This window comes from Engystomops pustulosus, chromosome 2 (genome assembly GCF_040894005.1).
Source record: "Engystomops pustulosus chromosome 2, aEngPut4.maternal, whole genome shotgun sequence".
NCBI lineage: Eukaryota > Metazoa > Chordata > Amphibia > Anura > Leptodactylidae > Engystomops > Engystomops pustulosus.
In genome coordinates, this window is record NC_092412.1 from 129858838 (window position 1) to 130878512 (window position 1019675).

The 1019675-nt window shown below is 39.9% G+C and overlaps 3 protein-coding genes and 2 long non-coding RNA genes across 11 annotated transcripts in view; 2 read left to right on the forward strand and 3 right to left on the reverse strand.

Annotated features, from left to right (window-relative positions):
- Positions 1 to 36971: 36971 nt before the first annotated feature.
- On the reverse strand, positions 36972 to 88120 carry APPBP2 (amyloid beta precursor protein binding protein 2). Its single transcript, XM_072136422.1, has 13 exons — positions 87694 to 88120; positions 71979 to 72067; positions 69692 to 69843; positions 69468 to 69591; positions 68891 to 69059; positions 68189 to 68278; positions 67178 to 67245; positions 66991 to 67096; positions 66618 to 66742; positions 64865 to 64950; positions 49438 to 49628; positions 45500 to 45665; positions 36972 to 43643 (listed from the first exon to the last, which is right to left on the reverse strand). Exons 1-13 carry the CDS (start codon positions 87829 to 87831, stop codon positions 43387 to 43389), a joined length of 1761 nt encoding a protein of 586 aa, XP_071992523.1. The 5' UTR covers positions 87832 to 88120; the 3' UTR covers positions 36972 to 43386.
- Positions 88121 to 114092: 25972 nt separating this feature from the next.
- Positions 114093 to 145331, forward strand: PPM1D (protein phosphatase, Mg2+/Mn2+ dependent 1D). The gene is made up of 6 exons (XM_072136423.1): positions 114093 to 114817; positions 128731 to 128956; positions 130779 to 130903; positions 138123 to 138310; positions 138532 to 138771; positions 143109 to 145331. The coding sequence occupies exons 1-6, from the start codon at positions 114409 to 114411 to the stop codon at positions 143634 to 143636; spliced, it is 1716 nt and encodes a 571-aa protein (XP_071992524.1). The 5' UTR covers positions 114093 to 114408; the 3' UTR covers positions 143637 to 145331.
- A 10816-nt stretch (positions 145332 to 156147) lies between these two features.
- Positions 156148 to 974947, forward strand: BCAS3 (BCAS3 microtubule associated cell migration factor). 7 transcript variants are annotated; one of them, XM_072136426.1, is made up of 26 exons: positions 156148 to 156507; positions 182499 to 182604; positions 184754 to 184848; positions 186698 to 186752; positions 187968 to 188043; positions 190106 to 190212; positions 209759 to 209840; positions 246568 to 246640; positions 277880 to 277987; positions 294409 to 294485; positions 314281 to 314357; positions 324896 to 324979; positions 343176 to 343346; positions 383626 to 383719; positions 415136 to 415269; positions 447908 to 448172; positions 496775 to 496925; positions 522063 to 522107; positions 553813 to 553937; positions 561892 to 562057; positions 565161 to 565261; positions 604406 to 604506; positions 617659 to 617855; positions 620232 to 620329; positions 921756 to 921923; positions 973179 to 974947. In XM_072136426.1, the coding sequence occupies exons 3-26, from the start codon at positions 184778 to 184780 to the stop codon at positions 973325 to 973327; spliced, it is 2775 nt and encodes a 924-aa protein (XP_071992527.1). In that variant the 5' UTR covers positions 156148 to 156507; positions 182499 to 182604; positions 184754 to 184777; the 3' UTR covers positions 973328 to 974947. The 7 variants fall into 7 exon arrangements, with proteins under 7 accessions (XP_071992527.1, XP_071992528.1, XP_071992526.1 ...); XM_072136427.1 differs by having other exon boundaries at positions 156148 to 156502; positions 182502 to 182604; XM_072136425.1 differs by lacking the exon at positions 182499 to 182604 and having other exon boundaries at positions 156149 to 156507.
- LOC140118470 (uncharacterized) lies at positions 450446 to 467315 on the reverse strand. Its single transcript, XR_011853200.1, has 3 exons — positions 467070 to 467315; positions 454855 to 454939; positions 450446 to 450648 (listed from the first exon to the last, which is right to left on the reverse strand). It is a non-coding gene; the product is annotated as an uncharacterized lncRNA (long non-coding RNA).
- A 39460-nt stretch (positions 974948 to 1014407) lies between the features above and the next one.
- The window catches only part of LOC140118472 (uncharacterized), a 13421-nt gene continuing 8153 nt past the window's right edge, over positions 1014408 to 1019675 (reverse strand). Inside the window, exons 2-3 of the long non-coding RNA XR_011853201.1 lie at positions 1016328 to 1016381; positions 1014408 to 1014850 (exon numbers count right to left, since the gene is read on the reverse strand). This is a non-coding gene — a long non-coding RNA (uncharacterized lncRNA). The remainder of the gene's footprint in view (positions 1014851 to 1016327; positions 1016382 to 1019675) is intronic.

Below are 1019675 nucleotides of genomic sequence, written 5' to 3' on the forward strand. Positions count from 1 at the left end.
ATAGCATGCTGCATGGCAGTATCCAGGAGAAGATGCAATTTTGTTTGAAAACATCAGCAGGTTCAGATGGTTGCGGGGCATAGTATTTCGTATTTGAAAGCTGTCGTTCGACTTCTGTCATGAAGAGGTCATTAGGCCTGATCACTATGTTACCCCTTTTGTCTGCCTCCTTGATGACAAATTTTAGATTGACTTGAGTCCACCAATGGCCTGTCTCTCCTCCCTGGTCAAGTTCTCCAGTTTCCTTTAGTCCAAAGGGAGTTTCTCAATATCCCTCACAATGTTGTTATAAAAAAGCTGGGTCGCAGGCACAAGGGACAAATTAGGTGTCAGTTGTGAGGGGGTATGTAAGAGGTAAGTTTGCCTACCTGAGAGGTCGTCCTGTTCACATAGTTTCACATTCTCAGGTAGAGAATCAATGATGGTAGGTTGGTGTTATATGACTTTAAAAGCCAGCCTGCAAAAGAAGAAGATGTAAATTCCAACTTGTCCAAAGTAAGTCCCCTGCAAATTACCAAGATTGTGATCGGACTGAGGTTGTGATCTGAAAGATTGATGATTTGTAATTCATAATTTTTTCAGTCGCCTGGATGGTTCCATCTATAGACTGACTGTCTGTCAAAATCTGTTTTGTCCCATCTCATCTTGTCCTTTGTACAAAGTGTTGCTCAAATTAATCTATAGTCTCTTTCAATTATACTTGATATGGCTGAACAAGGGTCACCATGTCGAATTGTAACAATTTACCATCCAAGCCATGCATTTTCTCATGGTTATTGGCTTTTTTTTTCATCACTTTCACATGACTGGTTATATTAGTATAAGTTAATAAAAACTGTTTGTGTAATTTCAAATTGCCCTGTCTATATTCAAGGGAAAGTTTTACTTTGCTCTGTCTATATTCAAGGGAAAGTTTTACGGTTTACACTCATTTATATGTTTTTAACATTTTTATTTATATCTTCTTTCTGGGACACGCATCTCGATTTTGCTATAGGAATGTGCTTTTTACTTGCAATTTTTTTATCCTTTAGAGCATATGTTAAGTTATGTTACTATACTGACAAATCTTGTGATCTATTATGTCATTATGCATACAAATCATCTGGTGTAAAGAACCTGTACAGCGCAAGCACAACCTGGCTTGGTGCTAGATGTGGTGGGGACTCACCCTGCGACGTCTCTGCGGGCTATGGCCCAGCATGCAGTGAATAAGCCGCCCGAACCCACTATCAGGAACCTAATAGTGCCTGAGAGACCCTACAGGGTGACAGGGAACACTTACTCTGTCTGGCAGCTGCTGGATGGTGGAGTGGACAGGTAACAGGAATTCGGATATAGACCAGTGTTCACACTGTTGCACAGAAAACCAACACAAGTCTGAGACAGGGAAAGCAGAGTCACACTCAGATATACACAACACAGAGACAAACAGCAGATAGACGGACAAGCAGAGTCGAACAAAATCGGGTCAGAACTAAGAGAGCAGCAAAGTTACAGAATCGTATAGCAAATAGAATAGTCGGTAGGCAAAGCAGAAGTCAAATAAACATAATAGCAAACAAAATAATAGCAAGAGCATTAAAGAACCAGGAAGGACCAATTTGGCATACCTTGTGCAGTGCTGCGTAATCTGTGGGCGCTATATAAATAAAGAATTAATATTATTATTATTATTATTAATGTCTGACGGGAGTACGCAGGTATATAAGGCAATTCCTGGACACTCCAGCAGCAGCTGTCCATCAGATTTGTATCCCTTGCAAGACAGGGTTGTACTGCAGAGAGCAGGGTGTGGCTCAATAAATCCAAAAACAGGAGAAACCTAAGACACAGTTCACACACAAAAAACACAAATAAATTAACACCACCTATTCTGTCAACTGCGAATAGAGGGACGTTTTGGCACAGACGTTATATGTGGTCTGTTTTTAGATTCGGTTATCCATCAGTTATGAGACGTTAATAAAAATCAGACTCTGTTTAGAGCCAGTCACATAGACTACTACTTGTGTTATCTCGAGCATTAATGCAGACCATCCGCAGCCAATTAGTTATGTAGGGAATATTATACCTAGCACATAGTGTTTGGTGCATTCTACCCCCTGAGGAAGTCACTTATTGGCTGCGGAACGCATGAGACGATTCCTGCACCACGGCACCAACTGCACTGGGTTACTTTTCGTTATCATTCTTATATCCCCTGTAGTATTTTTTGCCATGCTTGTGATGTGTATTGTTACCTAGGGCAGTCTCACACTTTGAGGGAGCTAGTTGGTGGGGCCATTACCTGCAATTGCTTGCTTGTGTACACATTTTTTTTTGTACTTTTAAGTGTTTTTATCAAGGGTTTGGGTTGTTTGTGATTTATATATTTTTGATAATTAATAAATATAAGTTGTTTACAAGTAGCTGGCTCTTTCCTTTCTTTCCTTTTGTATGCCAGAGTTCCCAAGACTGACTAAGCCTTCTAAATTCACTAATTTAAACCCAGTGGGTTTTTGACCCCCACCCCCTGACTGTGATGTCACTGAGAGGGGTCGATCTGCATATTCTCCTCCCTCCAGAGAGGTATCTGTGTCTGATTTTTATTAACGTCTCATAGCTTTTGATTGGAGATGAAGAAGATGGAACAATCGTGCCAATGCTTCCAATCAGGATACCTCTCACCTTATACCACACTTGAGGTGTTTAGATTTAACATTAGGGGTGTTATGGGATTGGACTGTGTCTCCCTCCCCCCTTCCCATCCCAGTGAGGGCTGAGTGCTCCTCTCCCTAGAAAGCCAAGCAGCCACTGCCAGCAAAATATAGAACATGCAAAAAATACAGCAATAACAGCTATATGCTGCACACCTCTCTCATGGAGCTACAAACAGTCAAGGGTTGATCCAGTAAACCCAAATTGTAAAACATAGAAAATGAGTTCTGACCGGAGCTCCCGATTCCCTTGCTTCCGTATGTCTTTCTCTTCCAATATGTCACTCACAAAATAGAGCAGTTCACACTCCTCCAGCACAAATTCCTGAATCCTCCGATAAGAATATACCGCTATTCAGACCAACACTCCTGCGTTTTTCTTGTGACCTCCTCCGTATGCAACATATGTTGCGGTAGATCGCTGGAAGAAATTCACCCGCAGATAGTGTAGTAGAGTTTACACTCAAGATTTATTTAGGTTAAAAACATACTCATACGCATATAAAACTCCAATATGGGACGCCAGCTGCACGTTCTCGCCCGACTCTGGGTTTCGCCCGGTTTGGTTTCTTCTGGGGCGTTGCTAGCGTCCAGTCCCAATTACTCTTTAAACCCAACAGATACTCTAATAGTTCAACTTACATTGAGAAACATTTATAGATATATATTTACAACTTGTTCATTCCTATACATATTTACTTTCACTGTAGTTTTTTGTACATTACTCTTTATAAAACCAATTCCTCAACCATACATTTGTTTATCCACTCTATTCATTTTATTTATAGACCACAATGCACCATTTTCCATACTAGCCAATCCTAATCTACGGTAGGGAATTCACATCATCCAGGCGACACACCTGTGGGGCTGGGGATTGGATGGTGTGAATTCCCTACCATAGATTAGGATTGGCTACTATGGAAAATGGTGCATTGTGGTCTATAAATAAAATGAATAGAGTGGATAAACAATGTATGGTTGAGGAATTGGTTTTATAAAGAGTAATGTACAAAAAACTACAGTGAAAGTAAATATGTATAGGAACGAACAAGTTGTAAATATATATCTATAAATGTTTCTCAATGTAAGTTGAACTATTAGAGTATATGTTGGGTTTAAAGAGTAATTGGGACTGGACGCTAGCAACACCGCAGAAGAAGCCAAACCGGGCGAAACCCACGGTCGGGCGAGAACGTGCAGCTGGCGTCCCATATTGGAGTTTTATATGCACATTTTTATCGCTCTTTTGTGAGTATGTTTTTAACCTAAATAAATCCTGAGCGTAAACTGTACTACGCTATCTGTGGGTGAATTTCTTCCAGCGATCTACCGCAACATATGTTGCATCCGGAGGAGGTCACAAGAAAAACGCAGGAGTGTTGGTCTGAATAGCGGTATATTCTTATCGGAGGATTCAGGAATTTGTGCTGGAGGAGTGTGAACTGCTCTATTTTGTGAGTGACATATTGGAACAGAAAGACACACGGAAGCAAGGGAATCGGGAGCTCCGGTCAGAACTCATTTTCTAAAATTTAGAACATGTCTGATATTTGTCTTACCTCACATGATAGGGTTCCATAGACGTGATCTGGCTACAAATTGTGCAGCTATATCACAGCCCCCATTATGGTCATTTGCATGAGACATAATACTAACTAGAGCAAAAACAACGAGAAGGGAAAAACACATGATCCAAAAAGCGGTCTACGCATTTCGGATATCACATATCCTTATTCATGACTGTCATGAATAAGGATATGTGATATCCGAAACGCGTAGACCGCTTTGCTGTGACATGTGTATCCCGTGGCTATGATGTGTCTTTTTTAAATAAAAATAAAGCCTTGAAGATTTTATTACCTGGTGTCTCCTTGAAAGCTGAATCGTGTGAAGAGGTTTTTCCCTTCTTGTTGTTTTTGCTCAAGTTGTTGCTCTCAAGCCAGAGTGATCCGTGCGTGGATCTTTTCAGGTGCTACAAGCCTTTCCATCAGGGTGAGCTGACTACACTTTCTTGTTTGTGTATAATACTAACTAAGTCACCAACTCTATATTCTGAATTGAAATGCTAAATTTGCAAGGAAGCTTCATCATCCATGTTGTCTGAAAACATTCATTATTGCACTGCTATTCACTCGTTGGCTAACAAACAGATTTTTGTGAGAGCCAATTCTAAGCCAATTGTGAGCTGATGGCACTGCTTAACATTAAACTCATTTTGAACTTAAACTCATTTTGAAAGAAAATGGTCTGCTGAATCTGTTTCCTTGGCTCACTACTATGCCAATGGTCCAAGATCTTGCACAGAAGAACTGCACATCTTGAAATGCTACTTTAAAATCTTTGCTGATGCAGTATACCTGGAAAATATTTATCATTAGGCAGAAATATTTTTTATGCTACATGTGGTTTTAATTTAGTACATGGAGTATTGTTGTCTAAAGAGGATTTGCAATTATTTTTACTAAACATTGGCAAAAAAAGTCACAACTAGTCACTTAGTTTTTCCTGCACCCCTGGTGGATGGGAATAGATTTGCACATAAAATACTAACTTTTCAGTAGAAATATTTTTCAAATATTTTTTCTACACCTGGATTTACATCATAATTCTGGTGTAAGTGAAAAATTGAGTAGGTTGTTTAAAAATTACAAAATATGCAGTTGTGACAATATTTGAAGACAGAAAACTGTCTAGCCGCAATTATACATTCCCTTCCTTGTCTGTTTTTGCCATGCTTAGTCTTGCCATGGTGTATGGTGTTTCCAAAACAGTATTTAGCCTCCTACATAGCTGTTTCTTTCAGTTAATGACTGTGTTTTAATATAATTCTATAAATTCACTATAAATCTCCCCCACTGCTTGTCTTGGATACGGTCACTGAATAATGCATTAGTATATCATTTACCCTTTAAAATCCCTTGACATACTATTACAGCATGGAGCTGTTGATACTGTTGTGAAGTACAACATATAGGACATTACCAGATACTCACCCAGACAATCGGCACCCTCCACACCAGTCAAGGGGGTTCCCTTTTGATTCCAATAAAACAGTAAAAAAATAATAATAATAATTAAAATGCCCTAATGCCCCATCCGGTAATATCATTCAGCTTCTTCAGATGCCATTTTTGAATCCAAAAGCAGGTGTGGATTATAATGGGAATGAACTCATCATTGGGAAGTGTTACTCCTATTCCTGGTTTGGACATCAAAAAATGCATCTGAAAAATGTTTACATTTACACGTAAAAAGACATCTGTGACACCTTGTTTTCTGCATAACAAATTATACTTCATAGTGATGGTATTGAATATTCCATGCCATGTACTGGGAAGCAGAATAAAAATTCCAAATGCAGTGAAAATGGTGAAAAAAACGCATTTGCGTCATTTTCTTGTGGGCTTGGATTTTACGGCTTTCCCTGTGTGCCCCAAATGACATGTCTCCTTTATTCTTTGGGTCGGTGTGATCACGGGGATACCGAATTTGTATAGGTTTTAGAATGTTTTCATACATTTACAAAAATTAAAACCTCCTGTACAAAAAAAAAATGTTTTGATTTTGCCATTTTCTGGCACTAATAACTTTTTCAAACTTCGGTGTTGTAGGTGGAGTCATTTTGTACTTTTGATGACGTTTTCAATGATACCACTCTTAGGACTGTGCGACCTTTTGATCACTTTTTATTGAATTTTTATATTTTTCAAAATGCCAAAAAAGGGCCATTTTCGACTTTGAGTGCTATTTCCGTTATGGGGTGAAAAACTGTTATTATATTTTGATATATCTGGCATTTTTGGACGTGGCGATACCGAATGTGTTCATAATTTTTATTGTTTATTTTTATATCAGTTCTAGGGAAAGGGGGGTGATTTGAATTTTTATGTTTTTTTATTATAATTTTTTTTGTTAACTTTTATTTTTACTATTTTGCAGACTCCCTATGGAACTTTAGCCCTAGGTTATCTGATCGATCCTACCATATACTGCCATACTATAGCAGGATCGATCCTACCATATACTGCCATACTGTGTGGGTTTTCCACCACATGCATTACAACGTGCAAATAGCACATTGTAATGAAAGGGTTAAAACGAGACAGCCTTGGGTCTTCGGAACACCCAAGGCTGTCATGGCAACCAATCGCCGCTCCCAGATGACGTCACAGGGAACCCATGCGCCGCCATCTTTTTGAAGCTGCTGGCAGCTTTGCCAATGGCGATCGCGGGTGTTACCAATAAGTCTTTGCTGCAACATTCAGCAAAGACTTGCCGGCTATGGAGACCCTGTGAGCCCTCTCCATGTACCTGCACCCGACGCACGCCGTACTATTACAGCACGCGTTGGTAAGGGGTTAAAAACACTACGAAAACACCACGTGGGAATCCGCCCTGAGTCTGATCACATGGTGGGATATTGGTGAGTTTTAAAACGCAACTGGCACAGTGTAGTCAGTTGTGGTGTGAGGGGTATATATGGTATAAGTGGGGGCGCAGTGTGGTCAGTCGTTGTGTGAGGGTATAGATGATATATGGGGGCACAGTGTGGTCAGTTGTGGTGTGAGGGGTATATATGATGTATGCAGGGGATGCAGTGTGGTCAGTTGTGTATGTGAGAGTGATATCTTTTTTTCACATATATTGTTGTGGGAGGGGGCCCCATGCTGAATGAAGTGTTACATACCGCTGAGACCTTTTATATAATCGATTGAACCTTTTTTTTTTTTTTTATAGAACTGGTATTTAATCAGTGAAAGTCAGTTATAGAAATTAATCTACAATTTATTAGCTTGGGTAAGTTAAACACTCTAGCATGGAAGCACTTGTGTAATACCATAGCGCCCTCATGTGTTAGAATATAAGAATGCAATTTAAAAAAAAAAAACAAGTGATTGAGCAGCACAGTATTACAACTTCTCAAATGATAGCTGAACAGACTTCAAAAGGCTAGCCTTCTAGGCATTCAACTGATCAAGTACAAGCAGAACAAAGTTCACTTAAATTATTTATTTAGTCACCCATATGTTTAACCCCTCAATGACGTGGCCTGAAAAGGCTCTAGTGACTTGGCATTTTTAGTGAATTTTTGTATGTGGCGATTTAACCCCATAAGAGCGCAGGGTTTTTCGCTCATTTTCATTACAGAGCTGTGTGAGGGCATATTTTGTGCATAAAAATTTTTACTTCTCCGTAGCGTTATTTATTATTCCCTGCCATGTACTGGAAAGCTGGAAAAAATATCAAAATATGGAAAAATTTAAAAAAAAAAAAATGACTTTGCGTTCCAAATAACACCTCTGCTTTATTCTTTGGTTCAGTACCATCACGGGGATACCAAATTCATATAGGCTTTATTGCACTTTAATTTTCAAAAATGTATTAAACAAATGTGTACGAAAAAGAAAAAAATTTTCACCATCTTCTGACGCTAATAACTTTTTCATACTTTAGTGTACAGAGCTGTGTGAGGTGTCATTTTTTGCAAAATGAGCTGATGTTTTAATTGCTTTTTGAGGACTGTGTAACATTTTGATCACTTTTTTGAAATTTTTAAATGATGTAAAATGGAGTAAAAGTCGCGTTTCAGACATTTGGGCACTTTTATCCATTGTGAGGTTCACCGCCCGCAATAACAGTTTTTATATTTTGATAGATTGGACATTTTTAGATATCTATTTTATTGAAACCAATTTTTACTGCTTATGTTTTATATCAGTTCTAGGGAAAAGGTTGATTTGAACTTTTAAGTTTTTTAAACTTTTTTTTACACTCTAGGGCAGTGATGGCGAACCTTTTAGCGGCCGAGTGCCCAAACTCCAGGCTAAAAGCCCCCTTATTTATCGCGAGGTGCCAACCAAAAAATAAAGCAGTAACTTTTTTCTCCCTGTTCAACAATTTCCAATCATATTGGCCCCCTGAGGACAGCAACACAGTAGAAAGATGGAAAATTTTCATCATTTAGCTTCTTTCCAGTCTCCCTCTTTACAGAGAAAATCGTGGGGCCAGCAGAAGGTCCTCGAGAGATAATTCGGCCCTGTCTACTCATTCTCCCTTTTCCTACAGTCCAAAGTAACAAGGGAAGTATCAAAATATGACTGAAAGCAGCATCTTTTAAGTTGCTTGGAACTGCAGGAAGATTCTTTGAGTTCTGTCTGGTGTGTCAGGGTGCCCACAGAAAGGACTCTGAGTGCCGCCTCTGGCACCCGTGCCATAGGTTTGCCACCACTGCTCTAGGGTACATTAACCCTGTTGTCTGATCGTTCCTACCATATACTACAATACTACTGTATTGCAGTATATGGCATTTTTTTAACATTATTCATTACAATGAGCCATTGGCTCATTGTAACGAATCTGCAGAAACCTTGTGAGCCTCTTCATACACCACAAAAGCTCCCCTTCAGAAAGAAGGGAGAACATTGGTATATAAACCGATGGTGGATGGGAAATCAATTACTATATTTAAACACCAATAGTCGCAGGGCTTGCGATCACAAATACCCTTTATCCACCAGGGTTAATTAGTAAAAATTTACTTTTATTAGGTTAATTTTTAAGAATTGGTAACAAAGGAACATTATTTAAAAGTAAACAGACAGTGTAAGGAAGAGTCGATGGCGAAGGATTCTATTAGGAAGCTCTATAGAACATGTAGTGTAATGTAATGTAAGAGATTGATTAATTCTCCCTCAAAGGTTTCTATATCGCTATAAATGAGCGTATTGCTCATAGAGACCTCCCAAACTGTTCATATGAAGTAATTTGCTTTACTATTACAGGCTCCTCAATAGATTCTAGTTAGCCCTCACTAGATTTGAACAAAATTCATGACCCTATCCTATGAACTGTCTGCTGCAAGACGTGCTGCTCAACCAAGCCCACCAAGCCCACCCAAACTGGCGTCATCAAAGGTTTGGAGCGGACTGCAACGCGATCGGCGTCCATTACAGACTTTTATAAACTATTGGTTCTTAACTCATCACTCAGCACCACTCATCTGTGATGAAATCACCTTATGAGGACATTTTTTAGAAAAGGGTATGACTTAGGGTACGGGAACACAGAACTCACGACAGCAATACGGAGGGACACTGGTACACGGGAACACAGAGGTAGTCAGGCAACACAGGAACACGGAGGGAGTCAGGCACGCAGGATACACTGGAACGCAGGAGACACTGGAACGCAGGCAAATCGCAACAGAGCTTTCTCTAAGGCTATGAGGCACAAAGATCCGGCAGGGCTTGCAGGAAGAGGCAGGCTTATATAGATTTGGGCAATATGGCCAGCGCCAATTAATGGCGCGCTGGCCCTTTAAATTTCCTGGAAGTGCCGCGCGTGCGCGCCCTAAGGCGCGGGACCGCGCGCACACGGAGCGAGGCCGGGACTCAGGAGCCGGGAGAGGTGAGACGCGCTGGTGCGGCGCCTGTGGGGAGCGAGAGGCACGGGTGAGCCCGCGACCCGCGATGTGGGTCGCGGGTCCACCCGTGACACAATCATAGTATCCACGGACCACATTTTTGTAGTCTATATTCTATTTTTGAAAGGCAGAAATGTGCACTTGGGCCCTATTAGTGCCATTTTTGCCTCTTTTTTAGCCCAGCCTGAGGTCTTAAAGAGTGTGTATATTTCTATGTATAATATATTATTTTTATTTTAACTGTTATACTTCAAGTGTTTGCACTAAGGTATACCTTTTAAGTGGTTGAATATCCCGGGAATATTTGTGAAAAATTTTTTTTTTTTACTCAAACATCTATAGCTACAGTGTGGATTGGTGCTTGGTGCTACTTTCTGTCTTGTTCAAATTTGCTGATACAGTTAAGCACCTGTATGTCGCCATCAGCACGCCCACTGTCCATTTTATATCAATGTTAATGTCAGGGTAGTGCGATAAAAATTTTTTCTTTTAGAATACATGAATCACCCCTACTGGTAAGTATATAAGACAAAACACATGTGAAAAAATCCCAGGCACAGCACAAGACCAAGTGCATATATACAAATCTATACCTGAACAATATTCAAATGTCTAATATCTAATGTATCAATAGCTGACCAAGAAAGAGCACAAGGCTCTCATACATTACGAGTCAATGTACAGGTGAAAGAGTGCATAAATCAGCGTCTCGTGCTGTCTAATGTCGGGGTGATGCAATAGTTGTGAAGAGAGTGGAGAACCATAAGTGCCCTATGGAATGCCGCTCTACCATAAATATCCCCCCATCGTACCTGTAAACACGTGTTATGGCTAATCAGTAAAGCGCCGCCAGTTGCAGCACGCCAAAACCGGAAGTGATTTGCTCCAAGATAGAGTTTCAATAAATATCACAATATTCTGTTGCTAAGCGCTGTATATGCAAACCCTTAATACCTGATCCACCCTCTAGTCAATGATTGCTTAGAGGTCTATATATGGGCGTATGCAGTTAAAATAATAGAGTTGCAAAGATACCCAAGTACGTATAGCACATCATCTAGGCAGTGGTCCAATAGCTAAGTTGGAGCGATAGTTTAGTGCAAGATGTTAGAATTCTCTCGCCAATATCGCAAGTCATGATCGCTGAATTGAATATATATAAACTGCGAAGAGCTTGCACACCACCTCATATCTAAGTTCCAGCACATCAACCCAATAGTTACATATGAATATAAGTCATACGATCGGTGGAAATACTTGTATAACAATTCCATTGTCGCAAAGACGTGTAATAATATTTTGGTGCAATGAAAACATTTTTTATATTTTGGTGAGTAGACACAAAAAAAACCATGAGTGGTACAACACAGTGCTATACCTGTCCACTAACAAAGGGGCATGGCAAAAAATCCCTAGTGAAGAGTGATTCATCAATAAATAATGAATACAAAAAATGAGACATGTCTCAAGTAAGGCTGTATCTCAGATAAAAGAAGGCACAGCCGATACAGAAAACAGATCAGAGTATAAACGGCGATGCAAGACGGCATTTGATTTATTAGAGTATTTCTTGAGACATAACTATTTTGTTTTTGACCATCGATTCTATAAACAGGTGTCTGGGAAAGTGATGGGTGCACAGTGCGCACCCTCCTACACTAACCTCTTTTTGGGGTGGTGAGAGGATGAGCACGTGTACCCATTAAGTAAGTTTCAGCTACATGTAAAAAGCTGGCACTAATGTTGTGGGATGGGCCCTTAGAAGTGTGACAAGAATTCATCTCTGAATTGAATGTCAACTCTTTGAACATAGCACTGACGTCTAATTTTTTGCAGGATATGGTCGACTTCTTGGACCTAAAGATAACCAAGACAAATGGTGGATTAATTACGGATCTGTATCGTAAAAAAGCGGCTACCAACAGTCTGCTACATCATAGCAGTTTCCACCCGAACCATCTGAGGACCGGTATACCCGTAGGACAGTTCATCTGGATCAAGATGTTGTACCTGACAGGAGGATTTCCCAAAAAATGCACTAGAATTAACTGGGAGATTCCTGAATAGAGGCTATCCTAAGAAATCAATCTCTAATGCATATATTCAGGCTCAGGACTCTCGGAGAGAAGAACTCCTAACTACTAAGAACAAGACAACCCAATTCCATCTAGGTGTGGTGTACGTATATAATAATCAATGGTCTGACATTTGCACAATTCTATCTAAGAATTGGAATATCCTACGTGCAGAACCGCGCCTGCGACCATTAATTTCGGAAAGACCCACACTTATAGCGAGACTGGCTAAGAACTTAAAGGACAATCTTTCCAACAGTCATTTTGTACGCCTGACTCGATCATTGGGGGGAGGCGCTAAACTGAAGGGCTCTCATTCCTGTGGAAATTGGTCCGTCTGCCCCTTGTTACCAGCTACCCGTGAATTTGTACATCCTACTACCGCCAAGAAATTCTACTTATGAAATTATGTGAACTGCAAAACCAAGAAGGTCATATATGCCTTGATTTGCCCATGTCGGAAGATCTATGTAGGACAAACTATGCAAGAGCTGAGAAAGAAAATACAGCAACATCTATCCAGCATTACCAATGAGGGACACATTTCTCACAAGGTTTAACGCTCTCCACTGTAGCAGTCCATTTTCCTAATCTCCATGCCAGTAAGAATGTGGGTCTAAGGGTTGTGGGCTTGGATTTGGTATCAGCTAACATCAGGGGAGGAGACTTAATCCCTGAACTACTTAGACGAGGCATGCTGGATCTATCAACTGGGAACATGGACACCTGATTGCATTAATGAAGATCTTTTTTTCACAGGCTTTTACAGGAATAGATGAATTTCAATGTAGACTCCACCCCTGTATCTGGTGGTTAGAGAAGAAGACACGCCATATCATCCTTCAGCAGTGGCCATCATAGAACAGTTTAAATCCCTGAAAGTTAATTGCCTATGACTCTACTCTGTTGGCAGCCATAAAGGCTGGTTGAGGATAATAGTTGTAGAAAACACCTGGTTTTTGTTGTAGTTTAGCAGCTGAGCACCCTTGGAGATTCTTGACAAGTGTCTGGAATAAGAGCTGCCACAAGTGAATATTTTCACTAATTCCAGATCTCTGCTCAGATTCTTGGAAACAAACATTGCTTGTTTTATTATGGTCCAGTTAAAACTTATTTGATCCTGATGATTAGAGAAAAATTACTATAAAAAGTGTTGCAATGTCTTTGGTACCTGCTTTCTGGCGTTTAAAACGTTAACAAGGGAGGTGGAGGGGGTTGTTTAGCTGCGTTATCTGTGTCTGTGTTATGTTAAGAACTGACAGGCACCTGACCTTGAAGTGCACAGAAAGCAGAATTTCTCCATATTGAGCTGCTTGGAATGCTGTGTTTTGTTATCACAGGCAGTGGTAATGCAGTTTGCCCTGTATGCCACGTGATGTCCTCCTATATACTCCTCATACAGACCAACACTTAATCTAAGTGTACCTGGATTTTGTTGAGACGTTGCAGTCTGGACAGAACTTTATAGATAGAGTAGAACACTGGACTGGAGATAGTGAAGGGAGAATCCCATATGTCTAGATGAGATAAAGCAGGGAACAGCTTTTGGACATATGGGGTATGACCTGACAGTAAAGTTTACATCTAGTGTACTTTGCCAGCTGTTTTGTAAAGGATTATTACCAAAGGTGTTAACAGACTGGGGACATCTCTGCCAGACTTGTGTACAGAGGGACTGATAAGACTGTGAGGAACAGAGAGACCAGTTTTGCATACCACCGCCAAAGTGAGACTGACAAAAGTTGCGGTCCTGTGACAGCCAGACCCAAGTGGGCATGCTTCAACTAGCAGGGAGGAGACATTATTGAAGGGACTGAAGTGAGTGGCCACATTCTAGGAAACAGAGCACCCCCGAAAGGAAGGGACTAGGGGGGTGGTAATGTCAGCAAGTAGACCCCCCAGACAGAGTTAGCTCCTCTCATTGTATAACTGAAGTGGGACTCCTCCCCTGCTAGCCAGATGAAGGTTTAACTCTTTCCCAGTCAAGAAAAAGACCCAGAAAGAACAGCCGGATACATGTAGGATGATCCATGACCTCCAAGCTGCCAATGAGTGTACTGAAGCCTAGTGCTACCTAACCCACAAACCCCACACATGCAGTCATCCCCAAGAGTGCCACATTCTTCACTAATTGATTTGTCAAATGTTTCCCTCTCTGTGCCCCTACAGTACCTATTTGCCTTTACCAGTTCAGTATTCCAGAATACATGGTGCAGATTCCCACAAGGGCGGGGGAGGGGGGGGAGGGGTAAAACTCACCAAGTCAGTACTCCTTGGCTCTACAGGGAGTAGACTGGCAGACTAGCCCCTTACTGGATATTCTCTTGTTTTTATGCCTCCATTTTTTCAGGTTTGCCAGGATGCACCTTATGTGTTTTCTGTTCCAGAAGGGTTGCAAAGCTTCCAGAGACTAACTCCAGTATTGCCAGGAGAAGGTGGTCCTAGGCCACTGCTTCTCAGCCACAGGCAGACACCCGAAAGGAAAGAAAGATGGCAGTCCAGAATATGCCCCTGCCTTAAGGCCCTTAGCCTCTTCACATGTTTCTAGCACTGGCCAGCTACTGCAGGCCTGGGATAAGGTCTTCTGCCTCCAGCCTGATGCTGCCCCTTTGATGATTGCATTGCCTATTCCCCATTTTCCGTTAGTCAGGAGGCAATTGATGCATTTCATAGCCTTAAGCTGGCAAATCCTGTCTGCCCCGGCCCTAGGCAAACCCCACTGAACCAGACCTTTTGTTTTATTTTGCACTGAGTATCTAGGCCACGCCACAGGTTTCTTAGCCCATGAACGTGGTGGCCTATTAAGCCCACTATTAAGCCCAGTTAGACTCAGTCATGAGGGGAGCCCCTCATGTGTTAGTAGCTGCAGCCAGTAACCTGCTCAGCAAGGCCAGTGAGTTGATCCTAGATCACTCAGTTACTGTGTAAACCCCACATGACTTGCACAGTGTCCTCACCCAAGTAAAGCCCAAGCATCTGAGCAAAGGCCAGACAGCTCACACTCCTGATGCCCCAGAGCGTCACACTGACAAGCTGCACAGCCCTGAATCCTGTCACCAGTCTTCCAGGATTCAGAGGGGGCGGGGGGGGGGGGTGCTGAGTTTTTTCTCATAGATGGCTCCAGGTCTGCAGGAGAAGACAGACGGTTCTACACTGGATATAGTGGTTGGTGGTGCACATGAGGTAGTAAAAGCAGAACCACTCCCTCCACACAGGTCAGCGCAGGAGGTGGAGTTTACGGCACTCAGGGAAGCGCTACAGGTGGTGGAAGGTAAAGGGGCAAACATCTATACTTAGGGTGTAGTTTTGGGGTCTAAACACGACTATAAACCCATATGGAAGGCTAGAGATTTCCTCACGTCTGCAGGGACCCCCTTTAAGCATGGCACGCTGATTAAAGAGCTCATGGATGCTCTCTTACTTCCACAAGAGGTGGGGATAATAAAAGTATAAGCACACACAATTTGGTAACTCCACAAGCCAAGGGCAAGTATGCGGTCGATAGGGTAGCGAAGGCAGCTGCACAGATGGAACAACAGAGACTGTCCTGTTTCATCGGAAGAGAAGGAAGTGTGGAGGAAAGCTGGAGCCCAGATGCCGATGGGACCTGGATGCTGGGAGAGAGGATGTGCCTGCCCAGAGCCCACGGACACACACACATATCCAAAATGGCCATGCTAGTACTCATAAACCGCAAGTGGTTTGCCCCGGGCATTTCTACCCCTGTCACTAGACTAGTGAAAGCCTGTATAGTCTGTGACCGCCAGGGTAAGGTGGTAAAGACCCCACGGAAGGTGACAAGCCGCTGTATCCCTTCCAGAGACTGCAGCTGGATTTGATCCAGCTACCAAAAAGTGGTACGTAGGAATATGTGCTTGTGTGCATTGATCTCTTTCCAGGGTGGCTAGAAGCTTTTCCCATGACCAAGGCTACTGCCAGAGCTACAGCCAAGAGGTTGGTGAGTGAGATTTTTCTCACCCCTTCCCCCTGCCCACCCCTTCCCATCCCCAGGTTAGTGGTGGGAATGAGAGACAAAACAACACTCTTAAGTTAGAGATACGGGAGGCAATGGAAGTAACAGGGAAACCATGGCCCGAGTGCCTTCCTTCTGCCCTCTATTCAGTTAGGTCCAATCCAAACAGAAAGATGGGATTGTCCCCCTTTGAGGTACTTATTGGATGTGCACCCAGACAAGGCCCCTACTTCTCACAGACCCTAGCTGATAGGAAAAGGTCTGCAAAAGTATTTCTGATTCCTTTTCAGATCCAGACAGAGACCTCAGGATGCATAACCTGAAGCCTGGAGACTACATGGTGGTAAAGTGACACACCAGAGAGAGAGTCTGGAGCCTCACTACAATGGTCCTTTCCAAGCCCTGCTGACCAGTGCCACGTCTGTGAAGCTAGAGGGAAGCCAGCATTGCTTCCACGCTTTCTATCACAAATTTACTTATTCTTCTTGCTAGCAAGTCTTTTCGGACTTACTGTATGCTCAGGGACACCCCAACCATGACTATCACTGTATGTAGGGTAGGAGACTTTACCTATGGTTGGTGCAACAAGACAATTACCTTCTTTAACAGTGACAGCACAAGTAGCCCTGTAATAGAAGTGTTGATGTGTACTGGATTTGTGGGGATAGGAGAGTCAGGTCAAGCCTGCCTAGAGGCTGGGAAGGTGAGTGTGCTGTGATAAAGTTTGTGCATTTCTTCCTTGTGATCCCCAGGGATATGTTTGATCGGACACAAAGAAAAGGTAGAGAATCCCAAGGGATTCTGAAGGTCAGAGAGAAGCACCTACATAACAATGTTTATATAGATACAGTATGAGTACTGAGGGGGGTCCCAGATGAGTTCAAAGGCCCACAATCAGATATGGGCAGGTCTAGAGTCCATTATTCCCCAGAGAGCTATGAGCAAAATATTGATTGGGTTAACGGTTTTTATTGTAATCAACAGAGATTTGTGAATTATATCCAAGATGCTTTCCAGAACCGCATGGCTTTGGACATGACCCTTGCTGAGAAGGGAGGAGTCTGTAAGATGGTGAGAGTGGCTTGTTGCATGTACATCCCAGATGACATTGCCCCCTATGGATCCATTATCCATGCCCTTGAAAAGATTGGAGGACTGTCCAGGGAACTCAGGAGAAACTCTGGAGTGGACACTTTGTCCTTCACTTTGTGGATGGAGGATTGGAAGGGTTTCCTTTAAGTGGGGCTGATATTAGGGATTGTGATTCTGCTCTTGTCATTTATTGCGTGTTATGTGGTGCCCCTCATCAAGTCCACCAACTATCATGGGTATCAGGAGTTAGACAAGCCAAAGACCCCTTACTCAAGTTACCTAAATTTGCATAATGAAGATATCCCTCTGAGATCAACCACCACTGAAATATATCAAGCAGCCCCCTGGAGTAGGGAAAGGTAGAGTAGAGATTTGATTCCCATATGTGAAAGTCCACTAAATGGGGGAACACCCAACAGGGGTATGCTGTCATCCAACTGGTGAATAGGAGAACAATGCAAATATGGGCAGATCTGAAGGTCCTTCTAGACTAAGAGTAGCTGAGAGAAATTCCAGGATTATTCCAGGATTATGGAGTAATACATGATAACTTGTGCTTCGTGCTCCACACTCCACGAAGCGGCTGTTAAAGACGGTGAAACTCTCCACAGCCTTCCGGTTACATGAGTAAAGCAAAGAAGAAAAAGGGACCAGCGAAACGGCGGCGGCAGCATGAGGGAAATGGAACAGAGATCCCAGCATTCGGACTCCCCTGCTCGTTCCCAGAAGCGTCCTCTCCCACGCAGTCACTGCTCTTGTCGGCACTATCCCAGGAACCTACTACTCCTATCGTAGGCCAGGAGGCTTTTACCTCATCACTTGCCCCAATGCTACAGGTGAGCCATGGCCAGCAATCAATGTCACCGGTGATAGCTATACATAGATCTCTTTTGAAATTCCTGCTCAGTGAGCTACGCTCATCATTACACCATGATTTACAATCAGCATTACAAACCTTCCGTATTGAATGCACAGCATTAGGAAAACGTACGGATCATGTGGAATCCAAGATGGCGGAGATAACAATGGCTCACAACGAGCTGGTTAATCTCAGTAACAATTTAGAGGAAGAAGTGTTAGAATTGCGCTTGAAGCTAGCAGATGTTGATGATAGATCTCGGAGAAATAATGTGAGATTTCGAGGAATACCCGAGACTATTAAACAAGAAGAACTGCTTTTTTAACACATTTTTTTGTGGCTATCCTCCTTGACACTCCCCAGGCAGACCTGCTCATTGATCGGGTGCATAGACTACCCAAAGCTAAGAATCTCCCACTAGGTGTCCTAAGAGATGTCATCGCTAGACTGCATTTTTTCCACTTTAAAAAAAAGCTCATGAGAACAGAGAGACACAAAAGAATTGCCTGGAAGATTTAGGGATATTGCCTTGTTTACGGACTGTCAGCGACTACCTTAGCAAGGCGCAGAGAATTCCCAGGAGCAGCAAAGATACTTTGTTCCCGTACTATACCGTATAAATGGGAATTCCCAGTAAAAATGATAATAAATAAAGATGGAAGGAAATTTGTTGTTACGTCTCCAACAAAACTTCTTCAATTAATGGAAGAATGGTGACTGCCAACAGATGAAGAACTGGCCACGAGCAAATCTCATCAGCCTCACATGGAAGAAGAATGGCAGACGTTAACATAAACTGGAACTTTCTCAAATGTTGCTGGACATTATAGTGTTTAGCTCACTATAACCCCATGGGTATGATGTGACCATTATGGTGGAGCTGGTACGGTTGGTTCTATGTTAGATGAATCTAACATGCACGATTTTCCCCCCTAGAAAACCCAGTGGCAAGGTTTCTCCAGGAAAGTTGATGCGTTATTTTGGTATGTTTTCTTTTGTTGAGGGATTTAAGTTTATTATGTTCAGACAACGAATTCTTAAAAATGCTAGTGAGGTACCACCCTAAAAACCGGAGCAGATATATTCAGGGCCCAGGAAACTCATGTGAACCAGGTTGACAATTTTAGATTACATCATCCACCATATCCCCTACAGACAAAAAAGAAGGGTACTTTTAGCCATAAGAAAAACGTTAGCCTTTTCCATCATAGACAAAAAAAATAGATCCTCAGGGTCGATTCAAAGCTGAAAAGAGCTGCTCACAAGTATAAGATGATCCAAACAAAGGGAGCAAAGCAATAGCAAGGGCTTTCATAGACTTAAAATTATCTGGCATAGAATTCCACACTTTAAGGATTTCATTTTCTGAAGTGTTGTTGCTGTTTCCATCTGCGCTGTCATTTGTCATCCTTTCCATTTTCTCGAGTGTTTCACGCAGGTCCGAGAATTTATTTTTCCACATCGAGTTTTCTTGAAATTCCAACAGCTCCATGTCACGGGTGCTCTCGCGATCCCTGTCTCCCCTGTGTGCCCCCGCTGCAGCCCGGTCTGTTCACTCACCTCTCCCGGCTCCTGCTGTTCCCCGTACTGCCGTGCGCGCGCGTCCCCGCCTCCTAGGGCGCGTACGCGGCTCCTGCCGAAAATTTAAAGGGCCAGCGCACCGCTAATTGATGCACTGGCTGAACACCTCACCTTTAAGAATCCTGCCTCTTCCTGTGTCCCCTGCTGGATCTTTGTGCCTCATAGCCTTAGAGAAAGCTTCCAAGCGAGTATTCCTGTGTATTCCTGTGTATTCCTGCGTTCCTGTGTGTTCCCGCTCCTGAGTCCTGTGTTGCCGTGTTACCCGAGTTCCTCCTTGTTGCTGTGTTCCGTGTGCCTGTGTTCCCGTTCCCACCTGCCTGGACCTCCTGTTGCTGACCCCGGACTTGGACTTGACGTTGCATCTCTGCCGCCTGCCTGGACCCTGTGCCTGGACCTGACTACGAGATTGTCATCCGCTAAGGTACCTCGACCTCGGCTGCCACCGTTAGCTAGTCACACCTGGGAACGACCTAGGTGCCGCTGGGCTCCGGTCCCGGGTTCCATCTCCTGCGGTGGTCCAGAGGATCCACTGATCCTAACAGTAAGATCCGGCCATGGATCCCGCCGAGGTTCCGCTTCCCACTCGACCAAACTTTGCCGCCATAGTGTTCCAGCAATCCCGGGAGATTGCCGCTCAACGCGAACAGTCACCACCATGCTGCAACAGCTGCTAGCCGCCCAGCAACAGGTTCCCATGTCTGCTCCCATTCGGCTTTCCTGGATTCAGGCTCTACAGCGAACTTTATGGACGCAGCCCTGGTCTCCCGACATCACTGCCCAGTGGTTCGTCTTGAGAAACCATTGTCCATTGCCACAGTCAGTGGCCAGATTCTTTCCGTGCCCATCCGGTTTCGCACGGAACCCCTGCTTCTGCAAGTTGGAGCCTTACATAAAAAGGACTTTCTTTTTTTGTACTACCCCAAAGCACTTCCACCCTCCTGTTGGGTCTCCCCTGGTTGCAGCAACATGCCCCTGTGCTGGACTGGTGCACTAGGGAGATTCTCCGTTGGGGTCCAGCTTGTTCTTCTCATTGTATGGAGATCCTTCGTCCGCTCCCTGTCTGGACTTCCACCTTGTCTCCCAAGCCCCTGGAGGGGCTCCCCGCTCCATACTTGGATTTCGCAGATGTGTTCTCCAAAAAACAGGCTGAGACTCTTCCTCCACATCGTCCCTATGATTGCCCCATCGACTTGCTTCCCCGCTCTTCTCCTCCACGGGGTCGGGTGTACCTGCTCGCAGTACCCGAAACAGCCGCCATGTCTGAATATATTAAGGAAAATCTGCAAAGAGGTTTCATACGTAAATCCTCCTCTCCAGCTGGTGCAGGTTTCTTTTTTGTCACCAAGAAAGATGGCTCTCTTCGCCCCTGTATAGACTATCGCGGTCTTAACAAAGTCACCGTTAAGAATCGCTACCCCTTGCCGCTGATCACGGATTTGTTTGATCGTCTATGGGGCGCGAGAGTCTTTACCAAGTTGGACCTTCCTGGTGCCTACAATCTTATTCGCATCAGGAAGGGTGAAGAGTGGAAGACTGCCTTTAACACCCGTGATGGGCATTTTGAATATTTAGTTATGCCCTTTGGACTTTGCAATGCGCCAGCCGTTTTCCAGGAATTTGTTAATGATATCTTCAGGGACTTATTGTACAGCTGTGTTGTGGTTTACCTGGATGACATCCTCGTGTTTTGAGTCCCATCAGTCCCATGTACGGCAAGTGCTCAGTCGCCTCAGGACTAACCATCTCTATGCCAAACTGGAAAAATGCCACTTTCATCAAAGGAGCCTTCCATTCCTTGGCTACATTATTTCTGACAGAGGCCTGCAGATGGATCCCTGCAGTTCTTCAGTGGACACGCCCAGTGGGACTGTGTGCTATCCAAAGATTCCTGGGCTTTGCCAATTATTATAGGCAATTCATTCCACATTTTTCATCCCTGGTAGCTCCACTGGTGGCGCTAACAAAGAAAGGTGTCAATTCTTGTCTCTGGCCCCCAGCGGCTGAGGAGGCCTTCACGAGATTAAAGACTGCGTTTTCCTCTGCATCTGTTCTTACCAGACCTGATACCGAGAAGCTATTCTTTCTGGAAGTCGATGCCTCTTCCGTAGGAGCTGGGGCGGTTCTTACCCAGAAGGGGCCTAGGGGCCGAACTCTCTCCTGCGGCTTCTCCAAAAAATTTTCCTCCACAGAGAGGAATTATTCTATAGGGGATCGTGAGCTTCTGGCAATCAAGCTTGCCTTGGAGGAATGGCGTCATCTGCTGGAGGGAGCTCGATTTCCAGTCAGTATTTTCACGGACCACAAGAACCTCCAGTACCTACAGACAGCTCAACGGTTGAACCCACGTCAAGCCCGGTGGTCCCTCTTCTTTTCCCGTTTTGACTTCCAGATCCATTTTCGCCCAGCCGAGAAAAACATCAAGGCTGACGCCCCGTCACGTGCTTCCGATGTTATGGGGGAGGACTATGCTCCAAGACGCATCATTCCTCCAGAGAGGCTTGTGCTGGCAGCGCCGGTGGATCTTCGGCAATTACCTCCCGGCAAGACTTATGTACGACCTGGACTTCGAAAGAGGATCCTGACCTGGGGACATTCTTCTCGAGTGGCTGGGCACCCTGGGGTGCAGCGCTCTGTGGCCCTGATTTCCAGTTTCTATTGCTGGCCTGATTTGGTCAAGGACGTTCGGGATTTTGTGCGGTCTTGTGCCTCTTGTGCTCGCAATAAGCCCTCATGACAAAAACCAGCTGGTCTTCTGTTGCCATTACCCCTGCCTACCTGCCCGTGGTCTCACGTGGCTATGGACTTCATTACTGATCTGCCGCCATCATCTGGCAATACCGTTTTCTGGGTGGTAACAGACCGCTTCTCTAAGATGTCCCATTTTGTCCCTCTACCAGGTTCGCCTTCAGCCCCACGTGAAGTGAAATTGGACTTTTCCTCTGCCTATCATCCTCAGTCCAACGGCCAAATAGAGAGGGTGAATCAGACTTTGAGGTGCTATCTCCGCCACTTTGTGTCCTTTCGTCAGGACGACTGGGCTTCTCTTTTACCATGGGCGGAGTTTTCCTACAATTCCCTGGACTCCACTTCTGCTGGTTCTACTCCCTTCTTTATTAATTACGGACTGCACCCACGGCCTCCTCTTCCGTTACCTGTGTCTGCAGACGTTCTTGCTGTGGAGGACTTGGTACAGGATCTAAAAGCCATCTGGGAACAAGTCCGTACCTCATTGCTCCAAACCTCTGCCAAGACCAAGCATCAAGCGGACAAGAAACGTCGGCCTTTTCCTGTCTTAGCTCCGGGTGACAGGGTCTGGTTATCCTCAAGGTACGTCCGACTGAAGATCCCTGGCTACAAATTGGGACCCCGGTTCTTCGGTCCATTTGAAATCTTCAGTCGCATCAACCCGGTGGCCTACAAATTGCGGCTGCCTCCTAGCATGCGCATACCCAACTCCTTCCACGTTTCCCTCCTCAAGCCAGTCATCTTAAACCGCTTCACCTGACAAGTTCCTCTCCCTCCGGCACCACAAGCGGACTCTACTGATGTCTTCGAGGTGAAGGAGATCCTGGATACTAAGACAGTGAGAGGTAGGCGGTTGTTTCTGGTAGACTGGAAAGGATTTGGTCCTGAGGAGAGATCTTGGGAGCCAGAGGATAACATCTTGGACAAGAGCCTGCTCCAACGTTTTTTCAGGCCCACGAAGAGAGGGAGGCCGAAGGGGGGGGGGGTACTGTCATGGGTGCTCCCGCTGTAGCCCGGTCTCCTCACTGACCTCTCCCGGCTCCTGCTCTTCCCCAGACTGCCGTGCACGCGTCCCCGCCTCCTAGGGCGCGCGCACGGCTCCTGCCTAAAATTTAAAGGGCCAGTGCACCGCTAATTGGTGCACTGGCTGAACACCTCACCTTTAAGAATCCTGCCTCTTCCTGTGTTCCCTGCCGGATCTTTGTGCCTCATAGCCTTAGAGAAAGCTTCCAAGTGAGTATTCCTGCGTTCCTGTGTATTCCTGCGTTCCTGTGTATTCCCGCGTGTTCCGGCTCCTGAGTCCTGTGTTGCCGTGTTACCCGAGTTCCTCCGTGTTGCTGTGTTCCGTGTGCCTGTGTTCCCATTCCTACCTGCCTGGAACTCCTGTTGCTGACCCTGGACTTGGACTTGACGTTGCATCTCTGTCGCCTGCCCTGACCCTGTGCCTGGACCTGACTATGGGATTGTCATCCGCTAAGGTACCTCGACTGCCACCGTGGGCTAGTCACACCTGGGAACGACCTAGTGGTATCCTGCCGCAGCAAGTTCAACCCGCTTTGCGGCGGGCTCTGGTGAATACCAGGTGCCGCTGGGCTCCGGTACCGGGAGTTGGCTAGTTCCATCTCCCGCGGTGGTCCAGAGGATCCTCTGATCCTAACACTCCATTTCCAGGTTTCCTAAATCTAACCAGTGTAAGCAAGAGAGAGAAAGTTCTTCAAACTGAGCTTTATCTGGTGAAGAAAGAAAACGCAGGGTTGCCTCCATCTTACGGAACTGTACAAATCTTTTACTAAAATTCCCCTTTGCAACTGCTACAACATTAGAAAATTCATTGTAGATGTCCTGATGACTTGTAGGATTGTCTGGAAATGTTGTATAATTTTCTAAATGGTCTTTTAGATTTGGGAAATATGTCAGCTGCCCAGTTTCAAGGTCTTTTTCAAAAAACTGCAGTTTACGCTCAAATGTTTTGATATCACAAAACATTCTTTCTGCGGTTTTCCCCGCTACACCTTGTAGTTGCTTGTTCAGTACATTAAAGTGTTGTGTAAAATCAGTAAAAAAACATAAGGTTGGTAAGCCAGGCCACATCGGTGAGCTGTGGATAGTCCTGCCCTTTTTCATGCATAAACAGCCTGATTTCCTCCAAGCAAGCTACAAATCGCTCCAGGACCCGTCCTCTGCTCAGCCACCGGACATTGTTATACATAAGCAGACAATTATACTGTGCCTGAACCTCATCAAGAAGTGCTTGAAATTGTCGAAAATTCAGAGCACGAGCCATAATGAAATTTACCATTTTTGTGACATCTGAGGATATCTGCAAATTTCCTGGTGTATTATACAATGAAACTGAATAACTTCATGTTTGGTTTCTTTAACAAACAACTGTATGAAACCAGAAGTTGTCCCAACCATAGAAGGTGCCCCCTCACTAGTAATGGAAACCACTTTTCCTGGCGTTATGCCTTGTGACGTAAAAACCTCCATCACTGCGTTGTAAATATCTACTCCTTGTGTTCTTTTAGGCAAAGACGCCAGTTTCACCAGCTCTTCTCTCATGTTGTCACCAGCAGCATAACGTAAAATGATGGCTAGCCTTGCGTGATTATTAATATCCGTGCTCTCATCCAGGCACATGGAGTAGCAGGCTGCCTTTTGTAGGGCAGTGGTGAGCTGCTGACTAACATCACTTGCCATGCGCTGGACTCAATCTTTGACAGTATTTCTACTGAGTGGCATCTCAGAGATACGCTGACTGATTTTATCCTTGTTTGGAAAATCATGAAAAAGGGAATTACTCCCAGACAACAAGGCTGCTTTGATAATCTCCCCATCTGAGAGGGGCTTACCATGTTTAGCTATACACAGCAACATTTTAAAACTGGCTGCAGTCAGATAATTTGTTTTTGAAAGATAGTTAGTAAAACTAAGATGCTGGGAGTGATGTTTCCTTAATTGCCCTTCAAGAAACTTTTTTCTTTCTGTTTCCTCAAGTTCTGCAACAGTTTTATGGTTGGTGTCAAAGTGCCGTCTGACATTTGATGTGCGACACACAACACTTTCATTACACAGTACACATAATGCTTTGCCATTTCGTTCAATGACTCCATATGACTCTGTCCAGGCCTCCAGGAATGATCTGCCACTATCCATTTTGCCTTTTTTTGCTGTACTCATTTTTGATGTCTAGAAAAACATTTTTGCAGCAAACAATACAAATCTAAGTAGCTAACACTATCATGTTATAGTTATAAATGGAAAGAAGATAGAATGGACCACTTTTAACAAAAATAGTGCAGTGTCTTGCATAGTGTACAGGGTGTGCCAGATTCAGGATTTGTAGTGCACGTTAGGGTTAGTGCATGACTAAGGAGATGTTTCTCTGAAACGCGTAGGCGATTGTTGGTCTCCCCACTACCCTGTATATATATCTATTGAGCGTTTTTTTTGCATGCCGATTTCACGTTTTAAGAAGTTTTCTGAATAAATTTGAACATTTTATATCCACGTGGGTTTCGTTTGAAGCTGGATTTCTTCCTTCTTTTATTTATTAGAACTGGTTGAAATCCGAACTTGCAATTGGTTCTGCTCAGACATTTCTGATAAATCTCCCCCAAGTGTTTTTTTTTTTTTACACGTAACTCCAAAACATACTGGTAGGATGATAAGCTTGTGAGCCCCATTGGGACCAAGTTTTGTGCAGCGCTGCATAATCTGTGTGCGCCATATAAATAAAGAATTATTATTATATTACACACATATGTGTAACTTTGTGGGGAACTCTGACAGTACACTGCCGCTGTCACCTGCTCGTGTAAAGTTGTGCACTGTTCAGGGGAAAGAATGGGGGGGGGCAGAGCTCATAGTAAACCTGCATCTGATTGGCTGAGGCTGTGCTGTCAGCCAACCAGCATTATACATCGTGCCAACTAAACTAATATTTATAAAATATTTATTAATCTGCCATGACACTAATAGGGGTCCGCTGACCCCCATCCTATGTTGTGGGAGCAGCTTTAAAATTGCCTTCTCCCAACCGCATGCATGGGTTCTATGGGAGCAGCAATTCAGTCAGCACTCCCTGTCAGTCAGTGATAATTACTGCGTAAGCGCGGTTTCTATGGGAGCAACTGAAACTTTCAGCGCTTCCCAAGTTACTGCGCATGCGCGAAAACTCTACGGTTCTGTCTATGGAGCGGCGCGTAGTTCCGCTGCTCGCATAGACAAATTTTTCCGGGTAGTGGGCAGAGGCTTACCGGCGACGGTACGTGTGCCAACAGAAACGGCTTTGTGTGCCGTCTCACAGAGCTGGAAGGTGAGCTGAATCCCCACTGTTATCCTGAGGACTTTCCTTTGCTGGATAAAGGTACTGACTTGGACACCTTTTTGCTTGCTTTTGCAAAAAAATATCAACAATACCATGTACCTGCGGACCAATGGGTACGGTACCTTACCCCTGGCTCAGAGGGAAGGCGCTGGAAATATTTGGCTATTTGTCTAGTGAGCCCACCATAACTTACCTGACCCCTGAGTCCTACCGGAAGAAGCTCCAGGGTTTGTAGCAGGGGTTTCCTGACAGCTGGACTGACTAGATGAGGGCCCTCCTCAGAGCAGTGGACCTCAGGACTGGGACTTGCCACCTTTCAGCAGCTGAAGGAGCATATCCCCATGGAGCAGTTTTTGTGGAATTGCCCAGAGGATATACAGCATCACATTTGTGACCGGAAGCCAAAGGCCGCTTTGGTAACAGCTGGCCTGGCAGATGAATACAGCAACAACTGGACTCTGGAGACCATTAAACCTACCCGCTGAAGAGGGGATAAGACAAACAGCATCCCTGCCCCTAAGCCCAAGGGGACATCTGCCCATGCTCCCCTCTCCACACCGGTTGGCGAACCCCACATATGTCATGTATAAACAGCTGGGACACTTCAAAGCCAAACGTCCCCAGTGCCATAAAGGGCATGGTACCATCCCAGAAAACTTCCCCTGTTTTGTGTTTGGGTGGGGGTTGGCGTTGCCAAGAGACACTGGGGCTGAGCTGATACTTGCACAACCAAAACTGGTGTCTCCACAGAATTTGACATACGGGAAAACCCTCACTGTGTCCGGAATAAGAGGTACTGAACCGGCACTGCCCATTGCCAAGGTGTATTTGGACTTGGATGTGGGGAGCGTAGTAAGGGAGGTGTGGGTATCATCTGATATGCCTGGGAGTGTCCTGCTGGGAACAAACTTAGGACAGCTGGTGTCACAGTATGTGACCCCAGAATCTGCAAGGGCTGATCCCTCAGCCAGCAACATGCAGCCTGGTGCTGTAGCGGATACTGTGATTTGTTATAACCGTGTTGTTTATAATAATAATACTGATGTGTGTGACATGCCTGCTGCTAGGAATGTGAGTGGGTGCTTTCTTGGGTCCCACTTTGCCCTTGGGGTAGGGGATCATCCCAGCAGAGGGTCAGGTTACAATGGGGAGTGGCCAGGAAGGAAGACTCCGTGCAGAATCTAACCCCAACCGGGCTGCCCCATGACAGGGCCTGTCCGCCTGCCTTGGCAACCGTGTCAGAAGCGGAGAGGAAGTGGGCGCTACTTGCAATGACCAATCGCTGTGCCGAGACCCCACATGGGCTGAACGACTTCCTCCCTTCTGACCCAGTAGCTGCCAGGTCAAATAGAGACCGAGAGTCAGACCCTATCCTTGCCATGTCCAGCCAAGAGTTTCAGGCAGCATTAGCAATGGACACCAGCCTGAAAGCTCTTAAGAAGCAAGCAGCACAGCCTCCTTCAAACTCGGAGCCCAAGCAGGAGGTCTGGGATGAAGGATGGCTGTACCAGTTGACGGCCCGGCAGGGTGCACTGGAGGCGTGGCTCAGAGACCGACAGTTCGTAGTGAACGAATAGGGTACCACGGAGTTGATGCGGATAGCACATGAAATTCCGATGGCCGGACTAGCACTGCATTTCTACTGGCTAAATATGGGGGGTCAATGTGGCTGCCTACTGCTTTTCAAGCAAAACCTGTCCATGAGAGGGGAATGCTGGGCTGCGCCCTAAAGCCCCACTGGTACCTCTGCCTATAATTAAGGAATCTTTTAGGAGGGTGGCTGTCGATTTATTGGGACCGATGCCTGTCTGAATCAGCTTCGTTAAGGAATTTGTATTAACAGTAGTACCTATGCCAATAGACAAAGCTTTGTCATCCATTCGGGCGGACAAAGTGTCCACTGCATTGCTAGAGATCTTCTCCTGGGTGGGTTTTCCCCAGGAAATGCTTTCTGACAGAGGAACCCAGTTCATGTCGATAATTGTGGAGTCCCTCTGTAAACAAATGGTGGCCAGCCCATACCACCCACAGGCCAATGGCCTGTGCAAGCTGTTCAATGGCAGCTTAAAACAAATGCCTTGGATGTTGGCCGATGGCCACAACTGGGAGAGGTACCTCCCACACCTGATATTTGCCTACTGGGCGGTTCCACAGGCCTCAATCAGGTTTTCCCCCTTTGAGCTCCTGTATGGGCAACAGGTACAGGGACCTCTGGCCTTGGTGAAAGGGAAGGAACAAGCTTTAGGCTGCCTGGGAAGGCCCATACCTTGAGGATCAGCAGCTTAACGCTGTCACTAGAGATGGGCTAATCGATTCTAACTTTGTGATGAATCGAATTTTTCCTGAAATTCTAACCGAAGTTTATGGTGATTCGTGGGAAAGAAGTTTTTTTTCCCCCTCTAACCAAAATGGGTGCGATTACAACGTGTTACATGGGGCAGAGAACTCTGGGAAGGAGAAAGGAACACCCTCGATCACACGAGCAGACCTGTAAGCCTATCACCGACCAGCAGGCTTATGTGATACCACACAGACTATAAAAAGAGGCAGCCATTTGCAAATCTCACTGCATGTGCTGCCTGTAGCGTCCAGCTGCTTCTACTGTACTGTGCTGTGCTGTAGTGATCTTTGCTCCAAGGGTATCCGTTTTGGGGCATCTGTTTACCCCAAATAGCAGTTGTTTTTTTGTTTCTGAAGTGAAGAGAAAGAAATTAGTGGGAAATCCACATGCTTTCTATAATGACTTCTGCTTCAATCCCAGGGTGTCAGTTCTTGTGCTTCTGTATACCCCAAATAGCAGTTCTTTTTTGTTTCTGAAGTGAATAGGAAATCAGTGTAAAATCCACATACTTTCTGTAGTGATTTCAGCTTCAACCCACAAAGGACACCCTGTGATTATCTGTATAACGCAAATTCCAATACTTATTTGTTTCTCTCAAATTTAGCAACAAAAAAAAGTGTCAAATCTACGTAGTTGATTAACCTCTATGTAAGACAGAAAGGTGTCAGTTGGAGCAGGCAGAGGTCTCAAATATAATATCTGACAACCCCAGCCAAGAGTCCGTGGGTTCGTCAAATACGACAATTAGTTGGCATGGCCGAGGAGCAGGTCAGCAGCCCTAACGTGTCCTCAACCAGCCTATATATTTTTCAATTCCCTCAGCCTAGGTAGTCTGGGCTCAGCGCCACTATTCAGTGAGGACAAAGTGTTTGAGGACAGTCAGCAGCTGCTTGCCAGTGAAGAGATGAGGCAGACATCTTCTGCTTCTTGCAGTAGGCAGGTGGTGCATACTGACACCGTTGAGGATAATAGCAGTGACAGGGAAATGTGAATTGGCGATGATGTAGCCGATCGCACTTGGGAGCCGGGTGTAGGAAAAGATTCATCATTGTCAGGCAAAGAGAGTGTCAGCTTGCGCGTATGGCAGCAAGTTGTTACTGTGGCCGTGAGTCAGCAGGGTGACAGCAGTGTGAGCACGGGCACCAAATGGCCGTGGAGTACAAACCCCGCTTCGGAGATCTAAGTAAGCAGTGGTACAGGGGCTCAGCGAGGCAGCAGCGTTAGTAGTCACTCAGCGCAGAGTGTTGGCAGTAAAATCACCACCTCGGCAGTGTTGCAGTTTTTTGTTAAGACACCAGAAGAGTCAAGCGTGTGTATATGTAGAATCTGTGGGCAGAAAGTGAAGCGTGGCCAAGCATGCTGCTTTGCCTAACTAGTGACAGCCGAATAGTCAACATCCGGCTTAGGGATGACTTTTGGCTCTCCACTTTGAGAGGGAGGAACAACTGGCATACTGTAGAGAAATACTGTGCACACAGTTGGCCGCCGCCTATGTGGGCCATTGACTATCCTGTCGGGTCTGACTGGGGGATTCCTGGCAGTCACCGCTCACTTACTACTTGCCACGGCTGCTGTGGGGAGATGGAGGGGGGGGGGTTGTAGGAGCAGTAGTGGCTCCATCAGCAGCACCTTTAGTCTGGATTTATTAATGAGCAACTTCCTTCACCTGCCTCCAGGGTGGACACGCTCATTCCCTGGTTGCCTGGGTTTCTTTGCTCCCCTTTGTACAGCTATGCTGACTTCAGGTTTTTGCATTTAGGATGGTCTTTTATGTGGTTATTATGCCCTGGCTATGTTGAGCATATATTGTCTGTACTTATATCGATTATACTGACTATAACATTATTGTTTACCTCTATGCACTTTATTGTATCATATGAATTGGGGATGTTTATCTTCACCTTATTTCTGTGTGTATTTGAGCAGTAACCCTCATGACTATTGGAACCAGGGATGGTTGTTGGTGAGTTTATCACACTCACCACATCGAGTTCTTTGGTGTAGTGACTACACCTTTTAATTGTTTTTATATTGTCTGTCTGGTCTTTGTTGTTTGTAAATTAACCCCTAGGCGCACCAGGACGTTATAGTACGTCCCCGGCGCTAGATGCTTAGCGCACGGGGACGTTCTATAACGTCCTGCTTCTGGCACCGGCTCACGAACGGAGCCGGTACCAGAAGCAGCGGCTGTCAGCTGTCTAGTACAGCTGACAGCCTGCGCTAACACCCGCGATCGGAGCCGGCTCCGATCGCGGGTGTTAACCCCTTACTCGCCGCGGTCAAACATGACCGCGGCGTGTAAGGGTGTTTGCGCTGTGGATCGGATCCCCCGTGCCGCTTACCGGGGGATCCGATCCACTTCTGGGCAGCTCCGAGGACTGGCATGTGCCCCGGAGCTGCCCAGTCTCCATGGCAGCCAGACCCCTTCCGGGTCTGGCTGTAAACTGTCTGAGCATGCGCAAGCTTGCTCAGACAGTTTACACTGCTCTACAATAAAATAGTATTGTAGAGCAGTGTATTGAACTTAAACCAGTGATCAGAGCATCACTGGTTTAAGTTCAAGTATGTATAAGTAAAAATATGCAAAAACACTTAACACTTCACATTATAATAAATAAAAAATAAATACATAAAAATATAAGCCCCTAAAATGTCACTTTCCCATAAAAACACTTAATAAAGTATAAAAAACACAAAAACACAAAAAACCCCGCATATTTGGTATTGCCGCGTCCGTAACAATCTGTATAATAAAACAGAATCGTTACTGGACCCGCACGGTACACGCCGTAGAAAAAAAACGCAAAAACGTTCCGAAAAAAGATCATTTTTAATTAATACCTTATCAAAAAATGCTCTAAAAAGTAATTTAAAAAATGTTATGCACTCCAAAATAAGCCCACTAAAAAGAACAACTCTTCTCGCAAAAAATAAGCCCCTAACCAGATTTGTCAGCCGAAAAATAAAAAAGTTATGCATATGAAAAGATGGTGATGCTAAAATGAACAAGATTTTCTCCAAATTGGTTTTTATTCAGTACAATTGAATAAAATACACAAAACCCCCACATATTTGGTATCCCTGCGTCCGTAACAATCTGCATAATAAAACAGAATCGTTATTAGTTCCGCAAAGTGAACCCCGTAAAAAACAAAACAAAAAAAAGCTCCATAAAAAAGATCATTTTCAATTAATACCCTATAAAAATGCTCTAAAAAGGGATTTAAAAAATGTTATGCACTCTAAAATAAGACCACTAAAAAGAACAATCCTTCTCGCAAAAAATAAGCCTTTAAACAGATTTGTGAGGCAAAAAATAAAAAAGTTATGCATATGAAAGACGGTGATGCTAAAATTAACAACATTTTTGCCAAATTACTTTTTATGCAGTAAAAATGGGAAAAAAATAAAAAATCTATATAAATGAGGTCTTTTTGTAATCGTGGCGACTCATAGAATAAAAATAATATACTATTTTTATGGTATGGTAAACGGGCAAAAAAAAAAACCCATAAAAATCTTCCTGAAAAGTGATGATTTTCATTTCCTCCACCAACAAAGAGTTAATAAAATCTCACCAATTAGCCTATAGATTCCCCTAAATTACGTACCAGAAAAGTGCATCTCATGTGGCAAAAGAAATAAGCCCCTATAGGTCCACATTAAAAAAAAGAAAAAAATTATAGCCTGTACAATGTGACATAGAAAATCTGATCTGGATGGCGCCTCCTTCCCTTCTATGCCCGGCCGTGCGCCCATACAGCAGGTTACCACCACATATGGGGTATCGGTGCATTCGGGAGGAATTGGGTATCAAACTTTGTGGAGCCTTTTTTTATTTAATCCATTGTAAATGTTTAATTTTCCACCCAAAATGGGTGTATTGTGAAAAAATATTACAATTTGCAGACTGCACCTCCATTTTGTTTTAACCCCTATAAAACACGTAAAGCGTTAACAAACTTCTTAAAAGTGGTTTTTCATACGTTGAGGTGTGTAGTTTCCACAATGGGGTAATTTACGAGTCTCGCTATTATTTAGGCCTCTCAGTGTCAATTAGAAGTTGAGCAGGTCCATCTAATACAGGTTTTGGTGATTTTACAAAAAATGTGAAAAATGATACCTAAATTCTGAGCCTCATAACATTCTAGTAAAATATGTGGAATCTTAAAAAACCATGCCAACATAAAGCAGACAGTTGGGAAATGTAAGTTATGAATTTATTTGGGTGCTATGACTATCTGCATCAAAAGTAGAGAATTTAGAACGTTGAAAATAAAAGAATTTTTCCAAATTTTTTCCAAATTTTGTTTTTTTTCATAACTAAACACAAAAGATATCATCCAAATTTTTAAACTAATTTGAAGTACAATGTGTCACGAGAAAACAATCTAAAAATCCCCTGGATATCTCATAGCGTTCCAAAACTATAACCACTTATAGTGACACAGGTCAGATTTGAAGAATGGGGCCGCGTCCTTAAGGCCAAAATAGGCTGTGTCCCCTAGGGGTTAATAAAGTAATTTTGAAATTTATTTTTGGGTTGTTATGGCACATCTTTTCTTGTGAGTTTACACAAATGAGTCAGGTTTGGTATCAATGTGATCCAGGGATTCCCCCTTGAGAAGCTAGAACTTCTCCAAGGTTCTGGATTCAATACCAGGGAGGTAGGTCCCTCAGAGCCCTCCCATGGGGTGTGTCTGCACCCAAATCTCACCCCTGAGGCCCAGTGTCTGCCTGGGGAAACAATTCATCAAAATATAATAAAATATATTAAAACCAAAAAATGTACATTTAATCTCTATCTATTGTGCCTTAAAGGCAATAAAAAAAAAAAAATGGAACCTGCATTTCTCTTTTATCTTAATCCACGAATCCCCACGTCCAAGTCTCGGTTATACACCGGGTTGGACCCTATATAAGCCAGTCACGGACCTAATGTATATTAAATGAGAACTGGTGGAGGTTTATTTGGGCTGATAAGGTTCTGTTTCACTGCAGCTAGTGAAAGGGTCTTTCAGTCATTGCGGGTTGCGATTTATTGTTGTGCCATATCCGGAGATTGCACGGACAACTCTGAATCACTTCCTGCACCTTTCAGAACCTGTGCATTTCTGGGAGCATCTATAAAAGGATAATTAATTGACCTTGCATACCCCCTAGAGGTTTGAAACGTCACATTCTCTTTCCCAGGAGGGTCTCAATGTTTTCAAAGGAGTTATTCTAGCTACCATGTAGGAGGTTGAAAAGAAATGTATCCCTCCTAAGGACCAATTTGAATCAACCTCGATGTTGCCTTCCTCTGGATCAATACTTTAGGATTCATAAATTGTCTTTTTCAGACTTGATCTTCCGTCTAGGTCTATAATAATTATATGAGAACAGACTTTTTCCATTCCATAAATGTATTTCCTCAAGTTATACAAATGAGCCAAGATAACTGTTCCAGATTGCTTCAAAGGTCTTAGTCCTTTTGGTCTCTGTGCCATCTAGTGCTTCCTGCAACTTGCCAATTTCTATTTTCTATTGGCAATTAATTCCTCTTTTGGCCATCTTTACACCATACATCTCTATAAGTGAACATCATTAAGTGTATAGTTCGTCTACAGCATTCAATCAAAGCTTCTTCATTGGTCTAAGAAAAGTTCAATTTTCGAAAATGTCCTAAATGGGTTTCTTCTGTAAATTAACATATCCAGCTGAATAAGCCAAATCCTGGATCATTTCTTTCAGCCCTTTGTTTTCCTCCTATCACAGAGATTACGTTCTTCTGCTTCCATAGGCCTAATATCCCTATGGCAAAGAGTGTACCACGCCCGCCCCTTTTCACAGCTTCATGGACAACATCATCTGTTCCACATTCTGCCTCATCTGCGTTTTCAAATCTGGAAAAATATGGCACTTTCAAAACTGCTTCACCTTTGAAGAAAGTTGCAGGCCAGCATTAAAGGCCATGTCTTCAATTTTCTCCAGCGGTTCCAAAAACAGAGGAAGTTCCCCACCTTTCCAAGACACCTGCTTGCTGTATAATCCTAGTGATTGTAGTGTTCAAAGTAGTGCCTTGTAAGGACCAACGCACACCTTGAATAAAGTTGCACCAATCACTGTAGATCCCCTGTGATTTAAGACACCTTTCTCTATGCGATGCAGCCAAATATTTAATGTTTAATTGTTCCTAGTGTCCTGCAAAGAGGTCTACTATACTTTGTCCAACTTTCCTGTGGTTTTCATCAGTTGACAATCTCTGAACCAGCTCTTCCTGCCCTGATCACTGTTCAATCTTGAGTATTGGTTATTAAATGTTGCAGGTCTCCATCTGGTTTAAAGCTCTGCATCCCTGGACCTTTATTGTCTCCGGAATACGTCTCAGTATGACTCATTGGTTCCAAGCGACAGTCTCTTGACCAGCCAAGGTCAGCAGTCAGAGGCTGTAACCCATACATGGGAATCTGGACTTTACTAAAGAGTGCCACCAGCTTACAGAGTAAATAACAGGAAGCCCTTCAGAGAAGCCACACCTCAAATCTGTTCAGTAACATGCAAGACCACACCACACCTACTCCATTACACCTATATCTCATATATAACGGACATCTATGGAAAGAAAAAATTTAAGAAGTGATAGCACATCAGACGCTTTTGCTACTGCTAGCTTTAGTATGTTATATACAGTAGTGGTGTCACTTTTTCAGCTTGTCATTTTCTACACCAACCTTTTAGCATGAGTCAGATTTTGGCAACAAAATGTATAATTAATAAACAACTAGTTAGATATGCAAAATTATTTCTTGCTGTTGTATAGTAAATACATACCAATATTTTGAGCTAAAGATGAACACCTGACTATAGATGCTTTCTGCAACACTGGCATAGTACACCAAGCTTAGTTCACACTGCTGTTCAATAATTAAGAAGCTTATATGGAGTTTTATGCAAGAGGCTTAGACCTGCTTACTGGCATCATGGATATGGCCATTGCCATCTCCTCACTCCTGTGTCCTCTGGGAGTTGTAGCCAAGTCAATGTGAATGTGGCCTATAAACAATATTATAAATTAACAGTAAAACTAAAAAGAGATCTATACCTTTATTAAAGTTAAAAAAAAAAAAAATCATACTACAATGTAGTAGAAGAAACATATTTATTCATTTAGTTAGTATCTTTTTTTTAATCTTTTTATAGTTTTAGCAATGCAATTACACGTTATCACAATGCCAAATACAAACATTTTTCAGTATGGTTGGATGAACACAAGTAACCTGGCATGGAGACTTACCAAGAATGGTATGAAAGTTATTCTTCACACAGATAAAACATCAAGATATGCATAATTTGGGTAAACTATGGAACAACTAGCAGATATATTTTGTAGTTTATTTTTTTTTCAACATAACAAATATTTTCATTGAGGACATGAAAAATTCTTTTGGTTTATAAAGATTACGTAAAGTATTAATGATGCAAATCCTACATATTCACCATACACACCTGCACAAACATACCCAACCATACATTCAACCTACCATTTCCCATCATACAGAAAGTCTCAATAGACAAACACTGATTTTGAAATTACTGTACCACTCACAAGTCAAAGAATACAAGCAATGTTTTTATCAATAAACTTGTGCACCAATGATTTTTCTATAGATAGCTATGTATATATATTTTTTAAAAGTTTTCTTTACTTGTACATTAAAAATTCAGCTCATTACAAACTCACTAAGGCCACTCATGCATTAAATATGGGTAGCAGCTTCATCTATCTCAGATGCAGGAACTTTATAAAAATGCTAGGTTACCGAAATCTGGCAAAAGGTTCAGTTTTCCTCTGCCTGTGGCGTTTTCTGTGAATTTATTGACTTGGTTGAGTATTTTACTTCAGTCTGTCAAGCCTGTTGTAAAAACCATAGACCACCTGCTTGAGATACAGAAACGTATTCAAATACTTTGCACATGACTATCCAAAACACACCCTGTAAAAAGCATTATGCACAGTACACAAACTACATTACTAGAAGACTGGCACAGTATCAGCTGTTGTATGACTGGAAATACAGATTAATCCTAGCCAAAGCACTTAAACCTCAGTGCAAAATGTAACATAAGTGTATGACAAGCAAAAGGATCTGCTTGTATACACCACAAAAAAAAAATAATTAAAAAAAAAAAAAAAAAAAATTGGCAAACACAATCCAATCAGTATCCCATTTTGATAGCATTTACACAAATCAAGCAGTTACTCAGAAGCACATACAGTCTATCAAACAGGATATAGCAAAACTGAAAAACCAAGCTCAATATATAAACTGTGCCGTGTCTGTACAGTTTTTATGTAAACAGTTGATACAAGGTTAACTAAAAAACTAGAAGGGCACTTTTGAGCGCGAAATCTAAAAATCAGCCAATTTTGTAAAACATTAAAGAAAAATTGTGCTACAGAAAGACAGCCCCAATGTACTTAAAGTTGTGTGTATTCATCTCATAACTTACATTATTGTAAACATTAGAAAATGTGTCCATAAGAAAAAGCTGGTTCTGGATTAGCATTAACTGCTGCAGTTTTCTGAATCCCATCATGTAACATAATAAAAGGGAAGGGTGGAAATTTATTAATATTATAAAGCTGGTGGAGAAGCCATAGTGAATTGATTGTGCTGAAGGAAAAAAAAATATATATATATATATTACACACACACAATCATTTTAAGTGTGAAGTGCTCCACCACTAATGAATTATATTTTTGCTGTTATTATTATGGTTCCGTACCAAACAATAAATTGACCTCCAGAACTCCCCTCTTCTCGAGATTGATTAATTAGAGTTACTAACATGTTAAGTACTACTCAAGAGAAAATATTTGCATATTTCTAGCACAGGAGCATATAAAAAATTTTTTATACAGAATAAAGATTTGTAGTACTTTATGCTAAATATTGAAATGCCATTCAAAAGTAAAATCTACAAAACAGTCTGCAACACAGTTCTCCAAGCATTTATCTGCATATTGTAGAGTAGAATCCTAATCACACACTGTGGGAGATGTATCAATCTGTGTACACTAGAATTCTCCAAATAAAAGATCCAATAAATGTGCAACATATCAGATGCAGACCATTTTTATGCAGTTTTCTGCTTGTGGTCTCAGCAAACAGGGGGTTTGGTTGGAAAGAAAATAACCTGTGCACCAGAAAATGCATTATTGTGGTGCAGCAAACTAGACCAACTGATAGGAAGTGCAAAGTAAGACTTGCCAGTCTTCTACTGCACCAGATGAATCATCCAGCATCAGACACAGATTAATCTGACATTGCAGAGAACTGTCTACGTCTGCTCTGCACTGGTCTAAAGACTGACACATTAATACACCTCTCCCAATGTGTATCCCTTGACAAAGAAAGCAAAGAAATTCCTCGCACTATATACCAGGTATGGAGCTGAATCTTTTAATCTTTTGGCTTTCTAGTTTACGTGACAAACTAGTTTGTTTAATACATGCTCTTGGGTGTTTAAAAAATTAAGGAATATAAAATTTAAAAAAAATTTATATACCAAGATAACAGTAGGTAAATCAGAAATAACTGATTGTACAATAGCCAAATATGATAGTGCAAAATTATTTGCAAGTGTTAAGACACTGTATGAACCAAAATTAGCTAGAAAAATTGCTAAACCAAGTGCTTACAATATAAATAAAAAGTGCGCAAACTACTGCTTTCCCAATATAAAACATGTATAGTATTGCAGCTTGCTGATGAAAAACAAAATAAAGTTTGCATGCACATTGATGCTAAAGTGGAATGTATACTTTATGAAAGGAAAAAAATGATAGTCATAATTTTTATAAAATTTTCATAACTAATGAAAACACAGGAGGCATTCAGGGGGTAATAAGGGGATACTATCTTGGATGTCAGCAGTAATATGGCACACATAGCAGTTAATTCTTGTATAGATACCTGCTTATGAGCTACAAACAGGTTCCAAGGTTCTGATTATCTAGTCAGGCTACATAGAAAAAAAGCTATAAATAGAAATATTTCACTTAATCCATTACAACATCTACCTATAATTGAGAAGACAGGTAAAGGTGATATTCCTTCTCTAGACAAGTGGTTTGACCCACTGTGGCTCTTTAGCACACCTACTACTACTAGTAGAAGTAGTAGTATATCTAAACAATCACAAAATGTCAGAACTGTGCAAAGCAGTATTTGTTTTTAAAACTGGGGAATGCCAGCTTGGAGGCGATGGCACTAAAACGACACTTTCTAAAGGCTATCATATTAGGAGGGGAGTCTGTTTTCTAAAAACAGCACCAACATGGGACACATTTAGAATTAAAAATAAACCAATTTTCAAGTCAATGGGATTCAGCAGAAATACAAAACAAAGCCCATTTACAAGTATATATACAATTATAGCTCATTAAAAACCCTGTGGATATGTGGCAACTTTAAATATTAATTGTATGACCAGACAATATTTTTTGCCCTTAAAAAGGTTGACCTATAAAATACACTATTACTTTCAAGTGTCAGATCATTGGAGGTCCAACCACAGACTCCCAATGAGGAAAATTGGAGGAGGTCCTCTGTATTTAGACTATGCAGATCGCCGTCTTGGTGGAGAATGAGGGGGAGTTTGTCCATTTTTGTCCAAGCAATTGGACCTTCAGAGATCTGACACATCCTTTCCCGATTATAGATAGTGTAAAATAGGTTTCGCAGAGGAATACAGGCAAGACTTATTTACCATTCAAAATCCAGTATACTTTGCCAACATTGAAACTATATTTATCACACACTTTAAAAACTGGGTGACAGCAACGGCAATCATTATTGCAATGATTACTTCTGCTAAACGAATACTTTAATTTGCACTGCTGCTAATGAAATGGACTGTAGAGTACTCAAGCATACCATGTATAACTAAACACTATCATCTATACCATCTAACTAAACACTATAACTAAATTACTGTCAGTACTTTCATAAAACAAGTATATTTAACAGAATGAATTTGTCATTTGGATTCCAACACTGTATAATGCAAAGAAATGTCCGACAAACTAGTTTGTGGACCTAATTAACTATACAAGGAAATATTACAATACCATTATAGCTTTTTATGTTGCAGTAGAATACACAACTATATAAAGCAAATAAAAGTGCAGATCTACAATGTTTTGAGGGGGAAAGGTGGGGTGGGCAGAACAAAACAAAAAAAAAAATTAGAAACACGCATTCTTCATTTCATAAAAAAAATGTAATTGAATATTCAATGAAATTTTAAATATTGAACGGTGCATTTCACTATAGAATGCCCCATTACAGAAATGTGTGCACATTCAAGCTAACATTGAAGCATAAGGTAACCCTGATCTGAAACAAAAACACTGTAAGACAAGATTTTCATAAAGTGGTAATATATTGAACACCAACAACTTCCATGAAGTAGCTCCTAAAGTTTGTGGAAATGATGGGGATAGTGTAACCATGTTTGGCCCCAGGTGAAAGACAAAGAAGCCAAGAGATTTGCTGACAAATTCGCGTTAATCAAATCTCAAAATGTCCTCTTTATCTGGATGTTAAGCACAGTATACAGAGCCCACGAAATATTTTCAAGAGCTTAAACAAATGTGGGACTCCTTTAACTGCTGTATATCCTCCTAGTTTTGGTAAAAAAAAAAAAAAAAAACCTGCATAACACACAGAAGTGACTTTTCCAAGAAATTACTTGTGCAACCCATACAAAGATTGAGGTATGGACACGCTCCTAAATATCTATCAGTGATCTACTCTACACTACAGCCGTGTTCAAAGGACAGGCAACATATTAAGTTCCACCAGTTAGCCAACAGTGAGTTTGCAGTGTCGTATCCACTACATGGGTCTTCTAAGCCTTAATTTTATAGTTGATAGAATTAAAAACAAACAAATTCCCAGTGGCAACTTGGATAACTGTGGTTGTAAACTAGTCCTTTGTAGAAACAAGCCCAAAATACAGGTTGAATATTAAGAAAAGAAAATGCTCTCACATGTAATATATACTATGGATTTTATGGTTTATAAGCTATTTACTCATAGTATAGTAGAGGTTAATACTTATGCATGGGCATTTTAATAAACTCTTACACATTTAGCAATTGAAATGCAACATGCATGAATAAAATGTGATTTCTTTTTATATTGATCTTTCTCTTTTAAACTAAATTCTAGTAGTAAAAAGGAAAAACAACTGTGTATGCAGTCCAAGTGCTGTATTTTGGGAGACTTCCTGAAGAAAAATAAGGAGAGAGTTGTAGCTTGATAAAAAGAAAAACCCAAAAGGTGCCAACTCTAAGCAGGTCTTACTGCATTTTAGATCTTCCATCAAAATATGGTAAAATTAATATATTATACTGTTATATACATATTTCACATCAAGGATTATTTACCTTTTTTTCTATTAACGGGTATATGCATCTATAAACTATATTACTCAGTCTGCTAGCATCAGAAATGTCAGAAGAAGAAAGAGGCACTTACTGGTTAGAGCAGCGAAAAGGCACAAATCTTTCAACCATCACACCCACTAAAGTTAAGCAGCACAAGCAAACCATTGGAAGTGAAAATTTCATAAACAATCCTGAAGTTATGTTTAACTTATTTAACTATTTTGTTAAAAGGCAAATAAAGCTGCAAGTCAAAATCAGGGTCATTTGTGAATCACATTACATAAAAATGTAACAACGTGGGCAGGTTTTACACCAACAAGTTTCTTCTGAAAGATTTGCACCAAGTGTCACCTCGAACATGGAACTGGACCAAGCATGTCAGTGCAGTTCTACATTCTGGCCAGTGTATCCCGCAGACAAAAACTTGCTCATTTACAACCAGTTCTTCTTGAAGCAGTATAACAAAAGTAAAATGGGATGTTAGCCAAAGCAGTAGCTATAAAATGGCACTCACATTGCACACTGGAACACAAAGATAATACAATACAAGCAAGAACATTTGGCAGCCCTTTAATAACCTGTCCATAACTGTGCAATTATTTGATAGCCAATATGTGGCCTCGAAGCGTGGGGTGCATTTTTACATACACACTACAAAAGACTTTACTTTGTGCACAAATGAAGTAAACAAGCAAAATTTTCACAAATTTGGGTGGACACACGATACTGTACTTACAAATATTTCTAAAATGTTATTTTCCCATCTTTGAATGTAAAAGTGCACCTCTTTTTCCTTTATGCATTGTATAGATTGCTTGAATAGTTAATGGTTCCATGCAACTTCCAATTCAGCTTGCATTGTTGGTGCTTGATAGCCCATTATTTTTGGAGTTAACCATACAATATGTGATCAGAGTGGTCTTAACACGCAGCTCTCAAACACTACATAGTAAACCATAAAAGAACAATAAAATTATCTTCATCCAATAACATTTAACACTAAAATAAAAAAAGGTTATTTGCTACAATTTGTGAAAAACAATAAAGGGCATCAGGGCTCCTTGGCACAGACATTTTGAAAGACAATTCCTTGTAGCGTTTCATGATAGCAGTGTATAAACAATTCCCAGACTCTACAATTAATAATGATAAAATGTCTTTCAAACCAGAAGAGTCAGATTTATTGCTGTATGGAGGATGGTACCATTGTTATCTGTGTGATGAGCTGAACCTACAGCATGCTGAGCCAGAAGAATTCACAGGAAATGCCTTTCCCTGAAGCAGTACACTATTACATAGCATGTGTGGTAAGCAAAGGAAGCAGATAAAAAGGAATCAGACTATTGCCTTACAGGTTTGTCACTAACTATTTTTCCTTCAAAAGCTGGCATTAACAAGACATGAAAAAACATTTTTAAAAACTCAGCTCCCGTGAACACGAAAAAAAAACTGGTGGAGTGCACTAGTATAGTATAGTATCGTATCACCTTGCCGCCAATGAAACAGGGAATACACATCTCTTATAAACTCTTATACAGTTTTATTTGCATCTTCCCATTGGAGTTGCAAAAAGAAAAAAAAAAATATTTATATTGGATGATGCTAGTTCGTTCTTCTGTGACTAAAATAGAAAATGGTGGATAAAGATGTGAACATTCCATATGGGACTAGCCATCAAATAGATGTGCAACTCATATCCAGGCCATTTTCCAGAGGACACAAAATAGTTGCATCTGAGTTTTTCTGCAATTTCACAGTATGAACTTTCCCAGTATGCTGAGAAAAGCAGCTGGCGCAGCTGGAAAGTTTTTATTTTTTTCTTTAATTAACAACTCGGTCCTTCTGTAGTGGTCTGTGACATGAGAAACGATTGAACAACTTCTTCTGTTGACAACGGGCTGGCATTTACATCTTCAAGGGCATCTGTGACTGAAAACTGGCGATCTCGCAATCTGTTCCAATTAGCCAATATATTATGGTATTCAAAAACCTTCTCAAAATTTCCCACAGAATTATACAGTTTTATTAGGCCTCTGTAGTCATATTCCAGTCCACTGTAACCTTCACCAAATAATTTCTTACCTGAAATAGAAACATGAAAAGACCCAAGCAATCAAAAATCAGAATGACAATGCAAATAGACCAAAAGACCTATATTAAGCTGAGCTCCATCGTGAATTGTGGAACAGATTTTTGAGATAATTGCAATGGGTGGCAGAGACTGCAGATTTTTACATTTTTTAGCCATCCTATGAGGTTTACCTGCATGCAGAACTGCATCAGAAACCACCAAGGAGTATACTTGGCTGACCGTAAGCAAGCATCAGTGGAACAGCAGTCTGATTTACCCCAAATGTATTCTTGCAACTGTTCCCGCAAGCATGAGAAACCAACCGCATTCTGTTGATTTATGATGAATTTTAAGCCATGATGGTGGATGTAATTGAAGCATCTAATGAAAAGAAAATAGCTGCCTGCATTGAGCCACTTCACCCTCCACCTCCGTTATAACAGAGGGCTTGCAAACATCTGAGAAAGATCACCTCTATGGTAAAAAAAACTTTGGAGAAAATTTAAATGGGACCTCTCATCAACTGGCGATAACTGGTTCCAATAGGATATAGTTCTTTAATTTGAAATATGCCTCTACCATAAATCAACATTTTTTGAGATTTTGACAGTTTCATCTTACCCGGCTCAGAGCCAGCAGCTTTTGTAAAGGTCCCAGGGTCGAGGCAGTTCAGTATCCTGTATATTTAGAATCCTCCTCAATTCTGTCCTCACTCAGCCTCTCCCCTTCTTGCGTGAGGAGCTGTGGCTTTCTCTCGTGGGCACTCAGAAGCGAAGACTGAGAGACCAGTTCTCTTCTCACTGCGCACGTGCCACTACACACCACTCGGAGTTTGTGTACCACTAGTGCCTTTCACTGACTGAGTGGCAACAACCGTCATTGCACACGACAGACACCTATACCTGTGGCTGGTTTTTCATAAATCGAGTGTAGTTTCTAAATGGGCCAGTTTACGGGTTTTACAAATTACTGGGGTCTCACTTGAAAGCTTAAAAAAATCCTAGACAAATGATAGGGTGCATTTAACACCATGGCAACATAAATCAGACATTTGGGAAATGTTAGTTATGAAGTTATTTGGGTGGTATCACTACCTGCCTAAAAAGTAGAGAATTTAGAAACTTTAAAAATGGAGACTTTCAAAATTTTTGCCAAAATTTAATTTTTTCCCCATTACAAAAAATACTAAATATATCATCTATAATTTTCAACCAATCTGAGGTACAATATGTCTTGAGAAAACAAATCTTAAAATTCTAGAAATATTAAAGCATTCCAAAGTTCTAACCACTTCTATTGACACAGGGAAGATTTTAAAATCTGGAAGGGATACATTTACATGATTTTCATGTGTTTTGAAAACACAGGGAAATAAAAAAAAAATCTCTGTATATAGTCAATTTAACATTTCAATAGAGGCAGTCCCCTACTTAAGAACACTCGACTTGCATACGACCCCTAGTTACAAACGGACCTCTGGATATTGGTAATTTATTGTACTTTAGTCCTAGGTTACAATAATCAGCTGTAACAGTTATCACAGGTGTCTGTAATGAAGCTTTAGTGTTAATCCTGATTCTTATGACAACCCAACATTTTTAAAATCCAATTGTCACAGAGACCAAAAAAGTTCTGGCTGGGATTACAATGATAAAATATACAGTTCCGACTTACATACAAACTCAACTTAAGAACAAACCTACAGACCCCATCTTGTACGTAACCCGGGGACTGCCTGTATTGACTTACAAAATAGTGGATGAATTCAGGCCAAATAAGATGAAGAGCTCAACAATACCAGATTTTTAAGAATGCAATATTATTAAGTTTATACGTGGTTACTATTATAAAATACTTCACTACTTACCAATAGCTATTGACCGAAGGTAGAGCTTCTCAGCATTTTCATACTGATTCATGTCATAATTATACAGAGAGGCCAAATGTCCTACTGACAGTGCTACTTCATAGTCTTCTTGGCCTAGCAGTTGCTCCTTTATTTGAATAGCCTTGATGTGCATCTCCTCAGCCTCCTACACATCAAAAATTATTTATAAAAAGGTTAAAAATATTTACACACCAAAAAAAATAAAATAAAAATCAAGCTTTCCATGCCAAAAAGTAGGCCCTTGCTTTTAAGGGGGGGGGGGCTAATTTTGTCATTTTCTGGCGCTAATAACTTTATACTTTGGTGTACGGAGCTGTGGGTAATGTCATTTTGTGCAACATTTCAATGCTACCATTTTTAGGACTGTACGACTTTTTGATCACTTGAGCTTTCTATATTTTTCAAAACGGCAAAAAAAGTGGCATTTTTGGCTTTGGGAACTATTTTCCGTTACGGGGTTAAAAGCAGTTGTATTTTGAGAGATCAGACATTTTCGGACGCAGCAGCTACAGTGTGGCAGTACATGGGGATTTCAACCTCATTTGCAAATTGCACATTGTAATGAATGGGTTAAAACGAGACACCAAGATGTCGGCCCATGCGCCGCCAATATTTTGAAGGCGATCGACGTGATAACACCTGTGACTGGTGCTGGTAGCAAAGCCTTACCAGCTATGGAGAGGGCTCAGCCTGTGAGCCCTCTTTATGCATCGGGACCTGATACGCGCTGTACTATTACGGCACGCTTTAGGAAAGGGTTAATCTGTGCCAGTTCAGGCCTGAAAGGTGGCAGAGGCTATAGGAACAAACCCCACTGGTCCATTCTGCAACCGGACACTTCCCATTCATGCCCTCTTTATCTGTTGGTCGTGTAAGGGAGAAAGATAGAAAACTTCCATACAAACAATGATAAAATGTCCCCCGTGTATGTACAGACACATTCCTGGTCTCATTCACTGGGTTTCCAGAGCCAATGATGGTTAAATTCTGTGATATTTAAAGGGGTTGATCACCATTTTGCATAAAATTGCCCATGTCCCTTTCCTGCCTTAATCCCAGAATTTCATCAATTGATTTGCCCCTCTTAGCCAAACCAGTTCCCCAAGATTTACTGAAGAGACCAACCAGGTTGAAAGAGTGATGTCTATAGTTGGGAATCTGTTCCTTCAGAAATAAACTGTTTTGGTTTCAATCCCGCATCATTTCATAAGACTTCTTTAAGATCATGCTTCATGTGAAGGGAGCTACCATACAAGGTAGCTAAAAGAGACAGTTTTTTCCTTATCCCATCCTGGAAAACGTATTTGCGTATTTTCCCATCAATTGATTCATCATCCCTGATGCTTACTTTAGGGCTGCCTGTAAACTCTCTGTGGATCTTTGTTTACATTGGTGATGGGAATTTCAGCTCATTAGGCTCCACTCAATAAGAAGGCTCTTCTGGCACCTGAACAGTTCCTTATTTGCTCCCGCAGGCCAGTCAGTAACCCCACAACACTCCACCTTTAACCCGATTAAAGGGGACATGGTGGGCCGGTTAGTGCCGGGGTTAAGTGATCCAGCAGCTCACTGAGGGGAGCCAGCCCAAATCGTTCACATGTCTGTGCACTGATGAATAGGAGGGGCCTGCACCAGGAGATTATGACTCATCCTCCCTGTGTCTGTTACATAGTGGAGCTCACCATTAGGATGGACTGAGTATGAAACAGAAATGAGTGTATATATGCAGAGGGCAGCATGGGTAGAACAGGGAAACGCTGAAGCTCTCAAAGGAGGCAAAGATATAGGTACACATCAATGTAGAGACATGTCTAGTGGAACAAAATTTATTTAAAAGTGGCCCACCCCTTCACTTTCTGAAATGTATAAATTTTTTGAGGGTTGTAGGTTATTCCTGTGGTGTATACTGTAGTTGGTGCTTAGGGTTCTATCCAGCCTACATATTCTATGCTATTTCCCATAAGCAGAGGCCTAGGAAAAGAGAAAAATAAAGAAAAAAAAAAAACCCCACACACAATAACGTCCCTTAAAAACACTCTTAAATCACACCTTAAAAGGAAACCTACCATTTTATTTATTATGAAGCAAAGATACCTTGAGAATGCTATAGCTACAGTGATGCAGGATCATATCTTGGTTAATCCCTGAGCGGAGTGGTTTTGCTGAAAAAACTAAATTATAACATTTAGGACCTTGGGGAAGCTGGGTCAGACTGACTGCCTAGATCAACACTTTAGACACTGGGCTTGTAATTACAAATGGAGGTTAGTCATGCATGACTAATCAACCGGAGCTGGATCACTCATACACAGCAGCTGGGGGATGGTGCAGCAATTGATTATTCTGCCTTCAGGCAAAAACCAGGGATTATGTCATCCTCTCCTGCAGGGAAAACTTGCTAGGAGAAGCGCTGAAGGTGCCATTAGAAGCAACAGAGCTCCATTATCATGTTTTATTTGTTTAATCAGCAAAACCACTCAGCACAGGGATTAAACAAAATATGTTCCTGCACAGCATTCTCAAGGTATGTTTGCTTCATAAAGCATCAAATCAAATGGAAGGTTACATTTATGGGTCAGTTTTAGGATTCTGTAGAAAGAATGCATACAACCAATAGAAGACAGAGGATGGAAAAAATTACAAGTAATATTTACACTCACCGGCCACTTTATTAGGTACACCTATCCAACTGCTCGTTAACACTTAATTTCTAATCAGCCAATCACATGGCGGCAACTCAGTGCATTTAGGCATGTAGACATGGTCAAGACAATCTCCTGCAGTTCAAACCCAGCATCAGTATGGGGAAGAAAGGTGATTTGAGTGCCTTTGAACGTGGCATGGTTGTTGGTGCCAGAAGGGCTGGTCTGAGTATTTCAGAAACTGCTGATCTACTGGGATTTTCACGCACAACCATCTAGGGTTTACAGAGAATGGTCCGAAAAAGAAAAAACATCCAGTGAGCGGCAGTTCTGTGGGCGCAAATGCCTTGTTGATGCCAGAGGAGAATTGGCAGACTGGTTCGAGCTGATAGAAAGGCAGTGACTCAAATCGCCACCCGTTACAACCACGGTAGGCAGAAGAGCATCTCTGAACACACAGTACGTCGAACTTTGAGGCAGATGGGCTACAGCAGCAGAAGACCACACCGGGTGCCACTCCTTTCAGCTGAGAACAGGAAACTGAGGCTACAATTTGCACAAGCTCATCGAAACTGGACAGTAGAAGATTGGAAAAACGTTGCCTGGTCTGAGGAGTCTCGATTTCTGCTGCGACATTCGGATGGTACGGTCAGAATTTGGCGTCAACAACATGAAAGCATGGATCCATCCTGCCTTGTATCAACGGTTCAGGCTGGTGGTGGTGGTGTCATGGTGTGGGGAATATTTTCTTGGCACTCTTTGGGTCCCTTGGTACCAATTGAGCATCGTTGCAACGCCACAGCCTACCTGAGTATTGTTGCTGACCATGTCCATCCCTTTATGACCACAATGTACCCAACATCTGATGGCTACTTTCAGCAGGATAATGCGCCATGTCATAAAGCTGGAATCATCTCAGACTGGTTTCTTGAACATGACAATGAGTTCACTGTACTCAAATGGCCTCCACAGTCACCAGATCTCAATCCAATAGAGCATCTTTGGGATGTGGCGGAACCGGAGATTCAATTCATGGATGTGCAGCCGACAAATCTGCGGCAACTGTGTGATGCCATCATGTCTATATGGACCAAAATCTCTGAGGAATGCTTCCAGCACCTTGTTGAATCTATGCCACGAAGAATTGAGGCAGTTCTGAAGGCAAAAGGGGGTCCAACCCATTACTAGCATGGTGTACCTAATAAATTGGCCGGTGAGAGTACATTAGCTTAAAAACAAAATGTAAAAACAGCTAACAGCTTTCTGCGTGCTCACCTTAAACTTTCTCATGGATTGATACAGCCTCCCAAGGTTGCCGTAGTGTTTTGCAGTCTGTACATTGAACTCACCAAAGGCCTTTTTAGCAAGTTGTAGTGAAGAAAGGTGAAGATCGTGTGCTTCTTGAAGAAGTTTTTGCTCAGTCTCTTTATTGTGACAATCTATAGCAATCTCCTCTAAGATTAGTGCTTTGGAGAAATAAAAAAAGGTACACTTTAAAACAGAAAGCATGCCAAAAAAAACAAGCTTCTTTAACCTTTTCCCTGCCAAGGATGGCATCTTCAGAAGGCTATAACTTTAGATCTGTGGCATCTAGGATCTGAAATTGTGTTTTTTTTTTTTTTTTTTTTAAATCCAATCTTTTTAATTGAACATTTTTTTCATTTCATACACAGTAACAAAAAAAAAAAACAAAAACAAACGTCCCCTCATGAGCGGTACAGCATGAAAGAGTATTTCCAAAATAAAATATGCAATTAATATAATAGATTAGGAGAGAGAGTTAACATCTGAGATTACACCGAGTGAATAGAGCTTACAATAGCCAGTATGTGTTCACAACATGCATGAGATATTCACAATATAGAACATTACAATGCATGAAATGGGCCCCTTCGTATACACGCAGACAGTAATCTGCCATCTCCTGGAGAGATGTTGATCACCAGATGTTTAATGGTCAAGGGGGTATCCCTCATTTGTGTGTTTAGAGCAAGTCGCAGCTGGATGTAGCGATAAAACATGTTATGTGGTAGCTAGAACTCCTCAAGTAGCTGCTCGAAACACTATACAACGCCATCCGATACCACTTGTGCAACGCTATGAATCCCCTTAGTTTCCCCATATTCCCACCTCCTGTAATTTAGTCACCTCAGGAAAGCTCAAGTTTCTCCATAAGGGAGTGTACTTCGTGCAGACCTCCAATCCCAGCATCTTTTTCGCCCTTCAATCAGAAGTGCCACCATAGGGAGTGTGTCAGGTGGTCAAGTTTGGGCACCCATCTCAAGAAGGCAGAGAGGGGGTCTTCCTCCATCACAATAAGACAGAAGGCATTCCACCATTATGGAGCCATCAGGCGGTCCCATTTGCAATGTCTCTAGACGAAACGTGCCACCTTTTTTCGCCAGATCAGGGACTTAAATATACTTTGTATACAATAGAAGTATGACATTAGTATCCATACTGGTGAATTACGCAACAGAAAGAAATTGTGACAACACCATTTTGGTCAGGTTCGCTCTGCCAACCACAGACAGGGGAAACTTACAACATGCATCCAGTTTTTCTAGGGCCCTGGCAATCATTGTTTGGATATTCAGGGAAACATCATCATTTAGGATTAGCAGATACCTAATATCCCTAGGTACTTTGATGCAGGACAATTTCATATAGTCTCGTCATGGAGAACCCTCCATATTCAGTTATAAGATTCATAAATGGGGGTAGGGAGCCCTGCACATGAAATTGTGTTTTTAGGTTTGAGAGTACCAGCCAGAGATATTCACCTTTAACCCCTTAGCGCTCCGCGCCGTAGCTGTACTGCGCAGCTTCCCACTATTGGCGCTCAGCGCAGTACAGCTACTGCGCGAGCGCATACTATTTTAGAATTGTCTCGCGACGTGGTGACATCGGGCTGAAATTTGGGTGACAGAGGCAGGAGGAGTTCCTGTCTCCGTCACCCGACCAATCAAATTGGTCCCGCCCGCCGATCGCCGTGATTGGCCAGTCAAACCTGACTGGCCAATTACAGCGATTTTAGGCTAAAAAACGTGCTTTTAGCACTTTCCTCTTCCTCCAGCGGCACCATTTTGGTTTGGTATCGCTGGAGAGAGGAAAGAGCGTTACTGTGTGCACCAAAATACACTTTTACACTATAAATAGTGTTCTGATCCTTATCTGATCCCTATTGTTCCCTACAAATTCCCATCCTATCTGTTTTTTCCTGTGTCCTGTGTGTTCCCTGTGTGATCGCCTTGTGTGATCCCACGTGTCTTCCGTTTTTCCCTGTCTGTCCCTTCTGAACCCAAACGCACTTTTCAGTGCGCTGTGTTAGCGTTGTTCTGCACTGGACGCACTTTTCAGTGCGCCGTGTGAATAGCGCTGCACAGAATCTTTAGCAATCTTAGCGGTAGTTAGTTTGTCTTAGGGCAAGCTAGGTGCATTTGTAGCGCCTTTTTGCGCGGTGCACATAGGTTTTTTTTCGGTGCCTGGTAATATTTTTTTCCAGAACGCCGTAGGTGTACCCGTACATAGCTACTTTTTGTGTGTGCCATCTGTGCGGCTGGTCCGTGTGGCTTGGTGTGCATTATCTTTTTTTTTTTGTGTGCTATCTGTGCGGCTTGTCCGTGTAGTTTAGTGCACATTATTTTTTGTGTGTGCCATCTGTGCGGCTTGTCCGTGTAGTTTGGTGCGCATTATCTTTTTTTTTTTGTGTGCTATCTGTGCGGCTTGTCCGTGTAGTTTAGTGCACATTATTTTTTGTGTGTGCCATCTGTGCGGCTTGTCCGTGTAGTTTGGTGCGCATTATCTTTTTTTTTTTGTGTGCTATCTGTGCGGCTTGTCCGTGTAGTTTAGTGCACATTATTTTTTGTGTGTGCCATCTGTGCGGCTTGTCCGTGTAGTTTGGTGTGCATTATATTTTTTTTTTGTGTGCCTGCTAGACGGTTTATCCGTGTAGTTTGGTGCACATTATCTAATTTTTCTTGTTCTCTATTTTTTTTTGTGTGCAATGTCTCAGAAGACGTACACCGTGTTGGAGGCATATAACATGCTTGCCTCTGACACCGAGTCAGCTAGTGGGGATGATGGTCCCTTTTACCTATCATCATCCTCCTGCTCATCTTCCAGTGACCTGGAAGGACCCCCAAGAAGGCGCCGTAGGGTTCCAGGGACTTCTGCAATTGAAGTGCCTGGGACTTCTGCAGGAGAAGTGCCTGGGACTTCTGCAGGAGAAGTGCCTGGGACTTCTGCAGGAGAAGTGCCTGGGACTTCTGCAGGAGAAGTGCCTGGGACTTCTGCAGGAGAAGTGCCTGGGACTTCTGCAGGAGAAGTGCCTGGGACTTCTGCAGGAGAAGTGCCTGGGACTTCTGCAGGAGAAGTGCCTGGGACTTCTGCAGGAGAAGTGCCTGGGACTTCTGCAGGAGAAGTGCCTGGGACTTCTGCAGGAGAAGTGCCTGGGACTTCTGCAGGAGAAGTGCCTGGGACTTCTGCAGGAGAAGTGCCTGGGACTTCTGCAGGAGAAGTGCCTGGGACTTCTGCAGGAGAAGTGCCTGGGACTTCTGCAGGAGAAGTGCCTGGGACTTCTGCAGGAGAAGTGCCTGGGACTTCTGCAGGAGAAGTGCCTGGGACTTCTGCAGGAGAAGTGCCTGGGACTTCTGCAGGAGAAGTGCCTGGGACTTCTGCAGGAGAAGTGCCTGGGACTTCTGCAGGAGAAGTGCCTGGGACTTCTGCAGGAGAAGTGCCTGGGACTTCTGCAGGAGAAGTGCCTGGGACTTCTGCAGGAGAAGTGCCTGGGACTTCTGCAGGAGAAGTGCCTGGGACTTCTGCAGGAGAAGTGCCTGGGACTTCTGCAGGAGAAGTGCCTGGGACTTCTGCAGGAGAAGTGCCTGGGACTTCTGCAGGAGAAGTGCCTGGGACTTCTGCAGGAGAAGTGCCTGGGACTTCTGCAGGAGAAGTGCCTGGGACTTCTGCAGGAGAAGTGCCTGGGACTTCTGCAGGAGAAGTGCCTGGGACTTCTGCAGGAGAAGTGCCTGGGACTTCTGCAGGAGAAGTGCCTGGGACTTCTGCAGGAGAAGTGCCTGGGACTTCTGCAGGAGAAGTGCCTGGGACTTCTGCAGGAGAAGTGCCTGGGACTTCTGCAGGAGAAGTGCCTGGGACTTCTGCAGGAGAAGTGCCTGGGACTTCTGCAGGAGAAGTGCCTGGGACTTCTGCAGGAGAAGCGTCTGGGGCTTCCACTGACCCCACATGGGTAGCCCCAGATAATTATACCCCTCAGGTCCCTGACTTTTTGGGCCATCCTGGCATTAACTTTGACACGACAGGGCTCAGAGCTGTAGACTTTTTTAAGTTTTTTTTTGATGAGGAGCTGCTAAATATTATTATATTTCAGACAAATCTCTACGCTGCACAACATTGCCCAAAACCCCACGTCCTTTTATGCACAACCCTACAGGTGGACCCCTGTCACTGCAGCAGAGATGTACAAGTATTGGGGCATAATACTCCTTATGGGGATAGTAAAGAAGCCTTCAATCAGGGACTACTGGAGCACAGATATACTGTACCACACCCCCATGTTCCGCATGGCAATGAGCAGGATGCGCTTTGAAGCCATCCATAAGTTTTTGCACTACACTGACAACACACAGTGCCCACCCAGAGGTGACCCCAGTTATGATCGGTTATTTAAGGTCAGGCCCATATTAGATCATTTTAGTGCCAAGTTTGCCCAGGCATATACTCCCGCCAAACATGTGAGCATAGACGAGTCCCTGGTACAATTCAAAGGGAGACTTCAATTCCGCCAGTACCTGCCCAATAAGAGGGCAAGATATGGTGTGAAAATGTATAAGCTGTGCGAAAGTTCATCAGGGTACACATACAAGTTCAGGGTATATGAAGGGAAGGACTCCTCTATAGTGCCCCCAGAATGCCCCCCCTTCCTGGGTGTTACAGGGAAGATAGTGTGGGATTTAGTGCACCCACTGCTGGACCAGGGCTACCACCTCTACCTGGACAATTTCTACACCAGCACCACCCTGTTCAAGTGCCTCACTTCCAGAAATACTGCGGCATGCGGCACTGTACGCAGAAATCAGAGAGGTCTCCCTAAGTCGCTGCTTGGGCAAAAACTTAAAAGGCACGAAAGCAGGGCACTATGCAGCGACTCTGTATTGTGTGTTAAGTACAAGGACAAGAGAGAGGTCCTTGTATTAACCACAATACATGAGCACACCACCACCCCTGTCCCAGTACGAGGTGCCAGTGCAGAAGCCCCCAAGCCAGACTGTATTTTAGATTATAACAAATACATGGGAGGGGTGGACTTGTCTGACCAGGTGCTTCAGCCGTACAATGCCATGCGGAAGTCGAGGGTGTGGTACAAGAAGCTGGCCGTGCACATCATGCAGATGGCATTGTATAATGCTTATGTGCTGCATCGATATGCCGGCCAGAGGGGAACTTTCCTGGAATTTCAAGAGATGGTAATAAAGTACTTTCTTTTTGGAGACCAGGAAGGGGGGAGTGCTAGCACATCTGGAAGTGAGGCCACATCACGTATTGTACCAGGGCAGCACTTTCCAGGAGTAGTTCCCCAAACAGCCAGCAAGGGAAGGTCACAAAAGAGGTGCAGGGTGTGCTCCAAAAATGGCATTCGGAAGGACACCATTCATCACTGTGAGACATGCCCAGAAAAACCAGGGTTATGTATGAAAGATTGCTTCCGAATTTATCATACATCCCTGGATTTTTAGAGTACCCTGTTGTTACCCTGACGCACAGCTTATACATCATGCCGCACCTTCCCTTTTAAGCCCTGCCATGTGCCCAGCCTCTAGATTACTGTCCCGTATGCTTTACCCGGGAAAACATGCATCATGATTTTTAGGGTGTTTGTCTCCCATGGCAGCAGCTGGGCACAAAATGACATAATAGATATTTTTTACTATGCACTATCCATTTTGCACTTTTTCAGGGGTCCACCTGTGGGGTTAAAATGCTAACTATACCCCTAGATTAATTCATGGAGGGGTGTAGTTTCCAAAATAGGGTCAGTTCTTAGGGGTTTCTACTGTACTGGCCCCTATTGGCATCTACAAATCTTTCATGATGCCAAAAAGAAAAAAAAAAGTATAATGTCTGTGCTCCAACAAGTTATTCCCTTTTGAGCCCTGCCGTGTCACCATCCTACAGATTATTGCCTCCTATGGGGTATTGCCCTAACCGGGGTAACCCGCAGAATGATTTTTGATGTGTTTTTCCCCAGTGGCATGAGTTGGGCAAAATACTTTTGTCACTTCAATGGCATATTTGATAAATTGCAATACAACTGTTTCTCTGCACTACTCACTTTGTATTACATTTGAGCCAGCACCTTAGGGGTTAAAATACTCATACAAGCCTACATACATTCTTTGAGGGGTGCCCTTTCCAAAATGGGTTCACTACTTGGGCTTTCTATTGTACTGGTACCTCGGGGGTACCCCCCATTACCAATCTAGTGAAAACGAAGCTTGAAAACCTAAATTGTGCTTCTTTCTTCCTGACCCCTGCCGTGTGCCCAGCCTGTAAATTATTGGCACATGTGTGGTATTGCCGTACTCAGGACAACCCCCAGAATGATTTTTGGGGTGTTTGTCTAAAGTGGCATGGGTTGGGCACAGTATATGAGGCACAAAAATGACTTTTTTGAGATAAAAACACAATTTTTACTCTGCACCATTTACTTTGCATTCAATTTTGACCAGCGTGTTGGGGGTTAAAATGATCATAAAAGCCTACATACATTCTTTGAGGGGTGCCCTTTCCAAAATGGGTTCACTACTTGGGAGTTTCTATTGTACTGGTACCTCGGGGGTACCCCCCATTACCAATCTAGTGAAAACGAAGCTTGAAAACCTAAATTGTGCTTCTTTCTTCCTGACCCCTGCCGTGTGCCCAGCCTGTAAATTATTGGCACATGTGTGGTATTGCCGTACTCAGGACAACCCCCAGAATGATTTTTGGGGTGTTTGTCTAAAGTGGCATGGGTTGGGCACAGTATATGAGGCACAAAAATGACTTTTTTGAGATAAAAACACAATTTTTACTCTGCACCATTTACTTTGCATTCAATTTTGACCAGCGTGTCGGGGGTTAAAATGCTCACCACAACCACCGATAAATTCTTTGAGGGGTCTAGTTTCCGTAATGGTATCATTTATTGGGGGTTTCTATTGCACTGGCACCTCACGGGCCCTGCCAACATGACATGGCACTCCAAATCCAAACATGTGAAAACGGAGCTGGAAAATCAAAATTTCACTCCTTCCGTTTTCATCCCTTCTGTGTGCCCAGTCTGTAAATTATTGGCACATGTGTGGTATTGCTGTACTCAGGACAACCCGCAGAATGATTTTTGGGGTGTTTGTCTAAAGTGGCATGGGTTGGGCACAGTATATGAGGCACTAAAATGACATTTTTGAGATAAAAACGCAATTTTTACTCTGCACCATTTTCTTTGCATTTAATTTTGACCAGCGTGTCGGGGGTTAAAATGCTCACCACAACCACCGATAAATTCTTTGAGGGGTCTAGTTTCCGTAATGGTATCATTTATTGGGGGTTTCTATTGCACTGGCACCTCACGGGCCCTGCCAACATGACATGGCACTCCAAATCCAAACATGTGAAAACGGAGCTGGAAAATCAAAATTTCACTCCTTCCGTTTTCATCCCTTCTGTGTGCCCAGTCTGTAAATTATTGGCACATGTGTGGTATTGCTGTACTCAGGACAACCCCCAGAATGATTTTTGGGGTGTTTGTCTAAAGTGGCATGGGTTGGGCACAGTATATGAGGCACTAAAATGACTTTTTTGAGATAAAAACGCAATTTTTACTCTGCACCATTTTCTTTGCATTTAATTTTGACCAGCGTGTCGGGGGTTAAAATGCTCACCACAACCACCGATAAATTCTTTGAGGGGTCTAGTTTCCGTAATGGTATCATTTATTGGGGGTTTCTATTGCACTGGCACCTCACGGGCCCTGCCAACATGACATGGCACTCCAAATCCAAACATGTGAAAACGGAGCTGGAAAATCAAAATTTCATTCCTTCCGTTCTCATCCCTTCTGTGTGCCCAGTCTGTAAATTATTGGCACATGTGTGGTATTGCTGTACTCGGGACAACCTGCAGAATGATTTTTGGGGTGTTTGTCTAAAGTGGCACGGGTTGGGCACAGTATATGAGGCACTAAAATGACATTTTTGAGATAAAAACGCAATTTTTACTCTGCACCATTTGCTTTGCATTTAATTTTGACCAGCGTGTCGGGGGTTAAAATGCTCACCACAACCACCGATAAATTCTTTGAGGGGTCTAGTTTCCGAAATGGTGACATTTTGGGGGGTTTTCTATTGCACTGGCACCTCACGGGCCCTGCCAACATGACATGGCACTCCAAATCCAAACATGTGAAAACGGAGCTGGAAAATCAAAATTTCACTCCTTCCGTTCTCATCCCTTCTGTGCGCCCAGTCTGTAAATTATTGGCACATGTGTGGTATTGCTGTACTCGGGACAACCCGCAGAATGATTTTTGGGGTGTTTGTCTAAAGTGGCATGAGTTGGGCACAGTATATGAGGCACTAAAATGACATTTTTGAGATAAAAACACAATTTTTACTCTGCACCATTTACTTTGCATTCAATTTTGACCAGCGTGTCGGGGGTTAAAATGCTCACCACAACCACCGATAAATTCTTTGAGGGGTCTAGTTTCCGAAATGGTGACATTTTGGGGGGTTTTCTATTGTACTTTTACTTCAGGGGCTCTTCAATTACACTGTGGCACCACAAAATATTTGCAGCCAAATTGGCCTTCCAAATTCCCGGTATCGCTAACTCTGTTCTGGACATCACTGTGCGGGGAAACAGCAGCTAACATCCACATGTCTGGTATTGCCGTACTCGGAAGAAGCAGGGCAAGAAATTAGGAATATATATTTACCTCAAATTCCTTCTGAATGTATCCGTTTTAGGGCTAAATTGGAAAGATTGAAATCAAAAATTGAAATTTCAAAATTTCCACTCCATTTTCATATGCTTCCGGAAAAATAATTCAAGGGTTAACAGACTTCTTAAATGCTGATTTGAATAGGTTGAGATGTTAGGTTCATAAAATGGTGTTACTTGTGGGGGTATATAGTACATAAGCCTTTATACGGCACTTCCAAACTGAATTGATCACCAAAAAGTTTGCATTTTTCAAATTTCAAGAAAATCTGAGAAGTTGCTACTAAAACTTCAAACCTTCTCACATCCATAAAAATAATGGAAACGTAAAACAAATTATGGATATAAAAAGAAGACCAATGGCAAAAGGTTTCTATCAAAAAAAATTTGTGGTATCACTTTTTGTCTAAAAATTATAACATTTGAAACTTTGAAAATAGTCATTTTTTTCAAATTTTTCCTAAATTTTTGAATTTTTACCCCCCAAAAAAGGAACGGATCACCGAAATGACACTACTAACATAAACTACAATGTCTCACGAGAAAACAATCTCAAAATCACAGAGATATCTTAAAGCGTTGAAAAGTTATTACCACAGGAAGAGACACTGGTCAAATTTCCAAAAAAAGTTGCGAGCCTTAACCTGCAAACAGGCTGCGTCCTTAAGGGGTTAAAGCAAGAAAGTGTATATATTTAAAAAAAAATTAAAAAATTAAAAAAAAACTCGACAGCAATTTAACAGTTGTGTTTGTAGGGGTCATGAAATATTAAGTTAGATTCATATGTTAAAAGGAGATAAAAAAAAAAAAAAAAACACACAAGGGAGATTCTAGGTGCCATAGATCTTTAACCTCTTAACGCTCAGCGTCCGATATATCGGACGCTGAGCGCAGTGACTTAGCGCTCAGCGTCCGATATATCGGACGCTGAGCTGATGCCGGTTCAGCTCAAGATCTGAGCCGAACCGGCATCGGGAAAGACGGGGTGCCGGCTGTGACTGATAGCCGGCACCCCAGTGTAACACCCGCGATCGGAGTTGTCTCCAATCGCGGGTGCTTAACCCGTTAAATGCCGCGGTCAGCGCGACCGCGGCATCTAACATGTATCTGGGGGATCTTTCCCCCACGATCGGCCCCCCCGAACCGTTTTCGGGGTGCGCCGATCGTTGCTATAGTAACTCTGGGGTCCGATCTGGACCCCAGAGTTACCTGCAAGAATTGCCAGTAAGATGGCGTCTGTGACGTCATCTTACTGGCACAGTGCCAGCCTATGCAAGTGTATAGGCTGACACTGATAATACTCTGCAATACATCAGTATTGCAGAATATTATCATGAAGAAGCAATCAGATGATTGCTTCTTCATGTCCCATGGTATAAAAGTGAAAAAGTAAAAAAAAAAGTTATTCAATAAAAAAATAAAGTCATAAATCACTAAAAATGCCCCAAACCCCCAAAACATATAAAGAGACATAACTCAAAAAAAAGTCTAAATCATAACACAAACCCCACATATATAGTATCACCGCGTCCGTAACAACCCGTAGAATAAAAGTAAATCATTATTGAACCCGCACGATAAACGCCGTAAAAAAAAAACTGTTATAAACCCTCCAAAAATTATGATTTTTACCTTTTCAATCCCACAAAAAATGCTATAAAATGTGATCAAAAAACCATATGTACTGCGACATGATACTGGTGCAATGTACAACATGTCCCGCAAAAAACAAGCCATCAACCAGCTCCATAGCCAAAAAAGTAACAAAGTTATGCCACTTGGAAGACGGCAATACATAAATGATAGATTTTTCCCCACATTAGGGTTTTGTTTGACAAATTTAGTAAAACGTAAGAAAATATATTCATGTTTGGTATCCCCGTAATCGTATCGACCCATAGAATAAAGATAACATGATTATTAGTCTATACGGTGAACACCAAAAAAAAAAGTAGTAAAAAATCCAGTACAGAATTGATGCTTTTCTACTCCTGTCCTCAAAAAACGTTCCTAAATTTTCAACAATAGGAGATACAAACCCCAAAATGGTAACATTGGAAAAAGCATCTCATCCCGCAAAAAAAATGGCATCACATGGCCCCAATAACGAAAAAGCGAAAATTTTATAGCCTTCAAAAGGGGCCAATGAGGAAACTAAAATCCTGGCAGCTGCAGCGCCCTCCTTCCCTTCTGCGCCTCGCTGTGCCCCCATAACACAAGTCACAGCCACATGTGGGGGGTCTTTGTACTCAGGAGAAATTGCAGAACAAATTGTATGGTGGGTTTTCTCTTTTTATCTTTTGGAAATGTGTAAATTTTAGGGCTAAATGAACGTATAAGGGAACAATATGACCATTCTAAATTTCACCTCCATTTTGATTCAATTACTATGAAGATCTCAAGGGGTTAACAATCTTCGTAAAAGCTGTTTCTGATAGCTTGAGGGGTGCAGATTTGAAAATGGGTTGGTTATATAGGGGGTTTTGATGCTAAATATGTAAAATTTCATTCCAAACTGTATTTATCCCCAAAATAGTCAATTCTGAAAATCCGGAAAAGCGATATTCTATTTGCAAGCCGCGTGACATCAAAATAAATTATCCAGACATTTCAGAAATTATGAAAATGTAAAGTAGACAAATGGGAAATGTTATTCAGCAACTTATTTAGGTGGTAAATCGATCTGCCTGAAAACGCAATGATTTTGAATTTCGAAAATGGCAAATTTTTCCAAAAATTTATCATATTTTCTTTTTTTTTGTAAATAAATGCAAAACTTATCTGCCAAAATTTACCACTAAAATGAAGTACAACATGTGGGGAAAAAACAATCTCAGAATCGCTTTGATAAGTAACAGTGTTCAAAAGTTATAACCGTATAAAGAGACGCAAGTCAGAATCCAAAAAATCGGGCTGAGCCTTAAGCTACAAAATGGCTGCGTCCTTAAGGGGTTAATTATAGTCATCTGGAGTGTTCCCCCCTCCAGCTTCCTAGCTGGCAGGCTACAGAGAGAATTTGGAGTAGGGTGCCCAGTGGAGCTGCTCACACCTCCCAGGTAATGTAAACTTTATTAGAGACGTCTGAGCAGAACTGATCTAGTTCCCCATCTGTAACCATAGTTCAGCTTTCACGTCTTTACAAGTACTCTTTGATAAAGGATAACAACAAATGTTTATGTTGTTATTAACCCTCTCCTACACAGAACAATCTGAGATCACATGTGCTCTTTTTTTACATAAATTGAGCAAAACATTTGATCCTCTTTGCCGAATGTGGTTACATATTAACACCCCAACCCACAACATGTCCAAAAAGTTATATGCAACTAGAAAAACACACACAAACATTACTGAATAAAGTTTTTATTTCACAACGTGCATTATTTACACCTATGTTATGGTGTTCTTACTCAAATTCTTAAGAACTGCTGAAGGTTTAGTTGATGCGCGTCTAATAAAATTGCACACATCTAAAAAGAGACCTTTGTTATCTCATTATCTTGGTTTATGGATATATTGTTTTATATTTGGGTTACTGTTGTGTAAGGAGGTATAGATTAAATCTGCATGAAGCCTAGTGCAATTTTCTGCAAAAATAGTTTGGCACCCCCTGTGGTATTAACGTTCCCTTTGCTGCAAGTTTTGGTGAATATACACATGTGGGGAGTGTATGAATTCCTATCAAATTTTTAGGAAGTATATTTTATATAGATGGATTTGTACGTATTTAGGTGGAAATTTAGAATTTTCACATCATTTTTGCATTTTACGGTTTGCTGCAAAGTTGCATGAAGGTGGTTATGTGTATGAAGTACAAAATATTTTTGTATTCAATTTTTCAGAAAAAAATTATGATTTTACAGAATAGGAGATTTTTTACTTTTGTATTAAATATTCATTAACATATTTGTGGATTGTAACCAAATATTGCACTGGCTTTTTTTTAGTACTCTTGGGAGAGTAAATTCTCGTTGATGTTGTATATTGTGGTAAATATCCCTATTCGTGCATAAACCCGAATTCATGCTTTGATTTGAGATATACATGAGTATATGCGGTATATTATAAGCAGAGTTTTCCATCTCCTCTATGCTGTATTAGCCGGCAGAGACGCATCCATGTGATCTGCTGGCCGTGCCCACCAGGCAGCAGATCGTGTGGGTGCTTCTCTGCCGGCTGCTGCAGCGCAGAGAAGAAAGAAGGGGAGCTTATACAGGCGGTCCCCTACTTAAGGACACCAGACTTACAGACAACCCATAGTTACAGACCGACCCCTCTAACCTCTGGTGAAGCTTTCTGAATGCTTTACTTTAGTCCCAGTCTGCAATGATCAGCTGTAATGAAGCTTTATTGATAATCCTTGGTCCAATTAATACAAAAAATGTTTAACCTCCAATTGTCACTGAGGCTAAATATTTTTTGTCTAGATCTACAATTATAAAATATACAGTTTTGACTAACATACAAATTCAACTTAAGAACAAACCTCCAGACCCCATCTTGTAGGTAACCCGGGGACTGCCTGTACTTGATTATAATATTAATTATTATATATATATTATATACACACACACACTTGGCACATGCTGGAATAAACTAGTATCTCAGAGAGCTGCCATTTTCGTTTCTTATACTTTGGAAGAACTCTGGTCTAGGCCCTGGGACGTGTACCCGAGTAGTATTTGTATACAAAGAGTGTTCGTAAAAAAATTTTTACGAGCGAGATATATATATTTTTGATTTTTAAAGCAAACAACCATACAAATGCATTTGTCTTAATAGTTAACATCCCATTCCACCTTAATGCAACTTTGTGTAAAACACAAATTTAAAGAACTCATTAAAATTTCAATATACACACACACAGAAGTTTGAAACCTGCATTTTATCAAGTTTACAGCAACAATTTATCACTGCCTATGGGAGGACTGCGGCTATGGTTTAAAACATAATGTAGTTATGGCCTTAAAGGCCATGTAGGACGGCCCCTTAGAGGTTTGAAATCTGTGGTACCTGGAGACTATGTGGAGCCACAACTTACATAGAGCTTTAAAGATTTTTACTACAATTCATTGAAAACAGTGGACAAAAAGCTGTATTTTTGATAACAAATCGTCAGCAAGGAGGTTACATTAATCCCTTAAGGATGCAGACAATTTGCAGTTTAAGGCTCATCCCCACTTGGGTCGCTTTATATGGTTATAACTTTTGAACACTTGTCAAAGGGGTTAGTAGATTGTAAATAAACGTTAAACTTAAGTACAACATGTGGGGGGGGGGGGGAATTATGAATTTTTTGAAAAATTTTTTTTTTTGCAAAATCATTGCGTTTTCAGGCAGGTAGATTTACCACCTAAATAAATTGCTGAATAACATTTCCCATTTGTCTACTTTACATTTTCATAATTTTTTGAAATGTCTGGATAATTTATTTTGTAGTCATGCGGCTTACAATGAAACATCGATTTTCCAGATTTTCAGAATTGACTATTTTGGGGATAAATGCTGTTTTGAATGGAATTTTACATATTTAACATCAAAACCTCCTATTTAATCAACCCATTTTCAAATCTGCACCCCCCAAACTATCAGAAACAGCTTTTAGGAAGACTTTTACTATGAAGATATCAAGGGGTTAATTACATCAAAATGGAGGTGAAATTTAGAATGGTCAAATTGTGTCGGTTATATGTTCATTTAGCCCTAAAATTTACACATTTCCGAGAGAAAAAGAGAAAACCCACCATACAATTTGTTATGCAATTTCTCCCAAGTACAGAGACCCCACACACGTGGCTGTTACTTGTTTTATGGGCGCACAGCGAGATGCAGGAGGGAAGGAGGGACATGAAGCTGACAGGATTTTAGTTTCCTCATTGGCTCCTTTTGTAGGGTATAAAATGTTAGCTTTTCCGTTATTGGGGCCATGTGATGGCCTTTTTTTCTTTGCGGGATGAGATGCTTTCTCCAGTGTTACAATTTTGGTGTTGATATCACCTATTGTTGAAAATTTATTAGCTTTTTTGAGGGCAGGAGTAGAAAAGCATAAATTCTGTATTGGATTTTTTACTCTTTTTTTGGTGTTCACCATATAGCCTAATAATCATGTTATCTTTATTTCATGGGTCAATAAGTTTACAGGGATACTAAAATATTTTTTCTTCTGTTTTACTAAATGTGCCAAATAAAACCCTAATGTGGGGGAAAAATAAAAATCTAAAAATCTATCATTTCTGCATTGCTGTCTTCCAAGTTTTTTGGCTATGAAGCTGGTTGATGGCTTGTTTTTGCAGGATATGTTGCAACAGTATCATTCTGGAGTACACATGTTTTCTGATGAGTTTAGATTGCATTTTTTGTGGGATTCAATAGGTAAAAATCATAACTTTTGGCAGGTTTGTAACAGTTTTTGTTTGTTTTTTAACGGCGTTCATGCAGGATCAATAATTATCTACTTTTATTCTATGGGTTGTTATGGACGCGGCCCCCCCCAAAGGCAGGTTAAATGCTGCGGTCGCAACAACCACGAACGGAGCCCCATTAGTTACAGCCGCCACGCTGTGTATTCAGATGTCAGTTTGGTCGCTTATATCAGGTTTTAATAAGGGTTTAATAATGAAATTCTACTAACAGCTCTTCATTTAAGCAAATATGGCGTACGGCACTTAGTAGTACTAGAGGCCTATAGAATGATTAGTCAACATACCTTTAACTCTTTTTGAAGAAGCTAACAGCAGATGGTCTTCTGGGAGTATATGAGTGATGATATCTATGGCACGTTCAGCATGAAATCTTTAAAAGTAAATAAAGAGAGTTTTACCTTTCTCACTGATGCAACCGAATAAAAATATAAATGAGAACTGCACGTGTCAGTTAGTTGGGGAGAAGGAGAAAAGTAATGGAGAACACTACTTGAGCCATTTGAACTGTCCCCTCCCTCCCCCCAAGACTTGACACACACTGCTGACAGGGAGCCAAGAAATCTTGAACAAATAAAAAAGAACTATAATTATTCAGATGCACTACAAAAGATATTGTATATATAAAATATATCCAAAAAGATCCACCACGCAGGGCCAGTAACACTTGGAAAGACATGACGTGTCATAACTTTTTCCAGCGTGCGGCACTGTATCGCTCCATACAGCCATTGGCGGTGTATATTGGGACGTATGTAATATGTACATACGCGTCCTACGGTCACGTGAATGTGGCCTTACAGAGTTTCCACAGAAACAACGTGTATGCTTTCTCTGCTCTCCAGTCAGGCATGAGCAGTCAGATCCCCGTTCAATTGCTGTGGGGATGTGGCTGCACGTTCCTCTTTGTGAAAAAGGGCAATAGTGGAGTAGTCTTTAGGATGGGTGTGACAGTTGCATGTTTAAAGGATGTTGGAACAGAACAATACCAGTGGATACAGGAAGTTTAAAGAGATATAAGGGCCGAAATGAGCCCAGTGGAGAGGATGGAAATTGGTCAAGTGTACAAGTAGAGGGATGTGATTAAATATCCAGGGTGGGTTGCAGGGGATGAAGGTTTAACATTTCCCTGTTGCTGTCTATTTTGTTTTTAAAGCGTAAGGCAAAGTTGGAATTCAGCACAGGCAGGAGGCATTCTTGCATCCGCATAGGGTGGGAAGTACATTAAAGGTAAATGAGCCCTGTGGCCATGGTTTTTTCCTGGGGAAATTACTGCACCAACAAGATCACATCAAAGGAAGGAAGATCTTGCCATCCCTTCCCAGTGGTGCATCACAGTAGTTGACGTTAATTACTTATACTTATTGTACTTGTACATAAATTATATTGTGTTTATTGTCTAGTGTTCCCCTAACGCATTTACATTTAAAAAATTTAACCTGGGTTGTTTTTGTAGCTCAACCCACAAATTCTCATATCTTCATCTTGGATAGAGAGATACATAGACACACATGGGCTGCCTTCTGGCCCTATATAATCCAGTTATGGACTGGGCTTATATCTAACGGGAGTTGGTGCAGAACTACTGTGCCAACAGGGCTCTGCTTCTTTGAGGTGAGTGAAAGGGGACCATCTGCCATTTGGAGTAGTGGAAAAGTATTGTGCCATACCGAAGTATGTGTGGACAACTCTCTCACTTCCTGTGCTTCCCGGGACATGTATGGTCGGGAGGCGTTTTTGAAGAATCAATACCCACTTGATCTTGTGCATCCTTAAAGGGTTTGTAATATCACTCAGCTAGTAGGAGGCAGAGCATGAATGAGCTACTCTGCCTCCTTAACTATCTTAGGACAGAGAGTGGAGAAACAGATAATGTTTGGAGGAATGGTGGCCACAAAAACAAAATCGTTATTTGAAGTATACTACAAGATATGGTTTAGGGTAATTGGGGGGGTATACATGGTGAGAGGTTCCTTTTAAAGAGTCCTTCATGGCACAATGGTGCATACAAAACAACCAAAAAAAAAAAAAAAAACTCACAATGCATTATCAAATTTTCCTGAACTGTACTGATGAACATAGGAAGAGTAGGCCAAGTCTTCATGAGCGGTTGCCACGTGGATATTTTTTCCTCCAAATACTGACTGTCTGATATCAAGGGCAGTCTAAAATTGCAGAATACATATAGGAAGCTTTAAAAGTTACATTTCATTCAATGCTCATACAATAAAATTAAACAAAGTTATTTAACGATTGAAACATTTTTTTTAAGGACTTAAAATCCAAAAGAACCATTAGTCTTTGTTCTAGAGTAGTGGTATTCATCACTGTCCTTGCAAAAAGATTATGGGTGTTGAGATTTGCTTGAAATATTGTAAATTGAAAGCACTGGTACAGGAGCAGAAAGTATTACCTGATATATTGCAACAGACTGGCATATGTTGTCAACATTTAGCAGGTAAAATCCATAATCTAGTAATGTATCAGAATATTTGGGATGCTTGGAGCCAAAATTTTCCCTAAATAAAAATAAATGGTTATTATTCAATGTGAAAAGGCCATGAATAGAAAACCCTTGAGAGAGCAGCCCTGGGTCTTACCGAGCAAGGTATACTGCATGCTTTATTAACTGTTCGGCTTTCTTGAACTCTCGCTTCACTACACAAGCCTGAATGAACAAACAAAAAAAATAATAAATTGAATTTTATTTTTAAATGTATAAAGAAAAAAGCAATTTTAGGAAAATATTTAATACACAAATGTCTTCTCATGTCACACCAGAATTTAATTTAAACCTGCATCAGCTCTGTAGGCCATTACTGGTAATTCCCAATACTCTGATGTGTGTTAAATGGTTTGGGAAACTTTGAAATGTATTCCCTATCCTGTGGATAACAAGGTGATGGTTTAAGTTTTAATTGCTGGGACATGCAACATTCAAGAAGCGGATGATTAGCCAACCAAGACAAAGACAAGGGGGAGAAGTGTCTGAAAGGAAAAATCTAATTGCTCATGGCAACCCATCAGAGCTCAGCTGTCATTTTATAAACTAATGCAGGAAAATAAAAGAGCTGTGATTGAAAGCAAAAATAGTCTGGTTGCTCATGGCAACCAGACACCAGATAAATCACCCCTAATAAATCCACTGCAATGTACCATAGCGGCATAGTGGAGGAGAATCCTACATGGCTTATCCACATGCGACATGAGCAAGCAAAAGTCTGTGCCTGCAAGACAAAGGTTTACACTATTTCACTGGGAAAACCACACCTTATCTGACAATTTTTTGGCAGTGGACATAGAAGAAATAATTAACTTCCTTTTCACTTTTTCAGGCCTTTGTGGCTATACAACTGTCTGCAATTTGGTAAGCAAAGTAAGAAATCAGATGCTCTTGCCTAACAGCTTTGCTTGCATCACTCACATTGAAGAAAAACCCTACCTTTTCAGTTTATTCCACAAAAATAGCTTTTAAAGGAAAATGCAAAGATTTGAACAAGGGTAGATCATGCCTCCTTAAAAGATTTACAGCACAATTTTATAGTGGAACATGTAACATGCTCTGGAAAGACTACACAGATTTGAAAGGTTCTCAAATGTATTTCCTTTACCTTAGATGCCTGTCTCAAAACATCTACGATCACCTTTACAGGAAGTCCACTGGTGATTTCTTTCATAGCTTCTATACACCATTTATAAGCCTAAAACATATAAACCAGAAAATAACCAGATAAATTTAAATAACAGCTTCACTATAAATATACAGGCGGTCCCCTACTTAAGAACACCCGCTTATAGACCACCCCTAGTTACAAACAGACCTCTGGATGTTGTTAATTTACTGTACTGTAGCCCTAGGCTATAACAGTTATCTAAGGTGTCTGCAATTAAGTTTTATTGTTAATCCTGGTTCTTATGACAATCCAACAATTTTAATATCCAATTGTCACAGAGACCAAAACATTTTTGTCTGGGGTTACAATTATAAAATATACAGTTCTGACTTGTATACAAATTAAACTTAAGATCAAACCTACAGAAACATAAGACCGTATGGGGCATCTACTTAAAAAAATTAAAAAAAAAACAACCCTTAGTCACATTGTCTGTTGTAACTATCTATCCAAAAGAAGAAGGGGTAAAGTTTTCCTGGTTTTAAAATGAGAAGAGCTACAGTCTACTGGTAAGGAGTGATAAGACAAAAAACGTATATATTTTTGACACAGACCAATGCTTTGAAAATCATTTTTCTTAAAAAGAGACAAATAAGTGCCACATTTTTTTTCTAAATACTGAACTGAATAAGCATCTACCTCATCATAATGACTTTTAGCAAAGAGCAGGGCACACAATTCTCCGTACAAAGCCGCTTTGTTTGCATGCTGCCCATGCTTGGCTAACTTCTCCATATAACTTTGGGCAAGTTTAAAAGTTTCTTCTCCTAAATGATATTTGCAGTTCCCATTTCGAACATGCAACAACCTAGGAGGAAAACAAAACAATTCTAAAAGATGTCCAATTGTATCCCGCATCCTAGAATACCATATTGAAGCCCGCATCCTATAATACCACAATGCATTAAAAATAATAAACGAGTCTTGTATGTGTTGCTCTATACAAGCATTTCCCGTCATTTATACACATTAGGACATTACCAGGACCTGCATAATGTGGAGGTGAGCTGCTGAACCATGGAGAATTTGTAGTGTCAACTGTTGCTAGACAGTCTAAACTATTGAGAAGCTGCCTAGTGAGCTTAATTATTCATTAGGATGCTCGAAAGACTCCATAATGATTATTACAACTGAAGCTGTATATTACAATTGTTTCATCTAAAACTATAATGTCTTCTGTCACTAGATTCTCAATACTTATACTTAGCAACCTTACCTGACGCAGCACTCCACTGCACGAAACCAATGGAGCATCTCATTGTGGAGGGTACAGAGCTGTAGACATGACAAAAACACCTTTTCAGCATCACTATACCAGCCAGCATCTGAAAGGAAGCCACCTGCAAAGTTTATTTAAAAAAAACAAAAAAAAAAAAACAACACCTTTAGACAATACCTTTAATACATGTTTAAAGTGGAAACATGCTGAAGACTTCTTACCTAGAACAAAGCCGATCTGGATGGCTTTTTCTTTAACTTGAGCATCAGACTCTGCTATATATGAGCAACGTCTGCTAAAAGAATATGCCAACACAGAAGCAACCTTAACTCCATGGTCCATTAATGCCTGAAAGCAGTGATGCAGTAGATGCCTGAAGAAAACAAACAAATGGGGATTTAAGAAAAGACCCAAAATCAATGTATTCAAGCTCTAGATACACAGGGCTAATAAAATAGTGGTTTCGGACCTATGGGACCCGGAAATACGAGCCCACTCTTTAGGCACCCAGGCCATTGTTCACCAAACAATGCCTCCTCCTACAGTTTGAGAAACCCCAGGATGTGCCAAGTACTAAGTACTATTTTAAAGTACCACATCATTGGCTCCCTGAGACTACTGGAGGAGGGAGAAGGTGTGGACAGGCTGGGATTATCATTGGAGCTCCTGTGCTGGAGCACCGAGTCTTCCTGTTCAGCAGAACCTAGATGGAAGCTTCAATGATATCAATTTCTCCTCCTTCTTTCTACAGAATTGGTCTCCCTGAAGACGCAGATACAATTGAAATTAGTTAAAATTGTAATGATTAAATTCCCAAGTTGGCACTGTGCAATAAATAAGTGGGTTTTGGTTGTAGTTTGGCCACGCTAGGTCTCTAAAAGACTCACCATCAATGCCATAGGTGCTCAAGTAGGGTTCAACCCGTGAACTACAGTACAGGGATTTTTCTCACAAGTACTACAACTTAAGGTTTTTCTATTAAAAATATCCAAACACTGCTGCTCTGCTTTCCATGTCAGAGATGCCCACTCAGTCCATTAAAGGAAATCTACCACCAACAGAAGCAGTTTTGAGCAGAGATCACTTGCATAATGCCGGCTTCATTCTGAAATCGGCTGTTAACATCTTTAATTCAGAAACTGTGCCATTGCTGAGAAAATAAAGATTATGATTCAAATTTTAGGGTCCGGTGCTCCAGGCTGTAGGTATTGAGATGCTTGGCTCTCCCAGTCAGATGCTGTGAGAAAAACACTCCTCCTCCCTAATGCCTGTAGCGTAGATAGCTGGCTCTCGGCCATCAGGAGGGAGGAGGACAGGGTTATTGGCACAGGAGGCGTTCATAATTGGGTTCCGACGGAGCGCCAAGCATCTAAATACATACAGCCAGGATCGCCGGACCCCGATTTGAATATTTTTAGAACTTGTATTCTCAGCAATGGCACAGTTTCTGAATGTAATGCATTATGTAAATGAGCTTAGCTCAAAACTGTCGTCTGCTAGTGGTAGATTTCCTTTATTGATTTGTGTCTTAACCGTGGAAAATGACTTGTAACGTGGGTTAACCTATGTAACAAGAGGCATTAAAGGGGTATTCCAGGAATAAGCATAATTCATATACACATGGATCCTTAAAATATAAGCTAATATGTGATAAGTTATTTAATATTTTGCTCCCCATATCAGAAAAATTCTGGTGACATACAATATAATGAAGAATTAAGTTGCTACTGGCCCTTTAATCAGTCCGTTGATTTCCTCCATGCGGAGCAGACACAGGACAGAAGATGGCCGCTGGTCACATGTCCTCATCACATGTTCTGCACCTGCCTGGCCAGGTCACATGATCACAGATACATTTGGCTGTAGTCTGTTGGTTGCAGTGCATCCAGTATGCCTAGTGTTGTGATGATGTGCAGGGATGGCAGTTACACACATTATTACATTGGTAACAGAGCAAGAATGTCTGTTACATCATCACTGGGAACAGAGCATAAGAGGTAGGAGGAGTTACTGAGAACTAAAGGATCATGGGACAAGCAGCAGCCACCTTGGTGATAATTTTGCATACTTTAGAGGCAATCAAATTTTGTGAATCACAAAATCAAACTATCTAAGCTCCATTTTGTGACTTATGACATTGACTTTTTTTTATATTCATTTATTTATAGCATCAGGGTTTTTTTTTTTTTTTGTATCAGACGTTCATATTCCCGGAATACCCCTTTAAGCAAGAGACACAAGCAGGAGGTAAGGAAAGTGTCTTAACAGTGGCAGGTGAAATCAAAAGAATGTTGATGTTTTTGGTTTTTAACCCATCCTCTCCCTATAAATAAAATAAAATTTAAATAAATAGTACCACCATACAAACTTTTTTTTACTGTACAGTGTAAATTGAGTACAATAACAGCACAATCACTCCTTAATGAAGCACTACTAAACTATGGAAGTAGTGGTACTGCAGAATAGAGAGTCAATTTTAACAACATACTGAATGCTTCGATGACTCACCTCTTATCTAACGCACGTAACACTTTTGCAAAAACTTCCAATTCACAAAATTCACTTCCAAGCTGGCAAAGTCTTCCTTGCTGGTAAAGCTTTTGAAAAAAAAAAAAAAAGAAAAACTATTTTAATAAGTTGTATCTGGCAGCACAAATAAGATAAACAGTTAAAAGGACATCTACCTCCAGGATGAAGGACCAAGCACACTTACATGCTGATGTGCACACTCCGTCAGGATACGCTCTTTTAGCTTCTATTTTTACGAAGCCGGATTTTAAAATTATGGGTTCCAAGCTTTATTTGAGTTAATGGAGTGTGGAGTCTCCCAGGTCAATTTGCACAATTTTTAAAGCCTATTTTTCTTAAAAACAATTGCATAAGAAGCTAAAAGAGTGGCAGATCCTGCCAGAGGGGAAACACAAATATGTCAGTGTGCTCAGTTTACAATCCTTCATTCTGGTGGCATATTTCCTTTAAAAAGTAACTGTAAAGTTGCTGACAGAAAAAAAAAACCAAAAAATAAAATTTTAGCACAGATGGGGAGAGCCTTTCACAGCAATTTCAACGATAACCATATCATGCTGCTGGCTTCTTCCTAGCTGTAGATACAGGCTGGTATATCAATCATCCTTTCTTATAAAATTATATTTAGTTATTCCTAAAGTGGGCGGCACTTCCTCGATATGACATCAGCTAAGGGCACTGAAGCCAGAGCACTAAGCTTTCACAGGAATTAGTACAGCAGGTTCGTAATTGGAAGACCTGAAGCATGTGAGGAGTCTCACGCTTGTGACATCATTCAATGTCCTGTTGACTTGCTGCAGGCAATAGAGTAGTGGGGACTGCTATTATATTGCACATACCAGGCTGCAGATACGGAGTGCTAAATTCCCCAAAGGGTGCCTTTTATACCACTAGGGCTCTACAAATGTATCCTGCCACTAGTGAAGGATTGCTGTCAAATTCAGCTTCTAAAAGGAAAACATCCCTCTGTCCTTCTACTCTTACACTGTTACATAACAACGTGTAATACATCTGCACTACATGGTGTTATATGAATGACCGCGGTCATTCAGAGCATTGCTTGTTCAAGCAAACCTGTAAAAGTAAAAAAAAATACATTTAACACTTCTAGTAAAAGCATTTTATAACTAAAAGAATGAAATAAAGTGAAAGTCCCCTATAAATACCAAATAAAGTACAAAATCAAGAAAAAAAAAAAACATTTGTCATTGCCACATCCGTTACAATAAATAACATTATTGGACCCACTCAGTGAAAGCTGTAAAAACAAAAACCTCACCAAAAAAAAAATGTACATTTTTCATAAAATCCCGTCACAAAAAAAAAAAAAAAAAAAAGGACAACTCAACACGTAAAAAAAAAGCCATAAACCAGCTGTCAACCAAAAAGACCCGAAAAAATAGCGATATGAAAATAAATGTTAGTTTTTCTACTACAAAATTGTAAAAACATAGAAAACTACATAAATGAGGTATCAACATAATCATAGTGAACTATAGAACAAAGATTACATAGTAATTTTAGTGTGCGACTCACAAAAAAAAAAAAAAGCCCTCTCCATGCATCGGGACCCGACGCGTGCCATACTACTATGCCACGCATCGGTAAGGGGTTAAAGGACACCTGTCATCAGGTCTCTGCCACTTGACCTGTCACCTCTACCTGTTGGAGCAGCTCACAAGGATCCATCCCAGCCTTTATCTAGTTATTTCATACATTATTCATTGTAAAATCATCTATTCTTTATCATGTAAATGAGGCTGGTCACATGGTCAGAGGCAGTGATGTCACCCCTGTTACCCCTCCCCTCTCCTCCCCCTGCTCATGTCTGTGTGTAATGTATAGTAAAGCATGGCTAGTGTGTGTGCAGCATCTGCTGACATGCTGCATCCTCCTAATACACAGGTGAGAGACACAGACATCAGCTACACATGAATCTGACATGTTCTGCTGTAACATGGCTGCCTGGAGCTGTTGTATCTCTCCTAAACACACACACATGCACACACAGGCTGCAGGGGGCGTGGCCACAACACCAGGAAGCACATCATTATACAGCCTCACATCATTATACAGGCTGTCAGTCAAGCACTGGGGGTGTGGCTGTGCCTCCCACTCATGAATAGAGTGGACAGCTTGAATATGCTAATGCTTCATTGGACATTTCACAGGTCATTTGCATACAGCTTTAGGAGCTCATTGCTTAGGTTTACAGGCATGTAGAGGGACAATGAAGGGATAGAGGCAATGCTCTCTAATGGCAGTTTATGAAAATATATTTAGTTTAGGGGGGTTATTTTGCATGACGGGTTCTCTTTAAAAGAGCATTTTTCTACAAGGAATCGTCCACTTTGAAAAATATTAACCTCCACCACAAAGAAGAATAAGCATTTTCACCATACAAAGCTGCCGCATCAAGGCTGCTACTGAATGCTGTGTAACATTTCCTTTGTAGTTTAGTAGCAACAGGGCTGTGAAAAATGCATTTGTTCCAAGTCCAGGCACAATCCTGGAATATACTGGTGCACCAATATATGAGATCTCTTCACTGAATACAGTACAGCCCCCCCATTTCTGCTATGAGTCACTGCTGTAGCATATTAGGGGAGTGGGCTCTGCCATGTTCAATGAAGAGACCTTGTACACAAGCTCTCCAAAGGGATCCAAGTCCTGCAACAATTCAGGAAACAGTCCTGTTGAGAATGTTACATAGATCTCCAGAGCAGCTATCTAAATCCATTTGAAATTTTACATTTATATAATTAATGAAGCCAACAAAACAATCGCTTTAGCCTGTCCTGGGACTCAGTCCTGTTGTGCAAACAGAATTTGTGATTAGTGCCGGTATACATGTGAATATGATTCATAGGGCCATGGGTATAAACAAATTCTGTTTGCACAATCTGATAGGCCTTGGGATGTGTGCAATTTGGAGTATTTTCTGTCATACTGATGTAACATCTGGCAAGTACAGTATATATGTGATTGTCCGTTTCAAAATTGGAGGATAACCAGGGGGTACTATATGGGACTGACGCTCTTATACCCATAGAGTACACAAATCCTCTTGGTTATATATCAAGTCACAGTATAGGCATCTTAGCTGTATGTAACTTGAGTTTCAAATGAAAAAGTTGTGTAGTACATGACATTATTAGGAACTCATAAGATGGTATAACATTTAATTGGGTGGTTATGAGTATTTATGTACACACCATGTGCGACCACTCAGTGGTTAAATATATGATTTGGGCATGTAATCGAATAAACTACAACTACTTTTTTACCTCATTTTGTACACTATTAACGTTATTAAATATCTTTGTTAGGACCCCTTTTGGTTTGTTTTTCCCATAATAAGACCCCTGAGGAGCCGCTATATTAGAACGGCGAAAAGCGTAGGGTTAAGTGGGTCTATATGTTTACGTATCCTATCATGGTGACAATGCCATAAGATGCCTAAAATGGTGTATTGAATGAACGTTCTGTGGAGCATTTAGCGTCCTGGTACAGAGACCTTTTCATCTACAAGAAAATAGCTACCAGGACTCAAAATATGTAATTTGTTTGTCTATTTGGAGACAATATGTCTCCTTTGTATTAAAGGGATTCAACAATATCTGCTTCAAAATGTTCTTGATGAAGGGGGTGCCACGTCACCAGGGCACTTTTGAGAGCATGATTATAATGGTTAGTAGCCAGGTCAGGACAGAGGAGATTGAGGGGAAGTTTTTTCGAGATGGTGGGCGCGTGGGTTCCGGTGTGTGTTATAAATGGGCATATTCTGCAAAGGAGAAAACGTTTTGCAGTAAAAGAGAAGGTTATGGAAACGTAGCAATAATAAAGTCAGTGACTGAATAGAATCAGGAAAATATAAAGTAAACTAGGTTTCCATCTTGGTGAGAATCAGAGAGTTGCAATAGTCCTTAAGAGGCAGCTACGAAAAAATAGATTTTGGCATTTTTCTTAAGATACCAAATACCGTAATGCCCAAATACTTTTAAATACCAATAACTAAGAATTAATAATGCTAGCATTGTGTAATTGGTGATTTGTACTAGGTACGACTTGACCGGTGTGGATCTCGTCACGTGATGCGCCCCACCTGGGACACCTATGGTGGTTCGGGCTTGGGGGAGGGGGTTATTGTCCGCTTCCAGACAAGTGCATACCACACTCTGGAAGTTCCACCCACATTGTGAGGACGCTGCGTTTTTGCAGGTGGAGAGAACACGGACTTGGGAGAGTTTAGCCAATGTTGGTTGGTAGGAAGAGTTACATATGATTGGTCTAGGAATATATGTGTGAATATATGCACCACCTATGAGAGAGGCTTGTTCCATATCTTATATGGGTATATAAATTCCCCCCCCCCCTTTTTTTTAAATCACTTATATGGAGGCCAGAAGAAGCGCTGTGTTGCGCAAAACGGCCGTTGCCTTCTTGTGGGCGTTCCACGATCACTCCCTCCCTTTTATTGTGAAATCAACAACAAGAAGAAGAAAATATTATTAACAGAAGATTGGAGAGTGCCATCCATTTCTTATATCTTCAGCTTTGCTACTTTTGGACTGTGTTACTTTGGGATTTGAGCACCACCAAAACTTTATGTTTTTGCTACATCTGCACAAAGAACATTTTTTGCGATGGAGGTATTGTGATGATAGGTGGTGCCGTTCCCATCTATGTGTGCACTAGACATGACAAGACTACGTTATAAGGCAGCTCACTAAAGTTTTCTTTATACTTTTAAACATAATTTACATTTTTCCTTACCAGATTTCCCAGTGAAGAAAATGACAAATAACATGAACAAACTTAAAAAGGAACTTTGTAATGAGGTCAGTAGGAAATCTACCATCAAAATAAGAATAAAGGGGCACATACTCACAGACCCGGGCAACACAATTGTGGTAATCTTATATTTGGTATCAATGGCCTCCTTCCTTCTAAAATGAACTTTAGATTTTAGACAGAAGGAGGCCATGGATAATAAATATAAGATTATCAAGGTACCTAGGATCCATGAATAGGTGTCCCTTATTTATCATGCTTGATTCTGCGGGCAGATTTCCATGAAATTTGTTAATATAAAATACAACCTCCTTAAAGCTATGGACTGACTGCAAATGATTTTTCTCCCACTGCAGCAGGACAACAGTTTTTACATAGTGCCAATTAATTCTGTGAAATTTGTCCCTGTGTGTCCCCATCACCTTCACATGGGGCACTGTCTAGCACATTGTGTTTAGTGTCTTTTGTTCATGCTTTCCAGCACCTACTAGTTATGAGAGCGGACAGATCGGACAACTATCCAGAAAGTTCTCTTGTAAAGGACAATATATAATGATAACAATGCAACATTGTACAGCAAGGTTCATGCAGGACATTCTCCTTCTGCTTTATATCCTATGCAATTTTCACATTCAGACACTGCAGTGAAAAAAGCAACAATTTGTGTGACATTCTAGAAGAATATATATTTTTTTTTATAAATAAAAACGGGTTTTCAGCAGTGCACACAGACATTAAAGGGAAAAGGTGCTATTTAAATATTCTAAATGAAGTAATACTCCATATGGAATACAGAACAGGTAATTTTCTACACAACAAACTAAAGTCCCCCACACACATCCGTATATGATGGCCGTAGCCTAGCTGTATGTACGGCAGCTAGCATACGACTGCCAAAGGCGTGCATCTCACAGTATCCAGAAAAAAGATAGCGAATGCTCCATCTTTGGCCGTGATACCGGCCCAGCAGCACTCCTCCCTATGTTTGTGTGCAAGAAGCTTAACCCCTTACCGACATGTGACGTAATAGTACGTCACTTGTCGGGTCCCGGTGCATGGAGAGGGCTCGCGGGCCGAGCCCTCTCCATAGCCAGTAAGTCTATGCTGCATATTGCTTACCGGCAACACCCGCAATTGGTGCCGGCACTGATCGCAGGCGGTTTCCTGCGTGGGCGCCACCATCTTTCTAAGGATCGTCGCTCCCCGTGATGTCATCGGGGAGCGGCGATCCGTCGCCATGGTAGCTTTGGGTCTCACGAAGACCCGAAGCTACTTTGGGTTAACCCATTCATTACAATGTGCTATCAGCACATTGTAATGTATGAGTAGTAAAATCCCCATATACTGCCATACTGTAGTATTTATTATATTTTATATCAGTATAGGATAATACAGACACCCTAGGGTTAAAGTACCCTAGGGAGTCTGAAAAACAGTAAAAAGAAAAATAAAAAAAAAAAAAAAAAAAAAGTTTAAAAATTATAATTAAAAAAACCCTAAAAATTCAAATCACCCCCTTTTCCCTAGAACTGATATAAATAAACAGTAAAAATCATGAACACATTAGGCCGTGTCCAAAAATGCCCGATCAAAATATGATAACGGTTTTTCACTGTGTTTAACCCCGTAACGGAAAATCGCGCCCAAAGTCAAAAATGGCACTTTGCCATTTAAAAATAAATAAATAAAAATTCTATAAAAAGTGATCAAAAGGTCATACAGTCCTGAAAATGATAACATTGTAAACGTCATCAAAACCCACAAAAAACGGCACCACCCACAGCTCCACACACCAAAGTATGAAAAAGTTATTAGCGCCAGAAGATGGCAAAATCCCCCCAAAATATTTTTGTACAGGAGGTTTTAATTTTTGTAAATGTATGAAAACATTATAAAACCTATACAAATTTGGTATCCCCGTAATCGTACCGACCCGAAGAATAAAGTAGACATGTCATTTGGGGCGCACAATGAAATACGTAAAATCCAAGCCCACAAGAATACGGCACAAATGCTTTTTTTTACCAATTTCACTGCATTTGGAATTTTTCTCGCTTCCCAGTACACGGCATGGAATATTAAATACCACCATTTTGAAGTGTAATTTGTTACGCAGAAAATAAGCCATCACACAGCTCTGTACATGGAAAAATAAAAAAGTTACAGATTTTTGAATGTGGGGAGTGAAAAATGAAAACGCAAAAACTAAAAGGGCTGCGGCGGGAAGGGGCTAAATAGGCATTTCCCAGAACAGTTCCATCATAATTCTATGAACAAACTGAAAATTAAAGCAGGGCCAGAGCCATTAGTAAAGTCAATAGCACTAGCAGTGCATTGGTGTTCCCCTAGACAGTACATTTTAATGTGGTCACCACCGACTGCAACATACAAGAGGCTTCACCAGGTGTTTCTGGGAATTTTGTTGTGTTATTGGCCAGAGCAATTAAAATTTTTATATGTACAAATAAGGTTGAATTCCAGCATAATGAATTTGCACTAAATCCCAACAAACCATTTCAGAAAACAAACCCATTTTCTGAAAACGGGCACATTCAAAGTTGCATTAAAGGACATCTACCACAAGGATCAAAAATTGCAAACCAAGCACACTCACATTCCTCTGACAGGAACCACTCTTCGCTATGCATCCCATGCTCTTGTTTTTAAGAAAAAAAAAAGGCTTTAAAATGTATGCAAATGAGTGAGGGGCTCCAGCCCCATTAACACCCATGAAGCCCAGAGCCACTCAGGCTCATTTGCATAATTTAAAAAGCTGGTGCATAAGAAGCTAAGAGAAAAGCAGATCCTGCTAGAGGAGACACACACCAGAAAGACAGTGTGCTTGGTTTACAATCCTGATGGTAGATGTCCTTTAACCCATTCACGCTCTGCGACGGATATATCCGCCGCAGAGCTATGAAGGGTGTATGAAGAGGGCTTACGGACTGAGCCCTCTTCATACAGAGATGGGCTTTAATGCATATTGCAACGAGGACCCTTCGCTAACATCCGCGGTCAGTGCTCGCACTGATCGTGGGTGTTAACCTCTTCTTTGCCGCCACCGGCACTGAAAGCATGGCGCCTCCATTCTTCCTCCAATCGTCGCTCCCCCGAACGTCATCCCGAGGTTGAATGGTTTCTGCAGTGGCTTGTAATGAATGACATGCAAAAACTCCATATACTGCGATACAGTAGTATTGCAGTATATGGTAGGAACGATCTGACCACCTAGGGTTAATGTACCCTAGAGGGTCTAAGAAATAGTCAAAAATAAAGAAAAAGTTTAAAAATATATATATATATATATATATATATATATATATATATATATATTAAAAATTCTAATCACCCCCCTTTCGCTAGAACTGATATAAAATATAATAAAGAGTAAAATTCACAAACACATTAGGTATCGCCACGTCCCGAAATGCCCCATCTATCAAAATGGTTATTACTGGCGGTGTCCTCCGAGACAGGAAATGGCGCCCAAATGTCCGAATCTGCAAATTTTACATGACAAAAGAAAAGAAAAGTGATCAAAATGTCGAACAGCCCTCAAATGGTAGCAATGAAAATGTCGGCTCATTTCCAAAAAAAATTACACCTCACATTCACGCTCCGTACACCAAAATATGAAAAAGTTTTTAGCGTCAGAAATGGCAATTTTTTTTTTCCTTTTTCTTATAAATTAGTTTATTTTTTTTTTTAAATGTATTAAAACGCAATAAAACCTGTATAAATTTGGTATCACCGCGATCATACCAAATCAAAGATTAAAGTTGAGGTGTTGTTTGGATCGCAGAATAAAAGATTTTTCCACATTTGGAATTTTTTTCCTGCTTCCCAGTACACGGCATGTTACAATAAATAACATCACAGGAAAGTAAAATAAGCCCTCACACAGGTCTGTACACAGAAAAATGAAAAAGTCATGGATTTTTGAAGGTGGAGAGCGAGAAATGAGCGAAGAAAAAACCTGCGTCCTTAAGGGGTTAGAGAGTTTATTGACAGAGACACCTTTATGTAATTTTGATTAGAAAAGCTTAAAAAAAAAATTTACTTGATGACGAAAAGCAGTTGCACCAAAAAGAAAATAATTTGCTTTAAAACTCCTAAATTTAACAGATGAGCATGTATAAAGTTATTCTATAACTGATAGTAAAAAAACCCCTTGCAAACAATCATTTTTTTGCCCATGTGGTAGCCGTAACGTTACTAAGAAGTACGGGCATTCATTTGAATGGTGGTTTACCTACTACACATGTGCGAGTCGAACATCCGTACCGCAAAAACTGGAGCATGCCATAATTTTGGACCTAACTGCAGTCCAATCACTCAATACACGATAAAGCGCAAATACGCTCTAATTGTTCTGGGTAGGAGAGGGTTATTAACAAATATTAGTTCCCTTATGCCTTTTAAAAATTTTGCAAAGTCAATATTTACTTTATCTGTGAGAAGCTCCTCTGTGCACCCCTCTCCTCCTTCCTTTGGCCTTTTGGCCAATAAGCTGGTGGGGGATGCACTTCGGAGGGCTATAACTTTGGATTCTTGGCACATAGAATCTCAGGGTAAGAGGAGAACTGTGTGCCAAGGAGCCAGAGATGTTAACTGTTAAAGTGACAGTTGGGAGATCTAGATCACACCCAAAATATAATTCACTTTAACCATGAATATCTCCAGATCCACGCCACCAAGGATACAACTGTACTATTCTTGGTGGCTGGAATCCTAAGTTATGGCTCTTGGAATCCAGTACATAGCTTATATATCCTGAGCCAGAGAGTTGCTACACGAGATAAATCCTTGGCGATAAAACGGTTAGAAGACCTCGATCATTGCTTACACCAATGAAATTCTACATTGTGGTGCTGTAATAGACTGGAGAGCAAAACCTACAGTTAATTTGTGGTGCACATAACGGTTAACAATTACTAACACCTTGGTGTAACCTGACCACACATGTACTTTTTTTCCCAAGTGATAAGGGTACATAGGCTGTAATGGTTGCGGTCAGTGTAAATACTGTTGTGGTCTTTTTCCTCATTACTGTCAGTTAGACAGCAGTACTTATGGGGGGGGGGGGGGGGAGGGGCAAGCGCACCTATCACCAGAAGTGTGATTTATAGTTGATGACAGGTTCCAATAGCCTAGGCTATACTCATTTTAAAAATGCTTTCTTCATCACACACATACTGCTGCAGTCTCCCCTCCCCCGCTGCAGGGAGCCAGTTAATGTAAAATAAACTATTATAAACTACTGAAATGATTCAGAATAAGGTCATACTCTATTGGAATCTGTCAACAGCTAAAGATAACGTAACTGTCATCATACTAAAACTCCCCAATGTCCCCAAACCTTACCTTCTTCTGTAATATGTACAGCCTCTGGAGGTATTTTTAGCATATTTCTAGGTTGCAGCATGAATGAAAAGTAATCTTTTATTCTTTTGTAGGATGCAGCGAGCCCTGCCTCCTTATTGCAATGTAATTCTCCGGCTATGTAGAGATCTAGTAGCGAGGGCTGGGAAGCCAAATTCATGAAGTTAGCAGAGCAAACTGACTGCAAAGTCATGCTGCAACCTAAAAAAGTGGTAAAAATAATTCTAGGAGGCACACATATTACAGAAGCAGGTACTCTTTGTGGTGGTGGTGGTGGGAGGGGGGGGATTGGGTTAGTGTGGTGACAGGTTCGCTTAAGATGTAGATGAAGTTTTTAAGTTCCATTAAAAAGATGCAAAAAGGTTGTTCCTGTACACCATGAAAAACCCTTAATCGTATAGTAGGTTTTTGTTACTGATGATGAAAGATCTTTGAATGTTACTTACCTATGAATAAAGGATACTTCACTCTGAAACACAATGAACATTATGCTGAAAATAGTTGGCAAGTATATATGGCAAGTCTTTGATCAACTACAGTCTGAAAAAAATGACCACCTCTCAGTCATGACGGAGTTATCCAAGTTTGCACAGTGGCAAAAATAATGTGATAAATTACAGAAGGATAGTAAAGCAGATAATAGGTCCAATAACGAACCCCATTAAGCCTTGGTAATAGCATTCTCTCTGGCAATTATCAAACTGTCTCAAACACAGCCAGAAGTAGAAATGACCCAACAAACATGCGAACATCCGATTATATTCACAGAACACCATTAGGATCAATATATACCATTCAGCATATATACAAGGAAGCCCTACTGGCACATATGCCAAGTGTATCCAGAGTGTATATATTTGGCATATGGTGAGAGGTATTTCATGCTGTAATTTTATTATCTGTAAACTGCTAAACAAAAGGATTTTAATTTAATGGATCAATGCAATAAAGACACTGGTATGTACACAATGGCTTAACCGCTTAAAGGACATCTACCACCAAGATGAAAGACTGTATGCAAATGAGCCTGAGGGGCTCTGGGCTTCACTAATACCTATGGAGCCCCTGAGGCTCATTTGCATACATCCGTGGAGGCCATTTGTTTTTTTCTTCATTTCCATTTTTTACTCCCCACCTTCAAAAATCTATAACTTTTATTTTTCCATGTAAATAGCTGTATGAGAGAGTGTTTTCTGCATAACAAATTGCTCTGCATTGTGACAATATTTAATATTATATCTCGTGCCGTGGGAAGTGGAAAATGTTCCAAATGCAGCGATAATGGCAAAAAAAAAAAAAAAAAAAAAAAAAAAAAACACATTTGCACCATTTTCTCATAGGCTTGGATTGTACGACTTTCACAAAGGCAAAAATGTGGCATTATCGATTTTGGCCACTATTTTCCGTTACAGGGTTAACCGCCCGGGAATAACTATTATTATATAAATGAGGCTGGTCACATGGTCAGAGGCAGTGATGTCACCCCTGTTACCCCTCCCCTCTCCTCCCCCTGCTCATGTCTGTGTGTAATGTATAGTAAAGTAATGCTGGTATCTGTGCTGCATCTGCTGACATGCTGCATCCTCCTAATATACAGGTGAGGGACACAGACATCAGCTACACATGAATCTGACATGTTCTGCTATAACATGGCTGCCTGGAGCTGTTGTATCTCTCCAAAACACACACACACATGCACACACAGGCTGCAGGGGGCGTGGCCACCAGCACCAGGAAGCACATCATTATACAGCCTCACATCATTATACAGGCTGTCAGTCATGCACTGGGGGTGTGGCTGTGCCTCCCACTCATGAATAGAGTGGACAGCTTAAATATGCTAATGCTTCATTGGACATTTCACAGGTCATTTGCATACAGCTTTAGGACCTCATTGCTTAGGTTTACAGGCATGTAGAGGGACAATGAAGGGATAGAGGCAATGCTCTCTAATGGCAGTTTATGAAAATATATTTAGTTTAGGGGGGTTATTTTGCATGACGGGTTCTCTTTAATTACCGTGATCGGTGCCAGCACCGATCGCAGCTGTTGCCAGTGGGTGTTTGCTGCAATATGCAGCAAATGCGCACCTTGTATGGAGAGGGCTCAGCCCATGACCCCTCTCCATACACCTGCAGCCACCTATGGAGTTGACAGACACAAAATATTGTTAAGGAGAGAAGCACAATGCATTGTACGAACAGAAGCTATGAGGGTTTTCCTATAAAAGATGTGTTCTATCCTGTGCCAAATCCTATGACTTTACATAGGAATACCTCAGAGGAATTTCCCTGGATGCGGTGTTCGGGCCATTTAAATTTATCCATTATATAACTAGACCTTTTATCTGATTCCCTTGCTTCTAGGCTAAATGCAAGATAATCGCCCAAATAATATATGTATATATAAATGTGATATCAAAGAACTTTAACATCGCAATATATCGTTAAACCAAATATTCACTAACTAGCCTGCTTTAAGAAATCTATTCAGGTAGAGTCTGCCCTCTATCTGAATAAATAGGTATTACCTGATGAAATCGTAGTAACATGCTCTCCTTCTCCCAGCTTTTACTATGATCCGCCGACCTCTGCTGTTAACTGAAGTAGATTGGACAAACAATAGTTCCCTTTCAGGTCCGTCTGCCTACTCCCATGCTATATACAGCATAGAGAAGAACCCCCAATCCCCGCCAGCGCAGGGATCCTATTGGCTACAAAAAAAAGAATAGTTTCCGCTACAGCGTCTTGCAGTATGAAGGAGGCGGTGCAAACAGGATGCACTGCCCCCCTTTCCGTTTTTAACCAATCATGTATTGGTGTAGGTGTGTCTTGGCTACGTAGTAGTATTCTTTTGGTCCCCCGGCTTAAAAACCAAGCAGGGACGCCATAAGAATCAGGCAAGATGAAACGCTAGGATCAGCAAGAAAAGACGCTGATGATGCATCGATTTTCCTCTCCATGTTATGCATTTCATTTTAAAGATGTGAAGAATAGAGGAAGACGTTATTTTTAAAGACGTGGGGAGTGCCAACTTTTTCTCCTCCCGGCTCCTTGATGATGCAGCCAACATGTGACATACTATTACGTCACATGTCAGTAAGTACTTAGTCACCTCACATACCATGACTGAATATAAGATATCATACAAGATGAGAACAATAGAAATACACATTTTTCAAAACCATTTAAGGGAAGGGAAGTTGTCCCCAACTTAACTACTAAGCTCCTCAGGTAGGACATTAGATGCCCCATCTAAATTCCCTCTATTATGTGAAATCTCCTTAAAGGCAGTCAAATATTATTCTTCTTACATGATTTTCTAATCACATTAAGTCAAGTTTAGTGTTCCGAGGGGGCAATTCACTTCAGAACCCTGTATCTTTTGTGAAAAGGAGGCTACAACAATCATACTTACCTGACTTTGAGGGAGAATTTTAAAGGTAAAGGTGATATTTCAAATAAAGGCAGGAATTCTAGAAAGGACATTTCAGATGCTACCGGAGGTAAATTCCTGGTGACAGTTTTCCTTTAAGTGAATATTACACCTTAGTAAATAAAACCCTGTGCTTGCTCAGTTTATATAGCAGTACGGACAAGTGGCCTGCCTGTGAACCACAAAAGGGGGTTATCATTTCAGACAATTCTACATTATTAGACTAAACGAGAGAAAGAAAGGCTCAGCACAAGTCCATGGCTGTCCATAGATTATGAGAATACAGCTCCTAATGTCTAAACTTACATGCTATGCTGTGGGTTGTAGTCTCTGGGCAGTTAGATCTACAAGATCCTATAAGCAAGATAACATTCATGAAGCAGAGACACATTTGTCAAGACAAGCAATGGGAAGTATACCTCCTACACAGAATACCCTTGCAACTCAATAGGTGAAGTTATCCATAGTGGGAGTGTTACTAAGTTACATGTAAACCATCCTGGAAGTCAAACAGCTGAACAAAACTTGGCCCCAGCCAAAATGGCAAGGCAAGATCACAAAGACGACTGAGAAGGTACAGTAGTGCGACGCATACGCAAGGGGGCATCCGCACGCGGCGCATACGCAAGGGGGCATCCGCACGCGGCGCATACGCAAGGGGGCATCCGCACGCGGCGCATACGCAAGGGGGCATCCGCACGCGGCGCATACGCAAGGGGGCATCCGCACGCGGCGCATACGCAAGGGGGCATCCGCACGCGGCGCATACGCAAGGGGGCATCCGCACGCGGCGCATACGCAAGGGGGCATCCGCACGCGGCGCATACGCAAGGGGGCATCCGCACGCGGCGCATACGCAAGGGGGCATCCGCACGCGGCGCATACGCAAGGGGGCATCCGCACGCGGCGCATACGCAAGGGGGCATCCGCACGCGGCGCATACGCAAGGGGGCATCCGCACGCGGCGCATACGCAAGGGGGCATCCGCACGCGGCGCATACGCAAGGGGGCATCCGCACGCGGCGCATACGCAAGGGGGCATCCGCACGCGGCGCATACGCAAGGGGGCATCCGCACGCGGCGCATACGCAAGGGGGCATCCGCACGCGGCGCATACGCAAGGGGGCATCCGCACGCGGCGCATACGCAAGGGGGCATCCGCACGCGACGCATACGCAAGGGGGCATCCGCACGCGACGCATACGCAAGGGGGCATCCGCACGCGACGCATACGCAAGGGGGCATCCGCACGCGACGCATACGCAAGGGGGCATCCGCACGCGACGCATACGCAAGGGGGCATCCGCACGCGACGCATACGCAAGGGGGCATCCGCACGCGACGCATACGCAAGGGGGCATCCGCACGCGACGCATACGCAAGGGGGCATCCGCACGCGACGCATACGCAAGGGGGCATCCGCACGCGACGCATACGCAAGGGGGCATCCGCACGCGACGCATACGCAAGGGGGCATCCGCACGCGACGCATACGCAAGGGGGCATCCGCACGCGACGCATACGCAAGGGGGCATCCGCACGCGACGCATACGCAAGGGGGCATCCGCACGCGACGCATACGCAAGGGGGCATCCGCACGCGACGCATACGCAAGGGGGCATCCGCACGCGACGCATACGCAAGGGGGCATCCGCACGCGACGCATACGCAAGGGGGCATCCGCACGCGACGCATACGCAAGGGGGCATCCGCACGCGACGCATACGCAAGGGGGCATCCGCACGCGACGCATACGCAAGGGGGCATCCGCACGCGACGCATACGCAAGGGGGCATCCGCACGCGACGCATACGCAAGGGGGCATCCGCACGCGACGCATACGCAAGGGGGCATCCGCACGCGACGCATACGCAAGGGGGCATCCGCACGCGACGCATACGCAAGGGGGCATCCGCACGCGACGCATACGCAAGGGGGCATCCGCACGCGACGCATACGCAAGGGGGCATCCGCACGCGACGCATACGCAAGGGGGCATCCGCACGCGACGCATACGCAAGTGTATGTACACTTTGCCTACATACACACACCCAGACGTGTCACAGAGATCACTGTTAGCTGTCACCTTGTAGTACACGTCGAACTGGATGTTCTCAGGCAGGCTGCGGATGTCTCTGCGGGCTCGGCTGTAGTTATCCACCACTGCGGAAATGGCCGTGTTGTACAGAGTCTCCGGAACCCACTCCAGCTCCACTGCCGCCATGTTCACCGGTGCCCCAAGGCAGTTCTCCCGATCCCCCTCCTCCTCTCCGGTTCCAGTGGCGGCTCGGGACCTATGCAACTCACTCCTTCCTAGTGAGCTCTGATGTCCGGAGCAAGCTATACTAGTGCCAACCCGAACCCCAGGCTGCTCCTCGCCAGCACTGTCACGTAGGAGCGCCGCTCTTATTTATTGTTATAGGCGAACACTTAGCTTTCTATATCGCCTTCATCGCAGAACGTGAGCGGGTACGGCAGTGACGTAATCACGCACTGAAAAGTAGTGGCGTAAGAGGAGGGTCTTAAATGAGTTAGGTGACAGCACGGTCACGTGAACTCGTGTGCGAAACTGCAGCAGCTGTCAGTTTTATGCCGATGGGATTGTAGCATATGATCACATCATATACAAAAGCGCCTTTCTGACTAGATGCTGTGGCCACTATTGATCAGGGCAGTTGAATTACTCTCCCAGATCACTACTTATTATTGTTATCAAAATGAGCAAAAACTTGATGAAATGCTTAATGTAATCCCAAATAATGTGTATTTTTCCACTGCACTATATGACCGGATATTTACTTGAAATCCGAGTTTCAGGGCTGTGATCACGGAATGTGACGTGTCACCAGTTGACTACACTGCCAGGTACGGGATTCCTTGAATCATAGCTATATATGATGCAAGCAGTCCCCTGTTCCCTGTTAAACAGCAGCGCCCACACTGGCCCCAGAATCCCAGAGTATCTTCACCTCCTTGATCAATTGTACCATTTTTATGCCAAATACAAACAACTTTATGAGTATTAATCCAATCAAACACCACTAAAAAAAAAGAACTGAACTAGAAGAAAGTGATTCAAAACAGAACTTTTTATGAATCCTGGCAAGGAAAATTATGTCCTAAAATAACTGCAATGTGACTCTGGGGTTATCTTAAAGGGAACCTTTCACCACATTTTCACAAATACAGCTAGTGACAGGTTCCCATACGTCCCTATTAAATATCGGACACCCTTCGTTTAGCTAAAAATAGTTTCCTTTACATCCCCAAAAATCAACTGTCCTACTCGGTCAGTCCCTCCCTTCTACTCCTCCCCATGTCTCATGATTCTTATCAGCATTCAGCCCTTAATGTCATGTGTCCAAAGTGATATAATCTAAGGTCCCTTATCCAGTTGCATTTGCTACTGCTACCCATCTATGTACCTGATCACAGCATTTCTTCATGGACCTCTCCCCACGCCTCCATGTAGACGTGCTGTTATTTCACGTGCTCAGAAACATACAAGGGGTAGACATTGCATCTAAATGTTCAACATAGCATCATGTCCAGGGCCAGTTCTAGACAAAGTGGGGCACTGGGCAAAACTAAAAGTGGGGCCCCAAAATAAAACTATTTTATGACCAGTCACAGTAGGTAAGAGGCTCCCTTTAGTATGTTAAAACAATCTGTAATATGGGAGAATTTTATAGGAGATAGATAATAGGGAGATGATGGGCAGCACTGTGGCTCAGTGGTTAGCACTACAGCCCTGCAGCGCCGGTCAACATTTGCAAAGAGTTTGTATGTTCTCTCTGTGTTTGTGTGGGTTTCCTCTGGTCCTGCCGTTTCCTCCCACACTCCAAAAACTTACTGGTAGGCTGAATAGATTGTGAGCCCCATGGGGACAGGGACTGGTCTTGCAAGCACAGTGCAGAGCTGCGTAATCTGCAATATATACATAAAGTAATTATTAATTATAATTATTATGATAAAAATGATAGAGATTTCTAGATGCAGAACTATAAGTAGATGATATACACTCACCGGCCACTTTATTAGGTACACCTGTCCAACTGCTCGTTAACACTTAATTTCTAATCAGCCAATCACATAGCGGCAACTCAGTGCATTTAGGCATGTAGACATGGTCAAGACAATCTACTGCAGTTCAAACCGAGCATCAGTATAGGGAAGAAAGGTGATTTGAGTGCCTTACAACGTGGCATGGTTGTTGGTGCCAGAAGGGCTGGTCTGAGTATTTCAGAAACTGCTGATCTACTGGGATTTTCACGCACAACCATCTATAGGGTTTACAGAGAATGGTCCGAAAAAGAAAAAACATCCAGTGAGCGGCAGTTCTGTGGGCGGAAATGCCTTGTTGATGCCAGAGGTCAGAGGAGAATGGGCAGACTGGTTCGAGCTGATAGAAAGGCAACAGTGACTCAAATACCCGTTACACCCGTTACAACCAAGATAGGCAGAAGAGCATCTCTGAACGCACAGTACGTCCAACTTTAAGCAGATGGGCTACAGCAGCAGAAGACCACACCGGGTGCCACTGCTTTGAACTAAGAACAGGAAACTGAGGCTACAATTTGCACAAGCTCATCGAAATTGGACAGTAGAAGATTGGAAAAACGTTGCCTGGTCTGATGAGTCTCGATTTCTGCTGCGATATTCGGATGGTAGGGTCATAATTTGGTGTCAACAACATGAAAGCATCGATCCATCCTGCCTTGTATCAACGGTTCAGGCTGGTGGTGGTGGTGTCATGGTGTGGGCAATATTTTCTTGGCACTCTTTGGGCCCCTTGGTACTAATTGAGCATCGTTGCAACGCTCAGCCTATCTGAGTATTGTTGCTGACCATGTCCATCCCTTTATGACCACAATGTACCCAACATCTGATGGCTGCTTTCAGCAGCATAATGCGCCATGTCATAAAGCTGGAATCATCTCAGACTGGTTTCTTGAACATGACAATGAGTTCACTGTACTCAAATGGCCTCCACAGTCACCAGATCTCAATCCAATAGAGCATCTTTGGGATGTGGTGGAACGGGAGATTCACATCATGGATGTGCAGCCGACAAATCTGCAGCAACTGTGTGATGCCATCACGTCAATATGGACCAAAATCTCTGAGGAATGCTTCCAGCACCTTGTTGAATCTATGCCACGAAGAATTGAGGCAGTTCTGAAGGCAAAAGGGGGTCCAACCCGTTACTAGCATGGTGTACCTAATAAAGTGGCCGGTGAGTGTATACCTCTATTGTAGGCAGTTCGCATTTACAGGAAACCTGTCATTAGTAATGAGCCAAATAAACCTCTACCAGAATATTGTCAAGCAGCATAACACCATCTAGTTTTTGTTTCTTTCATAATCCTGTGTGGTGACATTATTCCGAAAATCAACTTTGAAGTGAGCTGTAAATTGATTGCATAAAGTCAAGAGGAAGGAGAGTTCAATGCTGAAGTAAAGGTGGGGAGCTCTGAAAGCCTCCTCCTCTGTGATAGAAATCATGGAGATTGATGCAGGACTATCAATTACAGCGAAGGGGGATTTACATCTCACTTTAAAGTACATTTTCTGGATGATGCCACCACATGGGGTCATGAAAAAAAACATCTGGAAGATGTTCAGCTGCTTGACAACATACTGGTAGTGGTTTATAAGGTCAATTTCTGCTGTCAGGTTCCCTTTCGGTTACTTCCTTCATGGGTGTGATGCCTGTTACTGACTGACAAAAGTTCCAATAAATCATACTTAACAGAAGATTAAAACTTGAATGAAAATATGCAACGAAAATTGTTTCCTGCCATTCAGATATGTTTTGATTGTATGCTGAAGGACGGATTGATCCTAACAGATATTATCCTATATATATCCTATATTCTGCATGTCCTGGACATTTTATTCTGACTTGTCCAGTACGTCCTTCAGCATTTGGGAGACGCACGCACCTAGGATTCTTGTGAGAGGCGTCCCTAGGTGTGAACAAGGAGAAGCCACTGGTTATCTCATCCGTCAATGGGAAGACTCTAACCAAGCTAGTCCAGTGCCATACCGAGCTCTTGTATCTGCAAATTGGGGCATTACAAAAGGAGAGACTTTCATTCTATGTGCTTCCCAAGTCTACATCCACCGCATTATTGGTTCTTCCATGGTTGCAGCTGCACGCACCTGTCCTTAACTGGTGGACTGGGGAGATTCTCTTCGCTGGGAGTGCCAGTCTTGTTGTCTCATGGCTAAACTGAATAATCCCAAATTTTGTAATCTGTCAGTGTATTCTAATCCCCCCATTCCCCTAATAATCCTGGTTGCTCTCCTCTGCACCCGTTCCAGCTGGTTCTTCCATGGTTGCAGCTGCACGCACCTGTCCTTAACTGGTGGGCTGGGGAGATTCTCTTCGCTGGGAGTGCCAGTCTTGTTGTCTCATGGCTCTCCATCTGGTCTCTTTTATACCATTCTCCTTGTCTCTCAAGTCCCTGGAGGGCTTTTCCGCTGCTTATCTGGACTATGCTGCAGTTTTCTCTGAGACTCTACCACTGCATCGTCCATAGAACTGTCCTATAGAGCTGCTGCCAGGCACATCCCCTCCACAAGGTCGAGTTTATCCGCTTCAAGGAGAACCTGCAGAAGAGGTTAATCCGCAAACCCTCTTCTCCTGCCGGTGCTGGTTTCTTCTTTGTGACCAAGAAAGACTGATCTCTCCACCCCTGCATTTCATATTATCATAGTATATAAGGCTGGAAAAAGACACAAGTCCATCAAGTCCAACCTTTAAGAATTAAATAAATGTTTTATCCCCATAACCCGTGATATTTTTTCTCTCCAGAAAGGCATCCAGGCCTCTCTTGAACATGTACATAGAGTCCGCCATAACAACCTCCTGCGGCAGAGAGTTCCACAGTCTCACTGCCCGTACAGTAAAGAACCTTTGTCTATGTTGATGGTAAAATCGCCTCTCCTCTAGGCGTAGAGGATGCCCCCTTGTCCTGGTCACAGGCCTAGGTATAAAAAGATCTTTGGAGAGATCCTTGTACTGTCCGTTCAGGTATTTGTACATTGTAATGAGGTCTCCCCTCAGTCGTCTTTTTTCTAAACTGAATAATCCCAAATTTTGTAATCTGTCAGTGTATTCTAATCCCCCCATTCCCCTAATAATCCTGGTTGCTCTCCTCTGCACCCGTTCCAGCTCTACTATATCCCTTTTTTACACTGGTTCCCAAAACTGTACACAATATTCCATGTGTGGTCTGACCAGGGATTTGTATAAGGGCACAACTATGGGGCAGATTTACTTACCCGGTCCATTCGCGATCCAGCGGCGCGTTCTCTGTAGTGGGTTCGGGTCCGGCCGGGATTCATTAAGGCAGTTCCTCCAACGTCCACCAGGTGGCGCTGCTGCGCTGAAGTTCCCTGGAACGCACTGGAGTACACCGAGCCGGGCTGAGTGAAGGTAAGTGCAAGCTCCAAGACACAATTTTTTTTTTTAAATGCGGAGGTTTTACCGAATCCGTCGGGTTTTCGTTCGGCCACGCCCCCCGATTTCCGTCACGTGCATGCCAGCGCCGATGCGCCACAATCCGATCGCGTGCGCCAAAATCCCGGGGCAATTCAGGAGAAATCGGCGCAAATCGGAAATATTCGGGTAACACGTCGGGAAAGCGCAAATCGGGCCTTTAGTAAATGACCCCCTATGTCTTTATCATGAGAATCTATTCCTCTTTTGATACATGCCATAATTTTATTTGCTTTAGCAGCAGCCGCCTGGCTCTGGTCACTAAAATTAAGTTTACCATCCACCAATACCCCCAAGTCCTTTTCAGCTCCAGTTTTACCAAGTAATTGACTGTTTAGAACATAATTATACTTTTTGTTTCCATGGCCCAAGTGCATAACTTTACATTTATCTACATTAAACCTCATCAACCATTTCTCTGCCCACTCCTCAAGCTTCCACAAATCCCTCTGCAATGCTAAACTATCGACCTCAGTAATTATTACTTACACATCTTAGTATCATCTGCAAATATTGAAACTTGACTGTGTAAACCCACTACAAGGTTATTAATAAAAATATTAAAAAGAAGTAGCCGCAATACTGACCCCTGTGGCACACCACTGGTAACGTCAACCCAATTTGAGAATGTGCCATTAATAACGACCCTCTGTTTTCTATCACTAAGCCAATTACTTACCCAAATACACAGATTTTCCCCTGTTCCCAGCAGTCTCAATTTATATACCAACCTTTTATGTGGCACGTTGTCAAATGCCTTTGAAAAGTCCAGATGTAAAACATCCACAGCGTCCCCCAGATCCAGTCTTGAACTTACCTCCTCGTAGAAAGCAATCAGATGAGTCTGACAGGACCGATCTCTCATAAACCCATGCTGACGCTGGGTTATAAGGATGTGCACAGTGAGATAATCCAGGATAGCATCTCTAACAAACCCCTTAAATATTTTCCCCACCACAGAAGTTAGACTCACGGGTCTGTATATTGGTACCACATTTGCTATGCGCCAGTCCTGTGGATCATAACCAGTCCTCAGTGAATCTTCAAATATTAAAAATAACGGTCTGTCTATCATGGTACATATTTCATGCAGAACCCGGGGGTGTATGCCATCTGGCCCCGGTGAATTATCTATCTTAGTGGTTGCGAGGCAGCGCCGTACCTCTTCCTAGGTTAAACTGTTGACATTCCAAAAAGAATTTACATTATTCCTCATTGTGTCTTCCACCAGGGGATTTTCCTGGGTAAAGACAGTTGAGAAGGCGACATTCAGTAGATTGGCCCTTTCCTCATCTCCTTCCACCATGACCCCCATGTTATTTTTAAGGGGACCCACACTCTCTGTTTTTAGTTTCTTATCATTTATATACTTGAAAAATAATTTGGGATTATTTTTGCTCTCCCTGGCAATATTTCCCTCAGTCTCTATTTTTGCAGCCTTTATCTGCTTTTTACAGGATTTATTTTTCTCTCTATAATCCTATAATGCCTTATCGCTACCTTCACGTATTGGCACCTTAAACGCCTTGTCTTTCTCGCTTATTGCTTTCCTTACAAGACTAGTTAGCCACATTGGCTTTTTCTTGTTCCTCTTATGCTTTTTCCCATAAGGTATGTGTTTTTCACAGGACTTGTTCAGAATATATTAGAAAAGTCCCTTTTTTTTGGGGGGGGAGGGGGGGCTTTTGTCTTTGAGAACATTATCCCAGTCTATGCCTTTAAGGTCTTCCCTGAAAATTGCTGAAAAATTGCCCTCCTAAAGTCTAGAGTGTTGGTTGCCCCTTCCCTAACGCTCTTAGTAAAGCGTAATACAAAATCAATGATATTATGATCACTATTACCCAGGTTCACCCCAACCTGTAGTTTTGATACCCTATTATCAGGTCTGTTGGTAAGGATAAGGTCCAGCAGTGTCCCCCCTCTTGTTGGCTCCAGGAGTAGTTGCAACAGGTAATTGTCTTTTGTTGTTGACAAGAACCTGGTGCCTTTGAAGGACCTGCAGGTTTCTGCCCCCCAGTCAATATCTGGGTAATTGAAGTCCCCCATGATAAGTACTTCACCATGCTTTGAAGCCGCATTCATTTCACTTATCAGCATTTCCTCTGCTGCCTCCATTATATTTGTAGCCTTATTACAAACCCCTAGTAATATTTTATTATTCTTTTTCCCTCCTTTCTCCACCCATAGGGACTCCACATTTGCATTTGCGTTACTGATGTCATCTCGCAAGACAGCCATGTCTCGCTGATACCCACTATATCATATTTCTGCTCCAACATAAAGAGTTCCAGTTCCTCCATTTTGTTTGTGAGGCTTCTGGCATTTGTGTACATGCACTTTATATGGTTTTCCCTATCCCTATTCATTTTGTTCTTATTCCCCAATCTCATTCCAGCCCCTCTTCCTCCCCCATGGACTATGACTCTTCCCAGCTCTCTATCTACACTATCTATTTGCCCTGTACAAGTGTAGTTGCCCTCCCCCCAGGTCTCTAGTTTAAACACTCCTCCAACCTTCTAGCCATTTTTTCCCCAAAACAGCTGCACCCTCCCCATTGAGGTGCAGCCCATCCCTGCTGTAGAGCCTGTAGCCGACAGAAAAGGCAGCCCAGTTCTCCATGAACCCAAACCCCTCCTTCCTACACCAACTTTTGAGCCACTTATTAACCTCCCTGATCTCCCGCTGCCTTTCTGGTGTGGCACGTGGTACAGGTAGTATTTTGGAGAAAACTACCTTTGAGGTCCTTGCCCTGAGCTTATGGCCTAAATCCCTGAAATCATTTTTAAGGACCTTCCACCTACCTCTTACTTTGTCATTAGTGCCAATGTGGACCATGACCGCTGGTTCCTCACCAGCCCCTCCCAGTAATCTGTCAACCCAATCCGCAACATGCCGAACCCGAGCACCCGGCAAATAACACACTGTTCGGTATGCACAGTCTTTGTGACAGATTGCCCTGTGTGTTCCCCTAATAATCGAATCTCCCACTACCAGCACCTGTCTGACCTTGCCTGTGCTCCCATTACCCTTCTTACTGGAGTAGACAGTCCCTTGGTTGCTAGAGGCCATGTCTTGCTGCATCATTGCTACCCCAGAGCTGATATCCCCCTCATCTGCCAGCCTGGCAAACTTATTGGGGTGCAACAGATCAGGACTAGACTCCCTACAACTCTTCCCTCTACCCCGCCTTCTACATGTTACCCAACTAGCTGCCCCCTCACTCTGCACCTCCATACTTCCCTCCCCACACCCATCTTCCCCAGAGAGTTTGTGCTCCAGGAGCAGCAAACTTCGCTCCATATTGTCAATTGCCCGCAGCCTTGAAACTTGCTCATTTAGATCCAGAATCTGGGCTTCCAGATGAGCAATTTTCACACATCCCACACAGCAGTATTCCCCCTCGAACGGCTGTTCAAGGAAAGCATACATGGCACAGGATGTACACTGTGTAGCAATGCCACTTATGGAGTCCATTGTTCTAATGGGGGTTACAATAGAAATATGCACGAAAAAAGAAGAATTTACAGTCAAAGTAACACAAAATACAGCAGTTACCTGCTAAAGTCCCTCAAACTTAAGTCCCTTAAACGCAAGTCCCACTTAGGACACTGCACACACTTCGGATCAATGCACTCTCGCCACCAAGCTCGTACACCCGCTTTTCTGATGCTTTTTGAAAGGTTATCTGCCACAAAAATCTGCTGAGCTCACTGCAACAAGATATGGCTGCAAAAGCAGATCAGGGGCTCAATAAAGGGATGGTAAAGAACTGGTATCTGCTACCCCTGATCACGGAACTCTTTGACCGCCTCTGTGGTGCCAAGGTCTTCACTAAAATGGAGCTTGTAGGGGCATATAATCTTATCCACATCCGGGAGGGTGACGAGTGGAAGACTGCCTTCAACACTCGAAACGGGCACTTTGAATATCTGGTCATGCCCTTTGGACTGTTCAAAGTGCCTACAATATTTCAGGAATTTGTTAATGATATCTTCAGAGACCTGCTCTACACCTGTGTCGTAGTTTACTTAGACAACATTTTGGAGTTCTCTTCTGACCTGGAGTTTCATCATATCCACGTACAACAAGTTTTAGGCGTCTAAGGGCCAATCGTCTCTAACTGGAGAAGTGCCAGCTCCATCAGAAGAGTCTTACGTTTCTCGGATACATCATCTCCAATAAAGGCCTACAGATAGATCCAACCAGGTTGTCTGCGGTACTTCAGTGGCCTCACCCAGTAGGACTTTGTGCCATAGAGACATTCCTGGGCTTTGCAAATTAATACTTGCAATTCATTCCACAGTTTTCTTCAGCATTCTCTTAATGGAAGTCTGCTGACGTGGCCAGATTTAGAGAGAACGTTCCAGCTTGAGGTTGACCCCTCCTCAGTAGGTGCCAGGGCTGTTCTCACTCAGAAAGGGCCCAAAGGCTGAACACTCACCAGTGGCTTTTTCTCTAAAACCCTCTCGGTGGCCGAGAAGAATTACTCCATAGGTGATCGGGAACTCCTGGACATTAAACTTACCTTGGAAGAGTGGTGCTCTCTTCTGGAAAGAGCTTATCATCCAGTCAGCATATACTCTGACCACAAGAATCTCCTGTGTCTACAGACTGCTCAGTGTCTGAATCCACAACAAGCTTGCTGGTCCCTCTTGTTTTCACGTTTCAATTTTCTGATCCATTTTCGTCCTGCTGAAAAGAACGTCAAGGCAGATGCTCTCTCTCGTGACTCTGATGTTATTGGGGAAGAATCGGCTCCTCGGCATATTATCCCTCTAGAATGGCTGGTTGTGGCCGCTACTGTCAGGACTTGAACTGGCAGACTCCGCTGTCCCAGGCTGCAGCTCTACCAACTGAGCTATGCAACACTCTGGACAGCTCCAGTCCTGATCCTTGGCCTAGTTTTTGACTTTTCAGTTCCTAGTTCCTGTTTCCCTGGCCTTGCACCACCCCTTCCTAGATTGGGCTTCCTATTTAAACTCAGTCTTGCCTATACATCCTCGCAAGACTATTGTGCTTACAGCCTGTAATCTAGCTTGTCTCCTTCTCTCCTGCGATTAACTCCTCTATTGTGCAACGACCACCGGCTTCCTCCTGACTACGATACCTGCCTGCTCCCTCAATACTGACGCTGATCTTCTGTGCTACAACCTCCGGCTTCCTCCTGACTACAATACTTGCCTGCTCCTCTGTACTGCTAAGCCTCTCCTGTGTTCCGACCTCTGGCCTTACTGACTACGATTCCTGCCTGCAATAACTCAAGTAAATTACAACACTTAGACTCCAAAACCAGGCCCAGATCGTTACAGCTACAGTGGATCTCCGGCAGCTCCCTCCTGGCAAGACTTATGTCCACCTGCCCTTCAGAGAAATATTTTGACTTGGGGACATTGCTCTTATGTGGCTGGGCACCCCGGGGTGCAGCGCTCTGTAGCCCTCATTTCCCGTTTCTATTAGTGGCCAGATCTGGCCAAGACGTATGGGATTTTGTGGGTTCCTGCACCTCCTGCCCTCGTAATAAGCCATCTTGCCTCAAACCTGCTAGTCTCCTGATGCCGTTACCAATACCCAGCTGCCCCTCGCCATGGACTTTATCACAGATCTTCCATCCTCCTCTGGTTCTCCAAGATGTCCCATTTTGTTACGCTGTCAAGTCTGCCATCTCCATGACTTTCCAGCCTATTCTTCTTCCACATCATTTGGCTACATGGGCTTCCGTTGCACATTGTTTCGGACCGAGGGGTCCAGTTTGTCTTCTGGCGATCTCTATGTAATCAGCTTCAAGTGAATTTGGACTTCTTTTCTGCGTACCATCCGCAGGTAAATGGACAGGTAGATAGAGTTAACCAAACTCTGGGCTGTTACCTTCGTCATTTTGTCTCTGCCCATCAGAACAACTGGTCCACTCTGTTGCCGTGGGCAGAGTTCTCCTATAACTCCCTGGACTCTGAATCTGTTGGTGCAGCCCCTTTCTTTATTGTCTATAAACAAATTCCACACACACCTCTTCCTTTGTCCGTTCCCAGGGATGTTCCTGCAGTAGAAGAGTTGGTACAGGACCTCAAATCAATCTGGGAACAGACTCATCAGTCTCCACTTCTGGTGTCTCCTTGCACCGAGACCCAGGCCAATAAGAAGTGCAGGTCTCCTCCAGTCTTCTCTCTGGGTGACAAGGCGTGGCTATCATCCAGAAACATCAGGCTGAAAATCCCTAGCTACAAGCTTGGCCCATTCGAGGTGGTAGAGCGCATAAATCCTGTGGCCTATAAACTCCATCTTCCTCCCACTATGCGCAACCCGAACTCCGTCTCATTCCTGAAGCCTGTCATCTTGAACTACTTGTCTTCTGGTAAAGGAGGTTCTGGCTTTGTTCTGGGAGACAGATTAATCATCACTGGGCTAACAGGGGGAAGACCCACAGAGTTCTAACGCTCAGCGTCTGAAATATCGGAGGCTGAGCTGATGCCGGCCCAGCTGAAGTTCTGAGCTGAGTGCCAGCTGTAACTCCGATCATGGGTGTTATACCCATTAAATGCCAGCGTGGCATTTAAACTGCCTTCTGGCGGTCTCTGCCCCACGATCGCCCATAACTCCCGCCCACCCATGTGCGCTGTCCTCGGGGGCGCCGATCATTCTTATGGCAGCCCTGAACAGAACCCCAGGGCTGTCTGCAAGCAGTGCCTGTAAGATGACGTTATTTTAACCCCTTACCGACATGTGACATAATAGTTCATCACATGCCGGGTGCGGATACATGGAGAGGGCTCATGGGCACTGCCATGTGAGGTGGTGAGGAACGAAGCTCCCGCTATCCTATCATGCCGACATGCTAAGTACCATGCGTAAAGACCACAGAAGGGGGCTAATGACTACCCCACAGCTCCCCGTCATATACCGGGTGTATGGAGCAGTATCTGCTTTGGAGCTCACAGAAAGTGAACGCAGCGCCAGATGAGTTAGAGCCTGACCCAGCATGCTTGCCATCACAGCAGCGCATCCAGCCACTGAAGGAGCAGAGGTCAATATAGATGGCAGGGACGGAGAGGAAGCAATGAGCCCGACTAAAGCAGCCCCTGACTCACCCCGCCATGAGACACTCTGGGCATTGACTACAAAAAACTGGCGGTGGAGGTGGCCAGACATTTAGCTGCTGATGTGCAGAAAACACTAGAATTGACATTGCATGCCTCCTTTAATAGACTGGGGGAAGAAATACAACAATATAATGGTCGCTTTGAAGAGTTAGAATCCAGGATTGCTATGTTGGAGGATGATAGAGCAACAATGCAGACAGACTTGGAGAAGATGCAGGAGAATAACAAAATACTTGAAGATCAAGAAAACCGCGGGAGGTGGAATAATCTGCGCATTGTAGGGCTCACAGAATCTGTCAAGCAGAATGCCTTGCGGGTGCTGTGTGAAAGTGAGTTACTGTATGCACTGGGACTAGAGCACATGTGTCGCATCGAAAGAATCCACCGCGTTGGGCTTGATCCGGACCTACAGGGTAACAAGCCTGACCCCCGCTAAAAGACACCCAGACAAGTGATTATGCAATGACAAAGTTGAGCTTTTGAGGGCCTACAGATGGCGTAGACGCCCGCTGAAATATAAAGGAGAGCGGGTACTCATTTTTGAGGACTATTTGTAGGTGGTGGCACAACAACGCAGGGCCTACAGTGACGTCTGTTTGACACTTTGCCAGCACAAAGTTAAATTCCAGTTGGCTTACCCCGCTATACTCAGGGTGTTCCCAGAGAATGCTCAAGTTCAAGTGTTCCGCTCACCGGAGGAGTCAAAGAGGGCATTGACGGCTCTTCTGAACTCCAAAGATGTGCCCGAATCAACATAGCCGGGAGAGAAGGCCAAGCAACACAGCATTTTCATCAGCAGGAGGAGAGAGGAGTATCACCAAAAGAACAAAAGGAATCCAGAAGACGACAGGGAAAATCTCTGCAAGCTACTTGGGGGGACTGAAGACAGATAAGCCAACCAAATTGTTGTCATTTTGGGACTCAAGGGGGCAGTTTTAGTTGCATGGGGTTGAGGGTATACTTACTAAGGAGGGGGTGATGCCCTGAAGGGGAAAAGGGAATGTGGAAATTTGTGAATAAGAGGTGAGGGAGGGGGAAGCAGTATACACATGGTAGAAAAAAAGTGAAGTCACGTACACCAGCCAATTGGACCAGGCTTACCTTGATCCTCTAAGTCAATTGGGAAGGTAGGGGATAGGGGGATTACTCCCTTTTGGTTGTAGTTTTTCTAAGGGGTATATAGTTTTCTTATTGGGAAGTTTAATTTTCTTGTTTGCACAAAATGTGGGTGGGTAGGGTGTTTGGATCAGCAGCTAGAAATAGGAAAACAGGGGTCCTAACCTTAATCAATAAACATTTACCCATACAGGTATTATCAGATACTTCTAACCAGGAAGGTAAGGTATCATGCTTGACTTTCTCCTATCTAGGAGAATCATATGATCTATATAACATATATGGTCCGAATGGTAAATGTGCTCCCTTCTTCAGAAAGTTGGAGGAGAATATCTTTAAATCCACGTCAACTCACGCTATAGTAGGGGGGATCTTAACCCCTAGGCGCACCAGGACGTTATAGTACGTCCCCGGGGCTAGATAACGTCCTGCTTCTGGCACCGGCTCACGAACGGAGCCGGTACCAGAAGCAGCGGCTGTCAGCTGTCTAGTACAGCTGACAGCCTGCGCTAACACCCGCGATCGGAGCCGGCTCCGATCGCGGGTGTTAACCCCTTACGTGCCGCGGTCAAACATGACCGCGGCGTGTAAGGGTGTTTGCGCTGTGGATCGGATCCCCCGTGCCGCTTACCGGGGGATCCGATCCACTTCTGGGCAGCTCCGAGGACTGGCATGTGCCCCGGAGCTGCCCGGTCTCCATGGCAGTCAGACCCCTTCCGGGTCTGACTGTAAACTGTCTGAGCATGCGCAAGCTTGCTCAGACAGTTTACACTGCTCTACAATAAAATAGTATTGTAGAGCAGTATATTGAACTTAAACCAGTGATCAGAACATCACTGGTTCAAGTTCAAGTATGTATAATTAAAAAAAAGTCAAAAACACTAAAGTTAATACATTAGAATAAATAAAAAATAAATGCATTAAAATATAAGCCCCTAAAATGTCACTTTCCTATAAAAACACTTAATAAAGTATAAAAAACACAAAAAAAACCCGCATATTTGGTATTGCCGCGTCCGTAACAATCTGTATAATAAAAAAGAATCGTTACTGGACCCGCACGGTACACGCCGTAGAAAAAAAAAACGCAAAAACGTTCCGAAAAAAGATAATTTTTAATTAATACCTTATAAAAAATGCTCTAAAAAGTAATTTAAAAAAATGTTATGCACTCCAAAATAAGCCCACTAAAAAGAACAACTCTTTTCGCAAAAAATAAGCCCCTAACCAGATTTGTCAGCCGAAAAATAAAAAAGTTATACATATGAAAAGATGGTGATGCTCAGAGGTCGCATTAACGCCTCACCACGCGTCATAGACGCGTGATGAGGCGCCATTACCCCCCAAAATAATTGCCATGCGTAAAAGAACGCATGGCAATTATCCCCTGTAGCGCGCAGGCTGAGCGGTTCAGCGCGCGCTGCAAATGAGGGAAATGTCTATAGAGCGATCGCAGCGCGCGCTGGACCGCTCAGCAGGACACGTGACTCAGTGTCAGGGGCGGGCAGGAGAGACCCGCAGCGAGAGCGCAGGCCCCGGGCGAGGCATGTGGGCAGCGGGGCTGCCGCTCCCCGTCCTGCTCCAAATGCTGCCTGCGTTTATGTGATCGACGGGACCGGGTGAGTGTGTGCAGTGTCCTGTTTGAGTGTGCAGTGTCCTGTTTGAGTGTGCAGTGTCCTGTTTGAGTGTGCAGTGTCCTGTTTGAGTGTGCAGTGTGAGTGTGCAGTGTCCTGTGTGAGTGTGCAGTGTCCTGTGTGAGTGTGCAGTGTCCTGTGTGAGTGTGCAGTGTCCTGTGTGAGTGTGCAGTGTCCTGTGTGAGTGTGCAGTGTCCTGTGTGAGTGTGCAGTGTCCTGTGTGAGTGTGCAGTGTGCTGTGTGAGTGTGCAGTGTCTTGTGAGCGTAGTGTGTGTGTGTGTGTGTGTGTGCGCAGTGTTCTGTGACGTAGTGTGTGTGTGTGTGTGTGTGTGTGTGTGTGTGTGTGCAGTGTCCTGTGAGCGTAGTGTGTGTGTGCAGTGTCCTGTGAGCGTAGTGTGTGTGTGTGTGTGTGCAGTGTCCTGTGAGCGTAGTGTGTGTGTGTGTGTGTGCAGTGTCCTGTGAGCGTAGTGTGTGTGTGTGTGTGTGTGTGTGTGCAGTGTCCTGTGAGCGTAGTGTGTGTGTGTGTGTGTGTGTGCAGTGTCCTGTGAGCGTAGTGTGTGTGTGTGTGTGTGTGTGTGTGTGTGCAGTGTCCTGTGAGCGTAGTGTGTGTGTGTGTGTGTGCAGTGTCCTGTGAGCGTAGTGTGTGTGTGTGTGTGTGTGTGTGTGTAGTGTCCTGTGAGCGTAGTGTGTGTGTGTGTGTGTGTGTGTGTGTGTGTGCAGTGTCCTGTGAGCGTAGTGTGTGTGCAGTGTCCTGTGAGCGTAGTGTGTGTGTGTGTGCAGTGTCCTGTGAGCGTAGTGTGTGTGTGTGTGCAGTGTCCTGTGAGCGTAGTGTGTGTGTGCGTGCGTGTGTGTGCAGTGTCCTGTGAGCGTAGTGTGTGTGTGTAGTGTCCTGTGAGCGTAGTGTGTGTGTGTGTGCAGTGTCCTGTGAGCGTAGTGTGTGTGTGTGTGTGTGTGTGTGTGTGTGTGCAGTGTCCTGTGAGCGTAGTGTGTGTGTGTGTGCAGTGTCCTGTGAGCGTAGTGTGTGTGTGTGTGTGTGTGTGTGTGTGTGTGTGTGCAGTGTCCTGTGAGCGTAGTGTGTGTGTGTGCGCGTGTGTGTGTGCAGTGTCCTGTGAGCGTAGTGTGCGTGTGTGTGTGTGTGCAGTGTCCTGTAAGCGTAGTGTGTGTGTGTGTGTGTGTGTGTGTGCAGTGTCCTGTGAGCGTAGTGTGTGTGTGTGCAGTGTCCTGTAAGCGTAGTGTGTGTGTGTGTGTGTGTGTGTGTGTGTGTGCAGTGTCCTGTGAGCGTAGTGTGTGTGTGTGCAGTGTCCTGTGAGCGTAGTGTGTGTGTGTGTGTGTGTGTGCAGTGTCCTGTGAGCGTAGTGTGTGTGTGTGTGTGTGTGTGTGCAGTGTCCTGTGAGCGTAGTGTGTGTGTGTGTGTGTGCAGTGTCCTGTGAGCGTAGTGTGTGTGTGTGTGTGTGTGTGCGTGTGTGTGTGTGCAGTGTCCTGTGAGCGTAGTGTGTGTGTGTGCGTGTGTGTGTGTGCAGTGTCCTGTGAGCGTAGTGTGTGTGCGTGCTATGTGTATTACAGAAATTTTCATACTCCTCCTCGGGTAAAAATACTCCTCAAAAATGGTGAGAGGAGTATTTTTACCCTTCTGGAAAAATGTTAGTGCGACCTCTGGTGATGCTAAAATGAACAAGATTTTCTCCAAATTGGTTTTTATTCAGTACAATTGAATAAAATACACAAAACCCCCACATATTTGGTATCCCTGCGTCCGTAACAATCTGCATAATAAAACAGAATCGTTATTAGATCAGCAAAGTGAACCCCGTAAAAAACAAAACAAAAAAAAGCTCCAGAAAAAAGATCATTTTCAATTAATACCCTATAAAAATGCTCTAAAAAGGGATTTAAAAAATGTTATGCACTCTAAAATAAGACCACTAAAAAGAACAATCCTTCTCGCAAAAAATAAGCCCTTAAACAGATTTGTGAGGCGAAAAATAAAAAAGTTATGCATATGAAAGACGGTGATGCTAAAATTAACAACATTTTTGCCAAATTACTTTTTATTCAGTAAAAATGGGAAAAAAATAAAAAATCTATATAAATGAGGTCTTTTTGTAATCGTGGCGACCCATAGAATAAAAATAATATCCAATTTCATGGTATGGTAAACAGCCAAAAAAAACCCCATAAAAATCTTCCTGAAAAGTGATGATTTTCATTTCCTCCACCAACAAAGAGTTAATAAAATCTCACCAATTAGCCTATAGATTCCCCCAAATTACGTACCAGAAAAGTGCATCTCATGTGGCAAAAGAAATAAGCCCCTATAGGTCCACATTAAAAAAAAGAAAAAAATTATAGCCTGTACAATGTGACATAGCAAATCTGATCTGGATGGCGCCTCCTTCCCTTCTATGCCCGGCCGTGCACCCATACAGCAGGTTACCACCACATATAGAGTATCCATGTACCCGGGAGAGATTGGGTAACAAACTTTGTGGAGCCTTTATTCATTTAATCCATTGTAAATGTTTAATTTTCCACCCAAAATGGGTGTATTGTGAAAATATTACAATTTGCAGACTGCACCTCCATTTTGTTTTAACCCCTATAAAACACGTAAAGCGTTAACAAACTTCTTAAAAGTGGTTTTTCATACGTTGAGGTGTGTAGTTTCCACAATGGGGTAATTTACGAGTCTCACTATTATTTAGGCCTCTCAGTGTCAATTAGAAGTTGAGCAGGTTTATCTAATACAGGTTTTGGTGATTTTACAAAAAATGTGAAAAATGATACCTAAATTCTGAGCCTCATAACATTCTAGTAAAATATGTGGAATCTTAAAAAACCATGCCAACATAAAGCAGACATTTGGGAAATGTAAGTTATGAATTTATTTGGGAGTTATGACTATCTGCATCAAAAGTAGAGAATTTAGAATGTTGAAAATAAAGAATTTTTCCAAATTTTTGCCAAATTTAGTTTTTTTTCATAACTAAACGCAAAAGATTTCATCCAAATTTTTAAACTAATTTGAAGTACAATGTGTAACGAGAAAACAATCTCAAAATCCCCTGGATATCTCATAGCGTTCCAAAACTATAACCACTTATAGTGACACAGGTCAGATTTGAAGAATGGGGCCGCGTCCTTAAGGCCAAAAGAGGCTGAGTCCCGTAGGGGTTAATATCGCCCATAATGCGGTAGAGGATAATCAAACAGCTCATCCGTTGACGGGTCCTGTGCGTGCGGGTTTTGCCTTTTATCTGGAAAAAACTAATCTGGGAGACTCCTGAAAACGCGAACACCCAGAGCGTAGAGAGTTTACTCATTTTTCAGACGCTCATGGCACATGATCAAGGATCGACTATATACTAACTTCCTCCTTGTTAGGTAGGCGTATAACTGAGGTAAATATAGGATCCCCGGTAGAAGTACAGTACGCAGATAAGCACCCCAGGGGCTCTCATGTGACATGGAGATATCCAGGTTTCCTCTCTAAGGAGGAGGGCTTCCAGTCTTTGCTTAAAGGGTGGCGGCAGGAATTTAACTCTACACATGAACAGGATGTAGATGATCCAGGTCTCTACTGGGCGTCAGCCAAAATGACAGTCGGGGGACGAATTATGTCATGTGTGAAGGCAAAAAAACGGGAGGCCCATAGTAAATTCCTTGTTGCAAGCCAGAAGCTCCGCGAGGCATACTCCATTTTCACCCAGACACAACAGGATTCAGCAAAAGATGGTGGGTACACTGATCCGGTCCGATTCAGCTCTGACGCCGGCAGCACGACGTGCGTGTCCCCGTCTCCTAGGGCAGACGCACGCTGGCTTCAGTAAATTTAGAGAGCCAGCTGATGTGTGGCATAGTATTTGGGTTTGCCCTGATATTCAAGGATATTGGTTGCAGATCGTAGAATATATCAATAGATTTTAGCACACAAGTATCACGGGAAACCCCCGGGAGTGCTTATTTCATGATATTGGCAGTCAAAATGAGGAGATGGAAGAGGAGGGGGAACAGGAAAGAAAAAAAACAGAGGGAAGTGTTCCGTAGGGATTGAGATTCCTGCATGTAGTGCTGCTAGTGGCCAAAAAGTGTATCCTAACTCACTGGTTGAAGAGTTCATATCCCATGGTACCAGAATTGATCGAACAGCTAAAACATCTTTTCAGTATAGATAGGATAGATACGTTGGGGCACATTAACTTACCCGGTCCAGTCGCGATCCCGTGGCGCGTTGTCCGACGCGGATTTGAGTCTGCCGGGATTCACAAAGGCCGTGCGCCCGATATCCTGCAGGTGTCGCTGCTCTGCCGAGGTCCGCTAGAGTTCACCTTCTTCTTCCCGGTGCATGTGAGTGCTTGATCTTGCGACACAAATCGTTTTTAAATTCCACGGTTTTTCCGAATCCGTCGGCCACGCCCCCCCAATTTCTATCGCGTGAAAGCCGGCGCCGATGCGCCACAATCCCGTGCGCCAAAAACCCAGGGCAATTCGGTGCAAAACCGAAACATTCTGGAAACCTGACGAAAGTGCAGCGTTTGGACCCTTAGTAAATGAGCCCCATTGTGCCTTAGAGAGAAGGGAGCAAAGGCCTTTTTCCAAAAATGGAAAATGTTTATAGTTAATCATTACAGTAGACAGGAAATTGTGGACCTTAAGAATGCCTTCCAATATACCCAATGGTATTGTCAAGAAGATCTCAGGGGCAGGTTGGGAGGGCTCAAGGTCTAGATCAGGGAGGGAGAGGGGCCGGGGATGCTACGGAGGTGGGGGGAGACAACACACAGGCACTGGGGTAGGGAAGAGGACGGAATACTTTTCAGTTTGTTCTGATCTTAGTTATAAGTTAAAGATAGCGATACAACCACTGCCCTGTCGTTTCAGGGCTCAAAGTAAGCTAATGTGCCCATACTGGCAGAGTAACAGTAGGAATCCCCACAATTTGGCAAATAGATTGGGAATGTTCTAAGTGCACTATGCGACATTGACTCTGCCAGGTCAAGATAAAACTAAATAGATAGTAAACTGGTATTGTCTATCTGTATATGTTCCTATTTGTTAAAAGGAAAATAAAATAAAAATTTTCAGTTGAAAAAAAAAAGAAAAAATTTTTTGTAAAGGAGGTTTTCATTTTTGTTAATGTATAAAAACATTCTAAAATCTATACAAATTTGGTATTCCCATAATTGTACCGACATGTCATTTGGGGCGTACAGTGAAATCCGTAAAATCTAAGCCCACAAGAAAACGGCACAAATGAGTTTTTTCGCCAATTTCACTGCATTTGGATTTTTTTCCCCACTTCCCAGTACACGGCATGGAATATTAAATAACACAGTTTGTTACGCATAAAACAAGCCATCACACAGCTCTGTACATGGAAAAATAAAAAAGTTATAGATTTTTGAAGGTGGGAAGTGAAAAATTAAAACACAAAAAATAAAAATGGCTGCGGCAGGAGGGGGTTAAAGGCACATTTACTTACCCGTCCGGTGGAGATTCACTAAGATCGTGCGCCCGATATCCTGCATGTGTCGCTTCCCCGCTCAGGTCCGACGGAGTACACCTTCTTCTTCATGGTGTATGTAAGTATGTGTAAGTGCTTGATCTTGCAACACAATTTGAATATTAAATTCTGTGTTGAGTCTGAATCAGTTGGATCGTCCAACGGCCCATCACCCCATTTCGGTCGCGTGAAAGGCAGTGCAGCCACGCCAAAATCCGATTGCGTGCGACACAATCCTCAGTTAAATACCTGTCACAGCCGTGCAAAACCCGTAAACGTTGGAAAATCCGACGAATGTGTGTCCGCAGACCCTTAGTAAATAAGCCCCACAGTGTTAGGCTATGCATGAACATGGGCTGACACAACTAATACTCTGCAATACATTAGTATTGCAGAATATTATCATGAACAAGCAATCAGATGATTGCTTATTCATGTCCCATGGTGGAACTAGCAAAAAAGTAAAAAAAAATGTTATTAAATAAAAAATAAATTAATAAATCAATAAAAATGCCCATAAGCCCCATAATTTATAAAGAGACATTTAATGCGCAAAAAAATCGAAATCATAACACAAACCCCACATATATATTATCACCGCATCTGTAACAACCTCTAGAAGAAAAGTAAAAAATTATTGAACCTGCACAATGAACGCCGTAAAAAAAAAACCCAAAAAATTATGATTTGTACCTATTTAATCCCACATAAAATGCAATAAGAAGTAAATAAAAAACATATGTACTCCAGAATGATCCTGTTGCAAAGAACATGTCCTGCAAAAAACAAGCCATCAACCCACTCCGTAGCCAAAAGAGTAAAAATGTTATGCCACTTGGGAGACGGCAATGAACAAATGATAGATTTTTCCGCACATTAAGGTTTTATTTGGCAAATGTAGTACAACATAAGAAACAATATTCAAGTGTGGTATCCCAGTAATCATATTGACCCATAGAATAAAGATAACATGATTATTGGGCTACATGGTGAACACCAAAAAAAAAAAAGGAAAAAAATCCAGAACTTGGGGCTTTCACATGGCCCCAATAATGAAAAAGCTAAAATTTTATAGCCTACAAAAGGGGCCAATGCAAAGCTTATAGATTATCATAGGCTTTTTACACATAGGCTTTGCGGAAAACTGGCATAAAAGCCCTGATAAACCTACCCCAATAAGTCTAATGACGACATTTCCAGCATAAGTATAAAGATATAGAAGTATAAAGATACTGGGGCACATTTACTTACTCGTCCCGTTGCATCCGCCAATCCGGAATGTCCAACAAGGATTCGGAGCTGCCGTGATTCACTTACAGCGTGCGCCTGATTTCTAGAATGTGTCGCTTCCCCGCTCAGGTCCGTCGGAGTTCACCATCTTGTTCCCGAGTGCTGATCTTGCGACACAATTTGAATTTTAAATTCCACTGATTGTCTGAATCAGTCGGGTTGTCCGACAGCCATGTCCCCCGATTTGTGTTGTATGAAAGCCGGCGACGATGCGCCAAAATCCGATCGTGTGCGCCAAAAACCCCTGTGCAATTCAGGGTGAATTGGAAATATTTGGAGAACCCGATGGAAATGCGTCCGACGGACCCTTAGTAAATGTGCCCCAAGAGCTACTGGGGGGCCCACAGAGGGCCTGTCACCTATTAAAAAAAGCACTGGGAGCTGCTTACTAAAGTTAGCAGCTCCTAGCGCTATCTCAGATGCAGCAATGTTACAATGCACGCTTTATCCGAATCCTCCGATAATGCTAGCAGACACTGCTGTGAAGTACAATAGGAACGCCACACCACGTTTAAAGTGGTTGAGTGTATTCATGAGGGGACAGGATTAGGAGGCGGTGACTGACGCATGAAGCTCAGCAGTCACCATTGGCCTATGGAATGGGTGGGACGGTCTAGGGAAGTGGCAGCGCCTCGGGCCACCTCCTCATGAATACTCTGGACCGCTGTGAGCTCAGTCCAGCGTTCCTATTGTACTTCACAGCAGTGTTTGCTAGCGTTATCGGAGGGTTCCAATAAAGCTAGCAGTGTAACATTGCAACATCTGAGCTAGCGCTAGGAGCTGCTTACTTTAAAGGACACCTGTCATCAGGTCTCTGTCACTATTTCTGTTGCCTCTACCTGTTGAAGCAGCTCACAAGGATCCCATCCCAGCCTTTATCTAGTAAATTCATACATTAATCATTATAAAATCATCTTTTCTTTATTATGTAAATGAGGCTGGTCACATGGTCAGAGGCAGTGATGTCACTCCTGTTACCCTTCCCCCTGCTCATGTCTGTGTGTAATGTATAGTAAAGCATTGCTAGTGTGTGTGTTGCATCTGCTAACATGCTGCATCCTCCTAATACACAAGTGTGAGACACAGACATCAGCTACACAAGTATCTGACATGTTTTGCTATAACATGGCTGCATACTGGAGCTGTTGTATCTCTCCTATACACAAACACACATGCACACACAGGCTGCAGGGGGCGTGGCCACCAGCAAGCACATAGAGCAGCCATCACCTTATTACATCATTACACAGGCTGTCAGTCAAGCACTGGGGGTGTGGCTGTACCTCCCACTCATGAATAAGGTGGACAGCTTGAATATGCTAATGACTCATTGGACATTTCACAGGTCATTTGCATACAGCTTTAGGACCTCATTGCTTAAGTTTACAGGCATATAGAGGGACAATGAAGGGATAGAGGCAATGCTCTCTAATGGCAGTTTATGAAAATATATTTAGTTTAGGAGGGTTATTTTGCCTGACGGGTTCTCTTTAATCATATATAATATTCGGCTGGCGTTGTGAATAAGCCCCTCTGCCCCTCCACGCCCTCTGGAGGGGGTGTGTCGGCCGGCCCCCTCATGAATATAGCCGACTGCTGCGCACAAGATACGAGGATCCGACCTCTTATTTGGTAAGAAGTTAGATCCTTTCAAACAAACTTTTGCAACATAAACATTTTAATGCATGGCATAAATAGAAGGCTGCTTGGGAGAGGATTATGGGGGCATAATTGGTAAGGGTTTTTGGGGGGTGACAGGTCCTCTTTAAACTGTGATTTTAGTTTTTGAATTTTTAATGCCGCCACTGTAGGGGCCTACTGAAACCATGAGCCGGCCTTCTATATTATGATGCTACTATGTCAGGTTATTATACACTGGGTTGGGGTGAGATTTGCTACAAATAATGTGGATGCTGGTGGCCATCTGAGGCCTCATTCACACAGGCCATATGGGGGACATATACGGCAAAGTATATATATGTCGGATATACATCCCCCCATAGGCCGGCAATGGATGTATGGCGCTGTATGGGTGCAGTACGGTGCCGCACCATACCCATGAAAAGATAGGACATGTCCTATCTTCTCTCGGCATACGGCGCTGTGCCCCATATACCTCTCCTGGGCGCCGATGTGTGCCCGCTGTGCTACGGTACGGGGGGCACACATGTGTCTGAACATAGCCTAAGGCATTAAATGCATTGCATAGGTCAGTGATGGCGAACCTTTTAGAGACAGAGTGCCCAACTACAACCAAAATCCACTTATTTTCCCGTGAAATGCCAACATGGCATTTTAAGCAGTAACTTATTGCTACCTGTTCTTCCACATCTTTCAATTGTATCGCCCCTGAGGAAACCAATACAGTTGAAAGAAGGAGGGCAAATTCAGACTCTCGTTGTAGCTTCTCTCCAGGGTCTCTCTGTAGAGGAAAAATGGTTGGTCCAGCAGGATGACCTCCAAAGATAATGCAGTTCTGTCAACACTTTCTAACAGCCAATGAAGTGTTGCTTTAACCCCTTAACGCTCTGCGCCGTAGCTCTACGGCGCAGAGGTATAAGGGATGTATGAAGAGGGCTCACGGGCTGAGTCCTCTTCATACAGAGGTGGGGGTTTTTGCATTTTGCACAAAACCCCCACCGCTAATAACCGCGGTCGGTGCTTGCACCGATCGCGGCTATTAACCCTCTAAACGCCGCCCGCAAAGTCGCGGGCGGCGTTTAAAAGACGGCGGCGCGCGGGCGCCGCCATCTTTTTTTCGATCGCCACGCCCCCGAACGTCATCGGGGGGCGGCGATCGGTTACCATGGTAGCCTCGGGTCTTCTCTTGACACGAGGCTACATGGTTTATGCAGGTTCGTTACAATGAGCCAGTGGCTCATTGTAATGTAAGACCTGCAAAAACGCCATATATTGCAATACTGTAGTATTGCAGTATATGGTAGGAGCGATCTGATCATCTAGGGTTAATGTACCCTAGATGGTCTAAAAAATAGTGAAAAAAAAAAGAAAAAAAAAAGTTTAAAAAATAAAAAAAATTAATAAAATATTAAAAGTTCAAATCACCCCCCTTTCCCTAGAACGGATATAAAACATAACAAACAGTAAAAATCACAGACATATTAGGTATCGCCGCGTCCCAAAATGCCCGATCTATCAAAATATAAAAACGGTTACGGCCGGCGGTGACCTCCGAGGCGGGAAATGGCGCCCAAATGTCCGAAATGCGACTTTTACACCTTTTTACATAACATAAAAAATGAAATAAAAAATGATCAAAATGTCGCACAGACCTCAAAATGGTAGCAATGAAAACGTCGCCTCATTTCGCAAAAAATGACCCCTCACACATTTCCGTGCGCCAAAGTATGAAAAAGTTATTAGCGTCAGAAGATGGCAAAATTTTTTTTTTCTTTTTTGTACACATTCGTTTAATTTTTGAAAATGTATTAAAACACAATAAAACCTGTATAAATTTGGTATCACCGCGATCGCACCGAACCAAAGAATAAAGTAGGCGTGTTATTTGGAGCGAAGAGTGAAAGTCGTAAAAACTGAGCCCACAAGAACGTGACGCACGTGCGGTTTTTTTTCAATTTTTCCACATTTGGAATTTTTTTTCAGCTTCGCAGTACACGGCATGTTAAAATAAATAACATTACGGGAAAGTAAAATTTGTTACGCACAAAATAAGCCCTCACACAGGTCTGTACACGTAAAAATGAAAAAGTTATGGATTTTTGAAGTTGGAGAGCGAGAAATTAGCCGAAAAACCCTCCGTCCTTAAGGGGTTAAAATAGCACTGAGAGCAGCATCTCTTAAGCTGCCGGGACTTGGTGGATTTGGTCCTATTTGGTGAACTCTGTCCTGAGGTGATGGTCTGAGTGCCCACAGAAATGGCTCTGAGTGCCACCTCTAGCACCCGTGCCATAGGTTCACCACCACTGGCATAGGTGTTCCCATAACAATACAGTTGAGAGGTCACATTGCTCTTCATAGGGTTCATTAACTTGATAATTTATTAGTTCACGTTATCTGATTAATGTATCCTTTATGCAACTGTCACATATTTACTAACACTTTTACAATCAAAGTCCAAAACATTAAGCAAATAAAAGTTATAGAACTCCCTCAACTTCACATACATAAGCAGCCGACGCTATAGAAATTAGAATGAGAAATGTAGTAGCACCCACTAGGTACATAGTCTCCTGCTATGCTCTCCGGCCAGCACAGCGTAGTCTATAATCAAAGATGGACGTGCGCTGCCTTTACAGAAAGTTCGAGAACCTCCCTGCTCATAGACCGCTCCCACTTAACCCGTCTCCCAGTTTATTCCCACCTCCTCCGAGCCGCTAGTGGCTGGCTGGCTGTCAGCGCGCATGCGCAGCTGGTCGGGGCGGGTAGCTGGACTGTGCGTGCAGTACAGCTGAGTGTTACATTGAGGCGTGACGTCACGGCGGCTGTAGGACAGGTCGGAACAGTGTTGTTAAACATAAACAATAAGAAGCGCGGGCGGGCGGTAGAAACAGGTTCGTGGACATTTATTCAGTGCCGGCTTCCTGTGGTGCTGAGGAAGAAGCGGGCGGTCGTGGTAAACATTCTCTCTCGCTGTGAGTAGGAAGACGGCGCGTACACCCGAGGCACCACAGCAGAGGGAATGGAGATCCCTTTCACTCTACGGGTTAGTGTGTCTTCCGACCAGGGCGGCAGGAAGTACATGGAGGACGTCAACCAGATATTGGTGGAGCCGGAGCCCGGAGAAGGCGAGCTGCCTTGGGAGGAGGAGGAGGAGGAGGAGGAGGCAGAAGACGGAGAGGAAGCTGAGTCTCCAGAGCAGGCTCCTGCTCAGAACGGGGCTAAAGCGGGCGGAAAAAGCGGCCAGTGTGTGGGCTTTTTTGCCGTGTTTGACGGGCACGGAGGACGGGAAGCTGCACACTTCGCCAGGGACCACTTATGGGGCTTCATCAGGAAGCAGAAGGGCTTCATGTCCCAAGACCCCGAGGAAGTGTGTACTGCCATCCGCAAGGGCTTCATAGCCTGTCACCACGCCATGTGGAAGAAACTCCGTGAGTATATTGTGGAACTTGTGCCCGGCCTGGACAATGCTGTATAATGGCTGTGTGTTTTAATTCTTAGTAACTCATTATTAGATCTCATGCCCTATACATTGAGCTGGCAATAATGGGAGATGGGTACAGCAGCCTGTCACATACTTCATACACAAGAGTTGTAAGAATATGGTTAAGCCACCATCAGTCTCTAGGATTGGATTGCTACCGGGATAAGTCCAACCTTGTTAGTTTCATCTGAGCCTCTACAAGATCTGGAAGGCGAATGTAATTATTCCTTGCCGTAATCTGTCTCTGGCTGTCATTGTGTCCCCCATAGGCTGGAGGCTATTAACTGCCTTTGTTTAGATTTATATATGCAGATCAATGTTCAGGATCCAGCCAACTAGACTCTATGTTGACAAAGGAGGTGACTGTTCCATGTTTGGTATATTCTGCATAAGGTCATTATGTATTATTATTTTTTAAAGTAGTTTTAGATGGATCAAGCTCATTGTTTAGTGAAGGCCTCAGTGAAGTAATATGGTAGGAAGGACAATCCTCAACATTTTTTATGAGTCTTAGAGAACTTGGTACCAGAGTTTTAGTTTCAACAAGATTTTATTGAATTAAAGCATAACAGTGCCTTACAATTGGTCATGGCATAACATATGCCCCTCGCAGGGGGATCTCATAGGGTACCAGAGTTAGTTTAATGGAGTTCAGCTATAGAGCTCAGTCCTAAAACAGTTAACTAAGGTATATTTTAGTTTGTGGACTGCAGCTGTAAGGTAAAACACCTGACCATATGGTGTTTCCGAAGTGTTTGGCTCCAAAACCAAGTGTAGACCAAAGTAGAAGCATGTAAACAGATGCTATTCTATTTTATCCATGTTTAATACACACCTGATTTTGGCTTCAACTCCTCAACAGAACCTTAACTTCTATTTTTATCCTCACTTAATAGTTACAGTACAATCATTAGATCTATAGAAAGTTTGGGCGTAGCAAGCCTAAAACGAACTGGCTGAATCATAGTGATCTGTCGTGCAGGGATTTCTGTCCTCTATTAAAAAGACCCCCTTATAGTCATTGAAAGTCATTGCATCACAGACCACTGAAATGCAGTAAGCTCTATTTGTTTGAGCCATGCTTGGTTTAAGAAATTGCAGCCATCCTGCTGACCATATTAACCTGATAAGGCTAAGTTTCCACCTGCAGTCAGCAGTTTCAGTTAGGTATTCTGTTATTAAGAGCGTGAACATTTTTGCAACAGTTCAAGCCTTTTCATCCACTATATATGATGAAGGATACCTTGATGTATTTTTGAGGAATAGAAGGTGAATGCAAGACCTTCTATTTTTACCCTATGCGGTTGTGACCTGGGCCTAACACAGGGCTGTAAGGATTATCCCACACCTTTTATGCCTCGATTCCCCTGGTTTAACTTGGTGTAGTTATATGCACAAAATGCACATATTCCATAAAGCAGTGCAGGAGAATTTAAAGGAACCAGAAAAAAAAATCACTGCTTACTTTGCAAGTTGCTTATTGTATTTTCGTCTTTGGAATTGTTTTTTGTCCTTTTGGTGATTCTTAACCCCTTAAGGACGGAGGGTTTTTCGGCTCATTTATCGCTCTCCAACTTCAAAAATCCATAACTTTTTTTCATTTTTATGTGTACAGACCTGTGTGAGGGCTTATTTTGTGCGTAACAAATTTTACTTTCCCGTAATGTTATTTATTTTAACATGCCGTGTACTGCGAAGTTGAAAAAAAATTCCAAATGTGGAAAAATAGAAAAAAAAACTGCACGTGCGTCACGTTCTTGTGGGCTCAGTTTTTACGACTTTCACTCTTCGCTCCAAATAACACGCCTACTTTATTCTTTGGTTCGGTGCGATCGCGGTGATACCAAATTTATATAGGTTTTATTGTGTTTTAATACATTTTCAAAAATGAAAAGAATGTGTACAAAAAAGAAAAAACATTTTTTGCCATCTTCTGACGCTAATAACTTTTTCATACTTTGGCGCACGGAGATGTGTGAGGGGTATTTTTTTTTCGAAATGAGGTGACGTTTTCATTGCTACCATTTTGAGGTCTGTGCGACATTTTGATCATTTTTTATGTTATGTAAAAAGGTGTATAAAAGTCGCATTTCGGACATTTGAGCGCCATTTCCCGCCTCGGAGGTCACCGCCGCCCGTAACCGTTTTTATATTTTGATAGATCGGGCATTTTGGGACGCGGCGATACCTAATATGTTTGTGATTTTTACTGTTTATTATGTTTTATATCCGTTCTAGGGAAAGGGGGGTGATTTGAATTTTTAATACCGTATATTCCGGCGTATAAGACGACTTTTGAAGACAGAAAAATCTTCTGTCTTCTCTGGGGTCTTCTTATACGCCGGTAATCGTCTTATACGGCGGCGGTCGGGTCCCGGTGCATGGAGAGGGCTCACGGGGTAAGCCCTCTCCATAGCCAGTAAGTCTTTGCTGCATATTGCAGCAAAGGCTTACCGGTAACACCCGCGATCGGTGCTAGCATCGATCGCGGGTGTTTGCACAGCGATGGCTGCCGGCAGCCTCAAAAAGACATCGGGGCGCATACTCGCCCTCCGTTGGCCCCGATGTCTTCAGTCTTCCGCGCCGTCTTCTTTCTTCTGCTGGGCGCCGACATGCTTTTCCCCGGGGCGGCGCCCGGCAGAAGAAAGAAGACGGCGCGGAACACTGAAGACGAGCCGCACGGACATCGGGGGAGCAGCGCAGCACATCGGGGCCACCGGAGGGTGAGTATATAAGTTTTTTTTTAATGCTGGGCTGGGCTGTATACTACTGGGGGCTGGGCTGTAATGGTAATGTTGTTGTTGTATGCCTTATGTTTATGAGCGACAGTTTTCCTGCTATATACCTGCATGTCATAAGAATTTACATTAAAAAAAGGACCATGTTAAATTCAAATCTGTTTTTTTAAAAATTTTTACCGGTGTTTTGTATGCGTTGGAAAAGGGGTAGTCTTATACGGCGAATATATCTTAAACTATATATATATATAAAATATATATTTTAAACAGGAAAGTAGGGGGGTCGTCTTATACACCAGGTCGTCTTATACGCCGGAATATACAGTATTTTATAAATTTTTTTTTATTTTTTAAACTTTTTTTTCTTTTTTTTTTTTTTTTCACTATTTTTTAGACCATCTAGGGTACATTAACCCTAGATAGTCAGATCGCTCCTACCATATACTGCAATACTTCTGTATTGCAATATATGGCATTTTTGCAGCACATTCATTACAATGAGCCACTGGCTCATTGTAACGAATCTGCAGATGCCAGATAGTCTCGGGTCAAACGAAGACCCGAGGCTACCATGGCAACCGATCGCCGCCCCCCCGATGACGTTCAGGGGCGCGGCGATCACAATAAACATGGCGGCGCCCGGCTTTTAAACGCCGCCAGCGACTTTGCCGGCGGCGTTGAAAGGGTTAATAGCCGCGGTCGGTGCTTGCACGGGGGTTGCAATATGCAACAACCCCCACCTCTGTATGAAGAGGACTCAGCCCGTGAGCCCTCTTCATACATCCCTTATACCTCTGCGCCGTAGAGCTACGGCGCAGAGCGTTAAGGGGTTAAAGTAAATCTACCATCACAATTAGGCTACATACACACGAACGTATGGGGGATGTATATACAGCCCCCATACACTTCTATGGCCTCACAGCACCGTACGGGAGTGGTACAGTGCAGCACACGTTCGGCACCGTTCTGTTGACGGAATACGGCGCCGTACGCTTTATATTCCTATGGAGAGGAGGGGGGGGTGAATTTCACAAAGTATCACTGAGTAGGCCAGTGCATGGTACAAATTTTTGCCAAATTGTGCACCAAATAAATTATGGGGGTTGATTTATCTGGGGCTAGTAACTATGCCCACGCATGCAAAGAGTTTGTATGTTTTCTCCGAGTTTGCATGGGTTTTCACCGGGTCCTTAGGTTTTCTCCCACACTCCAAAACATACTGGTAGGTTGTTTAGCCTGTGAGCCCCATGGGAACATGGACTAAACTGGCAAACAGTGCAGCGCTGTGTAATCTTGTGTGCGCTATAGAAACACAGGAATTTTTATTATGCCTCCCATACCTTTTGTAGCAAGTTAGCAGAGCAAGGGCTATGGTCATAGAAATACATTTCATAACTGTGAAGGAAACCGCATGGTCACTTGGCTATGCTTTTATAGATACTCCCAGAACGCACGGGTTCTGAGAGGCACAGGAAGTGACTTAAAGTTGTCCACACAACTTCCGGATATGGCACAACAATAAATCACAGCCATGAACTCAAGGAGCTGGTAGCATGTATATAAGCGAGACTCAGACGTGGGAATTCGTGGATCGAGATAAAAGAGCAACACAGATTAGATTTTATATTTAATTGGCTTAAGGGCGCTCTAGACAAAACAGTATCTACAGTTGGGATTTATACAGTTACACAGAGTATGAAATACAAGGTCGCACTACAAGTGACAGCAGTTCAGGAAGCTTGTTACCTTGTGTGTGGCCTAATGGAACCTTTTAGTCCAAACCTTAAGATCCTTCTCTGCTCTTGATGTTAAAATGGTTCCCAGACAAAGACAATGCCGCCTTAGAGGTGCCTGGGTATATCTGATAGTGTCACACCTCTGCCCAACTCCAGGCGGGGTCATGGGTCCCTTCTACCTGTTATTACAACCAGAGCCCTGGAGAAGCCATAACTTCTCAAGGGGAAGTCGTGGTATCTGGTTCTGGTATCATTGGATCCGGGTGAATCCTTGGATCGCATTGATACCAAAGCTTACTAATTTGCTCTGGTCCTATCCAGAAATATTTATTTCTTGAACCAAGTGTTCTAGAGTCCGGAAATCGCACCACTGTGATCACATGAATATCACAAATCCAAAAATGTATTTGTTCTTCTGGTGAGAGGGACCATAACTCCATAACTTTCCCTATTCAACCTAAGTTTATATAGACGCTCATAAAGGCCACTTTATTAGGCACACCATGCTAGTAACGGGTTGGACCCCCTTTTGCCTTCAGAACTGCCTCAATTCTTCGTGCCATAGATTCAACAAGGTGCTGGAAGCATTCCTCAGAGATTTTGGTCCATATTGACATGATGGCATCACAAAATTGCTGCAGATTTGTCGGCTGCACATCCATGATGCGAATATCCTGTTCCACCACATCCCAAAGATGCTCTATTGGATTGAGATCTGGTGACTGTGGAGGCCATTTGAGTACAGTGAACTCATTGTCATGTTCAAGAAACCAGTCTGAGATGATTCCATCTTTATGACATGGCGCATTATCCTGCTGAAAGTAGCCATCAGATGTTGGGTACATTGTGGTCATAAAGGGATCGACATGGTCAGCAACAATACTCAGGTAGGCTGTGGCGTTGCAACAATGCTCAATTGGTACCAAGGGGCCCAAAGAGTGCCAAGAAAATATTCCCCACACCATGACTCCACCACCACCAGCCTGAACCGTTGATACAAGGCAGGATGGATCCATGCTTTCATGTTGTTGACGCCAAATTCTGACCCTACGATCCGAATGTCGCAGCAGAAATTGAGACTCATCAGACCAGGCAATGTTTTTCCAATCTTCTACTGTCCAATTTCGATGAGCTTGTGCAAATTGTAGCCTCAGGTTCCTGTTTTTAGCTGAAAGGAGTGGCACCCGGTGTGGTCTTCTGCTGCTGTAGCCCATCTGCCTCAAAGTTCGACGTACTGTGCGTTCAGAGATACTCTTCTGCCTACTTTGGTTGTAACGGGTGGCGATTTGAGTCACTGTTGCCTTTCTATCAGCTCGAACCAGTCTGCCCATTCTCCTCTGGCATCAACAAGGCATTTCCGCCCACAGAACTGCCGCTCACTGGATGTTTTTTCTTTTTCGGACCATTCTCTGTAAACCCTAGAGATGGTTGTGCGTGAAAATCCCAGTAGATCAGCAGTTTCTGAAATACTCAGACCAGCCCTTCTGGCACCAACAACCATGACACGTTCAAAGGCACTCAAATCACCTTTCTTCCCCATACTGATGCTCGGTTTGAACTGCAGGAGATTGTCTTGACCATGTCTACATGCCTAAATGCACTGAGTTGCCGCCATGTGATTGGCTGATTAGAAATTAAGTGTTAACGAGCAGTTGGACAGGTGTACCTAATAAAGTGGCCGGTGAGTGTATATACGGCCGATATAAGTCCCCCATATACTTCTATGGGCTCACGGCACCCAACGGGCGGCACCGTACCGCTCCGTAGACTGGGAAAAGATAGGACAGGCACCATATGTTCCTATGGGGAGGGGTGGGGGTGAGCTGCACTCCTCCTCCTCTCCCCCCGCGCTGCTGTGTGCCCGCCGTGCCACTGTGCGGCTGAAAACGGCAGTGTGCATGTAGCCCTAGAGTTTTTATGGCTTTGGGGGGGGAGGTGGCGGAGGGGCGAGGTGCATGTAGACGACTTGGCTGCTGAAATCTTTTGAAGCCCGATCACGTGCTTTGTTCATAAACAACCTAGGTCAATTGGGCCAATTAAAACGAGGCTGGGGGAAAGTGGTGAATTTGCGTACTATAAGGGCTCCCCTCCCACTGGTTACATTTATCACAGTAACTTAGCAGTTTAGGTACGTAAATCTGGATGACAAATTACGTTTAAAGAGGACTTGTCACCAGATTTTGCTCCTCTGACTAACAGGGTGAGCTGGTGCACGGCATTTGCTGCTTAGAAGCCCTATCGGAAGTGGTAGGTTTCCTTTAATTACATCCAGTGCACAAGGAAAAGACACAGCATGCTCTCTTTCCCCATGTTTGTGGCCATGTATTGCTAAGGCGAGGGTTGAGGAGCCTTTGCCCCTGGAGCTCTCTGAGGCTACTCCATGCCCCCAGTAACTCCTGCACTTAATTTGCATAAAAAGTAAATAAAGTTTGTTTTAGAGAAGGCTGTATACGCTAAAAACGGTATGTGGATGCTGCAGGGAGGGTGAATCTACATTGAGAACTACTTCAGAAAGTAGGTTCACAATGCTATATTGACTTTAAAGGGAACCTACCACCCCGATTCTACCTATAAAGGTAGAAGGGGTGGTAGGTGGATGAATGGGACGTAAGGATAGCCCTTTTTGGGCTAATCCTCACGTCCCAGCTATCTTTTTATAAAGTTTATTGCGGGCATATGCAAATTTATTTATGCGGCTACTGGGGCGTGGAGTAGCCGGACATGAGGCTACTCCACGCCCCAGTAGCCACATTACTCCGCCTACCATTTAATCTTCGGCGCGCAGCTCCTCGTAGCTGCGCGCCCTCGTCCCAGTCCCCCGGCATCTGCGGCCTACTGCGCATGCGCAGTAGCTCCGGAGCCGCGGCTGCGCAGACAAAGGCCTGGGTTCTGCGCATGCGCAGAACGCAGGGGACTCAGACGAGGGCGCGCAGCTATGAGGAGCTGCGCGCTGAAGATTAAATGGTAGGCGGAGTAATGTGGCTATTGGGGCGTGGAGTAGCCGCGACTAGTAGCCTCATGTCCGGCTACTCCACGCCCCAGTAGCCGCATAAATAAATTTGCATATGCCCGCAATAAACTTTATAAAAAGATAGCCGGGACGTGAGGATTAGCCCAAAAAGGGCTATCCTCACGTCCCATTCATCCACCTACCACCCCTTCTACCTTTATAGGTAGAATCGGGGTGGTAGGTTCCCTTTAAGAAAACAAAATGAGCTTTTACTTGCCTTCCCGGGCTCTCCCACCGTCCTATGCTGTCTCCTGGCACAGGACACTTCTGGCACGGCACTGACAGATACCGGAGGTCAGCAGAGCTGCCGGCAAAGGTAAGTATGAGCTCGTTCTTGTTTTCTTAATAATTGCAATGTTCCAACAGCAGGCACAGATGGTCTCTAGCTGCTCCTGTGTGTGAGTACTAAGGGAATATGAAATAGAAATAACAGACAAAAAGGAGCTAAACCAATATGATGGTTTCTAAGGGCAGATGGGAACTGCAATGCAGGAAAATGTCTCAAAAACACCTTGAATTAGTATCCTGTACATTGCTATAGGGTGAAGGATGCAGGGATTGCTTCTTTACAGGAAATCAACCATTAAAAATAAAAAAAACAGATACTAACCCTCTTCCTCCCAATTCCGGCACTTGCCTTAGCTAAGCTTGACAAACTGGAGTCGCCTAAAAAAAGAGACTTATCAAAAGCAGACCAGAGTGAAGTCTTGCGCTTTGGGCTGCTAATTATTCACGCCTCTTGCACCTTCTACGTAGTGGATGCATGAGTAATTAGCTTTTTAAGTTTTTTGAAAAAATTTTTTTTTTTAGGTGCTCATGTGTCCTGATTATTGAGGTTAAGCGCCAGGATCAGGATGAAGAGGGGCTCAAATGTTCTGTTACTGAAATGAGCCTGCTGATGATGTTCCAGTCATGTGCATCTCCATCCATGACCACACTAGCACCGCCTACAGAGCATTCATAGAGCTGGTGATGTCGCCAGCGCTCTGCATATCTTGCACATGCACAGTCTTTACGTTCCATGTGCTGCTGGCTGGGGATGCATGAGAGTTGCAGAGGCACTCGGAACTCGGTGGTTCCAGTTGGGCCAGGGGGGTGAATAAATTGCATCACAGCTTAGCCCAGAGGTGCTCTGCAGAACTAAAGTTGCAGCAGTGTTACACTGCAAGCATTATCGGAACCCTTCAATAACACTAGCAAACACTGCTGCGAAGTACAATAGAAACGTGGTGCGGCGTTTTCATGAGGGGCTGGGGCTACGGGCGGTGACTGCTGCATGAAGCTCCGCAGTCGCTGCCGGCCTATGATGTGAAAGGGGGGAACACTTTGAGCGCGGTCCATTGTTTCTACTGTACTTCACAGCAGTGTTTGCTAGCGTTATTGGAGGGTTCCGATAGTGCTAGCAGCGTAGATAGTGCTAGGAGCTATTTACTTAAGTAAGCAGCTCCTAGTGATTGTTTTTTTTTATTATGGGTGACCGGTCCTCTTTAAATATTTTACAATCTGTTTTTCTTCTAAATGCAGCCGTTCCTATCTATACTGAGATCTGCATACTGAAAAGGGAATCTTATGATAGATGTTTTTTAAAACTGGGGAAAATCTATTCTTTTTGCTTCTGCTAAATCTCCCTCAAAGTGGTCAACACCTTTGGTTAAGTGTGTTTCGTTAGGGGGAGATGTAATCTCAATGCACTTCCTCATTACACTTAGCAGGTTTTAGTACAATAAAGAATATAATTGAGGCCTGAAAATGACTTCCCCCTATATGAGGGCTAAAATTGGGGATATTATTAATGAAAATAGTGCATATCTCGGCTCCAGGATTGCATGAAAACCAGCAGCCGTTTATACTATTTCTTTTGAAGCAAGTATTATGGTTTGTATGTCTGATGTAATTCACTGGTGCAGACAGCTCACAGTGCTCTATGATGATGCAGTGGACTGTCAGGTTTCTTGCCAGGACATGTCCATATGAGAGCTCTCGGTAGGTAAACTGAACTTGTGCATAGCCCAGGCATGTTCTCCCTATAAAACAGCTGTCATTATTTTTTGCCTAGCTGTCATTATACTTCATAGTGCCCTGCGTACCATAATATGTTTATTGGGTCAATCACTCATTCTGTTTACAACTGTTTCTAATTAATGCAGAATTATCTGAGATTACTTCTTGCCTTGACTAAGGTCACCAGAATCTATCTTAATGTTTAATCAGTTTGACCATTTTAAACTGTTAAGAGAAATTTAAATCTACTTTTGAGTATGTTGTAAGTGGCAGCAGGAATGCATGTATATGCAGTCCCTGGGTTAAGTACAAGATAGGTTCTTTAGGTTTGTCCTTAAGTTGAATTTGTATGTATATTTTATAATTGTAACCAGAAAAAAAATTATTTTTTTTTTGCTTTCTGTGAAAATTGGATTTTAAAAATGTTAGGTTGTCATAAGAAACAGGATTAACAATAAAGCTTAATTTCAGACACCTTTTGGTAACTGTTATGACTGATCATTATAGCCTGGGGCTGAAGTACAGTAAATTACCAAAATCTAGGAGTCAGGTGTTCTTAAGAAGGGGACTGCCTGTTTTCCAGGTTTGCAGTTGGATCTGGGGCAGTATCCTCACACTGCAGTGATGGTATCTGTTATTAGACTGGTCCACAGTCCCTTCTTGGAGAACTATATCACCAGTTACTCAGAACAGTGGGAGCATATCGGTGCACCAAGTCAGGATAGAATCCTACGATATACATGCACATTTGTACTAGTTACAATACTACCATAGTCGTATCACTTTCTTATGGGCTTTGTTTTTACAACTTGCACTTTGTCTCAATGGCCACAGCTGGTGGTCTCATTGATGTTCCTTAGAGAACTGTATGACCTTTTTATAAATGTATTGACAATCAATGTCAATATTGCTGAGAAAGTGAAATTGGGGGATATGTATTCAAGCCAGGCCTGTCTAGCCATTTTTTTTTTTTTTTAATCATTTTGTACACTTTAGGGGAAAAACAAAAAAAAGCAAAGCACCAAACGAGCCTGCGGGTCCCCAAGAGGATTCAACAAAAACAGAAAAGGAAACCTACAGTAGGAAGCCAGAAATAGGGGAACAAAGGAACTCGATCAGAGCTAATATATATAGGAAAGAAAGTGGATAATAGGAAAAAAGGGGGAGAGGGAAGGGACATGCTTTACTCCCTATGTATAGAAATGTAGCATTACATAAAGTGAAACATGACAAAATAAGATGGTGTATTTTATATCCTTAAGTGAATAGGCCCTTAATGAATTGCAAATATCCAACCATATTTTGACATCAGTTCAGATGTTGCCATATTAGTCCTTACTTTAAACTGACGAAAATTTATCAAGCAAGTGGGGAGTGTCTTGCTGAGAGTCAAAGCTAAAGATGACATTCATAGGGTTGTCAAATGGCTATTCTTTGGAAATGTCAATGACCTAGCTTAACAATAACTGTTCAAATAAGTTTCACAATAAAGAATGAATCTGCAGCAACATGTACCAAATACGGTCTCTCTATTACATTCTGCCTTCCGGCTAACCTGGCAGCTGATGACCTTAAAGCAGTGGTGGAGAACCTATGGCACGGGTGCCAGAGGGGACACTCAGAGCCATTTCTGTGGGCACTCAGACCATCACTCCCAGATAGTTCACCAAATAGGACCTAATCTTCCTGCAGTTCCAGGCAACTTAAGAGATGCTGCTCTCAGCGCTATTTTAAAGCGACACTTCATTGACTGTTTGGAACTGCGGGAAAAGTGAGAAGGTATTGACAGAACTGCAATATCTTTAGAGGTTCTCTTTCTGGACCCACTATTTTTCCTCAGAGAGACCCTGAGGAGAAGCTACAACGAGAATCTGAATTTGCCCTCCTTATTTCAACTGTATTAGTTGCCTCCTGTGGCCGATATGATTGAAAGATGTGGAAAAACTGATAACAATAAGTTACTGCTTATATCCGCCATGGAGCTGTGAAGGTTGTATGAAGAAGGCTCACGGGCTGAGCTTTCTTCATACAGAGATGGGCTTTGCTGCATATCGCAGCAAAGACCCATCGCTACCACCCGCGGTCGGTGCTTGCACCGATCGCGGGTGTTAACCTTTTCTTTGCCGCCGGCAAAGTCGCCGCCGGCACTTTATATTTGGCCGCCTTCTTACCTCCAATCGCCGCTCCCCCAAACGTCATCGGGGGGCGGCGATCGGTTGCCATGGTAGCCTCGGGTCTTCGTTTGACCCGAGGATACATGGCTTCTGCACATGCATTACAATGAGCCTGTGGCTCATTGTAATGTATAGTGAGCAGAAATGCCATATACTGCGATACAGTAGTATTGCAGTATATGGCAGGAGCGATCAGACCATCTAGGGTTAATGTACCCTAGAGGGTCTAAGAAATAGTGGGGAAAAAAAGAAAAAAAAAAGTTTAAAAAATAATAAAATATTAAAAGTTCAAATCACCCCCCGTTCCCTAGAACTGATATAAAATATAATAAATAGTAAAAATCACAGACACATTAGGTATCGCTGCATCCCAAAATGCCCGATCTATCAAAATAAAAAAACGGTTATTGACGGTGGTGACCTCCGAGGCGGGAAATGGCGCCCCAAATGTCCAAAACGCGGCTTTTACACCTTTTTAGATGACATAAAAAAATGTAATAAAAAATGATCAAAATGTCGCACAGTCCTCAAAATGGTAGCAATGAGAACGTCGGCTCATTTCGCAAAAAATGACACCTCACACAGCTCCATGCGCCAAAGTATGAAAAAGTTATTCGCGTCAGAAGATGGCAAAAAATTTGGTATCACCGCGATTGCACAGAACCAAAGAATAAAGTAGAGGTGTTATTTGGAGCACAGAGTGAAAGTCGTAAAAACTGAGCCCACAAGAACATGACGCACATGCAGTTTTTTTCAATTTTTTCACATTTGGAATTTTTTTGCGGCTTCTCACTACATGGCATGGAATAATAAATAACATCATGGGAAAGTAAAAGTTGTTACGCACAAAATAAGCCCTCACACAGCTCTATACACGGAAAAATGAAAAAGTTATGGATTTTTGAAGATGGAGAGCGAGAAATTAGCGAAAATACCGTGCGTCCTTAAGGGGTTAAAATGCCATGTTGACACTTCATGGTCAATAAGTGAATTTTGGTTGTAGTTTGGGCACACTGTCTCCAAAAGGTTCGCCATCATTGCCTTAAAGCATTGCCAAAACTGCTGATGTCCTGGATTTCAATCTATAGGTCAGGTCTCTGTCACTAGTCCTGTCACTACTACCTGTTGGAGCAGTTCACAAGGATCCATCCCAGCCTCTATCTAGTCAATTCATACATTAATCATTGTAAAATTATCATTTTATTATGTAAATGAGGCTGGTCACATGGTCAGAGACAGTGCTGTCACCCCTGTTCCCCTCCCCTCTCCTTCCCCTGCTCGTGTCTGTGTGTAATGTATAGTAAAGCATTGCTAGTGTCTGTGCTTTACCTGCTGACATTGCTCTCCCTCCTATACACATGTGTGAAACACAGACCTCAGCTACACAAGTACCTGACATGTTCTGCTATAACATGGCTGCCTGGAGCTGTTGTATCTCTCCTATACACACAGGCTGCAAGGGGAGACAGCACCAGGAAGCACATGGAGGAGCCATTACACCATTGTACCTCACACCATTATACAGGCTGTCAGTCATGTGTATAGGAGTATCTCATACATACACACAGGCTGCAGGGGGCGTGGCCAGCACCAAGAAGCACATGGAGGAGCCTTTACACCATACATACTCAACAAGTACATTAATCCAAGTACTCCTTTAGAGTTTTAGATGCCTGAAAATGGTATTTATTAACATGCAAGTGATCAGTTGTGACGTTTCGGCCTGACACATGCCTTTGTCAAACACGATCAAGATGAGGTACAGGAAAGGGCTGGCCGGCGTCTGGTATGGACTCTATGTGTCTGTAGGAAGGCGTGCTCACAGACTGACAGTGCTTATACAGACTAAGTCAAGCATTGGGGGGGGGGGGGCTGTGCCTCCCACGCATGTGTAAGCTGGACATCTTGAATATCCTAATGACTCATTGGACATTTCACCGGTCATTTGCATACAGCTTTAGGACCTCATTGCTTAAGTTTACAGGCATGTAGAGGGACCAAGAAGGGACAGAGGCAATGCTTTCTAATAGCAGTTAATGACAATCTATTTAGTTTAGGGGTTTAATTTGCCTGACGGATTCTCTTTAACATTCTGATAATTTCTGGGTTGTTTCTGTAAGGAATAAAATTCAGCTATTGCCATATGCATGTGTAACATTTTTTACTACTAATAAATATTGACTTTTTTTTTTTTTTTTTAGCTGAATGGCCAAAAACTATGACTGGGCTTCCTAGCACCTCGGGAACTACTGCCAGTGTTGTAATTATCCGTGGAAATAAGCTGTATGTGGCCCATGTTGGAGATTCTGGTGTTGTATTTGGCTTGAAGAGCGGTTCTAAAGAGATGTTAAAGGCTGTGGAAGTAACGCAAGATCACAAACCTGAGCTCCCCAGAGAAAGGGAGAGAATTGAAGGTCTTGGTGGCAGGTAATGTTTTGGGTTGTTCTGTTTTTGAGTATATCCCTACACAGAGATCGCGTTGACGCCTCTACATGCGTCAGACGCATGTAGAGACTCATTTACTCCTGCATTCGTATAAATACGCTCGGGCTTCTCTCCTCCCTCCCTCAGCACTAGCGTGCTGCAGACACTACATTACTGTAGCTGACGCCCTGATGGATGGTCATGTGACCGGAGCCTAGTAATTGTGTACATACCAAGGATGCTCTGGTCACATGACCAAGCATTAAGTCTGCTAGGATTGATGGCGCTGCTGGAGCTGGACCTCATCCTCTCCTGCAGCTGCTGACTGTGTGAGGATGGGGGGAGGGGCTGAAGCTGGAGTCTCCTGGGATCCAGCTCAGAGAGCAGACACTGAGCTTCCTGTGCAGCTTCTGCACAGTCCCCTTCACTGATATCTTGGGGAATTTGGTGGTGGTGGTGGTGGTGGTGGTGGGGGGGGGTTTGGCGTGAACCATGGGCCGCTCTGGCGAGTCTGAAACTGGCTTTGGCCCGGCCCACTCTGTAGGTTGATATTTCTGAGGAGACAATAACCTGGTCGTGCACCACTTGTTAAATGCATGTAATATTGCACAAATTGTCTCAAATGACTACTTAAAGGGAACCTGTCACCAGGAGACCCATTTTTAGCATTTAGTGAGAGTATTATTAGCCTTCTGGAAAAATGTCAGTGCAACCTCTATTCCTACATGAACGCAGATAAGGATGTATTTGCACCTGCATCGGATGCAATTTTTGGAAACTATACACTGACCCTTTTTAGAAGAGAAATAAATAAAATATGAAGGCACATAGTTCATTATTGAACCAGCTATGTGAATGCCATTATAAATCCTATTGAAAAAGACTTTTGCCTATTTTGCCTGGCAAATCAATACGTGATCAAATAAGCCAAAGTTACTCCAAAATGATAGTTTGAGGGGGGGGGGGACCATGCCGCTTCTCCCTTAGCTTTATAAACATCGTAGATCATTTTACAATTTCTCTAAAGGGTTAAGAAAATATATATATAAAAAAAAAAAAATTAAGAACAAAACGCCTTTTGTGTGAAGAACAAAAAAATGTCTTCATTTTGCTACACGCTAACTCATACTTCGTGGGTATGGTGTGTTGCCTAACATGTTTAGGATTCTTGTTTATTTTATATCCATTCCAAGAAAAAAGGGATGATTCGAACTTTTAGTGTGTGAAATTACATAGCCTGGATCGTTGTTCCCCAATGAAGTCATGGGGAGCCTCAATTACAGCCAAGATGTGATCGTGCCTGCACCGATTGTGGGTGTACTGCAAAATGCAGCAAACATCCAGTCAGTATGGAGTAGGCTCAGCCCATGAGCCCTCTCTATACACCCTTTGTTGCAAGATTAGGTACCTTGGCCTGCGGCATGGGGGTAAAGGAAATCATTGCCATATGATCAATACCCGTTTCCAGTTGGGGATAGTTGAAGACAGATAACCGCTAGTTGTCGATTTAGAAATATTAAGGTAATAACTGGATCAACACAAGTAGTTTCTATCGGACACCTCACACTTTGTTTCGTGACCTCTTTAATTTGGGAAAGTGAGAATAAATTTATGTGACTAACATTTGGTACCCTTCTATGAGGAATGGCATATTACTATGAAATATGCTGCCTATGAGGGGGCTGTGATGAGGATGTCTGTTAGAAGTTAAACACTATTGAAAGTTCCCAGGGGAAAGCTTGTAAATTTTATTAAACTATGCGTTATGAAGACTAAAATGCAACCATAATTTCCATATACTTCATATTTATTTTCTTCCATGCAGTGTGATAAATAAATCTGGAGTGAACAGAGTTGTATGGAAAAGACCACGACTGACACACAATGGTCCTGTGAGGAGAAGTACAGTAATAGATCAGATTCCTTTCCTTGCAGTTGCTCGGGCCCTTGGTAAGTGTTTAATCCCTTCGATGTGGGCTAGGAGCATCACACAATAGGTGATAAACTCCATGCTCAAATACTTCCTGGGTATTACAAGACAGGGTATAAAGGGAAAATGTATTCTCACTGGTGTAGTAATATAATACTACACTAGTGCCAATACAATATCGTCTACAAGTGTGTTCCTGGATGGTGTGGATTTTGTGCCAAAATTTTAATGGCATATTTTATTTTTCATAGTGAGTGTATAGTGCAGGATATTAGACTGTAACAACAAAATTCAAGGCAGTCCTTGCTGCTGCTGCTGCTCTTAACGTAAAAACCTCTAGCCTAATGGTTGATTCTCACGGCCATCACGGCTGGTTACCCTTGGAAAACCAGCAGCGCTGAACTGTAATCCTGATTATAAGGAAGATGGGCACGCCAGACATTTTGTGTATGAGGAGTTTGTACCTGGCAAATAGGGACAGTCTCCCTGACTTACGGACCAACCTTGGCAGTGTGAATCTGCCCTTTTATTGTGCTTATTCATCACTTCATGGTTATCTGGTACAAAGACCTTGTTCTGATGTCAAAATGGGTCTAACCGTGAAATAACAAATTGTTTTGTGATCATTCTTTTATACAGAGGCAGTACTACTCCAAATGCCCAACTTTCCCAGACCTTCTACAGACAATCCATCTTAGATTACACTATGTAAGAGGGTTTACCCTAAAGTGATTTTATGTATATAAACTTCCTTATCCCATCCTGGAAAATGTATTTGCATATTTCCCTTAGCGGAGCATCAATGGCTGTAAGTCTCCACACACCTGCAAGGTGGCCTTTATTGGATAAGTTTCCATAAGAAGAGCTTTTACTTTCCAAGGTTAAAGTCAAAAGCCTCTCACACAGCTAAACCTGATCCCTACACGGTGCTGAAAAGATGCACCCACACTAAAACAGTGACTTGTGGAATAGATATACTGGTTTGACTCTTGTCATATCATTAGGCTTCCCGAAAAAGTTAGAGGGCCGTCTTACAAGGTAGCCAAGGGGCATTGTTTTCCTTATCATGTATAGGAAATATGCATATTTGTTTTCCAGGATGGGACAACACAGCACTGTCTTGATCAGATGTTTTCTTTTACTAGGCAGATCCCATAATTTGACTTTATTGTTGTTATGGACACCTGGCATAATATTAATACTATGTCACATGGCGGTTGCGTGTGCATGGAGAGGGCTCACGGGCTGAGCCCTCTCCATAGCCGGTAAGTTTTGCTGCATATTGCAGCAAAGGCTTACCGGTAACACCGCGATCAGTGCTAGCCGCTAGTTTTCCCGCCGATCGCCTTCAAAAAGCACATCAGCACATTGTAATGAATGAAAAGTAAAATCCTGTAGTATAGCAGTATATGATAGGATTGTACAGACAACCTGGGTTAAAGTACCCTAGGGAGTCTGAAAAATATTAAAAATAAAATAAAAAATATAGTAAAAAAACCTTAACCCCTTTGTGTCTAAACCATTTTAGACCTTTAGGACCAGGCCTGATTTTTAAGTTTTAAAAATTTTGATGATATCTTTTGTTCGCTTGTTCAAGCTAACCTGTAAAAGTAAATAAAAACAGTTAAAAATATTAGATGAAAACATTTTTTAATAAAAAGAATTAAATAAAGTTAGTCCCCTAAACACAAATATTCCCTGTACACATGTAATAAAGTTAAAAAACCACAAAATCCTCAAAAAACCCCACATATTTGGTATCAGTGTCCGTAACAATCCGTACAATAACCGTAAAAATAAAACTTGGAAAAATCGCCAAATATTTACATTTTTCATAAAATCTCTTCACAAAAATGTTCTAAAAAGTGATCAAAAAAAGTTGTGTGCCAAAATGGTACCACTGAGAAGGACAACTCAACACGTAAAAAAAAAAAACTAGCTCTATCAACCAAAAAATATTGAAGTTGCGTCTCCGAAAAGATGGAGATGCAAAAATAATTGAGATTTCCTCTATATTAGTTTTTTCCAGTAAGATTGTAAAAATAAATAAAAAAAACTATATAAATGAGGTATCAGCGTAATCGTAGTGACCTATAGAATGAAGATAATATTTTTAGTGTACGGTGTACGACCCCCAAAAAATACAGAAAGAAAGTAAACCAAAATTGACATTTTTCTTTTCACCCAAACATTCAAGAATTAATAAAATCTCATCAATAAGCTACAGACCCACTAAAATGAAGTATTTGTAAAGTGCATCTCATGTCGCAAAAAATAAGCCCTTATATGTCCAAATTGCCAAAAAAATAGATTGTATAGCCAATAAAATGTGACAATGCATAATCTGCTCTGAATGTTGCAGCTTCCCTTCGATGCCCTGGCGTGTGCCCATACAGCAGGTTACCACCACATATGGGGTATTGTTATACTCAGGAGAGATTGGGTATCAAATTTTGTGGAGCCTTTTTGGTATTTTATCCACTGAGAATTTGTACATTTTTTTTGAAAAACTCATTAATTTAGCCAAAAAAAGTGTACTTTCTAAATTGTATCCAATTTTGTTTTAACCCCTGTAAAACAATTAAAGGGGTAACAAACTTCATAAAGTTGTTTTATGTACGTTGAGGGGTGTAGTTTCTACAATGGGGTAATTTATGGGGTTTTACTTTTATTTAGGCCTTTCAAAGTGACTTGAAACCTGAGCAGGTCCCTCAATAGCAGGATTTAGCGTTTTTTTTATGAAAATGTGTAAAATCGCACCTAAAGTTCAAAGCCATAGCATCCTACATAAAAAACCATGTCGATATAAAGTAGACTTTTAGTGAATGTTAGTTATTAAGTATTTTTGCGGTTATGACTGTGTGGAAAAAGTAGAACATTTTGAAGTTCGAAAATCGAGAATTTTTCCAAATTTTCACCAAATATCTGATTTTCTCATAAATGAATGCAAAACATTTTAAAATCAATTGGATGTGTTAAAGCGTTCCAAAGTTATAACCACTTATAGTGACACAGGGCAGATTTTAAAAAAGGGGCCTTGTCAGGAAGGTGAAAAGTGGCCTCGGCCTTAAGGGGTTAAGGACACCGATTTGCAGACAACTCCTAGATATAGACAAATCTCTCTGCCCCCTCTGACCTCTGCTGAAGCTCTCTGGATGCTTTACTATAGTCCCAGGCTGTAATGATCAGCTGTAAGTTGTTTGTAATGAAGCTTCATTAATAATCCTTGGTCCAATTACAGCATATAAATGGAAATTTCAGTTGTCACTGGGGAAATTTTTTTTTTTTGTCAGGATCTAAAATTATAAAATATACATTTTCCACTTGCATACAAATTCAACTTAAAGGGGTTTTCCAGGAATAAGGATAATCTGTATTTAGAAAGGTCATTAAAAACTAATGTAATGTGTAATTGATTGTTATTTTCAATTCTGCTTGGTTTGGCAGAAAAAGGATTTTGACCTGATATTTCAGTTTAAAAAAAAAAAAAAAAAAAACCCCACTGGCCCTTTTACTCTGTCCTTTGCCTTCCCTCCACTGGGAGAGGACACAGGACGGAAGATGGCTGCTGACGTCAGACGTTTTTGTTCAGCAGCGTGGGGTCAGCTCTGCCTCTTTCTCGATCTGAAGCTGGGCTGGTCATGTGACCTGCCATTGCCTCACACAGCAGAGAGCACAGCTTCCAGCTCCTCTGCACCATGCTGAGATTGTTACAAAAAACAAAGTTTGCAACATTGTATCATGTAACCAGGTAAAATCCATCTCCTGTATCTTTATTTTGTTCAATAAATAAAATTCACTTGTACCTCGGAGATGTGGATACAAGGCATATCATGCATAACATACATGCTCCACAATCTAATAAAGAAATACATAAAATGTGTACATCTATAGTAATGAAAATAATTGATAGATTATATATGAATATAGAATGTATGTAAGATATGGATTATGTATGGATATGGGATATGAATATATAGTTAGAGTAGATGTACATAGGATGTAGAAATATATGTATGTATTTATTCCCAATCCATACTGCATATATCTCTAATCCTATCTCTATACTGTATATATCTACACCCTACCCATATATTGTATATATCTATATACACTATCCACATGCTGGCTGTATGTAGTATATGGATAGGACATGTAGATCCTTATGGATCCGGGACCAGCAGCGCTCTGTTGTCTCCACTAGTTGGCTACTACCGTATAATAACAATTGGAAAAACCAATCAACTTGATTGAAATTTTAAAAAAACTGGTATACATGATTGGCGCATCCAGAGTGCACTAGCAATTAATAATGTGGTGCACTCTGCACCAGTGGCCCAGATTTATCAAATGAAGCGCAGGTTGCCTCACTATTAATAAATCTGGCCAGTGTGTTCATCACTCTGTGATCAAGTGCCATAGATCTCTATAGGGGCTGTGATCTGGATGCAATACGGTCGTGTGAACATAGCTTAAATTACATTCACGAAGGAAGGGAACGGCACTGCATGAGGTTATTATATGTAGTGCGGCCAGGTGCACCCAATAGGCACCATATACAGGCAGCCCCCGGGTTACATACAAGATAGGGTCTGTAGGTTTGTTCTTAAGTTGAGTTTGTATGTAAGTCGGAACTGTATATTTTATCATTGTAATCCCAGCCAGAACTTTTTTGGTCTCTGTGACAATTGGATTTTAAAAATGTTGGATTGTCATAAGAATCAATATTAACACTAAAGCCTCATTACAGACACATTTGATAACTGTTACAGCTGTTTATTGTAGCCTAGAACTAAAGTACAATAAATTACCAATATCCAGAGGTCCGTTTGTAACTATGGGTTGTATGTAAGTCGAGTGTTCTTAAGTAGGGGACTGCCTGTATAGACAAAGAAACAAAAAGGGGATGCACAAACACTGGTCTATACAAGAAATGCTTTATTTAGATAATTCATATAAAAAAAAATTATAACAATGAAGACTCCACAATGATAAAAACAATTAAAAATGTGACACAATGACTCACACTGGGAGAGGGCACCTGGTCCCAAACCCAGGAACAACCCCCACCACTAGCTCCAAACCCCTCTGGTAACCCCCTACTACTGTACTGGATGCATGAAAGGTCCTGGAAACAGAGATGTCGTGGTACTATACAATACCTCACAGTGGCGCCAAATGAGAAATTGGTATGATGCCAGAACACAACAGAAGCAGGTAGATGAGGTAGGTCAGGCGGGTGGAGGGAGGAGGAGTGTGGGTGGGAGACCCCACGCGTTTCGTCACATTACCGTGACTTCCTCAGGGGTAGCTTAAATTATTACTACAGACAAATACAAAAAAAACTCAGTTATATACAATTTAATAGTATTTAATTGTCTAATTTAATTTTCTTTAAATAGGATTATTCACCATTTTTTAACATTTTAATATTAAAATATTATGTCCCAAACTTGCAAAGGATATATGAACCCATCTGGGGGTGTACGCTGTATGAAGGTATGTGAGGATCTGAGAGATATACACCAAAATGCTTCCCAACCATGAGGATTCTACATCATTTTACCATATATGTGAACACAACTCACCACACACTTATACACAAATACACTCTACACATGCATCCATATCACCTATCCATAGCATAGTAGTGAAAATAACTGGATGCAAATAACAGTAGAACTCCCTATTGATCTTGATAAGCTGAACTGGTTCAAAGCAGCCAAACGCATGCGGTTTTAAATGGACTGAAAACGCTTGCTTTAAAGCGGTCCAAAGACGTGATTTGTGGCAGTACCCTTAGGGCGCGTTCACACATTGCGTTTTGGTTGCGTTTGAAATTCATTAGAGCAGCTGATGAAAGTTTTATTTGCCTAATTACATTACTGTTTGCTTTTGTTAACGCTTGATGTTTTTGTAAATGTTAACAGTGATGTAATAAGGCAAATCACCTCTCCTCATCTGTTGTAATGCATTTCAAACGCAATGAAAATGTAGGTCAAAACACTGTGTGAATGCGCCCTTACTGAGTAGCAAGAGCAATTGGTAAACAGAGACTCTGAAACACCTGTGGATGTCTCAGCCTAGAATGGACTCTTGCTTTTGGTTTTCTAATATAGATGCAAAGTACTAAGTAGGATACTGATGTGTAAAACTAACTTTAGGGGTGCGGTCACACATCGCATTTAGCACATGCGTTTAAAAACGCATTGCAATAGCTGAAAAGTGATTTGCCTAATTTAAACAGCAGTTAACACAAGTGTTTACAAAACGCAAATGTTAACATCACGGTTAACGCATGGGTTTGTTAACACAATGTTAACATAAGCATTAACATTTCCGTTTTGTAAACGCAAGTGTTAACAGCTCTTTAATTAGGCAAATCACACTTCAGCTATTCCAATGTCTTTTTAAATGCATGCGTTAAATGCGACATGCGACCGCACCCTAGGATGTAAGACTTCTTGGACACTGCAACATACACTGCTGTTTGACACCATCCATGCTTTGTCTGTGAATAGCATTACTTCTTTCTGCCAAACAAAACAATAGCAGATAGAAAAATGTGATTTATTACTTATTATTACTGGAGTAATAGAGCAGGCTCTTCTGTGAGGTGATCACCTTGAAAACCACTGGGAGCAGGAGTGTGAGGGGCTATAACTGACATTTCTGTGAAGATAAGTAAAAGGTCAAAAAGACAAATCATACTAAAGGCTCATGGGAGTCACCTTTATTTTGTGATTGTTGACTCTGTGTATTATTGTAGTAACATATTTATAGCATTATTGTTTTTTTTTAATCAAAGGTTCATATTCCAGTAATACCCCTTTAAGAATAAACCTATGGACCTTATCTTGTATGTAACCCAGGGACTGCCTGTATGTGCAAAAAGTTTGTAAGAAAATGGTAGTTGAAGCTACATTAGCTACATTTTGATATTTTTTGCATATTAAATAGGGCCATTAGGAATTACAATTTCTACACAGAAAACAACCCCTCATATATGTCTGTGAACTGAAAAATAAAATATTAGAGGTACTTAGAGGGTGTGGAGTAAAAAAAAAATAAACTCTGAAGTCATTGGCGTAAAGGTTTTAAGGGTGCGATGTTTAAAGGTTGGGGAAACCATTCAAGTTCCCCACTCTTTACAACATGTTTAGTAAGCAAGGCATTTACCCACAAAGTGTTTTTTCTATTTAGTCACTCTTATCTCTGTATTCTTCTTTTTGTATGAAGGTGACCTATGGAGTTATGATTTTTACAGTGGAGAATTTGTCGTATCTCCAGAGCCGGACACCAGTGTACACACAATTGATCCACAGACACACAAGTATATTATTATTGGCAGTGATGGCCTTTGGAACATGGTATCGGCACAGGATGCGATTTTACTATGCCAGGAGCAAGAGAAGTCTTATGCTAATGTGAGCACTTGAACAATATTTATGTAAAGAACCCAGCACTTTTATGTATTTTTATAGATCTTCAAAGTCTGCCAAAGTAATATTGAAGTCCATAAATTGACTTGGCAAACAATTCATTCATACAAGTTACTGCTGGTTATTAGTTGGTTTGTGTTCTTTATGTAGACATTTTATTTCCCCTTAATAATGTGCGTCTTTTTTTTTTTTTTTGTTCCTTTTAGGGAGAATGTGGTCAGTCTTTTTCAAAAATTCTTGTGAATCGTGCACTTGCCCAGTGGCGACACCGTATGCTACGAGCAGATAACACTAGTGCCATTGTCATTTGTATCTCTCCACAATCGGAAAAGCCGAGATGCTGTGCTACTGAGGAACTATTTATTAACCTTTCAGACAGTACACACTACAACAGCCAGGACATGCATTTCATGTCAACATCGCCATGTTCCACACCGCCAATCAAGGTAATAAACACTTAAGATTCTTGGTCTCTTACAGTGCAGAACCGTTCACCTTTAAAGAAAAAACAGACTGTCTTCCCTGTTACAGAAACGGTGTTATCATATTTATTGTATTGTACTTTTGCTAGCATGTATAGTACAATCACAATAGCACTTTAAGTGTTTTAACAGTTGTCTTTATATGGTAATCCCTTTAAGTGACATTCATGCCCCAGTCTACATGACAGGGATAAATGTTATGTTATGACCCCACCACGATCAGCAGAATAGAGGACTTCATGTTCTCCTTAGTTGCCCTATACTGCTGAATCCGCCATACTTTTTTAGACCCCTTTACACAACCTTATTATTGGGTGAATGCAACTGAAGGAAGAATAATTGGTAAGGATTATTTCAATCCCCACTAGCTTTAAAGGACATCTACCACCAGTTTAATGAGTGTCCTAATTAGACTGCTTGTTCAGTCTAGGGGATGTGGGAACAATTTTTAACAGGTTTTGGGCATCTTTATTAATTAAATAATAACTTTATAAAACTTTATTTCATCCATGCGCCCCCCCCCCCCCCCCCAAAAAAAAAAAAGGTTACATTTGAATTGGCTTATGGCTTATATAGTCACCTTGGTTGGTATAAGCAAAATCTGCTATTTTGTACTCTGTGACAGCTGTATTATAATGGGGAGACATTATTTCTGGAGTGCAATTGATCTAATAATCCACATCATGTCAACTTTTTGCAGTTTTGATCCAATGCTTGTAAGATTTTTAGGCTAGTTCCACAGTGTAATATTTTATTCTATGTATATAGATTTTAAATTGGATAGACTCTTGAATTTTAGACAATCATTACCTTTTAGAAACTCCCTACCTATTATGGTATGATATATATATATATAAACCCTTTCAGTATTTTGATGATCTCAGTGTTATGACAAGGGTTGCTTAAGTCTTTTTAAAAAAAAAAAAAAAAAATTTGTCTATCGTGCAATTGAAGCAATGTGAAAAGATGCACATGACTTGTCAAATGGATTTATGAAATAAAGCCAGAATATGGAGAAATCTATAGTATGTACAAAAGTATCTGCTCAAATTGTCTTTTACATTGTGTGTAAATGTAGTAATTGCTGATCTCCCACCAGACAATTTCAAGACTTTTTTTGTCATTTTCTTACTATCCTCATTTTCACCACTCTCCCTTGGAGGTCCAAACGACCTGTCCTGTTACTTTGGGTCTCTTCATAGAACCTGTCTTTAAAAAAAAAAACAAAAAAAAAAAAGCCTTTTTTTTGTGGGGTGGGGGGAGAATGTAATACTCCTTGCAGGAATAGGTGTTGGTGTGTGTGCCCCCCCTCTTTTATGGGTGCCAAAAGTGATGAACCTTTATTGCCTCAACACAATCACCTTATGTCATTAAACTGAACCTCTAACCACATTTTTCACAAATACAGCTAGTGGCAAAGTCCCATAAAGCTCTATTAACTGACACCCATCTTTAAGCAGTTCTATAGCGAGTCAGTTGGGGTGTGAATTCAGCAGCTCCTCCCCATGCCTTCCCTGCAATTGCCCCTTAATGTCATGTGAACAGAATGACTTCATTTAAGGTCCTTTGGGCCTCCTAACATTAGCAAACTGCACACCATGCATGTATCTGGTTCATGCCTCCATGGAAGATGGGACTGAGTACAAAGCGTCATGCTGTGATTTCATGTGATCAGATATATGCATGGGGTACAGGAGGAGAGTTCATCTTAGTTCAATAGAAAAGGTTGAGACCTTTCAGATAAAAATTACATGGATGTGTGTATCTGATCACACTGGGATCACATGACCTGAGTTCCAGGGAATTTTTAGATGGATAACAACAACTAAATTAGGCAACACTTCAACATACTATGGCTCTAGAGCTACAATTAAAGGAAAAATAAAATGCTGCAACTGAAAAGTTAATATTAAAGCTCAGTGCAAGTGACAGGTGTCTATACTCTTTTTTTTTTTTTTTTTTTTTTCCCCCATAAAATAAAATGTATTAGAAAAAAAGTAAGATTTCTTATTTCTGACATTGGCTTTATGATTTTTTTTTATTGGAACATATAAAACAAAACAGTAAATACAAATGAGTACATGACACACAATAGAAGAATCTTGGGGCAGGACTGAATATAACTTGTACATTTCCCTGTTATTGTATAGTATCTAATTTAGAGTGACATTCATTATAAGCTTATCTGTAGCTTTCTAGAACAAAAAGACAGTGGCAGAGCATGGTGCAATTCTATACCAGTCAAGACCTGGCATAGAACTGTTTGCTGCCATGCCAAATACAGCAGGCGGCCAGAGCATCCAGCAGGGACTTAATCCCTGTTGTATGATTAAATATCCCCCATAGTGGCCAATAAGGCCCCTTCTTGCATATGTTTGGTGTCCTTTAAAGCATATTTAAATTACCAGTCATCAGATCTGTCACTATTTCTGTCAATTCTACCTGTTGGAGCAGTTCAGAAGGATTCTATCCCAGCCTTTATCTAGTCAATTCATCCATTAATGATTTTAAAATCATCTTTTCTTTATTATGTATATGAGGCTAGGCACATGGAGAGAGACAGTGATGTCACCCCTCCCCTCTCCCTGCTTATGTCTGTGTAATGTATAGTAAAGCATTGCTTGTGTCTGTGCTTTATCTGCTGACATGCTCTCCCTCCTAATACACATGTGTAAGACACAGACCTCAGCTACACAAGTATCTGACATGTTCTGCTATGACATGGCTGCTTGGAGCTGTTGTATCTCTCCAATACGCACACAGGCTGCAGGGGCCACCAGTACCAGGAAGCACATGGAGGAGCCATTACATCATTATACAGGCTGTCAGTCAAGCACTGGGGGTTGTGGCTGTGACTGCCACTCATGAATAAGCTGGACAGCTTGAATATGCTAATGACTCATTGGGCATCTCACAGGTCATTTGCAAACACCTTTAGGACCTCATTGCTTAAGTTTACAGGCATGTAGAGGGACAATGAAAATGATAGAGGCAATGCTTTCTAATGTTTCCACTTGTACATAATGGGAGACAAAAAAATTAAACCTGTAGTGTTTTCAAGTACAAGTCAGTGGGGCACACTTTTTTTTTTTATTTTCCTTTCAACCTCATGTGGTATAAGGGTGGAGTTGCATCACCTGATTTTTTTTTTTTTTTAAGTTGTACATTTTGACGCATATGTGTAGGAGTTGTGTGTCCTGATTATTCCTCAGTCCCCACCTTTTGTGTTCCTGTACAGCTCCTTCCTCCCCCACTGATGTCAGCTCACCCGGCTGTGAGCTCTGTGGTTCTTTAGCCTCTTAATATTAGCAAACTGTACCCTTGGCATGTATCTGATCACAAGAAATTATAGCACAAAAGGTAGTTGTACAATCCCAGATTAAAGGTTTAAAAAAATGACATGAATTTGTGTATTGCATCACTTCCTGTTGAACTATGTAATCTTCACAGATAGGAGCACCAAACACTACTCTAGCTACTGCTGATTAGAGAATTCTTAATTGCAGTAAGGTTTTAATAGATCCAGTCACTTAGACTTTGAAGGAGAAAATAGTGAGGTTATTAAATAGACCCAGCAGCCAGATGGGACTGTCTTGGTGCATTATGGTTAACACAGATCATAGCATACAGAAAAGCCAATGTAAAGATTAAAACACACCATCAAGCTCAGTCAACGAATTCCCATGACTGCATAGTGGCTGGATTTCATGTGAAGAACACTACTGGGATGGAACTTGACGCATCAGTGTTTTAACAATTCAAGATGCCAAACTGTAACTATGTTCTCAGTACGGTGCTCTTGTTTCACAACTATGATTCTCAGGCAGTCTGTAAAAACCAGCCACCGCGTGGTTCACAATTCATTGCATTGGTGCACAGGCTCAAGTCACAGCGGTGCATTGACAAATGCAGTTTTGTGTCCATAAAGTATCCTCTTACAATCATTTTTTTTTTTTTGCTTGAATTTCTTCAGTTGAGGGCCTAAACTGTATGCTAAAACATGAACGGACTCTTCTATAAACTTTGCATGGAGCAGTAATATAAGTGACTCCACCTATTTTATAAATACAAAGTTCAGAGATGTTCCTAATTTCACTTTGGAGAGAAATTTACAGAGATGCTCTATGCAAGGGTCACAAGGTTAGAAGTCATAATGGTTAGAACAGTATAACAACTCGTACAACACACCCGAATACTGATAATGACAATTTAAAGTTTGTTGAAAGTTTGGGTAAAGCAATAAGTTATATATAATATTGCATCCATTTGTAAGTCTTTAATAATATTTTTATTTCTTTTAGATGTTGGATGATGATCCATGGTGGAGGCTCTCCCTTTCTGAAGCTCTCCCAACTCTTGTTCGCAGAAATGCCTTCTCTGATAGTTGTAACAAATGGGGCTCTGAATCAAGAAAATCAAAAGCTCTTGTTCCATCCTCAACCCTTTCTATAGAGGATTCGGGAGAACTGGAAGATAGTAGCAGCAATTCTCAATGGGCCAGTAGTTCTTCAGGCATCTCCCCTGTGTGTCATTATCCTGGGACCTCAACTGTTGGTGATAAAGGCTCTAAGGCACCAGGAAGTAGTAATCCAAAAACTAACATGGAAAAATTGTCCCTAAAACGGACATTAGAAGAATCCAATAGCGGGCCTGCTGTAAAAAAACCAAGGAGGACCTTTACCAGAAGTGGGGGGGTTACAGAGAGCACCACTGTTACCCCAAAGAGGAAGAGTGCAGACAGGGTAATAATGAGACGCAGTCTTCGAGGACAAAAGAAACTTGGACATCCCTTGTTACATCATACCCGCAAAAGTATATGTGTATGTTAAATATGTGTCTGGTTTTTATGCCTGTTGACTTAATTTAAGTAGATATTGTTTTTATTTTCTTACTTTTCCGTTTTATGCAATACACAATTTGTATCCTTCAGTAATTTGTTGACCAGCACTTCACACAAGACTTCAATGAGTTAATTCAGCACAATAAGAAATACGTGGTCTGCTTCCAGCTGTAGGCTTATGGACTGCTAAACCTGCAGATTGGTGCTACGATTAAGGTTTTAAACTTCTAATTTACTTATTTTTATATATTTAAATATACCATTTTAGGATTACTTGCATAATGCTGTAAATAAATGTATTTCATTATATCTTCAGAGTTAAAGGACTTATCTGGTGACAAGTTAGGCTCTATCCACAGGACATTGACAACTCCCCTTTAACTTTATATCCATTTCTAATTTTATCTAATGTCCTCTATCCTAGTGTATTGATGATGTTTTTGGCTCAATTAGGTTGCACATTAATTCATCACACAACCATACTTTTAGTGCAGAACATGGAGATGGGAAAAGTTGCCAAAATTATTGAACTTTAAACCAATAGTTTTTTTCCCAGTGATTTGTATGTAAAACAAAGCTGTCTTTATTTGTTTTATACTTAAGCTGTTACATGAATAAATCAAGGTAGTGAATTAAAAAAAACCCCACATATTAGGGGATTGCTAAAATAGTTGTAGATGATCCAAATACTGTGTTGTACATTTTTTTATTAGTGTTTTGCTTAATCTTACATGAAACACCAGCAAATGTTTACATAAAAATCAACAGTTTAAGACCATGTGTACATGGCACTATTTCATATGTTCAACAAATGTGCTAGGAATTCGCTCTGTATGCTATTCAGTACAGAGGCATGCTGCATAGAATGTTTCCTGAATGGGCAGCTACTTACTACACTATCTTGTGCCCCCACCTATTCTCACATGATTATGGGATAACCATTTTGCTTAAGCTGCAGCTGTTCATGTTGCTACTGCAAAGCAAATGAGCCTGTAGTAGGACTATTGCCCTCTAGGCACTGCAGCTAGGCTATAAGGGTATTTCATAATGTCAGTGAAGTACATGCACTTAATATAAATACTTTACTTGATAACCTTCACCTAGAATCACATTCCCTTTAACCTATTAGTAACCAAATGGGATATGTTTTCAGCACTTCCTGCTCACAAGTACTGAGGAAGCAGGGGCCAGGGTAAGACAGTGTAGTAGACTGAATTCAGATCAGGTATAATTTTAAAAATTGATTTTTTAGAAAGGAGGCCATGGATAACAAATAAGATTACCACATTCATGGCATCTTGAGCTATGAGTGTCTCTCTGGTTTACTAGACAATAGTAAAGATTATGTGAAACTAGCTTTTGATTACATATGATAAATCCTATATAACCTTAGTTCATTATATACAAAGCATCTATAAAATAAAGGAAATGTTGATACAGGTATGTGCACAAAAACTGGTTGTCTTTGTTCCATATTTGTATTGCCACTGGTTGGTAGATTAATAAGTTTACCTTTTCATTTGTGGGGTTTTTAAATTGACTTTGACATTTAATCCTGTTATGTATATACTTTAAGACATCCAAGCTGAATTTAAGTTATTTTACACTGCAATAGAGGATGTTAGAACAGGTATTGTATACAAGAGTATTTGTACAAAATCTCAAATAAAATCACTGAACAATTCCTGCAATCTCTGTACATGTTATTTTCTTGAAGACTAACAAACAGAAGTAAAGTTTTGATGGTCTCGCATTGTCATTCCAAATGGCACAGTATCACACCAACAATCTAATATACACTCAGAGGTCTTGGGAAAACCCCTTGAAATAGCAAGTTGAGATAATTATAGTAACATTACATCATGTAAAAAACAAGTGGTGCACAACCTTTTTATGATGTGTTCACACACTGTTTTCAAACACATCAGAACGGCTGAGAAGAGATTTTTCAATTACATTGCTCTCAACATTGTGTTAACAAAACGCATGCATTTATGCAATTTTATTGCATGCGTTTTGTAAATGAAATCTTGACAGCAATGTAATCTCCTCTTCATCTGTTGTGAAAACGCATGTAATAACGCCATGTGTGACTTCACCCTTAGATTACTTTCACACTACCTTGGGGGGGGGGGGGGGGGACATACCATCTTCCCTGCATTCCTCACTGTATACAGGGGCTTCTGTGACTGGGCCGTTAATAATCGTCCCCATCACAGTACATGATCGGGTCACAGACAGCTCGATCCTGTTAACCCCTTAGCGTAGTACTACGTCCAGCTTCTGGCACAGTCTGCTGAACTGCGTCAGTGCCAGCAGCTGCGGGTATCATCTGTATATTACAGCGCTTACTGGTGGGGCGTGGCTGTAACACACTAAGCATGCTCAGCGTGTGACATAAATTGCCCCACATATTTGGTATCGCCGTGTCTGTAAAAATCCCTACAATAAATCAGTAACATTATTGGACCCGCTCCCTGAACGCTGTAAAAACAAAACCTGAAAAACTTGCCAACATTTTTTTTTTTTTTTAAATAAAATCCAAAAATGTTCCAAAAAGTGATAAAAATGTGTGCCAAAATGGTACCACTGAAAAGGACAACTCAATATGTAAAAAATAAGCCCTAAACCAGCTCTGCCAAACAAATATAAAAAAAATATGTATCTGAAAACATGACAATATGAAAATAAATGAGATTCTCTATAATTAGGTTTTCTTCAGTAACATTGTAAAAACATGTAAAAAAAATTATAAACCATATGTTTTAGACTAAGGCGCACTTTTTAGCAAGAAAAAAATCTTGCTAAAAAGTTCCTGCATCTTCTAGACTGCAGGTCAGGAGAATCCAGCACTGCCAGACCCTCCTGACCGTTGTTATGGAGATCGGATGATGCCCTGATATAGAGCTGCACCCGATCTCCCCGAGGGGAGAGCCTTCGCACTGCTCTCTCACTCTGCCTACAGGACCTGTGGTGATGTCAGAATCATGTGACTGATCACATGCTTTTTACATCACCACATACTGGCGAGAATGGGGACATGCTGTGCTGGGACAGTGTAAGAAGAAGAGGGAGGAAGGGGGGGGGGTAGAGTACTCTGTGTGTCCCTTATTTGTGTATAGTAGAGCGGTCTATGTATTAAATGTGTAGAGTAGTTCCCCGTGTGTTCCTAATATGCGTATTGTAGAGCTGTGTGTGTATTCATGTGTATAGTAGCGCCCGGTCAGCGTGTGTATATTTGTGTATAAAAACAATCACAAAAAAAATATCTTGTAAAATCAGCTCACCGGCTACATTCAAACAATCCACATAGTCTTGACTCTGGATACTCCAGCACTGATAACCCCGGTCACAGGTGCATACGAAGGTAAAGTGAAGGAAAACTGTTTCCAGCTGGACATCAGGAGTCGGTTTGTGGATTTCATTAAAAATGACAAAAATTGTACATGACACAGCATATGGAATAAAAATAGCATCAAAGCTTACGCGTTTCGGTAATTATACCTTATTCATAGCTTCTGCATGTCTTTCTGCAGTCTGGCTATTTAACCCTGCCCTTTTCAATCCCATGAATCCCTGGGCAGGTTTAACCCTTTCTGTAACTTTAAAAACTGTACTTAATACACAAAAAATTAAATTAAAAGGAAGTACAGAAAATAGTAGCCACACATGTATCTACAAGAAAACACCATACTGTTTTTTAGTTTTAGCAAAAATGAATTAAATCTTGTTTTTTATTTAACCCAAAGGGGACTCTAGTTTTCAATGAGAAAATCTAAAAGGTTTCCCGATTTAAAAGGATCCGTCTGAGATCTCCACCTAGTTTGTGTTTTTTTACTTTTTGAAACCCCGACATCTAAGAACACTACAGTCCCTAGCATGGCAATCTCTAACGTGTCTCGATACTGCAGAGATATTAACCGCACTTTCTGCATTGACATCAGAGAGAAGTCTGCGGATCCGGGTTTTTAAACTGTTTGTGGTACATCCAATGTAGTCCAAACCACATGAGATGCATTGTATCTGGTAGACGACAAAGGATGTATTACAATTTATAAACTGTTGTATTTCTTGTTGGGCATTATTTGAATAGGAAGGAAAAAATTTACTTTGAGCCGCATACGTGCAGCATTTACACCGATCCGCTCCACATTTAAAAAAACCTTTGGTACTAAGCCACGTAGTGGGACCTGGATTTGATTGGTATAAGCTCGGTGATAGCAAATTACTAAGAGTAGGGGCTTTCTTAGCTACACATTTAATGTTATTGTATACAATTTCAGATAGTGTATGATCAGTATACAGTATCGGTAAATTTTTATAGATGATTTTCTCAATCGCTTTTTTTGGACACTAAGATGTAGAAAAAAAACCAGTTTTTTGTGTTTCGGTTTCTTATTTGAGATATTCATCAAATCCGAACGAGGGATATTACGTACTATATGGGAAGCCCTATTTAACATCCACTCCGGATATTTTCTATCTTTCAACTTCTCACAGACTTCTCTCCTCTATCTCATACAGAGAAGAGGTGGAGCAGTTTCTTTTCGTGCAGATAAGTTCACCTGTCGGGATATTTTTTATGACGTGGTTAGGATGGCAAGAGCTAGCTAATAAAATGGTATTTGAAGCAGAGGGTTTAACATAGGGAGAAATTTGTACCATAGTAGTAGTTCCCGTTAAAATTATGTCCAAAAAATTAATTTTTACCTGTAAATTAAACGTAAATTTAAAATTCATGGAGTTGGAATTCAAATATTTGACAAAACTTTCTGCGTCCAATACAGTCCCCTCCCATATCAGGAGCTGATCATCAATATAACGGCCATACCACCTGATATGGGAGAGAAAAGGATTGGACTCCGTGAACAGGTAAAGTTCTTCCCATCTGGCCATGTATAAATTGGCCAGTGATGGGGAGCATCTACCCCCCATCGATGCATCACATCTCTGTAAAAAAAATAATTGTCAAACGAAAAATAATTCCTTTTTAAGAGAAAATTAACTGCTGGGGACTGTAGTGTTCTTAGATGTAGAGGTGTCGAAAAAATAAAAAAAAAACAAACGAGGTGGAGATCTCAAACGGATCTTTTTAAATCGGGAAACCTTTTGGATTTTCTCATTGAAAACTAGAGTCCCCTTTGGGTTAAATAAAAAACCAGATTTTTTTTTAGTTTTAGCAAAAATGAATTAAAACTGTATGGTGTTTTCTTGTAGATACATGTGTGGCTACTATTTTCAATACTTTCTTTTAATTTAATTTTTTGTGTATTAAGTACGGTTTATAACCCCTAGGCGCACCAGGACGTTATAGTACGTCCCCGGGGCTAGATGCTTAGCGCACGGGGACGTTCTATAACGTCCTGCTTCTGGCACCGGCTCACGAACGGAGCCGGTACCAGAAGCAGCGGCTGTCAGCTGTCTAGTACAGCTGACAGCCTGCGTTAACACCCGCGATCGGAGCCGGCTCCGATCGCGGGTGTTAACCCCTTACACACCGCGGTCAAGCATGACCGCGCCGTGTAAGGGTTTTTGCGCTGTGGATCGGATCTCCCGTGCCGCTTACCGGGGGATCCGATCCACTTCTGTGCAGCTCCGAGGACTGACATGTGCCCCGGAGCTGCCCGGTCTCCCTGGCAGTCAGACCCCTTCCGGGTCTGACTGCAAACTGTCTGAGCATGCGCCTGCATTCTCAGACAGTTTACACTGCTCTACAATAAAATAGTATTGTAGAGCAGTGTATTGAACTTGAACCAGTGATCAGAGGATCACTGGTTCAAGTTCAAGTATGTTTAAGTAAAAAAAAGTCAAAAACACTAAAGTTAATACATTAGAATAAATAAAAAATAAATGCATTAAAATATAAGCCCCTAAAATGTCACTTTCCTATAAAAACAGTTAAGTATAAAAAACACAAAAAAACCTGCATATTTGGTATTGCCGCGTCCGTAACAATCTGTATAATAAAACAGAATCATTACTGGACCCGCACGGTACACGCCGTAGAAAAAAAACGTTCCGAAAAAAGATGATTTTTAATCAATACCCTAAAAAAATGCTCTAAAAAGTAATTTAAAAAATGTTATGCACTCCAAAATAAGCCCACTAAAAAGAACAACTCTTCTCGCAAAAAATAAGCCCCTAACTAGATTTGTCAGCCGAAAAATAAAAAAGTTATGCATATGAAAAGATGGTGATGCTAAAATGAACAAGATTTTCTCCAAATTGGTTTTTATTCAGTACAATTGAATAAAATACACAAAACCCCCACATATTTGGTATCCCTGCGTCCGTAGCAATCTGCATAATAAAACAGAATCGTTATTAGATCCGCAAAGTGAACCCCGTAAAAAAAAAACCCCAAAAAGCTCCAGAAAAGAGAACATTTTCAATTAATACCCTATAAAAATGCTCTAAAAAGGGATTTAAAAAATGTTATGCACTCTAAAATAAGACCACTAAAAAGAACAATCCTTCTCGCAAAAAATAAGCCCTTAAACAGATTTGTGAGGTGAAAAATAAAAAAGTTATGCATATGAAAGACGGTGATGCTAAAATTAACAACATTTTTGCCAAATTACTTTTTATTCAGTAAAAATGGGAAAAAATAAAAAATCTATATAAATGAGGTCTTTTTGTTATCGTGGTGACCCATAGAATAAAAATAATATACTATTTTTATGGTATGGTAAACGGCCAAAAAAAACAACACAAAAATCTTCCTGAAAAGTGATGATTTTCATTTCCTCCACCAACAAAGAATTAATAAAATCTCACCAATTAGCCCATAGATTCCCCCAAATTACGTACCAGAAAAGTGCATCTCATGTGGCAAAAGAAATAAGCCCCTATAGGTCCACATTAAAAAAAAGAAAAAAATTATAGCCTGTACAATGTGACAATGCAAATCTGATCTGGATGGCGCCTCCTTCCCTTCTATGCCCGGCCGTGCGCCCATACAGCAGGTTACCAGCACATATAGAGTATCCATGTACTCGGGAGAAATTGGGTATCAAACTTTGTGGAGCCTTTATTCATTTAATCCATTGTAAATGTTTAATTTTCCACCCAAAATGGGTGTATTGTGAAAAAATATTACAATTTGCAGACTGCACCTCCATTTTGTTTTAACCCCTATAAAACATGTAAAGCGTTAACAAACTTCTTATAAGTGGTTTTTCATACGTTGAGGGGTGTAGTTTCCACAATGGGGTAATTTACGAGTCTCACTATTATTTAGGCCTCTCAGTGTCAATTACAAGTTGAGCAGGTCCATCTAAATACAGGTTTTGGTGATTTTACAAAAAATGCGAAAAATGATACCTAAATTCTGAGCCTCATAACATTCTAGTAAAATATGTGGAATCTTAAAACATGCCAACATAAAGCAGACATTTGGGAAATGTAAGTTATGAATTTATTTGGGTGCTATAACTGTCTGCATCAAAAGTAGAGAATTTAGAACGTGGAAAATAAAGAATTTTTCCAAATTTTTGCCAAATTTTGTTTTTTTTTCATAACTAAACGCAAAAGATTTCATCCAAATTTTTAAACTAATTTGAAGTACAATGTGTCACGAGAAAACAATCTCAAAATCCCCTGGATATCTCATAGCGTTCCAAAGCTATAACCACTTATAGTGACACAGGTCAGATTTGAAGAATGGGGCCACGTCCTTAAGGCCAAAAGAGGCTGAGTCCCGTAGGGGTTAAAGTTACAGAAAGGGTTAAACCTGCCCAGGGATTCATGGGATTGAAAAGGGCAGGGTTAAATAGCCAGACTGCAGAAAGACATGCAGAAGCTATGAATAATGTATAATTACCGAAACGCGTAAGCTTTGATGCTATTTTTATTCCATATGCTGTGTCATGCACAATTTTTGTCATTTTTAATGGAATCCAAATAAAATTTGCTACGTTATATTTGTATATGTTGAAGTGCCCGCTATGTATAGTAGTGCAGGGTGTATGCAGGAGTGGTCAGTGTGTTCCTATTTCTGTTTGTATGGATGAAGCAGAGCTGTGTGTGCGTGCGTGCAACTGTATGGATGAATCAGAGCTGTGCGTGCGTGCAACTGTATGGATGAAGCAGAGCTGTGTGTGCGTGCGTGCAACTGTATGGATGAAGCAGAGCTGTGTGTGCGTGCGTGCAACTGTATGGATGAAGCAGAGCTGTGTGTGCGTGCGTGCAACTGTATGGATGAAGCAGAGCTGTGTGTGCGTGCGTGCAACTGTATGGGTGAAGCAGAGCTGTGTGCGCGTGCGTGCAACTGTATGGATGAAGCAGAGCTGTGTGTGCATGCGTGCAACTGTATGGATGAAGCAGAGCTGTGTGTGCATGCGTGCAACTGTATGGATGAAGCAGAGCTGTGTGTGCATGCGTGCAACTGTATGGATGAAGCAGAGCTGTGTGTGCGTGTGTGCAACTGTATGGATGAAGCAGAGCTGTGTGTGCATGCAACTGTATGGATGAAGCAGAGCTGTGTGTGCAACTGTATGGATGAAGCAGAGCTGTGTGTGCGTGCGTGCAACTATATGGGTGAAGCAGAGCTGTGTGTGCAACTGTATGGATGAAGCAGAGCTGTGTGTGCGTGCGTGCAACTGTATGGATGAAGCAGAGCTGTGTGTGCGTGCGTGCAACTGTATGGATGAAGCAGAGCTGTGCGTGCGTGCAACTGTATGGATGAAGCAGAGCTGTGTGTGCGTGCGTGCAACTGTATGGATGAAGCAGAGCTGTGTGTGCATGCGTGCAACTGTATGGATGAAGCAGAGCTGTGCGTGCGTGCAACTGTATGGATGAAGCAGAGCTGTGCGTGCGTGCAACTGTATGGATGAAGCAGAGCCTGGAGTATGAGAACAGAGGCATACTGTTATCCCTAGCAAGTTCTTTGTATAATGCAATACTGTAGTATTGCAGTATATGGTAGGAATGATCAGATCCAAGGGTTAAAGTACCATGGGGAATCTTAAAGTTAAAAAAATTAAAAGTTTAGGAAACCTAAACATTTAAATCACCCCCACCCCCTTTCCCTAGAACTGATCTAAAAATAAAATCATAAACATGTTAGGTATCACAGTATTCCAAAAGTCCCATTCTATCAAACAAACACTTATTCTTGTGGGTGAACTGCATAACAAAAATAATGCCCAAATGCAAATTTTCACACTTTTTTTTTTATATGTTGCAAAATGGCAAAAAAGTGATCAAAAGGTCATGCAGTCCCCAAAATACTAGCAATGAATACCTCATGTCCTGCAAAAAAATTACACCATAAACAGGTCCGTACACCAAAGTATGGAAAAGATGTTAGCGTCAGAATGCACACAAATGTTTAATTCCCACGATAGTACTGCCCCAAAGAATAAAATAGATGTAATATTTGGAGTGCACAGTAAAAGCTGTTCCACAAGGAAATGGCACAATGTATTTTTTCTACAATTTTATCACATTCTGATTTTTTTTTTTTTTGTTATACAATTTGTTATACAGAAAACATGCCCTCATGCAGCTCTATTCCTTAAGGGGTTAAAATAAACTGCAAAAACGGCTTATGGCTTTTAAAACTGGACAATTTTTTTTTTCACTGCGTCCTGTTAGGGCTAATGGGGCTCAGTGTCCTTTGTATATACACTGCTCTACACATTTCTGATGCTGCCTGGTAATGCAGCTCAGTCCCATTTTGCAGAGAGGGTGCAACAATGTAATTTTATTTGGTTTAAGACCATTACATTTCTTGCAAGCTACATTATATCCCATCTGTAAAGGCAAGAACCCCTAGAAAGGATTAGAAGTAGTTCATTGACAAGGTAGGGTGTGCAATATTTCACCTGCCACCTGTTCCAAAGGTAGCTTAATATTCTATTTATTACTAGTAACAGTCTACAATTTTACCTGCTTTGGCCCACAAATAGTAGTAGTAAACTACGCACCTGTGTGTCCATCACATTACCAGGTCAGACATACCCACTGGAAGTATACACAGAACGGTTCCTAAGGAATATAAGCAAAGTGATAAAGTAATTTCTTAGTCACATAAACGGAGGGTGGACTACTGGAAATCATTAGTCCTGTTCTTTGAATATAATCTTCCAGGAATGGCATCATGAATGGGATTCCAAATACACAGTCAGACAATTAAAGGGGTTCTGCAGTCACTATAGGTACTTTTTTTTTTTTTTTTTAAACTGACCAGTTCTTTTGTATTTATTATAGTTACACACCCTTACCTCACCCACCACCCTGGGTCTTATACTTTCTTTTCCTTCATTTGTCTCTTCGCAGCTCACTGCTGCAGTGAACACTCAGAGTACAGTCACACATAGCGCTGGGTGGTGGGGGCCAAGCCTTCTGGGCCCAATTGCGTTTATATGGAAACATCCGGGATTGGTAATCAGAACCCGGTGTCTTGCATTATTTTAATGCAAGACACTGGGTTCTGGTTACCAATCACATGCGCTTCTATAGATATAGGCTGAGGTCCACCCCCATAGCCCAGTGCTGCGTTGGTAAACAGCGTTAACTGTTTGCACTTTGAGGCCCCATCCCCTTTGTAACCCAATACCCAGATCACATTTCAGGTATTTGCATCAGTTATTGTGAGCCACAATCAGATGTGGTTTAGCCCACAAAACAGGTACAAGCAGAGGCATAGCAAAGGGCTCAGCATTAGGATGGGGCAGAAAACTCCAGGTAGACCTGTATACCACTATTATCACCATACAGTGATCATATAATGCCACATACTGGTTTTACTTGGCCCCCAGCACATCTTATATATGATCACAATATATGACATGTAGTAGCACTAGGTACAAGGTAATAGTATTTCCATTATATCAAACCTCTGTATGGTTGCTGGAAATACTTTCACCTGTACTGTGTGTCCGAGCACTCTCGGTTTTTGGCTCCCAATAACTGTGTCAGAGGTCAAAGATCTGACTTTGCGGCCCAGCAAACTGCAGACCACTTCCTAGTTCTACTTGCCACTCTCCCAACATTTTTATCCTGAACTGCCAACTTCGCTGTCTACTGTGAAAGCTGTGCACAGTTACATACATATGCTATACAGCGTGCCACATAATATATATATAATTGTGCACAGTTACATACATATTATGCTATACAGCGTGCCACATAATATGTATATAATTGTGCACAGTTACATACATATTATGCTATACAGCGTGCCACATATGTATATAATTGTGCACAGTTACATACATATTATGCTATACAGCGTGCCACATAATATGTATATAATTGTGCACAGTTACATACATATTATGCTATACAGCGTGCCACATAATATGTATATAATTGTGCACAGTTACATACATATTATGCTATACAGCGTGCCACATAATATGTGTATAATTGTGCACAGTTACATACATATTATGCTATACAGCGTGCCACATAATATGTGTATAATTGTGCACAGTTACATACATATTATGCTATACAGCGTGCCACATAATATGTGTATAATTGTGCACAGTTACATACATATTATGCTATACAGCGTGCCACATAATATGTGTATAATTGTGCACAGTTACATACATATTATGCTATACAGCGTGCCACATATGTATATAATTGTGCACAGTTACATACATATTATGCTATACAGCGTGCCACATATGTATATAATTGTGCACAGTTACATACATATTATGCTATACAGCGTGCCACATAATATGTATATAATTGTGCACAGTTACATACATATTATGCTATACAGCGTGCCACATAATATGTGTATAATTGTGCACAGTTACATACATATTATGCTATACAGCGTGCCACATAATGTGTATAATTGTGCACAGTTACATACATATTATGCTATACAGCGTGCCACATAATATGTATATAATTGTGCACAGTTACATACATATTATGCTATACAGCGTGCCACATAATATGTATATAATTGTGCACAGTTACATACATATTATGCTATACAGCGTGCCACATAATATGTATATAATTGTGCACAGTTACATACATATTATGCTATACAGCGTGCCACATAATATGTATATAATTGTGCACAGTTACATACATATTATGCTATACAGCGTGCCACATAATATGTATATAATTGTGCACAGGTGTGGCGTGTCAGGTGCTACCCTCTATATATAACACGAGCATTCCATTGCACCATTGGATCTTGCCCGTGCTCTGCACCATCTGTGAGACGAGGCAAGAGAGTGCGGCTCCGGCTCTGTCCTGTCAGTGGCGCACTGCAATACTTCTTTACAGCCAAAGTTCAGAATTATGAATAAATATGCCTTCCATGGTAGCTTCACGTTAGGCAGCGGGTACCGAACAACTATGGCCGAAAGAGACGCTCCCTTGTGTATCACTGTACACAGCCAGGTCTTCATGTAGCTTTACACACACACATAATAACAGAAGAGCCAACAAGAGACAGTGCGCCGCCATCTTGTGTGTTTATAACACGTGCTCACTCCCCAGACCTCATCTCGCGAGAAAATGCGATGTAAACAAAGGACCGAGGAGAGCGCAGCAGCGGCGGCTGACATCCTCACAGAACTTCCGACTCCTCAACTGCTCCAGTCCCAGGCGACCCGGCCAGTGTGTGAACAGCATGGTCACCACTAACTTACTCTACGTCATCTGGGCGGCGGGGACGCCCCGCTCTTTATAATTGGTCACCGGGCTGTGATTGACACCGGCGATAGAGGGCAAGCTGATCAGCGATTGGTCGGCTACTGCTGTTCCGCTTTCCTTGTTGCCGTATTTTTGTATCTGCTGCTGCAGCTGGATTACTATTGACTGTGACAAGACCTGGAGAAGCAACTCCTGGTGCCAGCTGACGAGAGGGTGAGGTAAACATTGAAGTCAGGGCAAAAGGGCATCATGTGGCTGTGATGTGATACACACCAGACGGGCACCGCTGCTGCTGCCGCTTGTGCTGCCACAACTGGGGATGCTTACACTGCTAAGCATACATGCCAACATCATGCCCACTTGTAAACACATTCCAGGATATAATGGAGGGCCCAGTCCTCGGACTGACAGTCCACCCCAGGGCTTGTATATGTGTTGTGTATACTGTGGAGTTGTGACAGTGGTATACAGTGACTGTGCCATTCTGTGACTGCTTCTGAGGGTACCCTCACAGGTGGAACTTTGGTGACAGTATTGGCTTTCATAGGATTCAGGTACAGGGAGAAATTTCCACTGGAATCTCCCCGATGACCTGCTCGGCTCCCCCATGACCTCTCTCTGCTCGGCTCCCCCATGACCTCTCTCTGCTCGGCTCCCCCATGACCTCTCTCTGCTCGGCTCCCCCATGACCTCTCTCTGCTCGGCTCCCCCATGACCTCTCTCTGCTCGGCTCCCCCATGACCTCTCTCTGCTCGGCTCCCCCATGACCTCTCTCTGCTCGGCTCCCCCATGACCTCTCTCTGCTCGGCTCCCCCATGACCTCTCTCTGCTCGGCTCCCCCATGACCTCTCTCTGCTCGGCTCCCCCATGACCTCTCTCTGCTCCCCTGTCAGAGACCTGTCAATGACCTGTCAATCATCCAGGTATAAAAGAGCGGGACACAGGGAAAAGTGTCCCAGAACTGCCTATTTCCTAACTATTTTTGATGAAATGGCATAAAATCACACTAAATAGGCTGCCTGCACACAACCATATGGGGGCTGTGATATGGCCGCACAATTTGCGACTGCATCAACGTCTACAGCAGCCAGTCACTACATGACGGAGACACTGCACTGCGACTTGGCTTCCTATGGAGAGGGGAGTGGTGAGGAGCGCTCACCCCTCCTCCCTCTTATAAACGACCATATGCTATGCCCAGGGTCCGTCCAGGTTAGCCTACAGCCTAGTGGAAGGGGGCTTACACGGTTTATAGTTAGGGGAGCTCAGTTTGATGAAATCATTAAGTGGATCAAGAATTTCACCAACTTCAACTTAAGGCTCCCTGCACACAATCGATGGGGGAGATTTATCAAAAGTGTCCATGGCAACCAATCAGAGCTCATCTTTCACTGTCCCAGAGCAGTTTATAAAAATAAAGCTGAGCTCTGATTATTTTCTCTCAGAGACTTTTGATGAATGCCCCTCATTGTTTTTGTCTGTGCACTACCTGTTAATTCAATGGATAGCACGTGGACAACATGGCATCTCAGTGGGCTCACACACATTGCCATGGATTTATGTATGAGCCGAATGCCTGAGCCACTAAACTGTGAGTTGTAGTGGACAGTTTTGTTGTCCACCATCCAGACATAGCTGGCACCTTCATTAAACACCCTTGGCTTTGGCTGGATGTTTCTGGTAAAATAAAAGTTGGTATTAAGGCGCACGCTGTGGCCCACATTTATCAAGCAATCTGTTTCAGTATTATGGCGTAGATTACACATGAATACATGTGTAAACTGCTTGCACAGGTATTTAGGAAGTGTTTTCACCAGTATTGTGTCGCGACTGTACTATGTACTTTTGACACAAAGCCGACATAATTGTGGCGCAAGCCCATTAAACTGAGTGCACCAGAAAAAAAAACCGGTGCACTTGGCTTATGAATCGGGTTCACTCTGTATGCTGGACTGATAAAAAAATGTGGGCCTTTGTGTCTTGGCTTTGATCATTTCTTTAATTTTCAGCGCTGTCATAAAAATGGCAATCTAGAATACTACATACTAGAACCGGATCGTCTGTAGCAACCAATGCAACACACATCTACCCCTGCTTTTGTGAAGATCTGGGGCTTTGAAAGAACAAATGCTTTCACCTTGAAGAAGGCCGCTTATTCCTGTACAATGGGATACATGCTCACACACCTAAGGCAATCTCCAGTCTGAAAGGCAGACCCAGGGAGGGAACATATTATAGCAGCTGCCCATCTCTATCAATTGCAGTGAATATACTGTGCTGTTCAAGTTGTGTGGGCTGGGGGACTGCTTAGGATTTAGCATGCTCCCCGGTGGGTCAGTCCAAGAATTAATGCTTAGAAGATGTTAGTGGCAGCTTCTCCATACCTGTTACTAAATGTTACTAAACAGAGTAACAAGCATGAGCACCTCTTTGCTGGAACCAGTCGGTCTGTTTCTCAGGATCTAAACCTATAGCTGTATTCTTCCTCCAAACTTCCATTCAAATTAAGGGTAGCTGCAGACGAATGTGTTTAGCTGGTAGAAAGGGACCTGTATGTTGGTCCAATTCCAGGGAAATATAATGCAAGGATTCCCGAAAAGCAGTGCTATTATTGTAAGTACTGTTTGGCCAGCAGAGAGGGAATTCTTGCAACATATTTCTGTATGACCGAGAAACGCACGTGAGAAACGCATGCGATCGGTTTATCAATCCGTTCAAGCCGAGGACCTCCCCCTGTGCGCTAGCGTCACGTTATGACGGACGCCTAGCGGTACGTGTGACCGCGGCCTATGACGCAAGGACTACTTATGCAGTCTGTGGGATGAGACCGACGTATGGGTCAGTTTCAATGGGCTGCACATATCTTTTGGTGTCATTGGCACTTCTGTCCTTAAGGTGCACAGTTGGCAGAACTAATGAATGGCTACAAGGAATACTGCACCTTCCCCCGAGTTACCCCTAGACAGAATCAGTAAATGCAAGAAGTGTTCCTGCAATCCCTGTCATCCTTAAGGGGGTATTCCTATGAAGACAAGATTCTTACAACAATAAAGTATAAAAACTTCTGTCTAACTCTGCACTCAGCAAAAATAATAGTGATGTCACAAGCGTGTGAGTCATAACATGCTTCAGGTCAGCCAATTACAAACAAGCTGTCCTGCATCTTTTGAAAGTAATTGGTGTGATGCAAAGTACCTTCAGTGATGTCACAAGCATGTGACTCATCACATGCTTCAGATCGGTCATTTACGTGACCTTCTGGCTTCAGTGGGGTGAGCCGATGTCAGAACCAGGAAGTGCCCACCTACATCAGGAATAGCTGAATCTGAATCTAATTCTCTGAATCATTCTCTCTTTTTCTATGTGTCAGATGCTAATAGAATGTTCAGAGCTAAATAAAAGTGTATATAAACCCGAATTTTAATAATCTAAGCAAATTGTAAGCACACAGCATCTCATAGCACAGAGGAATCATGCAGTGTCTGCTTAGAGATTCCCTGCCCACACTCTGGGATTTTATCCTGACACTGAGTTATAAAACAGCAATAAGGCTAAATTCACACTACCGTCAGGATTTCCGGTTTTGGTTTCTGCTTAAAAAAAAAAAAAATCCGTTATTCATCCATTTTTCCGACAGAAAAAATGACAGTGGCTGCAGTACTTTTTTTGTAATCCCTTCCGTCAGGATTTTATCATAGAAGTCAACGGGTCAACTGATACTGTTAAAATGTGTCTGTATTTCACACCAGTTTATTGTATCAGTTTATTTAATTTAGCATGTTCTTCAGACTAGACTAGACATCTATTGACCAAGTTTGGTATTTACCATCAACCTTTCAGATTTCACAAATATAAGCACCATCTTAAGGTTACATGGTATACTCAGTAGCCATCTGAGACAGGTGGAAGAAAGTGGCTACTGAGATGGGTATGAGGGTCATTTATAATCGATTTTCAAACAAAACTGGCGGACATTTTTTATTACCCTTGCTGTGCCTCTTGTGCCTTAATTTATGAAGTGTCGGCACTGACACTGACAACTTGTTCTTTTTTGGGGTCAAAATTTTGGTGAATCCACCAGTTTTACGTCATATCTATTTTCAGATTTGTTTTCTAGGGCAAAATTAGAGCAGCTAAAAGCAAGACCATGAAGTTCATGGGCCAATTCATTAATCCCTTTTGCCAGAAATGTACATTCCACTGAAAAATATAGCACGGTTGCAGCACCACACTGCGCCCAAAATAATAAATAGCCCTTTATAAGTATTGTGGGTTAATGGAGCAAGACAGGATACATTGGTCCACATTTATCATAAATAGTGCAATCTGCACTAAGTGCAGTTTGCCTGTGCACGGTGCGCCTGGTTCATGAATTGTGGTCCATGGTCTTCATGAATCTGTCACCCCCATCGCACTGCTTCGGCAGAGTGCACCAATTTTATTTTGGTGCACCTTTAACATACAGCATGCCGCACGGCCCTACTGTGCAGAGTTTTGTGTTGCATTGGGTATAGGGCAGCCATGATACTAATGTGTTGCTTGCGACACAGGAGTGTCTCGGCTCCTTTATGAATACATGGGCAAGCGGTTTGCTGTAAAAAGAATGTGCAAAGTCAGGCAAAAAGTTGTGTGCTTTCCAGTGCCAGTTTTAGCACCATTCAAAGCCGGGCAGGACCTGGGGTTATAGTTGTCCAGTAGTGTAGCCGCACGTCAAATATATTATGAGACCACGGCCTCTCAATATATTTGGCAAATGCAGGGGGTGGAGTTTACATCATGCATTGGCACAAACAGTGTCGGACTGGTGTACCTTGGGCCCACCAGAGAAAATTTGGGGGAGGGGGGGAAGCCACTCTTCATGTAATAAGAAAGACTACCAGACTACTCCTAATTGAAGTGTAAATCACGGTCTATCAAACATTAGATACAGAGCTAGAATCGAGGTCCATACATAACTGCAGCATTCAGCCAAAGTTGCAGCCATATATGCGTCCCCATAATGGCAGTGTGAATGCACACCAACTGTGTCCAATCATCGCTGGGAAAACATCTTATTATATTACAGTGTACTGTGGCTGTAGCTCCATGTATGGCTGTGTACTGCTGCTGTAGCTCCATGTATGATTGTGTACTGCGGCTGTAGCTCCATGTATGGCTGTGTACTGTGGCTGTAGCTCCATGTATGGCTGTGTACTACTGCTGTAGCTCCATGTATGGCTGTGTACTGCGGCTGTAGCACCATGTATGGCTGTGTACTGCGGCTGTAGCACCATGTATGGCTGTGTACTGTGGCTGTAGCTCCATGTATGGCTGTGTACTGTGCATGTAGCTCCATGTATGGCTGTGTACTGTGCATGTAGCTCCATGTATGGCTGTGTACTGTGCATGTAGCTCTATGTATGGCTGTGTACTGTGCATGTAGCTCCTTGTATGGCTGTGTACTGTGCATGTTGCTCCATGTATGGCTGTGTACTGCGGCTGTAGCACCTTGTATGGCCGTGTACTGCGGCTGTAGCACCTTGTATGGCCGTGTACTGCGGTTGTAGCACCTTGTATGGCCGTGTACTGCGGCTGTAGCACCTTGTATAGCCGTGTACTGCGGCTGAAGCTCCATGTATGGCCATGTACTGCGGCTGAAGCTCCATGTATGGCCGTGTACTCGGCTGAAGCTCCATGTATGGCCGTGTACTGCGGCTGAAGCTCCATGTATGGCCGTGTGCTGCGGTTGTACCTCCATGTATGGCTGTGTACTGCGGCTGTATAGAGACCCCCACCCCACGGGAACGCGTCATCTCAGGTGCCGGCGAGCACAGGAGCAGGAAGCAGGCATCGGGCGCCGGACGCCGGGACCACACGGCCACACAGAGATGGGAGCGCCGGAGCCGCGCCGACATGGGAGAGTCGGGGCCCTGACGGCATCGGAGCACCGGGACCCGGCAGGCGTCAGGGCCCACAGGAGGATTCTCCGGTACTCCGGTGGGCCAGTCCGACGCTGGGCACAAGCATGTGATAAGTATTATGATTGTATTTTATGATGTGATTGCTGGGATACAAATTTATTTATAGGTTCTATTAGTTTATAATGTTACATTCTATGAGTAGAATGTATGCAACATCAAAATGTAAATGGACATTTACAGGCTTTATACACTCACCGGCCACTTTATTAGGTACACCATGCTAGTAACGGGTTGGACCCCTTTTGCCTTCAGAACTGCCTCAATTCTTCGTGGCATAGATTCAACAAGGTGCTGGAAGCATTCCTCAGAGATTTTGGTCCATATAGACATGATGGCATCACACAGTTGCCGCAGATTTGTCGGCTGCACATCCATGATGCAAATCTCCCGTTCCACCACATCCCAAAGATGCTCTATTGGATTGAGATCTGGTGACTGTGGAGGCCATTTGAGTACAGTGAACTCATTGTCCTGTTCAAGAAACCAGTCTGAGATGATTCCAGCTTTATGACATGGCGCATTATCCTGCTGAAAGTAGCCATCAGATGTTGGGTACATTGTGGTCATAAAGGGATGGACATGGTCAGCAACAATACTCAGGTAGGCTGTGGCGTTGCAACGATGCTCAATTGGTACCAAGGGGCCCAAAGAGTGCCAAGAAAATATTCCCCACACCATGACACTACAACCACCAGCCTGAACCGTTGATACAAGGCAGGATGGATCCATGCTTTCATGTTGTTGACGCCAAATTCTGACCCTACCATCCGAATGTCGCAGCAGAAATTGAGACTCATCAGACCAGGCAATGTTTTTCCAATCTTCTACTGTCCAATTTCGATGAGCTTGTGCAAATTGTAGCCTCAGTTTCCTGTTCTTAGCTGAAAGGAGTGGCACCCGGTGTGGTCTTCTGCTGCTGTAGCCCATCTGCCTCAAAGTTCGACGTACTGTGTGTTCAGAGATGCTCTTCTGCCTACCTTGGTTGTAACAGTTGGCGATTTGAGTCACTGTTGCCTTTCTATCAGCTCGAACCAGTCTGCCCATTCTCTTCTGACCTCTGGCATCAACAAGGCATTTCCGCCCACAGAACTGCCGCTCACTGGATGTTTTTTCTTTTTCGCAAATTTGCGGCCGCATGTACGTCCCCATAGACGGCAATAGCGGTGCGTCGCAGATGCAGTGCCACACATGTGTGGCATCGATCCGGCCCGCACACCGCAAAAAGATAGAGCATGCTCTATCTTTTGGCGTGTGTGCGGCCGTGCGCCGCTATTCTCTATGGAGGGAGGAGGGCTGCCTCCTCCTCCTCTCCAGCACACGGCGGTATGCCCGCACGGCGGGCATACCGCTGTGTGAATGTACCCTTAGAGTGAAAGCACAGGGTTATTCTCCCTATGCTGCTTTTGAAGGCTGCAGCTACTGACTGAATTGCAATCAAAAAAAGGAGATCTAAGAATGTATTTTGTAGTTCCAGACTTTACAATTAAGTGGTAAGAAAACAAGTGTTTATTAGGTTCCATGTGTTGCTGTATTTTAGCTTAAATAAGAACAAGGCTGCTTTAATGCTTGTAGTTGCCCAGCACTTTATAAATATCGTCTAGAATGTTTGGCACAGCTTCCAGTCACCTGTTTTCAGAGTTTGGACTGGATTCACTTGCAGCCCTCACTGCATTATATCACTCATCTGGCAGTATGTTCATTGACTATGATGGTATTATTGATGTTAAGTAGTATTATGCCCATCCAATAGCGGTGAGTGACACTTCAGTGGCCACATTCTAATTGGCTGTGTAATGTTTGACTTGACATATGTATGAGTTTGGAGATGCTTTGTTGTCCACTATGCTGCCAAGAGGTGCAGAGGGATCATATTTATATGTTTTCACATTCAGCAAAGTCTATTGGGTCAGAGGAGATGGCCACATGGACCTGGTTTTAGAGGGGTTTGTTTATAAAATTGTTTGTGTTGTATTCCATTAGTAGTCCATTAGTATGTATACCCTAGTTAGGATTACATTGTAAATGCTTCATTAAAATGTGTCGTTGCTTGAAAGCTTCACTATACTCGAGCAATCGCGTGTTGTGTTCTGAGTATACAAACAAAATACAAACATTGAAGAGGCTATGACTTTTTTATGGGCTCCACTGTTACATTCATAACACTGGGCGTCAAGGGTGCTCTGAATATATTTGTTGTAGACATACCCCTTGTGGGGATTTGGCCCAGTAGAGACCGTGGTAGCGGGGTGCTGGGATGCAGTTCAAGACAGGGACACCAGGGTACAGTCCAAACAGGTCTCGCCTGCGTTTATTGCAGCAAAATAAAACCAGCCTTTACATTCAGGTATTTGAATAAACAAAAGAAAACCTACCCGTCAGGGTGCTAACTATACAAAATAGTCCACTAGCTCACACTAAACAAAGATCACGTGGCTGCTCCAGACACACAGGTCAGAGCTGTGTGCTCTCAGCCTCCTTCCACAGAGAGACAACCCACTCAACTCTGCTGAGTCATTTTATCCAGGCTAATTAGGCTGTTCCCATCACCTGTGTCCAAGGTGCTGGACAAACCCTCCTCAGCACTAAGGCCTTGCATAGAAGCAAAACCTAGGGGAAACATACCGCCCATCCACAGTTAACCCCTTCAGTGTCTCACATACCCTCCCCCTCTGTTTGACCCTGTGGGGACGAACACTTTTGGCCATCAGACAGTGGGTACGGGATAGGGCATCGGCATTCCCATGCAATTTTCCTGCTCGATGTTCCACCGTGAATTTAAAATTCTGGAGCATTAGGAACCACCTTGTGACCCTGGCGTTCCTCTCCTTGGCCTGACTCATCCAGGTTAGGGGAGAGTGATCGGTCACCAGTGTAAACTGCCGCCCTACCAAATAATACCTCAGGGATTCCAGAGCCCATTTGATCGCCAAGCACTCCCTCTCAACTATACTATAGTTCTTTTCAGGAGGTGTGAGCTTGCGGCTCAGGAATGTTACAGGATGTTCCTCACCCTCCACTACTTGGGACAGGACAGCCCCCAAGCCCACGTCAGAAGCGTCAGTCTGCACAATAAAGGTCTTGGTGAAGTTAGGGGTGATCAGTATCGGTCCCTCACACAAAACCGTCTTAAGTCGCTGAAACGCCCCCTCAGCCTCTTCACTCCACTTTACCATCACCGCCCTGCTACCCTTAGTCAGGTCAGTCAGAGGTGCCGCTATTGTCGCAAAATCGGGGATAAATCGGCGATAACAGCCCACTGTGCCCAGAAAAGCCCTCACTTGCTTCTTGCTCAAAGGTCGTGGCCACTGCTGGATCGCCTCTACTTTATTTACTTGGGGTTTGATGACCCCTCGCCCAATACGGTACCCCAGGTAACGGGCCTCTTCCAGACCCAGTGCACACTTTTGGGGGTTCGCTGTCAGCCCTGCTGCCCTCAGGGAGTCTACCACTGCTTGTACTTTGGCTAGATGACTCTCCCAGTCGTTACTATAGACTATAATGTCATCCAGGTAGGCCGAGGCATAACTCCGGTGAGGTTTTAGCACGAGATCCATTAACCTCTGGAATGTGGCGGGAGCCCCATGAAGCCCAAAGGGGAGTACCACGTACTGAAAAAGCCCATCAGGTAACAAAAGCGGTCTTCTCTTTAGCCCTGTCAGTCAGGGGTACCTGCCAATACCCTTTCGTCAGGTCAAGGGTGGAGAAGAACCTAGCCTGTCCAAGTCGTTCTATCAACTCGTCAACCCTGGGCATGGGATAGGAATCAAATTTGGACACCTCGTTCAACTTCCTAAAATCATTGCAGAACCGTAGGGAACCATCAGGTTTGGGAATCAACACAATAGGACTCGACCAGTCACTTTTAGACTCCTCGATAACCCCCAGGTCTAACATCTGCCTGACTTCTTCGGATATGGCAAGCCGGCGCGCTTCAGGGACCCGGTAAGGTTTTTGGTGTACCCGGATGTGGGGTTCGGTTATGATGTCATGCTTGATGACTGAAGTACGTCCCGGTAACTTAGAGAACACCTCCATATTTCGGAGCACAAACTCCTTTGCTTCCTGAATCTGGGCCCTGGAGAGGGACTCCGAGATCCGTACTTCAGGCACCTTGGCATCGGGTACACCTACCTCCGGTGTCCCCTTCTTGGAGACAGAATCCTTCTCTACTCCCATGGCCATCAGGGACTCTCTTTCCCTCCATGGCTTTAGGAGGTTCACGTGGTATATCTGTTCGGGTTTCCTCCTCCCCGGCTGAGATACCCTGTATGTTACCTTCCCCACTCTCTCCATGACCTCATATGGCCCTTGCCATTTGGCCAAGAACTTGCTCTCCACGGTGGGCACCAGAACTAGCACTCTGTCGCCTGGGTTAAAGGTCCTGAGTCTGGCTGACCTATTGTAGACCCTAGACTGGGCCTCTTGTGCCCTTGTCATGTGTTCCTTTACAAGGGGCATTACCGCCGCTATGCGGTCCTGCATAAGGGAGACGTGTTCTATCACACTACGGTGGGGGGTCCTCTCCTGCTCCCAGGTCTCCTTGGCTACATCCAAAAGCCCACGTGGGGAACGGCCATATAACAGCTCAAAGGGTGAGAAACCCGTGGAGGACTGGGGAACTTCACGTATGGCAAACATCAAATAGGGCAACAAACAATCCCAGTCCTTCCCATCTTTGCTGACCACCCTCTTAAGCATCCCCTTCAAGGTCTTATTAAACCTCTCGACCAGGCCATCTGTCTGAGGATGATACACAGAGGTGCGGAGCTGTTTTACCTGTAGTAACTTGCACATCTCCTTCATTACCCTAGACATGAATGGGGTACCCTGGTCAGTCAAGATTTCCTTGGGGAGGCCTGTGCGTGAGAACACCTGGAACAGCTCCCTAGCAATATTTTTGGAGGAGGTGTTCCTTAATGGAATCGCCTCGGGATACCGCGTAGCGTAGTCCAGGATAACTAGGATGTATTGGTGCCCCCTGGAGGATTTGACTATGGGGCCAACCAGATCCATTGCAATCCGTTCAAAGGGCACTTCTATGATCGGTAGCGGGACCAAAGGACTCCTGAAGTGGGAGACCGGGGCAGTAAGTTGACACTCAGGGCAGGAGCTACAATACCGGTTTACCTCCTCCCATACCCCGGGCCAGAAAAATCGCTGCAGGATCCTCTCTCGGGTCTTCTCAGCACCTAAGTGCCCTCCCAGCACATGTTTGTGTGCCAACTCTAGCACCAGCCTACGGTGAGATTGGGGTACTACAAGTTGCTCAACCTCCTCACCCCGTATCTGGTCGACCCTGTACAACAGTTCCCCAATAATCACCATTCGGGGGTATATTTTATCAGCCCCTGGTATTTGGAGCACCCCATTTATCACCTTGACATTCTCCCGTGCTTTAACCAAGGTAGGGTCCTGTAGCTGTGCAGCCCCAAAATTGTCACGGGAAATCTCAAGGTCCAGCATGTCGGCCACCTCCTCGTGGCCCTCGACCTCACCAGCTAGGACCTCTAGGGGAGAGAATTCATCACATGGGGTCACCCCTACTGCTGGTGTGTGTACATCGGCCTCAAAGGGTTCAGGGGCCAAGGCCGGACATACCTGATGTCCATTATCTGCAACAGCACCTGAGGTGGGTCTTCGTCTCCAGAGGTCCCAAAACACCGGTAAGTCTCTGCCGATAATAGCCTCATGAAAAAGGGTCCCCACCACCCCCACTTCATGGGTAACAGTACCACAAGGGGTATGTAGGTTGATGACAGCAGTGGGATATTCGCGAGTGTCCCCATGTATACACAACACTCCCACTCTCCGCCCACTGTATAGTCCAGGATCAACCAAAGTTCCCCGCACCAGGGTGACCAGACTCCCTGAGTCTAGCAAGGCTTCCACTGTGTGACCACCGATTGTGACCATGCATACTTGGGGTTCTGCATCCGTGACTGAGTCAGCCGCCAGAACTGGCCGGGCAAACAGTGACACTCGCCGGGTCTGGTTGCAGTCCATTGGCTCCACTGACAGTGGACAGTTGGCAGCAATATGGCCCATTTCATGGCACCGCCAGCACTGGATACGGCCATGAGCCTCACTGGGTTTCTGGGTATCCACGCCCCCCAATGAACCCCCTCCCAACCTGACATGTCTCCCCTTTTCCGAAGTAGCGGTCTTACCAGCTGGTTTGGTGACCCTGTCACTGGCACTGCTTCGTGTCGGAGAGGTAAGTAGAAGGTCCTCCGTAGCCCGATACCTCTCTACTAGGGACACAAGCTCCTCAGCTTTTGTGGGACCGGCCTGTCCAACCCACCGCTGGAGCCGAGAGGGGAGAGAACGGGTGAATTTGTCGAGGACCACTCTCTCTACCATCTGTGCGGAGGTGCAGTCCTCTGGTTGTAGCCACTTCCGGACAAGATGGATCAGGTCATGCATTTGGGAGCGTGGGGGTAATTTTTCTGAGTAAGCCCACTGGTGGACCCGGCTGGAGCGAACTTGAACGGTGACCCCAAGACGAGCAAGAATCTCCGCCTTTAGCTGGGGGTACTTACGGGCCTCCGTTTCACTCAGGTCGTAGTAAGCCTTCTGCGACTCGCCGGTCAGGAACGGTGCCAGGACATCTGCCCACTGCTCAGCCGGTAACTCCTCTCGCTCAGCTACTCGCTCGAACACTGTGAGATACGCCTCCACGTCGTCGGTCGTCGCCATTTTTTGTAAAGCCTTTTGTACTGCAGCCCGTGCGGAATGCTGGACAACCGGGTACCCTTGCAGACCAGTATGGGACCCCTCAGTAGTCGTCGCTTGCGGTGCTGCCATCATGCCAGAAAACTTCTCCATCATCAGCTGGAACATGGCTCGGGATTCTTCCTGCTGCTGGCGGGACCTCTCCTCCTGCAGCTGAAACATGGCTTGCTGCTGGCGGGACCTCTCCTCCTGCTGCTGGCGGGACCTCTCCTCCTGCAGCTGGAACATGGCTTGCTGCTGACGGGACCTCTCCTCCTGCTGCTGGAGCATGGCTTGCTGCAGCTGCCGATTAGCCTGAGACTCTTCCTGCTGCTGCTGCCGATTAGCTCTGGCCTCCTCTTGCAGGTATTTAATAAAGTCCTCCATCTTGGCTGTATCCTGCAATTTGCCTGCTGCTTTCACCCAGGCCATGCAATGTTGCAGGATGTATCAAGCCTTTCAGGTGTATGTCTTTTTGAACTGCCCGCAATCCGAAGCACCATATGTGGGGATTTGGCCCAGTAGAGACCGTGGTAGCGGGGTGCTGAGATGCAGTTCAAGACAGGGACACCAGGGTACAGTCCAAACAGGTCTCGCCTGCGTTTATTGCAGCAAAATAAAACCAGCCTTTACATTCAGGTATTTGAATAAACAAAAGAAAACCTACCCGTCAGGGTGCTAACTATACAAAATAGTCCACTAGCTCACACTAAACAAAGATCACGTGGCTGCTCCAGACACACAGGTCAGAGCTGTGTCCTCTCAGCCTCCTTCCACAGAGAGACAACCCACTCAACTCTGCTGAGTCATTTTATCCAGGCTAATTAGGCTGTTCCCATCACCTGTGTCCAAGGTGCTGGACAAACCCTCCTCAGCACTAAGGCCTTGCATAGAAGCAAAACCTAGGGGAAACATACCGCCCATCCACAGTTAACCCCTTCAGTGTCTCACACCCTGCACACCCACTGTAGGGACCCACCTACCTTGCATCAGGTCCAGAACCTTGGAGGAGTTATACCTTCTCAAGGGGAAGGTATAGCGTCTAGGTTCTGTTTTCCAGGATCACATTGATGCCAAACCTCACCCATTTGCTATGGTTCCATTCACTGATATTTGTATCACTGTGTACAACAGGGGTCTCAAACTCAATTTACCTGGGGGCCGCAGGAGGTAGATTCTGGGTAAGGCTGGGCCGCATCAAGTTTTCCACACAAAATGTGCTTACAAAATATCATTATTCAGATTCAAATGTCATGGCGTCTCCCAGCGCAAGGAAAGCCCCATGCTGGGAGACGTGTTCTCTCTATGAACGCGTCCTGTGCACCGAGGGGTCCCAAGCTCCTACCGCACTGAGCCTAGGACACTCCATCCCCCCCGGTACTTGCCTCCCATCGAAGAAGATGAAGTCGCCGCTCTGACCTGCACCAAGTGCGTTCAGAGCGGCGACTTCATCTTCTTCAAGTACCGGAGGGAAGGGGATTAACCGGTTACGGGCCCTTTACTGTTTTTTCATGTCCATTTTTCACTCCCCACCTTCAAAAATCTATAACTTTTTTATTTTTACACGTAGAGAGCTGTGTGACGGCTTGTTTTCTGCGTAACAAATTGCACTTCATAGTGATGGTATTTAATATTCCATGCCATGTACTTGGAAGCAGGAAAAAAATTCCAAATGCATTGAAAATGATGAAAAAAACGCATTTGCGCCATTTTCTTGTGGGCTTGGATATTACGTCTTTCACTGAGCGCCCCAAATGACATGTCTACTTTATTCTTTGGGTCGGTACGATTAAGGGGATACCAAATTTGTTATAGGTTTATAATGTTTTTTACAAAAATTAAAACCTCCTGTACAAAAATTATTTTTTTGATTTTGCCAACTTCTGGCGCTAATAACTTTTTCATACTTTGGTGTACGGAGCTGTGGGTGGTGTCATTTTTTGCGAAATTTGATAATATTTTCAATGATATCATTTTTAGGACTGTACGACCTTTTGATCACTTTTTATAGATTTTTTATATTTTTCAAAATGGCAAAAAAGTGCCATTTTCGACTTTGGGCGCTATTTTCCGTTACGGGGTTAAACGCATTGAAAAAACGTTATCATAATTTGATAGATCGGGCATTTTCGGACGCGTCGATACCTGATGTGTTTATGATTTTTACTGTTTATTTATATTTATGTCAGTTCTAGGGAAAGGGGGGTGATTTGAAATTTTAGGTTTTTTTATTATCATTTTTTTTTTTTAACTTTTTTGTATTTTTATTTATACTATTTTTCAGACTCCCTAGGGTACTTTAACCCTAGGTTGTCTGATCGATCCTATCATATACTGCCATACTACAGTATGGCAATATATGGGGATTTTCCTCCTCATTCATTACAATGTGCTATCAGCACATTGTAATGAAGGGGTTAAAACGAAATAGCCTCGGGTCTTCGGAAGACCCGAGGCTACCATGGAGACGGATCGCCGCCCCCCGATGACGTCACGGGGAGCGGCGATCCAAGGTAAGATGGCGGCGCCCATGCGCCGCTATCTTTTTGAGGCTGCCGACAGCTTTGCCGGCAGCCATCGCTGTGAAAACACCCGCGATCGGTACTAGCACCGATCGCGGGTGTTACCGGTAAGTCTTTGCTGCAATATGCAGCAAAGACTTACCGGCTATGGAGAGGGCTCGGCCCGTGAGCCCTCTCCATGCAGCGCGACCTGCCCTCTCCATGCAGGTGGGGGCCGCAAAATATTGTCCCGCGGGCCGCAGTTGGCCCGCGGGCCGCGAGTTTGAGACCCCTGGTGTACAAGAATGCTATTTAGTCATAGCCATACAATCCCCTGGCTATACCAATTCCAAAAATATATTTGGGCTGAGATGGACCATTACTCCATACCTGTCCATAACCTGGGACATATTGGTCTGGGATTTTTATGACCCTTTGTCTGTTGTCAAACAAAATGGAGGGAAGCTCCTGAAACATTTGGTGCCTGGGTGTTTGCAGAAACTCCTTTAAGTCTTTAACTCCTGAGAGTACTGCCATATTTATCACAGAGGGTGATTTTGAATAATTTTCAGGTCTGTGTGATACTTACAGACCCTCCAATACAATTGCAATGGAAACCCCTAAACAGTAAATTTAAGAATTTTTAGTAAGCATTTCAAGAAGTAATCCGTGTTGTTTCTGGATTTGTAGTATGAGAGGGGTAGAGCCAGGCTGCTTCCAACCTTTAAGAAGTAAATAAATGTTTTATCCCCATAACCCGTGATATTTTTTCTCTCTTGAACATGTACATAGAGTCCGCCATAACAACCTCCTGCGGCAGAGAGTTCCATAGTCTCACTGCTCTTACAGTAAAGAACCTTTGTCTATGTTGATGGTAAAATCGCCTCTCCTCTAGGCGTAGAGAATGCCCCCTTGTCCTGGTCACAGACCTAAGTATAAAAAGATCTTTGGAGAGATCCTTGTACTGTCCGTTCAGGTATTTGTACATTGTAATGAGGTCTCCCCTCAGTCGTCTTTTTTGTAAACTGAATAATCCCAAATTTTGTAATCTGTCAGTGTATTCTAATCCCTCCATTCCCCTAATAATCCTGGTTGCTCTCCTTTGCACCCGTTCCAGCTCTATTATATCCTTTCTATAAACTGGTGCCCAAAACTGTACACAATATTCCATGTGTGGTCTGACCAGGGATTTGTATAAGGGCAAAACTATGTCTTTATCCTCTCTTGATATCCCATAATTTAATTTGCTTTTAGCAGCAGCCGCCTGGCTCTGGTCACTAAAATTAAGTTTACCATTCACCAATACCCTCAAGTCCTTTTCAGCTCCAGTTTTACTAAGTAATTGACCATTTAGAACGTAATTATACTTTTTGTTTCCATGGCCCAAGTGCATAACTTTACATTTATCTACATTAAACCTCATCAACCATTTCTCTGCCCACTCCTCAAGCTTCCACAAATCCCTCTGTAATGCTAAACTATCGACCTCAGTATTTATTACTTTACAAAGCTTAGTATCATCTGGAAATATTGAAACTTGACTCTGTAAACCCACTACAAGGTCATTAATAAAAATATTAAAAAGAAGTGGCCCCAATACTGACCCCTGTGGCACTCCACTGGTAACATCAACCCAATCTGAGAATGTGCCATTAATGACCACCCTCTGTTTTCTATCACTAAGCCAATTACTTACCCAAATACACAGATTTTCTCCTATTCCCAGCAGTCTCATTTTATATAACAACCTTTTACCTCCTCGTAGAAACCAATCAGATTAGTCTGACAGGACCGATCTCTCATAAACCTATGCTGACGCTGGGTTATAAGGTTGTGCACAGTGAGATACTCCAGGATAGCATCTCTAACAAACCCCTCAAATATTTTCCCCACCACAGCAGTTAGACTCACGGGTCTTTAGTTTCCAAGATCGCTATTTGATCCTTTTTTGTATATTGGTACCACATTTGCTATGCGCCAGTCCTGTGGAACATAACCAGTCCTCAGTGAATCTTCAAATATTAAAAATAACGGTCTGTCTATCACGGTACATATTTCATGCAGAACCCGGGGGTGTATGCCATCTGGCCCCGGTGATTTATCTATCTTAGTGGTTGCGAGGCGGCGCCGTACCTCTTCCTGGGTTAAACTGTTGACATTCCAAAAAGAATTTACATTATTCCTCATTGTGTCTTCCACCAGGGGATTTTCCTGGGTAAAGGCAGTCGAGAAGGCGACATTCAGTAGATTGGCCCTTTCCTCATCTCCTTCCACCATGACTCCCATGTTATTTCTAAGGGGACCCACACTCTCTGTTTTTAGTTTCTTATCATTTATATACTTGAAAAATAATTTGGGGTTATTTTTGCTCTCCCTGGCAATATTTCTATGTCTCTATTTTTGCGGCCTTTATCTGCTTTTTACATGATTTATTTTTCTCTCTTTAACCCCTTAACGACTTGGCCTTTTTTAGTTTTTTCACTTCCATTTTTCACTCACCAACTTCAAAAATCTATAACTTTTTTATTTTTCCACATAAAGAGCTGTGTTATGGCTTATTTTCTGCGTAACAAATTGCACTTCATAGTGACGGTATTTAATATTCCATGGCGTGTACTGGGAAGCGGGAAAAAAATTCCAAATGCAGTGAAAATGGTGAAAAACCACATTTGTGACGTTTTCTTGTGGGCTTCGATTTTACAGCTTTCACTCTGCGTCCCAAATGACATGTCTACTTTATTCTTTGGGTCGGTACGATCACGTGGATACCAAATTTGTATAGGTTTTACAATGTTTTCATACATTTAAAAAAATGAAAACCTCCTGTACAAAATATTTTTTTTTTTATTTTGCCATCTTCTGGGGCCAATAACTTTTTCATACTTTGGTGTACGGAGCTGTGGATAGTGTCATTTTTTGAGAATTTTGATGGCGTTTTCATTACTATAATTTTTGGGACTGTGCAACCTTTTGATCACTTTTTATTAATTTTTTTATATTTTTCAAAATGGCAAAAAAATGCCATTTTCGACTTTGGACGCTATTTTCCGTTACGGGGTTAAACGTAGTGAAAAAACGTAATTATATTTTGATAGATCAGGCATTTTCAGACGCGGCGATACCTAATGTGTTTATGATTTTTACTGTTTATTTATTTTTATATCAGTTCTAGGGAAAGGGGGGTGATTTGAATTTTTAGTTTTTTTTTTTAAACTTTTTTTTATTTTTACTTTTAATATTTTTCAGACTCCCTGGGGTACTCTAACCCTAGGTAGTCTGATCGATCCTATCATATACTGCCATACTACAGTATGGCAGTATATGTGGAGTTTACTCCCCATGCATTACAATGTGCAATTAGCACATTGTAATGCATGGGTTAAAACGAAGTAGCCTCGGGTATTCAGAACACCCGAGGCTACCAGGGCGACGGATCGCCGCTCCCCGTGACATCATCGGGGAGCGGCGATCCACGACAAGATGGCGGCGCCCATGCGGCGCCATATCTTTGAAGTCGCCGGCAATGCTAGCACCGATCGCGGGTGTTACTGGTAAGCCTTTGCTGCAATATGCAGCAAAGACTTACCGGCTATGGAGAGGGCTCGCCCCGAGAGCCCTCTCCATGCACCGGGACCCGGGAAGGGGATAATCCTGTAATGCCTCATCGCTACCTTCACGGTTTAGCACCTTAAACGCCTTATCTTTCTTGCTTATTGCTTTCCTTACAAGACTAGTTAGCCACATAGGCTTTTTCTTGTTCCTTTTATGCTTTTTCCCATAAGGTATGTGTTTCTCACAGGACTTTTTCATAATATATGAGAAAAAGTCCCATTTTCTGGGGGGGGGGGCTTTTGTCTTTGAGAACATTATCCCAGTCTATGCCTTTAAGGTCTTCCCTTAGTTGCTGAAAATTTGCCCTCCTGAAGTTTAGAGTGCTGGTTGCCCCTTTCACTAACGCTTTTAGTAAAGCGTAATACAAAATCAATGATATTATGATCACTATTCCCCAGGTTCCCCCTAACCTGTAGTTTTGATACCCTACCAGGTCTGTTGGTTAGGATAAGGTCCAGCAGTGCCCCCCCTCTTGTTGGCTCCAGGACTAGTTGCGACAGGTAATTGTCTTTTGTTGTTGACAAGAACCTGCTACCTTTGAAGGACCTGCATGTTTCTGCCAGCCAGTCAATATCTGGGTAATTCAAGTCCCCCATGATAAGTACTTCACCATGCTTTGAAGCCGCATCCATTTCACTTATCAGCATTTCCTCTGTTGCCTCCATTATATTTGGAGCCTTATAACAAACCCCTAGTAATATTTTATTATTCTTTTTCCCTCCCCTTATCTCCACCCATAGGGACTCCACATTTGCATTTGCGTTACTGATGTAATCTCGCAAGACAGGCTTGAGGCAAAAATTCACATATAAACAAACCCCTCCCCCTTTTTTTTTATACAATCCTTTCTAAAAAGACTATAACCTTCTATAGTAACAGCCCAGTCATAGCTACTGTCCAACCATGTCTCTCTGATACCCACTATATCATATTTCCGCTCCAACATTTTGTTTGTGAGGCTTCTGGCATTTGTGTACATACACGTTATATGGTTTTCCCTGTCCATATTCCTTTTGTTCTTATTCCCCAATCTCATTCCAGCCCCCCTTCCTCCCCCATTGGCTATGTCTCTTCCCAGCTCTCTATCTACACTGTCTATTTGCCCTGCACAAGTGTAGTTGCCCTCCCCCCAGGTCTCTAGTTTAAACCCTCCTCCAACCTTCTAGCCATTTTCCCCCAAAAACAGCTGCACCCTCCCCATTGTAGAGCCTGTAGCCGACAGAAAAGTCTGCCCAGTTCTCCATGAACCCAAAATCCTCCTTCCTACACCAACTTTTGAGCCACTTATTTACCTCCCTGATCTGCCGCTGCCTTTCTGGTGTGGCACGTGGTACAGGTAGTATTTTGGAGAAAACTACCTTTGAGGTCCTTGCCCTCAGCTTATGGCCTAAATCCCTGAAATCATTTTTAAGGACCTTCCACCTACCTCTTACTTTGTCATTAGTGCCAATGTGGACCATGACCGCTGGTTCCTCACCAGCCCCTCCCAGTAATCTGTCAACCCAATCTGCAACATGCCGAACCCGAGCACCCGGAAACAACACACTGTTCGGTATGCACAGTCTTTGTGACAGATTGCCCTGTGTGTTCCCCTAATAATTGAATCTCCCACTTCCAGCACCTGTCTGATCTTGCCTGTGCTCCCATTACCCTTCTTACTGGAGCAGACAGTCCCCTGTTTGCTAGAGGCCATGTCTTGCTGCAGCATTGCTACCCCAGAGCTGATATCCCCCTCATCCGCCAGCCTGGCAAACTTATTGGGGTGCAACAGATCAGGACTGGACTCCCTACAACTCTTCCCTCTACCCCGCCTTCTACATGTTACCCAACTAGCTGCCCCCTCACTCTGCACCTCCATACTTCCCTCCCCACACCCATCTTCCCCAGAGAGTTTGTGCTCCAGGAGCAGCAAACTTCGCTCCATATTGTCAATTGCCCGCAGCCTTGAAACTTGCTCATTTAGATCCAGAATCTGGGCTTCCAGATGAGCAATTTTCACACATCCCGTACAGCAATATTCCCCCTCGAACGGCTGTTCAAGGAAAGCATACATGGCACAGGATGTACACTGTGTAGCAATGCCACTTATGGAGTCCATTGTTCTAATGGGGATTACAATAGAAATATGCACTAAAAGAAGAATTTACAGTCAAACACAAAATACAGCAGTTACTTGCCAAAGCCCCTCAAACTTAAGTCCCTTAAAGTAAGTCACACTTAGGGCTCTGCACACACTTCGGATCAATGCACACTCGCCACCAAGCTCCCACACTCGCTTTTCTGATGCTTTTTTTAAAGGTAATCTGCCACAAAACTCTGCAGAGCTCACTGCAACAAGATCTGGCTGCAAACCACCTCTAACTAGCTGTCAGAAGTGGAATCCATCTGACAGTAGATATTTGAATATAATAACACTGATAAGTAATAGCAGAGACTATTTAAAGGACGTCTACCACCGGATGAAGGATTGTAAACCAAGCACACTGACATACTGGTGTGTGCTCCCTCTGGCAGGATCTGCTCTTCGTTTATCCTCTTATGCCCTGGTTTTTAAGAAAAAAAAAGGCTTTAAAAATTATGCAAATGAGTGTTAGGGGCCCCAAGCTCCATTAACAACTATGAAGTCTGAAGCTCCTTAGGCTCATTTGCATATTAAAAATCCTTTATTTTGTAAAAAACTGGACAATAAGAATATAAAATAAGAACAGATCCTGTCATAGGAGGCACACACCAGTATGTCAGTGTGCTAGTCTTGCCATCCTTCTTCCTGGTGGTAGATGTCCTTTAAGGATGCTGCAGGATGGGGTTGGTAAAGATGATGAGAGGTCCTACCGTATATACTCAAGTATAAGCTGACCCGAGTATAAGCCGGGGCACCTAATTTTACCACCAAAATCTGGGAAAACCTGTTGACTCGAGTATAAGCCTTGGGTGGGAAATGCATTGGTCACAGCCTCCCATTATATAGCCAGCCAGGCCCCTGTAGTATATAACCAGCTCCGTGTAATATATAGCTTGCCAGCCCCCTGTAGTATATAGCCAGCCCTGTGTAATATATAGCCAGCCTCCAGTTTGCTTAGCACAAAAAAAATTAAACTGTGTGCTCACCTTACCATTCTGACACCCCGGGCAGCTTCTCTTCTTGCTTCAGCTCCAGGTCAGTAATGGGACGCGAACAGACACACATTTTTTGTTCTGAAATCCTTGGCTTATACTCAAGTATATATGGTATTTAAAAAGAGAATATGCCCTTTGTTTAGATGACATTAGATCACGGTGTTGGTGAAAGATTTTATAGTCTTGTTCTGGCTTATAGGTGTTGTCCACTTTACCTGATGTTTTTGTAAGTGCAAGTGTAGGATATTAGGTGTTCTACCATATACTTTTATTCAATGTTCTCCACCATTTTCTATGTAAAGTTGAGCTCCTGTGTCAAGAAATATATTTTACCTCATTAACTGCCATTTCTGTCCATAAAATTGTCACGGCAAGGACGCCGCCACATCGTCACGTGACGTGGGGTGCAACTGTACGGGTTAATTTAGCCTACTCAAACTTGCGCTCACCTTTCACTCAGGACACAAATTGAGCATAAATAACACCTCATACAGATCCAGCACCAGAACCGCTGCCACCACTTATTGCATTTATACTGGGACCAATAAGTATCCCACTCTACAACAACTCTTGCTTCTCAGGCAGTCACCTTGTCACACCACTAGACATGCACACTCAGCACTTTAGCAGTAACACAGCTAACCACACTTCACAAGGCTATGAGTTCGCAGAGCATACAGGGACCAAAATTAAAGTGAAAAGCTTTAATTACAAAAAGTTGATCAGTGCATAAAAAGATATTAAAAACAAAAGAATTACAAAATAAAATGACACACAACACGGCAAAACAGTTATAAAATAAAAAGGGAGAAAAATAACAGAAACTTACAAACTTAAAGTAAATCCTGATCCCTGGAGGTGGGAGAAATAAGGAACACACTCCGCTTGTCAAGCAGCCCCCAAAATGTGAACACCAATTCTTGGATTTCATATTGTTTTATAACTTCTCAGTTTGGTTCAGATTTCAGAACCTCCCATTCATTAATTAGTCCAGAGGGTCATTCAGGATTGGGCAAAGTTTTAATGAGGGGGGAGAGTCCAGGAATATTTAAACAGTCTTTTGTTTCCAAATCCTGATGCAGAAGAGGGGGGGTAGGGAGACCAAATGTCCTTTGGGGTCTGAACAGACCAGTCTTCAGTTCATAGGTTATCAGGCTGTTAAAGCTCCAGGATGTCGTAAAAGCTGCCTGGACGCTTCAATAGATGCCAAATATTTAAACAAAGTTTGTAATTATCCTATAGTTAAACCAGTCTTATACATTCACAATTAATATCTCCTTGACAAAAATGTCAGCAGAATGAGGGTCAAGTGATCCTCACTGTCCATTACCAATTGCTTTTACAGAACCTCGTGACACTCAGGGCTGGCGCTATGGGTAGGCAAAGTGGTCAATTGCCCAGGGCCCCCTTAAAGAGGATAATGTCGTCTTTCAAATGAATCTAGAATTGTGTTCTAGGTGCCTTGGATCCGGAGATATTCAGGTTTAAATTGAGAATATCAGGTGACATTTTTATATATAAAAATCACTCCCGATAGCATTTTAACAGTTAATATCTCTGTTTTCCTGACACTTTGAAACACAAATTTAGATTAATATAAAAGAGGAGACTCTCTTCTTTCATAGGAAAAAAGTGAGGTTCTATGTGTCACAGAGCCAGAGATACAGCCCCTTGAAGTGCCCCCCCCCCCCTCCAGATTCTTAGCCGGCAGCTACAGGGAGAATTTGCTGCACACAGGAGCTGCTGCACCTCACAGATAATGGAAATATTCACCTTATATGTTACTACATTTTCTCTCTTATTGCCTTTTATTTCGTGATAGGTTTTTTTTATTTTTTTGCGAAAATTGACTGATACGATGAACATTCGATCCTCTACGCCTCTTCGTGCGGGCATACCGCCGTGTGCTGGAGAGGACGAGGAGGTGACCCCTCCGCCCTCCATAGAGAATAGCGGCGCACGGCCGCACACACGCCCAAAGATAGAGCATGCTCTATCTTTTTGAGGTGTGCGGCCCGTATCTGCACCGCGCCGCTATTGTCGTCTATGGGGACATACATGCAGCCGCATGTACGTCCCCGCAGACGGCCATGTGAATAAGCCCTAATGTCGCTACATACTAACACCGCAACCCAGAACATGTCTATAAAGTTATATGTAACATCAAAAACACACACATGTTCTGGAATGAAGTTTTTATTTCACACCATCCTCCATTATTTACACCTATGTTATGGCGTTCTCACCCAAATTCTTATGAAGCGCGAAGGGTTCTGTTATTGTGCGGCTAATACAATGGCGCACATCTAAAAGTGACTTTTATTATCTCATTAGCTTGGTGTATGGATATATAGTTATTTATTTGGGTTACCATTGTGTAAGGGAACATACAATAATAGATCTGTTTGAGGCTCAGTGCAATTTTCTGCTAAAATTTGGTGTTCCCTGTGGGTTTAACGTTCCCTTTGCTGCATATTTTGGTGAATATACACATGTGGGGTCTGTATGATCTCCTCACATCTTGCTTTTTTAGGAAAGTATGTTTTCTTTATATAAGTATTCTGGATTTGTACATATTTTAGAGGAAATTTAGAATTTTCATGCAATTTTTGCATTTTATTGCTGTTTGCTGCAAAGTTGCATGAAGGTGGTGGTATGTATGAATTTAAGTTATTATTGTTTACATGATGATTTCTGGAAAAATTAGATTTTGACAAAATAGCTTTATTTTGTGTGTGATATATTTTTAAACACATTTGTGGATAGCAACCACATATGTCACGGTTTTTGTTTACGCATTTTTGGGAGTGTAAATTCTTGATGTTGTGTATTGTGGTGTATATAAATCTGCTCACTTTGTGTTATTATTTTTAAATCCCTATTTGTGTCTTAATCTCCACTGCGATGTGAGTTGTATGTAAAAACGTACGTTATCAAGGCATTTACAATGCACTTTTTGTTTAATAATTAGTTTAATAGTCACAAAGCTACATGAGGGTGGTCAAATGTTAATTGCCAAATGCATCGCTTGGTTGTCTGCTTTTTTAAAAATTCTATAGGTTTTATGGCGCCTTTACAATTTAATCTGTTTTACTGATATATTTTGCAGGCTGTGACTGTCTTAAAATTTTTAGCTGAAAAGCTAGTTATTTAAGTTTTAGTGATATTATGTTGATTTATTTATGTGAACATATCAATATGAGGCATTTGTGAACTCTACACATGAAGAGTAAATATTTTTTGCCATTTTTTATGAGACGTGAAGGTAAATATTTTCTGTTTGGAGCACATTTTTTCCATGAAAGTCAAATTTTAAGTATTTTTTATAAAATGTTTCAGTTTGAATCAAAATTGCATGAAGGTGCCTATGTCTATAAACTCTTTAATGCAATTTTGAAAATGGGGCAAGTGTCTGCTTTCATAAAATATGGGGTTTGCTGCGGTCTACTTTAATTCTTTTTGCTGTAATTTCGATTTTATTTCTAAACGTCAAAATTCAAAAAATTGCTCTGTTCAATAACGAGACAAAATATCCAGAAATACCCCTGGTTAATACCCCTTGGTTGAATTCCCGGGTGAAGATTCTTATCATCTATCTGTCTAGTTATCTATCTCATATAATCTGACCATTTATATATATTGCTTTTTCTCTATTTATGAATCAATCTTCTATCTCTCTTCTATCTATCTACTGTATATACAATCTACTTTATAGCTCTGCATCTAGAAATCTGTATCATCTTTCATATTTATTTTCTATCATAATAATTATAATTAGTAATTATTAATTATAATTAATAATTCCTTTATTTATATAGCTCACACAGATTACACAGCACTACACAGAGCTTGTCACATCAGTCCCTGTCCCCAATGGGACTCACAATCTATTCAACCTACCAGTAAGTTTTGAAGTGTGGGAGGAAACTGGTGGACCCAGAGGAAACCCACATAAACACAGAGAGAACATACAAACTCTTTTCAGATGTTGACCAGCGCTGCAAGGCTGTAGTGCTAACCACTGAGCCACCGTGCTGCCTATCATCTCCCTATCATCTGTTTATCACCTATAAAATTCTCCCATATTACACATTGTTTTACCATACTAAAGGGAGCCTCTTACTGACTGTGACTGGTCATAAAATAGTTTTATTTTGGGGACCCACTTTTAGTTTTGCCCAGGGCCCCACTTTGTCTAGAATCGGCCCTGGTGATACTATTCATGAATAATGTATATGCTTAGTCACAGGTAGGTTGGTTACCCTTTATTCCCTTTTAGCCTCATTGACGCCTTTCTCCTTTTCCCAGTAGTCTCAGAATGTGTACCTCTGACATTTTCCAAATATAACCAGTAGTTCCAGATGTAAAGTCTGCGCTCTCTATTGAAGTTACAATAGTTGACACCACCCTATTGGTAAGGGTGCACTCCAATCCTAATTCTGAAAATATGCATCTGCCTTTATATTAAAATTGTACAAGTTGGTTGGCTGTGACTGCTGAAAGTGCCCTTTTATATATGTCCATTTAGAAATATTTCCTAAGGAGCAAGCCTTCTTTCCATGGAAGTTTTTTTCTTATGCACTTCGGTTTTTGTAGTTGGTTGATTTAATTCAAGCAGTGAAGTAGGTGACTTTTTTGGCTAAAAATTGTTAATCATAGCTTTCTTCCTTCAAAAACAAACTTTTTGAATTATGCTAATCATACTGTATGTATGCACACACATCAGCAAAAAAAATCTGTACTTCTGCATAAAAAACTGCAAACAAAAGTCGCATAATAATCGCAAATCCTTATAGTGCGCAAGAATTTGCCATTATTTCACAGTTTCTTTACTAGAAAACTGTCATAAAAGAAGTGATATCTCCCCATAGTACATACACATTGTATACACACATTCTGTATAGTACATGTACATTATAAACACATAATAGACATACAGCACATACACACCCTCTATACACAAAAAAATCTGTATAAACAGTATAAAAACAGCATAGATATCATTCATATGTGACCTGTACATGTGTTGTAGTATGCCAGTATATGGTAGGATCAATGAGACAACCTAGGGTTAAAGTACCCTAGGGAGTCTGAAAAATTGTAAAAAATTTAAATAAAATAAAGTAAAAAATAAAATTATATAAAAAAAACCCTAAAAATTCAAATCCACCCCCCTTTCCCTAGAAGTCATATAAATGAACAGTAAAAATCATAAACTCATTACACATCGCCGCGTCCAAAAATGCCCGATCTATCAAAATATATTAACTGTTTTTCAAATAAAAAGTGATCGTACAGTTCTAAAAATAGAAGCACTGAAAATGTCATCAAAAGTTGCAAAAAATGACACCACCCACAGTTCTGTATACCAAAGTATGAAAAAGTTATTTGCGCAAGAAGACGGCAAAATGAAGATATTTTTTAATTGTACCGAAGGTTTTAATATTTGTAAATGTATGAAAACATTATAAAACCTATACAAATTTGGTATCCTCTTGATTGTACTGACCCAATGAATGAAGTAAACATGTCATTTAGGGCGCACAATGAAAGACGTAAAATCCAAGCCCACAAGAAATGGCGCAAATGTGTTTTTTCATCATTTTCACTGCATTCAGAATTTTTTTCCTGCTTTCCAGTATACGGCATAGGATATTAAATACCATCACTATGAAGTGCAATTTGTTACGAAAACAAGCCCATACACAGCTCTGTAAATGGAAAAATAAAAAAGTTATAGATTTTTGAAGGTGGGGAGTGAAAAATAAAGACGCCAAAACAAAAAAGGGGTTAAAGCAAAGAAGTGGAATGTTCCTGAATGGCCGAGTTAGTCTCCCGATCAGTTGAGCATGCATTTTACTTTGTTAAAGACTAAACTTCAAACAGAAAGGCCACAAACAAACAGCAACTGAAACCTGCTGCAGTAAAGGTCTGGCAGAGCATTAAAAGGAGGAAACACAGCGTCTGGTTATGACCATGAGTTCATGACTTCAGGCTGCCAATGGCAACAGAGCGTTTTCAACCAAGTATTATTTAATTTGTCCAATTACTTTTGAGACCCTGAAATGAAGGGATTGTGTTTTTAAAAAATGCTTTCGCTCCTCACATTTTCATGCAATCATTTTGTTCAACCTGAATTAAAGCTGAGAGTCTGAACTTCAACTGTATCTGAAGTTTTTTATTATTATTTTTTTTTAATTGTAGAAATGTTCTGAACCACAATTAGAAAAATGTTGTCTATCTATAAATGAGTTTATTATTAAACTTTATACATCTAATATCACAAGCCTTATATTTATCCTGAGAAAGGTTTTTTTTTTTTTAGGTCATTTAGTTATCAGTTCTACTGGATACAGACCAGTCATTCAAGATTACAGACAATAGATGGGATTGTTATTATGATCTAAAAAGCAAGTAAAAGGTGTTCATGTATTTGGGATTAGGAGTGTGTTCTACACCATAGTTTACTTTTTTGCTTGTGTGAAATTAAAGAATGCATATTTATCATGCAAGCGTTGTTCAATGAACATTCAGTCTTATCAGCATACTTTATTCTATTTCAGAGCTAAAGTAATCACTATTCGAACATGACGACAGAATCTCCACGGCGCCCAAGTCGTTGTACGGGAGGAGTGATGGTTCGTCCTCAAGCTGTCACGTAAGAATATTAGTTTTTCACAAGTTTCAAAGGGGAAAAAATTTCAGAAAATGATCTCCACTTTCAATACTGAGGTGCCGCATACCAGAAATGATCAAATATGCAACTACTGTGGGATCTTTTCTAGCATCAGTGTCCATTTGGGGAAAACTGTTCCTATACAGGCAGTTATTTGACAGGGAAACGGGACCGCCCTATCGGCTTTTTACGACGGTCAGTAAGTGTACTTCTTCTGACGAGCCGCCGCTCTACTTCAGCGCATCAAAAGAAGATTGCGGGACATCAGGTCTCGCTGGTGCCGGTGTCGGGCTGTGACATCAGAGTCCAGACCCGGCACTAACACCCGGGATCAGAAAACCTCAGATCCCGGGTGTTTAACCCCTTACATGCCACTGTCAAGCATGACCGCGGCGTGTTAAAGAGTCCCCCAAGATATCTGATCCATCCTGCGTCAGCCCTGGGGTCTGGCGTGTGCCGCCTCCTGGCAGGACCCGGCTGTAAGTAACTGAGCATGCACAGTTGAAGCCCAAGTCTGGAAAATTTTGAAAAAGTAAAAATCATTTTATAAATAAAAGTCCTCTAATCAGCCTAATTACTTATAAAATCCAAATCAAGTTTATAAAACACAAAAAAAAATTACATATTTGGTATCACCACATCCGTATCAATCTGTACAATAAATCTAAAACAATGTTGAACCCGCTCTGTGAACTACGTAAAAAAACTAAACAATTCCCGCAATAAACAATTTTTTAATCAAATACCCTCACAAAGAAATGTTCCAAAATGTAATCAAAAAAGGTTACTTTACTTAATATGATACGACTGAAAGAACAACTCTTTTTGTTATGCCCCTGAAAATTTGTCAATGGAGAAAATAACATTTTTTTTAGAGTCATTTTTGGTCTTAATGAATGTATTTTCCCAAAAAATTCTAAAAAAAATGCAGGTCCATATTGTTTTAACCCATGTGAAACACTTAAAGGGTTAATAGACATAAAAGAAGTTGTTTTACATACGTTGAGGAGTGAAGTTTCTATAGAGGGGTAATTTATGGGGTTTTAGTATTATTTAGGCCTTTCAAAGTCACTTGAAATCTGAGTTGTCTCTCAAAATGTGAGTTTTTGCGAAAAATCGCACCTAAAGTTCTAAGCCTCATAGCATCCTAGAAAAAGGAGAGGACGCATAAAATATAATTTCAACATAAAGCAGACATTACTGAAATGTAAGTTAAATTTTTTTTCAGAATGAAATGCAAAACTTATCACATTAATTTTACAACTATCGTGAAGTACAATGTGTCTCGAGAAAACATTCTCAAAATCACCTGGATATGTTAAACCATTCTGAAGTTATAATCAATTATCGTGACACATGTCAGAGTTGAAAAATCGAGTCTGGTCACTAAGCTGAGAACAAGGGGTTAATATATTTTGTTGTTTTGACCCTATTTTGTGTGAGTTATCTGTGATTTTTCCTTCTTTAGGCTACATTCACACTGCTGTTGCCCGCCCGCCCCTACCGTACCGTAGCGGGCAACGGCAGTGCACGGGGAGAGGAGGAGGAGGAGGAGCAGGTGAGCGCAGCTCACCCCCGCCCCTCTCCATAGAGATACATGGCGCACGGCGCCGTATTACGGGAAAAGATAGGACAGGTCCTATCTTTTTCCCGGGTAAGGTGCGCACATGTGCAGCGCCGTACAGCTCCCGTAGGTCGCCGTGCGCCCATTGCTGTCTATGGAGGACGTATATCGGCCGTATATACGTTGGCCGTATATACGTCCTCCATACAGTAGTGTGAATGTAGCCTTACTTTGTATTTATAGTGCTTTATTCTTCTTGTCCTGCAGGGAGCAGTCATACATGGAAAGTGTTGTAACATTTCTTCAAGATGTTGTTCCACAGGTTAGTGCTTGTGTTCATTACTGGATTTTAGATTAAATTCCAATGTAAATTCTCCATTATGTTACGGTTGCCTATAGACACATACCTAATGTGCCTGTAGGTTATTTACCCCTGATCATATTTTGTGGGGGGATCATTTAGCATGTTCTGAAGGAACTACATCATATAATTTTATATATATAAGACAGGTTAAATCTGTTCTATCAATGGAATTATCTATATGAAAACCTAACGGACTCATGCAGGGTGTCTCTCCCTCTAATCGTGTCGTACTACGATCATTCCCAGAGGTCATATTATCAAAGGGTTTTCGTAATGCTATTTTTGTAATTGAAGTTTTTATAAGTTTTTCTAATTTTAATACAAAACAATAACAAAGTATATCGACATTATTACCTAATTGATTTGTAAAGATCTATCTGGAACTGTACAAAGTCAAAATTCCTTGGAAGACTGTAATTGAGACCTTTTTTTATAGTGCTGATAAGCACATATCATCAAGTGTCACTGGAGCCAGATTAACCACATTGCATCTATCATTTGTAGTTATATGCTCAGTGTTCAGCGCCAGGAAACTTTCTTACTTTTCTGGCTGGTTCTCCATCTTCCTCTCCCTATTCCTTCCCTTTCGGATTCTCCATCCCGGTTTGTTCCGCCTAAAGGGGCTGATGTTGTTGCAGTGATCGTTTCTTCTCAGCCTTCGGTACAGTTCAGGGATTAAATGCATCAGTGTAGCTACAGCATTTTCAAGGTATGTTTGGTTCATACTGCATAAAAACAAATGGTAGATTTTCTTTAATGGATTTTCTTTTAATTCCAATTAAAAAGTTAGAAAATAATTCACAGGAGGACATGTGGTTCGGCATTAAGGCTACCATCACATGGAGGAGGCAAAAATTGGCCAAAATGGATATATTCTCTATTTTTCATGGCCTATTAGAACCACTTTTTACGAATCACTCATAGACTAAACTGATGCTGACTAGGACTTCTTCTACTGATCAATGGAGTGGTTGCATGGTCCATTAAAATAATGGCTATGGGCACTGATCCATTAAAAGGTATTTTTCATTGTCTTGTAGCGCTGCCCTAACTGTACACTGCCTTTTTCTGCAGTGTGTCAATGAAAATATTAGCAGATAAAGAAAAGATTTGATGTGGTTAGAGGTTATATTGCACCTATAGTTATTGCACTCTTTCTTCCTATTTTATAAGGCATATAGTGGATCACCCACAACAGAAGAAAAAGAGAAAATAGTTTGGGTCCGATTTGAAAATTCTGATTTGAATGGTAAGTCAACTAGTATATTTGTAGTCATAACAAGAGATAAGTGGATCTGGTCGGATTTGGCGTTCAGGTTCGGCTGCCTGACCCGGACATATTGGCAGATATATCCATGGCTATGGGCGTCAATTTGCCAAACACCCCCATGCCAATCATAGCCATAACTAGTTGTTAGATGTGTCAATTTGCCAGATAGGATGCCAATTCGGCAGTCTGTCCGTGTCAGGCAGCCAAACACGTATGCCAAACCCAACCATCACATTCACTCATCTCTTGTCATCACATGATTCCAGCCACTGGATTATAACCTTTTTTTTAGTATTTATTGGTGTATTTTTTAAAATGATCACTGTGATCCCAAGCCCTACATAAATAGATATACATGGTGCAATGCCTCCAGTAATTTATTTTTTACTGTAATCTGATTTAGTAAGACATGACCCTCATGTACATGGAGAAGGTATTAAGAAATTTACTAAAGAGAGGTGACACATTTGGAGGAATTCATTAAGACTGCCGTTTTTAACACCTGTCTTACTAAGAGGCTTTGACCTCTTTGTAAATGTATGCTATATTTTTCCTAAATGGTCGATGCAAATGACAGTCAGGATAATAAAAGTCATCACCCATTTATATATTGAATTTTAATGAAGAAACCTCCCAATGATAACAGTATATTCTTCAAAGTGAAAAAAAAGTAAAATGCACAGTTCCAAATTATTATGCACAGCAGTTTCCAAACATTTTATTGGTTGTAAACAACTGAAGATGGTCAGTTGTTGAATTTGCAGCATTTGGAGGCCATATTCACTGAAATGAAAAGCTATTTTATTCCAAAACATCCTAAAAGGCCTAAAAGTTACACGTAACATAGGACCCTTCTTTGATATCACCTTCACAATTCTTGCATCCATTGAAGTTGTTAGTTTTTGGAGAGTTTCTGCTTGATTTTCTTTGCATGAAGTCAGAATTACCTCCCAGAGCTGCTGTTTTGATGTGAACTGCCTCCCACCATCATAGATCATTTGCTTGATTATACTCCAAAAGTTCTCTATAGGGTTGGGGTCAGGGGAAGATGGTGGCCACACCATGAGATTCTCTCCTTTTATGTTCATAGCAGCCAATGACACAGAGGTATCTTTGCAGCATAAGATTGTACATTGTCCTGTATGAAGAAGTTTTTGCCCTGGAAGGCACGATTCTTCTTTTTGTACCATGGAAAAAAGTGGTAACTTTGAAACTCTATAAACCTCGCCCAAGTCATTTCACACCTTCAAGAGGCTTAGCAGCTCACCATGATTCCAGCCCAAAACATGACTCTGCCATCCCCTTGCTGAGGTAGCAGCCTTGTTGGGACATGGTGGCCATCCACCAACCATTCACTACTCCATCTATCTGGACCATCACTTATCAGTTAACAAGACTGAGAATTAGTGTATGTAATTATCTTGTGTGTCTGCGCCCACTGCAACTGTTTCTGCTGTTGACTGGTTAGGGGTGGCCATATAGTAGGTTTATGCACCACAGCAAGGCTTTGAAGAATCCTACAACCTGAGGTTTGTGGGATTCCAGGGGCACCAGCAACTTTAAAAGTTCTATTTGGTGGTTTGTAATGGCATTTTAGCAGCTGCTCTCTTAATCCGATGAATTTGCTTGGCAGAAACCTTCCTTATTCTACCATTATCTGCACACACTTGTCTGTGCTCTGAAACCGCAACAAATTGATGATCACGCAAGTTTTCGTGAAATATCTAATGTTTTCATACCGTGTTCAAACCATTGCATTTGACGCTTTTCGGCAGCAGAGAGATCGTTTTTCTTTCCCATGTGACCTGCTTAATAACTCTGCTCACCTGGCAAACTAATTATCACAGGTATCTGAGATTGATTTCAGTAATCCAAAGAGACCTGAGGCACAATACCATCCATGAGTTTCATTGAAAAACAAAAAAATTAATCCCTATGACGCTTAAATCCAATTTGCATAATAATTTGTAATGTGTAGTCATTTCAGACTTCTTACAATTTGTATAATTTGATATTTTGGTTGCCTATTTTTCGATTTCAGATACATACATGAATATGGAGTTTCTTGAAATGCACAGTACTGGCAATGATCCCCCTTTGCTTTTGATGATTGGATACTCAGATGGTCTTCAGGTTTGGAGTATACCGGTGAGACAATCTTATCTAAAAACTGTGGCTAAAATTTTGTCTGAAGGAGTGCAACCTATCACTCATACACTAACTGGATATGTTTGCAGCCCCCCCCCCCCCCAAGATACAGATCTGCTTTGACACTCATGTTTTCTAAATCAAACAGTGGGGATGCAAGTCCTCATTCAGCTTATTCTTGGTTTGAGTTGTTCATTAATGAGAGATCAAAGTAAGTTCAACACTGGACTACAATTACAGCTTATTACATAAACCCCTTAAGGTGGTGGCAAACATGGCATTTTGAACAAGTTTTTAGGCTGTTTTTAAGAACTCCTTGACAAAACGCATGCGTTTTTTTTGACCGTTTTTGTATGTTTTCCAATTATCTTAAAATAATTGGGAAAACCGGTCGAAAACGGATGCGTTTTCAAAAAACACATGCGTTTTTTAACGGACTGCTTAAAAATGGCCTAAAAACGGGTTCAAAACGTGTGCCACCACCCTTAGGCTGCATTTACTCATGGCTGTTACATTGCGTTTTGAAACGTAATACAACAGCTAAGAAGAGAAGACTTGCCTAATTTTATCACTGTTAACAAAAGGCAATGTTAACTTACCGTAAATACTAATTTTAACTGCAATGCACTTAAGCAAATCTCCACTTCAGAATGCCACGTGTTAACACAGCCTCAGGGTGGTGTCATACCTGGCATTTTGAACCTGTTTTTAGTCATGCGTTTTCAATTCGTTAAAAAGCGCCTGCGTTTTAAAAACGCATGTGTTTTTAAAAAATGCATCAGTTTTTGTCAGTTTTTAATTAAGATAATTGGGAAAACCAGACAAAAACAGATGTGTTTTCAAAAACTGCATGTGTTTTATAACGGACTGAAAACACATGACTAGAAACGGACTACAAGACGCCACATGTGACACCACCCTAAGGAGACAGAAGCAGATGACTATGTACATTGGATAGTGGCTTGGCTGCATTGCAGCAGCTCATCTTCCAGACCAGAGAGCGAGGTGTGGGGCATGAGGCAGAAGCGATTACAATGAAGGGAATCCCCACAGCTCAGACTGCTAGCGCACGCCCACCCACATTTTTCAAAAGTTGTGCAAACTGTACTATGCGCAGTTTGCTTGTGGAGTTTGAAGAGAGCACCAGATTCATCGAGGGCGCACATTTTTTTTTCTGTCTTGTTGGACACAGAGCAGCCGCAACACAGTACTGGTGCAGACAGTTTATAAATACATGTGCAAACGCAGACAGAAAACTGGCGCATTAAAAAATGTGGGACATAATGTCGAATACAAAAACCAGCCTGGCTGGCAGATCTTTGTACAGTACCTCTCTGCCCGGCTTAAAACTAATCTATGGCTCCATACAATTACAGTGAAGTCTCTCAGTGTAGGCAGTGGGGCTAGTGGTATACGCTCTTTAACAAAATCTGACCATGCAAAATTGCACACATTAGAGAGCTGTTTATAAAGGGTTTCTGGAATTAATTATGTTTTCATAAGTGGCCATAGCTGCTTAAAAAGGACCTGTCACACCCAAAAGACCTCCACCAAATATGTCCCCCACTACCCTCTCCCCAGCCCCTTTCTATATCTGCCAATTTTTTAAAAATTTATGTTGGGAAACTTTGTTGTAACAGATCCGATCTCTTACCAAATAAGAGGTCGAATCCTCATATCCTCTGCGCTTGAAGTCGGCTTTATTCATGAGGGGGCCAGCCGACACTCCCACACCACGCCACTGTCAGCGGGGACCTGTAGGAGAAGCGGACAGCATTGCATATGTGTAGTTGCTGCCGGCCCTGCGCGATATGGCGAGAGCGGCGCTATGAATAAGAACGCCGCAGCCGCTGTCAGTGCGGCATGGCCGGTGCTGTGAATAAGGACATTGCTGTTGTTGTCAGTGTGGCGCGCCCGCATTGCGGTCGGCCGGCAGCGATTATGCGATTGCTGCAAGCTTCTCTGCTGACAGGGGCGTGGTGGGGGAGTGTCGGCTGGCCCCCAATGAATAAAGCCGACTTCAAGTGCAGAGGATACGTGGATCCTTACAACCAACTTTCCCAACATAAATAAAAAAAAAAAAAAATGGCAGACATAGAAAGGGGCTTGGGAGAGGAATATGGGAGGCATATTTGGAGGGGGTCTTTTTGGGGGTGACAGTTGCTCTTTCCATGGCAGTGGCTTTCCTTTCAAGAGTTGTAATCCCTTTTTGTTGTAGGTAGTTCCTTTGGTCACATGCATAATTACATCTATGAAATGCTGGGTGCCTGCTTTATTTTTATTTGCTTTTTTTAATGGTTTACTATATATTCACACCATGAAATGTGAACAGAAGTTGCAAATTTCTGAAAAATTGTGTGGGGCAAAAAGGCTTTGATTTAATGTCACTGTAAGATAAGTGTGAAAGTAATGTCTGCCTGTAAAATTGAATATCTGCATTACATATATTGGCCACTAGCTGTCACTAGTATACTTAAAATGCAGAGTTTTTCAGCACTACCAGAATTAGAAAATATTACTCATATTTTTCTATATTGGCATGTAAATAATGGTGCTCTTGGTACTGTTCTAACACTGTAAAACCAAGAATCCTCTATAATAAAGTGTACAAAACTAATTGTCTTTTTAGTAGCTTTTAAATAGATTTTAGTTAGATTTCAAGTGGCTGTCTGGGCTTTTTAACAGAGGTCCTGGGTGGCAAGAAAGAAGCTATATTTACAGTGGGGAAAAAAGTATTTAGACAGCTACCAATTGTGCAAGTTCTTCAACTTGAAAAGATGAGGCCTGTAATTGGCATCATAGGTAGACCTCAACTACAGTATGCGAGACAAAATGTGAGAACAAATCCAGAAAGTCTTTTTGCAAATTATGGTGGAGAATAAGTGTTTGGTCACCTACGAACAAGCAAAACTACTGGTTCTCACAGATCTCTAACTTCTTCTGTAAGAGGATCCACTGTCCTCCACTCATTACCTGTAGTAATGGCTCCTCTTTGAACTTGTTATCAGTATAAAAGACACCTGACACCTCAAACAGTCACACTCCAAACTCCACTATGGTGAAGACCAAAGAACTGTCAAATATCACCAGACACAAAATTGTAGACCTGCGCCAGGCTGGGAAGACTAAATCTGCAATAGACAGGCAGTTTGGTGTAAAAAAATCTGTGGGAGCAAAATTTAGAAAATGGAAAACATACAAGACCACTCATAATCTCCCTCAATAAGGCGCTGAACACATTATCTCTCCAGTGGGGTAAAAATAATCACAAGAACGGTGAGCAAAAGTCCCAGAACCACACAGAGGGACCTAGGGAATGGCCTGCAGAAAGCTGGGACCAAGGTAATAAAGGCTACCGCCAGTAACATGAGTGGGGCCACATATTGTGAGATCCATCAGCAATAGCATTGAAGATGAAACATGGCTGGGTCTTTCAGCTTGACAATGATCCCAAGCACACCACCAGGGCAACAAGAGAGGGACTTCCTAAGAAGCTTTTCTAGGTCCTGTAGTGGCCTAGCCAGTCTCCAGATCTTAACCCCATAGAGAGTGTTGAAAATTTGTGTTCTGCATGGAGGAATGGTCCAACATACTAGCAACAGTGTGTTCTAACCTTGTGAAGACAGAAAACGTTTGACCTCTGTCATTGCCGACAAAGTGAGATTGAAATTAACTTTTATCGACCAAATTTTCCACCAGAATTTGCAAATAAATTATTTAAAAATCAGGATCTGATTTGGATTTGTTTTCACATTTTGTCTCTCATAGTTGAGGTCTACCTATGATGTCAATTACCGGCCTCTGTCATCTTTTTAGGTGGGAGAACTTGCACAATTGGCGGCTTACTAAATACTTTTGTATGTATAGAGCTGCTCAGTGGTAACCGCAGAACCATATTGTGCACCCATTCCAGGTCCTGGCTGCGGCCTGTATAAACTTTACACAGACAGAGGTAGGCATGAGAACGGACCCAGCAGTTCTAGAGGAATTAGATTACAGCTAAAGCTCATTTTCAAAGAGGAATGGGCAACAATTGCAGCCTCTAGATGTGTAAAGCTGGTAGTAGTGTACCCCAAGAGACTTGCAGCTGGCTTAAATTAAAGACAATGTGTACAATGTAGAAGGATGAACACATATGCATACTGTACACCGAATTCCCTAATTATAAACCCCTTGCTGCCAATCTCCTTTTTCCATTTTGCGTTTCTCTTTATTTATGCTCCCTTCCTTTCCAAGGCTGGAACTTTTTTATTGTCCAATGTACAGACATGAATAAGGGCTAGTTTTTCTATGTTTTTAAATATTTAATATTCTATACAATGTACTGGAAAGCTAGAAAAAAAATTACAAAAGTGCAAAAATTAAAAAAAAAATTAAAAAAATGTATTTGCTGCATTTATTGGTGGGCTCTGTTTTTATGACTTTCACTGTGCTCTCCAAATTATGGATCACAGAGATACCACATTTATATAGGTTTTATTTTGTTTAGATACATTTAAAAAATGTTTTATCTTTATACACATTTTTAGTTTCTTTTTCCATATTCTGACTCCAATAAATTTTTCATACTATGGGGTACGAAGCTCTGTAGGGTGTAGGGTGCATTTCTGCGACTGTACAGCCTTTTGAGCACTGTTAATTCAAATTCTACATGTTGTGCATTGATGAAAAAGTGGTTATTCAGACATTTGCATTTACATTCTTTTGCATTACAGGGTTTATCACCAGAATTAACCCTGCTTATAATTTCATAGATTGGGTTTTTTGGGCCATACCATACCATGCCAAACATTGCCTTTTTTTTTTTAATACAATTTGTCTCCAAAAGTCCCAAACGGCTGTAAACTATGCAAGGTTGGGGGCAAGGGTGGATTGTTCCCAAATTTTTGACTTTTTGTCGACTTAAAAAGTAGCAACTGTCACATCAGGAGTCTTTTGATAATCCAGGGAACACTGCAGAAAGTTTTGAGAAAAATTGCGAACTTTAAATGGAGATTATGTTAGGGGCAAATGAAGCTGCAAAAGTGCACACGCACCACAAAAAGTCGCAAATAAAGAAGAAAAAGTAAAGCCAAAACAAAGGTACATGTGTCACTTTGTTTATATTGACTTTTCCAAAGGTCAATGTCTATCATTGACCCTGCCAAACTATTAGTGCTGTATCTTGAAATTGACAAAGTTCTTCACTTTATTACTACAAAGCAAAGGTATTGACTTGTTGAAGTGCCCCTCAATGGTACCTTTCTAGATTTTTATCTTATGTGCAAGTGCAGTAAATCGTAAGGTATTGCTTGGTATAAAAAGAAGTGTTGTGGCACATAGAATATTTGTTTGAATCCACAGCTATTGTTACTTTGGCATACATACATTTTGGCCTCATTTATTTTGCATACCCTGGTGTTTTGTAATAGCTTTGAAATGTGAATGTACACCCCTGTTTCTGTTATTTACACAGCAGTTAATGAAATAATGCACTAATCTGAAACCCACTGGAATGCCTGAGTGATTATGAAGTGTTTATGACAGCTGTTAAGCTGACACCGTCTGTAATGGTGTTACATTGATTCCCAGACACCTTCACAGTCTGCCTCCAAAAGTGTATGTCTCTCCATCGTCTGAGTGGTTTTGCATTAAGATCCCTTTGGAGAAAGATCTTTGACTAGAGAGTGTTACTTATAAATGAGAGATAACCATTTTACATGGTTCAAAGGACTACAGTAGTGTTTGGGCTGGTGAAAGGAGGGAGTGGGTGATTGAATTGCCGAGTTTCTGAAGTACAATTGCTTAAATATTACCGGTGTCCAATATATAAGATAATCTTGTATTCTGATCACAATTTTAATAGGACAGGCGACTGTAAAAGCAAGGCTTTAATGTGCTTCACAGATGCAAAAAGATAATTATATATGTTAAATGTGTATGCTGAATGTCTATTCAGGGTTCTTTAGTAAAATCCTCAGCAATGCTTTGTGATAAGGAGTACTGAATTACACAACAAATGCAGATCAGTTTGTTTTAGACAGATCTAAATAAAATATGTGTTTTCAGATAAGCGTATAGTTGAAGTTGTGATGGATGCAAATATGGGAAAACTAGAGAGTAAAAAAAAAGGTAGCTCAATCCTGTTTTGAGTAGAACGATTGGATACTAGTCTGAAAGAAAAGCAAATGAAAGGAAAATAATAAGAATTTATAAACAACCTGCAGCACAGGTTTTATTAGTATATCTCTATGCATGCTTCAGGACTTAACTGCAACAGGGTGATCAGGATACTACTTCTCTGGGTAGGTAAACAAACAGAGTTAAAGATCAAGTCAGGAATGGTAGCATAAATTGGTGTTAGGACCAGTTGGGGTGGTCAGGGACAAGATGCAATAAGGTAGTTGGGGAACAAGCCAAATATCAGGAATAAAGGATTCAGTCATCATTTTGAATTTGCATGACACCTGCAGCAAAAAGAGCCTTATATTACCAAGGATCTGCTGAGATTGGCTTGGGATAACATAACAAAGTGCCTGGACCCTTTAAATATTAAAACATAGAGAATTTGTGCTCTTAATTTGGACACAGGAGGAGGAAGGAGGTGGGGGGGAAACATGGCATGGCAGGAGGAGTCGGAGTCGTGCGGCAGTAAATAACTTGATGGCCATGACTGATGTTGGTAAGACATCAGTGGCCATGGGCTGCCAATATGTCAATAACTACGGAATTTTATTGTTTCTTGTACTAAACTGTAAGGAACCATTCATCTAAAGAGGTTATGGGGTAAAAATGTATGCACAAAATACCCCCCCCCCAAAAAAAAAAATTGCGTCAAGCTGTAATCATGATTACAGTTTGGTGCTGCTCTTCTGCAAGAAAGAAAGGACTCTATGCATCATATTGCTGTGAATCATATATCGCCATGGAGTTTGATCCACCGCAGTGTGGTTAGTCCATGAAACAGGATACAGTACACTCTGTGATTTATGGATCGACCTTGGAAGTGTGAATCGGGCATAACAAAAAGGAGCTCAGTGGAAATAATCTCAACAAGTGTTTGATTCATTAATCGCCCAATCAATTTATTGTCAATTAGAATCCATATTTAAACAATCCTCCTCCTCATGCTGTTCACATAAGGCATCTGTCAGGATCTGAGGTAGTGGATTCTCTGAAGCACGGAGCAGAGTCTAAGTGGCATCTGGTTTTCACCTGAGCCCACTGCAAAGCGGAATGAACTTGCTGCTACAAGGTACCACCAGGCCGCTCCACAGGCTCGACTTTGCCTGTGGTGGTTGCCATGGTGTGGTAAAAAGTTGTGAAGCAGAATCGTGGTCGGGAACAGGCAGGAGGTCGAGACAGGCTGCACGGGATCAACGTCAGGAACATAGCAGGAGGTCAGGACAGGCAGCACGGAGTTAAAGTCAGGAACGGAACCGGGGTCACAACGGGAAATCAGCAGACAGGCACTAGGCAATGAAACAAGCTTTCTCTTAGGCATGTAGCACAAAGACCCGGCGGGGAATGCTGGGAGAAGCCGGCTTTCATACATATTCAGGAAATGGGCAGCTCGACACGCACTTGGAGGTGGGGACTCGCTGGGAAGCCGGGAAAGTGGAGAGGTGAGTGAACCCGGGGGGGATCGGGCACCACCGATAAGGGCACGGGTGCGCATGCGACCCGGGACCGCATCGTTGTTTAGCTGCAATAGTTGACCAAGGCTACATAACAAGCTTTTGAGAAAATTACTTTTTTAGGGGACGAGGAAAGTGGTATATCCTCAGTTGTTTCTTTCTATAAATTGTGTGACCTGAAAGCCAAATATCCCTAACATTTTTGTGAGTAGTGTATATTACAGAGCTTCATATATTCAGCTGAAATATTTATTACAAACACAATTTAACTTTAAACTACTGTATTTTCCGGACTATAAGGCGCACTTAAAAGCCTTGGATTTCCTTGGAAATCCAAAGTGCGCCTTATAGTCCGGTGCGCCCTATATGAGGGCAGCGGACCCTACTTACATAGGTCCCCGCTACCGGAGACAGCAGATCTCCAGCGGGAACTGCAGACCACGCGGCACGAACAACTTTTGCCGCGTGGTCTGCAGTTCCCGCTGGAGATCTGCTGTCTCCGGTAGCGGGGACCTATGTAAGTATGGTCCGCTGCCCTCCTCCACCTCCCCTCACCTTCCCCACTCACCTTCCCCGCGTCGCCGCGTCTCTTCTTGGCGTCGCGTCCCGTCGGGTCTCCGCTCCGCCCCCGGACCTCCGCCACGCCCCCGTCCCTGCGCCTTATAGTCCGATGCGCCTTATATATGGAATTATTACATATATAAGGCGCATCGGACTGTTGCGCCTTATATTCTGGTGCGCCTAATGGCCCGGAAAATACGGTATGTTGTTAAATTTACTTTTCCTAGATTTATTACCAAATCCCCTTATTTTAGAAAAAAAAAATGTTTCACTCCTCTAATGAATGAATAAAATTATGGAGTATACAAATTGGTTTATTACACCTGGTACAAACAATATCAGGCATAAAATGTCCATTACTTAGGTAATTAATTAGCTCCCAGACACTGACATATGTCTTTTACTAGAGTTTCCACTTGGTTTAACAATTACTGGAAATAATGGTTACATTTACACGTGTAACTCTCTGTCTGGCAGAGCAAGTCTTGTAATTCAGAACCTTCTACACTTATAATGGGCAACACTTCTGGAAATTGCAGATTAAAATAAAGTGTGACCTGAATTGAGAAAATGTAAAAAATACTTGAGCACTTAAAAAACAAAAGACCAAGAATGTTACAATTACATATTCTGTTTTTATCATACTATTTATATGCAACCAATGATATGCCAAAAAACTGTATATTGTAGTAGTAGTTGTCTAGTATGATACAAACATGGCCACCTGTCTGTGGGTTGTAAGTTTTCATTAATGATTGCGCTCATAAAGTTAATAATTTTACAAATGGGAACTTTGTGTTCTTATTTTTCTTTTCTTTTTTTTTTAATTTTAAGCTGTGATCACCAATATATACCGTACTTCTGGGAAATAGCTGAGTATGTGTGAAAAAGGTATAGCTGTACAATAATATTCAATGTAAAATCTTCATTAAAACATTACTAACATTTTGTGAGAATTTAGGATTAAAGGCTGTTGTGGTACTCATTTAAGGACATCTCATTTAACCCCTTTGTGACCGGTAATTTTTTAATGTTCTGCTATGCACTTCTTTAAAGGATAATATCTCTAGAAAAGCTTTACATATCATAACAATTTTTACTTTGTTTTTTTTTTCATGACATGTGAGACTTAAACTCAGGGGTAGGGAACCTATGGTTCCGGAGCCAGATGTGGCTCTTTTGATGGCTGCATCTAGTTCGTAGACAAATCATTGATTAATCATTGAGTAATAGCGATTGGCAGTGTGTACATCTAAGACACACCCACTGATGATCACTGGATGCAGGCAGGGATTTTACCGCTGACTGCATCCTTTGTGTGACCAAGGTGCCGTTGCCGCACCGTTGCTGAGGTGACAGCGCCTGTCTCATAGAGTAGAGCAGCATCCACTCCTCTCTATGACCTAAGAGCCATTGCCTAAGCAACGATGGCAGTGGCACCTGTGCTGTGACTATCTACTAGGGGGGGTCATGTGCTGTGGCTACCTATCTACTGAAAAAAATGCAGATTTAGATTACAGAGTCTTATTCTGTGCCATATTTATCACTGTTTCTTATGCTGGATGCAAAATCTGGTTTGAGTAGAAGACTGTCTGGTTTGTTTTTGTACAATCTATAAGTTCATTTAGTTGATGCCAGAAAACCTCAAAGTTTTCTTACATTTGCAAAATTTTTGACTCGCAGACGGTTTTCTCATGACCCCCCCTTTTTTTGAGGCCACGCCCCTTTGTTGTATTAGTCGTGCAAGCCTAATACGATTATTTAATGTGACACAAGGCATTTCTGACAGTCATTTGGCGCAAATTCCGAAATAATTCTGTTGCAGACAGTTTGATAAATCTCCAACGTTCCTAACAGTATTTTAGCCACAACAAGGATTAGTTTCAAATAACATCATGGGCTTAAAGGAAAAACTGCTACATTTAATCTTGCACCTAAAAATTCCTTTTGTGATTCCAACCTTGTTTATTCTTGCAACCTACAGTAATAGAGAACATCTTTATAAATATGGTTTCTATTTCCCCTACTATGCTGGACACCTCAGTAAATGGAAGAAGAAACGGACGACATTAATCACATTTAGACGTTTTGCAAATGTTTTCTGACTAAAGGAAGCATTTTTGGCATTGCTCACTTATCAACCATGAAACCAAACTGAACTGCAGGAGCCGTCGGCCTCGTAAATCTTATGGAAGAATATCAGCCAGAAAGTGTTTATGCTGTTTTGCCAAAGCCTCACATTGTGAACTGACAGACAGTAGAAACATTTATTTTTCTATTTTACGTGTACCGCTGTTTAGCATCCTAGCTATGGCAATTCCAGTGTGACTTTAGTTGAATCTTTGCTATGATGAAAAAATTGTAAAATAACAGAAAACTTTACATACGGTAATATTTTGTATGTTTTAAACCATAACTGGCAGAATGTCTGCACTTCTTATATTGGTATGTGGGAAATTGTTCATGCAAGTTGGAGCAACTTTCAAAACTAGCTTCTTTACATGCCTGTTTCTATTTGCATTAAAGGACATTTACATCAAAATCACACATGATAAACCAACCAGGGTTCTCATAAGAATCATAAGAAGATTACTACAGTCATGGATATTTGTTTTCCTTGGCTTTCTTCCTTCTAAAATCAACCTTTAGATGCTAATGAGTCAAAAGGGCTTCAGGGGGTATTACCAGAGTCCGTTGTGCTATAGCTTTACAGCCTGTCACACTAACCTTCTCCCTGCTCCCTCAGCATTTCCTCCCTCCCATTGTGTGATGCTGCTGTGAGATTACAGCAGAAATGGGGGGGCCTATATAAGGGCATGAATAACAAATAACAAAGAAGATTACCCCAGTCACAGTGCCTGTATTTTTGAGTAAATTTCCCTGGATTATTATGCTAGATTTTGACGGTAGATTTCCTTGAAAATTTGAATTAATATATTGGTAGTGTTTTTTGTAGTTTCTTGTGATTTCTTATCAACTAATATATTGATAGTGCTTTATCGAGTTTCTTTTGAGTTCTTATCAACTCTATGTAAAAGATACATTTATTTTTATAAGAGGTATTAGTCTTGTACACCAGTACAATTTCCTTTGTTGCCAAACACACTGCTACTGTGTTATTGTGGCCTCTACGATACGGCTCCATTTATCAAATCTGCCCTGTGTCACTATGAAAGTGCTTATAGCTTTGGAATAAGATATCCAGGGATTTTGAGATTTGTTTTCTGGTGACACATTGTACTTCAGATTACCGTATATATTCCGGCGTATAAGATGACTTTTGGAGACAGAAAAATCTTCTGTCTTCTCTGGGGTCGTCTTATATGCCGGTAATCCCGACCGCCCGCCGTGTATTCAGTCGTGTATGTAGTCGGGTCGCGCTGCATGGAGAAGGCTCACGGGCTGAGCCCTCTCCATAGCCGGTAAGTCTTGGCTGCATATTGCAGCAAAGGCTTACCGGTAACACCCGCAAAGCTGCCGGCAGCCTCAAAAAGATAGCGGTGCCTGGGATCGCCGCTCCCCGTGACGTCATCGGGGGCGGCGATCCGTCTCCATGGTAGCCTCGGGTCTTCCGAAGACCCGAGGCTATTTCGTTTTAACCCCTTCATTACAATGTGCTGATAGCACATTGTAATGAATGAGGAGGAAAATCCCCATATACTGCCATACTGTAGTATGGCAGTATATGGTAGGATCGATCAGACAACCTAGGGTTAAAGTACCCTAGGGAGTCTGAAAAATAGTATAAATAATAAAAAAAAAAAATTATAATAAAAAAACCTAAAATTTCAAATCACCACCCTTTCCCTAGAACTGACATAAATATAAATAAACAGTAAAAATCATAAACACATCAGGTATCGCCCCGTCCGAAAATGCCCGATCTATCAAAATATGATAACGGTTTTTCAATGTGTTTAACCCCGTAACGGAAAATAGCGCCCAAAATCGAAAATGGCACTTTTTTGCCATTTTGAAAAATATAAAAAAAATCTATAAAAAGTGATCAAAAGGTCGTACAGTCCTAAAAATGATATCATTGAAAATATTATCAAATTTTGCAAAAAATGACACCACCCACAGCTCCGTACACCAAAGTATAAAAAAGTTATTAGCGCCAGAAGATGGCAAAATCAAAAAAATTATTTTTGTACAGGAGGTTTTCATTTTTGTAAATGTATGAAAACATTATAAAACCTATACAAATTTGGTATCCCTTTAATCGTACCGACCCAAAGAATAAAGTAGACATGTCATTTGGGGTGCTCAGTGAAAGACGTAATATCCAAGCCCACAAGAAAATGGCGCAAATGCGTTTTTTCACCATTTTTCATTGCATTTGGAATTTTTTTCCCGCTTCTGAGTACATGGCATGGAATATTTAATAAAATAAAAATTTAAGGTACAGTATGGTAACATTTACAGTAAAATGGACGATGGTAATGTTGTTGTTGTATGCCTTATGTTTATGAGCGACAGTTTTCCTGCTATATACTTGCATGTCATAAGAAATTAAATTAAAAAAAGGACCATGTTAAATTCCCTGTTTTGTATGCGTTGGAATACGGCGAATATATCTTAAACTCTATATTTTAAACAGGAAAGTAGGGGGGTCGTCTTATACGCCGGAATATACGGTAGTTTAAAAATTTGGATGATATTTTTTGTGTTTAGTTGTGAAAAAAATGAAATTTGGCAAAAATTTTGAAAAACTCTTTATTTTCAAAGTTCTAAATTCTCTACTTTTGAAGCAGATAGCCATAGCATCCAAGTGAATTCATAACTTACTTTTCCCAAATGTCTGCTTTATGTTGGTATGATTTTGCAAGATTCCACATATTTTAATAGAATGTTCTGAGGCTTAGAATTTGGATGCCATTTTTCACATTTGTGGAAAATCTCCAATCCTCGTATTTAGAGGGACTTGCTCAACTTTCAAATGACTGTGAGAGGCCTAAATAATAGCAAGACTCGTAAATTACCCCTTTATGGAAACTACAAACCTTTACGTATGAAAAAGCAATTTTAAGAAGTGTGGTAAACCTTTAGGTGTTTGATAGGGGTTAAAACAAAAGGGAAGTGCAGTCTACAAATTGTAATCTTTTTTGAAAATACATTCATTTTTGGCAGAAAGTGAAACATTCACAATGGATTAAATGACAAAAAGCTCCACAAAGGTTAATACCCAATTTCTGCTGAGTACACTGATACTCCATATGCGGTGGTATCCTGCTGTATGGGCGCACAGCTGGGCATAGAATAGATGGAGCGCCATCCAGAGATGATTTGCATTGTCAAATTGTACGGGCTATTATTTTTTTCTTTTTTTAATGTGGACATGTAGGGGATTATTTTTTTTGCCACATGAGATGCACTTTTTTGATACTTAATTTTGAGGCCTTTATAGCTAATTGATATGATTTTATAAACTCTTTGTTGGTGGAGAAAATTAAAATTTCTGGTAAGATTTTTTTTGTTTTGTTTTTTAGCCTATTCACCATGCCATAAAATAATATATTATTTTTATTGTTTTTGTTGCCACTAATATGAAATATATAGATTTTTTTTTTACTAATTTTACTGAATACAAACTAGTTGGGAGAAAATGTTGTTCATTTCAGCATTTGTAAAAGTAATACACGTCACTCAATGTTGGCGGTATGGGTGCACAAGTAGGCTGCTATGCCCCTTGACCAATCTTGAAAAAAACTTGGCTCTCCTGTGATATTTGATTTGCATATTTTATTAAAGTGAATTGACAATCAAAAATAAATGCAACGTTTCGGTCTTATAACATCAGACCTTCTTCAGGCACTGTACAGAGGATAATATGTATAAATAAATATTTACATGTATAACAATAGTTCCATCAATGAACATAGTAGATGTAATAGATATAATTCATATAATAGATACAATGCATACATAGGTTTTATAATGTTTTCATACATTTCATACATTTACAAAAATTACAACCACCTGTACAATATATATATTTACATATTTCGATTGCCTGGAGCTGTGGGTGGTGTTTTGCAAATTTTGATGCCGTTTTTAATGCTACCATTTTTAGGACTGTATGACCTTTTAATCACTTATTTATTTTATTGAATTTTTTTTATATTTTTCAAAATGGCAATAAAGGGCCATTTTTGACTTTGGGTACTATTTTCCATTACGGGGGGTTAAACACAGTGAAAAATCGTTATTCTATTTTGATCAGGAATTTTCGGACACGGCGATACCCAATGTGTTAATGATTTTTAAAGTTTATTTATATAAGTTTTAGGAAAATATGGGTGATTTAAATTTTTAGGGTTTTTTATTATTATTATTATTTTTTTTACTATTTTTTAGACTCCCTAGGGTACTTTAACCCTAGGTTGTCGGATCGATCCTACCATATACATACTATAGTATGGCAGTATATGGGGATTTTCCGCCTCATTTATAACTATGCGTACATTGTAATGAAAGGGTTAAAATTAGACAGCCTTCAGAAGACCCGTGGCTGTCATGGCGACCGATCGCCGCTCCCTGATGACGTCATGGGGAGCGGCAATCCTTGCCAACATGGCCACCGCCATTTTTTGAAGCCGTCGGCGGAAAATCTAGCTAGCACCTATCGCGGGTGTTACCGATAAGCTGCAATATGCAGCAAAGACTTACCGGCTGTGGATAGTGCTCAGCCCGTGAGCCCTGTCCATGCATCCGCACAGGGCTTGTGACGAACTATTATGTCACATGTTGGGAAGGGGTTAAACTAGTGATGCTCTAGTCGCTGGTTCAAGTCCAGTACACTGCTCTACAATACAAATGCATTGTAGAGCAGTGTAAACTGTCTGCCATGTTTACAGTCAGACCCAGAAGGGATATAATTGCTTAATACAATCGGGCAGCCCCAGGCCTTGGGGCTGTCCAGAAGAGGATCGGAACCCCCGGTAAGATCCTTACAAGCCGTGGTCATACTTGACACCGGCGTGTAAAGGGTTAACACTCACAATTGCAGCCTGTAATATACAGCTGACAGACGCTGCTTCTGGTGCCGACTCCATTCTTGAGCCGGTGCCATAAGCGGGACGTAATAGAACGTCCTGGTGCAGGATGTATCTTCTTGCAGGACATACTATTACTATTATCCTAGTGCGCAAAAGGGGTTAATTCCAGTCCCTGCCGCTAGATTTCTCAGCTCATTGCGTACTATGCAAACAGCATATTTACATGGGCTGTGACTGATGTGACACTCCACAGATGTGTCCAGCTGATACATTTATATCACCGGAATGTTATATGTACAGTACCTGCCAAAAGTATTCAGCCCCTCTTGAACTTTTCTACCTTTTTCCTCATTTCAGGCTTCAAAGATAAAGATATAAAATTGTAATTTTTTTTGTTGAAGATTCAACAACAAGTGGAACACAATTGTGAAGTGGAACAAAAATTTATCGGATATTTTAAACTTTTGTAAAAAAACATAAACTGAAAAGTGCAATATTATTTGGCCCCCTTACTTTCAGTGCAGAAAACTCACTCCAGAAGTTCAGTGAGGATCTCTGAGGATGCAGTCACACGTTGCAGTTCCAACTGCATGGCAATCCTTTTTGAGGTGGTTTTATTAAATTAAGCAGCTCCTAGTGCTAAAAATTGCACAGCAGTGTTACAATGATAGCGTTATCGGAAACCTCCAGAGTACAATAGAAACGCCGGACCCCTCTTCAAGCATTCCAGCGTATTCATGAAGGGGCTGTCCAAGGCGCTGCCTCTTCCCCGGGCCCCCACGCTCACTCCATACCATGACGGTGACTGTCATGTGGCAATCACCGCCCCTAATCCCGCCCCCTCATGAATACGCCGGACCGCTTTGAGAGCGGTCCAGTGTACTCCGCAGCGGTGTTAGCGTTATCGGAGGTTTATTATAAAGCCATCATTTTTACACTGCTGCATTTTTTTTAGCACTAGGAACTGCTTACTTTAGTAAGCAGCTCCCAGTGCCGAATTTCTGGATGATAGGTCCTCTTTAAAGCCTGAAATGCGGCAACATGTAGAAAAAGGTCAATGGGGCCAAATAGGTTTGCAAGGCACTGTACATGCCACCAAAGAAAGGGCTACTGTGACCCTGCAGTAGTAGTATCACTGATTTTTACCCATGTATAGTCTACCAGCTAAAAGTTTCTATAGTTTTTTTTCTTACACTTTCATATCATAAATTGGAAACATTTGTTTTTCTTCTTTTTCCTTTTACAGTAATTCACTCTTTATGAGGAACACTAATGATCAGCCAAAATCTCCACATTGGGCGTTGCAGGCTTGATGCACGTTAAGAGAATCTGACACCTTCCCGTTCTGTATTTATTACTTACGTCATCTAATGACCGTAGTTGTCTTCTTGAAACTGAAAAAAATATGATGATTAAAATGTCCAACTTTTTAACAGCAAAATGATTGTTGTTGGTCTATTTGTTCTTATACTGATGGGCCCCTTGTTAAATTCAGAATTCTAGAAAATGCCACAGGTTTTCAATTTTAGTGTTTTGCCTCTTTTTCAACAACACTGCAGGCTAGTCCACTGTTTTTCCACTTAAAAAAATATTAGAATATTTATTAATATAGTTAATAAAGTTCCATGCTTTCCAAGCATCAGTTTGTGATTTTATAAGGATACAGCCTCTTGACTGATGGAAAATTATAGTCCTCTAGTTGTAGCAAAAACCAACAAAATAACATTTATTATGCTGCCCATTATATCCATCCAATGCTTGCATGAAACAAAATGAACAGTCACTAGTGGAGAAAACAGACAATTTTTTATCTAAAGTCCATGCCCTGCCTCATGGGAAGTTGTAAAATTACCTTTATAAAAGTAAAAAAAGGTTTTATGTTAAACATATTTCTGAGGTTTTAATACTTTTTTTTAAAATTTGCTACGATTATAGTGTAAAATATGTATATAGTGTATAGTGAGTTCAGCCCTGTGACATTATAACACCCAGTTGTCAATTTATTTATACAGATACAGAGGAATAACTGAAGCACAATACAGAATTTTCAGAAAAGGGCAATTCAGAATTGTTACTTCATAGAGAAGCAAGTATTTACAGAAACACACAGTTATGTCAGATCTGTATTCTTGTCTGATGCAGATGTTGACCCTGGGACTTGAAACCCAGGTCCCCAGCGCTACAGGGCTGTAATGCTAACCACTAAGCTGCTGTCCTGCTCCTCTACCCACAATGAGCACATTATTGTTCCAAGAACACCCAAGGCAACAAGAAAACATAAAAAATAGGCATTTAATACCAACTAATCAAACAACAAGATACAATATTTCACTAAATCCTAAAGAGATAATCCTAAATTACAGTAAAAATATGGTGGTTATATTATATTTTCACCCTTTACATCCCTTTGATCAATGTTATTTTTCAAAAAAGACTGCTTTGATTTAGCAAAGTTTACAATGTCATGTAGAGGTTCTACCCCTGGACACTTCATTACTGGCAGATGGAGCTGTTGTTTTGTCTTTTGAAGGATTCATTTATCAGTAACCATGCTAATGCATCGACTAAATCTGGATGGACAAATTATCTAAAGACTGTGATGATAAAAAACCATTATGCACAAAGTATAATGACTGCATAACTGATCAAGATTAAATGTGGAGTATGCTCTGGGTATTTACACATTGCAATCCTGAAATAATTGTCCCATAACATTGATATGTTAGTAGAATATCTGACTAGATGGAATGTCCATTAATACTCAAAAGACCTTTTTAACACTGTAAAGAAAATGATCTCTTAAATATATAGGATATGCATTGTATTTGTGGTTTTTTTTTAAATTAAAAAATATTATAATTGTTGTTAAATAACCAGAAAGCTTAGTGGTTTTTAAAACCATACCAAACCCTGTTTTCCTCATTTTTACACATTGCAGTCACAAGCCCTCTGAAAAGGGCCTGTTTGTTTGTCCGATCCCTCAGAGTTAACACATGGCACTGAACAGGAGTCCTTGCATCATAGCAAAATATGGGAGCACATTTACTCTGTTGGATACCCCTTATGAAGCCTACGAGTTAGGCGATACGCATGGGGCGGTTTTCTCTGATCACTGGTAACATCTTTTATGTACTAAGCTTTATAGCAAAATGTGTTGTTTCCTTCCATAAGTGTGTTACTGAAATTGTGTGGGGTCACCTCTAATTTACTGTTTGGCATTTATCCCTATATACTTACCATTTATACACTTACAAGGTCTTTCCCCTCACATAATTTCAATTTTTATACCTGTTACCTTGCTTTTGTACATGGAGCACACATTTTATATTGGCTTTTTCTATCATGTACACTTGTCCATGTACAGTGGGTATTTTTACCACGATTTGTGTTTTTAATTGTTTTTAATATTCTATTTTTTGTTGCTCAATAAAATCTAGCTGCGATACTCTTCCCAGTTTTGTGCAGTGCAATGATGACTGCACATGTTTCTTTAGAGTTAACCATGGTTAACAGAAGAGAAACAATGATGCCAAGCACCAGCCTTCTTTTAACCCCTTCACGCTCTGCGACGGCTATAACCGCCGCAAAGCTATGAAGGGTGTATGAAGAGGGCTCACGGGCTGAGCCCTCTTCATATGGAGATGGGCTTTGTGGCATATTGCAGCAAAGACCCATCGTTAACACCCACGGTCGGTACTTGCACCTATCGCGGGTGTTAACCTCTTCTTTGCTGCCGGCAAAGTCGCTGGTGGCACTTACCTCGGCACTTACCATGTTACCTACATTCGTCGCTACCCTGAACGTCATCGGGGGGCGGCTATCAGTTTGTCAGACCCGAGGCTGAATGGTTTCTGCAGATTCGTTACAATGAACAAGTGGCTCATTGCAATGAGTCATAAGCAAAAATGCCATAAACTGCAATACAGTAGTATTGCAGTATATGGTAGGAACGATCTTACCATCTAGGCTTAATGTACCCTAGAGGGTCTAAGAAATTGTGAAAAAAAAAAAAGAAAAACAAGTTTAAACATTTTTTAAACATTAATAAAATATTAAAAAATATCAAATTACCCCCTTTCCATAGAACTGATATGAAATATAATAAACAGCAAAAATCACATACACATTAGGTACTGCCGCTTCCTAAAATGCCTGATCTTTAAAAAAATAAAAACGGTTATTGACCTCCAAAACTGGAAACGGCACCCAAATGTCCAAAACGCGACTTTTACACCTTTTTACATGACATAAAAAATGTAATGAAAAGTTCAATAATTATAAGTAAATATTATTCAATCATTTTATTGTGGAGCATATATAGGCCAAAATACATCTAGACCATGGCTTTTATTAACTTTTACTTTTTTTCAGGTTAGTGGAGAAGCACAAGAGTTGTTCTCTGTTCGACATGGTCCAGTACGATCTGCACGAATCCTGCCATCTCCTCAGATAAGTACGTCTAGTAATTTTTTTATTCTTAACTCTTTTTAGTTTGGCACTGATAATATAGAGTTTATTTAAAGAAGACCAGTCAGCAGAAATTGATGTAATAAATCACTTCCAGAAAGGTGTCAGGTAGTTTAACACCTTCCAGTTCATGTTTTTTGCATTATCCAGTGTGGCGTCTTCATCCAGAAAATCAGCCTTGAAGTGAGATGTAAATTAGTTGTATAAAGTCAAGGAGGCAGAGTGTTTAGTGATGTAATCAAGCTCTCCCTGTTATTGGCAGGCTGTGTGTCATCTGCATGTGAAGTCCATAGAAGTACGTGTGTCATTCATTGCACCAATGTTTGTTTGAATGAGGCCTTAAGACCAGTTCACAAATTTTACAAGGATGAACAATAAATTGCTTTCTCAAGTGCAACAATATATTTTTTATTTGAATAGATCAATGCACAGTCTAAAAAAGCCCTATTTAAAAATACAGTATTGTATAAAGAAAAGTGTCACTTCTACATCTGTCACAAGCCAAACTATAAAAATACATACATAATTAGGTATCATTTTAATTATACTTGTACATGTAACTTGTGCCACTTTTATCAATTTATCATTTGCACAGTTTTTAGAAAGTGTTATGACAGAAGTGACAGAAATATCTTTGAGAATGTCTGAGCTGAGATAAAAATAATGACTCCACAGATCAAACAAAAAATAAAAATTGATAAATAATAAATACTCAGATCAAAATAAAAATGACTCTGTTCTTTAGCTCTGTGCTTCACACTCTATGTTCTTCTATTGCTCTGTGCAGAAGAGGAACATGCAGAGGTGAGAACATTTGACAAGTACTATGGTCGCTCTGGCTTAAAATTTATGTACCAGTGGCCACTTCCAAGTCATCATAGGTAATCATGTATGTGTATGTATCTCAAAAATTACACTCCAAATGGTGAAAAAATACCTGAAACCTATCTAATGTTAGTAAAAGATTTGTTTATATACAGACACCTATAAAATTGAGGGGAATCCACTGTTATTGCCAACACAACTTGAAAACCACACAACCAACCTGCAAGCACATCCAAACAACAAACCGGAAGTCTTTCTAATTTTTCTAAACCAGACTGTAGTTGCGGGTTACATACAAGATAAGTTCTGTTCTTAAGTTGAATTTGTATGTAAGTCGTAACTGTATATTTTATCATTGTAAACCCAGCCAGATTTTTTTGATCACTGTGACAACTGAATTTCAAAAATTTTGGATTGTAATAAAGACCAGGATTAACAATAAAGATTAATTGCAAACACCTTTGATAACTGTTATAGCTGTTTATTGTAGCCTAAGGCTAAAGTAAAGTGAATTATGAAAATCCAGAGGTCCGTTTGTAACTAGGAGTCGTCTGTATGTGGGTGTTCTTAAGAAGGGGGCCCCCTGTACAATTTTTTTTCTTTTTGGCATCATGAAGCATATGTAGATGCCAATAGGGACCAGTACAGTAGAAACCCTTAAGAACTGACCCTATTTTGGAAACTACAACCCTCCATAAATTAATCTAAGGGTAAAGTTAGCATTTTAACTCCACAGGTGGACCCCCCCCCCAAAAAACAAAAAGCATAATGGATAGTATATAGTAAAAAATATCCATTAGGTCATCTTGTGTCCAGCTCCTGCCATGGGAGACAAAAACCACAAAAATCATGATGCGTGTTTTCCCGGGTAAAGCAATACCCCATAGGGGCCAATAATCTACAGGCTGGGTACATGGCAGGACTTAGAAGGGAAGGTGCGGCATGATATATAAGCTGTGCATAGTACATCAGGGTAACAAAAGGGTAATCTAAAAATCCAGGGATGTATGATAAATTCGGAAGCACTCTTTCTTACCTAGTCCTGGTTTTTCTGGGCATGTCTCACAATTATAAATGGTGTCCTTCAGAATGCCTTTTTTGGAGCACACCATGCACATCTTCTGTGTCCTTCCCTTCTAGGCCGTTTGGGGAACTTCTCCTGGAAAGTGCTGCATCAATATGTGATGTGGCCTCGCTTCCGGATGTACTCGCATTCCCCCCTTCCTGGTCTCCAAAAAGAAATTACTTTATTGCCACCTTTTGAAATTCCAGGAAAGTTCCCCTCTGGCCTGCACATCGATGTAGCACATAAGCATTATATAGTGCTATCTGCATGATGTGCACGGCTAGCTTTTGTGCCATAGCCTTGACTTCCGCATAGCATTGTATGGCTGAAACACCTGGTCCGACAAGTCCACCCCTCCCATGTACTTGTTATAATCTAAAATACAGTCCGAGGGTTTCTGTCCTGGTACCTCGTACTGGGACAGGGGTTCTGGTGTGCCCATGTATTGTGGTTAATACAACCTCTCTCTTGTCCTTGTACTTAACACACAATACAGAGTTGCCTTCTCATTTTTGCCCAAGCAGCGACTAAGGAAGACCTCTCTGATTGCTGGGTACAGTGCCGCATGCCGCAGTATTTTTGGAAGCGATTTACTTGAATAGTGTGGTGCTGGTGTAAAAATTGCCCAGGTAGAGGTGGTAGCCCTAGTCCAGCAGTGGTGCACCAAATCCCACATTTTGTGCACCACAGTGCACCAACACATGTCACATCTTTGAAGTGATAGGGGGGAGTTCTGGGGGCACTGTAGTGGAGTCCTTCCCTTCATATACCCACAACTTGTTGGTATACCCTGATGTACTTTCGCACAGCTTATACATCTTCACACTATACCTTGCCCTCTTATTGGACAGGTACTGGCGGAATTGAAGTCTCCCTTTAAATTGTATCAGGTACTCGTCTATGCTCACATGTTTGGCGGGGGTATAAGTCTGGGCAAACTTAATGATCTAATATGGGCCTGACCTGAAATCATAAATAGGGTCATTTCTAGGTGGGCACTGTGTGTTTTCGATGTAGTGCAAAAACGTATGGATGGCTTCAAAGCGCATCCTGCTAATCGCCATGCGGAACATCGGGGCATGGTACCAAATGCCTATGCTTCAGTAGTCCCCGGTTGATGGCTTCTTTACAATCCCGATAAGAATTATTATGCCCCCATACATCTACATCTCAGCTGCACTGACAGGCGTCCACTTGTGGGGTTGTGCATAAAATGAAGAGGTGCAGCATAGAGAATGGCCTGGACTACAAATAAATTCAATAGCTTCTCATAAAAAAAAAAAATTAAAAAGTCCACAGCTCTAAGTCCCAGGCACTTCTCCTGCAGAGATCCCAGGCACTTCTCCTGCAGAGGTCCCAGGCACTTCTCCTGCAGAGGTCCCAGGCACTTCTCCTGCAGAGGTCCCAGGCACTTCTCCTGCAGAGGTCCCAGGCACTTCTCCTGCAGAGGTCCCAGGCACTTCTCCTGCAGAGGTCCCAGGCACTTCTCCTGCAGAGGTCCCAGGCACTTCTCCTGCAGAGGTCCCAGGCACTTCTCCTGCAGAGGTCCCAGGCACTTCTCCTGCAGAGGTCCCAGGCACTTCTCCTGTAGAGGTCCCAGGCACTTGAACCCTACAGCACCTTCTCAGGGTCCTTCCAGGTCACAGGAAGATGTGCAGGAGGATGATGATAGGTAAAAGGGGACATCATCCACATTAGCTGACTCTGTGTCAAAGGCCGGCATGTTGTATTCCTCCAACACAGTGTACGTCTTTTGAGACATTGCACACAAAAAAATAAGAATGCGCACCAGAAAAAACTTGAGAACATACATACACCAGAAAAATTAGATGATGTGCACCCAACTACATGGATAAACCGTCTAGCCGGCACACACACACACACAAAAAGAGAATGCACACAAAACCACGCAGACAAGCCGCACAGAGGACACGCAAAAAAGAGATAATGCGCACCCAACTACATGGTCAAGCCACACAGATGGCACACAGAAAAAATAATGTGCACCAAACTACACGGACAAGCTGCATAGATGGCACACAAAAAATGAGATAATGCGCACCAAACTACATGGACAAACCGCACAGATGGCACACAGAAAAAATAGATAAGTGCACCCAACTACGGTTACACCTATGGGCACTCTGGAAAAATAATACCAGGCATCTACAAATGCACCTAGCTTGCCTTAAGACGCCCTAACTACCGCTAAAGTTACTGTGCAGCGATCTCCAGACTTGACTTGCCAATCGCAACGTTTGGCAGGTGGGACCGATCTGATTGGCAGGGTGACGTCGGCAGGAGGTTCTCCTGCCTCCGTCACCCACGTCCCATCGCGGCTGTTACCATGTCATGTGACGTGGTGACACGTGATACCCCGGGAGCACTTGTGCCGTACTAGTACACGTTGAGTGCGAGTCACAGGAGCCAGCGCCATACTAGTACGTTGTGGAGCGGCAAGGAATTAAGAACAAACTTACAGGACCAATCTTGTACGTAACCTGGGGACTGCCTGTATTTGTTATTCAAGTCCTCCTTCCTTGTGTTCCTTGTTTATCATGCTCCATTTTTATGGTAGATTTCCTTTAAAAATAGCGGTGATGCATAACTGCAGCCCGCTAAATGAATGTAATAAACATAGGAAAGTTTAATTGTTAATGTCATTGTAAATTATATACATGCTCTAAATGTCTTGAGACATCAGTAACCCCTTTAAGATTTGCTGTGTTTCTGTTTTTCCCTGCTCTCTTTCCACTAGCCATATCTTTGTGATTTTTCAATTTACATAGCCATCTGGTGACTTATCTGCAGGACAAAAAGTATTAACTTTACCACATTTTGTTTACTTTTTATTAAAAAAAAAATTACCAGAGTCAACATGGGATAGTCAATTTTTGATTGGAAATTTGTAAGCAGGGATTAATAACATGTTTATGATTTTATTTGTTTATTTATAAGCGCATTCTAGAGAAAGGGGGGTGATTTTAATTTTTTCCTTTTTTTTTTTTCTTTTGTTCTATACCGTATATACTCGAGTATAAGCTGAGTAATTCAGCTCCAAAAAATGTGCAGAAAAACCTAACTCGGCTTATACTTGAGTCTAGAAAAAAAACAAAATGTGTTCTCACCTTCCGAAGTAACCCAGTGCCCCTCTCCCCCCAGCGCCAGCAGGTCCTCTTCTTTCCATCGCGGCTCCAGCATCGGCTCCATGTTCCCGCTGGTTAGTCGCATGCATCGTGACATCACGCTGACATTCTAATGTGTCCGCTGTGACCAATACATTTCCTACCCTTGGCTTATACTTAAATCAATGGGTTTTTCCAGTTTTTTGTGTTAAACGACCCGGAACGTGGCCCTCGCCGCTCGGGTGCCTCCGCGACACCCATACTTCTCCACGCCCCCTGGCTCCCCTCCCTGCCTTATTTGTCCACGTTCCTAGTCCCCGCCTTCCAGAGACAGCGCACCGCTAATTGGTGCTGGCCATTCCCAGGAAGTTGATAAAAGCCGGCCTCTCCCAGCATTCTCTGCCTAGTGCCTCTAAGAAAGCTATTTCATGCGATTTGCTGTGTTTCCAAATTCCCATTGTGACCTTGGTTTTGTTATTGACCCTGATCCCGTGCTCCCTGTCCTGACTTACCGCTATGTCCCCGACTTGACCTCCTGCCTGTCCCCGATCACGAGTTTGCCTTACGATTCTGTATTACGTCATGGCCGTCACCGCGGACAAAGTCGTGCCTGTGGAATGACCTGGTGGTACCACTCTGCAACAAGTACAACCTGCTTTGCGGCGGGCTCTGGTGAAAACCGGGTACCACTTAGACTCCAGTCCCAGGTGTCGGCTTATGTTATTGTCCCTGGTGGTACAGAGGATCCATTACAACTGATCCTGACACCTTTTAAGCCGTTTTAGGCCAAGGTACTTTGACTGTAATGGGATGTGATATGGTACTGAAACAGGATGACTTTTTAATGTTTTTTTTTGTGTGCACATATCATTCTCCTTTCCTCCATACTCAACCCTCCCTACTTTCTGTCATATGCATCCCCCTCTTTTGGGACTCACCACATGCTGCTTTCAGGGAGCCAGGTAAAGTAAAATAAGCTATTGTAAAGTACTGAACTGATTCAGAATGCTGACAATAGCATTTTAAAAATCAACATAGCATATTCTATTGGAACCTGTCACCAGCTCAAAATTACATTAAAAGAAAGAAATCTCTGCACAAGTGTAAATTTAAAAATGTTTCCTTTTCTTCATGTTAATGCCCATAAAATTACATACAGGCTATATCCCACTGACCATATGAGGAAAGGAAGGCCTATGCGTTTCATTTGTATACAAAGCCCTTCGTCATGGCTATTCTTCAAATTGGAATTTGTCAGTGGACCGTGTGTTGTACCGTGTGACGAAACACAAACCCGATCACCTGATCAAATGTTTTTCAGATAACACGGAACAGATCATGACACACCATTACTTAAACACAACCTGGTCCTGACAGTAATAACTTTATCATAAATGGTATTATCAAATATTTTTACATTTCTATGTATAAAAGGAGTTGAAACAAATGAGGCACAGCAACAGATCTAGGGTTTTGCGTGATTGTGAAGCCTTTGTGATCTTCCACCTGAATACCAGGTATCCCACAGGAATGAACCATAAATATGAAATTATGTTTCATTATTGAAATATATTTATATATATACTCGAGTATAAGCCTAGTTTTTTTTGAAAACCCAAACTTGGCTTATACTTGAGTAAAAAAATGTATCAAAACTCACCTTTCTGGCTTCCCCTGCTGCTGGCTATATACTGGGGCAGGGGGCTGGCTATATACTGGGGCAGGGGCCGGCTATATACTGGGGGATATGGGCTGGCAGGCTATATACTGGGAGCAGGTGCTGGCTATTTACTATGGGGCAGGGTCCACAGGCTATATACTGGGGATGCTGTGACCAATGCATTTCCCACCCTCGGCTTATACTCTAGTCAATAGCTTTTCCCAGATTTTTGTGGTAAAATTAGGGGCCTCGGTTTATACTTGGGTCGGCTTATACTCGCGTATATACGGTAATCAAAATCTATATATACTCATTTATTAGTGACAATAACTGGAATTTGGTTATTGAGGAGTTAATTTATGTCTTTACTTTTGGGTTGGACTGTGACGGAGCAGGCTCTGTCTGGGTTCTTTGGATGGGGAGCTCATGGTCTGAGTATGCCCGCATTTTACTGCAGCTGGGTTCAGCAGATGCAGAAACACATGGGGGCAGATTTATCAAGTGTCTTAAAGTCAGAATATTTCCAATTGCCCATGGCAACCAATCACAGCCCCCTTTTAAAATATTCATGAGCACTGGTGAAATGAAAGCTGAGCTGTGATTGGTTGCCATGAGCAACTGGAAATATTCTGACTTTCAAACTGCTTGATAAATCTTCCCCATGGTTAAGATATATAATCGTTTTAGCTCCTTTTTAAACAGAAATGTTTGCATACACCTGAAACGCGTAGGCCTTCCTTTCCTCATATAGTCAGTGAAATATGGCCTGTATGTAATTTTATGTATAATCAACATTTATTAGAAAGAAAACAATAAAAGGAACAATACAGGTAGGAGATGCCAGTACATGACTGATCGCGCAGGATCAGGAGCATCATAGATCATATGTTCGTTGAAACATGGGGAGAAGGGTCCTAACATAAGATGTCACGTATAGAGCTCCCATATGCCATCCCGATCAACAAGGTTATTATTGTTTGACGAATTAACAAAAGAATAGACAAAGCAAGGAAACAAACATTTAGAAAGGGGTGTGAGGGGAAAAAGGGATAGGGAGCCCATAAGACTACGCATTCACGGTTGGGAGTGGCAGAGGAGCACTCTATGACCGGAGCACATCCTGGAATTCCGGGGTGTTTATGAATACTTCCCAAGGGGCCCATGCAGTGTTGGTCTTCCCTGAGTCTGTGGAGTCGTTGGCTACCAACTCCTCCATTCTCCGTATATACCCAAGTTCCTGGATCCATTCGACTATCGTGGGAGATTCCGGGTTCCAATGTCTTGAAATAACTGTGCTAGCTACGGTCAGGAATTGTCGAAGGAGGCCTTTCTTGACAGTGGAGATAGTTCCAGGTATAATCGACAGTAGAGAAATTTGGGGGGATGGGGTGACACTACTGTATGTAATTTTATGGACATTAAAATGAAATAAAGCAAGGAAGAAAAGGAAATATTTTTAATTGACACTTGCGCAAAGATCTATTTCTTTTAGTATATGCTGGATAACACTATGTCGGTGTGGATCCCCTGTACATGCAAGAGCTAGGATCGGTGAGCTGTAAAGAAATTTTCTCTTGACAATTCTCGTGGCAGGTTCACATTAAGTTCTTATAAAGAGAACAGATACAGTTTATCAAATAATCGAATACCTGAAACCCTAAGCCCTGACTGTCCCATGAATGATGATACAAAATATATGTACTTGTGTTTAACCACGTAATGGGGGACATTTATAACTCTTTTGGCTTGCCTTTATCTTTAATTTTTGAGACTGTTCATGTGCTTATTTGCATGCTTATATTGTCTCCTTTCAAAGTTCATAATTGTCTAGTTTCTCGCAGTGTTCCTTGAGTTATTGCCTTTATTCAGATGTGAAAGTTGTGACTTTTAAGAAGGACAAATTTTTGCGCAAATCTACTGCTGCTCCTGACCAGGCGTAAAGATTAGCAGGGGAACTGTTTGCGACTTTTTGAGACTTTTTGCGACACCACATGTATAAATAAACAAAAAAAAAATTAAGATACATCTGACCAGCAGGAAAGCCAAGAAAAGTCTCAAAAAACAGACAGAAAAACCCAGACTTATGATATATGTGCCCCAATTACTTTAATACCCTAGTCCATGCTTATTCATTGCGTGTCTTCTGCCATTATTAGATGAAATTTTGCTATTAAAGTAGTCTCCATACACATATATACTTCCTATAAATGCATCCATGGTGCATAGGTATAAATACCGCTTGCAGTTGCAAAGAGGTTTAAATGCTGCTGCACACCAAGAGTGTTTCATCATAACTGTGTAATGAATGAACAAATGCGGTCTCAGATCCTCAGATTGTATTCCTAAATTTGTGTTTGGTTGTGGTAAATTAATATCATTTATAGTAATAAACTATGGATTTTTTTGGATAATATTTGCTCATTTACCCTCTGTTTCCTTGTTTTTTGGAGGTGGATTTAAAGAATCAGATTTACTGACAGATCTGTAAATGTGCAGAATTCTAATACTTTTTTTCATACATTTTAATTCAATTATTATCATCAGTTCATGCTCTACAGCCCTAATACAATTTGAAGAGGATTATTTAAAAAACTGTAAAGTGCTTCATAATCTGCTTCCATGTGTAGTTCTGCTTTGTTCTCCAAGACATTATTGTGAATGTTTGGTTTGGATAGCTGGGCTTAGCAACTGTGATTATGGTTTTAAGTGATTCATGACAATTAATTTAATGTAAACATGAAAAATAGCAAATAAGATCTGTAAGCATTACAAAAAGCATAGCTAAGCTTAACTGACCTTGTCATGTTTTAATAGTGGATTTGGTACATCTCTAATCATTAAAACAATGACAGTAGAACTCCTGGACATGTCAGTGGAAGGGGGTGATGATGAACACTGACTTCTACACATATAATGAAGATGAATGTCCACCTATGCTTCCGGGCATTAATTTGGAGAATTATAACTTCATAGAGATGTTATGTGGATATGTAGAATTAATATCATGGATAAATGGTGGATCTCAGACTTCTGTATTTGTTCCACACAAACCAAGGCTAGGCCACAGCATATCAGTAGACATTCAACTTTAATCAACAAAACTTGGAAAGGTCCCTCATCCTGTGGCTATTATAGTGCAGTGCAAGGGAGGATCTTCATATAAGCGGTATGGGCCCTGGGCACCCATCTATACCGTCTATATGAAGATCCACCATCAATCTTTAAAAAAAAAAATCTATACTCTCCTCTGACTTCTTCTCCCATGGTCCCTCGGCTCCAACTTTTTCTCTCAACGGCTCCGGCTCTTTCTTTCGGGCCAGCGCATAAAATAAGACACAGGGTTGTTGGGGCCACGTGATGAAAAGAAGGAGCCACTGTTACAGTGAGGATAGCAGAACTTGTGTTGGTGAATTCCCAAACACATCCCCCTTTAATGGGACTTCTTTATGTTTTCTTTGCGCAACACTAACCACCTCTCGCTGACCGATTGAGAGTTGCTCAGTTGTTTTCTTTCTTATAGACTCACCTCTAGGAGTGAAATGGACAATACAGTACTTGAATCGGCTATAAACCCTCTCAACCTACTATTTTGTCACAGTTTTATGTCTAATCTGCCTACCTCTCCCCAAACACACACATTAAACTGCCATATGAGTGGGAAGAAAAGCAAGACGTGTGATACTGTGTTCTGTTTCATTGAGATGGTACTGCATCCTTTGTATCACATAATAAAGTTTGCACTAAAAAAATCACTTAAATTATGATAGTAAATAAAAATAATGAACAGGAGGAATGTACTGTAATACCAGGTCATTTTGAAATTGCTTTGAGAATTAGGACATGTTGTGTTCAAAGACATCATTTAAAATAAAAAAAAAGATCATTTTGATATGGCTGTAAAAAGCAAATTCTGGCCTCCCCAGTTAACCTACTCTGCAAATGAATAAAGCTTTGAAACGCACAGAAAGGCATTTGACTAATATCTGGAATCAGATAAAAGAGAGCAGTGTAATAGGACTCAGCAGCTATCTAACACACCAGCTTAATGATTCTGAAGAAAATAAAATGAATTGTAATGGAGCTGATGATTACCATCAAGCAAGGCTCACACACTGTTTTACTGTGGAATAGTAAAAGAAGAATTGTTTAATGTTGGAGTCTGCTTCAAACGAATTGGCACAGTCTTTAAAAAGATGTCCTTCCGTGATAAAGAATTCATTCCCAGGTGTGAAGCGAAAAGTTCACAGCTTCAGCTAAATACACTTCTGAGCAGCACGTTTTAATAGGCCCCAGCTTTCACTTCTTAGTAAATAAAGGACTACAATCATTAGATAAGCTGTCTGCATTATGTCTGTACACGGTGTTGCAGACAGCTATTAGAGGGTGGCTTGAAAGCAGCCTTTTATTGTGCTCCTTCTAAGAGTCATGTTGGATGTGTCAGTGGACAGATACTCTACCATTTTGGTCACACAAAAGGAAATATTTCATTGTAACTTGTACAAAAATTACAAAATAATTGAAGTGGATGTTTTATGTTTATTTGTGCTTTTATATTTCTTGAAATAAACATATTGGGGGAAATTTATCATTAGGCAGGATTTTGAGCAGTTGTCTATGTGTTAGACTGGCAGGTTTCCAAAAGTCGGATTTATAGTCCGGTGTATGTGCAGTGCAGAGGTCGCATTAATGCCGTACCACTCGTCATAGACGCATGATGAGGCTCAATTACCCCCCAAAATAATTGTCATGTGTAAAAGTACGCTTGGAAATTATTCCCTGTAGCGTTTATTCCCTGAGCGGTTCGGCTTGCGCTGAAAAAGAGAGATATGTCAGTAGGGTCGTGGCAGCGCTTGCTGACTGCTCAGCAGGATACGTGATGAAGTGATCCATGTCAGGGGCGCATTGGAGAGACCCCCAAAAATAGTAAGAGGAGTATTATTACCCTTCTGTAAAAATGTTAGTGCGACCTCTGGTGCAGTGTTAAATACCTTCTGATGTGTGCTCTATGCAAATAGACTGCACCATTCGCACATATGTCGCACATACCTCAAACATAAAATTGAGCACAAACTTCAAAGTTGAGCAAAAACTTCCTCCTGTAGTAGCAATGGCCCGACGTACACCACCTCCTATGTGGTGTAGTTTTGTGATTAAATTTGCGCTCTTTTGAAAATTCTCAGTTGATAAATGTGGTGCTGCACGGTGTTGCCCACTCTGTGGTATATTTTTCCCCGCCATTGCGTGACTTTAGAGTTGCTGTTTTTTTTACGCAAAAAAAACCACCAAAAATTATGTTTGCACAAAAATTTGCGACAGTTATACGCCAAGAAGCTACATAGGACTAATGATAAATCTCCCCCGTTTAGTGTCAGAAAAAAGTGTTCTAAAAAAGGTAAATCTTAAAGAGAACCTGCCAGGCACATCTAACCATGCAAACCAAAGGTCACCACATTTACTGCAGTGAGTTGCATGATGAAATTGAAATGAGATAGCAGCTCCTATGAATCATAAAATGACCCCCCCCCCCAACTCTGCATCCTGAGTCGACCTGAGTCATCTTCATCTTTCATACCCTTTTCTCTGCTGCAGTTTATTATGAGGTATGTACAGAAACACCGAGGTCATGGTGCTAAGTTTATCTAAAGTCATAACAGCATTGATCCATCCCAATCAAGCAGGTTTTATGCAAAACATGTCCACCACGATGAATGCATGCCACCTCTATTTAAATATCCCAGTTTCCTAGTTATAAATGCTGGATGCTGCGGTTGTGTCATTCGATGTGGCATTTGGCAAATGTGGAATGGCCGTGTCTTTTGGCAGACCTCTGTAGATTTGGGTTTTTGCCTCGGTTTATGGCAATTACTTTTTTCCTCCCCTTCCGTTAGGGTTCAAATGAACCACTTACTTCCTTTATAGGGCAACACGCCAGGGGTGGCTGCTGTTACTTCTGCTGTTTGAGATCCAGAGATTTCACCATGGTTCTCTGCATTAAAAGTAGCAGTCTACGCAGAAAGCCTTCTGCTCTTACTTGATAACTGGTCCTCCTCCCTCAATAATGCCATCTCCATTATCCATTCCTTTGGTATTTTATGCAGTCTTACTATAAATTGGACCACATTCACTGTCCATACACTTCCACTTCAGGTTTGTCCACATGTAGTTTCAGAGAGTGGCCTTCCCTTGGTGTCATCCTTTAAATATCTGGGGGTCCAGGTGTAAGCATTTCTGTAGGATTATGTATCCCTCAATATAGACCCTCTTCTGTCTTTATTCCAGGAGAAAGTCACAGATTGGTGCAAAATGATCCTTATGACCCAGCTATTCTATCTTTTATGTAATACCCTAGTATGGCTCCCAATTAATTAAAAAATTAATAGTATTTTCAGAGAATTGGTATTGAAGAATAAAATCCCTCACATTAAATTAATAAAACCTTACCGGGCGGCACGGTGGCTGAGTGAGTAGCACTTCTGCCTTGCAGCACTGGAGTCCTGGGTTCGAATCCCACCCAGGTCAACATCTGCAAAGAGTTTGTATGTTCTCTCCATGTTTGTGTGGGTTTCCTCCCGCACTCAAAAACATACTGTTATGTTGTTTAGATTGTGCACCCCATGGGGACAGGGACCAATATGTCATGCTTTGTGCAGCGCTCCGTAATCTGTAGGCGCTATATAAATAAATAAAGAAAGAAGAAGAATAAAGAACCCTTCAGAGGTCTATGGAGGATGACAGCTGGGGAAGGGAGAAGGTTGTGCAACAGGAGAACAGGAGGTGTGTCTGTGTGGGGCACACTGATTCATCAATGATTGAGGCAGATCGCCAGAACAAGGTAGTTGTGGCTTGACAGATTGATCCAGTGGAGGGTATAGATAAGTATACTAGTACATCGAAGACAAATATTAGCTTAATACATCATGTAAAATCTTCTTAATAAAAAGAAGTATTTTTTGAAAATGCATAACAGTATACATGGTAGTGTTCTTGATACATAAATTATGAGTCCCATTAGAGGAGATTTATCAGAAGTGTCTGAGAAGAAACCTGTTCTAGTTTCCCATGGAAACCAATTAGAGCTTAGTTTTCATTTTCCTACAGCTGTTTATAAAATTAAAGCTGAGCTTTGATTGGTTTCCATGGGCAACTAGAGCAGTTTTACCTCAGACAATTCTGATAAATCTACCCTATTAAACCCTTAAGGACGCAGTCAGTTTATAGCTTAAGGCTCAGCCCCACTTTTTGGATTCTGACCTGCATCGCTTTATATGGTTATAACTTTTAAACACTGTTACTTATCAGAGTGATAATGAGATTGTTTTTTCCTCACATGTTGTATTTCATTTTAGTGGTAAATTATGGCTGATAAGTTTTGCGTTTATTTACAAAAAGAAATCATCGAAATTCAAAATCATTGCATTTTCAGGTAGATATTTGTCAAATAAGTTGCTGAATAACATTTCCTATATGTCTACTTTATATGTTCGTAATTTTTGAAATGTCTGGATAATTTAATTTTGAGGTTACACGGCTTACAAATCGAAGATATAGTTTTTTGTATTTTCAGAATTTACGATTTTGGGCAATAATTACTGTTTAAAATGAAATTTTACATTTTTAGTATTAAAAAAAACCTATATAATGAACCCATTTTCAAATCTGCACCCCTCAAACTATCAGAAACAGCGTCTAGGAAAATGGTTAACCCCTTGAGATCTTCATAGTGATTAAATCAAACTGGAGGTGAAATTTAGAATGGTCAAATTTTGTTGGTTATTTGTTCATTTAGCCCTAAAATTGACACATTTCCAAAAGATAAAAAGAGGAAACCCATCATAAAATTTGTTTGGCAATTTCTCCTGAGTGCAAAGACCCGCCGCATGTGGCCGTTACATGTTTTATGGGGGCACAGCGAGGCGGAGGAGGGAAGGAGCATCCTGCAGCTGCCAGGATTTTTGGTCTCTCATTGGCCTCTTTTGTAGACTATAAAATTTTTGCTTTTTCGTTATCGGACCATGTGACTGCATATTTTTTACGGGATGAGATGCCAGTGTTACCATTTTGGGATTGGTATCCCCTATTGTTACACGTTTATGAACTTTTTTATGAGGAAGTGGGGGGAGGGAGCATTAATTCTGTACTGGATATTTTATGCTTTCTATGCTTTTTGCATCGCCGTCTTCCGAATGGCATAACAGTTTTAGTTTTTTGGCTACAGAGCTGCTTGATGGCTTGTTTTTGTGGGACATGTACTTTACAACAGTATCATTCTGGAGTACATATGTTTTTTTAAATTACATTTTATAGCATTTTTTGTGGGATTAAATAGGTAAAAATCATAATTTGGGGCGTTTTTTTATAACAGCGTTTATTGTGTGGGTTCAATAATTATTTACTGTTATTCTACATGTTGTTACGGACGCGGTGATACTATATATGTGGGGTTTGTGTTATGATTTAGACTTCTTTGGTGCATTATATGTCTCTTTATATGTTATGGGGCTTATGGGCATTTTTATTTATTAATCAATTTTTTATTGAATAATTTTTTTTTTACCTTTTTATAGTTCCACTATGGAAAATAAACAAGCAATCATCTGATTGCTTGTTAATAATAATAATAATAATAATAATACTGATGTATTTGCAGTGTATTAGCTTGTCAGCCTATGCATGTGCATAGGCTGACACTGTGGCTTTAAGATGATGTCATAGACGCCATTTTACAGGCACTGCCTGCAGACAGCCATGGAGTCCTGATCTGGTCTCAGAGCTGCCAAAGGAACGATTGGCGCCCCCCCCCCCCCCAGAAGACAATCCATTTTTATTTTCCCAAAGCTGTTTATGAATCTTTATTGGTTTCTAGAACAGTTCTGTTCTTTAATCATGCATCTGTGTATTGTGCACAATCATCTTTCTATTCTTGTATCATTAAATGACACACGGAGGCTCATTTACTTACATTCCCGCTGGAGTTCACCGAGAGTGCATTGTAAGTGCATTGTCTTGCGACACAATTTGAAAGTTAAATCCCGCGCTCAGTATCAGTTGGATCATCTGACGGCACGCCCCCAATTCGTGTCGCATGGAAGCCAGTGCAGCTGCACCAAAAAACTATTGCGTACGACACATTCCCAGCTCAGACACCTGTTAAATACCTGTCCAAGCCATGCAAACCCTGAAAAAGTCCAAAGTCAAACGCAAGTGAGCAATGAGACCCTTAGTAAATGAGCCCCATGGTATTTTAGTGAGCATCATGGTGTACTCTGATAGCTAGCTAGCTAGCTAGTTAGTTAAAACAATATATATTAGTCAGAAAGTTAGAATCCATGTAGATACTTTGACTTAACCAAGAGTACCAGCAGAAATCTGTACAGTTGTTAGGGCCACTGGTTAGCTCAAGAGTATTTTACGAAAAACTGTCAGTTTGGACTTGCAGGGTACTACTATTTTATGCGGTGTAAGGAGCTGTGATGTAATTTGAACTAATCTTGATACTAATACAGATTTGTAAATATCACTTTATTATCTATCGCAGTGATGGCTAACCTATGGCACTGGTGCCAGCGGTGGCACTCAGAGCCCTTTCTGTGGGCACTCAGGCCATCACCAGAGATGACTCCAGGTATATACCTGCAGTCCCAGACAGCCCAGGACTTGCTGTGCACAGAGGTATTTTAAAGTGACAGCTGTACCTGGGACTATTTTCTGCTTTATCGGTGTCCTCAGAGTGCTTGTATCAATGAAAACTGTGACAGAGAAGGGAGTATAAATCACAAATTAAATTTCTGTGTTGGCACTTTGCTATAAATAAGCGGATCTTTGTTGTAGTTTGGGCACTCGGCCTCTAAAAGGTTTGCCATCACTGATCTATAGAGTTAGTAAACAAGGGTATTTTTGTCGCAGGACAATTCCTTTTGTTATTTATTACTCTTCTTTTTTGGGTCGGCTTCCTGTTATACCTGAATTTCACAAACTCTCAAGGTTTGGACAATGGTTGTCTAAAGGTATACAAACAATGACCCAACTCTTCGTGGGGTACTCCTTTGATCAGTTGCGTACCCCAGATTCAACACGCTATTAGTGTTAAGGGTCAATCTAAACCTATATTGCAATCTTCAAATAAGATCACCCTTCTAGGAGCTTCATCTTAAATTCATGAATACTATTCAGGTCCTGGCAGGGCGATTGTTCATGGACTGCTAAGATCACCTGACCCTCCATCTGCAGCCATTTTATGGTCAAGAATGTCTGGCTAATGAACTAAAAGACAGGAGGCTTCAATTTACATCAATATAGCGATGCAGAACATTTAACCCCTATGGCAGTGGTGGCGAACCTATGGCACGGGTGCCAGAGGTGGCACTCGGAGCCCTTTCTGTGGGCACCCGGGCCATTAAACCGTTCCAAGCAACTTAAAAGATGCTGCTTTCGCTTTTGATGCTTATTTCACTACTTGGGACTGTAAGAAAAGGAAGAATGAATAGACGGGGCCGAATGATCTTTGGAAGACCTTCTGCTGGACCCACGATTCTCCATTTTTCTACTTTGTTGCTGTCCTCCGGAGGCCAATATGATTGTTGAATAACAGGGAGCAGTAAGTTACTGCTTTAATTTTTGGTTGGCACCTTGCGATAAATAAGGGGGGTTTTGGATTGCTTTTTGGGCACTCGACCGCTAAAAGGTTCGCCATCACTGCCCTATGGGATTCAGCCTCTTTTGGCCTTTAGGACGCGGCCCCATTTTTCAAATCTGCCCTGTGTCACTATAAGTGATTATAGCTTTGGAACGCTATGAGATATCCAGGGGATTTTGAGATTGTTTTCTCGTGACACATTGTACTTCAAATTAGTTTAAAAATTTGGATGAAATCTTTTGTGTTTAGTTATGAAAAAAAAACTAAATTTGGCAAAAATTTGGAAAAAAATCTTTATTTTTAAAGTTCTAAATTCCCTACTTTTGCTGCATATAGTCATAGCACCCAAATAAATTCATAACTTACATTTCCCAAGTGTCTGCTTTATGTTGGCATGGTTTTTTAAGATTCCACATATTTTATTAGAATGTTACGAGGCTCAGAATTTGGGTGCCATTTTTCAAATTTTTGGGAAAATCACCAAAACTAATATTTAGATGGACCTGCTCAACTTTTAATTGACCGTGAGAGGCCTAAATAATAGCTAGGCTCATAAATTACTGCATTATGGAAACTACACACCTCAACGTATGACCAACCATTTTTAAGAATTTTGTTAACCCTTTAGGTGTTTTATAGGGGTTAAAACAAAATGGAGGTGCGGTCTACAAATTGTAATGTTTTTTGACAATACATTCATTTTGGGTGGAAAATTAAACATTTGTAATGGATAAAATGAAAAAAGGCTCCACAAAATTTCTACCGAGTACACCGATACCCTATATGTGGTGGTAACCTGCTGTATGGGCGCACGGCCGGGCATAGATGGGAAGGAGGCGCCATGCAGATCAGATTTGCTATGTCACATTGTACAGGCTATAATTTTTTTTTGTTTTTTTATTGTGGACCTATAGGGGCTTATTTTTTTGACACATGAGATGCACTTTTCTGGTACATAATTTTGGGGCATCTATAGATAATTGGTGAGTTTTTTTAACTCTTTGTTGATGGAGGAAATGAAAATCGCCAATTTTTAGGATTTTTTTATTGTATTTTTTTTGGGCCGTTTGCCGTACCGTAAAAATAGTATATTATTTTTATTTTATGGGTCTCCATGATTACGAAAAGACCTTATTTTTATAGGTTTTTTTTTTAAAAAAAACATTTCCCATTTTACTGAATAAGAAGTAATTAGGCAAAAATGTAAATTTTAGCATCACTGACTTTCATATGCATAACTTTTTTATTTTTCAGCTTACAAATCTGGTTAGGGTTTTTTTTTTTTGCGAGAATATTTGTTCTTTTTAGTGGTCTTATTTTAGAATGTTTGTTTAACTTTTTTAAATCACTTTTTGGAGTATTTTTTAAAGGGTATTAATTAAAAATCACCTTTTTTCGGAGAGTTTTTTGAGGTTGTTTTTTTACGGGGTTCACTTTGCGGGTCCAATAATGATAGCGATACCAAATATGTGGGGGTTTTGTGTATTTTGTTCAATTTTACTGTATAAAAACTAATTTAGAGAAAATTTTGTTCATTTTAGCATCACCACCTTTTCATATGCATAACTTTTTTATTTTTCAGCTGACAAATCTGGCTAGGGGCTTATTTTTTGCGAGAAGAGTTGTTCTTTTTAGTGGTCTTATTTTAGAGTGCGTAACATTTTTTAAATCACTTTTTAGATAAATTTTTTTAAAGGTATTAATTAAAAATTATCTTTTTTCTGAATGTTTTTTGCGTTTTCCCCCCCCTGTGTTTTCCGTGCAGGTCCAGTAACGATTCTGTTTTATTATACAGATTGTTACAGACGCGGCAATGCCAAATATGTGGCGGTTTTTTGTGTGTTTGTGTTTTTAATAGTTTATTAAGTGTTTTTATGGGAAAATGTCATTTTAGGGGCTTATATTTTTATGTATTAATTTTTTATTTAATCTAATGTATTAACTTTAGTGTTTTTACATGTTTTTACTTATACTTACTTGAACTTGAACCAGCAATGCGCATGCTCAGACAGTTTACAGTCAGACCCGGAAGGGATCTGACTGGCAGGGACATTGGGCAGCCCCGGAGCATTAGGCAGACTTCGGGGCTGCCCAGAAGAGGATCGGATCCCCCGGTAAGCGGCACGGGGGCTCCGATCGCGGGTGTTACAGCGCGGTGTCAGCTGTGATAGTCAGCTGACAGCCGCTGCTTCTGGTACCGGCTCTGTTTGTGAGCCGGTCCCAGAAGCTGGACGTTATACTACGTCCCGGTGCGCTAAGCATCTAGCCCCGGGGACGTAGTATAACGTCGTGGTGCGCCTGGGGTTTAATAGATGTACCGTATATACTCGAGTATAAGCCGAGGGTGGGAAATGCATTGGTCACAGCCCCAGTATATAGCCTGCCATCCCCCTGTAGTAGCCAGATAGCCTGTCAGCCCCCTGTAGAAGCCTGTCAGCCCCCTGTAGAAGCCTGTCAGCCCCCTGTAGAAGCCTGTCAGCCCCCTGTAGAAGCCTGTCAGCCCCCTGTAGAAGCCTGTCAGCCCCCTGTAGAAGCCTGCCAGCCCCCTGTAGAAGCCTGCCTGCCCCCTGTAGAAGCCTGTCTGCCCCCTGTAGAAGCCTGCCTGCCCCCTGTAGATGCCTGCCTGCCCCCTGTAGATGCCTGCATGCCTGCCAGCCCCCTGTAGATGCCTGCCCGTAAAAAAAAACCTCTGTACTCACCATTCCGACGGTCCGAGCAGCGGCAGGTCCGCGGCAGCTCCGTCTGCAGTGCCTGTTCTTACTTCATGCCGGCGCCAGGTCCGCGACGGCTCCCTGCACACGACCCGACCGGCACACAACAATGATGTCAGACGCTGGTATGAAGTTAGAAAAGGCACTGCATAGTTGTGTGCTGGTCAGGTCACGTGCAGGGAGCCGTCGCGGACCTGCTGCCGGCATGAATTAAGAAGGGGCACTGCAGGCGGAGCTGCTGCTGCCCGGGCCTTCGGAATGGTGAGTACAGAGTTTTTTGGGTTTTTTTTTATACCCGGGTATATGCAGAGTGGGGAATTTTCAGCACAAAAATTGTGCTGAAAAACTCAGCTTATACTCGAATATATACGGTATATTGGTAAATTACCTAATATCCTGCCCTGCACTCCTACGCACACACATTATAAAAAACATGAGGCAAAGTGGGAAACCCTTTTAACTTTATGCAGAGCTTTCCAGCCTATCTCCATATTAAATATGGACATATTTAAAAATCCTTACTTTGTACCTTCAGCTATTTATCCCAAATCGCCTACACTGTGACTAAGTGGAGTTTGTCGCTGGACGTGAAGCCCTGGATAAAGTAATCAGCTATTTTTCTCTTGAAGGGCTAGAGCTCGGAAACTCCAGTTGACAGAGGATACTGAGAAGGCTTTTGAAGATGCTTCTGGGCACTATATATTGTTACTATATACTGTATACACTATACTATTGGCCCCACTGAGAGAGTTTTGGTCAACTGATCTCCCTCTTTCCCCTTTTCCATCACCTATGGGGAAATGAGTAACTTTAAGGTCAACCCCCGCAACTTCAAACTGCTTAATATAAGTTTACCTACTAACAAGATAACCCACCTGAAAACGGTGTTTGCAATCAAATGTGCCCCATCAGGGATTTGATTCCTTGCGACCCCAAAGATCTATTTGTTCTTAATTATTGCTCAAGTCTCTGTAATATAGAAGATGAACTTAAAAAAATTATCTTCCTATACTTTGCATGGTACAGTAGCGTCAACGTCCTTAAAATGGATATAGTAAACTGCACTTTTGCTTTGTTCACAACCCTTCCAATTCCACTTCTGAAATAGTTTTTTGACAAGCTACTTCAGTTAACCATTCTGTTGGTACACCTTTAGACCACAAATTAAATGCTTTACACAGATACTACCCAAGTCAGATACTGCCTTATACTATAGAGTCCCTGTGCTCAACCTGTGCCACCACTGTACTTCAAAACTTTGGGTGAAGATGGGACTGACATAGAACATCTCCCTTGCTTTAGGTGCAAATCTAAAAATGGAAAAAAATTGAGGAAATCTAAAAAAAAATCCAGGCACGGTTTTTCCTCTTTGTCCAATCTGGTCTCTATTCCATACCCCCTAACATCCTTTGTTAGCAATCCACATCTCCTGATTCTATCCATCAGTCCCCAACATCAGTCCACAGGATGGTTGAATCTGGGGTTATACCTGTGTCTGCAGTAGCAGGACAACTGGGACTTCCCCCTTATATATGCCTGCTCTACTGTACTGTGACATTACCTAATTTCCTTGCTGAGACCCCTCTCCCTACTTTGTACATATCCCACGGGATCTTAACCAATCCTTTATGAATGAAGAGTGGCATGTATACTGGCATAGGCATAAGGCCTATATACTCACTCCTATATACTCCCTCCTGTCACCATAAAGAATTAAACTATGAAATACTAAGTCGTACGGAACCTCAGTCAAACTCCAAAAGATGTACCTAGGGGTACCTGAGACCCGTTGTCGTTGTGCGACTTGGTTGGAATGATTTTTGTCACCTGGTCCAGAATGTGCACCAATATGACAGCTATGGCTTTCTGGGTTTTTTTTTTTTTTTTTTTTTTTTACGTTTATAATGATATCTGTCACCTATCAGTGTGAGATGTACTTGAATTAGCCTTGTTGTCAATGTTCCCTGTCTCTATTTCAAAATTTAAAAATGGCCTAATTTGCTTTTTATATTTGCCATTAAACAAATGCTGGCAATAGATGGGAAATTTGAACATGATAATTCTGCTTAGTCATGTTTAGATCCTCCCCAAACTTGGGTTCCTGGCTGTAGCAGCTCCAAGCATGCCGATTGGAATCCAGACATCCAGGTGTCCCCCATCCACTATCCCCCTACTGTGTACCACCACCCCTAATCCTTTTGGTCTTTGCTATGTTTCCTCTTAGCTTTCTGTTTTAACCATAACATGCATTTTTGTTAGCAGCAAATTTTTGCCTGATGAAACACTGGTTTCTTCTGTTATTCCAAACACAGGGAAGTCATTAACCATTTAATTGGATGCTGACCCCCCAGTGCAGGTGATGCTGACAGCAGCCAGTGCAGGTTCAACTTCTGCGGTCTGACATCCAGGGCCGGATTAAGGTTGGTGGGGGGGCCTCTGGGTGCAAAATATGGTGGTACAGACAGGGAATTGTTGTAGTACAGACAGGGAATAGCAATCGCTATATACCGCCCTCCAACAATCACTGTAATCAGCCCCAAGTAATCACTATATACAGCTCCCCCAGAAATCACTGTATACAGCTCCCCCAGCAATCACGGTATACAGCTCCCCCAGCAATCACTGTATACAGCTCCCCCAGCAATCACTATATACAGTCCCCCAGCAACCACTGTATTCAGCTCCCCCAGCAACCACTGTATACAGCTCCCCCAGCAACCACTGTATACAGCTCCCCCAGCAACCACTGTATACAGCTCCCCCAGCAACCACTGTATACAGCTCCCCCAGAAATCACTGTTTACAGACCCCAGTAATAAATATATACATCCCCCTATAATGACTATATACACTCACCGGCCACTTTATTAGGTACACCTGTCCAACTGCTCGTTAACACTTAATTTCTAATCAGCCAATCACATGGCGGCAACTCAGTGCATTTAGGCATGTAGACATGGTCAAGACAATCTCCTGCAGTTCAAACCGAGCATCAGTATGGGGAAGAAAGGTGATTTGAGTGCCTTTGAACGTGGCATGGTTGTTGGTGCCAGAAGGGCTGGTCTGAGTATTTCAGAAACTGCTGATCTCCTGGGATTTTCACGCACAACCATCTCTAGGCTTTACAGAGAATGGTCCGAAAAAGAAAAAACATCCAGTGAGCGGCAGTTCTGTGGGCGGAAATGCTTTGTTGATGCCAGAGGTCAGAGGAGAATGGGCAGACTGGTTCGAGCTGATAGAAAGGCAACAGTGACTGAAATCGCCACCCATTACAACCAAGGTAGGCAGAAGAGCATCTCTGAACTCACAGTCGAACTTTGAGGCAGATGGGCTACAGCAGCAGAAGACCACACCGGGTGCCACTCCTTTCAGCTAAGAACAGGAAACTGAGGCTACAATTTGCACAAGCTCATCGAAATTGGACAGTAGAAGATTGGAAAAACGTTGCCTGGTCTGATGAGTCTCGATTTCTGCTGCGACATTCGGATGGTAGGGTCAGAAATTGGCATCAACAACATGAAAGTATGGATCCATCCTGCCTTGTATCAACGGTTCAGGCTGGTGGTGGTGGTGTCATGGTGTGGGGAATTTTTTCTTGGCACTCTTTGGGCCCCTTGGTACCAACTGAGCATCGTTGCAACGCCACAGCCCGCCTGAGTATTGTTGCTGACCATGTCCATCCCTTTATGACCACAATGTACCCAACATCTGATGGCTACTTTCAGCAGGATAATGCGCCATGTCATAAAGCTGGAATCATCTCAGACTGGTTTCTTGAACATGACAATGAGTTCACTGTACTCAAATGGCCTCCACAGTCACCAGATCTCAATCCAATAGAGCATCTTTGGGATGTGGTGGAACGGGAGATTCGCATCATGGATGTGCAGCCGACAAATCTGCGGCAACTGTGTGATGCCATCATGTCAATATGGACCAAAATCTCTGAGGAATGCTTCCAGCACCTTGTTGAATCTATGTCACGAAGAATTGAGGCAGTTCTGAAGGCAAAAGGGGGTCCATCCCGTTACTAGCATGGTGTACCTAATAAAGTGGCCGGTGAGTGTACAGACTCCCTATAATAACTATATACAGTCCCCCTATAACAACTATATACAGTCCCCTTATAACAACTATATACAGTCCCCCTATAATAATTATATACAGTCCCCCTAAACCTATATACAGTCCCCCTATTTTTGGCCTGTCGATACCTAATGTGTTTATGATTTTTACTGTTTATTTATATTTATACTTGAAATAAGGAAAATAAAGAAAAGGAAGACAACAGAGGACGGCGCCTCGGGTAATAACGTCTGGTTAATCCAACACTAATGTATGAGAAGGCGGAGGTGCTCACCTGGAGGATTCTTGTAAATAGTCTCATAAAATACAGTACATGAAGAGGTTCCTTCTTATTTCTTGTCAGGATCCAGAAAGAATTCTTAGGGTATGTTTAGGATGTAACACCGTCTAAGCAGCTCCCACAGTCAGGCAGAACCGGTGACGCCGGAGGCGTCCGGTAAAACAATGAGTTATAAGAAAAAATGGTACCCAGACTCACGTAGGGCGCTGACAGTGCACTTCCCAAAAGAATACAATACCCTCAATTTAGGGAAAAAGACAATGAATATTTAATCTATTAAAATTACATACAATAATATTTGTCCATACGTATGGACAAATATTATTGTATGTATTTTTAATAGATTAAATATTCATTTTCTTTTTCCCTAAATTGAGGGTATTGTATTCTTTTGGGAAGTGCACTGTCAGCGCCCTACGTGAGTCTGGGCACCATTTTTTCTTATAACTCATTATTTATATTTATATCAGTTCTAGGGAAAGGGAGGTGATTTGAGTTTTTAGGTTTTTTAATTACAATTTAAAAAAAAAATTTCTTTTTTTATTTTTACCATTTTTCAGGCTCCCTAGGGTACTTTAACCCTAGGTTGTCTCTACGATCCTATCATATACTGCCATACTATAGTATGGCAGTATATGGGGATTCCCCTCCTCATTCATTACAATGTGCTGATAGCACATTGTAATGAATAGGTTAACCTGAAGCAGCCTCGGGTCTTTCGAAGATCCAAGGCTGTCATTGCGGCGGATCGCTGCTCCCCAATGACGTCATTGGGAGCAACAATCCTCGGCAACATGGCGGCCATCAGTGGGAAAACACCTGCGATCAGTGCTGGCACTGTTTGCGGTTGTTACCATTAAGCCTTTACTGCATTATGCAGCAAAGACTTAACGGCTATGGAGAGGGCTCAGCCCGTGAGCCCCTCAATGCACCCACACCCGTCATGTGACTTAGTATTATGTCACATGTCGGTAAGGGGTTAAAAAATAATGTCATTTAGTCATATAACCAAAATAACTTGATTACTAACATTGTCCATATGTAACTTAACATCATTTTTCAAACAGCTTTTCCTTTTTTTTAGGATGTTGGGAGGCCTATGGAGGGCCAATTTAGTCAGAAGTGACTTTATAAGGCCTATATGGTAGAAACCCGCCACAAATGACACCATTTAAGAAGTGAAGTGAAGCCTCCTGTCTTAATCAGCTAGACATTCCTGTCCATAAAATGGCCGCAGATGGAGGGTCATGTGATCTCTTAACTGGCGATTGTTAGAGATCACATGACCCTCCATCTTCAACCATTTTATGGACAGAAATGTCTGGCTGATGAAGACAGGAGGCTTCACTTCACTTCTTAAATGGTGAGTTAACAAAACATGAGTTAATGTGGCCAACCTCTTTAAGGCCTGGGACATGAGGAGGACTAGATGGGAGGGGCTGGCTGAGCAGGACATGTCCGCTCTGATGCCAGGAAATATAACTTATGGTTTATTTATGGGGATGTAAGGTTAACAATTTTTTTCTAAAAGAAGGGAATCTCTAACTGGCTCTATTTCTGAAAATGTGGTGACAGGTTCCCTTTTAAACTAAGAAATCAGAAAACCGTTTTAGATTTTAGTAACAGTCACTGGGTGCAACTTTCACTGCTTTGTGAGGAAAGAAGGTTAAGAGTGCGCAGGAATAGCCATCCATATGGCCACCGATGTAATGTACGTGCCCGAGTGGGAGCAGTTCTCCATTTGACTTGTAGAGGGGGCTACCCTCTATGCCCTATTACCCTTTAAGATCATTTAGACAGAGTGTGTTGTCATGAGATGAGTATTGAGTATATATCTAGCCCTGCCCAAATCAGAGCAAAACAGCAATCCAAGACTAATTAGACTTTTAATAATACATTTTAAATGAGGAATTATTAAAAAGTACCTAGCACAGTGTACATGGCATTTTTTTTCCTGTGGTCACCAGAAACTTAGAACTGGTATATTTTTACTGTTGGTGGTTATTAGCCAAGATATTTAACTAATAAACGCACAGTGTAATAAAAATATTCCTTAGTAAAAGTTCCAGATCTGAGAGGCCTGTAAAGATTTGGCACAAGAAAATTTACACTTTGAAATAAAATTTTATTAGAAGCAGTTATGGTCATGCTGACTTTCAGCTTTATGGTTTTGACATGCAGTAAAATACACTTACACAAAGTATGATTTATAGTTAAGAAACTATTAAACACAAGGCACAAAATATATGTCATTCATATCTACTGATGTGATTTCGACTAAATTTCAGCCAAAGCTAAATGAAAAATGATTTACTTCATATTTTAAGGCTACATCTGCATACCACTCCTTGCTCTGCTGTTTTCAACCATGATGTTCCCGAGCTGGCATCTCATACAGAGCAGGTCACCATGATCGCCAATCACAGGTCTCAGCTGTGAGCTTGGCACATAGGGCACATCACATCATAGAGAGATGCAGGTTGATGTGGGCAGATAGGTAAATGCAGAGTTTTTTATGTGAGCCTACATGGTTTATATATAAATTGTAGTAACCCAACGTGTTGTCAGCTTTTGTTAAATTGAGGAGGAAGTATCTGATACCCTTATCATTTTTGTTGACGAAAAAGAAATCAAATGAAAGAGGATGTCAAAAAAAGCATATATGAGACCCTGCACCTCTGATTATATGTGACTGTATATATGAGACCCTACACCCCTGATTATATGTGACTGTATATATGAGACCCTGCACCTCTGATTATATGTGACTGTATATATGAGACCCTGCACCTCTGATTATATGTGACTGTATATATGAGACCCTGAACCTCTGATTATATGTGACTGTATATATGAGACCCTGCACCTCTGATTATATGTGACTGTATATATGAGACCCTGCACCTCTTATTATATGTGACTTTATATATGAGACCCTGCACCTCTGATTATATGTGACTGTATATATGAGACCCTGCACCTCTGATTATATGTGACTGTATATATGAGACCCTGCACCTCTGATTATATGTGACTGTATATATGAGACCCTGCACCTCTGATTATATGTGACTGTATATGTGAGACCCTGCACCTCTGATTATATGTGACTGTATATATGAGACCCTGCACCTCTGATTATATGTGACTTTATATATGAGACCCTGCACCTCTGATTATATGTGACTTTATATATGAGACCCTGCACCTCTGATTATGTGTGACTTTATATATGAGACCCTGCACCTCTGATTATATGTGACTTTATATATGAGACCCTGCACCTCTGATTATAAGTGACTTTATATATGAGACCCTGTACCTCTGATTATATGTGACTTTATATATGAGACCCTGCACCTCTGATTATATGTGACTGTATATATGAGACCCTGCACCTCTGATTATATGTGACTGTATATATGAGACCCTGTACCTCTGATTATATGTGACTGTATATATGAGACCCTGCACCTCTGATTATATGTGACTTTATATATGAGACCCTGCACCTCTGATTATATGTGACTGTATATATGAGACCCTGCACCTCTGATTATATGTGACTTTATATATGAGACCCTGCACCTCTGATTATGTGTGACTGTATATATGAGACCCTGCACATTTGATTATATGTGACTGTATATATGAGACCCTGCACCTCTGATTATATGTGACTGTATATATGAGACCCTGCACCTCTGATTATATGTGACTGTATATATGAGACCCTGCACCTCTGATTATATGTGACTGTATATATGAGACCCTGCACATTTGATTATATGTGACTGTATATATGAGACCCTGCACCTCTGATTATATGTGACTTTATATATGAGACCCTGCACCTCTGATTATATGTGACTTTATATATGAGACCCTGCACCTCTGATTATATGTGACTTTATATATGAGACCCTGCACCTCTGATTATATGTGACTGTATATATGAGACCCTGCACCTCTGATTATATGTGACTTTATATATGAGACCCTGCACCTCTGATTATATGTGACTTTATATATGAGACCCTGCACCTCTGATTATATGTGAATTTATATATGAGACCCTGCACCTCTGATTATATGTGACTTTATATATGAGACCCTGCACCTCTGATTATATGTGACTTTATATATGAGACCCTGCACCTCTGATTATATGTGAATTTATATATGAGACCCTGCACCTCTGATTATATGTGACTTTATATATGAGACCCTGCACCTCTGATTATATGTGACTTTATATATGAGACCCTGCACCTCTGATTATCTGTGACTTTATATATGAGACCCTGCACCTCTGATTATCTGTGACTTAATATATGACACTCTGCACCTCTGATTATCTGTGACTTAATATATGACACTCTGCACCTCTGATAATATGTAACTACCGTATATTCCGGCGTATAAGACGACCTGGTGTATAAGACGACCCCCCTACTTTCCTGTTAAAAATATAGAGTTTCAGATATATTCACCGTATAAGACTACCCCTTTTCCAACAGCCAGCTCCCCCTGTATATTGCCAGCCTGTACCCCCAGTATACAGCCAGCTATTATACAGCCTGGCGGCCCCCAATTGTGCTGAATGCCGGCCCCCCCAATTTGCATCCTGCCGCCTCCCCCTGTATATAGCCAGCCTGCTTGGCACATTAATAATAAAAAAACCTTCTCACCTTTCCCGCGATCCACCGAAGCTCCGCTGCTACTCTCCGACCGGCGGTGACAGCTCATTGAGCGCTGGTGGCTCACAGAATATGACGTCAGCTGCGTGCCGACGTCATATTCTCTGCGACGCCGGCACCCACGTAGCTGTCACCTGCGGTCGGAGCGTAGCAGCGGAGCTTCGGTGGATCGCGGGAAAGGTGAGAAGAAACATTACCGGCGTATAAGACGACCCCAGACCAGACTGAAGATTTTTCAGTCTTCAAAAGTATATACGGTATATTTATGTGACTCTGCACCTGGGATCATATGTGACTTTATATATGAGACCCCGAACCTCTGATTATGTGTTCATGTATATATGAGACCCAGAACCTCTGATAATATGAGACTGCAGCTATGAGATCAAATATGATAAGGTAACTTTACATGGTTTACTCTAGCGAAATATATTCCCCCATCGGTCTAATATTAATGACCTATGCTGTGGAAAAGCCATTATTTTATTGGTCTCATTAAAGGGGTTTTGCAGGTTAGCACTTTTACGACTTATTGTAACAATATCTTGAGCATAAATACATATATAAAACGTAACCTTCATATCATTATTAAAATACTGATTCTTGATTTCAGCAGAATGAGAGACAATCTGATGAATTGCATTTGGAGAAACTCAAGTTTGTAATGCTGTGGTCCTGGTATAAATGTAGTAGTTGCTGTAACACATCACACCATAATTGTTGCAGACAAAGCTCACCGTCTAATACCCTTCCTTAGTAGGACAATGAATTTTTCAAATCTGAAATAAAATGTTCAGAATTGATCTGAGGAATATGACATTGAATTACAGATAATAATGGTGATTCCAAAATCAGATCTTAATTCGGTAAAGAATTTGTGGGATCTTCTGAGAAATCTAATCACTAAAGGCCTCGCTGGGCAACTTGGGACCAACAACAGGACCTTTTGTTAAGTGCTCTTAAAAAAATAGTTTATACCTACCTAGAGATGAGTCCTATATAGCGCATTAGACTTGTCTCTGGAGCTCCCCACATCTGTGCAGCAATTTAGACCTGATGCACTTTTTTTGTTGTGGTCACAGTGGGAAAAACTAAACGGCAATTTGGGGCACTAAACCATGTGGTGGTTAAGTGTCCTAAATAACACTGATCTACTCTACTGCTCTACTTCTAATGCCGTGATGCTAAAAAGCAGTGGATACTTTCATGCTTTGAGGGATCAGAGTTTTTTTGTTGGCACGACAGGGACCTACATTATATTAGATTTTAATGTTTAGATCGACCTTTATATTATTTGGTACTCCTGATGAAATGTTATGAACTAGGATGTGTGAAGGGATGCAATGCTATAAAGAGCAGTATGCATGGACCAGGAAATGAATTACATTGGAGGTCATCAGATTGAGGCTGGATGTCTTCATTGTGATTAAAGTACTCCAAGTTGATTAAATGAAAGCTTGCCTAGTAACTCGCAATCATTATGCACATTTTTTCAGATAGGTGAACCAGTGTCACCATTTTATTAAGTGGAGGGCTAGATAAGGGCAGGTGGTGCCTTTTTCATTACTTTAATTGTGTGATTTGTCTGGATTTTCAGCTTTTGATAAATGCTGTAGTGTTATATGACAGAATTAAAAGGATTTGGGAGTTTAAGAAAAGGACTTTGCAACAGGATTTCAACTCTTTGGATATTTGATGGATTTGGCTGGATTTTTGTTTTTTGTTTTCAATCACTGAGCTGCATTAAACAAAGCGTGTTGAGCAGGTGTGCATATCTCCAGCATATTCCACTAGCACAGACGATTCCACATATCAAAGAAATTAATCCATCACAACCTATGGATTATGCTTTAACCCACACACGCAATCGAAGTGGATACTGAGTCCATTAGGCAGGACACGTGTCTGCAGCACAATCAGCGAGACTGCAATTAATCTGATTCCATCTCTAGTCCTTATACTGATGAAATGTTTGCAGGTATGGCTTATGAATGCAAGCAGTTTATGAGCTAAAATATTGTTAAGTATTCTTTTTAATCATAGCAATTAACTGTTTATTTCTTTTTATATTTGACCTCATCTTAAAACTCAATAGCAGTAGTTCAAATTGAATTTTGCTAGTTGAAATAAATAAAAACTAGTGGACAACAATTCTAAAACTTCTGGACTTACAGAAAACCCAGAGAGGCAAAACATTTATCATGTAATACTGACTGCTTATGCTATATTGATTTCCTCTGAAATTTTTCAAGTGGTTGCGACTCAGAAGAAGCCTAGTTCAATTGGCAAAATGCACTTCACTCCCTTAGAAATATACGTATTTGTATACTCACTCATGTATACACTGAAGTATACATTTATACACTTACACAGATCTGGTCCAGTAGCTGCTGACCACATGGGGGAAATAAACAGCAGGAATGAGAGTTGAGTGATACCTAGTCCCTCCTTTTTGGTGTCCCCTCCCTCTCCCCCAACATTTCTTATCTGAGCTGCCAATTCGTGCTGTGTACTTTTCAAGATGGGCACTTTTAAATGCATATTATTTGCATATTATTGCATATGCATATTATTTGCATATGCATATTAAATGCAAATTATTGTACAATATACAATATGTATATAATGCTGAACATCCTCCATTATTTAGTGTGTCAAGTTGGATGCTGGTGCCCCCTGACACTTCTGGCCCCGCAGCAGCTGTCTTGGCTGCTATTGCTGTAGTTGCGCTCCTCATCAAGACCCAAGCCCAAAGCATAGATGGAGATTATTAACCTCTCCTAGTGTAGGCAGGACAGCCTCTATGGCAGCAATTTTGTCTGTCTCTACAGATGTGCTACTCCATACAGAAAACACAGGTCAATTGTTTTCTGTGCCAGCTGTCCCTAGCAATTTGCTGCCTGAGCAGGAGTGGTGTGGGTGGTGATCATCAATGGATAGCCATACTTGACAGGAATGAGGAAAACTTCTCTTCCACATGCTTTGCTCCGTGCTATCCTGTACACTACGTCCCAAATATGTGAAAACTGGTGCAAACTGTTTTAGTTCCATTTGCCTCACTAATGTGCAAGTGTGTGTCAGATGATCCAATAGTGGCTCATGCTGTTTAATTGTAAGTCCCTAACAGCGCTGCTTTGCAGGGTTGTGGAGTCGGTAAGCCAAACCTCTAACTTCTCAATTTCCAGAACTCCGACTCGGACTACGGCTCCACCAAAATGCCCACCGACTCCAGCTCCATTACTCCGACTCTACATTCCTGCTTTCCTGGTCACTCTAGCAGTGCTGAGATAAATTCAGACATTCCTTCCCAGTGCCTTATATCTCTAATTTATAGTAGTGGAGCATCTCTACTGAGCATGTACATAACGTGAAGCCACATTCATGTTAACTAAAAAGGGGGATCTGGGGTGCACAAATCGCACCAACAAGCCACATGCAGCCGGTCAAGAAATGAGTTGTGGTCCCCATCCTGCTGACAGTCAAAGTCCAATGAGCACTTCCCTAATTAATGGAAGCTTTCATTGGTGAGTGAGGCCAGGTAGCGTTGAGTGGAGCTGAGAAGTTCTCACTGCTCCTAGGTCCTCTTCTGCCGCTGTGTGTCCTGACTCCTGACACTGGTTGTATGCATCAAGGTCAGGACCCAGAGCAGAGCACCCGCAGGATAGTGTTTGCGTGGGTTTCCTCCGGGTACTCCGGTTTCCTCCCACACTCCAAAAACATACTGTTAGGTTGTTTAGATTGTGAGCCCCATGGGGACAGTTTGACATGCTTGTGCAGCGCTGCGTAATCTGTGTGCGCTATATAAATAAAGAATTATTATTATTATTATTTAGGACCCAGGAGTGTTAGGTACTCATTAGCAGCACTGTACTGCTCCGGGGTCCTCTCCTGCGTCTGGTGCAGTTCTGGTTCTCATGCTACCACATACAACCAGCACAGAACAGAGCAGCACATGAAGTAGAGGAGAATCTGCAATAGGGTTCTGGGAGGAGAAGAAGAAAATGAGAGGATTTGTTTGGGGTTTTTTATGGCTGCTCCGGGGTCTCCAGTATTATTATTTTTATGCTCTAGGGCAGTGTTGGCGAACCTATGTCATGCGTGAGGGGAGAGGACATACAACATCTCTTTGTAATTTAATGCAGGACCTTCCTTCTCTGCTCAACATGCCTTGCCATCAAAGCATTGCTATAGGTGTCAGTGTGGTCCCAGCATACAGCACGTACACTTTGAATATTATGGGAGCAGCACTGACAGTAATTTCCTCCAGCAGCACTGGGGTGCACGCTCAGCATCTTACTATCAGCAGAATCCCTGGGCTTGAGCTGTACAATATCACACAGCAGTTCCCTGGCATCCAACCTCCCCAAAGGCTACAGAGAGTGGCAGGGGGATTATAAAGGTGAGTTATAAGGAGAGGCTGACACATTCCATATCTGGTTACTATTCTTCTTTTCCTCTGTGTATCTACAACTCCCAACGTGCCCTTAGTGACCTATGGATCTGCTGGGAATTGTAGTTTTCTTTACTGCAGACCAACATGTGAGTATGCCCACAAAACACTGGCTGGTGGAAGCTTCTCTATACTGGTTCTAGAATTTCATACAAAATAATTAAAAAACCTATAGTCACTCTACCACTTTCCTTGGCAATCCAGCAGATATCACCCATTAGCCAGTGGCCCTTTTATACATGGCAGTGATCGTGGGTAAAAGTAAACAATGACAGTAAGCTCGGTTCTGATAATTTCGAGAGCTGAAATCACAGCAGCCTCTATGGATTTCTGCACCTCTCCCTCCTTAATAGAGGCTGCTGTGGTTTTATGTAATCAGATTCATACAGTACAGTACAATACGGGTACAGTTTGCTAATATTAGGTAGCTAAAGGGCCCAATATGATGTCACTCTATTCACATGACATGAATGTAACACAAGGCAGAGCTGTCAGTCAAAATAAGTTAAAAATTGGATTATGGCTGCACAGTCAAATCAATGTTTGGTGCAGGTGCTCTGGAGAGGGTCCCAATCTCGTATAATGTAGGAAAATCTTGGACTCCAGTCACATTGTATGAGTTGCAAGGAATTTTTATTGAAACAAACTTTCAAATGTGATGTTTCGGTCAACAATAGACCTTTATCAAACTCTGTGAATATAGTACAAAAAGTGGATCAGAACTATTATATAAACATCAAAATACTATTTACATATGTACAAAATATCACAAACATGCTGACATCACATTTGTATCGGATAGAGAGGGAGCAAGCTCCACAACTAGGTGTCACAGTTATAAGTTACAGCAATAGTATTAACAAGTAATGGCTGTTGGTAGTAGGTATAGTAGTCTTCATATGTCCATGAAAGGTAGATCTAACCCAATCTCAGAATATAAGATAACCTGTAGGGAATACATATAGAAGAGAGAGGTCAGCTTACCAGTTTGTATCAGTAATATCGATGAGGGAGTTTGCTTATAGCAATAATAGCGCTGCCATGATGGAATGGCAGTCTGTGCTGCTCAGTGGAGTGTGGCGCTGGTCTCCTCCTGTTGTCGGCGGCTTTAAAAGCCTTGGCCGTCATGGTGGGAGTGAACTTCCGGTATTGCACCAGCAACTTCCGGTATAGGACCGGAAGTTGTCATAGATGCATTCCATTTGCTGGAACGCAAGCGCGGACATGCGCATAGGCCTCCAAAGCGTCCGGAATAGCGGTATCCGTGTTCCTGGTATGGAGCGCATAGAGGGGTCATATGTGAGTAGGAGGAAATGCAGTGGAGTAAATTGGTATAGGCCACGGTGTTAAGGCTAAAGCTGGGCATCGATGCTGACACATCGGAGCGTCACATGAGGGCAAAAATCGGACTGTCAAACAGGATAGAAATGAAGGGTAAAACTGAAGGAACGGATATAAATAAAAATTTATAAAAGTAAATGTAATAAAAGTAAAATGAAAAGAGAAAAATTGGAAAAATTTAAAATATGAAAAAATGAAAAAAATTAAGACATGCGAAAATTGGGGTTAAAAAATTGGAAGAAGGATTTAGTATGAAAATTTGGAAAAGATTAGAAACACACAGGGAACGGGGTTATTTTACCCATCCTTAGTGGTGGTGTCCATGAGTCCACATCTGGAAAGTTCTATCGTCTCTGTAAAGAACAAACTAGTTAGACATTGGAAGGGAAGGATGAAATCAACAGAAACTTTGTATGCTATAGTCCCGATTAAGTCCATCTGGTTGTAGTGTTTGCCGAGTGTGAATCCAGTAAGATTCACGTTGTTTTAATAGCGCAACTCGATCCCCTCCTCTCCTTGGCGTTTCAACATGCTCAATAATCTGGAATTTAAGTTGATTTATGGAGTGTCTGGTTTCTAGGAAGTGGGCCGGTACAGGGAGTAGTGTGTACAGGGACAGCTGGAGCTAAGGACAGAATAGGAGCTGTGGGGGTTGTCAGAAAGATGAGTCCAAACTTTTTTTTTGACTGGACAGGGGGCAGACACTGGCTACATACTTGGGGGCAGACACTGGCTACATACTTGGGGGGCAGGCACTGGCTATATATTGGAGGGAAGGTACTAGCTATATGCTGGGGGTAGGGGGCTGCTGGCTATATACTAAGGGGGCAGGCACTGGCTACATACTGGGGGGCAGGCACTGGCTACATACTGGGGGGCAGGCACTGGCTATATACTGGGGGAAAGCACTGGCTATATACAAGGGGGCTGCTGGCTATATTCTAGGGCAGTGGTGGCGAACCTATGGCACGGGTGCCAGAGGTGGCACTCAGAGCCCTCTTTATGGGCACCCTTGCCATCACCCCAGGGTAGAGTTTGCCAAACAGGACTCAAGGCCTCTTGCAGTCCCAGGACCCTAGAATGAAGCTACAATGATAATCCAAACTTCTTTTCCTTCTTTCTACTGTATTGGAGTCCTCAGATGCCTATACAATTTAAAACTGTGACAGAGCAGGGAGTGATAAGTTACTGCTTAAATTGTCGCATTGGCACTTTGCGAAAAATATGTGGGTTTTGGTTGTAGTTTGGGCACTCGGTGTCTAAAAGGTTTGCCATCACTGTTCTAGGGGGCTGGCTATATATTAGGGGCAGGGGGCTACTGGCTATATGCTAGGGGGCATGTGCTTCCTGGCTATATACGGGGAAGGCTGTGACAAATGCATTTCCCACCCTAGGCTTATGCTCGAGTCAATATGTTTTCCCAGTTTCTTATACATGCTCTGTGCTGCAAAATGGTTATTAAGCTGTGACGTACAATGGAGTTTTCTGTAGAACATTGTCAAATGCCATATAATTGTATATTTCTGACTCTGACACTGGGTATAGTAATTTCGGCAGGCCAGGGCATCTATAACCCCTACATTCCAACTTTTCACTAAAGAGGTTTCTAGAGGGGGGACTGGCGCTTGACCAGGAATTATGACTATTTCATCCCATGTATACCAGAAAACTTTTGAATTAAAAAATCCCTCCCAATAACTGTCATTAGCCCTGTACTCTAAATTGTTGCATCAATGTGACTTGCTTTGCATAATTATGCATAGAACTATTCTTATTTTTATGTATCTTTTATGCTGTCTTTATTCAATTATTACAAATTATTCAAAACTTTTGTAGGTTCCCAAAAGGCTGATAGTTTTTCTGAAAAAAGACCACTCCTTGGAATGTGTAAAAGTACAGGTTCTTGCAGGTAAGAACATTTACTTATAAGAGAATTGAGGAAGAAGATATATATTGTTTTGATGCTACACTGATTATTATTTGTAACACTGTGCTTCTATTGTGTATAATCTTAGTAGTCATGTTTTGCTTTATTTGGTTTCCCAAGTACCGTATTTTCCGGACTATAAGGCGCACTTAAAAGCATTGGATTTCCGTGGAAATCCAAAGTGCGCCTTATTGTCCGGTGCGCCCTATGTATGGCGCTGGGCACAGGGCAGCGGACCATACTTACATAGGTCCCCGCTACCGGAGACAGCAGATCTCCAGCGGGAGATCTGCTGTCTCCGGTAGCGGGGACCTATGTAAGTATGGTCCGCTGCCCTCCTCCACCTCCCCCTCACCTTCCCCGCTCACCTTCCCCGCGTTCCCCGTCGCGTCTCGGCGTCGCATCCCGTCGCCGCGTCACGTCGCCGCGTCACGTCGGATCTCCGCCACGCCCCCGGCCCCCGGACCCTGCGCCTTATAGTCTGATGCGCCTTATATATGTAATTATTACATATATAAGGCGCATCGGACTAATGTATAATGTATGTATATATATATACACACACACACATAACCACGTCTTTCTAAATATTTGAAATGAAATCGGAAAAAACTTTCCCGTTTTAGGTAAATTAGGATTACCAAAATTATTTATATTTGCCAAATGTCAGAAAAATGAAAGAGAGATTTTTAAGGCCTTTTTATTACTTTCCCTAAGTCAAAAGTTTACATAACTTTACATAACTGTAAGACTTGGGTGAAATGTTTTGGATACCCTTCCACACTCTTTACACAATAGTTTTCCTCATGACAGAACTGACAGGACAAAAGGCCATCTTTCTCGCACCTGCCTTTTTTGCTTTGCCCATAAATTCAGGGCTTTGTGACGGCCACTCCAAAACATTGACTTTGTAACCCTCTACTCTTTAACGACTTGGCCATTTTGCACCTTCCAGGTGATTTAGAGATTCTTTCCTCGTGACACATTGTACTTCATTATAGTTGAAAAATTTGGGTGACAAGTTTTGCGTTTCATTCTTAAGAAAATGGAAATTTGGCAAAAATTCAGAAAAGTTTGAAATTTTCCTCAAATTACTCAATAACAAACATTTTCCCAATTTTTTTATGCACCCACTCATTTTTGTAGCATGTTAGGAGGCTTAGAACTTTAGGTTAAATTGTTCACGTTTTCATGAGAATCATCAAGACTCATGTCTTGAGGGACCTGGTTAGGTTTTAACCCCTACGGGACACAGCATCTTTTGGCCTAAAGGACGCGGCCCCATTTTTCAAATCTGCCCTGTGTCACTATAAGTGGTTATAGCGTGGGAACGCTATGAGAAATCCAGGGGATTTTGAGATTGTTTTCTCGTGACACATTGTACTTCAAATTAGTTTAAAAATTTGGATGAAATCTTTTGCGTTTAGTTATGAAAAAAAACAAAATTTGGCAAAAAATTGGAAAAATTCTATATTTTCAACGTTCTAAATTCTCTACTTTTGATGCAGATAGTCATAGCACCCAAATAAATTCATAACTTACATTTCCCAAATGTCTGCTTTATGTTGGCATGGTTTTTTTAAGATTCCACATATTTTACTAGAATGTTCTGAGGCTCAGAATTTAGGTATCATTTTTCACATTTTTTGTAAAATCACCAAAACCCGTATTTAGATGGACCTGCTCAACTTCTAATTGACACTGAGAGGCCTAAATAATAGCGAGACTCATAAATTACCCCATTGTGGAAACTACACCCCTCAACGTATGAAAAACCACTTTTGAGAAGTTTGTTAACCCTTTAGGTGTTTTATAGGGGTTAAAACAAAACGGAGGTGCAGTCTGAAAATTGTAATATTTTTTCACAATACACTCATTTTGGGTGGAAAATTAAACATTTACAATGGATTAAATGAAAAAAGGCTCCACAAAGTTTGATACCCAATTTCTCCCGAGTACACCGATACCCTATATGTGGTGGTAACCTGCTGTATGGGCGCACGGCTGGGCATAGGAGGGAAGGAGGCGCCATCCAGATCCGATTTGCTATGTCACATTGTACAGGCTATAATTTTTTTCTTTTTTTATTGAGGACCTATAGGGGCTTATTTCTTTTGCCACATGAGATGCACTTTTCTGGTACATAATTTTGGGGCATCTATAGCTAATTGGTGAGATTTAATTAAAGCTTTGTTGGTGGAGGAAATGAAAATCGTCAATTTTTAGGAACATTTTTATGTGTTTTTTTTTTGGCCGTTAACCATACCATAAAAATAGTATATTATTTTTATTCTATGGGTCGCCACGATTACAAAAATACTTCATTTATATATATTTTTTATTTTTTCCCATTTTTACTGAATAAAAAGTAATTTGGCAAAATTGTTGTTAATTTTAGCATCACCGTCTTTCATATGCATAACTTTTTTATTTTTCACCTCACAAATCTGTTTAAGGGCTTATTTTTTGCGAGAAGGATTGTTCTTTTTAGTGGTCTTATTTTAGATTGCGTAACTTTTTTAAATCACTTTTTAGAGCATTTTTAAAGGGCATTAATAAAAAATCATCTTTTTTTCAGAGAGAGTTTTTTGAGGTTGTTTTTTACGGGGTTCACTTTGCGGATCTAATAACGATTCTGTTTTATTATGCAGATTGTTACGGACGCAGGGATACCAAATATGTGGGGGTTTTGTGTATTTTATTCAATTGTACTGAATAAAAACTAATTTGGAGAAAATCTTATTCATTTTAGCATCACCATCTATTCATATGCATAACTTTTTTATTTTTTGGCTGACAAATCTGGTTAGGGGCTTATTTTTTGCGAGAACAGTTGTTCTTTTTAGTGGGCTTATTTTAGAGTGCATAAAATTTTTTAAATCACTTTTTAGAGCATTTTTTATAGGGTATTAATTAAAAATTATCTTTTTTTCGGAACGTTTTTTGCGTTTTTTTCCTCCGGCGTTTACCGTGCGGGTCCAGTAATGATTCTGTTTTATTATGCAGATTGTTACGGACGCGGCAATACCAAACATGCGGGGGTTTTTTGTGTTTTTATGTTTTTTATACTTTATTAAGTGTTTTTATGGGAAAGTGACATTTTAGGGGCTTATATTTTTATGTATTTATTTTTTATTTATTATAATGTGTAGTGTTAAGTGTTTTTGCATAATTTTACTTCTACATACTTGAACTTAAACCAGTGATACTCTGATCACTGGTTTAAGTTCAATACACTGCTCTACAATACTATTTTATTGTAGAGCAGTGTAAACTGTCTAAGCATGCTTGCGCATGCTCAGACAGTTTGCAGTCAGACCCGGAAGGGTTCTGGCTGCCATGGAAACCGGGCAGCTCCGGGGCACATGCCAGTCCTCGGAGCTGCCCAGGAGAGGATCGGATCCCCCGGTAAGCGGCACGGGGGATCCGATCCATAGGGGGAAGACCCTTACACGCCGCGGTCATGCTTGACCGCGGCGTGTAAGGGGTTAACACCCGCGATCGGAGTCGGCTCCGATCGCGGGTGTTAGCGCAGGCTGTCAGCTGTACTAGACAGCTGACAGCCGCTGCTTCTGGTACCGGCTCCGTTCGTGAGCCGGTGCCAGAAGCAGGACGTTATAGTGCGTCCTGGTGCGCTAAGTATCTAGCCACCGGGACGTACTATAACGTCCTGGTGCGCCTAGGGGTTAAGTGACTTTGAGAGGCCTGAATAATAGTAAAACACGGTAAATTAGCCTAATATAGAAACTAAACACCTTAACCTGCATAAAACAACTTTTATGAAATTTGTTAACCTTTTCAGTATTGCACATGGGTTAAATCAAAATGGTGTTGACAATTTTGAAATTGTCATTTTTTGGCTAAATGAAAGTACCAAAACCAAAAAAGTAAGGCTTTGAAAATGAAGCTTTGGCTTTTTGGACTTTTATCTTGGTATCTTTGTAAGAAGTATTTCAGAGCATCACATCCAGCAAGATGTCCTATATTGGCAAACAGTCTATTTTCACCAGTATTTCATCTTTCTCGGGACTGAAAACTATACAGAGACAGGACCTTCAAGATCTTGTTGAATGATGCAATAATTGCTAATATTCCTATATGGTCTTTACAATTATTGTTGTATAAGCAGTAAGAATATCCATTCACTGTAGCAGCATATGATTAGCCTAATGCAGTTCTTCAGAATGCCCTGAAAATGGCATTTTAGATTTCCACCTGTCCCTTATAACAGCAGCCACATCTGTATACCTAAGTGCCCTGAAAAGAGCAATCACTGGTTTTGAGATCACCATGCCTTTTTGTCTGATCTTATGAAGAGCAGCAAGCTTCTTTCCCTAGCTTTGTCTCTGTGTGCAATGGCATCTGGACATGTGACCCTGCCGTTATACTGCAAAGTCACATGTCCAGCCCCGCCAATCACAGACATTGTTATAGAGGACATGCCAGTGGTTGCTAAGTGGGTGCACAGAATGCCTAAATATACTATAACATTCACTATGTTAAAGAGTTAATCTAGGACATATTTAAAATCAAAAGACAAGGGCACACTGTTTGTGTCTGGAGAACACAAGGTTTAATCACCAGAAGTGACAAGGCTTGTTTACTGTAAGAACTGTGAATCTGTGGAATAGCCTGCCCCAAGAGCTGGTCACAGTAGGGACCAGTGCTCCTATCCCCCTGCTTGTGTGCTGCCAGAGCTTCCCACCACTCCCGGCTCCTGCTCTGTCTTCTTCGGCCGTGCGCGCTCCCGACCTCTAGGGTGCACGCGCCAGCTTCAGAAGATTTAAGGGGACAGCACGCTGTTAATTAGTGCTGCCCATTTCCTGGAAACCTATTTAAGTCTGCCTCTTCCTGCGAGCCCTGCCGGATCTTTGTGCCTTACAGCCTTAGAGAAAACTTCGTAGCGATTATTCTGCGTTCCTGTGTATCCCTGCGTTCCTGTGTGTTCCTGCTCCTGAGTCCTGTGTTACTAGAGTCCCTCCGTGTTGCTGTGTTCCTGCGTTGCTGTGTACCCGTGTTCCCATTTGCCAGACCTCCCGTTGCTGACTCCGGATTGGACTTGACCCTGCATCTTTTCCACCTGCCCTGACCCTGTTCCTGGACCCGACCACGAGACTGTCTTCCGTTAAGGTAGTCGCACCTGTGGGACGACCTGGTGGTACCCTGCCACAGCAAGTACATCCCGCTTTGTGGCGAGCTCTCCTGCGGTGGTACAATGGATCCACATATTCCGAATACTGACAACAGCATAGTGCTTGACGTGCTTAGATGCCCTTTTACATCAAAATAACATTGATGGTTATGCTATAATATAGATTTGCTTCCCGTTAATTTCTTTCTCATCCAATCCCTTACTTGGTTGAATTTGATGGACATTTTCCTTTTTAACAATCATATTAACTTTGTACAGTGGGTACGGAAAGTATTCAGATTCCTTTTCACTCTTTGTTTGTAAATTGCAGCCAAATGGTAACATCAAATGAGGTCTTCTATTTTGCTCTGTAATGTACATTTTGCACCACATCTTGACAGAAAACTAAATAAATGTAGCCATTTCTACAAATTTATTAAACAAGAAAAACTGAAAAATCACATGGTTATAAGTATTCAGACCCTTTGCTGTGACACTCATATTTAACTTACATATTGTCCATTTCCTTTAGATGGTTCTACTCCTTCGTTGAAGTCCTCCTGTGTTTAGTTAGATTGATTGGACTAGATGGTGGCAGAATCATGCTATGGGGGTGTTTTTCATATGCAGGGACAGGACAACTGGTTGCAATTCAAGCAAAGATGAATGCGGTCAAGTACAGAGAGATCCTGGATGAAAACCTCTTCCAGAGTGTTCTGCACCTCATACTGGGCTGAAGGTTCACCTTCCAACAAAACATTGACCCTAAGCACAGAGCTAAAATGACAAAGCAGTGGCTTCGAAACAACTCTGTGACCATTCTTGACATGACCGGCCCAGCCAGGGCCCTGACCTAAACCCAATTGAGAATTTCTGGAGAGACCTGAAAATGGCTTCCACCAATGTTCACCATCCAACCTGAGGGAACTGGAGAGGATCTGGAGGGAAAAATAGCAGAGGATCCCCAAATACAGCTGTGATAAACTTGTTGCATCATTCCCAAGAAGACTCATGGCTGTACTAGCTCAAAATAAGTATAAGGATCTGAATACTTATGACCATGATATTTCAGTTTTCTTGACAAAAATATCTACATTTCTCTTTCTGTCAAGATGAGGTGCAGTGTGTTAATTAATGGGCAAGAAAAAAAGAACCTTTTTTTTATCTTGCCAAAGAGCTACAATGAAACAGAGTGAAAAATTTAAAGGGGTCTGAATACTCTTCGTTCCCACTGTCTGTGCCACTTTTGTATTACAATTGCACTTTTTCCAACACTTTAGAAAACTGAGCACCTCAGGGGGCGTGGAAGGGCTTAGTTAGAGTTTGTGCCACATTTATTACTGTACTTCGCAAAAATTATGTCCTAGCAGAAAAAGCAAAGTGCACCAACTCTCCGCATTCTGAAAACAAAATGGATTAAATTTTTACAATGGATTAAAATTACACTTTTAGATTATCTGGTGCAAAGTGCACATTAGTGAGACAAACTGCACTAAGGCAGATTGCACCAGTTTTCATATATTTGATCCATTGTGTTTACACCAAGTAAACATGATGTTAACACAATATGAACCCAACATGAGAATGCATGCATGCATGAGAAAATTATAAACATGTTCGGTATCGCTGTGTCCCAAAATTCCTGATGTTTTAAAAGATAAAGGTAAACCCTGTAACCGAAAAATAAAGCGCCACATTTTGCAGAACATAAATAACAATGATGAAAAGTTCTCATGGTTTTACAGTCCCAAAAATTCCAGCAATGAAAATACACCTTACTCCAAAGGTCTGTACACCAAAGTATGAAAATTTTGTTATATTTCGTGCCGTGTACTGGGAAGCTGGCAAAAAATTAATATGCAGTAAACTTAACATAAAAACGCTTTTTGTAGGCTCTGTTTTTACAGATTCCACTGTGCAGGCCAACTGCCACCTCCCCTTTACTCTTTGGGACAGTGCGATTACATGGAAGTCAAATTTATATAATTTTAATAGGTATTAAAAATGAAAATCTGATGCTAATAATTTTATTATTCGAGTATTTCCCAGTGCTCGGTAATGCATTGGTCACAGCCTCCCAGTATATAGCCAGCAAGCCCCCTGTAGTAAATAGCCAGTTAGACCCCTGTAGTATATAGCCAGCCAGCCCCCTGTAGTATATAGCCAGCCAGCCCCCTGTAGTATATAGCCAGCCAACCCGCTGTAGTATATAGCCAGCCAACCCGCTGTAGTATATAGCCAGCCAACCCGCTGTAGTATATAGCCAGCCTGCCCCTTTAGTATATAGCCAGCCTGCCTCTTCAGTAAATAGCCAGCCCCTGTAGTTTATAGCCAGCCCCGTGTAGTGTATAGCTAACCAGCCCCCTGTTTCCCCAGCACAAAAAAATAAATGGAGTACTCACCTTTCAGATGCTCCGGGCTGCTCGGACAGCATCTCAATCTCAATCTGTAAAAAAATAAGCTTAAGGCTCAGTCCCATTTTTTGGATTCTGACCTGCATCTCTTTATGTGGTTATAACTTTTGAACACTGTTACTTATCAAAGCGATTCTGAGATTGTTTTTTCATCACATGTTGTACTTCATTTCAGTGGTAAATTTTGGCTGATAAGTTTTGTGTTTATTTACAAAAATAAGAAACAAATGATGAATTTTTAGAAAAAAATTGCCATTTTCGAAATTCGAAATCACCGCATTTTCAGGTAGACCGATTTACCACCTAAATAACTTGCCGAATAACATTTCCCATATGTCTACTTTACATTTTCCTAATTTTTGAAATTTTTGGATCATTTATTTTGACGTCACGCGGCTTACAAATCGAATAGCGATTTTCCGTATTTTCAGAATTGACTGACTATTTTGGGGATAAATACTGTTTGAAATTAAATTTTACATATTTAGCATTAAAAACCCCTATATAACCAACCCATTTTCAAATCTGCACCCCTCAAGCTATCAGAAACAGCATTTACAAAGATTGTTAACCCCTTGAGATCTTCATAGTAATTGAATCAAAATGGCGGTGAAATTTAGAATGGTCAAATTTTGTCGGTTATACGTTCATTTAGCCCTAAAATTTGCACATTTCCAAAAGATAAAAAGAGAAAACCCACCATAAAATTTGTTCTACAATTTCTCCTGAGTGCAGAGACCCCCCACATGTGGACATTACTTGTGTTATGGGGTACAGCGAGGCGCAGAAGAGAAGGAGCAGCCTGCAGCTGCCAGGATTTTAGTTTTCTCGTTGCCCCTTTTTGAAGGCTATAAAATTTTCGCTATAACGTTATTTGGGCCATGTGATGGCATTTTTTTTGCTGGATGAGATGCTTTTTCCAGTGTTACCATTATGGGGTTGGTATCACCTATTGTTGAAAATTAAGGAACTTTTTTTGAGGTCATGAGTAGAAAAGCATCAATTCTGTACTGGATTTTTTACTTTTTTTTTTTTTTTGTTCACCATATAGCCTAATAATTATGTTATCTTTATTCTATGGGTCGATACGATTACGGGGATACCAGACATCAATATTTTTTCTTATGTTTTACTAAATTTGCCAAATAAAACCTTAATGTGGGGAAAAATCTATCATTTTTGCATCACCGTCTTCCAAGTGGCATAACATTGTTACGTTTTTGGCTACGGAGCTGGTTGATGGCTTGTTTTTTTGCGGGACATGTTGTACTTTGCAACAGTATCATTCTGGATTACATATGTTTTGTTGATCACTTTTTATTGCATTTTTAGTGGGATATAATAGGTAAAAATCATAATTTTTGGCGGGTTTTTTAAGGTTTTTTTTTACGGCGTTCATCATATGGGTTCAATAGTTATTTAGCTTTATTCTATGGATTGTTACGAACGCGGTGATACTATATATGTGGGTTTGTGTTATGATTTAGACTTTTTTGAGCGTTATATGTCTCTTTATATGTTTTGGGGCTTATGGGCATTTTTAGTGATTTATAAAGTTATTTTTTATTGAAAAACATTTTTTTTTACATTTTTTACTTGATCAACCATGGGACATGAACAAGCAATCATCTGATTGCTTGTTCATGATAATACTCTGCAATACTCATGTATTGCAGGGTATTAGCAGATGCCATCTTAAAGGCACTGCCTTCAGGCTTCTCTGGGGTCCCGCCATAGCAGCGATCGGCGCCCTGAAAACGGCGCGCGCAGGGGGGGGGGTGATCGTGGGGTAAAGACCCCCGGAAGGCATGTTAAAACTGTATATTACAGCTGACACCGCACTCTAACACCCACAATCGGAGCCGGCTCTGATCCCGAGTGTTAACCCCGTACTCGCTGTGGTCAAGTATGACCGAGGCGTGCAAAGGTCTACCCCTTATGGATCGGTTCCCCCGTGCTGCTTACCGGGGGATCTGATCCTTTTCTGGGCAGCCCCGAGGTCTACCAAGTGTCCCAGGGCTGCCCGATGTTCTTGACAGTGAGACCCCATCCGGGTCTGACTATAAACTCTCAGCGCATGCGTCTGCATTCACAGTCAGTTTACACTGCTCTACAATTAATTAGTATTGTAGAGCAGTGTATTGGACTTGAACCAGCGATCAGAGCATCACTGGTTCAAATTCAAGTTTGTAGAAGTAAAAAAAGTTAAAAACACTAAAGTTTAAACATTAGAATAAATAAATAAAAATAAAAGCCCCTAAAATGCCACTCTCCCATAAAAACACTTAATAAAGTAAAAAAAACACAAACCCACATACTTGGTATTGCCGCTTCCGTAACAATCTGTATAATGAAACAGAATCGTACTGGATCTGTACGGTAAAAGCTGGAGAATGAAACGCAAAAACCTCTCCAAAAAAAGATCATTTTTAATTCATACTTTCCAAAAAATGCTCTAAAAAGTGGTTTAAAAAAAGTTACGCACCCTAAAATAAGACCACTAAAAAGAACAACTTTTCTCGCAAAAAATAAGCCCTTAACCAGATTTGTCAGCTGAAAAATAAAAAAGTTATGCATATGATGCAAAGATGGTGATGCTTAAATGAACAAGATTTTCTCCAAATCAGTTTTTATTCAGTAAAATTGATTAAAATACACAAAACCCCCACATATTTGGTATCACTGCGTCCGTGACAATCTATGACAATCTGGCTAAAGGTGAGAGTGGTAACAAGCATACGTATTGTTAGAGCCCTCACAAGGGTAGGTGAACCGTGTTCAGTGATCCATGGGTTCCAAATACCTTCAAATACAGTGTGTCTGTCCTGGTTGGCTCTTTCCTTTTGAACAACATCAATAGGTTTACTCTGTAAACCGCTGTAAATAACAGATTCGGTGTTTTCCATTTTGTCGCTATATGGATTCTAGTTGCCAAGCTATAAACTGAGCCGATCGATGCGCTTTATTTTTGACCTTGCTGGTTTAGAAGGAGTACAGCAGAGGTTACCGGGGTTGCATTACCTAATATAGAGCGGATAAGGGTCTTAACGTTGTTCCAGAGAGAGGGAACCAGGTGGCAGTGCCACCAGATGTGGGCCATATCACCCAGAGCATTACAGCCTCAAAAGCAGGTATTGGGTAGGTGGGGATACATAGTTGCCAGACGGGGGGAATGTAATAAACTCTATTTAGTAATCTAAGGGAGGTCTCCGTCAATGATGCCTGATGGCTGCCCTTTGCAAGAGTGGAGCAACAATGTCACCATCTCGCCATGGACAGTTCTCAGCCTAAATATGATTCCCACTGATCCATAAATCGTGACTTGATGTCTGGGGGATGGGCGTTAAAGATTTAGTACAGGAGGGAAATTGTCTCTCGGCCAAATGGGTTACTCAGGCAAATGCTCTTGAATGCTGTTCGGGAGCCTGATCATCCAAATGTTTAAACTAATTTGAAGTACAATGTGTCATGAGAAAACAATCTCAAAATCCTCTGGCTATATCATAGCATCCTAAAGGCCAAAATAGGCTGAATCCCAAAGGGGTTAAGATGGGGTTTCTCCTTTCTATCTTTTGTGAATGTGTACATTGTAGGGCTTTTATTACTGACTAAATTAGACCATTCTAAATTTCACCCCCACTTTGTTTTAGTTACTATGAAGCTTTTAAAGGGTTAACAGGCTTTTTTACTAGTTTGAGGGATGCAATTTTGAAAATGGGGTAATTTATAAGGGGTTGTGAAGTCATAATTAACTATAAATTTAAAAATGATGAAAACATAAAGAAGACCTATAGGAAATGTCTGTCTGAAAAGGAGATAATTTAGAATATTTAACTTTTTAAAAAATTATATATTTTTTTCTAAATAAATATACATATCAACCAAAATTTACCACTAATATGAAGTATAATGTGGCCAAAAAAATCTCAAAATCACTTTGGTAAGTTATAACCATATAAAGCGACACACATCAGATTACAAAAATGGGGAGGAGCCTAAACATACAAACTGGCTTCCTCTTGAAGGGGTTAATAAAGGGCAGGATTTGAAAAAAAAAAAAGTTTCTTCACCCTTAAACCCAGTAAACAACGGACAACTGGTAGAATGCTTTTTCCATATGAACAACTCGGCTCCCAATCTGCAATTTTAAAGGAAACCTACCACTTCTGAAGGTAGGTATGAGATACAAACACCGGGCACCAGCTCAGGGTGAGCTGGTGCCGGTGCTTAGTCTCGTTAGTGTTAAAACCGCGGTATCGCGGTTTTAACACTTTTGAAACTTTCTAGCAGAAACTGCTTCGGCGCTTCGTGCACACGATCGTGCGTGCGCCTACATTGGAAACGCCGCAGGCGTTGCGCGCGCACGGTCGCGCGCAGCGCCGAAGCAGTTTCTGCTAGAAAGTTTCAAAAGTGTTAAAACCGCGATACCGCGGTTTTAACACTAACGAGACTAAGCACCGGCACCAGCTCACCCTGAGCTGGTGCCCGGTGTTTGTATCTCATACCTACCTTCAGAAGTGGTAGGTTTCCTTTAAATTAACCATTTCATTGTATGTGACACATTAACAGTCATAATTGTACATGAATCACATATATTGTTTGTCATGAGGTCTTTAGTTTTCATCTACAGCATATGATATTAGCATAGGAGTATAGTTTTTTTATGTACCGTAATGAAAGCTGCTGAAACAGATGGTTGCCTTGACTATGTGGTACACACTATTAGATGTGGGTTCTGTACTGCTGGTGTGCATTAATGTGTTGCAGATCTGTTTGAAATTAGGTAAACTTTACATTTTGTTGGGTGACTGCTTGTCAGAATGTATATACTCCTAGGAGCAAATCTGATTAGATTAGAAGCACTGTTTATTGCTAGTTTGCCAGTGAATGTTCTATTCCAGTTGTTTGCTTGTAGGATTTGTACTGAGTTTCTGCAACCAAGTAACCTGATGTATTTGTGTATACATGGCCTTGCTTTATTCTGAATATTTAGATAATTGTGCTCCTCTATCAGCTCTCTGTATCCTTAACCTTTTTTTGGTTGTTATTTTATTTACTCTGTATGTTCTGGAAAGAGTAACACAAATTAAGACTTTAAAACAATGACACATGAAGCGAAAATGATTCATCAACTTGCTATCGAAATGTTATTGTGAGAAGTTTACTTTTCTGTCTTTGGGTTTGATATTGTAAGGAAACTTTGTCAAACATTTTTTTATCCTTTACATCCTAATGTAACTTGAAAGGGATAATAATACAAACTATCTTCAGCTTCAGTATTGAACAGTAGAATCAGGATTATCCTGAACAAATTGGGCTTTATTGTTCGAGATTAACACATCAAGGGCATGTCACACATTCATGAAATATGCTTTCTAGAATTCCCTCTCTTAGGTTATATCTTACCTTTTTAACTTTAATAAAATTTCATCTAAAGTCATATGCAAATGTGAAGAAAAGAGTACAGGTACCAATATCGTGGGCTATATAGTACCCCAAACCATACCATTTTAGTGTCACATTATTGATAAGAAATTAATCTTTCAAATCAGGATTGTGGTTTTGTAAGCTGCAGAATGGTACATAAAGGCAGTTAAAGACATATGAGCTTCAAATACAAATACAATTCCTGCCTTTTTCTTTAATTGTCTGTATCTACAGTAATGTAGCTACAGAACCATTATCCTTAGCAACTTGAAATATCATATTCTTATTTTATGTGGGAGATGATGGGAAAAGTTGTTAAAGGCAGATATATATTTCCCCTAAGTTTCTGTCTTATGTGTCTGAAGCTTCAGGGAAGTTGTTGTGTGTAATATAAAGAAATCTTATAGAGGAAGCCACAGCACTTTGTCACCAATTTTATTCACCAAGACATGGCAGCTGCGTTTCGATTTACCATGAATCTTTATCAAGCATAAAAACTCAATGGGGCACATTTTACTAAGAGCAGTGCAAACTGCACTCAAAGTGGGTCTGTTTGTGTATAATACAGGGCGTGCCGGATTCATGAAGAACGTGCGCCAGAAATCATGGATCTGACACTTCTCTGCCCTGGCTCAACTTTTTTGTGATGCACCTTAAAAATAGGGCATGCGACAGATTTATCTCTGACTTTGCATGATAAATCAGGTGCACGGTCGCATTGAGCTCCAGAACGCACCCTAGTTTGTGTCCCATGATGCCTAGTGCTGTGTGCGCCACAAAGTGTTGCATGTGCAGAAATGTGTTTCAGTTTGCACTGAAGAAAACGTGCAAAGGCTGACAGGAAACTGGCGCATGGCCCTTAGTAAATGTGGGCCTATGTGTGCAAACATATACACCGCCCCATCTATGAGATCACTTCCATTGGGACATAATCAGGTTATACAGCATTAAAAACCTTGACCAATTATCTAAACAAACTATTCAACATATCAAAATACTATTTACATTTAATATCATCATTTAAAATGTTAACTATTATTAAAATCAAAAGATCCAATGTCCTCCAAAGAAAATCTTTTTACAACTACATTGATGTATTGGAGATTAGTTACACTAATACAATATTTAATGCGCATGAACGCTAGTCTACGTTGTCAAGGTAACATCTTACACAATTCTGTTTCATCATGTGACCTCGCTGCTGCACTTCAAAAAGAAGATCAGCGTCCTTTCACATGAACACAGGTAAGTTTATGATAAAAAAGATGGAGACAGTGGGGCAGATTTACTTACCCGGTCCATTCGCGATCCAGCAGCGCGTTCTGTGTGGAGAATTCGGGTCTTCCGGCGATTCACTAAGGTAGTTCCCCCGATGTCCACCAGGTTTCGCTGCTCTGCTGAAGTTCATTGGAATGTACTGAAGTTCACCAAGCCAGGCCGAGTGCAGGTAAGCACGTGTCAAGCGGCACTTTTTTTTTTTAAAGGAAAAGAAATTTGACTTCCAGCCCACTGAACGTGGTTCAAAAGAGCCTATTATCACAGGAAATCCTCAACCAGAGGACAGTGTATAACCGGTTATCATCAGTCCACATATTTGTTGAACATAATTCACATGCATCTATGGTACTAGGTTGTGACACAGAACTCACTATAAAAAAGAGAGTTCCCTCATCCAACCTCTGGTAATTATTAAAATCAAAAGATCCAATGTCCTTTGAGAGTTATGTATCAGTAGTGATGTTTCCATTCCAGCTTCTCTTCCAAACTCATTCAAATGATTGTTGCTCTACAGAAAGATAGCCTAATGTTTATGGAGGTTGCCAATAACCTGAAGTGACACCTAAGTAAAGCACAAGAGAGGTGGCGGTACATGTGGGGAAGCCAGCCCTTCTCCATGTCCTTCTAAACTGATGATATCTTTTTTTTTTTTTTTTTTTTTTTTTGCTGCTGCTTCTTGGACACATGCACGCACATTAATGTATTTTTGCACTTATACATTTTTGGTTCCTTTGAATTGATTTGACACCTTGTATTGCACTGCTTGCCCAAGATTCCTTGCTTCTGTGTACTACTAAAAATTAACCAGGTGGAAGGGGCTGCTTTCTGGCATATGTTCTGGTCCTGTAGAGCCTTAGCTCCACTGTGGTGGGAAGTGGAGGAGCTCATTGGTAGGGTGAGGGATGTCAGTTTGCTTTTGTTAATGCAGAATAAAATAGTTTTGAATTGAAAAAAATAAGAAGATTTAAAGGGCCAGTGCACCGCTGATTGTTGTTGGCCATTCCAGGATATGGTTAAAAGCCATCTTCTTCCAGCATTCCCTTCCGGATATCCGTGCTCTATGCCGTTAAGAAAGCTAGTGTCCTTGCCTTGTACTTGTTTATTATTTATATGATTCTGCTTAACGTCTTTGTACTTCTCCTTGGCTGCCTCCACGGACAAAGTTGCACCTATGCAACAACTTGATGGTTTACCATGCCGCAGCAAGTCCAACCTGCTTTGCAGTGGGCTCTGGTGAAAACGGGTGCCACTTAGATTCCGGTCCCAGGTGTCATCTTATATCATTGTCCGGGGTGGTCCAGTGGGTCCACTACCCCTGGAGCCTGACACCAATCCTGGGACACAGCAGTATGACCGTCAAACCATACAGCAGCAGCGTGTCCTGGTAAGCAACATCCAGACCTCGAGGTCCCACACCGCACTCGCTCAGTGGATCCAGCACAGACCCTCATCACCAGTGTAAACCCCTCTCAAGCAAGCAGATGAGACACAGCACGGAAGACCACCACATGCACCAAGGCTGTGCCGAAGTCCCAAATGGTGCTGGCCTACATCCCCCCTCTTTCAGGTCTGCTATACGGCCTGAGTATGCACATCTTCCTTCCACCAGGCTGTGCCCAGCACTGACACCGTCCACCCGCGCCATTGCACCACAACCTTGCAGCCTGATTCCACCTGCCTCCACCAGGCTATTTGAAAATGCCCCCTCCTTGGCTGAAAATATGATGATTTTTTTCAGAGATGTCTACCAAAAACCCTGTGACTGCTTTCAAAAGAGGAAGAGAGTCTAGAGTATGTCTCTAGGGATTCCCTCACTGAGATGATTCTCTACTTCACTCATCCAATAGAAAAGGGTCCTGGCCAGCGAGGTTTGTGATATTGCAGTTTTAAAGGACACCTGTCATCAGGTCTCTGTCACTTGTCCTGTCACCTCTACCTGTTGGAGCAGCTCACAAAGATCCATCCCAGCCTTTATCTAGTTATTTCATACATTAATCATTATAAAATCATATTTTCTTTATTATGTAAATGAGTATGGTCACATGGTCAGAGGCAGTGATGTCACCCCTATTCCTCCCCCTGCTCATGTCTGTGTGTAATGTATAGTAAAGCATAGTTAGTGTGTGTGCTGCATCTGCTGACATGCTGCATCCTCCTTGTACACAGAGACACAGACATCAGCTACACAAGTACCTGACATGTTCTGCTATAACATGGCTGCCTGGAGCTGTTGTATCTCTCCTATACACACACACATGCACACACAGGTTGCAGGGGGCGTGGCCACCAGCAAGCACATGGAGCAGCCATCACATCATTATACAGCCTCACACCATTACACAGGCTGTCAGTTATGCACTGGGGGTGTGGCTGGACAGCTTGAATATGCTAATGACTCATTGGACATTTCAGAGGTCATTTGCATACATCTTTAGGACCTAATTGCTTAGGTTTACAGGCATGTAGATGGACAATGAAGGGATAGAGGCAATGCTCTCTAATGGCAGTTTATGAAAATATATTTAGATTAGGGGGGTTATTTTGCATGACGGGTTCTCTTTAAGATTCTACAGCAGATCCCCAGGAAGTCGGTCTTCAGTAGAATCTTCAAAGGGAAGGTCTGTTATATTAACCACCAGGAATATCCATTTTAGGAGTGTTCTCCCAAATTAAAGATTCTTCAGAATCAAAAATAAGTTTATTTTTTAACTCCTCAGGAATGGAAAGACGTCTTTCTGGTTCTTTCGACTCTTCTTTAATCACCTCTTTAAAAGATCTTTAAAAGGAAAAACATGTTTGTGTTTTATCCTTAGACTGCCAAAGAGCTCATCCTGCACAGCCTTAGGTTTAATAATATCTTTAATATTTAGGGTATCTCTCTTAAGAAGTAACTTTAGAACTTTATCTTTAAGGATTTTCTTTAAACAGTCCTTGCATTAACGCTTAGTATGCAGTTTTTTAGAAGTAGCCTTTTTGGGCTTATCTTTTTCCTTTTACCTTTCTCTCTCCACTCTAGGGAGATATTTCTCCTGAAGAGAGAATTTAAGGAGCAGAAGGATACTTATAAGGCCCAAGGTGGGAGAAGACATCTCACATTCATCAACCATGGTGCAGATTCCTAGGCTCAGGCAAAACTGAAGTGCAGACCCCAGAGTTAAAAATCAGACTTGCAGGCTGATTTGTATTTACCAAGCCATGCAGTACTTGCGTTCTATGTTAGCTGGAAGTGGGGCATCGCGGCTGGAGTAGCGCCGGATGATGCGTCTGAACAATAGAGAGCCAGTCCCAGCAAACTCTCGTAGCCTTTGGGAACTTGTAGCCTTTGTATTAACACCCGGATTCCCGAAGGATACCAGAAAGGAGCCCGGTCAAGGTGGGATCCCAGGAAATAGGTACCCACCATGGCACAATATTGATGGTTGCAGGAAGAGCTTCCATAACATTCCTATAGAATTTCAGGGAGCGGCCTCCAAGGGGCTGTCATAGAGGACGCAATGGAAAAAGACATTAATGGCTGTGTGTTTCCTTATTTTCTGGTAACACCAAATGTATTGTTATCTAAGCTGTTTACTGAATACTTTACATCACATATTTGCAGAAATTTGAGGGGTGTACAGGCAGTCCCTGGGTTACGTACAAGATAGGTTCTATAGGTTTGTTGTTAAGTTGAATTTGTATGTAAGTCGAAACTGTATATTTTATAATTGTAGATCCAGAAAAAAGGTTTTTTTGCCCCAGTGACAATTGGAGTTTCAAAATTTTTTGCTGTAATGGGACCAAGGATTATCAATAAAGCTTCATTAGTCACCTTACAGCTGATCATTGCAGCCGGGGATTATTGTAACACCCAGAGAGCTTCACCAGAAGTCACAGGGGGAAGAGGGGTTCGTCTTTAACTATGGGTCGTGTGTAAGTCGGGTACCACTTGTACTTACTTTTCTAAGATACTGTGTATAGATATAGATTATGATAAATATAATTCCCATCTTTTTAGTTGGACTATAAAAGGACAGTGGCTACTAGCTGGCATGAAGTAGATTTATTGCATTAGAATTTATAACGTGCAGTGGCTTTTTTGATACACCTTCTTGATTTCTATTGCTTTTGCTTGTAATGGTTGTACAAGGGCTTTTACTGTATAATCATTTCAAAAGAACAGTTTTATTCTGCCACCAAAAAGGATGTAGGCCTGAAAACAGAAATTTGAAACACATTGTGATTTTTGGCTGGCAATCGCCTGCTTCGGTTCAGATGTTTCTTCAGTCAACTCCAGGCTTAGATTACAAGATTTGTAAATTAAAGGAAAACCAAAAAGGAAAGGAACATCTGGGTAAATTCTGTCCATGTGGTATTTGTGAACGTACTATGACCAGGTTCTTTAAAGGTACTGCAGGAAACGCAAATGTAATGGTATTAAGGAAACATAGTAGATTTTACGTTTTAAAAGTGTCATTATATAAACCTATGTAACATTTAACCTGACTGATTGATTGTAATGTATGTCTTTGTGCTTTATAAAAAAAATCTGTAACAAAAAGGTTGGTACAGTGGATTATCTGGCAATACACATCAGATCAAAAAACTAAAATAAGAATGTGTCAAATATATCTATCAACATCTATCAAATGATACTAAACTCTGACCCCATCCCCACCGCTGGGGAATGGTGTGTTCAGAGCGATGAGCTGTGTTGCATATCGTTTGGCATTGTGGCCAAAAAGTTAGATTTAGGTTTCATATGACAGAGCACCTTCTTCCACATGTTTGGTTTGTCTCCCAGGCAGGTGGCTTGTGGCAAACTTTTAACAATACTTTTTGTGGATATCTTTCATAAATGGCTTTCTTCTTGCCAGATTTGTGCAGACTGATTGTTGTCTGATTGTTGTCCTATGGACAGACTCTCCCGCCTCAGCTGTAGATCTCTGCAGTTCATCCAGAGTGATCATGGGCCTCTTGGCTGCATCTTTTCTTGTTTTGTGCACGTTTAACCCCTTAACGCTCTGCGCCGTAGCTCTACGGCGCAGAGGTATAAGGGATGTATGAAGAGGGCTCACGGGCTGAGTCCTCTTCATACAGAGGTGGGGGTTTTTGCATTTTGCACAAAACCCCCACCGCTAATAACCGCGGTCGGTGCTTGCACCGATCGCGGCTATTAACCCTCTAAACGCCGCCCGCAAAGTCGCGGGCGGCGTTTAAAAGACGGCGGCGCGCGGGCGCCGCCATCTTTTTTTCGATCGCCACGCCCCCGAACGTCATCGGGGGGCGGCGATCGGTTACCATGGTAGCCTCGGGTCTTCTCTTGACACGAGGCTACATGGTTTATGCAGGTTCGTTACAATGAGCCAGTGGCTCATTGTAATGTAAGACCTGCAAAAACGCCATATATTGCAATACTGTAGTATTGCAGTATATGGTAGGAGCGATCTGATCATCTAGGGTTAATGTACCCTAGATGGTCTAAAAAATAGTGAAAAAAAAAAGAAAAAAAAAAGTTTAAAAAATAAAAAAAATTAATAAAATATTAAAAGTTCAAATCACCCCCCTTTCCCTAGAACGGATATAAAACATAACAAACAGTAAAAATCACAGACATATTAGGTATCGCCGCGTCCCAAAATGCCCGATCTATCAAAATATAAAAACGGTTACGGCCGGCGGTGACCTCCGAGGCGGGAAATGGCGCCCAAATGTCCGAAATGCGACTTTTACACCTTTTTACATAACGTAAAAAATGAAATAAAAAATGATCAAAATGTCGCACAGACCTCAAAATGGTAGCAATGAAAACGTCGCCTCATTTCGCAAAAAATGACCCCTCACACATTTCCGTGCGCCAAAGTATGAAAAAGTTATTAGCGTCAGAAGATGGCAAAAAATTTTTTTTCTTTTTTGTACACATTCGTTTAATTTTTGAAAATGTATTAAAACACAATAAAACCTATATAAATTTGGTATCACCGCGATCGCACCGAACCAAAGAATAAAGTAGGCGTGTTATTTGGAGCGAAGAGTGAAAGTCGTAAAAACTGAGCCCACAAGAACGTGACGCACGTGCGGTTTTTTTTCCACATTTGGAATTTTTTTTCAGCTTCGCAGTACACGGCATGTTAAAATAAATAACATTACGGGAAAGTAAAATTTGTTACGCACAAAATAAGCCCTCACACAGGTCTGTACACGTAAAAATGAAAAAGTTATGGATTTTTGAAGTTGGAGAGCGAGAAATTAGCCGAAAAACCCTCCGTCCTTAAGGGGTTAAACAAGACAAAGTCTTCTTGTGTCCAAATCCGGCTTTAAACGTCCTCAACAGTATTGTGGACCTGCCGGGTGTGTTCCTTGGTCTTTATGATGTTCTCTGCGCTTTAACTTCTTAGTGACGCGGCATTAAAAGGCTCTAGTGACCGGGCATTTTTAATGAATTTCCTTTTCCGCCTGTTTAAGGGCCATAACTTTTTTTTTACTTTATTTTCTTTTCTCTTTTACAAGTTTCTCCCTTTAACTGAGGCATCGATAAGAGCCTCAGTTACAGGGGAAATGCCAGGGGATTGTGATTAGAGCTCTACTGGGTCTAATTAGATCCAGCAGCTCTGATTAACCCCTTTAGACCCTCATTCAGTGCACTGCTGTGAGGAGTGGAGAAAGGAGAAGTGGTAACTTCTAAAGATGTTGTTGCAGACTCGGAAGACAGTTAAACGGAACCCTGAGACTATCACAGAACAGGTGTATTCATAAAGGGATTTAATTACACACAGGTGGATTTTATTTATTATCGTCAGTCATTTAGGACAACATTGGATCATTTAGAGATCCTCACTGAACTTCTGGAATACGTTTTTTTTCACTGAAAGTAAAGGGGCCAATAATATTGCACGACCCCATTTTTCAGTTTATTATTTTTATAAAAGTTTAAAATATCTAATAAATTTCGTTCCACTTCACAATTGCATCCCACTTGTCTTTGATTCCTCACCAAAAAATTTACAATTTTATATCTTTATATTTGAAACCTGAAATGTGACAAAAGGTAGAAAAGTTCAAAGGGGGCCAATAGGCACTGTATAATACCTATAGAAATGTGGTATCCCCACGATCCCTACACGTCAAAGTCATTCAAGTGTTGTTAATTTGCATATATTTTTATAATGCTCTTTGATCGATTTTTGACTGAACTGTAAACATTAGAGGTGGGCTGCATTCATAGTGATTTTCAGGCTGTGTACATTGGCACTGGTGTATGAAGGACCAAGACCAAACAAATAGTCAAATGATTATTGTATGATCAGCTTACATTTAGACATAATCAGATTTGCTTCCATTTTTACCATGTGACGACATTTTTTAAAGGAGATAGAAATTCCTTCAGCAAACCGATACATGTATAAAAGTTGCCCTTGTGCCAAAAAAACAGAAAAGCACTACATTAAAATGGAAAATGAGCCTTTTCTTTTCTTGGGGAGGGCTGCATATTTACTTGCTTTGCTACTGGCTACTGGCATAAGGGGAAAATAAATTCACTGCATCATTTATCACTCATGGAAAATTAAACGCACAGTAAGTTATCATACTAATTGAAGGATGCAATATACAGGGACAAAAGTTAAATATTTCTCATAGGCTTTTTTATTTTTATTTATATATTGCCATCATATTCCGTAGTGCTACAGATCACAGGGTAAATATACAGACAAAATAAGACATTACAGAGTAATAACGTTGTACTATGAAACAAAAGGCGTGTCGGTCCTTCTCACAAGAGCTTACAATCTATGAGGAGTAAATTGTATGACTTGGGTCAAAAGTTTTGGATAACTTTCCATAAGCTTCTAATTTTCAAAACTCCTGAGATTAGAGCTTTGTGATGGCCACTCCAAAATATTGACTTTGTTATCCCTAAGGCACTTTGTAACCAGTTTGGCACTATGCTTCGAGTTATTGTTCTTTTTGAAAGACCCAAGCTTTTTTTTAAGACTCTTTTTACTTTAAACATAACGATGTTCATTATGGCCAAGCAGTTCAATTTTAGTCTCGTCAGACCACAGGACACAGTCTCCAAAATGAAGATCGTTTTTTCCTGTTTGTCTTTGCAAACATTAATCTGGCTTTTTATGGTGGCTTGTAATGGCTTCTTCCAGGCGAAGTGGCCTTTTAGCCCATGTCAATACAATGCTTGTTTCACTGTGGATAATGACTAGAGATGAGGAAGCACTAAAATGCTTGAGTGCTCGTTATTCGAGTCGCACTTTTTCTGATGCTCGAGTGCTCGTTTCGAATAACGTACCCCATTGAAGTCAATGGGAGACTCGAGCATTTTTCAAGGGGACCAAGGCTCTGCACATGGAAGCTTGGCCAAAAACCTGGAAATCTCAGAAAATGATGAAAACACCACGGAAATGGACAGGAAACAGCAGGGCAGCATGCATGGATGCCTCTGAGGCTGCCTAGGACATGAATTTGCACATGTTGGTGCATTTAAATGTTTTTAAAAGTTTTTCAAAAACTATATATTGAGTCACTCTGTTTGTTTGCACTGAAATGCTTGTTTTTGACATGTGGTACCAACATAGGCCATTAACTGATTTCATGCCAATAATTGACCCTGACACTATAGGGGACGACATGCGGAGGCAGCGGCAGCAGCCACAGGCTAGAGAGTGGCATGGCGACATACCCCAAATGGCTTCAAACCAATTTAAAAAATTCCTTTTGGCGAAAACACAGCATGGCGGCGACAGAGTGACCAAGTTCCATAACGTATCTGGTCAAAAATGAGCCTGACACAGCTCGTTTGCTAAGGAGACGACTTTTGGAGGCAGCTATAGAGACGACTTTTGGAGACAGCTATGGAGGCGACTTTTGGAGGCAGCTATGGAGACGACTTTTGGAGGCAGCTATGGAGACGACTTTTGGAGGCAGCTATGGAGACGACTTTTGGAGGCAGCTATGGAGACGACTTTTGGAGGCAGCTATGGAGACGACTTTTGGAGGCAGCTATGGAGACGACATGTGGAGGCAGCTATGGAGACGACATGTGGAGGCAGCTACGGAGACGACATGTGGAGGCAGCTACGGAGACGACATGTGGAGGCAGCTACGGAGACGACATGTGGAGGCAGCTATGGAGACGACATGTGGTGGCAGCTATGGAGACGACATGTGGAGGCAGCTATGGAGACGACATGTGGAGGCAGCTATGGAGACGACATGTGGAGGCAGCTATGGAGACAACATTTGGAGGCAGCTATGGAGATGGCGTGTGGAGGCTTCTATGTAGATGGCGTCTGGAGGCTGCTATGGAGACGGGGTCTGGAGGCTGCTATGGAGACGACGTGTGGAGGCATGTGGGGGGGGAGGACGCGCACTCAGTCATACAGCTTTGCATCCATTGTCAAAATGAGTGACCCATATAAAACACCAGAAAATCACAGCCGGTAAAACACCCGAAAATGTAGCCTGACACAGCTCCGTTGCTAAGGGGACGATGTAAGCTATCCAGACGACGTGTGATGGCAGCTATTGAGACAACTTGTGGATGCTGCTATGTAGTCGACAATTTGTGTAGACAAAATTTGATTGCTATAACGGAGATTTCCCACCCCCAAAAACAATTAAAAGAGAAATTTTTTTTTTGTTTTTTTTGTTTTTATAACTTTTTTTTTGTTTTTTTAAAAATTTCTTTATGAACGAAACACGCAGAAGAAATCAGAAAGCAAACTGAAATGCGGATTGCTGAATGTCCCGGTACTAATGTGAACAAAAAACGTATTAGATTACGCCACACAGTACGCTTCACCGGCAGAGAGAATGTGGATTGGGATTTCTGGAGACTACCTTGCTAAACAGTAGCAGGCAGACTAAGCTAGATGAAATTGCATTTGCACCACTGACAGCACACAAAAGGATTTTGTGTTGTGACTTTCACTTTTGAAAAATAAAAGAAAAGATCGGCAGACTGTGCCTAATTCAATCAAACACCCAATAAATTGTCCCACTTAGCTGTAAATGGATATGTGTGTCACTGAGAGCCAAAAATAACGTTCGCAAGTCTCCATGCTAATTCATCACAATATGTTAGTAGCTGCAATACTAGTGCCAGCAAGCCCAGCCACAAGCAAACAAAAAAAAATGAAATAATGCTATTGTAGCCCTAACAAGGGCTGTTGGGCTCTTGTAGAATCACTCCTGCATAACACTATTCTAATAGAATACCCTAACGCTATCCCTGACCAGCAGCAGCTCTTTTCCTAACGGCATCTGGGCAGTGGCTAGTATATTCCAGGGTCACATGATCAGGCCATCCAACCTCTGCTATTGACATGTAAGCGTACCACGTGATGCTGGGTGTACTGCAGAGTCTCCTGGCTTGTGATTGGCTCTGTTTCCGGCCGCCAAAAATCTAAACGGCGGGAGATGCCATTTTCTCGAGCTGGCATCAAGCTCGGACGAGTATGTTCGCATCAAGCTTGGACGAGTATGTTCGCTCATCTCTAATAATGACACACTCTTACCAGCTTCAGCCAGCATCCTCACAAGGTCTTTTACGTGTGTACTTTGGTTGATATGCAAAGCTTCCAAAGACTTGACATAATCATGTGGCCTGTCCCAGAGTGTTTGAAGGCATAGTAATCTTCCCATCATTAATCTGCCATTTAGAAAATCTAAATAATTTTGTAATTATTTTGTACCTTAAAAGGGAACGCTTCATTCTGATTGCATGTCGAATAGTGAGGAAAACATGCATATGTCTCTTTATATAGTGTATCTAAATCTCCGCTTTCAACTGTAACTTTTTAATTATAAAAACAAATAATAAACAACAACAGGGAATTATCCTGCTCACAAACCATAAATTATCCAAAAAGAACCTCCACTCAAGCAAAAAAAAAAGTTCTAAAAGTACATGGATGAGATATATGCTATATGTACTATAATTAATTGATGGTTTATATCATAATAAATTATTATATAATATATCATAAATTTCCACTTTGTGAGGTGGGGCAGAGTGGTCCATTGCAGCAAATTCAACAGTTATGGGTAGGAGAAGACGTAATTAAATTCTCTTCCTGATGGAGCAGATTGTCACCTGTGAGGTACAGAGTGCCACTTAGTTTTTTTTTTTTATCAGGTGGTAGATGCTTTTTAAAAATGTGTCTAGAAATTCAGTGGGCCGAACATATCCTGGAAGCTAGTCATAAAACTAAGCTGTAATTAAAGTCAATAGCAAATAAATCTCTTTGATAATGCATAACAAAGAAAAGAAATCATATTATTTTACTATAAAGATCATGTATAAATAGGAGAGGGACAGTGTACATTATGAACTTTTTTGATGTTCGTATTAAAGGTGCAACTACTTAGTCAGTGGTATCCGGGTGCCATAAACATCTGGGTTTTGGTTTCAGTACATAGAGGAATAGAGGAGGGATTTGACAAGCAAAGGCTTATCCTCCTTCGGCTACACTGCAACTTGCAGAAAATATTGACCTCACAAGCCCACCTCTAATCGTGCTCAAAGTTTGATACCCAATTTCTCCCGAGTACACTGATACCCCATATGTGGTGGTAACCTGCTGCATGGGCGCACGGCCGGGCATAGAAGGGAAGGAGGCGCCATCCAGATCAGATTTGCTATGTCACATTGTACAGGCTATAATTTTTTTCTTTTTTTTTATTGTGGACCTATAGGGGCTTATTTCTTTTGCCACATGAGATGCACTTTTCTGGTACGTAATTTTGGGGCATCTATAGCTAATTGGTGAGATTTAATTAACTCTTTGTTGGTGGAGGAAATGAAAATCATAAATTTTTAGGAAAATTTTTGTGTTTTTTTTTTGGCCATTAACCATACCATAAAAATAGTATATTATTTTTATTCTATGGGTCGCCACGATTACGAAAACACTTCATTTATATATATTTTTTATTTTTTCCCATTTTTACTGAATAAAAAGTAATTTGGCAAAATTGTTGTTAATTTTAGCATCACCTTCTTTCATATGCATAACTTTTTATTTTTCACCTCACAAATCTGTTTAAGGTGATTGAATGATTGTTCTTTTTAGTGGTCTTATTTAAGATTGGGTAACTTTTTAAAATCACTTTTTAGAGCATTTTTTAAAGGGCATTAATAAAAAAAATCATCTTTTTTTCAGATAGTTTTTTGAGGTTGTTTTTTATGGGGTTCACTTTGCAGATCTAATAACGATTGTTTTTATTATGCAGATTGTTACGGACGAAGCGATACCAAATATGTGGGGGTTTGTGTATTTTATTCAATTGTACTGAATAAAAACTAATTTGGAGAAAATCTTATTCATTTTAGCATCACTATCTTTTCATATGCATAACTTTTTTATTTTTTGGCTGACAAATCTGGTTAGGGGCTTATTTTTTGCGAGAACAGTTCTTTTTAGTGGGCTTATTTTAGAGTGTTTTTTTTCTGAACTTTTTTTGAGGTTTTTTCCCTCCGGCGTTTACCGTGCGGGTCCAGTAACGATTCTGTTTTATTATGCAGAATGTTACAGATGCGGCAATACCAAATATGCGGGTTTTTTTTGTGTTTTTTTATACTTTATTAAGTGTTTTTATGGGAAAGTGACATTTTAGGGGCTTATATTTTTATGTATTTATTTTTTATTTATTCTAATGTGTAGTGTTTAGTGTTTTTGCATGTTTTTACTTATACATACTTGAACTTAAACCAGCGATGCTCTGATCGCTGGTTCAAGTTCAATACACTGCTCTACAATACTATTTTATTGTAGAGCAGTGTAAACATGCTCAGACAGTTTACAGTCAGACCCGGAAGGGGTCTAACTGGCAGGGAGAGCGGGCAGCTCCGGGGCACATGCCAGTCCTCGGAGCTGCCCAGAAGAGGATTGGATCCCCCGGTAAGCACCACGGGGGATCCGATCCATAGGGGGAAGACCCTTACACGCCACGGACGTACTATAACGTCCTGGTGCGCCTATGGGTTAAGTTACAGCGTGGGGCATATCTTCCACTGCCCGGAATGAGTGGATGCATTTTTTCACAAACTACTAATGGAGGAAACCTACTGTTATCCTTATTGGTTGAGAGATGTTGTGTGGAGCGGTTTCTTGGAATGTAATCTAAATGAACCACCATGTGCTGAGCTGCAGTTAATTCTATGAACCTCTGCCTGTTTGTAAGGAATTTAAGATTGCAGAAAATAATTACAGTTGAAAAAAGCTCTTTGTTAAGATAAATGTGCTTTCAGTCCTCACAGTATAAGGCAGCAAATAGAAGGAATTTTATATCTGGCAACATTAGAACCTTAGAACTGTGGTTGAACTTTTTACCTTAATTATGTCGCAGTTAAGGCCTGCAGCGGTCTGGAATCAAAGCAGCCCTCCAGGCTTTTCAGATCCTCTGATGTGGCGTGCATTTGTTGTCTGATGGGGGTTAGTAGAGGGAAAAAATGGATATTGTGACACAGTTTTTTAAACTTTTCAGTGTTGCCACCCACCTCACTCATTGCCTATGAAAATAAAGTAATTGTTTGCACATGGAAGCATTTTCTTTATTTTTCATCTCACTTTGAAACAACCGTTATAAATCACTATGACAATGAAACAGGCATAGCTTTATTTACTGTAACATATATTAAGCAACATGATTTAAAACTGACAGAATATAGGTGTTACCAGCGCTGAGAATAATTTATAAAGTATGGAAAAGTATGAGTGCCTTCGCTGGTATCTGTATGAGTGCCTTCGCTGGTATCTATATGGGGATAACCCACTTAATTCCCCTCAAATTGATGATTTAAAACGTACACATTTTAATGTGTAAAATTGGCTATTACGGTACTTTAGTAATGTTTTAAAAATTAAAAAAAAAAAACAGTAAAAAACAATTCCGCTTTAAATCCAAAACATCCATGGCTATGGTGCCACTTGGTTTCTACCCCTCTAAAAATTCCTGGTGTTGGTGCTACTGAGCCTGGCAGTTGAAGAGATGCATGTGCAAAGAAACCAAAAGATGAGGCGAAAGATGGTCAGAAAAAAGTCGGATCCTCCAGGATCCGACCGTAAATCTGATTGTGGTCGGGCAGTTTCATGAATGGCTTCTCCTGTCTGCACCATGCAGTATTCTCTCCAGCCCCTCCCCTCTCCATTACAAGAGGAGCTCACACACAGATACTGGGGTTTGTGCTTTACCTGCTGCCTGTGAGCGACTCAGACATCACCTACACAAGTACCTGACCTGCTTTCTTCTCCTTTACACATATGAGAAACACAGCCGCTGCACATGTACCTCATATGCTCTGTTATGCCATGTACACGTACCTCATATGCTTTTCTCTCATAAACATAGCTGTACAGACAGGCAGCCAGCACCAGTAGTGTCACTTCATTATGCAGGCTGCCAGTCAAGCAATGGGGTGTGTGACTGCGCCTCCCACTCATGAATAAGCTGAACTGCTGAATATGAAATTGGTTAAATGGACAGCTTAAAGGGGTTTTCCCATGAAAGAAAATTCTCAATTTAACCCCCATACTTTACAGTTCTTTTCTGTTTTATTGCTGTTTTAGCTCCTATCACTCAGTGGTGGTCAGTGTAATGAAATGTCCTGCCATATGCCCCCCTTTAATGAAATGTCCTGCCAGATGCCTTCCTTTTATAAAATGCCCTGCCAGATGCCCCCTTTAATGAAATGTCCTGCCAGATGCCCTCCTTTAATGAAATGTCCTGCCAGATGCCGTCCTTTAATGAAATGTCCTGCCATATGCCCCCCTTTAATGAAATATCCTGCCAGGTGCCCACCCCTCACCATCGATGTAATATACATAGCAAGGCTCTCTTGAAGAAAATTATTTACTCACCTTCGGCTACTTCTCCCCGCCCCTGCAGCTCCGTCTTCTCCTCATCTGGCCCTATTATGACGTGGCCATGTGAAATCATAGTATAAGGGCCTGTGCGGTCCATACACTATGACGCCACGCAGCCATGGGGGGGGGGTTGGGGGATATGCGCCAGTGTATGATAGCCCCGCCGCTGCAAATTCGCAGCCCGATACATGAAGAAGCTTCTGCCTCTTCTTGTATCGGGCTGCCAGTTGCCCAGCATTTATCCTACGCCACGTATGAAAAGTCGCCGGCAGCAGCGAGTGCGCAGGTGAGGGGACAGTAACGCCCTGCGCCGGCCCACTTTCCCTGGCGTGAAGGTGGCGGAATGAGGAAAATAATCGCAAAAGCTAGCAATAAGCTAGCATTTGCGATTATTTCAGGGCCTCTGCGCCACTGGCGGTGCGCAGAGGTCTTGATAAATATCCCCCATTGTGTTTATCTGATTGTCTTGTTTCGTGTCAGCACTTTGGAATAGGGAGGGACTGTATTTGTGGTTGTCCCGTGTCACCTAGGGTATGGAGAGGCAAGCAGGCAGGGCTGTCAGGGGACTGGAACTTCGGGCTCACTGTACTGGTTGTCATCCTTGAACCCAGTCACTTCATTACATTAAAGGGGTATTCTCGTCTGGGCACTCACATTCAGTTTGATAAATCTGCCATATATAAACATTTCTTCAATTAGATGTTATTAAAAAAAATGTTCCTGTGTGAAGATAATTTCTCATAAATGTAGTCATGTTGTCCCTTAGAAACGACATAGCTTCCTCGGATACGGCCACCCCTGCCTGACATAGCTTCCTCGGATACGGCCACCTCTGCCTGACAGATTGCACAAATAAACAAAAAGGTTTTGTGTATGCACTGTCCAGGAGTTACTGCAAGCCCCACAGCTGTCCTGTGGTAATGATTGCTGAATACTGATGGTCCGGCAGGACTATATAGCCCATGTCTGGCCACCGCTGCCAGAGTGTGACGTGGTCGTAACCGAGGAAGCCATCTCGTTTCTAAGGGACAACATGGCTATGTTTATAGGAAATTATCTTCACACAGGAACATTTTTTTAATAACATCCAATTGAAGAAATGTTTATATATGGAAGATTAGTGAAACTGAATGTGAATGGCCAGACGAGAATACCTTTAAGTTCTGTCAGTTCTGAAGATATGGGTTAGAGCATTGCAAATTATACAGCAGTAATTGAATGGAAAATTCCTTCAGTGAGTTGGTTCCATTTTAATGTGAAGGGCTATGTAAAATAATACTATATGGCTTTTTATCTTCTTTATGAGGGAGTTGGTAAAATTAAGAAGAATTGCTTAGTTCAAAAGTGTATCCCTTGTATTTAATATGTTAGCAGCACATTTTAATTCCTAGACAAAATGGCTCTGTAGTGTTTTATTAAATGAATAGCTGTTATAAGAGCCTCCCATCCCCTTGTCAGAGGATACAGGAAACCAGGTTCTTCTGTGTGACAATATTTGGCTATCCCAGCTGCTTTCTGAACAGTACGCCTGTTGTCAATCGACATTTTTGTAGATTATCTTCCACTTTCAACGTTTGCATGATTATCTGTTGTATTGCAAATGACCACTGTTGTAAAATGTGTTCAGGATGTGGTATATGTTTACTATTATCATCATACTCCTTCTGGAGCCACGAAAACAGGGAATTTAATAAGTTTTATATAGAAGAGGCCTTTAGTAGCTTTGAGTCTACAACATAAAAAGCTGCTTTTGTACATTCAGTTATATTGTTTGCTTTTGTGGTATACACTATAACTACTGATTAGGTTACATGTAGTATTATTACTAGTCATTACATAGTCATGCATGAGCTCTACATTATGCTAAAGTTCTATGTAAATTGTATAGATTTAAGATGAGAATATAGGGCACAAACCAGGGCAAACATGAGATGAGTAATAATCTTTTTCTGGCCTTGCACCCAGCTTCAATACAGGGGTTTCTCATTTTATATGTGAAATACATATGATGTGAGCTCTGATATATAGAAAAAGTGAACTGATCTGTAATATTATGTATAAGCATAACTAAAGTTTATGTATATGTTTTCAATAGAGTTTTTGCGTTTTTGTTTAGTACAAGCCAACCCTTCTGCTGTGTGGATTTATACTCTTTACGGACCGGAGAGATGGTCAAATCAATTCAGTTTAAGACACCAATTTATGATCTACACTGCAACAAAAGGTAAGTTTTTACTGAGTACAAATGTTATATGAGGTATTTTATAGAAAATCTAAAAATAGACTAATGATTTTTTATTTATTGTGAAATCTAGCTTTGGAAATCTAAGGCAGATTTCACTCCACACTGCCACCGAACCTGCACAGCAGAGAACAGAGATACTCTGCAATGCTTTGGTCCTTCATTAGAAACTTGCAATAAAAGAAACCTCTAGTTTTATTACAGCTCCATACAAAATGCATACAGTAATGCATCTATATGTATTAGCCCTGAATTACTGTTTTCCAACCTGTAGTTTTAAGATCAAAGCAATAACACACAATCATGCATCGATTCATCAATTTTTTGTATCATTCTTTATTGTGCAAGACAAATAAAAGTATATATGAACAATATGCAAATGTTTAGAACACACAGGTCCAAACAATCTAAAACAGTAAGTTTTACATCAAATAGGCTTAGAGGCAAGTATATGGTGATCAAGGCAGAATACTGGAAACAAACAATTTGATCATGTTGTATGCATCGCTTATAAGAGACTAACGTCATATGCATGTTGATATAGTATACCAGTTCAAGATGAACAAAAATAAATTCAGAAGGGAATGACAATAGTGACCAAGATACAAGTGGCGAGGGAAACTAGAGAGTTATTGGGGGGTAGGGTGCGATCGAAGGCCCTCTAGGGCAATATATTGCCATGTTGTGACTGGGGAGTATAAGCAATATCACAAAAAGGTGGTTAGGAGGGTTATTTCACCAAACCAGTCCAATATCTGAGGAACTCTGTGGTTTTCCATAGTGTAGAAATAAGGGCCCGGGCCACAATCACCTCCTGACGAAGCATTGGTGCGAAACGCGCGTCGGGGTATTCCTGCTGGCTCTCCCCCTGCTTGCCTCTGTGCCGTCTACATTATGCCTTTGGGTAAGTGTGGCCGCTCCTTTGACTTTGCTCTCTGACTTGAGGCATAGGCACCGGATGGTACCTCCGGTTGTATGCACAGTTATTACGACATATAGGTCCACTGCCCTACATTATAGTCCCACCTTTTGGACAGTAAAGATTTTTGGATATATATTTTTTGGCACAACTTTTGGGGGCATATACAGGGTGAGGGGAGCCATAGGTTCTCTGTGTTTGTCCCATTTCCATCTGGGACACTGTCTTGTTCCCCCCTATTTTTGACTTTCAGGAATCCCTCCTGAAAGTAATCTATCAATTGTTTTATTCCATTTTTGAATAAAGTGTATTTGTTTGCCATAACTAGAAGCTCTCTTGTTTTTTGGTTTTTGTCAGTTTTGGAGTTTGGAGGGTGGTTCACATTCTATATAGGGGCCCTCTTTTGGTGTTTCCCGGGCCACAATCAGCCTGAATCCCATTAAGGTCCTCTTGGCTTTGGCAATCAGTCTGCACACTTGTGACCAAAAGGGTTGTAGCAACTAACATCCCCACCATATATTTGTTGTGGTGCCAGGAGCCTGGTGACAACTCGGCTCAACAATTTTTAAAATGTATAAGCCAGTTAAAAAGGATCAACGCTCTTGTTAATTGACGTAACGTAAATATAACACTCTGGGGGATATCATGCGTGATGATCGTGCATAATGCCCCTACCCTCCGTCGTATCGGATATATCAGTAGACTCTTTGCTCCTGATGTATCTGGCAGGGATGACTGCACTCATCATACAATCAGGGCTGAATCTGCCTTGTGACTGGATGAAAATCCTTCCAGAGGGGGAAGATTGTGGCCCTCTGTGTGATTGCTGGGAGCTGTATATAGTGATTGCTGGGGGCTGTATATAGTGATTGCTGGGGGAGCTGTATTTAGTGATTGCTGGGGGCTGTATATATAGTGATTGCTCGGGGAGCTGTATATAATGGTTGCTGGGGGGCTGTATATAGTGATTGCTGGGTAGCTGTGTACAGTGATTGCTTGGAGCTGTGTACAGTGATTGCTGGGGGGGGGCTATATATAGTGATTACTGGGGGGCTGTATAGAGTTATTACTGGGGGCCTGTATATAGTTATGTCTGGGGGCCTGTATATAGTGATATCTGGGGGGCTGTATACAGTGATTATTGGGGGATGTATACAGTGATTACTGGGGCTGAATATATTTATTACTGGGGGAGTTGTATATAGTGATTACTGGAAGCTATGTATTGTGATTACTGGAGGCTGTATATAGCTATTACTGGGGGCTGTATATAGTGATTACCGGGACTGTATACAGTGATTGCTGGGGGGCTGAATATATTTATTGCTGAGGGGCTTTATATAGAAATTACTGGGGGCAGTATATAGTTATTACTGGGGGCTGTATATAGTGATTGCTGGGGGAGCTGTATATAGTGATTACTGGGGGCTGTATATAGTGATTGCTATATCCTGTCTGGAGTACATTCAATGGGGGCCCCCACACGATTTTGCGCCCAGGGGCCCCCACCAACCTTAATCCGGTTCTGGTATTCATTGTCCTCTAAACATGACAAGTTGTGTTTCTATCAAACAGTTTTTTTTTGGTTCATCTTACCATATGAGATCCTTGCAATACTTAGTAGAGAAACACGTAGCACACATACTATGTTGATTTTTTTTATTTTCTTTTAATTCATATCATATGGTTTATATTTATAGCTCCACCAAACGTTTGTAAAAATCATATATTGTAACAACAGATCACAGGATTTCTTTTTGCGACGTTTCGGTCTAAATCGACCTTTGTCAAGCACGATCTGAAACTGATGTAGAAAGTAGAGCATAATTAACATTCTGGTATATAGATATATAGACATACAGCTTAACCCCTTCCCGCCGCAGCCCTTTTTCGTTTTTGCGGTTTCATTTTTTACCCCACATTCAAAAATCTGTAACTTTTTTATTTTTCCATGTACAGAGCTGTGTGATGGCTTATTTTCTGCGTAACAAATTACACTTCAAAATGGTGGTATTTAATATTCCATGCCGTGTACTGGGAAGCGGGAAAAAAATTCCAAATGCAGTGAAATTGGTAAAAAAACGCATTTGTGCCGTATTCTTGTGGGCTTGGATTTTACGGATTTCACTGGGCACCCCAAATGACATGTCTACTTTATTCTTTGGGTCGGTATGATTACGGGGATACCAAATTTGTATCGGTTTTATAATGTTTTCATACATTTAAAAAAATTAAAACCTCCTGTACAAAATTTTTTGGGGGGATTTTGCCATCTTCTGGCGCTAATAACTTTTTCATACTTTGATGACGTTTACAATGTTATCATTTTTAGGACTGTATGACCTTTTGATCACTTTTTATAGAATTTTAAATTTTTTTTAAATGGCAAAAATGTGCCATTTTCGACTTTGGGCGCGATTTTCCGTTACGGGGTTAAACGCAGTGAAAACCGTTATCGTATTTTTATAGATCGGGCATTTTCGGACGCCCTAGGGTACTTTAACCCTAGGGTGTCTGTACGATCCTATCATATACTGCCATACTATAGTATGGCAGTATATGGGTATTTTACTACTCATACATTACAATGTGCTGTAATGAATGGGTTAACCTGAAGTAGCTTCGGGTCTACGTGAGACCCGAAGCTACCATGGCAACAGATCGGCGCTCCCCGATGACGTCACGGGGAGCGACGATACACGTCTTTTTGAAGCCGCCGGTGCCGGCACCGATGGTCTCCATGTACTGGGACCCCACATGTGACGTACTATTACGGGAGCGCGGCCCCTCACTGGCCCAACCCTGTGGTGATGTTAGAGAATATGTATTAAAAAGTCCTAGCTGACTGGATGTAGATTTTGTTCGAATAGTGGACTTATGTTTACTTATTTTGTCTTTTATTGGGGTGATTGTTTCCCCAATGTATCCTAGTCCACATGGGCACTTCAGCAAATATATCACAGATTGGGAATTACATGTATAGTAGCCCTTTATCGGATAACGTTGTCCAGTTCTGGGGTGGTTAAAGTATTCACCCTTGATTACTGAAGAGCACTGATTACAGTCTAGACATGGAAAAGTTCCTTTCTTGGGGGTTGCTAAAAAGGTCTGTTTTGACACTTTTGAAAAACTCCCAACATCTGCTCTAACTAGAGAGTCTTTTAGATTTTTAGTGCGTTTATAGCACATCAAGGGAGGTTCCTGAAATTCCTGAATCTTAGGATATGCTTTTTGTAAAAGGTGACAGTGTTTATTCACAATTCTGGTAAGGAGGGGCGATAGTGAGTGGTATTGATGTATCAATGGGATACGACTAGAGGTTTTTTTGGGTTGTGGTTGTACCTGTGATAGGCACCTTGTTTGTGCCTCTTGTAACAGTTTGCGGGGATACCCTCTTTGGGAAAATTTGTTGGCCATGTCATTCATTCTTTCAATCTTTATGGTTGGGTCACTCACTATCCTGTTGAGTCTGTTAAATTGCGATATGGGTAGGGATTTTTTTGTGCTTGGAGCATGTGAACTTTGGTAGTGAAGGAGTGTATTTTGATCAGTGGGTTTAGTAAATAGATCAACCTGAATCTGCCCTTCCTCATTCTTTATGATCATGGTGTCTAGAAAATTAATTTGTACATTGTCATGGTGAATGGTGAAGTGTAACTCTGGGGTGATGGAATTGATATATGAATGGAATTGCAGAAGGGATTCCACAGTGCCCACCCATACGCAAAAAATGTTGTCTATTTATCGGCGCCTGTAAATTGAATGTTGTTTAAAATTTGGATTGTTGTAGAGATTTTTCTCTTCATAGTAGGCCATATAGGCATTGGCGTATGGAGGGGCCACGTTGGACTCCATTGCAGTTCCCTGTAGTTGGAGGTAGTATTTATCTCCAAATAGAAAAAAATATAATACAAATGCAACAGTTCTAATAGGAATCTCCAATCTTTTTCAGTAATCTGGTTCTGTCTCAGTAGGTGTTCAACTGCTTCGAGGCCCTTGTCATGTTTAATGGACGTATATAAGCTGCAAACGTCCCAAGTCACTAGAATGGCTGTTTCAGGTAGAGGGGAGAGTATTTTTATAGAATTCAAAAATTGTGATGTATCTAGTAGGAAGGCTGGGGTGGTTTTAATCATAGGTGTTAGGATTTTTTCCAGAAAAACGGCCAAAGGGGAGAGGATAGACTCCGTCGAGGCCACTATGGGTCGTCCTGGGGGATTCTCTAACTTCGTATGGATTTTCGGCAGTGTATAAAACACTGGCGTGATAGGGTGATGGTTGGTCAGATAGTCAGCGGTCTTTGAATCAATTACTTCTAATCTCACATATTTTTCAATGGTGTTGTTCATCATCTCTGAAATTCTAGGGGTGGGATCGTGTTGTAATGACATATATGTGGTGGAATCTGATAGTTGCGAATTAATTTCATTAATGTAATCTGACTTGTTCATTACTACTATCGCTCCCCCTTTATCCGTTGGTTTGATTATAAGATTTTGGATTCTTTCAATGTATTAATGGCCTGCCTCTCTTCCTTTGTGAGATAAGAACGATATTTGTATCTGTTTTTATTGACATCATCCATAAGGTCTTGCACTTCCTTGTTTACCAAGGAAATGTAAGTTTCGACTGGATGTTGGTTTGCGGGAGGGTTGTACGTACTTTTTTTCTTAAGACCTAATCTATCAATTGAGAGGTTAGGTGTAACCTTTTCTGTGGTAGTATGGGTTAGTGAAGAGTCTGCAAAGTGGGCTTTAAGTCTGATATGTCTGAAGAAACGATGTAAATCGTCTTCAAGTGTGAATGTATCTATGGAGTTAGTGGGAGAAATTAATTTGTCCCACTAACTCCTTAGATACATTCCGCAAACCAACATCCAGTCGAAACTTACATTTCCTTGGTAAACAAGGAAGTGCAAGACCTTATGGATGATGTCAATAAGAACAGATTCAAATATCGTTCTAATCTCACAAAGGAAGAGAAGCAGGCCATTAATACGTTGAAAGAATCCAAGAACCTTATAATCAAACCAGCAGAAAAAGCGGATGCCTATTTGCGCAGCTAGTGTATGAAGAGCTGTACACTGACAAGCAATTTAACACTTCACTGGGCACTAGACCGTTACTAGATACTACTATAAATCATGACCAATACTGACAATAAGTAAGAATAGAGTAAGCATATGGTAAAGTGATTTTGTGTTCGGTACCTGTGGGTTACAAAGGTGCAGGCTGAAATTAAACGAAGCTTGCTGCTTGTCTTTCTTCTTCCTTCATGTATACTCCACCGAATCCTTATATGTATCGCTGACAAATGTCAAAGGATGGGTATACCCAGGAGAAAAATAGAAAAAAAATGACAGAGAATCCTCCCACTAAGAAAAAAAGACAGAAGAGCCTTCAAAACGCTTAGGAGGTTTGTTCAGCACAGCAGTTCGTAGTAAGGTAAAGTCACCAGACTTTACAATTGGATCGCATACAGAGCTGTAGCCGCCGGCTGGGGCATGCACCTACTTCTTTGCTAATGGAAGCCTCAAGCTTTGTTTGATTTCTGCTGGAGCCTTTTAGGCGTAACCCACAGGTACGGAACACACTATCACTTTGTTCTTGTGCCCATTGTAGTGTTAAACTAGGTATGTAAATAGCCCAGGTGTATTGTATATTTTAATATATCTAACATGTCAAGAAAAAAAACTATGTAAAAATTGTTAGGATAGGTATTTATAATATCAACTTTTCACAGCCCAATTAGATTTTTCTTGTCACAATTTTTTCGGATTCTGAATGGTTCCTGTTTGAAACAAAAACTTTTTTTTTCCATACTATTCCTTATCTATTACTATCCCACTCCCTGTACCTGACCCCTAGTTCTAGTTAACTGCAGTTGCATATATAAGATATAATGGCTGAGGCTTCCAACAATCTCAGCTCCAGAAACCGATTGTTCAGGTTGATAGGCTGAACATATAATAATGATCCCTGAAGTGTTTACTGGCCCCTCCTTCCTTTAGTCCACAGTGGTTGGCTCATATACACTGCCTGTCCTTCTCTGAGCCAATCCGGGCAACCCCCACACAGAGGTCCTTAGTCAGTAAAATGGTGCTAGCTTACAAGATTTTACAAGGTGCTTCTAAAGTAAAGATTTGGCTTTGCTTTGGTGCCTTAAAAATGGCATATCCGTGCAAAAATCTACAAAACAACTTTTGCTTATCTCTACTTTACCCTTTGAAAATGAGATAATAAAACATAATTTAATGGCAATGTTTAATACGCAAATTAGGAGTCAACACTTAAAACAAACCTAACACACTGAAAAAGCGGTCCATTCTGTGAGTTACAATATGGTGATAGTTGTGCATTATTGATAAAACTGCCCAATAAATGACTGCTTCCAAGCAAATTTAAATTAATCTTTTCCCAAAAGCTATATGACAATCTGCCATACTCATCCTGCACTATAGCATGCTGCTTTCAGATCATATAAAGTAAGGGGAGAAGGGGAAGAATGGAAAAGGTGTGAGTGTGTCTTTTATAACTTTTATTATACTTATGTAAAATGGAATAGGTTATGGAGTCCCCATTTTTGTATATTTTTCTTGAGAGTGTATTTATGTTTGCTCACTGATTACCACTGTAGGTTTGTGTAATGTCACACTGGGACTAATAATGAGGGACATCCACTTTAATAGTATACAATTTTTCCCTCATTACTATTGAAATAGTTTTGTATAGAGGAAGAAAAAAAACTCCAAGCAAGTAAATGGGAAAGCAAACCGTGTGTATAAATTAGTTGTTGACACATCGGTTGCTAAATATCTAGACTCCCAGGAGAATTATATACCGTTAAATGGAACAATGTTTCTTACTGCATTCAAAGTCAGCCAGCTCGTACACTCTGCATCACAGCCATCAAGTAGTTAATCCAGGCGTCTGTGCAAATGTACAGGGCACAATCCTTTTTACACAGTTTTCAGATTACTCTGCATTTTCATGGTGACAAGTTCCATTTCAGATCCAATAATTAGCATTATGGGAACCTGTCCCAATATTTTCACTAATGAGCCTAATAACAAGTTCCCTTGACTCATCAGGTCAAAAGAGGGGGAGGAGGGGTTTGCCAACAGACATAAGATCACGGGACACAGTGCCTTGCATGAATATCATACACCCTCAGGACACCCAGTCTGCTTCAGGCAGGGTGCCTGGTAGGCAACAAACTTCATTTTCTGGGGATAAGAACTATACATTTTTAGCTAAAAACAGCATTGATAATCCTAAAGAATTTGAAAAACAGTATTATCGGGATACAGAACATTGGTCAGATTACAATATGAGAGGAACCCAAATGTATTGCAGCAGTTGCCATAGTAAGGAGATACCAAATTAGAGATAGCACAAATAGTGCTGACATGTGTCTCATACTTAGTGTGCTTTCATATGGACGTTGTGGGGATTTATATTAGCCAGGCCACGGTATGGTGAGCACATCTGTGTGCCACTGTACTGTCGCCAGGAAAAAGATAGAGCATGCTCTATCTTTCCCTGTATGTATGGCTGGGCACCATGCCTCATTGAGGAGAGGTGAGGGATGACTCCTCCTCTCCAGCGCGTGGCTGTATGCTTAAGTCGTACGTCTGTGTGAAAGGGGCCTTAAGTGTTGATTTGCCATCCTGCTCTTTAGATTCAGATTGGTGTACATAGTGTTATGGATTTTTAACCCCTAGGTGCAACTGGACGTTATAGTACGTCCCCGCGGCTAGATGCTAAGCTTACTGGGACGTGCTATAACGTCCTGCTTCTGGCACCGGCTCACGAACGGAGCCGGCGCCAGAAGCTGTGGCTGTCAGCTGTCTATCACAGCTGACACCGCGCTGTAACACCCACGATCGGAGCCGACTCCGATCGCGGGTGTTAACCCCTTAAAGGTGTTCCTGCTATGGATCTGATCCCCCGTGACGCTTACCGGGGGATCCGATCCACTTCTGGGCAGCCCCGAGGACTGCCGAGTGCCCCGGGACTGCCCGATCTTCTGTGCAGTCAGACCCCTTCCAGGTCTGACTTTAAACTGTCTGTGCATGCTCTGCATGCTCAGACAGTTTAAACTGCTCTACAACGAAGAAGTATTGTAGAGCAGTGTATTAAACTTGAACCAGCGATCAGAGCATCGCTGGTTCAAGTTCAAGTATGGAAAAGTAAAAACATGTAAAAACACTAAACACTACACATTAGAATAAATAAAAAATAAATATATAAAAATATCAGCCCCTAAAATGTCACTTTCCCATAAAAACACTTAATAAAGTATAAAAACACAAAAATCCCCCACATATTTGGTATTGCCGCGTCCGTAACAATGTGTATAATAAAACAGAAATGCTACTGGACCCGCACGGTAAACGCCGTAGGAAAAAAAACATTCCGAAAAAAGATAATTTTTCATTAATATCTTTAAAAAAAATGCTCTAAAAAGTGATAAAAAATGTTCTACACTATAAAATATGCTCACTAAAAAGAACAACTCTTCTCGCAAAAATTAAGCCCCTAACCAGATTTGTCAGCCGAAAAATAAAAAGATGGTGACCATATGAAAAGATGGTGATGCTAAAATGAACAAAATGTTCTGCAAATTAGTTTTTATTCAGTACAATTGAATAAAATACATAAAACCCCCCACATATTTGGTATCCCTGCGTCCATACCAATCTGCATAATAAAACAGAATCGTTATTAGATCCGCAAAGTGAACCCCATAAAAAAAACAAAACAAAACGCTCCAAAAAAAGATAATTTTTAATTAATACCATATAAAAATGCTCTAAAAAGTGATTTAAAAAATGTTATGCACTCAAAAATAAGACCACTTCAAAAAACAATCCTTCTGGCAAAAAATAAGCCCTTAAACAGATTTGTGAGGCAAAAAATAAAAAAGTTATGTATATGAAAGAAGGTGATGCTAAAATTAACATCATTTTTGCCAAATTACTTTTTATTCATTAAAAATGAGGTAAAAAAATCTATATAAATGAGGTATATTCGTAATCGAATAAAAAAATAATATGCTATTTTTATGGTATGGTTAACAGCCAAAAAAAACACATAAAAATGTTCCTAAAAATTGATGAATTTAATTTCCTCCACCAACAAAGAGTTAATAAAATCTCACCAATTAGCTATAGATGCCCCAAAATTACGTACCAGAAAAATGCATCTCATGTGGTAAAAGTAATAAACCCCTATAGGTCCACAATAAAAAAAAATAAATTATAGCCTGTACAATTTGGCATAGTAAATCTGATCTGCATGGCGCCTCCTTCCCTTCTATGCCCGGCCGTGCGCCCATACAGCAGGTTACCACCAAATATAGGGTATCAGTGTACTCGGGAGAAATTGGGTATCAAACTTTTGTGGAGCCTTTTTTCATTTAATCCATTGTAAATGTTTTATTTTGCACCCAAAATGGGTGTATTGTGAAAAAATATTACAATTTGCAGACTTCACCTCCATTTTGTTTTAACTCCTATAAAACACATAAAGGGTTAACAAACTTCTTAAAAGTGGTTTTTCATACTTTGAGGGGTGTAGTTTCCATAATGGGGTAATTTACGAGTCTAGCTATTACTTAAGCCTCTCAGTGTCAATTAGTAGTTGACCAGGTCCATCTGAATACAGGTTTTGGTGATTTTACAAAAAATTTGAAAAATGATACCTAAATTCTGAGCCTCATAACATTCTAGTAAAATATGTGGAATCTTAAAAAACCTTCCAACATAAAGCAGACATTTGGGAAATGTAAGTTATGAATTTATTTATCTGCATCAAAAGTAGAGAATTTAGAACGTTGAAAATAAAGAATTTTTCCAAATTTTTGCCAAATTTTGTTTCATTTTTCAACTAAACACAAAAGATTTCATCCAAATTTTTAAACTAATTTGAAGTACAATGTGTCACGAGAAAACAATCTCAAAATCCCCTGGATATCTCATAGCGATCCAAATCTATAACCACTTATAGTGACACAGGCCAGATTTGAAAAATGGGGCCACGTCCTTAAGGCTAAAAGAGGCTGAGTCCCGTAGGGGTTAATTTGAGGAAAGGCTTGGATTTTTCTAATGTTTATTTTAATAATCCCAATCTACAAAATTGAAATCTGACCAGTGATATAACAAACTGTGAATACAGTAGTCTTCCATTTTGGGCTGATCCAAAGTTTTGGACCGTGTGTTCATTTTAGAAGAAATGGATACATGAATGACATGTGAAATTATTAGCGATTGATCGGAGCTGTCATATTGACAAAGGTTTCCCAGACTTAAATTGAATTAAGCTGTTTATTTGATTTGGTATGATTTTCTTCCCTTATTCTTGCTATTTGTTAGGCATAAATGTGACGTTGATTTTCTAACATATTGGTCAACAAGAGAAAATATGTTTTCTCATTTTTGTCATGTTTCCTTGATCTGTTTGTACAGTTCTGTAAACATGTAACTCAAGAGCATGAAATTTGATAATGAGAGCACAGTGGAGAGAGGAGCATTGTCTTTCATGTGGAGTTTTTTGTTTTTCTCTAAACAAAAGATTCAGACATACAGAATATATGCCAAAAACTTGATCTGTTCAATGGAATGTGTACATTTGTATGTAAAGGTATAATTTTATGCTCCTGAGCCCAGAGAAAATCTGCAACCGAGCCCTCCACCCTCCATGTGCCCTTTATAATACCAGTGTTTTTACATTTAACTGGCCTTTTCTGTACCTGGGCTCAGTTGGGGAAGCAAACTCTACAACCATCTCTACAATTTAACAAGTTAGGGGTTGCTGATTTGTAAATCAAAGTCTCCTGCAAATAGAACAGCTGATATTTTTTGGCTGTTGTTTTGGACGTTTTTGCATTTTGTTAACCCTTGAGGTAATATGAGGAATTTGCTCAAGTAGTGAAGCTCCTCCAGGACGGCACCTCAATGTGGGCTGTCGCAAAAAAGGTTAGATCTGTCCGTGTCTGCACAGTGTCCAGAACAATGAAGCAGATACCAGAATACAGGCCAGTAAACGGGGAGATGTAGAGGGGGTTGTAAGAGGTAAAAGGAGGAAAAGTGCCAGAGCCCTGCAAAATGACCTTCAGCAGCCCATTAATATTCATGCCTTCTCAAACTGTCAGAAACATGAGGGTGGTAAAAGGTCCTGACACCCACAAGTTAATGTTGTGCTTACAATCCAACATCATGCATGGCGATTGGAATTTGTCAGAGAGCACCAAGTTTGACAGATTCAGTATTGGCAAACCTGTGCTCATCACAGGACTGCATTTGTTTTGTATCATTTTCAAAAATGCATCCCTTCCTAGAATAGGACAAGCTTAAATAAACTCCAGTATTATCTAGAAGCCCATATACACAGTGTTCCAAATTATTATGAAAAAAGTGTTTAGGAATGATAAGGTAAGAATATTTTTGTTTGTCATTAACCCTTTAAGGACCTCGTCCTTTTTGTTTTTTCATTTTTATTTTTCACTCCCCACAATCAAAAATATATAATTTTTTTTTTTACACATAAAGAGCTCTGTGACAGCTTGTTTTCTGCGTAACAAATTGCACTTTATAGAGATGATATTTATTCTTCAATGCCATGTACTGGGAAGTGGGAAAAAAATTCAAAATGCAGTGAAATTGGTGAAAAAAACACATTTGCTGCATTTTCTTGTGGGCTTAGAATTTACAGCTTTCAATGTGGGCCACAAATGACAGTCTACTTTATTCGTTGGGTGAGTGCGATAATGGGGATACCAAATTTGTAAAGGTTTTATAAAGTTTTCATACATTTACAAAAAATTAGAAACTTGTGTAGAATTTTGTTTTTATTTTGCCATCTTCTGGCGCTAATAACTTTTTTATACTTCGGTGTACAGATCTGTAGGTGGTATCTTTTTTTGAGACTTTTGATGAAGTTTTCAATGCTACCATTTTTAGGACTGTACGACCTTTTGATCACTTTTTATTGATTTTTTTTATATTTTTCAAAATGGCAAAAAAAAGTGCCATTTTCGACTTTGAGTGCTCTTTTCCGTTACGAGCTTAAATGCAGTGAAAAACGGTTATTATATTTTGATAGATGGAGACAGAGGGAAAGGTGGGATGGCACTACTTCGTATGATTAGATATCCATTCTATAATTGTCGGATTTATATACAGGATAAGTCAGACTTAGTGGATAGACAGGTGGTGCTCTTCAAGAAAGACAATGATCTCTTTTGCAATGGAGAAAACCGTAGAATGGTACTCACCACAATTCTTCTTATTTCATTCCGGTTTATTAGTGATACTCACAAAACCATGACGTGTCGAAAACATGCAAAGGGAGGGGTAGACGCAGGGACTCACAAATATACAGGGTACATGACAGCTGTTTCGCGCAGCAGCGCTTCGTCTGACTTGCCCGTGTATATTTTGATAGAACGGGCATTTTCGGATGCGGTGATACCTAATGTGTTTGTGAGTTTTACTGTTTATTTATATTTGTATCAGTTCTAGGGAAAGGGGGGTGTTTTGAATTTTTCATTTTTTTAATTATAATTTAAAAAGAATTTTTTTTTAGTTTTACTATTGTTTAGACTTCTTAGGGTACTTTAACCCTAGGTTGTCCAATTGATACTACCATAAACTTCCATACTTCTGAATGGCAGTATATGGGGATTTTCCTCCTCATTCATTACAATATGCAAATCACACATTGTAATCAATGGATTGAAACGAGACAGCCTTGGGTCTTTGAGAGACCCGAGGCTGTCATGGCAACCGATCGCCGCTCCCCGATGACATCACGGTGTATGGAGCTGTGGGTGGTGTCATTTTTTGCGACTTTTGATGACATTTTCAATTGTTCTATTTTAAGGACTGTACAACATTCTGATCACTTTTTATTGAATTTTTTAATATTTTTCAAAATGGCAAAAAAAGTGTAATTTTTTACTTCGGGTGCTATTTTCCATTACAGGGTTAAACACAGTGAAACTCCGTTATTATATTTTGATAGATTGGGCATTTTCGGATGTGGTGATAACTAACTTGTTTATGATTTTTACTTATATAATGTATTTTATTTTTTTTTTTACTTTTTTTCAGACCCCCTAGGGTACTTTAACCCTAGGTTGTCTGATCGATCCTACAATGTACTGGTTTGCAGCTGTGCGTAAGCCATCCTGTTGAACTCCTCTATCCACTGCACACAAGAAGAAACGGCTCCAGTGGGCCAAACAATAAATGAAGAGGGACTTCAAAACTGTTTTGTTCACTGATGAGTGCCGTGCAATGCTCAATGGTCCAGATGGATGGAGTGGAGGATGGCTGGTACATGGACATGCCATGCAAACACGGCTACGGCGCCAACAAGGATGAGGTGGAGTAATGTTTGGGGCTTTAATCATGGGGAGAAAGATTGTCGGCCCCTTTAGGATCCTTGAAGGGGTAAAGATGAACTTCATAATGTATGTGGAGTTTCTCAAACAGTACTTCCTGCCATGGTTCAAGAAGAAGAACCCGGCATTCCGCAACAAGATCATTTCCATGCATGATAATGCACCGTCTCATGCTGCAAATAACACATCTGCATCTCTGGCTGCTATGGGCATAAAAGGGGACAAACTTATGGTGTGGCCCCCATGCTCCTCTGACTTCATCCTCATAGAGAAACTCTGGATCATCATCAAAAGGAGTGTCTATGATGGCAATTTTTTTGTTCTAAATTATTATGCACAGCAGTTTTCAACCTTATCATTTTTATTAAGAACATGCATTTTGAGTGTTTATTGTTTTTAAAAATATACTGTTATCATAGGCAGTTTGTTTAAAAACATTTCAACTACCTTTTTTTTCGGACTATAAGGCGCACAAAAAATACTTTTATTTTCTCAGAAATCAAAGGAGCGCCTTATAGTCCAGTGCCCCTTATATATGAACCGTACTGACAGACAACAGCTGCCATGAACTATGCACAGGTCTGCCACCTGCTGGTCAGTCATCCTTATAATCAGATGCGCCTTATAATCCGGTGCGCCTTATATATGGACCTAGACATTTTAGGAGGCATTTATTGATGGTGCACCTTATACTCCGGTGCGCCTTATAGTCCGAAAAATACTGTATACTTGAATAGTTGATGTCTGGAAAATTACAATGACTGCAATTTATATAGGTAATTTTGAAAATGAGAAAATATTATTTGCATAATAATTAGGAAATATACAGTAGCAGAACTAACTGGGACACAGTGCTCTCAGGATTTCTGTCACTTCTGTCCCTTTTTCTGTACAAGAAATAATTTTTCTTTAATGCTGTTTCTTTACTGTTATATAAAGTTAGTTGTGGAAAACTCATTCCACATTTGCTGCATAGGAGACAGGACATATTTCTATCACTGCAGAGATGTATAACAACATTATGACTTTGCAGCAAGTAGGAAATGACAAAGGAAATGGAGACAGAGGGGGTTGATTCATCAAGCTCCATATCGTGGGAGTTACTACCGGAACAGTCACATTAACTGAACTTGATCAATCACACCCTGGAGAATAATAAAACCATGAGGACAGCATTTTCTCTCCTTCCCTGAGAGCGCATCAGAGATCTAAATTTGTAAACATGATAACTGCAGATTGTTCTTTTGTGTTAAACAGGAAATAACAGATTTGGCACAAAAAGTCCAAAAACCTAATGTGAATGTACAGCAATGTAAATCATCTTCTCTGTCTAATGATTTTGAATATGTAACCCACCGAATGAATCCTGTTTCAAATGTTTCACAAGTATTTCACAAGTATTTACTTCTGCTCAAGTTCTGCTAACTTTCTGTTATACTGGTAAGATTACCTCAAGTCCATTCAATCATATATGGTCCTGAGCAGGACAGAGCCAAGTTCTGCCCATCTGCAGAACATTCCGCAAACTTCTTTACCACCCTGAAAAGTCCCAGTCACCTGAGTTTCCCTAGGATCATTTACAAGTTGTGAACTGGAAGGAATGGGAAAGACAAGTACCACTAACAACCTACCTGTCATTCAATAAAATCCACCCATATAGGGAACATTTACCAAACAGCGATAGATAACCCCCCCCCCCACACACACACACACACAGTTTTTTTTTCTTAACTGAGAATCAAACACATTTGGATTTCTTTCTCAAGATGTATATCCCCTCTAGCGCTGGACCAGCCATAGTCTTACAGCATTTGCTTTTTTGGCATAGCTACTTCACATGAAGGATAAATCCTTTTTAACACAAAATGTTACTGTCTACAGTTAGGGATTTTAAAAAAAAAAGACATTGCTGTTGGGGTTAAACCAAATTTTTAATTATGAAACAATCAGCATGTGATATCAGACATTGAAGCAGTGTTCATTTAAGCTACCATTACCACAATGTTTTGTCATTTATACTTATGTTATATAAATTGTTACTGCGACACTTTCTTACAACTGACTTTTTTTTTGACAGGGTACTTGTGGTGGTGCTGCAAGAAAAAATTGCTGCTTTTGATAGCTGCACATTCACCAAGAAGTTTTTTGTGACAAGTAAGTTTGCAGAGTCTCAGAATTTTAAGTGTGCCTTTTTTTGCAATAATTCAAAGTCTATTCTGTAATCTTTTTTCTATTTCATTGTCTAAATTGTTTTGTAAAATTTTTGTAGTTTTATTCTGTCACGTTTTTAATGTTCAAAGAAAAAATCTTCAGCACATCCACGGGACACGTTTAAGATATATCCATTATTTGTTTCTTTTAAAATACCATCATAACATGTTATAGGCACTTGGAAACCGCGTATAGATCAACACATTTCGTCCAGTTGACTTAATCATGGTCATGTGTCATTTCAGAAAAGCAATTGAAAATGTCTGCTAATTAATTATGTTGGCCTGCCCATTCCATCTGATACCTCTAATACAGCTGTAACTGTGTACCTAATTGTATGGAATGGCATAAAAAAGGCTCCAGACCACTGAGGGGAGGAGATCATAGGGCTAAATGTGTAAATAGAGAAACTTAATGGATGTTCCTTTTCGATAGTAGAGCACTAAACAACTAAACTTAAAGGGAACCCGTCACCAGGAATTTCATTTTTAGCTTGTGACATGTTCCAATAGCCTGTGCTATGTTGATTTTAAAAATACCTTTGTCAACATTCTTATTAATTTCAGAAGTGTATATTAGTTTATTTTACATTACCTGGCTCCTTGCCAGCAGCATGTGGTCAGTCCCATGGGAGAGGGGGCAGCTGCAGCATATCTGTGCCTGTGTCTCCTCATGCATCCTTCCTTTCCTCCACACCATCCTCCTCCCTCCCTCCCCTGCCTGCCTGCTCAATGCACTTAACAGGAAGTGGGGAGGGGTGAGGGAGCTGCATGAGTGTGGAGGAGAGAAGACTAACACAGGCACAAACACACTGTGGCTTCACCTCCCCCTGGACTCACCACAGGCTGCTGGCAGGAAACTGGGTAATGTATAATACACTTTTAAAAAATAATGAAATGATTCAGTATCAGAATAGCATAGGGTAATGGAACCAGAAAAAAAATTCCTGGCAACAGGTTCGCTTTAAGAAGGGATCTCATTTTATGATATGAACTTCATAATATTACGAGTTATGGTATTTTTTTATTATATATGCCATGCATGATCTGTAGTCTTTAAAATTTTGGTGTGATTAGAGTTTATACTTACTTTATCTTCTCTATTTGTCCTACATATGTTTTGATTTTAAAGTAGAATTTTAAATATGTTTTTTTGTATTTAGACGTGTATGCTGTTTAGGTATTGCATGTTCGATCATGTCCAACACGTATCCTATGGAGCATCATGTGGTGAATCACGTGATCCTGCCCCCTCCCCCCCCCCCATTTAAATTGTAATTTCTAAAATAATACATGCCTATGATTAAGTCCAATTACAGTAGGTGAAACGTGTTGATCTATACTCTGTTTCCAAGCCCCTTGTAACATGTTATGCCTGTAATAGATTTTAAAAGAAGCAAATAAAGGATATATGTTAAATGCTTCCTGGATATGCTGGAGAGTTCTTCTTTGTGTGTTCTAAACCTTTGCCTATTTTGCCTCTTTGCACCAGGGAAGCTAGATGCTGGAGTAGTGAGCTGGCTGTGTTTGATTTTGTTTTGTACTTATGTTATCAGAATACATCAATATTATTGTCTTCAGTCTTCAGGTTTTCAGTACTGTATATTGTTCAAAAATAGAGAGCAATGTAAATAGCCTTTTTTTTTTTTTTTGCTACATGTGGTAGCAACTTCTGTCAGTAGAGGTCAGTGTTCACCTATTGCTTGTGTGGCATTGATTACAGGAATTGAACTTGATTTCCTTATTTTAGATGTTCCCAGGAATATCCAAATAAGGCTAGAATAACAGATGACTAGACGCTTACACTTCCAGATATATACACTGTTAAAAGTTTCAGATTTCAGGAGCCAAAACTTCATGGGAAGAAGGATTGCCTGTGTCTTACGCATAAAATTGCTTAATATAAGGGTATAGTCTTTAACAGCTTTGTGACTTAAAGAAAAATGAGGAGAAACTAAAATGTAGAAAATATTTACATCATAAATGCTCATTATTGTAGCTGGTACAAGGGGATCTTTATTTACAAAGGTCATATATGGGTAGCATTCTAGTGTTTAGGATTATTCTATTGATAAAGATACAAGATTAGGATCACCCACACCAAGTTTAAAAAGTCTGATGTAGAGTGCAGTATTTTTCTGATCAATGTGAAACCATTCAGAATGTTTCGAACAGAAATTTTATATGTGCTTTGGATATTGAAATTTCATTTTTATTCCCAATCTCTCCTTTCAAGTAAACCTCTGTATATCTATATATTCTGCAAGAGAATCCAGTCCATACATTGCAGATTTCAGCCTGGATTTTAATTTCTACACCCATATCTGCAGTGTACAGTATATATGAGAATTTTGAAACCATAACCGTCATTTGAGATTTTCTAATGTGTGTGGAGGGATGTGGTAAACAATTTCTGCTTCGGCTACTGTCACACGAACGTGTGATTTCTCCACTCCTATATTTCCGTGTTGTATGAATCCACATATACAGTATAGACCAAAAGTTTGGACACACCTTCTCTTTCAGTTTTCTGTATTTTCCTTGCTATTAAAATTAAAGATTAGCACTGAAAGCATCAAAACTATGAATTAACACATGTGGAATTATATACTTAAAGGGGTTTTGTCACCATAGCAAATGGCTGTAATTGGGTCCAATGCATTGTGACAAGTACTTTCACCATTTACACTTATTACAAAATCTGCAGCCTTACTGAGATAACTCCTTTTGTCCTGGTTGCTGGCGCCCCCTGCTGATAGCTGTGTCCCGTCCTGAGCTACAGCTGATCTGGCCGAGTCTGCGCACAAGGAGTCAGTCAGCTGCTCTGCACTACAGATCACTCCATGGCTCACAGCTCCTCTCCACACTGAGAGATCAGCTGACACACTGCAGCCAATAGGGAGTGAGAGAGGAGGAGGGGCAGAGATTGTGCTGTGATGGCCTCTGCTTACCAGCTTCACAGGTGCTTCCAGCAACAGATACAAGGTAACTGCAGCCAGACATGACTATCTGCTGCACAGAGGAGTCGTCCCCTAACATGGATCATAGCAATGTAGCAGCCCTTCCTCCCTCCACCATTAGTCAGGTGACACAGGAGGCTGCAGGGATAACACAAGTAACAGGCAGAGCTCTGACCTCTCCTGATGCAGTCCTCCTCCTGTACTCTCCATTCACTGTCCCTCCATGCTACCCTGCTGTCCTGCAAAGGGGCCCCTGTTCCTGACTAGCAGGGAAGTAGCTAAAGATCAGTAACATGTGAGAAGCTGTCACCTATTTATCTATCAAAGTCCTATTATTTATCAGTCAAAAAACAAAAACATGGCGAGTCAGTTTAATATGGGGGAAATCTCATTTTATATAAACCCAAACACAAACTGATCACATGGGTTCCTAACCACAGCATTCCTCAAAGGTACAAGTTGTGGAAATGATCAGGACCACTCTGTGAAACTCATTGGGGCAGATTTATTAAGCTGCCTAAGAGGAAGAATGTGCTTAGTTGCCCATGGCAAACAATCACAGCTCAGCTTTCATTTTACCAGTGCTCATGAATATTTTTAAGGGGAGCTGTGATTGTTTGCTATGGGCAACTAGAAATATTCTGAATATTCAGACAGCTTGATAAATCTGCCCCATTATGTCCTCTTTCCAGTTTTGAGAAAACATATTTCAAGCAGACATTAAAGGGGCATTCTGAGAATATGAACGCCTGACACAAATAATGTTATACAAATATCAAATAACCCATAATGTCATAAATAAATGAATACATTAAAATTCAATGGTATTAATCACAGAGCACAGCTTTGATGGGCTTTCTAAAGTAGGCATAGTTATCTTTCAGATGGCCGTCACAGGATCATTATCCCTAAGTTCTCAGCAACTGCTCATCCCTCTTATGATGATCTCACAGACTGACCCGCTGTGCGTTGTCCGACGATCATGGACTCCAGCGCGATTCACTAAGATCGTGCGCCCAATTTCCTGCTTGTGTTGTTCCCCGCTCAGGTCTGCCGGAGTTCACCATCTTTTTCCCGGTGCATGTAAGTGCTTAGCTTGCAACACAAATTCAAATGTTAAACCCCACGCTCAGTCCGCTGCGTCACAATCCCCTTTTAAATGCGGCGCAAAACGGTAATCATCGGAATATCCGACGTTTGCACAGTCTGCGTACCCTTAGTAAACTAACCCCATTGTGTTGATCACATGACCTGCCCAAGCATGTAAAGGGCCTGTGACGTGGGCATGCGATTAGCCACCATCTTCTGTCCTGTATCTCTTCCACAATGACAAAATCAATGAACTGATTAAAGGGCCAGCAGCATTTTAATTATTTATTATAGTATATATCCGCAGCATTTTTCTGCTAAGGGGAACAAAATTCTGAATAACAACTTATTAAATATTATGTTATATTTTAATGACCCATTTGAATATTAATTATGCTTATTCTTGGAATACCCTTTTAAGTATTAAGTATTAGCAAATGATTTTAAATCTAAAAATTCTATATAATGATATAAAGCATGCGTGTTTATTGCAAATACACTGTGTGGACAACATTGAGCAGTAAATTTCTGTTTGAAACATGAAATCTAATGATGTTCCTTGGAAGGCAAAAGCCTTTCCTAATTCTTAATCTCGCATTTAATTGAAGGCATCAGATAAACAATTGTACTTAACAGGAAAGACGGGTAAAACATCCCATGGGAATATTTACTAAACAAATGGAATCCTAGGTCTTTGAGAATGAGTTTAGGAATGATGTTCTATTTATATGTGTGTGGCGTGCAGCAGACTCTCTTCCTGTCTGCCAGAATGAACCCTTACCATGCAAGCCAAGCATCAGAACACACTGCATCTCTCATTCACTATTGTCCCTTTCCACTAATGACCTCTGTACTACTTACCCAGTAACGATTCATGAGTTACACATTAGTAGTTACATATATAGCGCCAACAATTAGGTTTCTGCTGGATAATGTCATGTATAAGGCCTCTTGCACACACCATTTTTTCAGGAGTTCTTTTGAGCTTGTGAAAAAAATGGCATTAATATTCAACAAGTGTTTTTCTTGCTTTGTTTGGTTAGATTTTATTGGGTTTTTTTTCAGGCATTTTACTAAAGAGGACATTGACTATTAAACATAATGACACCAAGAGCATTCTTAGATTTTTGGAATAAATGTAAAAAAAGTAAAAAAAACTTTATACAAGTGGCAAAAAATTATAAAATATGAAATAAAAACCCCAAACAACATCAAAAAAGGGTAAAAGAGCAAACTTAGAAATGTTTACAAGAAATCTATTTTTTTTTCTCCCACATTTATTAAATTAAATTTAAATGGGCGAGAATTATCTGAGAGGAAAACTGTTTTTGTTGATCTTGGCAACCAACCAAAGCTCAGCTTTCATTTTCCAGCAATTTATAAAATGAAAGCTGAGCTCTGACTGGTTCCCATGATCAACAAAAACAGTTTTCCTCTCAGACACTTCTGATACATCTACCCTTACATAGAATCTGTTTGCAATTCAGAAGTTGAAAATGTTCTGTGTGTTTCCTCTTTTGAAGTCATCCAATGATCACTTGGTTACATTTTTGACTGCATTGCCCCAAATTTTTGGGACATTATCTGTCATCTGATATTCTAACGGTTATGATGTAAAGGCTGTGTTCAAGAATTTGCCATACAGACTGTCTGTAATGTTTGTTTTTTTTTAATGTTGGGTACTGTTTAGTGTCACAACAGCAATCTAACCACTAGAACTATGGTGCTTGGATTGGAAAAGAGGATGAAATCTTTATGCTGAAAAAAAATGCTTTGACTAAGGCTTTATGCACACAGCAGTGTGCACAAACGGGCCACAAACATGGAAAAGTTCACAGCCCATTTCCACTGGGTGCAAATGGGAGGGATAAGCGTTGCCAAAACTGTTGTGTGCAAATAGCCCGATTGTGTAAGGGTAGTTTCACATTGGTAGTTGAGCTGCACTTCCATTAAGCATCCATTGCATTTTGACTCCGTTGTGTCCCCCTTTGGCTTTGAAAACATAACACCTGGTTTCTCAGTTTTATCACTTTTTTTGCAGACCCATAGACTTATATTGCCTTCTGTGATCTGCAATCCTGAAAATAATAGGACATGTTTCAATATTTTTTCCACGGACAGCAGATCAGTAAAAAAATAAGCTAATGTGAAAACACCCATTGAAAACAATGGATTTGTGAGATATCCGTGGAAATCACTAAACCATAAATGTGGAAAAATATGCCAATGTGAAAGAGCCCCTAAGGATGAGCACCAAAGTATGTGAACTATAATGCTGGATTCCAGAATTAACTAAATACATATATGCATGTCACATGTGCCCATGAGATCTGCAATGTAGCCTAATAAACTTACTAATAATAAATGCATACATTTGGCATGGCGCCTGTGTTAGAACTATACATACTATAATATGCCAGTGGAGAATATTTTCTCTTCTAGTTCCACAACAGGTGCATATTAAAATGATTTATTCTTAGTGTAATGAGACTATGCAATTGATAGAACTCCATAATGATTAACACTCTGTCATTAGAACCTGTTAGTAGTCCATTAAAATGTAATCTCAGTGGAGGGTTTGCACATGGAGACGTTCATTTAGAAGAAGACTGTCAGTACTGAATGCACATTAATACACCATGGTTACTATATACGAGAGAGTGCATCAGTTGTGCATTATCTCTCAAGTTCATAAGTTTATTTATTGAACTTGTGCACTGAAGTATGTAAAATGTTATCCCAGCTGGAAATGAAGGTCAATCCAATAATTCAGAAAGTAGAGATGTCTTTATTCTAAAATGAAAGCTCTCTGCCGGATGTGGTTGCTGTTTACACCTTCCTTCTATTACAGTTTATTTTTTATTTTTATGTTTTGTAATACATCATGCTTCTCATGTAATCTATCTATGACTATTTTAGCTGTACACTAACTCTTTTCTTGTGATATGAGATGCCAATACTACAATCTCAATTCCTAAAATGTTGGCATGCAGTGTAAAATCAAATGAATGTAAAACAAAAATGAATGCAAAGATGTATAATGTATGGTAGTGTATTAGTACAATTAGCATACGCACATGCATGCATTCGCACTGCTAGTTCCAGCCACTGGCAGAATTTAAAAAACTGTTCAGATTAGAAAATTCAATACTGTTTAATAATGGAACACTCCTCCCTTTATAAGCGTCCAATATTTAATATCAGCTTAGTCCCTTACAGACATGGATTCTTTCTTATTCTCTGAATCTTTTGATTTTATTATGTATTGTAGATAGTGACTGATTTGGCACGCTCTGTGTAGCACTGCGTAATATGTGTGCGCTATAAAAATAAAGGAATTATTATTTATTAATTATAATGGAATTTTCTAATTATTCACAAAAAAACTTTATTGCCCTGTCACAATTTGTTTGAGATGTGTTTCTGCCATCAAGCTCTAAATGATTTTTTTGTTTTTTTTTTATGGTAAAATGTCTCACTTTCAATATCTGATCTTTGTAGTCTAGTTGTCACGCACAATAACAGAAGCAAAGAACCAATGAAATCACTATTATGTTAACTGGGCCTACATAATGTTTGAACTTTATTGAAGTTGGGGTTGTTCTTTTTTTTTCTTGTATCACTCTCAAGATATGTTTTCAAAGTGAATATGCCACACATTAAACATGAACTTTGAATGTCAGAGAAAACTAACAACAAAGGCAGTGTTCAGACTGATGAACAAAGCCATGGTCAGGTTTTCTGTTGTATTTAAGGCTGTTAAAAATACAGTAAAAGGCTACATTCACACGATGTATGCCCGCCGTACCGTAGTACGGCGGGCATACATCGGCGCTGCGGAGAGGAGCAGGGAATGAGCGCTGCTCACCCCCGCCCCTCTCCTTAGGAACATACAGCGCACGGCGCCGTATCACGGGAAAAGATAGGACATGTGCTGCACCGTACCGCTCCCGTACAGGGCCGTGAGCCCATAGAAGTGTATAGGGGACGTATATCGGCCGTATATACGCCGGCCGTATAAATGTCCCCCATACATGTGTGTGGATGTAGCCATAGTTCAGACAAGAGAAGCAGGTCTCAATCACCAATGCAGTTAGAGGCTTTATTAGGTGAACGGGTTCCAGAGTGTAATGTCAGAGGCTTGAGAAGGCACTCTGAAGCTCGGAACGGACTGACCCAACCTCAAGTCAGTACCCGTTCACCGAATACAGCCTGGAAATGCATTGGTAAGTGCTGCTTTGTTACTCTTGTATCTTTTTACTGGCCCCAGCTGAGCATTGCCATGTCTGACCAGTCGGGCCAGCAGTGTATTGGAGGCCTGCAGTCATACCAAATGAGTATATAAAATTCAATGCAGTTTGTTGAGATTCCTCCAGTATTTGCCCATTATTTTTTTAAATAATTTTTTTACAGATTTTTTTTTATCTGTTATTCACCATTTGTGGTTTGTTTAGGAGGCGGCATAGATTACATATTAGGGGGTTGTATATTTTATAACTCCCAAAAGCCAATGATTAGTGACTTTTTATCTTTTCCTTTTGTCTTCAACACAGTAATTTGCTACTTGTAAGAGCAAGAGGGCATGTTCAGCTACTTATGGTCCAAAAGAATGAAGAAACCAAGAACTAGTTACTATATGTGTGATGTGTAACTCATCCACTGATCTAGGCACTAAAGTTTAAATAACATGCTTCATTAAAATATTTTTAATGATATAGAGAATTTCTAGTGACATTTTCTAAAACATTTTCTTATATTTTCTTTTACTGTGTCATGTATCGAGTGGGCACAAGATGGCGCCCATAACTCTTAGATTGTGTAGGAAGCATGTACCTCTTTTAAAGAGTAAGGGGGAAGATCCAAACAGTTGTAATGGTCTTCAATACTGTGTGAATAAATTAGTAGAAGTTCCAATTATAAAAAAGTAAAGTTGTCAAGACCTGGATTGTAACAGTATTGTTGCTTTGGGTTATGATGAACAACGTATGTTGTGAAAAATGCAAGATAGGTGGTTGGCTGGCACTATCATTCAATGAAGGTTGGGTATCGGAAAGTGATATTTACCTATAAAAGAAAACTTCTAATATATTTGTATACATTTTAACAATCCTTTCAATGCAAAACAAAAGGTTGTACATGCAGTTGATAATTCAATTATTTAATAAAATTGCTTTAATAACTAAAAATAATTCATCCGCTTTATGTTTTAGTTCACAAGTGTGATATCAGAACCATCTACACTTATATAGGATATTGGGAAATATATAGGTCAAAAATTCTCCTAGGATAATATAGTCAGTCCCCAGGTTACATACTAGATATGTTCTTTTGGTTTGTTCTTAAAGGGGTATTCTCCCTGGACATTGACATTTAACTGAACTCATCTGACACATATAAAAGTTTCTTTAATTGAATGTTATGGAAATAATCTATCTGTGTCAAGATAATTTACCATAAATGTATCCATGTTGTCCCTTTGTAACAAGATTGTTGTACTTGGATTTGACCACCACTGCTGGGAGTGGTCAGCAGTGAAATGGTTGGGAGTTACTGTATGTCCCACAAGCGTCCTGTGTAAATGAACACTGAATCCAGGTGGTTAGGCAGGACTCAATAGCGCCACAACTACAATAGTGCGGGTGGTCATATTCAAAACCAAACTGTCTTGTAGGTACAGCATGGCTACATTTATGGGAAATTAGCTTCAAACGGGTAAAAAAAATGTAATAACATGCAATTGAAGAAATGTATGTATTTGGTTGACTAATTACTATATATACTCGAATACAAGCCGCCCTGAATTTAAGTCAAGTTACTTAATTTTACCACAAAAAAAACTGGGAAAACCTATTGACTCGGGTATAAGCCTAGGTTGGGAAATGCATTGTTCACAGTCTCCAACCAGTAAATAGCTATTCAGCCCCCTGCTCCCGGTATAAGGCTAGCCAGCTCCCTATCCCCCAGTATATAGCCAGCTAGTCCCCAGTATACAGCCAGCCATCCCCCAGTATATAGCCTGTCGGCCCATGCCCCCCAGTACGTAGCCATCAGCCCCTGCCCCAGTATAGAGCCAGCACTTGCCACAGAATAAAGCCAGCCAACCACCATTATTTAGCCAACCACCAGTATATACAAAGTCAACCCCCAATATAAAGCCTGTCAGCTCATGCCCCCAGTATATGGCCAGTCAGCCCTTGCCCCAGTATATATCAAGACCCTTTCCCCAGTATTTAACTAGCTTCTGCCTTACCCCAGTATATAGCCATCTTGTCCCCACTATTTAGCCAGCCCCCTATCCTTACTATATAGCCAACCCAGTTTATAGTCATCCCCTGCCCCAGTATATAGCCAGCCAGCTACAAGCCCCCTGTCCTCAGTATGTAGCCAGCCAACCCCCATTATATTGCCAGCCTGCCCCCAGTATGTCCAGCCTGCCCCCTGCTCCCAGTATATAGCCAGCCAGCCCCCGCTCCAGTATATAGCTAGTCAACTCGCCCCAATATATAGCCATCCAGACCCTGCCCCAGTCTATAGCCTTCCAGTCAGTACCCCAGTATATAGCCACCCCTTGCCCTTAGTATATAGCTAGCCAACTCTTGCCCCCCAGTATATAGCCAGCCACCCCCCATTATATTGCCAGCCAACCCCTAGAATATAGCCTGCCAACCCCCCTGTCCCCAGTATATAGCCAGCCCCCGCCCCCAGTATATCAATAGTCAGTACATTCCCAGGAAATAGCAATCCAACCCACCCCCAGTATATAGTCATCCAGCCCCTGCCAAAGTATATAGCCATGCAGTTCTCTGCCCCAGTATTTAGCCAGTCCACCCGTCCCCAGTATATAAAAAGTAAACCCAAAACTCACCTTTCTGATGCTCCCGCTCATCCTGGTGGAGAACACACTATGAAGACAGCCTCTTGTTGTCATCATAGTGTGTGCACCTACAGCAACAGGTCCTGCACTGGCCACACACACACTATGATGTCAGAGGGGCTTATTCGAGTATACAGGGTAAATTGAATGTGAATACCCAGATGAGAATAGCCCATTAAAGGACATCTATCACCAGTTTACTGGTGGTATAGTGTCCTTATCAGACTGCTTGTTCAGTCTAGGCAATGGGCGGAACATTTTTAACACTTTTTTTGCATCAGTTTTTTGCATCCAGCAGGAGGAGGCTTCCAGCAGGGGGCATGCATAAATTAAAAGCCGGGGAAGCTGTGAAAAACTCGGGCACCGTCAGCCTGAGCACCCCCACCTGTTTTACAAAGTTATTATCTCATTAATAAAGATGCAAGAAAATGTGTTAAAAATTATCCCCCCATCTAGTAGTAGATGACCTTTAAGTTTATTTTGTAGGTGTTACTCCAGATAATAATTTTTTTGGTCTCTGTGAAAATTGGATTTAAATAATTTTGGGTTGACAAGGGAACAATTATGAACAATGAACTTAATTTCTGACACCTTGCAGATGATCATTGCAGCCTTGGACTAAATGTCAGCATATTACAAGCATCCAGAGAATTTTCAAAGAGGTTACAGTAGGCAGAGACGTTCTGATTGTGACTAGTGGTGTTCTTAAGTCGGTGACTTTTGACATCATACTTTTGATATTGTTTGAAAGGTCCAGTAGTAATATGTAAACCTTTCAATTCTGTTCACACTTCCTCCCCAAACCCTGCATTTATATATACCGTATATTCCGGCGTATAAGACGACTTTTTAAGACAGAAAAATCTTCTGTCTAGTCTGGGGTCGTCTTATACGCCGGTAATCGCGCCCGCCCGCCGTGTATTCGCGGTGGTCGGGTTGCGCTGCATGGAGAGGGCTCACGGGCTGAGCCCTCTCCATAGCCGGTAAGTCTTTGCTGCATATTGCAGCAAAGGCTTACCGGTAACACCCGCGATCGGTGCTAGCATACTGTAGTATGGCAGTATATGATAGGATCGATCAGACAACCTAGGGTTAAAGTACCCTAGGGAGTCTGAAAAATAGTAAAAATAAAAAAAAGTTAAAAAAAAAATTATAATAAAAAAACCTAAAATTTCAAATCACCCCCCTTTCCCTAGAACTGACATAAATATAAATAAACAGTAAAAATCATAAACACATCAGGTATCGACGCGTCCGAAAATGCCCGATCTATCAAAATATGATAACTGTTTTTCAATGCGTTTAACCCCGTAACGGAAAATAGCGCCCAAAGTCAAAAATGGCACTTTTTTGCCATTTTGAAAAATATAAAAAAAATCTATAAAAAGTGATTAAAATGTCGTACAGTCCTAAAAATGATATCATTGAAAATATTATCAAATTTTGCAAAAAATGACACCACCCACAGCTCCATACACCAAAGTATAAAAAAGTTATTAGCACCAGAAGTTGGCAAAATCAAAAAAATAATTTTTGTACAGGAGGTTTTCATTTTTGTAAATGTATGAAAACATTATAAAACCTATACAAATTTGGTATCCCCTTAATCGTACCGACCCAAAGAATAAAGTAAACATGTGATTTGGGGCGCTCAGTGAAAGACATAATATCCAAGCCCACAAGAAAATGGCGCAAATGCGTTTTTTTCACCATTTTCATTGCATTTGGAATTTTTTTCCCGCTTCTGAGTACATGGCATGGAATATTTAATAAAATAAAAATTTAAGGTACAGTATGGTAACATTTACAGTAAAATGGACGATGGTAATGTTGTTGTTGTATGCCTTATGTTTATGAGCGACAGTTTTCCTGCTATATACCTGCATGTCATAAGAATTTAAATTAAAAAAAGGACCATGTTAAATTCAAATCTGTTTTTTTTTTCATTTTTACCGGTGTTTTGTATGCGTTGGAAAAGGGGTAGTCTTATACGGCGAATATATCTTAAACTCTATATTTTAACAGTAAAGTAGGGGGGTCGTCTTATACATCAGGTCGTCTTATACGCCGGATTATACGGTGTATATATATATATATATATATATATATATATATATATATTTATTTATTTATTTATTTATTTATTTATTTTGAGGTGAGAGGTTTTGTTTGTGAGAACCATTAATTGTTATATAGGCAGATGAAAGGTGCACGTCTGCTCCATCCGGGCTTCAGTCCTCGGTTTCTGTACAGCCCACAGGTACAGCTCACAGGGCTTGTTAGTGCCTGATTTAGACTGCAGGCCAGAAGCAGTAGGTGAGGAACTACCCGGAGAGCTGAAGGAGGGACCATGTTGACACAGGTAACTGAGTCCCTCCTGACATTCTGCTGTGCCCTGTGCATGCATAGAGTGATTCCCCACAATATATATACTGGCTTATATTAGGATAATTAAAATAACAAAATGCAGTATTTATTTATGTGTTTACATGTGCTGCAGATACTTTGTAACAAATAAATACATCCATGCAGAGGATCTAAATATTCTAACATATTGAAACAGGTCCATGTCAGTAATAGAAAATAAAAAACTGTAAAACCTTTGTTACTCAAACACTCATTGGATGTTGAGTACTGTATAGGTATCAAATAACTGAATAATGGTAAATTATACAGGGATCAAGATACATCGGTCCATTTTTGAGACTAAATGGTGGTTAAAAAACATCATTCATGTTGACATGTATCAGTGTGTCTATCTTCGACATATGTGTTATGTGGACAAATAGCCACATGTATTAACTTTAATTGTCTTATTTTTAGTGATTTTTGCTGCGAATATAGTTTTGAAAGTTATTAACCTTTTACTTTACTTTCTAGGTATAATTTTCTAAAAATTTTGTGAAAATATGGTATGTTGTTTAAAACGGATGCAATCATAAATTTATTCTAAAATGATGCAGTAATTGGGATAGTTATATCTTGGGGTGAAATTCTGCAATTTGGCTGTAATCTGTGCCATACCTCAAAATTCATCGAGGGACACAAAATTTAAAACTATGTATTAAAGTATTTTCATAGCCTATATTTGAAGTATGTGTTGTATTCATAGATTTCTTTAATTAATTCTTTATTTATATAGCGCACATTTATTTATTCAGCGCTGCACAGAGCTTGCCAATCAGACCATCATAGATATTTCTCTGAAAGTGAAAACACCTTACTCTTTATAGTTCAACTAGATATACTTTGCCCTTTGTCATGCAGCCTTATACCATAAATTTCCCATAGATGCTTGCAGAATTTTTTTGGTAAACATGAGAAATACTGCATTTCATGCTTACCATGGATTTTTCTTTCGGAGGTTCACTGGATGCACTAGTTAAACTTTAGCAAAGTCATGTTTATGGGGAATTCATTGTAGAGTCCAGCATGGGTCAGACAGCCTGTTTTTCTTCTTGTTCCTTATTTTGCTGACTACAGATCTTGGGTTCTACACAGATGAGAGAAAAACAACAGACAATGACCGTATCATGGAACAGATTCCCTTTCCTCTCTGTTATATTAAGTATTTTCCATGCCTTTAATGAATGTGTAATAGGCACTGTCTTGTAATTAAACATTATTACGGAGTTATTCTCTGTACCTGACGTGAACACTGTTACTGCATTAGTAGAAACTGTCTAAAATTTATATGCTTATGCAGTTTAAAGTTTATAGTTTTTTTTTAAGTTTTCCCTACCATACTTGCACAGTTTAGATTGTAACTTTAAAGTCTTATACATTAAACCGTGACCCTCGCTATAGTAGCAAGATCCTACTATATATCATGAATGATCAGAATAAAATACTCCTCAATAAGCAAACTAAAAAAACATGTTTTATTTTAAATAGTCAATTTCCAAAAAGGAAATATTAAGTTTGCAATACTATGGGTCTGACTTGCTTATGGCAGCCTGTGTTCTATAAAGACAGGTTCTTTTGAAACAAGCTGTGTAAACTGACAGCTTTTTTTTAGAGACCGTGATTTTCCTGTCCATATAAAAGAGTACCGGTATTTTAGTAGGTGCATAGTAAGATCAATTTATTTCCATAATAATTATGTTATGACTTTGGTTTGGTTATGCACAGAAAATGACTGTGATGCAGTTATTTGACATGTGCTTTAGGCACAGGTGTGTTATTAGTTAACATTGAAATGTGTTATTATTGACCTTCATTAGAAGTCTTTAACCCCTTAAGGACGCAGCCATTTTGCAGGTTAAGGCTCAGCCCGATTTTTTTGGATTCTGACCTGCGTCGCTTTATATGGTTATAACTTTTGAACACTGTTACTTATCAAAACGATTCTGAGATTGTTTTTTCCCCACATGTTGTACTTCATTTTAGTGGTAAATTTTGGCTGATAAGTTTTGCGTTTATTTAAAAAAAAAAAGAAAATATGATAAATTTTTTGAAAAATTTGCCATTTTCGAAATTCAAAATCATTGCGTTTCCAGGCAGATAGATTTACCACCTAAATAAGTTGCTGAATAACATTTCCCATTTGTCTACTTTACATTTTCATAATTTTTGATATGTCTGGATAATTTATTTTGATGTCACGCGGCTTACAAAAAGAATATCGCTTTTCCGGATTTTCAGAATTGACTATTTTGGGGATAAATACAGTTTGGAATGAAATTTTACATATTTAGCATCAAAACCCCCTATATAACCAACCCATTTTCAAATCTGCACCCCTCAAGCTATCAGAAACAGCTTTTACGAAGATTGTTAACCCCTTGAGATCTTCATAGTAATTGAATCAAAATGGAGGTGAAATTTAGAATGGTCAAATTGTTCCCTTATACGTTCATTTAGCACTAAAATTTACACATTTCCAAAATATAAAAAGAGAAAACCCACCATACAATTTGTTCTGCAATTTCTCCTGAGTACAAAGACCCCCCACATGTGGCCGTTACTTGTTTTATGGGCGCACAGCGAGACGCAGAAGGGAAGGAGCGCCCTGCAGCTGCCAGGATTTTAGTTTCCTCATTGGCCCCTTTTGAAGGCTATAAAATTTTCGCTTTTGCGTTATTGGGGCCATGTGATGCCATTTTTTTTGCGCGATGAGATGCTTTTTCCATTGTTACCATTTTGGGGTTGGTATCACCTATTGTTGAAAATTTAGGAACTTTTTTTGAGGGCAGGAGTAGAAAAGCATCAATTCTGTGCTGGATTTTTTACTTTTTTTTTTTTGGTGTTCACCGTATAGACTAATAATCCTGTTATCTTTATTCTATGGGTCGATACGATTACGGGGATACCAGACTTGAATATATTTTCTTACGTTTTACTAAATTTGTCAAACAAAACCCTAATGTGGGGAAAAATCTATCATTTATGTATTGCCGTCTTCCAAGTGGCATAACATTGTTACTTTTTTGGCTACGGAGCTGGTTGATGGCTTATTTTTTGCGGGACATGTTGTACTTTGCACCAGTATCATGTCGGAGTACACATGGTTTTTTGATCGCATTTTATAGCATTTTTTGTGGGATTGAATAGCTAAAAATCATAATTTTTGGAAGGTTTATAGCAGTTTTTTTTACGGCGTTTATCGTGGGGGTTCAATAATGATTTACTTTTATTCTACGGGTTGTTACGGACGCGGTGATACTATATATGTGGGGTTTGTGTTATGATTTAGACTTTTTTTTTAGTTATATGTCTCTTTATATGTTTTGGGGGTTTTGGGCATTTTTAGTGATTTATTACTTTATTTTTTTATTGAATAACATTTTTTTTTTTACTTTTTCACTTTTATACCATGGGACATGAACAAGAAATCCTCTGATTGCTTGTTCATGATAATATTCTGCAATACTCATGTATTGCAGAGTATTATCAGTGTCAGCCTATGCACTTGCATAGGCTGGCACTGTGCCAGTAAGATGACGTCACAGACGCCATCTTACCGGCAATTCTTGCAGGTAACTCTGGGGTCCAGATCGGACCCCAGAGTTGCTATAGCAACGATCGGCGCCCCCCGAAAACGGTTCGGGGGGGCCGATCGTGGGGGAAAGACCCCCCAGAGGCATGTTAGATGCCGCGGTCGCGCTGACCGCGGCATTTAACGGGTTAAGCACCCGCGATCGGAGTCAACTCCGATCGCGGGTGTTACACTGGGGTGCCGGCTATCAGTCACAGCCGGCACCCCGTGTTTCCCGATGCCGGTTCGGCTCAGATCTTGAGCTGAACCGGCATGGGCTCAGCGTCCGATATATCGGACGCTGAGCGTTAACGGGTTAATAAGTGTGTCACGGGTGTTCCAGCGACCCACTTACTTGTCCCCGCTCCTGAATCTCATCCTCGCTATGTGCGCGCGTGTCCCCATGTCCTATGGCACGCGCGCGTAGACTTCAGGAAATTTAAAGGGCCAGCACACCATTAATTCTGACCATTTTCCCAGAAGGCTATTTAAACCTGCCTCTCCCATCACAACCTGCCAGATCTTTGTGCCTCTCAGCCTTAGAAAAAGCTCCCCAGTGATCTTCCTGCGTTCCTGTGTCTCCTACGCTCCTGTGTCTCCTGTGTCTCCAGCGTTTCTGTGTGTTCCGTGTATCCTGCGTTCCTGCTCCCATGTGTTCCTGGTCCTGTGTTCCTGTGTATCGTGCGTTCCTGCTCCTGAGTTCCCGTGTCCTGTGTTCCTGTGTGCCAGTGTTCCCGTTCCCATCTGAGTTCCCATGGACCTCCTGTTGCTGACCCCAGATTGGACTTGAGGTTGCATCTCTGCCGCCTTCCCTGACCCTGCGCCTGGACCTGACCCTGAGACTGTTTCCTGATAGGGTACCTCGGCCACCACTACAGGCTAGTTACACCTGTGGAACGACCTGGTGGTACCCTGCCACAGCACGTACATCCCGATTTGCGGCATGCTCTGGTGAAGACCAGGTGCCACTTAGACTCCGGTCCTAGGTGTCGGCTTGTACCACCTCCTGCGGTAGTCCAGTGGATCCACGCACCCTGAATCCTGACAAAGATTAAATATGTTTGTAGAGAAGATAAAACAATAATCCAAAGTTTATCTCTTGTAATATGAGCCACAAAAAACTGTCTAAAACACCCTGCACCACATTTATAAACAGATTTGAAAGAGTTTGAAGACATTTTAGTGACTGATGTGCCAAAAGGGGCATGGTCTCTGTAAAAAATTCAACATAAAATGTGTGATCTTTGTGCACCAAATAACAGGAGATGCAAAGTACGACTACACAGTCTATACAACCACAAACTATGATAGATAAATCAGACACCATGATAAATCTGGCACAGCATAAAACTGTCCATCTAACTTTGCACTGTGTCGCTTTGAGACACTTTTTGCCCCAATATCTTCACGGATCAAGATAGTACAAAGAGCATCCTGGTTTCTATCTGATTATTAGTCATATGGAAGCCATTTGGTTACTGACAAGTTTTATCATTAAATTCCCTGGTAAAATAATATATTTTCTGAGAAAAATATCATGAACAATTATGCCACCCACATTGCCATGTCACTCTTTCACTTTTTCATTTTATTTGTCTGCCCCTTTGTGTAAACACAACGGGTAAAATATTGAAGTATTTTACATGTAAATATATTTCTAAAGGTGGTATTGACATGAAATCTTCACAAGATTTCAGTAAAAACTCATTTAACCCCTTAACGCTCTGCGCCGTAGCTCTACGGCGCAGAGGTATAAGGGATGTATGAAGAGGGCTCACGGGCTGAGTCCTCTTCATAAAGAGGTGGGGGTTGTTGCATATTGCAGCAAAACCCCACCGCTAATAACCGCGGTTGGTGCTTGCGGCGATCGGTTGCCATAGTAGCCTCGGGTCTTCGTTTGAACCGAGACTATCTGGCATCTGCAGTTTCGTTACAATGAGCCAGTGGCTCATTGTAATGAATGTGCTGCAAAAATGCCATATATTGCAATACAGAAGTATTGCAGTATATGGTAGGAGCGATCTGACTATCTAGGGTTAATGTACCCTAGATGGTCTAAAAAATAGTGAAAAAAAAAGTTTAAAAAATAAAAAAAATTAATAAAATATTAAAAATTCAAATCACCCCCCATTTGTATGAAATTACCAATGCATATAAATTGACGCCTATCTATTTTGTTTGCATGCATTTTCATGGAAATCGTATGATTTTATAAAAATATTTGGGATTAAGGATTAGAAATTAGACCACAATGTAGTAAAGTGGTTTGTGGGACAATATTTGAGCTTTTTTCATTTTTGTTTAACTTTTTTTTTATTTAGAGTTACTATTTGAAACCAACTTGCCATTTAGAAATGGGGATATTTACAATACATTATCACTGGTTTAGGGGCAAATTAATATAAACAACTTTCCTCTAAATTATATTCTCAAATAATATTGAAGTTTGAGGTCAAATAAGTTGGAGTTATATCTTATGGAAAACAAATATTTACAATTTAAGACTTGATTTTCTTTCGGAGTGCTAACATTCTGATGGGATTTGAAAGACAAGCTTTATGTGTTTCCAAACATTTCCAAACAAAACAGTGTTTATTACAAGAAAAAATAAAAACTACTCTCAAAGGAAAACAATAAAAAAATGCATCTTTAGCTTAATTAACTGTTACCACGATGTCTTAATGTTATCGTGTAAAACTCTAAGAAATGTAAGCAGTTGTTGATGAATGTTTAGAGGTTTAAGAGTTCTTTGTTTAGAATTGTGTTTGTTTGGCTTGTTTTAAATACTCTGCCATCAGAAAATGTCTTACGGCTGTTTTTTGGAACCCCTTTTCCTCAGGCTGCTATCCCTGTCCTGGGCCAAATATGAATCCTATTGCTCTTGGGAGTCGCTGGCTTGCATATGCGGAAAATAAGGTAAGAGCTGTCTAGCTGATTGTAAAGTATTAGCTGTGACTTAATGGAACTAAGTTCAAATTGAAGTGTTTCCTTGGGACGCATTGGACCTGCTGATTTATAGCAATAATCACTCTACTTATTTTAACTGTACATGCACTCACAGTAAAGTAAACAGATAAGTATTTGTACCAGCAATGTTAGCAGCCACAATAGGGCCCTGGTTAGAAATAAAGTTTGAGTCCTCAATAATATGGCTACATTGTTGAGGTCTCAAACTTTATTTCTTACGAGGGTTTATCATGGATTATCATTCGAGATATTATTACATTGGGAAGCGTGGCACTCATAAAACTAAAGAGTGAAAGTATATTAGACTAACCCTAAAAAAATTGTGGGCGCTTCAAAAAGCAAACCTAAATAGAGCTCTGGTGTCCAAAACATAAAAGACAAAGTGTTAACAAATTGTTCACAGAAAAAAATAGTTTTGCCGTTATAAATCTGTAAAAATATATAATAAATCATATGTACCATACCAAATTGGTATCATTAAAAATATTTCTCAACACAAATTAAAAAAAAAAACAAGCCCTTATGTGGGAATGGAAAGAAAATCAATGGCTTTTAAAATGCGGAGATGAAAAATATGAAATTGAGATTTTATTATCTTATTCCTTAAATGATTATGCTAAATAACTTTTGATGACTGCAGTTTTTATAAATTACAGAGTACTTTACAGTAACATATTATTTTATTGGTCACGTAGGCCGTAAGCAACTGGGTTATTAAAACCAACTTTATATACTGTATTGAATGGATTTAAAAGTGAGGCTATGTCTGTACATGGTGTAACTGCTTGATAACATTGTAGTGTTCAAAGGAAACAATAGATTATATTTGGTTTCCACGTTAAAGGCAAGCTTTATATGCATATAATTATTTTACAGTGACTGTATAATGGCAGTTTTTTTAGGTGTGTTTACCTCTTATTGTTGAGTAGAAACCTGTGTTACTTCGAGAATGGTCCCAATATTCACTAATCAGACGATTGTTTCATGTTTCTGATTGAAGTAAAGCCAGCAGCCATTTGTGTGGGTGGTTTTCTGCCCAGACTATGATGCTTCCTGTGTTACTCAGTTTGCCTGAAGTGCATCCCAGATTTTCTCTCCACCAGTCATTCATATTTTTGGCCCATAATACAGATTCCTTTCTCTCCAAACCTCACCCGGCCAATAGCGTGAAATTTGTTTCAGTGCCACAGTTGTATACATGTTTGTTCACATCTGTAATTAATTTCTCTTAAGGGATGGAGACATGCAAGAAAAGCGGATATAAATGTTGTTTTTGACATCATAAACATATCATCTCACAGACTCTGCCACACGTATACAATTGGTAGTATTGTGCAAGGGCTTAAGGATTAGAGACACATCAGAAAAGTATGCCGCTGCCACTTACTAAAAAGAAAACCAGAAAAGTCTGGAATTAAATGGAAAGTCTTGAGATAATTCATTGAATGTTATATTTGAGCTGCTTGGGGAATTTCAACAATACATTTTAGCAAATTAAAATATAAACTTTATTTCTTGTGATGAGTTTTTAATTTTGTTTCTCTAACAACTATTCAACACCAAACTGCTCTTAGCTGACAACCAATGGAGCAAGCCATTTTCTAAAGTCAAAAATTTTCTACTTAAAAGTAGAGTAATTTTATTATACATTTATGTCAAATTTCAGTTTATACTACGTTTCTGCATTAACTAAATTTGTTTCACATTACTTAAACAAAAACTCATAAATCAAAGCATATAGAATTGGGAGGGTAGTGGTAATTTATTTAACACAGTTAACAGTTCAAAGGCTAGCACGTAGTAATACTTTTCTTCTGTTTTTGTCTCAGTAAGGTCCCTTTCCCACAAATGCTTTTTTTCGTCTTAGTTCTGTCTAGATTTGACAGTACTCAGACATAACTCTAAAACATTTAAAGTCTATGGTGCTATGTGCACATCCAGTATTTTGTATTGACCAATGGGCTCTGCCAAATTGCAGTGCATACTATTCTAAACCAAGTCATCCATGAAACTTGGCCATTGAAGTCAATGGATGCACTCTAGGAAATTTGTAAACTGCAGTCACACTGTTGTGTTGCAAATTTTGATTTTTATTTTATATTATGCAAACATCCAAAATGTAACATTTCGATCAAGCAATTGAACTTGCTGTATGATACAGTATAGATCTGAGTTAGGAAGACATATACATATTCAAGGTCTATTTACATATGTACAAAAATTACATATATATAGTGTAACAGAGCTGATTACATCTCTAGAGAAATAGATTGGTAGTGAGGTTCTGTTAACATGAAGTTTATCAAAATCATAGCAATGTTATAAGTAGCATATTCTAGTAGCATATTATCTCATATTGTCTCATAATATCTGATAGCGTATATCGTAGCATATTATATAGGTAGGTAAAATCACAGTATGCATCACAGTGTCATACTGCTATATCACAGTATTGTCACAGTATTATATCCCACAGCATGATTATATCTGTGTCTGAATTGTGTCCAAATGAACAGGTGGTCACACGGCATGCCCATTTTTGATGCAGGTTGGATCACATAAGGTATTATATATTGGTGTAACCTGAAAAAGATGCAAAAACAGCTTACCAGTTTGTATTGGAGTAGAGGGGCAAGGCTTTCATATAGCAGTTCGGCTCAGGGTTGTAGGAATGGTGGTCTAGAGAAAGGCACTAGTCTCCCTCTGTCTGGCTAGTTATAAACCCATTGTCGTGCCGGTGGGTGGAGACTTCTGGTTCCAGACTGGAAGTTGTTATGTTTGCGTTCCACTATTGTTTCTCAGCGCTGGAGCGTGTCAAGCGGGGGGACAGCTGGTACATAGGTTGTATTGCTGCTATAGCTGTCACACTGTGTTCTAAAAGGTGGGAGGCAGATATTTGAGTAGGTGGTAAAGTTAGATAAAAAGGTACAAAATATCATGGGGGGGGAGGGGGCTATTGCAGGTGGGATGATAACTGTCCGGAAATTAAATAGTGGAAAATGAGGTATAAATGCGAAAAGTGATACAATGGAAAATGGATCGTAAATCATAGATAAAATGAATGAAAGTAGATATAATGAACAATAAAAACACTGGGGGGGGGATTCCTGCCATAGCAGCGGCATTGAATATTCCAGCTCCTGACATCCCGGAGTGGCCAAGTCTTCCGTTACCTCCACAACTCAGGGCTGCTCTCCCCACCAGGGAGGCCCCCCAGACACTGCGCTCGGCAAGGTCCGGGGAGGGGTGCGGAAGGGCCGTGACCCTGGGCCACCGCCCTCGGAATAGTTCACAGCTGCCTTGATCCTTGAGGCCGTGTCCCTCCTTCATGGTTGGATTTTCTGTTGGGGGGTCTGCCGCCCTGAGACTTGACCTGAAGTGCTGATGAGGCCCCTGGGGGGGCCAGCCCAGAGATCAATAATGTTGGCAGTGGTCCATATCATTAGTAGGTCTCCCTGGGTGGCTTGAAGTCCAATTGCTGCATCCCTCCCTTCCTCTCCTGACAAATGGGGCAGACCACTGTTCCGATTACTGCACCCTCATTTCCAGACTTCCTTTATCCCCAAGACCAAAGGCCCCAAGGGCACAGATGTTTTCCACCCTGATGAGATATGCGATAGCTTCGCATCCTTCTATACCTCCCTGTACGATATCAGGGGCGCTGATGAGTCAGCTTTGCTCCCCTCCCGAGCTGCCCAAATAGACTTGTATGTGTCTGAGACAGGCCTGCCGGCTTTGCCCCCGGAAGTCATTAATTCCCTGGAGCGGGAGATTGATGCAGCAGAGGTCTCTGCAGTGATTAAAGACACACCTGGTGGTAAAAGTCCTGGGCCTGATGGGTTCACCCTGGCCTTATTTAAACAATTTAGAGAACTTATGTCCCCACTGCTAGAAAAAAGTCTATGGTGCTGTATCCTCGGACTCTGGTTTTCCTTCCAGCTGCCTAGAGACCCACATTAGCGAATAACTTTACATCCACATTTGTGAGAGAGATGGGCCTATAGCTGGCCGGCAGCAATGGGTCCTTACCCTGTTTGGGCAGCACACTAAGGTATTGGCAAAGAGATTGGCCCCACATATTCCGACAGTGATACACACTGATCAGGTCGGATTCATCCCAGGCCGTGAGGCCCTTGATAACCTAAATAAAACCATTGTCCTGATGTACCCACCCACAGGGGCGATCCGTTCCCTCCTGTCTATTATCTATTGACGCGGAAAAGGCCTTTGACCGGGTCCATTGGGGCTTCTTGGAGGCAGCACTTAGACAGATTGGATTGGGGCCTAGATTCCTGGGAAAGGTCCTGGCTCTGTACTCCGGCCCTACCGCTAGGGTGAGGGTTAATGGGAACCTTTGAACACCTTTTTAAATAAAAACTGGTACCAGACAGGGGTGCCCGCTCTCACCCTTACTGTATGTCATAGTGATGGAGCATCTGGCTACTGCCATCCGGAAAAATCCCAATATACACGGCATTTCAATGGGCTCCAGACATTTCAAGGCTGCATTGTATGCAGACGACCTGCTGTTGTATGTTTCCCAGCCAAGGATCTCCTTCCCATTGCTTATTCAGGAATTCAAGAGATATAGGGGTCCATTTACTAAGGGTCCGTGTACCGCACAAACGTCGGATATTCCGACGGTTACCGTTTTGCGCCGCTTTTAAAAGGGGATTGTGGCGCACTGATCAAATTTTGGCGCCACCTTTCCTGCGACACAAATCGGGGGGCGGGCCATTGGATGATCCAACGGATTGAGACTGAGTGCGGGAGTTAACATTTGAATTTGTGTTGCAAGCCATGCACTTACAGCCTTGCTTTTTGTACATTTTTCAGGGTGTGCCGATCCTTCTCATTCTGGGTTTTACTTTCGTACCATACGATCCGCCATGCTGCAATTTTTCTGGGGTTCCAAGTGACCTAGGATAGCTAACAAGACACTGGTCAGACCAATGGCAATGGGTGGGGGTGGGGGCTTCCTGACCTTAGATTGTACCACCAGGCTTCTATACTCCTTAGATTACTAGACAGGACGTACAATTCGGTATCCAAACAGTGGGTTGCGCTGGAACAGACATGCTCCTTATCACTTCTCAAATTATTGCCGTGGGTTCCTGCCCCCACGCCCCAATGTGTATGTCAACCCAAGAACGAAAGCAAAAGACATTGTGAGAATGCTGGCTGAAGCTGGTAAGAGCGTACCAGTATCCACAGTGAAACAATTACTGTAAAGGGCTGAAAGGCCCCTCCGCCAGAAAGAAGCCATTACTCCAAAAGATGAATGTTTGCAAATTCACTCATTTGACATTCATTTTTGGATACATCTCACGTGTACTGATAAAACTAAAATGAAATTGTTTGGCAAAAATTTCTATCTTGTCTATTCTGTGTTTATAATGGATGACACCTGGGGTCTTAATAAAGACCCCAAAAACACAAATAAAAAAAAGAAAATAAACACAAATATATATCCCATAAGGTGAACCTCCAAATCTTTGAATTTATGCTTTTTCATTGTATTTCCTTTAGTGTAATGTTGATTTAAAAGTAATCAAAAGGTCATGTAAAAAAAGTTACTGATGTTTGAATATTGTGAAGAAGAAACTTTTTTGAAAGTTACATTTTTGAAAAAAAGTATACAAACATAACAAAAGCTACACAAATTTGGTATGTCCTTGATCATACTGATCCAAAGATTGTGTCATTTGGACCTCACAATGGATTTTCATAATAATGGCCTTTTTTGTCAATTCCACCACATCGGTTCTTCTTCCAACTGATTGACAGTGATTTTTGGTGCCACAATCAGGCTGACTTCAATATCCAGCAGATAGGCCATTTATGTACATCAGAAAGGCTGTTCATATTTAATGACTGTGAAACCCTGTAAAATGTGGCTTTAAAGATTGTACCTCAACTTTTCAGGCATATGTGGAGAGTAGTGATTAAGCAGGTACCCTCTTAACAAATGCACAGTGGTGTGTATCTTGTTTAAAGGGAAGGTGGATCTCATTCAACGTCCCCTTTGACAAAGAGAATTTTAACAACATGTTAGCAATATATTCATAAATTTGTAATTGGGTTAAGAGAGGAACAGCATAGCAGAGCATTATTTCATATGGTCCAGATATTTAATTTGATAAAGGGTGCAATAATTTACTAAAACAAACAAGTCTTTTGAACTGGACTGAGTTGCAGTTCTCAAAACTGTCCATAAGCAACAGTACAGCTGTGTAATTGAATGGAAAACAGACAAAACATTGGCTCTCCAATGAGTGCATTAGACTTTTTTGGTGTTTATTTTTTGGTAACTTTAAATATTTAGTGGTGGTATTTAACCAGATTTATTGGACTTTCCAGTAAACAATTGAATGTCTTTGTGATACAAGAGGTTTCTGGTAGATGCTTATCCTCCTTTATCTACTGAATAACATATATTTGGCTGACTGTACATGCTTACAGGTTCTCTTTAAGATGCTGCTTGCTTTTTTCTTTAGTATGAAAACAGTCATTTTGGGGCCGAGGATCATAGAATACCGTATCATTTGATAAAAGTATAGTTTCTACTTATAGCTATAGCTAGTGTGCCATGTACAATATGTAAGGATGTCTTGTTATATTACTAAGCAGATGTTTCATTCTACTTATAATGACACCCTAATAACCCGAGGACACCCTACACTAAATTACTAATTTCTGTGATTTCTATCATTGCACACCCTTCAGGTTCCTAGTGTAGATGCATAGTATAGTTAAAAAATGATGATTGAGTTCACATTCTTTTGCAGTATTGTTATATCAGAAGTTAATTATGTGATTCTTTAACTTTCTCATGTATTATAAAATGTATTTCAAAAGCACAATTGTCTCCTCTCTCTCATATGAATATCAGTTTCTCACTGCATAATTAAATGCTGTGTAAAAAGATGCCTTTCCAAATACTTCTTTCTGCTAATTCCATTTCTCAGAGGATGCATAAATAAATCAAAATTAGCATCAATTAAATCGAGAAAAATCCCCTGCAAAATCCTCAAGTAAATCAAATATTTAATATTCCACAGACAAAACTAAAGCATGCGATTATGTTTATTTACATGTATTTGTCATAACCGTGCCAGACCAAATCTCCCTCTTGCAACAAATCTGCATTCTTAATGGAGATGTTTTGCTATTAAAAACCAAAGCTGCTCAGGCAACAGTCTGAGTGGCACCCAGAAGATTATTAGGATCGGGATAAGTATCTCAATTAAGCATTTTATTTCATTCTGTGGGAGGAAGAATGCACTCCGTTATATACAATTTTGTATACTCATTTGCAAGCACACTCATTCAATTATCTAAACATCAAAGAGCTTGTGAAAGTATTATTGCATGATGTTTTCTATAATTATTATTCATGAAAATTATCTCTGACTTATCCTCTAGAAAAATAGTTATACAATAAAAAGAGGCTGCATAGGGTATGAAAAAAATCATTGCATGGCTGCAATGTGACCTGTCACATTCTGAACATGTGTCATAAATCAGATCTTACTGCTTCTGAATCTTCATGTCCTATGTATATATAAAAAGAAAATTATGGCAGGGATTAATCATAATTCCTTATAGCGCCTACATCGCTGCACAAAGCATGCCAAATTGGTCCCTGTCCCCATGGGGCTCACAATCTAAACAACCTACCAGTATTTTTAGGAGTGTGTGAGGAAACCGGAGAAAACATAACACCTCTTGCACCAGTGCCATGGCTTCACCACCACTGCATTAGAACCGTTTGCTAGAACTCAAACTAGAACTTTTTTGCCAATGGCATGATATAATTTCTAGGAAACCTGAGGCTTCTTGTAGGAGAATAAGTTAGGGCTCATGCACATGAACGTGTGTGGGTCGTACATTGGCCGATAATACAGACTGCACATAGTGCAGTAGATGGAAGTCTCTGCATTATATGGCAGACGGCACATCCTTGTATTATATTTGTATATAATGCAGAGCATCCAGTCTACTGCACTATGTGCAGTCCTTGGGATCGGGCCACACTATTGCCTATTTCCATGGGCTGTACACATTCATGTGCATGAGCCCTTAATATGTCCAAATAAGGTTTAACAGCTGTGAAAATCACATGCTCTAGTTTAGTCTTTGTCAAGACAGTGCTGTGACGTAGTAATTGTTTTCTTATCTAACTGGAGATTAAAATAGGAAAACTCCTAAAAGTATGTAACAATTCCCTAAAATATTTGAAATAAAAATCCAATTGCAATTGAACCACTGGCAATACTTGCCGCTCTCCTTGCTAGGTTGCTACCATCTAATTAATCCCTTCCCGATGCACGACGGATTAGTACGGCACCCGTCGGGAGCTGGAGGACAGAGAGTGTGGGCACTGCCATTATGGATTAGAGCGCCTCTCCCTGTGAGCTCATCGGGGGGGGGGGGGGGGCAACGCTCCATTGCCATGACAGCCTTGAGTCTTTGTTTTACCAATTTGCATAACTCATTTTATATAGAAATTAAATTGCTAGATTTTTACTAATTGCTAGATGTGGGATCCATCTGTGACTGTTTGGCAGCTCCTATAGGGGATAGTGTGCATCACAAAAACACTTTTTCTTTTGAACCTAGGGTTAAAGTACCCTAGGAGAGCTGAAAAAAAAATAAAAAAAATAATAAATTAAAAAAACATAAAAGTCCAAATCACCCTCCTTCACCTAGAACTGATATAAATAAGCAGTATAAATCATAAACATGTTAGGTATTGCTGCATCCCAAAGTGTCCGGTCTATCTAAATATAATAACTGTTATTACCAGCGTTTAACCCTGTAACATAAAATAGAAATTGTCACTTTTTTGCCGTAAAATAGAAAACGCCACTTTTTTGCCATTTTGAAAAATATAAAAAAAAAATCTATAAAAGGCTACAAGTGATTAAAAGGCTGTACAGTCCAAATATGGTAGCATTGAAAACATCATCAAAAGTCGCAAAAAATTACACCACACACAGCTCCGTACACCAAAGTATGAAAAAGTTTTATAAGCGCCAATATTATAAAATGAAGATTTGAATTTTTGTAAATGGATGAAAACATTATAAAACCTATATAAATGTGGTATCCCTGCGATCGTACTGACCCAAATTTCTAGAGGGCTAACAACTACTTCTATAAGAGATGTTTTCTGCGTAACAAATTGCACTTCAAGGCGTATTTGGACAATGCAGCACACAGGAGCTGCTTGCACCTCACAGATAACGTAAATATTGAATTTATATGGTACTAAATTTTGTTAACCCCTTCCCACACTGCGACAGATATATGCTCCGCAGAGCTATGAAGAGGGCTCACAGGATGAGCCCTCTTTTTACAGAGATGGGCTTTGCTGCATTTTGCCCCAAAAGTGATAAATTACCCCCAAAGTGTTTCCCCACAGAAATTAATAGAAACAGGTTGGCTCAAGGAAATGATTAAACAAATACAATGGGCACTATTAAAATGTTATTCATGTTAGAACCAAAGATAAACTGGAGCCAGTTTAGTTCCTTGTCTGAAATTGTGTGTCTTTTTCTTCTAGAAGAGACCTACAGGTTTTGCTGTTGTCCTATGTCATGTTACTAGGCTACTTGGAAGTCTGCCATCATGGAAAACGAATTAGCATATTTCTTTCCCTGAACTGAAATCACAATATGTAATCCTAATCTGTTGTATGATGATCTACTTCTAGAAGTAGTAATTCAGAAGATGATACTTTGTATAGCTATCCTATTAAAATGAACATGTAGAAAAACACTGGACCATACTCTGTACAACTGCAAACCATATTAATTTTTGTTTGTAACTGTTTGTAACTGTGAGCTTTTCAAGGCTAGGCATGTTATTTAAAGGACACAAATGTTTTAGAAAAGTATTATATTTTTTATTTTATGAGTGTGTTCACATAGTTCGGGAAGTATGTAATATGGATTATATGACATAAAAATCAACATTGGGTAGAGGGAATTCCTGCACTTGATGGCTCTCAATCTAATGTACAGACTTGTCATGAATTATTTAGTAGTATTTATTTATAAGGCGCCAACATGTTCCACAATACAGAGGGAGTCAAAACCAAGGTAATCTTCTGTATGACATTATCTCAATTTTCATTCAATCAGTAATGACATGAAGACCTACAGAAACAAGAGCTTTAGAGATATTCAGATATTCATAGTACAATCAGCAGATCTTTAATATCTTTCTTATGTTAGATGGCCGGTTAATTGCGGCCAGCATATGAAATCATAAGCATTATTTTAGCTGCTTTTCCCTTATGTTCGCTATATAAGCTGTGTTGTCTTTTTTTTACTCTGAATACTTTAAGAATAACTTTTAGATTGTATTATAAGAGTCATTTTATCTTATTGAAATGGTGTCAGGGATTGTATTTTAAGTCATTATTCTTAGTATTTTTCTAATTAGAAAAGTAATACATTTATGAACTTTCATTTTTACAGCTTATCCGATGCCATCAGTCTCGGGGAGGTGCATGTGGAGATAATATTCAGTCTTATACTGCCACAGTTATTAGTGCCGCTAAGGTGAGTGTAAGCGTTTTCTGAATGCAGTCTACTGATCTCCTCATGAAATTTCTGTTTATGATGATATTCTGTAAGGCCATCTGTATGTTACCTGGAAGCAAACACATCGAAAATTTGTCGGGAATTAAAAAAAAAAAATTATATATGGCTGGGAAAGTTAAAAATAATGATATTCTTATATTTACCTCCTCCTCTGTATACAGAGGCCAGTGGAGCCTTACCGGCCATAGCCGGCTACCTACTATAGCATGAATTTGAGGCTGGGCCACAGCTTAATGGGAGCATATAGAGAGGTGAGTATAAGAGGTTTATTATTTTTACAGCCCCCCCCCCCCTCCAGCCATATGTGGAAAAAAAAATATTCATAGGCAACCCTTTCGTTGTAGCTGTTACAATGTAAATTAATATTATTACATACTTTTAATGAATAAAATGCTTGTAGTGGCTCTCTCACAAGTTATATATTTTTGTATTTTAATATAAAACTAGTAATCACTTCATGTGGATATTTTCCATTGAACACATGAGGTATGTAAGTAGAAGTGTGTGTGAACTGACTTGGCTTATTATATTCCCATAAAGACACGATTCTTAAATATACTCAGGATAACAAAATAACACATTATCTAATTCACTGTTATTGACAAAAATGCAACATTTCACAGATATAATTCCAACCTGTCGTTATTAGTCCAGGTGTATACAATTTTGGTTGCCCCTGGATACAACCATAAATCTTCTGACTATGGTGGTCAGGTTTGATCATCAATAGCTTATCATATCTACACACTGCATTGCTCTCTGCATCCTGCATCCTGCATTCCAAGACCAGATCAGACACAGGCACTTCCTTCCAGCAAGCAGAAGTGTGCACAGATCTAGTCTACAAGCTACAGGCAAAAAAAAAGACTTTATCCGGGATGGAGGCAGAGCTGACTCTGTGTGATAGTGCCATTGTGTTTTATAGCCATCTCATGGGTCTCAACATCTCTCATTTATGATCTGTCTCATCTCTCTTTTACTATGTGTCAGATAGAAGTAGAATGTTAAGACGCTAAATAAATATGTTGATAAATCCTGATAATGTAAGCACATTGTCAGCACACAGCATCTCATAGCACAGTGGAATCATGAAGTTTCTGCTTAGAGAGTCCTTGTCCACACTCTGGAATTTTACCATGACCATCACTGAGTTATAGGAGCTAAAACAGCAATAAAACTGCGTAAAACGCAGGGGTTTAAAAACTATGTTTATTATTTAAACATCACTAAGGGATTAAAATTTGAGAACTTTCTTTCATGGGCAAACCCCTTTGGCTGAGCTGCATCTGCTCAGAATATAGTGCATGTCACTTCTTCTTTCCACGAGTGGACAATGCACTTAACGCCTCTTCATTTAATTGGGAGAAAAATGTTTAGTAATGGATAAATTAGTATGAATCATCTTTCTTGGCTCCAAATGTTTATGGCTCCTGTGGGATTTCTGCTGCACACCGAAGTATAGAAGATCACATGTGCTCGGGAGAGAGACCCAATCCCTTAGGACAAAGAAAGACTTTGACTCCAGTCACTCTGTTGAATAAATCAAGTTTTTATTATCTAGCACAAACATCCAAAAGTGATGTTTTGGTCAGACATTTGACCTTCATCAGACTAGTTTCTGGTGAAGAAGACCAATATGGATTGCATATAGCAATATGCAGCGCTTAGCATAGAGGAATGGCGGTGTATACCGTTTGTGGAAAGGAGTCTCCTTCACCACAAACTGAATCTGATTAAAGAGTGTGTTGTGTTCAGCTCACCTATGTAGATAATGTGGGTAGGGATGCGTGGCTGCACGGACACCTTGGTTGGGGAACCAGTAGATAACAGTAAACAAGGAAAATAAGGTTGTTGTCCAGCTTCCAACTAAAGGCATAGGAAAATAAGTTAAAAATCCACTTTTATTAGAAAAAAATGCATGATAAAAACATCATAGGACATCCATGGAGGGAAAAACTGACGCGTCTCAGACGAAAAAAAGGCCCTTAGTTGTAGCCTAATCTATGGAACATAGTGCAGAGTATTTAAGCATGAGTGAAAGGGTCACATGATACAACATAGCGAAACATTTCCGGTATACAACAAGACACGACAAGTGTATATATACTATATACACTTATATACACTTGTCGTGTGTTGCTGTTTACCAGAAATGTTTCGCCATGTTGTATCATGTGACCCTCCATGGACGTCCTATGATGTTTTTATCATGCATTTTTTTCTAATAAAAGTGGATTTTTAACTTATTTTCCGATGCCTTTCCTTGTTTGCTGAATCTGATTAAGTGTTTAATGTTTTCAGAGCTGTCAGTGATAATAAATTTGCTCCAAACCTGTGCTATGAATTCAGCCTTTCTGGAATTTCCCCCTAGTTACCTTATATACACGAGTATAAGCCATTTTTTTCAGCACAAAAAATGTGCTGAAAAAACCTTACTCGGCTTATACTCGAGTCAAGAAAAAAAAAGTGTATTCACCTTCCGACGCCACCCTCACCCATCCCCAACCATACCACCCCATCGACCCCCCCCAGCGGGTCCTCTTCTATACATCTCACCCCCGGAATGAACAGTGTCCTGTTGCAGGCATTGTGACATCACCCGCTGACATTCTAATGTATGTGCCGGCATCGGATCAACGCTATGATGTCAGCGAGCGGCATGGTGCATGGGGACACTGATCCGATGCCGGAGCATCGATGTATAGAAGAGGACCTGCCAGGGGCGCCAGAAGGTGAGTACACTTTTCGTTTTTTTTCCTACAGGTATTACCGTATTTTCCGGGCCATTAGGCGCACCGGAATATAAGGCGCATTAGTCCGATGCGCCTTATATATGTAATAATTCCATATATAAGGCGCATCAGACTATAAGGCGCGGGTCGGGGGCGTGGCGGAGGTCCGGGGGCGGAGTGGCGACCCGACGGTACGAGACGCGACGAGGAACGCGGGGAAGGTGAGCGGGGAAGGTGAGGGGGAGGTGGAGGATGGCAGCGGACCATACTTACATAGGTCCCCGCTACCGGAGACAGCAGATCTCCAGCGGGAACTGCAGACCACGCGGCAGAAGTTGTTTGTGCCGCGTGGTCTGCAGTTCCCGCTGGAGATCTGCTGTCTCCGGTCTCCGGTAGCGGGGACCTATGTAAGTATGGTCCGCTGCCCTGCGCCATACATAGGGCGCACCGGACTATAAGGCGCACTTTGGATTTCTAAGGAAATCTAAGGCTTTTATGTGCGCCTTATAGTCCGGAAAATACGGTATATTGGGGCAGGGACTGGCGGGCTATATACTAGAGGGGTCTGGCAGGCTTTATACTAGAGGGGGCTGGCAGGATATATACTAAAGGGGGCTGGCAGGCTATTTACTACAGGGGGCTGGCCAGCTATATACTACAGGGTCTGTGATCAATGCATTACCCACTCTCCGCTTATACTCGAGTCCATATGTTTTTCCAGTTTTCTGTGTTAAAATTAGGGGTCTTATATTCGTGTCGGCTTATACTCGAGTATATGCAGTATCCTGTTTTTGGATGCATTTAAATTTTAATTTTGCTGTACCTTGTTAGAGGAAACCTGTCGTCAGGATTTGACGCTTCAACCTGATGACAGGTTCCAAAAGCCTTTTTATTACAAGGTTATACTGCTTTTATTTCCATCTTCCATGTGACAAAAACATATACAAGTAGATGGCAACCACCTTCCATTATCTGCCCCTGTGTGATGGAGTCATTCATCATACTCCCTCACACCCTCCTCCTGTTCCCAACTGCTCACGTCAGGAGGTGACCACTGCAAACAAATCTCCCACAGGCATGAGGAAGGAGCAGGAGGGGGGGGGGGGGTTGGCAGTATGATGGAGGATTGCACAGGGACTTGTTGCATTGAAGCTGGCACCTACATGACTCGATGGTGCTTGCTGTATTCTTTTAAATACTTCTGGTTCAGAGAAAAAAAACCTGTAGAAATGTCAAATACTGATGACAGGTTCCCTTTATGAGGGCTATGCTCTAAATACATATGAGGTCAATATACATGTACACGTATACATGTTGTTTTTTTTTTCTTGTTTTGATACAAGGCAGGTATGGAACCTCAGCTACAAAATTACACACTGTCTAGGAGGCGGGAGTCAAGCCTTCTTCCCCTCACAGCCACTGTATCCGGTAAACTGACCCCTCCGTGGTGCGGCTGTGCACGTCTAAAAATTACCGGCTAGCTCTAGCACATTCCCCACACCTCACACACTACTCGAGCATGCATGTTGCAGTTCTGAAAACAGCTAAGGACAATCCGCACAACGCTGGGGACAATACACAAAGGAGCCATGAAATACAATTACAGTCATCTATAAAATACTTTTAGGGGTTTATAGTGTGGTTCTGTGGAGACAGCTTACCTTTAAGAAGTTTGTGGGGGGGGGAATAAGTGAAATGAAACAGGTATCTTAGTAAACTGATACTAGTATCACTTTCTTAGCCAACGCATTATAAGTGATAAGTGATTTTCTTCTGAACTTTATACAGAAATCTATTTTTGTGTTACCCTACCCTTATTTGTGGAGAGAAAGCTTAGATATACTATGATATACCCTGTTTCTCAGAAGAAAAAGAAGTCCTATACCAGAAATTAACCCTAACAAATCGCGGGCGGGCCTTCGGACAATCGAACTGATTCAGCCAAACTGCAGGATTTAACTTAAAAATTATGTGGCAAGCCGTGCACTTATATGCATCGGGAGGAAGATGGTGAACTCCGGCGGACCTGAGCGGGGAAGCGGCACATGCAGGATATCGGGTGTACGATCAGACAATGCACTTTCGAGGTTCTCATCCGGACTGGGTAAGTAAATGTGCCCCATACAGTTAACACACAGATTGGGGAGTCCCACTAGCATCACTTATTCCTGAGCCACAGAATTGTTGTTGCCTCTGGTCATTAGGGGGAGCCAACCGCTACACTTGCTTGCAGTTGGATTGCAGCTGGAATGGCAAACAGGGCATACCTTTAACCCCTTACTGACATGTGACATAATAGTACGTCACATGTCGGGTCCCGGTACATGGAGAGGGCTCACGGGCCGAGCCCTCTCCATAGCCGCTAAGTCTTTGCTGCATATTGCAGCAAAGGGATACCGGTAACACCCGCGACCCGTGCCGGCACCGATCGCGGGTGTTTTACCACTGATCGCCGGCGGCTTCAAAATCGCCGGCGGCTTCAAAAAGACGGCGCGCATGCGCCGCCATCTTTCCGTGAATCGTCGCTCCCTGTGACGTCATCGGAGAGCGCGATCCGTCGGGTCTCTTCATGAGACCTGAAGCTACTTCGGGTTAACCCATTCATTACCATGTGCTGTCAGCACATGGTAATGTATGAGTAGTAAAATCCCCATATACTGCCATACTGTAGTATGGCAGTATATGATAGGATCGATCAGACAACCTAGGGTTAAAGTACCCTAGGGAGTCTGAAAAATAGTAAAAATTTAAAAAAGTTAAAATAAAAAAAACCTAAAAATTCAAATCACCCCCCTTTCCCTAGAATTGATATAAATATAAATAAACAGTAAAAATCATAAACACATTAGGTATTGCCGCGTCCGAAAATGCCCGATCTATCAAAATATGATTACGTTTTTTCACTGTGTTTAACCCCGTAACGGAAAATCGCGCCCAAAGTCGAAAATGGCACTTTTTTGCCATTTAAAATTTTTTTTTTTATTCTATAAAATGTGATCAAAAGGTCGTACAGTCCTAAAAATGATAACATTGTAAACGTCATCAAAATTAGCAAAAAACTACACCACCCACAGCTCCATACACCAAAGTATGAAAAAGTTATTAGCCCCAGAAGATGGCAAAATCCCCCAAAAAAATTTTGTACAGGAGGTTTTAATTTTTTTAAATGTATGAAAACATTATAAAACCTATACAAATTTGGTATCCCCGTAATCGTACCGACCCAAAGAATAAAGTAGACATGTCATTTGGGGTGCACAGTGAAATCCGTAAAATCCAAGCCCACAAGAATACGGCACAAATGCGTTTTTTTACCAATTTCACTGCATTTGGAATTTTTTTCCCGGTACACGGCATGAAATATTAAATACCACCATTTTGAAGTGTAATTTGTTACGCAGAAAATAAGCCATCACACAGCTCTGTACATGGAAAAATAAAAAAGTTACAGATTTTTGAATGTGGGGAGTGAAAAATGAAAACGCAAAATCCAAAAAGGGCCGCGGCGGGAAGGGGTTAAATAAGTGATGCACATCAGTGAGAAAGAGCCCATCCACCATCAGCACTTGCTAACCGTAATTGTTTAGAATCTAAGGGATCTGGTGAGTTCAAATCAGAACCAAATAAGACCCTGTCTTATTTTTGAGGTACTCATGTGTGGATATAGATAATTAAAAACATGACAATGATGGGCATGTTTCAAGGAGTTAAAAGTAAATATTTAAAGTGGTTTTAAAGTGCAATACATCCACGGGTTGAGTATTACCGAACTTCAAAGTACAAGTCATGTAATGAGGTTGTATCATGTAAGTTTTATTATACGAGATCATGCTCTGCAACAGCTAAGTGAACAAAATGCAATATGTGAAGATTCACTTAGAATAAGCAATATCGTGTCTGGCAACAAATAATGAACACACGCTCTCTTGTCACCTAATAACGGCTTGAGATGCCGCCACTGTCTTTAACCCTGAGGTGGTAAATTGATTTAGCCAAGCTGCATCTGTTTTCTCCTGTTACCTGATAACTCCTTAATGAGTCTTAACAGCTTATGTGAGCACAGAGCCATTAGCACTAATGGAGGGGGAGTACATGTGAAATGGCATGGGAAAGGCTAAAGATTACCAGTCGAGTTTGTGCAAATAATATAGACTGCACAAGGGAATAGCCTATAATGATCTTGTCTTGATATTGTGTGCTAATGGGGCAGGTTAAGTCTGCACCCTGGCAATATTGAATAAGATTGTGGTTTTAACCCATACACATTCCTATTTAAACAGAGTATTTTGTAGCTGCAGGTTCCTAACGTTGGTGTAAGGTACTCTCCTCATATAAAGCAAACTTTTATTATTCCAAATGGTAGTGCACATGTAAATTATGAAGAAGTTATGTTCATAATAAGATTCCCATTAAATAGATCGTTTAATTAGCACTATTATCATAATTTGAATTCTGTAATTCAAATCTTCTAAATCGTCAGTCCCAATCTCCTTGGTACTTAATTCCTGCGCTCCATGCAGATCCTCTTCTCCCTGCACTCTGTATAGACATAATTCGGCCCCCTCTGCCAGGAATCTGCGAAAGCCGCAAGAAGAAGTACCCAGAAGGCTGTGGACACTTAATAGGGGGGGCTCTCCGTGGTAATTTCATTTATAGAGGGGCTCTGCAGTTGATATCTTATAAATGGGGGACTCTGCTGTGGACATTTCATTAGTGGGGTTCCTAGCTGTGGTCATTTCATTAATGGGGGCTCTGCTGCGGACATTTCATTAATGGAGGGGGGGATTCTGCTGTGGACATTTCATTTGTGAGGGTAAGCTTCTGCTGGACAATTCCCCACCCTAGGCATATATTTGAGTTAATGGGACCATTTACTATGGACCATGCGCCATGGTCTGTTGGACTTTTTTGCCTCACAAATTTCATCATTGAAAGGGGAATTCCAATGCGCAGTTGGACAGTGCACCACATTTATCAAAGTCCGACAGAAGTATGTCACAAGCCCCATGTTAAAAGAGCACAAAAAAGTTGTTGCACTCTGTCGGAGCTGTGCAGGGGGCGCCAGATACATGAACAGGCGCTACAATTTATGAATCTGACGCACCATGCACACTGCCAGGCAAACTGCTCATAGTGCAGTTTGCAATATTTTTGGTGGTATTTTTGTGATAAAATTAGGTGCCTCAATGAATATTTTTTTTCCTCATATTGAAAAGGCCAAAGACAAGTTTACATGATAGGTGTAGTGTAATGTCCCCTTTTCTATAGCTCCCTTCTATTAAAGGGAGAAAACACAAAAAGGGGGCTTCATAAAAAGGAGATCTATCAGGATGGGGCTACAGAAAAGCTGCAGGAAAGAGGGTATTTTAGACTAGCGACTGGGGCATATTATATGTGTTGGAGTTATTTATGGAGTATTTGCTGGGCACACAATTATTTTGTCAATGACTAGGGTACAATGGTCCCTAGGAAAAATAATTTGGGTGCAGCCTTCCTGGGCTACAAAAAGCTGCTCTAAATAATGTCAGTGTGCCCAAAATCTTAATGCAGTTGCACACTGCCGTTGTTGGTGTCCTGGACCAAAAACTGCTGGAGATGGATTCTTTACACCATAGCACTGCTTCACTAAACAGCAGCACCAACACTCTAAACATGATGTGAAAAAGCAGGAACTCTTTACACCATAGGTCACTATGATGTAAGGAGTACCATCCCCAGCAGTGTTTTCTGTCCATGACACAGGACTCTGAATGATCCATGGTTCACAGACTGAGAACACCAGTGTACAATTGCGGTTACAGTGGCCAAAGATTTGCTAAATATCATATTCTACAATTGTTTGTTTGTGATAATTTTCATTTGTAAATATGACCTGCAATAAAACAACCAAAGAGATCACAACTTTTATGTAGACATATTTATGATTGTTAATGTAAAGAAAGTATTTCCTGCCGTCAACAGTATACTTTTTTTGCCCCTATGATAGGACTCTTATGAACATGATAGCACCATATTTCATAGTTTTAGGTATATGTAAATGCAACATGTCCTTCCCATAATCAGCTTCTATTGCTGAATACTTCTATAATATATCATAAATAGCAACCATTTTTTCCATTGATTCTGTGTACCTTTATGTAAATTAAGAGGCATGGGAGATGCACAGATTTTTTTATGGTTGCCCTTTTTTACAGCTCATAACTCAACACTGTATTGCCATATTATGTCAAAAGTAAGTATAGAGTTATGATTGACTGGAGGAAAATTACCGTATATACTCGAGTATAAGCCGACCCGAGTATAAGCCGAGACCCCTAATTTTACCACCAAAAACTGGGAAAAACGACTGACTCGAGTATAAGCCGAGGGTGGGAAATGCATTGGTCAAACCCCCCCAGTAGTATACAGCCTGCCAGCCCCCAGAAGAATACAGCAGCCCCTAGTAGTATACAGCAGCCCCCTGTAGTATACAGCAAGCCCCTAGTAGTATACAGCAGCCCCCATGTAGTATACAGCAAGCCCCTAGTAGTATACAGCAAGCCCCTAGTAGTATACAGCAAGCCCCTAGTAGTATACAGCAGTCCCTAGTAGTATACAGCAGCCCCCCTGTAGTATACAGCAAGCTCCTTGTAGTATACAGCAAGCCCCTTGTAGTATACAGCAGCACCACAGTAGTATACAGCAGCACCCCAGTAGTATACAGCAGCACCCCAGTAGTATACAGAAGCCGCCCAGTAGTATACAGCAGCCCCCCAGTAGTATACAGCAGCCCCCCAGTAGTATACAGAAGCCCCCCAGTAGTATACAGCAGCCCCCCAGTAGTATACAGCAGCCCCCCAGTAGTATACAGCAGCCCCCCAGTAGTATACAGCAGCCCCCATGTAGTATACAGCCTGCCCTTAGTAGTATACAGCCTGCCCTCAGTATGCCTAGCGAATAATAAAAAAAATAAACTTAATACTCACCCTCCGACGATACTCACCTTTGATGCTTAGTGGCGGCTCCCGGTCCTCGGCGGCGGCTCCCGGTCCTCGGCGGCGGCTCCTGGTCCTCGGCGGCGGCTTCTCTCTTCTATCTTCACGTGCCGGCAGTCGCGTCCATGCGACTTGCCGGCGGGCGCACAGTGCGATGCGGCGGTGTCGCCGCTGATGACGTCATCAGCGGCGACACCGCTACATCATATTGTGCGCCCGCTGGCAAGTCGCATAGACGCGACTGCCGGCACATGAAGAGAGAAGCCGCCGCAGAGGATCGGGAGCTGCCGCCGAGGACTAGGAGCCGCCGCCGAGGACCGGGAGCCGGATGGTGAGTATTAATTTTTTTTTTTTTTATTAACTCGTGTATTTTTTTTTATTAACTCGTGTATAAGCCGAGATTAGGTTTTTCAGCACATTTTTTGTGCTGAAAAACTCGGCTTATACACGAGTATATACGGTACCTTAGAAAAAATATTTGTGGTATAGAGAAAAAAAGGTGGAAAGCGCATATATAGTGTATCTGGTTGGACTGATGACGTACCCGGTACGGGTACGAAACACATCTCCTAAATAATAATACATTTTTACTGTGATTTTTATTTTTACTTGTTTTTTAATCATAAATAACAAAAACCGAACAGGATTTTTTTTTGAATGACTAAATTGTAAACTTAAAGGAAATTTACCATCAAAATCAAGAATGTTACACCAGGGACACTTACTCATAGATCCAGATGCCAACTTCAAATTTTATGCTAATGTGCCTGAGGGCAACCCTAGTCCCTCTGTGATCTGGTCCTGCTCCCTTAGCAAAGCAGGAAGTGCCCACTGCACATGTGCTTGGGAAGCAAGGGGGTGGCTGAGACATTATAACAGCCTATTAAATCAGATCAAAGAGGGGCTAGTGCAAATTAGCATACTTTTAAAAAGTTATTTAATGGAGGTAGGAGGCCATGGATAAGAATATAAGAAGATTACCAGAGTCACAGTGCCTTGATCTATGAGTAAGTGCCCCTGGTTTATCATGCTGGTTAAATCCCATATCTATAGACATCATGATAGTATATTTAGCAAATTATTTTATAAGGGAGTCTATCGCCTCTCAAAAATGCAATTCTCTTATACTGTTTATTTATATATTATTGTTAGAATGTATTTATACTGAGGAATTCTACACCTCAATTTCTCCTACTACAGACCCCTCAAAAAAACTGAACCTGAATAAGGGGAAATCCTCCCCAAAATGCGTAGTCCATAATTGTCCGCTATAATCTGTTTATGTTTAACTCTCTGAGCAAAATTTTTGTCAAATAAATATGTAATTGCAAAACCTTAGAGTTATATTTACGCCAAACCTATAACAGGATAACCCTAACTGGTTATAGGTTACACTAGTTACAATAGTATCCATTTCAAATAGTGCGAAAACTAAAACTGGTTACCACAAAAAAACATTTTTTTAGCCTCTCAAAAATAAAAGGCCCTTACAGGTCAATACTAATAGGAACAGAATCATACCCTTTAGCCATAAAAGATGTAAGCAATTTTAAAAACAAATATCCTTTTCATGTAAATGCCAATACACCTACAAGGTCATGATGGGTAGGTCTGTTATGCTAGGTTCTATACAGACTGCCGGAATGGTGGCTAAAAAAAAAGGCTAAAAACTTGCAATTTTCATAAGGCAAGTCAAGTTGACCTGTATTTCACTTTCATGGTGAAGACAAATAGATGATTATTGTACTTCATTGTACTTTAATGGATTTTTTTATATTGCTTTGGGTTTAATGTTTTTAACCTTTGCAATACACTGTAAGTGCGATCCTGTTTATTTTAGTTACTTTTATTTCAACTTGCATTTTATTGATAGCTCACTTTTCTAACAAGTATAGTACACAAGAAAAAGCAAAAGCAAATTCAATAATACAAGCAATCCAATCAGACTGTTGTATGGTTATGCAGGACCCATAGCTAAAACAGTCATCATAGAAGTCTTAATGACAAAGGCCATCATAAATAGCTCAGATTCTGTGCAGGTCCTTTTGTAGAAAAAAAAGCTAGTGTATTGCAAGACAGTTATAACGAATGTAAAGAGAACATAACTAAATCAGGGAAGGTCTCAAGTGTCCTTGTGTCCAAGGTCTGGTGGTATATTTCAGGAGTGCTGCACCAAGCCATTACACAAACTGCATTAAACAATTCCATAGGGTTATGTAAGGAGGATGAGAAGCACTCTAAAGTACGCATATCTATGTGGATCAGGAGATCTAGTGGAGAAGGGGAAAACACATCTACAAAACAGTGACGTAAGAGTTTTTGATGCTCAAAGTATGTGAAGGAACAAGTTAGCGCTATGTCGACCTATCCCTTGTGGAGGTAGGCCTAAGGGATACATCATGGGATCCAATGGGATCTTGACCTCTAGAACTGACTCTAGAAATCTTTGTACTTTTGAACAGAATGGACTGACCTACATGACCAAATATGTGAAATAGTGAGACTCCGTCTCCTGACATCACCAACAGATATCAGATAATGGTGGGGTTGAGATAAGGAATGAGTTCAATTTTGTAGTACCAGTTCATTAAAATTTTATATTGGTTCTCCTTATAGATATTACAGATATTACATTTATCTCATATAATTTGCCATATAGAGGACAGTGCCCTGCATAACAAGTGCTGCCACTAAAGCATGTACTTATCTCTCGTAGGTGTGGGATATTCTTTATGCAGGAGGAGTTGGTAGATATCAGAGATAAGTCATTTCAAGGTAGGGGATTGTGAGCAAATGCACACAGAGTATGGAGAGATAGAGGAGATAGGTGAGCCCAATATAGATTCACCAAGGTTTAGTATCTCAGGCTATGTAAATGTAGCTTGCCATTCTGAACTTGTCAAGTGTCAACAACTTCTTTGTGGTTTGATGATCAAGGTCCCTAATATACAGGACATTGGGGGCACCCCAGAAGCTAACAAATAAGGATGAGGAACATCTTGGGATTTGTGGGGTGGATAGAAAAGAGGTAAGGGGAGAAGCAAAAGAGGCATATCTTCCAAATGTCCCTGAAGAAGGCCTTGGAAGCGAGTAACTCTTTTGCTGGGGTGTCCAAAGGAGGTCAACAAACTGGAGCACATGGGTGCATTGATGCACAACATAACTTTTCGATTTCCACCTACCTATTGATTTAGGGCAGGCCCAGACTTGCCTTTTTAGTTACTTTCATGTATACAGAGAATATTCTACTGTAAAACTTTAGATTAGTTTAGATTAGTGACCTTCATTTGGCAAATTTATTAGTTCTGTAAATGGTTAATTTCATTCTTTGATGGTTAAAATAACTGTTTATACAGCAGCCTAGATAAGTTTAGGTGCCAAAAGGTCACTAAGGCAGACAGAAAGAACAAATCAGACCAGTCTATTCATCAAACATGCCAGTTCACTGATTTATAATCTTAACTTTTTTTCTGCCTTTATTTCCACCATATGTGACTTTTATAGACCTTATTTTACTGCATTGGGTCATCCTTTGTCTTGACTATGCAGCTGTATGGGACACTAGCATATTCAAACAGTTCCTTTATACTGTGAATTTACATGTCGGTCCTCAACAGATGCGCTTTACTTGGCTCTTTTAATGCCATTTAAGTTTTTTGTTTTCTGTGTTATGTGTATTATGTTGTTGAAACATCATTAGAACATGTCTTCAATATCTAATAAGCAGGCGTATATACAGGCGGTCCCCTACTTAAGGACACCCGACTTACAAAAAGCCCATAGTTACAGACGGACCCCTCTGCCCACTGTGACCTCTGGTGAAGCTCTCTGAATGCTTTACTATAGTCCCAGACTGCAATGATCAGCTGTAAGGTGTCTGTAATGAAGCTGTATTGATAATCCTTGGTCCAATAGCACCAAAAATGTTGAAACTCCAATTGTCACTGGGGCAAAAGAAAAAAAATTGTCTAGAACTTCTATTATAAAATATACAGTTTCGACTTACATACAAATTCAACTTAAGAACAAACCTCCAGACCCTATCTTGTATGTAACCCGGGGACTGCCTGTATACATACATTGTTTAATCCTAATCAGTTTTTTTTAACATTAATTGATACTAGCTTTAAAAAAATATCAACTATACAGTAAGAAACAAAACCATATATATTTTGGTATTGAAAATGGCTGCCATTGGCATCTCAGCTATTAAAACTGCACTTGAATGGGGAGGAAGTGTTCTTTAACTCAATATATAATTCACATTGTGTGAATTACAATAATTATTATAATAATAATTTCACCTTTGTATTCTGCCTGTACAGGCGGTCCCCTACTTAAGGACATCCGACTTACAGACAACCCATAGTTACAGACAGACCCCTCTGACCTCTGGTGAAGCTCTCTGGATGCTTTACTATAGTCGCAGATTGCAATAATCAGCTGTAAGGTGTCTGTAATGAAGCTTTATTGATAATCCTTGGTTCCATTACAGCAAAAAATGTTTAAACTCCAATTGTCACTGGGGCAAACATTTTTTTGTCTGGATCTACAATTATAAAATATACAGTTTTGACTTACATACAAATTCAACTTAAGAGCAAACCTCCGGACCCTATCTTGTACGTAACCCGGGGACTGCCTGTATAAGCATTGAACAAGAAATAAATGTATCTTGTTTATTTCTCGCTGCATTGTCTTAATAGACTTTAATGGCATTTTGGAAGGATAATAGCTTATAATGCATTCTGCTGTGTAATATGTGCCATTACACTCGCAGTATAATGTGTTGTTATTAAGTGAATATGTGATTTAATCTTTCAGTAATTTGGTTAACCATATATTTTTGTCCATCTTAAAAATGTAACTCAGTATAGCTGCAGGCTGCTTTTATATGCGTATGATAACTGCAGGGAAATGAGTACAATCTTTTACAAGGAAGATGCTCTGAATGTGGGATAATAATGAGTTAACTAAGCTTCCTGACTTTATGTTGCCGTCAATACAAAGTGGCGCCGAACGCTGTTGGCCCTTCTGAGGCTTTCCTGACAACACACTAACAGACTTTGTGCAAGTCGTTTCCTATGAATTATTAAAACAAACGTTTGGCTGCTAATTGATGAACACTAATGTGTTTTCTAATCACTGCAGTTTGAGTTTTTAGCACTAAACAAAACAGTTACGATTGATCTGTGGCTTGGTCCTGGTTGCAGACGCCTGCAATCTCGGCCTTGCTTTTAAATGTTCATAGACGCCATGTAGCCCCAGGTCACATGGGATTGTGGGTCTGTCCTCTTCCTTTTTCAATCTCCAAATTTAGTTACTTTGACTCTAAAGTCATTGGTAATATAAACTAATTCATCTGTTATCCTCCTTTGAAAATGTCATCTTTTAAATGTCTGATTAGGCACAATCTATTGCCAGGGTTTTATTTTATCTATTTTTTAAATGCATTGTTGTGTATTTTAATCTGAAAAGTCTACATCATTTGCTTCATTTCACTTCATTTACTACAGTGTCTGTTGAGTGTGTAAATCCATTAAAGAAATGTTTTCTATTACAATGCTTATCCCTTAAGCTCCCTATAAAAGTAGAGTAGTAGTACACATGACCACCTCTCACCATAGGTACTTACTGATAGATGCACTGTACTAATCTTATTATATTTGTTATCCATGTCCTCCTTTCTTCTAAAATCAAGTTTTAAAAAATATGCCAATTACCCTCAGGGGCACTTGGGGTTTTACCAGAACCCTTCCATGCTGCAGATTCACAGGCTGCTACAGTGTGCACTTCCTTCTTCCACTGTGTGCTGAAATGTCCTGTACTGCAGTGAGATTACATCAGACAGAGGGAGTTTCACAGTCTGTGAAGTTGCAGCATGGAGAGACTCTGGTAACACCCCCCGGGGCTCTTCAGGCAAAGTGTTATCATATTGGTCACTGTTATAACATTGGAACATTCTTCTATATGTATTACTGTCTTCCAATCATAACGAGAGAACATGAGGATAAGGATATGGTAAGATCTGTAGGTTTTTATCATTTAACCACCAACGCCAAAGCTTTGCAATCTTACCCAGGTCATTTTTAATCTGTGTGTTATAGATAATACAATTTGAATACATATTATACAAATATAGACTATAAATCCTGCAAGAAGCCTACACTTGCACAACTCTAGTTAAAATTGCAAATCAAAATTGTAGATCTTATCCATATTAGGACTGTTTGCATGTGAGTGATTTTGCTGACATTCTAATATTTTGTGTAACACAAAACTTTAGGCTCCAGTCTGTTCCCAGATATATAGTTTTTTTAAGGTATGGGTCTTAGAGAGGTCAACTCACAAATATTAGCAAGTGATGAAATGATGTGATAAAGCTTGGAAGCATACTATATTAATCATCGTTTGTGAGTGGTTCCCTGTGTTCTAATCTAAAGGCTCAATTGGCAAATACAAAATAAAACTAATAGGATTTTACTTCTTTGGTTGTATTAAATGACTGTAGTGCTGGTTAATGACAGCTATAGATATTATGTAGTTTTGACCTTTTCTCTAGTCCTTCAACGATGAGGAGATAGTGTTTCATTTAAGTGTTTCACATCAGATGTGCAACATTTACACATTTTTTGCAAATCATTGTATAATTTATGTATTATATATTATATTATCTTTATGGAGGTTTAGGGACTTTAACATGGACTTCAGGGCTGAATCGTGGAAATAACAAGGGCTTTGTGCTCCCGGCTTCTATCATCATCATTTAACACAGCAAACACAAGTGACATGAGCCGGGAGCACAAGCTGAAAAAGAGCAGGAGATAGACGTCGACCACAAAGGAATAAGGAGAGGAGGAAAGGTAAATATAGATATACCTGCAACCAGCAGGGGGCTTCTGCTATAGAACATGCTTGTTGCCCAGGTGGCTACTGCTATGAAAAATTCATGTTGCCTATGCGGCTACAGCAATGGAACATGCCCATTGTCTAAAAAATGTTTAATTTACATATGATGTCCAAGCCACTTGAACTTTTCATTTTTAAATATTCCAACCATAATCCTATGCATTTTTATTAATACTTTATGCAATAGGGAAACACATAGTAAAAAATATTTGTGAAGTGTAATGATAGTATAGTGCTAATTTTTGCAAATGAAAAAACTGAGGTAAAATTGTTCTAGTTGCTCATGGAAACCAATCACAGTTCAGCTTTACAGCTATGGGACAATGAAAGCTGAGCTCTGATTGGTTGCCTTGGGCAACTAGAACAGTTCTCCTCCAAGAGACTTATGATAAATTCCCCCCAAATGTGTTTGTTCATATGTATTTAGTCCCCCTATGTCAATACCTTGTAAGATCATCTATATCTACAATGACACTGAAAGTTTGTTGAGGGATGTTCCTACTCTCTACCAGCTTTGCACATCTAGATGACAACAAACCTAAACAAACAACCAAAGCCAAAATGAAATAGCTTAAATAAAAGCATATTCATGTTTTAAAGTGTCCTATATTTAAATATGTTTTCCAGGATGGGATAAGGAAAACATTGCCTCTTAGCTACCTTCACAGCTACCTTGTCAATGAAGCATCAATGGGTGTGTCTCCACATCACCGGCAGAGGAGTGAGCCAGTGCGGGACGTTCCTGTTAAAAGTCACTTGCTGTGCTTATTTATGCACCAAGTAGGACCTGGTGTAGAAATAAAGCACTGCGCAGCCACCCTCCGTATACATCAAGAGGCTGCTCACGAGCACCATTGTATGATAGATGACCCCCTATATGTTTAAATCTGTGGCTGTAACTTTTACAAATGAGGAAAAGTTCAAAGAAAGTTAAAATTTTGCAACCCATCTATAGTGGTGATTAATTTGTTTGCAATATTTTGTTGCGGTTAGAAATATTAGATCTTTTCTTTGTACTAAGGTAATTCATGGCCTCATGTTCTAATTATTATTTTTAAATTGTAATATTTACAAATTATTTTAATTATTTTTTTCTTCTGTTGAATAATCTGTATTAACAATAAATGTAAATGTAATGTAAAATGTTCATTTTATTTGATGGCCTCTTTATATGTTATTATATCATGTGCAATAACTGTATGAACATTTATTTCGGATTACATAAACTTACATTTTTCAAGATGAGTATCTTACTGAAAGTTCTGAAAATCAACTGTCAGTTGTGTAGGATATAAATCTGCCATAGGAGCTGGTTAAAGACCCGAAAGCTTCAGTTTTTTAATGGTTGTTATTTATGGTAGAGTAAATCTTCTTTTTAATGACCAAACATTAATGTTGGCTGAGTTAACATGTCACGCTTCTGCATTTTTTTGCATACAGGATATTTGGCTTACCTAGACAAACGTAGATTACATTGCGCTTAATGATGTATTGTTTCATTTTATTACATTATATTACAATATATTTATTTTATTATAGACTCTAAAGACAGGACTTACAATGGTTGGAAAAGTGGTTACCCAGCTTACTGGTACACTTCCTGCAGGATCTTCTGAAGAAGACCTATCAACACATAGCAACACCCGGCGTAGTCCACTTGTACCAGGAGTTATCACTATTATTGATACAGAGACTGTTGCCGAAGGACAGGTAATTTTGATGTTTTGTTGAAACAGGAGTGGGTTATAGATGGGTTGGAAGAAAAAGATGCAACATTGTATTGCTAAGTACATACCACAATTAACAGAAAATTAATTATTTATTAGGTTGAGGTTCAACACATTGTTCAAAGTGGAAAGAAATCATTGCATAGTAAGGCCAGTTGTTAGAGCCCAAGGCAGGATCAATTATGCAGATCCATGACCACAACATATGGTATACATCTAAGAACTTGCATATGCACTTGCAGTTTATTCCTATATTAACATTAATAATGTGTACACTAATGTGTACATGTTGCTTACATGGATGGGTTCATAGAATTCTAGCATTTATGAAATTAATATATTAAAATGTGCTATAAATTTGTTTTATCTGTGTTGTTCCAGTTGCCCAGTACAAATCACAAAAACCCTTTACATTACTGTTAAACCCTTGCAGCAATTTTTCAAAATGAATGCAGAAGAAAGTTCATCAGTCCCATTTTTGTTCCTTTCTGTTCTTCTTGGAAGTGTTCTTTAACCCCTTAATGACATCTCCAGTTTATGGGTTTTCCCACAAACTAAAGTTAGGCCCTATCCACGGGATATGGCCTCATTTGCTGATCAGTGGGGGTCTCAGTGCTGAGACCTCCACAGATCGTGAAAACTAGGGGTCCGTCAGACTAATGGAGCAGACGGCCGTGCATGCTCCATTAAACTCTATGGAGCTGACGGAGATCATCTAGCGCAGCGCTCGGCAATTTTCGTCAGCTCCATAGAGAGTAATGGAGCAGATGGTCATGCGCGGCTATCTGCTCCATTAGTCTGACGGAACAACATGGGGTCCGACGGAGGTACGTGGGACCCCATTGGACCCCTCATTTTCGTGAGACCCCCACTGATCAGCAAGTTAGGCCCGATCCTTTGGATAGGGCCTAACTTTAGTTTGTGGGAAAACCCCTTTAACCCCTTAACCCTGAAGCCACTTTTCACCTTCCTGACACGGCCCATTTTTTAGAATCTGACGTGTCTACTTAAGTGGTTATAACTTTGGAACGCTTTAACATATCCAGTTGATTTTGAGATAGTTTTTTCGTGACACATTGTACTTCATGTTGGTTTAGAAATTTAAGCAATATGTTTAGTATTTAAATGGAAATTTGCCGAAAATTTTGAAAAAAACAATGTTTTCCAAATTCAAAATTTTCTACTTTGTGGAAAGTTGGCCATATCACTAAAATAACTTGATAACTAACATTTTCCATATGTATGCTTTAGCTTGGCATCATTTTTCAAACATCTTTTCCTTTATTTAGGATGTTAGGAGGCTTATAACTTTAGGTGCAATTTTTAAGATGTTCACGAAAATCATCAAAACCTACTTTTGGAGGGTCAAATTAGAAGTGACTTTATAAGGCCCACATGACAGAAACCCCTGACAAATGACACCATTTTATAAACTACACGCCTCAAAATATTAAAAACACCCTTTGGGAATTTTGTTAACCCTATGAGCGTTTCGTGAGGGTGCAAATAAATGAAAGTGAAATTACAGAAATGTAATTTTATCTTACAATAGATTCATTGAACACTAAAATTTGCACCTTCACAATGGGTTAAAAGGGAAAATGCATGTTACAATGTTTAGTGCAATTCCTCCTGAGTATGCCAATACCCATTTTGTCACTGTACCCTGTTGTACGGGCACAGGGGGGCACTTGGAAGGTAAAGAGCATTGTTTCGTTTTTGGAGGACATATATGGCTGAAAAAATTTCATGTGTCAGGATGCAGTTGGAGAGCCCTAATGGTACCAAAACAGAGGAAAACCCCAACAAGAGACACCGTTTTGGAAAGTACACCCCTTGGAGAGTTTAACAAGGTGTAATTTGTGTATTTGCCCCAACAGGTGTTTGATTCAATTAGGCCCCAAAAAGGAAAAAGGTGAAAATTTTCTCAAAAAAGTCACTTTTACCCCAAATTTCTGTAAGCCACAAGAGATAAAAGATGAAACAACCCCCATATAAAGTGTTGTATGGGTACACAGTATGGCTCAGAAGGGAAAGAGGGACTTTGGCCTTTTAGAAGCCAGATTTGACAGACATCCTTTACATGTGTCGGGATGCATTTGGAGAGCCCTAGTGGTACCAAAACAGAGGGGAACCCAAACAAGTGTCACCATTTTGGAAAGTGCACCCTTTGCAGAATTTAGCAAACGTGTAATACTGTATGTGTTTTTGCCCCTACAGGTGTTTGCTTCAATTAGGTCCCTAAAAGGAAAAAGATGAAAATTTTCCTAAAAAAGTCACTTTTACGGCTAATTTTCGTATCCCATAAGGCACTAAAAATGAAACAACCCCAAAAATGTGTATTAGCATTTCTCCCAAGTATAAAATTGCCCCAGACATGCAGATAAAATGTATGGGTACGCAGTGAAGCTCACAATGGAAAGAGTTGCGTTGGCCTTTTAGAAGCCAAATTTGACAGACATCCTTTACATTTGTCAGGATGCATTTAGAGAGCCGTAGTGTTACCAAAACAGAGGGGAACCCCAACAAGTGACACCATTTTGGAAAGCACACCCCTTAGAGAATTTAGCAAGGTGTAATATGTGTATGTGTCCATAAAGTTGTTTGATTTAATTAGGACTTAAAAAGGAAAAAGGTGAAAATTTTCCTATAATGGTAATTTTACTCCTAATTTTTTATAGCCACAAAAGATAAAAAAAAAATAATAACCCCCCAAAATGTGTAAACCTATTTCTCATGAGTGTAGAAGTACCCCACATGTGTATATAAAATGTTTTATGGGCGCACAGTAGAAGGAAAGAGGGATGTTTGCCTTTTAGACCGTTAGGTCGTTAAGGATGCAGTGATGCTATACATGTGGGGTTTGTGTTATGATTTAGACTTTTTGCGTTATATGTCTCTTTATGTGTTTATGGGGCTTATGTGCATTTTTATTAATTTATTTTGATTATTTTGATTTTTTTCACTTTATTATTAGTTCCAACATGGGACATGAACAAGCAATCATCTATTTGCTTGTTCATGATAATACCCTGCAATACTGATGTATTGCAGTGTATAAGCCGTGTCAGCCTATGTACATGCATAGACTGACACTGCCTTTAAGATGCCGTCACAGGTGGCATCTTATAGGCACTGCCCTGGGGTCCATATGGGAAAAGCCCCCTGTCAGGCATGTTAAATGCCGCTATCGCATTGACGGTGGCATTTAACAGTTAAACACCTGTGATCGGAACGACTGCTAGTGTTACACTGGGATGTCAGCTATTAGCTACTGTAAAGCTTCAGGGGTAGTGGACCCATTGGACCACCATGGACGATGACGTAAGCTGACACCCAGTTTTCACCAAAGCCTGACGCAAAGCGGGTTGGAATTGTTGCGGCATGCTACCACTAGGTCGTTCCACAGGTGCGACTCTGTCCATCGTGGCAGCGAAAGCGAGGTACGGAAACGTTAAGCAGAATCGTGGGGGACAGACAGGAGGTCAGGACGGGCAGCATGGGATCAGAGTTGGGGACACAGCAATAGGTGAAGGCAGGCAGCAGAGGAGCATAGTGAGGAACAGTACCAGGGTCACAACAGGAAATAACAATAACAGCGCAGGGCATAGGAGCAAAGCTTTCTCTAAGGCACAAGGCACAAAGATCCGGCAGGGTGCGCAGGTAGTTGCAGGTTTATACAGAATTCTGGGAAATGGCCAGCGCCAATTAACGGTGCGCTGGCCCTTTAAATTTTCTAAAGCCTGTGCCTGAGACGGGAGCGCCCCTGACAATGACCCCCCCCTTGGCCTCCCCCTCTTCTTAGGCTGGAGAAATCTCCTGGTCCAGGATATTGTCCTCCCAGCCCCTCCTCCAAATTGAACCCCTTCCAGTCGTCGAGAAAGAATCGCTTTCCCCTGACCAACATCATATCCAGGACCTCCTTTACCTCATAGACCTCAGTTGCATTAGACTCAGGAACCTGACGAGGTACCTGTCAGTAGAAGCTATTCAAAATGACTGGCTTCAGGAGTGAGACATGGAAGGAGTTCGGAATGCGCATGGTGGGAGGAAGGTGCAGCTTGTATGCCATGGGTTTGATGCGCTTCATCACCTTGAAGGGACACAGGAAACGTGGCCCAAGTTTATAGCTTGGAATCTTCAGCCTGACATATCTGGAGGAGAGCCACACTTTATCACCTGGAGAAATAAATGGGGGAAGTCTGTGTTTCTTATCTGCCTGAGCTTTGGTGCGTGTGGATGTCCGAAGTAGAGATTGACGAGTCTGTTCCCAGATGGACTTAAGGGGGCAGATTTATCAAGCTGTCTAAAAGTCAGAATATTCTTAGTTGCCCATGACAACCATTCACAGCTCCCCTTTAAAATATTTGTGAGCACTGGTAAAATGAAAGCTGAGCAGTAATTGGTTGCCATGGACAACTAAGAATATTTTGACTTTTAGACAGCTTGATAAATCTGCCCCAAGGTCTTCTATCAACTCTTCCATGGCAGGAACATCAGCAGACGCAGAGATAGGAAGAGGTAGGCATGGATGTGGTCCGTAAACAACAAAGAAAGGAGTGGCACCAGCAGACTCAGACTCCAGAGAGTTGTAGTAGAATTCAGCCCAAGACAGCAGAGTGGACCAGTCATCCTGTTGGGTGGAGACAAAATGGTGGAGATAGCAGCCCAGGGTCTCAACTTGTACGTTGGACTGCGGATGGTATGCAGATGAGAAGTCCAGCTTCACTTGAAGTTGATCGCACAGGGACCCCCAGAAATGATAAACGAACTGGACCCCATGGTCCGAGACGATGTGCAGGGAAAGTCCATGAAGCCGGAAGATGTACAGAAAGAACAGACTGGCAAGGTGAGGAGCTGATGGCAGATCCGGCAGAGGAACAAAGTGGGACATTTTGGAAAACTGATACGTTACCACTCAGATGACTGTATTACCGAAAGAAGTTAGGAGATCAGTAATAGTCCATGGCTATGTGAGTCCACGGGCGAGTGGGTATCCGCAACGGCAGGAGCAGACCTGCAGGCTTGAGACGTGACCACTAGTTACGGGGACAGGAAGCACAGGAACTCACTAAATCTCGAACGTCCTTGACCAGATCTGGCCACCAGTAATAGCTAGATAAGAGAGCAACAGACCTCTGCACCCAAGGGTGCCCAGTCACATGAGAGCAATGTCCCCAAGTCAGTATCCTCTTCCAAGAGCTGGTCCGACATAAGTCTTGCCAGGAGGAAGCTGCCGTAGATCTACAGGAGCAGCAACCACTAGTCGTTCTGGGGGAACAATATGACGAAGAGACGGTTCTTCCCCAAAAACATCATAGGCACGAGAGAGGGAATCTGCCTCAAGGTTCTTCTCGGATGGACGGAAGTGGGTCAAGGCGTTGAACCAAGAAAAGAAGAGGGACCAGCGAGCCTCTGGAGGATTGAGACGCTGAGCAGTCTGGAGATATAGGAGATTCTTGTGGTTGGTGTAGATATAGACCGATGACTAGCTCCTTCCAGAAGATAGCGCCATTCCTCCTAAGAGAGTTTTATGCCCAATAGCTCTCGGTCCCCTATGGAATAATTCTTCTCTGCGGAGGAGAAGAACCCACAAGTGAGAGTTCGACCCTTGGGCCCTTTTTGTGTGAGTGCTCCAGTTCCTACTGAGGAGGCGTCAACTTTCAGCAGAAAAGGCTTCTCCATATCAGGCTGTGTGAGAACTGGGGCCGAGGCAAAGGCTGACTTCAGACTAGAGAAGGTTTCTTTAACCGCCGGGACCAGAGTCTGGGATTGGCGCTCTTCTTGGTCAGTGTCACAATGGGAGACACAAGAAAACAGAAGTGCAGAATAAACTGCCGGTAGTAATTGGCGAAGACCAGGAATCTCTGTATTCCACGCAGTCCTACAGTGCAAGGCCATTGAAGAACCGCAGACAACTTAGCAGGATCCATCTGTAGACCCTTGTCAGAGATGAATTCTGGTGGAACTGGCACTTCTCAAGTTTGGCTTAAACGTGATTGCCTCCTAAACGACTGAGGACTTGCCGGAACTCAAGGTATGTGGAGAACACCAGGATATCGTCGACACAGATATATAGCAAGACTCTGAAAATGTCTTCGACGAACTCCTGAAAAACAGCTGGTGTTGCAGAGTCCAAACGGCATGACAAGGTACTGGAAGTGCCCATCACGAGTATTGAAAGCGGTCTTCCACTCATCACCTTTGCGGATCCGAATAAGGCTATACATCCCACAGAGTTCTAGTTTGGTGAAGACCTTGGCTCCAAGTAAGCGTTCAAAGAGTTTCTTGATCAACGGCAAAGGATAGCGGTTCTTCACGGTGATTATGTTTAGGTCACGATAATCTATGCATGGATGGGGTGACCCTTCCTTTTTTACAGCAGCAGGAGAAGAGGACTTAGATATGAACCCCCTCTGTAGATTATCTTTAACGTATTCACTTTCAGCGGTTTCAGGCACAGGCAGTGGGTACACCCGACCCCGTGGAGGAGATGTGCCCGGCAGCAGGTCAATCGGGCAATTGTCGGGTCGGTGCTGTGGCAAAGTCTCTGCTTGCTTCTCTCAAAAAACATCTGCAAAGTCCACATATGGAGCGGGGAGACCCACCAGAGGCTTGGAGGACTTCGGAAGCGAGACGGTGGAGACGACATTCCGGTACCCAGCGGAGAACTTCACTCGTCATTGCGTTAGATGCTCAATGAGCCAACACAGAGAATTGACTATACTGCTGACTGTATGCCAATGCTAACTGTGAGTGCTTATGGCAGTACAAGCTATTATTTTTGGATATCATTCTTCAACAGGCTAATTTGGCCAGTTAAAGTGGGTTATCTTGCTTGAATGCAGTATTTTTTGCAATAAAAAACCACACATGACTCCTCCCCATCCTCGTGTTATTACGTGTTGTGCCATTTGAGAAAAGGTCAGTACTGCTGCCAGTCACTGGCCTCAGCAGTAACCTTTACATAATGCCACTGGCCTGATTAGTGATGCGCTGTTTGTAGAGGTCAACACTGAGGCCAGTGATTGTGTTATTCTATTTGTATTGCATTAAAGCAGCTTTTTCTTTTAGGCTGGGCTCTTTCACATTTGCTTTATTTTTCACTTCCGTGGTTCAGTGATATACACGGATGCCTCAACTATTGATTTCTATGGGTGTATTCACGTCATAGTTTATAGGGTTGAAAAAAAACACATGTCCATCAAGTTCAACCAAGGAAGGGAAGGGATTGGATGAACAAGGGATTTGGGCAAAACAATTCTATATAAAATAACCGTCAATGTTATTTAGGTGTAAAATGGCATCCAGACCCTTGTTGAAGCTCTCTGCTGTCCCTACTGTGACCAACGCCTGAGGCAGGCTATTCCACAGATTGACAGTTCTCATAGTAAAAAAAACATGCGGCCTCTGGTGATTAAACCTTGTTTTTTTTTGTATGGACCATTCATATATTTGTATAAATTAATCATGTCCCCTCTTAGTCATCTTTTTTCCAGACTAAATAAATTTAGTTGTTTTAATCTCTCCTCATACTGATACCCTGGACAGCATATTCCAGGTGAGGCCAAACCAATGCCTTATACAGTGGTAATATTACATCCTTATCCCAAGATAGATCTTGCTGGCTTTTGAGGCTGCTGATTGACATTGCATGCTGTTATTCAATTTATGTTCTACCACCACACCCAGGTCCTGGGACTCTCCCAGATCAACTCCCCCAAGGAACATATGTTGCATGTGGATTATTAGCCCCCAGGTGCATAACATTGCATTTTTCCACATTGAACCTCATTAGCCAAGTGGATGACCAAACATTCAGTTTGTCCAAGTCCCCGTGCAGCCTATGAACATCCTCCATAGACTGTATTACACTACACAGCTTGGTGTCATCTGCAAAAATAGACTCAGTGAAATTAATTCCTACCTATATATCATTACTGATTATTGAATAGAATTGGGCCAAGCACAGAACCCTGGGGTACACCACTCATAACTGGTGACCATTCTGAGTAGAAATCATTGACCACAACTCTCTGGATATGATTCTTCAGGCAGTTTTCAATCTAATTGCAAATAATTCCTTCAAAACCAATAGGCCTTATTGTACTCATCAGGCGATAAGGCGTCAAAACGGACGCATCACAGAGACAAAACGGAAGAAAAAGGGAGACACGATGGAGATAAAGTGCAATGGATGCGCAACTGAAGCTGAGCACCAATGCCAATGTGAAAGAGACCTAAGTCTGTCTTTTTAACTGCTTAGATAACTCTGTTAAAGACACACTGAAACACTTTTCTACATTCCTTTCACATGGCTGAATTTTAAATTGGAACCCTAAGCAATTACATTTTCTGCAGCTATCATGGAGTTTTATAATGCACTTTTACTACTGCATTTATTTGAATGACCTTTATATAAATGTTTAATTGACTTTACTAGGATTTGAACCTGTGAACTCTAACACAACAACATAGGGTGATAAATGGCTTAAGCAAACTGTGTTTATTTTACGTTAATGCAACTCTTTGTTTAATCTTACTGAGGGCATGAACTGGCCTTTAATGCTCTCTTTGGAGTACATACTTAAAATAATTATGAGGGCTTTGTATATATTTTCTTAAAAGTTATGATAAAAATTATGTTTTAAGAGGTCTATGAGATATTTTAATACATTTTATTTCTAGATAATCATAAGATGACTCCCTTACTCCATGACTCATTTACTTCATTGCTTTTTAGAATTAGCTTTTTCTCTGTATGTTCTTCCCATTTTACCTTTCATTTGATGGGATGCTATTATAGTCATTTCCTCTTTTCTTATGCTCGTATTACCAACCTATAATAACGAATTGGATCATTGTAATGATTTAAATGGGCTCTCCTTTAGATGTTACTGCTGATCGGTGGCGTCTCAGTGATGATATCCCCATGGAGAACGGGGGTCTGTTGCACCAGCAGGTCTATTCATCTCTATGGCACTGATGGAGATAGCTGAATTGTTCTAAGTTCTAAATTCTCTCCTTTTGATGCAGAGAATAAATAAATTCACAACTTGCATTTCCTAAATGTCTGCTTTATGTTGGCATGGTTTTTTAAGATTCCACATATTTTACTAGAATGTTATGAGGCTCAGAATTTGGGTGCCATTTTTCAAGTTTTTGGGAAAATCACCAAAACAAATATTTAGATGGACCTGCTCAACTTCTAATTGACACTGAGATGCCTAAATAATAGTGGGACTCATAAATTACCCCATTATGGAAACTACACCCCTCAACATATGAAAAAGCACTTTTAAGAAGTTTGTTAACCCTTTAGGTGTTTTGTAGGGGTTAAAACAAAATGAAGGTGTGGTCTACAAATTGTAATATTTTTTGACAATACATTCATTTTGGGTGGAAAATTAAACATTTGTAATGGATTAAATGAAAAAAGGCTCCACAATGTTTGATATCCAATTTCTCCCGAGTACACTGATACCCCATATGTGGGGGTAACCTGCTGTATGGGCGCACGGCCGGGCATAGAAGGGAAGGAGGCGCCATCCAGAGCAGATTTGCTATGTCACATTGCACAGGCTATAATTTTTTTTGTTTTTTTAATGTGGACCTATTTTTTTGCCACATGAGATGCACTTTTCTGGTACATAATTTTGGGGCATCTATAGCTAATTGGTGAGATTTTATTAACTCTTTGTTGGTGGAGGAAATGAAAATCATCAACATTTTTTTGTGTTTTTTTTTTTTTGGCCGTTTACCATACCGTAAAAATAGTATATTATTTTTATTCTATCGGTCACCACGATTACGAAAATACCTACTTTATATAGTTTTTTTTATTTTTTTCCCATTTTTTGCTGAATAGAAAGTAATTTGGCAAAAATGTTAATTTTAGCATACCGACTTTCATATGCATAACTTTTTTATTTTTCGGCTTACAAATCTCGTTAAGGGCTTATTTTTTGCGAGAAGGATTGTTCTTTTTTAGTGGTCTTATTTTAGAGTGCATAACTTTTTTAAATCACTTTTAGAGCATTTTTTAAAGGGTATTAATTAAAAATCAGCTTTTTTTCAGAGCATTTTTTGAGGTTGTTTTTTACGAAGTTCACTTTGCGAGTCTAATAATGATTCTATTTTATTATGCAGATTGTCACGGACGTAGCAATACCAAATATGTGGGGGTTTTGTGTATTTTATTCAATTTTACTGAATAAAAGCTAATTTGGAGACAATTTTTGTTCATTTTATCATCACCATCTTTTCATATACAGAACTTTTTTATTTTTCGGCTGACAAATCTGGTTAGGGGCTTTTTTTTTGCGAGAAGAGTTGTTCTTTTTAGTGGTCTCATTTTAGAGTGCTTAACCTTTTTTAATCACTTTTTAGAGCATTTTTTAAAAAGGTATTATTTAAAAATGATCTTTTATGGGAACGTTTTTCCCTTTTTTTCCTGGCGTTTACCGTGCAGGTCCAGTAACGATTATACCGATTGTTACGGATGCTGCAATACCAAATATGTGGCGGTTTTTTGTGTGTTTGTGTTTTTTATACTTTATTAAGTGTTTTTATGGGAAAGTGACATTTTACGGGTTTATATTTTAATGTATTTATTTTTTATTTATATTTATATATATTTTTTTACTTATACATAGTTGAACTTGAACCAGCGATGCTCTGATCGCTGATTCAAGTCCAATACACTGCTCTACAGACGCATGCTCAGACAGTTTACAGTCAGACCTGGAAGGGACCTGACTGCCTCGGACATCGGGCAGCCCCGGAACATTAGGCAGACTCTGATTAGGCTCCGATTGCGGCTGTTAGCCCACGGTGTCAGCTGTGATTGACAGCTGACAGCCGCTGCTTCTGGTACCGGCTCCATTCGTGAGCAGGACGTTATAGTGCGTCCTGGTGCGCTAAGTATCTAGCCACCGGGACGTACTATAACGTCCAGGTGCGCCTAGGGGTTAAAAAACAGAAGTATTCCACTCACCGATCCCATTACAAAGCTTTACAGTTCCCTGCTGGTCTATACTGCTCACTCATGTGTTGACTTGCAGAAAATGCCAGCACTGCTGTGGCTAGTAATTGGCAGAGTGGGCTTTTCCTTTGTGTCGAGACTCGAAAAGGAAGCAGGATATTCACAAGCACTATCCACAAATTCACATGTGTAACATGCATTCCTTTTCAATAGTAGCCTTTTTAGTTACCCAGATCTGTAAACTTTGAGCACCATACTGTTGCAATCTTGCTGCACCAATAGGGAATCATTGTGCAATTTTTTATAGCAGATATTAAAGTGGGCTTTCTTGCTGCTGTTTTGCACTCAGCTGCATACATAGTGGTATATCTGCTTACATGTAACTGCAAGATATAGGACAAGGTGCTTCAATCTTTTCTACAAGCTACAAAATATCCACCTCTGAATTCCATATCCTTAAAAGGTGCAATTTCTTTTCTTTTTTTGTCCCCTTATATTTGCTCCTTTTTATGGTGCAAAAATTAGCAAATTTGTCACACACCCAGCAAAGCTGGATGGTTTGCTGCAACTTTTTTTTTTTTTTTTTACAATATTGCACCTTATATTTTTTTTAAAAAAAATGCAGATGTGGACTTATGAAAAACCGGTTAAAATGTGTGATCACTGATTTGTTTCTATACGCAAAAACATCTATAAGTTTGATCGGTTCTAGACAAAATGGGGCCCTGGGCAAAACTAAAAGTGGGGCCCCAGAATAAATCTATTTTATGACTAGTAACTAAGAGGCTCCCTTTAGTGTGGTTAAAAAAAAAACTAATATTGGAGAATTTTATAGGAGATTGATAGATGATAGGGAGATTGATGGGCAGCACAGTGGCTCAGTGGTTAGCACTACAGCCTTGCAGCACTGGTCAACAACTGCAAAGAGTTTGTATGTTCTCTCTGTTTGCGTGGGTTTCCTCCAGGTCCTCCAGTTTCCTCCCACACTCCAAAAAATCGCTTGTAGGTTGAATAGTTTGTGAGCCCCATTGGGGACAGGGACTGATTTGGCAAGCTCTGTGCAGCGCTGCATAATATGTGTGCGCTAAATAAATAAAGAATTATTATTATTATTATTATAGAAGACATGAAATATGAAGAGAAATAAAACAGATTAAAAAGTAAAGGCGCCATAAAACCTTTATAATTTTGAAAGCAGACAACCAGGCGATGCATTTGCTAATTAACATTTAAAATATGTACAAATCCAGAATACTTATATAAAAAAAATATATTTTCATAAAACAGGAAGATGTAAGGAGATCATACAGACCCCACACCAATATATCCACCAAAATATGCAGCAAAGGGAACGTTAAATCCACAGGGCACTGAGCGTCACACAGATCTATCATTGTATGGTAACCCAAATAATAACTATATATCCATAAACCAAAAAGCAATAGAGAAAGTGTGTTCTTAGTTAGTTCTGTATAGAGAAGGGTTAAAATCATGAAGATTAGTTGATATTATTCTTTCTCAGAATGTAGTAACATACAAGGTGAATATTTCCATTATCTGTGAGGTGCAGCAGCTCCTGTGTGCAGCAAATTCTCCCTGTAGCCTGATGGCTAAGAATCTGGAGGGGGAGACACAATTCAAGGGTCTGTATCTCTGGCTCTGTGACACACAGAACCTCACTTCTTTTTTCCTATGAAAGAAGAGATTCTCCTCTTTTATATGAATTTATCTAAGTGTCAGGAAAACGGAGATATTAACTGTTAAACTGCCGTTGGGAGTGATTTTTATATATAAAAATGGCACCTGATATTCTTACTTTAAACCTGAATATCTCTGGATCCATGGCACCTAGAAACAAAATTCAAGATTCATTTGAAAGAAGAGATTCACCCCTTTCAGGGGGGCCATGGGCAATTGCCTACCCATAGCTCCGGCCATGAGTTTGATAAGTATGGTTGGTTTTGTTTTCATGTATTCAAATGTTGCATAGTAAAATACTAAATTGAAAAAAAGGCTAGAATTGAATTTATACTTCAAATAATGTTACCAATGTCACCAAGCCCATCCCAATTGGCAACTGCCTAGTCACACAGCAGATACTAGTGAAAGGTACAATATAACATATCTTTTTTTCTGTAATACCAATTTTTTATACAAAAACACTTTGGCAGTGTATGTACTATGCTCTGTGGGGACTGGGGGAGTGTTAAAAATGGGTCTCCTGGTGACAGGTTCCCTTTAATTCTTTTTAGACAGATTAGACTAATGGATACTGATTTAAGTCATTCACATATGGGGAGTATGGAGACCTGCTTGTTATTCTTATGAATTTGGATGATTCGTGGTATGCCTCTCTGGTGACCTTGTATGGGAGAGTTAGAGAAAAAAAAGAGCATTCGTCATCTGCTGCCATCTGACCAAGTGAATCCACAATAGATCCCATAATTCTAGAGAGTAAAAATATAAATATAACACCAGCTATTGTTCCCTCTGCACAGGCTTTTACAATGGACAGCACACTAGAGATTGCCTTATCTGATTCGCTTTGCAGCATAACTAATATGTGTGCATAGTTTTGCAGTGCATTACAAATCAAGACACATTTGTTTTTACTTTTTTAAAACCATGTGATTTAACCACTTATTGACCAATGTACACAAATTAAGAAATCAAACTGCCTACAGAAAGAAGGCAGTCATGATTGTCACGAAAGGCCCTCGTGATCAGAGAAAGCACTTGGCGATATTTCTTCAGGTTTTATTCCAGTATATCAACAAGTTACATATCAGCCAAGTCCTCAGGTAGAGCACCTCAGCTTGCTCTCCAGACCGAGGTTCCTCAACAACTGCTTTTCAAACAATAGCCCCCCACCCAAATCCACCCCCACCTGCTCTGCTATCTGGTTATCACCTAGTAGGGGGTGGTGGGAATTTATTACGCTAGTACAGCAACCCCCACTGGAGCTGTGGAGTCACTGAGACTTCTGGAGGAGAGTAGAACATTCCAGGACTACAAACTTCCAGAGGTCCATGTTTCACACATGATTATATACAAATACACATGTAACACAATACAAACCCCATATAGTGACACATATCAATCATATGTCACAGCCTACTGTGACACCTCCCCCCCCCCCCCATGTCAGGCAGTCCTCCAGACGTTTTCTTAACAGGGGGAGTCCTGAGGCACCTTAAGTCGGACAGGGGGTGTCCTTTGGTAATGATAATCAGTCCAGCTACACCTGGATGGGTTCTGCTTCATGTCCAGCCAGTAGGGATAATCCAGGTACTGCAGGTTTTGTTCACTAGGATGAGTCTGAAGATAAACTGTCATCTCCTTTTCCCTGATTTGGGATGTGACAGAATACACATGGTGGATATTCTCCATTTCCGGTGTGTTGTGGGTTCCCAGCACTGTCCTCTGTTCTCTATCCCTTCTGTTCTCTCCCATCATTTTTCCTTCAACAATAGATCCAAGGGCTGTATCTGATGGCTGTATCACCTCATAGCCTGCTGTACCTGATGGCTGTATCACCTCATAGTCGGCTCCGTCCATGTGCTGGGGACTCCCTGAAGTCATCACTTTTTGCTTGGTTTTTGCTTTCCTCCCAGGATATCTGTCCACCTCCCCCTGACTTACTGCAGCCACAGGGTGCACTGATGCAGGGACAGGGTTCACCATGGGAGATCTCCTAAGGCCTGGACAGAAGGCTTGTATATGTTCTGGAGAACTACATTTAAAACATTTTCGTAAAGCAGAAGGTTCCCCAGCAGGCAGCACCCTGGAGGCTTGTGAGGATTGAGAGGACCTTTCTTGTATGGTGCTTTCATTACCTCCTGTGACTGGCCTGGTGGGTTGCACAGAACTTTTCAGACTGGTAGACCAGCTTTCTGCATACCTGTCTGCCAGTCGTGTGGCCTCCTCTGCATTCTGGGGCTCACGATCCATTACCCACTCCTTAATTTCCACCGGACATCTTTCCAGAAACTGTTCTTTCAGGAATAACTGTCGCAGTTCCTCATAAGTCTAAGTCTCACACCCAGGGCATGATTAAGGGCATGAGATAGTTTATTGCTCAACTCCAGGTAAGTGTCTTTGGCCCCTTTTATAAGGGAACGAAACCGCTGCCTGTAATATTCGGGCGTGATGGCATATCGTGCTAGTAGTGCCCGCTTAACTTCATCATAGTCCAATCGTTCTTCTTCTGAGAGAGAACAAAATGTAGAACTCGCTCTACCTGTAAGTTTCCCGGCCAATAAGCAGGTCCAATCCTCCTCCGCAATACTGTAGGACTTACACATGATCTCAAATGTTCTCAAGAAGTCATCAATGTCCTCTCTGTCCTCCTGAAAGGTAGGAAATGCAGCTGAAAGCTTATGTAGGTCTCTGGTGTGACTATCTCTGGTGACTTCCCGGCGTTGGGCTGTCTCCCTGTGATCACTTCTTGAGACTTCCTCATGGACCATCTTTAGCAGCTCCAGCTTCTCACTGTTGCTCAATTCTCCACTGAACGTTTTTAATCTTCTTTGAAACAGTTCTTCCACACGGTCAGTACCAGACCTCTCCATGGAGACTGATGGTTCTGGACGCCGGTTTCTGACCATTACAGGGGAGGAGTCCAATGCAGCATCTTGTTCCTGGCTGAGATGTGGTATCAGGAGGGCAATGAGCTCCGCTTTCTTCTTACCCTCGGGCACAATCCCACGATTCCTGCACCACTTCCTCAGGGTAGCCGTGGTCAGCTCCTCCAGCTCTTGTCTCCGCATTCTGCTCAGTGCTTCCATCCCACTGCTGCCACCAAGTCTGTCCAGAAAGGCCCTCGTGATCAGAGAAGACAAGCACTGAGCGATATTTCTTCAGGTTTTATTCCAGTATATCAACAAGTTACATATCAGCCAAGTCCTGAGGTAGAGCGCCGCAGCTTGCTCTCCAGACCACCCCCACCTGCTCTGCTATCTGGTTATCACCTAGTAGGGGGTGGTGGGAATTTATTACCCTAGTACAGCAACCCCCACTGGAGCTGTGGAGTCACTGAGACTTCTGGAGGAGAGTAGAACATTCCAGGACTACAAACTTCCAGAGGTCCATGTTGCACACATGATTATATACAAATACACATGTAACACAATACAAACCCCATATAGTGACACATATCAATCATACGTCACAGCCTACTGTGACAATGACTAGCTAGGATCAAGTGACATAACATAGTCTTTAAAATACCTTACACAAATAACAAGGTCATCAATGCAGGTGTCACACTTGAGGAGGGAAAGTGTGTGGAAAAGTCTCTTAAGAGAGTCTGTGGACCCTCTGGATCACCGCGGGAGGTGATGGAGCTAGCTGCAACCTGGGACCGGAGTCTAAGTGACACCTGATCTTCGCCAGAGCCCGCCGCAAAGCGGGATGGTCTTGCTGCGGCGGGGTGCCAACAGGTTGTTCCACGGGTGCGACTAGGCCCGCAATGGCAGCCAAGGTAGTAAGGCAGGAAATGCAGGAAACAGTCCAAACCTGAGAAGACAGCAGGAAACACAGAGAAACGCTGGTTACGCTGGCACACAGAGAAACTTTGGTAACGCAGGCGCGGACTGAAGATTCCGCTGAACAGGAACCCTGGTAGGCACAGCAGAACTGGAACCCTGGAAGCCACAGCAGGTCACAGGAATAGTAGCAACACAGAGGACCTCTGGAAATGCAGGAGGGCTTTCACTTAGCAGGAAATGATGCTGAAGATCCACCGGGGAGTGAAGGGAGGTGCCGGATTATAAGGGAAATATAATTGGAGCTAACGAGCTCCAATCAGGTGGACACTGGCCCTTTAAATCTTAAAGAGCCGGCGTAGGTGCCCTAGCAGCAGGATCCATAGCCCTAGCAGCAGGAGTGCACGGCCTAGCAAAAGTACAGCAAGAAGTGTGGAGAGGTGAATGTAGGCCGGGAAGCGGGATAGCGGCAGCGGGGACCGCGGCACATAGAGAGGCACGTGTGTGCCCGCGATCCGAGACAAGGATCTGTGACACTACCCCCCTTTAGGGCCCCTCTTCTTCTTAGACCTTCTCCTCTTTTTCTGGAGAGCAGGTTTGACATGCGTCTTGCCAGATGGTAGCTGGAGAGGGACTGGATCCTCACCAGCAATGTCCATAGAGGTTAGGGCAGGTGGTGAAAAATGCTGCTTGAATGGCATCCTGGTCCCCAACTCTGAATCTCCCCAGTCCTCCTATTCAGGATCGGAGAGTGAAGTTGCATCCATGGAAGACCTAGAAGAAGAGATGAGGTGGAGCGTGGCAGGACATAGAAGTGGATTCTTTCTTTGTGATTCTGTGTCCATCCACAGAAGACAGGGATAGCGGATTCCTGAGAGGAAAAACCGGAATGTGATGCCAGCAGACCAGAGCGGCATCCACAAAATTCCCAGCTGAGCCAGAATCCAGGAATGCTGAGACTTGTACAGGAGAGCGAGCACCGACACTGATGAGCATAGGAAATGACAGATGTGGAGACACAGCATTAACACCAAGGGGAGAATCTCCCAGAAGTTCAAGGTGTTGGGATCCGCTGGTTGTGGGAGAATGGACAGGACAAGTCCCAATCGAGTGTTCAGGGCTAGCACAGTACAGGCAAAGTTTCTCCCGGAGACGTCTGGAACGTTCCCGCATGGTGAGGCCGACTCTGTCAACCTGCATGGGCTCCACTTCAGACTGTGCGGCAGGAGGCTGGTGCGGTTTTTGGAAAACCGGAACCAAACATGGCTGACATGGAAGCCAGACTTGAGGATGCTTGTGACGCAATTCTCCATCACGCTCTGTGAACCGCACGTCTATCCGAGTGGCCAAGGTGATGAGACCACTCAGAGTAGCCGGCAGATCACGGGCAGCCAGTGCGTCTTTCACCTGGGGAGACAGTCCTTGCGTGAAGGTAGCTGACAAGGCCGCATCATTCCAGGAGAGCTCGGAAGCGGAACTTGACAGCATACTCGCCCACAGAAGAATGTCCTGGCGCAAGTTCAGCAGGGCCGTTATAGCTGAGGAGGCAACAGGGGGTTCTTCAAATACAGAGAGAAATTCAGGTGGTATGGGGAGCTTTCACTGGGTTGTTTCTGTCCCACAGCGGAGTGGTCCAGGCCAGGGCCTTCCTGGAAAGAAGGCTGAGGATGAATGCCACTTTGGAGCGTTCGGTGACTAACTGAGTTCAAAGTGCAATGAAACCCCTGCAGAGTTTGAGGTCACCATCAAATTTATCGGGCATAGAAAGTTGAGTCTTGGCTCTGCTGCTGGAGGACATCCCGGGGTGGGTGGAGGAGTAGCAGGAGGAGACTCAGAAGCCTGATGCTGAGAATCAATCAGTTGTTGAAGAGTGGAGGCAACTTTTCGTAGTAGTGCTCCATTATAAGCAATTTGCTGGGACTGCCGGTCAACAACGCTGGAGAGCTCAGCCTGAAGGCGACGTGCTTCCTTGGCGAGGTCTGACTCCTTGGTGGGATCCATAGCCGGATCGTAGTGTCACACTTGAGGAGTAAAAGTGTGTGGAAAAGTCTCTTAAGAGAGTCCGTGGACCCTCTGGACAACCGCGGGAGGTGATGGAGCTATCCACAACCCGGGACCGGAGTCTAAGTGGCACCTGATCTTCACCAGAGCCCATCGCAAAGCAGGATGGTCTTGCTGCGGCGGGGTGCCAACAGGTCGTTTCACGGGTGCGACTAGGCCCGCCGTGGCAGCCAAGGTAGTATGGCAGGAAATGCAGGAAACAGTCCAAACCTGAGAAGACAGCAGGAAACGCGGAGGAACGCTGGCAACGCTGGCACACAGAGAAACACTGGTAAGGCTGGCATGGACTGTAGATTCCTCTGGACAGGAACCCTGGTAGGCACAGCAGGACAGGAACCCTCGATTAGTAGAAAATGATGCTGAAGATCCAGACACTGGCCCTTTAAACCTTAAAGTACTGCTGCTAGAGTGTGCGGCCTAGCAGGAGTACAGCCAGGAGCGTGGAGAGGTGAGTCCAGGCCGGGGAGCGGGACAGCGGCAGCTGGGGCCACGGCATATAGAGGGGCATGGGTGTGCCCGCGACCCAAGACAAGATCGTGGGTGCATCCATGACAGCAGGTGATAATCCGTATTTCCGTTGGGTTATACTTGCCTCTACATTTCAATGTAACACAGTGCCACATGTTACCGAAGGCCTCTGTATGTTGACAGCCATGTGCCCACTTTAACCTTTGACAGTTGACACTATGTCACAGCTGAGACTCGGTTTACAGTTACAGGCGGCACCGCACTGTACAAGAGCTAGGTGAATAAACCCTAATTCTTATGTTTTTAATTCTAAGAATAAAAAATATTAATATAATTAGGATAGCTACATTTTTAGAGCTAGACATTAAATTAATGAAGTTTTGTTACTGTCCACTTGAAACTGACAGCCTGACGCCTTATTGACTTTATCCTTTTCCAGGTATTTTGTGGTAAAGTAAAATGTGCTCGCAAACTTGTTTAACCTTCCTTTTAATGTTGCGTTGGTCATTTTGTGGCAAGTAATGTGTATTGTTATTTATTTACATCAGTTAATAAGCTAAAGTACATTGAAGATAAATGCACACAGATGTGCTTTACACATAACATTTTATGTGCTCCATGGCTTGTACTATGCTGTCTTTTTTCTAGATTTACTTCACAATGACCTTTATGATTATTATATCCACTAGCCCACCCATTTTGCTGGAATGATCTTTTTTCAGTCTATGCAGGCAAATAAATCTTCTGATAAGCCAGCCTATAACTAACCTATAACTCTGCTGAGGTAAACTATGGTGCTTTAGATATGAAAACATGCATTTATCAGCGCCAATATTACTTGAATCTCCTAAGCTTGGTTTTGATGTAGTGTCCTTCAAACTTTAAAATCTAAGAATGTTTTCAATTTTTCAGAATGTATGAAGACCAAATTGAGTCTCATTAATTTACAAAATGAGTAACCAAGGAGCTTGCATACAGAAATTTATCATACTTTTATAAAGTAGTTGATTATAATCAAATCTACAACAAACATTTAAAATATCTTAGGGATGCCCCCTTTCGACACTTCTTTTTGATATTGGATCCATGGAGCCATTAGCTTGGTATTTTGAAGACTCAGAGTTATATGATGGCATTTGCATTAGGAAGGAAGTGGTGAAAATAGCGTTGTTTGCGGATTATGTAATTTTATTCTTATAAGATCCCATAAAACATCTCCCTGCGGTGTTTTTAGGGGAATTTGGGGAAGTTTTAGAGCTGAAACAGACAGACAATGCTAGGAAATGGGAAGGGCTTTCTTTAGGGATAAAACCATCCGCTCTCGACATCAAGTATTTAGGAATCAAAATAGGCAGAAATCCAGGATCTTTATATAAAATAAATTATCCCCCTTAATATCTAAAATAATAGGGGAATTGGAAACATGGAAAAATTTGCCCCTATCACTACTAGGAAGATGTCATCTAATTAAACTACTATATCAACTGCAAACACTGCCATTATTGTTGCAACATACAAACGTCAATAGACTTAATAAGGCATTTACACAATTCATTTGGCGAGGGGGTAAAGCAAGAATAGCCTTACGGAAGCTCCTGCTCCAAAAGGTTGAGGGAGGTTTTAACTTCCCGAATGTGAGGGGTTATAACTTGGTTTGCTTGTTTCGGCACGTTCTGGACTGGCATCACAGGCCCTCTTCCCACTGTAATTGGGAGCTGGAAAAGGATCTTGCAGCACCATGGGACTTGATGGCATTAATACATACCAGATGGTCAAGAATGCCAAAGGAGGTGAAGTCCTCTATCTTATTAAGACATACCATAATCACGTGGAAAAAAGTGAGAAGCCTATATGGGTTACCATTTATGATATCCAAACTTGTGCCATTGACTAAGCATCCAGAATCACCTTGGCAGGGACATAGGGAAACGCAGATGGAGTGGGACTTCAGCAAAAGCCAAGGCATTGATGAATGAGGAAACACGTAGCTGGTTTAAGGCCTCTTAGATAGTTGCCAAAGCAACCTGACACCGCAACAGCGTTTTGAAATTTTCCAGATATTGTCATTCTGCAAAGAAAGGGTGAGGGACATCAGAAGGGAGCTCTCTGACCAGGCCTTTGAGGATCTTTTAAGTATCACCCCAGGACACTACTCAATATCGTTTCTATATGCAGTAATTAGACAACAACTTTGGGGGAAAGCGACCTCAGGTCTATTTAAAAAATGGGGGGAGAGGTTGCAAATGCCAAACCCAACCACTCTTATCTTACTGGGGTGGGCGACAGTCAGGAACGTCATAATTAACAAAAGATGGAGAGAGACCTACTTCAATTGGATGCACGGGGCGATATACGGCCTAAATATTCTTCCTTCCCCATCCAGACCTGATCGTATAACTGACTGCCCCAAGTGTGGAGCAACTTTACCAGACTTATGGCATGGTATGTGGACTTGCACTTATATTCAAAGTTATTGGTCTCAAGTTGTAGAATATATAAATAGAAATTGGGACACAAATATCTCAGGAAATCCAAGGGAGTGTTTATTTCATGACATTGGCAATCAAAACGTGGAGAGTGATTAAATAGGGGAAGAGGAAAGGAAAATCATAGAAGGAAGAATTCCTGGAAGGCTGCGGTTTCTGCATGTAGTGCTGCTAGTGGCCAAACGATGTGTCCTGTCCCATTGGCTAAAAAGTTCATCGCCACGGTCCCAGAACTGGTAGAACAATTGAAACATCTTTTCAGTATAGACAGGATTGATACATTACGGCATAAGGAAAAAGGAGCAAAGGCCTTTTTCCAAAAATCAAAAACCTTTTTAATTATTCATTATAGTAGACAAGACATTGTGGGACTAATGATTCCCTTTCAATATTCTATAGGAGCGACCGGGGATGCTTGCGGGGTGGTATGGAGACAACACACAGGCACAGGGGAAGGGAAGCGAAGAGAACGCTTTTTCATTTTTAATTTCTCAAATTGTTATTATTGTGGTGGTAAACTAAATGTATCAATACAATCTATGCCGTTTAAGCTTATATTTCTTGACTGGCGAGGTATCAAAAGAAGCAGGGGCGTGATTGCAACCACCCGGAATGTCATGTTTCAGAGAGAAATGTTCAAAGATGTACCTATAAATATTGATATATGTGGTACTGATTCTGCAAAGTCAAATTGTTTTGAAATGGCAAGGTTAACCCCTTCACGCACCGCGGCGGATATATCCGCCACGGAGCGCAGTGACTTAGCGCTCAGTGGCGGATATATCCGCCACGGCGCTTATGCCGGCTCGGCTCTGGATCAGAGCCGAACCGGCATCGGGAAACACGGGGTGCCGGCTGTAACTAATAGCCGGCACCCCAGTGTAACACCCGCGATCGGAGTTGTCTCCGATCGCGGGTGCTTAACCCTTTAGATGCCGCGGTCAGCGCGACCGCGGCATCTAACAAGTATCTGGGGGGTCTTTCCCCCACGATCGGCCCCCCCGAACCGTTTTCGGGGGGCGCCGATCGTTGCTATAGTAACTCTGGGGTCCGATCTGGACCCCAGAGTTACTAGCAAGAATTGCCAGTAAGATGGCGTCTGTGACGTCATCTTACTGGCAAAGTGCCAGCCTATGCAAGTGTATAGGCTGACACTGATAATACTCTGCAATACATCAGTATTGCAGAATATTATCATGAAGAAGCAATCAGAAGATTGCTTGTTCATATCCCATGGTATAAAAGTGAAAAAGTAAAAAAAAAAGTTATTCAATAAAAAAATAAAGTCATAAATCACTAAAAATGCCCCAAACCCCCAAAACATATAAAGAGACATATAACTCAAAAAAAAAGTCTAAATCATAACACAAACCCCACATATATAGTATCACCGCGTCCGTAACAACCCGTAGAATAAAAGTAAATCATTATTGAACCCCCACGATAAACGCCGTAAAAAAAAACTGTTATAAACCCTCCAAAAATTATGATTTTTACCTTTTCAATCCCACAAAAAATGCTATAAAATGCGACCAAAAAACCATATGTACTCAGACATGATACTGGTGCAAAGTACAACATGTCCCGCAAAAAACAAGCCATCAACCAGCTCCGTAGCCAAAAACGTAACAAAGTTATGCCACTTGGAAGATGGCAATACGAAAATTATAGATTTTTCCCCACATTAGGGTTTTGTTTGACAAATTTAGTAAAACGTAAGAAAATATATTCATGTCTGGTATCCCCGTAATCGTATCAACCCATAGAATAAAGCTAACATGATTATTAGTCTATACGGTGAACACCAAAAAAAAAAAAGTCAAAAATCCAGTACAGAATTGATGCTTTTCTACTCCTGCCCTCAAAAAAAGTTCCTAAATTTTCAACAATAGGTGATACCAACCCCAAAATGGTAACAATGGAAAAAACATCTCATCCCGCAAAAAAAATGCCGTCACATGGCCCAAATAGCGCAAAAGCGAAAATTTTATAGCCTTCAAAAGGGGCCAATGAGGAAACTAAAATCCTGGCAGCTGCAGCGCCCTCCTTCCCTTCTGCGCCTCGCTGTGCCCCCATAAAACAAGTCACAGCCACATGTGGGGGGTCTTTGTACTCAGGAGAAATTGCAGAACAAATTGTATGGTGGGTTTTCTCTTTTTATATTTTGGAAATGTGTAAATTTTTGTGCTAAATGAACGTATAAGGGAACAATATGACCATTCTAAATTTCACCTCCATTTTGATTCAATTACTATGAAGATCTCAAGGGGTTAACAATCTTCGTAAAAGCTGTTTCTGATAGCTTGAGGGGTGCAGATTTGAAAATGGGTTGGTTATATAGGGGGTTTTGATGCTAAATATGTAAAATTTCATTCAAAACTGTATTTATCCCCAAAATAGTCAATTCTGAAAATCCGGAAAAGCGATATTCTATTTGTAAGCCGCGTGACATCAAAATAAATTATCCAGACATTTCAGAAATTATGAAAATGTAAAGTAGACAAATGGGAAATGTTATTCAGCAACTTATTTAGGTGGTAAATCTATCTGCCTGAAAACGCAATGATTTAGAATTTCGAAAGTGGCAAATTTTTCAAAAAATTTATCATATTTTCTTTTTTTTGTAAATAAACGCAAAACTTATCAGCCAAAATTTACCACTAAAATGAAGTACAACATGTGGGGAAAAAACTATCTCAGAATCGTTTTGATAAGTAACAGTGTTCAAAAGTTATAACCATATAAAGCGAAGCAAGTCAGAATCCAAAAAATCGGGCTGAGCCTTAAGCTGTAAAATGGCTGCGTCCTTAAGGGGTTAAAGGGGTATTCTTGTTTGGGCATTCACATTCAGATTCTTTAATCTGCCATATATAAACATTTCTTCAATTAGATGTCATTAAAAAAAATTACCTGGGTAAAGATAGTAATGTAGTCATATGGTCCCTTAAAAACATGACTGACTCTTTGGATACGGCCACCTCTGCTGGAGGGACTGCACAAAGAAACAAAAGGTTTTGGTATATGAAATGTCTGGGACTTACTGCAGGTCCCACAGCCATCCTGTGGTAAAGAACGCTGAAGCCAGGTGGTCAGACAGGACTCAATAGCCCATGTCTGGCCACCGCTGCCAAAATGTCAGGTGGTCGTATCCGGGGAAGCTATCTTGTTTTTAAGGGACAACATGGCTACATTTATGAGAAATTATCTTCACACATCCAATAACATCAATTGAAGAAATGTTTACATATGGCAAATGAATTAAAGTAAATGTAAAAAGTAAAAAATTTCAAGTTAAAAAAAATATCTTAGGAGCAATAACTAGGAAGATCACAGCCTGATCCAGCATAAAGTGCAGTTTACCTGGTGACAACCATGTTTGCAAATGATATAAGATGTAGACAGTTATGAGACTAGTACCTACAAAAGATATATGTATGAATGACATGGAACATTATTAATAAATGGTGTAATAGGGTGGGTGACGAAACAGCACTCATTGCTGGAAAAGGACATTTCTCACCAAGGAAAAGATGGGTAGTTTCCTCTATAACTCGGGTAACGAAGAGTAATTGGAATCCAGCTGGAAGTCCTGCATAAGTAACCGGTGAAGACTTCTCACATTGGCTTCACCCAAGAGAAGAGACAGGTCATGCCAGACGCCTGTGGAACTGTGGCAGTAACATAAGATACCGTGAGTTTTTGGGGTGCCTGGTAGTAGGCCTGATGAGGTAGGAAACCTCTGTGTTTAGTAAGTGCCAGAGAGGCTTATGCTTTGTTTTGATGTTTTGTTCATTTTGTATGACTGCCAAATGAAACTGTCTGAAGCCTGATCCCTTATAATGGTTTATGTCCAGAGTATAAGTACACAGAAATCATGTATCCAACAGCTTTCTTTAGAGATGGCAAAACATACCCTTTGTGTGACCCTCTGTGCATTGCTTCATGTTACTCCAATGTACATCTCAACTCAAGGAAGAATTTTATGTTGATCACAGAACAATACAAAACAGTGCTACTAAACTGAATGTGCATAAGGACCTGTAGTTGGTTTAGTGTCCTAAATCATCCTGACAGTTGTACACAATGCATAGGTACAGCTGCTTTTAAAATGTCCTGATCTATCAATATATTAAAATGCTTTTTCCGGTGTGAACCCCTTTAATGGAAAATAGCGCCCAAATGTCCAAAATGCCACTTTTTCTCCATTTCGCTACAGTAAAAAGTTAAGAAAAAGAGATCAAAAGGTTGTATAGTATAGTTTCCAATACCCCAGGTAGGTTAATATTTAGCAGCATCGATTTGGCAAGATTCACCCTAAGGTTTGAGGCCCAAGAGAAACAGGGGAGTTAGGAGCATAAGCGTGGATGTTGGTAGTCTCCGATGCAGGGCCCGGGAAAGCCACCGACCACATTTATTACTATTTTTGAAATACCCTTTGCACATCCTATCTCTCTCACATTGTGATATCTGATCCAATATTGTCAGAATTTTCTTTTGCACCACCGTCAGTTCTGCTTGAAGCACCTCAGATTGGGCTCTTTTATTTGCTGCCTCTAGTGTGACCTGTGATGCTAGCAGGCAGACCAGCTCCGTAGTTCTAGACTTATGCAGTCTGACGCCATACGACATAAAGACCCCCCTCACCCACTGTTTCAGTGACTCCCACAACACTGGAGCCCCTAGTGCAGTGCTAGTATGATCCCTCAGAAATTCGGCAATGGCCTTCCCAACATCCCCCACACAGGCTGCATCTCGTAATAGGTTATTGTTCAAGGACCGAGATCTATTTAGGCTGAAGCCATGATTGGTGCATGGTCGCACCACAAGATCTTATCCACTGACCATTGTGGGAAGAGGTTGAGCAGGTCATGCGAGGCTAAAATATAATCTATCCTCCCATATGAGTTATGAGCATATGGATGGTGGCTGAATTCCCTTACATCAGGGTATAGTACTTTCCATAGATCAACAAGCCATAAGCGTACTAGCTCCTGTTTGAGTCTACGGGTTGCTGCAAAAGATACTGATGGCCTACCTGAGTTGGTATCGACCGCTGCATCGATGGGCATATTAAAGTCCCCACCGAGAAGGATTCCAGCTCTTGAAGCACACAAATCCCAAAAGCAACCTGACCTGTATTTTCAAAATAGAGATTAGCCAACGTAAATACTGTGTCCAGCCAGCGGACCCTAATAGAGGACACTGCTTACACCTGAGGAGAAAACAAACGATGAAAGTCTATAGACACCCCCTAGATCGTTGTTCAGGGCATGGAGCATGAAACCAGTGATTATAATGTCTAGGGGAGCACCTGTAGGCACTGAACTTTTTTTGAAATGTGTTTCCTGTAATAGCGCTATTATCAAGCGCTGCTTGTTGAGATTTTAAAGATTTTGGCCCCTTTTGCCCTGATTGCTGAGGTCTTAGGCACTATACAAACATAGACTTAAGACCGTCATTGTGTATTACCAAATTTAGTATCGTAGGGTAGAGAGAAGGAGAGGAAGGGAGGATACTCAAAGGAACACTACGGAACCGGGGAGACAAAGATAAAGACATACCAAACAAATTCTCCTGCAATCACTCTTATTATCCTTGCTGTGGTTCTAAGCCACAATAACTTGTGCTGCAGGCACCAGGAGACTCCCCACCCTATTAATGTCAACCATTTTCAAAGATAACATTTAACACAAAAATATGTAGGTCAAATAGCAATGTTCACTACCGGTCATTCGTGGCTAGTGGCTGAGATAAGGAAAACAAATTACTCCGGTTGCCAACATAACCTCTCACGACTTAGGAGAACCACTCGGGCACTTAAAGACAAAGTTTGGTTGATCTCTGACTGCTCGCAGTATGGCCTCTTTCTCCTTATAAAAGTGAACGTGACATATACTGTCTCTGGGCCTATTCGGATCTGTACCTCTCGGCCCTAGTCTCCCAGCAGGGTAGTAAATAGACAAAACCAAATTATCAACACAGATCGGAGAAGTAACAGTGATTCCGCAATATTCCTTGTTAATCGAACCCACTCCATAAATCTTATACCAATTCAAAAAAGCACAAGAGTGAAAAAACGGTTCCTACAAATCAAATCTCGCAAGAAAAATTCTTAAAAAATTCAATTTTTTATTGAAAAAAATTTGTTTAAAAAGAAGACAATTTAATTTACAACATTTGTGAGTATCCACAAGTTATTCATTTGGATCATTCCTGAAGGTCCATAAAATCCATCAATACAACACCAAGTCTTTATAGCTGCATAGGGCACATAATTATGTATATATCACAATAACTCCAATAATACATGAATGCAAAAATGCGGACATAAATTATTTCTCAACTCAAGTTAAAGTGCCGGTGCATAATCAAAAAAAATATATGTATATACACCAATGGGTATAGCAAAGTGCAAGATTGCAGAAATTGTAACCTGAATAGTTTTCAAAAGGGAATCATAATAGATTCACTTACCCATGGCATATGGTGTGTAGGGATGGGAAACCCCGACGCGCGTTTCGCGTGCCACCACTTCCCCGGCAGGGAAATTTCCTCTGTCAACCCCCTGATGCGTAAATTATTTAGTCTATGAAGATTTTCTATATCCTCCAAATGCGCTTTTATGGGAAGTAATTGAGTTGTGGGCTCTTGCAGCACCAGATGATGTTCCCCAAATCTTGTATATGTGTCGTCGGCCACGGCTTCTAATTCCTCCACTCTATTGCCCACATGTGCTATATCCTGCCGTACCTCTTCCAGTACTTTTCTATGAAAGTCCTCCACCCGCTCTATTAGGCCCTCTAGGTCCTGCCGCGTTGGTATAGTTTTAAGGTATTCTTTCCAGTCCCAGCTGTCTCCCATGGAGGAAGAGGCAGGTAAGGCTGAGGCAGAAGCCACCACTGCTGTCATATGCTCGGAGCCTTAAGAGACTGCCAGAGAGAGTGGAGGGATGTCGGGTGTCTGATCCAGCATTTGCGAGGCCGCGACATATGGCACTGTCTTCTTGGGAACTGCATAAGTACCGATTTATGCCTGACAATTTTGGCGCCAATTGCCCCTTCTTCTTAGACGTGTTCAGGAGGTGAACAGATTGGGGGATAGGGTGCTAAGGTCAGAAAATTTGCGCTTCGTGTGGTTGCTTCACCAGAACGTGTCTCACTCCGCTGTTGTTATAAGGGACAGGTTGAAATCTGAACTAATTGCACTTTTTAGGTCATTAAGCTACTAATAGGCTGCTGTAGTACAGGGATATTCTTACTGCTTATTATAAAGCAATACCAGACAGGGGTATTAACCCCTTAGTGACCAAGCTCATCTGTGTCTTGATGACCAAGGCCTACCTTTTGAAAACAGCATGTGTCACTTTATCCGGTTACAACTTTTTGAGTGTTTTTCCATGACATTTTGTACTTCAAGTTAGAAGAAAATTTTGGGTGATATATTTAGCATTTATTTATGTAAAATTTGGAATTTGGTAAACATTTTGAAAAAAATAGTTACTTTCAAACTTCAAAATGTTCTGTTTTACAAACAGATGACAGATCCGGTAACCTTAATTGGGACCCCGGCTGCTTGGCATTAAAGGAGGAGAGGTAGAAAGCCCCCTCCCTCTACAGGTACGTAGCCCCGGTGGTCACAGTATTCACCACCGGATCTAACGGGTTAACAGCCAGATCGGAAATCATTCATAAGACAGGCAGGTGACTGATCTATCCTTCATGGGGTATCCGTAGGGACCTTAGGTTTGGCCAGCTGAGAAACCCGTCGGCGTAGCCTAAGGGGCATTAGTGACCGATGGAGAAAACCGTATGGGCGGTCACTAAGGGGTTACACCATCATCCTGCAATATCTAGAAGGTCCCTTCTCTGTATGGTTTTCAGCTCCTGAAAAATCCTAAAGGTGCTGCTGTCAGTGAATAGTGTGCAGTAATATCCAGATCCTAAAGGAGCTGCTTTCAGGGAAAAGCATGCAGTAATAGCTAGATCCCAAAGGAGCTTCTGCCAGTGAATAATATGCAGTAATACCTATATCTCAAAGGCGCTGTTAGTGAATACTGTGCAGTACTATTTATATCTCAAAGGTCCTGTCAGTCAACACTTTGCTGTTCCATCTATATCTTAAAAGGGATGTCACTGAATAGTTTTGCAGGAAACTTTTAGCTGCATTCGTGTGTTTCTTAATTGCAGTGTCCATGTTCACAGGATCCGTTTATTCCGTAAGTGCAGTGCTAGTGACTACTAATTACTTTCTATAGCCTCATATCGTCAGGGCAGCTAGAGAGAGGACGCCACTGGAGATAAGATCAGTCAGAGATTATTGATAATTGACCTTTTCTAGTGCAGTCTGAAGAACTGCATTTGAATACTCATATGCCACTAAGATGCAAGGCCACTGACTATTTTCATCAATATCCTTTTACTGTACAGGCGGTCCCCTACTTAAGGACATCCGACTTACAGACAACCCATAGTTACAGACGGACCCCTCTGCCCCATGTGACCTCTGGTGAAGCTCTCTGGATGCTTTAGTATAGTCCCAGACTGCAATGATCAGCTGTAAGATGTCTGTAATGAAGCTTTATTGATAATTCTTGGTCCAATTACACCAAAAATTTTGAAACTCCAATTGTCACTGGGGCAAAAGAAAAAAAATTGTCTAAAACTTCCATTATAAAATATACAGTTTCGACTTACATACAAATTCAACTTAAGAACAAACCTCCAGACCCTATCTTGTATGTAACCCGGGGACTGCCTGTACTATAGTGCCAGTACCTGCATTTCTAAACTTCTACCATTCAATAAAGTGACAGTAGGCATAAGATGGGAATGGTAGCGCTGATGATTGTGTTATCAGTGCTAACCATATTGATGGCATTGGAATTGGCATTGGAAGCAGTGCACAAATTTCCCTCACGGAGGCTCAATCATTGATGCTGAAGTGCTGTTGGTCACTACTTCGATTCAACGAAATGTTCTGGAGCTTGTACTCAACTATTGCCTATTGCTGCTCAAGCACCCTTTTCAGCAATATGTTTAAGGACCTGCCCCTTTTTTTTTCATTTCCATTTTTTACTCCCTACAATCAAAAATCTAGCTTTTTTTTTTTTTTTTTTTTTTTTTTTTACACATAAAGAGCTCTGAAACGGCTTGTTTTCTGCTTAACAAATTGCACTTCATAGTGACGGTATTTATTGTTCCATGCCGTGTACTGGGAAGCAGGAAAAAAATTCCAAATGCAGTGAAATTGGGGAAAAAACCCAATTGCGCTGTTTTCTTGTGGGCTTGAATTTTACGGCTTTCACTGTGTGCCCCAAATGACATGTCTACCTTATTATTCGGGTTGGTGTAATCAGGGGGATACCAAATTTGTATAGGTTTTATTTTTTTTTAATCAAAACATTTTTATTAAAGTTTTTGTTTTTTGTTTTTAACAACACATTACAGACATACTGTTGCACAAAAGACCAAAACAATAAGAACATCCCTCTTCCCCCTCCCCCCACCCAACATTCCCCACAGCTAATGTTTTCATACGTTTACAAAAATTAAAACCTCCTGTACAAATTTTTTTTTTTAGATTTTGCCATTTTCTGGCATCTTTTAAACTTTTTTGATTTTAACTATTTTTCAGACCCCCTAGGGTACTTTAACCCTTGGTTGTCTGATTGATCCTACCGTACACTGCCATACTACTATATGGCAGTATATGGGTATTTTCATCCTAATTCATTACAATGTGCAATGACGTCACTGGGAGCGACGATCTCCAACAAGATGGCAGCGCCGATGTGCCTCCATCTTTTTGAATCTGCTGGCAGTTATGCTGGTGGCGATGTGCGGGTTGACACCCGCAATCTGTGCTAGCACCAGTGTTACAAGTAGGTCTTTGCTGCAATATGCAGCAAAGACTTACCAGCTATTGAGAGGGTTCAGCCCATGAGCCCTCTCCATGCACCCGCAGCCTGTGACAAGCTATTATGCCACGGGTCGTTAAAGGGGTGTTCCCATGAAAGGATTTTAAATCTCCTATGATGTTTATACAGTAAAAATCATTTTTACTTTACTCAGTTTTATTGCTGTTTTAGCTCAAATCACTCTCTAGGCTGGCCAGTGTAAGAATCCAGAGTGTGGCCAGGGACTCTCTAAGCAGACACATTATGATCCATCTAGTTCTGTGAGCTGACAATGTGCTTAGATCATTCGGGTACAAGGTTTATATACACTTTCATTTTGCTTCTGAACATTGTACTAGTATCTGACAAATAAAGAGAGATGAGACAGATCAGATATGATGAGATCCATGAGATGCCTATTACACACTGTCAGCCCTGCTACAGATGTGCTCTCACGCAATAAGATCTCCTGTGCCTGCCTCCCCCTCCCCGGATAACTTATCTGCAGCTTGCAGCTTCCCTCCTCTCACAATGTTTGCTGGCAGGAAGTGAATGTGTTTCTGCGAGCTCCGTCCTGGAATGCAATGGGGGGGGGGGGGCTAGAGTGCAGGGAGCAGCTGAAGAGAAACTCAGCAGCATGGCCGTCACGAAGAAATCCATGATGGTCTACCGACTCTAAGCCAGGAGTTACAGGGTCATGTCTAGGGGCAACTGAAATTGTGAACACCAGGACTGATGGAGACAGGTTGGACTTATCTGTGAAATGCTGTATTTTTGTTAATAACAGTGAACTGGAGAATGTGTTATTTTGTTATCCTGAATACATTTAAGAAAGGAATACTCCTGTAAGTTAAATAGTATAATTTTTTTGTAAAAAGTTCTGTTTTCCCAACAAGTTTGTTTTTCTAAATCTTCTGTTTTTCAAAAAGTGTTTTTTTTTAAAGTTTGTTTTAACTATTTTTTAAAAATAGTTTTAGTTGTTCCGGGGAGCTACTCTTGGGAGAAATTTTTCACATGTTTGTGCACTGTGTGGTGTTATGCCCTGAGCGTCGCCATAGCCTGCTGCCGTTTCCCCTTGGCTGTGCTAAAACAAGTGGTGCCAGTCCAAAACTGACTGGAAGTAGGAGACTGAGGAAGTAGGAAAGAGAAGTGAAGAAAGGAAGCAACTCAAGGCAAAAAACTATATCTGTAAATCCTGGGTGGGGGCAGAATGTCTGCCAAAGCCCCTCCTGCCTTGGGACCAGCCACCTTTACATTAACAGAGTCTTCAGTTAAAGCAAACTTGTCAGCAGGAATGCCATTGTTAATTGCTGACAGGTTCCAATACTGATAATGATAGAGAAGTCCTTTTGTCAGCCCTATTGAAATCAGATTTAGTAAGTCCAGTCCCAGTAATGGCTTTTATTAGTATGCCCTATATCCATGTGATCAGGCTGTGTAATGTTTTCTGAACGAGATGACTATTAAACTGGTACGTTTAATTTAACAAGGAATTAAGTAGCTTTGATGATCCTTTTACTATCAAGAATGATCAGCTGATGCCTGCATTTTTATAATGAAAGAACTAATAAATTAAGATGTTATTATGTTAAATCTGCTGTTTTGCATGCAAGAGAAGCAAAGGGGGCACAAACCAACATGTTAGTGTGCTTGGTTTAAAAATTCAGGTGGTAGATTTACTTTAAAGTTATGGCTTACAGAAATGGAAACAAAAATAAAAAAGGACCAGATTAAGTGTATCTCACCTTGCAACAAACTATACAGGCAGTTCCCGGGTTACATACAAGATAGGGTCTGTAGGTTTGTTCTTAAGTTGAGCTTGTATGTAAGTCGGAACTGTATATTTTATCATTGTAATCCCAGCAAGAACTTTTTTGGTCTCTGTGACAATTGGATTTTAAAAATGTTGGCTTGTCATACGAATCAATATTATCACTAAAGCTTCATTACAGACACCTGTGATAACTGTTACAGCTGATTATTGTAGCCTAGGACTAAAGTACAATAAATAACCAATATCCAGAGGTCCGTTTGTAACTATGGTTCGTATGTAAGTCGAGTGTTCTTAAGTAGGGGACCGCCTGTATATATAGTACTGTACCGTACTGTTATAGATGTACAGGCAGTCCCCGGGTTACATACAAGATAGGGTCTGGAGGTTTGTTCTTAAGTTAAATTTGTATGTAAGTCGGAACTGTATATTTCATCATTGTAAACCCAGCCAGAACTTTTTTGGTCTCTGTGACAATTGGATTTTAAAAATGTTGGGTTGTCATAAGAATCAGGATTAACAATAAAGCTTCATTGAAGACACCTTTGATAAATGTTATAGCTGATCATTGTAGCCTAGGACTAAAGTACAATAAATTACCAGTATCCAGTGGTCCGTTTGTAACTAGGGGTCATATGTAAGTCGAGTGTTCTTAAGTAGGGTACCACCTGTATAAGGTCATTGGATCTTTAGTGACCTACAGTTCACCCGTGTGTTATTTAAAAATTCTCCTTTGTAAAAAAAAAAAAAAAAATGTCTCTGACTCTTCTGACCTACTTTATTAGTTTGCTTAGATTTTTTCACCTCAAGCTAAAATCATTTTGATTTTGGCATTGTATTGCTATCAACTTAATGAACTACTAATGAATTTATTCAAAGATTTGAAGAATTTGTTGTACTATTATATACACTCTGTGTGGTTGATCCAAATCTGGAACGACCAACTTGATTTAAAGACCTACTTGGGTCATGACATGTTTCTTCTTAATTTCACCTAATAGCAAAACTTTGAAAGAAACAGTGCAGGCCTCATACTTGATAACATCACCAATGAAGAACAAAGGTGAGGCCAATGTGCAGGCACTAGGTCCTGCCACTACTCCCCTAGTGTGTGCTGCAATAAAAAGACAGGTTTTATTATCTTAAGCGCTGTGTGCTGAGTGCTCTGTATTTATAGACACCCTTTAAGCAATAATGTCTGTAAATGGTAGATCCCATTAAAAACATCTTGCTCTGGCATCCCCAGGGCAGCTGTTTGTTCTCTCTTCACTCTAGCCAGCCCCAGTCCTCATACTCACTTCAGGATGTTAACTCTGACCTCATCTGTTGTTCTTGATTTCTAGCACATTGACAAACAATATCTCTTTCCTCTGGTACCCAATTAGAAGTGAATGAGCTGGCTGTCAAAGGTCAAGAGGTCAGAATATTTTCCACTAAATGCAGTTTGCTACTGCTGAACTAGGAGTCATCTGCATTGCCTATGTATCTAATTGCCCTCTGATGCTACCCAAGTTGTTCTCATAAAACTGGAGCTGTTAAGTTTTAAGAACCCAAGTGAGAAGCATTAAAGAACCTACCATATTTTTTGGACTATATGCACACAAAAATTTTTCTCAAAAATCAAAAATGCGCCATATAGTCCAGTGCGCCTTATATATGAACTGTACTTACAGACAATAGCTGCCTTTAACTGTTCACAGGTCTGCCACCCACTGGTCATTTATCCTTATAATCCCGTGCGCCTTATAATCCGGTGCGCCTGGTATGTGAACCTAGACGTTTCAACAGGCATTTATTGATGGTGCGTCTTATACTCCGGTGCGCCTTATAGTCCAAATAATACTGTACCTAATTCTTTTTACCTTCTTGCATTTAGACCAATTATACATACGTTTATATATAGTGTATTGTTATATTAAAGGGGTTGTTCGAGACTAATTAAAAAAAAAAAAAAAAGGTGGCTGGGAGGGGGCTGTTTAAAAAATAAAGATATACTTACCTTCTGGCGCCCTCCAGGTGATCCGCACTGCTGTCGCTCCGGTCCACGCATCATGTAAACAAACATGGCCACAGGAGCAGTGCAGGATTCAGCTTCCGGCCAGACCCGACAACCATCCGACAAGCTGAGTCCAGAACTGTTACTGCGGCCATGTTTGTTTACATGGCGCGTGAAACGGAGCGACAGCAGCTCGGGACGCCCAGAGGGCCCCGGAAGGTAAATACATCTTTATTTTTTAAACAGCCCCCTCCCGGCCACCTTTTGTTTTTTTAATTAGTCTCAGACAACCCCTTTAATATAATAACAAAATATAATGATCTCAAGGTTATTTTTTATATAGATTTGATTAAATTTAAGGTTTTCCAGGACTAAATTCAAGATGGACTGGAATTAAGTAGCTCTGATGATGCTTTTATTATCAAGAATAATCAGCTGATGCCTGTTTGTAATTAAAGGCCTTATAAAAAAGATGTTATTATGTTAAATCTACTATTCTGTATTTAAGAAAAGCCGAGGAGGCACACACCAACATATTAGTGGGGTTGGTTTGTGGTAGATTTCCTTTAAAGGGGTTTGCCCATGAAAGAAAGTTTTCAAATTTCAATCCCCTAGTGATTTTCCCCAATAAAGATGGTTTAACCCCTTACTTTACAATTTTACTCAGTTTTATTGCTGTTTAGCTCCTGTAACTCAGTGATGGTCATTGTAAAATTCCAGAGTGTTGGCAGGGTCTCTCTAAGCAGAAACATTATGATTCATTGGTGCTTTGAGATGCTGTGTCCTGACAATGCGCTTAAATTTATCAAGGTACAGGGTTTATCTACACTTTTATTTAGCTTCTGAACATTCTACTAGCATCTGACACATAGAAAAGAGAGAAGAGACAGATCAGACTTTGCACAGCTACTTTTGCTGTCGGTTTTCAGGTATTCCTTGGTCTGCACCTTGTGCAGTGTACCCTATGTATCTTTCTTTTCCAGATGTTCTGTGCAACTGGTCACTTATGTATCACTTTTTTTTTTCTTATTTTTTTGAATTTTTGGGGGGCAAATCTGTACATGGTCCAGGGCAGGATTTTTTTTCATGCAGCCTAATTTAACATGTAAATTGGAATTATGTTACATGCTTTAAATGTATTGCACTTAAACCTGTTGGGTATTTAAAAAAAAAATCATAAAATTTTGCATTCACATTTTACTGGTTACTTCTAAGGGTGAGGTCACACGTGGCACTAACACATGCATTTTTCAAACGCATCACAATAGTTGAGAAGAGTGGATTTGCCTTATTACATTGCTGTCAACATGGTGTTTCCAAAACACATGCATTAATGCAATTTTAACAGATGTTAACACTGTGTTAAAACATGCATGTACTATGTGTTAACATCTTAATATATTCATTTTGTAAACACTATGTTGACAGCAATGTAATCAGGCAAATCTCCTTTTCTCAACTGATGTGATGCGTTTAAAAATGCATGTCTTAATGCCACACATGACCGTAGCCTCATATGTTGTGATCTCCCTGGGGTGTGACTAGAGTGCTTAAAAATGCAGGCCACTTCCTCAAATCCAAAATTTACAATTGTGTCCACTTTTGTATATAACCTTCCTCACATGGCTTTTGTCCATGTGGATTTGAGACATTTGCAACAAAAAGTCTAAAAAAAAGTCAAAATTTCACCTGCCAGGAAACGTGAATCACAAGAAAAAAGACATGATCATAAATAAGGCACAAAAAAAACCTGCCAAAAATCTCAATTATACACCAAAGAAAACTAAAATACATGTCCCCCAATGACACTCTCAACTCCCTCACCTAATTAACCAAACACCCAGTCACCTCTGCTATAAAGACCTTATCTTTCTGTAGCTTGTAGAGTAAGTCCCTGCACACTGCTGCTTGCTGGCAGGAATTGCCTGTGTCTGAGCTGGTCTTGTAATGCAGGGGGGGAGGCAGGAGGCAGAGAGCACTGCATTGTGCAGACTAGAGAAGCTATTCATGAGAAGAATCCAAACATCAAACAGTCATCAGTCAGAACAGTTGAATCCAGCGACAAAAAAATTGTAAACACCAGGACTGATAGGGATAGGTTGGAATTATATCTGTGAAATGCTACATTTTTGTGAATTAAAGAATGTGTTATTTTGTCATCTTGAGTATATTTAAGAAACTTTTCATCATGGGAATAACCTTTTAAGCAACACATGAAGATTTAGCCATGTTAAACATGTGTCTCCTTGCTGAGATCATTGTATTAATTGTTGTTGTCACTCAATATTCTGGTTAGATTTTTCTGGTACAGCTAGTTGTGAGCCTAACATTAAAGGGTTAAGAAGTGCAAAGTTATACAGACATTCTTAAACTGCTCCAGATTAATAAAAGTGTCTGGTTTAGTTTATGACGATCAAGTCTATAGTCATTCAGGTTTGTGATGTTCGGGATTTGGAATATTTGACAACCTCTATGAATAATCGTATTGTTCATTTAAATGCAATCTCGGAACTGTTGAAATCCTCTTAAAGTGAGGTTTCTGCACATTTGCTTTGGGTAGACTCTTTTGATTGTCCTCATCTTGTTTACCCTCCTCATTTTGTCTTTTCTGTGCCATTTTGTTGTTTTGTATACGTCTTTTTGCTCTCTTTACCGCTCTGCGTATAACAGTACTGCCTATTAATTTTCCTTTGGATAAAATATGCAATTAAAAAAAAGAATGTCAAGTATAACTTTGTATTTCGTTTGATTGGCTCTTGATAACCTCTGCTATTTTGATGTTCAAGCCATAAAATGTCTAATTAATATGGCAGATCAATTTGATTTGTTTATTTTATATTTCTTTTGTTTAATGTTTATGTTTTCTCAAAAAAAGAATATGAGACTTGTTTTATAAAAAAAAATATGGCACAAGTTTAAGACTATTTTAGGGCAAATTATGGCAGAAACAATAGATATGCCCAAAATTCAGCACCAAAATTCAGCACCACAATCCAGATGAGTGGATGCCTCTTCTTGCCCATAAAGTCAGCATATTAGGGCAGTTGGTATGATGCAATGCATACCTGCTTTCAGATACTGATGTCTTTATATAAAAACTTTAGATTCTCATTCTGGGAATCTGGGATACCAGACCCCTGGGGTTGGTCCAATTCATAGATTGTATTGATTATTGTGTAGAGCAGTGATGTAAACCTTTTAGAGACTGAGTTCCCAAACTACAACAAAAACCCACTTTAAAATTTAAATAGTAACTTATTACCGTACATACTCGAGTATAAGCCGAGTTTTTCAGCACAAGAAATATGCTGAAAACCTCAAACTCTGCTTATACTTGATATTTATGAAAAAAAAAATAAAGTCAAAACTTAGCTTTCAGGCGCCCCCCCACTGGTCTTCTCTTCTTCCAATGCCACCGCTGCCATTATAGTGTGTGCCGGCCAGGCCATGTGCACGGACCCGTCGCTGACCTGGAGCTGAAGCAAGAAGAGGACCTGACCGGGGCAGCGGAAAGGTGAGTACTGAGGGCTGGCTAGCTATATACTATGCTGGGCTCACTATACACTAAAGGGGGCTGACTATATACTAAAGGAGGCTTGATGGCTATATGCTAAAGGGGCTGGCTGGCTATATTCTAAAGGGGGTGGTTGGCTATATACTAAAGGGGGCTGGCTATAGAGTAAATGGGGATTGGTATCTATATACTAAAGAAGGATGGCTGCCTATATACTACAGGGGGCTGGCTATATGCTAAAGGGGACTGGTTGGCTATATGCTAGAGGGGGCTGGTTGGCTATATGCTAAAGGAGGCTGTCTGGCCATATACTAAAGGGGGATGGCTGGCTATAGACTACAGGGGGCTTAGTGGCTATATATTACAGGGGGGTGGTTGGCTATATACTAAAGGGGCTGGCTGGCTGGCTATATGCTAAAGGGAGATGACTGACTATATACTACAGGGGCTTGCTGGCTATATACTGGGATGCTGTGACCAATACATTTCTCACTCTTGGCTTACAGGCTCAATAGGTTTTCCCAGTTTTTGGTGGTAAAATTAGCTGCCAGGACTTTGTCACAGCTTACAATTGTATTGGCATCTTGAGGACACCAATACTGTAAAAAGGAGGAGAAGAACATTTACGATTTGTAGCTCCCCTTCTGTATCCCATGAACAGGAGGAGTAGCAGGGCTCAGAGCAGGAGTTCCAATGATATTCCAGCCCTGTCGATACCTCCTTCCTTTTCCAGTGGTCTCAGGAAACCAGGATAGGTTGCTTAAAAAAGGCACTGAATGCGGGACGTCCTGGGTGGCATGGGACTGCAGGAGGAGGCCTCTGGTGAACTTTGTGCTGGGGTGACAGCCTGGGTGCCCACCGAGATGACTATAAGTGCCACCTCTGGCACCTGTACCATAGATTCACCACCGCTGGTATAGGGTCTTGTGAGCAGGACTCTCTTTCCTATTGTTTCTCATCATTTTGTTACTCTGTAAAGTGATATTTTGTTTGTATATGTCCCTCATGTTCTGTAAAACACAGTGAAATATTTTGGTGCTATATTAAAAAAAAGATATTATTTTCTCCTCCTTAGTAGGTCTTGTCCTCGATTAAATCAGGCAGAAAACTTTTAATAAAACATTTAGTACTTTGATGTAACTTTGAGAGTGTCATGCCATTAGAGCTCACCTAAAAGCCTGTCAAGCATTTATTAATATAATGCATCTATTGTAAATTGATTTATTCTTATTTTTGCAGCATTTATTGTATTTTGCCTGCAAATTGTCTGTATATTGGAATGCATCAATATGTACTGTATACATTTGTATTAATTCTGTTTTTGTCACTTTGTTTCATGTGAAAAAAAATAGTTTGAGCTTTCAGAATCCTATTAAATATGTCCTTCACCTTCAAACTAGGTAGACAAAGAGCATTCAGTAACCAATTATTAATCCAAACAATGGTAACATAAGTTATTTTATAGAAATTCATGCCACATTACAAAGTGTAAGATACAGCACTAAAAGCTAGTAATTGAAATAAATAAAATACAAGTTTTGACAATTCTACCTCTTTTTGTAAATTTACTGGATACATTTAACCTCTGCTCTTTGCCTTAGGTTCTTGTCAGTGAAGATTCAGATGGTGAAGGTATTGTTGCCCATTTTCCTGCTCATGAAAAACCAATCTGCTGTATGGCGTTTAACCCCAGTGGTAAGAAATTGTTGAGATTTTGATCACCAAATGATATGTTATTTGTAGGATTAACTGCAGCCAGCCAAAAAATTGTCCCATTCAAAAGATATGATCCTTACTCCTACTAGCGAAAGTTCCTTTATTTTCTTAAGGGCGGTGTCTCTATATGCTTTTTTTTTTAAAATAAAGTTTACCACCCACTTAGCAAAAGCTAATTCACAAATAAACTTTTAGAAAAGGAACACAGCCACATCGATAATTAAATTATCCTCTATGGGTTTTCTCTGTTTCAATCACCTAATTTACATCTGAGTGGATCACAATAGGAGATAACACCTCTATAAAAAAACATAATCAATGCATTCACTACTGATAATTTATACTGTCACTGTTTATCTACACTTATCTGCACTTCGTATGCCTAGAAAGTCTATGTAATGAAGAAGGAATAAAATCTACAATAAAAAAAAAGAAGTTCAGTGCTGCATGCTTTAATAGCACATCATGGACCCGATGACAGTTCAGCTCTACACCGGAGCTGAACCATCATCAAGGAACACAGGGTTTCAGCGGCAATCTACCGTTGACAACCCTTTATATTACCCATGTTTGAAGCGTTTTTGTCTGGGCTCTGATCGGCACTATGGCAACTCTAAGCTAATCAATATGAGCAAAGGCCCCAGGGCTGTTCATAGTGAATGCCTATAAGGTCCTGTCACAGCATAGGCTGTCAATTCTGCAAGGTATTATAGTATAATAGGGGGACAAGTATAAAAAAAGTTATAAAATAAATTAATTTTTAATAAGCCCCTTTACATATAACACATATAAAACAAAAAAAGTGTAAAACATGATCACAAAGTATCACAGTGTCCATAATAATCCGTGCAATAATACAAAATTATTATTATATAAATGGGTCTTCCTATTTCTATTCTATTTCTCAAATTTTAATCCTCTAGTTATGTTTACACAATAAAGATCATTTTAACCCCCTTACTTTGCAATTTTACTCCTATCACTCAGTGATGATCAGTGTAAAATTCCAGAGTGTGAGCGGGGACTCTCTAAGCAGACACTTCATGATCCCTCTAGTGCTGTGAGATGCTGTGTGCTGACAAAGTGGTTGAGTTATCAGTTTCCAGGTTTATGTTCACTTATTTTTTATCTGACACATAGAAAAAGAGAGATGAGACAGATTTGAGATCATGAGATGCAAGAGATGGATATAACACACAATAAAACACTGTCAGCACTGCTACAACTCCTTCCCCTGCTATAAAGATCTTATCTGTCTGCAGATTGTAGATTTAGTCTCCTTAACCATGCTTCTTGCTGTCAGGAAATGCTCATGAGTCTCTGTGTGTGAGATCGTCTTGGAATGCAGGGGGGGGGGGCAATGCAGAGACACTGCAGGGAGCAGACAAGAGAAACTATTTGTGAGAAGAACCAGCCCTGCCTGACCCCAAGTCAGAAAATTTATGGTAGTTTCGGGAGCAACCATAATTGTTCACACCCCGACTGATCGAGACAGGTTGGAATTATATCTGTGAAATACTGTATATAATACAGTTACTACCTGTAGAATAAATCTGACATGTTACTACGATGAACACCAAAAACCAAACAGTCAAAAATCTATTACAGAATTGATGTTTTCTCTACAATCTACCCACAAAAAAAGTTAATACATTTTCAGCAATAGGGCATAGTGACCCCAAAATGACATCACTGGCTGTGTATTAAAGGGTTTAAGTAAAAATGAGTAATTGAAATAGATTTGCCTAGTTAGAAAATGCAAATACAACATAGAATTCATATTTTCAATGGTAAAGTGGTGGCCAAAAGTATTGGCACCCCTGCAATTCTGTCAGTTAATACTCAGTTTTTTAAAAAAAATTATTGCAATCAGAAATTCTTTGGTAATATTATTTTCATTTCATTTGTCTTCAATGGAAAACCACAAAAATAATTGTCAAAAAGCCAAATTGAATATAACTCCACACCAAGCATAAAAACGGGGGATTGGCACTGTTTGAAAAATCAGGTGATGCTTCTTTGATTTGTGTAATTAACAGCACCTGTAACTTACCTGTGGCACCTCAAAGGTGGTGGCATTAACTAAATCACACTCAGCCAGTTGAAATGGATTAAAGTTGACTCAACCTCTGTCCTGTGTCCTTGTGTGCACCACATTGAGCATGGAAGAAAGAAAGACTAAAGAACTGTCTGAGGACTTGAGAATAAAAATTGTGAGGAAGCATGAGCAATCTCAAGGCTACAAGTCCATCTCCAAAGACCTGAATGTTCCTGTGTCTACGGTGCCCAGCATCATCAAGAAGTGTAAATCCCATGGCACTGTGGCTAACCTCCCTAGATGTGGGTGGAAAAGAACAATTGATGAGCGATTTCAATGCAAGATTGTGCGGATGGTGGATAAAGAACCTGAACTGACATCCAAACAAGTTCAAGCTGCCCTGCAGTCCGAGGGTACAGTAGTGTCCTGTCCCTACTGTCCATTGGTGTCTGAAGGAAAAGGGACTGTATAGTAAGAACATGAAAAAATCAGGTTGGAGTTTACCAAAACTTACCTGAGAGCCTAAAACGTAAAGCTTTTTGGGGAAGGGTATCATCATAGAGTTTACAGGGAAAGAAAAGAATACGGTCCCTACAGCCAAACATGGCGAAGTCCCCTGATGTTTTGCTTTGCTGCCCCTGGCACTGGACTGCTTGACTGTCTGCATGGCATTATGAAGTCTGAAAACTACCAACAAATTTTGCAGCATAATGTACGGCCCAGTGTGAGAAATCTGGGTCTCCCTCAGAGGTCATGGGTCTTCCAGAAAGACAATGACACAAAACACACTTCAAAAAGTACTAGAAAATGGTTTGAGAGTAAGCACTGTAGACTCATTGCCAGCAATAAGTCCAGACCTGAATCCCATAGAACACCTATGGAGAGATCTCATAATGGCAGTTTGGAGAAGGCACCCTTCAAATCTCAAGGACCTGTTTTTTACATTCTCTTTTGTGTTTTTTTGCATTGCAAGCAAAATAAATGAAGATATTGATACCAAAAAATTTGTGATTGCAATCATTTTCTGGAAGAAAACGAGTATTAGCTGACAGAATTGCAGGGGTGCCAATACTTTTGGCCACCACTGTATAAACACAACTTTTCTTGCAAGAGAGCTTGTGATGTATGTACAGTCTGTATTGTTTTCCTCCGATCTATTAGCACCTTGATCATATGGAAACCTCAAAGTTTACCCTAGGACAGTGGTGGCGAACCTATGGCACGGGTGCCAGAGGTGGCACTCGGAGCCTTTTCTGTGGGCAGGGGACTCTGGAGGGAAGCTACAACCAAATGTCTCCTGCTTTCTATTGTATTGGTGTCCTCAGGACACCAATATGATTGAAACTTGTGATACAGCAGGGATCAATAGGTTACTGCTTAAATTGTCATGTTGGCACTTTGCTACATGAAAGTGGGTTTTGGTTGTAGTTTGGGCACTCTGTATCTAAAAGATTCGCCATCACTGCCCTAGGAGATTGTATGTAGTTATGTTGCAATATTTGAGCCTCACAACAATTGCTGGTTTGGAATGCAGATTGCCTCCACAGGTCAGCTATTAAAGTGTTTGCAGAGGACCACCTTGTAAATGTCAAGGGATCCGGAGGACTTGTTCAGGCAGACTTTTATTTAGTATGCTTAGGTTACAACCTACTAATGTAGCCCTCTGCTGTTTTTATTGACTTCACAAAGCCTGTCAATTAGTGCATTACTCTAATGAGAGCTGTTGTTTGTAATAGTGGTGTCTCTAATATATTACTTTTGAAATCTTTTCCCATGAAGTTTTATGATTTTGACAGGGGGTAGTCTGAGATGTAGAGAACTTGCTTTTATGATAATGTTCTAGTGAAAGGGTAATGTTTTGATGGTTTCTTTGTTCTGTCTAGTCATGCAATACCCTCATGGTACTCAATACAAAGTAATTCTTGATATGTTTATCAGCCTAAGCTTCGCGCTTACTCACAGGACAATATAAGGTCTGTGACATAAAGACCTGTGGTGGCACCCCCTTGCAGAAACCCCTTTGCTTCCAGTCCCTATAAAAATATCTTTCATAAAACTCATCCCTGGTGCAAAAAATGTAGCAGACTGCAGATTTAGAGTTTAGAAAATTGCACTTCTCCATTTGATTATTTAACACAATGGAAAATGATAAGACTAAACACACAAATTATTAAAGATGTCACTAAAATGTATGCACCAAATACATCTATCATCACAACCAATCCTTGCAGGTTTATGATCTTTTATGACCATGATGTTCCCCAACGTCATGGTATGGAAGTGGGTGTATGAAGAGGGCTCACAGTCATAATGCAGCAAACACCCATTGTTTACACTCACGATCGGTGCTGGCACCTATCGCAGGTGTTAATCCTTTACATGCTGCCGGTGGCAAGTAACAGACCGTTGCACACTGGGCCGCCATCTTGGTTGTGTGATTGTCGCTCCCCATGACGTCAGCTGGTACTGACGATCAGTTGCCATAACAGCCTGGGGTCTTCACAAGATCTGTACCAGAGGCCAGGGCCAGATTAAGGTTGGTGGAGGCCCCCACTGAGTGTAGTGTCCTCCGGCTCACTATCCACTATCCCAGCAGTAAAATAGCTATATACAGCCCCCTCGCCCCCAGTAACACAGCTACATTAAGCCCCCTCGCCCCCAGTAACACAGCTACATACAGCCTCCTCACCCCCAGTAACACAGCTACATACAGCCGCCTCAACCCCAGTAGCACATCTACATACAGCTGCCTCATCCCCCAGTAACACAGCTACATACAGCTTCCTCGCCCCCAGTAATACATCTTTATATCTACCTATCAGACATGCAGTCCCATGTAACATACACCTCAGCCAGCACCAGCCATGCAGTCCCATGTAACATACACCACAGCCACACAGTCCCATGTAACATACACCTCAGCCCGCACCAGACACGCAGTCCCATGTAACATACACCTCAGCCACACAGTCCCATGTAACATGCACCTCAGCCCACACCAGGCACACAGTCCCATGTAACATACACCTAAGCCTGCACCAGCAACACAGTCCCATGTAACATACACCTCAGCCACGCAGTCCCATGTAACATTCACCTCCGCCACATCAGCCATGCATTCGATTGTAACATACAGCTCAGCCTGCACCATACATGCAGTCCCATGTAACATACACCTTAGCCACACTAGCCATGCCGTCCCATGTAACATAAACCTCAGCCACACCAGCCATGCCGTCCCATGTAACATACACCTCAGCCATACAGTCTCATGTATGCAGCCACTTAGCCTGTAAGTTCTCTTCTCCACGTGTAGTTTGTTGTCACAGCTCCTCTACTTCCTGCAAAAAATCATAAACATGTTAGACTGCAGAGTTTAGAAAATTACACTTCTCCATTTGATTATTTAACCACAATGGAAAATGATAAGATTAAACACAAAAATTATTAAAGATGTCACTAAAATGTACGCACCAAAGACATCTATCACCACAACCAATCCTTGCAGGTTTGTGATCTTTTATGACCATGATGTTCCCCAATGTCATGGTATGGAAGCGGTGAGGTGTATGTTACACCTTACATGGGATCAGCCATGCAATCCCATGTAACATACACCACAGCCATACAGTCACAAGTATACAGCCACTTAGCCTGTAAGTTCTCTTCTCCACGTGTTGTTTGTTGTCACAGCTCCTCTACTTCTTGCAAAAAATCATAAACATGTTAGGTATCATTGTGTCACAAAAGTCCTAATTCATCAATATATAAAAATGGTTATTGCTGTTTGTGAACCCTCAAATGCCACTTTTTTCCATTTTGCGACACATCAAAATTTTCATAAAAAGCAATCAAAAGGTTGTACAGTCCCCATAACAGTAGCAAAAAAACGTCATCTCAACCAGCAAAAAATGACGGCTTACACAGCTCCGTACACTGAAGTCAAAAAAAGTTATTGGTCTCACAATATGACAAAATGAAGATTTTTTTAACAAAAGATTAAATTGTTTTAAATCTACTAAAACATTGTAAAACTTATATAACATTGGTATATACGTGATTGTACCAAAACAAAGAATAAAGGCTATTTGTCATTTGGAGCGCACATTGAAAGACGTAAAAACTGGGCCAAAAGGAAATGGTGCATATAATTTTTTTTTGTCATTTTCACAGCATTTGGAATTTTATTCCAGCTTCCCAGTACAAGTTATGGAACATAAAATACGGTCACTAGGAAGTACAATTTGTTACACATAAATCAGGCCTTTAAACAGCTCTGTATTATCAGAAAAATAAAAATGTTTTTGAATTTTGTAAGTGGCAAGTGAAAATTGTAGACTCAAAAACTAAAAAGGGCTGTGTCCTTTATGTGGTTAACAATGTCTATATACTATTGTAAATAAAAAGTTTTAGTGTTTAGCTAATATGTGCAATGTTTAATAATATGCGCTTCCATAAGTTCTCATATGACCTACGTTACAATCCATACAATGTGGTTATCATTGTTCTAGACAAACACTACTATAGGAGCTCACCATTATCATGCTTCTTGTTTGAAACCCAGTACAAATCCACGATAAAGAAGGCTATAGGAAGACCTTATATAATATAAAATAAAAATATCTGAATGGGCAGTACAGGGATCTTTCTAAAATTCTTTTTATACCTAGGCTTGTAGTCAAATACATGGGAAACCCTCTATGGCTATAGAAGAGACGCCATAGGAAGGGATTCTTTACTGTAAGAGTAGTGAGACTATAGAACTCTCTGCCGCAGGATGTTGTAATGGCTGATACATTGTATGTGTTGAAGAAGGGCCTGGATGCCCCTCTTGTTATGTGAACAAAACATTTAGTTTTGTATTTATTTTGGATTTATTCTGACTGCCATATTGGGGTTGGGAAGGATTTTATCTTCTAATTTGAACCAATTGTCATCAGTCTTGCATGTTTTTTATGCTTTGCTCGAGATCAACACTGTATAATTTATAATTGATTTAAGTTGGACTTTATGGAACTTCATCTTTTTTCAACCTCATCTACTATGAAACTATGAAATATTTTTTATGATAAATACACCCTTGAACAAAAATTAGATAATATTTTTTACTGCAAAATCTCTATAAATCTGTGCATTTTCTGTGGCTGAAGGACCAGCCCAGGGAAAAATAACAAAAAAATAAGTAGATGCAATTTTCTAGTGGATCTTTAGGATCTGCACTGATATCATCAGCATCAGAATGCCCTGTAGGTACATCAATGAATTACTTCTACTTGCACATGGAGAACTGTGAGGGGAAAGAGCAGGCTGTGTAGGACACGGGGCTGACTGGAGAAAGAGGAGGATATGAGGGTTAATACCTCGGTGTTAGACAAAGATATAATGAGGAGGTTATAATTATCTGATTCACTCTGTGGTCTGCTTCCAACTTCCTTTGCGTTTCTTCTCTACCAATGACACTATTAGAGAACAGGACTTGGGTGCCATAGAAGCTCAGTGTTCAGGCTTGATACTAATTTGAACAATGTTTTTTGCTGTACGAGTTAACTTTACACATATTAATGTCACTGTTTTTAGAACATTTCTATTTTAAAAGTTTTCTTTAACTATTAGCAATTTAAAATAATTTGAAAAATAATGTATATTTTCTCCCTTCCCATGGTATGTTATGCTTCTTTTTTATAAGATAGAAATGGTCGTAAAGTACTGCTTAAAAGGATACTTGAAGAACAATTGTGAAATTTCCACCGTAACAGCTGCATCTAGTTTGTTTTTTAATTTTCCTTTTGCCTTTCTTGTTTATTAGCTGTGACTCTACGGTCAGAATTAAAACAAATATTTTAATGGCAGTATTTATGTTGTTGGCAAAGCGGCATGCAGCAGAGAGCTGTGATCTGGAATGGACTCGATATGGGTGGTGCAAGGTACATAAGGAGATATGTTGCGAGGAGTTAATATATCACACCACTGAACAGCACCATGCTGTCAATGCATTACATTTACAGTAACAGAGCTGATATATTAGAGAAGTTGCGAATGAGGCCAGCATGAAAGGAGATTAGATAGAAAGAAAACTCTTAAGATAATGTTTTTATCTAATCCATATCCTACTTGTTTTTTCTTTCTTTTTTTCCTTTTGCTTTACTACATGAAACCTACAGAATGCTGCCAAGTTTTTTTTAGTATTTTTACTACATGAAACCTACAGAATGCTGCCAAGTTTTTTTTAGTATTTTTGTTAATAGCAAGAACTCCCTTTCCCTAAGCCTAGGATATATCGCATTACAACAGAAGTAAACAATTTACCATAATTTTTTTTTTTAAATCATCCTACTTGTTTTTTCTTTCTTTTTTTCTTTTGCTTAACTAAATGAAACCTACAGAATGCTGCCATGCTTTTTTTTTTTTAGCATTTTTGTTCATAGTAAGAACTCCTTTCTCTAAGCCTAGGATATATTCCATTATAACAGTAGTAAACAATTGACCATAATTTTCTTTTAAAATGTTATTTATCACAGTAGTCATATATTTTTATTCCCTAAATCAGCAAATAATTGAATTAATAAAGCAATCTAGTGAAAGCAGTCACCTCACACTGTATTGTCTTTCACACTCTCCACTTCTTAGGCTAATTTTCTTTTTTCATCTTCCATTTATCGTTTCTCTTATACTCCTTTAAAATAGGAAAGAATTGTAAGATTTTTTTAATAACCAATACCTGTGTATCGCAGCAGAATTTGCTTACTTGTTTTTTTTATTGTAACATCCCTGTAAAAATATTTATATTGTCCTGAGATGTGAAGTTTTATATTGCCAACCTCTTCATTTTAACTTAGCAGCTGTAGTATAAGTAGTTGCAGTAGTAAAACATGTTCCTGGTTCTAAAAATGTCTCCAGTGTGGCCACATGGGGACAGTGTCCTACCATTGCATCTATTCTAAAGATGTGTATGTTTGTTCTTGCTTTTTTAACATACATAAAATTATTTCATGTTTTACTTTGCTAATAGTATTGTGAGTTGAAATGATAGCCTATTTAAAAATATATACATCATCAGAAGCCAGAGCAGGTGAACTCTTCTCAGCGTAGCAGCTCTCTATTTTACATCAAACAAGGCATTACAAGAGGTAGTCCTACAGGAGTATACCCAACAATTCCGCTAGCTCTAGTAGCAGGTATATTGTTGAATACTTGCAAACACCCTAAATCAACAGACCCAATCCAACATAGGTTTCATTATACTCATAATGGCATCTGGTAACCCTCACCTATAGGCAGTTTACTGGCCAGTAAAAACTATCACAGAAAATGGTGTAAGTAGCATAGCTCGGTCCTGGAGCTTTAGTGGTTATGTTTGGTTACTGTAAATGAGCCCCTAGCATATCTACAGTGGTAGCAGCCATAGCAGCTGCTATGAGGCCCGCAGTGTGAGGGGGCCTCGGTATCTGGCCAGACTAGCGATTTTCACCATATACATATTATGCTGCACATTGTACAGTATAATATGTATAGAACAGTGCACATCTTCTACAGTACACAGCATGAATCGGAATCTTAGATAAGAAATGTCGGGGGAGAGGGAGGGGACAGCAGAATGTTAGGACTATGGATCTCTCATCTCTAATTTCGGCTCTTACATGTAGTCAGCACCTACTAGGACAGATCTGTGTATAGTATGTATATATCAGTGTACATAAGTGTATAAATGTATATATCAGTGGATGAAATGTGTGCATAAGTGTAAATATGTATATTTTCTGAGGGGGTAGGGGCTCACATTCTGAAGTCTGCTATAGGACCATGCCTCTCCTATTTGTTCCCCTGGCCCCCAGAATAGGAGTTGAGCGGCAGAGTTACCTGATTCACTAAACGTAGAACGGAGTTGTGATACCAGTTCCACTCTTTGTGTTGTTTCTGACAGCAGGGGCTATTGTCAGGAATGCATCGGTGGGAATGCTTGCCCCCACGGATCTGAAATTGATAACCTGTCCTAAACCGGGTAATTCTTTTTTACAATGAGCTCATCTATAAATAGAGTTAGCAGCACACCACATATATGCCTTACCTTAAATTGAGACAAGAGTTGCCACTGCCACTATTTATTTCTCTTACTATATATGAAAACTGAGAGCCCCACTGTCATTGGGGCTCTCAATTTCAGTACGGTACTTTTATTTACACTGCTTTATTGCAGCATTATTGCAATTATTATGGAATACTTACTAAATATTTAAATCAACTTGTTTCATTATGTATTTAGTTATTTTTAGACTAGTGTATATTTGTTCTGTTCATTTTACATATTTATAACAAATAGCTTGCACAAAAAATTAATTGTTTCTATAGCTCTAAAATATTTTTTTTTTTATAATAGATCAAAACTACAAAGTAATGTTTTCAATTTGGCAGTTGTTATACTTTTATGGTTCAATAACAATTTTATTTAGTATGCACGTTGACAATTAAAGCAAATTATAACAAGCATTTCAAGTATAGAGGTATCGTTATGTTAAATGCGTAGATTAACAGGATTGCATAATGGAATCGAAGGTGTTAAAACAGGAAAATCTAAAAATTGGCACAATCTAAAAAAGAATAAACCGTAAACAATAACTCAATTAACATAGTGCAAACTACATGGGGTCACAAGACAACATAGGGCAGTGGTGGGCGAACCTATGGCACGGGTGCCAGAGGTGGCACTCTGAGCCCTTTCTGTGGGCACTCAGGCCATCACTGCAGGACAGAGTTCACCAAACACGACCAAATACACCAAATCTTTCTGCAGTTGCAGGCAACTTATGAGATGCTGCTCTCAGCGCTATTTTAAAGTGACATTTCATTGGCTGTTTGGAACTGCGGTAAAAGTGAGAAGGTGTTGACAGAAGTGCATTATCTTTGGAGGTCATCCTGCTAGACCCACCATTCTTCCTGTACAGAGAGACCCTGAGAGAAGCTATTTGCCCTCTTTCTTTCAACTGTATTAGTGGCATTAGCTGGCCGATAAAATCGAAAGATGTGGAAGAACACATAGCAGTAAGTTAATGCTTAAAATGCCACATTGGTAAATTCATGGTAAATAAGTGGATTTTGGTTGTAGTTTGGGCACTCAGTCTCTAAAAGGTTCGCCATCACTGACATAGGGGATAAGACAGAAAGGGTAATGAGTCCAAGGGTGGGGAAAGTGGAGAGACGCCCTAGATCCAGAGGTTGAACTTTAGGATGTGGGATCACTAGCCTTTAACCAAGCTTCCATAGCCGTTTGGGTTCTAAAAGTGATCCAGGGACTCCATGTTTTATCCAAAAGGTCATGCTTGTCCTCAACACTAGCCTTCAGTTCCTCCATGTGTAATATTGTGTTGAGTGTCTCCACCCACTGCGCTTTAGTTAGCGGCATAGGAGATCTCCATAGCCTTGGGATTATCTGCCCCACTCCCACAAAAAAGTGTCGAAGCAAGCTCTTTTTGAATTTGGAGATAGTCCCTGAGTATACTTTTATTTATATCTATTATTTTATTATTTATTTTAGCAAGGCTCCCATTTCCATATCCAGAAGAAGACATACTTAAAAGATAAAAAATGTTTTTTATGGTGCACAGACCATAACTTTTGTCTAGATTAGTGGGTTTTACATATGTCACATAATGTAGTCATTTGTGATTGTGGATAAAAGCAAGGAAGAAACCACAGACTTGAATTAATAAATATCTACACATTTGTCTAGCCTTGGTAAATAATTGATGGTTTTTAGAGGCGTTACTACTTTAGTCAAGCAGCCTGAGAGCTGTGAAGTGCGACACATTTAACTATGAATTAATGACCCCTCCTTGGCCACCAGAGTGCTTTTCCATCTATTAAGAACAAGCAAATTAATGTTGGACTTGCTGTAAAACAGATTAAACTGTGCACCCCTTTCAATGCTTGACTGCGGCTTAAACGGACATGAAGTTTTTCTGGTTACTTAAATGCTGTTTATTGAAATGTGGTGGTGGTCTCAAGTTAATAGTTAAACGAGTTTACACTGGCTTTTCAATCTGCTGATTTTTACATTGATCAAAGTGTGCAATCACATAGAAAATAAAGATGTTTGCCATTACTTAGAATGTAGGAAATCATTACAGTTAAATCAGGATCCAAGAAATTGGTCATTGTGTTCTTGCCACAATAAAACATTATTAATTCATAAAAAAATACTCTTATGTCTTTCCACACAGACCGATCTTTGTGCTTTAACACAACCATAAAAAACAGTTGAAAACTTAAGCACAGCCAGGTCATCTTACATGCTGAACGTTTATTCATACGCTGGCAAATATAGTGTGAAGTATGATTTTAACGTCTGTAATCAGCAATTCTTTGTTAGTAGTTCATAGTTTTAAGTACTTTGTACTTGTATTTCTTCTGATTTTGCTAAATGTGCACCGCATTGTAAAGCAAAGAAATAATTTATGAGGCTAGTAGTTACCAGCCCTCTTTGGTCATTTTGCTGGTGAAAGCTATAAAGTGTTGGCTTAAAAGCTGATTTAAGGACTTTAGCAAGTTGCTAAACTTTCAAAGGACAGATGATAGGTTCTAACTTAACAGCTGGGCTTTAAAATGGGGATTTGACTGCTTCATGGTGGTCAGGAGCCAATTTCACACCCATCTAACTTAAATCTCAAATTTCCTTAGCAATGTAAAATAATCACAGATGTTCTCTAATCAGAACGGTCAAATTGGCAAACCTTGGATTCGTTACCAAAGATTGGCAAAGTCTGGAGTCGTTACCAAATAAATTAACATAGTTGGTAACCTGTTCGGAGTAGTTTCCAAAAGTGCATTGTCCGACGACAATGCACTGTGCCGCGATTCACTAACATTGTGCGCCCAATAGCCTGCAACTGTCCCCCCCCCCCCCGATTTCTGATGCATGAAAGCCGGCGCCGCTGTGCAGCAAGAATGGAAATAGTTCCACATTGAAAAGATGGGCAAGGTCCCTCCTTGGAAGCCAGCTATAGAGAAGCACAAAACCTCAGTTTTCATGGAGAAATGGGAACCATGGAGCACAAAGCCAGATCTTTTTAGGGGTTACTATATATAGGGAAATTCGGATGTATAGTAAAAAAAAAAGAGAAATTTGGATTGATTACATCTATATTAGTCTTTTTTTCTCTATTCTTCTTCTTTTTCTTTCTTTTCCTCTTCCTTAGGAGAATTTTGACCTCAAGGTAGATGATGACAATAGAATATAGATATTATTAAAATTTGATAAGTGCTAAAGGATAAGATATGTGATAGGTTTAATATCACCATATGTTATGATATGGTATGCAATTTTGCTATTTTGTGTAAATAAAAAAAATTTAAAAAAATATTGGCAAACCTTTCTCACAGTGCTATAAATTCTTGTGTTAAGGAGTTCTCTTATCATATTAATAAAATTTATATGGTAGTCATTCAGTAGAGTTTAGATTTATTAAGGGAAAGTACATAATTTAACAATATGCTACAAATAGAGAATTTTTAACAGGGCTTGTACACAAATTTTTTGCTGTTCATGGTCTGAAATCACAATTTCCGATATAACATCAGGAATGGCGATTGTTTCCCACTTTATGCCACTTGAACAAAAAGTGGCCATTAATGGGGCACGCCTGGCGGCGTAGTGGGAATAAAGGCACGGGGGATTTCTCAGGGGGTGGAAGAGTAGCCTAAAGGGCCTATGAGAGCAGAGAGAATAGGAAGTACAGGCGGTCCCCTACTTAAGAACACTGCACTTACATACGAACCCTAGTTACAAACGGACCTCAAGATATTGATAATTTATTGTACTTTAGTCCTAGGCTACAATGATCAGCTGTAACAGTTATGAAATGTGTCTGTAATGAAGCGTTAATGTTAATTCTGGTTCTTATGACAACCCTACATTTTTAAAATCCAATTGTCACAGAGACCAAAAAAGTTCTGGCTGGGATTACAATGATAAAATATACAGTTCCGACTTACATACAAATTCAACTTGTGAACAAACCTACAGACCTTATCTTGTATGTAACCCGGGGACTGCCTGTACTGCAGTTTTGCCAAGGCATAACATACAAGGAGAACTATTCTCTGTTATGGTGACCAACAGTCCCATTTGAACCATCTTTAAAGTGAGAGACCCTGAAGACACCCACCAATTGCCAGGACTGAAAGACCAGTTTATAAGTACTCAGTACAGTTGAAGTGCCCTTCGTCTACAAATCATTTATTTATTATAGACTGCAGTAGCAGGTAAAATATGCCAGAAATTATGCAAATGAAAGAACCAGCATCAGGCAAACTCAAAGGCCTCTGACAACTGCAGTGAGATTTATAACTCCTCTGATTTAGAGAAATTCAACCAGTGTAAGTATTACAGAAATTCTTGCAAGAGATTTTGAAGAAGACAAGCAGTTTAGTGAGTAAGAACATAAGCCGTTAGCATAGGCATCTTTATCACAACAGCCTTTGGATATCTGGAAAAGCTCTACAACAGAGTACTGAATGTTCCAAAGCAGAAAAAATTAAAGCAGAGAGAGGACACACCTGCCTAATACTATGATGACTTTTGGATACAAAAGTAATCTGAGAGATTTCCATTGGGGTGCAGCGCAGCATTCCAGCTTAAATCTTCCTCCTCCTAGCAGTAAAATTGTTCCACAAACTTTTTCTCCGTTTGTCTATGTTGACCGCCCACACGGCATGACCCTGCCCACAGCAGGAGTGCAGTAATGGTCAGAAGATCTGCAATTTCCCACACAGCGTTCACTGCAAAATTCACCATACCAGTGGAGGCACATCATTCTGGTAAGAACAGGAACAGGACTTTCTGTATGAGATTTGAAGAGATACTGAGCTGTCAGTCAAAAGAAGGAGGCATGGTTCACTGGCAGCCTGGAGAAAACGTGACTCTTTTATGCAGAAGTTGAGTCTTACATTCAGAAGTTGACCCTTTTCTACTTATTTACATATCCGAAAAATGTCTGTAATTACGTTACAGTGCCTTAGTGGCAAATCATTTTATTTGATGTGGAGGACTTTTAGATGTTTTTTCCACTTTAGTGTTCACAGTAAGGAATAATTATTTTACTTCTTAATTTATCTGCCATTTTGGGATGTGGTGATACCTATTTTATGTTTATTTTGTTTGAGGGGAAAGCGAGTGTAGATTTTCCTTTCTTTAGAATTGTTTTATTTGTTTACCATGTAAGAACTAAAATACTTCATTTTCTTATAACTCCTTATCTTTAAGAAAAAAAAAATAATTATAACGATGGAAATGGAGAAAGTAAGTACAGTATAAAGTATTAAATGTTTCTCTTATTTTAAGTCTTATCAATAATTAGCTTGTAATTTTAAATGGACATGATTAAAATTGAGTAATTCTAATTGACATAGGTCCTACTGATGTTAAACAACATGAGTTTACTGTCTGCTTTCAGCAGTGGAGCCAAAAGTCTGTGTATGGTTGAAAAATAGAGCTATGTTAAAAGCAAAACACATTTCCCTACACCCTATTCTGAAATATATACAGCATTGGGCTTCTACATATAATTTTCCATTTGAAGCCTAATGTTGAAAGCAATTGTTTATAAACTCTTGACTTTATTTTTTATCTTGATAATGTGCAGATATTACCAGCCTTGTGGAAGACTTCATTACTCTAAAACTGGAAACAACTTCCAATGAATTTGATCTCTTTGATCTTTAACCAGTATATACTTTTGCTGGCCACTCTTAAACATCACAAAATTAGGTTATTTTTAAATTATTTTTATTTCCCTATATGCATACCCATAAAAAGTTAAATGTTTCCTTGTTTACTAAGTTACTAATAGATGTAGATTTTTATATTCAGGATATATTTGCATTTGTACATTATGCCACATTTTACTGCCAAAAATACCAGATCAAAATTTGCCGTTGGGCCTTCCTATCAAAATATGCCTAGTGTCGTCTGTCTGGATTTCATTCAGAATATAGTGCATTCTCCATTTTTCATCAGCCTTCCATTGATTTCTGTAAGAGACTAATTTTGGCACAGATTCTCTGTCCAAAATCTTTTGTGTGAAATACCCCTTAAAAACATCAGAATTTTTGCTTGATCTTATATTATATGAATGCTATAAAATAAATCAATTATTATGTATCTGCTTGTAATATCCATCATATGTTGTTTCAGATAGGGTTGAAAGAATGTAGTTACAGGTCACCCCAAAAATGAAATTGTAGGTACATGTATTTATTAACTATTTCTAATAAGTGTAATTCAAAACTGTAGTAAAAATTCAAAACTGTAGTAAAAGTTAGAGTTCAGTGTGTTTTTCAAAATGTTTTTATCACACCGACAATAAATGGGCAATATTGATTTAGTTTGGATAATACATCAATGCTCTGCAGCTTTAGTTAATAACTGAAGGGTAATTTCTCATAGCAGAATAATACCATCAAAGGGGTATTCCAGGAATCCACATAATTCATATACAAATGAGTCAGTAAAATATAATTATATATTATATAATATGTAATTAGTTGTTATTTAAAATGTTGTTCCCCTTAGCAGAAAAATACTGTGGACATACATTGTAATGAAGAATTAAAATGCTACTGGCCCTTTAATCAGTCCATTAATTTCCTCCGCACAGAGATGACACAGGACAGAAAATGGCCGCTGGTCACATGTCCACATCACATGGCTTGTACCTCCCTGGGCAGGTCATGTGATCATCACTAAGTTTGGCTGTAGTCGGTTGGTTGCAGCGCATCCAGTATGGCCAGTGTTTTGGTGATGGCAGTTACACATCATTACTATGGTGACAGAGCAGGACAGTCTGTTACATCATCGATGTGGGCAGAAAATAAGGCGGAGGAAGAGTTACTGAGAACTAAAGGATCAAGGGACTTGTAGTTTCTGGTGGCGGCCATCTTGGTTATAACTTCACCTACTTTAGGAAGGCCATAAAATTTGGTGAATCATAAAATCAAACTATTTAAGCTCCATTTTGTAACTAATAATATTGAGTTTTGTTATATTCATTTATTTATAGCATCATGTTTTTTTTAATCAGATGTTCATATTCCCGAAATACCCCTTTAAGTATAGCAGCGGGGGGATTCTGAAGTGTCCATACAACGTTTTACCCCTGTGTCCTTATATGGACAGTGACATCACCTGGTTCCACCTTCTCCCGAGCGGCGTATTCGCTCGTCATGGCTGGGGGGAAGGGTGCAATATGCTGCATCAATCACCAAAGCTTTCCATTGTCACAGCAGGAGGCAGCAAGGTGGAAAAACGTAGCTTGCTATGTCTTTCCATCCTGTCTTTTTTGATGGATCCGACATATAGTGGTCAGTCAAAGAGAACAACTATGCCTCCATCTGAGTCTATGTCTTAATTTTTACGCTCATCGTATCTGTTGAAAGCTGTCCCAATGTATACGCTGAGCGGATACAAAAAACGTGATGTGAATCCAGCCTGACACACACCCAATGCTTGTAACATTGGTAGATGTAATAATGACTTCTGGACAAAGAACTGCAAAACTGGACGTCACAGATTAATATCCCCCTTTCCTAGGTACCAAAAGTGTCTCCTGGTACTCGGTTATCCACATGATTTACTGCCGGTCTAAGTATTACAATAACCAGACAGTTAAACGGGTTGTTCGAGAGTTAGAGAAAATTAGTAGACGGGCTTTAAAAAAAAAGGTGTACACGCCTCCTCCGTCACTCCTGATTCCCGCACCGCGCTCCGTCTGATCCATGCCCTTGTTTGTTTACAGAGGCAAAGAAGCTGTGCTCGGGGAGCTTCAGGCTGGCCAAGGTGTCCGGCCATGCCCACCTGTCACAATATCCCAGCAGCTGATACAGTGCTGAGAGATGGGGACAGATGGGAATGGCCGGCGGAAAGCTCCCTGAGCACAGATTCCCTGCCCCGTAAACATGGGCACAGATTAGACAGGCCATAGTGAAGGACATCAAGAGCGACGGAGGAGGTGAGTACATGTTTATTTTTTTAAAAAGCCCACCCAAGCCCGGCTACTAATTTTTTCATCTCTTGGTCAACCCCTTCAAAATGAAGCATGCTAAACCAGGGACACTTACTCATAGATTCAGGCACTGTGATGATATTTTTATATTTGTTATCCATGGCCTCTTCTAAAATCATCGTTTAAAATTATGCAAATGACCCTGAAGGGATCCTGATGGTGGTACCAGAGCCCCTCTGTGATGAACATACAGGTGTAAGGGAGATTCACTGGCCAGATTTTGTCCTGTTCATCAAGCCTCACCTCCCCCCAGCTTCAGCTTAATTGGCCTAATTGAACTAGGTCGTTACGATCACTCCAGGAGGTGTAGCTTCAAAGCATCTCTGCAGCCAAATTGTCTCCAAAGAGTTGAGCTGATATTCCCCCCAATTTTCAAACAAGAGACAAAGAGCCATACAACTCAAAAGACCAATAAGTTGATTAGGGACAGTTATGGAGTTATGGTCCATCTCACCCCAAAGGGAAACTACATTTTTGGATTCTTATCATCAGGAAATCACAGTAGTCCAATTCCTGAGGCTCTAGCACACTTGGGTCCTCCAGAGATATAAATATCTCTGTGTAGGACCATAGTTTTGGTATTAATGCGATGCAGGGATTCATCTGGGTCCAATGATACCAGAAGCTTGACCATACGACCTTCCTTTGAGAAGCTATTGCTTCTTCAGGGTTCGGAACGTGATACCAGGTAGGAGGGACCCATAACCCCTCATGACAGAGGTGTGTCTGCACCTGATATAATCAGACACCTCTAAGGCTGCATCATCTTTTGTCTGGGAACCATTTTAACATCAAGAGCAGAGAAGGATCCTAAGGTGTGTGGTTTCAATAGGCCCACACACAAGGTAACTAACTCACTGAACCGCTGAGACTTATAGTGCTACCTGTATATTTGTACTATGTTTACTGTATATATCGATTGTGTGTACTGTATTGGCTAGTGTGCCCTTAAGGCAATTAAATATAAAATTTAGAGCTACTGAGGAAGAAGCATCACGCTTCGAAACGCGTCTAGCTACTGATTTTATGACTCATTTGCAATAACAATATCACCTATAAAAGAAAAGAAAAGACACTCACTTGAGAAAGTTTACAAACTAAAGTGCACCACTTGGAGCCTCAATTTGAAAGACTACATCCATTGACGAGCACGACCGCACCCAGTGAGTAGCACGGCACCATCTGTGACACAGCACAGTCACACTATTTGCGACACAGTTCAGTCGCTCGATCTGGATTAGGAGGAGGAGGATCCATTCAGTCTAGCGGATGCCTGTGGACTAACATCCCGCAACGCCTTGAGATCACGCTTTCAAACGGCGTCCACAGACTCCATTACATGTGGAAGGCCGCTAACCACAATATATGTGGATATCTGGATTGTTTTTTTCTCCACCCCGGCACATCGAGAGCAGCAACATAATTTTAAGGACAATCAGAACCATTGTTGCCAACCAACCGTGAGTGTCTATACCTCTATTTTAAATCTCGTAAAAAGGCGAAAATATATATGAGTCTTTACAGGTGTAGGGCCCTGCATCCTGTTTAAATAGCAAAACCTCCTGGATATCAATTTACTATACAAAGCTGAATTTCGCTTTTTGATTTTGGACTTTTACTTTTTATTTTTTATTTATTTTTATTTTTTAGGACTCACAACTTTGGACATTCATTATTGATTATTGTTTTTTGTCTTTTACTTTTTGGACATTTTAATACTTCTTCATACATGCAAGTTCAATTGATTTTTGTGTAACGTTGTTTTATCTGATATCCACAGTAAACATATAAGTTTACAGTAAACACAAAAGTTTACAGTAGACACAAAAGTTTACAGTAAACAAATAGGTTTACAGTGGGCATATAAGTTTGCAGTAAACACATAAGTTTGCAGTAGACACATAGGTTTACGGTGGACACACAAGTTTACAGTGAACATATAAATTTACAGTAAAACACATAAGTTTACAGTGGACACAAAAGTTTACAGTTCACAGTGAACACACCAGTCCACAGTAAACACATAAGTTTACAGTAAACACATAAGTGTATACACACTTCAAATTTGTCAGAGCTATCGAGTAATAATCAAATTCCAGTACATGTAGTAATTCAACCATCTGTTATTATATCAAGACCATTGTGAATGTTTTTATCTATACTTTTTATCTATACTTTGAATGTGGTATTAAATATTGAAATATTGTGATTCACTTCCGAGACCGTTTTTGAGCGTGCCCACATACACAAAAAATATAAAATTTAACCTGCATTGCTCTTTTATCTTGATTCATGAATCCCCACCTCCGAGTCTCTCATATATATATGCTATGGGTTGGTTCCTCACCCTATTTAATCCCATTACGGACCAGGCTTATATTAACTCCTTAACGCTCTGCGCCGTAGCTCTACGGCGCAGAGGTATAAGGAGTGTATGAAGAGGGCTCACGGGCTGAGTCCTCTTCATACAAAGGTGGGGGTTTTTGCAAAATGCATAAAACCCCCACCGCTAATAACCGCGGTCGGTGCTTGCACCGATCGCGGCTATTAACCCCCTAAACGCCGCCTGCAAAGTCGCAGGCGGCGTTTAAAAGACGGCGGCGCGTGGGCGCCGCCATCTTTTTTTTGATCGCCACGCCCCCGAACGTCATCGGGGGGTGGCGATCAGTTGCCATGGTAGCCTCGTGTCTTCTCTTGACACGAGGCTATCTGGCAGCTGCATATTCGTTACAATGAGCCAGTGGCTCATTGTAATGAATGTGCTGCAAAAATGCCATATATTGCAATACAGAAGTATTGCAGTATATGGTAGCAGCGATCTGACCATCTAGGGTTAATGTACCCTAGATGGTCTAAAAGATAGTGAAAAAAAAAAGAAAAAAAAAAGTTTAAAAAATAAAAAAAATTAATAAAATATTAAAAGTTCAAATCACCCCCCTTTCCCTAGAACGGATATAAAACATAACAAACAGTAAAAATCACAGACATATTAGGTATCGCCGCGTCCCAAAATGCCCGATCTATCAAAATATAAAAACGGTTACGGCCGGCGGTGACCTCCGAGGCGGGAAATGGCGCCCAAATGTCCGAAATGCGACTTTTACACCTTTTTACATAACATAAAAAATGAAATAAAAAATGATCAAAATGTCGCACAGACCTCAAAACGGTAGCAATGAAAACGTCGCCTCATTTCGCAAAAAATGACCCCTCACACATTTCCGTGCGCCAAAGTATGAAAAAGTTATTAGCGTCAGAAGATGGCAAAAAATTTTTTTTCTTTTTTGTACACATTCGTTTAATTTTTGAAAATGTATTAAAACACAATAAAACCTGTATAAATTTGGTATCACCGCGATCGCACCGAACCAAAGAATAAAGTAGGCGTGTTATTTGGAGCGAAGAGTGAAAGTCGTAAAAACTGAGCCCACAAGAACGTGACGCACGTGCGTTTTTTTTTCAATTTTTCCACATTTGGAATTTTTTTTCAGCTTCGCAGTACACGGCATGTTAAAATAAATAACATTACGGGAAAGTAAAATTTGTTACGCACAAAATAAGCCCTCACACAGGTCTGTACACGGAAAAATGAAAAAGTTATGGATTTTTGAAGTTGGAGAGCGAGAAATGAGGCGAAAAACCCTGCGTCCTTAAGGGGTTAAAGGAGAACTGGTGGCAGCTCCTTGGCTTCAGGGTTGTGATCTATTGTTTTGCCATATCTGGAAGTTGTGTGGACAATTTTATAGTTCAACATCAAACTTTATTGACTGTTGCACATTAATACAAAAGGTAGCAATGTATTATTTGGTTTGCAACATGCAGAAATACGTATACATTTACATTATTTGTATATATGTACTTTTATAGTGGTATACATTGCATTTGGCGAAAAGGGTAAACTTTTAAAAAACATCAACAACAACAATTGTCAAAACGACCATACGGCCTGTCAAAGGTAACTGGGAAACAAGAAAGTGAGTGTAAAACATTAGACAAGACAACACATACAATGATTAAGGGTTAGGGGAAGAAGAGAGGGGGGAAGGGGGGAAATGAGTCACATTTTCTGTCCTAAACCTGTGTTTATGGAACATGTACACTGTTACCTGAGGTTAACCAATCATGCAAGGCAGGGGTGTCTCGATAATCGATCCAAGCAGACCATATGTTGTTGAATTGTTCGTATCTGCCCTCATCGCTCGCCTTCAATTCTTCCATTTGTTTAATTACGTCTAGCGCCTCTATCCACTGCAACCTGGTGGGTGTCTCGGGCGATCTCCAGAGCCTGGGTATTATTTGTCGGGTAGCCATAAGGAAGTGGCGTAATGCTCTTTTTTTGTATTTAGCGATAGTTCCAGAATACATGGACAGAAGCGCTACCTCGGGGGTTGGAGCAATGTTCCCTTTGTAGATACAGTTGTAGAGGTCAAAGACAGCCCGCCACAGATCCTGGATAGGACCACACTCCCACCAAATGTGGAGCATGGAGCCTACTCCCGTTCCACAACGCCAACAGGTGTCCGGGACGGAGGGGAACATTTTATGTAACCTCACTGGAGTCCTGTACCATTGGGTCAAAATTTTGTAATTCAGTTCCTGCATACGACAGGAAATGGATGACTTATGCGTCAAAATTAATGCTTTTTGCCATTGTGCAGGGGTGAAGGATTTATTGAGTTCCCTCTCCCAGGCGCCTGCACAATCCGGGCGGGCATCTGTCATATCCAACCTTGTCAGCATGGAATAGACCAAGGAGATCGCGTGTGGGGGTGCAGTGGTTGAAAGGCAAATATCTTCAAATGGGGTACAGTTCAAGAATTGTTCTATCTTTCCCAGAGAAGAAACATAGTCACGAATCTGAAAATACAGAAGCCATCTGGTCGGTGGGACGCCCAGTAAGGTCGTCACTTCCCTCTGGGCCCTGATTCCTGTGTCTGTGATAATGTCTCTCACTCTGGGGAGATGTGGTAGGCTTGTCTGCGTTAATGAATAGAGTCCAGCAATAGCTGGATTACCGATTAGTGGAGTGAGTGGGCCTGGGATCTTGATCAGTCCCGAGGTGCGTGCAAATTTTCGCCATGAGGTCAGAATAAGTGTTAGGAGGGGAGAGAGGTCTGCATTTGTGTGGACAATTTTAAATCACTTCCTGTGCCTCTCAGAACCCGTGCCTTCTGGGAGTGTCTATAAAAGGATAACTAAGTGACCTTGCGTACCCTTCAGCAGTCCGAAACATAACTGTTTCACACCCTCTATGCTGCAGGTTCTGCAGACTGTGAAAATGCATTCATTTCCAGGATTTTTGCTGAAATTAAAGCAGATGATACGCTCATCGTTGAAAGTGCATTAGGTTTGAGTTTGTTTTGTGAGGTACGGAACAGGGGATGCGGGTAGTAAAAGACATAGTCAATTCGTGCCTTTTTCTTTAACTGGCTCCATTTTCAGTTCTGTCAAATTTTCTTAGTTGCGGTCTGTTTAATAATTGAAAAAAATTATGTGATAGTATAATACAATAGACTGCAATTTTAATAATAATTGATTTATAAAGTGCTACATAGGTTGTTGGCGCTATATAAAGATTATTATTATTATAAACTTCTGGCTGCAGATTGGAGGTAAGAAAACCTCTTAAATTTATATCCATATGCTAAAGATTACACACTCATACTTTAATGAAGGTGTTGTTAAAGGAAACACAGATTATAGGCATTGTTTTTTGCCCTGCTGGCATTAATGTGTCTTTTGAGTACCAAGGCTGCTTCTGGAACATGCAGGCATGTGGCACAGTAGGTGTTATAAATAGGAACTTCTGAACATCTCTTGCTACTGCTGCTTCCCAACATTCCTAGTGGCTTTTTTGGACAGTTTGATACACTCTTTAATTTTATTCTTTCAGGTTAACCATCTGACGCCTGTTTCAAAGGGCTTACTGACTTCTTAATCAGCATGAGTAAAATTTGCAAGCAAAGAATTTCTATACCACCAGCAGATATGATCCCGCCTTCTAAGCCCATCATCTATCAAATCCAGTTTAGAAGAGCGAGTAGAGTAGTAGAGAAAGAGGGAGGAAGCTCCCAGATAAACATACCGCAGCGCCTAAACTCCTAATCACTCCAGGCTTCCGCTTCCAGGGCCTATAATTAGAAGTCCTTCTCTTCCTTGTATTTCTAGTTGACGCAAATGCTCTTTGTGGCTTGGCACCTCATTTGAGGCGTGGGTTTAGTTTACGGCTTAGCCAGAATATGGTTTAGTCTTCTGATACAGCATAAATAGCTATCAAGCCACAGTCTACAGCTGCACACTTTTCTTCCTTTTATGTGTATGTGCTCAGATTCGTAGTCCTTTCCTGAAAGCAGCTTATTGTTTGGTATACACTACGTGCGAAAGATAAAAAGATAGGAAGTTGTAAATTAAAATAAAGCATGTAAGCCTTTCCCTCCTTCCTACACAGGACATACACATTTCCATAGGTTGGACAGTGCATTATTTATTTAGCAATCTACATTAATGTTAGTAGAGATGGTGTTGTGACTGACCAGTTCATTCTGCACTTTTTGTAAACAACCTGCTGCCTTGAATGAATTTGTAATAATTTTTTTGTAACAGTACTTTCTAATTAAAAAAAAAGTTTATTCACATGATCAATGAATGCATGGGCCTACTTACATTGACCTTATAAAACCTTGAAAAGAAAAATCATTTCATACGGTATAAAAATCGTAATATGTGTATATCCCCTAATGTAGGATAAATACAGGAGCGCGCTAGCCTTTTTGCATCATAACTCAAAATGATTCAGTGTAGTGAAATGATCATATATTAAGTGGGTTGACAGGTAGTAAAAAACTTTTTATAAAATTTAATTAAGCCACACCAGGTGTATCCCTGGACAAACACTTTACTGCTATTTAAAGTATAAAATTTTTGTGAGCTACAAGTACGGGACAGGCTGGTGGAGTGACTATGCCTCCTGCAGGACTAAGTCTGTAGTGGGCTCCTCTGGATTTAGATAGGGGGCCAGAAGCTGTAGAGGAGTGGTAGACCTTTAATGTCGGTACTGCTGGGAGGAGCCCAGACTTAAAGGAAACCTACCACCACGGATCTACCTACTAAGGTAGATCGGGTGGTAGGTGCCTCTATTGTACGTGAGGGTAGCCCTTTTAAGGTCTAATCCTCACGTCCCCTGTATCTTTTTATAACTTTTATTGCCCTAATATGCTAATTTTCTAAAGAGGCTACTGGGGCGTGGAGTAGTCGGAGCTGAGGTTACACAGTGCGGCTACTCCACGCCCTAGTAGCCTCTTTGATCCTCCTGCTCCGGTGCGCAGCTACGAGGAGCTGCGTTCCCTCGTCCGCAAAGCCGGCTTTCTGCGTATGCGCAGAACACAGGCCCGCGGCTGCACGATCACTGCTTCGAAAATTGTAGCAGCACTCCCCAAAAGATTTTCAGTACTTAGGTGCATGTCCCAGAACTTGGACAAAGGTTACTCCAAGGTATATGATAAAGAAAATGGCAGCACTCCAAGATTAAAATATGAAGCTAATGTACTAATATATTCCAACATGTGCCATGCTACATTTCAGCTCCTAGAAGGCTTGAAGAAGGCTCCAGGCAGCAGTGATAAATATGTGTGGACACATAAAGAGAAGCTGCCACCAGCACCACCATCCCAAAAAACCACACACAGTGGGGCAGATTTACTTACCCGGTCCATTCGCGATCCAGCAGCGCGTTCTCTGCGGTGGATTCGGGTCTTCCGGCGATTCACTAAGGTAGTTCCTCTGCCGCCCACCAGATGTCGCTGCTGTGCTGAAGTTCCCTGGGGCCCGCTGGAATGCCCTGAAATTCACCAGCCTATACCTGGTGAAGGTAAGTGCAAGTTTCGCGACACATTTTTTTTGTTTAAATGCGGCGTTTTTTTCGGATCCGCCGGGTTTTCGTTCGGCCACGCCCCCCGTTTTCCGTCGCGTGCATGCCGGCGCCGATGCGCCAAAATCCGATCGCGTGCTCCAAAATCCCAGGGCAATACAGGGAAAATCGGCGCAAATCGGAAATATTCGGGTAACACGTCGGGAAAACGTGAATCCCCTATGGGATTAAAGCTACCATTCTTTTAAAAAAGACTTCTCTTGATGTCCCCTGTTCCATTGAAGGAGCCAGGGAGCTGCAGTATACATTTAAGCTACTCTACCTCCTAACTAACACTACTAACTTCAGATAACTAGGCTGATGAGAATTCCTGAGGAGAGGGGTGAGAAGCAATTTTGATTTCTCTTCATATAGCCTGAATCTCTCTCAACCCCTACCTTCCTGGGGGAGTGGTTAATGATGTAGCAGAGCCAAGTCACACACATCCACTATCTTTCTCTCACCTGCTCCTCACCTCATCCTCCGTAATTCTGTTCAGCCTCACAGAGGTGATCTTCAAAGCTGTATGTATTTGTAGTTGAATATTGGCAGACGGACCCTGAGTACAATTCCTATACCGTCAGCATGGTGGTAACAGTGAGTCCTGTCAATCTGGTAAAGGGAGGGTTGGGCAGTGCAGGGAACAATGAATATGCAGGACTCACTTACCTCAGGTGAGTTGCATAAAAGTATACAAACTAATTTTTTAACAATTAAACCTTTGAGAAGAACTATTTAGGGAAAAGTAAAATGCTTCTTAATCATACTGTATGTACTTGAGTATAAGCCGAGATCTCTAATTTTAACACAAAAAACTGGGAAAACCTATTGACTTTAGTATAAGCCGAGTGTGGGAAATTCAATGGTCCCAGCCTCCACCAAGCATAGCCAGCCAGCACATGCCCCCCCCCCGCCCCCAGTATATAGCCAGAAGCCCCTTGTCTCCAGTATATAGACTGCCAGCTCATGAACCCATTATGTGTCCAGCAGCCCCTGCCCACAGTATATAGCCTGCCAGCCCCTTCCCCCAATATATAGCCTATAGTCATCTAGATGTCTGCCGCTCGCTGACTTCATAGTGTGTGCCAAAGGCAGCTGACATTATGATGCGAGCAACGGCGATGAAACACAGAGCCGAAGCCGGAACATCGATGGATAGTAGAGGACCTGCCTGTGGGGCGTCAGAAGGTTAGTACTGGCAGTCCCCGGGTTACGTACAAGATAGGTTCTGTAGGTCTGTTCTTAAGTTGAATTTATATGTTGGAACTGTATATTTTATAATTGTAACTACTGCCAATTTTTTTTTTTTGTCGCTGTGACATATGTTTTTTTTTAAATGTTGGATTGTCATAAAGCATAATTTCAGACACATATGATAACTGTTATAGCTGTTTATTGTAGCCTGGGACTAAAGGACAGTAAATTATCAATTATTAACATCCATAGGTCCGTTTGTAGCTAGGGGTCATCTGTCAGGTGTTCTTAAGTAGGAGACTGCCTGTACACTTTTTTTTAATAGACTCCAGTATAGACATTTTTTGTACTGAAAAACTCGGCTTATACTCGACTATATATGGTAGATTTAATAAATTATTTATTTTGAGTGGGTTAATTTGAATGGCAGATTCCCTGTCATGGGTGCCCCCGCGATCCATGTCTCTCCGTGGCACTGCCTCCCGGCCCCAGCGCCAAACTTACCTATCCATGCTCCTGCTCCTGTCCGGCCTGGTCCGCTCGAGGCCACTCAAGTATTTAAAGGGCCAGCACATTGCTGATTGGCGCTTGCACTCCCGGGTTTCCTCAAAGGCCGGCTGTTCCCAGGATTCCATGCTGGATCTTTGCGCTCATTAGCCTTAGAGAAAGCTGCCCTGTGAGTTTGTGTGTCATTCCTTTTTCCTGTTCCCTGCCTCTGTTTTGACCTCTTGTTGTGACCTCGGACTTGACCTCAGCATCTCTGCCGCCTGCCCTAACTCCGTGCCTTTTCCTGACATTGAGCCTGGATCACGTTTCTGTACTGTGGCCTTGGCTGCCACTGCAGGCTAGTCGCACCTGCGGAACGACCTGGTGGCACCCTGCCGCAGCAAGACCATCCCGCTTTGCGGGGGGCTCTGCCAATTAGACTCTGGTCCATTGTCCAGGCTAGTACCACCTCCCACGGTGGTCCAGGGGGTTCACTGACCCCAAACCGTGACAGTAAGATTTGCCATGGACCCCGCTGAGGTGCCATTTCCGATACTGGACGATATTTCCAGGGTTGTCGCCCAGCAGTCCCTGCAGATTGCTTCACATGGAGAACTACTTAGTCAAGTCACCGTCGCGCTACAACCCATGTCAACAACACGTCAACAACACACGGCAACCCATACTGCATTCCTGGCTGAATTCCGCTCTGTGTTTAAGGAACCCGAACAAGCCTCCTCTGCTGAAACGGCACTGCTGGACCTGCGCCAAGGAGACTCGATTGTGGTCGAGTATGCCATCAAGTTCCATACTCTGTCTTCTGAGCTTTCCTGGAACAACGCTATTCTGGCTGCAACTTTCAAAAAAGGACTTCCCAGGTCAAGGAAGCATTGGCCGCTCGTGACCTGCTGGCTGCTTTGAGTGGTCTCATCACCCTGGCCACCCAGATAGACGTGCGGTTCATGGAGCATGCTGGGGAATGGCATCACGAGCAACCGTAGGCTCCGCTTCCACAGCTACCTTGTTTGGCTCTGGTCTCCCAAAGGCTGTTCCAGCCTCCAAACACACAGTCAGAAGTGGAGCCTATGCAAGTCGACAGAGCCCGTCTCTCCATCAAGGAATGTTCCAAACGTTGTCAGGAGAACCTCTGCCTCTACTGTGCCAGTCCCGAGCACTTTATTGGGGCTTGTCCTGTCCGTCCTCCCACGTCCAGGAGAAGCCTGCACCTAGGGCTCCTGGGAGAAACAACCCTAGGTGTGAATTCAGCTTCTCCACACCTAGCAGGGAACTTTGTGGATGCAACTCTTGTCTCCCGGCATGACATTTCAGTGGTTTCCCTCAAGCAACCCCTTGTCATCTCCTCAGTCAGTGGACAGCTTCTCTCCGATCTGGTCTGGTACCATACTGAGCCTATCTGTCTTCAAGTTGGAGATCTTCACAAAGAAAAACTTTCATTCTACGTGCTGCCACGCTCAATTTCATCTGTCCTCCTGGTCCTCAAATAGAAGACTGGTGAGATCCTGCTTTGGGGTCCAGATTGACACTCACGCTGCATGGCGTGACCTCCATCTGTCCTGACGTCCTCGGATGTTGTCGAAGAAGGGCCAGTCCCTCGGCATATCATCTCTCCTGTACAACCTCCTCTCCAAAAGAGGTTTCTTGGGACGAAGAAGAAGAGGAGGAGGCCTGAGGTACTGTCATGCGTGCCTCCGCGATCCATGCCTCGTGCACACCCATTCCCCTCTCCGTGGCGCTGCCCCCCGGCCCCAGCGCCAAACTCACCTCTCCACGCTCCTGCTCCCATCCGGCCACTCGAGGTCTTAAAGGGCCAGCGCACCGCTGATTGGCTTTTGCACTCCTGGGTTTCCTTGAAGGCCGACTGTTCCAAGGATTCCCAACCAGATCTTTGCGTTCACTAGCCTTAGAGAAAGCTTCCCTGTGAGTTCCTGTGTCGTTCCTTGTTCCCGTTCACTGGCTCTGCGTTGACCTCTTGTTGTGACCTTCGGCCTGACCTCTAACCTCAGAATCTCTGCCGCCTGCCCTGACTCTGTGCCTGTCTCTGATGTTTAGCCTGGATCACGTTTCTGTACTGCGACCTTGGCTTCCACCGCGCGCTAGTCGCACCTGTGGAAAGACCTGGTGGCACCCTGCCACAGCAAGACCATCCCGCTTTGGTGAAGACCAGGTGCCACTTAAACTCTGGTCTCAGGTGTCAGCTCGTTCCACCTCCCGCAGTGTTCTTGGGGGTCCACTGAGCCCGAACCCTGACATTCCCTTTAAATAACTGATCATAAACAAAGGCAAGCAAGTCTGAACACATAAAATAGCTTTTGTCTTAAACATCAACTTTTTTCAAATTTTTTTTCCTGATAAGGATAAAGGCTTAAAGGAAATCTACCAGTATTTTAAACCAATTCTGACATCGTGATGTGTGCCCCCTCAGTCAGGATCTGTCCTTCTTTTAGTTTCTTAGACTATTGTTTTGGTGTGTGTGTGTGGGGGGGGGGGGGGGGTTTAATAGCTTTTTCAAATTTATTCAAATGAGGCAGAGGGGCTCTGGGGGATGTCACAAAGGCTCTGTTGTCAGGTAATTATTCACACTTCTTTACAGTTTTAATGCCTCCTCCCTCCTTTCTCCAGCCAGAGAACCAGTGATGCTACTTGGGTCTCAGTACAGTGCACAGCCGACTCTTTTGCATCTCCGACTATATAGAGACAACCACACATATGTAGGAAATGCCAAGAACCAAGTGGCTGTCACTAACTCTCTGCCTGGGGAGGAGGTGGATATTAAGGCTGTAAAGAGTTGTGAATAATTATTGATTTGTAAAACGCTGCAGAATTTGATGGCGCTATATAAGTAAAGATTATTATTATTATAAAGCAGAGCCTGGAGGCATTTGATGACACCCCCTCAGAACTGCTCAAGCTCATTTGCAGCATTTTTTTTTTTGACAAACCACGAGAAGAAGTCGGTGGTCCACAGGGAGTTAAGATAGTTTCACATATAATTTCTGGACACATATTTGCATGTATGCCAGTAAAGATCCCAGTTTACTTGCTAAAGGTCCTTTTTTACCAATGTCTGCTCAGTTTGCTTCACATGCGGTACATGCAGTTCACTCTCAGCAGAGGTATAGCCATAGCAGATGGATTAACTGCATTTCATCAGTCCCTGGTCTTCGCTGAGTGTACATTGTGGGTGATCTGGTGTGACTGCTCATATAGGGACAGTTACAACACTGCGAGACACCAAGAACTTTAGCATCAGCCAGTGATTGGCTCTTCTCTCTTTAAGGGGATTGAGCCAAATTGGAGGATGTATCCCATTGTATGAACATATAGTGGGTTATATAGCAGCCATCAGTTGTAATCCATTATAGGGATACCTCAGAAATCTTTACAATGGAGGGAAAACATGACATGAATCTAGCCTTATTGTGCTGTTTTAATATATTATAGCCATATTTTTGCAGATTTTACATTGCTCTCATTTAAAGTGTAATGAATATGAGAAATATGAGGAAGCTAAACTATTAAAAAGGAATTTCGTGCAAAATTTATGTGCATATATATATATATAGAGAGAGAGAGAGAGAGAGAGAGAGAGACACACTAGCTAATAATAAATAGTAATACTAATAAGCTATGTAAATAATGGTAATTGCATAAACATGTTTAAAAAATATATTGATACATTTTTTTCTTTTTCTTTCTAGGAATGTTGCTGGTTACCTCTGATACACTTGGACATGATTTCCATGTATTTCAGATCCTTACTCATCCCTGGTCCTCTTCCCAAAGTGCTGTTCATCACTTGTACACCTTGCATCGAGGAGAGACTGAAGCTAAAGTAAGTCTGTTTTGTAGGATGGAAAATATACTTTGTAAAAAAAAAAGCAAGAGGGGATTCTTTGAACTTTTGTAACCTGTTCACAGAGTAGTTGTTAATATTATTGTTACTCCTACTGTACATTGGATCACTCAGGAGCAGAGGCTAGGCTCCATTGCATACTTCTGCATGGGGTTCCCCTTCCAATAAATAAATATATACATACTTGTACACACACATGTTTATACAATCACACACATTATATATATACACAAATTTGCATAAACACACACTCATACACACTTACATACATGCATACACTTATGCATATACATATGTAGCATATACATATTTACACACATATACAGCAGATACGCACACATACAGTATATAAAGGCACATACGTTTATACACTCATATACACATGTATGTACTGTCAGACAGTCTTCTTATCCCAGGGAGAGTGTCAGAGCCCACAGTTCTGTCTCTGTAGCTGCAGATCACATAGGGGATGTAGAGATAAGTAAGTAAAGATGAGTGATCCCTATTCCTGCCGTCCCGCTGCCCTCTCTCTCGAGCTGTGTACTGTAAAGATATGAACTCCATTTTTTAGTATGGCAGGTTGGATGAAGGGGCCCTCTGATACTGTGGTCCCTATAGCAGCTGCTATGGCTGCTACTCCTGTACATACACCCCTGGGTTGACGGTAATGGATAGGAGCTGTTAGCTGAACACTTCTGACCATGGCCTGCTCCATAAAAGTTTATGGTAGATACAGAAAATTTAATTGAATATATTTAGACAACAAAATATTTATTTAGTCTGTTATGCTCCCCCTGTTTCAATGATAACATTCCACTCTGGTCTATAACTTGGAAAATCTGTTGGTAAGGTGTTTGAATAGTTAAAGCGCAACTCTTATGTGTTTTTTCACAAATAAATAGCTCTTTGGATGTAGAACAACTTTGCCTATTATCTTGATTACATATGTGCAGCAGTTTCTTTGCTACCCTCCTCAGTTTAAGCTGACTCTGCATTCGCAGTGTCTCCTGCCTGTGCTGCTGATTTTCTACTAAGAGTTGTTTAGAGATATGGTTTCATAGAGGGGAAGGGGAGTGTAGTGTATTCTCTTACACAGAATAGTGAGTTAAAAGATCTCTCCTCTTCTGTATCAGTCCCTCCATCTCAGTCTGTGATTATGCAGAACTTTCTCTGTCTCTCTCTGTATCACATGCTGTGTCAAACACTCCTCTGTAGCCCCCTACCCACTTTCTGCTCTCCCAGCACAGTTTTGCACATCAGAGAACCTATTAACCCTTATTTACTATACACATCATGTAACTGTTTCACTATTAGTTTCTACTACTGATGACAAGCTTCATGCTGTTAAATGTGATGACCACTTTATTGTCCTGTATGTACACCATGCAGTGTTCAGTGGATTTACTTGATTACTTAATTAGAATACAAGGCATCATTGGAACTGTAGGCAGCCTTTAATTAAATACATGAAGAGGTTATTCTCCATCCACTTTACTGCTGCGGAGACAAATTTTTGACAAGTAGTTTTAGAACAGAAAATGCCTTAGCTCTGGAAAGAAAATGGCAAGCATTGTAATTTGGGCATCACTCTGTTTGCTTTGAAACGAAGAAACATTGGAGTTAATAATAATAATAATTATCTTTATATAGCGCTATCATATTCTGTAGCACTTTACAAATCATTGGGGACATATACAAATAAAATAAGACGTTATAGAGTACAAACAGTCATATGGAACAATAGGGGTGAGTACCCTGCTTGCAAGAGCTTACAGTCTATGAGGGTGAAGGGGGACACAAGAGCTTTAACAGTATAATGGTCCAGCCATTCTTTATAAGGGAACAGAATAAAATAATTTCATAAATAAAGATGCTGCTCGAACCAGCCATCAGGCACCATGATATATACAAAATTCAAGATCACTGGGACTACAAAGAAGCAGTCTGCTGTTTGCCATACAACAGACGGGAGGAGTTAACAGGGTAGGTTAGTAAAGAGAGAGTTGAAATTTCATGCAGTTTGCGAATGTTATAGGCTTGCCTAAAGAAAGGAGTCTTAAAAGCACATATGAACCTTTGGAGGCCGGGTTTTAATCTGATAGTCCAGGTTAGAGCATTCCAGAGAATTGGTACAGCTCTGGAGACATGAATGAGAGGTTCGAATTAAGGTAGAGAATAAGTTAATAAAATCTCAAGAATAAGCTTTAGACTCCCAAAATAAATTATCTATACACTGTATCTCATCCCATAAAAAATAAGCCTCATATGTTTGTATTACCAAAAAAAATAAAAAATTTATAAGTCGTACAATGTGACAATACAAATCTGCTGTGAATGGCGCCTCCATTCATTCTATACTCGGCCGTGCGCCCGTACAGCAGTTTACCACCACATATGGGGTATCGCTACACTCGGGAGGAATTGGGCATCAAGCGTTGCAGTGCGTTTCATCATTTAATTTATTCTGAAAATGTCAGTTTTGGCCTAAATTAATGTATTTTCCCAAAAAATTCAATAGTTTCTAAATCGCAGGTCCATATTTTTTAACCCATGTGAAACACTTAAAGTGTTAATAGACTTAATAGAAGTTGTTTTACATACGTTGAGGGGTGAAGTTTCTATAGTGAGGTAATTTATGGGGTTTTACTATTATTTAGGCCTCTCAAAGTCACTTGAAAGCTGAGTTGTCCCTCAAAATGTGAGTTTTGGCAATTTTCATGAAAATAAGAAAAATCGCACCTAAAGTTCTGCACCTCATAACATCCTAGAAAAATTACCGGAAGCATAAATTATCATCCCAACATAAAGCAGATATTCTGTAAATGTTAATTATCAAACTTTTTGGGTAGTTTTACATCTTGTCTGGAAACCAGAACATTTCAAACTTGGAAAATGAAGAATTTTTACAAACTTTTGCCAAATTTTCACTTTTTTTCAGAACGAATCGCAAAACTTCTCACTTAAATTTTATAACTAACATGAAGTACAATGTGTCACGAGAAAACATTCTCAAAATCTCCCGGATATGTTAAAGCGTTCCGAAGTTATAACCAATTATCGTGAGACTTGTCAGATTTGAAAAATCGAGTCTGGTCATTGAGCTGAAAACTAGTGTCGGTGATAAGGGGTTAAAAAAATAAAACAGCAAGCACCGAACTACTAGAAAACGTACTTAACGTTATAGTAGTCACTTTGGTATTTATTATTATAATGTATTACAGTATAATGATGTAACTACTGTAGAAAGTAGAAAGACTTTTTAAAATAAAAACAGATTAAACATGAATATGTAAATCTGTAGTTTTCACAGCTCACTGTACAGTAAGGTAGTGAAATAGTTGAAAGCCGTTAAAAAATGGAGTTTCGGGGGGCGCATGCAATAAGATGCTCGCAGTGGAGCTCCTGTCTCTGATCCTGAAAGTATCCGATGGCCCTAAATAATGAGTGGGACTCACCCCAAATTGTGGTGAAACTCGCCCAGTGATCTGCTGCTGCAATCTACAATTTCACGAGGTAGTAGAGGGAAATAACAGTGTCTGGAGCAGTTTGGAAGACAAGAGAGAAATGCTGCCAGGAGAGGTGCTAATAGAAGCTTGTACCCGGCTTCAAGATCTAAAGAGGCGTCGGATCCCCTGTCAGAGGCTGCCATGTCGGAAGACCCAGATATGGAGGTATAACCTAATAGAAAGTCCCCGCAGGCTGCTGCTATAGGAGATGTGTTGAAAGCTGTCTCCAAGTGTAAATTAACTATCACATCGCTGGTACAGCAGGTGGGAGGTATGACAGCGGAGTTATCAATAATACGCAACTTTTTTGAAGAACCATCTTCTGCTCAACAGTGGTTGGATCAACATGAGGGGCAGCTTCGTGCATCTGCGGAAGCAGACTGAGCAAATTCCCTGTGGACCAATGCCTATTCTAGCATATTTTCTGCCTGAGGCGAAAATTAAAATGCTGCCCCCCCCCCCCCTCCTGTTCCATTGGCCGCTCCCTGTTCAGTAAATCCTGAAAACTTTACTAACAAGTAAAATCCCCACAGGCAGGAACACTGACACTGTATGACTGACTACAGGTTCTAGTACCTTATAGATGACAATCTCTTCCATCAGGACTTTATTCTGGGTTCTCCAATCCATGACCTATCACTGAATTCACAGCCAAATGTCTTTAGCTCCGTGCCGCACATCGACACCTGGCGTCCCTAAAAATACCACTTACAGTATAAAGTCTCCAGGATAACAACATTGTGCTCCTAAATAATATATACCCATCACAACACAACTGACCTCACTCTCCTCCACATAGAAAACATCCCTTCATTTTATATATATATATATATTTATATATATTCTACTGCCATTATAGCATGCACAGAACACCAATCAATATACAACACATCTAATTTATTAATACAGACCCCTCAGCATTTCGTTTACATGATGAAAAGTAATCTATTGTACCCTATAACTAATATATCCCACCATGTTACATGTGATTTTATATACAGTGCTACCCTGACCATTGTAAATATATAGCACCCCCTAATGAATATATACTGTACATATATAATAATTTATTTATTTTTATAATGTCCTGCTCCCATATTTAAAGGACTTCTTATTCCCACCCCAATTAAATTATATACAGCTCCCATATAGTTCCTCCCAGTTTAATATCTTGTCCCCATATTTAGATCAGTTTGACTATATACAGCCTCCCATATAGCACGACCCCTGGTTTAATTACTAACATGCCCCATATATACGGTTGATTTCCCCACCCAAGTTTTATTATATTTCGAAGACCCCCAGTTTTATACAGGCACACATATATAAATATATACAGCCCCCAGAAAAATAAAGAATCTGTCCCCATATACAGCTCCACCCTGTATAATCAGAATCTGGCCCCATATAAATATATACAGCCCTCCCCTGTATAAACAGAACCTGGCCCCATATAAATATATACAGTCCCCCCTGTATAATCAGAATCTGGCCCCATATAAATATATACAGCCCTCCCCTGTATAAACAGAATCTGGCCCCATATAAATATATACAGCCCCCCCCCTGTATAATCAGAATCTGGCCCCATATAAATATATACAATATATACAGTCCCCCCCAGAAAAAAGGAATCGGGCCCCATATAAATATATACTGCCCCCCAGGTATAAAAAGAATCTGGCCCCATATATAAATATATACAGTCCCCCCTGTATAATCAGAATCTGACTAGGTTATAAAAGTATTTGCCCCTTATTAGCCAGATTCAATTAATAAGTTTACATGAAAAATAATCAAACTTTTACTTACCTCGAGGCAGGGTGCTTCCACTACGCACGGCTCTTCTGGCAGCTGCGGCTCCACATGTAAATCTCCCCTGTGTCTTAAAGAGACAGGTGCGATTTATTCATCAGGTGGGCGATTTGGGCGTCAACAGGCTCCCAAAACGTCCACATTACAGGGGCAAAATACTGCTCTTTAAAGGGCTCCGCATCTGCCGCCTGAGACGAGGTTTTCATCTCGCCTCATGGCAGATGTGGCCCTGCTGTGGACTTATTGCAGGCTTAGTCACAGTAATCTGTTACTGTTATAATTACTATGGACCGCAGCGTTTCTCTTATCCTGCTTTTCACGGCCACCGGCTGGTCTGGCAACCGAGAAAGGGAAGACTGATAGCGCGAAATGATATCAATACTCAAAAGAGTTGGATACATACATGGGCTATCTATATCATTATGTGTTACTGAAACATGCCCACAAGGTATTCTCTTGGAGTTTCCCCCGCAAGGTGCCTTTATAGAATGTGCGGGTATAGTTATTGGGGATGGTTAACACCAGGTCTGCACAAATGTTATGTTAATCCTTTTATTATTAGGGGTGGAGGGGATTCAACAGAAGTCACACAGATGTCCTATACCTATTATGGACTGATGAGCTATGGCTTCCTGTATACCAGTAAATTGCTGTAATGTCTGGGGCCTCGTGGACACTACCAAGAGGCTTGGAATATTTCAGTATCTTTTGAGACAGCGACCAGCAATATACTGTTTGCAGAAGACTCATATGGCATTGGATAGAATATCCCAGATGCAAAAAAGATGGATGGGGTTCGACTGTCTTGCTGTATTTTCCTCATAAACTAGAAGGGTCAGTATTTTAGTTCACAAAGATGTCCCATTTCAGATCTTTGATAAGGTAAAAGACAGTGAGGGAAGATTTATAGGTCTCCATTTTAAAATTGGGGCTAGAGTGATGATCCTTTTGTCAGTCTATATTCCCCCCGTACTCTAATGAGGTTATAAAGCCACTATTGGGGTTCATTGCTAAATACCCGGGATTGCCTTGTCTACTTGGGGGAGATCTTAACAACGTTCCTCACAGCGATTGGGATAGGTGGAGTATGAATCTAACACCAACACCGCAAGGGTTGACACCCTTTGGGCTTTTACTGGCAGAGATAGACCTGTTGGATGTGTGGTGGTTACAACACCCAGATGAGTGCCAATACTCCTGCTGCTCCTCCACCTACTCTTCATTGTCTCGGATAGACTTGGCACTGGGAAACTCAAGTATACTGCCCTGGGTGGGGGAAATAGAATATTTAGCTAGATCTATGTCTGATCATTCCCCTTTAGTCACCCCACTTATAATTTATGGTATTCCTAGGGAACAGAATAGAATATGGAGGCTTAATCCATTTTGGATGTTGTGTATCCATTGTGGATGTTGTATATCTGGACTTTTCAAAGGCATTTGACACCGTGCCACATAAAAGGTTGGTATATAAAATGAGACTGCTGGGAATAGGAGAAAATCTGTGTATTTGGGTAAGTAATTGGCTTAGTGATAGAAAACAGAGGGTGGTCATTAATGGCACATTCTCAGATTGGGTTGATGTTACCAGTGGAGTGCCACAGGGGTCAGTATTGGGGCCACTTCTTTTTAATATTTTTATTAATGACCTTGTAGTAGGTTTACACAGTCAAGTTTCAATATTTGCAGATGATACTAAGCTGTGTAAAGTAATAAATACTGAGGTCGATAGTTTAGCATTACAGAGGGATTTGTGGAAGCTTGAGGGATGGGCAGAGAAATGGTTGATGAGGTTTAATGTAGATAAATGTAAAGTTATGCACTTGGGCCATGGAAACAAAAAGTATAATTATGTTCTAAACGGTCAATTACTTAGTAAAACTGAAGCTGAAAAGGACTTGGGCGTATTGGTGGATGGTAAACTTAATTTTAGTGACCAGAGCCAGGCGGCTGCTGCTAAAGCAAATAAAATAATGGGATGTATCAAGAGAGGAATAGATTCTCATGATAAAGACATAGTTTTGCCCTTATACAAATCCCTGGTCAGACCACACATGGAATATTGTGTACAGTTTTGGGCACCAGTGTATAAAAAGGATATAGTAGAGCTGGAACGGGTGCAGAGGAGAGCAACCAAGATTATTAGGGGAATGGGGGGACTAGAATACGGGGAATGAGGGGAGACCTCATTACAATGTACAAATTCCTGAATGGACAGTACAAGGATCTCTCCAAAGATCTTTTTATACCTCGGCCTGTGACCAGGACAAGGGGGTATCCTCTACGCCTAGAGGAGAGGCGATTTTACCATCACCATAGACAAAGGTTCTTTACTGTAAGAGCAGTGAGACTGTGGAACTCTCTGCCGCAGGAGGTTGTTATGGCGGACTCTATGTACATGTTCAAGAGAGGCCTGGATGCCTTTCTGGAGAGAAAAAATATCACGGGTTATGGGGATAAAACATTTATTTAATTCTTAAAGGTTGGATTTGATGGACTTGCGTCTCCTTCCAGCCTTATATACTATGATACTATGAACACCTGCGGTTGCAAGTGGGGTAGAACGGCCAGTGGTGTGCTTTATAGAAGAGAATAGGGGCACTGCTCCCCCTTCCAGTGTATGGGAGTTAACGAAGGGGTTCATGAGAGGAGAAGCATATAAGCTTGTAAGCACTACTAAAAATAAGTCCAGGGAAATAGATGACGCGGTGCATTTGGAGATGTGCACTATTTTTTAGAGATCCCACCCCACGGACCGCATGCACAAAGCCCAAAACAACTCGAACTCACACTTGTTAGAGGTAGCGGATAGGAAGAGAGCCTTTGCTAAAAGACGCTATTTTGAAGAGGGGGAGAAGGTCGTACATCTGCTGTCAGTAATAACTAAGGCCCAACAGGGGACATCGCATATATCATTGTTAAAAGACAGAAATGGGCAACTGCGACATGATATAGGTGGCATATTGAATGTCATGGAGGAATTGTACTCCTCTCTTTATAAATTGCATGCAGATCCTTCAGAGGATGAGATACTAGGTTTCCTATCGACTTAGAATTACTGAAACTGTCAGAGACTGATAGTGTTGCACTTGATGCTCCACTGACCATAGAGGAGGAGATAGGGTCGATGGCCAAATTACAAGGCTCCAGGGGTAGACGGCCTGCCAGCAAAAATATACAAAAATAAAGTGAACTGCTAATCCCTGAGTTGTTACAGGTGTTTATTGACTCCATGGATAGAGGTACTTCCCCCCCACCCTATATTAGGGAGACTATTATAGTGGTCCTACCAAAGGAGGGTAAGGACCTTAAATTACCATTGTCGTACAGACCTATATCCCTTCTCCCTGCAAATGTGAAGATTCTTGTCAAGGCCCTCTCCAACCGGTTAGTAAAGCTCATAACTTCCATAATACAACCGGACCAAACAGGCTTCATGCCAGCAAGTCCACCTCCATCAACATCAGACGGCTTTTTCTGAGCTTACAGATTCTGACACTCGGCGCGGCCAAGGCATTCGACAGCATAGAATGGTGCTTCTTATGGCTAACAATGCAGACCATGGGCTTTGGTCAGGGTTTCATCTCGTGTGTCAAGGTATTATATTCCAGCCCTTTGGCCCGAGTGTGAGCCAATGGGGCATTATCGCAAATATTCAGGCTCTATCGTGGAACGTGGCAGGGATGCCTCCTGTCTCCACTACTATTTGTCATTGCTGTTGAACCCTTGGCCATGGCGGTTCGCGCTGCGCCTGATATAGAAGGCTTCAGATATGGCTCGATGCGTAGTAAAATTGTGCTATATGCGGATGATGCATTGCTGTTCCTGGGAGATATAGAGCCCTCCCAACGTGTGTTGTTGCAATTGCTGGAAAGATTTGGGAATTTGTCGGGCCTCACCATAAACTGGCGTGAGTGGACACATTGGAGGGGGCCTTGGAGTCAGATCTTCCTGACATACATTCAGGTTTCTACGCAGGTTAATGACTTTGAGGAGCTGAATCTCTCCCCTGCGGCACTTACCGGGGGGTCCGCTGCTCTGATCGCAGCCACGGGACTGCCAGTGCTGGGGCTGCACGATCCTCTTCCTGGAGCCGGGTCCTGCCCTCTGGCAGGACCAGGCTGTAACACACTGAGCATGCGCACTGTAAAAAACTGAGGCTGTAACACACTGTGCAGCCTTCTGGAATAGAGCAGGTCTAATGCGGGTAACCCAACTGCTGATCTAATATTAAAACTTTCTAACAGCTTCAAGAGGGCATACCTGTAGGGCACAAGGATTTTTTTAGATACCTCCAGTTAAAGCATGCCATTGAGAAAGAGTCCCAGTCTTTTCCTATGACGCCTCAAAGGGACACATTGGGGGTCATTAACTTTGGGGCCGAATCGCGTTTTCCCGACGTGTTACCCGAATATTTCCGATTTGCGCCGATTTCCCCTGAATTGCCCCAGGATTTTGGCGTACGCGATCGGATTGTGGCGCATCGGCGCGTGACGGAAATCGGGGGGGGGGGGCGAGGGCGACCGAAAACCCGACGGATTCGGATAAACCGACGCATTTAAAACAAAAAATCTGTTGCGGATCTTGCACTTACCTTCACTCAGCCTTGCACTTACCTTCAATAAATCCCGGCCAGTCCCGAATCCAGGGCAGAGAACGCGCCGCTGGATCGCGAATGGACCGGGTAAGTAAATCTGCCCCATTATTGTTAAACAAAGCCAAAAATGACCACACAGCTAAGCTTATATCTTTGCTTTACCAATTGCTGCTGTGCAAATTCCTTGATGGGAAGTAGTATGTTTCTGTATTTGTGTTATGGAAATACCTTAATAAAAAGGATCTGTTGTTTTTTTTTTATTGGAATTTCAAAGTAGTGCTGACCATTACATGGCCTGATGCAAACATTCTTTTTTTCTCCAACTAATTATAATAAGCTGCTCTGGAGAGCCCACCCTACTGCAGCCACAAGCATAGCAGAGCTGCAGATAGTTGTGGTGATGGTTTTACACTTGGCTTCAGAGCAAATAAAACATTCAAAATGAATGCATTTTTGTTTTACTTATTTCTTGCCCTTGGTAAACTTTATATTTAAGGTTTTGAAAGATATAATAAAGAATTAAGGTAATTAAGTAAAACTACATGTATAGATAAAGTATGGACTTGTAATAAATTGTGTCCTCTATAAAATGTCAATAGTTTGTTCTAGGATGATGAACTGTGCTTTTAGAGTTATTAGAAATGACTAATAAGTCAGAGTTCAAGATAATTGCGTGGTTGAGACAATGTGTAGCTGCCAAACCATTTTGGATCAATACTTAAATAATACTCCTATATTGTGAGATTCCTTTATTTTGGTTAAATGCTATGCTTAACTTCATTGCAATTCAGTTGACCTTTTGACTTCTTTGTGGTTTTCTAGATAGATTACATAATACTTGATCTTTAAGATAGACATGTTGTATGTTTATTGGGTTTTAGGGGGTTGCATTCTCAGTGTAAAAAGATAGCAAGGACAGAAAATCTATAACACGTAATTATTATTATTTATAACACGTAGCTTTCATTAATTACAAATGGCTGCAGATGTTTCCTTTCTGATCTGTACACTACCTTTATACAGTGAAGAATACAGCCATACAGTGAGGAACACTACTGCCACACAGTGAGGAACACTACTGCCACACAGTGAGGGACACTACTGCCATACAGTGAGGAACACTACCGCCATACAGTGAGGAACACTACTGCCACACAGTGAGGAACACTACTGCCACACAGTGAGGAACACTACTGCCACACAGTGAGGGACACTACTGCCACACAGTGAGGAACAGCACCCCCATGCAGTGAGGAACAGTACCGCCATACAGTGAGGAACGCTACCGCCACACGATGAGGGACACTACCAACACACAGTGAGGGACACTACGGCCACACAGTGAGGGACAATACGGCCACACAGTGAGGGACACTCCCCTCATACAGTGAGGCACACTACCGCCATACAGTGAGTGACACTACTGCCACACAGTGAGGAACACTACCTCCATACAGTGAAGAATACAACCATACAGTGAGGAACACTACCCCCATACACTGAGGGACACTACCCCTATACAGTGAGGGACACTACCCCCATACAGTGAGGAATACTACCGCCATATAGTGAAGGATACTACCGCAATACAGTGAGGAACAATACCACCATACAGTGAGGAACACTACCACCATACAGTGAGGAACATTACCTCCATACAGTGAAGTTGCAGAAAGAAATGGGTCAAAAGATAATGCTGACAACATCTGAAACAATGAATCAAGATTAGACAGATGGAAAGACAGATGTTATGTTGAAAAGGTAAACTTTATTTTAATGAAGTCAAACATAATCATAAAAACAATTAAAATTCCCAGAATTAGGGAAAAGACAATTGAACCCCCAGTGTTCAGCCCCAGTACAGAGTACATAAATAGTGTGACAAAAAATAGTACATAAATATTAGCGTAAATATAAAGTGCTTAATAGGAGTAATATAGGTCACATTACCAAATAACGGATGCCGGGCTGGAGAGACCGAGGGGTCACAGGTGCCCCACGCGTATCGCCCGTCAAGCGGGCTTCCTCAGGGGATAATGGGTGAAAGTAGCCCACCTCTTTAAATACGTTTCAGTTCTGTCGGAGCACGGACGCCGATTGGGGAACGCCCACTTCCGGTTATGGAACCGGAAGTGAGGTCAGTGGAACGCACTGAGCGCTGCATGGAACGCACGATGCGTTCCAAATGATCATATGTGCGTGTCACATATGACAAAGTACAGTTCGCCTGGTTAGAGTAAAAGGGAATCAGAGTATAAGAAGTAGCGTGCCGCCATCCTGATAGAAGCACCAGCGTATATACATATGATTCATATGATTCATATAGCAAATGGTGTAAACGCTTGTTTCAAATATTTCATGAGGTAATTCATCAATGTGTACAAATAGGTCATACAGGGGGCTAAAGTGCAGTCATAAAAGATGAAACATCCAAAAATCAATAATAATCATAAAAATATATAAAAAAAAAATTTTTGTGCAAAAGTGCAAATATCGGACACTGACAGTGTCACTTACAAAATAGTGAGAACAAAATACAGCGAATCCCACAATTGTACACAATTGACCAGCAAGGGTTGCCTAGAAACTTATCGTATCAATATCAAACAGAAATCCGGCGTAAAAAGGTATGGTAAGGACTATATTTCGATATATGGCGGGGGCGCCGCCATATTTATTCAGATCGCCGCGCCCCCGAATGTCATCGGGGGGCGGCGATTGGTTGCCATGGTAGCCTCGGGTCTTCGTTTGACCCGAGGCTTAATGGCTTCTGCAGATTCGTTACAATGAGCCAGTGCAGGAACGATCTGACTATCTAGGGTTAATGTACCCTAGATGGTCTAAGAATTAGTGAAAAAAAAACGTTTAAAAAAAGTTAAAAAAATAAAAAAAATTAATAAAATATTAAAAATTCAAATCACCCCCCTTTCGCTAGAACTGATATAAAACATAATAAACAGTAAAAATCACAGACACATTAGGTATCGCCGCGTCCCATAATGCCCAATCTATCAAAATATAAAAACGGTTACGGCCGACGGTGACCTCCGAGACGGGAAATGGCGCCCAAATGTCCGAAATGCGACTTTTACACCTTTTTACATCACATAAAAAATGGAATAAAAAATGATCATAATGTCGCACAGACCTCAAAATGGTAGCAATGCAAACGTCAGCTCATTTCGCAAAAAATGACACCTCACACAGCTCTGTGCGCCAAAGTATGAAAAAGTTATTAGCTTCAGAAATGGCAAAAAAAAAATTTTTCTTTTTTGTACACATTCGTTTAATTTTTGAAAATGTATTAAAACACAATAAAACCTGTACAAATTTGGTATCACCGCGATCGCACCGAACCAAAGAATAAAACTGAGGTGTTATTTGGAGCGCATAGTCAAAGTCGTAAAAACTGAGCCCACAAGAACAATTTTAGTTTAAGAGTGCGTTCACAAACTGCTCTATTTAATGGTGATCCAAACTAGGATCTCCAGTACTGCCAGAAATATAATTTTATGGTACCAAATCAATGTACACTGGTTCATTTACAACCGCATAGTCACATATTTGTTCTGTGCTGATTATGGATTTCATTGTATAATCGCATATATTCTATTTCAGACGTACGATTGTTGTAATTACACATCAGCACTTGATGTTTACGGTATAGATACTTTATCTATCATGATATCGGCTTGTATGTCTATGAATAAATACTTTATTTATCATGACATTGGTTTATACACTTAGTCTAACGCTGAACGATATATGTGACACAGTGTTACATTCATTATTTCTTGGTCTGTGACATGGCATACTTACTTGGTGGGTGTGTGGTTACCTGACGGGGTAGGGCATAGCGGGCTGAGCGCGCCGACTGGCTTAAAACAGCCGGAGATGCGCAGTAAACTCCAGCACACGCCAGCCGCACATCCGGTTTTCACTAAGCTGGGCTGTTTTACAAATGGGGCCACTGCTTTTATTTCATAATGATAGCTAATAGCTTTTTTTATTCTATGATCGTATGACGATTTTTTTTGTCCCTGATGAATCTGCACCATAGTGAAGGAAACACATTCAGAGTTTTTGTCATCTTTAATAGCTAGGTTAAGTCACTGTACAAAGACAGCTGTGGAAAGTTCTTGTAAGGACGGGAGTCTGGGCATTGATAAGGGAATAAATAGCATGTAACGGTTATACAGCTTTATCCATACGGCAGGGGGGAGCCAGCATCCACTGACCTCCTGGATTTGTAAGAATGTTCTTTTTTATCCCTTATATAGTATTTGGCATCCTATGGATTGACATTTATTGATGCTGTGATTTTGTTTTGCGCCCTTATTAATACTATCTAATGGTCAAAGCAGAATTGGCATTAGACTGTATTTAGAGTACTGGACCCAATCTTTATCTTAAATATGTGGGGTCTGTACATTGTTTCTATTCACTAGACCTAATTTGCATACAATTATGCTAAGACTCCATACACTCTAATATAATCGGATGATAATGTATGTATTGTCTGTGATCTCCCTGTTTATACACTAAGATAGGTAGTAACTGTCTACATGAGTAACCACATTTCAATTTGCTGGCTTTGAGATATATTACTGTTTTATCTCATTAAGACATTTTTGTCTGTTGTTTACATTGTTATCATTGTATCATATGCAGTAGCATGTGCTATTCTATGAGTTATTGTTGCATGCATTTGGGATTTTTAAGATTTTTGTAATTAAAGGTTATATTTTAGATATTCACTGTGCTTCAATATAATAATCTTCAAATTCATCTAAATATTGGGAAATGTTGAACAATAGTAGGTTAGCAAATGTCATTCATAATTTATCTCCTTTTTGAAATTATGGATCAATTTCATGTTTTGAATATTTTTTTACATCAGTTGTGTGCCTTTCACATTAAGAATTAATGCAATGTATTTTCTATTAAGAGAAGAAGCGATTATCCAAATTTCATACTGTACATACATTTATTTCATTCATTTTGTAGTTAGTATAGAATATGTATTTCCTCCACATTTAATTTGGTAATCTTTTATCATCTATTTGTTTAACCTTCTACCCTTTAAAGTGACATTCAGGTTGTCTGACAAATGTTTTGAGCAAAGGTTACTGATTTGCAAACCGACCATAAATCCAATTTGTCTGGAGAATTGGTCGCTAGGGAGACACTATGGCAAATTTCATTTATCTAAAAAAAGATGCAGATGCAATTTTGTGCATGCAAAATATTTGTTTATGTGTTTACAAATTGTTTATGGGATCATGTGAAATTGATTTTCCTCACCTTTTTTCTTCCTTTTCATGTCATGTTTCTTGTTCTTCGGTAAATATGTATATCTTTGGAAAGAAGCATCAGTTTTTTGTCAGTTCATTGGAAGTTGTATGTTTGTGAATTTTAGACAAGATAACTATAATATGTGTTAAGATGTAAGGAATGTGGGATCGATGGATGTAATCAACTATGCTTTAATGTGATATTGCTAATGAAAGAGAGATACTTTCTGGATCAAGTTGATGATGCCTGGGACTTTAATAAGGTTTCCGCTTAACAAAATAATCTGGAGAATGCTAGTCTAATTATTTGAGCAGAAAGCTGTTCTGTGGTCACTGACTTAGCGAGAAAGCTTTCATCTTATAACAATTTTCCTGTTGAGAGTGCACATAGGGTAAATCCAATAGATATGCTCGACATTAAATCATCTGTGGTGTAAGACATATAAATGCTTTATTACCTTGCATATTACAACTTTACCCAAAAAGGTTTCAGAACCTGCAAAGTGCTTACAAATTTGTCTGTGTTACTAACATGCTTTTAATGCAGTCCATAGTAGCACAGTTAGGCTCAGTGTGAGGCAGACAAACATCTAACCTACAAGAAAAGGATTAGCTTTCTAAACTGCTCCCAAGATATTAAACCAGTTCCGCAGCCGCATAAAGTTGGCGCCTGTAATTACCAGAGGAATGCTATTATTGGTAAATGAAGTATTCCTGCTATCGTGTTTAAATAATTTTATGATAGATGTGTTTGCCCTTTGCATATGATAGAAGAATGCATTCATGGTTTGGTGACTAATTAAATTATATAGCTTTTTTTTGTCACATGGGGATTTTCTGCCTAGAATACACTTGCCTTGTTTCATTTCCTACACCATCTTTGTAAAATCATAATCATATTTTTAACAATATATTCTTGGGAGAGAATTCCTTTGTACACAGTGCTCAGGCATATTGTTACAAACAGATAGAGATACAGGTACGGTTACATATACAGATACAGTTACATACATGTTACATGGGCCTTTTTTTGCTTAAAGTTCCTAGTTACATACATGCATACAGTATAGACATATACAATTGTAAGACAATACCCGTTGTAACTTATATCTTATTTTACAGTGTTCTAAGGTAACTATGAGACCAGCATTACCTGGAGAGACACTGTCCATTGCTCCTGGGGCAATGTGATCCTGGCTCATTAAGCTGCCTGGCTGACAACCCTGTGCTGCTGGATACAGTATATGCCCTCACATCCAGTGCTGATTGGCTGAGGCATGAAGTGTTACTTAATTGCTACACTGTTGCAATTACTGTTTCTGGGGGGATTTGGTGGGTTAGGACTTACATTTTGATGTTAGGATCAGGTGCTGTGTGCAGCCAGGTTTTGGCGCTCTAGTGCACCAGAAAGCTTGCCCTCCAGCCTGGGGTCTGGGTCGTCAATCTGGCCTGTGCTGGTGCTATTGATTGTCTGGCATATTCACGGTTGCTGGCTCTCCCAGTAAGGTGCTTGTACCTGTGAAATTGGTAGTTCAGTGCCCCATATTAACTGCTGTTCTTATTAACCTAATAAGCATTGATGTAAATTCTGAGTGTTTAACATCCTGCCTGACTCGAATGATGTGATTAAGCAGCAGGGTCCTGCAGGAACTGGTCGGATAGGAGGGGAATTAAGGGGAAAAGGGGGGAAAGTGCCGGAGCACAGCATACAGCAGCCACCTATCGCAGCACCATCATTTTGCTTTGTGTTAAATGTAACTTATAAACCAGCTAATGTAATATTTTTTTAGTAAAATGTTAGTATGATAAGCTATTTAAGTGGCGCCTTCAATTTTTTGTTTTTTTATCTTGCAATGAGAACAGTTGAAATGTTGAAAAATTAATAGATAGATGGACATTGGCAGTAAACATTAAGAATTGTGTTCACAGTTGAGAAGAAGCACAATATTTCTTTTGAACAACAAATAACCAGAAGCTTCAGTATACAGAGTAAAGAGATGCTAGCACTATTTCTTGATAAAATGGGTCACTGGTCACTTACTTTTCAGATCTTTTTGATCTTGTTATATAAACAAACACACACAAGTGAGCCTGAACCCAATATTATCTGGACAGAGAACAAATACGGGATGATGACAGCACTTTAGAGCTCATGCTCAAAGTTTCTGTTATCTCACATCTACTTCTGACTTTTGCTTGTTTTGCACCAAAAAACTGTGGCTATAACTGACCCCTGGAAGCATTTGCAAATATCAAATAAGATAAAATAGACACTGCCATGTGCTGCTGACAAGTAGAGGTAAAACATTAAAGTGAGGCTTATCACATACGACCTGAGTAAACTAGCAAGTTCATATTTACCAAGTCACAGAGATATCAGACTTTTCAGCACGTAGAGATCCAGGCACATGCCACATTTGCAGAATGTAACTGATTTTATCAATTGTCAAATAACAGATTCCAGCTGTAGTTTAAAGGGAAATATCCGCATTTATATGCATCGGTTTTCACAGCCCAAGATATTAAAATCATTTTCACTAGTTTATAATGACCATTATATAGTAACAACACCACTTGAAAAATGTAACATAATTACCAAAGTATTTTATAGTGCTGGATTAATGTTTGCACACATCCTAATTGGTCACAACCTCTCCGGAAACCTGTTTAATATGTGTCCTTCTGTCAGTTTCTATGCTTGTGAAAGTTGATAGCAAAAATTAAGAATGGGGCTATTAAGTATATAGGTTGATTTACAGTAGTGACAATGAATCATGAGTACACATGGAAACTGAGAAGGGCAATCAACCAGGAGGTTATGAAAGAAACTGGACTGAGACCTGGCAAAGTTTATTAGCTGAAGGAACACATGGAGGACAATAAAGAAAGACCCACACAAATATTTACAAATCTATGAATGATAGAAAACATTTTCAATCTATGGTGGGTGAAAATCATTGTTTTAAAAAATGTCAGTTGTAGATTTGTGTCAAGGAAATAAATTGTAGGGAAAACCAAAATTTAGTCTGCTGAAGATTCAGAGTGTCAGTGCTGGATGTGAGGGATATCTCCAATATAATCCATAAAGTATTATTGAAAGTTTTCAAACTGTATTTATTATGGGCTATGTTTCTGTCCCTACTGTATTAAAAAGTCATAAACACGCTGTTTTGCGACTTTTTACCTAGCCAAAAAAACAGATTGCTTTCGATATATCCAGAGTCAACTTGTTGTTATTATTATTATTATTGTTTATGTATAGAGCACCATTTAGTCCACAACTACAAAGTTTGGGAGACAATTAGATTAGACCTACTCAGACATAGAATATTACAAGGTGCTCTCTTGTAAGACACATTGGGTCACATTTACTTACCCGGTCCAGTCGCAATCCTGCGGCGCATTGTCCGATGAGGATTCGGGTCCGCCGGGATTCACGAAGGTCGTGTGCCCGATATCCAGCAGGTGTCGCTGCTGCGCCGAGGTCCGCCGGAGTTCACCTTCTTCTTCCCGGTGCATGTGAGTGCGTGTCTTGCGACACAAATCGTTTTTTTAAATTCCGCAGGTTTTCTGAATCCCTCGGGTTTCTGTCACGTGAAAGCCGGCACCGATGCCCCACAATCGGATCGCGTGCTCCACAAACCCGGGGCAATTAGGTGCAAAATGGAAATATTTGGGAAACCCGATGAAAGTGCGGCGTTTGGACCCTTAGTAAATGAGCCCCATTGTTGTCGTCTGAAGTTAAGAAGGCTGATGGCCTGAGTTTATGACTCTCTTAACATCCCTCAACATTTGATTGTACTTCTATAGTCTGGTCCTTATATTTCTTTTCATAGTTTATATTTTTGTGCAAACTGCTGGACTTCACTCTTTATTCGTTTTTGATCTCTGACAGCCCCTCTCTTTTTTGTTCTAACCATGATTGGATTTAGGACCCAGGAGTGAGGGTATCACATCATGTTTGTGGTTCTGTGTGCAGTTAAAGCAGAAGTAGGGAATTAGATCTGTATCTGCAGCTCACATTTCCAACTATGTCTATAACTGCTTGTATTTCTAGTGTGATGCACACTCCTCTCCAAATTCATCTCAAACAAAATATGATTCTTATTGCTCATGGGCACTGCATATGACTTTGGGGATCATTTTTATAGGTAAATTACAAAATTCACACATTTTTATTATATATCACAAGAGCTTTATAAGTTGCATTTTTTCATATAAAATTCTTTTCATATTTGATCTGTTTGTATCTTTGCATTTGTTTTACACATAAATGTCCTGTAGAAAATACATTTTCTCTGCGGACAGAACACTACTGACATGACCCTTTTCCTCACTCCACTAAACAGCTGGGTTCCCATGTGTACTAACATCCATTTTTGGCCTGTGCACATATTCCTGCTCCAGGGATTCATGCATACAAGGTTACACAAGAGGTTTGTGTAAACAGCTAATTTATCAGATTCTAAGTGTTATGTACACATTCCTCTTGTGCAGCATTAGGAATATGTTACATATTAAGTTTGAAATGCTCATTCTGGCACATTCATTACTAGTAGTCCGGGTAAATGCTCATACAGTACCACTTGAAGTTCATTTCTTTTTGTAGAATCATAATTATATCTTTTCTCATTTTCATAACATATCCAAAAGTGTAAATATAATTTAAAGACCCCCTATAGAAAAATAAAGGTTGGTTCAACATTAAATTCATGTTAAACTTTTTTGGATTGAGGGTACAGGTAGCCTTTAGTAGCCTTACAAGTGAACTAAGACGGTTTGCTGATCTCTGGAAAAATATTACCGTATATACTCGTGTATAAGCTGAGTTTTTCAGCACAAAAAATGTCCTGAAAATCCTCAACTCGGCTTATACAGGAGTCAATAGGCAGCCCAGCACTTAAAAAAAAAATATATATATATATACTCACCCTCCGGTGGCCCCGATGTCCGCGCTGCTCACCCGATGTCCGCACGGGTCCTCTTCTGTCTTCTATCTTGCTCTGTCTATTGTCTTCCGCAGGGCGCCGCCATGTTCTTCTCCGGCCGTTGCATAGTATGACGTCAGCAGCGGCCGCGTCATACTATGCACCTGTCGGGCGGGAAGAACAGGATACCCTCCGCCACACTCTTTGGGGGTTCTAGTTATTGATATGGCAACCTGAGGGTCTGATATAAGCCTCCGGGGCTGTCCATCGTAAATGCCTCTAAAATTGTGTCACAGATAGGGACTTAAAAGCACTGGGGGAAATTAAGACTATATAGAGAGACACTCTCTGGGGGTTCTAATTGTTACTATAACAGCCTGAGGGTCTGATCTAAGCCTCCGGGGCTGTCTATAGTAAGATCGTGTCACAGATAGGGACTTACAGGCACTGGGGGAAATTAAGACTTACGTTTAGAACACCAGTCTTAAAATTCTTCCTGCTGGCAGTCCTATTATCGTATTGACTTCTGGAAGCCTGGATTTGGACAAGGTGTGGAAGTCTACTCATGTTTCTCTGCCTCCCACAACTCCATGTCCCATATCGATAAGTTAGCTGGAGAGTGTGGATACAACATAGAACCAGCATACACAGTGTACTGTATATACAGTTCGATGTTCCAAACTATCGGAAAGAGGATTCATCAGAGAAAATGACTTTACCCCAGTCCTCAGCAGTCCACTCCCTGTACCTTTTGCAGAATATCAGGCTGTTCCTGGTGTTTTTTCTGGAGAGACATGGCTTATTTGCTGCTGTACTTGACACCAGGTTTTGCTCCAAGAGTCTCCGCCTCACAGTGCGTGCAGATGCACTCACACCTGCCCGCTGCCATTCCTGAGCAAGCTCTGCACGGCTGGTAGCCCGAAGCAGAAACACTTTTAAGAGACGGTCCTAGTGCTTGCTAGTCCTTCTTGGGAGCCTTTTTGGCAACAATGGAACCTCTCTCCTTGAATTCCTGGATGATGCAATAGATTGTTGACTGACGTGCAATCTTTCTAGCGGCGATACTCTTCCTTGTTAGGCCAGTTTTGTGCAGTGCAATGATGACTACACGTGTTTCTTTGGAGATAACCATGGTTAACAGAAGAGAAACAATGATGCCAAGAACCAGCCTCTTTTTAAGGTGTGCAGTGGTTTGATTCTTATTTAATCATGACAGATTGATCTCCAGCCCTGTCCTCATCAACACCCACACCTGTGTTAATGGAGCAATCACTGAAATGATGTTAGCTGTTCCTTTTAAGGCAGGTCTGCAATGAAGTTGAAATGTGTTTTGGGGGAAAAAATTCATTTTCTAGGCAAATATTGACTTTGCAATTAATTGTTGTCAAGCTGATCACTCTTTATAACATTCTGGAATATATGCAAATTGCCATTATAAAACCTGATGCAGTAGACTTTGTAAAAATTAACATTTGTATCATTCTCAAAACTTTTGGCCATGACTGTAGATTATATGTGTTCAGGGGGCAATAGAAAAGGGGAACGAAAAAGTTGTGAATGCTTAATATACTTTAAACATGATTATTTGAATATCATAAAAATTATCTAACCTAGGTGCAGCTAAATAGAAAGATGTAATTGCTGTAATAACAGTAGCTTCTGAAGAGACATCCCCCATATGTTGTGTATAAATTATAGATCTATATTATATTTTATTCTTATGACTCTTCAGAATTGAATTCCCCAATATGGTGTATCATATTTCTATAAGCAGAGGAATAGTATCGCTATATAGGCTATTCCCACTGACATGGGAAACTCTCAAATTGCAGTTATGGATCAGGATCAGACTGGGTAAAAACAGTCACACCTGGAATACCATGCAATGTAGCATAGAGACACTGTATCTAATGGGCCTCTATGACACATTCACACACTATTGGAGGTACCGCACAAAGCAGCGTTAGTAGATTGCTAAATTATACTGTCCAGAGCGTTGATTGTAAGTTGCTGCTCACTTTGTGTTAGACTATAGCTTTTTGCAGTCTTTTAAAACAGCTATCTGCTGTAGCTTCTATTATATTTAGCAACCGGCTACATAGGGAGGCTATATAGGGAGGAACTCTCAGCAGGATGTCTACCGGGTTTAATGACCAAAGTTTTAATTGTAGTCATCCCCAAGCCCTGGAAAGACCCCACACTATGCAAATTCTACAGGCCTAAGACATTAGGGTATTAGCAAAAGTCCTGGCCTGTAGGGTAAACTCAGTCATCCTGTCAATAATCAAGTGGTCTTGGGAACAGGTCCGCAGATTCCTATTTGATAAGATGGGAGTGGCAGTCCCTGATGACCCTAAGACATGTTTGCTATTGATAGATCCGGAGCTGTATAAGTCTACTGTAAAACGGGCCTTTTGGGTTGAGTGCCTAGTCACAGCTCACATGGAATTGTAAGGTGAAAATGTAAAGGCTGAGTCCTCTTCATAAAGAGATGGAGTTTGCTGCATATTGAAATAAGCATCCACCGCTAATACCCGCTGTCGGTGCTAGTAACAAAAAATAACAAAAGCAACATATACAAGCCACAAGATCAAACACATGAAATAAAATATGAAAGTACCCATCTATATAGCATAAGTGATTATCATAAGCAACTGTTACATCTGTGAAGTTTAGGGGGTAGAGTGGCAAGGAAGGACAGGGAGAGAGCGCTAATAGTGTGACACCTTTTTGAAAATAGTCACAGTGTATAAGAGAAAATGTGCTCACCGTGTGTGGTTGTGCTGAGGGTAGGCACAACACTACGTTCAGATTTTGCAGGTGCTGCCTTCAGATAGAGATCTCCTGTCTGTCGTTTGCCAAAGCGATACAGGAAATATAGTGGGTATTTAGAGAAGGTGGTCTAATCGAATGGCGCACTCTGGGGTATTGGTAAAAGATTTTTATTGATAATCGATTTATAAGGTCTTTAAGTCACAGCGCGTTTCGGGACGCAGGGACCCCTTTATCAAGTGGAAAAGACTAAGTACAGTAATGGTGGTGAAAAAAAGAGTTGATAAAATATAAGTGATAGTTCGAAATTATGGACATAAGTTGAAAAAAGATAGTTGTAAAAATTAGATAATATTAAAAATATCTTTTTGAGATATTTGCAAAAAAGATATATCTAAAAAGTACATATGAGAATGAATGGTTACATTTATTTATTGATTTAACCATTCATTCTCATATGTGCGCTGGTCTTCATTAATCCAGTGCACTATGCAAAATAGTGAGGCAAAATTCACATCACTATTAATATAAATGGGCCATTTTGGTTTTTTTTTATGTTTTTAGTGCATACTAAAAATATGTAAGTTTTATTTCATCGGCTCTTATGGAGTTGTAATTTGATATATTTTTCTTTGTGTAGGAAATTTAGCATTATGTACTTCAGACTTGACTCGGAGATAAAAAGATACAAATTAGTCTTATAAAGTCACTCCTTAGAGGAGACCCCTGGGATCTGCAGGGTGCAGGAGAACAATAATCACTGGAGGTATTAATGATCCTAGATTGCTGTCAGAGCTTTGTTTTTGCTTGATAGTGGGTCTTGGACCATAGTGAGGTTTTTACCCTTGTCTAGCATGAAACCTTAGTAAACGTGGTGCCTCACTCCTCCATATCTAGGCTATACATCCTCCGTTATTCAGGCATTTATAGAAATATTTGATTAATTGTATTAAAAGTTCATTTTGTGGAAAGTGTTTAAAACTTTTGGACTTAAAAATATAAGTTTATGAATTGAATTGTTCTTTGTCCAAATTGCAATTCAAAGGGGGATATTTATCAGGACCTCTGCGCACCGCCAGTGGCGTAGAGGCCCTGAAATAATCGCAAATGCTAGCTTATTGCTAGCTTTTGCGATTATTTTCCCCAATCCGCCACCTTCATGCCAGTGGGGCGTGAAGGGGCGTGAAGGGGGGGGGGCGCGGCCGGATGGGAGTGGGCCTGGGCCTGCGCACTCGCTGCTGCCGGCGACTTTTCATACGTGGAAAGTCGCCGGTTGCGTTTTTTTCTACGCCAGGCCCTGTCCATCCATTATTATCTCAGACTACCAGGCTTATTTCCACCGTAAATAAAGGAAGGGCATAATGGAACCTACTGAACACAGCTGTGAACTTAGATAAACTAGTATAAGTAATAGTAACAGAAAAAAGCTGTTATTTTATGTGTAAAACTGGTCTTTTTTTCTGGCTCCTATGTTCCTGCTAGTTTTTATAAAATGTCAATGTCAAGTAGGTATTTATTTTTAAAGGATTACTTCTGCAACCTTCATATTTCATTGATTAATGCACACAGTTCATCTGTCTTTTACTAGCATTGCAAGCAATGTAGAAATAACCCAAGTAAATATAAAAAAAAAAAAAGTTGCTCAAATCTTTTCTTTTCTCATCGAGAATACAACACCAGTGGGTAGTTCTCTCTATATTAGCGGTAGAAAAGAGAGGCGGCTTCTGGGACGAGATACCCTAACACCACTTCCGAATCCTTGGAAAGAGAGATGAGACAGATGAGAGATGTTGACACCAATGACAAGCATATAACATGCTCATCACTTCTACATCTCAGCTACGCACACATACTGTCAGCTCTACTGTATAACTCTCTCCCCCTCCCTGGATAAAGAACTTATCTGCCTGTAGGTTATTGATTCTTTCCATATGCAGTGATGTTGCCAAAAAGATATATTCATTTCCAGTACAATCACGCAGGATGATTAAGCGCATGCGCTAGCCAAAACGCTTCCGTTTAAAATTCTCTTTAACAACTCTGTGTTGGTCCCGGGCATCGCGATCTCGCGGGCACGTGATCTCGCGGTCACGTGACACAAATCACGTGATGCGCGATCGCGTGGCGCGACCTCGCGTTGTTCCGGCATCACCAGGGGAGGTACTATCTGACCCACGTGTACAATAGTGCAAGCTCCTATTGGCCGATAGATCATTTATCTTACGGCCCTCTAACACTATGACGCCACCCCCAGACGAAGGCTCATCCCTGAGCCGAAACGCGCGTCGGGGCGAGCGGCTCAGTCCAGGCAGAGGAACATATTGCCACCATACTGGTAAGGACCTTTTTCCATTACTGTGTAGGCTCCCACATCATTGGTATAGTACCGGGCACGGTAGACATTACCAGCCAGTACTTTAGTGGGTTCCTTTCCCGGGTTCGTTTACAGTCCGCCGTGTTACATACATATTTTTTTTTTTCCTCCACTGCCTTGGGTTCTGACCGCTATTTTCCCTGTGTCCTCACCACACTGTATCCATTTGTTTTCATGATTTGTCTTTTTATTGTTGTTGTTAAAAATAAAAGTATTTTAATCTTCAAATTTACATAACTTGTTCTGGTTACTCCTCTTTTCCCTCCGACTTTGTCTTGGGGGGATACTATTGGGTACTCTGCCTGTAGCTTGTAGCTCTCCTCACGATGTGTACATCCCGACAGGATCTCAATGTTTGTGTCGGTGTGTGTTGTGCTCGTCCTGGAATGCAGGGTGGAGGCAGCTAGAAGCAGGGAACAAAGAGACAAGCTCTGTGAAGCCTTAGGTAAAATGGCTGCCTAAGGTCAGAAGATCCAGACTCGTGTCTAGGGGCAACTAAAATTGTGTACACCAGGACTGATAGAGACATGTGTATTTGAGAATGTGTTATTTTGCAATCCTGCGTACATGTAAGAAACTTGTCTTTATGGGAATACCACTTTAACAACTTGCCACTTATTTTTGTGTTTCCATTTTTTCCTTCCAACCCTCAAAAAATCTGTATGAGCACATATTTTCTGCGTAATAAATTTTACTTTCTAATGTCAGTATTTAATGTCCCCTATGATTTGTAAAGCACTGTGGAATTTGATGACCGTATATAAATAAAGATTGTTATTATTCTTTGGGTCAGTACGATCATAGAAATATCACATTTGTATAGGTTTTATTATGTTTTCATGCATTATAAAAAATTAAAACCTTTCGTACAAAGGATTTTCTTCTCTATACCATATTCTGATGGCATTTTCATAATTACAATTTTGGAGACTGTACAACTTTTTTATTCCTTTTTATTCAATTGATTCAATTTGTTGTGTAACGGCTAAGAAGTGGTGCTTTGGACATCTGGGCAGCATTTTTTGTTATGTTTGATACCAAATATTTGTGTAATTTTATGTGTTTATTTTTATATACAAAGGGAAAGGAGGGCGATTTAAACTTTATTTATTTTATTGGGGGTCATTAAAATCAGGGGGTCAGAATATAGTTTCCTTTTATCTGTTTTATAACCAGTCTGCAGCTAGTTAAATATCTTAAACACTAACTGATGAACAATCCCTTTGGTGACTTTCACTTTAATTTAGTAACCACTGAAAGTTTTTTATTTATCAGCCATCTGTTGTCAGAAGTCCACATGCAGTCAGTGTTTTTTTTTTTTTCAAATGAAGGTTTTTATTCAATTATTATTATTTTTTTAAATAGCACTAAAATGTCAACCAGAGCAGCTCCACAGTTAACTGCACTCAGAGATCGAATTGGCCCAACGGAAACTGATTTCTGGGCTGATTTCCACGGGAGAATGTTCTGGGTATACTCTGCAATGTTCTAATAGGTCACTGTGCAGGAAGGTAGAGAAGGTTATCCTCCCCATTTCCAATTTCCATTGGGGAATCCTGTGTTATCCGCTCCAGTTTGATTATCGAGGAATTGCTGATAACACATCAAGTGAACTGAACTCTTAAAGCTTATCTATAAGATTATTTATAATTAGCCTTAATTTATAATTAACTTTTCATTTAAAACATTCTAAGTTATGCTTGTATACAGTCTTACTGCAAAACTCTTGTCTGTTAACCTCTAAAACTGTGTTGACCTCAAGCTCTCCCATTATGTTATTCACGTGTCCATGCAATAATAATTGCCGTATTACAGCATTCACTAAACAGAGCCAAAAATTGTCCTTTTCATCTTCCTATAAAGTGAACCAGCACAGAAATGGTAAACACTTGGCAACACTTTGAAGCTGTATGGGAGCATTCGACAGAACAATATATATTATATATATATATATATATATATATATATATATATATACATATATATATATATATATACATATAACCGCGCTTTAGAAAGAGATTAACAAAGTTTAACATATATGGCACTGACTAAAAAAGAAAAAATATATATATAAATAAAGGTTGGAAAATAAATTGCATGTCCTTAACAATTTTATTTTAGTATGCATTGCGACCTAAACTGAAAGCTTAATCAAAATTGTTGGGATTTAGGAAGAACAATATCTAGAGGCTTGCCATCCACTGTTGTGAACAGACATATCCGGGATACAGGAAGGACCATTAGTGGCTAATCTGTTTGCAGTTTTCTTACAAATATAAGCAGTTATATGTTAACAAAGCTTGGCAGGGACAGCTTGGAAAGCAATTGTCTATACATAGCCATTATTTCATATAAACATTTGTCATGATCTATGCAAGTTTGCATGATAAATGTGCTGTATTTACAGTAAAAAAAATGTTTTGGTTTCAAAAAGTTATTGGTGATTTTGTAAAGAAAATCCTTTAGAAACAACAAGATTACAAATTAAAGATGTTACCGTTTGTTAAATAAATGCACTGCCTTGCTAATATGTCTTGTTCTGTGTCTTAAATATTCCAGAATTGTGGTTAAGTAGTTCTTGTAGCTGTGTCATCATATACTTCATGTGATGGCTATTCTCATTATCAACAATTGATTATTTGAGTGCTGATTAATTGTGAATGATGTACAGTATATGACATTTTCTTCGTATCAGCTGTGCAGTCGTTCTTGGGTACTTGTAATTTTTATGTTATTTGATTTGCTCCTTTTGGTCATTTTTTTCAAAGGGACTTTACCCCACTACTTCAATCTCAACTAGTGTACAAAATTACTTTTCTACAATTCCCATTTTTATGTAAAATCTTGCCTATTTACCTATAAAAATTCCCAAACATGTGAAAATAAGCAGAGAAGTGTCATGTTTCACCTGAGATGAGTCACTTTTAACCCCTTAACGCTCTGCGCCGTAGCTCTACGGCGCAGAGGTATAAGGGCTGTATGAAGAGGGCTCACGGGCTGAGTCCTCTTCATACAGAGGTGGGGGTTTTTGCATATTGCACAAAACCCCCACCGCTAATAACCGCGGTCGGTGCTTGCACCGATCGCGGCTATTAACCCTCTAAACGCCGCCCGCAAAGTCGCAGGCGGCGTTTAAAAGACGGCGGCGCGTGGGCGCCGCCATCTTTTTTTCGATCGCCACGCCCCCGAACGTCATCGGGGGGCGGCGATCGGTTGCTATGGTAGCCTCGTGTCTTCTTTTGACACGAGGCTATCTGGCAGCTGCAGATTCGTTACAATGAGCCAGTGGCTCATTGTAATGAATGTGCTGCAAAAATACCATATATTGCAATACAGAAGTATTGCAGTATATGGTAGGAGCGATCTGACTATCTAGGGTTAATGTACCCTAGATGGTCTAAAAGATAGTGAAAAAAAAAATAAAAAAAAAAGTTTAAAAAATAAAAAAAATTAATAAAATATTAAAAGTTCAAATCACCCCCCTTTCCCTAGAACGGATATAAAACATAATAAACAGTAAAAATCACAAACATATTAGGTATCACCGCGTCCCAAAATGCCCGATCTATCAAAATATAAAAACGGTTATGGCCGGCGGTGACCTCCGAGGCGGGAAATGGCGCCCAAATGTCCGAAATGCGACTTTTACACCTTTTTACATAACATAAAAAATGAAATAAAAAATGATCAAAATGTCGCACAGACCTCAAAATGGTAGCAATGAAAACGTCGCCTCATTTCGCAAAAAATGACCCCTCCCCCAGCTCCGTGCGCCAAAGTATGAAAAAGTTATTAGCGTCAGAAGATGGCAAAAAAAATTTTTTCTTTTTTGTACACATTCGTTTAATTTTTTAAAATGTATTAAAACACAATAAAACCTATATAAATTTGGTATCACCGCGATCGCACCGAACCAAAGAATAAAGTAGGCGTATTATTTGGAGCGAAGAGTGAAAGTCGTAAAAACTGAGCCCACAAGAACGTGACGCACGTGCGGTTTTTTTTCAATTTTTCCACATTTGGAATTTTTTTTCAGCTTCGCAGTACACGGCATGTTAAAATAAATAACATTACGGGAAAGTAAAATTTGTTACGCACAAAATAAGCCCTCACACAGGTCTGTACACGGAAAAATGAAAAAGTTATGGATTTTTGAAGTTGGAGAGCGAGAAATGAGCCGGAAAACCCTCCGTCCTTAAGGGGTTAAAGGCTTGAGGAGAAGCATCCTTTCCAACCTAGAACCAATTGGTGTCATATTATAGATAAGAATCTAATCTTTCTTATTTTGCATCAGGCTTGTGGATCTATCATCTATAAAACCAGAGACACAGACATTTTTTTTTTAAATCAGAAACTTTTATTGCTTTTGCTGATAACACAGATATACGCATTACAAAGATCCAACATTCAGTACATAGTAATACAAACGTATGTTAGCAGAAACACATATAACATATTCCCTAAGTCCCCCCACCCCCCTTTCCCAAAACCCTTTGGTCTGTCAACTCTCCCTCAATCCACCATATCGTCTCACATCCAATACAGTCGCAAATATATTAGAATATCCCTTACTGCCCCAATGCCCTTGCCAGATTCAGCATAGACCAACCTGTCTGCAGTTCTTCAGTTGCCAAGCATGGAAACTCCACCCATTCGGACCACTGTTTTTCAAATTTTTTGAGATTACCCCTTTTTTGATAAACTTTCATCTCCATCCATATAGTTTTATTGGTCATAATCCAACCAATGCCTAGCTATACTTTTCCTGACCTGATAGAGAAATTTTGCCGCAGCCAATCGTTCATTTTGAGTCCCCTGCTGTCCATCCATGCAGCTCAGTAAACCAACCTTAGGATCATGAGGAAGCCTTATGTTATACACCCTATCTATTAAGTCCTTCGCCTCCTTCCACAAGCTCTCTAGTGTAGCACAGGACCAAAACATATGCCATCCGTCTGCTCTCTCTTCTGGACACCGGGGACACCTTGTATCCTCCCGCAATCCCATTTTTCATACTACATATGGGAGCAGATTTATCAAGCTGTCTGAAAGTCAGAATATTTCTAGTTGCCCATGGCAACCAATCACAGTTCAGCTTTCATTTTACTAGTGCTCATGAATATTTTAAATGGGAGCTGTGATTGGTTTCCATGGGCAACTAGAAATATTCTGACTTTCAGACAGCTTGATAAATCTGCCCCATGGTGTCCTATACACTAAGAACATTAAGAACAGTTGGGACCTCCTCTATGTAACATTCATCGATAAAATACTAGGAGAACTTGTTACCTCTGCCCACTCCTCCTCCGATATTTCCCCAACTTCCTCCTCCCATCTCCTTTTAGTCTCAGCCATAGGGTCCCCCAGTACCTTTGAGGGAAGAGAACCATACAGCAGGGAGATTATCCGCTTAGTCCCCTGTGCCTTAACTACACCCTCCAACACTCCAATAGATCCTATTTCCAGGGAATCTGATTGAGCTTGTGTCTGTAGGGCATGTCTCAACCTTAAGTTGAACCAAAACTGTGGTAATTCAAAATCCTCCCGTAGTTGTTGGAAAGACTTTAAGACCCCTTCAGAATACAGCTGGCACAAGTAGCGCACCCCTTTGCTACACCAACTTTGCATATCCTCCAACATAAACATTTCATAAAGACGGGATTATCCCACAAGGGCGTATATTTAGTACAATTTTCTATTCCCAACCAGCCTTTACATACCTTCCATACTTTTTGCAGCAGGCCCAAAGTCGGCCTACGTCTAGGCATCCCCTGAAACCGTTTTGCCTCAAATGCAGCTATCGGCCCATGTCACCTCCCAAGTGTAGTAAAGTTTTCGGCCAATCAGTCACCCTTTCCTCCCTGGCCCAACCGCTCATATGTTAACACTGCTCTGCTAAATAGTGCACCCATAAATTAGGCAGTTCCAAACCATCCTGATCTTTGGGGAGTTGCAATTTTTCTAGCTTAATGTGTGGAACAAATGATGGAACCTGCGGAACCAATACTTAGGGATCTACACTGGGGCATTGTGCAAAATGTAGAGCAACTGTGGCATCAATATAATTTTTATTAGGTTGGTCCTGCCGAGAGCCGAGAGGGGCAACTTGTTCCAAACCTAGATCCTATCCTTAAAGGTCCCCAATAGTGTCTGTAAGTTCAACTCAATATAATCATCAACCTTCCTGGTAATCTGGATCCCTAGATACTGAAATTCTGCTACTATAGGTATATCTTCCACCGAGAGGGCCGGCAAAACCATCTGGTCAATCGTCATAAGAACAGACTAAGTCCAGTTGATCGTCAGTCCGGATTATCTCCCAAACCGTACAATCCTATCCAACACCACTGGCAAGGTACAATCTGCCTCTGTCAGGAATAATAAAATGTCATCCGCATATGGCGCTATACGGTCTTCCGTTGTGCCATACTGAAATCCCGACAACTCCTCACTTTGACGGAACATACAGGCTAAGGGCTCAATTGCCAATGCGAACAAGAGTGTCTAGTACCCCTCTTGAGGTAGAAATTAGATCACAGAGACACAGACATTTAAAGAAACATTTGCACACCTGATCTTTATCTGCAGCTATAATTTCCAATATTTTAACTGCCTGTTACTGTACTGTAACTTATAGAACCACAAACCTGATTAAGTTTGATTGATTATATTCTTATCCTTAATATGACACCAAAAGGTGTGGGTACTTTTTAAACTAAGTTAAAGGCATCTATAATGAAGCCACCTTTGAAATCTACCTTCACTCTGCCTAGTTACACTGCGTAGGGACGGGACACATGACCTTACTGCACATGGCAGGGATAGAAAGGATAGTTTGTGCAGTGAGCCGACGGCCATCATGAGGGGGAGGGATCCAGAGGGAGGATGTGGGAGCCGCAGTCTTGAATAGTGATAAGCCGGAGAAACATGCTAATTAGGAAGCGCACGTTACCTTTTGAAATGCGGCCTCCCCCAGGCCTTCAGTAGGACCTGCTGGCAGAGTGCCAGGTAAACTTTACCTGTGAATATTACAACAACTATAGACCACTAAGGTATGATAAGACCATCCACGTCTGAGGGTCTATCGGAATGTGTCCGCATACAAATATAGCCTTCTGGTGACAGGTTCCCTTTAATTCTTGTTGCTGCAGTTTCTTCTGTTCCTGAAGAAGTTTGTTAATTTTAATGAAATATTATTATGATAAGTGAGATCAGGCAAACACAAATGTCCTACAATTTGTTTAACCTTAACAAAAATCATTCACAGTGGCATACCTGGTATTGACTGCTTTGATGTTCTGTGTAATTGTGGTACGTTTCTTTTTTAGGTGCAGGACATCTGCTTCAGTCATGACTGCCGATGGGTGGTGGTTAGCACTCTTCGTGGCACTTCCCACGTATTCCCAATAAACCCATATGGTGGTCAGCCATGTGTCCGGACACACATGTCTCCTCGCGTGGTAAACCGCATGAGTCGTTTCCAGAAAAGTGCAGGTCTGGAAGAAATTGAGCAGGAGCTTACTTCAAAGCAAGGAGGCAGATGTAGTCCTGTGCCAGGTTTGTCCAGCAGTCCGTCTGGCTCTCCCTTACATGGTGAGTATATTATCACTACAATTCTACATGTGTGGGCATTTAATATAGTTTCTAGCTATTTACTTGGACACTTTTAGATGCAGCTGAAAATTCTATTTTTCACACTAGTCAGCAAAACATAACATCTACTTTTAATTTTATTCAGATGTGCAAAAGTTTAGTTACACCTAGTTACAGCATTCATGCAGTTATAAAGGACTGACATAGATGCAAATTCTGTATGTTTGAAGCATGTAAAAGAAACAGGTTGGATACATGGAATGGTTGTAACTACATACAATATGAAGTCATTTTTGTCTATCATGTTGAAATAAACTGTATTTAGACATTGGGGTAATTTAATATATATTTGCTCACCGCACCATTTGCATGTAGCTTTACCCTGCATCAAGCAGCAGGTTTTCTGCCATGTTTATATTTTTGTTTCATCTACACACACAAACTTTTCTTAGCACTTTTGAAAGAACTATGTTTCCCCTTGATAAGAATACTAAACTTTGTAGATAGAGATAATTTGGTTTATTTCAAACTTTTTATGGACAGTTTTCAACCAGAGTCTCTTGTAGGCAAGATGTCACTCAAGATCAATATAAAGATAAAATAGGATAAAAAGCTAAAATAATTTTGAAGGAATGAACAAGAGTCGACAGAAATTCAAATAAAGGGAATGATCATACCCAAATTTAAAGAAAAGAGCATTTCACAAAAAAACTGAACAAAGGAACAAAATTTAGGAAAATAAAAGAAGGGAGGAATGAGAAGCTGAGAAGGGGGAATAATAGGTATTCGGAGGCTGGGAGGTTTCCTTGAAAGCTTCAGATGGACATGTTCAAACCAGTTAGTTGAGAGTTTGTGAGTTTTTCCAGTAGAAAAATCTGCACTTGACTACCCCTAAACTGTCCCCTAACTTTACTAAGCATGTGCCTTTATCCACTCTTCTGCCAGTAACAAAAGACAGAATTCCCCCACGCCTCCACTGTGGCGATACTGGATATACCCTGCCCGCATGACAGAAAACTAATACGGAAATGCCCCCTCCTCCTGGCTTACCTCAGTTTAGTTTCCTGTCCTGCAGGGCACTGGAATCCACGATCGCGGCGCCTCTGGTAAGACCGGACCTCATCGGGGCGCCTCTGGTAAGGCCTCATGATGCTCTCTACCGCAGTGGTATACAGAGCGTATACCACTGCGGTAGAGAGCGTCATGAGGAGCCGTTTTTTTTGGGCGGCATAAGCCCTCGGAGTAGAAGCGACCCCGGACTTTCCCCTGTTGCTGCGCGCAATGTTGTTGGCAAGGGTGCAGGATCTGGTGCATCCCGCACATGATGGGTTCCCCAGTTCCAAGTACGGCCGCTGAGGAGGCCATGGGGAAAATAATTTACCATTAAGTTTGTCTAAATCTTCTTGATTGAAATGTTGTGGCTGTTTACAAAAGAAGGAGGACCACCTAACAGTTTTTCCTTCATGGATATTGAAAGAGGAATAATAGAGCCATACACTTAAAGTGTATCCGTCAGTTCAAAAAACTGCACATCAATCACAAAACCCCCTCCCCCATCACCTCACACTCCACAGCAGGAAGTGGCAGGAGAGACTCTCCATGTCTTCAAGCTGTGCCCTCATGTGCTGTGCTGAAGTTTTACTTAGATAGGTAGGTACATAGATAATAAAGGAAAATCCAAAGCAGCACAGCAAAAGAGCGGTGAGTGCACAGCCGTAGGTTCTGTGGCGTGGACCATTATATAAAAATCCAAAAATAGGCAGCACTTCAAGGTAGTTCAAAGGGAGGGGAATAAACTACACCTTTGAACTTTGAATTACCTTGGAGTGCTGCCTATTTTTGGATTTTTAGGTACATAGATAGATATGGGATATGCACTTTTGGAATAAAAGAATTCCTTTTTCACTGAACTTGGAGTGCCACTGTTTTTTGACCTTTTATATGCAATAGGATTTAACAAACCTGAAGGTTGAGCACCCCCAGATTTTCTTAACTGGTGCAGCTGAATTGTTTTAATTTTTCTAGTTATGGAATAGATAGATATGAGATAGATAGATATGAGATTGGTAGAGCAGTGTGCGCTTGTGATGAGGTGACAGGAGGCAGGCCCGCCACTCCATCTTGGTGATTGTAGTTTTTTTGAGAGCTGGAAACCATGGTTGCTATGGGCCAAAAGAGGTACTAAATGAGGACCGAGAGGCAAAATACTTTGAGGAATGATTCCCAGGGACACCTGGAGCATAATTATGTTTTTTATTTATTTTTTTTGCTCAGAATGACGGTTACACTTTAAGTACATTTCCACAATAAATGTTGTATATTATCCTGATGGTCGCAGCCCTAATAGCATATTGTATAACATCCTGGGACAAGATACCAGCATTCAAATAGCTTGTAGGCCAATTCAGTGGCCAGGATAGTTTTGGAGCATACATACAGATAAAGTTAGTTTCCAGTTCCTTTTTTGCTTCTATAGCTGTGTGAAGAGGGACACATTGTTAGTAAAGTTAAAGCTTTAACAACATTTGACAGTATTTTTTTTTAAACTTCTTTATTAAAATAAACATAGAAAAACACATTGAAAACCGTCATGTCATTTTTCATCCAGAGTACATTTACTAATACAAAGATCAATTATAAAGGAAAAGCTTACATCTTTCAAAATACCAATACAGATCATACAGTATGTAGCCTTTTTTCGTTGTCATGAACCTCAGTCAAACAGAACTAATATAACTGTAGCCCAAATAAACAGAAGAAAAGTGATCAGTGCAGTGTTATATAATTCCAGGAGATCACTTGCAATAAAAACTTCATCCCAGGGGGATTCACCACTGGCTAAAGTATCACATTGACAATTGGAATAGATATAAGTTCCAGTGGTGGGGTGGTTTACCGGTTGGTTTTTAGGTCTGCCATTGCACTTCTAAACATAGGGATCGAGTGATTAGTATCTGTTGAATCACACCATACACCCCAAACCAGGTTAAATTTGTCAGGTCGCTTCCTATGCTTATATGTAATCTATTTGTATGGGAGGATTTGATTAAAGGGGTATTCTCATCTGAGCATTCACATTCATTTTCATTAATCTCATATATATATATATATATATATATATATATATATATATATATATATATATATATATAAGATGTTATTAAAAAAATGTTCCTGTGTGAAGATAATTTCTCATAAATGTAGTCTTATGGTCCCTTAGAAACAAGACTGACTCCTCGGATACGGCCACCTCTGATGGAGGAATTGCACAAAGAAACAAAAGGTTTTTGTATATGAAATGTCCGGGAGTTACTGTATGTCCCGCAGCCGTCCTATAGGAATGATTGCAGAATCTGCTGCAAAAAATGTGAGGTGGTTGTATCTGAGGAAGCTATCTGGTTTCTAAGGGACAATATGGCTACATTTATGAGGAATTATCTTCACACAGGAAAAATGTTTTTATAACAACCAATTGAAGAAATGTTTACAAATGGCAAATGAATTTATTAAAATGTGAATGCCCAGATGGGAATACCCCTTTAATCTAGAGCTTCCACATACTTATAATAGGCGTGTTAGGAGCATACCACCTCAATGCAATGCACTTCCGGGCCAGAAATAATGTTTCCCGTAGGAATATACTTAGATCAGGCCCAAAAGGTATATCTCTGGGGAGAAAGGTACTGGCTTAGGTAGTAAAGAGGACAAAAATTCTGTCACACTTCTCCAAAAATGCCTGTATAGGGGACAGCTCCAGCTCATGTGCCAAAAGTCGGAACCTAGTTCTGCGCCCCGCATACAGGTAGATGTCGTTACACGACCCATCCTGCATAGCAGAGTTTGGGTAAAATAGGCTTGATGAATAAAATACAGTTCTATCATCTTATTATTGACCGATGGAGACACTCTGTGATGGGAGGAGATCATTTCAACAATATCCTGCTGAACTAGGGTTGAGATGTGGTCCTTCCATTGATCTATGATTTGTAGTGGAGAACTAGCCAGTAGTAAGGTGGGTATATAGTGCTGATATCAGACTTCTGGGTCCTTTTGTCTTACATATCCCTATTAAGGGGTATGAGGAGCTGTTGTGGGGTGGAATTGGGTTTCAATTGACAGTACTTTTTAGTCTTGTTTTGCCTTTCATTTTGGAAATAGATCAAGTTTATATTATCAAGATAAGTTTAAACTTGTTATTTAAAATTTTATGGTAAAAGATTAAACACCATATATTTCAACAGGATACAGAGGGAAGGTGTGTTTATGTTGTGTTTTATTTTGCATTTAGCCAGTAGTTCATGTTACAAATATGAAATTTAATGTGGAATGAAGCAAGTATAAAACAGACACAATCTGTAAATAATTAGAACAACAGATGCAGTCATTGTACTGTGTCTGACATCACAGAGCGTTTACAGTGGAAGTACCGGGGTACACCTTTCATCCATTTGCGTCTGTTTTTTGTCAGAGGGTCTTATAAGAGATTAATAATGTTCCAGGATTCCAAAATATATTTGAAGTTTTAAGTAGATTTTGTATTAAATATGTAGCAAATGACCTGTGACTACCTTGCATTGATTAATCCACAAGGCCGTTTACTTTTTTGTACAGTAAATCATATGGAAAACTGTAACTCAAGACCAAAATTCCACATTGGGACACATGACATACATCTGAGTTGCCCTAAGTGTAAATCACTGGAATGCACAGGCAATATTAAGTATTCTTTATATTACAGATTTTTTTATCTCCGAATTTGCTATTTTAAACCCTTAGTGATCAGCCTCGACAGTGTGGTGATGCATCGGGAGCCATAGAGGTCTATGGGGGGGTGATCTGGTCGCAAATCATGCAACCAGATCCGGCCCTATAGCGTCCGTCTGAATGAGCCCTAAGGGAGTATATGAAAAGGAGAGGTTCCCTACAGATAATATTGTGTATCTCCATATTATGGTAATATTTCCATTTGATATTAATCACCAAGTCCTAGGGTTAACCATTAGATTCTGCATATGCTTCCACTCAAGAGTTCTCTCCATATACTACAACTGTAGGGTATTTTACAGGGTCTCCTTAGCTTCTTCTAGTGGTGGAGGTGGGTGGGCTCAGTTGCCATTTATCTAACAAATGATGATTGACAGGTTCCTTAGCCATCAAGAAGTCTGGTGTAGCTTAGGTAGGAAAATGCATTGCTAGTGAGTAAACAATTGTGAGTAAACAATTGGAGTTGGCGGAAATGATTTATTTTGTTTTAAGGCCTCCACCTTGATTTTGTCATTATTCTTTATGTTGGTGAGATGTACTAGATGGTCTTACCAATAGAAAAAAGATGAACAACGTTGCAAGTAATGGGGGGTACGTACACAATGTACCACCACCTGATCAAATGGATAGTTTCCAAAATCAAATAACACCACAAAAAAGGAAGCAAAAAAACAATTGTAGAGTGCATAAAATACCACATTATTAGATCAATTAAAAAATCAATTTAAAAAGACAACATAACAGAACAACAGAAAAAAAACTCCACCAATGGTCAAAATAGCTAAATATACATGATAAATAGATCACAGTAAGCCTATATAGAGGTATGGAAGGTATAGTCTTCAGAACTAGTCAAGGTTTTGCTAACAAACAAGTATTGCACATTACTCAGAGGAATAACAGTGGACAAGTGACACATACATAGTTATATACAGACCAGAAGTGGACACTGTAGTCACTTTTAAATTGAGCATAAAAATCTTGTGCATGGACACTGGTGCCAAAGCTCAACAGACCTGATTATAGTCCATGGGATCTTTTGGGCTAGGCGGTTGTTATTTTGGGCATCCACCTCACTGATGCAGATATGAACATAGACTTACAGGCAGTCCCCGGGTTACGTACAATATAGGGTCCGGAGGTTTGTTCTTAAGTTGAATTTCTATGTAAGTCAAAACTGTATATTTTATAATTGTAGATCCAGACAAAAAAATAAATTTGGCCCCAGTGACAATTGGAGTTTAAACATTTTTTGCTGTAATGGGACCAAGGATTATCAATAAAGCTTCATTACAGACACCTTACAGCTGATTATTGCAATCTGGGACTATAGTAAAGCATTCAGAAAGCTTCACCAGAGGTCAGAGGGGTCTGTCTTTAATTATGGGTTGTCTGTAAGTCGGGTGTCCTTAAGTAGGGGACTGCCTGTATTGTTAGGGGAAAACAGCAAAGTAACGTCTTTGATGGTTTCTGCCTTTGAAGAAATTTTATTGATGGAACGCAGTTCTGTGCTATTTTAAGACAATTAAGTCTATAGTTATTAAGCATACACCCATAAATGTTTATTTTCTATTTTGGTGGCACTTGTATATTCCCTGTGTTATTTATGTTTAGTCGGTTTCATATTTACTTTATATGTTTGGCACCCCCCATTTGTTTATCTGTGCAACATGAACTTTTTTTTTCAGACTGTTCTATCCTATAGTAAGGGTGTGTTTTATTAATTGACGAAGCTCAGAGAAAAATAAAGGAAGCAGTAAGCCCTTTCTTACTAAGGAGGCATTTCCTTTGCTACTGCATGGCAAAAGATCACTTTGTTTGGGTTATGTTATCTTGAAATCCACCAAGGGGTTCATGTTTGTCTTTTAGCACTGTGCCCAGAGTATGTTGTTGGTAGTTTCAAAGCTAGGACACTGACCTTTCATAAGCTTGCATGTTCATAGAATCATTGTAGTGAATTTCCGTGCTCTTCCTTTCACACCCATTGCTTATTGGAGATCTAACTGTTGAAAAAAAGTTACAAAAATAGCTCTTTTTAATGTTGTTGATAAAATGGTCAAAAGGAAAAGGCTGCCATTTGACGGCAGCTTAGACTGACTGATCTTTTTTTTTCTAAAGATACAACAAACCGAGTCATATATTTAAAATGTTACACACAAGTTGCAGTGTTACTTATTATAAAACATATTGTAATGCAGGATCTGGGAATGGACAGGTGATGTGGGCAGAGACAATAGACCCTGTGACTAAACCCCTTTCTCAGCTTGTCTACCCTAGGTGGTAGGGGACGACTAGATGAAGTTTCCATCATGGAGACAAAGACAAAAAAGTACAAAAATAGAAGAATTGTCACCAGAACTGTGTCAGAGCCAAGAGGGCAAACACAGTACAATATCAGAAGGCAAATGTGTAGTCTGAAAACAAGCAAATGGTTTAAATACCAGGATACAAGGATACTGAGTACAGAATGATAATAGCTTGCTAAGACCTAAGTCTGTAACAGCAAGGAACTAAGGGCAGAAAGACCTCTTATGTGATGTCAGCTTTCCGACCTCAAAAAGAGTGGTGAAAATCAGTGAAAGGAATAAACTGTTGTTCACACAAATTTAAAAAAAAAAAAAAAAAAAAACATGAACAGACTGACATCAGAGCATCATCCACTGTACCTTATGGACAGAGGATGACACAGGCATGTGTGCATTCCCGAACTCAATTGCACTCTAGCATTGATTTGCACAGTTTGAACACCTACTGAAACTTCATGCATTTCATGATTATCTACCATATACTAAATACATTTGCTTATCGAGCCATGTATTTATTGTGTCTTCAATTCCTATCTGGCTTGTTAGCATGCCCTTTTGCAACCATAATACAAAGCCACATCCATACACCTATCAACAGATGGATAAAATGGTTTTGCTTTTGTTTTATTAGATTTTTTTGCTTTTAGCTGTTTTATTTAGGTGTTTTTCCTATGAAAGAAAGTTCTCAAATTTTAATCCTTTTGATGTTTACCCAATAAAGATCATTTTTAATCCCCTTACAATTTTACTCAGTTTTATTGCTCTCTCAGAAGAGTTGTCATGATTCATCTGTGCTATGAGATGCTATGTGCTAGCAATGTGCTTAGTTTTTTTTATCTACACATTTATTTAGCTTCTGAACATTCTACTAAAACCTGGAACATAGAAAAAAAAATGATGAGACAGATCAAAGATGAGATACATGAGATGGATATAAAACACAATGACAATCTCAGCTCTGCTCCCTCACCTAATCAATAAACATTGTCAGCTCTGCTTTAAAGAGGTTATCTTTTCTGTAGTTTGTAGATTAACTATCTGCATGCTGTGCTTGCTGACAGGAAGTGGCTGTGTCTGAGCTGGTCTTGTAATGCAGTAGGGAAGGGGCAGGAGGCACAGATCACTGTAGAACGCAGACAAGAGAAGTTATTCGTGAGAAGAACCTGACCATAGTAAGAAAATTTACGGTTGTATCCATGTACAACCAAAATTGTATACACCTGGACTGATAGAATTGTAGAGGTTGGAATTGTATATGTAAAATTCTGTATTTTTGTTAATAAAATGTGAGTTACAGAATGTGTATATTGTTATCCTAAATATATATAAGAATCTTTCCTTCGTGGGAATACCCTTTTAACCATTTGTGGCTGCCATTAGTATTAATCTAATATATAAAGCTGGATGTATGTGTGTGTGTGTGTGTGTGTGTGTGTATATATATGTACGTCCACTAAAGGAATCTGTACCGCCGAGTACTATCTCGGGCAACTCCGATAGCTACAGCTAGTACTAGATAAAAACAGACAAAAAAGTGTTAAGTTCCAATACAGTTATACCGGTTGCTGCTTAGTGAATGCTTTTTGATACTTTTTGAGCGGCCCAAGTGATGCAATGTGGAGATGGTGGGTTGGTTTAACTGAGCCAAAGAAAGAAAATATCCACCGTGGAAGCACAATACCTTTGAAATGTTTTTGATGACAATGATGGTATACAAGGGGGGATTTATGAAGCTACTTTGGCCAGACTTCTGGTGTAATTTGCAGCAAAAATTTCCTTGCACATAACACATTATTAAGGTGCCCCGTGCACTGCTCTGGAGATGTGCTCCTGTTTTTTTATTTTGGTGCACTTTGTTCATACTTTAGAATTGTGGCACAGACACAATTGTGGTACATGGGCCAACTAAACACTTTTTTGCACATTTTTTCTGTCTTGTTGGACACAGTGCACCTGCAACACAATACATTGGGTATACACTTTATAAATACATGTGCAGACGGTTTGCATGTTCTTTCTAGTGCAAAGTCAGACAGAAAACTGGTGTACACACTTCAATAAATGTGGCCCTATGTGTCCATATTATCGATGCATAGTGCATATCGCACATATGTACAAGTCGACTACTTCAACAGTACATTTTATCTGTGTATTACTTTGTAATAAAAAAATAGTGAAGAATGTTGAAATGGTAATATTTGTCTCAACTATAGGAATTGAATTGAGCCCATACACCAGGTATTGTAGGGAAACAATGACCACTATATGGTACCTTTTTTTCTTGGATTTTACATTGATGATTAGGGTAAACTAAATACACATAATTCAAAAATAATTGTATTTTATTAAAAAGCTATTTAAACTATTAATCTTGGGGAGACAATCTTGGAGTCAAGCGTTCACTTACAGAGAAATTAATGCTACTTGTGCAAGGGCTCAAAGGGGTTTGCCCATGATAGAAAATTCTGAAATTCCAATCCCCTAGTGATGTTTACACAATAAAGATAACTTTTAACTCCTTACTTTACAATTTTACTCAGTTTATTACTGTTTTAGCTCCTATCACTCAGTGATGGTCAGTGTAAAATCCCAGAGTGTGGGTGGAGACTCTCTAAGCATTATCCCTGTAGTGCTATGAGATGGTATGTGCTGATAATCTGGTTAGATTATCAGCGTACAGGTTTATATACACTTCCATTTACCTTCTGAACATTGTACTAGTATTTGACAAATAAAAATAGAGACGAGACACATCAGAGGAGATGATGAGATCCATGAGATGCAAATTAAACACAATGGGGCACATTTACTTACCCGGTCCAGTCGCGATCCAGCAGCGCGTTCTCTGCTCTGGATTCGGGTCCGGCCGGGATTTATGAATGTAGTTCTTCCGCCGTCCACCAGGTGGCGCTGCTGCGCTGAAAGTCATGTCATCGCGCCGGAATGCACCACCTCGGACCAGGTGAAGGTAAGCGCTCCCCAAGCGACACTTTTTCGGTATTTAAATGCGGCGGTTTTTCCTAATACGCCGGGTTTTCGTTCGGTCCACGCCCCCCGATTTCCGTCGCGCGCATGCCGGCGCCGATGCGCCACAATCCGATCGCGTGCGCCACAATCCCTGGGCAATTCAGGTACAATCGGCGCAAATCGGAAATATTCGGGTAACACGTCGGGAAAACGCGAATCGGGCCCTTAGTAAATGACCCCCAATGTGGCAGATTTATCAAGCTGTCCTAAAGTCTGAATATTTCTAGTTGCCCATGGCAACCAATCACATCTCATTTTACCAGTGCTCATGAATAGTTTAAAGGGAGCTGTGATTGGTTGCTATGGGCAACTAGAAATATTCTGACTTTCAGACAGCTTGATAAATCTGCTCCAATGGCACAGTCAGCTCTGCTACATCTCTGCTACTACGCTATCAGATCTGATATTCCTCCCTCCCCATTTCCCCTGATAAAGAACTTATCTGCCTGTAGCTTGTAGCTCTCCTCTTGCTGTTGCAGGAAGTCAATCAGTATGAGCTCCACAGTGTCAGACAAGATGGCTGCCTATCCTAAAGTCAGAAGATACAGGGTCGGGAGCCAGGGGCAACTGAAATTGTGTACACCAAGACTGATAGAGACAGGTTGCCAATATATCTGTAAAATGCTGTATTTTTGAGTATATTTAAGAAACTTGTCTTCATGGAAATACCCCTTTAACATAAGTAATACATTCCTGCATGGGGACAATAGTCTATGTCCACACACATTAGGAGTCGACATTAGCCCTGCCTGGACTTCCAGGCGACTGTGGTAGTCGCCTATTAGCGTGTGGAGCTCCCTGCACCACATCACCGACTGTACTGGATTACTGAGGTGACTTTTTTGTTGTTGTTGTTGTTACAGATATTTGTTTACATTTAGTTGGCTTTTCACTTGTCTTTCTCCTCCTTTTCGTATGCCTGTATTTGGGAAAAAGACTTGTTCAGTGTTAGTTTAAGTTGCACAATGTATAACTTTTAAGTGAATATTTATGTATGTGTTTGTTTACATTTTGTTGTACTGTACATGTGTGTCTATGTCCATGTGTATGTCCCCCTGCAATAGTCATAGATACATTATTTGGTATATAGAAACAGAAAGCAATATTTTACTTTACAATGTATTCTATTAGTAATATAATTAATTGGAAGAGAGCCTAGTTAGCATTGGTTCAGTAACCAATAGGCACTCTGCTGCTTAATGGGTGGTCCTGAGATGGAACAGACAGCCTGGCTCCACCCAAATGACATCTGAGGTCCAATAATCACTCTGCACTGCTGTGAGCTAGATAGAAAATTCCAGCAACTGTTTACCAGAATCAACAGAGCATACTCTATTAAAGGATGCAAATATGTAAAATTGATCAAGGTGGTTAAAGATCTTCTTTAAAGTTGTTATATACATTTTATCATTTTCAGTCTTATTTTCCGTCTCATTATGGTCTTATGTCCTTTGGGTGCCTTTAACTCCAGACTACCTGCAGCCTCTGCAGTTCATTTACTTATTAATGAATAACGTTTTTAACAGTAGAATCCTCATGGTAGGTTTTTCCTTTAAAATATAGACACAACATGAGAAGGAAAATGTAGATTATCCAATAACTACACGGTCATATTGAATGTTATTTCCTTACCATGTGCAAATGTGCAAAGTAATCTCTTACAGAATAAATAGAGTTCAATTGTATGTCTGATATTAGGAGGAATCTGACCCTTCATACTGAGCCACAGCCTTCCAGGTGTCATTTCTAAAATAATTTTCACATCTCTATATAAGGAGAGATATAATGGACACATGTCCATCAAGTTCAACCAAGGAATGGAAGGGATTGGATTAGGAAGGGATTTGGGGGAAACAATTCTATATAACATAACTGTCTATGTTATTTAGGTGTAAAAAGGCATCTAAACCCTTCTTGAAGCTCTCTGCTGTCCCTACTGTGACCAGTGCCTGAGGCAGGCTATTGCACAGATTGACAGTTCTCATAGTAAAAAAGCCCTGTCGCCTCTGGTGATTAAACCTTGTTTTTTTCCAGATGCAGACAGTGTCTCCTTGTCATTTGATTTGATTTAATCTGGAAGAACTTTTTCCCATACTTTTTTTATGGACCATTCATATATTTATATAAATTAATTATATCCCTTCCCTTTGAAAATAAGAGAAAACCAGAAGTAAGAAAAAATTGTGAAAAGGTAAATTCTCAGTCTAAATTAGGCTACTAATAACCGTTTTAGCATCTAATCCAGACACTTAGTGACATTAAAATACTTCAAAGGACCAAACTGAGAAGATTAGGATAAGACATTTATTTCTGATAAGAACTTTTTGAAGTGAAGTTCTAAATGTTCATGTAACTGGACAGTACAGAGGTGAAAGTTACCAAACACCAGGAGCTGTCGGGGGATCATTGCACTGAAAGGTTTTTGGCAAGAATTAATTCTGAAAAATTTCGGAATAAAATACATTGTCCCTTGTCATGCACTGTTACATGAAAAGGCTATATCTTGGTAATCCAACATGGTATAGATATTATGAAGCTACACTACTCAATATAAAGGAAGTTTCCACTTGGCTTGCAGGTTTCTTGGCATGTAGATGACCTGTAGGCTAGCTTCACATACACGGTCATAATATAACCTTTTTTTTATCTATGTCACATTTATTAGATTACACATGCCTGCTAAGTTTAGGAAATTGCAGTTGTTAAAAAACAAATGGATCTCCCTCTTGCTCCTGTCCTTAAAACTCCTTATTAAACTCTTTGTTTAACACAACTTGTAAGGGTTTATTTGGCTGAAAACAGTGCATTGCGGATTTGGCTAGCAGGCACAACTGGGCTCGAAAGAGTATCCCATAGGCACTGCTTCAGAACCTGGGCAACCACTGTGAAGTTCCACAGAACTTGTCAGAAGTTGCCATGCTTTAATTTATATATTACGTTCAACAGAATTATATTTATAAAAAAAGACGTATGTGCTGTATGGTTTGAAAGTCAGAGAGGCCCATTCTTCCATTAATAAATGCAGATACTTTCTCTGATTCAGTACCTGTAAACTCAACATCGCAAAAAATATATATATTACTTTAGTATTTCTGTCATTGTACAAGTATAGATATTTTCTTCTTGCCTCCAAACACATTGCATGGCATAGAGTATTTAATGGTTCCATAATAAGGTCCAATTTGTGCTACAGAAAAAAAATGACTTACACAACGCAGTGAACATAAACATAAAAAAGTATGCCTTTAGACGATGTTAAAGTGAAAAGTTACTCTTTCCCATTGTCACTTCTGCATTTTAAGGAAATCTAACATCAGAAATTTACTTTCCTATTAGGAAAGTACTAGTATCTACTACTCTGTTTTAATAGCTTATTTTATGCATATACTAATTACCTGCATAGGCTACACAGGGTTTGGAGTAGCATCTGTTGGATAAGGCTACTCCACTCCCTGAGTAGCCCTTCAGATCTGAATCCTTGCATGTCCATGCTAACTATCTTCACTGACAATCTTAATCTTAGCCTAAAATTTGTACAGATTGCTTTTGAATAGTTTGCCTTACAGTTTTCTTTGCAAAAACTTGGCAGGCTGGATACTGGAGAGCTCTATGTAAAGTAGTCTTAAGGCCAGAATTCCTACAAAAGTTATAAATATTAATTTCCCCTGAACCTCTAGTAGCAGCCTCTACTATATAACATAATCATATATATGTATTTAAACATATATATATATATCAGCAGTGTAACAGAAAAATAAAAGCAAAAATTAATTCTCATTATATGTAATACAACAAATACTCTGCAGAGGGCAATCTTTTCATAAATTTTCAACTAGTGATTTAAGTGTTAAGTACTGTGTCACGGATGTTTGTCAAGTCTTGTTCTTGGACTCTGCCGCCCACATACATATTGTTATTTCTCTGTCACCCGAAAATCACTGTTTGCGTTGCGTATACATGATAATATCCTTGTTTTAACAACACATATTAAGTGCATGCATGAAGCCAAAAACTAGAAAGGCAGATAATGCTATGCTTGAATGCTGCTTGGAAATCTGCAAAGCAAACAGTGAAAAAAGATACAAAAGCTCCACACAGTGTAATTGCTGTATAATAGAATGTATATTTATTCATTTATGTATATAGGGAAATAGAAAGAAAATGTAGGGCTTTCTTCTCATAAAACGGTGGCTTACATTGTGTATTCAGTGCTCGCTATGTTAGTAAACGTAGAAAACATGCTCAGGATTTATAAGTTAATTGTTGTAATGCCATTAACCTTTGATTGCTCATGGATGTTTGATACTGGTTTTCCACAGTTAGGTCCAATGTATCATTCATACATTTGATGTGAGTAGTTATTTTATATGTGGTGACGACATGCTTTAATATTACTAAATATTCTACTAATCCGTTTACCTGGACTGTGTACATTGTAGCATTCATTTGTAATACAAAACAACCATATTACAATATTAACTACAGGCGGTCCCCTACTTAAGAACACTCGACTTACATGCGACCCATAGTTACAAACGGACCTCTGGATATTGGTAATTTATTTTACTTTGTCCTAGGCTACAATGATCAGCTGAAACAGTTATCAAATGTGTCTGTAATGAAGCTTTAGTGATAATATTGATTCTTATGACAACCCAACATTTTTAAAATCCAATTGTCAAAATGACCAAAAAAGTTCTGGCTGGGATTACAATGATAAAATATACAGTTCCGACTTACATACAAACTCAACTTAAGAACAAACCTACAGACCCTATCTTGTATGTAACCCGGGGACTGCCTGTATTGTCTCTTACACTTTACTATATTAACACTGTTCCATAGCTCCCAACCGTCCCGATTTTGACGGGACTTTCCCGTTTTTCGTACCTCTGCCCCGCGTCACGGGCAGCTATGATATTGTCACGGATTCTCCCCCCAGGTCCCGCTGTGTCCCGCTGCTGTGTCCGCATAGTAAATACTTTGAAAGTCTGAACTCACAGTACAGAATGGCTTCTACAGACATCGGGAGGGAATCCTTTTCAGAGAAGTGTCGGGCTTAGCGCAGAGCAGGGACCACGTCATCAGCTTCAGATCTGTCCATATATGGTCACTGCATCTCCTAGGGTTCCCCAGAGCAGACATCGGGCAGGGAATCCTTTTCAGAGAAGTGTCGGCTTAGCTGAGAAAGCAGGGACCACGTCATCAGGTCTGATCAGCATCTGTCCATATATGGTCTCCAGGTCTTCCCCAGACACAAGCTCTTTATATAATTAAATTAAATAAAGTTTTGGCAAGGCTGAGATTCGAACCTGGGACCCTCTGCACCATAGACAGGAGCCTAACTAACTGAGCTATAAGCCCAGAGATACATGTCTGAGGATTTCTGGTAAGTAAGACATGTTATCTGCCATTTACACTGTGACACAGACTAATGCACTGACATATAGAGAGGGATCTTCTCAGAGATTATTATTGTAATTATTGAGACTATTATTATTATTATTATTAATTTTATTATTATGGAGATGATTATTAATAATGGTAAAAATAATAATAATCATCTCAATAATAATAATAATAATAATAATAATAATAATAATAATAGTCTCAATAATTACAATAATCTGAGAAGATCCCTCCCTATATACCAAGGCAGTATATAGTTCTTAGTTACCAAAATTCTCCACTTGTTAATCACAGAGGTTATAGCTCAGTGGGTTGAGGCGCTGTGTTATTATTGTACATGGACACTGCAGGTTCTGGGTTCAAATCCCACTGAGGATAATATATATATATTTTTTTAAATTATGATTTTTATTATTTTTAATATGGCTAAAATTTGGGGCGTGGCCAGGGAGTGATTGGGGGTGTGGCTTAGGGGGTTCGCCGCGGCACGCTACGCGTGCCGCCATTTTGTCCCTCTTTCCTTTTCCCAAATGTTGGGAGGTATGCTGTTCTGTAATAGGATAACATATAATTTTGACTAAAATAGCAATATCACAATCTGAATATAATCTGTATCTGAAATAATGTTTGTAAAGTGTAAAAATAGATTTTTTTTTGTATTTAATCATAATAGCCCTTCCTCTCACAAAAAAACTGCGACCCAGCCAAGAGAGGAACATAAGATATACACAAGGCACTATGTGTGTTGCTATATAATCTTTGTTGTCTCAGTGAGGCCCTAAATTGAAGGTTTACAATTTAGATCTGCAGCGTTTTTTATTCTTTTTTTTATAGCCTGTTTATTTCTGTTCACCTAAAAGAGCAAGCAAGCTACTGTCCATACAGTGTTAATTGAGAAATATAAGATTGCGTATACACTTCCTTTGCAGCTGGCTGTGCAGTCGGAAAGGCATAGTCTTGACTCCTCTGTTTTGTTTTTTTTACAGAGCAGGGCTAGAAGGAACAGAGATAAACCAATTTGCATTTTGTGGGAAGATATTATACTCTTCTTATCAAAGGCTGTCTTAGAGATGCAGCTAGGGTCCAGCCCTTTGAATCCATTTTCGTACTTGGTTGACTGTTAGAGGAAATCTACTTTTAAAATCAAGCATGATAAACCAGGAGCAGTTACTCATAGATCCAGCCACTGTGCCTGTTGTAATCTTGTCATCCATTACCTCCTTCCTTCTAAAATAAACCTTTACAATTATGCTAATGAGCCAATAGGGCTATGTAGGGTGTTATCAGAGCAAGAGCATGTCTCACCTTTCCCCTGATCCATGAACACTACCCCCTTCCTCTGCCTGCTGTAATCTTCTAACAGCAGTGAGTTGTTGCACATAGTGGGAGGGAGAAGTGCTCCTGCACAATGTTACAGCCTGTGAAGCTATAGCACAAAATGGCTTCTGTCTCATTAGCATGATTTTAATAGTTAATTTTAGAAGGAGGGAGGCCATGGATAACAAATATAAGAAGATTACCACAGTTAATACCACAGGCCCCATATACACTAATGTTGGGGACACGTATATCTGGCCACAAATATGCAAAGATTGCTATGGTGCCCAGACTCAGTACAGTGAGCACAACAGATGCCTCAGTACGGTGCCTGACCAAAAGGATAGAGCAGGTGCGATCTCCTATGCAGAGGGGAGGAATGAGCAGCGCTCATCCCTCTTACTCCGCAGCACGCTGACATGTGCTCACCTAACATGCTCACCTGACATGTGCACACCCTCACATTGCCTGGATCTATATACTATCTTTAACTGAGTACATTCTTTAATGTAGATATAATGCAAAAATATTTCTGATATATTTAAAATCTGGTGTCTTACCGCCACTTGAGAGTAGTACAATGCATTATGTTAATGTGAATCTTGACACTAATAAGGTTGTAAGCACCACAGGTATCAAATGCCAAGAATGGAATATGTAGAATATTTCGCTAAAGTTAAGTGTAAATAGCTTAGTATTTTCTGTTAGGTTATCGATCTATAAAGTGTCAAGTAACTTTCACTCATATGTTATAATTTTATTATTGCCATCAAGTTATTTTCTATTCTGTGATCAGAAATTGTAATTCTGCTGTATGAAATATGTCTGTACCTGCACTTACAAAAGAAAGCATCACCAAGTGAACACTAATTATTTACACTGATTTAAACAAGCCTGAATAGCAGGTTTTTCTTGCTTCTTTAAAGGAAAGTTTACCTTATCTACATTAATAAAGCTAATAAAGCAGAAGTCAAAAAGCTGATATGCTTTGATGAAACATAGGAAACTAATCTGTTTCTATGCTTGCATTCTCTGGGGCTTTTATCTGCAGAATGTTGCGCTTGTCTTTTTGACATACACAGAGTTGTTGAAATCAAATTTTTATTCTAATTTTAAGGAAATGCATTTATGACACTTCTCATGACCTATGTCAGTGGCTGATGAAGTGCTAGAAAAAAGTCCTTACTGTTATCACTAACAGACAGTTGATTTGGTAAGATACTATTAAACATGTTGATTAAAGAAGTGCAAGGTCCATTTGACATGTTACAATTATTCAAATCAATATTTATGGTAATCAAGTATTTTATATTTTGCCATTTACCTAGAATTGTTATTTTGTAAAGACAATATATATTTTGAATACCACTACCAAATAGAATTATGCAGGTCATTTTAGGCTTAAAAACATCTGCTGGCTTTCACGTGGCTAGTATGCGTCTGCAACCGTTTAGCCTGATAAACTAAGGACACTTACTCCAGGCACTCATTTGCATAATTTTTAAAGCTTTTTTTCTTAGAAACAATAGAAACAAGGGCATAAGAAGCTTAAAGCAGAGTAGATCATGTCCCAGGGGGCACAAGCCAGATGTCAGTGCTTGGTTTACAATCCTTGATCCTGGTGGTAGATGTTCCTTAAACTTTTATTGCCAAATATAGCAGTAGGTCTTTATTTTGTCTTGTAAGTGGGGTTTAAAAAAATACAACTTACTGTTTGTGTTGGTGGTTCATATCATGCTTTTGAAAGGTATGGATGTGCTGCTGCTGGTAAGAGTGAGCAGGGAGGTCCCAAGCTGAACTTTAGACTCATTTGCATAATTTTAAAAGTTTGTTTGAGAAGGAAGGAGTCAATGGATAACAAATATAGGGAGATTACCACAGCCATGGTGCTTGGATGTATGAGTATGTTCCCCTGGTTTATCATGCTTATTTAGATGATTTCTTTAGCAACAGTTGACACACATAGATCATGAATATCGCATGAGTATCGCAAAGAGTAAATGTATCACTTTTAAAGAAATATAAATATATAAATATGATATATATCATATCAAATTTTTGCTATATTGCTTACCTTTTAATATGTGTCATTTCCTTTTAAATGGTACTGTTCATTCTTTCTTACCAAACTGCAGGCTTGTCTCTATGAAAAAAACTCATTTTTTTCTGTATTCAGAAGAAATTATACTATTGTCTCTTTGGAACAATTCACAAGTCAGGTTTAGATTAAAAGCATCTGCAAATGCTTCACAAGATGTATCCCAATTGAGGATTGTGAGAAGAAAAATAAAGGACTGTTTTCTTTCCGGTTTCACTCCCCCTCCCAGTGTTCCTTAGACCGTGTGATGTTATTTTTATGGATGTGAGAGATGTGCTAACTGTCCCATTAAACTGCTTGCTCAGCACTAATGAATTGTATTTTTTTCTTATTGGATTGTCTGTTCTCAACTTCTAATCTCACAGACAAGTTGCATAAGACAGCATTGCTTCCAGTGGCATTCCAGGGGGTCAGAAGGCACAGCTTCTCACCAGTTTGATGCTGTTTCCTCTTCCGACTGTTTGATTACAGATTACACTGGGCTATGTGAGGAGGAAAGGTCAACATAAAAAGTCAAAGCTTTGGCAGCAATTTTTAGAATAAAACTGTAGTTGTTATTAAAGAACACTACTACTGTACAACACAAATACAGCAAATAACTTGAATCAAAATTTGAGGCATTGAAATTAAGTTTTCCTGCCTCTGTAGTTTAGGAACTAGTCTCTCTCTTTTTCTTAACTGCCCGTATAGCATCTCTTGTCTGGCCATGCTGCTGGTCTATCTTGTTAGGTCAGGGAATTAAGAAGTCACCTTATGGAGTCTTATGGATGGCCATTAAAAGACATCCCTGCAGGCATGTTCAAACTTAGTCATTCTTGTTCCACTGGGGGATATTGGGAAATATACAGATATGTTTTACAAGATTGGATAGGAAACACTTTGCCTCTTAGTTGCCATTCAATTCGAGAGGTGCCCAAGCGCCTCTCGTCTTCTCCATCTTTTATGCACGTCCACCCGCTGAAAGCCTCCTCCTGCTCCTGGCCGGAATCACGATCCAGCTGGTGACATCTGAGCCGGGTTGGGGAGAAAGAGGGGCATGTGCCCTCTCCTAGTTCCCTGGCTGGCAGCAGGAGGAGGCTTCCAGTGGGGGGAAGAGGGACCTGCATAAATTGAAAGGCAGGGAAGCCGAAAGGCACTTTTAAAAAGTTAATATTTCGGTATTAAAGATGCAAGAGAACACGTTTAAAACAGTCCCCCCATCCCTTTGATGGAACAAGCAACCTAATTAGGACACTCCACTACCATATCCTTTAAATATCTAGGAACATATGCAAAGTTTTCCAGGATGGAATAAGGAAAACCACGCCACTTTTAGCTATCTTGTAAGGCATAAGGGCTTGTCATAATGTAATAAGGCCTTGTAGGAGGCCTTATGACATGATGCGAGATTAAAACCAAACCGGTAATCTATTCGAGAAGGAACAGACTCCCAACTGTAGATGTAAGCATTTTATCATCAAGTACAAAAAAATTTTCACAGTGGTTCAACCTTTTTGAAACTATTCAATTCTAAACGGTTCAAAACCAGCAAATTTTAGGTACCTCATGCTTATGAGTCAGAGGAACTTTTTGGCACTAGATACAGAGTTGAGGGTAAATGTTTGGAAGAAGTGTCTAAAATCTCTGCTTAGCATAAGTCATCAATTATGGCCTATTGGGGAAGATTTATGTTGTATGACATATTTCTTGTGTATAGGCCCTGAAAGAGTTGCAATTCCACATCAGGTGATTGTTGATGGGCGTGAAGTGGGCCTGGTAGAGTTCCTGCCCCATGCTTGCACAGGGCCTGGCATAGAATTTGTCATCACTGAATTCAGCTGCAAGATTTGCCAGATTTATCTATTTTCAGTATTTTAATCTTAGGTTATCTGATTGATCCTGCCATATACTGCCTTACTCCTGTATGGCAGTATATGGGGATTTTCCACACATTGTAATGAATTGGTTAAAACCAGACAGCCTTGGGTCTTCGGAAGATTGCAGCCCATGCACAGCCAGAATTGAAATGCCTCTGGCAGCTTTGCCGGCAGCACCAAGAAAGAATTAATAAAATCTAATTGTTAGCCATTGGAACCGCCCCTTAATGATGTACCTAAAAAGTGGATCTCATGCAAAAAAAGAATCCTCCATATGTCCAAATACAAAAACAAACAAACACATTTTAAAGCTTGTCAATGTGACAATGCAAATCTGCTCAGAATGGTGCCCCTTTCATTCTATGTCTGGCCGTGTGCCCAAACAGCAGTTTACCAGTCTCTCATACTGGTAAACTAGGAAACTAGGAAACTTTGTGGAGTTTTTCTTCATTTAATACATTGTGAGGTTTAATTTTTGGCCAAAATGTATGAATTGTGTAAAAAAAAAAATTACAGTTTATAAATTACACCTCCATGTTGTTTTAACCCCTGTGAAACATCTTTTTAAACACACTTCTTAAAGAGAACCCGTCATGCAAAATAACCCCCCTAAACTAAATATATTTTCATAAACTGCCATTAGAGAGCATTGCCTCTATCCCTTCATTGTCCCTCTACATGCCTGTAAACCTAAGCAATGAGGTCCTTAAGCTGTATGCAAATGACCTGTGAAATGTCCAATGAAGCATTAGCATATTCAAGCTGTCCACTCTATTCATGAGTGGGAGGTACAGCCACACCCCCAGTGCATGACTGACAGCCTGTATAATGATGTGAGGCTGTATAATGATGTGCTTCCTGGTGCTGGTGGCCACACCCCCTGCAGCCTGTGTGTGCATGTGTGTGTGTTTAGGAGAGATACAGCAGCTCCAGGCAGCCATGTTACAGCAGAACATGTCAGATTCATGTGTAGCTGATGTCTGTGTCTCTCACCTGTATATTAGGAGGATGCAGCATGTCAGCGGATGACATACACACACTAGCCATGCTTTACTATACATTACACACAGACCTGAGCAGGGGTAGGAGAGGGGAGGGGGAACAGGGGTGACATCACTGCCTCTGACCATGTGACCAGCCTCATTTACATGATAAAAAATAGATGATTTTACAATGAATAATGTATGAAATAACTAGATAAAGGCTGTGATGGATCCTTGTGAGCTGCTCCAACAGGTAGAGGTGACAGGACTAGTGACACAGTCCTGATGACAGGTGTCCTTTAAAGTTGATTTTTATACACTGAGGGGTGTGGTTTCTAAAATGGCATAATTTGCAGGGTTTTACTGTAAAGTGATCAAAAGGTCGTACAGTAAAAATGGTAGCATTGAAAACGTAATCATAAGTCACAAAAAATGACACCAAACACAGCATTTTCATACACCGAAGTATGAAAAATTTATTAATTCCAGAAGACGGCAACATTTTAAAAAAAATTTGTACAGGAGGTTTTATTTTTTGTAAATGTATGAAAACATTATATATCCAGATAGAAAGAAAAGATAAGAGGCACTCACCATTTGCTGTGAAGTATCTTTATTTCGGGTGCATAGTACAGGGAGGAGTGGGACCTGGCGACGAGCCGTTTCACGCCTCCTGGCGCGTCATCAAGCCAATGAACGTCACTCACCCGCGCCGCGCACCTTATATGCGCAGGCGCCGGTACGCGTCGTCATGGCAACAATATGAGTACATCAAAATTACAAACACAGTGCACGGTGAGTATAAAAACAGTAATTTAGAAAATCTAAAAACATAACACGGCAATGGTAGCATTGAAAACGTAATCAAAAGTCACAAAAAATGACACCAAACACAGCATTTTCATACACCGAAGTATGAAAAATGTATTAATTCCAGAAGACGGCAACATTTTTAAAAAAATTTGTACAGGAGGTTTTATTTTTTGTAAATGTATGAAAACATTATAAAACCTATACAAATTTGTTATCCCTGTGATCCCACCGATCCATGGAATGAAATAAACATGTTATTTGGGGCGTACAGTGAAAGCTATAAAATCCAAGCCCACAAGAAAAAGGCGTAAATGTGTTTTTTCACTATCTTCACTGCATTTGGATTTTTTCCCCTGCTTCCCAGTACAAAGCATGGAATATTAAATACCATCACTATGAAGTGCATACATGTGAATAGATCATCACACTTGACAAAGGTCAAGATGACCGAAACGTCGTATATTTTGATCAATTTATGTAATATGTCATGATACAAAGCTATTACAAGGTGAAGGCCGAATATTATGAATTTTTCACTGTAAATAAAAATTGATATAAGCAAAGAAAATCTATTGTGTGTGCCAAAAATTAATCTGACATTATGAAGTGCATAGCCGTCACAGAGCTCTTTACGTGTAAAAATTATTTTAAAACATTTTTTTGAAGGTGGGGATTGAACAATGGATATGAAAAAAACAAAAAGGGCCAGGTCGTTAAGGGGGTTAAAAATGAGCGAGTGCCTCTTAATATGGGTTTTGTCAATGTTCAGAAAAGTGAAAAAAATTGCACCCAAAAGCAAGAAAAAAGAGAGGATGCTTTAAAAGCCATCCCAATATAAAGCAGACATTTTGGAAATGTAAGTTATAAAGTCATAAGGGTGCCATAACTAAAAAGCAAAAAAAAATGATTTTAAAAATAAATAATAAAGGTATAATAGGGCAGATTTAAAAATTCAGGCTTAGTCCTAAATCCTTAAAATGGCTTAGTCTTGAAGGGGTTAAACCTACCGCAACAGACAAATGTAACAGACAAAAGTGCATAGTGCACCTCCTGTAAACATCCACAATAAAACTGTTCCCCAAATTGTGTTATGTAAGTAATAATTGTTATTTAATAAAACAATGAAATAAGAGTACAAATCCTCAGTCTATTTAATTAATTCCACCTTTTTAGTGTCGGTATAAATTTGCAAAATGTCTTTCTCTGTGTGATTAGTATACAATTGCAAAAAAATCCTTCGCTGTATAAATAATATGCAGCGATTACGTCCATCGTTTCTTCTTATTATAAGTTCTTAATGATAGATTTCACTGGTTTGTCTCTAGTGAGTACATTGGCATAAAAATGACTTGTTCTACTTACTACTGGTGTGCCGGGGAAGAGTTAGATATTGGCGCCTTTCAGTACTCACTTAGACAGTGTCTATTCCTCTTATGCGCACATTGCTGTGTCGGCGCACCACAGATACAAGAATGGCCCGGCTTGATCACGGTGTCTGTATAGCAAGGGAAATTAATGTCAAGGGTATTCCCTTCTGAATGGAAATGTAGTTAGAACACTGTTTCTTTCCATTAGGAGTTCGGAACACCGTAGTGTGTTTAGAGCAACTTTAGCGTAATTCGTTGTGAACCTGGTGCCCATGGCGGTACCTCTTTGTTGGCAGTAATATTGTCCATTAAACCAAAAGTAGTTGCGAGTTAAAATAAAATAAATGGCTTTCCTAACAAATATTGATTGTTCAGAGATCCATATCTTATTTTAAAGAAAGCAAAAAAATCCACTGCTGCTAGGAAACAGTATGTAAGTATTTTCTTATTGACTTGTGTATAAGCCAAGGTGAGGTTTTTCAGCCTTTTTTTGTGCTAAAAAACTCAGCTTATACACGAATATATACGGTAGTAGTCATAACTACCTATAAACCATTAGACCACAATCTTATAGAGAAATATTTAGTGAAATTTAAATCTCTTTTACAACCTGCATTAGAATGCAGAATTATTACCAAATTGAAATATAAATACATATTAGGGGATAATTTTAGGTTACCAGTATTTTACACTATCCCCAAAGCACATAATAATAAAACGAACTTGCCAGGGAGATCCATGATCTCTGGGATAGGATCTTTAACATCTAATTTGTCTGAGTACATAGATAAAACACTCCAACCCTTTGTCAAATGCACGCCAAGTTATATTAAGGGCAACACTGATATTATAGTGTGCTTAGAAAACCTACAATATCAACCACACTGGCTGCTAGTTACATTCCATGTGACATCATTGTACGTTATAATAGAACATTAAAAAGGAAAAACAGTAGTGGATATTTTCCTTCAGATATGGATCCTGGACAATCTATATTTGTTAGGAAAGCTATTTCCTCACAACTACTTTAGGTTTAATGGACAAAATTACTGCCAACAGAGAGGTACCACCATGGGCACCAGGCTTGCACCTAGTTACGCTAGCCTGTTTATGGCCCATTGGGAGCATTTGATTTACAGACCCAGACTCGGTGCAGACCTGGTGCTCTGGTGGCGCTTTATATGACATTGTATTCGTGTGGGAAGCAGGAAGGGAAAAACTACAGATTTATTTGTACTCTTTAAACTGTAATGATCGAAATCTACAATTTACATCATGAGTCACTGATTCTAAGATAGAATTTTTGGATTTAGCAATAGAAATTTAATAAAATAAATTACTCTGCACCACCTATAGAAAACCTACTGCAAGAAATAGTTACATGTTAACCACCAGTTGCCATTTGCCGAACTGGATCTAAATGTCCCATATGGACAATTTAGAAGAATTAGAAGAAATTGTACAACATTGGATGATTTTGAAAATGAAGCAAAATTCCTTAAGTCAATTCAAAGAAAAGGTTTATCTAGGTCCATTATTACCGAAGTCATGTAACAAAGCTAGGGCACTAGAGAGAGCGACATTTTTCAAACCTCAAAATCAAGCCACTAGGAGCCCCATAGGTGAAACAAAATTGGTACTAGCTTCAATGCTATCTATAAAAAAGGACAACGCATAGTGAAAAAACATTGGCATCTACTTCAAGGTGACAAAAATTTACCTTCTAACCTAACAAATTAGCCACCAATAGTTTACGCTAGAGCACAAAACTTAGGCAACAAAATAGCACCCACAATTAAAAGAACCAAATCCAGCTGGAGAGCATCCCCTTTAAGGAGGTCTGATTGGTCTACTTCCAGCCCTCAGCGTCAGACAGTAGCAGATCATGCGTTACTGGAAGAAAATGATTAGTAACTATGTGGGGTAAAATATGCACAGGGACGTGAATCCACCTTGCTGACCCTGGACAAAGGTGATGAGTCACGTGAAACACTAATACTGAGTTATATGTCAGGGGACACTTGCAACCAGCCACCCGAGGGGAGGGGGATTGTGTCTTAAGCCCTGAAGAGGAGGTAGGAGCCTCTATTACCAGAAAAAAGGAAGTTCTGTTAATAGGTTTATGGGCCTCACCATTGGGCCCTTGATCTCTACTCCACTGCGATGGAGTCTCTGAATGTTCAGAAGTTGCCCTATATTACATATTTATCTTTTTATGTTTCTAGGTGCTGTTGTAAACATGTGGGGTCGAAGGGTGAAGAGGTGGAACAAGAGGGTAGAGGGAAAACTCAGCGAGGGAGTCGTAGACAAATCAATAATGTTACTTGAACTTTGATATGCATGTGGTGAACGTAAAAGGTCTAAAATCACCACAGGAACATGGTCTTACGTCACTTAAAAAGACTGAAGGCCAACATAGCCATGCTGTAGGAAACCCACCTACCAGCGGCAGATTTCTTCCGAATGCATAAATCTTGGGTAGGTGCAGTTTACGGCTGCCGTACAAAGTAATACTGACCCAAATACAAAAATATTTGTCTTGTAGATTGTTAGAGAACCAATGAAATACGAAAGGCCGAATATCCCAAATTGTTGTACAAAGCCAGGAAAAAGATCTAAGTATTTATAATGTATATGTGCCCAATACCGGCAAACAACCTTTTTTTGTTGCGTTAACCACAAGGATTCTCCAGGATGCCAGAATAGGTAAACTTTTAGGTGGACACTTGAACTCAGTCCACGTCCCATCGGAAGATAGGACCTAGAGGGGGGACAGTAAAAGGGACACAATGTTGTATGACTTCTTCCTACATACCAGTCTTAATGATTATCGGATTCATTAGTGCCAAGAGTGCAGGAATCATGTAAAGAAGATTTGGTTATATTGGACCATTTGCTGGTTAGTCTTAATCTTCTAGACTTACACCCTAAGGGCTCAGACTTGCTGTGGTGGTTCCCGACCTTTTTGCTAATAGACGCCAACTGTGTAGAGCTCATGAGGGGGGGGGGGGGTTAGAGATCTTAGCAACGAAAGGGAATCACATGACTGAACCCCATCTATTTTGGGAAGTGGCCAAGGTGACAATGAGGGAAAAATTGATGGCCCATGTGGGAATCCTAAAAAAAACATGAAGCAACAGTTTCAAAGAGATAGTGACTCAGTGTGCCATACGTATCTGGACAGTTGTCTTTACCTACACCCTGTGCTATGGACGCCTGGTTGCAGGCCAGATCTGACTTTGACACCTGGGCGGACATAAAGACCAATTTGTAAGATTGGAACAAGAAGTGGAACTTCACAGATTTGGCAACAAATCTGGCCGTTGTTTGGCAAATCTAAGCCTGACAACTCTTTGACTATAGATCCCCAACAAGTTAATCAGACGCTGGGAGACTTCTACAAAAACCTCTATACTGATCCACCATATGACCCCACATATGGTAATGCATTCCTGAATAAAGTAACTCTGCCGCTAATAATACCAGAATGGTTGGAATCCCTAAACGTCCCTGATCTCAGCTGAAGAGGTACAGAATACTACTAAAACCCTTCCACAGGGGAAAACACCTGGTCCTGATGGTTTCCCAGGGGGGATTTTACAAATCTATGTCCTAAAAGATAGCAAGCCTACTGTCCAACCTATTTAATAGTAAAAGGCCAGCCTCTTTATCCATGGACCAGTATAGTGCATAGAGTGCTAATACCAAAAGAAAGCAGAGACCCGACTGACCCAGGTTCATATCAACCTATTTCCCTACTCAACCAAGACCAGAAACTTTTATCTAAAATTATGGCAAACTGCTTAGCGGCTTCTCTGCCATTGATGATTTTAGGCAATCAGGTGGGGTTTATTAAGGTGCTAGGGGCGACAAAGTAAAGGCCAAAAGAGGGAGGTCACCCACGATGCAGAAAAGGCATCTGACAACCTACGTTAGGGGTTGCTGGGACAGGTAGTTGACAGGGCACCTTTAGAACCTACCTGGATCCTAGGGCTAGAATTAATACCCCAGACTTATTGTCTGCCCCTTTCCCACTTTGAAAGGGAACAAGACAGTTGTTGTCCATTGTCAACGCTCCTTTTCGACCTAGCTCTGGAGCCCTTGTCTCGTCTCCTGGAGCTGTTATTCAGGGGATAGTGTTAGGTTCGCATCACCTGCACACGGGAATTTTTGCTGACGATATAATTCTTTTCATGTCTAATCCAGAAAGGGACCTGGCCAGAACCATTGAGGTTCTGGAAAATCGGATCCTTTTCAGGCTTCCGCCTTAACATTACAAAGTATGCAATATTATTTCTGGTGAAAGGACCTTTCCCACAACACGTTTCGGGGAATACCAATAGTTTGTACGGCCCTGACCTCTCTTGGTATTAAAATAGGAAGAACACAGGAATCCATATAGAGATTGAACTATCACCCACTTTTCTCGAAAATACCTGCAGAACTGGCTAGGTGGCATGACTTGCCGCTTTCCCTTTTGTGGCGAAATCATCTTATTAAGATGATGAGTGTATCAAAACTACTATATCCGCTGCAGACTGCCCCACTACTCCTGCAACATGTGGATGTGATGAAAATGAACACTGCATTCTCACGTTTCCTGTGGCACTGGAAACAACCTAGAATCAAAAGGGAGAATTGATCATGACAAAAGAAATGGGGGGGGGGGTATGGGATTACCATGCATATAAACATATAACCTGGCTTGTATGGCCAGACACATATTTGACTGGACGCATTAGACCAACTCCTACTTAGATTATCAGTTAGGAGGGGCATTGTGTTCCCCTTACAATCCAATAGCGCTAATACACTCAACATTAAGAGTTCAATTATATGTAAAGATACTATAGCAACCTTGAGAATCCTATGAAAAAGGTTTGGTCTGTCTTTCACAGTTTCAAAACATCTTCTGTTTTGGGCCAACTCTGCTTTCCCACAAGTCCTGAGCAAAAGATTGTTCCATAAATGGAGATAAAAAGGAATTTTAACCCCTTATCACCGACACTAGTTTTCAGCTCAATGACCAGACTCGATTTTTCAAATCTGACATGTCTTACGATAATTGGTTATAACTTCAGAACGCTTTAACATATTTTGAGAATATTTTCTAGTGATACATTGTACTTCATATTAGTTATAAAATTTAAGTGATAAGTTTAGCGATTCGTTCTGAAAAAAAGTGAAAATTTGGCAAAAGTTAGTAAAAATTCTTCATTTTCCAAGTTTGAAATGTTCTGCTTTCCAGACAGGAAGTAAAACTACCCAAAAAGCTTGATAATTAACATTTACGGAATGTCTGCTTTATGTTGAGATGATATTTTATGCGTCCTGTCACTTTTCTAGGATGTTATGAGGCGCAGAACTTTAGGTGCGATTTTTCTCATTTTCATGAAAATTGCCAAAACTCACATTTTGATGGACAACTCAGCTTTCAAGTGACTTTGAAAGGCCTAAATAATAGTAAAACCACATAAATTACCCCATTTTAGAAACTTCACCCCTCAATGTGTGTAAAACAACTTCTATTAAGTCTATTAACCCTTTAAGTGTTTCACATGGGTTAAAACAATATGGACCTGCAATTTAGAAACTATGGAATTTTTGGGAAAATACATTCATTTAGGCCAAACTGACAGTTTCAGAATAAATTAAATGATGAAACACACTGCAATGTTTGATGCCCAATTCCTCCCCAGTGTACTGATACCCCATATGTGGTGGTAAACTTCTGTACGGGCGCACGGCCGAGTATAGAATGAATGGAGGCGCCATTCACAGCAGATTTGTATTGTCACATTGTACAACCTATACATTTTTATTTTTTTTGGTAATGCAAACATATGAGGGCTTATTTTTTATGGGATGAGATACAATGTATAGATAATTCATTTTGGGGGTCTATAGCTTATTCATGAGATTTTATTAACTATTTCAAGGGGGACACAAACAAAATCATCAATTTTTATTTTGGATTTTTAGAATTTTTTTTCCGCCCGCTCACCGTAACATAAAAATAATATTTTATCTTTATTCTCTGGTTCACTACGATGGCGGTGATATCTCATTTATATAGTTTTTCTTATCTTTGCTCAATTTTCTTGAGCAAAACCAATATTTGAGAAAATCGCATTGTTTTTACTATTGACAACTTTTTAGGGCCATAACTTCTGTATTTTTATGTTGTTTAGACCTCGTTGAGGGCTTATTTTTTGCGAAAAGAGTTGTTCTTTTCAGTCGTATCAAATTAGGGAACGTAACTTTTTGATCACTTTTTAGAACATTTTTTGTGATGGTGTTTGATGAAAAATTGTATATTACGGGAAGTTTTTCGAGGTTTTTTTTTTTTACATCGTTCACCGAGCGGGTTCAAGATTGATTTAGATTTATTGTACAGATTGATACGGACGCGGTGATACCAAATATGTACGTGTTTTTGTGTTTTATATACTTTATTTGCATTTTATGTGTAACTGGGGAGATTATGGGACTTTTATTTTATTTATTTAATTATATTATAAAATAATTTCATCTTTTTTTTTTTTACTTTTTTACATTTTATACTTCTTGGCTTGAACAAGCGATCGTCCTATACAGATATTCTAAAAGCCTCTTTACTGGGTAATTTATTATCTTCAAGTTTATTTTTAGAATCTCATATGGCTCCAACGTGGCTCACCTACAAAGAATTTAATAGGGGTGTAAAACCTGTACTTATGCTGACATCACCAGAACTTTAATTTCCTTTTCCAACAACAAAACTTTCAAAATAACAAGTTACATCAATTGTAATTTATCATACATGATATATTTAATTGATTGTGTGACTTGCAATGTCCAGTATGTGTGTTATACTGTCACCCCTTTAAAGATACGCTTCTGTAGGCACCTGTCCGATGCATCTAATCTTCTGGTTAGTAACTCCTCTTCCGTATCTAAACATTTTCCTGACATTCATAAGGACGACACAAGAGGCTTTAGATTTAGAGGCATAGAAAGGATGACCAAACCCATAAAAGGAGGAGACCACAGACGTAAGCTTCTCAATCGAGAAGCTTACAGAATTTTGGTCCTAAATACCAGACATCCTTTTGGACTTAATGCACACCAAGACATCATATATCATTATTACTGATGTCTGTGATTTGTGTGTGTTTTTCTGAGACAGAACAATGAAGATGGGATCCAAGATATGCTGTCTTGTCTACAATGCTGCAGCTTTTAGATCATTGGCACCTTACAATTTGATATAGATTTTGCAGTATTGGCAAGATTGTCTGTTGCAGCAGTTTAGACAATGGTGCAAAATATGTATACTGAACATATAATATAAAATGTATGTATTATTATCTCTCTCTGGATTAATACATTTTTTTACCCTACATATTCATTGTTCTGGTTATAACACTATGTGGCAGATTTATCAAGCTGTCTGAAAGTCAGAATGTTTCTAGTTGCCCATGGCAACCAATCACAGCTCCCGTTTAAAATGAGCACTGGTGAAATGAAAGCTGAGCTGGGATTGGTTGCCATGGGCAACTAGAAATATTCTGACTTTCAGACAGCTTGATAAATCTGCCCCTATGTATCTGGAACCTTATGGTTCTTACGTGTACAGATGTTGTCCAAAAAAGATTTGTATGGACATGAATTTGTTTTTGTTTATGTATTTGGCCATGTTGTAGGCATGTTGTTTTATATTCTGTTACAGAAGAATAGATGTGCTTAAATGACTTGCTATGTCTATATTCATATCTGTCCTGCTCAAATTTAAGATTGCATGATTTCTGTACATTGTAGTCCATTCCATCTTTTCTTCTCTTTTTTCTTGTTCCTTTTGCCCTTCCTACTTTGTTTCACGGTGTGGATAGTGAAAAACTATTCCTCCTCCTCTTTTCCTATTGGAAGTTTATTTACACATTGCATGTTTAAATACCAGTATTTTACATTTGCTTGTGAGACTATGACTAAGAGCAGTTAGCTCGAAACACGTCAGTCTACTATGTGACTTACCTATGGATTTTATGGCTCCAATATAATATTGATTATTTGCAAGAGACCAAGTGCTGGAGGACTCCTTTCTGTGTTTCTTTGTGACTGCCTCTCCGGTCTGATGAAGAGATAAACCGATGAAGAGATAAAAGTTTATGTATAATTCATAGGGCAATATATGCCCCCCCTTAAAACCACATAAGAAAACATCCTGTCCTAAATGTCAGGAGAATGCTACTGATTTATAACATGGACTATGGTCGCGTCCAAATGTATATTGACTATTGAGGAATCACAGCTCCCCGCAACAGCCCCAGTTTATTCCCCAACTATTTCATGTCATCAGTCTTGTAACAGCTCCCCGCAACAGCCCCAGTTTATTCCCCAACTATTTCATGTCATCAGTCTTGTAACCACCCGCTGCACATTCAGAATGTGGCTGGAGCCCACGCTTCCATCCATGCAGCATATTATAAAACAGATGAAACACCTATTGCTCATAGAAAGGGTTGTTGTTTATTTAAGTTCAAGGGAAATCACAGCATTGATGCAACCTTTTAACCTTTTATCCTCACCCAGTGGTACCTTCTGGAAAACCTGAGGGCACCTTGGCCCCTTTGAGAGTATACAACACGCCTTATTCTTTGTATTTCTCTTTTCTCTGTAAACCTTTGTAGCCTCCGCATGTAAGGATCTGCACCATGTTGAAACTTTTGTATATTTGAGTATGTTATGTTTTGTTTTCACTGTTGAAGGGGACAATATATCCCCACTTTTGTTGTGCGGTCTTCTTTTTGTGAAAAATTAAAAAACAAATAAAAAGTTTACTTAAATAAAAGAACCAAATCCAATGTACCAAGAACGTGGTTGTCAATCAAAGGTTTTTATCGATGTGGCACTTGTAACAATTGTGAAACCACTTCATTCAAACATAGACAATAAAACTGAAATCCGCTTCAAACAATTTTGAATACAATATAGAAGAATTTCTTACTTCCACCGAAGGAGTCCTATATATGGTCGATTGTACATGCCACCTGCAGTATGTAGGCAGAACAATTAGTAGTTTTTAAACCCATTGGGACTTATTTACTAAGTGTCACGGATCGCACTTTCGTTGGACTGTCCGCCGTTTACAGATTTGTGCAGCTTTGACAGGTATTAAACAGGTGTCTGCGCTGAGATTGTGTCACACGCGATCATTTTTTGGCGCAGCTGCGCTGGCTTTCATGAGACAGAAATGGGGGGGGGGGGGGCGTGCCATCAGACAATCTGACTGATTTGGACTGAGTGCGGGATTTAAGTTTCAAATTGTGTCGCAAGACGGTGCACCTACTTACACCAGGAAGATGAAGGTGAACTCCGGTGGACCTGAGCGGGGAAGCGACACATCCAGGATATCAGGCACACGATCTTAGTGAATTGTGGCAGAGTGCTTTATCGCCAGACAATGCACTTTCTGTGAACTCCTCGGACCAGGTAAGTAAATATGCCCCATTCTTTATCACGCCATTTCAAAGATGTTCATCACTGCAACCAAAATAACCACACTTCCATTCAGAAGGGAATACCTTTGACCTCAATTTCCCTTGCTATTCGTAGACCGCGATCAAGCCGGGCCATTCTTGTATCTGTGGTGCGCTGACACTGCATGTGCACATGCGCACAAAGTGAAATCTATCATTAAGAACAAATAAGAAGAAGAAACGGTGGACCTAATCGCTGCTCATATTATTTATACAGCGAAGGATTCTTTTGCAATTGTATACTAATCGCACAGAGCAGGACCTTTTGCATATCTATACCGACACTAGAAAGGTGGATTTAATAAAATAGATTGTGGATTTGCACTTTTATTAATATTTGTATCTGTGAGCGTTATGGACTTATGAATATAAGATGTTAAGACGTTTAAAGTGCATGGGCCCAGCACATATATTATTGTGATACATTTTTATTTATTTTATTGTTTTATTAAATAACAATTATTACTTATATCCACAAAAGTTTTATTGTGGATGTTTACAGGTGTAATCTATTAAAATTGTATAGTATCCTAAATACCCAGGATAGCAACGTTGCACATTTGTTATCATCCCTTTTCTTATAATGACGCCTTACTAGGTTTAATCATCCCACAATATATGTATTACTCATCATACCAATGGTCATGGCTCCATTATTACATATATATTCTTTTGCTTCCATTTTTATTTATCACCTTCTTCCACACTTGAGTTTTATCATTTGGGTAAATTTGCCATCAAGCTTTTCATTATTTTCATGTAGTCATGTTTCTTTTTTATGCTAATTGAGTCTTTGATAAACACGTGTTCATATTAGCACATTAGCATATTCTATTGATCACTATAGAATATAGAGCATTATAGATTTAATTCAGGCTATATATGATAGATACACTTTTCTTTTAACTTCTATTACCTTTTGGCTGGCATATTTTGCACCATTTATTTCTAGAAATTTTTCAAAATGTGTTTCATCACATTTATGTCTCTATATTTTGCAAGCTTTGCCACAGCCATTTTTCGTTGACAGTATGTCAGTCTTACAGAGTAGCCTAAAGCTGCCGGTGTAAATCCTGTAAGTTGAAATGCTTCATTTGCTCTTGTTGAGGTTTGCTGTCAGAGGGATGTGGGATTTCTGTCCATGTATTGATTGCTCATTCGGTCAATAGACGAAGAACAATCAGAACCTCCCACAGGGTTTATCCAGCTATTGCAGACAGTGGAAAAGAGAGTCTGGAAAAAAGACCATCATTTATGTCTAATAAACCTTTTAACAGAATGTATTTCCTGAGTACTACGTCCATCCAGTTTAGAGACCACCATTATGATATATCTTTGTTATAAGATATTTTCCATCCCATTACAGAGAAACAGTGTCAATGAATGACAACATTTATTGAGAACAAAATAAAGAGTGGGGGGAACATTGAAATACATTTTTTTCTGTAAATGTCAGTTTACATCTAAATAGGTAACCAGCAAGTACAAAAATATTTTCCTGGTTTTGATACAGTATGTCTTCATAGTAAGATAGACTGTGGCAAGATTGAAATGCCATAGATTTATAATAATGCTAATGTAAAAACTAGCTTCCATGACAAATCTTTAAAAGTTATTTAGGCAAATTTTGCCTATGTAGTGCAGCATAGGTGTTTATTAAAGAGTACTCCAGATGCTCTTTTGAATTTATTGATATGTCATTTGTTGATTGTTTTTGAGTTTGATTTCTTCCCCACATATATGGTTTCCCTAATGCAGGCAACATTCCAAATTATCATCCTCCGTGTTATCTCAGGGTAGACTTCACTCAGTTATGCCATTGGGCCTTGAAAAGCATTACTGATTTGGACAGCACTTTAAGGGCAGTTTCTCACTTTCCCTGATCAGCATGTGATAACGGTCCACGCAGAGTCCTGTGACATGGTATGACAAAACTGTTGGGGACATGATTAGAAATGAAATGAAGACACCATTTTTAAAAAAAAACATTTTTTTTATTTTTCAACATAGTCCCTTTTTAGAAAGATACACTTCTCCCAATGTTCCTGCCATTTTTTTAACCCCTCCAAAAAAAATAGGATTTGTCGTACTATCCAAAATGCGTCTCTGGCTCTGTGATGACTTCCTTGTTTGAGCTAAATATTTTTTCCCGTGAGACATTTCTTCATGTTAAGGAACAAGAAAAAGCTGCAGGGAGCCAGATCGGGTGAATAGGGGGGTGCGGCAGCAATTCTTAACGCAATTCATGCAGTCTGGCGGCGACAACTCAGGATGAATGTGCTGATGCATTACTGTGTTGAAACAGCACCTTCTTCTTCGCCAAATGCAGCCGTGTCTCCTTCAATTTTTTGTTGAAGTGGTCCAATAACTCACTGTGGTATTGTCCAGTGATCTTCCTTTTTCTAAAAAATCCATGAGGATGACGTCGTTGGCATTCCAAAAAATTGTTGTCATGACCTTTCTGGCCAATAGGACCATCTTTGCTTTCTTTGTATTGTTCCATTGTTTTGATTGTTAATTAGTTTCTGGTGTGTAATGATGAATCCAGGTTTCATCAACGGTGACATCTGGATGCAAAAACTGCTTTGGATCTCGCTTAAATTGCTCCAAACACTGCTTCGAAGTTAACAGCCGCATCCGCTTGTTGTCCACCATGAGCATTCGCAGCAATTGCCATTCCAGTCACCACACCTATGGCCTATTCTACTTCGCGCACTTTCGTTCTTCGATCAGTGAGTATCATGTTGTGGACTTTTTTAATGATTTCCTCGGTAACCACATCTGCCGGGCATCCTGGTCGCTCCTCATCAAACATGGATGTTTGACCACATTTAAATTCATTGAACCAATATCTAACTGTGGTCATAGATGGCAAAGTGCCCCCATAAACAGCATCCAACTTTGCTTTTTTCTCCTCGCATTTTTTCCCATCCAAAAACAAAAAGCAAATTACTGCTCTTTTTCCATCTTAGCAAAAATTACGAAACACATCTTACTCAAATGGCTGCCGAATCTAAACTAACCTATCAATCAGTCTGCAATTTGTTTTGCCGTCGTTTGATAGATGGCAGCACACAATGATAACACCAACTTCCCTCAGGAACTGCCTCTATCTTCAAACACAGGTACTTATTGAACCGCCGTACAATGCTAAAAATCATATTCCAAGCAGTGCATTTAGCCTGTGACATAGGACTCTGGGGTGAAACTGCCCATACCCACATGACGGTACAAGTTACCTCCCCTCTACATTACTTATATTATCTTTCACTTGTTTTATTGTTTTCATTGAGTTTTTCAAGAGTACTATACAATGAAAGTACATTTTAGACCATTGCTGTCTATGATCTAATACCTTTTCATGTATAAGAATTCTTTATATAGCGCCTACAGATTGTGCTGAACAAAGCTACCCAAATTGGTCCCTGTCCCCATGGTGCTTACAATCTAAACAACCTATCAGTATGTTTTTGACATGTGGGAGGAAACTGGAGTACCCGGAGGAAACACAGAGAGAACATACAAACTCTTTGCAGATGTTGACCTGGGTGGGACTCGAACTCAGGACTCCAGTGCTGCAAGGCAGAAGTTCTACCGTGCTGCCCATTCTTAAGACTGGAAAGATCACTATATGAAATTCCCACCAAAAGTTTAAAAGTATGCAAGAGTGCAAGAAGGTGTATGGATGAAGCTGAATACACGAAGGAAGTCTGGGCTGGTATGAGGAAAATGAATGGCATGGGGGACAAACTGAAGAGGTGAGACCTTGATAAAGACATGATATGTCGAAACGCGTCAGTCTGTTACGCCTAGCTGTGTGTTTCTATGTATAGTACTTCATTTGAAGACTAAAGCGGAAGAAGTTTTTATGCTGGACTTTTGGATTTATTCCTTGCATATGTTTATCTTGAGTCAAACTCCGGACCTGTCCATGTGCAACACCAGAGGCTGTGGAGGAGCCTACTTGGGTGAGAGCCGATCATGGAGGCATACTTTGCCTCGATGAAAGTTTTTTTTTTTTACAAACTGAAGAATATTACACAGTGGGTACTAAAGGTGGGCAAACTGAACCTACATCAATTCTCTGAGGGATACAGTGTCAACCAATAGTGGGTACTGGCTAGGGATAGGCACTTCCATTCCATATCCACTACCACAATCATTAACCAAAAAGAGAGGGGGTGAATGTGTCGGTGGAGAATGTGCACAATATCTTAATGATCATAAAATAGAAGAAAACCATGGGTCCCTGGTGGAGACTGTCCCCGGTTTCTAAGAGAAGATTCACAAAAGCTAAGCCAGGTTCTTGTCAACCTGTTCAACCACAGTCTCAACTGTGGAAAGGTCCCTGAAATATGGAAGTTATCATGCGTCTGCCCTACTGCAGGAGTCTAAAAAACCGACCAAATGTAATGACTTCAGGCAAATCGCCCTAAACTCCCATTTAATGAAGATTTTTGAATAAAAACATATTGTCCTGTTCGAAGGGAGCAGTGGAGATGAAACTCGATTCATTACAGGTCGCCTAGAAAGAAAATAAGGGAGTAGATGATGCCATAATGTTTCTATTAAGCAAGGTCTACTCCCACCAAGGACACAGGGGCACCACTGTGAGGATCACCTACTTCGATTTCCCAAGTTACCCCCAAATAGAACTTTATAACCAAACCTTGGGGGTTAGGAAAAAGACAACTCCTCTTACCACTGCTACATGTATGCATTCTTGTTTCTTTTGTTTTTCTTCTCACTTGTAACTTATCTTAAATGGTTTGCAACTATCCATTCATCATGCCTGCGTCTGTGCATAAAACTATTTCCTGCAGGATTAGTAAAGTCGTAATGTATGTTTTTAAATTCATTATAAATAACGGCTTACATACCTACGCATTTCTTCCACTGTGCAGGGTGGGCAACTTCCTACCACGTGGTGGAGGGAAAAGGGGGGCTCCAGCAACTCCACACTGCCCCAGCACTCAAGTAATAATAATAATAATCTTTATTTATATAGCGCCATCACATTCTGTAGCATTTTACAAATCATAGGGGACAAATAGAAAATATTATAAAACACGACAGAACACAAACATTTATATGGAACAAAAGGAGTGAGGTCCCTGAACACAAGAGCTTGCAGTCTATGAGGAATAGTGGGGTGACACAAGAGGTAAAAATAATGTATAATGGTCCAGCCATTCTTCATAGGGGAATAGAACAAAATATAATATAATAGAAGTTCTGTTGCTTGACCTATTCATCAGCTGTCATCTTATATACAAAGTCCAGGGTGATTGGGACTGCAAAAAAGCCTGCTGGTTGCTGGATAACAAATGGGAGGAGGACGGGTTAATAAAAAAGAGTTAAAACTTCATGCAGTTAACAAGTGTTATAGGCTTACCTTAAGAAATGGGTTTTTAGAGCATGTTCGAAACTTTAGAGATTAGGTGTTAGTCTAATAGTTTGGCCAGAGCATTCCATAGAATGGGTGCAGTTCTAGAGAAGTCTGGGAGATGCGAGTGGGAGGTTCGAACTAGGGTAAAAGTTAATCTAACATCACTGGCAGATGGACGAGCACGAGATGGACATTAGACTGAGATGAGAGAGGAGAGGTATGGAGGTGCAGCATTATGCAGAGCTTTGTGGATGAGGGTTATGATTTTAAACTGTATTCGAAAGGAGACTGGAAGCCAGTACAGTGACTGGCATGAACTGGACGCATCTGTGAAGCGTTTAGTCTGAAAGACGAGCCTGACTGCTGCATTAAGAATTGATTGGAGAGGAGAGAGTTTGGTGAGTGGAAGAGCGGTTAGTAGAGAGTTATACAGTAGTCTAGATAAGACGGAATCAGAGCAACAGTTAGCATTTTACAAGTTTCAAATGTGAGAAATGGGTGTATTCTAGAGATGTTTCTGAGATGCATGCAGCAAGAACGATCAAGAGATTGGATGTTTGGATCAAAGAAGAGGTCGGAGTCGAGCACAACCCCAAGACAGTGGGCCTTCTGCTTTGGGTTTATGGTGACCTCACAGACTGAGAGGTTAGGATAGACTGTGTTAGTGGATGGTGGAAAGAAAAGAAGTTCGGTCTTTGAAAGATTAAGCTTCAGGAAGAGAGAGGACATGATGGAAAAGACAGCAGCGAGACAATCACTAGTGTTCTGGATTAGGCCAGGGGTGATGTTACCTGCCGAAGTATACAGTTGGGTATTATCAACATAAAGATGATATTGAAAACCAAATCTGCTGGTTTTTCCAATGGGGACAGTATAGAGGGAGAAGAGATGAGGACCTAGGACTGAGCCCTGAGGAACCCCGACAGAGAGGAACAGAAGAAGAGAGAGATCCAGAAAAGGAGACACTGAAAGTGCGGTCAGAGAGATGGGAAGAAAACCAAGAGAATGCAGTATTGTTCAGACCAATGGAGCGAAGCATCCTGAGGAGGAGCTAGTGATCCACAGTATCAAATGCTGATGAGATATCCAAAAGAATGAGGAGAGAATAGTCACCTTTGGATTTAGCAGCAAGGAGATCATCAGAGACTTTAGTAAGAGCAGTTTCAGTAGAGGCAGAGTGCATACAGCGGAAACCAGATAGTAGGGGGTCAAGGAGGGAGTTAGCTGTGAGAAAATGGGAAGATATTAGATTAGTATAATCGACCTGTTTAGCCAGATGAAGAGCATAATAGGATTTAAGCATAAATTTCAAGTGAAGAAAGTCAGAAGACGTGCCCGATTTTCTCCACAGACGTCTGGCACTCCTGTAGCACTGACGAAGGTAACGGGTTTGTAACGTGTGCCAAGGTTGCCTACATTTGTGTTGAAAGGCTCGAACCGATGGTGGTGCCATCTTATCCAGGGTGCTTTTGAGAACATAATTATAATGATTTGTAGCCAGGTTAGGACAGGAGAGAGAGGAGATAGGGGACAGTAATGGTTGCACAATTTCTGCAAGGTGGTGAAAACTAATGGCACATGGGTTCAGTATGTGTGATAAATGGACATATTCTATACAGCACAACAACTATTTACAGTGAAAGAGAGAAGGTTATGGTCTGAAAGTGGAAAGTCAGTGTTAATGAAGTCAGAGACCGAAGAGAGTCGGGCAAAGACCAAGTCAAAGATGTTTCACTCTTGGTGGGTGGCAGAATGATTCAGAGCGTTGTACAAGTCCTAGAGAGGTAGTAAGTGATAGAAACTGAGAGGCTGAAGAGGAGAAGGGGGTGTTCATAGGAATGTTAAAGTCTCCCATGACGAGTGTTAGGATATCACAAGATAGAAAGTGAGGGAGCTAGGAAGCAAAGTGGTTAAGGAACTGGTACGGTGACCCAGGAGGACGGTATACAACAGCCACACGAAGAGGAAATGGGCGGAAAAGTCTGAGGGTGTGGACCTCAAAAGATGGGAAAGTAAGAAAGGGAGAATACTCACCTTCTAGCACTACCCACCGCTCCTCTTCTCCTGGGATTCTTCAGCATTGGTGCGGTCAGAGCCAAATCTGTGGTAAAATTTGGTATCTCAGCTCATTATTAGGTCGGCCTATACTTGAGTCTGTGCCCCCTAATTGAGGGGGCACAGGAAATATCAAATAAAGGGAGTATAGTATTGAATGTAGGGAGCACATTATACATCTAATACAGGGGGAAAAGTATATGTATCTAATATACTAATGTACTTTTTTCATTGACGCAGAATAGTGATTAATTATTATGTATCCTTTGAGGAGGGAGTCGTGTGGAACCAAAATAAGAAAATTTTTCTCATCTTTTTAAGCTGCCATTCTGAATATTCATTGTTTGGATTCTTTGAAGCTATTTTTCTCCTTGTGGTTACCCCTTTAGTGGTATACACTGCGTGATCACTAGGGCCATTCATCAGCCAATCACATGGCGGTAACTCAGTGCATTTAGGCATGTAGACATGGTCAAGACAATCTCTTGCAGTTCAAACCGAGCATCAGTATGGGGAAGAAAGGTGATTTGAGTGTCTTTGAACATGGCATGGTTGTTGGTGCCAGAAGGGCTGGTCTGAGTATTTCAGAAACTGCTGATCTACTGGGATTTCCATGCACAACCATCTCTAGGGTTTACAGAGAATGGTCCGAAAAAGAAAAAACATCCAGTGAGAGGCAGTTCTGTGGGCGGAAATGCCTTGTTGATGCCAGAGGTCAGAGGAGAATGGGCAGACTGGTTCGAGCTGATAGAAAGGCAACAGTGGCTCAAATCGCCACCCGTTACAACCAAGGTAGGCAGAAGAGCATCTCTGAACGCACAGTACGTCGAACTTTGAGGCAGGTGGGCTACAGCAGCAGAAGACCACACCGGTTGCCACTCCTTTCAGCTAAGAACAGGAAACTGAGGCTACTATTTGCACAAGCTCATCGAAATTGGACAGTAGAAGATTGGAAAAACGTTGCCTGGTCTGATGAGTCTCGATTTCTGCTGCGACATTCAGATGGTAGGGTCAGAATTTGGCGTCAACAACATGAAAGCATGGTCCATCCTGCCTTGTATCAATGGTTCAGGCTGGTGGTGGTGGTGTCATGGTGTGGGGAATATTTTCTTGGCACTCTTTGGGCACCTTGGTACCAATTGAGCATCGTTGCAACGCCACAGCCTACCTGAGTATTGTTGCTGACCATGTCCATCCCTTTATGACCACAATGTACCCAACATCTGATGGCTACTTTCAGCAGGATAATGCGCCATGTCATAAAGCTGGAATCATCTCAGACTGGTTTCTTGAACATGACAATGAGTTCACTGTACTCAAATGGCCTCCACAGTCACCAGATCTCAATCCAATAGAGCATCTTTGGGATGTGGTGGAACGGGAGATTCGCATCATGGATGTGCAGCCGACAAATCTGCGGCAACTGTGTGATGCCATCATGTCAATATGGACCAAAATCTCTGAGGAATGCTTCCAGCACCTTGTTGAATCTATGCCACGAAGAATTGAGGCAGTTCTGAAGGCAAAAGGGGGTCCAACCCGTTACTAGCATGGTGTACCTAATAAAGTGGCTGGTGAGTATATATATATATATATATATATATATATATTAGAGAGGGGCACAGTTCATACATATATATAAAAAGGAGGATTGTGTTTTATAAAGGGGACACCGTATCTATATTTATTGCACAGTATATAGCTATTACAGAGGGCACAATATTTGCATATATTCATGGGGGTACTGGAACATGTAAATTGGAGGGCTCTTTACATATGTAAAATCATCATTTGGGATACTGGATATATGTATATAGGGACCGTGAACTAGTCCTGGTGCTATGTTTTTGTATGAGGCTCGGTTCTAGCACTGTACTATTTATGCACTAAGCTTTGTTCTGGTGAAGTATATATGTAAATCACTATCATAATAATTCATGACAGGCACAATATTATAATTTTAAAGATGCTGTATATTTTAATTAAAGGTGGGGATACTGTATATGTCAGGATGAATGCATGCCTGTAATAATTTTTATTTGATGGGGGTGGGGGGGCTGTTTATGCCAAAATCGAAATCCATTGTATATATTTTAATGACCTCTAGATTTGCCCTGTACAACAAAGTACCTAGAAACTGCCCTGCTTATATACATAAAATATCTCAGACTGCATCTGTAACAAATATATAGTTGAAATACCAGTAGCAGTACTGGGGTTCCACACAATAGTTTAAGAATAATCCATCGCTTGTTATAAAATGAAATGAGGATTATTTACTGAGCAATTTTACACCACCACAGAATAATTTATGTTATTTAAATGATTCGGTTTCAGCATATGTTCCTGTTGGATTAGATTTAGAATGAAGAAAATAGAGTATGTTGTATTTCAAGCATTAACCATAATCCTTACTGCACACCATATGTAAAAGAAGCCTGGCAGAGGATGTGATAATGTCTGCCAGCAGAAACCAGAGATTTCTACTTATAAATAAACAGTGTCACAGGTTTCTCTTCCTGTAAGATTTGTTCTTTATAGTCACCTAAGCAATAGAAGGTGGATGAAACACACATCCTTTTATGATCAGCAATAGGTTTAAGTGGGAAACAACTGTACATAGAAATAGGACGTAAATTAGATTTTCCTCATCAACAGTTGTTGTGTGAAGTTCAAGACCACTAGTCCTGCTTCTTGTTCATGGTGTAGTCACCTTCTCTGAGAGGCACCTATAAATGGAATATAGGTTTACAAACAATCAGGATTGATCATACTCTATCGAATGAATTCACAGCAGACAAATGGAATTGAAATATGTAAATTCAATGGTCATACTTCAACATGGTTGTGAATAAATAAAACACTGCCTGTGTCAAGAGGGGCTCCGCAGAGAAGAAAATAAGATTCCATCACGGGGACAGGAGGGGAGGTGCATATTAATCATCTACCTTCAGTAAATCTGATGTTGATGTAGATGTTCTTTAATAAACAAATGTTAAGGAGAGCAAAGCCAGTCAGGACATTGATCAAAAACAAAGAGATGGAGCACAGATCCACTTCAGGTCCCTAGTGTTGTAGGAAAAACTATAGTAAGACCCTGCCCTGATACCGAAAGCCCAATCTGCAACCCATATCCCACCCCCACCCCCTTTCCCGCAGGAAGAATTTCAAGTCCCGGAGCAGAAGCTCCAGGGATCAGCAGGCTGCCTACACTCTCTGTAAGGAACTGCAGGAGAATGTCTTAAGCCCTGTCTAGTAGTGTAGATTTGTACAATGTTAGCCATGGAGAACAGAAGAAGAGTGAAAAAAAGAGGTGATACCTTTTTGATGGTGAGCTATCGAGAATACTAGTTCTCTTCGTCAGACATGATGTTATTCATGAAACAGAAAATTCATAGCATTTTATACACACTAGGCAGTGATCATCAAAGAATATTAATAAAAACTTTAAAACAACAGATTGATAAATACAGGGACATATTTATGCATAACATCATGTCTGATGAAGAGAACTAGTATTCTCAAAAGCTTACCATCAAAAATCAGTTAGCCTCAAAAAGGTATTGCCAGATTTCTTCACTCTTCTTAAGTCCTGTCTAGCAAGCTCTTTGCTGAGACAATGGGCGACATCCCACTGATAGAGTTCTGAGTGCCACCTTTGGCACCCATTCCATAGGTACCACTGCCCTATGCTATCTCTGTGCCTCACCAAGCAGGGACTGGGCTGTGGATCCTGGCTTAGACTGTAGTAGATTTCTACACATAACAGGACCTGACACATTTTTACTTAGGCACGTAGAAGGTACCGAATTCACACATGCTCCCAATATACCATATATACTCGAGTATAAGCCTAGTTTTTCAGCACAAAAAAATGTGCTGCAAACCCAAACTCGGTTTATACTCGAGTAAAAAAATATAGGTTTTACCAGGTTTTTGTGGTAAAATTAGGGGCTTCGGCGTATAATTGGTTTGGCTTATACTCAAGTATATACGGTACCAAGTTTTTGTAGCCTCTTAGTATATCAGACACATCATTCTTTTATATATACAGTATAATTTGTTACGCAGAGAACAAGCCCTCATACAGCTCTGTATACAGAAAAATAAAAAAGTTATTGCTTTTTGAAAGTGGGGAGCGATAAACGGAAAGTAAAATGGAAAAAGCCCATTAGTGGCAAGGGGTTAAAGTACCCCCTTTACCACGTGATAAAAAGTGTACACATTCTCTGGAATAAGGGGTTTGTGGTACCTGAGGTGTTTTGAAACACAATCCAAAGGCTCCACTCATGATCACATGTATTTGGTAACATTGTGTTTCTAACACGTTAACTAAACATGAAGGAAATGCAATCTTACCGCAACCTGCGATCGCAGGTGGAGCCTTGGGATTGCGTTTCAAAATGTATTCTGAAAACTATACTCAATGGCGCTACTTTCCTTCCGAGCCCGCCATGTGCCTAGACAGCGGGTTTCCTCCACATGTGGGATGTCCTCTTTCTCGGAAGAAACTGCACAATATACAAATAGATGCTTTTACTTTTATTCAGTTTATGTGGGTAAATTTTAGGGCTAAATGAATGTGTTAATGATAAATATTAAATGTACAAACACGCTAGCCCTCTTTAGGACTGCCGACACAACAGTATCCTAAGACAGAAAAAGCCTTATTGGTCAGGCCTAAAACTTAACCTTTATTAATATTCACTTAATAACAGAATTTTTTTTACTAGAATCCACTCCAAAGACAATGTTAAAAATTGCTTGTTGGGGCTGCTACTAATAACAAGTCCTTTTTGGGAGAGTAAATCCGCTCAATCAGTGTATACTCATAGTGTATCTCTTCAGTGATTAACACTAGCATGCAGCTTCTAACAATACTCCTTAAAACACAAACACAAGCCCCCCTGACATGTTTTGCCGGAGCACCGGCGTCATCAGGGGCTTGTATATGGCAGGAACGTTGGGAGAAGTGTTTCTTTCTAAAAGGGGACTATGTTGAAAAAGAATTTGGAAATATTGGTGTCTTCATTTCTGACACGAGTACTTATTGAACCGCCCTCGAATATATAAACACATACATATGTGTATATATATATATATATTTATATTTGTTTATATATATTTGTATCTGTAAAGGAGAAAGGGAGTTAGACTGACTTGAATAAATAATGCCGAGATAGAATTGCCTCCATTTGGTCCTTTTGCTTGAAAATGCTCTCAGCATTCTGTGCACCTGGCAACTGAGGCATGCATTATCTACTGCACTCTTTTTTTCTTCAAACTTTCTTTCCTTATTTTTACCTGAAGTAAACTTTCTAGTGGGCTAGCAAATTTCCTGTGATTTCCTGTAGTACATTATAATAACAGTGTAACCCTTGCAATTACCTGCAATCATCCTCTGGTTATACGAGTAATTGCAGAATTGTTGTAATTTGAAAAGAATTTCAGCCCGCTGTCGTCCTCTGTCATGTGGAGCGCTCACTATTTACTTAGCTTCTGTGTCTTGAGGGACAAATGAATCCTTTGGAAGCACTGCAGACAAGCACTGTGAAAACCATTAAACTTTCACCTGAGCCTAAATCATTAACAAATAAGTGTAATGTCAACATGCTCTAATTATCACAATGGTTAAAGTTTTACTTGGGAATTTCAACACTTTATGTGTGTTTTCTTAGCAGTTGCACACACTTATTTGTAGGTAATGTGGATTCACACATGCTATTTAAACAGTCATTACTCGACTACAACATTTTATGTAGATTTGTCTTCCTTGAGCATGAACTCAGCCTCTTCCATCTCCTGTTTCATCTATATCTTTGTTGGGTCCCTTGTGCATTACTCATTTTATTTCTATACTGTTTTATCTGAATGTTGTATGTTGAAACATCTTACAGAACAGCTATGATTTTACCTTTTCTTTCTATAAAAAAGTGCAGAAGCATTTATTTCTTAAAACCCCAAATTCATTAAGCAATCTTTTCTGCCTTCTTCCTTTGGCTGTTTTCTTTCCATTTCAAGTACCATTATGGTATTTCAGGCAGCTTCCTGTGAGAAATCCATTTCTATGCTGTTATTCTTCCTTTTAAAGATGTGGCCGTGCTGGGGGTGTAGCTGTTTTGAAATTTTAAGAACCCTCTTGAAGCTAGGATTGTGCGGATCAGGCCTGGGATTTCGGTAATATGTACTGAAGAATGCACCAGTTATTTAGGAACTTAATTCCCAATATGGCTCCTCTTTGATTAAGGACAAAAGCCAACATCTCATAGCATTATTGGAAACCCAAAAACTAGTTAATGATCTAAACTCTTTAACTCACTGTTTCTTGACTATTTAAAGGACTTTGATTTTATTACAAACAGGTTCATTCAGAACTTTCTCTTTCACATTTTCCCCCACGTCTCTTTCTTTTCCATGCTTTTCTTTCCCTCCAGCCTGTGTAATTTGTAGCTCATTTCCTCTTCTGTCTGGGGGCTGAAAGGTTGTAAGTGGCTAACAATAGGTGAAGCAAGAGTTCTTGAGATGAGCAGCATCCATGTTTAGTGCTCAAAAGGTTAAACACTGTTAGAATGTTTGGAAAACAGATTTTATTCATGGCATTTAAATCATGAAATAATCCTCTCTAATCAAAAACATCAATCTCAGCTTGTTTGTAATGCTGTTTTCTTTTTAATGAAAGGTTAGTTCAAATACAGCTCTTTTCTGCATTCTATCTTTGCCATTTCTATAGAAGCACTTATCATTGTTTTATTAATTGTTGAACTATGTATGAGTGGCTTGTTTTCAAACAATATGAAAAATCCAGGTGTGAATAAAGACAGTCACACATTTACTAATATTGTAGTTTATACCAGGAACCAAAGTTTCTCCCTGTGATCTACACATATAGTCACCTAATGATAGATTACTTTTATTTTGTTCATTTATAGATTTAAGTGAAATAAGTAATCATTTCCTACACAGAACAACAAAAAGCAACAAAAAAAGCTCCTGTCACTGTCCAGGATGTTCGGTGTAACATTCAGCAGTGTGGGTGGGCACTAGCTGACCAGACACTTCATGCTTCCTCTGTGTTATGAGATGTGTATTGACAGTGTGCTTATATTATTCAGCAGTGTGGTTGGGCACTAGCTGACCAGGAATTTTCCTGGCCATAGTAAGGAGTTTATGGTCATACCCAGGGACAGCCAAAATATAAATACCAGGACTGATAGAGGCAGGTTGAAATTAAATGTTATTTTGTTATACTGGGTATGCAACAATTTAAAACAACAGGCAACATTGTCTTTATATTTTAATCTGTATTAAATTAGATTGCTTGAGAAAGGCTTATACTGAGCTGGAATGTCGCCATTTATCACTATGGAATAGAGACACCACCTTTTCACATTATATATACCAGCTTTGACGTGCTACTTTTTTCCTTGTACATTTTAAATTGGATTGATATGCCAGGCAAAATACTCTTTATATCATAGAATACTTTTGCTGTGTATCACTTTTGCTAATATTTCTTTTTTCTTCTAACTAGTTAAGCAGAAAAACAAACTTCTAGAACATTTCTTGCCTCAGTAGTTCATTGTTCTTGAACTGGTAGATGAAGATTGAGACTTTAAGATGGTGACATTTTAGAATGTCTTTTTAGTAATTTCTTTATTGTTATCATGCAATATCCTTAGTTCTTATTGTCTTATCAACAGGCAAACTTAACAGTCAAGAAAACTACAATAATTTTACCAACAACAACCCAGGAAACCCACGACTGTCACCACTTCCGAGTTTGACAGTAGTACTACCACTTGTTCAAATAAAGCAGCCAATGACCTTGGGAACCATCACAAAACGCACAGGGTAAGTAAATATTGTTATCTAATTCTTCTTTGCAATAAATTATTAAATCAAATTGTAAAATTGTATTCAGGTTTTTTATTACTTTAAAATGTAAATCTACTATTATTGTGTGTGTGTGTATATATATATATGTACGAGCCGAAACGTCGTCTTCTATGGATTAAAACCACCGTTTTTTCACCAGAATTTTTTTTTGTGCTGCCTTTTCATTTATTATATATATACATATATATATATATATGTATAAATATTATACAGCGTTTTAACATTTTCAGCATTCTAGTTATCCGATACAAAATAGGAACCCTCCAATAAACATTTGGATTTTTCATATTTAGATATATTCCAGCAGTCAAATAATTTAACATGGTATAATCACAGTTGGCTCTGATGTTTAATGGAAACTTACACTGATGCAGAAACATATCTTGTTTAATCACGAGCTGAGTGTTTTTTCTGAAAAAACTATTAAACTAAATTATGATAATTAGGCTCTGTCGCTCCTGTGGCAGCTCAGGCGTTTCTCCTCACCCTAATTATGCACTGCTTCAGCCTTGTCTCGCCCAGTATAAGCTGAGAATACATCATCACTGTGTTGTCCCTGACAGGTAGAAGTAATCAATCGCTGCACCATCCCCCAGCTTCTGTGTTTGAGTCATCCAGTTTAGGTTGATTAGTCCTGTCTGGACTGTTCAGGAAGCTCTGTGTTATGTGTTTATGCAGGCAGCCAGCATGCAACCCAGCTTTCCCAAGGTCCTGAATTTTATAACTGTTTTATCAGCAAAACTACTCAACTCAGGGATGAAACAAGATATGTTTCTGCATCAGTGTCATTTATGCATTGTTAACCAAACATAACTTGACAATGCTGTAGCAAAACCTATCTTGTTTCAGGAAGCGTGAACAAGATCTATATAGGTGGCTGGTGAGCCCCACCTGACTAGAGCAGAGTCATGTCCATCAGAGCAGGTTAACGGTCGCTGGACCAGAGCAGAGCTGCAGAGACACTGGCTGTGGTTCGATTAGTCTCGATACAGCCAACAACATAAAGCACAGTTCACACTACAAAATATCAAGCAAAAACAGAAAATCAATGCCAACTAAGCTGCATTCTGCGGATAGAGAAAGACTTTGGCACAGATGTAACAGCTAGTCTAACTTTGCACTGTTATCAGACCTAAGTGTTACAAGAAGTATGTTATTAAGTATCGGCAGCTGTGTATCAACTGTAACTGTCAACAAAACAAAAGTCATCTTTTCACCAGCATTGGAGTACAATTTACAAGATTTGTTATTCTGGAGACCCCTTTTGTCTTCGAGTAGGCTCTAGCTGTCTGACAACCTAGTACAACTGGTCTTAAAGTGTTGAGGACCCTCCAGTTCTAAACTGCTTACTTATAAGTTGTAATTGCTTCAAGACACGTGTTGTTAGTGCATAGTAATGCATCATTATTGAATGAAAAGAAAAGTAAAAAAAAATATATTTTAACTTAAAAAGTCAATTGAAATTCTTCTAATATTAGATCTGTGCAGCAGCAGGGCAGAAGAGATTCTGAGATCCCCAACACACAAGGCTTCAGTAGCTCTTTCATTCTTGTGCATGTCTGCCTTTCACAAGGCAATTTGTCAGCCTTTAGCATCCTGGCTGCCCTTTCTTTTTATGAAAAATGTATTAGGAAAGTGGAAGAGGTGAAAATCTAGGGCTTGAATGAGACAAACAGAGACTGAGCCTTTCGAGAAATAATTTATTTGGATACTCATGTCTGACCACATCAGACTTATTGAAATTCATCCAATCCATATGTCTTCTAAAACAAGCCAAGCAGACACTGGCCAAGATTGGTAACTCTATAAATATATGTGTTACAGACACAGAGCAAATATAATAATCATTTTCCACACGATCGGTAAGTAGTCTAATACTGGAGCCAAAACATAATTAGTTTTCAGTTAAGAGTTGAGCCGTTTTCCCCTTAATACTGGGACAGCCTTAGAATTGGATATGAAATATTTCCATTTCTCTCCTACATCTGTCAGGAAACTGGTGTGAATAAAGGATTTTCACAAGGCATATATCCTGTTTGGACGGATTATACTTCCAAGTTGCTCTGAGCTCACACACTGGGAACCTAGATGACCACATGATGAGAACACTTTGCATGTGTAGGAGCACCATGTTCCTCCTCCTATTAAGCTTTGGCAGCCCAACTTAATCACTTTCATGTCTCATGGCCTAACTGTAACCAAGCACGCTCTCGTATTTGGAGCTGGAAGGTCACACAGGGATAATTCAAAATGAACAACAAACACCTTTTCAGTTTATTTTTAGGTAGGAGTACTTTGTATATGACTATTCCTAAATACTTTCTATCTATTTTCTATCTATATACCCTACCTATATACAGACAGTCCCCGGGTTATGTACAAGATAGGTTTTGTAGGTTTGTTCTTAAGTTGAGTTTGTTCTTAGGTTGTCATAAGAACCAGGATTAACAATAAAGCCTAACCCTTTCACGACACGTGATGTAATAGCACGTCACAGGTCGGCTGCGGGTGCATGGAGAGGGCTCAGATGCTGAGCCTTCTCCATAGCCGGTAAGTCTTTGCTACATATCGCAAGCTAGCACCAATCGCGGCTGTCTGGATTTAACCCATTTATTACTATGTGCCAATTGCACATTGTAATGTATGAGGATGAAAATCCCCATATACTGCCGTACTGTATTATGGCAGTATATGATAGGATCAATCAGACAACCTAGGGTTAAAGTACCCTAGGGAGTCTGAAAAATAAGTAAAAAAAAGTAAAAAAAAAAAAAAAACTGATATAAATAAACAGTAAAGATAACACATTAGGTATCGCCGCATCCAAAAATGCCCGATCTATCAAAATACAATAAAGTTTTTTCACTGTTTAACCCCGTAACAGAAAATAGCGCCACTTTATTGCCATTTTAAAAAATATTAAAAAATCAATAAAAAGTGATCAAAGGCTCTTACAGTCCTAAAAATGATAGCATTAAAAACTTCATCAAAAGTCACAAAAAAAGATACCACCCACAGCTCTGTACACCAAAGTATAAAAAAGTTATTGGTTTTTAATTTTTGTAAATGTATGAAAACATTATAGAACATATACAAATTTGGTATCCCCGTGATCGCACTGACCCAAAGAATAAAGTAGACGCATCATTTGGGACACACAGGGAAAGCTGTATATTCCAAGCCCACAAGAAAAAGCCGTAAATGCATTTTTTTCACCGCATTTTGAATTTTTTCCCTGCTTTCCAGTACACAGCATGGGATATTCAATACCATCACTATGAAGTGTAATTTGTTACGCAGACTACAAGCCGTGACGGAGCTCTTTACGTGTAAAAAAAAATGGTATAGATTTTTGATTGTGGGGAGTGAAAAATGAAAAAAAAAAGGGCGAGGTCCTTAAAGGGTTAATTGCAGACACCGTTGATAAAGTACAGTAAATTACCAACATCCAGAGGTCTGTTTGTAACTAGGGGTCAACTGTAAGTCAGCAGTTTTTAAAGGGGATCTGTGATCAGAAGCCCTTATAATGGCTCCCTCATGTCCACATAGAGAATAGTGTACACATTGTCAAAGAGTTTTTATAGTAGAACTGTATTTTTTCCCCCCAAAATGATAAGTTAAAGTTTACCTTTCTTTATGCAAATCTGTGTCCCTGGTCCCGTGGCAGTGGCCAGTGAGGATTGCCCCCCTCCTCACCCCACCCTTGGGGAATTGCTCCGTCATGCACCGATTTCAAATTAAAAAAAACCTATCATGTCCCCTGTATCTCCTCAGACACTTCGCCCTCAGGAGGTCATACATGTCTGCCCCACTCCTCTCTGGCCACTCCCATGGGACTAGGGACACCGATCTGCATATAGAAAGGTAAACATATCTTTTTTTTTTTAGAAAAAGACAGTTTTACAATAATAACTCTTTGACCCAATAACAACTCTATGGGGCCACGGGGGAACCAGGAAAAAGGCTCCTAATGACAGGTTCCCTTTAAGTAGGAGACTACCTACATGCCTGTACATCTACCAGTTTAGATTCTTCTCTTTAGTTGTATATCTCCTTGTATTTTTTTCATAGTTAAAAGTTTCTCCATTTCACATATTGCTATCATGATTTATTATTTCAACAGAATAGACTACCAGAAGCATCCTAAAATTTCTCTTTTATTGAGCAGCAGTATTGTGGGGAATCTGTTTATATAATCCAAGTTTATAGCAACAAGGTTTTACATGATTGGAATTAGATAAAATGGTTTTTAGCGCACTATGTCTTATTTCTTTTATAATGATCGTTTTTTAATATCATGTCCAGTAGAAAGCAACCTTCTGTACTTATGTATAGCATAACATAACAGAGATGAACAGTGTCGGCGCAGTGGTTGTTAATGGTGAGCATCTGCTATATTATCCCTGCCATCTTATATATAAAGCTTACTGTACGTGTGTGTATGTATGTATAATATCTGCAGTGAATGGTAAAGGCTCATTTCCTAAGCTCTCTCTACCTATACCCTTACAGACAATGGGGCAGATTTATCAAGCTGTCTGAAAGTCAGAATATTTCAAGTTGCCCATGGCAACCAATCACAGATCCACTTTAAAATATTCATGAGCACTGGTAAAATGAAAGCTGAGCTGTGATTGGTTGCCATGGGCAACTAGAAATGTTCTGACTTTCAGACAGCTTGATAAATCTGCCCCAATGTGCCATAATAGTACTGAATGTGTCGTGTCATATTTGGACACTTGTAATTTTTTATTTTTTTGTATAATAAGCTGTTTAGCGGTCATTGTTATTGATACCATTATGGATTATTATTTATAATAATAATTCCTTTATTTCTATAGCGCACACAGATTATGCAGTGCTGCACAGAGCTTGCCAAATCAGTCTTTTTACCATTATGTTCACTTTCTGTTGCAAGAGTAGCTATTAATTGTATCATTATTTATATTTGTTTACATGTATTCTAGAGAAAAGGGGCTCATTTGAATATGTTCTTTTATTATATTGTTTGTATATTCTAAGTCACTTTCTTATTTTAAGGTCCTATAGGGTCTTTAATACCTAGGGATATGATCACGCATTCAATATACTGCAATTCTGCTTTTGGCAGGTTACTAAAGGCCAAATTCACAAATATAACAGGCATAAAGTTACTGTATGATGGCATGAAATTTGTGAAGTAGAGAGGCCCACCCATCCACCATGAATAATACCAGATCTGTGAGTGTGACACAGAAGCAGAACACCATAGTAATTGTCGGTAATTGTTTACATTATTTACGATATGATACCACAATACTTTATTGATTCCCTCAGGGGAAATAATTTTGTACTGGCAAATTGAACACACAGTTAGAGATAGGGTTAACTTGACAGTTACTTACATACACAACGAGAGGCACATTCTTACATGTTACTAGTTCCTTTGTTGTATACAAACATAGTTACAGGACATTGCGATACAGCACAATACAGGTTAACATGTTCACATTACATTACATATTGGGAAACAATTATGGTACAAAATACACTAGTGACAACAAATAGATACAGGCTATACAGACATGCATAAGGCTTACTACAGTAGCGGTGCAGTGCTAACGGTGATTGTGGTGTGCTGCTACTACCACTGGAGCCTTGGTACGTTCTATCCCCTGACTTGCGGTTAGGCACTGGTTGTGATCACTTACATTGCAGGTGCTCACATGACACCGTAACTGGTGCTCTTGGCTGCCAGGTTCCAGTTCCGACACCTGTTGTGTGACATGGAGCTCCTGCTACCAATGATCGCCTTTACAATATAAATTAACATGAAAGATATTCCCAGTAAAGAAAAAATATATTTTAAAGGCTCTTCTAGGTGCCAATAGCATAATAAAACAGTACCTACTGCTCACCTCTCCCCTGCTGCTCCTGGTGTGTACTTCCTGTGTGTCTCCCAATACTACAGGAAACACAATTAATCTACGACATAAGATGTGGGTCCTGCACAGCAAATGTGCATGGGTTGCTTTGTAGACACAAAAAACCATCAAATATGTACAAGAAAAGCGTGTCAAAACAATCAAACTATAAGCAAAATATTAAACTTTATTTACACATACCAAATATTTTGACAAACACTGACCAACTTAAAAACACTTAAAACGTGTAACAAGTACACAGACACAAAAGACTCAATGGGATGAATATTGTAAAATCATCCCAAAGGAACCACCCTGACTGCAATAAGTAATTCTGGTGTCAATGAGTAAATACAGTAGAAGCCCCAAAAGGAATCGGCTATTTAAAGTGCATGCTATCACAATGGCACGGTAAATTCTCCTATTCAACAATAACCATAAAGTATAGGACACTGCATGTAGCCCATATACAAGTAAAATCATAGCAATTTTCTGCACCAGAACACTGATCAACACTAAAATCCATGGTGGACGACCTTCCTCATTATTTCTAAAGGTGTCATTAGACATCCAGAAAAAGCTTTAGGGAATCAGGAAGTAACCCTTTCACTACAGAGTCCTTTTAACTATAGTATAGATTTACTGAAATCCCCTTTTATTGCATTTATTAGAGTTATGGACATGTAGTATCTCTTTTCATGCAGGAAAATTGCCTTATTTCTGTGTGAAATACATGTATCTAGGTACATTTGTTTTTATACTTAATTATTTTACTTAGCATAGATACTTGACCTGGATCTTGTCAGTATCACTGAGCTGATGAGTTGTTGATGGAACAAATTAGTCATCACTGGACCAACGCTCCACAGTACAGAATTACATCTTGAACCTCTGTGAATTGTAAATCTGGAAAACTCTCTAATCTGGCAGGATTTTCAAAAGCTGTACGTTCCTCAGCCAGTTCCAGGAGTTGCTGGAACTCTCTAATCCTGGCAGTTCCCATGAGGTTATGCAGCACTGTTAATTGGATGACTCTACAGTCTGGAACCCCCTTTATTTTGGAAGAAAATGATATTTCAGTAGCAGCCAGTTTGCAGGGATAACATGTCATTATTCATCTCCTTGTCCATAAACAGACTTTCTCTGTTCTTTTATTTAATGCTGTTAATTTTGTGTAACTGGTTATTGATATAACATTTGTGAAATGTGTAGTTTATTTCCTTGTTTTTTGGCAAATTTCAATACAAAATATGACTTTCCAAATATTTCTATCCATATGTAGATGCAATAGATAGGTTAGATTTCAATTCCTACAGTGTATTGGGCTGTGTAATACATGGGGAATATTTTATGCCATGCAACACAATTAACAAATGGAAAGCGCTATTTGTATTTATGTTTTACAAAGCAATATTATATAATATTATATACAATATAATATAATAAAGGCCATTGATGAAATACTTTGTGGCCGCTGCAATGAAGCTTAACATAAAAACATGATCTATTTGGAGAGATTTAAAAGAAACGCCTAAGAACCATGAATCCTGGCATGCATAAGATAGCCAAATTGAGACGGCAGCCTTAACTTAAACCTCCAGGGGGCAAAGCATGTGCTTAACATATTTAACATCTGCCCCCATATTTCTAGAAACACATAGCAATGGAAGTCTGTACACTGTAATATTTCGACAGGACAGAGACCATCTGCTGTGTGCTGAGAAGTGTAGGAGGCATGCATTAGTACAAATGGCAAAAGACAGATGTATTTACACCTACTTGGTCAGCACCTTTGAGCGGTGCTGGAAGGAAACACAGCACTTCTTTTTTGAAAGCAGCTGCTTAACCCTGTAATTGTGCGGGAATACATGATGCACAAAGTGATGGCCACACTCCTCAATCATTTATGTTGCTGCACAAAGTAGGTACATTATTGGTAGATGCCGAATTGTTGTCATAGAGATTATGCAAATAAAATAAAAAAATAGTCATTATGTTGGACAATGTTTGTCATTGTTAAGAATTAGCTCCAGTTGATGACTGCATGTTCTTGCCATGGAGTGCACCACAAAAATATATATACAATTTTTGAGGGTGAGGGGATGGACAGGAAAAAGTGGCAAGATAAAATATAACTTTTATTAATATACATTTAAAAAGATGCACTAACTCACAAGTTAAAAGAATGGTAATACATATTTTTAAATACAAAATATAACTTTTATTAATATATTGCCACTTTTTCCTATCTATCCCCTCTCCCACAAAAATTGGACAATGTTTATTATCTATGAAGGTGTGACAATTAGAGATGGGAGAATCGATTCGAACGAAGTGGAATTCGATATGGATTTCACTGAAAATTCGATTCGTCACAAATTTTTTTTTTTTTTTAAGCTAAATGGGCACGAGCACAACATGTTACATGGGGCAGAGAACTCTGGGAAGGAGAAAGGAAATCCCTTGATGACATCAGCGACCGGCAGGCTTATGTGATGTCACACAGCCCTATAAAAACAGTCAATCTCTGCATTTCACACTGCACGTGCCATCTGTAGCGTCTAGGTGCTTTTACTGTACTGTGCTGTAGTGATTTCTGGACCTCTCCCATGGTGTGCATTTTGGGGGTTCAGTATACCCCAAATAGAAGTTATTTTTTGTTACTGAAGTGAATAGGAAGAAATGTGTTTCATATCTACACAGCTGCTGTAGTGATTTATGGACCTCTCCTATGGTGTGCGTTTTGGGGGATCTGTATACCCCAAATAGCTGTTCTGTTTTGTTACTGAATCGAAAAGGAAGAGATCAGTGTCAGTTACAAACAGCTGCTGTAGTGATTTCGGGACCTCTCCGAGGGTGTGCATTTTAGGGGATCTGTATACCTCAAATAGCAGTTCTTTTTTGTTACTGAAATGAATAGGAAGAAATCAGTGTCAGATCCACACAGCTTTTGTAGTGATTTCTGCTCCTCTCTCAGGGTGTGCGTTTTGGGGATCCGTATACCCCAATTAGCGGTTCTTTTTTGTTACTGAAGCGAATAGGAAGAAATCAGTGTCAGATCCTTACAGCTTCTGTAGTGATTTCTGGACTTCTCCCAGAGTGTTTGTTTAGGGGATATACATACCCCAAATAGCTGTTCTTTTTTGTTACTGAAGTGAATAGGAAGAAATCTGTTTCATATCCACACAGCTGCTGTTGTGAATTCTGGACCTCTCCCAGGTTGTGCTTTTTGGGGGATCTGCATACCCCAATTAGCAGTTCTTTTTGTTACTGAAGCGAAAAGGAAGAAATCAGTGTCCGATTCACACAGCTTCTGTAGTGATTTCGGGACCTCTCCGAGGGTGTGCGTTTAGGGGATCTGTAAAGCCCAAATAGCAGTTCTTTTTTGTTTCTGAAGCAAATAGGAAGAAATCAGTGTCAGATCCACACAGCATTTGTAGTGATTTCTGCTACTCTCCCAGGGTGTGTTTTTTGGGGGATCTGTATACCCCAAATAACAGTTCTTTTTTTTGTTACGAAAGTGAATAGGTAGAAATCGGTGTCATATCCACACATCTTCTTTATTGATTTCTGCACCACCCCAGTGTGTGCGTTTGGGGGATCTGTATACCCCAATTAGCAGTTCTTTTTTTTTACTGAAGCAAATAGGAAGAAATCAGTGTCAGATCCACTCTGCTTCTGTAGTGATTTCTGCACCTCTCCCAGGATGTCCATTTTGGGGGATCCGTATAACGCAAATTTAAATAGTTTTTTGTTGCTAAAGTTGAGAGCAAGAAATATGTGTCAAATCCACATAGTTGATTAACCACTATCTCAGAAAGAAAGGTGGCGGGTGGAGCAGGCAGAGGTCGCAGCACAGTAATGGGATGTTGCAGCAGGGGTGACTCTGTGAGGCCATAACTGCCATTGTCATCTAGTGGCAGTGTGTTGATCAACAACCCAAAGGCTGTTGATTGGTTGACTAGGTCATTCAATTCCTCGAATATAACATCTGACAACCCCAGACAAGAGTCCATGGGTTTGTCAGATATAACAGTTAGTTGGCGTTGCCCAGGAGCAGGTCAGCGGCCCTCACCTGTCCTCAACCAGCCTCTGTCCTGTTTATTTCCCACAGTCTGAGATCTACTAGGTAGTCTGGGCTCAGTGCCACTATACAGTGAGGATGAAGACTTTGAGGACAGTCAGCAGCTGCTTGGCAGTGAAGAGGTGGGGCAGACATCTGCTGCTTCGTGCAGTAGGCAGGCTTTGCATACTGACACCGTTGAGGAGAATAGCAATGACAGGGAAACGCAAATTGATGATGATGTAACTGATCACACTTTGGATCCAGGTGTAGCAAGGGATTCATCATCGTCGGGCAAAAAGATTGTCAGCTTGTGTGTCAGGCAGCAGAGCAGTCAGCAAGTCGCTACTGTGGCCGTAAGTCAGCAGGATGGCAGTTATGCGAGGGTGGGAGGCAAACGGCCGCGGGGTACCAATCCCGATTCGCAGGTCCAAGCAAGCAGTGGCTTAGGGGCTCAGCAAGGCAGCGGTAGTAGTATTCACTCAGTGCAGAGTGTTTTCGGTAAAATCACCATCTCGGCGGAGTGGCAGTTTTTGTTAAGACACCAGAGGAGCCAAGTTCCGAGGTGGAGAGTTCCAAGCCAAAATGTATTTTCTAAAAAGGCAGTACCAGCCCTTCACAAATATGTACAACAGAAGGTGGGCCAGTTCTTGAGCTTATCGGTTTCTTCCAAGTTGCACGGCAGCACGGAACATGTGGAGCTGTAACTACGGTCAGGGCCAGTACATGTGCTTTACGGCCCACTGGGTGAATATGCTTCCCCCCCAGCTTTCCCCCCCAGCCACACCAAAACTTGAACAGGAGACACCGCTTTCTCCTCCACGTTGTCAAACTGCTGCTCCTGCGCCAATGTCCGCCTCCTCCTTCTCCACCACCACCTTAGCCTCCACAAGTCTAAGTGCTGCTCCATCATACCACATGTGCAGGGCACAGCGGTGCGTCATGTGGCTTACTCCGCGACAACTGCAAATCGGAACCGAGGAGGGATGGTCCATGCACCCTGCATGGCGCACGTGTTCAATCTGGTTTTCAAAAAGTTCCTGAAGTCTTCCACTCATCTGTAAGACATTCTAAAAATGGCCAGGTAACTGTGCATGCACTTGAGCCATTCTTACAAAGCCAAGCACACCATCCTCGAGTTGCAGTGGCAGAACGGCTTTCCCCAGCATATCCTGATATGCTATGTTTCCATCCATTGGAATTCCAGCTTACATATGTTAGACCGTCTGTATGAACAGAGAAAAGCCATTAATGATTTTTTGATGATGCAGGCAGACAGGAATACTCCCCTGTGTAACCTTGATGTCAGCCACTGGCAATTTATGCATGACACCTCCCGTCCGGGAACAGATGCTCCAAAATCAGTCTGGTCAGGGCACTGGAGAAGTGGTGACTACATCTCATGGCCACAAGAGTCCGGTGGGGGCTGAACTGGAGGAGGAGGAGGAGGAGGAAGACATTGGAGCACAAGCAGAGTCTGGTGAAATTAGTGTTTTTTGTACTCAGGTGACAGGAGAGGAGGAGCAGGAGCATCTGGAGGAGGTAGAAGAGGAGGCAGATGACCCAGAAGCACCGTGGCAGTATACAGTGGAGATGGAGGCCGAGAGTCCCTCAGACTCACTTGGCAGATGACCCGCAGCATGCTGCTTTGCCTAACTAGTAACAGCCGAATAGTCAACATCTGGCAAAGGGATGACTTTTGGCTCTCCACCCTGTGGGACCCTTGCTACCAGTCAAAAATGGGTGCCTTTTTTCCAGCTGCCGAGAGGGAGAAACAACTGGCATACTATAGAGATATACTGTGCAGACAGTTGGCCGCTGCCTATGTGCGCCATTGTCCATCCTCTGTCAGGTCTGACTAGGGGATTCCTGGCAGTCATCACTCACGTACTACTGCCACAGCTGCTGTGGAGAGATTGGCAGGTAGGACCATTAGCAGCTCTATCAGCAGCAGCTTAAGTCTAGAGTCCTTAATGAGCAGCTTCCTTCACCTGTCTAGTGAGGAGGGTAGCCTCCACCAGCAGCAGCACAGGACATGGAGCAGACCCTACTAGGTGGTGGCCTACTTGGATAGCACTCTACTACCCTAGGTAGAGGATCCCCTGGACTACTGGGCAGCCAAACTTGATGTGTGGCTGCAACTTGCAGAGTTTGCATTAGAAAAGCTGTCCTGCCCGGCCACTAGTGTGGAATCAGAGTGGGTGTTCAGTGCGGCTGGAATTGTCATCCACCTCTGTTATTGTGTCACTTTCTGACGTCCTGCTGCTGCTGCTGGCACCTTCAGGCTCTATCATTGTGCCACTCTGTGACCTCATACTGCTACCACTGTTGCCTTTACACTCTAAAATTGTGCCACCCTGTGGCCTGCCATGTTGCTACCACCTAAAGAATTTGTCATCGTGCCACTCTCTGACCTCATGCCGCTGCTGCTGCCACTGCCACCTTTGAAGTTCTTTTTTGGCAAGACATAATAGGGCTCATTTACTAAGGGTCCGTCGGATGCACTCACATGCACCAGGAAGAAGCAGGTGAACTTCGTCGGACCTCAGCAACAGATGCAGGAACTCGGGCACGCTATCTTAGTGAATCGCGGCAGACTCAAATCTTTGTCGGAAAACGCACCGCGGATCACGACAGGACCAGGTAAGTAAATCTGCCCCAATATTTTCAGGGAAATTGTAATGCATGATGCTTGTGGAGTCTCTAATCTTCAAATTAAATTGACAATTTCAACTTCAAATTCATTGTGACACGATGTTGCTGCCACCTCCATAATTTGTCAATGTGCCACTCTGCAGCCTACTCATGCTGCGGCAAACTGACCGCTGTCTCCATGGAACACTCTGTGATTTCCATAATGCTTTTATTTACCCTCCACCACTCTATGACGTTGCCACTATGTTTGGTTTTCTCCTTCATTTCATCTGTCAGAAGGAATGAAAAGCTTCAGGATTTAAAGCCAGAAGCAGGAGTGGATGCAGAAGACAGAGGACATGCAAATATCGCATTTACTGGTCATCTCTGTTCTGGATCCACTCCTGTTTGTTTTTGGCTTTAACAATACTGATGGATTAATGATCGATTGAAAGCGGACACTGACGGATGAAAAGAAGCGCAAAATGATCAGTGTGCAAAATTACTGTCCACACCCACTCTTTGGGGTTTTCTACGTGTATCTGCGTTTAAAAGAACAGGTTCTGTCATTGTTAAGGAGGTCGCACTTGTTTCGGACGCCATCTTGACTACTGTCCGCCATCTTAGATACAGCGGCCATGTTCCCTGACCATTGTCAAGTTAATGTCATGATTCAAACTTCATTTTATGTAACCTGTTTGCTGGCCTGTCAGCTAATACCCTTTGACATTTAATGAGAAGCCAGTCTGTCCTCGATTATATTGTGATTCTGGAGCCCACTTATCATCTCCTTCTCAGCATTAGTATAAACAATATCTGTGTACAAGGTCTCTGAGAACTGAGCACAATTAATTAATTGTTTTTCCCAGAATGTGCTGATGACCAATAGGTTTGGAGTATACTATTCACGCCCCTTTGATGACTCTGTCTGGGGCCCTGCCTAAAAATCCCTAACAGTCATAATCTATGGAATCATCTGATGTCAGTGTAAAAAGGGTGCACTCTTTGATGTTATAGTGGTATCTTGGCCCTCAGCTCAGTCCTTTCAAGATGGACCAGATGTTACCTTGTCAGGCTGCGTTCCAGCTTCACTTATTTGGAGAAGTTGGCCCCTGTAAGTGTATATGGAATTCAAGAGTAAAGAGCTTCTAAGAGCGGTGGCTGTCATGTGCATGTCAGACTAAAACACAACATTGTTTGAAGACCAAACCATGCTCTCTATGCATATTTGAGCAAGGCACAATGTTCTACATCACCCTACATGCTCTCTGCAGCAAGGAAATACCTGTTTTTAACATGATTCGATTTGGGTCGAATCGAATATTTTCACAAGAATTCGGCAAATCGGGTTGAATCGAATTTCAACAAATTCGCCCATTTCTAGTGACAATACCTTTGTGTCTCTATTTTTTCAACATTTATTATATGCCATGTCAACAAGGAACTATTCTGTTAATATCCCATAACCATTGTCACATAGGTCCATGAAGCAATAGATATTGGTATAGCATGTTTTGGACTGGCCACATTAGGGACCTTGTTAGCTTTTTGGCTCTGTAGGTTTAAAGGATAAATGAAGACTTATCCAGTATCCATTTCTTGATAAATAATTATAATAATAACTGACGTTGTGTGGCTCATGTATCTTTTATTTGGTTTGGCTTTTTCTTTGTAAGGGCCTTTTTTGGGGGCATGTGCACTTTTGCAATCAAAAATGTTTCCTCAAATCTGTACCTTCCCTAGCCAGGAGTAGGAAATAGATGTTTGCGACATTTATGAGCCTTTATTTTGCAGTATGATAGTGCATACACACATAACAGAGGGATATCTCTAATGCACTAAGTAGGTTTAGAATTCAGTAATATTGCTCCCATATACACCAATGCATTAATCATTAAAACAGCAATATATCCACAAACATCTACAGCAGAGAAGTAAATAAACTACATAAAATTACCTTAGCATTGTATAAAGAATAATGCATGAGAAAGTTTTTTTTGTTTGTTTTATAGCACCAAATCACAAGCACATTTGTCTCTGAACTTCTATCTGTATAAACCAAGGAAGGTTAAATTCTAATTTACACCCCAGTGCCGTTAGGTTTAATTCTATTATCAAAGTACTGGAATGTTTTTTTATCCATAATCAATGTGCTGTTATGCCTGCAGAATCCTCTGCAAGTGATATCTTCTTGTCTCGTTCTCTTTGCGTTTTCAATTGCATCACAACAGCTAAGGGGAGATTTTCTTAATTACATTGCTGTCAACATTGCATTTACAAAAGGCATGTTTTTTAACACTGTTACTGTGTGTTAAAATTGCATTAATCATCCATTTTGTAAACACAATGTTGACAGAAATGTAATAGGGCAAATGTCCTCTTCTCAGCTGATGGGATGCGTTTGAAAACCTTTATTGTTGACACATAGGGGCACATTTACTAAGGGTCCGAATGCTGCACTTTCGTCGGGTTTCCCGAATTCCATTTGCGCCGCATTGCCCTGGGATTTTGACGCACGCAATCGGATTGTGGCTCATCGGTGCTGGCTTGCACGCAACAGAAATCGGGGGGCGTGGCCATCGGACAATCCGAGAAGCGACTCATGCAGGAACTCGGACGCACGATCTTAGTGAATCGCGCCGGACCTGAATCCTCATCAGACAACACACCGCGAGATCATGACGGGACCGGGTAAGTAAATATGCCCCATAGTTTCATATTGGATATCATTGCTGTCATCTAAAACTAGGTTTCTACAGATTTAGCATGAATAAATAGTGCAGGTTATCAGAAGAAATATGGTAATATATTCTATATTAGCTGAAATCCATCTTAATAGCAAGATTGAGAGAAGCCCACTGAGGTACCACATTGCATAAATATTTCCATCGAGGGGGCAGAGAGTCATAGCAGCTAAGTCTGCACCCAACCAGTTATAGTGGAAACTTAATAAGTGTGGAGTTAAATTTATGTTTCCTTATTTTCATTCCAGTCCAAAAAAATTATATACTCAAAAAATATTCATAAATATAAGAAGCAAAGCAAGAGAGGGCAGTTTCCTTCAATGAGTTATACCAACTATTTAGTTTATTTCTTATCCACACAAGCTAATTGATGAGGTTCCAACTGCTGGGACCTGCAGTGATCCAGAAAACTGGACCCCTCAGCAGTCCGGAGAAAAGAGGTGGAGCAATTACAGAAAAACTAAAGCAAAACTGTTCTTTGCAGACACAGGATGAGATAAGTTCTGTGTATTTTAGAAACAGTAGCAAAGGGGAAGAAGATTGGACACAGCAATGAGGTACTTATGGAAAAAATAATGCAGATATTGTAGGGAAGTTCCTTCAAGTGTGAATATGTGAAGTACTCCCACTTTCTCTCATGTTAGCACATGCACAGTAGCTGATAATGTTTAAAAGAAAAAGAAGTTATATATTCCCAATCATATACACCATAGACACAGCTATTGTCTTTTTGCTCAGGCCACCGTAAAGCCACACAGCCAACAACACTGCACTCACCAGTTAGGCAGGGGTGTTGCACCCCACAATCAACTATTGACGTATTCTATGGGAATGTCATAAAGAGTATTGGTTTGGACAACCCCTTTTTCTTAAATAATTCGCTATTCAATTGCTACCTTACATATCAGACCATTATTATTCTTATATTAAAGGGGTTTTCCCACAAACTAAAGTTAGGCCCTATCCATGGGAACTGAAACAATTGTAATTTATTGCCCACTGCAAGAAATTGCAAGTAATCCTACAGCTATACCACCTCCAGGCCATGTGGGCGTTCAAAGGTTATGTAGCGAATTTCTGGTGGAGTGGGCCAGTGTGAGGCGTTCCTGCCCATGTATTTGCAGACTTCTGTAGTCTGCAAAGTGAACATTTAGGCTTCTTTAGGTCTGAACGCAAGTCTAGTGTGGCATAGTTTTCTCCACCAGCATAGCACAGCCAGCAGATACATCAGGGGGCGCATGATAAATCTCTGAGCTACCCATACCATTCTATTGCACTGGAGTTTTATTGGGCAAGAAATTCTTATTTCTAAAATTCTAAAAAGTCTTTTTACCACATTTAAAGGACACCTGTCATCAGGTCTCTGCCACTAGTCCTGTCACCTCTTCCTGTTGGAGCAGCTCACAAGGATCCCATCCCAGCCTTTATCTAGTTATTTCATACATTAATCATTATAAAATCATCTTTTCTTTATCATATAAATGAGGCTGATCACATGGTCAGAGGCAGTGATGTCACCCCTATTACCCCTCCCATCTCCTCCCCCTGCTCATGTCTGTGTGTAATGTATAGTAAAGCATGGCTAGTGTGTGTTTTATCTGCTGACATGCTGCATCCTCCTAATATACAGGTGAGAGACACAGACATCAGCTACACATGAATCTGACATGTTCTGCTGTAACATGGCTGCCTGGAGCTGCTGTATCTCTCCTAAACACACACACATGCACACACAAGCTGCAGGGGGTGTGGCCACCAGCACCAGGAAGCACATCATTATACAGCCTCACATCATTATACAGGCTGTCAGTCATGCACTGGGGGTGTCGCTGTGCCGCCCACTCATGAATAGAGTGGACAGCTTGAATATGCTAATGCTTCATTGGACATTTCACAGATCATTTGCATACAGCTTTAGGACCTCATTGCTTAGGTTTACAGGCATGTAGAGGGACAATGAAGGGATAGAGGCAATGCTCTCTAATGGCAGTTTATGAAAATATATTTAGTTTAGGGGGGTTATTTTGCATGACAGGTTCTCTTTAAACAAAAAGGTTACAACGAATTTCCCGGAGCGTGTGAAAAACGAAGGCTATATTCACACTGCCGTTGCCCGCCCGTACCGTAGCGGGCAACGGCAGTGTACGGGGAGAGGAGGAGGAGGTGAGTGCAGCTCACCCCCGCCCCTCTCCATAGCAACCTATGGCGCACAGCGCCGTATTACGGGAAAAGATAGGACAGGTCCTATCTTTTTCCCGGGTACGGAACGGTACGGTGCCGCACGTGTGCGGCACCGTACCGCTCCCGTAGGGTGCCGTGCACCCATAGAAGTGTATGGGGGACGTATATCGGCCGTATATACATCGGCCGTATATACGTCCCCCATACGTTAGTGTGAATGTAGCCTTAGTGTGAGAAGTAGAATGGCAAAGGCCACACCTGGAAAAATGATAACATGGAAAATAGAAAATGTGCGGGTTAGGCCATACTAGGCTAAGATCGTGTTCGGTGTACTCCCTATTTCTCTACACTGCCGATGGGTGTCTCCTTTTGAAAGAGACACAGCTACGAAATTTTCTGCAGTTATTAGAATTGCATTAACATAAAACAAAACTATAATCACAGACACTAAAATATGACTTTCAAGCCATGTCACTTGCTTCTAAAGCTTTTTTTGTGTGTTTTTTTCATTCCTTTAAAAGCTGTATGGCTGCAATTTAACCTTTGGAGCCAGACTATAATCACTTACTGCATCTTGAATCTGCTTTTTCCCTTCTCTATCTCTTTTATGGTTCATTCTCCCTTCATGCAAAGACACGATTTGTAACAGATTAAAAAGGTAGAAAAGGAGGAGGCTTTTTCTTTGTCCCTTTAAGAGGATATTAAGTGCTATTTTTCTTTTGAAAGAAAAAAAGCAGATCTTAACTTAACCTTTTTATGCATGTAATGACAAGCTATCATTCTTTAAAGTATTTTCTCAGTGTTTACAGATGTGACATTTCTGTTCTCTTAAAATTGCAGTGTTAGGAAGGGGTTAAGAGGTACTATGAATATTCTGTGAAGAATACTGATCTAATAAAAAAATTATACACAAACCATAAACACACTGAAAAACTCTAAAACAATACCCTATCTAGGCATTTGAATAATTACAAGCTGAAATTTACAAATAAGACAATACAAAGGTTTACTTTTAACATGAAGAATATAGCAAAAATAATCTGCCATATTTACTATTCATAATGCCCTGGCATTACAGTATATGGCCTACATGCATAGTGGATGTGCAAAATAACAGTTGCAATGAAACAAGTTAAAGTGACTTACCAGTTTTTATTTTATTTTCTGTATTTATTTATGTTCAGAATTCAGCTTAAAGCTTAGTGGTTGCCCCTGGGCACTGCATCTGAGCACTTGATTGGAAGCTTTTTTTAACAGAGGACAAAGCTGGAGCCAGGAGGCTGTAGATATTCAATATCGGCAGCGTTATATACCTGATTGGTAGGGGTCCAGAGTTTTGAACCGTCGCCAAACTATTGATGACCTATCCTATAAAAAAAGATCATCCATCCCCTTTAATACTTGCTATATGTTCCCCTGAAACTCCCCTCTTTGAAGGTCAAATGTCTGTGTACATCCTTCGTTAGCCTCATAATTGATTTATATATTTTTTTCTTGGTAGTGTCTCCACCAGTTGGTTTCAAAAGTCGTTCTCAGAAGTTACCTCCTTCATTATTTTCTTTATTATATGTTCAGTTTAAAGCAAGTCTTCTATCCTCCCTTTTTATAGTCACAAGTCTCCAACAATGAAGATACTGTATTTCTGTATTTATGAATCATTTAACAAATCTTCTCTTTCTGAATCTTTTTGGTACCTGTATTAATACGTCCCTCAGAATAATTTTGTTAAAACACACTTATTGTCATTTATTAAATTTTATGAATTTCCATGTCACAGTATTTACAATATGCCATTTAGCTCCAATTTTTATTTCTGAGATTGACTGTTGATTGTCCATGAAAGTGACCATCTGGTGCTGTCATCTTAAGAAGGGAGCTGCCTTGTCATTTTACTGCAGCCATTTTGCTAATGCATAGAACAGACTGTTGTAAAAGTTTTGATGCTGAAAGTGTATAATGTGATTTTCATGGGGAATCTGTACTATATTTTATATAGTGCACTCCATGCTTATGTAAATAAGAGCTTAACTCGCTTTTGGTATAAAGCTTAGTCCAAAACTATTATTCAGTATATGATATTTATGTGAAATTCAGTGATTGTCCAGAATTCTAGAAAATTTGCCACTATGCAATAGTCTCATCGCCATATTCGAAGAATGGTTTAGTGGCCTGACTCATCTTGCTGACCACACTTTTTGGTAAAGCAGGAGAGCTGCTATCTTTACATACAGTCATACTGAAAAAGATTACTCTTTTTGAAATCAAGTACTTTCCCTATGTAAACTAGTAATAGACTGCAACAACTTGTACTAGACTGCTGTTATCATACCTTGTTGAATTTTTCTAACATTGTTGTGTGTATATGTTGTGGAAACCACTGTAATATATACCTGTTTATATAACGAATTGGTATAACAAGAGATATGATCAACTATCAAAAGATAAAATCGATTCATTTATATTTATATAAATTATAGGCAAAAATGCTTTTAAGATTGGACAAGTGCATATTTTTGTTGGGAGTGTAACAACTTTTGAAACTCAAATGTGCCAATTCATTTTTGGTGGAATGTATATTTTAAGGAAATCTGGTACATCTGCATTTCCAAATCACAGGGGATCATGTGTTTAATTTATCGGATTTATGTTTGCAAAAGATAATTATTGTGTTTTAGAGGACCTTTTACCCCCTCACACATGTGGAGCTTAGCAGATCATTCTACACAGATGCTACACAGATTCATGGGCTCTTTGAATTTTCTTTCTACCCCCCACGGTTGCAGAGATAACAGTCCCAGTATCTGACCATTATAATCTGTGTTTGGTTAGAAAGGAGGGAGGGGCTGGAGCTGGAGGTGTGTGTTATGTTAATCTTTTCTCATACTGTCCAGTCAGTGGAAGGTAGTGAGAAGCTACTATGAACAGTAGTGAGCAGTGATTTTTTTCTATCTGCAAAAGTGCAATGTTCCAAATTGCAATGCAACCAGGATTCAAACACAACGGAAACGTGATCACAGTGCAAAAGCAAGTGCATTGTAAACAAACATGCAGTGTAAACATAAGCGCATTGTAAACACACACGCAGTGTACAAGCAAAAGATTACTCCAACACGTCCACGGGAATACATGAAAACATTTCTTCTCTTTATTTGATATTATAAGACAGCACTCAAGGCAAACATATCATCAGACCGGACATAGAGTGAATACAGACTTACTTATGGTCATACTAGCTTGTGCTCCAAGCGTTTAAATCTAATAACCCTACACCCACCTTGGGGTGGGCAGGAATTGGTCATCATGTGATGACACCTTTCGTAAGATGTAAACATCGCAGACGAAAACCTAAATGTGACACACACTCCACGTAAAAACAAACATAAAAGTAAACATGATGCAAATGAGAAATGCAAATATCAGGTAAATGTAAATGTAATTGAAACTTTCCAGCAAACACCACATAACCATAAACATGATGCAAACCTGATATAAACAGAGTGTAAATGTAAGTGTAAAGGTGACATAATTGTAATTGCCACATAAACATAAGTGTAAAGGTGACAAATGGAAATGCCACTTAAGCACAAACGTGATTCAAACATGACATAAATGTAAGTGTAAACATGACATAAATGCAAACGTGAGGCAAACACCACATAAGCATAAATGCAACGAAGATGCTGCATAAGCGTAAACGTGACACAAATGCAAACACCACATAAGTGTAAATGTGACGCAAACCACACTTACCCATAAACACAATCATAACGCAAATGTCATGTAAACGTAAGCATAAACAAGACGCAAAAGCCACATAAATGCAGTTGACACATAAACACTATGCAAACGCCACATGAACCAGGGACATTTACTCATAGATCCAGGCACTGTAAATATGGTAATCTTTTTGAATGTGTTATCCATGGCCTCCATCCTTCTAAAATTAACTGTTTAATTTACATAATAATAACATGCCCATAAATGTTTGGGTAATTAGCATAATTTTAAAAGTTTATTTTAGAAAGAATGAGGCCTTGTATAACAAGTATAATATTACCACAGTCACTGGGTCTGGATCTATGCCTAAGTACCCCTGGTTTATTATGCTTGATTTCCTTTAAGTACATAGCCTAAAATAGCTTTTAGGACACAGCACTTTTTTTTGCATTTTTCCATGCTCAACTGACATAACTTTTTATTTTATATATGTAATTGGGATATGAGGGCTTGTTTTATGAAGTAAGAGTTGTATTTTCTAATAGGTTAATTTTTTGCATAATAATCTATTTTGTGGAAGCTCAAAAAAAGGATTGTTTTTTTTAAATAAATTGTTTACACAGTTCACTGTACAGTATAAAAAATTATATTATTATCTGTATATTAGTATCATTGCTACTATAGAAATTCCCTGGGTTACACACAAGATATTTTTCTTTAGGTTTGTTTTTGTATTTAAGTCAGATCAGGTATATTTTATAATTGTCCTGGAAATTTTTTATTTTTTTTGTCTCTGTGATGATATCATTGTTAAAATTTTGTGCTGTTATATGTTTTTGATTAAACCCAGACTACCCCTTTAACAATAAAGTATCAAAAAACCTTACAGCATTGCAGCCTGGGAATAAAGTAAAGCATTCAGAGAGCCTCACCAGAGTTCACAGTGGGCAGAGAGGTCCATCTGTAAATCGGGTGTCCTTAAGTCAGGGACCGTCTGTATAGAAAAAAAAACCATTTTGAGGCAAACTCATTTGATTAGGTGTTGCTTTATTCTTAAAAGGCTATACATTTTAAATTACTCAATCAACATGGCATTTGAGGGTTGTTTATTGGGGGATAAGACAACAGGTAAACTGGTACTATTTTGGGGTATATCCAATTTTTTTATTGCTTTTTTTAAAACTTTTTTGGTAGGTAGGAAGCCTTAAAGTTGCAATTTTTAAATATTTTTTTTATTTTATTTTTTATGCCCTTCACATGAAGTGTATAATAATATGATATCTGCTTAGCCTGGGTCGATATGTAAGCAGCAATACCCATTTTGTGGGGTTTTTTAAAATTCTGTTTTATAAAAAACTAAATAGTTATGGGGAAAGGGTAGTTTATTAGGTTGTTTTTTTAAGTTATTTTTAATATTTTTATTTGATCTTTTTTTTCATATTAGGGGACTTACAAATGGGTTACCCTGATCTCTTATGCAATGCATGCAGTCTTGGAACAGGTGCCAAAAAAATAATAAATATACAATGACTTGATTTTTGAAAATGCTCTCTGATCAGTGTTTTTGTACAGTTGTCTCTCTTGCACACTTGAAAACGGCTTTTCCATACGGTTAGAATATGGCACCATCCATTTCAGTGGGAAATATGGTCATCCATTTAATTGCCTGCATGTTGTTTTTTATCCAGTATTTCCGTTCCATACACCATTTGCTTCTGTATATATGTGCAATATACAGGGAGACCTGTACGAATGGGAGATGCATTCTGCCATCTCTCCAGTAGCCAGTCAAAATTTGCCAGCCCACTGTATTTTATATGGATACAGTATAGAAATACAGGACTGGAGAAATCATATATTTGTGTGAAAGGGACCTTATGGTGCATTTTTCTATAGGTTTTTCCCAGTTTCTTCAAAATTGCCCTTATCATGAGTAATCCATTTATATAATTTATGTTGTGCTTGGTAAAAAGGAATGCCCATGCATATTTATTATGAGTTTGAACCCTGTCTAACATTAATTGAATAAACTATTCAACAACTACAACTATTGGTGATTGGTCATTTGAGCTTTACTTAGATTCACTTAAAGACAGACATTTATATTATGAGTTACTTTTAAAATAATATCCTGAAAAGTGTCAACACAGGACAATTAAACGAAAATATGTTGTCATTTAATTTTATAACATGGAAATATGTTATCTTTCCACATTTACAATAGTTTAAAGAAGTACAGCAGATATTGATATTATATTATTATTATACTTGTGGGGCAAACCTTAAAATGCTGCTATGGTTTCATTCACATTGCGATTTTGGAAAACTCCTGGTCAGTATATGTCACATCCGACAGCAAACACTGGATATTAAAAAACATTGCAAGCGGTGTCTTTTCATCTTGCTTCCTGCTACACAGTTGACAATACATTCAGTGCAGGCCATTAGAGGTCATGGGGGACAGATGTCACTGTATGGCATCCAATTCCGGACTGTTTACTGTGGGTATTTCTTTAGTGAAGTACCTGTCCATATAAGGAGACACCTGGAACATCAGCAGCAAATCACTGACAGTTGCCAATGTTTCCTTCTACTCCCACTTCCAGGCGGGTGAGGCTGAACTAGAGAACCTCTTCCATTGTATGAGCATACAGTGGGATACGTTAAAGCTTTCTGCTATAAGGGTACGTTGAGAAACCTCTCTAGACATCTTTTAAAAAGAGGGAATAAAATGAGATGTGAAAAAACAGGTTTCTGTGTAGCTATTGACAACATTTTAGTACAGTATATCAAAATGAAAGAAATGGTCCTGGCATTCTAGGTAGCTTTTAACTTATTGTAGGTACAATTTGTCATAAAGTATAGCATCCATTTAATATTCTGGATGTGTTTCGGCTCTCCTGAGCCTTTTTCAACAGCTATCTAAATCATATATAGCTTGTGGTTATATAGCAAGTACCTCTTCCTCTTTGGTCACATGGGGGAATAACTTCCGGGTCATCGCATACAACCACAAGCTGTATATGAGTTAGAAAGCTGTTGAAAAAGGTTCAGGAGAGCCGAAACACATACGGAATATTAGATGGATTCTGTACTTTATGACAAATTGTACCTACAGTAAAAAGATGTTAAAAGCTACCTCGAAGTGCCGGAACCATTTCTTTCATTTGGATACACTGTTAATATACATGAGCACGTGGTAAGAAGATGTTTGGGTGTCGTCCATATTTGGAACTTTAATTAACATTTTAGTACAGGTTTTCCTATCATAGAAAATAATAGCATACGGTATGTACTATAATATTGTGGTTTGTGGAAGTCTGCTATTTCTCAGGAGAGTCTGTTTCAGAGTCTTAACAGTGGTAATGTGCTTTAAAATTACAAAATAACAGACTTTGAGAAGCACTTAATGTCATTATTGTTTATGAAGAGACTTTTTACATTTATTGTACAGTTGTACTATGTGAAATCAAATGCAGTTATATTGGACCTAAAATAAAACAATAGTAAAAATTCCTTTCCATTTTCTATTTACCTGCTGTTTGTCTCGTTTTTTCATATCACTTCATATTGATGACTGCTGAAAACAGCATCCACATGTCGTCTCTTAGGACAACATGTCATCACATAGTTAGGGGTATTCAAAGAATTTTACTTCAATAAGACTCTATTTTAGTTTGAAGAACCACTAAGCTAAGCTTGACTAATGACATGCATAAAAGGTATATGAGGTACAAATGTGTCATTTCATTTATATTTCAGCATCCATATGTTTAACATGGTTTAAATAATGTGTGTCGATAAGGTTTCTTTATCTAATTTGTTTTGCCTTTTCCCCTCCTATGTGAAGTCCTTACCTGTTTGGAGCAGGATGTTTTTCTATTAAAGCTCCTTGGTAAGTTCTGATTCATCCCAGCATGCTTCTAATTCATGTTATGTTGTATGGCACTAGTCAATTTCTTGTATACTGCTTGCAGAAAGAGTGGTTTGATGGAGGCACCTTATTGTTAAAGGAGTTGCACCAGTGTTTGTAGTAATGAACTTATGAGGTGAGATGTAGAAACATTGAACCAGTGCTGTCTAAAGTTGGGAGTCTGTTTATACCTTTGGAATATATTTACTTTTTTGGCTGTTATCTCACATCATTTCACTAGGCTTTCTGAAAGTTATACTTGATGTAAATGAGGCTGCCTTACAAGATAGCCAAGAAGCAAAATGATTTTATGTACTCAAGGAGGCGAGAGTTTAACACTGAAGTCAAGCTTTCCCTGCCCTACTCTGCCCCCTTTACTGTAACTGATGGTCCCTTGTCCAGGGACATCATATATCAGATTTCCTGAATCCAGTGAATAATGTTAACTACATGGGAAGAGGTGTTCAGATGCAGGGAGAGCTTAATTTCAGTGTTTAACTCTACGCCTCCCTGACTTTATACATATAACTTACATCTCACTTCAAAGTTGATTTTCTGCTGGGCCATGACCTAGAAGCTGTTCAACTGCTTGACAACATACTAGTAGTGGTTGATTAGGTCAATTTCTAATGACAGTTTCCCTCTAAGGTAGAAAGTAATCACAAAAGCTATAATATAACAACTTGTAGATATTCCTGTCTGTGACATTAGTGGCACATCAAAGGACACTGCCATAAACATAAGAGTCATTGGAGATTACACTTTTGGGACTCCCACACAGTTGATAAATAGAAATTGGTATTTGCTCTGCAATGCAAATATATAATGGATAGCGCAGCGTAAACGGCATACATGCAAGCCTGTGCCCAGAGGTCGCATTAACGCCTCACCAAGCGTCATAGACGCATGCTGAGGCGCCATTACCCCCCAAAATAATTGCCATGCGTCAAAGTACGCATGGCAATTATTTCCTGTAGCGCGCAGGCTGAGCGGTTCAGCGCGCGCTGCAAATGAGGGAAATGTCTATAGAGCGATCACAGCGCGCGCTGGACCGCTCAGCCTGACACGTGACTCAGTGTCAGGGGCGGGCAGGAGAGACCCGGAGCGACAGCGCAGTCCTCGGGGGAGACATGCGGGCTGCTGCTCCAGCTCCCCCTGCAGGCCAGTGTGTCAGTGTTAAATGATTCTATCGGGACCGGAGAGCAGGGCCAAGTGAGTGCAAACCCCGACCACACTGTACTCACTGCACTCTGTGTACTGTGTGTAGCGGGCATGCTCTGTGTAGTATGTGTGTGCCCTATGTGTAGTGGGTATGCTGTGTGTAGTATGTGTGTGCCCTATGTGTAGTATGTGTGTGCCCTATGTGTAGTATGTGTGTGCCCTATGTGTAGTGGGTATGCTGTGTGTAGTATGTGTGTGCCCTATGTGTAGTATGTGTGTGCCCTATGTGTAGTGGGTATGCTGTGTGTAGTATGTGTGTGCCCTATGTGTAGTGGGTATGCTGTGTGTAGTGAGTGTGCCAGGTGCTGCGCTGTATGTGTGTTGCATGTAGTGAGTGTGCCCTATGTGTAGTGGATATGCTGTGTGTAGTGAGTGTGCCAGGTGCTGCGCTGTATGTGTGTTGCATGTAGTGAGTGTGCCCTATGTGTAGTGGATATGCTATGTGCTGCGCTGTGTGTGTGTGTGCCAGGTACTATGTATAGTTAGTGAGTGTGCCAGGTGCTGCGCTGTATGTGTGTTGCGTGTAGTGAGTGTGCCCTATGTGTAGTGGATATGCTATGTGCTGCGCTGTGTGTGTGTGTGCCAGGTACTATGTATAGTTAGTGAGTGTGCCAGGTGCTGCGCTGTATGTGTGTTGCGTGTAGTGAGTGTGCCCTATGTGTAGTGGGTTTGCTGTGTGCGTGCGTGTGCTGCGCTGTTTAGGTGTGTGTGCCAGGTACTATGGGTAGTGAGTGCGCTGTGTGTGTGCTGCGTGTAGTGAGTGTGCCCTATGTGTAGTGGGTATGCTGTGTGCTGCGTGTAGTGAGTGTGCCCTATGTGTAGTGGGTATGCTGTGTGCTGCGTGTAGTGAGTGTGCCCTATGTGTAGTGGGTATGCTGTGTGCGTGCGTGTAGTGAGTGTGCCCTATGTGTAGTGGGTATGCTGTGTGCGTGCGTGTAGTGAGTGTGCCCTATGTGTAGTGGGTATGCTGTGTGCGTGCGTGTAGTGAGTGTGCCCTATGTGTAGTGGGTATGCTGTGTGCGTGCGTGTAGTGAGTGTGCCCTATGTGTAGTGGGTATGCTGTGTGCGTGCGTGTAGTGAGTGTGCCCTATGTGTAGTGGGTATGCTGTGTGCGTGCGTGTAGTGAGTGTGCCCTATGTGTAGTGGGTATGCTGTGTGCGTGCGTGTAGTGAGTGTGCCCTATGTGTAGTGGGTATGCTGTGTGCGTGCGTGTGCTGCACTGTGTGTGGTACTATGTATAGTTAGTGAGTGTGCCGGGTGCTGCGCTGTGTGGGTGTGCTATGTGTAGTGAGTGTGCCCTATGTGTAGTGAGTGTGCCCTATGTGTAGTGTGTGTTCCTCTCTGCAGGTCTCTGTATATATATCACTGATAACAGTGTAAAAAATTAGTAATTAAAAAAAAAAGAAAAAAAACATTAAGTAAAAAATAATAGTGTTAAAAGAAAAAGCGTAACGCCCTCAAACCCCCAAAAATAAATGTAGAAGCGTCAGCCCCGGCCTGTTCTGTTGGGGGGGGGGGGGCTCCAGCCGGCCCCAGCCCACTCTATAAGTGGGGGGGGGGGTGTCTTCGGGGGCCGGTGTCAACCCTTGTCCACTCTGTAGGTTAAGACAATGGAAAAGTTGTGCACCACTTGTGGCAAAAAAAAAAAACTTGGGCTTTAATGATTTTCTTGTATTAATAAATGTTTATTAGATTGTTAATAGACATTAATAGATATATATACGACTAGGAGTTATATATTTGTATTACTGAATATTTCATACTCCTCCTCAGCTAAAAATACTCCTCAAAAATGGTGAGAGGAGTATTATTACCCTTCCAGAAAAATGTTAGTGCGACCTCTGCCTGTGCCTATTCATTATCTCATCTTGCCAGTAAGACGTTAAGGCTTAATTCATGAGTTGGAATAAATGGTCACTATGAGTAATATTCCTAAACTGCATAATGTCATATACAGGGCTTAAGGGGGTGTACACTGGTATGCAGATGACGCTGGGGAGATGATGCCAATCATACTCTGCTCCATAGGCTGCGACATTAGATGTTTCTTAAATTAGAACTACCAGACAAATAACTTGACGTGATGTAGATTGTGTGGTTGTTGGCCCAGCTGGACACTGGCAGTGACATCATCACAGAACATGATATGCTATCTGCTATTTGACAGATCATGAAAATTACCAGAAATTGAGTTGTTGCTTTCTGATAATGCTAATGTAAAAATATAAATTTAACATAGCTTATAAGTAAAATATATTAGCTGTAGTTGTCATCAAACATGATAATCTATTTCAATGAATAGGGAGAATGCCTACAAATAATAAGAGGAAATCTGTTAGCTGTTTTACCATCCAAAGTTGTAGACAGTTTTAAGTTGTTGTTGTTAGTATCAACAGGATTGTGTAAAAATCATTTACGGTATATTCAGGATTGAATCTGGATTCTGAGCATTTAGATCCTGAGTGTAAGAATGTTTCACTGAACATAGCACAGTCCTTCCCCCAGCTTTGAGTCATTGCTTTAGCAAGCTTCTGGTTGAATACTATAGCCAGGGCCACCAGTAAGATTTTTTGGAGAATTTTTTGGTTGAATACTATAGCCAGGGCCACCAGTAAGATTTTTTGTTTAGTTTCCCATCTTATACTTGCAAACCATACAGCAAATGTCATGGGTGCCCCCACGTTCCGGGTCGTGGGCACACTGGTGCCTCTCCACGGTCCCCGGATCCCCTCCCCGTCTTGCCACCTAGGGTGCGCGCACCACGGCACTCGAAGATTTAAAGGGCCAGCGCTCCGCTATTTGGTCCTGGTGTTTATCAATTTCCCAGGAAATTGAGAAAAGCAGCCCTCTCACAGCATTCCCCACTGGATCTTTGTGCCTAGTGCCACTGAGAAAGCTATTTCATGCGTGTTCTGTGTTTGCGGATTCCCGTTTTGACTCCGGTTCCATATTGATTCTGATCCCGTGCTGCCTGTCCTGACCTACCGCTACGTCCCTGACTCCGATCCTGTACTGCCTGTCTTGTCCTCCTGCCTGTCTCCGAGAACGATTCTGTAGCTCGCCTTGGCCACCGCCGCTGACAATGTCCCGCCTGTGGAACGACCTGGTGGTACCACAACAAGTCCAACCTGCTTTGCGGGTGGGGTCTGGTAAAAACTGGGTACCACTTAGACTCTGGTCCCAGGTGTCAGCTTATTTCATTGTCTGCGGTGGTCCACTACCACTGATCCTGACAGTAAACATAAGTTTAAGACTTTATCACAGGCTGCAAAGAGATTGTGGTCTCCCCAACAGTCTAGAGCTTTAAGATTATCTGACGTTTAGAGCATAAAAAAAGTAATATACTGAAACGTGTTAGATAGAAACTATAAAATAACTTACTGTAATACATGGAGACAGTACCAAAACCAATCTTAGTACATAGGTACGTTACCATAATTAAATCTACTACATAGAAACAGCAAAGGAACCAAGCTACTGCATAAAGTACCAGATTGACTCAGAATTATCACAGTGTCTGATGCTGGATGATAAATATTACATAGTATAAGACTGTCTACACAAAGCTCGCCCTCATAGGAGAAGATACAAGAGAGTTACATCACAGAGGAAATGCTGCAGAATCGTGAGCTCATGGGTAATACCAGCATTACTGACTTACTGGTATTGCCAAAACCTGGTGCCTGGAAGATTACGTCATCGATCAGTGGAGTCTCTTTCGGTTTTGTTTTCCACCTGGCTGCCATATCAGCTTTTTCCAGTTATGATTTGTCTGTGCAGATTTAGCAATGAAAACACTTTAGTTCCCTCACTTTATCATCTCCTCCACCTTCTTAACACAAACAAAATACTGTTCTCTTGTACCACCAAAGTAACAATGCCCTCCCAGTACAGGTACCTATGCCAGATGACCTGGCCTCCACAGTCACCAGACCTGAACCCAATCAAGATGGTTTGGGGTGAGCTGGACCACAGAGTGAAGGCAAAAGGGCCAACAACTGCTAAGCATCCCTGGGAACTCCTTCAAAGACCATTTCAGGTGACTACCTATCGAAGCTCATCAGAAGAATGTCAAGAGTGTGCAAAGCAGTAAATAAAGCAAAAGGTGGCTACTTTGAAGAATCTAGAATATAAGACATATTTTCAATTGTTTTACACTTTTTTGTTAAAGGACAACTACCACCAGGATGAAAGATTGTAAATCAAGCACACTTAAATGCTGGTGTGTGCCGCTTCTATTAAGATCTCTTCTTTTAGATTTTTAAGCCCTTGTTTTAATGGAAAAAGGGTTTAAAAATTATGCAAATTAGCCTGCGGGGCTCAGGTCTCCATAGATGTCAATGGAGCCTGGAGCCCCTCAGGCTGATTTGTATCATTTTTAAAACCTTTTTTAAACAAGGGAATTATAAACTAAAAGAAGAGCAGTGGGGGCACACACCTGCATATTAGTATTCTTGGTTTACAATCTTTGAGCCTGGTGGTAGATGTCTTTAAGTATATAATTTCACATGTGTTAATTCATTGTTTTAATGCCTTCAGTGTGAATCTACAATTTGTATAGTCATGAAAATACAGAAAACTCTTTGAAAGAGAAGGTGTGTCCATTGTAATTTATATTAGACATTTATACAAATACACAGTCCATACACCTCAACCCTAAACCCCCAGCACGTTAATAATCGAGAGCAGCGCTGGATCCAGGAGGAGTCTCTCCAATGTTCCATTGCTAGCATTAAATTCAAAAACTACTTAAGGCTGCGTTCACACGAGGTCTTTGCATTGTGTTTTTAAAATTCATTTGGCAAAATGCTTCATCACATGTAAATACATTTTCTTAGTAACAGCATGCGTGTGGTTTGTGACATTGTTAGTCATCACTATTAACCTTAAAAGACAAAACACATGCTGCTATTTACAAAACACCAAGGGGCTTATTTACTAAGGGTTCCGGATCACACTTTAGTCTGACTTTCCGACGTTTTCAAGTTTTGCACGGCTGGGACAGATACTTAACAGGGGTCTGCAATGGCATTCTGTCGCACGTGATTGTATTTTAGTGCAGCTGCGCTGGCTTTCATGCAGCAGAACTTGGGGATGTGCCGTTGGATGATCCAACTAATTCGGACTGAGTGTGGGATTTAACTTTCAAATTGTGTCGCAAGACAATGCACTTACATGCACCACGAAGACAAGGGTGAACTCCGGCGGACTTGAGCGGGGAAGCGACACATGCAGGATATCAGGCGGATTTAGTGAATCGTGGGTGCTTTCTCGTCGGACAATGCACTTTGGGTGAACTCCGTCGGACAGGTAAGTAAATGAGCCCCAATGGGTTTGTTGTGTTTTGCCCGATGCATTTGAACTGCAAATGCATCATGAGAATGTGGCCTAAAGCTGCTTTCACACTAAGTGCTTGAATTAAATTTAGGAGGGCCATTCCAGCACCTTGTTTACAGTGAAACGTTTGCAATCAGAAATGTGCCCCACATGTTTTGCATAGTGCTGCTAAGGGAGCTGTGGTCGTGACATAACTGCTGTATAATGGGAGGCACAGCACTGGACTGTAGCGCCAGAGGGACTAGGTACAGTTGCTTTCTTGTTTTTACAGCCTCCCCACTCCACTGGTAAAACAAAATATAAAAGTGTGGACAAGTATGTGTATGTAAATATTATACACAGTACTGCTTATTCCATGCCCCAGTAGCCAGTGCTGCCCCCGTAGTCACAGAGCTGCACCGAGTAAACAATTTAAAAAAACATACTTATCCAGCTCCTCTTGCCGTCTTCTACAGAGCTCCGGGGGCAGTTCTGGCCATAGGTCTTTGACCAGGTGTTATTACACTTCGCCCTGCAATACAGCTAGCATTACACAGATCGCAGGCTAACAGTCTGTTTGATAGGTAGAGGGCAATGGAGCACTGGAGCTTAGAGCTCAAGCTGCCTCAAGTAGCCCCAGAGTAGTGTGTGGAACAGGCGTCAGGTGGATGCAAGGACACCCGGTCCTTCCAAATTTACTAAAACTGGTGCAGGTTATAAATGAACTCTACACCAGGCAGGACTTGGAATACATATACTAAGAGACGGGAGCCTCTTAGTAAATCCAGAGGTTTTTGCGCTGTCATGGGGAATAGTAAAACTGCAGCACAGTGCTCCAATCTTAATAAATTATGACATATTGCACAAACACACTCTATACTCACACATAGCTATTATATTTACAGGTGGTCCCCCACTTAAGTACACCTGACTTACAGACAACCCATAGTTACAGACGGACCCCTCTGAACCAACAAGAAAACAGGCAAGTGTGTATAGGCAAAATAATCAAAGAAACTTTATTACAATATACAAAAAAAGGCCCACATATATGTTTTTAAAACCACTTAAAGAGTGTAAGAATACACATATTTACAAAAACAAAGTGGATCAGAGCCAATAACAAGGACCCACATACAGCCACAGGTGAGTACAAAGCACAAAGATATACAGTTTCCTCACACAAAATAATGTAAACAATTCTGATGTATATGCCAAAGTTTCGTCCCGCAGAGCGTATCAATTGTGAACATCCAAAGTAAAAACCAACACAATAATGGTAATACTGGATTCCCAAGATAAACATCAATTATAGTATGTAACATGGATACAAAAATGGAAGCCCAGTGATTGGTACAGAACAGAAACCAGAGGCACGCATAATATACGGTTCAAACCATAGTAAGTGGAGGAAATGCTAAATGATAAATCTGTGGCTGAAGGCACCCCACGCGTTACGTCGCCAGATTGCGACTTCCTCAGGGGTAAGTGCCTATAGGCCCGTGGAGCCTACCTTAAGAGTCCCAGAGATGCACCTCAGCACCAATCGCTGACGTCTGTAAAATACTGACACCTGTGTGGAGCAAGAAAACATCATCGGCAAGTGCCGGCGGAACTAACGCGAGATTGAACAGTATACATGAGTATAATATTATGTCCTGGAGTGTTTGGGACATTCTTATTCAATAATATGTATTGTAATGGTGAGTTTTTGAACACTCCCAGAATTGAGTACTTTTTTTAGTACTTTATCCACTTTTAGGTTTTACTATTAATATTCTATACATTGTTCATCTTAAGTACATAGAGTTGTGACACTTTTTCTTTTTTCTTCTTCACCTTTTTCCCCGAGATTCTGTTATTTAAATTCAATTTTGGATGATCACTTACCGTTGTCAGCGATTGGTGCTGAGATGCATCTCTGGGACTCTTAAGGTAGGCTCCACGGGCCTATAGGCACTTACCCCTGAGGAAGTCGCAATCTGGCGACGTAACGCGTGGGGTGCCTTCAGCCACAGGTTTATCATTTAGCATTTCCTCCACTTACTATGGTTTGAACCGTATATCATGCGTGCCTCTGGTTTCTGTTCTGTACCAATCAGTATGTATCCATGTTACATACTATAATTGATGTTTATCTTGGGAATCCAGTATTACCATTATTGTGTTGGTTTTTACTTTGGATGTTCACAATTGATACGCTCTGCGGGACGAAACTTTGGCATATACATCAGAATTGTTTACATTATTTTGTGTGAGGAAACTGTATATCTTTGTGCTTTGTACTCGCCTGTGGCTGTATGTGGGTCCTTGTTATTAGCTCTGATCCACTTTGTTTTTGTAAATATGTGTATTCTTACACTTTTTAAGTGGTTTTAAAAACATATATGTGTGACTTTTTTTGTATATTGTAATAAAGTTTCTTTGATTATTTTGCCTATACACACTTGCCTGTTTTCTTGTTGGTTCAAAGCTCATTTCTTGAGTGTGTTGGCTTTGTGGCATAACCCATTGTGTATCATTACACACCCCACATTGTTTGGTTTAGGACGGACCCCTCTGCCCACTGTGACCTCTGGTGAAGCTCTCTGGATGCTTTACTTTAGTCCCAGACTGCAATGATCGGCTGTAAAGTGTCTGTAATGAAGCTTTATTGATGATCTTTGGTCCCATTTCAGCTAAAATTTTGAAAATCCAATTGTCACTGGGGCAAAATTTTTTTTGTTTGGAATTACAATGATAAAATATACAGTTTCGACTTACATACAAATTCAACTTCAAGAACTGCCTATATATACACACCACACACATTAGTCACACATGTTCCTTATATACATATACAGCCACCACTGCTGCGGTTGGCTGGACATGGTCAGGCAGCCAGAAACATCATCTCTCCTATTCCAGGATTATAACTTAGCAGATCAATACCTTCCAGTATACAGGGCAGCTGAAGGGCAGACTCTTGAACATTTCCTGCCCTGCTCTCTCTGCTGTCCTCTTACTCACTCCTGCCCCCCTCAGTTCCAACTGTAGCTGCTGTCTTTCAGCATTAAGTGGCCCAGGGAGGGTGAGGAAGTTCTCCAATGTTAAACAGGAGGCCCGGACTGGTGAGCAGAGCCTCAATCAGAGCAGTAGGAAGTGCTTTCCTCCTCTTAGTTGTCAAGGCTCTTGCGGAAACATAACTACAAGCAGTCTCCGGATTACATGCAAGATATGTTTTGCAGGTTTTTTCTTAAGTTGAATTTGTATGTAAGTCGGAACTTTATATTTTATCATTGTAACCCTCTTCAGCAATTGGATTTTAAAAATGTTGGGTTGCCATAAGAACCAGGATTAACAATAAAGCTTAATTGCAGACAGAGTGGATAATTGTTAAAGCTGTTTATTGTAGCCCAAGGCTAAAGTACAGTAAATTACCAAAATCCAGAGGTTTGTTTGTAACTAGGGGTCATCTGTAAGTCGGGTGTTTCTAAGTAGGGGACCGTCTGTATTAGGAGTGGGGGGCCCTATGAGGGCCCTGTGAAGTGGTATGATTCTAGGGCCCATTCCTCCTTTTCATTATACTGTATAAGTTTCTGGGCCTATGACTGGTGTCCCAGTATTTTCCCCCTGATGGCGGCCCAGACTAAAGCAGGTAACTCATGGTTAAAGGGCTTTACAGCATAACAATGAAGAGATATCACACACAAAGTGGTCCAAATTCAGCTGCAGACTAAATAAATATAAATGCATTTTTACAGTTCTGATTTTATACGCAAAGTTATTCTACTCAGCTCTCCAGGGCTGCAACCTAACACTGTTTCTTTCTTTGAATAGTCAAAACTGCAAGAAACCTATCTTGAGAAATCTACCATCAGAAGTAGATCTGATGGTAGATTCCTCCTGCCTGTCTGTCTCTGCCTTAATCTGTTATTTAATAATCCTGGAACCTAACCTAACTTCTTAAAAACTTTATTTTAGTAACATGTAAATTAGCTGCAGAGACTACAGGGGCATGTACTAGCTTGGCCCGGTACTGGGAACTAAGGCTAGCCCATGCCCCTGTAGCCTCTTCAGCTAATTTATATATTACTAAAATAACCTTTTTAACAAGTTACGTTAGGTTCCAGGATGATTAAATTACAGGTTAGGGCAGAGGCAGTCAGGAGGAATATACCATCAGATCTACTTCTGATGGTAGATTCCTCATGGTAGGTTTCCTTTAAATATGTACATCTATTGTGTGTGTGTGATTGGATGATATTAACTTTGTCACCACACAACCCATTTCTGATTTTACATTTACATTTTTTTTACTACCTGCAACCTTTTTATTTTATTCACATTTGGTGATGAAAAAAACACATCTATGCCATTTGGTTTTTAAGGCCATCAATATGCAGTCTATATGGGTCAGTATGATCATGGAGATACCAAATTTATATAACTTTTTATATTTTAAAACCATTTTCCATATTTCCATTTTCCGACACCCATAATATTTTTATGCTTATTTGATTTATTAATCAGATTTATTAATATTATTATAAAATTAATTCCCAATATTTTCTCCAGGGACCGGTAGGTTGGACGATGCGGTCTGGTGTCATAGTTTCATAGGGAAATATGTTATTTGCATGCCTCACCATAACTCCCTGTGTGCCTTGCTTATATTTTCCCATTTCTTTAAGAAGTGCCCCCCCCCATTTATATTGTCCCCTTTCTCTTAGACCCCCCCTCTCTTTTAAATACCCCCTTTACCAGCTGGACTCTGTTAAGAAAATAAAAATCCAATACTCACCTTCCTCGTTTCCCTGCAGCACTCTTCTCTTTCTTCGCTTTTCTTCTGCATTAGTGCATGGCTCTATTATCAGAAGACACGATGTGATAACATCATCACACATGCCAGCAATAGAGAAGTGCATTAACGTGGAAATTAAGTAAAGGGCGTGAAGACTGCTGCAGGGGAATCGGGAAGGCGAGTATTGTTTTTTTTGTTTGTATTTACAGACATCGGCGATGGATCGGTGTTTGGGGAACACTGATGTAGATGATGCATTGTTTTTACACAGAAATTGTTGTTCAACGTAAAAAATAAATGATCATATCACTTTTTTGTGCATGCATTTTTTTACATTGAAGTCTAAGGCCAAATCAAAATCTGCATCAAATCTGAATCATATCTGCCTCAATGATGCTGATTTGATACAGATTCTTGCTTGAAATTACTTCAGAACAAACCAGTTAAAGAAAATGCAGGTTGAGAAACTGTATGTAAATCCACATCAAAAACTAACTACAGATAACACAAATCTGTATAAAAAATGTGGGTCTTTGATGCTGATTTTCTGCAGATTTTAATGTGAATTTTCCACTTGACAATCCACAACATGTGCAAGTAGCCTTAGTGTTTCATGTGGTATCCTGCAGCACAGTTGTCCACTTATTTTGTGGTTCTAACCTGTAGGTCCTGAACTTATCACTGAGTTGTAAGTGTCCCTTATTTCACAACTAAGGCCGGTTCCACAATTGCGAGTGTGATGCGATGAACTTGCATCACACTCGCAACGCATGCTGCCCAGGTCCCAGCCCAAACGTGGAAAACAGGAATTGAACTGACATGCTGAGTTCAGTTCCTGTTTGAAGCGTTCTGGCCGGGAGACCCGGGCAGCATGCGCTGCGTGTGTGATGCAAGTTCATCGCATCACACTCGCATGTGTGGAACCGGCCTAAGGGTGATTGACTGTGATATACATTGGCTCCACAGATAATTACAGCAGCATTTGGGGCATTGTGTTACTTTGCATGAAAGGCAGGATTGAAGTGGTCATTACTAAGGCCCCTTCCACACTTGCGTTGCAGATCACGTCAGAGTTTGATCAGGGTGCGATCAGGGTTTGGTCAGTGAAAAACGCACATTTTGCATCAGAGTGCAATCAGTTTTCAGTCAGAGTTTGTTCAGTGTCTCAGTTTTTCACGCGCGTTTTCAATGCAATTTCAATGCGTTTTTCACGCGCAGAAAATGCTCGTGAAATGGACTCAGGACTGAGCTCTATCTTTTCTATGGCAATTGATGCGTGAAAAACGCATTGCACTTGCATTGCACTTGCCTGTGTCTCAGAGTGCAATGCGTTTTTGATGCATTTCCATAGACTTGTATGGTGCGTTTTTCACGCGCGTGACTTGCAAAAGTAGAGCATGTCGAGATTTAAACGTGCGTTAAAAAAAACGTGTGTGTGTGTGCGTGAAAAAAAATGCAAGTCTGAAAAGACCCATTGGTTACAATGGGTCAGAGTGCAATGCAAGTTCTGCGCGTCAAAAGCACGCGCAGAAAACGCGCGTGAAAAACGCAAGTGTGAAAGGGGCCTAAGACTTCATACTCCAACCTGTCATTGAATCTCCAACAGAAGCTGAATTTGCCAGACACTGTAATGGGATTGTGTTTAGAAAACTGGAGTTTAATAGGCTTAAAGGGAAACTGTCATCAGAAATTGACCTAATAAGCCACTACCAGCATGTTGTCAAGCAGTTGAACACCTTCCAGATCATGTTTCTCTCATGATCCAGTGTCAAGGCATCATCCAGAAAAATAACTTTGAAGTGGTTGTATAAAGTCAAGGAGGCGGATATTTTAACACTGAAGTCATGCTATCTCTTCCTCAGCAAGCCCCCTTCATTGTAATTGATGGTTCTGCACCCAGAGACATCACTAACCAGATCTCCTTAGTCTAATGCATGATGGCAATCACAGAGGAGGAGGCTTTCAGAGCTCTCCACCTTGACTTCAGTGTTAAACTCTCCTTATTCTTGACTTTATGCAATCAATTTACATCTCACTTCAAAGTTGATTTTATGGATGATGCCACCAAGCTGGGCCACGAAAGAAACAAAAACTAGAAGGCTTGACACTGCTTGACAATATACCGGTAGTTTATTATTATGCCAATTACTAATGACAGGTTCCCTTTAAATATTATAATCTTTTAATGCAGTCAGTAGGACACGTAGGGCCATGACAAAACTATCTTTTTCAAAGTGCCTGGAAATGGTCCAGCCATTGACACGGTGAGTAGTATGCATTTATGTAAAGATACACCATATGGGCCCTCTAGGCTTCTTGGTCCTGGTTGCAGCAGCACCCTCTGTGCTATGCCCCTGGTAACAGCTCCGACTAATGACCAGAATGTTTTTCAGTTCTTTGTAGAAACATGTCTAGTAGTCTTTGGATAGTATACCTGTTGGTAACAAATCAGAGCAATCTCTGCATTGTCTCTGCTGGGAGTTGTGAATGCCGTTGTCTCTAAATACTATGACAAATCTAAGGTTTTCCTGCTTTTGGGCTCATAAAATTTTTGCCATGGGACACTGACTCATCCACCCTTGAAACTTTCAACTCCCCAAATTGTAAATCTACCATGAATGCCCTTACAAATATGATAGAATTTTAATGAGATGGAGTCTACAGTTTACATTTTCCAGTTGATGGTTTTATGGGGAGGTGTGCAGATGTTGTTTAATGTGTCACGGTATGCATGGTGTGATGATGGATATTGTATACCTCCAGGACTAGCAGTGGACGGTGATTGTGTACCCTGCCATTGTTTCTCTATTGCTTAACCGTTTTCTTGCCATGCAATGCTCTCTGCCCAAAGGACTCACTGCTACATGTTTGATTTGATTTTTTTGTGGGGTTTATTTAGTTTTGGTGTTTAACCATAAAATATATGAATAAATGGATAAATAATGGCTATGGAACCGGTTTTATTTTCTTGTGACAAGACCCAGTGCCTAATCAGACCACACCCAAAATCTTTTACAAATCTCCTTAAGATGTGAGCTTTGCACTAATCGAAAAATATTTATCTAAAAACAGTATTTACATGTGTAACAGTAAATTGAAATTGACATTCACCAATGTCTTATTTTTCTCTGGTTAATTCAGTAGTAAGAACAAGTTTACATGCCATGAAGTTTCAGTGCACATATTTATTTTGCTGAATTATAGCCTTTCTGTCTTAGATTTGGGGCTGTGCCAATGACAGGCATTTGTCAGCCAGCACTGCTCTTTGGTCTGAAACAAGATTAAAAGGCACAGATTAAGGAATGTGTGCAGTATACTGGAGTTTAAATCAATGGTTGCCTTCCCAAGACTGCTTTGTGGTCGGTTTGATTCTCTTGGTGGCTTGTAAGGGAGAAAAAGGAGGTCTTAGAGCGCCTACACATTCATTATAACGGAAAGAAAATAGTGTGTTTTCTACATTTGCCTCATATAACATATTGTTTTCATTACGGTTTTAATAAGAACTGTAATTATGACAGCACACTGAATGGAAATGTGACAGATTATTGCATGTTGTGCATGAGATTTCACAGTATGTTTGCTGAAGAAGCTGTCTCATGTCCCACCAAGGGATGTGTGCGGACTGGAACTGGACCATTGTTCAGTGGTTAGCCTGCAGTGTTAAACACATCTGTACACATATAATGTAGACAGAATTTTAGAGGGTGGATGCCACTTTTTCCCAATGTTTTGTAATGAGGGAATAAAGTGAATTATAATCGTCTCTATAAATAGTAAGAGAAGCCATGAGACAGAGACCTTTTGACATTTTTAATTCATATTTCACACCAACCAAAGTATGTGCACAGAAAAATTAATAAAACTAATATGTTTAATAAATAACTACCATGTCATTAAGGGGAATCTGCCAGCGACTCTGATCATACACTGGTAGGAAGCAGCGCTGGAGGGCTGTGTAACCATGCAGATCAGGTCTGTGAAAAAGCATTTATATTCCAGGACTGTAGCTGGACAGTACAGTAGGACATTAGAGTCAGTAGGACATTAGAGATTTTAGTAAGGACAGTCTTGATAGAGTGATAGGGTAAGAAAGCAGATTGTAGTGTTTGTAGTAATTATGAATACTGTCTTCTTTGCTGAACTCCAGAAACAGCTCTCTAGTGTTTAGTGATGTACCTCCCAGCAGATTCATGGCCTGGAGTTGACGCAGTAGTGGATGTATTGTTGGTGTTTTTTAGAGATAGAAGTATTATATTCTTCAGAATTAAAAAAAAATCATAATTGGAAATGCCTAAAACGTTATCTTTATCTTGGAAAGATCTGGTTGATGGGGATGTCAGGCAGCTTGATCTTCCTTTATAACAAGACCTTTCTTTATAACATCACAAGAGTTGTACAGGAGCACAAAGGGAAGGGGGGCTGAGAGCTGAGGAGAAAGAAGCAAAGACAAGTCATCTGTTGCTTTTTGAAATGCGTGTAAACCAAAGCCAACCCCTGGGACTAAACATAGGATACTGTCAGGAAACCAGGTAAGGAAAAATACACAATAACATTGTAAAGCAATTGCTTACAGAAGACAGAAAGGCATATTTGCAATACAGGTGTGATTGGCTTCTGCAACCTGTTTTTAGTGAAAATTAGGTCTCGGGGGACAGGTTCCCTTTAAGTTGCAAACTGAAAAAAAAAAACTTTTTGATTGTATTAAAAAACTGCTTATAGTTTTCTGATCATAATTCAGACCATAAATCCCTTATTTTGTATCTCAGTATTCAGGCTTCCAGTCATTCATAGAAATATTCCCCTATCTATACAATATCTCATTCCACAGTTTTTTTTAACAGTTCAGAACCTGATAAAACTGCCCATTCATTATAACTCTAACATAAATAATAGATATAGGTATATAAAGGTGATAAAATTTGCTTATATCTCAAAAGATCATGTAATTATACTGGCAAGTAGTTGTCACTGAAGGTTGCCGATATGGCCAGCTGCGAGAAATCCCTCCTCTGTTTAGTGCAAACTACAAACTATCATGTGAATTAAGCATTAGGATCACAAAAATATTAACATTTTCAGATACTGGGCTTGAGTGCATCCTAATCCAGTAAAAAATATGTGGTTCTATTGAGCTCTATGAAACTCATGTTGAATTGTTGTAATATAACTGATGACTGGTTCTTCCTTATGGAACAATGATGTCCTTTCTCTAAAGAAACCTTCCTGTTTAGTTCACATTTAATATACAATTTGGTGCCTCTATCTTTGAACAATTATTTATGTGCCTATGTGATGTTTTGTTTTGCATGCTGTTCTAGATCTATAATAATATTATACCATAGCATGTTCTTTGTTGTTCTTGCATGGCTCTTCTCACATATTAGTGCTAATTGTTATAATACCATTGTCTAATCTACCTGTTTTTAACATTGGATTTAAATAATTTAAAGGCGAGGTTGCTACAGTCTCCATTTATTTTTCAAGCATCCGCACAGAGACTTATTGCATGAACAGCACTACAATGTGGACCTGAGCCACCAATAACTTTGTAGTACATGACTTTGAATGGACACTTTCAGTCCCATACACTTGGAGTGGCACAACATCTGCTAGATTACTACTCTGTACAGAGTGAAAAGGCATTAGTAATGCATCAACTATTATATTATTAGTTTTGGGATAACAATTTGGACATGCTTTAAGTTTGTGATGGTTATTGTAATTCAAATGAAATAATGGTGAGAAGTAGAAGATGATCCATTTGTCCTTCTGAGCTGAGGTTAAGTTAATCAAATATCTCAACGAACCCTCCTACTTGATCCAATCCAAACACAAACTAGTTGTACCCAGAAACTGGCTTGTTTTCTTGTTATGTAGGGACATCCAGTGTTGAATAAGTACCACACCATTTTAACTCAGAGCATCCTCCCTTAAGTCATGATTATGAATCAAAGGAAAGTAATATGCATTACGTGTCCACCATTGCAATCATCAAATGTTATAGGATTAACTGGGTATAGGACTAATATACCCAGTTATACACAGAATCATGGAACTAGCATAAAAGTAGCTGCTTTTTCTGTGCAGCACAGGAGTCTGCTGCCCTCAGCTCCTCAATACACACTAGTCCACCAGCCATCTTCTTCTCCAGCAATGTGAGCAGGACAGATAATGACCCAGCTGCCATTGTTCAGCTGGTCACTGTGTACTAGAAGGATGATATACACCTATCAGTTATGAATATTTTCTCTTTATTGATGAGCAACCTGTTCCTGTTCAGAAATAAATAGGCCTCAACAATTATGAAATAAGGGGAGAGTTTAGTAATAAGGAAAGTAGTTTTAAGCCTTAATCACCATCGGAGCCTATATTGGGCTTTCAAAAAAATTATACTTTTAAAATAAAGTCGAGAGAAAAAATAGCAAAAATAATAAAAGTTAGAATTTTGTATTTGTAATTCAAGATGATAAATTTAGCGAATCACTTTATGTATCTGACTCAACAGTAAATAACAATGTTTATTTTTTTATTATCCCCATATTCACTATAATATCTAAGAACATAGGTTGCCATGTCAGTGAGATATCCTAACTTTATAGAGAATGTCAGTGAGAGAATAACTCTTTGTAGCTGCAGTTTCATCTGGTTAATAGACAGGTTTTAACCTGGATTCCTTTAAAAGGACAGATACAAAGAAGTGCCTGGTTTCTCCTCTTCAACCAACAATCTTATTGACCTCTCAAGCATTGGAATTGAGTCATAAATTGAGTCATATATATAGTCTGCACATTCGGCCTCATGCACACGAAAGTAAATGTGGCACATGGCAGCCAGCTCACGGGATACATTGACTGCTATTACTTCTATTGTGCACATTCATGGTGCAATGCATGCACCGTGTCTCGCCATGAAAATGCCAAGCTGTGGCTCAGCAGATTATAGGGAAGGTCCTATTTCTAGCCATATTTGTGTATTTCAGTAATTTTCCATAAACATCGGCAGAGTGAGTGATGCTCACCAAGCGACGACACCCAGCCCAGAAATTGGCCATAGTTGTGTGCATGAGGCCTTATTGTCAGATACAACTATGTTTGTGCAGAGCAATATCTATTTCTAATACCCTACAGAAGCTTAGAGATTTTTATATACAACATTTGAACCAAATGTGTGTAGCTTCAGGGAGTTTAAGACCCACTTGGCTTCCTAGAGGTCAGCAGACTGTAAACCACGGCAAATTCCCCAAAAATTGACAGGCTGAGCTCAAAACACTCCTAGATTAGTCCATTGTAATGAAGATATGTGTTAGGATCAGTGGATCCTTTGGACCACCGCGGGAGATGGAACTAGCCGACACCTGGGACCGGAGCCCAAGCGGCACCTGGTTTTCACCAGAGCCCGCCGCAAAGCGGGTTGGACTTGCTGCGGCAGGATACCACCAGGTCGTTCCACAGGTGCGACCAGCCCGCGGTGGCAGCCAAGGTCGAGGTACCTTAGCGGATGACAGTCTCGTAGTCAGGTCCAGGCACAGGGTCAGGGCAGGCGGAAGAGATGCAACGTCAAGTCCAAGTCTGAGGTCAGCAACGGGAGGTCCAGGCAGGTGGGAGTGGGAACACAGGCACACGGAACACAGCAACACGGAGGAACTCGGGTAACACGGCAACACAGTACTCAGGAGCGGGAACACACAGGAATACACAGGAACGCAGGAATACACAGGAACGCAGGAATAATCGCTTGGAAGCTTTCTCTTAGGCTATGAGGCACAAAGATCCGGCAAGGGTTACAAGAAGAGGCAGACTGGCCCTTTAAATTTGGAGAAGGTGCCGCACGCGCGCCCTAGCAGTCGGGGGCGCGCACTGCGGAGGGGAGCGAGCCAGGAGCCGGGACAGGTGAGATGCGCTGGCGGAGGCAGGGCAGCACGGTTGAGCCCGCGACCTGCGATGTGGGTCGCGGGACCACCCCTGACAATATGTACAGTCCACCACTCCCAATCTAGACTCCAAGACCAAAAAAAGAGATGGAATCCACCTATATTCCACTGTGATGTTACTTCACACAGCATGTATAGGAAAGCACTTCAGTAGTTTCTGCAGAAATTCTTGCCCCGGAAGAAGCCGGAACGAGGTGAAACCCAGGGTCCGTCTAGATTGTTTGGTCTCCGTTTGAATTGGATTTTATGTGAAAGGCCTTATTTTTATTTGTGTTTGTGAGTATATTTTATTAAAGAAATACTTCTGTAGCTATCTGGAAGTTATTTGCACTATGTGCACTTTGAATTTCCACATAATCTGCTATGGGCAAAGGGCTTACACGCTGTGTGTAGTATCCTACAGGATCGTGATGGAATGTCTGCGCTTGCAGTCTGAATATAGGTTGATTCCATCTCTTTCTCTTCTATTGGAGTTGAAATTGGAGAGGTGGACTGGACATATGGTTGTTACATTGGACAAGTCTAGGAGTGTTTTGAGCACAGCCCTTATTTTTTGGGAATTTATTGTACTTTTGGTGTTGTCCCGACTTACTTCTTAGCACTGCTGCTATTCCTGTAAATATTCCAATTTGTGTTTTTACTTTTTTTCACTATTTTTGTAAACCACTGAAGCAGTCTATAGTCTGTATAAAATATGAAACAATAAGTTTTTGTGACTGTTCACCTTCACTTCTTCCTTCCAAAAATATTGAAAAATACTTAACAATAGTATTATTACGCAGGTATTATGATGTGGCTTAAACTTGAAATGGTCATGTGCTTTGAACATGACCTAAACCCTTGGGTGTAAATGTAAATATAGTATTATTTTTCGTCAGTAGCAGTGTGTAAATCTACAAGTCTGCTGAAAGTCCTGAAACTGACCCCTTGCACAATACCTCCTTGAAGTTATTTTTAAATGTGATGCCTAACCTGTCTTTTGATTTCAGCATTGGGTATAATTTACATAGTGCTGACAGTTTAAGGGGGAGTAAAGTACAGAAGGTCACCAGCAGAACAAGGCTTCCTCATATAAGTCCATAATATAAAACATTAGCTTTGTTGGCACACATATGACATCTTTTAACCTCACTCGGTAGGAATTCTATACCCACCAAAAAGTATCAAAATGTTCAAAACTGTGGATTTTCACTATTTTTGGGCATAAAGACAAGTTTCATAGGAATTTATGTAGCTTCACAAACATTCATTACTATTTGTAACTCAAATGGTAATCTAGGCTTATACTGTGCTACCTGTTTTACTAGATGTATGGCTATACAACTTTTATGGAAGAATTGCATATATACAGGCGGTCCCCTACTTAAGAACACTCGACTTACATACGACCCCTAGTTACAAACGGACCTCTGGATATTGGTAATTTATTGTACTTAGGCTACAATAATCAGCTATAACAGTTATCAGAGGCGTCTGTAATGAAGATTTATTACTAATCCCGGTTCTTATGACAACTCAACATTTTTAAAATCCAATTGTCACAGAGACCACAAAAATTTTGATTGGGGTTACAATGATAAAGTATACGGTTCCGACTTACATACAAATTCAACTTAAGAACAAACCTACAGGACCCATCTTGTATGTAACCCGGGGACTGCCTGTATTGGATTTATTAGTAGCTAAGACTCACACTTTTGGCAGAATATGTGTACAGTATGTCTTCTTATCTTGTGGGCTGAGACAGAGTCAGGTCTGTCTTTATTCATAAAGGAGTCACAAATGTATTCTCCTGCCTATAAAGGTAAATATAAAAAAACTCCCCTTTTCTTTGTTCTTCAGTGTAATCAATGTCAAAACCATTTGATGATGGTAAAACCCAGTTGTCAATTTCATGAATGAGTGGTACCATACACTGTTGTTAAAGAAGATGCCTTACAGTAGTTTTATGGGAAATTCAAGTATTTATTAAAGCATGTCAGGAGTGTTAACTTTTTACAGTAGTTTAAAATTTCAGATTCTACATGAGTCTAAAAGACTATTTTAGAATTATTGAATTGTTTATTCATTTTTGGGGAATTTGTAATGCTTACCCAATTTACATTTTTTTAATTTTAAATTGATAATAATTTTTAATATGACTTTTGACTTTTCTGACTAGAAGAAGTTTCATCTATGTACCGTATTTTCCGGACTATAAGGCGCACTTAAAAGCCTTGGATTTCCTTGGAAATCCAAAGTGCGCCTTCTAGTCCGGTGCGCCCTATATGAGGGCAACGGACCCTACTTCCATAGGTCCCCGCTACCGGAGACAGCAGATCTCCAGCGGGAACTGCAGACCACGCGGCAGAAGTTGTTCGTGCCGCGTGGTCTGCAGTTCCCGCTGGAGATCTGCTGTCTCCGGTAGCGGGGATATATGTAAGTATTCCATTCTCCACCTCCCCCTCACCTTCCCCGCTCACCTTCCCCGCGTTCCGCGTCTCTTCTCGGGTCTCCGCTCCGCCCCCGGACCTCCGCCACGCCCCTGACCCTGCGCCTTATAGTCCGATGCGCCTTACATATGGAATTATTACATATATAAGGCGCATCGGACTGTTGCGCCTTATATTCCGGTGCGCCTAATGGCCCGGAAAATACGGTACTCTGTCTATGCAAGAAGAACACTGCCCATAGAAGACAAAGGACAGAGCCGACCCTATCTCCTATGCTGAAGGACATAAAGGGGCACTGTCACCAGCTTTAAAACCATTAAACTATTGGACCCCTCGGGTAGGTTCTGAAATATCTTTTCTTTTATCACCCTGTTTTGTGTGAAATCTCACCTACATAGCTCTAAAAAATTGCCACCAAGTCATATGCAAATGAGCTGAATAATGTCACCTTTTGACTGAGGTGAGTCCAACTGAAATGCTGGAAGGGCGGCATCACATCAGACCCCTATATCATGGACTCTATAGCATCTGCAACCATGTTTCTTCTATCAAAATAAAGATGATTTTTGTACTTTTGTACTTGTACATCAGGCTAATGATTCTGTGTGTACACAGGATACAGGCAGTTAAAGACATAGGGGGGAGATTAATCATTGGGTATTTTGTCTATGTTTGGTGTTGTTTTGACCCAGTTGTGGTACAAATGCTGTTTTGTGACTTTCCATTGCGCCAAATGAACATAGGACAGTACAAAGTCACTTTAAAGTAGACCCTGCTTTACACTAGTTTTCACAATACTGAACTAAATTCATGATTTGCGATTTGGCACAAATCGTAGAAATAGGCAGATAAATAGGACAAAAATCACTAGCAAATTTATTAAGACCTTGGAGCGATATGTGCGCCAAAAAAAGAGAACAATTTGCAACAAACGCAAAAAAACCCCCAATATTATAAGGAAAAAAACTAAACAAATACAATAACGTATAAAGACTTACAGTACTCCAGTATAAGCCCAGTTTATCAGCACAAAAATTTGCTGAAAAACCCTATATAACGGCTTATACTCCAGTCTATTAAAAACCACTTTGTACTCACCTTCTGACGCCCCCACAGCAGGTCCCCGTCTATATGTCCATGCTCTGGCATTGGCTCTGTGTGAGCGCACTGTCAGTTGTGCACACCTTGACGTCAGCCACTCGCTGACATTCTAATGTGTGCGCCGCCATCGGCACACACTATAATGTCAGCGAGCGGCTGATGTCATGGTGCGGACGAAGAATTGCGCAGGGACACGGACCTGATGCTGGAGCATCAATGTAAAGAAGAGGACCTCCTGGGGGGATGTCGGAAGGGGAGTACACTTTTTTTTCCTTATAGGCTGGGTATTACTCAAGGAGGGGGATACAGGATATATAATGGGGATATATAATAGCACAGATCGAAAGTGCTAGCAATAAGTTAGCATTTGCTATTATTTTATTTCTACAAGTGACGTAGCTCAGGCAAAAGGTGACTCTCTTTAGCTCATTTGCAGATGACTTTGGGGGTAATTTTCAGTGTGTAAACAGGCATGATTTCAAATGAAAAAGGACTGAAAGAAGCGATATTTCATACTCTACCAGAAGTTCCTGTTTTTTTTTTTTAGCGGCTGGTAAAAGCTGGTGACGATGTCCCATTAACAACACTTCAGATTGCATATTGGGGAGGAGCCTGCTTTGATTGTTGCATTGTTACAGGTATCTGTATTGATTTCTAGCAATCATATACAATCACCTTTATTTCCATCTCACTTTCAGGAAAACGAGAGCATGACTCTCCCCACTCATGACATCATCAGAGATCTTTCAACATGAAACATTAATCCATGTTTGGTGCCTTGCATAAACACCATACATGATTCTCCTTCTAGTTGCCAACAGTAGTATATATAAAATAATTAATGTTATCATTGTTCATATTTTCTGAAATAAAAAAAAAAATCATATCCTAAAATTACTACCACTTGCATGGTAGGAATTTTAACTATATATACTAACCTGTTGACGCCTTCTCCCAGATCCCAACACATATCTTCATTAGTTTTGAGGCATACCTGCAAAAAAAGATTTTTTAAATGGAAACGGACATTCTGTTTAGGACACACAGGCATTCTCGGCTAATAATTAGGCTACATTCAAACTAACGTGTGCCTGTCAGCGCACGGGAGAGGAGGAGGGGGTGAGCGCTGCTCCCCCCGCCCCTCTCCATAGAGATACATGACGCACGGTGCCGTAACAGGGGGAGAAATAGGACATGTCCTTTATTTTCCCCGGGTACGGAACAGCACGTTGCCGCGCGTGTGCTGCACCGTACTGCTCCATGCACCCATTGCCGGGCCTATGCAGGACACATATACGGCAGCATTTATATGTCCCCCAATGGTCCTGCAAATGGTCATGTGAATGTAGCCTTATGCGTGATGTCACCTGGGAAGAGGAGGTAACTAACGCCATTGGAGGTATATATAATTATTAGCTGAAAGCGCCAAGATTGCAACAATTTTCTTGACATTCACAGGATCCTGCGGTCTAGTATTAATTTGGTGGAGGAGACTACCAGTGCAACTAAATGGTGTACTCAGCTACCTGGGTTTACTATTACAGATCTTTTAGATGCTACCCTTAGCATGAATACGTATCAAGATATGGTACTTTTAATATTTCATAGAGCCTATATTACACCCCATATTGAATCCCGTATTTCTCCTCTACAGTATTTCTCTTGTGCCAAGTGCGGTATAAAGGACTCTGACATTTTTCATAATTTTTGGCACTTTGCCCCCTCTCAAAGGTTATGGGGCACTGTAAATGATCTTATTTCTCAAGTTTTTAACATATTGTCAGATGATAATCATTCAACTTTCTGAAATCTGTATTTTTGCCGTATGGGGTAGTGCTACTTGCAAGATACATGAACAAGAGGAAAGCACTTTTGCTAGACATGAAAAATTGTGTATAATGATTATAAGGGCAATAGAGACCAAGGAAATACACAATGGAATTCAGGGTTTGGAGAGTTATGATCCAGAAGATTAAGATATGATTATATTTGGATAAATGCTGATTTTTTAAATTAAACAATAAATGTGGATTTTTGTACATAGAAATATAGGACATCCCCTGAAAATAAGCCCTTACTAATTTTTAAAGAAAAAATAAATAATATAAGACCCTGTCTTATTTTTTGTAGAAACACAGTTAGAAACCTTGTAATGTATCTTATCAGGGAAAAGTGCCTTTTTCTCCACTTATGTTGGCCCTTATCATCCTTTCTCCTTTTATCCTAATCTGTTTCTAAACATGATCTGCTGAATGGTTTCTTGCTAGTATTGTGGGTAGAAACAGACTGAGATGTCAGATTACAAAGAAGCTGTACGCAGGGTGGTTGAAGCCAACGATCTAAAATGGACTGAAGAATTAGAGACTATCCCTGCAAAGGGGAAAGTTGTTAAAAGATTAAATATCACATGATTCCCCGAAACAGTATTACTCCTTTAGGTTTCCTTTGGTGTAATGGGTCTGTTTGATCCCTATGCTGTGAGATCTCCTGGCACATACCACAAACAGGCCTTGCATAAAAAAATAAAGTTTCATGGTGATAGTGTTCACCTATATCTACACAATGATGTTGTACATCTAGTCATACTTTTTTGTAGTTATTATGAGACAACTTTTGCTATATTAGTGAAGAAGAAGGCAAGCAGAAACTGTGATATTTGACAGGTCTTTGTATGCTGGAATAGGGAATATTAGATTTACTCTTTGATACAGTCCTTTAAGCTTCTGCTACCACAGTGTCTGACCAAAGACACATTTTATTGGTATGAAAAAGTGGAATTCAGTTCTTCTTCAGAAATGACTAATTCCAGTTCATGACAAACACTTAAATTTCCACTTTCTAAATTACATATCCATTACCTTGAATTGGAAAGAAAAGACCCGGGAATTCATAATTTAATATAGTGTTCCAATGGAAACATTCCAAAATGAAATGCATTTTATGATCCCGTCTACCATTTTAATGCTGTGGTGTGTCCCAACACTCAGCTGACACATGAGCATGTAACAATGATTGATTACATGGAACACCTCAGCATCATTGTGTGATGATTCATAATGCTTTTATATCCTTTCTTGTAAACATTCCTGGTTATTCCAGACCAGTATTATGTTGATCTGATGCCAAAATGGGTCAGTTTAGTCTTAAAGAGATTACCATAGCACATTACATTTACAAATCACTTAGTTGTAGCGCACTGCCTTTCAACTACTCCAGTGCTACAGCAAATCGATACTGGACAGTGTCTTAGTGATACAGAAAAGAATGGATATGATTACTTTAGGATGTACAGCATAACCTACAGTTTAGGAAATGAGAACATTGTATTGCAGTGTGAACCAGATGGGTTTGTGCCAGCTCGATTGCCACTACACAGGGTGATGGTTGGTGTTCATGATACACAGGATTTGAATGAAAATAATTAAACTTTCCCGTGTGAGTTATGGGAAAAAACATAATATCTTTATTTTTGAATATTCGTATATATACCTGTATATACAACCTTGTGTCTGCTATAAGTGGTTTATTTTAAAGGGCATTACTTTTATATAGGTCGCCAATGCAGCAGCTATAGGGTCCTTAACACCTTCAGGATGCAGCCAGTTTGTGGATTAGGGCTCAGACCCATTTTTGTAATCTCACATGCATTACATTATATGAAAATAACTTTTGAACACTTTACTTACCAAAGTAATTTTGAGTTTATTTTTTGTCACATGTTATACTTCATGTTAATGGTAAATTTTGGTTGATAAGATTTTTAAAAGGATTTCAAAAGGATCTCGATTTCAGACAGATACTTTTACTACCCAAATTAGTAACTAAAATTCCCATATGTCTGCTTTATGTTTTCATAATTATTTACATGTCTGGATATTTTATTTTGATGTCATGCAGTTTATAAATCTGTATTTTCAAAGAGATTTCAGAATTTTCTTTTTGGGGGATAATTTTGGTTTTTAACTATTTTTTTTTTAAATATATTATATAAGAACCCCCCCAATATCACTTCATTTTCAAATCTGCACCCTTCAGACTATGAGAAACAGCTTTTAGGAAGATTGTTAACCCTTTGAGATCTCCATAGTAATAAAAATTAAATAAAGGTAAAATTATGAATGGTCCAATTTTGTCAGTAATATATTCATCTAGCCCTAAAATTTGCTGTGCAATTTCTCCTGAGTACAGAGACATCCTGCATGTGGACGTTACATTTTTGTATGGGTGCACAGTGAAGTGCAGAATGGAAGGAGGGCCATGCATAAGCCAGTTTTGCTCTACAGAATTTTGTGGCTTTTTGTTGGTTCATGGGTTCACTTTTGTGAGCTATAAAATATTTGTTTTGCATTTATGTTGCCCTGCGAGGGCTTATTTTTTGCGGGATGAGATGTATTGTTCAGTGATACCATCTTGGGGTGGCTATGCCCATTTGATGAAAATATTTTTTTTCAGGGGAATTGTAGAGAAAACATCATTTCTGTATTTGATTTTTGACTTTTTTTTTTTTTTTGGTGCTCACCGTATTTCCTAAGCAACATGTTATCTTTATTGTATGGATCAGTATAAATACCTACCGGACGCTGACTGGGCAGGTAATATCCCTGCAGGCATTAAAATGCTGCAGTCCTGTTGACCTGGGCAATTAAAGGGTTAACACCTGTGATCAGAACTCCGACCACGGGTGTTACACAGGAATGTCCGCTGTAAATTACAGCCGACACCCCTATTTCCTGATGCCAATTCAGCTCCATGAAGAGCTGAATTGGCATTGGGTCTATGACGTACCATCACGCCATGGAGTGTGATCTGTCGATTGCCATGCTGTAATAACACATCATGGAGTGTCAAGAAATTAATGAGCTGCCGACAACTATTCTCTTAGCTGGATAAGTAAAGTAGGGTGGGGGATTACCATCAAGTACCCTTTTATATTGGGTGATAAAACCAAGCATCATAATGCCAACCCTGTTTGATCTTTTCTAAGAATCCACAGAACTCTATGTACTCCTGCGTGATTTCTAAACAGGTTGTCTTTCATAAACTGTGCCGCACCTGTCCAAGGGATGTGTCACATAACAATCACAATCTACCACCATGATGAAGTACTGTATGCAAATGAGCCCTAGGGGATCCATTAACACCTATGGAGCCTGGAGCCCCTCAAGCTCATTTGCATTCAGTCTTTCATCCTGGTGGTAGATGTCCTTCAAATGAAATATAGCAGTTATATGTAAGTTAAATTAAATTAGTCATGTTTTTTTAAAAATATTCTAGACAATTCCTTTAACTTGCACAGTCCTATTTTGAATACAATAGCATTGTACATATTGTTGATTTCAGCAGGTGACCTTTTAACAAAATGTAAATCGTGTCCTTCAGGATAAATAAAATAACATTTTGAAAATTGTCTCTCTAACCTACTCTCTTCTTTCAACAGCTCTCTTATACTATTGTTCAATAGTTGCTTGTCTTGCTGAGAACATATGTTTTCAAAAAAGCTTATTGTATGCCCTCATAAATCAATGCTGTTATACATTTTTTATCAAATTTTCCATCAAATACATGTCAATAGAAGTTGAAGTTCTCTGTTTCACAATGGGGTTATTCACCAAAATAAGATTATTAAAACTTGATTCCGAGTATTAACAATAATTTCTTTTTAGGTTCTCATCATTTAATCTAAATGAAGAGCATAATGGATTGCTTCTGTTTTGTCCTTTTTTAATTGACCTGCAAAAGAGCAGGGGTTTTACTAGATTTCTAGATGCTAGTTTAGACTTCCAGATGCCAGTTGAGCGTATTTGTCTTCCAATAATCATTTAGATGCTTTATTGGTTTTAAAATTTTAAATCACAAATGTAAATTTTTTTTCCACACAAATCAATAGCTCTTGGGGCGTACAGAAACTTTTCCTATTATCTTTGTTACCTATATCCATCAGTTTATTTGCTATCCTCTTCTCTGGAGTGAACGAGTGGATGGGCTGCTGCTGCTTACAAAGGGGGTGGAGGTCATGTGACAGTGCTCTCAGTGCGTATAGCAAACTTGAGTATGTTCAGTGCTTTGGATACAGATGTCTCCAACACAGAATAAAGAGGGACAAGATCTCCCTCTGTTCCAGTATGTATTTCCACAGAACTTTCTCTGTTGCTCTCATCACCTCGTGCTCCACCCTTCCCTCACTTAGTACTCAGCACTATCAGCACTGTACAGAGAAGCTATTAAACCTGAGTGCTCACACAGCGCAGACTATACACTTCATATAACTGTTTTACTAATTTGTACCACTTATTACATGGTCCATGTGATAAAAACTGCCAGGTTACTCACCATATGCATCCTATATGTACAGTATGCAGTGTTCAGTGGATTTATTTTTAGGAATCTCACTGTATGGCTACTAAATGAATGAATGAGAGAATACAAGGTATCATGGGTTCTGTGGGCAGAGTGAATTGGACTTGGCTTCAGGGCAGATACAGGAAGAATGTGGTCTCTGCCCACTTCACCACTGCTGAGAAAGATTTTTGTCGAACACTTTCAGAACAGAAAATGTCATAACTTTGGAAATAAAAGGGTGAGAAGCGCAATATGTGCATCATTCTGTTTGTTTTTAATGAGGGAATCACATTTGCGAATTTGTAAAATCAGTATAACTTTTTTTAGTTATTATTTAAGGTCACACCAATTTTGCATTGCTGGAATGAATTATCAGCAAGTGACTGCAATTGTAGGCACAAAATGACGACTACAGTTCCATTTCTTTGCCATCTAGCAGAGATAAGAGGCATGGTAGGTATTGTAGAACAAAATATACTCTTAGTATATCTAAAAGCAATGTAGAACTGACCAAATGGGTGTAAATAAGACTTAACCTTTATTAAATATATTTAAGGTTATGTACCCCTATTGTAACTTATGCTTCTACTGTCAATGGAACCATACAAACAGGCCCCCCTTTAGAGGAACCCCATCATTGATCTATTTGCTGCACAATGAAAACTTATCACTATCTAAGAATAACATTGCTTTTATGATTACGATTGTGGATCATCCACTGCAATGGAGGTGTCTCGTCAACTGATCTACAATACAAACAGGATCCGGCCTTTGTGTATCAGGCAGTGATGCCGCAAAGTGAGAATGATTGCAGCTCGTTTACTGCACCAGGTTTTGTTTTGTCAGCTGATCTACATTGCAAATGAAAGCCAGGCCTACTGTGTGAGTATACATCTGTCTAACAGCTTCTACTTTAAATATTGTTAGGGCATTCTAGCCGGCCATTAGAGGTAGAAGCAATTTATCTTCTAACTGGGTTCTGCTCATACCCTGATGACAGGAGAAGAGACTACCTGAGTGTATTACTGCTTTGAATTTTGCACAGGGCCATGGAAGCCTATAGAAGTACATGGGAGCATGTACAAGCCATTGATGCAACAGTTAGCACATATCCAAAAATATGTTTATGAGAAAGAGGCCTAATACAGTATTAAAATGTATATTAGATTTTAATAGATCACATTTTGCAAGATTTGTCAAAGGTTTTTACAGTAGATTTAAATTCTTTAAAGCATAACTGTAAAGTTACAGTGTTTTTACCAAATCATTATATATGATTCCCCCTTTGAAAACAAGCAGAACGATGCCCACTTTGTGCTGCTCACCCCTTTTCTTTCCAAAGGTATGGTATTTTCTGTTCTGAAAGTGTTTGACAAATACCTTTCTTACCAGAGGGGAAGTGGGCGGAGACTAATGTCTGTCAGTCTAAGCCCTCAAGCTGAGGCCAGTTGGCTTGCCCACAGATCCAATGATGTCTTGTGTTCTTTCTCAAAGTAATTTAGCATTTAATCCATTTTGTTTCCCACAAGTAAATTCACAGAACACTGCACAGTGCACAGCTCCCCCAGCAATCACTATATACAGCTCCCCCAGCAACCACTATATACAGCTCCCCCAGCAATCACTACATACAGCTCCCCCAGCAATCACTGCATACAGCCCCCCAGCAATCACTGTATACAGCTCCCCCAGCAATCACTATATACAGCTAACCCAGCAATTACTGTATACAGCTAACCGAGCAATCACTGTATACAGCTCCACCAGCAATCACTATATACAGCTCCCGCAGCAAACACTGTATACAGCCCCCCCGCCAGCAATCACTGCATACAGCCCCCCAGCAATCACTGTATACAGCTCCCCCAGCAATCACTATATACATATAGAGGAATCAGCTATTGCAACTCTGGGGTAATCTAAGGGGGATAGCAAAGATACTACTGGATAAAGGTAACAAAGATAATAGGCAAAGTTGTTTTACATCCCAAGAGCTATTGATTTGTGAAAAAAACCTTTACAGCTAGTAGTGGGGTTAAAGCGCACCTGTCAATAGCCTATGTTATGCTGATTTTAAAAATCCCTTTGTCAGCATTCTGAATCATTTCAGTACTTCATAAAATCTTATTGCACATTACTGAAATGATTCAGAATGCTGACAAAAAAATATTTTTAAAATCTGCAAATTGGCTATTGGAACCTGTCATCAGCTAAAAGTGACATTCCTGGTGACAGGTTAGCTTTAAATATGTAATAAAATTTACAGCAAGTTAGGCAGGGATCGTTATGTGTGCGTTTTTTTACGGAAAGAATGACAGTGGCTGCAGTACATTTTCTCTTTAAAAAAAACACATGCATACTTTATCCTCTGATCTTTACTGTGTTTTTTAATGGAGGTAAGGAACAGAGATTTAAACAGTAGTGTGAACTTAATCGAATGTATTCTGAAATATTAAACCCATGTGTTGTTGCAATACATGTTACCAGTATTTACATTTATTGGTTATTTTTATACTTTGCAGCAATAATAAACATTTTATTTTTCTTCTGTTTTATATTTTAAAGCAAAGCCAAGCCGGCTCCACAGATTTCTCCAAGTAAGTCAACGGGAGGAGAGTTCTGTGTTGCTGCTGTGTTTGGCTCATCACGATCCTGGTTTTCCAGTAACCAAGGCATTAAAAGAGACAAAGGTTAGTAAAGTATTTGATTCTGGTTTCACTCGATAGATACACGTAGAGAGGAAAATGAGAAAGTGTAAAAAATATTAGCATTCTAAGTTTTCTCCAGCTAAGGGCTGTTTCACAGAAACGTGTGTAGCCTGTGTATACGTGCCGTGGGGCACAATCCCACAGGCTGTAAACTGTGCAGTGGACAAGAGTCCCTGCATTATCAGAAAATAAGGGGAACGTCCTTGCATCTATGTAATGCAGGCACTCTTGCCCACTGCACAATGTTCATGTGAAACAGCCCTAGCTCACAGCCCCATTATTTTATATGGGCTCATTCCCTTGGCCAGTGCATTCACTGTTCCGTGTAGAGGCTGACTGCCAGCACCACAAAAGATCTATTGTTACCCATATTTACAGCCCATTTTTGTATTGACATCAGCGATGTGAGACGCTAATATGCAAAATATTTTGTCATGTCCCTGCTTTCTTTCAGATATTAAAGAAAAAATGTCACATTTGTATTGCAATAAAAGATTTACTTTACTGTTTCTGGTGAAATTGATGGGGCTTGCATTACTTCTTGCATGTTCTTTAAGAAAAAAGCTATGGAGTACCTTTTGATCTTGGCAGCCGTAGGTGAAACCTACAGTTCCCCCTTCCAGCCCCATGAACATACAGTCTCATTGACTGAGCATAAAAGTAAAATAGGCATTGTCTTGGGAACAACCCATTTAAATGTCAACCACTTTTCTTACTTATTACTTCTGTTATTTATGGCTTTAAAGAATATATACTATACTATACTATACTATAAAAGTCTGTAATTCTGCCCTTATGATTATACAGCACTGTAGTCACTTCCATAACTATAAATAAAAAAAATCTACCATTAAACTTATGCAGGGATAAACCAGGGGCACTTACTCAGGTCCAGGCACTGTGACTGTACTAATCCTCTTATATTTGGTCTCCATGGCCTCTGCCTCTCTACAATCAACTTTTACAATTATGCTAATGAGCTTGAAAGGTTTTCTGTCCTTTTCTACACTGATAGCTGAGAGATAAAGGAGACTGAAAGTATCTAATGACTCGTTACAGACAGTTGTTGGATATTTTAATCACCTCAGAGGGATTAGGTCACAAAGGAAATATTATCTAGATATGAAAATAGTTGATCATTAGACTCCTTATCTGTCTCTGTATGGAACTCAGAAGGCTTTCAAATACAATGTTCACTGCAGGAGAAAGAAGCGGTAAATAGTCCTAGCGAAACTGCTTTACTTAATGAATTGTATTACAAAGTTTACTATAGCTCTATACAGGCGGTCCCCTACTTAAGGACACCCGACTTACAGACAACCCATAGTTACAGACAGACCCCTCTGACTTCTGCTGAAGCTCTCTGAATGCTTTACTATAGTCCCAGATTGCAATAATCAGCTATAAGGTGTCTGTAATGCAGCTGTATTGATAATCCTTGGTCCCATTACAGCAAAAAATGTTTAAACTCCAATTGTCACTGGGGCCCAATTTTTATTTTTTTTTGCCTGGATCTACAATTATAAAATATGCAGTTTCGACTTAAATACGAATACAACTTAAGAACAAACCTGCGGACCCTATCTTGTACGTAACCCGGGGACTGCCTGTACTGCTCTTTTTATCTCTGTAATAAATAAAAAAATTGCTTCAAAGGTTTAGTTATGTTTATGTTGTAGTTAGTTGACATGTATTTCTATGGCGGGATTGGGATGTAATTTATTGAGAGTGAATATTGAAAGATGTGAAAATGAAAAGATTTATGTAAACCCACTCTTGAAATGTGAAAATATCCTATATAAAAGTCATGGTCATAGTCCCATAACCCCATTAACCCCCCTTAATGCACTTCAAAATGTTCCCTTTTTTTGTCCTCCAATATTTTCTCAGCCACATCATTTCCATTGTTCTTTTATTTGATCTGCACAGGGACTTTTTTCTGCACAAAGTGATAACAAACTGAGAAACTAATACATATAGTATATTGTACAATCTGATATTATTACCTATCCTTTGACTCGGGGTTAATGTATTTAATGAGAAAAACTATTTAAATAGGAAGCTCTGCAAATTAAAAATATTTTGGGGCTTCTGTTGATTAGAATGATTTTCATTTTTGACAGTAGCTGTAGCATTCAGCAGAAATTGTGTGCCTTTGTTTGCTGTTTGTGACAGATGTGTCTGACTTTTTAGGTGTTTTTGTCATGGCCATATGTCCTTGGCTGAGATCATGATGTAAATGTAATTGTTTCTGACTGCCCTGTATGTCTGTCAGCAAAAGAGTCAGGTCTAAACATAGAGCAACATATGTTGGTCTGACTCACACAGTATAGTGGCTCTAAGAAGTTGTGCAGTGTTTGAAAGCCATGACTTCCATTGTGAACAATAGTTATTGATATAATTTCAAGACTTCCATGATCCTTTGGTAGACTATGACATTTACAAAACAGCATGCTTTTTTTTCTATGCTTTTCAATGTGTATATATAGGTGACAAAATGTTGCAATGGAATGAAGATACACCCCTGATTTTGATGGTAGCTCATAATGCTGCCTTTATATTGGATTAGTTATCTGTGAGGCTCGGCACCTACTTTATTAAGCTGTGTTGTGCTTATATATATATATATATATGTATATATATATATATATATATATATATATATATATATATATATAGTAGTCCCTGGGTTACACACAGGATAGGTTCTTTAGGTTTGTTCTTAAGTTGAATTTGTATGCAAGTCGATACTGGTATATAATTAAATAATTTTTTTTTTCCCAGTGACAATTAGATTTTCAAAATTTTGTGGTGTCATAGGGCCAAGGATTATGAATAAAACTTCATACACCACACAGTTAATCATTGCAGCTTAGGACTAAAGTAAAGCATCTAGAGAGCTTCACCAGAGGTCACAGTGGGGAGAGAGGTCCTTTAAATGGCCTCTGGAATTAGTCTTAAAATATTCTGTAAGGGAACCAGAGCCTAGGACACACATAACCCACCTATGTAGGGCTGCAATATTGCCATTGCATTTAACCTGACCTCTTTTATAACTCTGTTAATGGAAGTATAGCCAGGATTTAAAATGGGGCACCTGCTCCAAAATAAATTTTATGTCATCCATTATGTTCAGCTTAAGCAGGGATCCATTATCTATGAGTTTTTGGGGATGGAAAAATGTTGTAGACTGCAATACTTTTCCACTGTTTGAAAAAATTGCATGGATAACGGGTACTTGCCTAACTAACCATAACGGATTACATCAAATTTACTTTGATGTCAATGGAATTTTTTAACTGATACGTTCAAACTCCGTTAAGCCTCCATTCTTCACTTTTTTAACAGCGTAAAGGAAAGGAGAGAAGGAGCGTTAGTATGAATTTAACTCTGCTAAGAACACCAATTTGTTATGAAAACAATTGAATACAAAATTGCCAGCTCCTTGAAAGGCTGTAGTAAACTAAAGAAAGAATGTCTGGCTCCTCATATCACATTGTTATATAATATCATAACATAATGATGATAATAATATTAGTAATAAATCTTTATTTATATAGCACCATCTTATTCTGTAGCGGTCATTTGAAATAATGGGAGTGAGGGCCCTGCTCACATGAGGTGAAATGGGCAACACAAGAGGAGTAACCTTGTACGTACAGCGGTCCAGCCGTTCCTATAGGGGATGAGAATAAATAGATAAAATACATCAGTTAATAAAAAAATAGTGCTGCTTTTTGAACCAGTAATCAGCCACCATATACAGAGTCCAAGATTTTGATAGACCTGCATGTTTTAAAGCTTTGATAGATAGGCTTTAGTCCCATGGTCTGGGATAGGGCATTCCAGAGAGTTTGTGAAGATGGGTTGTGTAATAGACTGAGATGAGAGAGGAGAGGTATAGAGGTGCCACACTGTGCAAAACTATGTGATGTTTAGACTGTATGTGGAAGGAAAAGGGCAACCAATGAAGTGACTGGCACAGACTGGAGGCATCCATGTAGTATTTGGACTGAAAGACAAGTCTGGCTGCTGCATTAAGAATGAATTGGAGAGGAAAGAGTATTATAAGTGGAAGATCTAGTAGTAGGGAGTTACAGTGGTCTAGATGAGAGTGATGCAGAGCGTCAATTAGGGTATTAGAGGTTTCAATTGTAAGAAAGGGTGGATCCTGGAAATATTTTTAAGAGGCATGTGACAAGAGAGTGCAAGTGATTGCATATACGGTGAAAAGGAAAGGTCATTGTCGAGCACAACCCCAAGACCGCAGACCTGCTACCTCAGGGTTATCGTGATAACATAATCAGAAATTGCAAACACCCTCCACATCTATTGTAGCTTAGTTACGACTTTGGGTTGCCGTCTACACTTCTATACTACAAATGGAGATTAATAGGTCAGGATTGAGTTGGTTAGTATCCAAACCATAGAAGAAAGTATAGCTGGCACAATCCATCCAGAAACAGCGCTTCCAGAGCAGACACATTGCATCAATCAGGCATACCACACAAAAACACCATTGGTGTTGCTCAGCAAAGGTAGAGTCAGAGTTCACATAGGAGCATACAATTAGAATAGCGGTACTCCCAGATGAATGTGCAAAACTAGATTCTTTATTGTCAGTGATCCATGGCGGGAGGGTACAAGCTGCAGTAATGGGGCCGTTTCATGCTCAGAGGCGCTTTCTCAAGCTGATGACAGGAAGTTTAAAGGGGTTGGCCACCTTTCAGTAATTCTCTTCCATAATACATGTCTCTGCATGTTTGTGTACCTGTACTTTTGCCTCCTGTCAGAGCTTTCGCCTTTCCCTGCTCTCCCCATGCAGCACTTTGCATCTCTCCTTCAGTCCATTCTAATGGCAGCCTCTAGTGTGTTTTTTCCCTCTCAGTCCGTCTCACTGAGGGGAGGGGGTAGCAGGATAAGTCAAAACTCTTCTGCTACAGGTCCCTCCTATTTATCAGTGCATAGACATGTAAACAAACATTCAGAGAGAGTTTGCAGACAGCCCTAAAGAAAGCATCAGGGATGATTAACCCCTTAAGGACGCAGCCTGTTTGCAGGTTAAGGCTCGCAACTTTTTTTTGAAATTTGACCAGTGTCTCTTCCTGTGGTAATAACTTTTGAACACTGTTACTTATCAAAGCGATTCTGAGATTGTTTTTTCCCCACATGTTGTACTTCATTTTAGTGGTAAATTTTGGCTGATAAGTTTTGCGTTTATTTACAAAAAAAAGAAAAAAATGATGAATTTTTAGAAAAATTTGCCATTTTCGAAATTCAAAATCACCGCGTTTTCAGGCAGATAGATTTACCACCTAAATAACTTGCAGAATAACATTTCCCATTTGTCTACTTTACATTTTCATAATTTTTGAAATGTTTGGATAATTTATTTTGACGTCACGCGGCTTACAAATCGAATAGCGATTTTCCGTATTTTCGGAATTGACTATTTTGGGGATAAATACTGTTTGAAATCAAATTTTACATATTTAGCAACAAAATCCCCCTATATAACCAACCCATTTTCAAATCTGCACCCCACAAACTATCAGAAACAGCATTTACAAAGATTGTTAACCCCTTGAGATCTTCATAGTAATTGAATCAAAATGGCGGTGAAATTTAGAATGGTCAAATTTTGTCGGTTATACGTTCATTTAGCCCTAAAATTTACACATTTTCAAAAGATAAAAAGAGAAAACTCACCATAAAATTTGTTCTACAATTTCTCCTGAGTGCAGCGACCCCCCACGTGTGGCCGTGATTTGTGTTATGGGGGCACAGTGAGGCGCAGAAGGGAAGGAGCACCCTGCAGCTGCCAGGATTTTAGTTTTCTGGTTGCCCCCTTTTGAAGGCTATAAAATTTTCGCTTTTCCGTTATTTGGGCCATGTGATGGCATTTTTTTGCGGGACGAGATGCTTTTTCCAGTGTTACCATTTTGGGGTTGGTATCACCTATTGTTGAAAATTTTGGAACTTTTTTTGAGGTCATGAGTAGAAAAGCATCAATTCTGTACTGGATTTTTTACTTTTTTTTTTTTTCGTGTTCACCGTATAGCCTAATAATCCTGTTATCTTTATTCTATGGGTCGATACGATTACGGGGATACCAGACATGAATATTTTTTCTTATGTTTTACTAAATTTGCCAAATAAAACCCTAATGTGGGGAAAAATCTATCATTTTTGCATCGCTGTCTTCCAAATGGCATAACATTGTTACGTTTTTGGCTACAGAGCTGGTTGATGGCTTGCTTTTTGCGGGACATGTTGTTCTTTGCAACAATATCATTCTGGAGTACATATGTTTTGTTGATCACTTTTTATTGCATTTTTAGTGGGATATAATAGGTAAAAATCATATTTTTTGGCGGGTTTTTGACGTTTTTTTTTTACGGCGTTCATCATATGGGTTCAATAGTTATTTAGTTTTATTCTATGGATTGTTACGGACGCGGTGATACTATATATGTGGGGTTTGTGTTATGATTTAGACTTTTTTGAGCGTTATATGTCTCTTTATATGTTTTGGGGCTTATGGGCATTTTTAGTGATTTATAAAGTAATTTTTTATTGAAAAACATTTTTTTTTACATTTCTTACATGATCCACCATGGGATATGACCAAGCAATCATCTGATTGCTTGTTCTTGATAATACTCTGCAATACTAATGTATTGCAGGGTATTATCAGTGCCAGCCTATGCAGATGCATAGGCTGACACTTTGCCTTTAAGATGACGTCACAGACGCCATCTTAAAGGTAAACCCTCCAGGCTTCTCTGGGGTCCCGATCGGACCCCAGAGGAGCCAAAACAGCGATTGCCCCCCCCCCGAAAACGGTGCGGGGGGGCCGATCGTGGGGTAAAGACCCCCAGAAGGCATGTTAAATGCCGCGGTCGCGTTGACCGCGGCATTTAACGGGTTAAACACCTGCGATCGGAGCCCACTCTGACCGCGGGTGTTAGCCGGGGATGTCAGCGGTAGATTACCGCTGAAATCCCGCGGCTAACGATGCCGGTTCGGCTGCTATGCAGCGCTGAACCGGCATCGGCTCTGCGCAGTAGCTGTACTGCGCTGAGCGCTAATCGCGGGGCTCAGCGCAGTACAGCTACGGCGCAGAGCGCTAAGGGATTAATCAATTGTTGAACATTCAGGAATTATTATTAAGGTAGTAAAGGCACATGGACAATTTATGTAAAAGTGTGGCCAACCCCTTTACGCTTCAGATAGAACTAATAATTCAGCAAGAACTAATAATTATATGTCATATTTATCTGGTGAACTCAAGCCAAGAGGAAAGGTTCACATCTCTTTTTTTCTCATTAGTTACTTTGAGGCACAGAGATTCTACAAGGATAAGGAGTAATGGAAAAATTTGTACCTGTTTTGTTTATTCAACTACTCCTCACTTTCGCTCACACTAAAAGATGCAAAAAATGATAAAAAATTAAATTGGCCCTTGCCTAGAAATTAAAATTTGTATGTGATTGAACGAATGTGTATAAATGTGTACTCAATGGGGCAGATTTATCAAACTGTCTGAAAGTCAGAATATTTCTAGTTGCCCATGGCAACCAATCACAGCTCCCCTTTGAAATTTTCATGAGCACTGGAAAAATTAAAGCTGAGCTGTGATTGGTTGCCATGGGAAATTAGAAATATTCTAACTTTCAGACAGCTTGATAAATTTGCACCAATGTGTTGGTAAATATTTTTTTTAACCATTCAAAAGATGAAAGGAGTGTAACTGAATAACAAAAAAGATCTCTCATAGTGTACAATATACTGTATTTATTTAAACTTTATAAAATTTCTGAACAAACAGAGCATTTTTGATGTGCATTTAGATGATTGTGCAGCAAGCCAGAATTTAATGTATTGTTGCTGAATTTGTGATTTGTTTTTTATTTTCTCATCCCTTTACTCTTAGATCAATCCAAGCAATGTGTGGTGGAATCACTGTATGTAATTAGCTGTTATGGAACTCTAGTAGAACATGTGTTGGAACCCCGGCCTCTGAGCACTGCACCAAAGATAAGTGATGACACACCTCTGGAAATGTGGACCTCACCACGTGCCAGCTGGACTCTAGTTAGGTATGTTAATGCTTATCTCATTGCGTTTGGAAAATATTGTTATTTAGGCAGAAAACAGTTACATCATTTTAACAGCTATATTTCATGTATTAGCTATTCTTAGTTACTAGAAGCCTTCAAAGGAAAAATATACAGTATGAAGATATTCCTTATCACACAGTAACCAGAATAGAATACTAACCAGTGCATTGTTAAAAACCAATGTAATACAATACCATACTGGATATGTGTCATACAGCCATGTGGACACAAAGGTTGGACATGGGCAGAGAGCACGGGGTTCACCGCCTCCCGTGCTCTCTGGCCATCCCCAACACTTGTGTCCACATGGCTGTATGATGCATATCCAGTATGGTATTGTACTACTAGGGCAGTTTGTGGCATTTATGGCATATAATTGGTCATTTTTTGTTTTGGATTTTGTCTACTATTTAGTGCACCTTGCCTTGTGTTTATGGCTACACACTTTTGAGGGCAGATTGAGCTAGGGAGAGGGTCTTACCTTGACCTGTGGTAACCAGTAACACCTCTATGGTGCACCTTTTTAAGTGTTTTTGATTTTATATGTATCCTGTCTTTGTTATTGATTTCACTTATTTGTAATAAACTTTGCACTTTATTCTCCATCCAGTGTATACATCCATCTGTTTCTGTCTTTAGCATAAGGATTTATACACATAGCTTTAACAGTCAGTGTTGTAAGGTGATTTCCAAATTATATGAATCTTTGTTTCCAGAGCTGGAATGGAGTGAGTAACACAGAAAAGATATTTAACTAGTTAAAAACATTAACTCAAGACGGTTTATTTTTGGTACTGAGACCCTTATATAGAATATCATAAGGCACTTTGCATAGGGTGTGCAAGTACACAAGCGGGCAATACCATTGGATAGCTTGACACATGAAATGCAACACTATTGGATGCAAACACACAAAGGAATGTACAACCATTGGCTGTCTTCACATAAAAACAATGCCCAGGTGCTCCCCTGAATACCTTCCCTTAGTTGGTGCTAGCAAGCGCTAAGTCTTTATGTTTTGTACCTTACTTTGTTTGAATAGAAACCCCACCCAAACTTTAGTTTTCACTAGACAAGTTATGTGAAATGAATACTGAGTATTTAAAATGGCTGAAAGTACGCAACATGGCGTCCGAGACCAGTGCCATCTCCTTAACAAATATAATTGTACAGAGCTTGTTCATCTACTTTTACACCACATGAGCTACTTTTCTATAACAGACCACTTTGTTTTTTGACTTATACTAAAGGCTTCATCCATTCACCCTTTTAACCCCTATGCAATGACTCAATTATACTATGACAGGAACATAAGGCAGAATAGAATAGTCCTAGAACAGGTAAACGACTGCCGTATGTAGGAAAGATGGCACTAAAGAGGGACATGGTCTGTAAGCAAACCCAGGCAATAGCTCAGGGCAGGCAGGCAAGATTCATAAAGTCCAATGAACAGCAGAAGGTCACAACTGGAATTGAAGAATACATAGCAAATGCTGTAACAGCACACTATCATGCTAGAAGCCTTTGCTCAGCCATCCTCCTTTGGAAGAAGCTACCTTTTATAGCCCACAGGAGAGTTTTCGGCAAGATAGAGCAGTGTGGTGCGTAATGGGAGAACTGTGAGGAGTACTAGGAGCTCTAGGCTAATCTGGTGTTCTTTTTGGTATCCAGTTTTCCTCACCAGAATGGAGTTGCAGTGCACTAGTCTTTAGTGCTTTCTTTGCTATATGTTTCTGTGAATTATGCAGTGAAAAAGTTGATTGCTTGTCAAAGCTGTTGGAATTTTAGCCTACATAATGTCCAGCAGATGTTAAAAAATGTATGAAATATACTGATATTTTGTTATCAGACATTTATGAAAGATATTTCTGTACCATTACTTATCGTTATTATGATTACCCTTTAATTTATACCTACATTAATGAGATTGATAAGCCATGCAGCAATGTTCAATTGGTTTTCTATTAAAAATAACTCTAAATTGAAATGCCCCTTAATAAGTGGCCAGACCTTACTGCACCAAACAGAAATCAATCCATAAATATTTTTCCAGTGTCTGATCTTTTTTTCCTTTTGGACATTTTAAAGTATTTTGCCATTGATTTTTAGGATGCATTGTCCTGTAGCTGTGCTTATTCCTGTATTGGTATAATCAATATGAATGATACAGAACAATTTACAAGGAACATTCCTTAATTAAAATGACCTCATATTGGATGGAGTTGTCATATTTCAGAAAATGGGAGCATCTAGGAGTTTTGTCTGAGGCAAAGGCTGTATTATTATGCAGAGACACTGGTATAGAAATATGGTGCTTAGCCATCTTTGTTGGATTGTCGAATGTATTTGAAGATGTTGGTTTTGTTTTACATTATAAAATGATTGCCGTTAGAGATTTTTTTTGGTTACCCCTTTCATCTGTATGTTTCCCATTGTAGGGCTGGGCTCACACATGAAAAAGAAATGTTTTCATTTTGCAAATACACATGCATTTTATTTGATCTTTTAGCTACCCATATGGTGTAAAACCATATGGTGTAAAAGTGATTTAAAAATACATCTATATTTGGAGTTATCACTATGTTTATTACATTTAATGGCCCACAATCAAAACTAGTTCAGTCTGTGCAATATGTAGTTTGCCTGTGGAGTGTGCAGAGTGATCCAGATTGAACAAAACTGGTGCACAGTCTTCACTAATCTGGTGCACCCTGCCCTGCTCTGGAAGTGTGCACCATTTTTGGTGCACTTTGTTCATGCTGGAGAATAATGGCTTTTCATGATTTAAAAAAAATTTAATGAATTTCTCTACTGCAGCCAATTGTATGATCATATGCTTCACCATTGGTATATGAATATTCCTTCTTTACTGCTGGATATACCCTCTGGCTAGCATTGAAGAATGCCAACAATTAGTATTCTATAAAAAGTGTATCATATTATAATATCAGAATAATTATTAATTTATCAAGAAGAAAAGACTAAACTTCATTTAATGTATGGTCAATGTCTGCACCAATATGTCAATTATGGTCATGAAACACACGTCTAACATTAAAAGGTTAATATTTTATTTCCTCAGGACTCCTCATTGGAATGAGCTACAACCACCATTTAATGCCAACCATCCTTTGCTATTGGCCTCAGATGTGGTACAATACTATCAATACCTACTTGCTGGACGTAAGTGCATTTCTAATTGATGTAACTGTACTTGTTCCAACAGCTAATATATAGTAACAAAGTACAGCTAAAAAGACCATCTTTCTCAACTCGTTATCCAACAGTATTGAGACAAAAAGCAAGCTGCTTATTATTGTAGCCAATGGGTCCATGCAAAGGAAAGCAAAGTCCTTCCTAGTTCATATTGCTAATCATAGCATAGCAATCAACCATGAATCACTCAACTCAAGTAATGTGCTACAGATAACTTGTAAAGCTAATTTCACACTACTGTTCAAACCTCCATTCCATATCTCTGTTAAAAAAGGTAAAGAACGGAGGTTTAACATATCAATTAAAAATCCCATTGCCATCAATGTAATTTTTATGGAACCTGTTATGGTCAGTTAAGCAAGTATCCATTATTCATGCATTTTTCAAACTGAGGAAAAGTACTACAGCATCCGTAACGGATCCCTGCCTAAACGGAACATAATGGGTGACATAAAATTTACATTGATTTCAATGGGATCTTTAAACAATACATTAAACCTCTGTTCTTTACCTTTTTTTAACAGAGGTAAGGAACAGAGATTTGAATAGTAGTGTGAAATTAGCCCAAGAGTGATTTATATGCAAATTCTTCTTGTTGTGGCTATAGTCTTAGTAATCAGGTTTCATGTACACAAAATATCTTCAAGTGTAAGTATTCTTAGTACTCCCATCAACATTCCTTAAAAGTTTTATTTTCCATTTTTCGGTAAAAAACTGTAATGGGGCAGGGTTTGGGGGAAAAAAAAGAAAAATAGAATTTCATTGTAAAATTTCTTTTCCGCACACTTACACTATTATTTGGGCGGTGTTGAAAAGAATAAAAGCATAAACATTAAGATTTTTTTTGAAAATGTCCAAGTATGGCAAAACAAATTTAAAATGCAGACTGTGATACTTATTTAGAACCCCTTTTGGCCATAGCTGTAAGTCAGCTAAGTGCCCATGCAAACTAAAACCTCTGGTAGCTCAATATTGCTGGAATTTATGAAACCAAATATATCAACAACATCTACAGACCCACTAGTGCTGACATATTTCTATATTTTCATCCACTGGCAACTTCATTATCTGACAGTATTTCTTGTTAATTCTTGGGAATAGCTAAAAAGCTAAATGTTAGATTTAAAGCATCAGATTAGTAAAATTTCATCCCATTTTAAAGCAATATATTATAGATCACATGTTTTACCATGGGCAATTTTCCAGGTTGTTTGCTTGTAAAGGGCTGTCCAGTAAATACTTATGAAAGAAGACAATACAGGAACACAGGAGTAGACATCCACTTTACTGTAGTATTCTTTTATATTCTCAACTTGTTTTAACAGTAAGTGCAAATATCTTAGATTCATATAATAATTCTCTCCTAAATAATTGACATTTTGCATAGATTCCTCAGGGTACATTTATCAGGGCCTCTGCGCCCTGGGGCATGTAGGGGATGGCCGGGAGTGGGCTGGAGCTGCTGCCCGCGACATTCCATATGTGAAAAGTCACCGGCTGCGGTTTTTACTACACCAGGCCTTGGCTGGTATAGAATAAGCGCTGCGCAGCCACCTGCCCCGATACATCAAGAGGCGGAAGCCAGGTTGACTATATAGCTTATCCTAGCAGCGAAGCACTGTGTCCTCCTGTCCACTGCTGTTTGTGCCTTTTTGCATTTCAGTTTTTTACTCCGCTCCTTTCAAAAGCCAAAACTTTTTAATAATACCAATTATGGCGAAATTGAAGAAAAAACGCCTTTGTGGCATTTTCTTATGGCCTCTGATTTTATATATACAGGCAGTCACCGGGTTACATACAAGATAGGGTCTGTAGGTTTGTTCTTAAGTTCAATTTGTATGTAAGTCGGAACTGTATATTTTATCATTGTGATCCCAGCCAGAACTTTTTTGGTCTCTGTGACAATTGGATTTTAAAAATGTTGGATTGTCATAAGAATCAATATTAACACTAAAGCTTCATTACAGACACATTTGATAACTGTTACAGCTGATCATTGTAGCCTAGGACTAAAGTACAATAAATTACCAATATCCAGAGGTCCGTTTGTAACTAGGGGTCGTATGTAAGTCGAGTGTTCTTAAGTAGGGGACCACCTGTATATATAACTGTGCGCTTCAGATGACACTGCCTCTTTATTCTTTGGATCGCTATGATCACAGAGATACCAAATTTATATGTGTTATTTTTATTTTTTTTTCCTTTAAAAAGTTTTATTAAACAACATTTGGATACAACAAACAAGTTATCAGTGCCCAGATTGGGTATATTAGGACTGTGTAATTGTTTTTTCTTTTGTTCTGAAAGTTAAATAAAAAGAAGTTGAAAAAAACAAAACAAACAAGTTATGACATGATTAGATCATATGGTCGTGTAAGACCAAACCATAATGTTCAACATGGAAAAATCTAGGTTACATTATGCAGAAGGAAATTTCCACATCAAGTATACTTTTGAAATCTGCAAAGGGGCACTACAATAATACAGGCGGTCCCCTACTTAAGAACACTCAACTTACATATGACCCCTAGTTACAAACGGACCTCTGGATATTGGTAATTTATTTTACTTTAGTCCTAGGCTACAATGATCAGCTGTAACAGTTATCACAGGTGTCTGTAATGAAGCTTTAGTGTTAATCCTGGTTCTTATGACAACCTAACCCAATTGTCACAGAGACCAAAAAAGTTCTGTCTGGGATTACAATGATAAAATATACAGTTCCAACTTACATACAAATTCAACTTAAGAACAAACCTACAGACCCTATATTGTATTTAACCCGGGGAGTGCCTGTACATAGAAATCAGACAAGAAACGGAGGTCAGGAAGGAGAGGAAAAAGAAGAGAGGGATGGAAAGGGGGGGGGGCAGGGTGGTGAAGTTTTACAAGGGAACAAAATGGGTGTAAATAATAGGAGGTTCATCACTCCCACAGACATCCATTCAATCTCTAAGTGCACAAAAATCAGGAGAGGCCAGAGAAGTCACCCAATGGTTCCAGGTATCAGAGAACGGAGAGTAATCTGGAGACTGAGCAATGAGTTCCTCCATCCATCCTATGTGTCACTGTGATTTCTGCTAGCCATTTGCATATCAAGGGTGGGTCATCAGAACACCAATTCCTAGGAATGACCGTTTTAGCAGGAGGTATTAGGTGAGGTTCTTCTTGTATCTGGCTGGCGGCATGTCAAACATGAATAAAAGGGTTGCTTCAGGATTGTCTGGAATCGATGCACCTGTAACCGTGTGCATGCCGGTGAGAACTGTAGACCAAAAAGAGTGTAAATGGGGGGAAGACGAGCAGAGGTTTGACATAGTGCTTTCACTGGCCATGCATTGCCAGCAGGCATCAGGAAACTCAGTATACTATATATGCAAGAGAGAGAGGGCACTCTGTACCATCTAGTTAAAATATTGTAACTCATCTCCTTATAGTAATATTCATTTTGCCATTTTCTGACCTTTATTTGTTTTTCATTCTTGTGTACAGACCTGTGTAAGGTGTTATTTTTGTAAGATGAGCAGTGTTTTCATTGCCACCATTTTGGGGACTGTACAACCATTTGATTACTTCTTATTAAAATTTTATTTGCTGCATCATTTTTGAAAGATTGGGCATTTTGGGACATGGTGGTATGACTTTTTTTAACTTTTATTTCACTTCTAAAGAAATAGTGGGGGGGGGGTAACAATTTTTATTTATTTTTAAAAAATGTTTTACTTAGATTTTTTTTAATGTTATGATCACTAATACCCTATACTGCAGTACCCCAACCAGCAGCCAGCCCCCCATTTCCCCATTGTTTTCATTGGCTAGCTTCCAGTATCCATCTTCCTATACATGCACATGCAATAAACCAGCAGTACAAGTGAGGATATGACATTATGGTAATTCTTTCAATCAAGGAGGATCATCCAGGTCATCCATGTCATGCAGTGTGCTTACTGCATGCATGTTTTATGCAGGTTTTTGCAATGAATAATGCCAAATATGCAGTTAAATAACCACATTGGGCAGTCCAGGCAGCCCCTGGAGAAAACAGTTGCAGAGAAAAGAAGCATAGAAACTCCTATCTCCAATTAATTTATTTGTATTAATATGTCTTAAAGACACAGATACAATTGACATACACTGATCATAGGATGGAGTTGACTTTGTATTTAGATGTATAGGGCTATGTACCATGTAGCGCTTTGTTCTTTATTTCTGATCTGAAAGAATCCTGTTATGTCTAAACTAGTAACCGCAACCTGCTAACATCTTTTGCTGGCGCTACATGTCTTGATTGTGTTGTCTGTGTGTTCTGCTGTTTACCTGCAATACAGTAATAGGCTGACAGTAGCAGTAAGTTATGGTTCAATATTATATCACTTCTGTCAATAAGGTTAATTGCTAGCAAATGACTAAATGGGAGTTTAGGGCAAATGCTACAGCCGTCTGCCATGTTAGTGGTAAAAGGAGTTGTGGCGCCATTTCAGGGTCGCTATTTGTATCTGTCGATCACAGTTAGAACACAGCAGTTTCTCTCAGTTTCATTCTTTTGTATGACATTTCTGTCAATTGTTTGGCTCCATTAACTGTGCAAGGGAAATGAAAGCCTTAGTGACCAAGCCACAAGGGGCTCTGTATAGACCTTCTCTTTGTCCACAGTCAGAACATTACATTAACTCTCATTATCCATTTATAATAAGTGACCTTTGCCCTTTGGGTCATTGAAAAATACTCTGTGTGCTTTTTCTAACACTAGGTACCTCCATCAGCAGACTGATGAAACAATGAACCGTCTGGTTGTCTGATTGAAGGGGACACTTAGCAGGTCTTCATAAATACAAGGTTACAATCCAAACCCCTTAAGCAAAACCTTGCTATTTAATCATTCTAGCGTCAGAGCAGTCCAGAGACACTTTCCTGTTCTCAGTTTGAAATCTCTTACGATATTTTTATTCAGTCACATAAAATAAGGCAGGCAACAGAGTTCATTTTATTTGATGCTCCTTCTTTGTCTATTCAGAACATGTCCTAAGTTGTGAATCTAATAAGAAGCCATTGTATGAACGAGCATTTTCTGGTGTAAGTGTTCAAGACCTTTGTCCCCTGGGTTGTAGTAAGTGGTGCTGCACAGCTGTTTGGTTATTTTTAAGGTCATCTGTGACATCTGCTCTGAAACTCTCCTTGTCAAACAGCCTCATAGATTTACCTATCTAAACTGACTACTATAGGCAGTGTCTTTTCCATCAGGACATAAGAACACTATCAGTGTGAATATGCCATTAGAATAAACACATGATTCCTGACCCACATTCTCTTCCATCTGTCCGATGGTCACATATTGTTCAGCAGCTTGAAGATTGTATACAATCCACATTTTTTCAAAAAGATGTCTCAAATATCAAAGGCAAGTCAATGAAAAGAATTTAGACGTTTTTGTGCTTGTCGTGAACATATAGTTCACATTTCTAAGTAGAAAATATGATTTTTGGTGTTTCTAGACTTTTCATTTGGCTACTGTTTTATTGAGCAGGGCAGTAAATATGAATCTTTAATAGAGAGAACAGCAAACAGGGTTTAAACGGGTAGGCTGCTTATTGTTTATTCCTGTGGTACATAAACATTATGAAGTTGGTATATATTCTTTTATGTCTCTTCTCTTAAAAGTATGGCACCCGAGATAATGCTGGCCTAACCTGTATGGTAGATTGCACACAAGCAATTTTCTTCGAACACAGTCACTGCATGTTTCTGCAGGATTTACAGGCTAGAACACAGAGCAGCTGAACTGAACCCAATGCAATTCCGGTATCTAAAGAACTTTTATAAATGTGTACACTGCACCACCTCGATGCCCACTGATCATATCAACAGCACCCTTGGCGTTGTATCAAGATCTTTGGATCTTGCCAGAGTAAAATGAGTATGTTCAGTATAATACACTGCAATACTAATAAACAAGCTGATTGATAAAATTGTTAAAATGCTGTATTCTTCAGACTATGATGCACCTTACTATAAGACAAAATATTTTTGACACAAATGAAAAATTCCCTGTTGGTCACAAACAACCACGGCACATACAACTCTGCTACATCCATTTACTCACACACAGCTCTGTACCATTTATTCACTCACTTACAGATCTGCTACATCCATAACTCCCACAACTCTACTACATTCACACAGAGCTCTGCTACATCAATTATTTCACAAATAGCTCTGCTTCATCCATTCACTCACAAAAATCTATGCTACAACCATTCACTCACACACAGTCCTGCAGAGTCACCATGGGGGAGGGAACACTGGGACTTCAGTCGTTGGCCAGTTTTACAGTGAAGGGGAGGAGGCAGGGTGACATGGTTCCAGCCCCTGATTCTGCATCATCTCCTTTGTGCTGCGACTCTTCTATTATGAGATGATAATAATAATTCCTTTATTTATATAGTGCACACAGATTACGCAGCGTTGCACAAACCATGTCAAATTGGTCCATGTCCCCTTGGGGCTCACAATCTAATCAGCCTACCAGTATGTTTTTGGAGTGTGGGGGGAAACCGGAGGACCCGGAGGAAACCCACGCAAACACGATCTTAGAAAATGTCACATTTATCATCCAGCATCCAGACACTGTTATAAATCTGGTACAGTACAAGGCTGCCTGTCTCACACTTCTTTGTTTTCTGGCCCTTTATCTTTGTATTAATCTTGTTTCTGATAACACATCAATGTAGTATCTTGGTTCTAGTGTTGTATCTATGTAGAAATTGGTTAGGTTGTGGTTGTAGTTAGAAGCTTAGTTATACTACTGTTGTTATTCACTAAACATCAGATCATCTAAAAACACTTAACTGCTATGAAGGCCACAATGTCTATGGCCTAGTCTCCATGATAATCTTAAGCAAATATTAGCAATGTGATGTAGTTGTATTAGACTGGAATCCAATATACACACAGGGATCCCCACAAAGCTTCCTGATGTTCCTGCTACAACTACTCAAAATCTTTTGCTACATTCAATCACTCAGGTCTGCTAAATACATTAACTCACATGAACACACTTAGGACACATTTCACACACACAGCTCTTCTTATCCAGTCCCAGACGTAATTTCTTCTCTGGCCCCATCCTCTGGCAGCAACAAAGGGTTTCTGGACCATCCAGTGATGCAGAATCATTCACATGCTTCTGACATCACTGTAGATACTGCAGTAATATGCGTGTCAGGATGGTGGGGAGAGGCTCTGCTCTCTCATATATTGAGTGAAGTAGTTTGCTGGCGCATCACCTGATTTTGAGAACAGCAGTCAGGAGGGTCTGACAAAGCTGTACCTTCAATCTATAAGACCCACAATATTTTTAGCGAGATCTTTTCTTGCTAAAAAGTGCACCCTATAGTCAACAAATGTGGTAAATTTAAAAGATGGCTAAAAAGCACTTTATAAGCTTTTGTATATAAAGACAAAAAGTTAAAATCACTACAAAAACATCACATATTTGGTATCATTACATCCATAATGACCCATACAATACAAGGTTTGTGAATAGCGTTGTGACCAACAGATGATACAGGTTTACTGTATCATCTGTTGGTCACAACGCTATTCACAAACCTTGATACATTTTTTAAAGGGTAGCTAAACGATTAACCAAATTTCATAAATCAACAGTGCAGATGATAATAAGTATTCTAATTTAGAATAATGTCCTTTTTTCCCCTGCTTTTGGCAGTGTATTTAAATCAGCTTTAACTCCCATACATATGAGCGCTTATGGATAAGAAGCTGACCCTCTAATTCTCCCTTTGCGGGGAGACAGGGGGCCTGGTTCCTTGGTAGTTGGTGGTACAAGCAGAGCCAACTGTAGCAGCGGGAACCTCGGGTGTCTGCAGTCTATTTTGGTGTCTCATCCACTGCAGCTCATGTTTGCTTTGCAGGTGCCTGGTAATACATAATGCTCAGATTGTCCCATGTCATTTGGCCACACTCTATTGATTGGTGGGGCAGCGTGCAAATTACACATGTTCACTTGTTTGCTGGATTCCTTGACAGTAGTAGGCAACAAAGTGGCTACAGGCTGACTGCAGCGACTTTCACTTGTTCTGGCTGCCTGGGGCTTCCTGATCACCACCTTGTTGTCTAAAGTATCACTGCCTTCCACCCATGTAAGGTCTAGTACCTCCTCATCACCCCTTGATTCTTCTACCACCAGGCCATCACTGCTGCCATCTCCCATCTGTAAAATTGCAGAATGCCACAGCAGTTGGCAGTTGTGTTTCATCATCATAGATCTCTCACACCCTCATCCTCCAGCACAATGTCTTGGGAATCTTGCAACTGTATGTCTGGGGCAGGGGCAGGTGGATAATGCCACAGATTCAAAGGTAGGAGAGTCATCATACAGCTGGAGTGACTGCTCCATGACTTTTGTCTGAGGAGGGTTTACTGTTTTGAAGGGGGGTAAGGTAGAGAGCTCTACTCTTTTAACAGTGGTTAATCGTGGTGAAGATAGTTGGGTGGTTTGTGTATGATCATCTCTAGCTGCTACATTGGCACCATTTTCTCACAGGTTCTGCCATTTTTGTGTGACAAACTGATGTTTTCATTGATACTAGTTTGGTTAAGACTGCAGCCCACGTGTGGGTTCACTTTTTAAGTGTGACCCCCTTGAGGAAGCTGCCGGAGGAGCAGCTATACTTGTGGGGCACTTACCCCATCCCCCAATATACACCTTGTACCTTGTACCTTTGTTACCCTTGATGTAATTACATATTGATCAGTTTTTGCACATACATTGGGTTTCTTACCGTAGTTATACTTTTTTATATTTATTAACCCCTTCCTGCACCCTAAGATAATTCTGTCATAGGATGTGGGTAGTTCTTGCACCTTGATGTAGAATTACTCCATGGTGATTGCCCCGGCTCAGAAGTTCAGGCGATCACCGTGGGATCCTGGCGGTACGTGGTAGCCAGGATCCCACAGTAACAGCCGGGATTGTGACTATCGCATCCCATCTGTTTAACCCTACAGACGCCGCAATGACTATGACCGAGGCGATTTAGTGCATCGGCGCGCAATGGACATCCTCTGTGTAGGGCAATTAAATAATGCAATAATCAAATAAAAACATTAAAAAGTGAAAATCACGCAAAAATAAAAACCCTGTAAAAAACCCCAAAAAACTGCACAAAAATTATGAAGTTTTCACATCTGACCTCATAAAAAGTGATCAAAAAGTAACATTTACCCCACATGATACCAAGAAAAAGTACAGCTTGTCCCACAAAATTTAAGCTCTAAAACAGCTCTGCAAACAAAAAATTATAAATGTTATGCCCATTGTTACATGACAATGCAAAAACGCAATTTTCTCAAAAAATTAGTCCTGCAAAACAAGTTAACCATAAAAAAGCTGCATAAATGGGGTATCACCATAATCATAATGACCCAAAGAATAAAGATAACACATTATTTTTATGATACGGTGAACGTTCTGTAAAAAAATGCTGAAAACCATTTAAAAAAAAATTAATGAATTTTTTAACCACCACCAAGAAAGAGTTCAAAAATGTGATTATTACCTATTGAACCCTTAAGATGTACCTGAAAAGTGGATCTCATCCACACAAAAAAATAATCTTCCATTTGTCCAAATTACAAAAAAATAAACATTTTATAGCTTGTAAAATGTGACAATGCAGATCTGCTCTGACTGGCGCTCCTTCCATTCTAAGACCGGCAGTGTGCCCATACAGCAGTTTACCAACACATATGGGGCACCTTCATGCTTGGGAGAAATTGGGTATCAAACTTTGTGTAGTTTGTTGTCATTAATACTTTGTGTTTAATACGGTTTAATTTTTGGCCAAATTTAATATATTGTCTAAAAAAATTACAGCTTGTAAATTACACCTCCATTTTGTGTTAACCCCTGTGAAGCATCTAAAGGGTTAACACACTTCTTAAAGTTGATTTTTTTTCACACATTAAGGGGTTAAGTTTCTAAAATGGCATAATTTACACGGTTTTCATAAAAATGAGAAAAATTGCACCCACAATTCTGAACCTCCTAACAACCTAGAAAAGAGAGAGGATGCATAAAGAGCCATGCCAATATAAAGCAGACCTTTGGGAAATGTTCGTTATAAAGTTACTTGGGTGCTATGAAGATTTTGAACTTTAAAAATGAATAATTTTAAGATATTATTGCCAAATTTCCATTTTTTTCATAACTAAACAAAAAAGATATCACCAAAATGTTTCTATTACTTTGAAGTACAATGTGTGACGAGAAAACAATCTCAAAATATCCTGGATATGTTAAAGCATTACAAAGGTATAAGCTCCTATAATGACACAGGGCAAATTTTAAAAATCAGGCCTGGTCCTAAAGCCCTAAAATGGCTTAGACCAGAAGAGGTTAAGTGAAAGGATTGTTGGTAAACTGGCCATGTGACAATAATTGTGTCCATTCTGTTTTCTGTGATGTATTTGAGGAGATTCAAGTGACTACCATTTTAGTGATGGTCATTGTAAAATTCCAGAGTGTGGGTGGGAACTCTTTACACAGACACTTTATGATCCCTCTAGTGCTATGAGATGCTGTGCGCTGACAGTGTGCTTAGATAATCAGGGTAAAGGTTTATCTAAACTTTTATTTAGCTTCTGAACATTCTACATTCGCATAGTAAAAGAGAGATGAGACAGGTCAGAGATGATGAGATCCATGAGATGCTTATAACACACAATGTCACACTACAGCTCTGGTACATCTGAGCTATTACAAACACTGTCAGCTCTGCTGAATCTGAGCTGTAAAAAACACAGAGTGACTTCCCCATTGGATAAAGACCTTATCTTGTAGTGTATGTAGTGTAAGTCAGTGCAGGAAGCTGATCGGCAGGAAGTGTCTGTGTGTGAGGTTGTCTTGTAATGCAGTGGGGAGGGGCAGAGATCACACTGTATTGAGAAGACAGGAGAAGAAATTCATGAGAAGAATCTGCCATGCCAAACTATAAAAAACTGAAGATTTACGGTCAGATCCCAGGGCCACCGAAAAATGACAAGCCTTGAAAAGAAACTTATAATTAGCAGCACGGAGCACAGGGATAAGATGTCAAGCACTCCGGGTTATTTATGCACACTCTCACCACTTTCCTCTCCCATGCTTGAGGGTGAGTATTTCTAGGTTTTTTATGTGTTTTTTGAGTGGTTGTTTTTCTTTTATTACATTGAATTGGAGAATATCCTGAGTATTTTAAATAATCTTGTCTTTGTAGGAATACCCCTTTAAGTGGTGTGATTGCCAGCAGTCAGCCAGTCCCTTTTGTGATTGTTAGCGTTGTGTTTCTCCTGTATAATACAGTGGTAACATGCTGTGTATGGAGAAGGCTGCTCATACACAACCTTAATAATGCTGTGCAGTACAGTAATAATAATGATGAAAATTTATATAGCACCATCATATTCTGCAGTGCTTTACAGATCATGTGCTACATATACAAATTAAATAAGACATTAATCCCTTCCCCATTTGGACATTCCTGAACATCTTGTTGTAGGAGGGGGAGTATAAAGAGGGCTCACAGGCTGAGCATAATGCAGCAAACTCCCGTCACAAACACCCGTGATTGGTGTTTGCATCGATTGCGGGTGTAACCCATATAAATGGTGCCAGCAAAGATGCTGGGGCATTCAATTGTCGGTGGCGCATGGACGCTGCCATCTTGGATTCGATCAACACGCCCCATGATGTCATTGTGGCATGACGAACGGTTGCAGGGAATTTAAGTCAAACTTCCAGGCCTGTCTTTAGGTAGCATTTGTAATGGTCTGTGAGTACCAGACCGCTACAAATGCAGTGCAAAATCCCAATATATTGCAATACAGTAATAATGCAGGTTATGGTGGGAGTTATCAGACGCCCTAGGGTGTCAAATATTCTAGGGGGTCTAAAAATACAGTAAGAAATAGCTAAAAAGATAAAAAATAATTAAAATAAATGACAAAAAAACCTAAAAGTTCAAATCACCCCCTTCCCTAGAACTGATATTAAAAATAAATAAAAAAGTTAAATCATAGACACGTCCCAAAATGCCCTAAACTATTTAAAATAAAAAAAGGTAATTCCCATGGGTGAACCCCATAACGGAAAATAGAGCCCAAATGTCAAAGTCGCCACTTTTTTCATTTTGCTTCATATCAAATTTTGAATAAAACGTTATTAAAATGTCTTAAACTTGTCAAATTGGTGTCAATGAAAATGTCTTCTTGTCCCATGACAGAATGACACCTTACACAGCTCCATTCACCAAAGTATGAAAAAGTTATTAGCATCAGAATTGGGCGAATATGAAAATTGATTTTGTGCAAAAGGCTTTAATTTTTTTTAAATCTGTTAAAACATAATAAACCCTATATAAATATGATATTGCTGTGATCATACAAAACCAAAGAATTAATTTGAGGTGTCATTTGGAGCGCACAGTTAAAACAAGCCCTCACACAGCTCTGTAAATAGAAAAATAAAAAAGTTATGGATTTTTGAGGGTGAGGAGCAAAACATGGAAACCGAATAACGAAAAAAAGGCCAGTGGCGTTAAGGGGTTAAAAAGCAATTGCATTGTCAAATATAACAATAGGACTGAGGGCCCTGATTGCAAGAGCTTACAATTTATCACTATTAGTAAAGTGTTAAAGGGAGTCCTCCACCTCCCCAAGCATTCTAATCAGCAGGCAGCATGCAGAAGAACAATGATTTCCAACATACCTTTATTATTTCTGTCTATTATGCCGTTACCAAGATAGTTATTCACGTTTTAATATTTATGCTAAGATGCAGTTGATCCACCAAGGTTGTATCCTCAGCAATACTATTTCTACCTGGATCACTACTCAGATAAGAAGTATATCTGTCCACATTGTTTTTATTCAAGATTTCCCTTGAATGTATACAGTAACACCAATGATAAAGAAGTATTGCGAACCAAAAGAAAGAAGGAAATTTCTCTTGTTGGGAACGTATTTTGGGAATAGAGGAAAATGGTTGAGCCTTAAAGGGGTATTCTCGTCTCGGCATTCACATTCAGTTTCACTAATCTGCCATATATAAACATTTCTTCAATTGGATGTTATTAAAAAAAATGTTCCTGTGTGAAGATAATTTCTCATAAATGTAGTCATGTTGTCCCTTAGAAACCAGATAGCTTCCTCGGATACGACCACGTCACACTCTGGCAGCGGTGGCCAGACTTGCGCTATAGAGTCCTGCCGGACCACCAGGATTCAGTAATCATTACCACAGGACGGCTGTGTGACATGTAGTAACTCCAGGACATTTTATATACAATTCGAGGCCGTATTCGAGGAAATTATCTCGTTTCTAAGGGACCACATGACTACATTTCTGAGAAATTATCTTCACACAGGAACATTTTTTTTAATAACATCCAATTGAAGAAATGTTTATTAATGGCAGATTAATGAAACTGAATGTGAATGCCGAGACGAGAATACCCCTTTAAAAAAAGTAGTCCATGTTCTTGGAAAACACCCTGCATGCACCAACTGCTGCAGTAGAATAGTAGAATCAGTAGAAAATAGAAAAATCTTAAAAACAGCAAAATGGAAAAAATAAACATATGAATAGGTTGTTCCCTGATGATTCTACAGTACAGTTGTCACTTCCATAATCATAATTAAAGGATATCTACCATCAAGTATGAAAAGTAAGCAGTGATTTTCTTTATTCCATGTTTAAGAGTACAACATAGTACAGCGAAGTTTCGGCTCACTTGGAGCCTTTTTCAAGCCCTCATGTATGGATAAACCAGGGACACTTACTCATTGATACAGGCACTGTGACAGTGGTAATCTTCTTATATTTGTAATCCATGGCCTCCTTCCTTTTAAAGTGACCTTTTAAAATTATGATAATGAGTCTGAAAGGTTGCTGAGGTGGGTCCCAGAGCTTCTCTGTGCAACAGATTCACAGGCAGTTACACTGTCTCACCTTCCCCCTGCTCCCTCAGCACTCCCCTACCTTCTGCCTGCTGTAATCTAATGGCAGAAGTGAGTTTTAGGAGGGGGGAAGTGTTCCATGAAGTGTAATGTCCTGTGATGCCAGAGCACAGAGGGGCAAAAGAACAGCTTAAAGAACTTTATTAGCGTCATTTTAAAAGGAAGTAGCTCATGGAAGACAGTGTTTTTTGCTTTCTAAAATTAAAATAAAAAGCTTGCTAATAGTTATATGTACCAAAACAAGTAGCAATACAAATTTCAGCTTGTTTTGCAAAACAGCATTGTTGTATTGGTTGAGCTTGGGATATATATGCAATATTTTTAACAGAATCCTTCTGAAATTAAATATACCTCATATACAAATGGAATCTTACCACCAAATATGTTAATGAACCAAATAAGGAATTTTTATCTTCACAACACTTAGAACACATACAGTAATATGCATACACGTGATTCCTTAAAAATCGTCCCAAATACATAGGGGAAAAAAAGTACAACCGGGTGCTAAAGGCATACAACTTCAATGCTAGATTCCATAGCTTACAAGAGCTTAAAATCTATGAGGAGAAAGGAGTGACACAGGTTGTAACATTAGCATTATTTTTACATCCTGAAAGAACAAGAGGTCCCATTCAATAAAACAACCTTGTTTCCAATGAGCTGCCTGCATATTTCAAGTCTTTTTTTTTGAGAAATTATTTCTTGACTTCAGCTGTAACAAAATGTGTGTTATCTAAACTTAAAATCGCTATTAGCTCACATTACAGTGGGAAAACTATTTGCCTTATCTCTTCCACAAAGGAAGTAGTCTTTGAACTTGGGGAAAGTCAAAATACTTTATGATATCCTGCACCAAGTCACTTGGAATTCTGCAGCCTCTTCCTTTGTAGTTGCATGTGATGATCCCTCTGCTTTGATTTAAATATGTTCTCCAGTGTATTCCTAAAGAACAGCAAAAAACATGTTCTAACCTTGTAGGAAACAGTTAGTCATGAGTACCCCCGCGATCCATGTCACGGATCGTGGGCACACCCTGCCCCTCACCGTGGCTCTGCTCCGGCCCCCAATCTGAACTCGCCTCTCCACGCTCCTGCTCCCGTCCGGCCTAGGGAGCAGGGACGCGCACCGGCACTTGGAAATTTAAAGGGCCAGCGCACCACTGATTGGCGCTGGCCACTTCCGGGAATTCTATTGAATCCGGCGGCTCCTATCACTCCTGCTGGATCTTCATGCCATTTTGTGTGAAGTGAAAGCCTCTTTGTGTTCCCGTGTTCCTGTTCCCGTGTTCCTGTTCCTGTGTTCTTGTTCCAGTGTTCTGTGTTCCTGCTTTTGTGTTCTGTGTTCCTGTGCTCCAGTGTTCCTGCTCTAGTGTTCCTGCTCCTGTGTTCCTCTGTACCCGTGTTCCTGTGTTCCTGTTTCCCTCTGCTTTGCATCTCTGCTGCCTGCCCTGACCCTGTGCCTGAACTTTTCGACCTTGGCTGCCACAGTGGGCTAGTTGCACCTGTGGAACGACCTGGTGGCAGCCTGCCACAGCAAGATCATCCCACTTTGCGGCAGGCTCTGGTGAAGACCAGGTGCCACTTAGATTCCGGTCCCAGGTAGTACCACCTCCCGAGGTGGTCCAGAGGGTCCACTCATCCCATTTCCTGACACAGTGCAGGCAGAGAAAGAGGGACTGTAGCCACCATAGTAGTGACCTAGGAGGAATGTTTTCTCATACTTAGGCCACATATAGTACCAGATTCTGCAGAAAAGATAGTCAAAGGCCCATTACACACAGGCAATTGTGATGTGTCCTACTCACATCACAATTGCAGCGTGTGCTGGCTGGAACTTCCGGTCCAAACAGCACAGCAACCAGTAGTGAACTCGGTGGGGGGGTTTTCTATCTGGTGTAGAAATAAACACATCCGGCGAATTTTCACATATGAGAATTCACTGACTGCACCCACCCTCCAGCCAGCCGAACCCCCTTCCCTTGCATTTGCTATTATTTCAGGGCTTCAATGCCACTGCCACAGAAGCCCCGATAAATACCACCTAGTATGTCAGTTCATCTATCAGCAGTCGGACCGGGCGTTCCATCCAGCACACGCCGCAATTGTGATGTGGACGTTTCACACTTGCTCATATGTAAGGGGTCGAAGAGATTTCTGTATTATGTTCTATCACCCTTTGTTGTAACAATATCGCCTTGATAAAAGCAATTTTTTCATACATTAATTTTTTTAATGGGTTTTCAATTTTACTGCATCTTTTGTTTGATCATAATGCTCTTCTAAAATAAGCACTGGTTGTCCAAAGAGGTGCTTTATGTGTTGAAAATGAAGCAGATACACATGTGCCATTGGTCCTCTGTAACAATAGAGCCGTATAAGTTCCCTGTCACAGCTTCTGCATTATATCCTAGGCGCTTTAACCCCTTAACGCTACAGCCCTTTTTAGTTTTTGTATTTCCATTTTCACTGGCCACCTTTAAAAATCCATGACTTTTTTTTAAATTTTCAGTGTACAGAGCTGCATGAAGACTTGTTTTCTGTGTAACAAATTGTACTTCCTAGGGACAGTATTTAATATTTCGCTAGGAAGCTGGAAAAAAATTCCAAATGTGGTGAATCTGACACATTTGCACCATTTTCATGGTTCTGTGCATTGCCAGGTGTCCTTTATTCTTTGGGTTGGTATGATCACTAAGATACCAAATTTATAAAGGTTCTATTCTGTTTGAATAATTGTTTCCTTTTGTAAAATATCTTAATTTCGCCTTATTTTGACACATAACTTTTTTAAACTTCAGTGTACGGACCTGTGTAAGGTGTTGCTGGACGAGCTGATGTTTTCATTGATGTCATGGGCACTGTATGACCTAGTGATCATTTTTTGTTCAAATTTATTTGTTTTGTCTATGGCTTAAAGTGTGCCACTTTGGACAGTTGAGTGCCATTGTCTGTTACCACTTAAAAAAAAAATATATATTTTGATAAATCTGGCATTTTGGGATGTGGTGATTCCTAGAATGAATTGATGATTTTATTACTGAGTGACAGGATATCGATTACCACAGAGACTCCCAGTTGTCATTGGGGTCGGGAAGTAAGAGTTCTCCTTACATAGACTGCGAATTATGGCCACCATGTAGGCGTGTGGAGCCATGGTTCTCCACTAAAGGGGATTCTTGGACAATATGCAAAGTTTTCCAGGATGGGATAAGGAAAACCATGCCTCTTTTAGCTACCTTGTATGGCAGGTCCCTTGACATCAAGCATGACCTACAAGAGGCCTTATGACATGATGCAGGATTAAAACAGTTGTCATTAGGACAGATTGTCGTCCCCTGATGACATCACAGGGTTGGGGGTGGTTGTGCAGTGTGACAATCTCATTCAAGATGGCAGTGCACAGCAAACACCCACCATGTATGAAGAGACGTACACTTACATCATTTGTGTAAAGGATTAGTGTCCTGGGGTTATCTCCTGGGGTAAACGGGCACAATTCAGCAGGTAGCCAATAAGATTATATAGACTGTACGTTTCTGGTTCAGCTGACTTTAGCCAGTTTTATTGAGCACAATGTAAAATGCACGAAACAGCAAAGATCCATAACTTTTTTTTTATGTTTACAGAGCAATGTGAAGGATTGTTTTCTGCATAATGGAAAGCTGGAAAAAGATTCCAAATGCTGTGAAATTGGCAAAAAACATATTTTCACAATTTTCTTTGGATCCTGTTTTTTGTCTATCAGTATGCTTTTCAAATGACACCTCTACTTTATTCTCTGGGTTTATACAATCATGGCAATACCAATTTATATTCTTAATCAGGTTGTAATAGATTTTAACCCCTTAACGCTCTGCGCCGTAGCTCTACGGCGCAGAGGTATAAGGGATGTATGAAGAGGGCTCACGGGCTGAGTCCTCTTTATACAGAGGTGGGGGTTTTTGCATTTTGCACAAAACCCCCACCGCTAATAACCGCGGTCGGTGCTTGCACCGATCGCGGCTATTAACCCTCTAAACGCCGCCCGCAAAGTCGCGGGCGGCGTTTAAAAGACGGCGGCGCGCGGGCGCCGCCATCTTTTTTTCGATCGCCACGCCCCCGAACGTCATCGGGGGGCGGCGATCGGTTACCATGGTAGCCTCGGGTCTTCTCTTGACACGAGGCTACATGGTTTATGCAGGTTCGTTACAATGAGCCAGTGGCTCATTGTAATGTAAGACCTGCAAAAACGCCATATATTGCAATACTGTAGTATTGCAGTATATGGTAGGAGCGATCTGATCATCTAGGGTTATTGTACCCTAGATGGTCTAAAAAATAGTGAAAAAAAAAAGAAAAAAAAAAGTTTAAAAAATAAAAAAAATTAATAAAATATTAAAAGTTCAAATCACCCCCCTTTCCCTAGAACGGATATAAAACATAACAAACAGTAAAAATCACAGACATATTAGGTATCGCCGCGTCCCAAAATGCCCGATCTATCAAAATATAAAAACGGTTACGGCCGGCGGTGACCTCGGAGGCGGGAAATGGCGCCCAAATGTCCGAAATGCGACTTTTACACCTTTTTACATAACATAAAAAATGAAATAAAAAATGATCAAAATGTCGCACAGACCTCAAAATGGTAGCAATGAAAATGTCGCCTCATTTCGCAAAAAATGACCCCTCACACATTTCCGTGCGCCAAAGTATGAAAAAGTTATTAGCGTCAGAAGATGGCAAAAATTTTTTTTTCTTTTTTGTACACATTCGTTTAATTTTTGAAAATGTATTAAAACACAATAAAACCTATATAAATTTGGTATCACCGCGATCGCACCGAACCAAAGAATAAAGTAGGCGTGTTATTTGGAGCGAAGAGTGAAAGTCGTAAAAACTGAGCCCACAAGAACGTGACGCACGTGCGGTTTTTTTTCAATTTTTCCACATTTGGAATTTTTTTTCAGCTTCGCAGTACACGGCATGTTAAAATAAATAACATTACGGGAAAGTAAAATTTGTTACGCACAAAATAAGCCCTCACACAGGTCTGTACACGTAAAAATGAAAAAGTTATGGATTTTTGAAGTTGGAGAGCGAGAAATGAGCCGGAAAACCCTCCGTCCTTAAGGGGTTAAAAAGTATAATCTGTTGTAAGAAAAAAATTCTTTGTTTTGCTGTATTTTAAGGCCAATAACTATGAATTGTCATTCATGTCAGTCATGTACACAGCACACTCTGCTCTGCTGGCACACTAGTCGGTAAGATTGTGACTTAGCGCCAGAGTATATAGCTGGGCCAGTCAACACAAGGTTGCAGGCCTGGGTTTTTGCTGCAAGATGCAGTGAACACCCCGGCTGTTTTGAGAGGGCTCAGCCCGTGAGCCTTCTCCATACTACCCCATGCCGCCATGCGGCTTGAAAACGCACTATGATTGTATTTGGCGGCAAAGGGTTAAATGCTGCTAAAATACTAAATGTACATACCTCTCCCTATTTTGTTTCCACTGTAAGATCAAGGAAAAGTGAGGACAATTTTTTGCACCCTCTCTATTACACATTTAGTTACAATGCACTGCATAACACTTCCTACATCCATACCTTCCTAATACTTCCTAAATGCATACATACATACTAGGCCTCGTACACATGAACATGAAATGATGCTGTAAGGTAGCAGGTTTTTTGAAGCAAACACATGGCCCCATTATATTTTATTAAGAGTTATGGAGCAGGTATGTGTTTGTGTGCATGAGTGCAAACAGGTGTGGTCCAGCTTCAATCTAGACGAGACTTGGCTTATTTGTTAAAACTTTTTCATTTTATTTGGAAAAAATTAAAAAGTGGACATACATTGAAGGATAATCCAATGCGTTTCGGACGCTACCGCGGCCTTAGTCATGGATGATTCATGACTAAGGACGTGGTAGCGTCCGAAACGCATTGGACTATCCTTCGATGTATGTCCACTTTTTAATTTTTTCCAAATAAAATGAAAAAGTTTTAACCAATAAGCCAAGTCCCTTGTAGATTGAAGCTGGACCACACCTGTTTGCACGTTTGCTGAATCTCGACTGGATCGAGTGTCCGTGCTCTCTTGGACTGGACTTGCATACGTGGTAGCAGCTGAACGCAACCCAGCAATTATCTACTTTGTGTGCATGAGGCCTTATACACGTAGATGCATATTCACCCATAAATATACATAGCTAGACACAAACATTGTATTTATGTACTACATTTAAAAACAATTACTACTCATAATGGATAAGGGTGAAGGAAGCAAGCAGTGTGCAATAATGGCTGCAGGAATACTTCCCCTCCCTCCTTTACCGTCACTGGATCATTCACTGCTTGTGTGAGGAGTTCGGAGGGAAGGGCTGCAGCTTGTTCTGCAGGCAGGTCTAAAGCTTCTGGACTCCACAGCCTGTTGCTAGTATAAAGGGCCCTGTCCTCACTCCCTTCCCCTAGTTCTGAGCCTGTGGTTCTAGAGAAAATCCAGGGGATGGGGGAGGGGACTATGTCCAGAGCAAAAAACCACCAGAGTGCCTAAATATATCAAATACTCTATTTATAGTATCATGGGATCCCAGATACAGTAAACGTCATGTAATCCACCCTTTTTAAACCCCATAATTAAAGGATCTTGCCTAATTTTACAAGCCAAAGGCTCCATGGCTATAGCAAATAATAAGTGTGACAAGGGGCAACCCTGGCACTCAAATGGATCTGACACTATTTCATTGACTTGCAGTAGCCCCCTTATACAATAATTTAATCCAGGATATAAATTGATAGCCAATGTTGATGCAAGTTCGGCAAAACTGCCAAATATCTGTCCCCTTGTCTATTTTTTTATATCACACTTTATAGACAGCTGTAACTTTGAACACCTTGAAATGGTTACTAACTTTTATTAAAAAAAACTTAAATAATCACTTAGACATTTTGAAATATAATAAGTGGGGGGAGCTGTTCATAATCAGAGAAAGGTGCTTCTTTCTCTACTTACTTAGACTTTTACTACCCTGCTAGAAAGACAGACAGGAGTTCATTAAAGTGTGGGTAGTAAATCACAGGAGCAAATTGTATCTCCCAGCAGGTGAAAGTGCACAGCAAATTCACAGGTGAGACTGCAGAGATTAGACTTTCTGGATAATGAAGTCTAATGACCTAAATATGTTATTTCTCATTGTTTCAAAGTTGAAAGGTTAGCTATGCTTTACACTGCAGTCTGCAGACAGCTTAAAGTGCAGATAGAAAGGAGGAGGATAAAAACAGCCTGGTCATGGAGGAAAGAAACTTTTTCTCATTTAACCCCTTATCACTGACACTAGTTTTTAGCTTAATGACCATAATGACCTTAATTAGGGGGGCTAATGTCGTATTTTAACTAGCAGGGCATCACTCTCTAGTTAGCCAGAGCTTAACCAAAACAATTGATCCTATTAGGGACCTATGTGTGAATGTGTGCAACAGTGTCAATGATAATGTGAGCTGTGATAGAGGCTGAAAAGTGTGCTACATCTGAGATCTGGGATCAGACAGCGCTACTCTGATCTGCCTACTCTAGGACCATCGTGCAAATGATGTGATATCTAGAAACAGTCTGCAGCTGTGATTCTTAGCACGATAGTGGCATAGCATCAGGAGTAGCCCCTAGTGCAGTGATGGCAAACCTTTTAGATACTAGTGCCCAAACTACAACCAAAAAAAGTGCCAATGTGACAATTTAAGCAGTAACTTATTACTACCTGCTCTTTCACAGGTTTAAATTGTTTAGGCACCAGAGGACACCAATACAGTAGAAGAAGGAGAAGAAGTTTAGATTATCATTGTAGCTTCCTTCTAGGGTCCTGGGCTGCCTGGGACTACAAGGGGTCTTGAGTCCTGTCTGGCGAACTCTACCCTTGGGTGATGGCAAGGGTGCCTATAAAGAGGGCTCTGAGTGCCACCTCTGGCACCCGTGCCATAGGTTCACCACCACTGCCCTAGTGTATACACGATATATACAATCTGAGTCAGCAAACTGAGCCAGCGCAGTGGTCACTTGATGCAACAAGCATTGTAGTTGCAATATCTCCCACATATGTGTCAATGAGGCTGCCACTTACCACAACCACATAATTTTTAGCCACATCAGAAATGTTGTGACTGTGATACTTAATTGGTACTTAGATTGACACAGGAGTGAGTGACAATGATCATAAAGGGACACTCTGCGTTGATTCATCCAGTACAGCCACAAGTATAATAACACTGTGTTTTTAATCACCACAGCAGTTTGAGCACCAAGCACTCTAATTTGCCATTAATTTTGGCTATATTATCAGATACAAAAATAAAAGTTACGTTTTAAATACACAATACAGGCAGTCCCCGGGTTACATACAAGATAGGGACTGTAGATTTGTTCTTAAGTTGAATTTGTATGTAAGTCGAAACTGTATATTTTATCATTGTAGTTCCCGACAATTTTTTTTTTTTGCCCCAGTGACAATTGGAGTTTCAAATTTTTTTGCTGTAATAGGACCAAGGATTATCAATAAAGCTTCATTGCAGACAATTTTAAGCTGATTATTGCAATCTGGGACTATTTTAAAGCATCCAGAGAGCTTCACCAGAGGTCACAGCGGGCAGAGGGGTCCGTCTGTAACTATGGGTTGTCTGTAAGTCGGGTGTCCTTAAGTAGGGGACCGCCTGTAGTGTGTCTGGATATGGGTAATTTAGTTTGCCAGTGGCAAATTTGTAAATATTATTGAGTTTCCTATCCCTGCCGACACATAAGGTCCCTTTGTTTTTGTATTGCAGCTTAATGACCAGACTCGATTTTTCAAATCTGCCCTACGTCACGATAATTGGTTATAACTTCAGCTTCCAAGTGACTTTGAAATGCCTAAATAATAGTAAAACCCCATAAATTACCCCACTATAGAAACTTCACCCCTCAACGTATGTAAAACAACTTCTATTAAGTCTATCAACCCTTTTAGGCCCGTTTCACACTCTGCATGTCAGTTCACTCCCGGTGTGCAGCGTTCGTGCCGTGCGTTCCCGGCAGCATGCGTTGCGAGTGTGATGCGAGTTCATCGCATCACACTCGCAAGTGTGGAATGGGCCTAATTGTTTAACATGGTTAAAACAATATGGACCTGCGATTTAGAAACTTTTAAAAACTGAATTTTTGGGGAAAATACATTCATTTAGGCCAAAACTGATGGTTTCATAATAATTAAATGATGAAACGCTCTGCTACATTTGATGCCCATATGATACCCCATATGTGGTGGTAACCTGCTGTATGGGCGCATGGCCGGGCATAGAATGAAAGCAGCGCCATTCACAGCTGATTTGTATTGTCACATCGTACAGGATATAAATTTTAATTTTTTTGGTAATGTGACATTTTAAAGGGCTTATTATTTGCGGGATCAGATACAATGTATAGATAATTAATTTTTTGATTTCACAGCACGACACTGGCACCAGCTAAACCCGATGTCCCAAAATCTTCTTTTGACATGCCGTGCGTAGAAAGGCGTCGCGTCAAAAGAAGTACCCTTAATGACCGCCGTAGAATCCCGATAGGGCGGTCATTAAGGGGTTAAGACTTATGTAGAGTTTACTTTATTTTGCTGTACTATATCTATATGGAAAGAACAAAGTATATGGCATCTTCAGTAAAGTTTCTGTATACCTGAAATTATCCTTACATTACAGACATTTTTGGAAAAGCTACACCATTACTGATATAAGATTTATACTTCTAGGCAATGAAAGCCTTAGCCACTAGAATGGACAAGCTGCTCTCTGCCTCCAATTTACAGATTCCATTCTGGTTGAACTATGAGAAGTTTCCACTAAAAACTACTTTGAAAATCAGCTTTATGTCAAACACACAGCTGCAGAGAATGAATCAATTTAAAATTGGATCATCTGTGTGCTTTGAATTAATATTTCCGGTCTAAGGCTTGAAAAGACTTATTTTAAGTGGAGTATTCATCAATCTTTTAGAGACACCTAAAAACGTATGTAAATATTTTATCAGGGACCTATGGAGTTGGAAGGTAATCTGGAACCTCCTCCAAAAACATAAATAAAAAGTCTAGATTACTAAATGGCAACATTTAATAACGCCTTTGAAGTTTCAGATGGTATCTTTAACTTCCAGGCAATCAATGGCCTACTTAATTTCTTTTTAGCGTGCCGTGTTAAGAACGTCCCAAAGTAAGCAATCCAGGCACTACTCCAGTGTCTTGACAGCTTAATATTAAAACAATATTTGTTTAATTTTCCTTATTTTACTTTGTGGGTTTTTTAAAATAAAAGATTCTGCTGATGTGGAAATATGTTCTTACACAGAGCTTTTCCTCTCTTCATTTACAGCTAACATGCCTAAAATAAAATGTTGACTGTACACTGGATCCTTATGTTTATGAATCAGAAGCATCCATTTTTTCTTGTAAGAACCGCTGTTTGAGTTTTTTTTTAAGATAGGAAGTAGTTTTCTGGCAGCCACCATTGTCAGCGATATTTCCTTTTTTTGGGCTGTTAGTATTTGTCAGGTCTTAGTAGTCATCATTAAGAGTGCTTCTATACCGTAATACCATTCCAGTGTACAAAAATATTATTTTTTTAAATAATAATAAATGAATTTTGAACTAAAAATTTTGAAATAATAATTTTGAACTGAGAAAGATAACAAAAAATTGGTGGCTAGCTGTTTATTGGTCATTAACGGATTAAGAGACTTAGTGATGGTTTTTCATCACTGCAGCAAACAAGTGACCTCAGTGAATCAGTTCCACAGCCACAACATTCCCATGTCTAAAGGTCATAACACAGTGGTGGATCCTCTGCCAGGGGAAAGAGAACCCTAGAACACTGGAGGATATCAGTAAACTAGACTTATTTTTAAACTAGACTTGTATGAGCCATACCTGATTTTGGTTTAAAAAAACTACAGTAGAAAAATATCCAGTGAGATTGTTTATTTCTTATTTGTACCCTTTGTTAATTGTATTCAAACATAAATTTGTAGACAAAAGTAGACTTTTGGTTGACAAACAGATGGATAGATCATTACAATGGGATAGATAGATAGCTAAGCTTAACCTCTGAAAAAATAAATCATAATTTTGTCTGAAAGAAGGCATTGACAAGAAATAATATATTAACTCATATGCAGCACTATTTGACAAATTGCTTACTAAATACATAAAAAATTATTGAATAGGCCATGGTTTAATTGCCTAATGGTTGCATTAGAGGGCAAGGGAAATCCATTAATTATATCTCCCATCACCCATAGGAAACGTAATCATATAAATATAGATTTTGTTTAAGCAAAATTCTCTACATTGCTGAAGTGTTGTTTGTAGGCATTTGGGCTGCTTCTGTCATGAAGCATTTTTTATAGGGACTTAAGCTTACAACTCTCTTGAAAAAGATATTTTGTACATGCTTTATTTTCTGGGTATGTATATTGTTTTTCATCCTTGTTTTAGTATTGTTTCTCTTTTATCAACCTGATTAGGTTATCCTCAAATTTTGTGATATTTCAACTGAGCGCCCTTCACTCTTTTGGAGCTCAATTGCAGAAATAGACATAATGCATGGACTGATGTGACACTGGTGGTTGTAAAAAAAAAGTCAAAGAAACGCTTTCCCTAAAACTCACATAACAATTCACAAACAAAATAAGGTATTAGCATATAAAAAAAATTCCATCATTGTGTACACCCTGAATATCAGCAGCAGCAAATTATTGCCTTCTGCTATTGTTTGCTCTTTTTCCAAATTTCAGGGGGGAGGAGCCAAACCGGAGGATGTGTCGAGATGCAGTGTTGCATCCTGACGTGTCCTTAGAACCGACCACAAAAATGAAATATGAATGCAGCCCAATGCTGAAAACAAGTATTTTGTTCCATTTTGTTCCAATAGGCTCTGCTATGATAAGTTTGAAAATATTTTTGTCGGCATTCTGAATAATTTCAGTATTGTCGTTAAGTATATAAGATATAACCGGTCTCCCTGCCAGCACTGTCCAAAGAGTCCAAGTGGTGGTGGGGGGACTGTCTCCCCAGTCGCTCTTTTCTCAATTCATCCGCCTCTCCTTGCTTTGGGACTGGGGCCTGGAGCTGCCCCTCCCCTAGAGACTTGCTGGACAATGCCAGCATGGAGCCAGGTAATGTCTAATATACTTTTTATAAAGTACTGAAATGATTCATCATTGCAGAGGCTATTGAAACCTGTCACCAGCTAAAAATGGCATTCTTCGGGAATGGCATTCTTTGTTCCCTTTAATTCACATTCCTATTGTAAACACAAAAACACAATTATGGTTCCTTAATGGATTGGTATTTGCAACATAAAAATAGAGAGGGGGTTAAAATACCACATTTTATGTGTTTATCGTTTAGAAGTGAAAATCTATGCGTGTCTCCAAACTATTACCGTGGCTAGGATCTCCAAGGCAGCAGTAAGATGGCCATTTTATAATTGCATGCTGTCTGTTACCATTCTACAGGGAGCGGGAAATGAGAGTAAAGTGAAACCAGATACACAAACCATTGGCTGCAAGAAAACTTTAATAATTAATTAGAGGGTCCTTATTGCACCCAAGGGTCAGGGTTCAGAGAAAACATTGATTGATCTTATACAAAACTCCAGCAAACTCCATTGCTGCTTAGTAAAACAAAATATGATAATGGGCACCAATACAGCACAGGTACAAATGAGATTTTTATGAGATTGGATTAAATGATACATGGTATGTTTTTTTTTTTTCTTTTTATACTGTTGAGGTTCTTTAATCTATTAAATAGGTACCAGACTGTCAAACACCCAGGAATGGTACACAAAGAAATGGCCAAAAATGTGATCAAGAAGTAAAATAAAAGCTTTACAACCGTATAAATGTGAAATTTTACAACTTTTTAACATACTTTAGATTTCAGTTCCTCACCATTTTAAAGATCCTAGTTTTTTGTCAGTATATAAGAGCATTCCTGATTGCTCCCAGAGACAGCAAACCTCGTTCATTGCTATTCCTGCTTTCAGTGGAAGTAAATACAGTTGTATATAGTCTATGGCAGTGGTTCTCAACCTTTCTAATGCTGTGACCCCGCAATACAGTTCCTCATGCTGTGGTGACCCCAAACTATGCAACTCGCAGTAAAAACACTGTAAAATTGCGGCTCCGATGGCTTTAGGCGACCCCCGGTTTTGGTCGTTCGACCCCCGCTGGGGTCCCGACCCACAGGTTGAGAACCACTGGTATATGGCAATGTTGCATGAGATAAACATTAGCAGCGCTTTCTCAAATCAGTCCGGACTCCAAGCCGCTACACCCCATGCATGTGGGCTAAAAACACAACTGTATGTGGTGCTTCTAATGTATGCACTTAAAGGGGTTTTACATGAATATGTTCTGAACTACATATAGTTGTATGTTTTACTCCTAGGAGGCATGGGTAAGATCAAAAAGAGAACACATACGTATCCCTCTTAGGCTCCTGATTCCCCTTTTCCAGGGGATTTCACTTCCTTTGTTGAGTGGTGGGCTGAGGAGTCCATTCATTGGATGCAGCTTATCCCATAACCTCCACAGCAATTACACAAACTGCCTAAATAGTAAAGAAAGATCTGCACAACTGATCTATAAACTTCTGTCAAAAGTTAAGTTACACTTTAAATAAAAGTTTTATGTGTGACATACAGTTGTTGCAGTGCCCGCAGAATTGGAAAGCACAGCCAGCTATGACTGGTGTTCTACCACATATTATCAATTTGAGAATGTTCTAAAATATTGACATAAATATTTGCTCTTTTACAAATTTGTACATTTTGTGATTCCCATTAAATTATGTTGCCCTGTTGGTCACTAAGGCCATGTTGATAAATAACCTAGTTGCAGTATGCCACAATTTGTATCAGTCTACAGGGATAATCTGTTATAGAAGCATTTTCTTTGAATAAACCAACATTCTTAGGAGATCAACTTCATGGTCAATAAAAGTTTCCACAACATGCACAGTAGCCAACTTTCTCTGGAATCACTGTATTAACTTTACTCTTTCAGGCTATTGAATACTGTTGTATACAGTTTTGCTACTTTGAATACTGGATCATGTTCTTTTATGGTTAACTTTTAACATTGCAGCGCGTCTTGTGAAGTTGCCGCCAAAATATTTTAATTAAAGGAAGCTTGAGATTGAACACGAACACATTTTTCTTCAGGTTAGGAATGTGCTGCCACTAAAAAAAATATAATGCAGAATACAATGATGATGTGTGCTGGCTAAATGCATACTGCAGTGATATTTACTTGGGTATACATTATTATTACAAATGTGATTTAGCAATCATTGATGTGCATTTCAGAAATTAGGTTTATAAATATTTCAAATCACAAAGGTCTAGCTATAATACTCCTACTATGTTACAATCAACATGAAAAGTAACTCTCTTAGCCAGTATGCCATCTGTGAGTCAGTGATTAATGACTTTTCCTTGCCAAAGCTACGACCTGGGTTTTATTCTTAGTGTCACCCACTGAAGCTTTGAGGTGCCTTCTAAAAATGAATATTTTGAGGGAGATGTATCAGCGAGTGGCATCCATGACCAAAAAGGTAAAAAGGGCAAGTTTTACAATAAACTAAATGTATAGTCAACTGGGTTATCCAAGGCTGTAGGAGTTAACATTAAAGTCATGGAGTCAATAATGCCAAAATAATGGGAGAGTGGGAGATAGTATTGGAAGTCTTGATGCCAACACAAAGCTAGTCCTGGGTGCTAGAGTCATAAGCTGTGGTCAGTATAAGAATGTATCTTACAAATATTACAGAGGCAGAGCAACCTGGATATATCCCTTAAACCATAAAAAACACAAAAAAGAAGAATAAGGGAGATATTGAGGTATGGAAAGGAGAAGGAAAAAGGTAAACAGTCAAGATAAATATAAAAGGAAAAGCCACCATTGTATAGAAAGGGATTGGGAAGGGAACAGGGCAAGGGGGAAAAGGCAGGAGAGGAATAAAATGGGTTTGAAGGGGGAAAGGGTTGACTCCATCCCACATCTCACCCCTACCCCACCCAACAGGTAAACCCAGAATAGAGAATGGGTAGAAGCGTGTTCACACTATACAGAGCAAACACCCACGATGTGCACCACCAAAGGATTAAAGTGTATATGAAGGGGGATTTTAGGGGAAGAAGGAAAAGTTGTGAGTGTATCACTTTAAAATGTAACTTTTATTTGTTCTTAGATTAAAATAACCAAGACTCGTGTGCGTCTACATACACCATGAGGTTCTGTGTGGCAATACAAACCACACTTAATCAATGTCACCTATATACTATATACTGTAAGCTTGGGACAGTAATACAGGAGGAGGTCCCCTTAGTTTGAACAGTCCTCCTGTAGTCCAATGTCACGTCCTCTTAATAATTTTTATAAGAGGACAAGAGGAGACAGTGGTATATTGTTTGCATCATCCAGCGGCAGGTGCTAATAATCTGCAGGCCGCCTGAGAGCACAATGCTCCTATGTGTGAATAGAGACACAGTGCCGCGCTGTGTCAGATTCCTTGCTGGTATCGATGCGCTGCGCCGCATGTGTCAAGACACAGTGCGCCAGCAGCTTGCAGTAGCTAGCCTCCGTGCACATACACGGTATGAATTGTATCAGCCGCAGGAACCCAGCGCTGCACTGGATCACTATTGGTATGTATGCTAGCACTCAGTTAATTGTCCCTATTCTGTGAGCATTGATTAGTGAAGAGTGTCCCGACACGTGTTTCGCCAGGTCACCCTGGCTTCTTCTAGGTAAACCCAGAATATTCTGGTATGCAAGGATGACCTGGCAATCTATAGTTGCCATAGGTTAGTGAATCAGGTGGGTTTACCCTCAACTCCTGCAGAGCTTTGATCCATGAGGTAGGGGTAACTTTTCCGCAGCACATTCATCTATAGAGGGGGGTTGAGTAGAGTGTCAGTGTTGTGGTATATTTTTTTACAGAACTTGAGGACTAAAAGCTCTGGCCAGAACTTGAGGACTAAAGGCACTAGCCAGAGTGTTGTGGTATAACCACTGTACAGCAGTCAAAAAGAAGCATAGGAGACCTGATTGTTGATGTCCTATGAACAGGAGTGAACCAAGCCTTTTCTGCATTCAAAGAGTCTCTGTATTTTCATGACAACAAAAATTGTAGATTTACACTCAAAACTATGAATGAACACATGTGGAATTATATACTTAACACATTTTGCTTTAATTACTGCTTTGAAGAAAGAGAGGGAAGGGTCTTACTCCCAGTGATGGGGGACCCTATGAAATTACTTATTAGGTATAAACAGAATACAACCAGTGATTAAGAAATTTAAATTACTTCTTTATTGCCAATTATATACAAAGGAAAGAAGAGGTCTTTGTGGAGTTTTTGTAGATGAGTTTGTAGTCACTGCACTGATGGTCAGTCTGTAGGTAAAAAGAGGATGATTGAGCATATAGAAATCTGCTAAAGGTGACCTCAGATATAGTTTATATAGTATATAATGAGGGCTCACCTTAAGTGTTGCTCGTGTTTATCAAGAATCCTCAACAAAAAGAATCTGTGTAGCTTGGGCAATAGCCAAAGTTAATTCACCTTGGCCTAGATGACTGTCAAGCAGAGTCAATAATGGTCTTAGGTGAGGGAGATACCGATCCCACAAGGGTACACAGAGTGCAGAAAAGAAACGGAAGGGGTGAATCATAGACGATAGTCCAATTGGGCTTTGGTTTGGTTAACCAGATAGTCATGTAAAGTCCCTCGACAAGCCCTATTTAGGACGAAGTCTATCACTCCCTAGATGCCTAGCCTCGGAACTCTGGTCCTATGTGACCAGAGTGCCGACTGGAACCTGACCCTGCGATAACTGGCCCTATTGTAGACCTATTCAGCAGGTATAGTCAGGTTTGAAAAGTCCTTTGACATCGAGTGCTGTCACAACTCAGTGAAAGAACTATGTCATGTGGTGTAAATCACGATGAGGGTGTAAAACCCGAGTCCCGACAAGGCTTGTTTCGCCCTATTGGGCTCATCAGGGGAACGCTGGGTTCTTCAGGGAACGCCCTATTAACAAACATTGCATATGTGCCATGTTAGTCCCCACGGGTTAAAGGTGGCAGACAAGAAATTATGCATTGTATATGTAAACAAGTGTGTTTAAGTTAGGTCTTACCTTAGCACCGTAGGGGATAGCAAGGGAGTAAAGGAGGAAGCCAGGCCGTATGTGGCTGTTCAGAGTGGCGGTGCAGCTCCTGATATCAGCCGTGCTCACCAGTGGGTCGTCCTGACTGAGTATAGTGCAGGGATTTTAAAGTGACGCGCCATGACAGGGGGCACGCTTCCTTCCGCCCCGGATCGCCCACCCACCAATCATGGAGGTACTGTGAAATAGGAGGGGCGGGCAAACCGGGCGCACGGCAGGTGTGCGCCGGAAAAATCTTTTCCGGCGCAGAGTCGATGCAGGGATGCGACTCGCGCATGCGCACAGGTGACGGAGACCCGCCGAGCGTGCGCACACGCCACTGCGCGTGCGCATTGTCGCCTGTACGATCCTGCACCCATGGGCTAATTCCCAGAGGTGGGCGGACCATAGGCAGCAAAGGGTAGGAGACGGGGAGGTAGTAGATGAAGTCAAGCGCAGTCGGCATGTGTAGGTAAGGATGATAAGAACAGCACGTGCCATATTAAAATTGGACCACAATGTGCCATTGGCACAGAAAGGGTCCTGATACAGTAATAGGGATTTGAAGGCATGTTGATCCCAGTAACTGTGTGTAGGAGCGAGGTAATAGTGTCGGACACCGGAGTAATCAATAGAAATGAATTTTTTGGTTGATCTTCAAAAATAGTTAGTGTGACAGGGGACCCTGTCATTGGATAGTGAACATCTTGATGTTAGTTACAGGAAGCATGAGAAACTTAACTGTTCATTGAGGCCCAGTGGAGATTCCGTTTGCATACGGAAAATCCATCTGGTCTCTTTTTGTCTCAAAAGTCGGTCCCAGTCGCCTCCCCTGTCAGGGGGTCTGACCAGATCTATACCAATAAAGAGGAGGCCTGCTGTGTCACCCTGGAGTTGGTCGTGAATATGTCTGGCCAATGGTTTGTCCCTATTGTGTCTTATGTCACCCAGGTGTTCGCCTATCCTGCAGCGGAATTCGCGGAATGTTTTACCAATATACTGTTTCCCGCATTTGCCGGTAGCTAGGTAGATCACACCGAGGGACTTGCAATTGATAAATTGGTTTATGTCGTACGTGCGTCCTGTGGTATTACTCTTGAAGTTCTTGCAACTTCTTATCACTGGGCATGCAATACATCCGCTGCAACGATAGCAGCCTTTTATGTCGTGTCTGAGCCAAGTTTGTGCTGCCTTCGGTTTTACGAAGTGGCTGTGTACTACCCTGTCCCTAATGCTGCGACCTCTTCTGTAGGTGATGGAGGATTGTTCAGTGGTGACAGAGGTTAAGTCAGGGTCCATACGCAAGATATGCCAGTGTTTGGTCAGTATTCTGCGTATGGTGTCTGCACCTCCATCATAAGTACCTATAAGTCGAATGGTCTGTGGCATGGGCAGTTTAGGTTGGGTAGTCAGTAATTGAGTTCGGTCTAACACAAGTGCTCTGTTATATGCAGTTTTAAGGATGGAGTCTGGATATCCCTGTGCCAGGAATCTAGAGCGGAGTTCCTTGGCTTCTGTGGTGAATTCCTTTAGAGTGGAACAGTTCCTTCGAGCCCTCAGGTATTGGCCAAAAGGGATACCCCGTTTAAGGGTAGGAGGGTGATTTGATTCCCATCTGAGTAATGAATTTGTGGAGGTAGGTTTCCTAAAGATGGTAGTATCTAGTTCGCCCTTACTATTTTTCTGTATCTGGACGTCTAAGAAGGGGATACATGATGGTTGGATCTCGTAAGTAAATTTAAGACCTAAGGTATTATGATTGAGGTCACTGATCAGTTCCTTGAACTGATCAGTGGTACCGTCCCAGGTCAAGAAGATATCATCGATATAGCGGGCCCAAAGGCCCACCATACCGATGTGTCGTGTACCATTTTCTTCCTCACCAAATACGCAGCAGTGTTCCCACCAGCCCAGGAACAAGTTAGCATAGGTGGGGGCGCACGAACTGCCCATAGCAGTGCCCCTGAGCTGGTGGTACACTCTGCCGTCGAAGGTGAAGAAGTTATGTGTTAAAGAGAACTCTAGCAGTTCCAGGATGAATATGCTATGTGCTTTGCATTGATTGCCTCTGGTGTTGAGGTAGAACTCCACTGCTTTCAGGCTAAGACTGTGTGGGATAGTCATCAAACCATCTGACAAAGGTGGGAATATTGTAGTATTAACCTCTGTCACCACTGAACAACCCTCCATCACCTACAGAAGAGGTTGCAGCATTAGGGACAGGGTAGTACACAGCCACTTCGTAAAATCGAAGGCAGCACAAACTTGGCTCAGACACGACATAAAAGGCTGCTATCGTTGCAGCGGTTCAAGAGTAATACCACAGGACGCACGTACGACATAAACCAATTTATCAATTGCAAGTCCCTCGGTGTGATCTACCTAGCTACCTGCAAATGCGGGAAACAGTATATTGGTAAAACATTCCGCGAATTCCGCCGCAGGATAGGCGAACACCTGGGTGACATAAGACACAATAGGGGCAAACCATTGGCCAGACATATTCACGACCAACACCAGGGTGACACAGCAGGCCTCCTCTTTATTGGTATAGATCTGGTCAGACCCCCTGACAGGGGAGGCGACTGGGACCGACTTTTGAGACGAAAAGAGACCAGATGGATTTTCTGCATGCAAACGGAATCTCCACTGGGCCTCAATGAACAGTTAAGTTTCTCATGCTTCCTGTAACTAACATCAAGATGTTCACTATCCAATGACAGGGTCCCCTGTCACACTAACTATTTTTGAAGATCAACCAAAAAATTCATTTCTATTGATTACTCCTGTGTCCGACACTATTACCTCGCTCCTACACACAGTTACTGGGATCAACATGCCTTCAAATCCCTATTACTGTATCAGGACCCTTTCTGTGCCAATGGCACATTGTGGTCCAATTTTAATACGGCACGTGCTGTTCTTATCATCCTGACCTACACATGCCGACTGCGCTTGACTTCATCTACTACCTCCCTGTCTCCTCCCCTTTGCTGCCTATGGTCCGCCCACCTCTGGGAATTAGCCCATGGGTGCAGGATCGTACAGGCGACAATGCGCACGTGCAGTGGCGTGTGCGCACGCTCGGCGGGTCTCCGTCACCTGTGCGCATGCGCGAGTCGCATCCCTGCATCGACTCTGCGCCGGAAAAGATTTTTCCGGTGCACACCTGCCGTGCGCCCGGTTTGCCCGCCCCTCCTATTTCACAGTACCTCCATGATTGGTGGGTGGGTGATCCGGGGCGGAAGGAAGCGTGCCCCCTGTCATGGCGCGTCACTTTAAAATCCCTGCACTATACTCAGTCAGGACGACCCACTGGTGAGCACGGCTGATATCAGGAGCTGCACCGCCACTCTGAACAGCCACATACGGCCTGGCTTCCTCCTTTACTCCCTTGCTATCCCCTACGGTGCTAAGGTAAGACCTAACTTAAACATACTTGTTTACATATACAATGCATAATTTCTTGTCTGCCACCTTTAACCCGTGGGGACTAACATGGCACATATGCAATGTTTGTTAATAGGGCGTTCCCTGAAGAACCCAGCGTTCCCCTGATGAAACAAGCCTTGTCGGGACTCGGGTTCTACACCCTCATCGTGATTTACACCACATGACATAGTTCTTTCACTGAGTTGTGACAGCACTCGATGTCAAAGGACTTTTCAAACCTGACTATACCTGCTGAATAGGTCTACAATAGGGCCAGTTATCGCAGGGTCAGGTTCCAGTCGGCACTCTGGTCACATAGGACCAGAGTTCCGAGGCTAGGCATCTAGGGAGTGATAGACTTCGTCCTAAATAGGGCTTGTCGAGGGACTTTACATGACTATCTGGTTAACCAAACCAAAGCCCAATTGGACTATCGTCTATGATTCACCCCTTCCGTTTCTTTTCTGCACTCTGTGTACCCTTGTGGGATCGGTATCTCCCTCACCTAAGACCATTATTGACTCTGCTTGACAGTCATCTAGGCCAAGGTGAATTAACTTTGGCTATTGCCCAAGCTACACAGATTCTTTTTGTTGAGGATTCTTGATAAACACAAGCAACACTTAAGGTGAGCCCTCATTATATACTATATAAACTATATCTGAGGTCACCTTTAGCAGATTTCTATATGCTCAATCATCCTCTTTTTACCTACAGACTGACCATCAGCCTTCTAAATGTGGTTGGGACCATCAGTTGTTTTTTGTGCAGAAGTCAGGTGGATATACAGCTGATATACAGCTGATAGTACTACTGAATAGACTTAGCTGCTTTTTTCTAGCCATAATACAAATTCTAATTAAAGAAAAATGAGTGGACATCATTACTTTAAGAAATGAAGGCCAGTCATTCAGATAAATTTAGAAAACTTTGAAAGTGTCCCCAAGTGCAGTTGCAAAAACCATCAACGCTACAATGAAACTGGTTTACATGAGGACCACCCCAGGAAAGGAAGACCAAGAGTTTCCTCTGCTGCAGAGCATAAGTTCATCAAGTCTCCAGCTTCAGAAATTAACAGCAGCTCAGATTAGAGACCTGGTCAATGCAACACAGAGTTCTAGCAGCAGACACACCTCTATAACAACTTTTAAGAGGAGACTGTGTGCAGCAGGCCTACATGGTAAAATATGTGCTAGGAATCCACTGCTAAGGACATGCAACAAGCAGAAGAGACTTGTTTGGGCTAAAGAACACAAGGAATGGACATTAGACCAGTGGAGATCTGTGCTTTGGTCTGATGAGTTCAAATTTGAGTTCTTTGGCTCCAACCACCATGTCTTTGTGCAACGCAGAAAAGGTGAACAAATGCACTCTACATGCCTGGTTCCCACTGTGAAGCATGGAGAAGGAGGTGTGGCGGTGTTGGGGTGCTGTGCTGGTGACATTGTTAGGGATTTATTCAAAATTAAAGGTATACTGAACCACCGTTGTAACCACAGCATCTTGCAGCGGCATGCTATTCCATCCGGTTTGCATTTAGTTGGACCATTATTTATTTTTCAACAGGCTATGTAAGGGCTATTTGACCTAGAAGGAGAGTTATGAGGTGCTAGGCCAGATGACCTGGCCTCCACTGTCACCAGACCTGGATCCAATCGAGATGGCTTGGGGTTTGCTGGACCACAGAGCGAAGGCAAAAGGGCCAACAAGTCCTAAGCAACTCTGGGAACTCCTTCAAGACTGTTGGAAGACCATTTCAGGTGACTTCCTCTTGAAGCTCAAGAGAATGCCAAGAGTATGCAAAGCAGTAATCAATGCAAAAGGTGGCTACTTTGAAGAACCTAGAATATAAGACATATTTTCAGTTGTTTCAGACTTTTTTGTTTTGTATATAATTCCACATGTGTTCATTCATAGTGTGAATCTACATTTTTATAGTCATAAATACAGAAAACTCTTTGACTGAGAAGTTGTGTCCAAATTTTTGGTCTGTATTGTATATGTGTATATATATACTAGGCTTACTGCAAATAACCCATTGGGGTATCCACGGATCGCACAAATAGGGGTCTACTGTACTGCAAATGAACAGCTCTATTCATATTTATAGGGCTAAGGGAAATAGTTAAGCACCATACTTAATACTTAGCAGTAAATGGAGTGTTCATGTCCGTCCTGTCACTCAATTAATTTGGGATACAAAGGACCACTATTCTTGTGCCCCTTTAAAACCGCAGCCCCTTTCTGTTTTTTTGCTTCTCACCTTCCAAAAGTCATAACTTGAGCAATGAGCTTCCCTGTTCATTCAGTGAGCCCCCAAAGTTCTCTTCTTCATTCAATGAATCCCCCCATGTTTTACATCCAACCCTCGGCCTAGATGTTCCCCACTTAAATTTCAACATGGCAATTTTTTTTTTTTTTTAAAAGGATGGAGTTCGACATAAAGATGACCTGTCACCCTAAAAAACGCTCTAGGAGATGCTTATTAAAGTTAGCAGCTCCTAGCACTATCCCAGATGTATCAGTTTTAAACTTCTAGCTTTATCGGAGTCTTCTGATAAAGCTAGCAAACACTCCAGTGCAATACCCTGAGAAAGCTCGACCAAGCTTACAGCGGTTCTGCATATTCATGAGGGGGCAGGACTAGGAGGGGGTGACTGCCGCATGAAGCCTGGCAGTCAGCGTCGGTCTATGGCATGGGAGGGGCGGTGCGGAGAAGAAGCAGAGCCTTAGTTTTAATCTGCTCAACCTCATTGGGTAGGAGAGCCTGCTCAACCTCATTGGGTAGGAGAGCCTTTTATTTACCAAAGTTAATTTTAAAGTTTCTAAGGTAACTATACTTTTCAAACTCTGTTAGTAGGGATGAAAACGTCAAATGTGTCTGAGAGATATATAGTAGCAAATCATCTGTATTAGTGATGCTTTGCAAAGATTGGGACCTACAGTGACACCATGTATTATTAGGATGGATTATTTCAGGATGGTCACTTAGAAGTGCTCCATCATTTTTACATAAAGGCAGCCATGTCTGGTTCCATTTCCAATGGATAGGGCTCCATTGATGCAAGCGCATACCATGGGACAAAAATATAAGGCATTGATTTTACTGGAAAAAGAAGGATGAAGTCTGAGCTGTCTGAGAGCAGACATCATGAAGTCCCAATGCAAATGGTTGCAAGCCTATTCTTGCTTCTTTGCCAAGCATTTAGCCAACCTGATCATTGTGAATGATCGAGGGAAGTAAGGGACTTAATATATTGGTATATTGGCCATGATCTTGAAATTTAATTTCACATCCACTTTAATAAGTGAGCTTATTGTTGGAGGGGGTAGCCAGATCTTTCTTTCTTAGGAATTACATTCATACATGGGCTTCAAGTTATTGGTTAGCAAACCTGGTTGTCTCAGATATAGAATTAATAACGTTAGCGTGGTAGTGATTCGGCAGTTCCCTGTACCGTTCATAGACTATAGCTGTAAAGCGGTCTTGGGTGGAAATTTACCAGATGGTTTAGTTTAATAAAATTAGCTAGTCGCTCCTTCTATATTTTTGTATATTGAGTTGTGTCAGCTTTAAGAGTAGGGAGCGTCATCTCTGAGATGCAGAAGAAGATGCAATCTTCAAGGGACTGTGGGTCCATGGATGCAAACTGAGCCAAAATATTGTGTAGGGCTGCATTGTAAGATCCGAAGGTGTCAAGGATTTCCAATGACTTAGAGGTGACAACAGTGGTCGGGGATCAGAGTTTCTGAACATAGGTATTAGCAAAGCAAGGGTGTAAAAGACAAGAGAGGGGTTTACCAGACTTGTCTGCATTATCATAGTGATATAATTTGTATTGCGCATGATACGTTTAATCAAAGAGGGCCAGCTTTGACAGTATGTCAGAGCTGGACATCTTTTACTGCTGAGTTTCCAGGGACGCTATTTGTTGCAGGTAGGTGGCTATCTTAACTGTTTTTCTACCTTTTGAGCAATTTTACCAGAATTCTGGTGCAGACAGCATGATGCATCTCTCCCTTTGTTTCTCCATTCCTTTTCTCTAAAATACAATGACTGTATAGCGCTCAAAAAACTGTTTTTGCATGATACGATGGGTACATGCGCTTGTTAATTCAGGTCCATGGATCCTACCATAACATGTGAAAATGAAGAAGGCAGCAGCACTCCAAAGTTTTTTTTAGCAGATGTTTTTTCTTGACCAAGACATAACAGTGACATTTCTAAGAACTTTGGGGTGCTGCTGCATTCTTCATTTTCACAGGGATCTTTTCTCTAGCGTGCAGTTTCTGCTGTGCTAACCAGGTTGAGGTTATATCTCTCCTCTGCATGTACCTCTCTCTTTCTCTCATGCTCGGACACTGAGCCAACAGAGGAACTGAGGCTTCATCTCCTCCTTCTATAATCAAATAATAATTCTGCAACAATGTATTTTCTTTTGCAGTGGTTCCACCTGGAAGTCCTGGCCCCCTGACGCGACATGGCTCTTACGATAGCTTGGCTTCAGACCACAGCGGCCAGGATGATGAAGAGTGGCTTTCTCAGGTGTATTTCCTATTTATTTATTACATGTTCGAGGTCAATCAAGCTAATTTCCACATAATATGTGTTCAAGTATTTATTTACAATCAATCTTTTTAATTTTTTTACTTATCATTATTCTATATGACTTCCAAACTTTTTATTGACCTATAACCCTTTTTTTTTCTTCTAGCACAGATAATTTGTATACTTTACACCTTTTGTGGAATATTTATTGTCAGGGAAAGGTTTAGTATGGGACAAGCTCATGCGTTGAGGTATCACCAATATTCAGTACTGTATATTATAATAAGTTCTGACCATTTTCAAGATCTTTAACATAACAGAATATTTGTTTGTTTGTGAATTTGAGTATGTTTCTTTACATCCAGTTATTAAAAAAACTATACAGATCAAATCTTTATCATATATTTACATAAGCAGATATTTCTATGAACAAATATCAGTATTGTATTAAGAGACCCCGTAGTAAGCATTTACACATCTAACACATTGGGGCACATTTACTTACCCGGTCCTGTCGCGATCCCCGATCCAGAATGTCTGCCGAGGATGAAGTCCAGCGCGATTCACCAGGATCGTGCGCCCGATATCCAGTAAGTATCGCTTCCCCGCTGAGGTCCACCGGAGTTCATCTTCTTCCCGGTGTATGTGAGTGCATGTCTTGTGATACAATTTGACATGTTAAATCCTGCGCGTTGTCCAAATCCGTTGGATCGTCTGACGGTTCGCCCCCCCCCCCCCCCAGATTTGTGTCGCATGAAAGCGGTTGCGATGCGCCAAAATCCGATCGTGTGTGACAAAAAGCCTTTCTAAATGCGGCGCACATTGGAAATCGTCAGATATTCCGATGATAGTGTGGTCCGCGGACCCTTAGTAAATGAGCCCCACTGTCTCACAACTAAAATGTATTTCATTTAATTAATTCCTCTTTGATCACACATTGTGACTTTTATTGTAACCTCTTCAAATATCCTCTTTTAATATGACAAGATGTTCCAGAGGTAGATTTTGCACTGTTCCATGAGAATGTTCTTGAATATTCACATAAATATTTGTTCTGTTACAAGATTATATATGCTGTGATTCCCTAATATATATGTTGTCCTGTTGGTCACTATTGTTTGGAGCAAAAGATGGTCTTTGTTGTGTGAAACAATATGTACCGTGTATGAGCAACTTTCAGATTGTTAGCTAGGGGATGTGCTATCTTTTCCAACGAAAATACAAAGAAAATAATATAAAGACAATGCCATTATATATTCTTTTGACCTTCCAAACAATAGCCTGGGAAACCTACATCAATTCTGCAAAATTGAAAATATGCAGCATTTAATTGTGTTCTCAGACAAGAGCAAAGGCAAAACTAAAAAAAAAATTGAAACTAGACTGACCTAATGTCCTCCTTACAAGAGAATTTTAAGAGCTCAAGCCGCAAAAGTTTATCATAACATGTTATTTTATTACAGGCAAAGTGGTATATCCAGAAAGATATTATAATTTTTAATAAATGTAGTAGTTCTCAAAAAACATCCTGAGGCATATACAATCATCTACAGCAAGATCATAGAGATACTTAATCTCCATCATCCATTTCCCCATTTAAACGCAGTATTGGTTGGAGAAATCCTTTGTTGTTTGGTTAAATTTTAATTTTACCAGATTTCAAAGTAAAGTGTTATAGTGCTCTACTGCCATAGTATTACAGATAAGTTATTTCTGATAACTACTAAAACTGAAGGCAAAAATGTTGCGAGAAAATGACTTGCTGTTCACCTGCTGTTCTTAGTTTCTGTTAAAAACTACTTTAGGTTTTGTTGACATCGTTTAACAGGAAAATTGCTTTTCATAACTTTACTTTAAATACATCTGACATGAGAAAAAATGAAAGACAAAATAAAATTGGATAAAATGGTATATGGTGATCAGAAAGAAGTTACCACATATAGAAAGTAAAATAAAATTCTAAATATGAAGCAATTAGTAATATAACAGTGCTACATAAATTCCCAGTTCACATTGTGCATTCACAGCTCATTCCTGGACATTATATTCATTACATGCTTGTCAGCTAGATAAGTATAGCCACAGAACATGTAGAGATAATCTTGTAGAAATTGCCAAGCCCTGTGAAAGTGGATGATACTTTAGTGGGGGAACTGAAAAGTTCTACTTTTGCCAGCAGTGTTTAGTTTTTCCACTGTACTTGTTTTTAGCTTTCTTTTTAGCATGAAATTTTGTCACAGAATGTATTGAGAAAGCCTGCCCTTCACTTCAACTTTTCAATTAGAACAGTGGGTAATGTGTGTTGTCAGTGTGAAGTAGATACAATATGTTTGTCCTGCACACAACAGGAGAGTGAATAGGAACATCTGGCCATAGCCTCGATTAAACTGCAGAGGCATCTGTTTACCTCTCGGCTCTGTGACACTGATGGTTCTGAGCTTAAAATATACAGGATGCTTTTTCTGTGGCCTAATTTGCATTGCTTCGTGCGGTACAGGCTACGAAAGAAACCCAAATCTCTTAGGGCAACCCAAGCATTGGTGAGAAACAAAAGGGAGCAGCAGAATAGATCTTCAAGGCTTATAAAACTAGCAATATAATCAAGATTCTTGACTGGACAAATCCTGGAAGCTGGGCTGTGATTCATTACAACAGAGAAACAAGTGTTTCCACAGGCACATTTCTCGTGCAACAACCTAATAAACAAGAACGTGGATCGTGCGCAGAAACAAAAGGAAAAAATATATTGCTATAAATCGGAAATGCAAGGAAACCATTACAGTATGTAGAGTATTTGAGAATGTATCCCACATATGCATATACACTAGGGAAAATATACTATTTCTTTCTAATACTTAGTCTGAAAATGCACCAGATTTATTATAGTGCCTGTGTGATAAATCTGGTACATGCTGAGACTGTCTAGTCTTATTGCGCACCACTTATTTGTTGCCTTAGTTTTAGACCTGGAAATGCTGCAAAATGTGGTTTCTTTTTTTGGCATACAACATTGTTTCTTTAAGAGGTTATTGAAAGCTGGCTCTAATACATAGTGTTAAATGGAAAGGCTTTGAGCCTTGCAGAGGTTTCTAACTGTCAAGGCAGCTGAAAAGGATATCTGATGACACCATGCCCTGTCACTGTTTGGGAACTGCAGCTGGGTTCAGTTGTGGCCCCTAACGCCCCCTATTGGATGCAGCAATTAACAGCATAAGCCCCATAAGCCCTCTTCATATACCCTTGAAGCCAAAATGCATGAAGGGGTTAACAGACATCATTTGGAAACCAGCTCTATCTCGTCCTGCTGCCAGAAGTATTCTGCGGTGCTCGGATACATTGAGGCTCGAACAAGGAAATAGATCAATCCTGCACTTCACCAAGCTTCTTCCATAAGGCAATCTTTATTTGGATAAATCAGATATCATAGCTACGATATGTCAAGCAGCTTCATGACCACAACAAACAAAAGGCCAAGGCCAGGGACCACACTCCTAAAATATTTTTCACCAAATGCCTTTCGCACAGGTACACATGATGAAAAGCTCTGCACATCTGATAAAAAGATAATATCCTGATAAGATCATTTTTCTGATCTTAGCTGCTACACTCATGGCAAAACCTGGACAAAGACAGAAATAAATACTTATTGCAAATATGAAGAAATGATAGTAAACATTTCAGACTGATTGGGAAGTGTGATGCACATTTAACCCCTTATCACCGACACTAGTTTTCAGCTCAATGACCAGACGCGATTTTTCAAATCTGACATGTCTCACGATAATTGGTTATAACTTCGGAACGCTTTAACATATCCCGGTGATTTTGAGAATGTTTTCTCGTGACACATTGTACTTCATGTTAGTTATAAAATTTAAGTGATACGTTTTGCGATTCGTTCTGAAAAAAAGTGAAAATTTGGCAAAAGTTTGTAAAAATTCTTCATTTTCCAAGTTTGAAATGTTCTGCTTTCCAGACAGGAAGTAAAACTACCCAAAAAGCTTGATAAATTACATTTACGGAATGTCTGCTTTATGTTGGGATGATATTTTATGCATCCTCTCACTTTTCTAGGATGTTATGAGGCGCAGAACTTTAGGTGCGATTTTTCTCATTTTCATGAAAATTGCCAAAACTCACATTTTGAGGGAAAACTCAGCTTCCAACTGACTTTGTAAGGCCTAAATAATAGTAAAACCCCATAAATTACCCCACTATAGAAACTTCATCCCTCAACGTATGTAAAACAACTTCTATTAAGTCTATTAAACCTTTAAGTGTTTCACATGGGTTAAAACAATATGGACCTGCGATTTAGAAACTATGGAATTTTTTTGGAAAATACATTCATTTAGGCCAAACTGACAGTTTCAGAATAAATTAAATGATGAAACGCACTGCAACGTTTGATGCCCAATTCCTCCCAAGTGTACTGATACCACATATGTGGTGGTAAACTGCTGTATGGGCGCATGGCCAAGTATAGAATGAATGGAGGCGCCATTCACAGCAGATTTGTATTGTCACATTGTACGATCTATACATTTTTTTTTTTTTTGGTAATGCAAACATATGAGGGCTTATTTTTTACGGAATGAGATAAAATGTATAGATAATTCATTTAGGGGGTCTAAAGCTTATTCTTGAGATTTTATTAACTATTTCAAGGGGGACACAAACAAAATCATCAATTTTTATTTTGGATTTTTAGCATTTTTTTTCCCCCGCTCACCGTAATGTAAAAATAATATTTTATCTTTATTCTCTGGTTCACTACGATTGCGGTGATACCTCATTTATATAGTTTTTCTTATCTTTGCTCAATTTTCCTGAGCAAAACCAATATTGGAGAATATCGCATTGTTTTTACTATTGACAACTTTTTAGGGCCATAACTTCTGTATTTTTATGTTATAGGATAGATTGTAAAAAGGAAGAACACAGCGCATCAAAATAACATAGAAAATTCGGTGTGAAAAGGAAATTCGATGTAGATCGTAGTAGGAGCATCAATTAATGAGTCAACTGAGGTTTAGCTGCGTAGTCCTGCTTCCCGATCTGGTTAGGTCAGGATTGGGAAATGTACAAACATAGGACAAAAGGCAGGATCAATGACCGCGCTTCTCAGTGTAGAAAAGGTTTTTTATTTGATTGCATGCGAGGACGACGCGTTTCGGGAGCGTACCGTTCCCTTCTTCAGGTCCGTATGATTTTAATACAATATTCTAAAAAATATATATATATATATATACGTATATCAGATATATATAAAAACATAGACACAAGTAGGTAAAATGCATAAAATATAAATAAAATAGATTCGTACATAGAGGTGGTTAGTATGGAGAACATGGGTGAAAATTCATACGGAAAATCGGGTTCGAGACTAAGATTCTAACTGTTTAAATCAGCTTTTGCTGTACAAACAAATAAATATAAATAAAAGGTAGCGAAATAAAATTACATTGTGGATACATCAGATAAATAGATAAATAAATAAGACATATTATATATAGAAAGGATATAGGGGACAGGAAAGGATCATGAGAAAGACGTAGACTAACCTATGTGGCCTTGATCTAGCCTGTCCTGGTGGTAAAGGATGTGAAATCTATCCTAGGATGATGTTGTTCCTAGGAAGTTTGAGGGAGATAGAATGTAACAGTATAGTACATTTTGTGGTGATTGATGTGTGGGAGGATGGGAAGAAAGGTGGCTTACCCTGGCAGTATTAGCTTGATTTGTTATGTTAATACTGTAGATGAGATGGTCCTGATCCGTCCCTGTATGGTACATGGGGTTAGAGAGTGACTCTGATTGGTAGGTAATATAATAAAATAAAGGAGACTTACTTAGTCCGAGTTCGGCTATTCAAGGAGCGCTGTACGTGGTGTCTCCTGCAGTAGGGTAAGGAGCGCTGTGCGGTGCGTTCCGTTTGACATTTCTTATATGCGCTCGTGCGCGCGTGCGCACATGGGGAAAGGGGAGGGGAGGAAGCCTGCGCATGCGCAGTTTGAGGGATCGCTGTCAAACGCGGTGAGGATTGTTAGGTTGCCTGGGAGACAATGTGGAGGAGCGATTAGGTATCGGGCAATGATACAGTGGTATTTTAAGACAGGTAAATAATGATTAGGGGACTGAAATGTCAATATGTTCCATGGGGCCAGGTGAGAAGGTAATGGGGGAATTTGTGGATGTATTATGGATAAGCGGTGAGACCTCGGGGAGCAGCAGAGTGGACATTTATGATGGGCAAATAGTATAGTTAGTGGTGAGCAGTGAAAGGGGAATGAAGTGGTACCTTTCCAAGCTGGGAGAAGGGGGTACTTGTAACTACGTAATTATTAGTGTAGCCTTACGTTCTTTCTAGTGTCTCATTGAGACCATAGGGACACATAGTGTTTAATTTAAAAATCCAGTAATTTTCCCTTCTGATCCCTTTATTTTATTATATTACCTACCAATCAGAGTCACTCTCTAACCCCATGTACCATACAGGGACGGATCAGGACCATCTCATCTACAGTATTAACATAACAAATCAAGCTAATACTGCCAGGGTAAGCCACCTTTCTTCCCATCCTCCCACACATCAATCACCACAAAATGTACTATACTGTTACATTCTATCTCCCTCAAACTTCCTAGGAACAACATCATCCTAGGATAGATTTCACATCCTTTACCACCAGGACAGGCTAGATCAAGGCCACATAGGTTAGTCTACGTCTTTCTCATGATCCTTTCCTGTCCCCTATATCCTTTCTATATATAATATGTCTTATTTATTTATTTATCTATTTATCTGATGTATCCACAATGTAATTTTATTTCGCTACCTTTTATTTATATTTATTTGTTTGTACAGCAAAAGCTGATTTAAACAGTTAGAATCTTAGTCTCGAACCCGATTTTCCGTATGAATTTTCACCCATGTTCTCCATACTAACCACCTCTATGTACGAATCTATTTTATTTATATTTTATGCATTTTACCTACTTGTGTCTATGTTTTTATATATATCTGATATACGTATATATATATATATATTTTTTAGAATATTGTATTAAAATCATACGGACCTGAAGAAGGGAACGGTACGCTCCCGAAACGCGTCGTCCTCGCATGCAATCAAATAAAAAACCTTTTCTACACTGAGAAGCGCGGTCATTGATCCTGCCTTTTGTCCTATGTTTGTGTATTTTTATGTTGTCAGACCTGGTTGAGGGCTTATTTTTTGCGAAAAGAGTTGTTCTTTTCAGTCGTATCATATTAGGGAACGTAGCTTTTTTTGATCACTTTTTAGAACATTTTTTGTGATGGTGTTTGATGAAAAATTGTATATTACTGGAAGTTTTTCGTAGTTATTTTTTTCATCGTTCACCGAGCAGGTTCAATATTGATTTAGATTTATTGTACAGATTAATACGGACTCGATGATACCAAATATGTACATTTTTCGTGTGTTTTTATGTTTTATATAATGTATTTTCATTATATGTGTAACTGGGGAGATTATGGGACTTTATTTTATTTATTTATTTAATTATTATTATAAAATGATTTAATCTTTTTTTTTTTACTTTTACATATTTTCCACATTTTGGCTTGAATAAGCGATCATCATTATTCAAGCCTCTACACTGCAATACACTTGTATTGCAGTGTAAAGTGTAAGTAACTGAGCATGCCGCGCATGCTCAGTTACTTACAGCCGGGTCCTGCCAGGAAGGCAGGACCCGGCGAGAAGAGGAGCCGACAGCCTCGGGTCACTCGTCGGGACCCGGGGCAGCGGCAGGAGGGATCCGGATCCCCCGGTAAGCACACCGGGGGGTCTGATCCACGGGGGACACACTTGCACGCCGCGGTCATGCTTAACCGCGGCGTGTAAGGGGTTAAACACCCGGGATCTGAGTTTTTCCGATCCCGGGTGTTAGTGCCGGGTCTGGGCTGTGATGTCACTATACTGACCCGATGTCCCAAAATCTTCTTCTGACGCGGCGCTGTAGAAAGGCGTCGCGTCAGAAGAAGTACCCTTAATGACCGACGTAGATTCCCGATAGGGCGGTCATTAAGGGGTTAAATATGCACAATCAAATGCACATAACCTTATTATTAAGGTTACCATCACCAACATACTTTTACTCAGAAATAACAACAATATGTAACCGTGTAAGCCCTAAATACACACCTTTATTCCCTAACCGCACCTTGAGGTAGATGATGTAGGATGATTGCGACAGTTAACCTTTTAGGCACCATGATGAAACCCAACCTGAGTACCTATACTGCAGTGGCACATAGACAGCGCCAGGCTTAGCCTTTGGCACAATATATTACAGCCAGGCAGAGGCAGACTGTAGATGAGCAGTATAGTTTTACTACATTGCAATATTGTTGCTTTGCATCATATTGTATGAGCGATCAGACCCCCTAGAGTTGAAATGCCCTAAGGGTCTTAAAAAACTGTAAACAAAAATATGAAGCCCTCATACTGCTCTGTAAATGGAAAAAAGTTATGGCTTTCAGATTATGGGAAGTAATTGTGAGGAGGATGGCAAGGGGCACAGGGAGGACAGACAGGAGAGTGGGCCCTAAGTTGAGTCCCCCAAAGCTGTCACCTACCTACAGCATAGTGGAGGAGCGGTCCATCACACCAGTAATCCTTTGCTGGACAGGACTAAGCTAGAGGGAGTCAAGGCTGTACAAACAACAGGTTAAACCACAGTTCACAAAAAAAGACATTAACGCCTTCTTGGCCGCATTCTAAAGACAGAGGACGATGAGCGCGCAGATATTACAGTAATGGACTGACATGCAAGCTTAAAAGAGAGCATGGTCCTGAAGGAGTTAACCTTACCCCACTCATCCTTTAAGATATCCACGTTACTTAAAAAAGTTTTACATATTTCTTATCTCAAGTAATTACTATTGTTATTATACCTAACATAATATCTCTATTTTTATGACATAATAAGCAGCTTTACCTTGAATGTAATGGACAGTATTATTTATTATGTTTTACTAATGAATGCTCAACATTACATCTTGAAACATGTATCATTGTACAAATATTGTTGTAATATAAATACAGGGGGAAAAAAATAAGGGCAAAAAACATAAACCGTTGATCAACAGACTCGAAGAGTCACCCCCCTCCCCCCATCAAAAACTGAGGGCCTATCATTGCTATCAATTGTGAAAGGCTGTATAACCCTTTCAAAGATGTGTAATGCTACTGTATTTTGCAAGTGGACATTTATTCACAGAGATCTTAGCTACTATTATTGCAAGGTAAAGACTTATCTCCTAACATCTACTAAAAACAGTGCAGTCTGTACTATGTGAAGTGTGCAGAGGGCGCCAGATTCATGATTTGTGGCGCCCGTTCTTCATGAATCTTCACCTTTAACAAAGGGCAAGCGACACACTTCTGTCAGACTTGCATGATAAATGTGGCGCAGGGTCTGACTGTGCGCCAGAGCGCCCATTTCAGTGCTGAAATTTGTGTCGTATAAAGAATGGTGCAACCTCGACCCAAGAGTTTCACGTGCGTCACATATGTGGTACGGACACTTCTTAAATACCTGTGCACATAATGTTCAAAGTCTGCCAGAAAGCACCTTAGTGAATGTGCCCCACTGTATGTTATAAAGCGTCAGTGGGGAAAAAAAAGACCATATTCATTTTCATAAATGCAAAGAATGTTCCTCAGCCCATTTTTTTCATTGCTGGTTTTAAATCTCTCGAGTTTTCCTTAAAAGAACTTGTGTTTGCTGTGAAATATTGTATAAAACTTAACTTCTGTTAAACCACAATCCTGTTTACTTGCTAAAATAACATTTATTAACATTCAGTGTTACATTTATGAATTCTTACAGATTAATAAAAAATGTTTAATTCCCTTACAAATTTCATAATATTTGTTCAGCTGTGTCAGTGTAAGAGAAAATGGATGTCTGAATGAAAAATAAACGTAGCTCAATCTCCAGGGTGGTAAAACTGTTCACTTCGATTTTCTTTTTCTCATCCATTGAATTAAATCATGTAAATGGTGCAGATTTCAAGATATTTTAGATCAGTAATATAGTCATAACTATGAACAATGCAATATACAATTATTCCTGTAGCTTTGGAGTTATAATAGACTATTGTTCCTCAGGCTATACACATTTTATAGCTATTGTAGTAATAATAATAATAATAATAATAATAATAATCTTTATTTATATAGCGCCATCAAATTACGTAGCGCTTTACAAATCATAGGGGACATATACAACTATATTACATTACAAAGAACAAACAGTCATATGGAACAATAGGAGTGAGGGCCCTGCTCACAAGAGCTTACAGACTATGAGGATGAGGGGGTGACACAAGAGGTTGTATAATGGTCCAGCCATTCTTTATAAGGGAACAATATAAAATAATTTAATAAGTAATTTACTAAACAACGATGTTGCTGCTTGAACCAGCCATCAGCCGCCATCTTATTTACAGGGTCCTAGGTGAAAAAGACTGCAGAGAAGCCTGGAGCTTGGTATATATCTGCTGTTTGCCCGATAACAGATAGGATAGTACATAGGATGGATTAGTAAAGGGAGAGTTGACATTTCATGCAGTTAGCGAGTGTGATAGGCTTGCCTAAAGAGATGGGTTTTAAGAGCACGTTTGAAGCTTTGGAGGGTGGGTATTAGTCTCAGAGTCTGGGGAAGGGCATTCCAGAGAATTGGTGCAACTCGGGAGAAGTCCTGGAGACGTGCATGGGAGGTTCAAATTAAGGTAGAGATTAATCTAATATCACTGGCAGATCGAAGAGCACGGGAAGGGTGATAGACTGAGATGAGAGAAGAGAGATAGGGAGGTGCAGCATTATTCAGAGCTTTGTGGATGAGGGTTATTATTTTAAAGTGAATACGGAAGGAGACAGGTAGCCAGTGCAGTGATTGGCACAAACTGGAGGCATCTGTGTAGCGTTTGGCCTGAAAGACGAGCCTGGCTGCTGCATTAAGAATAGATTGAAGAGGAGAGAGTTTAGAGAGTGGAAGACCAATTAGTAGGGAGTTACAGTAGTCTAGTCGAGAGTGAATAAGTGCAACAATTAGCAACATAAATCCATGTACACCACAGAGCCCTTAAAGTGGTATTCCCACGAAGATAAGTTTCTTGAATTTACTCATGATAACAAAATAACTAATTCTCTAATTCACTGTTATTAACAAAAAGTGCAGCATTTCACATATATAATTCCAACCTGTCTCTATCAGTCCTGGTGTACACAATTTCTGTTGCCCCTAGACACGACCCTTCTGACTTTAGGGTTGGCTTCCATTTTGCCTGAGGCTTCACGGAGTTTGTTTCTCTGTAGCTTCGCCTCCTGCATTCTAAAAGGGAGCTCACTCACTGATGCACAGTGATACGTAGGGGGAGATTTGTAATGAGTTTCTGAGGTAAAACTGTTCTATTTGCCCATAGAAACCAATCAGAGCTCAGCTTTAATGTTATAAACAGCTGTGGGAAAAAGGAAAGTTGAGCTCTTATTGGTTGCCATGGGCAGCTAGAACAGTTCTGCACTAAGAGACTTATGATAAATCTCCCCCATAGAATCTGAGTTATTGCTGGCAGCAGCATGGGGACAACTACAAGCTACATACAGCTCAGTTGTTTATCTGGGGAGGCACAGCAGATCTAGTGTGTTGTGGAATAGCAGTGATGTAGCAGAGCCATCAGTGTGTAATAGGCATCTAATGATTTTCATCATCTCTGATCTGTGTCATCTCTCTTTCTATGTGTTAATACAATGTTCAGAAGCTAAATGAAAGTGCATTTAAACCTGTACCCTGATAATCTAACCACATTTTCTGCTCCCAGAACTAGATGGATCATGATGTGTCTGCTTAGAGAGTCCCCGTCCACACCCTGGAATTTTGCACTGACCAGTGATAGGAGCTAAAACAGCATTACAACTGAGTAAAATTGTGAAGTAAAGGGTTAAAAATTCTTTATTGTGTAAACAACATTAGGGGATTGAAATACTACATTGTGTTTGCATTAACATTGCGTTTGGGGTAATATCACGATTGTGGTAACATTGTGATTGTGTTCACATTGTGCGCACAACCTATTTGTATTACAATTTCACTACATTGGGGCACATTTACTTACCTGTCTGAGTCGCAATACCCAAGGTATCCACGTAGATCCTGTACCCGATATCCTGCATGTGTCGCTTCCCGCTCAAGTCCACCGGAGTTCACCTTCTTCTTCTCGGTGCATATAAGTTTTTGGCTTGCGACACAAATTTGAATGTTAAATCCTGCACTTAGTCCGAATCCGTCAAATTGTCCAACGGCCCTCAAAGCCCCCCCCCCCGATTTGTGTCACGTGAAAAAGCCGGCGTGATTGTGACACAATCCGATTGCAATCCCTGACAAAAATGCGCCCGCAGGACCCTTAGTAAATAAGCCCCATTGTGTTTCTTTAAGCAAAGTGTAAAGGCAATGTGTACTCCAGAGCAGCTTCTCTGACATGGCCTGCTACAGTTTGGACAGTATCAAAGAAGATCAACATAGCATACATACACCCATCTCCTCCAGAACCTCCTCTATGACAGTACACAGGATTAGAATGGTAAATTACTGGGACTGATATCTCTGCATCATGGGGACTAGAAAGAAAATTCTAAGTGCCCTTATATCTGTGTAGCAGCCCCTACAATCTTAGCGTGTTTGAATTGCTGAAAGCTCCTCTTAAAGTCAGCTCATGAACATCATCCATTGACTGCACTCACACAGCATGGTGTCAACAGCAAAAATAGAATCAGTGCTACCGGTATTAATCCTGTCTTCTATATCATTAATAAATTAATTAAAATGGTTGTCCGGGGAATGTATTCACATGGCTAAACATCACCATCTTCCAGTTAGTAAACCCTATCTCTTTGGATAAAATCTGTCAACCACAATTATACTCTATAAACCAAATAGATCTTATTTTGCCTCTAAGGTTCTGCTTACCTCTTCATAAAACTGTATATTTTACATGTGTTTTATAGTTTTATTCTGTGTTTTTCTTCTTGAAACATAGTCGATCACTAATCTTTAAATTTAATCTATTAAATCTAATATGTAAATTTAATATTTCAGGTGGAAATAGTCACACACACAGGGCCTCACAGAAGACTGTGGATGGGACCTCAGTTTCAATTTAAAACTATCCATCCGTCTGGCCAAACAACTGTGATCTCTTCAAGCTCCTCAGTCCTCCACTCACATGGCCCAAGTGACACCCCACAGCCATTGCTGGAATTTGATACGGATGATCTTGATCTGAACAGTCTTAGGTAACCTTCGTGGAAGATCAAATGCATAATACATATTTGTCATGTCTTTTTTCCTAATTCTTAGTTGTTATGTAGTATTGTAGGAGATAGGGAGACAGCATTACAGAGTGAACTACGCTGTTTTCTTTCTTTAAGGGTTAATTTGAGACACACTATCAAACAATAGTATTGTGTTAAAAATACTCTTGTGGCATACATATGGGTGACTGCCAAGCTTTTTGGGTCCGGGTTTGGGAATCCCAGAAAAGCTGGTTGATGGGCTGCTGAGCAGAGTTTAGGTGTAATAATTTAATAATTGCACCTTTCAGGGCAAGTAGGTAGGGAGAGAAGACTGTAAGGGACAGATAAATAGAAATTGAAATAGATTCCCTTTTCAGGGTTTCAGTGTAAAGAGGTGCATCTGTATACTCATACTCTCTTATAGTGTAATGACAGTAATTACATTTGTATACTCATATGCTCCAAGGGGGGATTTATCAGGACTTGTACACCAGTTTTCTGGTGTGCAGACCCTGAAATAATGGTAATTACTAGAGAATTGCAATTATTTCTCCTTTCACACCATCTCTAAGCAGAGTGGGGATGGAGTGGTGCACGTACTTTTATGACTGAAAGTTTGCATGTCACGGCACAATTAGGATTCTGCGCTACGCAACCCAGCTGCCACATACATAAGCAGGACGTAGCCTGTGGTGTATGTGGTAGTGCCGGAAGAAGGGAATTTCATCATATTCTGGAGCACTAAATCGCCCCCCTCCCCAATAAAAAGTGCAAAAATAATAAATGCATTTGTATAGTCTTAAGCTCATATAGTGCAGTGACAAAAACTATATCTGTATACTCACATGCTCCTGTATACACTTATACAGGCCGTCCCCGGGTTACGTACAAGATAGGGTCCGGAGGTTTGTTCTTAAGTTGAATTTGTATGTAAGTCGAAACTGTATATTTTATAATTGTAGATCCAGACAAAAAAATTTTTGGCCCCAATGACAAAATGTAGTTTAAACATTTTTTTCTGTAATGGGACCAAGGATTATCAATAAAGCTTCATTACAGACACCTTACAGCTGATCATTACAGTCTGGGATTATAGTAAAGCATCCAGAGAGGTCACCAGAGGTCAGAGGGGTCTGTCTGTAACTATGGGTTGTCTGTAAGTCAGGTGTCCTTAAGTAGGGGACCGCCTGTACTCCTTTTGAGAGGTTATAGTGAGTCTGCAATGGTTAACAAATATGCAAATATGGGACAGGGACGTGTTGCTGATACTTGTGATGGAGCTGGTGCTGCATTGAGAGAACGTGTTACAACTCAACTTTCATCGAATTGTCTTCAACCTGCTACACCTCTGCTGAAAGTGCAGTAACTAATGCTCTATGATTACTCTTCTCGATGATTTTCTGTTGACCATCTTCCTGCCTCTGCCCAAATTATATTAGCCCACATATGTCATTGTGTTCATGCCAGTTACTTTGTCTATGTTTGAACCAGAAAAAGTGCCTTTACAGTCTGCACATGTATTTATGAGGTGTTTGCATTTATTACTGAGCTGTGCCACAATTCTATTGCAACAGCATGAAGCAAACTGCATCAAAAAGGTGCAACTGTGTAATATGAAAATAGACTAGTTTTACTAAGAGCGTGCGCCACTATTGGATTATCTGGTAGAAAGAACACATTAGTGAGGCAAACTGCACTAAAGCAGTTTGCACCAGTTTTGATATATTTGTCCATAGAGTTGTGCTGCACAATTAGGACATGGACAGTGGATTATCGCAGGACATCTATGATGAGGATAAAACCCAAGAGCCAACTGCTGCTGCTATCTGCAATGTGGAGAAAAGGAGACAGACAAGGTGGTGTTGCAGAGGTTCTTAACCAATTAAGCAGACATGCCAGACCTTCATAAAGAGTGTGTCGTGGTTGTGCATTTTTGGCTTTCACACCTTGCTGCTGCTTGCCTATCTGCACTGCAGGTGAACTTTTGCCTTCCCACCTACTCTATTCCATATACTGAAAAGGGTGTGTGAGCAGACAACTTCCACTAAGTGCAGCTGTTCTTGCCTTTGTACAGTCTTGCTCACATGAGTTACTACATGCTCCAGCGCCTCCAAACTACCTGGATGGTCACCAGTGCCAATTACTGGGTGGCCAATCTGCTAGATTCACATTATAAGATGACATTGATTCCACCCCTAAAATGTGAGAGAAAAATGAGGGAATATGTCAGGATCAGTGTTAGTGAATCCTCTGTACCACCACGGACAATGACATAAGTGGCAACTACTGAACCTTCCCATTGCTTTAGTTCTTCTTCACAAAAATAAAAAAATATGATCATTAACATTGCCTCATAAAATTGTCTTCTTATTACAGGATCCAACCTGTTCGCTCTGAGCCAGTAAGCATGCCAGGATCTCCACGACCTAATACTGATAGGAGGGGAGGATCAACTGTTATTGATGCCAGCTCTGGTAGGAAAGACCTTTAGAGATAATCACACAAGATGGCTACTGAGTATCCCATGTGACCTTAGGGTATTGCTAATGTTTTGATCACTACAGGTCTATAACAACCTTGGACACTAGAGTGTTTAGAATGGAACAGTAAATTCCTTCTGAGCATGAGGAAAACATTGGGGCGTTCTGATTGGGGCGATCAGATTTTTGGCGTAGCTGTGCTGGCTTCCATGCAACACAAATTGGGGGGCGTGCTGTCGAACGATCCGACTGATTCGGACTGAGCGCAGGATTCAACTTTCAAATTGTGTTGCAAGACAATGCACTTACATGCACCAGTAACAATGCACAATGTACAATGCACTTTTCGTGAACTCTAGCGGCCGCGCAAGTAAATGAGCCCCATCTGCCTTCTAATTCAGTCTTCTTAAGAGCATGACTTTCAAGAAGCCTAATGACATCATGCAGGATTTTAATCCAAACCAGTGTATCTATTACAAAAGGAACAGTGCTGTTTTGATATTTTTGCATGGTGTCAGTACAGTGTAGGGAACTGCATCAAAGACGTAGATAAAGGAACGGGTGGCACTCACCAATCTTCTGTTTAAATTTTTTTCTCATTTATTTGTGGAGTAAACAACACATACTCACATGTCGGACATACAAGGGAGGGAGTGAAGGCAACGGGTGTTTCGCTCACTACAGCGCTTGTTCCGGCCTCCGTATAAGTGATTAAAACATTAGGGAACTGGTTTTTGACCAGGGTCAGAAATTAAGAGCTCTACTTACGGAGATTTTGCCAATTAAAACTTCATATTTCCCACAATCCCCCAGTTGAGTGTTAATGGTGATAAGTCTCCATACACCTCGGCCTTAATTGGCAAAGTCTCTATAAGGAGAGCTATTACTTCCTGACCATACAGAGCATGCTGCGTTTCAAAATAACTTATGCAATAACTGATGGTAAAAGTGGACACATTTTGAAACTGTCCTTTTCCCATTGAATTCTCTGTGAAAATCATAACAGAAAGGGACATTCTGTAATGAACATGTTATTTTTATAATGGAAAAAATAGCTACGTTTCTTTGCATTTCTTATATTATGACATTCACAGTCACATTTAATTTTTTTTAAACCACAGTAATAGTGTGGTATTTCACAAATTCAACACAAAATGTGGTGTATGTATCATGCTTACTTCCTTGTACCAACATTCCAGTACATCACAAGACATGATTGTGGTATTTCATGGTTTGCCATGTGACTTGCACAATGTGTCCCTAATGAACTTGTAGTGTAGTACTTTTTCCCTAAATACTGTATTTGCAGGTGAGTCATAATCCAGAACTTGTTACCTTTTGACAGTTTGAGCAGTGCAGTTTTTCTGCCTGCAGGGTATAATGTCCATTACTGTAGCATATGGGATTTAGAGAAGCATCTGAAACCCTGATGTGTCATATCAAGGTGTTACACTGGTTTGATGGTTTTTACACATGAGTCTTACTGTAATATGATGCAAGAACACACTTGTGGTTTAGTGTAGTTGTTAGTTTAGAGTGTTTGATGTGTTTTTAAAGTCATCTTTCATGCAAACCCAAGTTCAGGCATTGTCACAAAACATACCTTTGCTCTTCATATTTCTAACGTGTTTTTCCGGAAATAAGACAGGGTCTCATAACTTTTTTTGCTCCCAAAAATGGGTTATAGGGTATTCCCCTTTTATGGTAATTTTTTTCCACGAACAAAAATGTATTCTAGTATTATCTTTTTTATTTGGAACATCATCATAACTCTCCAAGCCTTGAATTCCCGGGTGTATTTCTGGGGAATCTATTGCTTTTAGAATTATTGGGTCCAGTTTTGCACAAGAAGCAGTGGCACTTTACCCAAATAAACCATTTTGTCCATGTACCTGCTTTAAGCCATTTCATCTGTCAGCTCGCTCTTCCCTGCACCTCCCCTCCTCCTTCTCTATGCTGTCTTAAATTCACAAGTTAGAGGGGTGGACCACATTTCAAATGGCTATATTTTCTGTACTATGGCACCTTGAGACCCAATGTATGTGTCATTTTAAAGAGGAAAATAAAGCTTGTGTTTTTAGGTGTTACAGACACAGAGTTAAAGTTACAGTCGGGAGTGTGAGCTGTATATGAAAATTGTGTGTTCCTCTGTAACTAGGGCTTATATTTCAACCCTATCCGGAAAAGAGAGTGTAATTATGTATTGGTAAACAATAAAGCTTTAATAGTAACATTGAGAACTATTTTTTCATGTTGATAGGCAGAAAAATAGTGGACATGGTCTATTCTGTTCCATTCTACGCACCTTTTGAACTCATGTTATATTAAAAAACTAATAAAATTTATGATGATATTGTTGGCTGTTTTCAGTAAAAGCAAATCTTCCTTCAGTAAATGTGAACGTTCAACCTGTTTTCAGTGGAAATAGGCCTCTCTGCCTGAGGTGCACTTCATTAAAGAGTTATATCAGATGTGGGCTGTCCTTTCTTTTACCACTTCATTACTGGAGTGTTTACCCCGTTCCTTACCAGGCCATTATTTCAGTTTTAGCAATTAACCTGTTTAATTGCAAATAACTATTACATTTATAACTCAACATACATATAGAAAACAAGTTTTATTCAGGACACATTATTTTATGATTACTGGGGGCAGGGGCTGGCTATATACAGGCGATCCAGTATATAGCCAGCCCCCCCCCAGTATATAGCTGACCAGCCCCTGCCCCAAGTATGCCAAGCCTATAAAAAAAAACAAATTAACACTGTATCTTTCCGATGCCCCCCCCCCCCCCCCGCAGGTCCTCTTCTTGCTCCGGCTCCTCTGTAGGGGGCTGGATGTATACTAGGGCAGGGAGCTGGCTGTATATGTAGGGGGTAAGCTATATACTTGGGGAATGCTGCCTGAATATATAGTGGGGCGCAGCGGCTGCAGGCTATATACTGCAGCAGAGGACTGGCTATATACTGGGCCAGTGGTCTAGCTTTATAATGAGGCAAGGGATGGCTATATACTGGGGCAGAGGCCTTGCTGGCTATATACTGGGGGGCAGAGGCTGGCTGGCTGGCTCTATATTAGGGGGAAGGGGGATGTCTGGCTTTATACTGGGGGGGGGGCTGCTGGCTATATACTGGGGTGAGGCTGTGACCAATGCATTTTCCATCCTAGGCTTATACTCAAGTCAATAGGTTTTTCCAGTTTTTGGTGGTAAAATTAGGGCCTTGGCTTATACTCAAGTATATAGGGTACTATAAATATTTTTATTTATTGTATTTATTATAGCCTTAATTAAAAAAATAACAAAAAGAAAGTGATACGTAGAATAATCTCTTAGAGGATACATCTCTATATATCAGTATATTGGGTTTCTAATGCAGTGCAACGTTAAAGTAGCTCTGAGTCATTGAGTTCTCCTATAGCCAAAAGTGCAGCAAAACAATTCACTGGGTAGAGTGCATGTCTATGTTGCTCAAACTGCAGGGTTCAAATCCAATCCAGGTCAAAATTAATTAATAAGATAAGAAATAATCTTTTGTCTTGGGGAACCCTCCCTGACATGGAGAATTACTTTATATGGACAGATAATGGATACCACCCCCCCTGGCTAGAGAATCCCCAGCTGCCAACATCGAAGTATAAAGTTGTACAGTAGTAGGCAAAAACGTTTACTCACCTTTCCCAGTACCTCTGATTATGTTATTTTATGCCCCTTCACTTCTTCTGACACCCAGCTAACATCAGCAGCATCATCTTGGTTGTGTCAGTTGACACCATATTTAATTATAGATCAAGTCAATGCAGTGGCCAGCCAATCATGTGCCACTTATGCAGAGGTCCCTACTAAGGCCTGTTATTGACTGCTGCTATCACTTGGTAAACAGGAGAGGTCTCTTGCCCTAAACAAAATGTGGCACATGGCTTATATGTTCATGCATATGCTAATGTTATGACCCATTGGGGTTTACTGTACATGTAGTTCTCTGTACAATCAGTGCGAAAGGAGTTAATGAAGTTGATGTGATATCAGACCTCAAATTATAAATGTAGAAAATACTTTAATAGCTGAAATTCAAAAGATGTTGTCTCTATAATCCAGCAGATAGTGTCCCTGTAGTAGAATGTGTTTTCTACCCTTTACAATGGGCCTCACATTGCTTTTATCACTTATTTAAATCTTATGAGGATGTTTGTAGCTGTAAACAGGTCCCAAGTATGGCTTGTAAAAAGTTTACTAGCTGCTTTGAACCAGGAAGTGATTACAGCCTGTGCACCTTACACTGAAGAAGTTTGATTCCTATCACATTGTTGTTACTTGTTGCTAGGAGATGGCATCTAAGTGGCGCCTTCCCTTATCACCAGCCATCTCCTTGTCTCACCTAGGAAAAAGGTTGCAATGATGGCACATATTGCATTTATTCACCCTCTTCTGTGCCTGAAGGGCATTGATGGCCTGAGAACATACCTCTTCCCAGGGATGAGCGTGTTAATATTGCATTACATTTCACAGCAGTCTCTCTGTATTTCCTTCATAATACGCAGCAAAACATTCTAATTTAATATACATTTATGTTACATTGGTGACAAGACAAGGATATGACTTCATTTGTAATCGAATCATTGTGACTCACACAGATGTGTGAGTATAGCAATTTGATTTGGTCTGACCTGGGTAACTGTAAGAAATAAAGGAAATTTTCATTTGCATGACGTTCCGCTAAATATTGTGTTGAATATATTGTGCTTTTAGTGCACTGTAAATCTGAATGTAGTGATGCAACAACCAAAATGTGTTGTGTGTATATGCATTTATATACAACCTGAAAAAAGAAAAGTATTTTCTCGCCTTCTATGTTATGTTTCTTTGATGGCAAAAAAAATAAAATTAATTTTGAAGCATTGTACACTGGCTCAGACTGGTCCACCGGTGAACAAGTGCATTCACTGAGGGTCTCGAAAACTTAGTGGGCCCATGATCCCATCATGAGTTTCATGACAAAGTACTTTGACAGAATTTTTTTCAGATATTCAGCATAGTTTCTCAACCATCCTCAGTATTATATGATACCGGTATTTGAGGAGATAATGTGAGATAATGCTCACATTTGTTTTATCTAGACTATATTCAATATATATATCAGTATATATATGCCATGTGTTTTGATACTGCATTTAAAGGGGTATTCCGGGATATGAACGTGTGACACAAAAACCCATGATAATATAAATAAATGAATACAACAATACTCAATGTCATTAGTCATAAAATGGAGCTTAAATAGTTTGATTTTCTGATTTACTAAATTTATGGCCTCTCTAAAGTAGGTGGAGTTATTACAAAGATGGCCGCCACTGGAAACTACAAGTCTCACAATCCTTTAGTTCTCAGTAACTCCTCCTACCACTTATGCTCTGCTCCCAGTGACGATCTTACAGGTTTTCTTGCTCTGTTACCATAGGAATGATGTGTAAATGCCATCACCACAACACTGGCCATACTGGATGCACTGCAACCAACTGACTACAGCCAAACATAGTGGTGATCACATGACCTGCCCAGGCAGGTACAGGACATGTAATATAGACATGTGACCAGCAGCCATCTTCTGTCCTGTGTCTGCTCCACAACGTACCGCGCAGAGGAAATTAACGGACTGATTAAAGGGCCAGTAGCATTTTAATTCTCCATTACAGTCTATGTCGCCAACATTTTCTGCTATGGGGAGCAAAATTTTAAATAACAACTAATTACACATTTGCTTATATCTTGAGTACCCATTTGTATATGAATTATGCTGATTCCTGGAATACCCCTTTAAGTACTGCATGGCAAAATGGTCTTTTATTTCTTTCAGCAATGAGAGAACATTGGCCAACATTTCTAAAAACTAGTGCAGTCTGTACTATGAAGTGTGCAGTGACAGTCTTCATGACTCTGGTGCCCCCTGCAATGCTCTGAAAATGTGCACTTTCTGCAGGATTGTGGCACAGAGAGAATTGTGGCGCACATCACTAATAAATGTAGCGCAAACTCCGACTAAGCAGTAACATGCCCCTTTGGTGCACGTTTTTTCTGTCTTGTCAGACACAGTGCATCCGCGACACAGAACTGGCACAGATACTTTATACATAGGTGCGCGTGTTCTTATCAGTGCAAAGTCAGACAGAAAACTGGTGCAGACTCTTCAATAAATGTGGACCATTGCCTGTATTCCTATCCCTGTCTCACAGTTTACTGACAGGGATTGATGGATGTAGGCCCATCTTTACAATTGACTGCACTGTTAACGGTGACATGTAATTGAAATGAACTTTTTTGTAAGAGTACATTATTAATATTTCTGCATACTGAAAAGATCTATTTTTGTTTACCATACTTAGGTTACATTATAACACATTTACCCTAGGATAAGATTAAAGTCTGTGTTTGCACCTGTATATTTTGTGACCATCAGAATTGTGCTACAGCATTCAGTCTTGTCTTGGATTGTATATAGACTAATATTATTGTTTGGCCATGCACATGGCTATAATAAAGTGCTTACTGTGTATCCATAACAAATGTACCCCATGAAAACAAGGCGCTATTGCTGATGGTGTGATTAATTTGATCCAGGAAATAATCTTTTGTGCTTCATTGATAAAAATATAAGTTTGCATAACAAGTAACCTAAAACAGATATTCTGTATTTCTCCCCCCCCCCCCCCTCACATATAGGTACAGTACATACATGTGAATATATAATTTAATTTTAAACACTATGAATACCTTTAAAAGTTGATTTGCAGCCTTTTATTTTTTACAATTCACAATATAACATAAGAAGTAGTACTCATACTAATCCCCAGATACTAACATGAGTTTACTGGTCTCTGTTCTTCTGGCGACATGGAAATCATAGCAACATGATATAGGACCGCTCCAACAAATCACTGGTCACACTGCAGTAATGACACATCATTGGTACAGCAAGTGATTAGCAGCAGTGGTCACATGTGGACACACCACATGATCTACTGAACTCTATTACTCTTTTTTGTTATTTTTTTGACCATTAAAAAAAAAGATTGTGGTTGAAAAAAACATTAATCTGGCACCAAGTTGTCCTGAAATTATATGCTTGGTTATTGTTTGCAATGGCTAATAAAACATCTCAGTAATGGCCCTTGTCTTTCCTGAGTAAACAATAGGGGAATGTTACCATAGGATTCTTTACAATCGGGCACATGTATCATAAGTGTGGGGGGTTTTTTGCTTTTCAGATGTATCTTAGCAGATTTTTCTCATTAATAAAAGTGGTTTTTGGTCTTCAGTGAATTTGTGACTTTTTGAAACAAAAGTTGCTAAAAGTATCCAAAAGTCACAAACAGCTCCAAGCTAATTTCTACACCTGGTCAGGGGTGACTTTTTTGCACACTAGATAGTGTTTTACTATGAAGGGAGACTGTCATAGACACAAAAAAGTTGCAAATGGACACATGCATCATGAAAAGTCACAAAATTAAAGATATACTCTTCCCAAAGGAGCCATAGAAAATTCCATATATTTCAATTGCAACATTTTATACTTACTAATACTGCATCTTGTGGAAGCACTATACATCATTATTATTTCTAGAGCTGTTGTACATTTTACAGGAATGTATCCTGGAAATGTGTTATATAAGTGTTCAAAATCTTCCATACTCCAATCATGGTGCAAGTAACTTGAAATGGGGTAAGATGAACCAACAATGTAACTCAACAGCTCAATAGCAGTGTTCAGTAGGACACCCTTTAAGAGCATATTTTATGAAAGGCCAATGTTCATTATAAAAGATTATATTGTAGTGTCCATAGCTGTATAAAACACCTTGCAACCTTTCTTTTTTCCTTTCAGGACCTGTGAACTAACACATTTGTATAGTATAAAGTATGAATGTACATCAGAAAGCCCCTCGTTTATCTGCTGGTTTCTTATTACTAGCGATTATAGGGCCTTAGGATTTCTGGCGTTCCATAACCTTTAGGCAGCCCCTGCATGAGCAGCTATAACCAGTGCTTGAGGGTCATTACAGGTACAGCAGTGAAATCAATCTGGTCCTGAATCCTTGACCTGAGCCTGTAATTACCTGAATGGAATAAAGGCTGCTTGTGTTGTTATAGATAGTGCTTGTTTTCAGACTTGACATGCGTGGGATCAATCTGTTAAGGAAGGATATTACTCTTTTTGTATTTCTTATAACAGGCAACAATAGATACAGCTATGGCTATCAATCCAGGTTCAAGTTTTTGTTGCTTGGACACATTTAATTGTACGTTTAATGGTGTATAGCTGTGACCAAAAAATATAGCGCATTAATGCGAGCCGTAATAGACAGCATTTGCAACAGTATTAACCCCTTAAGGATGCAGGGTTTTCTCGCTCTCCGCCTTCAAAAATCCATAACTTTTTCATTTTTACGTGTACAGACCTGTGTGAGGTCTTTCCCGTAATGTTATTTATTTTAACATGCCGTGTACTGCGAAGCTGAAAAAATTTCCAAATGTAGAATTTCTTGTGGGCTCAGTTTTTACGACTTTGACTGTACGCTCCAAATAACACCTCAGCTTTATTCTTTGGTTCGTTGCGATCGCGGTGATACCAAATTTATATAGGTTTTATTGTGTTTTAATACATTTTCAAAAATTAAACGAATGTGTACAAAAAGGAAAAAAAAAGTTTTGCCATCTTATGAAGCTAATAACTTTTTCATACTTTGGCGCACAGAGCTGTGTGAGGTGTCATTTTTTGCGAAATGAGCCGACGTTTGCATTGCTACCATTTTGAAGACTGTGCGACATTTTCATCATTTTTTATTCCATTTTTTATGTGATGTAAAAAGGTGTAAAAGTCGCATTTCGGACATTTGGGCGCCATTTCCCTTCTCGGAGGTCACCGCCGGCCGTAACCGTTTTTATATTTTGATAGATCGGGCATTTTGGGACGCAGCAATGCCTAATGTGTCTGTGATTTTTACTGTTTATTATGTTTTATATCAATTCTAGCAAAAGGGGGTGATTTGAATTTTTAATATTTTATTAAATTTTTTTTTTTTAACTTTTTTTAAACTTTTTTTTTTCACTATATCTTAGACCATCTAGGGTACATTAACCCTAGATGGTCAGATTGCTCCTACCATATACTGCAATACTTCTGTATTGCAATATATGGCATTTTTGCAGCTCATTCAATACAATGAGCCACTGGCTCATTGTAACGAATCTACAGAAGCCATTAAGCCTCGGGTCAAACAAAGACCTGAGACTACCATGGCAACCGATCGCCGCCGCGCCGCCGGGTTAATAGCCGCGATCGGTGCAAGCACTGACCGTGGTTATTAGCGGTGGGGGTTTGCTTCAATATGCAACAACCCCCATCTCTGTATGAAGAGGACTCAGCCCGTGAGCCCTCTTCATACATTCTCTATACCTCTGCGCCGTAGAGCTACGGCGCAGAGCGTTAAGGGGTTAAACTTTAATATTATATTAAAAAAATAAACATTCACCTCATAGGAAACTATGGTATGATGTAATCCAAAAAACATGATTACACAGATTTTTTCGGATGTTTAAAAATTTTTCCTTGCAATAGAAATTTTCCTAAAATTTCAGAATCATTCATTTCAGTCCCTCGAAACTCCAGCAGCAACATTCTGCTTGTTCCCACCAGTCTTTGTTTACTTGTCTTGCAGTGATCATGAACATCCATGTGACTGCTGGGACCAGTCGCTGGTACAGCACAACCAAAGCTCACAAAACAAACTTTTCACAGTCTCCTCACTAAAACAACAAATGTAAAGTTAACACTTTCACTAATTATTTGAATTGTTCTGCTCCATTTAGAAATGTAAAATAGTGAATATCAGCAGTGCCCAAAATATCCCTTGGACTATAGTAAGGTCTGTAGGGCCTTGGCTGACCTATTTTTCAGTCCTTTGTGTCATTAGCACACTTTGTACTGCATAGTACCAGGTGATCGGTTCAGCTTGGGTCATTCACTTACGGTTCCACTTTTCCACAGTACATTCTTCTGATGACACATTGGCCCACACAGTGCAAACGCCCCTTTTAGTACAGAATTTTGTATCACATCGGGTATAGTGCAGCAATGACATCTTATAAATACACGTGCAAGTGGTTTGCACCAAATAGAATGTACAGAATCAAGAACAGGTGCAGGGGCTTTTTGACTTATGGAAATTGACCCTTTCAGGGCTTTTCATTTTTGCATTTCTGTTTATTTCTGTTCAATAAGTTTATTCAGATAAAACATTATAAACAGCATATAGGAACATATACAGTCAAACATGTTATACAGAATAGCTTGCATGCTTGTATTTTCCAAATTGCAAAGATGACACATTGAAAAAACACGAGCAAGTATTGTGACATATATAGTAATGCAATGACTGTCCCGAACAAAGGGGGAGAATGGACAACTAAACTAAACACCTATCCAAATCTAAACCAGTAAAACAGAAACCTGACATTTGGGGCATGCTTTGTACACTGAAATTTATCCGTAGCAAGTTTGTGTATATTTACAGCCATTCTGATCACAACAGAAACCAGAAGATAAATATTGATTTCTGTTGTGTTTTTCAGCAGCCATTTTTCTGTTGCCAACCCACTCCTGGTGTCTCGGAGCCTAGATAACATATCGCGGTGTGTTGGGTTATGAAAGAACTAATATCAAATATTTAAATAGTTCAATGGAAATAATGTATTGCCCTGTCAACCATCAACAGTGATTGTTTAGCTTTCAATGCAGGAGACCCCTGCTGATTGTTTCTATAAAGTAGCATCCTCCTCCTCCACCTATACAAGTGGATCTGCCTGGTACTACCAATCATGTGAACAGGGACCAATGCCTGTAATTTAATGCAAGCTTGAGTGAATAACTCCATTATTTGGAGAAAATGAAACCTAGAAATTATATTCTGTAAAGTGTCCCTTCTTTCTACTTGTTGGATAGCTTTTTGTATATTGTGTACTCCTGCGGCATTAATAGAGTTAATTACCTGTGATTACACAACATTTCACTCTTGGTAACAGATTGTCAAATCAGCAGCTGGAACAAAAGTACAAACTGAGTTCTTGCTTCATGTCACACATATAATAGTCGTTTTTCATGCTATTAAGTGCTTTTGAACACTACCTAGAGAAAGTGTTGATTGTAATTGGACCTGACACTTAGGTCTTGCATCATGAAGCTGCACATAGAACCAGGGTTTCCCTTGGGTGCTCAGGAATACAATATTTACTCAACAGAAGATTTAAGAGCTGCTAATCACTGAGTGGAATGTTATAGAACAGTGAGTCCCAATGTTCCTGAAAATCTCCCAGAATTCTGATTTTCATTGAGGCCATTTACTATATTGCCATGTTATTAGAATAGGAGCAGCATACATATATACATACACCAACCAACCCCCTCCCCCCCCCAATAAAAAATAGCTAATTTAGAATAATCACACCTATATCTGCAATATTTAAGTGCAAAAGTTTTTTCTAATGGAATGCTTTACAGTTTCATCGGTGGATGTATGGGCTATTTATGGCTCACTCCCTTCAATTACTTTATATGGTAGCTTAAATGACAAGCAGCCATTTCAAGTTTTGTTCATATTTTAATAAATTAAAATTAGAATGAACAAATTACAGTAAAATAAATTATACCCACAGTACATTATATAATAAATTAAACCCACCTTGGGTTAAAACACTGCCCCCCCCCATTTTTTTTTGGGGGGGGGGGGTCTAAAAATAAGTTAAAAAAACAATACAAACCTAAAAGTTTAAATCACCCCCCTTTCCTTAGAACTTATTAGATAACCCTGTATCCGAAAAGTCCTGATGTATCAAAATATAATAACGGTTATTCCAGGTGGTGAATCCTTTAATGGAAAATAGCACCCAAATGTCCGAACCGCCACCTTTTTGCACTTTTGCAACTCATAAATATTTGAATAAAAAGTTGTCAAAGTATGCAAAATGACAGCAAATAAAATGTCTTCTGTTCCCGTAAAACTAAATTAGATCATACACAAGTGTGTATGCTTTAGTATGAAAAAGGTATTGATGTAAGATCATGGCGAACTGAAGACATATGTTTTCAAACAATAGGTTTGAATTTTTTTAAATCTATTAACCCCTTACCGAAGGAAAACCAATGGAATGGGTTTGCTCACTAAAAAAATACATACATTTGCCACAAATAAGCAAATGCAACAATTTGACAGAAAGCTGCAGTGATATAACCCTCCCAGTATATTCAAGTAAAATCTTATAAACGAACATTAATATAATTATAGGGTTTAGTACAGAGTACATAAGAGCTGTAAAGACAACCGTATCACATCCCAAATGACCATTCCTTGTACAAAGTCTACAGCCGCTGCTGGATACTATATGGAAGTAAACCTTGCAGCTTTAAAGGAGATTTTCAGTAGTTCTGCAGGTTCTTACCTGCACTCTACAGTGTTTCCCTTAGCGTTTCCATGTGTTAGGAGACACACACGAGTAGTGGAGTACAGCAGGGTCCAAAACCAGTGCTGTCAAAAAACAATGAATATAATTTTGTTAGGTGTCTAGCCCTTTATAAAAATGTAAATCAAGGAAAAATCACTTAAAGCCTTATCCTAAAAGATCTCCCTATTTTCAGACCATTTCCACAAATTCAGGGAAATATTCCACATGTCAAGTATCTGAAGGTCACTTCGGTTTCATGCAAATAAATACAATAGTTTAAGAAGTGTTATGACATATTCCATATATTTCTGTTAGATTGTATATACACATACGTGAATGTTTACAGCTATGTGAACAGATTGTAAAAAATGTCACAGAAAAAAAACTGTGTAGCTGTGAGATTTCTTAAACAACATACAACAACACTTTCTCAGATTAGGCACGCAAGGCATGTCTGAATTTTTGACAATACTAGTCCACAAAAGGGTCCCCGTGGAATCCTAAGTGTGTCATGGCGACTTCTTTAATATGAGAAGCTATCAAACAAGCGTCTATAAGAAGCTGGATGGAGCACTGCATAATCTACTTCATACCAATGTACCAATTACCATCAATGTAATATTCTTTAATAACAGAGGGAATTAAATGTTAAAATGTCATGAAACCACAATACACAGAGTGCCAGATGTTACCCAGGCAGATATGCAAGAAAGCGACATCAACGCATCTAGCTGTTCGATGTTATTGTCCTTAATAAAGGTGACAACTCTTGCGTTTTTCATCTGCTATCATATTGTATATATTTTTTAAAGCGGCTGTATGGTTTATAGTCTCTAGATGCCTTATTTTAATGCTAAGTAGAGTAGACAGTTTAGTGATGTGGAAGACCATTATCTCACCTTTGTGCATTTAAACGACAGTCACTTGCCTTTCCCTTTTTCATAATACATTGACTGCGTTACAGCTGAGGAACTTTTTAACACCTATTGGAAGCATTAAATAACTAGATATGCCATGGTGATGATGGCTCTTTTAAATATGTATGAAGATAAAGCAAAAATAGCCAATTTTTCTATTCCACTAACTCTGAGTGCACTCATCCAAAAGTTTAAAAATGCCAACTTGGGTCATCATTGGACACATTTTTCTGTGTTCATTCTACTGCCTACTATTTGATGATCTTTTCTACGTATGTGTTGCATATTTTCACAGCTACTTTGAAGTCTTAAATATCTAAGAATATTTAACAAGAGCAGAAATACTTTGCAAACCTTACTAGCCCAAGCTAAATTCAGTGTATTAATAGACTAGATAAAAAGGAGATTTCCAAAATCCTAAATCATTGGGAAAAGAAGCAATGGTATTAAATATGAAATAGAAACATTGGGGCTCATTTACTAAGGGCCCCGCGAACTCCACTTTTGTCGGACATCCCAACGATTTCCGTTTTGTACCGCTGGGACAGGGATTCAAAAGGGATTTTTGACACACGTGAATGGATTTTGGCACAATTGCGCCGGCTTTCATGCGACACAAATCAGGGGAGGGCCGTTGGACGATCCGACTTATTCAGACAAACTGCGGGATTTAACTTAAAAATTGTGTCGCAAGCCATGCACTTACATACACCTGGAAGAAGAAGGTGAACTCCGGCGGACCACAGGATGGAAACATGCGCCACATTACGTCTTTCCATCCTGCTCCTTTCTGCTGAGCGATGTATATGCCCAGCGGAGGCCATGGGGATGGATACAATGCATTGCATCCTTGCCCCAGCCACCAGTGAACAAAGGGCTCTTGGAGGTCCATATAAGGAAAGTGACATCACAGGGGGAAACACCCTTAACATTGGCAGCAGACAATCATGGTCTGCTGCAGATATTGAATCCTCCTCCCGCTTTCAGGGGTAGGGGGGGAATAGGACATTGTATCCCACAGTAGGTCCATACAGTATCCTTTCATGTTCCCATGACGTATCCTTACAGTGGACTGCAAAAAACACAGTGTGAACCCAGCCTATGAAAACATTAAAGGTAGTGGCTCCTTATGTTATTTTATACCTTGCCTATCTTTTCTCCATTTTTCGATGGTTTTAGCAGTGGTTTTAATGGTAGGGTAATACTGAAAAAAATTTGTAAATCATTTATTTACAAAAGGAAGTATAGTAGTTAACTTGAAAGAATGTAAAAGACATGTTAAGTGTACACTTCCAACAAGTATAATGATTTTTTATCAATTCATAAGGTTTGACTCATGAGAAAGCCTGTTATACTATATCAACACATGGTGTAATTTCAGCAACAATGACAAAATTTTATTGGACATATTAGTATGTCACCTGCCGGGTGCGGGTGCATGGAGAAGGCTCACAGGCTGAGCCCTCTCCATAGCCGATTAAGCCTATGCTGCATATTACAGTAAAGGCTTACCGGTAACACCCACGATCGATGCTAGCTTAAAATGTCACCGCATGGGCAATTGTAATTTGTTACGCAGAACAATAAAAAAGTTACAGATTTTTGAAGATGGGGAGTGAAAAATTAGAAAGAGCTGCAGCGGTAAGGGGTTAATTACTGCTAGATTTTAATGACTTTTTTTGAATTCTTTTTGGTAATAACTGCGGCAAGGTCATTTAGCCAGTGGTCAGTATTTCCTATAAAAAGATTTTCTTCACCTTTGTTGATATTGTTACAATGTTAAGTCTGGTACAGTACTAAAATCAATGTATTATTTTAACACAATTTACAGTCTATGGCCATGAAATCACTTTAATTATTTGATGCTCCTATGATTTGTCAAGTATTTAATGAACCAGATCTATGTCCCAACAAAACAATAAGCTCTATCAATTAACATATGTTATGATGATTAAGCATCATTTTTCTCAGTTTTATTTAACAACTAGAGTATTGAAATAATTCTGGAAGTAAAGAAATCTCAAGCTTCTTAACAGCTTTTTTTGCCGAGCAGTCACAGGTGTGGAGTTGCTGCAGGTAATTTCCTGCACTGCATTTGTGCAGATAATTTTCAGTGTCGGAAGATGGTATCACCTCACCTGGCCTTTCTCAGTGACAGAGAAATCCTTTGTTTATTCATTTAGTAGAGAGATTAACCCTAATGAATATGGCTTCCTGGAAACAGATACAGGTGACAATAGCAAAGAGAGTGGTCTGAGGAGCGAGTGTGTGTGTATGGAGGAGGGGGGAGTGGGGTACATTGCCATTTCTTTCTTCACTTACAAATAACAGCTTTCTTTAGAGCAGACTTTTGTCAATCAAGAAAGAACGCAAAAATGTAATGTGATTTTTTTTTCATTGTAATTTGTACTACCATTTACTTGCATGAGAATTTTGTACAAGTCATTTCTACATGTGAATATTTGTTTAGTCTACTCTTTGCTGATATGTTGATAAAGGATTGTATCTACTGTATCATTTTGTAAGATTAATTTTAAGGTGTTAAAAATTAAAGGCGTTTATCAGGAAGCGGTATAGGGAAAGCAAAAATAAAGCGTACTTACCCTGCTTGGACCTCCTCAATTAAATCTCTTTAATTATTTGATGCTCTTATTATTGCATTGTGGCAATCAACTGCTCCTTGGGCCCTAAGGGTCATAGGTTTCAGAACTCTTTGTAGCCCTAGTAAAATAGAACAAGAAATGTCCCTGGGGCTTGTTAACAGGGCCGTCTCCAGGTTTCAGTAGGCCCCTGGACGACTAAGCCTCAGTAGGCCCCTTTGTAGTGAACTTAAGTGGCAGTATTAAAAATTCGGAAACTGAAACAGTCTCCTATACCCTAAAATAATCCCTTGTTTATCATAGCAAACAGCCCCTCATGGTTATTTTATATACAGCCCCCATTGGTTATTTTATATAAGCCCCCCTCAAACCTTATGGATTAATTATGTACAGCCTTATGTGGGCCCCCTGAGCAGCTCTGTGGGCCCCGGAACTTGCCCAGGTATGGCCAGTGCTGACGCCGGCCCTGCTTGTTAAGGCCACATATTAAACGTAGTAAGCAATTTGATTGGGCCACAAATGCCAAGGAACAGATGGTGCTGAAACTGTAAAAACGGAAAATCTCTTTAAACATTGATATCATATTCTTAGAATAGTGATTCCAAACCATTTTACTATTTTTTGGTCATTGGGTGATCGTTGGACCAGTCACTCGTAAGAACAATGATGTGATGCTCCAACAATGAGTGTAGTATAATGACAAAACACAAGTATGGCACTGAACCCTAATGTTTGTTCCAGTAAATGATCCATCCCATCAGATCAATACTTTTATTTTTAATTAAAGCCGAAATTTTATTGTTATTGACATATTGATACTGTCGTATATGTTTTCTAAGTAGTTATATTTTTATAAAGGTGCTATTGATATGCAATTCTAAATAGATGTTTGTAACAATCCATCCAATTCACACTGGCAGAGAAGAGTTATCCAACATCCAGGTGCCACTTGTGGAGACCTGGAATCAACGGGTACAATTGTTTCAAATACTACAATAAGTAATGCACTCAGCCTTCGTGCCCTTTTTGCAAGCAAACTACGGAAGTCTACATTCCTCAACAAAAAGTGGGTTCAAGTGCTTAAGTTTGCTTAAAATTTAGACAAGCCTGTGAGGGGACTGGTGCATTGTGCCTCTATCTCAACATTCCCTCTGCTGGTGCGTGGCATGCTGAATTTAGTAAGGATTTCTGACCTACTAGTAAATCAGGCACATCACTGTATTCTGGCGCAAGCTATAGTAAATATATCGTATAGTGCCCTGCCTCAGCAACTTTTAAGAAAGGTGGTATGAGGGGCGGAAACCATCAAAAAGTTACAAAACTGGTTTACAAGGCAAGATAAATCTGCACTAATGTTTCCAAAAACACAACCAATGAAAATCTCAATTGGTTTCAGAGACGGAAAACAAAGCTGCTAGAATGGCCCAGCACTAATTGTGAGTGTTACCAATGGGTGTTTGTTGCAATATTCAGTAAGCAAGCGGTCTGTAAGGTGAGGACTGAGCCTTTGAGCCCTCTCCATACTCCCATAATGGCCTTGTAATGTACTAGTAGGTCAAAAGTTGTCAAAGGACACCTGTCATCAGGTCTAGTCCATTCATACATTAATTATTGTAAAATTATCTGTTCTTTATTGTGTAAATGAGGTTGGGCACATGGAGAGAGACAGTAATGTCACCCCTGTTACCCCTCCCCTCTCCTCCTCCTGCTCATGTCTGTGTGTAATGTATAGTAAAGCATTGCTATTGTCTGTGCTTTACCTGCTGATATGCTCTCCCTCCTAATACACATGTGTGAGACACAGACCTCAGCTACACAAGTACCTGACATGTTCTGCTATAACATGGCTGCCTGGAGCTGTTGTATCTCTCCAATACACGCACAGGCTGCAGGGGGCATGGCCTCCAGCACCAGGAAGCACATGGAGGAGGCATTACACCATTATACCTCACATCATTATACAGGCTATCAGTTATGTTTATAGGAGTTTCTCATACATACACACAGGCTGCAGGGGGCGTGGCCACCAACAACAGGAAGCACATAGAGAAGCCAGCATCATCATACAAGCTGTCAGTCATGCACTGGGGGTGTGGCTGTGCCTCCCACTCATGAATAAGCTGGACAGCTGAATATGATAATGACTCATTGGACATCTCTCAGGTCATTCGCTAATAGTTTGATTGTACAGGCATGTATAGGGACAATGAAGAAATGGGGGCAATGCTTTCTAATGGCAGTTTATGAAAATATATTTAGTTTCGGGGATTAATTTGCCTGACGGGTTCTCTTTAAGGCGCTAAAGCATTATAGGGGGATTCGGAACACCCACCTAATGTTAGCCAGTGCAAATGCGAAACAATAGCATAAAGCATCAATACGATCCGATACAACTGTATTGATCCCCGGGGGGGGGGGGGGAGAATGACTTCGTACACAGTGCTCAAGCTTAGCATGAACCACAGTTAGGGGTACGGTTACAAATGGTTACAATCAATACTATACAAACAGAGGACCATGAACTAGACAGTTTATGCTTGTTGCTTGCTTTATCCTTGCTAATTACATTGTTACAAGCATACACAAATACACAGCACTGTTCAGGGTCAGGGTCCAGTGGTGTTGGTGCGTGTTGGTGCTTTAAGCTGTCATATGTGACAACCACCTGTACAGTGTACAGTGTATATCCCCCCTCTAGCACTACTACACCGGTGACAAGAAACATAAAAATTGCCACTGCTGGTGGGGCGCTGCTGGTGGAATCCTCCGGGTTGGTGATCCTCCGGCCTATTGATTTCTATTCAACCAGGGGAGAATGTTCTATGGTCACCCAGACCTTTTGTTGATTTTTGCGACACCAGTGTACAATCATCGTGAGGTGTGCGACCTGATAGTATAACTCCATCAGGAAGGGCAATCAACCATGGGATTTTAGAAATATATTTGGTTAGAAATTTGGTGACTCCATACGTCATGGCCCACGAAAAATGTATCCAAATGAATAACAGATACAAAAGGTAATTTCAATGTTAGTTTTACTCATCCAGCTATTAGTGGCAGTTTCCATCAAAACCAGTTAACCATTTTTTAGGATTGGGTCAAAAATGGAATATCCATATTATATTTCCATAATGTATTTGCAATTTTAGGAGATGCTGCTATGTTTTGGGGTTGCTATGTTCTAGTGTATAGAGTAGTAACAAGTTTTCAAAAAATCATCCTATTAAATATGTAAATATATTGAAAATATTATGAGAGTTTGGACATGTCCAAAAGGGATAAATTAATATGTTTTTTTCACCATATAAGGGTGTGTGGGCTTATTTTGGCAGGTTCAGTTTAGATTTTTAATGGCACCATTTTTGGATACCTAGATTTTTTTTTATAATAGGCCTTTGCTATACCAAACAATAGATAAAGATTGTAGCTTCTCAATAGTAGTGTACATAGGGTCTTCCCTTAAACCTTTTACGTCTGTATTCACACAGGAAACACTACAATACAGCGGGTAACTTCAATACTAAACATGTATCTAAAGCATCAGTCCATATTTACATATGTCACAGTAGACAACAGGTCACACAGTGATGTATCACAGCTTCACCCTTGTGTAGGGCAGTAATCAGGTACACATAGTCCTTTTTTCTTTGGCTCATGGCCATAAAAGTTTATTGGGGCATACCAAACAAGCAGAGTAGCTCCACTAGGTGTGAATATAGAATTTTTTTTTAAAACCCCTTATTTCATTTTAGTATTTTTTTTGTGACTTTCACACTGGAGACTGCTAACTTTCTACACTTATATATCAAGTTATCATTTTTTTTAAATTTTACTTTTGGCTTAGTGTGTAGTGTTTATATATATATATATATATATATATATATATATCCATGGAAAATAAAAGAACTACTACAAAAAAGGTCTGTGAAAAGTTATAAAACTTTATTTAAAAAATCTGTCATTTTCCAGTGACCCATTCCCTCCTTGACATTTCCCATTACATCACAATAATTTTACCTTTTATTTTAGATTGATTTGTCAGCATTTTTAATGGTATACAATGTTTGCATACAACTTATTTTGCAGTGTACATTATGTATCTGTTCATGTTGATTACATGTTGTTTGGCACATATGTTCTGCATTTGTTCTAAGTGCCGTAATACATGTACCCCATACTAGGACTCAGTGCCCACCACCCCCTCCTCAAATCCTACTTGAGCTGCAGACAGGAAATCACAAGTAGCATCAGCTATTTTGCTACATTTTTAGGAAGGAAAAGTTTCTCACATTTTTCTGTGAATGTTAGGACAGATACATTATTCCCTAGACACAAATGTGCAGGCACAGATGGGAAAATCTCTGAACTTCAACCCAGACTTTCCAGAATTTTATCATTCTTAATTTTCTCTTAGAAGGTAAAAATACCTTTTTTATACTTTTTTATGCTATTCAACCTAAATATTAAATATTTCTAGAACTTAACCCCTTGCCGCATTTAGACATTCCTGTACTTCCTGTAGCGGTGGGGGGAGTATGAAGCGGGCTCACGGGCTGAGTCCTCTTCATACTCAGCGGGTGTTTGCTGCACAATGGAGCAAACACCCGTCACTAAAAATTCACCCCCTTTCCCTAGAACTGATGTAAATAAGCAGTAAATATCATAAACATGTTATGTATCGCCGCATCCCCAAATGTCCGGTTTATCAAAATACAATAACATTTTTCCCGGCATTTAACCCTGTATGAAAACATTATAAAACTTATAGAAATTTGGTAACTGTGTCATCTTAATGACCCAAAGAATTAAGTAGACATGTAATTTGGGGCGCACAGTGAAAGCTGTAAAATACAAGCCCACAAGAAAATGGTGCTAATGCGTTTTTTCATAATTTTCACTGTATTTGGAATTTTTTCCCGCTTCCCAGTACACAGCATAGAATATTAAATACCCTCACTATGAAGTGCAATTTGTTACGCAGAAAACAATGCATCGCAGAGCTCTTCACGTGTAAAAATTAAAAAGTTATAGGTGCAGGGCACCAGTTTCCTGTGGGACTTTGCCCATTCTTTTCAGTGCAAACTGCTTGCACATGTTTTTAAGAAGTGTTCAAGACATATTTGTGTCGCAAATGACACATTTTTGTCACACGTGGCACGTTTGTGTTGCAGCTGCACTATACTGCAATATACTGCTACATTTATTTATTACTGCACTGAAAGGGGCCTTCTGGTGCACAGTTGGACTGAACTACATTTATCATCAAGGGGCGCCAGATTCATGAAGAACTTGCACCACAATTGAATCCATGTATTACAACGCAGGTATTGGCCCAAAAAAATATTTCCATTTAAAGAACTGGGATACAATAGGAAGGGAGATGAAAAATTATAAATGCGCCTATTTATAAATTATTAATAGGTGCTGGTCTATTTATTTGTATATCATAGATGAATGTAACCTATCCAGGGTTACTAAATTCAGGGGAAATACTGATAGATAATTTAGCTTTGTTTTATTGAAATAGCTGCAAGCCTCCACACATTGAACCCTAGAATTATAAATGATATTTTAAACAGCTGTAAATTGTGTTTATAATTGTTTGCTTTATATTTAGATCGCTCTGTCCCTCTTAAACATAATGTTGATATAACCTCTGACCGTTCATGCAATCACTAAAATATTTTGCAAGGGTGAGAATTATGTTTGCGTAATACAGCCTCCATTCACACTGTGTGGTAAGTGAGAAGGGTTACATTCTGATCATTTGTCAACGTTGCTCTTTATGACATTGAGTAAACTATTCACATAATGAAATCTTACTAAAAATTCTTATACATCTTTTTGCATCTATCTATTATGTGTTTGACAATCTACTCAGCCTTGACTTTAAAACCTGTGTCCCTAACATTGTTAAGGTCTCTTTCCTGCTACATTTACCCATTGAAGAACATATTTTACCAAGTGTACTTTGGTATCTGGTATCAAGATGTTAGAAACCGTATACGTTCTATAAGACCCAAAAACTTCAGTGTACAGAAGGCTTCCTTTAGTTATGGTTACATTATCAATAGCAGAAAAAAGTGGGCTGCTGGGCTATTGTTTTGTTTTTAATAGGAAGGAACAAAACTTGCTAAACACAAATGTGAACTCAGCCTAAGTTGTGTTAAGGAGAGTGCACTGGTTTCGGACGCCATCTTGCGTACTGTCGGCCATTTTAGATACAGTGGCCATCTTGGACCAAGAGAACCACACAGCTGCCATTTTGAATAATCAAGTGGCCATTTTAAGTATTAGTGGTTTTGAAATAAACAGGGTGATTTGAGTGCAGCTGAAGACCGTGTCTGTGTCTTGGGTTTGTTCTCTCCTCCAGGTACCGGGAGCCATGAAAGAATCATGGAGTGATTAACAGCTTCTCTTCCCCATTGCCCAACTCCCCAACTCATGTGCAGTAAGATTGCAGGATTCAGATGAATCATCATGGCTGCTGGGGCCCTTACTATTTAAATGATGATAAGAGCTGAATAGCATGAGACAGTTGGAACAATACATTGGAGTACTAAAGCACTACATTGTATATTTCCTGTGCCCCAGATCATGACTGTTCACAGTACTGAATTGGAAAATGAGAGCATGGAGTTTTCTGACTGGCTGGCAGGGATTGAATTCCCAATCTGATCTGCTGCATTATCACTATGTAACTGTAACTAAGGGATTGTACTTACGTTATATCAAAAAAATCCTAATAGCAACAAGCACTTGAAAGGATAATCAGCTGACCTATTAACTTCTGACATTTGGTGCTCAAAATTACTATCCATCACTTAAACCTTAAAAGATGGATAGAAAGTGGCATAACCTGCATCTGTGATCTATAGGCAAATAGTCAAGTTAGAACCTTAGAATCATTAGCCCAGATTTAGTAAAGCCCTGGTGCCAGTTTTCTGTCTGACTTTGCATATTGTTTTTAGTGCAAACTACTTGCATATGTATTTATAAAGTACTCACGATGCATGTATCGCATGCAACACATTTTTGTCACAAAATTCTCAACACAAAATTCTGCACTGAAAGGGGTGTTCTGCAGTGTCTGGCAGAATGGGGTTGCATGCCTTATGTTAATGGTACACAAAAAAAAAAAGGTTGGTCCCCTCTGCCTGAGCAGTGAAGGGGGCGCCAAATTAATGAAGAACATGTGCCACAATCTTATTCTATATAATATTTTTGGTAGGCTGCACTTTTTTAATGTGTTTATCCTGAATAGCAGTGCAATATTAAATTGTGAAAGATCTGACTTGATCTCTTTAATCAGGTCTTCCATATTATGTATTGTTACATTTTCTATGTTTGGCACTATTGTTATTCCCAAGTATCTTAGATGTTTAAATTAAGTACAGGCAGTTCCCTACTTAAGAACACCTGACTTACAGACATCCCCTTGTTACAAACGGACCTCTGGATGTTGGTAATTTACTGTACTTTATCCTTAGGCTACAATAAACAGCTGTAACAGTTATCACAGGTGTCTGCAATTAAGCTTTATTATTAATCCTGGTTTTTATGACTACCTAACATTTTTAAAATCCAATTGTCACCAAAAAAATTTCGGCTGGGGTAACAATTATAAACTATACATTTCCGGCCTACATACAAATTCGAATTAAGAACAAACTTACAGAACTTACAGAACTTATAAGCAAAGTGACCTGATATAACCCAGTGTTGATATTCTTACAGATTAAAGGAGACATCTGACATTTGTTCTCATTGTAATCAGTTAAGGTATCTTTACAGGTGACAATACGGTCTTCCGCATACATTGTGACTAAGTTCTTCCTAAAAGGAATTCCAATAATATTCTTATCAGTTTTCAGTGCTATAGCAAGGGAATCAATCAGAAAGATAGAAGGGTAACTCTTTCTGGTACCATTACGTATTTAAAATTATCTAGACAGAAAGCCTCCATATGCCACTTTCGGAGGGGGACTTATATTTTGCTAATGTTGCTTTTATATTCTTATATGGGCCCATGGAATTCATAGCAGTCCAGGACCCCATTGTATCCTGGCAAAGGCCTTTTCTGCATTCAATATGTATGAGTTCCATGATTTTTCTAGTGCGTCTTTGGGCTGTCTGCCAGGAAAAAAGCCCAACTGGTCCTGCAGAACCAGAATGCTCATTCCCTTTTTCATTCTAGCTGCAATTAACAAAGCAAAGACCTTAATGTCTCCATTAAGTAATAGATTGATCCTATACCCTTTAGGTTCAGATATTTCTTTGCCCTCCTTTGGAATTGTATAATCAATCCCTCTAACATCTCCCGGGGAAATGGTTTTTCCTGAGTTAACCCCAATGAAAGCTGTGAATAAATGTGGTGCCAATATGTCTTTAAATATTTGTAATATGTAAAATATCTTTATTATGTATCATTGAGCATTTGTATCCTACTGTTCATTTCTGTATTGCTTTAAAAAAAACCTCAATAACAAAAATGAGACAAAAAGACACGTTACGGTTGAATGTGAAACAGGACCACTCCATTGATTTAAAAGGACTTAAAAGAAATGGAAAATGTTACATCCAGGAGTATAACTCCTTTGCATGTATGAGTCTTTATGCATGTATAAAGGTTAGGCAGTGGACTTTCATATAATGTGACTGGCTCATTTTTCCAAAGCCTACGTAACCTATATACAAACATACGGCTGGATTCAGGTAGTATGTGTCAGCTTTGTAATAGCCGCCCGGAGATGTCTATTTCTTTTTTCACTTGAGTGGAAAGCCGAAAGCACAGCAGTCATTATGTGATTTTGTATTTTAAGTATTTTCATAATCCAGAATAAATTGGCCCACCCAAAGATTATGTCGTTATTATAAGGATGTGTTTATATAGTCTTTGGGTGAAAGATTGCAGAAGTCGAACCACTAGTTTTGAAAGCTGAGCCAGGCCAGGAAAAATCAGGATACAATTTGGCACTTATGGAGACTAAATGATTTCCTTTTTAGCTGCTGATTTCTACTGGGAAATGTATCCTTGGACAGAAAATTGCATCCGGAAAAATGTTTATGTAGTGTTTTTCAAGTGACTGATTATTCATCTAACCTTTAACACGCACTGCCAATGATTCTGGTCTTATTAACACTTTCTCTGCCATTGGCTAGCTAAACAGAAAACTTTGCTGAGACAATGCCCCAAGCCATATACATGAAAATATGAAAAGCATCCCAAGTGACACATTTGCTCCTAATCCTATGTAAACACCTAAAATCTTCATTGGTATTATATAACAGTTTAAAAAGACACTTAATAAATATTTATCTAGGTCCTGAGAGACATCAAAATTTTTATTCGATAGGGCATTTTGTGAACAACTTTTATTATTTTTTGCAGTTACTTGTATACTTTGAATAGACCAATATTATATACATCAGCCTGCATTTATTTTTGCATAGATTCAAACAAGTGGGGCACATTTACTTACCTGGTCCTGCGCATTTCCCTATTCAGAGTGTCCGACGAGAATGAAATCTGCCGCGATTCACTTACATTTTGCGGCCGATATCCTGCATGTGTTACTCCCCGATCAGTTCCGCCGGAGTTTACCATCTTCTTACCGGTGCATGTAAGGGCATGGCTTGCAACACAATTTTAAAGTTAAATCCCGCGCTCAGTCCGAATTAGTCGGATTGTTCGATGGCCCGCCCCTTGATTTCTGTTGCATGAAAGCCAGCGCCGATGCGCCAAAATCCGATCGCGTGTGACACAATCCACTTCTAAATACCTGTCCCAGTGGCGCGATCCCTGAAAATGTTGGAAACCCCGATGGAAATCCGGCCACGGGACCCTTAGTAAATAAGCCCCAAGTTGAATGCAATATCACACACTCTCTGGAATAACATTAAAACTAGATACAACTTTGTGATGAGTAATGTCCGTTTTTTAAGTTTCCAGTGTTTGGTTTCTTCGTTCCGCCTTATTCTAGCACTAATAACGTTTTCATATTTAGTTTACAGACCTATGTAACGTGTCATTTTTTTGTGTTGGACAAGCTTATGTTTACATTGTCACCATTTCGGGGACTATATGACCTTTTGATAACTTTAATTCCAAATTTTATGTGTTGCAAAATGGCAAAAACAATTGGTATTTAGAACATCTGGGTGTTACAGAGTTATCTGTCTGGAATAACAGTTTTTATATTTTGATAGTTCGAGACTTTTGGGGAGACCCAATACCTAACATGTAATTTTATTGGTTTATTTATTTTTATATCAGTTCTAGAGAAAGGGTGGTAATTATTTAAAATTTTATTATTATTATTTTAAATATTATTTTTTTACTGAATTTACACTGGATCTGATCAGCTGTATTGCCGTATATGGTGGATTTACTGATGGCTGTTACAATGCAACTGGCACATTGTAACAGATCTACTTAAATTACAACGCTGTCAGAGCAATGGAGTGTTGCTCCATGATGATTTCACAGGTGCCCACATGCCGTCAGAATTTAAATGCTTTGACAGTGGCATTTAAATGGTTAGCAGCACCGTTAACAGGTTTACTCCTAGGCGTTTGCCTCATAATGCAGCAAACACCCAGTCTGTATGAAGAGAGCTTAGCCTATGAACCCTCTTCATACATCCTGTATGGCCCCATAAAGTAACGGTATGTCAGGAAGCATGAGGAGTTAAACATGCAGGGCTGTTACTAGTCTTGAAAAATAAACATTACTTTTTTTCTGATTTATTTCTTTATTTGCATTTCATTAACACACGTCTGAATTCTCAAGACCCATAAATACTAAAACTTCTGCATTTATTGAGGTGGTCACACATGATGATATATACTTTATGTATCAATGCTTGCTGTCATTTTATAGAAATCTTCATTGTTTATTTCCATTGGACAGAAATCTGTCCCTAGTCACACAGGTGTTGGTTCATTATAACACAGAGCTCTGATTACTCTCTATGATACTAATGAGCCATGCACCTGACCACGATCAGATTTCTGTCTACTGGAATTAAAGATAGACGCTTTCTATAGAATGACAGCAAGAAGAGATCTAAAAAACCATGTATATTGGGAAATTCTATTATTTTCTCATCAAACAATAAAAATGTTAGTGCCACATATAATGAATGTGTAAAAGTTGAATTCTAAATTGCTCATGCATTGTCTTTCGCTGGTTATGCTGTTTTGAATTGTTTGAGCGATGGAGTTTTTAAAATGGGGGTTTATAATAAATACATTTCCTCCAGTTTAATTTGTAAATCTTCTAAAGCCCTCATAAAATTGAAGTACATTTAGAAAATTATGCCAACATAAAGAGCAAAAATGTCAAATGTTAATTAGTAAAGTAAGACCTGAAAAGCTTAACACTTTAACAACACTATATCAGGTTTTTAAGATACTTCTACTGATGCAACACACAAAAAATCACCGGCAACTTTAAAAATAAAATCATATATAAAAATCACACATATTTTGTACTTCTACAAGTGTACCAACACAGGCAAGAATTTATCCTGTACAACAAAATAAAAAATATAAAAATTAAGGAAAAAATAATCCATTACACAAAAAAAATTGTCCCCTGGAGAGAAGATGGGAGGAGGCCTGTGTTTCTTGTCGGCCTGGGTCTTGGTTCAAGCAGACACCTGTATCAAGGAGGGTTAAGTCTGCTCACAAATGGACTTAAGATTTTGGACCAACTCTTTCACAGCTGGAACAATCGAAGGCACCGAAAGAGGAAGAGGAAGGCGTGGGTGTTGTCCACAGACAAGGAAGAAGCCCACAGATTCAGAGTCCAAGAAGTTGTAGGAAAATTCTGCCCATGGCAACAGAGTGGACCAGTCATCCTGACCAGGCAGATACAAAACTCCCTCTACTTGTCCATTGGACTGCAGATGGTATGCTGAGGAGAAATCCAACTTCACATGAAGTTGACTACACAGGGATCACCAGAACTTGGAAACAAACTGAACCCAACGGTCGGAAACAATCTGCTGAGGAAGTGCATGAAGCTGGAAGATGTGGAGAAAGAACAGGAGCTGATTGCAGACCTGTCAGAGAAACAAAATAGGACATCTTGGAGAACTGGTCAGTTACCACCCAGATGACAGTATTACCAGAGGAAGGCAGAAGGTCCATGATAAAGTTCATTGCCACGTGAGTCCACGGGCAGCAGGGTATCGGTAACAGCAGAAGAAGACCAGCAGGTTTGAGACCAGATGGCTTGTTTCGGGCACAGGAAGTGCAGGAGCCCACAAAATCCTGTACATCTTTGACCAGATCTGTCCACCAGTAGAAACTGGAAATGAGGGCGACAGAGTACTGCATCCCAGAGTGCCCAGCCACACAAGAGCAAGTTAATATCCTCTTCCAAAGGGCAGGTCAGACATAGGTCTTGCCAGGAGGAAGATGCCGAAGGTCCACTGGAGCGACAACAACCCGTTGTTCAGGAGGAATGACATGCAGGGGAGCCGGTTCTTCCCCAATAACATCAGAGGCACGAGAGAGGACCTTAATAGCCTTAATGTTTTTTTTCTGAAGGACGAAAATGAAACAAGGAATTGAAGTGAGATTAGAAGAGTGACCAGCGAGCTTGTCATGGGTTGAGGTACTGAGCGGTCTGGAGATATAGGAGGTCCTTGTGATCCGTAAATATGCAAACCGGATGGCGAGCTCCTTCCAGAAGATAGCGCCACTCTTCCAGGACAAGTTTAATGGTCAATAGTTCTCAGTCTCTTGAGATAATGTATCCTAAGAAAGGAAAACTGTTTTGATGATATTGGCATTTCTCGAGCTTGGCATATAGGTCATTGGCCCTTAATAAGCCTGAGGACTTGCTGTACATGAGCCTGATGTGGAGAACACCAGGATATCATCAAGATGGACCACGACACAGGTATACAGTAGGTCTCTGAAGATGTCATTGACAAACTCCTGGAACACTGCTGGTGTGTTACAAAGTCCAAAGGGCATAACAAGGTACAAAATTTCCATCTTAAGTATTGAAACGCCTTCATGGATGCGGATGATGTTATATGCCCCCCGTAGATCCAGCTTGGTGAAAACCACGTAAATTATCAAAAAGTTCAGTGATTTTCACTGTAACTATATTGAGATTGCTGTAATGGATGCATGGACAGAGGGAGCTATCCTTCTTGGCCACAAAGAAGAATCCAGCACCAGCAGGAGAAGAAGACTTGCGTATAAAGTCTGAAGATGACTCCCAGTATGTCAAACTCAATTTACCTGTGAAATTCAATGGGGCACAGACACACATGGACAAAATTGTTGGTACCCCTTGTTTAATGAAAGAAAAATCCACAATGATCACAGAAATAACTTGAATCTGACGAAATGAACAAATTAAAGGCAGATATTGCTTTTCAAACAAGATTCAACGGAATAAAAAAATAAAACTCATGAAACAGGCCTGGACAGAATTTATGGTACCCTTAACTTAATATTTTGTTGAACAATCTTTTGAGACAATCACTGCAATCATATGATTTATATAACTGTGAATGAGACCTCTGCACCTCTCGACAGGTATTTTGTCACGCTCCTCATGAGCAAACTGCTCCAGTTGTCTGGGGTTTGAAGGGTGCCTTTTCTACGACTGCATGTTTTAGCTCCTTCCAAAGATGCTCAATAGGATTTAGGTCAGGGCCACTTCAGGAAAGTCCAATGTTTTCCTCTTAGCTGTTCTTGGATTTTTTTAGCTGTGTGTTTTGGGTTATTATGCTGTTGCAAGGCCCATGATCTTTGACTGAGACCAAGCTTTCTGACAATGGGCAGCATATTTCTCTCTAGACTATCTTGATAGTTTTCAGATTTAATTGTACCCGACACAGATTTAAGACATCCTGTGCCAGATGCAGCGAAGCAGCCCCAGAACATAACAGAGTCTCCTCCATGTTTCACCGTAGGGACAGTGTTCTTTTCAAGATATGTTTCATTTTTCCATCTGTGAACATATAGTTGATGTGCCTTTCCAAAAATTTTAATTTTAGTCTCATCTGTCCACTAAACATTCTACCAGAAGATTTGTGGCTTTTGATTTGTGGCTCAACAGTTTTGCAAATCCAGTCTTGCTTTTTAAAAAAAACAAATTTTCAGCGATGGTGTCCACCTTGGTCCTCTCCCATTAAGTCCACTTTGGCTCAAACAATGACGGATAGTGCAATTTGACACCTGTGTTCCTTGACCTTCAAGTTCACCTTTTATCTCTTTAGAGGTTTTTCTGGGTTCTTTTGTTACCATTCGTATTATTTGTCTCTTTGATTTGTCATCAATTTTCCTTCTGTGGCCAAGTCAAGGGAGGTTGGCTACAGTCCCATAGATCTTAAATTTCTGAATAATATGTGCAACTGTAGTCACAGGAACATCAAGCTACTTGGAGATGGAGATAACCTTTACCTTCACCATGCTTGTCTATAATTGTTTTTCTAAGCTCCTGGGACAACTCTTTCCTTTGCTTTCTCTGCTCCATGTTGAGTGTGGTACACACCATGTCACCCAACAGCACAGTAAGTAGCTATCCTATAACAGGATCACTGAATGATTACTGCTAATTAGTGGACATGCCTTGATGTAGGGTACCCTCATTTCTGTCCAGACTTATTTACTCAGTTTTATTTATTTTTTTAGATCTGTTGAAGCATGGTTGAAAAGCAATGCCTACCTTTCATTTGTTCATAGAAACGTATTTTATTTTTACTTTTGTCAGATTCAAGGTATATCTGTGACCAGAAATTGTGTCCACGTGTGTTTATGCAAATTTTTTTACTTCTCATTTTCTTTCTTTTTTTTGCAACTTTTTGAGCACTGTGGTGAATTTGTGCTGTTTTTTGTGTCAATTTCTTTAGCACAAAAACACACCCACCAGGCATAGAAAAAGATTAATTAAATGCAACTTTTTTGCGCCTTTTCCTAAAAAGAAAACTCCCTAATTCACGAAAGAAGCCTAATTTTTCAAATGCCAAATGTATTAAACACTAGGATACATCTGACTAGCAGAAAATCAAGAAAAAAAGGCAGGCACACGATTCCAGACTAATGATATATGTACCCAAAAATATCCTCTAAATCACTTGGGTAAGCATTCTACACATGTGTATATTAGTGTATATAATAAAGTCTAACCACCAGCCATAAAAGCTTTATTAAAATAATTTCCTCATAATGCTCAGCTTCATTTTTTCACAGAGTTTGTGTCATATGTACCCTGGTTTCTGTTTGCATCTTGAGGCTGTCTGTTTATTGTGTCTGCATGTCACTGGCGTCTGTGTGTGTTAGTCGTCCTTCCTCTTTATGGTTTTGAGGATATTGTCTGATTGTTAACATATACAGTATTTCTACAACAGAGTGAACTTGTAACTCATTATCACTGCTGAGAAGCATAATGTGTATAAACATGTTCCGTTACAGAGTACAGCATGGTACATGGAAAGGGTGTTTTTTTTTGCAAGAATTAATATAAAAAGCAGAGAAAGGGTATTTAGAGGAAACCTACCATTTGATTTGATGCAGTATGAAGCAAACATACCTTGAGAATGCTGTAGCTACACTGATGCAGGATCATATCTAGTGTAACCCCTGTGCTGAGTGGTTTTGCTGATAAAACAGATATAACATTATGATAATGAAGTTCTGTGGCTTCTATCTCTCCTCTGGCGCTTGCTTTGACACTTCTCATAGCAGGGCAGTTTCTCTCTGATTGCATCATCATCTCCTGCACTTCTCTTCCTGCCAGACAGAATAATCAATTGCTGCACCATCCCCCAGCTGCTGTGTACGAGGTTAATTAGTGCTTGACTATTCATGCTTAGCCATTGTCCACATAGGTATCCTTTAACCCCTTCATGCTCCGTGGCGGATATATCCGCCACGGAGCGCAGTGAGTTAGCGCTCAGTGGCGGATATATCCGCCACGGCGCTTATGCCGGCTCGGCTCTGGATCAGAGCCGAACCGGCATCGGGAAACACGGGGTGCCGGCTGTAACTAATAGCCGGCACCCCAGTGTAACACCCGCGGTCGGAGTCGGCTCCGATCGCGGGTGTGTAACCCGTTAAATGCCGCGGTCAGCACGACCGCGGCATCTAACATGTCTCTGGGGTGCCTTTCCCCCACGATCGGCCCCCCCGAACCGTTTTCGGGGGGGCACCGATCGCTGCTATGGAAGTGCTGGGGTCCGATCTGGTCCCCAGCACTGCCTGCAGGCACTGCCAGTAAGATGGCGTCTGTGACGTCATCTTACTGGCATAGTGCCAGCCTATGCAAGTGCATAGGCTAACACTGATAATACCCTGCAATACATGATTATTGCAGAGTATTATCATGAACAAGCAATCAGATGATTGCTTGGTCATTTCCCATGGTGGAAAAGTGAAAAAGTAAAAAAAAAATGTTATTCAATAAAAAATAAAGTAATAAATCAATAAAAATGCCCATAAGCCCCATAACATATAAAGAGACATATAACCCCAAAAAAGTCTAAATCATAACAAAAACCCCACATATATAGTATCACCGCGTCCGTAACAACCCGTAGAATAAAAGTAAATCATTATTGAACCCCCACGATAAACGCCGTAAAAAAAAACTGCTATAAACCTTCCAAAAATTATGATTTTTAGCTATTCAATCCCACAAAAAATGCTATAAAATGTGATCAAAAAACCATGTGTACTCCGACATGATACTGGTGCAAAGTACAACATGTCCCGCAAAAAATAAGCCATCAACCAGCTCCGTAGCCAAAAAAGTAACAATGTTATGCCACTTGGAAGACGGCAATACATAAATGATAGATTTTTCCCCACATTAGGGTTTTGTTTGACAAATTTAGTAAAACGTAAGAAAATATATTCAAGTCTGGTATCCCCGTAATCGTATCGACCCATAGAATAAAGATATCATGATTATTAGTCTATACGGTGAACACCAAAAAAAAAAAAGAGTAAAAAATCCAGTACAGAATTGATGCTTTTCTACTTCTGCCCTCAAAAAAAGTTCCTAAATTTTCAACAATAGGTGATACTAACCCCAAAATGGTAACACTGGAAAAAGCATCTCATCGCGCAAAAAAAATGGCATCACATGGCCCAAATAACGAAAAAGCGAAAATTTTATAGCCTTCAAAAGGGGCCAATGAGGAAACTAAAATCCTGGCAGCTGCAGGGCTCTCCTTCCCTTCTGCGTCTCGCTGTGCCCCCATAACACAAGTAATGGCCACATGTGGGGGGTCTTTGTACTCAGGAGAAATTGCAGAACAAATTGTATGGTGGGTTTTCTCTTTTTAAATTTTGGAAATGTGTAAATTTTAGTGCTAAATGAACGTATAAGGGAACAATTTGACCATTCTAAATTTTACCTCCATTTTGATTCAATTACTATGAAGATCTCAAGGGGTTAACAATCTTCGTAAAAGCGGTTTCTGATAGCTTGAGGGGTGCAAATTTGAAAATGGGTTGGTTATATAGGGGGTTTTGATGCTAAATATGTAAAATTTCATTCAAAACTGTATTTATCCCCAAAATAGTCAATTCTGAAAATCCGGAAAAGCGATATTCTTTTTGTAAGCCGCGTGACATCAAAATAAATTATCCAAACATTTCAGAAATTATGAAAATGTAAAGTAGACAAATGGGAAATGTTATTCAGCAACTTATTTAGGTGGTAAATCTATCTGCCTGAAAACGCAATGATTTTGAATTTCGAAAATGGCAAATTTTTCAAAAAATTTATCATATTTTCTTTTTTTTTGTAAGTAAACGCAAAACTTATCAGCCAAAATTTACCACTAAAATGAAGTACAACATGTGGGGAAAAAACAATCTCAGAATCGTTTTGATAAGTAACAGTGTTCAAAAGTTATAACCATATAAAGCGACGCAGGTCAGAATCCAAAAAATCGGGCTGAGCCTTAAGCTACAAAATGGCTGCGTCCTTAAGGGGTTAAAGGAGTTGAAGCACAAAAGACCTCCTTATGTTCAAATGTACCCCCTTATCCACAGCAAAGGTGTTTGATCAGGAAGATGTGTAGCTGAGATTTTTCTGAAGTGCCCCATATAAAATAGCATGCAGGTCAATGCAACCTGCACTCCAATGACTCCTATGGGACTTCCTGGAAGGTTTACATGAATGCATGTCCCATAGAAGGGACAGGAGCGCATCAGCACTATGTTTTATATAGGGCATTCCTGGAGATTTTTTGTCCTCCATCCTCTACTGGAAACCCTAGTGATCAAACACACTTGTTGTCTTTCATAGTTCAACCCCTTTAAAGGAAATGGTTCATGATAAAAAAAAAATCTTGTTTTTTACAATATTATTAAAATAGACCCATTTTATTATAGAACATACAAACATATTTTGTATTATTATTATTATAGAATAACATCCATTTTTGAGGAAAGAGACCGGGTCAATTTGTGTCTGCAAATCTTTTGTGCACCCCGATTTTCATATTGTAGACCTTGTTGAGATGTGGGGTCTTCTGGCCGTTAAAAAAAAATAAATCTTTACTCAGGCTTCAGGTCCAAAGAAAAGGCTTGCATTTATTTGCACAAAAATAAAATGTACAGAACAAAAATGCTGATAATTCAGGGGATAGATTGCAGCTACCTTGGAACAAGCAGCTCCCCTGTGGTCAGATCAGACACTCTGACCTAGAGACCATCCATGTACACACAGGTGTCATTAAATACCCAACTATTTCCCTTGAGTTTTAAAGGGATACACCCCTGGGTTGCACCTTTAACAACAAACATCACACAAAGATATATTTCTTACTTAATATACATAATGCCACAATACAATATAATACACAATATAAAAATAAAAGGGGAGTTTACAATATACACAAAGTAACCAAAGTTAGAAATGCAAACATAAACCACATGGCTTCAGCTCAGCATCACCTGGCAGTAATCAGATGCAGCTATATAACCCCAGCTCACCCTCTGCTCAGGTTTTGCACACACACAGGTAAGATCAGGTAATGCTGAGTGGTGGCTGCTGAACTGGTTTGTCTGGTGAAACAATAGTGGACAGAGACAAAGGTTTGCTGGCCAGCAGGAGGAGAAAAAGAAGAAAAGTTACAAACACACAGAGAAGACAAACAGTTCACCATTCACCCCTCAACATTCCTCCCTGCTTAAGTGGAAGCTTGCCCTTCCACAAAGTAGTTCTCTTGGACTTGGGTACCAAATCGGGATAAGTGATCGGCATTCTTATGCCGACTCCCTGGTTTGTACTGTACCAAGAACCGGTAAGGCTGTAAGCCCAAGTACCAACGTGTTAGACGAGCATTGTTACCCTTCATTGTATTCAACCAAAATAAAGGATGATGGTCAGAAATTAACACAAATTCTTTACCCAATAGATAATAACGTAGACTTTCTATGGCCCATTTTATGGCTAAACATTCCTTTTCTATTGTAGAATAGTTTAGTTCTCTGGGGAACAGTTTTCTGCTAATATACAGAATTGGATGTTCTTCTCCATCCTGCATTTGGCAGAGAACAGCCCCGATACCCCTTTCTGAGGCATCAACCTGGACTTGAAATGGCAGAGTAAAATTCGGGTTATTTAATACAGGTGCACTACACAATTTCTCTTTTAAAGTATTAAATGCTTTTTCACACTCAGGTGTCCATTCCACAAGGTTCTTTTTTGTTTTCTTTGTAAGATCACTTAAAGGGGCGGCTAAATCAGAAAAATTTGGAATAAATCGGCGGTAATAGCCAGCCAGCCCTAAAAATGACCTCACTTCCTTCTTTGTTTTTGGAGTTGGGGCATCCTTTACAGCTGTAATTTTTGAAATTTCTGGTTTAATTTTCCCACCACCTACAATGTATCCAAGATAAGAGGTTTCTTTCTGAGCTATGGTACATTTTGTTGGATTGATTGTAAGTCCAGCTTTAGCCAAGGCTGAGATGACATTTTCCAGATGCAAAAGATGAGACTTCCAATCAGAACTAAAGACAATGACATCATCAAGGTAAGCGGCACAGTATGAGGAGTGTGGTCTGATTACTGTATCCATTAGCCTTTGGAATGTAGCAGGGGCATTATGGAGGCCAAATGGCATACAGGTAAACTGAAACAAGCCCTGTGGGGTGGCAAAAGCTGTTTTTTCACGGGAATTACCTTCAAGTGGTATCTGCCAATAGCCCTTAGTCAGATCAAATGTAGATATATACTGGGCTTTTCCCAAGCTACTTATTAGGTCATCAATATGGGGCATAGGGTAGCTGTCAAATTTTGAGATCTGATTGAGTTTTCTAAAATCAATACAGAATCTAATGTCCCCATTTTTCTTGGGTACAACAACAATGGGGGAGCACCAAGGACTGCAGGATGGTTCAATGACCCCTAATTTTAGCATGTTTTGAACTTCCATGTCCATCACAGGCTTCAGTTTTTCAGGCACCCTGTAGGGTTTCTGACGTATTGGTTTGGCATCACCAGTGTCAATCACATGTTGGACTAACTTGGTGTGACCTGGTGTAGAGACAAAGGTGTGTTCATGCTTCTGCAACAAATGGTCTAAGTCTTTATTCTGGTCATCAGAAAGTTCACTTCCCCTCTGAATATCAGAGACATGAGAACTAACGGGGGACAGAATAGAATAAGCCTGATCAAGAAGATTTGGATGACATTCTGAAAGAATTGTACAGGCCACATTTGGTCTATCAACCCATTTTTTAAGTAGATTGGCATGGAAGATTTTCTTTTCCTGAACCCTGCCAGGCATAAAAATCTCATAATCTACTGGACCAGTTTGACGCAAGACATCAAAGGGTCCCTGCCACTTTGCTAGCAATTTGTTATCAGATGTTGGCAGTAACAGTAGAACCTTATCCCCGGGTATAAAACATTTATCTTTAGCATTTTTATCATACCATTGTTTCATGTGGGATTGTGCATCTGTAACATTGACCTTCACAAACTCTGCTAACTCGGCAAGTTTGTCCCTCATTGAGATGACATACTCCACTAAGGTTTTTTGGTCTGGGCTAGGGTTTTCCCAGTGTTCTTTGATCACATCCAGTGGTCCCCTTGGTCTTCTACCATAGAGTAACTCAAAGGGAGAAAAACCAGTGGATGCCTGTGGAACCTCTCTATAGGCAAACAAAACATATGGGAGCAACTGATCCCATTGTTTTGGATATTGTTCCACAAACTTGCAAAGCATTCTTTTAAGCGTCTGGTTGAAGCGCTCCACCAAGCCATCTGTTTGTGGATGATAGGGAGCAGTTCTTACTGCCTGGATTCCTAAAAGCTGATGGATTTGCTTCATTAAGTTGGACTGAAAATTTGAACCTTGGTCTGTTAGAATTGTGTGAGGAATACCCATCTGACTGAAAAACTTCATCAGTTCCTCTGCAATTCTTTTTGTGGTGATAGTTCTTAAGGGAATAGCCTCTGGATAGCAGGTCATGTAATCACTTATAACTAAAATATATTGGTTACCTTTTTTACTTTTTTCAAGAGGACCAACTATATCCAGAGCTATTCTTTCAAAGGGAGTATCAACCACAGGTACAGGGATCAGCTTACATTTTTTGTTACCTGGGGAAACAAACTGACATTCAGGACAAGAGTCACAAAAACTGGCAACATCTGCATGTACTTTAGGCCAAAAGAATCGAGTTAGTATCCTTGACAGTGTTTTATTCCTACCCAGGTGTCCCGATAGAGGTATACTATGAGCTACTTTCAGAATTGACTCCCTGTATTCAGAGGGAACCACAAGTTGCCATACTTTTTCTTTTGTCTTTGGATGCTCACAAACCCTATACAAGAGGTCATTTTTTAAAGTGTACATAGGAAACTGTTTGGGTTCCCCTTCATTTTTAACCTGAGAAAATGCTGAAGCAAGGGTACCATCTTGTTTTTGTTTAACGGACATATTTTCCCACTTTAGGGATCCTTTTTCTAAGAGAGAATGCGCAGACCGCCATTTCGCACGAGAAAGGCGCATTTCTCTCCTAGAAAGGTGACCTTTGCCACTACCATGGAAAACATCATCGTGCAATGGAAATATGTCACCCAGAGATTCTGCATCAGACACCTTTTTAACTTGAGACCTTGTGGTCACAGCAGAAGTTACACTGTCACTTTTAATCATGCTACAAAAACCAGGTAGGTCTTGGCCCAAAACCACAGGATATGGTAATTTTGGGACAATTCCCATTTCTAAAGACACTTCTACATCAGCTATTTGTATAGGTATCACAGTTTTAGGGTACATCTTTTTATCACCATGCACACAGGTTAGGAACAAATGACCTGTAGTATTAGCAGAGTCCACCAAGTCTGATCTTATCAGAGACTGCTGGCTCCCAGTATCAATCAGTGCAGTCACAGTCTGGGAGTTAACAGTAACAGGTTGTAAATAGTCTCTCACATGTCCAACACAATTTGCTGCAGACCCTTTAACTTTTTTGCTAGCTATATTGGTACAGTCTTTAGCATAATGTCCAGCTTTACCACAGGCAAAGCAAGTAAGGTCTTTATGCTGACCTTTAGATTTTACAGTCTCATGTTTTGGCTTATCAGTGATAGTATTGAAAGAAGGTCTTACCACACTTGGCTTCTGGACCAGTCCTTTCCTTGCAAGCAGATAATTTTCAGCGAGTGTCACAGCTTGCTCACCACTATCAGGCTGATGTTCCTTTACCCATATTCGCATTGGTGTAGGAAGAACCTCCAGAAACTGTTCAAGGATGATGGTCTCCAACACCTGCTGGACAGTCTTGCCCTCTGGGGGAATCCACTTGGAACATAGTTCACTCAGCTGGGTGTAGGCCTCTCTAGGTCCATCTTTATCTTGGTAACTGTAGGTCCGGAATTTTTGGCGAAAGGTTTCTGTATGTATGTTGTATCGTCTTAAAATTGCAGTTTTGACTTTTTTATAATTTTCAGCGTCATCAGTCCTCATCTGGCTATATGCCTGCTGTGCTTTGCTGGTGAGGAATGGCACTAAATGAAGGACCCATTGATCTTCAGGCCACTTGTTTGCTTGAGCCACTCTTTCAAATACTTTTAGATATGACTCTATATCATCAGTCTCTGTTAGCTTGGTCAGCTTTAATTTTGTGGCAGGAGAAAGATTTTGCTGCATGGCTTGTAGTGCCTGGATAAACTGTTCATCTCTCCTTGCTCTTTCCACCTCTTGTTGCTTGATGTCAATTCTGCGTTGCTCCTCCTCCTTGTCTCGCCTCCATTGCTCTTTTTCACGGTAGAATTTTTCCTCCTCTTTTCTACGTTGATCACTTAACTCTTGGCGCTGGACCAACCATACAAGGAGTTCCTCCATGCTTTTTGGAGCAGTTGCACTCACTGGTGGATCAGTACCAGCTGCAGCGCCCTCCTCTGGAATCACAGGTTTGCATACCTCTGGCTGGGTGCTCTCCATCTCCAATACAGGAACTGCTTTTGCCTTTTGGCGAGATCCTTCTACCAGTTTGGGACGTGCAGATGCTTTAGCGCGCTGCGGTGGTCTAGCAGACTGCGTCGTTATAAACCTCCTGGTACGTCCTGCCATCAGCTGAGTAGTAAACTGTACTTAGTCCAGTACAAACAGCCATCCCACCGCTGCCACCATATGTTGAGATGTGGGGTCTTCTGGCCGTTAAAAAAAAATAAATCTTTACTCAGGCTTCAGGTCCAAAGAAAAGGCTTGCATTTATTTGCACAAAAATAAAATGTACAGAACAAAAATGCTGATAATTCAGGGGATAGATTGCAGCTACCTTGGAACAAGCAGCTCCCCTGTGGTCAGATCAGACACTCTGACCTAGAGACCATCCATGTACACACAGGTGTCATTAAATACCCAACTATTTCCCTTGAGTTTTAAAGGGATACACCCCTGGGTTGCACCTTTAACAACAAACATCACACAAAGATATATTTCTTACTTAATATACATAATGCCACAATACAATATAATACACAATATAAAAATAAAAGGGGAGTTTACAATATACACAAAGTAACCAAAGTTAGAAATGCAAACATAAACCACATGGCTTCAGCTCAGCATCACCTGGCAGTAATCAGATGCAGCTATATAACCCCAGCTCACCCTCTGCTCAGGTTTTGCACACACACAGGTAAGATCAGGTAATGCTGAGTGGTGGCTGCTGAACTGGTTTGTCTGGTGAAACAATAGTGGACAGAGACAAAGGTTTGCTGGCCAGCAGGAGGAGAAAAAGAAGAAAAGTTACAAACACACAGAGAAGACAAACAGTTCACCATTCACCCCTCAACAGACCTACATAAAATGTACGTGCTGTTGCTCTTGCTCTATTAACGCACTGGCTAACCTGATGTCAGCAGTGACGTTTCATTCTGACATGTTCACGGCTCCAGCCACTCACAGGCCACAGCAGTAATCTCAACATCTCTTTGTAGTCAAGTGGCTTTTGAGTGGTGACTTCTGCAGCTTTTTCATTTGCGTCTTACTGTTGCCCATTCATAATAAAAAAACTTTATTATATATATATATGCATATATCTATTATCAAAGCGATGTTCAGATATCCATGTTTTTTTTAAATTACATATGTTTTCTAATGATTTTTCATAGCGACGTGAAATGCAAAAACATCACAAAGATACCATGAACTCTACCCCTTTGTTTTTCCAACCAATTGTGCTGGTAGATTGCATCCCTCAATGTTTGTTTCATTATATTAAAAGATTCTTCTCCATCAAATAAGGAATATCACCACACTCCCCTGTGGTGAAAGTATGAAAGTAAATCCCAATGTAAATGCATTATACTATGTCTGTCCTGTAGGAGGTCACTAAAACACAGCCCCAAGGTATCAATCCACAGTGTATAAATTATTTTCAAACTTTGCAGTTGAATGCAGCAATGTGTTTAAGTAGGGACGGCGCCAGTACTAGGCATACCTGGGCAAGTGCTGGGGCCCCGAGCTGTTGGAGGGGCCCACATAAGGCTCTACATAAGGAATCCATGAGGTGAGTGGGCTCTGTGAATATTTTAGGACAGGAGGCTGTTTTAGTTTCCAAATTTTAGATGAGTTCGCTGCAATGTGGCCCGCTGAGGCTATGTTGCCCTGGGACCTATTGAAACTTAAAACCGACCCTGTATTTAAGTAAATTTAAAAAATACGTTGTTAACATTAGGCTCCCCTCTCCCCCCAGCCGTATTCTATGCTTGAGGTCTCCTCCTGGAATAGTGAACTGGCTAAAGATGGTCAACAGCACCTTAGCTGTAGCAACGGTTACTGAAACATCTGTAGGAGAACAATGTTTTTTTTTTTAGTATATAGCCAGTACCTGCCCCCAGTATATAGCCTGCCAGCCCATATCGCCCAGTATATAGCCAGCCCCCTGCCCCAGTATATAGCCAGCAGCGGGGGAAGCCGGAAAGGTGAGTTTTGATCATTTTTTTTTACTCAAAGTATAAGCCAAGTTTGGGTTTTCAAGCACATTTTTTTATGCTGAAAAACTAGGCTTATACTCGAGTATGTATGGTAATCATGTTTATGTTTGTTGAAGAAGTTGAAAAAGAGGTTGTTTTTTTTGTCAAAATGTAAAAGCAATTCATATGTCAAGAATTTGGAATGTCTTTAGAGGAAGGATGGCAGCCCTGGATCACATTAAATTACCCATCTTTAAAACTTAAAGCGTAACTTTTTTTTTTATAACAAATTGAAGCTTTAAAGCAAAAAGTGTCTGTCCGACATGTTTGAAAATGGGCAATAGACTGTTTTTGATTTATTTCATCTTTTTAAATGATTTGACAGCTGTGCAGATCCCTCGTTCCTTTGACGCTCTGAATGTGAGGAACCCAGCAGAGTTACTGACGGAAACTGTTGACCTTTCTTGTGTAGTTTCTGCACTGTCTAGTTAAACATCTGGAACACAGCATGTACTGAAAGCCTTTCACAACATGATTTTGCATTTACATCACTGCAAACAGAGGAGATGAATTCAAAGATAGACAGACAAAAGTAACACATACATGTTTGTATGTAAAGTAGAAAACCTGAAACTACCATTACAATCTCTTAAATATACCAGTGTTCTTTACTTAACATATCTTGCATGATGCTAAAGGTCAAGTTCAGAGCATTCGGCTCAGTATGCTGCGGAACATATGATTATCTCCAGAGATTTAAGGCTGCCCCCCTTCAAATTTGGTGACTATTAGGAGACTTCCTATGTCAGTTCCGGATAGCAGTCTCTAAGTTGAAAGGGGAATGGAGCCACATTAAGCTGTTCAGCAGTTTTCCAGTGGGAGGGGGGAGTTTGGCAGCTTGTTCAACTAAAGAGTGAATCACGCAAAGCATTGCTAGACAGGAAACACTTCTGAGAGTGAGTGTTATGATAGAGGATCAGGAGATAGGGCACAAAACTGTGAACTTTATATGCAACCAAGGCCAAAGTGAGTTGGTCTGGACACCTGAGGGCTTACAGAGACTAAAGGAAATGAAAGGATAATTTAAGTGAGAGAGGAATCAGACATAGTTCAGGCAGTTAAAGTTTTTTTCCTTTGGACGATAACGTAGATGTCACATTCTTGCTGAAATATGTAGAATTCCTTTGGAAAAGAACAGCTTTACAACAGCAATTTTAAAGGCACTTAGCCACTTCTAGTAGGAAAAGACATGCAGGGACAAAGCTTCTTATAATAATGATGGGAAAATATATATGTGTATATAAATAGGCATTTATCGATAGATATAGGTTATCTCTTTCCTAGTTTATAAGGTTGTCCTGTACATGATGTTATCTAATCTTCTTCCATTCTTTCATCATTTTTATTATTGTTCTATTGTTTTTCAATAGTTAATTACAATAATATTAACAATACAAAAAACACATATATTTACAATGAGATCAAAATATCCCCGTCCCAATTCACCTAGCCATAGAGTGCCTGATGTAAAAAAGAAAATTAAAGGAGAAAAAAAATCTGAGCCTGAACCTTTGTTGGCATCTTGCTAGCATCAAACAAATCATGGCACCATTAGTGTCTATATAAAGTTGTTTCATGAAAAGTCTGTCTGTACAAAGAAATGCTCCCTCTGCTGGACCTGCTCTAGCATTGATATGCAATCAAAGCTAAGAGATTAATATGCATGTAGGATTTTCTTGTAGAGATATAAGGGAGATTTCCATTTTTGACCATCACATATTTGGGAGTTTTTAGTGTGGAATATTCTATTTTATATGAAAATTTTAAATATTGTTTATAGATAATACAGCTCACATTTTTCAGCACCTTGGTGAATGAATTTAGTCAAAAAGCATGTTTACCAGTGTCTATCTAGGTAAAATTGTCTTATCTAAATGTTGTTTCCATCATAATATTTTTAAATTGTTTTAAAGTAAAGAATTGAAAAGTAAGCTCCTAATATCATATTATTTTAATAGGCTTTTCCTTTAAATTAGTGATATTATAAGCATTATACTGAATTAAAAATAAATGACAAATGTGTATTGGGTCCCAGAATTAAAGATCTACCACAAGGATTGTAAACCAAGCACACTGACATACTGAAATCCTCATGCTCATTTGCATAATTTTAAAAGCCTTTTTTGTAAAGACCAGGGCATAAGAAGCTAAAAGAAGAGCAGATCCTACCAGAAGGGGCACACACCAGTATGTCAGTGTGCATGGTTTACAATCCTTGATCATCGTGGTAGATGTCCTTTAAAAGTAAAGTATGTTGGCTGTTGTACTTGTAGAGGTAATCGTTCATCCTTGTATCTGTTTATGTAAACCTCTGTATTGCCGAGCCACAAACACAATCTTTAATTGTGCAGGCCATGTTGCCTGGGGCTGCCCCAGAGCAGATGAAAACTTTGAAGTTTTCTAGTCCCATATGTTGATAAGCTGGAGTTTCTGGAGTCATTTTAAAGTGTAAGCATCAACAATCAGAGCAAATATTTATAAATCCCAGCATTAATCTGTCCGTTAAATCGCAACGGATTTCTTGAAAGTCAAACATAAGCCGACTGAGGGAAGAAACTCAACGTGAAGTCTTGTCCACATCTCGGTCCGCAGTCTCGGCTAATGGCCTGAAACATTTAACAATTGACAAAATTGACCTCCATCCACAAGCATATGTTAATGTGCAATTTAATTGTTTATTAAGGGTCAGTTTTCAAAACCAACTCAGAACCATTTATGACATAAGTGACTCAGGGCATCTACATCCGTGGATAGCTTGGAAAATATACTGCTTTACTGAATATGGTAGACATGTTTTACCTACATTATCTAAGGAAGTTACTTGCTTTACAATTCCCTCGTTCCCTTCTGCGCCCCACCATGTGCCCTGACAGTGGGTTACATCCTCATGTGGGGTGTTCTCTTACTTGGAAAAAAATGTCAAATATATTCTTAGATGCATTTTCTACTTTTATTCAGTTAATGTGGGTAAATTCTGTAGCTAAATGAATGTATTAATGATAGATATTAGTGAATTCCAAATCGAACCTTCATTTTGTTTGAATTTCTGTAAAATACATAAAGGGTTAACAAGCTTTCTACCCGCTGTTTTGAATAGTTTGAGAAAAGTTAATAGAACCAGGTGATATGTGGGGGCTTTCTATTAGCAGAGCTTCCAAAACCCCTATACAAATGGGAATAATTTATTCTAAAATTTACTTAAAAATTTGAGAGAATGCTGTTCGATTTGTGATCTTTCTGGCGTCATAATAAATAAAACAAAAGGACACTTCTAAAATGACGCCAACACAAAGCTGAGATATGGTTAATGTTAGTAACTAATTTGGGTAGTAAAATTATCAGTTTGAAAAACAGAACATTTTGAGGTTTGAAAATAGCACATTTTTTCAAAATGGTTACCAAATTCACCTTTTTTCATAAATAAATTCAAAATATATCAACCAAAATTTCCCACTAACTTTAACCCCTTAGTGCTCTGCGCCGTAGCTGTACTGCGCTGAGTCCTGCGAATAGCGCTCAGCGCAGTAAAGCTACTGCGCAGAGACGATGCCGGCTGTAATCTACTGCTGACATTCCCGGCTAACACCCGCGGTCGGCGTGGGCTCCGATCGCGGGTGTTTAACGGCGGCATTTAATATGCCTTGGGGGCGCCGATCATTGCTATGGCATCTCTGGGGTCCGAGCCTCTGCATAGGCTGACACTGCTAATACCCTGCAATACATAAGTGTTGCAGAGTATTATCATGAACAAGCAATCAGATGATTGCTTGTTCATGTCCCATGGTGGAACAAGTAAAAAAAAAAAAAAAATGTTTTTCAATAAAAAATATGTATAAAACCCATAAACCCCAAAACATATAAAGAGACATATAACAATCAAAAAAGTCTAAATCATAACACAAACGCCACATATATAGTATCACCGCGTCCGTACCAATCCGTAGAATAAAATTAAATAACTATTGAACCCGAACAATGAACGCCATAAGAAAAACTGTTAAAAACCTTCCAAAAATTATGATTTTTTCCATTGAATCCCACTAAAAATGCAATAAAAAGTGATCAACAAAACATATGTACTCCAGAATGATACTGTTGCAAAGTACAACATGTCCCGCAAAAAACAAGCCATCAACCAACTTTGTAGCCAAAAAAGTAAAAATGTTATGCCACTTGGAAGACGGCTATGCAAAAATTATAGATTTTTCCCAACATTAGGGTTTTATTTGGCAAATTTAGTAAAACATAAGAAAAAATATTCATGTATGGTATCCCCGTAATCGTATCGACCCAAAGAATAAAGATAACATGATTATTGGGCTATACGGTGAACACGAAAAAATTAAAAAGGAAAAAATCCAGTACAGAATTGATGCTTTTCTACTCATGACCTCAAAAAAAGTTCCTAATTTTTCAACAATAGGGGATACCAACCCCAAAATGGTAAAACTGGAAAAAGCATCTCATCCCGCAAAAAAAATTGCCCCAATAACGAAAAAGCGAAAAATGTTATAGCCCACAAAAGGGGCCAATGAGGAAACTAAAATCCTGGCAGCTGCAGGGCACTCCTTCCCTTTTGCACCTTGCTGTGCGGCCATAAAACAAGAAGCAACCACATGTGGGGGGTCTCAGGAGAAATTTCATAACAAATTGTATGTTGTTAATTGTTTTCTCTTTTTATCTTTTGGAAATGTGTAAATTTAAGAGCTAAATGAACGTATAACCAACTAAATTTCATCTCCATTTTGATTCAATTACTATGAAGATCTCAAGCGGTTAACAATCTTCCTAAAAGCTGTTTCTGATAGCTTGAGGGGTGCAGATTTGAAAATGGGTTGGTTATATAGGGGGGTTTTAATGCTAAATATGTAAAATTTCATTTAGAACAGTATTTACCCCCAAAATAGTCAATTATGAAAATACGGAAAATCGATAATCTATTTGTAAGCCGTGTAACATCAAAATAAATTATCCAGACATTTCAAAAATAATGAAAATGTAAACACATGGGAAATGTTATTCAGCAATTTATTTACGTGGTAAATCTATCTGCCTGAAAATGCGATGATTTCTAATTTCGAAAATCATTTTTTCTTTTTTTTTTGTAAATAAACGCAAAATTTATCAGCCAAAATGTACCACTAAAATGAAGTACAACGTGTGGGGAAAAAACAATCTCAGAATCGTTTTGATAAGTAACAGTGTTCAAAAGTTATAACCATATAAAGCAACACGTGTCAGAATCCAAAAAATGGGACTGAGCCTTAAGCTACAAAATGGCTGCGTCCTTAAGGGGTTAAGTACAAAATGTCACAGTAAAACAAACTCAAAAACACTTGGGTAAGTTAAAACCTTCTAAAGTTATAACCAGATAAAATCACACATGCTGGTTTTGAAAAATAAAATGACACAAATGAGCTTGGTCACTAAAGTATTAAAGTTTGTCATCCAGTTTCCATCATTGTCAGTTTTCCTAATAATGTTTTCTAATATATATGAATATGATTTTTTAAGTATACATATCCCTCAGATACAGTTTTTCTCCCCCATGTTCATTTGACCATTGAAAATTTGTCCTAACAAGTCTGTGACCTATTCTTGAAATATTTTTGCAATTGTCTTTTTTTTAATTTTATGTGTCAGTTCATTAATCATTAGCAGGCCTGCTAGCGTCTGGTTAATGTATTGCTTTCCCCTGGAAGATCTCCTCAACACTAACTGAAATTATTAGGTAACCCTGTTATATTTCGTACTATTCACTAAAACTACATATGTGCTCTTCATCTGACGCAATCAACGCTTTGCACCTGTGGGTCTAGCAATGGTTCACTGACATATTGCATTGTAGGAAAGGCACTCTTCCTATAAGCCAGTAAGCCTCCAGGTTTTCCAAGCCTTTAGTGGTCTGAACTTTGCTGTTATCCTTTCCTTAAGGAGTGCTGATTAGTGACTTGTGGTATGGACGCTGATTTATCGCAGGGCAGAGTTGCCCCGTGGGGGTTGAGCAGAAACAGTCAGGCAGGAGTCCTGATTAAAAAGAGTAGTAATGAAGACAAATGATTCACAAGGAGTCAACAGCAAACCCATGCCCTGACATTTCCCACTGCTCCTCTGAGGTTTTGAAGAGGAGTTGACTGTGGCCAAAGGACGTATTCTCCTTCTCTTGTTTATTTCTCATGGCACTGTTGAAATGTTTCTTTTCCTCCTGGGTGTTCTAGGTCTCACTTGTTAACTGCTTTTCATGCCGAGTGTAATTAACCCTTGACAGATAGTTAGCACACTCTCTTTATGAGGGTACCAAGTACATAAAAGAAGTTTTAATGTTCTGACCTGTTAAGTACTTAAGCTTCTTTGAGGAATTAGTGTGCCAACAACATAAGACATACAATTAGCATTGCTTAGCTTATGAGCCTTAAACTTTTTAATTGATGAATCTGATTCGATGGTCCATTGTATTAAAAGTGTAGATGTTGTTATTTACACTAAATGTTCTTGTGTTATCATTCTCCTGATTATTTGCTTTTGCCAAATACGGGCTTTTGCCCGTTTTATTGTTTAGTTTTTTTGTTACCATTGCTACATTTCTACTGTACTTTCTTGACAAGAGCATGTTCTCACATAATTAATACAGGCTCTAATGTTTATTTGTTTTCTTAAATTCTTCTACTGAACTTTGCTGGAGGTCCTAAAACTTTACTCAAACTTTATATAATTCACTGTTTACTCATATCCATCACATTTGATCACCCTTCTAGTCATGTAGACCCCTTTGCCCATTGATTTCCGTGTGACATTGCACTTCACCTCTCATTTTAGGCTCATAATCAGACTTTTACCAATCCCTTTTAGACTCTTCATCAGTCAGATATACAGTTTCCTTTTCCACTCAGCAGAACTTTATATAGCATGTGCCCTCATCATTTCCTGCCTTGATTACTACAAGTCTCTTGTAGCAAAGTTTCCTGCTGCAGAGCTTTGAAGTGTAATCATATCAGTGAAGCAGAATATATGTCTAACCAATGCAACATTTGTAGGAACAGAAAATAAAAATCTGTTTAATAACCTGTTTTACAATTTTTAGCAGGTCCAAATACATAGAGCTTACTTACCCTGCTTTTATCTATATGTACATGCCTCCTAAGGTATTTTCAGGATTCATTGACTAAGGTAACATATAGAATTATTTTATGTGTTGAGTGATTTCAGGCACCATGTCTTTATTTCGTAAACAGACACAGCAAACTCTTAAATACATAGCAGAATAATTTACTGAGAAGGTGATACAGTCTTGAAGTGGTTGAAAATAAATTATTGCTACAATTACTAACAAACCTTTTTGCTATTTGTAGCAGTGGTTACATTGACTGTACAATATCGAATTTACTTTTGATCTTTAGAGCTAATGCATATGGTCACCAAGTTCTTATATCTTTTCACTGAGGCCATAGTAAAATTAACAAATAGCACAATAGGAATAAAGCTGTTTCTTTTGGATAGCTACAAGCTCCAACATTATTGGTTTGGCACTCAACACGACTCTGGGACCCAGAAGCTTCTACCTTTGATGCTAAGTTACCCTCAAACCCCACAATATATTTATGTGTTATACAATGAAAACACTATTGTTTAAAAAAATCATTCTTTTTTGCATTGTCATCTAGTCCTAACTTTTTTATTTTTCTACTGATAGAGTTGTGGGCTTTTTTTTGCGGGGTGTTCTGTAATTTTCATGGTACCATTCTGCACTACATTTTTCCGCACCTTCTTGTAGATTGGGTATTTGTTGTTTTATTTATTATTTTTTAAATATATATTTACACATTTTTACACAGCCAACAGCAGGACCTAATATTGGTTAGCCATGACAATGCATCGGCACACTTCGATCATGGAGAAGGTGCAGTAGCTACCACAACGTCTTTGACACTGTGGTCATTATTGCTCCAGCAGAAGTATGGCTGTTATTATGTGATGGGCTCCTTCTGCAATAACAGATGCCACTGTAGTACCTTGTGTTGTGCGCAAATGCAATCCTCACCATACTATACATACCCACTATAGACTTACTATACCATTGTTGTGCATGAAGGAGCTAAATATTTGCATTATGTTTATAGTAATATCTTTGTAATACTGTTGGTCATTGCCTACTAGCCTTCCCCTTATATTAATGATTTTAGTCCATTATTTTGGATTTTTCAGCCCAGTTGCCAGACAACACCTTTGAACATGTTGGTTCAGTTTCAACTTATACTACTTCTTGCATATGGAACAATTTGTGTCAAAGAAAGGGGGAAATAATCAGTTGCAGTACAATATCTTTACCAATCTCCTTGGTGCCGAGAGTCTTTGTATATCATTGGGTTTAGTAAGACTGTAGTGTGTCAATCCTTTGTTATGGGAAAAACATGTTTCAACATAGGGCTTCTGCTATGTAGAATTTGATGTAGAGCTTCATAGCACCTGGCACTTCATTATGTGCAAGGGCTTTACATTTGCCAGGTGCCGATGTGCCTGTTATTTGCACACACAAAGCTGACAGCTTTGTAAAGGTGTCAATGTTCTTGGCTAATAAACTGAGAAATGTTAACAACTGGTTTTCTATATTACAAATGATGTATTAGTGCTAAACATACTGAGATGCCAGTCGTGTATTTTATTTTACTGGATTTCGCTACGATGTTAGCAAATTTGTTGGTACTTTCTCTAAATATGACATGTTTGAATTGGCAATTTGTTGAGCTTCCTCTCTTGACAGTGATATTTTTGTGGTCACCATTTGAATGAAGCAAAGCTCACAAATTTACTTTACTGCTCTAAAAGTTTTTGGGACAGTTAAGGACAGCGTAGAGCTGTACCCAATTACCCCAGTAAGTAAGTTTTTGTTGTGATACTGGTCTGGGTGTCACAGTTATACATATATATCTCATATTCTGCAATATGAACTATACTTATAATAAATGTTTTTATTCTATTTTTCTATATTCGCCATTCTCTCACACAGTTCTGCTACAACCATTCATTCAAACACAATTCTGTTACAACCATTCACCATGCTACATCCATTAACTCATACCTAGTTCCAGCCAACTACTTCTCTGGTTTCATCCCTTGGTAATTTCAAAAAGTGCACATTGACCCAAGTGCAATATTACTCTAAATGTAGAAAAGAATTCAATTTTATGGGGAGCAAACTACTCTAGTTTCCAGCTCTAACCAAATATAACTTGTTATAAAACAAAGTAGTTGCTCGACTTAATACAGCCTATAAGTTCCATATAAGAATACAATGGGGAAGATTTATCAAGTGTCTGAAAGTCAGAATATTTCCAGTTGCCCATGGCAACCAATCACAGCTCAACTTTCATTTTACCAGTGCTCATGAATATTTCAAAGGGGAGCTGTGAATGGTTGCCATGGGCAACTAGAAATATTCTGACTTTCAGACACTTGATAAATCTGCCCCAATGTCCGTGGAGCTATCTCACCAAATTTTGTGTGAATATGACAAGCGGTCTTCAAGATCATGGCACATTTACTCCTTCACAATCTCCAAGTTCACACCAAGCTTTTCCTAATTTCTCAGGCAAAGATACTCATTTTCCAATACTGTAATGGAGGCTAGGAATAAAATCTTGCACACATTGTATAGACTGCTAATGTAAAGTAAAAAAATTTTGTCATCCCAAATACTCTCAAACATGGTTTAAAACTGCTCATTTAGTTAAAAACATACTTTTCCCTTGGCATCATGAAAGGATTTAAGGACCTTTCAGTGATGCAGGAAACATGTGATCAGTCATCGTTGTCATCATTCTAGGTCCTGCATTAATACTAATGTCAGGATGGCTGGGAGGGAGAGAGAGAGAGCAGTGCAGAGGCTCTGCCTTCTATGAGGCTGGGTGAAATGTGTTTTCATCTCTCCGTCCGATCCCCGGGACAGCGGTCAGGAAGGACTGGAAGTCCTGGATCTTCCCGATCTTCAGATTTAAAGATACATGCACTTTTTAGCATGTCTTATAGTTTCAAAAATACAGTAATTCCATTTTCCCTTCTCTGATGCTAGTATCAATATACAAAGAGGGATGATTGAAAAGCTGATATACTTCATTTCAATTTTTTTAAGTCATTCTCCTACTGAAAGAAGAATGTGCAAAAATGTAAAAGGTTCTAAAAATGATAAATGTGTCCAAATCCTGTTTAACCCCTTTTCGGTGTGTTACTGATGACACTCTCCTTATTGCAGCAAACACCCACTGGCAACACTTGCGATCGGCACTGCCAATTGGCTTAGATTGATGCTCCCTGCTTCAGCATCGGGTAGCGCCGATCTGTTACCATGAGCCTTGAGCCTCGGATCATACAAAGACCGAAGACTGTCTCGTTTTAGCCCATTGATTACAATTTGCGATTTGCACATTGTAATATATGATGTGGAAAATCACCATATACTGCTAAACCGTAGTATGGCAGTATATGGTAGGATCAATCAGATAACCTAGGGTTAAAGTTCACTAGGGTTGTTTTATATAAAACATAAAAATTCTAATCACCCCTCCCTTTCTCTAGAACTGATATAAAAATTAACAGTAAAAATCATAAACATGCTATTTATGGTTGCATCCCAAAATGTCCAATCTATTAAATATAATAATGGTTATTTCTGGCATTTAACTCCGTAACAGAAAATAAAGGCCAAAGTCGAAAATGGTATTTTTGCCAATTTGTTACGCGAGAAACAAGCCCTCATACAGCTCTTTACATGGAAAAATAAAAAAGTTATAGGTTTGTTGAAGGTGGGGAACGAACAATGCAAAAACAAAAAGGGCCTGGTCGTTAAGGGGTTAAGCAGCAAAACACTGTTTACTTCAGTTTTTCTACTTCCATAAATAGTTTAATAATGCTCAATAAAAGCAGATCTACTCATATATGCACATTTCATGTTCCCATTGCATTGTCAGCGACCACAGTGTATCTGTCTATACTTATGTCTGAATCTTTTCATTCATTGTACTGTGCGCTAGTAAACAAACCCATTAAGTCCATAGGTACAGTAATGGGCCCAGAGTTTGTAAGACGTGTGATCTGGGAGGCTGGGATGCATTAGCTGGCTTTGATCTCCTTGTCTTTGTGCAGTTTAGTTCAGAGTTGTTATTGTTATCGTTTGTTACTGACAATGACAGTGATTATTTTTTATAGCCATTTGCACCCTAACAGAGAGGGCATAAAAATAATTGTAGAAAGTGTTGTGAGTACAATAGAGACAAGTAACTACAGAGAGAATTGATTCAATACATCCTGAGCTTTGATATGTATACTTTTTTTTTATAGAAAGTGTATTATTATTTTATTTTCTTACAAGGAAGGAAGCAGATTCAGGATATTTAGATGGAGATCAGAAGAGCCAACTATAACAGTGTTAGATGTATCAATAGTTTTACAGCTTTGAAATGTTTTGTTTGCATCGTTTGAAAGACTTTTTAACCAACTACACCGGAGTACAAAACTTCCCTTACAGAATGTGATACAAAAAGGCAGCTATCCTATGTTTTTTTTTATATTATTGTTGCACCTTACTTTTGAAAACGAAACACAGCGAAGAAAACACACGAAAATTCTGTAAACTTCCTGTCTTTTTCTCTCTATTTCTATATATGTAAAGTTAGTAATACACAAAAATGTAAAAATAGCTCACCATTAACATTGATATGAAGTGTTCCCATGTAGTCAGCAGCCACCAAGCCAATCCAGGCTGTGAACATTGATGTTGAATTGGACACAGCTGCACATACCCACCGCACAAACAGGTCATTTTGTTATGGCTTTAGACCTACATACTGGAGAAAAGTGTGTTTTCCAGGATTCCTTCAGGATTTAGAGAAACACCACCTAACTGTCAGCACTCTCAGAAAAGTTATCCTTTCTAGCATTCCCTCTTTTATGTTAAATCTTGCTCATTTATCTTAAAAATAAACATATCTAATGTCATATGCAAATGAGGAGAGAAGAGTCACTTTTGCCTTTGAGGCAGTTTAACAGGATGAGGGAATTAGATCTGCAACATGCTTTCCCATCCAAGTCTTTGTATTTCTGGTTCTGTAAATAACATTTGTGTGATTTAAAATATTTGATTATTATCTTTAATATGAAACCAAAGGTTTTGTTCTCAGTACTATAGAGCCCAAGATAAAGTTGTCTCGGATGATGGATGATCCTCTTTGAGCATCTAAAAGACATCTCAGTCATGTGAGTCATCTCACTACAAATTGACTCTTCTCAGCTCACCTGCATTTGACATGTTTGAACATAATAGAGGAAATAATGCAGTGTGGATATGGATGTCAGGAGAAGGCTCACAGGCTGACCCCTCAACTGCAATTAACACCTGCAATTCACTCTGGCACAAATTTGCAGTGTTAACCTTTTAAATGCCATAGGCAAAACTGTCTGTTGCATGTAAATGCTGGCTTGCCATATTAGCGTGAATCATGATCCATTACTATGACTTTTTTGCCATTTTACCACACATAAAATTTTTTCATGGAATTATAAGCCAATTAAAAGGTAATACAGTTCCCAAAATTGTGAAAACGCCAGCATGTCCCATAAGAAAAATGTCACATACAGTCCTGCACCTGGAAAAAGTAATGGCTTTTTGAAGAAAGGGAGGAAAAAAATGAAAAGGCATTGGTGGGTTAAACTTTATCATTTAGCCCACCTTTGCTTCAGATCTTGTAGGTTACATGAGTCATTTGAACCATCCGACCTGGTTATCACATGCAATGCATATTGTCAGTGATTGCCTGTGTCCGGTGCTTCATGTCTACTGCACACGTATGGCCATGGATACTCTGTTGTCCAGCATCCCTTGCACATGAATTGTGAGTGTGGGATCTGTTTGGTGCTCACAACTGATAAAAATAATGTACAGCACAGCAGGTTGGGCTGGTTGGGAGAACCGAAGAAAAACACATGAATTTGTAAATTATACAGCTCCTTTAGTGTGGTATTCTGCATTTACTATACATAATTAAAATAGATTAATTCTATATATTTATTAGCTTGTGGAGAAGACACAACATAATAAAGCCTATATAAATGTGGTATCCTTTTGTACCGAACCAGAGAATGGGGGACATTTATCATACGCTGGCTCTCGTCCGCCAGCGTATGATTACCCCGCCTCTGCATAGTCCCAGCGGCACACATCAAGAGGCGGTCTTCTGGCCGAAAATTAGAAAATTGCAAATAAAACCTTTATTTTTTTTTAATTTATGTAAAATATTTCAACAAATTTGCTATGTGGTGTTTTAAATAGTTTGAGGGGTAACATTATTAGAATGGGTTGATTTGTGGTTTTAGATTTAATTCTAAAATTCCAATTCTAAAATTTTCTTGTAAATTTGAAAAAATGCTGTTCAATTAATCTTGATCTAGCATGAATCTTTCTAGCATTCTAATAAAACAAAATGATGCCAACACAAAGCTGAATTGAGTAGATGTTAATTACCGTATATACTCGTGTATAAGCCGAGTTTTTCAGCACAAAAAATGTGCTGAAAAACCTCCCCTCGGCTTATACACAAGTCAATGATATAAAAAAAAAAAAAAACTTAATACTCAACCTCCGGTGTCCCCGATGTTCCTCGCGGCTCCCGGCGGCTCCCGATCTCTGTTGCGGGTCCCGGCAGCTCCCGTGTCTCCTCTTCTGTCTTCCATCTTCTCTAGCCGGCAGAGTCGCATCCATGCGATCTGCCGGCTGACGCACACTACGATGACGTCATCAGCGGCGCATCACAGTGTGTGACGGCCGGCACGCCACTCTGCCAGCTAGAGAAGACAGAAGAGTGAAGAAGCCGCCGGGAGCCGCGATGGGGATCGGGAGCCGCCGGGAGCCGCAGCGAACATGGGGGACAACGGAGGGTGAGTATTAAGTTTATTTTTTTTAATCTGTATGCTACACGGGGGCAGGCTGTATTCTCCATGGGGGCAGGCTGTATTCTACAAGGGGGCAGGCTGTATTCTACACGGGGGCAGACTGTATAGTACATGGGGGCAGGCTGTATACTACATGGGGCAGGCTGTATTCTACATGGGGGCAGGCTGTATACTACATGGGGGCAGACTGTATACTACATGGGGGCAGGCTGTATACTACATGGGGCAGGCTGTATATTACATGAGGACAGGCTGTATACTACATGGGGACAGGCTGTATACTACATGGGGCAGGCTGTATACTACATGAGGACAGGCTGTATACTACATGGGGGCAGGCTGTATACTACATGGGGGCAGGCTGTATACTACATGGGGGCAGGTTGTATACTACATGAGGGCAGGCTGTATACTACATGGGGCAGGTTGTATACTACATGAGGGCAGGCTGTATACTACATGGGGACAGGCTGTATACTACATGGGGACAGGCTGTATACTGCAAGGGGCAGGCTGTATACTGCAAGGGGCAGGCTGTATACTACATGGGGGCAGGCTGTATACTACATGGGGGCAGGCTGTATACTACATGGGGGCAGGCTGTATGCTACGTGGGGCTGGCTTTATACTACACGGGGGCTGGCTGGCTGTATACTACACCCTCGGCTTATACTTGAGTCAATAGGTTTTCCCAGTTTCCCAGCTAATTTTTTCAAACTTTTTGGCAAATTTGCCTTTTTTCCATAAATACATTTAAAATATACCAACCAAAATGTCCCACTAACATCTCAAAACCAATTGGGTAAGTTAAAGCGTGCTAAAGATATTACCGGATAAAGTGACTGACATATGGTACTTTTGAAAAATAGGGCTTGGTCATCATGGCACAAATATCGAAACACCATTACATATATTCTAACAATTCATACGTTTAAATATGGAATAAAATTTACCACATACTTAGACTAGCACCATTTTTCTACAGTACTGTAAATGCATGATAACTATAGCAGACGTTTCTTTGCTTCTTAAATGGTGCAAGTAAATGGTTTATTCTCTATAGATTAAGTATAGTCCCAAAGTGTTTTTTAATTACTGGGAAACACAGCACCATTTAAAGGTGTGAGTGCTTTTCATTAGCAGCAAATTAAGATGTCATTAGTCAATAGACACTGATACATTGCACTGTAAGCAAAACCACAGAATTAATTTACAGGATCCAACTAAAAATGTGGATTTTATGTTTTAGAATACATTTGTTTAAAGATTACATCACTAACTTCCCTACTTAAGTTTTAAAGGAACTCTACCACTGCAGTACAGTAAAAATAGGCTAAACATACTCACGTATTGTCCTCTTTCTCTTGACCCCAATGCTTTTCTTATTTAATCTTGGCACACCGGGATTGCCTGAAAAAAAACTTGTAAAAGACGTATAAAAAATTGTGGGCTACTAATTTTTTATGCCTCTCGTCACCTCCTTCTGAGGTGAGGTGACATCATGAGAGAGGCATGAATAATTAGGCACCTCGGCATTCTGCGCTATTTTTTAGAAGTCTTTTTTTAGGACAATCAAGATTAAAGAAGACCAGCGAAGGGATTGGGATGAAGAGGACAATAGGTGAGTATGTTTAGCTTAATTTTACTATACTGTAGTGATAGATTTCCTTTAAAGTCAGATTTTGACTCTTGGTGGAGATACATCAACATGTCTACACCAGAATTCTGGAGCAATTACCATCTGCAATGCCTTGAGCCACATTTATTAAGGGTACTAGACCTTTTTTGGTCTGAAAAAGGGCCATGGACTTGGAAAATGGGGCATGGCCTAACTCGGATGCCAGAAAATTCTGACGTGGACTAGGCCATTTTATAGCTGGTCTACAGTCTGTCTCTACAGTTCTAAACTACTCCACATCATCCCATAATGATTTATCCGGCCTAGAGTAAGACTGTGGACTTTGTGGTGTTGCAGCTGCCCAACCACCCATTCACAATGGATGTTTATGACAGCCGTGAGCTAGCTGCTTAATTGCTGCTTTTTGTGGTTGTTTGCATATAGAGAGGAATAGTCAGGTGCTGTTAAGCAGATTGATGATCAGCATGTGTAACCACCTCTATAATAACTGGAGATTTGTCATTTTGCAGGAACTCACTTTCTACATATGGTGCTAGAATCAAGCTTCTTGTGGAATGTAGGGTGCACCCTTCCTGTCTGCTTGCAGTCTGCAGTTTCAGGACCTTTGGAGGACCTTTAAAGGTCATGAAATGGCTCTTGTGTACATGTGAATTGAGAGCAGGAAAAGATGTCTCAGGATTTCATGGATGAAGGCCCTTCTCAGTGTAAGAGAGATGCCAATTTTCCCAAGAGTGGATATTTTAACAAATTAACCTCAATATCAGAGCACACAATGCTCAAAGAAATTTGAAAAAACAGAGACAGAAAACAAGTACTGTATATCTTGTTTTGAAGGTATACCACTTCTTTTTAAAAACAACATGGCTTATCAAAAATGCGTTTTAACAAGACTAATGGAATAAAGGGGCAGATTTATCAAAAGTCTATGAAAGGGAAACAGTGGGGAGGGATTTATAAATGCACTTGTACCACAATTCGTGTGGTTTTATGCCAAAAACACAGTCTTAAATGCCTTGAACCAAAGTTATCAAGGCTTTTAGACCTTTTTTTGGCACTTTCCCGATTTGTCCAATTAAGGGGGCGTGACTTTAGGAGATGGGTGTGACTTCACCAGAATGGGGCGGGGTTTGCGGGAAATCGGCTCACAGTTTAGACCAACTGAAAGTAGGTCTAAAGTAGGAACCGACAGTCTTATCCTGCACCAGAGTTCCTCATCACAGTGATAAGTCTGGTGCAGCAAAAGACTAGTGTTTTCCAGCCAGAAACTGACAGAACCTGAGACACATTGTTAAATCCCCCCATTGCATCGTTAAACTAGACAGTCTTAGGCTGCACCACGTTTATCCAAGAGTTTAATGCTGAATGATACATTTGGCATAGTACAAGACTGTCTAGTTTAACTTTGTGCCTCCTAAATGTTGCCTACATTTGCATACATAATTTCTGGAGCATGCCCCCTTTCCCACAAGCCCATTTTTTAAGGTTATCCAATTTTGTGTTACTAGTTGTAAAATCATCTAAAAATTGTCTTAAATTGTTGATAAATATGGCTCAAGGTATCGGATTGTTATTCACTGTTAATAGGGAATTACAATTAATTAATGACAATTCATTAATGTTGCTACAACCCCTTTAAAAACTTTCTATTTTGGAATTCAATGATGATGATGAATATATACATACAGGCCCTGTCTGGCATAGAATTACGCTTTAGCCTGCACATGTTGACCCCTGTGGGGTAGGAATGCCCCACACCGGCCCACACCTCCGCACATGTCCCCATGCTCACTTGGCATGGAGGTGGCATAAAGGAATAAATAATTGTAATTCATAGCATTGCAGAACTAAGTGAAGAATTTAAATGTATTATATAAGTTTTTTTTTTTAATCAGGAAAGGGACTGAACTTTTGGGTGTCAGCAGAATTACTCTGAGGCAGATCTCATCACACTAGTCAGAATGTGTCACTGTCAGACGCCTGCTAATTATGAGGAGATTTATGGCTGCATTAGGTAAATGTCACTTCATTACAGTAGCCTGGAATAAGAGCAGGGTTTGCTCTGAGTTAGAACCATAGGCACGTCCTAGAGTGTATTCAAGCAAACCATAGGCTTCATGTTTCCAGAGGCGTTAGTCTTCTATCATATTAGTATAAGCATATAATCTGAGGTTCAGTTCAATCTGACATAGTAAGTAAACAAATTCAAATTATATGTAAGCACTTCTCATATCAGCGAGTGACGAGTTCATGGGGGGTGTCAAGTCAAGCCGAGTCAAGCTTTGTTCCCCACATTGTGGTTTTTGGTTCATAGATGTAGATGGAATGCTATTTACATACATGTTGTGCTATCCCTTTACATTATGCATTTACTTCTATTTGATGTGCTGTAAAACAGTGTAATTCTTATATGCACCAATACACTTACTGTTAGTTTACCTTTATCAAGCATTTGTGCTTGTACAGTTAATAATTCTCATGCATATTTTCTCAATTTTTTTGCAAAGTAGTTTATGGAGCAGGTTTTCACATATTAGATTTCTTTCAGCAATTTCTGAAACTGAAAATCAGTTTAATTCAACTGCAACAGGTGGGTTTTTTTTGCAGCAAAACCCCTTGATTTATTAAAGTTTAGTTACAGAGTCATAGAAAATCCTGCTACAAAATCAACCCTATATTTAGAGTATTTATATCCCTTATAAGTCAATCAATATCCACCTACTAAAAATACTAGATACAGTTGAAGCATGCTTTCACTCGAAACACAATTTCAGGGTTTTCTATATAGGGTGTCAAAGAACCTTAAAGAGGACCTGTCACCCTCAAAAACGGCCCTCTGAGCTGCTTACTAAAGTAGGCAGCTCCTAGTGCTAATACAAACGCAGCAGTGTTACAATGCTAGCATTATCGTAAACCTCCGATAACGCTAACAAACACCGGTGCGCTATACACTGGAAACGCTGAACCGCTCTCAAAGCGGTCCGGCATATTCATGAAGGGGCGGGGAGTGAGTGTGGCGATCTGGGGAAGAGGCAGCTTTGTGACCATTGTTTGTGTTAGTGCAGGCATTGTAACACTGCTGCCTTTCTTTTAGCACTAGGAGCTGCTTACAAGCGTTTCTTGTGATTTCCCGTTGTGACCTTGACGTGACTTAGCTCCTGTGCTGACCTTCTGCTACGTCCCCGACTCTGATCCTGTGTTACCTGTCTTGACCTCTTGCCTGTACTCGACACCGTCTCTGCCTCTCGATTCTACACCCCGCCACCACTGAAAAAGTTGTGCCTGTGGAGCGCACTGGTGGTACCACGCCGCAGCAAGTCCAACCCGCTTTGTGGCAGACCCTAGTGAAAACCAAGTGCTACTTGGACTCCGCTCCCAAGTGTCAGCTTACATCCTCGTCCGCAGTGGTACAGTGGGTCCGCTGATGCTTTTGCTATGTCTATAACTGGCCTGAACCATCCAGATGAGTACGATGTGGCTAAATAAAAAACAATTATAGCCACAAGGTGCAGTGCTATGAATGGTACGGAGGGAAGAAAGTGCTCTTTCATATTCTGTTCCCTCGTTAACAGCTGGTCACCACAATACAATGCAATACAACTTTATTGATCTCTTGGGGGGAAACTATTTTGCACATAGTGTTGGTAATTGTTACACAGTTAAAGACAGGTTTAACAATACAATACAGACGGTCCCCTACTTAAGGACACATGACTTACAGATGACCCCCACTTACGGACGGACTCCTCTGCCCACTGTGACCTCTGGTGAAGCTCTCTAGATGTTTTTCTATAGTCCCAGACTTCAATGATCAGCTGTAAAGTGTCTGTAATGAAGCTTTATTGATAATCCTTGGTCCAATTACAGCAAAAAATTTTGAAACTTCAATTATCATCTGGGCAAAAAAATTTTTTGTCTCGATCTACAATTATAAAATACACAGTTTCGATTTACATACAATTCAACTTAAGAACAAACATATGGAACCTATCTTGTATGTAACCCGAGGACTGCCTTTACATAAATACTTCGAAAAGCGCATTCTTACATGTTGCCAGTTCCTTGGTTGCATACAAACCTAGGATATTGAGATACCGCACAATGCAGGTTACACAAACACATTACTTTACATGAGGAGAAGCAATTACGGTACAAAAATATGCCAGTCATAATAACAAATAGACACAGACTAGACAGGCATGTATAGGGGATACTACACAAGGCGATGTGGCGCTTACACATTGTGGTGGGCTTCTGATGCTGCTATTGGTTTGGCAAAAGAGTCACTGCCTGTAGCTCCACTTTTGCTAGGAACCGGTTGTGACTGCCACTAGCTTCCTCTTGGCTTGAGGTAAGGCTCTGGTGTGATCAATTACATTTCAGGTGCTCTTATGAATCTGGTTCCTGTGCTCTCTTGCAACCACTTGTGTGACATGGAGCCCCTGCTGCTGCTGATCTGCTTAGTCATAGCTCCCAACCGTCCCGATTTTGACGGGACTTTCCCGTTTTTGGTACCTCTGCCCCGCGTCACGGGCAGCTATGAAATTGTCACGGATTCTCCCCCAGGTCCCGCTGTGTCCCGGCGCTGTGTCCGCATAGTAAGTACTTTGAAAGCCTGAACTCACAGTACAGAATGGCTTCTACAGACATCGGGAGGGAATCCTTTTCAGAGAAGTGTCGGGCTTAGCGGAGAGAGTAGGGACCACGTCATCAGGTCAGATCAGCATCTGTCCATATATGGTCACTGCATCTCCTAGGGTTCCCCAGAGCAGACATCGGGCAGGGAATCCTTTTCAGAGAAGTGTCGGCTTAGCTGAGAGAGCAGGGACCACGTCATCAGGTTCAGATCACCATCTGTCCATATATGGTTTCCAGGGCTTCCACAGACACAAGCTCTTTATATAATTAAATTACATAAAGTTTTGCCCAGGCTGAGATTCGAACCTGGGACCCTCTGCACCATAGACAGGAGCTTAACTAACTGAGCTATAAGCCCAGTGATACAGAGCTGAGGATTTCTGGTAACTAAGAAGTGTTATCTGCCATTTACACTGTGACACAGACTAATGCACTGATATATAGAGAGGGATCTTCTCAGAGGTTATTATTGTAATTATTGAGACTATTATTATTATTATTATTATAAATTTTATTATTTTTATTATTATGGAGATGATTATTAATAATGGTAAAAATAATAATAAACATCTCAATAATAATCATCTCCATAATAATAATAATAGTATCAATAATTACAATAATCTGAGAAGATGCCTCCCTATATACCAAGGCAGTATATAGTCATAGTTCTTAGTTACCAAAATTCTCCACCTTGTTAATCACTGAGGTTATAGCTCAGTGGGTTGAGGCGCTGTGTTATTATAGTACATGGACACTGCAGGTTCTGGGTTCAAATCCCAATGAGGATAATTTTTTTTTTTTTTTTTAATTGAGATGATTTTTATTATTTTAATATGGCTAAAATTTGGGGCGTGGCCAGGGAGTGATTGGGGGTGTGGCTTAGGGGGATCGCCGCGGCACGCTACGCATGCCGCCATTTTGTCCCTCTTTCCTTTTCACAAATGTTGGGAGGTATGGCTTAGTGGGGAGTGATAGGGTGAGATATCATAGTTATGGAAAGCCCATTTTACCATGGTAAGTGAAATAATGCAAATGAATCTGTTGCAGCACCAGACTAGTGTTGTTGAGCTCTGCACCGGATCCTGCAACATATTAATAAATTTCCCCCTGTCAATTTCCCTGGATTAGTACAGAGTTGGATTGACTGCATAAATCATTTTAATACCAAATCCTGAAATGCTTCTAGATTGGTGCAGCTGAAGTTACCTGGAATTACTTGGTCTTCTTTCCCCTCTGGCAGCTGAAATATATTCTCTTCTTACTAAGGTCTTGTCAGCTCAAATGCCACATGACTGCAGAGACTCTTCTCCTTCCCTGGCATGCAAGCCAGAAAGCTATCAGCATTGGTAAGAGACGTAAAGAAGAACCCCAAGATCAATGTGACTGAGCTCCAAAGAAGCAGTAGGGTGATGGGAGAAAGTTCCACAAAGTCAACTGCAGCCCTCCACCAGTCAGGGCTTTATGGCAAAGTGTGCAGATGGAAACCTCTCCTCAATGCAAGACATATAAAAGCCTGCATACAGTTTGCAAAGAAACTAGTGAAGGACTCCCAGCCTATGAGAAATAAGATTCTCTGGTATGATGAGACAAAGATTAAACTTTTTGGTGTTAATTCTGTTAATTTTGTAGAAAATTAGGCACTGTTTATCACCTGCCAATTACAATCCCAACAGTGAAACATGGTGGTGGTAACAGGGACAGGACGACTAGTTGCAATTGAAGGAAAGATGAATGCGGCCATGTTCAGAGATATCCTGGATGAAAACCTCTTCCAGAGTGCTCTGGACCTCAGACTTGGCGGAAGGCTCATCTTCCAACAAGACAATGACCCTAAGCACACAAAGCTTTGGCTTCAAAACAACTCTGTGACCATTCTTGACTGGCCCAGCCAGAGCCCTGACCTAAGCCCAATTAAGCGTCTATGGATAGACTTGAAAATGGCTTCCACCAACTTTCACCATCCAAACTGAAGGGGAACTGCAGAGGATCCCAAATCCGTGTGTGGCATCATTCCTAAGAAGACTCATGGCTGTACTAGCTCAAAAGGTGCTTCTACTCAATGCTAAGCAAAGAGTCCAAATACTTATGACCATGTGATATTTCAGTTTTTGTTGTTTAATAAATAAGCATAAATATCTACATTTCTTTTTTTTCTGTGACAATGGGGTGCAGAGTGTACTTTAATAAACAAAAAAAAAGGAATTTTTATGATCTTACCAATTGGCTGAAATGAAACCCACTGTATAAGTTATATCTCCTATATTTATAATATTTCACCTTGGATAGCTAGAAATTCACATTATTTATTTGAAAAAATCCCAGGCATTCTATTGCCTACTGCTACAGTGACAGTGCTATAAGACAGTGGGGCACATTTACTTACCCGGTCCCTGCGCGATCCCCAATCCGGACTGTCTGACGAGGATGAACTCTGCCGTGATTCATGAAGATTGTGTGCCCAATATCCTGCATGTGTCGCTTCCCTGCTCAGGTCTGCCGGAGTTCACCTTCTTCTTCCCGGTGCACGTGTGCTTGGCTTGTGACACAATTTTTAATTTAAATCCTGCGGTTTTTCCGGATCCATTGGATTGTCCGACGGCCCACCGCCCGATTTGTGTTGCATGAAGGCCGGCATTGCCAAAATCAGATAGTGTGCGCCAAACAGCCCTTTTAAATCCCTGTCCCAGCGACGCAAAACGGAAATCTTTGGGATGTCCGAAGAAAGCGTGGCCTGCGGGGCCCTTAGTAAATGAGCACCAGGGCCTTCTATTAATTTGTTTTCCTAAAGAAGCATTAGGTTTTATTTTCAGGGGAGGGCTTATTTTTCCATGAACAAATACCTACATTTATTGTTGAACAAATCTTTTTTCTTTCTATTAGAGTTTCATTTTTATTTTATGTCATTCAGTTTGTATGAGTTTCATTTTGATGGAAGCTTAAAAAAGGAGTGTTCTATGATGCAACAACAATAGATAAGGGCTAAATATTGACAAGTAGATCCTTATTAAACAAAAGGCTACTGAGGAAAGGGCTTCTTGCTCTGAAACGCGTCTAGCCATAATAGCCACAAACTACAGGATCGGGACCCATTTGGCAGCCACTCAAGAAGAAAGTGCTTACAAACGACTGAAAAGATAGCTCTTACCACAAGAAACCTGCAACGGAACTATTCTTTGCTGCAAACTCCATTGCCAAGGGATGGACGCATCCCGCTATCTGTAACAAACACTTACCGTGACTTAAACGTGAAAGGAGCCATCAGCCTACGAGGAGAGGAGTCGGGACGGCCAAACGGAGAAACCCTGCCATCTGGCGCAGGACTCGTTGAACGCCATTGCGCAACACACGTGGCGGTGGAGAAGACAGAGCAAACATAATCTACAAAACCTTTTGTTGTCCTCCGATACAGAGAAATTTTGGTATAACACAAGAAAAAGCCAGAATCGACAAACCGTGAGTGCCTGACTTTATAACATTATCTGCTATTTTACTGGGCCAATCCTATTTTTAGCTACATATACTGCAGGTATAGGGCCCTATATCCTGTCAGTTTTAAAGAATACCTCCTGGATACCCACTTTTTTTCATATGACATATGAACTTTTATGATAGAAAATCCTTCTTTTTATAATATACATATTTGACGTATCATCAGAACATTTGAACTTTTTATTTTTTATTTTCTATTTTTAGCTAGCTGTTGTTTGTTATAAAGACCAATTTTTCTTTACAGACGTCTGTAGGTCTAACTTTTATATATATATATATGTATTTATTTGTATGTCATTGGACTATATAAATTAAAATTACCATATTAAGAAATCTGGAACCGATTCTTATTAGTGCCCACCTATATATCAATTTTTACGAAATAATTTCCTTTTTCCCTTTTTCGGTGTTTAAGGGTCAAGGTGGTAGCACATAAGTACGGTTATAAAAGTTGGATAAGTGCCACTAAGTTTTTTATCCAAAAGGATAAAGCAGTTTCTCATTGTTTTTTGTAAATTGTAGTATCAACCAGCAGAAAGCTTGCCCTTTCCTTTGCTATGAATTAATAACTATAAAGACATCTTTCCTATGAAACTTTCAAACTTTTTTGTTCTCCTCGACAAGACACCCTAAATAATTATGCATGATCAGTATAAATATCGTATTACAGCATCTGGATTCTGCATGATTTAGATGAGATCTGTAGTTTGTTATACACAGGCTGGAAGATCAAATAACCCTCTTTCCCGTTCATTGTTAGAACCATCCATCTTAAAACAGTGGCCATCATAAAATCTATAGTGATTTACTGTGTTATTTCTGTCTCAAAATAGCCATTCTAGTGGAGCATTGTTCTGCTGCAAACAAACACTTAACGGGTTATTTATCATGCGCCCGCGTCCTCTCCTTGCTACGGCCTCTTGATGTATCTGGTGGGGGGCCTTCGCAGCGTTTATTTCTATGCCAGCACTGGCTGCAGCAAGTGTGCAGGTGTGGGGACAGGAACGCCCCGTGCCGGCCAACTCCCCACCACTGTGTCCAACCTCTGGCCGGCCGCATCCTCCGCCCCCTGGCGTGGAGTTGGTGGAAAGGGGAAGATCATTGCAAGTGCTAGGAATGAGCTAGCATTTGCAATTATTTTAGGGCGTGGCACAGATGCCCTGATAAATACCCCCTTAAAGTCTATATACAAGTAATGAATATCAGTAAAGTATGTAAGACAATAAGTACTTATAACAATAACATCTAGAAAAATATAGAAATTTTCCTCTGCATGGAACTTCATTTTTATGCAAATAAGCTCTAGTTTATTGTTAACGGAAATCTACTGTCCAGATAGTACTGTAGAAAGCCGTGCATCTTCTTTTGACCATGATGCTGAATCTGGCCTTGTAATCCCCTGCTAGAACAGTAATTACAAACACTTCTGCTGCATCTGCTTTACCCCTACATCTTACGTCCTTATTCAATACTCACACCTGTACATTTACTCAGAGACTCCGTGGGCTTCAGGGGTTGTGTAATTAGTGCTCCAGTGGGGGTGTAATTGCATACTTTTAAAACGTCATTTTTTTTCTTAAAACGAGTTAATGAAATATATATCACTTAAAACACTATATACTGTATATCGCTTAAATACGGCAATTTAGAGCACTAAACCACCAGTCCATAAGGACCTGTGGTCAGAGGTCGCACTAACATTTTTCCAGAAGGGTAATAATACTCCTCTCACAATTTTTGAGGAGTATTTTTAACCCAGGAGGAGTACGAAATTTTCACTAATAAATGTATAACTCCCAGGCATATATATAGTGTTAAGAGACATCTATTAATACAAGGAAAAAGTTACAGCTCCTGTTTTCTGTGCTTAAAAGGGTTTTCCCACAAATTCAAGTTAGGCCCTATCCACGGGATAGGGTCTAATTTGAATTCTCAGGAAAACCCCTTTAGGGAGCATGCACACGTTTTTTATGCGTTTTTGACGCATCCAAAGGCTTCACATGTTGAAGTTACATTGGGTTTTAGCAAATGCAATGGAAACGCAATGTTACTTCAGCATGCGATCAAGGTTGAAGCCTTTGGAATGTGTCAAAAACGCAACGCATCATGTGAATGCGCCCTCAAATAGCAAGTATGTATTAAACGAGTGGTGCACAACATTTTTATGGTGTGTTCACATATGGCGTTTTCAAACACATAAGAACAGCTGAGAAGAGATTTGCATAATTACATTGCTGTCAATATTGTGTTAACAAAACGCATGCATCAACGCAATGTGGACAGCAATGTAATTAGGCAAATCTCTTCTCAGCTGTTGTGATGCGTTTGAAAACGTATGCAATAACCTCACCCTTAGGGCGCTGTCCCACGTTGCGTTTGCAAACGTAGACAAAAACGCGCCCACCGGGGCGGTCCGCGGTCCGATCGCATCAACGTTTCTATGGAAACGCCTGCGATCGGGTATGAGCCGCCTGTGTTTTGCGTTAAATTAATGCAATGCACCGACGGCTCGTTCCCGATCGCAGGCGATGCTATCGGACCGCCCCGGTGGCCGCGGTTTTGTCTGTGTTTGCAAACGCAACGTGGTACAGCGCCCTCAGGCTACATTCACACTACCATATGGGGACGTATGTAAAACCACAAGCTTGTGGCTGTACATATGTCCCCAATAGATGGCCACACAGAGTGATACCGCTCAGTACACGAGAAAAGGACATGTCTTTCCCCGTGTTACGGTCAGTACCCAATGCATTTCAATGGAGAGGGTCGGGGTCACCTCCTCTCCATGGTGCAGAATGTACGCCTGCCTGGCTCCGGCCTGGCGCGCATACGTTTGTGTGAATGCAGCCATACCCAGCGGACTATGGCTGACGGCGGCCCCCAGACCAGTCCGGGGCTGATGCTGCTGAAATTTTATTTAATTCGGTTTCTGCGGATTGGGAACATAACCCTTTTTTTTTTTTCATTATACACACATTTAGGGAGGAACACATAATATATGTGTTCCCTGCTTTTCGTTTATATAGATGACAGATAACAGTGATCTAATGGTAAGAGCCCATTGGATCACTGTCATCAGTGATCTGTATACAGAGACATGCAGAGAGGATGCATACAGCACCTTCCCTGCAGCCTCTCACTGTATACAGGGGCTGCTGTGACAGGGGGCCGATTAGTATCAGTCCCCTGTCACAGTACACGATCGGGCTGTCACATAGACAGCACGATCCTGTTACTGGCTGTGTGCACGATCGTACACCGATCAGGAGCACAGCCCCGGTAACAGATATCCCTCCCACACCCCCCCCCCCCCCCGCTCGGCTCCTCCATCTCTCACCACTCGCTCGGCTCTGCCCCCATCACTCGCTCGACTCCGCCCCCACCACTCGCTCGGCTCTCCGCGGGAGAGGCACGGACGGTGAGCTGGAAGTATCTCCCTGTCCTGCCTCCAGCCACTCAGCGCTGCGATCCTGCAGAGAATATCTTGCAGGATCGCAGCCGGCAGTGTCACCGCTTGGAAGCGGCAGCTCACAGGAAAATCACCAAGCGTATTAATACGCTTGGTGATTTTTTGGGGTAGTAATTCAGCCTCTAAACGCGTCTATGACGCGTGTAGAGGCGTTATCGCGACCTCTGCCTGTGGTTGATTTAGTGTCCAGAATTGCCTGATTTCCTTTACAGTCTCATGTTGCAGCTGAATCTGTGGTGAGAAAAAAATAATGCATTGACTAAAGATGAACTCAAAGTGCAATCATTATGATTTTTAAAGATATGAGGATTTGCATAGACCATGTTTAGATTATTTTTAGGATTATGATGTGGCTGATGACGTTGGGGATATGTGGAGGGGACAGGTTGTGAATAAAATGTATTTTAATAAATTGCAAGTTATATGAAATATTTTCCCAAACAACCATTATCAGTATTCTCTGCCCTATAATATGATGTCAAAAGATAGAACTGCATACACAACTTGACAGGTTCCTTTGACCCTAGAACAGATCATGATTGGGAAGTATTGAGCAGCTCAGATTTCCTTAAAAATCAAGTAATGAGTGAAAGTACTATATATAGTATACGAAAGAAAAGAGTTTGTATGTTCCCTCGTGTTTGCGTGGGTTTCCTCTGGGTCCTCTGGTTTCCTCCCACACTCCAAAACATACTGGTAGGTTGATAAGATTGTTAGCCCCATTGGGGACAGGTGCCGATTTGGCAAGCTCTGTGCAGTGCAGCGTAATCTGTGTGCGCTATGTAAATATAAGTAATTATTATTATTATGAAGGCCTTGTGATTGGTTTCAAAGTAATAGTATAAAAGTAGTAGTATGAAAATGACTTTGGGTAAATGGGAGCACTGTGATGTTTAAACATTGATATTGCTTATAATGGGGCTTTTAGTTTCAGGTTACTGTACATAGTTAGCCATCTGACTCACCCCTATGTATCTGCATTTTAACATGCTTGTAATTAGGTATGGTAAGTGCTAAAGGGTCTATGACATTCCAGGGTCACTACAAATTACTGCACTAATGTACTGCTGCCGGTCTGAAGACCTTGAAATGACCATTTCTGAGATTGGATACTTCATCAGAAAGTAGTATCTCAAGTATACACTAAGGACAAGAAAACATTTCTTTTTTTTCTCATTAGCCAGGTAAAGTATTTACAAAGAGCACAACTTTGTTTTTTCTGAAGACATACGTCTCAGATTTTAGCAATATTTGTTGAGCAAATTCTACAAAATGAAGATAACTATTTTTAAAATCTGCAACAAAAACAATACCACCTCAGTCTTACAGTTATTACACAAAAACAATGGAAAACTTGTCTGTATAGTTTGCATGCCTTATTGTAGGGAGCACTGGGGTTGTCCCCATTACTCAACAGAGAATGGATGCCCTTCAAAGGCAATTATCGCTAGTCCTTTACATCTACTATGAAACTGCATCTTAACTTAGATTCTATTTTTGCCTGAGTTTAAGAACCTTCAGCCACAGTAAATTTGAATTGGTTTCATCCACAAATCTGCACCCTCCAGCCCACCCTCAGTACAGTAATGGTCCTGGACTTATTGTTAAAGTTATGTGTTTATGTTAAAAATGCAAGCATACAGTATCGCTCAAAAGTTTGGGGTGACTTAGAATTTTTTTTTTTTTTTTTTACACACTATACATTGTTAATGTGGTAAATGACTATTGTAGCTGCAAACGTCTGAGTTTTAATGCAATATCTACATAGGTGTATATAGGTTCATTTCCAACAACCACCACTCTAGTGGTTTAATGGTACATTGTGTTTGGTAACTGTGTAAGTAGGCTAATGGATATTTAGAAAATCCTTGTTGAATTATGCTGGCACAGCTGAAAACAGTGTGGCTGATTAGAGAAGCTTTAAAATTGAGCTGTGGGAGCTGCTTGACCGTATGCAAAAAGTGGCCAACAAGCCAATCCAACTTGTGGGAGGGTCTTCTGGAAGCATGGTGTGAAATTTCTCCAGATTACCTCAGAAAATTAAAAGCTAGAAAGCCACATTATTAGTACTGGAGTGCGTATATTCTGGCTACATCAAGTACTATTAAGATCACTGAAAAGGGCACCTATGTGTCAGAACAGGTGTTGGAGACAGACCGGGCTAGTCATCAGTTAACTGGCAGGTCAGTCCAAGTTTATAAGTAGGTTACATTACATTACTAGGTTTTGACTTTGGTTGAGAACACATGTTTTCTTGTATTTAATACATTTGATTAATTAACCGCAGACAATGTTTTTATTTGTATCTTCGTTGTTTGACAAACAACTGTCAGCCAACGTGGCTTCATGCTGAGAGAGGTATCTAACTCCTGTGATGGCTAACCATACACTTTGGCAGTGTTATAGAGCAGCCTGGCTTCCTTGTGTTGTTTCTTTTAGTCACAAACACTGTGAGGATGTAACCAGTAATTGGAAGCAGATGCAGTGAATGCTTTGTAACCAGACTGTTATTTTAGCCTACGCTCATAGGTTTTTTAATACTAGTTTGACCTGACTTTGAAACATTCTCAAAATACTTTACTTTAATACCCATTTATTCTCTTTTGCAGTTGTGCACTACATTCATAGTAGCACAGGGAGGGCTGTGTATATTTTATAATGTTTTTTTTTTTCCATCAAAATGGTAGAAGTAATGCAAGAACATGCAAAATATTAAGACAAGGCATATCATTATGTGAATAAGAGGAACCGATTATACCTCCACAGATGGAGAAGGTTGACTTGTAACTAAATTGTACAATTCAGTTATAAGACAGGCGTTTTTGCAGTACTATGCTACAGGTGCTAGACATGATTTGTTTTGCTGAAGGTATAAAAGCATTGTAGGTTTTTTATGTGGCATTTACATGAAGCAAATACAATTAACCAAGTTATTTAATTGGTGGGCAGCACATAGACACAATTTATTCTCACATGCGGAACAAATGCACGGGATCTATTAGAGCAATTTATAGTATAGATTACACTGTGAATGTGTCCAAAATCTTATCAGGCTTGTTCATAACAAAGTACCCTTGCATTGCTTAGACAATAAATGAAAGCTTTTATTTCAGTCCTCAGTTCTTCCTTACAGGTAGAGTATGTCATGACTGATCACCATGCCATGACTGATCACTGTAAAATTTGCCACCATCGTGTCTTTTGTTCTTTGCAGCAATCTCAATACTATTTCCTGAAAAATACTGAGAGTAAAGTGTCCCCCGTGAAACAACCTTATCCCACACTGTGCTCCTAAATTACATATCCCCCTCACTAATGACCAGACTGTGCCCTCTGCATATAAAAAAAATAAAAAACACTGACCCCCCCTCATTATGTTATAGTATATATTTTTCATAAAGTGTCCTCTAAATATATATTTTACTCACCATAGTAATAGCAATCAATACTGAAACCCACTTACTTTATTAAATACAGATCCCCCATTTTGAATATATACAACACTCCCCTGAATTATTTACATACAGTATTTATTGAAGCTACATACCATATATACTCGAGTATAAGCCTAGTTTTTCAGCACAAAAAAATGTGCTGAAAACCCAAACTCAGCTTATACTCGTGTAAAAAAATATAGCTTTTACCAGGTTTTTGTGGTAAATTTAGGGGCCTCGGCTTATACTTGGGTTGGCTTATACTCAATTTCCTGACATTATACCCATCAGATTTAATTTATGTTCAGAGCTGAATAATTAAGTTTCATACAGCATCAACACTTCTTCAGTAATACATATATCAGCACAAATATCTAGCACAATATCTAGCACAAATATCTACTACCAGCACCCCTTAATTAATTCATATTTACCTCCACCTCTACCACCCACTCATTGGCTAGGACTGTGGCCAATAAAAAATAAAGGAAATTATTACTTACCTTCTCGTTGGCTGAGGCTTCCTCTTCTGCTAGGGTTCTACTGAATGGTGCACTCTTCTGTCATAGAGAGAGTGTAGACAGAAGTGTCACTGCCTTCAACACAATTGTATTTGTTTCTTAAAAATGCACCTACAATTCTTCTGATGCCAGTCCTAAGGGACCCCCTCAGCTGCCTGTGGTGACTACCTGAACTCACCACATTGCAGATGCAGCCCACAACGTTGTATCAAAAGTCATAATAAGTCAATGTTAAACAGTAGTCTCCTATTGCTAGGTGGCTGTTGTAACGCAACTCTCTAAAATATGGTTTACAAATAGGAGCAGCAGCTTAGGCAAGATGGCTGCCCTTTTAATCTTATACAAAAAATATAGAATTGGTTAAGTAGTTGTAACAGAAGGAAATAAATACTGATTAAAATAAGGCTAGCTGGATGTTTTTCCGAATTATAGGAATGTACCCATGCAATTTGTAAGTTGTTTTATGGTGAATCAATTGTTTGCTTTTCCTGGCTGCAGTTACTCATTATATATAGTTTACAAGATAAAAGTACAGTCAGTAAAAGAGTGCACAGTGATTGTCTTCATTCTTCAGGTGTATTTTTATGTCTTTTTTTATGAATGATTATAATTCTATGTATTCAGGGTGGTCCCCTTATCAAAGTTATTTAAAACAACTTCTCGTTCCATGTGGTCATTAAAAACAGTTGACTTTGTACAGCATCAGCTCGTATAACCATGTCACAATGTCTGAAGTGTTCATATAAAAATAGAGGCGTAATCAGGCTGATGGTGACAAGCTGTTGTAAACCAAACTGGCTTTGGGGCTTGACTACACAAATTGTTGCAGAAAACTATGGGAAAAGGCAAAGTGTGAAATGATTTTTTTTCTCTGTTTGCGTTTGACTGTATGGTTACTTATCAGGCATGTTTCATTTGGACAGTAACAACTGTTAGAACGAGATAACAACTTCAAGCCAGCTGTCAAATGATTACTATTATCAAAACTATCCCTAGGGTAATATGTGACTTTGGCTCAACTCTCAAACAGTAATTTAATTTTTTCTTCATTCTGACTCGGAAATGGCAGCATTTTCAAGGCTTCCTCTCTCTTATGGCTAAAAAATTTCCTTGCAAAATGATTTCCACCAGTCTTGAATCCTTCTTGTTTTCTCCCGTCTTCACCTTTGTTGATGGTTCTGCAAGCCATCACCCGCTATAGAAACTGACAGTTCACATCCTGGGGCAGCGTCAGAGCTTGGCCTGCAGTAAGGAGCAGCCTGACCAAATTTACGCTCACAAGAGCTCTTAATTCACAAAAAGCATTTGCTCTAGTTCCTGCTTCCCGCTGTAGGGGCTATTGGGGGCTAGTCGGAGGGATGCTGCAAGGAGAAAAGCAGCACGCTTCACACGCTGTTGAGTACATGGTCTTTTGAGATGAAAAACAGACGGAAAGAGACATTTCTAGCTATCTTACTGATCCAAGCTAGGGTTCAATGAACTGTGCAGCAGAGCACCATACCCTTGCTTATGGCCAGAAATAGAAGTTTCATGTTGTCTACAAACAGCAATGTGTTTATTGTATCTAAATATTTCATTTGGATAAAAACACATACTATATCCTCAGCTCTATAATTATGTATTAATTATTGTGTAAGTATAAATGCCCTTTAGTAAGCCTGCACGTAAAGTGCATATCACATAAATTAGGATCAATAAGGTGTTAATAAGCTGGTATAACATTATAATAAATAGTACAGCCCTGGCAGAAGTCGGTTCAGGACAGCACAACTTCTTTGACTCAGAGGTTTAACTGGAGGGACTACAAATCTTACAGATGCATGGAGAGGTAGAGAGAAGGAGAAATGGGTAGAGCACAGAGATAGAGGCATGTATATGCCAGCAGGCTGTGCAGCATACATCTCTATGCCAGGTCCTGCACAAGATATCTCAAGTTAGTCATAATGATGCACATTGAACTTGGGGTAAACTCATAAATAAAGACCACTCAGCTATAGTGGTAAACCAATATACTTATCATTATTTGTCCTCCTAGTGACCAGGTGGATATGCTGTATAAGTAAAGGTTCCTTCCCATAGTAATGGAGAACTCCCATACTGGGCACTTCCGGGTGTGATGTTGGGAATTTCTCTAAAATAACGTACCATTGAAAATGCTGAAGGATTGTTTGGTTTCTACAAAGCGGCATTCAACAATAGATTGTATAGTACACCCCCTTTATTCTCACATAGCCATAGAACTGCTCCACACTAGGGAGGTACTACAAAGGATGGCTGGTAAGAATTATTGGATTGCCCTTTATCATTTACAACTTTTGCGTGTTCTGAGTGTTCAGTGTTGCTTTGTCTTTTTACATGTCTATTTTTTTCCTACACTGTGAATATTCTCCAATGAATTCGTAAAGGACAGGGTTAAGCTCATGAAGTAATATTTTTGTAACATCCTCAGCTGAGACAAGTCACAGGTTAAAGAGTTAAGAAAACAACCCCCCCAAAAAAGGAGGCAAAATGAAGCACAATCTTATCTGTCTTAAATTTTTGGTTCAGGATGAAAGTGTTCAGAAGGGAAAAGAAATCACGAAGGAATCCATCGAAGGCTCTGAGAGGTTAAACGTAACAGTTGTTTTCTTTGAAGTGCTTGGCCAGAAGGTTAATTGCCAAAACGGCTTGTGGAAAAGGTGGTAACAATTTAACAAGACTGTACAGCGACACAAGCACAGATGAATATCAGGTGTTTGCAGATGTGTTTCGCCGAACAGGAAGGGGGAGTAGGAAACGGAGGGAAAGGGAGAAAAATGTAAAGCCCAGCTAAACAACCAATAATTCTTTGTTTGCTTAGCCAATCATCCTGTAATTGGCTGAGCAGTTAATGGCTGCATATTGATTGGTCACTCTGACTTCTGACTGCTGCTATTTTTACAGTACTCTAACAGACAGCAGATTGCAATTACCGGAGCTTTCATGCAAATTCTTTAGCTCTGCGATACTTCTGATTTATGAACACAGCTTGTTCTTCTGTTGGCAGTATAAATATCATCTAGTTTTGTTTTCATGTCTTTGCTACTTATTTGATGCTTTCCAAATGCAGTAGAGGTTCATGTGTTTGTTACATCAATAAAAAGGGAATACTGTTCAAAATAAAAGAAAAACAAAGTCATACTAAGGGATGACATGCTTTCTTAAGTCCCTAGTAGTTGAGGGCTGTACTTAAATATTTGACTTCATGTCTTCACAGTGAAGTCTTCATTCATGCAGATTCAGTTTTTTTTTTCCAAATGTATGCACATTAAACAGTCATACTTATGGAATGAAGCCGTAAAAGTATTTTATTATTAGATTCACTAAAATGCATAGTGTCAACAGGGAGTGTCTGCAGCTTTCTGCATTTAGTTGTATCTCAGTCAAGAGCAGTTTTGAAGAAAGGACTTAGGGTTGTTTCACAGGAATGCAGTGGACCTGAACATCTGAACAGCCACGCTGGAACTGTATTAACTATTACAGTTCCGGTGTTGCTGTTCTGCTGGCATAGGGAATGCCTTTACTTTATATTTCTATATAATGCAGGGACTCCTATCCCATCCTGTGGGTTTGTGCTACCATTTTGCATGTTTACACGGGCTATACATGTTTATTCTGTATAAAACGTTCAAACTAATAAAAACTGATACAACAACTGACATAAAAATCATTAAAGAGAACCTGTCATGCAAAATAACCCCCCTAAACTAAATATATTTTCATAAACTGCCATTAGAGAGCATTGCCTCTATCCCTTCATTGTCCCTCTACATGCCTGTAAACCTAAGCAATGAGGTCCTAAAGCTGTATGCAAATGACCTGTGAAATGTCCAATGAAGCATTAGCATATTCAAGCTGTCCACTCTATTCATGAGTGGGAGGCACGGCCACACCCCCAGTGCTTGACTGACAGCCTGTATAATGATGTGAGGCTGTATAATGATGTGCTTCCTGGTTCTGGCGCCCCCTGCAGCCTGTGTGTGCATGTATGTGTGTTTAGGAGAGATACAGCAGCTCCAGGCAGCCATGTTACAGCAGAACATGTCAGATTCATGTGTAGCTGATGTCTGTGTCTCTCACCTGTATATTAGGAGGATGCAGCATGTCAGCAGGTACAGCACTCACACTAGCCATGCTTTACTATACATTACACACAGACATGAGCAGGGGGAGGAGAGGGGAGGGGTAACAGGGGTGAAATCACTGCCTCTGACCATGTGACCAGCCTCATTTACATGATAAAGAATACATGATTTTACAATGATTAATGTATTAAATAACTAGATAAAGGCTGGGATGGATCCTTGTGAGCTGCTCCAATAGGTAGTAGTGACAGGACAAGTGACACAGACCTGATGACAGGTGTCCTTTAAGCTGGAACTGCCAAAGTCCAGTTATATGATAAATATACCATGTGGCTCAATAGAAAGCATGTGGTGATGCAATTCTGTGCTACTTAATTTGCAATAATTTTGCATTTATTAATCTGGCTGTGCAAGTTTATTGCCGTACTTTGCACATAAATACATGTACAAAGTGCTTGTACATCAAGTGTTTGCACCAGCTTTGTGTCATGGGTACACTGTGTCTGCAGCAGCAAAATACTCTGCACCTAAAGGGGCTTTCTGGTGCCGATCCACATTTATGTCAAAAGTCCAACAGAAATGTGATGCACGCACATGAACTGAGCGCACAAAAAAACAAACTGATTCACTCAGTTTAAGTGCGATCGTCTCTAGCAGGGTGGGCCAGATTTTTGAAGACCGTGCGCCAGTATGCAATAATCACAGAAGAGCCAAGTATAAATTAAATTAAGAGAAAATGACAACATCATGGCCATTTTCTTATATAAACTTGATATTTATGTACAGAATCACATTCAGAAAGTACAAGTAACCTACTTCTATAGATGTAAAATTTCTACTTAATTTTAGTTTTGACTCATTAAAACCAGATCAAAATATGTATAATTTATTCTAATTTATTTAAATTTTCTGATTGTAGATTTTTTTATTTTATGTCCATTAATCCTTTGAGCCCTTTTTCATTTTTGCGTTTCTATTTTTTACTCCCTTCATTCCAAAATCTATAACTTTTTTTATTTTTCAATTATGTATATGTAGTTGCAGTATATGGGTTTTTTATCTGCGGGACAAATCGTACTTTTTAGTGACAAAATTTTATATACCGTGTAGAGATGAGCGAGCACTAAAATGCTCGGGTGCTCGTTATCCGAGACGAACTTTTCCAGATGCTCGAGTGCTCGTCTCGAATAACGAGCCCCATTGAAGTCAATGGGAGACCCGAGCATTTTTCAAAGGGACCATGGTTCAGGAATAAAATGTGTTATTTCATTGAAAAAGAATGTCTTCTGATAAGTTAGCAGATGTATGCAAACATCTGCAATCTATTCTTCACTGTTCCGCGCGTATATTATCTCCCGACAAGTTAACAGATGTGAAGAACAGTGAAGAATAGAATAAAAACAGTGAACACAGGATCATTTAAGTGAAAAACGCAGTGAAAAACACAGTGAAGAATAGATTACAGATGTTCGGCACATCTGCTTACTTGTCGGGGTGATACGCTGTCCCGGGATCCGCTCCTCTTCTTCCACTGAAGTCTCCCCGTGCTGCCCGATGTCTCCCCCGTGCTGACCGATGTCTCCCCCGTGCTGCCCGATGTCTCCCCCGTGCTGCCCGATGTCTCCCCCGTGCTGCCCGATGTCTCCCCGTGCTGCCCGATGTCTCCCCCGTGCTGCCCGATGTCTCCCCCGTGCTGCCCGATGTCTCCCCCGTGCTGCCCGATGTCTCCCCCGTGCTGCCCGATGTCTCCCCCGTGCTGCCCGATGTCTCCCCCGTGCTGCCCGATGTCTCCCCCGTGCTGCCCGATGTCTCCCCCGTGCTGCCCGATGTCTCCCCCGTGCTGCCCGATGTCTCCCCCGTGCTGCCCGATGTTTCCCCCGCGCTTCCCGATGTCTCCCCGCGCTGCCCGATGTCTCCCCCGTGCTGCCCGATGTCTCCCCGCGCTGCCCGATGTCTCCCCCGTGCTGCCCGATGTCTCCCCCGTGCTGCCCGATGTCTCCCCCGTGCTGCCCGATGTCTCCCCCGTGCTGCCCGATGTCTCCCCGCTGCCCGATGTCTCCCCGTGCTGCCCGATGTCTCCCCGTGCTGCTTGATGTCTCCCTGCTGCTTGATGACTCCCTGCTGCCGTTCCGCGCGTATCTTCCGACAAGTAAGCAGATGTGCCGAACATCTGTAATCTATTCTTCACTGTGTTCTTCACTGTCTTTTTCACTTAAATGATCCTGTGTTCACTGTGTTCACTGTTTTTATTCTATTCTTCATTGTTCTTCACTGTGTTTTTTTAATTAAATGCTCGATCTCGAGCAGGGGAAATACTCGTCCGAGCAACGAGCCGTTTCGAGTACCTTAATACTCGAACGAGCATCAAGCTCGGACGAGTATACTCGCTCATCTCTAATACCGTGCAATGTACTGGAAAGCTGATTCCATTTGCAGTGAAATGTGCGCTGTTTTTACAGCTTTCATTGTGTGCTCCTGTCACAGATAGGTTTAATTAAGTTTTAATAGATTTAAAAAAATCTAAATCTTTTGTAAAAAAAAAATTTACATTTTGCCAAATTTTGAGGCCAATAACTTTTTCATACTTTCATACTGACCTACTGTATGTAAGGTATTATTTTTTGCCATCGGCAGGCTATTAGAGATCCCTATCCATGGCAGGCCTACGAGTCTCTGAGACGTAGGCTTCCATAGCAACCGATGAATGTCATGGGGGATCGCCGCTTGGCCATCCAAGATGGCAGCGCTCACTGGCAGCTCTGTTATGTCCCATGGTTGAACCTGCAGGTTAAATGCCGCATTCGTGTGTCAGCACTGATGGCTGCAGTTACAGGAGGGTGTCAGCTGTGTTATATTTTTGACACCTGCTGTTTTTGGAGAGAGCTCAGCCCGTGAGTTCTCTCCACATACCCCTCGCAGCACCATGAAGTTATAGTACTGTGTGGTGCACAAAGGGGTTAAAGTGATATGCTTTACAGCAGTCTCATTACCATTGGCAGAATGGCCTACTGAGACCTGGAGCTATCACTGGAGATCAGGGGCGTAACTTTAAGGGGTGCAGAGGTTGCGATCGGACCTGGACCCAAGAGGTTTAGGGGGCCCTTATGGTATCACTTCCCCATATGAGAAGACTATTACTATAAACCCATACATTATAGTCGGGGCCTGGCACAGACTTTGCACTGGAGTCCATCAGCTTCTAGTTACGCCACTGCTGGAGATGTATATAATTATATGTGTATAATTTATATATGTATAACCAAGTTCACCTCCCCTTTCCCTATATCCATCATGCAAGGTGACATTGTATGTCATCCAATAAAGGAGAAGAGTGTGAAATTTATCTACCTTTGTGATCCCAATGTGGTTTTGGCTTTCGAAAAATTACATAAGTAAACTACATATGTGAACACACCCTTAATTAATTATTGTTGCTTTTTGGTACAAAAACAAGTGCAGCAGTCCATTCAAAGTTGTGATAAATCTCCCCCAAACCTTGAAGTTGTGCCATACATTTATTGTGATACAGTGTTTGACTGAATTCAGGGTTACGATATTGAAGATTTTTCTATTTATGCCCAGATATGTGGTTTGCCAGTTCTACACATATATATGTGAATGCTTTACAATATACTACATGATGAGATTTTATTTTGTGGGGGTCTTACTCTTTGATGGGATCATTTACTTCTGTTAGGAAGCCATATAAAGAAATAGATCTGACAATGGATAAGGTAAATATGTTTATGGGTCCTAGAATCTAAAAGTGCTTTTTAGTCACATTACAGATCAGCGTTATTTATCAATATTGGTTGCTCATGTGTCTCTGGTGCGACTAGGAAATGCTTTAATGTTGCATGCCCCTCCCCGACTGAAAGTCTACAGACTCCTAGAGATTGATAGATGACAGATCCGTAGTGTGCTGAACAGCATAATTTAAGTGCTGGTAAATCTTGTCCCGTAACGTCTTTTAGCTGCACTTAAAAGTTTCATTGTCCACTAGTCTACTTCTTGTACAATATACTGCAATGTTCATAAATCATGTGGCTGCTACACTAACCCTAGTATGTCAACATTTTAAAGTACTTAACATGCAAACTCTTGTATTGCAATAGTCAGGTAAAAAAATTAAATACATAGTATAACAGTAATATTTCTGCAGGTCACCATATAGCTTTTATTGTCTGCACAAATAGTGTTGTGTAAAGCACAACTCTGACATATTATGTTTTTAATAGCTCTTGGAATTTTCCCTACTTTCCCTATTATCTTGATTACCTATGTGCAGTAGTTATTCTGTTATCCTCCTCAGTTTAGCCTGGCTCTGACTGTGCTGATTGCTCTGATGATCTGTAGAGATTTTTAGAGATCAGAACTGAAAAAGAGGAGGGGCTCCTTCTCCATGCTCACAGAGGAGGAAGAAAGGAGAGGTCAGAGCTGTATGTGTGTATCAGAGCTGAGTGTCTTCAGTAGTGATGGGAATTCCAGCTCGTCTTAGTGAACTAGCTCATTAGGATCCACTCACTAAAAAGAGCCGGCTCTTTTGGCTCCTGAAAGGGTCCCTTTTAAATATATAATAGGGAGCCGCAGGCCAGTCAATCACCCCTCACCACTCCACTTTTAACCCGATTGTATCAGGTTAATAGGGGCATGGTGAGCTGGATAGGGGCGGGGTTATGTGAGCCCCTAAGTCTCTTAGAGCCTTAGGGTTACGTGAGCCTCTAAGAGACGGCTCGTTCTTGAATGACACACCACTAGTCTTCAGTGCTGTGGATGCAGAAATCTAATCAGAATAGTGAGGTACAAGATCTCACACATCATTCTGTCTATCCCAGTTTGTGATGCTACAGAAATTCTCTGTCTCTTTCTGCAAATCATGCTGTGTCATAGACTCCTCTACAACCCGCCTCGACCTTCTAATCTCTGCACTTTTTACACAGTGCACAGAAGCTATTACTTCTTAATGCTCACACAGAAAAGGCTATATGCTTCATGTAACTGTTTCACTGATGGTTTCTATTACAGAATGGCCCATGCTCCTTCATGTGATGAAAGCTGCCAGGCTAGTCACTATATAGATTCTGTATGTACACACTATGTAGCATCCAGTGGATTTATTTTTAGGAATCTTGGTGGATTTACTGCTTAATTACTGAATGAAATAACACAAGATATCATGGGAAGTGACCTTAATTTGACTCAGCTTCAGGGCAGATAGAGGAAGAGGTTAGTCTCGCCTACTTCACTGCTGGTGAGAAAGATTTTTGTAAGGGATCTTCAGAACAACAAACTCTGGAAACAAAAGAGCAAGGAACACAATAAGAGTATCATTCTATTTGTTTTTAAAGCGGAATCAAATATGAAAAATGTAAACGTTAAGTTGAACTAGTAATTTCTTAGTACAAAGGTATTGGGGTGCTATATCAAAAATCAATATGGCTGCCCTTAATTGGTTCTTGTTTATGCTACCATTACTCCACAAGCATGTTTGACAAGTCCTAACTTTTGTTTATTCTCACTAACACATCTTAGGACTTAAAGAAGACATAAGATTAGGTTGGAACAACTCTCCTCAGATGTAGGTAACTGACATGATTAAAAAAACAGTACACAAAATGTTCCAGTACAATGTTTACATACTATATTGTTGAAAATGCCCCTTATAGATTATTTGTTCTTAGGCACCATAGGAAAAAAATTATTTAGCATCATTATAAATATGAGAATGAGGGGTTTAAATATTAAAAGGAAAAATAAGATTTTTTTTCTATTTCTATCTCTGAAAAAACTCAAAAATGAAAATATATCTGCTTTATTTGGGAACCAAACAAAAGGAGACAATTTAACAGCTTTCTAGGTTTTCTTATCTTCAATACTTCCAAGGGAAATAGGTTACCCCCAGATTCACAAAATCTCATGCCAGTGTTTAAAAAAAAAAAGAGTGTGTCTAATTTATAACGAGACATGAGATCTTCATAAATACCTGCCATCAATTTTAAGTACAATCAAAAAAACTTTAGTTTATCAATGTGTCATTAAAAAGGTAAAAAATTTGGTGCAAACATTCAGGCATCACATTTTTATTTTTTCAGCATTTACTATAAAATATGAATTTATACATAATGCAAGGTAACATTTTGCATGTAATAATGACAATATTACTTTCCAAGTGTGTGGTCATGTGCTCTAAAAAAAAAAACACAAACATTTACATTTTCTGCCTTTAATTTATTGTTTGAGTGTGTGTGGCTCAATATTATATTCTAGTATGCTAGTAAAAATGTCCAGGTTTGCTAAAGCTAAAACCAGGAGTGAATTAAAGAGGTTACCCCAAATAATGAAGTTATCTCCTATCAATAGGATTAGGGGTAACAAGGTAATTGGTGAGGGTTTTAATGCTGAAACCCCCGGTGATCAGGAGAATGGGACCCCTAGCAATCTGAAGAATTGGGGTCCTGTTGTCACTTGTGGATGGAGGGGCAGCACAAGCATGCATCCTCCGCTCCATTCTATTCTATGGGAGTGCCGTAGATAGCTGACCAGTCCCATAGAAGCAAACATTTCTCCTGTGGGTCTCAGAAAGGATCTCCTGTGGATAGGGAATAACTTCATAAATTGGGATAATCTCTGATCCCTTTTTGAACCCTATGTGGTTTTGCTTAAAAAAAATTGTATAAAAAAGTGGATATGTGAATACACCCTTAATTATTGTACCTTTATATCAGTATTTTTGTAGGCTATTCGTTCCTCTGTGCTATTGCTGTATTTACAGCATAAATTTCTTCTCAAAGGGATTTTTCTAACTATGAAAAGTAGGCCAAAATTCAAACAGTAAATGAAATCAGTATGATTTGCGTAGGTTCTCAAACATTCCTTTACACTGCCTGTTCCTGTATAATATTATGACCCCAGTAAATCAAGCAGCCAAACCTTACTCACAGATAGGCTTTAAACTCATGCAGACACCCAAACAAGATATGTTGCTTTTATTTAATTTAGCTCAATTTCTCCTCTCATTATGTGCAGATCACATGCGGTATTATAGGGTCAGCAAATTAAAACCACATTGATAAGCTTTTGAAGCAAATGTATGGAGTCTGTCCTAGAGGGACGACTTTATATTTTGCTAGTCAACCAAACAGCTCTGCTTAAAGCTCTAAATCATTCATTAATGAAAGCCTCTCCCAGCCTTTCCTCTCTCCTATACCACTTTTTATTATGCTTCATCCTTGTCTCTGATATTACCTCAGACTTGGAGCATCCACCGCTATTTATCTTTTAATGTTTCCTTGATGTAATTTCTTTTTTGAGGCAGCCAAATTCAGGCATGCCAAGTAACCAGATTGGATGTGCACTTATTATTTAGCTTTTTTTAATCAAGTGCTCAGCCAGACTCTAGCTGCTGTGAAAGTTTGGCCTTTGAGTCTCTCATTCAGCAAAAATCCACACATGTGTTAGGCAGAAGACAGCAGACAAGATTTGCTGGCTAGTGCTGGCTGACACCGCCATTTACTACATATCATTGATCAAAAAGCAACGCTTAATTGGACTTCCATAGCAATGACAATTTACATAACTTAATGTTTCATGGCTGCTTTCCGCATTGTAACATATGACTGTTTTACAGAATTACCTTTACAAGTCTTGGAAGAGTTTGGATTATAAATACTTAATAAGAATAAATGTATCCGAACATAGTGCCAGCAGTATGTGGGATGTTGTATGCAGCATGTGGCGGAGAACTCAGATGCACTTAACTGCTTGTTATTGAAGGCTTGCGTTAACACAGGGATTTCATTATTCCATTCTTGGTGTAATACTGAATGTTAAGTGGAAAGGGTTAAAATAAAGAATGCAAATGTTAGGTCAATTAGCATTTAACCGGTTTTCCAGATTTTTTTTTTCCTACCGAAGTCATATTCCTTCGGGTCAGCTGAGATGTTCTCATTGATATATTTCTAAAATCATTGTGGAAAATGCTGCCTGGCTTTCCTCTTTCATGCAAGCTCACTGGCTTCCAAGTTCTCTTCCTTTTTGACTCACATTACTATCCACATTTCCCTTTCTCTACTCTAACATCAAACAACATATAAATTACATCAGCGTGCTGTCAGATGCATGCATTTCAGACCTGGATAGTGGCAAGGCATTAACTCTATCCTGGCTGGAAGGGACAGAAAAGCTTTTCCATGCTCCTTCACTGCTGCCGGCCTTGTGGAATAATGATTGGATGCTAGTATTGCAAGGCAGTCATTTCCCCTCCCTTCCTCTCTCCCTTTCTTCGCTTTTCCCAGTGGGAGTGTTGTTTATAGAGCATTATAATTTATAACTGAAGAGAGTGGATTTAATTTCAGTGGAGGGCCTCGGCAGTAGGGCGCCAGCATGCAATCATATGAATCAGCAAGCTGCAAACTCTATTGAATGGAAAGGATTACCGCTGGCCACAAACAGACACTGTTTCTTCTTAAACAACTCCCCTGATGCTGGAAGACCTTGTCTTCATCCATCTACTTTACATACCTACTTCTGCTTTAATTCCGCTTTTCTCTTCCAAGCTGCGATTTTCTTTTCTATGATATTGTTTTCCCTTTTTCCCAGTACATCGAAGGAGAGAAGTGCAAAGTACATTTCCTTACAAAATAATACTAACTTGAAGTCCCAATTTTACAGATTTTGCCTTTGAGCTTTATAGATCGTGAATCTTTGTAATCCTAACCTCAGTTTGTGTATTTCCTGTGTTCCCCAAAGAAAATGCTTACATAAAAAACAGACAAAGAACTCATCCCTTTCGTCTTTGTTCACACACGCAACAAGCCTTCCATTTCAATTGATAGCCAATACGTTGTGACAAATCAAGTCAGGGTTCTGGTAATTTTTAACAGCAACAAAAGCACTCAAGACCGCACAAGCTTTTTCTCTAAAAATATCCAAAAGGTTAATAAAAATTAAGATCTAACATTCAAATGTGAACACTTTATGTATAGCATAGTTTTCCATTAATATACATATACAGGCATGAGAAAAAGAAGGTACACTCTTTGCATCCTTGGTTTTATGATCCCATAGTATATAAAGTGATTATTTTTAATAATATGAAATTATTACAAATTGGTAAATACAACCTCTTATGAATGTCCCACAACAGATTCCACTGTAACATTATTTTTTGCCAAAATGCCAATTCTCAGTCTCTCACATTGTTCTGGAGGGAAATATATAAAAACCCAAGGAATAGGCGGCACTCCCAGTTGAGATCAAAACCAGGGAGTCCATTCCATTCCTTTTCAATGCTTGAAAATGGTGCTGTGTCACTATAATGTTGTACAACGGAATAAAGACACCCTCCTTTTGATTTCAACTAGGAGTTCTGCCTCTTCCTTGGATTACCGTAAATACTCAAGTATAAGCCGAGTTTTTCAGCACAAAAAATGTGCCGAAAAACCCTAACTCGGCTTATACTGGAGTCAAGGAAAACCCAAAAAAGTGTATTCACCTTCTGACGCCCCCGGCAGGTCCTCTTCTTTCCATCGCGGCCCCAGCATCAGCTCTGTTTCCATGCGCGGTCCGTCGTAGGTGTCAAGATGTCAGCCGCACGCTGACATTCTAATGGCATCGGAGCCCCGATGGATAGTAGAGGACCTGACGGGGGGTATCGGAAGGTGAGAACACTTTTAGTTTTTTTTCCTACAGGATTATATTGGGGCTGGCAGGCTAAATACTAGAGGGGGGCTGGAAGGCTATATATTGGGGGGACGCATTTTCATCAGTTTTCCCGACTTTTTTCGGGGATCGCTCCGTGCAATCATGTGTCGCAATCGGGCCGGCTTTCGCGTGAAACAAATCGGGGGGGGGGCTTCGGACGATCCAACGGATTCGGACTACGCGCAGGATTTAACATTTAAATATGTGTCGCAAGCCAAGCACTTACATGCACCAGGAAGAAGAAGGTGAACTCTGGCGGACCCGACCGGGGAAGCGACACATGCAGGAAATCAGACGCATGATCTTCATGAATCATGGCAAAGTTCATCCTCGTCAGACAGTCCGGATAGGGGATCGCGCAGGGACCGGGTAAGTAAATGTGCCCCATAGAGTCCAATTTGGGACATTAAAGCACAGGTGCACCCGTGGGACTAAAGGCCTTTTGTGTGGTATGGAATCCCAGATCCCCCTGACAGTTTCAGGTCTGTGGACAGTTTCAACATTTTAATTGAGTTGAGATCTGGTCTTTGGGCCAATGCAGGACCTTGATTCTTTTTTTTCCAGCTATACTATAGATTTACTGGTGTGCCTGGGATAAATGTCCTGTTGCATACCCCAATTTTGGTCAAACTTTTACCTGGGTATGCAGAGAAGTTCCTAACTATCATGGATAAAAAAGAAACTCCCCCCTCTCCCCCCCAACATACTTGAGAGTATGAGGTATTTGTTCTGATATTCTGTCATTGGTTGGTACTAAGGAAGGCACCAAGGATTTCATGATTCGTATCCTTCCCCTGCAGATTACAGATCATCCTAGAAAAAGCACAACATTTGTTGAGAGGCATTTATTTTCAGATTGGTGTATTCTTAAAATGGAAATTTTTTCTTGGTGGAGGTTTTTTTTACCTTTTTTTCTAACATAAACCAATGTCATGATATCAATGTAGAATAGTTGTCTTCTTTTACTGTAAGTTGGGCTAAGTAACCTAAACGTTTTCTGTAATAAGGTGCTTATGTGTATTCTGACTCCTGTTAGAATTTTATAAGGCTGAAGCCGGTGTACGCTGGGAAAGTTAAGATGGAAGTACTTTCTATACATTATTAATAGCAGCAGATGTCAAATGAAAATGCCACTCTTGTAATCAATTGATCTCTACATTTCCTTGATACATAAACCTCCAGATTTCCTTTTTTATTTATTAAAATAAAGGTTGTAATTTAACCTTTGAATGAATGAAATGACCTCATAAGACTTAAGTCCTTATAGCCTTCCGCAATAACTTCCTTGATATTTGGTAAACTATTTATAGTTAGCTATTTATTATGCTTCAGATTTTTCTCGTACTTGGCGTCCTAGAGAGTGCAGTTGTGTGTCTATGTATTCCTGAGGCACAGTAAAAATATTGCGAGCCCGTGTAGAAGAGGCACTGGTGTGCATTTATCAAGTGATGTGCTATATGTTATATTTATGCTGGAATCCAGTGTATAGCACTTGAGTAGACTCACATTATGTCAAGGGTGGACAACACATCTGTGGCCTAAAGGGGTTTTCAGGACTAAAAGTATTGATGACTTATCTCTACAGTAGGTAATCTATATAAGACTGGTGGGATTCTGACTGCAGTTACCCCTACAGATCAGTTGTTCTCAACTGTCGGAGCACAAAAAATAGACCAGGAAGCAGACAGCTCTGTTCCCTATGTAGTGGTCAGACTTGGTTACTACATCTCAACTCTCGTTAATTTGAAGATGTATGTCACCTGTCTTGTTATCAGCTTGTTTATCGGTTAAGAACAGCATCTACCACTAGGATGAAGGACTGTATGCATATTAGCCGTAGGGGCTCCTGGCTCCATAGCTGTTAATAGAGCCTGGAGCCCCTCAGTCTTTCATCCTGGTGGTAGATGTCCTTTAAAGTAGCATGTAAAATTCAGCCTTTTGCTTCCTTGTAGTGGTTTTCACTACTTTGTTATTACATTTCACATGAGAAGAATAGCACGATGCACCCTTCCATTGTACCTAGTTACATTAAATTTGCAAGTGTCAAATTTTGAACTTATAAACTTATAACTTGGTTATTCAGCCTAGAAAGGGGCACCATAAAAAGTCATTTATTGATGCTATAAATGCTTAGGCCAATTTATGCTGCAAAAACACAGGTTCCCTTTATTTTAATGCTATATTTTGCCTAAATGTCCTCCTTATTGGTAAAATTGCTAAATCCAGCAGCTTAATGTGTCCTAGGTTTTGGTAGTGAAACAGGCACTGTAATGTAGGGGGTCTCTCTTGATCACCCTTGTAGCATATTGCTGTTGCTTTGGAACCAGTGGGAATTTGCTTATATTGTACCCAGCAGCTTTATGGCTGTAATTGATAAGTGGTGACTGGAATATAATTTTTATTTTACCAGTGGGGTTTTTTGTATACAAGCACTTTGATGTATTTGTCTGCTGATTCAAAGGCAGGTCAACTGAAGCAGCCAGGTCTTAATATTTCTTCATTTATTGTAATTAACAACTTACTGACTTTGATAAACTATCCCTTTTCTTTATCCCATTAATGATTGTTCTATGTCTCTCTTTTACAGTACGTCGGGAGTTAATTTAGATAAGCAGCTGCTGTCAATTTAGTCAGATTTTAAAAAATTATGCCGTCACACTTTTAACTTCACAATGGAACTTTTCTCTTGTTTTTTGTTTTTGACTTTTATGTACAATAATTAACCAAGACAGCTTTAATTATCAACATTGGGTAGTTCTGTATGCAAATTAATTTTAACAGCATTTGTAACAGATGCAAGGGGATGGCTCAGGGATGCTGTATGAATAGAATATTAAAGTAATTTCCCAATTTAAAATAAATTCAACAAAAACATCTAAAATTTTATCAAGCATAAGAAAGAAATCTTCCCCTGATATATATCTCAGTAGTGATTCTCCTATAGTTTTTTGTTCACAAGCAACCACTGTATGACCACTGCAGCCAATCAGTGGCTACACTGGTAATGTGACATACTACTGGTATCATAGTCAAAGCATACCGATCTGCCGCAGCTTTTATACAGATTACTGGCTACTTGTAAACTGACAGCAGGACAACCAGGATAACCAGGTGATTACTATATTTATTTCCGTTTTTATTATAGAAGTTGTATAAACTCTTTAAATGTAACTTTCTCAGCCAACGGAAATCCTTCCAAGGGCTACCTAATATATGCTGCAATATCTTCTCAGTTTACATAATAGCGGATATAATGGAAACTCTTGGAAAATCTCTACAGAGAACGCTTATCACAATGGTTCTTCTCTCTAAACTATGACATTTATTGGAGAGAAGTCTTGATTAATTTGTCTAAAAGCTCATATAAATCATTAAAACATAAAGTAATAATGAACATTAGAATGAATATTTATCTCATATGGAACATATTTAAAATAAATGTCACATTATGTACACTATTATACAGTTTGTTTGTAATTATGTGTTTTAGATCCTTTTATTACTGCATCTGGTAAGGGGTGGTTTAACATTGTACACCAGAATTTCACCAAAGTTTGTGTGCATAATGCATGGTACCAAGTAAACCAACTACATTGTCACTGCTTTCATGGTAACACTTTAAGTATCATCCTAGTCAATAAAGAATACTTTGTGTATGATTAGCAGATTGTAATTGTGGAAAAGACAGCAGATTTCATAACCCCACCAGTCAGTACCATGGACAGGGAACAGGTTATGTAAGGCTGGTTGAGTTGGTGAGATAGGTACTGTTATCTATCAGCTTACACATGTGTCATTTAAGTTAAGATGCTTCTTTTAAGCGGTCAGAGGCCCCTAGCACACAGGCGTAGAAAATTGTTGCCATATAATATATAATGAAATGATTTGCGTTGTATTGGGGCTCTACCTGCCCATAATAAATTATAAGGTCAACACTCTAACAGCATAGCATCAAGAGTATAGTAGAATACCTCTGTCATTCATAGCCTATTCCTTTTTTGCTGCATATACATGGGAATTCTAGGTTTCCAAACGTTAAAAAACTATGCAGTTCAACTTTACTGTAGTAAAGTGGGAACACATAATCCAATAGAAATAACCAGGAATTAAGTAGAAATAGTAAAATACAGTATTTTTATTCCATTTTAAGTAAAAATACAGAGATTTTAAAATTCCAGATATTCCCATTAAACCATAAAAGTGCATATGCTTCCAGTGAATCCCTGTGTACTTCACATCTCACACCCAAGAACCCAGTCCATGGTTTTGATTTTCTCTGTGCATGTTAGGTGCTCACTATTTATTATAGCCCGCATCTGTATTGTTTGTGACAATGTGTCTGTTCTGCTGCATTTAGTAATGCGGTGGCTGGCCCAGAGAGTGGTATGGTGAATTCCATTTAGAATGCACAACATCCTGCACATGTGCCATTTCCCCGACACCTTGTCATGCCATATAACATAAGAGCTAAATCTTTCACTGTGATCTTTACAAAGAAAGCTGCCAGTTACAGACACACTGCCTGGGCTTTCTGTAATAAATGGAGCCTAATTATATTTCTTCTCTACAAAGAGGAATCAGTGTTATGCTCTAACTCGATTATACTGCCTTTTGTAGAGGAAATAAACCAAATTGTGGTCAGCAGCCGCCATATAAATGTTTGAAGCATTTCTACATGTATTGGAAGTTTTATGCTGTTCATGTCTACATCTATTTCAGCTGGGGCTTGTTTGCCAGCACTTTACAAATATACAGTAAATACTCCACAGTAGGCACCTTTAGTGCTGCACATTAAGCACATCTCCGATTAGAGAGATAGTAAAAGGAGATATTTTAGACATCTGGCCGTTTCACAGTTTGGATCATTTGAGGCTAATCTGTTCTGCTGAATAAATGTGACGTGCATTACTCATCTTTCATCTAGTTAAAAAAGTGACTTCACCTTATTACCCTATTACAAGAAATGGTCCAGCTTAAAAACCCCAGCTGCTAGGTATTGCCATGAGCCCATACATCATCATGCCAGCTAGATTGATAAGCAGTATATTCGTGGTATGCATTGAATCTCATGGTTGATGTGGGGTGAATAGCATTGTTGGTCAGGGAGTAGCTTGTCATTTTTGTGTCACTGCTGGTCTCTTAGGGTTTTTGGGTTTCTGAATGAATTGTATTCACATCGTGCATTATGAGCACATTTTCTGTAATTCAGAGAACTCCTGGTATATGTTCCATTTTACCTGATCGTGTAATGCTCAATGGAACATGTAGGCCACTTTTTTAATAATAATAATAGTAATAATTCTTTATTTATATAGCGCCTACAGATTACGCAGCACTGCACAAAGCATTCCAAATGGCCGATATTTGCCAATGGTCTGAGCGTGACTCTCAGTCACTATCTGTTTTGACTCTGCTCATTACTTTCTAACTACTCTTTAAAGAACTTCTAGAATTATAACCTAAATCCTCTATGAGCTTCTGTCCATCTGGCTAGCAAGATAATATTCAGCTGAGGAGGTGGATAAATGCAGTTATTTACTTAAGGCTGTATCCCCATTTATTGTACCAGACAAAAAGCACAAATAGCTGCACTGCCTGTCTAGACAACAAAAATTCTACCAAAGACACAATATAAGTGGAACTGTACACAAAAATACTAATCATTGCCCTGCAGTGCCTTTATTTATACCATATGTTGTATAGGAATAATTTCCTCTTGAAGACATTGCATATAACATATCTCGGCCAATCCTTGATTTCAAATGTGATTACTGAACAGACACAAAACAACTCTTTTTAAGTAAAATGTGATCATCAATCAACTCTATATTTAAGTCTATGGGGGATATTTATCAGGACCTCTGCGCACCGCCAGTGGCGCAGAGGCCCTGAAATAATCGCAAATGCTAGCTTATTGCTAGCTTTTGCGATTATTTTCCCCAATCTGCCACCTTCACGCCAGTGGGGCGTGAAGGGGGGGCGCGGCCGGCCGAGCGGGGGGCGCGGCCGGACGGGAGTGAGCCGGCGCGGGGCGTCACTGTCCCCGCGCCTGCGCACTCGCTGCTGCCGGCGACTTTTCATACGTGAAAAGTCGCCGGTTGCCTGGCGTAGGATAAACGCTGCGCAACTGGCAGCCCGATACATCAAGAGGCAGAAGCCTCTTCATGTATCGGGCTGCGAATTTGCAGCGGCGGGGCACGAGCGCCAGCGTATGATAAATATCCCCCTATATATCTAAATATTGGGCGTGTTATATAACCAGTTGTTGTTGTACCAAAAACTAATAAAATGCCCTAAGTATGTGTATTAGTTGTACAAAAAAATTTGAGTGGTTTCTCAAGAGAAGGAAAAGCTAAATCTAAAGAGTGAGCATGGCCTACTTACCACAACTACTGATATGCAAATGAATAGAGGTATTGCAGTAAAAGCCTTGAAAATTATTTTGTCAGTTATATTTTCTCATAGTTTGAATAGATTAAATTGATCACTCTGGTAAATGTTATATTAAGAGTCTTATATATTTTTATAGTTGGTAAAATAGCTTGGCAGAATTAATCCATCCCTTGCACTGTCTACTGATTTGTAGGGCATTCCACTTAGGGATTGGTTTTCATAAGCCCTGAACCCTTTTTTATCAAGAACCTGCTTAAATTTTCTGGAAAAGTCTCTGAAAATTAGGGACTGTTCTGCCAAATCATCATCACTCCGGGAAGTAATCATTGATAGGACTGCAGCACCGCAGTGATGGAAAAACCTAATTTAAAAATGTAATTAAGTACGGTAAAGTTTAGTCCATAGAAAGAAATTTTAAGTAACATTTTTAAAATATTTTTAGATCTTTCTGATTGTACATGGCTTTGATATATTACAAGATGAAGATTTTGCTTGGCAGTTTAAAAACGCTTCATATTGTCTATAGAAAATGCAGTTCTTGCCAAGTCTGGAATCCTCCTTGACACCTTTTTCAATTGTCCAGGCTGGCAGACAAGCAGTGTAGTGCCATGCAAATACTTCAGACTCATCTAAAAGACCAATTTTGTTTGTGAGACACCAAGTAAATGATTAATCACTCTTCTGACGTCTGTGTCTCTGAATCACTAATGAATACCATACATGAGAACTTTTCCCACTGCCTTTCATTTCTGCAAGTTCTGTTGGAAGTCCCAGCTCCATATGATTGGTTGGGGGGGGGGGGGTGCAAATAGATTAGAAAATACATGTGATGTGCTTCACAGATCAAGGAAAGGAGCTGATAAATGTTGCAGCACAGGATCTGTGTAGGAGAGGGTGACTGCTGCCCTACGATTTTAGACTTGACACACTGCAAGGTCATCGGCAGTTCAGAAAATTCCACAGAGGTTTGCATTTATAATGAAGATGCCTCTGTGCCATAACGTACATTATAATCTTAATTCCTGCATAATAAGAAGACCCAAGTGTATAGCGTACTCTTCCTGCATGTTACAGCTACTGAAAGGTGCACAATAGTCAGAGGTAATCTAAATTCTTAAAACCGTCAGTATATGTGTTCTATGGTGAAGAAAGATTGAAGCAAAGTAGCGGGCACATGATATGGTAGTATAAACCCAAGAACCTGTATGTTATTACCATACTGCACTATAAAGGGAACAAAGGTTGCTGGCTTGCTACTTTATACTTAATATACTTGCATTGTAAGAAATGTATTCAGTTCTTAATTTCAGCATGCTAAAGACACAATGGGGTGGGCTGCCCAATTTCCACCATGATCTTTGTTCTAGCAGTAATACCTATAGATCCACTAGTTATCACTTTCCTGATGTAATAATCTGGAAGATAAGAAGATGCGATAAAAATGTGCCCTTTTCATATAATAGGCACACACATTCTTGTTATAAGAACTGATCATTTTTTTTCACTGGGAGTAAGCACCAACATTACTTTTTAGAAGGAGATCTGTAGATCACAGAGGAGGCCAAAGCCCCAACCACCTACGTCTCCCAATGGTTAGGTGGTTTTGCGGGTTAGAGTAATGTAAATTCATAACAAATATCCCTTTTTCATATAGGGTACTAGGGATGGCAATGTGTATTGAATAACTATATTTAAGGGCTCATTTTTAGTTTTTCTTATGGGTCATTTTGTTTCTTTTGGAATTGCACTGTTCTTCTTTGGAATTGAGAAGACAGCTTAAAGTCCACAATAGGCATTTCACCTCCTAGTCTGTGAGCTGATCTCCAGAGAAAACGTCTACTGTAGTCCTTTTGATTCCATCGATGGCTAGGCCCTTGAAAAGATGAAATGCATTTTTCTTTGTAGACAGTAAATGGCAAAAGCTTTTAAAAATAATTGAGATTGCAGATATTTTTCTTAGCAGATTAGCTCATGTTAGCCACACTCCTCGTTACTGCTTTTTTGTCATTTTGGTAACTGCAGAACATGCCATTTTATTCCATTAAAATTATGTGTGGACATTATTTTCAGAATCTGTATTACAAAGACCTTTATCCTTCTATTAGTTTAGTACTTAAGTCTTGGACGCACTAAAGAAACCTATCAGTGAAAATCAATTGAAATGAGGTTAGATGAAGTCCTAGTCCACTATGGAGTAGGCTCAGGCAGTGTACAATAAAATCAATTAAGCCCTTTCTAGCCTCATGGTGGGTTTTACTTATACAATCACCCTTCACACATTGCTACCATTTGCTTTGCTATAGTTTTTTATGGGGATTATGCTAAATGAAATATTTGTTATGAATTCATGGATAGGTCATTACTGTCCCTAATCAATGCTCGATAGGAAGCTAAGGCATTTTTTGAACTCTCATTAGTTCATAGATTAGCTCACGCATGAAATTGTTCTTATAGCTTGTCTATACAAACATATTTGCATGACTTGCATCATCAAGTAGATTAGGGTCTCTTGTTTGAGAAACCGATGCCTCACAGGTCCTCAGCTGCCAGCTTTTTAAATAGTAACGCCAGTGTCAACCTCTAAAGTGAAGAGGCTACTCCAGGATGCTGGCCGTCAGGGCGGATTGGCAAAGAAAAAGCCATATCTGAGACCGGCTAATAAAAGGAAAGATAAGTTTGAGGATTTTTGGTCGCATAGAAGAAAGGAAAAGATGCTGGAAGATGCCTGACACCATCTGTCAAGCATGGTGGAGGTAATGTGATGGTCTGGTGAAAATTGAGATTTACACAAGGTCAAAGTGATTTTGAATAAGGAAGACTATCACTTAATTTTGCAATGCCCTGCCATACCCTGTGGGCAGCGCTTGATTGGAGGCAATTTCATCCTACAACAGGACATTGATCTAAAGTGCACCTCAAAATTATGCATGAACTATTTAGGGAAGAAGCAGGCAACTGGTATTCTATCTGTAATGGAAATGACCAACCCAGTCACCAGATCTCAACCCTTTTGCGCAGCTTGACTGTATGGTACTCAAAAAGTGGCCACCAAGCCAATCCAACTTGTGGAAAGAGCTTCTGGAATCATTGGGTGAAATTTCTCCAGATTATCTCACCAAATTAACAGCTAGAATGCCAAAGGTCTGCAATGCTGGAATTGCAGCAAAGGAAGCATTCTTGGATAAAGGCAAAGGAGAAATTATTATTTTCAAACCTTTTCAATGTCTGGACTATATTTTATATTCATTTTGCAACTCATTTGAAAAGGAAAAGTATGAGTTTTTATGGAAAACACAAAATTGTTTGCATGACCCCAAACTTTTGAGCGGTAGTGTTTATGTATATATATGTATATGATAGATAGATATAGACATACTCAAATCCACTTATACGTTGCTGAGGCATACAAACAGCAGTGTAATTAGAACAACTGTCATACTGTCATATGCGCACTATATGCAAATTAAGCTGTGAGCACAAACCATTCTCCGTGAAAATCCCCCCTGCAAATTAGTGGAAAATGTGCCGCGACACACAGCTGTTGCTTTTTAATCAAGCATTGGCATAGTTATATTTGCTTTGTGTTTAGAAATAATAATCGCTCAGACTTTCATTTAATGCAGCTCTTTAGCTCTTGCAACCGGCAGCCGCGCAGGAATGGGCATTAACCCCTTCCAGAACCCCCCAACTTTCCTTAATAGTTGGAACCATCCTTTGAACTGGTTTGTGCACTGGGAGATGTTTTGGCACACTAGATAAAGTCTGTACACAAGGCCCTCTGCAAACTTAATGAGACCAGAACTTTGCTGACATAATTTATTCATGTTAAAAATGTTATCAGAGCATAGCTTTCTTTGTGTGGCTGTATCGATAGGAAGCTAAGGCTTCCTTGAACTCTCATTAGTTCATGGATTAGCTCATGCATGAAACTGTTCATATAGCTTGTCTATACAAACATATTTGCATGACGTGCATCATCATCATCTCTGCAAAACATATTTCATTCTCCATTAGCAAAGTAAGAGATGTGTCTCTGCCTGATTTGAAGACTGCAATTTTTCCTACAAATAATAACAATTGTTGTCTAAAGACAAATAAGAAATAGGGTTGTCAGGCTTAACAAGCACCTGTGCTGGAAGGGTTAATAAACACCCTGAGCCGTGCTGATCTTATAGCTTTAGCGAGTCTTAATCTGTAAGCTTGATTACCTCCTAACCCCCAGTCGCCTGCCTCCCCTCTCTCGCAGCAGGAGTTTTACGGCAGTATTAGTGGCATTTTGCCCAGCTTTTGGCTTTAGGGAAATCATTCAGTGAGAAAAAAAGCAGAAGGACAGGATCTGCCTAGTGCTGCAGGGTCATTAACACAACTCTGTGGCAGGACATCATTCAAAGGCTATATTAGGGGCCTGTGCCCACTGTCAAAGTACAGCCTTAATTGTCTAGCAAAGCAAGACTTAGGTTACCTATAAGAAAACCAAAATTCTCCTGTACATTCCTTGACTTGTTGAGGATTTCTGTTCATTGGTGCTTGTCCTATGTGTTTATTGTTTCAAATGTTTCAAAAATATATAGATCTAATTATAAATAATTTAAAGAGAGAGAATTATCTGGGCATATAGTTTTGTGGATCTATACATTGGGTTCTTTGTCATCATCATGTTGTTTGACCTAAAATATATTTGGTACTTTAAGGATATCTACCATCAGAATTCATCATGATAAACCAGGGGCCCTTACTCATAGTTCCATGTACTCTGACAGTGGTAATCTTTTTATATTTGTTATCCATTGCATCCTTCCCTTTAAAATTATTCTTTCAGGATTATTCAAATGAGCCAGAAGGTGTGTCTCTCTAGAGCCCCTCAGTACTGTAGCTTCACAGGGTGTTAAAATGAGCAGAGCAAGCCTCCCCTCCACCATCACTTCCAGCTGCTGCTAGATTACACAGGCAGAGGGAGGAGGGAGAGAGCAGGGGTTGGGTGAGACATGTTCTGCCCTTCAGACTCATTAGCATAGTTTTAAAAGTTGATTTTAGAAGGAAGGGGGCCATGGATAACACATATAAGAACAATACCACAGTCATGGCTATGAGTAAGATTGTCGAATGATACTGGAAATGTGTTGGCCTTGTATGGCTGCACCACTTTTCATGTAGCAACCTATGTTATGACTCTTTTTATTGAATGGACTATGTATTTAGAATAAAGATGGAGTTTTAATGCAATTCACGGTTGCATACGCTGGATTCAATTCCTTTTGCCTTTTAATCAGCACACTGGTCCGTTCCGGATCCAAGACGTTTACAAGTACACATATGGTATGTAGTTGTCACCTGTATGTAACTATGACTGATGTTGAGGCACTTGAATTTCACTCTTGGAATCAATAAAGTTTCTATCTATTTATCTTTCTCTCTATTTACTATGCCTTGTCCACTAGCTTTCTGCAAGGCATGAAAATAGTCGCAATTTCTGGCACACAACATCTTTCTCCTAAAGTGGGTGGGCCAGATAGACGGAGCATATTTACTATCAGATTGGGTGTGTTGACATGTTGTTTACAAATTGGGTTTCGTTAACAAAGTGTTTGCATTTTGTTAACAAACTGTTTACAAATTCTTGTTAACAATCTGAGACAGTTTCTATTTTAGTGCCCACATCCTTTGCAAAAAATCTGTGCATATTTACTATAAAACCAATGGAGACTCCAGCTGAAATCTCTCCCAGGTCAGACCTCAGATTTCATTCTGGTGGCCGATTGCACTTCCAGATTTACTAATAGACTGTTGTCTTTTAGTAAATCTGATGCATGGCTGGAAGAAATAGTTGTACTGTTGAAAAAAGTTGTTATGGGCTGATTTTTTTTCGAAACAAGATGTTTCTATTGCTTTTGAGCACAGAAAGTGTTAATGAGACGTTATGAGGAAAAAACACATGACCATGAAAAGCTTTTCATATTCACAAGATTTTCTTTGAGATTCACTGTACTTTTCTTGTCTGTGGCCAAAGGCTGACCTTTCGATATAAAAGTTAGGGGTCGGAAGCGAGCTAGCTGACAGTTGCAGGAGTTGATATACTCTAGTTTAAATAGAATTGTCCTCAGTTAAAAATATGGTTCATCCATCGGTCAAACAGTCCTTATTCCCCTTAATTTAATTAAGATGGCAAATGAGGGATGTAAGCAAGGGAGAAAAGAAAATTCTTTCACAAATCGCTGGTATCCTTTCCTTGGACAGTGTAAATCGAATCAATTAGAGATGTCAAAGCTTCTTTTACACATACATAATTCTCAAGCAGAGGTCTGTGCCTGCAACTGGAAATTTAAATCAGAGCCGGAGTTATGAACTAAATTGTGAAATTACACATAATCGAATTTATGTTTCAAAGAGATGGATGAACACATTACAAAGTTCGATTGTATCAAAGTTTTTGCACCGACAACAAACATTTGAGGACATAAGCCATAAGCTAAAAGCATGGCGCCCTGTTTTTATAATTTGATTGTCTCTCTGCAACAGAGAAACCACATCAAGTCAAAAGGCCTTTTTTAACAATAGGGAAAACTGAATTGTGTGTCTGTGTGTTTCTCATTTGTTTTATATCTGATATGATTCAGTTGGAGGGCAGGAATTACATAGACAGACACTACTATGTGGTGAATGCTTTTCTGTCCTGTCTTTTTACAAATTTATCAACAATATGTATGGCTCATGGTCATGTCAAGTTAATTTATTTTGAAATACAGGTAAAAACTTATAGTGTGATGGGATAGAAGTACTTTAAATCTTTAAATCAACCCTCCCCCCTGTAAAAAAAAATGTGGTAGATTGGCATGAAATCAATGTTCCAGTGTTTTAAAAGTCTAAAAGGGTAAAGGGTATTTGAAGGGATAAGAGGTATGATCCAGTTGACCTGTAGAAAGCTAAGTAAGTAACATTGAAATATCTAATAGACCAGAAAATTTTGATAATCCGTCACTTTGCTGTCCAGAGTGCGGTAGATTATTCACCGTGTCCCCTACAGTCGCTTGTGGCATATTAAAGCTCAAATGAGAAAACAGACCTTTACAATTTTGTTTTCACATATATGTGGCTTAGGACATGGACAATGTAGTAGAGTTAAAGGGGACCTACCACCACGATTCTACCTCTAAAGGTAGAACGGGTGGTAGGTGGATGAATGGGACGTAAGGATAGCCCTTTTTGGGCTAATCCTTACGTCCCGGCTATCCTTTTGTAAACTTTAATCAGTTGATATGTTAATTTAATTAAGCGGCTACTGGGGCGTGGAGTAGCCGGACATGAGGCTACTAGTCGCGGCTACTCCACGCCCCAGTAGCCTTGTTCCTCCGCCTACCATGTAATCTTCGGCGCGCAGCACCTCGTAGCTGCGCGCCCTCGTCCGAGCACCCGGCGTCTGCGCATGCGCAGTAGCGCCGGCCTCGGAGCTACGGCCGCGCACCCGTAGGCCTGCGTCCTGCGCATACGCAGAACGCAGGATATTCGCACGAGGGCGCGCAGCTACGAGGAGCTGCGCGCCGAAGATTACCCGGTAGGCGGAGGAACAAGGCTACTGGGGCGTGGAGTAGCCGCGACTAGTAGCCTCATGTCCGGCTACTCCACGCCCCAGTAGCTGCTTAATTAAATTAACATATCAACTGATTAAAGTTTACAAAAGGATAGCCGGGACGTAAGGATTAGCCCAAAAAGGGCTATCCTTACGTCCCATTCATCCACCTACCACCCGTTCTACCTTTAGAGGTAGAATCGTGGTGGTAGGTCCCCTTTAAAGGCAAATTTCAGCAAATGAATGTTATTGTTTGTATTATAAAAAGTTATACAACTTTCCAATATGCTTTATGTATCAATTCCTTAAGTTTTTCTAGAGTTCTTCTTTCTGTCATTCTATAGAAAGCTTCTATGTTTACTTTGACTTGACAGAAATCTGACCATGGTCACACAGGTGACGGCTCGTAGTATCACAGAGAGTAATCAGAGCTGTGTGATATAACGAGCTGTGCACCTGTGTGGCCATCGTTAGATTTGTGTTCACTGGAAGTAAACATAGAAGCTTCCTATATAATGACAGCAAGCAGAGATCTAGAAAACCATGAGGAATTGATACAGAAAGTATATAACGGAAAGTTGCATAACTCTTTGTAATACAAATAATAACATTTATTTGCTGAATTGGAAATACCTCTTTAAATTAAAAAAGCAATGGGATTGTTAACGTTTCTAATATGCAAAACCTTCCCCTATGCGCAAACAGTTTGCGGAGTACACCTGAGCCGTCTTTCCTCAAAGTTTGTTCTATATGCAACTATAATTTGCATAAAATGGCAAGGAATTTGATAAAAGTCTCGCATATACAGGTATTTGCACAGGGTTACATGCATATCACATGGAATTACTGAAACTGTACAAATTTCTTTAGCCCATCGAAGGTCACAGATCTGTATAATCAGAGATGTATATTAAAAACATATGTTTCAGGGCTGAGAAGAAGGGCAGTTGAAAAGCTATCAGTAAGCAGTCAATTCAAGCATGTCCATGCATGATGCATTATGTATAGCTATCCCTGGTTAATCAGTTGATATGGTAACTTGATGCTAATGTTGTTTTTGAAAGCTGTCAGATCAGTATTATGATCCTTCCTAGTGGTCATGGCATTGTGGGTATGTGCTCTGTGTTGTTGACTGTATATAGTGACGTGGAATATGATGCTCCTATTTGAATAGGGATTTATTAATTTATTTATTTATAGTCCTGTAGAATAAAATCATATCCAATTGATAGCATCTTGGCTTCTTTTTGGGGTTCGCAGTGTAGTGCTATTAAATTGTCGTTGTTTAAGGAGTGATTTATGTATTGTATAAAATGCACTTTTTTTTATTTATTCAAGAATCCTTTAAAGGGCTATCCTGGGAATGATCATTGAAGGGGTATGATTCATGCTCCCCATATTGGCCACCACTTAGCTCCCATCTTCTTCTATGAGAGCCGCAGTTGTGGCTTTTAACCACTAGAGCACTGCTTCTGGCATGGACCCTGATCCGTGTGCAGGTCAGTTGCCCAACACATAGACCATTTATGTTAATATTTGGCCAGCTCCTTTAACAGCTGTTGCTGTGTACATGTGCAACATTCCCCACGATGGCTGGAGGAAGCCAGGGTCCAGATTACTGCAGTGGCTGGCTAGTGCGGCCTTGTACAGGAACGGAGGCTTAGTCACACCCCTTCAGGTCTCCAACAGGTGGTTTGTGCAAGAAACTGGAGGGAGAGACTTGCAGAGTAGGTTTCTCCCTCAGGCAACCCCAGTATGTAGAAGGGGTCCCTAGTGCTGGAGGATAGGGGTGCCCTTGGTGGTATACAGCCTGATCCAGGGATCACACTAGGGCACGTTGGTGTAGAATAACTTATAATTATTTACCTTCCTTCCTTACAGCAATTACAGAGTGTTCAATTGTATAACAACATTAACCCCTTCCCTCCCTGGCAGGGTCTTACATCTGCATTACAAGATTTACATGCTTGAGACCTCCTAGTCTCAGGCTCATGCTCATCAGACAGTGCCTGACAAGGAGAGGAACACTTTGTAACACCTACCTACTCCTTTACATCTGCATGGGTGTTGCACATGTAACCATTTTAAAATAACTGGCTATGAGGGGCCATATAACTCTATATTGTGAAATTTGATGTGATGTGTATCCATTTATCTGAAAATTAAAATTCAAACACATTTGCTTCAGCCATTCATTTCTCTATTTATACATTTGTACTTGGATAGTGTAATAGCACCTTTTGCAGTTTATTCACAGCAATATGGATTTTGCTTTGACAGTTTGAAGTCCTTAGTTGCCTTAAGCAACATGTAGCTAACAAGTTTAGCACTTTGTGTTTCCTGTATTTACACCCGTGGCAACATGCAGCTAAACAAAACTGGTGGCACCTGGTCAAAGGTCGCTGTCTCAAGTCATAGGCCGCCTAGGTCATTGACCTGTTAACCTACATGCCCTTTCACTGAATGAGGTGCGTTCCTTATGTCTACCTATTCAAACATTTGTGAAACTAAATTCATGGCTTTCAGGGCATATATATAGTGTGATTTTACAATCTATTGTCTGGTACTTTTAATAAAAAATATTAAATAATAGTTTAAAAAAAATTGTGGCCAAATTGGTTCCAAAGTTAACTATCAAGCTAAACTACCGCTAGTGTTTAAAGGGACACTTTCTACTAGCCCCCTCAGGTAGGGTATGAAATGTCCTTTCTAGAATTCCCTCTTTTATGAGAAATCTCACATGTTTACCTATGAAAAAAATCTCTTCCAAAGTCATGTGAAAATGAGCAGTAAAGAATCCCGTTTTGCCTGAGAAGAGTCTAGTTTAGTGGCTGGAGGGGTAGTGTCACTTCAGACACCCTTATCTTCAGTTATGTGGTACCTAAAACATGTTTTTTGTGTAATATTAAATGTAATGATCTCATATTTCAGAAACTGGACCTTTATCTATAGCTTGCATTTCCAACCACATATTTACATTTCTGTATCTCTAGATGAGATTCATATCTTTAACTTGACACCAAAAGTATATTTCTAGATAGCATACCACCGAAGATAGGGGCATCTGCCTGCCTCCAAATTTTACTCATCTCAAAATTTAGATGTCATTAGCCTACAATATTGTACTCACTCCATTAACAATCAATAAATCCACACTGTAAGCTTAGATACGGGGACCTTCATACTGTGGATGCCAATGGTCATTGTAAAAAGGCTAAATAAATCTTGTTTTTGGCTTCTTAATCTTGCACTGTTTAAGAGACTGAAGCAAATGACTCATGACTGTCATGTCTTCACAGTGAGGATCTTATAGCTCAGCAGTGCATGTCTTAGCTCCCAGGATCTGGAGGCTTAAAGGGGGTTCACATTAATGGCTTATCTATATAGTAGGCCATTGATGTGTGCTTCTACACTTTGATTGATAGGATTGTACCTGATCCATGTTTATAAGTGAATGAAGCTGAGCATGTGAATATGTGAAACAATTTTATGAAAGCTGAAAACTTTTCACTGTAGTCATTCCTAGATTTCCATATTTAAACGAAAAAGGATACTGTTTTTAGAATATTTTATAATATTTTAAACCTATTTTCTACCATTTGGTACATATCTTTGGGTGGTAAGGGTAATTTTTATGCTGTTTATAACTCATATAATATTAAGTAATCATATTAGGTACAAATAAAGCAATGCATTGATTGAAAATGAGTCCTGTGATCTTCCCGAATAATGCACTTAAATGTTAGTTTCTGAGAAGCTTCAGATAGAAGTTGCAGTTCCTTATGTATACCTATTCAAACATTTGTGAAACTAAATTCATGGCTTTCAGTGTCTTTCAGTACTTTTAATATTGAAGTTGTACCATAATACTTTAGGGATGCAATATTGAAGAAAAATATCCCCACCTTAGCACCATAAATACTACATTACTTTATTTTTGTACCCTCCACCATGTCATCATTTTGAGATGGAGAAGATTGATGTACATCCTAGCCTCATCCATCTTATAATTTGCCTATTCATTGTTAAAAACATATACTCTTTGCTGCATTTCCCCTCATTAATAATTAATATCTTTGCACTCTGAAATGTGTATGATTACGAGTTCAATAATTTGCATCAGATCAATTGCAGTGTCAGGTCAAAATGCTTTCTAGCCATTAAGAGAGCTTGCGTGTGCTTTCCTCTTTAAAAGGTGCTGTTCCACTTACACCGTCCAATTTTTTAATTGCCTTAGAATTTCCATTTCTGACCAAGACTTGATGTTATTTCCTTGCAGTATGTGGGTGACATTGTAATGTTAGATAGAATGTGCTCCTAGTTTACAGGGCTCTGTGATCACACTGTTGGTCTAATATTATAAATGGAGAGTAAGGCCACTTGGTATACAGCAGATCACCATGATGCTCAAATGTAACAGTTTTACACAATGTTCTCCTAGCATGAGCATAGGCAATGTTTTAATTTATTTACCACAAAGTGTCTTTTACAGGCATTTTAAAGAATCTGGCCAGGGTTTTATGACCCTATTCCAACTGCAGTAAATTAGGGCTCTGTTACTGCATGGTTTTACATTCAGTGGTCTAGATCTTACATGTACTTCTCCATCCTCCAGCTAAGTTTAATGTACTGCTGCTTAGTGCTTTCTAATTTAAAAACGTGCGCATAAAAAAGAAGGAAGAAATAATCCAAGCATTTTTATCAATCATTTTTATATGCAAATATCTGTTTTCGTCTCGCATCATCTAGGTCAATTGACGGAAAATGGTATTTTGATCAACTTTAAGCCACATTCACAAATGCATTTTAAACACATACAAATATTTCCATTATACTTTGCAGGATCTACTACTGGTTTTGGCTTACAAATACTAATGCAAAGGATTGACCAATAATGTGTGATATTGTCCTTACCACCAAAAAGCCACTTCAAATGAATGTAACTGATCCTCAGTTCCTCAGATTCAAGAATATCTGCTACTTGCGGATGTACCTCTATTCTGTTTCTATCTTGTGATTCATAGGAGATTGTTGTGATATTCTGTAGGGTATAGCAACAGCCTATCTGAACATTTAAAGGGGTTTCAGAGACTTTTTAAAAACCTCTATGTGGCCTGGAGGAGGTTGCTTTAAAAGATAAACTTGTCCCTCCTGGTGTCCCTTGTTGCTGTATCTAAGGTCTGTGCCCCTGTAAACAAACACTGAGTTCAGCTTCCAGCCAGCCGAGATGGCCGGCCATGCCCACCTGTCCCCATATCTCTGCACCTGATACATATAGTCACCTTGGCCATCCGCAGCGCTGTTTGTTAACAGGGGCACGGACTGGAGAGACGGTGGCGTGGGACACCAGGAGGGACCATGGAGGTAAGTACAGGGCTTTTTTAAAGAAGCCCCCTCCCAGCCACATCCTTTGATTTACAGAATATAGGCTACCATAAAAGGAGTGTTTAGCGTATAGCATCTGTACGGCTGTTGAGACGAGAAATACAATACTTTTTAATGTGAATGATCTGTTTATAAGTAGAGTATGTCCTAGTCAGAACCATTTTCCTCAGATCACTCATAGACTACAGTTTATAAGGATCCATAAAAAATGGGGCAAATCGGGGTTGAAAAACGGACTTTAACATCTGTCGATTTTGCCTGCATTTGTTTGCAGGTAGCCTTCATGTAAGTCAAATTCATGTGTTTTTTAATTCACAAAGCTATCTGTTTTACCTTATCTCTGCATGGTCTTTGGTTTTGGCTTGCAATAACTGATGCAAAAACTGATGAATAAACTAAGATATACACTAGCCTTTACATCCATTCCACCTGTTAATTTTTTCAACATTTTATGAGCAGTGTATACTTTAGAGTCTCATCCACATGTTCTTTTGCACATTTTTCAGCATGTACTGTATTTCTCTCAATAAAATAAAGTACTTACTTGAGTTAACATGTTTAAGCTTCCAAGCCATAATTTTAGTTTAAAGTGGGATAACCATTTGAATAAGTCCTTCCCATATGCAATATTGACAAATATGAGTGTCCTAAACTAGAATCTACAGGTTGGGGACATATCTCTATGATCCAGACACTATAAAGATGGTCTCTAACCCAGGAGGACACAGTTTGACCATAAATTACATAAATCATTTACTTTTTTCTTCCCGATCATCAGCAATCGCTGGGAAGACCCTGTCTTTAATCTGTAACTTTACTTTTCTATCTTTGTATTTAGGGCACCTACAATAGTAAATGTAGATTACTATTATAGCTTTATATTTACATAGACAAATTGAAGATGGTTCATTTATTGGAATTGTACATTTTTATGTATTTATGCTTCATAAGGTTATAAATCAGTGTACAGAGGGTCGGATTATAACTTATTTTCATTTTATGCACATTAGGCTGTGTAAACACATGAATGTACGCTGAAAAATAATCCATACTGTCTGGAGACTATGACATGCAAAAGCACAGTTAAAAGGGTGCTATAAATCCATACAGTTGGTGTGGCTACTAATTTCCTGAAGCAGACTCCAAACACGTGGCAGATGGCTTGGAAATGTCTTGTTATCCTCACCCTCACCAGACACATCCAGTCTGAAAAAAAGGAGATTGAATAGTGATTTCACAGATTTTGGTCTTTAGTTAATCTGGGTTAGTGAGGCTTCAAAGATCCCATCAGTTAATTCTGCACAGGTCTGGCGTGTTTGTGCTGAAGCTGTTCAGAATGCCAAGCTCTGGAGTGTGGTCATCTAAGCAGCTGTCCCTTCATACATGCAAAGCCCATGCTAAGAGATGGCTAGCTCCTGTGACCACAAAATCAATCTATTTATTGTGGTAAATGTAGTGTCCTGCTAAACATAATGGTGTATGAAGCTGTATACATATGCACATTACATACAATGTGTATAGCAGGAGCAACATTATTTACCTACCAGAAGTAAAATAGTTTGTATTACTAGTTAATGGCTATGGCTCTCACCACCACACTGTAAAGGGGGGATCTGCTCAGCCAGGTTTCTAACATGCCCTTATTCTTTCTAAAGGTGGTGGCATCAGTCTTGCCATAGATCCAGGTGGGAATTTCTGACTCCTTTAAACTAATATCCTAATGCAGCTATGTTGTTTGGATCTGGACATTCTTAGCGCACATTACAATGGTGGCTACCTCTCTGCCCCCTTTCCTTACATGCCCCAATGACTCTGAGACTAAGGCGGTTATTTATCATTAGGTTGGCTCCGTGCAACAGTTCTTTGTCCGTCACATTCATAAAAGTGGCTTTGGCCCTTTAATAAATGTCATGTGCTCTACTCGCTGTTTTGATTTTTTTTTTTCAAAAAGTCTCACAAAAGTTGCAAAATGCATAAAAAGTCACAGCACATATGCCAGCATGGGTCTCGAGTTAACATGCAACCTGCAACTTGTAAAAAAAAGTCAGAGTCTGACTTTGCATGCTTTTGCACTATTAGTAGTGCTATGTTTATGCCAGATTAGTGAAGTGGCGCAAATAGACCTGTGCAACTTTTTTAGCAGTGAACTTCAATGCGTCAAAAAAACCCTGCAAAACAACTGATAAATAACCTGCTAAGGCTATATGTACATGAGTTTAGTTTTGGTCCATGTGTGTTTTTCGTGTTTCCAGCGCCCCATGGGTGAGCCAACTGTCTGAGCCACAAATTTTACAGAAAGTCCTATTCCATCTTTTCATTGGTGTGTGAGCGGACCTTCAAAACAGATTAACGGTCCATTGTTTACCACTTACAATAATGTGTATGCAGGAAGGCTAAGAATGAGTTTCAACTTCATTTTAAGAATCATTTTATTCATGCCTCTCCAAAACATTGTCACTATGACACTTGTCCAAGTTGCCTAAGCTAAATGCATTGACCTGGTCATGTTTCTGTAGGGTGGTCCTGCAGGGTGGTCCTCTCTAAATGGAAGTAGACTCAGTAGTTCAATATACGACTGCTTCAGTGTAATATACATTACTTTGTGGCAGGGAATCAGTCAGCATTAGACTAAAATAGGTGTGAATATATGCTTTATTATGTTAACCCGCCCCCATCTCTATATATTGGTATTGCTGCTTCTGAAATACCTGTAGGATGAGCCAAATGCATTATTTCTCAGTTTTCAAATATGTTTGAAAATAACAATGCTAGAATAGTTGTAAATTAGCTACATTTCCTCTAGAAGTTAACAAGCATTAGAATTATTTATTGTTAAAAAGCTTTATATTTATGGCTCTCAAAATATGACGATTCAAAGTATATTTTAGCACTATTTATTATTGAAAATTTCTTGTATAAATTTGTATACCTAAAATGTTATTTATGCTACATTGTGCTGGGTGCAGAATGTAATACATTGAACAATAGAATTATTGTCGATATTTGTGGCGTTTACAGTTTGAAAAAAAAAAGTTGACCATAAGAGGCCCAAAAGGGGTTTGCACTTGTATGTTAGTGTATATACATACTATAGTGCTAATAATATACAATACAGAATGAAAATGGTATTCACTTTTCACATGTTTCATACAGTATTCACAGGACTGCAAGTTCAATTCTGTAGACTGTAAAGGACACCTGTCATCAGGTCTCTGTAACTTATTCTGTCACCAATACCTGTTGAACAAGGATTCCACCCCTCTATCTAGATAATTCATACATTAATCATTCTAAAATCATATTTTCTTTATTATGTAAATGAGCCTGGGCATATAGAGAGAAAAAGGGATGTCACCCCTGTTACTTCTCCCCTCCCCCTTCCTCATGTCTGGGTGTAATGTATAGTAAAGCATTGCTAGTGTTTGTGTGAAACACACAGAAATCAAGTATTGTATAGGAGTAACAGCATGTCAGACTTTTACTCCTATTTACATAGCTGCATCCTGGAGCAGTTGTATCTTTCACACGCAGGTTGCAGGGGGCACGGCAGCCAAAACCAGGAAGCACATAGAGAAGCTAGCACCAGGAGTGTCACATCATTATACAGGCTGTCAGTCATGTGTATAGGAGTATCTCATAAAAACAGGCTGCAGGGGGCGTGGTCTCCAAAACCAGGAAGCAGATAGAGGCAGCAACAGGAGTGTCACATCATTATACAGGGTGTAAGTCATGTGTATAGGAGAATCTCATACACACAGACTGAAGGACGTGCCAGAACCAGGAAGCACATAGAGGAGCCAACCCTAGGGTGTCACATCATTATGCAGGCTGTGAGTCATGTGTATAGGAGTATCTTATACATACACAGGCTGCAAGGGGAGCCAGAACCAGGAAGCTCATAGAGGAGCCAGCACCATGGGTGTCACATCATTATACAGGCTGTCAGTCATGTGTATAGGAGTATCTTATACACACAGGCTGCAAGGGGCGCCAGAACCAGGAAGCACATAAAGGCTGGCAGCCAGCACCAGGAGTGTCATATCATTATACAGGCTCAGTCATGTGTATATGAGTATCTCATACATACACAGGCTGCAGGATGTGCCAGAACCAGGAAGCACATAGAGGAACCAGCACCAGGGGTGTCACATCATTATATAGGCTGTCAGTCATGTGTATAGGAGTATCTCATATACACACACAGGCTGCAAGGGGCGCCAGAACCAGGAAGCACATAGAGGAGCCAGCACCAGGGGTGTCACATCATTATACAGGCTGTCAGTCATGTGTATAGGAGTATCTCACACACACACACACAGGCTGCAAGGGGCACCAGAACCAGGAAGCACATAGAGGAGCCAGCACCAGGAGTGTCATATCATTATACAGGTTGTGAGTCATGTTTATAAGAGTATCTTATACACACACACAGGCTGCATGGGGCGCCAGAACCAGGAAGCACATAAAGGCTGGCAGCCAGCACCAGGAGTGTCATATCATTATACAGGCTCAGTCATGTGTATATGAGTATCTCATACATACATAGACTGCAGGACGTGCCAGAACCAGGAAGCACATAGAGGAGCCAGCACAGGGGTGTCACATCATTATATAGGCTGTCAGTCATGTGTATAGGAGTATCTCATACACACACACAGGCTGCAAGGGGCGCCAGAACCAGGAAGCACACAGAGGAGCCAGCACCAGGGGTGTCACATCATTATACAGGTTGTCAGTCATGTGTATAGGAGTATCTTATACACACACACAGGCTGCAAGGGGCGCCAGAACCAGGAAGCACATAAAGGCTGGCAGCCAGCACCAGGAGTGTCATATCTTTATACAGGCTCAGGCATGTGTATATGAGTATCTCATAAATACACAGACTGCAGGATGTGCAAGAACCAGGAAGCACATAGAGGAGCCAGCCCTAGGAGTGTCATATCATTATGCAGGCTGTCAGTCATGTGTATAGGAGTATCTTATACATACACAGGCCGCTGGGGGTGCCAGCACCAGGAAGCACATAGAGCATCCAGCACCAGGGGTGTTACATCATTATACAGGCTGTCAGTCATGTGTATAGGAGTATCTCATACACGCAGGCTGCAAGGGACGCCAGAACCAGGAAGCACATAGAGGAGCCAGCACCAGGGGTGTCATATCTTTATACAGGTTGTCAGTCATGTGTATAGGAGTATCTTATACACACACACACACAGGCTGCAAGGGGTGCCAGAACCAGGAAGCACATAAAGGCTGGCAGCCAGTACCAGGAGTGTCATATCATTATACAGACTCAGTCATGTGTATATGAGTATCTCATACATACACAGACTGCAGGATGTGCCAGAACCAGGAAGCACATAGAGGAGCCAGCACCAGGGGTGTCACATCATTATACAGGCTGTCAGTCATGTGTGTAGGAGTATCTCATACACACACACAGGCTGCAAGGGGTGCCAGAACAAGGAAGCACATAAAGGCAGCACCAGGAGTGTCATATCATTATACAGGCTGTCAGTAAAGCACTGGGGGTGTGGTTGGGCCTCCAACTCATGAATAAGCTGGACAGCTTGAATATGGTAATGACTCATTGGACCCATCTGAGGTAATTTGCATACAGCTTTAGGACTGGATTGGTTAAGTTTACAGGAATGTAGAGAGATTTTGCAGATCTTTAAATGACTTCAATTTGAGCTTATTTCCGTAATATGTTCTGCAAAGTGGAGTAACACTTTAAGTCCAATGTTTAGATAAATCTCTGCCAAGGTAGATGTACCATAAAAACAGCAACCTCTTTCATCTTGTAACAAAGTGGGAAAAAGATAGATTTTTGGCCCGTCGCTGCCTCGCTTTCACCTATGCAAAGAGAGCTATTAAATAATAAAGATTTAGCCGCAATCTGTGAATTTGTGACTGCAAATTAATAATTAATTATCATAAACCTTCTGTTTGGATAATTTTGGCACCACTTTAAGCGTTAACAGTAAATTTATTTTTAATTAAATCAGTGCATTGAGAATAAAGAAGACTCTTCTGCATCCCAAACAGAACACACATGCCATCTTAACTTACTATCACTGAGGGCACTGATGCTTCTGGAGATTGCAGAGGGCTTCAGTTCATTGTCTCTGTTCCATTTTATCTTTGCAATAAAGTGTGGCTGACATTGAAATGTTACTTAGTCCATACTGCTACTGTGAACTACTCAATACAACTGTCTTTGAGGCCATAGTAACCTAAACAGTGTTTATTATAGATTCTTTATTCCTTTATATTTTATACTAAGTAGGTGATTGGACACAATGGGGCAGATTTACTTACCCGGTCCATTCGTGATCCAGCGGCGCGTTCTCTGAGGTGGATTCGGGTCTTCTGGCAATTCACTAAGGCATTTCCTATGATGTCCACCAGGTGTCGCTGCTGCGCTGAAGTCCGCCGAGGTCCGCCGGAGTTCGCGATCCATTGCTGGGTGAAGGTAAGCACGTGTCCAGTGACACTTTCTCCGAATCCGTCGGGTTTTCGTTCGGCCACGCCCTCCAATTTCCGTTGCGTGCATGCCAGCGCCGATGCGCCACAATCCGATCACGTGCGGCAAAAACCCGGGGCAATTCAGGAAAAATCAGAGCAAATCAGAAATATTCAGGTAACACGTTGGGAAACCGCGAATCGGGCCCTTAGTAAATGACCCCTATTGTACAAGTGCAGACACATATATATATCTCAAACACATCAGACACAGGGCACCTATACACTAAATACACATGCATTCCAACCATACTGTGAAATATGCACCATTCTCTGCATTTGCGTAGCAGAAAATAATGGTCATTTGTTCCTTTATTGGATCAGGCCATGCCCCTTGAATGCTCTCTCAACTTGCTGTTCAACAGTGGCCCACACGAACATGGTAACTGGCTAAATGTTGACACAGTGCTAGCCAATGTCACATCATTTTATCCTCCAGCTGGGTGAGGTTCGAATAAGATGGTCTGCCATCTCCATTAAGCAGTATAATCTGCTGGCAGCATGTTGTAGAGAAATACACTGTGATCTCCATCATACCATTATTTTTTTTTTGTACATTATTCTGTTTCTGAGATATTTCCATTTTAGTCTTGATGTTAATGAGGCTGTTGGTGACCGAAGGTCATGTCCTCATTGCCTAAATTACTTCTTCCAGTGTCCTAACATGATTCTAACAGGACAAACCTCCTACCTTTCTGACAAGGTAGAGGTCCAGGCAGGAAAAGCGGTGATCCTGGTGCTGGTGACACAACCTTGGTGCAGCAACTGCCTCATTAGCATACAGATTCAAATGGGAATATCTTGGAAATGATGGATATAAATAATAATGGTGTGTTGGAAATCAAGGTTTATTTCCCTATAACATGCAGATACTTATACTTGGGAGGTTCCATCAATTTATAAAATGAGATATCGCCTATAATACTTATATAGCTTATATTAGATTTGAAGAAGAACTAATTTGCTGCTTTATTTCAGAAAATAATATAACTCTTTTCCAGTTTGGCATTGCAGTCCTTTCTGTTGAATGGAGCTGTAATTCCAGAAAAAGCCTATGGACAATAGAGGCGCTGTTCATGGAAAAAAGAAGGGATGATTTTCTGTATTTGTACAAACCATGTAAGGGACCTATGAAGCTCCTAAAAATTCCCTGGACTATCAGTGAAGGGGCATAGTGAGAGAAAGTACCTGATAGCTTTGGATTATCTTCTCACCTTCTGTCTCTCTGTCATGTCTAATGTGGAGATGCATTGGATACACTATATTTATTTTGTTTAACTATAGCTGGCAAAATTATCCAGTTCTGCCAGTGAAAGAGCAAATTAGTAGCATAACAGTGTTATCGTCAGTATCTAAAATATATATTTTTTATTATATATTTGTATAATTTTAAATACAAAGAGGTAAAAATTTGGTGGACCTGGGGTACCACCTAGGTGAGCAGCTATCAGTATATAATATTTACACTGCCTGAAATCTCTAGATCTGGCAATTCAGCAAATGTCTTGACTCATTAATGAGTCTGAAATTGTGCTACCAGACTCCCCTACCTAATAGTGTCACAATAAATAATGCATAATAATACAGACCTAAACACTAGATTGCTATTCTATAGCAGCAACAAGAAGAAAAGCTGCATCATGTACTTCATTTTATATAATAAGGGGATAATCATGAAAGCAGAAGACTGTCAGATTCCAAGCTGTGATATACTCTGTTCTCAATTTTGTGACATTAGCCCAAAGGGAAACACCGGTCCTTTGCTCTTCACTGTGTATCCTTTGTGCTAAGTGTCACTGCACAAACACATATAGCTGTCTGCATTGCGTGTTAGTCCAGTGAGGGTCAGCTCCAGTCTGTGGCCGCTAAAAATGAAAAACATGCCCCAACCGGGGACAAGAACAGGGTCAACAGCTGGCAGAGGATATGGCAATCATTTATATAAATATGCTTTCTCAAGCCCGCAAAAACAAAAAACCCAAAACCAAACAGCTGGGAAGGGTTGGAAGTAGCCCCAAGGCTGGTTAGTTTCCTTCCAGATGGGGAGGTTAGACTGGGGCTAGCCAGACTGCTCCACATAGACTTCCGATTCACATTAGAAATAAAAAGAGAGGAGGGTAGGGAAAAGGAAGAAAAGCTACAAGCGTGACTGCTCCGTTTTTTCACCTAACTTAATCAAATAAGTGAGGAGTTTCCGAGGCGGAAGACTTGAATTTATCGGTATTCAAATTTTTTTTCCTCCTTGTTTATCTGTATCAGATTCATTCTTGCAGATTTTAACCCCTGAGGCACATATCTTAATGTCAGATGTATTCTCCCTCTGTCTCTCAAGAACAAAATCCTTGTTTATATGGACACATTTTTATAAAGAATGCTGCAATATTTCATCAGCCTTCACATAGAATATGAGTTATGTGTTGGAAGCAGTTTTTCTTTATACGTTGTGATATTATTTAAGAGCAATAATATGAATTAATCATGACAATATATATGTAGAAATATATATATATATATATATATATATATATATACATATGTATATATATATATATATATATATATATATATATATATTGCACACACACATTCAGGTGGTGTTATTACAGCTTCCAATATTTCCTTGCAGACACTTATTATATAGATAGAATAACAGGCTCTCAATGTGCTTATCTCAGAGATATCCAAAGCTAAATATACAAATCTAAATGTGACTCCCACTGTTTTGTATGTGACCAGTATGGACAGACCCATTAGCTCTTCAAAATGCATTAATAACATTGCACTCAGGGAAGAAAGATCCGCAAGGCTTTTGTGCCACAAGTGAGGCATTTTTCACTGGAATTATGAAATCTGACAGGTTAAAAGGTTTCCTTTTTCTTCCTCTAAGAGTTCTTTTCAGGAAAAGCATTTTCCTTCTATTTTTTGTGCCTATGGCAAAATCTTTGCTTAAAGGACATCTCCTTTCTGGTGCTGTGAGCTATGTGATAACACAGTTTGTAATGTCACAGCCTTTCCCTACAGTGACTGGGCACACAACTACCTGCTCTCCTTATTCAGAAGGAGAAGAACAAACAGGGTAGTAGTCTGCCATCTAAAATACAATGGGGGTCATTTACTAAGGGCCCGATTCGCGTTTTCCCGACGTGTTACCCGAATATTTCCGATTTGCGCCGATTGTACCTGAATTGCCCTGGGATTATGGCGCACGCGATCGGATTGTGGATCATCGGCGCCGGCATGCGCGTGATGGAAATCGGGGGGCGTGGCCGAACGAAAACCCGACGTATTCGGAAAAAACGCCGCATTTAAAAAACGAAAAAGTGTCGCTTGGGAAGCGCTTACCTTCACTTGCTCCGAGCTGGTGTATTCCGGCGCGTTCAGATGATTTTCAGCGCAGAGGAGGAACTACCTTCAAAAATCCCGTCCGGACCCGAATCCTGTGCAGAGAACGCGCCGCTGGATCGCGAATGGGCCGGGTAAGTAAATCTGCCCCAATGTTTTTTTTTTCCTTTTTGGACAATACATGGTAAAAATGGGGCACAAAAAAAGACAATGGGGCACATTTACTAAGGTGCTTGTGACAGTTTTTTGTTGGACTTTGCACGTTCTTTCTAATGAAAACTGCTTGCACAGATATTTAAGAAGTGTCTGTGCCACATTTGTTTCGCCCAGCTACCGCTTTGTGGCTCGCCTGCACTTAAGGGGGCGTTCTATGTCCAAGTCAGACCATGCACCAGATTTAACATGCAAATTCAGACAGAATTGTGTCGCACAGCCCATGTTAAAGGAGATCCAAAGCAAAGTAGTGCAAAGTCAGGGAAGTGCAGAGGGTGCCAGATTCATGAAGAATGGTTGCCTCAAATCCTGAATCTGGCACACCCTGCACACTACACAGGCAAATTGCATGTTAGTAAATGTGCCCCAATGTGACCACTTATCATAGTATAAAAGGCTGCAACAACTGTTCATATTTGTTTCTTGTGGAGTCTACAGCACATGTTTACATTTTATTATTATATTCCTGTCTGGAGTTGAACGGAGGTACAGGAAGAATCGTGCATTGGCAAGCTTTTGTAGATAGAGGAAGACCAAGCTCCACCTCTGTGACTTGTCAACACATTTGGAGCAGACACAGTATTAATAGTGGCTTCCACTGGTGGGATGTCCAGCACAGTGCTTGTGCTCTCCACCCATTTGTCATGCCATAAAGCTCTTTTGAGGTAGGGAGACATGCTACAAAGTCTGCTCGAGACAGGCTGTACTATGTCACCCTCCTGATTGGTTTTGTCTCCAGCAGGCTGGAATCTTAGCTCGGCCCCTCCAGTCTGGGTTTCCCCTGTTCACAGTGCAGTTTGCTGACATGGAAACTAGAAGCATACAAGTTTATGAAGCCGTGCGCTTTGAAGATTGTTTCATTTAACAAGTCAGTTGCTGTTATCCAGATGTTTTATCCTGTAACTCCTCATTAAATTCAATGAATAGTTAATCTCCTTCTCTTGGATCTTAAGCCCATGCTATATATATGTTTTTTCTTTCTTTCTAGTATTGAATTCAGATTTTTCCCCAGATTTTCGACATTAAGATTTTCAAACCACCAGGTCCCTTCTCTTACAGATTTACAGGTTTGTGTTAGGGAAGTAGTAGTGAATGCTGGTCTTTAGCACCAAGTAATGACTAACATTTGAGTAATTCAGCAATGTCTTTATGGTTCTTCAGTGCATATGAGAAAAATTTCTTAGAAATACACAGATCTTATACTCTATATTGATGTTTTAACCGTAATATATTCAAACATCTATAGCACATTGGCATGTCCCCACAGATCTAAAGGTGTTAAACCCGCTTCATGTGAATTTTTGCTGCAGATTTTGACACATACTACAGATTTCTAATGACATAGATCCAGATTAAAGTGCAACAGTTGAAGGTTACAGCTGGTTTTTATAGTATTCATCAGTTTTTAGATTGTTCTTGCCATGTGTTTTCAGCTTAAAGCTAGTGACACAAGCAGCAGCTGTCTTCCATCCAAGGTGTGGGCAATCCAAAGCTTAATGTTATGCTGACCATTGCTTATGTGTGAATATTGCACAAAAAAGTATGGTGGCGTGACCTGGTCTCCTGGGCAATTCACCGCAAAATTGTATTTAGGGCAAAATTTTCTTGCATTCCCATAGACTTCCATGGAGAAGCCTTGTGGTAAAACATGTAGCAAAAAATAGGACATGTTCTTTTTTTTGTGGTTTCGTGGCCAGGTCACTGACTTTATCTCCCATTTAAGTCAATGGGTCTATGTCTAAAAAATGGCCTCAAGCAAAACACTCTGGATAAAAATCATATTAAATCAGATGTGTAATACTATGTAAGCCACTTTTTATTCACATAGATTAAACAAATTGTTACAATGGAGGTTCATGTGGCTTAAAGGGAACCTGTCAGGGCGATTTGAGACACTAATCCACCCACAGATCCTTATGGACCGGTGGTTTAATGTCTCAAATTGCCCTGTATGCGCAGTGCATGCACAGTGAAGTCGCGATACTGTCCAAGCTGTTTGTTTTTCTCTTTTATTGAGGCCATGCAAAGCTTATATACAGGTTGATTTGGGACCCTTATCCACAGGTTCATAAGGTAGCTGGTTTAAGTTCCCAAATTGACCTGACAGGTCTTCTCTAAAGGATAAAAATGTACCACCAATCTTTTTGGTCTTCTATCTAATTTCTGTTGATTAAAATGTGTGCTGTATATACCTCATACATAACTCCCCATACATCTCTTCACATGCATCCCTTGGGTTAATATTTTGAACTGATTGTTCTTATTTGTTATAAAGTAAGGAGTTATTGGGCTTTATCAGCCATTGGGCTTCTGCTGCTTCTGGTGCTTACAGTATGCAGTATGTTAAGTTACTGTTATTTCTAGGTGTTTTTGCTAAGTGTGAATGGGGCTGGACCAGCAGGTGATTTATTGTAAATATTTAGTACATATTTTATATTATGTTTGGTTTATGTTATGTATTGTTGTTATGTTTTTACTATATATTTAATTAAAAGATCTATAGTATGCAGTACAGAGTACAATGTACTACTGTATTATGTGTAAGGTGGGTACCTGAGTTCCTAAAATTAACTGTAAATATTACTACATGTGCAGTTCTTCCATGGATCCACCTAGCAAAATGATCCTTGATGTAAATGTGTTGGTATTCACATAGTCTGCATTGTGTACAGTAGATTGGGCTTGAGAGATAAAGGAGATGAGTTCAAGTGAGTGTGACATTGTGGCTATAAGGATATGCAGCAGTCCTCATAACAGTGCTGCTCATTCATTGGTGACTCATTAATGATGACAGCATATCCAGATACTTCTTTTTTCTTAATTGCACACATAGCACTAATTACCAAGTAGGTCTTTCTAGAATCGGTTTCCTATTCAGAAGTGACAACTTAATTTGAGTGGGTTCCTGTGATCCCTTTGCCTGCGTGTGTTCATGTCTGTATTATCTGTCTCAATGCCAGATCATATCTATTTTCCCTTTCAAGAAGCCAGTAGAAATGTGGTAATACAACACTACCTGAAACTATCCTTCCAGACTTCCACCTTACTGCTCCACCCTAAAGTCATCACCTCCTGACCCCAGAGGTCATGGGTCTAGTGCTTTTTTATCCTGCCTGATTCCTCTGTCTCTGTCCACTTCCTTTACAACATTAGGGCCTTGTTATATAAGGAAATTGGAAACACTAACAGGCCTTTCTGAGGCCAACAATCCTTCTGCAAGATAAGGTTTCCTTTCTGCTCCTTAGTAATTACTGATGATGCATATAAATAGATCCTGCTCAGAATATGACTAGAGTTTTCAATTATGTTTTCAGAAGTGTTACATAGAAAAAAAGTTTTTTGCACCTGTAAGCAAAATCAAATAGAAAACATCAATATGTCTATCTATAAATATGAATCATAATATAATTTAGTAATTTCTGGATTTTATTTTGTTTAACCACTGCTATTGTTGTACTTTTAGTTAATTACCATATTTCACCTATATTCTTTTCTCAGTGAAAGTGGAGACCAGGGCACTTTTAGGGTACATTCACATGCGGTATGCCCGCCGTGCCGCGTGCTCTATCTTTTTGCGGTGTGTGGCCCGGATCGGTGCCACACATGTGTGGCACCGTATCTGCGACGTGCCACTATTGCCGTCAATGGGGACGTGCATGCGGCCGCATGTATGTCCCCGCAGACTGCCATGTGAATGAGCCCTTAGGAATACTTCCTGAACATAAGACCTATAAATATTTACTGCTGTCTATTCCATACGCCGCTTGCTGCAGATCATGTACAAATACATTTTGGACATTATGAAACTGGCTGGCCAGAACATGGGGAGAAAAACAGGGACCTCTGTGGCTCCAAAGTAGCTTTATCGTTTAAAGGTACTTTCCAGAGAGGTTATATTCTGTGGTTCCAGACCAGCACTCGCTGTCCACAGATCTACAGCTTCCAGGCTACATGTGACCCACTTCACCCTCCTGCCTCTCTCTATAAACCTATTGTTCCTAGTCTGCTTTTGTGCCTATGCATTGATCTAACAGCGAAGGAGGCTAGCCCCCAGATGAAGTCACGCAGGCAAAACCCAGGGTCGGACGTGGATGGCAGACAAACATACATCGATGTGATTTTTAAAGCTGTTTTTATCTATTGTGAATTGAACCCAAATTCAATCCATGAGAAGGCGGAAAGACGCATGGTAATGCAGTGGTCTGAATAGAAGCCTATTCTGGATTGGAGTTTCTATGTTTTCCTGGAGGTCAGATGAAGATTGCAAGTTGGAAGTCAGTTAATGAAAGAATTATAGATTGAAGACTTTGAACTCAAGTTGAGCTCAAGTTACCGAATATTTTAGCATCTTTATTATACTCTACATTGAGCTGTATAAAAGTTTTGATTGAAAATCAAGTGGCAAAACAGCTGTTTTATTCTGTTCCACTGCAGGAAAGAGTTAATACATGTGAATCATTATGCTATTTTTAATAGAAAAATTATGCTACTTATACAAATCTTATTGTAAAAATACATGCCATCATATGCCAATGTCAAATAAAAAATAGAAAGGTAATGTCTTTTGCAAATTTACTCAATGCAAATGCAGGGTAATTATACCTTTAGTGTCAGTGACGTGCTTGACGGGCATTGATCTGCAGACAGAGAAAGTTGCTAATGAACTGAGCTTGGCAGCCAGAGGGAAAGGTCCTTGGTAATATCAGAACAGTGAAATGTAAGATTAGTGATCCCATTATGTCCCACATTCTATATAACTTCATAAAAATGTATTTGAAGATAGAGCCTGCATCAAAATAATAGAAGTAATAATAATAATAATCATTACGATTATAATGAACATATTGCAAAAATTGGGAAAAAATTCTGTTCTGTTAATTATTTAAAATGTGACAATATAGATTTTTACACCTTAGTATTTCTTCTGGTTTTACATAATTAATAAATGTCATAATTCTAAAAATAATAAACTTCATTATTTAATTATTTATTTACAACAATGTAAATGGCTCTTCCTGTCCTCTGCGCCGCTTCCTGTTATATTTAGTTTATGGCACATGCTGACTGTATGAGTCTGAATGGGAAGATTTGATTAAATAGCAAAGAAGAAAGTACCTACAGAAGACGGTTTTCTATAGGACATCATACAAGCAATCATTTAGCTAGTATTACTTAAAGTCTAACAAAGGGCATGCCTCCCACCTTGTAATGCATTATTACATTGTGTCAATTGAATTGCTATGCTTTCTATAAAGCTGAATGCTATCCATGTCTCTTTAGGTGTTTGAAATTGCATTAAAGTGTGAGAGATTAGGGCAAGAGAAACCTTCAAGAAATATTGTGATGCCATCTTTCTTACAGGCTGATAATGGAGAAAGAAGTATAGATACGAGTATAGTATATAAGGTACACAACATACTGTATACTCTCATGTACTTAATCTCCATAATTGAATGCTAGTATTTACAAGTGGAAGTGGATTGTTATATAAATAATGGGAACATGTAGTCTAGCTTCACACTAGCCCTCAACCCCTTGTATGAAGGCTGGAGTAGCTGAAACGTGCGTTGTTGCAGGCACTGCACAGGTAGTTGATTCAATACCCTAATCTGACATGTTTGTTAGGATAACCTTGTGTAATTGTACAAACAGTTTTTTGCATACCTTGTGCTTGTAATCATATGTCTTTGGTACAGTTACTGACATTAATATGTACTTATACCGACATTTTATATTTACAAAGTGCGGTTCAGTACTATACTGTTTCCATGTATTACATTTTTATCATTTTTTTACATTAATAAAGATGTTTTTTCCATACATTTTTTGGTGACAAGCTTCTATCTTTTGTGTCTTTGGTTTGGTGATTTGAAGGAAGCGGAGTTGCCACATATAGAGTGTATACAGGGTTATGGTTTATGTACAAGATAGGTTCTACAGGCTTGTTCTTAAGTTGAATTTGTATGTAAGTTGGAACTGTATGCGTTATAATTGTAACCTTAGCCAAAATTTTTTTTGGCCTCTATGACAATTGGGTTTTAAAAATGTTGGGCTGTCATAAGAATCAGGATTAAAAATAAATCCTCATTACAGATACCTTTAATAACTGTTACAGCTGTTTATTTTAGGCTGGGACTAAAGTACAATAAATTACCAAAATCCAGAGGTCCGTTTGTAACTAGGGGTCATCTGTAAGTCGGGTGTTCTAAAGTAGGGGACCGCCTGTATAGACATTTGCCATCCTTGTTTATTTTGGTTGAGTAGCTTCACACTACATTCATGCCCTTGGTCAGGAGAATAGAAATCAAAGATGGGAAAATGGACATCTGATACACAAACTCATAATGCTATAAATAAATGAACACAACAAAACTCAGTGGCCCACATTTGCTAAAAACAGTGCAATTTGTACTAGGTGCAGTTTGCCTGTGGATTGTGCAGTTTGTGTCTCAGACACTTCTTAAATACATGTGCAAGCAGTTTGCATTGAACAGAATGTGCAAAGTGAGACAGAAAACTGGCACAGGGGTTTTAATAAATCTGGGCCAATGTTGTTAATCTCAAAATTGATCTTCAATAGTTTGAGTTACAAATTTGTATGGAATTTTTAAAGCAGGCAGAGTCATCTCCAACATGGCCACCATTGGATACTACAACTCCCATGAGCCCTGCGTTCTCAGTAACATATCCTTTCTCTAATGCTTTCCTTTTAGTGATGATCTAACAGACTGGTCCTGCCCTAATACCATAGTAATGTGTAACAAAATTCACTGAACACCGCTGAAATGAGATGGCATCTTAACACAACAATGGCCATACCGCATGTATCACGTACTTTACTGATATATCATTCGTTAGAGCATTTAAATCCCATGTGCGGATTGCTTCCATGTACATCATGATCCAGTCCCCTCCATCTAAAAAAACATTTCTCTATCCAACATACAGTCCCATGTAAAAAAAAAGCACTCTTTAAATGTTCTGTCTGGCATTTGGCATGGCTGCTTTCTTCCACAAACAGCTCTACATCAGGCTACAGCTTGTGCTGTAGAAAACTTAATGTAACTGAGCTGCAATACCATACATCACCTGTTTATGGAAAGAAGCAGACATGTTTTGAAAATCCGAGACAACCCCTTTAACCCCTTAAGGACGCAGGGTTTTTTCCGCTCATTTCTCGCTCTCCACCTTCAAAAATCCATAACTTTTTCATTTTTACGTGTACAGACCTGTGTGAGGGCTTATTTTGTGCGTAACAAATTTTACTTTCCCGTAATGTTATTTATTTTAACATGCCGTGTACTGCGAAGCTGAAAAAGAATTCCAAATGTGGAAAAATGGGAAAAAAAACGCACGTTCTTGTGGGCTATGTTTTTACGACTTTGACTGTGCACTCAAAATAACACCTTAATGTACCCTAGATGGTCTAAGAAATAGTGGAAATAAAAGAAAAAAAAGGTTTAAAAAAAAAAAAATTATAAAATATTAAAAATTCAAATCACCCCCCTTTCGCTAGAACTGATATAAAACATAATAAACAGTAAAAATCACAGACACTTCAACCCGTGAGCCCTCTTCATACATTCCCTATACCTCTGCGCCTTAGAGCTACGGTGCAGAGCGTTAAGGGGTTAAAAACACCAACAAGTAAAGTCAACATAGTCAACATATTGGGGCAGATTTATCAAGTGTCTGAAAGACAGAATATTTCTAGTTGCCCATGGCAACCAATCACAGCTCAGCTTTCATTTTATCAGTGCTCATAAATATTTTAAAGGGGAGCTGTGACTGGTTGCCATGGGCAACTAGAAATATTCTGACTTTCAGACAGCTTGATAAATCTGCCCCAATGTAAATGCATCCCTCCTCTCACTTCAGCCTACTATCATGCAGTCATATGTAAGTACAAGAGCCTCTTAACATGCAGCTTTATGTAAATGCATCTCTATTGTCCCTTCAGCCTCCAAACATGCAGTCTCATGTAAAGGCATTGCTCCTGTCCCTCCAGCTTTCTAACTTTGTAACTGCATTTCTCCAGCCCCGTGTATATACACCCTTCTTGTCCCTTCAGCCCCAATAAATGATAACTATTGTCCATTTCCTGTTCATATCCAATTGTTTCCCGCCTCACACACCTTGACTTTTCTCCTCTATGAGCCTAAGCACAGATATCTGAGGTTTCTCTGCTCCTTGATTATGGTTCTACCCCCTTATAGTGATAGGCCCGTCTCCCTCAGTGACATCAAACCCACTGCAACCGACTACAGCCAAGCATAGCGATTACATGACCTGCCAGGACATATGATGTGGACAGGGGGCCAGCAGCCATCTTCTGTCCTGTGTCTGCTCCACTAGGAGAAAATCAATGGACTGATTAAAGGTCCAGTAGCATTTTAATTCTTTATTACAGTGTATGTCCACAGCATTTTTCTGCTAAGGAGAGCAAAATTTTAAATTACAAATATTCACATATTAGCTTTTATTTTAATGACGTATTTGAAAATTGATTAAATTAATTAATTTGCTAAGAACAGTGCAAACTACATTATGTGCAGTCTGCCTTTGTATATTGAAGAGGGCTTTATTGAATGAGCATAAGTTAAAGTTACATACATTTGCACAGACATACAGCGTATACTGTGTCGTAGCACAGACCGCGACACGACATATACAATAAATTAAGATTCATACATAGTGTTGACAGCACACAGGAGTATAATCCTCAACTATGCCATGAAAACACTATATTGAAGAGGGCGCCAGATTAAGGATTTCTGACGCATGTTCTGCATGAATCTGGCATCCTCTGCACTGGCCCGATAGAGTGCACCACTTTTCTTTGGGGCACCTTTTAACATAGGGCATGCTACACAATTCTGTCGGACTTTGCATGTTATATCTGGTTCATGGTCACAGATCACCCTCTTCACTGCTGATATTTGTGTCGCATGAAGACTAATGCAGCTGTGAAGCTGTAAAGCGTCATGTGCGACACAAATGTGGTGCAGATCCTTCTTAAATACCTGTGCAGGCAGTTTGCACTGGAAAGAACATGCAAAGTCTGACAGAAAACTGGCACACGGCCCTTAGTAAGGGCCTACTAAGGCCCCATTACGCTTATTTTGGAACACCCCTAGAAAAAAAATGGATGCATCTATTCCAAATGGACTTCTAATAGATCATCAAAATATACACCAGCTGAGAAAAGCAAAATTAAGGCTGGGGATAGTGAATTCACTGAAGAATGTCCATCTGTTTTTTCCATGGTTTTTAGCCACCATTTTCCAGGAGGGAATGCATTATGGCATTAAGAATTATCCCCTGCAATTGAATAAATCATGACATCATCAAGGTCTTTTGTTATGTACATCAGTGGTCCCCAATCCATAAAATGTGCCATTTCCTTCAGCCTCCAAACTAAAATGCCCCCTTTTCTGTAGCCCCTTTTATGCTCTCTTTTATGTAACGGCATCCTGTTTATGTAACCTACTTTTATATTGCCCCTTTTTATATAGCCCCTTTTTTATGTCTTTATAAGAAGGGGACCACAGGAAACTGCAGGGAAAAAAATATATGGATACTGCATATACTCAGGTATAAGCATCTAATTTTACTACAAAATAAACTGTGAAAATTACTGACTTGAGTATAAGCCCATTGCATCCCCCATAGTAATATACCTATTTCAGCCCCCATAGTAAGGTCCCCAGCGCAGGCCCCATAGTAATGTCCTCAGTGTAGCCCCTTATAGTAATGTCCCCAGTGCTGCCCCAATAGTAATTTACCCAGTACAGCCCCCATAGTAATGTCCCCAATGCAGCCCCCATAGTGATGTCCCCAGCGCAGCCCCCATAGCAATGTCCCCAATGCATCCCCCATAGTAATGTCCCCAATGCACCCCCCATAGTAATGTCCCCAATGCATCCCTCATAGTAATGTCCCCAATGCAGCCCCCATAGTAAAGTCCCCATAGAAATGCCCCCAGTGCAGCCCCCATAGTAATGTCCCCTGCACAGCCCACTTAGAAATAGAAAAGAAAACTGTATACTTACCTCTGATGCTACTCTTCTGCCCGCGTCTCCAGGTCCTCCTTCTCCCTGTGCCTTTCCGGCAGATGGCCAGCAGCATGCCTATGGGCTTTACCCACTCGCACACACTATGACCTAATCAACCTCTTCATAGTGCACACAGGCATGCGCAAGCGACGGGGAGAAGAGGAGCGCTGGAGGTAAGTATAAAGTATTTTATTTTAAATTAAGGACCGCTGATGTTAAAAGATGATGCTCCCTCATCATTATGGCCAACAGTAGCATGTATAAAATATTATACCTTTTTTAAATGTTTTTCAAAAGGGAAAAGTAATAAAAATGTCCCAAAATATCAAAACAAATTGTCATTTAGAGTATAAACAATTACTTATTCTGTTCTGTTGACAGAAGTCTGTTTGATTTTTTATTTTATATATTTAATTGCAGATTTGCCATTCACAAAAGTTGTGGTTTTCCTGATGATTAAATATATCACTATATAATAATAATTCTCACTCTCAGGCTCTTTTTTATAATCTATCTATCTTTATTAATATACAGCACCATAATGAAACTACAAACCATTTATAGAAGGTACAGGCGGTCCCCTACTTAAGAACACCCAACTTACAGACAACCCATAGTTACAGACGGACCCCTCTGCCCACTGTGACCTCTGGTGAAGCTCTCTGGATGCTTTAAAATAGTCCCAGATTGCAATAATCAGCTTAAAATTGTCTGCAATGAAGCTTTATTGATAATTCTTGGTCCTATTACAGCAAAAAAATGTGAAACTCCAATTGTCACTGGGGCAAAAAAAAAAAATTGTCGGGAACTACAATGATAAAATATACAGTTTCGACTTACATGCAAATTCAACTTAAGAACAAACCTACAGTCCCTATCTTGTATGTAACCCGGGGACTGCCTGTATGTCCAAAACCTTACATTCTACTGCTGGCTTAGACAGTAGTGAAAAATCAAAGAACAGTGGATTAGGTGCTAATAAGGTGGGAAGAACACATAAAAGTGATTTGTAACATATGTTGGTAAAAGTAAATGCAAATTAAAGGGTGTCTAGGACACAGCTAATTAAAAAATAAGATTTACAAAAGTCTTGTTAAGCAAGTTTAAGCTGTCCACTCAGACGCCCCTTTCTCAGCTGGGGCTTTGGCGAAGTGTCATTCCTGCTGTTAGGCTTGGTGACCTTCTACGCTATGATTTACTAACTGTTTTACAAACATTTCCTCACTCTATGTGCTTTGAAATATCTTCCAACCTGATCCAAAGGGGTCCTTTCCTATGAGCAGCGTCTTAGGCCAAAGTTGCTGTTTCTTTTTTCCGGAGACATTCACAGAGGCTTGGAAAAGGAGAAACCTTCCGCCTCTCCCAGTGTTTTATTTTTAAGTTGACACTGAAGAAAGTTTATTTGTACAGATATGAAATTCCGATGCAAGGTATTGCACCGCATCCAAATGAAAATGGGCGCTTGTCTAAAAATAAGATGAGGGTCGTGTGAACTAGATCATGACTGTGAAAAAGCTAAATATTTCTTGATGGCACTTTGCAGGACCTTTACATTTGGTTTGTTAGCTTTTTAGGAGTCTGGATTTTCCCAAACACTGTTTCCCACGTCAGGGCATATCATAAAGCATAGAGCAAGATGTTGTTGAGAAAATTAACTTTTATTTTCAGAGATAACGAACTGCGTCAACAAATTTATAAATATATTTATCTTAAAGGAAGCAATGCTTAACAGCTGGGTAATAGCCACACCTACTACATTGCGGTTTTGGGTGAAAGGATATTTGCATAGAACATTTGCCATTAACACTATTTCATCCTTTAATTTGAAAACTTTGCACAGTTTCACTTCTTCTACAGAATCCTGAAAATTCCAAAGATTGGTCATTAGTAAGTGATGGTGGTGGGAGGGGGTGCGACATTGGTCACCCCTGTCAATCAGATATTTTTGTTTCAATGAAAAACAATGAATACAGTTAGTTTAACCCCTTATCGACATTGGACATAGTAGTATGTTAAAGGCGGCAGTGACTACCTGCATCATGAAGTACTACTACGTCCAGCTTCTAGTCCAGCTCCAAATTCCTCCAATTGCACGCGTAAGTGGCATCTGAAGTGATTAGGACCCCTTTGCACCGTTTATCGAAGCTGGTGGGTCCGACGCTCCAATGGCAGTCCCGGAGTCTGCCAGTCCCCCAGGGGCTGCAAAATGTCTTACGGGACCCAGGTCCTGCTTCCAGGCATAACACAGTGCAATACATCTTAATAAAGTCTTTTCAATAAAAATTATTAAATAAATAAATAAAGTGAATGTCCCCTAAACACCAACATTCGTTATACACATTTAATAAAGTACAAAAAGCAACCCCCCCCCCCCACATATTTGGTATTGCCACATACTTAACAATCTGTACAATAAATGGGTCACATTATTGGACCCACTAGGTGAACGCTGTTAAAAAAAAAAACTTGGCCAAAATGTAAATTTTTTAATAAAATCCCTTCACAAAAATGTTCCAAAAAATGATCAAAAAAGTTACATGCGCAATAAATGGTACCATTGAAAATAACATCTTGACACGGAAAAATAAGTTCGAAACCGCCTCTGTCAACCAAAAAATAATTAAAGTTGGCGATAGGTAAAATAAATGAGATTCGTTTTTCTTCAGTCAAATTGTAAAAATGCATAAAAACATATAAATAAGGTATCGCCGTAATCGTAGTTTGTCTATACAATTACAAGATAACATTAACATTATTTTTATGGTACAGTGAACGGCCCTATAAAATGCCAAAAAAAAAGGAAGCCAGAAATGATGAGTTAATAAAATCTTGTCAATAAGCTAAAGACCCACTAAAATGAAGTATTTTTAAAGTGTAAGAAAAAAAAAATGTATAAAATGTGACAATGCAAATCTGCTCTGAATGGCGCAGGTTCCCTTCAATGCCCTGGCGTGTGTCCATATAGCAGGTTATTGTAAGGTATTGTAAGCAGTTGCAGTGAAAAGAAAGTTCAAAGTCAGACAAAAACTGCCGCCACCCCTTTAATAAATCTGGGCCATTATATAGAGCAGGCGTGCACAATTGTTATTGATACTGCTCAACTTCAGGGAGCCGCACTAGTAACCAGCACCCAACAGTACAATATAGGTTGTATACGTCTGTTTTCCCACATTAATGTTAAAGCAGCCTTACCATGTAAAGGTGGAAAGTTGTGAAAATGAATACAGGTGTTTTTAGCACTGGGAGCTTTCAGCAGGATCTGCTTATACATTTCTGCTATGGTCATTGATCTGTTTCTATCATGTGACCTCATTCTTATTAAAAATCATGGTTTCAGTATAGTGACCGCTTTAACATCTTTGTTCCACAAGCAAGATTGGTGCGTGTCACCGCCGTTCATTGCGTCTTCTTTTTAGATAATCATTTTAATAAAATCCAATTATCAAAGTAATTAGCTTTGTTGACTATGTGACTGCTCTTCTGTGTCCGCCTTTCACAAAGGATCAGTATGTCATCAGTGTTGGTCAAAAGGCATAGCATTTAAAAAGTTTGACAGTACCCTTTATGGAGCAAAGAATAACCTACAGAAATTCTAATATAGAAAAGGTTCTTGTGTAAGACTCGTGAAATGTCAAAGGCAGTGTAAAATGTATTTTTAATATGTGTTTTGTATGGTTTGTAGACATTCTCAAAATGGTTTGAAAGCTTGAGGGTCCATTGTCCTCTGAGTAATTTTTTAAGGCCTTTCTATGTGCTAAGTGACCAAGAGGCGACATAGAAGACTATGCATTCATTGTTCTTGTGCAGTGCTGTAACATCTGATTTGAAATAGGGACCCCAGGGCAATCTTTTCAATAGACTGTTTTTATTTTCTGGCAGCATTTTAATCACTTTTGTGTTCAAAATGGCTGACCAGAAGAATACTCTATTGTGCCTCAGTAGAGCTCACACACTGAAGGTCACTTAACTGAACTCAGTCTTAGATCTCTGTGATGTTCCTTATATTACTTTTCATCATTTTTCTTGACAAGTAGGGGCTGTGTTTTATCTATGGCCAGTTTTCTGAGGAGAAAAACATCAGAACATATCCTATTATGGAAATTAGAAAATATTTAGGCCTTTCATATAACAATGCTTGCTGAGATCTTATAGCAGACAATTTATTATTTGCATGCAATTCTGTCTACTACATGAATCAAGCTTAAAACATATGGCTAGAAGAAAAGCACATTCACCTTGTAACACCCCCCACACAGAGCCCCACAGGCTCATTAGCATAATTTAAAAACTTGCTTTTAGTAAGAAAGAGGCCATGGATAACAGACACTAGAAGATTACCACAGTGCCTGGGTCTATGAGCAAGTTACCCTGGTTTATCATGATTGATTTTGATAGTACATTTACTTTAATTATTTAACAATTACCAATTTTTCCACGCCATCAGATTGCTATGAGTTCAGTTGTTTTTTAGTGTTCTGATCTCTGTGTAGAGACTGCAGCAAGTGGCTTCATTTTAGCTCCAGTTCAATAAAAGAGACCTAAAGAGACCTACCATGCCCTACTAGTGACTACTACACTGAAAATGGAGCCGCCTACCCTTCTCTGTTTAGCAGCTACACAGGCATAAAATCCCATAAATACATTGCAGAAAATTCAGCAAAAACCACTTCATGTAATTTATTTGCTGGGCAAGAATTTTACCTTTGCAATACAAAGGCAAAGCTCCAATAGTGTGACACCAAATGCATCAAAAAACAAACCATCTGGTTTCTGATCTGTGCAGAATGGCTGGGGAATTACCATTGGGGGAAATTCTAAAGCCATTCCACTACATGTACAGTCTTAAAGGGAATCTATCAGCAGTTTTGACATTACAAAAATTCTGGCAGTGTTAGGTAACAGCCCTGGAGATCTGTATAACTGTAGCTTTGTGTGTGGTTTTAGTAAAAACAGGACTGTGAAAAATGGATTTATCTTTTCAAACTCCATTTTGATCTTTGCATTCAAACTGCATTCAAAGCTGGAGGGATGTGGGCACCACCATCTTGGCTTTGATCGTCTCTTCCCGTGATGTCATCAGAGAGCAACAATCTGTTTCTATGACAGCCTTGGGTCCTTGGGGATAGCAGCTGGTCATTCCTTACAATGTGCCAGTGGCACATTGTACTGCATGATCAGTAAAATCCCCATTATACTGCTGTACTGTAGAAAAGTTAACTAAAAAAAAGATTATATAGTCCTCAAAATGATAGCATTCTAAACATTGAATGTTTTCCCACTTCCCAGTACATGGCATGGAATATTAAACTTTGGGGAATGAAAAATGGAATTGGAAAAATGGAAAAGGGCCTGGTCTTTAAGGGATTCATTGTCAAAACTGCTGGTAGACTCCTTTTAAATTGACTATTCAGCATTAGACACTATGATGACTCTGGCTACGCATTCTATGATAGTTGACAAGTTGATAAGAAATAGAAGCCAAAACATAAAGCCATAAAGGAAAGTTATTTCCTTTCTGTAAGTTTCAGGATTCTCAGTTCCTGAGAAATGTCCTTTCCCCCTTCAGTCTTGTCATCTAGTCTTGCGATTTATTTTTAGACACAAATGTAACAATCTATGAATAACTTTTTCGAGCATTACCCTTGGTGGGAAAGTTCTTTGCCAAAACAGGAGCTCAGCAAGAGGTTAATAAAGTCGGCAGCTTCTCATCCAGATTTTCATTCACACAGAAATGTTGATATGTGGGTGTCAACACAATGTGGGAAACGGTTTTCATTGAAGGATCTGAATGTTATGTATGGAAGTGAAGAGTCACAAATAATCGTTTCTGTAAGACAAAAAAATGAAATAAGCCAGCCATTATTCTCTATGACTGAGGCACTATTGTTGTCATCCATTACTGTCTGTGCTAGAAATATTCCAAACTTGACAGATTTGTATCCTAAACCTTTGTTCCTCCAACACATACACTACAGTTTATACAACTTAGCCCACATAACCCTTTCAATACTGGGTAAAATTGTGGGAACAACACAATGCAAAGTGGTAATAATTTCTTATATTCACAGGATGTGCAAAACTTTAAAAATTGGAGTAAATGTAAATAGGGAAATTATAACGACTCTTTAAAAAAATATTAAAACCACCACAAAATTACATTTCAAGAATATCAATTCATATACCAGCCCTTTACACGGTACAGCCAGGTAGGGCTGCAGTTCTAGTATATGCTACTTAGGCTCATTAGCATAATTTAAAAAAATTATTATAGATGGAAGCAGGACATGGATAACAAATCTAAGAAGATTATCACAGTCACAGTGCCTGGACCTATGAGTAAGTGGAAGTTTTTCATGATGGATTTTGATGGTAGATTTCCTTTAAAGTTGCAACCCTGTACATAGTATTGCATATTGTATTTGTTTTCCAATATTACATAAAATACATTAAAAACATAATTAAACAAAATATTTTGGTTACTGAGATCATATGCATTACTTGTCGGCGATCTGGCTTTCTTTTTATTTAGGCCCCATGGGGAATAAGTATACACAGAGCATATACTCTCTTCTCTGTAGTTCTGCAGTCCAGCGCACCCTCACCCATCACTGCTGATCTCTGTTTGTATATAGATGCTGATCGCTAATGGCCTTACAAGTTAAAAGAGTGTTCATATTTCAGCAAATTAATGTTATTGTTCATATTATGAAAAATTATACAATTTTTCAATATGCTTTTTTTTATCAATTCCTCACAGTTTTCAGGATTTCTGCTTGCTATTATTCTATAGAAAGCTTCATTGTTTACTTCCAGAAGATTTCTATAAAAATCACTGCAAGCACAGATCTAGAATACCATGAGGAATGGATACAATGGGGCAGATTTATCAAGTAGTCTGAAAGTCAGAATATTTCTAGTTGCCCATGGCAACCAATCACAGCTCAGCTTTCATTTCACCAGTGCTCATGAATATTTTAAAAGGGGAGCTGTGATTGGTTGCCATGGGCAATTGGAAATATTCTGACTTTCAGACTGCTTGATAAATCTGCTCCAATAAGTATATTGGAAAATTGTATAACTTTTCATTATTTAAACAATGAAATGGATCACCCCTGTTAAAGCAAACCAGTTGGTGACAGGTCCCAATAGCCTAATCTATGCTGATTTTAAAAATTCCTTTGTCAGTATTCTGAATCATTCCAGTGGTTTATAATAGTTTGATTTGCATTACCTGGCTCCCTGCAGCAGCCTATGGTGAGTCCTGGTGGAGGGTTGGGGGAGAATTGGCGGCTGTTGCCTGTGTGTGGCTGTGTCTCCTCATGTATTCTTCCTCTTCTCCAAACAGGAAGTAGGGAGGAGTTAGAGAGTTGCATGAGTGTGGATGAGAGGAGACTGACTCACATTGACATTTGTAGCTGCAGCTCTCACCTCCTCAGGGACTCACAACATGCTACTGGCAGGGAGCTAGATAATGTGCATTAAACTGATATATACTACTACTTATATAAACTACTGAAATGATTCAGCTGAGAAAAGCATTTTTAAAATCAGAATAGCATAGGCCATTGTAACCTGTCACCAACTAAAATCACATTCCTGATAACATGTTAAGTTAGAAATCAATGTTGTGTGAGTTATCATTTTTAAAACAAAAATATTTTCTGTAATTTGACTTACGACACAAAAAGTTGAGCTCACCAGTTTCTTGTTTCCTTTGCCTCTTGCCAGTTTTATCAATAAGTGTTCATCTTTCACCAGGAAGTGACTGTAAGGGTTTACTCAAAGGTATGCACTTGTGAGCATTACAACCAGTAACCAGTTCAACATGCCACATCATCTCTGGAGCACCATAAGCAATGACTGCCATGGAAAAGGGTTAAAAAAAATCATAAAGTTGGAAAACTCATTTAATTCCCATTAATTCTCTGTGCCAGTCGTGAGCATTCCTATTGCATAATGAATCATTGATTTATATCAGTTTTAATAAAGAAGCAGATGAAAACATTTGGGGGTAATTACACAGGCTGCTTCAAGCATCTTTGTTGCGTTAGTCGCTGTTCTTTATAGGAAGATTCTACATTTATTGGTACACATTATAAGTTACCAGAACCAAGGCAGAATAGTCTATTTCACGGATTAAAATTTCAAATTTCTCTTCTTTTAAAAGAATGATACTTTATCTTTGGCATCTATTATCCATGTGCATTAGCTACATGTTATGCACCTATAGATTACATGTATGATATCAAAGCACTTGATTTAATATTTTATTGGCTGCCTGATTGCCCTATGCTGACCTGCCCAAAATCCTAAGCTCCTGTTTCTCTCGAGATACAATGTCAGCTCCGATTAGACAGCAGAGCATGAATTTTTCCTCTATATTTCCTGTGAATAAACTTCATCTCAGCAGGCAGACACTCAGCTCCAGTACATGTTGGATAAGAGTGCATGGATTTTAGGTGACCCTTCAAAGTATTTCAGTTTAGAAATATCCACCATTGAGTGGCAGAGTGCATTATAGGAAATTATATTCATCTCGATCTTTCTCCCTCTTGTGAACAGCAGCCAAAGTTGGTAATTAAACAGCATATATACGGCACGGTCAGAAAATGAACACTAAGTAGGTTTTTGGGATTCTTATAACGTTAATGTCATTTTAATTAGTTGATTTAGGTTTATACACTTGGAAGCTTAGTTAATTAGTAGGAGGCTTTTAAAATATTTATTACAAGCCTTACGCTTTCAACAAAACACTCAGCTGGTTATGAGATTGAGATTGTAAACTATACGATGATGGTATGGATTCTAAACAAATACTAAATTACTGAAGTTGCCTGGTCTGCACCTATTTCAAAATGGGTTTTCATGCCAAATATTAAAATCATAGTTAAGTATTTAGAACAGTTATACTGAAATCCAGACTGCTGCAGAGGAGTATTTCTAATGGCACTGAATAGGTTTTTAATGTTAGGTGAAATATTTAATAGCATTAAATGGCTTGTTCCACTAATGCATAATTCCTCTTAATCATTTTACGCAGAGGGTTTACTGCACCTCGGATTATCATGTATACTTTAGGTACAGCGGCACGAGACAGACCAATCAGAAGAAGGCTCACACCAGGCAATATGGACCTTGTAGGTAATTGCCATCAAGTATGAAACTTAAGGACCCCCCTCCTTTCTCTTCGTATATAGCTGAGTATGTGTGGTAAAATATAGCTCTGCACAGTAATAACAAGGAAACTTGTTACATTTAACTTAACATTTGCCCTTTCAGCCGTATATGATAGAACTTAAGACCATACATTGCTAGGACAGGTCATTACTATCAGATTGGTTGAAGTCTGACTCTTAAAACCCTGTTTGGTAAGCTGTTATGTTAACCCCTTAACAACCTGGCCCTTTTTTGTTTTTTTATTTCCATTTTTGCTCCCCACATTCAAAAATCTCTAACTTTTTTATTTTTACACGTAAAGAGCTCTGTGGTGGCTTGTTTTCTGTGTAACAAATTGCACTTCATAGTGACGGTATTTAATATTCCATGGCGTGTACTGGGAAGCGGGAAAAAAATCCAAATGCAGTTAAAATGGTGAAAAAATGCATTTACGCCATTTTCTTGTGGGCTTGGATTTTATGGCTTTCACTGTGCACCCCAAATGACATGTATACTTTATTCTTTGGGTTAGTGCAATCACGGAGATAATACATTTCTCTAGATTTTATAATGTTTTTATACATTTACAAAAATTAAAACCTCCTGTACAAAATTTTTTTTTTTTTGCCATCTTCTGGCGCTAATAACTTTTTTATACTTACTTTGGTGTACAGAGCTGTTGATGGTGTCATTTTTTGCAACTTTTGATGATGTTTTCAATGCAATAATTTATAGAACTGTACGACCGTTTGATCACTTTTAATAGAATTTTTTATATTTTACAAAATGGCAAAAAGTGTGTTGGGTGTTATTTTCCGTTACAGGGTTAAAGGCAGTGAAAAACCATTATTATATTTTGATAAATCAGGCATTTTCGGAAGCGAAGATACCTAATATGTTTATGATTTTTACTGTTTATTTATATTTATGTGACTTCTAAGGAAAGGGGGGTGATTTGAATATTTATGTTTTTTTATTTTTATAATTTTTTTAAAGTTTTTTTTTTACTATTACTCCTTTACTTTTTTACTATTTACTCCTTAGGGTACTGTAACCCTAGGTTGTCTGATCTATCCTTCCATATACTGCAATCAGCACATTGTAATGAATGGGTTAAAACGAGACAGCCTCAGGTCTTCTGAAAACCCGAGGCTGTCATAGCAACGGATCGCCACTCCCCGATGACATCACGGGGAGCGACGAACTTCGGCAGGATGGCGGTGCCCATGGGCCGCCATCTTTTTGAAGCTGCTGGCAGCTTTGCCGACGGCAATCGTTGATATTACCAATCCAAAGTGTTACCTGTAAGTCTTAGCTGCAATATGCACAATATGCAGCAATGTGCGCGGCAACTCCTCTTCTACCTCCTTGTTCGTGGCGGGTCCATGATATCACAACTGTGATATATGGAGATAGAAGAGGAGCTGCCCGGACAGTCAGAATGGTGACTAATCAGTTTATTTTTTTTTATGTACCCAAGTATAAGCCGAGTGGGGAATTTTCAGTACAAAAATTGTGCTGAAAAACTTGGCTTATACTCGAGTATATACAGTATTTATTTATTCAAGCTAGGAATCAGTGCATTTGTATGCAGAATTTACCAACTTGAACCTGGATAAACTAAACAAACATTCCAAGCCCAGTTTAGTTGAGCCCCTTTGGCTGGTAAACCTGATTGATACTATGATTTATCATTTACCATTATATCTATTTTTATACACCATATTTAAAGGATATTTACCACCAGGAAAAAGGATTGTAAACCAAGAACATCTACTCCTCTGACAGGATCTGTCCTTCTTTTAGCTTCTTGTGTCCTTGTTTTTAAAATAAAAGGCATTAACAATTATGCAAATGAGTCTGAGTCCTCTGGACTCCATAGGTGTTAATTTAGCCTGGAGCCCCGCAGGCTCATTTGCATAATTTTAAAATCTTCTTTTGTAAAAGACAAAGACATAAGAAGCTAAAAGTAGATCAGGGGAGAGGGGGCATGTAAGTGTGCTTGGCTTACAATCATTCAACCTGGTGGCAGATTTCCTTTATTTAATAACTTGTTTCTTTCACATCTCTGAAAGGATAGTGTTTGTGTCATCACCTTACCCCCACATGGCTGGGTGATGAAGAACTTGTCCTCCAGATGGCCTCCTCAACAAGGTCATGCTTTACCCATTGGTCCTTAGGATACTTCTCTTCCCTGTTTCCTATTCTCTGTGGTGAATAGGGTTAGCGGTGTAAGGACCAAATACTTGATTGTTTGTGTTATATGAACAGCCTTCTGAAAAGGTATGATCTATATCTATTTGCACACCTCACCGTCCTTGTAGGCATAGTGCTGAGTTGTTTAACATTCTGTGAAACCTGCCTGCCCAAACTAGTAATTATGGACTGTAGTAACTAATTTTCAATGAAATATCACAATATGGCTGGGGAAATATTAGACAGCTGACCCTGTTTCAATGTATTTTACTAAGCAAGTTACAAGATAGCATCTCTTCTCCCTTATTCTGGCAACAATATGCCCTATTCATGAAATGTGGCCTGCTAGCGGCTTATGCTCTTAACAGAATCTGAAGCTTTGTGTGTCTGTCGGTTGTCCTTGTTATTGCCCATAGTATCTGTTGTTGCTGACTGATAGTATAGACATCCAGTGCAGCTAGTCTTTTTCTCCACACTGAATGATATTAGAAATTAATGTGTCGAAAAATGGTTCTCATTTGTCATTCATTATTTATTATACTTGTTTTTTGCATACAAGGGTTATATTAAAGAATGTCAAATGTGGTGTTTAGACTGGGGAGGATGGACATTTGGCTAAACCCCCAGCTTCTAACATTTATCTGGAATGTGGATTATGATCCATCTCTTTCAATTAGTTTGGAATGTGAATAAAACGTCTTAGTATCTATCTCTTGGCTACCCATTTCTTCACTTAAACCATTTGCACAGTATGTACATAACTACATACAGGAAAATGGCCAGAGGCCACTCTAGTGTTTAGCTGTCACATGATTCAGAACTCAAGTTTCTTTTCGGAGTTGTTTTTTTCACTGGGGATGGACAATTAGCTAAAGAAAAGGCTGTATAGAGTTAGGCCATAGTCTGTCTGCGTGCTGGCTGGATTTCATAGACTGACCACAGTGCGGAGTAATGAACTCATCGTAACTGCAGAGGCTACTGAGGCGTGGACTATCCTTTGCTCCCAGGCCCTGACCCGGCTAGTACATGCCCCAGAAGCCTCTGCAAATAATTTACATATTACAAAAATAAAGTTTTTAACAAGTTATGTTAGGTTTCAGGATTATTAAATAACAGATTAGGGCAGGGGCAGGCAGGAGGAATCTACTATCAGATCTACTTCTGATAGTAGATTCCTCATGGTAGGTTTCCTTTAAGAATGATTTATGGGGAAACACCTTTAGGCTTAGAATACAATGTTTCATAGGGGGTTAAACAGTAACATTAGCAAGAATATTCTGTCAGGCTTTTTTTAGTAAATGTCTAGACACCAAGCATCTAAAACAGTAAGCAGTATTATACAGTGATATTAGCAAGTGACAAGGTGTTGTGCTATTGTATTCCTTTATATGTTGGGATAGTTTGTCCTCCAGACTATAAGAAAAGAACACAGAATTAACAGTGTTATTTTTTATGCTATGCATACACTGTCTACATAGCTGATGCCATCTGGCTCTTTATAATATGAATTCTTTAAGCACTTTTGTGGTGGTGTCCTTGTAGACAGTGATTGATTCAGGAATTCTCATCTGATTAGCGCTGGTGCTGCAAAGTATGAGAAATATATACTAGGATTCAGATTGAAGGATATGGTTACTGCACTGCTAAGGGTAAAAACTGGGTGAGCCTAGTTCAGAACATACTTGTGCTAAGATGTATGACTTGATAGGATTGCAGCCATGTTAGCTGGCAGGATCATTTCTACTCTATTATATTTTAACTAGTGCAAACAATGCCTACCCTTTTTAACCTCTAATGAACAGGTATATTTTGAGTCTAGTAAGGTGATAGGATAGCTGACTGGTGTTCCAGTAATTGTGTGGTGCTTTGTTTGCCCTCTAAGGAAGAGCCGGTGAGAGTCCTTTGTATACATTATAGAGCCTGTGGTACAGATAGTGGTTGAAGGTTTCTCTTTGCACATTAAAGTCGTAAAGTTGTAATACAGTTTAGATATTAAATAATGCTAGAAAGCAGTTCACATTTATTCTTCTTGGTCAGAGTTAATGCAGTTCCTAGTGACTGCTAGCATCTCTTGAGTCTGCCCACGCTGCTCTTTTGCAGGCAGCTCTGGGAGGTTATGAAATTTTGATGAAGAAATTAGGTTGTTGCTCGTCTTGCACCTCCTTGCTCATAGTATTGACAGTACCACTGAACTGCTTGAGGCAGATAGCATCTCGGTGATCACTGTGCTATCTCAGCTCTCCACTGCTGACAACATCAGAAGTGTTTTAACAGGGTTTTAATGGGCAGTCTCTGCGACTCCTTAGAGGTTTGCAAATAGCTGCCATGAAAAGGCCTTTTCTGCCGCTCTGAGCTGACGTGCCCTGCTTTTTGCTTCCAGCTGCTGTATGTTTGCAAGGCTGTCGTGCTAGTGACAAGCACCTCCATACTGACCCAAGTCAGGTAAGATTCACCAAGAAAGGGTCATACAAAGAGCGCTACTGTGATATATTCAGCATTCATATATTGCTCTTATAGCATTTCAATTTCAGTTAGCACTTTGCTGAAATAAATCACCTATTCTTATATCTATGAGAATGTTCTATTCACTATATATTGTAAGAGTGTATATATATACACTCACCGGCCACTTTATTAGGTACACCATGCTAGTAACGGGTTGGACCCCATTTTGCCTTCAGAACTGCCTCAATTCTTCGTGGCATAGATTCAATAAGGTGCTGTAAGCATTCCTCAGAAATTTTGGTCCATGTTGACATGCTGACAACACTTAATTTCTAATCAGCCAATCACATGGCGGCAACTCAGTGCATTTAGGCATGTAGACATGGTCAAGACAATCTCCTGCAGTTCAAACCAAGCATCAGTATGGGGAAGAAAGGTGATTTGAGTGCCTTTGAACGTGGCATGGTTGTTGGTGCCAGAAGGGCTGGTCTGAGTATTTCAGAAACTGCTGATCTACTGGGATTTTCACGCACAACCATCTCTAGGGTTTACAGAGAATGGTCCAAAAAAGAAAAAACATCCAGTGAGCGGCAGTTCTGTGGGCGGAAATGCCTTGTTGATGCCAGAGAACAGAGGAGAATTGGCAGACTGGTTCGAGTTGATAGAAAGGCAACAGTGACTCAAATCACCACCCGTTACAACCAAGGTAGGCAGAAGAGCATCTCTGAACGCACAGTACGTCGAACTTTGAGGCAGATGGGCTACAGCAGCAGAAGACCACACCGGGTGCCACTCCTTTCAGCTAAGAACAGGAAACTGAGGCTACAATTTGCACAAGCTCATCGAAATTGGACAGTAGAAGATTGGAAAAACGTTGCCTGGTCTGATGAGTCTTGATTTCTGCTGCGACATTTGGATGGTAGGGTCAGAATTTGGCATCAACAACATGAAAGCATGGATCCATCCTGCCTTGTATCAACGGTTCAGGCTGGTGGTGGTGATGTCATGGTGTGGGGAATATTTTCTTGGCACTCTTTGGGCCCCTTGGTACCAATTGAGCATCATTGCAACGCCACAGAATACCTGAGTATTGTTGCTGACCATGTCCATCCCTTTATGACCACAATGTACCCAACATCTGATGGCTACTTTCAGCAGGATAATGCGCCATGTCATAAAGCTGGAATCATCTCAGACTGGTTTCTTGAACATGACAATGAGTTCACTGTACTCAAATGGCCTCCACAGTCACCAGATCTCAATCCAATAGAGCATCTTTGGGATGTGGTGGAATGGGAGATTCGCATCATGGATGTGCAGCCGGCAAATCTGCAGCAACTGTGTGATGCCATCATGTCAATATGGACCAAAATATCTGAGGAATGCTTCCAGCACCTTGTTGAATCTATGCCACGAAGAATTGAGGCAGTTCTGAAGGCAAAAGGGGGTCCAACCCGTTACTAGCATGGTGTACCTAATAAAGCGGCCGGTGAGTGTATATATATATATTCAAAGTGATGCCATGTCCGGGAGACCCATGTCCCATGTCCTATTAGGTATTATTAGTCAACTGAGATTTGCATTTTGTTCTGTGCATATCTCCAAATACACAAAGTGTGGCAGAGCCTAGGCAGTAGTTAATGGACACTCTACAACAGAATGGAAAAGCTAGTACAGGCTCTGTCACCACAATTTACTCCACTAATCTAACAGCACTGTCAGAGCATAAAATATCCTTTCTAGAATTCCCTCTTTTTCATTAAGCCACTCCAATTTACTTATAAAAATCAGTTCCAAAGGCATATGCAAATGAGTACAGTCACTTTTTGCCTGCGATGGGTCACTTCAGGTGCCGATATGTTGGCCACATTGTCAAACTTGTAAGCCATTTAAAATGTGTTATATAGAGCTGTATACGGTGTCATGGTATATCTAACAAAGCACAAGAGTTTTCTTTTAACCCTTTTCCTGCCAAGGAAATGTTAGATACATCCTTGCACTAAGGCACTTGTATATAAATAGCATAGCTTAAACATCCTTGCTAATACATGCTCTATTATGTTTTCCATTTCTGTTTTTTATTTCCTCTTTCTAGAAACAACTTTTTTATCTTTCCATTTGCAGAACCATGTGATGGCTTGTTATGTGTTCTTCTTAGTGGCACCATTTAATACACTGTGCAATGTACTGCAAAAAATGTAATTGCTTGATTTTCTTGCAGGGTTTGGTTTTATGACTCTTAAAGTGCAATTAAAATGCCACATCCTCTTTATTTTTTGATTTGCTACAATCCCAGAGATTGCTAATTCATATAGTTTTGTATTGTTTTAATACTTTTTAAAAAGGAAAAAAAAAGAATAATTTAAGAGGCTCTCCGCTATAATTCCCCCCTCCCCCAGTGACGTCATAGCCATGTGCCACTTCTGTTTATCTGTAGTTAGTTATCTCTAATTCTCACTAGTGGTATGTAAGCAGCCCAAAGTACAACAAGTTGAAAAGATACTGTTTCTGTTCTTTGGCATGGGGTCTATGTACCTGAGTTTTTCCGGGCTAGCGGAAAGCTTGCTTATTCTAAAATGCTTATTAAAGAGTGAGGGCTCATACAGATGGCTGATTCTTGTCCGCAAAAAACATGGCTGTATCAGTATTGTATCTTTGTCCATGATTTAAACGTCTGTGGGGAATAAGTGTTTCTCCCATGCTTTGCAGTTATTAGACAGCATAACACCGTAGCATCATCTGAAAAAATATAATGTACATAAATGCACATAAATGTAACCAGTGGGACATCCAATTTTTTTATGCAGAACCATTCACTTCAATGGTGGTCCATGGTCCACATGCTGCATTTTTTTGCACGCAGACCACAATTAAGTGAAAAACAACAGAAAACTGAATAGATACATCAACCACTAGGGGGTTATTTATCATTAGAGCAGGGGACTGGAGTAACTATGAGACTTTTTATGGGACTTTTCGCAAAAGTCCCAGGTCATGGTTTTGAACAGTGTTGCACTTACAGTAGTTCTATGTTTACGAAGAAACAGGGGCGCACCTGCCATGAGGCGAGTTGAGAATCTCACCTCAGGCGGCGCGCCACCTGCTGGACGAGGGGCGGCATTGTGCGCCCGGCCGTCCTATGCTGCCGCTGGAACCTCCCCCGTGCTGCCGCCAACCGGACCTTGCTGCCGCCCCGCCGGCCTGTCCTGCCGTCCACCTGACCACCATCCCAGGCTGACACCCCCCCCCTGCTCTCCCCCTCCTCTGCTCTGTTCCGCTCTCTCCTCCACTCTGCTCCGTTCCGCTCCCTCTGTCCCGTTCATATCCGCTCTCCCCCTCCTCTGCTCCGCCCCCCCCCCCTCTCCTCCACTCTGCTCCGCTCCCTCTGTCCCGTTCATATCCGCTCTCCCCCTCCTCTGCTCGGCTCCCCCTTCTCCTCCACTCTGCTCCGCTCCCGGCCTCCTCCGCTCCGCTCCCCCCCTCCTCCGCTCGGCTCCCCCTTCTCCTCCACTCTGTTCCGCTCCTTCTGTCCCTTTCATCTCCGCTTCCTCCGCTATGCTCCGCTCCGTCCTCCCCCCCTCCTCCGCTCAGTCCTCCCCCTCTCCTCCACTCTGCTCCGCTCCCGGCCTCCTCCGCTCGGCCCCCCCTTCTCCTCCACTCTGCTCTGCTCCCGTCCTCCTCTGCTCGGCCCCCCCTTCTCCTCCACTCTGCTCCGCTCCCGGCCTCCTCTGCTTGGCCCCCCCTTCTCCTCCACTCTGCTCCGCTCCCGGCCTCCTCCGCTCCGCTCTGCTCCCCCCCTCCTCCGCTCGGCTCCCCCTTCTCCTCCACTCTGCTCCGCTCCTTCTGTCCCTTTCATCTCCGCTTCCTCCGCTATGCTCCGCTCCGTCCTCCCCCCCTCCTCCGCTCAGTCCTCCCCCTCTCCTCCACTCTGCTCCGCTCCCGGCCTCCTCCGCTCGGCCCCCCCTTCTCCTCCACTCTGCTCCGCTCCCGGCCTCCTCCGCTCGGCCCCCCCTTCTCCTCCACTCTGCTCCGCTCCCGGCCTCCTTCGCTCGGCCCCCCCTTCTCCTCCACTCTGCTCTGCTCCCTCTGTCCCTTTCATCTCCGCTTCCTCCGCTACGCTCCGCTCCGTCCTCCCCCCCTCCTCCGCTCAGTCCTCCCCCTCTCCTCCACTCTGCTCCGCTCCCGGCCTCCTCCGCTCCGCTCCCCCCCCTCCTCCGCTCGCCCCCCCCCCCTTGTACGCCCAAGCCCCCCCCCCCTCCCCCGCTCCTGGAGAACCTTCCTGGAAAATAAAAGAAAATAAAGTAAGTTTATCTGTTTATATGTATGTGATGTGTGTATGTAATGTATATATATGTGTATATGTATGTGATGTGTCTATGTATGTGTGTATATGTGTATATGTATGTGTATATGTATGTCATGTGTGTATGTAATGTATATATGTATATGTATATGTTTGTGTACATGTATGTGTGTATATGTGTACATGTATGTGATTTGTGTATGTAATGTGTATATGTATGTGATTTGTGTATGTAATGTGTATATGTATGTGATTTGTATGTGTATATGTATGTGATGTGTATGTGTATATGTACGTGTTTATATGTGTATATATGTATTCCATATGCATTTTATACTACATGGTGGCACGTTGTATGCGGTTTATTCTACATGGCGATACACTACATGCATTTTATACTACGTGGCGATATGCTGTATGTATTTTATACTACATGGCGATATGCTGTATGCATTATATACTACATGGCGATATATGCTGTATGCATTATATAGTACATGGCGATATTCTGTATGCATGTTATACTACATGGTGGTATGCTGTATGCATTTTATACCACATGGCGATATTCTGTATTCATTTTATACTACATGGCGATATTCTGTATTCATTTTATACTACATGGCGATATGCTGTATGCATTATATAGTACATGGCGATATTCTGTATGCATGTTATACTACATGGCGATATGCTGTATGCATTTTATACCACATGGCGATATGCTGTATACATTTTATACTACATGGCAATATTCTGTATGTATTTTTTACTACATGCCGTATACGCTGTATGCATTTTACACTACATAGCAATATGATGTATGTATTTTATACTACATGGGGGTGGGGATGCTGTATGCATTTTATACTACATGGGGGGACACTGTATGTATTTTATACCACATGGCAATATTCTGTATGCATTTTATACTACATGGTGGTACGCTCTATGCATTTAATACTACATGGCGGTATGCTGTGTGCATTTTATATTACATGGTGGTATGCTGTATGCATTTTATACTACATGGTGGTATGCTGTATGCATTTTATACTATATGGCGGCATGCTGTATGCATTAAATACTACAGGGCAGTACTCTGTATGCATTTTTGCATTGCTTTATTTTCACACCAAACCAATATGATGGATCTGGTCCTGACACTCCCTGAAAAATTACATATATGGGCGGGGGGGGGGGGGGGGCGTCTCTCTATGGCTCGCCTCAGGCAGCAGACAGGCTTGGTACACCCCTGCGAAGAAACATAGATTAATGAAGAGGCGGAAATAGTCCTGTGACAAAAAAAATTAGCAAAAATTCACTGGGGGTCATTTATCATTAGGCAGGCTCCTTACAACAGTTCTATATCAGGCTTTGGAGCACATCTGCTGGCAGATTCATTAACCCCTTAACGACCAGGACCTTTTTCGTTTTTGCATTTTAATTTTTCACTCCCCACTTCAAAAATGCATAACTTTTTTATTTTTCCATGTAAAGAGCTGTGTGAGGGCTTGTTTTCTGCATAAAAAATTCACTTCATAATGATGAACACACTCTGTGTACAGGAAAGTGGGAAAAAATTCCAAATGCAGTGAAACGGGTGAAAAAACGCATTTGCAGCATTTTCCTGAGAGCTTGGATTTTACAATTTTAATTGTGCACCCCAAATGACATTTCTCCTTTATTCTTTGGGTCGGAATGAGCACGGAGTACCACGGGTTTATAATGTTTATAATTATATAGGTTTATAATATTTTCATACAACAACTAAAAATTCTTAATTTTGCCATGTTCTGGTACTAATAACTTTTTCATACTTCAGTGTATGGAGCTGTGGGTGTTGACATTTTTTGCGACTTTTGATGTTTTCAATACTACCATTCTGAGGACTGTATGGCCTTTTGATCACTTTTTATTAATTTTTTATATTTTACAAATTGGTATAAAAGTGACATTTTTTACTTTGGGCGCCATTTTCCTTTACTGGGTTAAATGCCGGGAAAAACAAATAATAAAATTTGATAGATTGGACATTTTGGGACGCGGCGATACCTAATTTTAATTTTTATGTTGGCAGAATATGGGGATTGCCACATCATCTATTATAATGGGCAAATCACACATTGTAACACATAGTGTGTGACCCAAGGCTGTCATAGCAACAGATCGCCCCTCTCCGATGGCGTCACGGGGAGCAACGATCTACGCCAACATAGCGCCACCAGCTTTATTGTAATGGAAGGGTTAACACAATATGCAGCAAACATTCACAGGCTATGGAGAGGGCTCATCCCATAAGCCCTCTCCGAACACCCGCAGCCGATGTATTACTATGTCATGCATCGTTAATGGGTTAAAGTGGCTTTGGCCCATGATAAATTTGCTGGCAGAGTTTTTGCTGTGTGGGCTGTTTGAGACAGTTGCATGAAAAGTCGCCAAAAAAGCCATCAAAAGTCGCAACGTAGAGCAGGGTGGGGACTGGCGTAAATTTGCACCAAAATGAAAATTTGCTCCAAATCGCAAATCATGAATTCAGTCATATTGTGAAAACTAGTCTATGCAAATATTGAATTTTGTACAAGGAGGGTCTATGTCAAAGTGACTTTGCACTCTTATGTTCATTTAGCGCAATGGAAAGTAAAAAAAACAGCATTTGTACCACATCTGCGGCAAAGCAACACAAAACATAGACAAAAAACCCCACTGAGAGCATATGGTTAAGAAAAAAACGCCCCTCTGAATAAGCCCTGATGCTATCTGCACACAATGCAGAATGGCTGCAGAATTTACCCAGAGCTAATTCCTTAATTTTTGCACAAGCAACAGAAACAAGCAAAAACTGGCAAGTTTACACTGTGTTTCTTTGTTGCATTTTTGCTGCGGCATGTGGGTAGAGCTCAAACATGTCCCCACCAGATCTGCATCATAAATCGCTAGCTTGTATACTAGCCCGCTTTTGCATGGAAATTCCACACATAGTACGCATCGTGTGCAGATAGACTTAGGCCGCGATCACATGTTCCGCGAGTGTTGCATTCATAATGCATGCGATCAATAACCAGGCCCCGGTCTCTTGCATTTAAACAATACAAGACACCGGGGTCTGGTTTCCGATTGCATGCGGCCCGCCCCCGTGTGCTAGTGTTGCGTTAGAGGAAAGTGTGACCATGGCCAAAGGGTGCATTTACAAGTGACGTGTAACGCATGCAAACCACCGCAATGCATCAGGTGAAAAGAGATTTGATTTGCTTAATAAATGTTTGTTAACTCACTGTTAACAGGGGAGTCAACGACTGCATTTTGTAAATGCAAATGTTAACAACCATTGAAAAGCATGCATTAAAATGCCACATGTACATGTTTCATCACATTTTAACCCTATATTATATTTTACCATGTGATAAACTAAAAAAAATCATTCCAATATTGACTTTCAGCCTGTGAAATGTCTATGTGAAACATTTCTTACCACATGGAGCCTACAGGGCCTCATTTTGGAAACCATTTGCAGCTGTATAGCCTTACTATGGTTCACTGGGAGCACAGGAAAAAATGAGCTTTCACACACTTTGCTCCTAATACAAATACCACAAGAAAGCATATTCCCACAGAAACACAGTTTCCAAAGGAATAGCTCAGAAAAGCCTTCTCTCTCAGTGTCATTTTTCCTGAGAGAATGACGGAAAAACAGTGTAAACAAGGCAGATGATAAAAAATCAGTTCCTTCTGTACATGCGTAGCTGAGATACCATGTCCTGAGCCGTTTTTAGTGTCACTGTGGCCTTTCACATGAGATCCTGAAGCAGAAATGTCTTCAGCCATGGCATGTGCTGGGATTGTCTGTGACTGGAAGCTCAATTTACCAGTTGCCCTTTAATGAGTTTAGCCTTCCAGAGTCTCATCACTGTGACATCCTTCTGTACACTGGATTCTCCTGCTAATTAGAGCCTCAGGCTACATTAAAACTGAACATTTTACTACAGGCAGATTTGTCATTTTGTGGTATTTTCCAAGACGTTGTATATGACTGTTCAAATAATGTTAAGGATGCAGAGAAGATGAATTTGTATCTTAATTTAAAAAAAAAAATTGAGGTTCATTTTAGTTGAAGAAAGATTTGGAATCTCGCCTCCTGTCTGCCATTTTGGCTCAGTTGCTTCATTTGTGCAAGTTTAGCAGGTGATCCATAGAATTTGCTGCACACTTTGCCTCACAAAATAATGGAATGCTCCCATCCAGTTGAAAATTTTTTAACGTTATGGCTCTATAAAATTGATCACATAGTTCACACCCTCACAAAATATATACATTTGGTATCATTGCAATCATTCTTAACATTTGCACCAGTGGTGAACCTATGGCACAAGTGCCAGACATGGTGTTTAGCGCCCTCTCAGTGGGCACCCAGGCCATCAACGCAGCACAAAGTTCAGCAGACAGGAATCAAGACATCCTCCTACAAAGGCAAACCAAATGTCAGTGATATTTTAAAGTACCTGGGGCTACAGGAAGAGAGAGAAGGTATGGGAAAAGCTGAATTATCATTGGAGCTCCTTTCTCCGGGCACTCTAGGTCTTCCTATTAAGAGGACCCTGGAGGGAAGCTACGAAGATAATCCAAATTCATCCTCCTTCTTTACACTGTATTTTTTTCCTCAGGATGTAGATACGATTAAGAGCTGTGAAGGAGCAATAAGCAATAAGTTAAGGCTTTAATTGCCATGTTGGCACTTTTGAATAAATAAGTCACTTTATGTTGTAGTTTGGGCACTCAATCTCTAAAAACTTTGCCATCATTCTATCACAGCTTTTTTCCCAAAGGTGTAATTACTCTTTAACCATGAATTACTTAAAGGGGTCTTCCCACAAAATAAAATTCTCAAATCTCAATCCCCTAATGATTACATAATAAAGATAATTTTAACCCCTTACTTTACATTTTTACTCAGTTTTATTGCTGTTTTAGCTCCTATTAATCCTTAGGCTGGGCAGCGCAAAATCCCAGGGTGTGGGCAGGGACAGTCTAAGCAGACACATTATAATCCATCTAGTTTTGTGAACAAACAGTGTGGTTAGATTATCAGGGTACAGGGTTATATACACTTTCATCTGGCTTCTGACATTGACACATTGACACATAGAAAGATAAATGAGACAGATGAGATGCATGAGATGCCTGTTACACATAGGCATGACAGACAGAGGATGACAGACTTTTACACTGTCAGCTCTGCTACATTTCTGTTCTGTTCTGTTCTCAGATATGTTCCTACCTCCCCCTTCCCACCGGGTAACTTATCTCCCTAGAGTTTGCATCTTGTCTTTCCTCACAATGTGTTTGCTGGCAGGAAGTGAGTCAGTGTGTGTCAGCGAGTTATGTGCTGGACTGCAGGGGGCGAAATGCTGTATCTCTGTTAATACTAATTAGAGAATGTGTAATTTTGTTATCCTGAGTACATATAAGAAACTTTGTCTTTGTGGGAATAGCCCTTAAATGGTGCAAAACTTTGGTTTTGGTCAGAGTTACCCTTTAATGTTGCCAAGGGGGGGCATGAAGTGGGGGCATGGATGGTTGGGGAAGGGGCCAGTGCTTGGGGGCTTCCTTCTACTAATTATCTGTCTATTTTATTATTATTGTTCAGAACTAAAGGGAGCCTTTTACAAAATGTGACTGTTCATAAAATAGTTTTATTTTGCGGCCCCCTTTTTAGTTTTACCCAGGCCCTGTCTGTACCATATCCGTATAAAATACAGTGGGCTGGCAAACGATGGGTGACTGACTATTGGCTGGCTGACAGAATGCACCTCCCACTGGTTCTTGATACTGCACGTATATACGACAGCATACGGTACACAACTATACACAGTACATATGCAACCTGTATTTTGTATGTTCCCATAGACTTCTATGGGGCATACAGAACAGAAATATATGAGAAAATAGGACATCCTCTATATTTTTTTATTTTGTGCACAATACGGCCATTGAAATGGAAGGCTGTGTAGCCCATCGAAATGAATGGGGCTGCATGTATATACGGCTGTATATACGTCCGTTTTCATATGTTCTTGTGCTTGAGGCCTAAAACAGACTAATGCAAAATAAGAGAATATGGTATGGACTTTTCTGTGAGGGTCATTTGAATTCTGTAATAAATGAGTTAGAATGTAACTTTGTTAGCCAACCACAAGACCTCAACCCAATTATATAAATGCATTAAACTAATTTCACATTTTCCTGTGAGAAAAGTGGAAAGTAGAATTTAGCCAGTGTAGTTATTTTACATTACTCTGGGTCATAGATCTGATTCCTAATCATTCACAAAATCTTTCAGCTCCTATTTGATTAAACTTACAATATGTGAATATATTTGTACTATATGGTAGATGGTCATCACTTTGAGATCAGATGCTACTGGATATATTGAACTACTACTTTCATGGAAAAAAGCTTTATGCCCTATAAATTTCCTTATCTCTGATAAAGATTGTTTTTCTTATTAGGATACTGAATAACAGGGTAGCTATGAATATAATTGTTCCCAACCTATTTTAGATATGCGGGATACAGTAAATCTGTCTGCATATTGGACATAAATATTCCAGGATTGAAGCTTTTTCAAGTGCACTGGGGGTGCACTGTCTTCACTCTGTCTAATAGAAAAGTTTACCAGGGCCAGAACAATACCCTAATAAGGTCACACATATTGTACGTACCCTGGTAAACTTTCTCTCTAGTCCTGGGAGCCTTACTTCCTGTGACATCCTGGTTCCTGCTGACTTCCAGTGAATCGAGGGGATCTTGCAACCCATTGATGGATGCAGCCCTCTCCATGATAACTACCCACATGTCAGTGGTTGGTAACGGCCATCTGCACACCCTTCAACCACTGACATGGCTATCATGCCTGTAGGGACTTTATGGTGCCTTTGATCTGCCAGATGTTGATAGTACCCAGAACGAAACAGGAAGTATCCAGTTTTGCTGCTGGTAGGTCACATGACCCGTGGCTCCCACCGACTGCATATTAAATATATTGGGGTAAGTACAATATCGGTTACCCTATTAGGGTAACCTTTTTTGTTTTCTTTTTGTGGTCTCAGCAATGAACTGCTCTGTTATTTTTTTCTTTGCGATCTGAGTAAAAGCTTTAGCAGGCCTGCAGTTGAATGCTACAGTGCACATGGAGAAGCTACAGTCCTGGAATATAAATGCACTTTTCACAGTCCTGCTGCTACAAACAATACACAAACAAATCTATGGTTAAACAAATCTCAAGATCGGCTACCTAATACCGTCTGCAGCTTGTTCTAGAAGTTCAGAGTTCTGGAACTGAACAAGTTTAAATTACACTAAGGCGTCCATAGGTAGAATACATGTCATTATGGAGAATGGATGGTTTGGGAGAGTGAGGTTTATTCTTTCCCAGGATCCTGTAGATGACTAGACTTATAATACTTACAGGAATTACTGTTCTTGTCACATACATTTTTTAGACTTAAAGAACTCATGCTGCTCAGTATCATGTTCTCAGCAAGACTTGTGTGGCTAAATCTTTGAAAATTGTTTCTGTAACTGCAGGAGTTTGCTCTCAAACTTGATTTACAGCGTTCCTAGTTTTCAACTGCTATTAAATATGATGGCAAATATACAGTGGTTTCCAAATATCTTGTTTGAAGTGTTTAGGCTTTATTTTAAGTTACATTTCCTACTGATTTACTCATTTTTGTTCTAAACATTTGAATTAAAATTTGTGCTCTGTCACTTTCAGGCTTCTTTACTAGGAACAATGGCTATATGATTGATTGTTATGTTGCAGTGAAACTTGTGCTCACTAATTTCACTTTGTAAGGTGTCCAGATCAAAATATGATGTATAAAAATATTTTCCATTATTATTAGAACATGCATGGTTGGTTTAATCATGTTTTTTTGCTCAACCTGTCTTTTCATAGCATTGATGCTTGGTACTTACTGTAGGGGTTTGCTAGAACTAAACTGTATGTGCATCTAAAAACTTTATCCAGCAACATTTTTTCAAAGCAAACATTATGGGCTGAGTAACACATTGGGGGGGGGGGGGGATTTAGTCTGACGTGAGTGTTTTTGTGACAAGAAAGTTATATGTCCATAATTGTGACATTTTTTCTTCCAAAATGTCATCATTATAAACATGCAATTTTTTGGGTGTGAAAGCATGCATTTCAGACGCGTCAGTGTTCCCTCCAAATATCTTTCATCAAGTGTTAGGTTCTACTTAGTAGAGTACTCACTGCACCATGACCATGCATAATAGAAATCAATGGTGGCTGTGAGCTAACTGCTGTTTTTGCGGCTAGTTTACAACCTCGATTTATGGTTGTATGCATGAGGCCTTACTGAACTTCTCTAAACTTATAACAATGAAGTGACGCTAGCTCCCATGTACCAGAGAAAGATCTCCCAAAGGTGTCCCAGATTATTATGTATGGAAGGTTTGGTTACATTTACAAATAATTATTTAAATGGGCTAAATATATTTGTATAAAATCAGTAACAAGCTATATATCATAAATATAAGAGATATCAAGAAATGCTGCCAAGGCTAAAATAACCATTTATTTAGAATTTTATACCACAGTAGAATGTAATAACCTATCATTGCTTCTTTTGTTTGGACCAGGAAAAATATAAAGTAATGTTGGTCAAAGCTGCATTTGTAGTGTGATATAATGAGTTTGACGAATGTTATTTTGTATAACCACTGGATGATTTCACACTGTAACTTGTGGTCTGGACACTAAAGACAACAGATTTTGGCCCTCAAAAGTGAAACAGCTGCTTTGGACATTGTCAGTTTCCATTAGCCTGCTTAGTGGTGGACAGCATAATCCCTTTATTCGGCATTGTGGTGTATGAGGCAACAGAAGGGTTAACTTCATCAGTCTTGTAAACTGTGGTGTTTGTGATTTTCCATTGAGGTAATCTGTAGTCTTACATCCCTGCTTCATTTTTACTATTCTTTTCCGAGGTTGATTGTTTTGCTGCTCTGATCATAAAGTAATCAGAATGTCATTTAAGGGTTGTTCTTCATATGAATCTGGATAATTTGGATATCTGACATAGAGTGGTACTGAAATCTTCACACTTTAAAGTGCTGCCAAGTTTTGGATTTTATGTGCTCAGGCCCTTATGACCCAATAACTTTCATGCATCCATCCACATGACTGAAAAACTCATGTTTCAGCATCAACTAATATCATATTTGTGGTCATGTCTCCTAGCTGAACTCCTGGGATAGACTGACAAGTAAGCATACAATAAAGTGTTACAGACATAATTTTCCTTGGACTAAAACGTAATGTGTTATCATCTATAAGGATATTTAAAAAGAAATCTGCAGTATTGTAGTTGTTTTTCACCAAAATGGCTGCTCAATCGCTCCCTCCCTTCAGAAAATGAAATGCATAATTCAAAGGTTTTTTTCAGTCCCAAGAAGTACAGAAACAGCAGACAATGATATAAAAAGAGTAATACCCCACCTCATACTACGACTTTAACCACATCTCCATGGCCCTCCAGGTGTAAGGCAGGACAACACGTAAACATCTGCAGCCTACCTAAAGAGGTACTCCTTTCATTGACTGTCCATTGAATTCACTAGAAGTCTAAATGTTTTCAGCACATATTTTTACAAACTGACTAAAAATGGAGATCAATTTCATGAAATATGGCATGGTTTCATATGAAGGGTGTGTACCCTAATTTTGGTCTGTCAGACAACAAGCCTACAAATAGGGGATGTAATGTGAGACAAGACTGTCTTAAAGGGGTTGTCCGAGTTTTTATATGTGGCCGGGAGCGGGCTGTCTAAAACAATAAAGATGTACTTACCTTCCGGTGCCCTCTGGATTCAGCTTCCGGCTGGACCCGACAACCTTCCGGCCCCCATACACAATGCTGTGTATAGGGACGGATAGGCGTACCTGGCCACGGCCGTCCGGAAGCTAAATGCAGCGCTGCTCCGGCGGCCATGTTTGTTTACATGGCGCCCGGACCAAAGCGACAGCAGCGCTGGATACCGGAGGGCACCGGAAGGTAAGTACATCTTTATTGTTTTAAGCAGCCCGCTCCCGGCCACATATAGTTTTTTTTTAAAACTCGGACAACCCCTTTAAGCTTCACCAAATGTATCATGAATGATACATCTGGTGCAGTATAATATTGCAATATAAGACGATATTAGTCACTCTAACCCATGTATATCTAGATGTAAAATGTTTCTTGTTTTTTGAAGATGTTTAGGTATACTGACACATCTCTCCCCTTAGACTTTTATCTTGTCCATTATAAGCTATACATAAGGATACATTTCCATCATGTATAGCACATTGGATGTATACAGTAAGCAAAGAGTGACTAGGACGTAAACCATTTGTAGGTTAAATGTCAGAGTTTCACTATATTTCCTGCTAAAAGATTGTTGAAGGGTTGTGTTCATAATGTATAAAGTACTTCCTTATCACGCGGATAGCCATATCACATGCTTCTACTTTTGAAGGCACTTTCTTGTTAAACAACTGGTGGATGGATCTTATCAAGACTAATTAAGCTTCTTGTGAACCCATGAATACTCATCTCACATATGGTTAACCGGAAGCGGCATATGTACCAAGCACCCTTTCTCAAGCCTTACAGTTCTGAACTAGAGACGGAGTGTCACATCTCTCTGATTTGCTTTTATTTTTTTGGTGTTTCTTTGTTCTATGTGCTGAGGTTTGGCAGAACCTTGCTCAGCTATATTATTTATTGCGTGTAATGTTTACTCTACACCCATTATTACGAGTCTACATTCTTCAATGACTTCCAGTTGGCACTGCTAAACATTTAATTTTACCTTTTATGTGCATGTTTGTTGTGACAGTGTGACCATGAGCACAGACAATACATTGTACTCATATCACCCATAAACTAATGACTGTCAAGCCACCCGCTTGTCATTATACTTCTAGTAAATCTGATTTAACTGTAGGAGGATTAATAAAACCACGGAGATAAAAAAAAAACCAAACACTTTTTGGATGCAGCGAGCAAATCAGTGATTATGACAATGAAAATGAAGAACAGAGGGAAGAGAAGATTTAATAGAGGCGAAGGGGGGAGGGTGCTTGGATTTCATCAGCTTCGTAGGCATTTTCCACTTTAAGTTTTTTCTATAAATATGTCTTTATGGATGTTGTTTTACTAGCTTAAAAACATCTAATTGAAACCAGTTGACTAAATCTCTTTGGATCAAGAAGCAGTAATAAGCAGAGAGTATCTTATCCTTGCAATCCAGAAATACTTAGGGGTTGCTATACTTGATGCATTTGTAATCAGTTTACTTGCAGATCCTCTTGTACTAATAGATTTCTCAGGAGCCTGAAATTCTAAAATAGTTAAATTATGGTATGCTTGTTTTTAGAGATGTGTGTTGATGTTTTTTCCATAACTGTAATGTCAGTTTTATGCCAGAAGATAATAAATAATCAGGGTGGGTGGTTCTCTTTTAGTTGACGACATCTACTGATGTCATATTATCAGGACATGATGTGATTTTTGTGATTTTGACAAATACTAGGGTGCTTTATAGAAAAAATATATAGCATTCAATATAAATATTGCTACAGGTAAGACTCAAGTTAACATCTACACCAGAGGTGTAAGATGGTGTAAAGCCACACTAAACAAACCAGTCATTTCCTGTGGGTTTGGTTGACCATCTTATGTGTATGGGGCCTCTGAAATCTACAGCAATAGCAGGAATTGGGAGAGATAAAGAATGAAAAGTATGTGTGCTGCATCGTATCGCTCCCGTACAGCGCCGTGCGCCCATTGTCGTCATTCGGCATATATACATCGACCATATATAAGTCCTCCATACGGCCTTGTGAATGTAGTCTAACTTTTTGTTTGTTGTTAATAGTAGCAGGACTGTGATAAGTGAAGTTTCATTTGTGGTCTGCAGCTCGTGCAAGTGCTCTGGGCAAATCTTTCTGCTTTTCCCACTGGAAACTCCACAACCCCTCCTCTTTACCATGAGTAAGAGCTGTAGCAGGATTTTGGCTGATAACAATGGAAGTCACTCAGAGCATAGGGGCTGTGAGCAGTTCAGACAGAGAGCAGAAAGTTTCTCAGGCTGAATGACCTACCCAGAGCCATTGCTGTGGCAGCAATCGCGGATTGAATTATACATAGTTATTGTCCTTTTGCTAAAGTGTAATATCATTTGCACAAGGTAACACTCAAAAAATGCATACTCTAATCCCTTTTTGCAGCATTTTTACATTGATGGCAATGTAAAGCGACACTGGGTATTCTACTGGAGATTCATACCTAGTTGTGCTTATGGGTAATACCAAAAGGTAGAATCAATCACATATTGAACTATAAAAAGATGACAAATGTGTTGGGTTGATATGTAAAGATTTGCTTTAGTTCTTTTGTCCTATTTTTAGAGATACTGGCAGATTTTTTGTGATATATATTAAGTTGGCAATTTTTTTGATGTTATTGGTTGCCTGGCCAACTAATGAAGCAAAAATCAGTGTAAGAAAACTCAACACTGGCCACTGCTCCAGCATGTATCAAGATCAATATCAAGCCATCAGTAAGTTAAAATAGTCTCAGTCAGCAACAACGATAGATGTGGTGCCAGTGCTTTAGATTTTATTTTACACACATGGATTATTTTATAGACATTTGCATCTTAATACCTTAATATGTATTGATTCTAAAGCATTATCTGGTATACTACACATAATAAAATGCTTCTTGATGTTCTTAGTGTATCGCTTTCTCTGTGTATTGACAATCTTAGCAGACCATTAAGTTGTCTGTAAGATATTTCCATACAGTTGCTAATGATGGGTGGCAAATTATAAAATTGCTATTTATATTCTTAAATTGAAATTTTTGATTTTCTTAATACAGTTATATTTGTGTTGACAAGTAATCCAACAATCAAGCAATGCAGTTCTTGGCAGATATACATGTATTCTCCTTTTTCTTTAAATAACTAGAAAACACAGAAAAGTGCATTTACCGTAATTGTCTTGTTTATTCCTATTGTTTATGGCATAAACTATGAGCTATTTAAGTAATATATTCGGTCTTGATCTGCCCAAAGTCTCAATTTGCCATATTATTCTTTCATTATGAGTTCACAAGGAGAACACATCTACATACCTTATTCATGTCTCATTCTGCCCGCTCACCAATACGTATACCAATGGTCTAGTATTAGTTTAGGAATGGTCTTCCTGTAACAGTTGCAACCCCAGTGTCACTTAAAGTGCCCCCATAACAGTTGAATCCAAAGTGACAGTGTAAAAGCTAGATACAAGAGGAAATTCTTCAGACTGTTGTTGAGAATAGCAACCAATGAAAGTGCATATATTGTAAGTGTATAAGGAATCCACAGTTTAGCCATTTGCCAATAAAGGGGTTTGCCCACAAAAGAAAATTTTAATCCCCTTGTGATGTTTAAACAATAAAGATAATTTTTAACCCCTTACTTTACAATTTTACTCAGTTTTATTGCTGTTTTAGCTACCATCACTTTCCAAGCAGACACTTTATGATCCCTCTGTGCTATGAGATGCTGTGTGCTGACAATGTTCTTAGATTATCAGGGCCCATGGTTTATATACACTCTCTCGCTGCTGCTGTTGTTTCCCGGTAGGAAGGAGATCATCCTGGAGTGCAGGGGGGAGGGGTCGCTGCAGGGAGCAGAGAGCAGATAAGACCTCAGCTCCATAGTGTCAGACAAAATGGCTGCCGACCCTAAAGTCAGAAGGTACAGGGTCGGAAACCAGAGGCAACTGAAATTTTGAACACCAGGACTGATAGAGACAGGTTGGACTTATCTGTGAAATGTTGCATTTTTGTTAATAACAGTGAATTATAGAAAGTGTAATTTTGTTATCCTTAACATATTTAAGAATCTTGTGTTTGTGGGAATAACCCTTTAATGCTCTAGTTACTGTCTTTTTGGAATTATACACTTAAGTTATTAGAGTTACTATGTGACAGATCTATTTGTTCTGTTTTTTGTTCCTTGTCCTACAAAGCAAAATACTGTTCTCTTCTCCTGTATGTGACATGTTCTCCTGTATAAATCTGGAAACATTACTATAAGTCTAGGGTGTAAGATACAAAAATATTTTTTTCTTCACTGTCCACAGGATGAGATGGGTTTATAGTGAACAGGGAAATAAAGATTTCCCATGAACTCCTCAAATAGCTTGCACGTGTTAAATATATTGTTATATTAAATTGTCTGAACGTGTCCTTAAGCGCATGGGAAGAATATGAGGACAGTCATATAAGTCAAAAGAATGTCTATGGCAAGGCAAATAAAAAGAAAATTAAAGAAAGTTGGGAATACTTTTGGTGATTAATACTAGTGAAAGGACGACTGTTCACACATTTCCAAAATCCATCAAATTTAGAGATCATAAAAAGTTCATGGAAATATAAACCTTTTCCTGGAATGTAAAGCTTATACCTATTGTGTTTCCCAGTCGTGTCTAAAGAAATTATGATACTGTGAATACATTATCCAGTTTGCTGTATACTGTTTAAATGTACCTTTAAAGCACTGGGGGGGGGGGGCACTTGAACTTGAATAGCTATGAATGTCAGACTGGCCAGCAGGTAATTCTGCAATGACATTAAGTGGAGTCATCGGTCCCCAAAACACGCATTAGGGTACTGGACAGTATGAGGATCTATTTCCTTTGAAAAAAAAGAGTTGAGTGGCACTCACTAGTCTTCAATAATCTTCATATTTTATTATTGTCGAAAAAACATGTGGAAAAGGGAGGAATAGCAGATAGCAGATATCCAAATGGTGAGGCAACAATCACTCATGCTTACTAGTGCTTTATCCAGCCTCGCCATTCAATTTTCAGATGTTTTTTCCATAGTTCCCAATAGAGAGTCATGATGGTCCTTTGCATCATTTTTCACATTTTTCATATATGTCACCATTTCTTAGGCCAGTGGCACATGGCATCACTAAATGTAATACTTTTTAATGGCTCGGTGGCCATGACTTATATTTAAAAAAAAACGTGAAGCCAATCTTTTAAAAGGTAGACTATAGTTTCTAAGCATGTGTGAAAAATGGATGTCATACTTGATTATTGTCTCGTTTGTGTGCAGGCAACACCTTTTTAAACATCTTTTGTTAGAACTTAATTGAGAAACACAACAAATGGTAGTAAGTTAGACCTCTATTTGGCTAGTTCTCCCTTTTTTTTTATAGAAAACTTGGAACAGGTCCCAGGCTAAGGAAAGGAAAAGATTTGGGAGTTTTCCCTCTTTCCTAGAGACTGGGCCTGTGCTCATTATTTTGGGGGGGATGGAAGGAATAAGATGTTGGAAGAGAAAACAATAATGTTACCATTTGTGCAACTTGATTTAGCATTAAAATATTGATATCATAACGAATCATTCTATTAAGTCTAAGTCCACATCAGAAGCCTCCTTTGCAGATGCTTATCTGATTAGAAAACCTAAGCTGTATGCATGAAATAAGTATTGGCTGAATGACACTTATTTACCATGACACCTAAGCCTACCATGCTTTCTTTCAATGGAAAAACACTTCAATCATAGAAACAAAATCTGTTGTTGGGTATCCCTCATACACATAAGGTTACCAGCTTGTTGCCCTGTGATATCACTGTATGAATATTGCATAAATGCATTCAATTATTCTTTGTAGTTCGCATTCTTATTTGGAAATTGTGTTGTTTTCATTGAGGGCATACTTGGAAAAACTTATTTTATGAACATACTTCTTTTCCATTTTGTAAATTTGATATGGTTGCAATAGGTAACTGCAACCTTTACTTTCTGTTACTATATCTTACTTATGTAAAAATAATTTTACATAAGGTACAATAATATATACCGTGTTTAGAGGGCAGAGTAGTGCAGCACATGACAGCCTTTTCGCCTTTATTTGCCTCCGATGTTCACTTGAAGAGATGAATAAACAAGCTCTTCATTGAATTGGATGTACTTTGTGTCTTGGGGTCAGTTTTTATGAACGTGTAGAGAAACTTCTGGGAGTGCTCACAGCCACGTCTTCTCAGAAACATGCCAATGCCTATTACAACAATTGTTACATTCACTAAAATGGCATCTGTTAAACTACTGCAGTGTTTTTCCCTTTGCCGTGGGTGTCACACAGCTCCTTGTCATCTGCTCCAACACCATAAGTGAATGTTTCTTTAATTATCTGGCACCGTATGTTCACATTTCCTGGTGCTAAAGACTTGTGCAGCCTACCTGGGCGTCTACACTGGCGGTGAGTGGAGAGAAATCCTGATGCTTGTTACCACAACTTGGCGTCTACCTTCATGGCATGTCCTTCTGCCAGAGGGGGGTTACTTGGCACGAATAAGCTTTGTGGAAGTGTCTACTCAATACGTTCAGCTGACAAAAAGCCAAAAGCTTTCCTTCTTTAAATATTACTTTTTGTTCCAAGAGCCACAGTTTGTAAGGAAGAAGAGAACTGCTAAACTTTGTCTGTTAAAGCATTTGCCTAATGACAAAAATAGACATCTCATCAGAAAGGTTTACCAAGCTGGAAGAAAGAAGATTTATATCTACACATTATAAACATAAGTATTTATATTTAGGTGCAGAAAGGGTTTGCTTCCAGTAGTTTTATAATGCTGGTTTATGCATTCTCAGCAGTTTTTTATTTAACCCTTTATCGATTATGCTCAACTTTAGGCCCTTTCTTGGGCCCATGCCTGGTGAATAAATGTATGAAAAATCCAATGATTTGATCAGAAACAGCCAATCATCTGATGTGTATTGGAGTGTCCTGACCCAAAAGATTCTGTACAGTGTGTAATTTATCTATAGATGGGTAACTTTAGGCAGACAACTAAAGGCGGCACTCCAGTTGCAAGTTAACTCCTTAGTAACTCCTTAGAGCTTGAAAAGGCTCTAGTGACTGGACATTTTTAGCGAATTTTTGTTTGTGCTGGTTAAAGGGCCATAACCTTTTTTGATATATAATAGTATGTATATGTATAGTCTCGCGCAAATGTGGTGACTATGGCAATGCTTTTTGTAGTGTAGCTTTTTTATTATATGGGGAAATGTCATTGTAAATTTATGAATATTTCTGAATATTTTGTGTGTGTGTGCTTTTTATACTTTATATGTCCCCCATGAGACACCCTCTAGGTGACATTTTTTACACAGGAACCTGGGGATTCTGATCAGAGTTGGACTGGGTCTAATTAGACCCAGCAGCTCTGGTTAACCTCTTTAAACCCGGCGGTCACGTGAATCTATGGAGCTGGCGGCCGCGGTGGCTCCACTCCTCTATGCTCATTCAGCACGATGCTGTTCAGAGCGGAGAATGGAGAAGCGGTAACAAACCACATGTCCCTTCTCCCTAGGGTCTCGGGGTGTCTCTGCAGAAAACTGCAGCGACATTTAAAGACGTTACTGCAGACTTGGGACCTGCGTCAGCTGACGGTTAAAATTAGCACGCGGTCCGAATAGAGTTTAAAAAGGGTACTTTATTTACCTAAAGTGCAGAGTTTCATCTCTCACTCCCAGATTATTTCTTAAACTTGATAAAGGCTCTGCGAGTCAGAGCCAAAACATTGCAATTTGGGTAAGTAAAGTACCCTTTTTTCCATTTTTAGTTGCAATTGAAATGCTACCTATTTATTTCTTTATTGATTCAGTTGTCTGATCTTTTCCACCGGGATGTGTACTTGGATATATTCTTACTCTATGTCGTTGCTTCACTAATATATTGTCATTTATACATCTCTATCTCTGCTTTAAAACTGAAGATGAGTAGGGATGGTCCTATAAGTTATTGAAAGTTATCTCTGTATGTAGTCAGGCCCTCTGAGGAAGCGGTGATACGCAAAACGCGTATCGGGGTATCTCATCTACGCTCACCAAACAATTACACATCATGGGTAAGCTCATTTAGAAATACAGCTGTTATTATGAGATTATTAGAAACTTCAGTAATTACCCTGTTGAACTTTGGTTTTTGCAATATTCATGCATTGGCACTTTATGGGAGTATATAGCAAATTGGTACACAATAGGTTGACCTAGCACTAGCACTTTTTTGTGAAATAGCAATTTGCACATACTAACATGCCTTATGAAAACCTGTGACTATGAATTGTTTTGTGATGCAGTGATGGACCTTTGTGGAAGATTTATTTTGTGTTGTAATGAGTTTTTTTAGCTGACAATCTTTAATAAAAATGTGATGTAGTGTGTACGGACCGGTTTACACTCATATGCCTTTGGTAATGTGTTGAAAAGTAGTCATACCTGGAGGGCACCAACCTGACTCTACTCTACCTCAACTATTGCAAAGCAAAAACAAAGATATACAAAGAGTAATCAAAAAAGTACTTACTATTTTCCCCAATAAATAGCACTCTGCTCAACAATTCCAGCTATTCCACACTGCCAGCAGATTATACTACATTTTCGTGGTTGAAGTTTTGCTATAAATGCAACACTACCTCCTCTATTCTAAGAAGGGAAATTGTGCACCAAGGGACCACTATCTTACTAGGTTTAACTGCTCTGTAATTTGTATTGCACCTTACTACCACCAGCTCCTTGCAGGGATTTAGATAACTGAACCTATTGCATTGATCAATTTTGTTTTGTTCATTTAATGCCACAAACCATAGCAGACTGTAAAAAATGTCTTTTTAGTAAAAAATAGAAAAGTAAGTTTAAAGACAGCACAGTACTGGATCAGTACTTTTAGAGTGTAAATGTCTGAAGCATACTCCAGCTTCTTAATAAGGCAGCAATCACTGAACACCCAATCTTTTAAATAAGTTTACTCAAATGCAAGAAATCTGCCAAGAAAAACATTGTACTTGAGATATAAAATAAAAGGAAATAAAAAAGTATGTTTCATATGTTTCTAATCGACTATGATGAACTGGTGCTTTAACAATTGCCCACTAAAACATTAGAATTTCTTGTGTTATTACTATTTTACTTTTTATATAGTAATAATATAAGGTATTTATAGAGCACTTCTCATTTCCAAAACACTTTACAATTATGCTTATTATTCTCCCGAGCATTCATTCTTGGTCTTCCGGTCTGCAAAGCAGAAAGAAACAATTAGATTATTATTATGTGTTCTACCAAGTACAGATGGACAAGGTGAGGTACTGGGACATAAAGTGCTAAGCTCAAGATCCCATAAGTGGTTATGAATTGAAATTAACCTTTTTGTTCCTAAGGCCAACACCTTAACCCCTTTGACACCACAAGAAACATGCTATTTAGTGCAGCATGCTGCATTCTCAGAGGAAATTAAAGGGTTATTACTGTGCACATAACCTTATGTCCTTTTTAATAAACACATCTCTGTGGTTTGTAGAAACACCTAAATGTCTAGAAGCAGATTCAGTTGTGCTTTCTTATTCTATATATTCCATGCTGATGCTTTAAGTTTATAAAGTACCAACTAGATTTTTTTTAAATGAGGACCCTCATTTGAGAGACCACTGAATGCAAATTCACTTATTTTCTTTCACTTTTGTCATCTTGTCTACACGGGAACCAGGCTTGGCAAGTTAAGCAGAATATTGGCATAAACTATGCTTACTCCTAGGCCAGACACAACTACACAGGGATATCTTTCCCGCCTGAGAGACATTGTAATTTTAAATAAGTATAAGACTTCCTAGTCTAATTTGGGACTGCCTAAGACCCTGATCAGACGACGTCCCTCATAGACGGGTAAGGTGCCCAGGCTCGGTGCAGTAAGCAGAATGCAAGCTCACCGTTCCCAGCCATGGCTGCCAAACGATAGAGCAGGCTATTTTCTATTGAGAGAGGAGGGCTGAGCAGCACTCACCTCTCCTCATCTCCAGCGAGCCTTCAACTTTGTGTGAATATAGCCTTATGTTTAGTCAGTTTTAGTTCATCTCTCCCATTGTCTACATTTTATATTTGGCTGCAGTACTTATTATTGATTTTATTAAGATAATGGGACTCATTATGGTCTAAAGAATTCAGGGGCCTCTCTTGTTCTTCAATCTTTACCCACTTACAAAAATCTAGCATGAGATTCAGGCTAAGTACTAGGTGTACCCCCGTGTGCAAGAGTTTCTCATTCACCTGTCCCAGCTCCAGCGGCGGTCCCTATGATGTCCTCACACCGCCATGCGCATTCCCTTGTCTTAGGGCGGCCGCGTCGGCTCTGTAAAATTTAAAGGGCCAGTGCGCTACTAATTGGCGCTGGTCAGCTGCCTGCCTTAAAATATTTCAGCCCCTTCCTATCTCCCCTGTCATATCTTTGTTTTTCCATGCCTGAGAGAAAGCTATATTCCAAGCCCTCTGTTATCATCTTGATTTCCCGTTGTGACCTCAATTCCATTCCTGACTCCAATCCTGTGCTGCCTGTCCTGACTTACAGCTTTGTTCCCGACTCTGATCCTGTGCTTCCTGTCTCAACCTCCTGCCTGTCCCAGACCACAAGTTTGCTTTACGTTTCTGTACTACGCCATGGCCACCGCCGTGGACAAAGTCACGCCTGTGGAACAACCTGGTGGTACCACACCGCAACAAATCCAACCTGCTTTGCAGCGGGCTCTGGTGAAAACCGGGTACCACTTAGACTCCGGTTCCAGGTGTTGGCTTATGTCATCGTCCTCGGGGATCCACTATCACCAATCCTGAGACTAGGGATAATTTCCCATTTAAAATCTCCACAATTTGTGATTTTAACATGATTCAGTATTTGCCACTGCGACCAAACTAAATAGCAACTAGAGGTAACTGACCACTGCTAGTGAGCATAAGCACAGCACCAACCACAGTGTCGAGATAAGAACTCTGGCCAACACACTCTCTTAGCATGTAACTACACCAAGCTCAAGAATATATTATTGATTCTGATGACCATGATGTCCTTTTGGTTACTTTAGGCAGCAATTCGTCTTTCCCTAAGTGTTAAATCGAGTGTTGAAATGTGATGTCTAAATAATAGGCTTTACTTACAGCACTAAAGGGTATCTTATTTATATCTTCCCAATTATTAGTGCTCTTCAAATAATGTTTTCTGTCTTATTTACAATCATATATTAAAAAAGACACATTGCTGTACAGTCTTATCAGATGATATCATGACATTTCATCTTATTTAACAGACAGAATTAAGTCAATCTGAAACTACTATCCGATTTGAAACTAGTATTTCAAAATGCCATCTTTGTAATGTGCTTTCTAATGTAAATGACATTCTACCAACTAAATAAGTGACAGGAAATCTCCAGAAAAGTCCTCACCATAACTGAATTTTATCCCAAGACAAAGACCCCTGCACCTCCCTTTTGGCATTACCATTAATCACAATTAAAGAAGAACTTTTTCCCACATTCCATCTTTCCAGTTGCAGAACGCTCTGCAATCTTGCTGGCTTCAATTGGTGAAGCAAGATGTAAAAGTGTGTGTCGGGATCAACTGGGAATTCTGTGGAATTTGCTTCCAAGTGAAAAGATTTCCAGATGGAACTATACTGCTAGCGTGAATATCTCTCACTTACAACAATGCTGAGAAATGCAGTGAGAATATGGTGGCAGAAATTAACTGGATTTGTTTCATTGCCTACAGCAGACAGTTACTCTTTCACCGTCTTATCTACCTTGACAGACAACATAAGACCATAACATGTAGAGGAGCTGGATTATGACTGAAATGTACTATGTTCTACTTCATATAGACCACCTCCAAATCATAAGGATTATGCGCAGAGTATCCACTCAAAAAGATTTTTAGAAATGGCATGCATAAATTGCCTTGAATAATTTATTTTTTCATTTTTATATATTATGGTACACTTATCACAAGTTAAATGGGACAATGGAGGTACCTTTTCACAGTTTAAATATAATATATATTAAAGGTTAGGTTGAGTAACGTATAAATATACTTCTTTTTTTCTGCCATGAATATTGCTGGGTGGTACTCGTCAACAGTAAACTTTAGTATCTTCCCAGGGTAGAGATAAATAGGGTAAGGTATATGAGGACCCAGAATCAGAAATGAAAACTAAAATGGTATTTGATGGTGAATGTATTTGTAACTTTTATAATTTAATACATATTTCAGTGAAGCATTTGACCCTTTCAGTACTAATGGGCTCCTGCTCAGCTTTAATAACTTAGTTTGGCCCTTGGAACTTGACATGCATTAGTTACGAGAAAAGTTGGTACCTTGTAAAACCTGTGGTGAAGTACTTGCTAAGGAGCAGGCAGAGTTCAGTAGGTTCATATGAACAAGTTCATATCTTAGGCCATTTGGATCTTCACACCTTGATGTCTCAGTGGTGAAACTCGACCCTTGCTTTTTACAGGTTTTACTGTAAAATCTGAACCTTACAGGGCTCTTGACAACTAATGGATTCTGCAGGCAGCGTTTTACTACCATGGATGTCCATTAGCAGTTTGAATTTTAGTTAATATTTTTTTGGAAACCTAAACAACTGTTACATGCAATTTGGTGCTAGTCAAAGAGATTCAAGAGGTGTTTAGAACAAAGTGGTTTCATTCTTCTACATTTATGGTAATTTTAAAAGGACCTCAAAAAGTAAAATACATTTGGAGTACATTGTAAATATTTTTATATCTCATACTAAAATGGATTTCACATGTTTTGCATTAACATTCCTTCCCAAGTGTGAATTTAAATTGCAAACCTTTTAAAATATTGAATTCCAAACCTTTTATTTGACCCTTTAAGCAATAACTATGGCTTCATTATCCAAAAAGTGATAAAAGTGAAAAATCAAAAAAATAAGAGCAACCAACTTTACATAGTAGATACAAGTCACTTATATGCAAATGTATACAAGAAACACTTTGAGAAACACTTAATCCCAAACAAAGGTTTAGTGTTAAGATGAACAAAATTTCCCACATCAGCTAATGCTGTCAAATACACCAGTCAATCAGAGGATGCATCAATTTTGATAGATTGGCACATTTTGCTTTTTCTATTTTTTTTGGTGGCCTTAGTATTTTGCAGTTGGGAATTGTCATACAGTGGTGCATAGTATGACTAGAGGCTATTCTAGTGGACAGATTTTAACTTTTCTGGTTTTCCTAAAGTTGAAGGAACATTTAATATACATGTGAATCATAAGATAAACAGTAAATCTACTGTCGTTGCCCCCACACATTTACAGTTTATAACATTTTATGCATACTCCTGACATATTAGACCAGCATCTTGGGACAGTTCTATTTATATTTTTGAAGCTCCGGTGCCCATCAGATTCGAGTGGCTTTGGCCCTTTTATAAATGTCCCTATGATCTATTTTCTGAGTGGGATTGTTTTTTCAAAATGCCCCAATAAAGTCTCAAAATGCATAAAAAGTTTCAGCACATAGACCAGCAGGCGGACTGGAGTGATTATGAGACTTTTTACAAAAGTCCCAAGTCATGAATCTGGCTTTGCACAGTGTTGCACTAGCAGTAGTTCTATGTTTAGGCCAGATTAATGAAGAGGTGTATAGTCCTGTGAGACTTTTTAGCAGTGAAAAGTCTCAAAAAACCTCGATGCAACTACTATGAGACTTTTTTTACTCAACAAAAGCCCAGGAAAACCAATGATAAACAACCCCCATAGAGTCACAATCCTGCTTAGAACTTATGTGGCATGGATGGTAACTAAGGGTTTCTTGATTTATGTGGGGCCTAACTTTTATTCTGTCTTACTGATTATAGGGCATAATCTAAAGCAACCAATTCTGACTAGTTTCTATGCATTATTTAAAAGCACTATGTGGGTCATTGGACAATTAAGGATGTAAAAAGAGGGCTCATGGACTGAGTCCTCTTCACATACAGACTTGCTATTATGCAGCAAACACCCAGCAGTAACACTCGCGGTCAGTGCTGGCAAAGCCACCAGAGGAATTTAAATCCCGCCAGTGCATGGGCAACGCCTTCGCTCCCTGTGACGTCATTGGTGAGTGACAATATACTGCCATGAAAGCCTGGAGTCTGTACGAGACTCCTGCAATTGTCATATTTGGCAATTTCCATCAGCACACAGTAAAAGCCGTAAAAACAGAGCCCACAGGAAAATGGTGCAAAATGCTTTTTTTTAATCAATTTCACTTCATTTCGATTTTTTTCCAGCTTCCCAGTAGACACCATGGAATTTTAAATGTGGTTACTTGGACGTACAATTTGTTATGTAGTAAACAATCCCTCATAAAGCAGTGTATATGAAAAAAATGTAAGTTGTGGATTTTTGAAGATGAAGAGTAAAAACCCCTGAGGCGCTTGCACAAGATACAGATAAAAAAGTTTTTACTTTTTTGCTTCCCTGTTCCCACAGTGTAGCCGCAGTCTCTCATTCTTTCACCTCTAGTCACTGAGAAGATGATTGGCTGCAGGGGGCTTGTGACTCACCACTTTTGGCCCAGCCAGGGGTGTACAAATGTCACTTATCAGGAGCAGGTAGAACACCTTTAACTGTTGAGATTAAATATCAAGGCATAACGGAGAATAACACTTATTTTTAAAAATTCATGTATGTTTTTGTCATAATGTTAAAAAGTATCCAAAACTCAAATACAAATTTTTTTGTAAAGTCAAGCTACAAAATTGCAAGATGGTTGTCTGTAATTGCTTTAGTGAATAACAATGTACTACCATATTGTAAGGACAATTCGTACTTCTGTGCTTTACTGTAGCTGTAAAACTTTTTTCCATATTATTTGCTGTATGTGGCAGTAAAATCCTAAATACTTTGCTTTAAGAGAGGAGAGTGAAACACAAATATTTGAGTACTTAAAAATATATTAGATCATTGTTACTACTATTAGTCATTTTTTATATGTTTCCTCACTCTGGGCTTTGTGTATTCATCCCAATGGATCATTGCTATGATATAAATTAACATAAAGAGCTTTGGTTTCCAGAGCTGAAATTCTCATCAGTCTAGCTCTGGTGTTTAGGAGGAGGCAGAGGTGCAGACAGGGGAACAGCTTACCTAAATTCTGGTAATTAGAACTGCTTTTCCACTGCTAAATCTATTGGGACATTGAATTGTGCTAAATGTTAAAGAATGTATTTTAGCTATATTTTGGAGGACTCACAGTTTTTTGTGTCCAATATTTGCTTTTGGTATTATTTTGGGTTTGTACATTTTAATAAAGGATATCATTCAATATGACAGTTGTTTCGTTTTCTTAAACCAAATGACCTATGGGGCCATTTTAATTTTTCTTTACTAAATTTAACCAGCATATTTAGGTAGATTTTATGTATGTAAGTGTTCCCATACATTAGTAAATGACAGTATTAAACCATCATTTGTGTTTCATGGAGTTACCTTAGCTGCTAGGCTTTACTGCTTTGAGAATAAATATATTGTATTCCTCTTATGGAGAGTTTTTCAGTTTCCTACTGAACGTATATATATATATATATATATATATATATATATATATATATATATACCCACAAGTATATAATTCTATATAGTAGATTGCCCAAAAACAGCATACCTGAACTTAGCCTATGCCTCTTCGTAGTACTCAGATTGGAAACATTTAGGAAGGCAGACAGGTAATAATCATGGCTATTAAACATACTTTAAAGGTTATGGTTTCAAAACATTTAGATCATACCAAATATATCCATTGTTGCTTAACTTTCTATGTAAATGAATGTTGATTTTCTTCTCTAACATATCACATGGAAGATACCACACACTTGGGAAAACAGTGAAATATGAGATAGTTAAGTGCTAAGATTGGAGACCTCAGCTATTTCTATCCCTTTTAACATGCCCCCAATGAAACTCTCTTGACCTTTTCCCCCTTCAACTTTACTTGAACTTGGGAAGAAGACTTGTGAATTGCCAAAAACAAAAAGAAAATAGGGAAGGACTAATTATATGGTACGGTAACAGTAATATTGGAAAATAATCCTTCTCTTGTGTATGAGTTTCTGCTACTGCAGACAGCAGGGTTATATGCTCACATGACATGCCCAGAGGTTAATGCTGGCCTCTGTTTTTTTGGTATATATTTAAACAAAGGCTGATTATCCAAACAAGAATTTGGACTCCATCAGCCGGACCAGTTAAATTATAGTTAGTAAAACTTGGCGCCTTCTGAGCATGGAATGTTACAATTAGAGCTTGGGTCCGCAGTTCCTAGCCAGCCTAGCAGTATAATAGAACTGTAGATTTGTATCTTTCCTAGACAAACATTAACTGTTTCTAGTGAGGAGGGAAAGTGAAGCCGCAGGTCCAACTGTAAATGTCATGTGTCAAGGACCTGGTCTTCAGCCTTCTTAAGCAGCGCCACTGGGAAAATAGTTCTAGTTTTATTACTCATGAAGCAGTTCTGTACAACTTGTATATGCAGATCTTGAAGCCTGCACCTGAGGTGTCATAGTATATCACAAAATACATTTATGGTCATTTAACTTCATTCCAAGTTTACATTCCGCTAGAATGAGCACAACATTGTAAAATTCATTGAAACCTGATTAACATATTAATCAGTTGATGAGCCAATAGACATATCAGACCATGGTTATCTTCCTAACTGATCTTTGTGAATAATTTTGTCAGAGATCCATTAGAAATATAATCTCGATTCTAGTCCAAACAGAGATTCTAGTCTTACAAAAGAAAACTTGATAATCATGTGTATTCTTTTTTAAGATTCCCAAAATACCACTAATAATAATTCCTTTATTTATATAGCGCACACAGATTACGCAGCACAACACAAAGCTTGCTAAATGAGCCCCTGTCCCCATGGGGTTCACAATTTAATCAACCTACTATGTTTTTGGAGTGTGGGAGGAAACCAGAGGACCCGGAGGAAACCCACGCAAACATGGAGAGAACATACAAACTCTTTGCAGATGTTGACCCTGGGACTTGAACCCAGGTCCCCAGCGCTGCAAGGCTGTAATGCTAACCACTAAGGCGCCGTGCTGCACCTAATAATAGATTATAGTCACTCCTTTCTGTCCCACTATTAAAGCTCATTATATTACACATATATATAGCATTGAATATCAAACCTTGGAGAATACTGTAGAGACCACTGAAAAAACTCTATGTAGGTGTAATCCTTATGTGACTGCATACAGTGGCTCCATTGAACTGTGTTTAGCATGGCAACAGTAGGTGTAGAAACGACTAATATAAAGCACTGTCTTCATTTTTAAAGGGATCTGTACAATTGTGATTTGTATTTAGTCTAGTTGTAACACATTGAGCAATACATGCAACTGAATTTTTATTTATTAAATTACTTTATTCTGTTTCCTTATAAAGTATTGTTGGTCCTTTATACAAGCTCTTATACCTCTTGTGTCCCCCCTTACTCACAGACTATATATATATAAGCTCTTGTGAGCAGGGAACTCACTCCTATTGTTCCATAGTTATTACTCTGTAATGTCTTACTTTATTTGTATATGATTTGTAAAGCAATATGGATTGTAATGGCATTATATAATAAAAGATTATTATTATTATTATTATGTAGATTGAAATGTAATAATTGAGTTTTATCACTAATTTTATAACGATGGTGTCAATAGCCAATCCCACTGTCTGAGAAATAAATGGGAGTGACATTTGGAACTTAATAGTTTATCATTTACATTGGCCATACAAAAATGAAAAATGTTACATAGCATATTAATGATATGCTGGTGTCTTTTAGGATCAGGATGTAGGTGATGTACAGCATTTGAGAATATTACTTTCTGCATTCTTTTTTTTATCATTTCACACGTTTGCCATATTGCATTCATTTTATTATCAGAGTTATCTCAAGATGTCTGCCAGCCACCTGAAAATGTGAATCTCTCTTTTGAACTATAGACAATTGCTTGGAATTTTCACTGTTTTTGAAGTTAGCACACATGGAAAGGCTCTGCAGAACCAGTATATTTTACACTATTGGCTCATTTACACACAGTGGTATATTAAACTTTGAGAAAAGGTCTGACATCTTTGTCCACCATTTCATAAAGTAGTTTAATTCTACTAAAAACTTGACCCTCTTATAAGTAGTATTATAAATAAAAGTGCTTGTAGCATACGTGCTGTCATGTGTGTCCCTGTGATACACATCTTTTATCGCAGGCACACCCGTGCCCCTCTCTGTGGCGGCGTGACCCCCGGCCCTCACTTACCTCTCCAGGCTCCTGCTTCCTCCTCGTCCGGTTGATGCGCGCGTACCCGCTCTCTATGGTGCGCGTGCTGGCTCTCGAAGATTTAAAGGCCCAGCGCACGGCTGATTGGCGCTGGCCACTTCCGGGTTTTCCATAAAGGCCGGCTGCTTCCATCAACCGCCGTCGGATCTTAGTGCTATTTTGCCTGTGAGAAAGCTTTCCTTGCTCCTGCTTTGACTCCCCGTTGTCACCCCAGACCTGACCCTGTTTCTGCACCATTGCCGGCACCCTTCACTATCTGCCTGTCCCTGACTTCGAGCCTGCACTCTGAATTTGTACCTCGACCTTGGCTACCACTGCGGGCTAGTCGCACCTGTGGAACGACCTGGTGGCACGACGCGACAGCAAGACCATATTGCTTTGCGGCGGGCTCTGGTGAAAACTGGGTGCCACTTCCGGTCCCAGGTGTCAGCTACAGTCATCGTCCGCGGTGGTCCAGGGGGTTCACTGACCCTGAGCCCTGACACACGGTAGTTATAATGGTCTAATATTCAACTTATGGTTGTTTAATAGTTTGATATAGAAGAAATTAACAGGTCGATTTCCATGTAACATTTTTATTGTCATATCAGTACCAGAGTCTCTGATTTGGCCTATAATTCTGGCCATGTTTTATATTGGGTGAAACGTTGGCTTAAAAAGTGTTTTTAGAATAAATTATGGAGAACCACTCTGCATGCTTTTCAGAGACCATTGCTGCCAAGACTCTCTAGACCTGCTGGATCGCCATAAGTTTTTGCAGCTCCTGTTGACTGTCATGATATAATATTTGTAGGGAATAATTATTTGCTCATATGTTGATTATTTAGCCTGGTACAAATCTATTAAGGAGGACCCCATGTTCTTATATGAAATGTTAGAGTGTGTCATTACCATCATTAGAACCACCATCATAACACCAGACTGTAAATGTTGTTTATTTGGGTAATGGAGGAAATGACTTTGCCCTCATTTAGAGGAGCCGGTAAAGATTTTTAATCAAGATAGAATGGCTTCCAAACATGACACTATCCTTTAAAATGAAAGACCTAAGGAGAAATTGTGGGTTAATGTTTACTCTGTTCCCTTTTATTTTATCAGACTAAAACATGCAAACTCTTTGAACTTGAGAGAGTTTCTTGGGGGGAAATAAATCAATACTTATTACACTCAATGATTTTTATCATCTAACAGAGATCTAACATCTAACAGATATTGTTAGTAATGTTGATGTTAATTTGTACTAGTTTCTTAGTTAGTAATTTTATCAGTCCCGAATGTCTTTGTATAGTTTTAAAGGTAAAATGCAGAAGAGGAAACAAAAATAGAAAGGTGGTATTAATATAAGAAAATCTGGGATTTATGCTAGGCAGGCAGACCAAATTCTGAGAAGTTTCATCAATGTGGCATGGCCAGTTTCCAACCAATGGTGTATTTTTAATGTTGTTTGTGAATATTCTGTACTGGAAAAGAGAGTGGTTCAATAAAGAATATTACTACAGAACATTTTCCAGATCTGGGGGACACTTTGTAACCAAAAACTGACTTTCATGCCTACCACCATTTGTGCAACTGTTTTAGGCTTTTTTTTCTGGGCTAGATGGACTAGGCTTAGGTCTAATGGGGTGGACCTTATACTGTAGTACTGTGGGCCACAAATTTCCCACTATTATTGTCAAAAACATATAGGCAGTGTAAATTTAGGTATGTACAATTTAGTGTTTAACCCCCTTCACGCAATTGGACTTAATAGTATTGCACTGTGGGGATTTTACAGCTGACAAGCTTTTATAACAACCACAATTGGTTGTTATAAGGCAGAGTTGCAGTAAGACTATCGCCTGGAAAACAGAACATTTTTAACCCCCTTTAGTAGCCAGCAGTCACAGTGATGCCCCTAGCAGCCTGCAGTCACAGCGATGCCCCTAGAAGCCAGTAGTCTTAATGCTGCCCCCAGTAGCCTCTACTCGCTGTTTGTACGTTTTGTTTCCATGGCTCAAGTGTATAACCTTACATTTATCTACATTAAACTCCTCCAGCTTCCAAAAATACCTCTGTAATGTTATACTATCCGCCTCTGTATTAATTACTTTACTGAGCTTAGTATCTTCTGCAAATATTGAAACTCTACTGTGTTATCACTCTAATAAAAATATTAAAAAGAAGTGGCCCCAATACTGACCATTAATGATGACCCTCATTAGTCTAGAACTAACCTCCTCATAGAAGCAAATCAGATTTGTTTGACAGGACAGGTTCCCCATAAACCCATGCTGATGTTGGGTTATAAGGTTATGTACAGTTAGATACTCCAGTATAATATCTCTAACAAACCCCTCAAATATTTTACCCACAAATGAAGGTAAGTTCATAGTTATGTATTTTTACAAGATCTTTTTTTGATCTTTTTTGTATATTGGCACCACATTTGGAAGCCAGTCCTGTGGAACAGAATCTGTTTTGTAGCCCCAATAATGTAGCCAGTAGTCACTATGATACCCACCATTAGCCAGCAGCTAAAAAATCCTGTGCACTGCTGCACCAAGCAAGGAGTGGGAGTTGGCTTGCCCACATACTTTACCCTTGCTCTTAGAACCGTTAATGATTTAATCAACTGGCTAGGCCGAGCCGGTATGAACTGGTTGGATCCCAACCCTGCTTTAGACTGTATCTGTGCTAGAAATAGTGTGCAACTGAAATATACTATTTGCAAGTTCTTTACTAGTCCATTATAAGGAACGATCTTTTTGATCCATTTTGAACCATACTAACTATGTAAACTGTGTAATCTGTTTGTTGTGCGGATATCTGATTTATTGCTAAATGTACGATGGTACAACTCTGTTCATACTATGTTCTAAAGCTAATTCTACTACATTTATGTTATCAAAGCAGCAGACAATTAGCAGAATATTATTTTCTCAGTGTAAATCCGTAATGAGTACTACTCTACATAAACATAGTGTTAGTTGTGTAATAGTGTTTACAGGTCCTAACCATGCATCCGAAGGATCATCATTCATTTGGATCTTTTATACAAAATGCACAAGTCACACTGCAGATTACACTTAACTGTAAAAGTCTGTAATTTATGTAAATAAACAGGTCATATTTTTAACTAGATATTTTCTGAAATGTCTATGTATATAGTCACATTCCTCTGTAATGCGGCTACTCAGCATATAAATTAAACAAGCCTAAAATAAAACCACATGCTGTAAAATGTGGCACCGCTGAATGCAATCCAATTTCATTAATACATGTAAAAATAAATGGCACATAATAGTGGGAATAGTAGAGGTCATTTAGCTTTTGTTTATTTTTTCTTTTATATTTGCAACTTTTTTGTACATTTCCATATTTGCACCAAAATTTGCAACTTTTCCAATTGCGTAGCAAAGTTAGCCGTGGAAGAAGTTTTTCAGTGTTGTGCCTGATATATTTTTAAAATCCAGATGTGATCATATGAAAACTTTGGCACAAATTAATGTAAAAAGTACCAACTTTGCTGCAAATAAAATCCAGTCCCAAGCAGCGTAGGCACAAATTTAGAGGAGTTGCTTTTGTACAACTTAAAAAAAAAGAAAGAAAGAAGTAAAAAACCCAAATGCTCAGCTACCCGATATATTAAAGGGGTATTCCAGGAATCAGCATAATTCATATACATGTGGGTACTTAAAATATGAGCTAATGTGTAATTAGTTGTTATTTAAAATTTTGCTCCCCTTAGCAGAAAATGCTGCTGACATACACTGTCAAGAAGAATTAAAATGCTACCGGCCCTTTAATCAGTTTGTTGATTTCCTACGCGCGGAGCAGACACAGGACAGAAGATGGCCGCTGGTCACATGTCCATATCATATGTCCTGCATCAGCCTGGGCAGGTCATGTGAGCACCACTACGTTTGGTTGTAGTCAGTTGGTTCCAGTGCATCCAGTATGCCTAGTGTTGCGATGCAGGGATGGCAGTTACATATCATTTCTATGGTAACAGAGCAGGAACATCTGTTACATCATCACTGGGAGCAGATCAAAAGAGGGAGGAGGGGTTACTGAGAACTAAAGGATCATGGGACTTTCCAGTGGCAGCCGTCTTGGTGATAACTCTACATACTTTAGAGAGGCCATATGATGTTGTGAATCATAAAATTAAACTATTTAAGATCCATTTTGTGACAGACATTAAGACACATTTACTTACCCGGTCCTGTCCAATCCAGCGGCGCGTTCTCCGTCGAGGATTCGCGTCTTCCGGCGATTCACTAAGGTAGTGCGCCCGATGTAACTGCTGCGCTGAAGTTCGCCGGAGTTCATCATCCTATCCTGGGTGCAGGTAAAATGTTAAGCGACACATTTTTAAAAAAATACTGCGGGTTTGCCGAATCCGTCGCCCCCCGATTTCCGTCCCATGCATGCCGGCGCCGATGCGCCACAATCCAATTGCATGCGCCAAAAACCCGGGGCAATTCGGCCCAAACCAGTAATTTTCGGGAAACCCAACGAAAAAGAGCGATTTGGGTCCTTAGTAAATGACCCCCATTGAGTTTTGTTATATTCATTTATCTATAGCATCATGGGTTTTTGTATCAGAATCCCGGAATACCCCATTAACCTCTATGATAAATCAAACAAGTCCAAAGCCCTTTGACACACAAATGTCCAGACTAAAGATAAATGACCCCCATAGTGTAGAAATGAAGGGGTTTAGGTGTTCTGGGAAATAAGGAAACAACTTTAGTGCAGCAACAGGAGATGGCATAATGGACAGAAATAATAAAGACATATTTGAAATTGGATCACATTTCTATACAACATGTTAGAGGTGACAGACTGCCTTAAAGGACATTTGCTGATACATGGCTGACTCTTAGGCTGCATTCACACTGCCGTATGGGGGACGAATATACAGCTGATGTATATACGGCATATATACGTCCCCCATAGATGGTATGGGCGCACGGCGCCGTATGCGTGCATTACAGTGCTGCACAAGTGCGGCACCAAACCGCTCCATACCGTACCCCGTGAAAAGATAGGACATGTCTCGGAATACGGCCCCGTGCCCTTTGTTACTCTATGGAAAGGGGCAGGGATGACCAGTGCTCCCCCTCTCCCCGGCGGCGACGTGTGCTCACCGTGCTACGGTACGGTGGGCACACTTCAGTGTGAATGTAGCCTTGGTAAGGGGATGTGAGGAACTTGTGAGCTCTTCTAAGACCTAGAATTGATTTCAGGGAAACTGTAACCTAATATGGAATCAACAGAAGTCCAGTTGTGCAAGAAAAAAAGGTTAAGTAATGCTGGATAGTATATGCTATGTGGTCTAGGTAGATGTAAAAGACAACTGAAAGTAACTTTGATGACATGCAATATGATAAATAACAGCTTGAAGTGGGCTTTAAATGGGTATGGGCATCTGGGGATTGATATTTAATTTTATTCACCTGCCATATAGATACAATATTTCAACTGTATGTTATTAACAAAATATACATTATACATTATCTTTACACAGTGTGGGGTGGTGTAGGACTCTGAGGCAGCTTTCTTCCCACAGCACATGGAGGACTCCAGCTTCTTCTCATGCATACACAGTTACTCCCAACTGAGCATCCCTGCTGCCTTTTGATAAGTGGCAAAACCTGGGCTGGAGTATGGAAGCAACCTCCCCACCCAGACTATTTGGTCGCTCCATAAAAACCCAGACCCGAACTACCGCAGGTAAAATTCTCAGTAACATAACATTACTGGCAACAGCTACTGGGTTTTTACATCAACAAGGCCAGGTACCTTGGTGACACATGCCTGTCATCATTAATTTCTCCACTTGTCCTCTTACAACAGGTACACTTTATTAATGACATCCAGTTGAAGAGTTGTGTATATATATGGCATATGAATTAAATTAAATGTGAATGCTCAGATGGGAATACCTATTTGGGAAAGTAAATACATATTTTATGAACAAGAAGTGTAATTTTATAGTTTGGGTTGTTTAAGATCTCATGACTATGGCCTTTGCCTACTCAATCTTAAAGTGTCATTCTCATCTGAAACATTTATGGTTTATTTCCAAAGTTCCCAAAGCATAAAATGGAGAGGGCCTTCTGCATATGCATGGCCAGGTTCTTTCTCTGATTTAATGTTTCAAACCAGCCACCACTTTATCAGTTGGCAAAGATATCTTAATAAAATGACTTTAGTGTTTAAGGTCTTAATTCTCCATTATATTAGAAGCTGAAAGAATCATTTGATCATAGTGTATGTTTGTTTTATTTAGATCTCAATTTTGCTTTTAAGTATGGTATTTTACCCTTTACTTTCCAGGTGAACCTATCATCAGTGACCCCCCCCCCCCAAACCACATTCTGTACCTTTTAGATATCTTTATTCATGTTCCAGTGATGCCTCTATCCATGGAATTAGTCAGCATTCTTCTAAAAAAGACTTTTATTGATGTAATCTTTTCCAGTCATGGAGGGTGCTATCATACCTCCTCACTGATTCTATGGATGGTGCTATCCCACCTCCTCACTGATGCTGACACTGCTAACCTCATTGAAGAGAATTCCTGAGGGAAAGTTGAGGAGGAGGTGAGAGAGACAGTGGCTTTATGTGACTTGGCTCTGCTACATCATTACACAACAAATACGGTGGAGCTAATATTAATCTGTGATGTGGTCTAGGACTAGGAGCTCTCCTTCTCTCCCAAACGCATCAAATGAATAGTGTCCAAGAGCAAAACTGACCACACAAGTTTTCTGGATAAAATCTTCCTTTTACTTCATAATTTCTCGTAAAACATTCACATTTTTTTATAAATTGACTATATATTCACTATGATAAAGTTCAAAGAGCTTGCATTTTCAGACCACAAGGTAGCGTGAGTATGTTAAACTTATTGTAAACTTATTTGTAAACTTGCATAAGCATAATCACAGTCCATCCTTTGAATGTCCTTTTAAACAACTCACGTATTCTGGTGCATGGACGTAGACCCTAACTCCAGCAGACGCCTCCCGAAAGTGCTGTGAGCACTGTGCTGTGATGTTTGGGTCACACCCCCTTCCTCACGCCCCCTTTGTCTGAAGAAGGAGGCGTGACCCCCGAAACTTCACAGCACAGTGCTCACAGCACAGGCGTCTGCTGGAGTTAGGGTCTCCGTCAATGCACCAGGATACGTGAGTTGTTTAAAAGGACATTCAAAGGATGGACTGTGATTATGCTTATGCAAGTTTACAAATAAGTTTACAAATATGTTAACACGGTACCTTGCGGTCTGAAAATGCAAGCTCTTTGAACTTTATCATAGTGAATATATGGTCAATTTATCAAAAAAATGTGAATGTTCTGCTACATCATTAATTTTCTCAGGAAGGAGGGGGTTGAGAGAGACGCTAGTAGAGTGAAGAAAAATCAAACCTCCTTCTCCCCTCTCCTTCAGGAATTCTCTTCCATCATTCAGGAGATAGGTCGATTCACTGTATACTGCAGCTACCTGAGTACATCAGTTAAAGTCTTTTTTTAGAAGAATTATGGATCTGATCCCATTAATAGTGGCATTGTATAAAGACATGTATAAAGACATCTAAAAGGTACTGAAAGGTCTTTGTGGGGCGGGAGGGGTTGCTGGTGGTAAATTTCTTTAAGTCCAAGTATTGTTATTCAGTATTGTCCATTATATTTTTATAATGCACCAGGATTTCATAGGTTTAAAGTGTTTTTGCCAAACACATATTACTCTTTCTGTTGGCCACATGAACTTTTTGGCTGGATGCATCCTGTGATCGAAGCAAGGTTTCACATCCAGTAGTTGTGTTTCACTTTTGCCATGACTTCCAAGCGATGTAATACAGTTTCTTTTGAACTCAAGTAAATAGGGTTATATTCTTTCTAACAGTTGTTACTTGGGAACATTTGGTGCATGCTGACTCGTGGCCATATAGCATTCTGCCAGAACAGTGATAGTCTTATGCAAGGCATGTTTTCTTCCCTGTCACACATTGTATTTTTGCTATAAATAAGTAAGCATATTGTTTCTCACTGGTTAAACATACTATATGCATCTTGTCACTGTCACATCTTGAGCATAAATCTATCATTGTAAATAGACTTTGTTACCATATATATATTTCAAGTATGCTACACTTTTTTGCTGTCTTTTATTGGTGCTTTTTACCAGAGCTGTTTTCTGTAAATGTCTCTTATTGGATTCCCTTGGCAAATATAAAGCAAAGTGACTCTGGATATCAGCCAGCCATATAGCTCTTTCCAGCAGGAAATGAAAAGTACAAGAAGTAGAACAGTATAGAGCCTTTGTAGAGCTGACTCCATTGGAAAGTGATGGATGAAAATGTCTTTCAATAGATTGAGGAACCTGCAAAATAGAATGAGGAATGTAAGGAAAAAGCATGACCCAATTTTCAATATATTGAAATTATGAATTAGAAGTTTTGAGTTGTTTTGGTTTACAGCATAACCACAAGCTGGTTATAGTCCAGCTGTAGCTGTGTGTAGCACATAGATCAAACTTATTTTACTTCTTTGTTTTAAGTGAAATAGTAAAGTTGTCTTAAGTTTCTTTTCTGTATATATCTGGGGGAGTAGTAGGATACCTGTATTTCATGAAGGTAAATATGCAAATAAGTTTTGCAGTATGGGAAAAGGAAAGCTTTGTCTCTTCTAGCTAGCTTGTAAGGCAGCCCCATTAACATTAAGCATGACTTCCAAGAAGCCTAATGGCATGATGTGGGATTATAGCCAAACCAGTATATCTATTCCAGAAGGAACAGATTCCTAACTGTAGTCAGCACTGTTTTGATGTCTTTGCATCTTGTCAGTACAGCGTAGGGAACTGGTTTAGCTGAGTGAGAGGCTTTTAACTAAGTTCGGGAAGTAAGAAGAAGGAAAGCAATGCCTCATTTAGCTACCTTGTAAGGCAGCCTCCTTAACGTCAAGCATGACTTTCAAGAAGCCTTATGACTTGATGAAGGTTTATAACCAAACCACTACTTAGACAAAGGAATTCCAGTACTATATAGACATGGTGGCTTAAACATAAAATTTTTGGATACCTTCAAAAAGCCCCAAAGAAATATACCATGAATAACACAAATATATATTTTCCTCCAATAGAACTTGTCATCAATTTCTCTATAAATTGTGTTAATGTAGGCCAAGTTAGTAACCAAAATAGTTTTTTGGTTGAGATTAATTTGATTATGTCCTTAATCTGTGGAACTTCACCAGTTGACTAGTAATGGGGTTAAAATGAATTTTCCACTTCACGGCATTATATGATTGGGGGAATTTATTAAGACTTGCACAAGGCGTCCCAGACCTACTAAGAGCCTTTGGCCTCTTTTTAGGACAGGGTTCAATTTTTTCCAGGTTGGACCTGTTTAGGCCAGGTTTGACCTGGCTGAGATTTTGGCCATAGTCTCTGCAGGTTTTCTAGTGGAGATTATAGTAAATAAAGCAGACGTTCAGACCTTCACCCTCTCCGTCCCCTGCACGCCACTTTAGAAAAGTGGTTCGTTATTAATGCCTTGTCCATGAGAAAACTTACAGAAAAGGCTTTCTACAAATTAAATGGGCATCTTGACGATAAACTAATGAGAGTGTTCACTGCCTAAACTCTTTTGGAGAAACCAGGCATTAATCGTTCATTTTTCCTGCAGCATCACCAAAAGGAAAACTGAAATAGTCTAAACTTCAGCAACACCATACAAACAATATTTTATAGGGTGCATGCTCCCATGGTCTTGAAACACCAGATTAATAGTTCAAAAAATGAGACTGCACTCCAAACGTAAAGTTTAAAATAAGAAGGAAGCTAAGCGTCACTGTTCAAAGTATATTTCCTCCAGAATGAGAGACTTTATTAGTTACTACTGTCAAATCTGGCCTAGAGATGAAGTCCTCCTTCTATACATTTACATGACTGGAAATGTGGGACTGGATGACCCTTCTAAAGTGTTCCTTCATTCGGGAGCTGAAAAATTATATGCAAATTAATACATACAGTTGTGTGCCTAAGACTACCTCAAAAGTGCTAGATCTGAACTGAAGTCATAAATCACAGCTCTTTCCAAATTTTCGGTACCATCTAGATATAATTTTGAAATTTGTCTCTTGAATTTGTACTGAGACAGAGAGCTTATGTGTTAAAACAGCAGCTTTATCCTACTCCTCAGCCATGTACACTTTTTTGTTGACTTTTTTTAGCATTTGTCTCATTATCTTTACAGCAAAATTTACAAGGAAGGACTACATCTGTATTCTAGGATCCACGATGCACAATAGGTGAAAGACAGTCCACAGAGCATGTACAATATAGCACTCACCTACAGAAGTCATTAATGCATGATGACATACATGTCAGTCATAATGCTGTTAAGAATGTATGAAGAAGGCTAACTGGCTGAGCCTTCTTCATACATGGTGGGTGTTAGCTTCTTTATGCAGTCAACTCCCATTGTTGGTGTTAAACATTTACCTGCCACCAGAAGAAGCAGGCAGATGCTGGCAACACGTGTGCCCCGCCTTCTTGGATTGAGTTGTCGCTCCCCGTGACATCATCAGGGAGCAATGATCCATTCCCAAGCCTGTAGTCTGCATGAGTCTGTATTGGGCAGATTCTCCATGCACTGCAATACTGTAGTATTGCAGTATATGGTAGGAACTATCAGGCCTCAAGAGTTAAAGTACCCTTGGGGGTGTTAAAAGTAGGAAAAAGAAAGTAAAACAAATAATTTAAAAACTTTTTTTTTTTTAAAAAGCTAAAAGTTCAGATCACCACCCCTTTCCCTAGAATTGTTATAAAAATGAATAAACAAATAAAATCGTCAACATGTTAAGTATTGCTGCAACCAAAAATGCCCGATCAAAATATAAAAACGGTTAATCCAGGCAGTGAACCCTGTAACGGAAAATATTGCCCAAATAATGAATTGATTAAAAGTCTTAATTTTGAAAATGTATTAAGATGTAATAAAAGATATATAAATTTAGTATGATCATACCAACCCAAATAATGAATTAGAGAAGTCATTCAGAATGTACAGTGAAATCTGTAAAATAAATATAATGATATATGGTAGTTTATTGTTTAATCATAAACCCATTATCCAGTTTTCAGCTCACACATTATTGGTAATGCTAAAAAATAGTTTTTTTATGTTGCTGACCTGGTCATACAATTTTGCTGTTAAAGATTAGAATCCAAGATAAGAATTCTTTATCTGTAAATGGTATGTTATTCAGGAAGTTTCCCCACTAAACATGTTTAAAATAACAAGTTGTGAGCTATTCTTCTGCAGATGTTTTTGTTGTAATGTTGGTTGAACCTCATAGCTTTTCACTGTTGATATTTCCAGATGCAGTTATAATAAACACCATCATTTTTGGCTGAGTTGTAGTTTAATTTTTAACAGGATATTATTTATAACTGTAGAATAGCTTATTTTGTTTTGTTAAAATTCCTTTTAAAAATTAGGGTCATGCGTTTTTTATGATTGAGCTACATTTTGCAAATACACATACACACATATATAAATCTTAAGAAGCTGAAAATATGTACCTCTCTATGTTGTCAATATGACCTACTAGTACTAGGGTAGTCCTGATAAAAAAAAACCCTGTAACACACAACAATAAAGTCATTCTAGCTGTCTAGCTGAAAATCTTCACTAGCTAAAATACATATCTTATTTTATGTCTAGTCCTATTGTATCACACAGCCGTAATGGGGGTTATTGAGGTCTATGGCACCCGGTCTGGGTGCGATGAGCACACGATTTCTCAACGCACCGTGACTGAGCTGGGCACCTCATCTGGAGAGGGGAGTGGTGAGAAGCGCTCACTCTCCCATCCTTCTGCACCCAGCCCTGGGCTCGCTCAGGTTCCAGTCCCAGTGAGCACACAGCTGTGTGAATGTAGAAGTATTATGTGAAAAAGCTAAAAGGGATTGATGCTGCAGTAACTCAGATTTCCACTCCTGTTCTTTTCTTTTTCTTGAATGAAATATTGGGTGATATTTATGTGCTATTCATGGCAGTGGAAATAATAGTTCTTCTCTGCTGAAGCTACAGGCATTGAATGCAGCAAGTTTGCAGTCTTATTGGAAATACCACACATTGTGAGAAGAGTATTAAATCTGTTCATAAATAAGACTGTGCTGAGTGCTGGGTCATGTATCAAGTGACATAAAGCAGCTTTCTGTCACTTTTCTCCCCATTGCCTTCTCATTGAAAGCCCATTTGTTGATATCGTTTTAGGTCATAGCCTGTGTATGAATCTGTTAAATATCATGCTCGTATAGCCCTCTAAACTCTTTCCCAAAGGGGGAAACACTTGTGGATTATTTCAGTCAACAGGAACTGTTCAATCATACCAAGTTAGCATGGAGGTCACTCTTCACTGACACTGCGAGACATATTTGCTTAACGCTTTTCTAAACTCACACTGAAGGTCAGTATATTAGTCATTTCTTTTATACATCTATTACCGTCGACGTATGTGGATCTGGAATTCTCCCTAAAAAGAGTGAATGTCAAACAAATAGCTGCTATCACCCAGCCTTAATTCTCTCCAGGTAGCAAGAGATTTCTACAGCTTAAACTCTGGGTGAATAATTAACTCTTTATGTCTAAATCTGTGTGAACATACATATATTTTAACTGTTTTATGGACATAACATACAACATAACATTTGTTTAACAAAAGACGGTATCCTACTATATCCAAATGTTTAAATGAATCGATTCAGTTCAAACTTTATATACAAAATACAATGTTTAAACACAAAAACCAGTACATCACAGAATCTGTGATGAAATTGTATGATGTAAGGTACATATAGAGAACATCCCCCACCAAATAAGTATATGCCATCTCAACAGCTTCAATAAAGCATAAATAACGCCACATTACCATGGTGGTTAAACAGTTGGAGCACAATATGGAATGGGCAGGCACTGATCCTTGTTTTGTCTTTATCTGTAATACATGGTACTCACTGGCCCTGTTTATTGGGTGGTAATGCTTCTATTTTTATAATAAGATCTTACCTTTTTGTTAGAGTTATATACATTATTATTGTTATTTTCATATAACATTAACATTATATTCAGTGGTTGGCCACTCTGGAAAATCAAAGCAAACTGGCAGCAAAATGTCAAGGCCGTTTCTTATTTTTTCTTTTTCTTTTACTCTTGGTCAGGTAATGGTGGCATATTCCAGTGGTATATAATAGATATCTTTTTATGAAACAACCCATATAAAATATTGAAGTGGTTATAAATGTCATATTGACAGGAAAGGATAGTTCAGGTTCACATTGATTTCTACTAATGCTCTACGTCTGCAGTTATACATTGTGTGTAATCTTCTCATATTTCTGCATTTCTTAGAATGGTGTGTTAATACTTATTTGTACTCAACGTAATCAACTGCCATATATCATTGACATATCATTATCAGATCTAGTAACAGACCCTCTATGAAATTTACACCGCAGAATTTCATCATAAGAAAACAAAATTTGTTAACAAATACAGCAATAGAAGACAGCAGTACCACTGACTATAAAAGAGTTGATCAAGCCTTGGTGGAAGGTTCTTCAGCTCACAATATCATAGCATTTAAAAAAAAAAGATTTTTCTATTATTTTCAAATTTATATATGTTTCTTAGGGCTTGAATAAGTCAAAGGGTGTGTCATTCTGAACTTTGTTGGGTTGGTATATATCAGTTTCCCGTCTTTTATACTGTATGGAATGAATGGGATCCAGGACAAAGTGCACTGTGTGGTATCATATGTATATGCTCGAGTATTGTCTATGCGCTCTGCCTGCTGCCGCACGCTATGATGTCAGCAGCGATGACACCGCTGCATCACACATTGGCGCGTCTCTGACCGCTTTGTTACAGATGTAGAACTGAATGGAAGAGGAGCCAGGGAGCCACAGGAAGCATCAGGCAGCACCGAAAGGTGAGTATGAAAGTTATTTTTTTTTATACATTCGTGTATAAGCTGAGGTGGCGTTTTTAAGCACATTTTTTTGTGCTGAAAAACTTGACTTATACACAAGTATATACGGTATATATACATAATATATATAAAATGTATATTTATACATATATATATATATACATATATATATATATATATATATACATATATATATATATTGGCAGTTTGTGCCACTATATATGTCTACACATTGAATAAACTAATAAAAGCTAGAGATATAAGATAAAGCTAAAGCTGCCATCTAAAAGAGTTATATCATTATGATCTAGTGTAAGGTTTCAAGTCAGTATATGTTATGTGTCTATGTCCGAACATATACCACCTAGTGTTTTCATTTTAGTATGCTCCCTTTACTACACTAGACTCCATGGTCATATATACAAGTCTGGAAAGATTCCTGTACATCAGGTAGCAAGTTTATGGTCAGATGTTTAAAGCTTCTACCATAAGCCGTTTAGTTGGACAAAGCAAGGAAGAAAAATTGGGAGCATTACAGCTCAGCTTCCCAGCAAAAGTAGCATGTTTATCTTCTCACTGCTCCCATAAACGGCTGCCTGACCTTTGCACATGGAAGATGAATGTATAAAGTTGTTATGTATTAGGAACTAATTTGATCATGCACATTTATCATCCACCAAGTTATGCTATAAATATATACATTAGTATTTTACATGTGTTTATATCCTGTGACCGAGTCATCCCAGGGAGGTATATCAGTGATAAATTTCTGGGATGTATATTCTGGATAAAGTCCAGTTTTTTAAGCTGATCTAACTTCTGTTATTGCTGTGATTTTTTTCTAATTATACTGGAAGCAGCTTTTAGATTTGTTAAAGAATGAATGATTTCATCAGGTAATGATTCCTTCTGTTGAATATTTGTTATTAGTCATAAAAAAAACCCTTTCCTGGCATATTCATCAGCATGTATAGTGGAATCAGAGTCTAGGAAGCACCCAGTAAGATTACTGCAGAACTTCTTGCAACTGTTCCAAATCAGTTTTCCAATGTTTAGCTTAGGAAAAAAACTGGAATTGTGTGGGTTAACCACAGTCAAATCCTGATAAAAAATTGTGTAATGCATCTTGTACAAGACCAGGATTACAAGAACTTACCCGTTTTAAGTTATTAGACTCTGCTCTTACTGATACCATGAATAACATCATGGTCTAAATGTGTGAAATGCGTTGGTTTTGTAATCCTTGTCCTGTACTGGATGAATCACACAAATTTTTATCATGCTGTGGACTGGATAAAGGAAACTTTGGATTTGATTACACCTAATCAACATTGATCAACTTTATTTGCTTCAAGCAAGGATTTCAAGATATGATTTGAATACACAAAATTAACCCTCTATACAAAAGTGGTGATTTGGATTTTCTTTTTCTACCACAATCTCTACACAATTGATGCCAGCTAGCCTGTGGCAATTTAAAATGGATAGTGGATGCACTCTATTTATGTCCCATTCATGATTTATGCAAATGTCTCTACCCTGGTATGAATCACTACAATTCCAAAGTGTGTTTTCCCAACTATAGAGGGATGTTTTCCCATCTATCCTATGGGCATACAATAAAATTCTGAAAAAAATCATGCTGTGTCCACGTGGTATATAGTTTTACTGAATAGTGGACAGTAAAAAATTGTAGACTAACATATTTTGGCCAGTTTTTGTCCTCTGCCTTTGGACCCGAGAGAACTTGCACTGCTTCTTAGTCCTCTCCTGCTTCTGGTTCAGCTGTGCTCTGGGTCCTGAGGATGGCACATAGGACCAGCAAGGGACACAGAGCACAGGGGTACATGGAGGACAGAAAACAAACTGCAGCAGAAGAGGAGCCTGGCGGGATAAGGAGAATTTTTTTGTCTACTCTGGGTTCTTTCCATTATTATTGTTGTGTGCTTTGGCGTTTTCAGTATTAATATTGTCTACTCTGGGGTCTCCACTATTATTGCTACAGCGTAGTATTTTTCAATTCTGGGAATTTTGTGTTGTTCGGTTCAGGTTACTTGTCAAACCGCTTAAAGTTGTGCAGCGGGACAATGCAAAAAATTCATGACATATTGCATTTCTAAAACTGTACTAATTTATTGTATATTTTGGAGTCGGTGCATTTTAACGAAACTGTCTCCAAAAAAATTAGTCACCGACTCTATGGCGGGGACACTCTGGCCTTCCAAATTTACTGTAGCCAGGCTTTAGTAGAAGTCTATGGCAGGCAGGATGTAGGGTATATTACAATCACCAGTATGGCTATTATTAAGAATGGCACAGAATGCACCAACTTTAGTAAATTCCCCCCATAATGTTTTCTGGTAGTGACCCCAGAATGATACATTGCTTTTGAAAGTGATGATTTTCTTTATTCTATGGCAGATTGTCTAAAGGTTTCTAAAGAAATAAGTGCTTATTTTTTAAATACTAATATAAAAATTATTTAAAAAGTATTCTAAAATTTACTTAAACATTTTTAAGTGACACATTTTTCCTAGTGAAGCAGCTCTTCAATTTCTCATTATCATTATTATTCTGCCTTATGGTGCTGACATAATGTTGTTCAAAGGCTGAATTCATTCATATAGGTCTCTGTCTCAGAGGAGCTTACAGAATCATTTCCCTACCACAAACCCACAAGTATGCCCATACATACACACAAGGGCCAATTTCCTAGGAAGCCAATTAGACTGCTGAGTGTTTTTGGAGCTCTGGAGGAAACCAAAACTCAAAGATCTAAAATGCAGCGCAATAAACCTTACCATTTTGCCTTACTTGTATTGCACAAGACTTCCATCACAATTTGAATATTTACTGTTCAGAACCAATTTTATAACATTGCATTTTGATTAATGCTTAGTGTAATTATGTGTTATTATTACTACAATCAAATAATTGTTGACTTTTTAAAAATAAAAAGTTTCTGTTCAATATGTTTTACTTGTTAACCAGAATAATGTACTTCAACCCCTTTCAGAGCAGGCCCTTTTTTGATTTTGCATGTCTTGTTTTTATCTTCCCTCATTCTAAAAGCCCTAATATTTTTCCATTTACAGGCATATGAGATCTTGTTATCTATATGGAAAACAATCTTCCAAGTAATACCATTTCATATTCTGTGCAATTAACTGGAAAGTGGTAGAATTGAATAAAAAGTTGCACCATTTTATTCCTTTGTTTTTACACTTTTACAGCTTTCACTGTGTATTCCAAATGTCACATCCCCTTTATTATTTGGGATAGCACATTTAATACCTTTAAAACGTTTTTTAAGACATTGCAATTTAAACAACTTTGTATCGGCATATTTTGAACCCCTGTAAGGTTTTCATACTTTGCATATAGAGTTACAACAGATGACATTCTCATTTATACTATTTTGAGAACTTTTAAATTTATTTTATTAACATTTTATGAGATTGGTGAAAAAGTAATCATTTGGAGTTTATTTTCTCTAATGGCATTGACCATTTTAATTATTATTATTAATTATTTTTAGATTTTAATAGATCAGGTATTTTGGAAGATGTTGATTTTATTTGTTTGTTTATATGTGCACTGTACTGCACTGTACTGAAAATATAATGTGAATATATTGCTTACCTACTACAGCATGCCTCCAGCAGGCTGTAATAGATATCACCAAGTGACTTGTCTAATCTTTTTCCCGCTGTCATGCCAAGTGATTGCTGCTACACCTGCCAGTACCCATTGCAGTAGTTAATGACAGCTGTTTGCTGTATAACATAACCTGGCCCTTATGACATACAGTTAAGTTGTGGTGAAGGAAGAAGTTTTACTTAAAAATACAATTTTCACTCACTGAAGCTGCACAAGGGACCCTGCCAGCAGATGGAGCGATTGGTAACTTAACAAGACTCTGCTACTGTAAATTAAAAACACTGCTTATGCTTGTGGTTTGTATACTTAATAGTCATAAATGATACACAACTAATAACAACAAGTCCCAATGTATTTTTACTGTTGGGCACTTATGCCAAAACTCTCCTGGTTTTAGTAAAGCCACAAATATTGTTATGCGCCCTTCCCTACTATATATATATGATAGCCAGGTAATCTTTAAAGTTTATTGAGATACTTTAAACAACTACGGAAACCTAATCCAGTATAATCGTATTCATGTTACAGCAGCAAACAAGTAACTTGTTTCATTCACAAAGGTTAACAAGAGACTGTTAACTAGTGAGCGGACCTGACAAAGGATTACTGTTGGTGAGATGAGTGGCTCAAACATTTTCCAGATATTAAAATGGATGTTGGTTTTTGAGAGGCATTCTTTGTAGACGGAGCTGGCTAAATGTCACCGCTGCATTTTTTATGTGTGTGATCTATGGTTTTGCTGTGAGAAGTAGATCTTCTGTGGGCGTATTACAATGGAACAGAATTTTATCAATTAACAAAGTTGTTTCCGAATTGTGTGTATATAAACTAAATAGGTGGGGTTTTTCTACATTCTTCTCTTCCCTCCCAGTTTAAATTAAGTACTTGATCTTTTGCGCAAACTGTGTTAGTGTGATTAAATTGTATACTAATTTATATCTGGTGTTTTAAGGAAACATATGCATCACAAATTTATTAGAGTAGCAGATATAACGCCACAAGAAGATCTCTCCCTTTAATAAGCCCAGAATATGGTTGTCTACTCCATGGGGGGAGTAGGGCTGCAGAGTTTTTTGCATATTTTAAATGATTGCTAACTTTTCAACAGTAGAAGTGACTAGTGACTATGTAATGTTTTTTTTTTATCAAACTACCTCTTTCTTTTACTTATTTTGCTGCTTTCACCCCCCATTGTATCCCTTCTAATCGTCTTCTTACTCTACAATTTCTGTGGAAGTAAGGCAAGCATAGGAGTCCAGAAGAGCGAATAGGGAGCAGTAAGTTACAGCAGCTAGGTCTCCATCTAGCAAATTAATTGGTGGTTGATTTGCTTGATAATCATATTGTAAAAAATTTGGGAATAATTGTATTTACAAGTAAGGATCCATGCAGTATTCATCCTTGTGATACAGTTTATTTATTAATTGTATGCAGTGTTGGATCACAATGTGTACATTTTCAGGGGTAGTGTTGGGTAATGGATAATGGTTAGCTTTGTAAGTGCGGATTTTTATTGATTTTAATAAACAAAGAGACAATGAGCTTACTATTTTATTTATTTTAACAGTAAGTGGTTAGATATGAATGATTTTCCAATACGTGATCACAAGGGATGGATTTATTTACAGTATATTTGCAGAAACACATATAGACACCCCTGCCAGAAAGAAAATTAACATATGAATACAAGTCAGAGCATTGAATTTGTATATGCTGCTGTTGCGTATTCATAACTTAACTGGCTCCAGTCTTTTCACTGCCGTTTCTTGCATACTCAACATTAGAATGTGAATAGGCAAGGAATCTGTGCACTGCGGGCGCCCCTCTGTAACTTTGCTTACTACCCTCTGCATGTACAGATTCTATGTAGGGTAGTAAACAGAGAGTTATGACTGCTAGTATTAATCTCTCATATTCCACAGTTTATAGTGACTGCAGTGAATTGTATATCCAATCATTTGTTTGTGTGCCTAAAATAAGAAAAAAATGTCACTGTAAAAATGATTTTTTTAATATTGGAAAAAACATAAATATGCTATATTCCCCATGATAAATGTTTTTATGTTTTAAATAAAGGAAAGTTTTAAAAAATATATGCCAAATAAGTATTGCCTTGTCAGTACGTTCCTGATATACAAAACCATCCTGGCATTTAACCCACAGAGGAAAGTAAAAAAAACTGTGAACAGTGTAATTTTTTTTTAAAAAATTAATTGCTTTAGTTGTCCACTCCTCCAGCCTTGACACAAAATTAATGAGAAGTAATGTACCTCAATACAATACCAATGATATAGAGTCAGCTCATCTCACACATTCCGACAGTCTGTACATACAGGGTTTTGAAAAGCAAATTTAGTATTGGTGATGGGAGGTAGATCCATGCAATAACACCACCCATGGCCTATGTTTATATTGAAGTGTGACTATACGGGAAGCAAAGTATAATAAATAAACTACAGATTTAATGCTAATGCAGTTCCTGTTTTAGATGGGTCTCTTTCATTTGGAGTAATTGGTTCAAGAGAATCATGGACTAGAGGAGACTGGTGAGGTATTTCTAAAAGTATTATATTAACAGTAGCTGATTGAGTCATAAAAGATTGGTATGCTCAGTGTTAAAGAGCTATATAAATTCCCTCAATTGGGCAGCTCGGGATTAACCACAGGCTTAGCGCTATAAACATCTGAGTAATATTTCATTTTTAAAAGGAAGCGATTGTGTATATGTACACGTATACAGCACCGCATGCACCTGGCATCTGCATTTATGTTTAGGAAACAAATGAGTGTATGAAAGGACCTTAATACCTTCCATAATACATGTTTAGCAAATTATTGTAAAATTTAAAGAGGGTTATTTTGTGTTTGCTATAAATAGAAGATTCCAGTTTAGAGAAGTCATTTTAGGGGGAACACATTTGTTGACGTGGAGAGTGTAAAAATCCCTCTGTTTATAAGGCAGCCTGTACTGCGACAGAGGATGAGGAAGGCGGCCGCAGATGAGACACCATGCAGACTAGCTTTTCAATAATTGTACTTTAAGAAAAAAGACTCATAAAAATAGCTGAGATCATTCAGCAGTTATCAAGAAACAGATTCTGCAGTTTTATAACACTATGCACTAAAAGTATATGCACTCTTAAAAGGCAATTAAAAGGTATACTTCAAAACTATAAAACATTTTCTTTTCATCTGGAACATTGAGGGCAGATTACTACACATTAATAACGTTTTGTTTAGAGTTCAGTTTCTGATGGCTTCCAAATGCAGTCTGTGTAGATTAACCAGAAGGAGTCCAGTTCTCTTTTAAGAGAGCTTGTAAAGGAAAGCAGTGTGGTAAGATTGTTATGAAAAGCTAGTGTATTTAGGAAATAGCACTTAGCAGGGTCTCTCTGAATGTCTGCCAGGTCAGGAAGCTGAAGTGCAAGGCTTGGCCCTCGTACAGCCCCCCACCCCACTCCTCCCGGTCCCAGCTCCTTGACCACACAGTACGTCAGGATCATGTCACAGACAAGCCAAGGGAGAGCTGCCACTCCTATGGGCCAGCTTGGCACAGACATTTTCACATAACCCAGCGATCCAGAAATGAGGGAGTCAGGCACATCAGGCCAAAGACACATGCTTCTTTCCAAAATAGAAAGTCATAAATGCTATTTAAAAGAAGTATGGGAAAAGAGGGTGTTTGAATTGTGTGCCACCTTATCTGGTAGATGTGGGAAATTTGCACGTACTCAATTGCACATATAGATTAAATGGCTGCTTCTGACAGATGAAATACAGCAACTTCTGGTCCCATTGTGATACAAAATGTACATATGCCACATATAGTTTTTTTATATACTCTTTTAATTGGAAGTTTAATGATGTTAACTGGCCAGACTAATGGTCTAAGGAAACAGGCCCATGAAATGATCTATTAGGCTGGCCACACGTGAGCCAATGTTTCTGCTGGATCTGATAATCAGGACCTTAAGGTGGATTCTCGCAAGTGTCTGTAATGTAGACCTCTGAGCAATCTAAACTACCATTCATTTTGCTCTTAAGATTCCATGCCAGTCATGTCAAATATGCTGCAGTCATCTAATCTTTACTGCTAAGGTTTTGCTGGATCATTGTACAAATACTTGTACAAGGATCTTTATAAGGGTAATACCTTTATAATAACTAGTTTTGTAGCAAGGTCAAGGGGACATCCTCTTCTTCACCATTGTCATAGGCATGGATTCTGTAGTGTAAGAGCAGTGAAACCTGCTGCGGGTTCCCGCAGTGGAACCCGCTGCCACAGGATGTTGTGATGGTTAAGACACTGAAAGCAATCAAGAGGGGCCTGGATGCCATTTTAAAAATAGAACATGTTATTGGAACTACATATATGGTATATTGTTCATGTAGAGTTTTATTCAGATTGAGATATAATTTTATCCTCAATGTAGGCAAATTGCATCAGCCATCTTGATCAATACTATAGGATAGGTTGATATTGGTTGACGTGCCTCTTTATTTAACCTTATCTACCATGATACCCCATTATCTAAACCCCTATAACATCACTTTTTCTTACATTAGATTTACCATTGAGAAATAATGTAGAAAAAAATGTGGTATATACAGACCCGTTACTTCACAAGTGAATAATAGAAAAAGTGATTTTATTGATTAGGGAAACATGTTTCAACACTGGATCAACATTTTTACCAGGCCAAGTGAACAGCAACAAACAGGAGCTTTTCAGGACAGTGTACAGATCAACACCCTTCTGCTGCTGTTCGCTTGGCCTGATGAAGACGCCGATCCAGTGTTGAAACGTGTCGCCCTAATCAATTAAATCACTTTTTATATAATTTGTTTGTGAAGTAGCGCATCTATATATACCACCTTTCTTTCTACATTATTTTACACTAGTGCTACTGGACTGTATCCCAGCCCAGGGTTAGACGCTGCAATCAATTCTCTCTCTTCGCATTCAGGTGCCAAGTTCATCATCATCAGCTCTCTATACCTTTTCAATACTTAAAGGACATCTGCCACCAATCAAATATTGTAAACCAAGCACACTGACATACTGGTGTGTGTCCCCTCTGGCATTTTCTGCTCTTCTTTTAGCTTCTTAGGACCTTATTTTTAGGAAAAAAGGTTATAAAAATTATGCAAATGGTCTTGATGGGCTCGAGCTTCATAGATGTTAATGAAGCCTGGAGCGCCTGAGGCTCAATTACATAAGTGTGTAAGTGTGCTTGGTTTTCAATCCTTCATACTGGTGGTAGATTTCCTTTAAGCTATATTACATTTACCATGCAGTATTGGTGTATGGTGTGAAGACCACAGTGCAAATCAAACTCTGTAAAGATATTAAGCAAGAAAATAATACTGACAGATATCAGGTATGAGGTCTACTGAATTGTGAATGTAGCTCTCTGCTACCATTCCAGCTGTAATTCAAGATGAGAACAAGAAAAGTCATTCAGGCTAGTAAATTACTTTATTTTAATTCTGTACCTAAATGCAAAATTGTGTCGTAAGTGAAAATACCATTCCTCGCCAGACAGGTTTTTGATGAAGAAAATGTGGGTATTTTTGTTGATTTATGTGTCCTTGGGTGTTGGATATTTAGTACAATTCTTATTATTTTCATATACTTAGCGATTTCCTCTTTCTACAGTATTCCGTTGAGAAAATGACTTCTTGATTTATGGAAGCGGTGTATAAACTATGTGCAGTGCAATAATATGTTTACTTATTTTGTTACGGAATAAAAAAGGAATGTTAACAGCAAAAATAATCCAGGGGCAATTTAGTAATACAGTCCTTTTATATTAGGCCAAGCCATCATTAAGCATCATTTTGGTCACCAGTAAGGATACAGAATGTCTTATCCTTACTTGGCAAACTGCTTCATACTTGGTTGAGGCTGTGTCTTGTAGTTAAGAGAATTTGGCTTTTTTAAAAGTCTACTCTTAATATAAAAGTTCTATAAACCACAGCCAATACATATAAATTGTTTCTAATTTCCACTGATTATTTTGGGCAAAAGAAAAAGGCTTTCGTCTACGAGTGTATTCACACATTCAGAGTTTAGGAATCCAAAGCCAGGAGTGTATTGAAAGCAAGGGGGAAAGTTCAGGACCAGAAAACGCAAATGTGGAAAAACAACTTACAGGAATAAAAATCAGCTGCTTTTTAAAAAATAGTGTATTATTTATTATTATTTTTACTCGACTCTCCTCTGCAGAAGGGCGTGGCAAAATGGTGGTAATATATGCCAGCCTTTCTGCAATATGTGCATTTACCCTAAGAGTTCTTTTTACATATGAATATCCTAGGTACATGAATGATATTAAACCTTATCAAGAAATAGTCCATAAAGGGTTGTGTCTACTGTATTTATGTGTTTTTTATTCAGAATGAATCATTTTGTTCATGGTACCAGAGCTGGCCAAACCACTATTGCACAGTATAAACTTATTGCTGTAGCATGTTAAAAGAAAGAAAAACTGCCATGCTGCCATGCTGCCAAGCTGCGTTCACTTCAGTAGTGCCTAAAAGTAAACTTTTACTGAATAATTTCTCAGTAAAAAAAAAAAAACTGGAATGAGAAAATGTTAGAATACATTCTGCCACTGTTGTTTCCCTTGGGATTTCCAATGGGAGACATGAAGGCTGACAAGTCTCTTCCTGTTGTAGGTCAGAGCTTAGAGGAACTCAGTCATCTTCCCACCAATTCTCCTGGAACTCACGGTTAAAATTAGATGCTGGGTGAACTTTTGTTGCTCATTTCGGAACACTTCAGAAATAAAGTATAAAAAGGATTTTTTTTTCTCACAGTATCCTTTGGTTCTGTGTGAAAATACAATTATAGTATGCTCGCTGGTTGGGATTATTGCTTCTGAAGTGACCTCAAGTAATCCGGAGAATGCCACAATGACTACCACAGCTATAACTTAAGGACAGTGTCAGTATCTGCACTAAAACAAACCTTTAGTTTAATAAGCATAGTTTTAATATGTTTTAAAGTGATACATTATTTCCAATATTTGCACGGGATAAGGGAACATTTTCTGGTATTCTATCTCTATTGCTTCCCTAATACGATATGGAGAGAAAGAGAAGCTGCCTTTCAGTACACACCTGCAGATCAGCCATTGTGTATACAAAACTTTAGGGAACTATCTGAAAGAATGAGTACAAAAAGAAAAAAATAGATTCAGCTCACCGATAGCAGGTCTGTAGTACAAATATGAAGAGCGGTATCCAGTATATACTAACACTTATGGCAAAACACACACACCTTTTGCCTTTTGTCTAGCGTGTTATGTTTTTGTGTCCATGTAGCTACTACATGTTATGTTTCTAATGCATACCTATTAAATATGGTTATGTTTTAACAGTTCTTTCTGCAGAACATGTGCAGGAACCCTCCATATTTTGTGTTTAACTACAAGTATCTGAAAGTGCCCACTTATGAACAGTTTCATGGACTTCCTCTGGGTCTTATAATTTTACTTACTATAATGGTGCCCTTCTTGGATCTTTCCTGCAAGGATCTGTGTCCTCTTCAGAGTTACATTTGTTACATGTGCAGCAAATTACTGATACTGTCAACTAAATATGAAAAAGACAAAGAGAATGTGTATAGGCAAAAAGTATAGGACACTTTATTTCATTTCATAGACTTAATATGTCACACAACAAAGATTGAGACACTAAAAAGTACATCCGTACATAAAGAAACACCAGTGTATACGACCTTGATAAGTCTAAACACCAAACCTTTCACAGCAATCCAAATATGCAGTAGTAATATTCCCTCCTGAAACAAATACCTATGGTCAAATAAAAAATGCAGCCATGTCCTGTTAGCACCCAAATAAATTCAAAAGTAGATCCTACTTGTAATGGTAGTGAAAACAGAGCACAACCTACAGTAGTAAACGACCTGTTACAGGATTGATCCAATGAGTACCCAATGGTATAGTACAAAGAGGAAATATTGCAATGTGAGGCTAAAGATAATCTGATGTATCTACATCATATGTCATTCTATGCGCATGCGTATAATAGAGTTAGCATGGCTAACAAATAACATGTATCTTGTTTTTGCATTTGATACTGTCAACTATTCTTTTCAATGCAACTGTTTACAAAAAACATTTTTTGTCACATACTGTCTGTTACGCCTCATGCAGACGGCTGTGTGTCGCATCCAGGCTGGGACCCTGGCGAAACACACAGCGGTGTTGAGAAAGGGTATGCTCACCCCTCTTTTCTTCATAAGAAACTGAGCAGCTACACCACAAATAAGGTTTAATAAGGACCTGCTCTGTCTTTGATGGCTTAGTGTAATAGACTTCTATGGACCTCTGTGGAGGCTGTGAGCTTGGCCCAGTTCGTGTGTGTATGAAGCCAAAGGATCACCACTGGTACAGGTAAACAGCAATAAAACCATGTGTTACAAAGCACATAATATATATATATACATATATATATATATATATATATATATATATATACATATATATATATATATATATCTTTTATCATCAATATTATGAGGAAACAGCACAAATAATAAACTTTGCGCACATTAATATACTTTACTTAATGCATCAATATGTAAGACAGCCCTGAGTATTACCACAATGTTACATGAATAGGATTATATATCAGCCTAAAATAGATATTGCATACAAACCTCATAGTGTATAGAATGTCAAAGTGGCACAAGCCATGATGCAAAACAGGTTTTTCCTTTTGCCTCTTTAAAAAACAATTTTCAGTATTTGTATTTTGCGCAAGAAAAATATTCTGCAATTCTCAATCTGGCCACTAGGTCTCATAATAGTCTGACCATTCTAATTCTCTAGGGTTTTTTATTGATTAGTCACCTTGTTTACATTACAGACAGGCTTGTAATAGAAGAAAACACCTCTATAAATAACAACTTTATTACATCACTCATCAATAGATGATGTCACAACTTATCCACACCTTATCTGCACAGGACATCCCTAAAAACTCCCCATAGACCACATTAAATCAGCTCTAGTCGATTGGTCCACAAGGCTGCCATAAAGCATACCATTAAATGCTGTTAACCAGTCTTAGGCAAGATGGCAAACCTTAAAATCATGGACAGAATATAACAAAAAAAAACTACAATTAGAAAAAAAAACATATATTATTCACATTTATTGTTTTATGTTTAATAAGAAGACATTAATATTGCCAAGACATATCTTTACATGATATAGATGTGTCAAACCATCCTGCCTTCTGGAGGACCAGGGGGAATCAAGGAAAATACTGAACCAAAATACTTCTGAACTTGTAGTTAGATATCAAGTTGCACAAGTCAGGTGAAAAAGTATCGGATGTAAAAGATACATGTACATAGGCACTAGCACACAGTTTAAACCTTATCTAATACTAAAAATGTACTGATTTTTTTAACCTAAGCAATACTATAGGCCAAGCACAAGTTCAAAGTCCAACTAAAAGCTGAATCACTTAATTACTGAAAATGGAGAACATAAAGTTTATTAACCTGAAGTATATAAGTAACCCTACTATAAAAAGCAATCAAATAATATATACTCTCTATATGCGTGTACCTGGTCATGTACTGACCAACTGAGTACTTTAGATGCCACTATATAATATAAATTGACCTTTATAATATAATAAATGTAATATTTTATTTACTAGTGCAGTTGCAATGCGACAGAACATTCTCAGTCTCTTGTGAGCCACAATAATAAATATTCGTTGCTTTTCATCTTATTTGCAGTCTCGCTCAAACAGGATCAAATACATGAATGTAATGTAATAGGCCTGTGCTGTGCACAGAATAAAAAGGCAACAGGAAAATAAAGTCTAGGGGTTAACCAGGGAAATTCACCCATTCAACTTTATGTGAAGTGAATTATTAACTGTCATCTCTAAAATTAGGTTGGGCCTGCTGTGGTAGAGGCATGCCAACACAGGACACCCGAGACCCCATGTACAGTAAAGGTGGAGGGGTGTTCTGCTTAGTTTCTCATGCAGGACGGAGCACCCTCACCATTTATATGTCAGTTCTACTTGATTACACTTCTGATTCTAGACTCCCAACAGCTTGTAAATGTTTTTATCATCCCTACCCTGAGTGCGGAGTGGTGTGTAATGTCAGTATTTGCTTTTTTCTAACCACATCTGTTTCCCAGCCTTTTTACTTTTATGTTATTATGTTCATAACATATAAAAGTGTATATATATATATATATATATATATATATATATATATGTGTGTGTGTGTGTGTGCAAACGTGTAAATACAATATAAATAGATACATAAAAAGCATGTAAAAGCATGCTATGGCCCACACCTATTAAAATCCCTGCACCTTTTTTTGTCTGTCTTTGCACATTCTTTTTAGTGAAAACTGCTTGCACACATATTTATAAAGTGTTTGTGACACATTTTTGTTGTGGCTGCATTGTACCCAATGCATCACTAAATTCTGCACTAAGAGGGGCAGCACATTTATCAAGCAGTGTCTCACTGAATTGTGTTGCACCAGAAAAAGTTGGTGCTTTTTGTCAGGGCTGTGCAGGGGGCACCAGATTCATGAAGAACATGCACACAATTCATTAATCTGGAGCACCCTGCACACTCCACAGGCAAACTCTAGCTAGTACCATTTGCACTGTTTTTGGGCCCATGTATAGAAATTTAGAAAGTGATGTTAGGGGTAAAAGTCACAAGTTTGTAGAAAAAGCTATCCCGCTCCTAAAATGTAAACATTAATATCTACCTTTGGTATAAAGTGTGATCTGGAGCCCATTGTGCAGTCATCAACCAAAAAAAACCCCCAAAAAGCTCTGTAGCATGTGACTCCTAGCGTGTACACCGGTCTACAAATGAGGGCTCTCATAACCCATTAACCAAGCATTTAGAGACATATGACCGGAGTCAGCAATATAAATCAATTTTTCTTTATATCCAAATGTGAAAAGACATAAAACACCAGTACATCACCATATCTTCGGCAAACAGTGTCAATTGTCCATAAAATTGTAGCACGCTAGGAGATCATGGCTTTTCACTGAGCAACCGACGCCCGTATGGTCTAGTGTGACACTAGACCATACGGGCGTCGGTTGCTCAGTGAAAAGCCATGATCTCCTAGCGTGCTACAATTTTATGGACAATTGACACTGTTTGCCGAAGATATGGTGATGTACTGGTGTTTTATGTCTTTTCACATTTGGATATAAAGAAAAATTGATTTATATTGCTGACTCCAGTCATATGTCTCTAAATATCTGGAGCCCATTGCCCTCAAATGAATTGTTAGATGATGGAGGTTGTAGTTGTCTTCAGATATGACATATTGGTAATTGCAGTTTATCACTAAATGACAAATGAATTACAATTGATCCATTGATCATTGTGTCATTATCTATATATATGCTATGTTTGTATGTGCAGGTGAATAGTAGTCTCATGTCATTATTGTCATTCTGGGCTCTATTGCTACCCCAATAAGCTGTCCTTATGTAATAAAGCTAGGCTTACAACCTGTATATTAAGTTCCGGATACAAATGTGTATCTGTAATATTTATCAAGCACTTAACGTGTAATTTAATTCTATCTTTTCAGAGCATTTCCTGCTTGCGTGATGCTTTGGTCACTAACCAGATCATAAACACAAGTCACTAGCAATAGTGATTAGACTGTGCAGTCACGGTGGTAGTGGAAGCTATAGAGCAGGCGCCGTTCTCATTGCTTTCATTCTGTGTTCTTATCTTTTTCTTTTCAATGTGCAGCTATTATGGGTCGTCTTCCAACCATCTGGTTACAATCCATAAGCAGTGCCAGAACTTTTAGAAATGTTACATATGCTAAGGAAGCAGCTGGAAAGAGAGCTGGGTGGTGCTTCTTGACATTTCAGTCTTTTGAAGAAGACAGAAAACTGTCTCTTAATTAGCCCTGACGAATATGTGGTTCAGTCTGGCACCATTTTGAAATCGCTGTTCTGGAATTCATGGTGGATGTTGTTTGCAGCCGGCATCCATTGTATGGAATGTGGTTGTTTTACACATTCCATGGATTTCCTTTACACTTTTTCCCTGTACTAAGTCTGTTACATTGATATAAATTAGTACACAGTCCAGGGGCACACTCATGGGTGGTTCTAACATCTGCTCGAATGTGAATACATCTTGATCCAATTTACAAATAGTGTTCAATTGATCATTATGAGAAATGCAGATATAATACTTACAATAGTTTGAAAAGTTCCACACTGTATAGATTATACATAGAGAGCTAAGATGACAGGCCGCCCATTGTTTGTGTAAATGATGGGACTGAAAAAATGTTACATTATAACAATCATTTCATCTTCTTGTTAAAGTTCACATTGTATTTACCCCCCGGGCAGTTGTATCATAGATCAGTGCATGGTGTGCAATGTCAGATCCATGTTTGGGCCATTCATGCACAGCTCACTGGTTAGTACCGTAAAACATCTGTAAAGTGTTTGTATGTTCTCCCTGTGTTTGAATGAGTTTCTTCTAGGTACTTAATTTCCTAAAATAGTGCAAAGACATTAAGAAAGATTTTTGACTGTGAGCCCTACTGGGGACAAATAGAAATGGCAATGTATATAAAACACTACAGAAAATATTGGATGGTGATATACAAGTGACAGAAATGTCATGGTATGGAAATGATTAGATCTCCAACCTTTACCTTTATGTATGGTCTTTCCATCATGAATTCAATTAGTTAAGATATCTCTCTCTCAGATGTTGCGCTGAAATCTATGCTAGGCGATTGCTGGGGTCTACTGGTCTCAAGTTTAAACGAAAATATGCAGAGGATTTGGAAAGAGATAACCAAAGATATTTCTGCTTGTTAGGGTTAATTAAGATGTATGTTATTCTAAGTAAATAATGTAGGAGACCTAATTGACTTTGAGTAAGTGCAAATTAAGACGCACATGTGCAGAGGTGGGTGATTTACGTTCCAAAGGGCTGTCAACTAAGGGTGTTGGACTTGATAAGGCCTGTTTACTGTGAATGAGGCAAGGATTTTTGTACGTCTGGAGAACCTCATAAATGTCACATTGAGAAGATGAAACATATGTTTCCAAAATATCAATCTTTCTATAGGAAGATAGGCTAGGTATTTTGTGAAAATCAAGTGCTTGCATGTGTTATACCATTGACAAATCTTTTATACAAGAAAAATAATCTTAATTTTTCATAGCGCCAATGTTTAACATGGGGTATTACAAGTAAGCCCCTGTTTACACTACCGTTCAAACCTCTGCTCCTTACCTTTGTTAAAAAAGTAAAGAACGAAGGTCTAACGTATCAATTAAAAATCCCATTGACATTAGTGTCATTTTTATTATTAAGTGCATTATGTTCAGTTAGGCAGATATCTGTTTTGAATTTATTTTTTTACAGTAATTCTGACGATCAGGAGAGTCCTTGGAGACAGGATTGGCAAGCTTGGCTTTTAGCCTTTGAAAACATTGACTGGAGAATGCAGTCCATGTATATGGTGATAGACTGAGATTAAAGAGAGGGTTAGGTAGTGAAGCATTGGGGAGAGCTTTGTGGATGGGGGTGTTTAGTCTAAATTATAGTCTGTAGTAGAGGGCAACTAGTGCATTGACTGGCAGAGAATGGAGGCTTCAATGTTGCATTTGGACTGAAAGATGAACCAGTTGTATTCTTGATAGACTATAGAAAACAACAAGACTGAATTAGAAAAACAATAAGGGCTACAGAGGTTTCAATGGCAAGAAAAAGTAAAATTCTATAAATTATTTTGAAGTGCAGGTGACATGAGTTTGCAAGTGCCTGAGTAAAGATATTAAAGAAAAGGCCTCAATGAAGCATAACCCTAAAGTAACAGGCATGGTGCCTCAGAGTCATGGTAAGGGTTAGGTAGGTGGTGGGTTAAAAGATGGTGGAAAGGTAAGGAGTTCAATGTTTATAATTTACGTTTCTTGAGAGCACATGTTGTAAGAGACAGCAGACAGACACTGACCCTTATTTTTTTTTTCTGAGAAAAACAATCATAAGTAGTATTTCTATAGCAGCATCATTTTCCATTATGCTTTACTCATCATGGAAAAATACGTCATTACAGAGGAACAAAACAAGACAACATAAATAAGGTCATATTTATTTACAAAGTAGTTAATGTAGATTGTTATCAATATTATTTGATTAGAATGCTTTTCGTAGCTGCTGCCTGTGTGCGCAGGTATTGGCAGCTACTACAACACTATCAGCGGCACTTAGAAATCCTTTTAATCCACACCTGTGCTGAGATATTAAACAAAAAGTTATGACTTTTGGCGTACAAAGTGGTGTAGAAAAGCTGTGCATACTAAAATTGCATTCGGTATTGGAAAACCCAAGATTGGCTTAGATCCTCCCCCTCAGAATCAAATGCTTGCCATTGTCGATATTGCCTCCTGTATCAGTTATACCTTAAGCTAGGGAAACATGGGTAAGAATAGCTAATGCCTAATCTCAGCAGGAATATCTGGGGTATACCCGCAGCAGTTGTGCACCACCTATGCACGTGCTTCAAAAAAATAAAATAACTTATTTCTTTTACTTGGCATTTGATCATTTGGTATGTATAGACATGAAGGCATATTTTTTTCTTGCTGCAGCCCACATAGGGTTTTTCAGAATTCCTGGGAAACCCAATTAATATGCAGAGTATAAACAAAGTAGAATTGGCAATATACATTGGATTAAGTTTGCATCTGCATAAGCATTTCTGTTATAAATTCATTAAATATAAAAGAAGCACAAATGTATTATTGATGCTAAGCTAAAATTAACTAAAGATTCTTTTCTTTAATTTATTAGAGTTATTTATTAGTTATGTATTTGCATTCATTATAATGAGCTAAAAGACAAATAACAGGCAATTTTTTTGTAGTTCCACAATCCGGTTTGACAGTAACTGTTGCAAAATAATTGTAAAGATGACGGTTTACAGACAGAAGACTGTTATCTGGCCACAAGGCAAACAAACTTTAGCCAACCTGTTGACCATATAATGTATTTGGTGTGTCCTGACTCTTCCCATTCTCCAACCTGCTGTTACAGTTGGGAATCTGTTCCTTCTGGAATAGATATACAGGCGGTCCCCTACTGAAGGACACCCGACTTACATACGACCCATAGTTAAAGACGAACTCCTCTGCCAACCGTGATCTCTGAGGAAGCTCTCTGGATGCTTTAATTTAGTCCTAGACTGCAATAATCAGCTGTAAAGTATCTATAATGAACATTTATTGATAATTCTTGGTCCAATTACAGCAAAAAATGTTGAAACTCCAATTGTCACTGGGGCAAAATAAAATTTTGTCTGGATTTACAATGATAAAGTATGTAGTTTCGACTTACATACAAATGCAACTTAAGAACAAACCTATGGACCCTATCTTGTACGTAATCCGGGGACTGCCTGTACTGGTTTTGCTTTAATCCCTCATGTCATTAGGCTTCTTGAAAGTCATGCTTGATGTTAAGTGGGCTACCTTTTAAAGGAAACCTACCACTTGTAGTGGCAGGTTTCTGATGGAAATACCGGGCACCAGCTCAGGGTGAGCTGGTGCCGGAGCTTATTTTCGTTAGTGTTTTAAACCGCGGTATCGCGGTTTAAAACACTTTTTAAACTTTATAGCCGGCGCAGGCAGGTACGCGCTCGGCGCTTACCGTGCGCGCGGCTGCATAGGAAGTGAATGAGAGCTGCGTGCACGGTAAGCGCCGAGCGCGTACCTGCCTGCGCCGGCTATAAAGTTTAAAAAGTGTTTTAAACCGCGATACCGCGGTTTAAAACACTAACGAAAATAAGCTCCGGCACCAGCTCACCCTGAGCTGGTGCCCGGTATTTCCATCAGAAACCTGCCACTACAAGTGGTAGGTTTCCTTTAAGGTAGAAAAAAGAGGTATTGTTTTCCTTTTTCCATCCTGGAAAGCCTATTTGCATATTGCCCAGAATCCCCTAATGGAGCATCAATAGCTATGTCTCCACACTCTTATAAGGTGACCTTAATTGGTAAGGTCTCTGTAAGGAGAATAATGGTGATAAATCATGTGAAAAGTTTCTGGCAGTGGCTTATTTCTTCTACTAATGAGAATACATGCACACAGAACATTGGAAGGCCTGGAGGAAAAGCTGTTGACCAAACAACAACAATCCATAGTGTATGCCCACCTTCAGTCCTTTGAGGTGGTAGAAGCGTTCTTGCTACCACAACATTGGTTTACCAGATGATAATCGAAGCAGACTGATGTTTGTCTCTGCCTTTGGGAAAAATATGGAAAAAAAGCCAGATACAGAAACATCAGGTTGGGTTGAATATTCTACAAGACTGATTTTTTGTGTTTTGTTATTTCAGGAGGAGCTGATGATCAATAGTGATCTGTAATGTAGATTTGTATATGCTGCTTATATGCATGATCTTTATTTTTCAATTACTTTTCCAGTGCCAACATATTCTACCACACCATACAGAGCTTATCATCAGTCACATCATCTTTTTTTATTATTAATAAAGCTGGCCATACTTTTTTCTCTCTCAAATCCTGTATATGTTGTACTAGTCTTTTTCTCCAGTAACTGATGGGCTTTGCAGCTCTCACAGATTTGCATTTAACATGTACTGTCTTCTATTAATGACATCATCCCGCAGTACATGAAAGTGAAGAAATGTTTTGTGTTAGTATTTTGCTTTCATTCCTAAAAGTTACAAACAAGACAGGTTTGAAGTCCCATTCAGCAGCAAACTGGTTAAAGGTTTTAGCGTGCAGACTGGCCAGCAGGAGTTGGCGGTGTATAGCAAGGGGGACGCCAGCCTGTCTCCAAACTTTTTAGCCCTCCCCAAGTGCAGAGATGAAGGAAGAGCCCACTATAAATCACTGGAGATTAGAGACCCTGTTCTTGCCGACTCTGCAGGGTTGCACTGCTTAATGTCAAAGCCTCACGTATTACTTTAGCAGCTCTCCTTTTCTTTATTAAATCCACTTTGAAATAAAAAATGATGATCTTTCCAGTAAGGGGGAGAACGCCTAAAAGGATTTGCAAACTATCTGTTATGTTACATTACGGAGACTAATAACTGGCGAGGGAGCCGGGTGAAATTTTTGTATCACTTAGTAAACAAGCAGGCATTATGTGTAAAGGGTTCCCCAGTCATGTTTTAGGAGATGAATACACCATAGAGTCAGAGTAATTTATATCTTCAGTATACAGGAATTTTATTGTCGCAAAAGTTATAGTTATTATTATTGGGAGAATAATACATCTTGTGTTACAATATCTGATTACATATAGCATCGGGTGGCATGACATCTTCTGCTTCCATTCTAATGCAATGCATATTCCTCTATCTTATTTGTCCTGAGCAATCCCTCCCATAGCAGTGCATATTGATCTTGAGAACCAATTTACCTACTGTGCAATACTATTCAGTAGAAGTCATTTACTGTATATTTATATCTCACAGATCTGTAATAAAAGATCACCAAGACCACATTTATATGCAGGACTGATGGGTTTCATTTCCATACTTAGAAGAGGGACAGGTCAGACAACACCAGTATAATTTGGAGTTGTCCAACAAAAATATTAAAAGAGGATCCACATAGGTTTGCAATGTAACAAGATGATGGTACATTTTCACAATGGGCTGGTGTTCCTTATAATAAGAGCAGACGGGTGCATATTACATACACAACCAGTAATCAGTATCATATGCAAATTAATAACAGTCAAACATAAATTATCATAAGCAAAGTCCAAATAGCTCAAAAACAATTAAACACACATATCCGGTTCCTTAATATCAATAACAATCAATACTGTAAAGTAAATGGTGTAATGGAACATAATGACTAAATGAAACTATACCAAATCCTATAAGTGAAATACTAATTCATACTACCCCAAATTGATGCCTACAAATTCTACAACACACCATGCGAAATGTGACCTCATAAAAGAAAGAAATTGAAACATTATGGTTGTTAGAACACAGTGAGGTAAAAGCAAAAATATTTCTCTTGTCCTAAAGAGGTTATGTGTTTGCACCTTTACCCTCAATCTGCTTGAGCAGCCAGGGCTTTGTTTTATGATGTCTTGTCCACTCTCTCATGTAACCTGACCCGGGCTTAATGGCAATATTAACTTCTGTACCTGTGTCTTGTAGTAGAGTGAAAAGTGATAGACTGTTACAACAGAAGACACCACATCTTAAAAGATCTACAGAATAGCCGAGAGAGTAAAAGCATAAAATGTGATCCAGTAAAACGTAGTTGCATGGCTATTATCTATACACATGGATCAGTGATTCTGGAACATACATTTCTAGTTTAGTACGTGTACATAACAACCTTGCTTGTGTATCACATCCCACGTGCATTCTATTGAGGTAAGTATATCATCTTTATAGTATGCCACCCAACAGCAGACTGGCATACATTAAATACATATAATAATCTCTATCTTACATTCTCTTGTCGACATTTTCATGTTGTATGTTGTGTAACAATTCACTGAGAAAACAAGATGTGAATTATTATTATCTTTATTAGAAATAATGGATGACATCTACCTGCATCTTAGGGCATCTGTTTCCTGCTAAGCTGGAGACTTTTGGCCTAAAGTTTTCTTGTGGATTTATCTCTCTTTCGGTTCCCTTCATGTTTAAACAACTTTATCTCCGTCAAATTATGGAGCCTTCCCGCTGCTTGATGTTAGGGGCCAGCAGAAAACGTTCTCTGGCACTAAATATTAATACAAATTGTTGACTTTAGTTACTTCTGCTTCTATTTTTCTTATTATTTCGGTACCATGTTCATGTAACATATAATAACATTGTCATGTGCAATCAAAACAGTATGGCTCGTCCCACAATTCCCCCCAGACCCAAAGAGAAGGGAGGAAAAAAGGCATTTCACTGATCCGTAGACATAAATAAATATATGGTGGCATTTCTAATGTATAATTTGCAGGTCTGTATTTATATAGTGGTGACACAGGCTATTTGCACACGTGTCCTTAATAGACATAGAAGACAATGTAATGTATCCTGGAGATAACTGTTAATGTGTTTGAATTAGCCATGTAATATATCTTACAAAGGATGTGCACAATTACATAAGTATCCTATAGCATTCTGGAGGAAAAACTGAGCAGCCCCTTCCCTAATAGTCAGTGTGTTCTGTCCTACTAAGACTTTTACCTTAACTGGTTAATTCACACATGAACGTAAAATGCTTTGTCACTATCTATTGCAATTGGAATTGAAACTTGGAATTCCCTATACTTTCTACTTCTCAACTGTTTCATGCTGAAAAATATTCTCTTTATTATAACGAGTATATTGCTTTGTCTCATATAAAATGATACCTCATATGTTAAAGTGATTCTGTAGGCAATGCTTTACCTTAACGGAGTGGTGGTCAGACTAACTACAGCCACTCACATCCATCAGGTATTGAGGATATATTCTACAATGGTATCATAAATAGCTCATTTGGGAATACCCCTTTAAATGCATAGAGCCATCAATGATCAAAATACTGAACGAACTCCCACAGATGTCTCCTACAGTTTGGATCTACATAATGGATTAGGACTCATAGTATTTTGGGCATTGAATTATTAAAATGTTCATAAAATTAATTCACTTATTTAAAACATTTGAAACTTTGTAGAGGCAAAATAAAAGGTACAAAGTGCAGCACGGTGGCTTAGTGGTTAGCATTACAGCCTTGCAGCGCTGGGGACCTGGGTTCAGGTCCCAGGGTCACCATCTGCAAAGAGTTTGTATGTTCTCTCCGTGTTTGCGTGGGTTTCCTCCGGTTTACTCCCACACTCCATAACATACTGGTAGGTTGATTAGATTGTGAGCCCCATTGGTGACAGGGACTGATTTGGCAATCTCTTTGCAGTGATGCGTAATCTGTAGGCGCTATATTAATAAAGGAATTATCATGATTATTAGTATTAATTATTAGTTTTCTATTGCTTTGGCTCACAAAGTTTCAGGTAGTGTAATGTGTGCATCTGAAGAATCCTTCATAACTCATATCTCTATTAGCATATAAACATATACCTTTAGTGTTGTGGGTCATTTAGCTGCACTCAGTATGGCTGAATTGTGTAGCTGTTATGTGTTTGCTTTACCAATGGAGCATTTGTGTGAAGCGCATCTGGTAAAAACCTGAATATTGTGGCAAGTAACAGTGGAAAATGTGTTACATACTTGAAAGACAGTTGCTTTCAGACAAGCACGAGTTTTAGAAGAATAGGAGCAAAAAGCTATTTACAAATCAAAAGACACCACTTAATGTGCCCATACGATACAGTATATATAGCTTTTTTATATTGAATCAAGAAACTGATCGGAACTAAAAACTAGGTGCATAGTAGAAATATCTTGGGAGAATGTTCAGATAGTGGGTCCAAAAACTTTGTATGTTAGTCTACATTAAATTTGAGCACCAGATTCTGCATCCCAACATAACAGGGTCCTAGCACCACATCCTATAGGCACATGGTAATATCTCTACCCAAGTTCCCCTGAACAAAGATGACTGCCATCATAAAATAATTATACATTCACAATTTACTATTATATCACTAATGTGTCTGGAAACTGAATATATAAAAGTGGCTGATAAAAAAAACCCACAGATGTCCATACAAGATGTTCAGAGAGGAACAGGCTCAAGCCACTTCAGCAAAGGAAGTAACAAAAGTTTAGCAAGTTTCCTTACTTGAAATATATGAAAATTACTAGTCTTAGGCAACTCCTATCTTCCAGTGTAAGTTTTCTACATATTTCACAGAATCATATGCCATATGTGTTATTTTGGTGAAAAGCTGAGCCTACTGTGTAATGAATTCCAACTTGTAGTTCTACAATACAAGTGACACACAGTGGTAAGGAATTTACTCAAAGGAGAAAATGATTAAAAACAAGAACTTGTAGAAAATGTGTTTAGCTGTCTGTGGTCAGGATAATAGTGTATTTGGAAAGCTTCCTTGTTTGGTAAAAGTAACCAAACATACTAAGAATGGCCTTGAAGTTAAAAGTCACCGCTCCTTACTGGCTGACTCATTTGCATACTTTTAAAAGGAGTGGGATGGTAGTGTAAGGTTTGTCTCAGTCCAAGTCATGTGTGTGGTCCTATATTTTTCTGAAATTGTCTGAAAAGTTGAAAACTATGTTTAGCCTTCGTGGCGGAGCTATTCGATCATTAAAGGGTTAGCACATACTGGGTTATACATGTACATTGCCTAATTTATCTTCAATACCATATAAAACATTTTATATATTTCTATCACTCTACTGGTTAATGCATTTATCCATACAGTTAGAGAACTGTGTGTGGACCACTGCACCATACTGCTAACTCCCAGCTATCTGATGTTTGCAAGGATATCACTTACAGCAGTGGTTCTCAACCTGTGGGTCGGGACCCCAGTGGGGGTCGAACGACCAAAACCGGGGGTCGCCTAAAGCCATCGGAGCCGCAATTTTACTGTGTTTTTACTGCGAGTTGCATGGTTTGGGGTCACCACAGCATGAGGAACTGTATTGCGGGGTCACAGCATTAGAAAGGTTGAGAACCACTGACTTACAGGGAACTGTGCAGTGAGTATTTATTAAATTCAAGTTGGGACATCGGATTTTCTTATACTTTTGTTAGAAATTGGAAGTAGAGTATTTAAGTTATCAGTAAGAGTAGCAAGTGTGCTCCCGCTGTCAAAGTAAGGTCAGTTACAGATAAGTGTAAAGTATATGTCAACAGCATAGAGATGATTGCTGAGACCAAAGGAGCACTGAGGTCACCGGCAAGCGTCTGGGCAAAGAAAATTAGGGGAACTAAGTTAATGACTTGAGGTGCAAATCAGACAACATGCTGGATATGTTTACATTAATGCCATAGCCCAAATGACAATACAAAAACCTGAACTGTTTTGAAACCTATATATGGTAGGTCAACTGATATTATTAACATTGTCTTCTGTCATTTACCTTTATAAGTCCAAACTTTCTCATAAATATATATATATATTATATATTATATATTTGAACATAAAATGAAATATAAAAGTGCATAAACATCTTTCTATTAAAAATTAATATTTTGACAATGGAGATGTTTACCCATAAACACCATTTGATTTGGCTTAGGGCCAAAGGCGGGAGTGTCAGGAATTGTACACTCCTGACCATAACAGCCACAAGGAGGTACAGACTTTCCTGCAGGTTGTAACTGTATGCAGCATGAATATACAGACGGTCCCCGACTTACAGACAACTCCAAGTTACAAATGGACCTGTGGATGTTAATCATTTACTGTACTTTAGCCCTAGGTAACAATCATCAGCTGTAACAGTTATCTAAGGTGTCTGCAAAAAACATTAATTTTTAATTGTGGTTCTTATGACAACCCAACATTTTTAAAATCCAATTGTCATAGAGACCAAAAATCTTTTGGCTGAGGTTACAGTTATAAAATATACAGTTCTGACTTACATACAAATTCAACTTAAGAGCAAATTTACAGAACCTATCTTGTACGTAACCCAGGGACTTCCTGTATAGTCCAACATACTACATAAACCAAATCAACCATTGGTCAGGCCCACAATAATGCATGAAGTACATTGGGCCAAGTCTGAGGTGAAATGGTGAAATGTTGTGAGCTCATGCATTAAAACACCCCATAGGCAAAGTGATTCAATGCAGCAAGAGAGCAGTGTGCATGGGGGAGAAGGTAGTACACTCAAAGAGGTGAACTATTTTGTAGTGATATACAGATTATGATGAGAATGCTTATCAGCATGCCTAGCATAGTTTGTCAACTTAATTGACACATAACAAGGTTCCCTGTTTTATCTATGTACAGCTACAGTAGGGTATTACCATCTGTACTCAATTATAAGCCGACCCGGATATAAGCCGAGACCCCTAGTTTTACCACAAAATTCGTAAAACCTATTGACTTAAGTATAAGCCTAGGGTGGGAAATACATTGGCCATAGATTTAGACTCCACCCAGTATATAGCTTGCCAGCCCCTTGCACTCCAGTATATAGCTAGCCAGACCCATGTCCCCAGTATATAGCTAGCCAGCACCCTGACACCAGTATATAGCTAGCCAGCCCCAGTATATAGCTAGCAAGCCCCCTTGCCTCCACAGTATATAGCCAGCAGCCCTCTGTCTGGCAGTCTATAGCCTGCCAGCTGCCTGCCCCCAGTATATAGCCAGACAGCCCATGCCCCAGCATATAGCCAGCCAGCCCATTCCCCCAATATATGGCCAGCCAACCTCCTGCCCCTCAGTATATAGCCACCCAGCCCTCTCTGCCTCAGTATATAGATAGCCAGCCCAAGCCCCCAGTATATAGCCAGCCAGCCCCCTGCCCCTCAGTATATAGGCAGCCAGCCTCCTATCCTCCAGTATAAAGGCAGCCAGCCCATGCCCCCCAATATATAGCCAGCCAGCCCATTCCCCCAGTATATAGCCGAAAAGCTATGGGTTTTTACAGAGAATATGCATATGAATGGAGAGCTCCATTTTCTGACATGTGCACAGCAATATCACCAGGTGCAGGACCCTTTAGGTTTTGTGCTTTTCCATAGTTGTACTCAGCTGTGCTGCCCTCTGTGATTGTATCTCCTGTTCCTTTTATAAGATTGTTCTCTCCTAATAAAACATTGCTACTTCCTTTCATTCATGCCATGAATTTATGTTATAATGTTATAAACTATTTACACGTTTTTCCGTTTTGTTCCCTTAAAACTGTGACGTTAGCTATTCATTTTATTATTACTTTTAAAACTATACGTGTAAATTATTATGTAGGATAGGCATTTTGCTTATTTTACAGAAATGTTGAAAATTCCAACCACTGACTATTTTAGGAGTTGAGATTTTAAAACGAAGCAATATTTCTGACCACACCAAAGACACCCAAACTTATAAATGGAAATACACAAATCGCTGTGTTAGAGTAGTAAAGGTGATCTTTTCCAGCTGTTTCTCCATATGTAGAACATTGCATATCATGCAGTTTAAAGGGGATTCCACAGCAGTACTTTACAGAAAATTCTTATTTACCATATGAAAATAAAGCTATCTGGAAATTTTAGTTATAATGTCAATGTTTCCTACTAAATTCTGTGCAGCCTTTTATCGGAGGGAGGGAGTAAACTTTGCATATGTCTACTGTAGGTCAAAGCATTCAGGCTAGGATTAGAGGAGAGACTAAAGTGTACATTAAAAAAAAGCGTACAAAAACACAACAGTTGTCTCTGTACAGATTGTCTCTTGGCAAATAATATTTTTTTCTTTGTGTGTGGGGTTGGGGTCTATACATTAGGATCAATTAATAATCTTATTCTTTGTGCTTGGAAGACGGTTTAGAGTTGATATGTCTCTGAGTATCCTTAGGGTTACTCACATATATATAACACTATATATATAATTCTTGAAATATAAAAAAATATATATTGCTTGAATATGGATTGCCAGTACATGCATTGATCTAGTCGGTGAAGCCTGTATCTTATCTTAGCTCACAGTCATTATAGCATTCAGGGACAAGACGGTAAGTAGCAGTCTGAATCAGTAGCTGTTTAAATGAACTTGTTTTAAGTAGGTCAGAGATTAGTGACCATAACAACAGTGTCCATCTTGTAGAATTCAGTAACAGTTTTCTGCTGGTATGTCTGGTTGCTGTCGCCTTCTGCACTTTTCAGAGATGGTTGCACTGGTGTCTGTGTTTACATGCTTCAGAAGTTAGGCAAACTGATGGCTGAGTGTGCTCTGATCTGATTTCATGAGCAGCAATATGAAGTTGGAGGAGCTTAAGGAGCTCTGGAAGTGTTAGTCTACGGAGGGGAATTATCACAGACGGCACTCTTAGCTAGCTTACATTACATCAACTCTGTAGTAAGAAGACACGCAAGGCAACATAAACTAGAACCACTGCAAAATGGAAGATAAAATCTTGCTCAAGGTACTTTTATATAGTATGCTATGAGGGGAGTTTACATAAGTTGCACCATCCTCGACTTATTACTTTTTAAAAGTGGTCAGCTTTTCTGTGGTATACTTATCAAGTACATCATTTGAAATGCTTTGACACAATTGGTCGCAAATATATCGAATTCCTGCACCCCCGCAATAGAGAGCAGCCATCTCTCAGCCAATTGGCACATCTAATATATAAAGCTGAGTTTATATATGTGTGTATGTACTGTATGTATGTCCGATAAAAGAAATCTGCACCGTTGCATTTACAATCACCACAATTTTGCACAGTTGTTGACTATTCAGGGAACGTCTTAGACCACTTTTTGAGCCAACATTTTCTGTGTGGGGTAAGCTGGAAAGGGATACAGAGATAGGGGGAGATTTATCAGAAGTGTCTGAGGTAAAACTGGTCCAGTTCAAAAATGAAACTTGAGCTCTGATTGTTTGTCATGTGCAACTAGAGCAGTTCTGCTCTCAGACACTTCTAATAAATCTCTCCATAGACAAAATGACACAGACAGTCGCTGGAATGAGAGTGCCCGAGACAGACAGTGACTGGAATGAGAGTACCTGAGACAGACAGTCCCCGGAATGAGAGTGCCCAAGACGGACAGTCACTGGATTGAGAGTGCCTGAGACTGACAGTCACTGGAAAGAGAGTGCCCGAGACAGACAGTCACTTGAATGAGAGTGCCCGAGACATACAGTCACTGAGTACAGTGTACAGCTAGTATTATATATACTCAAGTATAAGTTGAGTTTTTCAGCACAAAAAAAGCTCGGGTAATCCTCAAGTAACAAAAAAAGAAATTCAAAACTCACCTTTCCGGCGCCCACCGCAGGTCTTCTGTTAGATCCGTCTGGCAGTGGCAGGTCCGTGCGACGTCACAAGCTCTGACGTCAGCAGTGGCTGTAATAGAATTGTGTGTGCATGGACCTGCCGTTGCCAGACGGATCGAACAGAAGACTTGCAGGGGGCACTTTTTTTAATGAATTGTGCAAACTGAGCCTGCTGGCTGTAAAACAGGGCGGGGACTGCTGGCTGTAAAGCGAAGCAGGGGGTTGCTAGCTGTAAAACGGGACAGGGGGCTGCTGGCTGTAAAAACGGGGCAGGGGTTGCTGGCTCTATAATGGGGTGCAGGGGCTTCTTTCTATATATTGGAGCAGGGGCTGCTGGCTATCTACTGGGGAAGGAGACAGGCTATGTACTGGGGCAGAAGGCTGGCTGGCTATATAATAGGGGCAGGCACTGGCTGCTATATACTGGGTCAGACGATCCGACTGATTCGGACTAAGCGCGGAATTTAACTTTTAAATTGTGCCACGAGCCATGCACTTACATACACCAGGAAGAAGAAGGTGAACTCCGGTGGACGTGAGCGGGGAGCAACACATGCAGGATATCCGTTGCACGGTAGTAGTGAATCGCGGCACAATCTATGATCGTCGGACATTCCGGATCAGGGATCACGACATGGACAGGTAAGTAAATGTGCCCCAATGTGCTTTTTCAAGGCCCTGCAAGACATGTTGTCCCTCAGAGGTCATACAAAGTTAACTCCTTGAATAACTTCAGTAGCAAATAAAGTCATATCCATTACATTAGAAACAGTCAAGAAGTGTAGCTAGATGCACGCCACAACAATGTTTAATTTCTGGCTAAGAGTTTACTTTATTGTGTGATGTGTAGTATGGCAGTTGTGCCTTTCCTTGGTCCTGTACTGTAAACATAGTTCAGTACAGTACAGTAGTGACACCCGGGATACCAGAGATAGATGGGCAATGATGGGTTAGATGGGCAATGCTTATTGCCCTTGGGATAAATTTACATTGCCTGAAAATATTACATTTGCCCATTTATAGCAACAGCTAAAAATAGACGATGGCCTATCCAGTTTTCCTGAGATTGGAAGCCTGCTTTGAGCTGCTCAATATTGTGGCAACATAAAGGTACTGCAAGACAGATATTCAGTTGTTGAGAGTGATGAGCTATGTGTGCCGTGCACACCACACATTTACTTAACGGAAAGATGTAGTCATTATATGTCATTAATGGGAATATGTAGCAATATATTGGTGTTGTTCAGTTTTGTAAGGGCTATGAAATACTAGTTGCTGTTTAGCCAATTTCCTGTGAAAGGATTGTATTGTGTAGAAACTGGTCTACTAAAGAGGCAACTTTCTAGCTTATTCCACTTGATCTCTGACAATGCTCAGTGATGGGTCTGCTGCTCCCGAATAAAGAGCATTGTGTGCATCTTAGCCGGTAATGGGACTAATGACAACTCTATAAGAGCATTCACATGCATCTGACATTGATGGGTTTAATAATAGTGATAGTTTTGATAAAGACAGGGAAAATGCTCTTGGAATATCTATTTTAAGTTATCAACGAACACAGGGATCACTGTGAAGATGCTTTCAGTTCTTGTGACTGGGGTCTGTGACCTCTGCCTTTAGATACGACCTGGGTTATCTGACAGATTCTTTACTATTCTGTATCTGGGCAATGTTCAGTTGTGTTCAATGATTCCTTTTCCTTTAGTTAGTATTACCTTTGCCTCCAGGTATTTAGGTAGTTGGAGTTTTGGATTGAAATGACAATATACTATTGTGCATACTTTGTATGGCGACTTATGGACCACTATTAAGAAGCAAATGTATGTAGTGATAGTAAATCATTATTTACATAGCTCCATCATGTTCTGCAGCGCTTTACAGATCATGTGGGAAATATACAAATAAAATAAGTAGCCAAAACATGGTCAGATGGAACAGTAGAAATGAGGGCACTGCTCGGGAGAGCTTACAATTTATACACAACAAATATTAGAAAAGTCATTGATCCTGAGGTAGAGGGTCCATTAAACTCTGATGAATTTAGGATCTTACTTTTTAAACTTAATTTAAAAGACAATTACAATGGACAGAATCTTTTAACATTAAAGCTTACTGTCAGTATTGTGTATTATTTTTATTTGCTGTGATGGGTAAATCTGAAGAATATGCACAGTGTAAATTAGGTCTTAAATGCAATGGCCCACATTTATTAGAGCCCCTGCACCAGTGCAAACTGCTGGCACACATATTTATAAAGTGTCCGTGGCTGCACAATGCCCAACACGGAACAAAATTCAGCACTGAAATGGGGGTTCCGATGCACTGTCACCGAATTGTATTGCACGCTAAATGTTAAAGATTCCCACCAAGAAAGTTGGTGCACTCTGTCAGAGCCTTGCAGGGTGCGCCAGATTCATGAGGAACGTGCACCACAATTCATTAAAGGGGTATTCCAGGAATCAGCATAATTCATATACAAGTGGGCACTCAAAATATAAGCTAATGTGTAATTGGTTGTTATTTAAAATTTTGCTCCCCTTAGCAGAAAATGCTGGTGACATAGACTGTAATGAAGAATTAAAATGCTACTGGCCCTTTAATCAGTCCGTTAATTTCCTCCGCGCGGTCCGTTGCAGAACAGAAGATGGCCGCTGGTCACATGTCCACATCACATGTCCTGTACCTGCCTGGGCAGGTCATGTGATCCCCACTAAGTTTGGCTGCAGTCGGTTGGTTGCAGTGCATCCAGTCTGGCCATTGTTGTGGTGATGGCAGTTACACATCATTACTATGGTAACAGAGCAAGAAAACCTGTTAGATCATCACTGGGAGCAGAGCATAAAAGGTAGGAGGAGTTACTGAGAACTAAAGGATCATGGAACTTGTAGTTTCCAGTGGCGGCCATCTTAGTGATAACTCCACCTACTTTAGAGAGGCCATAAATTTTGTAAATCATAAAATCAAATTATTTAAGCTCCGTTTTGTGACTAATGACATTGAGTATTGTTGTATTCATTTATTTATACCATCATGGCTTTTTGTGTCAGACGTTCATATTCCCGGAATACCCCTTTAAACTGGTGCATCCTGCACACTACACAGGCAAACTGCACTGTTTTTGATAAATGTGGGGCATCGTCTGGTGTTTATAGACTAGGAATAGCAATATATTCGTATTCAAATCATGAGGGGTGAACTTCCATACCAGTCAAAGCTCATAGACAGTAATGGAAATTGCTATAGAATCCTTTCTCAAGCAATGTGAAAAACTCTTACATATAAATAAGGAACAAGTCGTGACAAAATTCGGGTGTTTCAAATACAAAATCTGATACATTCTGTGTATTACATCAATACATTATATAATAAATCCTCATTGTGCTTTCATAACATTATACGGTTCATCAGATTCACTATACTGACATATAGAATGTATAGTGTATTTACCAATATTCTTACACAACATAGAATGTATGGCACACCTATCTCGCACCTCAGCATTCTAAAAAACACAAAAACACAGATCATGCTGGTGTCTACAGCAAATCCAATTTCTCATTGTTGTACCCCCCCCCCCCCCCATAAACTAATGGCTCTGGCGTGTGCCAAATTTTGGTTCCAAACGCCAAAATCTGGCGCACACACACTGTTGTGTATCCTACTTTATGGGTATAGGACCTCCCTCCAGCATAAGTACAGCCATTTTATTTACAGGCAACTGCCCAAATTCTTGTCTTCTACCCTGTCGGCCACAAAAATAGTAAAACACGTTCAAACTTTGGGGTGTCTATGAACTTATAGTTATAAGCACCATTTCAATAAATTTACGACTTAATTACACAATAATGTTGCAGGAAATTATGTCAATGGATTTTTATCCATTACAAATCTTTACTCTCAATAGTTTCTACCTGTCTCCCCCTACACATAGAAGGGACTATCATCAAGTCCTACTCCTTGTATTTTTCATCAAATAAGTGTTAAAGTTGTTTCCTGAATATATTTACTAGTAGGTTCTTCTAAGTGTCCCTCTTGATGACAGTGATTCAATGTAGCCCACATTATTGGCAACATTTGTCAAAAATGTTTTTAGCTAAATGTGTCCATAAATTATCATCACTGCCCGTTCGGCGAGCAATGACTTTTACCACCTCTTGCTACAAATGGTCTATGCTCATCAATTTAATTTCTGTTAAATATTTGTTAGACAATTGCTAAGATCTCTCACAGAATAAAACTGTTTTGTGAAAAAAATATTTTGTCTCAAACTGGACCTCAAACCTCCGTATTGCTCTCCTCACCAGACCCTCACAATCCCTCTTAAAATTGGAAATAGACTCCACCACCTATCACTCCTTTACACATTTTGGGTTCAGTATTTCTCGAGTTTCTGGGCAAACATAATGTTTCCCATCAGATGCAAATAAATTAAACATGCTTTTATCACTAAAATAAACTAGGGACCACTTCTCCTCTATCCAAAAGGTGAGTTTAGCCTTTTGATTGTTTCTGCTAGTGAAGAGTGGGCTTTCAGTCCAAATGCTCTTTAACATCAAGACACTGTATGAGGATCCTTAGCCTGTTCAGTGCTGGACTGGCAATCAATTCCAGCTGCAGTGTTGAAATGATTACCCATGGAGATACTCAGCATTATTCTGTCCTCTCTTGCATTTGTCTTTTGAGGGTGACGAGCCTTCTTGGAGGACTTCAATGAGTTCCAGTGCAATATACTAGACATCACAGATTTGGAATGTCCACCTTCCCTTGCTATGGCTAATAGGGTCACCTCCTTAACCTTCATTTAGTCAACCTGCTATTGGAGGATTTCAGTCACTTTGGAACGGCACACTATTTTTACAAAATCAGTGCAAAAGTAAAGGCCAAAGTAAGGCCAAAGTAAGGCCAATTCAAGGTGTGTTCTGTTTTCAGATGCAGTTTTTGAATAGCTTCAAATGCTGCTAGCTTACTGATGTTAGGATAATTACACATAGGACTACATAATGACCTTGAGATTTAGGAAATTGTATGGTTTTCTCAAATTTTGATCTCCAGTTTGTGTATATTTTTCATACACATGCGTCTCTGATCTATCTATATCATGCTGCCTGCCGATGTGACTGGATTCTGACTGTGTCAGGTTCCCCCAAAGCTGCAATTTACCTTAGAAATCTATCACTTTATCAGAATGACGAGTGATTGTACATTTGCTATGTAATTGTTATAGAACATATGCTGCAATTTTCCTTTGACAATTTAGTTGTGACTTAAATGACATCTACCACCAGGCTGAAAGACTGCATGCAAATGAGCCTGAGGGGCTCCAGGCTCCATTAACACCTATAGAGCCTGGAGCCCCTCAGGCTCATTTGCATACAGCCCTTCATCCTGGTAGTAGATGCCCTTTAAGTGATAGAGATTTCTGAGCATACACATAAATCTACTATTTCAATGCTGCATATGTTATAATAGTGATTGTGCTTTTCTATTGGCATTACACCTTGTAATTATCATTACAGTCACAAGAAAACGAACAATTGTCCCACAAGGACACATCTCTTCATAGAATCACCTTGTGATCAGAGTGTGATACTCACTGAGAACAAGTATGTGAATGATACTTTTATGTATCCAAAGAGGTCCTTGGCATATTAAGCTAAATTAACAGAGTCATCCATTCCCTTCTATACTCCCCTCACTATTCTGGTATCTGGTATTGCATGGTGTTTCATAATAGGTAGGTACAGACAATATGTACAATTTGTATGCATAAAATTAATATTTAAACGCCTGTTGCCGTTATATAAATTTATTTTGCCTTGCTTGGCAATTATCAGGCCCAGGAGGTCACTGTTTTTATATGCAGGTATTTTTTTATTGTAGGTCCCATTGCTGACCTAGGGCTTTGTGAATACAGCTACAGTGAAGTTGATGGACTGACTACAAACATGAACCTGTAATTATGAATATTTTCTTCATCTGCTCTCCAGATGATCCACTTGCCTCTGACAGTTTTGACAAATCAGATTATTAAATCTGTAATTATACTTCGTGAGCAGGAAGGCAAAGTGTTCTCTTTTTTGCCTTTACATTTTATTCAGTCATTTCGTTATTAGAGGTGAATGCTGCATGTACTTAAAAGCATAACAGCTGGTCTTATGTGAGAAGTCAATCCACAGATTAACTTGCCAAATGTATTACCAGTTCATTTCTCCAGAATGAGGACCTAAGGGTATTTTAATAGAGATTTGACCTTGATCAGGCAGGGGGAAAATGCCCTCATTTTTGAAGTGTAACCTGCAAATTAAAACATGCAATGACCAGGCTCAATGATCGGCTTAGTAGTGTACGCGTTGTGCATGACCTGTATGTATGTCTCAGAAAGTAATGAGACCATCGCTTTTATCCGAGAGCGCTAATAACCAAGCTCTTTCTATGAAAGCCACAGGGCAGCAGGCTTCTGTCTTAATTTAGTCATTTACAGAAATTTTAATGGATTGTTCAGCCCCTGGAATCATTTGCCAAAAGGTTTTTATTGCTGTAAAATAACAAACCAAATAATACCTTCTGGTTCTCTTGCTTTAACCCTAGCTGGTCTGTGTATCATGGCCTCCAGCAGTAAGATTCCATCATGTAAATGTGTTCATTGCAGTGATAGAGAATGGCATGCGTCCCACATCAGAATGTCACCTGATCACACTTTGGGTTCAGTGTCATCGCTGGAGGTCAAATAGCAGGTGAGCCATGGAGGAGCAGCATAGGACTGCAGAAATTTGGCAGGTATTTATGTTGCACCATTCCAGGTTTTGGTCAATGTACTTTAGATGAAGGCAAAATTCCCCAATTGTCTTATACCCATACATTCCAGCCACCCCATTTCTGAGGAAGTTAATAAATAAAGGAAAAAGTGACACCACTTCCCTTTGGTAAAGCAAATTTTACATTAAAGTGATTTCACATCCATGAATACCACAAGATAGAAAATGAGTGTAGGAATGCTGTGGACCTAAATAATGGGATCTTAAGTAATCATAAAAATGGAGGTCTACACATTTTCAAGTGAGTGCTTAATATCAACAAACAAGAATCGTCTTTATGACATTTAATACTGTAGGACTAACAGAACATCTATCTGATTATGTATGTGGCTGGGGAGGGGGGTCTGACTGCTGGGGCTCAATGTGACTAGACAAGTAGCCTTTATGCTCTGCATAAGAATTGAATGTGATCACTAGGCTTGCATTGTGCTGCAGGTACAGCATGTTCACCAGAATTGCATTCGGAAGTGGTCAATGATGTCTCCACAGTTCTGCTTAGAGAGATGGTCCGATGGTGCTTTAGTGGGAGAGCTCTTAGAGTCATCCTGTCAAATGTTCTGCATAGTACAGAGAGATATGGCTGTCATGCAGAACTCCAATAGCAGTGACACTTTAAAAGTAAACTTACAGTTTCCATTTTTTGAGGGCAGGGCAGTCTCACCATTAACAAATGTAAATTAAATGTAAATAGAAAATCTGCCTCCAAATGAACTGTGATCGTAGATAGCATTTTTTGTTTTTTTATAATATTAATCATGCTAATGCCAAAAAGCCACATTGTTACAGACACTGGTATCTTATGCTGGAAATGCGAAGTACATGAGAAATAGGATGTGAAGAGCATCCACCTAACTACCTCCAAAAAATTGTTTTCCAAATGAATGTTGTTCTGACTACTTGTGGGGATCAATATTTGTGAAGGAAAAGCCAGTACTATGCTGTTCAAGTGAGCGCCGGTCAGCATGCATGCCATGATAAAGGGGACTCTCATCTATCTGACACATCATCAGTTGCCAGTGTTTGCTTATGGCCTGAGTGGCTGTCACTACAAGAAGAGACGTACAGCTACTGGATCTGTGTTTCCAGCCTCTGTAAGAGCTGCTTTTAGTCAGGGCTTTGTTAGCGATACCTGGAGTTAAGTACATTGGAGACTGTATTTTCATGGAATGTTCCTTAAAAGATTTGGCCACTTAAAAGAACACTTTTAGAAGACCAACTTAATTTAACACACACGACAGCATATCAGGACCAAAGCTTCTCTCTGACTGATAGTGTGAACAAAGGCATGTCCATTAAATCACCTACTAATTTTCCGGACAGTTTTGGCACAAGTATGGCACTTCAGCTGCTGTTAGAAAGAAATGTCAGGGGAGTCTGTCACACAAGGGTTCACACAGTATACATTTCTTGTGAAGATTAACATGTTAATATGCATCCTTTTATGGTAATATGTAGTAGTGATATAGGTATGAGGTTTGAGCATTGAAACCAGTGGTAACTGTAAGGAGTAACAAGGAAATAGATATGCTGTATATTTTATGTTGCTAAAATACAATAATTTGAAAAACTATTTGCACGGTACATATGCAGCTCACCTGTATGTATTCACTGGGGCAGATTTATCAAAGGTGTCATAAGGTAAGCCAGTGAATGGACTAGACAGTTCTCTGCTGCGTAAGATTAAAGGGAACCTGTCAGCAGCAATTGACCTAATATACCATTACCAGAATATTGTCAAGCAGCGTAACACCTTCTAGTTATTGTTTCTTTCATTAGCCGGCTTGGTGGCATCATCCAGAAAATCAACTTTGAATTGAGTTGTAAATTGAGTTGTAAATTGGTTATGTAAAGTCAAGGAGGAGGAGAAATTAACTTTGAAGTCAAGGTGGGGAACTCTGAATGCATCCTCCACTGTGACTGAGATCAAGGATCAGATCTGGTTAGTGATGTCTCTGGATGTAGAACCATCAATTACTGTGCAGAGGGCTATCTACTAAACCAATATAATACTATGATTGAAATGATGCAGTTTTGGCAAAATTGGCCATACAACCAGAACGAATGATTAAACATTCTCACAAAAGTGAAACCATATACCAAACCTAAAACATTGAGAGAAAACCAGTCTGATCACAATTTATGTCACAGAAATATATGAAATATATGAAAAAATATACATATATAATGTAAATTGAACTTTTTTGCAGCAAAGCCACGTCCTTTTTCATATGCCACGCTCCTTTGTCGCACTAATCCTAAGAACAACTGAAACCTGTCTTGATAAATATGGAGCAGACAGTTTTGTGCTGCAAATTGCAAGATTGATAAATCTGCCCCACTGTCTATACAAAATAGAAAGGTATCCAAAAAATAATACATTCATCAAATTGAAAGTATCAGTCTACCATTTTTTAGAAGAAGAATTTCCCAAAAAATGTATCATTCCCTGACCTCTGGTCAGGTTTGTAAATTGCAAATATACTAGAAGTGGAAATATGTGGTAAATAAGTTTACAGTTTACAAATAGGAATAATTAATGTAAGAAAACGGGTATCTTTGTAGATAACCTGCGTTGTGCAAGGCCATGCATAGCTACACTCACCGGCCACTTTATTAGGTACACCATGATAGTAACGGGTTGGACCCCGTTTTGCCTTCAGAAGTGCCTCAATTCTTCGTGGCATAGATTCAACAAGGTGCTGGAAGCATTCCTCAGAGATTTCGGTCCATATTGACATGATGTCATCACACAGTTGCCGCAGATTTGTCGGCTGCACATCCATGATGCGAATCTCCCGTTCCACCACATCCCAAAGATGCTCTATTGGATTGAGATCTGGTGACTGTGGAGGCCATTTGAGTACAGTGACCTCATTGTCATGTTCAAGAAACCAGTCTGAGATGATTCCAGCTTTATGACATGGCGCATTATCCTGCTGAAAGTAGCCATCAGATGTTACAGGGTACATTGTGGTCATAAAGGGATGGACATGGTCAGCAACAATACTCAGGTAGGCTGTGGCGTTGCAACGATGCTCAATTGGTACCAAGGGGCCCAAAGAGTGCCAAGAAAATATTCCCCACACCATGACACCACCACCACCAGCCTGAACCATTGATACAAGGCAGGATGGATCCATGCTTTCATGTTGTTGACGCCAAATTCTGACCCTACCATCCGAATGTCGCAGCAAAAAATTGAGACTCATCAGACCAGGCAATGTTTTTCCAATCTTCTACTGTCCAATTTCGATGAGCTTGTGCAAATTGTAGCCTCAGTTTCCTGTTCTTAGCTGAAAGGAGTGGCACCCGGTGTGGTCTTCTGCTGCTGTAGCCCATCTGCCTCAAAGTTCGACGTACTGTGCGTTCAGAGATGCTCTTCTGCCTACCTTGGTTGTAACGGGTGGCGATTTGAGTCACTGTTGCCATTCTATCAGTCTGCCCATTCTCCTCTGACCTCTGGCATCAACAAGGCATTTCCGCCCACAGACTGCCGCTCACTGGATGTTTTTTCTTTTTCGGACCATTCTCTGTAAACCCTAGAGATGGTTGTGCGTGAAAATCCCAGTAGATCAGCAGTTTCTGAAATACTCAGACCAGCCCTTCTGGCGCTAACAACCATGCCACGTTCAAAGGCACTCAAATCACCTTTCTTCCTCATACTGATACTCGGTTTGAACTGCAGGAGATTGTCTTGACCATGTCTACATGCCTAAATGCACTGAGTTGCCGCCATGTGATTGGCTGATTAGAAATTAAGTGTTAACGAGCAGTTGGACAGGTGTACCTAATAAAGTGGCCGGTGAGTATACATTGTTCTACTGGGCATCCAAATCCAAAGCTATTCTTCAGTGATGTCGAAAAATTTAGATCCTGCTCTGATTTTACCCATTCACATTGAATGCTTGAAGGCTTGACAATCTGTTTTACTTTTATTAAATAATGAGCATACAGAAGTTTATTCTCACAAGACCTGTTTTTTTCATCAGTATATTTCTGTTGGATAATATCTTCAGTTTTCCACTTACATGTAATGTGATGCAGACTAGGCATGTGGAATCTGCAACAAACCTCTGGCAAATTTGCAGTGTCCACACTAGTTTCAGTTTTGGAAGCTGAACCATCAAACAATGTAATCATAAGACCTGAGTTAAGCTTTGAGCAGGATCAGCTCCAGGTTTCAGTAGGCCCTTGGGCAACAGAGCCTCAGTAGGTCTCTTTGCAGTGAACTCACATGGCGGTATTACAAATTCAGAAACTAAAACAGTCTTCGTTTCCTTAAAATATTCCATAATTTATCATACCAAAAAGTCCCCCTCACCCCCTATGGATTCATTAGATACAACCCCCCACACTTCCATGGATTCTTTATGTAAGCCTTAAGTGTGCTCTCCAGCAGCTCTGGGCTCAGGCACTGGCCCAGGTATGCCCAGTGATGGCGCCGGCCCTGGGTTTGAGGGTTATTTTAGCCAAACAGATTGTTGTCCATTTCCAAAATCAGCCAACAGAACCAGGAATGTAGCATTTTAATTTGTAAAGAGAGTGAAGGAAAATGTCTGAAATATGCTTGAAATAGGTGAATGCATTAATATACCTTTTCAGAACGAATTGTGATGCACTCATGTAGAACAGAGTTTTTTTCCTTTCTTTGCCTATTTTTGAGACTTTGGTTTGTTAATTCTGACTCCTAATGATGACTTCATTGATCCACAATACAATGAAAGTGATGCTTCGAATCCTTGTTTGACAATTTCCATTAATTAAGCCGCTGGGAATGTTGGAATGTAAAATATGCTCCCTGCTGAGCTTAAATTGGCTTCTTCCTTCTATATTTTTTAGAAAGAACTTGATGGTTCCAAAGAGGGAAAAGGTGTTTGTTGATGTTCTAATTCAGTGACAATCCAGGAAAAGTTCCAAGTATCACTTTCTGGAGAACAGACAAGAACATCTGTAGGAAATCAGTTCAGAGTTAAATAAGGTTTTCACCATTATTCTTAGGCAGAATATATGCTTGAAGGATGTATGTCTCCTTGTTTTAAGGTTATTCAGGACTACATCTGAGTCTTGGTGAACTATGATAAATACACCTAAAAGATTGCATTACTACAATTCCACATAGTTGATGACCAATACTATTTTAAGAAATAGGTATTTAGAGAAAATATCAGAGCAAAAAAAATCTTTCTGATGTATTCTCTCTCAACGCTGACATTTATAGTATATGCCTTTGTATAGCTTTTGTAGAATTAAACCCAGATCCTCTTCCTCTCAGTGTAGCAAAACACGAGCCGAGAGTCCCTAGGTGACTGATAAACATAGAGTAAATAGTGGATATTAGCCCAGGAGACATAACATTGTTCTTACAAATCACTTTGTATGTTGTAGAATGAGGAAGGGAATCTTCAGGACAGGGTGACCATGTAAAATGCTGTAAGAAACACTCACTCTCAGATAGGTGATATTTATTAATAAAACTGGCTGCTGTGCCTAAGATGGGTCAGCGCTTTCCTTTTCTGGTGCACAAAACGGCTATTGAAATGGATGGCCATATTGCCCATTGTAATGAATGGGGCCGTATGCTACACGTATATTTGCCAGTTTTCATACATTTGTGTGCATGGGGCCTTCAAAGGAATTTGGTAGAAGGCCAAGGAAAAGGTTGGGGAGTAGCTGCAAGTGATGGGATTATGAGGGTGCCATGGAATATTTGGCCCTAACTTTGCTCCTTTAAAGGGGTATTCTCATCTGGGCACTCACATTCAGTTTCATTATTCTGCCATATGTAAACATCTCTTCAATTGGATGTTATTTCTCATAAATGTAGTGATATGGTCCCTTAGAAACGAGATAGCTTCCTTGGATGCGGCCACCTCTGATGGATTGAGTGCACAAAGAAACAAAAGGTTTTTGTATATGAAATGTCTGAGAGTTACTGCATGTCCCGCTGAATCCAGGTGGTCCGGCAGGACTCTATAGCGCATGTTTGGTCACTGCTGCCAGAGTGTGACGTGGTCGAGGAAGCTAGCTCGTTTCTAAGGGACAACATTTATGAGAAATTATCTTCACACAGGAACATTTTTTTAATTAACATCCAATTGAAGAAATGTTTACATGTGGCAAATGAATTTAATTAAATTTAAAACCCCTTTAAAGTAGAGAGTGAAAAGCAGTGTTGAAGGCCATGGAACAGGCATTTTCACCACAAAAAGTTGTGGACAGGTTAAATGAACAAAGATAGTGGGATTCAATCTGCACCCACAAAGGGCAAAGTGGTTTGCCATGGATTTTTGTGATTTGGTCTAGTTGGGCAACTTGATAGTATTTGATAAGGTGGGGACATGGCATGTCATCCAGGTTTTTGTGTACATACATGGGGCTATCCCTAATCCTGGGCCTCCATCCTGCCTAGATAAATCAAGAGATTTCTACCTGGAAGACATGTAGATCCTGTGCTAGAATGGAAATGGGGAGGCAGCAGAATAGGTATAGGATTCTCTGTATAATGTGATTCCTATAGACTCCTATAGAGGGAGCAGCATGGTGCATGGTAGACGGCTCCTTTAGTCAAAATCCTCTCTTGGATGGGAGAATGCAGGATATATTATGAAATGTCTACATATCTATATACAAAACACCTTAGGGGTATAATAAAAATGGCTTTAATTTTCTATTTAGTTTTGTCAGCGTCCTTGATTAAGCCTTCAGTAGCAGTTGCATATTTCAAAGTACTATTTCTTGGCTTTCTGTACAGGAAAAAAAATGTTTCAAACACGTTGATCAATAGCACAGAGAAGAGTCTGTTTTCTATCAGGGATTCCTTACTAGCTTATTTAACAGAGTTTTACAATGAAAGAATCAAATCTCTGAACCCCTCGCCCACCTCCTTTATTATTTGGCAGGTAGTGCTAGTCTTTTTATTCCAGTTTCCACTTTGATGATTATTTTGTATGATAATATGTTAGACCAACAATTTTGCAATATTGTCATTTATTTAAGTCAATGTTTGGTGGTTTTTGTTATCTGATTTGTAAGATATTGTTCTTACACTACTGTTATAGTACAATATATATAAACCTTATAACTTGATTTTACATTGCCTAGGCTTTCAATTTTATCCTACCACTTTGCACTATTGTGCATAGATTTTTTTAAGATATTTCATGTAGTGTGGTTTCAATAGAAATTACATTTATATATAGATTATAGAAAGAAAATGTGATTTACCATATATACTTGAGTATAAGCTGACCCGAGTATAAGCCGAGACCCCTAATTTTACCACCAAAAACTGGGAAAACCTATTGACTCGAGTGTAAGCCAAGGGTGGGAAATGCATTGGTCACAGTCTCCCAGTAGTATACAGCCAGCCAGCCCCAAGTAGTATACAGCCAGCCAGCTCCCTGTAGTATACAACCAGCCAGCCCCCTGTAGTATACAGCCAGCCTGCCCCCTGTAGTATACAGCCAGCCCCCTGTAGTATAATGAAAGCCCCCTGTAGTATACAGCCAGCCCCCTGTAGTATACAGCCAGCACCCAGTAGTATACAGCCAGCCCCCAATAGTATACAGCCAGCCAGCCCCCAGTAGTATACAGCCAGCCTCCAATAGTATGCAGCCAGTCAGTCCCCAGTAGTATGCAGCCAGCCAGCTCCAAGTAGTATACAGGCAGCCAGCCCCAAGTAGTATACAGTCAGCCAACCCAAGTAGTATACTGCCAGCCAACCAGCCCCACGTAGTATGCAGCCAGCCAAAAGGCTAGAGAACAGGGGGCCACAGGAGGAGGGTGGAGGACAGGGGGCTACCAGAGGAGGCTGATGGACAGGAGGCCACAGGAGGAGGCTGGAGGACAGGAAGCCACAGGATGAGGCTAGAGAACAGGGGGCTACTGGAGGACAGGAGGCCAGAGGAGGAGGCTGGAGAACAGGGGGATGCTTAAAGAAAGGGGGCCATTGGAGGAGGCTGGAAGATAGGGGGCCACAGGAGGAGGCTGAAGGACAGGATATCACAGGTGGAGGCTGGAGGACAGGCGGCCACAGGAGAAGGCTGGAGCACAGGGGGCTAAAGGAGCAGGCTTGAAGTCAGGAGGCCACAGGTAGAGGATCTGAAGGACAGGAGGCCACAGTATGAGTTTGGATGGAGGACAGGGGGCCACAGTAAGAGGATAGAGGACAGGAGGCCACAATATGAGGGAATATAGAACAGGGGCCACACCATGTGAGGAGGGGTGGGGGAAGGAGTACAGAATATTATGTATGAGGAGATAAAGTTTGTGGATATAAATAAAAGTGGAAAACTAAATGTGAAGGGAGGATAAAAGGCATGCTTTAGTAACTGTAGAGGTGATAGCAGTCTGACCCACATGGTCACATAAGGATAGTATGTGATTGCTGGCATTATTAACACAGATAGCAAAGTTTATATACTTCGACCAGTTCGTGACCGGGCTTACGGAACGCACTATTGTGAAGAAAAGGAAAATCGTCCGATTGGGACGTGTATACATATATGTCTGTATATATAGATATAAAGAAGTATACTGAATCGATATGTGATAAAAGTGGAAAAATAAAAGCCCAGCCCTTGAGAACAGAGGAATAAATATGGGCACCTTCCTCAGTTGAATCCAGAAAGTAAACCAGAAATGGTAGTCTGACTGTTATTATAACACCCTAACAGTATCAAAAATATATGTGTTAAGATAAACACTGACTATATTGATATAGGTTATCTCACTCCATTGTACAATTGAAAGCTACAGTATATCACTGTCTGTTAGTTTTAAATTACATGTTTTTTGGATGTTATCTTTTATACGTACTAAAAAAAGTTACACTTTAGTGGCAAATGGTTATACCCGTCCCAATTGGACGATTTTCCTTTTCTACACAATGGGGGTCTTTTACCTAGGCCCGATTCATGTTTTCCCGACGTGTTACCCGAATATTTCCGATTTGCGCCGATTTCCCCTGAATTGCCCCGGGATTTTCGGCGCACGCGATCGGATTGTGGCGCTGGCATGCACGCGACGGAAATCGGGGGGCGTGGCCGAATGAAAACCCGAAGGGATTCGGAAAAACCGCCGTATTTTTTTAAAAAATGTATCGCGGAGCTTGCACTTACTTTCACTCAGCCCGGCTCGGTGTATTCCAGGGCGTTCCGGGGAACTTCAGCGCAGCAGCCACCTGGTGGACGTCGGAGGAACTGCCTTAATAAATCCCGACCGGACCCGAATCCAGAGAACGCGCCGCTGGATCGCGAATAGACCGGGTAAGTAAATCTTCCCCAATGTTGGCATTATTAGCTCATATTTTGATGAGTAGTATTGTTGAATGCATGGTAAGTTTTCCAGTATTTCAGAGCATAGATACTTTATGAAAAGAAATGTAAAACAAAACAGATAATACTTCTTTTGAAAATGATTTCTTTGGTGAAGATGCAGGATTATGTTTCCATAAGGCTTGTGTACATCTTAGGCTAAATATTAAAAACCTGTAATCCCAGAATTTCAAGTTTTAAGGATTACAAGAATCTGTTACTTGTTTTATTGTGTGTCTCTAAGGTGCCTCATAAAAGCCACATACATATGTTAAAGCTTTACTTGTGACATGTAAAGGATGGCTATGCTATCAATAGTATTTGGTCACCAAAGAGAGATATTGATGGGCATTTCAGTACTATGGTATGGAGGTGGATAGATTTCATACAGAGGCTTATTGAATATGCATTATACATTTAAAAATATAATCTGAGAAGGCTCTTGGGGTCTGAGACCATTTTTGATATCAGTTTAAAGTACTTTTACGTTTTGCTTTATAAAATAGTATAATTGAAAGGCAGTGTCAGTGCCTTTAAAGAGTCGGTTAGAAAGGATAAAGGAAAATGCGAGAGATTTGTCCAAAAAAATTAAGAAAGTACCCTTATAACATTAGGGGCTGATGCCCAAAGGTGGCAAGGGAATTCCTTTTGTTTATATGTTTAGTTTGCATAGTAGCCAAATTATGAAAAATTTAAACATAAGAATTGACCTTTCATTAAGACTACGGTACATATCCTAAAATTGTAGAATTCCAGGAACTACCTATTGTGGCATTACACAGGGCTAGATCTTTGTGGGAAAGTCTTGCGAAGGCAGACATAGGTGGCACAATGATGACACAACTTGTCTTATCTAGTACTGTTTGTGCTGTAATTGTAATAGAGATATGCATGGGGACATGTTTGGTGACTGAAATTCAGAAATTTCAGAATTTCTAGTTAATTGATCATTTATCTTTTATGCAAAGAGTTACTTTGCACTCTGGAAATCAGGATTTCAACTGATTTATGCCATTAATCTGTTCCGTTTTTTATTTTAGATTATATGTGGATGCAAAATATTGTGTTTACTATACAGCCCTAAATGCTGTGCATTCCTAAACAGTATTTGGAGGATATCTGTGATGGACTCCGACTCCCCAGTGATGTCACGGGGTGTACCTGTGGGAGAGAGCCTTGAATTTAGCACATAAAGCCCCGCCCACCTACGCATGACTCACTCATTGTACTCACTCAAGTACCTGCCAACCAACTGTTGTTCTCCCATGAATATTATAAGTGAAAAGGCAAATAGGCACCTGTCTACAACAATTTATAAACCCAATTACAGATTAAAAATTACGCAATTATCTATGCAATTATTAAAAATAAATGTATCCTGTTAATGCTATCTCTTCATAAACTCAGGTTCTTTAAAGCTACAAGCAGAGACTGATTCAGTTTTAAAATGTAATATGTGAAAATACAGAGCACACATAAAAACATACAATTATCAGATAAAAGGCTACAAAACAATATACATATGATACATAAAATCAAAAGGGAATAAAAACAAATAGCCTTACTAATGAAATATCTCCAGTTATTTGCTTCTTTGGGTTTCAACAGGAAATGATTCTTTGGGTAGCCTATCCAATTGTAATGAATTCCCCAGAAGACTGACAAAGAATAAATACTGTCATGCTCTTTGAAATCTCTACCTTATCCCACCCCCTTTGTGCTGCATCTGTACCAAGGTGTGGGCTGGGGGACATATTTCCTACTTATGCTATATCTTCTTCCAGGGGTCTCCTGGGAAGAGGATATTCCCAGAACATTCCCCAGCATAAATCTACAAATCCAACAATACCAAACACCATTATGAAATGTTAAGCTAAATGTCTAATACCTACTTTGGTCAATTGGTCTATTTTTGCCTAAAATCCTTGGTGCTGGACACCCCAAAAGTATCTAAGAACCCTGATAATAGATTCATCGACAGTGAGTTGAAATCTATGAATCATGACATGGCTGGCCTAGAAGTATAGTTTTGCCATAATTCTAAGAAGTCATTTTAAAGGACATGGCACACCACACATGGTAAGGTGATGTGCAGTTTGCTTTTCATGGGCAGAGGAAACACAGAGGGGGTTAGAGGGACTGTTATATTTATGCATACTATTTGTCAGGTGTAAACTTATTTTATTACCTGATCCATCATTCTGTTTGCGGATCTGTGTAGGGTTCCGAGACAAGCTGAAATTACAGCCATCTTGGGGGAAATTTATCAGAAGTGTCTGAGCTAAAACTTTTCTAGTTGCCCATAGAAACCAATCAGAGCTCATGTTTACTTCTTTAAAAGGCTATGGGAAAATTAAAGAGTTCTGAATGGCTGCCATGGGCAACTAGAACAGTTCTGCCCTGATAAATCTCCCCTACATCTCTATTCATGTTCTAATTGTAATTAAGACTGAAGGGGCTTTACTTAATAAATTATGGCCATATTTCATACTTTTACCAGATGAATATCTGTGATGTCAGACACTATTTATGGAACATCAAAAAAAGTATTTGATTGTTTTTAGGTTGGGTCTCAATGGACAATAGGCCTTGTTTTCTTCACCAGGTGGCATAGCCATGAAAGTACAAACTAGGACCTTCCTCAAACTATTCCAACTAACTCTTAGATAGAATTGTCAAAAATGTATTGGTATGCTGAAGCATTAAGATTTATCTTCAGTGGAAGTAAAGGGACTAAGCAAACCCCATTGGAACAATGCAGTCAATCTACTGCACTTTTACTTTACACCGCTCAACTGATACTTAGTATTATGCTTGGTGATAAGGCTTGCATGCAGCTTCCATTGGTACAATACAGTAAATCAGTTAATATTCTTCTGGTATTTGCTAACCCCAGGCTGTTCTATCAGGGCCATGTGCTAAACATCGCTCAATGGCTTGGTGATCTAAGGCTTGCATGCAGCTTCTCAGCCAAAGAAACCCATTCCATGAAGCTCCCTGATCGGGAAACACTTATCTATTTCCACTTTTCACTGCAAGGAGATGGAAATTATACTAAGGGGCAATGGTACTAAACACTTGATTTTAATGATTAAGAGGTCTGTCCAGTATTATATTATACTATTTTTTTCCCCACAGCCAAATGGTTTATTGATCATTTCATTTATAGCCAGCAACATTATTTAAACATCCGGTTTGCTTCCTGTTCTAATACAGTTTGTAAAATTCTTCCCATTGACTTAAAACTAGAAAAACATCACCTTTTTTCTCTTTTTTTATCTTGTATCATACACAGCAGTAATTAGAAATGCAGAGTGAAAAATCAAAGGGATTATGATTGGCTTATGACTGAATGAATACAATGAATTCCTTTCTTTTGCATGGATCGGAGTGCACTATCATTGCAGTCAAATAGCGATTCCTAAGTCCGTATGATAAGAAATAAAAATGGGCACTCACCGTTAAAACACCACTTCTTTATTCAGGCCAAAGCAGGACACGCCACAGAACGATGGGCCGCTTCCCTCTGAATACGCTTTGTCAAGCATCAAGGTCACAGGATAGAGAAAGCGCTTTTAGCGCGAAACGGACCGTCGTTCTGTGGCATGTCCGGCACCTCTTTTTAATCCTGCTTTGGCCTGAATAAAGAAATGGTGTTTTATCCGTGAGAGTTTGAATTTCTTTCTTATCATATGGACTTAGTAACCATTAGTAATCTTAGAATAGCATTCGCTTCCATACATTTCTTAAAGGGGTATTCCCATTTCATCAAATAAAGGTTATTTTTTGTATGATGCAAAGTTTAACAATAACCTTTATGTATAAATTCCTCACTGTTTTATAGATCTCTGCTTGCTGTTATTCAACAGAAAGCTTCATTATTTACTTCCCATGGATAAATAACGGCCCATGGTCATGTGATGTGACACAGATGCAAGGCTCATTATAACACCCAGCTATGATTACTCTATATGATATAACCAGCCATTCACCTGTGTGACATCACTTGACCTTGGATGGACGTCTATCCACTGGAAGTAAACAATGAAGCTTCCTATAGAAGGACAGCAAGCAGAGCTCTAGAAAATTATAAGGAACTGAAACAGAAAGTGCACTGGAAAATTGTATAACTTTAATTCATAATACAAACATTTGATGAAACTGAAAACCCCTTTAAACATTCTCTGATGTCCATCTACAGCAGATGACATGAGGCTGAAATCCTGTCAATGCAATTTCCTTTAACAATTATTGCTCTTTTGTAAAAAAAAAAAAAAAAAAAAAGAAAAGAACAGGTCAGTGTGACTTTAGGCAAATATAAACCAATGTTTGGAAATTTCTAAGCACTGAGCAGTATCAGATGTTTTGCTGGATATTCTTTCCTATGTTCCCATTTAGTACACTAAAAGCCCAAAATGCGCTTTAGATGATGATGAATTAAAAACATGCAATTAAGAAATGCTAGAATAACAAATAAAGAGGTCATGAATGGAAATGTTGGCAGTGGATACTAAGGACTTGCAGGAGTTCACTTGTTTGAAGAACAATGCTACAAATCTGAAATCAAGCAGTAAAAGAATCATTTTAGTCCACAACTGTGATTGTAAAAATGCCCCTCTGAAAGCTGGCTTTACATCTGGTCTTGGCAGTGACTCACTAGGGTGCAGGAAGATTAAAGGCCTACTTTGCTCTGATTGAATTAAATATATTTAGAGTGTTCGGTAACTTAAAAACAACTAGTGGAAATGTTCAATATGGGAGGAAAGGTTCCTACAATGTGCCCAGGCTGCTTTCTCATCTGGATGGATTTGGTGAACATTGATTTTTGTATAATTTTAGTGGCAGATATACATAATCCTTGAGTGAACTTGAAACCAATTATCTCAGCTCTATGTCTGTCAAAAAAAACTTGGATTCCCCAAAAAATAACAACTCTGGATAATCTTTTCCTGTATGCTATATCTTACTATTCCCCTGTTATTGCCCTGTTATTCCACCTGGAATCTTAGTAAATTCCCAACTGGGTATTACCAAATTTTGGATTGTTTCATCAAAGTCTGGTGCTGTCCAATTCGTGCTGCTGGTATCATATTCGTATTCGTGTCACTCAGCTGCAATTTTACTTTTTTTATAATAAATTACAATGAATGACATTTATGGTTTATGGTTAATTTAACCTCTGCAAAGCACCACCGCTGCTCTGTAGAGATTAGGATCCTTAATGCAGCCATACGTTTATTACCCCTACTAGCCGTCCCCCTTGCTTAAAAATGTATTTTATCTTTATGTAAATGCGTCTGAAGTGATCTGGGCGAAGTTACCAGAGGCTTCACACCCCGTGCAGCACTTCTTTCCCAACTTATTGCTCCCCGGCGCTGTGCCTTTTCAAAGCAGAGCTGTATGGTACTCGCAATGGTTGCCACGTTGCACAGCCACAATAGTGGGATTGGAAGAGGCAAAAGGCATGGTAGAAGTGCTGCTGGGGGCATGATGCTGGAGGGCTTCAGATAATGCTCCCCAAAGCACTTTTGCTTAAATCTAATACATTTTTAACCCTTACAGGCCTCAGCCCTTTTTTGCATTTGTTTTTTACTCCCCTCATTCCAATCTATAACTTTTTTATTTTTACGTCTACAGAGATGTGTGAGTGCTTGTTATCTGTGGGCCAAACTTTACTTTTTAGTGGCGACATATAATATTCCTTACCATCTACTGGAAAGCTGGACAAAAATTCTGATTGCGATGAAATTGACAAAAAAAAATATTTCAGGCATATTCTTGTGGGCTTTTTACGGCTTTCATTCTGTTCTCCAACACACTTCCTTTTTATTCTTTGGGTTGATTCGATAACAGGGATACCAAATTTATATAGATTTTATTAGATTTTAAAAATTTAAAATTTTGTCAGTGGCACACTATTAAAGAGCAACAGGAAAATTCCCATATACTGCTATACAGTAGCATTGCAGTATATGTTAGGATCAGTCAGACCCTCTAGGGTTCAAGTACCCTAGGGGGTCTAAATATAAAGCTATAAACAGCTCTGTACACCAAAGTCTACTAAATCTATTAAAACGTAGTAAAATCAATATATATTTAGTATCTCCATGATCGTACAGACCCAAAGAATAAATGGGAGGTGTCATTTGGAGTGCACAATGAAAGCTTTAAAAACATGGCCTAAAGAGAAAATGGCGCAAATGTGTTTCCCATCAGTTTCACAGGTTTTGGCTTTTTTTTGCAGTTTCCCAGCACACGGTATGGAATATTAAATCACATCACCACAAAGTACAATTTATTATGCAGAAAACAAGCTCTCATACAGCTCTATATACGAAAAATGAAAAAACTTATGTTATTTTGAATGTGGGAAATGAAAAATGGAAAGGTAAAAATGAAAAAGGGCTGTGTCTGTAAGGGGTTACACAGGACACACAAGGCAACTGATGATATTGTTTGCCATTTTAATAGCATGTTTAACCGGTTCGCGACCGCCCGCCGTGTATTCACGGCGGCGGTCGCGTCGCGCTGCATGGAGAGGGCTCACGGGCTGAGCCCTCTCCATAGCCGGTAAGTCTTTGCTGCATATTGCTAGCACCGATCGCGGGTGTTTTTACAGCGTGGGCTGCCGGCAAAGCTGACGTCATCGGGGGGCGGCGATCCATCTCCATGGTAGCCTCGGGTCTTCCGAAGACCCGAGGCTATTTCGTTTTAACCCCTTCATTACAATGTGCTGATAGCACATTGTAATGAATGAGGAAGAAAATCCCCATATACTGCCATACTGTAGTATGGCAGTATATGATAGGATCGATCAGACAACCTAGGGTTAAAGTACCCTAGGGAGTCTGAAAAATAGTATAAATAAAAATAAAAAAAAGTTTAAAAAAAAAAAATTATAATAAAAAAACCTAAAATTTCAAATCACCCCCCTTTCCCTAGAACTGACATAAATATAAATAAACAGTAAAAATCATAAACACATCAGGTATCGACGCGTCCGAAAATGCCCGATCTATCAAAATATGATAACGGTTTTTCAATGCGTTTAACCCCGTAACGGAAAATAGCGCCCAAAGTCGAAAATGGCACTTTTTTGCCATTTTGAAAAATCTAAAAAAATCTATAAAAAGTGATCAAAAGGTCGTACAGTCCTAAAAATGATATCATTGAAAATATGATCAAATTTCGCAAAAAATTACACCACGCACAGCTACGTACACTAAGTTATTAGCGCCAGAAGTTGGCAAAATCAAAAAAAATTTTTTTGTACAGGAGGTTTTAATTTTTGTAAATGTATGAAAACATTATAAAACCTATACAAATTTGGTATCCCCTTAATCGTACCGACCCAAAGAATAAAGTAGACATGTCATTTGGGGCACTCAGTGAAAGACGTAATATCCAAGCCCACAAGAAAATGGCGCAAATGTGTTTTTTCACCATTTTCATTGCATTTGGAATTTTTTTCCCGCTTCCGAGTACATGGCATGGAATATTTAATACCATCAGTATGAAGTGCAATTTGTTACGCAGAAAACAAGCCGTCACACAGCTCTTTACGTGTAAAAATAAAAAAGTTATAGATTTTTTAAGGTGGGGAGTGAAAAATGGACATGAAAAAACAGGAAAGGGCCCGGTCCTTAACCGGTTAAAAATAACATGGATGCGGCACATTATGTATGTTCACATGCACTTATTAAAGCACTCTCCAAATACTTTTGTGAACATACCCAAAGCCTTGTTCTGACGCATTGGTCAATCCTGAATATGATTTTTGAATTACTGGCATCTTTGTTGGGTATACAGTGTTATACCCTACAAAGATAAAGGTTAACATTTTTAGAATTTGTCTTTAAATTTCATGCAAGACGTGTAAATGTTCTTTCCTTGCTTTATTGCAAGAGATGACCTTGAAATCGTTACCATAGTCCTCATTAGCGGCTTTTCCATCCTTTTCATAGCAGATCTTCAGAAGTGAATCATAACAGACTGCTTTAGGGCATATATGACTTGAGAAGTCCCATCTGATAACCCACCAGCAGACATGAGCTAACTAGATGGTAACGTTATGTACGTGTTATACTGAGCAGCACTTGTGCATTGTTTATCTATTTGGAAGGCTTGCAAGCGCTTATAAAACAAGTGTTTCAAACAGTGTTCAAGTGCTACATGGGTGAATGATTTCACTTTATTAGAATTCCAGTTCACTGACATCATCAAAGGTGTTTGTGTTAGAAGATGGTTTGTGTTAAATTGTTTTTCTGTATTATCATTCCAACAGAATTTTAACCCTTTACTGCTAAAGATATTTTGGCCTTAGTATAATTTAGTAGATTTAACAGTTATGCCTGTCTTTTTAAAGCATCTCTCTCATTATAGTCTATATCAGATAGGGCTTTGTAGCAATACATTTCATAAAGAGTTTCTAGAATTTTTTCTTGTATCTCTTGTATGTTTAAGCATGCTAAATATCCCCTGAAAGATAAGAATCCCCAGTATCTTTATATTAACAAATATGTTTTTCACTTATCATAGGTGATATTTAGAAGGGGGTTGCAATGTGGTAAATATACTTCTTTATGTCACTTTTACCGTCCCTGGTAGACAGTCTACCACGGTTATCTCTGCATAATGTACAGTGTCGGGGAGCAACAGACACAGAGAAATAAAACCCTAGAACACCTCATGTAAAAACATGGACAGGTGGCCTGGAATTGTTTAAATATGTTTAAGAAGGACTCCAAGAAACTACTTAGCATGGATTATTTATTTTTGTAATGTTTTGCTTCTATACAAACCTATTTGTTGGTGTCCCACATATCAGTAATATAAAGAAATAATTACATAAATTTTTTTTTTTGTGTCTATAAAATAGGTTTCATCCAGATGACATATTGTTACATATTAAACAGACTCTTAAAAAGCTAATCCTTCTTCCAGACCTCTTCTGATGGAGTCTTGAGGAATGCTCAAATGCCTTAATGATGCCGATTCAAAGCCTGGACAATAAGGTGGAGCTTCGGCATGAGATTAAGATTCCTCACGTTCACTCTTTGTTTCATTTAAGCTAAGGAGATTTGTGGGTCTGATGCTCTAGACAATACACATAAGAGCTGTGCTAACTTTATATAGCACTCTTCATGGCACGGGTACACCCTTCTAGTGAATAGATGACTTATAAGACAGCTTGTACATGGTGGCTAAAATGCTTTGTTAACATTCACTCCAACCAACCTGATGATGACCTCTTCCAAAAAGATGCTGACTTTCACCAACTCACCCACAACCGATTACACTCTGAAATAGGCAGAGTAGTATTCCAGTGGACTAGACAAGAATTTGTGTTAGTTTGGAATATAAATGTCCCATAGAATTGTTGTACAAGTCAGTTAACTTTTAAATATATGAAGTTGGTGAATTATCATTCATGTAGTGTGTAAGATGTTGGCCTTGCCTCTTAATATTTTCCAAAATTGCACAGCTTATAGTTGAGTGTAATCACAGAAAATGAATTACGTTTACATCAAAGTGATTATATAGTAGTTGTGGCTATGATGTGTCTGTGATCACCTTGGAGACCCTACTGTGACTGACAGCAAGGCCCACGGGGTCAAAAATAACTCTGACTTAAGTAATTTATGCCTTTAGATCCAGTGGTCTAACCTGACCATCATATATGTGGTTTGTAATGGAAACTGGCTACCTCTGTACCCCATTACTTCTTCCCAACTCAAGGCCAAAAAGTCCTATAGTAGAACTAAAAGAAAACAAAAGATATTTTAAAAAAAGAAAAAATATAAAAATATTCCACGTATTTGGTAAGACTACATATGTAATGACTCAATTATTCTAAATATTCTAAAGTTGTTACATTATTAACAAGAAATTAAATATACTGGGGGAGATGTGTCAGAAGTGTCTGAGGCAAAACTGTTCTTGTTGCCCATGGAACCCAATCAGAGCTTTAGCTTTATAAACATTTGTGGGAAAATGAAAGTTGAGCTCTGATTGGTTGCCATGGGCAACTAGAACAGTTCTGCCCCCAGACACTTTTCATAAATCTCTTCCAGTGATTTTCCAATCTGTGTGTTCAATCCCACCTACAAAAAATAAATTTAATAGCAATAAACAAATTCCCCTCTAGATGGTACAAGCAAAGGAAACAAACTACATTTGTTCTTATAGTGGCAGGACCTCACAAACCCTGTCAATTGGAATAAAATATTATCCTTTTGGTCTAGTCTGGATGGGAAAGATGCAAAAAATGCAGCCTCATATAGGCTAAAGGTTACAGTAAGCACAAACAAAGTGTCCTATCTGGGCATTTAAATTTAATTTCATTCATTTGCCATATGTAAACATTTCTTCAAAAAAACATTCCTGTGTGAAGATAATTTCTCATTAATGTAGCCATGTTGTCCCTTAGAAACTAGATGACTTCCTCGGATCCGACCACCCCGCACTCTGGCAGCAGTGGCCAGACATGCGTTATAGAGTCCTGCCTGACCACCTGGCTTCAGCAATCATTACCACAGGAAAACTGGGGGACCTGCAATAAGTCCTGGACATTATGTATACAAAAACAGTTTGTTTCTTTGTGCTATGGCTCCAGCAGCAGTGGTCGTATCTAAGGACACAGTCATGTTTTTAAGGGACCAAATGACTACATTTATGAGAAATTATCTTCACAAAGTTAATTTTTTTAATAACATCTTATTAAAGAAATATATATATAAATGGCAGATTTATTTAATTGAATGTCAGTGCCCAGACGAGAATATCCCTTTAATGTAAAATGTTAAAACAGTTATTAGTATACAGGCAGTGCCTGGGTTGTATATTAGATAGGTTTTGTAGATTTGTAGATTAAGTTGAAGTTGGTACTCAACCTTTAATTTCAGATAATATTTTTTTTTGTTCATGTGAAAATTGGATTTTCACAATCTTGTATTTTCCTACGAATAAGGATTAACAATAAAGCTTCATTGTAGAGACATTTGATAACTCTTATAGTTGATCATTGCAGCCTGTTACTAAAGTTTATACAGGTCCGTATGTAAGTCAGGTGTGATTAAGTTGTGGGACTGCCAGTATATACAATAAAAGTAACATCTTAGCATCTTAGCAGCTAGGGGGCACCTTACAGTTATCAAACCACTGCTATAGTGAATTGAAATATTTTGCTGCTTTGAAAGTCAGTTCCTTAATACCCTTCATCTTTTCCCAAACTTTAATTTTTATCTGGAACTACTCAACAGTTTGGAAGTTTCAAGACTTAAACATGGAAGTAGATACCTAGATGTCAAGGGTCAGTATTGGATGGTAACTCAAGGGTTTATCATCTATAGCATTTTAATTAAAAACACAAGTAAAATAAAAGCAGAGTGCATTATGGGCAATATTAGATTTTGGACATGGAAGGGATTTATCAATGATGCCATTCCTCACATATGGGACATGTACACAAAGTTTGTGTGAAGAAAAGGGGCGTGTATTGCGTACTGACTCCAGATGAGTTTTTGGTTTTAATTCTTTGTTTGAAAAAGGGTTACAGAAGATAATTTCAAGACGAACGGTATGTGTACTATTGCTCTTCATCCAGAGTGAGGCCGTCTTGTAAGAATTCTCCTATGTAAACCACTAAAAGTATAGCAACTATAAGGAACTTTGCTAAGTAGATCATCGCTCCTGCAGAATCCTTGTAACACTACACTTTTCACAGGGAAATTTTCATTCTAGCATTTCTATAAGATAATATGGTATTTGTCTTTTAAACCACAAGACTTAACTTGGAAAGCTCTAAGCAAATTAGCCCTGCACACAGAGCAGCATTAATGCTTCAGATACGTATGCTTCATGGTAAAATGTATGGGATTGTGTCATAGGATAGGCTATTGAGGAAATTACAAGAATGCTTTAAACAATTATGGAAGCGGAAATTGGATATCCATTCCTGGGATCAGTCTAAAAAATCACAGTATATTCCTTGTCCAGCTAGACTTAAATTACCTGCTTTGTAGAAAGCGTCTTGCATGGAATTATGTCTTCTCTTTCTGTTTGCCATTTAGCTTTGTACAAAGCTTTGCCTCCAGAATTGAATATGTAGGGGAAAAAATGTCAGCATCAAAAATCTGTTTTGAACTTGTTTCCGCCAAGAAAAAAAATAAAACCCCAGGGAGGAGACCCAACAGAATAATATCAGAGGAGAAATTAGCCCGCATACTGCAAAAACAGAACATCAGCAAGATGGATTCTGTTATTCATGTGTTAGACATATGTAGCTAATCCTCCTCCATTTAATTGCTATGAATCAGGGTTCTTGTCTACTTTTTTTTTTTTTTTTTTTTTGAAGAACCAGCTTTAATGGCATAAAGTGATGACTCCTCTGCCTATGACTAATATGTAGCTCACTAACACAGTGGAAGGGTAAATTAGCATGGCATTGCGTCTCTGCATGGTAAATGTGCTTTATTGAGACATTGGTTTATTGTTCTTTGTGCCCGTGCTCTTTACTTCATATTAAGTGCACTAAATGCTCTGGGAGTAATCTGCTAAATAGGTTCTGCTATTCTTATATATTGTTATGATAATGCTTCTAAATTTTGTGGCCTTCATTTACTGTAGAAAAAAAGGAAAAGACACCTACAATGGACATTAACATGTCCGTGTGAAATGTTACATACCAATCACTCTTCTTTAATATCAATGGACATTAAACGTGAACATTGTTTATTTGAACCTTTCACCTTTCCCTGTTCTTGACCTTAAAATGGCCACTTTGTATGTATAAAAGCCATAATTGTATTAGTAACAATACCATACGAACAGAAGCGCAAACCTTTTTATTTCAAATGCATTTTGTTCTGGTCGCATTTGATTTGTAAGTATTCATCATAGAAATGTAAAGTAGAAGGCCACAGCACACAAATGAGACAGCCCGGAGAAATGCAAATTCAATATGGCAGCTAGCGCTACATTCTGGAATATGATGTACAATAGATGTTCAGATGGAATACAGGTCCATTTATTAACACCCTGCCTTTCAGACACTATTCATGCCTTGTTTGCTGAATGCAGAAAGCTGCAATGAGTTGGTTTTTTAGCTACATAAAGTGATCTAATGGTTTTCTCCAAAGATAAAGCACTGCCCGCATTTCCACCACATAAGAGAAATAATGGCCCATATTCTCACTGCTTCATAGGTATCTGGTATCATTTACCTACAAGGCTTTAACTCTACTGCAAGGTGATTGAATATAGAAATTCCCCATGTCTCTCTGTGTCTAATGTAATTTATTTACCATACTTTTTAGGCTACAGTAATCCTAATAACCTTTATTTATTAAAATAAAGAGTCATAACACCCAGCCCTACAACTAGCACCAGTGAACAGAAGTAAAAACTGATTTGTGGTAGAAACTCTCCACTCTTGTGCTGTAGCTCCATAGGCTGTCACACTGTGCTGGGAGTCCTTCCCTCCTTCCATCACATGCGATTACAGTAGGCAGATGGAGGGGAATGTTCCAAAGCAGTGTAACAGCATCAGAGCAGCTCTGGTAACACCCCCCAGAGCCCTTCGGGGTCATAAGTATAATTTTAAAAGTTAATTTTAGAAGAAAGGACGCCATGGATAACAAATATAGGAAGATTACCACAGTCAAAGTAACTGAATCTACAAGTATGTGTCCCTGGTTTATTATACTTGATTTTCACAATAGATTTCCTTTCACAATCAGACATGGTTAATGTAACAGGTTCCCTTTAAGAAGAACTAAATTAATATTTCCTCCTTTCTACATATCAGAGTCATCTGGGAGTTTTTACTGGAGCCATAAATTTGCCTTTTCATATTAGATTTTTCAGTTGATGGTTTGACCACTTGTCTGAAATGTTTGGCAACCTAAAGACTTCTGACACCACATACTATATGATATAAATCTAGCACGACATGTTTGTTAAATTATATGTTTTAGATTGCTAGAAAGGGCTGAGATCCAATTTGATGCAAAGCATAATGCCAGTGGAGGAACCTATTACTGCTAATGAAATGTAATGTATATGCTTGTAAACAGATAAACATTCAGTCTCCAAGCCTAGAAATTTTCTGTACTTAAGAGGTTTATTCAATTAACCGCTTAAACTTTCATTATATTTTGCCATTTGCGTGTAGATTCTCATACGTTTAAAAAGCTTTTGGAGAGAAATTTCAGCCGGTTACTGAACTTCGCTGAAATGACGAGGGAGAAATTGGAATTAAAGGCATACAGATTGCCAACACTGTTAAGGAAATCTTTCATCAAAATATGATTTGAGTGCTTTGTGCAAAAAAAGATCTTGAGGAAATTTTATTTATATCAATTTCCCCATGTAGTACTAATACAGCAGTACTCTATAAGCTTTGTGAGCAAGGTCTTACATCAAGGTAGCAAAGGGGGAGATGTATCAATCTGTCTACGACAGAAAACGGAAGTAATTTGCACCTGAAAGGCCCCACACCACATTTATTGAAGGATTTAGACCATTTTAAGCAGTTTTCTGACTCGTCTGAAAGATGACCAGACAGAAAATAGCCAAGTGCCAGAAAATTCAGTCTATGCACCAGTAAATTCAATATTGTGGTGCAGCAAACCAGACCAACTAATAGGAGGTGCAAAGTACCAGACGAATCATCCAGCATCAGACGCAGTGATTAATTTGGCGCAGCAGAGAACTGTCTACTTCTGCCCTGCACTGGTCTAAAGACAGACACATTGACATATACCCCTAATTTGCTTAAAGATGGTTTATCCCAATATTATTCTTTTGGTGAAAATTTATGGACAATATTCTATCCACTTCATTCCAGTTTATGGTTTGTGACGCCCTTTAGAAACAATAGCTGCTGATCTGTTGCACTACATGTATTTGTCTGTACAGTATACAGATCCTTGACTATATGTTGGTGATAGCCGCTAGCCACTCTTGTTTGTTTAGTTCCACAGTATCTGGTTTATGGCTTACACGTCAGCAGTGATTCAGTCTGCTGTGATACATGGCCGCTCATGTTATGATTGCCTGTACTGTCTTGACCCAGCAAAGATATGAACATGAAGGATGCTGTTTTCACTAATCCCTCACCAGCTGTTTCAGTCATTACCAGAAAACATTTCTTAAGTATTTGGGCAGGTGCAGGAAGGTTCAGGTAGCTCTTTTGCATGCTGATGGACAGAATATTTAAGACTGGTCAAACACACAATGCAGAAAGAAAATACATACCTGAACAACATATGTCATTTAACCTTAAGACCTTACACGGCTTTAACCTTTTTAAATACTTAGAAGTGAATCCAGCCACAGTTGTTAGAGAAACATCTTCTTAACAAAGATCAGTCATGGTTGTCTTGCATTCTGCTTCATTCAAGGTAAGCATGCTCTAGACCCTCTAGACAACGGGGAGGGCACGTTGTTATATGTGAACACAAGCCCAGGCTTTTTACAGAACATGACTCTTTTCTTCTATAATGAGATTATTCCTTACATGTTTGCTTTCTAGCAAACAGGTGAATGGTCACAGTCAGTAATTCAATTCGTAAAAAGACCTAGCAAACATTGACTTGAAGTGTTTGCGGAGTGAATTTTCACTTGGGTTGTTATTTTGTATGCTATACGCAGCTAAGAGGAGTTTGAAGCCTTTGAGAAGAGCAAATGAGACTAAATGTTGTACAGAAGAAAATTGTTATTGGAAATTTAGGTGTGATAAGTAATACCTAAAGTTGTAATTATTAAGGAAAGAAAAGACAATATAAACTTATTTAAAGTAATTTTCCATTGGTTAATATTGTGTGCATATATATTGTGTGCATTGAAACCAACAAAATAAGGCTTTTGTTTATGTACCATGTACATGCTGCGCTAAATGTGCAGAACCTGTACAATGGTATAAATGGTGTTCTGAAGCCATAGGCATTTCGTCTGTCATAGTTATGGAAATCATAATATATAATACATCATTTCCAGTTTCTTCATTTCTTTCATTCACAAAGACACATATTTGTATTTCTGCACATACGACAGTGAATTATATATATCTTCAAAGTTTTTGTGTTATGTTTGATCATGTCTTTATTATGACAAGTATAAAGAAGAGTGATCATATTCTTGTTGCATTTCTCCATTTCCCTGTTCATTTTATAATCAGTTTTTGTAATCCCATAAGATTCTGGTAATAATTCATCGCTAATGTTATCAGCATTTACTACAGCATTTAGATCTATGATGACCAAAGGGGGCAAATCAGACTTTGACCATTTGAACTTGAAACCCTCAGAGAGCTTTTTATTCTAATAAAACAGAAAAATATTGGTTATGTGACACCCCTGCATCAAACTCTATCACATTAAGGAAACCTTAGAACTCGGGTCTGCAGTCTGCCCTGATACATTACAATTCATCTGGGAGGCTTCGGAGGAATAATTACATCTATGTATTTATTCCACTGTCAGAATGTTGACACTAGTTTCATAGTGTCTGTGTCATTGAGAATCATAATTAAATAACATGTCAAAGGTATTGATTCTGCGTGTACAGGACTGTGTGATACATCTAGAAGGCTTTTTTGTCTTGGCAATCTTTTCCATAAACAAAAAGTTTCTAAATGCTGATATTAAGAATTACTTCTCTGTTCCCATAGAGCCCATTGTTACCGCACTTTGTAATTTTGACAACATTATGTTCTGACAATTCTTAAATTAGTATCTGTTCTGTAGACTGTAGAAGATATAAAGAATAATTAATGAAAGAAGGAAAATGCGTGTATGTATATATATATATATATATATATATATATATATATATATATATATTGTTTTTTTACCGAAATTATTGGAAAATCTCCAATAAATGTTACACATTATCTTTTTAGCTTTCCATTTCTTGCTATCTCTGGAAGGTTATGCTGTAAAAATAATAAGAGGAAATGTATATTGTAATAAAATATTTTTAGTATGATTCTATAAGTGCTTATCATGATGAATGGGCTTAACATGGAGTCTGTTGGACTTGTTGGCCCATAAGACAAAAGAATAGAGTGAATAGATCTTTATAATCCCCTGTATTCCTTATATAATACATATTTCGGGAGGCTTGGAGTAGAATACAACTTAAAATGCCATATGCTGTTTGTCCTTTAGGTCGTTATTGGCCACAGGATTAAGGCTGAGCCTGGAGGCCTCAGACAATATATTGATCTTTTAGATTCTGGTATAAAACTTTACTCTGCAGCAACTGTGCTTACAGAATATAAACCATCTATATTTCCCTTATATTTTTTGGAAAACTTATTTAATTGCTTAATAGTGCATGGGTTTATTTATCCAACAATAAATATCTTTCTGTGGGTAAACGTAAGCCATCCTATCTGATTTAGTTGTTTTGCTTTCCACTGTGTTATTGCCATTCCCAAAATACTGTCTTACATCAGGGTAAAAGCAATGAATGTTATGAAACTGACAGGGCTGAAAAAATCAATAGCACATATGTCTAAATGATACCTTCTCTTCCAGATCAATTATAATGTGAAAAGAATCAGATTGCTCAGGACTCGACATGCACTGCTTCCTAGCCTTAATGTAATGTAAAGAATGTTGCAGTTGAGGTAGAAATGTGCTCCTATACAGTACATCCTGTCACCCACTTAAGTGCGTTTTATAAGAACATCAGCTGCAAAGAATCTACTTAGCTGCTCCGGCTAAACAAGGGAATGGCAACTTGTTAACTAAATGTATGCTGCTTGCTTTGTAAATGGGGCAAGAAGGTTTCTCATCTGAGCCATGATATGACTTAGTATTAAAATCTAAAGTAACAGACTTCATTTTAATGAGCTTTGCAAATCTGACCTAAAAAGTGTCGCCGGGAGTCTTTGAAATGAGTTTCCTTCAACTTCCCCTGAGCTGATTGTGTGTTTTAGAAGAGGTTAAATGGGTTAAGATTCTTAGCTGTGCTAAAGCCATAGGAGTGATTCCTTATTAATCTTTTTCACCCCCTAAGACATCATCTCCAGATCAAGACGGATTTACTACATAAGATAACATACTCAGCAACGAGACACAGCTTCTGAAAGGACAAAAGGGTGACAGTATGGAAAGGAACAAGATGTTATACTAATAAATGTAGATGGACCTGGGATGTGTAATATATTTATTCTGTATTTACGTTTTTGGTGATATTGCTCTGTATTAAGAATAGGTAGGTCATCTAGTTTATAAACTGTGCATATAAATGCTGTATTCACTCCTTCAGCTATTTATATAAAACAAGTCAGTAAAGTGATACAGAATCTTGTAATCTTGTGTTCTAGAAAAAGTAAATTTTAATAATTACAGATATTGTTGCCCCCTTCATCGCAGTCCAAACTGCCATGTATAATGAAAAATATGTTAAGATTTCAGTAGTGTCAATGGTGTGAGGGTGTTGCTCTGTTCAGTGTAAATCCAGATACCACAAATAGAAGACTAGAGTGATGGCAAGAGTGTTATCAGAGAAAGATGGAGAAGGTCAAAATAGATAATCATGACAATTTGATCTGAAAACTTTCTCTGGGAAGTCTAATTTTAGTGAGTGAAAGGCATCTTCCGTGAAGACCCTAGAGCAATTCACACGCAGACCACCCCAGTAACCTTAACCTGACCCTACAGATAAAGGTTGTCTTTTTGTGTTCTTATTCATATCTTGGTTTTATGCTTACCACGGGTTGCTGCTTTTAGTAACCCGGATAAAGGCTATGACGAAAAACATAGGAAAAGCTGCATCTTATGGTAAGACTTGTGATTTCTGAATCCAGGTCTTCAATTGTCTTTATTGTGAGCCTCTCTCCATGTTAAAAGGTCACTTCCGTCTCATATATTCTAGTATTTTTACATATGTTGGCTGCTCTCAACATTCTCTAAAAAGGTGGATTCTTTTGATGGTTAATATCACAAAAGTATTTCTTTCCATTTCATGTTATAAATAAATAATTTATCACAATGGGCAATAATCAAGTTTTCTAACTAAATGACGGGCTTCAACCCGGGGATCTGGGAATTCTTCTCTGGTATTATTGTTATGATATTCATGTGTTCTCAGTGATTATGTGGAGTGCTAACATTTTGGGAATTGTAGAATGACACCTTGTTATAATTTTAAACATGTCATGATTTGGATTGACTAAAGAACAACTGTAACCAGAAGTATTGAAGTCGATTCAGCAAAGTTAGAAGCATTACTATGGTATCTATGTTTCAGACGAATAATACTGACATGTTAATTAGTCTAGTAAATATAACCATATAAGGAAATGATTTCCAAGTCAAAAGAAGTCCATTTTTAGCACATGCAACTTGTCCAAAATAAGTCATATTTCAATGACAAATTCTTTTATTTTGAATATTGTGAGGGAATTCTTTCCATTAAACTGAAAGTTTGTTGTACTTTTTTTTTTAATTGCTTGTAATTTCTTTCTCCCGCTGAGGCATCTGCCTGGTTACCAATACTCTTAACCACTAATTTACATTGCAATTGGCACCCGACCTCGCATGACACATGTAAGACTCTTAGACAGATAATCCTCTCTTCATCTTGAGAATTATGTCGCCATACAGGGGTCAGTGGTGTGAGATGGCACAGCTTGAGGTGCGAACTGCAGCAGCAGCTAACACACTTTACCTAGCTGATACTGTGAATCCCTTAACTGGCTGATTATGGGTTTTAAATAGAGTTCCTTAGGCTTTTGCCCTAAGAAGGACTTGTTACCAGTCTGTCATCTTGCATCCATCTTTTCCTATGCTTATTCAATAATGCTTACCTATTTATACATTTTATTATTTAAATAATATGATTAATAATGATTTAGTATTCCTACTCACTTAATGCTTTGTGTTATTAATAATTGACCACTACATATGAATTGATACAGATCCAATGTAGGACCAACAGAATTTTCCTAATTTCGTATGGAGGATAAAGTTTATATGCCTTATCCCACATGCAACATACAAATGTAATGACCAAACACAGGTTGGTTATGAACCCCTGGAGCAGTTTTGTAAGTCATAGAAATGTATCCTTTTCTTTTCTTGTAACTGGAAATATCCCAAGATGAGAGGCCTGAAGTGACTAGCTATAAAAATCAGACTGTTTATAATACAACAACCCTTAAGGTTTGGAAACAGTAGTATCATTTTGTGTATAGTAATTTACTGTACTCTACATGTAAGAGAATTGCTATTAAACAATCCAAAAACATATACAATTAGATCTTTTATGAGTATATATGTATACTCTAGAATGTACCATTTTACAAATGGATCTGTGTGATGGCTTTGGAACTACACACAGTTGCTAAAGCCTTTGATACATAAGCTCCATGTGATAACAGTTAAAACTTGAAGAGCTCTGTAATACATGTATTCTTTGTGATGCTTGATAAATTTAAGCCCTAGGTTTGTGTAAGTCGCTGAGAGGTTATGCTTCACCACCACATGGCATTGAAGTCCATCCGTACTTCATCAGACAACACATAATAAGGGTTTAATCTTTACCAGCAAGACCAATATCTGATGAAACTGACTTTCATAAACAGGCAATTTTCTTTTCAAATGGTCTGCCAATTGGTGTAAACATGGTTAAATGTCTACAGCCTTCCTTGGATAGATAGTCTCCTTGTTAATGATCAGAGGAAGAAGAAGAGATAGTCTGTTGTGTCCCTAAATGTTAAATAAATAAATTAGAAATGGAAAGAACTGTGATTTTCATAGGAACAGACATGTCTAAGCCACGGCATGCTAATATTTGCTTACAGATGCTTAAATGAAATGAAGCACTTTGAAGAAAAACAGAACATTAGGCCGGAAGAAGAGCAAAAAAGAAACAGGAAAATTAATTTCTTCTGTTTTAGCAGCTCTCTGTTGTATTTCCAAGTGTTAACAAACCTATTTTAGGCTCTGCAATCCTGGCTTATAAGTCTTTCTTGCAGTTCAAACGCCAAGTTGTCTTGCTTAGCATGTGTGGTTTGGATTTGGCTTGGTATTTGTACGTATGTATTTTTGTAATCAATATCTGCAGCCATGTAGTATTGTGTCCATACTCTGTTAGTCTTGGTGTAATGTCAAATTTTCTGAAACAAATACAACTATGGCCATAACATATGAAAAGCCTATATGCTAGAAAGGCATACACTACCCATCTGGCATTGTTGAGTATGGGACTCAAGTCAATTCTTTCATTCACCCCCAAAATTGCAGTGGATCTTTCTTATATTATGCAGCTAGCAAGAAACAGTCTCATAAAGGGCAAGCTTTTCAAGGGCTTTAGAAAGCTATTGTTGGGAGGCTCGTGTCGATGCTTTGTAAAACGTGTAAGTTTAAAGACACTATGAGTGAAAGCAGACCATAGTCCTTAATTCTACATCATGTGGAACACACCAGAAATTTCTCTCATATGTTCCTTGTGTTTAACACTTCCTTTGGTTTGTTCTGTCTATAGATATTATCAAAACTCTTGTCTATTATAAAGCATTAACTCTGTAAAATCTGAAGATGAGTCTGAGAAAAATGATGTGACCATTTGTTAAATATTATTGTATGGTTTGCAATTGATCATGAAACTCATTGCAAAGTTCTTCATACTTCCTTAGAATAGTATTGATAGCACAGTGGTTGTCTTCTATTCAGTAGAAATGCTGATAAGCTTTAAAGGAGACCTACCAATTGCTTTTATGCATTGTGACCCAAACATACCTTAAGAATGTTGTAGCGACACTGATGCAGATACATATCTTGTTTAATCACTGAACCGAGTGGTTTTGCTCAAAAACAATTATAAAATTCAGGACCTCAGGAAAGCTGGGTGCAAACTGGATGTGTAAATAAATGAGCTACCTGAACTGCCCAGACAGGACTAATCAAGCGTATAGGTCATTCACTGCAGCGATTACCATATATATTCAAGTATAAGCCACGTTTTTCAGCACAAAAATGGTGCTGAAAAACTCAAACTTGGCTTATACTCAAGAAAAAAATAAAGTAAAAACTCACCTTTCTGGCTCCCCTAGGAGATCTTCCCTTCTTCTGTAAGCCGTGGCCGGCATGCATGGACCTGCCACTGCCGACCGAAGAAAAGACCTGCAGGGTGCGCTGGAAAGGTGAGTTTTGACTTTATTTTTTATGTGCTAAAAAGAGGCAGACTGTATATGGGGGCAGGAGCTGTCTATATTGGTGGCAGAAGCTGGCTATATCAGGGGCAGGTGCAGACTATATGAGGGGACTAGCTTTCTATATACAGGGGCAGGTGCTGACTATATACTGAGGGCTGGCTGGATGGCTATATACTAGGGGGTTGGCTGGCTATTTACTGTGGGGAAGGGGCCTAGCTATATACTGGGGGGGGGCACTGGCTGGCTTTATGCTAGTGGTCACTGGCTGGTTTTATACAAGGGGGCATGGGCTGGCTATATACTAGGAGAAGGAGGCTGGCTATATACTTTGGACATGGACTATATAATGGGGGGGGGGGGCATGGTATGCCACCAATACATTTCCAAACCCTAGACTTATATTCGAGTCAAAAGGTTTCTGCATTTTTTTGTGGTAAAATTAGGTACCTTGGCTTATATTTGGGTTGGCTTATACTCAAGTATACACGCTACTTCTGCCTGTCAGGGACAACGAAGCGTTGACATATTCTCGGCTTATGCCGAGCAGGACAAGGCTGAAGCAGTGCATAATTAGAGGAGAAGTGCCAGGTCAGGCACAGGAGTGACAGAGCCTCATTATTATAATTTCACAATTGTTTTTTCAGCAAAACCACTCAGTTCAGGGTTTAAACAAGATATGTTTCTGCATCAGTGTAGCTACAGCATTCTCAAGGTATGTTTGGTTCATAATGCACAAAACCAAATTGTAGATTTCCTTTAATCATTATTGGCATTCGAACTCAGGATTCTGTTTTCATTTTCTTAGGGGTTTAGTTTATGTGATTTTAAGGCCAAAGCAATCAGTCAGTGGGTGTTCTTATATTTATATAGGAGTGTGGGACAGTAAGTAAGCAAAAACTGAACCCTACTATGGAAAGGCCCATTAGCAATATTAAGGACAGGGATATTAAATCTCATGTTATCTGTGAGCATTTATCATTGGTTTTAATTTTTTTTTGCATTTTTTCTGGCTCACAGTACAACTGTACTAATAGAAAAAGGTAACACTCAATTCTATATTTTCCTAGCGCTTTGAACCCCAGTAATTACAGGATCAATAAACACACAAAAAAAACCCCCAAATGAACGGAATCTCTGCATTTCCATTGATCCAGTATGACTCGTATTACAATTAAAACTGAAAAATACATATTGAAATCCGGCCTGTGTGTCTCCAAGGAGCTTTGCACTATCCTCACCCCCCTCCTCACCATCCTATGTGCTTGTGAAATAACTGGTTGGAGCAGAATCCTTCATATCTATATGAACACAATTAGATCATTATGCCCCATTACTTTGCCAAGCCTCAAACTGTATGTCAGCTGACATTCACTGGTGTTTATCTTGCTTTTTACATGACTGTGTGTATCAAGCTCATACAAAAATGCTACTAAAAATTGCGATGCCCACATTATTTCTAGTTGTACTTTATGATTAATTTCCAGACCTATCTAATCCTTTCAACACAAAAGGAGACATTTACTATGAATTGTCCACAAGTTTCTAGTGGACAAGGCACGGAAAAAGTCACAATTCCTAAAGTGAATGCCCTGGCACTCCATATTTACTATAGTTGTCGCTGGAAAGCTGGTGGAGACTGCATCTGAAATCTTTGCCAGGTCTGAATGCCTAGCGAAGTAGACCTGACATGCAGTATGGGAGTGGGGGGAATTGGATGTCCCTTTATGCCCCTAGCAACTAGTCATGGCAGCAGCCCCCCTTATTAAATATTGTCCAGCTGCAGCCCCCCTTATTAATTACTGTCTCGCAGCAGTCTCCCTTTTTAAATACTGGGAAGAATGCAAATAAGTTTTCCAAGGTGTTAAATGGAAAACAATACCTCCTTTTGCTACCTTGAAAGGCAGCCCCCTTAACACCAAGTATGACCTACAAGAAGTCTAAAAACATGATGTGGGATTAAGCCAATCCAGTATATCTATTCCATAAGGAACAGACTCCCAACTGTAGACAGCACTGTTTCGACCTGGTTGGGTCTCCTCAGTACAGCGTAGGGAACTGATTTGGCTATGTGAGAGGCTATTGACTAGGGTCAGACAGTAGGTGTTCTCCTTAAGGAGACATTGCCAATTAAGGCCACCTCAAAGGCGTGTGGAGACTTAAAGCCATAGATGCTTCACTACGGAATTCTGGGAAGAATGCAAATAAGTTATACTGTCAAGCAGCATCAGTCCCATTAATTACTGTTCAGCATCAGCCCCACTTCCTTGCAGCCAGCAGGAATTGTAGGTGGACTGCTCCATTATAGGAGATGCTTGTGGTGTCAATGTAGTGCGGTTGCAGGCAACACGGCCTGGAATTCGGCGGAAGCAGTTACAATGTCGGCTTTACCTGTTTGACGTCCCCCTCTGGGCTCTGTTATCTGCCACCTGATTTGCATACCACCTCACGGCAGATGCGGTCCTGCATGTACATCCCTGCATGTGATGGTATGTCCCTACCTGGCATTTCTAATTACCTATGGCATTTGTAAAAGTGCCTTTTAACAGATAGGACAAAGCAGGGGAGTGCCAGTAAAAATATTGATCAAGTCTTAAAGAAGACAAAGGTGTCATTTCAATAGTGTCTTGTGGTATTATTAGACTACACTCTATGTAGTTAGTTGAGAATCCTTTTGGTGGTCTTGCTCTCCAGTGCTGATATTGGCAGGGGCATTCCAAGACTATAGATGTCTGTCAAAAACCTGATCTCTTTACACATTGCACCAGTTTACAGGTGTAAGCTTGAATTGTTTTCACAAACATGCATTGCTGAATAAATCTTGGTTTTTTACATATTTAACTAAAGCCTCTTAAAATAGCAGGCTGCAAAGTAAGTGGCTTTAAATCCTTTGTTTGGGTACTTGTCAGTTGATTGGCATGTGAAACTATTTGCTGTTGGGCTGAATGTGTTAGTTATTCTATAATTGTAGATACCATTCTTTAAAATGCTAGACACTTTTCATTATTTGCAGTGAAATGATGAATTATTAGGCACTTATGACTAACACAGGTCAGAAAACAGAGTTTTACAGAATACATGGACAGTGTTTGCTAGGCTTAGTGTGGTAGCTATGTGCTGTGCTCAATGACTAAAAATATGTTTAACTTGAAACTAATAAAACAAGTCTCGTGTAAGATTGACAGAACTATTACCAGGCGCCACTTCATATATTTACTTTAAGGAAAAGAAAGTTTCCAAGTTAAAGTATAACTCTAGTCTTTTTCTTTTATTGAAAAGGAATCACATACTAAGACGATCCTATTCAGCGCTGACTCGAATGTGACCATTTCTTACTAAAATAATTGAATTCATTTAAAAACAACCAAAGATAATGAAACAATTAATTACACTTTCCATGGCGATTCACCTATAAAATCATTACCGTCCGTTTTTTTGTTCTTTTTTTTGCTTGTCTGTTGGTCAGATGTATCTTTGTGGTTTTTCGTGATTGACACTTGTGGCATTAGGTCTTTGGTGAATTTGCAGCTTTTTAAAACAAAAGTTGCAAAAAGTCTCCAAAAGCTCTAAGCTAATTTCTAAGCCTGGTCACTGAACTGCAGAAAATTAATTTCAATGGCGAACTTTGAAGGGAGGTTGTCTAAGGCGCACAGAAAAAAATCACATCACAGCACGTATGCCATGAAAAGTCACAAAAAAATTAAGAGAAAGGCGAGCAAAAAGTTTGATACATGTGCCCCAAGGAGTTCTAGTTTACATACAGGGCAATTAGGTTCAGTGGATTCAAGAAAAGTTAGTAATCACACTTTGTTTAGAATATAATAATAATTCCTTTATTTTTATAACGCTTTATTCCTTTAATTTTTTATATTCGAACCTCTCATGCACGTCTCCAGGATTTCTCCCGGGTTGCACCAATTCTCTTGAATGCCCTTCCTTGGACTATCAGACTAATACCCAACCTCCAAAGTTTCAAATGTGCTCTTAACACCCATCTTTTTAGGCAGGCCTATCACACCCACTAACCACATGAAATGTCAACTCTCTCTTTACTAATCCATCCTATGTCCTATCTCCCGTCTGTTATCTGGCAAGCAGAAAATATATACCAAGTTCCAGGTTTCACTGCGGTCTTTTTCACCTTGGACCTTGTAAATAAGATGGCGGCTGATGGCTGGTTCAAGCAGCAGAATTTTTATTATTTAAATTATTTATTATTATTAAATTATTTTTTATTGTTCCATTATAAAGAATGGCTGGCCCATTGTACAATCTCTTTTTTACCTGTTGTGTCACCCCTCATCCTCATATAATGTAAGCCCTCACTCCTATTGTTCCATATGAATATTTTTACTCAGTAATGTAATATTATATTTGTATATGTCCCCTATGATTTGTAAAGAGCTACGAAATTTGATGGCGCTTATAAATAAAGATTATTATTATTATTACAGCGCACACAGATTACGCAACACTGCACAGAGTGTTGCCAAATCGGTCCCTGTTCCTAATGGGGCTCACAATCTAATCAACCTACCAGTATGTTTTGGAGTGTGGAATGAGGTTATAATAGCATTTTGTGAATACCCTGTAAGTAAACCCTAGTTCAAACATTTATTTATTTTTTTGCAACAAAAAGTTAAAAAAATCAGCTGGTGTTTTTATGTGTTCTCTACTTTTACATTGTTCAGATACCTTGTACTACCTTTGTATGGGGACTGAAGTGGCTCAGCACTGCTCTGTTGCTATGGCAACACATGGTTTTCGCTACGGCCTAGTAGGGGACATCAGGAGTTATGTGGAACTGCACCATTCAGGTGAATTAAATTGTATGTTTAGCTCCATGACTTTGGCTTAAGGCTAAATCTTTAGTTTTTGCCTGGAGTAACCTTTTAAACAGAGCATGCCCCATCAATCACATTAAATCGATTTGTATTCTAGTAGATTGTGGCTGTTTTCTTCCATCCATTAAAAAGTAAGTTTTTTTTGTAAAGCTTAGACGGAATCTTATTTACACTCCTTACATTTAACCAACCATGTAATCCTATAAGTATGAAGTAATGTATTTAATGTATTTTTTTACAGTGCATAGAGCGTGGTTTGTCCTTCCTTTTATCACCATCTACATTGTTTACATATTTAGTAGTTTAGATAAGTTGTGTCTTATTTTAATAGTAAATGTAAATGAGAATCTGAAGCTTTATAGATAAAGATTTTTACAAAAAAACTTCTGTGTGCAAAAAAAAAGAAGAAAATTATTTCCAGTTAACTCCCTGCACAAGTTGGATCTCTGCAAGGAGAACCAGGCCTGACCCATTCTACTCTGCAGCAATATTGGCAGTGTGTCTGGCACATTCATGAGTTCTGTAGCACCTTCATTGCTGAATTGGCAGATCAGCCATGGCATCAAATAATTTCCATGACAGTCTTTTTCACACCTTTACCTCTAATTTCTATATTTTATTACTACACTTCACATACATCATGTTGTGCTGTCTATTATGGAGGGAACTCTATACCTCCAATATAGCCACTTCAAAGAACATAATAAATAAGTAATTGAAAAAATACATAATATTTTTTCAGCATGGAAACTAAATTAAAATGGGATTCCATAACTTAAATTAGGTGATTAAAGGGGTTGTCCAAGACCATAAAAAACCATTGATGGCTGAGAGGGAGCTGCTTAGGAAAATAAACATGTACTTACCTTTGCAGTCCCTCCTGGAAAACTGTGCTGCCATCTCTCCTTTCTGTGCTGGACGGTTCAGCTATGGTGCCCCTGTTTGTTTACAGGGGCACGGACCGGAGAGATGGCAGTGCGGGATGCCGGGAGGGACCGCAAAGGTAAGTACTTTTTCAGCAGCCCCTTCCCAGACACAAGCACCAACAATAATCAGCTTTTAGAAGTGACTGCAGCGTTTGTACAAAAACTCTACGAAGTACAACACCACACATTATATAGTGGCTATACTTGGTATTGTAGGTCAGCCCCATTTACATCAATAGGACTAAACTACAAATAGGCCATGTGACTGATGTACATCACATCACAGGTCTGAGAAAACGTGACACACTTCAAACAGATGTTTAGTGCTAGGTTTCAGACCATTCTGACATTGATAACCCATACTGAGGATATGGGATTTAAAAAAATTGTTTTAATTACAATAAAACATTGCATATTCCTTTAAGAATCCTGTAGGTTGTTATTATGGATATATCAGTACATAATATTACACATATCTATTTTGCTGTGCAAATTCATATTTCAGTAAAAATCTAAATTAGGCTGTGAGTAATATTGAAAATAAAGATCAGATGGTAAAGCATTGCACAATTGTATTTAGTACACTGCGCAGAATGGAGGCTTTTTGTCTCTGCAACCTAATGTGATAACACATAAAATGAAAAATAAAAATTCAAGGATCAAAGTACTGTATAATTTGGTGTAGAAAGCAGAGTTGTTGGGATCTGGAAAGCACATGTGCGCATATTGAAGTACATGTTCTATAGTAAAAGCAGAAGCTCAAAACATGTTCTCTACATTGACTCTAGAAGTCTCTCCTATGGTATAAAAGCGTCCGTCAGGTTCTTGATTTTATTCTTGTTAGCACCATTTCATAGATGACACAAAGGAAAAACTTTATTGTCATTTTATATTTGGAAAGCTGGAGTCTCTAAGGAATTATTCCAAAGGTTTCCTATAATGGGGGTAAGAAGGCAACACCACTATGTGTTTGCCCATAGATGCTCAAGAAATATTTGATCCTAGCCTTCTATATAAGAATAATAATAATCTTTATTTATATAGCGCCATCAAATTCCGTAGCACTTTACAATTCAATACTTAGGTAGTGTTTTATTGGCTGTTGAGGGTATTGGCTGTTGAGGGTTGAGGTCTACTCATAGACCGAGGCACTGTAACTGTGGTAATCTTATGTTTGTTATCTATTTGTTTTTCCTCCAAAAACCACTATTTAAATGATGCTAATTAGTCAGAAGGGCTCTGGGGGGTGTTAACAGGGCCCATCCATGCTTTAGCTTTGCAGGCTGTTACAATGTCTCAGAACTTCCCCCCTCCCACTATGTAAGAGCAGCAGGCAGAGGAAAGTTTTATCTTGGTTTGATGAAGACATCACTTTCTAAACCATATTTATTATCTCAATAGGAATGATTGGCCTTTTTAACCAACCTTATTCCACTTAATACCATAATAATCATGCTTTTAGCATAACTTTTAAGCTTACCCATTATTTTTGGCTCATAAAGGATTTAATTGTATTTTATCAGGTAACACAAGGTTGTATGCCACATGGCTATAAACTAACTCACGTGACCACAGTTTATGGAAGAAAATAGTGTATCCATAAACCATGAGCCGCTGCTGAAGCATTGTCACCTGAATTTACAGTAGGAATAAATATTAATGAATATACGGAGTAGATTTACGAGAATAAAGCATAGATATTTCCTTTATTTCTCTTTATAATTTAGATATATTCAATATATTGAACTGATGAAAATGTAATGCTTGCATTTTCTGTACTTTAAAACTGTAGTGGTGAACATTATCTTTAGGGTGGTGGTATTTTCAAACACTATTGCAATGTGGAAAATCTCAATAACGCTTAGAAGTTCAAGGAACACCTTGAAGTTTTCTCCGACTCCTCTTCTTGCAGCTCATTAAAATATCTTGTATGTAGAAACAAAATGTTATTATAGAAATTTACACTCACAGATTCTCTCAATCTGTTAGATTGTAAATCATGGCTACCCTACACAGAGAAAAATCTGTCTGAAAACATACTGTATTGCATTAGACTAGTCATAGACAGGTTGATGTCTTACACCAGTGACACTTCAGCTGACTGTATCCTGATAAATAGTAATAAATGTTTATTTCTATTGCACCACCATATTCCACAGCGCTTTACACATGATATATACAAACAAAATAAGACATAACAGAGCAATAACATTGTCTCATGAAACAATAGAAGGGAGGGCCCTGCTCACAAGAGTTTACAATCTATCAATAACCTCCCCTACAATGCCCAGTGGTGACATTCAATTGATTATTATTTGGGTTCGTCTCTCCCACCTATTTCCGCCTTATTTTGTGCTGGATCCGTCTTCACACTTTGATTCTTATAGGGGCAGTGTGAGGTATTGCCCATTTGGGCTGTACTTCATTCATTTTTATTACTCTTTACCATATGTCCTTGTTTTAGGCCTAAGCATTTTGATTTATTGTCTGTTGTCTACATTGGCTTGCACTTTATAGGAGGTATCTTGGACTTATTCAAGGTCAGCCCTGAGACGGTCCACACACGACGCACTATGGGGCTCATTTACTAAGCGATCCGCGGCCGCACTTTCGTTTCCCGAATTTTTCCGTTTTGGCCCGAATTCCGCCAGGATTTTGGCGCACGCGATCAGATTTTGGCTCAATCGTGCCAGCTTTCATGTGACAGAAATAGGGAGGTGGCCATCGGACAACCCGATGGATTCAGAATAACCGCTGTATTTAAAAAAGAATTTGTGTCGCTTGACACGCACTTACATGCACCGGGTAGAAGAAGGTGAACTCCAGCAGACCTCAGCGCAACAGTGACACCTGCTGGATATCGGTCGCACAACCTTAGTGAATTCCGCCAGATGCGAATCCACGATGGACAGCGCTCCGCGGGATCACGACAGGACCAGGTAAGTAAATGTGCCCCTATGTGTTTTTCAGTGTTTTTATGTGTGTTTTTTCCATGTGCCCTTGTACAGATTGCATCATCAATAAAGATTATTGTTTTGATTATCTTTTTGGTGTTTTTATGTGCATCCACTCTGCTTCTCCTTTTTTTTGTACATTGCATTGTACATGCATAGACCACTATACCTCTGGTAATGCCCGCCTCTCCCTTCACATTCAGTATTCAATGGATTATATGGCCTATTAAAGGTTTAATTTCATGTTGTGCGTTGACTTGTGACCAGTCAGCAAATGGCAGGAGAAGCAAACATCTAGGGGGGGAATTTATCAACGCATCTATGCCAGTTTGTGGCTTAAATTTAGAAGGGCATGGCTGCCTGCAGAGTGGGCCAGCATGGGGTGTTCCTGGACCTGGCATTGTTTCGCACAGTGGTTGCGCCCCTCCAAAGGATACATCAAGAGACTTAATCCTCTTGATGTATCCAACGGGACATAGGGGAGATGGCCACTATCATACACCAGAGCACGAGCTCTGGCATATGATACATTTCCCGCTTAATTTGCATCATTCCAAAAAATCATATAAATAATATAAAAGCTTATTTTTTTTTTCTCCACTGACTAAGTAATCCTATTAGCAAATCTTATTTTAAAACCTTTTTTGAATCGTCATGATTCGGATGTAATTTTTGTTATTATAGATATCTATGTAGCAGTGAAGTCCTTCTGGAATTGGGATTTGCAAAATTCTCAATTCCTAGGTTTGCAAAGCAAACTTCAGCCTTGTACTATTTACCTTGGCAAGTGCCCTGCCAGATTGATGATCTGTAAAGTGGATTTGTTATTTGGCTGTTTGCTTTGGCAGCCCTTAAAAGAAGTTAACTGATTACAGTCCCAGATGTCATTGCATATATTACTGTTCACTATAAGTTTTCTTTAAAGTTTTAATTTTGACTACTAATAATATAAAGCTTTTTTTTTACTAGTCTTTGAAATTTTCATTTTAAATATCACTATTAGATGTCGTGGACTCCAAGTTCTTATCCTCATTTTTATCACAAAAGCTACATCAGAACATAGTGAATAGCAGGATTTCCTCCACGCTACAGATCTGTTCTTCACATCTATTCTTACATGGTATAGTTCATATTATTTTCCTTCACCTGGTTATCCTCCAGAATGTAGTATTTCACACTAAGAATTTATATTTTTATATATTATTTATATTATGTCAGGGGTAAATGCTTCTTCTGAACACTCTAAATGACACCATGTATCCATATAATCGTTGACTTCCTTATAACAGTTTCTGTTATTGAAATGAGTAGAAATGCAGAGGGGATAGTGCATAAGTCTGTCAGTGAAGCAACCTGATGTCCTTGTGTATTTATTACTAGCTGTAGTACCCAGCATTGCATGGGATAGTAAAAAAAATGCTCTAAGATCTTAGACAGAAATTTCATTAAAAAATTTTTAAAGTAATATATCGCATTTTACATTCAACACCGATTAACTAAAGGGTTGCCTAAGTTACATGAATTACTCCTGTATCTGTCTGTGTTTACACTACCTTCTACTGGTCCTGTAGTCAGGTTGATACTTGTGACACGGTTGCTATAGCAAATACGGTCATTAGAAGATAGCCCTACAATGGTGTGATATCTATTCTGTCACGTGTCCACATATCAGAGCCCCCCCCCCCCCCAGTGTTATTCCAGGAATGTGCCCACTGCCTGGGAAAGGAGAGGGGTGTTACTTTACATATCCCCTTGCAGAGCAGTGCCATCTCTGTGTTTGGCACCTATAGATGCTGATACCTCCCCCTCTCCTACTGCTCTTCCCCTTTTCCTCAGTGTAGTTCTGGTATTCTATTATTGAATTACCAAGCTTGGAATAAATAGGCACTGCCTTCTTCTTATCCCTTAGACAAAAAGGGATTGTAGGAGAGAATTCAAGAAATACTTGCAGATATGAGACTGCAGCTCTAAAGTAGATATGAGACTGCAACTCTGAATGTGGCTGGAGTATCATAAATGATATGATGGCAGGGATAAGACTGCCACTCTGTATGTTACTGGAGTATCAGAGATGATCTAATGCTTCTACAACAATATTGGCTAAACGTTGCAATCGAAATCACATTCATTCACACATAAGTTGTCTTATACTAAGAATGTTTTTCATTGCCTATAGCAGTGATGGCAAACCTTTTAGAGACTGAGTGCCCAAACTACAACAAAGACCCACTTATTTATCGCAAAGTGCCAACACAGAAATTTCCTTTGTCATTTATATTCCCTTCTCTGTCACAGTTTTCATTGATACTAGCACTCTGAGGACACCAATAAAGCAGAAAATAGTCCCAGGTACAGCTGTCACTTTAAAATAGCTCTGTGCACAGCAAGTCCTGGGCTGTCTGGGACTGCAGGAAGATACCTGGAGTCATCTCTGGTGATGGCCTGAGTGCCCACAGAAAGGGCTCTGAGTGCCACCTCTGGCACCATTGCCATAGGTTAGCCATCACTGGCCTATAGCAACCAATCAGAGCTCATAATAATCATCTGTAGCAAAATAAAAGATGAACTGTGTTTTGAGCTGTGGTTGATATCCAGGCTAACTGCCACAACAGCCAAAAGAGAATGGCTCTTATAGTGTGGCATTAAGTTACTACCGTATATACTCGAGTATAAGCCGACCCAAGTATAAGCCGAGACCCCTAATTTTACCAACAAAAACTGAGAAAAACTACTGACTCGAGTATAAGCCGAGGGTGGGAAATGCATTGGTCAACCCACCCCCAATAGTATACAGCCTGCCAGCCCCCAGTAGTATACAGCCTGCCAGCCCCCAGTAGTATACAGCCTGTCAGCCCCCAGTAGTATACAGCCTGTCAGCCCCCAGTAGTATACAGCCTGTCAGCCCCCAGTAGTATTTAGCAGCCCCTAGTAGTATACAGCAAGCCCCTAGTAGTATACAGCAAGCCCCTAGTAGTAAACAGCAAGCCCCTAGTAGTATACAGCAAGCCCCTAGTAGTATACATCAGCCATCAGTAGTATACAGCAGCCCCTAGTAGTACACAGCAGCCCCTAGTAGTACACAGCAGCCCCTAGTAGTATACAGCAAGCCCCTAGTGGTATACAGCAAGCCCCTAGTAGTATACAGCAAGCCCCTAGTAGTATACAGCAAACCCCTAGTAGTATACAGCAGCCTCTAGTAGTATACAGCAGCCGGCCTCCACGGACCTTAAAAAAATGTCAGCGCGGCTCCCCAATGTCGGCGCGGCTTACCGATGTCCCCAATGTCAGCGCGTCCCGTCTTCTTTCTTCTCCGCAGCTCCTCTTCATTCTTCCGGCATGGACGCGGCCATCTTTTCTTCTAGCAGGCACATACTATGACGCGGCCGCTGCTGATGTCATAGTATGCGCAGCCATGAAGAAAACATGGCCGCGTCAATGCCGGAAGAAAGAAGAGAGAACAGGAGCCGCGGAGCAGAAAGAAGACAGGACGCGCTGACATCGGGGACATCGGTAAGCCGCGCTGACGTCGGAGGGTGAGTATTTAAGTTTTTTTTTTTTAACTGGGTAATTTTTATTAATAATAGACTCGTGTATAAGCAGAGGGGAAGTTTTTCAGCACATTTTTTGTGCTGAAAAACTTGGCTTATACACGAGTATATACGGTAAGTGTATTTTGGTATGTGTGGGGTGACAATTTCCACTCGATATTCAGCCTCAAGTGATGTTGCTGTTCAAAATTGTGTGATTGTAAATGTGACAGTGCAGATTCATTTAGAAGACGTACACACATAAACTCAGCTTTGTATATTAGATGTGTCTTGTCCTAAGGCAGTGATGTCGAACCTTTCGGAGACTGATTTTGAAACAACCCACTTAATGGCCAACATTGCAATTTAAGCAGTGACTAATTGCTCCCTGCTTTGTCACAGCTTTCACTCATATTGGCAAACTGAGGACATTAATACAGTTGAAAGAATGATGACAAATTTGGATTATAATTGTAGCTTCCCTACAGGGTCCCCTGAACAGAAAGAATTGCTGGGCCTGGAGCAGTTGCACCAATGATAATCCAGCTCTTCTTGCTCTTCCTGTAATTATAGGCTGGTCCCTGATTGTCCTGTGACTGCAGGAGGAGGACATCAGTGCTTTCTAGTGCACTATGTGCTGAGGTGACAGCCTTGGTACCCACAGAGAAGGCTTTGAGGGACACCTATTAACCTCTCTGTTGTATGTTCATTACCACTGTCCTAAGGGGCTAGAGATGCTCATTAAATCTGAATTTATACTGAATTTATAACTGATAGATCTCCTTAATTCATTGGGTCAGTACTATCATAGGAATACCAATTTTATTTAGGTTTTATTAAAGTGATATTTTAATATTTTTTAATTCTAAAATGTATGCAATATAAAATATTGACAAATTGGCAATATAGACATTTGGGCATTATTTTTTGCAACGGAGGAATAACCATTTATATATTTTGATTGATTGGGACTTTTGGGATGCAGTGATACTTGACATGTTTATGATTTTATTTGTTAATTTGTATGCTTTCTAGGGAAAGGGGTTGAATTTGATCTTTTTTCAATCTTTTTTTATTTACTACTTTTTTTCAGGTCTCCTAGGGTCTTTGAACACTAGGAGGGCTGATCAATCATGCAATATACTGCAATACAGCTGTTTTGCAGTATATTGCGAGTATAGCCTCTGGCAGGCTATGATAAAGAGTATTAGTTGTCAGCCATAGGAGGCCACCAGCTGTGATGGCAACCAATCAGCACTCCTGTTGATTGACAGCAATATGTCTGTGCCCATGTAAAGCTGGTTAACTGTTACTAGCACCATTTGTGGAAGTTAGCCGCAGGTATCTGCTGTATATTATAAGCAGTTACTTATTCCTCTCGGCTCTGTCACAGTTTTTATGAGTATTTGGGTCCTGCGGAGACCAACATTGTAGAAAGGAGGAGGAGAAATTGGCATTATTATTATTGTCCCTTCCTTACAGTGAACAGGAAGACGGAGGCTCAGAGAAGGAATTTAAATGATACTCCAGCACTGTGAAAACCTCCTTGCTTCTCCTGTAGTCCTAGGCAGCCAAGGATGAGTCCCATTAAAATAGTGTGAAACGTAGTATTGTCCCAACCTTTCTCAGACTGCAGGAGGAAGTCTTAAGTCCTGTCTGATGAGCTCTGTACTGGGATGACAACCAAAGTACCCATAGAAAGGGCTCTGAGTGCTACATCTGGCACCCGTAACATTCATTCGCCAACACTGCTCTATAGTGTAGCAGGCAAGCATCCGCAGTAATGTGGAGAGAGCCCCAGAACGCCTCCACTGTAGCGGCTGAAATAGCCTGAGCTCATAAATAAAGCTGCACCTACATTCATCTCCTTCTATTTTGAATCATATCTTACATTCAACTGGCTTTTGGAAGATATTTTTCCCAAATATACTCCGTATAGGGAAAGCAACTTCAAACTTTAGAGGTGAACACAAAGATATCACCTAGATTGTATATGCATCAATAAAAATATGATTGGCTCTAATTTTTATTGAGGCCTTGTGGCATCATTTGCCTTTTAAACATACAATTTCTCACCATAAATTTGCTACGTAAGTTAATAGAACAATGGCTTGGAATGTGCATGAGAGCGTGCAGTTCAAAACAAGCAAATTGAGTTTAGTTTGGCGTGCTGTGGGATATAGGAATTATCTTGGAATTCAAATTTAATGTTTTTAAATATTTTTCCATAACTGGATTAAGCACAAGGTGTCATGCGTAAAAAATTAACTGCTGCCTGCCCTGGTTTAGTGGTTAAATGTAAGGATGAAGAAGCTTTACTGTTTAGTAAAATAGTAAGGACATTGTTGATCAGACAACTGATAACTCACATTTCACGCATTTTAATTAAAGTAAATGACATTTATTTTTTTCTAGTAAAAAATTAAAAGTATTTAAAAAGTATTCTAGCAATTAATGTTTATTTGGTGATTTTAAATTATAATAAAATATTAAAATATATAATAATTGAAGTCATTTCTGCTGAGCTCACAAACAGTTTAGAGGGGATGTGTTCTTGCTTATGTGAAAGGTTGTGTGGGTCTGTGATGTTTTTTATTATTTGGCTTTGTTCTCTTCCTGTTGTGTTGTGGTTAGAGCGCCTTTGTGATGACCTGTTGGTTTGGAGTCTACCAGATGGGATTGTTTCTGCAACTTTTCAGATATTTCTAAATATTTTTTAAATCAGATACACAGATGTGTTTCTATTCAGAGGAAAGTTGTGATTATCAAATTATACTCGGGATTCCATAAATGAGTCATTACACCAAATGTACTGGACAGTTAATGTTTATGGCCTCTGTCATAGTTGTTTTAGTTATTAGTGTGTGTAATGGTCATTGTTATACTGTATGGAGAGGGCTCTCCAGGAAATTTGCTTTTACTTACACATAATTGTTTTAGTTAAGAGTGGTTGATATTATCCTAGACATGCAGTATCTTTATGAACTCATTATGAATAATCAGTTACTAATAGTCCTAGAAATTGACTGAACTTTGACTTCCTAGAGGAGCAGAATGTCCTATGAATGATAGTCCATTGTTATAGTGGTACCAAGTGCTTCAGATCAAGAAAGATTTTCATAAAATCAGCAATTTTTATCAACAATTTAGGAATATTGTAAAGCAATAACTATTGGAATGTGCTCAACACGGAAATACACGTCAAAAAATATCTTGAAAAATTGTGGTTTGTAGTTTTGAAATGGCGCAGGTCTCCTTATGAATTATGGTACCGTTTCTCATTTGGGACAATGAAATCAGCTCAAAATTAATAAGGTAATTTTTAAATAAAATTGGTAACTATTTGAATAAAATTGGCTATTAATAAATGGTTATATTTAACCAGTTCCAGCACCTGGACGTAACAGTACATCCCTGCGAGAAGATACTTCTTACAACAGGACGTGCTATTATGTCCAGCTTCTTGACATTGGCTCACAAATGGAGCAGGCATCAGAAACAGCAGGTGTCAGCTGTATATAACAGCTGATGATGCTCTAACGCCCGTTATCGGAGCAGGCTACAATCCCAAGTGTTAACCCTTTACACCACAGACATATGTGTCAGGGTTTTCCCCCTAAGGATCAGACCCCCGGTGCCAACCCTTTTCAGGGCAGCCCCAAGGTCTTCCTAGTGCCCCAGGGTTGCACTCCATCAAACGTTGTGGAGCTTTTTGTCATTTAATCCATTGTGAATGTTTAATTTTTCTCCCAAAATGAATGTATTGTCCGAAAATATTACAATTTGTAGACCAGACCTCCATTTTGTTTTTTTAAAGACCAAAAGGGTTAACATACTTCATATGTTGAGGTGTGTATTTTTCATGGGGTATATTTACAAGTCTAGCTATTATTTAGTCCTTTCACCATCAATTGAAAGTTGAGCAGTTCCCTCTAAATACAAGTTTTAGCGATTTTCCAAAAAATTTCACCCAAATTCTAAGCCTTATAACCATATCAACATAAAGCAGTCATTTGGAAAATGTAAGTTATGAATCAATTTGGGTGCTATGACTATCTTCATCAAAAGTAGAGAATTTAGAACTAATTTGAAGTACAATATGTCACAAGAAAAGATTCTCAAAATCCCCTGGATATGTTAAAGGGTATCTACCACCAGGATGAAGGACTGTATGCAAATGAGCCTGAGAGGCTCCTGGCTCCATTAACACCTCTGGAGCCTGGGGAATAGAGCTTAACTGTCCCCTATCAGCAGAGCTTAGATGGAATAAGGATCTGCAAATTGTTCTCCTGTTATATAACACACTATGCTAACAGGTGTCTGGTGTGGCTGATTCCCGTTGAGCGCATATGTACACTTAAACAAGTATACTTGTATGAGGTGGGGATATCATGAAGAATAGCTGTCAGACAAACAAATAATTATCTCGTCTTTGGCAGTACAGAACCTTAAGCTGATGCCAAAGCAATATTTTGAGTCCGCAGCAGTTACATGAGCCGAGCACCTTGCCTTACCTAGAGTTGGTCACACATACTCTGAGATGAGCTTGTCCTTTCTATTGCCTCATTATTCATGCTGTGTCAACAGCGGTTAATGTGATCCTTTAACTAATGGGAATGTTGTAACAAATGTTCAAGATGATGTATAGCAACATTTGTACCGTAACTTAAGAGACATAGTGTGAATTATGAACCTGTTTGAAATGGGATGGTATGTGTCGACATGCTGTGAAGTCTGGAAAAGTTTTTATTTTCCTATGGTGAAGTTATCTCTTGGCTTAACCAGAAACCACTTCTATTGAGCTTTTCTGTGGCTCCCCTTACCTCATGATCTCCATCTCATTGATAGACTGAAGGCAGTGAAATAGACATCATTTACAATGTCTTCCAGTTACAAGGCTTTGGGCATGACTACGGTTAAGCTCAATATATCTAACAATGAATATTTGAAAACTAGATACAACAGTCTATAATCTCACACATTGTGCTCCTCAAATCCTGCTAATCTGACATACAGCAAAAGTTTTTGATCCATAGTAACAAAAACACGTTTTTTCTTTTTGTACAGACTCATCTGCATTACAGTTTATTGTGTATTTATTTTTGGGTAAGGATATTCTTTTAGGTCGTTTAGATCTTCATTTCTGATTCCCAGTCCATCAAAAGTTACTCAGGGTAATGGTGCTCTAGCCCTTATGTGCTCCTATGTAATCTGAGCATTGTTGATGGTGAAATCTTTGTGTTTCTTAACCATGGCTGTGGGTAAAACAGATGCATGTTTCTTAAAAGTCATATATATTTATACATTATTGCAGAAACAAGGCAGCACTCCATATATATATATATATATATATATATATATATATATATATATATATATATATATAGCAGTTTAGAATGGTGGAGTGCATATGATGTGGATATTTAAGAATTTGGGAATTCTGCCAATCAGAAGAACACATAGACTCTGTGTTCCATCATATGTAAATGAGAACCGGAAGACATGTATAGTGTGGTGATTGCACATGGATAGGTGATAAATGTTTCAAGTGGGAAAAGCCTCTAATGATGTTTATGCGCTGTATTGGAAGGCTATCCACCAGATGCTGTGCTTCCCACTCCGCTGTAGTTCTTCCTTTGTTACAGTTCAATGCCATGTGGAAGTCTAATGGAATGATTTACACATACAGCTTTTGCTGTACTCCCAGGTGCTATTATAATTATATTGACGTATTTTCTTCAAGAATGTGTAGTCATTCAAGTGTATATATAGTACAGTACAACACACTAGAAAGACTTAATTCATTCTAGTGCAGATCAATGAAACACATGCCATCCAATTTACTTGTTTATACTTGTTTAAGTATAAATATGTATTACCATTTAAAGGTATCAGGATTGGTAAATTTCCCCCATGTACTGGGCATATGCCACTGTACAGGCTTTTGTGAAAGTGACAGCTTATGTTTGATTATTATACTGATGGAAACTGTCTATGAGAAACTATGAAGAATCCACTAACTAATTGGTAAGCCATCAATTTCTGATAGAGTTTTGTGTCAGAGACCTGGAACAAATTAGGCAAAAGTTCACACCTTGGGGTTAAGCTTCTGTTTCCATTGATTCCATTTTGGGAACTGTACAAACTTTTGATTACCTTTTAATCAATTTTTATGGATGACGAAATGATGAAAAAGCATATGATTTAAACATTTAGACATTTCTTTAGGTGTGTCCATACAATTCCATGCCAGGCAGGAATTGTACTATTACCTGTGACTGTTCAGGCCTGAATGGTTGCAGGTAATATGGTGCGCAAAGTCATGGCTCAGGAACTCCCTGTGCTGACTTGGCCTGGATGTGGTATAAAGGGGGAAATAATTGCAACTCTTGACAATTCACAAAGAATTGCAATTATTTCAAGGCTGGTATGCCAGAAAACTCACGTAGAAGCCCTGATAAATCTCCCCCAGTAAATTCTTCTATTTTTTATCCATCAACCCTTCATTGTTTCCCTACTCAAAGATGCTCTATTTGTGTATAAGAGCCCTGAAGGTGATTTTTACAATGCAGTTCAACACCACTTTTAACAATTTACTTACAGCACAGCTCACCTGAATTGCATGAGTTGAAATTTATATATTAGGACATAAATCACTGACTTCTGGCCCCATTACAAATAGAAACCACCGGAGACTTCCAAACTTAGCAATAGGACATAGTTCTTGACATTTTTTTTTCTACACTTCAAGATTGAACCTATACAGTTGAATATAGAGAAGAAGGCTGGTTTCATACACAGTGCTTGTTGTCTAAATTGCTGTTGTTTCTTGTGGAATTTTTTGGCTGGAAAGTTTTTGGCCAGACATAACATTACCATTTACATCACCTTTACCATAGGCTTCTCTATAAGATTTAAAAGCAAATACATTGTAACAAAATAATCAAGACCGCTTGAAAAGCACTTGAAATTCATGACATTATTATAAGCATAAGTGTACAAGTGTAAGTGTTTTTGTCTGGTCATACCCACTGTGATTCATATAAAGGTTTGGCACAGAGATGTTAGTTTTAGACTATGATAATGATTTAAAAAACAGCCTTCTGACTTTTTACAGGGTGTCTGTTCTGACCGAAAAGTTTTCTGAATCTACTGCATGTGGTTGAATAATTATTGTAGACACTGATCACATCTGTCTTAAGGACCACCTGTAAAAATGATTTCCCAACATGCTGTAAAGTCATTTCTTAACATATCTTTGTCCTTTGGATACAGTTGTGTGAACATCTGTCACATACCAAAATCTTGAATATGGTTACATCATGCATGAGCAGGACAAGTACTTGTCTCTCCAAAACAATTGAGAGGTGACACTGGAAAAAGAAGGAATGATGAAGTGAACCAAAGTGATGGATATTTAACAACTTCCATTAATATCATCCGCCAGGGGAGGGGCATGATTATTGTACTTGCCAGCAAGTGTTGGTTCATGCTGCTGATATATCAATCACAAATTATTTATTATTCATATTTCTGTACACTCACCTTGTCCAGTAATTAACATGATCCAGCCCAATATGAAATGTTTGTTGGATATAAGTTATTAATCTTTGCTATTGAAGGGAGACCGCCTTCCCAAACCACTACATTCTGCTGACAGCATGTTAGAGAGAGAGATGACTGTGATTTAACAATACCTTTATTATTTCTGTCGATTTAGCACTTTCTGGGATGTTACCATTTTAATACATATGCTAATGAGCCAGTCGGTGCACACTGGAAAGAGAGGGACGTGATTTAAGCTGCAATAGCAGTGCTCCTGACTCTGAGTACACAACTACCTATATGACATACATAATAAACTAGGTATAGAAAATAATATAGGTATGATGGAAATCAAAGTGCATTTCTCTACAGCATGCTGGAAATAGATTATAATGCTCAGCAGAGGTGGTAGACTCCATTTGAATCTCTCCTTTTCGAATACCCCATAAACCGATAGGCGGTCAGCACTGCTGCACTGGGGTCCTAGGGTGGATTCCAGGACCTGAATAAGCTAGGAGCATGCATCATTACTTTTCCTTGTGTGGGTTCCCTCAACTATTCCAGTTTTGGTATAAATAATGCATTGAATGTTAAGTGTGCATCTGTGATATTGCCCCTAGTATGTGGGTCTGCATGTGAGATTAGCTATGTGAATAACAGATCAAGTAGAAATACATTGTCTGCGTTGATCATGTGCCAGTAACATTGGGCTACATAGTCATCCTTATTCTACATAGTCACAATTTGTGAGGTTCTTGGTAGGTTATAAAAGAAAGATCTTGTCTAAATGGCAGCTCTGTTGGAATTGCATTCAGCCATAGACTGTTTTGAGGATGACAGAGAGATGAGTTAAGTGACTGAAAGCCTTAGGCCAGGACATGTCAAATGCAATAACTTCTTCACTCAATCATCTCACCTTCCAATGCCACTCTGCCTTATGCAGACACCAGATGCCTGATGAATAATGCAAGAGACAAGGGCAAAACCACTCGGATATGTGCAGAGGAAAACTTTGGACAGTGTGGATTGGCTTTAGTACTCAATGATTTTTTTAGCAGCATTCTTCTGGTACCATCCAAAGTTAATACCCTGTGGATTTTGATTCTTAAAGAAGTGCATTTAGTGTTTATCGTGACTGATTTAGATAACTTACATCTTCTATTTTCCGGTCTGAAAAAGACAGATAAAAATAGAGAACCGGCAGCTTTGCAGCTTTACCTGTCAAAATCACTGTGCAGACACCTTGTCAAAGTGTAAAGGCAGGGATGTGAGAGCTCCAGCTTCTGAACAAGGGCATGCAGAGCACTTAAGGTGGCTTTAAACTTACCTTACTTCCCCAGGGTTTGCTTTTTGTTAGCTTTCTGTTTGAACTGAACATATTATGAATCAAAAAGTCTTCCAGCTAGAAACCTAACTATACATGACATAGTCGAAGCCAAAGTGCGGGTCACGAACAAATAATTTTTAATATACAATTCTATGTTGTTTGACTACTGGTAATGTTGTATTTCATCTTAAAAATTCTCCACACCCTTTATTCCAAATGCAGGAGTAGTAGAAACATATTTTTGTTAGACTGTTTCTACCACTTTACTCTCTAATTTTCCATTCATTCAAACAGTGTACATCATAAGGTGGAATTGGATAGGCAGGTTGCTGGACAAAAAGCGAGGATTTCAATGGATCCTTCTTAACTTTAGTCTCCTAATGGTCATGCATCATCCTGTTGTATTTGCCCATAGAAAAGATCCTTTGAAGACTATCTTTTCCGAGAAGCATTTGGCTCCGCTAGTGTTCAGCCACCAATATTTATATGCCTAAGAAAAGGAGTGCTTAGGAATAGGATATAACATTTAAAGCTAATCAGTGGGGCCTCAGCTGTTCGAGCTGAAATAAACAGACAGCTCTTCAGTGGCATAACTTGACGCTGATGGGCCCCAGTGCAAAGTCTGTGCTAGGCCCCCTGAATATAATGTATTGTTCATAGTACTAGTCTTCTTGTATGGGAAAGTGAGACCTTATGGGCCCCCAAAGCCTCTTGGGCCTGGTTGCGACCACATCCTCTGCACCCCTTCAAGTTACGCCCCTGCAGCTCTACATGCTATGTAGTGGCTTTGATATACATTGCATCTCCTCTCCCCTTTCATTTGGGTGGGATCACTAAAGTTTTCCTGGATAGAATGCACACAGTGTATGGAGCTGTGTGCTTCCATCTTTCTTCACTGGGAAAAGTCATTGTTTATGGCCACAGATATCAGCTGACTGGTGTGGGTGCTGGGTGTCCACCTCCTATAATCAGATATTGATGATTTAGCCTTAGTTATATCATCAATATCCCAATTCTGGCATCCGCTTTAATACTCAATGAAACATTTGGGAAATCAGGTCATTCCCACTATTCCACCTTATTATAAGTGGCTGCATGCCTCCGTATAACTGTACACCTTAGGTCTACTATTCAATGCAAATATTTAGACATTTCGGTGACATCATTTTTTTATATATATAAAGTTGCTTTGAACTTGGTTTTTATGTTGTATAACACCATTGTCAGGAGCATCTACAGTGAAAACACATAAATCAACATGACTCCTTTAAATTGGGGTTTCTTCTGTCCCAAAAGCCAGCAGCGTCCTGTATTTCTAGTTGCTGTGTAGTGTGATTGGCTGGAAACACTGATGCAATTGAATGCAACTCAATATTATTCCTGCCACTAGGGAAGTATTTTATTTCCTTCTTGTTTGGTAAAATCAAAGCTTGGTGTTGCTTTGCCTTTTGGGCAGTGGAAAGACTGGTTTGGCTGTGCTGTTTTTACCAAAACAGTTTTTACCAAAACGTTTCAACAATGAGTGGTCATTGTAGAAACGTCTCTGGCGCTCACTGGGAGCTTTGTTCCAATCTGACTTGATGTTTATATGAAACTGTACAGTATATTAACCTAAGTCATAACTGGCCTGTCATTTGGGTCATGATGTTATGATAGTATTTTTCTTTCCACTTAATGTAAAGCAATGGAAATTTGAAGAAGTAACAGCCACTTGGCAAGAGATTAAGCATTTGTCTTCCTATTGCCTATCTTTAAAGAGAATGAATACCCTTCCTGAATCTTTCTCTAGAAATGTGAAACATAAAAGGCTGCACAGAATGAGACCTGAATATTTCAAAACTGATACTGATTTGTCATGAAAGTTGTTTATTTTTATGCAACACTTTGTTTTACAATACAGTCATTGTACTGAGATATAGTTTATTTTATAACTGCCTGACAGTCTTTATATTATAGAACTTGTCATTTATCCTTTCTATACTTTTGATAGGAAATATTCCTAAAAATCTAGTACTATGAGATGATTTTCAGTCATGTTTACTGCATAGTAGGGGGATATGAGGGAGCTTATTTCTTTTCAGCGAGTCAATGTCTGTCTTAACTCCCTTATTTCCCCACTCCTTCAGGACTTCTCTTCAGTGAGTCACACAGCTAACATCTTCCTCAACTCTCTCATTCTCTTCTCCTTCAGTAATTCTCTTCAGCAAGTCACACACACAGCCAATGTCTCTCTCAACTTCCTCATTCATCCCTTCCTTGGGAATTCTCTTCAACAAGTCACTCACAGCCCAAATCTCTCTCAACTCCCCCATTTCCCCCTTCTCAGGAATCTTTTTCAGCAAGTCGCACACAGTCAACATCTCTCCAAACTCCCTTATTCCCCTCTCCTTTAGGAACTTTCTTTAGCAAGTGACTCACAGCCAACTTCTCTCTCAACTCCCTCATTCCCCCTCCCTTAGGAATTCTCTTCAGTGCGTCACTCATAGCCAAATTCTCTCTCAAAGCATATTTTTGTCATATAATTGGAAAGCTCTCAAATTGTAATCTGTCAGGAGAAGGCCATGAAAAATTTTGGAGTTGTAAATGCAATGTTATGGATACCTTTAGCAGACATACATTAGATTACTAACATTTTTGGTAAAATGAAAGCAGTGACATCACCCACCCACATCATATAGCAGTCGCAGATATCTCTCTTCACCTAATAGTAAAATACATCCATTATTTTTGCATGCATATTTATTTGAGTGGGCATAGGCTGCCCCTAGTTTGGCCATCTATAATGTGTATGCCTACTTTACACATTTAAAAGAGAAGTATGCCTGTAATATTGCTTTTATTATGTGCTCTTACACTTGCCTCCCGAACCTTGTATTTATTATGTACATGTACTTTGTCTTTGTATACATATTTTCTCTACTTTATCCTATAGCTGGCCAATTGCCCAGGCAGGGTGTAGAGTTTTTACAATGCACCATCTAGGCAAAGTGAATTCACATGTAGCCAGATGTAATCCATAGCGCAGCAGCTACCACAAACGTCCATGAAACAAGACAAATCCAATTTAGTGTCTCTGAGAAATTTAATCTTCTGCTCTTGTACACTCTAGAAACTCTTGCTTTGTCAGATCTCCTTGGCTTGTGGGTAAATGTGATACCCCATGTTGATCTGCTATGTATCCAGTCTAAGTTTACATATGTACGTGAAAACCACAGGACTCCTATTTACACTACTGGAGTTCTCTGCTGTCCCAAGTGTGGAAATCCAATACACTCTTAAATTATGACTTCCAAGAAATCCTCGTTTTACACTCTTGAATGTGATTGGCATATGACATGGTAGGTGAAAAATGCTTGTATTCATTAGACTAATATGACTGTGGGTGCCTTAAAAAAACAATTACTGTAGATACCGATATCTTTATCATCTGGCAACTGCAGATCTCTTAACAAAACTTGACATGAATAAATTTTAAGAGGTAAACAATCCAACCTAGTTTAAATCGGAGTTTTGTGGTGTGGTATATCATTTCATTTTAGATCTCTTTCATGGACCACCCTTGAAATTAAGGTATTTTTTTCCATCCTGTTGACCATTGAGAGTAATAGAATTTGCCATTTTCATACTTTGTATGTATATGCCCATCCATTTATCTGCTTATTCTATCTTAAACCTTTCTTTGCAGCAAACTTTGAAATTGGAAGTGCATAGATTTTCATCTAGTGAATTTGGTGCACTTTCAGATTTGATAGCGTGGGTACAATGGCCATTGATAATTTATGGGAACAGCTGCAGTACAGATGGGGAATAGGTTACAGGTTTAGTTTGTGATCCAATGTTGACAGTGAAAGTCATGTGCATGTTGGGCAATTTGCTACAGCATAGTGGTCTATGAAGTTGTTGTCACTCAGCAAGGCATTGTGAATTTATGGTATGTTTGTTGCTATATTACCATCTTTCATTTCTGTGCTTTTACTGTAGACAAGTTAATGAATGACTTATAGATTAATCGGGTGGTATATGGAAAACAGGAATGCTGACATATATTCTCATAAGCTCAGTGGGCTTGCTTTACATTAGATTTCACTTATCTGTTTTCCATGGAGACTAGCAATACTTCCCATAGATAATCAATTGAGCGGACTGGATTTGTGGTTTATGTGTTTTCTTTTTGTCATGCGGTGGCATGTTAAGCTGATGTTTCCTGGTTTTGACTCAATTTTTTTTCTGTTATCCTTTGTCCTCTATAATATATATATATATATATATATATATATATATGTATATATATATATATATACTAACATAAAAAATTATCTATTTAGTGTGCTAGTAATAAAATCTTTTCATACCGTAACTTGTGTGGATCCCTCTTATGTTAACTAGTTGTCCGGTAAGGTTAGATTAATAATTTGTCTGTTTGTTCTTCGCTAAAGTGGTCATACACTTTTAATATCAGTAGTTCCCGATATACATCTAACAAATACAAAATGGTGGGTTTATTTTGATATATATTTGGGTAAGTAACATTGAATTTGTTCCAGCCCAATTTTTTCTTCTTTTTGAAAATAAGCTGCCCCCAGAGGATTCTGCCATTAATGTTTTTAAAGGGGTATTCGCACAAAGACAAGTTTCTTAAATATACTCAGGATAACAAAATATCACATTCTCTAATGCACTGTTATTTACAAAAATGCAGCATTTCACAACTTCAAGTGTACACAATTTTGGTTGCCCCTGGACCCAACCCTATATCTTCTGAGTTTACGGTCGGCAAACATGTTGTTCTTCTGCATGACTCTTCACTGAGCTGAGCTCCTCTCTCTGGTGAGGGGGGAGGTATATAGAAGGGCTGTGTGTGTTATAGGTGAGTTAGCAGACCTGAGTGTGTCATTGTGCGTAATAAGCATCTCATCAACTCTCATCTCTGATCTGTCTTATCTCTCTTTCTACATGGACCCTGATAATCTAACCACATTTTCAGAACACAGAACTAGGAGGATCATGAAGTATCTGCTTAGAGGGTCTCCGCAATAGCAATAAAACTAAGTAAAATTGTAAAGTAATTATCTTTATTGTGTAAACATTGTTAGGGGATTGAAATTTAAGAATTTTCTTTCATGGACAAGCCCAATTTAAGTATTCAGCGTGTGGTGTAGGCAGGAGTTACTCCATTGTTTTTGGTGCACTATGTAAACCAGTTGTGCAGATACTGCTACTTGTATTAGGAAGTAAAAGATTTAAAACAGATGCAAGCTCAATGTGGAGCATGAATGTGTGGGAAGACCTCAAAAGATAAAGCTTTTTAGATGTGATATTTTAGTCAGCAGGCCAAACCTGTTCTTGGCTTTTTTTTTAATGTGTGCAGGAGGAATATGTATCTTCTCTGAAGGTACATACACGTGTTCTATACATGCCTAGAGTGAAAACTATGAGGTCAGGTATAATGTGAAAGGACAAGCTCGGTGAGCCTTTGTGAGAAGCATATCTAGTTTCACATCTGAAATTCAGCCATGATAAATCTGACAGAGGAACAGCTATCTCTGCTGATTTATGAAAACACATTCCCCTAGATTTCAAAGTTCAGGCTTCAAAAGTTTCCAACTTTTTTTTCTTTTAGTGAGGAAAGTGACAGATATGCAGAACGTGTCAGGTTTAACATATTACTTGTCTACTGTCGTGAAATGGCTGCTGTAAAATCATTGTATTATTTCAACATTAGCGAAACCTTCTGTGAAATCTTCTGCTTATTTCTTAAGGAAAATATTTCACATAACATATTACTTAGTGATACAAGTGAAAGAAACCTTGTATAGGCCATAGATTTATATAGATTACATATGTAATAATTTCCAGTTGTTCTTGCAATACGTTGTCAAAAGTTTGTGGAAATCGCATCTGTCTCTGATTCCAAACCCATAAGCATTATTTTCTAGTTAATTCCAACTTTTTACGAAGGGTCATTTTACTAGTTTGTGTTGTATAGCTGTGCTATAAATGGAATTCTTAAGATGGACACTGTGGCAATCGTATTATTTAACAGATTTGTAGATATGCGACCTTCAAACCAAGATATGGGCAGGTTGTGGTCACCAAATATATTGGGAAAAGAGCACAGACACACAGAATGAAATGTATGTGGAAAAAAGGACTATTTATTTCTACGAGTAATAGATACAGTTTGTGTGTAGTTCAAGAATAATGAATCTCCGCAAATGGAGCACTTCAAAATCCAGTAGATTACTATGTGCACCAAATGCCGGCTCAGCGTGTATACACAGCTAAAGGAAATTTTTTTCCAGCACGTTTAGATCTTCTAAATTTATTTCTTTTTATTGTATCTTATTAAAAGCCATACAGAAGTACATGTTGACGCGTTCTAGACTTCTTATTATACCTAGTAACAACATACATCTGGAACTCCTGACCCTGACATTGTTGCTAGGTAAAGTTCGAAACATGTCAACATGTACTTCTGTGTGTCTTTTAATGAAATATAATAAAATACACCCATTTTCTAGGTATGTAGTTCCACCTCAAAACACATTAAGGGTATATTCACGTGAAGAGGGATAAAAGCTATTTCACAACTATTCTGAATAAGTTTTTGAAGTTGATTTTGGAAACAAATTTTGAGATGCCATTTATTTTAAAGTGAGTTCGGTTAAGATTCCGCCTAAACATTGGTTATGTTGTTTTGTTTCCTGCAAGCAGAAAAAAAAATTGTGGCATCCTCAAATAAAAATGAATTGGAGGTGGATTAAGATATGAATATTGTATAAAACAATAGTGCAGAACATACAAAAAAAATTGGATTGTAATTTGTAACACAAAATAAGAATAAGAATGTTTAACAATTAATAAATATGCAGCAAAAATTTCAGCATCTTACCAATATCATATGAAAAATGAAAAATAGAATTACCACCTGTTATTACACACACACAAGTTTTATACAGGTTTTATAGAAGAAAAGTAAATACTGAGAATATTCTAATGGAAAGTGTAAAACAAATTGCATCATAGTATAAATTAATTCTAAATCTTAATGCTATATATGTTTGCAAAGAACTCATAGAAGGTATTTATACAGTGTACTCTGTTTTCTATGCCTCCTCGCATTGATCTAGCTTTTTTGTTTTGTTCCACATTAAGTTTTAATCAAGGTTTAATGACATAGCCTGAAACTTGTAGCCATTAACCATTCTGAAGATTAAACTGGTAAAGTATGATAAATGAGAATGACCCTCTCAAGGGCCAGGATTTATTTTCCTTTTATTATTGTTTTCAATGTGCGCTGTCTCCTTCCATGCAGCCAGACGTAGCAGATCCATTGTTTTTATTTTCCCTACTTTGTTTTATGTAATAGTACCATCAGTTGCCATGATCACATGCATTTGATTTCATGTTAAATTTGAATCTATTGCCTGTCCAATAATTCCATTTTAATTAATATCGTTCCCTTCTATGGCGCCAAAAGAATTCCACATGGCATTAAGTATGAAGAAACATTAACGGAAAAAGACAAACATTAAGTCTATTGATTGGTGTCTTCAGATTCCAAGTGATAGACTTGATGAGAAGCAAATTCCTTGGCTTTTAAAGAATTTAATGATCTGTTACCTGACATTAAGCCACCAGTGTATGTAGCCAAACAAGTGATACATTTAAGGTTGTATTCACCATAAGTTTAGCACATGTGTTAGATATGACTGCTTACCAAATTGCTAAATATTTACATATTCTTATAATAAAAAATTAACATACATGAAGAGTTCATATACTGTAGTGGAAATAAGTATTGAACATGTCACCGATTTTAAATACATTTTTAAAGGTGCTATTAACATGAAATTGTCATCAATGAGGAATGACAAAAGGAAAAAGTATTATCAGTAGTTTGAAAGCAATATTGCCACTGAAGAACTTTGCAACTTATTATTTTACAACATGCAACAATAATCCAAAATTGGAAAGAAAACAGCAATGCACTCGACCTCCATGGCCTATATGCACAATGTCCACACACATGCTGAACAAAATGCATGTTCAAGTGCATTTAAAGTTTGCTCAACAACATTTAGACAAGCTTGTGAAATACTGAGAAATATAGTTTGGTAATATAAAAACCAAAATTAACTCTTTTGATGCAATAACCCACAATGTTTGGTGGCCAAAAGGCACTGTATAAAATGCAGAAACAGAATACCAACAGTGAAGCTTGGAGGTGGAAACTAATATACTATATATATTGTGAGAATGACTGGACAAATTCTAGGTAAAAATCATCTGCCATCTACCAGGATGATGAAGTTGAAACAAGGGTAGACATTTTGGGAAGAAAATGGTCACAAACACACAGCCCAGGCAACTCTCAACTGGTTTCAGAGAAAGAAAATAAAGCTGCTAAAATGGCCCAGCAATCACCTGACCTGAGGCCAATAGAAAATATCTAAAACTCAGAGTTCATGGAAGAAGCCCACAAAGCCTTAACAATAGAGATGGACAAATTTTTCAAAGATTCTCCGAGTTTGCAGAGTTTTCCGGCAAAATTTTATTCGACCTCTATCGAATCATGGTGAATCGCATTAAAAAACAGGTATTTCCTGGATTCAGAGAGCCTGTATGGTGTTGTAGAATATTGTACCATGCTCAAATATGCATAGGGAGCGTAGTTGGGTCTTCAAACAATGCTGTGTTTTATTATGACACATACATGACAGCCGCGGCTCTTAGAATCGCTTCACTCTTCAATTCCATGGGCACTTACAGGGGCCAACTTGACCAAATAAGTGAAGCGGGAACGCAGCCTGACAAGGTAACGTCTATGCCAGCTTGAAAGGACTGAGCGGAGGGCCAAGATCCCACTGTAACATCAAAGAGTGCACTCTTTTTACACTGACATCAGATGATTCCATAGATTACAACAGAACCTGTTATGTGAAACGCTGATACACGTAGAAACCCCCCAAAAGAGCGGAGAGGGTGTCAGCAGAAATTTAGCATTGACCTCACTGATCATTTTACCCTTCTTTTCATCTGTAAATGTCCACTTTCAAGGGGTCAATAAACCATTAGTATTGGTAAAGCCAAAAACAAACAGGAGTTGATCCAAAACAGAGATGACGAGTATTTGCATGTCCTCTGTGTTCTGCATCCACTCCTGCTTTTGGCTATCAATCCTGAAGCTTTTTTTTATTCCTTCTGACAGATGAAATGAAGGGGTAAACCAAACATAGTGGCAATGTCATACAGTGGTGGAAGGTGAAAACACCGATATGGAAATTACAGGGTGTTCCAGGGAGACAGCGTTCAGTTGGCAGACAGCATGAGTAGGCCGCAGAGTGCCACAATGACAAATTATGGAGGTGGCAACAACATCATAGGCCACAGAGTGGCAGAATGACAGAGTGTGGAGGTGGCGACAGTAGCAGGAGCTCAGAGAGTGGCACAATGACAAATTCTGGAGGTGGCAGCAACATGGTTGGCCACAAAGTGGCACAATGACACAGTAAGGAGGTGGCAGCAGCAGGAGGTCAGAGAGTGGCACAATGACAGAATGTGTAGGTGGGTGGCAGCAGTAGCAGCAGCATGAGGTCAGAGAGTGGCACAATGACAATTTCTGGAGGTGGCAGCAACATGGTAGGCAACAGAGGGGCACAATGATATAGAGTGGCAGGAGGTCAGAGAGTGGCACAATCACAGTGTGTGTAGGTGGGGGCAGCAGTAGCAGCAGCAAGAGGCCACAGAGTGGCACAATGACAGATTCTGGTGGTGGAAGCAACATGGCAGGCCACAGTGTGGCACGCTGACAGACTGTGGAGGTGCCAGCAGCAGCAGGAGGTGAGAAAGTGGCACAATGACAGAGTGTGGAGGTGGGTGACAATCAGTCCCTGGTAAAGATGGTGGGAGGCAGATGGAGCAACTGGCAGCAGATGTGTGGCATCAGGCGGGTGGCAGCATCAGAATAGTGGCTGAGGCAGGTAATTAGAATCCATGCCCTTTTTTCAACGTTTACGGGAGGCGTCATGGCTAATCTAATCTGCTGCATAAGGCATTGGTGTGTTGAAATCCTGGCCGATCCATGCCTGATTCATCTTGACAAAGGTCAGCCTCTCCACATTACGGGTGACCTCCGCCGCACTGAATACCCGCTCTGATGCCACACTTCTGGCCGGGCAAGACAGTTTCTCTACTGCAAACTCCACAAGTTGTGGCCACACATCAAGTTTGGCTGCCCAGTAGTCCAGGGATCCTCTACCTGGGGTGGTAAAGTGCTGTCCAAGAAGGCCACCACCTGCTGGTGCAGGGTCTGCTCCATGTCCCACTGCTGCTGCTGGTGGTGGTTACCCTCTTCTCCCTCACTAGGCAGGTGAAGGAAGCTGCTCATTAAGGACACCAGACTTAAGCTGCCGAGGCAGTAGTATGTGAGTGATGAATGCCAGGAATCCTCTGGTCAGACCTGACAGAGGATGGACAATGGTGCATATCGGCAGTGGCCAACTGTCTGCACAGTATTTCTCCGTAGTACGCTAGTTGTTCCTCACTTTCAGCAGCTGGAAAAAAGGCACCCAATTAACTATGTTGACCCCAAAAACTGACACCCTGGACTTTGAGAAAAAATCACTCCAGCAACTATGTTGAGTACAAGCAGCTAGATGCTAGAGACAGCACATGCAGTGTGAAATTACGGGATTGCAAGTGGCCGTCTGTTTTTTATAGGGCTGTGACATCACATAAGCCTGCAGGACACTGATTGGCTTACATGTCTGCACATATGATCATGGGTGTTCCCACAATTCAATGTAAAATTCGGATTCGTGCCAAACTGAAGTTTTCCTGAAATTCGAAACAAATTCCACTTCGTTAGAATCGATTCTCCCTTCTCTACTTAAGAATTTGATCAGTGTTAGTAGGGAAGAAAGGGACAAAATCACACCTGAGCCATGCATGTGACAAGCATCTCCATAGAAGAGACGATCACCAAAAAGCTTTAGTTGAAAGTATTGAATACATTTCAGTAAGGGTGTCTAATGCTTTTTTCCAGTATCATTTCTCATTATTAATCATAATTTATGGACATCTATGGTTTTGATTTCTTTGCCAGGGTAGATATCTGGTGAGAATTTCATGTCAGCACCTAGAAGAATAGAATTTTCCAAAAATTCCATGATTTTAATTTTAAACAAATATATGGGTATAGCAGTATGGGGTTGGGTGTATCATCTCAGTTATTTTTGTCTTAACCCCTTAACGCTGAAGCCACTTTTCACCTTCCTGACACGGCCCATTTTTTAAAATCTGACATGTGTCTATTTAAGTGGTTATAACTTTGGAACGCTTTAACATATGCAGTCGATTTTGAGATTGTTTTTTCATGACACATTGTACTTCATGCTGGTTGAGAAATTTAATCAATATATTTAGTATTTATTTATGAAATAAATGGAAATTTGCCAAAATTTTTGAAAAAAACAATGTTTTCCAAATTCAAAATTTTCTACTTTTTGAAAAGTTGGTCATATCACTAAAATAACTTGATAACTAACATTTTCCATATGTCTGCTTTAACTTGGCATCATTTTTCAAACATCTTTTCCTTTTTTTAGGATGTTAGGAGGCTTATAACTTTAGGTGCAATTTTTCAGATTTTCATGAAAATCATCAAAACCTACTTTTGGAGGGTCAATTTAGTTAGAAGTGACTTTATAAGGCCCACATGACAGAAACCCCCCACAAATGACACCATTTCTGAAACTACACCCCTCAAAATATTTAAAACAACCTTTGGGAATTTTGTTAACCCTATGAGCATTTCATGAGGGTGAAAGATAAATGAAAGTGAAATTACAGAAATGTAATTTTATCTTACTATAGATTCATTGAACACTAAAATTTGCACCTTCACAATGGGTTAAAAAGGAAAATGCATTTTACAATGTTGGGGGCAATTCCTCCTGAGTATGCCAATACCCATTTTGTCACTGTACCCTGCTGTACGGGCACAGGGGGGCACTTGGAAGGGAAAGAGCATTGTTTCGTTTTTGCAGGGCAAATATGGCTGAAAAAGTTTTCATGTGTCAGGATGCATTTGGAAAGCCATAATGGTACCAAAACAGAGGAAAGCCCCAACAAGAGACACCATTTTGGAAAGTACACCCCTTGGAGAGTTTAGCAAGGTGTAATTTGTGTAGTTGCCCCGACAGTTGTTTGATTCAATTAGACCCCAAAAGGGAAAAAAGGTGAAAATTTTCTCAAAAAAGTCACTTTTACCCCAAATTTTTGTAAGCCGCAAGGGATAAAAGATGAAACAACCCCCATAAATGTGTAAAACTATTTCTCCTAAGCACAGAACTGCACCACTTTTGCATATAAAGTGTTGTATGGGTACACAGTAGGGCTCAGAAGGGAAAGAGGGCCGTTGGCCTTTTAGAAGCCAGATTTGACAATCATCCTTTACAAGTGTCAGGATGCATTTGGAGAGCCCTAGTGGTACCAAAACAGAGGGGAACCCCAACAAGTGTCACCATTTTGGAAAGTGCACCCTTTGGAGAATTTAGCAAGGTGTAATATGTGTATTTTCCCCTACAGGTGTTTGTTTCAATTATGTCCCAAAAAGGAAAAATATGAACATTTTCCCAAAAAAGTCACTTTTACGGCTATTTTTTGTATCCCATAAGGCATTAAAGATAAAACAACCCCAAAAAATGTGTACTAGCATTTCTCCCGAGTATAAAATTGCCCCACACATGCAAATAAAATGTTGTATGGGTACGCAGTGAAGCTCAGAAGGGAAAGAGGGGCGTTGGCCTTTTAGAAGCCAAATTTGACAGACATCCTTTACATATGTCAGGATGCATTTAGAGAGCTGTAGTGGTACCAAAACAGAGCGGAACCCCAACAAGTATCACCATTTTGGAAAGCACACCCCTTAGAGAATTTAGCAAGGTGTAATATGTGTATTTGTCCGTAAAGTTGTTTGATTTAATTAGGACTTAAATAGGAAAAAGGTGAAAATGTTCTTACAAAGGTCATTGTACCCCTAATTTTTTATAGCCACAAGGGATAAAAATATGTAATAACCCCCCAAAATGTGTAGACCTATTTCTCTCGAGTGTAGAAGTACCCCACATGTGTATATAAAATGTTGTATGGGCGCACAGTAAAAGGGAAGGGGGATGTTTGCCTTTTATAAGCCAAATTTGACAGAAATGTTTGACATGCATTTGGAGAACCCTAGTGGTATAAAACAGATAAGAATCCGAAAAGTGACCCTAATCTTTGAATGCACACCCCTTAGAGAATTTTGCAATGTGTAATATATGTATTTGCCCCTACAGGTGAATGATCCAATTAGGCCCTAAACATAAAAAAGGTGAACATTTTCCTATAAATGTCACTTTACCCCTAATTTTTGTAAGCCACAAGGGATAATATATTAAATAACCCCAAAAAAGGTGTGAAACTATTTCTCCCGAGTGTAGAAGTACCCCACATGTACATATAAAATACTTTATGGGCGCACAGTAGAGGAAAAGAGGGATGTTTGTCTTTTAGAGGCAAAATTTGTAAGAAATCCTTCACATGTGTCAGGATACATTTGGAGAGCCGTAGTGGTACCAAAACAGAGGAAAACCCGAAAAGTGACCCTAATTGTTGAATGTACACCTCTTGGGGAATATAGCAAGGTGTAATATGTGGTGTAGAGTAATACACGTGGTGAAATGAGCATTTTGAACATATAGGTGGTTTCCAAATATGATGTGCAATGGAGTCCAAGATGGAAATTGCAATTATTTCTGGAAAGTTCAGTGCCCGTTATGTGGCGCCCCTTATGAAATAATGGAGGGTTATAGGGAGCAACGGGACCTAACAGTTGTTACAATTATTCATTTTACCTAAATGAATTCACAACAGGTTGGGCGTGAATTGTGAATGTGTTGCGTATAAGGAGGTAGATGATACCAAGGGACCAACTAAACTTTTGTCACTCTGGAGTTGTCGCAGGTCTCTTAGTAGTATGTAGTGTCCATCCCAACTCCTCTTTTGGAACAGACTCTTTATTGAGTCCTACAATTAGAAGCAGCAGAATTCACCGGGAAAATGCTGTCCTGGAAAAACACAGGAACATCTAAACCAGAGGTACTGGGGCCCCGTCCTTCTTGTCCCAATATTAGTTTCCTAATACCTTCCTCTTGAAAACGGAGAAATGATACGGCAGGACCTGCACATTGGAACAGCTCGTAAGAGTTGTACAGCATAATCTGTACAATGTGCACGGCCAGCGCTTTTCTACCATATCTTCGTTTTCCATAGGGAAATTATTGCCAAGTGTTGCTCTTATTCACCCTAGCGATGCCCATTGTGACGAATATTGCTGCTTTTGGCTGGACCAAATCGACCAGCCAATAGCGGTAAACATGGACAGAGGGGGGCAGCAAAACCCTTCTGGAGCACAAGGCACAATTGGTGGCAGTCAGGAACAGCCGCCACCCTGCCCCGATCACCGTGTCTACAGACATGGTGACCGGTATTACTGACGTCATAAGTAAATTCGCTTCTATTGGCTGGTCTGAATTGATGAGCCAATAGCAGCGATCGTGAACTGGGGGTGTGGGGGGGACGGAACCATTCTGGTCCATGGGGCAGGATGGATGGCCGTCAGGATCAACCGCCATCTTGCCCCGATCACGGTGTCTGTACCGTGTGGGCAAGTCACTACCCACCGCACCGTTCTATGACAACGCGCGTTGGGAATAGGCTATACAATCTTTATTTATTTTTTAAGCAATTTAAACAAATAAGGGTTTATTTTTTGCGAGACGAGATGCACTGTAAAAAAAAACTTCATTTTAGTGGGTTTTTAGTTTATTGAAGCAATTTTATTAACTTTTTACGTGTGGAGGAAAATAAAATCATCAATTCTTGTTTTGGATTTTTAGCATTTTTTTGGGGGGTGTTCACTGTAGCATAACAATAATATATTATCTTTATTCTACGGATCACTACGATTACGGTGATACCTCATTTATATAGTTTATTTTATATTTGTCCAATTTTATTGAAGGAAAACTAGAATAGAAAAAATTGCATTTGTTTTAGTATTGTCATTTTTATAGCAGCATAATTATAGTATTTTTTGATTGACGGAGCTGGTTGTAAGCTTATTTTTTGCGTGACAAGTTGTTCTTTTCAGTGGTATCATTTTGGTGCTTGTAACTTTTTCGGATCACTTTTTAGAACATTTTTTGTAAAGCAATTTGATAAAAAGTTTTAATTTTTGGCAAGTTTTTTGGGGTTTTTTTCTACCATGTTCACCGAGTGGGTCCAATTATGATTAGGATTTATTGTACAGATTGTTACGGACGCAGCGATACCAAATAAGTGAGGTTTTTTTGTGATTTAGTGTTTTTTATACTTTATTACTTTTGTACAGGGAAATGTGGTGTTTGGGGGGACTTTCACTTTCTTTTATTATTTATTTTTATTTAAAAAAACTTTATTTATTGTTTTAACTTTTTTTTACAGTAACTTACATTTTAGCTTGAACAAGTGATCTTCTGATCACTTGTTCAAGCTATTTTACAGGTTACACAGTGCAATACAGATGTATTGCACTGTGTAATGTAAGACACTGAGCATGCTGCGCATGCCCAGTGTCTTACAGCCGGGTCCTGCCAGGAGGCACGGACCCGGCACCGGGAGGAAGATCGCGCAGCCCCGGGCACCGGCAGTCCCGGGGCTGCGATCGGAGCTGCGGACCCCCCCGGTAAGTGCCGCGGGGGGGTCCGATTGACATCAAATACTTTTTAAATGCCTCTAACACGCCGCGGTCAGCGCGACCGCGGCGTGTTAGGGGTTAACACCCGCGATCGGAGAAATCTCCGATCGCGGGTGTTAGAGGCGGGTGTCGGCTATAATATATAGCCGACACCCGCAGCTTCTGGCGCCGGCTCCGTTAAGGAGCCGGCGCCAGAAGCTTGACGTAATAGTACTGCATTTTGCGGGAACGCACCTCCCGCGATGCAGTACTATTACGTCAAATGTCGGGAAGGGGTTAAAATTGGCGCCTCTGACCATTTAAGAATTTCAGACAACTTTCTCCATATTTAGCATTAGAATCCAGATGTAGTAGAAATTATCCACTCTAGTCCTTCAATGGTGAAGAAAAAACTTAACCTATGTTGAGTCTTTTTTGCAATGTGTAGAGTTGCCAATACTCTTCAGACATTACCACATTGTGGAGAATTTATTAAGACTGGCTTATTAAGTGGCATCTTAACTTTCCATCTGCCAGTGTACCACACACCAAATTTACTTAGAGGTCCCTGCTTCTAAGTAAATCCAGAGTTAGAGTCTGCTGCTGGAATGAAGTCACCACAAGGGTGGCAGAGATGCCAGATGTAGTAGTCCCTATTGTTTTTCATGCACTGTCTGCCAGAAAACTGGTGGACAAACACAGTGGGGCACATTTACTTACCCGGTCCAGTCGCGATCCAGCGGCGGGTTCTCCGACGCTGATTCGGGTTCTGCCGGGATTCACTAAGGTCCGTGCGCCGATATTCACCAGGTGTTGCTGCTGCGCCGAGGTCCGCTGGAGTTCACCTGCTTTTTTCTGGTGTATGTGAGGGCTTGATCTTGCGACACAAATGGCTTTTTAAATTCTGTGGTTTTTCCGAATCCTTCGGGTTGTCCGGTTGCCACGCCCCCCCATTTCTGTCGCCCGAAAGTCGGCGCAATTGCGCCAAAAATCGATCGCGTGCGCCACAATCCCGTGAAATACAGCGCAAAAAGGGAAAATATTCGGGAAAACCCGGACGGATTCGCGGCTGAGGACCCTTAGTAAATGTGCCCCAGTACCTTTAAGTTAGAAAGTAAGGATCCACAATCTTCTCTTATAGAAATGGAGAAGTTGACCGCCAAGATTCCACTACCTAGATTCAAGCTCGTGTGCATACACCAAAAAGATACCTCCAGTCTAATGTCAATGTTCCCTGTTAAATCAATGAAAATGAATTTATGAAGCTATCTAAAGAACTATAATAAATCTATCCTGCAAAATACAATAAACAAGCTGCAAAGACTCTCCAAAAACTATAGTAAGATGCCTGCCTAATGACAAATCTACCCCACAGGATTGTTTAATGTCCGCTTAAGGTGGCATAAAAGGCACATTTTTTTTGCTTAATTGTTTGTTAAATATAACATCCATTTATTTTCCTTTTGACTTTTAACCACAAATGTTTATTCCTCTTGACCTGAGATGCAATGAGCCTTGAGATGCCTAAGTAGATCTCTGCCAAAACAGTGGAGGTGAATGCCCACAATTGGTGCCAGTGTTTGTCACAATTTGCAGTGAAATTGTTGGTCTGGAAACGTGTGTGTACCGCTGAAAATTAACAGAAAAATGCGATATAGTAAAAATGATTATTATGGTCAAACAAATGTAAGGTAATTAAATAGTTGATTGATTTGCATCATACTGTAAAACGTATGTATAGCCTTAATGTTGCTTGGATCATGAAGGAAGCTACCAAGGAGACTATAAACAATGTTAGTTTAGGAAAATTTTTTGTTTGTTACAAATCTCTGCTTTCTTAATTACTCTATTCCTGTGTGTTTTAGTTTGCCTCAATAGCAAATTAGCATTGTCACAAAGAGAAATGGGCAAATGTTTAGTTGAGAAATAGAGTGTTTTTTTTTAAATGTTACCATAAATTCTATTAACCATTGTCATAACTGTTGCAAATATTATTATGCTTTAGTTAACAGAGAATTACTTTACTGTTTCTTTGGCTGACTGCTTTCTTTCTCTACTCTCTCATACACACGTAGGATTGGCTCTGCAAAACATACATCCAGGCTAAAGGATCAGGAAAATTTTTATTACCACTTGCCCAATCCTGTATGACATAAAAATCTGATAGGTGCGGGGCCTACCTCTATGACCCACATCTATATCTATCTTTGCACATTAACAGACAACGGCAGACTGTCAGCAGTGGTTAAAATTTTATGTATATAGAGTATTACTGAAATCCACTGTTTCTGTACATCCAATAGAGGTGAAATGAAGTTCTGTAAACCGAATAAATAGTCAGATATGCTGTTGATGCCGCTGATTCGCTTATGTGGAAATTACAAAAGCTGCATAGCTCCGCTATAAAATTCTAACCACTACTAACAATCTATATTTGACTGTCACCAAGGACAAGTAGCAGCAAGAAGCCTCATAGCAGCATCATTTTAGAGATAGAGGTGGGACTTTGATGCCATTCAAGTCTTAAACTGTGGCAGAAACCCATGGCTGTGCCTCAAATTTTTTAAATAAGCTCTATGATAAAAATTCAAGTCAGATTTTTCTAAGGCCCTGTTCACATTTACAGTGGAAAAATTAATGTGGGCTGCTGCCCACTTTTTTATAGTAAATAACTGAAGTTCCGAAAGCAGGTGTGAAGTAGACCTATTTTGTATATTTTCCCTTTTCAACAATTGGTGTCAGATTCAAAGTGAGCACCTATAGATATCTATCTTAGAAATTGTGTCTCCAATGTTGTCACTTATATATATAGCAATATATATAATTTTTAGTTCAATTCGAAACTAACTTAATTTTGGCATCATTAAAGTCTATTGTACAGTAAAGTCTATTGTAATGTATTGAAAAATGTATTTAAGAGTTAGCGAAATTAAGAGTTTATCTTTAACTACTTGTTATAAAGCAAAAATCTTACCACTAAATGTAATAATCTATTTCATAATAATCTTTTTTGGTAATAAAATTAGATGATATCAGGGTAAACTGTCATAAAGTACTGAAAATTAGAATATACTGAAATGTAAATGGCAGCAATGCTGTATTACAAATATTTAGCCGTAAAGAAGTTTGCCCTTATTTTAAGGGAGGACTTGAAATGAAGGTTCAGTATCAGGAGCCCATTTTGTGGCTGTCAGGAGGGTTTCAGCAGTTTGTCAGTAAACACACCCTTGTGAGTCTGCACTCTGTCAAAGATTTGGTAATCCCTTTAATCTCTGCATTGACTTACCTAACATTATTCTTTTTTGTCATTCACTTCTGGGCATTCCTTTTTACTTTAGAAGTGCAAAATAATTTAATACCAGGCTAAGCCATTTTGTCATATTTTTCTTCTTAAAAGAGCCGAAATGAGCTGGCCATTGACAAATCAGGAGTTCTGGGGCAAGCATGGAAGAATAACTCAAACATATGTTCTAATATGTTTGGTGTCAAGCGCTAAGGGATTCATCACAAATTATCAAATCAAACTGACTCTTGTGCATCTGACCTCTGCATTGACATGAATGTGTTCAGAGCAAAGACAATATGCTACACCCTCATGTATACTAAAACAATAAAATTATTTGGTAAAAAAAAAATTATTATAACCTGGGGTTTGGGGACAAAAAAACATCTACCACAATATAAAAAATATACAAAGGTGCCTCCATCCACTAAACCACAAATATGTACATCAAACATAACCAATAAATGACCCACAAAAAATTATTCAACATCTTAGTATCAAAGGTAGTACAACATGCAAGAATATCCCTGACTTACTCCTCCAACACTGTGAAGATTCATGGTTCTCTACTCACAGGCCCATCTACCAATGCAGGATTTGGGTCCAAACTTTCTTCAAAGCTATTTACACATTAAATAGATGATGCACCAACCTTCCTTACTAAGTGGCAATCTGATTTAGACCTTTCTTTCACCCCTGATAAAGGAATACATATTTTTATTGAATGCACACAGTTTCTCTAGATGTATCCATATAATGGAGAATTTGTACAAGCTAAAAACTACTCCCCCACCCCAACCCACATGTGTTGAATACAACGAATAGCAATATCCTAAAAGAATGTTGGTGTTGTAAATGGGGCACGGGTGACATCCATCACATCTGGTGAACCTGTCTCAAGATTGTCCCATACTGGCAAACAATATTAATTAATTAACAAGATGTGTAACTCTAATATAGCACCTGACCATGTCACTGTAATTCTATGGAGACCCTCTATGAATTTCTGTCCACATCGACCTGACCTCCCTACCAGCGGCTAAACTTCTGATGCAACAGATGTGTCGATCAGAACATCCACCCTCATTGAACATGGGGTCAGACAAAGTCAGTGAGATATATAGAATTGAAAAACTAGAAATCTTAGTACTGGGGCAAAATTTGTGGATACGTGTAAGCCTTGGAAAAGGAGCTCAGACACTTCGAAGGCTAATTTACAGTTACCTGCTTAATCCATTAGACTCATACCACATGTATATTACATTTTTAATAATCAATAAAAAGAGTTTGAAAACAAACAAACAGATTATGCAACATCATTTATCAGAATAATAATAGAAATATGGTAAATCATAAATATTTGAAATATGGTAAATTAAAAAGGGCATTGGGGCTTTGATTACCACCATAGTACAATTATATGGAAATATCACCTGACACACATTTGCAAAATCCTAAAATATAACAGAGACAAACTTCTTTCACTAGTAAGTTTCCTTCAAGCCCTTGCCTTAAACTGTTATGACCCAAGGAGCCCTGTCAGTAACCTTCTCACTGGTTCTGTAAGCCAGGAATGCATGCACACACATCAGCAGACCTCATGCAGCAGCAAGGTTATTGGAGCTCTGCATCATGACCAAGAATGTGGGGCCTAGGGAGGAGTAATACATGTAGATGGATAGTTGAGATGATGTTGAGATGCTGTATGCTGAATACTTTAAAGGTTTTGCACAATTTATGCTGGACCTGGGGGCCCAGGAAGACTAAGGTCAACAGGTGAATCCAAGTCTGTCCATAAATTCACCTATACAGTGGCTGGTAATTTACAAAATTGAAATGAAGGCAATGTTTTGTCAGGGCTGCATGTTCTATGAAATGGAAGTTTGTGAGCATATAGCTCGTGTTTGAAAAAAAATCCTATTCGGTGCCTGTTTCTGGATTTTTAACTTGTTAATTGTTTATGTTATATGAAATGAGCAGACATGTACAACATGCCAAATGTAATTACATCTCATTGTTATTTCTAGTTTTAGATTCAGATAGTTAAGATACATATTTTGTTTCGATCAGCTGGATGACCTTGTATCTTAAACTAAAGTGATAAAAGTGCGTTTTGCTCTGATCATATATAAAAAGTAAAAATAAGTTGCTGACTGAAATCTAGTCAAACCGCAGAAGGGAGTGGACTGAGAGCATGAGATAAAACAAAAGTTCAGAGAAGACTTTGCAAATCTCCAGAAAGAAAATCTTTCAATGTATGTAATCCCTGGAACCCACACATACATTAACATTTATGCCTCACACGTCGAGAAAATCAGTTTTTAGATCTTGAATGTGCTGGTAACACTTGTATTTATATCTTCTGTTCTTATTCAAGTATCCCTGTAACAAGTAACTGACCCTTTATTGAGTGTCTGTTCACACATGTAGAGAATCCTCATTTGGCAAAACATCAAAAACCGTATTCTTTGTTATTCAAAGGTCTACTTGCAAGAGACAAAATAGTTTTGTTTCTTTATCTGCCTTCTGAATAACATAAGTCAAGAATGCATCTTTCATCAATCTTTTCATTTGCTGTCAAGGAATGTGAGAATCTTGTCAGAGGTACTACAGGTCGTCTCATTATTTACACCAATATTTATTCTGGGAGGTGTGAACAGTTGTGTGCATGACTGCAATGATGCAGAATATCTTACTTTGCTTTCTATTGTTTGTTATTGTTTTCAAAATACTATCTGAAAAGTGGATTTTGTTTTCTCAAGTGCTAGAGTGTATATTGATGTCACGCGGGCGTTGTGATTTGTAAAACATTATAAAGTTAGATTTAGCCTGTCAAATTAAAGGTCTATAGAAGTAAGGTAAATCCAGAAAGATTTGACAAGGCTTAGAGTTTCAGAGCTCTTTACAGCAGGTTCAAATGGGGTTTGCCGAAGTTCAAGAGCAGATGTCACACGAGTTCCAAGGTTTTCTGGTGTTGAAACTTCTCTAGTGTCTGGAATTTGGTCTGTCGGGAAGTGCCTAAACCAAATCATGAAATTCTAGGCACAGATACAGCCATATAAATCCATGAATGCAGTGCTTTGTGTGATAGTCTTGCCATTCCAGGTCTAAATTATCTGCCCCTGATGTATAGAGTAACTGGCTGGCCAAGTGTTTATGAACAGTTATCATCCACTACTTTGGATGTTATCAGAGGAAGGGACGCCTGCCGCAGGGCTTGGTCTCTCACCCTTTCTATTACCACCTGTCATTGACAAAGAGTGTGCGGTGAAGCTGCACAGTCACTGAGTACAAGTGTAGATAGTTTCTGACGGCTGATCAAAGGGGAAAACCAAAGGGACTGATAACAAGGACGTGTTTCATGTACTTTTAACTTTGAGAAGCTCTAGTATTTGCATTTTCCGTAGCATGGCAAAGGCGGTTCTGTGAAGGCAGAATATTCGATTATCTAATAAAGCAGTAAATTGTTTATGTTTAAGCAGCAAAACGCAACTGCTGTTACTTTCACTTAAGGAATATAATATTTTCATTATATGTTTACTTGTTAAGTTATATTCTGTAGTCTGGATAACATAAATTAAAAAGAAAAAAAATAGTTGAATGCAACATTTGCTATATCAAAGCATTTATGTATAGAAATCTAAATTTGGTGTTTAGTAGTATTTCTGATAAACATACTAATATGCAATGAAACACATTGGAACCGTACACTCCACAAATCTAGTAGCCCTTTGCTTTACAATGACTTTGCCTACAATAATGTTACTTTAGGATGGTCCTTTCTCATTTTGGTAGCACTTTATAATGCATAAACAAAGAACAAAGCCAGTGTGTCATATGGCAAATTATGTCACAAGAATACAAAAAATCTTTATTATCATTGGGTTATACACAAAACATACAAGAAAAACTCAAAGTTAAAATCACTTAAAAAGTACCAAGTACATATATAAGATGCAATGTTGGTTACACAGGTAAGTATAAACCAACGACACCCCCTCACACAAAGAATAAAGTACTTCCAAAGTAACCTGTAAACACCTGACTATGTGTGCTGGCTAAACCAAGGTATAGAATAAACAAGTACAATCAAGGTACATATTACAAAAAAGTCAATAAATACTACATCTAGCCATGATACTTTACGCTACACACTGAACCACAGTGTTCCAGTCGGGAAGGAAAGGGTCAATCTGTAAAAAAGTGGAGTAGTGGTGGAGGGGGTGGAGGGCTTCCCACGCGTTCCGTCTCCTTTTAGGAGACTTCCTCAGGGGTGAAAGCACTTTATAATGATAATGTAATATTGATTCTCTATCGAATGCATGTAGCCAAACAGGGATGTGCTCATTGATACCTGCAGCTAATCATCTATATAAAAGTGCTATTTTAGAAGGTCATCTATGTAGTAGAAGACATGGATCAGTGGCTTTACAGAGGAAACAACAAGGAACTGTTTATCTTTAGTGTAATGTTTCCCAATTGCATTGTATAGCAGATAGTTTCAGCTGAATCTCACTTGTGTACTATAGTGTCAGGGAGTAAGAGTTTTCCTTTTAAGGCCGCCTTGCTGGCATGTGGAGACTTATAGCCATTGATGCTTCACTAGAGGATTCTGAGAAATATTCAAATACATTTTCCAGGATGGGACAAGGAAAACCACACCTTTTTTTTGCTACATGTGGGATGTAAGCCAAACCAGTACAGATTCCCAACTGTTCCTTCAAATGAAGTTTTAAATATAGATTATTAGAATCCCACTTTGAATCACCCCATTTTCAAAAGTACACCCCTCAAAACTTCTTTTGAAAACTGCTTTTAGGAAGATTTTAAACTCTTTGAGCGCTTCATCATAATTAAAACAAAAAGGAAATGAAATTTAGAATGGTCTAATATTGTCGGTAAAACATTAATTTAGCACACAAATGTACACATTCCCAAAAGAAAAAAGGAGAAAAACAATCTTAAAATTTGTTATGCAGTTTCGCCCGAGGACATAGACACCCCACATGTGGATGTGACTTGTATGGGAGACACAGTGAGGAGCAGAAGGGAAGGAGGGCCATGTAGCTGGCAGTTTTGTCCTATAGAATGTAGTGGTCTTTAGTTTCTTCAATGGCGGCCTTTTGTGGATTATTACATTTTTGTTTTTCCAATAGTGGGGCCATGTGAGCGCCTTTTTTGTGGAATGAGATTCATTTTAAGGTGACTATGGCCTATTGTTGAAAATGTAGATGGGGGAGGGATGAAGTAGAAAAACATCAATTCTGTAATTGTTTTATGACTTTTATTTTAATGTTCACCATATAGCCTAATAAACATGTAGTGGGATATTTATCATACAAGTCCTGGCCGTATGATAGCCTACCGATGCATTTTTGCAGTACGATACATCAAGAGACTTCAGGGTCCTGCCTGGTATAGATATAAACGCAGCTAGCGACTTAAAACATGTGAAAACCATGCCCCCTTCACCCCCCACTAGCGTGAAGGTGTCGGAGAGGGCTAAATAATTGCAAGTGCTAGCGATAAGCAAGCATTTGCGATTATGTCGGACGCAGACGCCCTGATAAATGGGGATAACATACTTAGATATATTTTCTTACGTTTTACTAATTTTGCAAAATAAAACCATATGTGGAGAAAAATCGATTTTTTTTGCATTGCCGTCTTCCAAGTGGCATATCATTTTTATTTTTTTTTGCCTGGAACTGGCTGATGGCTTGTTTTTTGCGCTAGTATCATTCTAGAGGAGATTTTTGTGTTCACATTTTATTGCATTTTTCCGTGGGATGAAGTAGGTATAATTCATGGTGGGTTTTTAACAGTTTTTTTTACTGCGTTCATCAGGCAGGTTCAATAATTGAATGATTTATTTTATTGTGTGGGTTTTGTGTTATGATTTTGACTGTTTTGCATTATATGTCATTTCACTATTTTACTTTTTATTTAAAAACATTTTAAATTTTTTTTAGACTTTTTTTTATTAGTTTCACCATGGGACACCAAATAAGCAATAATTTGACTGCTTGTGCATGATTATACCCTATAATACTGATGTATTTCAGGTTATTAGCTCAGTCAGCATTTGCATATGCATAGGTTGACATTGTGATAGGATCTTACAGGTACTGCCTATGGACAGCCCTAGATACAGCTGACACCTCATGTATACTGATGCCAGCTCAGGTCTAATGACAAGCTGAACCTGTATCAGCTCAGCAACAGATATATCCATCCCTGAGTGTGAAGAAATTAATGGCTGTATGTATGTATTATCATTCTATGCCATGAATGGGACAAATCCTTTTCTGTATGGGACATACTAGAATTGCCATACACATACAATGTATGTGTGCAATATGCATTTATATCTATTATTGCAGGTCGAGATTATTACACTAGTCTTAGTTATGCTTTGCATTCTTATTGTAGATAAACAAGTGACTTGATTCGGAACATATATGGCATTAGGTTTGAGACCCTTCCTTTTCTGTTGTAAACGTGACTAGAGTACATGTCTTCATTGGTGGGAGGTTAAACATTTGTAAATCTATGTAGCATCCCTTAGTAGCTATGACAGATTTTGGAGACTAGTTGTTGCCGGTGTTAGTCTTCCTTTGCACTGAGTGGAAGCAGACCAGCCATTGATGGAGTTCTTGTTGATATCTACCTCTCTGTTGTACTGTAAAGAATGAAACAGTATATAATTAATATTACATTATAAACAGGCTGCTTGTAGATGAATGATTATGTTAAATTATTTTAAACTGACCAAAATATTTTATCCCGGTTATTGCCTTTTGTTCTCAATGTTATTTATGTAGCTTTCAGGGCAAAGGGGCAAGGAAATTACAAAGCTTTATTCTTGGATAAAAAATGTTAATTGAGGGTTTAAAAGGTGTCTTTACAAGTGTTATCTTGAAAATACTAATTCAGAAATGATGATTTTATCTCTAATGGTTGTATAAATTATTTATGTTTATAAATATTCAAAATAGGCGATGATCATGTTTTGAATATTTTTAGATTTTTAGTAATAATAGGTTTTCCATACAATAAAATAACAACAAAATAATATTAATATTTTTTTATTTGTTTGTTTGCTACAGGAGCCTATGACAGGAGTGTGACTTTGCTGGAAGTATGTGGTAGCTGGCCAGAGAGCTTTGGTTTAAGGCACATCTCATCCATTGAAAGCACCGATGAGGGTCTCCGTGAGCGATTGGCTGATGCCATGTCTGAATCGCCAAACCGAGATGTGGTGGTATCAGGAACAGGTACAAAAAAGAGGTGTGATATGAGGTCCAACAATTCTTTTTCCAAATCATTTTTCACTATATTCCATTGTCAAAGCTCCTTACAGGTTTATCCCATTTGCTTGCTTTATTTACTAGCTTAAAGGAAACATAATGCTTAAGATAAAAATATTAGCTCAGTTATATTCTCATCTTCATAACATAGAATGCTTTTTCTTTATTGACCAGTATTTACTTTATGCCCTGCCAAGGATATTTTTGTGACATATTTATTGCCACTCTTCCCATGATCTTAGGTACACATTGCATATGTGGCGAAGATGGTTTTCTTTTAAAGACAACCAAGTTAGCTATATGGGCGTCCCAGAAAGAATTCCAGAGTGTGATGATTTTGAAGATTTTTGCAATCTATTTATTATAGTTAACAGATTTGTTTCATGTAATAATTTCTCTTCTGCAGCCAGAAGGAGATTCATTCATTCCTTTCAACAACATTTGTTTGGTAATACTTATAAAACACCACTGCTATGTTGAGTTGGTTCTGCTCCATATCTCTATCTCATTCCTATTGTCGATTACTCCTGTGATGGCGTTGGCTAATCTTAATTGCAAATCTGTGCTGCCCACCCTCACCTTCGGTTCTTACTGTACTTGCCTGAACCTCGGTGCATTTGTGGACCGACCTGGTTAAGCTGTCACCAACCCTGGGACTACACAAAAGCGTGCAATGCATTGCGACAAAAAGAGCTATATTGGGGCGCTAAACAATATAGTATGGTGCAGTGTCAACACCAGACTGGAAATAAATGACTGATTCTCCTCACACCAATACAATATAAATATATTATTTAATATTAAAAAAGTGACAATATATAAGTAATGGCATATACATACACTGATTTGTCCAAAAAGTGAAGTTTTCTGGGTTATACCCTTCTTCAGACCAAAATACGGACAAATGAAGTGTAGGAGTGGACCATACATATACAAAGCCCAGCCTACAGAAAAACTCAGGTGGAGCTAAAATAGTGGACCAATTACAAAAGAGCACTCATATACAGAAATTCAATAGAATACATACATAATAATCTAAATTTCACATGATACATTAAGAACCAAGCAGCAATAATTCAACTATATCAGAAACTCACATCCCTTTCCGATAGCAAGCATTCTCTCAAAGACTGTATAGTGCGACCCATGTACTGTAATTTACAGGTGCACTCCATCATGTACAGTATATAACATAGGAAGTGCTACAATTCAAGAAACTTTAAATGTCAAAGGTCTCGCCTGTAATGTTTGACTGGAACCGTGTTTTTCTCATGCGTGTAAATATTCTGCTCATCGAAAAGGCCCACATACAGGTTAGCATAGCTCGGTGAAAATTTGCTGCCCATAGCTGTCCCCCCTTTCTTGTAAATAAATCTTATCATGGAATGAAAAATAATTGTGTTCTAAGATAAATATAATATCTCTTGCAATAAAATTGCCCTGAATATCTGGCATATTAGAATTGTTCCTAAGGAACTGAGATATTAGTATATAGGGACGTTATGTCCATCGTGATAAAAAGATATGTATCTTCCCAAGGAACCTGTAAAACATGTCTCAGGAGGTCAGAGGTATCTAGTGTAAAGGACTTTAATTTTGTGTAGATAGTGGAATCAGAAAGGAGTCTGAGTGATTCTTCCACGTAGTCAGTTTTGTTAAGTACTACAATCCCCCCACCCTTATCTGCTGCCTTGATTACTATTCCGTTGTTTTGACCCAATTGTGTCAATGTTTTCTTTTCCAGCACTGTTAAGTTGTGTTTTTGCTGCTGATGGTTCCTAGGTCACTAAATTGTCACTTTTTTAATATTAAATTATAGTTTATATTGTATTTGTGTGAGGAGAATCAGTCATTTATTGCCAACCTGGTGTTGACACTCCAGCATACTATATCGTTTAGCGCCCCAATATAGCTCTTTTTTGCGCCACCTATTGCACGCTTTTGTGTTGTTCATCGCCGGTCCCGTGTGTATAGAGGTCCTCTTAGAGCTTTGGGAGCTGCAGGAACGACTAAGACCTTCAGGACAGTGCACCCTATATTAGTTTAATCAAGTGGTAATCAGGTGAGCGGTTTTGCACACTCTCTCCACCTCTATTCTCTGACGATATCACACAAGGCGCCTCCCTCCTTCGCTCTCCTCTATTTTCTCTACATTACCTACACTCAGACTACTCAGAGAAGTAGCGGCCTGGTGACCTTTTCACAGCAGAGCACAGACTTCTGTACAGTAGTCACAGGGTCACTTTTATAAGACTCTTGGGAGTGGACTTAAGACAGACCATAAATTTAGAGAGTTTTTTTCTGGTGGAACAGTCAATTAAATAATTTTGATATTTTGTTTGTGACTCCAACTATGGATTAAACTGTTAACATACCTATACGATAGTAAGAAGACAACTTCTATATTATCTTATCTACAGACTGCATTGTCCACCTTTCCCAGCATTTTCTTTCAAACTTTGTAATTTTCAATTTTATAGATAAATAATCTTAATTGCACCCATAGACCTAATAAGGACGTTGAGAGATGTTACAGAAACGTATATGTTATGTTTTACAATTGTGTGATAGACACTTACTCTGTCTTGGTTGAGTCAGATAAGACATTTTATATTACACTGAAAATCATCTGACATTTGTTGCTTCATGATTTTACATGTAAGCATTCAGAAAACACATATTTAGTTGAGTTTTGGGGGAAATAATTGATATAGTACTGGTTTCAAATATAATAGGAAAGTTCATCAATTGATGCTGCGTGTGCCAGTTTTAGGGGTAACCACTCAACATGTTGTGTATAATTAAATTTACTGCAGACAAGCTATTGGCTACTGTTACCCATCCCCTCATGTCCTTGCCCAATATTTTTAAACCCATGGAGTCCTTCTCTTATGCTTTTGGGCCGAAAGTCAATAGTTTGAAATCGGGAGTTCTTTATTGTAATATGCCAAAGCAACTCCATAAGCAAATAGCTCTCAGTTTTGATTTTCCCAGAGAATCCTGGTCCACTACCCTAACTATGGGTTCGCATTTCCTGAGAATCTAGACACATTGTACTCGATCAACTACCTTGCCATGTATAGAGTGATTAAGGCAGATATAGACAGGTGGGATGCCCAGCAATATATAATAAGGTTAATTGGTTGTAATAAACAATTAGGAATTGTCAGACATATGATGTATGTTTATAAATCTAAAGGTGGTTTCTCAGTTCCCTGATATGTGAAATATTTTCAGGCAGCCAGCATAGTACAATTCTTACTGGTGCATGCCATGGTCAATCAGCTTCTTTGGGTCTCTCTGGAATCTTATATGGTGGCACCATATTCATTAGAATTCTTAATGTGGACCTCTGCCCTGATAAACTCACTTGTTCCTAAATCGGTTCTATATAAATTAGAGTTCAGTATCCACCCTGCCCTTCCAGTCTGGACTCATCCCATTTTTCCCTGGGCATCTCAGCTTCTAACTGGCTGGCTGGGTAATACATTATTATGTGTAGATTATTTCCTTGTGGGGAAGAAATTGATCTCCATTTCTAGGTTTCACTCTCAATATCAACCTCCTGATTCCGAAACATTAAACATTTCACAGGTTTTTTTCAAGAATCTCCTCTACCTTGTGATATGTACTTGAATCTGTGGCTATTTATGCCCCTTCGAGGCCAACTATGCTATCAATATTATATGGATTTATATGCAATCCACCCCTTGATGTTAAATTACCCTTTATGTTAAAGTGGGAGGAGGATCTCCATTTGACCAACCGAATAGATGGTTGGGATGTTGTGATACTTTTAGTAGAGGCAGTTGGCAAATTACTCTTAAGGAAACAGCACTTAAAAGTGCTCACATAGAACTTACATGTTTCTTTTTAGGGTCTATGTATTTCATACTCTGGTCTCCCATTTATGTTTCAGAGTCTGTTATAAGGAGGGTACTGCACTTTGTACTGATTTACTTGCAGAGCTCACAGGGTGTGCTGTGTCACGCTTCCCTACCTTTTGCTTATTTAGTAAGAAACCCTTTCCCTTGCCTAACTCTATGTTTAAACTTGTCCAATTTGTTTCATTTGCTTTCCGAATCCATATTGCATCTCAATAGTGTAAACTGGACCTTAGTTTTTCTACAGTCGTAGACAGAATTAATTCTATATTGTTATTCCAAAAAATTGCAGTGATAAGAGTAGGCTATATATCCTCGTCCCACTGTCCAGATATGCAATATTATGTGTCATTATAATGCACTGGCATGTGTTCTTATGTGTTACTAACTCTCACTTGGGTAGTATTTTATCTATAAGTAGTGCTGTATTCCGTGGACATACTGTTAACCCCTTAACGCTGAAGCCACTTTTCACCTTCCTGACACGGCCCATTTTTTCAAATCTACCCTGTGTCACTATAAATGGTTATAACTTTGGAACGCTTTAACATATCCAAGTGATTTTAAAATTGTTTTCTTGTGACACATCGTACTTCAGGTTATTTGAAAAATTTTGGTGGTATGTTTTGCATTTATTTATGAGAAAATCAGATATTTGGTGAAAATTTGGAAAAATTTTTGATTTTTGAACTTCAAAATGTTCTACTTTTTCTATACATAGTCATAACCGCAAAAAACGTAATAACTAACATTCACTAAATGTTTAATTTATATGGACATGGTTTTTTATGCATACTCTTATTTTTGTAGGATGTTATGGGCCTTTGAACGTTAGGTGCGATTTTTCACATTTTCATAAAAAACGCAAAATCCTGCTATTGAGTGACCTGCTCAGGTTTCAAATCACTTTGAGAGGCCTAAATAAAAGTAAACCCCATAAATTACCCCATTATAGAAACTACGCCCCTCAACGTACGTGAAACAACTTTTATGAAGTTTGTTAACCCTTTAATTGTTTTACAGGGGTTAAAACAAAATCGGATGCAATTTTGAAAGTAAAATTTTTTTGGCTAAATTATTATGTTTTTCAAAAAATGTACAAATTCTCAGTTGATAAAATACCAAAACGTTCCACAAAATTTGATACCCAATCTCTCCCGTGTATAATAATACCCCATATGTGGTGTTAACCTGCTGTATGGGCACACGCCAGGGCATCGAAGGGAGCTGCGCCATTCAGAGCAGATTATGCATTGTCAATTTTTATTGGCTATACAATCTTTTTTTGGCAATTTGGACATATAAGGGCTTATTTTCTGCGACACGAGATGCACTTTACAAATACTTCATTTTAGTGGGTCATTAGCTTATTGATGAGATTTTATTAACTCTTGAATGTATGGGTGAAAAGAAAATGGTCAATTTTGGTTTACTTTCTTTTCATATTTTTTGGGGGTCGTACACCGTACACTAAAAATATTATATTATCTTCATTCTATAGGTCACTACTATTACGGTGATACCTCATTTATATAGTTTTTCATTTATTTTTACAATTTTACTGGATAAAAACTAATATAGAGGAAATCTCATTTGTTTTTGCATCGCCATCTTTTCTGAGACGTAACTTTAATATTTTTTGGTTGACAGAGCTAGTTTAGGGCTTATTTTTTACGTGTTGAGTTGTTCTTTTCAGTGGTACCATTTTTGCACACATAACTTTTTTTTATCACTTTTTAGAACATTTTTGTGTAGAGATTTTATGAAAAATGTACATTTTTGGCGTGTTTTTCGTGTTTTGTTTTTACGGCGTTCACCGAGCGGGTCCAATAATGTTTCTGAGTTATTGTACGGATTGTTACGTACGCGGAGATACCAAATATGTGGGTTTTTTTGGCGGTTTTGTGTTTTTTTCACTTTATTGCATGTGTATAGGGAATATTTGTGTTTAGGGGACTCTAACTTTATTTAATTAATTATTTTTATTAAAAAATTATTTTATGTAATGTTTTTAACATTTTTATTAACTTTTACAGGTTAGCTTGAACAAGTGATCCACTGATCACTTGTTCAAGCTCTTCTTCACATTACACAGTGTAATACAGATGTATTACACTGTGTAATGTAACACACTGAGCATGCTGCGCATGCTCAGTGTGTTACAGCCGGGTCCTGTCAGAAGGCAGGGACCCGGCTACAGGAAGGAGGATCGCGCAGCCCCGGGCACCGGCAGTCCTGGGGCTGCGATCGGAGCAGCGGAACAACCCCCCACCCCCGTAAGCGCCGCGGGGGGGTCCGATTCTTCTGAAATGCCGATCGCGGGTGTTAGAGGCAGGTGTCGGCTATAAAATATCAGCTGCAGCCAGTGTTCAGGTGTTCAACGGCCCGGTCTTGGGCCATGGACCGGTGGTTGTGGAACACTGCTTTTTTTTGTAAATAACAGATAGTCAACTAATAGCATTTAATATTTACTAGTATTACTATACTCTAATAGCATTTACCATCCCAAAACTCTAACAAAACCAACCAACGTATTAACAGAAATGAATGATAATAGTATAATGCAGACTGAGTTATTTTGAGTTTACTACAAGGGTACGGACTATGTGTGTCAGATAATGCAGAAAGATGTTGGCCCAGTATTTGCTGAATTGAAAAATATGCAACTTGGAGATAAGTTGTTTGAATTGTTTCTGAACTTTTTAATGATATCCATTTTAAGATCCTTGGCTTTTATTAACTTTCTCTCAGCTGTACACAATTATTCACATACTACAGCATCTTTGTAAGAATAAAATTGTCCAGTTATGAGAATTAACACGTCCGCACTTATCTACAGTTTGGTCTTGTGTTCTTTAACCCTGTCACGAAAGATTCATGGCCCCAAAACTTTAGAAATTACCAGTAACATCTCATTGATCTGGAGCATCTGTGATTATCATTGGAAAACACCATTACAAATAATTAAAATATCTAGAAACTAGAAGGTTTTTGTTTTAATTATTATCTGAGATCATAATTTTATAGCCTATATATTGCAATCTCTGTCTGTCTTCTGCCATTATAGAATGAAGCATAGCCTGACTAGTTTCCAAGCTACATAATTGCCAGATTTATAATGTGTCGTGTAAGCATGTGTGAAAGTCACAATGAGAATAGGTTTGGCATAGAGGATGTGCTGGCAGGGAAACACTTGACATGATTTAGGAAGGCTAGATGTTTCTGCCTTAGTTATTTTGTTAGCTTGTGTTTGATGGTGTGCCAGAACCCATTGTCTTTATTACTGTCATTTTTCCTCCAATGGTGAAAACTATGTAATTGCCTTTGTTCATTTGCATGTTATATTTTTAATTAGCTTTTTATGGTGTTTTAGTGGACTTGTCAGACGGGTGCTGCAATAGCATGCTGTGTACACCTCTCTGGCTATAAAAGTGTCTCCATGCTTCTATTAATTATGCTCAGTGTGTCTACGACTAGAGGGTACTTGAATGCTTGGCATGACAACAGCCACAGCATTAGAGTATGTCTGGACGGGATCTTACCTTCCTTATAACAAAGAAAAGTTGTGTCCCCATATAAAATTAAATATGAATAACACAATGTAGTTAAAAGGCGTCTCCAGTGGGAGGCGGGGGGGGGGGGGGGGCTCACTAGGTGATCGCCTACCATCACCCTCCCCTGGTCCATGAGTATTACAGTAACACAATTTGAATAAATATCTCAAAGACAGGAAGGCATGACGCATATATCACCATCATGTTACTTATATGTTTATTTTTTTTGTTATAACGTAAATATATTCACTACTTTACCTGATTAGTAAATTTATAAGATAATTATACATGAACTAATTGTTGAGATTATCTTTAAGATGGAAAAGTCTTCTCTGCCCAGTGAGTGACTGTGTAGCCACATGTCACCATATATAAAGGCAGAAGACCGTGTTGCTGGCACTTGATGCATAAAACCACAGTTAGCTAAGGTCAAGTGGTTTATTGTTTGGCATTTGTCACCATGCAATGTTTTTTGTTTTTAAATGTATCACTGCATTTAGGACATTGGCTTATTTTTTTAAATATACATTTTACTTAATGTTGAAAAAAGTGGAAACATCTTGGCTTTAACTTCTTAACCCCTTAACGCTCTGCGCCGTAGCTCTACGGCGCAGAGGTATAAGGGATGTGTGAAGAGGGCTCACAGGCTGAGTCCTCTTCATACAGAGGTGGGGGTTGTTGCATATTGCAGCAAACCCCCACCGCTAATAACCCTTTCGGCGCGGGCGCCACCATCTTTATTACGATCGCCGCGCCCCCGAACGATCAGTTGCCATGGTAGCCTCGGGTCTTCGTTTGACCCGAGACTATCTGGCATCTGCAGATTCGTTACAATGAGCCAGTGGCTCATTGTAATGAATGTGCTGCAAAAATGCCATATATTGCAATACAGAAGTATTGAAGTATATGGTAGGAGCGATCTGACTATCTAAGGTTAATGTACCCTAGATGGTCTAAAAAATAGTGGAAAAAAAAATTAAAAAAAAGTTAAAAAAATAAAAAAAAATTAATTAAATATTAAAAGTTCAAATCACCCCCCTTTCCCTAGAACAGATATAAAACATAATAAACAGTAAAAATCACAAACATATTAGGTATCGCCGCGTCCCAAAATGCCCGATCTATCAAAATATAAAAACGGTTACGGGCGGCGGTGACCTCCGAGGCAGGAAATGGCGCCCAAATGTCCAAAATGCGACTTTTACACCTTTTTACATAACATAAAAAATGAAATAAAAAATGATCAAAATGTTGCACAGACCTCAAAATGGTAGCAATGAAGTGATGAGGGTAAACATGACAACTTTTATAAAACATGGAATCCCTGGATCTCCTTCAGATCCCAACCGGCCATGGAAGCCTGGCTACAGGCTAGTGATCTAGCACTCTAAAACTCTATTCCTAGATATAGGGCAGCCCCCTACCCCCCTCCTTTCCTCCTGCCTTTCCACCCATACCCCTCTCTATCCTACCCTTCGTGTTGTCTTGCGTCTCTGTGTTGTTTATGCATGTTAACAGAGTTTTTGTTCATGGTCCCTTTTGTTCTGGACCACGATAGATTTTTCCTTTTGTTATTTTTCTGTTCCAACTTATTCAATCCCATTTTGCACTCAATTCTGTCATTCTAAGCATTCAACTCAATGATACATATTCTTTCGAATTGCTTGTCACAATTTATTGCGATTGTTAATGTGCAAATTAAATAAATAAAATGTTATTGAACCATAAAATGGTAGCAATGAAAACGTCGCCTCATTTCACAAAAAATGACCCCTCACACATCTCCATGCGCCAAAGTATGAAAAAGTTATTAGCGTCAGAAGATGGCAACATTTTTTTTTTCTTTTTTGTACACATTCGTTTAATTTTTGAAAATGTATTAAAACACAATAAAACCTATATACATTTGGTATCACCGCAATCGCACCGAACCAAAGAATAAAGTAGGTGTGTTATTTGGAGCGAAGAGTGAAAGTCTTATAAACTGAGCCCACAAGAACGTGGGGGTTTTTTTTTCAATTTTTCCACATTTGGAATTTTTTTTCAGCTTCGCAGTACACGGCATGTTAAAATAAATAACATCACGGGAAAGTAAAATTTGTTACGCACAAAATAAGCCCTCACACAGGTCTGTACACGTAAAAATGAAAAAGTTATGGATTTTTGAAGTTGGAGAGCGAGAAATGAGATGAAAAAGACTCAAAAATTTGCATTTAATGCTTATGGCAATTAGGGCAGGGTATGAGCAAAGTACATTGGGCAGTAATGATCTCTGTTATGATCACCCACTATTCACCTGCAATAATTTTCAGCAGCACATCGCTTACACATGGCAGTGTGGCTCACTTGTCTAAACAATATTAATTGGGTCACAATTTCCTATGAACACTTCTGGGCACTTCTGAGCACCTATGAGCTGTCCAATAGGCCTGCAAGCCATGTGGCAGCTGCCATTGAAGCTATTCTACTGCACAAGTCTGTTAGCCCCATTCCACATCCAAAACACATTTTTTTATGTAACATATTGTATAGCATAGTGTATTATATTAGTTTATCCCAAATTGGCTTCAGTACAGATTTTAAATTAATGGCATCTGCCTTTGTAATTTATTGTTTATTTGTAACAATGGAAAAATAACATAATGGTACATATTTATGAATATGATATCTTAATGAAAAAGTTTTTTTTTAGGTAATAAAATGACCTGATTAATAAGTATTTGTGGAAAATAAGCTCAGACACTGCTAATATTTTTGTATGTTTGATTTATTTTTTGATACACATGTTACATATTTGCCTTTCAATGTTTGTGTGTAAAATATGAAAATTGGAAATTTCTTTTTGGAATCTGTTTTGGACTGGACTGGCCACCTGTGATTTAAAAACATAATGGAAGTGGAATCGGGGAGTCTTAAATAAAACAAAATCATGAAGAAGTAGAGCCAAGAGTTAGACAGCTTGATATATAAGGGAAACTGCTGTTTTATGTGAATTGAAAAAATACATAAATTACTAAAGAAAACTGCAATGACTAAGCATATGGACTCAGTGGGTAAAAAATAACACTGATAAATAACAACTAAAAATAATATTCTTTCATGCAATGAATTTCCGTTTTTACACTTAAGTAAAGGGAAGTCATTTGTAAAAGAGTTTTCTAGGTCCTCCAAACCTTACACATTATTGACAGGTAAAAGAATATAAATACTATAATACTAACCCCTCTGTACAAGAATATAACTACTATAATACCCCCCCCATATGTACTAGAATTTTAACTACTATAATACAGCCTCTTGTGTACAAGAATATATACTGACTCCTATGTACAAGAATATAACTACTATAATACTGCCCCCTATGTACAAGACTATAACTACTATAATACTGCCCCCTATGTACAAGAATATAACTATTATAATACTATCCCCCATGTACAAGAATATAACTACTATAATACTGACCACTATATACAAGTATATAACTACCATAACACTGTTCCTATACCCAAAGAAGAATATACCTACTATAATACTACTCCTTTGTACAAGAATATACCTTTTATAATACTGCCCCTATGTACAAGAATACAACTATTATAATACTTTCCCCCATGTACAAGAATATAACTACTATAATACTGTCCACTATATACTAGTATATAACTACTATAATACTGTCCCCTATGTACAAGAATATAACTACTATAACACTTCCTATACCCAAAGAAGAATATACCTACTATAATACTACTCCTTTGTACAAGAATATACCTATTATAATACTGCCCCTATGTACAGTACAAGAATATACCCACTATAATAGTACCCATTTGTACAAGAATATAACTACTATAACAGTGCCCCTATGTACAAGAATTTTACCTACTATAATACCACCTTTATGTACAAGAATATAACTACTATAGTACTGCTCCTATATACGAGAATATAACTACTATAATACTGCCCCTATGTACAAAAATATAACTACTATAATACTGCCCCCATTTACAAACAAATAACTACTGTAATACTGCCCCCCATGTACAAGTATATAACTACTATAATACTGTCCCCTATGTACAAGAATATAACTACTATAGTACTGCTCCTATGTACAAGAATATAACTACTATAGTACTGCTCCTATGTACAAGAATATAACTACTATAGTACTGCTCCTTTGTACGAGAATATAACCACTATAATACTGCCCCTATGTGCAAAAATATAACTACTATAATACTGATCCTTTGTACAAGATTATAACTATTATACAACCTCCTATGAATAAGGAAATAACTGCTATAATACTGCCACTATATACAAGAATACAACTACTATAATACTTCTGGAAAAAAGAAAAGACAGCTCACCTTCCTTGAAGGGTTGATATGAAGATTAGTCGGTGCGGTATAGACAACTTCAGAACAAACGAAAAGATCCCAGTATTTTATTCACCACAATGGCCATGAGTAAGATTATATCGAAACGCGTAAGCTCTGCCTGGTAATCGACCTTGTGCCTTCTACTATGTTTTCTACTTCCTGTATGGATTTTAAAGGAAACCTACCTTTTGGCTTTGCTGAAAAAACTATAACAGTCAGGAGCTTAGGAAAGCTGGTTTAGACTGGCTGCCTTCACAAACACATTATACATGGAGCTTGTATTACACATGGAGCTTAGTCAAGACATGGCTAATCAACCTGAGCTGGATCACCCATACGCAGCAGCTGGGGGATGGTGCAGCAATTGATTATTCTGCCTTCAGGCACAACCCAGGGATTATGTCATCCTGTGAAGCAGTGAATAACTAATGTGCTAGGAGAAGCACTGAGCCAGTCACAGAAGCGAGACAGCTTCATTATCATAATTTTATAATTGTTTTATCAGCAAAAAACACTAAGCACATGGATTAACCAAAATATGATTTTGCATCAGTGTAGCTACAGCATTCTCAAGGTATGTTTGCTTCATAATGCATCAAATCAAAGGTAGGTTTCCTTTAATAGTGGTGAATAAAGTACTGGATCAACTTTTATGAAGTATGTCTGCAGCAGGATCTTTTTGTTTGTTTTGAAGTAGTTCCCCCTATATACAAGAATATAAGTACTATACAACAAGAAGCTAAACCATACTACACCAATGAACACACAATAAGAAAAAACCCCAGGGAAAGTTACTGAGATCTCACCCCTGAGGAAGACACCCTGAGCGACGGAATTTGTGGCTTCCCTGCTGTCCCTGTTTAGGTTTTTTCCTGTTACGTGCTCATTGGTCTAGTAAAGTCTAGCTACTTATAACGATTATTTGCCTGCTAAATATCTGTAGCCTACCAGGTTCTTATCATTTACTTGTGACAGATGTTCCTGTGGGCATTTATTATAACACACATACGTGATTAAACACTGGTCAGTTGTGGAACTTCAGGGCAAAAAACTACATTTACTTTACACAGGAGTTGGTTGTTATTTTTTCTTACATAAATGTATGCCAAGCTCAGGCTGGGATCTGGGCTTTGTATAAGTTTGGCTGGAGAGGAGGTGCACAGTGCACTTCTATGGCAGCCATATGCTAGTTCGTTCGTACAGCCAGCATAGGGTTGCCATATACATCGTGTGAAAGGGGCATGACACTTGTCATTATGTGTACTTCTGTACACATAACCACTTATTATGTGTGTCTGTGTCTCCATTTATGTATTAAATTAAGATTTATACACTGTAAGCTATGTTTTTGACATATTCTTTTTTTTTAGTTTGTTTGTATTTAGGTATAGCGTGGTGACTGATATTTGTTGTTAATTTTTTGGCTTTGAGGAATTTGTATTCTTGTGTAGATTTTTATCATTGGTAGAGAACAGGTTAAAGGGATTCTTGCAGCAGATTGATGGCGACCTAACCATGGCCTGAATAAAATACACATTGACTGCTTATTATAACTACATATAAAGCTACTTGCACCCCCATGTCCTTTTTCACCACACACAGGCATCCTCCATATCTGCCCCCTCCAGACATAGGCAGTCCCCTAGCTCCCTACTCTTCACACTTCTGGTCATTATAACGACCTGTAAGACTACCTGCACCCCTGTTTCTCCACAGGCAGTCAGCCACCCCCCCCCCATATATACCTCCCCCTGACACAGACAGCCCCCTCCTCACATAAGTAGCTCCTCTCCTCACACACGTATCTCCTCTCCCTTCCCAATACAGGTGACCACCCTCAAATAGATCCCCTCACATAGATCATCAGCTGCACCTAGGTAGTCTCGATCCTCACTCCTCAATCTCTGTCAAGATTGACAATTGCGCTCTAGGCTGCCATGTTTAGGTGCCTGTTATGTTAGGCCCTACTAGTTATATGCTAAGATGTGCTATTTACTGCAACACTGTATTGTAGTATATAGCAGTAGCAACTGCATGTCCAACATAATTTTCTAATCTTTAAAAGTTGGAGCAATTGAAATATATATAACATATATACTCAAGTACAAGCGGAGTTTTTCAGTACAAAAAATGTGCTGAAAAACTTCGCCTCGGCTTATACTCGAGTCATGAAAAAAAAATCACTGTACTCACCTTCCGACGCCCACCCCCCACCACCCAGCAGGTCCTCTTCTATATCGCGATGCTCTGGCATCTGCTCCATGTCCCCGCGCTCTCCGTCACAGGGATCGTGACATCAGCCGCTCGGCACACACATTTATGTCAGCGTGCGGCTGACGTCATGATCCCTGCGACGGACCGCGCAGGGACACAGAGCCGATATAGAAGAGGACCTGCCGGGGGGTGTCGGAAGGTGAGTAAAGTGTTTTTTTTTCCTTAAGGAATTATACTAGGGGCTGGGCAGGCTGTATACTAGGGGCAGGGACTGGGCAGGCTGTATACTAGGGGCAGTGGCTGGGCAGGCTGTATACTAGAGGCGGGGACTGGGCAGGCTATATACTAGGGGCAGGGGCTGGGCAGGCTGTATACTAGGGGCAGGCTGTATACTAGGGGCAGGGGCTGGGAAGACTGTATACTATGGGCAGGGGCTGGGCAGGCTGTATACTATGGGCAGGGGCTGAGCAGGCTGTATACTATGGGCAAGGGCTGAGCAGGCTGTATATTATGGGCAGGGGCTGGGCAGGCTGTATACTACGGGCAGGGGCTGGGAAGGCTACATACTACATGGGGCTGGCTGGATACATACTATAGGGGGCTGGCTGGTTATATACTACAGAGGGCTGGACAGGCTGTATAATACAGGGGGCTGGGCAGGCTGTATACTACAGGGGGCTGGGCAGGCTATATACTACAGGGGGCTGGGCAGGCTGTATACTACTGGGGGCTGGCAGGCTTCATACTACAGGGGCTGGCTATATACTGGGAGGCTGTGACCAATGCATTTCCCACCCTTGGCTTATACTTGAGTCTTCCAGTCTTTTATGTTAAAATTAGGGGTCTCGGCTTATACTCGGGTCTGCTTATACTCGAGTATATATGGTAATTAAAAAAGAAGTATGGTTCATCACAAGTAATTCAATAAAAACATAAAATAATTAATTTGAGTGTGTGGTGCACACATACTGAATATTTTTTTACAAAAAGGGTTTTATTTTTTTATAGTAGTAGAACATTATAAAATAATGTGAACAAATTTTTTATTGCCATATATTTAATGAACACTGAAATTTTTTTTTACAAAGGACAAAAAAAAAAGAACCATTATATATACACTAATATGGTGCCATCCAAATAACAATCAACACTATAAACCATAATATAACTTGTTGGCAGAAAAAAAACATTATGGCTTTTAAATCCTGAGATGAAAATGTATAAAATCTGTGTCGATAAAGTCCAAACTAGACCATATCGTTATGTAGTATAAGATGATGGACATGCAAATTAGAGCCAACTATGTAATACATGTCAAATCTAGTAACTAGACTAAGGGAAATAAACACAGAGGACTGGCCAGATCAGCCAAAAAGAAACATAAGCTTAAAGAGGACCTGTCACCAGTAAAAACGCCACTAGGAGCTGCTTACTTAAGTAAGCATCTCCTAGTGCTACAACAGAAAAACAGAAACCTCCGATAATGCTAGCAGACACTGTCGCGATGTACAATAGAAACGCTGGACCGCGCTGTAAGCAGTCTGGGATATTCATGAGGGACGGGATTAAAGGCTTAATGCGGCAGTCACCCCTGGCCTGGGAGTGGGAGAGGCGGTCTTGGGAAAAGGCGGATTTTCTATTGTACAGGATTCCGATAACGCTAGCAGTATAACACTGCTACATCTGTTGTAGCACTAGGAGCTGCTTACTTTAGTATTCCCATCTGGGCATTTATTTTAAATTATCATTAACATATACATTTCTGCATTTGTATCTTAAAAAAGTTACCTGTGTGGACGTAATATCCCGTAAATGAAGCCATGTTGTCCCTTAGAAACAAGCTAGTTTTCCTTGGATGCGACCACTGCTATACTGTGGCAGCATTGGCCACACATACGCTATTGAACCCTACCTAACCACCTGGATTCAGCGTTCATTCCCACTGTCAAACATGAAGTAACTCTGGCCATTTCATGTAACTCCATTTCATGTGAATTTGCTCTATCACTCCAGCAGCAATTCTCATGTAAGGACATCTGTCCTTCATTTCTAAGGTGCCATATGCCTACATTTATGGGAAATTATCTTCACATCACATATATCTAAGGTATATTTTTTGGTAGATTGAATTATAGAAATGTTCCGTATATACTAGAGTACAAGCCAAGTTTTTGAGCACAAAAAATGTGCTGAAAAACTCAAACTCGGCTTACTCGAGTCAGGAAAAAAATAAAGTCAAAACTCACCTTGCCAAGCCCCCTTTAGGTCTTCTCTTCTTCAGTCCAGCAGGGACAGGTCCATGTGCGCCATTTGTGCTGTCATCACATTGTGTGTGCCAGCTGGCGCACACTCTGATGCAACGGCTGGTGTCACAGCTCATGCATCGGAGCATCACGCAGACCTGCAACTGCCGGAGAAGACCTGTGGGCGGCGGCGTTAAGGTGAGTTTTGACTCTTTTTTAGGACTATGGCAAACTGGGGCTGGCTATTTACAGGGGCGGGGTGCTGTTTATATTGGGGGAATCCTGGCTTACTATAGGGCCAGGGGGCTGGTTGACTATAGGGCCAGAGGGCTGGCTGACAATAGGGGCAGAGGGCTGACTGACTATAGGGGCAGGGGGCTGGCTGACTATAGGGGCAGGGGACTGGCTATTTACAGGGACAGTAAGCTAGCCATATACATGGGCAGGGGGCTGGCTATATACTGGGACATGGGGCTGGCTATATACTGTGGGCAGGGGTTGCATGGCTATATACTAGGGGGGAAGGGGACTGACTAGTTATATACTGGCTGTGATCAAATACATTTCCCACCCTAGGCTTATACTTGCATCAATTGGTTTTCCCATTTTTTTGGGCAAAATTAGAGGCCTCGGCTTATACTCAAATATATACAATATGTATCAGATTAATTAAATTATATGCGAATATCCATATATGATTGTGTATGCATTTGCCTTAATGAATGGCTTAGGTTTAGGAATGGAGCACACTGCAATGGGGACAACTAAAGAAATTGACAAATGTTTCCCTTGCATTGTGATTCGTTTCAATCTTTAACAAAATATTTTGAAGATTTGGAAACACCCTTGAGGTTCCTGTTTTGCCTGCAATTAGAAATAAAAACAGACACGACTCCTGGGGATCCCCCTATTTCATCAGGGGTTTGCCAGTCTTGGGGGCTTCAGTTGGAGCAGAAGTGATGACTTTACTCACATTTTGTTCATCACTGCTGAGCAAGTCTCTGGCCTCCATGAGCTGTTTATTCGGACATGACCTCTGGGACCAGAGCTCTTCTGAGTCTGCAATAAGACCAGTCTAATCTGGAATATTCACTTTTTGTCTGTATTAGTTTTATACATACAATGACCCGGTTTTCCTTCCATCCTACTATAATGTTTTTGCAAAACAGTTTAAGCATGTTCAAGGCAAAGACCCCTGATAGGAGCTTAACTGCACTTCCAGACTAATCACTTAAACAGCAGGTCGACTCATAGCGTCCATGGTACTGCTATCTGCCAATTTACACTCATTATTGTAGAGTTATGGCTGCTGCAAGATACATTATACCTATTACTTCAATTACTAGCTTACAGCACAAGCATGCAAGCTAAAGCCAACAGAAGCTGAAACTCACACAATACTAAGGGTATGTATGAAGAAGAGATTATACAATAAATTCAGACTATAGATTTTACAATAACAGGAGATTGTTACATTATTGTATTGTAGCTTCTGTGTGTCACTTGATACAACTGTGTGATATTCGATGGAAGTTTGAAATGTTTTCTCTCTTATATCTTTTTAGTGCATACATATTAATTAGACATGGGGGTTATTTATCATTGGTTTTGCAGGGCTTTTTGGCTTAAAAAAAGTCGCACTGAAATTTTTTTTGCGACTTTTCACTACTACTACTAATACTAATTTCCATTACTTTATTTTATATTCACATATAAAAAGCTGAATAGTCACTCCTGCAGGAGTATGTGGTGGGACTTTTTAGCATTGCGAATTTTTGAAAAAAAGAATCCCATATACCAAGTAGAGCATAAGAACATTTATTAAAGGGCCAATACCACTTTAACCCCTTAAGGACCAGGCCCTTTTTCATTTTTGCGTCTTTATTTTTCACTCCCCACCTTCAAAAATCTGTAACTTTTTTATTGTTCCATGTAAAGAGCAGTGTATGGGCTTGTTTTCTGCGTAACAAATTGCACTTCATAGTGACAGTATTTAATATTCCATGCCGTGTACTGGGAAGCGGGAAAAAATTTCTGAATGCAGTGAAATTGTCCGCCCCCAATGACATGTCTACTTTATTCTTTGAGTCAGATCATGGGCATACCAAATTTGTATAGGTTTTATAATGTTTTCATACTTTTACAAAAGTTAAAACCTCCTGTCCAAAAAAAAATTCTTAATTTTTCCGTCTTCTGGCACTAATAACTTTTTCATAATTTGTACAGAGCTGTGGGTGGTGTCATTTTTTGAAACTTTTGATAACGTTTTTAATGCTTCTATTTTTAGAACTTTACAAACTTTTGACCATTTCGGACAAGGCGATACCTAATGTGTTTATGATTTTTACAGTTTATTTATATTTACATGACTTCTAGGGAAAGGGGGATGATTAGAATTTTTAAGTTTTAATTTTTTTTTTTTTTTTTACTTTTATTTTATTTTTTTTTATTATTTTCCAGACTCCCTAGGGTACTTTAACCCTAGGTTGTTTGATTGATCCTACCATATACTGGCATACTACAGTATGGCAGTATATAAGGATTTTGCACACCATCTATTACAATGTGCAAATCGCACATTGTAATAGATAGCCTAGATTATGATAGCCTCGGATCTTTGTGTGACCTGAGGTGATCATAGCAATGGATCGCTGCTCCCCGAGGACATCACAGGGAGCGACGATTGGAGCCAGGATGGCGGTGCCCACGCGCTGCCGACACACGCTGCCAGTGATCAAAGGGTTAACACCTGCGATTGGTGCTAGCACCGTTCGCGGGTGTTAGCAATGGCCGTTTGCTTCATCGTGAAGCAAGCACCCGGTGAGCCCTGTTCATACTCCCCCATGTGCAGCAATACGTACAGGTACGTCTTATTGCGTTATGGGGTTAATAAATCTGACGGGCAGCAAAGCTCCAAGACAGACATAGAACTGTTCCAAGGGGCTGGCCTGATGATAAATAAACTGACTGCATTAAGCAGGTCTGGCGCCAGCACTGGGCGTGCCTGGGCAAGTGACGGGGGCCACAGCTGCTGAGAGAGCCCACATATGGCTGTTCATAAGGAATCCATGGGAGTGAGGGAGGCTGTATGTAATGAATTCATAGGGTTTGAGGGGGGCATTGTATAAAATAATCATGAGGGGGCTGTATATAAAATAACCATGAGGGGGTATTATAACTAGGAAATATTTTAGGGAACTGGAGACTGTTTTAGTTATTGAATGCAAAGTTCACTGCAAAGGGGCCCAGTGAGGCTCCGTCGTCCAGTGGTCTCCTGAAACCCGGATCCGACCCTGGTAATAATGTGTTACTTTCGTAAAAATAAAAAAATCTTAAACTTATGTCTAAGGCTTATTTCACACTACAGTTTCTGAGTAGTACTGAGGTTTAACGGAGCTTTAATGTCAATCAAAAATCTAATTGAAATCGATAAATGTTATTTTATTTCATTTGTTATGGTCAGTTTGCCAGGTATCTGTTTTTTTAAATGTATAGAAAAGTACTGCAGCCTCCATCATTTTTCCTGTCCAAAAAGGCATGGATAACTGATACCTGCCTAAACGGTATGAAAAACCTTGGAACTGGTTTTTACCTGACTAGGTACTCAAACATATTCCCAATGCCTGTAAGATTCTTGACAGGCAGCTCATTTACTGGAAAAAGTTAGATTCTTGGCATATGCATATGGCTAGCCTCCATGGGACATCCTTTTATCTGCTAAGCTGGTATACGCATCTCCTCTGAGTATGCCTCATACAGATAGGCCTGGCTCTATCTCCTGCTCCATCTACTTTCAATCTGAACATAATGATGCGGGATTCTTATGGTGGATAACCTGATCTGTTCTTGCCCATCACTTCTGCGGTGGGGCATTGTTATTTAAAGTGAGAATCTTTTCAAGGACTCCTATAAGCAGGAGATTTTAATGAACCATAAATAAGAGATGACATAACTTATATTGTTACTGATACATAGACATGTAGATGGGTTTCTAATCTTCGTGCTACATGACTGACAGCTTCCAAAATCCCAAACAGCTAAATATACTGCTAATATATATGACATGTCTTCAAAGAATTCTCCTTTGTGTGACACTTGCCGTGTCAAATATAGTCTATTTTAAGCTGTATTTTTCATTAACAGCTGCTGTGTTCAATGCTATTTGTTACAAGTACATAAGTGCATTAGTATAAAGGAGATTTCATACGGAATATAGATGTTTATTTTCAGGCTGGCAGCACAAATAAGAAGAAGAAGCTCTAAGCCATCATGGAGCGTTCCATACATTGAATATTCTGTTGTCTCTGGCATCTCTGTAGGGAGGGTGAACACTCTTATAAAAGCCAGGCTGACAGTATGACAGGATTGTAATGCAGGGCTCTTAGGCCATCTTTCTACAGAGCTGAGTCTGATAATGTAAAAATGCTTCCCCGACTTTGACAGTCCAAATGTTTCAATCATTTAAGGAGAAACATTGTTGCATTGTGGCTCTTAAGTGAACAAGAGTCTCTTTTATTTCTGTAGAGAGGGTTAGGAGGAGGGGGGGGAGGGATAGAAGTCAAATTTGGGATTGTGCTGTTTAGAGCAGGGAGGTCACAAGGCCTTAATGCATTTAGCATTGACTGCCCCCTCTTGTAGTGCGTCTATTAGTGAGTAATTTGATTTGTACCTATTCATTTGCAGTCCCTGCAGCAGCTCTGAGCTGGCCCCATGTATAATTGGTGCTGTCTCTATTTTTACTTCATTAGATTAGCCCTGACTCCTGGCCACTTGTTGTCTGCGCTTGTCTGCCCATTTATACAACCTAATGTAACACAAAATTCATTACTGATCACATTACTTTCAACTCTGAAGCCAGTCTTGTGATAAACATTTTCTTAACCGTTTAGAAACCAGCATTTGCCGGACTAGACACAAGACAAAGAAACATCTAGCAGAGTGAGACAATCAATATTTTAATAATGCTAAGTAGATACAAATGCATTGACACAATACAAATTAGGCCTCTGAGACTTCGGTGCAGCTGGAGTCCATATATCTGGATTGAGTCTTCAAGACCTGGATTCATTGCATGGATGAACTTTAAGACATTTACTCATTTCATGCTGTATAGGCTCATAGACTTTTAGCCAAGGTCAGAGTGTAATAAGGAAACCTTTTTCCAATCATATTAGTTGCAACCTATCAAAACTAAATAAGATATTATGCCCTAAGTGCTTGGCACTTGTGGTTTGCACATAAAGGGATTTGTCTGTTATTCTAGAGTACAAATAGTCAAGATTGTAGGACAATGAATGGAGAGTGGTAGATACACGTAGAGGACTGGAGTGATATCAACAGTCTCATTAATGAAATATTGTCAAAAATAATTAATTTGTCAATATTTACTGCAATGTGTATATATACACTATAAAGGTAGATTATTGTTAAGAAATACTCGGGTAGCTTTTTTAAAAGTGTCTCAGTGCAACAGATGCAAAGTAAGTCTAGACTGTCGTAAACTGATGCACAGTGAAAAATCCAGTGTAGTGTCTTACTTTGCATCTCCTTTTAGATGGCTTTCTTGTGTAGCCACGCCCTCTTTTTAAAGACTGCTCCCCTCTTGTCATAAAAGTGTTCCAAAAAGCGTATTATACTCCTGATGTGGTGCATTTTTTGGCACAAATTACAACAGATTTCAACTTTTCTACATCCATAACTAAATAAAGGCTATACCAGTTGTTAAATTTATCATAAAGGAAATTCATCACCATCATCTTTTTTGACTTTTTAAAACCAGGTAGTGAACTTTATATAACTTCTCCCTTATGTTTTTATTTCTTCTGCTTATAGATCTTTTTTTCAATACATGATTATAGAAGAGCTTTTAGCTATTTTCCTAATTTCCTCATAGGCTCATGGCTATTTTTCTGTGACACTTAGCTAGTTTATACAAGTGTAAAAGGTTATTATTGTTCAAAATTTCCATAAAAGTCCAAAAAAATACATTGGCGGAAACATTGGCGGAAATACATTATAACTGACATTTTTAACTCCCATCTGGCGGTCATGCACCTGTGTTCACTAAGATGCTCCAGTCTCTTAGTAAATGTGGGCACAAACCAGTTTCAACCTGTAGACCAGATCTGAACTGTAGACTATAGTAGATGTTGCATTCCGGGCCTTCACACCTTTGCTCACTGCCCACTTACCTGTCCCACACTCTCATAGTGGCCTGTTGGTCAGAGAAAGCCAAAAACATGAAGAGAGGGAGAGATTCATGTGCCATCTTTGGGAGAAAACTGGCAGAGAAAGCATAATGCATCTCCCCCATTGATTCTATCAGGAGAAAAGATATAGTCGTACTGAAGGAGTTATTTTAGAAGTAAATAGATAGTATAAAAGGCGTGGTTGATGGTCTGTGATTAAAGATATGTCAGCATTGTCAGATGGCTGGTAGACTCACAGACCAGACTAGTGCAGAGAGGTGCCTGTCTGCACCATGTGCCAGAGCTGGATACATCCACCCCATTGTCCAGGATTTCTATTGAAAATTACTGTCCAGTTTAATAGCTGTAACTGCCAATATTAACTATTGTGAATGGCTGACTTTCTTGTTCAACCATCAAAAGTACCTACTTCTATCTACTGTATGTGGTCACCATTAAAGTGTATGTATGGCTTGGACATACACTTTTTTCTTGCTTGTTTACTTTTTTGAAGAAAACAAACATCACACATTTTTGCACAAATATGGTGCAACTTTGACAGACTTTTAGAACTTCTAATGGCAATAATAGTCAGAGATTGTACGCAAATAATGACGTAACGATAGTTAATAGTTTTTTGCAAGCATTCAGTAGCGTTCCATTGGACACTAATACATAGACACCTTATATGAACAGATATATAAGAAAAAGTAAGTGAAAAATGTTGAGAATTATTTGGATTTCTGCTTTACTGACATCTGGTTACTGACAAATAGGCATCACTAGAATATTAATCAGTTAAAAACACTTCTTCATTGTTGTGCATATCCAGTTCACGATATTTTGGGAGGAAGCTGTTTCTGAAGGAAGAATCAGCAGATTATTAAATTCTAGAGTTGTCAGCACTGTGATGCTTAGTTAATATTCAGTAAAAAAAATGCACCTGTAGTTTTTTAGAAGGTGTTATAATATTGCCAACAAAAATTATGTGAAAAAAACAAGCCCTCGTACAGCTATGGGCACTGTGTAAAACATTTAGAAATACCAGTACAATTGCAAAAAAATATATAGAAGATACTATTTATAAACACTTGGTAAATATTTCTAAGCTGCTTTTTATGTTGTTTTCCATGGAAAAGCTTTGCTCCTGGCTTCTTTTTTTTAAAATGGAGATTATACCTCACAGAATGAAGATAACTACTAGTAGACAGGTTTCTTTTTAAATAAGATGTTGACTTTAGAGTTTAATTGGAGTGCCAATTCTTGATAAAACCATTTAATACTGGGGACAGTTCACACTGGCCCTCTGTAAACACTACTATTTGTTAGCAATAGAATGGGTTAAAAACCTGCAAACAAATGTCATTTGCGAGACTGTTGAGGGTGTAGCTATGGAAGTTGTTTGAGACATTTAATTAAAACAGAATCCTAATAATTTGTGAACAAAGCTTCCTTACACCATGCTTTTACAATAACACTTAGCTAAACAGCATGCATGGAAGTCATGTGTATTTAAGGGCTTACTAAGTGGACCCATATTATGCTCTTCTTACTGTTTTTTAGTTGTGTCTCCACTTTGTTTGTATTGAGCCCTCTCTATACAGCACAGCTATTTGCTGCTTATTGCAAGCACCGATCATGGGTGTTAGCCAATTAAATGGCAATGCTGCTAGAGGCATTTAAAATCCAGCAGCCATATTGGCTCAGGTTGTCTTTCCTGGTAACGTCATCACGGAGGGCGATCTGTACCATGACAGCCTGGAGTGAATATATGACTTCAGGACCTGTCATTTATGTAGCTTGTTGCTCATTATAACAGATAGCATAGCAAAACGGCCATGTACTGCAATACAGTAGTACTCCAGTATATGGAAGAAACGATCAGACCCACTAAGGTTACAGTAAAAAGAAAAAACCATAAAAGTTCAAATCACCCCCTTCCCTAGAACTGATCTAAAAATAAATGTACAAAAAAACATAAAAATGTTAGGTATTGGTGTGTCCCAAAAGTCCCCATCTATCAAATATAAAAATGGGTATTCCCAGCAGTGTAGCCTTTAACAGAAAATAGCTCCCAAATTTCTGAATCAACACTTTCTTGCCACTTTGCGAACATAAAAAATGCTTTAAAAAGAAAACAATAGGTTGTACAGGCCCCAAAATGGTAGCAGTGAAAATTGCATCTTGTCCCACAAGAAATTATACCTTTCTTAGCTCTGTACACTGAAGTGTGAAATGTTATTAGCTTCAGAATATGGCAAAACAAACAAATTTATAAATAAAACCTATGTAGATTTGATATCCCCATGATTGTATTGACTCAAAGAATAAATGTATGTAGATGTATCATTTGGAGTGAACAGTGAAAGTTGTAAAAGCAGAGTCCACAAGAAAATGGCACAAATGTGATTTTTATACATTTTTACAGCATTTGGAATTTTTTCTCCACTTTCCAGTTTATGGCATGGAATATTAAATACCGTCACCAGGCAGTACAATTTGTTACACAGAAAAAAAAGCAAAAAATGGAAATGCAAAAATAAAAAGGGCAACAGTAGGAAGAGGTAAATGCTTTGAAAAAGGCCTTACTGATCATTAGATCCAGGGGAATCACGCATCTTATCTTTGTTAGTCCCTGGAGGGTCCAGTGATAAAAGCTGTTTTAAATAGAGGCTAAAACAGCTCCCCTCCTATAAAAAATCTATAACTTTTTTTTTACTGTGTACATAGCAGTATGGGGGCTTGTTTTCTGTGTAACAAATTGTTCGTCCTAGTGATGGTATTTAAAGTGGTTGATTTCTTTTAAAATAAAGCTTATTAAATCAGGGACACTTACTCATAGATCCAGGCACTGTGACTGTGATCATTTTCTTATATTTGTTATCCATGGCTTCCTTCCATCTAAAATCAACTTTTATAATTACGCTAATGAACCGGAGTTGCTACCCTAGCCCTTCTGTGGCCTGCATTTAAAGGGTGTTACACTGCTTCCTCCTCCACCCTGCTCCCTTAGCATTGATAATACAGCAGGAAGTGCTTACTGCAAAAGTGTATAGGAAACGGGGGAAGGGTCAGAAATTATTCTTGAGTCACAGCTATTGTCTAAGTTGTAGGCATATGACACAATAACACATTGTTGTGGCTTTTATTTTCCTGCATCTTGTCTTGAGCCAGAAGCACTAGTGACGCTGATACTCATTATTCGATTAGAATGTCAGGCACCTCAATTCCCCAGTAGTGTAGGATCTTAATTATAGAAAGAGTTGCTAATCTGATGGCAATCTAGTCATCGAAAGCTCAGGCTTTTTGTCGGTGTCTGTATCTGATAGACATGTAAGGCAAGAGAAAACAAACTACTGATTCATCAGATTGGTAAATTGGTTTCTGACTAGAAACAAGGAAATCTAAAGGGGCAGGTACTATTTTAAGTCCCTTATTCTTTATAAATCCTATAATGATACTTGCTAAAATCATTTTTAGAATTTACTTTATGTCCATTATATTTATATGAGGAGAATGGGGGACATGTATCTTTATTTCTGCAGTTTTTTTCTTTAATATTAGAGACTTTTCTTATTTTTGCGAATTTTCACAGTGACTTTTCTCAAGTACACCTTTGTTATTATCATGTCATTCTGTAGGGGCTGCTATACAGATGCACAGGCACCTTGAATTTTTTTTCTAACCCCTATACTTGCAGAGATATCAGTCCCAGTATCTGATCATTCTAACTCTGTTCTGTCAGAGAGGAGGAGTTGGAGCTGGAGGCTTGTGTTATGCTAATCATCTCTCATAATGTCCAATCAGCTGCAGGCAGTGTCAGATAAGCTGCTATGAACAGTAGGGAAATTAGGAAAAATTCTCTATTGTTAAAATTCTTAATTTTCTACTTTTCTTTCATATAAAATTTTCTGAATCTGTGCTTTATGTTGGAATGTTTTTTATGCATGCTCTCCTTTTTGTAGGAGGTTTTGAGGCATAAAACTCTAGGTCCGATTTTTCACGCTTTCATAAAAACCACAAAATGCTTTTCAGGGAGCCCTCAAAGGGGTTGTCCACTTTAAGCACATTTCAGCAAATAATTGATATTGTTTGTATAAGGAAAAGTTATAAATATGTTCAATACACTTTCTTTATCAATTCTTCACAGTTTCCAGGTACAAACTTACACAGGTACAAACTTACACAGGTACAAACTTCATTATATCATACAGTGTATTCACTGTGTGATGCTAACGAGCCATACACCTGTGTGAGATCACATGACCATGGAACGGTAATTTTCTACAGGAAGTAAACATAGAAGCTTCCTATAGAATGACAGCAAGCAGAGATCTAGAAAATAGTAAGGAATTGATATAGAATGTATGTTGGAAAAAATAATAACCTTTCATTACACAAATCAATTATCTGCTGTATTGTGCTTAATGTGGACAACCTCTTTAAATTACGCCATTATAGAAACTACACCACTCAAAGTATGTTAAACAACGTATCATGTTAACCCATTAAGTATTTCACAGGGGTGTGAAATGGAGGTGCAATGTTTTTATTTTTTAGCTAAATGAATATTTTTCAAAAAATGCGCCCAAATTTGTCCGAGTATAACAATAACCCAAATGAGGGCTTATTTTTTGTCTGATATTATTAATTCTTCATCATCAATTCTTGTTTTGGATTTTTAGTTTTTTTTTTGGGGGGGGGGGGTTTACCATAAAAATAATATCTTTATTCCATGAATCAGTCAGTTACGGCAATACCTCATTTATTTATTTATTTTAATTTGTTCAATTTTACAGAAGAAAAACTATAATAGAGTAAATCTCATTTGCTTTAGCATTGCCACTTTTTCAAAGGCATAACTTTACTATTCTTTCCATTGACATAGATGATTGAGAACTTATTTTTACATGATGAGTTAGTTGTTCTATTCAGTGGCGCCATTTTGGGACCATTTTTGATCACTTTTTGATCACATTTCTTTGTAGGGATTTGATTAAAAAAATAACTTTTTAGTGGGTTTTTTAAAGCCCAATAAGGTTTTGGATGGTTTAATGACTTCCATTAGTGTCAGTTTGCGCCAATTTCCATTAGGCTTCAGTTATTTGAGATAGAAAATAGAAAAAAGTGCTTGCAGCTTCTGCCCAATTTTCCACTTGTACAAACGTAGGACCCTTGTGATTATCTTTATTTATAGGCAGTTACATAACTTACATTATATACATATGCTGTTGCTTCATGTTTTAGCATGGCCCCCAATAATGTAAGGAGCACTGCAAACCACCAAGTCACTAATTCTGCCAGGGAAACTAATTCGGCCTTTTTAGAGGAATGGGCAGGTAAATAGTCCAATGCCTTGAAAATTGGTAATGTATTTCATGTAGTTCTATTTACTTGTGTTAGTATTACACTGATGTGGACTGATGTGGACACAAATATCTGATGAGTTCTTGTGTTTTGCTATTAAGAGATAAATTACATTTTGCTCTTAAAATATTAAACAGACGACTCTTAGGAAACCAGTGCAGGCGCTCTGTAAGTGAGAATTTATCTTCTGATCTACATAAACAATGTCTCATCATTTAACAGTTATTATAAATAATGGCTTTTTAAGCGCTTTACCCAGGGCTTATTGGCTCCACATAGGGCTGCTCCAAGAGAAGGAGAGAAGATAGTGACATACTGCAGGCATCCCGCTCCACTTGTCACTGTACATTCCATGGCATGGACCAGGAAGATAATTCCATTTTTTTACTAATGTAAAATGAAGGATTTGTGAAATGTCTCCTGTTGTGCTAAAACTCATTGAGGTTGACCAATACAATATTTTTAACAACCTAGAAACTCATTTACTTATTACAGTCTGGCATAAAATGTGCTCTGCAATCTGTGTGCTTCATTAGCCTTAAGCAGAGCCATCACAAGGAATTTGTGGGCCCCTGACTGGCAAATTTTGTGTGCCCTCCGCTTCCCAATACATACCGCACCTTATATATACACACCTCATATTCTGCAGAATATCACAATACACACCTCAGCCTCTGCAGAACCTCATAATACACACCTCAGCCTCTGCAGAACCTCATAATACACACCTCAGCCTCTGCAGAACCTCATAATACATACCTCATATGCTGCAGAACCTCCTAATACACACCTCATATGCTGCAGAACATCACAATACACAACTCAGCTGCTGCAGAACCTCATTATGCACACCTCATATTCTGCAGAATATCACAAAATGCAATTCAGATGCTGCAGAACCTCATAGTACACACCTCAGCTGCTGCAAAACCTCATAATACACACCTCATATGCTGCAGAACCTCCTAATACACACATCATATGCTGCAGAACATCACAATACACAACTCAGCTGCTGCAGAACCTCATTATGCACACCTCATATTCTGCAGAATATCACAAAACGCAATTCAGCTGCTGCAGAACCTCATAGTACACACCTCAGCTGCTGCAAAACCTCATAATACACACCTCATATGCTGCTGAACCTCATAATGCACACATCAGCTGCTGTAGAACCTCATAGTACACACTTCAGCAGCTGCAGATCCTCATAATACACACCTCATATGCTGCTGACCTCATAATACACACCTCATATGCTGCTGAACCTTTTAATACACACCACAGCTGCTGCAGAAACTCCTAATACATACCTCATATGCTGCTGAACCTCATAATACACTCCTCAGTTGCTGATGAACCTCATAATACACACCTCAGCTGCTGCAGAACCTCATAATACACAACTTAGCTGCTGCAGAACATCACAATACACATCTCAGCTGCCAATTGATACAGAACCTCATAATATACGCCTCAGCTGTGAATTTATCACACATTTCACCATTATAAATGCTGTAAAATGCTGCTGATTTTAGTCCAGTGTGCATAGACCTTGGTAACACGGCTAATAGTTTCTGTTATCTTCTTTCATTATAGAAGAGAATAACGGAGACTGTTTAGAAGGTATCCATCCTCCTCCCATTCCCCAATGTGTTACGTTACATGTATGTGTTCCTTCTGTCATTCTAATGTGACTTAAAGTAAAAATAAATGGGTGGCAGCGCTATCTTTCTACTTTAAATAATGGAAGGACATGATGGAGACTAAGTTCAACTAGCACTTTTTCTATTATGTTCTTCTTAGGTCCTTTTTGCTATTGTTAAGAGGCTAAAGGACCTAAGATGATGTACTCTGGTCAAATGACATGTACTGTGAAGGCAAGAGGCATGGGAAGGGTTAGATGGGCAAAAGGAGACAAAAGGCATGGGGAGGGTTAGATGGGAAAAAGGAGGCAAAAGGCATGGGGAGGGCTAGATGGGAGGGGCCAGCCGAGCAGGACATGCCCCCTCTGATGCTAGGTAGTATAAGATTAAATGTGATTGATAGAGATGGGCTAATTTGTTGAAATTCGGTTTGAAACGATTTGCCAAATTTTTTGAAAAAACTAGATTCGACCCAAATCGAATCATGGGAATCACATTAAAAAAACAGGTATTTCCTGGCTACAGATAGCCTGTAGGGTGTTGCAGAACGTTGTACCATGCTCAAATATGCATAGGGAGAGTGGTTTGGTCTTCAAACAATGCTGTGTTTTAGTATGACACGCACATGGCAGCCGCTGCTCTTAGAATTGCTTCACTCTTCAATTCTATGGGCACTTACAGAGGCCAACTTGACCAAATAAGTGAAGCTGGAACGCAGCCTGACAAGGTAACTGTGTCAGCTCGAAAGGACTGAGCTGAGGGCTATATCCCACTATAACATCAAAGAGTGCAATCAGATGATTCCATAGATTACAACAGAACCTGTTCTGTTAAATGCGGTTACATGTAGACACCTCCCAAAAGAGTGAAGTGGGTGTCGCCAGTAATTTTGCAATGACGTCACTGATCATTTTGCCCTTCATTTCATCCGTCAGTGTCCGCTTTCAATCAGTCAATAATCCATCAGTATTGCTAAAGCCAAAAACAAACAGGAGTTGATCCAGAACAGAGATGACCTGTAAATGGGATATTTGCATGTCCTTTGTGTTCTGTATCCACTCCTGTTTCTGGCTATCAATCCTGAAGCTTTTCATTCCTTCTGACAGATTAAATGAAAACCAAATATAGTGGCAATGTCATAGAGTGCTGGAGGGTGAAAACAGCATTATGAAAATCACAGGGTGTTCCAGGCAGACAGCGGAACAGTGTCAGTTGGCAGCAGCATGAGTAGGCCGCAGAGTGGCACAATGACAAATTATGGAGGTGGTGGAAACATGGTGGGCCACAGAGTGGCACAATGACAGAGTGTGGAGGTGGCAGCAGAAGGCTACAGAGTGGCACAATAACAGAGTGTGGAGGTGGCAGCAACATGGTAAGCCACAGAGTGGCACAATGATAGAGTGTGAAGGTGGCGGTAGCAGCAGCAGGAGCCCACAGAGTGTCACAATGACAAAGTGTGGAGGTGGCAGCAACATGGTAAACCACAGAGTGGCACAATGACAAAGTGTGGAGATGGCAGCAGCAGCATGAGGTCAGAGAGTGGCACGTTGACAAATTCTTTAGGTGGCAGCAACATGGTAAGCCAAAGTGTGGCACAGTGACAGAGTGTGGAGGTGACGGCAGGAGCCCACAGAGTGTCACAATGACAAAGTGTGGATGTGACAGCAACCTGGTAGGCCACAGTGTGGCACAATGACAAATTGTGGAGATGGAATTGCAATATGGGGTATACAGATCCCCCAAAATGGACACCCTGGGATTGGAGCAGAAATCACTACAGAAACTATGTGGATGTTACACACATTTCTTCCTATTCATTCAGCAACAACCAGATTGAAAATGGCTGCCTGTTTTTATAGGGCTGTTAGACATCACATAAGCCTGCCAGTCACTGATTGGCTTACAGGTCTACACATGTCATGGAGGGTGTTTCTTTCTCCTCCCCAGAGTTCTCTGCCCCATGTTACCCGTTGTGCTCGCGCCCATTTAGCTAAAAAAAGGGGGACCGAATTCCACTTCGCTCATATCGATTCACCCATCTCTAGTGAGTGATGTAGGTGAAACTATTTTTAGCTAAAAGAAGGGTGTCAATTAATTATTAGGGCTCTATAGGAACCTGTCACTGGTTGTATATGTGCAAATGTGATGAGAGGTTCCCTTTAATAATTTATATATTTGTTCTTTCTATGCTTAGAGGTAGTTGAGTTGGTGTTCCTTTCAGCATTTGACCAGTGATCCTAAATCTTTTCCCACAAAATTATTTAAAAATCTGCTTAGCTCCTTGTGCTCAATAAAATACTTTCTACAGATAGGACATTATAGGTAATCTGATCCGTTCCTTCTACTTTATGGACTAGTTCATTCTGATTGGACACTGTAGTCAATCTGTTAGCTTCTGCTTCTTTTTAACATACTCTTTAACACTGCCTACAGAAAGGACATTGGGGCACAAATACATACCCGTTCCTGCGCGATCACCGAGGTGCATTGTCCTGCACAGTTGGCGCGATTCATGAAGATCTTGCGCCCGAGATCCGCAGGTCCACCAGAGTTCACCGTCTTCTTCCCGGTGCATGTAAGTGCTTGGCTTGCGACACAATTTTAAATGTTAAAACCTGCGTGTTGTCCGAATCCGTTGGATTGTCCGACGGGCCGCCCCCCTATTAATGTCGCGTGAAAGCCGGCCCGATTGCAACACAATCCAATTGCGTGCGATGCAATCCCCGGCGCGATCCCTGAAAATAGCGGAAAACACAACGGAAATGTGTCCGCGGGACCTTAATAAATAAGCCCCATTATGTTAAAACTGCTCAGCTTCTCCTGCTTTATAGCATGTTGTCTGCATATAGGACACAATGTACAATGTGCCGAGGCTCTCCTGCTCCATGACGTTCTGCTCACAGATGAGACTTCTTTTCCATAGTGGAAAGTTCCCTTTAATATCTTTATTTTGTATAGTATCTGCTGCTATGGTTCAATAGGTAGATACTCCATATCCATTTTCACTTAAATGTGGCGGTTATTATATTGCTTCATATAAATAGCTATACAAGCAGTTCCCTACATAAGAATATCTGACTTACAGATGACCCCTAGTTAAAGACAGACCTCTCTGCTCCCTGTGACCCCTGGTGAAGGTTTCTGGATGATTTACAATAGTCCCAGACTGCAATAATCAGCTGTAAAGTGTCTGTAATGAAGCTTTATTAATAATCCTTGTTCCCATAAAAGCATAAAATTTAGAAAATCCAGTTGTCACCGGGAATAAAAAATATATGTCTGGAGCTACAATTATAAAATATTAATTTCCTACTTACATGCAAATTCAACTTAAGAACAAACCTAAAGATAGTACATTGTACGTAACACAGGGACTGCCTGTATTTCAGAATCTATATTGCACGAATAAGATTGTCATGGGGCCTAACTCCAAGACTGTGTCCATTTAATTTTACAAAGATTTTTTATTAGTTCTATAGGAATCTGTAAACAAGACCTTCATGGTGTTTTCCAAAACACAACGTTTTATGGAAGAATTTACCATAGAAGCATTATCTCTAGTAAAAACTCATTGGCCCACATTTACTAAAAACTGTGCAGTGTGTACTATGTGCAGTTTTCCTGTGTAGTCTCCAGAGGGTGCCAGATTCAGGATTTCTGGCGCCCTCTGCACTGCTCCAGCAGAATGCGCCACTTTTTTTTTGGTGTATCTTTAACATAGGACGTGTGACACACTTCTGTCAGACTTTGCATGTGCAGTTTAATCCAGCTGTGCCACAAATTTGTCCCGTGGGCCACAAATTTGCCCCGTGTGCCACAAATATGTCTTCTTAAATACAAGCAATTTGCACTGAAAAGAATGTGCAACGTCTGACAGAAAACTGTTGCAAGGGCTTTAATAAATGTGGCCCATACCTTAAAAAAGCACCATGAACTGGCAACCTGTTAACTATCAGTGTGTAATATGGACCTCATGGCATCCTATGGGCACCATAAAGGGTCTGTGCATACACCAATGATTGTGTGCACAAGACTTGGGCATCATAAAAACAAACTTCTACAAGTCAATCTGAATGAGATGTTGATGTTGACATAACATATTGCTCAGACCTTTGTGTAGGAGGATGGTCCAATGCAGTTTGAGAGGTGAAATTTGATGATAAAAATAGTACCTATGTGGGAAAAGACAACAAGTCAGAGGATCAGAGAAGTTTGGTTGGGTCTGACTGATTTAGAAAAAATAATTAGTTAAAAGGGTGTATGGATAGTATAGATGGAAGAAAACCGCATGATGAAGCTCGAGTGTGCTTAGTACTGAAGTTGTTTGCTTGTGGTTAGGTAGGATGTACAAGAGCCTATGAACAAATTACATTGCATGGAGATGAATGCAGAAAGCATCACTAGGCTTTTTATCATTAGCAAGAGTTTTGTTGTATTGTTATTTTCAATTGGCGTAGAAGACTGCAGTAAAACAAGAGTGGTTTTAATGGTAATGAGACTAGTTAACTGTAGAGGAGCACAGATTGATATAATGGTGGCTTTCATGTGGGAGTGACCATAAAGCTTTAAAAAAAAATAAACAACAAAAAGAACTTCCTGGAATCTAAGATTAGCAGTTGCTTTTTGCTGCCTTGTTACTATAGCATGATTTGCCGCTGAGGATGTGCAAGGGCGAGGACATGAGCAAATACACTTTCATCATATGTACATGTTTAAAATGACCCAAGTGGTCAGATATGTTCAAAGTCACTAAAAGACATGGCTTCCTTCTACATCCTTGATACCCAGCCTTAAAGGAAACCTACCACTTGACGTGGTAGGTGTAAGATGCATATACCAAGCACCAGCTCAGGGTGAACTGGTGCCGGTGCTTACTTTCATTAGTGTCCTAAACTGCTGTATCACGGTTTAAACACTTTTAAGTGTTTAAAGGTGGGACGCGCTCGGCGCACCATGCGTGCAACTGTGCGCGTGCCTACATTGGAAATGCCGGGGAGCTGCACTTACATGCACCGGGAAGAGGAAGGTGAACTCCAGGGACCTGAGATGGGAAGCGACACATGCAGGATATCGGGCGCAAGATCTATGTGGATCGTGGCACAGTGCAACCTTTGCGGACAGTCCAGATTGGGGATCGCGGCTCGGACGGGTAAGTAAATGTGCCCCAATATTGTTTAGTAGTAAACTGACAGATGGAATTGCTGAAGTCACAGGGCAAAATCCATATGCTGAATCAGGTTGACCAGAGATACCGAATCCACCATGGCAGATGTACGGTCTAGACAACAGGGATCTCCAGTGTCTGTGAATAACTCTCCTTGTAGCCGTCCAAAATTATAGTAAGCAGCTCCTAGTGCTACAAGAGATGCAGCAGTGTTACACTGCTAGCATTATCGGAAACCTCTGATAACACTAACAAACACTGCAGCGCTGTACAATTGAAAACGCCGGACCATGCTGTAAGCGCGTATTTATATCAATTTTTACAAAGGAATGAATGAAAAAAAAACAATGTCTAAAGAACCATTATATATACCCAAATATAGTGCCATCCAAATTACAATCAACACTCAAGTAAACCATAAATAACTTGTTGGCAGAAAAAACTTTATGGCTTTTAAATCCTGAGATGAAAATGTATAACATCTGTGTTGAGGCAGCGCCTCACACGGCCCGCTCATGAATATGCCCGACCGCTTACAGTACGGTTCGGCGTTTTCAATTGTACAGTGCTGCAGTGTTTGTTAGCGTTATTGGAGGTCTCCGATAGCACTAGCAGTGTAACACTGTGGCATATGCTCATATGCTGTAGCACTAGGAGCTGCTTACTTTAGAGGTGACAGGTCCTATTTAAGGCTTTATATGAAATATGTTTATCTTTATTTAGGTTTAACTATTTTTGGCTAAAAACCTTCTTTTTGGGGAAACGCTCATTTTCTGTAGTTGTTACATTGAGCAGAACATGTCTCCCCCTGCTCTGCTTATCGTAATAGTTACTGAAAAGACATCACTGAGGCGCTCAGGAAACACCCACCAGAGCCCCTCAGGCTCATTATCATAATTGTAAAATTTGATTTTTAGAAGGAAGGATGGATAACAAATGTAGAAGATACCATAATCATGGTTCCTGGATTTAAGGGCTTAGTGCCCTGAACAAAGCATTCTTCATTCAGGGAGCTGCAGCAGGAGTTAGGATGTTTGTTACCTCCAGCTCCTGCTGCAGATCTCACAGGTACACTGGCAGTACATATGCAATCACCTAATGAGGACGAAGAGTTAAGGGTAAAACATACTAGGTAAATAGACAAACTGCTTGCATGACCGAGAAAAATAACAGTTGCAATACATCATGCTGCATACAATCATGCTGCAATAGAAAGTGTCCCCGTGGTGGTCCCTTACTGTGAAGTTTTCTGGACTCTTTGCAGTGGACTGTCTAACCCTGACAGTCCAAGCATTCATTGATATGACGAAGGCTGGAGTGTTCAATTTAAAATCCAGGGAGACCTCACAGCAATGATCATCAGTATGTAATCATCAGTAATGCCATCTTTTGTTTGTCAAAAAAAGCATTGATATTCCCGCATCTCTCCATGGAAGCTGTGCTACTGACAATATGTATTTACTGTATTTACACTTACAATGTGAAATGCTCATTAAATGAGTGCTGAATGATGTGGATATCTTCAAGCATCGCTTATTTGGGCACGAAACCTATCCGTGCAAAACCATTTTAAGCAGGTATCCTTCTGCAAGACTACCTGAAGACACCTGCCTATATGTCAATCCATGCCTAGCTATTGTTAATATGGTTGTTTGACTTGGGTATAGAGCCTACTTGTGCCAGATGAGCCCATCTAATTTCCTCTCAGCTTACTATAACAACTTTATTATTATTATTTATGATTGGAACTAGCTACTCATGTTCATGAAATACCGGTAGATGTATTATGCGTTTGTACATAATGTTAACTAGGTTGTACAGGTCCACTGCCATGCTTCACAATGTTTTCCCATGGGTGCCTGAGACATGTCCTCACTGCTAATCAGGAGAGGCTCTATGTTGCCCACTGATTAATCCATTTTGGGATGAGATATTTTAACTTCACGGACAGATTTTTGGCAAGACCTTATCCTTAGATTACTTTACTATCCATTATACCAGGGTCAATATCAATATCCTCCTACACCATCTTCTGGTTGCACCTAAATGGTCATTCCCATAGATAGGAGGTCCTCAGTCACTTCTTCCATGGCAGAATTAATTGTTGAGGTTAGCCCCCTTCAATGCATGGAGCACATCCTGACTGAGGATTGTGAGAACGTATTATGCAGTGTGCCATAACTAGATGCTCTTCAAGGGCTCTAGCAATCTGGCTCCACAGCTAATATAAATATCTAGTCTTGCTGAAGAAGCACCCAGCTGCTGTTGCCTGTAGCTATTGCTGTCTGCTAGCCATCTTCTTCCCCCTTCCCTTTCCATTATTTTTCTTCTTTCTTCCATTCTTGCTATTTGTTGCTGAATTTTCTTGTATTTTTATTCATTATTTTCTGATATGTTCCTTCCTCTGGTATGATGGGCCATTGTGATTTTTTTTTGTTATAAATGGTGGAATGTTTTTTACCATACTGATTTTTGCTATTGCAAGGACATATCATTTTGGTATTTACTCTTCCATTATCCCAAATGTGTTGGCTAAAATGTGTATTACGTTGGCTGTGTTCATCTAAAAAGGTGAATTATGTAAAAAAAACCAAAACCCCAAATCCCTGCTTATCCCATCAAAAATGCTTACAACACATTTTAGACTACCATGACCCAGACAATAAATCTAAGCCACTATTTATTCAATTCAGTAATCCATAAAAACTGTATAAAAAATAAGAATTTTGGTCAGTTTGCCTTAAAAAAATAAATAAATGAAAGATGATCATAAAGATGTATATACACCAGAATAGTACTCGAATGGCAAAAAAACCAAGCTCTCAACTAGCTCAGTTAATGGAAAAATAATGAAATTTTAAACTGTATAGTGGAAATATTAAATATTAATATATTAAATAGATTTTTTTTTTCAAACGTTTTCATCATATATATAACTTTAGCAAAACTTGATATACTTTGTCGGAATCATACTTTATCCTCAGAAGAAAGGTAAAACCCTATCATTGCCATGTGGTGATTGAGGCAATATCAGTTAGTGTTTTTCTACCATCCCCTCCAGATAGAGTTGCTGAAGTTTAGCAAACTTTTATAGGTATCCCAAATTGTCAACACCTGTATGGGTTAATGAGATCATCCTGTGTGTATCATGGTTACCCTAGCCATAAGGCCCAAGTTGCTGTAGCCCAACACTTAAGTGTGTTATGCATTGGAGACTTTTGTATACATTTAGGCACAATCTGAAGACATCTCTGGTCTTCCAGCCTTTTCAGTAGTCTGTAACTGTTAAGAGGGTACTTCAGCTGAAAGTTCATTAGTGAGTGTGCACGCCTAGTAGGCAAACATACATCACAATGACAGGTGAAAGGGCTTGAATCAAAGTAAAGATGCAAGAAGATGGAGTAGAACTGCAGTTGTGTACAACACAAATCAGAGAAAAAAGGAGACAAGAAACATATGGAAGCTGGGTCACTCTGTCTTGCCTTTGGCATAGCCGTCAATGGTATAAAAGTATAACTACAACTGAACACCGAACGACAAGGACATTTGTGTTACAAGGACATTTGTTATGTAAAATGTATGTTTTTGTACACTTTTCTCGTATGTGTACTATTTAGACTGTACATATAACAATAATCATAGGCCGGACCTTTAATACTGCAACAGTTCATTGCTAGTGGAATAGGTGACAAAATGGTGCATGGGACACTGCTTTTACATTTTGTTCAGATATTAATGCCGCATAGCATTTGCAGCCATTGGCTGGAGACTCCTGGGTCTTAAGGCGCATACACATGTTTCATCCCTTGATTTAAAGGGCCAGCGTGTCCAGTTCTAAGATGCCCTGCCAATCCATACACATCCCTTAGAATAAAATCAACCTTCTCCCAGTATTAGTGCCTGTGTACTGCAAAGGTGAGAGATTCTGCTTCTGTCTGAATTTCTGTGACCGACAACTCTGGGTTGTCCAGCCACATCAGTAACAAGCAGGCAGGGCAATACAAGTAACCAATGAATATGCAGGGCTTCATTGGACTCAGTGTTGTGGACTGACATCAGGTGAGTTGCATATAAGTTTACAAACAGATTTTTTAACATTCCAGCCATGGAAAGGAATCATTTAGGGATAAGGGAAATGCTTTTTTTAACAAAGTATTTCTTTTCAGTGGGTTAATTTTCATGGCAGGTTCTCTTTAAGTAGTAAAGTCTACAATTGTTGAATAAATGGTATATGTTGAACAAATATTACATATACATATACACATACATATATTAAAGGAAATTCCTAATATATCATATTTTCCACCATAAGAATGGCAAAAAAAAAGATCTTGTGGAAAATATGTTATCCTGCTTATCCTTTTATTGGTGAGTGTTCTGATTTCAATCTCAATTTGCACAGTGTATGGTGGCCAGATCTATCACTAGCTTTGAGAACATGTCCTAAATTTAATGTAATATACATTGACTTCCAGAGAAATAAACTATGAACCAATAAAAACATACAAATCATCTATTGAAAATACTCAGAAGTGGTTTTAGGGAAGAGATAAGATCACTCCAGATGTTGTGGAATTGCCTCTCCCTTAAGGAGTAGTTTTTGCAAAGGTATGTGCCCTTTAAATGGCATCATTAGCGGTAGATTGACCATTCTTATTATAATATTTAATGCAAACTCTGATATTATAGGTCATTTTTGTCAGTTCAAGTGAGTATGTGGAGTGTAGTCTTTACCAAAACATTCAGGGAATAAAATGATGGTTCTCTTCGGTATTCAATGAACTGCTGCCTGCTAGGACGAAGAGACAGCCACATGCAAGCAATTAGATCTAGTTTCCTCTAGTTTAACTGTCAGGTCTACATCCTCTGCAAGGACCCTTGTATTCTTAATCCCATGGGTGTCTTCCCTGCAATCTGTTTATAGGACACTTTAAAGAACTGAACAAAAATAAACTTTATGCAACACATATATACGAAATACTGGAAAATTGCAAAAAAAAGCAGAAGAAGGGATTTGAAGTTATTCAAGGTTGAGAGGCTTAGTGCCATGAAAAGTGACTGACGTGTGAAAAGGAGCTACAATTAGTTCTTTCCCCCAGCACTTGCATTCAGTCAAGGGTCACTCCTTCAGCAAGCTGAGACCTTGAGCATAATGTGTTGTGACATTTGGAGACTATGAAGAATAATTCCTATATTCCGAGTTGCTGCTGCTTCCCTACTAACCCTGACACATCAGGCTGGCTGTCATTGTATCATCTTTCTGCCACGATGTACAGGAGTTTGTGCAATTCTCAGTAGGTAGAGTAAAGGGTCATCTCTTCCAGCAAATGGTTTTTTAAGGATATTTTTGAAATGGTGCTTAACAGCCCGCTGAAGGGGAAGTCAAACAGAGAGAAAGGAAAAACCATTAAATGAAATAATGCACTAGAGATGGGATTTTTTTTTAGAGCAGACATAAAGAAAATACCAGGACTTTGAATGGGCCACTTCGCAAAAGCAGAAGTAAGAAACACAGCATAATTTATGAGTGTTCCGGGCAAAAGATGACTATATAGATTTTCTTAAGGCATTGAATTAATGTGCCATAAAAATACTTTAACATTTATACTTTGCAATGCTTGATATATTTTCCGAGCTTTGTCTTTTTCAGGTTTTGTTAAGACAAAATAATAAAAGAATAATAAGTATAGCTCAACATATGCACATATGGCTTATTTATTTAGCTGTAAAAATGAATCGTCAATGTTTCATCCATGCTGCTCATGTAGGCAGTCACACGTGCTGGATCATATTGGAGTTTACATTTCTGTTTTTTATATTTAGATATTTATTTATTTATTTAGATATCATTAAATCGCATGAAAATGATCATAGCCAAGTTTTAATACCTGCCAAAAAGAACTGGATTAAAAAAAGTGAATCAAAGTAGATGTATAAAGAGATTCTTTCCATTTTAATGAGCTGCACTGGTGTAATGACCTTGAACCTGAACTTGTATACATAAGGATACAAGAAGCTTGAATGAACTAGAATACATACTCTTTTAGTTTGTGCTATAGGACAATAATTTTGTATTTTCAATTCCAGAAATCCATGATACATTGCAGTTGCAAAGAGCCGCCAGAATCAGCATAAAAGCTGCAAAATGCAGCCTATTCACCTTATCTTTTATCCTTTATTTCTTCATTGCGATAGAATATGGATTCAGGTTATGATTTTTCAGGAGAATAAAAAAACTGGGGCTCATTTACTAACGGTCCGCGGACCACACAAACGTTGGATATTCTGACAATTTCGGATTTGTGACGCATTTAAAAGGGTATTGTGTTGCACACGATTGGATTTTGGCGCAATCACGCCGGCTTTCATGCGACACAAATTGGGGGACGGGCCATCAGACGATCTGACAGATTTGGACAAACAGTGAGATTTAACTTAAAAATTGTGTTGCAAGCCAAGCACTTGCATGCATCAGGAGGAAGATGGTGAACTCCATCGGACCTGATCGGGGAAGTGACACATTCAGCAAGTCGGACGCACAGTGTAAGTGAATTGCGCCACAGTGCATTGTCGTCGGGATCTCCTCCGGACTGGGTAAGTTAATGTGCCCCACTGGGGGAGATGTATTAAATGTGTTGGTGAATAGACCAGTGCAGAGTGGGACTCCACAGTCTCATTTTGTGGCAGACAAATCATGCTGGATGATGTATCTGCTGTAGTTTAGAACTGTGGAGTTGCATTTTAGACCAGATGTTAGTCGGTCTAGTTTAGTACTGAATTTTCTGGCACACAGATGTCATCTGGTGGTACACGAACTGAATTTATTTGTTGCTTGCGCTAGGCCACGCCTCTTTTCCCCAAGAACATGTGCAACATCCCCCACCGGGGCCTAGCCTTTTCTCGGGGCCTGGATTCAGCCGGGGCCCGCAGTACCTGAGTGGCTGGCGGTTGCGGCCTAGGCACGCTATTGTCACGGTGCTTGGTATGGGGAACCGGAGGGCTGTCCTACAGCCTGGCAGGTCTCCAGCAGGGTGGTGTTGGCAAAAAATGATGAGGGAGAGGCTGCTATAGCGGATCTCCCTGGGGCAACCCTTTGGTCTCTAGAGGATGAGTCTCTGTGTGGTGGACAGGGTGCCCGTGATGGTGACAGCCATAGTAGCAGGGACCAGACGGAGGCAGAGGTTGAACAAAAACCAACTTACAGTTCTTTATTGGAACCGACAGGAACCGCAGCAACGTGCCTTTAACAGAATGGTGGATTGCTGAGATGCAAGTTGGAGGGAGCCACAGGATGTAGATCACCAGCCTGGATGCAGAGGGCAGGCTGGGAGGTAGCTGTGTCCTAATAGGATGCTTCAGCTTTATCCTGGATTGCTTCAGATATCACCCTGGAAGGTAGGATGATATCCCTTTCCTCACTCACTAACTCACTACACTCAGGCAGGGAGCTGGGCTCACTTGCTCTGGTCTGATGTGCTAGCTGCACTGACTCCTCTGAGTCTCTAATCTGAGAGAGTGAACTCTCTCCTCACACTGCACTCTCTTCTGAGAGAGGACTAACTTCTTCTGGAAGTTTCCAGGGATCTTGTTACTTCCCCTGGTCAGGTGGTGGCTGCTCCTCCAATTACATCTCAGCTCACATCTCAGCTCACAGAGACAAATTATAACACATGTGATTGGCTGACACATATGACATTAGACAAAACACTTAACTCCTGCCTTACCAGGCAGGATCTACCACTGCAATGTTCATCTGTGTTATGTAGTGACATACTGTGAGGCTAATCAGACCCTACACAGGCTGCAAGCTACATGGTGGGACGTATTCGCAACCACTCCTCTGCCTTGCATCGGCGAGGGTGTTGCACATGTCCCCATTCAGAAAACTGCCTGAAAACTATCTAAACCCCAAATTAATTTGGTGCATTTCAGGGGCAAATTACTATAGAATTCTGGCATAGATAGACATATCCTATAAGTCATTGGTGGCGAGCCTTCTCTTTGTCCGCCCAGGCAATCACCCAACACAAAGACCACCTCCTGCGGTCACAGGGAGCCACGTTCAGAGCTATTTTAAAGTGTCTAGAAGTGCAGGAGTAGCAAGTAGGTGTGGACAGAGCCGAATCATTTTTCCGGACCTGTGATTCATCCTGTTAAGGGGACCTTAAACTACAATAATCAAATTTCTCCTTCTTTCTACTGTATTGATGTCCTCAGGATGCCAATTCGTTTGAAACCTGTGAGTTACTTTATATTGGCATTTGGCACTTTGTGAAAAATATGTGGCTTTTGCTTTTAGTTTCGGCACTCCGTCCCTAAAAGGTTTGCCATCACTGCCATAGGTTAATGTAACTGTACAGTTAATGTACACATTATGGGAGGAATAGAAGACTTTCTCCAGTGACTGTCTCCAGTTCTGCTTAGGACCTGACAAAGAATTGTCCGGCAGCGCAGCTGCCCACCGGGTATATCAGGAGGACGGACCCTCTAGATATATCCAGCACAGCAGAAGTGGTATGGCTTACATCACCAGCTCACTCATGGCTCACTAGCAGCGTGATATATCCCCACCAATATTTCTGGAAATTTTCCAAGCATGGAATATACTCTGATTGTAAGTATTGTCACATGGGGTGGGCCACATTGCCAATATTTTCACAAATGTGATAGAATCCACATTACTTAATAAATATAATAATTACTTATGTTATTGCTATTTGCACATTAGCCCTCTTTTGATAAGAGTTGCCCCCTTGTTTAATATAGTCTGTTTTACAATTGATCACCTCACAGTGTCCTTAACAAGGAAATGAGTTCATGAGAATATGCTTAGCCCTCTTCATGAGTGAGTATATCAAGGATTGAAGTGCCATTCCATTATGGAACAGGCTATACTAAATATGGTGGGAGCTTTTCGCAGAGGAGTACATTGGCTGATTCTTATAATGGTAAAATCAAGTGGAGTCACAACAGAGGGTGATAAATTGATTTAATTTGAGAGACAGGTGGCTGTTAGAAAGCAGAAAAAAACAGGCATAACCAACATGGAACCTTATGTAGTTTAATGTCTCAAATCGCCATTTAGCTATTCCCTTTATGAGTGCTATAAAGAAAAACATTATACTTAATGATGGGTCCGATGATCTGACCCATCTCTTGTGCTCACCATGCCTGCCCAGTACTTTAATGAAGCCAGCATACTACACCCCGGCTTCAGTGTGCAACTGCGCAGCCGTAGGGACCACCGGAATGAGGTAAGTATAAACGTTTTATATTTTAATAGAGGCACATATGGACTTTTAGTTGGTTTAGTGTCCCAAGTCACCCTGAAAGGTCCTCTTTAAAGCATTTATATTACTTTCCGCAAAGTCAAAAGTTTACATACATTTCATTAGTATTTGGAATTATTGCCCTTAAACCATATGACTTGGGTCAAACAAGCTTTTCATAATATTTGTTTGACCCATTCCTCCTGACAAATCTGGTGTAACTGGTGTAATCATGCTAGTAGGCCGTCTTGCTTGCACCTGCCTTTTTAGCTTTGCCTATACATTTTCAATGGGATTGAGATCTTGGCTTCACAACGGCTACTCCAAAAAATTTGGGTATATATCAGCCTCTTTATGCATCTGCCAGGCCAAGCTGCACTTCAAACCATATATTTTGTGAAAATTTGCTGCCTGCAGCAAGTGCGCAGTCTCAGGGCAGGAGCGCCCTACACTGGCCCATTCCACTACAAGCCGTGCCCTCTTCACCCTGGCATACGAACCCTATAAATCTCACTCATTGACTTTGTTATCCTTAAAGTACAACTGTAAAGTATAAAAACTTTTGACTTGCTCTGCACTAAGCCAAAATAAGCAATTCTCTAATTTACACTCATTAGCCATCTGCAGCCATTTGTCAGCTAACAGGCTACAATCAAGCAGTTACCTGGTCTCTCTGACTGTCTTTGTTTGGTTGGTTGCCATGGGAATCCACAGCTAGACAGAAGAGAGGAGGGTGGGTGGATGTTGTTGGGAGGGGTTACTAGTACATGCATGCTACTGATCAGCCAGTCAGAATCTCCACAAGGTTTTTTACTTTTGTTCTTGGGTTAACATCCATGTTTTGGACCAAAGCATGATTTCTTGGCGAATTTCTTTGAACTTTTCCATGAACTTACACAAAGGAGCAGTGTGTTTCAGGTGTGCTTTCAAAGACATCCACAGATGTGTCTCTAATTAATTCAGATGTTGACAATAAACTAGAATCAGAAGCTTTACGTGATCATATGGGCTGTCCCAAATTGTTTAAAGGTATAGTTAACTTGGTGTATGTAAACTTTTGACTTTGCAGAAAGTCATAAAATGTCTTAAAATTATTTATCATTATAACGGAAATTGGCTAATATAAATAATTTTGGTAATCCTGGATCCTATTGGAAGAAAAACTAGCATATGTGCCTTTTTATATAGTGTATGTAAACCTATGGTTCCAGCTGTATATAGGTTTATTCTACTTGCTCATGCACAGAACTATTCTCAGTTTCCACTATATGCAATATTTCTATCTCTGTACATTTGACACCTGTGATGTGTATGTTACTGTCATACTATAAAGCAGAACCGGTAATCCAGTCTCTAGAACAGACAGGGTTAAACAAAGCTTCAACGACTTTAGATTATTCTAATAATTGGAACACTCTTTTTGTCCGATAAACAATTATGATGGAAACAAGTAAACGTTTAAGGAGTTAGCGTCCTAATGATGTTTGATTGGACTTGTGCTCTGCTCTGTCTTGGTAGAGATTGCTGCACAGCAAGTAAAAGCTCTGACGTGAGATATTTAACTAAAGCCAGCTGTGTGCTGCAGGAGATGAAAGCACAAAATCAGACAGGATAAGTACAGTATTAGTGTGGGATACGCCACTCATTGCTGATTTAAATTACTGTTTTCACTTCCTGAACTTATGGGAGACTAGGGATGTGAAGCAGAAAAACTAAAGAAGCTTATACATGGCCGCTTTTTCAGAGAGGGCTGGAAGAAAATTTTATTGACTATGGCTAAAACCAATGTCTCCGGATCCCTGTCTGCTCTAACTTCATCTAACACAGAGCTTCTTCCATATTCAACATCCACAAGCCACATTTCATACAGTGACATAGATGTGGTGAATATTTTGTTCCTTTAGGTGTGAATGCCAAGGAGGCCATTTGGATGAGGTCATTTTCTAAATGTAGTTCACGTTTAATTTCTTAATAGAGGCCCTTATTCCTCTACATACCGCTCCAGCCTTCTGCAGTGCTTTAAAATAAATCTACTCCTGCAAACAGATACTAACAGAGGGTTTCATGTTCCAATACAAACTCCGCCACTAGCAGAAAACCATCCGAGTTGCTGGGTGTTACAACACTGTGCTCCATTCATGAACAAACCTGGAATGCCATATCCATGGAATCTATCATTTCTAAAAAAGGTATCTGTTACAGAGCTTGCCACTTTGATTTGGCCGATGTTAGGCAGGAATTAAACCTTAGAACTAGAGCAGGTCTGCAGTGTGTGCAGAATCTTCTGAATGTGGTATGTTAAGAAGAATGCTACTCTGAAACTCTGCAAATAGTGACAGGTTCCATATTGTTCTTTGCCATGGAAAATCTCAAATAAATCAGATATAAATCAGATATCCCTGACCCTTACCCCACCAAATATATGGACCTACTTCGCTATAAATTGGCATGGTTTTTAACCTTCTAGACAGGCAAACCTAGGGTAAGTGTATCCCCCCCTCCTCCTTCCTCTGATAACCCTGTCTGAGCTTATGTTACACTTTTTACACTTACACTTAAGATGTAGAAATAACAAAACATTACATTCTTGATGATGATACATGAGCCTAGTTCCTAACTAACATTTACCATATCTCAGCTTTGTGTTGGCGTCATTTTAGAAGTGTCCTTTTGTTTTATTATGACGCCAGAAAGATCACAAATCGAACAGCATTCTCTCAAATTTCAAGAAAATTTTAGAATCAATTATTTTAGGGACCATTTCATTTATATAGGGGTTTTGGGAATCCTGATAATAGAAAGCCCCCACATATCACCCCGTTCTATTAACTTCACCCCTCAAACTATTCAAAACAGCAGGTAGAAAGCTTGTTAATGTTTGAAGGTTTGATTTGGAATTCACTAATATTTATCATTAATACATTCATTTATCAAATATATCAAATACAGAGTCATCAGGAAAAGGGGCGTGACAAGGAGATAGAATACTGCAATGCTATTGGCCATAATGAATTTTACCAGGACATTCTCCGAAAAGGTTAATGAATTGTGCACTTCCCAGGCCTTGTTCACAGACATGTTTATATTATCCCAGCTACAGAATTTACTGAGAATGACTCCAAATAGCTTCTTGCGAACCAAAACAAGATAAGGGGAAGAACAAGCCAAAGGAGAATCATCTATAACAAGTGTCAAGGCGAAACTTTTATAGCAGGTTACACAAAAATGGCTGGACAGTGGTCAGCATGACCCCTCGGCTAAGACTTAAAATGGCCGCTTGATACCCAAAATGGCCACTGTTTGGTTCTCTTGGTCAAAGATGGCCGCTGTAGAGGAATATATCACTAACACCACTTATTTTAGGCTTTTTCCATTTCACTTTCTGTTTATCGCACCCTACTTTAAAAAATCAATAACTTTTTTTTATTTTTCCATGTACAGAGCTGCATGAGGGCTTATTTTCTGTGTAACCAATTGTACTTCCAAAACCTCATTTGTGCCATTTTCTTGTGGGCTCTGTTTTTATGTCTTTCACTGTACACTCCAAATAGCATCTCTAATATATTCTTTGGTACGATCACAGGGATACCAAATTTATATAATTAATTGTTAATAGATTTTACCAAAAATTAAAACCTTATGTACCCCCCAAAAATTATTACCTTTACCATATTCTGACTCCAATAGCTTTTTTATTCTTAGGAATACAGAGTTGGCAAAGGTGTAGTTTTTTCCGGGACAGCTGAGGTTTTCATTACTACCATGTTGGAACTGTGCGACCTATAGATCAGCTTTTATTATGTTTTTTATGTGTTGTATACACATTGCTATCATACTATCACACATAACTATTCATACTAATGCACTGCAATAAACATCTATTGCAGTACATTGGAAGTGTCAGTCCACTTGGTCCAGTCAGGGGCTTCATTAGGTCCCCGGCTGTCAGTGAAGACAGCTCCCCACGATCACATCGCAGGGTGCCAAGAGAAGAGGGAGGCCCTCCCTCTGAACGTACAGAGATCCCATGGACACAAAATTGACCGCTGGATCAAACGGGTTAACAGCTGGATCTGAACTGTTGTAGTTCTTATCCGAACTGTTAGAACAGTTCTTATGTCAGCCAGGGCACTGCTCTTCCCTCACGGGGGGCCATGTAGAACTTCGGTTAGGCCAACAGGTTTCTCCTAAAGCCCCTTGGTGAGCGACGTAGAAATCCATATGAGCGGTCACTAATGAGTTAATACCACAGCACCATAGATACATACACACTGGTACACAGCAAGCCCGGGACTGTAGTGTAAAAGAAATGTCAAATTTTTAGGATGGTGATTGCTATTCAGTTTTAAATAAATTACTCAGTAAAACTAGTTTGGGAAGTTTGATATTTTCGTATCTTGGTATTTTTAAAAGATATTTATCACAATAGTATAACATTATAGTTTGTATGACATCTCTGTTTTTAGCTTTGGTAAGTTTATGTTATACTACCAGGTCTGTATAGACCCAACACAGAGAATGGCAAGCTAAGATCAAGATTACTTATTGAAAACCCATGACATTTTTTCCACTCAATAACAAATAAAACACTTTTGTTTGTATTATAGAGCTGATTTGATTGTTATGACTATTATGACATTACTCAGTTAGATGATCAGCTTTGGGACCTTATGGACAAAACCTCTAAGTGCAGTTATCTCATTCCTTTACATCACCCAACAAGACATTGTAAAGAGTGAGCAACAAGCAAAGAGACTCAGTCCATCTGCTAATTGTGGGTGTGACACAGTTACCCACACCCAAATCTAGTGTCTGCGCCATGACTTTTATTGGAACCTGGAGCCAGGAGTCAACAAATGATTTCTTGATAAGGGCCTATAAAGCGGAAATACTTTCCAAAAAGATTTTAGCCAAGATTAAATATGACCAGGACAAAACTGTTTATACACAGGAAATGTGAAGTGACGCTGTAAACCTTACTAGTTACCATAATAAGAGTGTGTACAAATAACTGGTAGGAAATAGACCAAGGCATGCAGAAAACACAAAGCACTTAAAGCAAGTACTGAAGCTTCATGAACAATAGTCTCTAAACTGGACAGAGAAAGTGAGGAAGGCAACACACTGAGTAGGAAGTTATTCTTATTGATGGTTCTTGCTTTTAACAACTTCAGATAAATGTAAAATAAAAGCAAAAGTTTTACTTCCTGATCTCCAAAATACATTATGCTTTTTTTTTAACTGCTGACTTCTCAAAGTCATAGGTTTCTATATTTCACCATTGACATATCTGTACGATGACTTGTTTTTCGCAGGAGGGCAAAGATAGTTGAGCAATTCTTGCTGGTAAATGCAGGTCTAACACCTGTCACAGTCTTTATTTTTGAATAGTTAACAAGTTCACAGATGTTTCAAAAGGTTTTCATAGTAGATAAGGTTTAAAAGATGTCTGTCCATCAAGTCCAACCAAATTCTTCTGCCACCCCAATATGCCTGGTAGAATACCTCCCAGGATCAATATCAACTGTTAACACAATTGTTCTTTTCCCATTACCTTTGATACTTTTGTTCTCAAGAAAAGCATCCAGGCCTCTCTTGGACATGTACAAAGTATCAGCCATCACAATATCCTGTGGGAGAGAGTTCCACAGTCTCACTGCTCTTAAAATGGTAGAACAACTTCTTCTCTAGGATGTCCCCTTGTCCTGGCCACAGGCCTAAGTAGAAGAAGACTTCTACTGACCATTCAGATATTTGTACATTGTAATTAAGACCCCCCTTAGATGTATTTTCTGTAAAATCAATAACCCAAAGTTTGTCATTGTATTCTAGTTGCCCATTCTATTAATAAGTGTTTGGTTGCTCTCCTCCACTCCCATTCCAATTCAACATTAACATTTTATTCACTGGTACCTAAAATTGTACAAAATGGGGCAGATTTACTTACCCATCCCTTCGCGATCCCCGAGGTGCGTTCCCCGACTCCAATGTACAGCTGCCGCGATTCACTAAGACAGTGCGCCCATTAGCCTGCATCTGTCGCTTCCCCGATCAGGTCCGCTGTAGTTCACCTTCTTCTTCTTGGTGCATGTAAGTGCTTGATCTTGCGACACAAATTCAAAGTTAAATCCCTCGGTTTGTGCGAATACGTATGATTGTCCGACGGCGAGCCCCTACCCCCCCCTCCCCATTGAAAGCCGGTGCCGATGCGGCAAAATCCGATCGCGTGCGACACAATCCCCGGCGCAATCCCTGAAAAGTCGGAAACCCCGGCGAAAATGCGGCTCCGGGACCGTTAGTAAATAAGCCCCAATATTCTAATAAATATTGATGATCTATCCATAGGAAAATGTTGAGGTCCAACATTACATCACTGGAATCAACCACAGTGAACGTAGATGGAAGTAGAACTCCATTTTCAGTTTAGTAACTGTGTTATAAATTAATATGTACTTTAAGACATTAATACTTAAGGGGGTGGAAAACTATTTAAACTGGAGAGGCATCGTTCACAATCAGTGCAGAATAGCTGCAATTGTATCATCTTTGGTTAAGGGCTCTTTCACACTGGCCCATCCGTTGCTTGTCTATTGCGTGTCCGTTGACAATGGATCTGTTTTTGTCTTCGTTTTCTGTCTGCATTACATTTTTGATGCTCCCTTTGTTGTTTTTTTTTCCAAGTCCACAAAAAGACTGAAGGTTTTAACCTTGGTTATAAAACATAACATCTGGTTCCCCAGCATCATTGGTGGAAAAAAACAGAGCTATCATCAGGCTGGGTTTTTTGGACCTATAAACCACTATTGCCTTCTGTGATTCCAACCCGTGGGCAATGGATCAGTGGGAAACAACAGAAAAATGAAAACATCCAATGACTCAGGAAGGCATCTGTAAAAATCACTGAACCACAGACATAAAAAGCAATGCTAGTGTGAAATAGCCCCTACCTGCAGCAATTTACAGTTACAAATCACATGCTGCAATAGAAATCTGACTTCTGCAGTGGGTTTAAAACCCATAGAATGTAATTATTGCTGCAGCATCTATAACTCTATATTTCCGAATCGTGCCATATAGAGTTAAAATAAATGAAGTCCTGATAAACTTCAATCCTCAGGAGCTTCTTATTGGGGCACATCTACCATAAGTAAACTGCCCTTTAATGGACCTGATCTGGATAACAGAATGCATCCTATAGACATTTATGGTTCTGTTTTTCTAACCCATTTTGATTTGCCCCATTATTAAACATTAATATTATTATTGTATTGTTATATTTGTTTTTCTGTTTTATTGCAGAACTTCAGCAAGACGGAAGCATAGAGACCCTAAGTAACAGTTCAGGATCTACCAGCGGCAGTATCCCACGCAACTTTGATGGTTACAGGACAACTCTTCCAAGCAATGAAAATCAACCTTTAAGCCTCTACCCCTCGGGATTTCTATGAAAGACAATATTTAGAGTTTGCTCTAATTCATATTTGGACACTACATAATAATCTTACTTTTTAATCATCCCAATTATTTGTATCCATGTCACATGTAGATTGAGTACCGTGGATTAGGTAGAAGTGGACTAATTCCTCTTTCGTGGTCTTTGGAAATCTGTGCTTTGATACTAGAATTTGCTTAAATATTAGTAGTAGTACACAGACAATCTTAATGTGATTTTCACCTGCATATGTACTGTGCAAGTGGCATGAAATACACTGGCAATCATGGCATATGTATTTATTTAGAGATCTAAGAAAATGGGAAATGCACACTCATACTGTAAATTACACTTCATGTGTACTACTGTACTGTACCAATGATTTCCTCTAGTGAGTGTAGCCATTGTATCTCCACATTGCTATTTAACAGTAACCAAGGTGAATGTTTGTGTAATGGGTTCTCATCTACCTTAAACTAGGGATAATGATTGTAATGTTTCCACACACTTTTTCCATTATAACTAACACAGCTTTGTTTTGGATATTTTGAACAAATGTGTCCTATTATGACATGAATTCCTTTCCTCAGAACCCTAATGTTTTCATCCAAGGCAGTGGGTCTGTTATTTTTTCCAAGTGGGATAGACAGCTTTAATCCAAGGGGATCAAGTAGTAATAAAAGAAAGAGGAGAAGTCATTTGGTTCTTCATTGCCACTGGGGACATGTATCATGTAGAAATTAAAACTTTATATGCTATGCTATTCTATTCTGAGGCTAGACTATTGCATGCTGTAGGGTGTTTTACTGTATATCTATTTCTATCGCTCTTTACTAACACTATAGAATGATTTCACCAACAGCTGATGTGCATATGCCTTGCTCCTTTTGTTACCAATCTTGCACAATCCAGGATAACAAATGTATTCTGAAATATACATTTTGTGTTTGTGGTTGATAATATCATGTTAATTGAGGAATCTATCATGGCGTTTTAAAGAAAGGTGGTCTTCTTTCCCTCTGAAACATCAGCACTCTTGTCCAGGAGCCATTTCTGGGATTGCAGCTCTGTCATTGCTGGGCTGCAACACCAACCAATGGACAAGAGCAGTGACGTTGCTGGAACAAAATAGAATTTTTTCATATTGGACCACCCCTTAATATACTCTTAACATATAGTGGTTTGAAGAAAGGGCTGCCCAAAACAACCATTTCTTTTGAATACACCTCCCGTAGTAAAACGGTGATGGCATGTCAGTTGTATGTTGTTCACAATAGAAAAATCCCAAGTTAAAAAAATCCCATGGTGATAGCTGAAGGGATTTGTAGACATTAGATGATCTTCAACAAGTGGATGTCATTTCAGAAAAGCATCCAATCTAAATTAGTTTGGCTGTTTGGGAAAATACTTGTTTTTTTATTGGAGTAAAAGACATCAATTACTGTATGGATCCAAGGTGTAAATTTTATGCCTCTTTGTCATAATATTATCGACTGATGAAACATGTTGTTGTAATGGCTTACCTTATAATTTTCAATTTTGTTTACTCTGAGTTTAATTTTGGTTTCATCGTTCAAGTAAAATTTTATCGGTGAATATGAGAAAATAAAAATGTAGGAATTTTAATAATCTAAAATGAATTTGTTTACATATATTTGTATTTGTATCATTTTGTGTTTTGGTTACATAAATTTTCTGTAGGAAAATTACAAATTAAATACCACATGGCCAGCATAGAGAGAGCTCCAACCAAACTCTATAGGGAATATTTATCAGAAGTGTCTGAGAGCAGAACTGTTCCAGTTGCACATGATAACCAATCAGAGCTCAGCTCTCATTTTCCCAAAGCTGTTTATAAAATTAAAGTTGAGCTCAGATAAATCACTCCCCAGAGTGAGACACCTCCCTAATGATAAATATGTCCCAATAAGTAAACTGCAATCAGCTTTATATAATAGGTAGAATAAGTAGAACCAAAGTCTGATAAGGTCTTTGTGTCATGGGTCCCCCGAATCTTCAAGATTGCCTCCAATAATGATTATAATATGGGCTTTTTGGGTGGCCGTCTGGGGCTCATGGCTTCAGGGGGACTGATGGCCAACAAAACCACTCACCAAAATCAATAAAATGCCCTTAAAGCCATATTTTCATGGAAAACTGCCATAGATTGGAAAAAATGGAAAAACTCCACATCTGTGTTATCACTATGATCTGACCAATAAACCCAATCATACACCAAAATTTTTGCTCATCTTCTCCTACGAAATATGTGATAAAATGGCAACACACAAACATATCTAAGCCAAATTGATACTAGTGAAAAGAACAGTTTGTCCACAAATAAACAAACCCTCAACCAGCTCCATAGACAAAAATAAAAATGCCTTGGAAGATTTCCATGCAAAACATATATTTATTTCCTTTTTTACTTAATGTATTATTCTGCAAAATGTGAAAACATAAATATATATAAAAAAGTTACCACTGTATTTGCATGTTACTTAGGCTTAATGGTGAATACTAATAAAAAAGACATTTTTAAAAGTCTGTTACAGAATTGTTGCTTTATGTATTCATCACCCAAAAAGTTAATTCATTTTAAATTAGTACCCCGAAAGAATTTCAAAATAGTAAATAAACCCTTACATTTTATAGTGTGCAAAGTATGCCATTGAAAAAAACCTAAAACATGCCACTTCCTGTAGGGTAAAACTGGCTGCAGCATTAGGAGAATATATAAGAAGTGTAAAAAATTTCCAAGTCTTTATCAGGAAGTAAGAGTTCTCCTTACATAGACTGCCAATTAAGACTGCATGTAGTCATTGACGCTCCTCTAGGAAGCCCTGCAGTCTTTGTAAGGAGAGCTCTAACTTCCCTACCCAAGTCACAAGCCTCGCACCCAGCCAAACTAGTCCCCTACGCTGTACTTAAGAGACCAAACCAGGTTGAAACAGTGCTGTCTACAGTTGGGAATCTGTTCCCTCTGGAATAGATATACTGGTTTGGTTTTAATCCCGCATTATGTCATTAGGCTTCCTGAAGGTCATGCTTGATGTCAAGGGAGCTGCCTTACAAGGTAGCTAAAAGAGGCATGGTCTTCCTTATCCCATCCTGGAAAACTTATTTTCATATTTTCCTACAAGTTTTTATCAGGATTCACATATGGTTTCATGTATATGAAGGACAATGTAACAAAAACTACCCCCAGCAAGTTACCAGATTCACCTTCAGCAATGCTAAACTATGTATGATGGCCCTAAAAGTGTTTGTTTGCTATATTCAAATGCAACTTCCATATTGTAAAAAAGCCCGGGCCCTGATGGCTTCTCCCTCGCCTTCTATAAGAGGTTTGGAGAGGCTCTATCTCCATTTTTGACAAAGGTGTTTAATGCAATCTCCCCCTCTGTTGGCTTTCATCCCCAGTCCCAAGCCAACATCAGTGTTCTATTAAAACCAGATAAAGATCCCTTGCTCCCAAACAGTTATAGGCCTATTTCCATTTTAAATGTGGACCTGAAATTATACGCCAAGATCCTGGTGGATCATTTGGCCCCACTCCTCCAGAAATCAATTTTACATTGACCAGGTAGGATTCGTTAGGGGTAGGAAAGTGAGAGATAATCTAAACAAAACTTTCATATTAATGATGCACGAGCTAAAAAGGGGGAACAAAGAGCATGCCTCCTGTCGATGGACGCTGAAAAGGCCTTCAACAGGGTGTATTGGGGTTTCCTGTCCCCAGCTCTCTCTCAACTGGGATTGGTCCAAAATTCCTGGAGAGAGTCTCAGCACTTTATAACCGCCCCATGGCCAGAGTTAGGGCTAATGCCTTCTTCTCTAGCCCTATTCATATCAGGAACTGAATCCACCAGGGATGTCCTCTTTCCCCCCTCCTTTACGTAATCATAATGCAACATTTGGCCAACTCTATTAGGAGCAATCCTAATATACATGGTATCCAAGTGGTCAGAGACAGTATAAAACGGCATTGTTTGCAGATGACCTCCTGCTTTACAAATACCAGCCTAGAATCTCGCTCCCTTCCCTTCTTAAAGAATTTGAGCTGTATAGCCAATTCAGCAATTTTAAGATTAACTACAGCAAGTCGGAGGCCCTAAATATTTCACTTTTACCTGAGGATGTCCAACACACTAAAGAGCACTTCCCATTCCAATGGCGCCCACAGTCGATTAAATATCTAGGCATCCAAAAATATACTCACTCAACTACTCACCACTCCTGGACCACACTCTTAGGTATCTTACCACCTATAACAGACAACAATTATTGTGGTTTGGACGCATTAACGTGATAAAGATGGACATCCTCCCCCGTTTTCTCTACATTTTTCAGAGCGCCCGATAACCCCTCAACCTCGTTCTTTAAATCCATTCGTTCTGTAATCCTTCAACCGATCATCAGGGGCTTGGTCCCTTGGATCGGTTGGACTCTCCAATCCCCTAATTTCCTGAGCTCTTGGGTCTGTCAACCTCCTCCAACCTCTCATGGCTAGAAATGACTCAGCTGGGAGCATTCCTTAAATAACCGGGCCCCGTTGCCGCTTTTAACTCCCCTCTAAGCCCCTTTGAGGCCCTGTTCTTCTCAGCATCCCCCCCCCCCCCAGAACACTGCATCTCACAAATCCGTGGGTCTCCTATTAAAAGAATGTGATAGTTCTGATAGTGTCGATAAGTGGACCAAAGACCTGAATATCTATCTATCCCCCAGAGACTGGGACAAAGCATTTTTATTCATGTACAAACTCTCTATGGCCTGCACTGCCTAAGAGAGAAATTTTAAAATTCTCTCCAGATGGTATAGGATCCAATCTCCGCTGCATCCCTCCATTCAGGACACGTTCTGGAGATGCCGGGCAGATGGAGGTCATATGCTGCACATTGTCCTGTCCAAACATCTCTTCTTTCTGGGACCGGGACCAGGTAATTGAAGTAACGTCCGATATAACAAATTCAATAGCTCACAAGATGCCGGAGGTGGCAGCGCGCACAGTCATCCCCTGTAAATGGTGCTCTACTACGCCACCATCCTATTCTGACTGGATCCAAGAACTGTTGCATATCTTTAGATTGGAGGACTGATGGCTGATTCCTTGAGTACTTCAGAAAAATTCATTCAGGTGTGCAACCCTGGATAGCTTTTCGCAGGTCCCCAAACTTTAAGAACCTTTTGAGCTCAGACCTCAGACCTCTATTACTCCCTAGTTCTCTTCCCCCTGCAAATGTCTGACCCTCTCCCCCGTTTCCCCAGTTTTTGTTTCCTGTCTTCTTGTCCTCTCCCCTTCCTTCCTCATGTTCTTTTTATACTTCTCTTCTGTTTTCTGGCCCATGTCCCTCTGAATGCTGGTCAGATTCGGCCGCTCGTATTATAGCCTCCCCAACTCTTCTTCTCGACCCACAGCTGCCTGTAGCTTGGTAGACCCAACTTACCCAACTGTTAGATTGGAAAAGCCGAGAACTCATGTTCGCACTTTTTTACTTCACAATTCCACTTCGTTGCAAGGCAGCTGATGCCAATAGACCTCTAACATAAGTAATCCTGTTTTATTGCACTTTTACTCCACATTGGCTATATGGGGTCCCTTAACCCCCGTACTTCTATACTGTATCGACAGGTTGAACTTTGATTTCCTTTTTGTTGCTTTAGGGAACATTCAATTCAGCTCATCTCATAGGGCACACGAGGCTACACTGTATTGTATGTATAATCTGTTTAGTTGTTTTCATCTTTTATTCTTTTTTCATGTACTTGTTATGCTTTTGCTATAAACTTAATAAAATTGATTGAATTAAAGGCAGTGTTGGACCGGCCCACTGGAGGATCAGAGGACTGTCATGTGACTGCTTGGTCACAGTCTGCTCATGGCACAATCCTTGTAAAGCATTTTCCTTGAGTTGACTGTGTTTTTTGCATTTGTTTTTTTTTTGTTTTGTCTGACGCGATTAAGTCATCTAATCTAGTCAAAATCGGAAGACTTATAGGGGTGAAATCGGAAGACTTATAGGGGGCCCTGGCAATAACCTGGCTATAGCGGGGGCTCTCACACTATCTTGGCTACTGATGGGGCCCTGTCACTATCCTGGCTACAGAGGTGGCCCTAATATTATTGTGACTACAGAGGGAACCCTGGAGCTACTATGACTTCTGTTGGGGCCCCGTGATTATCATGGCTACTGTGGAGGCCCTTTTAATGTTTTGGTTACAGTGTGGTTTATTTGACAATTTTGGCTATAGTGGGGGCACTGTGGCTACATTGGTTACTGTAGAGGCACCATTAATGTTTTGGCTATTTTGGGGACACTGTTACTATTTCAGCTAATGTAGAGGGTCTACTGTTGACACACTGCGTGGACACCATCATCATACTGGCTACTGTGGCATTGTTGCAAAGCTGACTACTGTGGACTACTGTTTCTATATTGGCTGCTTTGATGAAGTAAGGAACCCAACATTTTGTGTTGCCCACATTTTGTCAACTGTGCAACTTATTCTCCGTGCAAATAGGATGTGTCCCTAGTGATGAGTGGACACTAAAAGCACATTGAGCAAAGACCTGTGACAACTGAAATGGTAACACCCAATCAATTTATTCATGCAGAAACAGAAGAATAACAGAATCACAATCGACAATTTTGAGAAAGAGTGATAAGGATTGTTACTTCATGGAGAATACAAGTATTTACTGAAACAGACAAGTCAGGAGTGATGTCCTCTCTTTGTTCCGTATTCTTGTTCTATCACGACATGTGATCCGGGCTGCATCCTGTATAGTTGGAAGCATGATAATACTCTGAAGAGCCCCTCTGTAGATCTTTTATCGATATTGCAAAATGTTGGCCCCCTCTAGATTCCATTTTTAGGTCTGCCTGTCATTTCAACAGGTTGGTGGATACACTAACCCCATCTTACCTGCACCAGGGTTAGCAGTACAGTGATGTCACCTATGTTTTGTTTGTTTCTGGAAATGTATTTATGTTGTATAATATTTCTATGGAGTTCAGTTCTCATGCTGCATTTATGTCCTACGCTTTGTTCTGGTACTTTATTTTTGTGCATAGTTTGATTCTGGTACTGTATGTACTGAGCTTGGTTCTGGTACAGTATTTATCTACTGATCTTGGTTTGGTGCTGTATTTATATACTATGCTTGGTTCTGAGCCCTCACTTGCAGGGCCCTAATTATATATAATTATAATAATAGGAGGTTAAAAGTTAGACTATTCAGTCTTCTTTTACTTTAGATTTATTATCCAGCATCAGACACAGTGATAAACTTGGTGCAGTATAAGATTGTCTAGTCTAGACTAACAGTAGACGCTACTGATCTATCTGCTGCAATGTGTTAAATACTGTCAAAAGTCATATGCATGTTTTTTACTTCAATTTGGAGTAGTCTAGTATTAATTTTGTTTTATGAAGGGTGGGCTCAAAAAAGTTTTTCTTTGGTGAGCCCAAAGTACTTCAGTCCAACACTCTATATAGGCAGCATTTGTGTACAAGATGCTGATAGTTGAGTAAGAATAGGTGTCAGGCACCCTTTAAAGGACACCTGTCATCAGGTCTCTGCCACTAGTCCTGTCACTACTACCTGTTGGAGCAGTTCACTAGGATCTATCTAGTAAATTCATACATTAATCATTGTAAAATCATCTTTTCTTTATTATGTAAATGAGGCTGGTCACATGGTCAGAGGAAGTAATGTCACCCCTGACATGCTGCATCCTCCTAATACACAGAGACACAGACATCAGCAACATATGTACCTGACATGTTCTGCTATAACATGGCTGCCTGGAGCTGTTGTATCTTTCACATTCACATGCACACACAGGCTGCAGGTGGCGTGGCCAGCACCAGGAAGCACATGGAGCAGCCATCACACTATTATACAGGCTGTCAGTCAAGCACTGGGTGTGTGGCTGAACCTCCCACTCATGAATAAGCTGGACAGCTTGAATATGCTAATGACTCAATGGACATTTCACAGGTCATTTGCATACAGCTTTAGGACCTCATTGCTTAAGTTTACAGGCATGTAGAGGGACAATGAAGGGATAGAGGCAATCCTCTGTAATGCCAGTTTATGAAAATCTATTTAGATTAGGGGGGTTATTTTGCATGACGGGTTCTCTTTAAGTTGAATTGTAACTGAAATATTTTAGCATTGTAATTCCAGACAAAATTTATTTTTGTCCCTGTGACATTTGGATTTTCAAAAATGTGGGTTGTCATTGGAGCAAACATTAAAGGGCTATTCCCATTTCAGCAAGTATATATTATTGTTTTTGTAATGAAAAGTTATACAATTTTCCAAGATTCTTTCTGTATCAATTCCTCACAGTTTCCTAGACCTCTGCTTGCTGTCATTTTGCAGAAAGCTTCTGGTTGCTTCTAGTGGACAGAAATCTGACCATGGTCACATAAGTGCATGCGCAGTGCGCAATTCTCCCTCTGGATACACGGAGGGCTGGAGAGGAGATACTAAACTCACTGCGCATTTCGGAGTTTATGAACGAGAGAAGACAGGGCACGAATCAGCTGAAAAGAGAACTGTAGGAGGAGTTTTGATGACGCAGCTGACCAAAGGCTTGGTGAACGCTTGACTGCTGCACCCCGAAGCCCCCCCCCCGACTGGTAGCTGCCTGTGAATATAAGTTGCTATTTTAGCATGCAGTCGACACACACCATCATTATTAGGACATGCCTGAACATTTAATGCAGCCTATAAGGTATGTTTAGGGGTCCCTTTAAATAAAAATATATCATTGTGTGAAAATGTACCAGAGATTGTTCTACATGGACAGAGAATAACAAGACTTTCTTGATGGAATTCAGGAATATGGAATATACTGTTGTATGTGATGGCAGAACTATAGGATATTATTAAATGTTGGAGCAAAAATGAATATAACACTGTTTTATTTTTGGGGAAATGGCCTATCACAGTTGACAGAGAAGTTGTCTGTAAGTCGGGTGTCCTTAAGTCGGGGACTTCCTGTACATGTCCTGGCAAATACGTACAGTGTGTCGGAAAATACAGAAAATCTAATACATTTTGAAGGCTTTGTACTTGCTTTTGGTAAGGGTATAAATATAGATGGCAAATAAAAGTCAAGCACTGTTTATATTGTACTAGATTACTTAGTCTCTAAAGTATTATGTGTGTATATAGAAATCAGCTAGTAATTAAGAAATTATAGAGAGAGAGACTGGATTGTCAAAGTTAGGCTAATGTTTTATTTTTATAAACAATAGCATTACGTCCAAACATGGTGGTGAATACTGTTATAATAATAATAAAGCTATTATACTATATTAAATCTTATTAAATACTTCACCAACACAGTTTTACTGCTAAATGTCTCAGTAGTCGCTTGTTCTTTTTAAGGATTTTCAAGGCATGTTGGGCTGTGTGAATAAAACTTAATAGAAATAGAAACTTAATAGAATAGAAAATTACCAAATACACATAAGCATTCTTAGGTAACGGCATCATATTATTATTGGGACAGTGACTGGTAAATATTTACACAATCAAAACTGGCCAATTTGTTGACAGCGATTAGTTACGAGATAGATTGATTGTAAGCTCTTGTGAGCAGAGCCCTCACCCATATTTCTTTATATGACAATATTATTACTCAACAACATCTTATTTTATTTGTATATGTTCCCCATGATTTGCTACACGCTGCCGAATATAATGGCGTTATATAAATATTTACTATATGGTAGACAACTTTGAAGTGCATCTTCTTTGAGTAGTCACTTTCTTTATACTTCCATATTTTCTAAAGTGGCTTTTCTCCCCAAGTTACAAAGGTAAAAATGCAGCATGGTCGATTTTATCATTGGTCTATCACACCAAATTGTTTGGCTATTATTTGAATATCCACATTCACCTGTGGAGGTCTGAACCACCTAATACATTTTATACGATTTATGTATGACTTTTCTTACTCTATAAAACATGGATCACTGATGTTGTATTGATGACCTACCAAGCCACAAATCATTTACTAGTGACAAAACAGATATTAGTTTCAACTAAACACATTGAAATATTGCATATTATACTGGGATTTACCAAATGACTCAGCTTCACTGAACTTTGTCCAAGATATTTATGTTTTGGCAAATTTAATAAGTAAAATCAGTCAGTTTGTTATCTTTTCCAACAGATGATGTGATATATAAAATTATGCAGGTCTTGGTCCTGACAGTCCTGACCACAGCCTACCTATCCACAGATAGAGATACACATTCACAGTGCGTCAACTAGAACAGCCAGATCTGTTAAATCTGGGGGTATTTTCAGTAATAACTTTCAGATGAGTTTAAAAGTTTGCTGTGCTATCACAGATTTTTGCTTTGAATCTCTTATAAAGCTGAGATCACACTTTTCCTAAAATAGCACACATGGTAATTAGAAATTTTACATCACTGAATCTCTGTTAATTTAAAGGTCCAGTGAAATATCTGGGGAAAGAAGTATGTAAAGTAAATCTATGCACATTAACACATGCCATGTTTATTTTGGTTTACAATTACTATATACAGCCCACAATAATCACTATACATAGCCCCCCAATCATCACTAAACACAACCCCCCAGCAATCAATGTATACAGCCCCCAGTAATCACTATACACAGTCTCCCTGTAATCAATCACTGTATACAGCCCCCAGCAATAATTGTATAAAGCCCCCAGTAATCACTATATACATACTCCCAATAATCACTATATACAACCCCCATCAATAACTTTATACAACCCCCAGAAATAATTATATACAGCCCCCCAGCAATAACTATATACAGTCCCCCAGCAATAACTATATACAGCCCCCAGCAATCACTGTATATAACACCCTGTAATCACTGTATATATCCCAAGTAATCAATATATACAGGTCCCCTGCAATAAATATATACAGCCCCGGTAATCACTGTATACAGCCCCCCCAGCAATAACTATATAAAGTCCCCCAGAAATAACTATATACAGCCTCCCAGTAATCAACCAGTGTATATAGCCCCCAGCAATAACTGTATACATCCCCCAGTAATCACTATACATCCCCCCAGTAATCACTATATACAACCCCCCTGCAATAACTATATACAGTCCCCCAGCAATAACTATATACAGCCCCCAGCAATAAATATATACAGACCCCCATCAATCACTATATACAGCCCCCAGTAATCACTACATACAGCCCCCAGTAATCACTATATACAGCCCCCAGTAATCCCTATATGCACCCCTCAGCATTAACTATATACAGCCCCTCCCCAGCATTAACTATTTACAGTCCCACCCAACATTACCCATATACAGTCCCACAGGATTAACTATATACAACCCCCCTATAATAACTATATCCCCCATTAAAACCTATATACAGTCCAAGATGAAATAATAAAATTGAACTTTACCTTCCTCCATTCCCCTGATGCGTGACAAACTTATCTTCTTCCCTCATGTTGTCTCTCTGAGGTGGACCAAGATGATGGCGCCCTGCTGGCAGGGGCACCTTGGTGCACCTCCGGTCGTCTAATGGCAGAGCAGAGAACTTGTTGTTCCCTTGCTCAGTTATAGGCTGTATTCGGGGCATGCTGCATGTCTACTGGGTACAGCCCGGGGAACTAAGACCCACCCGAATCACCCACATTTGGTGGGGGCCCCTTGAAGGGCAAAGTGGTGGGGGCCCCTATAATCCGGCTTTATTTTGCTAAGGTTTAAAAATGTTTTAAAGGCATCAAGCCAAAACAAAACTATATTAATTTATTATCTCCATGATCATACTGACCCAAAGAATAAGGGGGATGTGTCATTAAATGTCACTAAACATAGTGAAAAATTTAAAATTTGTAAAATAAAAAGGTCTTAAAAACACAGGCCATAAAAAAGGTGCAACAGTTTTTTTTCTTTAGCTTTTTTCCCCAGCTTTCCAAACATATTGAACGGGCTACAATGCTGTAACTGAATGGTACAACTTGTCCTGTGGATAATAAGCCCTCATATTGCTCTATAAAGGAAAATATGAAACAAATATATGGCTTTTGGATTGCGGGAAATGAAAAATGAAGACGTAAAAAACTTTAGATCCTTTAGATCTGGTCCTAAATTTGTTATGTCTCATCCTTCTTTACAGGAGAAGAAATATTGATCTAACTTTAAATTTAGTTGATTACCTGTTGAGCTTGCTGAAATCAGCATGTTTTCAGCAACCTCTGTCTGATGTGTATAGTTGAAGACTGCTTGATCTGCCAGGAAATGGAATATCGTACAATCCCTTTATTGTGCATATTAAATTAATGTCATGATTTTTCAGTATAGCCTCTAATAATGAATAAGCTTAAAGAATAACTGGAAACTTTGTTTATTATGCTTAATACATGTTTTTTTCAGATGGTTTCCACCTCAATTTTTTTCTTTTCTAGTATTTGTTAAAATGTATAGCCACTTGTCTAAACTCTACTCATTTCCTCTTTGAAGTCTGCACATCCTCATACTATGCATATTTAAATTAAGGCTCAGGAAACCAGACAAATTATCAATGAAAAAAATCTGTTAGGCAGTCTATAGAATGGAAGGCCCTAGGCTACAGGGCAAGTTTGCGTCGGATGACTTGCATCTTGACTTCTGACCAAACCTAATGACTTTGAATTTTCTTAACCCCTTTGATAAGCCAAAAAATTTGTCTTCTATATTGAAGAAAATTTAGTAAAAATATAAAGTTATAAAATACATTGCAATGTGCTACTGAGCAATTATTTCTAACAAACTCTATTTTTATAATTTGTGATGCATCTTTCTCCTAAGCTATTGATGTATTGCTATATAGAAGTACATAAAGTAATGACTAGTAATGAATAGAGATGAGCGGACCCAGTCAGGCTCAGTTTTAGCCAATTAGGCCGAACCTTAAACAATGAGGTCACAAGGAGCGACAATCATAAGGGATAATGGTAGCACACATGCATCCCCAGTAATTTTTTTTATATCTGACGGCTACATTTAAAGGGCTAACACTCATGATTGGTGCAAGCAGTGGATGTGAAATGTTGGCAACCCATCAACCGACTTTTCTGGGTGATTGTTACAGGAGAACAATGTTCCTAACTGACCACTCTGCTTTAAAATCACATATTACATACAGGCTAAATGGATATAGTATATACTGAAAGAACTCAGTGATATTCTGCAGTTAAAAGTCAGTGGGTACTTAGACCATTTGTTCATTGGCATAACATAGGCCTTCAGCTCAAGAAGAAGCCCCCAACCTGTGTGCCATTCTCTCCCTGCAAATTGGTGTCTATCCAGAGTGGTCTTAGGGTGGAGTTGTTATATTCTTTCATATATAAGTATCTGCAAGGGTTATATGTTACTCCTGTGGTGTATGAAGGACTGTTGTGGGTGCTTATGATAAAAAAAGCACAGACTAAGGGGCTGGATAGAACTAAAACCCCAAATCCCTTTATCAGTGATCCCAAACACCAAACCTGAACCCAAACTTATGGATGACATGCCCGGCAGCAGTCTTGTTGTAGTTCTGTGGCCCGCAAAAGTGAACTGCACATGCGATTGCCATGCACATTCACATTTTCCTGGCGTGTTCGGAGGTTGGAAAGCTTCTTTTCAGGCGCCTGCGTGGCCACCGCTGCCATCTTATGTCAGTGAACACAGGGCCATTGCTAGGGGGTAGGTAAGCCCTATTTACAGTATATAATGGGCATTTAGGTAGGTTTTTTTTTAAACTGTAAATTGAAGAAATATTTTTTTGTGTGTTGGGGATTTATTAAACTAAACTTAGAGGTAGGAATACCCCTTTTAACACTGCTTTAGTCCTTCCTGGTTTTCTTAATTGATTTCCACCATCAACCTCCTGTGGATTTTGCTCTGGGTTGCAGACAGTCAAGCTAAAATGGACAGAATCTTCCTCCACTCACACAGTAGGTTTGGTGTTAAGATAAATCTTACATTTGAGGTCTAAAGTCCTGAAGTGATTTTGAGACATTTAGTCGCAAATTTTTGTTTAGCCAATACTAAACTGTTTCCTACTCTTGGAAGGAAGTGGAGTTTTTTTAGTGCAAGTTTTTGTGACATTGTGTCTTTTTTTACTTTTTAGGCAGATTGCAATAGTAAATCTAGCAACAAAAACTGAAAGCAGGCAAAATACAAAGATAAATAAGGCTAAAAAAATACCTAGAATAAGTGTGGTGGTCACACTGATTATTTACAATGCTCCATTCTCTAGAATGTAGAAGTTGAAGGAATCACAAAGGAGAATTTTCCAGTTAAAGCAAAAAGTGCAAAGTACAGTGTTAATTTAATATTGCAAGACAAAAATGGCACTCACCAACCAACTGTTATCTTTTTACTTCTTCTTTATTTCATCATCTTGTTGCTGTACAAGTATAGGGAGGAATGCAAAATTAGTGCCAGAAAAGCGACCACCATCACTGTTGCTTTTCTTGCAATATTTTTGCATTCCTTATACTTGTACAGCACCAAGATGATGAAATAAAGAAGAAGTAAAAAAGATAATAGTTGATTGCTAATCCCCATTTGTGTCTTGCAACAGCAAACAAGGCTCACATAATTCCTGCATGCTCATGAAAAAAGTAGCATGCATCCCCAAAGTGGACTTATGGGATTGAATACAATACATGGGTGGAAATAGATTTCAGCATTATGGTATATTCAGCAAATGGTTTGGATTTGTCAGGCCATTGGATGTTATTTCAAAGGGGGGGATATACTTTATTGCATTTTCAAAACGTATCTTGTAATAAATTATTTGAAATCTGAAAGCAATACATGGCATTGTGCTGTGTATGTTCTTTAGCTCCACAAAATAGCCATCCTCATATAATTAATTTATTTATTAATATGAATGACATTATTATTATTTACCATACATGTGCAGCATTTTACTTAATATATTATTTTTTTAACAAACACATATTTGCAATTACTTGTATAAAGTAAACTCACAAGCTCCATATACAATAACTGTGCTTTAAAGCTCAAGGTCAGTACACTGAAATACTCCAGATGGAAAAAAATACATCCATTATAGAAGATTGGTGGTTTTATGCATCTTTTGGCTGCTGTATGGTAATGAAATAACCAAAACCAGAAGCATGAGAGTGCATAAAAGTGGTCAGTGAACAAAGTTACATTTATTCAATATTAGGAGAATATTAGCTTGTCTGACTCTCGGGCTTGGTTATTTTTTGAATACATCAGTCTGACATGTTGCTACATTTGAAATTGATAGAGTTCTAGTTCTCAGGAGCCGTCCTGTTTTCAATAGGCAGAGCATTAAAGTTTATGTTCTAATATTATTAGTTTGTAGTTTAATGAAATTTCCTCATTTACTGGCATAGGTGTACTCAGCTCAGCTTATTATGGTTTGTATAAATACATGTGGAGGTGTAATGACTTTAACTACAATTAAAACAGGCATTTCTTTCAGTGATTTCCTTCTCAGGTTGAAGTAAATGTTAACGGTGTAGAAATGTCTACTTTATAATTTTACCGCTTTGTACTGATTTTTCAAACAAGTGCATTGGTTTCAAACATGTGCATGTAAAAATAAAAATATGCTTAAAGTTGTTATCAAATCATTGATAATGACCCAAGCTTTACAGCTTTCAACGTATTTATCCCGGACATCAAACAATGAAAATCCCTGAATTGTTTTCTGTTCTTCAACCACACGGAAATGTATTTATCAAATGTTTTATTTACCCCAAAATTGCACAAATAAACAAATGTAAAAAACACAGATCTGCAAAATGAAAAACCCAATATGACTCAATTGACAATAATAATTAAAACTGGGTTTTTGAAGTCAGCGATGGAAATACATTGTATTCATTTTATTTTGCAAAAGTAGTAAAACCTACTAATAAAATATACTGCATCAACACATAGAACGTGATATACTGTTTATTGCATTGTGAATATTGCAAAATTTAAATTGTTAAAAAAGAACCAAAATTTGTTTATTATTCCCCACACTTGGTTAACTTAAGTAAGATATATGTACCCTAAATACATTCCATTAAAATAAGACAATAAAATGGTTGTGGAGAGGAGACAAAAAATGGTTTGTAGTTCACACAGCTGCAGTGACTTTTCAGATCCTAATTACTGTGCCAGAATTCAAATAGGACATAAAAAGTTGGAGTAGTATTCTCCCCAGGATTACAGCAAGAATTCAGTCCTGCCCTCGCTACCTCCTAACAGTTTTATGGTAGCAGTATTGAGGCAGTTGGGTAGGAGATTGCATACTGTTGTAAACTCTTGAAATGCTGTAACCATAGCAACCAAGGCATTTTATAGAGTTAAGAGGCACAGGTAAGTATTTTAGCAGGTCAGCCAGGAGGATAATAAAGGTTGACCTCAGCACTTCTCAATTAGAGTCTGCCAGAGTGTGAGACTATTAGAAAGCCCATATGTCATTACATTTTTATACAAAATATTAAAAATATATATCATAAAAAAATAAGTGACAAATATAAAATGAAAAAATAAAACAATTATAGCACAGTGTATAACATTACTTGGTTTTAGTTTAACCACCTCACAACACAGCAATAAAAGTTTGAAAATATTGTGGCAGGGTAACTACCACTATAGTAGATTGTGGTATAGAATGATTATGTTGCTGGATGGATGTGGGAAATCTGGGTGCTACGTCAAAGGCCTGTGGAGCTGGGGCAGTGAACTGATTCTGTGAGATTTTTGGGGTGCCTGGTAGTAGGCCGGCACCTGGTGAGGCAGGGAACCTCTCTGTATAGTTAGTGCCGGAGAGAGGCATAGGCTTTATTTTTACTGGCTGAGGTCAATTGTACCCAAATCACAGGATGGACAGTGAATTTACTGGTGTGCTGGTGCATTGTGCCCGTCTACCCCAGGAGACAACAATCCCAAACCTAATCCCTTACAATATGTTGTGTAAAAAAGTGCAAAAAGCAAGCCCTCATATTGCTATTATGACGGGCAATTTTGGCATAGCAAAGTTATGGCTTTTGTAAGTTAGGGTTGATGCCCATAACAGGGCCACTGGATCATTTGTTCTTGTAACTCTATATTGTTCTAACTACTTGTTGACCCATTGCTAGGTTAAACAGTTGGATCGCAATCTATTAATTCGATAATATTGGAGTGTGCAGGGACACACCTTCAACTGCTAACATCAAGTTGGATAAGTTATCAGAAATTTCTAGAAAGGATAACAAGTATGATGTAGAAGAAAGAAAACAAAACAACAACGGAAGAGGACGGTGCCTCGCGTAATAACGTAGGGATAGGTCGGTATCGATTAAGGTGAGAAGGTGGGTGCTCACCTGGTGACCACTTGTTAGTAAGCGGTAAAGTAATCCATTCGGAGGGGAAAGGTTTCTTAATTTTAAACCTAGGTTACTGCAGCTACTCCTACGCTCTCCAAAGAACCGGTAACCAACCGTGAATAACGTGAATGATACAGGAGTGCAAAAAAGAGGAAGAGCCAAATGGGTGCGCTTGTAACCAAAAATGAAATAAGATCTCCAGATGTGACGGAATTCACACTATTTATTGATATAACATAAAAATCCAATTCAAAGGCTGATTGGAGCATCTCTATCACTCTTCAACAGGACTGTAGAGACACATATTCCCTGTTAACAGCATCTACAAAGCTGCAAGCAAAACAGCCTTCCCACAGGCTGTGATTCCCAGCCTCAAGATCTAGCACTTGCAGATGTACTGACAATAAGAGTTTAGCTATTGGTAATCCTAAAAGAAGAGGTTCACTATACATTTTAAATAATATACTCTTCCCCTACAAAGAAAGCATGCTGTATGTAAATTGGTTCAGAAATCATAAAAAATAACGAAGCATATGCTAACAGGGTAAACAATTAAGTTACCGAATTCATGATATAGAAATAATGGCCAATCGATAAAATAAAAAAACAAAAGCAAATACAATAATTAGTCTTTTAAGTCATGTGTCATAGATGTCTATGATACAAGGGAATAAGTGGCAAAACAAAATAAAAATGACTAGTCTTAACCCCTTAACACTGATGCCACTTTTCACCTTCCTGACACGGCCCATTTTTTCAAATCTGCCCTGTGTCACTATAAATGGTTATAACTTCGAAACGCTTTAACATATCCAAGTGATTTTAAAATTCTTTTCTGGTGACACTTTGTACTTCAGGTTAGTTGAAAAATTTTGGTGTTATGTTTTGCATTTATTTATGAGAAAATTAGATATTTGGTGAAAATTTGGAAAAATTCTTGATTTTCGAACTTCAAAATGTTCTACTTTTTCCATACATAGTCATAACAGCAAAAATACTTAATAACTAACATTCACTAAATGTCTAATTTATGTGGACATGGTTTTTTAGGCATCCTCTTGTTTTTGTAGGATGTTATGGGCCTTTGAACGTTAGATGCGAATTTTCACATTTTCATAAAAAACGCAAAATCCTGCTATTGAGGGACCTGCTCAGGTTTCAAATCACTTTGAGAGGCCTAAATAAAAGTAAAACCCCATAAATTACCACATTATAGAAACTACACCCCTCAACGTACGTAAAACAACTTTTATGAAGTTTGTTAACCCTTTAATTGTTTTACAGGGGTTAAAACAAAATCGGATACAATTTTGAAAGTAAACTTTTTTGGCTAAATACCCAATCTCTTCCGTGTATAATAATACCCCATATGTGGTGGTAACCTGCTGTATGGGCACACGCCAGGGCATCGAAGGGAGCTGCGCAATTCAGAACAGATTATGCATTGTCACTTTTTATTGGCTATACAATCTTTATTTTTTTGGCAATTTGGACATATAAGGGCTTATTTTTTTGCGACATGAGATGCACTTTACAAATAATTCATTCTCGTGGGTCATTAGCTTATTGATGAGATTTTATTAACTCTTGAATGTATGGGTGAAAAGAAAATTGTCAATTTTGGTTTAATTTTTTTTCGTATTTTTTGGGGGTCGTACACCGTTCACTAAAAATACTATATTATCTTTATTCTATAGGTGATTACGATTATGGTGATACCTAATTTATACAGTTTTTCATTCATTTTTACAATTTTACTGTATAAAAACTAATATAGAGGAAATCTCATTTGTTTTTGCATCGCCATCTTTTCGGAGACGTAACTTTAATATTTTTTGGTTGACAGAGCTAGTTTTGGGCTTATTTTCTACGAGTTGAGTTGTTCTTTTCAGTGGTACTATTTTGGCACACATAACTTTTTTTGATCACTTTTTAGAACATTTTTGTGTAGAGATTTTATGAAAAATGTACATTTTTGGCGTGTTTTACAGGTTTTGTTTTTACGGAGTTAACCGAGTGGGTCCAATAATGTTTCTGAGTTATTGTACGGATTGTTACGGACACGGCGATACCAAATATGTGGGTTTTTTTGGCGATTTTGTGTTTTTTTCACTTTATTGCATGTGTATAGGGAATATTTGTGTTTAGGGGACTTTAACTTTATTTAATTAATTCTTTTTATTAAAAAATGATTTTATGTAGTGTTTTTAACATTTTTTATTAACTTTTACAGGTTAGCTTGAACAAGTGATCCACTGATCACTTGTTCAAGCTCTTCTTCACATTACACAGTGTAATACAGATGTATTACACAGTGTGCTGCGCATGCTCAGTGTTTTGCAGCCGGGTCCTGCTAGAAGACACGGACCCGGCATACAGAAGAGGATCGCGCAGCCCCGGGCACCGGCAGTCCCGGGGCTGCGATCGGAGCAGCGGACCCCCCGGTAAGCACCGCGGGGGGGGGGGTCCGATTCTTCTCAAATGCCCCTAGCACGCCGCGGTCAGCGCGACCGCAGCGTGCCAGGGGTTAACACCCGCGATCGGAGAAATCTCCGATCACGGGTGTTAGAGGCGGGTGTCGGCTATAATATATAGCCGACACCCGCAGCTTCTGGCGCGGGCTCCGTTCTGGAGCCGGCGCCAGAAGCATGACGTACTATTTCTGCATTTTGCGGGAACGCACCTCCCGCCATGCAGTAATAGTACGTCAAATGTCGGAAGGGGTTAAAGGACATCTGCCACCAGGATGAAGGATTGCAAACCAAGCACACTTACATGCTGGTGTGTTTCCCCTCCAACATGATACACTATTCTTTAAGGTTTCTATGCCCTTTTTTTAAGAAAAAGCTATGCAAATAAGCTTGAGGGCTCATCTATGAAGCCTGGAGCTCATTTGCATAATTTTCAAAGTCTCTTTTTTAAAAACAGGGAAATAAGAAGGTAAAAGAAGAGTGAATCCTGCCAGAGGGGGTACACACCAGTATGTCATTGTGCTTGGTTTACAATTCTTCATTCTGGTTATAGATTTACTATAATATTTTAAATTCCCATTGCATTTACACTGAACATATAAGTGTTCCACTTGTATTATGCTTTTATGCTATAGAGTAAAGCCTAAACATACCCAGCTTGGTTCATAGGTACTCTTAGATAATTTTGAATCTGTTGCACTGTGAAACTTATGCAGGGTTTTCAAAAAATGGTCAGGGAGGTGTGCTAAAAATTAGTTCAAACTGAACATTTTTGGATTGATAAAGTACATAATGCATATTTTCAAATAAAATAAATGCATCCCAATCTGTTTAAGAATGTATGTAGATCTATTAGACTGAGCATATTCTAGCTGCTCTAAAGTACTATGAATCCAATGTAATGTCTCCTGTAGCAGTGCTTGGAAGAGATTAAAATGTAACAGATGGAGCAGGGGAGTAGAAGGATCGGCAGGCAGCTGTAATTATTATTGTATTTATCTTTGCATCTATCTCACTGATAGATGAAGGAAATATGTAATGTCATTCTCTGGGTCTGTCTTTTATCCAGATGATCTCTTCACACTAGTATCCGCAATTTCACATTAAACCTTGCATCATTGGTGGGTTTTATAAATATGACTTTATTACACTGTACTCCCCTGCATTTCTTGTCCTTATGTAAATCAACCTGGCATGTACTTATTCTGTTTAAACAATAATCTTTCAACCTCTCCTTTTTTCTTTTTGATTTAAAAAGGTAATACACTCTACACTATATAATTAATAAATGGAAGTAGGGAATTTAAAATTGAAAACATTTTTTTATATATATATATATATATATATATATATATATATATATATATATATTCAACAGTGTCAACCTGCATGCATTGTTTAATGGCAAACATGCATATACATTTCCAAACAATTCTTGTTTGTATATGCAGATGGAGGGTTGCCAGTTTGGGGTGTGTACCTACAAAGTTTGATTGTGTCTAATCAAGACTGACAGCAGCAGATTTGTAGGAGAAACAAAAATAATACTACCTTTCCACTTTCAGATCGTAACCTTCTCTCTTTTACTGTATATAGTTTTTCATCTCGCAGAAACTGTGCGGTCATTACGGTCCCTCAGCTCCTCTATCTCCTGTCCTGATCTAGCTACTAACCATTATAATCATGTTTTCAAAAGAGCCCTGGATGAGATGGCACCATCCTCAGTCCAAGCAATTCAACACAGATTCAGCAACCTTGCCACATGCCTCAAACCCACTTTCTTCGGCAGTACCCCAGGTGTGTTGAACATTTGTGAAGATCACAATCTGCTGACTTTCTCCACTTCAAATTTATGCTAAAAGCCTACAACTCTGCCCTTCACCCCATCAAATAGGTTTAATCTAACTAATCTAATATCCTCTCTCTTTCTAATAATCCCAAAAGACTCTTCAATACTCTGCGCTCCTTACTAACACAAAGGTGCAGCCACCTGTCACAGGCCTTGCCGCTGAAGATCTAGCCACCAACTTTAACCATAAAATTGATTGCATTTGCCAGGAAATAATTAATTAATTAATGCTGTTAATTATAGCTCAGAACTTCTGGAACTCCTGGTCTATTCTCCACTTACCCGTTATCTCTCAGCTAACTCCCTCCAATGTGGTTTTTACACCATGCATTCCATCTAAACTGCTCTTTTTAAAGTCAACAATGATCTCCTCACGGCTAAATCTAAAGGTGACTATTCTCTCTTCAATTTTTTCTGGACCCCTCGGCAGCATTTGATACTGTGGACCACCAGCTCCTCGGTACGGCGGGCAAGGGCAGTGTGAATCCAGCCTAATACAGACGAATACCCAACCTCCAAAGTTTCAAACATCCTTTTAAAACCTATCTCTTTAGGCAAGCCTATCTCACTCACAAAATGCATGAAATTTCAACCCTCTCCTTACTAATCCTTACTAATCCATCCTGTGTACTCCTCCTGTCTGTTATCCAGAAAACATCAGATATCAAGATACAGGTTTCTCTGCAGTCCCATTGAACTAGGATTTTGTATATAACGCGGCTGATTGCTGGTTCAAGAAGCAGCATCTTTGTTTATTAAATTATTTTACTCTGTTCCCTTATAAAGAATGGTTGGACCATTATACAAGCCTCTATACCTCTTGTGTCGCGCCATCATCCATATAGTCTGTACGTTCTTGGGAGTAGGGTCCTCCCATTGTTCCATATGACTATGTTTGTAATGTTTTATTTTATTTGTATATGCCCCCTATGATTTGTAAAGTGCTACATAATATGATGACACTACATAAATAAAGCTTATTATTATTAAAAAAAACTGACATGGTGCAAGGTCTGCACAATAAATGGCATGGGGACTAAAGTTCTCTGTTCCTCCCGATAGTCTTATCCATAATGTGAAGCTTTTATATGTTCAGTTAGTAAATTTACATGTTTTATTAGAACAGTATAAAATTCGGAGTACTGTCCCTTTCCTCTACATTTAACCTCTTCCTCTATGCCATACGACTTGATAAGCATGGAAATCTACAATCAAAATCAAACAGTTAATCTGTTATTATCTTATTTATGTTAAATATGTATTTCCTAATATTGTTTTAATTTCTAATTTGACTAGTTTGCTGACATGTGTAAATCCTATTTTTGTGTGAACAAGCTGTATTCTTATCTTATCTGTATTCTATCTATTCTTATAATTAGCTGACCTTGCAGTCTTGGAGGTCCCCACCTCACTGAGATCTAGCATAAAGCCTTAAAGGGGTTATCCGGGTGTTAAAAAATACTGAGGGCCGGGCTGGGGTGGGCTAGTTAAACATAATAAACGTGTACTTACCTCGCTCTGCGCTGCTGATGTCCAGCGCCACGGTCAGTCTCTTCTGTGCACTGGTTTGTATACAGGGGCTTCTGTGTCCCTGTAAACAAACAGGGGCACGAATCGAAGGGGCTGAGACGCAGGACATCGGCATCACCGGAGGAGGTAATGTTTATTATGTTTAACTAGCCCACCCCTGCACACAGCCATAAGTAATTTTTAACAGCCAGATAACCCCTATAAGGTTCTAACACAGGGGTCAGAAACCTTTTTGGCTGAGAGAGCCATGAACGCCACATATTTTCAAATGCACATGCCCCCCAGTAGATAGGTAGTCCCAGTGTCACGGGTGCCCCTGAGATTTACATCTTGGATCACAGGTCACCCGTGCCCCTCTCTGTGGTGGCGCCCCTTTCTGAGCTCACTCACCTCTCCACAATCCTGCTCCTGTCCTGGCTGGCCAGTGCGCGTGCCGGAACTTGCAGATTTAAAGGGCCAGCGTGCCGCTGATTGGCGTTACCCACTTTCTGGGTTCCTATAAAAACTGGCGGTTCCCAGCATTCCCCGCCGGATCTTAGTGCTTCATGCCTATGAGAAAGCTTTCCACAGTGTTTCCTTCCCAAGTGTTGACCTCCCGTTGACCCCGGACATGTTCCTGATTCTGTTCTTCCCTGCCAGCCCTGATCTCTTGCTCCATTCCCGACCTCACATCATTGCCGCCTGCCTTGACCATCTGCATGTTCCTGACCACAATACTGCCTAGTGATCCTGTACCTCGACCTTGGCTACCACCGTGGACAAGTCGTGCCTGTGGAACGACCTGGTGGCACCACACTGCAGCAAGACCATCTTGCTTTGCGGCAGGCTCCGCTGAAGACCGGGAGCCACTTAGATTCTGGTCCCAGGAGTCTTTTTACATCATCATCTGCAGGGGTCAGGGGGTTCACTACTCAAAATCCTCACACCCACCACATGCCTTCCATAGATAGGTAGCCCCAGCACATGCTCCCAAGTAAATAGGTAGCCACAGCACATGCCACCAAGTAAATAGAGAGCCACATCACATACCCCCCGAGTATATAGGTAGTCACAGCACATACTCCCAGTATATAGGTAGCCACAGCACATGCCCCCAAGTAGATAGGTAGCCACAGCACATGCTCCCAAGTAGAAGGTAGCCACAGCAGAAAAAATGAATGAATATTCACTTCCCAGCGCTCCCTGGCGGGATGGCGGTGATGGCACCTGGGCCGTACAAAGGACATAGGCAGCGGTAACATCGCAGCCTGTGTCCAGTGATCAGTCTAAGAGACACAGCAGTCATCACTATTTATTAAAGATCTGCCTGAGAGCCAGATGCAGCCAACAAAAGAGCCATATCTGGCTCCCGAGCCATAGATTCCCTACACCTGTTCTAACACATTAATATCCATGGCTGGAAAAGAAGCAATCTGTGTCCAGCATGAACCGTTGATTTCAAGGTCTGGCCCATCTTGGGTGATGGGTAGGGCTCCCCAGAAGATAATTCAACCTATCTCATCTCATCATTGATACCTATAAATGTATATTTGTTAATAGTATAAAATATGGCACTAAGTTATTGTTCGAAGTACACAAATATACATGTTCCTTTATTTCCGAGACCCATTTTATTTCTAGACAAAAGATTAGGTCCACATGTTGGGTGTTTCTTACATCCTGGAAACAAATGCATAATAACTAGAGTCTTAATTTTCAAAGTGGTTCAAGCCGTAACCACTATATTTTACAATGAATTTGTTAAAAGTAAATTGCAATTGTCTCTGTTTGAAGGTTGCCATTTTTAAAATGAGGGTTTTTTTAAATTTCTCATTAGAGCTTGTGCTCTAATGCTGTGAAAGTCACCTTATTGGGTCTCAAATGCTTTTTTTATTCAAGAGGCCTATCGAATTTCCAAGCAAAAGATCAGGGACACATGTGGGTTGGTTTTTGTTTTACAAAATTAGTAAACAGCATTTAGACCTTTTAAAAAAAAAAAAAAAAATAGCAATTTTATTGTGCACCAACCATTGCACAATGGTACCTGAGGGGGCAAAATGCTTTATTGAATAATATGAAGAAGGCAATTTAGAAAATGGGGTAATTTATAATTCTTGTGCTAGGTTAATCTTTATTAAAGGAAACGTGTCAATTAAGAAACCACCCGCAAACTCCAAACAATACCTTATTGTCTACTTTTCAAGTATGCTTTTGGGGTTTTCATAACCTCTTGGCAATCCCGCATTGCTCCAAAGTGGTGGTGGTAGCCTGGCTGCCGGGGCAATGGCAGGGTAATGGTGGTAGCCTGGCTGCCAGGGCAGTGGTGGTGGTAGTGGTAGCCTGGCTGCCGGGGCAGTGGTGGTGGTAGTGGTAGCCTGGCTGCCGGGGCAGTAGTGGTGGTAGTGGTAGCCTGGCTACTAAGGGTTTTATTTAGGTTCTGTCCTTCTTGGCAGTATCCTTGTACACCTGTGAGTTTAGCGGCGGCCCTGCGCAAACCTGGCTGATGCCGGCATTGCTAACTATTAATTGCTCCCGCAATGCATGGTGGCACAGATGCTTTGTTTCTGTGAAGCCAGCCAGCACCAGACTTACAAGTCTGGAGGCGGAGAGTCAAACAAGCATACACAGTGAGAACTAAAAAATTGAAATTACACAGAAGCTTAGGCCTCTTGATGTATCCGGTAGGCGGCGTCTGGCATGCAAAACCACGCCAGGTCAGACCTGCCATAGTTTTGCGTAAAAAAAGAGTGGAAACTGTCATAGAAGCACTCATAATTTCCCCCCCCCCCCTGCATGTCTATTTATCCCTCATATATGTCATGTATAGATATCTCATTTCTACCTACCTATCAATCTCTCTTTTCAATCTATCTACCTATTAATCTCTCATTTCTATTTCCTGACGTATCTTTCTCTCTATACCTCATAGTTATATATAACTATAGTTATATATAACTATCTATTTTTCTATCTATATATTTATATATTACCTATTTCTGTTTATCGATATCTGTCTATTTCTTCATCTAAAAAAATTTAAAAACTGACACTTACTTTCCATCCCCGTTGACTTTACTGTAAAACATAACTTAATGTCATCCGTTATGTTCAGTTAGGCATCATTGATAGAAATCATTTTTTTTCCAGAAAAAAGCACTTCAAACTCAGACATATCAAACCCAGTATCAGGCTGAAGTTATCAGGCTACCTTCTTATAATATTAATCACTTATAGCTTGTTGAATGTATTTACCTAGGTTATTATCATTAATATTTTACAAATTCCTTTGAATATATCTTTTAATGGAGTCTCTCAGAGAAAATGTATCTATTTATCTATCTATATCTTTATATTTGTATTAATTTATATACCTAAACCTGAATTGCTTCATCTGCTGTTGTAAAACTGATATAATGGGATATCTGATGAATTCTAGTTGGTTCAATGATGTACTTATTCATTTATTACACACAATGGGGTTATTATACAATGTAAGCTATATATGCATATAAATGTTTCTATATGCATAAATGTATCTATTTATTTATTGACTTATCTAATGTTTAAATTATTTACAAATATACAGGCAGTCCCCAGGTTACATACAAGATAGGGTCTGCAGGTTTGTTCTTAAGTTGAGTTTGTATGTAAGTCGGAACTGTATATTTTATCATTGTAATCCCAGCCAGAACTTTTTTGGTCTCTGTGACAATTGGATTTTAAAAATGTTGGGTTGTCATAAAAATCAATATTAACACTAAAGCTTCACTACAGACACATTTGATAACTGTTACAGCTGATTATTGTAACCAAGGACTAAAGTACAAGAAATTACCAATATCCAGAGGTCCGTTTGTAACTATGGGTCGTATGTAAGTCGAGTGTTCTTAAATAGGGGACCTCCTGTAATGGTTTTTAAGGGGGAATAAAAATTAATAAGAACCAATTGGTATTTGTAATAAGCAAACATATAAAATCTATAATATTTGCAATATCTACCTTGGATTTCTGGGGGTCATATAGTTAGTTATTAGTAGGATTTATTCGTAATGTTTTTTTCCACTAATCCGGGTGTGCTGTTGATTCTTTTTTTTTTGCTTATATTATATAGATAGATAGTCATGAGATAGATCGAAAAATTGATAGATTGATCTTACATTATATGGCTCACTGACATTTATACTAGTATCGTATTCATAATAAATGTTAAAAATGGACAATAACTGACATTAACTAAAAACAATACAGTACATTTACTTACGCGGTCCGGAGGAGATCCCGAAAGTGCATTGTCCGATGACAATGAGTGTGCCGCGATTCAAGAAGATCGTGCTCCCAATATCCTACATGTGTCCCTTCCCCGCTGAGGTCCGCCGAAATTCACCATCTTCCTCCGGATACATGTAAGTGCATGGCTTGCCACAATTTTTAAGTTAAATCTCGCAGTATATCCGAATCCAACAGCTTGCCACCCGATTTGTGTCGCATGTAAACCGGCGCGTGCAATACAAATGCCTGACCCTTAGTAAATAAGCCCCAATGTGTCCATTGTTTAAACTATGAAATGCTAATGTATTCATTGACATTATATTTTCTTTCATTTCAGTTTACCTTTTGTTTATTCATCATCCTTTTTATTTTTACTGAGGTAAATAAAGCTAAGCTGGCTCCATTCCCCTCTCCGTTATAAAACAGCGGAAAAAAATTAAAGGAAGTCAATGGGGAAGAAAGGTAAACAGATATTCCGTTCACATTGCGTTCTTAGTTTTATCAAACTCTCCTGTTGAGTGCAACAGAAACCCATGACGCTGGTGTGAACCAAACCTTAAACGAAATCCCAACACTTTTGTGAACCCTTAACGGAAAATCTAAATTCCGTTCCCCATAGCAAATAATTGATATTGTTTGTGTAAGGAAAAATTATACAATTTTCCAACATACTTTTTCTATCAATTCCTCACAGTTTTCTAGATTTCTGCTTCCTGTCTTTCTATAGGCAGCTTCTATGTTTACTTCCAGTGGATAGAAATCTGTCCATGGTCATGTGATGTCATGCAGGGGCACAAGCCGTTATTATCACAGATAATAATCAGTGTGATATAATGGCTCATGCACCAGTGTGACATCACATGACCATGGACAGATTTCTATCCACTGGAAGTAAACATAGAAGCAGTCTGTAGAAGCAGAGAGCTAGAAAACCATGAGGAATTGTAAAACTTTTCCTTACAAAAACCATATTAATTATTTGCTACAAGTGGACAACCCCTTTAACTTCAATTTAAGGAAGATCTCCCCTTTTTCATTAGTGGACAAAAACATGCTGGCTGCTGTGCTAGTATCCTTCTATGTTGTTATAACAGTAGGGATAACAGAACTTGAAAACACATGTGTAACTGAGCCTTACCTAGTAGCTGGTATATATAAAGATTGGATTTAAATAACTAAATGTATTCTGCAGTGATTGCATCGTATGTCAGATCAAGGCCTGCAGGTCTGCATTATTTTACTTGAATTTTCTGTGCTCTTATTTATAATCCGTAATCATAGATTTTCAGAAGACACTGCTAAATTTTATGATATACTACACCATGTTTTGATCTTCTATGGTTACTGGAGCTTTCTGAAATACATATATTAATAGACTAAATATGAAAAATGACAATAATTGAATTAATAAAACACTGAGGGAAGAGAAGGTCAGGAAAGAACTGGATAATTACTCTGGGAATGCAGGAGTTTGGAAAATGACCAGGAATGTTTTATGGTTCTTATCTGTTTTCACTGTTTCTGCTATACCACAAAGGAAAGTGAGTTTCTAATTACAGCAACATACAATAAATTCTTGGAATAGTCATCTCTTCCAATATCAGCAGAGCTCCAATTTGAATCCCTACATCCTTGTCATTTCTAAGTGACCATTTTGATATCAAATAAAACAAATAAAACATTGGGGCACATTTACTAAGGGTCCAAACAGCGCATTTTCGTCGGGTTTCACGACTTTTTACCGTTTTGCCCTGAATTGCCCCAGGTTTTTGGCACACGCGATCGGATAGTGGCGCATCGGTGCCGGCTTGCATGCGACACAAATCGGGGGGCGTGGACGACGGACAACCCGACTGACTCAGACAAACAGCGGAATTTAAGAAAGTGTGTCGCAAGATCAGCAATCACATGCACTGGGAAGAAGAAGGTGAACTCCGGCGTACCTCAGCGGGGGAAGCGACGGATGCAGGAAATCGGGCGCACAAGCTATGTGAGTGGCTGATGATCCGAGTCCTCGTCGGACAACACACAGCGGGGATCGCGACGGGACGGGTAAGTAAATGTGCCCCATTATGTGCTAGGCATTTTAGTGCCCTAGAAAGTACCCAAAAATGTATACCACCCACTCCCCCCTACAAGTTATAAAATCAACTCCTAATGATAGGTAGAGATGTTAAAGCGATCTTCTCAGTTGATTCCTGGTTCTCTGGTCATGGGAAGAATTAAACCATATCTACCAGAAAACTGATGGAGACTAAAGTGATATCTATGCCAGGTCAGATCTGGTCTAAACATCCAGTGTGCATCCAGATCTACTAAGAGGATCCAGTATGCAAAGTGCTGGTGGGGGGGGGGAATTAAGATGCCATAATGACAGTCTTAATAAATTCCCCATATTTTCTCTGTAGATAAATGAAGTTACCCAGGGCCTCATCTTCTATAATAATTAATGCTTAGAAGGGATTGAAACAGACTGAATAAACCTTTTTAAGAAAAATGTTAAAAATATATAAATTAAAAATGTAAAATGATAACTAAATTTAACCTCCATTTAACCTCAAGGGTTCCCTGGTTATGTCTATTGTAAATTAGCATAATCTAGAAAAAAATCTGGAGCCTCTTATAAAATGTAATAATATTAATCCTACAGGTGTTAAACCCCATGTTCTTAGTTCCTATGTAAGTTTGCATATAAAAGATCGAAGTTTGCATATATCTCTGACCTAAAAACACGCAAGTTACAGATGACCCTCTTACCCACTCAGGCGATCTCAGGTGTAGCTCTCTGGATGCTGCTAATTTGCTAAACTTTAGTTATAGGCTTTAAAGATTAGCTTTAAGGTGTCTGCATTGAAGCTATATTGCTTATCCTTTGTCAACCCAAAATGTTTTAAATACAATTGTCACAAGTCCATCAAATGATTTGTCTGGGGTTACCCCTTCAAAGTATACCTCTCTTGACTTATAATCACATTCAACTTAAGAAGAAACCTACAGAACCATGTGCATAACCCGTGACTGCCTATTTATCTATATTTGTAATGTAAGTTTTAGACTTTATAAGAACCATCAAAAAGCATAAACCAGCACTCACAAGGTACACATTTACTATGCTGAGGCTAGAGAACTAAATAAAATCTCTTTTTAACCAGTTGAAACCATGGCTGTACAAACACTAGCTTTCATACATGTGTTTGAGAGATGTTACATATATTTTCCGGCATTACCTTTCTAATGGCACTAAGAAATGTTTAAACCATGTGACTGACCTCACTTTTCATAATAATTTGTCTTTGAAGAGACACTGTGTCGCAACTTCAAGAAATAAACGTTTGCCATGATGACACAACATTAGTGCAGCTGCTCCAGTCATTTTCCTACTTACGAAAGGGGGGGAGAAGGAAAAGAAAACAAAATTCAGAGGTCTTATCAAGATTTCTAAAAGGAAAACAGATGTTGCCCCATCATTATCAAGGAGGTGAAATGTTTCATTCCTAAAATGTAATAAATCCTAATAAAGAAAATAAATGGGAGTTCTGCCCCCATGTATACAGAGATACCTTAGATAAATTGACTGATAGATAAATCCAGGGTATATTGGTGATCTAATTTTATGGGAAAACACAATAGTTTCATTCTGTGAGCTCTGTGTCATGTAATAATACTGGATACAGTTCTCCAAATGAAAGCAATTAGGCAGCACATTGCTTTCATTCTTTATGTACAAGGGCACACATTCTAGTTTTTATCTTTTCCATTCTCAGCAGACACTACATTTTATAGTTCTTGATTGTCCACCAATTTGTGCTATTGTTACTCCCTTCTTGTATACTAAATTCCCAATTGTACATTTTGCAATAAATATATATCTGTAGGTATATCGAAAAGAACTTGTTGGGCCTCTCATCTATGGCTGCCATTGTGAATTTTGAAGACACGCTGTGGAATTTCTCCAGAATGGGTAAAGCATTGTTACGTCATTTGGTTCTAATCCCTTAACTAGCCTGTAATGAGTACAATATGTATATTTTCTTTGGAGCTTTGGAGATTTATATGCAGGGTAAGTCTTAAACATAAACTTAAGTCATAAAACAAACTATAAACAATCTAAGTTTGATTTGACATAGAAAGATTGAAATAGATTTGTGGAGTTTGCTTTCTCTAAGCGCTAGATGCCTGTGGCAGCAGTGGAACAGTTTTCCAACTATCTGTGAAGTAGAGCTCCAGATCTTTCATTTAGCTGCAGCAGTAATATAAAATCACAACCAAATGATAAAGCTTGTGTCTAATGGTTTATTCTTTATTCCTGTAATGCTTACATAGATAATTCAGCCAAAAGTAATACCAACATAATAAACAAATAATAATCTTCATTTCTTTCTCATAACAATATGTTTATTGGTGCAAATCAATAATTTTTGACTAATGAAAGTTCCTGCATCACAAAGAAAAAATTAGTGATTACATTTTTTTTTTTTAATTTTCTCATTCCAGTGGTACCTTTAAAGACATCAAGGGGAGAAATTTTCATGCCATATACACCAAGCCAACCTTAAAGTGGGCATGATTGGGAAGGGTATATGGTGGACAGGGTGTCTCTTATAGCTGAATTTAACGCCATGCAGGACCTGGCATAGAATTCATATAGGTGCATGATCTTATACTTTATTCAGTCAACATAGGGGGTGTTTCAAAGGACTATGATGTCCACAATAGACCCAAGAAAAAGAGGACATTCGATTAGGCATTAAGCCACTCAGGTGGTGATAGCCTTTTATTGGAAAGTGCATACTTAAGACAACACGTTTCGCACCACTTCTGACATGATCTTATAATGGGTATACTGAGGCATCTTAATAGTATGGTGCACATTGGGATTGGGAGGACAGAGAGGGCTCACGGCCTGAGCTCTCTCCGTACCAGGTGGGTGTTTGCTGCATATTGCTGGCACCGATCAAAGGGGTTAACCATATAAATGCCTCCAGGGGCATTTAAATCCTCATGGAGCATAGGCGCCACCATATTGGATTGAATGGCCACTCCCTGTGAGGTCATCGGGGGGCAGCGATAGGTTACTATGACAGCCTTGGGTTAAATTTGGTATCCCTATGATCATATTGACCCAAAGAATAAAGTAGATGTGTCATTTGGGGAGCACAGGGAAAGCTGTAAAATGCAAGCGCACAAGAAAATGGTGCAAATGCATTTTTTCACCAATTTCACTGCATTAGGAATTTTTTCCCGCTTCCCAGTACACAGAATGGAATATTAAATATTGTCACTATGAAGTGCAAATTGTTATGCAGAAAACAACCCCTCACTTAGCTTTGTACAAAAAAAAAATGTATAGCTTGTATGGTATTCTGTGTTTTGTATCCGATTCTGTACCTATGCAGCCATCTTGGTTTTGACCCAGTTTGTTTGTCTCCGCTTGTCTGCTTGTATCTGACCTGTATTAACCCGCTTGATCTTGACCTGACCTGTGTATATCCCGCAGGAAGTCCTGTATCTGTTGTTTGTCCCTGAGTATCGTTTACCTCCTAGTGTAATCCTGCTTTCCCTGTCTCAGTCCTGTGTTAGTATTCTGTGCACCAGTGTGAACACTGGTCTATTCCTGCATTCCAGTTACCTGTTCGCTCCACCATCCAGCAGCTGCCAGACGAAGTGAGTCTTCCTGTCATCTTGTAGGGTCGCTCAGGGACTGTCAGTTAGGTTCCTGATGGTGGGTTCTGCTTTAGGCAGGGCCTTAGCCCGCAGGGACGTTGCAGGGTGAGTTCGCCACCACTTAACCAGTCTGACAGCTAGCGCCAAGCCTGGTTGTGGTTGCAGGTTCACTGGACAGATACTGACACTTTACTTTTTTCTGTTATTGTTATGTTACAATTCGGCATACTGTAATTCTGTTATGTCATGTACATTTCTTTGAAAATTGAAAATAAAGAGTTGGTAAAAAATAATGTTATTATAACATAGTAAATAACCACTTATTGTCTATAGGACTGCATAGGCATAGACCGATCTGATTACTGTCCTTCCATCATATTTTTACATTTTTTATCATAAGAAAGGCCAGGTGCTTGATTGTCACTTACCTTGGAAACAGTTGACACCAGAATAGGCAGAAGATGTTGTAAAGTTTTTAGAGCAATATTTGTTTTAAAACCTTGTATCATGTAATTCATGTGGATGTTACCTTAACCTAAAGGAAATACCATTTGAAAAAACAAAAACACACCTAGAAATACTTACTTATGCTTCTCTTAATGTTGATCCCAGAGCTGCCCTCCTCTAGTCTTGACACGCCTGGATCACCTATAAAAGAAACTTATCATTTGAAGCATGGAGCGTGGGGACAAGATGTCCGCCGCTCCGGGCTGCTATTTATGCACGCCCCAGCACCTCCCTTTTCCATGCTGATCGCTACCTGAATGTATTACCAAGTGTCTAAGGTTAACTCTGTTGTCATTATCTGCGTGGATTGCCCTCGGGATGGCCCCACATAATTAGGCGTTTTGTTTTACTTTTTTGTTGCTGTGTTTTGAAGTTTTTTAATTTTATTTTCCTTTTTTTGGGATGTCCTACTCTATAGTGTATGAACACACAGTGTATTTCCTGGTCACTACATCCATTGTTCCATGCCGAGGACATTTAAAATTTCTGTTACCAAAGAGACAAATGCGCTGAGAATACAGCCATGAGAATAAGCAGTATTATCTGATACTGAGGTACAATCAGCATCTTTCCTGAATCAGCAGTATGGCTTATTCATAAGTCTCCAGACTCACTCTATGTACCAAGGCTCATTTGCATAATAAAAAGGAGATTTTTTTTACTATGATTAATGTGTCATAGTAAACAAGATAAAGGCTGGGATGGAATCCTTTTGAGCTGCACTAAAACTGTAGATGTCAGAATTAGTGACAGTGGACAGCTGGCAGGTTTCCTCTACTGCTTTGGATACCATAATCAGTAACAAACTATGCTAAGTAGCTAGCTAGACTGCAGTGGTGGCAAACCTATGGCACTCTCTATGAACACCCGTGCCATCACCCCAGTGCTGGGTTTGCCAGACTTTCAAGGCTTCTTGCAGTCCCAGGACCCTAGAAGGAAGCTACACTGATAATCCAAACTTCTTCTCCTTCTTTCTACGGTATTGGTGTCCTCAGGTGCCTATACGATTTAAACCTGTGACTTAAATTGTCGCATTGGCACTTTGCGAAAAATACATGGGTTTTAGCTGTGGTTTGGGCACTCGGTGTCTTAAAGGTTCACCGTCACTGAGCTAGAGGGAAAAGACTACCTCTGTGACTGAAACTCACCATCGACCATAGCTTAACATGAAGCGCGCATGAGTCGTTCTGGCAACTGGGGAGATAAAGAGGCCTCCAGAACTTCCATTTATTGAAGTCTATTAGGAGCTGCCTTCTAATAAAACAGTGTCATATGCAACAAACAATATATAAATAGTTATTAGGATGATTAGGAAATGTTTGCACATTGGATGCCAAAATTGTTGATTCTTGAAGCGAACTCTTTTCATATGCAAGTTTATACAGGCGGTCCCCTACTTAAGAACACCCGACTTACAGAGGAGCCCTAGTTACAAATGGACCTCTGGATGTTGGTAATTTACTGTACTTTAGCCTTTGGTTACAATGATCAGCTGTAACAGTTATCAAAGGTGTCTGCAATTAAGTTTTATTGTTAATCCTGGTTCTTATGACAATCCAACATTTTTAAAATCCAATTGTCACAGAGACCAAAAAATACTGGCTTCGGTTAGAATGATAAAATATACAGTTACGACTTGCATACAAATTCAACTTAAGAACAAACCTACAGACCCTATCTTGTACGTAACCCGGGGACTGCCTGTATATAATATTGAGTAATTTTTCTAGCTTCTCTATACTAATTATGATGCACTATATGGGGATGTGGAATATTTATTTAGATTATGTGACATAGACAATTATGTTTTCCAGGTTGGGATGAGGGAAACATTGGGGTAGATTTATCAAACAGTCTGAAAGTCAGAATATTTCCAGTTGCCCATGGCAACCAATCACAGCTCAGCTTTCATTTCACCAGTGCTCATGAATATTTTAAAGGGGAGCTGTGATTGGTTGCCATGGGCAATTGGAAATATTCTGACTTTCAGACTGCTTGATAAATCTGCCCCATTGTCTTTTAGCCACCTAGTAAAGCAGTCCTACCCCTTAAATTAAATCTACCACTTGGATGCAGTGCTCCTAAACCAAGTACACTTGCATGCTGGCGTGTGCCTCCTGAAACAGAATCTGTTCTTCTATATGCTTCTTATAGCTCCGTTTTTGAAAAAATGTATTTTAAAATTATGAAAATGAGCTTCAGGGGCTCCTGACTACATCACAGAAGCCCCATCTAGGTCCATCACCTGCTGATTTACTCATGCAATTGATGTTCCACTGGGGGATTCTGGGAAATATGTTAATTTAGATGGTGTTAGTTGTCCTTCACTGTACTTCTGTACTGTTTTTAGTACAGTTGAGTTTATGACCACTTTGTCAACAGCAGTAGATATAGCTATGCTTTATATCACAGAAATTATTTTTCACATTTAAATGGGTATTCCAGGAATCAGCATAATTCATATACAAATGGGTCCTTAAAATATAAGCTAATTTGTAATAAGTTGTTATTTAAAATTTTGCTCCCCTTAGCAGAAAATGCTGGTGACATAGACTGTAATGAAGAATTAAAATGCTACTGGCCCTTTAATCAGTCCTCTAATTTCCTCCGCGTGGTCCGTTGCAGAGCACATCACATGTCCTGCCTGGGCAGGTCATGTGATCATCACTACGTTTGGCTGTAGTCAGTTGGTTGCAGTGCATCCAGTATGGCCAGTGTTGTGGTGATGGCAGTTACACATCATTACTATGGTAACAGAGCAAGAAAACCTGTTAGATCATCACTGGGAGGAGAGCATAAGAGGTAGGAGGAGTTACTGAGAACTAAAGGATCTTGGGACTTGTAGTTTCCAGTGGCAGCCATCTTGGTGTTAACTTTAGAGAGGCCATAAAATTTTGTGAATCATAAAGTCAAACTATTTAAGCTCCATTTTGTGATTAATGACATTAAGTTGTGTTACATTCATATATTTATAGTATTATGTGTTTTTGTATCAGACGTTCATATTCCTGGAATACCCCTTTAATTTTCAATGCATCAAACCCTTTCCCTACCTTGAATACAAGGGTAAATGTAGCAGGACTATGTAATGCTGGCAATGATTTTTACAACCAATCTATAAACAAGGGATTTTGGTAGATTTTGATTATTTCCAGTTGATAAAGAGGTGTCTCACTGAAAAATTATTTCATTTCTGATCCACAAAATCTTGTACTGCCAATAGTTATTTTCACTACACTTGCAAGGCAAGTGAAAATTCAGTATAAATGTTATATCACTCTGAATGCTTCTATTATTTGAAATTAGCAAATTAGACATAATGGGGGGAACCTATTACGACTGGGGTTTTGATGCCAGTCTTATTATTCCCCCTCTGCCAGTGCAAAGCAGCTGGACACAATCTCCTCCAGATCGGACCTGTTTCGATGAGGTTTGACCAGGTGAAGATTTCAGCTATAGTGGCACATTTATAATACATTAGTGCTAATTGAGCTAGCCTTCTGATAAATGTGCCCGCCACAATGTGCTGTGCCACCGGGTTCTTCTATGTCAGGCCACAATTGTGACAAACCTGTAGACAGTTTGTAGGCGGGGGGGGAGGGGGAGAAGTGATGCCCCGTGACAATAAACTGGGTGGAGAAGTCGCAATTCCCTGCACTACATCAGAAATTGCGACTAATTATCAGCTTGTAGGCCTGTTTTTAGGTGTACAAGCTATGAGCAATGTGGTTTTCCATTATGTTCTCTTCCCCTCTCCTGCTTGCCCTGCTCTCCACATGTCAGACCCAAAGTGGCATGCATGGCAGAAAACACAAAACTCTGGTGGAGATGGATTTTTTACATGCCTTCACCGGCCAAAACATATTTGTATTTACACATGAAAGGAATAGATCTACAGTCTCACACACCTGGGTGCATCAATATCTCAAGCAGCATAGTTTAAATAAAATCCTGGGAAGCTCTGATGTGTGTTTTCTGTCACTTTCCAAATTAGAAGGGGTGTAAAATATAAGCAAATTAATAACTACTGCAGGGACTTCAAGAAGTTTAGTATGAGCTATGCATCAGTGTTTTGATATTAAAAAGTTACAAATAATGGCACCTACCAAATGTGACCCTTCTAAGGAATGGTGGGGTCAGCAAGTTTCCATTATTTTTTGGAATTTTAATGGCAGGGTTAAATATAGAACCGACAATGCCAAAACAAAGAGCTAGAAATTGTTTAGAAAAAATGTGTATATACTTTAGTAACATTCCAAATAATGCACATATACAACTCCCAAAAGACTTTGGGGAATTACAAAATATAGGAGAAACAGGATACCCATGACCCCCCCTCCGCCGTATGCCCCGAAATCAAAGCGTGCCAAATTTGAATATCAAATATAACTATGTCCGGTAATAGGACAAAACGTGAGGGAAGATTGGCTATAAAGCAAAGTGAACCAATTCGATATACCGGAGGTACCTTCCGGTATTAAAAGTTTAAGCTATGCATTTCACACTTACCCACAGGCATGGTAAAAGGCAGACGAAGGGCAGTCAGAGGGAAGGCCGATATAGATACGACCCGACGCACGTTACGCACAGATGCTTCGGTTTATTGAATTGGTTCAATTTGCATTATTGTCAATCTTCCCTCACTTTTTGTCCTATTGCCAGACATTCCATCTGGGACATCCTGTTTCCCCTATAATTTGACATTGACAACAGGGTCTTACAATTTTGGGATAAGTCCATAAAAAGTCAGACATTTTCCAGACCGTTGCCTCTTTCACACTCAGTTTAGGCCATAATGATACTAAAACGGAAAACGTTGAAATCATTGTTACAGCGGTTCTTCACTTTTAGCAAACAGTTAATATTTTTTAGGTAATGAAAATTGTGTAATAAAGGTAAATTTCCAATATATCAATTCCTCATGATTTTCTTCATCTCTGCTTGCTGTTATTCTATAGAAAGCTTCTCTGTTTGCTTCCAGTGGATATAAATCTGTCCATGGTCATTTGATGGACATGCAGGGGCACAAGCCTTTATATCATAAAAAAGTAATCAGAGTTGTGTGATAATAACTCTCTTGCACTTGTGTGTCCATGTCAGACCATGGAAAAATATTGGAAAATTGTATAACTTTTTATCACACAAACAATTTCAATTATTTGGACAACCCCTTTAAAAATAATGCTCTTCTTCTTGCCAAAAGCTCCAGCCAAGACAAAACGGCCCCGGAAGAGCTTACTACTGCAGGAACATGGAATTGATGAGAGGTCATTTTTCTTTTCCATTCTCTTTTCTGTTAAGCTTTAATTTACTACTAAATATTTAGGAAGAATAACTGAGAAACAACACAGCACAGTTACAAGAAGATAAACATATTATCAGCAGAATAGAAGTTGTAGTGCACAATACTGACTACTGAATTATATATATATAGACTACTCAGTTAGAAATAACAACTGCAGTGTATGGATAAAATCGCTAACAGTTATTTATCTGTTGCCTGCCACTCACGAGCAACTGATTAATGACTGCTACAAGTAAAAATAAAACTTTCCAACTGCAAACAATTAGCAAAAGTTGATCTGAATGATCCGATCGCCACAAATGCAATATTTTCTTTCTCCCACCTTCCTGGTCTTGTATTTAAAATATAGCTAGTGTCTCAGATTCAATTATGGCAGAGATCTATAATTCCTCAGCCCAGCTTTTCCTTTTCTGAAACTATATACCTTGCAAAATGTTGTCAAAGTACAAAATAGGCATTTTTTCTTAATTGATGTTTCAAATATTGAACATTATCTACTGTAGAAAGATGAAATGTGTAAGTTTTCCTGTTTGGAAAACCAAGACTACATAATAACCTAATAACACTAACCACATTCCAGGAGTTTTGTAAACATTTTGGTGTTTTTAGCAATAAATTGATGCAAGATGGATTTCTCTTCTTATTTATATATCACAGTACCCTTAGCTACAAGCAGAGCTGAATCCATTACAAGAAGAATTCCCTAGAAGAAACAGAAAACCCAGGCACAGTGTACTTGAAAGTTATACAACCATACCATTCCAGTTACAGTGGTTGGTAGTTCTTGGGTGTATTTTCAATCACAGAAAAGCAATTGTGTAAAATAATCTACACAATTTTTATGCATATCAATGAAAATATGCACATAGCATGTGCATGGATTGCTAACAAAACGTTATAGACATTTCTGTTATCAAGTGTGCTATTTTTGAAATCCACAACATTGTATAGCTTGTTGCATTCTTAGCTAAACAATAAATTTATTACAAAGAATCATAAATCATAATAAAAACACACAGACTAGGAAGGTGTGGCCACTAGTTGTCTATAGCCTTTATTGTTAATGTATAGAATATATGACAAGTAACATTGCTTAAGTGTTTAAATGTAACCACATGGTAGCATGCTTGTTACCACACTAACCTTTAGTAATCACCTATACTGATATTGTACTAACTCCATTTTCAGGTTAATCCAGCCCTCCCCCAACCTCTTCACCCATTCATCTGTTGTTTAATACAGTAGCTGGCTATGCATCACTCCAAAATGTACTTCTATGAAATCCCCCTGCAAGGGGCATATGTTATACCATGACCTATTGTAATGCTTTTAATTCAATAAAATGTTGTTGAAACAAAATGTAACCACATGGTAAATATACTTCTAAAAATTAAATCAAGTATTGTGTGCCACCCATTCTCACAACAGTTTGCTGGTCTTGACACTCTTCAGCCACTAAAAATTCAGTATTTCAGGCAACTCAGTGTATGTATTGGGGATCGGGAATATGTTACTATTCTCATTCAAATGTATCGCCCCCTTGAACATACAACTGACTAGAATATGTGTCACACACACGCAGTCATAATTTAACCAGTTTAGGTCACTGCACACTGCTAGCACACAATCCACCTGTAGAGTGCTATTCACATTCCTATAATTTGCACTCTATCTAATCCTATGTTTGTCCTCCGCCTGACGCGTTTCAACACTCCCCAGCAGGGGAAGTGTGTCATCAGAGGCTTTTGGATATAACCTATAGGATATTGCCGATGCACAGAATCATATCTGTGTGTGCATCGGCCGGCGTCACCCGGCACTATTGAGGCGGCCGATGCACACACAAATATGATTCTGTGCATCAGTAATATAGGTTATATCCAAAAGCCTCTGATGACACACTTCCCCTGCTGGGGAGTGTTGAAACGCGTCAGGCGGATCCCAAATACATACACTGAGTTGCCTGAAATACTGAATTTTTAGTGGCTGAAGAGTGTCAAGACCAGCAAACTGTTGTGAGAATGGGTGGCACACAATACTTGATTTAATATTTAGAAGTATATTTACCATGTGGTTACATTTTGTTTCAACAAAATTTTATTGAATTAAAAGCATTACAATAGGTCATGGTATAACATATGCCCCTTGCAGGGGGATTTCATAGAAGTAAATTTGATTGAAATAAAATTTAATATTTTAAGTGTTCTTTTCAACAGGCAGTAACTTCTTGACACGTGAACACAAATCTTTCTATCTTTATTTTGTTTTGAGTTTGCTGGTCTTGACTCTGGAAGCCAGGTAGATTAATTCACAAAGAACTAGAGCACAAGCCATGAACTAGGAAAAGAGCTGCAGTTTCCAAATAGGTGTACATAGACCTTCTCTTTATCCATATAACATCCTTTTCTAGCCATACATTAACTTAAAGTCCAAAGTGGGTAGTAACCCCAACCAAATATATGATGGTTGGGGTTAATAGGTGTCCAAATAGGGCACAACTTTGTTACGGTAGCAAATGGCCTGTTTATTACTATGCACAAAAGTATAGATTTAGGCTTTTGGTGTTCTCCTTCCTGAAAAGAAAAAAAAATTTGAATAGAAATAATAAATATATGGCATATGCTTTCTATATAGAAAAATGTGAAAATGTTTTTATAATCTCACAGCTATTTTATATATATATGAACCACATTATTTGTGAAGTACTGCAGAGATTTAGTATTAGTAATCTTAAAAGAAGATAAAGAAATTTAACTCCACCATTGATACATAATTTACCCATTACGAGGCATGATGTCTCATATAATTGGGCTTTGGGTGTAAGTATAAAAAAATTTGTTTACTCAACAAAGACACAAAGTCATTTGGCTATACACTAGACCAAACACTCCATTAGTGGTTGTTCTCAGTATGTAAGTAGGAAATCATGGTTACTCAATGGTTTGTTCTATTTCAATGCAGGGCCTTAGGTTGGAAATATACCTTTGCAATGAACCTTAGAGTGTTAAACATAAGGAAATTAGGGCTAGGGACTCCTGTGAGAGATGTATAGCAGAATGTTTGCTATTTTTGAAAAACTAGAAATCAAAACAAAAAAAGTAGGTATTGTCTGTAGTTTCTCTGGATTATAAATAGGTCAAAATAATTACAGGATAGGTTACTGGACATCATCATGTTCCAAACAGTTGTTGTGTTATCCAATTATCTATTCATCTTCAATATACAGACCACATCTATCAGACCTGATCAAAGAATGGTCAAAAAATATTTTTAAATTATTTAATTGGAACAGTAAACTAATATTATATAGATTCTAGGTTATGGTATGTGTTATATATCTTTTGTAGCAGCCACAAACTTATGTCTTTATGCATTTTCTACCAGCATATGGCAAGTTCAAGTTTACATACCATATATATATTTCCCATCTTTTTATGAATGTTGTATTAAATATCGAAGACAAGACATCTAAGTTACAGTTAGATATGTCTAAGCATGTTTTACTTCATACTGAAACAAGCTACCTGGTGACTTTATACCCCAGCAGGCAGTTTTTTGTCTCATAACTCAGAAATACTGGATCTTTAGGGAATATTACATTTTTAGGCATTAAAGCAGCTGCATCTAAGCAGAAGGTAACTTTTTCTGGATCTGTAATATATACACATTGGTATGTAATATGTATACAGTGAACAAGCAAAGTGCTAACATAAAAACTTAGAGAATATATGTACACTAGTTTTATATAAGCAATTGCAGTGTTAGCATACATGGTTACATTATTCTTAAACTGTATATTCAATTGCTTCATTTCTAAATTCCAGAAATCAGAAACCATGTACTTGTTTTCAGCACATAATGTTGCAATGCAGTCAAGAATTGTTTTTAATATTTGTAACACTTCCTATAAATGTTTTATAAAAATAATTATCTATATTTATTTCTATCCATTACTCTTTGTTTCCTTTTATCTCAATACATATGGTCATATTTGTCATATTATTTTAGCTGTAATTACATAAACTGCTACAAAGGAAAACCGGTATTTACCCTGGATCTGGATTAAAGTTCTTTACACCAGGCCCCAGCAAACTCCGTTAGTATCTAAAAATACATTAAAAAGATATTGTTAAAAACAGTACATCATCTGGGAACAAAAAAATATTTTCCTTGAAACAAATGTTGAAACAACTCTTAACTTTCATATTTATTATCTTTACAAAGTGTATTATCATTAGTTTTCACCAATATATATATATATATATATATATATATTTCCACACATGACAGATTTGATGCATACATTTCTGCAACTGAAAATCATTTGTGTAAATTGTAAAAACATTTGAATGGAAAAGTAAAGAAAAATTCTGCAGCAATGCTTTGATGTATGGGTTTATCTTAAAACAGCTTATATTTCTGATAATTCTGATATTTCTGATATTTCATTCTGTAGTTCTATAGACACAAGTGGGCAAAAGTCATAAAAATCTAAAAATGTGTTTAAAATGTAATAATTCCTAGTAAGGCTAAGTTCACACTACCTGTTCCTTACCTCCATTAAAAAATTTAAAGATCAGAGCTTTAACGTATCAATTAAAAATCTCATTGACATCAATGTAAATTTTATGTCATCCGTTATGTTTAATTAGACAGGCATCCGTTATGTATTCATTGTTTTGGCTGTAGTACTTTTTTCCGTTTTATAAAAAACACATGCATAATGGCTATGGACATTTATATCAGCACTAAGACAAACTGAAGCTTTATTGCCATCTAAACAATAAGGAGAACAGATGGGATAATGTAGTAAGTATCTAGCCAATATTACAATATACTTGTTAGGCTCAGTTCACACTACTGTTCAAATCTCTGTCCCTTACCTTCATTAAAAAAGGTAAGATTGGAGGTTTTTCTGTAAAAAAAAAACGCATGTGTAACATAACATAACAGACATAAAATTTACATTGGTGTGAATTGGATTTTTAATTGATACCTTTGTTTAACCTCCGTTCTTTACTTTTTAAAAGAAGGGGTTTTTTTTAAAAGGTTTGAAAGGTATTGTGAACTTAGCCTAGTAGGCCTTTTACTGCTTCATTAGCTGCATGGTTTTGTGAAAATAATTGATCATGAATCAGTTTTTCAATGGGACGAGTTGGTGTCAAAATGTATGGAAACATGAAATATATTATTGTTAGATATTGTATGAATATGTGCTTAGGCTAAATTCACGCTACCATTCCTTCCCTACGTTAAAAAAGAGAATGTTGGTTTAACTTAGGTTTCATGTATCAGTTCAAAATCCCATTGACATCAATGTAAGTTCTATGTCATCCGTTACGGTCAGTTTTGTCATGGATCCATTATCCATGCGTTTTTTTCCCAGAGGAAACGTATTCCAGCCTCCATAATTTTTTTCCATCCAAAAAATGTATGGATAACGGAACATAAATGGAACGTAACGGAACATAACAGATGACACAAAATTTACATTGATGTCAATGACATTTTTAAGTGATACTTTAAACCTCCACTCTCTACATTTTTAATGTATTTAAGGAACAGGCGTGTGAAATTAGCCTTAAAGGTACATAGTGTAATCTATGCACTACTGATGAGAAAATTGGTCATGTGCTTTACTGAACCTTTAATGAGAAAAATTAAGATAAATTTTATAACTGCTCTCACTGCCTTTTAACCTTAGAACTATTGCTATCTTAATTATGTGAATTTATATATATGTGGGAGACTTAAAGGCATAGGTGTAAAATCTGCAAAGAATTAGATTCAGTGAGATGCAGTTGAGCTTGTATCCAGACAGTGTCTAGAGAATGAGACAGGAGCTTCCTATAGAGATAAAGCAGGAGGGTGAAACATCAGTGTCTAGTAAAAAAAAAACCTGCTTAGACTCAAAACTTGTCTAAGATACAAACTGATGCAGTGAATGTTCCCTGAGCTGTCAGGAAGGACGTGTAGTTACCATAAAGGATGTAAGTAACATCCCACATGGGAGAGTGGAGGAATCTGGGAAAAGAGCACACCTGAGCCTGAATCCAGCAAAGTGTGTGTTATTGATCTGTCTAGCAGTGACACTGACAGACATACAACCATCTTCCCAGGTGAGGGTGCCCCTACATAGGTTCATCCGTTTATTTTATCCTCAAACCACTTTGCTTCAGTTTTACCCTCAGTTGTGCTAACATAGAACTAATGCATCTGCTATATTCTCTCTTGTTAGACACTGGAAAGTAATTTTCTGCATCTGCAGGCGGCATGTAATAATGCTGTTCCTGCCATTTACTGACAGATGCCTTATAATATGATGCCTTGTAATGCTAGAAATAAGCAAATGGCATGCTATAGCGCATGACTTCATATTGTGTGTATCAACCCCTATCATTTACTACTGAAATGTCAGTCTTTATTCTTTTACTTGTCCATCGTTAATTATATGAACGCTGTGAAAAAATCTGAATATTAGGTCGATTATGTTTTTGACATATATCACCTGTTGCACACATTGTAGTGTACCTACGTTATGTCAAGAAGCCTTCCTCATCTATTGTCCACTAGGGGCCGTCCGTGTATGACAATGTGTACCATAAATGTGACTGCTATGTGCAGATTCTCTAATAGTTTCTATCAGTACTCATCGTCTACACCTACCGTATGTATGACAATATAGCATATTATATCACCAAGCACTTTCCCAATTTGGCTAATAAAAAGCTATTCTCTGTCCTTTAGCAGGTATTGACAGACATCTGCTAACTACTATTACTGCTATGCATTGTATGAGATGGAGAAGAACACGGTTCTACCCTGAGCACTTTATCTGCGATCACTGGCTCGGATCTGGCTAATAGAAGCCCTTGTCTGTCATGCACCTGTCCCCGCAGCTGCAGGAAGCCTTCGCAATGGCCAGGGGCTATGGACTTTCTTGGCTTTGGCTAGGAAATTGTAGGTTCCGGTGGTTAATTTTGCCCTTGCCTTCTGCCATGTATCTTGTGATATCAGCTCACAGGACCTCGTCTTATGAGAAAGCAGGAAGGAAGTAACTGATGAGGAGAGGAGACACAATTGGGAACACTCACCTCTCTCATCTAAGCTCATTTCAAATAAGTTCATTTCTGCACCCATTATGTCAATGTTATCACACACATTTCATTACAATAATTGATCTTACTGTATATCAGATTAGGAATGAATCAGTAAGCACTAGTGTTTAGATACTAGATTCAACTCTATGAATCGGCTGGGATAAGGTTATAGAAGATATGCCCAGTAGTGGAAGAGTATTTAGGAAACTATTCATTTCCGATATTGATCTTATGATGCACCAAATGAGAATAGAAGACAATTAGGAAGCAGTCTTTTGGCACTTTTGTTAGCAATGCC

What these genes read in the sequence shown, in the direction of transcription:
- APPBP2 (XM_072136422.1), bottom strand. Translation starts at nt 87,831, where the DNA reads ATGGCGGCAGTGGAGCTGGAGTGGGTTCCGGAGACTCTGTACAACACG. An exon ending in AGTCTGTTGCAATATATCAG is followed by an intron (nt 66,743 to 66,990) that starts GTAATACTTTCT and finishes CTGCAATTTTAG; the next exon opens with ACTGCCCTTGATATCAGACA. An exon ending in GGAAAATTTGATAATGCATT is followed by an intron (nt 64,951 to 66,617) that starts GTGAGTTTTTTT and finishes TTACTTTTAAAG; the next exon opens with ATTTCATGCTGAACGTGCCA.
- PPM1D (XM_072136423.1), top strand. Translation starts at nt 114,409, where the DNA reads ATGGAGATCCCTTTCACTCTACGGGTTAGTGTGTCTTCCGACCAGGGC. An exon ending in CGCCATGTGGAAGAAACTCC is followed by an intron (nt 114,818 to 128,730) that starts GTGAGTATATTG and finishes TTTTTTTTTTAG; the next exon opens with CTGAATGGCCAAAAACTATG. An exon ending in ATTGAAGGTCTTGGTGGCAG is followed by an intron (nt 128,957 to 130,778) that starts GTAATGTTTTGG and finishes TCTTCCATGCAG; the next exon opens with TGTGATAAATAAATCTGGAG.
- BCAS3 (XM_072136426.1), top strand. Translation starts at nt 184,778, where the DNA reads ATGACGACAGAATCTCCACGGCGCCCAAGTCGTTGTACGGGAGGAGTG. An exon ending in GTTCGTCCTCAAGCTGTCAC is followed by an intron (nt 184,849 to 186,697) that starts GTAAGAATATTA and finishes CTTGTCCTGCAG; the next exon opens with GGAGCAGTCATACATGGAAA. An exon ending in CAAGAAGTTTTTTGTGACAA is followed by an intron (nt 294,486 to 314,280) that starts GTAAGTTTGCAG and finishes CCTTTTCCTCAG; the next exon opens with GCTGCTATCCCTGTCCTGGG.